Raw genomic sequence first — 1,153,433 nt, forward strand, 5'->3', positions numbered from 1 at the left:
AAATGAGGGGCACTGCGGGGAGCCTGCAGTGCAGACCGGAAGGTGGTTTTTCAGCTGTGTGCCCTCACAAAAGCTCATTGGGCACTTTGTTGGAATGAATATATATATATATATATATATATATATATATATATATATATATATATATATATATATATAATTATCTACTGGCGGTCGCCAGTAGATAGTTATAGTTACAACCTAGTTTCCATAGGAAATCTCAAAATTCTATTTTGAATAACTTTGGCGCCGGTTGACGAATCCTCGCGAAATTTTCAAAACAAATGGGGCGCTCCGTTCAGCTCCTACCCTGAAAGTCTCTGGGTGATTCGTCAAGCGGGGGCCGAGAAAAAGGGGGGTCCCAAAACACGTTTTCCCCATGCATTTTTCCATAGGACCTTTAGTCGCAGCTACAGCCCGAACGGCTGAACAGAATTACGTGAAATTTGGCAGAGAGGTAACCATAAGGTCAAGGAAGTGCCTTTTGCAGGTCTGGTGTAAATCTGTTCAGTATTTCCAGAGAAAATAGCATTTAAAAGCATATCAATATCTATACGCGCGCACTGTGCGCGCACTGTGTGCGCACCCTGCCGTACGCGAGCGCAATTCTGATTGGTTGTTAGATGTCGGTAAACATTCGAATCGGTCGAAACCAGGAAGTGTCGGCCGCCATATTGTCTCTCGCAGTCTGAGGGGGTGAAAAAAAAAGGTGGAGAACGTGAAAAGGGGGCAGAGTGGACAGTTCCTGACCCCCTAGCCTTGGTCAGGGGGTCACAGAAGGACCCCCAAGGGAGAAAAATATTTTTTTATTTTTTTTTTAAACGTGAGGTGCGTGCACCGCGCGCGCACGTCACGCACTGCGAACCGTGGGTGCTCGGTGCGCGCGCGGTACGCGCACGGTGAAAAAACTGAACATTTTTTTTATAAATACATAACTTACCATGTAAAAAACCGTACAAATTCACTGAAAAAACCATAGGTTTCACACATGTTATAGTTACGAATTAGCATTTAAAAAACCTTGCAAATTCACTTAAAAAACCATAGGTTTCACACATGTTATAGTTAGCTGGACATTTCACTCGTAAATAACCAATGAAATTCCCCCGTTATAGTTAGTGCAGGCAACTATAACTCACGCGACCGCAATCCTCTGCTGATGACGTCAGATATTACATCACTGATGACATATGTGTCTTTATGAAAAATAAATATTTGTAAGATATGTATAGCTAAAGATTAATGGAAGAAGACATGGGTAAATAAGTGTCTAAATACAGTGATGTAATATCTGACGTCATCAGCAGAGGATTGCGGTCGCATGAGTTATAGTTGCCTGCACTAACTATAACGGGGGAATTTCATTGGTTTTTTACGAGTGAAATGTCCAGCTAACTATAACATGTGTGAAACCTATGGTTTTTTAAGTGAATATATATATATATATATATATATATATATATATATATATATATTATCTACTGGCGGTCGCCAGTAGATAGTTATACTTAGGACCGAGTTTCCATAGGAAATCTCAAAATTCTATTTTGAATAACTTTGGCGCCGATTGACGAATCTTCGCGAAATTTTCAAAACTAATGGGGCGCTCCGCTCCGCTCCTACCCTGAAAGTCTCGGGGTGATTCGTCAAGCGGGGGCCGAGAAAAAGGGGGAGTCCCAAAACACGTTTTCCCCATGGATTTTTCCATAGGGACTTTAGTCGCAGCTACAGCCCGAACGGCTGAACAGAATTACGTGAAATTTGGCAGAGAGGTAGCCATAAGGTCCGTTTGGTGCCTTTTGCAGGTTTGGTGTAAATCTGTTCAGTATTTTCTGAGAAAATATAATTTAAATCAATATATATATCTATACGCGCGCAGCGTGCGCGCAGGGTGCGCGCACTCGGCCGTCCGCGAGCGCACTTCTGATTGGTTGTTACATCTTAGTAAACATTCGAATCGGTCGAAACCAGGAAGTGTCGGCCGCCATTTTGTCTCTCGCACTGAGAGGGGGGTGAAACACAAAGGAGAAAAACATGTAAAGGGGGCATGCTGGACAGTTCCTGACCCCCTAGCAGGTGTCAAGGGGTCCCAGGAGGTCCCCCAAGGGCAATTCAAGAAATTTTTTTTTAGGTAATTCGACGAGTGCACGAAGCGTGCGTGCACTATCTAAATGAAAAAAAATCCGCGAGGTTTGCGCAGCATGCGCGCACGGTATAAAAGCTTTAAAATAAAATGCCAAAGTCAATCCCCCCTGTGCACACGCTGCACGATGCGCAGCGTGTGTGCATGGCATATTCAATAAATAACAGCTTATACCAAAACCCTTAACAACAAAGCGTATCTTGTGCGGACGGTGCGCGAAGTGCACCGTGCGTACATGGCCCATTAAGCGTAACGTGGGCGCGCGGTGCACGTAGCGCACTGCGTGCCCACCGTGCGTGCACGGTGCGCAAAGTGCACTGTGCGTGCACGGCACTAACTGCGTTAAGTGGGCGCGAGGTGCGCAAAGCGCACCGCGTGCTCACCGTGCGCGCACGGAACGAACTGCGTGAAGTGGGCGCGCGGTGCGCAAAGCGCACCGCGTGCCCACCGTGCGCGCACCGTGCGCGAAGCACACCGTGCGCGCACGGCACGAACGGCGTAAAGTAACTTAGCATTTAAAAAAACGTACAAATTCACAGAAAAAACCATAGGTTTCACACACGTTATAGTTAGGAATTAGCATTTAAAAAACCTTGCAAATTCACTTAAAAAACCATAGGTTTCACACATGTTATAGTTAGCTGGGCATTTTCCTCATGAAAAACCAATGAAATTCCCCCGTTATAGTTAGTGCAGGCAACTATAACTCACGCGACCGTAATCCGCTGCTGATTACGTCAGATATTACATCACTGATGACATATGTGTCTTTCTGAGACATGGGTATATAAATGTGTAAATACAGTGATGTAATATCTGACGTCGTCAGCAGCGGATTACGGTCGCGTGAGTTATAGTTGCCTGCACTAACTATAACGGGGGAATTTCATTGGTTTTTCATGAGGAAAATGCCCAGCTAACTATAACATGTGTGAAACCTATGGTTTTTTAAGTGAATATATATATATACACACACATATATTACCTACTGGCGATAGCCAGTAGGTAGTTATAGTTAGGACCACGTTTCCATAGGAAAACCTCAACATTCTATTTTGAATAACTTTGGCGCCGGTCGACGAATCCTCGCGAATTTCTCAAAATAGGTGGGGCGCTACGCTCCGCTCCTACCCTGAAAGTCTCGGGGGGATTCGTCAAGCGGGGGCTGAGATAAAAGGGGGGTCCCAAAACGCGTTTTTCCCATGCATTTTTCCATAGGACCTTTAGAACGAGCTACAGCCCGAATGGCTGAACAGAATTACTCAAAATTTGGCAGAGAGGTAGTCCCTAGGTCAAGGAAGTGCCTTTTGTAGGTTTGGTGTAAATCTGTTCAGTAGATTCTGAGAAAATAGCCTTTAAATCAATATATATATCTGAGCCAGCTTACGGTACGCTTACCGTACGCTTACGGTAAGCGTACGGTGGCGTGCGCGAGCGCGATTCTGATTGGCTCTTAGATCTTAGTAAACATTCGAATCGGCCGAAACCAGGAAGCGGCGGCCGCCATTTTGTCTCTCGCACTGAGAGAGATTTTTAAAATCGGAAGCCCAAAAACATGTAAAGGGGCTGTTTTGACAACTCCCTCCCACATAGTCATGTGGAGGGAGTCCCCAAACATCCCCCAAGTGCAAAAACGGTTTTATTTTTTTTTCGGCAATTTCGCGGGGTACGCTTACCGTACGCTTACGGTAAGCGTACGGTAAAAAAATAAAAATAAAAAAAACACTATCCACACTTACCCCACCCCCTGTGCTTTTGGTGGCCGAAGGCCACCAAATGTGCTGGGCTTATTACAATGGAAAAAAACACTATCCACACTTACCCCACCCCCTGTGCTTTTGGTGGCCGTAGGCCACCAAATGTACAGGGCTTATTATAAGGGAAAAAAACTTAGCATTTAAAAAACCGTACTAATTCACTGAAAAAACCATAGGTTTCACACACGTTATAGTTAGGAATTAGCATTTAAAAAACCTTGCAAATTCACTGAAAAAACCATAGGTTTCACACATGTTATAGTTAGTGGAAATTTTACTGATAAAAAACCAATGAAATTGCCCCGTTATAGTTAGCGCAGGCAACTATAACTCACGCGACCGCAATCCTCTGCTGATGACATATGTGTCTTTATGAAAAAAAAATATTTGTAATATATGTATAGCTAAAAATGTATGGAAGAAGACATGGGCAAATAAGTGTCTAAATATAGTATTAGCATCAGCAGAGGATTGCGGTCGCGTGAGTTATAGTTGCCTGCGCTAACTATAACGGGGCAATTTCATTGGTTTTTTATCAGTAAAATTTCCACTAACTATAACATGTGTGAAACCTATGGTTTTTTCAGTGAATATAAATATATATATATATATATATAGACACACACGTACATAAATATATATGTTCACAGCAAACGTCATCACCATCCATGACTCACCATACAGCGAAACACAGACATCACAGAAAATTGGATCAATTCTACTCTGATTCCACTCACACGTTCTGCGGAGTCCCACAGGGTTTCTCATTAAACCCAACCTTGTTCAACATCTATGTCACCCCTTTGGCAAACTTTATTAGATCTTATGAGCTGGAGGCTCTGTCCCATGCGGATGGCACACAAATTATTGTGTCAATGATCAATAGCATTGAAGCGTCCGCAGCATATTTTAAAAGCTGCATGCGGGCTATGGCCTCTTGGATGGTAGACAACTACCTTTGACTCAATGGTGACAAGACAGATGTCTTGATTTTTGGTAGTCAGCAATCTACATGGTCCCACTCTTGGTGAACTGAAATGCTTGGCTCATGCCCCTGTCCAGCTCCAGCAGCAAAGAACCTTGGTGCCATAGTTGATTGCTCTTTCTCTTTTGATCCCCAGATCAACAGAACGGTTTCCACGTGTTTTGGTATGATCAGGATCTTGAGGAAGATCTTTCCATGTCTTTCCTTTTCCTCTCGAAAGCAGGCAGCTGTTGCCCTGGTCTTGTCCAGATTGAATTATTGTAATACCCTCTATCTGTACATCAATAAGGGATCCATCCACAAATTGCAGCTTGTACAGAATGCAGTGGCCAGACTTGTGATGGATCTTCCTAAATTCCACCCTGTTTCGGCATCTATTCACAAGCTGCACTAGCTACCTCTAGGCCAGAGAATTGTGTTGAAGGCCATTTGCCTTGTCCACAAGGCTCTTCATAAATCAGGCTCCGAAGGCATTAAAAGGCTCTTCCAATGGTATGTCCCTACCAAACAACTGCGGTCTGCCATCAAAAACTGGCTGGTAGTTCCCAGGTTCAGGAGAGCCAGGTGGGGGGAAAGAGCTTTTTCTGTTGCTGCCTCTAAGCTTTGGAATTCTCTCCCGCTATCGATCTCGGGACAAGACTCTCACCTTCTGTTCCGTAAGGCCCTAAAAACGTGTCTCTTTACTATTTGACTGCTAGGCTCCCTTCTGTCCTTCCTACGACCGCCGGCTCTATCTGCAGCACCTTGACGCCTTTGGGCAAAGTTTGCGCCCTATAAGACTAATATTCATTCATTCATTCATTCACAGACACCAATCTTCTAGGTTTTATATTCAACCTTTATTTCATTTTCTTCCTTTTTATTATTTCATTGATGGTTACATTTTCCCACAGTTCTGCATGTTATTACTTAGATCCCAGGCTGACACGTTTCGGCTTCCACCTTCTACTAGGCCTCCATTGACACCACAGCGGGCATCCCCCATCTGCTTTAGCATGTCCCTTCACTATGTTCATGCCCAGTTGGCTGCTAGAGCATGGATAACTCTCTTAGGCTGGTTGATTCTCACCGCCATATTACATATATTGTATCACATTTTTTAACTGCAAATATTTTATTCTTTTCCTTTTTTTACCTATTGTGATCTTTCCTTAATATATACAATTTCTACCTGGTTACTGAAAGTTACTTGTTCAACATCATGTTATTTCTTTAAATGGAGTATCTGATATTTACATGTGTTATTAAAGTAACCGCCTATTCTCATGGCTACCATCATTGCACGATTAATCCCCACCAACATGTTTCACATATTCCATTACATTTTTGAATCACAATTTTTCTTTTTCTTTTCCTTTTTCTATTCATTGTAATCTTTCATTGATAAATACAATTTCTGCCTAGTTTATTATACAATTTATACTGAAAGTGACCTGTGCAATATGATGCTGTGTCTTAAAAATGGGATAGCTAATATTGTGTTTGTTGTCAATTAATCTCCTATTCTCATAGCTGTCATTATTGCCATATCCTTCAGAGGTCAATTGATCTCCTGTTCTTATGACTATCTTTATTGCACTATCCTTCAGAGGTATCTTATGCTATTGCACCTGTTTAATTAAAATGGTTGATGTTAGTCCAAATTGGAAAAGTGTCAACGTGCTTAATGTGATATTTTTACTCCGCTATGTCTCCTATGGCACATCTGGCTCCTAAATGTCTCATAATTTGTTATTGCACTTCTTCTTTTTCCAAAATAACTAAGGTGACATGTGCTTTAAAGTGTCTCACGATATTGCACTCATTACCCTGATTAAAGTGGCATGTGCATTACTTTTTCACAATTTTTTGTTTAGCCATAAGTATAACACAATACAAAAATGAAGCAACATAAAGAAAAAATAAGACATAAGTATCATGTAGAATAAAAATATCAACATAATTCAAGTCAATAAATCACTCAGTTATAGCCATAGAAAGGGAAAGAAAGGAGAAAAAAGAAGATAAAAATATAGTACTACGTGGAATATCAGGAGACAGAATAAAGATGAAAAAGAAGAGAAAAAAGAAAGGGAAGAAAAAAAAAGGGAAACAAGCGAGTCAAAACGCTATTGCAGAATTGAAATAAAGGGAGGCTAATGACAAAATACAAGACAACAGTAAGACATTAATCCCATTATAGACTAGATCAGACACTTTTAAATTTTATCCAAGAACGTGGGCGTCTAACCTTGGCTAAGGCGAGTTCCATTTCATACACTTGTCTGAGTAGGGCCCAGACTTAGTTAATGTTTGGACTTGTGCTGTTAATCCAAACTCAGGATATACATAAGCGGGCACATGCTTTCACAATTGAAGCTGGTAGGTTCTCGTGGCTAGCCGCATCGCGTATGGTCCTCAGGACTATTTCACTTTCAGTAAGTTGAACACTATAGCCATGGAGTAGTGTAAGTATGGAAGATACATCTCTCCAGAATATTTTAAGCCTTGGACAGGTAGGAAACATGTGCCTTAAATCTGCAGCAAATACTTGGCATTTTGGACAGAATGATTTAACCGAAGATTGGAACGTAGCCCATTTAGAAATGAGCTCCGGCATATAGTACAACATGAAGACTGTTCGGTGTTGTTGTCATTTCAGATTGACCGAGGCTACAGCTCGGTCTAAAATGTCCAATGAGGCCTGTATTTCCTCGCCTGTTATAGCGGTTTGAAAAATCCAGCTTAATTTCATTGCTATCTGCTGGCTGTCATTGCTGACAGCTGAAAGAAGTTTCTGATAGACTGAACCGATAGCACCTCAGCCGGAGGTCAGATATAATGTCGATAATATTTCCCAGGGGCTTGACATTTCTAATAACCTCTGGCCCCGTAGAAAGTAGACCCTAACTTGCAGAAATTTAAAAAACGTACTCTGTGAAAGCCCGAACTCATCTTTCAGAGCTGCAAAAGATCGAAATCCCCATCCATCATATAGCTGTCCATGTCGGTTTATGCCCTTATGCTGCCAGCCTCTTCCGATGTGGTCATGAAATATGTTGGGCAACATAGGGTTGTCCCATTACATTGTGTACTGGTGCAGCATGGGCAGAGAGTATTCCTTGCAGATGTCTTGCCAAATCCTGGTGATGTCTCTAATTAGCTTGAACCTGACCCTCTTGAAGTAATTGGGATCAGAAGTCTTATACAGCATGAAGCCAGTGACCAGTCCGCAGGCTAGCTGATATGATAGCCAAGCTGTGCCAGTATCAGGCCCACTGAGCAAGCTACGGATCTGACCAGCTAATGCAGCCCAGAATTAAAGCTTGAAGTCTGGGAACTTGAAACACCCCTGTTTGTAAGATTATTTAATATACCTGAGAGCCCTCCTGGCGCGTCTATATCCCCATATAAAGCTTCCTATAGCACTGTCTAAGTGCCTAAAGAAGGACCATGGAACCCGCAGGGCTATCGAATGATATAAATATAAAAATTTGGGAAGAATATTCATTTTGACCATGTTGCATCTTCCGTATATGCTAAGATGGAGCCGATGCCAGACTGTTTTAAAAAGTGGCTCATAATTCAAAGTGACTGGATGGTCTACTTGATTACTAAGACAAACTCCCAGGTAGGTAGCCTTTCTAGTAACCCCTAATGATTTAGGCACCGTTTCAGGTTGAAAATAAAAAATTGTCTGGGTCCTAGTCAGATTTAATTTATAGCCGGAAAAAGAGCCGAAGGTTTCAACTATAGCATTGACTGGATTAGAAGAGAAGATGGCAATGCCATCCTCATATGCAGTCAGTTTTAATTCTAGGCCACAGAGACATACTGGGGAAATCCTTACATTTTCCAACAAATGCCTTATAAAAGGCTGAATATAAAGGGCGAACAGTAAAGGGGATAGCGGACATCCCTGCCGTGTGCCCCTTTGAACTGCAAAGTGGGCTGATGAGAAGCCGTTCAATTTAACTGTTTCCACCTGGTTTTTATATAGTTTCTGGACAGCAGAGATAAACCTAGGACCCAGGTCAAATGTTGACATAGTAAGCCAGAGTGCTTCCCAGGCAACTCAGTCAAAGGCCTTTTCAGTGTCGAGCATAACCATCCCAATATGTTTATTTAGTTTGCCAGAGACGTCGTAGACGGCGATAGCTGTGTTAATGTGAGCCGCCGTGTCTCTGCCAGGGACAAAGCCATGCTGTTGCTCCGAGACTAACTGATGAATTAAAGGAGCCAGACGTGAGGCCAAGATTTTGGAAAAGATTTTGACGTCGGCAATGATATAGGGCGATAAGACTAAGAGCCTCTGTCCTCTACTGCTTCCCCCTTCTTAGGGAATACCACAATGTTAGTGACACTCCAAGATGAACGGGCCTCAGCCCTGTTAATGATGTCAGTGAGTAATTGAGTGAAGTCAGGTACCAAGATGTCCCTGAAAATTTTGTAGAATTCGAGCGGAATCTTCACCGACCGTCTTGCCTGAGGGTAGAGAGCTGATTGCATCCTCAATCGCACCCAACTCTATGTCTTTTTGCAATAGTGCGGACTCCAAACGGTCGTGGCCAGGCATAGCCCTCTCATGTATATAATCTAGAGCAGTGTGTTTAATATAGGAGGCTGACTCACAGTATAAATTGGCGTAAAATAGTCTAAACTGTTCGACCATATCCGGTAGTCGAGTATAAGATAATAGGTCTGCCCCTTTTATTAATTTGCATATGCATTACTTTTTCACTTTTTCATGTACCCTTATTGCACAAACCTCTCAAAGTGGTTGGTGCTATTGCATTTATTTTAATAAAGTGACACGTGCTACTCCATACTAAGGGCTATACTAAAGCGCTTGGTGTCTTTCATTGCACTGTTTGACCGCTTCACGATTTTCGTCATTTTTTTCATTTACAACATGCCCCAATCTCACAAATATAGAGTCCTCACAACCCTTTATTCTATGTCCCAGGAACTGTATGCCATAACCATCTCTGGGTTCCATCATTTAACAAAAGGAAGAATTTTCTTTTTTATTATCGTTATCTTTTTCTTGTTCTTTCTTGTAAGTGCTATCTTCAATGGCTAAAGATATACATGTAATTTTGCATCTGTATTATGTCCTCCTGGAATCTGTGTACCCATAATGATTATTAATTTCGGTTCTTCTCTTCTCAATTCCCACTCTCCTATCCAATTTTTTGGTATATGTTTTAATCCAAAGTAACCAAAACCTTTCAGGGAGCGACCATGCAAATTCTCAAAATGATTAAGGGTGGGCGGACAGCTCCGTTCCGCCCACGGAATGTGCGGAGATTTGCCCTTCCGCCTTCCACGATAATAGGCGGAGAAACAGGGCAAATCTCCGCACACTCAGGGCGTAGCGGAAGTTGTCCGCCCGCCCTATTAAATACATAAAAAAAATACATGTTTAAATAACCTTACCTGACCAGCGGCGTCCCCGGGCTTCAAACCTCTTCCAGCACATCTTCTTATGATAACTGTGCAATGCGCTGGAGCCCTTCCTGCGCATTCCTGCGCTGGAAGAGGTTTGAAGCCCGGGGACGCCACCGATCAGGTAAGGTTATTTAAACATGTATTATTTTATGTATTTAATAGGGCGGGCGGGAGGTGGGATATGCGTAAGGGAACCATGCGGGGAGTGCAGAGATTGGTTCCATCTCTGTGCCTCTCCGCGTAGGTCCCTTACGCATATTACGCCCACCCTTAAAAATGATTAGCCATTGAATAACTCATGTCTCCGTTTTTGATAGCCGTTATACGTTGTAATATTCGTAGTTTTCGTTTGTTAATAGTGCTGCCCACGTAGTAATTATTACAGCTACATTTAAGTGCATAAACTACGAATTCTGTCTCACAAGTGGTTCTTCCTTGTATTGTCTTTCCCCCATCCAATGTTACAAATGTTATCTGATTGATCCCAAACTGGCAAGCTCTGCACAAACTACATTTTGTAAAACCTTTTATATATAGCTTGTTAGCCATTCTTTTTCTCTGGTTACTTCCAATGGCTCCTTGTCAAGATGTCACCCAGTGACTTGGGTTTTTTAAAAGTTATTCTGAGGTTTTTGTCCCCACATCTTTATTGAGATTCTGTTTTAGCAATATATTCCCGTTTTTCTTTAATATTCTCTTTGTCGTGGATGTGCTTAATTGTTCTTCAGTTGAGCAGATTCTATTCACTTGTTGCATTTGGCTGTATCGAATACTCCATTTAAATGCTGCTGGATGTTCGCTATTGGCATGTAAGATTGAATTAGAGGCTGTTACCTTTCAATGGATGGTTGAGATCACATCTTGAACATCCAAATTTACATCCAAAAACTTGCAATGTGTCTTACAAATATATGCAGTAAATCTGATGTTGGACACCCTTTTTTAAATAACTGGTGCGGACTTCTATATATACTCATCATTTTTAAACTTCATTTTGCACTTGTTTTCACTATGAACTTCAACTCCCACAATGCCTCATTATGGGCTAATTAGTGGGTGATGTATTAAATAGAAATAGAACAAGCATTTGCATAGCCAATAGGTCTCGCCTTTGGGACCTTATAAGTGTTTAGCCATGCAACAGTTGCATAACTAAATACTTATAAGGTCCCAAAAGCAAGACCTATTGTGAAAGTAAAAGTGATCGCGATCGCAATCAAACATCAAAGCAGCCGTGCGGCCGCTAAAGTGAAAGTAATCGCGGAAAATTGCAGCGCGCGCGCCCGCGTACATGCACTGTAGCTCTAGGCTGGCATGGTAGCACTTTTTGGAGCCCTCTCAATAAGTCTCGCCGGACCAGCGCATGCGCTGGGTCAGGCGAGACCTAAAAATGACTAGAACTAACCGTCATCAAGACCTATCTGGTCGAAAAGCGTTGGTTCAATCAATCAATCAAAGACATTTATAGAGCGCACTACCTACCCGTAGGGTCTCGAGGCGCTTGGGGGGGGGGGGCCGCTACTGCTCGAACAGCCAGGTCTTGAGCTTCTTCCTGAAGGAGAGGTGGTCTTGGGTCAGGCGCAGGTCGGCCGGGAGGGAGTTCCAGGTCTTGGCGGCCAGGTAGGAGAAGGACCTTCCTCCTGTAGTGGCTCTGCGGATGCGTGGGATGGCGGCGAGGGCGTGGCTGGCGGATCGGAGGTGGCGTTTGGGGGCGTAGAAGTTGATTCGGTTGTTGAGGTAGCTCGGGCCTTGGTCGTGGAGAGCTTTGTGTGCGTGGGTAAGGAGGCGGAAGGTGATTCTCTTGTTGACCGGGAGCCAGTGCAGGTCTCTTAGGTGTCCGGAGATGTGGCTGTGTCGTGGGATGTCGAGGATGAGTCTGGCTGAGGCGTTCTGGATGCGCTGGAGTCTCTTCTGGATCTTGGCGGTGGTTCCGGCATAGAGTGCGTTGCCGTAGTCCATTCGGCTGGTGACGAGGGCCTGGGTGACGGTCTTCCTGGTCTCTGTGGGGATCCACCAGAAGATCTTCCGAAGCATGCGCAGGATGTTGAAGCACGACGAGGAGACGGCGTTGACTTGCCTGGTCATGGAGAGGGAGGAGTCCAAGATGAAACCCAGGTTGCGTGCGTGGTCCGTCGGTTTGGGTGCGGTGCCCAGGGCGGGGGGCCACCAGGAGTCGTCCCAGGCGGAGGGCGAGGAGCCCAGGATGAGGAGCTCCATCTTATCTGTGTTCAGCTTCAGGCGGCTCGTCGTCATCCACTCGGCTACCTCTCTCATCCCTTCGTGCAGGTTGGCTCTGGCGGCGGCGGGGTCGTTGGTCAGGGAGAGGATCAGCTGGGTGTCGTCGGCGTAGGAGATTATGTTGAGGTTGTGTTGGCGTGCGATGGCCGCGAGGGGGCTCATGTAGACGTTGAAGAGAGTCGGGCTCAGTGAGGATCCTTGAGGGACGCCGCAGATGACTTTGGTGGCCTCTGACTTGTACGGTGGTAGGCGGACTCTTTGTGTTCTTCCGTCGAGAAAGGAGACGATCCATTCCAGCGCCTTCTCCTGGATTCCGACGTTGCTGAGGCGCTGCACTAGGGTGCGGTGGCAGACTGTGTCGAAAGCCGCGGAGAGGTCTAGGAGGATGAGGGCCGCTGTTTCCCCGTTGTCCATCAGGGTTCGGATGTCGTCAGTGGCGGCGATGAGGGCGGTCTCGGTGCTGTGGTTGGCCCGGAATCCGGACTGCGATGGGTCGAGGGATCCATTCGTCTCGAGGAAGGTGGCCAGCTGTTTGTTGACGGTCTTCTCGATGACTTTGGCTGGAAACGGGAGTAGAGAGATGGGGCGGTAATTCTTGAGTTCGGTGGGGTCTGCTGTAGGTTTCTTCAGTAGAGCGCTGAGTTCGGCGTGCTTCCAGCTCTCGGGGAAGGTGGCGGTGTCGAATGAGGTGTTGATGATGTCCCGCAGGTGGGGTGCGATGACCTCGTCGGCTTTGTTGAAGACGTGGTGAGGGCAGGGGTCGGTCGGAGATCCGGAGTGGATGGAGTTCATCGTGTGGACGGTTTCTTCGGTGTTGACCGGGGTCCAGGCGCGGAGGGTGGTGGTGGGTGGCGATGCTGCGGTCGTGGCGTGCGTCGGTTGAGTGCTGAAGCTGTAGTGTATGTCCGCGATCTTGTTGTGGAAGTAGGAGGCGAGGGAGTTGCAGAGGTCTTGCGAAGGGGTGACGTCGTTGTTTCCGGCGTTGGGGTTGGAGAGCTCTTTCACGATGTTGAAGAGTTCCTTGCAGTTGTGTGCGTTGTTGTCCAGTCGGTTTTTGAAAGCCGTTTCTTGGCGATGCGGATCAGTTGGTGGTGTTTCCGGGTGGCGAGCTTGAGGGTGGTCCTGGTGTCCGGCGTGGGTTCCCTTCTCCAGGCTTTCTCGAGGGCTCGGCAGTTCTTCTTGGAGCTCTTGAGTTCGTCGGTGAACCATGGGGCTTTCTTGCTGCCGGGTCTGCTGGGCGGGGTCCTCAGAGGGGCGAGTTCGTCCGCGCAGTTGCTGATCCACTTCGTGAGGTTGTCGGCGACCTGGCTGGGGTTCGCTGAGCTGGCCGGAGGGTGCTGGCTCAGGGAGGCGGCGAGCTGGTCGGCTGTGATCTTGTTCCAGCTTCTTCGGGCAACCTGTTGCTGGTGGTGGTGGGTCGTCGTTCTTCTGAAGGTGAAGTGGATGCATCTGTGATCTGTCCAGTGGAGTTCTGTGGCGTGGCTGAAGGCGATGTCTTTGCTGGATGAGAAGATGGCGTCGAGTGTGTGTCCGGCGAGGTGGGTGGGGGTGGACACCAGCTGCTTGAGTCCAAGGTTGGCGAGGTTGTCGAGCAGGGTGCTGGTGTTGCAGTCGTTGTTGTTCTCCAGGTGGAAGTTGAAGTCCCCCAGGAGGATGTAGTCAGCGGAGGGGAGGACGAAGTCGGCGATGTCCTCGCTGAATTGAGTGCGTGGTCCCGGAGGTCGGTAGATCAGGGTGCCTCTGAGGGTGGTCTTCGGGTCGGTGTGGATCTGGAAGTGCAGGTGTTCGGCGGAGGGTGGGGTGTTGTCGGTGCTGGTCGTGATGCGGATGGTGTTCTTGTGGATGATGGCGATGCCTCCTCCCACCTGGTTGGCGTTGCGGTCCTTCCGGGTGATCTTGTATCCTTCTGGGATGGCGATGGCGATGTCGGGCGCTGAGGAGGCGTTCATCCAGGTCTCCGTGATGAAGGCAACGTCAGGGGCTGTGGTGTCGAGGAGGTTCCAGAGTTCGATGGCGTGTCTGTGGACGGAGAGAGTGGTGATGGTGATAGCTGAAAACGTTATGAAATAAAGGACCCTGAATTTAATCTCCTGGAGTGCGAGTAAACTGTTATATATATATACACATATATACATCAGAAAAAAGTCTCCACTTGTTGGGAGCCTCAGTCCCTGCAGGGTAGCTTCGAAAACGGGTACGGAGAATCCCTGGATCATCACACCAAAGAGAAGAATAATGAAGCTTCAACTCAAAGACTTCAAGGCATTTATTCCGGTTCACTCACAGCATGTAAATCCCTACGCGTTTCAGCAGTATAACCTTGTTCACAGGTGAGCATATTCAATGTTAGTAATTCAGCGCTTTAAATCCCAATAGGCACGTGACAAGGATAAAATCTTACTCGTCCCAGCATGCACCCAAATACAAATACAAAATCCAGAACTGTGCGTTTTCCTACACAGTTTTAAAATACTATTAAATAAAGGTGCATGTTGAAATAAAAACAGGCATGTGTACTTGCTCCTTTTATGCTGCCGCCTTCTCCAAATCTCTTTCAAAATACACAAATCCGTCAGAGTGGGCAGGAGGAGAAAGTTCCCACCACCGAGAACAACATCATAGGATAATCCTTTTAATTTGCACGGTGACAAGCCGGACTTGCTCCCCAATTTATTCCAGAAAAATGTCTCCACTTTTTGGGAGCCTCGGTACCTGCAGGGTAGATTCGAAATCAGGAATGGAGAATCCGGTGATCAACACACCAAAGAGAAGAATAACAAAACTTCTACTGAAGGACTAAACAGAATTTATTTAGGTTCAGTCACAGCATACTTGTCCCAGCATGCCCCAAAATACAAATACAAAATCCAGAACTGTGCATTGATAGCGTTTTCCTACACGGTTGCAAAATACTATTAAATAAAGGTGCGCGTTGAAATAATAACAGTCACGTTTACTTGCTCCTTTTATGCTGCCTTCTTCTCCAAGTCTCTTTTAAAATGCACAAATCCGTTCGAGTTGGCAGGAGGATAAAGTTACCCTCCTCCCTTACTCACTGCCGAGAACAACATCATAGGATAATCCTTTTACTTTTCACGGTGGCAGGCGGGACATGCTCCCCAAATTATTCCAGAAAAAGTCTCCACTTGTTGGGAGCCTCTATCCCTGCATTGTAGATTCTAAAACGGGTGTTTGAGAATCCCGTGATTAACGCACCAAAGAGAAGAATAACAAAGCTTCAACTCAAAGACTTGGCATTTATTTCGGTTCACTCGCAGCATATGCGTTTAGGCAGAATAGCCTTGTTCACAGGTGAGCATATTCAATGTTAGTAATTCAGTGTCTTTAAATTCCAATAGGCACGTGACGAGGATAAAATCCTACTAGTCCCAGCATGCACCAAAATAATAATGCAAAATCCAGAACTGTGCATTGTGTCCAATGTTAGCGCTTGATAGCGTTTTCCTACACAGTTGCAAAATACTATTAAATAAAGGTGGGTGTTGAAATAATAACAGTCCTGTGTACTTGCTCCTTTTAAGCTGCCTTCTTCTCCAAATCTCCTTTAAAATGCACAAATCCGTCTGAGTTGGCAGGAGGACAAAGTTCCTCTTCTCTCCCTTTCTCACCGCCTAGAACAACATCATATTATAATCCTTCTAATTTTCACATTGGCAAGCGGGACATGCTCCCCAAAGTATTCCAGAAAAAAGTCTCCACTTGTTGTTGTATATATCTACGCCACAGCAGTGAAATACAGGGTTTATTCACCATGTCAAGGACAACGCGCTTCTGCTTCCCAGAGCCTTTCTCAAGCAAAAGCTCAATTTCCCATAGTAACTATATGGTACACTAAGAGGCATTGCGTGTCATTGTATCAACATGAATTGTGCCATGTTGTGGCAGATTCTTGTGCCTATATACCATACGGCACACCATTTTATGGGGCCCAGAGATGCTGACGCAAAGTCCCATGACACAGCTGCTACCTCTGTGATGTAAAGTCAAATTGCATTTCATAAAATACCTTTAAGTCCTGCAAATCAGCATTGCATCACACAGAAGTGCACAGCATCTCAGAGAAGTTAGAAAAGACTTGATTGCACAGCACAATTCACACTACTCCCCCCCGCCAACATCTACAACCATGGAAGGAGCCTCAGAATCCCAGGAGGGCAAAAACCCTAACACTGAAGGACTGCCAACAACCCAGGGGAAAAGGAAGAGGAAGTCCCATTTCTCAGAGGAGGAAAACCAAATGCTGAACAATGAGGTGACCAAGAATGAAAATCTTTTATTTGTGAACTCCAAATTGCCATTAGCATACAAGGAGGCTAAATGGCAATCTATAGTGGACAAGAACAACTGCATTGCTCAAACAAGAATTGGAGTTGAGTGTAACAAAAGGTGTCACGACTACAAATGCAGGACAAAAGAAAAGCAGGCCAGGATCTCAAAGCTAGCCATGAGGACTGGAGGAGGACCTGATGTCCAGAAAGAGTTAGACCCATTGGAGGAGCAGGTGGCATCCCTCATTCCAACAGAGTTGGTAGCTGGAGTGGAAGGTCAGGACAACGCTGACATAACAGTCCAGCTAGGAGTATAGGGAAACAATGTGTGTAATGTCATAGATAAGTGTACAATGACAGTATTATTAATTGTTAAATAAGGGACAGATACATTTAAATTCCATTTGATTGCAGGGAGAACAACGTAGGGTGCACATATATTCAAATGGCATGCAAGATAATGCAGCAAGACACCTTGCAGTGTGAAAAGGAGAGGGCAGTAATGTGACATATTTAACATTATATGGCACATTCCTGATCTCTGCCTGTGCTGGACCACAAACTGCTGCCTAGTGTCAATGCAAGCAACTTGCACCATGGTGCAGGTGCACCAGCGTTGTAGGCAGGATTTATTTTGTTGGGGAAAGGGACACTTTGCACAAAAACAATCCTCAGATGCATTTCCTCTTTCTATGTGCGCTGCACAATGCAGCATACTAAGAAAGATGAAGCAACGAGGAGAAATAAAGATAATTATCTTTGTATGCCTCTAGTGGGGAGGTGTACAATTCTGATGCATTCCCAGGTCTACTAGTGTAGGTAAGTCAGGAAATGGTTAGAATGTATGGGTGGGTTATGGTAAACACCCACTTTCCACCCATGGGAAGCCTCCCTGCCACAGAGTAACACAGGCAGTGATTAGTGCTGCCTTGTGTTACTCTATATTTATGAAGCCAAGTAGGGCCATGCACAATGGTAAGTCTCATTTAGGTTTAGGGTTACATGCCTAATCTCCATAAATATTAGAAATTGTCACCTTCTTTGATAATGTTGAATTTGAATACTAGTCAATAACAACTAAACATCAATAAAATCCCTAACTATGATTTCCTACCAAGGAAATGTGTTACAGCTATCAATTAAACATTCAGGCCCATATTTATCAAAACTTTGCGTCACCATTTCACCACACATGGTGTCACAAGGGCAATGCACACCTAAATGAGATTTACCAAGTCATGCAAGACCACCTTGTGGGGCCCTGCGGTGCTTGATAAACCTGTGGTAATGCAAGGCAGCACAATTTGCAGTCATGCATGACTCTACCCAAGGAAGGCTTTTCATGAGTTGAGCATGGTTGTTCTCAGCCATCCGCCCATAAACTCTGAAGCATTCCTAGATTTACCAATACTGGTAGGCCTGGGAATTCATTTGAATGCTATGCCTTCCTAGTGGGGGCATAATGATGGGAAATTCCTCCCTGTTTTGTCCTCTTACTACATGTGCTGCATACTTCAACACACATAAAAAGAGGAAAAAGCCTCAAAGGATTATTTTTGTGCAGAAAGGAGTTCCTCTCTGCACAAAAAGAATCCTGCCTGCAAAGCAGGCGCCCTTGCACCATGGTACAAGGGTGCATGTGTTGGTGCCAGCTAGCAGTTTGTGTGCCAGCGCAGGCAAAGAGCAGGAATGCACATCATCTTAATGGATATGGTGCATTCCTGCCCTCTCCCTGTCATACAGCGCAGCACAGCAAGGTGCTTTGCAGTGTTGGGTTGCATCAAATATTGATAAATATGAGCCCCAGACATTAGAGATCTAATATAGTACTGTATCTCATACTGAAGGTGGCTAGTAACATCTAAATATGTGTTCCAAAACCTAAAATCATACAAATAAAAGTATACTTCCACTGCATTATGTATTGTAATGACCTCGGCAACTTTTTTTTAGGAGGATATTCTTCAAACAAGAATATTGACATATGTGATGATTTAAAAAAATAATAATATCCGTGTGCCAACATGGTATGTTGTGCAACATACAGGTGGGAGACCAATGTACATCGATGGAAATGTTACTTGCTACAACTGTGCAACATAGTCATATTCACATGTAGAAACATATGCTCTTAATATCCCTGTGTTCACAAAATTAATGTCACAGTGTAAGTGAAATTACTAACGTCATACACAGCTACCAAATATTGGTAACATATCCCTATTTATTTCCAGGGGGACAAACAACATCTCCTGAAAATCAGCTATTTGTTTTTTTTTTTTAAGTCCTCAATCGCCAATAGATGCAACAGAGCTATTAAATTACTCCTGTGGGTTCCCTCTCGACTTCCCCCACTGGAGAGCTCTGTATCTATTTGGAGTTGCTTTACACAGAATCTCTCTAAATAATTGTTCTAAGGATAGACTGGGCACCATATAGAACCAGAGAGATGAAGTATATCATATGTAAGGCTTAATCATTGGACCAATATCTTTATTGTTGTTCAAAATTGCCCAACCAAGCCTCGCATGGACTCCAAAAGTCTGATCTATTTTCCCTATTGTTATTTAATGCTTTCTTCTCCAGTTTAAGTCTATCCATTTTCATCGTATATTTAATGGAGATGACCCAGTCTAAAAAGGTAGGAGGTATATCCTTTATCCATTTTTTGCAGATTTCTTTTCTTGCAATCAAAATCAGATATACATATAGTTTATTTTCCCATCTGGAAAGAGATTCATACTCCGGTAATAGACCAAAAAACACTAGAAGTGGGCTTACCTGGATGTTTAAACCCATCATATCTTCCATACCTTTGTTTATCATCGACAAGTAATTGTGAAGTTTGGGGCAGTTAAAAAACATATGAATATCATCAGCTTCACGGAGAAGACATTTAGGGCACTTTAGAGTTGGACCCTTCGAGAACTTCGCGAGTTTCTGGGGAGACCAGTACACCCTGTGAACAAAAATATGATTCCTTTTCAAATATGCTGGCTGTACTGTGGTATATAAGATGTCGTGAGATACTTGCCAAATATCATCGAGTTGAACACCAGACAGGGTCTCTCCCCACAGCTCATTCTGTAATTTGAATTCTCCTTCTTCCAGGTCCAGCATTTGCCAATACAGAGTTGATATCTCTTTCTTCTTACCGATTTTTTTCCAGAGTAAATTTTCCAATGCATTAGGCAAGCCCACCTCTGATCCAACATTCTGATACCAGCTTCTTACTTGCCAGTACTTACATTTCGCAAGTCTGTTATCAGTAAATATAGTCAACTCTTCCCATGATAATAAAGAGTTTCTTACTACTTATTGTCCCCAACACCAAATCCCAGCATCTATCAAAGGAGTTGACATAGCATCTCCTGTCCAACCTGGCGACCCTGGAGCATTCCAGATAGGTGCAAAAGCACTAAAGTAGCTAATCTTTAAGAATTTTCTAACTTTTGCCCAAAGACCAGCCTGATCACGTAATATTTTTAATCTGACCTTTTTAAAGAATCTCAGATCTACATATTTATATAGAAAGCATTTACTTCCATCTTCTACATCCAAGAGCATCGCTTTGAACATTATTCCCACGTCCGAATCATCAGGGGTGCCCAAAAATTGTTTTCCTAACCTCAAAGAAAAAGTTCTGGCATACAAAACTAAATCGGGTAAACACAACCCCCCCTTATTCTTCATCCTCCAGAGCTTCTTCCAAGATATTCTAATCGCTTTTGGAGCCCAAATAAAAGTGTTGAATTTAGACTGAAGTGATCTTAAACTATTTTCCTCAAATGCCAGAGGAATGATAAAGATTATCTTAGGTAGAAGCATAATTTTTATTACATTAACTCTGCCTATCAGAGTTAATGGAAGGTAGGCCCAACCTGTTAAAGAATTTTGTATTTCTTTCACAACCTTTCGGAGGTTTAATTCTGAGATCTCATCGATGTTTTGGGTAATCAATATACCTAGATATCTAATGACATTCTTTGTTTGATGGATGCAAGTACTCAGATTCCATGTCATACATTCTGTTTTTGTGGCGTTGATTTAATAACCTGAGATTTCTCCGAATTTTTTTGCTTCCTCATATATAAATGGAATTGAAACATTTGGATCTGATGTAAAAACCATTAAATCATCAGCGTATAACGCCACTTTTTTTCCCAATCATTAAATCTGAATGACTGTATGCCTGAATATCTTCTTATCTTTTCCGCTAAGGGTTCAATGTATAAATTAAAAAGCATTGGAGATTAGGGACATCCCTGCCTAGTGCCTCTCTGGATTCTAACAGGGGCAGATAGATTCCCATTAACTAAAATTCTTGCTATAGGCGCCTGGTATAACAAAGAAATCGATCTACAAAACTTTTTTCCTAGATTATACGCTTTTAATATATATTTTAAGTAGACCCAATTGACTCTATCAAAAGCCTTCGCCGCATCAACCATTATTATAGCCAATGGAAGTTTGTATACTGTAGCTATATCAATTGCCCCTATCAAATTACAAGTAAGCTCCGTTATTCCTCTGCCTTTAACAAACCCCTTCTGGTCTCTGTGCAAAAGACACTCCGCTACCCCATTTAACCTCTCTGCCAATATCTTTGTTTAGATCTTATAATCAATGTTTAGCAGAGAGATGGGTCTATATGAGTCACAGGATCTAGATGATTTAGAGGGTTTAAGGATTAGCGAAACCGTAGCTTCATTCCAGGACAGAGGAATATCCCCTCCTTGTTCAAAGATATGGGCAAATAATGTTGTCAGCACTGGGGCAAGAACATCTCTTAAAACCTTATATAATTCCGCAGGTAACCCATCCGGGCCCACGGCTTTCCCACTTTTGCCTAGATCTATGGCTCAAGCTATTTCAGTTCTCGAAACTGGTAGATCCATTTTCCGTGCCTTATCATCAGATATCATACTAATGGGAGTGTTGCCCATTCAGTCTTTTCTTTCTTGATCTTGAACCATCAGATCCTCACAATACACTCCTTCAAAGTAGGACTGAAAGGACCTTTCAATTTCATCTGGGGTATTAAGGGTGTCTCCTGGAACAGCCGAATCTAGCTCATTGATGGTACTCCTTGCCAGGTCTTGCTTGGTCGTCCAAGCCAGAAGTTTCACGCTACTTTCTCTATACTCAAAATGAGCTAATTTACTGGCTTGCCATTTCTTTCTTAATCTTGCATCAAGAACTGTGGCCAGGTCTAACCTAAGAGATTGTAGTTTTGCTAATGAGTCATCATCTGTGGTAGAACACTGGTGTATATTTACATGATTTTCAATATCTTGTATTTTTTTTTCTATATCCTCCAGCTCAGCTTTGTATTTTTTCTGCCTCACATACTGAATAGATGTTATCAACCCCCTTAAAAAGCACTTATATGCGTCCCAGACTATAGGAATCAGGACACTACCCAAATTCATTTGAAAAAAGGCCTCTGTTTCTGATGCTAATTTCTCGATTGTTTCTTCTTCCAGATTGATGGCACGCTCCACCGTCCATATTCTGGCCATTGGTCTTATTGGTATCTTAAGTGTTAAGGAAACAGCTGAATGATCAGAGAGATGTTCCCCTACATGGTTAACATCTTGTACCCATTTCTTCAACACTGTACTTAGAAGAAAATAAGCTATTCTAGATTTATGATTATATTTCTTGTTATGGAATGTAAATCCTCTTTTATTGCCCATCTTATTTCTCCAAACATCATACCATGCAAGCTGTTTTATTGTAGTTTTAATCATTGTCGCCATCTTGTGATTTATTATAGCCCTGCTTCTCTGTGATTTATCAAGAGTCTGATCCAGGACCACATTAAAATCTCCCGCTAATAATAGCGGGTCTGTATAATTTAGTAATTCAGACAATAGATTTCCAAAGGGCCCTGGATCATCCGTATTTGGACCATAATAACCTGCTACTGTAAACTTGCATGTATGGCATCTAATTCTAGCCCATCTCCCCATTTTATCCACTATACTTGCCTCGAGAGATAAAGCGTTTTTTTTTTTTTAAATTATAGCAACTCCCATAGTAAAATATTTTTGCGTAGTACAGATAACACATTGAATTCTGTTTCTAGACTTACAGAGCTGTTTTAACTCATCTTCCAACAAGTGTGTCTCTTGCAATATAAGAATCTGCTCCGGTGCATCTTTTAAATATTGAAATATTTTTTCCATCCTATATTTAGTTCTTAACCCGTTTATGTTCCAAGAGAGCACCTTTAAAGCAAACATCTGATTAGTTACAGGGCAAGCCATATACTTGATCTAAGCTCCTATCTAGACAACTGTTATTATATAATGGTGATTTGGACCTAAACTCTCTTTTTTTTATTTTCTCCCACTGCTCCCCACCCAGTGCTCCCCCCCTCCAGCCTTTCAGTGAACCCCCCCTGAAGAACCCCCCTTAACCTCCACCATGGCCATTTACCTAGGCCTATGGGACAACTCTACTTAGTCGGGATTTTTTGTATTGAGTTTTTTGCAGCCATCCATACCCCGGATAAACTATTTTTCTGGCTCGCGCCCCCCCCCCCTGAAATAGATAATAGGAAGGATTCCACCTCTTCCACCCTTCTGAATATCTTCATGCTGTTGTTATGCATTAATTTTAATGAGGCTGGGAATTTTCATTGTGCCGTAGCACCCAATTTCTTAAACGGTTCCAGCAATTTTCCCAGTTCCCATTGCCTTGAAGCTGTGATAGCTGAGACATCCGATCTTATCTGGAAGGTTATGTCATCTGCGATCAGAGAGTTTAGTTTTAATGCCTTATTAAGTATTTCTTCCTTTAAGGTATATGTGAGGAAATTAACTAAAATCTTCCTTGGTCTTGTTTTATTCGGATTAAGCCTAAAAGGATCTCTGTGGACTCTCTGGATATCCGCCATTAGAACCTCCACCGAGCATTCAATACGTGTAGCTTGTTTTATATTTTGCTACATACTCCTTTATTTGACTGCCTTCTACCCCTTCTGGAACTTTGAGCAAACGTATGTTGTTTCTCCTTTGAGAATTTTCTAACAATTCTAGTTTATCTTGTGCTTCCAAATTTTTCCCTTTTAGTGCAGTAATAGCACTTTTATTCTCTTCTATCTGATTCGTTAGCTCAGTTACAGTGAGTCCTAGCGCCATTGTTCTGGTAGTAAGGGAGTCAATTTTAGTTTCCAACTTTTCGCAGGAGGAATTGATGTCTACTTGGTTCTTCTCTGAAGTTGAAAATCTCTCTTTCATTTCTTTAACCAGCGCCTGTAGCATATCACACATTGAAACTGTCGGGGCATCACCCCTAGTATTGTTATTAGATACTGAACCGGATATCTGTGAGGGGCCTCTTCCATTTAAATCCTCTAATGCCCCTTCCATTGCCTCCAAAGTACTTTCAGAATCATTAGCCCTTTCTAGGACTGTTAGTTCAGCCTCGCCCATTAGAGGGAGAAATCTATTGGAGGTAGGGAGGCTAGAGATCAGCTCATGTTGGTCCGGTATAGGGGTCTGTTGTGTAGGCTTTAATACCAACATACTGGGAGTTGTTTTGAAGTAGCTTCTCAAGGAGGGAGTTAACTTTGAATGATCTTTAAGCCGAGAAATGCTTTTTCTATTTGTATCTCTGACTTTAACTAAATTCAGATCTTTTATCAATTTACCGTGTAATGGTGCATTTTTGTTTGTTTTATTGATTTTAGGCTGCTGACTACCAGCTTTTTCTATATCGGCATCCCCTTGAGTGTCTACCATAGATAAATTGGTTTTAGAGCTCTTTAAGGAGTACCTAATTCGTCCACAGCCCGAACTGGATGTCATACAAGTTCTTTCAGCCCCCCTCTGGCACTCTGTCCTACCTCCTTGAGTCAACCGGTGCACTTTGAGGACTTTGTGTAGGCTCTCTGCTTCGTGCCCCCCCTCCTCCTCCTTCGTTCTTAACACCCGGTTCAGATCCTCACTTGGAAACCGAGGCAGCCTTGGTTCCACCACGCCTGTGCTGCCCCTGCCTCTTCCGCCCTGGAAGGGGAGCACTGCAACTGCTCTCCTTCCCCTCTCCAGCTCCCTGGCAGCACGAGTCCACACCGGCCTCCAACCTCCCGGAGCAACCGGGATGCCCCCTGCTGTGACCACCGCCTCCAGCCCATCAAACTGCTCCGAGCAAGGCCAGCCCGGAGGACGCCGAGAGCCGGAAACCAAACCTGGAAACCAAGCCGCACCGCCCGAGGCCCGCAACAATCGATCCGGCGGACACACCCGCAGACAGCACGGCAAAGGTACGGCTTCAAATCAGTCCATCAACCCCCCTAAGCTCAAATGCGAGTCTTTCCTGGGGTACGCATATGCTCCCAAATGAATTTTTACTCCCGACTATCGGAGCCTCCCGCTACGCGCCAGCCGCCATGTTCTTCTCACTTATGACATCCCTCCTGAAAATCAGATTGTCTTTGATGATCAAGCTGTTGTGGACACCTTCCTGGCTCCCATGGCTGAAGTCACCTTCCAACAACTCCTGGACACTACTGAAACATCTCCTCCGGTTTTGTTAAGGTAAGACAACATTGTTGGGTCTCCACATGAATTAACCCAGACTGTACATGTACCATCTACATGTCATATTGCAAGCAAGAACTCTGATGACCCCCAAGTAACATTTCAACAGTGAGTGGTAGGGGTCCAGCAGCAAATGGGGGATGAAGTCAGGTTGGGGATGGAGACCATAGCGGGCACTCTTGATGGTGTCTGTATGTGTCTCAGCCCCAGTAATGGGTTGTCAACGGCTATTTTAGACACCTACTCTTGGCTCCAAGGGATTGATGTCTCCTTAGGTGGTATTGCTCATGTTATAATGCAGAAGGGTAAACAACACCAGGCCTCAATATCTAACACCAACATCATTGATGTATTTAGCCAGCTGAGAGCCATCAAGTCCTCCATCTGAAGTACCGGGGATTTTAGGACCCCAGCGGTGCCAGGGATAGCACCCTATGACTTCGGGTTATCCTGTTGCTGTAGTATTATAAAAGACGCTCTCATGGTAATGTAACAAAGAAACTGGCAGAAGAAGCTGAAATATGAAAAAGACATCTTTATTAAACATTAAATGAGTGAGACTACGTCGCACAGAAGCCGTAGCAACTGAATGAGGCAGTCTCCAGAACAGAAACCAGTCTCCTCTTTATGGAGAATGTTACGCTCTGGGCAACACCGCCCTTCTCTTGCAGTTGGTCATTCACATGTATACATTGCAAACGAAAAGGCAGAGTCATGATGACCATCCCACATTACAGTTAAGCCAGCCCGTAATTATTTACCCAGCAAGGCTCAGATCCCACATCAGATATCGATAGGCCCCAATAAACATGAGCATCTCCTGTTTTGGGAAACAAGCCATAAAGCAGGAACAGTCAGGTGTGAAAGAGATTAGCCGGAGGCTTGTGTAGGATGAAAAGACTTTATGGTGTGTCAAGCCCTGATGCTAATCACAGGTGGCCAGAGGACGGGGAACTCGTGAGACCAGTTTGACCTGGGGTGGCGGAGCCAAGCTGCCCAGGTCACAGAGAAGTCACAGAAGGTGTACGTGTCCTTTAGGCCTAAGCATGGCCTATGCGAGGGCAATCACAAAAATGGCTACTGTTCTAACATGGAACCCGAGGGTTCAATATGTAGTATTATATATATATATATATATATATATATACGGTGAATTCTTTGGTTAAACATGACAAAAACACTTATACATACCGCATTTGTCATTTGCGGTTTGTTAAATACCAAAGTCGGCAGGGTAGGGGCCTGCCTCCAATGTGGTTCCATGTTTTAAAGTACCACAGACCCTCCTTTTGCCCTTACATAGGCAATAGCTATTCTCTCATCAATCCGAGTCCAGGTCTACAGACATGAAGTCATGGAGATGTTGCTGTAGCATCATCCTATTACTTAGCGACTCTCACGGGACACGTCTCCTTACACATGTAGTAGCACAAAGGCCACATATGGCAGGACAAAATAAGGAATACCTCTATCTGTAGTAGGCGGCATAAGATCACACACCCAATAATTAGTGATGGTCATTACTAACTAGTGTTGATGCAGAAGCTGTACAAAAGAATTGCTTACGAATTCTGATCTTCTAACCTGCTCATGTTCAGGAAAAGGGTGAAAAGAGTGCAAAGAAACAGTAGTAGGAAAGGACATAGGTTGGGAAGCGGGTGCAGAAGTCAATTGAGTAGAGAAAAACGATCCCACCCATAAATGACAACGTCATGTTTAAAAAGACACTAGAAGACTCGTTATTAAAAACATATAGACAACGGGAGAAAGTAGTGACCACTATTACAAATGAAATAATAATTTTTATGTTCAGGTGAAACAGTGGTGACCCTCATCAATGCTCTGAGGTGAAAATACTCTTTCCACAGACAATTGACTCTATTCTGCTTTTACTAAACAGAATAGTACTTTAAAACAATGCCAGCAAAACAATCTGTCTCCTTATCACCTACTCTATACAATCACACGGAAACCTCTTGTGAAACCACCTATGCCCAGAGTCCGTTCAAAAAGCCTCTCTGGCAGGCTTCTATTGTCCATCAAATCTTCTTCTGTTGTTTTCTTTTGCCTGGGCCTCTTCATTCAAGCCCTTCATGAGAAAAGTACTGCTTAGTTGCAGTGCCCTCCTGGCAAACACCCACAGCTCACTCGAAAAAAAAGTCTCAATGTCTCAAGGCAGTGCGCCAGTATTTTTCCTTTGCGGCAGGCACTACAGGTAGTGTGCTCTCCATTGATCAAGGGCACAGGTGATCTCGTGCAGATTCGGGACCATTCTCATACTCCAACACTCGTCATTCAGTGTCAGAGGACGCCCAGACTGCTCTTCTATGGGCACTGGAATGTAGTGCCTTCTGTCAATCTTGGATCCGCCGGTGCACTGCACTTCCATTGAAGCAAAGGAAAAGAGGGGGGGTGTGTGGCCAAAAACTCAGGCCAAGGGGCTCAAGGGACTGCACACTGTCAGAGGTTACCAGCACATGACAGGCGTTCTTTTGCACTGGAATTCTGGTTCTGTGGCAAAACCAGCTCCTCCTTCTTTTCTGATATTGAACGCCTTCTGATGAAGCAAGTGTGATGCTTTAAACAGTTCGTTGTATAACAAGGGGACTGTAAACAGGTGGCCTGTGATTTTCAAAAGAGTGGCCACACACCATGGGACAATTTTCGTCTAGAATACACTGTCTTTCTCAGGAAGCAATACAAATAAAAAGGCAGTAGGCAAAACAGTGCCTCTAAGCTTTTCAATTGGGTTTCCGTGTGAGAGCCTCCATCATCTAAGGCTAGATAACTACAAGAGAATTCTATCTAAATAGATGTCTTCACATATGGTGGCATTGTCTAATAGGGCAAACACATTTTTTTTTTTTTTTTCAATGATTACATATAAGTGTTTCTAAATTCCTTATCTAGGACATCTCAATAGAGAAATCACATGGTACAGATTATCATAGGCATGTAGAAACCTTTCACATCAGGTGCACTAGGCAATACACAGGCTAATAGTCAGATATGAAAACAAAAGACAAGAACTAGAGGGTCCTGATATTTGCATGATTAGAAACTTCTGATCCCACCGGAAATTAAAGCAGCAGGAACAAAAAGGGTAAAAACCACTTTAAAAATAGACATTGAAAATTTGTCATGTTCAAAAAGTAAACGTAAGATATCTCCTTTTGAGATGGAAAACTTGTCTTACTATAATATTGACTCAGTTAGCCAGTCTATCGCTATCCTGACAGTCAGGCTGGAAAACATTGAAGCAGGCCTAAGGAAAATTCTTGGAAACCAGTCTGGTCATGCAAAAGGGAATTGTACACAATATGGGGGTTCCTGGTGCATCACTGCAGTCTGGAAGTGTGTGCCTGAACAATACACCTACAATAATAAATGGGCTGACTGGTGAAAGGAATACGGAAAAGGGAATTGGAACTAGGACACAACTAAAATCCCCAATCACTAAGCATAATGCGTCATTGGGCAGGGAAGAAACAAAAGCAATAAAAAATAAAAATCTATAGGAAGGACAAGAATTTACTTGGGTGGTAGTCAGGCATGTGACAACACCAAGAGTACGGGTGATACACAAAAGGCCAAAGTCACATACGTTTTAACTCTACCGCTGGCGACTACACCATATACGGTAATCTTAGGTAATGTTCCAGTTCCTTCTTCAGGGAAAAATGAAAACCTAGTTTTCTTTTAAGGAACAAAAGCCATAGGCTACTTAGGAAGCAAAACATCATTAACTAATGTAATATAGAGATTAGGCCACCTTGAGTCACAGATCTATAATTTCATCCTTAGGTCCAATCAAGGATACATAAATGTAGGGCTGCCTGTTCCTTTAAGGGAAGGGCAGTAACGTGACTAACTACAGGTGACACACTTCGATCCTGTAGATCTCTTTTAGTTTTCTGTAATACCATTATAGCCAATTTAGACATGCACTGGTGAAGTGTTGTCTCTCATGCTCACAGCATGAAATATCATTAGCTGTGGAATTTAGTAACCAGAACAAGTTCAACCAACTGTTGCGTAGCGATGGGCATCGTCATGACCATCCCCTCACAACACAGGTAAACTTGTAATAGTATCAAAAAGCAGCAACAAAAACAACGAAAACATGCAAAAAATAATAAAAACGCACAAAACGTCAAGCCATCAGATATACTTGCTGTATATCAAGCACAAAAAGCATAGACAAAACAATAGCATATGTAATAAGCGGTGACACACAAACACCATGTCATGTACTTTATGCACTGTAAAACTGCAGCCCAAAACCCAATATTTGGGCCTGTTTAATTTGTCAGGTTTAAAATACTTACCCTCCTTTTTGACAGTAGATCACCAGGCAATGGAAATCTGCTGTCAAATAGAACTTTACTGTTTCTCTTCTAACATACAGGACCAGCAAGAACAATTCATGAGAGAACCAAATACACAAAAATAAATTGCCATTATTAACTGTCAGGCATCATTCTATTTTTTTTTTTTAGAGCACCAATGTATCTGCAAAGCATTTAACATGATGTTTGGACTTTCAAAGAAAACCCCTTTGCTATATTTTCCCTTTGGAATTGAGTTCTTTAGTTTTAGTGATGCTATGGAGAAACCAGAAACCCCACCTTTAGAGGCCCGTGTAGCAAGGGCATTCTGCATTCCACAGAGGCAAGGCCCTAATTTAAAAGGTCATAAATGTCAACTCCATTGTTTACGGGAAAGATAGCATCTCAGCAGCGTGACCGAGCCAGCCTCTGCAGCTCTCCCAACCCCCAGCTTCTGACACTCTGAATTCGTCAAAGCCAGAAGGCCTTCCTAATTCCTCCTAACTTGCAATAATTTGCTCTATTTTGAAAAATAATTTCTCCTTTTCAGGCGCTAAAAAATTATCCCTATTCCCAGATTGTTAAACTACATGTACTGTGAATAATTCACAAAACTTAATAACACACATACCAGTTTTTAGAATAAATGCTTGTTGCAATCCTATGCAATGGTACACATTTCATGAACTTTAAATTAATGAACTTCTCAGTAGGTAAACAAGCCGTTGTACTGGCATATTAACTCATTGAATCATAAGAAGGCACAACCTGTAAATATATATCAAACCTAAATGTATGTATTTACTGAAGCCTGAGACACTTTAAAAAGTACTCTGAATGAAAGAAAATGCAGCTTTTACCCAAATTCGACTTTGATACTTTAGGCATTAAAAAATGAGTATCCTACAATTTTCATGCATAATATGCATTACCAGAATGTTTATTACATAACCCATGAGTCAGGCATTGGAAATAATAACTTATACTTTATAGAAATGAGCTTGTTTGCGCCTGTGCCAAGGGAAAATTGTACACGCGAATGCTTGTCATTTTAGTGATGCAACACAACTTAAATCAAATTTTAATGCTAGGAGGTCATAGTATGAGTATTAAGCTTTATAAATATCAAAAAACGATTTTGAAAAGCACTTATTTTTTTTTAAATAATTTTTCCCATGATTAATAATTTTCTTTAAAAAAAATCCCAATTATTCGTTTTTGTGATAATTCCATGTATAAAAAACAAGCTGCATCCCTTGCCTATCATTTTGGACACATTTAACTCACAAGCCTAAGCGCATAAGCCCAATTTGAAACGCGTCACATTTTTGAGCCACTTTCATTTAAAAGGACGGTTATGCAAAATTCCACCCGTGTTTAACTGGGAAAGTGCTGGCTGAATGAACATTCCTATCAAATATACTGCAGCTGAAAAGTTTGCCTGTGAACATCTAATACAATGCATCTAAGGAAAATGCTGTAAATTTATTTACTTTTGCAAAAATAGATAATTTCGTTTTTGGTGCCTTATATATATCTATTGAATGTGGTTCTAATTTTATCCTTGAAGCATTTAACGGCAGTTTTGTATATGTGCACAACTGCTCATTCTATAAATTAAATAGCAACACATAGCTATTTTAGCACATCACATTGTTCATTTCTGGATTTTTTTTCTAAGTTTCTACTTGATATTAACTAACCAGCAATTTACTTAACAGACTGAAAACATCAGAAGACCCACAAACACACATTGAGCTCATTTCAGACATAAACGGAAAGGGGGTCAAACAGACAATACAGCGCACTTTAGCCATTTTTCATAAATAGCGCCGTCGCAATTTACTTACGGAAGTTGCACTAATGAGAAAACCACATAGACATTTAAACACACAGTTGACTTACAAATCAATACGGATGACAGAAAGAAAGAACAGCTCGCAGACTATACTTGAACCAAACCATTTGCAAATACTAGTTGTAAGTCATATTTACAAGAAACGCTTCTCAATAGTGTTCCAAAAGGCTGCATAAACAGCCCAACAGACAGATGTATGTCCAAGAAGTAGTGAGTGCGCTCAATTCACTAGCTTTGCCTAGCAGATCACCACACAAAATCGTTCTGCATATCTTCATTCATGAAACTGCGCAGAACGAAGGATCCTTGTTTTGTATTATGTCATATTTTAATTCCCTGGGGATACAAAATCACCAAGGAAGAAATATGTTTTTAAATTTAACCTATTTAGATATTTCCTACACTATGGTACCTTTCAAAACAAAAAGCAACACATTTTTCCATGTGAGCTTACAAACAGGCATGCCAAAAATACTGCGGAAAATGCAAGTATTATAATCAAAACCAAATGGAGAAATATCTCCTCATTACCTGCCTACGCAAATTGCAATTCGCATATCCAAACCTATACAAACCAAAAGCTAGCCAACACAAATTTCTACATTTCAAACTTGCTCAGATCAGGCATCTTATAGCACACTAATCTAACTTCAAACTTCAAGGGGTTATCTCTATCAATACACTCGCAAATATACGAGACCCTTGGCTATGGTAATTGCAATGACCAAATTAATAACCAAGAAACCAACCCCTCGGCTTTGGTAATTGCGATAACCAAATCAAAGACCCAAAGAACCAAAGGAGTGGGAGCGACCCATTTATACTTAACTCTTACTTTTATTAATCAAAAGGTTATCCAAATTCTAACTGTCAAGTTCTTCATAACAAAACGTCTTTTATAATACTCACGCCAAAACTTGGACTTGGAGAGTCAAAGTCAGAAAGATCAGAGATCTACTGGGCTGCAGAGACAAAGAATCCCCCAGAACCTCGGTACCTGCTTAGTGGATTTCTGTCCTGTTCTCCCCAGTAGATTTCTGTCCTCTGACAAGATCGCTCCTCCAGATAGTCACTTGTATTGATGCCCCACGTTGGGCGCCAACTGAAGTACCGGGGATTTTAGGACCCCAGCGGTGCCAGGGATAGCACCCTATGACTTCGGGTTATCCTGTTGCTGTAGTATTATAAAAGACGCTCTCATGGTAATGTAACAAAGAAACTGGCAGAAGAAGCTGAAATATGAAAAAGACATCTTTATTAAACATTAAATGAGTGAGACTACGTTGCACAGAAGCCTTAGCAACTGAATGAGGCAGTCTCCAGAACAGAAACCAGTCTCCTCTTTTATGGAGAATGTTACGCTCTGGGCAACACCGCCCTTCTCTTGCAGTTGGTCATTCACATGTATACATTGCAAACGAAAAGGCAGAGTCATGATGACCATCCCACATTCCAGTTAAGCCAGCCCGTAATTATTTACCCAGCAAGGCTCAGATCCCACATCAGATATCGATAGGCCCCAATAAACATGAGCATCTCCTGTTTTGGGAAACAAGCCATAAAGCAGGAACAGTCAGGTGTGAAAGAGATTAGCCGGAGGCTTGTGTAGGATGAAAAGACTTTATGGTGTGTCAAGCCCTGATGCTAATCACAGGTGGCCAGAGGACGGGGAACTCGTGAGACCAGTTTGACCTGGGGTGGCGGAGCCAAGCTGCCCAGGTCACAGAGAAGTCACAGAAGGTGTACGTGTCCTTTAGGCCTAAGCATGGCCTATGTGAGGGCAATCACAAAAATGGCTACTGTTCTAACATGGAACCCGAGGGTTCAATATGTAGTATTATATATATATATATACGGTGAATTCTTTGGTTAAACATGACAAAAACACTTGTACATACCGCAGTTGTCATTTGCGGTTTGTTAAATACCAAAGTCGGAAGGGTAGGGGCCTGCCTCCAATGTGGTTCCATGTTTTAAAGTACCACACATCAAGTCCAAGAAAATAGGGCTGGAGGCTTTAGGTAATCATTTGGAAGCCTTCATGGCTGCAACAAGTGCCCTTAATAGCAAAGTCACAGCTGTGTTGCAAAATCAGCAGGCTTTTGCCAGAAACTACCATGCTGCCTTACTTGCATGCACAAATGTTATTGTGAAATTGGGAATAAGATCTGCTGCCTCTGATGTCTGTGTTTATTAGGCCATTACCATCACTCCTCAGCCTCCGATTCCAACACCACAACACCCATTGGAAGCGGAACACTGATCAGATGAGCAAGATGCACAGTTCCCCAGTTTCAGAACAAGAAATTCCCTATAAACATCTCCTAGCCAGTGTTACTATTTGACCTGTGTTATACATGATGCTGCCTTATTTGGTAGCCACTACAGTACTCTATTTTGAAGAAACAAATTATTTTGTCCTACTGTTCTTATCATATAGCATCTTTATTTGCTAATGGCAATTTGTTCCACGGCACATTTCATATGTTACACAACAAATTGAGAAGTACATGTTCCTGCTACATATGTTGTTATTCACTACAATATGTTTTTTCTTATCACATGATTACATTTGTTAATATGAACCAGCTAGATAATAAACAATATTTTCATACCCTGTCCTGAATTGAACTGTGTAATCTCAAAAGTCTTAAAACATAGTTTTCTAAAAACATGATGATACATGTTGAAGCCATAATCAGAGGTGATAAAACTAAATATACATGCAGTCTCTGATTGTCGAACTACACATATGACATCCATTAAAACAGAAGTTTGAGCAGTGTGTATACCTCTAAGGAATGTCAGAGTAAACCAACATGCAGCTTTATCTTGATTGACAAATAGATAGAATAACAAAAGTACATCATCACTTACCAACTCTAATAGTACTGTGTGAGGTATGTTTACACAACACACTGTTCCACTGTTCCATATCTATGCTAAGTACTTGCCACAATATAAATGCATAAGTGGTATACCTCACTGCTCCAACAAAGTCAGGGATCGTGGAACCCATACCAGCCAGAATCTATATCTGTGTTAAAAATATGATTATGTGCTCAGTCATATCACCAAAGTGAGGATGATGTATAATTGTCAAGGGAATTTTGATACTTCAACATTGCAGTACACTAGCGTCCTAATTATATGATCATCAATTACTCTTCTAACTCAATAATTGAAAACGAAAGCTAAAGTAAACAATCACTTTGTAAACGCCTTAACATTTATTCAAAATATATAATTATCTTATAAATACACTACCTAACACTATCCAACCTACACTACCTATAACTATAACTAAAACTATCCTATCTTAACTTATCGAACACTTAACCTATCTTACCTATAACTACCACATACCAAGATACACATTAACCCCCTTAATACACTTAATTCTATACAATACAAACATAAACTATATATTACCTACACATATAAATCCATACAAATATATATGTTTTTATTTATTTTTCTAACATTTTTTAAAATTTAGTTTTTTATACGCAAAATAATCACCCACCACCTATTAAATATATAAAGATTCTAAACATACTACTCTAAAATAATTTTATAAAAATTAGGGTTGGGCAATAAATTCCATTCTACCAGTGGAGTTTGCAGAGTTTTGCCCACTCTGTGTTACACTTGTGGCAGAGTTTTTTCTTGCTAATGGCTCAGCATCTGTAAGGTAGCGAGCTAGAAGTGGCGTCCCCTAGCGCAATTTTCCGGCTCTAGGGTAGCACCCAGTGAGATTTTCTTAATGCGGGTGGGCGGTTGCGACTGTTTGCGGTAAGAAAGTTGCTGCTTAAGTAGGAAATCTACATGAGCAGCAGCAAAGAAGCAGCGCCATCTGACATGCGGCATGGTCCCGTTCGCGCTGATTTGGTAGAGTGGAACAGGTTTCCAGCGCTACAAATCAGCACAAGCAGCCCAACATGCTGATTCTACCTGCTCAAGGAACTCCGTGTACTCTTGTGGAATTTTCATGTAACTCTGTAGAATTCCACGGAGTGAAACTCTGTGAGTTCAGCTCACCTCTAATAAAAATCCTACAAATCTATTTCTAATATACACTACTCCAAAAACTTTACTATACCCTAACTAACTAATAACACCCCTAAAATTCTAGGAAACCAAGTAAAATTACAGGGAAGGGGATGGTTGGAGCGAGAGTATGGGTTCATATTTGTTGAGATGTGCTAATCAAGGCCTCCTGGCACGCATCAACATTTTAGGGCTTATATTGTGCACTTTGGTCTCTTGTCCAGTCTCTGCATATATCTCACTTGTTTCTGGATCAGCCAGTACAGTGAGAGTCCTTATTTGTGAGTCATCGGTTGTCCATTCCTCTATTCAGTGGCTCATCCTGCAGTGGTGTGTGGGATGGTCTGGCCATGGGAGGTCCCTTCAGGGGCAGTTGTGCCCATTGACGTAGTCTGTTGCTGGAACACTTTAGAGGCAGCTGATGGTCCTGATGCCTTTTCACTAGCAAAAAATCCTTTCCATTTTACAGACTCCATGGGCAATTTTTTTGATTCTTGAATAGCTTGCCCTTCTTCCAGCAAAGGTCTTGGCCACATCTGCAGTCATGTGACCTAGAAAGGAAAATATACATCATATTAATGAAAGTGTTGTAAGGAAATTTTTTAAATACATAGATTTCACACATTTCTACGAATGAAACATGCCAACACATATTTACACCTAATCTTTTAATTCATTCATAGCTAATATTCCTTCATAACAATATAATATACAATTACAATACGTATTTCTTACAAGGACGAAGGTCCGTGTAGGGTGACGTACATCTTGTTATTCATAATGTCACAACCACACATTTTACTCAGAACAATGACTCCTACTCATACAGATGTATGATTGTATTCAATAAAGTTTTATTAAATGCCTGTTTAGCATAGAGAACAACCCATAACACATTTGTGAAAATGTATGTCTCAGAAACCATACATCTTTGTTTCACTGATGGACAACACTAATACACGTCCATGTATTCTCTTCATACAAGAAAAATACATACATGTTTGCAGATAGATAGGATATATCTAACCTTTAATATATGTTACACATCCTTTACCTGTCACCTTTGTGATAACATGTCATTGCTCAAACGTGTCAATGTTCATATCATTTGGCAATATGATGTTGACAATCACTGTAAATAATTTTCACACATTTAATGTTGGCTCATCATATCCTGCCAGTATTCTTTTGTACAGGTATACAATGGTAAGTTGAAGAAGGCTACAGGCCTACCTCATTCTCTATATTGATCTTGGTTGCCATATCCACAACTATAATTGCGCTGCTATTATGTGCACATACATATGTGAATAGCTGATACAATTACACTTATATAAATATAGTTGGAAGTATCTTCTGACTGGCTCAACATTGTGATGCATGGTAACGTATTATCACATTAACACATACATTTCAGAGCAGCATTTCTTTGGGAAACAATCGTAAAGGGCCAGGTACACCCATGCCAGAACCAACTGAGCTGGCTTTCAATCCATTGCTATTACCTAGCCACACATGGGCATTAAAATGTGAACTAGTTTTGTCTTTTGTATCAGACTACAAGTAAATATGTTCCTCCTAGTGTCTGAGGGACGCACTTCTCATGGTTTTGTGTCACTCCTGCTCCATGCAAGGGTAACACAAAACCCACAATGATATTTAGCAAGCTATTCAAGGCCACCTTGCGTGGCTCATTGTGGTTGGTAAATGTAGAGTAACACAAGGCAGCAAAAGTCGCTGCCTTGCTTTACTCAGCCCCAGGGAGGCATTCTGTGGGTGGGGTGTGGGTGTTCCCATTCATCCACCCATGGATTTTGGCTCATTCCCAGATTTGCCATTAGTGGTAGACCAAGGAATGGGTCAAAACGTACACTTCCCCGGGGGAGGCATAAGGAGGATAAAATGCTTATTTCTCCACTTTTTTCCACTTCTGCAGCACATATAAAAAGAGGAAAAAGCCTCTGTGGATTGTTTGTGTGCTGGAAGGTGTCCCTTCCAACACAAAAACAATCCTGACTACAACACAGACATCCTTGACCCATGACTGTAGGCTGGATGTGCCGGCACCAGACAGCCAGATTATACCCAGTGCAACGAGAAGATACAATTGACACATGTGTACCACAATAAGCACCATTCCTGCTGTTTTGTTTTCATGCATAGCAGCACACCTATATGTATTGCTTTATTTCGTTGACTGTAACGTGGACAAATCTTGCCCCTTGTGTGACTGACCATCCATCCGCTTCCAGCCCTCCTCTACACAGATGACGCCGTGCTTATGGCCTGTGCCCCCATGAGCCTACAGCGCTTACTGATCTCTTTTACAAAATTCATGCAGGACCTGGGATTAACAACCAATTTGACAAAAATCTTTGCAATGAAGTGCAGGAAGGGCAACTTGAAATGTCAAGCTCTATGTGTTAGTAACACAAAACTGCGTTTTATCCCTTCATTTTCCTATCTGGGGGTTATGTTTTCACAGAATGGGTCATAGAAGGATGAAATCAATGCAAGGAAGCTAACCTTTATCAAATCAAATGCTGCATTCTCCAATTTTGTAAACAAAGTTAGTAATAAACTGATACTTGAAATGTTAACAGTATACAAGTCGAAGTGTGGTTCCACAGCATTGTATGGGGCAAAGCTTTGGGGATTTGTGGATACTTTTACTCTTCAAACTGTGGACAATTCTTTTTTTAGAACCCTATTAGTAGTTCCCCAGAGCTGTCCATCCCAAGTTTGCCACTCTGAATTGGGGATGCCATTTTTAGTTGATGTTGTTCGCACACATTCCATTCTGGTGTGGCATAAAGGGCCAGATGTACGTACAATTCCGCTTGCAATTTCCTAACTGCAAATTTTAGGAAATCACAAACGGTGAGGTCCAAAATGTGTGTCACACACATTTAGAGATTCCTAATGGGTTTGCAATAGACCTACCTCTTTAATATTCATGAGGTAGGTCGCAATTTGCACCCCATTGGGAATCGTTAACAACACAGGGATGGTGGCCTGCTGGGGTCAGCTGACCACCATGGCTGTGATTGCTTTACAATAAAGGAGTTTTTTTATTTTTTAAATACTGCCCATTTCCCATAAAAGAAACAGGCTGCTTTTCAAAAATCAAAATCAAACGTTTTCTTAAGAGTAGGCAGTGACCAATGCCTCCTCTGAAAATGTTTTAGTACTACCATTCACAAAGTGAAAGGGGTCCTTTGGTTACCCCTTCCAATTTGCGTGAGGTTACCACCAACCCGAAGTTGGTGGTAAAATGTGATTTTTTTGAGACCGCATTTTGGAAAACATTCTTACATACTGCTGCGATTCAATATTAAAAATGGATGCCCTAATCACGTCCCTTCCTAACACACTAACTTGCAAACCCTATTTATGATTCAGTAATAGGTTACCAAATTGCAAATACAGTTTGATACATCAGGAAATGCTTGTTTCTGGTTGCAAACGGACCGATTCTGAGCAGAAAAAAGCTTCATCCATCTGGCCCAAAGTGTTGACCAGTTCTGACACCCTTCTAAATCAAAAGGTGACAGGGGATTGCCTCAAAATGCTAAACAAGTCTGCTATGATTTGGGGCAACCGGAATTTTTTGAGTACTGGAAACATTGCACTCCTTGTCAAGGAAAGATTTATATAAGATGAGTCTATCACTGTTTGAAAAAGAAAGCCTCTCACCTGAACTTACCTAACCAAGTGTTCTTAAGAACCAATTGTTACTGGTCACCTTTTCCTTGCAACCGTATCTAAGGTTTGTTTATAACACCCAACAAAAAGTTGTCTTGACCCGCTTTAGATTGGATACTTTTCACCGCTTAGGTACCTTCCCACATCAGAATGAGTGGTCAAAAAATCTTTTGAAATGTCTAGGTGACAACCCTTCATCTTAAAGCAACTTACATTGTTCTTTTGTAATTTTTTTAAGGACTTAAGGAAACGCTATATAGGACCGATTTACACACCCTCGATTTTAAACAATATCATCTAGCTCTCCTGTACTTGCAAATTTTACTGTCTCTGTTAATTTCTTATTGTGTTGCAAGTTACTTATGTAGTATGATAAAGTTTTGAAAGGTTATCGGTGATAGTGATGTAATAACATTATATTAATACAAAATGTACTACACAAACAATTATTATTATTAGGGAACATGTAATTATGTAGCCTCATAATTATTTACATTTCAAACATATTTTCTTGATAGTGATTCAGATGTTACATATATGTAAGTCAGAAGTGTACAATATTTTATGTTAAAAAAGTATATATGTAACATATCTGTGTACTTTTACTATTGTATTCTTGTTAAGTATCACAATGATTATGTCCATTGATAAAAAATTAAACACTTCTTACGTTATTGGAACATTGGAATGTTGGGAGCTCCATTGAAGACAATGGAGTGCTCCATGCTTTTACGGGCCGGTAAAGGCCCGCAAAGCAACATTCCAATGTTGTTTTCAAAGGCCTCTCAGAGCCCGAGGGAATTTAAACCCCTCTAACTCCGAGAGGCCTTTGTTTTATTTGTTGTAACATTCTGCCCTCTAGTGGCAGAATGTTTTAATAGCCTTACAGCCCTTCATAGCTGGGCTATACCGGCTATTAATGTCCCGCTCCCATGTTAAAGTCCCTCGCCTTCGGCTCAGGCCTTTAATGCTTGAGCGGGCCTATAATAGCCGGTATAGCCCGCTATGGCGGGCTATAAGGCTATATTATATTTAGGTTTGTGAAAAATCATTTATTGTTACAGCTCACTATTCAAAACTAAATGACAGATTTATAAACATTTCTGTGAAAGAATTTGAAACTATTTGATCAAGTCTGGCACGACCTGCCTTTAAATGCACAATTTTAGCTTGGTATTTGTCCTCCTCATCATCTTCTGGTGTAAGTGCACACTCTTACTCGCAGGGCATATTTGTCTTCAGACATCTATTTTGCAGTTTTTCACAGATGAATATTATTTTGCACGCTATTGGTGGTGAGAAGAGTCATCCACCACCAGATTTGTCTAGGCTTCAAACATGTGATTGAAGGACACCAAACATGCGCTCTACAACATTGCATGTTTTTGTCAAAGCAGAATTATATTTCTTCCGTGCATCAGTCTGTGCTGTTTTAAAGAGGATCACTATCCATGGCTGCAATCCATATCCTTGAAAGCCTGAAATGAGAAGTAAACAATATTATTTATGGAATTGTTGGCACTTCTATATCACTAGCTAGGTTTCATATATGTTTCCCAAATCCAAAGCACTTAAACTTTTCAAATGATGTTATCTTTTATATCATGTTGACCATTGCCTTCTACATGAATGTTCTACATAGATGGTTCATTTTGTACTGAGTGTAAGACATACAACACATCAACATACTAATATAAATGTGAATACAAGAGTTTCTCATTGTGAGGAAGTTCAAACATTGGTATCAGCTTTATGGAAGTTGATTAAAATATATATGCAATGTTGCTATTATTTTATCTTATATTCATATAATCGTGAAAAAGATTTTTGTACTGTAAGTCACTGCCACATTGTGACTCACCAACATTTTTCCCAGTTATCACCTGAGCTGTCCTTGGTTGTACACATATTGGTTGTGGTATGCCTTAAATTTATAATAGCTATTTTGCATTGGTGAATGATTTGTACAGTTAGCCATTGCTCTCCATGTTGCATTGACATATTTCTTTGTTTCATCTTACATCAGCTAAACAATTTTGTACAGTTAGAAGTATTGATTATCTATGATTAATACATAGCTCTGACAATTGAGCCTCTTGCATGGTACAGCCTATTGAGGCTAAATTAAGTAACATTAATCTACGGCCATGTCCACAACACTGTGCATGTTTGTATGTGCTATTTCCTTGGTGTGAGATCATTTATTTAAATGACTTGGAACTTACAAAATGTCTTTAACGTGATATGCTACTTATTGTAATTGGCAATAAATTGTGATACCTCACCTTGGTGTATTTTCACATAGAATATTGCATTGTGTCTCACATGTTGATAAGCCTATATAATACATGTGTATGTATTACTTCGCTAAACTGAGAAGCAGCACTTTTAGTTGACATGAGAGAAATGTTTACTCATCTGTCACATTAAGGAATAATGTTATTTAGCTTACATTCTATGTATATATATTAACTTTCAATGTTGTGAATCTGGGAGATTTGCTTTCCTTTGCTCATTGTGTTTCACATATGGACCTAGAAACAGTATTTCCTACTGTATTGATACAATAGTTTCAGTGCATCACAGACATGAATTGTTCACGTGCACTTATCTTTAGTACTCCTAGTCATTTCAGCAGCCTACATACACTGCCATGTGCAACACATATGCTTAGGATCATTTTATAAGCTACATTGACTTATATTTCAGCATTTATACAATTACTGAGTTGCCACACAATTGCGCATACACACTTCAACTACGTTTACATGGTGTGTGGGTATGTTATTCATAAATTTCAAACATTCTTTCACTACATAAATTGTGAGTTGAAGTCTATGACAATGCAGGCATTGTAATACTGTCCTCTCACAAAGTGTGACATGAGACAGTACTAACTGTGTGCATTGTTCATCAAGGTTCGCAGCGCTCCGCCCACACTCGTGTTTAAGCTCTGCTCTTGGGATCGCGCTCTCTTTCTGTTACTGTCACCCGGCCCCTGTCTGTGATTGGTCCTTGCCTGCCTCTGGGGGTTGGGCTATGCGGAAACAAGGTCGTCTTTAGAGGCTCACGCTGTGAAGAATGGTTGGCTGCTGCTTGGCACGTGCACCCCTGGAAGCCGAGGAGACGCGAGCAAGTGTGCCCACGTGGATGACTTGAAGGCAGCCACGTCATTTACGATTTCTCAGCTAGAGACATTGATGGAAAGGAAGTATCATTGGATAAACCCTGCAGCTCCACTGTTGTGCCACTGCTGCCGATAGAGATCTGGTAGGTGTTCGAGCCTGCCTCTGCTCGTGGCCTGTCTGCATTGTTGTGCCTGTTATTTTGCCTCGTGTCTTCTTCTGTCCTCACTGTATTTCTTGCGATTTTCCTCTGCCTGTGCCCGTAGTATTGCTAATTTCTGGGCCTGTAGTTATTGTTATTTTTTGTGCCTGTGCCTTCCATGCCCGTTTACTCGCCCCCGTTTTCTCACTGCTGCTCTCCCGCGGCCCCGTTCCCATGCCGTTCCCACTACCTCCTCCCAGCTGAGCTTCCCTCCCCCTTCCCTATTTAATGGCGGCTGCTGCAAGGGTGAGCAAGCAAGACCTCTGACATCTGGTCAGGGACCTGCCCTCTCCCCTAGCAGCTGCACTGTTGTGCCGCTGCTGCCGATAGAGTTCTGGTAAGTGTTCGAGCCTGCCTCTGCTTGGTGTCTTCTTCTGCCCTCACTGCATTTCTTGTGATTTTTCTGTGCCTGTGCCTGTAGTATTGCTAATTTCTGTGCCTCCCGTGCCCGCTTACTCGCCGTCCGTTTTCCTGCTGCTGCTCCCCCGTGGCCCCGCCCCACTGCTGTTCCTGCTACCGTCTCCCAGCTGAGCTCCCCTCCCCTTCCCTATTTAATGGCAGCCACTGTGAGCGTGAGCAAGCAAGACCTCTGATCTCTGGTCAGGGACCTGCCCTCTCCCCCAGCAGCTCCGCTGTTGGGATGCTGTCGCTGATAGAGATCTGGTAGGTGTTCGAGCCTGCCTCTGCTCATGGCCTGTCTGCCTTGTTGTGCCTGTTTTTTTTGCCTGGTGTCTTCTTCTGTCCTCACTGTATTTCTTGTGATTTTTCTGTGCCTGTGCCCGTAGTACTGCTAATTTCTGTGCCTGTAGTGAATGTTATTTTCTGTGCTTGTGCCTTCCGTGCCCGTTTACTCGCCGTCCGTTTTACCACCACTGCACTCCCGCGGCTCCGTCCCCTGTCGTTCCCGCTACCGCCCCCAGCTGAGCTTCCCTCCTCCTTCCCTATTTAATGGCAGCCGCTGAGTGTCTGCACCGCTGGCACACCAAAGGTAAGCCCGACTGCATCCATCCACGACCCGACCAGACCTCTACCAGCACCAGGGACCCTGTATCTCCAAGCATCAACTGCTACGACTCAGCTGCTCTCCTCATACTCAAACATGGAAGAAACACCCACTGCCAGCTGTCCACGCTGAACACCACCCACGGCCAATTCTCCTGCCATCACTGCTGCCAGATCTTCACCAGCCTCTGCACCCCCATGGGCACTGCCCACACGTCAGACGCGAACACCACCAAAGACCTGAAGTGCATCCTCCTCAACGTACGCTTCCTGCACAGACACGCCATAGAGATCTGGGACCTCCTCGACACCCTCTCGCCAGACGTCACTTTCTTCACGGAAACCTGGACCAACAACTCCTCCGCCCCTGACATCGCCTGATGGATACAAGATCCAGAGGAAGGACTGCTTCAACCACCCAGGAGGAGTACTCGCCATCGCACACAAGAGTTTCCTCTGACTCCCCACCTCCACCACAAGTGACTCCTTCTCCACCACTGAACACCTTTACTTCCAGATCCAGACCAACCCTAGTACCACACTTCGCGGCACCCTCCCCTCCCCTAATTGCCGACCTCATTGCCCCCCACGCCATTGCCTTTATGGACTACTTGCTCATCGGAGACCTGAACTTCCACCTCGACAACCCCAGTGACCCCAACTCCACCACCCTCCTGGACAACCTCGCTAACATCGGACTGAAACAGCTCATCACCACGCCTACCCACAAGGCAGGACACACCCTCGACCCCATCTTCTCAAGTGGGATCAACATCCGCTTCAACCCACCACGCTACCACCATGGACAGACAGCATATACTTCCTCACCAACAAACCCACATCACCCAAACCTGTACCCCACCCTCCACGAAGAAACTGGATCAACATCACTGAAGAGCAGTTTAACTCCACCCTCAACCGCAATGCCCCCACCACCTCGACCGACGCCAACCTCGCAGCAAAAGATCTCCACTGATGGATCTCCAACGGCGCAAATGAGCTCGCACCTCTACATAACCCTGACAGACATTGCCCTAAAAAGGCCACCTGGTTCACCACCGACCTCCAAGAATCCAGACGCACCTGCAGACGACTTGAGAAGAACTGGAGAAACAGCAAAATGCCGGACGATTGCACCACCTACAAGAACGCCATGACGGAATACCACCAACCCATCAGATCCATCAAAAGGACCTTCATCCAGAACAAGATCCTCGCCCACTCCAGTAACTCCAAGGAACTGTTGCAGGGATTCTGCTTATGCGCAGAACTATGCGCAGGAACCCAGGCCCTCAGTGAATTGCGGTGTACCAAAAACTCACCTCATAACCCAGAACCTCTCATCCGGCCAGCATCAGTGTCCCATTCGTTATCCGAGCTTTAGCTCGGCGGTCCCAATGTATAGACAACCCAGAACAAGCGACTTAGTATATTTCTCAGGAATGGTGGGAATCAGAAATACCTTTTCGTAATTATTCTCGTACCAGTCCACAACAGAATAAACAGAGACACGGTAAAAGTTTAAGGAGTTTATTTTATAAACCTTGTGTCCTAAGATGCAGCAGTTTGGCTAACATTAGCAGACAAACGATTAAAATCAAAACCATCAGCATAGTTACAATACCATAGAAAATGAAAGGAGTAATCATACTAAAATGACAGTGGATCTAAGCCACCTTCCTTTCTCTAACACACTAATAGTATTATTAGACTAATAAAAGGTCTCTAGGCTTGAATGGGGAACCCCATAGCGTAAAGATCAGCTCAGAGAGTTCACATCACAGGATCAGCTATGCTCTGCTCCTAGGAACGCTCTTCTTCCGAATGTAATGAAAACATGTAACACTGCAATATTAAAAGCACTCGACTTTCAGGTATTTCGCAGCTGGGTGCGTGTTATGGCTAAACTAGTGGGCCGATCAACCTGAACTCAACAACATGCACCGTCTAGCGACCCAGACTGTTTCTTTTACACTGTGTACAGACCAAGGTCGCTGCTCACTGTTTGGGATGTTAACAACAGACAGTTCTCATGTGAAGCAAAGTCGAGTAAGCATTTCTCAATTTAATAACATGTGACTACAGTGTCGTGTGCAAAAGCAGCAAAAGCGGCAAGATGGCTTTCTAACATTTAACGCGGTTATGCTAACTTAGCATTGTACATAGGTAGATAATGATCTTCACTACACCCCCCCCTTGATCGGACCACTAACCAGTAGGGGTGCACTTGCAAGAACGCAGAGTTCAAGTTTGATAGAACCAAACCAAGGGCATGAACTATAAGTCCATATGAGGGAAGTGAAAAAGTTCGAAGAAAAAAAAAACAAAGAAAAAAGTTAAAACGGAGTAAAAAAACAAGTAGATTTGGATAAAAAAACATCATTGACGGACGTAGGACGAAATGAAAGTAAAAAGTCAATCCATCAATGTATAGGCACAATAAGTTGCAACAGCTTCCAAGAGGAAATCATTGGAACGTTCCGCAAAGTTATCTGCCATCCAGTTCAGGACGGGGAAGGAACATACATGCTCCTCAACCACTGGAGCCTCCAGCACCTGGCGAGGACAACTGGCGTGTTCTTCAAGATAACTTCTTGCTAAGAAGTCAATCGCAGCCGTTCCGATGTCCCAATTCCCAAGAACTCCATGCGCTGCTGCACAGGCCATAATCCCGACACCAGAACAGTCCAACTCATGAGCCACTAAGGGGCTCATTAGCCGATCATAATCCGGGTCAGGAGACACCGAGTTTGACAGACACAAATCCAGAGCCCATTGGAACGGACAATCTAGGCAATGAAAGACTGGCTGCACACAAGTAAAGTAGGCAAACCGGAAGGACAATCCATAGGCTACGGTCAGAGTTGCCAGCGGTAAAGTGCCATAGAATTCAAGCATCCGGTTACGAAGATGGAGCAGCCGGGACATGTTGTCGTGTGACGCAAGTTGTGCATCCATAGCGCAGGGCGCAGATCAACAACAGTATTCCAGCTATGAGGGCGAGAAGTAAAGGGAGACCTCCGAAGACACTGGAAAAAATAGAATGAAATAAGGCCGGGATCACTCCAAAAATAGTTTGAAAAGAGGTCACGAGGCCGGAGCCCACAATTTAAAAAAAATGAGCTATGCCACTTGTGGATGAGGCATTAAAGATAGTCTGTATCAGAGTCCCAAAATGAAGCGGCAGATCAGTATTTAAAAGCGCTTGCACCTCAGTGCGCGTGTTTGCTACGTGAAGGACAAATGTTTCCCGGGACGAAGTCAACGCGACTTCTTTTTGAGACAATAGAGCCCTTATTCTGCTCATCTTGTTGAACTCTGCTTTCAAGGTTGGAATGGAAGGCCAGATGGATACATCCAGCCGGCCATGCGGGGGTGGTAACAGGACGTTATTACAGCACACTACTCTCTGTGATACAGTCACTATGTAGGGAATTCCCACTAACATCCCACAGCAAGCTTCATTATTTAACAGCAAATAACTACCGTTAGCAAGCAGCGTAAAAGATGGAGTAATAACTGGCACTGGAATCCCTTTCAGGACGCAAGCTAAATTAGGGGTGTGCACAATACATGCACCATGCAATTGAATGTGCCTACACACAACAGAGTGATCCGGAGTGGAAGTGCACTCTTCACCTTTCAAGTAAACCTCCTTGCCGTCCCTCACACATCTGTATGTGAAAGGGAGCGACCAAACTTCATGCAGGAAGGCAGTACCCAATTGTTCGTATCTGCCTAGAGCATAATGTTTCATGCACGAACTAAACTTAAACAGGGGAAACGGTAATGTGATCAACCCATGTACAAGCCACACAGCAGAATTCAATTCGGCAACAGAGAAAGGCAAAGGTTCTAACTTTTCAATGTGTAGCAATGAATATGTAGCATCTTTCATGGACATGAATTGCTGGTTTGCAGTTAAATTAAAAGGAAGGAACAAAGATGAAGTATTCATGTAATCCCAAGGGACTTTCCCAGCCTTTAAAGTTTGCAACGTCCATGCAAACTGCATAATAGAACGCAACTGATTTTGACCATGATACAATACAGACAAATCATCCTGCACAATGTCTACCACAGATGATACAATATTATCTAAGGTATAAATTCTAGAAGATAGGGTGTTAATACTATTATCTATTACAGCCAACACTTTTTCCATATTGGCTTGATCAATAGCACGTAATCTGGAAGCAGCCTCAATTTGTGATAACTTCCAAACTTCGTTATAAACAGCATACACCCATCGTTTGGGCCTGCCAACTGCAGGACCCTTAACAAAATCATTCAAATCTATTTTGTCATTTAATCGTGCTAAATGAAGTTTAACAGACGCTAAAGTGGAATGTTGCAGCCAAGACTGGCATAACTTTCCTGCTGAGTAGGTAGTTACAGTGTGAGAAGTTTCAAAACGGGGGTCCACACGAACCTGTGTATGCCCCTGCTTTAAATCCAGATACCTATGTTGACAGGAATCCGAACTCGTTTGCCACACCAACCACCCTTCCGGATTCACTTCAGAAATAATGAACGACGTGTTGGAAATCAGTAAATGTAAATGTCAAGGTACTTATGGAGCGCACTGTCACCAGACGGCCACCTTGCGGTGTCACCTTTTGCGGTTTCCTGGCGCTGATACTCATACCGCTGTCAATCAATCAATCAAAGCATTTATATAGCGCACTACTCACCCAGAGGGTCTCAAGGCGCTGGGGGAGGGGGGTCCGCTACTGCTCGAACAGCCAGGTCTTGAGTTGCTTCCTGAAGGCGAGGTGGTCCTGGGTCAGGCGGAGGTGGGTCGGGAGGGAGCTCCATGTCTTGGCGGCGAGGTAGGAGAAGGACCGTCCCCCTGTGGTGGCTCTTCGGATGCGGGGGACGGCGGCGAGGGCATGGCCGGTCGATCGAAGCTGGCGTTTGGGAGCGTAGAAGTTGAGGCGGCTGTTGAGGTATCCTGGGCCTTGGTTGTGTAGTGCTTTGTGTGCGTGGATGAGGAGTCGGAGGGTGATTTTCTTGTTGACTGGGAGCCAGTGCAGATCTCTCAGGTGTCCGGAGATGTGGCTGCGACGGGGGATGTCCAGGATGAGTCGTGCTGAGGCGTCCTGGATCCGCTGGAGTCTCTTCTGGAGTTTGGCGGTGGTTCCGGCGTAGAGGGAGTTGCCGTAGTCCAGACGGCTGGTGACGAGGGCCTGGGTGACCATCTTCCTGGTCTCGGTGGGGATCCACCGGAAGATCTTACGTAGCATGCGCAGGATGTTGAAGCACGACGAGGAGACGGCATTGACTTGTCTAGTCATGGAGAGGGAGGAGTCCAGGATCAAGCCCAGGTTGCGTGCGTGGTCTGTTGGTTTGGGTGCGCTGCCTAGGGCGGGGGGCCACCAGGAGTCGTCCCAGGCGGAGGGTGAGGATCCCATGATGAGGACTTCCGTCTTGTCCGAGTTCAGTTTCAGGCGGCTGTTCTTCATCCATTCGGCTACCTCTTTCATCCCTTCGTGAAGGTTGGCTCTGGCGGTGGCGGGGTCGTTGGTGAGGGAGAGAATCAGCTGGGTGTCGTCGGCGTAGGAGATGATGTTGAGGTTGTGCTGGCGTGCGATGTCTGCGAGGGGGCTCATGTAGATGTTGAAGAGGGTTGGACTGAGCGAGGAGCCTTGAGGAACGCCGCAGATGACTTCGGTGGCTTCAGATCTGAACGGGGGGAGGCGGACTCTCTGTGTCCTTCCGGCGAGGAAGGAGATGATCCACTCCAGTGCCTTCTCCTGGATTCCGGCGTTGCTGAGTCGCTGCACTAGTGTACGGTGGCAGACAGTGTCGAAGGCCGCGGAGAGGTCTAGGAGGATGAGGGCTGCTGTTTCTCCGTTGTCAAGCAGTGCTCAGATGTCATCGGTGGCTGCGATCAGGGCGGTCTCGGTGCTGTGGTTGGCCCGGAAGCCAGACTGCGAGAGGTCGAGGGAACCGTTCGTCTCGAGGAAGGCGGCCAGCTGCTTGTTGACGGTCTTCTCGATGACTTTTGCAGGAAACGGGAGCAGCGAGATGGGGCGGTAGTTCTTGAGGTCGGTGGGGTCGGCTGATGGCTTCTTTAGTAGAGCGCTGAGTTCGGCGTGCTTCCAGCTCTCCGGGAAGGTAGCGGTGTCGAAGGAGGTGTTGATGATGTCCCGCAGGTGGGGTGCGATGACAGCGTCGGCCTTGTTGAAGACGTGGTGAGGGCAGGGGTCGGTAGGAGATCCGGAGTGGATGGAGTTCATCGTGCGGACGGTGTCTTCGGTGCTGATCGGGGTCCAGGCGCGGAGGGTGGTGGTGGGGGCGGTGGTTCGGTCGTGGCGTGCGTCGGTTGAGTGCTGAAGCTGTTGTGTATGTCCGCGATCTTGTTGTGGAAGTAGGAGGCGAGGGAGTTGCAGAGGTCTTGTGAAGGGGTGATGTCGTTGTTTCCGGCATTGGGGTTGGAGAGCTCTTTAACGATGTTGAAGAGTTCCTTGCTGTTGTGTGCGTTGTTGTCCAGTCGTTCCTTGAATGCGGTTTTCTTGGTGGCGTGGATGAGTTGGTGGTGTTTTCGAGTGGCGAGCTTGAGGGCAGTCATGTTGTCCGGTGTTGGGTCTCTGCGCCATGTTCTCTCGAGGGCTCGGCAGTTCTTCTTGGAGCTCTTGAGTTCGTCGGTGAACCATGGGGCTTTCTTGCTACCGGGTCTGCTAGGCGGGGTCTTCAGAGAGGCGAGGTCGTCTGCGCAGTTGCTGATCCACTTCGCGAGGTTGGTGGCCGCCTGGCTTGGGTTCGTTGCGCTGGTGGGAGGGTTCATGCTCAGGGAGGTCGCGAGCTGGTCGGCTGTGATCTTGTTCCAGCTTCTGCGTGCAGCCTGTTGCTGGTGGTGGTGGATCGTGGTCCTTCTGAAGCTGAAGTGGACGCAGCTGTGGTCCGTCCAGTGGAGTCCGGTGGCGTGGCTGAAGGCGATGTCCTTGCTGGATGAGAAGACGGGGTCAAGTGTGTGTCCGGCGTAGTGGGTGGGGGTGGTGACCAGCTGCTTGAGTCCCAGGTTTGCGAGGTTGTCCAGCAGGGTGGTGGTGTTGCGGTCGTTGTTGTTCTCCAGGTGGAAGTTGAGGTCCCCGAGGAGGATGTAGTCAGCGGAGAGGAGGGCGTGCGGGCTGAAGAAGTCAGCGATGTCTTCGCTGAATTGTGTGCGTGGTCCCGGGGGTCTGTAGATGAGGGTGCCTCTGAGGGTGGTCTTGGGGTTGATGTGGACCTGGAAGTGCAGGTGCTCGGTGGGTGCGAGGGTGTCATCGGTGTTGGTCGTGATGCGGATGGTGTTCCTGTGGATGATGGCGATGCCTCCTCCGGTCTGGTTGATGCGGTCCCTTCGGATGATCTTGTAGCCGTCTGGGATGGCGATGGCGATGTTGGGCGCTGAAGAGGCGTTCATCCAGGTTTCCGTGAGGAAGGCGACGTCTGGTGAGGTTGTGTCGAGCAGGTTCCAGAGCTCGATGGCGTGTCTGTGGACGGAGCGGGTGTTGAGCAGGATGCATTTCAGGTGGCTGCTGCTGTTGCTCGTCTTGGTCTTGGTTGGTGCTGGAGTAGTGCTGGTCCGGATGCAGGTGAACTTGCAGGCGTTGCAGCAGAAGGGTCCGTGGGTGCGTCTCGGGGTGGCTCGGTAGCATCCTGGGATTCGGCCGGCGTTGAGTGCGTTGAGGGTGGCGGTGTCGTACGTCCGGTGGGTGGGCTGGGGTCTGTGGGGGCCAGGGGTCCTGGTGCTGGGCGCGGGCCAGGCGCGGACGGGCACAGACGGGCTTACCTTTGGCACACCTTCGGCGCTCAGTCGGCGCTCCCGCTGCGCGCGTCCACTGCGCAGTCGCTCTGGGGGCGTCAAAAGAAGGGGGACAAGAGGGCGGGTCAGCTGGGCGGCGGGAGCGGCTCGGCCAATGGGCCGGTGGTGGGCGGGGCCTGTGGCGAGCTGCGGCGGGAAACTGGCGAGCGGGCGGCTCTGCTGAGGCTGGGCCGCTCGGGGGGCCAGGGGGGCGTCTGCGTCGGAAAAAGGCGGCAAGGCTGGCAGGCAGGAGCAGGAGGCGGCAGGAGGAGCAAGGGGGTGACCCGGCCTGGTGAGAGGCGCAGCGGTCACTCCCGAGCACTCCTTGCTGTCCCCTTAAGAAGGGGGACAAGAGGGCGGGTCAGCTGGGCAGCGGGAGCGGCGCGGCCAATGGGCCGGTGGTGGGCGGGGCCTGTGGCGAGCTGCGGCGGGAAACTGGCGAGAGGGCGGCTCTGCTGAGGCTGGGCCGCTCGGGGAGCCAGGGGGGCGTCTGCGTCGGAAAAAGGCGGCAAGGCTGGCAGGCAGGAGCAGGAGGCGGCAGGAGGAGCAAGGGGGTGACCCGGCCTGGTGAGAGGCACAGCTGTGGAACCCCTCCTGGCTTTCCCTGTGAAGTGTCCACTCCTGGGCACCCCCAGGGTGAAGCCAGGCATCCTTAGCGCTGTTGGGGCCGGAGTGGAGGCTAAGCAAGCTATTGCCCAGAGTTGCAGCGTGGGGCCCGTGATTAGAATAGGCACCGAGGCGAGAATAGACAGGTCCGAGGAAATTGAGCCCGAGCCCCGCTGAGGCGGGAATCGAACCCTGGTCCTTGGCCAGAACTCTGCTTCAGGGTCTGCCGTTCTAACCATTGAGCCACACTCCTCCATTCTCCATCAGTGTCTGCAACATAGCAAGGGATAGATCCGTATGATTACCCCAATTAGGATAAGCACCCAGACCCGGAACGGAGGGAGAATTAAATTTTTTAGACGTAGCCAATCCAAAACAGGTTGTCTGAAAAATTGAGGAATTTAAAAATAACATATGATTCGGGATAAGACAGGCACGATGCAAAGCTTCTGTTCCCTGTACCTGCCATCGTTTGGAGCCCCAAACCGATTTAAGATCGACTGTAGCTTTCCACAGATCATACCCGCCAATTGCCAACTCGTCCATAAAGGACTTGGAATACAACAATTTGGTGTGTGTCAGCCTAACTTTAGAAGCAGACTCAGGCGCAACTTTAAAATAAAAGGAGGCCGGATTGGACACACTAAAATCAGAAAAATAAGTGAACTTTTCCACTAACGTGGCAGAGCTGCCCATCCTAGGGGCGGGGCAGTGTTCCCATTGTGTAAAATTTACAAAATTTCTAAACGTATTTGCTTTGTGTAGGAAATGCGTGCCATAATGTTGATAACAAAATTGCTCATCATAATTAGCAGTATCTAAATACAAATCCTCAGCATCAAATGCAGCATAATATTTCAAATCAGAAAACAGTGCTTCTATGGCTTCACCCATAGAAACACGAAATACATTTGGCACATTAATCACTTCAGTGGGGCCATGAATTTGAAATTTAACGGCATCCCAAGCGATCCCATCACGTACAGGCCAGGCAGTAATGTTCACAAAAGTCTGGTCCCTCTTCATAATGTGTGATGAGGAGTGGGGGGCCAAAGTTCCATTAATTAGTCGAATCGTAGACCGTTCATTCAGGTAGTGTCCTTTGATAAGTCTAAAAAACACTACCACAAAGCCAATGGACATAAACAAAAAAACACATATGAGCACCAGCCAAATGTAAGTCCAAGGGGGTATTAAAAAATGTCTTTTGAATCAAGCCACAAAAATCGAAACCCTGGACGGGGCCATGGAAGTCATTAAACGAGAATCAAAAGAGTCTTGTGAGAGGGCAACTGTGGTGGAATGTAAAACAGGCAAGGTAACATCCGCAGGATAAGCATACTCAACTTCTTCAAGCACACCACTAGGTGTTTGTGGCAACAAGGGACCAGTAATGGCATGCATCTTGATGGCAACATCAGGCACTGTGCCAGAGGCTCGGGCCACAACAGAATTTCTCAGCATCGAAGGGCAGGAAACCGCCGGAGTCATACTAAGAAGAATCGGCCACTCGCTGTAGTTTGACATTGTCAATCGAAATGTACCTGTTAGCCTTTCGACCAGGAAGTGGAGATAAAATGACTGTTCTAGTACCCTGCACTCCAAGCACTGGAACCGGTGCACGATAAGAGGGGCCGAACTCCTTCTTGTTCTCCACCTTCTCACGGACCAGATCACCAACTCGAGGTAGCCAGCCGACTACCGAAATCTGAAGTTCAGCTTCAGACGAGGAGGGTACATGTTCCTTCGCTAGACTGTTTCTGGCTTCTTGAAGAGTCCGCAATACAGCACAGTGTTCATATACGTCAAAGGGTGCGGCTGACGCCGCCATGTCTAGACCATCAAGGTCTGGAACAAACATTCGAACACCAAAGAGCAACATGTATGGGGTCCGCCCACCCAGAGACCTTCTAGGGAGATTATTAAGTGCACGTTGCACATCATACAAGTGGGCAAGCCAGTTCCGGCCAGTACCCAAAACTCTGGCTGTCAAAGATTGCTTTAAGTCACGGTTCATTCGCTCCACTACACTATTACCCTCAGGCCGGTATGGAGACGAAAATTTGACTTGGACCCCCAAATTTCCCATGGCCTCTTTGTACGCCTTAGAGGCGAACGCCGGGCCCTGATCAGAATGAAAGGTACCACATTCAAAACTCCCAACAAAGACACGCAAATCTTTTATGACAGTGCGAGAATCAGCACTCTTTTGTGGCCATACCCACAGAAAACGTGTGCACGAATCAACTGCAACCAAGATGTATTTGTACGCAGTATCAGAGGTAAAAGGACCGCAGTGATCTAAATAAACACAACCCAATGGTTTATTAGATATGTACAACTGAGTTTGTGGTGGGCGCGCCGCAGTTGAAGGTTTAATCTGCTGGCAGATGTCGCAATTAAGAACATAAGCTCTGGCCTGTTTGTACAAACCGCACCACCAGTAACGTTGTTGTAGCAGAGAAACAGTAGCTGCAACGCCGGCATGCGCGGACGCCATGCCCTCGTGAGCCGCTAATATCAAAGAAGGTCTGCAGTCCGCGTTGGGAATCAATCTGTCACCAACGTCATTAATCCTCACTAATGGGACTTTACCAGGACTTAAGCGATAATGGTAACGAGCAGGGAAACCTCTCGGTGGCTTCGTTCCCTGTTCTGTAGCAGCAATAGCTGCCAAGATGTCATCATCGATCTTACTTTTGGATCTTGTAATTGCCGCTACTAAGTATGTCGCCACTGCTGTTTTTGCTGCCTCGTCAGCTAAGCTGTTGCCGACAGCATGGACACCAACGCGTTGGTGACCAAGAGTGTGAATTACATTCACGAGAGGCAGACGGTCTTTAAGATCTGCCACTCGAACCCAAAGCAGTTTATGCTTAATAGTGCTACCTTTGGAATCATGGTAGTCATTCTGAGACCAAAAATGTAGATTGTCGTTGTAAGATTGAACACAATAAAAGGAGTCACTCATTATAAGTGTAGTGACTCGGGGATCAGCAAACTCCAGTGCAAGCACCAGAGCACGAAGCTCCGCCAACTGAGCGGTACAATTACCCAATGACTGCGTATGCACGACATCGGACTGGAATTCACCATTTACGAAAGAACCAACTACAATTGCGCAAGCCGCTGAATAGGCGTGCTTTGATCCAGTTGCGGGTTGCGCAGAACCGTCAGTGTAAATGACACAATGGTAATCCTCGAGCGGGCGCAAGGACAGAGGAGCCGGATGAACGAATTCATACTGTAAAAACTCCTGAGTCTGAAGTGCCGCGTCAAAGATAAAAGTGACGTCTGGCGAGGTCAAGGAAGTGGCCCATTGTATCCACCTTGGATGCAAAGCTTTAGAATTCGGTACACTCGGTTTTGTCAACGCCTCAAGGGCAGGATAGGGTGTTACCACCAACATGCGTTTTCCTTACGACAGAGCTCGTTCTTTCGGAATCGCCATCTGCACTGCTGTCAGAACCTTCTCGACAGCGGAAAAACGCAGTTCAGCTGAAGTGTACAAGTGAGATTTGTAAGCAATGGGGACGGTGTCGCCCTCATTGAACATTAAGTATGTGAAACCAACTGTGCCGGGCACTATTCTTATGACCAGGTTAGTGTGGCTATCACGTGTCAGTAAGTACTTAGAAGCAAGAAGATCAGCTTGCAATAACTGCAATATAGCTGAATGCTCTGGTAGCCAACAAGATTTGGAAAAAGTAGGTTGTACCAAGGCATAAAGCGGCTTGATACGCTGGGCATAATCCGGGATGTAAATTCGACCGAAATTCAGAAAACCCAGCAGGGATTGTAATTTCTTCAGTGAAGTAGAAGCACGGAGGCATGCGCACTTCTCTAGAAACTGCGGAGCCAATCCTCGACCTTCATTGTTGAGTTCGTACCCCAAGAACAACACTGTATATTCGGCAATGTGTGACTTCGCAAAGTTGAATTTGTAACCGAAGTCTGCAAACAAAACAATAAATGCGATCAACGCGACGGAGATGCGGGTCGAACTCGTCATCCGTGAGATAAATGTCATCCACGTACGAGTACGTATCCGGGTCTATACCCTCCAAGAGGGAGACCACACGAGCGGCAAAGACTCCTGGGCTGTTCTTATAGCCCATTGGTAATCTTTTGAATTGTTTTTGTTTGCCACCAGAGGTGAACGCCGTCCACTCACCACTAAGAGAGGACAGGTTATGGCTGTAAAAGCCATTGGAAATGTCAAGTGTGGTTTTAAACCTTTTTCTCACGAGACTATCGATGAGAGCCGAACTGTGGGTGTTCTGTACTGCACAGGACCGGCAATGAGAGTTAAGGTGCCGGTAATCCAAAACTAGGCAGTACGACCCGTCAGGCTTCGTCACAGTGAACAAGGGATTATTCATAGGTGACACACGTTTCGATTACTCCCTGATATTCCAATTGTTCAAGGATTGACGCGACGTGAGGTCTAGCTTCACGACGCATGGGGTATTGGGGTTGAGGTTGGGGCGTATTCCGCAACAGAATCTCATGGCCGGGAGACAATTTATCCCAGCCAACCTGATTTCGATATAACGCAGGCGCTTGCACCTGAGCCCATTCCCCGGCGTACTTATTACGTTGTATGTCACCTTCAATTTGAATGTCTATATTATACAGTCTATCAGGGGGAGACACCCGAGTGTCAGCAGTTTCAATAGTCACAAATATATCAGTTGCTGTCGCCACCAGATATGGACGCAGTGCTTGTCGCACTACTGTAACTTCCGCCGCGCTGTCTAGCAGCGTTAGCGCCCATGTCAGGTTCTGAAGCTGCGTCCGTACCATCTGAGGCATACCTCGCTGTCAGTGCAGCAACTTTCTTCTTCTGAAACGGGGGTCGTTGACGTGCAGAGTCCTCTTGCTTGCCTTTGCCGTCAGTCTGTCGGGATTGTTCACGTGGTTGCGGTGCACCCCGACTTTTGTCACCGCCTCCGCCACCGGACTGTGAAGCCGATGTTTCCTGTGAAGAACGAGGAGAACGTTGGTCAGAAACCTGAAATCGATCAGGTGACTTAATAGTAGCACGATCACGCAGATCATAAGTGCGTTCACTACTTGAGTGTACTGGAGAGGCAGGACGAGACCCCTGTTTCTGTTGCTGCTTCTGTTTTTTTGCCCGCCAACTTTGTTTTGGAAAATTAGGGCGTTCGTCCTTACCAGACGAGGTTGCCTTCGTCTGCTGTATCAAATCAGGATTCTTCACAGTTGGTTTAACACCTAAGGCGCTACGACCAACTTGTTTATAGGCGTTTGCGATAATTTTCGCGAATTCCCTCGGCTTGTCGTCTTCGTTCACTGTCTCTAATTTATTAAGCACTTGGAATTGCATAGCATCTCCTTTGAGGTTGCCCAGTATCATGGTAGCAACCACATCGAACACACCGACAAGCCGCATTCCCAATTCAATAGCAGCCTCCGCACCATGATTCTCCTGAACACGTTTAATAATGGAGAGCAGTACTGACAGAGACGGAGTGCCAAAGCACTTCGAGTATGTCGCTGCAAAGACCTTACCCCAGTTCTCACAATCTGCCATATCTGGGACTAAGTCTTTCGGCAAAGCGAGGGTAAGGATCCTGTGTTTCTCCACAGGAGTCCTACGCGGATAAACCGCTTCTATCTGATCAAATTTCTCAGCAAGCCAATAAGGGAAATCATCCCTATTTTGGGGTCGCTTGCCCACAACCGAATTGACCATAACAGGACTAATAACCACCGCGTGGTGGTCCGTCGGTTGTCCCACAACAGCAGTAGCGACCACCTGCACGTTGCGTGACACGTACTGCACTAAAGCCCTATGTAGTGTAATAAGGGCAGTGTGCAGTACACACAACTCAGCCACCGTCACCTGTAGGTAGCGGGGATGAGGCGTATATCCGGCTAACACCGGCCATGTGGCCCCTGCAATCGACAAAGGGCCCATTCTTGCCGGTATAACCACATGGGGAAGGGCGCCATTAAACCAAATGCTATGCTGCCAGGCAGAAATAGGAATTTCCTGAGTACTATATGGCGTATAGTTGGCTGGTAGCTGCGTGGCAGTATAGGTGTGGAACGTATCATCGTCTTCACTCACCGCCGGCAAAGTAGCCCAAGAGTAGAACAACTCAAACGGAAACAACGCATCGGCACTTACCACAAAAATCACAGCCATACCATCGTCCGGCACCCCATACAGCGCCAAATGACGTTTCAGGGGTGCCCGGCTATGAGCCGGAATATCGACCGCCATTAGGACACTAACAGTAAATCTACACTATATCAGTAGCACTAGGGTTCAGATTAAATAACCTTTTTAATGATCAAGCTTGAAGGAACCTATTTAGTCGAAACACAGGTAGGTTAAACCGTCACTCCCGTTATCCGGAAACCAGAGTGAGGGTGTTGTGGACTAATACAAGCACTACTGAGGCGTCTCAAATCAATAGACCAAACGTTAGGTGCGCCATTTTGCAGGGATTCTGCTTATGCGCAGGACTATGCGCAGGAACCCAGGCCCTCAGTGAATTGCGGTGTACCAAAAACTCAGGTCAGAACCCAGAACCCCTCATCCGGCCAGCATCAGTGTCCCATTCGTTATCCGAGGTTTAGCTCGGCGGTCCCAATGTATAGACAACCCAGAACAAGCGACTTAGTATATTTCTCATGAATGGTGGGAATCAGAAATACCTTTTCGTAATTATTCTCGTACCAGTCCACAACAGAATAAACAGAGACACGGTAAAAGTTTAAGGAGTTTATTTTATAAACCTCGTGTCCTAAGATGCAGCAGTTTGGCTAACCTTGGCAGACAAACGATTAAAATCAAAACCATCAGCATAGTTACAATACCATAGAAAATGAAAGGAGTAATCATACTAAAATGACAGTGGATCTAAGCCACCTTCCTTTCTCTAACACACTAATAGTATTATTAGACTAATAAAAGGTCTCTAGGCTTGAATGGGGAACCCCATAGCGTAAAGTTCAGCTCAGAGAGTTCACATCACAGGATCAGCTATGCTCTGCTCCTAGGAACGCTCTTCTTCTGAATGTAATGAAAACATGTAACACTGCAATATTAAAAGCACTCGACTTTCAGGTATTTGCAGCTGCGTGCATGTTATGGCTAAACTAGTGGGCCGATCAACCTGAACTCAACAACATGCACCGTCTAGCGACCCAGACTGTTTCTTTTACACTGTGTACAGACCAAGGTCGCTGCTCACTGTTTGGGATGTTAACAACAGACAGTTCTCATGTGAAGCAAAGTCGAGTGAGCATTTCTCAATTTAATAACATGTGACTACAGTGTCGTGTGCAAAAGCAGCAAAAGCGGCAAGATGGCTTTCTAACATTTAACGCGGTTATGCTAACTTAGCATTGTACATAGGTAGATAACGATGTTCACTACAGAACTTTTCTGCATCATCCAGGAATTCACCAAGCCCCCCTGAGAAACCACAGACATCACCCCATCCCAGGACCACTGCAACAATCTCAGCTCCTAGTTCCATCTGAAAATCAAGGGCCTGTATGACAATTTCAATGACCAGACAGCTGACTCCGAAACCACCTCCCACTCCAGAAAAGCCATCCGCCCCACCATCTCCTCCTGGACTCCAGTCACCAGCGAAGAGACCACCTCGACCATGAAAGGCATTCACTCAGGAGCCCCCATGGATCCCTGCCCCCCCCCACATCTTTCACAGAGCCACCATCGCTCCATAACTACAACGCGCCATCAATGCCACGTTCAAAACTGGCATCTTCTCCGATGACTGCAAACGTGTGAAAGTCAAACCCCTCCTCAAGAAGCCCTCAGCAGATCCCACAAACCTCAAGAACTACTTACCAATCTCCCTCCTTCCCTTTGCGGCCAAAGTCACAGAGAAGACCGTCAACCCCCAACTAACAAAATTCATAGACAAAAACTCCATCCTCGACCCCTCCCAATCCGGATTCTGCAGCAACCACAGCAAGAAACCACCCTACTTGCCACCACAGATGACATTCGCACCCTCCTCGATCAAGGACACAACGCGGCCCTGATACTACTTGACCTCTTTGCAGCATTCAACACCGTCTCCCACCGCACACTTGCCGCCAGACTCCACAACACGGGCATATGAGGAACCGCCCTCGACTGGCTCCGCTCCTTCCTCACCGGCAGAACCCAAAGAATCAGAGTACCACCCTTCCTCTCCGACCCCACGGAAATTAACTGCGGAGTACCCCATGGATCATAGCTCAGCCCCACGCTCTTCAAATCTACGTGGCCCCCCTTGCCGCCATTGTCGGAGAGCACGGACTCAGCATAGTATCCTACTCCGACGACACCCAGCTCATCCTCTCCCTCACCAAGGACCCCATCACCACCGGACTCAACTTCCAGGAAGGAATGAAGGACGTCGCATCCTGGATGAGCAGCAGCTGCCTGAAGGTCAACTCAGAGAAGACAGAGGTCCTCGTCCTCGGCCCCTCACCCTCAGCGTGGGACAGCACCTTGTGGCCCACCACCCTCCGCAGCCCTCCCATCCCCACGAAGCATGCCTGAAACCTTGGCATCATGCTCGACTCCTCTTTCTCCATGACCCAACAGGTCAACGACGACGCCTCCAACTGCTTCAACACCCTCCGCATCCTCCGAAAGACTTTCAAATGGATCCCCCACAGTCAAGGAAGACCGCCACCCATGCACTCGTAACCAGTAGACTGGACTACGGAAAGGCCCTCTACACCGGGATCAACAAGTCTCTGCACCGCAAACTCCAGACCACACAAAACACCACGGCTAGACTCGTCCTCGGCATCCCTCGACATGAACACATCACCCAACACCTGCGGAACTGTTGAGAAGAGAATAACTTTCAAGATACTCACCCACGCCTACAAATGTCTCCATAATCCCAGACCCTAACACCTCAACGAGAGAATCTCCTTCCACGTACCCAAGAGAAACCCCCTATCCGCCGCCCTTACCAAAACCCTGTGCATCCGCAGAGAAGGAAGAGGTGGAAGAGCCTTCTCCTACATTGCGGCCAAGACATGGAACGAGCTCCCGATTGACATCAGATGCGCCCCCTTTCTGAACATCTTCAGGAAGACACTCAAGACCTGGGTCTTCCATTGAACGGAGCTGCTCATCCCCCCGTGCCTTGAGACCCTCACGGGTGAGTGGCGCACTTCACTACCCCCTGATTGATTGTTCATTCATTGTGTAATCAGTGAAGTCATCCCACAATGGAACAGCAGTGGCTATGTGTTTTCCAGAAATGCTACTAGTGTGTGTACGTGACACGAGATCCAAAAACAAACATAGAGATGTGTATAATGTAATATATTTGAGTTAAAATGATGTATTGATTAATCTGTTCGTCTTACCAATTAGTAGGCCATTCCCATATCTTCCATTCTCTAACTGCTCATTGATAGCAATGTGCTGAAAAATGTATGCATCATGAGCACTTCCAGGATACTTCACAAGAATATTGGTAAAAAGTCCATGATTATCCCCTATTGGCTGGATGTTTATGTAGTAATTGGGCTTGCAGTTTCTGAAAAGGGGTACAGTGGCTGCATGGGGAACAAATTGCACATGTATGCAAGCAATAGCACCAAGCATATGAGGGAATCCAGCAATGTTGTAGAACCCTTGCTTGGTAGCTAATTGTTGTTAGCTGTTTTTGGGAAGAAAAGAACACTGTGGTGTAAGTTTCATGATGTCATCCAATACAGATGGGAGGAATGCTGAAAATGCACCAGCCAATCTTGCAGATGTGCATTGAAAAGATCCCAAGGCCAACATGTGTAGGACTGACATCAATTTGACGTGTGCTCTGATGGCATTGGTCTTTCAAGTTGCTGGCTGTAGACTTAGCAATGTCGCCTACTGTTAGTAATTGGGTTGAAGGTTGACTGGGGTATGAGCCCGAGTCAAGCAGCAACCACAATACTTGTCAGGGTAAGAGACAGGCAAACCCTAAATTAACTTGTGCTCACCCTATGGTAGCTTGCCACAGAGTAGTCAGGCTTAATCTTAGAGGCAATACGCAAAGTATGTGTGCAACACTTCAAACAGTGAAACATCACCCAAAAGATTCCACACAAGGTTAGAAAAGTAGTACTTAATTTAATAAATAATACAAGACCAACATGACAAAAATCCAATGAGCAGAACTTAAGATGTGTAAAAAAAACTGTAAAGTAGTGCTTATTTGGCATATCTGGTTGCACTCGGCCAGGACAAAGTCAAAAGTTTAGGCTGACCGTGATGGAGCACGGGTCGGATACAGGGACCCAATGAGGCCGGCTGAACCAAAGTACCTTAATCCTGGCTGCGTCGGTGACGAAGATGCAGGGTGCAGGCGATGCAATGCGATGGTGTTTATCCATGCAGACTTTGCACTGGGCAAAGCGTTGCACAGTGGTGGTTCTAAAGGCAATGCATCCAGGTCGATCCATGCAGCAGAGGCGATGTGCCGGTTCTGGCCCATGCTGCAGGAGTGATGTGCTGGTTCTGATCCACGCAACTGGAGTAATGCACAGGTTCTGATCCATGCAATGGGGTGAATCCAATTCTGATCGGCCCAATGCGGTGATGCGCCTGTTTGACAGATGACACATGGGTTTTACAGAAGTATGCACCTTAAGCTCACTTGCAAGGGTCCAGTACTGGGGTGGCACCACTTGGAAGGGCAAACTCACAGATGGCAGAGTCTAGGTGTAGAAGCAGCTTGGTGGGAAGTCTTTTTTGTCCCTGAGACTTCAGACCAAGAGGCCTGCCAGCTAGCCCTTGGAGTTACTCTGGGTTCAAGTGATGCAGGTTCAGTCCTTCTCACCCGGGCAGGGGAACAGCATGCAGCAGGGCAGCACAACAAGGCAGGAGTACAACAAAGCAGCAGTGCAGCAAAGTGGCAAAGTGGCAGTCCATCAGCAGCACAGCAGTCTTTCTTCCTCGCTAAGTCTTCACAAGTCCAGAAGTGTACAGAAGTAATGGTGTCAGGGGTTCATTACTTATACCAAGTTGGGTCTTTGAAGGGGTGGAGATGTCAAAGACAGGTCTTTGAGGTGCACAGAGGTCCTCCCTTCCTGCTCTGGCTCCAGACCCACAACAGGGGTTATGCAGTCCTTTGTCTGGGGACAGGACACAGCCTATTCAGATGTATGTGAGGCTGGGTCCAGCTCCTCCCTCCCATCGCTCCAGGATGGCCCATGAAGTTACACCTAAGCTTCCTTTGTGTGTGGCTGTCTGGGGGGAATACACAACTTTCACCCACCCCAGACTGACCAGAGATAGGCAGCAGGCACCAAATGGCTAAAGTAAGAAAATGGCAACTTTCTAAAAGTAGTATTTCCTAAAGTGTCATTTAAAATCCAACTTCATGATAATTTAGGATTTTAAATTAGGATTCCAGAGAGACCAGACTTGGGCACTTGCCTTTTCCCAATTGGAAAGTACGCTTATAAAATATTTAAGGTAATCCCAATGTTATCCTTTGGGAGAGTTAGGCCTTGCAGGAGTGAAAAATGACTTTTGGAGTTTTTCACTACCAGGACATGTAAAACTTAAAAGTACATGTGCTGCTTTGTAAATACAGTGCACTCTGCCCTCTGGGTTGTCCAGGGCCTACCTTAGGGGTGAGTGATATGTATAAAAAGTGAAGGCTTGGGCCTGACAAAAGGTTTATTTTGCAAGGTCGACATGACAGTGTAACTCTGCACACACAGGCTCTGCAGTAGCAGAGCTCAGACATGGTTAAGTGGCTACTTCAGTGTGTGGCACAATTTGTGCTGCTGGTCCACTAGTAGCATTTAATTTATAAGCCCTTGGTAAAGGGGGTACCACTTTACTGGATATTTATAATTATATGAAATATGACAATTGGGGATGAATCACTGTTACCATGTTTAGAGGATAGAGCACAAGCAATTTAGCATTGTTTAGCAGTGTAGTGTAAGGAGTCCTAACACCAGCAAATATGAGGTCAGAAAACTGGAAGAGGTAAGCAAAATGTTGGGCTGTCAGGTCTAACTCCTACGTACTCGTAATTGCAATATTACTACCTCCATTGAATGGTTGAGCTTGCCAAAGTGAACTTTTTATACTGAGGTCACTGCATCATTTCCTGCTCCAGCTTTGGCGATGTGCCGCATTTTGATGCATTTCTATTGCAGTGTTATACTGCGTGATGATGCGTGACACAATGGAATGATGATAAATCCCACTGCATTACGTTTGCACTACATTTTGCGAGGGAACGCCTACATTGCATAAATTACTTGCTGTGTGAAGCAGGTAGATTCAGCGCAACACTTGCACCACAATACTGCCTAAAACCGACACAGTTGCGCTCTTGCTCTGCTTGATAAATTTGACATACTACCTGCGGCACACTTGCATCACCCTGCATGACACAAGTCTGATGCAAGCCCTTTATAAATATCGGCTTAAGTGTAAAAAAGTGAGCAGACTCTACATTGAGCAAAACAACATTTAGGGATCTCTATAAAAGGTTCCAGAATTTGAAACTTCATCATCTAAAAATATGATTCACAAAATTGTAACCATTCATAGCTATACTGACCAAATAATTAATGGTGTCAAAACAGAAACAGTTCCAAAATACATTACATATACTCCCATTAGGTCATACATGGCAGGACTACATTGCCCCATAGACAACAGGATAATGGCACGGTCAGAATCGAGCTACATATTCATCAAATATATACAATAAAATATATCCGCTCAATTATGTCCTATCCTCTTAAAGTTTGATTGGTGAACCCACCCATTTTTCTGATACATGTTCGAGCAGTGTTGTGTAACAACATGTAATACATGTATGGCTCAAAAACTAAACAATGTTATGCCTGACCATTTAGATATTGTACCTCCCCTATAGACAAAATTCCAGACAATAGGTGGAGAAATCAGATGTAAATCAAGAAATCCAGCCATGCCACATGGATGATATAATGATGTGGTATAAAAAGCGGATCATGCCCAAGTGGGCGATATCAAAACTTACAGTAGACCATCTGAAAATTCCTATGTATAATGTATGTTAATGTTGAATCATGATCCAATATGTATAAAGGTAATGTAAGAACTGGACTGGAAATAGGGGGCGTCCTCTGTATCTAGTCCAAGTGGACAAACTTAAGTTCTGTAGGGATCTGTGTGATGCATTCATGAATATCAAATATGACACCACAATTGTGCAAGTACTGACAACAGAGAAAAATACAACATATACAGAAAACACATGTCAAAAACATAGGTGAAAATATGTGTATTAATGATGTAACAGGAGAGAGGGTTGTACAACCCAGCAGATATAGTCCCACCAGTGCATGAACATTGGTTTCATCATATTATATGATACTACCCTGGATGTACAGCAGGTTCCTCATCCAAATTTAGTCCACAAGGGGCCTTGGTGTCCAAATCAGCAATGAGGTGGGATTTATTGACTTTTAGCAGCTGTTCTCTATTCCCGCCACATGCCATTTTGTTAATCCTCTAGGTACGATAAAATTGCAAAAAGTCAGGATTGCTACTGTATGTCTGTTGGAAGAACCTGGCAACAGGATATGTCATATCACAGTTCCTGATAGCATGTAGGTGCACTAGAATCCTTTTCCTTATGGGGGAAATTGTGTTGCCCACATAATAGACAAATGTTTGTTTATCATATGTCTGACATTGTCAGATTTACAGTTAAAAGTGGTACTGAACCTCACCTGATTATCAGATGGTTCTTTTACTCTCTGGGTGAACATGAGCTCATCTAATTTGTTTTTCTCATCTTACTTTGAGCCACCCATAGAAACATGTCTGAATCACCCCTGGCTTTGACTTTGAATGAGACAGTATCCTCCTCAATCTCATATGAATGATCTATGGAGCAATTTCTATTGTCACTGAACAATTCCCCATTGGGAATGCTCCATTCCAGGCCTATAGGATGATGACTGACAGTGGGTAACACGCTACCACCAGCAATTTCATTCCTGAACAGTCTTGAAGTAAGTTGACCATCTTCCACCAACAACAAGATGTTTATGAATGATGTTACTACTTATTCTGTGGATGAGCTAATAACAAGATCATTGATCTGTAGGTTCTCCACAAAGTCTCCTGCTGATTTTTGATTGTAATTCCATCGATTACATTTGCAAAGCTGGGTGGTGAAACAGTTGTCTATCATAGTCCTTCAGAAATACGTTTTGATATCTTTAGCAAGAGAAGATGTGATTTACACTTAAATAGATTATTAAATATTCTATGAAAATAAATGTGTGCATGCTATTTTTAATAATACCGATGCTATATACCATTATGAACATGTCATATCTGTTTGGCTTAGTAAATTCAAAATATAAATGAATCCCTTCACGGTAGGCAAACTTGACACATCAGCCAGTGGTACAAGAGGTCTGTGGGAAATTGTGTTGAGTAAAATGTCTAGTGAAATAAACCCATCTTGTAGAATGAGGAAGGACAATTTGGAAACTGTGGACAGCCAGTGAAACAGCTAAATACATGACCCACTACCACACCAGAAAACACAAGATGGGAATGTTTCCAATTTGCTGTTGTTGAAATAAACACTCCTTTTTCCAAGTAGGCAATGTTTTGATAGAGCCCTTTTCAAATCTTAAAAGGATCCTCCATATAAACTATTTTTAACCCCAAGACCCCATGTTGGTTGTTTTTCAGACTTGTTCAAGGACACCAACTACCCCATTCTTTTCCAAATATCTCCTACAAGCAATGAAGCATGTATAACACTAAGAGCCAGTAAAACTCTGCAAAATGTCAATGTAGCTGCCTGTCTAGAGTTTTTTAGATGATTTCTAAGGGAACCGAGGAGCAGATTTACTAAGGTTTCACATAATGGAGCATCACATTTTGCATGAAGGAAAACATAAAGCACAGAGTCATGTCTACTAACTGGCCTGCTGCTGACACCTTCCATTGCACTGGCACACAAACTGGATGCATTTCAAGGTGTACAGTCTTGCAACAAGGTTTAGAAGTCACTGTGCACTGTGTAGCATAGGATTTGTACTTGATATTGTACAAGGTCTTATGTGCATACACACACAAAAGCGAGATGATCTAGTTGAGTGCTGGGCACTACAACACACTTGCAATGTGTCATTTTCTTGGCGGAGATCAATGTATTTCATTATGATTGTGCCTGCTTTTTTTTATTTACATTTTTTTATTTTGCACAGCAACAATCCAATTTATTTATACATAGAACAAACACACATCTGAGATGTACATATTAATAATTGAAATTACTACTACAATAGTATAATAAGAATTAAAACATTACAATTTCTCCTTCCAACTTGAGATAGGTTCCCAAATACGTTTCCCAAGTATTATCCCCTTTTTGCCCTTCCTCGCATAAATCCCCTTCTCAAGATTATACACAGAAAGCAGACTAGCAAACCACTGTTGAAAGGTGGGAGATGCTTTTTCTAACCATGCTGTTGCAATACACATTCGTAAAACCGACATGGCCATAAATAAAAAGTAATGTGAAAGGCATTGCTCATCATCACCGCTTACCCCAAGTATAATCCAAGTTGGTGTGAGAGAAATCCTAATTCCTAAAGTTCTATCCAGAAAGGATTCAATAGCTCTATTTAGTAACTGTAGCTGAGGGCAGGATGCGAAAATGTGAATTATTTCTGCCTCTGAGCTATCACACCGGGGACACGTAATGCCTGCGGTTCCCCCCACTGAGCTATCCTTGCAGGTGAATGATACAGCGAGTAAATCGTTTTATATTGCTGGGCCTGTAGCCCTGCAGAACATAGAATGGTCCATCCCAACTCTAAAGAATCTTGGAAGCAGTCTTGATCCACCCCAAGCTTATCTGCCCACTTATTCCCATATTTTCCCAAGTCATCGCCCTTCATAGCAGAAAGCTCAGAGTAGAACCTTCGAATAGTAAACTCTGCACCACCCTCAATAACGTCCAATATCTTTTTTTCACCAAACCCGGCGGTGCCTCCCTGTTTATTCGCTAAAAAGCTCTGGACTTGTAGATATTTAAAGAAATTCTTTCTATCAATACCGTAAACCCACTGTATATCAGAGAACTGAAGAACTTCATTAGACCCCAGCAGGTCACCGAATTCCCCGTCGTCCCCATTTGGCTATAATAGAATCTGCAAATATTTCCCCCGGGAGGGATACATTCCTGACCAACCGAGTATATGCATTAGACCTACCAAGCCCATATTTTTTACAAAATGACGCCCAAATTTTATAGGCTGCCATCAATGTCTTGAATCTGGTTCTTTTAAAATAGCTGGGATCAGCATATTTAAGGAAGCAGTTCTCTGCCTCCTCACCGATGAGCATAGCATATATGTCAATAGAGCCTTATTTAACCTGTGAATCTGACGTGTCCCCTCCTAGCAGCCCACACATATACTGAAGGGCTGCTGCCCAATAGTACATCTTAAACTCAGGAACCGCCCAACCTCCCCTAGCCCTAGTAAGAGTCATAAAATGGAGAGCCCTCCTGGTTTTCCAGTGTGCCCAAATAAATCTATTGATTAAATGCTCCAGCGCCAAAAACCATTTAGCCTCAAAGTTGGAGGTTGTGCATTCTGTCCAGGTCTTTTTTGGCTTTAAATATTATGGGTTCAATATTTCTATCAACAGTCTTATCCAGATCTGCAGAGATACTAATCCCTAACTATACAGCAGAATCAACAACTCGTACGTCATTACAGACTGCCCCCTTATTGTTAATTATCTGGGTCTTAGGGCCATTTAACGCGTAGCCTGAAACCTGACCAAATACCAGGGCTTCTAATTCCACCTTGACTATAGCGCAAGCGGGTAAAGGGGTCACTATAGCCACATCATCTGCGTACGCCAGAGTTTTAAAATCTTGACGTTGGGCCTTTATCGAAGGAATCTTATCATTTGCTTCCAATTTACGAATCAGTGGGTCAATATATACTGCGAATAAAAGCGGCGAACATGGGCACCCTTGATGAGTGCCTCGCTTAATCTGCAAGGACGCCGTATACCTCCATTGACTCTAAGTCGAGCTGTGGGAGCTCTATAAAGAGCCTGGACTGCATTGATAAATCCCTCGCCAATACCACACCACCTCAAGGCTATCCAGAGGTAGTCCCAGGAGACCCGATCAAATGCCTTTTCTGCATCCAGCAGCATGACCGCCATAGGGTCTCCTGAGACTTCCATGGCATCGAAGAGGGTGATAACTTTATAGACATGCTGTGTAGGACCCCTCCCTGGAATGAAACCATGCTGGGTGGGACTAACCAATTCACCTATAATCTTGCAGAACCTAAGAGCCATTGCCTTAGAGAAAATGTTTGCGTTCAAGTTCATAAGAGTTATAGGTCTATAAGACCCTGGCTCTAGAGGTGATTTACCTTTTTTCAATATTACCACTATATCGGCGCCTGCCCAAGAACTTGGTACGGAATTTCCTAATTGAGCCTGTAGTACTGTGTCTACCAAATCAAGACGGATTACCTCCTGGAAAACTTTATAAAATTCAATGGGGATCTGATTGGGTCCAGCGGCTTTACCCGATGGGAGACTATTCAATGCTGCAAAAATCTCTTCGGGAGTCAAAGGTGCATCAAGTGCCTCCCTATCCCCTTCAGAAAGTAGAGGAGCAGAAATATCCCTAAGATACCCTTGGATAGCTGTAAAGTCCCTTGGCTGATCCTCGCTATATAACCTAGCCGAAAACTGTCTAAAAAGTAAAAACCTCTCGGATCCCATCAGGGTCAATAACTGTACCCCCTTACCATCCAAAATCTCCGTAACTTCTCCAGAGGCCGCTTTCTGCCTTGTGCGGACTGCCAGAGTATGCCCAACACGCTCATTCAGTTCATGACATTGCTCCTTTTTTATTAAAAAAAGTAGCAGCCGCCTTACTAGCAATGCTCTCCACTGCTTCCGCCTTTGCGCATACAACTTTAAGGAGCGCCTGATCCAGGGGGACCTGGAGAGAATTGCTAAATTCAGTTCCTCTTCTGCGTCAGTAACTGTTTTAGCCAGCTTTTTTGCTCTTAACTCCTCCTGCTTTTGTTTATATAAGCTAAAACTCAGCTTCTCCCCACGGACGCCCACCTTAAAAGCATCCCAAGTTACCCCTGAAGAAGCCGCTATTAATCTCCCAGTAGGTAACTATCCAATCCTTCATATGTTTAAGATAGCTTTCATCTTTAAGTAATCCTCTTTCAAAAGTCCATATCCGCTCCATCCTAACTGCTCTTGTAAGTTTTAATGTTAACACCAGTGGATGATGGTCAAAAATAATCCGAGGCAATTTCACAATCTGACTTCTTGACAACAAGGAATTTGATATAAAAAAAATAATTCCAATCTGACACAGACCTTATGTGGGGCAGAATAGTAAGTACTACCAGAGTCAAAGGGCTTCAAATGTGCCCACATGTCTGTTAAGGAGTTGTGCCGAGCCAGATTAACTATTGCTCGACATGTTTTTTTTTTGCGACCGACATAGCAATGTCCCACTTCCGTACCTAGTTCCCCTACACCATTTATATTAAAATCTCCGCATAGGATAACCGGCTGAGGCCATGAAGCTAGCTCTAAGTCTAAAAACTCAAATATATCCGGATCATCCTCAGTAGATCCATATACCGATCCTATAGTAACCACTTCATCGTTTATTATGCATTCCTGGAGGACCCATCTACCCCATTGATCTTCCTTCTTTCTTTTGACTATAACATAATTTCTTTTAGACAGTATGGCAACCCCTCTAGTCTTAGCCCCCTGTTTCGTATGAGCAAGTAAAAAAAAAACCAGATGCTCCAGTAAATAGCCGCTTGACCCCTCTACACGCGTCTACTGTAGGCAAACGAAATCCAATCGCATTGATCTCAAAATGGCCGTGACTCGTTGTCTTTTCAGATGATCATTCATCCCACACATATTAACCGAAGCAATCTGCACACTCATTAAAACACATCAAATACCTGTCCCATCCAATTGACCAGTGAATCAATATGCAAATTCCTCTTCCCCCATTCTGAACTCCTTCTTACCCCATTCTTGCTACACCTCGTGTGTCCACCCAACCATCTCAGATGCCATGCTGTGCTATACCATATGAACCCCCTATCCTCTCCCAACCCCCCCCAAGCCTAGGACCCCTTCCCCCAGTCACCCCCCCTCCCCTTTACAGGCAAATAGGTCACACATGACCTATGTGTGACAGCTTACACTGTAGCAAGTCGCCCCCTTCCTATTGTTTCCACCCTTTGTGTCCCTTTGTACCACCTAAATCTCATATATCTAAAAAAAAATCCCCCCTAACTATGCATAATTCCAACCAAGGCCCCTCCCTTATCTCCCCTTCTGCTCCTTCAACTCTACCAAATATTGTTGGGCCTTAACTTCGGAAAAAACATTCTGACTTGCCCTTTGGCTATAACTTTAAGCCACGCTGGATACAATAAATAGGCCTCACACCCAAGACCCTGAAAGGGAGCAGTCAACTGTCTTAGCCTCCACCTTCTTTCCACAGTAACGTGGCAAATATCCGGACGGGCAAAACATTTAACACCGTCAAATGTGAGCCTAGACTACGGCTTTGCCTTATCCATAATTTCTTGCCTAAGAAGGTAATTACCAACATAGACAAGGATTGCCCTAGGTCTTTCAGCTTGAGACGCCCCATGGACTTTCCTTTGGGTCAGAGGAAACCGGTGAGCTCTCTGCACCTCATTCTCCCAGTTCCAAGAAGGCATCTCGGGAAAGGCTCCCTTCAGCAAATTGATGACAAACAACCTGACATCCTGACCTTCAACCCCCTCAGCGACCCCCAGCAGCCTTATGTTGTTCCGCCTCTGGCGGTTCTCAAAATCCTCCAACTTCCATTGAACGTCTTCTACCACCTTCTCTTGTGCCTCCTTAAATGTCTGCCACCTACTAACATCATCTTCCAATCTTCCTGTTCTTTCCTCCACATGGGAGACCCTATCTGCCATGTCTTCGTACAGTTTGTTCATCTTTCTCAGGGAGCCCTGTATCTTTTTTGTTGCCTGCTTTGCTCTCTGACTCTCTGTCCTAGCCTCTACCTGCATTTGCTTCAGGGTAGTGTAGAGGAGATCCATTAAAGGAGCCTAAGGTGGACTGCTTAAATTGTTCTGCCCCACCTGCGTGTTTGTGCCGCCACCATCTTGATATAACTGTGATGTGGCTGAGTAATCCCAAAGAAGTTTCCTGGTGGCCCCAGTGTTTGACGGACTAACTGGCAGTTTGGATTTTGATTTAGACCTCCTCTTATGTTGAAAACCCTATGGGCCACAGGCGCCTTCTGCACAGATGAGCTCACCACTGAGTCTGAGTCTGAGTCACTAGATAGGCTTCCTTCACTCGAAAGAAAGGAATCCGAGTCATCATTGAGGGAGAAGAAACAATCCCCATCAGGTGAGCCAGGAATTCCCTTATCTTGGGTTAGCCCGTGTGACTGCCTTGAGATTGCCACATCTACGGCTGCTGGAGAGGTTACTGAGGGGGTCAGTGCATGACTACTCAAATTGACACTCATTGAGGCCTTCTCCCCCAGCCGCTCCCCCAGCAATCTCGAGCTCAGCACCCCCAACATCATTCACTACCTCGTTCATGTTCAAGTTCGTAGCACCAAGAGCGGCACTTCCTACCTCAATAGTCTGTGTGTCCTTAGCACTGCCTGTTAGCTCCGTGAGCTCAGTACTCGGCTCCCTTTAACTGTCGACAGCCCCAGGGAGTGAGTGCAACATTGTATCCTCGCATTGCCCAGATACCAAACTTTCAGCGTCCTCGAGCACAGCGGCTCCAGCTCCAGCTTCCGCAATCTCAGCCGACCTCGCAGTAAAAGACTCAATCAAGGTAGGCTGCCGCAGTGTGGTTTCCTTGAATTTGCCTGCATCTATTCCAGGCTTTCCGAATTGCACCGGCAGAGTCTTTATTACCGCCAGTCATGACGATCCCGCTGCAGCTGTTGTCCTGTGATTCATCCGGCTTTTTAGTGATCACCCTGCGAGGCTGTCCCGTGCCACGCTGAGACGAGACCAGGGCCGTCCTTCAGCGTTTCTTTAATTCCACCTGCATTCCTCTGGTCTTTCTGGTCATTCTGTTTCTTCAGTTGTTTGGGACCCCTTGGCGCCATACTACACTTAGCTCTCCACCGCTGTAGCAGCCCTGATATACGACTAAGTTTATACTGCACAAAAATCACCAGCGGAGCAACTGAATGAGGAAACCACCGCCATAGATCGAATTCCTGTGCCCGAGCAGATAAGCGATGATTTATCGGGATAGGGACCAACAGCATTCTTTACAACACCATCAGAATGTAGAAAGGGGGGGAGAGAGATCTGCGACTTCTCGCTACAGCCGGTCAGCGGCCGTCTTGCCCCTCGGCTGTCACCCCCTTGTTTGTGCCTGCTTTTACTGTGAGTCAAATCTTGGTCTGCTTATCCTAGTAGTTTGGGCTTTTGGATGAAAATCTAATTTGTATTTTTCTAGGGCCAGTGCAAAACCTTAGTGAAAGAAAGCAGTTTATTAGTTGGGAAGGATGTGAGTCCTTCACGAGTAATATGTCTGCAACCTTCCATCTACTGGGAACCAATTTCCCCTTTGTAGTACTTTACTTTCTCAGGGTAGTGAGGCAGGGCAGTCCAAAGCCTACTCACAGACGGTGATGTGTGCTAGTACCCCAGTCTGCAGGCATTCACAAACAACGCCCAAGTAAATCATTGACCAAACAGTGCTTTCACTTTCAAAAGTAAAAGCATTCTATTACACACATACCATTCAAAATTTCACGTTAATATTGCTTGTTATTTTGACAAATATATACAAGTCTGCAGGTGGAAATATGTAAGATGACACACTCTCAACAGTGCACAACCCTAACAAGCCCTGAACCCGACACCACAATACACCCAACTATACTAAACATAACATCAGAGTGTATTTGTCAGATACAAAGGGACCGCCAGGGACAGATTACAATAGAGCACAACAGTGCTCACTCACTTTGTTTTGCTGTTGCTATTTTTGCATTAGTCCCCGGGAGCTCATGGTCCTTGGAGACAAAGTCACCAGTGAGGAGTTGGCTCCATGTATGACCTATTTCCAGTCACAAATGCGTTCTTACACTGATCCCTGATGCTCTTGGCCCTTTCTGAGAGTGATCTTAAGACCCTGAAGGGGGATTCATGCCCCACCAGTCTGGTACCACACTTCTCCCTTCAGTTTCTTAGGATCTGATCGGCCAATTTTCACAGTGGAAGTCCTGTTATGTACCAGGTTCAAGCCACAAGGACTATTGAGTTTCAGACTCTTGGGAACAAACATTTAATATTTTTGTAGGAACTCACTCTTTCTTTTCTTTAGCATCATAGTCAGGATCTGTCCTCTGTTCAGTTGCTGGTGACTTCCTCAGCCTGTGGTCATCTCCAGTGGAACCTCTAGCCCTCAAGGGAGAATACCAGCCATATGTGCACTCTTCAAATCCCATAGCCTCCTTGGCCACTTGAAAGGTTCCTGCATGATAGCAAACATTAAGGGATGGCCATCAGATGAGGGTTACCCCTCTACAGACCCGATCCGCAGAAGTTTCGGAGAAACCCATCTCCCTCAGGGTGCCCAACAGGCCCATCCCTATACTGTCCCTCATAGGGTGTAGTGGGGCCTGCATCACTGGTCCTGGAGCATGAAATCCGCAGAGTTGCATCCAATTCAAGGCCATGGTGCACCGGCACCCCATTGATCCGATCTTCAAGGTCCTGTGAAATCCATCTTCTCTCACTCTCTTTCCCTATGCACAGGTTTGTAAATGGGGGTGGACATTTCCAGAACGCAGGCTCCATTGCCCAATCCTAGGATAACAGATCAACACTCCACCACATCCTAACCCTTCTACAGATCACTTTGGGACATTTCATAGTGGCAACTGGAAGTGGTCTGTTGAAAGGCCTCTCTACGAGTCTGACACCACCCCTCTAACTACCACAGCTGCCTTGTTTCTTTCCAACAAAATCTCAATGGGAAGCCTGTCCTGTGATTTTTTCTAGAGGTCTGGCATTCTCCCCTTTGTTATCCTTGGAATGAACTTTCCCAGACCTAATGCAATGTTAAAAGTCATTATCATGTGCTGATTCCATCTGACCCTTCCATTCCCAGGAACAGGCCCAATCACTGTCAAATGGCCCTATTTTGTGGAGACAACTTTGATCTTTCATCTGGCCAGAGGAGCAATTAACATGGCCAGAAAGGGGAAACAAAACCCAGACATTTAGAAGGGAACTGAGTCAGAGAAATATGCAAATCCTCAAGTGACAGAAGGGATGCAGATATGAGTGAAGTGATATTGAATTTGCAATTAAGATCCATGTTTACCATAGGATTGGTGCATCACTCTAATCTCTAACCCAAACTATGGTGACACTATACTTTGCTGCAGATTTTAACTGTAATGTATAATACAGTAAAGCACATACCTTTTTCAGTGAAGCACTATAAACTTATACAATGAATACCCACTCACATTATAAGACCTATACCAGGTCAGCACCAATGCTTAATAGGCCGTTTCTGTGACAGGCTATCTGTGCACAGTTATTAGTCTGAGCTAGATTGTAGTCCCAATTGCCCAGCCTGCACACGTGTGCATATGGATGTGTGCACATATTCATCTACAATGAACCCAGAGACTCTTACCCCACCTGCACACTGCGGACCTTGTTTTAAGATGCAGACAGTAGCAGCCAACACTGCCAATCAGTGTTCGCAGTGTTTATATTGAGTGAGCATCAGTTAGTGAAACTCACTTATGGTAAAAGTCCAAAACCTGTGTACTACAAAAGCAAAACTTCCATTGGGTTTAATGGGTTGGAACCCATTTTCCTACACTTAGTAAATCTAATCCTGAATTTCTATATCCATAGATAGGTGTGTGAGATTATACAGTTCTAATTTCTTTTATTAAAAGTGTATATTTAAAATGTTTGCAAATAATACATATTGCCTTTTCAAAGTCTCCTTTTCCTTTTCTTTATTAATTGCTCATAAATGTTAAGCATACCAACACTTGATGCAAAATGTAATTAAAATACACAGAACATACATAATGTAAAACAGCAAATTTACCTTAGTGAAATATGTAGGAAATTGGGTTATTGGTTGAGGAGGGTGAAATCCTACTCAAGAAGCAACCACAATTCTGATCTGGGTGAAACTCAAGTAAACCACAAATTAACCTGTGCTTAACACTCTGGTAGCTTGTCACAAAGCAGCCAGGCTTAACTTACAGGCCATGTGTAAAGTATTTATGTAGCACACAAACAGTAAAAAGTGAAAACACAACAAAATTAAAAATCCCATACCAATTTAGAAACATAAAGTAAAATGTATTTAATTATTATATACCAAAATGACAAAACTCCAATAAGCTGAACTGGAGATATGCAATTTTAAAGGTTGTGTGAAATGCTAAGAAGCAGATAGCGTCAACCACGGTTATCTGGTTGCAGTAGACTTGGTCCAAATCACAAGTTCTGGCTGACCACCATGGAGTGCAGGCCAGATACAGGACTGAGTTCAGTTAGCTGAAAAGTACCTTGTGGCCTTAGCTTCAAGATGTGAAGTTCTTGCGTCGAGCTGCACGGGATGGCATTAAGCAGCCCTCTGCGAGTAGCTACGGGGCGAAGTCCGGCATCGAGATGCGTCACGCAGCAGTGAAGCCTATGACCATTGATGACGAGCCTCAATGTGAGGTCAAGCGTAAGTGTCAAGGAAGCCGCCAGGGCTTGCGAGGACTTGCTCCGAGATGACTTTGCGTTGAGGACCAGCTGCATTGTGCTGGGCCAGAGTTGATGGCAGGCTACATCGCACTGCGATGAGATGCGTGAAGATGCACTGTCCTGTGTCCACATAGGCAGGCAGGGTTCAGCAGGGCAGCTCACAGCAGCAGAAGAGTCTTGGTGGAGCAACAGCAGGCCTTAGGCAGCAAAGCAATCCTTGGCCATCAAGCACGTCAGCAGGGAAGACTTCACAGCTGGGCAGTCATTGTTGCTGGCCAAGTTCACAAGTCCAGAAGTGACCAGAAGAGTTGGGTCTGAGGGTCCAATATTTAATTATGTTGCCCAGTTTGAAGTGGTAGAAGCTTCTAGAGTCCTTCCTCTACAGAGGTGTTTTAAATGTCCTGCTTCATAATTTACAGGTAAAAGTTAATATAAGGAGAGCTACGCAACAGAGCATTACTATTTTCTTTACGCTTCTGACAAAATGTGTATGTGGTTTTATTCAACCGTGTTATACGAAGAATGTTTGCTTTCACATAATTCATAAAAATACTTTTTTACAAAGTCATTTGAATACAGTTTTAAAAACTTTAATATAAAAAAATGCAATATACCAAATAACATTTACTAATAAAATAGATTATGCTTGTCACAGTTAATAGGCAAATTTTCCTGCACCAATATTGTGTTATCTGTCATTTTGCAGCTTTTTTAAAATAAGAGAATATGTAGTTGGTATAGATCCTAGATTCAGGGAATGCTGCAAAACTATCAAAGACTTAGGGGCATATGTATCAACCGAATTTTTCATCGCAAACGCTGCGATTCGCAAAAAACAGCATTTGCGATTAAAAATTCGCAAAACGGGATGTATGAGGCAAATTCTCAGCGCAAATTTAAGGAATCGCTAATTTAGCGATTTCTTAATTTTGCGTAAGCATTTAAGAAATCGCAAATTGCGATTTCTTAAATGACATGTAACACGCACCAAAGCATTGCGAATTATCCTTAAGAAATCGCAAATTACCACCAACTTCTAGTTGGTGGTAATTTGCGATTTCTGTTAAAATTGCACTTTTTGGAATTGTACAAAGTGCCACGTGGCGCACATACATGCCCTTAGGGCATGTATGTGCGCCATATGCACACACATACTCATTTCAGGGGTGCATCAGGGTGTCATCATGACACCCTTGCACCTTTGAAATTATTCTCAAATTGCGATTAGCAAATTGCGAATCGCAATTTGAGAATTACTTCCCATTCATTCCTATGGGTCTCCTGGCCCATAGAAATGAATGGGAAGGTATTCCTTAATTGCGATTTCGCAATTTGCTAATCGCAATTAAGGAATTTTAAGAAATCGCAAAAGTTTTGCGATTTTTTAAATACATCCCATTTTGCAATTCTCAAATAGCGATTCTTTAAAAATCGCTATTTGAGAATCGCAAATGGAGATGTTGATACATATGCCCCTTAGTCTGATTTAAGAGTAAACATGCCCAATGTTTGCCGAACATAGAGTGGGAGTCAGTATTAAAACTGTATAAAGACTATGGTGCCGATTACGATCCGTTAAAAACCGCGTACGAACCGTCGGTCGGAGCGAATTCCCCGTCCGACTCGTACCCGGTTGTAAAACTTTACAAACATGGAATTACGATTCGCACGGAAACACCATTTCCGTACGAATCGTAAAAAACACCGACCGACGAAAATATACATACGAATGTGATCCGGGAATGCTGCGACGTGACGTCGGGACGCTTTCAGGCAGCGTTTCACGAACCAGGAATTACGATTCGAACCGACAGCAGTCCGGACGGCAATATTTTCACGGCACCCAAAAAGTGCTGCAAAAGCGAAGTACAACAGACGTGGGACCCGTGCTCACTACGCCACTGGAGTCAAGCTATCCTGGCTGATGACGGCTGATAGCCAGAAACCGGTCCTAGGATGCTTGATTCCGGTCCAGGGAAGACATGGCTTGGCAGTTCGGGCTGGACTGTTCCCATGAGGCACAGGGTCAAGACTGATTTGCATATGGCCATGTCTAAACTGGGGTGGTGTAGTGGGCAAAAGAACGATGGATTTAACCCAGATCTCTTGACTGGGGGAGAATGTCTGCATTGTCAGCATTCCGTCCATCATTTGGTTGTTGTAACGCTTTTCGCCCTAAGTGGGATGGGTATTCCCAGACGTGGGACCCGTGCTCACTACGCCACTGGAGTCAAGCTATCCTGGCTGATGACGGCTGATAGCCAGAAACCGGTCCTAGGATGCTTGATTCCGGTCCAGGGAAGACATGGCTTGGCAGTTCGGGCTGGACTGTTCCCATGAGGCACAGGGTCAAGACTGATTTGCATATGGCCATGTCTAAACTGGGGTGGTGTAGTGGGCAAAAGAACGATGGATTTAACCCAGATCTCTTGACTGGGGGAGAATGTCTGCATTGTCAGCATTCCGTCCATCATTTGGTTGTTGTAACGCAAAAGCGAAGTACGGCGCGAATCGACCAGAGTAGGTGGCCCGGTACGCGCCGACCCCCCCCCCAGCCCCCGTAGGTACGCGCCGACCCCCCCCCCAGCCCCCGTAGGTACGCGCCGACCCCCCCCAGCCCCCGTAGGTACGCGCCGACCCCCCCCCAGCCCCCGTAGGTACGCGCCGACCCCCCCCAGCCCCCGTAGGTACGCGCCAACCCCCCCCCAGCCCCCGTAGGTACGCGCCGACCCCCCCCAGCCCCCGTAGGTACGCGCCGACCCCCCCTGTGTGTACACCCGTGTACGGTGCGTACCCCCCGTGTACGCTCGAGTCGGACCCCCCGTGTATGTTCGAGTCATACCCCCACCCGTGTATGTACGGTGTGTACCCCCCCCCGTGTACGCTCCAGTCGGACCCCCCGGTGTACGCTCGAGTCGGACCCCCCCGTGTACGCTCGAGTCGCACCCCCACCCGTGTATGTACGGTGCGTACCCCCCCGTGTACGCTCGAGTCGGACCCCCCCGTGTACGTTCAAGTCGTACCCCCACCCGTGTATGTACGGTGCGTACCCCCCCGTGTACGCTCGAGTCGGACCCCCCCGTGTACGCTCGAGTCGGACCCCCCCGTGTACGCTCGAGTCGCACCCCCACCCGTGTATGTACGGTGCGTACCCCCCGTGTACGCTCGAGTCGGACCCCCCCGTGTACGCTCGAGGGGTACGCACCGTACATACACGGGTGGGGGTGCGACTCGAGCGTACACGGGGGGGTACGCACCGTACATACACGGGTGGGGGTACGACTCGAACGTACACCGGGGGGGTACGCACCGTACACGGGTGTACACACAGGGGGGGTCGGCACATACCTACGGGGGCTGGGGGGGGTCGGCGCGTACCTACGGGGGATGGGGGGGGGGGTCGGCGCGTACCTACGGGGGCTGGGGGGGGGGGTCGGCGCGTACCTAGGGGGGCTGGGGGGGGGGGCGGCGCGTACCTACGGGGGCTGGGGGGGGGTCGGCGCGTACCTACGGGGGCTGGGGGGGGGGTCGGCGCGTACCTACGGGGGCTGGGGGGGGGTCGGCGCGTACCTACGGGGGCTGGGGGGGTACGGCACGTACCGGGCACCTGTTTGGACGTCTCCATGGTTGTTATGGGAGTTCGGTGCGGACGGTCTTTTCACCATACGGTTGTACATTCGGACGCCCGGGATGGATCGTGATTCCCCGGTCGGAGTTCACCTTTCACGTTTGTACGGTGAATCGTACGAGGACGTGTCGGACACATTTTCCGACCCGAGGACGTGTGGAGAAATATTCCCAGTGCGGTTCGTATGGACTTTTTACCATGCGAATCGTGATTGCCAGTTCGTACGGCACTTGTACGATTCGTACGGTAAAAAGACCCGATACGAGTCGTACGGGGACATTTTTTACCGGATCGTGATCGGCACCCATGAAGCATTTTAAATAATATCGGTAGGGAGCATGTCAAATAATTTTTTTTTTTTTTTAAACATTGTGCATATTTCTGTAGGTGCTCAAAGAGCTATGAATCTGAAATGTGACCATTTCTAATTTTGAGAATAATTGAACAAACATTTGTCTAGAGTCATTGATTTTGATTGTGTTATCAAATACCAATAACACAATCATATTTTATGTATACTGTTTAAAATGTACTTCAGCTTTCAAAATTCCCTTTTTGAGAAAATTAAAGCGATTTATGTCTACCATATCAGGCATCAGTTTAAATATGAACAATATTTACTCTATCCCATGCCTCTCTCTGGCTATGACATCAACGTCTCATTAACCCTTTCTGTGCCCATGATGAGCTGGACTTGTCATGGAGCACAGTCGCGCTGCGCCCATGACGAGTCCAGCTCGTCATGGCACCCACCCACGGGGGAAGCGCTGGCGCTCCCCCCGTGAGTAGTCGATCTTTTTTTTTTTACTGGGAAGGCAGGGGAAGACCTTCCCCTGCCTCCCCCCGCCCCCCTCCCCCGCGTCATCAATGACGTCAGCGCGCGAGGCGCGCTGACGTCATTGGAGGTTTCCCATTTGCTCTCCCAGGCGCAGGAAGCCATTTGCTTCCTGCGCGTCGGAGAGTAAAGGTGAGTTTTGGGGCTGGGGAGGGGGGATTATTGCGATCGGTGGGTTAGGTAGGGTGGGGGCACAATGTTGGGGGGGTAGAAATGTTTTATTTTAGGCTCCGCTTTGTTCGTGTGCATAGATCCTTCAATTGAAGTTACTTTGAAGGTGAAATGGATCCAAAAAATAAACGCACCCTCTCGAGAGATGCCCTTTTCCTCTCGTTTTCTCTGTGAGGGGTGCTTCTATCATGGGATGGGGGGCGAAATAAAGTAAGCCATAGGGGTTGCAAAGTGGCCAGATTGATTTTATTTGCATCCAAATACACCAGCATCACATAGTTTGCCAGTGAAGTGCTACTTTCGTTTTCTCGTCTTCCTTTGAACAGCATTGTTGTTCCCGGGGGGCAAAATAAAGTTAGACAGAGGGGTTGCAAAGTGGCCAGATTGATTTCATTTACATCCAAATACACCAGCATCACAGAGTTTGCCAGTGAAGCGCTACTTTCGTTTTCTCTTCTTTCTTTGAACAGCATTGTTTTCCCAGGGGGGTTGAAGTAAAGTAAGACAGAGGGGTTGCAAAGTGGCCAGATTGGGGTTTTTTACATCCAAATACACCAGCATCACAGAGTTTGCCAGTGAAGTGCTACTTTCGTTTTCTCGTCTTCCTTTGAACAGCATTGTTGTTCCCATGGGGGGCGAAATAAAGTAAGACAGAGGGGTTGCAAAGTGGCCAGATTGTTGTTTCCAGGGTGGGAGAGTGTGCCATTCCTGGAGGTACTGCAATACCTGGTTGATGGGTGAATTGGAAAACACAATGTGCACCATGGCTCTGTGTTTATGGATGTGATCTACCATACTGCTTATGTTTTGTAAGGATGTAAGCAATGGGCAGTGAAACGGTTCCCTCATGTCCATAACTTTTCAAGTGAAACCACTCGCTGATTTCTGAATAGTGGGTGAGAGGTCGTTTAGGTAACCATGTTGTGTCTGCTTACATTTCACATGCTTTGCATTCCCTATGAGTAGTTGCTTTTTTTTTTTTTTGGGCAGCGTATTACTCTTATCAAGTGCATATTTTGAATTGAGCCACATCCAAGTGTTTATAGCGGGCACAATTAGGTTATAGCTGAAGGCAGTGCGAGTTTCTCTCAGTGGGCAAGTATGGCGTTCAGTGGGGATGTGGCACTATGGCCAGAGCTGTCGAATTTGGAACTGGGGAACCGGGTTCAGCATTCATGACCAGTCCACCACACCACTGTACTGAGGGAGCACATTCCCATGCTAGACCGTAGAAGGCCCCACTAGACCTTAGAAGGCTTGATGTCTTAGCACAAGCAGGTGTACTGTAGTGGTGTCAATTGTGGGTTATCCTTGAAGGCCTGTCCACCACAATCATACTGAAGTTCATCTCCAGTATTGCTGACAGGCCTACGAAGCAGCACACCCTAGAGCAACAGTGATCCAGTCGCTGTGACTGTCACTGAGGTCACATGAACCTTGAGCAGGTTAGGGCGATGCGAACGGTGTGACCTCACTGGGTACCTATTTCGGGTGGGTGTTTGCATTGTGCTGAGGGGATTACCAGGTAATTATTCACGCAGCTCTCTGATGGATGTCACATGAGGTAAAATACTGCAATAAATGGCAGACACTCTGAAAACAAGAGCAAACTTTATGTTACATGAGGCAATGGTGGTAATTGTGCATGTATCAAAAGCAAACAAAATACAAGAGGTAGCAAACAGTACGTTACAAGAGGAAAAGTGACATGTGTGAAACTTACAAAAGAGTACAAAGTACAAGTAGAGGTATAAAAGTGCAATAAATGGCAGACACGCAAAACACAGGAACACACTGGGAAGGCACTTCTACGGGCATGGAGAACAGAATTTCCTAAAATGTAAAGACTTCCTTCAGACAATAGAGAGGGTGTGAATTAAGTTTGGAAGTATCTTTGAAGGAGGAGAACTTTGAGGTCAGTTTTGAAAGACTGGGAAGAGGGAGGGGGTGGTCCGGAGCTGAGGCTCAGTTCCAGATTCTCGCCGCGTTGCTTGTAAAGGATTGGGCCATCGATCTTTCCTTCTTGAAAGAGGGAGGTTCTAGTAATACATTTTGCGCAGTACGTGATGGTCTAGAGCATTATATGCATATGTGACAATAAAGTTTTTTTCTCCTTTTTATTCTAGTCTAAAGCTTTTCGACAGTGGTTGTTCTGCAGTTCTGTGTAGTTGCATTGTTTTGGTAAGAATTTTTTTTTTATTGTATTTACTCCAAATGAGTAATATTATAATGTCTGAATGATTTTTTTTGTAAGTGATGTCATAATGGCGGCATATTTAGTTAGTGGCTTGAGCATGAAATTCTTTGCGATGTGTTTTGCATAGTCTTATGTGTAATTGCTTTTCTCTTTCTTTTTTAGTGGGATATTGTTGATCCATACTGTGTCTGTACAGAGTAGGTGGTGGAGAGTAGTTTAGCTGCCTCTGGCAAGTGAGTGGTATTGTTTTGGAGTATATATGAGTTTTTGATAAAGGTGCTTTTTGTTTATTACTTATTTTATAAAGTGTTTGTTGTTGTTGACTTGTTTGACAAGTTTCCTTTATTAGTAAGCAATATGGCTAGCCGTAGAATGACTGCTCAACAGGTGGTCGGTATGCTTCTTGAATCTTCCTCTGAGCATGATTATGAGACTGACAGTGCGTCTGAGGGAGAGGAGGGAGGGGAAGATTCTGGCAGTGAGTTTTCACTCAACATGGAATCATCGGATGATGAAGGTACTCTCAGTGCAGATGAAGGTACTCTTGGTGTGGATGAAGCAACTCTGAGTGCGGATGAAGTGCCTGACTTAGAGGAGGAAGCTGCTGTGCCGATGGTGCAAGAGGCATCTGGATTACAGTTTGAGGCTGCTAGGCTTCCTACTGGAAGTGCTGGACTTTGGGTTGATCCAAACATGGTGCAGCCGGTGTTGCCTGCCTTTAGCGGTGACGCAGGGTGTACAGTGCTTTGTGAATCTTTTTGCCTATACAGTTTTTTCAGTTGTTTATGGATGATGTATTTTTGGGTGAGATTGTTGAGCAGACGAATTTGTATGCTGAACAGTTTTTGAGGGACAACAGCGACAAACTTAGGCCCCAGTCTAGAGCTACCCGGTGGACTCCCACATATCTGGAAGAGATTAAGAAGTTTTTGGGTTTGACTTTTTTTTTTTTTTTTTTTTTTGAAACCCTTTATTTCAAAATTCAGGACACAGCTATTCAGCCGACAGCCCGAAGGTTCGGCAGCATTGAGAGTTAGATACAGTGATGTGTCCCCATTACAGTTCAAAGAATAATGCAAAGGTCCAATTTTAAGTAAACACAGAAAAAACGCACAACAAACCCCAGCAAGGCAAGGACATTGAAAGCCCATGGCGAAAGCCCCCAGGGGAGGCCGGACCCCACTCATCTACTAGTTACAAGACTGTGTACGGAGGAAGAAGGGGGACAGCAGAGGCCCAAAACGGTTCCTAAAACCAAACTGTGCTGGAAAAGAGGTCAGGGGGAAAGCTGTTCCTCGGGAGGTTCCAAATCCGGGGCAAGACATATTCCCCCCCTGTATTGGTTCCACCGCCCCCAGATGGCGTGCCACTTCCGGGGGCGACCTCTAGAGCAGTAGACCGTCTTCTCCCTAAACATGCTCCAGTCCATGTTCTCCTTCCACGCGGTCAGTGTAGGGGGTCCCGAGGAGCCCCACAATCGTGCGATATCCCTTTTAGCTACCATGTTACCCAGAGTCACCCATTGGGTCTGCGCCTCGTCGAGGTCAGTGGGCCCCCAGACGTTTAGGAGGCAACACCGCGCCTCCGGCTGTACCGCAGTGCCCGTCACCTCCCCCATAACTGCATGGACTCTCCTCCAGAACTCCACAATGACACCACATTCCCAAATGATGTGCAGGAAAGTACCCACCATACCACATCCCCTTCTGCACAGGCCGTCCTCCGAGAATCCCATGTGGACCAGCCTTGGCCCCGTCACATACACCCGGTGCAGTATTTTAAGCTGCACCAGCCTCAGACGCGACGGGATCGCAACCTCCTTAGGCGAAGAAACCGCTGACTGCCAGTCCTCATTATCCAACTCAAGGCCATCCCTAGTCCACTGTTCTCTCAGCCCCAAAAGCATGTCTGCCCGGACGTTAATCAACTTCTTATATATGAGCGAGATCGTGCTCTCGGGCATATGACCATCAAGGACTCGGTCCTCAAGGGGAGAGGACTCCGGCACCTTCTCACCCTCCACGAGGACTGATCGGAGGGCGTGACGCATCTGGATATACCTGAAATACTCTGAGGGCCCTAGCTCATACTCAGTCTGCAACTCCTCGAAGGAATTCACCCTCCCCTTATGCAGCACATCTCCCACCTTGGATATACCTATCAGGTCCCACTTATCAAAGCCCTTCGTATGCCAGAGTCTTCCCAATCTTTCCGATTCAAACAATGGGGTAGCGAGGGTGAGCCTATCCTTCCAGCCCAACGAGTCAGTCGCCATCTTCCATACACGCACCGCCACACCTGTGGGCCCCGTGAGGGACGAGTCTAAGGACCGCGAATACAACGCCCTGTAGTAGTTGCCGCCACGCAGCAGCCACCTATCCATGGCATACCCAGGGCTGAGGGCAGGGCCATAAAACCCATGGTTGATCGCACTCAGCTGCGTGGCCCAATAGTACCGTCGGATGTCTGGGAGCGCAATGCCCCCATCGTACCATGGGAGCGTCAACTTTGAAATAGCTATTCGCGGCCGCCCATCCCACAGCAACGTCCGTTGGAGGCCTTCGACCTCCCGAAAGTATTTGGCCGGTACCCAGTCCAAGGTGTTCTGGAGGGCGTAGAGGAAGCGGGGAAGAGACATCATTTTGAACAGGGCCGCACGCCCAACAAGGGAGAGCGGCAGCCTCCGCCAACCTTCAACATCTCGCCTCAAGCGTGCCAAGGGGGGGAGCAGATTCCTCTCATAGCGCACAGCAGGATCCATGGATATAAAAATCCCCAAATACACGAAACCCTGCTGGGCAACCTGTATTGAACATGTTCTAGGGATCGGTGGGACCTCGCCACTAAGAACGTACAAGGACGATTTGCCCCAATTAATCACAAGCCCCGAGTTCCTACCGAACGATGCGAGTACGTCACAGACCACTATAAGTGACTTCTTAGGTGAGGCAAGATACAGCAGGATATCATCGGCATAAAGCGAAATACGGTCCTCGTGATCAGGCGACCACCGAAGGCCCCGTATATCCGGGTGCCAACGTATCCACGCAGCCAACGGTTCAAGGGCGAGGGCGAACAACAGAGGCGACAGGGGGCAACCCTGCCGAGTACCCCTACCAAGCTGAAACGGAATAGATGCCCGACCATTCACCACAACCTTCGCTAGTGGCCCTTCGTACAGCAACCGAACCCAACTCACAAAACCGCGACCGAAACCAAACTTGGCCAGCACGGCCCATAAGTATGCCCACTCCACCGTGTCAAAGGCCATCGTGGCATCAAGAGATGCCACAATAGCCGGTTCACGCAGCGTGCCCGCCCTGGCGATGACGCCATGAAGACGCCTAAGGTTCAATGCTGTGTTTCGGTGCGGGATGAAGCCAGATTGATCCGGGTGGACCAAATCGCCAAGTACTCTAATCAATCGAGTAGCCAGGAGTTTGGCCAGAATTTTCGGCTCAGCGTTGAGGAGTGAAATGGGCCGATAGGATGCGCACCTATCTCGGGGTTTACCCTCTTTATGTATGACCACGATCGACGCCAGCCGCTGATCCAACGGAAGGCTCCCATCCCCCCGCGCCTCCAAAAACATGGCGCGCAGGTGAGGGGTGACCCTATCCGGGAACAGTTTGTACAGGTCGATCGGCAGTCCATTCGGTCCAGAGGCCTTACCCGAGTTTAACGCGCGAATCACCCCCGCCACCTCGTCAACCGTTATGTCACCATCCAAATCGTCCCTATCTATGTCAGAGAGGCAGGGCAACTCGATATCACGGAGGAGATCAGACGAGTCCTCGGGCGGCCTGTCCGACACAGAGGAATAAACCCTACGAAAATACTCCGCGAAACACTTCACAATCCCCTCAGGTTCCACAATCGCCTCTCCCCTCTCTCCCGTCAACTCTGGCACCACTCTATTGACCCGTTCTTTCCTGTCCAACCACGCCAGGAGTTTCCCTGCCTTATCACCTACGTCATACAGGCGGCCCTGTTGTTCCCTACTGAGGGTCTTAGCGGCGTTCGTCACCAGGTCCCTATACTCCGCCTGCTTCAAGCAAAGCTCATGCAGTGAGGACTCTGTAACCTCCTCCTCCATAGCCCCCTCAAGGGCCGCGATCTCCTCCTCCACTTGCCGCACCTCGCCATCCCTCCGATTCTTGGCAGCCACCACCAGGGAGAGGGCTTCCCCCCGAAGCACGGTCTTAAAGGCTTCCCACAGTGACACCGCCGAGTCCACGTTTCCCAGATTGTCCTTAAAGTAATTATCTACCTTCTTTACCAGGGCGCTGCGCAGCTTGGGGTCTCGGAAATACCATGGATTGATGGGGGCCACCCTCCCTCCTCCCTCCCGACCTAGATCCAACCGGATCCACACTGGAGAGTGGTCAGAGATACCGCGTGCCATGTGCCTCGCCTCGGATATCAATGAGGCATGTGCGGCCAGAGTGAGCAGGTAATCAATCCTGGAGAGGCTACCATGCGCCCCGGAGTGAAACGTATATTGACTCTGTGTGGGGTGCCGGAGCCTCCAGCAGTCTATCAGACCAAACGTATCAAGGAAGTCTGGAAGCCATTTCTGAGCCCCCCCTGTGTCCCTGGGCGGGTATCTATCCAACAGTCCGGAGCCCACAGCGTTGAAATCCCCTCCCACTACCAGCATTCCCCCCGGGAGAGTCAGCAAAGCCCTGCCCAGTTCAGCAAATGTGGAGGCCTGCAGGGCCGGCGGGACATAAACCGAAACCAAAACCAAAGTCCTTCCTTCCCACCGCCCCGCCACCGCCACAAACCTCCCCCTATCGTCAACAATGGTGGAGTCCACCTCAAAAGGCAACGATGCTCTAACGAGGATGCCCACACCCCTGGACCCAGAAGAGAATCCCGAGTGTGCAATGAATTTATACCCCTTCCTATTCAGGGCATAGCACGTATTACCTATGAGATGCGTCTCCTGCAGCAGGACAACATCTGGCATTGAGCGCTTCAAAAATTGCAAAACAATCCCCCTCTTGATGCGATCCCCCAAACCATTAACATTCCAGCTTATAACACTTAAGCCTCTACCCCCCATCCTCAAACGGAAAGAGGCCCACCCCACACCCGAGGAGCCACCATGGAACAGCCCTGAGGATAATCATCATGCCTTGCAGAAATAAACCCCCCAACAACAAACTCAAAATCCCCAAAACTCCCCCCACCCTGCACCCCTGCTGCAGCTTACAAAGCCCCCCCAACTTGCAGTGTGCCTGTCGCCCTACAAAAACAAAAAATCTACAAAAAGTACCCTAAGGGAGGAAAAGAGCACCCCTCGTCCTCCCGCAACCCTCCACAGTTACTGCACTCTGTTCAAATCTTCAAGTATGGTCAAATCAAGTCAGGCCGGGTCTGAGATATCAGCCCTGTCCATCCCGGCCACTGTCTCCATGCTCGGCTGTGTCGTCCCCCGTCCGTCGCCGGGGCAAAGCGTCCAGCCATTCGTCGGCCATAACAGGAGAGTCAAAAAAGAATGTCCGATCTTCATGCACCACCCGTAGTCTGGCAGGGAAAAGCATGGCATACTTCAGATCCAGTTCCCGAAGTCTCCGCTTCACCCCCAGGAAGCTCTGTCTCTGTCTCTGCACCTGCTGGGTGAAGTCCGGATAAAAATTCACCGATGCATTCTGGAAGGGGACTGGGCCCGTCACCCTCGAAGCTTGCAGGATAGCGTCCCGATCTCGAAAATGAAAGAGCCGGGCGACAATCGGCCGCGGCGGGGCACCCGCCTTGGGCCGCCCGCCCGGCACCCTATGGGCCCTTTCCACCGCAAAAAACTTTCCAAGGCCCTTAGGCTTCAGATGATTGAGGACCAAATCCTCCACAAGCAGGTCCGCCGAAGCCTCATCCGAGGACTCCGGGACCCCGATGACTCGCACGTTGTTGCGCCTGGCCCGGCTCTCGAAGTCCTCCAGCCGGCGGGCGGCGAGGTCACTCTCGGCCCTCAGCTTCCGAACCTCGGTCTGCAGATCCGCAACATCATCAGTGAGGCCCGTGGTCTTGTGATCCAGGTTCTTAACGCGTTCGTTCGTCTTGCCCAGGTCTGAGCGGATCAGATTGACATCCACCAGGATGGCATCCACCTTATGCGCCAGGGCCTCGAACTGTCTCCCCATCGAGGTCTGCATCCCGTCGAGCGCGCCCATGACATCCTGTAGGGAGAGCTCCGGTGTCCCAGGCGAGTCCTCCTTCTGGGCATCCGGCGCCTGGCTCGATCCACTCGGCGATGCTTTCAGGAGGGCGTAGCGGTCCATACTGTTGACTTGGGAATACGTTCCCCGCCTGGTGGACTTAGTCTTCATCCGATCCCCTTCTGCTTTGCCCGACATAATGGACTCCAGGCAGTGCAGTGCAGTTAAGACTGTTCCCTTCCAGAGAGAGGAATAAGGAGTGAGCAGGTCTGCCTTGTGCTGCCAGAGTAGCCCGCCGAGCGTCCTTGGGGTAATAAAGCCCCCCAGAGCTCTACAGTGTCCGGGCAGACAAAGGGAACGAAATCGAAAGTGAAAGAGCGAGGACCTCCGTCCGACAGGTCACACCTCACCAGGCCGTTGTTGATCAACTAGGAGTCGGGCATCCTGCCAACTCTAGCCCCTGGCATCCCCGGGAGTTAGGCCGCAATCTTCCGCCAGTCGTAAGTCCGGTTCCCAATGGGCGATCCGACCGCGGGTAGCATCAATCGCCTCCCTGACAACTCAGCAACACGGTGCCATGCATACCATCAGGATTAGAGACAGGATAGTCGACGGAGGGCGCGAGGGTCTTGGGAGCTCTAAGCTCACGCGGCCATCTCGGTCAAGCGCTAGGCTCCTCCGTTTTCGGGTTTGACTTTATTGATGGGTGTGGTAAGGAAGCCAACCTTGGCTTCATATTGGTCTACTAGCCCCTTGTTGGCAACTGCCATATTTCCAGCAGTTATGACTCGTAATCGGTATTTACTTTTGCTACGTATGCTGCATTTTGTTGATAATTCTATGGCGTTGCCATGAGATCACCCTGACTGTGACCGTCTTTTTAAGATTCGGCCCGTTCTTGATCACTTTGTAGATCGATTGTCTGAGATCTATACTCCAGGGAAAGAAATATCTATTGATGAGTCTTTGGTCTTGTTCAAGGGCCGTTTGGTTTTTAGGCAGTACATGCCTAGCAAGAGGGCACGCTATGGAATTAAGCTGTATATGTTGTCTGAGAGTAGGACAGGATATGTTTTTAATTTTCGTGTGTACACTGGTAGAGATTCTACTATTGACCCCCCAGGTTGTCTGTCCACTTTTGGAGTTTCAGAGAAAATTGTGTGGGATCTTGCTAGAAGACTGTTTAACAGAGGCCACCATTTGTACCTTGATAACTTCTATACTGCTGTGCAATTATTTAAGGAATTGCATAAAGTGGACACTTTTGCATGTGGCACAATCCGCTCTAACCGTAAAGGTTATCCGAAAGAGCTTGTTTGCAAAAAACTTCAGAGGGGGCAGTGCAGTTCCTTGCGTAGTGATGAACTACTAGCTGTAAAATTTGTGGACAGGAGGGATGTGTACATGCTGACTACCATCCATGATGAGAGTACCTCACCCGTGGCTGTTTGGGGTCAAGTTGCTGAAGTGCGCAAACCTGTCTGCATTCTAGACTACAATAAGCACATGGGTGGTGTTGACAGAGTAGATCAGAGGTTGGAACCTTACTCTGCTATTCGGAAGGCTTATGTTTGGTATAAGAAGTTGGCCATCCATTTCTTCGAATTAGCAATTTTCAATGCTTTTATTGTGTTCAAGGAGTGTTCTCCTGCGTCAAAGTTGACATTTCTTCAGTTTCAGCACTCTGTGATAGCTAGCCTTGTTGTTGTGGAACAGGCAAGTGTTCCTAGATTTGGAGTGGTGGAGGATGTGGTTCGATTGAAAGATCGCCACTTTCCTGATGTCATCCCTCCCACACTGGCAAAAGATTTTCCCACTAGGAGATGCAGAGTCTGTTGGCGAAGAGGTACGCGGAAGGAGATTCGTATCTACTGCCCCGACTGTCCATCTAAACCTGGGCTGTGTGTCCCTGCTTGTTTTAGAGCGCACCACACGCAAAAGAATTTTTGGGAGCATTCATGAGTGGAAAAGTGAACTGCCTGGTCTGTATTCTTTAAAAAATTTGATTCTGTTTCAAGGTTGGCGTTAGTGCAATGTGTTTAGTTTCTGATTTTGTGTTTGTAGATTTGTATCTATTTGCGATTTGTTTGTGTTTTTATTTTTGTCTAAAAAAAATCCTAAATGTGTTGGCGGTGTGCGTGGACTGGTACTTGGCTGGCGGTGTGCCTGGACAGGGGCTTGGCTAGCGGTGTGCGTGGACTGGTGTTTAGCTAGCGGTGTGCGTGGACTGGCGCTCGGCTAGCGGTGTGCGTGGACTGGCGCTTGGCTGGCTGTGTGTGAGTAGTGACTTGCTGCTGGTCACTACACACACTGCTAGCTGAGTGCCACTCCACGCAATCCATCAGCTTGTGTAGTTGCTGTGTCAGGAATGTGGGCGTGTGAAAGTGATGGGCCCTTGAATGGCGCTGTGTGCTGGTGTGAGTTTTGTTATGTGATTGGCCTGCGGCTGGCGGTGTGAATGGTTTTGTATGTCTCACATGTATGAAAGGTGTATGAATGGCCTGTAAAGAGGTTGGCGCCTTGTCGTGGCTTTACAGCTCACGAGCTGTGAGTCAATGGTTCAGTTTCTCGCCCTTTCAATTATTATCAGTGCATTTCATTTTTGTGAAATCACTTGCTAATACAATTGTATATACTGAACCATCACTCACACTCGTGCCAAATCCAACCAGTATGTGTGTGTGCTTGAGGATTAGATGGCTGTGCAGTAATATTTGCCTTTCTGAAGCAGGGTGTACCTTGTCCCTTTTGTGAATTTTGTAATGTGTTGTTTTTGTGCCTGGTGGTGTGAATGGTCTTGTGTGTATCACGTATGAAAGGTGTGTGAATGGCCTGTAAAGCGGTTGGTGCCTTGCCGTGGCTTTACAGCTCACGAGCTGCGAGTCATTGGTTCCGTTTTTTCTCCATTTAATTATTGACAGTGCATTTCATTTTTGTGAAATCTCTGGTTAATAAAATTTAATATACTGAACCATCACTCGCCCGCGTGCCAAATCCAACCAGTATGTGTGTGCGTTTGAGGAATAGATGACTGTGCAGGAATCTTTGTCTTTTTAGTTTCTCTGCCAAGGTGTATGTTCCATGTAAGAATAACCCACCAACTGTAGATATTGTTGTGAACCCACGGGAGTTCATGGTGATGTCTCTCTTGTGAATTCCAAAAAGTTATTTTATCCACAATGTCCTGCAAACCTCAAAATGTCTGTCACATTTTCCATGCAAGATTGTTCCGAAATTCTCACGCTGTAGAAACAAACAATGTCAAAACAATCTGGTTTTGCAAGGGGGTCAACTGTCTTTTTGGCCCGTGCTCGGCGGCCATCTAGGGAAACCTACCAAACCCATACATTTCTGAAAACTAGACACCCGGGGACTTCCAGGAAGGTATGGCTTGCGTGGATCCCCCAACGTTTGCTTACCCAGAATCCCCTGCAAACCGTAATTTTAGCTGAAAAAATCACTTTTTTCACACATTTTTGTGTGGGAAAGTTGTGGCATCACCGGGCTCACTCAAATTTCCCACCTCCCAGCGTTCCCCTGGGTTTCCCGGTAAAAATGGTGCCTCACTTGTGTGGGAGGCCCAAGTACCCGCGACAGGTAAGGGCCCAAAACGTAGTGTGGTGACATCAAAATTGCCTATCTCAAAACCACCTGGTTTTGCAAGGGGGGTCACCTGGGTTTTTGGCCCGGTGCTCGGCGGCCATCTAGGGAAACCTACCAAACCCATACATTTCTGACAACTAGACACCCGCGTGCTTCTAGGGAGGTATGGCTTGCGTGGATCCCCCAACGTTTCCTTACCCAGAATCCCCTGCAAACCTCAATTTTAGCTGAAAAAATAACTTTTTTCACACATTTTTGTGTGGGAAAGTTGTGGCATCACCGGGCTCACTCAAATTTCCCACCTCCCAGCGTTCCCCTGGGTCTCCCGGTAAAAATGGTGCCTCACTTTTGTGGGAGGCCCAACTACCCGCAACAGGCAAGGGCCCAAAACGTAGTGTGGTGACATCAAAATTGCCTATCTCAAAACCACCTGGTTTTGCAAGGGGGGTCACCGGGGTTTTTGGCCCGGTGCTCGGCGGCCATCTAGGGAAACCTACCAAACCCATACATTTCTGAAAACTAGACACCCGGGGGCTTCCAGGGAGGTATGGCTTGCGTGGATCCCCCAACGTTTCCTTTCCCGAATCCCCTGCAAACCTCAATTTTAGCTGAAAAAATCATTTTTTTCACACATTTTTGTGTGGGAAAGTTGTGGCATCACCGGGCTCACTCAAATTTCCCACCTCCCAGCGTTTCCCTGGGTCTCCCGGTAAAAATGGTGCCTCACTTGTGTGGGAGGCCCAAGTACCCGCGACAGGCAAGGGCCCAAAAAGTAGTGTGGTGACATCAAAATTGCCTGTCTCAAAACCACCTGGTTTTGCAAGGGGGGTCACCTGGGTTTTTGGCCCGGTGCTCGGCGGCCATCTAGGGAAACCTACCAAACCCATACATTTCTGAAAACTAGACACCCGGGGGCTTCCAGGGAGGTATGGCTTGCGTGGATCCCCCAACGTTTCCTTACCCGGAATCCCCTGCAAACCTCAATTTTAGCTGAAGAAAATCACTTTTTTCACACAGTTTTTATGTGGGAAAGTTGTGGCATCACCGGGCTCACTCAAATTTCTCACCTCCCAGCGTTCCCCTGGGTCTCCCGGTAAAAATGGTGCCACACTTGTGTGGGAGGCCCAAGTACCCGCGACAGGCAAGGGCCCAAAACGTAGTGATGCGACATTTGGGATAGGCAATGTTGATGTCGCATCACTACGTTTTGGGCCCTTGCCTGTCGCGGGTACTTGGGCCTCCCACACAAGAGAGGCACCATTTTTACCGGGAGACCCAGGGGAACGCTGGGAGGTGGGAAATTTGAGTGAGCCCGGTGATGCCACAACTTTCCCACACACAAATGTGTGAAAAAAGTTATTTTTTCAGCTAAAATTGAGGTTTGCAGGGGATTCCGGGTAAGGAAACGTTGGGGGATCCACGCAAGCCATACCTCCCTGGATGCCCCCGGGTGTTTAGTTTTCAGAAATATATGGGTTTGGTAGGTTTCCCTAGATGGCCACCGAGCACCAGGCCAAAAACCCAGGTGACCCCCCTTGCAAAACGAGGTGGTTTTGAGATAGGCAATTTTGATGTCACCACCCTACGTTTTGGGCCCTTGCCTGTCGCGGGTACTTGGGCTTCCCACACAAGTGAGGCACCATTTTTACCGGGAGACCTAGGGGAACGCTGGGAGGTGTGAAATTTGAGTGAGCCCGGTGATGCCACAACTTTCCCACACAAAAACTGTGTGAAGAAAGTGAATTTTTCAGCTAAAATTGAGGTTTGCAGGGGATTCTGGGTAAGGAACGTTGGGGGATCCACGCAAGCAATACTTCTCTGGAAGCCCCCGGGTGTCTAGTTTTCAGAAATGTATGGGTTTGGTAGGTTTCCCTAGATGGCCGCCGAGCAACGGGCCGAAAACCCAGGTGACCCCCCCTTGCAAAACCAGGTGGTTTTGAGATAGGCAATTTTGATGTCACCACACTACGTTTTGGGCCCTTGCCTGTCACGGGTACTTGGGCCTCCCACACAAGTGAGGCACCATTTTTACCGGGAGACCCAGGGGAACGCTGGGAGGTGGGAAATTTGAGTGAGCCCAGTGATGCCACAACTTTCCCACACAAAATATGTGAAAAAAGTGATTTTTTCAGCTAAAATTGAGGTTTGCAGGGGATTCTGGGTAAGGAAACGTTGGGGGATCCATGCAAGCCATACCTCCCTGGAAGCCCCCGCGTGTCTAGTTTTCAGAAATGTATGGGTTTGGTAGGTTTCCCTAGATGGCCGCCGAACACCGGGCCAAAAACCCAGATGACCCCCCTTGCAAAACAAGGTGGTTTTGAGATAGGCAATTTTGATGTCACCACACTACGTTTTGGGCCCTTGCCTGTCGCGGGTACTTGGGCCTCCCACACAAGTGAGGCACCATTTTTACCGGGAGGGTCAGGGGAACGCTGGGAGGTGGGAAATTTGAGTGAACCCGGTGATGCCACAACTTTCCCACACAAAAATGTGTGAAAAAAGTGATTTTTTCAGCTAAAATTGAGGTTTGCAGGGGATTCTGGGTAAGGAAACGTTGGGGGATCCATGCAAACCATACCTCCCTGGAAGCCCCCGGGTGTCTAGTTTTCAGAAATGTATGGGTTTGGTAGGTTTCCCTAGATGGCCGCCGAGCACCGGGCCGAAAACCCAGGTGACCCCCCCTTGCAAAACCAGGTGGTTTTGAGATAGGCAATTTTGATGTCACCACACTACGTTTTGGGCCCTTGCCTGTCACGGGTACTTGGGCCTCCCACACAAGTGAGGTACCATTTTTACCGGGAGACCCAGGGGAACGCTGGGAGGTGGGAAATTTGAGTGAGCCCGGTGATGCCACAACTTTCCCACACAAAAATGTGTGAAAAAAGTGATTTTATCAGCTAAAATTGAGGTTTGCAGGGGATTCTGGGTAAGGAAACGTTGGGGGATCCACGCAAGCCATACCTCCCTGGAAGCCCCCACGTGTCTAGTTTTCAGAAATGTATGGGTTTGGTAGGTTTCCCTAGATGGCCGCCGAACACCGGGCCAAAAACCCAGGTGACCCCCCTTGCAAAACCAGGTGGTTTTGAGATAGGCAATTTTGATGTCACCACACTACGTTTTGGGCCCTTGCCTGTCGCGGGTACTTAGGCCTCCCACACAAGTGAGGCACCATTTTTACCGGGAGACCCAGGGGAACGCTGGGAGGTGGGAAATTTGAGTGAGCCCGGTGATGCCACAACTTTCCCACACAAAAATGTGTGAAAAAAGTGATTTTTTCAGCTAAAATTGAGGTTTGCAGGGAATTCTGGGTAAGGAAACGTTGGGGGATCCACGCAAGCCATACCTCCCTGGAAGCCCCCGGGTGTCTAGTTTTCAGAAATGTATGGGTTTGGTAGGTTTCCCTAGATGGCCGCCGAGCACCGGGCCAAAAACCCAGGTGACCCCCCTTGCAAAACCAGGTGGTTTTGAGGGGGAACAACCTTTACAACGCAACTTTTACAACGCACTGCCATTACAACGAAACTGTTACAACGCGAGTGCATTGACAACGCAGGACATTAAAACGCAAGTCTTAATATCGACTAGCACTAGATGGCGTGCTAACATTAAAAATAGTGTAGTTTACTATCCCAACACCTTCCCTACTGTTACTTGGACTGGAGTTGGAATAGTAAATTACACTTTTTTAATGTTAGCACGCCATCTAGTGCAAGTCGATGTAAAGACTTGCGTTGTAATGTCCTGCGTGGTCAATGCACTCGCGTTGTAAAACTTTCATTGTAACAGCATGCGTTGTAACAGCATGCGTTGTAACGTCATACATCCGGTTTTGAGATAGGCAATTTTGATGTCACCACACTACGTTTTGGGCCCTTGCCTGTCACGGGTACTTGGGCCTCCCACACAAGTGAGGCACCATTTTTACCGGGAGACCCAGGGGAACGCTGGGAGGTGGGAAATTTGAGTGAGCCCAGTGATGCCACAACTTTCCCACACAAAAATGTGTGAAAAAAGTGATTTTTTCAGCTAAAATTGAGGTTTGCAGGGAATTCTGGGTAAGGAAACGTTGGGAGATCCACGCAAGCCATACCTCCCTGGAAGTCCCCGGGTGTCTAGTTTTCAGAAATGTATGGGTTTGGTAGGTTTCCCTAGATGGCCGCCGAGCACCGGGCCAAAAACCCAGGTGACCCCCCTTGCAAAACCAGGTGGTTTTGAGGGGGAACTACCTTTACAACGCAACTTTTACAACGCACTGCCATTACAACGAAACTGTTACAACGCGAGTGCATTGACAACGCAGGACATTAAAACGCAAGTCTTAACATCGACTTGCACTAGATGGCGTGCTAACATTAAAAATAGTGTAGTTTACTATCCCAACACCTTCCCTACTGTTACTTGGACTGGAGTTGGAATAGTAAATTACACTTTTTTAACGTTAGCACGCCATCTAGTGCAAGTCGATGTAAAGACTTGCGTTGTAATGTCCTGCGTTGTCAATGCACTCGCGTTGTAAAACTTTCATTGTAACAGCATGCGTTGTAACAGCATGCGTTGTAACGTCATACATCCGGTTTTGAGATAGGCAATTTTGATGTCACCACACTACGTTTTGGGCCCTTGCCTGTCACGGGTACTTGGGCCTCCCACACAAGTGAGGCACCATTTTTACCGGGAGACCCAGGGGAACGCTGGGAGGTGGGAAATTTGAGTGAGCCCAGTGATGCCACAACTTTCCCACACAAAAATGTGTGAAAAAAGTGATTTTTTCAGCTAAAATTGAGGTTTGCAGGGAATTCTGGGTAAGGAAACGTTGGGGGATACACGCAAGCCATACCTCCCTGGAAGGCCCCGGGTGTCTAGTTTTCAGAAATGTATGGGTTTGGTAGGTTTCCCTAGATGGCCGCCGAGCACCGGGCCAAAAACCCAGGTGACCCCCCTTGCAAAACCAGGTGGTTTTGAGATAGGCAATTTTGATGTCACCACACTACGTTTTGGGCCCTTGCCTGTCGCGGGTACTTGGGCCTCCCACACAAGTGAGGCACCATTTTTACCGGGAGACCCAGAGGAACGCTGGGAGGTGGGAAATTTGAGTGAGCCCGGTGATGCCACAAATTTCCCACACAAAAAAGTGTGAAAAAAAGTGATTTTTTTCAGCTAAAATTGAGGTTTGCAGGGGATTCTGGGTAAGGAAACGTTGGGGGATCCATGCAAGCCATACCTCCCTGGAAGCCCCCGCGTGTCTAGTTTTCAGAAATGTATGGGTTTGGTAGGTTTCCCTAGATGGCCGCCGAACAACGAGCCAAAAACCCAGGTGACCCCCCTTGCAAAACCAGGTGGTTTTGAGATTGGCAATTTTTATGTCACCACACTACGTTTTGGGCCCTTGCCTGTCGCGGGTACTTGGGCCTCCCACACAAGTGAGGCACCATTTTTACTGGGAGGGTCAGGGGAACGCTGGGAGGTGGGAAATTTGAGTGAGCCCGGTGATGCCACAACTTTCCCACACAAAAATGTGTGAAAAAGTGATTTTTTCAGCTAAATTTGAGGTTTGCAGGGGATTCTGGGTAAGGAAACGTTGGGGAATCCACGCAAGCCATACCTCCCTGGAAGCCGCCGGGTGTCTAGTTTTCAGAAATGTATGGGTTTGGTAGGTTACCCTAGATGGCCGCCGTGCACCGGGCCAAATACCCAAGTGACCCCCCTTGCAAAACCAAGTGGTTTTGAGATAGGCAATTTTTATGTTACCTCACCACGTTTTGCGCCATTTCCTCTCACGGGCACTAGGCTAACACACACAAGTGAGGTACTATTTTTCTCTAAAGACTTTGGGGAACGCGGGGTGGGGGGAAATTTGTGGATCCACGCAGATTCCGGAACTTTCCACCACAGAAATGTGGGGAAAATGTGTTTTTTTGACAATTTTTTATGTTTGCAAGGGATTCTGGGTAACAGACCCTGGTGGGAGGCAGTCAAGTCACCCCATCCTGGATTCCCCTGGGTGTCTAGTTTTCAAAAATGTATAGGTTTGCTAGATTTCCCAAGGTGCCCGCAGAGCTAGGGTTCAAAAACTACAGCTAGTCATTTTGCCAAAAAAGGGTCATTTTTCACTGCGAAATTGAGGTGTGACTACGTTGCGTTTTGCGCCGTTTCCTGTCGCGGGCACTAGGCCGACCCACACAAGTGAGGTACCATTTTTCTCGTAAGACTTTGGGGAACGCGGGGTGGGTGGAAATTTGTGGATCCACGCAGATTCCGGAACTTTCCACGATGAAATGTGGGGAAAATGTGGTTTTTTTTACAATTGTTTAGGTTTGCAAGGGATTCTGGGTAACAGACCCTGGTGGGAGGCAGTCAAGTCACCCCATCCTGGATTCCCCTGGGTGTCTAGTTTTCAAAAATGTATAGGTTTGCTAGGTTTCCCAAGGTGCCCGCAGAGCTAGGGTTCAAAAACTACAGCTAGTCATTTTGCCAAAAAAGGGTCATTTTTCACTGCGAAATTGAGGTGTGACCACGTTGCGTTTTGCGCCGTTTCCTGTCACGGGCACTAGGCCGACCCACACAAGTGAGGTACCGTTTTTCTTGTAAGACTTTGAGGAATGCGGGGTGGGTGGAAATTTGTGGATCCACGCAGATTCCGGAACTTTCCACGACAGAAATGTGGGGAAAATGTGTTTTTTTGGACAATTTTTTAGGTTTGCAAGGGATTCTGGGTAACAGACCCTGGTGGGAGGCAGTCAAGTCACCCCAACCTGGATTCCCCTGGGTGTCTAGTTTTAAAAAATGTATAGGTTTGCTAGGTTTCCCAAGGTGCCCGCAGAGCTAGGGTTCAAAAACTACAGCTAGTCATTTTGCCAAAAAAGGGTCATTTTCACTGCGAAATTGAGGTGTGACCACGTTGTGTTTTGCGCCGTTTCCAGTCGCGGGCACTAGGCCGACCCACACAAGTGAGGTACCGTTTTTCTTGTAAGACTTTTGGGGACGTGGGGTGGGTGGAAATTTGTGGATCCACGCAGATTCCAGAACTTTCCACGACAGAAATGTGGGGAAAATGTGTTTTTTTTTACCATTTTTTAGGTTTGCAAGGGATTCTGGGTAACAGACCCTGGTGGGAGGCAGTCAAGTCACCCCATCCTGGATTCCCCTAGTTGTCTAGTTTTCAAAAATGTATAGGTTTGCTAGGTTTCCCAAGGTGCCCGCAGAGCTAGGGTTCAAAAACTAGAGCTAGGCACTTTGCAAAAAAAGGGTACATTTTCACTGCGATATTGAGTTGTGAGCACGTTGCGTTTTGCACCGTTTCCTGTCGTGGGCACTATGCCTACCCACACAAGTGAGGTACCATTTTTATCGGAAGACTTAGGGTAATTCAGTTTTGTAAAGGAACTGTTATTATCTATTGACTTTCGATGCATTTCTGCCTTCCAAATGAAAGATATTGTGTAAAAAAGAAGTCATTCTAAAAAATGACTGATAATTCTCATGCTAGTATGAGTATTCCCAATTTCAGAAATGTGCAAATATCTACTGTTTCTAAACTCTATATTTTGTTCCCATTTCAGAAATACATAGGTGTCTTTCATACCGATTTTTCCATGTACACATTTTTACAGAATAATTACTATATACCCGGTACAAAATAAAAAACCATTGCAAGTTACTGCTCAGTTTTTGGCTCTGGGTTCGTCGGGTTCTTGGTGAACCTACAAGTCCTATATATCCCCACAACCAGTAATGTCCAGCGGATGCAACGGTATATTGCTTTCAAAGAGCTGTCATAATTAGAAGAAGTTACAGGTGAAAACGTTGACACAAAAGGCTGTTTTTTTCAACTTATTTTCAATGTATCCTATATTTAACTGTTTGTTTCTATAAAAAAACCTTGATGGATCTACACAAATGACCCCTTGCTGAATTCAGAATTTTGTCTTCTTCTCGAAAATGTATAGTTTTCCAGGATCTATTATTGCTTTTGTACCCATTTCTGCCATTAACTGGAAGGAGGTCAAAAGCACAAAAAATAGCAAAAACCGGCTATGTCCCAAAAAAATGCCAAAACTGTGTAAAAAATGTTGGGTTTCTGACAAAAGTCTAGTATCCCCGAAAATCTGGGAAAATGATGATTTCAACCCCACAAACCCTTTTTTGATAACATTTACAGGGAAAATCCCAGATGCTTTCATTTGCAGCCCGTTTTTCCCATTTTTCCGAAAAAAAACCTACATTTTGCTGTATTTTGGCTCATTTCTGTGACCCCTCTAGGAGAATCCACAAACCCTGAGTACCTTTAGAATCCCCATGATGTTGGAAGAAAAGGACGCAAATTTGGCGTGGCTACCTTATGTGGTCAAAAAGTTACAGGGGCCTAAGCGCGCACTATCCCAAATAGCCAAAAAAAGGCTTGGCACAGGAGGGGTAAAAGGCCTGGCAGCGAAGGGGTTAATGGCTTCCTGTTATTGAAAACACACTAACATATTTTTAGAGAAAATTGCAGTCTTTCAATCTAGGTGTCTGAAGCTTACTTGAGATCACCACCCCTTCATTGAAAAACACTGCATAGGTGAGGTTGTAGTGTTTGAACATGAAGGCATAGTTGCTGCATAAATTACTGAGAAAGCCATTTTGTCTACAACACCTGTGATGATGAACTGTGAAAGTTACTCTAAAATAGATTGTTGGTGACTTAACTGTGCCCCAGAAGAAATGTTGATTACCTTCAGAGCTGTTCTCTTAATAGTGTATGTGTCGTTTGACAGTAAGGCTAAAGGATGAGCCAGTATGATGCTGGATGATACTTTCACTCTCTTCATGAATAAACTGGCAGAAAGTAGCAGCAGTTTATATTGTACAGCACTGCTGATGATGAGGCAAAATCACATATGCTGAGGTAAGATTTGGCAGTAAGATCAATGCTGTTGAGAAAGAGACCAGAACATATATATATGACAGAGGGGATCAAACTGTTTACTAGTTAATGCAGAACTTGTTATGGATATAAAAAATTGATTGTAATCCATCCAGTTCTCTATCTTTAATGTGGTAACATATGTCCTTGAAGAACAGCTGCTCTAAAAGTTGGTCATTCATTACTGTTGGTATATTTGAGAATACTCTCAATGTAGGCTCTACAAGTATGCATGTTATGAATTTTGGGTCATAATGGGGTCACCAACAGTAATGTCTGTTTGGTTAAACACAGTGACAACAGCGAAGCAGAATCTAGGTAGGTATCATATTCTTTTGTGATCTTAAACATAAGGTACCATAGAGAATCTGTAAGATCCATACACAAGTCCAAGGATCAAATTAGATAAAACTCTATCAGAGAACAGGTGTTAGAGCCAGTAGAGGGGAGACTTCCATGAAAAAGCTGGTTCCAATGCTGGTCTTTGTGGGATTGAGAGAAAACATGTCTTACTACAACCTGGCATATTCTCCAGAGAACAATACAACATAGCCATAGTTATTGCTTTTGGATTTTAAAAATAGTTACTTGGGCGTGTGGTTTCTTAATCTTTGCAGCCCTCTTCTGGTTTGCTAGTCTTCTTTGCTGAGTGTCTTTGGAAGTCACCCTCTTTTTTTATATAGGATTAGTGAATATTAGATTAGAGAATAAGGATGTTAGAAGTGAGGACCCCTTGAAAGAAAACAACAAAGACAAAAACAAAGGTCAAGTTGAGAGACCACCAGAAGAAATCAAAAAAGCTGGATGGTTCCAGAACAAGGAACCAGATCAAGAAGGAGAGCAACAGATAAGTGGATCAATGATCAGTAACCTTTTAATCAGAGCCCTATCACAAACAGAAATCAGTCTACTAAAGAGAGTACTTAATTTTTCACGTAGGCGAAATGTGAATAATTTGGAGATCACTATAGATGTATTACGATTTACAAGGCAGTTGAAAAAAAATAAAACCTTCACCCCTACCAAAATATGCCATCTTGAGGTAGAAATAGAAGTGCTCCATATGAGTATGAAAGATGTTTTGAATACATCCATATTAATGAATTGAAATGGTGAAACAACATAGATATTGGGGATTTGGAAAATGATTGAGGAATAAGGGAAAAGACAGCAAAAGAAGTGGTCTTAAAAAGAAATCCACATCTAATCCCACTCTAAATCCTGATATTTTTGACAGTTTTTCAATTTGGTTACAAAGGATTTTGATGACTATTGTATATCCAGTACAAATTGCATGTACAATCCAAATAAATGTGAATTTGATGCAATTAAGAGTCTTAGATCTGATACATCATTTGCAATTAAACAGCCAGGCAAGGGGGGAGGTAGTGGTATGGAAATGGATTTTTGTGAATATGATTCTGATGCAAATAGACAACTTAATGATTGAACAAATTGTTAATTAGCAGATCAGGATACTTAATGATTGAACACATTTTTAATTAGCAGAACAGGATCAACTCTAAGCGTAATGTACTGAATGAAATTTCAAAATGAATATTAATATGAACAATGAGTTAATATATCTGTCTGTAAATACACCAGTTAAGCCGTTAATTTACTATTCACCAAGAATACATAAGAATGGGAGAATACCACCTGGCAGGCCTATTATATCAGGCATCAGATCACATATATACCATGTGTCAGAATTTGTTGATACGTATTTAACACCAATGGTTGGGATATTAGTTTCATACATAAGAGATACAAAAAACGTATTGAGAAAATTAAATGCCATTCCATGGGAGTGGGAGGAAAAACTCTGGTTGTCACAAGTCTATATATGAACACTGACCACAAGAAGGGACATGAGGCCTTGAGGGTTTACCTCTATAGGTCTTCAACAGTTTTATGCTTGAGAATAATTATTTTTTGTATCAGAATCAGACAAAGACACAGGACTACAATAGGTTCAAGGTTTGAAACCTCTTATTAAAACCTCTTTATGGGATTGTATCAGAGGAACCATACCTGGAGTGGGCCCTTCTGCCGCCCAGACAATATGTGAATTGGGAATGCTATTGTTGAAGCAGGTTCAGGTTGGCAATCAGGAACAGTTTAAGTTTAATTAAACAATAATGGGCAGGAATAGCTGCCACATCTCTTAAAGTTGCGTGCTGGAATTCGATTTACATTAGGTACATGGCATTCTTTATACTTTACAGTGGGTGCAATAAAGTGAAGCTTATCCCCCTTTGGGCAGGAAATACTGGTACAGTGGGTCAGAAATTACATGTGTAAATGTTTGATCCAATTCTGATAGAAGGGGCCATAAATACCAACTGGATATCACATTCTGAGGTAGTTCAGGTGGGCGGATGTTTCATGTATGTTATCTAGGGTGATGCTTACGACTAGGAATTATTTGGGCTTTATCTGATTAATGCATCAGACCGGCTGCTCTGGCATTGTGTCCTTGGGCCGAATGCAGTCCCTCTGCTGTGTTGTGTTTATGATTGTGGGCATCTGACTCCCATCATGGGAAGCACTAGGAGTGAACAGAGGGCAGCTGTGTTATGTTGATCTGATAATGGGGCACTCTGAAGCCGTAACAAGTGTTTTATGGTGAATTTGGGTAGCGCAAGTAACAGTTGTTCTGTGGCGTGCTGGACTCCTAAGACTGGGACCTTTATATAAATTGATACGATGCTAACTCTAAATAGGTGACAATTTGATGATCTGGAAAGGAGCAATCTCTGGATACTTGAATGACAACATATATAATGTAGATTAGAGTTTCGGATTTTACAATAAAAAGATTATGTTACTGTATATTACGCAATATGCAAATAACAAAGCATTACTATCTAAAATGTACAGGAACCAACAGCAGTTAAGTCAGTTCTTCATGTGAAGTCAGGACACCCTATGAAACAAACATAAATATCACATACTGAAAACTACTGAGTGCTAAATGGAATTGCAGAAGGAATAGGAAATTGTTGTTCAGAAATGTAAAAACAGAGGTTATAATCTGAAAGTTCTAAGCAATGCAATAGGAAAAGCAAAGAAAACATCTAGTTTGGAATTACTAAAATATAAACCAAATAAGGATGCAAGTGACTATGTGAAGTCAGATTTATAACCAGATACAGTAGATATAGATACAGTCTGGATAATCATTTTATGTATAGCAGTTTAAAAACAGTGTGACTTATTGAAACTAGATACAAGTATGAACAAAAATATTACAGACAAACTTTTGATAATGAATAAAAGGACTCCAACTGTAACAAATTTGCTAAATCCCAGCAATACTCTGAGATATAAGATTAAGGAAAGTGGAAATCAATAACAATACAATTGGCTTGCAGGAGCCCTCTATGGCTGTTACAGATGCTGTAAATGCACTCACTGCAATCATGTGCTTGAGAAAGCCTTAGAATGTCATGATTACAGGAGAACCAAGACATATGAATGTTCTTGCTTATCAATTGCAGTACAAGGAACTGTATATATCTCATCATTTGTAAGTGTAGTTTCCAATATGTGGGTTCTATTATCCGTAACTTAATGGACAGATGAAAGGAACACCTCAGGGTGATCATGAATGATGTGACAAGATACCATGTGGTGACATACATACAATAAAAAATACTTTAAGTAGTCCAGGTGAGATTAGGTTTCTAGGTATTGAACGGGTCAAACAAAATCGACGAACTGTAGAAAGAGAGGTAAGAGTGAGGAAGACCTTTTGGATTAACAGATCGAGGAAAGTAAAAGAGGGTTTAATCATTTGGCAGGAAACTGTGAACATTGATTTAAGAATATATCACATACAGTAGGAATGGTGTATAAATGGGCGTATACAAAATGGTGTAGTAGAATCACATGATACTTAGTTAATATGATTGGGTTCCAGCTGAGACTATGTGAATATAATCATTCATATAGGGAAATAGGATTGATTGGTTCATCACACACTTGCAATGAAGACATTATATATTAATCTAATGGTTGCAGAAAGACACTAGGATTGAGTAATAACATAAAGTGGCACATGGCATCAGGAAAGAAAACCTCCCAAATGATTGTGACAGAGTGTTCAAATTCCTATTGAAGGAATATCATCCCAAATATTTTTCGAACAAGGTCAACATATTTAAATTGTCCTTGTTTATTATAACAAAGAGGTGTAGCTCAGAGCTTGAATTGTTGGTGCATGGACATATTAGATATCAGGTTCAGGCCTTTTTGAAGGTCTGAATATCTTATAGAAATATATTTCTGCTCAAGGATGAGAGACCGATGCCATATGAGTTCTGAAAATTGTCTTGCACACACAAAAGTCTGAGATAGCCAAGAGTCAGAGTCGATGCAACCTTGGCATATTTTATATCTGGTTTGAGCCGCCCCATCGGTTAATATGTAGATATTTACAAAGTACATTTTGAAGATTTGGTAATTCAATAGAAGAAATATGCAACTTTTAATGAGACTGTGGGCTTGTCACACAACAAGCAAACTTTAAAGAAATAATCCTTTAGCTTCTGGGATTGAGCCTCATGGGGCTCTGAATAGCAAGAGACTCTGTGTGAAATAAAAGAGAGATACAAAAATAACACTACAAATCTACAAGAATGTGTAACAACTGTACACAGTCAGAACTTCGCAATGTGTAATAAATATACACTCTCCAAATTTTGCTTATTGGTGAGTCAATAAAGTGTTTAGTACAGAAAAGGTATTTCTAGAGACACTCTCCAATACATCTTTTTAGCAGCATGGAAGTGTAAAGGGGAGAAAACGTTAAAGCACAGTCAATTTAGAAACACTAACTCCAATTACATAATAACCAAAAGACAATTTAGGGAAGTTAATTCTATTTTATTACAAAGTCAAAAATAACTGAACATAAACACTCCTCAACTCAAGGTTGTAGAAATACAAAGGAAACAGCATGAAGCCAAATCTATTCACCAAATTCAGAACGTGCAAACATATGTAGAACTATTAATTTGGGAATCAGGATGCAAAGTATCAAAAAGTAAGGGGGTTGGTGAGTGAAGAACATTTAAATCTATCCCTACTCTATCACTAAGGTGACATCCCTACGATAATGAGTAAGTATTTCTAATCAGGAGGAAAGGTCTCAGTTGTGGAGTCTTCCTAAGAAGTCTCTCCACAGTTAAGATGGGTCAAGCAGCATAAAGCCACTATTGCAAGGAAAGCGCTCGTCTGAGATGCTCCCTCTCCAAAGGTAAGGAAGATGTGTGTCCCAACAACCAGTTATCCACAGGTAAAATTCCAATGGTGCACCTCGCACACTTATTCTACACTGGTTACAGCCATGAGTATACATTTCCACTGTGTTTTCCATGTACATCCTTTGCAACAATTCAGCCTTTTTTATTATTTAGTTTTATATAGCGCAAACTAGACCTGAAGGTAAAAGAGTGCTTTTCATGAGCACCTGTTGCGATACAGACAGACACTTTCATTTTTATTAGACACAGGGAGATTAAGTGACTGGCCCAGAATCACAGGATGTGGTGCATCTCTGCTGAGACTTGAAGCCGGTTCCCCAGCTTTGAGGTCGACCGCCTCAGCCGTTGGGCCACATCCTTGGTTCTCATGCCTTCTCCTGTGAGAAACCAACTTCTGTCCTTTATCGCCTCCCAGATTGTAACTTCTTGTCTCCTTGCCTAACTGATAAACAAAGACATTATTTTGCCTAAAGAAATGCTTCTCAACCTGCAATGTAGAACGTGAGAAAGGTCAACATATATAAATTGTCCTTGTTTATGAGAACAATGAGGTGTAGCTCAGAGCCTTAATTGTTGGTTCAGGCCTTTCTGAAGGTCTGAATATCATATAGAAACATATTTGTGTTCAAGGATGGGAGACTGATGCCATATGAGTTCTTTAAATTGCCTTGCAAACAGAAAAGTCTGAGATAGCTAAGAGTCGGAATCAATGCACCCATGCATATTTGATATCTGGTTTGATCTGCCGCATTGGTAGGGATACTTGTAAAGTACATTTTGAAGATTTGGTAATTTAAGTTATCTAATATTCATTATATTGATATAATGTTGAAGAAGAAATATGCAACTTTGAATGAGACTGGGGCTTGTCACAGAACAAGCAAACTTTAAAGAGAGCAGCCTTTAGCGTCCGGTGTTGAGTCACGTGGTGCTCAGCATAGCGAGTGACTCTGTGAGAAATAAAAGGGAAATACAAAAATGACACTGCAACTCTACCAGAATGAGTAACAAATGTACACTGCTGGAACTTCACACATTGGTGAGTCAATGAAACGCTTAGTACAGAAAAGGTGTATTTGATAGGTTCCATTTATAGAAGTAATTATTTTTTATTTTCATTTTTTTTAAATCCAATGTTAAAGTCTGGAAGAAGAATTCCAAATATATAACTACAGTACTATAAATCCTGAATAAGAGAAATCCAAAGTCTGAAATCAAATTGTTTAGAATATAATATAAATAAGGATTTCTAGATTTCACCTTAATAGATGATAAGATTCTTTAATTTTTATAATTTCTATAATAGAAAGATTCAAAAGCCAAAAGATAAAATAGAAGAGGCAAACATTGACCATTAGGATAGGGATGTCAATCAATATATATTATATTTATCAAAAGATGCTTATCAACCAATTTATTGGTGTGCAGAGGATTTATTTTGAAAAGAGATTTAAATGTAAACTTAGTAGGTATGGTTGTGCCAATTGTTTATCAAACATATGTAAGGTGTCTCATAATACAAATTGATCATTTGGTACAGAAAATTGAAACAATAGATATAAACGTGTTTATACCAATTCTACTGTTCTAAGACAATGACTTGATTTTAGGCTGAATAATTATTAATATGTATTAAAACTGTTGCAGTGGTGAGATATTGCCACAACATGTGTCTGAACCTCTGTGTAATTGCCAGACAAATGTGAGAATGATCTGATTTAGAATAGATATGTTATGGATGCAAAATGTGATGTGTAACCAATCTGTTCTTGAATTACTCACTGTGAAAACAGACAATAGGCCTGGTTTAGATCTCGGCGGACAGGTTACTATGCCACAACGGTGACGGATATCCTGTCTGCCTAAATATAAATATATTTCAGTGAATGCAAAATCCGTCACTGTTGTGACAGAGCAACACGTCTGCCGCAAACTAAATCAGGACCTATATCAAATGTTTGAATTAGGATATAGCAAGTGAGGAAGGAGGCAATGATGGGAAGATTGAAATTTGTGTGTATATCTTTGTAAAGTTTTGCTCCTGAGGTAGGAGCAACGCATTGTTGTTGGCAAGGTTTGGGAATGGTGAAAGTATAACTCAGCTTCCAAACAGAGGAGGGGGAGACAGAACTCAGGGAGAGGAAACTCTGGAGGGAAGAATGCACTCAGGTAATCACTGCGGAGAATGATTAAAGCCTTTTTAGGGGGGGGGGGGGGGCAGCCCCGTTCGGCTCTGATGGAGTAGGAGAGGCCTGATGCACACTTCTTGAATAAGGCATGAGGGGGTCATCAAAGAGCTGTAAAGCTCTCAGGCAAGGGGGAACCAGGCGAGAATGCTTTACCTGGGAGACGTGCTGGATTAGTGGCTGCCAGACGCGGCTGAATTTAGTGTCTGTGTGATTGATTCAGGCGGTGAGCAACTCCAAGGCTAAGACTTGCCATAAGCGGAGAAACCAAATGGCAACAGAAGGGGGTTCAGGTTTCTTCCTGTAGAGAGCAATGGACTGTCGTGCTGCCCCTATGACAGCGGTTTTTGGGAGATTAGATCTCTAGAAAAAATGTTTTGTGAATGTTTTAGATATAAATAGAATTTTACATTGGATACTGTTAGACCTGGCACCTTAACGTGGGTCTCCCTTACACTTTTTGCTGTTGCCTCAGGTGTTTTTTCTGGTGTTAGATGCTCAGGGCACTGTGCCACTGCTGTCCAGTGCCACAGTGCAAGTGCTCCCTATTGTAACTTTATGTATGAATTAGTGATTCCATGATTGTATTCCATGAGGTGTAGCTCAGAGCCTTAATTGTTGGTTCAGGCCTTTCTGAAGGTCTGAATATCATATAGAAACATATTTGTGTTCAAGGATGGGAGACTGATGCCATATGAGTTCTTTAAATTGCCTTGCAAACAGAAAAGTCTGAGATAGCTAAGAGTCGGAATCAATGCACCCATGCATATTTGATATCTGGTTTGATCTGCCGCATTGGTAGGGATACTTGTAAAGTACATTTTGAAGATTTGGTAATTTAAGTTATCTAATATTCATTATATTGATATAATGTTGAAGAAGAAATATGCAACTTTGAATGAGACTGGGGCTTGTCACAGAACAAGCAAACTTTAAAGAGAGCAGCCTTTAGCGTCCGGTGTTGAGTCACGTGGTGCTCAGCATAGCGAGTGACTCTGTGAGAAATAAAAGGGAAATACAAAAATGACACTGCAACTCTACCAGAATGAGTAACAAATGTACACTGCTGGAACTTCACACATTGGTGAGTCAATGAAACGCTTAGTACAGAAAAGGTGTATTTGATAGGTTCCATTTATAGAAGTAATTATTTTTTATTTTCATTTTTTTTAAATCCAATGTTAAAGTCTGGAAGAAGAATTCCAAATATATAACTACAGTACTATAAATCCTGAATAAGAGAAATCCAAAGTCTGAAATCAAATTGTTTAGAATATAATATAAATAAGGATTTCTAGATTTCACCTTAATAGATGATAAGATTCTTTAATTTTTATAATTTCTATAATAGAAAGATTCAAAAGCCAAAAGATAAAATAGAAGAGGCAAACATTGACCATTAGGATAGGGATGTCAATCAATATATATTATATTTATCAAAAGATGCTTATCAACCAATTTATTGGTGTGCAGAGGATTTATTTTGAAAAGAGATTTAAATGTAAACTTAGTAGGTATGGTTGTGCCAATTGTTTATCAAACATATGTAAGGTGTCTCATAATACAAATTGATCATTTGGTACAGAAAATTGAAACAATAGATATAAACGTGTTTATACCAATTCTACTGTTCTAAGACAATGACTTGATTTTAGGCTGAATAATTATTAATATGTATTAAAACTGTTGCAGTGGTGAGATATTGCCACAACATGTGTCTGAACCTCTGTGTAATTGCCAGACAAATGTGAGAATGATCTGATTTAGAATAGATATGTTATGGATGCAAAATGTGATGTGTAACCAATCTGTTCTTGAATTACTCACTGTGAAAACAGACAATAGGCCTGGTTTAGATCTCGGCGGACAGGTTACTATGCCACAACGGTGACGGATATCCTGTCTGCCTAAATATAAATATATTTCAGTGAATGCAAAATCCGTCACTGTTGTGACAGAGCAACACGTCTGCCGCAAACTAAATCAGGACCTATATCAAATGTTTGAATTAGGATATAGCAAGTGAGGAAGGAGGCAATGATGGGAAGATTGAAATTTGTGTGTATATCTTTGTAAAGTTTTGCTCCTGAGGTAGGAGCAACGCATTGTTGTTGGCAAGGTTTGGGAATGGTGAAAGTATAACTCAGCTTCCAAACAGAGGAGGGGGAGACAGAACTCAGGGAGAGGAAACTCTGGAGGGAAGAATGCACTCAGGTAATCACTGCGGAGAATGATTAAAGCCTTTTTAGGGGGGGGGGGCAGCCCCGTTCGGCTCTGATGGAGTAGGAGAGGCCTGATGCACACTTCTTGAATAAGGCATGAGGGGGTCATCAAAGAGCTGTAAAGCTCTCAGGCAAGGGGGAACCAGGCGAGAATGCTTTACCTGGGAGACGTGCTGGATTAGTGGCTGCCAGACGCGGCTGAATTTAGTGTCTGTGTGATTGATTCAGGCGGTGAGCAACTCCAAGGCTAAGACTTGCCATAAGCGGAGAAACCAAATGGCAACAGAAGGGGGTTCAGGTTTCTTCCTGTAGAGAGCAATGGACTGTCGTGCTGCCCCTATGACAGCGGTTTTTGGGAGATTAGATCTCTAGAAAAAATGTTTTGTGAATGTTTTAGATATAAATAGAATTTTACATTGGATACTGTTAGACCTGGCACCTTAACGTGGGTCTCCCTTACACTTTTTGCTGTTGCCTCAGGTGTTTTTTCTGGTGTTAGATGCTCAGGGCACTGTGCCACTGCTGTCCAGTGCCACAGTGCAAGTGCTCCCTATTGTAACTTTATGTATGAATTAGTGATTCCATGATTGGTTGGTTTGGTTTACCTGTCAGACCCTAGTACAGTGCACCAGGAGTGCCCAGGGCTTGTAAATCCAAATTGCTGCTGGTGGGCTTGCAGCACTAGTTGTGCCACCCACAGAACCAGCCTGTAAAAGTGTGTCTAAGGCCTGCCATTGCAGAGCCTGCGTGCAGTCTGGTACTGTCATGCTGACTGGGCAAGTGCACCCACTTGCCAGCCCCTAAACCTTCCCTTTTCTTCATATCAGACACCCCTCTGGTAGGCCCAAGGGCAGGATGCATTGTAAGTACAAGGTAGAACATGCCCTGGTGTGTGTGGCATGTTCTAATAGTGAATTACAGCCATTTTTGTTTTTCACTATTGCAAGGCTACCTGTTCTCCATAGGCCAGAGTGGGCAGTTTGATTATTACATTTTATAATCTTAACTGACTCAGGGAACATGGTAGAATTTCGAATTTAGTATGCCTGAACTCAGAATGATAAAATACACCTTTTAGTGAAGTTAGTTTTAATATTCTGTGTTTGAAAATGCCACTTTTAGAAAGTAGGTATTTTCTTGTCTAACCATTCAAACCTGCCTCTGCTAGGCTGTGTATTCCTTGGCTGGAGTTTGAGTGACAGGGCTGGGGAATTCCAGGAGACAGGGTGAGGTAGCCCAGTGCTGAATAGCGAGATCTGCATAGTTGCACCTGGGACCTGAATAGGGCTGTGCCTTCCCTCCACAATGCTGGCTCCACCTCCTGTGGTGCGTCTGATGTCTATGCCATGCACTCTGAAAGGAAAGAAGGAGTCATGTAAACAAAGTGCTCCAGGACTGACCAGAACTGGTTTGGACTAGGCAAAGGCCTCTCTGCCTTTAGAGAACAAAGGAAAACTTAGTATAAATATTGAGACCCCAACCCAAGAACTTTAGATCACTTTGGGAAAACAAGAAGAAACCTCTGCTGAGGAGGGGAACCAAGAAGGAACTAAGTAGAGACTATCCCTGAAACTGGGGGATTGGCCTGCAGGGGTTGCCTACTGCCAAAGACAGGAGAAAGGATCTTTGTCTGTACTTTTGCTCAACTTGTGAAGTATCTCCAAGGACTTGGAAAAGAGCTTGCCTCCTGCTGAAGTCTCAGGGACAACAGACTTCAACCACCATCTCCCCAGAGTTCTTTGGAAGTGCCTGCTGCTGTTTTGGGCCTTCTGGGGGACTGCGTATCGCAAGGGACTGGAAGCGCGATTCACGGAGAAGAAGCGTGTCGCCGTCACAGCCGCTGCCGTCGCATCACTGAACAAGGGTGTCGCTGCTGTAGCTGTCGCATTGCACCACATCACGAGAAGCACCCTGCAACACAGATGAAGTGTGTCGCAGCCATCGTAGCTGACGCATTGCACCGCATCAAGAGAAGAGTCTCGCATCGAGGAAGAAGCGTGTCGCCATCGCGGCCGCTGTCGTCGCTTCTTGGATGATGCCGCTGTAGCTGTCGCATTGCACCGCATCAAGAAAAGCACCTCACATCCACGGAGAAGCGTGCCACCGTTGGAACTACTGCAGTTATCGCATCGAGCGAAAGTGTCTCGCAACGTCGGAGAAAAGTGTCGCCGCCAAAGCCGCTGTCGTTGAATCACTGAACAAGGGTGCCGCCTCTGCAGCTGACGCATCGAGTCGAGTGTTCTCACACCATCGGAGAAGTGAGCCACATCAGGAAGATCTTCACGACTTTATTTCTTTGCGCCAAACTTTCATCGCATCAACATCGTTGCAACACTTTCGTTGCCCTGTGTGTCGCATCTAAAGGTACATTGACTTGTCACATTTAAGAACTAAAGAGACTTAAGCTAACTACTACCCTTTTTAAGTAACAGTATTGTGGATTTTTGTTGTCTATGGTCTTGTGGTAAATCTATATAAAGAATACTTATTTTTTATATAAAACTTGTGTGGTGTCCATCTGTAGTGTTGTCACTTTATTACTGTATGTGTTCACAAATGCTTTACACACTGCCTCTGAGATAAGCCTGCCAAGCTACCAAGGGGGTGAGCAGGGGTTATTTTAGGAGTGTAACCCTTTACCCTGACTAGAGGCAAGGGTCCCTTTTGTCACAAGTGCATACCTGTGCCAACTAGAGACCCCAAGTCTAACATTGGTGGTCAGCGGTGAGGATTCTGGGCTTGCATTTGTGACTCATGTACAGTGATTGGTGAACACTACTAGTAAGTGCAGACCAAAACGCAACCACATACTTTGTGGGTAGATTTCATTTTGGGACTTTCTATTTTTGTGTACTGCCAAGTTTTACCATGGTGGAGAAAGCAGCATCCATAGCATCTGATGAATTTGAATGGGAAATAGAGAAACTGGTAAGCTACAGAGCGAGGGAGCTGAAGTACTTCTGCAAAAAATTTAATATTTCCACGGTGGGGTTCAACAGGAAGGAAGAGTTCTACAAGGCGCTGAGGGCCTGGGTAGCAGCTAGAAATGCCCCTAATGATGTGGAAGAGGATGATGATGCAAATGAGCAACAAGGGCCATTGGGCCCAGGGGGAAGGAAAGCAGTCTCCCCAGCAAGTAGCAGTGTTTCTTCCAGAGGCCTGTCTCCAGAGGAGTTGGAGGACAGGAAAAGATGCAGGGTGCATGAAATGGAGCTGACCAAGCTCAAGTTAAATGGGCAGTTAGAATTTGAAATGCAAGCTAGAAAGTTAGCCCTAGAAGAGAAGAAAATGCAGTTTGAACATAAAAAGGTTTTGAGGGAGTTGGAGTTGAAGGTCAAGAGTTTAGAAATTGCTCCCTCTGGTGGCAGCACGCCGTTAATGCCTGTTGAGTCTAGAGTGTATATCCCTAAGGATGTGGTGAAATAATTTTTTAAGAATGATGATATTGGGCAGTGGTTCATGGCCTATGAGGTAGCCATGTCGTCCCACCGGGTCCCTGAGAAGGATTGGGGAGCAGGGTTGTGGGGGCGGTTCCTTAGTGAGGGGCGGGACACACTGTTAGATTTGCCTGCTGATGTCTATAATTCTTATCCCCACATGAAAGATACATTAATGTCCAGGTATGGTTTAACTCCTGAATTGTACAGACAGAGGTTCAGGGGTTGCAAGAAGATAGAGAACAGTACCTGGGTGGAATATGTCACTTTTTTCTGCAGAGCATTGGATGGTTGGGTGAAAGGTAGCAAAGTTGATGATTTTCAGGGACTTCTTGATTTGATTGCATGGGAGCACTTGTCAAGTAACTGTTTTCCTGAGCTACGCCAGCACCTGATTGATAGTAGGCTGACTAATCCTAGGAAGCTTGCTGAGGAGGCAGACCGCTTGGTCAGTACCAGGGTCCACAAGGGTCACGTGAGAGACTCAGCCAAGAGTGGGCAGGGTCCCCAGCAGAAGAGCGGGGGGGACAAGGGTAAACAGGGGAAGTTCTATAGAAGGCCCCAAAGTAGTCCCCAAGGGAACCAAGGGAAAGGTTCTCAGCCTCGCCCCCAGAAACCATCAGGGGTTTCGACAGGTCCACCTGTTCGAAGAGGACCCCCAAAATGCTACAAGTGTGGAGACCTGGGTCATTTAGCGAATGATCCCAAATGTCGCCTGTTTGCAAAGACAGCACCCCCTGGTTCAGCCCCCCGGCAGATGGCTAGTGTAGCCCTGGGTGAGGAGATGGGTGCCCAAGGTGGGTGGGGTCCCGCAGAGATATCCTGTGTCTCATTAGGAGACTGTGAGGTGGTTCACAGGACCCAGCTGCCTGATAACACTAAAAAATACAGGCAGTGGGTGACCATCAATGGCCATAGAGTGGAGGCTCTTAGAGATACAGGAGCCAGTGTGACAGCTGTCAAGTGTCACCTGCTGTCTCAAGAGCAGGTTGTCCCTGGTGCATTCTACCCAGTTGTTGCCGCTGACAACACAGAGAGTCACTGCGAGGTGACTAGGCCCGGGCGGTAAATTCCGTTCCGCTCGTGGAATTTGCGGAATTCGCGTAATTTCGCGTTCCGCGGAGAACGCGAAATTGCTCAAAAGTCTGCTTTCCGCGATTTCGCAAAATTTTTGCTTGTTCGCGTTCTCAAAATGCGTGTTCGCGAGATATTTCTCCCCGAGCACGCAAACAGCAATTGTGAACAGGAAAAAAGCATCGCGAACAAGCAATTCCACGTGTTCGCGGAATTTCTGCGTGTTCGCGGAGATTTTTTACCGTTTCGCGGAGATTTGCGTAACGCAATTGCGCAAATTCCGCCCACCCCTAGAGGTGACTCAGGTTCCCTTTGAGTAGGGGGGGGTCTCTGGTACTCTTCAGGTAGCTGTGAGGCCCGCCATGCCTGTTGACTGTTTGTTAGGGAACGATCTGGAGAGCTCCTCTTGGGCGAAGGTGGAGCGGAGTGCTCATTTAGAAATGTTGGGTCTGCCTGACTGGGCATGTGTGACCACCTGGTCCATGGCAGCGAGTGAAGGTGCTCAAGGGGACCCGGAGCCTGACAGGGAGGCCCAGGTACCTGCCATCAAGAATAGAGGCAGGGGGTGCAGGAAACCGGCCCCCGAAGTTCCCACTGTCCAGGAGGGAGCAGACCCTGAGGGGGATGCCCTGGAGCATACAGGGGAACAGGTAGCCAAACTGGGGGACCTGCCTGAGCAGACCCATTGGCAGCAAGAAGGAGGACCCTCCAGGGAGGAATTCTGCAAGGAGCAGAAAGAATGCCCTTCTCTTGTGGGTCTGTGGCAACAGGCTGCAGACCATGCAGCAGGTGATCATTCTGGATCACATTGGATTTACTGGGAGAATGACCTCCTGTATACAGAGCCTAAGGTTGCTCATCCTGGGTCAGCCCGTGTGCTGGTGGTGCCCCAGTGCTTCAGAGCCTTCATACTGTGGCTGGCTCATGATGTTCCATTGGCAGGACATTTGGGGCAGGACAAGACCTTTGAGAGGCTTGTCACCCACTTTTATTTGCCCCAAACGCGCAGGAGTTCAGATACTCACTGCAGGACATGTCAGACTTGCCAGGCAAGTGCAAAGAGTGGGAGGAAGCACAAGGCTCCTCTCCAGCCATTCCCTGTGGTCAGCACCCCCTTTAAAAAGGTGGATATTGACATTGTGGGGCCACTGGACCCCAAGACAGCCATGGGCAACAGGTTCATCCTGGTCTTGGTGGACCATGCCACCCAGTACCCGGAAGCCATACCTCTGAGGACAGTGACGGCCCCCGTGGTGGGACGAGCACTGATGAAAATTTTCTCCAGAGTGGGATTCCCTCGCGAGGTAGTGTCTGACCAAGGTACCAACTTCATTTCTAAGTATATGAAGTCCCTGTGGCAGGAGTTTGGGGTAACCTACAAGTTTACCACTCCTTACCACCCACAAGGAAATGGGTTGGTTGAAAGGTTCAACGGAACCCTGAAGGGCATGATTATGGGTCTTGAGGAACCCATGAGGCGTAAGTGGGACATCCTCTTACCATGCCTACTCTTTGCTTACCGTGAGGTGCCACAGAAATCTCTAAGGTTCAGCCCCTTTGAGCTTCTCTATGGACACCCAGTGAGAGGACCTCTGAGTTTGGTTAAAGAGGCTGGGAGCAATCTCCCAGGAAACCTCCCCAGGATATAAATAGCTACATGCTGGCCTTTAGGAACCAAACTCGGCGTTTCAGGCAACTCGCTGAGGCGAATCTGGAAGCCAGCCAGGAGGGGATGAAGCGGTGGTACGAACAGAATGCCACTCTGGTAGAGCTTCAGCCTGGTCAGAAAGTGTGGGTCATGGCCCCAGTGGAGCCCTGCGCGCTCCAGGATAAGTGGACCGGACCATTTAAGGTTGTGGAGCGCAAAAGTCCGGTTACCTACTTGTTGGACTTGTGGTCTCCCAGGATAACCCCTTGAGGTTTCTGCATGTCAACAGCCTGAAGCCCCACTTGGAGAGGTCCCCAGTGGGCATGCCCTTAGTGACAGATGGTGGAATGGAGGAGGAGACCAAGCCTCTTCCAGACCTCCTGTCGGCATCAGAGCAAGATGGGTCAGTGGATGGTGTCAACCTCTCTTCCACCCTGACCCCTGAGCAACAGAATGACTGCCACCAGTTGCTGGGACAGTTTTCTGATCTTTTCTCCCTGGTTCCAGGTGTCACTGATTGGTGCGTCCATGATTTGGACACTGGGGATAGTACATCTGTGAGGCACAAAACCTACAGGGTGACTGACAGGGTGAGAGCTTGCATCAAGGAGGAGGTCTCCAAGATGTTTGCGTTAGGGGTGATTGAGTCCTCTAACAGTCCTTGGGCCAGCCCAGTGGTCTTGGTCCCAAAGGCTACCGCACCAGGTGCCACGCCAGAACTCCGGTTCTATGTGGACTACCGAGGGCTAAATTCAGTCACCAGGACTGACGCGCACCCCATCCCCAGAGCTGATGAGCTCATAGATCGGCTAGGGGCTGCACGGTATCTCAGCACGTTTGACCTAATGTTTGGGTACTGGCAGATCGCCTTGACTGATCTGGCAAAGGACAGGTTAGCAGCTCCACACCAGATGGGCACTACCAGTTCCGGGTGATGCCCTTTGGGATGAAGAATGCCCCTGCCACCTTTCAGAGGTTGGTCAAACAGGTGTTGGCTTGACTAGATGAGTTCAGTGCCGCCTACCTGGATGACATTGCAGTGTTCAGCGCCAGTTGGGAAGAACATCTGCGCCACCTCTGGGAAGTGTTGATGGCGCTGCGGAGGGCAGGCCTCACGATCAAGGCGAGTAAGTGCCAGATTGTGCAGGGTTCCTTGGTGTACTTGGGACACCAGGTGGGGAGCGGCCAGGTGGCGCCCCTGCAGCCCAAGATTGAAACCATCCTTGCTTGGGAGCCGCCCAAAACCCAGACAGAGGTGAGAGCCTCTTTAGGACTCACGGGTTACTACAGGAGGTTTGTCAAGGGGTATGGCAACATTGTTGCACCCTTGACAGCGCTGACATCCAGGAAGCAGCCTACGAGAATGATTTGGACTGACACCTGTCGGAAAGCTTTTGAGGCACTAAAAACTGCTATGTGCACGGCGCCCGTGCGCTTGACACCCAACTTCTCCAGAGAGTTCATAGTACAAACAGACGCTTCAGAGCATGGTGTGCGGGCTGTTCTGGCACAGATGAATGAGGAGGGCTTAGATCAACCCGTAGCCTTCATCAGTAGGAGGTTACTTCCACGGAAACAGAGGTGGAGTGCTATTGAGCATGAGGCATTTGCTGTGGTCTGGGCACTGAAGAAGCTGAGACCATACCTGTTTGGGACTCACTTCCGGGTTCAGACAGACCACAGGCCCCTCAGATGGTTGATGCAGATGAGGGGTGAGAATCCAAAGCTGTTGAGGTGGTCCATTTCCCTACAGGGGATGGATTTCACGGTGGAACATCGCCCTGGTACAGAACACGCCAATGCTGATGGTCTGTCCAGATTTTTCCGCCTTAGTGATGAGAGCTCCCAGGAGGTAGGGTAGTTCTCCCCACATTTCAGCTGGAGGGGACACGAGTTAGACATGGCACCTTGGCGTGGGTCTCCCTTCCACTTTTTGCTGTTGCCTCAGGTGTTTTTCTGGTGTTAGATGCTCAGGGCACTGTGCCACTGCTGTCCAGTGCCACAGTGCAAGTGCTCCCTATTGTAAATTGATGTATGAATTAGTGATTCCATGATTGGTTTGTTTGGTTTACTTGTCAGACCCTAGTACAGTGCACCAGGCGTGCCCAGGGCTTGTAAATTCAAATGCTACTGGTGGGCTTGCTGCACTAGTTGTGCCACCCACAGAAGCAGCCTGTAAAAGTGTGTCTAAGGCCTGCCATTGCAGAGCCTGCGTGCAGTCTGGTACTGTCATGCTCACTGGGCAAGTGCACGCACTTGCCAGTCGCTAAACCTTCCCTTTTCTTCATATCAGACACCCCTTTGGTAGGCCCAAGGGCAGGGTGCATTGTAAGTACAAGGTAGAACATGCCCTGGTGTGTGTGGCATGTTCTAATAGTGAATTACAGCCATTTTCGTTTTTGCACTGTTGCAAGGCTAACTGTTCTCCATAGGCCAGAATGGGCAGTTTGAATATTACATTTAATAATCCTAACTGACTCAGGGAACATGGTAGAAATTCAAATTTAGTATGCCTGAACTCAGAATGATAAAATACATCTTTTAGTGAAGTTGGTTTTAACATTCTGTGTTTGAAAATACCACTTTTAGAAAGTAGGTATTTTATTGTCTAACCATTCAAAGCTGCCTCTGCTAGGCTGTCTATTCCTTGTCTAGAGTTTGAGTGACAGGGCTGGCGAATTCCAGGAAGCAGGGTGAGGTAGCCCAGTGGTGAATAGAGAGATATGCATCTAGATGGGAGGGAAGAATTGCACCTGGGACCTGAATAGGGCTGTGCCTTCCCTCCACAATGCTGGCTCCACCTCCTGTGGTGCATCTGATGTCTCTGCCCTGCACTCTGAAAGGAAATAAGGAGTCATGCAAACAAAGTGCTCCAGGACTGACCAGAACTGTTTTGGACTAGGCAAAGGCCTCTCTGCCTTCAGAGGAAAACTTAGTATAAATATTGGGACCCCAACCGAAGAACTTTAGATCACTTTGGGAAAACAAGAAGAAAGCTCTGCTGAGGAGAGGAACCATGAAGAAACTGAGGAGAGACTATCCCTGAAACTGGGGGATTGGCCTGCAGGTGTTGCCTACTGCCAACGAGAGGAGAAAGGAACTTTGTGTGTACTTTTGCTCAACTTGTGAAGGATCTCCAAGGGCTTGGAAAAGAGCTTGCCTCCTGCTGAAGTCTCAGGGACAATAGACTTCAACCTCCAGCTCGCCAGAGTTCTTTGGAAGTGCCTGCTGCTGTTTTGGGCTTTCTGAGGGACTGCATATCGCAAGGAACTGGAAGCGCGACTCACGGAGAAGAAGCATGTCGCCGTCGCAGCTGCTGCTGTCGCATCACTGAACAAGGGTGTCGCCGCTATAGCTGTCGCATTGCACCGCATCACAAGAAGCGCCCCGCAACACCGAAGAAGCGTGTCGCCGTCGCAGCCATCGTAGCTGACGCATTGCACTGCATCAAGAGAAGAGTCTCGCATCGAGAAAGAAGCGTGTCGCCGTCACAGCCGTCGCATCTTGGATGACGCTGCTGTCGCATTGCACCGCATCAAGAAAAGCACCTCGCATCCACGGAGAAGCGTGCCGCCGTTGGAACTGCTGCAGTTATCACATCAAGCGGAAGCATCTCACAACGTCGGCGAAGAGTGTCGCCGCCAAAGCCGCTGTCGTCGCATCACTGAACAAGGGTGCCGTCGCTGCAGCTGACGCATCGAGTCGAGTCTTCTCGCACCATCGGAGAAGCGAGCCGCATCAGGAAGATCTTCACGGCTTTATTTCTTTGCACCAAACTTTCATCGCATCAACATCGTTGCAACACTTTCGTTGCCCTGCGTGTCACATCTAAAGGTACATTGACTTAAAGTGTCGCATTTAAGAACTAAAGAGACTTAAGCTAACTACTACCCTTTTTAAGTAACAGTATTGTGGATTTTTGTCGTTTATGATCTTGTGGTAAATCTATATAAAGAATACTTATTTTTTATATAAAACTTGTGTGCTGTCCATCTGTATTATTGCCACTTGATTACTGTATGTGTTCACAAATGCTTTACACACTGCCTCTGAGATAAGCCTGTCTTCTCGTGCCAAGCTACCAAGGGGGTGATCAGGGGTTATTTTAGGAGTGTACCCCTTTACCCTGACTAGAGGCGAGAGTCCCTATTTGTCACATGTGCATACCTGTGCCAACTAGAGACCCCCAAGTCTAATAGATACAAAATATTTTTACAATTCTAGTTTTTTTTATATTGTTTTGCAGCCCAGAGGAAGCGGGTGACTGTGAAACAGGTGTTGGCTGTAGACCATAATTTAATGTACCATGTTTATGAAGATTGTGCATACAAGAAACTTTACAATGAATAAGATTGCAGCCTAAAAGAGGAGAAGAAATTACTTGAGTTGTGTGGATAATTACTACCAGGAATTTTAAGAACTATATGAATAATCTATATTCTCTCAAAAGTTATATATAAATATATATACATACATGCATACATACCTGCCGACTGAAGCAGAAGTACCCTGAAGCTGGCTTGCTTTATTCACCAATCTTTTCGCTCTATTTCACTCAAAGTACCTATCATAAATTGGGCCTCTTAAGTAGTGAGAGGCGAATGCACCTTTGTAATGCAGATGATCTTATGTGTGAACACCCTATCAGCAATAAAAATTCCTTCACCAAGCGGGCACTTAGACTGCAGAATTTACATCTGACCATTCAACAGAATTTGGCAGTGAAATGAAGAGGCTTTTATTACAATACCTTCTATCGTGATCTTTCATCTACTAGTGATACCACAATGGTCCCACTGAGACTCAAATATCTGAAGACTCTTGTTTTATACAAGTGTCACACCTCACATGAGACCTTTCTCGAGACCACTATTTCTGCCTATAACTAGCCTAAGTCACTTTGTACTTGTTGTGAATTGTCAAAAGTATTGTACTTGATCCCCTGTAAACTGCAGTGTAATTCTTCCACATATTAAATACTCATTTTCGGTCTTTGTAAAACGCTCCACAGCCCCGTAGGTCTAGTTCATGCTATACAAAGCCAGAAATAAACAAACATGCAACAAATAAATAATTAAATAATGAAAATAATTTCAATTAACAAATAAAATGATCTGCCTCTCTTAGGTGTTGGATCAGTGCGGTGCATGCTCTATGGACCCATGTGCACATGGTCAAGCAGGATTTCCAGAGATGCTCCAGTGACCACACTTGTCCTGTTTTTTGGCGTGCCTTCCACCCCCTTCACTAATAACAAACTTTGAGCTCTGCAGTATTGCAATGCAAATGGCAGTGACTTCCATTTTTGGTAGCCAAACGTTATATAATAGCCCTGCTAAGATGTTGCACAAACAGCAACTCAAATGTTTGCATACTGTTCATGTACACTGTACTTTACTAGATCCATCCCGCACGAAAATTACGGGCCTGATTTATGAGAACTGTTGCATCGCTACCACAAAGCAGCAATGGGACACTTCTCAGTGTGCCATCCTTGCGACATGATGGATGCGCCGTATTTAATGTACGGTGCATCTGTAGGCACAAAAGTGACGCATTACTGGGGTTTGTGAGAAAACAGACTCACCTCCAGCAATGTGTCGTTTCACATTCGGCAAGCCCCATGTGAAAGGGCCTGCATCACCCTGAGGCAGGCGTAAGGTTTTGATGCAATGGCGTTCTGGAAGTGGCGCACTGAAATCATATAGATTTCAATGCGCCACTTCTACGAGGCTTTGATGCGGAGGAACGCCCACCCTGCATACATTATACCTGGAAACGGCGTTTTGATTCACGGAGAACAGATTTGGCAAATTAAGTTGCAGGAACTTATCCAGTAACGTCTGGGAACCCTCTTGAAGATAGATACGACTGGGATTTTTGTCCAATTAAAGCAGGATGTCTACATTTATACTGCACTAAGTTATCGAACTCATAAGCAAATGGAAGCTGAATTTTAAGAGCTCACATTTCTTATATATATAACTCTAGAATTCAACTGATACGCAAGCACGGATGTAAATTGTGCTCTAGATTTGATTAAGGATTAAATTCTCTGGTGAGATGCTCAGCTATCTAATTGTCCTGATGATGACCATGTACTTGTGACAAAGATCGAAACGCCGTCGACGCATCTGTGGCCACAATTCATAGAGGACACATTGTTTTGTGTGTTGAAGTTCCAGTGTTGTCTTGGAACTCCGACTTTTATGTAAATCTGTTTGTGTACGCCATTTTTGTCTGGTTTTATATGTTTATTGAATTGTCTATTTGTACCAGCTGTGTATGGCTGAGCATTATTCTATTTAAGAATATTTTATGCTGATGATTAAAGTTTTTTTTTGTATAAGGGCCTTATTTTCTATTTTATACAACTTTTTCGTTTTTTCACTATTTCTAGGAACACTGTATAATTTGTATGGTTATGTGTTGATCATATATATTTTTATATGTTGATTATTTTATATACACTGTGAACCATTGTTAGGATACATTATTACATTATACCTGGGGCATGTATAATGTAGCACAGGGGTTTACAAAGTGACGTATCTGCCTAGATGCGTCACTTTGTAAATAGGGTGCACCATGGTGCATTATTTACGCCACCGCAGCATCACAAAAAGTGATGCAATGGTGGCCTAAATGTGTCACAAGGGCTCATGAATAAGGCCCTACATTTCTCCCTGCACTGCATGCTGGTTCTTTGCCTCCTTCTGCCTCCAACCCCTCTCCCAGTAAAGAGCTAGTGAAGTATTTGCAGTTCGAATGCAGCTCATTACATTTCAGTTCTAGCTGAATATCAAGGGCATTGAGTTATTCAGATTTTTAGTAAAGCAGAGTATGCTTGCGTTGACCATTCATAACTTGTTCCTTCTTGCAGAATAACCACAATACTGCCACTGTGTTCCCATTGGTTTTACCTGTTATGACCTAGAACATTATGAAAACATACAAAACACAACAGAAGCAGTATTTATAATAGCAACAGCAGTTCATTGTTGCACTAGCAAAGGCCATTGTAGATGGTAAAAATGCACAACTGTTTTGACCAAAACAGGGGGATACAATTATGTGGATATTAATATGGAAAATACGTCATTTCGAATCGTACACAAACATCGCACTCTGTTCTCAGATTTAATAAAAGCACTCGGCTATAAAAAAAAAAAAGCAAACAGACGTAAATCTATCAGGAAGCTTCAGAGACCATGGCACACAAATACAATAAGACAGACAGGCCTTAAAGGGTCATTTTGGAGAGGCAACGACACATTTGCCTGGGTGATAGAAGGCATTGCAGGAGCAAGTCAGATTGCAGTGCACCCTTGCCCTCGGCCAATTTCCGTTTTAAAAAAACATAAAGATTGATTTACTGAAACTATGAGGTCTTAGCTCGTTAGCTCGCTCGCTAACCGGTTCCTTTTACTTCTTCAGCAGCTTTGTGAGGCGCCTTGACTTCACTGTGAACCTGACCCAAAAATATGATTTTAACAACCATCTTTCATTAATGACCGCACCCACGTTTGCCTGCCTATATTCCGATAGCCCCCCCTACATGGTTCCCTTGACTTATGCAATGACAATATCACAGCTCGACTTGCATCTTTTTTTACAAAATTAAGGGGCATATATACAAGAACATGGTGCAGCGCTGCGGCAACTTTTGCAGGGCAGTGCTGTCTCGTTTCAAAAACACAGGGATGCTTACGGCGCACCCCTGTGTTTTCACTTGTGCTAAAAATAGCTGCCTAGCTCCAACACAGATACCCTTGCACCATAGAGCAAAGGTGCCTGCGTTGCAGGGATGATTGTTTATGTGCAGGAAGGTGTCACAATCAATAATAGAGATTTGCTACTTCTTTGTGTGTAGTTTTCTCCAGCACGCATAGAATATTTAGTGACTGTTTTTGTGCAGGAAAGGCCACCTTCTGGCACAAAAATAGTAAATAATGGCCTTTGCTCTTTCTATGTGTGCTGCAGCAGCACACATAGAAAAAGCAAAAACAAGGAGAAATAAAAGTATTTCTCCTCGTTGCCGCAATCTACCACCTGCTCTTGCATGGCGTTAGTTTTTAGCGCTGCCTAAGATTTTCACATCCTTGTAAATCTGGAGCAGCATCAAAAGGCAATGGGCGTTGCGGTGGAACGCCCACAGCAACACCCATTGCACGCCCCTTTCATGCAGATACCTGCGTGAAAGGGTACCATGTTTACAAAGCAGCGTTAAGCCATGCAAAGTGGCTTAATGCCGCTTTGTAAATATGGTGCAGGGCATTGAGCCACTGGAACATTGAAAAAAGTGACGCTGCAGTGGTTCAAAACCCTTGTACATACGCCACTTCCTCTTTAAAACTTTATTATCTATGGACACCACACTATAGCACCTAGCAATTAACATTGTAGATTTTAATGTGCAACCGCCATCCTAAAGTCCTGGATGTTTTCCAGTATAACAACTTTGTTTTGTAATATTATAGATAGTGGTGAACAGATAACTGTTAGAGAAAGCTAATGAAAAAGTATAGAAACCATGCTGCTTGGTTTGGGGGCACAGGGGAGACCCGACCGGGGCTTAGAGCAGGGCCCGGCATCGGCGTGCATTGTGGCCATGCTGGAATGGAGTGGGGATGATGGGGGGAACAGCGACAAGGAGGCAATGGATTTAGGGGAAAAAGGAGGATGGGCAGAAGGCAAGGCACGACAGGGCAAGAAACTGAGGATGAATGAATGAATGACAGGAGTTTATAAAGCGCTCAGTTACTCCCAAAGGAGTGTCCCAGCGCTAGACCAGGCAGTGGTTTTGCAGAGAACCAGCACACCAGACCAAACGTTTGTTTTTCAGGGTGAGGAGCAGCGCGGCGCAGCAGTCTCCGCAGAGCTGGGAGCGCCGAGGCGAAGGGAGGGTGGAGCCCAGAACGGCACACCCGATACTGATGGGGGAACCCATCGCAGCCAGCATATGTAGGCCCAGAGCAAACTCGCTGGCCCCAACACCCAACGGTCCTCAGTGGACCCCTGGGACAAAGAAGAACAGTAACAAACAGGTGGGGGTGCTGGTGGAGTACCGGTGGGGAGACGGGGGGTCTAGTAGGGATTCAAGAGTAGAAGTACATAAGGAATGGCCCCCAAGAGCTGGGACAGGAGGAACTAGATTTTGATGAAGAAAGCCTTGAAGAAGGCGAGTTACGGGAGGAGGGTGATCTGGAGGGGGGGACAAAGTAACGTGTCAACTAGTATGTTTCAAGTATCAGCAGAAAGGGCACTGAAGGCATAGGGACCGTGGTGAGGCCAGCAAGGTCATCTACAAGTACGGGGCCACTGGTGAGGCGGACTGCAACTGTACAGGCACACTCCTTGGAGCCAGGTTAGGCCATTGATGCAAAGGCGAAGCCCGTAATGGTTTCGGTGGGTAAAAGTGGGGAGGAGGGGCAGGAGGTTGGAGGGGGTAGGTTAAGAAAAGGGAATTGTGTCACAGACATAGGGGTAGGTACAGAGGAGGTAGGGAGTGCAGGGGGTAGGAAAGTCTAAAGGGGTTAAAATACCGGGAAAGAATCCATAGACGGTGAGTCAATAAAGGATAAGAAGGAAAAGCCAGAGAGGAAAGAGTTGAGGATTAAAAAACTCCCTTACAAGGGGGTGACAAAACCCTTGGGGGCGCATTTGATGCTAACAACCAAGGAGCGCATCTGGAAAAGGGAATATGTAGAAATGCTTAAGCTGCTGCATAAGGAGGTGAGGTCAAAAGAAGGCTCGAAAGAAGTGGAATATGAATTGGACAAGCGGCCGAGGGGCCCCTTGACAATAGAAAACTGGACAGCGGCATTTCTGATTTACACATGCGTTTATTGCGAACAATATCCGGAGATTTGCGTAACGCTATTTAAATACATGGATGTGATACGGAAGGCCCAAATTACAGTTGGGGGATATGCATGGGCCCAATATGATGAGGAATTTAAAGTGCGCATGGCATGGGACCCCGAAGTAAAATGGGGGAAGCTAGACACAGATTTGTGGCAACATACCATGGGGGCAGCAAAAGGGGGAAAGACTATATTCACGGCCAGGGGTCTCCCTATAGTGTATAGGCCCTTTCAGGGGAGACCCACCCAGGGAGGGGTGGGAGGCACAGGAAAGGGTCTGTTGTAAATTGCAACTTCGATGTGATTAAGCATTTACTAAAGACATGAATTCTCCTCCCTTACACATGTTCCTTTTGTTATGTTGACTGAAGTCTGGACTCCATTTTGTATTGTCATGACTCCACGTGCTCAACACGAGGAGAGTCTTATCTTTGTGTTAGTTGCTCTTGTAATCTGCCTAGTAACAGTCTATAAATAGTTCCTTTGTCCGTCTGGCGCATGCCCAGACTTGACCACATCTGTTATCAGTTAGTCCTTGCTTGACCATGTTTTCGCGGGCTCAAGGAGTATGTCAGCTCCGCCCACATATCGATCTTGTATTGCAAATGTCCATAAAAGGTAACATTCCTCGTCTCATGTCGTACCCTCCCACTTATGAGCCCCTCTGTTGTGTATAAAAGGGGACCGTGTATGCAAGTTCTGTGTGCTACTCTATGCAATACTGAAGGGTATTGTATGGATTGTAGGACCACCCTTAAGGGTTAATAAACCTTGTCTTTGTACTTTGCAGTTTCCGTGCCAACTTCCTTATAGATTCCATTGCAGGAGAGCGAACCCTTGTGTCCTGCGGGCCTAGCTGGGGCCTGTACTCATCAATTGGCGCCCGTCACGTGGGGCTCATCGGCGACTCGGATGCTCGAAGGATTGGTCGCGACGAAGGTGAGGAATTTGGCCGGGGATGTGATCACTGCCAGAGGCACTTTAGTCCTGGCATCCCGAGGTTTTTCTTCCTTCCCTTCCGAGCTGACCATCTGGGTGGCGCCGGTCCTCGACTGAGACCTCTTCTGTCAGTTCTGCCGTGACAGCCATTTGGGCGAATTTCGGAGCTTGGTAGTTGGAATCTGGACTCTTGATTGGTAAGAACCGTTGTACGGTACTTGCTCCGAGTTTTTGAAGCCTGGGTTGGCTATTTGAGTTTGATTTGTGATGACCGGTCATATCTTGTATTGATTATTGTGAGAATATATGCGTTGCAACACATATAGGCAGGTAATGTGGAGATATTTCTCCGGAACTGTGTAACTTTGACCAGCACAACGTTTAAGTGCCATTTTTTTTGATAATACTGCATATTTTGCATTATTTTTGAGCATGCCTGCTTTTAGCGCACTCCGTAAGTGGTGCTGCTGTTTTGGAAACCGGTTAAACCTCGAGGAATCTGCTCCAGCTCCCCCAGAGGGGACTCCTAATAGGGATATGTATGTGAAGCATGGTCTTTCCTCCATAATGTACAGCACAGTATGGAGGAAATATACCAAGAAGGATCCTGAGTTACGGAGGCCGTTGTATGGGTCGTTTGATATACGTAAGATTGAGTATGTGGAACAGTGTATGTGTAAACGGCGTGCGCGGCAAGACATGTTTGAATGTGTGCGACTATGGGTGAAGGAAGTGCGTGAGCGAGAGAAACGCGAGAAAGCGCTGTTTGATAAAGAGCAACGAAAGAATGATCATGTGAGAGCGCAGGAAGCAAAGCGTCGGGAGGAAAGAGAACAGACGGAGAAACAAGAGAAAGAACGTAGGTTACAAGTCTCGGGTCAATATGCTGTTCGTCAGCCTCTCTATCCTGTCCTTAATAATCATGACGATGATTTTTATTTATTAGATCGTTCTCCGCCTCCTTATGTCGGCGCGTCTGCCCCGAGGCCACAAGATTCTGGATCGGGTTCGAGTAAGGTAGACACGCGGTCCATGTTATCGGCTGAGCGAATGGGTGAGCTTCGGCAGGTTTCTTATCGTGCATGTAAGGGCAAGTTATCCCTTGATGAACTGTTGGCTTCTTGGGAGTCGTGGCAGGATAGAGAAAGGTTGTATTTTTTGGGACACTTTTCTGATGAAGTGATTGGTGCCTTTCGGAAATATTCCAGCGTCTTTGAACCTGACGATGTGGTATTGGATGCTAAAGCATTGCGTAATGGTGTTTTCTCTCCCTCTAAGGCGCCTGAAGCAGTTCGGCGACTGTTTGCGTTGCGGGATGCGGCAGCAGACCTTAAAGAGAAAGCGCGCCAACATCTTGAGGAGGAAAGGTGGTCGGATTCGCGTACTGGAGGCGGCCATTCATCCATCTCTCAATCAGAAAAGAGCGATCCAGTGCATGCTAAACCAATGCGCGAGGGGGCGCCTTTGTATGTTCCTCCTAAAGGAGCGGGGACTAGCTCGGATATTACCTCCGCCGATGCTAAGGGATATTTTGTGTATAATTGGGTTTATACTCCCTGGCACAGGGCTGACGTCATGGCATTAAAGAATGCATTGCCTGATCCCCGCAAGAATCCAGCGGCCTTTTACGAAGAAGTCGAGGGGGCCTTGAATTCTTGTATTATGACCTTAGCGGATATAGATTTGCTCTTTGGGCTTATTCTACCACCAGATATGTGGCGATCCGTGCGGAAGGTAGATGATGTTGCCACTTTTAAGGCTCGATGGTCTGAACTTGAGGATGAGGATAGGGAGAGAAAGCCCGCGCAGAAACCACCTCAGATTATTTTAGATCTCCCCGCTGCTATTTTGACTAAGTTGAAGACCATCATTCCCCCTAAAAAGATTGACTGGAATATGCTAGCCTCGTGTAAGCAGAAAGCCGATGAATCAGTTGCAGATTTCTTTACGCGCTTTGAGGAGACGTTCCATGATTTTAGTGGTCAGTCTCTTACGGATGATACGGGTCAGCACCTTTTTGCTGACAAATATGTGGCGAATTTATTACCGGCAATTGCGGCTCGCCTCAAAGCGAGTGAAAGTTCTTGGTCCACTACGACCCCGACAGCCCTTCTGACTATAGCTCAGTACTATGAGCGCCAGGAGCTAGAAGCGAAGGGGCAGGAGGAAAAGAAATCGAAGGATTTAAAAACGAAGGTGATGTTAGCACAAGTATATGGTCTCACCTTGTCTTGCTTTGACGCCGCAGGAACGCAGGAACGCCGCTGGACCACCAGGGACGGGACGCACACGCTGTCGGTTCCCCTCGCCGCCACCAGTGCTTGTTGGCCGCAGTGGGGGGGGACTACAGCTCCCGGCATTCACAGCGCCAGCCAGGACTTCCTTCCGGCTTGCTCAGCGCCCGGAGGGGCTATAAAAAACAGAGGCTCCCTCCGCGTCGCGGGACGCGCGCGGGCGGCGCCGGGCTGAGCCCGGGCAGAGGGCGGGCCGTCTGTGGCCGTCAGGGGCCGGAGGAGGCCGGGCCGGGCTGTAACTCTTGGTCCTCGAGCCAATTCCAGATCATTGTCACATCTGTAAGAGGACAGGAGAGATAAGTTACAGGGGGGCATTTTGTGGGCTATACATTGCTGTTAGACAACACCTATTGTTTCGTGCTTGGTATTGGCTAGCCACATCTGGCTGACTAAGGGTTAAAGTTCGCCGGTTGTTAAAGCGGTTGTTAGACGATATTATAAAAGCGGGAGGACAAAGGTTGACCATGGGAAAAACGAAAAAACCCCAGAATAGACCAGGGGGAGGAGTAAAGGGAACCCTAGATGCATTCATCACACGGGCAGAATCCTTACTTTCACATGAAATATTATTGACGGAGCGGAGGTTATCTCTTGATTCCCTCCTGGCCCACAAACGATCTTCACTGGGGACAATTGCTGAGTGTGTCACACCTGGGGGGAGTACCCCTGAAGGTCAGAACATCTTAGCCCATAGTAACACCCAGCATGTGACCACAGTACAAGTTCATACAGTTACGGGAGTAGAGGGGGAACAAGAGGTAATAATATTGGAGGGGTCTTTAACCCCCCCCTGTCAACACCATACTTCTCCCTTGAGACCAAATGTGACGGTGTCTGGAGTCTCTGAGCAACCAACCCCGGGTACCAGGGAAATTAGAGCTGAAGAACAAACTGGGAATGCCATTGGGGTAGAAAGAGAACCTGACATCCCACTAGGGAGAGAAAGTGAAGTGATTACCCGATCGAAAAAAATGTTACTAGGGACAGACCCCCCCCTTGCACCTGGCCCTATTGCGAATATAAGGTCCCTGCCAAACGCACATCGTAAAGGACCCGAAAAAACCAGAAATGGCAATAAACCGAAAAAAGGTACACTTAGGAATGAACCCATGGCTACTGAGGACACAAGATCCCGATTTACTTGTACACAATGTGAAACCTGCTCCCCGGCAGTTAGAAAGGAATGGCTAATGGAGACAACGAAAGTACTAGAGTCCAACATAGAAGCCCTCCTCCTTAAACACTTGGCCCCCTTAGTAGAACATATTAAGAATATAGAGGGGAAAATAATCAGACTGTTGGATGCACAAAATAGGGAACATCCGGTGGCCCGAATATTCACGAGTCAGGAGGGGCTGAGGAGCGACTTGTGTCCAGCCAGTGCCGATTCACATAATAGCGGGCTGGTAGGGAGCAACATGAGTGCAGACACTATAGTGAACAAGGATAGAGATACACCCCCCATCATTGCAATCCCTAGACCACAGCAGGAGGGTAAGAATAGTGGGACGGTATTAGCTCACAGTTTGCCAGCGGCACAGGCCAAGAGCACTCCGGGTCTTCAGACATTGGACTTGCCCCCAGCCTCCTGCCCATATACAATAGTCCTGGCGGGAGTTCCAGCCCAAAACCCAGACAGAGAAGAATCGACAAGCTCCCTGATAAACAAAATTAACCACTGGTTACATAATAACGTGAGGGGAGTTAATCCGAGGAATACTCAAATCCTCATGGCAAGAAGGGTAGCTTGGGTTGGACCATCAGAGAAAAAATTCCCAGGGGATTGCGTTATTGTTAACTTCAGAGACCCGCAAATGGTAAAAGAATTACTTGCTTTTAGTTGTGGGTTTTTCGATAGTGGGTCGACAATAAAAATGCTCCCACTTAATTTTTTCTACAGGGACCATTTAACCGAGCAAAGACAAATGAATTGGAGAAGAAGGGAAAGGCTTACCACAAGAAATAATAGCCCGTGGTCTGGCCCTAACCGGTTCACCCCATTATGTGAGACAGCAGTGATGGATGAACTGGACTGACTGGACCACGAAGAGCTTTTAGAGCCCCTATCTCCCTCAGTTAATTTAGAGCACAGGGAATTTCTGGATATCACGGGAAATACTCTAGAACTTTCCATTAGGGAAAATGAAATTTCACCAACTCCTGTAGTTAATAGCGTGGTATCGGGAGGGACTTGCTTGGCAGGGCCCCTTGACCAAAATCAGTCCACCCTAGACAGGAGGATAACAAATTACGAGGTGGAGGAACTGAGGGTGGCCTCTTGGAATATTGCAGGATTATCTTCCAAGTTAAAAAATAAGGAGTGGTTGGACTATAGTCAGAAATTCCATATTATCTGTCTTCAAGAGACGTGGGAGACGGATAGTAGCGTTGTACACTTAGAGGGATATAAAATGTTTTTTGTACCGGCACGGAAATCTAGCATGGGAAGAGCGAAAGGGGGACTAATGATTTATGTGTCTCTTAAACTACAAGGGTCCTGGGAGGCCTTGGGCTGGAGCTCGGATCATTTACAGGGTATTAGTCATCGCAGGAAGGGCTTAAGTTTTGTCTTAATAAATTTTTATAATGCAGTTCAGCCAACGCAGAGGTTGAATGAGCTCGAGGATAGATTATCAGACTTACACTCCAGGGGAAATAACCCCCCAACCTTGATTCTAGCGGGTGATTTTAATTGCCATCAATGCCCACACTTAAAATGGGAAGGGGCTAAATGGGATTTCTGCCCCTCTACCAAGGATTGGCATCTAGAACATACACTAGAAGGTAGTAAACTTGGTAATATCCTGGGCTCATATGATCTAATCCCCACGATGGACTTAATCAAGCCCACTAATTCTAATGTTATTAACCCAACGTTTAAAGGCAGAGGTAGGGATACCATTATTGATTTTATTTTTGTCTCGAATGATCTTAAACACAGGATTGTAGATTTTAGTATACAGATTAGCATTTTTAGTGACCATAACCCCTTGGTGCTGTCATTGATGGTCGAGGATTCATCGTCTCAGGCAAAGGCCAGTATGACGAGGGGCAAACTCGATGCAATTGATCAAGGCAGGCGCATACGTTGGTCTAACATAGATGGGGAAGTATTCTATAAAAATCTTATTGCAACTTCCGATTGTGGGATCTGGATGTGTTTAGACCAGGAGGTGAAAGGCAGAAAATTGATAAACGCCTTTATAAATATGGCACGGGACATCGATAAGTTACTCAGGGCTAAAGTATCACCCACGTCCAACAGCCAACCGAAATGGTTTGACAAAGCTTGCTCCAGTGCCCAAAGAGAATTAAAACGGGCACTTAAAAAAGTACCGAAAGATAAGAGAAGGATAACGGAATGCAGGGCCCAATATAAGCTGGCCATAAAAAGGAGGAAACAAACTATCCAATCTGAGGCTTGGGGGAACCTAAAGGAGGCAGCGGAGCTGAGAGACATGTCTAAATTCTGGAAGGTGATAAATGATCCAATATTTCAGACATCAAATAGCGAGAAGATGGCTTGTAACATCCTCCCAGAAGAATGGGTTTCTCATTTTAGTAAGCTGCATAATCATGTCAGCATTCCAACCCAATTAGCCACAGAGGTGGGAACTCTGCCAAATTCATGGGTGGAGTTTACTGTGGATGAAGTTAAAAATGGAATTTGTGCCCTGACAAGAAACAAGGCCCCGGGGCCAGACGGGATTCCTCCAGATCTATTCTTATCACAGGTCGAGCTGTGGGCACCTATATTAGTGAGAATTTTTAATACAGCCGTGGAAGAGGGACTGCCAAGATCCTGGTCAACTGCCCATATTGTTCCCATATTTAAAAAGGGAAATAAGAGTAACCCACAATGTTACCGACCAATTTCTTTAATTGATGTGTCTGCAAAGGTGCTAGGGAAGGTGATTTTAAATCGTCTCATGGACTGGGCGGAGGAAAAGGAAATTATCACAGACACCCAGTATGGTTTTAGAATGGGCCGCTCAACTACTGACCAATGCCTCAATTTATATAATTTGGTCGCAAAATATACGGTGGCTGGCGAAGGTACAGTTTTTTTAGCTTTTATGGACTTAACAGCAGCCTTCGACCGGGTCAATCGAGGGAAATTATGGGAGATTCTAGAGTTGCTAGGGGTAGACTTGAGCTTGATATTCATTTTAAAATCATTGCACATGAGTACTACAGCCCAGGTTCGGTATAGTAACGAGGGGAATCTAACCGACCACTTTTCTTGCACAGGGGGTGTGAGACAAGGCTGCATCCTGGCGCCTTTTTTATTTACATTATATATAAATGGTTTGGACAATGCTCTGAGTACATTGGGAGTTGATTGCCCGAGAGTAGCAAATAGAAATATCCCGGTCTTATTGTATGCGGATGACGCAGTACTCCTCTCGCGCACAGGGAGGGGTCTGCAATCTCTTATTGACGGCTTTTGCGAGTTCATGGCAAATCTAGATCTATCCCCTAACCTCACAAAATCCTACATTATGGAAGTAGGGAAAAGACCAACCAAGAATTTTACCTTTAAAATTGGGGGACACAAACTAGAGAAGGTCGAGGTCTTCAACTATCTAGGGATCACCTTCGACAAACATCTCAATTTTAATGCACTAACCACTGAAAAATGCAAACAGCACGTGAGCATTATGGGCTCAATTATGAATCGTGCCACGAGATTAGGTAGATGGTCAGTGCTGGAAATATTGAATTTATATAATTCAATTTGTTGTTCTAAAATTATGTATGGGAGTGAGGTTTGGGGATTTAGAAACGTGGCCTCTATTCAACTAGAGGAAAACAAGTTTCTTAGGAGGATCTTGCAGGTTTCTCAAAGTACACCGGCCCATATTATTCATGAGGAGCTAGGGATCCCGTATATCTCTGACAGATTAAGTTTCAGGCCATTACTGTGTTGGATCAAAATCTGGACCAACCCTGAAGCAAGTCTAAGCAGAGAAATACTAACAGACTGTATTAACAGGGATAAAGGTCATAAGATACCATGGCTTAAATATGTTCAGGATAAACTGGAGTGGCTGGGTTTTGCAAAATATTTCAAGGAACCAACGGCACTAACACCGCAGCTAAAGGTCACGCTAAAAGCAGAATACATGAGGCGGATAGCCTGTGCCCGGGAAGATAGCGAAATTCTGAAAGGGTCAGTGAGATCTCATATATTAACTAAATCTGTTGTAGGTCTCGAACCCTACCTGGCACTGATCTATAACAAAAATGATAGATTTTTAATGACCAGATTTAGACTGGATCTCTTACACCATATTTTAGCAGTTCCCGCGGGATATACGAAAGAAATTGATACAAAGGGTCCCTGTGGCTGCGATCTGGGATCTCCACAGGATACCCTACATTTTGTATTCTTTTGTCCATTTTATGAATATCCGCGGGCTCTCTTTTTAAAAACCATCCTAAGAGCGAATAAATTTATCCAGGTTAGAGTAGCTCTCTTATACCTAAAACTGTCCGCGGAACCCTTCACATTGTTCTGTACTGTAAATTTTCTAAGATTAGCTGTGAAACTGAGGAACTCTAGAAGGGAGGCGTAAGTTAGTTTGGTTGCCGGAAGTTGTTGTTGAGGCACCCGGACTAAAAGGCCCCCCGTATGATAGTTTTACACTGTACACAGAACAGGAGATGATGTATGGAGTTTTCACAATTGTTGTACTGCAACGTTTACAATACTTGGGATGTTATAAGAAGTTTGTTTTAATCAGGCTACGGCTTTTTTAACTTGATTGATCTTATGTAACCTACGATCTTGCATTTTAATTATTCTCAAAAAGTTGGTATTCCCTACCTGCACAGATGGTATTTAACTGCACTTTATAAAAAAAACAAAACTATGAATTTGTAATTTAGTATAAATCTTGGGCCCAATTTTGCTACTAATATCTTGGAATGGTCCATCAGACATGTTGTTTTTTAATGTTTTAAGATGAATTGCTCAAATTTATTGTATTTGAAATGTGTAAATATTTTGTTCTTTTCTGGATGTTTTAATATCCGAATAAAGATACTTTTGAATTGAATTGACAAGTATATGGTCCGCCCCGACGGGGTGTAAATAGAGGTAGGGGAGGATTTTATGGTCCTCCCTCGGGCCGATCTGATCTGAATAGGAATCAATGTGCGTATTGTAAGCAATCGGGACACTGGGCCAGAGAATGCCCAGCGTTGCATGCTTCACGGCAGGGGCACGGTCAGGGACACACTCAGAGTGGCCCCAGAGGTAGAGGGGGTTTCTCGAATTTTAGAGGGAATTCTACTGATCACGCTCGTTTTGACCTTGCTGGGCAGCAACGAGATAGGTCTAATGTTTTTGATCGACAAAATCAGTATCAAGTGTCGGGAATTGACCGGTCTGGGTATCATGATTCTCAGCATGCATAGGAATGCGTTGGATGGGGGTTAGAATCAGTTGAGGTGCCAGTTGATCAGAGGGGTCCTTACGTATCAGCTGAGGTTTTGGGCTCCACTGATCAGTTTCTAGTGGACACAGGAGCGACTCGTAGTGCGCTGTCTAAACAATTGGTTCCGAGGGCTCCCCCATCTGGCTTAATGGTTACATCGTTAGGGTTTGATGGAACACTCTCCCGAAGCCCTCTTTCGCAGCCCCTTGCATTTCGGGTTAATTCCTTTTCTGCACCCTGTCCGTTTTTGTTAGCTCCGAGCACGCCGGATAATATTATGGGCCTTGATATGCTGAAGCACTTCAGAGCTACGATCCGGTGTTCCCCTGCTGGAGTGCGGGTGATATTGAATGACAATTACCCCCTGTCTGAACGGATGTGTGTGGCTACAGAAGATGCTGTGTTAGCTGCCCTCCCCCGTGCTCTGTGGGCCACTTCGGATACTGATGTGGGACAGATGGTGATTCCGCCTGTTCACATTAGTGTCCAGGAGGGGGCGGTGTTACCACGCCTTCCACAGTATCGTATTTTGCAGGAGGGGGAAGAGGCTCTTATACAGATTGTGCAGGATTTGATTAAGGTGGGAGTGGTGGAAGAAGTTCCCTATAATGTTTGTAATAGCCCGATTCTACCCATTCTGAAAAAGGATACGGATGCTAAAGTCTACCGGTTTATCATTGATTTGAGAGAAGTAAACAAGATCGTGATACCCCAGTACCCAGTGGTTTCGGATATCACGACGTTGCTTACTTTGGTCCCGCCTACGGCGACCACGTTTTCTGTTATTGATTTGAAAAATGCCTTCTTTTCAATTCCCATTCATCCCGATAGTCGATACCTTTTTGGTTTCACTCTCAATAATAGGTCTTACCGATTTTGTAGAATTCCCCAGGGCTATACGGAAAGCCCTAGCATCTACAGTCAAGCCTTGAAAAGACAATTGGACTCCTTTGTTCTGCCCGAGGGTGTCGCCCTCATTCAATATGTAGATGACATCTTGCTGGCGGCTGACACCCCGGAGTTGTGTGAAACGAGTACGTTGTCTTTGCTTTCCTTTTTGGCATCCCACAATCACAAGGTCTCTCGGAAAAAGTTGCAATTTTGTAGACCAAAGGTGACTTATCTAGGTCACCTTTTGTCTAAGGAGGGACGTGCACTCACACCAGACCGTGTTCAAGTGATTCTGGATACACCGACGCCGTCCACGCAGAAGGACGTGCGCGCATTTTTGGGTCTTGTTTCGTTTTGTAGGCAGTGGATATTAGGGTTTTCGTATATAGCCAAGCCATTGTTAGCCCTTTTGACAAAAGATACACCTATCCCGCTCCCCTGGACGAATGAGTGTGACACTGCCTTTCAGAAACTGCGACAGGCCCTCTGTTCAGCACCAGTATTAGGGACACCTGATTATACCAAGCCTTTTTCGTTGTATGTGCATGAGAAAGATGGATGTGCATTATCAGTTTTAGTGCAGATGCACGGCGATAAGCAGCGCCCTTGTGCATATTTTTCGGCTGTACTTGATCCTGTTGCCCGGGCATTGCCTGGTTGTTTTCGCTCGGTTGCGGCGACAGCTGTGCCAATACGCCAGAGCGAGGGAATTGTGTTATCTCATAAGCTGTTGGTATTAGTCCCCCATGCTGTTGATGCCCTGCTTAATCAGACAAAGACGCAGCATTTGACCAGTGCCCGTTTAACGGGATATAAGCTGACGCTTTTGGCTCCTCATATCACGTTGAAGAGGTGCGTGACGTTAAATCCTGCCACATTGTTGCCATACCCCGAGACTCGGTCTGAGGCACGAGAAGCACATGATTGTATCCTCATGACCGAGGAACAAACAAAGGGTCGTATTGATCTCCAGGATACGCCCTTTTCAGATGTAGATGGAGAACTGTGGGTGGATGGGTCATGCCTGAAGCTACCAGATGGTACGACTTCAGCAGCGTATGCGATTACCACATTGCAAACAATAGTGGAGACAGCACGCATACCACAGAAATCAGCTCAAGCAGCGGAACTGATAGCATTAACACGGGCATGTGAGCTCAGTACAGGATTGTGTGTGAATGTTTATACAGATAGCCGCTATGCCTTCGGAGTAGCGCACGATTTCGGCCTGCTCTGGAAGGAAAGAGGGTTCTTAACGTCGCATGGAGTACAAATAATGCATGGGGAGTTAGTTCATAATCTTTTAACTGCATTGACATATCCGAAGAAAATTGCTATCATTAAATGTAGCGCCCATAGGAAAGTAGTCGATAAAGTTGGAGAAGGGAATGCGTTAGCAGACCGAGTGGCGCGGGAGACTGCGATGCAGCCCGGTGCTACTGCCATGTATGTAGTAAAGTCGCAAGTAGAAAGATGGCATGATGCGAAGGAAGAAGTGCGAGAAATACAGAGGACCGCTTCTGATAAAGAACGGGAGCAATGGTCCAGTGAGGGAGAATTGGATGATGAGGGTTGCTGGAGAAATAAGCAGATGGATCGATGGAAATTACCCACAGCTTTTGTACAACCTATGGTTCAGATGGCACATGGGCTAGCACATGTTGGAGCTTCCGCAATTGTAAAATTGCTTACCCAAGTCTGGGAGCATCCAGAGATTGCTAGCACGGCAAAGAGGGTGGTACAGACCTGTATGATCTGCCTGAGGTACAACCCAGGAAAGGGGACTCGGACCCCAGCAGGAGGGTTCGTAACGCCCACTGCACCCTTTGAGGTTTTACAGATGGATTACATTCAGCTCGAGCGTTGTAACAATTTGAAGTATGTTCTAGTAGTGGTGTGTGCCTTTAGCAAATGGGTTGAGGCCTACCCTACGAAAGACAATACTGCAATGACTACCGCTAAGATGTTGTTGAAGGAGTTCTTCCCTCGATATGGCGTTTGTAGACTTCTGTGGAGTGATAACGGGCCCCACTTTATAGCGGACGTTACAAAGTATGTTCTGAAGGGTCTAGGCATCACCCAGAAGTTCCATGCAGTATTCCACCCTCAATCTGCAGGACTAGTCGAGAAGTATAATGGTACACTGAAGCTCAAGATCGCTAAAATTCAAGCTTCAACGTCTTTGACTTGGCCAGACGCTTTACCGCTGGCATTGTTGTCAATTAGGTCGGTACCGCACTCTCGAATCGGTCTTACACCATATGAGATTGTCTTTGGACGTCCAATGAATGTTTGGGGTCCGCCAAAACCTAAGACTGTGTATGATGTACCTTGCGTAATGATGAATGATTATTTGGCACAGTTAACGGATAACTTGGTTTCCATTCATCAACAGGTCCGGGAGGCGCTCCCTGATCGGTCCGCCGGCGAAGGACATAGTCTCCGGCCTGGAGACTATGTCATGTTGAAAATCTTCGACAGGACGAACAGCCTGGAGCCGAGATGGGTTGGCCCTGAGCAAGTCTTACTGGCAACGAGGACGGCTGTGCGAGTTTCCAACAGAAAGAATTGGATCCATTCCCTGCACTGCCGCAAAGTACCGCCCGGATTGGTGGAGCTCGCTGTATTGACCGATCAACGAGAGATTCTGACCACAGAGAAAGGCCGTGCTGGGGAATCGAACGACGCTGAGGAGCTCTTTCCGGACCACGCGACTCCTGGAGGAAGGCGATATCATCTGAGGCCAAGAAAGTGAATCCTTCAGTATCGGGACATGTTGTCAGAACGGCCCTTGGGTTAGTGAAACGGAGAGCCAGTGAGGCAAGGGGGGGGGATCAGCCCTGCATTAGTGTAGTGACACCCGTCTTGGCCCGTTGGTGAAGAAATCGACCGCTGCCCAAGGGGAAGAGTTCTGACAAACCTTTAGTTTCAGGAAGATATTGATTTTCTATTTTGACATGGAGAAAAAGAAGATCCTTTGTGCAACAGGTTTTATGCTCACAGTAGCTATTGTTGGGATAACCACATGGTTTGTGGAGGATGTGACTCCTGCCCGAGAGTTGCTTGTGTTGACCACTCCAGTGCCTGCGGAGCACTATTTCTATACCCTTCCGTATCAAGAATTGAAGCATCGTCAGTCCTATTTGAATAACACTTTCATCCAGATGTTACATCATACCCATGTTGCCACCAATGCTACGAACTGTTGGATATGTGGTATGATGCCAGCTCATCAGAAGAAGGGAGGAACGCCATTCATACCTCTTCCTTTCTCTCATAATGGCTCTTGTAGAGCATGGTACACTTTGCTTTTTGCCACTCGGAAACCCACAGTGGGACGATTACTCTTCAGACTCAATAAAGAATGTCATCAGGATAAAGATGGATATCCGCAAGCGAATGGGACAATTTGGGAATGGGAAGAGTATCGACCAGACAATGAATCGATTCCATATGTCTTTACGAACACCAGAGACACTGTGGGAAGAGATAAATTTGTGATTCAAGTGGCACAAGCTCAAGCGGACCTGTGTGTCCAAAGTGTGGGTTATATTCCCGTCGGTGTTAGCGATTGTATTACCATATTAAACATCGATGGATTGAATAACAGTACTTTTTTAACATCCCATAATACGTACTTCGTGTGTGGAACTAAGGGTTATTATCGTTTGCCAGCCGGTTGGTCTGGAGTATGTTATGTATCATTTTTGTTACCTCCTGTATTTCTGGCACCTGCATCCTATCATAAGGATTTAAAGTTGTTGAATAATGTGACTGTAAATAGGTATAGACGTACTTTATCAATTGATGATGTGGATCAAACTGACACCAGTTTACAGCAGTATATCGACTTCAATCTAGGATTGTTTTTCTTCGTTGGAGCTGCCCTAAATAGTAGGAAAATTCGAAGATTAACACGAGTGGTAGAGGCTGTGACAAACCAAACCGTTGCTGCTCTTGGGAATCTTACGGAAGAATTACAGATTACCAGAATTGTTGCATTGCAGAATCGTATGGTGTTAGACGTTATGTTAGCTGATCGAGGTGGAGCTTGTAAAATTATCGGAAGTAGTTGCTGTGTGTTTATTCCTGACCACACACCTTCAGTCTACAATGCAATTAACAGGTTGCATAAAATTGCAGCTGAAATCCATACAGAAAATGGCACTTGGTCCTTTTCTGGATGGTTTTGGGCATTGATCACTGCTTGGGGTTGGAAGGTTTTGACTGGTCTCTGCATAATTATAGCAGTTCTGTTTTCTTGCTGTATCTGTATTCAATGTGGTCCTTTGCTCTGTTCCGTATGTGTATCATTTTGTATCCCCGATAAGAAAGCTATTGCCAATGTCACTTATCAATCAATCAATCAATCATAGGCATTTATAGAGCGCTCTACTCACCCGGAGGGTCTCAAGGCGCTGGGGGGGGGGGGGGGGGGGGGGGTGCTGCTACTGCCCGAACAGCCAGGTCTTGAGCTTCTTCCTGAAGGCGAGGTGGTCCTGGGTCAGGCGCAGGTCGGTCGGGAGGGAGTTCCAGGTCTTGGCGGCCTGGTAGGAGAAGGATCTTCCTCCTGTTGTCGTTCTTCGGATGCGGGGGACGGCGGCGAGGGCGTGGCTGGCTGATCGGAGGTGTCGTTTGGGAGCGTAGAAGTTGATGCGGTTGTTGAGGTAGCTTGGGCCTTGGTCGTGAAGAGCTTTGTGTGCGTGGGTGAGGAGACGGAAGGTGATTCTCTTGTTGACCGGGAGCCAGTGCAGGTCTCTTAGGTGTCCGGAGATGTGGCTGTGTCGTGGGATGTCGAGGATGAGTCTGGCTGAGGCGTTCTGGATCCGTTGGAGTCTCTTCTGGAGCTTGGCGGTGGTTCCGGCGTAGAGGGCGTTGCCGTAGTCCAGTCGGCTTGTGACGAGTGCCTGGGTGACATTCTTCCTGGTCTCGGTGGGGATCCACCGGAAGATCTTCCGTAGCATGCGCAGGGTGTTGAAGCATGACGAGGAGACGGCGTTGACTTGCTTGGTCATGGAGAGGGAGGAGTCCAGGATGAAGCCCAGGTTGCGTGCGTGGTCTGTCGGTTTGGGTGCGGTGCCCAGGGCGGGGGGCCACCAGGAGTCGTCCCAGGCGGAGGGCGAGGATCCCAGGATGAGGACTTCCGTCTTGTCCGAGTTCAGCTTCAGGCGGCTGGTCGACATCCACTCGGCTACCTCTTTCATTCCTTCGTGAAGGTTGGCTCTGGCGGCGGCGGGGTCGTTGGTCAGGGAGAGGATCAGCTGGGTATCGTCGGCGTAGGAGATGATGTTGAGGTTGTGTTGGCGTGCGATGGCCGCGAGGGGGCTCATGTAGATGTTGAAGAGGGTTGGGCTCAGCGAGGATCCTTGAGGGACGCCGCAGATGACTTTGGTGGCCTCTGACTTGTACGGTGGTAGACGGACTCTCTGTGTTCTTCCGTCGAGGAAGGAGATGATCCATTCCAGTGCCTTCTCCTGGATTCCGACGTTGCGGAGGCGCTGCACTAGGGTGCGGTGGCAGACGGTGTCGAAGGCCGCGGAGAGGTCTAGGAGGATGAGGGCCGCTGTTTCTCCGTTGTCCATCAGGGTTCGGATGTCATCGGTGGCAGCGATGAGGGCGGTCTCGGTGCTGTGGTTGGCTCGGAAGCCAGACTGTGAGGGGTCGAGGGATCCGTTCGTCTCGAGGAAGGCGGCCAGTTGCTTGTTGACGGTCTTCTCGATGACTTTGGCTGGGAACGGGAGCAGCGAGATGGGGCGGTAATTCTTGAGTTCGGTGGGGTCCGCTGTTGGTTTCTTGAGTAGAGCGCTGAGTTCGGCATGCTTCCAGCTCTCAGGGAAGGTGGCGGTGGTGAAGGAGGTGTTGATGATGTCCCGCAGGTGGGGTGCGATGACGGCGTCGGCTTTGTTGAAGACGTGGTGAGGGCAGGGGTCGGTCGGAGATCCGGAGTGGATGGAGTTCATCATGCGGACGGTTTCTTCGGTGCAGATCGGGGTCCAGGCGCGGCGGGTGGAGGTGGGGGGCGGTGGTTCGGTCGGGTTGGACGTGGCGTTCTTCGGTAGGGTGTTGAAGCTGTTGTGTATGTCCGCGATCTTGTTGTGGAAGTAGGAGGCGAGGGAGTTGCAGAGTTCTTGCGATGGGGTGGTGTCGTTGTTTCCGGCGTTGGGGTTGGAGAGCTCTTTCACGATGTTGAAGAGTTCCTTGCTGTTGTGTGCGTTGTTATCCAACCGGTCCTTGAATGCAGTTTTCTTGGTGTCGCGGATCAGTTGGTGATGCTTCCGGGTGGCAAGCTTGAGGGTGGTCATGTTGTCCGGGGTTGGCTCCCTTCTCCAGGCTTTCTCGAGGGCTCGGCAGTTCTTCTTGGAGCTCTTGAGTTCGTCGGTGAACCATGGGGCCTTCTTGCTGCCGGGTCTGCTGGGCGGGGTCCTCAGTGGGGCGAGTTCGTCCGCGCAGTTGCTGATCCACTTCGTGAGGTTGTCGGCGGCCTGGCTGGGGTTCGCTGAGCTGGCGGGAGGGTGCTGGCTCAGGGAAGCGGCGAGCTGGTCGGCTGTGATCTTGCTCCAGCTTCTGCGGGCGACCGGTTGCTGGTGGTGGTGGGTCGTCGTTCTTTTGAAGGTGAAGTGGACGCAGCTGTGGTCCGTCCAGTGGAGTCCTGTGGCGTGGCTGAAGGCGATGTCTTTGCTGGAGGAGAAGACGGCGTCGAGTGTGTGTCCGGCGAGGTGGGTGGGGGCGGTCACCAGTTGCTTGAGTCCGAGGTTGTCGAGGTTGTCGAGCAGGGTGGTGGTGTTGTGGTCGTTGTTGTTCTCCAGGTGGAAGTTGAGGTCCCCCAGGAGGATGTAGTCAGCGGAGGGGAGGGCATGCGGGCTGACGAAGTCGGCGATGTCTTCGCTGAATTGTGTGCGTGGTCCCGGGGGTCGGTAGATCAGGGTGCCTCTGAGGGTGGTCTTCGGGTCGGTGTGGATCCGGAAGTGTAGGTGTTCGGCGGTAGTCAGGATGTCGTCGGTGTAGGTCGTGATGCGGATGGTGTTCCTGTGGATGATGGCGATGCCTCCTCCTATCTGGTTGGCGGTGCGGTCCCTCCGGGTGATCTTGTAGCCCTCTGGGATGACGATGGCGATGTCGGGCGCTGAAGAGGCGTTCATCCAGGTCTCCGTGAGGAAGGCAACGTCAGGAGCAGTGGTGTCGATGAGGTTCCAGAGTTCGATGGCGTGTCTGTGGACTGAGCGGGTGTTGAGCAGGATGCACTTGAGGTGGTTGCTGCTGGTGTTCGGCTTGGCGGGTGCTGGTGTGGGGCGGGTCCGGATGCAGGTGAACTTGCAGGTGCGGCAGCTGAAGGGTCCGTGGGTGCGTCTCGGGGTGGCACGGTAGCATCACGGTCGCTGAGGGGGCGTCATAAGAAGGGAGCCGGGAGGGCGGGTCAGCTGGGAGGCGGGAAGCGCGTGGTCCTATCAGCAGGCGTGGGGGCGGGGTCACGGCAAAAACCGGCGCGAAAATCGGCGTCGGGCGGCCCTGCGGCGGCTGGGGCGCCGGGCTGGATCGGCGATCGAGGCGGGCGGCCCTGCAGCGGCTGGGGCGCCGGGCTGGAGGCGTCAGCAGGTGGCAGGTAGGCAGCTGGAAGGAGACAGGCAGCAGGCAGTGGGCGTGGGGGCAACCAGGCCGGGGGCACAGTGGTCGCTGTGGAACCTGGGTCGGGGTCCCCTTAAGAAGGGAGCCGGGAGGGCGGGTCAGCTGGGAGGCGGGGAGCGCGTGGTCTTATCAGAAACGTTTAGCTAAGGAAGTAGAAGAGATGATGATAATTGATATATATGATGATTATTCTAACAAGCCGGATGTCTTCAGTAAATGCTGAAAGGGTCGTCTGTTGTAAATTGCAACTTCGATGTGATTAAGCATTTACTAAAGACATGAATTCTCCTCCCTTACACATGTTCCTTTTGTTATGTTGACTGAAGTCTGGACTCCATTTTGTATTGTCATGTCTCCACGTGCTCAACACGAGGAGAGTCTTATCTTTGTGTTAGTTGCTCTTGTAATCTGCCTAGTAACAGTCTATAAATAGTTCCTTTGTCCGTCTGGCGCATGCCCAGACTTGACCACATCTGTTATCAGTTAGTCCTTGCTTGACCATGTTTTCGCGGGCTCAAGGAGTATGTCAGCTCCGCCCACATATCGATCTTGTATTGCAAATGTCCATAAAAGGTAACATTCCTCGTCTCATGTCGTACCCTCCCACTTATGAGCCCCTCTGTTGTGTATAAAAGGGGACCGTGTATGCAAGTTCTGTGTGCTACTCTATGCAATACTGAAGGGTATTGTATGGATTGTAGGACCACCCTTAAGGGTTAATAAACCTTGTCTTTGTACTTTGCAGTTTCCGTGCCAACTTCCTTATAGATTCCATTGCAGGAGAGCGAACCCTTGTGTCCTGCGGGCCTAGCTGGGGCCTGTACTCATCAGGTCAGCCAGGGCAGGAGGGGCTTGCTGGGATTTCAACAAGGGGTTGTGCGCCCAAGAGTTGTTCTGTAAATTCCACCATGAATGCTGGAAGTGGGAAGGTCGGCATGCGCTAATCAACTGCTTCGGAGCAGGGGGCAGTTACCATCAGAAAGGTCAACAATGGGGAGCCAATGCTGGGGGTCACTAACAACAGTTTCAGGCACCCGGGGAGGTAAGGGTCCACAAGGGCCTGGGACAAAAGGTTTGTACTCCGGTTTGACTGGAGAAACTGGAGGTAGGGCTGCAGGACTATAAAGATCTGGGGGCAGCACAGGTTTTGAGGGACAGGTTCAGATGGGGGGTTTCGTTTGGGTTACACGGGTCCTAGACATAGGAAATGGGCAGAGAACTTGAGATCAGCCACGGTACATAAACAGATAGTGCAAGAGAAATTGGACAAGGAAGTAAGGGAGGGGAGGATGGCTGGGCTGTTCAAGAACTGGACCATAGAAAAGTTAATTGTTTCCCCCATTGGGGTAGTTCCAAAAAAGCAGTCAGGGTGAACCAGACTGATCCAGCATTTTGTCGTGGCCAGAAGGAATTTTGGTCAATGACTTTATCGATGAGGAAGCGGCCACAGTGTCATATTCATTGGTTGATGTGACCAAGTCACTCGTCGTGACGGCGGACACAGCTGCACCAATGGCAAAATGTGAAACAAATTAAGGTTTCTGTTTGCTTCCAGTCCATCCAGATGACTGGAATCTTCTAGGTATCCGTTTAGAAGGAAAATGGTACATGTACAAAGCATTGCCGATGGGCTGCTCTATTTCATGTGCATTTTTGAGTGCTTCAGTACATTTTTACAGTGGCTGTTTTCACGGCGCACGGGGCACCAGTTGGTGATGCATTATCTGAATTACTTTTTCTTTGTGGGTTCCACTGGCACCGCGGAATGCCAGGAAGCACTGGAACATTTCCAAGAGTTGATGGGGGAGCTTGGGGTGCCTTTGGCTCCAGAAAAGACAATGGGCCCCAGCATGGCACTGTCTTTTTTGGGAATCGAGAATGATAATAGGGCAATCCCAGCGCGCTTGCCAGAGGATAAGAAAGTAAAAATGCTGGAACTGTTAAGGAACATGTTGTCATGGGAGAAAGTGAAGGCCAAAGAAATAGAGGTGCTGTTAGGTCATCTCAACTTTGCATGCAGAGTAGTGAGTGCAGGGATGACATTTATCTAACCATCACGCTCAGCTCTCTGCCGGAGTGAAGGAGGATTTGAGGATGTGGAAGGTGTTTTTACAGTCCTTCAATGGGGTTCCGCTTGCAAGAGAGGAAGACCTAACGTGCAAGTATTTTCAGATGCAGCAGGCAGTATGGGGTTTGGCTTGTTCTGGCAAGGGAAGTGGTGCACATAACAATGGCAAGTACAATGGAGGGAAGGTGGGAGGAGCATAGCGTTTCTAGTGTTCTTTCCTTTTGTGGGCATGGTGACTCTGTGGGGGGGAACAACTGGCACACAAGAAGGTTCTTTTCAGGGTGGATAATATGGCAATAGTCGAAATAGTAAATCGTCAGTCGGCAAGGGATGAGCAGGTTTTGAAGCTATTGAGAGTCTTTGTTCTGAGCTGTTTCCGACACAACATAGCTTTCAGGGCATTACACGTCCCGGGTGAGGACAATGACATAGCGGATGCCTTGTCTCATTCACTATGGGGAGATTCCGAGGGGCTAGCCAAGGACGCCGTCAAGACCCCGATGCCAATGCTGCCGCATTTGTGGTACGTGGGCAACGTAGGATGCTACAACTGGTGGAAGGGTCGCTAGCGGAATCCACCAGGGTGCGTATAGGTTAGCCTGGAAAGAGTTCTTACTGTCTGGCATACATAGGCGCGCGGAGGGATGGTAGTATGCAGAATATGTCATACAATTTATTTTAGACCTCATCGACAAAGTTTTGTCAAGGGTCACAATCGCCGGGAAACTAGCAGGTATTGCCTACGTGGGGAAGCTAATATGGGGCTACCCGACGACAGCAGGGGAATTAAGAACGAGAATTTTAGAAGGGTGGGCGAAGGAACATGGACAAGGGAGACATCGGAGGAAGCCACTGTCTTGTCAGATGCTGAGTCAGGTGCTGGCGGTACTGCCAGAGATCTGCAAAGTTCAGTTTGAGACATGTATGTTTTCAACGCTGATGGGGTGGATGTTCTTAGGGGCTTTTAGGGTATCGGAGCTGCTGGGTAATAAAAGGGGCGGGGGTAACTTGGCAGGACGTGGTCTCATGCAGGTCAGGTGTGCAGATATGATTGAGCTGGAAAGAGTTGGTTCCTTGTTTAAATGGTTTGATGGTGGACGGTAAGTGCCCTGATATTCTGTTGTTACACCTGGGTGAGAACGACTTGTGCAAAGAAAAGGGTGTTGTCTTGATGCGGAGCATGAAAAGAGATTTGGCTTTGATTAAGGAACAGTGGGCAGGTTGTTTTGTCTTATGGACTGAGTTTGTATCTCGTAGAGTGTGGCGGGGAGTGGTTAACCCGTGTGCTGTGGACAGGGCCAGGCAGAAGTTGAATACTGAAATGGCACGGTTTTGTAAGGGTTTGGGTTTTGGCATGATTTGCCACACAGAAATACATTTTGATGCAGTTTAATTTTTTAGGGGAGATGGTGTACACCTTCCAAGGAATGGCATGGATCTGTACCTTCTGGAGGTCAGGGAGGTTTTGGCCAGGACTTTACATGTGCAGAGGCATATGGGCAGAAAGACCTTGGATTAAACCTGGAAAAGGGGGGCAGAAAAAGGGTATAGTGGACACTCCCCCCTTTTTCTGTGTGTGCTGGGTTTTGAAAAGTTGGCCAGGGTTGGCAGACGTTTTTGGTTAGAGTTGGAAGTTGGAAACATGGTCAGGGAAAGGGTAGGCAGGTAGTTTAAGGTAGTTTACGTTCAGTTGTAGACGTTTTGTTATTTACAGTTTCAGGAAGGCAGGTATAGGATGTTGGTTTAATAGAAGTGCATATTTGTAACTGCAATACATTGTAATGTTGTTAATATGGCAATGGCAGGGTAGGGCCATGTTGAGGGAATCGTAGGGGTGGGATCAGGGGAAAGATATCGGATGTATAGTGAGGTTTTAGTTTTGTAAGGCAGTTGCTAGGTATGGTAATGTAATGTGCACCTCTTTCAATAAAGTGGCCTTTTTCGCACACAAAATGGTCCCCCCTCTCTCCCAATCTCCACAGTTAGCCAAATCCATTGAGCAATCCAACTGCCGAAAAGAAGACCAGGGCTCCTTCACATACTGCTTCGCTACCGCGCTACCAAAGGTCAGCGGACCCACCTCTCCTCTTACTACCCTCCCTCCGCAGGGAGCTCGAGGGGGTGGCTCTCCTTCGAGCTCCATGCGGAGGGTAGTACGAGAAGAGGCGGCGGCGTTACTCCCCCCCCCCCATCTTGCCTTTGTGCCTATTTCCAATGATCATTTCAAAGTTTATTTTTATTGAAAGAGTGTTGTGATATATTTATTAATTGAGCAATTGAAATAATAGTGTTTCCTCGTTGGTGATGTTATTGCAATTGTGCAAAACTATCTGGCAATGTGCTGATTTGTTTTAGTTGTTGACTTGGACACGTTGCTACTGTGGTTATGGCTAGGGCTGTGTTTGTTTGGTACTACCTTCTCTTCTTCCACTCTTCCCTCCCAGTTCCCAGGCACCAGAATCCTCAATAAAGTCGAAAGTAATAATTACCTGCTGTCGTCACTTCCTCGTCCCGTTCTTTGCACTGCGTCATTATCTTTCAGAAATCTACCGCTGCCACCCGATACCCAATAATTAATTATTCATGTTTACGTACCAAGTTTCAGTCATGTCAAACAAACATTTGTAAACTATGGCTAGCTTTCAGTTTAGTAATCGCCTCAAAATGTGCGCTACGTAAGTATCGTTAGTATTAATTCCTAAAAACGTGTGTCTTTAGTTACTGTGATTGAAGGAGGTCGAGCAACTTTGCACGGACTATTATTGTCATGTTTAATTTCCTAATAGGTGTGTTCCCAAACATTGACACAATGTGAATTAGATTAAGCTGAACTGTGACTCTCAAAGGAACGGATAAACAAACGTGGACTCAACCCCGGATGGGTAGGGTTGCACCTGGAAAGGAACCTTTCTGTAGTTGGTTAGTTAAACTTCTTATGTCATTGAAGTTGCAATTCTTTCTAACAGGTGCTGTAGTCTAAAATGTCCAGAAGGTGGCGACGTTTCCTCGAGGCAGCCACTTTTGTTGTCTATTCGATGCAGTTAGCATTCTGTTCTACCACTATTTGAAAACCAAATCACTCTATATTACGTCGTTATATGTATATACATCAGAGTACGTATTGGGCAGCGACTGTGGTTTCATTTTATTTCCTAGACTGTAGGGGGAACTCAGAGTGTTTTTTAGAGGTCCTCTTGTTTATTAGTCGGAGGTAGTAGACTTGGGTAAAGGATACTTTTCTTATACGTTAGTTACTGATTTTAAATTGGAGATTCGTCACGATATACTCCAGTTACCCCACGGTGAGATAGATAGTTACCACCTGTGGTAAATGCTTCCTATTTTGAGAATTTAGTTTGTAAATGAGGCATAACATGCGGCATCGGTATTTAACACACCGAACTTTTAATATTTAGCCTCCATTTTCATATTCCTTCACTTTTAAAAAAGGTAAAAAAAATGTAATCTCTACATTGTGCTTCATTATTTATAGAAACTCTATTAACCTGTTAGCATTATTTACTTTTCCAAGCAGTCACGGACCACCTGAGTAGGCTTCGCGGACCCCAGAAGTCCCCCGGACCACAGGTTAAGAAGCACTGGCCTAGACATGGGTACTCACAAACTTTCTGTCGGGGCCAAAATTACAGTGTGGTTTGTGGCCGAGGTCCGCACTGGTAGGGGTGGGGTCAGTGGGGGTGGGATCAAGGGGGGGCGGGGCTAGAGTAAAAAACATTATTAGACAATGCAACAATGCTGTATTTCAAAAGTAGATGTAACTACAAAGAGCACATTTTGATAATACATTTTTATTAGCAGACAATGACAATCTTAAGAGGCATTGCATAGCTTCATACACACTTTGATCCCAATTCCATCACAGGATTACTTTTGGCCCACCCTTAACCCAGCAAGAGCCTGCAATGTCTTGCCAACGGAATGGCGGAAAGGCAAGGACCAAAAACTGAAGAAAGTCAAGAGGACTCCAAGAGCTTACTTTTTATTCCTGGAGCAAACTCAACGACCGCTGAGGCCAGTCTGAGAGGGCCCCCCCCCGATTTACCCTTTTCTAGCTCATGCTCTTCCCCTTGCTTCTCCCCTACAGTAATCTTTTGTTGTTTCCTACCTCTGGCACAAAGTATTGACTTCACAAAGTACTGACATCAGTCTCTCTCTCCCTCCCTCTCTCTCTCTCTCTCTCTCTCTCTCTCTCTCTCTCTCTCCTCTCTCTCTCTCTCTCACAGTCTCTTTCTCTCACTCTCTCTCTCTCCCTGTTTCTCTCTAAGTCTCTCACTCTCTCTCTCTCACAGTCTCTCTCTCTGGCTATCTCTCACAGTCTCTCTCTAAGTCTCGCAGTCTCTCTCACAGTATCTCTCGCAGTCTCTCTCACAGTCTCTCTCTCTCACAGTCTCTCTCTCACAGTCTTCTCTCTCTGTCTCTCTCTGTCTCTCTCACACAGTCTCTCTCACAGTATCCCTCTCTCTCTCACAGTCTCTCTCTCGGTCTCTATCTCTCTCACAGTCTCTCTCTCAGTCTCTCTCTGTCTCTCTCTCTGTCTCTCTCTCTCTGTCTCTCTCTAACAGTCTCTCTCACAGTCTCCCTCTCTCTTTCTCACACAGTCTCTCTCACAGTCTCCCTCTCTTTCTCACAGTCTCTCTCTCACAGTATTTCTCTCAGTCTCTGTCTCTCTCAGTCTCTCTGTCTCTCTCACAGTCTCTCTCACAGTCTCTCTCACAGTCTTTCTCAGTCTCTCACTCCCTCACAGCCTGTCCCTCACAGTCTCTCTCTCAGTCTTCCTCTCACAGTCTCTCTCACTCTCAGTCTCTCTCACTCTCACAGTCTCTCTCACTCTCACAGTCTCACTCACTCTCTCTGTCTCTCTCACAATCTCCCTCACAATCTCTGTCACTCTCACAGTCTCTCTCTCTCTCTCTTTCTCTGTTTCTCTCTCACAGGCCCTCTCTCACAGTCTCTCTCTCTCTCACACACAGCCTAGCCTGTCTCTCACAGTCTCTCTCTCTGTCTCTCTCACAGTCTCTCTCACAGTCTCTCATGCAATCTCTCTCTCTCTCTCAGTCTCTCTCTCACAGTCTCTCTCTCACAGTATCTCTCACACTCTCTCTCACACAGTCTCTCTAACAGTCTCTCTCTCTCTCTCTCTCAGTCTCTCACAGTCTCTCTCTCTCTCACACACAGTCTCACTCTCTCACACACACAGGCTCACTCTCACACAAACAGTCTCTCTCTCAGTCTCTCTCTCTCTCACAGTCTCTGTCACACACAGTCTCTCTCTCACAGTCTCTCTCTCTCACAGTCTCTCTCTCACACACAGTCTCTCTCTCACAGTCTCTCTCTCTCACAGTCTCTCTCTGTCTCATTCTCTCACAGTCTCTCTCTCAGTCTCTCTCTCATTGTCTCTCTCTCTCTCAGATTCTCTCTTTCACGCAGTCTCTCTCTCACAGTCTCTCTCTGTTTCTCTCAGTCTCTCTCTCACAGTCTCTCTCTCACACACAGTCTCTCTCCTCTCTCACAGAGTCTCTCTCTCTCTCAGTCTCTCTCTCTCACAGTACCTCTCTCTGTCTCACTCTCTCACACAGTCTCTCTCTCCCACTCTCAACCTCTCTCTCTCGCTACCCCTCTCTCTCTCTCTCTCTACCGCTCTACCTCTTCACTCTCTCACTCCACTCTCTTCTGTCACTGGTAATATTGGGTGCAATTTTGAAAACGTCCAGGCTGCCTTGGAAAGGCTTGACGGTTTCTAAACTGCACCGTCCTAATTTTGTGGTGAAATCGTGAAAAGCTGGGGGGCCATGGGTACACGTACATTACCTGCAAGGCCCGCGGGCCGCCAAGGCTGTACTATGAGTACCATCGACCTAGAGGTTTTTTCTTGGGAAATCCTGTGTAGAAAGAGTTCAAACAATCCAGCATGTAAATGACAATGCGCTCACGAGCGCAGGTGTGTCGGGGACTGGCAGGAGGGATGGAGTCTCAGAAGCTGCTGAAGGTTGCACGTTTGGTGATGGCGCAGATATGTGGAGTGAATAAAAGACCACTGTCAAACAATATACATGATCCAGCTTCTGGGGTTACCACTCAGCAATCCACAAAATCGTGAGAAGTGTACATGTGTTTGCGAAGCACCTAATGATTAGTGGCATGTGAAGCTCTGCAGACCTGTTATCACGAATCTTGTGAACCTAAGTGATGATGCAGCTGAAAAGCTGTTGAAATCCTTGCTTGACATGTAAACCGATTATGAGACGTTCTGAGTAACTTATGAATAAACCTGCATTGACCACGTTAGAGAAACACGAGAAGCAAATGTAAGAGAACCTACAGCATCCTAAAAGCATTCAGATAACTGTAGAATAGATGAAATCATATCCATTTGAATAATATAGGTTCAGATTTTATCAACCAGCTTCAATATGTCATTTCAATGTGTGTTAAAATGTTGTACTCACGTTATTAGATTCATAACCCTCCTTATTGAAATAATAATGTGTGTAGACAATCTGTTAAATCAAATGTAATTTAGATGATACTAGCTATTGAAGGGTTTCATTTTAAACTTCATCAGTTGCATACGAAAATTAAGCATCAAATGAGAAAAGAAAAGGTTAGTGCTACACAGTCACATTGAATGTAGTTATCTTGAAACTATCAGAAAATAATCTTCATATACGTACTGATGTAAATCATGTGAAATTATATTAGTAGTTTATGATTTGAAATAACATTAAATGTTAGTATTTTGAAAATGTAGTAATGTGTCATAGTTACATATGATCTTTGCAATCCAACAAATAGCAAATTCTGAGTGTCTATAAGTTGAAAGGATTTTTGGAATATAGATTTACCTTATGAAATGTGTATTCCCATTATTATATATTCTGTATATTTAAAAAAACCTTTATTATAGGCCTACTTTCATCCTACTTTGCTTTGTCTTACACTTGTGAGATGTTTCCCTAAACTTACAATGTGAAGCGAAACTGTGTCTTACTAGAAGTGTTCTTACTTGCTTACAAGGACTATTGCAACTTAAGTTGATACTTTTAAGAACATCTGCTATGGAAACTGTCCTCTTGAACTAACTGACGTGCCTTTTACTAAAGGCTCATTGTTTGGCAGTTTACGTATACCGGCACCCCAGACAAATTACGCGATCAATACCTTCTCTTTCTATCATATGGCTTCCTTTATGCTGTGTTACAATCATCAAATATGAACTTACCAATGGACTGAGTAGTCTGACACAATGAGGTGAACAAGGAGGTGTCACCCCGGAACTCGAAGATATGTTATACTTTGAGTTGATGGATGGACGGGATCATCTTCTGCCTGGCTGTCTCTGTGACAGACCCTGGAGACTGCAGTTTGGGAACCTTTGCGGACTCTGCTCGTTCATGTCCCTTGGGCTGAGGCATATACTGTGTGCACCTTACTTGGACTCCTTCTTGATGGGACACTGCACAGGAGCTGTTATGGTTCAAGCCGTTGCTGAATTCACCAAATCCCTTTCACTTTATGGCAAGACTAACCTAATTAGACTGTCCTGCACTTTTTAGATCTTAAATGTTTATTACCGTTGTTTTGCCCTTTTGAATATCTTGATACATTTGCCTTTAACTAAACCATAGACTCTTTTTATCAATGCCTTCTCTCCTTAAGCTGATAATGCATTCCAATAGATTTATTAATGACAGGGGGAGATAAGCTTAGAGGAATCCCCGAACATCAGGTACTAATATTATTTCTTTGTGTTGACTTAACAGAATTATTAGTTTGCATGATATTAGTCCGGCTGAATATCTTAAAAAGGTTCAGACTAGCAGTAATAACCCTTTACTTATATGGTTTGGTGTTGAGTTATATACATGAATTTAATTATGAATTTGTGAATCAGTTACCCAGTTCCTGATCCTCATTGGATATACCGGATGTTAGATCTCCTCTATCCGACTCCTCAGTGGAACAATACAAGATCCACCAGAGGATCAAGTGAATATCAGTTAGCTAAGGTATATGGAAGACAAAATAGAAATAAGAAACCAGAGATTTAAATAAAAAGAGAGGGCCCAGTATCCGCAGCAACAATGAGAAGAGTGGTGTTAGTGGCGTAACGTAAAATGATGAGGACGCCATGCAGAATGTGAAGAGGGTCCGCTGAATCTCGCATATTTCACAGATATTCATTGGCCTTGAGTGGAATGGGTCCTCTCTGAGGGGCTTGGAGCCACCGGAAAGGTTGGAGCCCCACTGTACTGCAGGGGCCTGCAGTGGTTTCCATACAACAGTGGGCACATAATTTAGACTGGTCACTTAGAAGCTTCATGGTCTCTAAGTAACGTATTTATGAAATAGTGGTGCAGTGCAGCACAGCAACTCACATTGCTATGCTGCATCATTGGGAAAAAGAAGGAAAGTGACATATTTAAGGCATACGGTGCATTCCTGACTTTTCCCCCTGTGCAGGCGCACAATGGGAAGCCTAGCACCAACTCAGGCACCCTTGCACTACGGTGCAAATGTGCCTGCGTTGCACGCTGTGGTCAAAATAGGAGGGATCGGCAGGGCACGTAGTGCCCCTACTTCATTAATTTAATAGATTCCGTTCCCCTACTTTTTATTTTAAACACATGTCCCAGGACGCCAGAAATAGCCAAGGCCTACAGATAAGGCTCAGCGTTCATGGCCCTTCTGGGACGGGCGGGGTGGGCAGAGAAGAAAAAGGACTCTGTCTCTTCCTTCTTGTCCAGAGAAGACAAGGACAGTGTCAACTTCTCCTACTCAGCTGCTGGCAGCTGCCCCCCCTCTCCTTCTTCCTCTTCTTCCCTCTGTTTCTGTCTAGCTCCTCCTCACTTACTGAAAACCTGACTTCAAGAAATGGACTCCCTCTTTCCTCTCCTTTCGTTTATTTGTTCCCCTGTGACATGGATCTAAAAAAGAAAAACACTTTTGCTGGAAATGCCGTCTTTTTCAGACATTTTTCTATTCCAAAGTGCAGACTTGGGACAGAGAGAAATAAAAGGTTCAAAATGGGAAAAATAAACTCAATAAAGCAGGATAGAGTGATCGCAAAGTGGCCACATTGATTTTATTCACACCCATCCACATTAGCACCACTTTACAGAGTTTGCTAGTGAAGTGCTACTTTTGTTTTCTAGTCTTTCTTTGAACCACTGGGTGGGGAAGTGCCCCATTCTTGGGGGTACTGCGCAATACATCCTTGATGGGTGGATTGGAAAACAAATTGTGTACAGCAACTGTGTGTTCATGGATGTGGTCTTTTTAAATCATACTGCTTACTTTTTGTAAGGATATCAGCAATGGACATTGAAACGGGTCCCTTCCCGGCTCTGTAGTCATGTCCTTAACTGTGCAGGCAAAATCACTCATTGATATCTGAATAATGAGTGTAAAAGCGTTAAGATAACCATGCTGTTCCTTCTTACATTTCACATGCTTTACTTAATCTTGCATTCCCCTAAGTGTTTACTTGTTCCAAGATGTTCTTACATTTTTGTTTAGGCAGCATAATACTCTTGTCTAGTGCGTTATTTGAATTGAGTCGTATCCAGGTGTTTATAGCGGGCACAATTGGGTTGCAGTCTCTCAGTGGGGCTGTATGGTGTTCAGTGGGGGAGAGGATGTGGCACTAAGGTCAGTGCTCCCGAATTTGGAACTGGGGAACCAGGTTCAGCCTCCATGACCAGTCCACCAGACTACTCTCCTGAGGGACCACATTCCCATGCTAGACCTTAGAAGGCCCGCTAGACCTTAGAAGCCTTGGAGTCTTAGCACCAGCAGGTGGACCCTAGCAGTGGCAAGTGTGGGTTAACCTTGAAGGCCAGTCCACCACAATGCATGCTGAAGTCTTGCGGGCAGGCCCATAAAACAGCACACCTTAGAGCGACAGTGACTCTGTCACTGAGGTCACAGGACCCTTGAGCAGGGCGGCTCTAGGGAGGTGAGACCGGTGCAATTGGACTAGGCGCTGACTTTGGGTGGGGGCGTCATGTTTGCAAGTATAATATATTTCTAAAAGAACTTGCTGCCTGCTTCCAGGCCTCCAGCAATTTTCAGCAACAATAAAAATATCATGATAACTCCAGTGATTAATGTTCTTCCTAGAGAGAAATGGAGTTTTGTCAAGTGGAAGCTCTGACTCGTGGAAAGCTAGTGCAGAAGGTTAATGTGCCTGCTGCAAAGAATGCGTGCCATGCAGATCACAAAGTGCACATAATGTAAATAGGTCAGTGGGTTACTGCTTTTGGCAGTGAAATCCTTTTGTTACTTGCAGTTTATAGATCAAAATCCTAAATAAAAGCAATGAGCTATTAACTGTCATTCGATTATCCCAATGTTGCAAAAATGGTTCATTTGGATAGAAATCAATTGTGGTTATTGAAGAGAACCCCCAACCATGGTATTACGTTCTAAATTCAGAGTTTGTGTTTCTCTAGACCAATCACTATTAAACTTTACTGCCTACTAGTATGGTTGTCATGTGACTCATACACCTTGTAGTCGTTTGTCTTATGTAACATTTCTATACAGTGATTTAAACACGTATGATTGATTGTCTCTGTGTAATGTGTGTGATGTAAAGTGCACTGACAACCTACACTAGTTTCAGTGGTTCTGCAAATCAAATTAAATGAATTTGAGCGAAAGTGTGGTTATGGAGACTTGAGGGGCAGTGTTAAAGAGAGGTAGTGAGGGAATCCATGGTGGAGGGAGTAATGGGGGGGGGCAAACATTGACGCACAGAGCTCCACCAGCATTAAAGCCAGCCCTGCCCTTGAGGCCAGTCTGCCTCACCCATTGGTACCTTCATTGGCCTTGTTTCAGCAGTCGTAGCTGCAACTCACCAGTGGTCGGCAATGCAGGGTTTGCATGCACACCAATCTAAGTTCACAAATTTCACAGTCTCTCTGCTTCATGCACAAGCACTTTTAACATGTGCTGCCTGCTTTGGGGCCACTGGTATTAAACAGCAATGGAGGACAAAATGATGCCGCAGTGTTGACTAAATGATGCAGCAAAAAAAAGGCTGTAGCTTAATGCAGTATATTTTCTGATATTTTATTATTTTGACATTTCTACACATGCTAACAGTCTGTTCAAAGATTTAGCCTTAGTGTCAGTGTAACATACAAATGCAGCAGTGAGAAAGGTGATCAGTCAACCTTTGCAAAGGGCTGTCCACTTCGCTGAAACAGTAGTCACATTTATTTGTAACTTTTGATCCGTTTGAGCTACAAACAGTTTATTAGTTAAAATCATCAAATTATGCAGCAGGTGATGCATTATGTGGCAACTATTGCAGAGCAATAATTATAAAGAAAACATTTGCAAACTAGGATATTTTGCAACTCGTGTTTGAACTGCTCTTGTGAAAAAAGGGAGGAGAAGCACTGATGACAGAAACTCCTTGACATGGAGACAAAAGGCTTGCGCATCCACTTACAAGCATATTTGGGACATTATGTGAATGGAAACGAATCCCACTTTGTGAATGTATTTTAATGTCAATAACTCATATTAAACCTTAAATAAACGTGTATCCAATGGTTGAATTAAATAACGTAATAAGCTATAACTGGGTAGTGAAATTCCAAACAAATACTAAAAATTAGAAGAATTTGCTCTTTCTGGCCACACCTCTGACTCGCCCACTGACCCAATCCTTGGGTTATTCCTGCCCTCTGATTCTCCACCCACAGTCCTTCTACTTTTTTCCTCCACTTCGACCACTGGTTGCACGCAGACTTGTTTGTCTGCAGGAAGGGACACCTTCCTGCACAAAAACAATCCTGAGAGGCATATTCCTCTATCTATGTGTGCTGCAGAAAGAGGAAGGAACAAATAGAAATGAAGATATTTTTCCTTGTTGCGCCTCTCATGGGAGGCATATCTTTTTTGGTGCATTCCCAGGTTAACAAGGTCTTATACATCTGGGAACGTGTCAAAAACCATGGGAGTTGCATGAGAACACCCATGTGCTGCCCATGGAATGCCTTCCCAGGTCAGATTAATGCAACATAGCGATTTGCACTGCATTACAATACTCCAGATTTTTGGAGCCACTTAAAGTGGCGTTGCGTGGCTTCACAAATCCGACTTAAGGTTTGCATCGCTCCCGCACCATGTTCCGTGGTGCAAGAGCGACACAAACCAGGTCAGAAATATGGCCCTAAATGTGTAAACATTTGAGCAAATTTGACTGTTGCCAGTGATTTAATGAAGGCCCAAAGTCCCAAGATGGGTCTGTGGTGAGCTAGGATCAGGTATGATTTCTTTAGTGAGAGCTTGACGAATACATATTGGACTTTTAAGCAGATAAGGCCATTGAACAATCACATAATAATAAGGCTTGTGTTGCTGATATCAGAAGGGAATTCATTTTTTTAAGAAATAGAATCTTGACCATCGCCTAAGGGAGAACCTGAATAAACTCAAACAATATGAATATATTGCAGTTCGCTCTGAATCTGAAAAATAACAGCATGAGTTAAATGCAGAGGTTGGTAGAGCAGGTAATGTATTGAGCCATGAATTCATTGATGATGTTGAATATTTCTTAGTAGACTTTATACATTTGCTATCTAACACGGGCACTGCTGTCCACTAAATTGTAGCTTGCGGGCATGGTACCAGCATGCAATATGGTCACGTGAGGCACAGTGCTGTTCTGTGCCCCTGCACTGTTGTTTCAGCCTAAGGCCTTGATTTACTAAAGCTTTGCATCAGGGTTGTGTCACGTTTTGGTGCAGCTTCGCTCCTAAACCTATTTTAGGACTTACAAAGCCACGTAAACCCCGATTTGCGTACCTTTGTGAGCCTTTGTAAAAAAAAAGTAACGCAGCACAGTTGAAAATACTGCCGTGAATCACTTTGCATCAGGTAGGCTTCACATGGTGGAGCATCAGCAATGCGATGTAACCACCCACATATTTTGATGTGCATCCATAATTACAAGGACTTGTAAACATGGGTTTGCATCAAAGTTGTGCGCCTACCTGAGGCTAGCGTAATATGTTTATTTCTCCTTGTTTTTCCTCTTTGCATGTGTGCTGCTAAAAGGCGAAATAGGCACAAATAATTATTTTTTTGTGCAGAAAGGACTGACTTTCTGCACAAAGACTAACCTCACCAAAATGTAGGCACCCTTACAACATAACACAAGCGTACATGCATTGGCGCTAGGCAGCCAAAAGTGCACCAGTGCTAGGAGAGAGCAGTACTGCGCCATATCACACAATGCAGCGCAGCTACCAAGGGAGTAGTAAAAAAATAAAAAATACCCCCACTTTGACCATACATCAAAGGCACCAAGTGAGCGGAGCAGGGAGGTCAGACTGCCCCTACAAGTTTTTAGGAGGCTAAGTATTGGTGCCGAGGGGCGTTTTGCTTCAAAGAGCTCTTTTTATCACTTTTTCGACATTTCTTCTTTAATTTACTTCCTGCTTTTCTCATCACTGTACGTTTTGCCTTCCCATCTATTTTCTTTCTATTTTTCCTCATTTCTCTTTCCAATTCTCATTACTGTTGACCCAGTTCTAGATCTTGACCCCACCTCTTATGTCTGTCATGGCATTTTAGTGAAATTCTATATATGGGTTTCCTGGTCAATGACATACAGGAGGAACCCCTAAACACAATAATTATACATTTACTGTTGCACTCCCCCAGTCCCTGCTGCAGCTGCTTAAGTGGAGTTTGGCTACACCATTGGCAGCAACTCCACGTGCTCTGCTGCGTTATGTGAAGTCTTAGTAAAATCTTAATTAAGATATTACAGAGCAAGCCGCACAGACAACAGTGAGCTTCTCAAACAACAATTTACGCCTATGCCATATACTTTTCTAACAATAAAACCTTTTAAAGGTTTTGACATTACAAAAGCATATGGCATCGGCATAAATTCGGATGGGAATGAGTCCAGAGTGGAAGGGATAGGGTGGGAGATACAGAATTCCTTGTCTAATCAGTGTGTAGAGAACAGGTTTCTGCACATATTGGAAGGATAGAGTACTTGGGCTTGTCAGATATCTTCTGGTACTAGGTTCAATGTTCTTGGCACTAAATATGAAGAGTGTTGCTTTGTGGTTTTAATCATGTTTTTTCTTCATGGTTCTCATATTCATCTGAGATTCACTTCTGCATATCGCCTTTCCTTAACAGCAGGATGGGCAGTCAAGATGAATATCCTAATAAATATTTTGATTGGTGGTTGCTCTCCTCCCATCTCTGCTTTAGTCATCATTAACTCAACTCAGCTATGCATGGATGCTGAGGCTATTCCCTCCATGGTTTTGGCTGCAGACATTTCTGTGGCTCATTGTTTTTCTACTGCTTCATTCATTTGTCTTTTATCAAAACTACCTTAACTATTTCTCAAAGCTTCTTCTTTTAACCACATGCCTTTCCATTTGTTGACCTTCAGTTGTGTTTAAAGGAAATTACCAGTTAATTGCTTTGGCCTCGCATAAAAGGCAGCCTGCCACCAGGTCATTTCTTCTGTGTTTGTCGTGTTACTCAGTGTACCTCTGTGCACTTCCTAGACATACTTGCGTAGTGCAGTAATCTGCCTTTATTGTTCCATCCTTTCTTCTTACAGTACCACAATTATAATGCAAGTTTACCTCGCACCCGTGATATTCCATGCCTAACTGTATACCATGTCCTTTGTCCTGACCAACCTGTTGTGATCTCTAGCCTCGAAATGTAGGAAGTTAGGTGCAGGTGTGGAGATATAGTGTCTGTGAGTGGATGAGTGTGTGAGTACATGTGTGAATTAGGTTTGGGTGTGTGAAAGGGTATTTTACCAGTGGCTCACCAATCATAATTTAAAAAAAAGTAATACAAGCGCAAACAATGCAGATAAATATCGGTCTTGTGTTTAAGCCTGGACAGCATTTTTCTTATGCAATCAAATTCAAATGGCTACCCCTTCACACAAGATGCATCGTGACACAGGCCCACATCACCAGACAATTGGACTATGGCAACACTCTCTACATAGGAATTGCTACACACCTCCTACAGAGACTTCAGACCATACAGAATGCCGCATCCAGACATCCTCGGCCTTTCTCGACAAACCCACATCATACCCCAACCCAAGCAACTCCACTGGCTCCCCATATAGAAAAGATGCCAATTTAAGCTACTGACCCACTCACACAGGGCTCTACACAACCAAGGACCCGCCTACATTAACCACTGCCTGAACTTCCACCAACAGTCGAGAAAACCACGCTCCGCTTCCCTCTGACTTGCCCATAGTCCCCACATCTACTGAAGCAGAAGTCAAGGATGCTCCGTCTCTCACATCGCAGCAAAAATCTGGAGTAGCCTCTCCATGCAACTCCAAACTATCACCTCACTTGCGGAAATCCAAATGGCCCTCAAGACCTGGCTGTTCGAATAAGTCTCCAGGACCTGCAAGTACCTGGATAACCTATCGTGTGATTAGCTGCGCTTTATAAATCCTGATTGATAGACTGTTTAAATCGTAAACACACGGAACATCAGAAATTATATTTTACACTTCTGACATAAAATGCTGCGTACTATGTCATTAAATCACATAGTGTAAATGAGAGTTCATTTGGTAAAAAAAAGGCATCAGCGGAACCACACCTCATCACATAGTGTAAATGAGAGTTCATTTGGTAAAAAAAGGCATCAGGGGAACCACACCTTCAGGCTTCAGAGCTCTAGTGGTGGATGTATAGTGAGAAACTGAGCGTCTGTTGCAGTACCCTCCCACTTTTTGCCTGGTTTTTGATGCAACTTTGACTGAGGTGTACTGGGTCCCTGCCAACCAGGCTCCCAGTACCAGTGTTCCCTCCCTAAAAATGTCCCACAATTGGCACCACTTCAGCTACCCCTATAAGTCCTTAGTAAATGATACCCCTGGTACCTTGGGCATTGGTACTGCAGAGGGTCCACTGGGCTGCAGCACAAATTGTGGCACACCAGAGACCCTCACCAAGACTATGTAAACTGCCATTGCATGCTGCATGTCTTGGTGAAGAGAAAGCCAAAGAGTCGAAATGGCACACAGCCCTGTGCGCCATGCCCTCCTACACTGCATGAGGAATATGTAAGTGAGTCCTACTGCAGGCATTACAGCCCCTAGTCAGTGTGTACTATACCCCATGTGTGGACATATCTGCCTGAGATATATGACCGTACAATATCTGAGCCATTCTTAGATATTGTAAGTACACAGAAAAGCCATAGAGAGGACATGGGCTGGATACTCGTCATTACGAGTTTCCTAGTTCAATGATGGCTTCACTGTACCCTAAGCTGTTTAGTACCAAACATCTTGTCTAAATAAATCCTCACTGATGCCATTGTTGGATTTATTAATAAATGCACACAGGAGACCCATTAGAGGGTCCCCTGAAAACCTAACAAGCACTGGTGTGGTCTCTGACTAGTCATAGCCAGCCTCCACCATCAGACATGTTTCTGACCTCATGGGGTGAGAGCCTGTGCTCTCAGAGGCCTGCAACAAAGCTTGCCCTGGGCAGAGCGGCTTCACACCTTCTCCAGCCCGAAATGATCTTTCAGAGCAGGAACTCAAAGGCGAAGCCGCGTGAGGAATCAACATATTTATTGTGTTTGTTTACCTATTTAATTTGCTCCATGTTAGCGATGTAATCTGTTTAGCTATCTAATCTGCTCCTGATTTTTAATTCCTTGCTTGTTTACCCTATTTCCTTGTGCAGCCCCTATATTTCTACCCCCCACTCTCTCAGAGCCCCCCCTTGGTTCCCAATCCTCCTCTCCTCATCTACCCCCATCTCCTTAACCTCCCTCTCTTCACTCTGTCTTCCTCCCACGTCCACCCAACAATGCCCCCTCACAGCACTGTCTTTAACAACAGGAGTGTAACCCACAAACCATGGTGAGATTTGGGTAGGTACGTTAAACAAACAACAGCATCTCAACTGGTATAGTTAAGGAGGACGGTTAGGCATGCAAGTACAATACTTTACACGAAAGGAAAAACCGGGAGACTCTAGGTTGACTTTTTGAAATGTGCATTCAGCATCATGTATTTAAGAACAGATTAAGCAAAGATCAACATACAGTTATAACAGCACTGTAAGCAAAAATGTGTGAACAACCCGAATTGGACTTGGTGCTTGGTTGTGTAGGTGACACAATTAGTGGCGATGCAAGTGACAATGTGTGGTCAGCGGACAAAAACGGCGCAATGTGCGAATGTGAGCAAATAAATACAGTGAATACGGTGGTTTCAGACAAAGATTTACAAATGGGAGGAAAAATGGCAATGATTTGATTTCGTTGAAACACCGATGCTGCGCCTTTAGTTGCACTGAAGAGTCGGCAATGTTTTGATCCAATTACTCGGGATCATCATCAGGACGGGGTTGTATAATTGTATCGGTGCTTGAGGGACGCAGTCCTGTCTTCAGGAGTAGCGTGGTGAGCCGGTGAAATCAGGCGTCTGGTGCGCTCCAAGATTTCCTTGGTACCGTGGGTATCCAAGGTATGAGGAATGTAGGTGGCCATGTCACGGAGGAACATCGGCGGGGGTGTAAACTTCAGAGCGAGTCCGTCCTTAATGGCGGAGGCTCGGTGCTGCAATTAATGTGGAACCGCCACAGTCGTGTGCGGTCTGCCGGCGCGTAAGTCATTGAAATACCGCCTACTGCAGGCATTACAGCCCCTAGGCAGTGTGTACTATACCCTATGTGTGGACATATCTGTCTGAGCAGATATGACCGTACAATATCTGAGCCATTCTTAGATATTGTAAGTACACAGGGAAGCCATAGAGAGGACATGGGCTGGATACTCGTCATTACGAGTTTCCTAGTTCAATGATGGCTTCACTGTACCCTAAGCTGTTTAGTACCAAACATCTTGTCTTCATAAATCCTCACTGAAGCCATTGTTGGATTCATTAATAAATGCACACAGGAGAGCCATTAGAGGGTCCCCTGAAAACCTAACAAGCACTGGTGTGGTCTCTGACTAGTCATAGCCAGCCTCCACCATCAGACATGTTTCTGACCTCATGGGGTGAGAGCCTGTGCTCTCAGAGGCCTGCAACAAAGCTTGCCCTGGGCAGAGGTGCTTCACACCTTCTCCAGGCCGAAATGATCTTTCAGAGCAGGAAGCTTCAAAGGCGAAGCCGCGTGAGGAATCATCATATTTATCGTGTTTGTTTACCTATTTAATTTGCTCCATGTTATCGATGTAATCTGTTTAGCTATCTAATCTGCTCCTGATTTTAATTCCTCGCTTGTTTACCCTATTTCCTTGTCTAGCCCCTATATTTCTACCCCCCACTCTCTCAGCGCCCCCCCCTTGGTTCCCAATCCTCCTCTCCTCATCTACCCCCATCTCCTTAACCTCCCTCTCTTCACTCTGTCTTCCTCCCACGTCCACCCAACAATGCCCCCTCACAGCACTGTCTTTAACAACAGGAGTGTAACCCACAAACCATGGTGAGATTTGGGTAGGTACGTTAAACAAACAACAGCATCTCAACTGGTATAGTTAAGGAGGACGGTTAGGCATGCAAGTACAATACTTTACACGAAAGGAAAAACCGGGAGACTCTAGGTTGATTTTTTGAAATGTGCATTCAGCATCATGTATTTAAGAACAGATTAAGCAAAGATCAACATACAGTTATAACAGCACTGTAAGCAAAAATGTGTGAACAACCCGAATTGGACTTGGTGCTTGGTTGTGTAGGTGACACAATTAGTGGCGATGCAAGTGACAATGTGTGGTCAGCGGACGAAAACGGCGCAATGTGCGAATGTGAGCAAATAAATACAGTGAATACGGTGGTTTCAGACAAAGATTTACAAATGGGAGGAAAAATGGCAATGATTTCGTTGAAACACCGATGCTGCGCCTTTAGTTGCACTGAAGAGTCGGCAATGTTTCAATCCAATTACTTGGGATCATCATCAGGACGGGGTTGTATAATTGTATCGGTGCTTGAGGGACGCAGTCCTGTCTTCAGGAGTAGCGTGGTGAGCCGGTGAAATCAGGCGTCTGGTGCGCTCCAAGATTTCCTTGGTACGGTGGGTATCCAAGGTATGAGGAATGTAGGTGGCCATGTCACGGAGGAACATCGGCGGGGGTGTAAACTTCAGAGCTAGTCCGTCCTTAATGGCGGAGGCTCGGTGCTACAATAAATGTGGAACCGCCACAGTCGTGTGCAGTCTGCCGGCGCGTAAGTCATTGAAAGACCACCTACTGCAGGCATTACAGCCCCTAGGCAGTGTGTACTATACCCTATGTGTGGACATACCTGTCTGAGCAGATATGACCGTACAATATCTGAGCCATTCTTAGATATTGTAAGTACACAGGGAAAGCCATAGAGAGGACATGGGCTGGATACTCGTCATTACGAATTTCCTAGTTCAATCATGGCTTCACTGTACCCTAAGCTGTTTAGTACCAAACATCTTGTCTAAATAAATCCTCACTGATGCCATTGTTGGATTTATTAATAAATGCACACAGGAGACCCATTAGAGGGTCCCCTGAAAACCGAACAAGCACTGGTGTGGTCTCTGACTAGTCATAGCCAGCCTCCACCATCAGACATGTTTCTGACCTCATGGGGTCAGAGCCTGTGCTCTCAGAGGCCCTAAACAAATCCTGCCCTGGGCATAGGTGCTTCACACCTTCTCCAGGCCGAAATGATCTTTCAGAGCAGGAAGCTTCAAAGGCGAAGCCGCCTGAGGAATCATCATATTTATCGTGTTTGTTTACCTATTTAATTTGCTCCATGTTAGCGATGTAATCTGTCTAGCTATCTAATCTGCTCCTGATTTGAATTCCTCACTTGTTTACCCTAATTCCTTGTCTAGCCCCTATATTTCTAACCCCCACTCTCCCAGCGACCCCCCTTGGTTCCTATTCCTCCTCTCCTCCTCTACCCCCATCTCCTTAACCTCCCTCTCTTCACTCTGTCTTCCTCCCACGTCCACCTAACAATGCCACCTCACAGCACTGTCTTTAACAACAGGAGGCTAACCGATAAACCATGTTGAGATTTGGGTAGGTATGTTAAACAAACAACAGCATCTCAACTGGTATAGTTAAAGAGGACGGTTAGGCATGCAAGTACAATACTTTACACAAAAGGAAAAACCGGGAGACTCTAGGTTGATTTTTTGAAATGTGCATTCAGCATCATGTATTTAAGAACAGATTAAGCAAAGATCAACATACAGTTATAACAGCACTGTAAGCAAAAATGTGTGAACGACCTGAATTGGACTTGGTGTTTGGTTGTGTAGGTGACACAATGAGTGGCGACGCAAATAACAATGTGTGGTCAGCGGACGAAAACGGCGCAATGTGCGAATGTGAGCAACTATATACAGTGAATACGGTGGTTTCAGACAAAGATTTACAAATGGGAGGAAAAATGACAATGATTTCGTTGAACCACAGATGCTGCGCCTTTAGTTGCGCTGAAGAGTTGACAACGTTTCGATCCAATTACTTGGGATCATCATCAGGACGGGGTTGTATAATTGTATTGGTGCTTGAGGGACGCGGTCCTGTCTTCAGGAGTAGCGTGGTGAGCCGGTGAAATCAGGCGTCTGGTGCGCTCCAAGATTTCCTTGGTACGGCGGGTATCCAAGGCATGAGGAATGGAGGTGGCCGTGTCACGGAGGAATATCGGCGGTGGTGTAAACTTCAGAGCGAGTCCGTCCTTAATGGTGGAGGCTCGGTGCTGCAATAAATGTGGAACCACCACAGCCGTGTGCGGTCTGCCGGCGCGTAAGTCACTGAAAGACCGCCACACTTGTGTGCTACACTTGCATGCCTAACCGTCCTCCTTAACTATACCATTTGAGATGCTGTTGTTTTTTTAACCCCCCTCACAGCACTGACCATCACCCCCAGGACCCTACTCTCTCCAAACACGGCCCCAAATCTTGGACCATTCTCTTCCCCCAAATCTCTCCAAACATCCAAGGAAAAACTTCAAACATAAACTCCTTATCCGTAACCCTGAAACACTCATAGTTGATAACTACCTCAGCCTCACCTCCCCCATTATTACCAACTACATCTTCTACTACAAACGTCCTTCCAAATCGAAAAGCATCTTCCTACAACACCTCCCTATCTCTAAATCAACCAAAATACCATATGGATTCAAAATATCCACTGCTCCCTCCCCTGCCTTCCATGGTGATATTGATATCTCCATCTTCAAAACAGGTAACATCCTCATACAAGCCTCGGCATCCCACCTTTCCATCTTCGAACACCAGTTCAGCACTATGTCGTCCTCCTTGAGCACTTGGCGCCTAACACTCCACCTCCCCAAATGAATAGCGCCCCTCAAACCTCTTCCTCCCCCTCTCCCCCGCTCCACCTCCACTCTCAACCAACCAGCAAACACCATCCTCCAACAATGGACCTCACAATCTCCCTCCCTGGACCTCTCTACTGCTAACGACATCCTCCATCCCCAATGACCTACTTCTCATCCCCCTCTAATTTCCCTCTCTCCCCCTAACCCCCGGAACTCTCACTCCTCAGACCCCTCCTTGAATAATGGTAGCCCCCAATCCCTGTCACCCACTTATCATTCCACTCCCATGACCCCCCTCCCCCTGACCCCCAACCTCCCTCCCCCACCCAACTATTCACATACCCCACCGTTCTTTCCATTCAATCACCTAACACAACTCCTCACCCCCTACTCCTACCCATCCCATACACCCTCTTCTCCTCCCCATCCCTCCTATCCTCCCCCTTCAGGCTCTACCAACTCCACCTCCCAACCCCTCACCCCAACCCCTGATAAATACACATCCCCCTCACCCCAATATATCCGTTCCTCACTCACTTTATGCCCTTTTATCCTCTCTGGACACATCACCTGAAGGTCTGAGCCCCCTGTATAACCTAACCCCACCACTCACACTTAACAGCTCTGTCACCTCTCACTCCACACTAACTACCCTATCTCCCCCCTCACACATCAGGCCACCATCCGCAACTAATCCAGACCACTCCCTACCCCCAGATCATAGTCCTCCCTCCGCCTACGCCCCTTCAGTCCCTCCCTGTACACGGATTTCCCCAAGCCTACACAACATCGAACTCAACCTATCTAATTTGATTACCTCACCCCTCACTTCTCCCAGCCCCATCACCCCTCACCCCTCACCCCACACCATCTACCCCATCTCCCCCCTCACTCATTTGTCCACCCTCCGCAACTAACACAGACAGCGCCCTCTCTGTACCTCCCCTCTCCTTAATTGCCCAGATCCTACACAACATTGAATGGACCTATCTAATTTAACTACTGAACTTGCCTGACTCAGGTAATATTTTTCCTTCCTCAGCTCCAGAACCCTCCCTCATCATAAAATCCCCATCCACCCTCCCTCAAAAATCCCTAACCCCAAACACAACCTTTGGAGATCGCCCATTCTCCGCTGCCGTTCTCATAGACCCCACCGCACCTCGAAACATCTCTCCCCGTCCGACCTCGCCGACCTATGCAACTCCTACCTTCCTAGTGTACCAACCACTAACCCTCCACTCCCCTACGCCCACATCCCTGTTATCATAGGGACAAATAGAACCCCCTCCTATCCCTCTTCCCCCAGACCACCGCCCCAACTCACGCCGTCCACTCTTGCCCACCCTCCATATACAACCCCACACCACTGAAGTGCATGCTCGTCAACTGTCGCTCCACTGTCCTACACACCACGGAAATTTCGGAAACTATCCTGAGTGAATCCATTGATATTGCATTCCTCACAGAAACCTGGCTCAATGGCCACTCAACGAGCATACTTGACCTACTCTCTCCCCGGGATACTCTATTCTTAGAAAAGATAGACCTGTCAGAGTTGGGGGTGGGCTAGCCATTATCTTTAAAAATGAACTTCAGATATCCCTTGTCAATAACCCTGGCTACTCCTCCTGCGAATACATGCAAGCTGAACTGTCAACTCAAAATTCCCTCCCAATTCGTCTACATAACATTTATCGCCCCCGGGATCACCCCAGCCCTTCATTGAGGACTTATCTGAGCTCCTGACGCAATCCGCATTATCCAACTCAAAAAATTTCTTTCTTGGGGATCTTAACCACCATTGGAACGATACAAATGACCCCACTATCTCCCTCCTCACTACTTTTCTTGAGATCAATGAACTCAACTATACCTGTCCCCAACACACACTAAAGGAGCCATACTTGACGCCATTCTGTCCAACAAAGATCTGACCTCCGTGACCAATATCATCCCCATTGACTGGTCCGACCATCACCTTATACTGTTCACCATTGTTACCTCTGTAAACCTCCCCGCCTCTAAAATTAACAGACCTAAGAAATTGACAAGAAATCTAAAATGTATCCCCCCAGGTGTTCTTGAATCTAAACTCCAAGCTCAACTTCTTCTCATTCCCCCCTCACAAAATGCGAATGAGCTCACTGAACTCTTTAACAATACTGTCACCGGTATTCTTGACCAACTGGCCCGCCTAAACTCAAAAACCAAAGAAACACCCCCTCAAACTCTTGGTTTAACCGAGATTTACAATGAAAGACGGGCACTCAGACTGTCTGAAAGAACCTGGAGACAACATCCCTCACCCTTCCATCTTACACTTCTCAGACGTGCTAGACCCACATACAAAAAACACATCCTCAAGGAAAAGGCATCCTCCTTCCGCACTCAACTTGATCGTGCCAAAAACAGACCCAGGGAACTCTTCAAAATCATTTGAAACCAAACTTCCTCTACACCTCCAAATATGACAGACTCCTCAGCCAGATGTGAAGAAATGTCCTACTTCTTCTCGGAAAAAATAGCCAAAATTGATCAATCCTTTCTTCCCAGACAACTCCCCTCCAACTCCCAATGCGAACTTGTCCTCACCTCTAATGCCTACTCCACATCCCCCTGCCCAGCTGGCCCCTTCACTCCTCCACCCACTATTCTACCGCTCCCTAGCGACTCCCCTCACCCACCCATTTCCCTACCCCCCAACCACTCCCCTGACCTCTCACCTACCACATCTCCGGTAACCAACTCCCCTAACTCACAAACAAAGAACAATGCCTCCTTGCTCAACTTCCTCCCTGTGACTGAGCTAGAAGTCCTTAAAATAATTGGCAATCTTAAACCGTCCTCCCACACAAAAGACCCCGCACCCTCTAACCTTGTCCCTGCCCTTAAGCACATCATCACACAATTCTGGACCACAATCATCAACACCTCTCTCTTCACGGGCTGTGTCCTCACCTACCTTCAACTTGGACAAATATCGCCCAGAATCAAAAACCCCAATGCTGACCCCAATGACCTAAACAATCTCCGCCCCATCACTAACCTCCCCCTTCTCTCAAAGGTCCTTGAAAAATGTGTCCTGCTACAACTAGACAAACACATCGCAAACTTCAACCTACTCAACCCCTTCCAATCTGGCTTCAGGAAAGGCTGCAGCACCGAAACGGCAATGCTCAATGTCATAGATGACATCCACCAATCACTTGATAATGGCGAGACCTGCCTTCTTATCCTTCTTGATCTCTCCGCAGCGTTCCATACAGTCCACCATGCAGCCCTACTTAATGTGCTTAGGACCCGTTTCGGCCTTAATGGTACCGCCTACAAATGGTTCATCTCTTACCTACAACACCGAACCGAGCAAATTAAAATTCAACATTGTCTCTCTAACCCCACTCCCGTCTCCCTTGGAGTCCCCCAATGATCTATTCTCTCTCCCTCCCCCTTTAACCTCTTTATGGAACCCCTCACCCTCATTCTTAAACAAGCAGGCATCAACTACCACCTCTACGCCGATGACACCCAAATCTAGTACAAGATTAAAACTCATGCTGACATCTTACACCTGAACAACACCCTCACCAAGATCCAAACCTGGTTCCATTCCAATCATCTCAAACTTAACCCTAATAAAACCGAAATCATTCTCTTCTCCCCTAAAAATAACCCTCTCCCCGTTCAATCATGGATTTCTGACCTTAATGCACTCAACTGCTCACTCACCCTGTCCAACTCCGTCAAATCTCTTGGCATTTCTATCGACAAGACCCTAACCCTTAATGTTCATATCAAAAACTCTGCCAAAGGAGCCCTCTTCCCTCTCCGTCACCTCAAGAAAATCAAACCATTTATACCCACCGATGATTTTAAACTTGTAGTTCAGTCACTTGTTCTTTCACGTATTGATTATGGTAACGCCATCCTCAACGGAATCGCCAAGGTCCACCTCGCTCCAATCAAAGCTGTGCTCAACCTTGCAGCCAGGCTCACCACGGACTGCAAACGCGTCGATCATATATCCCCGGCTCTCAAATCTCTTAAATGGCTCCCTATCGAAGGCAGATCTGCCTATAAAACTGCCTGCATTACTCATAAAGTCCTCCACCAAAACACTCCGCAGTACCTCTCAAAGAAACTCCTCATTGCAGGCACCACTCGACCTCTGAGAAGCACCCTCCTCCTAATCCCAACCTCTGCATAAAAAGAAAGCCACACAATCTCGCTCCTTCTCTGGCAATGCCCCTATTATCTGGAACACCCTCCCAAAAAACCTGCGCTGTAATCCCTCCTATTCCATTTTAAAAAAACAGACCTCAAAACCCACCTCCTCAATTATTATTGGGGATCCTAACCTGTATCCTACACCTGATCTCTTATCACCATACTATATTTGTTCAGTAGTATATGTCCTTTTCCTGTACACCATCTACCTAATTTACTTGAAATGTATAGCTGCAGCCACTGTTTATCTATTTTGATTTGTATACTGTACTTGGTGTTTTTACTTTGTATATTTCACATTTTTGTTTCATTACCTTTTATATGCTTTTATACCATGTTTGCCTTATACTATCCTAATCATGTAAATAGCTCTGATACCTCTGGGTCTAGCCAGCGCTATATAAAACTTTTAAAATAAAAAAGTAAAATAAATAGATTCGACGGACAAGAAGAAGATATGGTCAATGAAGAGCTGCTGCCTGAGAACTGAAGCCCTGCTGCAGAGAAATTGTCTCCAAACCCTGCCTGCTGACTTAAGGACTCACCAATCATGGTTATGCTGTCTTGTCCTGAAACTGTAAGGACTCAAAGAACCCCAGAGCCCCTCCAGCCTTCAGCCAAATCACCAGATAACCTCCCTAGGAGTAGAGGCTCTACTCCCCTGCACCTGCAGGCCCTGAACCACAGACTCTAGACTTACCGAATTGCTGCTTCCCGGCGACTCTGATGCAGCTCTCTTACCACACATAGTACACAAGCTTTGAAGGGTGAGATCTGTACCCACACCTAGTTCGGGGACACCAGGAGCTACTAAAGCTGCACTGCACCAACACCTGGGGTACCAGACCTCCCACAACCTGTACCAAGATAAAGAGTCTCCTCTGAACTCCAACTCCCCAGGAAGCAAGCACCTGTCAAGGGATATCGAGACCCCTGAGAGCCACATTGTGAGTGACACAGCTGTCCTGAAATCGTCTCTCCAGGTTGGCTGCTCCTGACTGCGAGGACATTTTGACACACACTGCCCGACTGACCTATCTGCTCTGCACCCGGCAGCACCGGCACTGGTAACAATGATCCAGCTGAGCTCCGGTGGTCCTGAGGCCCTTGCGACCCACTCCCTTGAATGGGCCCCTTCGGACTTACCTGTCAGTCCCCCTGTGCAGTGTGTTTTCAAGTGGCCCTCTCTCCCGTAGCACACCAGCTAACAACGACCGCAGCACTCTGCTTCCGGCCAAATCCTGAGAATCCGCTGGTGGAGCATTGGACCTGGCTGTGCTAACTACCGAATTCCAAGAGGTAAACACTGAAAGCCGACTGTACGAATTTATATGCATGTTTCACTTCAATGGTGCTTAATTGCACACACATTTGATTGATTCTGTGACTCTCTAAAAATTCATAACTTTAAAATTACTTACTGGAAGGAAGGAAGTTCTGGGTCTGAAAAGTTATATAAAAATGAATATTATTTTTGCAAATTGGTCTCAGATTTATTCTTGAGTGTGTGTCTCATTTATTGCTTCTGTGAGTACAACAAATGCTTAGCACTACCCTCTGATAAGCCTTTTTGCCCAAACTACTACAAATAGAGTGTTGGTACTAACTACTTTTGCCTCTGTAAACTCGGCCTGGGCAGGATTTGCAGAGTTTCACTCCACAGAATTCCGCTGAGTGACTTAAGAACTCTGCCAAATTCCACAGAGTTCCGTAAGTGGGAGGAGTATGTCTGCTAGTTATGATATTCCACAAAAGATTTTACCACTTAGGATATTGCAGTTTTAGTTAGTGGGCATTCAGAGCAGAGCTATCAGGGTCAAGTATACCAAGAATGAATAAATAAAATTGAGGACAGCCAAGCCAGCCCTGCAGGCACAGCATGATGGACTGCGGGACGTGATGTGATGCCTGGCGGTCACACTCGAACACCTTCCAGACGGTGTAGCCAAGATGGAATGCCACTGCGGTGACCGAAGGGCTCTGCACCATCAGTGGCCTGTCTTCAATCATGGCAGTGCCTCCTCAGTCCCACACATGGCCAATACACTCCGCTCTTCTACGGGCAGCACCCTGAGACACCCACATGGGCCACCAAGCAAGAGTGAGCCTGGGAGCCTGCTCCAAGGCAAACAAGTCTCCACAGAGCCAGCCTGAGACAGAAAATGTAGAGGCGTTGAACATTGTGCAGCTCTTTGTAAGCTCCTACCTCCCCATCTCTCCTAATGGACATACTGTAAATTGTTGGCAGGTTCTTTAGGGAGCGTAAAGAAAACTTCCAAGTGCTCTTACTTTCCGTCAAGTCAATGAGCCAGAGGTAGTGCAAAAGTTTCAGAGAGAAGCACACCACCAACACAATCCCTAAGGTCAGCAGCCCCTCTGACTCACCTTCAATCGACATCCCCGTCTGCCACACGTTTCTTAGGTTATAGTGACATGGATACCTGCTGGCGTTGTGAGGAAACAGCTAGCAAGAAATCATTGATTTAACAGCGTCCTCCACGCTGCTGTGCCAGTGCACAGCTCATTTTCAGTGTGGCTCTCTAGTCTGTTGTTGCACTGCTTCCCCCTTGCTGCCTCACAGTGCCCCCTGCACTCCACTTCCACTCTGCGCCTTTTCTTCAACTGAACTTGCTCATGTCAGCTGAACTCTGCAACTCTGCTCTGAGAGCTGCAGCTTGTAAGGTGTGCTAAGTCCAGCTTTTTAGCATTCCTTGGCTGATGAGCAGCCCATTCTGATTGGCTTTGACTTGACTTTGGCTCTATCCCTTTGCGTTTGGGTAACAGTTGTTTGTGGGGGAGGCGAGGCACTTGGCGTAGGCCTGGATGCCATCTTTAGAGGTACTGGAAGACTCATAGAGTGGGCGGTGGTGCTGTAAACACCGCCAAATTCCGTGCTCTAAATGGAGCACGGAGTGGCAACATTTCACAAACTCTGCCAGAGTAGCAGAGTTGGATGCCCAGCCCTATTGTCAACTGCTATGCAAGTGTTGTTCTGAATGTATTGTTTCATTTATCACATCTTGTAAATGAGATTCAACAAAAAGAAGAGATTGTGTTCTGCACTGTGTCACTTGCTCCAATGTTTACTCACTGACAGAACTGTAATACATTCTGCTACAGGCATTCAAAACCTTGATATCTGTAGCAGAATACTAAAATTTGCTCTCAACACTCAACAAAATGCAAAAGAATTAATTATGGTCATCCTTGGAGTTTTTGAACAAGAAGAAATAAATATTGATGATTTATTTGGAGTGAGTTACAAATGAAACATGACTGTGAAGATTGATCTTTTACATCCGCCATTCAAATAAATTCTGAGCGATTTCTGTACTTAACACTACTAGATTGTAAATCTGTGTCTTTTGACAGATAGGTTAAAAATACAAAAAGAATATGACCTGCCCAACTTATAGATCAGATGTTATGTCTACTTTGCATCTAAGAAGAACTGGAATATACCTTATATTAATGTTACAATGATGAAGAGCAGATGGATTTAAACTAGAAAAGAAGCCCCACCCCAACAGCATGGAGAGCGCGTGTTTAAAAACACAGAACTGAGTGGGGGCCCGGGGGCTGTGGAGGGAGCCCCTGGAGTTTAGCTGCAGAGGAAGCCCATTGGAAGTGGTGGGGTATAGGACTGCACTGCCTCGTGAGCGGTGGCCACGACAACAGCCTTTCACTTGGCCCGGGAGACTTGTAGAGCTGGACTAGTAAGCCTGGAGCAGGGGCATAGACTCAAACGATCATCACTCAGGCAGCACCCTGCGGCGAGAGAGCAGATAGCTGTGACCCTTGCCAGAGGCAATCTTTTGACCCCGGCCCCACTTGCTGGCGGGGCCCCTTCGCTGACAGCCTTTGGCTCGCCCATCTGTGAGGTGCGCTGCAGCGGTGCCCCCTTGCCAGGAACACCCGAGCTATCCCTTCTACTTCTTTAGTCTCAACAGGATTCAGTGGGAACCGGCAACGGCAACCAGGGGACCGCATATCAAGAAAAATGGTATGCAGTTCCTAGTAGAGGAGGGTTGGAAAGGAGAGCGAGGTGACTCAAGGAGTCCCTAACTGGACACTGTTAGTGTTGGTGAGAAAGGGGGTGTACTGGGAAGTCCTTCCTTTTTGGAATAAGTGCCCTCACACACCCAGCCTGCTGGGTGTCATGCTTCATCATCGGACATGCTCCTCGTCGGGTCAGCGCTGCAATACCCAATGGGCACCCTATGCAGGGGCTCTTTGGCGGAGATCTTTTTATTCCTCGCCGTATGGTGCAGTGGGTGTGAGGGGCCCTGATAGTGTAGGAGTGCAAAAGTTTCAATTAAAAAAGGGATGGGAGAGTCAGGGAGATTAGACTTTAATGGTCCTGCTTTCCTCCTGGTTAAAAAAGAAGTTGGCGACTCACTGCAATAAAGCTGCAGGATTTTGCGCTCAGTCTCGTTTGGTCAACATGTTTCTTGCCAGATAAGTCAGGACGATCTAGTGGCAATTCTTCGGGACCTAGAAAGAAGTAACTCTACACTAAGAAAGAATATGTGAAAGGGTCTACTAGCCTAAATGTAAAAAGTGACACCAAGAGGTGAAGTACCTGCAGGTGCAGCAACCAATCAGTAACTAAGTATCAACTGACCCCTTCAAATTGCGGCAGGTGACGGACACGGAAAGGTATCGGTATCCAGAGAACTGCGCTCAATAGACGTGTGACCTACCCCGCACTGTCGGACCCAGGAAGCGACACCCCCCGACTGACTGTCTGGGGGTGTCCACGATTGTCCTGGGTGGACGAAGACAACACACGGCGAGATCAGTGGTGGGGCCGGTTGGGGTAGTGTCCTATGAGGCTGTCCCCTGCTGGTGCAGGCCTGCACACTTGCGAGCTGTGCTGGGAAATCATGCCCTCCTGTGGCCCCGGTGGCTCTCCTCTTGCCATGCCACATTCAAAGGCTGCTAAAGACACCTCGGCAATGTCTCTATGGAACAAAACCTCAAAGCAGCTTGCGCCCATCCCCACCATCACCACCTTCCTACAGGAGATACGAACCAACATCTCCTCACTCAATAAAGACTTCAAAGCGGGCCAAATTCACCAGTTCATGATCCTGATTTGCAACATCAGGTTCAATGCCCTGCATCTCTTCATTAACTAATAATTAATTCTACAAACACAAAGGGAACATCTGAACTCAATATCCTCTGTTCTATAACCCATCAAAAGATAATTTACCTAAATTATTCACAAACTGTCTAAAGCTGACACTTTTATAATCCCTTGGTTATTAATCAAACCCTTTTACAAATAATTAAATTCCAACATTCAAAGATACAATCACAATATTAATGATTCCCATTCAATTTTACTCAAATTAATAGAAAAATAAAGAATGATCAAAGTTAACAGTCTACTTTGCCAAATTTCTTTTCACCTATACAACACAAACAACCTAACTATAGTTAAAGTATAGTTTATCAAAATCTTTGCATTCTTAATCTCTCACCTATTGATCTTCTGAATCTCCACCACATCTTCATTGTCCTGCGGGAGGTTTTCACCATCACCACACTCTTTATATTTTGCTTACTAGTCCAGAATGAGCCAATACAAACACTGTTTTATAATCGGCTAGAAATACACTAATAGGAACCTGAGACAACTAATGAAAGTGCTGACTCCTCAATTGACTAGAAGGAGACCACTAAGTAGCTTAAAACAGACCAATAAAAACCTTGTTTTCTAATTCAATTTGGAGTACACCAATGAGAACCTGAGTTCCTTTTATCCCAATAAAAGAAACCAATAGGGGCCTGAGTTTCTTAAGGTCACCAGATAGCCCAATATTGACCAATAAAAACATGGTTTCCTAATTCAGCGTAGAATGCACCAATGAGAACCTGTGTTTCTTTTATCCAATCCACTTCACAAGCTGTACTCATTAGGATTCCTCAACTTCACAAATTTCAGTTCCTCTACTTTAAAAAACAATAAAATACAGATTAATTTGTGATATCATTAAAATGATGCTCACCAACATAAGAATTATCACTTACGTGCTAAACATTAAAAAAATCAAAAGTTAACATCACAGTAGAAAACAATAAATTAAATGGATTATTGGGGAGTCAAACTCTCTGTTCATTCAATTCAAAGTACTTTCTTATGTATTAACCATTTCGCTATTTGTTCAAATACACTTCTGCTAATAAAAAATACCTATATGTGTTCTATTGTTTTATTACTATTCATTAAATATTACACCTATAGTCGTAAATACATGAACCTAAAAAGATCCACGTTAGGCTAAAAAATATCCACTTAAAATGTTCACAAATTAACAACTCCTACCCTGGAAAATAAACACTTTTTTACTCTGAAAGTCACAGTATTGTAAAATAATTCTAAAACATAACACATTATTTATTGGGAAATAAATATTATTCTAAAATAGTCTCATAAAAACCTTTATTCCAATTGTTCCACTATAGGAGCTGCCAGAATTCATTTTCGATATTTAGACTATATTCAATAGCATCTGATTTATCAATATGCCAGATTTCCCTGGTGCAGAGAGTTTTTCATCCATCCCCTTCCCTCCCGTTGCCTAGAACACCATCAATACACCAAAACAAGATGCCTTTTAGATAAGCTATATCAAGTTCTGCATTGAAATGTTCAGTAATGGATGAGATTTTGACCTTATTTTTAATTGATCTTACATGTTCTTGCCACTTGTTTTTCAACATTCTATCTATAGAGCCAATATAAAACTTATCACAAATGTATTCCAATAAATAGACAAAAAGGGGCTCATTACAATTAAAAGGGGCTCGTCAGTGTCGGACCCACCAACATCTGCCCCTACGGTCTGGCCGCCGCATTACTATGAGGCGTGCGGAGGCATCGGGCAGAGGGACTGTCCAGGGTGCTTTCGACGGGCTCAAGGAGCCGTCGGTGCATCGAAGGGTCAGTCATCCTACAATAAGGGCAGTGCCTGCTCAGACACCGCCATAGGGATTACAATGTCCCTTTACGCCTGCCCTTTCATAGCGGATCACTCGCCATGAAAAGGCAGGCGGAAAGAGACTTTGGGGGCTCAAGCAGGGCCCCCTTCTCCTCTGGCACTCCATTATGGGACCTGGGGGGGGGCAAAACTGGTGCTCCTAACCATCCCTGCACCATATTTCAGGCACCGCATGGTGCATGCCAGACAGTGCAGAGATGTTTTAAAAGTGATTATTTTATTTTGGGGTGTGTGCTGCAGTCCACAGCACATGCCGTATTAGAAAATATACACATTGCTACCGCTGTGAAGGCGGTCGCATTGTAATCAGGGCAGTGGGACCGCCGACTTCTAGTCGGTTGTCCTGCTTCTGCCACCGTACCGGTCGGATGAGAATCCGACCGACATCGTAATCAGGCCCAAAGATTTGTTTTACAATGTATAAATGCCTTTATCCTATATTCCTTTGAAGAATTTGAACACGGAAAACCTGAATTCCATTTTTACAAAATTAGGTACAAAACTAATGTGGTAGATTTAGTTTAACATTTCTTCATTTAATTTTATGTTAAGGTTATGTTATATATATTTTATGGTTATGATAAGAAAATAGTTAAATCTAAAAACATTATTACTGTATTATTTTAATATTTAGAAAAGTTTTTTCCAATATAACTTTATTATTTTTTTACATAAAAACTAACTTCATATATATTTTATTTTATGAAATATGTTTGGTTAAGTGTGCTTCATTAAAAGGTTGTTTTACTTAGTTGCTTACATTATAAATAAAATGATTTATAACATTGGTATTAGTTGGGTGTTGGGTGTATATGGTAATAGGATGGGAAGTGTTTTGATATATTTGTTATTAGATTTGTATTTTAATTAATGTTAATTTATTTTAAGCATTGGATTTGTAATTTTGAATTTAAAAATGTCACATTTTAGGAAGTACAGTTTATTATTGTAATATTTGTATTACATTTGTTGAACTATCATTGATATTTAAAAAACTATTAAATAATATTTAATATTTACTATATATATATATATATATATATATATCCCCAAAGAAGTGTCCGCTGAACGCCGCACGCCTGCCCAAGATGCCGGTGCCTGCCGTGGTAGGGTTAACCACAATATATGAAGAAAGTTCAAACCCACAGGAATGAGGCGGCACACTGTCCTGGTGATATAGGTGTTTTTTAATCGCTCACCAACAACAAAGCGCTTCAGCCATGAGACGGCCTTTGTCAAGTTGCCAAAGTGTTACCAAGCAGACATTTTTAAACATTATACGTCATAATAGACATAGAAGAGTTACTATGCATATACGTGCATGGATACGTAGAGAAGCAACAAGGTATATTTTATTTCCTAATAAATATTTGCCATTCTTTAAAATGCAGTGGAGACAAATTAGAAAATTAGAAAATTAAATATAATTAATTCTATTTCAAACTTGCCGGGATACGATCTAAGCTGCCCGTACATATTCATGGAAATAGAAAGTTACACGGGCAAGCAAAGTTTATCGCTAAAGTTCACAGTGCTGTAATACACAATACAAGTATGCAAATTTTAAGAATAGTACACATGATTGATAATATGCAAAATTAACGAAGAACCATAGAAAAAAATGATTTAAATGAGGTTAAGATCGTTTCTGTTTGATAATCAAAAGCTTTGATGAAAAAACACTGGGGCCTTATTAGGCCTGATCCAGTGATTGGTGAAAAAGTGGGGGAAGCTCCATCAATAACTTATAGACTGACCTGTATCCCTAAAAGACAAATTAGTTAGGAGTTACCAACAGATTCAACCCACTGTAACCTGGCTACACGTGAAAGATGGCTTTGGCAACTTGACAAAGGCCGTCTCATGGCTGAAACGCGTTGTTGTTGGTGAGTAATTAAAAAACACCTATATCACCAGGAACAGTGTGCCGCCTCAGTCCTGTGGGTTTGAACTATATATATATATATATATATATGTATATATATATATATATATATATATACACACATATATACATATGCATATATATACTAATTGTTTATTTATATACAACTATTGTATGTATTTATTTTGATATTTTTAAATTAAAATATTAACCTTTTTTATTAAAAAACTAAACTTTTTGTTTAAATACATAATTAAAATTTACATATATACATCGAAATGATATGTGTTATAAAATGTCATTAATATAATTATTTATATATTAATTAAAAGGAATGTGTACTTGTTTTTTTCTGTTTTTTTAATGTTGTTAATATGTTTCAAAATGTTTATCTGATTTAGTTCTATGTTTATGTTTTTGAGTATTTATATACATTTTACATATGCATTGCAAGTTATATTTCTTGTGTTTGTGTTGTCATTTATAATTTGTACAGATAATGTAATATTGTCCTATTTTAATAACAAATGTTACCCCTTTACGGTACATCTTCCCCAAACTGTTTTAGATTGGAGTGAGAATTAGTAAGTTGAACCTCTTTACTGTCCAACCCTTCTGTAAAAGGTTTTAGATTGGATTAGGAAAAGCATGTTGAATCCCTTTACTGCCCAACACCTTCCTCAAAATGGTTTATATTGGACTGGGAATAGTAATTTTAAACCTTTTAGTGCCCAACAACTTCACCAAAATGGTATAGATTGGAGTAAGAATAGGAAATCTAACCCTTTTAGTGTCCAACACCTTACCCAAAATGTTTTAGATTTGAGTAAGAATACTAAATGTAACCTCTTAAATGTGTCCAACAACTTCCCTAAAATTGTTCAGATTGTAGTAGGAATAGTAAGTTTAAACCCTTCAGTGTCCAACACCTTCCCCAAAATGATTTACACTGGAGTTGGAATAGTAAGTGAAAAACCATAATTGGCATACACTATCCCCAAAGTGGTTTTATATTGAATGGGAATAACAAATCTAAACTGTTTAGTGTCCAACAGCTTCCATGGACTCATTTAGAATGGAGTAGAAGTAGTAAATCAAAACCCTTTAGTGCCCAACACTTTTCCCAAAATGGTTTAGATTGGAATAGGAATAGTAAATGTAACTCCTTTAGTGTCCAACACCGTCCTCAAAATGGTTTACTTTGAAATGGAAATTGTAAATCTAACCTTTTTAGTGTGCAAAGCATTTCCCAAAATGGTTTACTTTGGAGTGGGGATAGTTAATATAACCCATTAAATGCCCAACATCTTTTAAACAATGGTATAGATTGGAGGGGGAATATTAAAGCTAACCCCTTTGGTGTCCAACACCTTCCCCAAACTAGCTTAGATTGGAGCAGGAATAGTAAAAGTTACTTTTTTAGTGATAAACATCTTTCACAAACTTTTTTGGTAGTTTGTAATTTTATAGTTGTGGCTTTTACAATAACCAACATATGTCAAGATCATCACATATTTTTTTAAATGTTGTTTATTATATATAATGTACATTTGTAATTCACATTTTTCATACATACTTTGATTGCAAAGAAAAAAGACATTATTTTATATGTTATAGTGGTACAACATGGTGTGAAGTTTTTTTTGATTTAACATCACAAGTGGTGTATTTATTTACAGATTAATGGCATGCATATTTTTAAACATTCTTGGTACATGTAATTTAGAGATATATTTTGAAACAGTACAATCTAAATTTTCATTTGTATAATAAATTTTTAGTACTTTTTAAATATTCATACTTAATATATAAAGTTATACTTTTATAGTGATATTTAATTTAGATTTTATATTTACATATACATTTGTTGACTTCATTGTTTAAAATTTTTAAGCATTCTAGTACATTTTATATATATTAAACACATTTGGTTAACTTTTTGTAATATATTTTTTATTTTCATTTAGTGGGATTTTTTTTATTACAGCTGACGGTATTTTGTATTCCATTAGTGTCATTTTGAGAAGGATTTTATTTGTGTTGGTCATGGTTGCCTGCTGCTGTTCGACTGACAATGTAAGACATTTTTTAAGTTTTTCTTTAGTGGTTTTAGAGTCGAAGGGGTATGGGTTGGTGTAGGTATTGTAGATTATGGCATTAGGTTTGTTTGTTAAAGTTGTCAATTGGTAGTTTTTGTTGCATGGTTCTGTAGTGTAATGCGAAAGGCCTATCCATAGTTCTGTAGTCGTATGTTATCATACACATAGTTATGTGCCTTACTATGTTTGTAAAGTTGTAATGCTATGTTGCTATTGTATTTGGGACATATGTTTTGTGAGATTGGATATCATGTATTGTTTTATAGATTTGGAAGATGGAATGCATTGTTTGGAACAATTTTTAATGTTTTATTTTAATGCAAATTATGTTGCTTTACTTTAAATCAAGATTATTCTTTCATTTCCATTGATATTTTGGCTATTTTGTATTTTTTATGGTTTTCAATGACTGTTGATTACTTTGGTAGATTTCGTTTGGACATTTTATTATTGCATTTTTTGGGTTACTTAATATTTATCTGTTACTTTTTTGTCATTGGATTTTTGGGAAGTGGAGGTGAACCAAGAATCTCAGCTACATAACTGTAAGTACGATATTTTTATTTATTTATGGGTGGGAAATGTTATATTTAATATGGATATGTATTTTGCTTTCACTGCAATGGAAAAGCTTTATTTTGTATGTGTGTGTTTTACTTCATGAGCTGCTTTGTTTCTTTTTAATATTGTATCACTTTGAATGTTTAGCTATCTACCTCTGTAGGACTCCTGTGGGACTGGCAGATCAAAAGATAAGATCTGGTTGACTATCGTCAACATCAACAGAAATGTTGGAAGGCCATTTTAGAATTTGGGCACTCAGTTCCTGTGTCCTAGAAAAATGAAAATAACACATAGGGGGCAAAGTAGGGATGTCCCTGTCCCCCGAGGCCTTGTAGGGGAGTTGTGGAAGGACCCCCATTGGGCCAACATTTTTTTTTAAAGGGGTGGTTTTGCTGTCCCACAGGAGTACCACAGCACCATGAAAAAGTGTGTGGTCACCCTTTTTCATTAAACCCCCCGGGGAGGCAGAGCCTAAGGGGTATGCACATTATTTATATAAATTAAATTCAAGTGGTGAAGGGGTGTGCCTCAGCCTCCCTCCCCAAGCCAAGTATTGGCCCCAGGTACCCCATCCGCTGGGCCTGATGCAAGTCAGTGTCCCATTGTCCCATTGGATACTGAAGGAACTAGGCATGTTCCCTGCCCACAAGCCCAAAGGGGACACTGGATTGCTCCCACCTCAAGTGGGAGTACAAAGAAAGGTTGCTCCTGCTGGGTGGGAGCACATACAGGGGTGGCTGGCGCGCACCAGCCACAAGCTCAGCTGGGGGGTACTTGGGCTTCCCCTTGTGCCCGCCAAATGGGAGAATGAGTTGTGGGTCCTCCAGGTGAGACCAGGGCACCGACTGAAAAAAAAATATTTTTAAAAGTGTGGCCAGCTCCTGCATCAACATCCAAGAAGGGCTGCTTGCTGGCGAGCCTATGATGCTACAGGGGGCCTTGGGCCTTCCTCCCCCCTCCCCCCGCAGCCACCCCAAAATAATCATGCGGTGTGGGTGACCAAGGTGAAACCAGGGCACCCACAAAATATACAAAAATAAAAGAATGCACAGCTCTAGACCACACACACAAGAAACATCCCCAAACACACTGTGATGTAAGAATGGTTCTTCAAACTATACAAGGGCCATTTGCGTAGGACTATTTTCAATTATTTTATTTATTATTTATTATTATTTTATTTTAGGAGTTTTATATAGCGCTATCTGGACCCAAGGGCATCAGAGCACTTCAAAACAAGTGACTTATATGCAATCAAGCAGCGCAGTGATCATAGTAGCACATAGTGATTCGTGACAAGTAGAGTTCAGACATAAGGGGTAAAAAATTGTACGAAAAGAAACATGATGAGTGCAGGTCACACAGAACAAGTAGCTTATAAGTTTTCTTATTCGGGTGGAGGGAAGGGGTAGGGTTCCGGGAGGGGTCCGGGCGGTAGCGGATGTCAATGTCACAGAACACAGAGTTAAAGTCAGGTGGAGTGCCGGCTAAGGTACTTCCATGGATCCGATGTTGGGGAGGAGCATGCTTACCCTTTCTTCTAGTTCGGCTCGACGGATCCAAGCTGTCTTTCTAATCCATTTGGGGGGTCCTGTGCGGGGTGTTGAGTTGGGACCGATTGGTTGATGTGGAATAAGGTGATATGGTGGTCGGACCAGTCTACGGGAAGCATGTGGTCAATAGTAATTGCATTGCTTTGGGAAATAATTTCGTCAAGGGTTGCTCCTCTGTGATGAGTTTCTTCTGAGCAGTGTTGGGTAAGATTGTTATCTTGTAGGAGGTTGTTTAGGGTTTGAATTCGCAAGTTGTTTGTTTCATTCCACCTTAGGTTGAGGTCGCCAAGAATTATGTTGTTTGAGTTTCCGAGTGAGCAATAAGCAATCAGGTTGGAGAGGTGTTCCCTGAATGTGGTGGTGTTGCCTGGGGGGTGACACAGGAGGTGGCAAAGTGTTGGTCTGTTGTCACTTGTCTTGATATTGGCTGTGAGACATTCAAAGGAGCTGTACAGGCAAGAGTCGGTTTCCGCAATAGAGATGTTGTTCTTGTGTATGATTGCTATATCTCCTCCTCTTTGAACTTTTCTGTCTATGTTGATCATTTTGAAGCCTGGCGGCACAAGCATGTCCAAGTTAGAATAGGAGAGTTAATTTAGCCATGTCTCCGTGATGAATGCGATGTCTATGTCATGAGAGAGGATGGCTTCTGCTAGTTCGGTTGCATGTTTGGAGGCTGATCTACAATTTAGGAGAATGCAGTTGATGGGGGACCCTTATTTGCTCCGATTCTTTGTAGGTGAGGCCCTAAGTAGAGAAGTGAGGTGGGCCAGTGGTCTTGGGGCTTTCGGCGGGGGTGGTCTCTTCCGACTCCAGTAATCACTTGGATCTTAGATTTAGGGGAGGTAGTGGGGGGAGAGTCGTAGGTTGAGGCTCGGCCTGCCGCTTCCAGTGAGGACAATGTGGCTTTCGATCTTCTGGGTCACTCTAAGCATTTCTCAATAACCGTTCTTCTAGGGGTCGATGGCCAGGACGTGAGGGGGGCAGGGAGCCCGCTAGGAGGCGGTACCTAGGCAGGCCAAAGTTGGGTGGAGCTTGGTGCAGTGGTGGACCCGGGAGGAGGTTGAATAGGCTTTCGGACCATGTCAAGGTTGGTTAATATTCGGTTCAGGCCCCGGATTAAGGTTTCAAGCTTACTTGATTACTACATAGATCCCTAATTAACACAAAGTCATAAACACCACCTCCCTCTGCTCAAACACACAAACAGCCAGTACTCAACAGAAGACCTTCACATGAGCACATGCACCCCTCTAAACACATATAAAAAATACCCATTCTTTCCCACACCACAGAACATACACACTCAGATCTCATCTGCACTCTACCACTGCATGCAACCAAGTGAGGCGCCACAAATGTGAAGTGTATGCTCAGACATGGTCCCTTAGCTCACTGTGCCTATCCATTCACTCCATTGGCTCCCTGTTTCCTAAGTGAAACTTTTTAAGTGTGACAGACGTGCTCAGACATTGGGAGCATAGCTCACTATGTTGAGGACTAAACCTGTAACCTACTGAGGAGGCTAAATACACATGAAACCGGTCTGGGGTTGCTTGTATGCCCCTTCTGAGAACATGGCCAGGCAACTGGGATGAACAGTTCTGATCAGCACATTGCTCACCTTTCACCTTTAGTGGTTCAGTGAGCAAAATAATTATAGATTAGATTGTTGTGCAAGTAATTACAATTGGTTGAGATTAATCCAACCATTCCGCCTTTGTCTCTTGTTTTCTTTAAAGTGCATCATCCTAGTTCATGCAGCGGCTCCTGCAGTTTTAAAAACACAAGGTACCCTGCAGTGATGAATGCTTAAGACCTGACAATAACCAAAGCCATGCATCTTGAAGAATAAAAATAGCAGGAACCCAAAGCATTCCTCAGGAGCCCACTACCGGCATTGCTGAATGCCTAGGGCCTCATTACGATGCGGTTCGGACAGCAACAACAGCTTCTCAGCTGCGGCCCAAACCGTATCTACTGCAGTGATCTGACCGACGCATCACGATGCGTGCGGAAGGAGGCAGCAGTCAGAGGGACCGACCAACACCTTCCGACGGGCTCATGGAGCCCATCGGTCGGTTGGAATCTCCTCATAATCCCTTGATGACGGCGTTTTCACCGTCGGGAATATGATGTCGGTTTCTGACAGCCTTTCCATGTTGACCTTTACGACATGGAAAGGCTGTCGGGAAGTGACATTGGTGGCCCCTAGCAGGGTCCCCAGCATCCCTGGACCTCCACATCTGGGCCTGGGGGGCACCTATGATGCCCCCCTGAACTTCCCTGCACCGTCATCGTGATAAGGGCCCTGGATTTCTAAACAGATCCAAACCACATCTACTGCTGTAGTCCGATCGAAGCATTATGATACGTGCAGTCAGAGGGACCAACCCACGCCTTCCGACAGGCTCATGAAGCCCATTGGTCAGTTGGAAACTCCTCATAATCCCTTAATGAGGTACTTTCTGCCATCTGGATTATGATGTTGGTTTCCGACAGCTTTTCCATGTCAGCCTTTATGACATGGAAAGGCTGTCAGAAGGCGAGACTGGGGGCCCCTAGCAGGGCCCCCTTAATCCCTATCCCCCCGCATCTGGGCCTGGGGGGCACCTATGGTAACGTAAGTGAATTCAGTAAGTTCCCCTGTCCTACCTTTTTCTGTTGTAGGGACTTCCTCTTGGCTTATGCTGTGTTTCAACTGTACCTGTCACTGTCACCTGTAGCATTCTCCTCCTTTGTCTAGGGTCCCTGCTATCTTTTGACTGTGTCTGTTAAGAAGGGCAGGCACTATGACCACCATCTGCAAGTACATCATACAAAAAAACACTTAGGATCAATTACTTTGATGGAATTGAAAGAAGAGTTTCTTTTCTCTTGGACTTACTATGCTAAGGAATTGAAAGTATGTATTTCTTAGCCACCTCAAGTATGCTGCGATGTGCACATCACGTGCTTGAATAATTGGCAAGGCAAATTTGACTCTTTATTTTCTGGAAGTTTGTAAATTGAATACTATTACATTTTTCTAATAATGACACGTTATTTTGAAATTGTACAACTAATATTTATTATGAAATTCTCTAGAGTGCTGAAGCTAAAATGTTTCAACTGATTGAAGTTGTCTTCTTCATTTCCTAAGGGCCATGCTGGTCTAGCTGTTATTAAAACTAATAATTTCATTGCAGGCAACTATCTTTGACTATATGACTATGCAGGGCCTCATTTGGAGCACAGTCATAACTTAAAATCTGCAATTTTCTGGAGATCATTCAAGTTCCGCATGGTCACTTTGGGGTGAATGCTTTATAAAATAGTCATGTTATACTTATGAATGTTATTGAATCTTTCAATGTTCATGGTGAGATGACTGAGAGTCCATCTCAGGTGTTTTTAGTTCAAACATCTGCAGGTTTGACTGCTCTATTCAAGGCTGCCTCATTCGCTCTGTCTTTATGACACCTCATATAGTGCTTGTTATATCCTGTGCAGGATGTTTTTTGGCATTTTGGCATGCACCCTTTTTTGTGATCACAATGAGACAGATCCATGATGCCACAATAGAGCTAAGAATGACAAGGTTCTGCCTTCAAGGAATCAAAGTTTTCACTTCACCAGCTTTGTACCAAAGAGTTATGCTATATTTTGTCAGTTTGTATGCAACTCACTGCCATGTGTATGGTTCTGTGGCACTTTGAGAATCTGAATTAAAGTGGTTTGATGACATTGCATTCATGTGAAGTTTCATATAATTTAGAAGTGTGTCATCCTGGACAATGACAGGCAAGATTAGAATAGATGGGCTGTGCATTATAATGGAGAGCGGTGGCTATATCCTGTTATTTTGAAGGCAGCCATGCTTTCCATGAATTACAGTGATATTAGCATAATCTCATTTTGATGAAGTAATCTCCAGAACAGCATGATCTCTCAACTTTCTTGCAGCTGTGACACAGCCTGTTGTTTGCCTGTACGCTCATTATTTTGCATTGCTTTGTCATGGTCTCTAGCTTTCTATGACTATCTTACTACCCTCCAGCATTGCCTTGGATCTCTTCCAGCAACCCAACAGTATACACTAGAGCACATGACATGCATAACAAAAAGGAGAGGTGGGATTGTCGTGCTAATACACTGTCTACCTCTCTCAGCTTTTTATCACAGTTACCGGCCCAAGATGCTTTGAGTTTCACCATAACCCACAACACCTTTGCTTAAATTGTTATATTCCACAGGAGTATGGAATTCCTGTCACCAACAACCAGGGCACATTGGGGCCAAGGACATGTGTTTATGATTATTTTGTCCTTTGGTCAAGCAGGCCCAAGTCCCTGCAGTTCTAACACTTTGCCTGCCAGCTCACAGCACCACATCGTGGATTTGTGAAAGAACATTGTTCGCAGTTAAGGTTAATATTTTTACTCATATGCTCATGCTGTTCAAACTTGTATTTATGGGTTATTAATGCAAAGTCTTTATTATAGGGAGAGCACTTTAAGGAACTGATTTGAGCTCAGCTTAAACTACTGACAGTGGTTCAAGAAAAAATGTATACACATGTTTGTAAAGTTTAACACTATGAGGCTACCTATACTGCTCCCTGAATGCTCTCTGGTTAGTTGCAAATACTTGCAGAAGCTCAAAAGCAAGACTGGTGATGTTTTGCTTTAAACAAAAAAATGCACTTAAAATATGCAACTAGACTATTTGCCCAGAAAGCTTTGGAGTACAGCAATATCATAATGTAAAATATTGCTGATAATGCTGTGTGCTTTAGAAACCCAATAATATTGCACGTTTTAAAATTTATTTGAAGATGGAACTCCTAGCCCATACCATAAAACCCTCATTTCATGCTTTCATTAGTGGTGACCATGCCCCCCTCAAAATATCCCCCAAATAAAGTTGTGTCTACGACCCTGTGGCCTACTCTTACAGTGCTCTCAAGGTGCTCTGTGAATGTGTGAGCAGTTCAACCAGTGGCGATTTATTTTTGGTTTGCCTTCTAGGATGCTGTTGCAACAGGAATTCCACACTAAATCCAGGTTGGTTTTCCACTGTATGCTTTTTGCAGCAACAAGTAGTAATATAAACGGAGCCCACAGTCAACGCACCTTCCCCATCAGCTGCTCAGCAGTAACGGTGCTAACCAACACCAAGGGCAGCACAGGCCATGATATCCACATTCAAACATAAGCAAAGTATAGAACACATTGAGCACGTGAGGAGGCTCACACCACAACAAAAGATGCACAACACATTCAAGGAATAACACTCTGTGAAAGAACACAGAGCTCCATGAGAGAACACAGAGTGTGGAGAACTCTGGGGCATATTATCAAGAAGCGGCGATAATATGCTCTTGAGAATTCCCATAGAAGCCCATGTTCTGGTGTCAACATGGGCTTCTATTTGAATTCTCTGCGACATATTATCAAGCCCATTATCGCCGCTTTAGCGGCAGTTTTCTGCCGGTAAAGCGGCGATAATTTTAACCCCGTGCTTGATAATATGCCCCTCTCTGAGCAGAATGCTAAGCCCTTTGGAGAGCTCACTCTGCACAAAGATTCATACCTACAACATATGGTTAGTCGGTATTATCAAATTATTAAATACTGAACTTGTATTTGTGTCCTCTGATATGGACAGTAATGCACACTATTTAGCACGTTGCTGGTTTGACAGTTTAGTGTACAATATGAGGGAGCACAGAGAATGAAGACGCCCTAAATAAACTACACTAAACGCTGGCTTACCGGTAAAATATGTCACTGGGTTAATGCGCTTGTGGAGGAAATAAGACTACCACAGTTTCCTTTGCAATCAAAGACTGGCATGCGCCTCAGTGGGGTTCAAATTCATTTTTGTTTCACAAGCTTTGCGAAGAACATCTGCATCTCCACGCTGGCTTGCACAGTATTGAGCACATATATCTGCTCTAATTAAAATACCGCTCAAGCAGCTTGCAACGTGCTCGCTTCGTTTTGTGCCCTCCTATTCCCTGCCATCATATTTGTAAAGGTGAAGGTGAAGGGCGGCGACTTTTCCGAGCCTCTAAGAGTTTCACACTCCGCCCCTTCTTGCAAAACTCTTGCTGCCCTGACACACCTATCTGCCTACCTGTTTACTTCCCAGCCACCTTTCTTCCTGATTTTAGCAACAGCGGAACGATGATATGTGGCACAGCCGAGCTCCAGGGGTGGCCACCGCTAGCAGAGGCTCCTGGCTGCTGCCCCTGACGCACCTTCTTGCTGCGTTCTGCTTTCCTGTCCCGGTGCCAGGACTCGCAGTGAAGGCATTTGTTATTTTTTTTCTCCCCGGTTCCTCCCCGCCGCCTCGCGGTTCTCTGACAGGCTCTCAGCTGCTTCCTGGTTCACAGAGACACAGAGCGCGCGCCGCTCGCTGAGCTTCATCGAGAGAGCCCAGCCGGGTCGCTTGCAGCCGTTGTGACAAGATTCTCGTCATATTTGGGAAAATATACCAGGTCTCCGGGATTTTTTTTATCAGGATATCTGCGTAGTCGGGAGTTCCTTCATGCACGCACAGGTCCAGCTTCAAAGGTCACCTTCCACTGCCCCAGTTTTGCAGTCGGGACATATATGCTGCTTCATTTTAAGCCTTCTTCATTTTGGGATTTGTTTAGCTTGGTGACGACATCTCCTTTACCTTTTTTTCTTATAATGAAGTTTTTGTTCTATCTAGATCCACTGCCTTTACTATAACACCCTTTTATTGACCTATCTATGGTTGCCTCTTAGCAGGCAGTGAGGTTGGGAGAGGGCACCTTTCCCTAATTCCTCAGGATTTCAGGTAAATTTGCTTTCTCTATCCTGAGGCGACCTCAATGGCCACCACCATGCGATTCAATGGATATTTAAAGCTGAAGATCCGAGAGGCAGTGGGTTTGCAGCCCACGCGGTGGTCTCAGAGGCACTCTGTGTTCAAGAAGTCTTCTAACTTGCTGGACCCTTACATCGCAGTCAATGTGGACGAGATTCGGATCGGGCAGACCAGCATCAAGCACCGGACCAACAAGCCCACCTACAACGAGGAGTTCGACATCAACGTCAACGACGGCAACAAGATGGAGCTGGCTGTTTTCCATGATACCCCAATAGGATATGATGACTTTGTGGCTAACTGCAATATTTCATTTTGTGACTTGCACAAGAAAATGGAAGGGAAAGACAAATTTGAAGATTGGGTAAGTCATGTCTTCATCTATCAAGTTTTAATGTACAATGGCTTGCCAGCTGATAGCATGAGATCAAGACATCATGTGCCAGACACAGGTTTCAATTATATGAAACATTTTAATCCGAAATTGTAGTACAATTTTTTTAAATGGGAGGGAAGACAGCCACTCCCAGATTGCATAAGGTTGTTAAAATCATATGATTGGTACATTATGTCCTTTGTGATATATCCACATGGTGGTGACCTTATTGAAGAGAGATCGTTTGCAACTGTTAAGTCTTCTGCTGGATTTAATGTTCTTACCATAAATTACTATCTTCCTTTATATAGTTTTTTCACTCCAGTGAAACAGCCAAGCACTTTGCAGCACATAGACAAGCTGAAGAAGTTCTTTTTTGGGGGATTGTGATCCTCGGGTTCACTGGATTCCAGCCAAACATTTATTTCCTTTTCTGTGACATTCTGGATTTTATTCTGCATAGTTGTTTTCAGGCAGTGTCAACACTTTAGTGGAGAAAAATGGTTTTGTTATATTTTGTGATATTCTCCATACACATGGATGCGAAGCACTTCATGGCATCTTCTTTTCATCCACAGACCAAACTCTCCGATTGCCTCATAAGCACAAACCAAATTCTCACTGACAGTACCGCTTTAAGGCACTGCATCATTTTTTTTGTTGGTTCAACCATTGTCAATTAGATTACTCTGCACCTTCCAATAATTTGTATTTGTGGAATATGTTGTTCTGTGAGTGAAACTAATAAGTTCGGTTCATTAGCAGAGTTGTAACCAATTGAATAATAAACACCTATGAAGGAACAGTTTATTTACTGTCCCATAGCAATTATGCTCTTCAAAAAATATTTGTCCATTATCATTTACTGATCCTCAGTTGTCATTTCACTGATTGCATTATCATCTCACTGATGACCTTTGCCACATCTCTGTTTGCCCATTGTCATTTCACTGATTACCAACTTTCATCTAATTTATTACAAATCTCATTCCTTTTATTACCCATTGTCATATCCCTGATTGTCCATCGTCAGCTCACTGATTGCCCATTTTCATCTCACTAATTATCATCTTACTGATTATTTATTGTCCTACTATTGATAACAATTTCACATTTCACTGATTACCCCCTGTCATCTTAATGATTACTCACTGTCATAACTCCTGGATTAACCTTTGCCATCTCACTGATTGCCCCTCATAATCTTACTGGTTATTCATCATCTGCTCACCGACTACCTATTGTTAACTGATTAATACGCCTTCATCATCTCATTCTTTGCTCTTTGTTGCACCGCTAATCATCAATTGATCATCTCATTGATTACGTTTTTCAGTTCATTGTGGTGGTCTGTCAGAGATGGTAGGAAAAAGTTGGACATTTGTACTTCCAGGATTGCTCCAATTTTGTAAGAAATTTAAGCCTTTATCGAATTATCAAGGAACTTTAGGAGTATTTCTCTTCTTTTCTTCCAGGACTCATACATCCTGAATGTATTCATGTAAAAGTTTCAACAAGTGGGCATGTCTACACATGGAACTCTGTCTGAAATACTTCTTTATTTGCGCCCGGGGATATGTAGTTCCCTGTGGAGGAACCACTTTCACTAAAATCTCATTAGACATGGGGGTGGTCCAATCTAACGCCCACACTTGAAATGCACATACCACTGCCCTTTACAGTAATCCATTTGTAACATTGTGTGTGCATTTCCAGGTTGGGACAATACCTGCCATGGATACGTACATACTAACACATTTACACGTTTGCAGGTGCTCACCTACTTTTGATGGTAGGGCTCTTCCTGTAGGCCCAACAAATCCCTAGTGTGAACACAGACATTTCACCACACCGGTGGAATTGTTGTACTTGTAAATTGCAGCAGTCCTGGTTCCCACAATCTGAATGTGGATTTTGCACTTGCAAATGCATTTCTTTAGGCTCTGTATTTGAATGTAGTTGTGGAAATATATTTGTGAATCAGGTTCTGAGTATCTATCATATATTTACTCTTTTTCGATTATCTGCTCCTTGATAATGAGCTGTGTGTGTGGCCATGCATTACCTTTTCACTGGTTACCAATTATTTGATAACTTATTGATTATTTTCATCAGAATGGTTTGACCTTTATGACATCACCGATAAAAGAGCATTGCCTTATTCCAGGCAATTATCAATGATCAATCTTTTCCCGTTTTGGATTACTGTCCTAGTCAAATGTACTGCTTTCCCTGTGTATCAGTTATTTCCTTTCAAGGAGAATATGTAAAAATACTATTTGCATGTCTCAGTAAAGGTTTTTGCCACAATCTAAGGGCCTAATAACGAGTTTGGTGGTCCATAGGAGCCCCAAACTCGTCATTGAGTTGCAGTGGTAATCAACAATCGCTGCACCAGTGGTCCAACCGCCGTATTATAGCTGTGGCGATCAGACTGCCATGGGACCGCCGCAACCGCCCGGGATCCATGGTCCCTGCTGGTGGAGTGGCCGTCTGAGGGCCGCAATATGCTAGTGGTGCCGCTGCGGCACCGCCAAGCATATTACGAGTATCCTCACCACCACAGATTTCATGGCGGCGAGCCCACCATAAAACCTGTGGCTGTGGGGAAACTAAGAGTGCCCTACAGGGCCCCCATTCCCTTATGGCCTAAAGATGCATGGAGGGGGCCACATGGTGTGCAGCCCTGTCTGCATGCACCCCCTTTCCTGCATGGCATGGACTGCACAGTCCATGCCATGCAGGAACAGGCTTTGGTGTTCCCAAGGAGGTGCCTTTTTAATAGGCACCGCAGTGAGAATGCCTAAGGATTGCCTGCCAGACCACGAGAAAACTCGTAATCTGACAGACGGCCGGCGGTGAGGTTTGGTGGTGTGAGAGTGAGACAGTGGTGTGCCGTTCCGCTTCCACACTGCCAAACTCATAATCAGGCCCTAAGTAACTGGGTGATACATTTCATCACCTCACCATATAGATCATTGTTCTAGGACATGTATTTGTGCTAATACAGTCTTTTACATCAATATTAACGTATGTTCTTGCCCCCCTTCTCCCCCTTGTTTCTGCACCATCCTATCCTCTTTCCCCACAAACTGTCCCTACTGTCACATCATTCATTCTTTCATTACAACCATGGCCAGATAATCACATCATCCCAGATCCTACCCCCCCCCCCTCCCCCCCACCCTCCCTCATTCATTTTCCCTTACTCGGTCACAGGCCTCAGTATGAGCTAAAACCTCATCACCATCCCTGAAATTGCCAGCATTATCTATTGACTGGCACAACATGCCTCCTGTTTGCTCGTTCTCCACCTATTTTCTACCCCTGACATCACCATACATTGGTACATCTTCACTTCTTTCCTTTCGTGTTCATTGCTTCTTTGATGGTCATAGCATCGCCACTTTTTTCCTTTGTTTAATTTTATCCTCCTCCGTCTGGCAGCCATGCCATGTAACCATAGCAGGGCATCGTGGAACCATTGTCATGGGTGTGGAAGGTGGGGTGGCTACTATGTTTCTCCACCGAACTAAAATTGTAGTGAGAAAGACGAAGCACCAAGGTGCATGCCAAGGTGCCGTCATTGTAGCAGTTTATACAGTGGTGGAGAACAGTTTCCCAAACTATTAATTCACACTTTGTGGTAGAGCAGCCGTAGCCCGTGCAAGTAAGAGCAGTGGGGCAAGGTGGGGGGGGGGGAGATTCGACAGAAGACGACAAAGGAAAATGTATTATTTATTTAATTTTCCCTTGTTGTCATCTGTCGACCCCCCCCCCCAAACCCAGCCCTACCGCCCCACCGCTCTTACCTGCACGGGCTGCAGCTGTGGTAGAGACTTCAGCTCCTCCACATTCTGGCTGTTGCTTATGCATGAGTTGCTGCACTCAGAGTTATATCTTAGACTAAAGAGCAGCTACTACAGACTATCCTGATTTACTACTTGTAGTCCACGGGAAACGTGAAGGGTCCATATGGCCTCAGAGCACATTAGAGTTGCAAATTAGAGTGCCATTTCCATGGACGTCAATTCATCAAAATGCCTGGGGTAGCGGAAGTGAAATCACATGCCCTTTGGCCTTCACTTTCACTCCCTCTTACCTACACTCTTTATCAGGTAAACACACTCTCGCCCGCGAGCACTCACACAGTAGATATTTAAAAGCATTGTGTTACTCACCTCAGCTCCCAGGGAAGGTCATGTTCCACCTAACTGTGCTCCATGTTTTATTACACTACTAGTGAATAACGTAATATTATTACCATTCGTGTAATAAAAAATGACTGAAATCAAAGCGAGTGGGCCTCAACCAACTTCTGTAAGGACAAGCAATCACTGTATTCCTGGCACTGATTTTGCCCCCTCTGAGGCCAGGGGTCGCAAAGGCGGTGCCAGGGCTCACAAGGGGCAAGCTAGGGGTCGCAGCTGCGACCTCTGCCGACCCCTAAATGACACCTATGGCCATTCCGTTCTGCAACTCTTTCTTTGCATTGTTTCTCGTTGATTTAAACTTCATAACAGATTGCGGGTGTTTCCTTTTCCTCCGCACATTATTGTCCTTTGGCGTGATGTGTGGAGAGATAGTGTCTCTCAAACGTTTGTGCTTCCTTGATGCTTAAAACGTAGTTTGTGAACTGAGGCTTACACACACTGTGTAAGACATGATGAAAACCAGAAGGGAGGTTCTAAGTAAAACAGTTGAGAGATGGGGCGAGTCTGACAAAATAGATGGTGGAATCAGCACTACGGAATAGGTTATGCTACATTAATAGTTTTTACTAAGGTTGAAAACTGTCCTTTTAAAATTATATTCGGTTTTTGATGTTCTGCGGATTGAAATTTTATTTATGCTCCAGGTCCATCCCAAACATGAGGTGCACTTACATGTCTGTGTTTCTGTGTGTTTTGTGCGTGCGTTTACATCCGCATGTGTTTTATTTTTACTTGATTTAACTAATTTATTCGGTATGTTGAAACATCCATAAACCACAAAGTTAATTAAAAAAATAGAATAAAAAAATACAGATTAAATAAATGCAGAATGCAAAACAAGTACAACCAGGCTGTTGTGATACTATTTGTCTTTTTCAATAGCCTCACTTCTTCAATTAAAGATTTCCCTACAATTGCTCATGCATAGGTTCTTCTTATCATAAAAAGAGATTGGTAAACTCATCTGCATGTTGCTAAACCCTGAAGCACCAAACTGTCCTTACTTGTACTCACAATCTGAGGCACGAGGAGACAGAGCACAACATTGAGACAATGTAACAGACCACATCTGCTTTGGGATCTCAGCTTCTCCACTAGTCACCTTTTGGCTCTATCAATGCTTTTGACCCAGTACAGCGCTCCACTGACTTTTGACTAGATTTGTGCTATACTAAAATCTTACATACATGCATGCCAAGTGATTTGCACAGAATCACCCACATTTTCACTCACTACCCCAAAGCCAGGTCTAGATGAATTATGAAAGAAATATTGTTAGTTGTCAGAGAGTATAGGCAGCATTTAAACGTTCGCCGTTACCGCATACTTGCTTCTGTTTTTCCAGTCATTATGGTAGTTTGGGAAGCAAATTTTAGAAGCAGCCGACTTTTTCAAAATGCAGTTATTTCCGCCTGTTCATGTGTAACATTAAGGCCCATGATCATAAACAGTGTGTGAATTCCAGGAGTTGTGTTTGCACATCGTCCCCCGTCACGATTGCTTTAAATGGACCGGTACTGTCCGGTACGGAGTACCAGCACTTTTTTATTTTGAGAAGGAGAGTACCTCCACTTCTCAAGAGGGGCGTAATACTTTTATTTGGCGAGTACCGGCACTTCTCAGAGAAAAGCAGGTACTCTGGAACAGGGGACCTGCACTTCTATTTTTCCATTTCAAGCACTGCCCATCACATAGAATTCTGCCAGATGCAGAAGTGACACATTTTGGATGGTCAGGACAAAGGGCTTTGGCAGGAGCCCAAAGGCAAAACTGGGCGTGGCATAAACTGATCAGCTAGCTTAAATTAACAGCAGGACATGTGGGGGCTTATTTACAAGGATCTTGCGCCACTTTTGGGTCATTTCTAACATGGGAAAAGTGACGCAAAAGTGCGGCAAGGGGCTTGTAAATCTGCCCCGTGGTTTTTAGGCCGACATGCTGCTTTTAGATTTTCCAGGATGCATAAGGTGCCTAGCAGCCACTGCCAGCTATGCACAGCCCCCCTGCCCCAGGGGGCTAGTTAACTTTCGACAGAGCAGTGTGCCAGCAGGGCTATGCAGCTGTAGGTATGGTGAGGCAGCTTCCAATCCAGTGTGTTCCTGCTTGCATGCAGCTCCCAACCCTTGCATAAAATAGGTTGACATCATGCTCTCTTTTATACCTGGTTCATGCACTTGCACTCATCATACCAACATGTATATTGGAATGACAAAGAAGAGGGGGCGTTCTACAAGTTCTTTAGGGTGACTTGTGGATTTATTAACAATGCACCCAGGAGTTAATCTGACGTGAAATTAATTAATTATTAGATGTACCAAGTTGCTATGCCGCAAAATTATGCATCTGTTAATTCAAAACATATGGCATAAACAAGGCTTAGTAAATCCATAGATATATCAAATATTAAAATGGCTCATTAGTGCGACTTGTTTGTCCTTGAGATCTTGTTTCATAATGTAGTCCACACTCTCAATTAGAGCTAAAGAAGGATAGGGAAACCACATTATTTCCAGGGGAAAACTGATGACTTCACATCAGATTAGAAAACTCATCTGCCAACCTAGCTCCCACATAAACTGCATTAGTATGACAGGAACTTTGGTGAGCCACTATAAGGAATCTGGACATTTGCATCAGACCTGAGATGGATGGTCCTGCGAGAATTCAGATGAGCAAAGGGGGGGGGGGGGGGGGGGTACAGAACGACAACAACATGTCCTGGAATCACGTTATGTTCTGAAATGTGATACTGTCAGCAGGGCCGGAATGTGCTGGAGGAAATATTTAATCTGCTTTGTGCCAAAAGTATCCATCAACTTTTTTCATGTCATCACGTCTGTGGTGATTACATCAAAGATACTTCATTTATTTACATTTCTTATCTTACACACCCTTGAATACAACTCTTTGGATATAAGGACTCATTACTCTAGGCCTGAACGCGTAGTAAATGCTTCAGTACAGTCAATTATTTTCAAGTGGTATATCTGAAACTAAATGTAATAATATCTATATATGCATATGGCTCATTTAAAAAACTTTTTGCACACCGAAGTTCACAGAATCAGGAAATGTGGACATATACTCCCACAGATGGAAGTTAAGGATGTGGACAATGCGCAAGAGTGTCAGATTTTCTGAAGTCGTAAATCTAAGGTTAAATGTGGGAACAGGACATAACAAAGGGAGGAGCAAAAAAAGTGCTTAACTCCCAAAATATTAAAACTTTAGGAGTATTCACACTACAAAACATTTCATTACCAATTGGTGTGCTTACATTTACTACCATTAAATGCAGGAATAAGTGTTTAAATTGAGTACTCTTTTGCAATCACATGTGTATAATATTTCTTCCCTTGACACGGCACCGACGTGCCTGCACGGTTTGGTATGAAAATTACACAAACATTGCTATAATTTCTGGGCATGAAAATAACGATATTTCCCCAACTGAAAAATATTTTTCAGGGTGAGAAAAAAAGAAAAAGAAGCTGCATGTGAAATAATAAATCATTGGAAATACTTACTCATGCAAGAAACACTCCGAGTCAGAATCCACAGGGAAATCTCAGAATTGTATTGATTTCCATTTGCAATCCTGAATGTTGTTATAAATCCCTTAAAATTGAGAAATCCATGCAAGTCATTGCAGGAAGGATATCATTCACAGATGTCCAAACTTTACTTGAATGTGTATAAATCACTTTCATAATAGCTAAAGTTTAACCAGTTTTCTTAGGTAAAATGCAGATGAGCAAAAATGAACCATTCAGGCAACAGCAGCGCATTTTCCACTGTTGACTTCCAGGTAACATCAGGGAATGGTTATTTTTGAAAAAGTTAACATTGTGAAAAATCACACATTGTCTCCCAACTTAGCTATTATTTCTGGCCAAGATGGCTGCAAACTAACATTGGCTAAACACTGTAAGGAGGATTTTAAAATAACACTAAGACCTACATTGCTCTAGCAACTGTTGCCATGAATACATTTATTTTTTGTGGAAAAAAGGAAGCTGCATATCCTGCAGCGCAGTAGGGCCAGTGACACATTAGTTCTGTCATTATACAGTGACACAGTACTCCATCACAGTGAATCTATATCCATCTGCACTTCCCATAACCTCACACACAGTGTGCGATATCATCATTCTTACTTTTCCTCTTGGCAACATTTTGCAGGGCATTGCATGCCATCCTGATATTCTTGTGGAAATGTTTGGGTTTAGGTGGCACTACATTTGCTTGACCTTTAGCTGATGAAATGCTGCCCAGATGGTAACCTTGGGAAATTCTGTTCTTCAGATGCTCAGTTCAGGTTCAGCGATATCTCATTCTCCTATTCTCCTCTTAAGTGCATATGTAATTTAAGCCATATCTGGATGCCTTGCAGGTGTACCTCTGGTACTAAGATCTAATCAATATTCAAAGGCGAACAACTTACACTTTGATACTGGCAGCAGGATGCTACATTGGTCTAGGTTGCGTGGGTGCTTACGTGGTGCTGTGCAATCTTGCACTGCACCAGCAGGCTTTTTAATTGGTAAGTAATGTAATGTATCCCCAGTATGTTTTACTCACATATAAGTAAATCTTTTTATAATTGTTATAGAATAGTTGCATTTCTCCTTAGAAAAGGACTAGGAAATGACTTTTGTTCATGGTTGTTGTGTTAATTCAATTCTTATCATAAGTACATGTATATGATTATTTAAAAAGAAAAAATAAACAAAATTTTAATTAAATTGATGCAGTGCTTTGTGGTCTTTTGCAATATGTGATCACCCATGCAAAATGTTAATAAATAACCCTTATGGTCTAAAATGACACAAGCGAATGACCGAGAACTGCTGATAGGAATAGATACTACTGGGAGGGGAATGGCCTCTGCATGGTGTACAGTCAAGGGCCTTCTACCCTTAATGACCATAGACCTGTTCTGGACCTGATGGCGTTAACTAGGAGTGCATGTATTTGTTTGACAGTGAACTACCTTCCCTGTCATGGGTTTAGCATGTAGAGCATTTTGTGGCTGTGCACCTTGTTTTGTGAATCAGTAGTTTTGACCAGACTTTTTTTTATCTGTGTCATTGAAGTGCAGGCCTACTGGGTCACTTGTGTAAAGTTTTGCATCAGTGGTTAACCCAGGTCCTAGCACTAACATCCCTGTGCATGTTATGTGATATGGTGAGATGGAGGTGAGGTTAGATTCCCAGACAGGGGAAGTGTATTGGTGACATTTCTGAAGCTGGAGGGAGGAGTTCTACACTGAAGTAGGAAAGAGGAGAAAGGCCTTCATTTAGATATTCGAGTTGGTCCTTTTTCTGAGAGGGGTTGCTAATAAGTCTTGATGAGGCCAGCCTTTTGTCTCTTTTCTCATCGCTGTTCAGAGTGGCTTTTCATGTACAGGTGCAGAAAGCTCACATCTCTTTCTGCCTCTGTTGTGGGTACCCCAAACTGGAGAAAACGATGCGTATGGAGCATAATGGCTGTGTCTGGAGAATAACATGGAGAGGACCCATGAGAGAAGAACCACCCCAAACTGGTTCTGAGAGTGCAGAGAGAGAATCCACATCCTCTGTCTGATTCAACTGTTTAAAAGTGGGAGCTGTAGACCCGCTTGTTATTTTAGTTCCAAGTTCTCTTTTATAAAGAAGATAGTACCCTGCAGAGTACTCTGAAAACAGCTGTTAGCCCATTCTGGTGTATGGCTGACAGCAAACTTCCCAGATCTGAAAATACATTACCCTGACTCTGACCTGAAAGGAAGAGCTGTCTCCCTGTCCTGAAGCACCCAGAAGCTCACCTGCCTGTTGAGAGACAGAAGTAGGGTGCCAGATCTGCTGATGGTGTAATCCTCTAGGGTGAGCCAGAAGCATCTTACCTGAGAGCTGAGGCTCAATCCACCCAGAGAAACTCAGGAAAGCAACCTGCATGTTCCTTGATTGGAGTGCTTTCTCTCCTGCCCTGCAAGCAAGATTCTCCTGAAGTTGTGCCTGAGTGAACTGCAATCATGAAGTTGCAACCAAGGAGAATGTGCCTCTGCAAAGTCCTGCAGTTGTGCTTAAGTGCACTGGGTCCCTTCAATACCTTGGAGTGTGCCTGAGCGGACTGAGCTGTTGTGATGAATGAATGACCCTGAACGGACTGCACCTCTAATCCAGCACCATGACCTGAGCTGGGTTTTTAAAGTCTGCAGAAGAGCCCCTCAAGGTGGTCCAGGGACCTCTGACCCCACTGGTCACCTCTTAATTCACAGTAATACCAGAAGCAGGCTTGTAATGTGCCTGAGATTTGCTGCAAATCTTGAGTCTGCATGCCTGCAACGACTCCAGCAAGCAGCCTCCGCTGCTGCTCCTATTGAGCCTGACCCAATTGCCTCCCAGAAGAGGGGGAGAGAGCCAAATGTGTGCTGCTTATCCCTGCCATGGACAGTAATTCGATAAAACTCCACAGTGGTAAGGTAAATGAACGATTAGGAGTATTAAGAGTAACTGAGTGCTCAAATTCTAAAGAGGGGTTGCAATGTACCAGTGTCTGATATCTTCAGCTGCCCAGAGTCAAACTCAAACCCGGAAATAGGGTGGAGAGTGAGGGAGGGAGAGCAGTACATTTATATCCCTTTGTACGTTGGACTTGAACCAGTGAATTGCCCTTATATGTATGCTGTTGTGTGTGGTGTTATGTTTTCTGTGTGTATTAAAGTAATTTCTTTTTAATAAAGACAAACGCTGCTGTGTGACTGTTGAGTACTAAGCTGGAATCACTCGCACTCTAGCTTCCTGCAAAGCGTTTGTATGCTCTCCATCGCTACCACTGAGAGTCAAGTGCTGAAAGGGTTGTAATCAGCTGAGTTTGCAGAGCTATGGTAGGACAGAACCTGGGACACTAGAGGCAAATGAACCTAGGCCCCACGGCCGAGGCTGCCCCATGGCCCCTGGAATGGGATCTGACAAATGCAAAATGAAATAACAATAGCAGGTCTTCACCCATCATGGTGCAAAAAGACTTTGAACTAAGCTCTGCAGGAGAACAAAACAAATGAGTCATCCTATATTAACCAAGAGAGATTAGAGTTAAGTAAATACTCTTGTGGCTTTTGCAATCCCCAGACCAGTAGTAAAATAATAATCCCAGGTTCTTGAACTTCACATTTTTGGCATTCTCACATCACCTGGATAGGTTTCACCTTTCTTTGAAAGACTGCCGGTCACTTGATTGCCCAACCAGTTTCGGTGATCTTAGTTGCTCAGATCATCAAGGCAGCAAACAAGAATTATACCATATGTTATCAAAGATGAAGACAAAAGCTCACAAAGTAACTTATGTTACAGTAAGAGACATAAGCCCACATTCCAAGCCTCATTCAAATCACTAAAAACAAGGTACACTGCCACCACTCATTATACTTGGCCAGGGACACAGATGGTAGACTCGTGCCCAGCAAGGGTACGTTTTTAGCACCCCTCCATAATCTCAGAACGAGGATCCATGTCAATTTCAATCCTAGGCCTGCAGTTCATGTGTCCTGAGGCCAAAGCAAACCCAGGATAGCAGATTCCCTTGCAGTTGGGTAATACTGTGCAGAGTACACATCATTTACCTCACAGAGGAACATTCCTGTCCCAACACAGTGTCATCCAGTTCAATGGGCTAAGTGACATACTGACCATTTAAACCATCAGTCATTTCACCGGGAGAATGGAATCATTGGAGGTTGGTTTTTGAGGGTCATGGGCTGCCATTGGACCTTTGGCTCACAGGGTGTGGTGACGTACCTTTAAGAACATTTGTACATCTGGGCATTCTACAGCTTATGTCCATGGAATGTTTTGGACTGGTGGTAAATAAATCCTGCTCATCTTTGAGGAGACTCAGCACTCCAATTTGATATGAGGAACCTTTCTCCACAGCCCACCCGCCCATGTGTGCAAACAACTTGATGAAACTTACCCAATGCCAAACCTGGATGATGGACTCACCTTTAAAATGTTTCCCAAACCATTCATTCCTATATACACCATGCATGGTAAATATCAGCACACTAACATCCCTTTCATATATGCTTTACTCCCTAATAAACAAAGCAGTACCCTATTATGACCTCCTAAACTATATCAAACAACAAACAAATAACTACTACCCCAAAAAATAATCAGAGACTTTGGACAAATTTTTTTAAATATTCTCCCAAACATCCATACAAGGCTGTTAGTATCACTTTAATCAGAGTATATGGTGACACCTACAAAACTCTGCACTTAGAGTAGAATATTCCACCAACAGGCAGTTTGCCTTCGAAATAAAATAATGATAGCACTAGCTTACGTCCCTGTCACAGAGGTAGTCAACCACTATAACTTACTAAAGAAAACACTTTTTTTCCCAAACAAAATTAAGTCAAACGTAGTCCCCTAATGGACTATTTTGAAGACACATGGGTTGGCATGCTGCATCGGTCAGGACACAGACGCCAACCTAAATGTAAGATACCATGGTGAAATGTCTTTGACAGCGCCCTGGCACAGGAAGCCAAAACAAACAATACAGTGGAAGGATGGCACAGTGCCTTCCAATCCACACTTAGCAGAATTCAACCTACATTATTAAAATGTATCAAAGCAATATAAAAAGAGCAAAGCTACCAAGAACTAAGAACAGAGCAATCTGTTACCCAAATTGTCCATAAACTTAAGAAACTAAAAAAATGTATGAAATGCTACAATGCAAAGTCTGAATCTTTGTAAATAACAAAGGACTAGACAATTTAGAAGTAATAGCCAAATCTTGCGTCTAAAACACTTGTAAACCTAACAAAAACCTAAAAAATGACAACATACTCTAAACCAATAAACCAATTTGTTTTTGTTATAATAATGATATAAATATTTTATTACATAGTGGAATAATTATATAAAATCAAAAAATAAACACTGGTATTATAAAAATATGCATATTAAGTATTAATACATAAATAAATTACTCAGCAACTTTAAGTTGTTTCATTAAATAATAACCCATGTCACCCCAAGACCCATACCCACCCTCAACTTTAAAATTACCCTTGCCACCCCAAGACCCTTACCCATCCTAAACCCTAAAATTACCCATGCCACCTCAAAACCCATACTTACCTAATACTTACCTGATTTAAAATGCATATCCCTTTACCATTCATGCCTTTACAACAAGATTTGTTGTAAAGGCATGTGTTGTAAAGGCCTATGCGTGGTAAATAATTGCGTCGTGATGGTCATGCATTGTTATAATGCATGCGTTGTAACGCTTGGGTTGTAATAGCATGCAGGGTAACAGCCGCAATGTAATGGCTGTTCCCCAAAATACATTTAACCAAATGTAAAACTGTACAATAAATTAAAATTGACAAAAATACAATTTTAAAAATATGTGTGACATCTTTTTATTATACTAAATGTTGTGAAAATCTAATACACTAAATGTGACATTTACTAACCCAAATTCAACCTAAACCAGCTTGGTTAAGGTGTTGCACCCAAAAGGGATGACATTTACTATTCCCACTGCATCTCAAAGCAACTTAAGGAAGGTGTTGGACACTAAAGAGTTGATCTTTACTATTCACACTATAATCTAAATCTATTTAGGGAAGCTGTTGGACACGAAAAGGGTGAAATTTACTATTCCCACTCGAACCTACACCAACTTTGGAAAGTTGTTGGACACTAAAGAGGTGAAATGTACTATTTCCGCTTCAATCTAACAAACTCATAGAAGGTGTTGGACACTAAAGGGGTGACATTTACTATTTCCTCTCCAATCTAAACCAACTTGGGGAAGTATTTGGACACAAAAAGGGTGACATTTACTGTTCCCACTATAATCTAAACCAACTCATACAAGGTGTTGGGCGTTAAAGGGGTGACATTTACTACTAGTCCCACTCCAATCTAAACCATCTCAAAGAAGGTGTTGGATCCTAATGGAGTGACATTTACCATTCCAACTCCAAACTAAACCAACTAGTAGAAGGTGTAGTACACTAAAGCTGTGAAACTTACCATTCCCACTCAAAACTAAACCAACTTGTAAAAGGTGTTGGAAACTAAAAGGGTGACATTTACAATTCCCATTCTAAACAACATTAACTTGGGAAGGTGTTGGACTCTAAATGGGGAACTTTTACTATTCCCACTCCAATCTAAACCGACTTGGTGAAAGTGTTGGACACTAAATGGGTGACATTTAGGGGCTTATTACTATGTCCGTCTGAGTTGCCTTTTAGCGACACCATCTCAGATTTGTGACCGACCAACCTACGGTCGGTGGTTCTGACCGCCTGATTACGATACAACCATACACTATTAAGCTGGATTCCCACATTTCTCAATGCAAGCTTGTGTCACAGCCATAAACCGGATGTAATACAGGCTGCTATAGAGAAATGGGTGCATGTGTAAAACCCTGAACTCTGTTGTCGGCACCCCATGGTGACAGCCACACAGTTCAGGGTTTTACAGGGGGGTGCCCTAGATACCCCCTTGACCACCAACCGTAGGCCGCAGAGGCAAAGGGGCCCTGCTCGGGCCCCAAAAGTCACTTTCCACCATCCTTTCCGTGTTGGAAAGGAAGGCACGGAAAGGCTGTGGGAAACCGACATCATAATCCCGATGGAGGAAACGCCATCCATAGGGGATTATGGTGCATTTCCGATCGGCTGGAAGACTTCGACCGCCAACATCGCAATCCGGAGGTCGGACCGCAAATTGACCGTGTCAGTCAGAAAGCCTCCAAACACAGTCAGAAAGCCTCCAACTAGCGGTCTGAGGCTTTCCGACTGACATCGTAATCTCCTCTTACTATTCCCACTCCAGTCTAACCATACTAGGGAAAATGTTGGACACAAAAGGGGTGACATTTGCTATTCCCACTCCAACCTACACCAACTTAGAGAAGGCGTTGGACACTGAAGGGATGACATTTACTATTCCCACTCCAATTTAAACCAACTCATAGAAGTTGTTGGACACTCAAGGGGTGGCATTTTCTATTTCCACTCTAAACTAAACCAACTTGTAGAAGATGCTGGACACTAAAGGGGTAAAATATACTATTCCCACTTTTCAAGCTAAACCAACTTGATAACGGTGTTGGACACTAAAGGGGTGACATTTATTTACTATTCCCACTCCAAACTAAACCACATGTGGAAGTTGTTGGACACTAGGGCGCCGATTACGATCTCGCCCCGAAAGCATTCTGACTGAATCGAATCAGGGGTGTCTGGCTGAGCGATTTGGATGGATTCTTATGCGATTCGGTCGGACTCCCATTGACTTCAATGGGAGCCTGTCTTCTGATTGATAACACAGGCTCCTATTGAATATAGGGGAGGTTGGGGAAAATCATGCACCCTGTGGCGGGCATCCCATGGTGCCTGCCACACTTTACATGCATGAGAAGGGGAACCCATAGGTACTCCCATGGGCCAGGTTCCTAGTGCCTTGGGTGAATGGGGCCTGCTATGGGCCCCAAAAGACAGATTCCGACAGCCGATTTGTCCCGGGCAAACGGAATCGGAATGACTGTCTGAATCGGTCATCATAACCGCTCGTTCGGAAACCAAGTCTCTGAACCTGTATGATTCAGCTCCGAAAGACTCGACCTGTCCGAATGCCTTTCGGAACCAATTCGGACAGCCCTAACTTTTTCCGGGCATCGTAATCGGTTGTTGGGAACTGTGTACAATTCGGTCGGAATCAAGGGTTCCGAATCAGACATTTACTAGTCTCATTCCAAATGTTTACATTTTTTTAAATATTTGTTTTAAATATTTTCCTAGTTTTAAATATCTTCTACTTTTATTAAAACAAGTCATCAAAAAATTCACATATTTTTAACTGAAACATCTTAATAAATCCAAATATAATACTTTATAAAAATAATAGAAAACATTTTTAAAATATTTACATTTTTAATTTTCGATAAATAACATTGACATTTCAATTGAGATTTCAATTCAAAATATAAATATAAAATACAAACTTGATATATAATACAATACATTATACAACAAAATAATTTGCATATTTTAAAACTTACCAACTTAAATTAAAAAATTTAAATATACATTTTTTTTTAAATCCCCCGACCCTTATCCCCTATTAACCCAACATCCCACTACTAAAACATTTTTTCAACAATTAAAAAAATACATTAAAACAATTAAACGTAGAAATGTACACAATTTCATAAATAAAAAAACCTTCTATAATTAAATTTGAAAAAATGATATAATAATATAAAATTATATCCAACTATATATACTACATTGATAGTTTTTTACATCGATATTATAAACACCACTGACAGCGCTATTTTTAACTTCAATATTCCTTACCCCGATATATGTGTAGTCCTGATATTTTTGATGTGATATTTCTGCAGCACGATATTTTCACCTGATATTTATCCAAACACCACACAGAGTATACAGATGGTATGTCACTGTATGTTACAGTTTTACTGAAGACACTACTCTACCAAAGTGTCATATCGTACAGTGGTACACACACTTTTAACACAGTCTTTTTTACTTTTACTTCAACAGTTAGATGGCACTGCTCTACAAAAGTATCATACTGAACAGTGATACACACACTTTTCGGACAGCATGTTACTATTAGATTAAGTTACATTTGCACTTTCAACGTATTACTACTGTTTCATAGTGACACGCAAGCTTGTCCAGGGATTTCATTTCATGACATTTACAGGTAATTACATCTACATTGACACACACATGTTGTGCTTATTGTTTCATTATTTTTCCACCACATTTGAATTCTTTGAAAATGCAAAGTGTAAATTGTCTGCCTCCATTTTCATAAACACCTGGTGATCCTCCCAGAGAAAGGAAACTTGGCTTATTGCGTTCACCAAATATTTAGGCACAATTGATGGTAAAGGGTACTGCCCAGAGAAGACTTGGCTTACATATGCTAAACCAATATCTGATTTTGTTGTCATTGGACACCTCATTGCCTTTTGTCTTGGGCAATTTTCTGTTCAGGAGGATGCTGTTTGGTTTGACATCTACTGGATTAAAGACCACACACCAATGATTGAGAGATTGAGCTCTAAATTATAGCACATTAAGGTCACCTATTTCTCTAGTTCAACATAATGAAGCCAACGAGGAGGAAAATGATGAAGAGTTTGATCGCACAATGAATTTATGTTGCAGGAAGGTGAAATATTATGTGATGATGCTGGTTAGGCTTCACCATTCAATTCTCTCATAATACCCCAAATATAGTCCTTGGATTCACAATAATAAAGCCTTAGCTCAGTCGTAGAGTGGCAAAGACCAAACAAGCTTTACTGGAGGAACATGTGTTAAGCATTTCAGAGTACCAACATGGATGATAAGCAATTGACACAACTCAATAGAAATCCAACACCAATTTATAAAAATAAAGCAGATTTTTCTATTGGTTTAGATACCAAAATAAACAAAATTAGATACATATAATCAGAGTTATGGATTTTTAGAAGAAAACATAAATCGCAGCAATTCACTTCTGCAGAACATTTGCATTACAGTCAATGGGAAAAAGTGATAGTGACAACTGTTCACTTGCAGGTCAAGCTGCATGGAACCTAAAGAGGGTAAAGGTGATGCCGGTCCCAGGACCAAGCCACAACAGTCATTTCGATGTTACCTGTCTCGAGAAGTCCAGGTGCAGAGTTGTCCTTGGTGATGAAGCGGAAGCCGCAGGAAAGCAGTTTTTACCGCTTACACAGTGCTGCTGGGAAACTGGGTGCAACATGTCGACAACAAAGTTGCTGCTGACATCGGATGAAGGTTGTGTGGAGTCCCCTCGAGGTGCAGCATCAAGTAAAGAGGTTAGTTGCTGGATTGGCCACCAACAGGCCTTAGCAGCAATAAGCTCAGCAAAAAAATAGTTTCGACAGACGGAGGTCCGGGGGGGGGACACATTAGCTGCCTGAAACTTCATGGGGAGAGGGACTATGTTTCCATTATGCATTGGACCATCTACTTTTTGGCAATCCCTCGGAGGGCCCTTTGGCCAGCTAATCTTTTGTTGCAGGATGCTGTTTTACCTGCAGACAGGGAACAAGTGCCAATACTCCAAGGTAGTCTGGAGTTGCCTTTGGCTCTCAAAGGGGTCCCTCTGCCTGGGGGGGGGGGGGGGGGGCTGAACTTTTGTCCGGGACAAGACGGTATCATGCAGTTGTAGGAATATTGTCATAGATGCAGAGTATCACACACTTGGTTTGTGCAGCTCCTGTTGTTGCAGACACAGGCCTCTTCTTTGTCCTTGTTGCAAGTCACATCAGAACTGAGGTCCTGGGTTAAAGCCTTGAGTTAGGGGTGTTAAGGGTGTGGGTGCAAGTGGCCAGAGGGCTACTAGCCCCAGCGACTAATCCAACCCTTAGGTGACCACATCTGGGGGGTGGGGGGTGTCACCTTTTCTTCCTAGAACCCACAATACTATCAATTAATAATGACAAAAGTATTCCTCAGCTGCACAGACCAGGTAGCACACCCTAGCGGTATGGCTTGCCTTCTAGGGGTATACACCTACTGAATAGCTCATTTTGCCACCTGCCCGGATGCAAATATGCCTGGGGCCAGGGGAAGGGCTGTGTATTCCTTTAGGAGGCAGCCTGGATGCATATCAGCAGCAGTATACACTTTGAAGCTCACTCCTTTGATTTACCACTTCACTAGCCACCCTGTCAGGGAGGGAGGTGTGACCTCCTTCCTGTCCAGGTCATTGTTTCTGACTTCTAGGAGTGTTCACACCTCCTGGCAGGGGGTCAGACTCCTGTCTTGGCGGCAACAGCTTTGGGCTGCGAGTAATAGCACAGGGAATACCCGGTCAACCAGATGGGCAATCTTTACGGTAGCCACCTGGGTTCATGCCACATCATTCTTGACACAAGATTCATGTCAGGGGTGAGAAGGCAAATTGTTTGATACCAAACATGACATATTTCGGTGGTACCATAATGGAGCTGATGACCTCAAGTTTGCCTGGGTGCCAACCCATGTTACTGTATGGACAGCCTATCACTTATAGTAGCCTTCAATGGTAAATGCCACTATAGAGACATATAAGCTTGCACTTACACGTGCACACCTTTAATGTAATGCACCCTGCCTCCTGGGCTCAGGAGGCCTTCCTTATTGGGAAATGGCATATATTAAAAATAGTGCATTGACTTTGCCACGTATGGTGAGGGCAAAGTCGAGTTCGAGCAGTTTTCACTGCTCCTGCAGTCTGCAATGGCAGGCCTGCTGTCATCAGTTTACTTGGGTCACTCAGGGTGGCACAACCAGTGCTTCAAGCCCTGGTGACCCCTTTAACACCCATGCCCTGGGTACCACTTGTACCATATACTAGGGACTTATAAGAGGGTTAAAGTCCTTGCCAATCAGTTTTAAAGAGATAGCACTGGTACTGGGGCCTAGATAGTAGGCTTCAGTGCACTGTCAGAGTCGAAAACCAACATCTAGTAGTACAAATGGGGTTTAAAGTGGTGGAATATCCGAAAAAAGGCCTATTTTCTTGCACATATCGTGAAAGAAACTTCACCAAGGAAGACTGGTTTAAGTCATTGAATCCACACAAAGTCGTTAAGATTGTCCAAAAATACATAGTAGAAGTGTGGCCTAAAGAGAACTAGTGTCATACTAATATTCAACAGTGTTTCAAGGTTGCTGATAAGTTGTCTCTTGAATAAAATAAGATTTTAATGCGAGGCAACAATTTTGTACCCCCCCACTATTTTGAGGGACAAGATAATTTGTGCAGGTCATGAAGAGCACATTAGGCAGACTACCATGAAAAAAGAAAGATATGATCGGTATTTTGGTGGCCTAGTGAGGATGCTAATATTATCCAGAGAGTCAAATCAGGTATGATTTGCTCCAGTTTTGACAAGTGTTTTAAAACTGAGTCATCCCCCCCCCTCCCCCCCACCTTCCCATCAGCCTAAAGAACTAGCTGAAGGACCCTGGTGTAAAAGTAGTTGTTGATGTCATTGGCCCATGCGGTGCTTCTTCAAGTAAACATAAGTTTGCCATTGTTGCAGTAATTGATGGGAGAAAGAATTAATTAACCCGTTCCGTGCTCATGACGGAACCACTCCGTCATGAGCCACGGGCGCCATGTGCTCATGACGGAGTGGTTCCGTCATGCTGCGGCCGTTGGCGGCCGCTCCGCCCACGCGGCGCTAATTCCCCGCCTGTGCGGGCGATTAGCGCAGTGGGCGGAGTCGTGACGGAACCACTCCGTCATGAGCACAGCTCGCCCGTGACTCATGACGGAGTGGTTCCGTCACGAGCACGGCGGCGCCACACTGCCCCCAAACCCCCCCAGCGCCACGGCAGAATTCGTGCCGCGGCGAAGGGGTTAAAGAGCCCAATACCAAGTCTGTTTGAACAAATTCTTCTGAGAGAAGGTTTCTCTAAGGAATTGGTATCAGATAATGGAACCAGGCAGTTCAGTTTTAAACAAAATGAGTTTTACTCACAAGATGATTGCGCTCTATCGCCCCCATTCTAAAGCTTTGGTTGAAAAAATGGTTTGCATGCTGGTCGAGTGTGTCCAGTGGGCAAATGAAAATGTTTGATATTTCTGAAGCTGTTGATAGCCTCTTTTATTCACATTATGTGAGGCCAAATAGCGTCACTGGTAAATGTCCTTTCCAGGCCACGAGAGGCCCCATTCCTGCATTCAAGATATATCCTCAAAATGAACATGAACAAGTAATAGATAATTTGATTCGAGCCAAATATGAAAACCATCAACTTATGTTGAAACATGGAAATGATTTGAATTATGGTGTAAAAGTGGCTAAAGGAAAGATTTTGGTTGGTGAATGGGTCAGGATTAAAGAGCATTTGCTTGTGCATAACTTTTTAATACCTGTAAAAATTGAGGCTGTGAGGTGGAACTCCATTAAAGTAAATGGCCCCTAACGGTGGAATTTGAGCAGAGTTGTTTAAAGTAATTAGTTGTAATCCTCATTAGTTTGTGGGGGGAAGAAGGGTGTTGGTAGTCCAGTGGGGCAGGATCGCTCCCAAAATTCATGTATGAGAGTCAAAAGCAATGGGGTTCTCAGAAAACCTGTGAGGCTTAGTGATACTTGAAGGATTTTATATCTTCATCTTTTAAACCACATTGGTATGATTAAAATAAAAAATGAAATTGCTATTTTTATAGTGTTTGTACATCTGAACATCCCATGAGGTATGTTTATTCCTATATTTAAATCCATAGTAGGTTGTTGGTTGTAATAGTTTTTATTCAATTGAATTTTTCCACATTTTGTGGCAGTTTCCTGTTTGTCTTATTGTTAAGTGTTTGTGACGAGGTGAAGATGTTGTGGTGGTGTACCTTTAAGAACATTTGTACATCTGGGCATTCTACATGTGATGTCCATGTATCTTATTGTTTGGTCAGCTACTGATTCTCCAGGCAGTTGAATCATGGTACTGCCTGGGCTGGTGGAGAAAATAAAAACTGCACTTCATATCTCATCCGTCTGGCGAGTCATCACTTATAAGGTTTATAGCAACATGCACCACAGGGGTTGAGAGAGAGAGGAGAGGAGAGGGAGGAAGAGTGACAAAGAATAAAGAAAAAATAGAATGGCAAGGGGGTGGTTTGTATATTTCCCCCCAGACTGCGTTTGGTTCTCAGTCCAGCCCTGAATAGTATGCATTTTAAAAACCTTACAAGGATAAAAGAGCACGTCAACCCTACTGAGGTTGGAGTCTGTGAGATTCAGGTTGCACACACTTCTTAGCAGTGATTGCTTAATTCACTGGGCATTCCTACCAGTGCAATGGGAAATTGGTCTCTTTGTTCTTCCTACCTAGTAAGGGATGTTACAGGACATGTATTGGCAGAGCTTCATGTTCCTCTTATAATAACAAGAACTGAACTCCTGTCAGAAGTATGTAATCCCGGCTGCTAATGAGAAGCAGAAGCCCCTTATTAACAGTGCACTGCACAATCAGAGTTTGGCAGCACCTAAACTTTTTGCTTCCCCCATAAAGACAATATTATGAATCTGTTAAACCCATCGTCAAATTAAACTAACCGAGTTTCCTTTGTGTATGTGTAATTTTAAATATATTATTCATGACCAAAACACGCATTTGCTCAGAAGTACACATAGTATTGATTTTCAATTCAATAGGATGAAAAGATCAATCAAATTAGTCAGCTTTTCGAACAAAGATCCATTAAATAATGCTAGGGCATTAAGTCAGTGTTTACCCTCTGATAATTAGGCTTGGCTGCAGTAAAATGACGGTTACTCAAGTCTGCAGTGACATGGAGTCAGACTACAAATATAATCATAGGTGGAGTTTCTACAAGATTAAAGCTTCTGACACAAAGAAAGTAAATTTACATTCACATTTTGTGAATAGCCAAAACATAGTAAACTTACTCAAAAGTGTAAATTACTCAAAAGTGTAAGTTACCTTTGTGCATCAGGCTCCTTAATTGTGAGACCAGCAGGCTCCTGAGAAGTTGGAATGTGTTGTTTACAATGGAGACAGGCATTAATTAAAATAATTTGATGTTACTAAAGTCCTTCTTCTAAACTGTTTATTGTAACAGATGCCCCGCAGAGCTAGCACCCTACACAAGAATATAGTGCTATTTATTTTTTTAATTCTTTCCACATTGTAAAGGTACAGAAAGCAACCCTTCAAATGCAAAATGGTATGTAGCTATATTCAGAGGAAATCAGGAATACCTTTTCAGTTAATTACATTAAACCCTGAGACAGAGACAAAATCAAATTGAATAACTCCACAATGTGGAAGGGAAAGCTCCAACACCTTACAAAATACATATGATATTACAGCATAGCTTTCATTTGCATGTCACACATCTTCCTTTTCTTCCAGTGTTTGCAGTCATGTTTCATTAAAGCACCATAAGTCCACCAAGTGAAAGCAAAAGTACCACTAAGGTTGTTAACGATAATAATAGGCCCTATTCACAAAGGTAAACTTGGTAATAAACATAAAACAGTAAATGTGGTCGTAAATAAAGGTTTGCATGTCTCAGGCCTGCCATTGCAAAGCCTGTGTGTGCAGTTTTAAACTGCCATTTCGACCTGGCAAAATAGACCTTTTGTAAGACCCAAACCTTCCTTTTTATTACATATAAGTCACCCCTAGGGTAGGCCCTGGACAGCCCAGAGGGCATGGTGCAATGTATTTAAAAAGTAGGACATGTATTTTTAAGTTTTACATGTCCTGGTAGTAAAAATATCTTAAATTCAATTTTCACTAATGCAAGGCCTGTCTCTCCCATGGGATAACATAGGCGTTGCCTTAGTCCAATTTTATAAGTGTAATTTCCAGATGGGAAGAGATGACCAGTTCATGTTTGGTGTCCCTATAATCACAATTTGGAATTCAAACATATGGTGAAGTTGGATTTTAACTTGCAATTCTGAAAATGCCACTTTCAGAAAGTTGGCATTTTCTTGCTTTAGCCACTTAGGGGCCGATTCCGATCTGGGTCGGAAAGCTCTCCGACCGAGCCGGATCCGGAGTGTTTTCTGATCGAGCCGGACTCCTGCAGTCCAACTGAGCGAGTACGATGCGGCCGCATGCTGCCGGACTCAGTTCGGTTGGACTCCCATAGAAGTCAATGGGAGCTGGTCGTACGACGTGTACATGGGCTCCCATTGACTGAATGGGTATGTCTCGTGCAAGGGTGCCCCCTACAGTGGGTACACGTCGGTGCCATCCGTACCACTCATGCCTGTGTTGGGGAGACCCTTGGGTCTCCCCCTGTGTCCGAGTCATAAGGCTGTGGGTGACGGGGGTCTGACGCGGACCCCCAAAGGCAGTTTCCTGGGCGTTTGTCGAGCCGGAAACTTCATCCCGATTCGGCTGTCCGATGCGTGCATCGTACTGGTTCGGTCGGAATTCCCCTCGATTGCACGGCACGGTTTGCTTATGGACGAGGCGTACGGAGCGGTTCTGACCCAGAAACGTGTCGGTCGATGATTTCACGTTACTCGCATCATACTTGCTCGCTCATACAGCTGTACGAGTCGGTCGGTAAACACGCGTACGGCTCGTACTTTTGTACGGCCGGATCACATTCGGAGCCCTTCCGAGCGAGATCAGATTCAGCCCCTAAGTGCTTGTATCCTGTCTCTGGTCACATTAATGGGTTCAGCTGACAGTTGAGCTTTGTTTATTCCTCCTAGCCAGACACACACAACAGAGAGCTTAGGTGTGCCTGGATGGGCCATCACTGGCAGGAGGGAGGTAGGAGCTGGTTACAGCCCCACCTTCACCTGAATAGACTGTGTCCTGTCTCCACACAAAGGACTATATACCCCCTGAACGTAGTTTGGAGCCAGGGAGAAGGGAAGGCAGGATGCCTGGGGACTTCAAAGTACAACCTCTAAAAGCTTCTTCCACACTTCAAAGGCACAACTGGGTATAAATGCTCTTAAGCTCTCAAGCTGGCCCGTGCTCCATCGCGGTCGGCTTGAATGTGTGACTTTGTCCCAGTCCGACACGACCAGATATCCACAGTTGGCACTTTACACCTGTTGGCGCTATGTTTACTAAAATCTTTAAAAATTCATAACACAGGGACTACTGATTGGATGTTTGTTGTTTTGGTCTTGTTTTATCTATTACATTTGTCTCAATTTTCCTAACCTGGTGTGGAATCCTTTTGTGGTATATTTTCACAGTGTTACTGTTTGAAGTGCTGCAAAAATGCTTTACACATTGCCTTTAAGTTAAGCCTGACTGCTCAGTGCCAATCTACCAGGGGGTTGAGCACAGGTTAATTTGGGGGTAGATTTTGCCTTATCCTGACAAGGATTGTAGCTGCTGCTTGACCAGGGTTCACACCCCAGTCAACCAGTAACCCAATATTCTACACCATTAATTTGTGATGAGATCTCTACCACAAGTGTGGAGTTCTCCACAACTTCAAGCCTACTCATAGGCCAGGAAAGTGGGCTTTCTAAGGCATTTGTTGCCTTAGACATTTGCGAAGGCCCACAAACATATACATTTGTGGGCCTACACAAATGTATGTTTGTGGGCATTCAGAAAAATCTTTTATTTCACTTCTAGCCCGTAAATGGTTGAAATTTATTACAGCCAAGGGTTGGTGTAAATTTCCAGAGTGGTAAGGGGAATGTATCACCCACACATTTGTCGGGGAATGGAGGAGAAGGAGTTTCTACATTGGGAAAAATATTTTACCCTCGGGGAAAAAAAAGTTGGATCCAATGAGAATGTTTTATGACCTTCTCAGGAATTCACATGGAAACTTGCACCTGGGAGCAACTTTCAATGTGGATTCCTATAAATGTTGTGATCCAGAGTGGTAGTAAATTTACAAATGTGGACTTAAGACTTTGTTTCTGAATAAGGCTCAGTCATCTTTATGTTGTAATTGCAATTGTATTTATATGCCCTGACGGGGAGTCAAAGGGATTTTCGTCAAGTAGCACGCTACCCCGAAACCCAAAAAGATTAGTGGTGGATTAATATGGGGAAATATGAGTTAATTTGAGCGGTGGGCATGTTTGTCTATTGGATAATCAATGGACAGAAAAGGGAAAAGGTTATAAAGTATTATTTTGGAGTTCACAGTAGTACGATGAAGTTTCGGATGAGTAAAAGAGGAGATGGAGGAGGGATGCATCTCTACAAAGGGATTAGGGAGATCATAGTAGTAAAGTGAGGTTTGGGATGAGTCAGAGAGATACATGAAAAAAGAATTTAGAAAGGGTTATTTGGGAGCTCATAGTAGTAAGATGAGGTGTGGGATGAGTAAAGGAAGAGATGAAGCAGGAATGAGTCTCTAAAAAGGGGTTAGGAGCTCATAGTAGTAAAATGATGTTTAGGATGAGTCAAAGAGGGATACATGAGGGACGAGTCTAGAACATGTTTCTTTGGAGATCATAGTAGTCGAATGAGGTTTGGAAAGAGTCAGAGAATGGCTGTAGATTATTTTGGAGATCATAGTAGTAAAATTAGGTTTGGAATGAGTCAGAGAATGGTAGTAGAGGCTATATTGAGAAAGAGACATAGGGTGAGATCGAGTAGTGCACTAGAGAGAGTGAAAATATTTGTTTTCTTCTACAGTAGGAGTAAAGTAATAAATATATAGATACATGACTACACAGAAAGAGTATGCTGTACAACATGGCTAAATAAACATTGACAAAGTCAATAATTTGTGTAGACGAGACCTACTGGCTTTGCCAATGCTTGTTGTAATGAGTTACTGCCATGCTTTCTCTCTCTCTATATGCCCGCACATCCTTCAAGAGATATGCATACTTCTCAACAACTGAACAGATAGCATGGCCTTCCCATTGGTGTGGTGCGCATTTTGAGCATTTCACTCCTGTGCTCTTTCCACCATCCGAAAGGTGCACATTCCATGAATGTGGTTATCAATACTCTTTCAACATAAGTTACCAATAACTGATTCCTTGCATGCAATATGAAGTACTCTCAGGTGTGGCTCAGCTAGTCATGACTACATTAATGTGTAAGGGATATGTTAGGACTCAATGATGAAGCATGTCATTTGTTGTGGGTGAAGGTCTTCTATAGGTCTACGGTCTTGGTCAATATTGTGGTTCATGCTCGTCTTTGCATGGATTCACTATAACTATGGACACAGTCTGCCTGAAAAGAACCAAAGAGGAGCACCCCCTGTGTAGGAAATCAGCATCAAAGAGGGTGAGTGCCAAGACCTTGAGACCAGCATGAAGGAGGGTGAGTACCAGGACCCTGAGGCCTGCATGAAGGAGGGTGAGTACCAGTACTCTAAGACCAGCATGAAGGAGTGTGAGTACCAGGACCCTGAGACCAGCATGAAGGAGGGAGGGTGAGTGCCAGGACCCTGAGACCTGCATCAAGGGAGGTGAGCACCAGGACCCTGAGACCAGCATAAAGGAGGATGAGTACCAGAAACCTGAAACAGCGTGAAGGAAGGTGAATACCAGGACCCTGAGACCAGCACAAAAGAGGGTGAGTACCAGCACCCTGAAACAGCATGAAGCAAGATGATACCAGGACACTGAGACAAGCATGAATGAGTGTGAGTACTAGGACCCTGAGACTAGAATGAAGGAGGTCGAGTATCAGGACACTGCAACCAGCACAAAGGAGTATGAGTACCAGGACCCCAAGACAAACATGAAGGAAGGTGAGTACCAGGACACCGAGACTAAACTGAAAGAGGGTGATTGTCAGGACTTTGAGATCTGCATGAAGGAGGGTAAGTACGAGGATCGGGAGACCAGCACAAAGGTGGGTGAGTACCAGGACTGTGAGACCATCATGAAAAAGGGTGAGTGCCAGGACCGTAAGACCAGCACGAAGGTTGGGTGGGTATGAGGACCCTGAGATGAGCATGAAGGAGGGTGAGTACCAGGACCTTGAGACCAGCATGAAGGAGGGTGAGTACCAAGACCCTGAGACCAGCATGAAGGAGGGTGAGTACCAGGACTGTGAGACCATCATGAAAAAGGGTGAGTGCCAGGACCGTAAGACCAGTACAAACAACAATGATCCTCAAATAGTTAGGATAATGATTAGATAAATATAGTTCAGAATCGATACTATATTCTGGAAGTCCAGCCGGACAACCGACTTAATTTTGCAATAAAAAAATATATGCACACATATAGGAACAAAGTACTTGTGGGGCACAGTCCTGTATCCGATTAGAACAATAACATTACAAAACAAACAACGGCATTTCAGGCAAGACAAAAGGAGCTTTTTACATTATCCAATGTTGTCAGCTTTTTCAAAACAGCTAATGCACTTTTTTAACACAATGGATTAACGTGCATGCTATTTTAGAAGGGGTCGACGACGTTTCGATCCTGTCAGAGGAGTACCAGGATCATCATCAGGACATTAATGTGTACATGCCTGATTGTAAACGAAATTGCCTGTGGGGAAACAACCAGGGGTGATATAGAGAGGGGAAAAAAATTGGAGGAAAAAATGAAAGAGAAGATTTAGGGCGGTCCACTCGTGTAGGCATGCGTTGGGTACAAGAGTCAAGTACTAATGGATAAGTGGCGGGCGCCAATAAGCCGTATAAGTGGTGAGTAACAAGAGAGATAACCGTTCACGGTGGCTTGCTAACTAATGAAGAGTTGGAGCGGAAAGGGACCGCGTGATGTGAGGACATGCATCTGCAGTTGTCGTGTACTAGAAGGGGGTGAGGTGCGTGATGAGGAACTATGAACGGAGGCAACCAGGTTAGGTGGAAGGGCAGCATCAGGCGGTGGAGGAGGAACCCTTACACGGTGGTAGTGATGGCGCTGTGAAACAACCAGTCACGGAGTGGAAGGATAACGAGCGGAGTGTTTAGGGGGTGGATGTGAAGAGCGCGTAACTACAGTGAGCAATGGTCTCACCTGGCGTCGAGAGAATACTCGAGCCGTCCAGTGACGAGGGCAACAACGGTAATCAGGTGCAGTGAAGGTTGCCTCCGTTCATAGTTCCTCATCACGCACCTCGCCCCCTTCTAGTACATGACAACTGCAGACGCATGTCCTCACATCACGCGGTCCCTTTCCGCTCCTACTCTTCATTAGTTAGCAAGCCACCGTGAACGGTTATCTCTCTTGTTACTCACCACTTATACGGCTTATTTGCGCCCGCCACTTATCCATTAGTACTTGACTCTTGTACCCAACGCATGCCTACACACCCGCATGCATTCTTGGTACTACACCTGCATCCTCTGCGTGATTTAATCTTGTTCAACATGCCATGAGTGCACCGCCCTAAATCTTTTCTTTCATTTTTTCCTCCAATATTTTTCCCCTCTCTATATCACCCCTGGTTGTTTCCCCACAGGCAATTTCGTTTACAATCAGGCATGTACACATTAATGTCCTGATGATGATCCTGGTACTCCTCTGACAGGATCGAAACGTCGTCGACCCCTTCTAAAATAGCATGCACGTTAATCCATTGTGTTAAAAAAGTGCATTAGCTATTTTGAAAAAGCTTACAACATTGGATAATGTAAAAAGCTCCTTTTGTCTTGCCTGAAATGTCTTTGTTTGTTTTGTAATGTTATTGTTCTAATCGGATACAGGACTGTGTCCCACAAGTACTTTGTTCCTATATGTGTGCATATATTTTTTATTGCAAAATTAAATCGGTTGTCTGGCTGGACTTCCAGAATATAGTATCGATTCTGAACTATATTTATCTAATCATTATCCTAACTATTTGAGGATCATTGTTGTTTGTACTGAACTATCACCCAAGGTCCTCAACTACCTCTTTGGGTTCCCTTGTCCCTTATAAATAAGGACCGTAAGACCAGCACGAAGGTTGGGTGGGTATGAGGACCCTGAGATCAGCATGAAGGAGGGTGAGTACCAGGACCTTGAGACCAGCATGAAGGAGGGTGAGTACCAAGACCCTGAGATCAGCATGAAGGGAGGTGAGTTCCAGGACCCCGAAATCAAAATGAAGGGAGGTGAGTACAAGGACTCCGAGACCAGCATGAAGGAGGGTGAGTATCTGTACTGCGAGACCAACATGAAGTAGGGTGAGTACCAGGACCATGAGACCAGCACGAAGGAAGGTGAATACCAGGACCCTGAGACAAGCATGATGGAGGGTGAGTACCAGGAACCTGAGCCCAGCACGAAGGAGGGTGAGTACCAGGACCCTGAGAACAGCAAGAAGGAGGGTGAGTGACAGGACCCTGTGACCTGCTGGAAGGTGGGTGAGTGCCAGGACCCTGAGACCAGCATGAAGGAGAGTGAGTGTCAGGACCCTGAGACCAGCATGAAGGAGGGTTTGTAACAGGACCCTGAGAACAGGACAAAGGAGGGTGAGTGCCAGGACCCAGAGACCAGCACGAAGGAGGGTGAGTGCTAGGACCCTGAGATGAGCACAGAGGAGGGTGAGTGCCAAGACCCTGAGACCAGCACGAAGGAGAGTGTTGCAAACACATACATACCTTAAGTACCACCTGTTCATTCTGGCTTCAAACACCCTTGATAAAACAAGCTGAACCGTTCGGATGGAAAAGTCCTTTGCATGGTAAGAGACATATATCTCTGCCATGAGTGAACAACTATACTGCTGTAGGGATCCCTGATGCTGATTTTTTGTCAAAGGCATAGACGGATCATGCAGGTGTGTCATGACATAGGCCTGTCTCAAGGATTACGATCCTGTTGGACTGAGAGTGGCGATCAAAGTGCTACCCTCATAGTGGTGGAAGACTACATTCACCTGGAGTTCAGAAGCACGCGCACAGTGGTGGCAGCATATTGTGTCCTGATCAGTAGTAGTGAACACAACCTTTTTACCCTGTGTCACTGGAGTGAGGCCTACAGGCTCACTCACCTGTTGAAAAGTTCTGCTGCTGTATGCTTAACTCACCCTAGGTCTACATATGGTAGATGTGGAGTGCTGTGCAGTGCAGGAGTAGTGACTCTGCGTTGGTTGTATGTGTGCCTGGGAAGGGTACTGTAAAAGGATGGAGCAGTACTGTACAGTACAAGTGTGATTAGTGCATGTACTGGGTGTATGTATACCTGAGAGGAATACATTACATGAGAAAGGTATTACTGTGCAGTGCGTGCGCAGGGACTGCATGTGCTGGGTGAATGTGTGTTTGTATAAAGTACAATACATGAAAGGTGAATAATTTAACAGTGCACATATAGCGAGTGTGTATGCTGGCAGTGTGTGTTTTGAAATAAGCACACCTTGGTTGGATATAGGAAAGTTTCAGTACAGAACAGTGCACAGTGATTGAGTGTGTGTGCTGAATGCATGTGTACAAGTGAAGGTACAATGCATAGAGGTATTAGTGCTGAACAGAAAGTGTGCTATGAATGGACATTGAATAAATTTGCCTGCAGTGGTACACTGTATTGAGGACGATGGGTTTAATTTTGGGAAGCCCATGCCTGCCTGGTAAAGATATGAGGAGAAGAGTTCTGTAATGCTGCCTTACAATGAGCTGGGTGTGGGCACATTGGAGGAAAAGAAAGAGTCCACCCATATTTCAAAAGACTGCTCTTTGATTCAGTGATAGATCACAAGGAAGGGGCCTGGACTCATCTAAGGTAGGTAGGGCTGATAAGAGAATCATAATAAGTAGGGCTAGGGGTCTGGCATTAACTTTTTGTGGCCAACATCTAGGTGTGAACTCTGGTCACTCCCATGAATTGTGTTGTGGACACTCAGCTTCCGAGTCATGCCTGCTGTGGCAGATATTGTTTACAGAGAAAGATGAAAAGTAGACATGCCCACTTCAAAAGAAGCAGATCTCCAACATAAAACTTCAAAGACCAAGACCCTAAATCACAGTTGGTGTCTAGAAAAGGACTATAAGAAGGGGAGGTTGGGTCATCTGCGAATCAGCCAGGAGGATTGTGTGAGAAGAGGAAGGTGTGCAAGACTTCTTCTTGTGACCAGGACTGAGGGCCAAGGCCAGCTAGTCTCCCTGCCGGGTGAATGGACATCACCCGGAGAAAACAAGACCACCTGCCCTGGACCCTCGAGCACAGAAACCTGCCTGCTTGCTATGACCAGTTTGCCCTGTGAAGAAGAGGAAAGCCTTGAACGGAGCGAGGTCCAGGGTGGAGACATCCTGAGTGAGATGTGAGGATTTGGCGGTGCACTGCTCAGGCCGCAGCCCGTGTACAAGACTGTCCTTGGTGACCATCGTATGCCTGGACAGGGGCATCCTAGATTGTGACAAGAGCTGTGTGGAGGGCACCAAGCCCACACAACCTCATTGCAGTGACTCCCTATTCCAGGCGGGTGGTCACTGGTGAAGAAGCTGTGTGACCAGTGTGCCAGTTCTCAGGAATGCCTGAGCAGCTACCCCATGTGCCAGGATGGGCAACTGCGGTGCAGGCGATTGAACTTGAGGAGTCTATGTTGCATCTGGAAGGTATTGTGGCAACCCAGTATGCTGAGGTGACTTCCGGGTCCAAATCATCATAGACTTCAGGCAGTTGCCCAGGACTGAGGTGAGGCTGTGACCAGCGGAACTAGTCTCATCGAAGGATCTGCCCTGACTGACCCTTGTCGACCAGGAGGACGCCGAGGAGGATGACGCGCCCTCATGGTCCTCATTTGGTAGCCGAAGGACTGAATTCCCCCTGCCGGGGAGAACTTGACTTACCGCATCACAGTGACCTGGAAGCTGCTCCAATCAGTGGGGAGAGCAGATGTGCCAATCTGGAGAGTAAGCCTGCGCCTGCCCAATGCTGCGGCATGTATCACAAGAAGCCTAACATGGAGCAGGATTGGATCTTGCAATTGCCTGCGCTGGAGCACCCTGCTATAGAACTGAATGCTTCCGGTCTGCCGGAGCAGGCAAGACTTGAACTAGGGCCTCTGAGGCCCCGGGGTATTCACTGCTGAAAGCGCTGCTGCACCATGAACACTTTTGAATGAAATTCCGAAGAGTCAAAAGGGAACTCTTGAGTAGGACCTAATAGTTTGCATTCCCTGGATACAGTCACCACTGAATGGGAGATAACCCCAAATAAGTTACATGAAGGAGGATGGGACAGGGATTTGCCTGACAACTACCAGAGTCCTGACCTCAAGGGTGATCATGTTGTTGCTTCTGAATGTCTTTAATCCTTTGCATGTATGGATTTAGAAATAAAATACTGCTTTTTCTTATACAAGCAAGTATTTGGCTTTGGCAGGACATTAATTTCTTGTTCGTACTGTTTTCATTTTGAGTTTTGTTCACTCACTTTTCTACATCAACCCTGAGGGAGCCTTGACTGCTCGACCACAGCTACCACTGAGTCAAGTGCAGAAGGGGCACTTGGCCCGGTTGAGCAGGATCAAGAGTAGGTCGTGCCTCGGAATATCAGGAGAGAAAGGCCTCAATCACCACGGTTAGGCCCAGTAGCACCTGTGTCCCGTGGCCTATGAAAGAAGTCTGACATGAACCAAAACATAAAAGTCATTTGACCATTATGTAATGAAATATAGAAACAAACTTGGGAGCAGAAAAAGAAGAGTGTCTATGTCATCTGTTCTGTTGCTCCCAGTTTTAACACATTGAAAGAACATATTAGTAGTCCAGAGCATAAATGAAAAAATCATTGCAGTAAACTAAGCAATAGACAGTACTAGTCTCCATTGCATCAATTTCTGAAACCTATCTGCGTTTATGACAATATCACTGCCACAATAATATCAAATTACAACCATTGCCACATCACTATTTCCATATATAAAATTAATTATGCTTCTGTGGCTCATCATCCTCTGTTGTTTTAATCAAGATAAACATCAACTTTTTTATCTACATTTGAAAGGCTCAGACCAGGGCATTGCAAATCAATAATGTATCTCCATTCCAAATTTCACAAAGTTCTTACATGACCAACTCAATGAACATGCCTAACTACCTTTGCAAATACCGATGCCGTTTTTGATTATCCGGTATGCCATATTCGTCTTGCAAATGGTGTGCACAGATACTAGAATGGTATTCCTTATTTTGCAGTTTGTTCTCCTTGTCTACTGTTATTATCAATCACATTTAAATAGAAGCAGGATGCAAGGGATTAAGTGGATGAATGTTTGTTGATCAGTGCATTTGTTCAAGTGTACGTCTGTATGGATGGATTTATGTATGTATGCCTGTATGTATGTATATATGTATGTATGTATTTGTGTATCTATTACATAGAGATTCAGAAGTAGCGACCTTTTGGTTCTTTGGTTATGTTTACATACCATGCTCCATAGGAATGGCATTTTATAATTCTTAATACTTTTGGTGCTGAACCATAAAACTTTACTAAATTTGCATTCCGCCACATGCACTCGATGCTGGAGAGTTTTGTGACGAGCCACCAATGGGGCAAAAGTTAAAGAAGGGGTTCTAAAATGGCAAACCCCTTGTCACTTCCCATGGGAAAAAGCTGCCTCACCTAGAGCAAAAAAAAGTTCCATTGATTTTCACCAAACGTGAATGGGATGAATCAGTCATGTCCCACTCACGATTCTTTTCTGGTTTTAGTGAGCAACTGTTTGTCGGTTTTGTAAACAGGAAAAACAACGTAGGGGTCATTTTGGGTCAGAACATTTATCAATATTAAGACAGCTAGTCTTCTACTTTGGGTCAGCCAAATAATAAATTAATCCAATAAATGAGGGAAATGTGTCTACTTGGTATAAAGCAGGTTTGCAGATCCTAAAAGGACAGCTGCATTTTAGACATGGAATAAAGCAATGAATGAGCTCTGCTTACAAAGGGTGGGTCGCTCTCTTCACCATGGCCTTACGGTCACCTCTCTATTTCTATTCTTCAGAACTATCTTGCACTATTTCTTTCACAATCTAAGTAAATATATCAGTAGCCAGTGGATAGGTGATCATTCACTATCCTCTATGTGTCTGGTTTTGGCCAACGCCGCATTGTGTGTACCTTTCTTGAAATCCTGAGATATAAAATGCTCTCCATCCCCAGTACATTGAATGGGGAGTTGGTTGGACTCATAACGGTTGTATGGCAGTCTATTGAGTTCATAAGTATTGAGCAACTGTTGGAAAATGGTCCTTTCTGAAGGGTCACCCCCAAACATTTTGCCCTCCTTCTCCTCTTTTTTTTGCTGATCTCTTTTTGTTGGTCTTAGGACTCTAAGCACTTTACCACTGCTAATCAGTGCTAAAGTGCAAATACTTCTTCCCTAAACATGGGTGTAATTGGTATATATACCTGATTGACCAATTGCATTTACTTGTATGTCCTCTGTAGGGTGGTATAAAATATACCCAGAGCCCTTAATTTAAATGCTTGGTGAGATCAGCACATTCTGTCAACTGCATGGCAGAATCCAGGGCACCACTCAATGCCTTTCGACTATGGCACCCGTCTTCGGAACTGTTGCATCACCTTCAATGCGTGGAGAAGATCGACCGATCCTGCTCCTGCGGGCCTCGACATCAATAACTCTTGCTGTTTGGGAACAGGAAAGGTACTTTGTTCACCGGGGCCTGTAGCTGCCTAGCCCTCTATCATAGTCAGCCCAAACTTTGACTTTGCCCCTGTCCAGCATGACCTAAAGTAACCTTTTTAGTGCTACTTGCTAAGCACTTTACCGCATTTATTCCTTTAAAATGCAATATCTCAACTTCTATACATTTGGATTTTTGTTGTTTAGGTCTTGTGTTCAGAATATAATAACTTATTTATCTAAAACTTTGTGGAGTCTTTTTGTGGTGTATTCATTGTGTTACTGTGTGAGTGTGTTGCACAATGCTTTAGACATTACCTCCTTAGATACGCCTGATTGCTCTGTGCAGAGCTACCAGAAGGTGAGCACAGGTTACATTTTAGTGTGTATCTAGCTTATCCTGAGTAGAGTGTTGGTTCCTGACTGCCCTGGGCGCATAGCTCAGCCAACCAGAAATCCCATTTCTAGCACCAACCTTAATACTGCATCCATAAAATTAAATACTACTAGGTTATCAAGGTCACTATTAATAGGGAATTATCGATTCACTGTTTTTAACTCCACTTCTACTTACCTTGATGATGCAGTGGCAAACGATACAGTGGATGCAATATTGTTGTAGGTCAGAATAATCACCATGATATTTTGAACCCCTCACACAGTTTTAACTAAAACACAGCCATACTTTGTGGTCAATAACACAAAGTGATAGCTGACTGGGAAATGTAATTTGTTTTGAAAGGTTTCACAAGCACAATAATTAAATCAAAGCTGCTTTGGGGTGTTGAGGTATCAAACCAACTACAGCTAAACAGCAACAAAAATGAAAGCTTCACCCAGTAGAGGGATCCATCTTATTTTTGTTATAATATACTAGCATAGATAGCAGTGACCTGATTGGTTATTCTGGAATAGTAATGGAGGTAGGCACAAAACGTTCTAACATGCAATGCATAAGGCTAGAAATCAGATTTCGGACAGAATGGGTAGGCTCAGGAGAGAGGTCTGTCTGGTTTCCCAGGAACTATTCTTTACACATTCCATGTGTAAGTACAGGCTTGCATCTAAAACTCTTAAGAAACATATCCCAGATGACAGCCTCATCTGAGAAAATCCCCTTTATGCGTCGATTACGCAGCTACGGTGTTATTTTGTGGTTTACTTCCTGCTTACTGATGTATTGCATTTTAATCCAATAATTATACCTTTTAGGCTTTCTGTGATGCACTGTGCTTTGCAATATGGCTATATGGTTGGAAGAAACGTCGTGTTATGCTTTTTCAGTTACCGAATTAGCTACAACTCCAAGATCAAAACAATTAAATTAAACTTTGCATTAAGCAAGCATTTTCTGTGTTTCTAATGATTACCCAGTAAGGCTCTGTACAATAAAAATTGTAGCGGTTATCTGGGTAGTAAGGTGGAACCTGTCGCAGAATGTGTATGCAGCCAGTACACCTTTGTGTGTATATGCGATGTGTGACAAAATGTGTGTTTGTGTGTATGCAATTGGCATGGCTGATAAGATGACTGCATGTATCAGCCAAACCAAGGGGCATATTAACAAGCGGCAGCGATAATTATCGCTGACCGCTCTTAGCGAGAAAAATGTTATCGCTGGCTATTGCAGGAAATTATCGCCATGCTAGCGTTGTATTAACAACACATAGCGCAATGGCGATAATTTCCCAGCGATAGTGATGTTTTCCATGGAACATCGCTGGTTTTCCAGCGATGTTCCATGGTAAACGGCGATAACCTTGCTGATACGACCCTGTGGTCGTATCAGCATAATCCACCCCCAATGGTAAGTATAGCTAAGTCTGCATTTTAGCAGACGTTAGTTTTTGGAAAAAACAGCTGTTTTCTCCAATAACTAACATCTGCTAAAATGCGTAGGCAGCCTTGTAAATATCGTGATGTGTACATCAGCAATATTTACAAGGTTGTCCTGCCCAGTGACGCCCACTATGCATCTCATTAGAGATGCAAAGGGAGGCGTCGGGTAAAAGGGTGCTAACATGCGCTAATGCATGTTATCACCCTCTTGTAAATAGGGCGATATTATTATCTCCGCTTTTTGGGCTTTAAAAGCCAAAAAAGCGGAGATATGGCCCTTGTAAATATGCCCCCAAGAGCCGCTACAGTAGCACTATTATGCAGGCTTGTGAAAGGGAGTCAGCTGTAAAGATGAGTAGTGTTAATGACAGGGTGTATATGTTTGTAAATGATATGCTTCAACAGTGTTGAGTCTAGGTGAATCTGAATTAACAACAATCGTGTGAAAGCCTGATAGGACACGGAGGCTGCTGTTTGAGAATTTTAACAATAATGATGTTCAGGGGAATGTTATAAAAAACGGAGCAAAGTAGGAAAAGATAAAAACAATTAGACATATAAGAAAAATGAGACTCAATTACTGCAAGGTTTGGCAGTCATTATTTTACTTTACGTGTGACCTCACTCAAAGTTGGGCACATCCTCATTCACAGGCAGACAGTAAGCATGCAAACCATTGGGGGCATTTGTGGGGTAGCACGTGCAACACGTGTTGTACCTGGTGGAGCAAGGGTGCTTCATCTAGCCAAGGATGCTCACCTATCAGCAGGGGTTGGATGGGGTTGTCAGCACACTGATCTTTTCTCGTGTCTCTTCAGACCCATTCAGCTGCTAGTGCTTTCATTATTCTAGGAACGTAGGCCTTGTAGCATGCCCTCTTTGTTTGTCTTTACAGGAGTGTTAACTTTAGCCCATAAGTGGGGGGATGCTGGAATCTGCGCTTGAACGGCCATCTATGCCCTCTCTCCCACTGGCCTATTTAACCCTTGATTACCCCAAAATAGGAACAAAGCCACAAACTTAATTTTGTTTTGATTTTCACAAGGTTCCTGGGGAGCTCTAAAGATTGTTCTACAACCAGCCATTCTGAGCTTTTCCAACAACAACATATTGCATTTTGGGATTTGCAGTTTTGTTTTAGTTTTAACACATTGTGGCAGTGGCAGCCGACATGGCTGGGGCGGGGGAGTAGCGCGGGGGGGCAACATTGTGATTGGTCTAAGCACCGTGACACGGCACCCAGCCAGAGGTTGGAGCGGTGGGCATGTTCGCTACGCAGGCTGTAATGCAGCCTGCATGGAGAACGGGGAAAGTGTGCATGACTGTTTTGGGCCGGCCGAGAGGGTCGGCCACACAGTCATTGTTCAATTAGGAGTGCGAAAAATTACTCCTCCCCTGCCCTGCTTGGAGAGCAGATCAGCCCGCCCACCCACCCGCAAAGCAGCAAGAAGCATAAAAGATAATAACTCAAAGTTATTATCATTTTATGGTTCGTACTTTGCACTGCTTAAAAAGCAGTGGGGTGATTCTCCTCCGCCTTAGCGGAGAAGCCGCCACTGTATAGTGGGCTCAAAAAACCCCAGTAGGCAAAGAGAAGTTGTTCAGAAGAACAAACCTGGCAAAAATGTGTTACCCATGGCATGGGGTCACTTGGCAGCAATGTTTTAAGATTGTACAAAATGGTCTCATACATTTAAACAACATATGTGAAGCCAAAGGTGCATTTTTCCACCTGTATCATTCACATCATCATTAAAAGCATGCATTGGGAATGCCAATCATTTTAATAAGCTTCGCAAATACAACACAGGTACAACATGGGCAGCAGCAGTGCATCCTTCTCTAGCATAAAGAATATTTACAGGACAAATGGCAGCAGCACGAGAAGCAATGCAAGGTTCTGTCACACACACAGAGTTGGTACAACACAGGCAATTAAACACTCTTCAGAGGAAGTGAGAGCAGTAGAAGGACTGTTGTGTTACCTCACTAAAACACACAGAATTCTCCTGTGAAATTATCACATATGTGTCTACTCCAATAGGATGAAAAACCCTCATCTACCTAGTTTGGTATGCTTCATCACTGGATCCACAATCTGACTCTGTGAAGCATCAGAGAGTACAACTGTCCTCTGGTTGAATGGGTTCCCTAGTTTGGTTATGCCACTCATGGCAATATGTATGTTTTCCCTTTGTTAAATCATCATGCCTCTCTTAAAATTGTATGTGTGTGAACTAAAAATGAATTTTACTGGTGCCTTCCTACCACAAGATTATTAACAGGAGCATTAGGCAACGGACCCTGCTTTCCCTTTCAGTCAACATGTTTTGGTATTCATATATTGCCCTTACTTAGTCTGGAGCCTTCCTCAGGACTATAGGTCTCAGTATATCACATCAAATATTGTAAAACAGTCCCTCGTTATCAGGTCATGTTATGCAAGGGCATTCCATACATCGTTTCTTTTTCATAAGATGGGGCAACAGTAGTGGAAATGCCCCATCTACCTACAACCGCTATATCTTGAGATGCTGCAGTGTGCGTCCTTCCCTCACAGGACAGTTCAGCATAGGCAGCAGTATTGCAAACATACCCCCTTAAAGGGCAGGCGCAAATTGGGTAGCAGAAGTGCAAGCCTTGCATGATAACAGAACAGGAACAGCGTGGCAGCACTAAAGCGAGCTTCGCTCTCTCACAAAAGGCAGCCGCAGTGCAAGCTTTCCTTTCAATTTCATCAAGGAAGAATAGAGCAACCAATCATCCCTTACAGAACATTTACAGTCAAACCATGAGTGGCATCTACATTACAGACAGTTCTCTATAATGGGTGCTTAATCCACTATGATGGTTAATACTAAGCAGATGAATGGGTGAATGTGTGAGTGTTCGTACCACTTTCAGTTGCTGTGAATATTTCGCGCTTTACACATTTCTTTTTTATTTAATTTCATTTGAGTGTGAAAAATGAATAATCTAAAGGTTTGGGGCCATTCAGAGACTACTGGAAGTTTTGGTGAATCTTTTGCTTTCCACATTATGAGGAGTAGCTGCAAACGTTTGCAGTCTAGTCACCTCCTCCAGTGTTTTTGGAACAGCCAATCCACTGCCTGAGTAACTATGGCCAAGTCAGACACCCAGGTGCCAAGCTCTTCGAAAAGGTTTCGAATGTAAGCACGCTGGACGCAGTGCAATCCCAGCCTCTGTGGTCCACCTGTACAAAATACTGAAAGCCGCCCCTGGTGTAAACACACACTATTGTGTATTAACTGCTTACATGCTTATGACAAGCCCAGCTCATCAGGAGGCACAGTGGAGCTGTGCTCATGACGGCTCGTCATAACGGTCGCGGCACTCCCACGCGCAATTGATACCCCGCCTGCGCGGGAGAATCAATCAGTGGGCGGAGTCGTGACGAGCCCAGCTCGTCATGAGCACAGCTCCACTGTGCCTCATGACGAGCTGGGCTCGTCACGAGTACAGCGCCGCCGCACCCCCCCCCCCCCACGCCGCGAAGGAATTACCCCCACGGCGAAGGGGTTAAAACGCAATTTTTATAGTTGTTGTTCAACTGTTTTTATGACCAATCTATGCATTGTAAACTCACTGAACAATGTAAAGCCAAACGAATATTTTCTTCCTGTTTCAGGGAAGGCATAGAGTGCTAATGCTCGTTTAATATTGTTAAAGTGGATTTTAAGGTTGTGTTCCTTATAAATATTGGCAGATAAACTCTGCTGTATCCAGTTGCGTGTTTGCTTCATTTCTATAGCAATGCAATGCACCGTTACCCACATCACTGGTGTCTTTCTGTAGCTGTTTCACTGGCCACTTTACAGCCTTCACTTTGCCTAATTGTGGGCAGAATGTCCGTGGCGCTGTCCGTGTATGTCTCCAAATAATCGACCAACAGGCTTGTTTATTCGCTCTTCAAGGCTCAGAGCAGAAATGGTCACATCTATCAAGCAGGGCTTCAATAATTCAGATCCATATCAGGTGTTCCCGCGCTCTGGCCTCGGTCGGTGCTGCTAAGTTTCAGTGTGATGGCTACATTATACACACTCCCGGTGCCTGTCGTGTGCCAGCATGCTTTCATTCCACTCTATAAACGGAGTATGGCAACCCAAGTGCAAAAAGCGTTTGCGTTTATTATATGCCTCGATGTTATCTAAAAAATGCACAGAGGAGCACTGAAGCAGAGACGCCTGTGATGTGTCCTTGGAGCTCAAAATGTTCCTTGTTCAGCTGAACACGCACTCCGAGAGTAGGTTAATGTGATTGCATTTTAGTATTTAGATTAGAATTCTTTTTTCCAATAATGCTATCTGAATACGTGCAACATAAGCTATACACGTCCCAACATACTGGTTCATTTTATGTTGGGTAGTTAACACCATGATCCTGACGTCAGTACGGGTGGTAGGGATTCGACTTGCTCTGGGACTAGAAATTTCTATCCTTGCATGGTCTCAGGGATAAAGAAGACTTGTGTCAGGAACGCAAACATGCCTCAAAGAGGCGTGTTTACTTTCTGCATTTTCCATTCCTTACCTAGTGCATAATCTTATATTAGCAGTCCGGAGGCTGGTAAGGGGCACAGGACTAGGCGGCACCTCTGTGATGTCATCATTGCTAAAAGATTCCACAATGTCATTTCCGCTTTCTCTGGGCTTTTGGTGACTTGATGTAACGGTCTTTGTTTACATAAGCCGCTAGAAAGTTTTAAGATAATATACTATTTATAAGCAAAGTAATAGTTTCTCACAAAACCTATTTAAAGACACTCCATCCATCATCTCCTTGTGTTTGCTATGTTCTCCCTGAGTTGGCAGGGTATGCCCAGAGGTGGGTCCCTTGCTCACTTTGCCACTGGATTCAAACTAGCCTGGCTGATGAGGAGTGTTGCCCTGAAACCTGTCTGAGGATGCTTGTTTCGGGTCCAGGGAAGACCTTGCTTAGCATTTCGGCTGGACTGTTCCCATAAGGCACAGTGTCAAGAATGATTTGCATATAGCTGGGTCTGAACTGAGGTGGCGAATTGAGCTAAAAAATGATGATAGATTCAACCCAGATCCATGACTGGGGGTGAGTGTCTGAAAAGTTTCAGCACTCCGTCCATCATCTCCTTGTGTTTTCTTTGTTCACCTTAAGTTGGCAGAGTATGCCCAAACGTTGGTCCCTTGCTCACTTTGCAACGTGGCTGATGAGGGGTCTTACTCCGAAACCGGTCCCAGGATGCTTGTTTCTTGTCCAGGGAAGACCTGGATTGGCAGTTCAGGCTCGACTGTTCCCATGAGACACAGGGTAAAGACTGATTTGCATATGGCTGGGTCTGAACTGGGGTGACAAAGTGGATGATGGATTCAACCCAGATCTGTGACTGGGGGTGAGTGTCTGAAAAGTTTAAGCACTCCTTCCAACATCTCCTTGTGTTCCCCCATCCCCTTGAGTCATGTCCAGAATGGCAACAAAGGAGCAAAGTATGTGGTCACCTGTTGTGTTAGCTGTAGAAAAGAGGAAGGTGTACAAATCAACATTTCATAAAGTATCTTTGCAGCATGAAAACAGTTGAAATGAAAGTTAGGAGGAGTTTGCTAACGAATAAGGTGCCAGTCGAGCACGGAAATAATAATTGCATCTTGTTGACCATTTACATTTAAAAAAAAATATTTTAGTAACCTTAACCATATTGTAAGTGGGCAAATCATTTAGGACCAGGTTTAAAGTTTGACTCATGATACTCCGTTTATCAGGGTGTTACATCTGCCACCCTCACGGACTACCACCCATCAAATATAGAGATCACAACTAGTCCAGCAGTGAGCTTTCCACCTTGAAAGGACCGGCTATCAAGGTTTGGGCAGCCGTCCACTAAACTTTTAACAACTTTTTTAGCCTTTCATAATCTATTGGAAAAAAAGTGAATGATCCCCACACCCAAGATTTTTTTTCCCTGGGTGTTGGAGTCATTTTTTGTTCTTTTCTGTCCCCGCTGTGACAACTAGAAAAGAAAAGACATTACACTGTCCACCCGAAATAAGGTGGGGTGTGAAATGCCCTTCTTCCAAAGGCCACAGGAAACTTTTCTTTGCTGGAACCAACCAGGGACTCCATCAACAGAAAGCTGACGGTCCTCCTGAGCCTAAATAGGGGGGACGAACCATCAAGTTGGCAGTTGGGCTACTCTGTCGCTTTTGTTTTTAGGCTTAAGGGATTGTTCCACATATGACCAATGCAATCCTTTATGATTCCATATAGGGCATTGTTTGAAATGGTCCTTTCTAAGGAGTTTTCCCTCGACTTTCTGCATTTCTCCTTCCCAGTTTTCCACTGCTCTGGGTGCTATTCTTAGGACTTTGAGCGTGTTTGACACTGATGTGCAGTGTCAAAGCACTGTGCTCAAGATATACATACTGGCAATTGGTGTATATAAGATCGGCTGATTCGAGTTAGCTGTAAGTCCCTTGTCAAAGGATAAGACCTATACCCGGGGCATGTATCTCGAACGCACCTCCTTGGGCCTGCCGTCTGGTTGTACCATCCACGGAGGTAGCTCATAAATTGTGCCACAGGTTTGCCCTGGTGGGGCCTGTGTCCAGGGGTTACTGTTAATCAGCTTGGCATTTAAAAAGCTACATGCCAAGGTTCTGCATGTCTTTTGCTAAATCAGAGTTCTCCCTGGTGACAGGGTGAGGTGTGGGGTCGAGGTTGGAAGTGTGCGTTACAAGTAAATGTCGTGAATGGCACCGGGTAGTATGTTAGTTATAACTGGGCCTGCTTCTCGCATTGGATTAGCATGAGAAGATATAGGGAAAGGCTATAGAGCAGTATTTCCTATGGGCAGAATAGTAGCAGTATAGTGTTTGGTACCGATGAGTTTTTAATGGCGAATCCTCTCTGGTAGTGGGAGTGGGTTCGACATTATGGTGATGCAATGTCACTTTGGGAAAGTGGGCATTTCTATGCTTGTGGCTCTGTGTATCTGTTGGCCTGTCTGCTAATTTAAAACTGGGTGGTAGGGGGACAGCCACATCTGTGCACTCCTGATAGAAGGCCATAAACTAGGGGCTCAAGGGAAACTGCGGACCTCTGATTCTGAAGGGCCTTATTGGGGTGGTTATGTCGGGGTTGAATTGGCATCTGCTTTCTAAGGGGCAGGGTCTGGGCCCCACTAAAGATTTTGATCAAACCTCCTGGGGTAGGATGTCAGACAGGACAACATTTAGAGAGGGCCTGTGCATTTCAAAGGTGGCCTTTTGAAAGGATTGTATCTTCAAATGCCATCGTGTGTATAACTACTGGGACTCTGGCCTCAGAAACAAAAGACGCTTTTGGATTTGGAACCATACTACGCTGGTTCGACACTGGGACATCGACACAAGGAATCATTAGGGTAGGAGGGACTGCAAATGGACAATCCGCAGACTTGTGGTGGCCTGGATCTTGTCGTGCTCCAGGAAGAGACTATCAATTGGTGGATCTTGCCAACTGTCGTGGCCTGGCTCCTGAAGTACTCTCCAAGGTCCAGTGAGCTGGCCTCCTGTCCACGAGAACCAAGGGACACGAAGAATGTCACTGTCTCCAAGAGATCGTAAGGACCGCTCTGGGTGCGTCAGAGACACCAGGTGCACGTAAAGATCAGCAGCCACTTGAGGTCCCGGGATGTGAGAGGTTCGAGGACTGCAGGGAAGCTTGCAGAGTCTGAGGGACCCGTGCTTGCAACGAGGGGACCTGTGCTCACTTATGCTCCAAAACATGTGGTGTCCGAGGGGTGTTGGGGTAACCTGAGCCGGAAGCTTAGACTGCCTTCGGTCTCCAGATTGGCCGGGTGGCAGTGCCTGACATCATGGCCTCTGTTCAAGGTCATTGGCTCCCTCTCCCTGGACCCATGCCACAAGGTGCTTTGTTGTGAAGAACACCATGATGAGGCCCGAAGGGTTTCGTGTGCCTTGTGGGCACCTACATCTGACTGTCGTGTGCTACGGCAGGTTACATCTTCGCTTTAGGAGAACCATTTCTCTAGACTTGGAAGCGCGCTAGCTTCCTGGGCCACAACCTTTTGCCTACGGGGGGGGGGGTTAATGATCCTGCACTCGTGGAGGTGCCATTGGGCACCTGGAGGTCTAATCCAGATGGATGAACCTAAGTAACCGTTTATTTCCGTGTTAGGTGGTTCCGACTGTCTAGTTAACGGGGTGCAAGCCAGGGCAATGTGTATCATTGGCTGGGGTAGTTGAAGATTGAGGGGCTTAGTCAAAGACCTGTGACTGTTTGACCTTTCTGCTAATAAGAAAGTCTGACAATTGCATGTAACTTTAAAGTGTTTATACAATGTGTATCTCATTTTGATTTAAACATGTGTGTAATACAAAGAAAAGTGTTTTATATATACCTTGTGGAGTCTTTTTGTGGCGTATGCAGTGTGTTGTGAGGGTGGTGTGCCAATGCTTTACACTCGAACCCTGAGGGTAAGCCTGACTGCTCAGTGCCAAGCTACCAGAGGGTGAGCACAGGTTATCGGACAAGGGTATCGTACTCATCCTGGCTCGCTTCGATGCATCCCAGCCAGCCTGAAACCACTGGGTCTAACCGGAATGTAAGTTTTAAAACTTTTTCAGCTCACTCAACTGGATGGCACTCAGCCAAGCTTAGTTTGTGAGCCAAGCTAGTGCTCTACGTCTCAATGCCTCCCCCCCCTTGGTTAAAGGTTTGGCACTTTTGGGGCATTCAGTATATTACTATTTCTTATCAATGATTTCTTCCACATAACGTTCACGAGGATCGTTTAGTTGTTATGATCACAGTGTGTGGGGGACATGAGGAAGCACCAGTTGTTCAATTCTAGGAGTGTTTACCTGGGGGGTGGGATGGGTTGTTGGGTGGTTCATACATGACAGGGGGGACACACATGAAGCAGCAACACAGAGCCGGGAGGCCCTCATCGAAGATGTCATCCCATCTCCCCCAACCGGATACTGCACCAGATACGGCTTAATGTCAGGGGCCAAACCAACACAGAGCCCCCATCAAGATCATGGGTAGTGTGCACATAGGAATGCTTCCCAATCCCACCTGGAATGTTAGAGGACTAAACGCTGACACAAAATGATATAGGGTGCACACATATCTCTGGAGACATGACATCTGTGTAGCCATGCTGCAAGAGAAACACTTGACAGACAATGGAAAGAACCAAAATGAAGAAGAAATGGTGGGGGCAGATGCACTCCAAGACATGGATGGCCGTGTGGGTGTCCTTTCAACAACGCTGTGCGCATGTGGATGTGGAGGGGCACATTTTGCTTCTATATGGGCTGTTGACTGGCAGGAAGTTGCTGTACTTGTTGCTTTTGCTCATAGATGTGCCTCTTATTTAAGAAGCAACTTCTATTGCATATTGGATGGGAACCTGGACAGGTGCCCTACTAGAGTACACATGAAGCCAAGCATGACAGCCACACTCACAGAGGTCATGGACAGACTCCAATGCAAAAACATAGGGCTCCCTCTTTAGCCTACCCGAACACTATATTCATGGTACTTGGTGACACATTACACACACAGTCGGTTAGATTGTATGCTAGTAACTAAGGAACTCAGGGCCAACATACAAAAGCCCAATACCTGAACAGATCCCTTTCAGACCACTCGCCATTGCTCGTGACATGCAGGGGCAATGGCCACAGAGTCCGACCCCCCTTTTGGAGGCTGAGGTCTGAGGCCCTGAAAGATGTGGTCTTCTGCTCCGCCATTCAAACAGCCTTGGAAAAATACTTGGAATACAATTGGGGTAGCACGAGAACTAGAGTGACAGAATGGGAGGCATTGATTGTGAGGATGGAATGCCTCTCCAAGGCTTATGGCATCGAACCACATCGCACACATGAGCTGACGCACAAAGAGACGTAGCAGGATCAGTTACAGGCCCAAGGAAGTGAGACTTTGACGCCACTGAAGACTATTTCTGACATTACAGAGGGAGATAACAACCCTTTGGGATATGCTTGACAAACACACAGTTAGTATCGATAGCGGCTACACACCGAGGGGGACAAGTCAGGGCGACTACTGGCTTGGCTCTGAAAACGGGAGAGCCCCCATTCCCTGATTCGAGCCCTATATAGACCTGACAGGATGAAAGCTGTGACACAAAATGGCATCAATGCTACCCTTGCGAAATACCTTACCCAGCTCTATAAGAGACCCAATAGCAATGATCACAGCCTCACAAGGAAATTTCTGACCGGCCTCGCCTTACAGATGCTTTTGCAGGAGGACAGTAAAGGGTTGGAGACTGATATTAAAAAAGAGGAAGTGTTAGCAGCCATTAATTGCCTAACAGCGCGAAAGATACAGGAGGGAACGGTTACCTGACCGAGGGGCATATCAGCAACAACCGGCGATAATTATCGCTAAGCGCACTTAGCGCTAGGATAATTATCGCCAGCTATCGCCCAATTTTATCGCTGACATAGCGTGCTATTAGCAACGCTTATCTCAAAAGCGATAAAATTCCAGCTGCAAGCTGCCAATTGTGAGATTATCGCTGGAAATACAGCGATAATCGTAAAACGTTTGGCGATAGCTTCCTGATAGGGCAGGGCAGACTCAGCCATGATATCCACCTTCCATTTGATATCATGGCTAAGTCAAACTAAAAGCAGGCTTAAGGAAAGTAGCGATAACCAAGGTTAGCGCTACTTTTCTTATCGCTATGCTTGTTAGCGTGCCCATTGATAATTGGAGAAATGTCGGTTAGCGACATTTCTCCAGTTGTTTTGAGCTGGAACGCCCACTTTGCATCTCATTAGAGATGCAAAAGGGGGCGTTACGGGAAAGGGCGCTAAGGCAAGGATTCACGCGATAGCGTGACCTTGCTGATATAGCGATAAAATTATCTCCTCTTTTCGGCCGAAAACGCCCGCAAAAGCGGCGATAATTTTTTATCGCCGCCTTGTTGATATGCCCCCGAGTTTTACCAGACCTATGGTGAGATATTAGCTGGCCAAATGCTAAAGGTGTACCTGGAGGCTTACCAGATTGTCACTCTGCCCACCTCAATGAGAAAAGCCATAATAGTTATTGTTGGTCCTGGCCCTTTTTGCAGGGTTGTCCCCATACGTTTTGCCTCCCTCCACCTATTTTTCTGACCTTTCATTTGTTTGCTTAAGGACTCTGGGCACTTTACCACTGCTAGTCAGTGCTAAAGTTCATGTGCCCTCTGCTCTAAACATGGTATGGTTGGTTTACACCTGTTTGGCATATTTGATTTACTTGTAAGTCCCTTGTAAAGTGGTATACCATATACCCAGGGTCTGTAAATGTAATGCTACTAGTGGGCCTGCAGCACTGCGTGTGCCACATACAGAAGTAGCCTCTCAAACCTGTCTCAGGCCTGCCACTGCAGGGCCTGTGTGCGCAGTTTCTTGCCACTTTGACTTGGCATTTAAAACTATTTGCCAAACCTTAAATTCCTCTTATATTACACATAGGTCACCCCTCTAGTAGACCCTAGGTAGCCCTAAGGGCAGTGTGCTATGTAAGTAAAATGTAGGACATGTGCTTTTATATGTGGCATGTCCTGGTAGTGACAAACAGCCTGTTTCATTTTTCACTGCTGTGAGGCCTACTCCTCTCATAAGCTAGCACTAGGAATTCCCTTATATATTTTTAAGTGGTAATTCCTGATCAGAAAGGAGTGTCATTGCCATGTTTGGTATGTTTAGAATAGTAGTGATAAACCCTGCTTACTATTGTAGCTGGATTTTACATTACTTTTTTAGAAATGGCACTTTTAGAAATTGGGCATTTCTCTGTGCTTATGACTCTTTGTGTTTTGCAGCCTGACTCCAATACACGTCTCAGCTAGTTGGCAGCTACACTTGGTGCATATTTTCCAGACAGCCACAACACAGGAAGGGCTGGGTGTGACAGGGCATTCATCTGCATACGGAGAGTATTCCTGGGCTGGGAGAGAGAGAGGTTGTTCACACTTTACATTTGTATAGGTTGCGTCCTGCTCTCAAACAAAGGGCTGATTTACCCCCTACTGATTATCTGGAGCCAGGGGTGGGTTGAAAGGAATTGTCACACACTTCTAAGGGTTCCTTTGAAGTCACCCCTTTATCAAAGACATTTTTGAGTAAAAGTACAGGGGCTCTCACCCCATGTTTTTAGACACTGCGTGTACTGGTACCAGATGCTGCTGGCTCTACAAAATGCACACTGCCAGAGGACTGCTGTGCTGCCAGGAGGAACTGCCATGTGGACTGCTTGCTTTGTTGTGTTGGCCTGCTGGGTAGCAGGAGGGACTGCCACTTTGCATCTTGCCTTAAGTGCTGGCCTGTTGCCTGCCTACTTGCTCTGTGTGTCCCAGTGATCGCCAGGGGCTGGTTGGCTTGCCCCCTTTCTGTTCTTGTGGTATCTAGAAGGATCCCATTGGGCAGCCCAGAACTGGCCATTGTACTCTGAGTTCGGCCATTTTAAATTCCAAAGGGACAGCACGTGATGAACGCTCTTCCTTTCAGTCAGCGTGTCTGGAAGCGCTCCCCGGTGCCAAGGAGTTCAGTGCGTATTAAGCACTTCATTCTGAGCCACTCTGACGTGCAGGAACTTTTGAAGCCCCACTCTGTCCTTAGCGTGCCTGTTGCCACTGGCATATCAGCAAAGTGAGTGTGGTGCTTTATCTCAGCCCCACACCATCCTGAGTGTGCTTGTTGCCACTTGCATATCAGCGGAGTGAGTGCTGTGCTTCATACAGGCCCCTCGCACCATTTGTCCGATAAGTGGAGGAGCAGCACCTCTGCACTGCGAGCGCTGCAAGAGCAACGCCCCAGAAGACCTCGATCGCCATGTGTGCATTAGGCCTGAGGGATTCGCTGCCAGCACGATGCCATCACCTGGGTCAAGAAAGACGTCAGTGGTGCCTAAGAGGTACTGTCTTGTGGGCAGCTGCACCGCGCTGCAGAAAGGACTTGGGCAGCTGCCCCTTTACAATTCTCTACACAGAGACCCAGTGAGGTCTCCCTGCTACCCTCTTCAGTGTGTTGGTGCCCCCTTTGCTCGTGGAGCCCTACCTTAGGGGGCACTTGAACCACTGTAGTCTTCCGATGTAAGACCTCGACATAGGTCCCTGCTTTGTTGATTTAGGGACTTAATGGTGAATTACTGTATTAACAGTACTGGGTGCACAGGTGCTCCTGCGGCCTACGCCTTGGTCATAAATGCACTCATTTTGAATGAGGCTCTCAAATCTACCGTAATCCTGCTAATAGGAGCGCAGATGCCTGGACGCTATGTTTTTATGGTTATACCTGGATTTCATGTGGTAGCCTCAAAACAAGTCTTCATTACCTGCAACATATTTATGGTTTGATGATGATATGTGATAATTCATGTGCTTTTCCCTAACCTAAAGGGTACTACATGCACTGATGTTAAGATGTAAGTCGTTTTGATTCTTGCTTTGTCCAGGATAATGAGTACTATCTCAGTATTTGCATAATATGCACAGTATTTATGATTCATGTCACTTTGGTCTTGTTTTATGTATAATGTACTATATATATTTATATGTAATCCTGTGTGGAGTCTCTTTTGTGGTGTGTTCATTGTGTTGCTGTGTGAGTGTGTTGCGCAAATGCTTTACACATTGCCTTTGATGATAAGCCTGCCTGCTCTGCTCCAAGCTACCAGAGGGTGAGTACGGGTTATCTTTGGTGTGTTCTAAAAAGAAGGGGGTAAAGGATCCAGATCTTTAGCAATCCTACGGTGATAGAGCAAATCATTTATGGGTCACTTGTCCTTGGCAATGGGAGACCCCTTCCCCATTACTGGTACAGAGAGTGCCGGAACAAGTTAAAAAAATTATTCTTCAAGGTGGAAAAAAATCTGTTTTATTGCTTCCGTCATATTAGATTCGATGCTTGACTCTGTTAAGGTTCAGAGTCACGTAGAGCAGAGGTGGATCATAGATTCCAGAAGTGACAAAAGTATAAAATAGCCAATTCGCCGACTGAATATACCACGCACGTCTTGCCACAAGAACCGCATTTATAACAAGAGAGGATTACCTAGGATTCGATATCCCGATTAAGAACAGGCACACGCGACGCCCTGAGGAAGCCCCGGGCCAATCAGGCCAATGTAGGGGGCGAAGCACATGTTGGCTGTTTTATACTTTTGTCACTTCTGGGATCTATGGTTCACCTCTGCTCCATGTGACTCTGAACCTTAACAGAGTCAAGCATTGAATCAAATAATACGGAAGTAATAAGACAGAATTTTTTCCACCTTAAAGAATATTTTTTTCACTTGTTCCGGCACTCTCTGTATCTTTGTTGTGTCACTTACTTGCGCTGACTAGAGTGGTGGGTTCTGCCTGGCTTAGGTGCACACCCTAGCCAACCAGAAACTCCATTTCTAACAGTCGTGGTCCCCAAGACCCAGAAGGATCAGAGGAGATGGCATCCTACTGGCCCCCCTCAATGCTGAATGTAGACACAAAGATACTCTCCCAAGCAGATTGCTATTAAACTCCTACCAAAAAAGAGATAAAGGGTGTTCCAGTGAACTATGAAGTAGTTTAGTAAGGTGGAATGCCCTCTTCTGTTGCCAGCAGCATGATTCCTACAGACACTGCCACTATTAAATTCATAAGGGATTTAGCAAATGGCCTCTGTTACTGGGCTGTTTTGTGAGCCATGTATTTTGCTTTGTCATACATGCCGCATGGCAATTCTCCTTTATTGCCTCTAACAGTAAATTTTCAAAGGTTGGCAATCTAAAAAGCTGATGGATTTTCCAATGTCAAACTTGCACTGGGAATCAGTGGAATTTAAATGGCATTTTCCCCCATCTTGATTACACTAACTGGGAGTCACCCCCATAGTGATCTATGGCTGAAGAGGGATTTATAGTCCTTCAGCAACTATAGTGCACTCCTGATGCGCCATGTAACAGAGAACAGCTTTATGAAACTCCGGAGCAATGAGCACATCAGGAGAACACTTGTTTTTTCATTTCCACAGAAAGGCTTTTGGAAAGCCTCAGATACACCATCTACCCAAAGATAAACATACTTACTTTCTTACTAACCTACTGTATATAACCAGCATTAAAACAATAAACACAATGGCAAGGCACATTAATCAGAGCTTCTGAGTGTTCTTTAAATTGCACAGCTAAGAGGCCAGCTGTTTCTTTTTATTATTGCACCACTGTTGACAAAGCATTACATTCAGTTCTGAGGTTTTGCCCAGGGTAGCAAGAGAAGAGGAGAGACTGAGAAGAAAAGTCAGGGAGGAATATTTATAAAAAGTGCACTGAGTCTTAAAAAGATGGAACTCACTCCAGTCCCTACCCTGAAAGATAGTTCAGTGGGTTACTGTGCTTTCTGTGTAGATCTACATGTCTCTTTAAGGTCTTTGTTCCAATACCTGGCAGGCAGATTGTGCCTCTCATCTGAGAGGGAATGATACAAACAATACAGTTGTGTTGGAAAGTGCCAGGCACGTCTTATGTACAGTACTGTAAACTATTAAAATCTGTGATAGTAAGTGACATATAAAACAAGTTGACCCCCTCCGATTTAACATGCATTCAGAGACAGTGAAAGGAATTGTTAAATCCAATGATAGCAGGCAATGTCTTGGTCTTTTTCTCTTGGAACTTGTAGAGAGTGCTGAACTACCATCTGAGCCGCATTTGAGTAGTAGTTAATTGGTTACTGTGAGAAAGTACATTTTTCTTGGTTCCCCTGTTTCATCTCCCTAAACATCAGTCTTCTAGTTCTGGTGTTAGCCAAGACCTTTTGATTTTACTAAAATAATTACACTTATAGGGGGCTTTCAGAAAGTCTTCTTTGTGGGTGTGCGAAATTCACATAATTGTGTGAAATTTTGGGAAAATTACCCTAAATGCACACAAAAAAACAATTGTTGTGAACAACAGCCCTTGTGTGGTAGTTGTTTGCATTATTCCAGCGTGTCGCAGCCTTGAATCCTCAGGGTCGTATGTTGCTCTTATGGTCCACCTCTCGATACCACCACGGTCTGGGTTACATTCACAGACTCCATGGAGTGATCAAGCGGGGGAAGGGAAGGATGGGGACAGCGGGGAGGGAGACCTGTAATCAAGAGAACAAATGCTAAGATACAAGGAAAGCACATAAACATAGGTCACAACCACCTTCTCTACACTCATGTAATGCAGGCCCCTAATGCATAGGAATTGTACCTGTAAATAAAGAAAAGGCTTCTGCTTGTTTCGTCAGCAGTCAGAAATTAGCAGGTTTCACTCAAGGCCCCTGTCCCGTTAATTAAATCTTTTGGAGTCAGCTTGGTGAACTATGCGGACAATACGCAACTGGCCTTCTCTTTAGAAGGGGATGATGCACTATCCATGGACCGCTTCCATCAGTGCATGAACCAGACTACGAATTGGCTCAGAAGGAACTCCCTACAGTCTAATAGCGGTAAAACTGAGGTGGTCTTCTGTTCGCCATTTAGGATCCCCAAATACCTCCCTCCCGATTTCTGTCTCACACCGGAGGAAGGACCCCTCACACCAGTCAGGAAGGTTCGCAACCTTGGGGTGATCATCGATGACGACCTTCAGATGGTGTCCCAGGCTAGTAAGACTGACAATGTCTGCTTTGCCTTGCTGCGGGTACTTCGGAGCATTCTTCCTCTGCTCCCTAGGGAGTCGCGAGCTACAGTGGTACGCAGCACGGTATTAAGCAGACTTGATTACTGCAATTCCCTCTATCTGGGGACTCCGCAGTATATCCTCCAAGGTTTGCTGAGGATCCAGTCAGCCGCAGCCAAGCTAGTGCTCGATAGGCGACGGTGCTTCTCGTCGGCCAGAGCACTAAGGGACCTACACTGGCTTCCCGTGAGGGAAAGGGTCGCTTTTAAGTCCTTATGCCTAACTTTTAGAGCAATACATGGACTAGGCCCAGTCCCTCTACAGGACAAGTTTGCTCGCTATCTACCAAGCAGGCAACTTCGCTCTTCTACAGCTGGTCTCTTGGTGATTCCGAGATTCAAGCGTACTAGGGTAGGCGGAAGATCTTTCAGCATAGTAGCATCTAGCTTGTGGAACAAGCTCCCCGTGAACCTGCGACAGTGTAACTCCCTACTTGAATTTCGTAAGGGACTTAAGACCTGGTTATATCCCACAGCTTAATCTTGGTAGGCTCTTTTTCCCGACTCTCCCTCTGTCACCATTTGTTGCCGTCTTTAAGTCAAAAGCGCCGAGATGCCCATAGGGCGATAGTCGCGCAATAAAAGTTCCACATCAATCAATCAATCAATATCTAGGAACAAGAACCACATTTGATTATCAAGAGCGTGCCCCCCCCTTTCTTCTCGTGGCCCTCTCACAATCGTGCATAAACACCTACCTCAGTATGAATGGAGCTTGACTTTACAGGGGTGCAGCTCTGACGGAGACACACGTTCCCCTGTAGTAAAACAACATAAGCACAGCACCCTCTCTTGAGTGGCTAATTATACAGTGTTTTATGCACAGAGTACTGCAACGTCACATAACACGCCTCTCTGGGCCTGAACACAAAGGAAAGCAAAGGTCGCTACACAAAGGTCTGATACTTCTCAGACCACCAAGCCTTTCTGCAACCTCACGGCGTTTGTTTGAACGAAGATTACAAGGTTCCTTTGTGTATTGTCTGTCACACACACACTCAGTTTAAATCACGGTAGATTCTATTCCAAGGAGGGATTATCAAAACCCCTTTTCGAGACCGGGCCCAGAATGAACTCTTGCTTGAAATGTTGTGCAGTGTAAACGCCAGCGCGCTTGGTTTTCTTTTCCTCTCCGGGAAATGATTCCCCAGCCGGGGCTCCTCGGAATGGAAAATAAGCCCGCCCGCAAGAATCCTGTACTGGATTCCGCCAACGGGAGGGTTCTGCGCCACAGAGGCTTTCGCCGCTTCCACTGTGAAGCACTTTTACCACTGAACACCCAAGAACGAGATTTGGTGCAGTCGCACCCTTACCGGACCTTCTTGCGGCGTTTGCTCCTCAGCGGCTGGAGTAACCGGCACCCGCATCGAGTGTTCTGCCCCGGAAATACTTTCCTCCCGGGTCGCGTTGACGTCAGTGACGCGCGTCGGCAGGGACTCCTGGGAAATGTAGTTTGAGGCGTGTCGGGACTCGGATCTCCCGATTACCTCATCAGTGTCTTCTGGCGTGGCTCCTGACACAGCGCTCCTGTGATATGATCTTGCTAACAACTGCATAATAACAGGAATTTCACATAAAAAGCGGAATGTGAAATTCCTGAAAGGATTCTAATCATTCCAGTAGAATTTAAATGTCACCTGGGCCTAATCTTCATCCATTGTTCTGTTATTGTGTTATTCACATTTTTCCTCTACCTACTACATGATACAACTTGGGGGAGTGGGTCAGTCCACTTCAGCTATTGGCCCAATTCACCATGAGTGACATTATTCCGCCATTTCACAAGGAGCACATCAACACACAATGTAGTTTTCTTAAGTGCCAGGGACTACTATGCAACGTGTGGTTTTTGTGACCAAAAAACTGGTTGTGGCTTTTGGCCATTTTTGTTTTTAGATTTATGAGGCAGTTTCCCCAACAATAAGGTTTTGCAAAAACCATGACAAATCAAAACCAGCATTGGTACAGCCAAAAGACTAGCGGCCAACGCCAGAACTGCTGGCTTTGCCAAAGGTTTCTCAATATTTGTTGACGCCACAGTCCATGACCGTCACCAGGTGGTGCAGCTAGCTTGTTTCTTAGGACCACTCCTTCACAAACACTGGGCCAGGAACAGAAGCAAAATGAAGCTCTGGTGACCCATATTTGCTTTCTGTTACTCACAAATACAGAGCCATTTTAATTCATTCATTGGTGAATGCAGGGAGCTTCAGAATGTTTTTATTTATAAAAACAATATATTTTGATCAATGCACACATACTAATGAATTAAAATGTTGCTTTCCTATCAGAGCTTTACACGCTCCGCCCCTCCTGGAACATGTTAAGGCTAAACTGGAGCACACTTTGTTTCGCTTTCAGCTTCTTTGTGTGATACCCTGCAGGGGCTCGCTCTCTGATAGGAAATAATTATATGTGGGACGAGGGTAGGGCTAGTTTTGAGTCTCAGTGAATCCAGGTCCTGCTGCCATGTCCATGTACAGTGAGGGCTCTAGCTGACCTCTCGCAAGCACCCACAACTGGCATGCTTGCCAACAGACCCGATTCAGGCGGTAGATTTATTTTTCGAAATCTCCCTTTTTCCTATGTCAAAATGTTGACATGTATGCACTGGCGTTTAACTTTAATTTTATAATTTTTTTATACTTAGAACTCAACATTGTTGATTTCTCTGGCTCTGACTGATTAGATTGCAGTGGTGTTTACAAATAAATGATCTGTGAAATACATCCACGGCCCGATTCACAAAGGTAAATGTACACTTTTGTGAGTGTTTAATATTTATTTGCTGTTCAGAAACTCCAAGTTGACAGTAGGTTTAGGCGTGAGTGGGGAAGTCTGCACATAAAAAGATAGGACAGGCCTTGTGTAAGTTTATTATTTGTTTTGCTATTCACAAACTCCGAGTTAACAGGAAGTTTATGACTGCAGAGACTCCGCAGTCGGGTGAAGACCTCCGCCCGTAAAAAGATAGGCCTGTCCTATCTTTTTATGCGCGAGCGAGTTCTCTGCTCCGACTGCAGAGTCTCTGCAGTCATAAACTTACTATTAACTCCGAGTTTGTGAATAGCCAAAAATTAGTAATCTTACACAAAAGTGAAATTTTACCTTTGTGAATCGGACCCATACACAGTCTAAAAGGCTTGAGGTTTATATCCTAAACGTTTTAAATCTCCACTGCTAGATTCAAAACCTGCACTTTCAAGATCATAATTAAACTGCATTTGACACCACTCTGTGCAACTACAAGGGACTTTTTTTGTTCCATTTATAGATGGGCACCCACTGAAATTCACAGCTGAACACGCATATGTAGCTGCTAAATGGGCTAACATTGCATGTGGCAGCTTCCGGTAGTCCTAAATGTAGTTTTCTTTTGCACTTAAAAATCACATCTAGAAATGTGCTATACGGTAAAAAGCCTGGACCTGTTGATGGTGTTTCACATATGACATAATGACAGTTACCAGCTGTGCATACGAAGCCGTCCCTTGTTGCCATTAGTGAATCTGTTTTGTGAAGTAGGCTTCGTGCTGTACCTATTTCTAAACAGGGACTTGCACAGTTGCTTGATTCCTGTGCTGTACTCGTCAGGTTGACTTGCTCTTCTATTGTCCACACTGTTGGGGTCTCAGTATAACTGGAACGCAGTCCCAGTAAGTAAAGGTACACTATATCGCCAGATCTGGGCCCTCGTTTATGGGGATGCACCATGGCACAAGGGTGCCTGTGTTGTCGAAAGGATTGTTTTTTTTTTTTTTTTTGGGGGGGGCGCTAGAGAGCGCGCACGCAGAATGGCCGCACTGCTGTGAGGCTCCTGCAGCCTGGAACTCAAATCCGTAATTTATCCTGTTTAAGCCGCTGCTCCCGCGACCGAAACTACCCGTAACTGTTGAGGGTGTTCTGCTGCTGCTTTGGTGAAAGTTTTGGCCCTGTACAACCAGCATCGGCGGAGTAAGCGGCGGCGGTGGCCGGAAGGGGAGCGTGGCGGACGTGGGGCGGAGCGAGCCGCCCTGCGTGTGATCCACGCAAGTCCGAGGCTCACCACGAGGCAAGCAGGCCGTGCTGGGGACCCGCGCTGGCGGCACCTTGACGACTGTGCGGATGGCGGAGAGGTCGCTGAGAGAGGGAGAGGCGCGGCCGGACACTGCCTCCCTGCAGTGAGCCACGTTGCTGCGCGAGGATTATCGGGCTGGCTCGCACATCGGAGATCTGATACGTGCTCCCCCCCCTCCCCCTGCTGCCGGAGGAGGACGAGACGGGGACCGAGACTGCGCCCACCCGACGGCAGCTGTGTGGTGCCCGGGCCTGTGAGGGGGGCTCGGGGACTCACCGCCTCGGGGCCATCTGCTTAGACTCGACGAGAGCTGGGCTCCTCTCTTGTATGCCGGTGCCTGGCTGGCCTCTCTCCCGTGTGCCGGCCCGCTGTTTGGAGGTCCGAGGAGGGCGCCGCGCTACGGATGCCACGCTACGGACGCCGCGGCCCTGCACCCTGCGACCTGCGGGGCATTTCGCCTCATTTGCCTGCCACGGCATCTGTGGCTATCGGGGTTCCGGCGGCCGGTCTTCATCTGGGGGCTGTAGCGGTGGATGCCTCTTACCTGCCTTTTGCTCCCTGGTCGGAGGTGGCTGGTTCGGACTCGCCGGTGGCCTGGTACTCACCACTGAGGCTGCGCTGTGTGCTGTCCGGGACTTTTGGGCCCACCTGTGCCCTTGAGGATAGCAGAAGCCGGCGTACTGAGACTTGTGTCAGCACCCACGATGGGCAAGCAGGATAGCCGGCAGCCTAAGCTCACGTTTGACCCCCCGGCGACCAAGAAAGGGGTGCGGGGTGCGCAGGACACGGGAGGCACCCAGGGCTCGCCCGCGCCCGAGGCGGGTTCCTCTGCTCCGGCCTCGGACTTACAACACTTGATGCAAGAGATGAAGCAAGGTTTTGCTACAATTGTAGATAAAGTGGACCGGCTATCGTCCAGAATGGACGCCATCGCGCAGAAAATAGATATCCATGAAGAGCGGATTGCGGAAACTGAGCGGAGGATCTCCGATAACGACGATACCACAGCCTCCCACACCACGCAGCTTTCAAGAATGGACAATGTCTTGAGACTTATAGCAGCAAAGAATGAGGAGTTGGAGGCCCGTAGCCGCCGCAATAACATCCGCGTGGTAGGGATTCCGGAGTCCACCAATACGGGGCGCATGGAAGACTACGTGGAAAAGATCCTCCTGGCCGCCGTTGGCTCCGACGCTTTTTCCAAGCACTTTATCGTCGAGAGGGCACACCGCTCTCTGGGGCCGCGGCCGCAACCGGGAGCTCCTCCAAGACCCATCATTGCACGGCTATTAAATTATAGAGACCGGGACACAGCGCTGCGAGCGGCTCGCACGGCTCGGACACTCTCGTGTGACGGGGTCAACTTTACCGTGTACCCTGATTTCACGCCTATCGTGCAAGAACAGAGGCGTAAATTTCTCGATGTTAAAAAGAAACTGCGGGCCCGACAAATTGATTATGCGCTACTCTACCCGGCGAAACTGAGAATTACCCACCAAGCGCGGCAGCACTTCTTTACAAACCCGCAGCAGGTAGAGGAGTTTCTTAAGGCTCTGAAGAATGGGCGTACAGAGAGGTCTACTGATGGCGAGGAAGAGCGTGGCGATGAACACTAGCTATGTGGATGTGTTTTGTTTTTATTTTTGCTAGATAGATCTGCGAACTTAGGACCTATTGTCATATTGCTTAATACAGATGCAAGCCTACGGGACATGCAAGCATGAAGACGATGTGACTGTTTGGAATTACATTGGTCGGATGTGGGACAGCGGCTGGTAACGTATTCCAGGCGCCACCTCCCCGCGCCTTCCCCCTGTTGTGAGAGGGGGTGGGCCTTTGGGGGTGGATATGGGCGCACTCTGGACGGACCCCATGGGGTGTACCCCATTGCTTACATTGACTGTGTTGCTCCTGTTGAGCTTTCGGTGGGGAGTTATGGGTGGGGGGAGGGGAGAGGATTCTGGCAAGTTGGGGCTGCTTCAGTGGGTTGGGGGTGGGGTAGGGATACGATTGGCGGCCCTGGTCTCTCCCGCTGCCCTCGCTTCTACCGGGGCAACTCTGCCCGGGCGGAGGGATTGGCACTGGTGGGGACCCCTGCTGCACACGCTGTTTGCGACTATGGCCTGCGGCAACGATCAGGTAGGGACGCTCATTGATGGGTCAGGGGTCGTGGGGTGTACGGGGCTATCTGTCCTATATTCAGGGGGTGAATGGGAGGGGGTTGGAGCGAGGGCCCCGGAGCTTACTAGCCCGGGCCGCCCTGATCTGCCCGCGCCTGAGGTCTGTGGTAGGAGTTGGCATGCGCGGAATAATGAGGAATCTCTTATAGATAGCTGCTGGATGACTGGGACAGAACGATTGTGTGTGATGACCCTGGCCCAAACTTTAGGTCAACATGCTTGGGTATGGTGGTTATGCAGGGCAGCTGGCGCCGGGTGGAGCGGGGAGGTGCGCCTTCCAGTGCAGTGTGAGATTGACTTAGATACGTTGCCGGTGGGCCATGTTCTTCAGAAGATTACGGGAATTCTGTTGGAAATGTTCAAGATGTGGGGTGGGGGGATGGGAATGTTTGAATATGTTATTGCACTGTTGTACGCGACCAACATCAATGTGAGGTTTTTTTTGAAGATTATGGGTGTACTTGTTGGTGGCGGGATGGGGGACCCCCTCCTGGTGCCGGCCCCTCCCACACTTATTCACGTATGGCCAGGCGGAGGTAACTGCAGACATATGAGGCGCGGTTGGTGGCGCTGCTCTGATGCTGGGGTGACACTGCGGTCAAACATGTATATTTATAGCTGCGTGGGGGGCCCTCCCCTATCGCAGCACTCTCTTACTCTTTTACTGTCCCCATGACACGAGTAGATTCGGCCTTAAATATCCTGACGTGGAATGTTAGGGGTCTGGGAGACCCGCGAAAGCGGAGGCAGATACTCTCCTATCTAGACCGCCATGTCATACATATTGCCTTTCTCCAAGAGACCCACTTCAAAGTGCAAGCCAACCACCCCTTTGCTGGCAGATGGGCGGCATTTGCTGCCTTCTCCTCCTACTCTTCGTACTCTAGGGGTGTGGCGATATTGATAAAGAAGGGAACGCCCTTCAGTATGGAGGGCACTAAAAGTGACGCTCAGGGGCGATACTGTCTAATGTGGGGTAGGCTGGGACATGTGGCGGTTACCCTGGTCTGTTGTTACGGCCCCAACATAGATGACCCGCATTTCTTTACAGACCTCAATGCGGCAATTGTGGGCGTGGGCCCGAGACAGCTGATTTGGGGGGGGGACTTCAACACTACACTAGATCCGTCTAGGGACAGATCCCACCCGGCCCCGCACCATTACACTAAGGCGCGTGCGAACCTGTTGGACGTACTGGCTGATCATAACTTAATAGACACGTGGCGACACCTGCATGCGGACGCGCGTGAAGGTACACACTTCACGGCGCAAGCAAAATCATGGGCACGACTTGACTATGTTTTTATCTCACCTCATTTTCATGCAGCGCTTGAACATGCACACCATCTCCCACGCACGTTCTCTGATCATTCGCCGACCCGCGTCACATTGTGGGCGGAGGACCTAGGTCCCCCTGTGGCCTCTTGGCGCTTGCAGCCCATGATGCTGCTGGATACTGTATTTCAGGAGGAGCTACGGGAGGAATGTTTGGAGTTCTTTGAGCGCAATAAAGATTCCGTGTCCGAGGTCGGTACCATATGGGACGCTTTTAAAGTTACCATACGGGGAGTGTGCATCGCTAAGGGGTCAGGCGTTCTCAAAACCATATTAGCTCGCCTGCGTACTCTGGAGGGTGAACTTGGGGCGCTTGAGGTGTCGCTGGCCGACAACCCTGAGGATGCCACGCTCGCTCGTATCCGTGAAAAGATAGCGGAATATATGACTGAAGCCGATCGTGAAGTGAAATTTAGGGGTAAACACTGGGTAGCTCGCCGCTATGGCGAAGGCGAACGGCCAGGGAAAGCCCTGGCAGCGACGATGCGACTGACGCGCCCGCCAAATACTATAATGGAAATTGAAGACAGGAACGGTGCAGTGTACAGAGACACCACGCTCATTCTTAACGCATTTGTTGAGCATTATCACCACTTATATACGTCGACCAGGGCTGGGGATCTGCACCTACAGGACTATTTGGGGGATGTCTCCTTGGGGTGGCTTAGTGATACACAAAGGGCGTTTTTAAGCTCCCCTTTTGAATTGGATGAGGTACGGGAGGCTATTATGCACATGCAATCGGGCAAGGCCACTGGCCTTGATGGGATCCCAATCGAATTCTACAAGACCTACATCGATTTTATGGCGCCGGTCCTCCGCGAAGTGTATGAAGATGCTCTGGAGGTGGGCCGTCTGCCCCCCTCGATGCGTATGGCCCTCATTACATCTCTCCTCAAGCCTGGTAAAGCAGCTGACCAATGTGATTCATATCGGCCCCTCTCACTGCTCAATTGCGACGTAAAAATACTTGCTAAACTGATTGCCACCCGCATTAACTTACTCCTCCCTAACTTAATCCTCCCCGACCAAGCGGGGTTCGTGCCCGGAAGAGCAACATCCCATAACCTACGTACTTTTTTCTCGATTCTGAATGCCGTGCATGACGATCTCCCGATGGCTGCCGTCTTCCTTGATGCCTCGAAAGCTTTCGACTCGCTTGAATGGGATTATGTATTTCGGGTTCTGGAATTGATGGGGTTTCCCCTCATCTTTATTTCTTGGATTAGGCTCTTGTACATATCCCCTAGGGCCCGAGTGCTGGTGAACGGGAAACTGTCTGAGGCGTTTCATATCACCAGGGGCACTAGGCAGGGTTGCCCCCTGTCGCCCCTGTTGTTCGCTATCGCCATGGAGCCGCTCGCGGCGCGGCTCAGACAGCATCATAAGGATAAGGCGATGCGGTGTTTCCAAAGACAGATATTGATCTCTATGTATGCGGACGACATCACTCTGTATATTCGTGATCCCTGTGTTAACCTTCATCCGATTCTTCGGGAGTTCATCAGGTTTGGCAGGCTCTCGGGAATTCAGATCAATTGGAGCAAGTCTCGGGTTTTCCCGCTTACGGCGTCTACTAGGCGATTTACGCTGGAATACCCTCTAGCCTGGTGCGAGGGGGACTTCACCTATTTAGGTATACACATTGAGAAAAACAGGGAGGAACTGATGAGGGCCAATTATGGCACGAAGATGACCCGTATTACCGACTGCATCACTCGATGGATTACGCTTCCCCTTTCTATGGCAGGTCGGGTGTCGTTGGTTAAAATGGTAATCCTGCCGCAGCTGCTGTATCTCTTCCTGAACATCCCCTTTTACCCGGGCAGTTTCTTTTTCCGGACCCTTCGCTCGGAGCTTATTCGCTTAGTTTGGGGCGGGAAGTCTCCTCGACTCAAATGGGAAGTCCTCACTAGGCCGTTTGTGCAGGGCGGGTTTGGCGTCCCGGACTTTGAGTTGTACTTTCAAGCGGCGCAGGCGCATTACGCCTATTTCTGGATACAGCAGCCCCGATATATGCCCCAGCTTGCGGCCGAACACTGGTTGGCGCATCCGATCCCCATAGAAGGCGCATTGTACGCTCCAGTAACGGGGGCAGATGCACCCCCCACGACAGTGGCAAGTACAGTGACGGCCTGGAAGCGAATAACAGCTAAGCTGGGACTAAATATGGTATACGCGCCGCTCTTGCCGCTTGTCTACCACCCTGCCATGCCCCTGCTGCAGGAGACAGGGTTTCAGAAATTGGCCCATGCTATCCACGTTAAGACATGGGGAGACCTGTACCATGATGGCACGTTCCGTTCTATGGAGCACCTCTATGGAGGCATCCAGCCTTCTCCCCTTGAGGTCTTTCTAAATCTTCGGCTCCGGCAGGGGCTTAAGGCACTCACGCCCGATTTCCCACGAGAGCCACCAGCAGTGACACCGTTACAGCGTGCCCTTCGTGACGAGACCCCTGCTAAGTTGGTCTCCAAGATTTATGGGTCGGTGCGATCACTGGTGGACGCGCCGCCTCTTGCTGCTCGGGAGAAGTGGGATCTGGAACTGCAGATCCCACTGACGGACAAACAGTGGGAGTTCTGCCTTCAACAAACGGAGCGTATTTCTTCTAGTAGCAGATTCAGAATGATACATTATAAATATATTCACAGGCTGTATTACACACCTGTCAAGTTGCACAAATACCGACTCCGGGAGGATGATAGGTGCGACCGGTGTCATGCTCCTGGGGCAGACTTCCTCCACTTGGCGTGGGCATGTGAGGCGGTGCAGCGTTATTGGCGTCAGATCTTTACAGCGGTATCCAAAATGATCAATTCGGAGATAGAGCCTTCCCCTGTCCTTGCACTCTTAGGGTATGTGGAGCCCATACAAGCCGCGCACCGCAAATTCATTGCACTGGCCTTCTTACTGGCTAAAAGACGAGTTGCATGTAAATGGGGCAGAGGCAGGGCCCCCAAATTTAAGGATTGGATGCGGGATATTGTTTATTGCCAAGAACAAATTAACACGTACTCTGAACTCTTACCACTCGCTTCAAGACCAACTGACATTTGGGCTCCACTGACTTGCTACTTGTTAGAAGGGGAGAGTGCTGGGGGGGATGAGGCGATCCCATAGCAACATATAGGAATATCCCTTATGACATGCAGAGAGCCTGTGGTGAATGGTGTGCTCCAATGCTGACGCGAATGGCTGGTCGTTAAGTGCAGAGGCCCCTGGGCTCGCGGAGAGTGTCTTCCATTTGGCCGGTGCTGAGGCGTGAGGGATTAGAACTGCGGCTCCGCCAGGGGGGAGTCTGAGTTGCAGCGCAATGTACAATCATTATGGACTTACAATGCGATACTGATTTATTGATATCTTCTGTTATTGATGATTGCTGTGCTGCTCCTTGTCACCTTTGTACTGCTTCCCGCTGCCATATGACCCCATTGCTGTAACTTGCTTATGATGTATGGTCGCTCAAATTTCATAAATAAAGTTTAAAAAAAAAAAAAAAAAAAAGGATTGTTTTTTTGCAGAGAGGGGTACCTTCCAACACAAAAACAAATTATGAAAGGCGTTTTCCTCTTTCTATGTGTACTGCACAATGCAGCACATCTAGAAAAAGGAAAAACAAGGAGAAATTTAGATATTTCTCCTTGTTGCGCCTCACATTGGGAGGTGTAAGATTTTGATGCAGTCCCAGGTTTACAAGTCCTTGCAAATTTGTGAATGCTTAAAAAACCATTGGAGTCGCATTCGTACACCAACCACAATGCCCATAGTATGCCTCCCTTGTGCTGCGTAAGGCAACGCAACGATTTGAGCTGCGTTGCCTTACTCAAGATTTATGAGGCAACTCAAAGATATGCAAGGTGGCTTTGCGTGGCTTCATAAATCTGACTCAGAGCCATGCCTCATGCATGTACCACTTTGTGCGGGGCAAACATGATGCAAGACTCTCATAAACATGTCCCGTGGTATTTAGTGGGTGCGAAATAACTGCAGCATTTCAACATTCATGGCTAGAAATGGTGGATAACGCTAAAAGAGTATACTATTTCCCTTGTTCCGAAGATCGCTAACTATGTGTGGTAGTTGCTTACATGAATTGTGTTAGGTATATTATTTTGATGAAGTTTACCTGGTGCAAATCGGGACTGCAAAAATCTGCTGGATGTGCTACTTGGCCAAGAGATGTAATCTATGTCTAGTCACAAATTGAAGTTTGCAACCAAAACGTGATTTGCAGGCCACTTATAATAAGGCCCTGTTTTGTGGAACTGGGGCTTGCCCAGCTGCTCCCCTGTTGTAATTGAGTTGTAAAGGAAGCTTGCATTGCTGCATGTTTCCTGTGCTGCACCTGTTTTCTGAGGCGTGAGGGTCTGCTACTGTCCATACCACACGTGCTTTGGAAGGCAGGGCAACTTAACCAGCTGATGCTACCAATTGTTGAAATATTTTGTTGTGGAGGCGTGCACTGATGCTGTACTTCCTGTACTGTGACTGCTTTGCGGGACAGGCGTCCACAGCTGCTGCTCATGCTTTTCATATTTTGTTCGACAGATGTCTGCATAATATGTTTTCAGATAAAGCCTGTTTTGTGAGCGCTGTATATACAGCTGTTTCTCCTGTTGTACCTGTTTTCTGATTTGTGAGTGATATATTGCACCTTTTTTGGGTGGAAGGTTTGTGCTACAACCTTTCATGTTCTGTGTGTGGTGGAAGCTGCACAGGGCAACCCGGAGTCCTTCTCCTTGTTCTGTGCTCTTTCTGTGTGAAGAAATGTTCCTCTCTTGCTGGCCTTGCAGAATCCATACTGTTTGTGAGGGAAGCTTGCACTGCTGCTGTCAGTAGTGTAACATGCCCTTCTTTAAAGCGATCTTAAGCTCTTACCTGTGCTGCACCAGTTTCGTGTAGCTATGAAGCTTGCAATATTGCTGATGGTACCTGTTCTGTATGCAAATGCATTGCTGATGTCTTCACCCTACCTGTTCCACGTTGCTGACCTTGCATCTTGTTACAAGTGCAGGAAGTAATCTCTGTGGCCAGATCCCAATTTGATCTTCGACAGGGCCAAAAGACTTAGGCTTGAAGGGGAGCAAAAGAAATTATAAGGTTGCACATAAAGACAAATAATCAAATTGAGAGACAAAATGAGAGAGAGGAAAAGAGGGTGATTTAGAACAAAGAATAATAGATGGAAGAGGAAGACTGAAAGGGAGAAGAAAGAAAGAGGTAAAAGATAGATCATTGACAAAAGAAATAAAGAGCAAAGAGTGACGGTATGAAATGGGAGTGGTATAAAAAAAAGCGTAGAAGCAATACAGTAGAAATAAAAAATGGGAAAACGTGAAAAAAGAAAATGAAAACATAAAAGAAAGGAAAACTAGAACAAATAAAGGATAGAGTTAGAAATAAAAACAAAGAAGGAAAACAACAGGGACATGCGCAATTTAAAAATAAGTAAAATAAAAAGAGAAAGGCAAAGAGAATGGAAATAGAGGAGCAGGTAGGACGGATTGAGTAAGAGAACAGTAAAAGCATGTGAGTAAATAGTGTCACAAGAGTGAGGCCAAAAAAGGATGGCAAGAGAGCAGGTATCAAAAAGAAGCAGAGGGAGAAGAATTTAGGTATCTTGTGCACGGTGGGATACGGAGGTAGAAATGATTAAACAGAGATGTAGTAGTGGAGTGAGTGGAGTGAGTGGAGAGATGAAATGGGAAAGCGAGTGACAGAGCGATGGGAGCAGGTGTGGTATCAATCTAAGAAAACGTAGAGCGGGTGGAAACAGGAAGCTGAGATGAAATTGGAAACGGTGGAGGTAAGAGAAGATTTATATATTCAAATGGCAGCATGATAGAGGAAATGAGAATTTGGAAGATGAATGTGAGAGAAAGTCTGAGGTAGAGGTGATGTTTGTAAGAAACTGGGGAGATATAGAAGTGAGAATGTTAGCGATAGATGTGAATGTTGAATTGACACCGTGTGATGGTGGTTAGAGAATGAAAAGCTAAAACTGGAACTGATAGAAAAACTGAAGCGAGAGTGATCATTAGTGGCTAAAGAGATGAGAGATGATGAAATGGAGATTTGATGAAATTGAGCTGAGAAATGTCAGGCTGTGGGAGAAAAAGGAATGGTGAATAGAAGAGAGATGTGGTGGTGGGAGGAAAGCTGGGAGTGACATAGGTGAATATTGGTGAGGGAGGTGTACAGAGATAAAGGTGAAAGAATGAGAGTGATAGAGTTAGTGAGGAGAGGTTAAAAAAGGAAAGAGAGAGGGATCACGAGAGCTAGGATGAGGTACAAAGAGACCAAGAAGAAATAGAGGCAAGACTATCAGGTAGAGTCGAGAGAATGACCGGTCACAGGGATGATTGGCTGTGTGATTCAGCAAACCACCGTGACTGTGATCGCACTTAAATAAAGTAAATGTTTTTAAATGCAGCCTGATTTCCTAAAAAGAAGCGGATATGCATTCAAGAAAAAAATGTTTGTAGAGGTATCAGAAAAAAAGGCGCACTCGTATGAGGTCTTAAGAGCCAAAGCGTGCATGCCAACATGTTCTCTTGGACCCTTGACAAACAGGCTCTTCCCATTCAGGGTTGGGAGGAAAAACGTAAATTGGCATCACGCCACAATTGTTTTAAGGCTAATTCCCAGCAATCAGTATGTGTCTGCAGAAACAGCTAAATGCAAGATTTGTTTGCTGCTGCCATTTGGACGGATTGGACGAATTGGGGTGCCTTTTCGCTCAAAATGTAACTGACATGAAGGTTTTGAAAACTTAAATTTGATAACGTCATCACTCTGACCTGTTAACGTGTGGCAAGACTTCTATGTGTTTTTCCATTTTACATGCAACTCAGGCCTTTCAGCTAAAATGTGTGTTCATGGATTGCTATGCTTTTCAAAGCTTATGCAAACAGGACCGAAGCCGAACATTTCCACTGTCTGAAGCTAGAATTGTTTCTAAATTGTGGCAGCTGAAATGACAGCCATGATATATAATATATATAGTTAATTAAATACATGTAATTATTATTAATTAAAACCTGTTTTTACATTATTATTTTTAAATTCAAAATAGGATATTACAATATTTTATCATTAAATAAGTATGTACAATATTTATACATAATTTTAATATCAAATTATATTTATTTATATTTTTAAATATCTTAAATAATTTAATTTAGTTTAGCATTATGTACTATGGGGTTTTATCTTAATTCCCTATGTCCATTATTTTCTATGGGAGGGGGTTGCAGTACCAGTGTTTGGCCATATGTAGTTCTGGACTTGCTACAAAAGTGTATGTTACTCCAAAAGAGTAAATTACTACTAAAGTGTCGTTTGTGAATCCGAAAAGTAGTAAACTCACTCAAAAGTGTAAACTTATTCAAATGTGCAGTTTGCAACTCAGGCCTTTAAAGTGATAAACCCAGTTTTTAGGCACTATATGGTGCCACTGTGCTTTAGGAGTTTTGTAAAAGTGCACCGCTATCCTCGTTATTTACACTCTTGAATATGAGTGATCCCTGGCACCTTAATCCACAGATGATCTCCAATTACGCTCTCCTTAGCTTTGACAACTTAAGAGAGGGTGTGGCCTAATGGCTTGAGCGATCAACCTTGAACCTGGGGAAGCGGGTTCGACTCTCGCAGGAACACTGAACATCCTGTGATTCTGGGCAAATCAACTAATCTCCCCGTGCCTAACAGAATGAATGTGTCCATCTGTAACGCAACTGGTACTCATGTAAAGTGCTCTGACACCTTCGGGTCGAGTTTGCACTGTATAACACTCCCAAAAAAAATGCACTTCCGTTTTATGACTTTGAGATTGTCATTGAGTATTACTTATCTTAGGTTGTGTTCAATCAGACCCCTTTTTGCAATACAGTTTTACCAAGCCAGCTGTCTCCTTTGCCTGTCTCTGTGCTCTGCTTCTGCTATTTGTCTTTGTCTTCCGTTTCAATCCTGAATCTGTCTTGTGTCTCTGTACCTTATGCAATACCCATTGTTTGTCTCAGACCTGTGTCTGTGTCACCTTTTTGCATCCTCTCTCTCGTTGCCACTATCTCTGACAACTGTTTCTTTCTCTGCCTCTGTCCACTATTTCACTTGTCTCTGTTCTTTATCTTGGTCCCTGTCTGTGCTACTTGTCTCTGCCCATGTTGGCTCTTGGTTGTGTCTTTGTCTTCACCTTCTGTCCTTGATCTCTATCCTCATCTCCTTTCTCATCTCTGTTACCTCTCAATGTCCTTTTTTCTACTTTGTCTCTCTTGTCTGCCTGTGACATTCACTTCCGTCCCTTAACCGTGACTCTTGTCACTGCCCCATCTCCCTCATTTCTCTTTGTGCCCTATAGCTGTTGTTTATCACTGTTCCATGTCTCTATAGGCTGTCTGTCTTTCTCTTCCACGTGTCCCTGGTACCTATCTTTCACAGTGGTGTAATGCAAAATGACGCCCCCCGCAGAATGTGATGAGCGGCATAGTCTCCCATATCTCACATCATTCATTGGCCTTGGGCTAAATGTGTGCCCGCTGAAGGAAGCCACTGCAGGGACCTGCGTTCTGCCTCTGATCTCTCGCTTACATTTTAGTCACTTGTCTTTATCACTTGTGGTGCTGATATCTCTGGCCAAACGTGGACAGGGTCATGTGGTTCCGCATTCATTGAAGTTTAGAGAGACTGCTTAATGGGCAATCCAGCAAAGAATGTTTTGGGAAAGGACAGCACAATGACACTTCTATGTGAGAGCTCATGAAGGGGAAAGACACACTGAAGCCGGCAGAGCTGATGCAATACATTCTTGGATTTGGCATTTAATTGGGATGTGAAGGAGAGGTCTTTTTTGAATACTTTACCAAGTTACACATAATCTGCCGCACCATTGTGGAAGATACTAGTCTGGCCAGGTGAATCAAAAGATGAACGTGACTATAATCAGGATCTTGGCCTTCTGGCTGATGAAGCAGAGCCTGCCATGCTGCCTGCAATCATGAATGGTCGCAACCTGACTATGTTCCATAAATCCCACACCAGTCTGAGGTGTATCTGAGAATCATGTATTTGAAGCAAGAGTAAGTCGTTTTCTGGGAGGGTCAGGATGAGAACAAGTCTGTCCAATATTGTCCTTCTGGGAACGGCTTGAGCCTCATAAAGTCTAGGTATCCTCAGTTACGAAGAAAGAAATGGAAAGAATAGTACCACCAGGAGTGATTACGCAGGGATCCCCAGCATTTATTGAATGAATGAATGGATTTCTAAAGTACGCGGCTACTCCGAGGAGCGTCCCGGTGCTGTATGGGAAATCAGAGTCAGAAGGTTAGGCGAGAACTCATTAAAGAGTAAAAAGCAATGTCTTAAGTTGCTTTCTGAATGATTGTTCATTGTTCATTGTTCGTTTAACGTAGTTCAACAGGCAATTTGTTCCTGGATTGAGGGCCCAAAAGAGAAAAATATCTGCCTCTGGATCTAGCCTGTTTTATCCTCAGAACAAGTGACCAAATGAAAAGCACAAAGTTCTAGAGAGAGAGTAAAATTGAATTATAGAGAACAGATAATCCGGGCCATATTGGTGCAGCACCCTATGCATTGTGTTGGATGCATGAGTCAGGTGTGCTTCACTACCAAAGGTAATGTTCCTAAAAAAGGGTAGACTGAAATGAATTGGCAGTTACACAAAGGGAAAGTTGATACCTGGCATTGTACAGACCCGAGAAACAATTCCGCAGATCAAGATCTATGACATAGGGTATAATGACTTGAGAAAGCGTGTACCGAAAAATAATAATTCCACCTGTGGGGATACAAAGGTTAGTGCAACTATGCGTTAAATGATATATGTGCACACCTCAATCCAAAACACTCAGTTTCCTCCCAAGGAATGCGCTCCCTTTCTTATTAATCGGGCACACAGATGATCACAGTAGGAGCCTTTGTCGAAAGTTAAGTGTTTCTCAGATTGGATGTGAATCCAAGGTAGGCCTCCCAGTTTGGGGTTACCCGCAGTGGATGACTGGAGGGATGTCTCAAACTATGTTCCCCACAGTAAAGGAGAAACCAGGGTGAGCCAGAGACCAGATATGTTGCAGATGGAAGAGGAAGCCCCTGTGACGGAGTTGACAAAGTTAGGTAACATGTTTCATGCCATCACAGGAAGTGACCGCACAGTCTTTCAGTCCGATGATGTTAGAGGAAGAGATGTAACATAGCCTTTAAAATGAATTACGTTATTTGGAGCAAACTTATTGCAGGTGAAAACACCGGACATGGCCCCACTGAAATAATAAAAAATTGCCCATGATACTTGTATAATTAACAACATACCATCAACTCATTGAAAAACGTACATAATGTTAAATGTCACTGCATGATATATCTTTATTACATATGAAAGTGAACAGATATTTTAGGAAAATATATAAAGTTGTCCAGGTTTATACAGAAAATGTGTTGCTCCCATCAAACCCCCGATCAAACTGTCATCTTGAGATCAAGCAGGTTTTTTTTGAGCTGTAATCTCACTCATCAGCCTACTTCTCCCCTCAGTTTCTATTTATCTTCTGCTAAGCTCTAGATCTCCACTCATCCTCTTAAGCTCCGCCTTTTCTTGATCACTGATTCTCCTCTAGTCCACCCTTCCACTCATTCATATCCCCTGCTCTTCTCCACAGCTATTCCTCTACCCCATGCTGGTGACTTCAGTCCCTCCCCTCTGAATTCTCACATTCTCTCTCCTCCCACCCTTCTCCTGTTGGTACTTCTCCCTCCTTCACTATCCCTCATCTTTTCCTCTTCCGCTCATATTTCTAAAATCAATCGTCAGACATTCTTCTCTCCCGCCATTTCAGCTTGTTTCTGACATTTGAGTTTCACTTGCCATTTACAAGTTCGAATCCCATCATAGCTGACTCAGTCCCTCATCCTTTTGACCCGTCTAATGCTGCAAAACTATTGTTTCAGGTAAGCAACTTACCTCTTTTGCAATATGAATGTATTCCATATTCATATTCTGTGCCTGGTTCAGCAGCATTCCACCGAGAGTGCAGTTAAATTGGGTAGTAGTTGTAGTAGTAGTAGTAACAGCTGTCATTTTCAGCACTGTGAAACACTAAGACTGTGATGTTACGCACAGTATAAAAATTAGTTCTATTGCTCAACCTTCAGTGTTTTCCTTTCCTACTCCTCTCAAACTTTCCTTTCTTGCACCAGCCCACATTATCCTTTCTTCCTTTCTTCCTTCTCACTCCATCATCTCGGCCAGTCCTGTTCCCAACTCAATCTCATTTTTTCCATTCCCTACTTCTTCTACCCTCAATTGTTGTCCCTCGTTTACTCTGCTCAGTATCTGTCGTTATACCTGTTTTCTCCACTCATCTCTTTTTTTTACTCTCCGCCAGTCCAGCTGTAGTCCTACAGTGCTTCTTTCTAGCCTTTCTCCTTCTCCTTTTTTTCTTCACTCAGCTCTTTTTCTTTGATCCACTCAGCCCTCCCCTTTCTTTTATACCAACCATCTCCTGTTCCGCCTTTTCTTTTCCAAAGTATTTCCTTTTTTTCTCCTATAGTCCACACCCTTGCATTTTCCGTTTTCCTCCCCTCAGTCTGTGTGCCCCGTTTTCCTCTCTTCAAGTCTTCAGGCATTCACCCTCCATTTTCTTCCCTCAGCCATTCTCTCTGTTTCTCTCTTCACCCTTTACCCCTCCTTCTCTGATCAAAGACCCAATGGATTCTCAGCTTTCACCTGTAATGCAGACTTCCTGAAGGATTGCCATTTTGCTGTCTCCTGCCCTTCCTGTCAGTCCAAATGTCCCTCAGAGACGAAACTTACATCCAGGCACCTTATCCACTGCAATTCAGTTTTCCCTCATTATGCATAAGTGAGAACTCACGGGGCATTGGAAGGGGAGCAGAATGTAACAAAATAAGGACTTGCCTTTAACGGCCGGTCACCGCATCTCCTCCTTTCTCCATCCTCGTCCTCTTCATTTTCCTGTCCCGGCGGGTGACAGCAGGAAGCACCCAGGCAGACAGACTCCCCTATGCAGCGTTGTGATTGGTCTTGGCGCCGTGGATCGGTGCTCAGACTTGAACAGGGAGCCTGTGCATGTGAACCTGTGCATGTCCCTGAACGTGTTGTGTAATGCAGCCTGGTAGGAACATGCAAAGTGTGCATGAACTGTTTGGTCGGCCCAAGAGGGCCAGCCAAACAGTTCATGCGCACTTAGGCAGTGCACACCACTCCTCCCCTGCTCCGGCCAGCTCCGCCCTGCCCAACCACTGACTGCAATAGAGAAAATAAAATGATAATAACAGTACATTATTATCATTTTATTTTTCCCCTTTGAGCAGCACCTTAGTAGAGGGGCCGCCACTGCTTCACTGTAGGGAAAGGAAGCCAGAGTCCATTATGGCTGTAGCATGTCAGGTATGCCCAGATCCAGGGTTTAATGACAGTCCAATCTACAGGGAGGGAGGCAGTCAATTGATGCTGTAGGTAAGACATTCAGTCCCCTCATGGGACCCTTGGAGCCCCTAGTTATGGGCCACCCGTAAACATGTGTAAGTAGTGGCCAATGCTATGGCCTTCAGTATGCCTGCTAAAAGAGTCATGAAAACACAGAAGGGGCTCATCTTTGTGGAAGCCTCAAAGCCCATGCCTCTGGCTAATTTAACCAGTTGATTGTCCCTCTGTGTCCACCATAAGCACTATGGTGCATAGAATCATTGTCTTAGCAAAAGAAAGATATGTGAAGCAACATTGTGAAGAGCTAGTAAGAACAGCTGTGGAAGCCTATGATGGATGGCAATGTATCTGCCATCAGATGTAAATACATCTGAATATTTGAATAATACCACCTTCGAGCTTCTTCCATCCTATGAATACCTGCATGTTTGCAAAATGGCTGCCCTCTGCTGAAAATGTCAGTGTAGGACTGACAGCGAATGGCCGACTGATTTCGTCTTCTCTGCAAGACATACATGCACATCAGGAAAAGAACACTCTGGAATACAATACATGAATCCGGCATTAAAATGGCCTTGATCATGATGGTATACCTTCTTGGGAGCCAGGTTACAGAGGCTATGGTAAGGAGTCTGCTTTCTGGGGGAAACATGTCCTCTTAGAGATAAAAAGATGAAACTGGCAGCAGGAATCAAGCCAACAAGTGGAAAAATCTCCACCTAGATGTGCAAGACAGGCATCATAGCAAGACCTTTAGATGAACTAATGACACCGTGTAACACAGACAACACAGCACCTACTCTGGGTGGCAAAACTGAAAAAGGGGTTACAAAATTAAGGGTGCCATGTCAATTAGTATCATAGCCCAGACTTTTGCCACACCTGACCGACTCGTACAACCCACCCAAACATCTAGGGCCATATGGTGTCAAACACTGGGCAGTCTAGCCCTGCCATGGACCTCAGGTAGATTGATGAATTGTTAGGTATATTTTTAAGTTTTTCTGTGTATAAATCCTCCATGAACTCACAAGCCTCTACCCAGCACACTCAGCCCTTGCCCCTTACCCTTCTACAACCCAGACCTTCTCCAAATGTTTTAAATTGTTGTTTGCATCTATAAGTTAGTTGTATGTAGTCATAAAATATTGCAAAGTAAAACAATGAAAGACATAAGAATACTATCTGCTTCTGAAAATACACTAGGCCATATTAGGTTCGCATTACCTGCCCTACATGTGAACCATTCTCCTTGACTTATTGGAAGTAGGAATATGTACACTAAAGGTGAACGGTGATCTCAAGTAAATCTTATGCCTTACATAGGGCTTATGTTTGCCATTTTCAAAGAAAAGATATCAGCAATTTTTCCTGGTTTTGAAATTCTAAAATGCCCACAAGCTGGTGCCTGACTGTAAATTGTTGTAAAAAAAAGGTTTCTTTTTTTTCAACCTGACACTTCTGACTCTACGTGGTTGAAACATCCATTAAGAATACTTTAGACAACTATAAAGCACCTTTGAAGTGTTTTTTCATGTATTTGATGTTTTAACATTATATCAAAAAGTGAAAAATAAATACAGGCTTCGGCTGATTTTTTTGATTCTTTGGCATCAAAATACAAGTCAAGTGGCAAACATTCCTCGCATAAGGAGTGACAGTGACGATTGAGCACTTTAATATAATTACACAGTGGCATGAGGAAACGCTGGGTGGATGAATTTACAAACATTTGTAAAAAGTGATGACAGAAAAAGAGAAAAACCACCAGGTCTGTTTTCAAATCTTTTCACACCTGCAGCAGCATCTCAAGCCTTTGCCTGATCACCCAACCGACGTTCAGTTTTTCAAAAATCCTTTTATTTCCAAGCCTGTTCCCCTTAGATTGACACTTGCAATTAATTTTGAAATTTGAGTCAACATTTTTAATTAATAAATTAAAAGTGTTGAGATGTAGGACCGGGGCAAAGTGAGACTCATAATATGATGCCCCTTGTGCAAATAAAAGATACCTTCACAGGTCAAAATTCACAGTCAAACCTTAAAGGTTCCTTCAAATGTAAGAAGAATTTAAAAAAGCAAAAAGCAGTTAATCGAATTCAAATCACCATCAGTAATACCTCAAATACTGCAAATGCTTGGGGATCAACATGAAATCTAGCTCACAAGGAAGTAAATAGTCAGAATCAAAATATAGTTCAACGAAAGGACGGATATAAATCTGCTCAGTTCAAAAATCAATAGACAGACTAACATACTCCTTACCAGAAAGTGAGCAATAAATATATGCATAAATATGCAAGCAGAATGACAATGACAAAAAGTATTAAAATTACGACATGTTTTATTAAATTAAAAAAATACAACCATTGGAATTTTAAGGTTGGAGCTTTTCGGTATTTGGTTATATTTCTAAATGATGAAGCGATATCCTAGACTCTATCACATCACTTTGTCTTTTTTGCTCTTAATGCATGCTCTCTGTTTTTTTGAGGGCATACACTAGTGCTTTATCTGGAGCCAACAGTCACCCACACTCGATTACAGTTACTGAACTTGCGCCGCTCCCATGAGCCAAACTATGGATAAGGCTAGGCTGGAAGCTCCAGTCAGTCTGATCCATGCCCCTAAGACGACTGACTGGGCCCTTTACCGCCAGGCTGGTGCCTTTGTGCTGCAACTTTAAGAACAGGGCCGGACTGGCTGTAGCGTGCACCAGGCGTTTTCCCATTGGCTGCGGTCTGTGTGGGTAACAACGGTAGGGCGATGAAGCAGGGTAAATGGGGATTCTGAAGGACGATGCAGAGGGAAAATTAAATAAATAACTAAATTTCCCTCAGCATCGGCCCCCGAAATCCCCCCTAACACGGCCCCACCGCTGTTACCTGCACGGACCGCGGCTGCTGGGGCGGAAGGGTGGGGGCGGTTTTCAAGCGGTGGGGGCTGGTTTTGTTACTGTGGGCTGGTTTTGTAGCAGTGCTGCAATATAAGCCCCCTGTACCAAAACCGGCAGCAGTGCTAAAGAGGAAACAGTGCGGCTTCCCGCTTGCACCCCATGTCCCCGTCCCCAGGCCAGTTCCCCGGGGCTCAATTGCTAGGGCTGGTTTGTGTTCCCAATCCGGCCCTGTTTAAGAACGTTACTTGACAGAAAAAGGTAGAAAAATAACACCTAACCAAAGATTGTTGCAATATATTGTATCCATATGTGAACCTTGCCCTTTATATACGCACCGTGCCCTGGGCTGAGGCTGCGACAGTCGAAACCACAGTAGAAGCCACGAGCGGGTGTTCTCACGTTGACTCATTCGCTGAACTCGCCTTAGTTTTCCGATTTGCTGCGTGCTTTTTCCACTATCTTCGACGAGCTATTGCGGTCTAGTTTTAAAATGATTGTTTTCAAACAACTTAACGGTGAAGTGGACAACGATTGTGTGCAGCGGAGAATAGCGAAAATGAAAAAAGAGCATTAATGCACACAGACCGGAAATTGGGCACTAGTCCACATCATATTATGCAATCTGGTTTAGCGATCACTCGATGCGTTACTCTATTGACACGGAAAACCATACTTACAATTTAAAATATGAAATGCGCGGACCAACAGTTTTACAGCACTTGTCGCGCGCAAACGAGAACAATGTATCCAAGGGGTCGGCATCCATCACTTTAACTGAAAGTGCTGACACAGGGCGGGCTAGAAAATGTAAAGTCTCTCCCTGGTTGGCAGTATTTTTTTTCTGCTTCATAAACTGTTAGCAGTTTTCGTTTAATCCTGAGTTTTCCTTTGAACGTGTTGCGTTCGTTGGCTTACATTGATAATGTTTTTATAGCAACAGTTCCCGAAATTTCTGGCCCACGTCCCAGAAAAACAAGTTTTACCTGCTCTTCCTTGGCCTTGGACAGCAGTTCATAGCCGGCCCTTTTCCTGTCCGATTCTAAAACGCTGGGCAGAGGTTCCATGGGCAACCTTACCTTTTCCTGTCCTTTTGAAAATAAATACCTCAGCAAACCTATGTTTTTGCTGGGTTGACATAATTTCATATCTTATACGTTATAATCTTACATTGATACTTTATGTTTAATTGTGACACTCGCTTTGCTTATATGCAAATCTACACCAGTGCTTTTAGAGGCATTTCTGAAGCATTCACTAGGGTGCCGGCTTCACAATGTGTCCAGGGCAGCCGCAGCCGGTTGGGGGGGGGGGGGTGATTTTCGATGAACGATGACGAGGGAGAATTATTTATTTGATTCTCCCTTCTATGAAAATTAATTATTTATTTAAGTTTCCATCGCCCATTGAAATACCCCAGCCCCGCTGCCTCACCGCTCTTACCTGCACGGACCGGGGCTGGTCTAGGGTGTCACATACATCCTATTGCATATGAAGTAGGGATTCGACCTATACAGAGGAAAGCATGCGGGCCATGGGACGATTCTCAAAATAATTTATGAGGACGGGAAGAAGTACTACAGGTAAACTCTATTACGTATTCTTCTCACGTGCATTTGTGACTCCGCCCTAAAATGTCCACTCCCTACAAGTAAAGCAGTGTCTGATTGGCGGGCAGACAAACAGCCATTGCCTTTGGGGCCAGAGGCAAAGGCCAGCTGGCGGGCCAGTTTTTCAGCTGAGCCTGTAATCACATCTTCCTGGGCCAGCTGGGCCACTTGCGCTTGACCTTAAAGGCTGCTGTAGCTTTAAGTTTAAGGCGAAGATCGGAGCTCATCGTAACCAAGTACAGAGAATTTCTGGCTGGTTGTCTTGCATGTGGTGCGTCTCCTCGTGCCCCGAGGCTCTCAGCGTGGCAGTGAGGCCTTCACAGCCAGCACTAATGTAACCTGGGATTGGCAGGAAATGAGGCTGTTCAGGGAGACAGATTACATGTGGTGGCCATCCAAAAGGCTCTACTTCTGTCACCAGCAGCAGACCGAAGAGCCACTTGTCCCTGCTGCCACCTTGTCTTCTTAAAAAATGTGAGGGGACTCCGGTTCACCATTGATAAAAATAAAAAATAAAGAAAACAACCAAAGAAAAAAATAATTGGGGGGGGGGGGTACTGAGACAGCAAAGTGAAGAAGAATGACATAAATATGTGAAAAGGAAAGGGAAATTAAGTGACCAGGAAAGGAGAGGTAGAGGAGAGAGGATAAGTGTGCTAGAGATGCAGACAGATGGAGGGAGTGAGGGGGACGAGATTAGGGAGAAGAAGTGATGGTAGACTGGAGAAAAGTGCAGAAATTGTTAAAGATAGAGCGAAAGCTGGAAACTGAAAGTGGAGAAGAGGGCGACAGGAAAGTGGTAGAGGATGTGGGGTAACGGCCAGAGCTGCCAACTTTGGAACTTGGGAACCAGGTTTGAGTCTCAGCATTGGCTCAACCTCCTGTGATTCTAGGCAAATTACGTAATCTCCCCATGCCTAAAAAACAGAAATTACTGTGTCCATGTAGAGTGCTCTAATGCCTTTGGGTAGAGTTTGCGCTACTTAAAACTGCAACAAAAGAGCGGATATTGAAGGAAATGATGGAGAGGCGAGGAAGGCAGTAGAGGGTGTCAAAGATTTCCTGGTCTATGAGAAAAAAGGAAGCATGGTTGCAACCTCACATGCACTATCCTAATACTCTCCCTCAGTCTAGGGCTTAGTTTAGAGGTTGTTGGCATTCCAGGAGGTAGTGCTAAACGTAGATTACAATCCTCCGGTGATATTTCCTTCATCATAGGGAAGGAATGGTAAAAGAGTGAGAGTTTTCATTCGAGTACTAAGAGAAGGCTTACAAATAGGTAAATTCTTAAGACTAAGACGGAATTGCAGAGAACTATCGGAAATACTCAGCAAACAACAGCGAGAAATGTACTACCCAGAGAGAACTATTACTAGGGCAAGAAAGAGAGCCACGAACAATAATAGAGATGCCCTGCTGGGCACCTGTAAAAACCATGGGAGTCAAGACCTATTTGCGTAACAACCTTTACCCCCATTTCCAACTCAGTCGCAAACTAAACTTTGGGAATTTGAAAATTGCACACCCTATGTTCTCCTTTAAAAGGAGCCAGAATTTAGACGATGAACTGGTACACACACCCCAAGAAAAGAACTGTGGAGACCCAAAGAACACTATGCGATATTCCCACCCCGAGGGGCCACCAACCCTGCGGTAGGTGTGGGTTGTGTTAGTTTACAAAGAAATGCATGTCTGTTGACTTGGGTCTGGCCAACCCAGGTGGGGGGGCACCGACTAAGGCACCAATAGGTGACTCACACATTCAGGTACCCGAAGGAGAGAAATGTATAAGCCTGAAGAACAGGTGAGGAGATCTGCGGGTGAGCTGCAGTGGAATAATGGTGTGTCTAGTGTTTCGTCTAGTCGTGTCCAATGCTACTAACCCCACAGGTTTAGAAAACTTAATTTATCAGAGATTTATCACAAAATTACTTCCGATACTAAGCAACATTTCATGAAAGGTCATTATCCACAAATGTGGGCCACTTTTCTTTCAGTGCCCAGGACTCATTTTGTTCCCAATCCAACCCTAAGACAAGTTGCAGAGGCACATTCCTTTCTTTTTGTACTAATTGTATAAAAATATTCCCATGTTATCACCATTTTAGATGTTTGTGACCAATTCAGAAAGGCAAGTAAGTGTATGGTTTTATAAAAGAGTAATACAGGTGTCAGTCACACACAAAGGGAGCTGAGATGTGCTCTGCATATCCTGATTACCCATCACCAGACTGATGGGTCTTCCTGAGATAGAGTGAGAGGAGGAAACAACACTTGCACCTGAAGAGGGCTGTACCTCTCCCCACACAAAGAGTTGCATACCCCCTGTATTGTGTCTGGAGCCAAGGCCAGGAAGAGCAAGGTCTCGAACAGACCAAAGATTTTCGTTGAAGTCTCCCTACTTCAAAGGCTACAATGCATATATGTACTGGACCTTTAACACCATATACTCAGAAAATGTCTGGAACTGAGGACAATCTACCCAGAAGAACAGCTGTTTGGCTGCCAGGAGGGACTGCCACTTTGTTGCTGCTTCTTGCCTGGGAATTTGAGGACTGGACTTGACTCTCTACATCCTGAATATCTAAAGGTTCTCCAAGGGCTTGTTGGGCATGCCTCCTGTTTCTGATGTCTCAGGGATATCAAAGACTTCACCTGCATCTTGCTATCAGCACCTCTGATGTGAGTCCTGCTCTGCCAAGTGTTGCCAAATCCAGTTGTTGGCCCTTGGAAGTGAATGCTTGACGCTGCAACCCAGGAAACCAATGGATCAACACTGAAAGCGTTGTTTGGAACTGGTGCATACTCTGCGATATCACCGCCTTGCCGCTGTCTGCACTGAAGCCGTGGACACAGCTCGCTGACTACGTGACACAACAACCTGAACTTACAACGCAGCCCGACTTTGCCGGAGCTGCGCCTCCGAATCACCACTGCTGCATGAGTCTCGGACACCACATCGCCAACGTCTGCAACGTACCATCCCAGACACATTCCTGGACCTGTACGGCTACTTGCCAACGCATCGCCTTCGACAGCTACGCATCCCCTCTGGTTTTCAAAGCAACGTCCCTGAACTTCGAAGCATCCAAGGTACTGTCAGCGTGTAAGCGTGACTCCCGTATCCAGCCCACGCTCCATCGAAGTTGGACTAAACTTTTGGATTTGCCCCAGTCAAGCGTGACCAGATAGCCCCAGTTGGGGCTATTGACTGATAAGCACTGCCTTTTGATTTAACCTTGCAAAATTATTAACTTGACTTGTGTATGTTGGATTTTTGTCATTTTAGTCTTGTTTTTCTCAGATAAATATTGGCTATTTACCATGTTACAGTGTGTGTGTGCACAAATACTTTGCACATTGCCTCTAGTTTAGCCTGACTGCTCTATGCCAAGCTACCAGAGGGTAAGCACAGGTAATCTTCTAGTGTGTACTGCACTTACCCTGACTAGGAATGTGGTTCCTGCTTGGACAATGTGCAGACCTCTGTCAACCAGAAATCCAATTTCTAACATTTTCTATATTGGCCTGGACCCGCCCATTTCTTACCATTTGTCTGCAGATTCTTCCCTCTTCTTTGCTGCTTTCGAATTGGGCAGCACTGGACATGCATCACTTCCCTTTTCTTTCTGTGGCGCATGGACGAAGCACTGATTATTTGACCCTAATTAGTGTCCCTCCACTGGCCCTCCGCTGCTCACGCTGTGAATTCAGAAAAAAAACAATATGATGCAATATGACTGCACCATATCATTTTTTGTTCGCCGCACCCTTTTTACTACCCACCCACTCCTGTCCCTTTTTTTTCCGTTCCGACCACTGACAGCAGCAAAAAAACTGCTATGAATCTGCCAATGCTGACCACTTCATAGCGCTTTTTTTCAAACTGTCCCATTTTCCCCTCCCCCCTCCAATTACCACCACCCCTGTTGCACCACCCCAACTGATTGTCAAGTGCTTTTTTTTTACTTCCAGGGACAGTAATACCAGAGCAACATAGCATAAGCAACAAACGGTGAAGTCAGAAGCTCTTGCCGCAATGCCGCATCCCCTCCTCTTTCCCCGGCGAAACCACAGAAGAGGGCTGAAAACATCATCAAGGCATCATCTGAAAATGTTAACATTCAGCTACCAGGCACATCAATAACAACAATTGTGCGCACGTTTTTGCGAGGATTATTGATGGACAGAAGCTTTGCTTTCTTTCTAACCAGATATATTCCAAACAGACAGACTAATCCCCTCCACTTTCCCTTTCAAAGAGGTGAGTGTTGATGAGGGAATAGATTCTCAGATGCTCTTTTGCAATCAAGAGCACACTGGACGTGTGAGGCAGCCATGATTTTGTGTGGCACATGAAGCCTTAGATCTCAATAAACAACCAGTATCATTGTTTCAAAACCTCACTCACATGGCAATATTTCAGCCTCTGATTTGGCCATTTGGCCACAATGTCATGCACAGAAACAAAACAGAATCCAGTACAGTCATAGCATCATGTACAACAGAGCTCAACAACAAACCAGTGTTTACGAGACAGAAATGGCGTTGTGTGCATTCACACAGCACAGCAGCACACGTCTGTAATCGATCCTTGCCCCTACTCCTGTCCCCTTCAACCAGAAAAAAGTGCTATGACACTGCCAGCACTGGCTACATCATAGCACTTCCTTTCCTAACTTTTAGCCATGATGCACAGAAGCCACACAGCTGCACAACATGGCTAAAACAAGTTGAAAAAGCCAATAGCTCTTGCATAGATGAGACCTATTGGCTTAGCCAATGCTTGTTTTTCTGTGAAGTAGAGCTCTAAAACTAAATCAGAACCTCTTTTCACTCTGGGGCAGTAGTGGTTCAGGCTGCTGCCATTATAGTCTGCCCATCCACAATTTCCCTTATACTTTCTGGGAACCTCACATCTGCGCTGTGCTTTTAAAATAACCAGTTTTGTATTTTCGTTTTTTTCTTGGATTCTCCCCTGTTTTTACTATTATCCTGCCTGGGTACTCGTCCCCTTACCTGCATTTAATTTTGGAAAGCGCACTGCCGTTTGGCGGGTCCGGGTCCCGGGGTTGGACTCTTGTGGGCGCCATCTTGGCTTGGGTTGGTGGAGATTTAGGCGGGCGCCATCTTGGAGCGTCCCGACGCTCGAGCTCTTCATTGTGACGCCTACTTAAGGTTGTCCTCTCCCGCGCAGTGGGACGCCGTCGCTTAGCCGGAGTCGTGCCAGAGTCCTGCCCGTCTGCGCTCGTCCGCGTCGAGGAAGCGGGAGCGGGGCCTGGACATTGGCAGTAAGTCATTGTACCATCATGCAGAATACCCGGACGCTCAGGTACGATCGCGCCGCTCTGTTTTCTATTAGAGAGAAGCTCACGGTGTGTGTTCATGATAATGTGCACCCATTGTCGGGTCCGTATGACTGTGCCTGTGGCAGTTTGTCACTTGATACCCCGCCTGGGGTGCGCGCTGTGGAAAGGAATGCCCCTAATACACGTACTAAGATCTCTGATCGTGTACTTCGCATCTGGAGTCTGAACGTGAGATCGTTGGTCAAGCACCATCAGTCCTTACGTGACATGATCGAAAAGGACTCTCCTGACCTCATCTTCCTCACTGAGACTTGGCTTCAGGATGCAGATACGGCAATAATCAATCTGGCATTCCCTCCTAATTACACAGTGTTCACTCTTAACCGCACTTCTAGAGGGGGCGGCATAGCTATGGTAATAAAATCTTGCTTCCCGGCTGAATGGAAAGCTCTTGACTTACCAGCGTGTGAGAGCGCTTCCTTTAAGGTTGCCTTCAGTCATCAGTTTACACTTAGCGGTATGCTTATCTACCGCCCGCCAGGGAAAGACACTGTCTTCAAGGCCGCTCTTACTGACGTGGTCAGCTCTTTAGCTCCGAGATGTGCCAATTTTAACATCGTAGGTGACCTCAATATCCATTTTGATCAGAGGTCATCAGCACCTATTAATACCTTGCTAGCGGACCTTGAAGCCATGCAAATGATCCAACTAGTTACCTCCCCTACCCACATAGGAGGTCATATCCTTGACCCCTTCTTTTCCACACTGGAGCGGGTTAGGGTCTTTGACCCGATGGTGGTAGGCTGGACTGACCATCTGTTGGTTAAAGTTTCATGCCCTATAGATGACCCACAATTTAAACCTGTGGATAGACTGATCCTTAAAAGAAATTGGCACAAGCTCAAACTGGAGGAGTTTTATAAGATCCTGGAGGCGCAGCCCCTGGGCAATCTCCTGAATGTGGAACAAGGATATGAGCAGTTTTGTAACTGGGTCTTAGCCGCCCTCGACTCTCTTATACCGATGCGCTGGTCGAAATGTCATGCTAAAGTTCCCAGCCCATGGTATAATGACACTCTTGCCGAGCTTAAGAGAACGTGCCGGCAAGCTGAGAGGACGTGGAGAAAATCCTTTGATCCCACCTTGAAATCTTCGTATTTTGCCCAGCTTAAGATCTATCACAGGGCAATCTGTCAAACCCGGGCCGCATACTATGCTTTCGAGTTTCAGAATAGCCCCAATCCGTCTAAATTAATTTTTAAGGCTCTTAAAGACCTTATGGGGAAACGGGCCACCTCGGTAGAAATTTGCACGGACTCTCACTGTGAAAGTCTGGCATCCTTTTTCGTGGAGAAAGTGCAGGCGATCTACCGAGGATTTACGTCATCTGTGCCTGGTGCTGAACAAGCTGGTGTGATGGCTACGGTTCACGAAACCCTGTCCTTCCTGCCTGGAATGTCTGACGAGGTTTTCGATACTCTGAGCCTCAAAATTAAATCCGGTTCTCCATTAGATCCGTTGAAGCCAGAGCTATTCAGACTTCTTCCTCCCTTATGTCGTGAGCCTATACTGGACTTGATCAATCTTTCGCTCGCATCGGGCGTGGTCCCTTTTCACTGAAAGCAGGCAGTGGTCAGCCCAATTCTAAAGAAGCCTAACCTTGACCCCCTATTACCAGAGAACTACCGTCCCATCTCCCTCCTGCCCTGGACCGCCAAGGTTATTGAGGCACACGTGAACTCCATCTTGTCTGCCCACCTTTCTCGAAATAACATTCTTGACCAGAGCCAGAATGGATTTCGTGCACAACACAGCACCGAAACTGCACTGCTCTTTAAGACCGAGCACTTGCGTACGGTGCTGGATGCTGGGCAGACAGCGGCGCTCCTTTTGTTAGATCTGAGCGCCGCGTTTGACACGGTGTCTCACGACATTCTGATCCAGCGCTTGGAGGGAGTGGGAATTGAGGGGACTGCTCTCCAATGGTTTCGCTCCTTCCTTTCGGACCGGTCTTTTAAAGTAGCCATTCCACCTTGTCAGTCCCCTTTCCATCCATTGGGGCTGGGGGTTCCGCAGGGCTCTGCGTTGAGCCCCACTCTGTTTAACCTATATGTGAAACCGCTGGCTGCAGTTGTCAGACAATGTGGCCTAACCATGACATCGTACGCCGACGACACGCAGCTGGCGGTGACACTCAGCGATGACCCCGAGGTGAACGCTCCCAGATTCCGTGCAGGACTCATAGCCGTGGCAAATTGGATGCGAACTAACTCTTTGCAGTTAAATGCCAAAAAAACCGAGGTCCTGATATTAGGAAACAGGCGGAGCTCTGGGGAGACCAGTGGTGGCCTCCAGAATTGGGGGTGACTCCCATCCCAGCTGCCGAAGTTAAGAACTTGGGGGTTTGGCTGGATCCCACACTCTCTTTCACCAGCCACACGAAGAAGGTTGCAGCTACCTGTTATGGTATTCTGCGAGGGCTGAGACCGGTCCTCAAATTCTTCGACCCCCTACTCGGCAACTGGTGGTCCAAGCCTCCATTCTTTCTCGGCTGGACTATGGGAGTGCGCTGCTGCTTGGAGTGAATCAGGCGGAGGCTACCAGATTGCAAAGGGTGCAGAATGCCGCGGCGCGAGCCATCGTTGGCCTACCTAGACAGTGCTCTGTCTCTGCAGTTTTGACCTATCTCCACTGGCTGCCGGTCAGACAGAGAATCAAATTCAAGGCTCTGTGCCTGACATTTAAAATCTTGAAGCTTTCCTCCCCTCCAGCCCTTGCTAAGCTTGTTTCCTCCTATGTTCCTACGCGGTCCCTTAGATCGGAATCTCTCCATCTGGCGGTTAATACACGGTTTAGACTGAGTAGGATGGGAGGTCGCTCTTTTCGAGTATTAGCGGCAGGATTATGGAATTCTATCCCTGTCCATATTCGAGCCTTGAACAATCTTACTTCCTTTAGGCGCGCCATAAAAACTTTTTTGTTCACAACCACTGACTGATTCCCTCCTTTTCCTTCCCAGCATCGATTTGTTGTGTTGTGGTACCTGATCAGGCGCCGGGACGCCCCTTGGCTGGGGCAGCTGTGCGCCTTATAAAAACTACTAACATAACATAACATAACATATGTATATCAATCAGTTTGTATCAGCTCGCCATGCAATCAAGTATTCCTTTCTGAACTCTAGTACACAAATGTGATCTAGAACTGATGTGATGGTCACCTTGTGGGAAGCCTGAAAGTAGGCTACCACGTCAAAACATTATCCACCGTTTTTTTTTCTCTGGGTAATGTGCATGTTCCTCTGTGGTGGTCAGGTCTTGGACTTAATTAACAATGCAGGGTTTCTGTAGCTTGCACCAGTTTTGGAAGGTGTACCACAGCTCAGTACATCTGTTGCAGTATTGAACTGTGGAAGAGTCATTGGAAGTACGGAAACCTACTGTGAATCCTACAGAGATTCATGTACCAGTAACTTAAAGAACATTTTGTAGTAATTTACAATTCATTCATAAGTAACAGTAAACCTAATCCAGAAACTGCCTATGTAGACCTTATCGTCGAATAACCCAGTTGTGAGGTCAGTGATCCTTGATTCGTTAATTGCATTTGACCCCTGACAGGTTGAAGCTAGTAAATGGTGTGGGACTTTTTTTATGATGGGTGTTGCCTCCTGATGGAAAACATCTAGGGTAAAGAGACAAGCAGCAGCCATTTTCTGCAGCCTACTTTGGTCCCAATAATTTCCAGATCACTTGCAAATTATATAAAGGATGAGAAACAGATAATCGTGTTTCTTTAGATCCCCCAAAGGATGAATATATCATTCATTTTGACAGATGGGTAGTATCGACTACATGTCTTCTAGTAGAATTCTTCCTCCGAGAAAGTGTAGCTTATGGAGGTCCCCAACTAAAACATACTTTGTATAAGGAACTCTAGTGCTTTGTAGAGCTAAATGCCTACATAGTGCTGCAATAGATTACAGCATCCTGTGTCACCATTGAGCAACCCATGCAAAGCAATATGAAGCTAACAAATCCTGATGGCGCTTTCTTAACATAGTAAGCAATGACGTGAAGCTCTCAGTAGGTTCTTTGTGTTTTTCCGCATGTTCTGGAACTTATTCTGCATCACTGTGCAGTGCAGTTCCATAGCTACTAACCTGCTATGATCCCAAAACACAGTTCATCCTTCTAGTAATGTTATGTAAAATGTTTTTATTTTCTTAGTATATTTTCATTTCCGTACCAAGCTTCATGCAAGAGGTGGTGGAGGGCATTAGGATAAAATCACATAGAATGGAAGGGCAGCAGGGTGTCAATTATTGTCAGAGTTGGAAGAGAGCTTTGTTCCCTTTCGTGATTTACCCTATCTAGGGTGTTAACCCCTTCAGTGCCCATGACGAGATAGTCTCGTCATGGAGCGCGGTTGCGCTGTGCCCATGACGAGACTATCTCGTCATGAACCCCGCCCGCTAATGAAACGCCCGGCACAGGGCGTGGAAAGGGCGGGGCACTGAAGAGGTTAAGAGAATCAAAGCATTCATGAAACACATTCGCTGTCAAGGTGCTTAGGATTGAATTATAGTTATTTTAGGGCACGAGTTATAGTTACTTGCGATAACTATAATTAGTGAATTTCATTATTTTTTCATTTACGATGTTATGTTTTCACTGCTATTGTTACTGTTTTTGTACTATACCTAATTATAACGTCACCTTAACCTTTGTTTTTTTCAGTGATGTTGCATATTATCAATAGTAATAGTTAGGTGAATATGCCAGTGACAATATTAACTTGCGCCCCGCCAAGCACTGCATATGATCTCACATATTACATCACTCATGATATGTTCTATGACATCATTGATGACATCACTGATAACATCCATCTCAAAGGCCAGTATTGATGACATCACTGACGACATCCAATGAGTGTGCTAATTTCTTTTATAATTAACACAGTGGTTGGTAGCTATCATATTATATTTCTACCTAACTTTGTACAGCCTGTGACCAACTAATGGGTGCAACTGTTTACAAAACTCATGTGTTTAAATGCATCATAGGTGTATAGTGAATACTATTGGGTGTAAAAGGTAATAGCGCTCATATGGTAATCACCTATTATTGTTCTACTATATCCGACATTTCTGGTGCATCCAAAAAGATTTTGGGGAAGGGAACACCCTACTTCCCTAAACTCAATCCAAAGGACTGATCAAACAATTATACAGACTTTTCGGAGCACACAGCTTATACAACGCTTTTAGCAATGCAAGCAAAACACCAGTCCAAACACAATTCAATTAAATTCTAATGATCGTCTTCTTTTAATTTTGTTAATTCCAATCCCTTATGCCAACGCGTTTCGCCGTGGTCGGGATAAAACCAACGGCTTCTTCAGGGCTTTGATTTCTCAAGCGCTTGTCTCTGAAAGTATCCGTCCATGTAGTAGCCTCCCTCTAAATCTTCTTATAGAATTAACAATGTTCCGGCTTTAAGCAAGACCAATAATCAGCCATTCAGTATCCATCTGTGTGGCATCCACCATTTTAATTTCTTTCAGAATTAACAACGTTTCGTAAGGTATTTCCAATAAGTTGAAGAGTGTTCAGCGAAATTAATCCTGGTGCAGGAAAAGTGCTACGATGTGTGCCGAACCTCCACATTCGTGTGCGGTGGAGCCAGTATTCAAATGAAGGGAAATGGCCAGCCTAGGAAAATAGACGCTGGCTGTATAGTGATATTGCCCACATTATAAATCTTTGAGATGAAGAGTAACTGTGTGTGCAGATGATAGTTGATGACTATCCACACACGTTTTTTGGTTCTGCATAAAAAGTTTCTAACAGGGCCAAGATTCTGCATAGTAGATACTGAGTATTGTAAGCAGCCTTGACTTATTAGACAGAATCATCTCAGCATGACAATTTCTACATAACATAGAAGACTGTGTGCGACAGGTACTAACCTTTGTACGTGTGCTTATTTTGCTTCAGAAAAATGCTATCTCTAAAGTTTTCACCACAGTAGGAAGGCTGTAGAAAGTATAATCTTTAGCACCTTCAGACCTTGGTTATTTGAAGCGAATAGTGTCTTTCTTATTTTACAGTTGTTGCATAGAGTGTACACTGTTCTTAGTAGATACTTTCAATACACGGTGATGTATTTCTCATGAGACTTTTGTTGTCTACTACAGTCTTGTGCAGGGTAAACTCTCGCCATAGAATAAACAGTGTTAACAGTAGTAGTACCCACTTTTCTGCACATATCCACCTCATTTCTCAATGTAGGTTCAGTGATTGTGGGCTCTCAATGTAGGTTCAGTGATTGTGAGGGGTTTGATACAGGTAAAGACTGTCTGTAGTAGGGCAGTAGTTATGTAAGAGGGCTTGAGTATCTGGAGGAACTTGGTTTTCCCTGAACGGTTGTATACAGATTGAACACCATCGCCCTAATTCACCAAGAGCCTCCGCAGTCAGGGCAGTGGCTCCGCAGTCGGGCAGGAACTCCACACTTGTGATGGGATCTCCGCAATGGCAAACTGCAGTGGGGAGATTGTGCCACAAGTGCGGAGATCTGTCTATCACTGCAAAGTCTCCGCTCTGAGTGTGGAGGCTCTTTGTGAATCAGGGAACGTGGGCAGTGCAGGTTACCTTTTTATCTGTGATTCATAGTCAGCATGATGATGGCTACCCATGAAGTGTATGGTATAGGGCCAATGTTGCACGTAACACAATCTTGCTCTACCTAAGGAGGTTGTATGTCTGATAGCAGTAATGATGCTTCATTTTATTCAGAGCTATATGTTTTTTTAACTTTATTTTTCCTTTTATATGCATATAAATATTACAGGAGCCATTTTACGACAGTGTGACATTCTTAAGCAGGAGCAAGCACCACAGAATGAGAAAATGCATTCTCAACTGCGTTGAACAAATCAGTAAGGCACATATCAGTAAGATACATTCAATAGTTACATTATGCTACGCAGAACATGGTCATCTAACAAAAAATGAGTTAATATCAACAATGTAGTACCTTTAGGCTTTGTTCTTTAGGGTGTGCCTTTTCAGCATTCAGAGCTGAAAGATGTAATATGTGAAGTCATAAGAAGTGTATGGCTCCGCTAAATATTACTGGAGAAGTGGATTTCTGTGTTTCTTTTTAGTTCAAAATGTTAATGTTAATGTTGCCACTGAAATATCCACCTAAGTATAACCTTAGTTTAAACTTTGTTTTCTTTCAGTGAATTTCTAAGGATGTATTTATTATCTACTGGCGGTCACCAGTAGATAGTTATAGTTAGGACCGTGTTTCAATAGGAAATCTGAAAATTCTATTTTGAATAACTTTGGCGCCGGTTGACGAATCTTCGCGAAATTTTCAAAACTAATGGGGCGCTCCGCTGAGCTCCAACCCTGAAAGTCTCGGGGGGATTCGTCAAGCGGGGGCCGCGAAAAAAGGGGGGTCCCAAAACGCGTTTTCCCCATGCATTTTCCCATAGGACCTTTAGTCGAAGGTACAGCCCGAACGGCTGAACAGAATTACTTGAAATTTGGCAGAGAGGTAGTCCTCAGGTCAGGGAAGTGCCTTTTGCATATATGGAGTCAATCTGTTCAGTAGTTCCTGAGAAAATTGCAGTTAAATGCACATACATATCTATATCTGCGCACCGTGCGCGCACCCTAATTCACCCGTAATTCTGATTGGTGGTTACATGTCAGTCAACGTTCGAATTGGTCGAAATCAGGAAGTGTCGGCCGCCATTTTGTTTGTTTTCAGTGCGAGCGTGAAAAAGGAAGGTGGCGAACGTGAAAAGGGGGCAGGGTAGAGAGTTCCTGACCCCCTAGCCTTTGTCAGGGGGTTCCTGAAGGACCCCGAAGGCACACATTTTTTAAAAAAAATTTAAAAAAAAATCGCGCGGAGTGCGCGCACGGTGCGCGCGAAGTGCGCGCACGGTGAAAAACCATTAAAAAAATTAAATAAATAAAAAATATAATAATAAATACATAACTTAGCATTTAAAAAACCGTACAAACTCACTGAAAAAACCATAGGTTTCACACACGTTATAGTTAGGAATAAGCATTTAAAAACCCTTGCAAATTCACTTAAAAAACCATAGGTTTCACACATGTTATAGTTAGGTGGACATTTCACTCGAAAAAACGCATGAAATTCCCACGTTATAGTTAGTTGAGATAACTATAACTCGCGCGACCGCCACTCTATCACAAGGATGATGTCATCAGTGATGTCATGAGTGATGCCACTGACCATGTCATGAGTGATGTAATATGTGACGTCATGAGCAGAGGATTGCGGGCGTGCGAGTTATAGTTATCTCAACTAACTATAACGTGGGAATTTCATTGTTTTTTTTCGAGTGAAATGTCCACCTAACTATAACATGTGTGAAACCTATGGTTTTTTAAGTGAATATATATATATATATAAATATATATATATTTGTGGTCCATGCACATTTTGAGACCAAAGACATCTCTTATACATGTCTGTCACCTAATAATAGAGAATCAATACCAAGTGGGGCAATATTTAGGACACATTATTTCATGATTCAATGGTCTGACATTCAAAGAGTACAAGAGTTTACCTTATGTTAGCCTAGAAATCATGGGCGGATGATGTTTTTCTCCCCCTCAAAGAGTGTACGCAGAGCTCCTATTTCCTCACTGGATCCTATGGACTCATCAGCATTTGCTCATTTGAATGTTAGGCAGTGTTCTTTTTCTCCCACTTAACCAATAATGTTTTGAGACACAGACAAGTACAGACATGAGGAAGAGTGTTTTTTTAGCATTTTGGTAGAAAGGAAGACATGTAAAAACGAGAATTTTGCCGTGTTTTTTTAGAGGTCCCAAGCTACTAATTAATGAATAATTAAATGGCTTCATGCGAAAAATTGGAATTAATGCAAATGACTATTGTCACCAAAAAAACAAGGATATTTTCCAATTTGACTGATCAGGCTAATAATTTATAACTTGGTATTACGAAAAACTAGGGTGGTACCGAACCTCAGCATCAGCTGTTATTTGGCCAACATTTAAATAATCGTCTTTGGTCATAGTGGACTGTCTTGTCTGTCAATGGACTCAAAGCTTCCTGCACGGGTGACCCAGCTGTTGACAGAGGTCAGCATTGTCTTAGTCTCCTGCACAGCATAGAGACTCTGATCTGAGGCTAAATAAAGTCTGACAGTGATGTTTCAAGATTAAATACATCACAAACTAAATAAAGTACAGGTTCATCTGTTTTTGTGTTGAAAAGTGCAGGCGGAGGACTGATGTCTCAAAGTGTAATTAAAAGAAAGATATGAAAGAAAAATGCATTTTCTTCTTTTCTAAAAAGTGAGTAGTCTTCTAAAATATTAATAAAAATATGTATTTGGAAATTTAGGTACAGTAGAGGTGGCCTATTATGATGCGTGTGTACTTTTTGAAGCAATTCATGAGGTGCCCTATAAAACGATGCCAATCTAGAACAACACTAAACAATGAGAGAGCATAATTGCTCCATATGATATATGTGAATCATGTCACTAGGTCAAATAATGAAATAACATCAGCGATGCTCTTTTTATGCATATGACACACAAGTGTATGTGTGTAAGAATTTTGCACGTGCGGATAGGCTAGATCACATGAACAATATCATGTATTCTGCTGGTCACATTGATTTCCCCTAGGAGCAGCTCAACTTTTCCACTTTCTGAAGTTGATCAAATGAGTTTCAAGACAGTCGGGTTATAAATACTTTCTGTATCAGGATGTTACAAATATATAAAACCATATATTATCTCACAAGTGTGCTCGGAATGAATTATGCATGCACATACAAACATTTAACATGATACTAGAAACATAGAAAATTATGTTACAAAATAAGACTAGTGTGATAATATTTAGGTAAGGCAAATATCAGTTCTGCCTTTCCAATGTGTTGGTATAGTACTATAAGGAGATAAGGATTATAATAACTATGGTGATGAAATGATTCTAATGTTGTTTATATTTTTTATTATGTCTGCTAAATTTGTTTAGTTTTCAGCTGTTACTATTCACGATTATGCATACTATTTATATGCTGCCCTAGTGCAATAAATTGGAACAAAGGAAACCCAAGGCAATCAATGAGGCTCAAATGCTTTATTTCTATAAGAAATGTTCATTGTTTCGTCCCAGAGACACGAGGCCTGATTTAGACTTTCTTATGGGCCTGAATTAAAGTTTGGTAGATAGGTTACTCTGTCACAAATTTGACCTGTCCTCGGTTAAGCGCTCAGTAAGAGCTTTACTTGCATATTTCTACTTCAGAGCCTAAAGGGGCTTTTATGTGCTTTACAATAAACAAACATGTGCATATACTCATCCTTATTAATTTATTCAAGCACATAAATAAGTATTGCAGGATGTGACGTTTCCCTACAGGCCTCATTACGATGGCGGTCGGATAAGAGTCCGACCACCATAGCCTCGGGCAGGTGTCCGACCGATGATATTTTGGCAGTCCCACCTGCCCAATTACAATGCAACCTACGCGCAGGCAGATGGAAAACTGCTCTTTTCCTTGCGACTTGTGCTGCGGCCCTAGAAAAGGACAGCAGCACAAGCCACAGTGGAAAAGGTCAGTTCTCAAACATCCATGCACCCTGTGCCAGGCACCATGTGGTGCCTGGCACACGGTGTATGGATGTTTGGGGGGGGGCACTACATGTGCCACCCTAGGCCCAGCGGTGTTGGGGATGCGGCCGAGCTGTTTGCTAGCGCCGCTTTCAGCTGATTTGGTTACAGCGCTGATATTGCAGCTATGCTGCAAAAACGTCCCTATAACAAAAACGGCCCAAACCGGCCCAATGGGAAAACACCCGGTGCCCACTACGGCCAGTCCGGCCCTGGTTAGCCCGCAGGCAACACAGGTCTAGCAGCACTTTTTGAACCTCTTTATTCCTGTTTTGGTGAACAATGGAATATATGCAAATACTACACTAATCCAGTAAAGAAGGAACACCGGGAAACCCAGTAAAATAAAACTACACAGAACAAATTAGTTCCAATAATGTTGTCTAAAAAACAATAAATTCCAGCTAGAATCATTCATATCAACTCCTAGTCCTTGTATGGCCATAGGCCTGCAAAGAAACAAAATGCTGAGTAAAAAGGAATAAATAGTTCATTTGGCATTGGCGCAAGACAGCCTGCTCAACACCAGCACTAAGAAGAACATGTGCTTTCCTCTATCTACCTTAAAAATATAGTAATGGGGAAAATGAACATGCCCTGACTCAAGCAGGAATGCTGCGATTAAAACTATGAGTAAATGTAGCTAATCTTATTGAGACAAACCTCCACAGGGGATCAAATATATACTCTGTGGTAAAGACACTTCCCACACAGTGAGAGCCGAATCGCATGTCAGCAGAAAGTGCTGGTGTTCGATGTGCTTACTGAGGCAGTAATTATGAGTTGCATTATATTGGGGCCAATTTACCAGTTAATTATAAGCAAAATCCTTTGGAATGAATGGAATGAAGAAGCCATAGAAATCACACAAAACCCTCTACTCCGTGTGGTTTTACCTCATACAATTACCACATGCTCTGAGCAGTAGGTAAATGTATGCAGGGGCTTGTGCATGGGGCTGGGGTTGAGGGTGGGGATATGGGAGCAGTTGGGGAAGGAGAGGTTTTTTTGCAGGTGAAAGTACTGTATGCTCCCCCCTGTTAGAAGACAAACAGCAGGACACTTGGTTGCTGCAGCCAAAGCCGCATGTGATTTTTCCGGTCGAAAAAACGGTGTCAGGTTAGTCCACACCAAGAAAATCAGGGAGTGGATAACCTAACCATCTATTATCAGGCAAAGCGAAGTTAATGCATGCAATCATGTGCTAATTTCATTCTGCCTGACTTGTAACAGGCCCCACATATTGCCTTGCTTGAAATCCTCCTGTAATGCAATTGCATGCCACATGAGCATTCTAAAGATGTTCCGCCTTTCCTGCCTTGCATGGCTAACCGTTTGCTTTTAAGTTTCAATTAACTTTTTTTGTAATCAATTACCCGTTGAGCATCATGAGAGTTCTGAGAATATTTTTTTTATATATATTTACAAATGTGCTTTTATCACTTCAGTTCTGTTTTTACTTCTGATGGACCACTTTCATATTTGCTGCTCCTGTTATGTATTTTTCCAATTTTAAAGGATTTTGCTCATGTAAGTGATGGCGTACTTGAACTGGACTTTTTTCCCTCACACCGGTTTACCTTTTGTTCGCTTAGATCATTTCTTATTGTAAAGAATATGCATTAATCGACTGTGATGGAGCAATATTTGACGTTTGTTTTACCACCCTATTCTCTGGGTGCAAACCCCAATGAACACACTTTTTGCATGTTCATTTGTGAACGTGGATTACCTTTGTCAAAAAGTTGATGATTTTGAGACAAAACTTTAACTAGAGGATAGTACTAATATTGTAACTTGGTTTGTATTCTGATGCTGGTAATTCCAACCATTTTAGCCTCAACGTTTATCCTGTGTTGTTTTACTTCCTAACATTTCTTCACACTGTTTAAGATTTTAAATGCTATCCCTTGATGTAGTCCAATGTGTTCTACCTCGATTTTTTACGTTTCTTTCCTCTTTGCCTTACATGTATTGGGCCTGATTCACAAAGGTAACTTACACTTTTGAGTAATTTGGGGGCATATCAGCTTAGCGCTTTGTTATTCATCGCCGTCTATCTCTGGAATGTATCGCCCTGGTAGCGCGTTATCAACAACGCGTTGCTTTAGGGCGATAAAAATTCCAGTGATAGCGGGGGAAATCGCCGTTTTGCATGGAACATATCTGGTTTTCCAGCGATGTTCCCTGCAAAAGGGCGATAACCTTGCTGATACGACCCTGTGGTCATAGTAGCATAATCCACCCCCTATGTTAGGGATGGATAAGTCAGGATTTTAGCAGACGTTAGCTTTTGGAGAAAACAGCGGTTTTCTCCAAAAACTAACGTCTGCTAAAATGCTGGGGCAGCCTTGTAAATATCGCGATGAGCACATCAGCGATATTTGCAAGGCTGTACTCCCCAGTGACGCCCACTTTGCATCTCATTAGAGATGCAAAGGGAGGCGTCGGGAAAAAGGGTGCTAACATGCGATTATGCATGTTAGCACCCTCTTGTAAATAGGGCAATAGTTTTATCTCCGCTTTTTTGGCTTTTAAAGCCAAAAAGCGGAGATAAAGCCCTTGTTAATATGCCCCTTCATTTTTTTTGCAAATTTACTACTCTTTGGTAATACACAAAATTCAAGGGTAAATGTACTCCAAAAGTTGAAAGTTTACTCCATGTCTCCACCAAATTGAAGGGTCTGTGGGCTATTCACAAACTTCAGGGACTATTCACAAATATAATTTACACGTTTAACATGTCATTTAAAAAGTAGTAAACATAATCAAAAGTGTAAATAACTCAATAAGTCAATCTTGTGAATCAGACCCATTATGTTACACTGCCTGGGAAGACATATAACCCCTAAAAGGCAATTCACCTCCACCTTTTATGGATTAGGAATACACCCCTGTGTATAAAAAATAAACACATTCCCTGTGTATAAAAAAAACAAATTCTTATCATCCTTGCCAAGGGGCTAGGAAGGAATTTGTGGAGTTGCTCTCTTTTAGGAAAATATGCACTCAGCTTATTTTTTACACCTTGTGGACCGTGCCTAAGTGATGGAGTGTTGTTGTTACTCGTGACACAAATCAGCTCTTCTTGTCCAAAGGTTGGGGGGCAATATTTATTTGCAGTGACGCAGGTAACGGCTGTGCCATTGTCGTATGACCCTCCTCAGTGCGGATATGGTTAGTATTGCGTCCACCTCACCACCTCATCCTCAAAGGGTCCAAGTGTGGGGAGGGGGGCTGGCAAAAAGGCACCTGCTGACATCTGCTCCAGTGTTGTCTTCACAATTGCAGAGACAGCACTGGGGCAAAAGCCATCTTCCCTAGATGCCTTGACACAGTCTTTGGTGTGCCATGGAGGACAGCTCATAGATGCCCCTACACCTTGTTCATAATTACAAACAGCTCTCCAGGGCAGGTGTGAGCTACCCCACGCCTCCATGGGGTGGCAAATGCTTCTGGTTTCTGGGTGACTATGAACTACCCAAGTGCTCTGTTCGCAGTTGCAAACAGGGCGATGGAACAGCTGCCCTTTGACCCATGGCCCAATAAATGCTGCGGCCTACAGAGGGTCTGGCTACTTTAAAACTCTACCAGGCCCGACGTTTGACGTGGAGCACCTGGGCTCGGTTTTGTTACTATCTTCAGAAATCCTTAGGGCCTTGTAGTGAGTGAGTAAAGCAGTGTGTTTCTAGAGAGGAGAGGGTGGCGTTATGGGCAGGCAGAGCTGCTCACTTTAAACTGGGAAAAAAGGTTCCACTCACCCTGTGATTCTGGGCAAATCACTTAATTCTCCCTGTGACTAAAAAAAAAAAAAAGCAGAGATAATTGATTCTAACCTTGTGTAATCTCACTGGTGCTCAAGAAAAGCGCTCCTATGTAGTTGGGCCGAGTTTGCTCTCTTCAAGACTTTAAAAAACAAGAAGATCTAATATACTTGCCACGGAATTTATGCCGTGGTCAGCACCAGCAGTCATTAAAAACTGGCATTAAATCAGGTTCCTACTGGGCTCTAGATTTATGCCCTAAACATTAGTATCAGTGAACTATTTCTCAGCAATCTGTGCAAGAACACTTAAGGCCCTTTGTTTTACACGTAAACCACTTTTCTGGGGTTTTGTATTTTCATGCAGTATAGGAATATTGATAAGGGGTATCCAACCTTTTCTGTACTGAGAGCTACTTATGTTCAATCAAAAGCATTCAGAGCTACCAAGAGCGCATGCTGCAATCGGAGTCACCTCTAGGGGTCTGTGATGTGAACGATGGGTCATCTGGTCAGACAGGAGCAGACAATAGACCCCAGAACAAAATTTAAAGTTAGTGATTCAGAGAAGTGACCCAGATGTGCAAATCAGGGCAGTTTTGAACTTGCAAGTTCGCACTGTGTAACTGTTTTACAAAGTATGGGAGACTACGAATATGTGCTTCCTGCAGGCAATGTTTTTGGTAGTATCCAGGAAATCAGCGATAAAAACTAGCCTACCAGACCCCGTCCATGGTCTTTCTGCATAGCGCACAGAGAAATGGTGACATGTGTGCCACTTGTAATACTAATTCTATGGGCAAGTGTGTGCAGGCGATACAAAGCTGCCTAACTATTGGTAGTGCCAAAGGAAAAGAAAATGCAGTGTGTGTGAAAGAGTGAGTGAGAATGGATGCTGAAGTGGAAGAGACAAAAGGAATACATGGAGAAGGAGAGAGTGAAAAGATAGGGACGGAGGGATTTCAGAAACTGATATGTGGAGGTAAAGGGTTTAATTGACTAACACATACTTTGCACAGGAAAGTGATGAGAAGGAAGACTGGAAGTTGTGACTTATGCATCACATAATAAATACAAATCAGTGTTAGTAAGCATAGGTTGTTTTATGTGTATGTGTTAATTGTTGTCAAATGTATGCGGATGCAGAAAACACAGAGTATTCAGATATAGGTCACATGGCATGCTGTGTCAAGGAGAGGATTATGGTTCGCAAGTTTTAGGCCACGCCCATAATTATATATTCAAGACCTCTAGTAAAGAAGTGCTACTTATGCTTCTTTGGTCACACCCCTTTTAGAGACTCCTCAACGTCATCCCACTTAAACCATTGCCTGAACCCGTACCACTGAAGCCAGTGAATGCTGTCACCCCCACCCTGCTATAAAGTGACCTTAGGTCAAACCAAATGTTAGGTACCTCGAGTGGCCAACATAGCAGTGTGAAGCTCACAAGAGGGAAGATGAGGGTCCCTGCACTTCCAGAGAACATTTTGCCTTTTGCAATCCTGTGTAGCATCTATTCACAGATCTAAAACCCATGCCCATAGCAGAGTCTCTGTTTACAGTGTGTACCAGAAAAAGGAGGTTGTCTTCTAACTTGCTGTATTTGAATTGTTAGGTGTTGCACAGTGCAGTGACCCCATTAGTAATAATATAATGGATTGATTATGATGCAGTATTTATTGTGCTGTGTATAGCTTGCATATAAACTAGTGGCCTTTATAAAATTCGTAGCGACTCAGATTCTTGCACTAATCTTCAATATGGGGCACCAACCCTTGCACATCCGACAATAGACGAAGTGGAAAGGGCTTTATCTCAGACTGTGAAGAACAAGGCCTCGGGCGCTGACGGCATCCCCACGGACCTGTTCCTGGCCAATATTCCCCTGTGGCTTCCATTCTTAACAAACATTTTTAAATGCTATGCGGCCCAGGGTCCCCCCGAATCATGGAGAGTAGTGACAATAGCTCCCATTGTTTAAAAGGGAGACAGGTCGAACCCTAAATGCTACCGGCCAATATCTCTAATTGATTGTACTTGTAAGATTATGGGGTGAGCAATATTGGACAGACTGGAGGAATGGGTAACAGAAAGCGGGAGCTTTTCTGGCATCCAATATGGTTTCAGGAGAGGCCTGGGCACAGTAGAACAGTGCCTCAACCTGCACCTGGTCATAGGTAAATACACCCTAGCCAAGCCTGGATCTCTCTATCTTGGATTCATGGACTTGACGTCCGCCTTTGACTGGATGCAGAGGGGAAGGCTTTGGGAGAAAATGTTGACTATGGGCATTGATCCGCCCATTGTGCATTTTCTGGCAGCTATGCACCAGGAAGTGACGGGGAGAGTTTGTTATGGAGCACACTGCGGACTTACTGTCCCATTAAAGATGGATCGCGCGGTACGTCAGGGCTGTGTCCTTGCTCCCTTTTTATTCTGTTTATATATAAATGACTCAGAAAGCCAAATCAAAAAAGGGAATGTGGATGCACCGCTGGTAGGTCCTAGGTCACTACCAGCACTCTTATATGCGGATGACTGCGTATTGATGTCCAGAACCGGAGTGGGGCTGCAGAGGCTTTTAACTAGTTTTAACAATTTTATGAACGATCTTGGCCTAAAAACCAATGTAGCGAAATCACATATCATGGTAGTGGGCAAATCTCCCAAGATTTTAAAGATATGTTACATAAAAAAATGAAAAATTGTCTTATGTGCCGCCTTTTTCCTATTTAGGGATTCTGTTCGATCAAAAAAGTTCTTGGTGTCACTTAGTTGAGACTAAGATCAGGGGCTTCAATCAAAATGTGGAGGCTATCTTTAGATTTACTAAAAGGCTAGGCTCTAGGCCCATCAAAGATATTACTGATATCTATAAAGCCCGTACGTGTGCTGTTACTCTGTATGGTGCCGGAGTCTGGGGCTCCAGTAATATCAAGGGCCTACAGAGGGCAGAAAACACGTTCATGAAGCGACTTTTGACAGTACCTAAAAGTACCGCTGCCACTATTTGTCATAGTGAACTTGGTGTGACCCCACTGTCATTTCGCATACAATTAGCTCCGTTATTGCTCTGGCATAATATCTGGGCAAAAGAAGAAGCAGTCTTGAATCGTGCACTCATTTTAGATTGTTTAAAATTGGATCATTGAAAAAAAATTCCCTGAATCACTTACATTAGTGACCAGCTTGAGAAATTGGGATTCTCAGACTGCCTCAAAAGCCCTGGAAACATAGCCAAAATATTGGGAGCAAGGCTGAAAAAAGATTTTTAATCCATTTGTATCAGGTTAGAGATAACCTGGAGAGAGAAAAAAAAAAGGGTTGTTGATCATTCTTTGTAAGTTTACACTTGAGGTATTGCGCCCTACCTCTCCTCTTACCTCAGTCATGCTAAAATGTTTTATCTGATAAGATTCAGGATGGGCACTGAGGTATTGCGCCCTACCTCTCCTCTTACCTCAGTCATGCTAAAATGTTTTATCTGATAAGATTCAGGATGGGCACTTCACATTTACTGGTCTCATACCCGCGTGATGTGCACTGTGATGCTAACTTGGACCTGTGTCCATGTGACTCAAAGTCAGTTCAGAGCATCTTGCATTTTATGTTTTTTGTAAACTTTATAGTAAATCAAGATGTGCCTTTTTAAAACCACTTTTACGATTCTTAAACATCCAAAAGTGTCAGCCTGCGTTACATTATTTACAACTTAATTCACCTGTCTCATGGTGTATAAGTACATTTCCACGGCTGTTCGGCATCGGAATATTGTTGGAAAATGACCACTTTGTGTTTTGATTATATTGCCATGCCTAGGACTTAAGACTCCTTTATGTGGAAAAATAACATGATATTTTTGAATTTTGGAAATTGAAGTCAACATTTATATGGACTTTGTATAGATGTCTTCTCTGTGTCTGGTATTAATCAGATCGAAATGCTGCTATGTTTTGGCATTATCTCTCTCAGTGACCAGTTTGCCACAAGAGATTGACATCGGGTTACCTGTAGCGGTCATTCATTATTTGTATTTTATTTCATGAAATGTTTTTAAGATGCTCTCTTTTATGGCTGGGACACAGCCGAATAAAGATTTTTGACTGACAAAAAAAAAAAAAACTAGTTTGCTAACCTAACAATAGAAAATGCATCGTCAAGTCATAGTCTGCTTAGCAATGTCTCTGCTGGAAAGCACAACGTGTGACATGCAGATCACAGATGTGTATTTTATGCAGTTAGTGCAGTGGATTACTGCGTTTGTCACAGCGATCATATTGTAACTTGCAGTTCATAAGTTACACTACTTCTAATACAGCCTGCTGAGTTATGTTGCGGGATCAAGGATCTACATGCAAACTGCAAGGCCTAGGATTAGGGCCTTATTCTTTTCTCAATATTTCATTATTCTAAGGTTGATAAAAAGGTTTCCTTTGGGTAGTAATAAAATATGTTTCATGCAGAGAATCCAACCACTGCATTATGTTTTAAACCCTGCCACGGGCCGAGCAAGGTCAACAAAACTGCCTCCAAATATTAGTTTCTCTTAAGCACTCGTGAAGTGATAAGCTGAGTGCCTTTCTTTCTCTCCATTGTGCTGGTTTGTAGGTTGTAGGCTCCAGATAGCTCCACCCATGAAGATACTCTTTCAAAAGGATATTTGATGGCCTATTAAGGGTGGCTTTTCTGTTTAACCCAGCTGTGAGTGCAAATAGTAAATCCCCTCGCCCCATGCAGATTGCTACTCTGAACGGACACCATAGTATACAAAAAGTGATGGATGGAATGCTTGAATTAATGTCAGCTACTGGTAATCACTCAGGCGCGCACCCCAATCAATCTTTATTTTGCACTGCAAGCCACCTTAGTTTGGACCCAGCCACATGCACATCAGTCTTGATCCTTCTCCAATGGGAACAGTCCAGCCCTAACTGCCAAATTCAAATAACGATGGACTCGGATGCAGCCCAAGTAATTACAGTGGCTGAGATTAATTCAAGTATTCCATCCATCACTTTTTTGTATACTTTACTGAATGGAAATCAGACAATGTGCTTGTGCTGCTGAATGTAACCGGGTGTCAGCGAATTACACTGGGATATATTCAGCATATATCACTGGGGCCAGCCCAGATCCTGAATCTGGCTCAGTAATAGCTGCCGATCGCCCTAAGAGTAAAAGGAATTCTCTACTGGGTATGGTCACTAAGAAGCAACCATACTGTTCTATTAATATGATATGTGAATTTTGTTATTGCAAGCACCAAGCTTAGGTGTTGGAATGGCATGGTTTCTTTCTGTCCTCGTTTATTTTTGGGGAACATGCTTGCAATAAAAAATGGAAAAATAACTATCGCACTAGCTTGCCTATCCCAGATTTATAGCCTTTGCCAATGAATGTTTGTAAATTGTAATCATGAAGGGTGTGACTCGTAGTTTCTGGTCTCCTTACTGCATATGATTTTATCCTCCCTTGTAGCCTTTTTAAAGATCTATGCATTAGGTAATGCTATAATTCATTCTACTTATATATCATCAAATCACCAATAAAACTAATAAAAAATGGATTAAAGAAAGTTCAACTCATAGTAAAACAAAACAATGTCCTGTCACAGTGAGATGCTTTCTGCTAAATGTTTTACCGGTTCCATATAAAAACATCTATAATAATAGTACCAGAGGCCGTCTTCTGCCCTGCACCCAGGGGATATTTTCACCATAGCAAGTATTTGCGCCAACCATGCACACCATTCATCATCATGGCAGTAGGCCTGTGTCCTAGCCTTCGGCTTGCATTTGTTATCAAAGGCAGGAGCAACTGATCCACCTTGAGGAGGCCCGGCCACCCACATTATACACACTTCTCCATACTTGGGTCAGGACCTGCATTGAGACCTCAGCTCTCATGCAGATTGCTAGGAGCCTACCAATTTGTGTCATCCTTACTCTCCAAATAAGTAACATGTATTCTATGGACGTCTGTGGGATCATCCACCATGAACACTTTCCTCTCTCTCCAAAAATATTTAATCTCTATAGATTTTCATAGGTTCACCCCCCAAAACGACTTCACCTCAAACTCCTTAGGAACTTAAAAGATTGATGCATGCCATCCACTGCAGGAGCAGGAGGCCATTGTTGCAGTTCTCTGCCCTTGTGCATCCCTAGTGGCAGTAGCCTTAATAGGCCTCCCATCCTACCCCTCCACCAGCATATGTCACTCTTCTGTTGGCATCTACAGTCTAGGACAGCCTCCCCCACTCGCTTCAGCATGCCCAAGGACGTCTTTCACCATCGTAGTCAGAGATACCTGTTGTAGGCCTCTGCCTACATTTCTTTTTCAAATATATAACAATCAGTAATGAAAGAGGTTTTCATGTTTTGGTAGGTTTAAAGATGTTACTAGAAGAATAAACTACTTTATTTTGTGGAAGATGATAACTTGCAATATTGCTTTCTTCCAATATGAGGCCTGATTAGTGGGATAACCTAGCCATAAATCTGCTGCATGGTCATCTGTTAAGTTGGACCAATGATTAATGTGTACGTCTTTCTTTTGCATTATGGTATCAAATAATTGATACAGCAGGCATCTAGTATAAATCACTTTATATTTATAATTTCTCCAGTTTCAAACTTATTTTTTTGTGTTGCAAGCAGTGAAGAGATGTTTCCCTTTGGCATATTATAGCACTTGCATCATAAAGGGCTTGTACCTGAGGAGAGATAAGTCAGGGAAGGACACATAGGTAGGATTATACCCTTATAGCAGCATCATGTGTGTCTCTTGACCTGATGGAAATGCAGACATATTGGAATCTGAACTATGTGTATTCAGCAGTGGTCTCTCAGGCTACTGAGTTGCCTCTTATTGCTCCTCTGTACAGGTTTTTTATTTGTTTTTTGAGTTTTATATAGCGAAAACTAGACCCAAGACATCTGGGTATCAGAGCGCTTTACATGAGCACCAGTTTCATTAAAGATGGACACATTCTTTTTGTTAGGCACGTGGAGATTAAGTGATTTGCCCAGAATCACAAGATGTTGAGTGTCTTTGCTGAGACTTGAACCCATTTCCCTAGCTTCGAGGTCGACTGCTCTAGCTGTAAGGCTACATCCGCTCCATAGCTAGACTCTCAGTTTACCTCCCCTAAAAGAGACAGACTCTGGAAGCGTCTGGCCTCACATTTTCCAAGACGCTCAGTGGCGCCGCAAGGTGTAAGGCCAGTAAAGAATTGACTTAGAAATTTAAAAAAAAATCTAATTATTTCTAGCTTTTTCTTGAAAAAGAGAAAAGGAACTGAGATTGAGGGAAAGGAAATGCCTAGGAAAGGTTCCATCCAAGATGTCCATCGAACAGCAGAATCAGCTGCAAAAAACTTGGATCTGCTAGTAGCCACTGATGAAAACAAAGGTACTGCTAGAAATATTGATGAAGATAGAGCTATTGCAAACCAAGAATCAGGAAAGGATGGAAACCCCACAGCCAATCAGAATATTGATGGGTAGTCTTCTCCACCTGAGCTTTATACATGTTAAAAAAAGCACTTCAGTTATCCCCTCTGTATTCAAGACAAGCAGTTCATAGTATCACATGGTCCATGCCAACCTTTAGGCCCATTTCCAAAGATCCATGTAAAACAAATATGCTTTTACAAGCACCTTTGATGAGAAGGTAAACCAAGCTGATGTTAAACTGCAGCGTGCTTGACTTTGCTACTTTCCAAAATTAGACTGTGTATATTGTCAGGCATGCTGGCTCATTACTGGGAAAAAACCAACTACCCTTGGTTCTGGCTTTGTGGGGGGTGCTAGATTGGAGGTATCTGTCAGCAAGATTTGATAGCAATGACATTTATTCCTTCACCTCCTGTGCTGCAGGATTTTAGAACAATGGCAAAGGTATAAGACAATATCAAAGGACATGGAGGAATCCATCAGGAAAGAGGCAAGTGATTGAAAGAATTATCGTTGTTACGTTGAATCTGGCAATGTCTAATCCGGCATGTAGTGGCCACAGAGAGAATGTAAAATGCATTTCAAATTGCGGAAATGTCCTCTCCACCATTATTCTTCTTGCCAAGTATGATAAAATGCTGGAAAGGCTGTAAAGCATGCCACAAGGAACAGCAAAATGCCTACGCCTGGACACACAGAATTAATTGGTTGAGATCCTCTCTAGTAGTGTTGAAAAGTACATTATAGATTATGACAACAGAGCATCTATTTTCAATTATTATGGACACTACTCTGGACATTTATAAGGTGGATCGGCTCAGTAAAGAAGTCAACCATGTTTTAATTGACAAGGATGAACGTGGGACGCCTAAAAATACATGAGTCTTTCCTGGGTTTTGTGGAAGTGGACGATCAGACAGCCAGTGGTTTAGAAGAGGTGATTAGGAGCTGCATGACCAGAGCTATGATAGTGCATCAAACATGAGTTGTATCTATGCAAGTGTGTAAGCAAATCCCAAAGCCAGACAAGCCAAAGCAACATTTGTTCACTGTGCAGCACACAACTTGAATTTAGTCTTGAATGATGCCATTTTAAATGTAGCTACTGTAAGACATGTCTTTGGAACTAAGGAGTGAATATACACTTTCTTTGTGCACATAGGCAAGTACTGGCACATGCTGTCCTGTTGTGAACCATCAACAGAACAACCTTAAAAATACCATGTCCAACAGGATGGTCATCTCGGTACAACTGTTTTGTATCTCGCCATTATCGTTTCACAGATGTTCTATTAAAGATTATACTTTACAGTAAAAGAGAAAAGATAAAATTGATGAGGCAGTGGCTCTGAGAAAACAAATGTGAAAGTTCCAGTTTGTGTTTTTTTTTTAGTTGTGCTGCTCATACAAGTTTTGGAATCTGTCCACTCTGTTTTTATTCTTCTGCGGCCACGTCAGGAGGACATGAGAAATGCTTCTAAACCACTTCAAACTACCAAATTTCAATATGCTTAGAGTCAGGAATGAGTTTGAATCATTTCACAAAACTGACAGAAACATGGCCAAAACATGGGGCACATGTGAGGAATTTGAGGAGCGCAGAGTACGAACAGCTAGGCGCTTTCACAATGAACTTTATCAAGACGACAGCCTTGAGAGAGCAAAAGAAAGTTTTTAAGCTAATGTTTCCTACCAAACCTTGGTCAGAGTGGCGTAGCAAAGGGGGGGGGGGGGGCTCCGCCCTGAGCGGCACAAGTTTTGGAGGAGGCAGCCTCCCCCGCTCTTACCTGCGGCATCACCAGCACCCCCCCCTTACACACGGCCTTGGGGCGGCCTCTGCAGGTATTTCAGCACCTCACCTGCTCTTAGACATGCCCCCCCCATTCTTACATACAGGCACGGTGCGGCTGCCGCAGGGACCACCACGGGCGGCAACTAGTTTAGCTACGCCACTGCTTGGACATAGCCATCTCAAAACTAGAGCACGGCTTTAAAGGACTGCACAAAGTAGTCACCACTTTTCTTGCTATTCTCCCGGCTGCATATCTTCATCTACAAATATTCACCTTTCCCCTGATAGGGCTGGTAATCGGCGATTCCTGTATGTTTTCCCTCCAAAACTGGTAAAGGATAGAAATGCCCTTTTGTTTTGATTCTGTGTAGAGGGTAGATTTTTCTAGGACATCCAACTCCCATCTTATGAGGCTGAAGTCAATGAGACCTGCCTACAAGAAATGTGACACGGCAATGCCTGTGTGGAGAGTGTTGTGTGTGATAACTGGTTGTACATTTGATGTTTATAATGTGAAACAAGTTGACTATTGAAACTAACCATTTAAGATATCGAACATGAAATATGTGCTTTCTTTTTAGCAATTCATGGCGAGTGTTTACTTTTCAAAGAGTAAAGTTCTGTTTTTAGATGACCTCTGTTGTATCGTAATCTAACATTTTATTGATTTTAATAGTTAGCTCCGAAGCAGAGCAGGGAACATGACTTTGTCCTTTTAAAAAGCCTTTGGTAAGTCTTACATTGTTGATTAGAAACAATTGTGTTTACGTTTTGTTCTCTGCAGACGTTTAACAGCAATTTGAACTCTTGACCATGGGCTTGTAATCACATTGCTATAATAATCAGATGTTACTGGCCCTGAAAAAACAGGATTATCCCTCTGCCATCTGTTTTGTAAATATATAACTCGATTTTTCGTTTCGCACTTTAGATATAGTAAACATGTTTTTATTTTTATTTTAGTTGCGCTGTTTGCAAAGCAATTTTCGGCAGCCCTTTCGGAGGGTGGAGACTTACCATTTAGGATACATTACTGCAATGGATGTGGGCCGTACCACAGGCCCCTTCAGGGGCCCCCAAACCATCTCAATGCTCGCCACTCAGCCCAAGATCAATGAATATCTGTGAGTTATGGAAGACTCAGGGGCCTCTCAAAACATTCTCCAGTGGAGCGCCATCATTTTGCGTTGTGTCACTGGAACAGCCCTTCCCCCGATAACAAAACCTTTATTTACTTGCTAGTGAGTGACAGCAAGTTAATCTCGTTTCATTCAGAACCACACAGTAATTTGATTGCCACACTTTTCTACCTCTGCTGATGATTTTTAGGAAATGTTGACTAACTCTGGGCAATAGTCGTAACCCCTCCCCGATGTGAAAGTGGTCCTTGTCCCTCCCGGCCGACCTGATCTCCTCCTACTTATAGAAAACACTGAAACCACTTATGGTGCAAATCGGCCGTAGTTTATTCCCTTGCGCATAACACATGGTTTATCATAAACATCTTACTTGCCATTGTAACCATAAACCATAATTGGACAATATTTCACAGTCATTGTCCCCACTGCTACTTTACCAGCACAACTTTTCCCAGCTCAGCGTAAGGGCCCCATAGCAGGTGTCTAGGGTTTGCAGCTTCTAGGCTTCCCTTGCTACTGTGTTATGTGAGAGTGGCCATTAGGTCCGCCTGGGCAGCAAGTGCCGTGTCCGCCTGAACTGACCCTTTCTGACCAATCGCCTGGTCCCAGTGCCCCTGCCGTATGGCATCCCCAGGACACTGACCTTTTACATGCTCCCACTGCCCTTGCCGTGAGGCATCGAAAGGACACTGTTGGAGCCACTCTTTCTACTGGGCTACTGATCTTTTTAGGTCTCGCCTGCGTTGCAGCACATGCGCTGCTCGCTTGCGATATCTATTGTCATTGGTTTTCTGTCGGGTTTCTTTGGAAGTGGGGTTGATGACCGCCCTGTCTTCCTAAGGCCCCGCCCACTCGCCTAGCGTTGCAGCACAGGCGCGCTTCATCTCTTTACGTTGTGTCCTGTTTCCCTTCCACCATTCACTCGAAAGCTATAATTTTCTTGACTTTATAGCTAAGAATCCGCATTATAGTTGAGTAGCTGCATTGATTCTCCGGTTGCAGGGTGCTAAGAGTACTTCTGTCGACAGCTCCCAGTGTATTCAGTGTCTCATTATCACTCTGGGCTAAAAGATACACCGTGCAGTCTGGAGCGACGGAGTCGGTGGCGCTGGTTGCATTGTTAGTCCACGCTATTGAGCTGGGTGTCAAAGCTATGTGATTTATGCGATCAGAGGGAACATTTCTTTCGGGGTGCTGCATAAACACACTGCAGACTGACTGCTGACATAATTAGCTCTGCCAAGTCATCAGCAAATGAGGGAAGATCTGTAGCGTAAACGGCGGAGACAGTGAAGAATGTGGCCTGGCATTCTGTGCTTTTCAATTTTCAGGGCGGCCCGTGTTTACTTTCTCATCACGCTAAAGTGAAAGCGCAATGCAAATATAAACAAGCGGAGGCGCTACATACCCTCTTGGATGAGCCCATACAGCCTTCCCCTCTGAGAGTCACGCGCAGTAATGCCCCAGCCCTGTATTTGCCCCCTTGGCGCTGTACCCCCTAGCCAGCGCAGTTCATCGCCCCCGAACGCCCACTGGTGCCATCCCCTAAACAGCGCGGTTCATCGCCCCTGAACGCCCCCCCGGTGCCATACCTCACTCCTGGGTGCCGGCTTGTAGCAGTGCTGCCCCTCCATGAAATACAGCCCGGCAGAAAGACTCCGTCTCGCGCGTCTCCTGTCTGGATCACTGACTCCAGACTTATTTTTCTTCTTTTACAAAGTTAGAAAGACGGATTTGTGGGCACTTTGTAGATTACTTTTTATTGAGTTTTTTGTATTCAAGAAATAAAGAAATACCTGATTATTTGTGCTAGCGATTTTTAGAACATTCGTTCAGAATGTACTAATGTGGTAATTGATCTTATGTAGCTCCTCAAAGTAGCTGCCCAGTAAAGAGGCACACATAAAGAGATTGTGCCTCAAAGGAGCTGCCCCGTGAAGAGGCACATAGGGAAATTCATCCCATCAGAGGAACTGCGGAATAAAAAGGCACATAGTGAAAATAGCCATTCAGAGAGGAGAGGCTCCACAAAGAGGCACATGAGGAGAAACAGCACCTCGGATGAGTTTGCCAGTAACGAGGCATACAGGGAAAGAGAGACCCCAAGAAATATGCCCGTAAAAGAGGCGCCCACTGAAAAACACATTCCAACTTCTCCCACTTCCCCACCCCAGACTTCAAGACGCTACTTAGTAAAGAGGTACACGCGGAACAACAGGGAAGTAGAGGGGTAGGAGGACACCCAAGGCGAAAAAAAGCACATTTTCTGTGCTTTTTAGAAACTCTGCTGTGACCGCATTGTTTTCACCTGTCAAAATGGTCTGAGGCAGCCATGTGGACTGTGCTGTGCATAGCTCCAGTGGTCACGTGGGACTGTCTCACAAAATGTCCAGAAAACGTACCTGTCGAATTGGACTATATTTCCGTCATTTTCGGTGTTATCAAACAATGCCAGATGTATGCATTCAATGTTATTTATTTTTGCAGTTTTATATAAAGTGAACTCTGAACAAGGACATTTTATCTACCCGCTGATATGCTCCATTTCACCTTTCTATTCTGTTATCCATTCACTCTCTCATCCATTAATCAGTCATTCATTATTCCCTCAATCCATGGCCCATTCCATCCAACAATCAGTTTACTCATCCTTCACCTATGTGTGCGCCTTTCCAAACATCAACCCAACCATCCTGTGACCTAGCATTCCCTCAATAAATCCATCTAACCATCAGTTGATCCTTTTGCCCCTCAATCTAGTCACACTCACCTTTCCTTTTACTCAGCCTATGTATCCTTTCACCCTTCCTTCTGTACCACCATTCCTTTCTTTTACTCTTCCTCCCAAAGTTGCTTCCTTCTTTTTCTTTCTTCCTTGTTTACCCTTACTCTCCAATTTTATCCTCTGTGCCCTCCCCCTCCAGTTCCTTAAGTTTGGCTTTCTCGTCCCCTACACTAACATAGTATGAGCTTTTTTCTGATCTATTGCAGACAGAAAAGGCTCGTAAGAATTCCACCCCAACTGTAGCTGCTAAATCTAGGGGTTCACAATGCCCTTGACTGCATCAATGCATATAATAATCAGTTATATTGATTAAAGACCCCTACCATCAGAGCAGTTGTCCCACCCCCCTATTAATTCGCACTCAAGGTTGCCCAGTATTTTTATCTTTTTTTAGCAGACTTAAAACATCTGTTTGTCAACTTGACAAAACATGCTTTTTTTGTCAAAGCCCCCATGGCGCGGTTTCACTTTAATGTCGGACACGCCCCTTTCTTTAGAAGCGGCTTGTCTAAAGAAAGGGGTACAAACTTCATAAATGTGAAAGCGCCACATGGGTGCTAGCAAAACAAATATTTGCAATGTAATAGGTCTAGCATTTGCAAGAGTTTAAGGTATTGCATTCCCAATAGTTTAAACTCTTGTTAATGCAAGACCTATTGCATTGCAAATGCTTGTTGTGTTTTTCTTTGCGTGCTGTCTCCTCTGCCCCATTTCCCAATTCCCTTGCGGCTGCGATGCCCGCATTCCGGGGTGGGTGGGTGAGCTTTCTTGGCAGAGGTCAATTGTGCTGCAGGGTCCCTGTGAACTCGCTTATGTACTCCTGTCCCATTTCCACGCCACTGTCACAGCACTGGGCGATTCACAGCACACAACCCAATCGCTGGCATGCATTTTTCTGGGCTTTTCCTCCAGCTCCTTCTGACCCCCGCCCTAAGTAGGCGCTCATCAACGGCCCTTATGTCGTCCGTCTTCGCCTTCCCGGACCATGGTCAGACACTTCTCTAAATTCGGCATCTGTGAAATTCACGTAATTTGCTTTCTAATAATTACACAAAACTTTGGAAAAATTGCGTCAAATTACAGGTAATTATGTATAATGCAAATTTGGAATTTAACACTATATTTTATACTGAAATGTGCATGCAAGGATGCATCTACAACTCGTAAAATCCTCACCCAAATAGTGTGGTATGTGCCAAAATCAGGTTCTCCCAACTAATGTTGGAAAAGACAGGAAGCAGAGGGATAGGGCAGTAGTTAGAGATTGTCATAGGGTCCGGAGAAGTGTTTTCAGGACAGGAGTAAATGATGTCTTTTTCCATGACAGAGAGCAATTCCTGGTTGAAGCATGAAGTTACATAATTCAGTAAGCACAGGGACAATGGCGTTGGTTACTTATTTTAAATGATGGACTGGGCAAACGTTTGCAGGGGAAGATGACTTAATATTGCCCAGGAGCCTAACCATTGCGTCTTGTTATGTTTTTTTCAAATGAAGACCATGACAGCTAGTACTGTTGGCTGTAGAGGATTTCGACCTTGCTTCTCCCTGACCAAAATTGCGCAATAACTTAACAATCTTACTGAGGAAAAAGCTGGATATGTCATTACACAGCTCTTGTGGCAACCTACTGTGATTTATTGTTGATTGAGGGCGAGCAAAGCTTTTATAGATTTCACAAACTTCTCTTGTAGGATTTTTTGCATCATCAACTCGATTAGGAAGATAGCCAGTTTTACTTTTTTAACCATGTTTTTTTGTAATGCAATAGTTGAATTTATGAAGTTAGCTACTTTGTTGCTGACCATTTTTTACTCCAAGATATTTCTAGTCTCTTGCACACCTGCTGAAACAAAGTGTGTCTGTGAACCCGGGGGCTGATGGCTTACTTTGATTTGATGTAACTGGCATGGCCGGATTAGAATGGCAAGAGACAACATAATTGAGTCAGTGCCTTGTGAGAATGACAGACTGAGAATAGAATTAACTTATGATCTGTCCAGTTTAGTGGCAGGGTCCTGGTGAGGTCAAAAAGATGAGGGTTACCAGAAGTCGAGGGTGTGTCCTGGTTTATGTGTGTCATCAGTGTTTTAAAGTATTTAGATTTATGTCTGTAACTAAGTAGATAAGATTTTGAGCTTCCTTATCATATGTTATTAATGTGTAAATTAAAATAATTCATCTATCAGTGTTAAGGACTGCTTCTAGCAGTGAGGTAGCAAATCAGTTTACCAGACGTAGTGGTCTCTAGATCACAATACATTTGACCACAATAGAGTCAGACGGCATAATCGTGATAGCCACACATTCAGCATCCTTGATGGGAGGAATATGTGTAGTTTACAATCTGGAGATGTTCTTTAAATATGTATGCTATACCACTGCCTCTTTCATCTGTGCTTTCTTGGTGTTTAATGCAGTAGCCGCTAGAGTAGCTTGTTCTATCTCTGGCATAGAGTCATCTCACAGCCAAGTGGCTGTAATAAAGAGACAATCTAGGTCAAGTTCCAGAATATGACCACATATCACCTCACTAACAAGAGACCAAGCATTAAGAAGTGTACAAGTTAGATTGTAATGCAGAAGGATTTTACTCTTTCAGGACACCGTTGACCTTTCATCTTACAATTAAGGTGTAGGTTAACTAATGGTAAATCTTTAACCACATCCCACAAACAAATAGAAGAGTAGGAAGGAGGAGCCTACTACAGAGAGATAATATAACCTACACTAACCTCTGGTGCTGGAGTTGTAGGGTTTCTGGTCCTGGGTCAGGTCCAGGCGCAGACGGGCAAAGTAAGACTTTCCTTTGGCTCGACATTGATGTGCCTGCTGTGGCGCGTCAATGTTTAAATAGCTTCTTTTGCTTTAATTAGCTTCTTTTTTCAAGAAAAGGACCGCAAACAGTAGAACTGCTAGGGATCCCTGTTGGGTGGAGGAACACTAGTAGATTCAGGTAAGTTAAGAGACTTTATTATGTCTCAATGAAGGAACAGCCCACAACTGCACCTCTCAACTCGCAGGTCACTGGTATCTCTAACAAACAGCCAACCATTCCTCAGAACACCAACAAGGTAAGAGGCAGAGCATGGGACAACATTAAATGCAAACAAATAGTGCCTCATGTCACAGCACGATATACATCATTGTGCTTGCATTTACATTGTATATACACTATGCATACAACATAATCTTTTGCCTTATTAAAAAAATAAAACAAAACAAAAGGAAGAAAACTCAACACAGTTTGTTACAGTTCAACAAAATTCCTATACAATAGTCTTTGAACTTGGCAGGCAAGGAAACATTGCAATTAGGTCTGCCTGGCATTCCCTGAGTAGTGCCAAAGTCCAATTGACCAGCAAAGCTAGTACTCAAAGAATTTCCCACTGAGGCAGAATGAGATGTGGCATCTGAAACAGAATCATCATCACTGCTATTAAAAAGCAGGTCTGCAACAGAGTGACTCATCATACCACCACCAGCACATGACACAGGGTAGGTAAAACAACATTTGACATCACTGTTCAACAACCTTGAACCATTCATGTGGGAATCAACAGAGCTGCACCCATTTTCCTTTGCATGCCACACTTTCCTAGCCTGTTCTGGAGAAACTCTTACAATAATTATTCTGGTCCAACATCCTTTTCGTTCCAACATAATTGCCCCTTTGGAAACCTTGGGTAAGCCCTGGATTCACCCCTTTTTACTTTGCTGGGTTTTTCAATGACAACCCAAACTCCAATCCTTAAATCCTTAGTAATATGTTTTTTGTCAAAATATTTTTCCATGTTTACTTTTAAATCTTTCCACCACACCCAAATCACAACCTCAGAATTCCTGTTAAGGTCTTTGTCCCAATCAGGACATAACGCAAACTTAGGCATCCTATTACGCAACAGCTTGAAAGGAGACTCACCTGTGGTACTATGAGGAGTCACAAAGTAATTCCACACCTTTTTTTGCTAAATAAATTGCACATGAAGACAAAGCTGTTTGAATCCCTTCCTTCAAAAATGTGTTCATGCGCTGTACCAGACCACTGGAAGTGGGTGAGTACAAGGCTACATGTAGATGTTTAATGTGCAACTCCTCTATGAATATTTTCATCTGATAAGATTTTAAATGTGTCCTATTGTCAGTGACTATTTCCTGTGGGGGTCCTTCAATTTCATGGATTTTCTGAAAAAATGTAACAACTGAAACAGTATCTGGGGTAAGAACGTAATTGAATACCCCAACTTTGAAAAATTATCCACTAGGACTAACATATACTTTTTGTTAATGGGTAATATGTCAAATCGTCCCGCAATGTCAATTGCTACTTTAAGCCATTGCCCATCAGGTCAGGGAACTGTGTGTAACTTTGTCTCACAGGTTTTCTAGTGTTTATCTGAGACCAAATGGGCCACAAGCAAACACCTAGATGTCCACTTGAACATCCATGCTTGGCCACCACTAAAATTGCTTGAGATTGCGAATAGTCGCTATGACCCTTAGGTGACCCTCATGGGCAACCCTGAACAAAGATGCTCTCAACATCATAAGTGGAATGATAACATCATGTCATAATAAAAACCCATTGACTAGGGACAATTCATATGCAACTCGGGCAAAAGGTTTCAGACTTGGTTCCAAATTACTTTCTTTAGGCCACCTATTTCTCACAAACTTAACCACACTTTGCAGTAACAAGTCTGCATTCAAAGCCTCCAACCAATCTTTGCTGGAAATGATACAGCGATCTTCATATCAATCTCCAGTTAGAGCGACTGCACACTTAACATCATCCACTTGTTCTTCCGAGATTTGAACAACTAAAGGCATCCTAGACAGACAATCTGCTCTTGCATTCTTACCCCTTGGTATATATTTTATAGAAAAAATTATTCTCCTGCAGGAGAGTCTTTGTACCAATCTAGCTGAAGCTTTGCCTGTGCCATTATATTAAGGGGCTAAAGATCTGTAAAAATGTCAACATGTGTACCCCACAGAAATGTTCGAAATGTTTCAACTGTCCAAGAGCAAGTCAATACCTCATGCTCTATGGTGCTGTAATCAGATTCTGTTGAAATAAGTGAGTGTGACGCAAAGGCAATGGTATGCTCTTTCCTGCCTACTCATTGATAAAGATTTGCACGAAAACCCAACTGGCAGGCATCAACCATCAGTAAGCACGGCTTTCCAGCTGTAAAAGAGGATAAAGCTGGTGCAGATATAATCAAAGATTTACCTTAAGGAAAGCTTTGTTGGCATAGTCAGACCATTCATATTTCTCTCCCTTTCTGAAAAGGTATCTAAGAGGCTGCACAACAAGTGCATAACAATGAATAAAGCATTAATAATATTCACAAAAACCCAAGAAGGAATGCAAGGTGTCCTTATTTTCAGGTGAAGTGGTATCTTGGATGGCACGAACAAGGGATCCTTGATCTGACACACAATGCCCCAAATAGTCTAACTTAGACACTAAAACTGGCATTTTTATTTTCTTAAACATTTTTGAACACCTATATCAACCTTTCCAGAATTAAATTGAGTCCCCTGACATTTGTTGCAAAAATGAGCATGTCATCCTGTTAGGCCTGCCCACCTGGAATACCCATCAAAATTATGTCCATGGACGTTTGGAATACACTTGCTGCAGAGCCTAATCCAAAAGGCATACATACAAATCTGTCTGCTCCAAAAGGAGTGATAAATGTTGTTAGATCTTGACTCTCTGCAACAAGGGTAATCTAATTAAATGCTCACCTAAGATCCAGTAATAAAAATAATTTTGGACTTCACGGATTGGTTAGTAACTGCTCTACTGTGGGCAAGGAATGACAGTCAATGACAATGGTTTTATTCAAGGTGCGCAGGTAAACGCATACCCAAAATGACTATCAACCTTGAGCTAGCCCAATCAGAAGACTCAGTGACTTGAATAACTCCTTTTGAACATAACTTATCCAGCAGGTTTTTGAGTTCTGGTTTAACACTCAGTGGAACAGACCTGGCCTTATGCACAACAGGAACAGCACCCTTTTTTAGTTTGATGAATGGTTCAGATTTGGAAATATTTCCAATTTTTCACACAAACAATCTCAGTAAAACTATTGACCACTTTTTTCATACGTAGATAATTATGTGATTCAACAAATAAAATTGAATTATCAGCTACAGCTATAGGATTTTCTAAACCAGGCAACAACATAAGACCAAGTCCGACTTCATCCTGCCAGCTATTAATGTTTCGACCCTTAATGGCCACGTAACATTTTGTTACAACCTTTCTTTCTAAACAGGTAACACAATTGACAAAAAAACAACATACCTATATCTTGTTCCCCAAAAGCCTTGGGATGAATGTCCAAGCTTTTCAAAAGAGTTTTACTCCATTTTTCATGGTATAGTGTATCTGAGATGATGGTGATGAGTGCTCGTGAATCTGCCATCATAACTAATTTTGCATCCCCAATGAGTACATCACTCCATGGTCCCTTAGTGTTTCCATTAATATTGTTCTTTGAGGTGATGGGGAGAACGACCCTTGATAAGTGTCTGGTGCACTGATCTGAGTCAATCTCAATACTGCTGACTCTGATTTGTGCCTTTGAATTTCTGCGTTAATTTTGAAAATGGCCAATTTTCCCACAATTTTTGATAGCAGAATACAAAGGAATATTGCTAAAATGTGATCCAGAGCCAAATATAAAACACATTTGCACTTTTCTTCTGAGCCAGTTTAGTTCCTCTGTATTGGCACCAATTGCTTCTATTTCAGAAGCCCCGCATATATTAGAAACTTCACGTCCAGTGGTTTCAGTAGTCATAAGTTTGCTTGAAATGAAAGACCCCTCAATACTCTTTATGATATACAAAACCCCAGTAAGTGTAGGATCTCTGCAGCTCAACAGTCTTTCCTGTATATTGTTTTGAAGAGCAACTGTACGCAAATTGGTCTCTGATGAAAATCTCTAGTGAGTTGCCAAACTTTCAGGAAGACACTGACAGCCTTAAGGATGAAACCTACTATTCTACGCTCTCTTCAACACTTTGCTTACGTCTGAAAAATTAAACGTTCGGCAGTAGTTTCTTCAGAGAATTTACAAGTAAGCTTCACAACGGCTTCTGGATATTCATTCAATGTTCCAAAGGGGCCAGGTTGGTTTTGGGTAACTTATCAAAACATCTGTTGGCCTTCCAGGTGACTAAAGAAAAGTGCAAACTTTCTTTTTGACTCAAACTGAGTAGGTTCAATCACCACGATATAATTTTCAAATGTGTGAAACAATTGTTGCCATGGCATAAGAGGTTTGCCGGTGTTATAAATCAGGTCTCTAGTTGGAAAAGGTATGCACCCTGTCCAAGTATGGACCACCATCCTAGTCAGGGTAAGTCAGAAACACAACCTAAATTAAAATCTGGACAAACTGAATTAGCAGCAAATAACAATCAACTGATCTGAATTAGCAGCAATGGTCACTTAAAGTACCTAGGTACTTCTATGCCAGTCAGCCCATAAGAACGCTGGCCTTTAGGTTTGATATGCAATAAGTGTTATGAATTTTATCATGCGATATTGAGCAGTAAAAACATTTGGCCAATGTGTATTTTTCACACCTTAGCTTCCTTCAGTCTTTTTTTCAGAGAATTTATATGTATTCATGGCTTTGAATCTTTCTGTGGTACAGAATTATTCATCGGAATTTAGCTATTCTGTAAAGAGAGGGACCTAAAGCTGCTAAGGATGCCTTTGCGAACACCTTGAACTTGAAAAACAGGCAGGGCAGGTTTTGCTGCTAGTAGCATGTGAGATGTTTGGCATTCCTTGGAAGAGAGGGTCTAGAAAGATGTCAGGGTCAAGCTGCAGACAAGGCTCACCTTCATTTACTTTGTCTGCATGCTTACATCATACTTGTGTGAATGGCTTTTAGCACGGTTTTTGCTTTCTGTACTTGCACCACTTGTCTGATAATATTTGTTGAAAGGGCTGCATGTATTTCCTGTACAACACATATGAAATTTGACTACTGGAACACCACAAGTTTTTTGCAATTCTCTATCAAATGGTTCTAGGTAAGAGTTCAAGCCATTGGACCTTAAGAAGAAATCTTCATCTGTTGTGCCAGAATAATTTATTAATATGTGAATATATTAGATAACTATTTTAGTTAGGACTGATTTGCGTTATTTTTCTCTGCATATTTAACTGACCATTTTTTCTCTGGAGTTCTATATAGTGCAAACTTGACCCAAAGGTATCAGATCGCTTTGCACGAGGATCCGTTACGTTACAGACTGACACATTCATTTTTGGTAGGCAAGGGAAGATTAGGGGGCATATGTATCAAACGATTTTTTAATCGCAAACGCTGCGATTCGAAAAATAACAGCGTTTGCGATTAAAAAATCGGTAATCGGGATGTATGAGCCAAATCCCATCGCAAAATTAAGGAATTGCTAATTTAGCGATTTCTTAATTTTGCGTAAGCATTTAAGAAATCGCAAATTGCGATTTCTTAAATGATATGTAAAAAGCACCCATGTTGTGCGAATTATCCTTAAGAAATCGCAAATTACCACCATCTTCCAGTTGGTGGTAATTTGCGATTTCCTTTCAAAATGCACTTTTTTGAATTTTACAAAGTGCCACGTGGCGCTCATACATGCCCTTAGGGCATGTATGTGCGCCATATGCACACACATGCTCATTTCAGGGGTGCATCAGGGTGTCATCATGACACCCTTGCACCTTTAAAATTATTCTCAAATTGCGATTAGCAAATTGCGATTCGCTATTTGAGAATTACTTCCCATTCATTCCCAGGGGTCTCCTGGCCCATAGAAATGAATGGGCAGGTATTCCTTAATTGCGATTTCGCAATTTGCTAATCGCAATTAAGGAATTTTAAGAAATCGCAAAAAGTTTTCAATTTTTTAAATACATCCCGTTTTGTAATTCTCAAATAGCGATTCTTTAAAAATCGCTATTTGAGAATCGCAAATGGTGATGTTGATACATATGCCCCCAGGTGATTTGCCCAGAACCACAGAATGTTGAGTGTCCTTGCCGAGACTCGAACCCGGTTTCCCAGCTTCGAGGCCAACCGCTCTAGCCGTTAGACCACATCCTCTCCCCATAGTGGGGTGAAGTGAACTCACCACTTACTACCGGAATTTGTTTTACACTTTGAACTTTCAGCTTATTTGCACACAATTTAGTTTGACACTATGCAGGTAAGCATCAAGTGCATTCTTCAGAGAAAGCTGCCAAAATGAATTTCTCCTTCTGATGTTGAAGTTGGCAGGGAGTCAATAACTTCTGCCTCTGACACAAACTAACCCTCTCCGTCGCCTCACACTCCCCTGCAATGCGATAGTTCGCTCACCATGATCACTCGTGTAGTGGCTCAACACTGCTCTCGGTTGCACTTAGCGTCCTAGGAAAGTGTCCCCACAAATATACAGCTGTAAGTAACTGAAATGTAGGAAAGGGAGGAAGAAGAAAGAAGAAGAAAGTAGAAGAGATTAATATAATGAGACAGGGAGAAAGTATGGATTAAAAAAAGAACCTACAAGAAAGAGATAAGGGGACCGAATGAGTTACGGTGGGGAAAAAACGCTTGTTCTAGAACCAGGACTTGGCGACCTTGGTATTTGACAAGCTCCACATTCGGCAGCACCACAGGTCACTCCCAAAATCAACATTTGGCCCCTGGGGTTTTTTTTCAATAATGCTCCACCTTCCCCACTCCTCTCACTTAGGACTGACATGGATATCGTCTTTAGATGTGAATGTTTTTAATTAGAAACATTTGAGTTAAAACAATGGTAGTTTATCACAGTGTGTGCCAGTGTTTGACTAGCAAATTCAAATCTACATGTATGCCACCAAGGTCCTGTGTTAGAGCATTGCAGGTGATACATTCCTCTTCAAGGTTAATTAGAAGTCACCCCTCTATTATGGGACATCATTTCACAAATCGAAAAATGTTAGCTGATTTGCCGTTAGGTGGCCTTTATATTTATTTCTAAGGAGTCTAGATTATTGTTCTACTGCGTATGTCGGAATGCCCGCCACAGTATTTACTGATGGACTCGCACTTCCTCCACTGGGAGCCGCGCACTTTCCGGAATTTGGGCATTCATTTTACCATACCACACAAGATGTCATAGATGGCAACCTTACTAGGGCCATTGCTTCCCGACAGCCCCAAATGGCGTTCCTGAGCACACCCCCCCTCACTATACAGGGGAGAGTATCTCTATCTAAAATGGTGATGCTCCCACATCTGCTGTATTCTTCCACAACCTTCCAGCGGGCATATACCGGAGTAGATTTTTCACCCTACATGCAATGACAGGGGGCTTCCTCTGGAATAAAGGCAGGCGCTGTGTCGCTCTACACAAGTTGCTGCTCCTAGTCGAGAAGGGGGCGCTTTGGGGTCCCTAACTTCAAACATTATTATTTGGTGGCGCAACTGCAAAGGTCTGCCACTGGCTAGTGGGACGGCTGCAGGAGGAACTGGGATTGCCCACTGCTGATCGTACAGAGCCGGTGGCGCGAGACGCCTTTCTGCCACGTGGTGGGATTCCCCGGGCAGCAGGCAGTCTACTATGGGATGAGCATACCAGCTATTGCAGAAGCTTGAGCCTAATGTCAACTATGTCACAATATTCCCTCAAGAGCTGTACTGTCCTATCAGGCCCTTCAGGCATCTGGTCGGGAAGGACGGGCTGATGATATGGGAAGCAGCCGGAATGAGTACCTTAGGCGCTCTGTTTCATAAGGGTATGCTCATCCCTGTAGAGCAACTACAGATTGATTGCGGGTTGCCAGCCGGTCATTTCTTGGCCTATGGTTGACTGTTGGCCGAGATGGGCAGACTATGGCAGGTGTTGAAACGGAGGTAGCACAACACCCACTGGTTCACACCTTACAAACTATGGGCGGGGCTGCCGGCTCACTCAAGCCCTGCATATACATTGCCAGATCCCCTGTTTCAAGCCCATAGGTGCTGGGAAGAACATATAGGCCAGGACCTAACACAGAAGGAATGGGACATGGTACTGCTATATCCGAGTAAACATTCCTGCAATGCAAGGTTTCAATATATACAACATAACATTTTACATCAGGCCTATCTCACCCCAGCGAGGTTACACAGAATATTTGGGACTACTTCGAATTGCCCTCGGAGTCAGGACCCTGATGCTAATATGGCACACATGTTTTGGAATTGTCCAGTTGCAACACATTTATGGCAGGAGGTCGTAGTCGCACTAACTGTCATCATGGGGTGCGAAGACATCTACAACATGGCAAATGGAGTATTGGGACTGTATAAGCATAAGAAGGCAGGGTGTGCCGCAAATCGTTTTATAGACCTGGCATTGATTATAGTCTGCAGGTCCTTTGCCATGCATTGAAAAGCCAACACGTTACCTGGGTTGAAATGCTGGTGTGCGGCAATACTTAAATGGGGCAGGGCTGAATCAGTTGCGATTAGGCAAGAGGAGACCCGAGGACTGCGAAGAGTCCCTATAGCTGTGGATTGGGGTAATTTGCTGCATGGGTTGCGGGAGTTTCAGGAAGATCTCCTTGACTAGGGAGGGATAGCACGCCAATTGCCGTTCAGCACCATGCTTTGAGAACCTAGTGTGTTCCCCTCCCCCTTACCCTGTGTTTGAATGCAGATGGGGTAGAAAATGTACTGCGTTGGGATACTGAGGAGCGATGCCATATTTTTTGCACAGTACGCAGTTTCTCTGTACAGGGGTGTGATTATGTGGGGGCGGACGCAAGAGCGGGCGACAACTGTCTTGTTTTTTAGAATATTTCTATATTTGAATCTGCAACTGTCTTGACTTAAAGTTAACAATGTTTCACTATTAATTTATTGAACCAATTACTCCTATTGGACCTGATATATCGTAATGTATATACAAGGACAATGGTGGGGTCACCAAATATGGTTATGTTGCTTCGGATGCTTGTAATATGTATATGTAATGCCAATATAAACTAAAAAACTGTGCACCTTAAAATTATATGTCAATTTTGTTCTCTTCTTGTAGAAACATTGCAGGAAGTGAATTGTTTAACCCTGTCCCTTGCATAAAAAGCCATGCTTTGATTAGCATTTGCGTTGTTGATGAGCTCTCACTCTTTGTATATTTGCTAGTATTTGCTGAAGTTTGTAGGGTTTTCAAATATTGTTTTATGTTTTGCAACAGTTGTGGTTTTGTCCACCAAAGCAATGGTAGTGCAATAGTATATAATGTATGGATAGAAATTATTACAAAACTTTTGAAACGGATTAAATGTTCCCAATTGACTCTTAAGAAGTGTTCCAAACTATTCACTTTTTTTCAGTACTGTCAGTGCCATGTACCGTATGTGTATTTCTGGTATTTCTACAGGGCAAACATAGCCAAAAGGCAGCACTGTGCTGAATGTCTTTAACCATGTGGTTGCTCAGCATTCCCCCGCGCCCAATGCCTGATTCATGCCGGTGGTTCAGGTTGTGTGCACCAACTCACATTCTTGGCCAGCAGACTGCATGTTTCACTATTAGCATTTGAGCAGAGTACATGAGAGAAAGGCAGAAAAGTGATAAAGAAGTAGAAAGTGAAAGAAACACTGACTGAGGGAGAAATCAGGGACGAATAAACCTGGAAGAGATAAAGAAACGCCTAGTGTAGGGTAGTGGAAGATGGAAGATGGTAGCGTGTGGGGGCAATCGGGCATAGGCAGTGTTTGCATTCATCAGTGTTGGGATTCTGCAGCCCTGTGGCAGGATCCTCACAACATCACTGAGCCCCTATATTAAGTTTTTTAAGCAAATTACTCACTACCTGACCCAAAGCTCTTTTCATTCAATAGTATGACTTACACAGTGCACCCTGCCAGCACTGCCCACGCCTCCTGAACCCTAGCTAGAATCCAAATAGATCTTCGTTTGGAGTTTTTGTAGGATTGGCTCCTAGCTGTCCCCTGATCTACTTATTCCTATCCCACAGGACATCCCATTATTATGATCCCACACTAAAAAGGATTATACAGATAATTTACTTGTTGTTTTTCATTCTTCTTAATAAATATTGGATGCTCCACATGAATTAATGCTGTTCAATTCTCTGTTCGTTTTGAAGGACCAATTGGATGAACGATGTAAAAAAGGTCTCAAAATCCAAGCAGGTGTCATCGAACTTGGGAACATTTTGGAATGCGTATTGTGGCTGATTTTTAGAGATACATGATGGAATAAAGAGACTTTTTATTTTATTTTGCGCAGTAGACGGCTCAATTAAAGCTGGTGATGCCCAGTATATAGAATGCCATAGTTGTGTCAGTGTTTGATTTCAGTGTTAAAAGCCTTCAAGCTGCTATTTACGTATATTACCATGTACATTTAGGCCCATATTTGCTAGTACTTTATGCTGCTTTTGCATCACTAAAATGATGCAAATCCTGCACAAAGTGTTGTGGTGGGATTTACTTATCAAAGCAAATCATGATTTCCATTGGAAAGTTGGCTTATACGCTACTTTGCACTACTTTTGTCATGGAGCCAAAATATGAGCTGGTACATAGGCATTCCCGTGCAACCATCAATGGGTTTTGAAGCAAATCCTTATATTCTAACATTTATAGACAGGATGTGCACACAAATCTACACCTCCTTCAAGCATGCATAACAGAGGAGCAGCTTATAAATCTCTACATTTTTCCAGCGTTGCATGTGTGCTGCACATTACGGCACACACGTTGGAGCCAAATCCTATACCTATAGAATGGACACACTTGCACCTTGGTGCAATGTGTTCTTGTTGATGTATGACTGCTTAATGTGTGTGGAAAACAACACCACATATTATTAGATATTGTGCTGTTCTGTTTTCTCCTGTACGAAATTGAGTTGTAGGCTGACTGGGGTATGAGCCCTAGTCAAGCAGCAACTACAATCCTAGTCAGGGTAAGGAGCAGGCAAACCCTAAATTAACCTGTGCTCATCCTCTGGTAGCTTAGCACCAAATGGCTAAAGCAAGAAAACAACAGCTTTCTAAAAGTGGCATTTCCTATTTTATTTATTTATTTATTTATTCATCTGTATGGCGCAACAAATCATCCCCAGGGGGATCTCTCGGCGCATGAGAAAGGAGCACCATGTTGTGGAGGAAAATTAGAATAGCCAGGTCTTGAGCAGCTTTTTGAAAAAAAAGAAATTGGTACAGGCACGGATCTCATCTGGCAAGGAATTCCACAGAGTGGGAGCCAAGTACGAAAAAGCCCGGCCACCCATCCTAGCCTTCCTGACTCTGCAAACACAGAGCAAATTACGGCTGCTGGATCTCATCAGTCGTGTAGGATGATACCATTCAAGCTTCTTCGTCAGGTAGGCAGGGCCCAACCCATGAAGGGACTTATAAACTAGACATAACAGTTTAAAAGTAGACCTCTTTTTGATGGGAAGCCAATATAGTTGGCGCAGGAGAGGTAGCGAGGGGGTCCGTGCCGGCTTGTTAAGGACAAGACGGGCCGCCATATTTTGAACCACCTGTAATTTGGTGGCCAGATCCTCCCTCATCCCAACCAGCAGTGAATTACCATAATCCAGTCGACTAATTAAAAGTGACTGCATAAGGGTCTAATCCATGGAAAAATCCTTCTAAGCATTCGCATGGTTCCAAAGCAGGCGCCTGCCACTGATTTTACCTGCTCGTCCATTGATAGATTGTTGTCAATTTTTATGCCCAGATTCTTAGCCCAACCTCTGGGGGCGGGTGCGTCTCCTAGCTCAGATGGCCACCAATCAGGGGTCCACATCTCCTTCGTCTTGCCTTATAGAACGATCTCGGTCTTTGAGGAGTTGAGCTGGAGAAAGTTCTTCTTCATCCACTTCGCTATGCTGATCATACAATGTCTAAATTTAAGTCTGGTGACCGCAGGACTGTTCTCGATAGGGACTATCACCTGGGTATCATCAGCATAAGATATGGTTTCAAACCCACAATTTCTAATTATTGAGGCCAGGGGAGCCACGTATATGTTAAACAAAGTAGGGCTCAAAACCGAGCCCTGGGAAACCCCTTTGTCAACGCTAGTGGTTTGAGAGGTAAATGACCCAAGCTGAACACATTGAGTTCTATCCGCCAGAAAGTTCTGGAGCCATATAAGGGCCCTGCCTCCGACACCAATCTCTCGCAACCTGTCCAAAAGGATCCGATGGGAGATGGTGTCAAAGGCAGCCGACAGATCCAGCAGCACCAACATATCAGGGACGTCCCTATCCAAGGACATCCTTATGGTGTCTGTTACTTCCAACAGTGCCGCCTCCGTGCTATGTGAGGCACGGAAGCCCGACTGGGAGGCATCCAGTATGTTGTTCTGCTCCAGGTAATGGTAGAGATGTTGGTTAACCAAGGCCTTCTTAAACTGTAATGTAAAATTAGACTTTACCATCAGTTACGATTTTAAATTGGTATTCCAGTGACACCAGACTTGAGGGTTTTATCTCTACCCAATTGGAAATTTCACTTAAAAAATGTCATAAGGGAATCCCAATACTATCCTAGGCCTTGCAGTACTGAAGAACGACTTTGGGAGTTTTCCACTACCAGGACATGTAAAACTTAAAAGTACATGTCCTGCCTTCTAAATACATTTCACCCTGCCCTCTGTGTTGTCCAGGACCTACCTTAGCAGTGCAAACACAAGGAGATGATGGACGGAGTGCTGAAACTTTTCAGACACTCATCCCCAGTCACAGATCTGGGTTGAATCCAACATCGTTCTTTAGCTCACTTTGCCACACCAGTTCAGGCACAGCTATATGCAAATCAGTCTTGACCCTGTGCTCCATGGGAACAGTCCAGCCCGAACTGCCAAGCCATGCCTTCCCTGGAATGGAAACAAGCATCCTGGGACCGGTATCAGGCTAACAGCCCTCATCAGCCAGGCTAGCTTGAATCCAGTGGCAAAGTGAGCAAGGGACCCACGTCTGGGCATACCCTGCCAACTTAGGGTGAACAAAGCAAACACAAGGAGATGATGGACGGAGTGCTGAAACTTTTCAGACACACCCCCAGTCACAGATCTGGGTTGAATCCATCATCGTTCCTTAGCTCACTTTGCCACGCCAGTTCAGACACAGCTCAATGCAAATCAGTCTTGACCCTGTGCCTCATGGAAACAGTCCAGCCTGAACTGCCAAGCCATGCCTTCCCTGGAACGGAAACAAGCATCCTGGGACCGGTTTTGGGATAACAGCCCTCATCAGCCAGGCTAGCTTGAATCCAGTGGCAAAGTGAGCAAGGGGCCCATGTCTGGGCATACCCTGCCAACTTAACAGTGACATATATGTATAAGGAGAGACAGTTTGGTCCTAGCCAAAGGTTTACGTTGTCAGGTTGATATGGCAGTGTAAAACTGGACACACAGGGTCTACAGTGGCAGGCCTGAGACATGGTTAAGGGGCTACTTCAGTGAGTGGCACAATCAGTGCTGCAGACCCACTAGTAGTCTTTAAGTTACAGGCCCTGGTCATAGAGGGTACCACTTTACTAAAGACTTATACGTAAATTACATATTCCAATTGGGGATGAACCAACGTTACCATGTTTAGGTGAGTGAGCACAAGCACTTTAGCACTGTTTAGCAGTGGTAAAGTGCACAGAGTCCTAAAGCCAGCAAAAACAGGGTCAGAAAAGTGGAGGAGGTAGGAAAAAAATTGGTGGGAAGACCACCATAAGGTTGTCGGGTCTAACATCTTCCTTTCACGCAACGCAGCACCGCAACTTTAGTTGCTGCCGGCGCGAAATGTTAGTAAATCTGTCCCCAAGTGTATACTAATTATACAACAAAAATGGTTTTAAATTGGTCCTCAGGAAGAATCAAACGCTCGGTAGATGAGTGCAGCCAGTTTTGTATACTGTCAGTGACTCACTTGAACCGAGCCATGTCATATCTCACAGGTTTGCAAAAACCACTTCCCTCACGGAAAAAAAATACACCACACTCAGGGTTAAGCGATTGAGAATACAACATCATCTCACAACCTAATGCTTTCTGTCATTGTTTGAAGCCTCATCTCGCAGCCCACTCATTTCTCTCCAGTTTGGTTGCAACCTCGTGGCTAACAACACTGCCTTTTGTCCTTCCATTATCAGTTTTACTTTTAACATGTTTGCAGAATCCATCTTGTATTTCACAGAATTTAAATAATCAGGTCACACCAGTATTCACAACAGAATTCAGAAATGTGTGGCTTTGTGTCCACAATTACAAATATAGGGGAAAATGTAAATCCCAGTAGAAGCTTCTGTTTACTCAGGGATCGGATTCCCAGCTCTTCGAAGTACTTGACATCGACACACTTTCCAGGTGTGACAAATATTACACCTCGAGATTTATCATGAGAAAAATGCATGGTAATCACTGGGACACAACCTGCAGAAATCAGTGTGGTATGGACCAAATTCTACATGTTGTGCTGCATTTCTGAGCAAAACACAGGGTAGTGTTCTGTACCAAGTATCACCCAGTTCCTACAGCCTACTGGTTTGCCCCATTGTTTTGTAATGGCATTTCTGAGCAAAACACAGGGTAGTGTTCTGTACCAAGTATCACCCAGGTCCTACAGCCTACTGGTTTGCCCCATTGTTTTGCAATGGCATTTCTGAGCAAAACACAGGGTAGTAGTATTTAATGGCCATGGCAAATACTTCCTCTAGCTGTGTCCCTTCTGGGAAACTCCTAACCGGGCTCTATTATTGCCTTAGTAAGAAGAAATAAAACTCTAATGTCTGTATGAATTCAAACAAGATCATCAAAATACTTCTATAGTGAAGATTTCCTGTTGTGTCGTACACAACATTGTGTTTCAAACAACACGTAAAAGCTTTAAAGCCGCATACTAGAATGACAAAAAACATATACAAGGTGACTGCATATCGAACCTCCGTCTTACGTCATTAAAAGGGGCTCCATGGCTGGAAATCACCTCTTGATGACAATAAACAATTGTAGTTAATGACAGAATGCAACCATAATCCCAATATATCGTAATCGCCTCCTTGAAAGTTCATGGATTTTATCCTCTGGAATCTTCTTATATACAAGAGTTTGCCATATTAGGAGACTCTGAAGTTCACCAGTACTGAACGTTATCAAATGTATATTGTCATATGGCTAATACCCGCAACTGAATGAATTAACTCTTTATTGCTTGATTAACCCCTTCCCTGCTCATGACGGAACCACTCCGTCATGAGCCACGGTTGCGCTGTGCTCATGACGGAGTGGTTCCGTCATGCTGCGGCTGTTGGCCGCCGCTCCGCCCATGAGGCGCTAATTCCCCGCCTGTGCGGGCGATTAGCGCAGTGGGCGGAGACGTGACAGAACCACTCCGCCATGAGCACAGCTCAACTGTGGCTCATGACGGAGCGGTTCCGTCACAAGCACAGTGCCACCGCGCTGCCCCCAAACCCCCCCCAGCGCCGCGGAGGAATTCCTGCCGCGGCGAAGGGGTTAAAGAAAAGCATTGCAATTAAAACTTTAAAACAAAACAATATAAAAAGAGACACAATTCCCAGTTTTTTTAGACAATATGCGCCTGTACAAAAAGAATGTATCTATGCTTACATGCCGTACCAAAACATTGAAATCACTCATAAGCATCTTTTAAATCGAACGCAATAAAATCATAAAACTAATGACATATTAAAGTTACATTCCCGGGAATATACAGTAAAAACAGTTGACATTATTAACACGTTGTGCAAATATGCTATAAAGTGCATATGTACACACATTGTATCATTACAATTCAAAGTGCAAATGAACAATAAGGTGTCTCTGAATGTTTTAAAACCTATTATCTAAGGTTGCCTTAGGGCATAGAATTTTAAACAATACGTTCCATTGTGAAAACGGTCAATGAAAGTGCATCAGTGTTTTCATATTTTCTATAGGGTCTAATTACCGTAGACACTAAATCATTCAAGATATCAGCAACCTTAAAACAACCACTATGATTCATTAAGATACCAATAATGTATCAGCAATAGCTAAAAACATTGTCAAATTACAAAGTAATGGAATCGACTCACCCATTAGGCATAAAATAAGGGCCTGACAGGCTGATCTTACCCCAGCTTTAAGAAATAAAGGCTTTTAAAGTGAGCGGCGTATTTTAAGCAATTTAGGGCACGCACATACTATGTGCAATAAGGTTTCACGTGGCCACCCATACAGTCTACATTTAATACATGGCCATTGCTGAACTCAGATCGGCGTACCCTCCTTGGTTGGATTTATGCCCAATCTTATTTTTAGAAATGTTTCTTTCATTTGGGCCGAAAAATTGACATTTCAATAAGGCTGGGTTCTCAGAGACTGATGTGAATTAATCACAAACAATGCATGAGTTTTTGACACTAAGGCTATTTTATACGCATTTAAATGAGTTGATTTTGGTTTGTTTTTTAAGATTTTGTTTAAAGCTGGGCATTGTCAGTACAGTGAGCCCTTTCTGCAGATCAAAACTTTGGAGGCAAATTGAGATGTAAGATCGCAAGATAGCTGTATAGGCAGAATTCATTATTTCATGCCAACAGATGTTTGCTAGTGAAACAGGGTCAGATGAAAACAGAGTACATGCATTTCAAAAACGACCCTTGCAACACCATGGACTGTCTTTGGAGGCCAAACTCCAGTCTTATTTCAGCTTGGCCAATTGACCCAGGGATCTCAAAGATTGATTTGTAGGCCTTAATTACTAGTAGGTCTAATAGGTTTGCATCTTTCCCCCTGGTGACAGGCGAGCCATATTTTATAGTTGGCTGTAACTTTGCTCTCATGACTTTAAGAAGATGATCTTATGATTGGCGTCTCAATGATTTATATAGACTTTTAAAGGCGTAAATTAAGGTTGCAGATTTTGCCCTTAAAACTTTAAATTTACTTTTAAATGAGAATCTATTGTCAGAGAAAATGCCTAGATATTTATATGTTTTTACCACTTCAATTGGCCCTCCTCTGACCCGCCATGAATCGATCTTTGATTTTACCAGGCCGATTTTCATGATTAAAATTTTTTTAACATACAATCCCAGCCCATTCATTAAGATATATAAACATCAAATGCATTAATCAATCTTTGTAGGCCTATCGGGGTTTGGCTCAACAAAATAGTATCATCTGCGTATTGTAAATAACTAAGTTGCACCTCACCTATTTTGGGAGGGTAGGAGTTGATGGGCTCTAGGTGCTGGAGTAGATCGGACAAAAATAGATTGAAAAGAGTAAGAACGCAACCTTCCTTAAGACCATTATAGGTTTTAATTTTTTGTGATAAAGTACCACCGTTGCCTAGCTTGACCTGGACCCATGTTTTGGTGTAGAGGAGTATTATAGCATCTAGCAATATTTGTGGAATGGCCAAACCTACCAGTTTTTTCCATAGTAAAGCTCGAGGAACTGAATCAAAGGCTGCCTTTAAAACTATAAAAGAAAGATAGAGATTTGGTTTTTTTCAAAGCTGCCTGTTTCGCTAGTAAATTAGGGTCCAGCAGGTTGGTGATAGTAGATTGGCCCTTACGAAAACCTGTTTGGTTAAGTGGAATTATACCTTGCTGTGCTGCCAAGTTTTCCAGATGGATCAATAAACAGGAGGCAAAAACCTTAGCATCTACATCAGTTAGGGCAATTAACCGATAATTTACAGGGTTGTCAACTGTATCACTTTTATAGATGGGCTGCAAGATGCTACCTTGCCAAGACACAGGGACAATTTTCCATGTCAATACCTCATTGAACACTGGAGTCAACACTTCGGCCCACATATCAATATTGGCCCAATATAAGGCATTGGGAAGCCTATTTGGGCCAGGAGCCCCATTTGAATGGAGATGACGAAGGAGAATTATTTTTATTACTGCTTATAAGTCATTATTCAAATCAGGCCTGCTCACTTGTTCTATATATGACTCACTAGATTTCACGTTATTGTTTGTATGGACCAAGTCATTACCCAGGCTCATGCTGCTCGCTATCTCTATATTTGGCTTGCTAATTTTTTCACAATTATAACACAAGTCTTGCTTATTCACTTCTAGATCGCACACATAGAGGCCTGTTGCCTCCCCTTTTGAGTTTGTTGATTATTTCCCAAAACATGTTTACATTATTTTGTCTAGAGGCATGTAGTAATCTGTGCCATAGCCCCAATTTCTTACACAATTTAGCCAGCCAGACTTCTCATCTATATGATCGTCTTAAGGCCGTCATTTTGTCTTTTAAAAACATGGTAAGATTGCTGGTATATATGGGAAAAAGCTTCCCGTACAGCTTTATTGAGTGATCATTTTAATTTACATAACTGAAATGTATACCATTTATTAGGGAAGATTAATGATAGATTTGTTTTCTTTTGATTTCGTGCTGGAAATGTTCTAACCATGGATGAAGTATTATAATTCCATTTATCTAGCATTGAACCAAACGCCACCTGGCACTGATCACTATCCTTTATTATTGTTTTGGCAGCCTGTATTATTTCTACTTCTTTATCCAAATGCCATACCAGTCTCTTCAAATTATATGAAAATTGGACCATATTGAGAAGCTCATTAGATCTAAGATTACAACCTATTGGCAGTTGTAATGTTAGCTATCTGAGGGTTGTGGTCGCTTTTGAGGTGAGGCATCACCTTATATTCAACAATTTTTGGGCTCAGGTTTTTTTAAATAAAGGTGTAATCTATAATTGAGCCATGCTTAGATTGCTTAATTGATGGAACTGACCTAAATTTGATTAAGGATCTTTCTTTTAACAGGGTTATCCCGAGCTGGTACATGTTGTCACAGCACTCATTTGCGATTCCATTGCTCTTCCCATTCAAGGAGTTAAAAGTGACCAGATGTAAATTAAAGTTGCAAGGAAGGATCAAACCAGCATCGGAGTGCCCAATTGCTAATGAGCTTATGATCCCGTAAGATATACAGCTGGGTCACCTTATTTTTCCTCTCACTTAAATAAACATTAAATATTATAATCTTATGGCAATTGTACTGTAATAAAATGCATTGTAACCATTCCAATTACAAGTCGACTACTTTTACTGTCAGATTTAGTTCAGTCGCATTATAACATGAGCAGTTTGCGCTGCCTAATTTATTAGCGCGCATAGCAGGGAGGTTAAATTCATTAAACCCAGGCAACAGAGTTGCTTGTTCTCTTTGTGTATCTTAGAACATTAAAATTTCAAAAGTATGTAAGAATAAGATAGTATCTGGATCGGCCAACAAGTTGGCCAGCCCATGCACATTCCAAGAACAAATTCTCAGTTGTAAATTTTTAGCATTTGCAACAGGCAAAGTTCAGTTCTCATCTGCTGGAGGCACATTTGCAAGGGTTGCTGGAAGTCATGTCCAATCCTCAAGTTGCATTTTGTTTTTGAGTAACAATTCACAGGTGCGCGCTCTTTTTAATATATTAGTAATTAGCAGACCTGTATTACAAGGTGATTTATTCAATGGGCCAGTCGCACCTCTGAGTAGTGGGATTGACTTTTTACTTAAAACCTTATATCTTTCTTTTTTCACTTTTGGAGCTTGTACCTCTAAAATAGAGGGGTATTTTAAAGGGGTACAACTCTTAACCTCAATGACCCATTCCATAAAGTAAGAACTTGAATCTAAGATTTTATTAACTATTTCATTAGTAGTGCAGGTTGTTATGGTGGACTCATGGATTAAAGTGTATTTGTATAAACTGAACAGAAAGAAGATCAGTAGTTTTAATAAATGATAGATCAGGGATGGTTGAAATAAGTTTTAGGATTGAGCTCCGATTAAGACTATCATGAATGCCGATGGACTCATATAAAGGGTGAAAAACAAATTTAGCATTATTGGAAGTTTTGTTTTCCGGCATAATCCTTAGAGATATTGTTGGGCTCAGTGTGCTATCATTGGCTAAATAGTTGAATTGATGTCCTCCAGAAAGTGGTTAACTCTGAGTGAAACCGGGCCTAATCCCGTCGCCTCCGCAGGCTCCATGCATGATCTGGATTGCATGATCCTAAGACAAGAACATAGCCTCATTGATTACTATTAATTCAGTCTTTGATTTTAAATGACAGACTATTTTTCTATTAATGTTTCCGTGACTCCGCTTACTCTCACTCCAATTCGGAGACCTACTGTCATTTTTCTTAAAGACTGCCCATTGTTAGAACCCTCAATATTGGTAGCCACCATATCAGTGGCAGTCGCAGACTCTTTTTTACTATCCCTTAAAGGGTGCTGTACCTCTCTCTTTAATTTGGTGTTCATATAATTTGCCGCAGTAGAATCAGAGGGAGTTTTTGCACCCTTAGTGGAACAATCCTGCCCTTGTGGTTTTTGACTAGTTGGTTTAAAAATAGAATAGCAGTCCCTGGGTTTGGCCACTGAGACAATGATTTTCTTGGCTTTATTCTGAGCCTTACGCAACCTTTTCCTGGCCCTCTTTGTCAACCAGGGATCACCACTAAAACTTACATACAACAGGTGAAAGGAGGGTCTAAGGGAAAGTAATTTAAAGTTGTATCACCACTAAAACTACCATCTAAGACTGTAGAATTGGTAACTTGACTTCTCTCTATAGTAACATTTCCTTCCAAAATAGGGCTTTTGTCTTTTACAATAGAGGGTCCGAAACATACTCCTGGCTTCCCAATATCCCCAGCTAATGCCCTAGTTAGATCAGTGGGAACATCCCGCTGAGCCTGTTGTAACTTTTTGCTCACACTAGTTACTCCTAATCCTGGTCCATTATAGTGAGTTAGAGATAGAGTTAGAGATGGTTCTGGGTTTGGTTGCTCAGCTAGTTTCTTAACTTCTTCGATGAGAGACCCTACTATAGTCGAGAGTTCAGACACATTATCTAAAATATGTGAACACGTGCATTTAATTAGTTGGCTATTAACATCAGACTAGGCTCTTCCCACCAAGTTGGTTAGATTGTGTAGTTTTATGTCTATACCGCCACATAAACTGCTAGAGTATTTAATAGTTCCACCTGTATATCGAGCTTTTGTAGTGAAAATGTAATGCTGTTGTTATTGCATCCATTGTATTCAACACATTTCGGCACACTCCATTGTTACCTGAGCATTGGGACTTAGGGGGACACTATGCCGCTAAAATAGGAACATCATATTTGTCCAAGAATGAGAGATCTACAGAGTTCAAGGAGTTATCTACTTGATCTAAGTTCTGCAGACGCAGGTCAGATCTTCTGAGTTTAACCTTTTGAGAGATTAAAGTTGGATGAGAATCAGGGACTTGTCCACAGTCACATATTCCGGGGCTAAATGGATTTATACCATTTTACTGGTTGGTTACTGAATTATGGATTCTCTTGGACACTCGCAAACTCTCCCATTCTAGATATATACGTGGGAGATCTAAGAAAACTATGATTAGATTGAATGTCGCCCAGACAAATAACAGAGATATCATATTCACTTGAATCCCTGAATCGGTTGGTTATGACCAAGATTTATCTTCTGCCTGTAAGGGACAGGGCTTTTGTGGTGGTGTTGTGATTTGAGCTAATGACTTGTTAGAGTGATAAACCTCTGGGACAGGCTCGAGATTAACTTGGGCTTTAGCAACTATTACATGAGAATGCCCCCTTTCATATGGAATGTTTTTTCCAGCAGTTACTTTTAAATATAAAGTAATAGCATCACCAGACTGTTGCAAGCAATTTCTCATTTCATCACCTTGAAATAGTGCACCCTTGCACACAGTTGTTGTATTCTATCAGTGAGCATATATTTGCTAGGGCAGGTGTAGATAAAGACACCCCATCTTCACATCAAGCTTTATATGATTGTTTAAGATACTCCATGATACTGGGCTGAGAGAACTGAGTCCCAAGGATGGTGACTAAATTAGATGCTTGGTCAGGGACAATTGTCACATGATCCTTACTTGATGTTGCCCCAGTATGAGCTGGCGATTCCACAAGTTCCATCTCATTACCATGTAATATATCCTTTTGGGAATGGGTTTGTATTTTCTTGGCAGTATTCCACCTTTTTTGAGGCTGAGCTTGTAAAAAAAGCTGTAATGATCCCCTCGGGGGGCTCTACGTCATGTTGTGAAATTTTGCCTCAAGAAAGAAAACACCCCTCACCACAGCTGTACTCCTGCTAAGGATCAGCTGGAGCACTTTTCTTTCTAATCCCTTCGCCGGCCCCAGACCTACAAAAGGTACAGTAAATAGACCAAGACTGGGGGGTAGGGAGCTGGGGTAGCTATCAAATGACCAGAGCTCCAAACTCCAAAACTCTAGAAAACTCAGTGAAACCCTAACCCCCCTGCCCCCAGGGTGATGCTGTGGATACTGGAGGGGGGCGTGAGTGAGGGCAATCGTGATATAGCAGGCATATTACAGTAAGATTTAAATTTCTAAATAAAAAAAAAATAAAGAATTTAGGAGCAGCTAAACCTCTGCAAGGTAGGGCTCCAAAGCACAGGACAGCACAGGGTCTCCAGTAGTCTCCACAGGTAAAGCAAGCTGCAGCAGCCTACCACTGGCTGCTTCCGCTCAGCCCTGGGGCTTGCGTGGAACTAAGCCTTACCTTCTGCTTCATGATCCTCCCTACTGCTACACCACACCTTTTCTGATCTTGTGCCCCTTTCTCGGCTCCCCATGCTCTTTTTCTCCACTCTCTCCACTCATGACCGTAGTGGCTCAGGCAGTAGTCAAAAAGCAGCAAACGCTGACATTAAGCTAGTAGGAGATCTAATCAGCCAACAACCCTACCAGCTCAGGCTTGCAGGAGCATCAATCGGTGGTGGAGGACCTGGCTGCATCCTTCGGCAGCGTCCTACAGCCACGGCAGCCTTCTCACTTTGGTGTTTCAGGTGTCTCAGGTAGTTTGACAACAAGAGCGAGGGGGGCTTTCCAGGCAGAACTGCAAGCCGCACCCAGGACTCACTGGGCCGCCTCCGCAGGCTGCCTGTGGTACACACTCCGCGGCCTCCGACTGTCGGCACCCGCACTCACCCAGGTGCCCTCTTAGGCTAGCTGGCTGCTGACTTGCTGCGCAACGCTGCTGGAGTTCAGCTGGATTTCGACCCGGCTTGAGCCTCAAGCTGTCCTGGACTCCTCTGCGCTACTCCACCTCCAACCACCGGCTGCCGGCCAACTGCCGCATACCACTCGGGCTCAGGTGGTCTAGACCAAACTGAGCGAGACTCTGCGGTGATTCTCCAGCTCTGGCGTCGGCTCTGGCTTCGCCCCTGGACTCCTACGTCTTGTGTATGTGTCACTCGCCTCGCAGCTGGCGTGTTGTGATCTGTAGATCATGAGTTCCATTCCCAGCTTTGGCAACTCAGCGCCCCATCCTACGAAGTCATTAGCTCCAAATATATAACATACTATCATTTATTATTGTTATTACTAAGATTAGAATTGTGATTATTATTATTTATTATTTCCAATATTATTAGTATTAATAATAATATTAGTATTATATATTATTATTTATTATTCTTATTCACCATATTCTTAGTAGCATTTTTGTTAATAATATTATCATTATTTTTTATTATTATTATTATTATTATTATTTGCCATATTATTATTATTACTATTGGTATTATTATTATTATTATTATTATTATTATTAATAATAATAATACGATTGGTATTCATATTCACATTATTATTATTATTGTTGTTGTTATTTTTGGGGGGAATCATATTAATATTATTGTTTGGTGATTATTATTTAATACTATTATTATTATTCACCATATTAATAATATTATTATTATTATTATTATGTTCATTATTAATATTGTTAGTAATAATAGTAAGAATTAGAACGTGCACATGGATAAGTTGACTTTCTCTTTTCATTTAAAGCATTTCTTTTTATCAGATGGGTGAGAAAATACCTATTATTTGATGATTTTTAATTTATGGTTATACTGTAACAGAAAAGCGTGTTGTACTTCCAGCGGCAGAGGGCCCATCTGCATGCAGAGCCTTTGCATTCAGAGCATGGCCTGGGACCAGGCTTTGCAGCGTCTACGGGGCATGGCTTGTGGTCGAAGCCTAAGAGCAGCCAGGATCATTCCCCGACCAGTGTGTATGTGGTCTGATATGCTTTGGTGTATCCACCAAGGGTCTGCCATCTTGATGCCAGATGGTCTCACAGGGGATTGGACCAGGATGTTATTCAATTCCTATTGAACCTAGCCGACCACCTAGTCAGCTACCACATGTGATATTTTTCAAGGAAGATCCTGATCTACATCTCCCATCTTCCATAAGCAGATGAAGATACACAAATCACTTGCAAGTCACTGCTGCACCAGATGTAAATCCATGTAACTCTCCCCACAACCTGCTAAAGCACAAGGAACAAAGTACCCATGCCTTCCACTCAGAAGTCCTTCCCACACTATCTCCAGGGCTGTGTTGGCATGCTCTCTGGGTGATATACACCGGTAAAGTGTGGTAAAGCCATTAGTGCCAATCACCTGCCTGCAGTGCTTCCAGACTGTGGTCTGTTGGCAAGTGGTGTAGCTAGAGTGCACTGACCTTGTTGGCCTGTGGCTAGGTTCTGTGTGGAATAACCCATCCTGCATTGCCTGCTGGACAAAGCATGTGCCAATGATGATGCCCTGTGGCCACTGTGTGGAAAGTATAGTCGTTGACCATACTCTGTGCGCTATGCATCTGTGTAAAGTACACTAAGGCAGTATTTTGCAGGTACTCTGCGCAATGCCTCTGGTCATGCTCGCTGAGTAGTACCACTTGGCATGGCCCTTTTTCACTTTCAAAATCTAAAAATAAGATAAGGCCTGCAGACCAAAAAAAAGGAGCATCTTAGGCTACCCTTAATTTCTAAAGGAGTCGTAATAATGGCACAGCTAACCCTTGGCCTGCGATAGGGCAACACAAAAGTTGACTTTGTAAGAGAAAGATCGTCCAAATGTGAGGTCTGAATACTACTCTTTTGATTCACAAACGCTGCTGTTAATAACTAATATCCTTATAAGTATTTTACTTTTTTTAAACTGTTGAGTGTATGTTCACCATATACACGGTGGCTGATGGTCTTTGAAAGTGGTGGAGCATAATGCTTACTCAAATTAAATTCCAGCTAGTGAATAAGCCTTAAGTCTTATCAAAATGTTCTCAGCGGGTCTCGCCCTGAGAACATTTTAGAAATAAATATGGTAATTAGTCTATTTTTATTATCAAACTTTTCACATAACTTTGCTCAAAAGATTTTGGTATGCCATGCAAATGAATGCTGATACCGCCCAGTAGTTGACCCAAAAATGTTTCTGAATGAGCAGTGGTGTATGTTCACTGTATGTCAATAATTCCCTTTGTGTTGGGGAGGAGCCTAGCGCGCAACCAAGATGGCCGCGTAGGTGCGAGGCTCCCGAGGACCTCCGTGATCTCCTACACATATCCTGAAAATATCCTGTCCTAGATGAGGGGACTGTTTTGGTGAGCCCGAGCTGAGGTGGCACCCGTTTTCCGCTTCCAAATTGGACCTCGGACACCGGCGGGAACATCGATCGAGGTTTGCGGCCTTCTCCACGCCGGACCCCGGATTAGATCTGTGGGGCTATCCGGAGACAAAGTGAACAACAGCGGCGGGCAGGGCTCGGCGACTCGCGTACCCCGCACTTTCACTTTCGCTTTTGCACCCTCCTTGCTGTCTTGGCGAGGTTGGGTCGCGGGGCACTGTGAGGTGGTGTGGCCTCGTTGGGGTGCCTTGCCGGCCCGCCGGCTGTGATCCACCCCGCGGGTCTGCGGTGGCCCCCCCCCGGAGCCCGTGACCCGGCTTGCCTGCCCTTTACGACGTGATTGGCACGATCTGGGGACTGGAACCATGTCCACAAAGCAAGATGGTGACCGGGCAAAGGTGAAAACGACTCGACGTGGCGCAGCCCAGCAGTCTAATAGTATGGACCGCTACACCCTCCAGAAGGGATCTCCTGAGGTGCCGCGTAGGTCCCCTGAGGGCCCGGCTGATGCTCCTGCTCTGCCCGCGGATCTGACCCTGCGGGATGTCATGGGTGCTATCGCCGAGATGAAGGCCTCGGTGGGCCAGCGTTTTGATACACTGGCGCAGAAGATAGACTCGGTCCTCGTGGATGTTGGCTTGGTGAGGGCCGATCTATCCAAGACCAATGATCGGGTCGATTCTTTGGCCCACACCACATCGGGCCTCACGACAGATGTGGCGACCCTCCAAAAGGAGGTGCGCCGGCTTGGCCAGGCGAGTGCGCTGATGGACCGCCGCTTGGAGGATTCCGAGGGTCGGGCCCGGAGGAACAATGTCCGCATTATCGGGGTGCCTGAGGGACGTGAGGAGGCGGCGGCGGACCTATTCGTGGAGGACTTGATTCTCACTCATCTCCAGCCCCGGGGGCTGAGTAAATTCTTCGCGGTGGAACGGGCCCACAGGGTTCCCGGGGGAAGGCCTAAGACCGGAGCCCCTCCGAGGCCTCTTATTGCCCGGATTTTCAACTTTCGGGACAGAGATGCTATTCTGCAATCCTCCAGACTACAGGGACCGGTCAGACTCGACAACATGGACATCAATTTTTATCCGGATTTCACTCCAGCGGTCCAAAAGCAGAGACTGAGCTTTCTCGGAGTCAAACGTCGTCTACGGGACCTTAACCTCAAGTATGCGATGCTTTTCCCAGCTAAGTTGCGGGTGGAGGTGGATGGCCGCACGCACTTTTTTGATCGTCCCGAAGCGGCTGGGGACTGGCTGGATACTTTGTCTGGGGATCGGGCTCGGGGGGGTGGGGGGGAGCGGTTGGGGGAGAGGGCTCGCTGGATCAGGACTGAGGGACTAATATTAGGCCTCGCTCTGGACAAAATTGATGTCACTTTGGACTGTTCGTCTGTTCGAGTAAGTTCCCCTCCTGTGGAGGTCGTGTGGGGTCTCTTGGGGGTTCTCCCTCCTCCTCTGGGGGCTTAGTTAGTTTAACCATCTATGGGGCGACAGGCACACTGCACTTTGGGGGGGCTGTTTGGGCTCATGCAGGGGTGCAGGGAGGGGGGAGTTCCGTTGGGGTGGGTGGGTTGGGGTGGGGTGTTGTACGTTTTTACCACAAGGCAAACCCTTTTTTGTATTGATCTTAAGGTGCTCTCCGGGGGACGAATGATGGCTTTTGTGTGTGATGGGGGGTAGGGACTTGACTTTGTTGTCCTGGAACGTTAATGGACTGGGGGATAGGATCAAACGAGGTGTGGTCCTGCAGTATTTGAAACGAATCTCACCCGATGTAGTCTTTCTGCAGGAGACACACCTTATTGGTAATTCTTTTTGTGCCATGAATCGGCGTGGCTACCGTTTAGTGGCCCACTCGGGCTTCACGTCGGGCTCACGGGGTGTGGGCATCATGGTGAAGAACTCGCTCCCGTTGGAAATTGATGAGGTGCTCCATGATGATAGGGGACGCTACACTGTCTTGGTGGGAAGAATGGAGGGCAAAGTAGTTGTCTTTGTATCAGTATACGTCCCACCGGGGCTACAGTCGACCACTTTTGCAGACCTGGGGCGCCTCCTCCTTGGCCTTCCGGGGGGGCTTCTGGTGGTTGGGGGGGACTTCAATGCAGTGGTTTCTGGGACTGTGGATCGTCACCCCCCTAGGGACCTCCCCCGGGCACAGGCGTGGCTGTCCGGCCTCTTGGATACACTGGGATTGGTGGACTGCTGGCGCTTAAAACATCCCACGCAGCTGCAGTACACTTTCCACTCCGGGGCCCATGGTAGCCTCTCACGGCTTGATTATGTCCTTGTCCCGGCGGCCTATGTTGGGAGGGTAGGAGAGGTGCGCCATTTGGCGCGGGGTATTTCAGATCACTCCCCGCTCCTGTTACACATTGATGTCTGCCCGAGGGGTGAGGGCAGGGTAGTTCCAATCAACGCTTGGTACTTGCGCGACCCCATCATTCGCGCTGACTTGATTAAATCCTTACAGCGATACTTCGATGAGAATGTGGGGTCCGTCCCTTCAGCTATCTCCCTGTGGGAAGCCTTCAAGACAGTTCTCAGAGGGGAGGCCCTATCCCTTATTTCTCATGCCCGGAGGCGCGAGCGGGAGGAGGTGACCCGGGTGGAGGCCAAAATTGTCGAATTGGAGGGTGATCTAGAGGGTGGGGTGACAGATGCTGCGCTACATGTCCTACAGCTTAAGCAGGCGGCCTACAGGGCCCTCGTCACGGAGGCGGCCAGGGGCCTCAGTAGGGAGCAACAGGGGCGACTGTATGATGTGGGTGATAAGGCTGGTAAACTGCTCGCGTGGTTGGATAAAAAGGAGAGAGCGAATCGTGTGGTCCCGCTGATTGAGAGGATGGATGGTGTGAGTGTAACCGAGCCAGAAGAAATTGTCTCCTGTTTCGCGGATTATTTCCGTGAAGTGTATTCCCCGGTTTCTCCCTGCTCGGAGGAGGATTCCCATGCCCTGCTTAGGGATATCGTGCTCCCTTCCCTTTCGGAGGAGGACAGGGTGTCGTTGGATGCCGCTCCCACCTCCGACGAAATTGCCCTCGCCATACGCTCGGTCGCCTCTGGCAAGGCCATGGGCCCGAATGGCATCCCTATCGAGTTGTATAAGTTGCGACCGGATGCATTGGCACCCCACCTTCGCGCGATGTTCCTGGCGGCCCACTCGCTGGGCTCCCTCCCGCTGGACCAGCGTCTGGCTACAATCGTGGTGATCCACAAGGAAGGGAGACCTCGGGACCGGGTTACATCCTATCGGCCTATCTCGCTCTTAAATGCGGAGCCCAAAATTCTTGCCAAGGTGCTGGCCAATCGGCTGGTCGGCGTGGTGGGCAATCTGGTCCATCAAGACCAGTCCGGCTTTATTCCCCATCGCAACACAGCCCTTAATCTGCGGCGCTTGCACGGGGTGCTCGCACGTGTTCCATTCGTGCGGGAGCCGGCCATACTGGCGTCCTTAGACGCCACCATGGCGTTTGACACGCTTGAGTGGCCATACATTTGGGCGATGCTGACGAAGTTTGGATTTGGCCCGGGTTTCATCAGTTGGTTCAAATTGTTGTATTCGGGCCCATTGGCGCAGGTGGTGGTAAACGGAAGAGTATCGGCCCCATTCGAACTGGGCCGGGGCACGCGGCAGGGCTGTCCCTTGTCGCCGCTCCTGTTTGCGCTGGCCTTGGAGCCCCTGGCGGAGTGGCTGCGGTGGGAGCCTTCCATCCGTGGTCTCCGTTGGACCCCCGAGTACAAGGACCGCGTGTCCCTATACGCTGACGACATCCTTTTGTACCTAGCCTCCCCACGTAAATCACTAATAGTCCTGGTTGATGTTTTACGTTCATTTGGCCGCAACTCAGGCCTTGTCATCAGCTGGGCTAAATCATGTGTGTATGTGCTCTCCGGGGAGGCTCCCGTCCTCCCGCGGGGCTGTCCGATCCAGATTGCCGCTCAGGGGTTTAGGTACCTGGGTGTCTACATTATTCTGGACCCGGAGGCCCGCTACGAGCGGAACTTGCTTCCCCCCCTCCAGCGCTTGAGGGAGGACGTCGTGCGCTGGCGGCGCCTGCCGCTTTCGCCGCTCGGCCGGGCGGCGCTGTTTAAAATGATGTCGTTGCCACGCTTCCTGTACGCTCTCCAGAACACTATGGACTTAGTCCCGGCGCGCTACTTCCGTGAGGTGGAGAGTCTACAGCGCCGCCTGTTCTGGGACGGGAGGCCGCGTATTGCCCTGGCGAAGTTGACCCTCCCATGGTACGACGGGGGGATTGCCCTCCCGGATATTAAACGGTATTACTGGGCCTCCCAGTTAGCTGCAATCAACCATGGCCTCTACGGGCCCGCCTTGAACCCGGCATTTGAAATGGACAAGATGCTACTGCCCGGTGGCGACTACAATCGAGCGCTCTACTCTGGCGCGCCCGACGCTCGCCTGACGGGACCTACGCGTGTCATGGTGCGAGTATGGCACGCGGCTAATGCAGCTATGGGGTGGAAGGACCGTTTGACCCGGGCGTCACCGCTGTACGCATCTGAGAGGTTGGGCTCCCTGTGGACCTCGAAGGGCTTCGAGAAGTGGGACATGATAGGCATCAGTAAAGTCGGGGATCTCTGGACGAGGGGGGGATTTAAAACATTCGAGATGCTGCAGACGGAGTTTCAGCTGCAGGACAGTGAATACTTTCGGTACCTGCAGGTCCGTCATGCACTGGGCTCCGTCTTCCCAGACGTTGCCTCCATCCCGGAGTCTTCCCCCCTGGAGGACAGAGTGCTAGATGGCCATGTCCCAGACAGCACGATCTCCCTTATTTACAAAAAGCTGATCAATGACCGCTCGGGCTTGCTAACTGGCCTCCGAGAGGCCTGGGTTGCCGATGGGCTGGAGTTGGACGACGAGGACTGGACCTCCGCGGTGGCCTCTCCCAAGGAGGTGGCCATACCGGCTCGCCTTCGCTTCGTCCAGCTTAAGATACTCCACCGGGTCTACATGACGGGGCCAAGGCTTCTGCGTATGGGCTATGCTGAGGATGGGCTGTGTAAGCGTGGGTGTGGTGCTTTGGCGACCTTTCTGCATATTTTGTGGGAATGTCCGAAGGTGGAGCGATTTTGGCGTGGTGTGCATGAGGTCCTGCGAGTGGTTACGCGTGTCGCGCTGCTGCCTGAAGCGAGGAGGTGCCTGTTGAATGTGTGGGAACCAACTGACTACTCGGCTCCGCAGATGTGGTGGGTGACTCTGGGATATATGGTAGCTAAGCGTGATATTGCTCAACTGTGGGGATCTCAGAAGCCCCCGGCGGTGTCGGCCTGGAAAGAACACATGGACTGGTGCATGTTTCGAGAAAAGGTGGTGTATGTGGCGAGGGGTAAGCCTGGGACATGGGTGAAAGTATGGGGCCCCTGGAACGCCTATCGTGGGGGTATCTGCGCGCCGCCACTGCTGCCTGCTGCCTCCCCAGCCCCGTCCCCTTAGCTGACTCCGTCCCCCAGCCCCGGGCACAGGGTTCCCCCAGTCCTTGCTCTGTTCCCCTTCCCCTCTTTAGACTCCTGTGTCTACTTGGGGTCCCCCATTCGGGGAGCACGTGCTGCTACTGTCGATTGCGGGTTGCCTTGTGGGTGTGGTTTTTTCTTGTTGTTTGTATAAAATGAAACCGTATTGTGGGGTCTGACTGATATGGCCCACGGCATTGATACCTCCTGATTATGCTCCTCTGCACACCAAGTGTTTTATGAACGTATGTCATATGCTCCTGTCATCCTAGCGGCCGGCCGGAAGGTTGTAGGCCCATACCTGTATATTCTTGAGATTTGTAATAAACGGTTTCAAAAAATAAAGAAATAAATAAATAAATAAATAATTCCCTTTGTTGTGCCTGGGCCAGCATTTTGCCTCCAATATGCCATTGGAGCCCGCTTAGGCCAGGAACCAAGGGTAACCCCTATCTCAAAAATTATCTCTAGTGGGTCATGGTCAGCATTGTGCTATGGTTGACTATTTCCCAGCCCCTATATGCCACTGTTGTCTTCCGTAATGCCAAGAATTGCTTCCCTTATTCCAAAATGGCAGCATTTTGCCATATGTCAAGAATTATCTCTAGTGTGCTAGTACCAGTATTTTGGCATGGATACCTCATATGCCAAGTATTACCTCCAGCAAGTAGGGCCAGCGTCACGCTTGCAGGTGTAAAACACATACCAGTATTAAGACAGCATTTAATATGTGCCAGTTGCTGCTGTTGCTTCGCACCAACACTACATTTTAGGGACTAGGATTCATTTTGCATCAACAGACTTTGACCCACAGCTAGAAAGAGATGGGCAGAAAATAGAGAAAGGAGAGACAGAGAAACATGAAAAAACACCGACCACGGTCTAAAGCAAGGATGAAAAGTTCCTGTAAGATTGAGATAGAGGCAGGCTGCTTCGGGTTGTGGAAAAAAGAGGCATGAGGTTTAATCACAACTAAGCAGGGCCTGTATTCAGCAAACCTGGAATATTCACAGGCTCCTAAGGCCAACGACAAAAGTGGACTCCTTTGCTCACATACTTTACCTATTTATCTATGTATACAAATTATGCAGTGTCTTTAGAAAGAAACTGAGAGAAGAAAAGGACACCCATGCCCAGGTTGCTCAATTTCCTCCAAACTTGGGCACCACAAACTCAAACGAACATCCTTTAAAGGCTGATTACTCCTCAGGTCTTTGTGAATTCTGTTAATGTTGACTCTAGACATCCCAAGAATCTTGGGCCTTATTTATGAGCCCCTGCATCACTTTTGCGCCGTAAATGTGCCATGTTGCCATGTTGCCATGTTGCGCATCTCGGCAGATGCGTCACTTCGTAAACCCCTGCTCTACATTATACCTGCATCAGGTATAATGTATGCAGGATGGGCTTTCCTCCGCAAGAAAGGGTCATAGGAGTGGTGCAGTGAAATCTATAAGAATTCACGGCGCCACTTCTAGGACCCCCAATGCATCAAAACCTTACGCCTGCCTCATGGCAGGCGTAAAGGTGACGCAGGCCCTTTCCCATGAGGCCTGGCCCAAGTGAAAGGACAAATTGATGGAGTTGCTTCTGTTTTCAGACACACCCCAGCAATGCGCCACTTTTGCGCCGACAGATACGTCAGTAATACGTACGTGTCTGTCATTCCTTGCGACATGATGCGTCATATAGTAAATATGATGCATCCATCATGTCGCAAGTAGGGCGCACTGAGAAGTGTCTTATCGCTGCTTTCACTCATTGATGCAACACTTGTCATAAATGAGGCCCCTTGAATTTATGTCACCAGGCTTGGTTTTAGGTATCTCAGTGCATTGTTTTATATTTAAAATGTAGATTTTCATTTCTCTTTGAAAATAAACTGTTGATTATTGGATTTTACAACAGTATTACCTTTCTGCTTGGTGTAAAATTAGAGACTTTGGTTTACTAACTTCTGTCTTTGAGGGACGGTGGTGATTTGCAGAGTGAAAGTAGCCCAGGAAGTCCCAACCATTCACTCTGGGCCGTAAAACGAGCCTGATTTACAATCTGTGTGATTCCCCTGTGCACTCCACTGTTTCACAGCCAGGAATCAGGCAGGTAGAGAGAGAGAGAGAGAGAGAGAGAGATGGTGTAGGTGCCCTCTTTCCATAATAGGGAAAACCAACCCCTTTTTCATGGGTTGAATGAGTCTAGTGGGACATCATACATAACTTGTTTTGCAGTGGCGTAGCAAGGCGGGGCGGTCCGCCCCGTGCGGCACAAGTTTTGGGGGCGGCAAATGCAGGGACTGCCATGGGCGGCAAGAGGCCTAGCTACGCCACTGTTGTTTTGTCTGGGGGAGTTCCTGAGCTGCACCTTGCTCACAGCACTCAGATTAAGAACAAAAACATACTGATGTCAACTTAGGCAACGTACTCTAAGACACCTCTAACACTACAATTTCAAAACGTATTACAGTGATGTCACAGGCAAGCGATGTGGCTTGTGTTAATGGTGCAGGCTACCACGCAAAACGACTCTTCCTGCCTTTGATCAAGAGCAGTGAGGGATGTGAGTCCCAATGGTGGCACAGACCACTCACCATCACCATCAACATGAAGTCGCAAGTATATTAATACCAGGTGGTACAACGGTTGCTGCCTGCCTGTAGATGACTGCCAAATATAAATTCAAAATCTTTATGGTTAGCTCTGGCACCACCAAATAGCTCCAATCTACATGTGGTGTAGAGAGTGTATGCCACATGTGGTGCACAGAATATACATCAACACTTACTTCGACCTTACAAATTTAACCAATGTGCATGCAGTGGTGAATTTGTAGGGAGGATCACGGAGGAAGCAGAACTCTACAGAGGTGCCTATGGATACTGGAAGGACCCTCCACCCATCTAGTCATGAAGACCATTAGCCCTGAGAAAGTGGCTTTCATTGAGGTCATGTTCATTTAGTTGCAGCCCAGAAGATTGTGCCTGTAGTATGTCGAAGCAGAGAAATCCAGCCCTAGGAAAGAAGGAGAGACAGAGTTATAAACGTATCACAACCAGATTATGGTGGTAATTTATCTGTGAAACCATGCTGGCTTCTCCTCTTCTGTGTTTGTAGAGGCAAATACTGTTAAGAAAAGTACAGGCCGTAGCAGGGCAGAACATGATGGTGGACAGCCCTATGGGCCAAAGACCTCCCTCCCCCACTTAACACTACCAGCACCAGCCCCCCTCCAAGGAACTCCCTGAGAAGGTGGACTTTTTCTCTATTAAACCTCTGTCTATTCTATTTCTATTCTATTTCTCTATCTCTCCCTCTCAGCCTGCATGTTCCCCTTATTCTCTCTCTCTACCGAGTGTCATCTTAAGGAGTTTCTGGGGTCCTGTGAAAAGCATATTTCAACCGTTTTTTAAAAACTTTTTTAAATTCAACCTATAATTTAGTATAGTGTGGCATCCTGTTGCTTGAATTAGGAGGAAATGGGTAATAAAAATTCAAATTTATTTCATACAGGGCCCCCCAAAATATGAATTGCCCTGTGACCCCCAAAATCCCTAATATGACACTGGCTGGCCCAGCAGGTTTGACAAGGGAAGGGGGACTCTTTACTGTACATGCTATGACAGTATCAACCCTAGTATGAAATGTTGCATATGGGTCATTGTGGAAAATATTAAATTAATGGCTTTTGCACACTGGGACAAAGTAAACTGACATAGCAGTGATGCGATATATGTTTAGGCCATCGAGACTGGCATACTAATGGTGCACACTAGTGTCATGAGGTTAATAGTGCCCGTGCACAAACGCTCCCATTTTTACATGTTCATGCTTATATTTGACATCTTTTTAGACAATGACTTAGCACATTTTGCTTGCATGCTTGCATGCGACAGTGTACTTAGAAAGTGCTTCACTAAAAAATACATTTCTTCGTAGGCATATTATTATACCACTGTACATTTTGTCCAAGGACTATGTAGACTGCACAAACTGCCCTTGCATATTATTGTCTGTTCTGAGACTTCTCTGAATTGGTAGAATCAACAAGCATTTGCAATGCAATAGGTCTCACATTTACGCGAGTTTGAGCTATTGACATTGCAAATAACAATGCCTTTTATTTTTGTTTTCAAAACTGAAATAAAAGGCATTGTCATTTACAATGCCAATAGCTTAAACTCGCGTAAATGCGAGAGCTATTGCATTGCCAATGCTGGTTTTAAAGCGAGGGGCTGGTTGTAGGGAATGAAACAGCTGTGTGGTTTTAACGGGGTATCTTCTTTGACCTGCCATCCACTCTGGGAAGTGATGAGGACGAGGGCCCAGGTGAGTGAGGAGCATAAGAGGGGTCTGAAAGGAGGGAGAGGTGTAGAAAGCAGGAGAGAGAAAAGCAAGGAAGGAGACCACAGAGGCGAGAGCCGTGGAGACAGAGGGGGGATAAATCGACACACGAGATGGAGGGGAGAGATAAGGGCGGCGCAGTTATGTGGAAATGGAAACACGAACAAGAAGGGACATCAGGCCAATGAAAACGACGGAGAGAGATTTTGGAAAGGGAGGGAAATGCAATTAGAGGTGAGAGAAAGACAGGGATGAGCCAGAGAGGGCTGCAATGGGAGGGAAGCGATGAGGGAAGAGGCAGTCGGGAACACATGAAGCAAGGGGGGGTTGCAGGGGAGAGGGTGGGATTATGAGGAAGAGGTGAGGGGGGAATAACGTGGCTGTGATTCTTCCTGAGTGAGGTGGACAGCTGAGCAGTGATGGGGCAGAGGTGTGAGGGAGAATGAGCCAGAGGTGAGAGGGAGATTGAGGCAGAGGCGAGATCAGGGGAGATTGAGGCTGAGATGAGAGGAAGAAAAATGAGGCAGAGATGAGAGGGAGAATGAGGTAGAGGTATGAGGCACTTATGCGATATGTGATTGAGGTAGAAGGAAGTGAATCTACATACAAGTGAAGCGAGGCAGCAGCATACACTTTGGTCAAATGTGAAGGGCGGTGCGGTGGTGAGAGGTAGGAAGGTACGAGGCAAAGGTACGATGGGGTGAGGTAAAGATAAAGTGGCAAAGAGGAGAGGGACAGAGGGTCGGGTGAGGCAGAAATTAATGGGGACAATGTAAAGACAAAACCTTCTTCCCGGCGGGTCGTATCTGTGAATAGTGCGGAAGGTGCAGTGGCGCCAGGCGCAAGGATGTGAGGGGCCCATTCGACCCCAATTGCTAACATTGATAACGGTTTTTACTACCAAACAAGAGAAGGGGGGGAGGGGGCAGATTCCTGGGCTTTAATTAGTGTCCCTAGGGGCTTTGATACGCCACTTGACTCGGGTATTGGCGTAACACAAAATGATGTCCAACTCTCCTGCACAATGTGGAGAGGGGCCTTCTGCTAAAAAGGGGTCCAGAAGTATTCGAGTAACAATAGCCCCTGCAATCCTGGGGGGGGGGGAGGAAGGCGTGCTCCAGTCCCCCTCCTCCTTCTCCTCCCCCTGGCACTGTGCACAAGCAAACCTTAGAGCCCCTGACAGGGTATGGGCGTGGGGGGCCCCGTTGTATGCACTTTTCAAAAAGGGGGGGGGGCTCAAGTTTTATTACGCCACTGCCTGAAGGGGTAGGGGCCCAGGACTCGGGTGGTTACCCTTGCCAGTCTCGTCGCCCTCAGGCTTTTGTGCAGTCAGGTGTCCACACCCGCCCAACCCCCCACCCCCACTTGTTGCCCACAGCCCTGTCATTCCACGGACAAGTCCACGGCTTGCGGCATCTGCAGAGCAGGTTCCTGCGCACTGCGCGAGTGTTGCCTGCACACCTGAGCCTGAGCACTGGGAAGTGCGGGGGGAGGGGAGGCCCTGCACCTTTAGTGGAGGGGGAGGAGAGTTCCAACGTTCACTCGGGCGTGTTGTTGGCCCTCTTCAAACTGTTGAGCTGCAGGGTCGATGAGTGCGCTTTATACTGTGATAACTACACGCTGCACAGGTAAGACGTTATGAATAACTGTTGCAAAGAGGGGTGGAGGGTTAGAAATCAACGACAGAGCAATGAGGCTGCAGTCCACGCAGCGCTTTACAAAACCGTGAACAAATACAGAGGGGTGGGGGGATAGAAAACAACGATAGCGCAATGAAGCTGCAGTCCACGCAGCGCTTTACAAAACTGTGAACAAATACAGCGGTCCGCCACTCACCTGGAAGGACGACGTGTCCTCTTCTTCAAGAATAAGCATTGGCCGCACGCGCGCCTCGCGCTTTAAGTTTAAAAAAAAAAAGACAAGCCCGGCGTAGCGTGGCGCGCGCGCTTGGGGGCGGGGGAGCGGACCCTTTGAAGTGCTCCCAAAAGGCGGATTGCATGGCGACACGATGCGCGTGATTGTGCGCGTGCTAGCCATGCAATCCGCTTTTTGGGAGCACTTTTGAAACCCGTATTCTATAGTCTCGCTTTGCAATCGCTTTCGTCAGAGGAGCCTTCCTGTTGTCTAATCCCACCTTCATTATTGAAACAGACTATGTGCTGGTCTGCCCAGTATATCTTTCTGAAAACTCCAGAGACTTCAAAACTATGCAGCTTAATGTTGTTTAGTTTGAAAACACAAAGTCAGTTTACACTGCCTTTGAAATCCCTCTTCTGTCTCCAAGTAAAAGATCATTTGCCCTCCTTCTCAGTGTCCAGATAATGAATGAACCAAGTGCTGTTCAGAATGTTCAGCACTTATACCATGCTGGTGTCCAAAGCAGGAAGCTGGAAGCAACCAGAGGATCAGCATAATTCTGGGCATTACATCATTGTCTTGAGAAGGAGGAGGCTCAGCACTTGGATTGCTGCAGTGCTCAGAAAACCAAAGAGCTTGCAGGGTGAGTTTGCCCTTCTTGCCTGTACAAGTTCTGTTCTTAAGGATCATGACTGCATTAAACCCTGTCTTTCCCAGTTTAGTTAGCTATGGCATGGCTTCTAATCACTACTTCGGTGCGCCAGGTGAACTTGTGCTCAAAGGGTAACAAAAGCATAATGAGTCACAGGATCTCTTTTATTGAGTGGCATAATATTCTACCACATACACTCCCAAAATTGACCTACATTAAAGTTGAAAGCATCCACACTTATGCTTTTGTAACTTTCATATTGCGCTTAACTGGGACACATGGAGCGTCTAGAAAAGATACTCCATTCGAACTCTCAGTCATGCAACCAATCAGCACTAATCTCATCGGCAACTCCCTGCTGCCAAAATTGACCTACTTTAAAGTTGAAGGCATCCACGCTTATGTTTTTGTAACTTTCATGTTACCCTTAACTGAGACACATGGAGCGCCTAGAAAAGATACTCCATTCAAACTCTCAATCATACAACCAATCAGCACTGATCTCATCTGCAACTCCTTGCTGTTGTTGCACTCATTGATCACTCTGTAGAACTACCTGTAGCATTCCATCTATTCCACAATTCCCTCTTCCTCACAATGACAAACATTTACACTGAAATATAACATGCAGCAGTTCTAAAATGCTAGGCTGGCAGAGTGGCCAAGGTGGTGACTAGGTAAGATGCGCCTGTTGGCTCTCCCCCAGACCCAAGTCACAGACTGCAGAAATCGGGGGTCCAGTGGCTTCAGTACTCAAGGAGGAGACCAGTTGGAGATCTGAAGGAGAAACGAGTGAATCAGCATGGCTGGGATGTCAACTGACTCTGTCTATGTGAGCAGAATCGTACTGGACCTGTGTTGCTCAATATAGCAACCACTACACAATCTGGATAGCTCTGGCATCCTCAAGTTTCGAAACAAAGCATTGAGGGACATGATGCATCCTGAGCCCAGGCCTGCATGGCACAAGGACAGTCTTGCAACTTGAAATGAGGTGGTCATCTGTGCCAGGGCCCCACACTCAGCTGAGATTAGCATTAAGACCAGCTCCGCTGGAAAGACTGTCGGTACAGAGGCCCTGGCCCACCAGGTGAGCACTTGAGGTAGGAACTGCAGGGTGGCGTAGAGGTGTGGCCCTGCTTCTCCCATTGCGGAACAGAAAACTTAGCTGGTTGCGTATGGTGCACTGAGATATATTTAGCCACTGGGATAAGACACAGGTAATTTTCCATGAAAGAGAGACCCTTTTAAGAGACAAATGATACTGGAACCTAGCTTGCTGTGTGGCAGGGCTAGGACTGAATTTATACCCTGCCTGCTGTGAAGATGTTGCTACTTCCTGAGGAGATGTAACTGCCTGCATATCAGGGGCTCTGCCTCTGCACAATGCATGAATCAACAATGGGTCTAGCACTGCTGGACCGGCAGCACTGCTGGACGGCTGCAAAATCAAGGGTCAAGGCCTATCAGAAGGGGAGATCGGGCCCTGATGCCCTGACACTCTACAAGCTTGCAACTTGATTGGCATCTAGATGATGGTGCGCCTCTAACAAGAGCATTAATGGAGTCCTTCTCTCAGTCCTTGAGAACAGATCCAAACCCGATAAAGCATGACTAAACTAAAGAACTCTGGGATGTCAAGCAAGACCTCAACGACATAGGCAATAGAGTATCTACACTTGAAGGCAATGGGACAGCCTATGAAAACGAATTTGAAATGCTGCAACAAGAAATACTAGCCCTGAAAAACAACATCTGCAACTACAAACACATGCGGAAGACTTAGTAAACCGCTCTAACTGACAATGGAGAATCAGGAGTATTCTCAAAAATGAAGAAGGGTCAGACATTAAGTGTTACATTGAGAGGCTCTGTAAACATGTACTCTCTGCTGAGCACAACTTTGGCATCAAGTTGGATACAATCCACAGAGCTGGTTGCGCAGGGGGAAAAGCAGTAGAGCACCAGACATCCTAGCTTGTCTCCAGAACTAAAAGCTTAAAGAAGATATACTTCTATTTACCAGAGAATCAGGTCTTGTTGTTTTCCAGGGGCAGGAACTATTACTATTTCAAGCCTCTCAGTGATCACTCTTCAAAAACGCAAACACTTTAAACCACCACCTAACTTCCAGAGAAAGACTTTATGGGGGCATCAACTTCGCCATATCTACTTCTGATCTCTGAGGAGAGACAAATCTGTGACCTCCCAAATGACAGAACACAGACTATGACACAGCAAACAAACCAGATGTACACTCACAGAAGCAACAAATGGCAAAAAGTAACCAAACCCGTGAAACACTGAGACCAGACCCAACCACCATCCCCGGGGGGATATGATGAAAGCATCTAATTAGTCCTCCCTAAGTTATGCAAAATAACTTGCAATGCAGCTCGTATAAACCTTTCTACCTAAACAACATAGAAGCAAAAATATCTTTACAGCTATATTACATCCAAGATAAACCACTATATTCTCTGTTCGGTAGACTCCAAACAGGCAGGTTTCATCCCTGAGAGTGGATGCACAGAGAATGCAAAAAGGCCATATTACTGATAATTTAAATAGATCTACAAAGAACACCTTATAATTTGCAAATAAAGCTAATAAAGCATTCAATAGAGTTCACTTGCCATACCTAATAGAAACTCTCAAATACTTTGGTTTCGAGAATACATTTTACAAATGGATCCTCTGTAGGTATATCTGTCCTGAAGCCAGAGTATGGGTAAACTGCATTCCCCATTTGAAGAGGGATGTGGCATGGCTGTACATTATTGTCACTGCTATTTTCTCTATATATGGAGCCACTAGCCCAGAGGGTGACAGCCAATGCAAGCTTCAGTGGGGTAAAGATTGATCGGGAGACACAGGCAATACGTTTATACCTAGAAAATGTGATGGTTGCACTTACAGATCCCATTCACTCTCTAGATGCTCTGTTGGAGGAGGTCAGCCTTTTGGCACCATTTCAGGTTTTTAGTAAACCTGCAGAAATCACCCAATACTCACTCTTTCCGTCCCGCAGAAGAAACAAAAGGCACTTTGCTCCCAGTTCTAAACTAAAAAGAAAGCTATAGAGTTCATGACACCGTGGGCAACTTACTATATACCATACCTTGGGCTAAAAGAGGTGAATACCTTCTCAGCAACAGCTACTCTTAATTACCTACACCTCCTTCAACAAATTAGACACAATCTCAACCCATGGACACAATACATCCTGTATTGGTCAGGAAGAATAGCTGCCCTAAAAATGAATATCCTCTGCAAAATCTTGTTTGTGTTCTAATCATCCCCCTTCCAACTACCTTTACATATGCTAACAACAATTAGAAATAGAATTGAATGGAATAGTTCATAGTTGGATCCATCACATATGTGGAGTTCAGAGAGCTTTAAATAATCTGCCTAGAAGATTCCTGGGTGATCGTCTCCCTATGAGTGCCTTTTCAGGATAAAAATGTGCGTTACAGATCTCGGCAACCTTGGCGCTGTGGCAGCAGATAATCCTTTTGACTTTAATGAACATTTGCTGCCTTACAGGAATGACAAGACTTCCAGGATGAGCGCTCAAAGGACATTTCTAAATGTTCTGCCATTGAAGAAGTGAAGGCACAACCAGCAACTGCCGGTTGGATTCCTAAAATTGGGGATCTAGTGTGTGAGAAGATCACTGACCACAAAGATTTTGGCCCAACATACAGAGCACCAGTGCCAGTACTTGGCATTCAAGGTACCAGAACTGTGATATTTACACTGCTTGCTGGTTGTAGATACAAACGGTTTGTCTCAATCGAACTAAGCAAACCACACCATGTGGCCAGTCCTACACAGTAGGCCAGGAGCGCTCCTTGGTAGGTACCTTTCTCCTCTCGTTACATACAGGGAATCCCTCTGCAATCTTTAAATGATAAAAATATTACTTGACCTACAGATGTATAGGTTCAGCAAAAACGTTTGGTAATTCACACTCTTTAACCTTACCCATAATTGCATTTATAGCCATTGGATTGATTGCATGTGCAGCTAAATGCAGCTGCACAGCATGAACAGCCCTCTCTGGGGTAGCTGTTATTGTGTGCATTACAAATTGTGTTAAGCATCTATAGAATATAACTAGGACTGTGCACACATTTCTACCACTGTTAATGGTGCTAAATTTGTGTATGATGCATAGCCGACTACAACTGATATTGATTAGTGAATATGGTAGGGCACTTTGGAACTAATAGTAATGTTCCTGATATGTTAATGGTATTTCTATGTCTTCAAATTCTCTATATGCATTTGGTACTGCACCTGTTGTGTTGTTGTGAAATTTTAGTGCAGTGCCATTGAATGCAGGGAAAGTAACTCTGTCCTGTATGCCTTGAGGGCAGCAACCATGAAGGTAACACCTCCCCCTGTAGCAGGAAACCCTTATTGTTCTAATAATGCTGTAACAGCATGTCAGCAGTCGACAGGAATGACAACCACCTGCACCATATTTAATGGATGAAATGCAAAGAAAGGAAAATGCTATAGTGGGGTATCATTTTAAAGGTTCCTGCTTGAACAACCTACAGAAAAAAGGGAATTTCCTATTAAGCTGAGGAGGATTAAATTCCCTAACACCACAGACATCTCAGTATGAGGTGAAAAGGAGATTTTGGGCACATGCAATAACTACCCAGAAGACTCATTAAATAAGTGCCTGACGTCGAATGTTGGCGGCACCATGTTATACGGTTCCTACGAATTTAGTAGGAGTGTGTATCTGACAATATAGACATAACAATACGGGAACTCAGTTCACACGTATTTATCTGAGAATGTTGGCCAGGTTCCTAGTTATCTCACAGTGCTCCATTTGGACCCCTAACGTTTCCAGTGTGGCACATGCTATCAGGAACCTCAAACATAACCTCTCTAATATTCCCCATTAAATTGTGGAAAACAGATCTACCCTTTCATTGGTTCTCTTTTGCATGCGCAAAGTAACACAAGAAAGATACAACATGGGTTTTAAAACATTTATGCAGAAGATTGTATTCTTGCATAGAAAGTTTGTGCTACAATTATTAGGCAGAAAAAACAGCACTGTAACCACCATTACAAGAATGATGAGCATAGGGGGAGTACCCCCGATAGATCCCCTGGGATAGCCTAACTCCCCATACCTGAGTGTGATGTATCAGGAAGCCAGCCTGTGCAGAACAGGCCACCATTGCGTGCAGGGTAGGGGTCAGAATCATTAGGACTGCATCTCAATCACAGCACATTCCATCCAGGGCTATCCCAGCTGACGTGTTCCTCTGCCCAATATGGCGCAGAGCTCTTTAATATATTCAAAGCACTGTTCCAATCGCACTGTGTCAAAAGACGCAATGCTGATGCCATGGTTAGTCTAAAGCTGAAGAGGTGTCTCCAGCCAAACAAGGGTATCACATGCCATGTACTCTAGCCATGGACAGAGTGTACGAATAACATGATAATAATGCTTGCTAAGAAATGAATAGTGTGTATAATAATTTCTCAAGATGTTGGCATGAAAGTGCAAAACATGTTCAAAGTCAGAAATAGAAAAACAATGTAAAGCTAAAACGTGGAACTAAAATGGAGATTGGGCATGGGCTCTGTCATGCCTCACTGCAATACTACCAGCGGGTAGCAATGTGGCAGATGTGATTGAAGATGTGAGGACTAGCACCAAAGCACTCAGTGAAAAGTAAACAAACCCCGTTCCAAGTACAACGGGGAACAGACATTATAATGGTACCAGTAGGGGCAAACACCCCAGACACAAATGAAAGAATCACAAACACTGTTCTGCAAAGAGGCTGCAATTCACCTATGTATGTCATTAGAAGAGCACAAAACTTCAGTCATGACAGATAATCACTGCCAGTGCTAAAGATGTGGGTCAGGCAGAGACCTGTAAGACCTGAAACACCTTTCCCCCTCAGAGTATCTTCTAATGAATAAAGATGACACCATTAGCACACAAGTACGATTGTAGTGTTGTGTGGTCCACCGCCCGGCATGAAGTGCCACTATAGAGAAGACCCACAAGGAGAAAACCACTTTGTCTCGTAATTAAAGGCTTCATGGATGGTGGTTTCATCACCCCGCCATCCTCCACATCGCTCCCCACCATGCCCGCCGACATTCCACCCATCATGGCAATCATACACTCACAGCAGCCAGTATGGATCATCCTATATCCACTCTTACATCTTTAAAATGAGTTGTACATTTAGCAAGCTACTTGATTGATGATGAGTGACAAAGAAGTTGAATCCTTTCATCCCTGTTCTCTTCTCACTGCACAAGCTTCCCCTTGCTTTTAAGATTGAGTTTAAGTTCACTTGTATTGTTGTCAATGCAAATGTCCTGAGTAAACCAGTGTTTCCTGCTCAGATACTGCAAATTGTACATAGCTCACCAGGAACCTAGTTATTTCTAAAGACATTGGGCTTGATTCACAAAGGTAAACTTACACTTTTGTGTACTTTTACGTTTGTTTTGGAATTCAGAATACTACATTTTAATAGTAAGGTTGCGAGTGCAGAGAGTCCACAGTCAGGGTGGAGAACTTCACACATATAAAGATAAAACATGCTTATCTATTTATGTGCAGAACCTCCGCACTCGTAAACTTACTATTAAAATGCAGTTTTGTGAATTCTAAAACAAAAGTAAACTTACACAAAAGTGTAAGTTTACCTTTGTGAATTACACCGAGAGACTCCCAAGCTAGGGGAATGAAATTCTCCAGCAGGGATGTTTTTAATTGCTTCTGGAATTCCTTCCCTGGCACTATCTGGATGATTCTTATCCTTTTGCCTCTGCAAAAAAGACCGAAGAAGTATATTTTCTTTTAGTCTGTGGGTTTAGGGGGGGTTAATATTTGGGCCCACTTCGTGGAGTCCTTTTGGAGATGAGTTCTTTCTCGAGTTTGTTTTGATTTCAAATTGAATTAAGTTGTTGTATGCTTTGAATGAATTGTTCATGATAAGTTACTTATGTTTATACACCTCCCTTCTTCCTATCAGAGAACGCCTAATATTGAAAATGATAAAAATTAAAAGTCTGTGAAGTAGCTAAACAGACAATCGACCAAAGGGTTGGCAAACACCGTCTATACAAGGCTAGCTGGCTTGGCTATTTGCCCTACCCCTGCAGTTCTGCAAGGAGTAGCAGTAGACTCAGGATGGGTGCTAGCAAAGTGGTGTGGGCCTACAGGGCAGCATACAAAACAAACAAAATCATGTCACAGCTTTAGTTAAGAGACGTTATATTTCTGTATGATGAACACATACTAACTACGACAGTAAAACAAAACCTTACAACATCCCTGAAAAAATCATTTGAAGTAACATTATAGTTATGAATCAAACCATGAAAATAAATTATATTTGCCAGGCATCATTGGATACCATACCTCCTCCACCATTGCACTGTTCGTGACCTCACACATGACATAAATGACATGAAAGACATTATTAATGAATACAACTCTGACATCATCGATGACATCACTAGTTACAGCACTGAAGACATTACATACTACATTTTCAGCATCATTAATGATGGAGGTAATGCCTTGTGTGCCCCATACCTCTGTCGCTGGTGCACATTTGGTGTACAGCATATGAAGCACAGCTGGATCATTGTTAATGCTACACTACTGAGTAACCTTCTTCTCTCCACTACCTACTACTTCTGGTAAAGTCCACAGCAATCCAGAACCACTAGCACACATCGAATGAAGTGTTCACAAGGTGGTAACACAGGGCCCTGCAGCCTGTGCGGCGCAAGTTGAATTTTTTTCTGCGGGAGATACGCCTCACCCAGACAGGACAGTCACTGGGAGGAGCCCATTGAAGGAATGGGAAAAAGGGAATAAAAACATACACCACTGCTGATAATTGCTCCTAAGGCTGATAATTGCTTTACATACTTCTATGTGGTGCAGAGTATTCATTGGGGAGTTAAAGGTTTAAAAAAGCTATACAAACTGGAAATGGTCTAAAACAGGATGTCTCCTTGGCCCAGTACTGTTATCATTGTATCTACAAGACTTAGCAGAACAGCTTGTGCATCTGAAAAACGCTCTGCTATAATTAGGTTCTCCTGCTTTACAGACACTGTTGTACACTGACAATGTTACTCTTAGTGACCTTGCCCCAGTAGGCCTTCCACAAAGCCTAACTGAGCCGAGCCATTATGCAACAAATTACTTTTTGAAGATCAATTTGTTAAAAGAAAATGTGGCGACTTCAACACCAAACTTGGCCCCACTCGCTAGGTCAATGAGCGAGCTATTTTGGAAAACGTCTGTGTGAAGGGGTGCTTCCCAGCAGTGGAATATGAAAGCCAAGGCCTTTCTGAATGCAGAAAAAAGGTTTGCTGCCTATGTTAGGGGGGACTATGGACAAACCACTGATTACATCTTTCTTATCCGGGCTCCTTATGAGGTAGGTTGTCAGCGGGGGCGCTATAGTTACGGTCCTAAGTGACCAATAACCCCTTATGGCTAGGTCTTGGCATTCACAAAGGAGAAAGTAGGGTATGTGGTATCCCTACTTCATTCTCAACCCCTTCCGTGCTCATGACGACCTCAGCTCGTCATGAGTCACAGTGGAGCTGTGCTCATGACGAGCTGAGGTCGTCATTATTGCCGCGGCCCTACCACGCGCGATTAATTCCCCGCCTGTGAGGGAGAATTAATCAGTGGGCGGGGTCGTGACGAGCTCAGCTCATCATGAGCACAGCTCCACTGTGAGTCATGACGAGCTGAGCTCATCACAAGCACAGCGGCGCCGCGGCCACCCCGCACCACGGGGGAATTACCCCCCACAGGGAAAGGGTTAAATGTTGAGTTCTAGGGCCTTTACCTAGTATGGAGGAATGTTGACTTAACTGTTGTGATCAAGAATCTGTGTACTAACCATCTTCATAAGCTGTTGGACCCTCTGACCCACCTGGCAGATTCACGGTCTATGACTAATAATTTTGTCCAATTGGGGTTAGCTATTAGGGACTTTCTTATGAAACCAACCAAGCCGGCTACTATTGGGGATAAGTGGCTTGACTCCTCTCTGAGAAAGGACTCTGCAAACCTGCATAGTGCCCTAAAGGAGAACCCCCGAGATAGCCTCAAGATCAAAGGGTATAGAGCAGTGTATAAAGGGGCCATGTCCAGTATGCACAAGGAGCTTAAAATGGAGTACTGGGGGAGGGTGGTTCTGTCTTGCAGGCAGAAGGATTCGACAAACCTTTGGAGGGTAGTTAGGGACATTGGTGCTAGGGGGTCAATTGATTCCTCAGTCATCACTACCATCAGTCCTGAGGCCTGGGTGAGCCACTTCAAGGCCCTTTACTGAGCTGACAAGCCCCAGGGTATTCGGGAGTTTGAGGTGTTTACCCAATTTCTATGAAATTCACTTTGGATGAGGTCCTGGAAGCTATCGTAAGTCCATATCAAACAAGGGATGGGGTCCCTATGCACTTATATAAATTTTACCCAGACCTGTGGGCTCCATTACTTTGCAATTTTTTGAATGCCTTCACCTGCTGTGGTCTCCCAAATACGTTGCATGCTGCCACTAGCATACCTGTCTTTCAAAGGTGATCAACAGTCTCCAAGTTTCTACCTCTCTGTATCCTCATTGGATTCTGTGATAAAAGGTCACAGGAAGGGTTGTTCTGGATTGGCTACTGTTATGGGTCACAGAGATTAACACACTCTTGGAGGTTCAGTATGTTTTTTGTGAGGGGCTGGGCATGGTGAAGCAATGTCTCAATGTACACCTGCTCATTAGAAAGTATAGCATTGTGAAGCAGGGCTTCATCTGTCTGGCCTTCATGAACCTGTCTAGTGCCTTCCACAGTGTGTTTGGTCTAAGCTGTGGGGTTTGCTGAGTTATCTGGGTTTGGATCTAGGGCTCGTTCAAATTTTGCGAGCCCTACAGTGCAATCTTTTAGTGTCTGTTAGGTATAGTCCCTCCAGCGAACACACTCCCAGCTTTTCACTGGGGAATGGCATCCGTCAGGGGTGTGTACTGGCACCAATCCTCTTTCTGTTGTCTATCAATGGTCTTGAGGCGACCCTGTTCGCATGTGCAGCTGTTGTCCTGGGTGGTGGGCGGGAAAAAAGTTACTGCGTTACTATGCGCAGATTATGCTGTTCTAATGGGGAGAACACACAAGAGTCTAAACAATCTCTTCCAGAAATTTGTTTGCTTTATGGGGTCTTTGAGCCTTACAACTAGCTGCTCAAAAATGTACACCATGTTCTGCAGCCCCAAATAAAGGAAACCGAGGAATGTACACCTCCTAGGCCACCATGTTTCCTCCACCCAGAACTTTTGCGATCTAGGGGTGGTTTTTGATGCCAAGGGAAACTGGGGCCCCTGTGGGCAGAAAGCTTCCCAAATGTTTGCCAGCACTATCGGGTATATTTCCAACTTAGATTCTTGCATTGGCAGAAAGGCCATGGCCCCCCTGATGGAGGTACTTAAGAGCAAAGGCCTCCCCATTCTCACTTATGGGGATCGACATATTGGGCCACTCCAACATCTCTTCCATCCAAACTGAAGAGAACAGGATTCAGCATCGCCTTCTGGGCGTACCCCTAGCCTGTACCACCGTCATTGTCCACCAGGAGCTCTGTATTGGGCATATAATCGTCCCCATTAAATTAGCCCGCTGGCGTCAGGTGCGCTATCTGGGCAAATTCACATGCTGGTCTGAACAGGAAGGTGATCTTGGACTGCCTTGTCTGTGATAGAGGTTTAGCTATTCACTGGTTACAATGCATTAAACAAGTAACATCGGATCTGGGGAGACCTGAAGCTTTTTCTGCCCCTTCTAGTATATTTAAGGCCGATCTAACTTGGGCCAGGAAAGTGTTCCTTACTAGAAATCGACTGCATAGAGAGATATGTGAATCCTCTAAAACCTCTGTCAGGGAGTATGCTAACTTGGAAACCACCCTTAATATGGAACCATACCTGTCATGGATGGGCACTACCTGGGACAGAGTTCTGTTCACCAGATTTAGGTTTGGGAGTGTTAGGTGACAATTAAGTTTCCTGTTGGGCCAATTTGCTTTCACTAAGCTGCTAATCTGCCCCTGTGATGAGTCCTCACCCCAGAGTTTGCTCCACTTCATTCTGTGGGTATTATAGGGTCTACTCCAAAATATTTTTAGCCCCACTTATTAGAATTTATGGAATTAGAAGAAGTGCTGAAGCTTTGTTGTTTTTGCAGTCTCTGAGTTCCTCCATACTCTGCTGCAGTGCCTGTACTTTTTTAAAGAGTGCCCTCACAAAGTAAATGGTCTTTTAAGAGCCTGAAGCCCTGTGTTGTTGTCACGTTTTGTACGTTTTTACTTTAGATTGTCCTATTCTGAATGTTTTCACTTGCTGACTGTACGAGATCTGGAATTGTCTTTTATTAATAACGTTTTGAGCATTTGTACTGTGCTTTTCTGGCAGTGTCTTACAGATGAAATAAGGTTTTATCTGATTTGAACTGGAAATGTATAAAGCTAACATTTCACCCACCTTATTATATGTCTGAGACTTTATTGCATTTAAATCCTGGTCCTTTTTAAATAATCACGAGGGCTAGATCGACGTTTTATACATTAGGGTCTCCCATGCTGGTACAAGCATTGCATTTTGAAACTCGCATAGCCAGCATATACGTTTCAGCACTTGCAGCGGTTATTCGATGGGGCTATTGTTTAACCCATGCCTCAGAGTGACCCCTGAAACAAATTTTGAAGCAAGTGGTCTTTAATAGAATTAGCAAATAAGGCACTTTTAGAGTAATCTTACTTTGTGCACTGATATTATTTGGTTTACTACAATCCTGGTCTTGTAGCCAACAACAAAAGGGGCAGTCTCACTATTAAGTATGAAGCTTGATAGCGACCGTTGTCTCAATCTGAAAATGTATAAAACAATTATAGACCGCCCGTTAATAAAAAAAACACAGCTTTATCTCACATACACTTTAGACCATGGTGTAGGAGAGTGCTGCTTTTATTACAGATGATTAATATTCCAGTAAACACATTAACATGGAAATAGGTGGTTCAGCCTTATGACCTATCTATTTGCCCTCTATGTCAAGATGGTATATATGCACTTTATGCTTGTCCGGCACTAAGCTCATTGCACAGAATGTATTTATGTCCACACTTATGTTTTAAAAAAATGCAATATAGAACTTTGTGATGAGTTAACCTGTTTCTGTCCCCTCCGAATGAACTAGCCTGTTGTTATATTCTTAAACATTCTAAATGTTTTTGGTATATATCCTAAAATTGATTGTGATGTATGTACGTCGTTTTAAAATGTATTGTTGATTTGGTGTACTTATGGAGGTTTAAAATGTATTTTTTCTGTATTGTGGATCTGAGTTAAGGTTTAATTCAGTCTCTAGAAAGCAAGGTGATCAAGTGTTTTTGAGAACTGAGAGAAGTGAGAAAGCTAAGAAGAGGCGATATTTAAACCTGCTTTCAGTTTCTTGCTTAGGGGTATGAAAACAGTCCTTTATAAAAACATGAGTATTAGATGCCACTAAGTAGTGAGTAGTGGAAACATTGAGCTAGGCGGGGGTGTATACTGCTGGGCTTCCTCTCCCTCCAGCCAGAGGAGGGAAGAGCTCTAGGGGAGGAGTGGATAATGCTGATCTCTGAGGAAGTAGGACGCTTGCCTCTCTTAGGTGCATAGTCTGCAGTCTGAAAGGAGTGGGATTTTGTAGAGCTCCTGAGTGTATGTAGTGCTGGTGTGAGCCGGGGATGTAGGCAGCTTGTCCTGGATACAAAGGGGGTCATTACGATGGCGGACACCGTGCTGGGTCTTGGGACCGTCTGCCCGTAATGTGGCGGTCCTACACATCAGATTATGATGCAACCGCCACCATGGCGGTTGCATCATGTATCGCTGACATTGCGGAGAGTGCTGCTGGCTGCCGCACCCACCGCAATGTCCGAAATGCACTATTTGCATTTCCCTGCACTTCGTGGCAGGCACCACACGGTGCCTACCACCTGATGCAGGGAAATGTAGAGGGGTACCATAGGTACCTCCCAGTGCGCACCCACCTCCACCCAACACAAGGGGGCCTTCTACTGGCCCCCAAACGCAATGTCCACCAGCCTGTGAATGGAGGTTTCACCGCCATACACCGGCTGGTGGGGAGGCAGCATCATAATATGGCGTATCATGCCTACTAGGCACCGCCACCATATTGTTGATGCAGTGTGGGTCAGCCAGGCAATCGTAACGATTGCCTGTGGTGGACGGGCTGCCGGTGGTGGTTTCACCACCATCGTAATGACCCCCAAAGTGTCACTTACTTGAGTTGAAATGCTTGCTTGAAGTTTGGTTTTGAAAGGAGTAGGAGGGAATATTTTAGTAGATGGGCCAGGGGTTGCTGTCAAGGGATGAGGTAGGTGTGTTGAGAATTTGTACACAGTAAAACAAATATAGGGTTTGGAATAGAATGGGGTAGACTTGGGAAGAGTATACAAATCATGACATATTGAGAGGGGTTGAGTCAACTGTGTGACTCGCATACAGTGGGACAGGAAGGAGAAAGTAACAATCAGGTCTAGTGCTCAACAAAAAGAGGGCAACTTCGAGGTTTGATGGATCAAGTATTACACGTTTCCAGTTTCAGTTGGTTTCCAAACATTACTAATGGACTATGCTCTAAAGTTTTGCAAAATTTATGTTTCCACATACACCACCACACAAGCCGGGTCAAAAGGAAACGTCAAATTGAAGCGAGTGTAATATTTTAATTCATCTGAATGCAATGCAGTAGAAACTTTATGAACAGTGGATTGTGGCACTGAAATCCCTAATCTTTGTGGTTTCATTTGTTTCAGCTGGATTTGGAGCCAGAGGGGAAAATATTTGTTGTGGTATCTCTAACAGGATCCTTCACTGAAGGTAAGGAAATGAATTCACGAGTTCTATATTAGCATGCATTTTATTTATAATTCTGTCCCACATCATGAAGCAATTATCAGCACATGTGTTATTTCTTTGTGCTAGGATTCTCTTCAAAACAATTCAATTTACATCTAATATGTTGTGGAGAAGGGTGCATGCTTTAATTCACACTGAAGCATCCGGTCATATTTAGCCAAAAGAAATACACAATTTCTGTATTCCCTTTCTGCTGTTGCCTTTTACTGTTGCCTTTTACTGTTGCAATAGCAAGGAATGCATTTGTCAAAACTCTCACTCAGGGTTCACAGAGGTTCACAACAGTTGTTGGAACTTTGATGCATAAAGGCATGGCAGTCGTCAGCAGGAGCAAACAGTGTTGGAAATACTACCCAAAATAGAGCAGGGCTTCTGATGTCATGATACCGGAAGTCCCACAGTTAACGGCCCTCCAGTAACGAGGAGGAGCTAGATGTACCTCCGTCGTCAGAAACTTAGTGGTTTCCCCTCCTCTGAATGAGGCATTGGAACTAAAAGGTGGCAATTCTGGCATCCTGCTGATTTTACTCTGCTTTCTCATGGTCACCCACCTCTAAATGAATGTGTTCATATAACATGACATACTATATCTCTGTTGCCTTTGGCCATGCAGTTAATAATGGGTTTCAAATTGCTGCAAATCAGTGGTGAAGATCATTTATATAATAATTCATGTGTTCCACACTCAGGAAGTGTTAGAGTTTTAAGTTCCACATTGAAAATAATGCAATTGCTTCTTCATAAACATGTATTTTCTTTTGGGTTCTGCCTCAATCAATAGGGGTGATGATGGTTTCCAGTTATGGTGCAACATTGCTTGCACAGTGTGATCTGTGATAAGTAGACTAGATGTCAGTTTCCAGACACTGGTATCATTGCTTTTTTGTAAAAAATAAAATCTTCAAATACCCCTGCCATTTTGCTTTTTTTGAAAATGGGTTTTGTTCCAGGTTTTTCAAAGTAGATAACAAATGAAATTAACATTGCCCATTAGTATTCAGGCTTCCCTACCATCTGTGTACTGTTGAGCCTTAGACAATCCCTCAAACACCTTTCTATTGTGCAGGTGGAATTGCATTCAGATTATCTAGAAATCAACTTATAATGCAAATATTATGTCATTGTCTTTATCCAAAGGCATATATCCTTAACATATATTGGTTATCCCAGTGATATAGTCTACCCTATATGGTTTATAGCTACAGTGCAAGCAAACATGTATACTGGTACATGATTCTTCATTCCTACTCTCTAATGAGCTATTCAGCATCAACCAGAGAGATAAATGTGCAGAGTGAAATCAGCTGTGCAAATATTCTAGTTTGGGTGGCATTTAGGGAGGTGTATGATCCACCCATTCTCATCAGCAGTGACATTAGCATATTCTTAGAACAAGTTGAGTCTGGTCTAAAAAGCAAGCAAAGCTGGTAATAGTAAAGGGTGGCATAATGAATATATAGGAGCATCTTATTCAATTGTATTTCGGTAAAGACGTAGCATTGGAGATGTTAGGAAACAGCAGCAATGTTGACAATGCGGTGGGGGATCTCAAAAAAACAATCAGTGCCAGGGCCGGACTGGGGACCAAAACCGGACCTGGTGCAAAGTGCTCGGCCGCCACCCCCAACACCCCCCTCCCCCCCCCGGGGGAGGGAGGGGGTGGAGCACTTTGCCAGGGCCGGTTTTCGGCCTATTTTGTTACAGGGCCGATTTAAAAACGGCCCTGTAATAAAATCGACCCCCAGGGGCATAAAACCGGCCCCCACCCGTGCGGCGCACTGTGGGATTGCCCGGTGCCCCACCCAGACCATTCGGCTCTGAAGTATGAGCTAGCATTGCCCAGGGTATCATTGATGAGTTTCACTACTGAAGCTACTGACATGCAGAGGTTTACTGAGGGCAAGGTTTGTCCCAACACAATCACTTGATTCTATTGCATAAGACGAGCGACACATGACTCTCTTAGTCATCAGCTCCTGCCTATGCTATGCACCATCAGTAAGGTACATTATAAAGTTATTCTATTGAGAGTAACCCTGTTTTGCTTAAACACCAAGTGCATTCTTCTGAATGCATTGACCGTCAATCGTAAGTCCTCTTCTGCTCTTCATAATCTGCCTGGTTCTGACTACTTTAGCTGAAGAGCTATTAAAAAGACCCTCACCCCCCTGTACTGTCTGTTTACAGACTTTCCAACTGCTTTCGACCACGTTGGCAGATGTGCGCTATGGTCTAGACTCCTAAGATTGGGCATGCTGAGGGCTTTGTTCACTGGCTTGCAGCTTTTATATATGTGGCTGCTCCGAATCGTCTGATTTCTTCAGTGATGTGATTTAAGCACAGCATTAAGTAAAGGTGTATTTTACTTTTCCACAAACATACATCTAATTTTATTTAAGTTTTACCTGAGGCACTTACCTTGCCTCATAAACTGGGCACATATTAAATCTCTGCATTAATGTGAGATTACACTGTCTTTTCTGACCAGACACAAACACCCCTGTAGTACATCAAGCCAACAAGGAGACTATAAAATGCTCTAAAACCAGAGCAATATGTTTGGGCAAGCCATGCAATAAATAGGATGGCTTGATGGAGATGTATTAGACCAAGTGGCTGATGATTGCTATTTTGAGGTGGAGCTCGATAGTCAATTGTGGTGTAGAAATGTGGAGAAATGACGGTGCCCCTTGATTAGGGTGACCTCGGATGATGATTGTCACAACTTATTTTTGGAACTCCTATAGGGTGCTTAGATGCTGAGTGGGAATTGGACAGTGAAATGTAACCACTATGGGAAGACTATGGGCTTGCATAAGTCCAACCTTGGTCATTTGTCTTGACTAGTGTTTCCTGGGTGCACGATTGTCACAAAGGCAGCACAGGCAACATGATTATTCCTTTTTCATGTACCCCAAGCTAAGGCGGGAAGCTTATGATAAATGATTTGCTCCAAAATAGATGATGACTCACTCTTGAATAAACCTATGACCTGGGCAGACCCTTTAATAAGTACCAGGCACTAATGGAAATTGATACAATTAGTATCACATTTAAATAGATTTAGATAGATGTTTAAGTTCTAAACATTGAGATGTCATTTCGAAAATTATTCTCTCCAATTTGGAGCCATTTTCTCTTGTAGGGTGTATATGGAGACGGCCCATCAGGGCCAGATTCAGGACTACTGGGGGTCAAATTATATATCAGGTGCACTGTACCTGTTTGCCCCATGATGCATCCTTAACTGGGTGCACCTGGAGCAAACAGTGTGGACTGCCCATTACAAAAATGCTTTTTTCCAAGTACAGCCGCGAATTCAAGCCTGCCCTGGAAACAGCACATTAGTGAAAGGCAAGCGGACTGTTTGAAGTCACTGGTCATCCTTTCACTGCAGGTGGCTGACCCAGCTTTCCTCTGAAGGGGGAGAAGGGATGCCCCCCGCAGGCAGGTGCAGTGTGTGTGGCAGCACCCACCTGCATGTGAAGTTGGGGAGGGGTTGGGACCCGTGTGTGTGCCCCTGACAGCAAACCCTTTTGTGATACCAAACTGTACGTAGGGATTAATAAGTGGGCATAAACTCCTGTGGCACCCGAGGTGTAATTTATTTATTATGGCCTCTGGTATGCCTATTGACTTTTGTAGAGCATCCTTTATTTTGGTCAACTACCACTTCATGATGTGATGAATATAAAGATTGTTTTACCAGCGAGAGGTAGAATCTACAGTGTGTGTAACTGTTGACGTCCAGTTTGAATTGTTATAAATGGCATTTGATTATAGTGAGATCCGATTGGTCGTGTATGACTTCCATAGATAGTCATTATTAGGAACTTCATAGCCGTGAGGTTGTGGGAGTGACTCGCCAGACTGGTGAATGACTTTCATGATGTTCAGCAAGCACTGATGCAAAGCAAATGATGCATTGCTCTCAGTAGTTTCTCTCCGTTGCCCTCCAGTTTGTACCAGCGCCACAGGCAGCTTTCACTGCACATGTGTGTGTCATGAGTTCATTTCACCAGTGGTGTAAGTGAATCATCCATCCCAATTTTGCCAGTGTTCACCACAGTACCTCCGGGTCCCCAGAAACGAATGCCAGGGTAAAATCAGGGAAGGTCACATGCAAATGCCAATGTCTGATCACAGCCACTTTCACAATTAGAAACGTCAAAGCCATGCAACGATCACTCTTCTTAAGGGGTTGTACAGTCCAGTTCTGTACCTTGGTAACAACTGTTAAAAAATTGTGTTCAGTAAATAAACAAGACCAGTTGGCAGACTGCAGAATCAATCTCTTTTTTTCCCCTTCTTGAACATCAACACAGTAGCCCCATAAAGCCAGAATGGTGGCCGGCTGTTAACCACTCTTGGCTTTAAATGGGTTACATCCAAAGGCCATGACCAAAAATGCACCAAATAGATTGGTTGGCATACCGTGAGATGGGATGCGATGCACACTAAGAAATTTGTATTTATTAAATATCCTACTTTGTCGTAAAAGTCAGTAAATCCCATCAATATGCCATAAGTTTGAAGTTGCATTCCCACCAAACAGCCCAATGCATCGACGCAAAGATGGGTATACCATAGGTATACCACTATACTCCAAATCTCCAATAGGACATGTACATATCTTTCATCCTTCAGACTTCATGGCTCTAAACCATATTGACGTGAGTGTCACCAGATCATGTGGCCATTATCTACGGTTCTCCTAAGTTGCGGTAGTACAACAAACTCACACGGGTGAATCAGATCTGAAATTAGACTGATTATGAGTACTAGAGGCTACCTGGCAAACCAAGGGACTACGTATCTGAGTTGTGATGCGTGATAACATTTCTGAAAATCAGGAAGCATACCAAACTGCCCCTAGCTCCTTGGGCAATCAAAGTGTACCTTATGAAATCTGTGCTGCCTTAGTGCCCCAAAAAACTCTCAATAAACCACCCAGTTGTCTTGAATAGTGATCCAGAATCAACAGAGCATAGTTTTCAAAACATATAAAAAATATTTGAGATATATCATTTTGAAAAATATAACATGCCCCAGTAATGACACTGGATGATATAACCATTTTTGATCAACGCCTTCATTTTAGCTTACATGACAGTGATATTCACCTGATATAATTCTCTTATATTATTGGAATACCTAAGTATTGAAGGGTGGGTCGACAGTATTATAGTTGTGCATTGGATACAGGATATACTTAAGCTGAACTTGAAGCCAGACTGCAGTCCCACCACCCCTATCATTGCACTACTCATGAACAATTCAGGGTCTTTGGTGTCATATGCACATATGGATGCAACATGTTGTATTTCTTGGCTGCTCTTCAGTCAGTGCATGCAGAGATACTCTTATGCAAGAGTCGATTCTAGCGCGGTATAAATTTATAAATAAATAAAAATAAATAAATGAGCAGCATCTGTCTAGAGGCTCCATGACCAGAGTAAAGATTGGGGGTGAGCAGCCAGGAATACAAAATAATATTAGCCAACATATCAATATAGAGTAACATAACCCGACGTATGTAAGGCTTCCCTAGCCCACAATGTTTGAATCCTTTCAACATGAATTGCCACACCACTCTATTGTTGGCCTTATGGGCATCGAGACTGGTCATGGCATATGAAGCCTGATCCCATTGAATGTGTTCCAAATAAAGAAAGGCCTATTGATATATAGAGGGTATCTCTACCATCTTCAAAACCAGCCTTGTCCTTCCCTATCAGGTTTCAGAATACTCTGGATAGTCTCCATTATAGTATCTGTCAGAGGGGTTAGTGTCCACATTTTTCATTAATTAAGGTTTGCAGGAGTCAAACAGGAGCAGGCCCTTCCCCTACGTTTTTAATACCCTTGATAGTGAGTTCTTGAATGGATCTTGGCAAATGCCGCTTTTCATATGCCTCAGTAAACATTTTTAACAATTGGTTTACCAGAAAATCACTATAAATTGTATAAACCTCTACTGGGAGACTTTCCCTTCCTAGTGTTCTACCCATTTTAGCTGCCTAATCGCCAATTTTACATCTTCTATTTGTATGGGGTTGTTTAAGATCCCTCTTTCTTCATCCCTTTTTACAAGTAGATCTGCCTCATTGAGTAACAATGCTATGTGCTCAATATCAACACATGTATGAGCTGTGTACACGTCTCAATATTATTCTGTAAATCTATGATTTTTCTGCATCTGATCTGTCAAAGAGTTACTTTCCACATCATTTACGGCCATTGTAAGATTGTGACCCATTTCTATACTTGCCAGCAATACCAGTAGTCTTACAGTCTAATCACTCCCTTCGTGTTGAAATGCTATGTGCATTTTATAGTATAATTTCCCCAACTTTCAGGCTCCTCTTTCAGCTTCCCCCTTTCCAGCCTTTGACATCCGACCAGTATCTTTTGCCAAAGCACAGACTGTGATCTAGGTCCCACACCTCCTGCTCCAACCACATCATCTTAGTTGCCAGATATCTTCTAACACAACAGGTAGTATACATATTTTGTCCCCTGCTAGAAACCTTGAAAGCATCCCACACTGTGCCCACAGAATCCACTGAAATCATGTATGGCTTGAAGTAATCCCTTATGATTTCAGCAATTAAGGCTCTAAATATGGTGTCCTGTCCTAACCAGCAGCCTCCATTTAAGGACTGGAATTGGTTCACTCCTGTGTGTGAACACATTTATTTGGAGCAGGGCAAGGTTCAAAACAGATCTATTGAGGGATTCAATATGCATGGTTTCAGAGAAAGCAAAATTCATATGGAAGTAGGAGTTATGTGGAGAGGAGTAAAATTTGATAGCAACATTGGCTGTTTGCCATGATTCAACCAGAACTAACCGTACTTCCCAAAGTAAAATTATTATCTAAATAGTATCTAATTAGCACATGAAATGGAATGTTTAGAATGGAAAATCCAATCATCGGCTTAGAAATCCAGTGCTTAAATTCTTAGAAATCCAGTGCAGAACAGGTCTTTAGTTGTGGTACCTCCACTAGAAAGCTGACTTATGAGGTAGGAGAAATGGAGGCAACAAAACGGACATACACTAATACAGAGTCACCAATGTAGGCCCTACAACGAATTTGGAAGTATGTTATTTTCATATTGACTGATTTACTATATTGGAGTAAATTACGAACATCGCAGGTTACGATTATGTGCATCTTAAGTTACACTTGATATTGTAATTTACAAACTCAGCTAGAGCAGTAAGATGTATCTTAAGGATGCCTTAAGTTTGAAATGTAGATAAATGGTATTCAAATAAGTTAATGAAAAGTGGCGTAACTTACACCATGCATAATTTATGCTAGTGATATAACTTAAAATCAAGAAAGTTTGATCAACAAAACCAAGTAAACATTTTTCGGTAGCCTGGACATTTTTCACACAACACACATTCTCTTCTCCAATTCACCTTGTGAAAATTGGGGTGATTGCACATAGTCACCCTATTTACTCCACCAATTTCCACACTTGGCTTAGGGCGCAAATAGTCAATGACAAATGCATTAAAAAATATTAGAGAAATGTCATTAACTTCAAGATACTAGAAGTGTTCCTTAAAAATTTGACATTACAAAATATCTCCGCCAATTGTTATCATCCCAATCAATCAATCAATCATATTTACTTATGTAGCGCGACAAATCACACGCTGAGGTTGCTGCACCCAGTTCCACCCAGCAGTATTCATGGATAGTGGGTGTGTCCAGAGTCACTGTTAGACCATTTCATGTAACACCTATCGCTATAAATGATTTCAACCATATTTTAAATTTATGGGGCAAAATGCACATTCATGTGTATCTTACCTATGCAAGTTCACGCATTTAGAATAACTTGTGTTACTTGTGTCTTGATCAGGAAAAAACATTATGTATACACTATGTTGCACTCCTGAAACACCACACATTAGAGGATCAACTTTTACTCTTAAACAAATCCTTGGCCCACAATATGGTCTACCCTTCCCAACAAAACACAAATGCTAATTTCAGATCACCTGCACTCTGTAAGAGAAAGCACACTTAGCTAGCCTCGACAGAGAGATGTACAAATACCTGTGGAAAGACATAACTTAGAAAATCATCATAAAGACAATGTACCTCCAGGAGCAGGTATATTGCCTGGTTTTGGCAGAGACACCACAGTCTGAGCTACTTGTAAGAGGAACAGAAGGAGGCACATTTCCACTTGAAGCCACACATCAGGAACATAAACGATCCGGAAGAGAGCTGTTTTGCCCAAAAACATTAGTGAAAGAATTTCACGGATTTGGGAAATTTACAATCTTGTGCATTAGGTGGCTAAGTGCCATGCATTGAACTTCGGCATACATGGTCATAAGGTCAGTGTTGTAACAGAAACGCACTATCAGGCTACCCTTATTGACAGTGCTTAATTTGTGAAAGAATAACTGCCGGTACCCGAAGCTCTACTCAGAAGCTGCGGCCCATGTAGTTACATATTGGTGCGCCGAATACTTTAAGCTGCACAGTCCTAAATACACTTCATGACTCTTTAATCCACTGCCAAACACTTCCTGCCCCTTATTCTCACTCCTGAAGATTCCTGCTTTGTCGCTTTGTTACTGTTTTCCCCTCTCCGTTTTCCTCTGTCTTTCCACTTAGTGTGTTTTTTCGTCTCTTCCACTCGGTAAATGTCTGATGCAGACAAATAAGTGCTGGTCCCCACAAAGGAGTGGCGGTGGCCCCCACCGGCAACCACCTGCTCAAATTAAGCACTCTGTACATCCTGATTTCTAGAACCTGTAGGTCAAAACAACATGTACTCCAAACATTTCCTCTCACATCATGAATGCTTATCAGCACACAGTACGGATCACACATCTGTATGCATAGTCAACAACACAACCATGTCATGTTGACATATGTTGTGCTTTTGTCATCATGAGTCACCTCTCTCTGTCTTGTAAAGTCCTGTACAAGTAGACACTTAAACATGAATCACACAACACCCTTCTGTCATACTTGCCTCATCACATATTTCATTTCCACATCATTAACATCAAGAAGGGAAACAAAAATACAAAATATATTGAGGAACCTACTACATTAAACAATTATGCGATTGTGCCGAGCCTTATGAACAATGCACACATGTCTTTGCATGCAGTGTCAGTCACATTACAGTACATACGTGAAACACACATGTGCACCTGAAACACATTGAAAATCAGTAAGCAATTCCTTCTTTATAAATTTGTAGGAATAATATGTACTTAACATCAGTAGAACATCAATATGCATACAAAAGGTATTGATGTGGATAATACGTTCACATGCACAACAATGTGATGTGACCCACTTGCCATTTTCTTCCAGAGCATGATGGAGGTAATCAAAATGTACGTGCTCAAAAAAAAGTACTTCCTGCAATGGAAGGAGACCCATGAGCCCAGAGAGAGTAATGCAATTCTAATCACTCATGTCACATGATCCTGGTTCCTGTTCTAGTGGTGGCTCAGTGTTAGGGAACAGTGTTGGTCACACAACAAACAGGCCCCATCATATGCTTTCAATTCAAAGATACATACCATGTAGATCTAATGTATGACATAGCCTCATCACGAACTCTTGAAGTACTGTGACTGCTACACCTGAGGATGAGGGTACAGCACACAGCCCTGTAAATGAACGGGCCATCTCACATTAGGACACCTAAGCAGTTGAAGCAGGAGAAAAAGGTAGGGAAGGGGAGTCAGAAGGACATGAACTCAGTCGTGCTCTCCAGACACATAGGGGGCAAACAAAGACCACCAGTCGTGCTGCCATTGAAGCCCATCCAAGGAGGCAAAATGATCTGTGGAGCATGAAATACAGTTTTCGCTCATCTGCAGGGGAATAGCTGCTTAAAGAACAATGGGCCAGATGTATCAACATTACATTTTGCGAGTCTATAATAGCGAATTTTACCGATTCGCTATCATAGACTCGCAAAATGCAATGTATGTAGGAATCTGCTAATATTTTGCGAATCCTACACATTCCTTATTTACGACTCGCAAATTGCGAGTCGCAAATAAGGAATGGCTTCCCATTTGTTTCTATGGGCCAAGAGGCCCATAGGAATGAATTGGATTTGCTTGCGCAATTTGCGAGTACCCAATAGGTACTCAGAAAATGTGCACGCAATTTCAAGGGGGCAAGGGTTCCTAAAAGACACCCTGTAGCACCCCTGAAATGTGCATGTGTGCACATGTGGCACACATACATGCCCTAAGGGCATGTATGTGCGCCATATGGCACTTTGAAAAATGCTAAAAAGTGCATTTTTCACGGTAATTGCAAATTACCACCAACTTAAAGTTGGTGGTAATTTGTGATTCCTTACAGCAATATCGCAATTTGCGATGGCTATTTGAATAGCATTTAGGGAATCACAAATTGCGATCCTCTGAATGCGTGCGCAAAAAAGGGAATCGAAAATTTTGCGATTCCTTATTTTGCGAGTGGGTTTTTTCGTACCTACATTGCACAAAGCGTTTTTGCGATCGCAAACGCTGAATTTCTGCGAATTTCAGCGTTTGCGATCGCAGTTTTGCTTGAAACATCTGGCCCAATATCTCCAATTCATGTAGGTGTTCGGTCAAATATCATATTGCATCCCCACATCTGTGCTCAGCCAGAAGCAACACAGGGGTAGGTTTGCAGGATCACAGTCCAGATGTACCTGAAAATGTTAGTGTACTACAAACAGAGGAAGATAGCCCCGCCTCCCAGGAGCAACCAAGGACGCAACATGGTAGACTAGGGCAACAGTGATTAGGAAAGATGCAAACACAGTACTGTGGCACAAATTCTAATTTTCATTAATATATTTCTTTCTTTAGGTTCTCACATGTATATTTATGTTTGATGTAACATATTGCAAAGGCATATTATATGAAGTGAAACTTCATGGTTGTGACAATGTGCATTACAAGACCATACATTGCTAAACCATCGACATTGGACTGACTAAGTTAAAAGTACATGTTGTTTGTTAGGAAGTGATGTACTGAGACAATGATGATTTAATGAACAAGAACAACTGGTATTCATGTAGATCATTCAAATGTCTTTCGTTAGAGTGAATGATTCCGAGTGCTAGTCTTATGTATCCATGAACCGATCATTGTATACCCTCATACACGGTGTATTATACAGGTTATCCACTCATCAAGAACAATGCCCCAATATAATCTCCAACCATTCTGTCCAATGCATAGTATTTGCATGGTAAGAAGGTCTCAGTACGGGAACCAGTCTTTACAACACGAACATTACAACATATTGCCTATATATTCGTAAATAGCGAAATACACAGTTAAATACAAGTTAAATAGAGGCAGTTGCTTGAAAAATAAAAAAAAGAAAGTCCCTCAGCAGAAAGCAATTCTGGTATTTTATAGACCTCTGCTGGTCGTTTTCTATCAAGACAGTTAAATAGAGGCAGTTGAACAGAAAAAAAAGTCCCTAAGCGGAAGCAGACAAGTCCTAGGGCTGATCTCCAGAACCCACAAAGTACATACACATATAAATATATACTAAAGTATATAAAACATATACACAAGAGGTCTCGGATGCTCGACCTAAAAAGGTCATATTTTGGAATACATTTTAATTGTTTGTATTTGTATATTAAAAATATACATATAGAACACTCCGTTATGTTTGCATTTATTGATTAACAATAGTAAGAGTGTGCTCTATGCAGAACACTGTGCCAGCAATACACTGTTGCTCTGTATAGGAAAATAAATTTTCCATATACTTACAAAATTTATGACGCAGAACACAACACAAAATAGTTTCAAACTGACTCTGTTGTCAGTTGAATTGAATAATACATCAAGAAAAAGCAAGACAAACACAAAAATATAGTCTGAGTTTAAATTCTTGACTTGTTGACACGTAGTTGTTGCATTGATACAGACAGCCGACACGTGTTTCATCATGTAGATGACTTTTTCAAGGCTCAAATTGTATATTTTGTATGTCTGTAATCGCAGAACTCCAAGGAAATCCCCTTAGTATGCAGGGTAATTAAGACAGCCCAAACTCCAAAATTAGTCTCTGGTGCAATAAGTAGTAGTCCAAATCTCTCCAATATGAGACCGAAACTTCTGTAACCCCGGGACTGCAATTTTGAGGACCGCTCCAAATTGAGAAGGAAGTGCCGAACACATGGGCTGCCTGACATTTAATATGGACAAGGGATTCCATTAACGTATTGTCAAGATCCTAATCTCGTATATTATAATGAGCCTTGCAGTCCCGGGCTTACAGAAGTTTCGGTGTCATATTGGAGAGAAATTAAGAAACTGTTTCCATAAATCTGCAATTGGAGAATAGACCATACACCTTTTCGTCCTAGGTCACGTTTCGTACCCCAAATGATGAGGGATAACTTGGACATTTTTTCTGAAAATATGACAATGGAATTAAGACGAATATATTAAAACGTGGGTAATCAAAATAGGAAAACCGATCCTAAAGAAGTACAAATCCAGAGAGTCATAAATAAAATCCAGAAAGAAGAAAGAGTCCTAGTGAAACCCTTAGACAAGGGAAGTTATGTTGTGGTTGGGGGACGAGATCTGTACAAAAATGAAGCATTAAGTCAATTAAACAACAGCAAATGCTACAAACGAATTGAAATAGTGGATTATGAAAGAGTAAAGGATCAATTTGTTGAAAGACTGGATAGCTGGAAGGAACAGGAACTCTTAAGCTGGGATGAGTTCATGTTTGTGAAGCAGGATAATCCATTTTTTCCAGTACTTTACATGATGCTGAAAGCGCGCAAGATTATTGACAATCCACCAGGGAGGGCTATAAGTTTGTTGTGCAACAGTCTATTCGAGAATGTCTCCAAATATATTGACTATTTTTTAAATCCAATTGTGAGGACACTTACATCCCATATAAGAGATTCAACTGACTTTTTTAAACATATATATGATGTACGATGGGATGAGAATATGGTGTTACTAACTCTTGATATTGCTACACTATACACCAGTATACAACATGTTGATGGGTTAAGGGCCATGGAATATTTTTTAAGAACAAAACCAATGAGATTTTTAAACCATAACAAAATTCTGCTAGAATTGATGGAGTGGTGCCTCACTAAAAATATTTTTATGTTTGGAAATTAGATGTTCCAGCAAGAACAGGGAACAGCTATGGGCACCTTCTTCGCCCCCAGTTATGCTAATTTACATCTTGGCTGGTGGGGGGAGCAGGTGCCCTGAACTGAAACATTGGACAGAGAAGGTTTTGTTATGGGTAAGGATTATTGAAGATGTTTTCGTGTTGTGGCAGGGCACGGAAGCCAATATTGATCTGTTCATCAATGACCTTAACAAAAACAATCACAATTTGAAATTTGTGGGACACCACAGTAAAATCTCAATAGACTTCCTAGATTTTAGAATACCAACAAGAGGGGATAAACTAGAAACTACGATTTTTCGTAAACCCACAGCAGGGAATACAATCTTGCATGCAGGGAGCTCCCATCCAGTGCCACTCATCCGGAGTTTCCCGTTCGGTGAGTTTTATAGGGCGAGGAGAACCTGCATCAGCCTGAAAGAGTATGAAATAGTGGAGAGAGAAATGACTAGTCGTTTTATTCAAAGAGGTTATACCCCAAAACTATGCAAGATGCATCGGAGAAAGCGAGAAATTTAAACAGAGAGAAGGTATTGTTTGAACCATCTAAGACACAGCAGAAGAAATAGCAGAAAAATGGTTTGAAAACACAAAGATTCATAACGACCTACAACACCAAGCACAATGAAGTAAGATCAATTTTAAAAAAGCACTGGAACCTTATTAAAGAAGATCCTATATTAGGTCCCAATGTTCGAAAGTACCCAGAAATAAAGTACAGGAAATCAAAATCTCCGAAGGACCACTTTGTTAGAAGTGAGTACCAAGAAAACACGGGCAATCGAACTTGGCTGCAGCAAAGAGAAGGTTTTAGAAAATGTTTTAAATGCAAAGCTTGTCAGCATGGAGAGAACCTCATGAGTTTGAAAACAGCTTTTAACAAAACCATAAAAATAAAGGGATATCTAACGTGCAAGTCAAATTTTGTAATATATATGCTGAAGTGCCCGTGTGAGAAAGTGTGCATGGAAAGTACCACCTTACCGGCCCATAAAAGAATCCTGCAACATAGAAGAGCAATAATCAATAGGGACAGGAGTTACCCTGTAGCCAGGCATTTTGAGAAAAACTATCAAAGTGACCCAACACTGATGCGGTACAGTTGTATAGCAGAAGTATCCAGAAAAAAGAGGTGGGGGATAGAGAGAAGGAACTCCGTATTTTGGAAATGTATTTTATTCTGGAGTTCGATAGTAAAGATCCCAGTGGATTGAATATCAATGAGGATTTGTTTACATGCCTGAATTGAGCACAGCTTTAGAGTTTTCACATTCAAAGGAACCATTTTTTGTCATTTGAAGAGTTATGAAATTTAAAGAGAAGGACAAATGATACAAGCACTTTAACGCTAAACAGAGTATTAATGGGAGCAGTTAAGCACTTGCACTTTGTATTGAAATGTTTTAAATGGAAGAAAAAGTATATGAATTTTAATATACGGTAGAAGTAAAGAAAGAGAATTGAGTTTTAGCACTTGCACTTTAGTAAATAAATGTATTATAAAAAATGAAGGAAAGAAAAAAATAAGAATTGTAGCTATGCACTGGCACTTTAACACGGATATGTTAGTTGTGAACTTAGAAATTGGTTACCCTCACGTGCTGATGCGCGTCAAGCAATCCGCTCCTACTGGCGCGCGGCCAACCTTCCCTCGCGCGTGAGAGCTTCGTTATTTCAAAGGTAAACTCCTTGCACGAGTACTACTTCTCGCGACCCCCTCTTAAAATTAATACCACAGTAAACAGCCTTCTATCATACAAATCAACCTAACAATATTGTCTTACAACCTCTTATTCCTTATTACTTTCCCTTTATAAAATATCCATTTCTATCAATTATATATAAATATTAATTAAGCTATTATTAGACATTACAAATGATAGTACTTATCTTGTGTTCGAGCAGCAACAAAAGAGGATGATGGCTGCCTCTTCTGGGAATATAAGCATGTTCAGTGTTCTAGAGTGTTTTTTGTATTATAATTCTATGTGATGTTGCTGCTGTGTTTGAGTAGTAATAAAGGTATATGCATAATATTGGCCTCCGTGCCTTTAATAAAATCATGATTTTCTATACATTAAAACTGTGGAAAATCTGCATTATAAGTGAAATATGAGCAGCTAAGGAATGTTCTGCACCAGAGCACTTTATGTAAAAATAAGGAAATTTCCATTTATATGTATCTTTTAGTTTTAATTTATTGAGTGAATCATGGATTATATTGCTCAAATTGAATCAAAGGAAGATAATCTGCACTAGCATACAGAGTGTTGAATAAGTAATGCAATACAACACGTACCAAAATGGCGCCCGAATTTACACAGTGAACTGCTTTGATGTGCAATGAGGTTTGTCCTTTGTCAATGTCTATGTATCACTAAAAGTATATAATGATTATTAAAATGGCGTATTGAATCGTGAACAAGGCTGCGTGTAGCAGCTGAAACGCATAGATGCCATCACCGTGTGAATAAAAAGATCGAGTGAAAATAACCCTTTGGAGTGCTGGATCATTGCCTTGGATGTAAGGGGATTTGTAATATATGTGAATGTGTGTGTTTGTATATATATATATGTATATATATGTTATATATTTTTTTTAAGTATTCAAGTATGCATTGCCTTTACTGGCAAGTCTCATTGTTTCTCATCACACTTGTGGTCAAATAGCTGCTCTACTTACATTTCCTGTGTTGCACAGAGACTAAAACACTAAATATAACGATTAAGTCAACGCTGACCAACAACCACATGATTGTATCAAAAACCCCACAAGCTGTAATGCTGCTGCATGCAGTTTGGAAAAAGTGAGTAGGAGGTGATTTTTGCTTTGGGCGCGAAATGGGTATGAAACTGAAACGACCATCATTACATGTATTTGTTGTCTTCTGAGAGTGTCATGAAATCCTTTAAGGTCTCACTCACATTTGCCTAAGCTGCTCGTATTAAGCATCCACATCAACAGGGCTCAATGTGTATAACAATGACTGCAGGCAAGAGAGCAGCTCTGGGCTCTGATTAGTGTTAATGTTTCATTTGTAAATATCATAGCTGTTGTGGATAAGATATTACACTTAAAATAAGCGTTTTCTGCATGTTCTTTTTTACTCATAGTGTGTAGATGTTCTTATAGCACAGAGGCCTTACATACATTTTCCACCTGCTCAAAGCAGGTGGTAAACCTGTGCATTAAATCCTGGGAATTTTGAATTCCATGCCTTTTACAACTGGTATATTCAGTCCCACATGGTAATTCCTTTTTCCATGGGCCTTAACATAAAATTGTATGGTACTGCAAGTGATTTACCGCACAGTATTGAAAATTTGCACGCAACAATATTCTGCCCCACCAATACCATACAACTTGGAATGAGGGCCATAGCGTGGTCCAGCTAGGGGGGCAGTGTGAATTTATGGGAATAGCCTTTCGAGTCTGGTTTAAATTTAAGATTATGACCGTCTTCATATATATCCATAGCAAGATTGTGTCCCTGATTAACAGCCATTCTTGAGAGCTATGCTCATAATTTGAAACTATTTCTGTAGCATCTGCTAACTCTACCACTGTTGCATTTCCAGACCAAGTCAATCCAACTTTTATAGTTTTTGCTGACATTCCTTTGTGTGCGGCTTTATGTGAGTGAATTCTTATGAAAATCACTCTTCATTGATGCTACATAACATTTCCCCGATTTTGCCAATGCATAAGAGAGATGAGACTCGGCCCGCATCTACCCTGTGAAGCTGAGCAGTCAGGTTTATGCTGGGGTGGAACACAGATCACCCTGTCTGTAGAATCCGGGATTGCCCAGAGCATCCTGGCTTTCTATACAACCCTCGCCTGCCACACTTGGCCCTCGGGCATTTGAATCTGATTGGTTGTGACATGGCTAATCTGATTTGAGACGTGTCAGTCTTTAATGCTGGAAAAAAAATATGGCTTCAAGGATTTGAAGGCTGCGGGACTTACTTGAAGGAGGGCTACCTGGAACATCTATACAAATGAAGTGAACTATTACTGGAGGGCAAAAGGATGGTGTTTGTGCCGTGCAACTCTGCTGCCAATCTTCAGACTGCAGCTACACTCAAAGGGGCAGATTTACAAGCCCCTTGCGCCACTTTTGCGTCACTTTTCCCATGTTAAAAGTGACGAAAAAGTGGAGCAAGGGGCTTGTAAATATGCCCCAAAGATTCATTTCTGTCTCGAACTGAGGCTCAACTTCCGCCCCTCAATAACATATCTGTGACTGAGAAGCCCTGTGTCCCTCACAGTAAAAGCAAAGAGTAGTAAATTTGCAAACCATGAAGGTTTAATTACCAAATTAGTAAAGTTACTAAGTCAAATCAATCAATTTAGTCATAAGTCGATAATCTTTTGGTGACAGCATAAATGAATGTAGCCCAGGCAAGTCAAACAGCAGATCGGAAATGAAGTTATTTACAGATAAAATAGGCAAATCATAAACAAGTCATTTTCCCCTAATGGGGAACTCCCTCATTCTAAACTTAAGTTGTGGGTAAAATTAGGAAATTCATAAGCAGCTAGTGTTGACAAATATGGAATCTAAAATAGAACCAAGTGAGGGTTCCGATCAGGAAAAGAAGAAATGTACTTGATCGAGAGATTAACACTTGAAGCAGAAATAAAAGAAGCGATGGCTGTCAAGAGTGGGAGAGAGACATCTGCCTCCAAGGGTGGGCAGAAGCAGGTCTAGCAAAAGGGCACAACTAAATCATGAAATTCAACTAGAAACCATTAGCACAGAGAAGAAACCTATAAAAACTAAACATGAATGTAGCTGTTGGCGTGTGCCCTCTTCTCATGAGTGATACAATGCAGAATGTCCCATCATTGTGGCCTTCACAGATATTGCACAAGGGAACATCCTTCTCCACCAGCCGCTCCCACGCGCAGGCGCTGAGATTCACTGTCCAAATCATTAAAAGGTTACATCAAATGGCCTTCACACGTTCTGTTTCCGTGTTTGGTGGCAGAGGCAACATGGACCCACAATCCCCCGAGAACATCTGATGGTCAGCGGATAGTAGTGTACCGATATATGACCGATGCTCCATGGGAAGGGGGTTTGATACCAAATAATAAACTAACAAATTAAACGGAAGTAATGAAAGACAGACAGGTGCGCATTCGAGCCCGCGGAGAAAACAAACAGTGAGGTCACCAGTCTTGTCTTTGAATTTGCATCTACACACTCTACTATAGTCTTTAGTGGAGTACTCCCAGTATTCACTTACAGTTTAGTGCATACACTTAAACTTAACTTTACGGTTGGTTGTTTGTAATCCTAGATTTCAAGAGGGCAGGGAGTCAGGTCCAACCTGTCCACGGGAGAAGCGAGAAACATGAACATTAAACTAACTGTTCCCTGCAATGACAGCATACCCCCCTACCTTATGAGTTAGAGCATAAATACGACTATTCTCGCCTGAGTTATTATCACTGTTCCCAGGAGAAGATTGATCTGTTCTCTATGTTGAGCATTTATGCTCCTGTTATGCCACAAGGGCAAAAGACTTTTCACACACACACACAGACCCACACACAAACGTGCACACACAAACACACACACAGACACACACACTTTCCCTCTATTGACTTTTTCTACATATAGATGTGCGTGCCAACTTCTAACAGGTATATGTATAAAAGGCGCATGCTACAGATCCCATCTCAGGTTACATCATTGAGTGTCTAAACAATAATCCCAGCATCACACATTCACACACAATACAAACATAGAACTGAGTTCAAAGTCCGTGAATGCCTCAGTTTCATATTCACCAAAACAATCAGGTAGGTTCTTTCAAAGGTTTAAAGCAACTGCTGTTCAAAGTCACTCCAGTGTCAATAACACAGAGTTAGTAACTGTCATGCTACGCATGTTGCTAGAACCAGTCGTGGCCGGCATGGTTCGCGGGTGGCGGGGAGGGTGCGGGCATGCGAGGGGGGCACGCTGAGGGGGGAAATGGTGCGCAATGTAAAAAATAATAATAATAATATAAACACTTACCTTGCCTCACCAGGTCCCGGACAGCCAGGCTTGCATGACTAATTACAACGCTGCATTGGTTTTTAGCGTCCTGTGTTCAACGCTCAACCAGGGAATGGAGGCCTGGGCTGTAATGCAGCCTGCATGGAGGACGGGGAAAGTGCGCATGACTAGTTTGGGTGACCCGAGAAGGCTGACCAAACAGTCATTGCAAAACCCTCCTCCCCTGCCCTGCTAGGAGAGCAGAGCAGCCCTGCCCGCTCGCAGAGAAAACATAAAATGATAATAACAAAGTTATTATCATTTTATGTTTTCTTTACTTTGCATTGCACTGCTTAAAAGCAGTGGGGCGATGCTCCTCCGCCATAGCGGAAGAGCCGCCCCTGGCTAGCATACTCTCAGGATTAACTTTTACAGTCTCACAAGGTTATCAGTAGTCACAGAATGTACACATAACTCGTGCACTTATCTCAGCTGCTGATTGCACCCGCGGCATCCAAAATACTCCCGGGAGCTCCAAATAGCCAGGACTGAAGTCAATGCTGACAGGAGACTCCGCCCACCAGGAAACTCAATGAGAAACATCAAGCAAGCTCCTGGGTGAGGTTTAAGTACTCTGAGGACCCCAAGAAGGCAGCCTAAACTTAAGGGAATTTCGCAGGATTTCCAGTAAAGCCCGAGACACAAAGGGCCACCAAAATATCGTGACACTCAGCCCCAGCAGCTCAGGACTGCCCAGAGTCCGATATTGCAGCCAGCAGAGATTATAGTGTAAGGAAACCCCTGATAGGTAAGTTGGTTGAATGCATACTGTCAATGAACTATATGGTTTACACACTATACACCATATCCCAACATAGTTGCTTTTAACAGGCGCTGTTGTCAAGGGCGCATGGGACCAGCGGGACAATGAGTGAGCAACCCTGCGGTTCTAGTGAAGCGGGACGTTCTGAGAATAGAAGTCTGGGTCCCTTGGGTTGCATCCGGACACACAGCAGGCAGAAACAACACATTTTGTTAAATACGCAGACTTTCAAACTGAGGCCTATGGGGACTCCGGTTAACCTAACATGAACACAATCAAATGACGGTTAACTGTTGAAATAAAACTCACTCATTATAGTCAATATCAATCAAAATAGTCAAGTTTAGCATGTCAATAATTGAAACTGAAGAACAGTGACACTGCCTCACCACTATTTATAACACCATTCCAAGTTAGACGGTCTGGGATGTTGCATATTTCACTGCTACTTTTTTGTCACAGAACTCTCTGCTACACCTTCCAATAAAGCTGCTTTTAAGTGTACATTCCTGCAGATTGTAGTCTGCACAACTGGTGCCTGAGTTGGAATCAGGGAAGCCAATTTCTGTTTAAAACAAATTGGATTTGGGTGGGGGGTTGTAGAGCCAGCCGCCATGCACTGAGGACGTGGTGCGACGGGGATCCCCACCGCTCGTAATCAGTGGCTGTTGCCTCCCATTTCCACAGGAGAGGCCTCTTGAGGTGCCCAAGACCCCAGCAATGGGCTTGGACTGCCCAGTGAGTGCAGGCCAGGACATACAGCCGCCTCACTTCCCCGTTAACGGAGCCAGCACCCAGGTCAAGATGGCGACCCCGTTTTGATCGTGGTGGCTGCATCAATATCACCTGCGGCGGTGGGACTCCTGTGGGGGGGAGTACCTTCTTCTACTTCTGGTTTGGGCCCATGGATACCAGCCCGCCCCTGTGACCTCCATTCAGTTGCCCCTTGGTCTCTGCACTGCTCCCCCGCTGTCACTGCCCAGCTTCTCATGACTTCAGTCGTGTTGATCAGCCCTCAAGGTTGCCGTTTCAGGCACCAGCCCCTCTGTCAGCCAGGTGTACTGCTAATTCTATTGGTCACTTCTGTTGGTGCCTTGTAATTCTGCGTGCCCCTTTTGCAATGCTTAATTTAATTTCATGTACTTCCACTATTTCTGTTGGCCCTTTGTAATTCTGTTTGCCCTTTTTGCGCTGCTTCATTTAATTTAATTACATTTGTCTTCACTTTTCTGTTGGCCGCTTGCAATTCTGTTTGCCCTTTTGCGCTGCATAATTTAATTGCATTTATTTCCACCTTTTCCTCTGGTGCTCCTGCTCTCTTTTAGCCCCCCTGCTCTTGGTTAGTGCCTGCTCCAGCTATTTTGTTCCTGCTGTTTGTCCCGATCGCCGCTTACCCGCCTCCCTGCCAGCCCCTCCTACCTCCCAGGAATACTTATGGCGGCCACTCTGCAGAAGCACTGCTGGCATGCTGTAGGTGTACCAAAGGCAAGCTCGTCTGCGTCGTCCATGCCTGGACTGTGCCCAGCACCACAAACCCTGGCTCTCTATACTCCATAGATACTCAGCCGCACACCTCCGCGTGCTGGACCCTGGACGCAACAACAACTGCTACCTCACATCGCCTCGCTCCACAGCAGGACCCTTCACCCGTGTTTGTAGCCAGTCCACCTCCACTCCAGCACCAACCACCATCACTGCAACCAGCGCCACACCAGCCCCAGCTGCCGAGACCTACCCAAAACAACTCAGCTGCCTCCTGTTCACCGCTAGATCACTCTGCAAAAACTTTGTGATGCATTTGTTCACTGATTCTTTCGAGTGGGCTTTCCTTCCTCCTCTTATCACCTTATTTCTGGCCCTGTGTCCTTCCCATTTTGTGTCCGCTTGTGCTCCCTCCTAGAGCTCTAGTCTCCCATTGACTTATCTCCCCTTGTACCTTCAAGGAAGTTGGTAGCCTTACTTGCGGTTCTATCTTTTTCTTTCCTTGGGAGCTCTTGTTCTGTCCAGGTGCCACTATGGAGTGCACTCAATGCACTAAGGACGATGCGGCTGCTGGTGCCCCCCTAAAGGGGATCAAGCAAGGCGCTGGCGGCAGTGATAAAGGATATTTAGTCGAAAGGTTTAATGAACTTCTGGCTGCCATAGAAGCTTCTGGGGAATGGTAGAAGGGCAAAGTTGACTCATGAGGATTTGCGGAAGGTCTCGGAAAGGGTCACTGTGCTGAAGACCATGATAAAGACCCTGATGCCAGATGCCAGAAGCTCAGGCTGCGGATCATCGCATCTCGGCTCTTGAGGAGCAGGCACTGCACCTGGCTGCCTGCCTGTATGACCAGAAGGGACAGGCTAGGCATAATAATGTCCGAATTGTGGGACTGCCTGAGCGTACTGAGGGGGACTCACTGTTGAGTTTCCTTGAGACCTGGTTGTGGCCCTTAAGGGGTTTTCTAACTTCTGTGCACTAGAACGGGCACACAGGATGCCGGCCCGGGAACTGCACCCTAGGGCCCCGCCACGCCCTGTGGTAGCCTGTCTGCATTTCAGGGACCAGGATCATCTCCTACAGCAGGCCAGTGCTCATGGCCCATTTGTGGTGGGCAATACAAAGGTGTCCCTATACCCTGACTTTACTTTCTAAGTTCAAATGCAGAGGGCATCTTTCATGGCAGTAAAGAAAAAGCTACATGATTTGGAGCTGCTGTGTTTCTTACTCGTCTCCGGGTCCAGTCAGTGGATAAAGTGTATTTCTTCACCGATCTGCCTGTGATGTGGGACTAAATTAAACTCTACACTAAGGGCAAGGTGAGTCCCCAGATATCTGTGAATGCCTGCCACTTGTGCCCCAAGCGGCAATGTTCTCGGTGGCGGGGTGAAGCTCTCCCATCCAGGACACAGGCTGCATTGAAACAATGGCTGCTTTGAGATGGCTGCCGCTTTCAGTTCTAGTTGGAACTCCTTGCGACCCACATCTCCAGAGTGCTGTTCTTCTGCTTCATATTCTGAAGACTCCACAACACCTGGTCTTGAGGGCACACTGCCTGGTTCACCCTAGCGTCCATGGACGAACTGGTTTGCAGTGCCACACTGGGCTTCTTTTGTGTGTTTTGCCTTGTTCATATATACAGTGTTTCTGAGTCAGGTTGGCTTACTTGCTGTTTATTAATGTATGATTTTATATCTCCTTCTTGAAGGGGTAAGGGGCCCGGGTTGGAAGGGCCTTGTGTGACGCTTTCCATTATTTTGTTGTCTCTTCTGAGTGTTGGCCTTCCACCTCTTGCTGATGGCTCCTTCCTCACGTGGTACCTTGCATTAAGGATCTAGTTGGCCATTTGGCCTTTAGTTGGGTCCTTTTTGCGAACCTTGTGTGGTGTTGTTTGGACAGGATGGTTGTATGTCATTGGAGGGTGTGGGAGGAACTGTTGGGGTAGGGTTTAGAGTTTTGTTGTGTATTTGTTTATTTGCTGACAGTGGTATGTATGGGATTGAGGTGCAGGGTGTTTGGTGCAATAGGTTAGCTTAGTTTTGTAGGGTCCTGCTGATGGCAGGATTACTCGGTGGTCCTTTTTCTTCCTTGTCTCCCTCTTATGGCTACTCAAATTAATTTACTTACATGGGATGTGCGGGGCCTCTCCTCCCCCTCTAAGCGTTATAATGTGTTGTCTTACTTGAGCGCCCGGGGGGTCCATGTTGCGTTCTTCCAGGAGACTCACCTTATGGAGACTGAAGCCTGAGTCCTTAGGGGGCTCTTGCGGGACCAGCTTTACACTACTTCTTATTCTGTCTTTTCGTGGGGCTCCCTCATTTGGTTCAGGCCTAGAGTCCCTTTTCGCTTGCATAGGGTGATTGCAGACTCTGAATGCTGCTATGTTCTGTTGCTGGGGAGCCTGGATGGTAGGGATGTTGCCTTCTTAAATATTTACGCATCAAATGTGGAGCAGGCATCATTCCTTGCTAGCTTGGTGCCCCTCCTTTCTCTTATGGTACTTTACTGAAGAGTGGTGGGGTTGATTTTAACTGTTGGGGATATAGGTTTTGATCAGTCCCATCCACACCTACGTAGTGTGCCCGCGTGCCGGCTGGCAGTGGCAGCCAGTTTGTGGTGAGGTCAGTGGGATTTAAAAGATTATTGGCAGGTTCTCTCCCCGGAAGTTCAAGTGTATTCCTACCACGCTGGATTGCATGACCTTGAGGTTAGACTTGATAGGCTCTATACATGCACGGCACTTTAAGCCAAGTGGTGGGGCTGGAATACTTTGCGAAAATGGCCCTCCCCTAGGCCTCATGTTCCCACCTGGTGATTTGTCTGGCACTGCTGGATGATCAAGCCTTCCGGGGCTTAAAGGGTGAGCATATTTCTCAGTACTGGAGTAATAACTCTGGAACAGCTTCAACGGTGGAGGGTGGAGTGGAAAGCTATGAAGATGGTGCATTTGAGGTTATTGTATATCTAGTAGAGTGGAGGTTCTCTCCCATATTCGCCAGCAGCAGGCGGTGTTGGATGGTCTTCCGGGTGGGCTGGAAGGTACCGTGGATGGTGAGTGACCTCTGTAGGAGGAGAGGGAGAAGCTGTTTGAGCTAGTGGAACGCCTTCGCCAATTCGATTTTATAGCATATGTGGCTAGAGCTCATGCGAGCAGAATAAGTCGAGTAGGATGTTGCATGGCTTTTACGGGATGCCGGGGGTGGACATTCTATACCTCAATTACTTGACTCCTTTGGGTGTCATGTCTTCACACAGGAGAAGATCAATGGGGTCCTTCTGCAGCACTATCGTGAACTTTACTCCTCGTGGGCGTGGTGAGAGAAAAGAGTTGGACTCTATCGCGGATGCCTCACCAGTATCCCTTGAATCGACGACGGCGGATCAACGGGGTGGGGACCTTACTGAACAGGAGGTGCGGGACCGATTAAGGGCATGGCGAGGGAAACGTGCCTGGCCTTGATGGGTTTCTGATAGAACTGTACATGGCCTTTGCATCAGAACTTGTTCCTAGACCGGTGACGCTATTCAACAATTCCCATCCTCATGGTCGTCTCCTGCCCTCGCCGAGTGAGGCAGCTGTTGTGTCACTCCCTAAGAAAGATAAGGACACTCTTCTTCTTGACTTCTACCGCCCCCTTTCTATGCTTAATGCTGACTAAAATAGTGGAGACTCTGTTACTTCTTCATATGTGCTCTCTTGTTCATCTGGATCAAACAAGCTTTAATCCTACTCCTACGTGCAGCATCTTGCCTAATGTTCAGCATTTGTTTCTGTTCTTAGATCTTTGGGAGCAACTCCCGCAAGAGGTGCTGGTTATCTCAGTGGACATTAAAAAGGTGTTTGATTCGCTCAGCTGGGAGTTCCTATATGTTACCATGCTTGGCATAGGCTCTGGTCTGCCCTTTGTTAGGTGGAGGAGGCTTCTTCACTGAACAACTGGCCAGGATTCGAACTGGGCCCTTGATTTTGGAGGCCTTACCAGTGGAGCGAGTCACTCTACAGGGTTTCCCCCCTCACTTTTACTCTTTGCACTTGCCATGGAGCCTTTCACTTGCATGGTCCACTGGGGATTGCCCTATCAGTGCCTGGACCTCACTTTTATCTGTACTTGAATTTCTCTCTACTCAGATGACATGTTATTGTATTTTAGCGGGTGGGACGCTGACCTCCTTAAGGCGGTAGATACATCATCTGACTTTGGTGGTCATTCAGGACTCAAAGTCAATTGGAGCAAGTTGTGTGTGTATATTTTGAGGGGGATACTCCTGTGCGTGCTCCTCTCCCCACGGCCCCAGAGTTGAGATGGGAATGTGATACAGTTCGATTCTTGGGGGTGGCTGTCTACCACTCCCCGGAATCGCTGTATGAATGGAACTTTGGACATGTGTTGGCAGGGTTGCACCACTCCATACCCTTCTGGTCTTCTTTGGAATTATTGGTGTAAGGCCATGTGGCCATATCCAAGATGATTATATTGCTACGTCTTCTTCATTTGTTTGCAGCACTTAGGTTTCCTACTAAAGCCAATGTCTGCTTCCAGGGTGCAGACCTCAAATGTCCTGATTAGGACAGCTCATCATGTTTGGGCTTGTGCTTTACAACGGACTTGGTCGCCGACTTCTTTCATTCGTGTACTCCCTCTTCTAGTAATCTGGCTTTGGGACAACCAGGGGGGTGGTCTGGTCTCCGCGAATGGCCGGCAGTGGAATTGGTATCCTGGGGGATCTTTTTACAGGGAGTAAGTTGTATCCTTTCACTGATCTCCGATAGTCATAAGATCTCCTGGTAGGCCATTCATACTTCACGCTGTCTTAACACGTAAGATTTGTGACTGGGGGGAGGAGCCTAGCGCGCAACCAAGATGGCCGCGTAGGCTTACGGCTCTCGAGGGCCTCCGCAACCTCCCACGTCTATCCTGACTAAATCCTGGTAAATTTGACGGGCTTTTGCTGATGCATTTGCGCTGAGGTGCCACCCGTTTTCCAAATTCAGATCGGACGCCGGGAACCCGAATGGTTGCCCTCCGAAGTTTGCGGCCTGCTATTGCCTTGGTCCCGATCTCGAGTTGGTGAGGTGCCCGGGTACGAAGTGAACAACAGCGGCATGCTGGGCTTGACTTGCCACGTACCCCGCACTTTCACTTTCGTTTTCAAATCTGTTTTCTGAGACCGGCTGAGGGACCTTGGTGTTTCAGAGGAGCGCGGATGGCGGAGTGTCTGGCCTGATTTTCGGACTATACACGGGCTTCCTGTCTGCGACTGCCGTGTTCGATTGAATTAGCTACCTGGTCCCTGTCCCTGGTGCTAGTGGGTGCCAACCTTGGTGGCCTCCGGACGATGGCGGCGAGACTAGACGGAGACAAGTCGAAACCCAAGTCAACCCGGAGGGGATCCTATACTCAGGCCAACAACATGGATCGTTATGCGCAGACAAAGGGATCCCCCAGTGGCTTGCATAAATCGCCTGAGAGGTCTAAAGAGGTCTCGTGCCCATCGTCGGAATTGACCCTGCAGGACGTCATGGGCGCCATTGAGGAGATGAAGGCTGCTGTGTGTCAGCGGTTTGATACCCTGGCTCATAAATTGGACGCGGTCCTGATCGATGTAAATTTGGTCAGGGCAGACCTGTCCAAAACCAACGAGCGGGTCGACTCCTTGACTCAAGCGGCGTCGAGCCTAACTGTGGATGTGGCCGCCCTGCAGACGGAGGTCCGTAGGTTGCGGCTAGCCAGTGACCTGACGGATCGTCGACTTGAGGATTCCGAAAGCAGGGCTAGACGGAACAATGTTTGTATCATTGGAGTGCCGGAAAGATCGGAGGAATCTGCTGCTGATCTTTTTGTGGAGGATCTGGTGATCAATCGTCTCCCGCCCAAGGGATTGAGCAAGTTCTTTGCGGTGGAGCGGGCCCACAGGATTCCGGGTGGTGCGCCCAAAGTGGGTGCTCCCCCGCGGCCTATAATCGCCCGATTTTTTAACTTTCGGGATAGAGATGCTATCCTTCAGGCGTCGAGGGTGGCCGGGCCGCTGAAGTTTGAGAACTCCAATGTCAAGTTTTATCCGGACTTCACGCAAGCGGTCCAGAAACAACGGCTGGGATTTTTGGGTGTCAAACGGCGCTTGAGGGACATGGAGCTGAAATATGCGATGTTATTCCCGGCGAGGCTGCGGGTTGAGTTCCAGGGTCGTTCCCACATTTTCGACCAGCCGGAGGCGGTTGGAGACTGGTTGGATGCCCTGCCTCGGGGACAGGATCGAGACAGTCGGATGGCGGAGAGTGGACGGGATGTGGTGGAGCAGGACTAGAACTTGGTTCCTGGCGATGGACTGGACTGGCGATGTTTTGTACCTTGGCTCAATTGCACTCTAATTTGGCACAACATGCCCCTTCAAATGCCTGGGGGTTGTGGGGAGCTTATTGGGGTCTTTTCCTCCTTCTGGGGTTCTTTTTGTGGTATATGTTAGGGCAACAGGCACACTGCAAGTTGGGGGGGCTGTTTGGGCTCAAGCGAGGGGTGCAGGGAGGGGGGAGTTGTGGTTCGGGGACTGTGGGGGAGGGGGGTTGTTGGGGATTGTTTTTTGGTTTCGCAAGGCAATGTGAAGTTTTCTGCTGACTTATCCGGGTTGTGCTCTCCGGGATGTGGGTATCATGTGCGGGAGTGGGATGGGGGGTAGGGGATTGAGAATCCTTTCGTGGAATGTGAATGGACTGGGGGACAGGATCAAGCGCGGGGTGGTGTTGCAGTTCTTGAAGCGGATTTCGCCCGACATTGTTTTCCTGCAGGAGACACATTTGATTGGGAACTCCTTCCAGGCCCTAAATAGGAGGGGCTATCGCCTTGCCGCTCACTCTGGTTTCACTTCTGGCTCTAGGGGAGTGGGCATTCTGGTTAGGGCCTCTCTCCCATTGGAAGTGGACGAGGTGCTTCACGATGATAGGGGGCGATATGTGGCACTGGTGGGGAGATGGGAGGGTAGGACTATTTCGCTCGTGGCTGTGTATGTGCCTCCAGGGTTACAGACGGCTACATTTGCTGATTTGGGGCGTTTGGTCCTGGGACTCCCTGGGGGGGTTCTGGTGTTGGGGGGTGACTTTAATGCCGTTGTCTCCGGGTTGGAGGACCGTCACCCCCCCAGGGATCTCCCTAGGGCTCAGGCCTGGTTGGGTTTTTTTTTGGACACTTTGGGACTTGTAGACTGCTGGAGATTGATGCACCCGGGACAGGCGCAATATACCTTTCACTCGGGAGCCCATGGGAGTCTCTCGAGACTTGATTACATGCTTATGCCGGCGATCCAAGCTGGGATGATTGGGGAGGTGCGTCATTTAGCCCGAGGTATTTCTGACCATTCCCCTATATGGTTGCAACTGAGGGTTGTCCCTGGGGCAGAGGGGAGAGTGTCACCCATTAGCCCCTGGTATCTTCGTAACCCTAAGATCCGCGCAGAACTGGTCAAGTCCACTGATCACTACTTCACTGATAATGTGGGATCGGTGTCGTCGGCCGTCTCCCTATGGGAGGCTTATAAAGTGGTGATCAGGGGGCAGGCCTTGTCCCTTATCTCCCATGCTAAGAGGTGCGAGAGAGCAGAGGTGGTTCACCTGGAAGCTGACATAGCTGAAATGGAGGAGGACTTGGAGCGTGGAGTTACTGATGAGAAATTGCATGTTCTCAGCCTCAAACAATCAGATTATAGAGCGCTAGTCACGGAAGCTGCTAAAGGGATGAGTAGAGAGCAGCAAGGGCGACTGTATGATGTGGGGGATAAGGCCGGAAAGCTGATTGCTTGGTTGGATAAGAAGGAGAGAGCGAGCAGGGTGGTGCCCGTTGTGGAGAGGAGGGATGGAGTGCGTGTGACTGACCCGGTTGAGATCGTTGACTGCTTCGCGGCTCATTTCCGCGGGGTATACTCTCCGGTTACTGTGCGTTCGGAGGAGGATTCTCATCTGTTGCTTAGAGACATTGCATTGCCAACCCTATCGGAGGCTGATGCAGTATTGATGGAGGCGAAGTTGTCGTCAGATGAGATCGCTCTGGCCACTCGCTCGATCGCATCGGGTAAAGCTGTGGGTCCTAATGGTCTTCCCATTGAACTATATAAGTTGCGTCCCGATAAGATAGCGCCGTATCTTCGGGACATGTTTTTTGCGGCACGTGCGGCGGGCTTCCTCCCCCCTGACCAACGCCTCGCCAACATAGTTGTGATACACAAAGAGGGGAAGCCGCGAGATCGCTGCGCCTCCTATAGGCCCATTTCGCTGTTGAACGCAGAACCCAAAATTCTGGCTAAGGTGTTGGCTAACCGACTGGTTCGGGTCGTGGGCGACTTGATTCATCAGGATCAGTCCGGTTTTATACCCCATCGGAATACCGCTCTAAATTTGAGGCGGTTGCACGGCGTGCTTGCTAGAGCGGAATTCATACGTGAGCCGGCCATCTTGGCATCTTTAGATGCTACTATGGCGTTCGACACTTTGGAGTGGCCATATATTTGGGCCGTGTTGGCGAAATTTGGGTTCGGCCCTGAGTTTATTGGTTGGGTAAAATTACTATATGCTGACCCACTGGCTCAGGTGGTGGTGAATGGTAGGGTGTCGGCTCCCTTCGCACTGGGAAGAGGTACGCGGCAGGGATGTCCATTATCACCCCTTCTCTTTGCACTTTCTTTAGAGCCTCTCGCCGCCTGGTTGCGTTGAGAGCCGTCGTTGCGAGGCATTAGATGGACGCCGGAGTTTGAAGACCGTGTCTCCCTTTACGCGGATGACATCCTTCTGTATCTCACTTCTCCCCGACAGTCGCTAATTGTATTGGTGGACGTACTGCATTCCTTTGGTTGCAACTCCGGCCTGGTCATCAACTGGGCCAAGTCGTGCGTCTACGTCCTCTCAGGGGATGCCCCCTCCTGCCACGGGATTGCCCTATTCAGATTGCTACCCTGGGGTTCAAATATTTGGGAATCTTTATCTCACTGGATCCCGTGGTCCGCTATGAGCGAAACCTTCTCCCTCCCCTCCAGCGATTGAAGGCCGACGTCGCGAGGTGGCGACGACTTCCGCTTTCGCCGCTCGGACGGGCGGCATTGTTTAAAATGATGTCGCTACCTCGCTTTTTGTACGCTTTGCAAAAATACTCTAGATGTCGTGCCAGCCCGTTATTTCCGGGAGGTGGAGGGTCTTCAGCGCCAACTGTTTTGGGACGGGCGGCCGCGGATTGCTCTCGCCAAGTTGACGCTCCCTTGGTACGATGGGGGGGTCGCCCTCCCCGATATTAAACAATACTATTGGGCGTCTCAGTTGGCGGCGGTGAACCACGGGATATACGGTCCTGCCTTGAACCCGGCCTTCGAGATGGATAAATTTCTGCTCCCGGGTGGGGACTATAATAGGGCGCTGTACTCGGTGACCCCGGACACGCGGTTGACAGGACCCACGCAGGTGGCGGTACGTGTGTGGCACGCGGCGAATGCTGCGATGGGGTGGAGGGATCGCTTGACTCGGGCGACGCCGTTGTATGCCTCTGGGCGGTTGGGCTGTTTGTGGAGATCGAAAGGCTTTGAGAAATGGGATATGATTGGTATATGTAAGGTGGGAGATCTTTGGGCGAAGGGATCTTTCAAAACGTTTGAAATGCTTAAAATTGAATATAAATTAAATGATAGAGAGTACTTCCGGTATGCTCAAGTCTACCATGCGCTGTGTTCGGTTTTTCCGGACGTTGCTGCTATCCCCGAGTATTCCCCACTGGAGGATAGAGTGTTGGATGGCTACGTGCCCGACAGCACTATTTCTCTGATTTATAAGAAACTCATTAATGATCGCGCGGACTTGCTGCTCCGTCTGCGGGAGTCATGGACGGGCGATGGCTTGGAACTGGACGATGAGGACTGGGTATCGGTGGTGGCCTCCCCGAAAGAGGTGGCGATCCCGGCCTGCTTACGATTCGTACAGCTGAAGATCCTTCATAGAGTGTACGTCACGGGGCCCGGTTTGCTGCGTATGGGTTATTCGATGGATGGACTGTGTAAGCGTGGATGTGGCCTGCCGGGCACCTTTCTTCATATCTTGTGGGAATGTTCGGAGGTTGTGCGATTTTGGAACGGTATCCACACCGTAATGGAGGAGGTCACGCACGTTGCCCTGTTGCCAGAGGCTAGGAGGTGTTTGTTCAATGTCTGGGAACCGAATGATTGTAATGCGGCACAGACGCAGTGGGTGACCTTGGGGTACATGGTGGCTAAGCGTAACATTGCACAGCTATGGGGCTCCCCGAGGCCGCCCACGATCGAGGTATGGAAGGAGAATATGGATTGGTGTATGTTTAGGGAAAAGACGGTGTATGTGGCGAGAGGCAAGCCAGGGAAATGGACTAAGGTATGGGGTCCATGGAATTTATATCGTGGACGTATTTTCACCCCGCCTCTGCCATTAGAGGTCGATATTGCTTTGACCCCCTAGCCGCGCATTCTGCGGGAGGGTGTGAGGTCCGTTCCATGCTTTGTTTTCCCGTTGCCCCCCTCTACCGCTTCCGGACAAGAACTGCTTTGGACAATGTATGTTGTTCCCTGTCCTGGGAAGAGCACGCTGCTATTTCGGACTCTCATTGCCTTGAGTGTGTTTTATATTTAATAGAAAATGAAACTGTTGTTTTCGATTGCTCCTGGCCTATGGCCACGGCCTGTTATATGTGCTCACAAACTGCCGGGCTTTTTCCCTCTGGTTCATTTGAATGTGTGGCGTTGCACTGCGGGCCCTCGGGCTCTATAGCGACCGGCCCTGGTGGTTGTAGGCCCTTGTCTGTATTTTATTGTGTGCTAACGGTTTCTAATAAAAAAATTAAAAAAAATAAAAAGATTTGTGACTGGTGAGGAGCCAGTGTTACAAAGCCCCCGGAGCATGACTGCATGTGCCTTCTCTTCCTCATTACAAGTCGAACAAAAGCGGTCATTTTACTTTATAAGGCTGTGTTGGAGGGGGAACAGCTGGATCTTTCAACCCTTCGGTCACGTTGGGAGGCAGATCTAGGGGCGCCTCTCACTAACACCTCGTGAAGGATGATATTAGACTCCAGCTCTGTAGTATCTAGGAATGCCCGGTTTAAACTCATTCAATTCATTTATTAACACCAGGCCTACCTGACTCCCTGATGCATACCTACTATGTTCCCTGCCGCAACCTCAAAATACCCCCAGTGCACCATTGAAGATGCAGAGTTTTTCGACATGATCTGGTCCTGCCCGCACTTGTTGCCCTATTGGTCGACAGTAGTGTAATATACCACAGCTCAGAGATTTCCTGGCCTAATTAAAAAGGCAAAGTCTGTAAAGGTTGAAGGCTGGATTTTGTAGGGTTTCTTCAATGTTAAAAGCCAACATATTCGATTCACAAACGATCATAGAACTACTTAAGGAAATCTCCAACAGTTGTAGATTTCTTGTAGTGCTCAAATGTGTCAAATTTAGTTATGCAGATTTTCCAACAAGCGAAAATAATACATGCTTCAGTGTGAAGGCAATATGGGCTGCATTAACAACACAATCACAATAATTTAACATAAATTTGTATACTTTTGTGTTGGTTTTTAGGATTAGAAAATACTTGCAAGAGGTGTGTACACACTAAAGATTGATGGAGTCCTCATACTTTTGCAGGTTAGCTTCTGTAGAAACACCAACAAACCTACACTGGCAATCAGTCAATCAAGTTGTATTTATACAGTATAGCTTGTCAGGTGTTCCCGGGTTGGGTGGGGGGGGGGGGGGGGAGCACGGAAAGGGAATTCCTTCTGAGCCCAATGTCATACTTGTTAGGCCTTCAGGACAGGTCAGTGGCTAGGAAGGCTACCAATAGGTTCTTGGAACTGGCTTTGATCCTTGCTCGCAGGCTACTGACTATGAGTTGGAAGTCTGTCAGTGGCCCTGATAAACACCGCTAGTGGTTCAAGCTGACGAAGTGGGCGAACTGGGAGCGGGAGGCAGTTCACAAGGAGGAGGCCATGGGAATTTGAAAGACATTGATTTAACCTGCATGGAACACCATTCGGTTGTCTTGCCCACGTATAGATTGCCGGGTTGGGTGGTTGTGGAGGATTCTTCATCTGACGGCTTCAGATACTAGAGCGGTGAGCCCGGCCTTGGGTTGCATCCCCTTGCGGTCCTCGGATGTCCTTATTTTCAAACTCTATTTGTTCATGGTATTTTGGGAGAGGCCTAATGGGGTCTAAGCAAGATGGGTGTGATGGGAGGGGGCGCCATTGTTAGTCTACATCTATATTATGTATGCCACACTCTTATGGTCTGATGGCTGTTTTCTAAGGGGATTTACTTTCTTGGCTGGATATGTTGATTTCATTATTTTAGTTAACTGTACATCCATTATGCTATTTGTCTGCTTCGGATCTGGTGGCTCAATGAATAATGCATCCTCTGCAGGGGCCTGTGTTCGACCTTATGGTCACAGGTTTAACTCCCGGCAGGTCCACTCAGCCTTTTAGCCATCTGAGGTCAATAAAATGAGTACCATTGAGTTGGGTAACAATAAACATCTGTTATTCAAGATACCTCCGGGTGAACGTGCACTTTACAAATACACGTTATGTTACTTCTGATTTGCTTCTGAGTTGCGCCTGACGGCATTTTTTTGTTCTTTTTCTTGCCTTTATTTGCTGAGACGTTTTGTAAAACCTTCAGAAATATATTCTACCCAAAAAATTGGACTTGTTTGGACCAAACAGTCAAGCACTAAGTGTGTGTAATTACCCCAAAAAGTGCGATTGTTTGGGCGTATTGCTTCTATGGTGCATGATGGAACGTAGGGCAAAAGGCAGTGCCAATCATTTATATTGCATGAAAGCTATTTTGCACCAAAAGATATGACCAAACTGCTTTGTCTTGCACATGACCAATCCATCCTTCTCCAATTTATGTAAGGGGCAGAGTGAGGAGGCACTCGTGGAAACAGTCCTAGAATTTTATACAAAGCCAATAAATTAAAAAAGCCTGATCTGGTGTTGGTTAAATCCTAAAGCCCGATGAAATCAGACACCAAAAATGAGCAGATGGAGTGTCTTTTGATATTCATAAAGACAAGGTGTAAATTTAGCAAAATTATTGTGGATAACCCTTAGCTGCCATCACACAGGAATTTGTACTCAAGGCTGTACCTCAAGACCTGGATCCGCGCAAGACATTACTGCCTCGCCTTTGCACCATAGTAAGTTTGGTGTTGCGCTCAACGGGAATTCTTTTTCTGGGGTGCCAATGACATCATTGGCAAACAACTCTTTGTAGATTGGAGCCGCGCAATTTGTCCTTGTTGGTACAGCGCTCTGTTGTGTGCACAATCAAGGCCGTAACTATCAGTGCTACAGTATGTGCAATGGCGCCAGGGCCCAGGCGTCTGAGGGATCCTCTGGACTCCAATTATGACTCTACTCTACTACCACACTGTGGCTAGCGGGGCACATTTCTCTTGCTTGTGTGCAAACTCAGGGCATTCTTGCTGCACCATTGTGAACAATAGTAATTCTGGGCCTTAATGTGTTCTTTACATTATAACACATACCACTATATCATCATGGGAAGCAGATGTGGCGGTAAGAATCGCAAATTTACAGTTATCTAATGTTATTATTATTTATTCAATCGTTCAAAATTATGATCATTCACAGCTTAAAATACAGTACGAAATCAATATACCATTTAAAAAATACGGCGGTATAAAAACTATTAAAAGTGATTTATATAATACATAAAACAATCTTCTACATTTTCCATAAAAATGTAGCCTTCGTCTGAACAGAACAGAATACCACTGAGTCTGGTTGGAATTACATTAACCGTGCTTATCTAATATATGTACCTTAAGAATACAGTGGTAGTTTAAAGAGTGAATGTGGTATTTTGTACGTCGATATTCCAATCATTACATAGTGGCATAAAACTAGCAGTGATGATACACTTTGAAACAAAACATTAATTTAATATGAGTTGCTCCATTGTTTGGTAATGCAATAATTACATTTTCACAACAACACTAATGCAAATGCCCACGGATTGGCCTTAGGCCAACATATGATGTTACCCATGTAGTTCCTCTTGTCGTTTTCCAGTAATGATAATGTAATCCGCTAAAATACCTACACATGGCATAGCACACGGATGCACAATTGTATAGAGTATCTATGATCCCTGGACATCCATCTCTCTCTTATACAACATAGCAAAAACATGTTGTTCAGTACAGCACGTGTTCATACTCGAGAATTGTGGGGATTATTTGCAACGGCTGTGCGCGCGCGGTCGCTTTGGGCAAAGCTACAGAAAGCATTCCATAGGTTTACCTTCAATGAAAGCCCATGGGTGTAGCACAGACCCGCGCAGTGCTGCACAACTCGTCGTAAATCTGTGACTGTAGGGCAGATTTACAAGCCACTTGCGCCACTTTTGCGTCACTTTTCCCATGTTAAAAGTGACGCAAAAGTGGCGCAAGGGGCTTGTAAATATGCCCCTGTGTTTCTAAAATAATATTATTAAATCTACGAGCAATTTATTTCAACATGTCGTCTTTGACAGAGATCATGGTGGAGTCAGCAAGCATCAGTTGCTCCACTGTGTGCATGAACTCCACACGAACCTGCGCGTGTTGTTGATGTAGACTACTAGGAAGAATGAAATAAAATGCATGAAACTTGTGTTGCTGCTAATGAAGAACAGTTCAGGGAAGTTGATTGTCTGCGTACTACACACCTATCAGGTTTCGCATTTAAGTCCACTGCTGAAAATGAATCCGTTAAACTCTCACGCAGAACAGTGAGTGGATTCCTCGACCAATGGAAGTTTCCGAATCACGTCATCTCCAGAGAGAAAGGATTGGATTGGGTAACACCAGGAACAAAGACAGCAGAGTATCTTCTTACTTTTGTAGCACAGAAACGATGAAAACATTGTCAGGATTAAAAGTACAGTGTCATTCAGAAGGCCGAAAAAAATCACTCACTGGGGCATATTCTCAAGGGGTTATCGCCGAGTTATCTGCACTTTATCGCAGTCAAAGTCGCGATAAATTCATCACCCCATTGACAAGCTGGTGCTAACAGCCCATAGCACCAGTTTACCTGCGATATCAGCCTCAAAAAACATCGCCACAGATGGCCCCGGCAACTATCACTAATGAGATGCAGAGTAGGTGTTCCCATGCAAAAAGCTGCGTCAACACCACACCGCAACATTCTCAACGACCAGCTAGATCGGCAATAAGTCCACAAAACATTTGATATGGTGCGTTAGCAGCAGGAAATTAACACCTTCTCTGACCTGGTGCAAAGTCGGACAACAGCCTGCACCGCAAAAGGGAGCCCAGCCCACAGCCACAGCTGAAGACCAACAGATGCCATGGAGCCACTGATCATGCGGCCCGGACACCCAAGAGGGCCACAACACCCACTGACACCACCCCCAGGACCACACCACACCGCACCGCCCCCGGACCCCCCCGCACCCCGCTGGACCAACACTGAGGCAAAGACAGCGACCCGCCTGAAGACGCATCAACCTCACACACCCAAAACCAGAGAATGACATTACACACCACAGGCACAAAGGGACAACCAACATCCCACCTCAGACAAAGCTGCTGGCCGTGCTGCACCTGTTGGCCTCTGGTACCTACTAACCAACAACTGCCAGAGTCAGAGGAGCCCTATCAAAGTACCACAAACCTGTCCTGGATGCCATCATCAGCTTGGCACACCAGTACCCATACTTCCCACACACTGCGCAGGAGCAGCTGGAGACCAAGCAAGGCGTCTACACCATAGGTGGCTTCCCGCACGTTGTGGGTGCAACTGACTGCACACGTGTCCTACTGGTGCCCACTGGCAACACTGCACACAATAACCACAGCAGAAAGCACACGCATCCCATCAATGTGCATGCAATAGCGGTCCCCCGGGAAATCTTCACAAACGTCGACAACAACCACCCAGGCAGTGTGCATGACTCCGACATCTCCCGACAGTCCATCAGCAACCAGCGCTACCAGGATGGCACCTAAGGAAATGCACTGCTCGTTGGCAAGTACCAATGTAACACAACACACATCTCAACTCCACAATCATGCAACGCACACCACTGGGAATGCGCACGTTACAAACTCGCATACAACATGCCAAACAACATGCCCACCAACCAGACACGACAGCACAACTTACTGTGGGAACCTGGGCCATCCATGTACATGACTCATCAATGTCATGACACTTCAGCCACACAATAGCTGAATGTGGGGAGAGGTGAGAACCAGGCATGTGCGAAAGAGGCAAGTGGCCCATGAATGAGAAGGTACCCATTTCCAAGTGTGGCGTGGATGTGATGGCCAGACTGCAGTATGCAAACAACACACATAACCATGTCGACATACACCGCTGGTGTATGGAGTGTAGTGGACAGTGAACGCAACCATGTCACCCCAGCCAGTGGGGAAGATCTCGGAAATGCAGCTTGTTACGTCCCCCCCCCCGTAAGCGTGAGCGGATTATGCCAGTCCAGCGTAGGGGTGTGAATTAAAAGCACGTAGCTCTGGGCATGGTTCTCTTCCGGAATGCCCAACGTCTCTGCCAGGGCGGTGCCCCTCAGCCCGCCGCCATGAGCGGTGTTGCCTGCGATCCTGTGCGCCTGCTGCACCCCAGGCCGCTGGTTCCCTAACTCGACTTGGCCGCCCCTGCGCAGCCAGGCCTCACTGCTCACCTGCTGACACCGGCGTTTGTGGAAGAGGGCCCACCACATGCCGGTGCAAGCTCTAAGCCTGAGGCATGTGAAACTGGCAACCTGCTACGACCATCACGGCCTCCGCGAGGAAGGCCTGCAGTACTCCTTTCTAGTTGACGTACTCTACCAGCATACACAGCAGACTAGTAAGTCACACATTTTGAATTGAGTCTTGGTTACACTATAGAAGGGAACATCAATTATGGCTGATTTGATGTCACTATACTCCCTTCGATGTGGTGCCACCAGGTCTTAGTAGTGCATCACAACCGCACGTTTTTGTGGGCCCACGCAGACTACTGCCCTCGGCCTACGCTGCGCCCGAGTAGGTCACACAATTGGAACTGAGCATCAATTTTTCAATGGCAGAGTACATATCATTGCACGCAAGGAGAGGTGTAAGAGGATGGCGCGTTGCAGTCCGGAGAAAACTGCCCTGGTGTCACTAACTCTGTGCATTGCGAGTCAGCGACACGTGGCTGTGGGCCACTGCTGACCGCTGCCTCCGGCCTACTCCACAGTCAGGTAGGTCACACATTTGGGACTGAGTCTTGGTTTAGCAATGGCGGAGTGCATATCATTGTACCACCATCATCCCAGACTGCATCCCCTCTCAGCCCGGGTGCCACTAAGTCTGTTCCCCAACAGCCATAGACACTTTCTGGTTGAACTTTGGTGGCGGCTGAGTCTATGGACTTGTGGTTATCATCATCCTCATGTAGCTGATACCTAAAAGGTGGTGAAAATAAGACTGCAGCATTCCACTCCTCCATTTGCTGCTTCCGGACGGCTACTGCCCACTGCATCATGCCCTGGAGGAGACCCTCCACTGTCCCCCGCAACCCTCCACCACATTCACCTCGGACCCTGTATGTGATGTGGTTCGGCTTCCATGAGCTGTGACCCCACCCACATCTGTTTGGCCACCTCCTTTTGGCAATCTGACACCTGGCATTGGAGTGCGATGTGTGCCTCTGTGAAGTGTTAGGAGCCAGCCGTGGTGGTGGGTGCTTCCTGCTGTGTGATCTGTGCAGGGGCTGGGGTCTCCTCTATGTAGCTTGGCTGCCCTGCTCCTGGGGGTGGGTTGCCTGAGATGTCCATGAGCTGTTGTAGGGCGTTGGTGTCGAAGGTGTGGTGGTCGTCTCCGGCATCACTGATGGGTTGTCTGGTCTGACCTGCTGGAGGTGTTGTTTGTCCCTCTGCATAGTGAAGGGGAGATGCATGTTGACATTGTGTTGACATTTATGTTGGCATATTGCTCTTGTAGACAAGCAGACTGTGTGACAATGTACATTGTGACTGTTTGGGTGGTGCTGGCAATTTGAAGGGGGACAGTGGACATTTGGACTATGTGACGGATGTAAGGTTGTACCCGTACATATGCATCTCACAGTTCCCTGCTCTGTCATATTTGATTGGCCTGTTTCTGCGCATGAGCGGACCCAGTTGTGTCCCCTGTTCTGCAGTGTCAGTGTTGCACTTTGTACCACATTGTCATCGGATGTGCTGTTATTGCTGTGTGTGTGTGCCACTGGGATGAGGGACATGATCCTGGATCATTGTGGGTGTGCAGTTTTCACACATCGTTGGGCAAGTGTGCCATTGTGCCCATCTCCCCCCATCCCCCCAGTCCCTGGTCGTTACTCACACTGTTGTTGTTGTGTCAGGTCCTCTTGAGCTGTGTCCATACTCCCACCTTCTTGCGCCGTCTCCACACTGATGACTGGCCTCCATTTCCTCCAGCTCCTCCTGTGGCGCAGGACTCCCACCTCCTGTCGCCGTTTGCTGCCTTCCTGTTGGCAGCGGCTTTGTGCCTGGTTTAGGTTTTCACATCATGCCAGCGCCTCTTGGCCTCCTCCATTGGCCTCCTCGACACTACGCACTTTGGATTTTTTCTGGTGTGTTGTTTTTATAGCTTTTATAGTGCATCTTCCCCCCAGATGCGTGGGATTTGCAGGCCTGTGGCTGGTTTTCGCAGCTTTTTGTATCGCGATTAGCCTCATCGCAACTTTTTTGCGTTCGTGTTTCATCTTTTTGGCGGCATGGCTTTGATGTTATCGCGGTCATATGACGCGTTATCTGGGGACTATCGCATGGTGCCGCCGTGTTGTGAATACTTGGTTAACAAGGCGTAAATTTCCAGCGATAGACTGCGATGTTGAAGTTTGCGTTAAGTTACTTTTGCGGTGGTTATTACACGTTCTTGATAATATCCCCCACTGTTTTTAGAAATGTTCCTCAGACATTTGGTTCCTAATATATGTACTATGTAAATATTTTAATTCTGTTTGGGTCTCGCTATTTGATCTTTTTTGTCATGCTGACTGTCAGGCTTCAAGAACCTCAGTGTGCACCTAATATGTAGGTCCGACATTATTAATAATGCAAGGATAACAGGTAGGGGAATTGAGGACAAGGAACACATGTATTCAACCCAAGTCAGCTGATGTAAACAGTTCATGAAACAAGAAAGCTAAGTGTCAGCCCACTGAATCTTCGAATGCCAACATTTTGATGTACTCTGGTAAACGTCTCATACTCAAAAATGCATATATATCTTCATTTCTGATTTTATATCAGCGGTGAGGCCATTAATTGTAAGGATGATAAATAACTTTCACGTATCAGTTGAAATATTCGAATCATGTTATCTAGACATCTCTCTGTCTAGATCACTGAATTAATCTTTTGACAACACTGCAGTTTTTATGATTCTTTGTAATTATCTAATCTCAGTAACGGATGTGATATTTCTGCAGGTCAATATTTCGACCAGAATAGCGTGGTATCACACAGTACAGAGAATTCATGGCCTAATTCACAAAGCAAAGTCTGTACAGGGGTTTTGTAGGATTTCTTCCACGTTAGAAGCAAACATCTGACTTTTATTCGATTCACAAACTATCACAGAAAATCTACAACAGTTGTAGATTTCCTTTAGTTCTCAAATGTGTAAAATTTAGTTATGCAGATTTTCCAACAAGCGAAAAAGGATACATGTTTAAGTCTGACGGAAATATGGATTGCATTAACTACACAATCACAATAAAATTGCATAAATACATTTGTGTACATTTGTATAAACTTGCGTTGGTTTCTAGGATGAGAAACTACTTGTAAGAGGTGTTTGATCGCTAAAGATTGATGATGCCCTCAAACCTTTGCAGGATGGTCTCCGCAGAAACACCAACAAACCTACCCTGACATGTTTGTGACTGCAAAATTCTACTATACTGGTGGAGTTTCCACCTTCGTAAATAGAGGGCTAATATTTGAAATCCCACCAATCTTGAGTGTAGAAATTACAATTTGAATTCTGCAGGTATAAAGAGATAATTTTTCAAACCTAAGTTGAACAAAATTAAATTGGGAATTGGGCAAACGGATGGGGGCAATTGTGGTTTCCTTAAAATGGCAAATTGTGGGGGCAATAGCATCTCCAATTTTGGTAGAAATAATGTATCCAATAGTAGCAGTAATAACGCCTCTGGTTGTGGTAGTAATATTTCCTTGCCAGCCTGAAATAAGCTGGCTGCTGTTACGTAATCCCCACTCGCCCATGTTCTTTTCTGTACAAAAAAGTCGAATGTGCATTTAAAAAAAAAAAAAAATTGATTAAGTTGTTTCTCAGATGTTGAGTTGTCTTAAAAGCAGAAGTGTTCTATTTATGTTTGCTGATTTCCCAGACTTTAACAAGTGCTAGTAAAATTTGCATTCTTATCTGGCATCCGTCTGATAGGTTTGGTTCAATGCTCACTAGTTCCTGTAAACTCCCAGGTTCCATGTGTATGAAGATGTTTAAGTATTGCGCAGCATCGACAAGTAAGCTTCCTTAAATATGTTCAGATTTCCATTCTGTAAATGCTTTAGTTCACCTTATATGTTAGTATGAAGTTTATCCTATACCCACCATACACTCAAAGCATTCCATGCCCTGAAACATTTCCCCTTCTCAGAAGCCTCAGTTCCTCACCCATATCCAGGGATATTCTTGCAAACTACTAAAGACCCTCCATCTGTTCGAGACCCAATCTTGTAGTGTACATGGTGAACATAAAAGTTGACTTCGAGTTTTGCAGGTGACAAATATACAACCACAACTGCCCCAGTGACAGAAATGGTGTCATATTTCGGGTTCTCTTTACAAGTTCCTTAGTTTCTTAGGTCCTCTTTACAAGTTTGTCAGACTAGGGTTGGATATTTATCATGCATGGTAAATACCATCACATAACGCATAACTATGATAGTTGCGCAAACACAATGTAGCCCTTAACACGTAATAAGGGCCTAAGTGGTAGAGGTTTCTCCACCAAAGTGGCTGTCTCTACCCTAGGCGCACCCATATTTTGGTGAAAGCCTTTGCAGATATAGCTTGTAGGGAAATTTCTTCTATCAATTGTGGATACAAGAAAATTCCCCAAATGTGATGGTACATTGAGCGTTACCACATATTTAGTCTCCTTAACATGATGGAATTCACAGCAAGTGAGGGACTCTCTACTTACCTTCTAATGAAATTCTGCCTCACTTTCCGTGATGGTCTTTGACTCCTTTACTTTGCCAGACTTGGTGGGTGATGGTTCACATTTGCTAGATGGCCCGCTACCTCTATTTCAGGCACAGTAACCACTGGACTTGTCAGGGTCACTTGGTGGAGCTCAAGGAGGCACTGTCAGTAGGTCGTGGGCCCTGGAAGGATGACTAAAAAGGTGATTCAACTTCAGCAGGAATTAATGGATATGCTGCCATTTTTTGGAATCACTGTTCCCACCCTGCTTTAAGATAGACTCATGGCCTTGCACAAAAAACATACGAGGTTTTCATGGAAGTAATATGCAAGCATTGGCAAATTCAATGCATCTGGCTATTTTAATACTCATACACACTTACACTCACCACAGGGATATTTAAAAGGCAACTGCAACCCCTGTGGCCCTGGGGATCCACCAACCCTTAAACGGGTCCCTCAATCCTTCAGAGGGGAACCATCCAAACCATGGCCAATAAATATCCATGAGATATGTGAGACACATGGGCCCCTCTTCCCATTCTACAGGGGGCCCCATCATTTTGCATTACACCACTAATACACAATACATGTGCACATGTAGCACCCATGAAGACACAGGCCCAGACTTATCACAGGATTGCATTGCCCTGGTGTCGGCAAAACATCTTGCTGCATTGGGAAGCGTCAAATTTTGATAACTCTGAGCCACAAAGCATCACACACTTTTAGGCATCTGTTCACACAAAACCAGCACACATAGAGGTCTCTGAATGCACAGATTTATCATTCATGCACTCTCAAATGCATGCATTAATCCACAAAGACCAGCATATACCAATGCACACAAACACACACAAGCACCCATGCAAACAGTGACAGCTCATATAGAGGCAACCATGGTAACAAAGACAACACACATAGACCAATCTTGTGATGCGTGGACCCAGGAGTTAATACAAAGCACTAACTTCCGAAATTTGCAGTAAAGACAATCTCTATCCTCCCCGGGAATCTGGTTAGTTTTAGCAGGTCAAGTATGCCAACATTAAACGTTAAATTATTTGTGGTAAACACTGATACTTCAGGGTATGCCTCATTTAACAAAGAAAACCTCAGAATTAGAGATGTAAATACGCCACAGGATGTAATGATGTTTAAATGGGCGTAAATTAGAACTTTTTCCTAGCAAGGTATTTAACAGGAAAGTGTTAATTTTGCATGGATGTTTTACTATATGTAAAAGGACATCAGAAGGCACAGATTTGTACACACTCAAGACCCAGCTGACACAGTCCTGTTTTGGATACCTAGTAAGTATATAGCTGAAGTAAATGCCCTTGAAGGGTAGTAAAGGGAAAGGAACACCCCCAAATACCTTGGCAGGCAAAGTGAAGCTGATTTTCATTGCCTAATATGTAGTCCACATGGAAAAATGAAAAGATATGCCTATTTTATTGTTTATGTCCAGATAACACTTTCTTCTACTTTAATGAAATGATATGGTGAAATATAAATTGACATATTCTGAGGAATACATTGTGAAATTAATCAGGGGGCAATTACTTCTGTTGTATGCTGACACCACTCAGATTGTTGGCATTCAATTTTACAGATATTAGAGACACTTAAAAAGGAAAGCAGTACTCACAGAACTACATGGGGAACTCCTAAATTAATATCTCAAAGCGGATAGCATTCCTTGGGTTATAAAGTCATAAAAATGTAACCTACATAGCGAATAATTATCCCAGATACTGGATGGTACTGAGAATACACATTGTTGTTGGTGAACTCGTTGAAATATCCAAAGATATTGAGGCACAGAAACAAAATATATGTGACATTAATGCAGCAAACTACACAAACATGACTACTAACAATCTACTATGCACAACAGAAAAGTTTAACTCAATCAATTTGGATCATAAAATAGATAAACTGCACATAGATATGTCCAAATACAACAAAAAAAGTGTATCTAATTAGCTGAGAGTTGAGAGAGATCAATATGCATCAGGGTGTGCTTAGTCCTTTGAATAAAGACAAATATTACAAGAACAAGTAACCTTCTCTGACTCTTCACCTGGCTCATACAACCAAGAGCAACTTGGTACCAGTACTGCACCAAAACACAGTACCAGTAAAAACTCTTTATTGACACGCCCACTACCTTCTCAACCTTTGTAGGTCTAGTAGCTACAACAAGGGAGGGGCAAGATAAGAGACTAACGGCATGGACGGGTTGATACTGGATGAATAACAATCAGGAGAACACCAGACAAAGAACCAGCACAACTGATAGTAACTAACACTGACATGGCTTTTACTACTTCCCCAATCTATAATATGTACATTGAATCACAATGAAGAAGCAGCCCTTAGGAGAGATCTGAGATTTGTTATTACTGAGAAACCAGCCTTTTTCCAAAATAAACAATAGGTTTTACAATCTTTTTGGAAAATTAGAAAACATTATTTCTTGAACAGACCCCCCTGATTGAACCATGACATTACAAGCCTCCGTCTCGCATCTAGTTTTAACCCCAAACAAAGTTGATGTCTGCTGCGATTTCAGCAAATTGAACAACACCAATGGTGAATCTGGCACACTCCCTACAACATTTCCAGAGAGGAAAGAGAAATGCTTCCAAACAAGACTAAGGTATTGCCATTAAACCTGTAGACATAGAAAATGCTCTTCTCTTTCAAGATAGTGATGAGTATGACTAAAGGAAATTGAGACAATATGCTAACTCCTATCATTATTCAAAATTAGCTAGCGATGCCCTTCACAACTTACTAAGGTTACTGCATAACCATATCATTGATGTTCTCATTCATGATCGGATCAGTAAGAAGGGATACGCATTTTAAAAAATACTGTATCCTAGGACTCCAGTCATTTACATGTTACGGAAAATCCTTTAGGACCCTGTCAACCCTCCTGGATGCCCCATTGCATCAAGTTGTGCTTTTGCACTTGACCACTATGTCTATATATAGACGTTTTCATTAAACTTTTATTCAACTGATACGTTCAACTGCCCATGCAACATGGACTTTATTATAATGCTGAATGTAGACTAGGATTTTCTTGAAACATAGGATGTCAAGTCTTTATACAGTAGCACCCCACAGCAGATGGTCTTATCAACCTTAAATAAAGCCCTTGAAACCAAAACTCTTCATTCACGAGTTGCAATTGACTTAATTTTAAGATAGCTGGAATTATTCTAAAATCCATTTTCTTGTCAAAAAGGACTTCGATCGACAGAAGAAAAAAGTTAGAATGTGAGCTTGTTTTGTCCCTGATAAAGCTAATCTGTTTGTGGGTGAATTTTAAATCACAAGCACCCTTTCAGCCACCCCACCAACCCTAATACTAGATTAACAAAATATGTCAGATATATCGATGACATATTACTGATATGAGAAGGTTCAGAACCTGATCTTTGGAACTTTATTCAGTGGCTCAATAAGCAAAGAACAGACTGAATTTCAACTTTCACGTCTGTAAATGTGAGGTTACCTGGACCTCCTGGTATGTAATCATGATGGTAAATTCTACAACACACTTAAAAAAAAAAACTACAGCAGGGGTCTCAAATCTTTTCTGTAGTAAGAGCTACTTCTGATCAGTGAAAATCGTCGTGAGCTAATGAAGGCCATGTAACTCGTGCACTGTTACCAGACACTCCCTCACCCTGTTTCATTGACTTTAAACTTAACGTCCATGAAGCCTGATACTATGGTTTGAACAAAATACTATGACTAGGGGTACTAAGATAGGGCTGTCATGTGTGTCAGTGAGTGCATGGTGTTTGGAGATGTATGAACGTGTGTGAATGAATAGGATATATGTGTATGGGTGACTGAGAGCCCGTGCTGTATGTACTTGTGGCACAGGACACACCTTTCACCATATGTGGCACCATTACATGTACAACACAAACATACAACCATTTTTTCAAAAGGGAGAAATTTGAATTGCAGAACATTGTTCTGCAGAAATGTTCATAATAAGGAAAAAATGTCCGCACTTGATGGAACATTTTTCTGCACTTTAAATTTCTACCATTTTCAAAAAATGGCTGCATTATTCAGTTATAAATATAGCAGTGTGCCTACCAGCTGCTAGAGCAAGATCCCTGCTGTGTAGAAATGCGACACTTTGAAATGGGAGGGTAATCACTGAAGAGTTAACTTTATGTTTATATGCATTACATAAACCTCATCATTTTAATTTTCTCCCATGTCAAAGTGTCTTTACAAACAGCAGGCATATTACTCCAAGTGACCTGTAGACATGATTCCATATTTATAATAGGAAAATAATGTAATTTGTTTAAATGTGAGGAATTTAAAGTGTAAGAGCACGCTTCATAAAACATTATGACATAATTGGCTTAATTTAAAGTAGAGAAAAACATGAAGACAATGTTCCATAAAAAATATTTTCTTCACCCTAAAGGTCTCCCATTTAAAAGTAAATGGCTGTATTTTTCAGTTCTAAATATAGCCAAGTGTCTACCAGCCACCAGGAGCAAGATGCCTGCTGTTTGTAAATGTGACACTTTAAAAATGGAGAAAAGTAAAAAAAAAACAGATAACTTAATCATTAAGTTAACTTTCTTCTTTAATTTTCTCTCATTTGAAAACAATCAGAAATATCATTTTGTTCTCATGCTCCAATATTGAGTTGAGAATGACATTTATTTAAGATTTAAATACTTCAGTGCTTTAGTTCTGAACCTCTGTGACCCACATAGTTCATAAATCTGAGTGGAGCACTGCTCTTTATCAGGCTCTGCAATCTAAAGCCTGATAATATTGTAAAATAAACATAGCCTTTCCTTAACTTTAAAAGGAAAACCAACACTTATTTATTGCAGTTCTTAGTTAAATATGAAAGTCTGGGAGCAACTCTGAAGATTTCTGCTAGCTACTGGTAGCTCATGATGGACTGGTTGGAGACACCTTCTATAGTGTCTTTACCATTAGAGTACACTATAAGGGATAGGCTCTCCATAGGATAAAATGGGACTTGAACCCAGGCAGACCCAGGCTGCTAGCTCCATTATGGTACCACCTAAATATGTCGAGTTGGTGTCAAACAACATGCTTTCTCTCCCCTGACACAAATCTGGTGTCAAAGGAAGGCTGACACCCACCTAAGTGGCACCTTAGAGGTTGCCCACCTGGTTGCCCCAGCTTCACTGTGCTCTGGCTGACCAGCCCATGCTTTCCCATGGCCTGCTGCCGCCAAGACAGGATTCAGGCCCCCTGCCAGGCTGCGTGATCACTCCCAGGAGTCAGGAACATAGGCTGGGCAGGAAGGAGATCAAACCTCCCTCCTCCCCAGCAGGTAAGTGAAGTATCACATTCGAGAATTGAGTTTCAAAGGCTACACTGCCTAGGATATGCATCTGGGTTGTCCCCCTGAGGAGGACACAGCCCTCCACTTGCACCCAGAAGGCTGACCTCACCTCTTGGGTGGGCAGCCTGATCTGTACATCTAAAAAAATATTCTGTCATCTTAAAGAGGACGGATATAGTGGGTTCTCGGTAGAAAAGGTGACCTACACCCCCAGATGTTGTCACCTCAGGGGCGGATTAGCTGCCGGGAGTAGCTGCCCATTGGCTATTAGCTCCCACACCCCTAGTTCAATCTATCTGACTGTGGTGGTGTGGTCCTGGGGGCTGCCTGACCTAAACCCTATAAGGGTTCCATATAACTCAACCCGCAAGTGACCGATTGTCACCAGTGGATTTTGCCATTGACTGCAATGTTTTTTTGTCTGTGTTGTACTGCACTGATTTTATATTGCTTCAAAAATCTATAACTCTGGTTATATGAATGCTATTCTGATTGTTTGCCTGTCTAAATTAAGACAAAAATACACTCTATTTCCTCGTGCCAATTACTTATCATCCATGTCGATGCTCTGAAATGCTGAACACATCTTCCTCTAGTAAAGCCTGACTGCTCTTTGCCACTCTGCCAGGACTGAGCTAAGGATTTAATTAAACTTTATTTACCATTTTAAGTAATCGTTAACAACATATGCAATAGGTACTCATTGCAGCGGGATAATAATTACAAGAAGGCTTGGTAGCATTTCGGTCATACAACAGTTGAGAGCATAGATGTAAAGACAAAACAACCAGTGAACCTTGAGTGAAGGAGGCACTTTGATATAAGGTTCCGTAAACTGCAAAAACATTCTCATAGAACTAAATGCACAATATCATACCACTGTATCTCAACCCACTCCAATAGGGGCAATCCCATTGTGTGGTTGTGAGGATACCACTTGGCTCTGCACAAGCAAATAGTTTTTCAATGGGCCCCATATATCCTTTGCCCTGGCTGTCGGGGGAAATGTAGTTGCAAATAAATCAGAGTTGTTATTGCAATATATAAGACTATTCATCCAAGCCTTAGCTGTTGGAATCCTTCTACTGCCCCATCGTAGTGCCAATTCACGTTTGGCCAACAGGAAGGCTATGGCCACAAATCAACGGGCTTTTTTGGGAATATTCTGAACATATTCCATTAGTGCCACCTCCAGGTGGGGGGGCAAGTTCGAGTGTAACCATATTTGACAATGTTGCATGCACTTATTTCCAATAATTACCCAGTTTGGCACACGTCCAGGTCATGTGTGCAAAGTCTGCATATTGTGATCCGCATTTAGGACAAGTGTGTGTACGTGTGGAATCAATATTATGAATCTTAGCAGGAGACATGTATGCCCACCATAAACATTTTAAATGTAAGAGTTTGTGTTTACTATTCATAGATACTTCTTTAGTCAGGGTACAACAATAAGCCCATGATCGTCTTCTATTTCGTGACCTAAATCATGTTTCCAGGCCTCGCGTATCTTATGATCTCTGCTCGGGGTCAGCGCTATAGTGGCTCTATACAACTTGGATATGAGGTGAGCGCCATCTTTATTGGCAATCAAGAGGGCAAAAGGTGGGAAGGGGGTAGGCTCCAATGTGAAATCCGGGAACTGTGCCCTAAGAACACAACAAATTCTATTGAGGACGAAGTGGTCCATAAAGGACGCTTCAACAAATTGATCCTCTTCAGAGCTTGAGAAAACGTGGCCTCCCGAAAACATGTGCCCAGTTGTATCTGAAGAAAATGTAGTCAGTGTCCGTTGTTTTTCGGCCGTGATGGGTAGCCATAAACTATTAATTGCAGGGAGATTAGAGGCGTATAATGAGCGATGACCAGTGATCTTAGCCAATTTTAGCCAGGCCCGGCTAGTGGTGGAGACTGTTCGTACATCAAGGGGGTCTCTGGGGTACCCAGTCGGGAGAAAGATCTTGAGTGGAGTAGGAAGTACCAAGTTGGCTTCCAGTCTAGAAGACGGTATTATGGCATTCCGGATGATACCAGGAGAGCGCAAAACTGCACTGTGCTATTAAAAAAATGTATCCTTGCTCTGTGCCTCCCCATACCAATCTAATCAGATGGACCGTATCGTGCAAAATAATCTGTTGGGGAGTGGGATGGGGATGTTATGGAACAAGTATATGAATTTGGGGAGTACTACCATTTTAATGAGAGCCGCTCTCCCAGCTAATGAGAGGGGCAATTGTATCCAACGCTCAACCTGTTGGTCTAAAGTGTTGAGTGCAGGGCCATAATTTAACAATATAATCTGATCCTGAGTAACTGTATGCCCAAATATCTAGTGGAGTCTTCGCACCATGTCAAGGGGAAGGGGCATTCCCACCTGACGGTAGCCAGTGTCAATGGAAATATTTCCGATTTGCCCCAGTTTATTCCCAGGCCCGAAAAGCCCCCAAAACGGATAACCTCCCTAATTAGCGGCTCAAGATTCTCCTGAGGGTGACTGACATACAAGACCACATCGTCGGCATATAAGGAGACAAGCAACGGGCCGGTCTTAAATTGGAGCCCCCTGTGTAAGTGTTTTTCCTGCAAATGTCGGACCAGTGGGTCTAATGCAATGATGAAGAGAAGTGGGGACAAGAGATAACCCTGCCTGGTGCCACGAGAGAGCCGGAACTGTGCAGATAGGGTACCATTTAATCGGAGCCTGGCTGTCGGTGAGACATATAGTAGTGCAATGAGACTTAAAAATCCTTTCGGCATACCATCCATTGCATTACTGCAAGAAAAAAAGGCCACTCCAAGGAGTCAAATGCCTTTTCGGCATCAAGCAATATGGCCGTTGCCAGAATTTCAGGACTTATCCTGTGTAACACTGTAAATATTGTGCGTACATTTAATGCCGTAGATCTATGGGGGGCGAACCCCGATTGTGCAGGGGAGATGATCTCGTCCATTAAAAGTGCCAATATCTTATAATCAAAATTTAACAAAGAAAGTGGTCTGTATGAGCCACATAATAGTGGATCTTTGCCGGGTTTAGGGAGCAAAAGAATGACCGCTTCACGTAACGTGGGCAGCAGTAGTTGCCGTTCCAGGGCCTTGTTGTACACTTTCAGTAAATGGGGTGCAAGGGTGTCTTTATAGGCCTTGTAAAAAGCGCCAGTGAATCCGTCTAATCCAGGAGCAGTTGACCCATTTACAGTGTCAATGGCACTTACAATTTCTTCTGTGGAGAAGGGCTCTAACCAAATATTTTTGATAGGGTTTGTCTAGCCATGCCAAAGCTATTTCGTCTAAATACGCCATTTGAGCCTCAGTGTTGCACCCTGTCCGTGATGTGTATAGGGTCATGTAGTAATCTAGGAATAAATTGCAGATATCAGAAGTTCCATGTACTATGTTGCCCTGCTCCGTACGTAGTCTGGTGATATACTCACGCCCTGAGCGAAGGATTTAGTAGTGAGCTAAGGATTTAGTAGTGAGAATCTAAGGACCATCTTTGGGGTATTGTGATAATATTACATGGTAAGGCCACCACCTTTCCTACAATACATCACTAACAAAAAAACACCCCAAGATTTGTGACCTCCTCCTTGAACTCCAGAGAGGCCACCAGAAGTCCACCAGTAGTGGTGGTGGAATCTTATTGTGGCACAGCAAAGTACCTCAATCTTACCCTTGTTGAACTTGAGGGAATTCAAAGTCAACCATTTCGTGACTCCCCACATAAATTGGTGGAAAATATCATATGATGCAGACATTTTTGGATCCACCGATATAAGCTGTGTATCATCTGTGTAGTTCATAAGGACTACCCCTCAATGGCGAAACAGCTCAGTCAAGGGCCTCAACCCAGGCCCTTGGCACACCCCCTGTTTCATAGCTCTGGGTTCCGAATGATATGGTGGAAGATAAATTGCCTGATTTCTATCCTTTAAATAAGATGCAGACCATCTTAGAGCTTTACACCAATTTCAGATAGCCTAGAGTTCAGTGTATCATGTGAAAATATATAGAAAACTGCCAACAAGTCTAGTAATACCAGGGCAACAAAGTTACCCATGTCGAGTGCCATCCTCTGATCGTCCAGAACAGAGTGCATTGTGGTCCCTGTGCTGTGTATTGGGTGAAAACCCAAATGAGCAGAATCCAGTAACTCATTGCTTTCAATATGGCCTACTAAAATAGAATTCTAGATTTTCTGTGGAAATGGAAGCAGGGAAATGGACTGATAGATACTGAAAATATTAGGATCTGCTTTTCGATTTTTCAGGAGAGGCCTCACACATGTTTTTTCCAATCATGGGAAACTAATCCTGAGGATAAAAAGGCCTTAGAGACTTCTGATAAAATGCCCGCTAAACAATGCATACTTAAGGCGGCATCAGATCATGGGTGAACCCGATATAATAGATTGTGTTAATTCACCAAAGTGCATGACAAAAATCTGACCCAAGATTATTGACAACCTTATCCTACTTTCAATTCCATCTTCATGTATGGACGGAGAGTCATCATCTCCTCTAGTCCTAACATGCTGGTCATAATTCAGGGGGGAGGATTCTACCACCCCATTCGTGGAAGATGACAGGCTTGTCATGATGTTTATATTTTTATTCTCAGAAAACACTGGTCATTGGAAAGTGTTTGAGAGCGCTTTATTGAAAAAGTGACACTGGCTGGATTTGCTAACGAATGAGTAATCTCAAAAAATCTGAAAAAAATGTTGTGCCTGAAAGAATCTTTTTTTTTTTTTATATATTTAAAAAAATATAAATACCTGATAGTTGAATAGAGATCCTTATAATGATCACATTTTTTTTTTAGAGATACTATCTTTTTCGGAAACTATTATCTACGTCCCCAGTATTGCCACTTCATCAATTACCGCTGTTTCTTGTTTGACTCTAGTTGACCATACCAACAATTTTCCTACCATTTGGCTTTCTTCATAAACTTTCTGTTGGTATGCTCTTGAACTGCTTATTTCTTCCATAATAAAAAACTCCATCAATTTCTGTTTGGCTTTGGTTAGTTCCTCTCCGGTGCAATGTCTATCCCCTGAGGAACCTCTCTTTTTTACCAAAGCCACATCAACGGCTTTCTGAAGTTCTTTAATTTGAGTTTTACGCTCTCTGGCTTGTTCCGCCATAAAAGCAATCATTTGTCCTCGCACTTTAAAGGCCCCCCAGACTGAGAAAAGCCTTGTAGTGCCCCTATTGATCTTAAAAACTCCCTGATCCATTCTCGCGTACCTATTATCCACTGTTGATTGGTTAAGAGAAGTCTATTCATCTGCCACCTGGATTTTTCTCTCCCCCCAGCACTATATTTATTTCAAATTTTACTAGAGAATGGTCTGAGAAAGAGTTGGCCAAAATCTCAGTATTCAAGCAGCTCAAAGAGCGTGACACCAGAAAGAAATCGATCCGTAAAGCAGACTTAAATTGACTAGAGTAATAGGTAAACTGTTTAGCTACACCATGGGCCCTTCGCCAAGAATCAACAAGTTGATGATCCTGTTTCATGACATCTATCAACTTTTTGGTCCCGGGCTTCATCTGCTTGTTTGCTTTATTTGATGTATCTAATTGGAGATCTTGTATCAAATTAAACCCCCCCCCTAAAATAATTGGGCCAACCGCTGTTCTGGCTTTATCATTAATGCATTTAAGAGCCGCAAAATCATCTACCACTGGTGCATAATAATTCATAAAATTCAGCATTGTGCCGTCCACCTTCGCAACAATCCAAATCCATCTGCCATATGGATCTCTTTGAATTTGAGTGATGTCCCAGTTTACCAGCAACCCCTCTTATTGCTGCCTGAGCTGAAGCAAAATAGGCCTTAGAGAAAGCTTTGGGGATAAGCAAATTAGGCTGATTAGTTTTAAGATGAGTTTCCTGTAGAAACAAAATTTGGGGTGAGAATGCCGCCAACCATTTTATCAATCCACCATATTTTCGTTTGTTCAAGATGCCATTTACATTGGTCGATATAACGCAGAGGTTATTATCCATTATTAACACTTTTGCTTTGATCCTGAACATCAGTAAACATACCCTTCCTTCGAGTATGTTATTTTAAATATTTCTGCTCATTTTCTTTTTCTGCACCACCACCCTCCCTCAGTGCCCTGGCCCACCCACAAACCCAGCCCAGAACCCTTCCCACTACTGGCAGATGGGGAATTGCTCGCCTTACCCCCTGCCTGCCCAGAAATTGGGCCCTTAACATCGGGTGCCATGACGTTGCACCCTGGTGTGATACTCCGCACCCCCTACCTGGAAAGCAAAAAAAAAAAGAAAAACCAACAATGATAGCACAAATGTCTTTCATATTAAATTGTTGAGTCCCTTTACTTATCCTTCGTGATTTGCTGCAAAAGTTCCTGAGCTTCGTCTAGACTTGTAAACATGTGGAACTTGCTGTGAACCAGAACTCGAAGTTTCGACTGTTAGGCAATGGCCGCTTGAGCTCCCTACGCTTTAAACAAATAAAGGAGCTTTAAAAACTCTTTCCGGCGACGTGCTGCCGCTGCACTCATATCCGAGAATATGCAGCAGTTAGGAATCTCTCGGGATGAAAATTGCTTCTTCTTTATTGCCCTAGTTAGAATCTGCTCCTTCAGACGATAATCTGAAAAATTCACTAGGATAGTTCTAGGCAATTTAGAATTAGGAAAAGGCTGTGCTGGAACTCTGTGGGCGCGAGTGATCGTGAGATCTCCTGAGAATTCTGGAAGGACTATCACTTTTATAAATGACTCAACCCATTGTACTGGTAGAGACCCTTCGCACCCCTCTGAAACCCCAACCAGCCGTAGATTAGTCTGCCGTGAATGATTCTCTAGTTCTCGAGCTTAACTTCCAGCAAGTTCTTTTGTTTTTGTCAGCTAGGACCTGCTGCTGATTTGAGGTCATCTAGTCCTTTAGCTGGGAGATTCTAGATTCGGCCTCCTGCAACCTAGATGGCAAGACCCCCACTACTTCTTCAATTTTAGATAGACGAGCATGTAGTGCTGCAATTTCTGTTGCTTGTGTGGCCTTTATTTCCCTAATCTCATCAAGAATAAGATTAAACATGCTTTTTATATCGCACTGGAAAGTAGGGCCGACCCCAATTGCAGACTCTGTAGTGATTACCGTAGTAGCCTAAGCCCCTTCCGATGATAAAGGAACTGAAGGCGAAGAATTCGTCAATGATTAAAAAAGCAAAGGAGGTCCAGAGGCAATCATTTCAGGACAAGATTGTGACTGAGACTGAGCAATCTCTGCATTATTAGTACTGTGTCTATCCTGCTTAGAAGCCTGCTTAGGAGCCTGCTGCGGCAAAGGGAGTGGAGACTGAAAAAGAGATTGAGATGCCTAAGGTTTTTGAAACATCAGGTATTCCTTAACTTTGCCCAGAGATAAACTAGAAGGATTTTCTTGGATGTTCTCCTGATTATCCACTGGGGGGTTGTTATCCTGGCTTTCTCCCATTATAGCTGGGCCTGATAGTTTGTTACCTCCTTCAGTCCCCTCCGGAGACAAATGTATTAATCTCTGGCATGCAGTACTCGGCATCGCTTGACTAATACCCCCCTGGCCCTCCTCTCCGTGGACCAAGACTTCATCCTCAGAGCATGAGGGACTAGCTGTAGGAGTAGAGCCACAGCGGGCTTTCTGCCCGTGCTCGCACTCAGCCTTTGCGGCAATAGAAGTTAACTTCATCTGAGTAGTGCGAGTTTTAGATTTAGGGGACATGTCTGGCTGAGTCGGTGAGTTAGACTTCTTAGTGTGTCTTCCCATTAGGCTGGATATTATTTATTTTATTTATATATATATTTTTTCCTCCTGGATGCCAAAATCAAAGTCACGAAGTCTCAAAGGGAAAAGCACCCCCTCCTTTCAGCTTCTCACCTTATTCAGCCTTATTCAGCCCATCGCCGCCAACAGAAGAGCACTCCCTTATTTTTTCCAAAACAACCGGAATCATACAGCAGCCTCTTTGACCTGCTTTAGCCTTCTCCTTCTCCAGGCCTTTGTTTCCCTTCTGCTGGAACCTCATAGGTAAGATTTCTGGGTCAAGAACAGCCGTCCTGATGCAGACCTGAACAAGCAGTGAAGCTCAGAGGAGAGCAGCCGCCCCCCTGTACAACCGGCGCTGCCCGGGTCGCTTAGCACTCAGTGCTCTCAGCAACAAAGCAGCGAAGCCAAATGCTGAGTAAATGAAGCAAGTGAGTGATGTATTGCAGTAGCGGAGGCCAAAACCAAAACGGGACTGGAGCAGCGCACACGCTTTCTCCTTTCAGCCCGCAATTATCGAGTCCAAGCGCGTCCACCGAATTTCGCCGAATTCACTCCACTCTACTCGCCGAGTTCTCACTGAGCCTCATGCCGCCATCAATCCCAATGGTCCGAGCTTCCAGGTGCGGGGCGGGGTGGGGCGACCGTGCCTGAAAGAATCTTCTTTAAATAAGAACTTGCTTTGGCATCCATAAAAAGCTTTTTATAGGAACACAATGCTCTATTAAGTTCCATCTTAACTTGAGAAAAACTAAATCTCCAGCGCTTCTCCACTTTTTGCATTCAATATTAGATTTTCTTAGCTCCTCATTGTTCCAAATTGCGGATGGATGAATCTGAGGGCGGCCCAATATCATTGGCAGTGCCCTACCCATCAACCTGGCTCTCCAACTCTCATAGGTCTCCACCATAGTGTCTACTGACTTATCATCAGTAAACCAGGGAAAGGTTTCCTTTAGGTGCCTGTTTGCCTTGTACACATCTGTCCCCACAGGTATTTTAGGATGGCAGGTTGTTTCCCAGAGCCTCCATACCTCGGATGACAGGTTAAGAACCACTGGGTTCAGTAATACAGTTGTGTGCGTCAGAGAAACTGCTTATTACATAAGGACTGGCACCGGAAGATGGACGAGGAGGTAATATATATGATGTGTTATGACAGTGAGGTGGTCTTTGAGACTCTAACATATAATGTAATTTTTTGTTTTCATTATTTTCGTTACTGACATAATGAATACCACGGATGGATAAATCTTTTATTCATACAATCATTCCAGATAGCTTTGTAGAGTAGGGCTGCCTTTTGACTAATGAGTAGCTGTTCCCTGCGTACTATCAATGTGATTTAATGTGGAATGATTGCACTACTGTAAGTGTCTTCTAAAACTGTAAGGGTTAATATAGCCTTATAGCTCATCGTAGAAGGGTATACCGGCTATTAAAGGCCTGCTCCCGCGTTAAAGGCCCGAGCCGAAGGCAAGGGTCTTTAACAAGGGTGCGGGACTTTAATAGCCTGTATAGCCCTGCTACGTAGGGCTATAAGGCTATTAGAACATTCTGCCACTAGAGGGCAGAATGCTCTAAGAAATAAAACAAAGGCCTCTCGAAGCTCGAGGGGATTTAAATCCCCTCGAGCTCCGAGAGGCCTTTGTAAAACATTGGAATGCTGCTCTGCGGGCCTTTACCAACCCGTAGAAGCAGGAAGCACTCCAATGTCTTCAATGGAGCTCCCAACATTCCAATGTTCTAATATGCTTTGAACAATGCTTAATCTTGCATGCCATACATTGAAAATGCTCAACCCCAGGTAAAACCAAAGGCAAGTTGTGAGTTGTGGCACAATGTTTAGTACAGCGTGTCTAGCAATTGTAGGATATAAGTCTTACAGAGATCTCACCTCTGGGTGGTATGACCCTTTTCCTGATACATCATTATTTACTAAATCCATGTATAGAGTCCCTGATTAGAAGTCGGTAGAGCGGTATCTCTGGGAGCGATAGAGTCCCACCTGATCACAATCGCCCCACAGTTCCCACACCTTAATTCTCTGCATGCTGAAACACTAGGCCTGATTTTACCAGTCAGAAAAGCCTGCCAGTAAATTCGATTGAGGATCTAGCAGGGGTTATGGGCACAAGTGCAGCCCAGCCCTAACCCCTAATATAGCATGGGGAGAGTAATACAAAGCTCCGCCCTGGCAGCCCACAGCCTGGCCTGGTCCCTGACACCCGTGCCCCCATGGCACACAGGAACCCCGTTTCCATTTACCACTTGCTCAGAGCATCAGATTCAGTTAGGGGCTGCAGGAGCAGATTCTAATTGAGAGACAAATTATCTGCTGAATAAGCACTTCTGTTAATTCCAGATTCACATGTTATTCCTCATTCCGGGGACAATACGTCAAAAAAGACGGATTTAAGTGTGAGGCGTCTGGCCGGAAATGTTAATTTATGGCACCATTCCCCACACCTAAACCTGCACAACACTCATAGTTCCACAGTGCTCTGAAACTTGATGCGCCATTGTAATGCATAGTTGGAATGCAATTGGCTTAACCTGTCCTCGTCAATGCCACCCATCAACATCTCATTGTTCATTGATGCTGCTCCTACACTTACAGGCCTGCCCTTCAAAGAATCTGACAGCTTTCTAAGGACTTAGTGGCCTGTTAACTGTACACATGGACGGGGCAGCAAACAGAGGGAGATGTCCAGCCAAAAAGTCCTTTTCACTTACGTTTATTAGAACAGATTTCCAATGCTTGGCCAAAAAATATTACAATGTTAAATAGAATGACCCACTCCTCCCAGGTGTTGTTAACGGAGTAGGGATTAAAAAGCGAAAAATACTGTCAGCAGGTGGAAATATTTCTCAAGACAAAGTAAAGAAACAAGTGATGACGAAATTCTGTCTATTGAGAGTGAAAGATTAAAGGGCAAGGTTGTCTTTAGAGGGAGAAGCCTATCATGTCTTTGTTTAGGTTGGAAGACCTGAAGCAAAAGGTGATTTTAGGGTGCTCCAACCTCTGATTCTCAAAGTTGAACTTGGGATCCAAAATATCTAGTGCGGAATAGATGTTGAAAGCACAGAAGTTATGGAGAAGATCAGGAGAGAACATTGGACACACATTTGGAGATGATGGATAGGTGCTTTCCATGGTCCATTACTGGAGGGAAAAGATACTACTAGAATGCTAACCTCAATTAAAGCCTACGCTTTAATTGAGGTGAGTTTTTGAAAGGGCCCCAAAAACCGCTCTACTGCTTATATGGTCCCTGAGGGGAGTAATAGTTGCAAAGAAGATTGCTGACCGTGCATACATTGGATGTTCAGTACTGGGTGAAGATCCCGGAAGGCAAGGCGGACAAATAAAAAGCATTTTACTGAATCCTTAGCACTGTCGCCCTGTACAGGCCACTGGTACGTGACGGTGAAGGGCGCGGAAGACTTGAAGACCTGTTGCGTCATAAGAACGGCCTGATAGATCTAGCACAAGATGAGGGACAGGGATGAACGTTATTTCTGGGCGTGCAATGGGGATGCTGCCCAGGCGCCCGCTGCCCCCGCAGCCCCCTTGGTGCGGGGGGGCCTCCGAGCTGCAGGGGGCCCCTTTTGCAAGGTACTTAGCCTGAGAGCGCCGGTTTAAATCTGGAGTGGGGCCCCTTCAGGTACCTTGCAGGGGGGGCCCCCTCAACTTTTGTTATGCCACTGATGCTGCCTCTGAGAATGACTGCTATTGCAGCTTCCAGACTATGGAAAGCCCCTCAGCTTCTTCCAGCCCTTCACACTGAGCCAAACAATCCCCGGCAGGCAACACTTTGGGGCCAGAGATATCTCCACCAATGAGCTCTGAGATTGTTTCCTGGAGAGCAGCTCCCACTGCACAGAAAGAGCTGGTCATTGGTCCATATGGGTAGAGAGCTCCAGGATATACGTTCCTGAATACCTTCAAGCATGCCATTGCTAGTGCATCTGGAGCCCTGCTCGATCACCTCAAAGCATAAAGAACCCGCACCACCCTACCTCCAAAACAAATGAGGGCAAGAGACACTCTATGCCTTTCTCCCATCCGCCCTCCACATCCTTCAGATCCTCTGGGATTATGTTCAGCTCCAGGCTGTCCAGCCACAAAACGTGTTGTTCATTTGCCTAGAGAAAGGGAAAGTGCAATCTGCATCCTCCCCAGACACGGCCATAATCAGGTCTGGACAGGGCTTGATGGCAGAAGGAGCAGGTCATAATTGGCAGGCATACCACAGTCTGGCAGCAATGCAGTTATGAAGAGGGAAATGTTGAAGGAAAGGATTCACAACAAGCATGCGAAGGGGAGAATATCAGTAGAGAAGCACTAACTGTTTGTCTACAAAGCGCGTTTAAATGCTAGCCTGGCAGCACGCACCATCTTATATGGGTGCTGCAGCTGCAAATGCGGCATGTCCATCTGATTTCTTTTTTATGCTGTCATTTGAGTGAGAAGCAGGCGCCATGTTTCCACTGCTGCTTGTGTATTGCACTCTGAGTGAGCATCGCTGTAAACTTGATTAACACAGCTGTGCGTATACAGATAGAGTAGCGGGCATGCCCTGTGGCACTGACATTCACCTTTTATAGGGCCCATGATACCGAGCCCCCCTGGATGCCAAAAGGGGGACATATGACCCTGACATGGGCCGTCTCTACAGAAAGGGTAGCATAAACCTGAATTGTAATTGCATGCTAGGGACCCTCTACCATAACTGGTGGCACATCATGACACCAAGACCTATGATGTTGAGGGGCATCATATAAAAATTGATACTATATTAATCAAAAGTAATGTGCTGTTCATGGACCAGGGGTGCAAGAGAGGCACCCGCAGCCCCTGAGGTGCAGGGACCCCCCATGCTTACCTATACTGGACGGGCCCCCTGAGCAGCCCCTACTGATGTGAGTGTTGGTGGCCCTTCAGCATATCTTGTGCCCCCCCACGATTTGTTATGCCAGTGTCATGGACTGAAGTCAGGCAGAAGCTTGCAGGAGCCTGTGGGTCCCTTTGCACACATGCACCACCTTCCAACCACTTCTCCAACAGAAAACATTTAAAATAGACAGACCGGGGACTTATGGTCACAGCCATGGCACCACAGGAGTGTGTCTGGCTGTGCACACACAGTGGCAGTTACAGACCATTGAATGAGAGCCATGGCTCCAAATTGTAGTGCTCTGGCAGCAAACCGTGTGGCATCATTGTGAGGGTAATGGTGACCACATCATCATTATGTTGTGGTAATCTTATATGATAGGAAGTTGGAGAAAAAATGGAGAACCTCCCATCAGGAGAACGATAGGAAGCAATATTGGGCTTCTCTGTCTACTTACCATAAAGCCATTCGTGGGGCACGAAAAACCCATATAGCATCTCAAATTGCTGCGGCAGAGAATTCCTCGAGGGTTCTCTATCAGGTTTTACAGTCTTTTGTCAAACCGGCTGCTTGTGAAAGCTCTGAATTAGCATCTCAACAGCTCTGTGACCAAATATCGTCTTTTTTTTCTAATAAAATAGACAGGATCTATGAGAAAATAGTCAACTCTAATAATGCCAATACTACTATTGACTCTTGCCATGTTTTTAGAGATACTGAACATATGCTCAATGTACATTTTTTAGATACTTTTCCCTCCATTTCCTCTTCGGATTTATTAGCACTGATGACACAGATTAAAAGTGGTAGTCCGGATGATATTATACCCGCCAGACTTATGCCTATTCTTTCTGAACAACTAGGTCCCATAATTCAAAGGCTTGTTAATTTATCTCTTGATTCGGGCTCTGTCCCCAAGGAATGGAAGGGTGCGCTGGTAAGGCCCATCAGGAAAAATACCACCATCCCTTGGACTGAACTTGCCAATTTAAGACCTATCTCACTGCTCCCTTTTCTGGGGAAATTGACAGAAAAATATGTCAACAGACTTCTGTCCGGCTTCGTTGAGGATGTGGGTGGCCTTGACTATTCACAATCTGGGTTTAGGCCAAAACACAGCACGGAGTCTACTCTTTTGTCTGTGGTAGACGATCTACATATGCTTCAAGATAAAGGCTATTCGGTAATCTTAGTTTTGCTTGACTTATCAGCAGCGTTCGACACCGTGTCACATAACATTCTTGTTGACCGGTTGTCGAACATAGGAGTTAAGAACAAAGCCCTTGCCTGGTTGAGGAGTTTTCTTACTGGCCGTACTCAGACTGTCACCATGGGTACGTACCGTTCCAGGGAAGTAGAAATTACGAAAGGGGTGCCACAGGGCTCTTGTCTGAGCCCTACACTTTTTAACATCTATGTGGCACCCCTGGCAAGAGTGATGCGCAAATTTGGTTTCATTCCCGTGTCCTATGCTGATGACACGCAGCTCCTCTTCCCCTTCAAAACCCTTACGACGGAAACTAAGAACTCTTTCTCGGCAGGCATGAAGGCTGTAGGACAATGGATGTCCTCCAACTACCTACAATGCAATGTCAGCAAAACAGAGATTATGTTGTTTGGAGAAGCCAAGGTACTGTGGTCCCCCGATTGGTGGCCCTCTGATCTGGGTATGGTTCCTGAACCTAAGCAGGTCGTAAAAAATCTTGGGGTACGTCTTGATCAGGATTTAGTATTAAAGCAACATACCCACTACATCACAGGTGTATGCTTTTATACTATTGGCCTGCTGCGTAAGGTTTTCCCTTTGTTGCCGGATTCCTCTAGAAGGACCTTGGTGCAGGCTCTTGTTTTGAGTCGGCTGGATTATTGTAATGGCCTGCTCCTCTCAGCAAATGAGGGAGTGTTGGCCAAACTACAGGTTATTCAAAATACAGCGGCTCGACTGGTCCTTAATGCCCCTTCAAGAACAGCTTCAAAGCCTCTTTTAGAAAAGTTGCATTGGCTGTCAATCCGTCAACGGACTAAGTTTAAAATATGCTGCCTGATTCACAAAAGCATAAATGGGCAAGGTACCCTATACCTGGAAAATAAATTTATTCCTTACACCCCTTCCAGGACCCTTAGATCCAGCAATGGTCATCTGTTGGTAGTGCCTCGTGCCAAGAAGGCTAGACATGGTGGCAAAGCATTATCAGTGGTGGGACCTGCATTGTGGAACAGTCTCCCGCTAACTCTAAGACTATGTCCCGAACATTTGAAATTCAGGAAACAACTTAAAACTTTTCTGTTTAAAAATAACATCTAGGCCAGCCCTCCCTTGTTTGCTACTGATCAGCTGAAAACCCGACCCAAAGCGCAGAGATACTCCATTGGAGTCGATTCTAGCGCTATATAAACCCGCAAATAAGTAAATAAAATAAATAGGTTGTCCTCCCAATGATCAGCTCTCTAGTGTGCTGGGTGCAGCATATCTGCAAGAGGACACTCAATCACAGTTGCTCTGTCACTGTTGGAGCACTCACTCAGCCTATCAGATGCTGCAGGGAGGTGGCCATAGCACCGGACTGATGCCATTGCATTGTGGGTGGAATTCTCATCTAAGATAGCACAGCATCCCATTCACGTGTCGGCCATTTTATGTGACTTGGAGGCCGCTTACAATGATCAGCGCTCTAGTTTATTTTCCATGCCTTACTCAACTACGTTGCTGTCACTACTGCCAGTCAACTCCCTTGCAGGGCAGAGAAGGGAGCTCCCGTGTAACTGGAATAATTTATCAACGGCCCAATCAACGCTGAAAATGTGAAATTGTGCAGTGCTCTTTTGGGCTAATCCCAGTTAGAAAGACACTTTGTTAAAACAATGGCTTTGGCTGCAGATCCAAATTGATCAATCGCTGAAGGGGCTGACCCAAAGGCCCTACCGCGGATTTCTTTATGTGAGATCTGAGAAAAGCCAGTTGTCTCTAGCCAGACCTAAACAGTAACTGAGCGAGCTGACTCATTAGATTAGAAGAGTAAATCTGTTGCCAGAGTTACAGTAAACAGTCAAATACTGCAGGCAATACTTAAAGAATTTGCGTTCTTTAAGCATCTAAGAGAATAGAAACGTTGCCTGATTTCAGAGCAGAAAAAGCAAGTGATAAAGAAAGTCAAACATCAAGGCCCTGAATGGAATCTGCTTTGCAAGCATGCTTTTTCGTCCGATCATTACAAGATGTCAGCCAAAAACATGCTTTGCTGCATTCTTCCAAGACGGTGTCATGAAGCTACCTCCGGCTAATTGTTTACATTTTTTCAGTCTACACACCACCTCAAAACCGATACGCAGGTCGTTGCGTAAAAAAAATGTTAAGGTGTGTGGGACAAAATGGTGTCTTTAAACCTGAAGGATGAGACGACGCTTCCGCAATGGGCGGTAAACATGACTGTAATTAAAGTTGGACTCGGCGATAATACCACAAGTCACCACACCCGTCTGCTCATCCTCCCAATGCGTGCTGCAACTAGAGGACAACAGACAGGGAGCTGTGGAAATTATAGTGTGGGCCACAATAGAAAATTAATTACAGTGGCAACACTCCAAACATGGGCTTCTGAAGATTAATGCAATAATAGTGTATTCTTAGTACAAAGTCATGGTGAGCCCAGTAACGAACATAAACAACACCTTGCTGGTGTTGGCTTCAGTTCAGACACTTTAATTGTGTTACCTTATTGGGAAATCATTTATTATCTCACTGGTTTCTTTTATTTTTCACTGTATCAACGCTTGCTTCACCTACCTCTTCTCGGAGTGCATCACTCCTTTTTTGTGTTACTTATCTGACGACTATCTATCACTACACCAAATCGGTGGTTCTCCCCGGTTTCCCACATTTTGGTCTGTCTTATTCTAGACCAATGGCTTCTCCCCAATGTCTCAGACCTCTCCGTATCATCTCCATTAACGACAACAGCCTCGCTCATTACATAAAACGCCAGAAAACACTGCAATACATTGCATCGAAACCCCCTGATAGGTGCTATTAAATGGAAATGTCTTTATTCACCATAAAATCCAGCAAACTCAAGAGAGACTGGATGGTTAGGGTTATAAGTAGTAACATCCTTCTATACCCTGTGACCCTCCAGAGCCTTCAGTTTCCCCAAAGAGAGTCGCTATCCTCTTTCCCAAATCCGTTCCACATACCATCCTAAAAACATAGAGAGACCCATTTGGTTTAGTGGTGGCTCGCACATGTAAACGCAGTGAGGTGGTGAGGAGTGGTGGGGGCAGGGTGGGGTGGGGGTAGTGTAGTTTGACATACGATGGGATAGTGAGAAGTAAATAAATAAATAAAACCACTTTCCTTGCGCTCGCCGCATCGCCGAAAGGCGGTATGTTGAATTCCATTGCCCCCACCCCACCCGCCCCGCCTCACCACCCCACCGCGCTTACCTGTGCGAGCTGCGACTGGTTTGGTTGCTACTTCTTGGTGAAATTCAAAATGCTGGACCAGGTCCTGATACTGTGTTCCGTTTACATCCCCAATCACAATAGTGTTTGAATAACAATGACAAACCTGTCTGCCCACAAACACCAGGGTAAGTATGTATTAATATAACAATTGTCCCGTGGGACTCATTCAAACATGGTACCTACTTATGTGTCTTAGAGGGACCCCAGAGTTACTCGGACTTATTCATTGGACCAAAATTAAATACAAAGAAGGTAAAACACTGGACTTATGGTGATTATATTTACAAAGAACATAGTAAAAGACACTGTACAATTCCCATTTAGACCCCATGTGACTGTTATGGTCTCTTAGAATGTAGGCATCTGTCTACCTGGCCACCTAATAATGAGATCACTTGTATGACAGGAAGAACTACCAGGTCTTCATCCTATCTAGCCCAGTCACGTGTTCAGTGTATCCTTTAGCAAACAATAGCAATCATCTTCATACGAAATGTGGCGAAGCTGGTCCCATTCAGATCAAACTAGTATTAATATTAAGGCAAAAATGGTAAAGTGTCTCTCCACACTTCAATAGTGCCGAACAGAGTGAGATTAGCTCCACTGTGTTCTTGTTGAAGAATAAACTGAAATATCAATTTTGGCAATTTTGCCTCGATATTGATACTGGTTTGATATGACGAGAACCAGCTTTGCCGTGCTTGGCATGAAGAGGATTGATATTGATATTTCGTACAATGAGCAGGGCAGGGATAGGTCCCACCTTTCTGCAAAAATTTGGTGGCCCTACACTATCCCTTCTGTGAAAATTCACAGTGGAGGTCATGCCTCATGGACATTCCAATATATTGGGGGACCCCGCAAGGATGCCCACTCTCTCCTTTACTGTTCTTGCTGGGCCTAGAATCTTTGGCAGCTGCTGTTTGTCAGTCGACTTTTATAAAGGGCATTAATACTCCTTCAGTTAACTGTAAAATTCTACTTTGCGCATTTGATATCTTACTGACTTTTCCTTGATTGACGCCTTCTCTTTTTTCTCCAGTTATAAGATTAGACAAAGAGCGAGGCACTGTCATTGACTGTCCATGACCGAGGACCTCCTCTGGACTCCTAAAGCTTCACATGGAGACCTCCGGATTAAAATACTTTGGCCCTCTCATTAACAGGGGCCTCAGTGGTACGGTCCCTGACAATATAAAACCCCTGATCTCCAGAATGGATCTAGACTTCACACGCTGCTCTACCTTACAAATTCATTTCTGGGATAGAATCCAGATATTGAAAATAGTAACAGCACCTCAATTCAAGTAGGTTTTTGGCATGCTGCCTCTCACAATCCCTACACACATGCTGCCCACTATAAATAAACATATCAAGCCGTTTATCTGGGTGGGCAGGAAACCACTGTCTTAAACCAGCGAGGTTACATGCGGACCCTAAATCTGGTAGCCTATGACTCCCTGATATGCATATGTACTATCTCTCCCACCACCTTTCCCAGTTAGCCTCTTTTTTGGCACCTATCAACAATCATCCTCAGTGGGTACTTTGAAAATGCACTTTGGCACAATCCCCAATGGGCCTAGGACTCCTCTACGATACCATGATGTACCAGTTTACCCCACCATGCATTGAGCAATGTGGATGACATGTAAAGCTGCCCACCAGCTGCAAAGCATAGATAACATGCTTCATAAAGAGGCACCACTCTGGTCTAATGAAGGCATAGGCCACAGCTGGTTAGATGGTTGGCATGGGAAACTAGGGGGATCATGCCAATAGGAGATCTACTTAGAGGGGACACCTTCCGTACTTTTGCAATGCTTCAATACAAGTTTTCTTTACCCCAATCACAAGAGTGGTGGAATTGGTAACCAAGACGTTGTCGGAAGAGACCCTATACACCTCCCAGAATCACCCATATTGAAATATATCTTAGAAACTGAGAACTTTCTAGAGGTTTAGTATTGAACCTATACAGGATCCTTATTGAAATTGTGTATTCCTCTAGTACACTAAGATCCTCTAAAACCTATTGGCAGGAAAAGTTAGAAGTTATCTTCTTGGATGGAGACTAGAAGGAGATCATGGAATACCATGACCGCTCACTTCGACAAGTACGATTGAAATATTCCTACTTCAAGATACTACATCATTGGTATTGGTCCCCATATAAATTGCATAGGGCCCACATGATCCAGAACGACATTTGCTGGAAATGTAATGCAGATGGCTGTGATCTCTACCATATACTATGGTCCTGCCATGCCCTGACATCCTACTGGCGCTCAATCTGGCAAGCATTCCACAACACTAGGACTATACCCTTTGAAATGTCTACAATACCGACCCAATTACATGACTTTACGGATATGGATGACACAACTTCCTGTTGCCGTACAAGGATACTGAGAGCCTTAATGGTGGCCAAGATATGTTTTCTGCGACACTGGTGTTCCTCACAATCGTCCACACACCAAGAGTGGTTCGTTGAATTATACCATTTGGTCGCCTATGCGAGGCACATACAGAAGATTCAATATCAATCGCACTTATTTGAGGCTACGAGGGGGCTTTTCTTACACCTTCAAGAACTTTAAAATATTATAATGTCGCCACCTATACCCCTTAACCTTTTTCCCCAATGGGTTTTAATTTGATAGGATAGAACATGTGCTGTATCCAGTAGGAGAGCCCGAGTAGTATATTTGATTGACCTAGAAAGATTTCAGAGGGACTTCTTGCTTACCTACTGAAACAACACAATAGAGACAATGCTACCCTTATGGAATTATACATGAAAGTTACCTAACGAATAGCAATTTTGATAAGTAGTAAGCTATAGCTCATACTTTCCCATGTAACTCTAAAATATTGTGATGTTCTCAATATATCTTGAGTGCTAACTATTTGCTATTTTTGTTTTAAAATGTACCTGATCCAAACAGGAATCACACTACAATGATGGTTTTATCCTTCTAGTATTGTACATGAAGAGTCATTTAACAATTAGCAATGTTGATTAATGGTATCTTAAAGCTTATACTTTCCTGTATTGATTTAAAAATATTGTTCTACCCTCAATGTATTTGTGTTTGGCACTTGAGTGCTCACTATATGCTAATGTCGTTTTTTTCTCAGAAACTTGAATTTTAATAATACATTATAATAGACCTGACCGTGATTGAGATGAAATACAAATAAAGAAATGTTTGGAAAAAAAAGAAAAAGATTCAATGCCTCGCGCAGACAAAGAATGTGATCGAAGACGCTAATAAAATATTCATGGCTTCTGGGCTTGAAGGGCCCAATCCTGCCTTTTGTGGTGCTCCAAGTGGGCACCACCACAGTGTTTAAGGGAAGCACAACAGCCCCATTTGATTGACTTTCCAAACAGATTCTATGTCTTAGGGGGTCATAAAATCTATTACCCCAGATTTTTTCATAATTCGTATTTTTCCTCGATTTTTTGTTCTACAGCCTGGGAGCGCAGCAATCTTTAGTGGTGTGCACTGTGGCTGCATTTTATGTGGTCTGTGTGTGTTAAAGAAATACAGACACACGTTTTGTTGATTTTAAATTCCAAATTGTCAGTATATTGAAGACAGTAACTTTTGATAAACATTGGAATTTTTCATTGCCAATGATAGTTACATTCAAACATGGCTGTTGATTATAGTCCTATGATGATTTTTTTATATGTGGTTATGGATCATTTAATGCGGTAGCCCCTTGATAACGTCGCCAGGCCTGCCATATATATTAATGTGATGACCCTGACAAAGCCAGTAGGTTTGCCTTAGATTGTTATTATTGTGAATTCCCCTTGACAAAGCCAATAGACCTGCTGTATTTAAAGTGATACCCCCTGTACATCTGGTTTAGGAGTTGGGGAGTACTGCGATTTTAGAGTTGTGGTCGATTAGGGGTCACATGTGATTTCAGAAAGTCACCTAATGTATTTGTAGCTGCATGATGTATATATTTGTAAATTAATGGATAGTATTTATCAATATGCATGCCAGAGAATTGAGATTACTAGCCCATACCACCTCCCCCGTGCAGGCCTTGGTCTGCTCTGCTTCTCTACCCTGAGAGAGTCAATTGATACTGTGCTTGGTTCTCTGTAAGGAGAAATTGTGGACCTACTACTTGAGCAGGCCTAACATCCTGTCCAACTAATAACCCAATTGCTAGCACACTGGATATTCCTAAACTATTAAAATATTTCATCATTAACCATCAAGTACTTTTTCTTCATGGAGGAGAGGACATGCTGAAAAAATATGGATTCATATTTTATTTTTTGCATTTTGGTGTCAATATGACTAAAAGAGGATACTTTGTTTACACCCACAGTAGCCACTCTTCGGGATGGACGACTTTTTAAGCGATTCACAAGGGAGCGCCAGGGTGCGGTGCGGCGACGAGTTCACCAGGTCAACGGGCACAAGTTCATGGCGACGTACCTGCGACAGCCCACATACTGCTCACACTGTAAGGACTTTATTTGGTAAGTACAACTGCATCACTTTTGTTGAAATTTTAATATTTAGAAATTGTGGTTTCTCATTTTAATGTGATGTCTTTAAAATTAATGTTAGCGTTGTGCTGATTGATCTGCTACAATGTTTGAGAGTCACCATTCTGGTTATGGTGTGTAATATATTTATGTGTCTTGAGAACTGAGTGGTGTTTTCAGTAGGGCAAAAATTACTATACATGCAAGACCATTTGATGCGGAAAAGTGACTACGGTTATACTGACAATGTGCACAGTGTACTAAAGTCCCTGCTATGATGGAATTACGAATATTTTACAAATTGAGCTTATAGGAAAGTAAAATGTAGGTAAACTTTTTTTACCTCTTCTTCAGCCCAAGAATTTGTATACCTCAAATAATTCACAAAAGACATGGTAGTAGACTTACCCTAATGCGTGTGTAAGTCAATTATCCATATATAGGTTCAATCAATAAATCAAGTGGATTTATAGAGCGGCTAATCACCTATGAGGGTATCCAAGCGCTGAGGGTCTTGCTGCTTCAGGTGGGATTTGTTAAACAACCAGGTCTTGAGTGCCTTCTGGAGTTCTAGGAGAGAGGTGGCATTCCAGAGGTGCAGGGGAGCTCGTTTCAGGATATGGCCGCGAGGTAGGAGAAGGAGCGTCCCACAATGTTGAAGAGATTTGGAAAGGCAAGAACCCATAAATACGCACACGTATGTCAGGTTGAATTTCTGGGCAGCATATGCTACAGATGTTGAAGTTATACAATCAAAATGTACAAATACATATAGAAAAGCGGGCATATTGAGGTGTTTTGCATAAAAAATTTAAAGAATTGCATTTGTAAAATGGGAGAGTCAGCGGAGCATCAAAATCTGTGGGCAAGGTAGACACCCTGAAATTCCTGTCATAACATACACAAATTCACAAAGTTTTAAGTATCAGAGCATGGAGAGAACGTACTACAGACACTTAGCTATTTGGCATAAAAGTGGGCAAAAATATTTTACTAATTTTGTAACAGGGAGTGTATCTGCTCCACTCTATGTTACAGAAATATGTTTGTACCATGGATTTTGGAACCACTCCTTAACGGACCTTATATATTTGGTTATTTAGAAATGTATTAAATCAAAGTAGCCCATGGCAAAAGGGCAGTATATATTAAAACAAAGTAGCTGACATGTATGATTTATAAATTATTTTATGTTTGTAATGGTACTATTAGAAAATAAATATTAGTCCATAAATAAACGTTGTTTTTAAATTGTTTTTTTATACTACTTTGTTACTAGTGTGATAAACTTCAACACATTGATCGTACTTCAAACTTAGCTCTGAAAATATACCTGCAGGCCGGCCAGCCGCTACCTCTCGTCCTCTTCAGCTCCTCAGACGACAGCAGGAACCAGGAAGCACACAGGCTCTCAGACTTCCCTAGCCAATCAGGACACTGCCTTACTGCAGCGTGGTGATTGGTCTGAGTGCCTTGGTTCGGCGCTCAGCGATGGACTGGGAGGCTCTGCATGTTCTCCACCCAGGCTGTACAATACATTTGCAACATACTGTTCATAGACATAGGCCCAGTATTGAGACTTTAGCCCATCAATCTCTGCTTTACAAATAATTCTGGGGTGATACCACAATTTATAATTCAAGCCCGGCTTTTGGAGCCAATTAAATACAAATTTGAGCCAGGGAATCTGCATGGCATTACTCAAATTCATTATTTCTCTAAGGGAATCGCTGTATTCACTTTGATGAGTAGTACAACAAACGCATGCCCAATACAATAGAGGCTTTAAAGGAACTAGATCTGAGAATCTTTTAATGCCAAGGTCAAAAAAGAGTTGAATAAGGGGGAGACTGGATTGAAATAAAACAATTGATCTTACAAAATTATAGCTAGTTGCTACGTACCAGCACATCCCCACACCTTTGCGCCAACAGAAGCAGCACGTTGAACTTTGGCACAATACAATTCAAGTGCAGGGGAAACCAAGCGAGAGCATGTTTTTTGGTGAAGAAGAAAGAATGGCATTACCTTTGTGCTGGATCAACAGCACACTTTTGTTAAATTGGGGTTCCCACTTGAATTTGTCTGATTATTTGACCCCAAGATAGTCGAAAGTGTGAACTCTCTCCAGCGATTCCGCACCTGCTCTAACTAGAAAATTCTTGGCTGCTGCAGTCCCAACCACCATCAATTAAATTTTTGTGACATACGGCTCAAGACTTCTAGATTTGAAGAACTCCGTAAATGTGTCTGTTAAGATTGGGGCCCCATAGGGGTTTTGGAGATGAGAAGTAAATCATCCGCAATAAGAAGGTTAGGTTTGTTCTTACCATTTAGAACGGGAGAATCATTTCTATAGTCCATCAGTTCACTCACAACGTCATTTATGTACAGGGTGAACAGAGGCGGAGCAAGGACACACTCTTGACGCACAACTTTTAGATATGGAATATGGTCCGTTAGTTACCCTCTACTGCCCCAGCAGACCGGAGTGTAGGTATTGTCATGCAACCTTGCAATGAGTTTAAGCAAATTCCCTGCAGTGCCTATTTCAATCAAAACTCTCCAAAGATTCTCATGGGGTATGAGATCAAATACAGCCCTAAGTTCTAAGAAGGCTACATATAGCTTTTGTTTCAGCAAGTGTGCATATTTCCAGTAGAGCAGAACAAATCTAAAAACCTGGTCAGAGGTACTTGTCTTCAGGTAAAAAGCAGCTTTAAGTGGTGAAAGGATATGATCTGCTTCTACTCACTTTAGGGATTTTCAAGCACTTCCCTTGCAAAGATTTTCTGTAAATTATCTATAAGGCTGATAGGCGGTAGTTAGACTGTATAAAGGATCGCCTTTTTAAAAAAATTGGGATACTCTCTTCCCCCTTCCATGAGTCAGGAATTTTCCCTCCGTTCGAAATGGCATTGGACATGAGATTAACACAGCTAATCCAGATTAGGAGTCTGATTTGAAAAGGTCACCGGGGACTTTGTCTGACCCAGGGGCTTTTGCTGATTTTAGGAGGTAGATGACATTAACAGTATCCTTAAAACTAAAAAGTACTGTGTCTGTAATCTCAGGTTCTGCTGATGAAGTGTCATTGTTAAGGACCATCAGCCCTGAGCTCGGAGGGAGGTCAACAGGGGCATCCTTGGTGTACAGTGTACTAAAATAGGGGATCCATATTGCAGGCTGAATATGGTGATGATGTGTACTCCCACTACTGCTGAGGCTATGCGCCAAAAAGATCTATTATCCTTTAAATTAACATCCTGGAGAAAATCTTGCCAGATCTTATCCTCCCATAATACTCTTATCATGTGAGACAATTTAATTAAGCAATTTTAAAGTTTCAGTAATTAGTGCTGCTGAAGAAAATTTGAGCTAATCATGTTTAATGCAAATAGCGCCTCTCATCAATCCAGTGCCATTGAGAGCTAAAAATGTAAACTATGATCAATTGTGAGAGGTTTGCCAAACTGTTAAGACTAGGCATTATAGCCATGACTCTGTTGACCAAGCAGGAAATGAGCAAGATGGTACTTAGGCCACGTTTCAAACTCTTTGGTGTAGCAAGATGGGGTGATGTGGAATATCGTTTCTAGTGCATTTGCTTCAGGTCATGGCCATACGATTGAAAACATGCGGTCACAGCACAAAAGATCTGCCCCCATGCCTCCCACTTTCATATGTAGGTACTAATTGAACAGCTCGTCCTTGCCTATTGTCTTTTCAGAAAACCAGCTGCATCATAGCAGGCATCTTGCAGGGCTTCACACAAAACATATATGCCAGATTCTGTGTTGCATCAACAATTGAATGCAGCAGTATGTCACCATGTAGGAAGCATTTCAGGGCTTGAAACTGTGGTCCATCGCATCTACATTGCATACCGTTCCCCACTCGTGCCTGGTGCACTCAGCACCGAACATTTTGTGTTACAATCAACAATGCCCCTTGAACCCTTCTTCACACAGTAGCCACAAGTGGTATTCCATCAATGTGCAAATGGTATACTATGCCAGGACACACATCATGCATGCATATGTCAAATATTTAATTGAAGAGTATTACAGCTACATCTTATATGCCTATATTGATACGCAATTGCAAGCTGTAAGCTACGGTGATATGTGGCTGCCTGGTAAGTATAATCACTAAAGCAATTGTATAGAGAAGTGAAAAATGCATCAACCCCAGTACCATTAGTTTGTGGTGACACATAAATGTGACGGTTAAAATATGGAGATACCAGCTACATATGAGATTGTAGATATGCTGTATTTGCAAAATATTAGATTCCCCGGTGATAAAACTACTATTTTGTCACTCCTCCCTTCACTCTGCAGTTGGCTGTGAGGACAGACAAGTCCATTCTATGTCTAACAGCTGAGATAATGAGTTTGTAGTTTTTGTTACTTTAAATCTCTGGTTTATGTCTTCTTTTGATATGGACTGCTGTAACAAAGTGGCTTATTATTTAGGGTGGGCCACCTCAAGTAATAATAAAAGTAACTTGTCAGTGTGAACCACTAATGTCACTAAATTAACTCAAGATCAACCCTTGGTAGCTGTGGCATGGGGCAGGCAGGCTTAATTTAGGAAAACATGCAAAGTACTTATGCAGTGCAAAAACAGTAATAAAGTCAAGAGAGCAAACAATACAAATTCCAAACCAAATTAGAAAAATAAACTCAATGTTATCAAAAAGACTGACACCAAACCAACAAAAATTCAATAAGGGGAACCAGGGATATGAATTTTAAAAGTTTAAAGTAAAAATAGAACCAAAATGCGTTAAGTTTCAATGTTAGCCTATGGTCATGGTAGACCAAGATCCAGGCATCCTATGAGGCCGACTGCAATGCAGGTGGTTGGATACATCAAGAGGGATGGCTTGTCAAGAATTTTAACCTTCAAACTCAAGGGCCTGATTTAGATCTTGGCGGAATTGATTCTGCCATCGCTTTTCTATTGGATAATCCGGCCTCTGGCTTGATAATCTGCCTATTTTATTTTGATGCTGGGTGGACCATAGATGATATACCGCCCAAGTCCAGCCGACTCTGCCAGAACTTCACACTCACGTCAAAGGCACAGTAGGAAAGAGCGGATGTCAGTAGGACCTCAGCCAGTTTTGCTGCAGAACCAATCACGTTGTGCCTTCCCGCAAAGGCAACTGTGGTGGGCAAACCTCCACACCTCAGTTGGTGCATGGGAAGGGAAATGAGGACAAAAACTACCTTTTTTCTCATTTCCACTTACGTTTTTGACTAGAACCTGACCGGATAAGTCCTGCCATTGTGCTGCCACTTGAGCACAAAGGAAAAGGACCCCGTCATCACCTGAGTCGAAGGTAAGCAGTCCATCTTACTTGGTAACATTGAACTGTCACTTAACATTAGCTCTGAACCCGTGCATTTACATACATGTCCTATAAAAATATTTAAAATACTTGTGTAATGAGTATCTGTTGGAACGAGTTGTGTCAGTAATGAAATAAAACACACCTGTAACAACACCCAATAAAAAAATTAATTTTATTTTTTCGGGGTGTAAGTATTCAATATCATAATGAATGCTTGCACCAAATTCTCAAAGTCCATCACAATTGGCAGCAATGGCAATGTTGGAAAATTGCTATGGGACATATCAGTGAAATGTTGAATTACTGGTAATGAACGTGAGTCTGAACACGTTTCTCACTGTTACATCAATGCCATTCCATTTACACAATGAATTGTACAGCAATATTCAATGTGGGACAAACATTGGGAAAGTTGTACTCAAGTAATCATTCGTGTAATACCTCTCTCATGTACATTATTTTGGCAAAGTAACACATATGTGACATTGAACAGTGTCTTGAATATACAATTTCTCCTACCTTTATTGTCCATAACTCCTTATAGTCTACTGACTATAGTCCAAGGATTACCTCCTTAGGAAGGGCCATCTATTGGGCACATGTCAGGCACCTCAAGGCTTTTGCTTGGGAAAGGTGGGAGTGGGTGTGATAGGAGTCCAGGCAAAGTAGCATAAGAAGTGGGAGGGAGGAGTAAGGGTAGGAGAGTGTGTTGTGTAGTGTGGTGTTCAGGTGGACACATATAGCCACAGTAGTACACCAGTTGTATGCTGCTGGCATCCATTCCATAGCCACAGGTATGGGACGATGTTAGACACCTCCAATGACAAACCCCCTTCGTCAGGACACCGCCGCAAGAACAACACCAGTACAACTGTGAAACCTAAATATGGTTGACGGTAACCATCCATGTAATGTTAGCCAGCATAGGATTCCGTCATGCCATCGGCGGGGCAGCTTTTAGTTGACGGATAACACTCCATCGAGGCGGTTTGAGGCTTAGCCACAATTCATCTAAATACGTCAGTCGGAACACCATCGGCTTGATGGATTGCTTGAAACCGTCGCCTCAGAGGGACGGCGGTAGTCCCGCTAATATCTAAATCAGGCCCTCAGTCGGAAAAATTGAGACGAAAGTCCTGCTGTAGGGCAAGTCATCAGGCTGAATTCGGTGAAATTGATGCTTCGTTGTTTAGCTATTGAGCCATGTTTTGCTGAAGCCGTTGGTTTAGGTAGGAAAAGCTCAAAGGGGGAGAAATTTGATCCCCACCCAACAAAAGTCCATCCTTTGCCCGAATACTATTCAAGCCTACGGCCAGTAAAGACTTTCTTTTTGTGAAATTAAAGTCCTTTTCTTCCAGTGGGTCAGGGCACAGGCTCTATCGTTTAAGGGCTCCATGAGGTCACATACCTTCTCACCAACAGGCACGTTGAAACAGAGTTGTTGCTGAAGAGAAGCTCCAAGTAAGACAACCTGTTCCATCTGCCCAACAAAATTGCACCTTTCCCGAGCTGTCTCAGGTGGTTGGTCCTGGCACTCTGGGATCTGGAAGTCTGAACTTCTCTAAATCCCAAAACTGTGCAGGGGTAAGTCCCTTTTTCCTCAGCTCTTTATCCAAGGCTCCTAGACTGGGGGGGCAGCTTTTAGGACTTTAGTGCATGATTCGATGAGGGACCTGATCAGTGCAGGTCCAGTTGGGACTGGGCAACTGGAAATCCAGCAAAATGTAGTTCTTCAGCTTTTTGTGTCCCTGTAATCACACAGGTCAGTGCACTGACCTTTGGAATCCACTTTATTGTCCTGGGTATAAGAGGATGCAGATCCAGTCTTTCAGAGCTCCTTTCTTGTTACAGCAAGAACTCTCCAGTCCTGTTTTGATTTTTTGCAGATCCAGAAAGTGTTTGGAGAAGGGTCTCCTGGGAGTGCCACATTTATGAATTCATCAGGGATTTATAAAGGGTGACAATTCACCCTTGAGGGTCTCATGGCTCTAGAGTTGCTAGCTAATTCGTGCTGATCTGTTCATTTGGACAGCCAAGTCTTGAGTCCTTTCCTGAAATGCCGAAGCGATGAGGCAGTCCTGGGGTTCAGGGTAAGGTTGTTCCAAACTTTGGCTGTCAGGTGTGAGAAGAAGCATCCTCTGCTGTTGCCTCAGCAGATCTGGGGTGTGTCTGCGAGGAAGAGGGAGGCAGATCGTAGGTGTCTGGTCAGCTAGTGGGAGGTCCTGCTTTTGTTGATGTATGCTGGTTCTTCATTGTGCAAGGTTTTGTATGCATGTGTCAACATCTTGAACTGGGATCTTTTCTAGATCGGGAGCCACTGCAGCTTCTTGAGGTTGGGAGTGATGTGAGTCCATCTGCGGAGGTCGACGATGAGTCTTGCACCTGAGATTTGCAATGTCTGTAGTCTCTTCAGGAGTCATGTGGTGATTGCTACGTAGCATGTGTTCCCCTCGTCCAGCCTGCTGGTGATGATGGCCTGCATGACAGTCCTTTTGGTGTTTATTGGGAGTCACCTAAAGATCTTGCGGAGCATGCGTAGGGTGTGGAAGCAGGTGGACCAGACTGTGTTTACCTGTTTCTTCATAATAGCTTGCTGTCCAAGATGATGCCAAGGTTGGGGGGCTTGTCTGTAGCGGCGAGGGATGGGCTCTGACAGTGGGAGGATGATTTGGGTGTCGTTGGCGTAAGAGATGATGTTGAGTCTGTGCAATCTAATGGTGTTGGCCAGGGGGGTTATGTGCGTGGTGAAGATGGTGGAGCGGACGGATGATTCTTGAGGGACAGCGCAGATGATTTTCTTGGGTTCCCAGGTGAACAGCAGCAGACTGATTCTCTGAGCTCTTTTGGTGAGGTGTAAGGCAATCCATTTAAGGGCATCTCCCTGGATTCCGATGTGCTGGAGTCTGTTGGTCAAGATGTGATGGGAGGCAGTGTTGAAGGAGGCTGACAGATCTGGCAGGAAGATGGCTGCCACTTTGCCACAGTCCAGAAGGGCCCTTGTTGGTGGCTGCTATCAGGGGCGTCTCTGTGCTGTGGATGGCTTGGAATCCAGATTGAGAGGGGTCCAAGAGGTTGCTGTGTTCCCGGTGGTCAATGAGTTGCTGGTTGATTGCCTTCTTGAGAACCTTCACCAGAAAGGGGAGCAGGAAGATGGGCCAGTAGTTCTTTGGTTCTGTTTGGTCAGCGGATGGTTTCCTCAGGAGAGGTCTCACTACACAGTGTTTCCAGTCCTTAGGGATGGAGATTAAGGTGATGGAGGTGTTCAGGACTTTCATGAGTTTGTTGCCAATCGTCCTGCTCCCGAGGTTGAAGATGTGATTGGGACAGGGGTCCATGGGTGCTCCTGACTGCACGGAGTTGATGATGGCTCTGGATCCAGTTTATTGGTTGCTCTAATCAGTGGGTGCGGCTGACTCCTGACCCCTTTCTAGCCAATGGGGTACATGTTTCCACGAGTGCCCTGCAGCAAGCAATCCCACTGTGAATCGTTCTTCTAAAACTCAATATGGGGGAAACCTTCCTACCTTATGCAAAGCTCTTGTGTCCAGCCAGAGATGTGGTCAGGGAAATGAATAGTCTCCTCTCTTGTGTCCACTCTAGACTGGTTCTAGGGGTAGTTTACCTTCCACTGGATTCAGAGCCAGCTGGCAATTGTGTGCCTGGGCATCAAAAGCTTTCCCTTTCATAGGTCCCTCTTTATGCTAAACTATATATGGGCAGTCCTCACCTCTGCCCCATCCCCATTAATGAGGTTCCTGGACCCTCCCAAGCTATCCTTCCTAAGCTGATAGGGATCACATCCCCTACACACAGGACAGCCTGTCACCAGGCCAATGTCATGGTCCTTCTTTGGGAGCAGTTTTTATACCCCATTAAGGTCAAGCTGCGGGCAGGGTAATGCAATTTGCCTTCAGGAGTTTCTGGCAGGGAACTTCCTAAATTTATATTAAACAACTAACTTCAACAATTAATTGCATTTTTAATAAATATGAAAAATAGACTTTGAATCACTACTTTATTGGTTTCCTATCAACCGTTACGGATTAAGGTTTGCAATTTTTACTTTCACATTTTCTAGAATTTCTATGACTCTGCCAGTTAACAGTAACACAGTAACGTTTGGGGGCTAGTCACTGGAGGAACATGTCAACCTTACATTTACAAGAGTTCCACTTTTAAATCTCAAACACTCTTCCTCGTGAGCAACAAGGTGTTTTGAAGGGAGCCTTATTAATAATTAAAAACAGGGTTTCCCACTTGTCAGAAAAGGTTCTTTTGACTGATTTGATAGCAGATGTTAAGTCTTCTGCAATCAGGCTACTCATGGTGGGTTTGATGCTATGTTTTACAGGCATAATCTTTGAACTGCGCAATAGGTGCTGCACTCCACAGGTGGCATTTTTCTTCCAGGCCCAGGGTGCATTTTATACACTATATAGTAGGGACATGTAATTAAGTATGTCAATCAGGGATAAGCCAATTTAAACTTGCTTAAAGGGGGAGCACAGGCACTTTACTCCTGTTTAAGAGGGGTAAAGTGCATAAAATAGGACATAAACTGGAGAGAAATCACACCAATAATGGTCATTTGCTACATCTTCTTATTTACAGAAGATGCTACACCACCTACTTTGCTAAATGCCCTCTCCCAGTTCTTACAAGACCATGATTAACCTAAAACTATGTGCATTATGGCCTCAGTTTCTATCCTTCTGGGATGTAAATCAGCAATAATATCTGGTGAACCAGCAGAACAAGCCGAAACAAGTACAGAGAAATTGCCTGTTCACTGCTTCTTAACTATGCATTGCCCTTGCTTGCACCAGTCCAGATTTTTTTAGGGCTTAAATGTGTGTTAGGAAGAATTTGGTTTTCCTTTATTGTGTACTTGCCAACATTTCTGGGTATGTCATTCAAATGTAGACGTTTTGATTTTCCTCTTGCACTGAAGATAACTGTGTAATGTTCTGAACACATCCACAATTTCAATCTATTTTTCCTCAATTCTCTACAGGATTCAGTAATGTCAAAGTCAAAGTAATCTTTATTCAGCTATAAAACAGCCATAAAAGCACACAAATTACATATACAAACACTGTGCAAAGAGGCACAGACACCATAACGCAAACACCGGTAATAAATATTTAAACAGATAAAACCTTACAAAATTAGCAGCAAACAAAAGTGTAGTAATCCTCATGCTGCAGAAAAACCTACTTTAAAAACTGAGAAAGCAATTGTTCAATCTTGTGACATTTTTTTCCTGGAGGATACTGCAGCTTGGAGAAACATATCTACACAGCAACAAGATTCATCATTTTATTGATATTGTCTTCGCTATATCAGACACTTCTTTTTATATTGCTTTTAAATTTTTATATTTGGTTATTTTACAATTCACCTCTGAGCATCCTATTTGTGGCATGGTCTGATTACGTTTTGAAAACAGAAACCAGGTAGTTGTTGAAAGGGAGGGTAGCGTGTAATTGAGACTGCACTGGATAGGATGCTGTACAGTTGGATTTTTACATCACACATAACTTGTATTACACAGGTATACATATTTGCAATTCAGGTACATAGAGGTGAAGTGGGTTTAACCAAAATCACATTTTATTTTGCTAAAGTGCCGAAGCCAGGATTAGAACTGAAGTCTCTGGATATTCCACCACAGTCAGAATCTAGCCACTGAAATCTATTTCCTTCCATAGTTTTGAAATTTTTTAAGAGTTCAGACGTGGTGCTTTTGAATGTTTTCATGGTCGTGGCTGATCCCATTGAATACCTGACTCCCTCACAAGACCAGATGTAAGGCAAATGGAAAGGAGGGCAGGTTAACATCACAATGGCCGCATGAATGGGCACTCAGCAGAGAGCCATTGGTGGCCTGAGATCACAATCTTTGTAAATTCCGGAATAATCCACACCGGAGTTTGTGATTCTGACATCTGCCTGTGAGGTCTACCTGGATGGAGTGAGAACCGCACTTGTTTCATGCCACTAGGGGCCAAGGACTGTCCATGGTGCAGATCTACCTTGCAGCAAGACACAATAGAAAAGGTGCTGGGTTCCCACTGTGTCTCTGATGGGGTAATTCCCTGGGACTGCCTCAGACCTGAATCATCATACCCATGACCAGAGAGCCTTTAAAGAGCCATTGTCTGAAACCTGACTGTGAGTCACCCTTGCTTAAAAGAGGGCTGGTGCCTTCAGCACAATTTCCGTTTGCACACAACAGGGTCAACTTTTTATCCGGATGGGGAAGTACATGAGGATTCTGTCACTTTGAGAAGCACAATCTGGAGATAGCCATCTTGTTTGCCTGAAGATAATTAATACTGAATAAATTATCATTGGTTTGCTCTCCTGCCCTTTCCCAATCTGACTACCTGCCTCTTAGGAAAGGAAGCAAGACTATGCAACCACCTACCACCATATGTCCTTCTGTAGGATGATCTTTAACTCCTCCCTTTACACATGAACTCTTTTTTTATTTTAAATGTTCCTCTTCTAATCTTGTTTTATGGTTATAAAGATTTTATAACCATGCTCCTTTTCACAAACCCTACCTCTTTCTGGCACGTACATCCATGACTCTTCTCCATTTAGTTAATTTTGATAAAGACCCAATCTGATCTCCACTCACTTTCCAACAATTTGATTAAATTTGGCTCTAATGCCTTAAAAATGTCTACCCTCCCAACCTACGTAAAGAAATATTTAAAAAAAAAAATCATGGAATTTTTAGAGAATTACCCAAAAACTAATCACAGGTTAATACCACTGTGCCTAGAAGGTGAACTTCAAGAGACATACCCTTTTCATGCTCATAACTGCCCTATGGGTTTAAACCCTTTATAAAGTTATCTTGTGCTGCAAATATACCTAATGGCTGAAAGCTAACTGTATCTACTTTCATGCATTTCATTGACAAGTTCTCCATTTCCATTTTCAACAATGTGAGATCATGATTCAATCGAAGGATGCAAATCTGGACTTGATTGCCTGTTTCTTTCACTTCCTCCATCCATCTTTAGATGCCATTTTGTCTAGTACTAATATTCCGCTTGCCTCAATTTCCTTGAATTCGAAACGTGATGCCTCTTCTTCTATTAGTGGGATTTCTGATCTGCTCCATTTCTGCCCAAACAAAGGCGATAAGGATATCCCTAAATCAAGAGGGATGGCTATCCATCTTCACTCATGAAGAGTAATGCTACTTCTTTAGCTAACAATGCCAAATTTTGTTAACCTTTTCCACAGCTCTTGAACCCTAACTATATCCACATCGTACCCCATCTTGGATCTTCTGACCGACTCATTATAAGCCATGCCAATAGTTGACAATAGGGTAATAACTCTTTCTCTACATCTACACACAACTCCTCCTTTCATTCTCCATCACGGATGTCTCACTATAACTACTTTCCACCCTCTTTGCCTAAGCTAATTTAGCTTTTGACCATTTCCCCCGCTTTTCACATCCCAGACATCAATTCTAACCCTCAGTGTCAAATATAACCTCCACGTCCACCTTCACCTCCTCCCTAAGCTTTTATCCCCTGCCTATCCTAAAAACAAAAAAGAGTGTGGTTTTGAGACACAAAGAATACAGAGTTTAACACACTTGCAACCGGGCTCAATCTTCCCCTTGTGGCAACTAAACCATACATCAGAGTCTGTTGTAAATCACAACAATTGCATGAAAGCCCTTCTTGAGGTTTTCTCAGTTCTGAAATGGAAGAAGAAAAGACTGTATCACTCTCCTCCTTGGTTCTCTATAGACGATCTGAGGAAATAAAAAATTGCTTAGAAGAAGTTAAACTAAATAGAGACAACCTCCCTTTTTCTCTGATTTGACTCAGCCTATAGCTGACAGAAAAAGCGATAACAACTACATTTATATGGCACATTACATCACAATTGGAATCACTCAAAACTTCTGGCTGAAGGAGTTAAGCAGGTCAATAGACGTCTTTTGTTTACATGATCAACAATTCTAAATCCAAATTTGAAGAATTTGTGTAACCTTTCAATGAGAAGTTAAAGTCCATCAAACTCTCACTACCTCCAACCTTTGAAATTCTGCTCAATTTCAACCTGAATCATATATTTCAGAGGACCTTGTCTCATTAAATTGAAAAGTTGGACTGTGATTTACTCGAAATTATTATGCACAACTGTTGCTTTGTTTTGGCGGTGTTGTTTTTGTCTATTTTGTGTCAAATTGATGCTTTCGGCAATTGTTAATTAAATTTACTAAAAAGGCTAGTGTGTTTTTTGTACATTAAGCGCATGCCAGAATATTTTTCTCCTGTGAAAGTAAGAATTGAGTATAAGTAATACTAGTTGAACCAGTGTATATTATATATACTTGTACTTCTAAATCTACCTGCTTCTTTTGAAACTTTCAACCATATCTCTTAAGAACAAAATCAGTAAATAGCAGATTGGCATTTAAAGTGTAGTCCTTAACTGGTTCAGCTCCTGTTTGTCAAACTGAACATAAGCTGTTGAAATAGGTACATTTGTATCTAGTAGTGTTAGTGACAAAGGTTTTTGTAAGACTCTAAATTATCTCCTAAACACTATTTATTCTTTATTTGGAAGCACTTGGGGCGAACTCTAGGAATTCTGGGATACTTTACTATCAATTTTCTGGGATCACTGACATAATATCGACTACAAAAATATAGACTTACAAAAATATCGATGCCAAAATATAGAATACCAAAATATCGAAGTCCCATCTCCAAACAGGAAATTACAAAAATATCGAATCCAGAATATTGTTGTAAATAATATAGTTAGTCAAAATATCGAATTTTTTAAATGTTTTAAAAGTAATGTTAAATTAATGAAATAATACATATAATTAACTGACACATACTTAAAAATATTTAAATAACAGTAAACTTAATGAATAATTAAAGTAAGTAAAAAAAAAATTTCATACATATATCTTAACGTGATATTAATTAAAAATATTCAATATTTTCTGTGTAGGATAGCGGGCGCGTAAAATTTACTATTACCACTCCAGTAAGTGCAATAGTAGGGAAAGCGTTGGATAGCGGGAGGGTAAAAATTACTATTCCCACTCCAGAGAATGCAACAGTAGGGAAAGCGTTGGATAGCGGGAGGGTAAAAATTACTATTCCCACTCCAGAGAGTGCAATAATAGGGAAAACATTGGATAGCGTAGGGGTAAAAATTACTATTCCCACTCCAGAGAGTGCAACAGTAGGGAAAGCGATGGATAGCGGGAGGGTAACATTTACTATTCCCACTCCAGTGAGTGCAACAGTAGGGAAAGCGTTGGATAGCGTAGGGGTAAAAATGACTATTCCCACTCCAGGGAGTGCAACAGTAGGGAAAGCGTTGGATAGCGGGAGGGTAACATTTACTATTCCCACTCCAGTGAGTGCAACAGTAGGGAAAGCGTTGGATAGCGTAGGGGTAAAAATTACTATTCCCACTCCAGAGAGTGCAACAGTAGGGAAAGCGTTGGATAGCGGGAGGGTAACATTTACTATTCCCACTCCAGTGAGTGCAACAGTAGGGAAAGCGTTGGATAGCGTAGGGGTAAAAATTACTATTCCCACTCCAGAGAGTGCAACAGTAGGGAAAGCGTTGGATAGCGGGAGGGTAAAAATTACTATTCCACTCCAGAGAGTGCAACACTAGGGAAAGCGTTGGATAGCGGGAGGGTAACATTTACTATTCCCACTCCAGTGAGTGCAACAGTAGGGAAAGCGTTGGATAGCATAGGGGTAAAAATTACTATTCCCACTCCAGAGAGTGCAACAGTAGGGAAAGCGTTGGATAGCGGGAGGGTAACATTTACTATTCCTACTCCAGTGAGTGCAACAGTAGGGAAAGCGTTGGATAGCGTAGGGGTAAAAATTACTATTCCCACTCCAGAGAGTGCAACAGTAGGGAAAGCGTTGGATAGCGGGAGTGTCAAATTTACTATTCCCACTCCAGTGACTGCAACAGTAGGGAAAGCGTTGGATAGCGGTAGGGTAAAAATTACTATTCCCACTCCAGAGAGTGCAACAGTAGGGAAAGCATTGGATAGCTTAGGGGTAAAAATTACTATTCCCACTCCAGAGAGTGCAACAGTAGGGAAAGCGTTGGATAGGGGGAGGGTCAAATTTACTATTCCCACTCCAGTGACTGCAACAGTAGGGAAAGCGTTGGATAGCGGTAGGGTAAAAATTACTATTCCCACTCCAGAGAGTGCAACAGTAGGGAAAGCGTTGGATAGCGTAGGGGTAAAAATTACTATTCCCACTCCAGAGAGTGCAACAGTAGGGAAAGGGTTGGATAGCGGGAGGGTCAAATTTACTATTCCCACTCCAGTGAGTGCAACACTAGAGAAATCGTTGGATAGCGGTAGGGTAAAAATTACTATTCCCACTCTAGAGAATGCAACAGTAGGGAAAGCGTTGGATAGCGGGAGGGTAAAAATTACTATTCCCACTCCAGAGAGTGCAATAATAGGGAAATCATTGGATAGCGTAGGGGTAAAAATTACTATTCCCACTCAAGTAAGTGCAATAGTAGAGAAAATAATAAATGTATTTTTTTTTAATTTATTAATTATTAATACAAAAACAAGTATTACAATTAATTACCAATCACACAAGAATTGATTATTTATAAATACCAATACATTTTTGTTTAATTAATTAACTATTATTAATTAATTAACAAATCAATAACAAACATTAATAAATGCAAATAATACCAATTAATAATTAATGTATAATATATTAATTAAGGATATACACAAATTATTTAAATAATTATTTTTTCCAATTATATTACTTCCCACCATATTCCCCTATAAACACAATACACGCTACAAATATTAATTGAATACAATGAACATAATTATCAATTAAACTATTAATACTAATTAATTACCAATTAATACTAATTATTTACCAATTAATAATTAATCAACAACCAATTAATTTGCAATACCAATTAATAATTAACTAATAACAATTAAATTACTTCCCACCCTATTCCCCTATAAACCCACAACCCGCTACAGAAGTAAAACGCAAAATTAAATTAAAAATAATTAATAATTCCTATAAATTATTATTTAATAATCTATAATTAAATTACTTCCCACCCTATTCCCCTATAAACCCACAACCCGCTACAGAAGTAAAACGCAAAATTAAATTAAAAATAATTAATAATTCCTATAAATTATTATTTAATGTACTATAATTAAATTACTTCCCACCCTACTCCCCTATAAACCCACAACCCGCTACGGAATTAAATTACAAAAAAATAAAAAAACATAAAATTCATTAATTTTAAAATATTCTAACATACATTCCAATATTAATACATACTTTTAACACATATACTAACACTTAAAACACTATAAAAAATTCGATATTTTTAACAACTATATTATGACTGTCGATATTACTTACTTCTATATTATTGCAATCGATATTTCTTACCTGTTTTTCGATATTCTTCACCACTATATTTTTGCAAGTCGATATTCTGTCCATTCGATATTAAAAACTCGATATTCTGGCTACTCGATATTTTTTTTTTCGATATTATGTCTAGTTACCAATTTGCTGGCAGTACCTAACTCTTGCTGAAGATTTAATCTCAAAATGGTATAACCCTGCTCTCCAACACCTCAGAGAATTCCCAAATCTGGACGTCTAACCATCACTCAACCCCTAAAAAACAAAGATTTTAAAATCATTCAAAAAATCCAATCTGCTGTTAAAATCATGGATTGATTCATGTACTCTCCTGGAATATGAAATGGTCACTGTGAATAATGCTTAATCTCTGGGTTTCATTCTTAATAAAAGATGTAACCTTTAGCTACAAATCACTTTATGGCCAGTAGCTTGTGTTACCAACTTGGTTTGGGGTAGTAAGCAGTTCATTCATAGACAAGAAATAAGGTCCTTATTTCAGGCTCTTGTCCTATGCATATTTGATTATGGAATTTCACTCCTCACTGACATTCCAAAAGATAATCTTACTACTGTTAGAATTTATTTACATGTGGCTGCACACTTTATTTCTTGATGCACGAAAGTCATCCACATTTTACCTGCGCGAATAACACTACAAAGGCTTCTTATTTTCTCATTAAAGAAAGTGTGTAAAACAGGGGAAGGAAGATGAGAAACGTTAATGCATCCTCCTATTTCATATATCTCAAAAGGACAAGTGTAGTGCATCATGTAGACTGTAGAATCACTAGTGTGAGTTTCAGAATCATTTAGACATAAGGAAAAGATAGGTTTCAAAGAACTAGTGAGTGTTATACTTGCAGTTTCAAGTGCCCGTAGGGGTAAAGAACCTAAATAAGGGAAATAATTACCCCAGAGAGAGAGGAAGAGCCTCTCTACTGTCCAACATATTCCAAAAATGGGACTTGTGATTGAAACAATATACTGCACTCCCTTTCATAGGGCATTTCAAATGCACAACATTCAGGGTGGGGACAGTTATTAGGGATGCCTGGCCTTGACAAAGTCCACTGACCCAATTGAACTTAATCGATGAAAAAACATGTTAACCTCTAAGATGTAGGAATAAAAAAATATTTTCTAACCTACCACTTTTTTAATGTTATCAGTTGTACCACAAATACATTATCAGGGTAAACACACACTAATTTTATAGACTAATATATCAGGATCTCAACATATGCATCTTTGGAAACTGCTCCCTTATTGACGCACTCATTCAGACTTATTACAAATCCTGAATGAGGAGAGAACCCAAGGATGAGGCATCCCACTGTTAGTAGGTGAGTGTCACGCATCCTAGATGGGAACATTTCTGGAACTCGCATTTACTAGGAATTCTACCTTATTCATAATTAGCTATACTTGTTGTTTTGTAATTTAAGATAGCCTGCAGGACACACTAGGTCCACATACTTCTACACCCTCCTACTTGACTGAGATATTGAAAATCTCTGGTAGCCAATAGAGATTGCCTGTTGCAGAATCTATCCTCTTCATGTCTCCAAAATTAAGAAAATAGCAGTCTTTGGAGCAATTCTTCTCTAGCATTGCTACAGGAAATTGGGATTTCTCTTCCACCAGCTGGAGCTACCACTTCCTGCCTTGCAGCATTTTAAAAAGTAGTTTAAAATCTTCCTGTTCCAAAGACACTTTGGTTACAAATGAGAATAATCACTACTGTTCAAATATCCATGTCCTAAGTGTTTCATATGGTTAGTCAGAGGGGAACAGATCCTCTTATTGGCCGAGGTGATGAAAATCACTATCTGCCTGCTGTTAGTTGGTCTAGGGGTAGATCTGAATTTCAGATCTTAATGCCCTCACACACCTGTTAGGGTGTCATGCTTCATCATTGGGCGCTCCTCGTCGGACTGGCTCTGCAATGTCGAACGGACCTGGTGGCATCTTTAGCGGAGATCTTCTGATCTGAGTACGCCGTATGTGAAGGGTGTGTGTGAGAGTCAGTGACTCCTAGTTAGTGTGGTGATTCAAAAAGTGATTAAAATAGACCCTGGCCCCTTGAATACTTTAATTGGGTTTTTTGGGGCTGGGACTAGGTAAAACCAGTGTGGCTACTGTAGTGATTCTAGGTATCAGGGTAGTCTTTAGTTGACAGAGGTCAACATGTTTTGTGTCTTCACTGCTCCAAGGTTGAGCGACACTTCTTCAGGACCGTGGGTAGATCTATATATATGTACCTCGGTTGTTGTGGTCGGGTAAATGGGATCTGCCCCAAAATTGAATAAACCCTAATTCAGGATTTTTGTAGAACGTCTCCGCCTAGATAGATGGAGACAAAAAGTGGAGAGGGCAAACAAAAACGTACCGTCAACAGCTGAAGGAGTTACTGATGATGATATTTACATGGTCCATAAAAGAGTGTAATGGTATATAAGGGGATGCATAGTATATGATTATGGGATCAGTGAAGACAGAAACAGCTGGGTAGTCACTGTAGTACCCCATTTTAAATGGACAGGAACTGATAGTAGATGGATAATTCTATGCATGTGTCTGAAATCAGAGTCAGGGTGTCAATTATGCAAATGTATGAGCTCGGGGTATATGTATGTCTATGGTACAGGCTCCTCCTTCACCTATGCAGCCTTCGATCCTACTCTTTTGATGTAAGACCTTGTGCGACATCCTCATGAGTGGCCCACTACCCCCACCTGGCAAGGGCGGCACCTCAATCCTTATAGTACATATTTTCTCTTCCCTTCTGCGTTAGTTCTTACAAGTTTTTAATTACTTTCTACTTCAAATTTGTTGGAAATCGAGATTAGGGATCTTGTGGTCCCAGCTCAGGCACCTTGCCCTCGACTTGAAATGCTTGGATAATTTTACCTCCTTCAGCTGTTGACGGTACGTTTTTGTTTGCCCTCTCCACTTTTTGTCTCCATCTATCTAGGCGGAGACGTTCTACAAAGATCCTGAATTAGGGTTTATTCAATTTTGGGGTAGATCCCATTTACCCGACCACAACAGCCGAGGTACATATATATAGATCTACCCACGGTCCTGAAGAAGTGTCGCTCAACCTTGGAGCAGTGGAGACACGAAACATGTTGACCTCTGTCAACTAAAGGCTACCCTGATACCTAGAATCACTACAGTAGCCTCACTGGTTTTACCTAGTCCCAGCCCCAAAAAACCCAATTAAAGTATTCAAGGGGCCAGGGCCTATTTTAATTACTTTTTGAATCACCACACTAACTAGGAGTCACTGACTTTCTCACTCTCACACACACCCTTCACATACCGCGTTCTCAGATCAGAAGATCTCCGCTAAAGATTCCACCAGGCCCGTTGGACATTGCAGCGCCGGTCCGACGAGGAGCGCCCAATGATGAAGCATGACACCCTAACAGGTGTGTGAGGGCATTAAGATCTGAAATTCAGATCTCCCCCTAGACCAACTAACAGCGGGCAGATAGTGATTCTCATCACCTCGGCCAATAAGAGGAACTGTTCCCCTCTACCTAACAATGTACGCACCAGGGAGCATCGGAACAGGACCTCTTTAAATAATCAGCTCTCTTGTCCCCTTTTTGATTACACCTAAATGTTTCATGGACATTGTAATCTCATTTCCTTCTGAATGCCCCAGTGTTTTACTGTCTCAGTTGTACCTTTCTATAGTTACATTCTTTATCTTTTACTGCCCCCTTCCTCTTCACTGACGTTTCACTGACCAAAATTTCAGATCTCTCCACTGGAACCAAGGAGTATTTCACCTGCTTTCTGACAACTACCTGGTGCCCTTCATGGATTTTTTTTAATGATGTTTAATTTATTTTTGTTGCTGATTGATTGACCTGACTTTTACTTGTCCTTATGCCTTTATTCCTGTTGAGGTCTCATTCATCCTTTCTTTTATTGACACTTGCCTAATGGTCCTACTGTTCACCCTAATTGATCAGTTTTTCCCACATGCCTGTTGTACAGAGCGATCATGTTTATCGATTTGCAAAGATTATTGTCAGCATTTATGTTTCTTGGTTGTCCTGTTTTCTTCATGCCTAACCATTTGTACAGCACTCTGATACCTCTCTGGGGTCAAGTTTGCCCTATATAAAACCGTATATGTATATAATAACTAAATATTATCTCTAACTTACATCACTCCATTGTAAAGTGCCCACGTCAGTGCTGTAGCAAATAAATACATAAATAAGTTAATGTACGCCTGCTTTACGCCGTGCAAAGGGGACTATTTAAAATGATAGTTATGCTTGATTTATAGCACTACGTGTGAATGAGATAGAACACATTACATTAGTTGGTCCCTCTAAGCCTAGTTTCTACAGCCTAAGACAACCTCAATTAAACTGTTCTCTAAAGAAGTTAATCAAAACCAATTTCAACAGGTGATTTAATTTAACTACGAGCTCGGGTTCAAAGTCTTTTCTTAGGAGCTCACTATTGGCACAGTCTAATGATGGGTTTGCCAAATACCGATTTTCTTAGTCATGATTCCTCCTCATGCTCCTGTTTTGCACCTTTACTCCCTTTATGTCACTTTATCTCACTTAAGGTGGTTCATTTTCATCCCTGCTTTCTTCCTTTTTCACTGTTTTTCTATGATTCTCTTCCTCCTTCCTCTTCCCTCTTCTACCGTTCTCTTGCTCTGGGTCAGTCCGTTGATGAAAAATAAGTCCAATTCCCCAAATATGAGAACTGTTACCTACCACCTGCAACCACCCGCACAAACTATGCACTAGAAGTGGATTTCCATTTCTAAAATGAAAATTATGGGGCTTAGCCAAAATGGCGGACGGTCAAGATGTGTTTCTGAGTTGCTCCGCTCTCCCCTGCCGGGCCCAACCGCCTAGAAGAGCATATCTTGGAGCCAGGTCTAGTCGAGGCACCCCGCCGACTTGCTGGTGACCCCGGACCTCACGAGGACACGGGAGACCCAGAGGATCGCATGGACCCTGAGCAGAGATGACGACTTGCGGTACGCAGACCACCTGTCTTGGATGCGCTGCTCCTGAGGCCGCCCTCCGGCAGTGAAGACTTGCACTGTGAGACAGAGACGTGGAGGGTTGCCCGACCGTCCGAGGCACAGCTGGTCCTGAGATAGAGTGTGAGCATCGACCCGACAAAGGAGCTTGGATGGCCAAACCAGCAGTGCATGCCAGAATTTCCTGCCAAAGTAGCCCAAGACCTCATGAGGAGATGTGCGTGGAGGAAACCGCAACCCCACTGCGCCCTGGATCCATAAAGAGCCTGAGTCTGACCAAAGCCCGGAGACTCAAGCGAGAGGCAAGGAGATACGAGCAGCATCCCGGGGGCGGGTATTGGGGACCGGCGGTTGAGGCGGTAAAGAAGCCCCGAGCAGCGGAGACGTTCCGGCCCATCCCCCTTCCCCATTGGAAACCAACGCCCGGAACAGGAGGCCTTGCAAGGCCTCGGGCCCATAGACTTACACCTGGGACCCCTTATCACATTGCGGATGCTGGACGGGCCGCACACGCTGCAGCTACGCTAGGAAACAGCTGGCTCCAACAGGATAGCAAGTGCACGCTCAGAATCCCTGGGTCGCCCTAGTCAGGGCGGACTGGGTCCCGTAGAGGAGATTGCTGATGGCGGAGGTGGGGTGTAGAGGGGGAACTGATCAAGATACCCCGGGCCCCTTATTGGTGAACCAACCAATGGTAACCGCAGCAGAGGGGGACCACGAAATAGGGAAAGAACATCCCCCAAAACCGTGAAGCAGGAGCAGACCAGTGTCTTCACACATTGCTACTACATAGAGCCACTGGGTGGCTGGTCCTGAGGCCGGAGACGGGGATGGACGTCACCTAATTGCACCTCGAGTCCCGGAACTCTTGTGCGTGTCTGACTGAGAGGGCCATACAGGTGGCACATCATTGGTGCTTGAACCTGTAGCCATCCGGCCAAAGCAACAAGGTTCCTGTGGGGGGCACAAGAAGGTCCATGTCGTACACACCTTGGTTTGGATGGGCGGCTAAGGAGCCTGATATCCCTGGAATACCCAGTCCCCTGCGACTGTGGCCTACCCTCAAATGGAGACTGTGAGGGGAAAGAAAGACCGCACCCTTAAGGACAGCTGCTCAAGGCACCAGGTGCCTCAGGAGGGAATGTGCCCAAGGGGCCCTCTGGTGTTGGGGTCCAGAATGAGCCAATCACTCACCCATACCCATACTTGGAATAGTTGTTTGCCTCGCTGCATGAAGACCTTCAGTCCTTTAGGAAGGACATATCAAAGGAACTGAAAGAAACCCGTTGTGACCAAGAGGTGCTGGGTGAGAGGATCTCCGCACTGGAAGACCATGAAACAAACAGGGAGGTGGAAATTGAACAACTCCAGCAGGAGATCCTTTGCCACCAAGACCAGCATCTGAACCTTCAAGCCCACACAGAGGACCTGGAGAACAGGTCACTCAGGAACAACATTCGCCTACGGAGGTTCCATCTGGGGCTAAAGAATCTGACATCACCTCCTTTGTGAAGGACCTCTTTAGATTCATACTGCGCCCTGACTCGGAGATGGACATCAAACTGGACAGAACCCCTAGAGTGGGCCCAAAACACTCGCCCAGGTCCTGCCACTACACATTCTCACATGCGTACATTACTTTCCCCTGAAAGAAATCATCCTCCAATGAGCTAGAGACGAGTACTCCTTACAATATCAGGGCCTTCATCCGATCCTATACCAACCTTGCAGCCACGATGCTTCAGAACCACAAATCCTTCTTCCCCATTACTACACACCTGTGGGTAGCGGGGGTACGGTACTCTTAGGGCCACCCTTTCCGCATTATACTCCGTCATAAAGGAAAGGTGCATCACCTCTGTTCGGTGGAAGAAGCACACTGCATACTGGGGCTGAAGTAGAAACGGAACTCGGAGGTGTCGGACAGCCAGAGACATCGGAGCCCGGGGGCCTCTACGGCTGAACATAGCCTGGATCCTGAACCAATTGCAAGGGGAAAGCAGGCAGTCCATGACTCGCGTTCTGGAACACTCTTGAGGTCCGCAACTCCCTAGGTTGCACAAGACGGACTCCGGGGGGGGAGGGGGGTCTCTGGTCTCATATATTTCTATGCCTCCTCACATTCTCTTTCACGATCCCTCCTTTTCTCGGCCTTAGCTTCACTACGTAGCATTGCCCTCTGGGCCAGGGGGGCCCGGGTGGAGAAAAGGACCGCATCCACGAACCCCATCCCAGGAACATTATATTGCCTTTTCAGAAATAGACTTTGACCGATATTTTCTAGTTTGATTATTTACTGTTTGCTGGCCATGAGTTCTGGCATTTCTTTGTTTTGCTTTATAGTTCGACCCGGGCACCATTTAGGCAATATTGCACTACCCCCACTCTCTAAAACGCTACACAACACATACCGCAAAATATGCAGGCCCCTAAGACACACCTGATAGTCATAACACAGAACCTACTCCCCCACTCCAAATGACTGACAAATTAAAAGTCATCACATTTTATATCGGAAGAGACAGAGCTGGGTGCATTCTGGCCAACAGGCTGAGACTCTAGCGGAAGGAACACCTGATTCAGGAAGAGCTCGATCCTAATGGCCAGGCACAGTCTGACGACCCTCACATAGCAGAAAAACGTTCTGGAATTAATATTAGGAGTTATACACATCTCATAAGCTCTCCTCAGGTGATAGTCCGTCCTACCTTCGAGAAGTACATACTTCTATCTTAAACCTGGACCAGAGAGACAACCTGGATAGTCTCATCAGCACTGAGGAGGTTATATTCTGTATAGCCTGCTTAAGGCACTCCAAATCCCCAGGCCCGGACGGTTTCCCTGCCATCTTTTACAAAACCTTCTGCCAAACCTTAGCACCCCTCCTTACCCGACTTTTTAATGCCTTAGGGGACTCAGCAACCCTTCCCCCCTCCATGAAGATAGCTTCCATCGTTGTGATTCTCAAACCAGGGAAGGACAAAGCCCAATGCTCTTCCTACAGACCCATCTCCCCTTTTAAACGTTGACCTTAAAATCTTCACAGGAATCTTAGCGGCCCGCCTCAATACCCTAATGCCGGGTCTTATTGACCGGGACCAAGCCGATTTCATTCCACAGCGCCAATGCAGCGACAACACATGTAGGGTCCTCCATCTAATATTCAAGGCGCAGAGACATGACAGAAAACGGATGCTCATCTCAGTAGACACAGAGAAAGCATTCAACAGAGTACACTGGCCCTATCTTGTAGCCACCTTGGAACATTTCGGTATAGGTGACTAGAAAGTGGATCTTTAGCACCTATCACAGCCCCACAGCAACCATACGGGTAAACGGCTACTCCTCCACCCCATTCACAATAAACAGAGGCACCAGGCAGGGATGCCCCATGTCACTATTACTTTTTGCTCTATAGATGGAGCCCATGGTGCGCAGAGTCAGATCCAGCCCCTCTATAAAGGGGGTTACATTTAGTGGTGAACACCATACAGTTAGCCTATATGTGGATGACATATTGGTGCCCTTAGAAGCCTGATCCTCTTAGAGGAGCTTGCAACAGTCGGCAAGGTGGCAGGGTTAAAAATGAATATTCACAAATCACAAGTCCTTGTTCTAACACTGCGGCAACACACACTCCAACAATCATTTCCTCTTCAGTGGGCTAGGTCCCAAATTCTGTACCTGGGACTTCAAATCACCTCCACAATTTCCAAAACAACGACCCGCAACTACCACTCCCTGATCCGCCAGGTGTGCTCTGGCCTCAGTCGCTTTCGGAAACACTCACTCTCTTGGCTCGGGAGGATAGCGGCAGTGAAGGTGTCTTTTCTTCCCAGGATTTTATATCTATTTCAAGTTTTCCCAACCGACCCACCACCGGGATTGTTTTGCTCACTTGATGACAAAGTGAATAGATTTGTTTGGGCAGACAAGCGTCCCTGACTTCGCAGAGATATAGCTTACAGACGGGGGCTTGGGATTCCCAGATATTGCCCTGTATTTTCAGGCCACCCAACTGCGAGTCCTAGTGGCGTGGTCAAGGGCTGAATCGGAAAAACATTGGCTCTTTATGGAAAGGGCACTCACAGGGCTACCCCTGTGGAGGATTCGCTTCCTCCCCAAATCCGCACAACCTACCAACCTACATCTCTCCCTTATCACAAAGCCAGTCCTGGCGATATGGGACAATGTAGCAAATAGAAGGAACCTCACTTCCTTCCCTTTCCCCTTGACTCCCATGGTTGGGAACCCAGAAATTTACACCTGCCCTCTTGGACCCAGCTTTCTATCACTGGAATCAACCGGGATGTAGATCGGTGGGACACGTTTGATACAGAGGGCCCCATACCGTTGGAATCCCTCCGCTCGGAGTATGGAATCCCTGAGAGTTAGAGATGGCACTACACGCAGATCTGTCAGTGGGTAATGCAGACCTCCATCCCCCTGGGCCACATCACCCCCTTACTCCCTACTAGCGGTGGATACTCTCTTCCATGGCAGACATGCGCCTCATCACACAGGAAGCCCTGATAGCGCTCCCACTAAATCCCCTGGCCAGAAGTTGTGGGAATTGGAAATTGGCCGTGAACTGTCAGATTACATAGGATTACACCTTCTACACCACCTGTATGCTGGCGCCAATACGGAGCTCCCGGAACACTGCTGCACATACTATGGGAATGCCTGAAATTAGCGATTTATTGGAAGCAAGTACATAAGGACATAGATACACACCTAGAGACAGACATTTTCAGATTCCCGGCGTATATCCTCCTTGGCCTCCCCAACTCACTTACCTTCCCCTTAAACTCCTGTCGAGGCAGACAGATCAGGTTAGCGCTGCTCGCAACCCTTCAGAATAGTTTAATATACTGGAGCGTGGGGCATATCCCTACTCATCAGGCCTGGCTACACAGATTGTGGTATATCATGGGGATGGAGCGAATCACCCTCACACTTATGAATCAGGGCTCTCCATTCCGCAAACTCAGGTAACCTTTCTTAAACCTTCTGACAACAGAGTTCCGCGAGCTCACATGCCCTAAATACCTGCGCCTTCTCCGTCTATCGGAACACAACTCAACTACCACCAAGGACGTAATATCGAGATGTGAGAGGTGAACTAGGTATACCTTTATCATTTATCTCGACCTGGTGCCCGGGTCCGGGTGGGGATGGATGGGGGCAGTTTGGGGGTTATCAAGTAATTGTATCATTGCAAGGTCACAAAGCGAATATAGTATGTTACATTTAAAGCTACAATAAAGAAATTTAAACCTTAAAATTAAAATTATGATTCATATAGACAGAGTTTCGTCGGAGACCTTCAGTTAATCAAGTGGAAAGGTCTGCTAACCTGGTGGATAGTTCCATTTGAACAACAGCAGACAATTGTTGGTATAAATTGGGGTGGCCCATACAAGAATTTGGGAACTCCTATGAAGTTTGCACATGTTTGATACAGAGGGCCCCATACAGTTGGAATCCCTCCACTCGGAGTATGGAATCCCTGAGAGTTAGAGATGACACTACATGCAGATCTGTCAGTGGGTGATGCAGACCTCCATCCCCCTGGGGCACAGCACCCCCTCACTCCCTACTAGCGGTGGATACTCTCTTCCATGGCAGACACGCGCCTCATCACACAGGAAGCCCTGATAGCACTCCCACTAACTCCCCTTGCCAGAAGTGGTGGGAATTGGAAATTGGCCGTGAACTGTCTCAGAATGAATGGGACGACATACACTATCGAGTTAGCCACACAGCCAGCAATATCCCAGGCATCGAAACAGCAACCAAGATAATAAGCCATTGGTACCTCATCCCTTCCAGATTACATAGGATTACACCTTCTACACCACCTGTATGCTGGCACCAATACAGAGCTCCCAGAACACTGCTGCACATACTATGGGAATGACTGAAATTAGCGATTTATTGGGAGCAAGTACTTAAGGACATAGATACACACCTAGAGACAGACATTCCCAGATTCCCGGCGTATATCCTCCTTGGCCTCCCCTACTCACTTACCTTCGCCTTAAACTCCTGTAGAGGCAGACAGATCAGGTTAGTGCTGCTCGCAGCCCTTCAGAATAGTTTAATATACTGGGGAGCGTGGGGCATATCCCTACTCATCAGGCCTGTGTACACAGATTGTGGTATATCATGGGGATGGAGCGAATCACCCTCACACTAATGAATCAGGGCTCTGCATTCCGCAAACTCAGGAAACCTTTCTTAAACCTTCTGACAACAGAGTTCCGCGAGCTCACATGCCCTAAATACCTGCGCCTTCTTCGTCTATCGGAACACAACTCAACTACCACCACGGACGTAATATCGAGATGTGAGAGGTGAAATAGGTATACCTTTATCATTTATCTCGACCTGGTGCCTGGGTCCGGGTGGGGGGAGTTTGGGGGTTATCAAGTAATTGTATCATTGCAAGCTGCTCTTACAGGTCACAAAGCGAATACTGTATGTTACATTTAAAGCTACAATTAAGAAATTTAAACCATAAAATGAAAATTATGATTCATATAGACAGAGTTTCGGAGCAGACCTTCAGTTATACAAGTGGAAAGGTCTGCTTACCTGGTGGATAGTTCCATTTGAACAACAGCAGGCAATTGTTGGTATAAATTGGGGTGGCCCTTACAAGAATTTTGGAACTCCCATGAAGTTTGCACTTTGTGGGGGTCACAAAAGGATCACAAGTTCCTACCCCTGTTAACACTCATGTATGTACTTCAACAACAATTGGTGTAAGTGTGCTTGCCCGCTGTGTAAAGTGATTGTTCCAAATTTCAATGGGGTGTATGGGAAGGGGTTTGCCGGCTAAAATTACAGCACATATCCACTGTTCTTTTAACCCAGTTAGACTGTCTGTAGGCAGACAATTGACTAACCATAGGAGTAGTGAGGACAAGCTAGCACCCAATTTACGAAGATTTGTTTTCCAGCTGTAAGAACTTTGAAAAATTTCTTAATTCAGGTAACAGAGCCGTGTTGACATAGGTGTATTTTCTAGCTTATGTCTGTCTAAAGACTGTCGCTCCTGATTTAAAACAACCTTAATACAGTTGGGCCTGGTTTATAATCGGGTTCCATGATTTAAGACAGGTCTTAGAATACCTTTCGAAACTTTAGAGAGTTCTAAGAGTTTCTTGCACCATTGATAAAACCCTTCATAAATTCGACCCTCTTCTATGAACAGTCATAAGAGTATCTTAACCCTGGATGTTTACTTCGGGACTACGCCCCAAAGCACTGGAAAAAATAAGAGAGTGTAGCTTTCCAGACTTAATTTTTTTGCTTGTGCTTCCCAAAACGAATGGAAACTTAAGGCAGGTTTATGCTTAAATCTGCGCCGTTAGATTTCCGCTTATTTTTCTGAATTGTGGCCCTCGTGGGGATCACTGTTTCCGGCCATTGTGAAGACTATTCTTCACCTCAAATATCTGACATTTCACAAGTCTGCAATGTAAAGTTGTTGCTAGTAAAGGCGTTTATTTAACTGCATCTCATTTCTGTTTTGCTCAAAATAGGGGCGTATTTGGGAAGCAAGGTTATCAATGCCAAGGTAAGAATATGTTTCAAATACCATGCTGCTCTGAAAGGCATTAATGTATTTTTTTATTAAGTATGTCTTAGTGAGGCTTACAAAAATGTAGCTCTCTGGATGTTCAAGGGCGTTTCTGTTATTCAGTCACACATTTCCGTGAATGTCACTTAGAGGTAGAGTTGATTACATTTGAGCCAAGGACTGTGTAATTCATGTCGATGGTCCCCTGTGACCTGCTCTTTGCTACTTCCTGGTTTCGCTTCTGTAATTGTGTCGCTGCTGCAAGTAAAGGTATTTCCCAGGAACCAAGCACAGCAACCACAGCAAACCTACTGCACAGAACACCGCTAGAAACAACATTGGACAGGAAGCCAGGCAAACAATGGCTTGTGGAGCTGTAAAAATGATTATTTTGAATTAACAGACACTGTAGGAAATGCCAGTTCACCGGTACGAACGATAACACACATTCCAAAACATCTTCAGGCAACCAGATTACACTGGTTCAAAAATGGAGCAGAAGTTATTTTTCACCAATAACACGTTTTCTACTACTAAGTCAGGAATAATCAGAGTTTGCCCCAGTTTGTATTATACAAATATGTTTGCACCAGTAGAAAAAAATGCAAAACATACTGCGAAATGACTGCAAAAGAAAGTATTCCTATTTTTTCTGATAAACCATTTAATGAGCGTGACAAGGTTTTAGCAAAGAAAACACATATTGGCAAAGCCAATAACTCTGACTTTGGCAAGCTGGTGCCGAAGTTATGTTTTTTGCTATATTTATTGCAACCTTATGCCACAAAAATAATAATAAAAAAAAACGTTACTGTCTAAATGTGTCGGCAACATGTTTGCTATCAGAATTTTGAATTAAAGAAAGGTAAACATTGCATATAATTTAAAACTAAGAGTTCGAAGCTTCCTGGCAGACAGGTGAATTTAAGAAAAGAATAAAAACTAAACGTAACATGCCTGGAAAATATGATTCTTATTGTTGCAACACTACGGTTGGCGTTGAATTAAAGTAATTTGAAGATATACTTTAATCACACAAGTATTGCAAAGTTAAGTATTGGTCCATCAGCCTTGGCATGGTTACATGCCAAAATACAGATAATACAAATATTCTGTGACCTTTATAGCAGCCAGCCTAAATATGGTTTATGCAAATGTTGATTGATTGGATGTAGATTTTCTACCGTATATTAATAATAATAGAGTGACGTTTTTGTAAGCAATATTTAGGACTCATTATTTTTGTCAGATTATATTTAGGCCTCAATTTTCTGGCCCCGTACCCATGGAACTGAAATTCACTTCTTTTTCGGCGACCATGCACATTTGGTCACTCAAAATACCAACACTCACAGTGCAAGAGAACCATTGAATGAGGTGGACTGACCTAATCCCTTAGGCTGTATGCTGTGTTAGGACATAGAAAAATGTAAATGACAGCTCAGCAGACAAATGGATGAAGAGGCCTGACCCAAATGTAAGGATGCTTTTGTGATAATGAACACAACAAAAACATTTGGACTGAAGCTGAGTTTCACGTTTCACATTTTGTAACAGGAAAATGGACTTGCTTGATTCCTAAAAAACAGGATAAATAAAACATGTTCGGTATGTTCTACTTGTCCTGGTTTTAAAAGTATTGTATTGGAGTAAAGCCTGTTTGCGTCTTACCCTATTAGACAATCAGCAAAAAATAATTTATTCTATTTTACTTTATGTAATTGAGTGAGTTTATCTATTATTAGGAATTTGAAAATAAAATTCTGATTTTTGTGAAAACATATGGCAAATATGTTTTTATACTTAAGGAAGGGTGTGAAGTAAAACCTTAAGATGAAAATAAGAGAGATACACAACTTCTTCCTTAATATTATCTAATATTACATAAAAGCATGCAGTCTATTGGAATTTACAAATATAAAATGACAATAATATTATATTTGGAGCAGCAGCGGCCCGTGGAGGGAGTTCTGTGGGGCGGTAAGGCGGGGCGGGGGAGGGGCAGGGTGGTCGGTTCTAAAAACCGGAATATGGATAATTACAGGTAAGTAAACAATGAAATAAATAAAACGAATTTCGTAGCGCGCGCTGCATCGCATTTTGCGATGCAGCGTGCGCTACTAAATAGTGACCGAAAACTCATTCATTCTAAATAATGAGGCCTATCAACACCTGCAATAGAAACAACTCAGCAACATAAATTCCATACTTGAAGGTTAAGCGTGAATTTCAAATAATAATGTGAGCAGCGACTAAACTAATTTCTTCCTGAGGCCTAGCTCTGCTAAGTTAACGTGCACAGGGCTACATGATAAGTGCACCTTTCCACACATAAAATAAACGCAACTGCTTAAAGCACGAATAAATGCAATAAATCACAAACGCCGTGGTGTAAATACATTTGCACAGTATTAATTCAAATTACATGTATAGACAGTAAGCATTAGTTCGATATGTCTCAATTAAGTATTCCACAATACGACATTTCAAGTTATGCTTCCCCTGTCACACTAATACATAAATTGTCATGCAACGTTACTAATCACATTCTAAATACATATGTTTCAAACAAGACATTGTTTAGTATGAACTGCTCCACTCCCTTTAGTACATTAGTTACAACAGTATATTTTTTAAGAGTGTGGACTATGCGTGAATGTGATGCACTCCTACATTATCTCCAGATGAGATCAAGATTGCATTTCATCAATCCCTCCTCTGATGGCGAATCAAGCCATCACAAATCTCTTATCATATCTCCTGATTTTATCAGATTAACCAAGTTAAACCCTTGTTTTGGCTATTGCTGTTCTCCGGAACTCCTCCAACCGTTTCATTTCATTATAATAATCATCCTGTATTTTCTCCAATCTCCAATCTTTCCCTTTCTTGAAATACCTTTCTTCCTCCTGTACTTCTGGTACACCTTTACTTCCACAATCAAGAATACTGCAAAAACAGCAATAATCCACAGTGATCTCAAAACATAAACCAATATACCACTCCCCAAATCTCCAAACCACCTTCCTAATGAGCTAAATCCATGTCCAACCTTGTCCAAAACACCTTCTACTGGCAATCCACTCACTTCATTATGCAAATCCGTAATATTCTTAATGAACTTCTGCAAATCCCTACTCTTATCTGGGATGTAAGTACAACACTTTTGAAAATTCAGCATCCGACAAACTCCGCTGTCTTTTGCAAGCAATGTGCCAGATGTACAACCATTCCATTTTTTGAGTCACAAATTGCGATGTTTTGCGACTCGTAAAATGGAATGTTCAACACTGTTTGCAATTTCCAAATAGGTCGCAAGGGACCTTTCTCATTAATATTCATGAGGCAGGTCGCAATTTGCGACCCATTGGGAATCGCCAGCACTCACAGGGATGGTGGCCTGCTGGGGTCAGCAGACCACCACATCTGTGACTGCTTTTAAATAAAGCAGTTTTTTTTAAATACAGCCCTTTTCCTTAAAGGAAAACGGGATCCATATAAAAAAGAAAAATGAAACATTTCTGTTTTCATTTTTTAAGAGCAGGCAGTGGTCCATGGGACCACTGCCTGCTCTTAAAAGTATTTGTTCTTTCATTCACAAAGAGGAAAGGGTCCCCTGGGGCCCCTTCCTATTTGTGACTGGCTTACCACCTCCTTGAAGTAGTGGTAACTGCAAAATATTCATACATACCAGTGCGACTCTCCATTAGTAAGGGACGCCCTTGGCATGCCCCTTCCGATTAGCAAGTCGAAAACTCTATTTTGCAAGTTGGTAATAGGTTACCGACTCGCAAAATAGGGGTTGTACATGCCAGAGACCTATTAAGCCGTCACAAACGAGCCGATTTCCTGTTTGCGACCGCTAAAAAGGGTTGTACATCTGACCCTTTATGTCTAATGCAAGGCGATTCCGCAAAACCATAGCTCTAATAGCAATCATCTCAGTATTTCCAAGCAAGAAAGACCCAGCTGTATTAGTAGACAATCTATCAACTACAGTAGAACGCTTTCTAATCCTACAGATGACCTGTGCACACGCCTGCCTTTACTTTTACTTCTCTATATCTATCTTCTACTTTTTCTAGAAATTTCTTTTGTATATCAGTAAGAACGCATGTCAAATTATATCTGTGTGCATAAGCCGTATCTAACATTTTACATCAACGGTAGGTGATGGTAGGTAATGCCCTCAGACACTGACGAAGGCAATTGCACACAAACATAACAATCTCTAGCTTCCATAGTTTGTATGTATTCATAAAGCAAATTTGCATATGCATTAGATGTGCAATCTCCTCTCGGCAAATCAGAATGTAAATTTCGTCCCTCTAGTGAGTATAATTCTCTATCTTGATTATGTTTGGATTTCTGTACAACTGTATGTTTTTCTGCTTCAGCCTTAGTTGAACTCAAGCTTAATCCCACAATTAACGCTATCAAGCCTATCATTAATATTAAAAGTGCTGCACCTATCAGGTACCTATATCTATGACTATTATTATTTGGTTCCATACTGTTTAGATTCAGACCAAGTGGGTAGAGAAATAGCAGCAACAGATTGTCCTCCATTGATCTCCACCTGTACAAACAGCAAACAAAATTTGTGAAACAGTCCTTTTGTTTCACTTTTATTCACAGAATTTACAATCTTTGAGAGACTTCCCTAACCCTACTCTGTGTTCTTTTAAGAGTTATCCCTACTTTTAACCTTCTTCCAATTGGAATTAGGTATTCTTCTTTAAGCAACGACACAAAGCTCATTCAACATCTCTGATAAGGTGAGAAGCAAGTTCATCGATAAGCATCTCTAGTAACGTTTCTCTCAGTTCAGCAACTCTCTCAGGAAACTCATGTGAATTCAAGAAGCAAGTTCATCGATAAGCGTCTCTAGTAACATTTCTCTCAGTTCAGCAACTCTCTCAGGAAACTCATGTGAATTCAAATGAGGAAATTCAGTTTAATTCAATATCAGGTTCATTAAACCACTCAGTCTTCTTGGGTATGGAATAGCAAATGTAAGAAGAATGTTCAGCCTGGTCTTCGGAAGTCTCAGCAGAACTTCTACTATTAGTCCTTAACTCCCATTCCTTCTCCTCGTTGACATTAGTAAACAGGTAGGTCCACTTAGGAGAAGAGTACCTCTGACAAGGCACCCTCAGTCTCTTAGATTTTCAGAGACTCGACCTTTCACCTTCGTCTTCATTGTGCTCCGATTCACTAGATGCTTCCGGTATGGGTGCAAGTGCCCTTTCTAAAGACAACTTCAATCTTCTCCTCTCCTTGTCCTTAGGCCAGCTTTCTTCCACCACTCGTGATTTCACAGCACTCATTTCTTCATTTGGGTCAGTATCTGCTTTGTTCACCAGCACTGTATCAGCTTTGTCGAATTCAGACTCAGCTTCATATCCGTCGTAATCCCCTTCAGATCGCTCAAGTGCTGTCTCAGGCTTCATCCGGTCCCCTACAGCTGGGTTCCTCAACCAAAGTTGGTGTCTCTTCCTGGAGAGTTTCTGCCTCTCATTCAAAGGGGACAAGGGACTCTACGAGTGTGGGAGGCATGCACCCAGTTTGGAAGATCACCACACTTCACAGCTGTCGTAGTGACCAAAATCACCTGGTACGGACCACGCCAACAAGTCTCAAGGCAACTCAAGGCAACTCTTCTTCACCACAACACAGTCTCCCGGGCTAAGTTTGTGGCACTGCTCCTGATGTGGCGGTGCGGTAGTGGCTTCAAACTGATGAGACACAGAATGAACCATGTGAGACAATGCTTTACATTAATTGAGTACCAGTTGTCTCTGATGGTAACTAATATGTTTGTAGGCACGGCAGGCAGTCTCATAGCTCTCCCCATGATGATCTCATGGGGCGAGAGTCCTATTCTTCAATCTGGGACACTGCGAAGATTCATCAACACAAGAGGCAAAGCATCAGGCCATTTTAAAGATGTCAAAGCACACACATTAGCAATTCTAGACTTCAAAGTGCCGTTGACTCGCTCCACACTACCTGAAGCTTCTTGCCAATAACTGCAATGCAATCTCTGCTCCACTTCTAATGCTGCACATAGCATTCTCATTACCTCATTATTAAAATGGGTTCCTCGGTCTGACTCTAAAGAGGTTGAAATCGGAATCTCGGTATACTCTCCCTCAGCAACAATTTAGCTACAGTGAAGCTATCACATCTCCTAGTTGGATAGGTTTCCACCAAATGTGAAAATAAGCATACCACCACTAAAATGTACCTCAATCCATTACATACTGGTATCTCAACAAAGTCCAACTGCATCCTATTGAAGGGACCTCCATATTTCCCTATGTGACTCAGTGTAACAGCAGTTTGCGTCCCCACTTTCTATTGCTGACAGATCACACACCAGTAAAACAGTACCTCAGCCATTGCTCGAAACGTCGGGTTAAACCAAGTCTGTCACCATGGCATCCCTCTCTTTATGTGTTGAACCATGATAGTACTATGGGGATAAAAACTATTAGACAATATTGGTCTTCCACCTCCTGAGACCCAAATGTCATCATCACGTTCCACACAACCTGCTCTTATCCAACTTTGTTGTTCCTCCTCAGTTACCTCCACTTGCAATCTCTTCACTTCCTTCCATGTATCAGCAATTGTCATCAAAAGGTTGAAATTGTCTTCATCCAATGCCTCATTGGTGTAATCACCATTAAAAGTACAGACATTTGATACAAAGTAACGTGCAACTTCATTGGCGTATCTGTTGCCAACTGTCACAAAATGATTCCCTTTACAATGAGCAGGACACTTAACAATGGATATTTTGGTTGGCATTTGAAAGGCTTGTAACAATTTTCTCACATTTTCTCCATTGCGGATGGGAGATCCTGATAAGGTACTGAAACCCCTCTGAAACCATAACTGTTCAAAGTCGTGAACCACACCAAAACCATACTCGCTATTGGTTAATATGGTCCCTTTTAGCTGTTCTGAGACACAGCTGGCTCTGGTAAGGGCAATCAATTCTGCCACCTCCACTCCCATCACAGTCCACACAGCAGAATCAGCTCTCCGGTTTCCATCTTTGTCCCTAAGGCAAGAGCCATCCACAAACAGAGTTTGATCAGATTCAGGTAACAGCTGATCAGAAATGTCGGGATGGGGTTTGGTGCATAGTTCAGTGACTTCAAGACAGTCATGCTCTATGTCAATTTCATCTGCATCACAATCATGTAAGGGCATCAAGGTTGCAGGGTTTAGAGTGCAATATTTGTCAAGAGTCACATTCTCTGCGCCCAAGATCAAATGTTCATACTTAGTGAGTCTGCTATTTGTTAAGTATTGAGTGCGTGTGCTTGTTAGTAAAATCTCTACTGAGTGGGCAACATAGACAGTCAAAGGGTGACCCATTACAGTGCTTTCTCATCTCTCTATGCTGACACCTGTTGCAGCAATGGAATTGAGACATCCAGGGAACGCTGATGCTACTGGAGTTAAAGCAGCAGGAAAATATGCCACTTGTCTACAGGCACTTCCATGAGTCAGTGTCACTACTGAGAGAGCTCAACCTTCTCGTTCATTGCAAAAGAACAAAACCGCTTTGTTGTAATCTGGTTTTCCTAGCGTAGGAGCATGACAGAGGCTTTTTCTCAGCTCTAGGAAGGCTTTCAAGCTAATGTCGTCCCAAGGCACTGGAGCAGACACATCTTTGTGTGTTAGCCTCTGCAAAGGCTTGGCCATCAAGGAAAAGTTGGGTATCCACTGTGACAGTAGCCCACCATTCTCTAAAACATCCTGACTTCTTTCTGCGTACAAGGCGGATTCATTTGAATGATCGCCGAGATTCTTTCCTGTGACACCTTTTTCGCACCCTTCACAATGTGATGTCCCAAATAAAGGACTTCTGTCATGCAGTACTGCAACTTACTTGGGGATGCGGTCTGTCCATTCTCAGCCAAATGGTTCAGCAGGGCTATTGCATCAGTTCTGCAAGCTTCTCGAGTATTTGATGCGACCAGCAGGTCATCGATATACTGGACTATGACAGAATTACAAGGCATGACCAGAGACTCCAGATTCCTTATCAGGATCTGATTGAATATAGAAGGATTCTCCGTATACCCTTGTGCGACACAACACCATGTTAAAACACAGTTCCCCTGCCGGAAAGCAAACAAAAATTGACTTTCCTCATGAAAGGTAATGGAAAAGAAGGCCTGCCAAAAATCTATGAGAGTGAACTATTCAGCCTTGCATGGAATCTGAAACAATATCACGGATGGATGCGGTACCATGGGACAGCACAGAATCACTATGTTATTAACTTTGCGGAGATCCTGCATGATGCAGTGTTTTCCAATCGGCTTCTGGAAGCCCATAATGGGTGAGTTACATAGACTCCCCTGGATCTCCTGAAAAAATACCTTGCTTAATCATTGTCTCAATTACAGATGCAATTCCAGCAACTGTTTAGGCTGTCAGGTCAGACTGTGGTGTTTGCGGGTATTCCACATTTGGCTTTACTTGGATGCGGATTGGCTCAATCCCTAGAATGAGTCCAATGTCCTTTCCAGAGAAATCCCAAACTAGGTCTTTCACTGTATCTCTGAGATCTAATGGTAAGTCTTCCAACATGGCGAAACAAGGAAACATCTAAGTTCTTATTTATGGGGAAACAAGGAAACATCTAAGCTCTTATTTATTTGCTTACAGGCAATTTGTTTAGAGTTCTACTCCCTTCAGTGTACAGCAGATGGTGCAATTTAATTTGCACATCGAATCATGTCCTAGAAGACATAACAGGACTACAATCACACACCACAAACTGATGATTATTTTCAAATGTCCCTATCTTTACAGGTACTTCAGTGAGAGGATTCGACAATTGTTTGTTTGCAACTCATACAACTTGGATTGTTTTTCCAGAGAGGTGTAGGTTTGGAACCCCTGCTGTTCTCCCAGTAGAGCGGGTAGCGCCAGTTTCAATCAAGAAAGTGACATTGTGGCCATCTACATCAGCATCAACGTATGGTACACTCTGGTCCACCTCTAAGACTGCTCCAAGTGTACAGTCTACCTCCCCGTCAGGCACCGTCATAAGGATGGGTCTTTGTCATAATCATTAGAAGTCTCCAACAATGGGTAACTCTGAGATATGTGCTGATTTGCATTCATGTTCATGTTTGGATGAAACCTATGGTTACCTCCAGCTTGCTGTGGCATTGGAGGTTTTGTACCTGCCTTACAGGACCTAGTGAATCAGAAAAGTTTGGAAATCTTAGTCTGGGCACATTTTGAGGCTGCACAACATTTCACTGAGACTGAAACATACCCCCATTTTGTTCCTGATTAGCAGGATTCTAACGAAATTCTATCTTCCAATGTTCCACCCAATAGTGAAATGGGTTAGTCTTCTTCAAAGTGGCAATATCAACTCCAGTCTTAGGATCTATAGGAACACCTCTACCCCCTCCTTGGTGCACCGGAGTCCCAGGCTGTTGGACTCCCTGCATGGAGTTAGTGTTCCCTAGTTAAGGCTGCCCTTGGGCCCTCTAAGCCTCCTTCATCTGTACTACCATCAACTTCTCTTTCAGCTACCAAGCCTATCATTAATATTAAAAGTGCTGCACCTATCAGGTACCTATATCTATGACTATTATTATTTGGTTCCATACTGTTTAGATTCATTGGCCTTTTGCTGTTTTCATGTGTGCTGCACAAGGCAGCGCACATGAAAACAGCAAAAACTCTAGGTTAAGACCAGGTTTTCCCTGGACTTAATTCTGGCACTGCATCCTATTTAAGCCTCCCTTGTAAATAGGCGGCAGCATCAGAATCAATGGGTGTTGCAGTGGAACGCCCACAGCTATACTCTTTGGCCTCCCCTTGCACGCTAAGCATAGCGTGAAAGGGGGTCTTATTTACAAGGCAGCGTTAAGCCACGTTAAGTGGCTTAACGCTGCCTTGTAAATAAGGAGAAGCCCCTATCACCACAGGAACGTTGCAAAAAGTGACAATAGGGGCATGTACATATGCCTCTCGATCTCTTTCAGCCTCACCTTCAGGCCAATCTATAGCTAGCTTGCATGCAGACCATAAATCACTAGGGAACATAAAGAATGTGTTCAGGTCAATCCACTTCACCTTCGAGATTTTCACAATTTGATCAACCTGCTTGTACCACGCTACAGGTTTCTCCCTCAATCTTGGGAATCATTTTTAAATGCAGCAAGATCACCTCTACTCCAAGGTACATGTATATACCCTCCACTTGGTACTTCTCATAAAGGGTAACCTTGGACATCCAGTCCCTATTCTCCCCCGGGAGGAGGTTCTCCCCCAGTATTCTCTTGGAAGCTTTCCACTTAGCCCATCTCTCTTCCAATCTAACCAATGTACACCACACACAAATGCATAGTATGCGCTCTTAAATTTGTTTTTTCAGTCCTGGTATTCTCAGATTCTCTATATCCTGATCACTAAATGCGAGTCTGTGGTTTTTCTGCAATTCCTTAGTTTGTTCCATATCAACATCATGTTTGTGAGCCAATTTAGTTAATTTCTCATGTGCTTGTCTTGCTCTTCTAGTGACATCTTTACTCATGAACAATAATTTACCTGGATGATAAGAGTCTATTCGATAAAGTTCTAAACTTCCACTTATCATCCCTTCCAATTTGGTCTTCAATTTGAGCACATCAATCAAATCCCCTTTTACAGCTGACTTAATAGTCCCCAGACTCGTTTCAGTACTTTTGCTTCCTATTTATTTTTTATAATACTCCTTCAACCACTTCTCTCAATCTTGGACATTGAATATATGTTGACTTCCAGAAGTTCCCTTCTCTGGAGTAGTTTTCTCTCGAGGCGTGCTGTTGCGCACATTTGGGAGTATTTCCCATACAGGCGGGCCAAGACCCACTAATCCCATAAATGGCCTCGTGGGTCCACATCCATTCTGCAAAGCAGACGGATCTGCACTTGCTGCACAAGGTGTACTTGCATTCATCGGAACTTATGTTACAAATTGCACTGTCTGGCCCTGTGGTAAACAATAAAGCCCAGTAGTTGTAGTGTAGGTTGTAATAAAGTTTATTAGTTCTTACATATAAGTAGGTAAGTAGGTAGCAAAGCCATTAGGTAAGAAGTTAAGTAAGTTTTTATGTGAGCCACAACAGACCAGCCTCCTTGCTGCTCAGCCCATATCTTCAACTGACGCTCTCAACCTCACCAGACATTCAAGCATTCCATTACATCAGCAAGCACTGCAGCATTCCACTACACCACATTCATACTGGCTGAACAGCAGGGACTTGGAACACTGGGGAGGATGCATTAAGTTACAACAGGCCTTCTACTGCCTTTACTTCCAAAGAAGCAGGCATTCCCTAACCACCATTTCCAGGTGAGTTAGGGCCATATATGGGAACAACTGGGACAATAGTACCGGTACTGTAAGAGCATTCAGAAACTGCAAAGCCAAATTAGTGATACCATTTCCTGAGGTTACAGTTTGCATCCCTCCAATCGATATGACCCCTACAACTCTAGGACTACGAGCAACTAGTGCCCAAGAACTGCCAGAGCTGTCAGTAATATTCAGATTTTGCCCACTTTCCATTTGCGTCTGATTATATGGAGGTGGACGTTCAACTTACAATCCATCCAGAAGGCTGTCGCTTACATCACTATCACTGTTTGCAGCTCCATCCTTCTTCTTTTCTCTTCTCTTTCTCTCAGACTCATTTTCATTGCTTATAATAGCACAATCTCGCTCCCTCAATCATGTCTGCTCTCCATCTCTTTTGTTGGTCACCACACCCCACATTGGTGTATGCATGCATAGCTTTTGTTATTCTCAAAATAAAAGTACTATAGTGGGGAAAGATCAATGCACCTTCTTTCTATTTGGTCTTGTGCTAATTTTTAAGCCATATTATAGTATGCAGCCCTACTTTTGTCTCCATATAATGTGCTTGCTTATCTTCCAGTGGTGCTTCCTTGCCAATTCTAGTAGGCACCCCTACATTCCCTCATATCATATCTCTTATTGCTTTAAAACATCTAATTTTCAATCTCTTATTTCAACAATTTTACTCAAATTCATATTAAACAAATTTTAAGTTTTTTGACAATATGGTCACCAATAACAGTACAGTATCCAAGAAACGATTTCAACCAATCCCAGCAATCCGTTACACCAACCAACCTATCCCACCGCTGCACCTCTTGTTGTCACTCTCACTCTTTGCAGCAGTTCACCCTCCCTCACAATCTTTCCCACACTCTCTCTCTCGTTCACTTCTGCTTATACTAAAAAAACTAACAATTGTCTGCTCTACTAAAAGAATTGATAGAATCACTCACGCAAAGACACACATCAACAGTTGAAACCTCGACCAGCGTGGAATCATCCAAATCAGTATAGTTTACGTTCTGTGCATAACGGTCTACCACACCAATTATGACTCTATCATGCATACAAAAGTTCCCTGTCTCAATTGGGCCATCAAAGACGTCTCACGACAAACCATACAAAACCTTAGCAGACAATTATAACACAGTGTCTTCTTCACCTTCTATATCCCGGGATCTTAGGTCACATCGGACCTGGTAACAACTTCAACTCCAACAATGTCAACTTAATACCACATTCACATGAGTCTCACAACATCTCCGCTAGGCATCACACAATCAATACTGTACCGCAAGCTAAATACACATTTCACACACACATCCCTACTTGTACTCACACCTCCTTCACCGCCTTTTCAACGCATGCCACTGAAACTCTGTTCACCACTCTTCGATCTTTGATTCTGAATTAAGGGCGCTAATATTGGGGTCCAGATTCTGTAGGATAAGTTCTAATTCCTTTCACTTCACTAACTAACCGTCCGACATGCTACCAATTGTTAAAGTATTGGCCCATTTACACAATTTATCTCCAGAGGTGATAAATCTTTCTAGTAGAATGAGCGGTGAAAGGAATCAAATTACTGGTTATCATTTAAACACAGTGCAACCAATGTGGCTGCACATTAATCCACTCAACACTTTGATATGAGTTTAGTAGGTTTAATTATAGGTTCATAATCAAGTCAATATAGATAATTCTCAATAAAATCGTATACAAGTACAAAAAGATCAGAGTAAGTCCAAATCACCTTAAGAGATGTACCCTATATAGTACAAAGCAAATTACTAACTCTAACAAAATGACACATGTAATTAGGAAGAAAAAATGAAGTTTAAATTGCATCATATGATTCTCTATAACAAGCATGAGTAACCTAACTTTCCCTACACTACCCTAATAAGGGAACCCTACATTTGAGCATTAGTAAAGATTTAATCGAATAAGGAAAAAGAAATATGTCAGCCATTAGAGTCTTCAGTAGAAAAACTCTGATGATAGGTCGAGTAGCCTAAAGCCACGCAAGAAGTAGCATGAGTCTGCTCCCTAAGGAAACCCAAGATCGACTCTTTCCTTAACTAGACACAGCACATAATATCATTTGCCATGGATGTGACAGTCTCATGTGGCTCCTCCTTGGGAAATTTCCATAACTCTTGTACAACTGGATACCTTTTCTCAGCCGGATAACACATTATCTCTTCTCGTCCTTGGCCATTCCTTTCCCATGAGAACTCCTCTCCTCGCATGTTACCGTGATTGCCTCAGCCGACTCCTCCTTCCCATGCTCTGGTATCTACTTACACAAAACTCCTTTATTCTAAATTTTGAGGCTTATCCACACCTGCAATCGCAACAACTCAGCAACATACATTCCATACTTGAAGGTTAAGCATGAATTTCAAATAATATTGTGAGCAGCGACTAAGCTAATTTCTTCTCGAGGCCTAGCACTGTTAAGTTAACGTGCATAGGGTTACAGATTAGGTGCACCTTTCTACACATAAAATAAAAGCAACTGCTTAAGGCATGAATAAATGCAATGAATCACAAACGCCTTGGTGTAAATGCATTTGCACAGGATTCATTCAAATTACATGTATAAACATTAAGCATTAGTTATGTACATCCTAATTAAGTATTCCGCAATACGACTTTTCAAGTTATTCTTCCCCTGTCACATTAATACATAAATTGGCATGCAGCATTACTAATCACATTCTTAAATGCATATGTTTCAAGCAAAACCCCTTTCGTATCAACTGCTCCACTCCCTTTAGTACATTAGTTACGACAGAGTATATTTGAGTGCGGCCTATGCATGATTATGATGCACTCCTACATTATCTCCAGATGGGATCGAGTCTACATTTCATCATATTTCAGTATTAACACTAAATGGCATATAAATCTGTGTGTGTTCTAAAAATATGTAATTGATTGGTTCTCTCGGACATATGTTTGACACCCTTGCTACAAATGGTTCATATGTCTTCCAGGTTAAAAATAACTTCACACTGCCCTCATTCAGTCCTAATGTTCCTGTGCTCTTTAGTACTTGTTGCCCTGGATTTACAAATGAAGATCACAACTACAAATATCAGTATCCAAAGAAAAAAATAGGACTGTATGATCTACACCTTGATAAATCATTGGCCATTTGCTGGAATTCCTAGATCTCCCTCCAAGATTTGGCAATGATCAGGTAAACCTTGTGCCAAGCTTATCACCTGAATTTTTGTGCATGATTCAAGTGAGATCAAAAAATTTGAAATGTCTGGGTGTCATTGGGTAAGACTAGATAGAATCAAAATTAGGATCTCTGATTTATTTTTTATCAAAGGCGTACATTGGATTGAAGTTCCAATGTAGCTTATATCAATAGGCTTTTTTTTATTTCATTTTTATTGAGAAGGTATACACAATACAAATAAGGCATGAATAAAATTCATATCACAGTATTAAAACACATAAACCATAGATTTTGTCTTAAAAACTAAATCAAAAAATGTTCTAGTGCTTCACAGTACAATTGATTACCGACCACAAAACAGTGCTAGTGCATACAAGTGTGTGTGCCTATATATCCTAACACCGAAATCAAAACATTCATATGACTGTTATTTCCTAACTACGCTACAATCTTTGAAAAAAGAGCACATCCTTTTTCCATTTTGCCCTAATGTCATGATTATGGGGAAAAGAATAGAGGTGGTAATTTACTCAAAGACATATGATCCATTATATTCGCACTCACCCAGCTAAAAGGCCTTGCAAAAGTACTACCAAATAGCTTTATATTTCCTAAGACTCCCTACTCTCTTCGCATATACTTCTGTCAATGGGTTTGTGACCTAGGGCCTCATGTAGGTGGCATACACTTTACCGATTCTAAAATACCGAATCATACCGATTCGGTATTTAAGAATCGGTAAAGTGTATGTAGGTAAAAATTCGGTAAATGTTACCGAATCGGAGTGAGTCGGTAATTACCGAATCGGTATTTACCGATTCGGTAATGAGGCATACCTTCCCATTGATGGGAAGGTATGCCTCATTACCGAATCGGTAAATACCGATTCGGTAATGGGGGAGCACATGCAAGGGTGGCAGGGTGTCACATTGACACCCTGTTGCACCCCTGATTCGGCCATGTGTGCACATGTGGCACACATACATGCCCTGAGGGCATGTGTGTCTGCCACATTGCACACATCTACGGGCAAAATAATGCATTTACACACATATTCGTCATTTACCAGCAACTATTAGTTGGTGGTAAATAACGAATCCCCACACACACCACACAGTCCCCCTATATCTGATTTCTGTATTCGGAATTTACCGAATCGGTAAAATTACCGAATCGGTAATTTTACCGATTTGGTAAATTCCGAATACAGAAATTCGCCCCCTACATCTCAAAAGCCAAAATACCGGTCGGTAACGGTATAATTACCGAAAATCGCCCGTTACCGACCGGTATTTGGCTACCTACATGAGGCCCCTAGTCTTTCTGTGTAAATGTTGGTAGATAATATGAGGTTAAGGCAGGGAGGAATCACGCTTTGAGAGAAGCGATGTTACAGAGACAACAAGAGACAAAAGAGAAACAGATAGAGAAAGAGAGAGAGAGAGAGGGAGTGAAAAGGGACAGAGAAAGAGAGCACCAGGAAATAGCAAGCTTCATTTATTCAACAGCTTATTTTGATAGGGATAACTTTGTTAAGTGTGTTATAGTTTCGTTGTGAGTTGTAGCTTATGAGGAGGTTGTTTGGCCATGATACGCAGTTTGTAATGCCTCACCAGTTCCTAGTTACCAACTTCATTTTGGAGAGCAGCAAACAAAAAAACAGGTCTACCCTCTTCTACAAGAGCTAAACTCATTGTAATATTATTAACAAAGACAACGGCTCATCAGGAAAAAAAAATATTTGTGAATGTGTACAACAAGGCTTCACTTGTTAAACACTGAAGTTATCAGTTTAGCTATACAAATCAAAAATCAAATAAAAACAAAATGCATCAGACTGTGGCATGAAGAATATGTTTTAATTTTATAATAAAGATAATTTTGATGTTGCATTTTGCTCAGATGCTCCTAGTGTGCACTGCACAATTTTGTAAGTCAACCTCCGAGCCCAATGATATTTCTCAGAAATTCCCACCATTAAAACAAGTGCATCTCAAAATCGCTGTTGAGATGATATGTTTATTTTTTTACTCTTTCTGCAATCTACCAAGCAACCAAAAGAAAATTGCAGTCATCCGTGTTTCAATGAGAGGCTGTCTTGTTCACAGCTGTATCCAGAGACAATTATGATTCTATTTTTCTGTCTGTTTTCCACCCTGTTGGCTGTTAGACCACGGGTTGTCATCCGTACCAAAAATAGAAATAATAAGCAGAGCTGCAGACAGGGTTAAACAATCCTCTGAAATAGTACCACTGTATGATGAAATATGAAAGTACCAAGGTCAAAGGATCCTCTAGTGTTGTTGTTCATGATCAACTTAAAGGTACAATAATTTTGTGGCATAAGAGGAGAAATAATCAGACATGTTTAATGCAAGTCCTGAGCATCTTGCTGCTGGCTCCAAACCATTAACGCTTTAGATGCAATTAGTCTTCAGGTATATTCTAAGATGTCTTACTAAATGAGGTTACAAGATTGTTTGTGGGCAACTAGATGGGTGTAAAATGTGTGGGGGTGTGGGGGTGTGGGGCGGCTGGGTCAACCATGGGCTTTTCAACTAGGCAGTGGGAAAACTATGTTTAAAGGCCTCAAAAACTGCAAGTCCAATGATTGATTTGCAATTGATAGCAGTGGTGAGGAATTTGCCACACTCAGCTGCAGCATTCTCCGCCTTATAAAGCATAGATCTAATGGAGATATGGACTTTTAAGACAAAACAGTGCATTGACATTTCATTCTATAATGGATTCAAAAGTGAGCCTTTGTAATATGGCAAAATAATATATCATAGTTGCCAGAGAAAGATGGTTGTACACTAATAGAATGATGGCCATGTTGACTACTAAGGGGTTTCGTGACTATTATGAAGATTTATTTTGGCCTTTTCTTGGCTCCTTTTTTCCTCCCACAGATATGCCCAACATGGTCTTCTAAGTGTCCCTGATCTTGGGTGGGAAGGTTGATATGTTCTTATTTGGAAAAAGCCTGGTATTACATTCAGTTTTCTTTTTAATCACAAAACAGCTATTTGTAATTGTATAATGTTTTTATGGTTATCACAAGTGCCACTGCATTCAGAGATGGTCAATAAGTCTTTCCTACCAATTGACATAAACATATTCATTCTCATTACCCCATCTATCAACCAGCCATGGAATGTAGAATTCGAGTTTGCTGTATTACTGCAACCACCTGCAATACATTTGTTTTGCTTTTGTATATTCCATTGTAGCTACTCCTGGAATGATGTCTGTATATAGCTTACCAGTATGAACTGGTCTAGGCTCTGGACGCACGTTCCTATAATGATGACAGTGGGTGGGTGGCCTTAAAAAGGAATACCAGTGATGCTTCACAAAAACATTAAAGTAATCACAGAGTAAATATTGTGACACTGTGCAACCTGTTACCTTTACAAAGAAAATATCTTATTTTCAGATATTTTCCCAAAGTTGTTTTAATAGTCTCAGTCAGTTCTCAGATAAAACAATGTTTACCCTTCAACTTCAAACAAGTGTTCATGCTAAACATTATGGGGCCAGCATAATGAATATGGATTTGAAACAAGGGTATTTGTGAGGAATTCTTTGTGAAAAGTGGACCGGAAAATGTGTGTGTGTTGAAGGACTATAGTTAAAGTCCTAGGTGAAATAGCTATAGAAATAACGATAATCCTTGTAAGATTCCTTTAACCCATAGAGTGATTTGTGGCAGCTATACTCACACCATGTATGTGATGTACCTTGTTATCTACACCCATGAATTAGGAGAAAGCACTACTTTAGATATGATGTTGAGCAGCTCAAGAGATACTTTTTGCCCTATCAGCTGGTACTCTATGACTCAATGGATTGAAAAGTGCTGATCTAGTAATCATATTGAATTTCTAACATCTTTTGTTCTGTCTTGTTTCTTTTCAAAATTATGTTCATATTGTTTAGCATTAATGTTTCTAATATAAAATGTAAGGGCCAAGTGAAAGATCTATCACAAAATTTCACAAGTCTACAGCATTTATTTGTTGAATTTGCCTTCATAAGTATGTTTTGGGCTGCAGTGCCTCAAAGCCGGCAAATCACTGGTTCACACCCAATCAAACCAAAGAATAAATAAATAAATGGCTAATGCTGCTCTCCAGTCTCGCACACTTCAGTTTCATATTATGACGGCTTTTGGGATTTAGGAGTATTTTTCCACTAATAAATGTTTTCCTTTCATACTGTGTTTATTATTTTTGGAGATAATCCTATGGTCGTAAAACCACTCCCACCTATTTTTCTATTGTAGGTATCCATAGTTACATTATTGAACCTCTCTTCAAGGACCTTGAATATATTCCTCTATGTATAATTAATGGGTGCGCTTTCTTTTCCCCAGTATGTACCTGCGTTGTGCACAAGCGCTGCCATCAGCTGATAGTTACAGCCTGTACCTGCAGTACACCGAAAGAGAAAGGCTCTAAGGTACATTAATATAGTGATATTATTGTTTTGATACCAGGATTTCTGTGTGCTTTCTTTTGTGTGTACAGTAAAAATCTAACTTGTGAGTTCCTCCATTAGGCTATCATTCATTGTTTGAACAGTTAATTTGTCTGGTAGAGAAGGCGATAGATGCTTTAAATGTGCATAGCGAGGTACGGTATATGGCCAAAACTGAGAGCCTTATTGAAAATTGTGCTGTAGTCAATCAATTTATTTTGGCAGTCTATTGGTTTTTCCAATTGATTTCTCAGCATTACTAAAAGATTTCACTCATCATTGAGCCTGTAAGCTTAATGCGCAAAATCACTTCTTAAACTGAAAAGGCTTCATTCAAATGAGAGTAATTAGGCTCTATATTTCATGTTTGTATTGAAACTCAGTAAATAGAACAGTAATCTTTATGCTACCTTAGTTAATTCAATGTTTATGCTATGTAAATTTGAGTTGCTGTCTTCGCTATGTGTGAGAGCCTACAATCCTTGGTTTAAAAGCCCGCCCCTAATTTCCTTTTTTTTTTCGACTTGTTACATCTCTAGTCAACAGTATTGAGAAAATGGCAGAGCTGCTTAAATGTTATAATTGATTACAGTTGAGTTGTGGCATCAAAGGCCAATTGCCATAGCTAGCAGCCAAGGTGAAAGATGTTGTGTTTGTGCTCGCTCATGACATTCCTGAGAACTCGTGGGGTTCTGAGTTCTTCGAATGTCAGAGCGAGAACAGAGCAAGGGCGTTTAGGAAGAAGACGTGAACTTTGAAGCTCCGTGTGGTGAGGTGCTGTCCAGGTTCGAGTCAGAAATGAATAAACAAATTCATCTCTGCGTGGTGTTTATAAGAATTTGGCGATGAGTGACTCGAACCTGTGGAACTCAGTGTCGGAGCCACCCACTGAGTCGAGGACGTTGCATGTGGAGCGGAAGATAAAACTTAGTGGCCATCTTTTTCGCAAGTACGTTACTATTTTAAGTGAGTATGGCAGTATGGTGTAAAGAACATGCCACCTTTTCATTATAAACTTTAGCACCTCACCTGGGCTTTTGTGTGTGGGGCAACCGTTTTTGGGCACAAGGGAGAAACACACGCAGAAGCTTGTCCGCAAAATTGCCTCTTTAGTTACTGTCCTTATCATAGTGACGTGAGGTTGCGAGAGAGGGACGTGCGTACTATGAGCAGCCTAACATCAGCATACCTGCCAAGTCGCGCCGGCTATCTGAGATTGGGCCGAGTTCGATCAAGAGGCTCATCTGGCACAGGGTGACACACACAGTTATGAGGAAGGGTGTCACAAGTTCCACGTAGTGTTTGGCCATACTGGATCGGCCCAAAGACAGTTGAGACAGCATTACGGTGACACGTACACCTACTGGGCAATAATAGATGTGTGTTACCTTTAAAGTTCAACATAGGGGTAATAAAATCTACAGTTACATGCACACTTAAACAATCCCATCTTTACTTGAATTGGTGACAGTAATACCGACAAGGCAAAACATTTGTATATTGATACACTCTCCAGTTTTTTTCTTCTTTCTTTCCTTTCTTTTCTTCCTGGTGGTATTTACACATTCTTTCAACATCGCTACAATTAGTCTTCCCACACCACAGCCCTTTATAGTAAAGAATGATGAAATCAATAATTTGAAATGGGAAGAGTGAAAGACTATTTCATCAATTACATTGACACCTTTGAAAGTGATGAAATGACACATGAAAAGAAGAAGAAAATATTCTACATTGCCTTGAGCCCAGAGGTCTTAGAGTGTGCAATCTTATGGAGAAACAAACCGCATTATGGTGACGAAGGGAACATTTTAACACAGGCGTTGGCAGATTTAGATGCATATTTCACCCCTACAGTTTGAAAGCCTATTGACAGTTATAATTTGTACCATTGGAAGCAGGGTCCTAATGAGAACAATCTGGCTCTGACACAGATAATCCCCAAGTTCTTTGCATATACAAGGGTGAGAAGGGATTTGGGGGAGCAAGCAGGGAAAAAAAGCACTCTGCAAGGTATTTGAGGGTGGTGTTCAGGTGACTTTAGTAACTGATTCTGGCTCACCTTACACCATCATCAACGAGGATACATGGATAAATTTATTCCGTAACAAATTGGATTCTGATTTGCATAAACCGGCCATTTATCCTGTGAGTTTCACGAGTGAACCTATAAATGTGTTGGGTTACCGGAAGTTGTTATTCAAATTTAAAGGGAGAGCAGCTTAATGTAATTTTTATGTGTCACTTTCAGGTCCATGTGTCCTGGGATGGTGGGATCAAGGAGAACTAGGAATTCAACTTGATCCTAATAGTTCTGATCCTGTGTTAAGTATGAATGATCAAGGGGTGGTGAACAATAATATTGTAAAGAAGTTTCCAACAGTCCTTACCGGGATGGTAGGTAAACTGAAAGGATTCGCTCCTAAAATTATTTTAAAGAATGATGCCGGCCTTGTGTACATAAAGTGAGAACGTTCCTGTGAATGTTTAGGAAGAAGTGTTCAAAGAATTAAACAAGTTGGTTGATAGTGGGGTGATTGAAGAAAAGTGGCGTTGTCGGATTTGGTTGCACCCTTTGTCGTAGCGAGGAAGGCCAATGGCCGTATCCATTTATGTGTGGATCTAGGGGAACTAAATAAGAACATTTTTGTAGACATGTTTCCTTTACCTAGGATTGGTGAGTTGCTGTCGGTCACTAAAGGGATGGAGGGGTTCTCTATGATTGATTTAACGCCAGCGTACCACAAAGTTCCTTTACATAGCAGTTGCAAACATCTTACCGCTTTTATTACCCCGATTGGTATGTTTCAATTTAAGAGCATTTCCTTTGGGTTGGCCTCAGCGACTGCTATGTTCCAACGTTTGATGTTCCAACTTTTCAAAGGTAAGAAAAATGTCATCTTTTACCAGAATTACATTTTGGTCATGGAAAATGAGAATGAAGACAATGAGATTTGGTTGATGTGTTAAAACCTTTTGAACATTACGGATTAACAACCGAGGAGTCCAAATGCAAATTTGCTAGTAACACTGTTACATACTAGGGCCATGAAATTAGTTTCATAGGTATCAGCCCAAAACTGAGTTAATTCATGTAATAAGAGAGGCCCCTGTGCCACAGAACAAGGACGATGTGAGATCCTTTTTAGGATTAGCCAAATTTTACTCTAAATTGGTGCGTAAGTTTTCTGAGTAGATGTATCCCATTCATCAGTTATTAAAGAAAGGTTAGAGATTCACAACGGCGGACCCCAAGTACTGCACCTCACACCAGTTCCAGTATATTATATTCCTGTGCAAAACACCCCTGCACCAGCCGTTGCGTGACGCCCCTGTTTCCAGATCCAAGCTTGTTTTAAATGAGTTGGGGGTGCACCAGGAGAATGAAGTCCAGAAATCATCAAGTAATGTCAATAAAGTTCTTTATTTTCAATTTATACAAATTGCGCCAAGTGTATCAAGGCTTAAAGAAAGGTTGCAAGTTTGTCTGTGGAGACTGTTAAAAAAGATATTTGCTCTGTTCCTGCCCTTCCTTTAATGGATTTGAACCTAAACTTAAGAGTGTTATTACCACAGATGCAGGTGGGAAGGGATTAGGTGCAGTGCTTTCTCAGGTACCAGACGACGGCCTAGAAAGTATTGTCACTTTTGCGTCACGTGCACTCACTCCAACGGAGTAGAAGTACTCTGACATTAAAAGAGAGTCGTCCGGGTGTGTATGGGAATTAAAACATTTTAGGCAGTTTGTTTGGGGAACCAAATTCACTTTAAGAACAGATCACAAACCTCTAACCAAGGTCCTCACATCACAAGGGTTAAGTAATGTGCATAGGATATATAGATTGTTAATGCAGCTTTTGGTTTACATTTATGAAGTGCAATATGTCCCAGCGGTACGCAATAGAATAGCTGATTTCTTAAGTAGATTACCCTTACCTGTTTTTGAGGAATTTAAAAGCGACTGGGGTGATTGTTTGGTCGCGACAATTTTTAGTGAGGAATTACAATGTGTTGGTCATGATGAATGGATTGCTACCATCAGTCAGGATGAAGAATTGTGTACTGTGATGAAACACGTGTGAAGGGTGGTCGGAGAAACATCAGTTAGGGAAGGATCTTTTTCCTTTCTGTGAAGTGAAGAATGAGCTCTCTGTTGAGGATAATTTGTTGCTGAGGGGGTAAACTTATTCCTCCCAAGGAATTTAGGGATAAGGTGGTGGAGTTGTGTCATGAAGCCACCTCGGCATAGTGAAAACAAAGAGCCAAGTGAAACCATGATACTGGTGGCCAGGGGTGGACAGAATAATTGAGAAAATGGTGAGAGAGTGTGTTAAATGTTGTATTTCAGACAAAACCATGGTCACGTTTAAACCACCTTTGCATCCCATTATTGTTCCCAATATGCCCAGGGAGAGAGTGGGCATTGACATTTTTGGTCCGGTGCAGGACATAAATGGGGTGCAGAAATACAAACTGGTGCTGGTGGATCTCTTTTCAAAGTGGCCAGAATTTAGAGTGGTATAGAAGGCAGATTCTGAATCCGTAGTCAGATTTATAGAGGATTTTTTTCCAGGGAAGGATTACCTCAGAGTATTGGTCTCTGACAATGGTGGTCAAATTATTGCAGATAGATTCAAATCCTTAATCGAAAATACTGGCATTAGTCATAGGACTACATTTCTGTATCATCCCCAAGGAAATGGGAATGTGGAACATTTTTACCAGAGTCATAAAAGGAATAATTGAGTTATCCATCAGTAGCAGGCTGGATTGGGAAGTGGAGCTCAGGAAAACAGTGTGTGCGTACAGGGTCACAAAGTGCGAAGCCACAGGTCATAGTAGTCTTTTTGAATTGATGACGGGTAGGTCACCTCGCACCATTGACAACACTGGGTGGTTGGAGAATACCAGAATTGTCAGGTGGTCACCCAGAAAGGTAAAGGAACACATGAAATCAAAACAAGTGGGGTATAAACTCAGGTATGATTAATTGCACGTTGTCAGGAAAGTAAAATTAAGCGTCAGGAACATGATTAAAGTGAAAAGGGGAAGATTGGTGTGTAAGGGTGAAAGTTGATACTCATTACCTCTGAAAGTGATGAAGATCTTGTGTAATACTGATTTGCTTAGTGATGGGAAAGTTTGGCATGCAAAAAGACTTGCTTTATTCAGAGGGTCCTCGATTTCGTGTTCCAGGGGAAAGGTTTCTGGTTCAACTAATGGGAGCAGGTACGATTGGGTTGATGATGTGGCTGTTAAGGTCAGGTTAGGAGGAGATTCTCCATCCATATCTGTAACGCAAAGTTCAATAAGTGTAGAAGGGTCATCTGAGGGAGGAAACCTTATGAGGGAAACGAATGAGGAAGAAGTTGACCAGAAGGCTACTAGATAGGGGAGAAGGAGTGTTAAGCCTAAGCATTTGAATGATTATATAATGACTGTATGTATATAATTTTCTTAAGTACAGTGTCCTCACGAAGTGACTGTATGTTTAATGGCAATGTTTGCAAATAATGTTGTTGGTTTTCTTCTTAAGTTTATTTTTTGTGAATTTGTTTCCTATTTGGTCATTAATACATACTGTAGTTTATAGTTATATTTATAACTGTGTGGGAAAGGGGAAGTGTTGTGTTTGTACTCGCTCCTGACATTCCTGAGAACTCATGGGATTCTGAGTTTTTCGAAAGTCATACTTAAGAAAAGACCGGTCACAGATCGTTATTACAGCTGCAGTTTAAACAACAAAAATGAGAAAGGTTTTTTCATTCTTGTTAGAAATTGGGCTACAAATTGACTGGGGTGTAAGCCCTAGTCAAGCAGCAGCCACAATCCAAGTCAGGGTAAAGCACAAGCAAACTCCAAATTAACCTGTGCTCACCACCTGGTAGATTGGCAGAAAGCAGTCAGACGTAACTTGAAGGCAATGTGTAAAGTATTTGTGCTACACTTCAAACGGTAAAACAGTGAAAACCCACACAAAAAGATCCCACACCAGGTTTAAAAAAAGAAAGTAATTTATTATAAATAAAACCAGCCCAAAACGACAAAAATCCTAACAGTGAAACCAAAGATATTGAATTTTAAAATTTTAAAGGAAAATAGTGTAAAAAAGCAGAAAGCTCCAACAAGGGATTTCTGGTCACACCAGACTGGGACAAAGCCACAAGTTCATGCTGACTGTGATGGAGCGTGGGCCGGCTACAGGGACCAGGTTAGGCCCATTGAGCACAGTACCTTAAATCTTGGTTGCAGAGTGTTGCTTGTGTCCGAGGTGAAGAAGCATCGGGTAGCCGAAGCGCTGCATCATTTCCAAGATGCAGTGAGGCTGTGGTGCGAGGTCCTGTTACGTAGAGTATCCGATTAATGGGTTTGCGATGCCAAGGCTAGGCATCGAGGATGCTGCGTGCAACTGGCGATGCATCAGTTCCGAAGACCTGCGAAGCTGCGATCTGAAGGCTGGCGTTGTCCTCAAACTGTCATCAACAAGAGATACGACGGCCTGGGTCGTGCCTTCACTGATGCGTCGGTGCCAAGGCTTGTGAGGTCAATGCGGATCTCCTGAGCTGGGTCCGATCCACCCAGCAGCAGCGATGCACCGGTTTTGATTTAGTATGCACCACTCAGACGAGGATATGCGTCTGTTTGAATCGAGGATGCGCCACTCAGCAGAGAAGATGCATCAGTTCCCCTGGTAAGCACCTTAGGCCCACTTCCAAGGGTCCAGGAGTGGGGTGGCACCACTTGGCAGGGTAGACTCACAGTTGGCAGAGTCCAGGTGCAGATGCAAGGTTGTTGGATGCCTGTAATGTCTCTGAGGCTTCAGATCAGGATCAGGAGGCCAGCCAGCTAGCCCTTGGAGCCACTCTGGGTTCTGGGTTCAAGAGATGCAGGTCCAGTACTTCTTACCCAGACAAGAGGGCAGCAGGTCAGCACAGCAAAGCAGGAGTCCAGCAGGCCAGCAGTATGGCATTCCTTTTAGCTGCACAGCATTTCATCTTCCTGGCGCAGTATCCATAGGTCTAGAAGTGTACTGGAGTGGTGGTGTCTGAGTTCTTTCTTTTATACACAGTTGTGCCTTTGAAGTGGGGAGAAACCTCTAGAGGTATGCCTTTGAAGTGTGCAGATGTCCTGCCAGCCCTGGATCCAAACTATCTACCGGGGTATGCAGCCCTTTGTGTGGAGACACGACACAGCCTGTTCAAGTGTAAGTGAGCCTGGGTCCAGCTCCTTCCTCCCATTCTGTTAGGGCAGCCCACTCAGTAACACCTAAGCTCCCATTGTGTGTCGCTGTCTACGTGGATACACAAAGCCCAATTGCCAACTACATCCCATCATTTGATCAGAGACAGGCTGCAGGCACCAAATGGCAAAGGCAAGAAAATGGCAAGTAGCATTTTCTGAACTTCACCGATGGGGACGGCTATAGAGCCCACAGCAAGATGGGCACACTTTTGTGCAGCTCAATCGGCAAGTAATAACTATTCACCCATAATCTGGCAATCCAGCTTTGTGTCCATCTCAACTGCAGAAAAATGGCCAATAAACATCAGTGGGAGTCCTTACACCGGTTTATTTCCTGCCATGGTAGCAGCTTGATGATATATATTGTCTGTGATCCTGCACCGCATGAGCTGAGGGAAGGTCTGTATAGTGTGAGAAGAAACTGGAGAGGACAGTGACTCTGGCCGCCACGCTGTGAAAATGTTTAAATCAGAGGCTGAGCCACAGAAGCCCACAGATACTGATGATATGGATGATTGGCTCTGTAAGCTCCTGCATCAGCGGCGCTGTGGATCCTTTCTGGGCCCGGCTCTAGTGCATGGTTAACAGAGAGCTGGTTGGATTGAGGCTGCCCAGAGAGTGGGTCCACCGCGTCTCCTGTGAAAGGCCTGTGCAGCATTTGTACAAACTGGAGTCTGTGCTCGGGGGGGGCCTGGCACGATGGCACCCATGCGGGGACTGGTGGGGCAGGCGGTCGGCTCTGTGGCTTAAACCGGGGCAGGAGGTGGTTGCCTGGACCCCTCCTCCCCCCCACCAGAGAAGACAGAGATACAGGCAACTCCACTGGGTGTACGTTGAGGAGGGGACCGAGCTGCTGCAGCCCACAGAGACTGGTGAGGCCGGCGATCGGCCCTGTGCAACCTTGTATCTACAGCACTGCAGGTGCATTTCCGGCCCGCTTCTGCTGGTTTTTATTGTGGTCACCCGGTGCGCCCGTGCCAAGATCTAGCTGGGGCAACTGATGTGCTGCTCGCTGCAGTGGTCCTCGGTGTGGTCCCTGGGGGCCACCCAGCGTGGTAGGGCCCGGCAGAGGGCCTAGCGGCATGCCGACCTGCATGCTGGGGACATTCATGGCACATAAGAAGACAGCAGGCAATTGTCGGTCCTGGACAGGCCCTCGCCGGGAAAGTGAGTGCGGTGGGGGCCGCCCTGTTTAAAAGATGCTTGCTGACATCGCCACGGCCTGAGCTGCTGTACTGCGCTGGCGCTTGATTGCGGGCCTATGCCGGGGGCCTACTTGACTCTGCTAAACATCTGCGATCTTCCTTTGTGGCTCCCTGGAGGACTGGTAGAGGCCTCTGTCTGACTGATCCTGCCGCACAATGCTGATGGCAGCCTGGAATTCGACAGTCGACATCTTGTAATCAAAGGTGACCCTGCAAACACAGCCCTTGCTGCCCTTGGCCCTTGGGACATCATTGCTCTTCAGAGTGTGGAATTGCTTAGCCATACGTGAAGGAAATATTGCCTGTGACTCCCCCGGCAAGACCCACTGATCCTGGGGGCCCACTAACCAAGGCGGTGAGGCTCCATGTAAGCTCAGCACTGATGGGAAACTGTAGACCCTCCCTCCTTTCTCGGTTCCTTTTACCTCCTGCCTGCACCTGCTGGAGGACACAGCACTCCTGCTATGCTCATAGTGTGATAGCTTATCTTGTCCCTGGGTGGGGTGGAACACTGTCTTGTTGCTTATCACAGCGCTGGGCCACCACATTAATAAATATTGGGAAATCAAACCATACCCAGACCTGCTTCCCATTTGAGGCTGAGCGCAGTGAAAAATCCCCAGATGGCGATCTTGCAGAATGGGTCCCTGAGCCCGTGCCTCCAGTGGATGCAGCTCTTGGTGCAAAACTTGAAGCCGTGCAACAAAGCCTTGCCTCTATTGATGGGAAGATAGACCTTATCCATACGTATGGACCACATGCCGGCGAAACTTGACAATCAGACAGCATGCATCACGGCGATGGAACAGCACATCTCAAGGGGGGAGGATGACCTGAAATAGTTGACAAGGAAGCATCATCCCGCCTCAATAATTTGAGAGTTACAGGAGTCCCCAAATCCACGAACACTGGCAGGGTAGAACAATACATGGAAACCATGTTGACTTCCTTTTTTGGCTCAGGTCACCTCTCTCACTTGCTGGTGGTAGAGCGCTCCCATTGCTCCCTCATGAAGCAGCTCCCTCCCGAGGCCTCCCGCACCCTATTATCGTGCGCCTGTTGAACTATAGAGACAGTGACACAGTATTCAGACTGTCCATGGAGCACAGTGATATTACTTTTCAAGGAAGCAAAGACGCCCTTTACCCGGATATTATGGCAACAGTCCAGGTGGACAGAAGAGAGTACCTGCCTGCCAAACACCAGCTTCAGAAGGTGGGGATCAAATATGCCAAGCTATACCCAGCACCTCTGTGAGTCAAATACCTAGATCAACCGAAGATATTCACCACCCCTAAAGCAGCACTCACCTTTTTGAAAACCCTGTCTCCTCGACAAGTGGATCCTAATGACAAGATTATGAAGAACAATGAACAATGCCTCTCCTGGGTCCTTCCCTGGAACTCTCATGCCAGTCTGCTTTCAACATGTTCAGTGAAAGCGGTCAGGACTTGAGCCCCTTTTCATGGACGGACTGCTGCACTATCTCACTGGCTGCCTCTGTACATTGGGAGGTACAGCTGGGACTCAAACGGCCCTCAATGGGTGTACCCGAATGGTTCTTAATGTGCATTTCTTTTGGTAATACATGTGTTTGGATATCACGTCCATTGTATTCTTTTAAATGGTTCTCTGTTGGGACTGAGACCGTATTTGGCATTTTGGGGATGCTAATGTGGGAAATGAGTTGGGGGGACTGTTTGTTTAGCCATAGAACCGCTGTGACTATTTTGACTGTATCTTTAGTACGCTTTCCACTACGCCACAGTACTGTTACCGCTTGTAATGTTGTTGCACTTATGTATCACACATTACGCTTGAAGCAACCATTTCAGTGCACCCCATATATGCTAAGTTGACGGACATGCCCTGAAGCAACAATTCACTTCCTACATTGAATGTGCGGGGACTCAACAACCCGTGGAAAACACAGCAGGTGCTGGTCTATCTGGATCGCCATAGTATCCAGGTTGCATTTCTGCAAGAAATGCATTTCAAGTAACATACTGAACATCTCATTGGTGCCCATTGGGCTGCACATAGGGTGGCATCCTCATACTCCTCCTATTCTAGAGATGTCATAATTCTGGTTAAAAAATGGGTTTCATTTCACCTCATTCACACCCTGTCTGATGACCAGGGCTGATATGTAATGGTGCAGGCCATCCTCTGCGGCACCCCTGTTACAACACCCTACAGACCGACCGTAGTTGACCGTGATCTCTATGTGAAGTTCTAGAATCAACTCCTCAGATTACACATGACTACCATTATATGGGATGGGGATTGTAATACTTACCTTGACCCCCTGTATTTGACCGGTCGGCCTCCACAGGCTGAAATGGCTAACAGTCCACTAAGCTGCTATGGAGAAAAATGGACTTGTGGACCTCTGGTGAATCTGCACGGTGGGAGGGCGCTTTCACCTCCCCGGTGCATGACTTCTGGTCCTGTCTCAACTACTGGCTAGTAACCTGGGACGTATGTAATTGGATATCAGACATTACACACCTGCCTAAAACGTTATTGGACCACGCTCCAGTTTGCCTAGTATTGAAGATCCCTACGCACACTCCAACACAATTCCTATGACATTTTCATGCAATGGCCCTTTTAGACCCAGTGTTCAGGGAAGAGCTGCACACCTCTATTAATGCTCACTTTACAGAAAATGAGAGCTCAGTGTCTGGTGTGAGCACGCTCTGGGAGGCCTTCATGGTCATCATCAGAGACATCGCATTAGCACGCACCCCGGCATACTGAAATCCCTCTGAACACAATTATAGAACATTGAACGAACACTACACACTCTTGAACAGGACTATGAATCCCACCCAGACCCCGTACCCTTGCGGCCATACGTGAGAACCACTAACTTCAATGACTTAGCCAATCAAGACCTCACTTACTTGTCCAGACTTTATGTAGCGAGAGCCTATGTGGAGGGAGGATGCCCGGGGCGCAGCCTAGCCGATAACTTGAAGTCACCCTGGGCTCAGACACACATTATCAAAATAATATCCCCAGAGGGCACTAAGCATTATGACACCCCAGCTATCCTAGCCAGCTTTACTCATTTTTGTGTGCAACTATATGACACACGCACGCCTATCTCAGCAGATGACTGCAGACTACTTAGGTGCTATTGCACTAGCATGGCTGTCAGCTTGGCAAAGGGATACTTATCCCAACCCATTGCGCAGTGGAGTAAATTAAGGAAACCATTGCTAAGCTTCCCAATGGTAAAATGCCAGGCCTGGATGGCTTAACAAGTGAGTTTTACATGGAATTTGCACCTATCATTGCTTGGCACATCCTTTCCCTGTATTCTGAAGCATGTGCTAGACGTATACTACCACCCTGTCTTGGAGAGTCATTGATTATTGCACCTCTAAAACCCAACAAAGCACCGGAGAGTTGTGAGTCATACCAATCACTGTCTCTAATAAATCCCAACGTTAATATCCTGGCAGAAATACCAGCAACTCACCTACAGCCACTCCTTTGCCGCTTAGTGCTTCCTGATCAGTTGGGATTTATCTCTGCTAGATATTCATGTTGCTACACCATCTGGACCCTCCTTGCCTGCGATCCTCTTGGATGCTGCCAAGGCTGTTGATTCCATTGAGTGCCCATACACACATTGGGGTCCATTATGATGTCGGGCGGATCGCCACTGCCCGACCGGGGGTGGCGATCCACCCGACATCTTTCCCTGCCCAAACTCTATTTACCCCCCACCTTATTACAATGGCGGGGGTTACAGCAGCGGACGGAAAGACCGTCCGCCGCATTTCCGCTGGCAGGCAATCGTTCCGATTGCCTGCCGGGCGGAACACGGACCTTATATGGTGCCGATCCGCCATGTTGCCATTAAAAGGCATGCAGGAATTGCTTTGGGAGCCCGTTGCGGGCCCCCGTGGGAGTGGGGGGGCTGCACTTGGGGGGTATCTATGGTACCTCCCTACATTGGAATGCACAAGGTGGCAGGCATCGCGCGGTGCCTGTCACATTGTGGCGGGTGTTGCTCGCCACAATGTTAAATGTGCGGGATGTGACCGCCAGACCACCAGGGTGGCGGCTGCATCCTAATGGGCACAGCGGGACCGCCGCACCTCTGGCGGTCGGTCCCGTTTACTGTTACGGTGGCAGGCGAACAAATCGTAACGGGCCCCATACTGTCTTGTGGCGCATCGGGTTTCCAGTGAGCTTTCTGCACTGGATTCAACTACTTTATACTAACCCAGTTGCTCGAGTGTGCATTAATGGCGTGATATCTGACAAACTGCATATTCACAGAGTCATCTGCCTGGGTTGTCCTTTATCCCCAATCCTATGTGTGTTTGCACTGGAGCCGCTTGCATGTATCCTCCATCAACGGCATGCAGCCTCTGCACTAAAAATCATACTGCGCCCCCAGGGCATAGCTCTGTATGCTAATGACATGGTAATTTATGTGAGAGATCCTGCCTCACACCTGGCGACCTAACTTTGATAGTATATAAGGTTTGACCGCTACTCAGGCCTGGGGATGAACTGGTCCAAAGCACTAAACCTCATGAGCTAGAATTCCCCTGCCAGCGGAGCGTACACCCGGTGAAGTACTTGGGGATCTGAATACATATAGACCCGGACCTGGTGCCCCAATACAACTACGGCAGGGCGATGTCATGACTAGAGGACCAGGTCACGCAATGGTCCTGTATGTCACTGTCCATGGCAGATAGAATTGCTATTATGAAAATGTTGATATTACCCAGGTTTCTCTGTCTGTTCATCAGCATAGCACTTGCACTGACGCAACATTTATTTAAGGTGCTTCAAGCACAATTGATACTGTTTTTGTGGGCAGGAAAGCAATCTCAACTCCAGTTGGCAATGCTTACTTTTCAATACATGCATCTGGGTTCAGACATGGAACTTTACTACTTCTGCGCGCAGGCCCATTTCGCACACTACTGGCACTTCCACCATGACTATATCTCACATTTGGTAATTTAACATGATGATACCAGCCCACTCCTGATAGCTGCTCTTCTACCTCATACATGTACCTGAGCTAAAATATCTGAATTTAACACAATTCACAGTACCACGAGGGCGCACCAACAAGCTTTCCCTATACGCGCCAACACTCCCCTTGCTGTTCCATCCGACTAGCTCAGTCACACAGGAGCTGCGCACACTTGAGCTCCTTGACAAGGTGGGTCTGAAAACAATGGGTGACATTTACACTGGAGGGACATTTATAACTTTGGAGAACGTTGCTTGGACACAACGCCGCACCCCCTTGCAGATGTTCATATACTTCCACCTTTGAGCAGCACTGTGTGCACTGTTCCCCAGTCATCCTGGTGAACCCCCTACCCTACCAGCACTGAACACATTGCTATCCAATATCACATTTAGGGGCCTAATTACCAAACTGTACGTCTCGGTGCAGGGAGACTAACCTGTGGCCTTAAACCAAGTGCCGGCCAAATGGAATGCAGTATTGGACCAGCCACTAGAACTGTTTGATCGGACATTTTGTTGTTCACAGATGAGCATTCTTACGCCTAACTGTAACTTATGTATAATACATTTCAAATACCTCCATCAAATTGACTGCACCCCGCTATTTTAGGCCTGCGTGCTTATACAAATTGTTTATAGTACGGGGCACTTGATGCCGATTTCGTACACTTGACGTGGCTGTGCCCACGATCCACCAGTTCTGGGTGCAGGTCACGGCCACCCTCACTGAGGTGGTGCTAGAGACTATGATGTACCGGCTTCACTTGTGCCTCCTTGACCTGGTTAAGGACTTACAGCCGGCACTACGCAGACTGATAGCAGTGACCTTGTTGCTAGTCAAAAGACGAGTGGAGATGAATTAGGGGAAAAGGGCAATACCCACTTGGAATCAGTAGTTGTCTGATATGTCTTACTGTAAAGGATAATTGGAACTTTATGCTGAAGAACTACCAATACTTTCATGGCCCAAGGATATATGGGGCCCCCTCACCCCTTGCTTATTCACGTTTCCGGATCTTACCTAAGGGCATGTATATATATTCGATACTTTTGCAATGGTCATTGTATCCTTCTCTACTATCAGGTGGATGATTGTAACTGTGACTGTATCACTGTATTTCTTATATATGGCACTGTTTCCTAGTGTTAAATAAAAACAACTTAAAAAATAAAAAATATCCAACTTAACCATAAGTTAGGATTTTAATTTAGGATTCCAAAGACATCAAACATGAGCCAGTTACATCTTTCCATTTGGAAATTGCGCTTATAAAATGTAATAATGAAATACCAATGTTATACTATGAGGGATATAGGCCTTGCAGTAGTGAAAAAGGAATGTAAGAATGTATCACTACCGGGACATGTAAAACCTAAAAGTACATGCCTTGCTTTTTAAATACACTGCACCTGCCCACTGGGCTGTCCAGGACCTACAATAGGGGTGGCTTATATGTATTAAAAAGGAAGGTTTGGGCCTGGTAAGAGGCTTAACTTCTCAGGTCGACATGGCATTTTAAAACTGCACACACAGGCTCTGCAGTGGCAGGCCTGGGACATGTTTAAAGGGCTACTTAAGTGAGTGGCACAATCAGTACTGCAGGCCCACTAGTAGGATTTAACTTACAGGCCCTGGGCACATGTAGTGCACTTTACTAGGGACTTATAAGTACATTAAATATGTCAATTGGGCATAAGCCAATTCTACCATGTTTTATGAATAGAGCACAAGCACTTTAACACTGTTTAGCAGTGGTACAGTGCACAGAGCACTAAAGCCAACAAAAATCAATTCAGTACAAAGGGGAGCAAGAAGAGAAAACATTTGGGGGTGACCCTGCAGAAAGGGCCATTTCCAACAATTATTCTGTTCTGTTTTCCCTAAAGTGAAAAGGGATCAATAGAGGGAAATATTTATCAACATGTTAGTGTTTTAGAAGCTAAATGTCATTAAAAGAATGATATAACCTCTCTGTTTTTTCTAAATATTCTGAGCTACAGAATTCTGTAAATCTGATTCACATTAAACTACTTCTAATATCTTTGTGCAACACAATTACCTACTGTTTTTTGATGTCTGGAATTTTGCATCACTGATTATACTTTTTTTCTTCATGTATGTAAACATAGCAACTCTTTCATTTGAAAGCCCAAGACACAAAGGATTTAAGGGCCAGATGTACAGCCATTAGGAAAACAGATTTACTAATTGTGATTCTCTCAGAATCGCAATTAGGAAATCAGTATTCCTAATGTATGAGTTCATTTTAGGGATTGCTTGTGGGTCGTAAATCGACTTAACTCATGAATCTTAATGAGGTAGGCTTCAGTTGCGGCCCATTATGGATCACAGCCATTACAGGGATGGTGGCCTCCTGTAGGCAGCAGACCACCATGTCTGTGATTGTTTTAAAATAAAGCTTTTTTTTTTAAGGAAAACGAGATGCATTTAAAAAAACAACAAAAATAACCTTGAAGTTTCATTTTTTACTAGTAGGCAGTGGTCTGTGGCACCACTGTCCACCCTTAAAAAATATGTGCATTCTCTAAGGGGTCCCTTGGGAACAGCTTTCCCTTTGCCAATGGGTTACCACCAGTTTTAAACAGGTGGTAAAGTATTTCAGTTTTGCGACCAGAGTTTGGGCGCAAAACAGTAAGATATACTATACTGATTCTGTATTTGTAAAGGATACCCTAAAAACGCCCCTTTCAAGTTGCTGAGTCATATTTTGCATTTTTTATATTTAAAAAAAACATTTTTCCAGGGGGAGAGGAGGGTGGGGGGATAGTTTAGGTTTGAAAGTAGGTGTAGTATGTTCTTCGTTTAACAGTAAAACAAAATGGATTGTGCTGTTGTTATTGTGATACATCTGCCTGGCTGACGTACCTGGAGGTCAGGGCTCAGCAACTGTACTGCAATCATTTAATAAAATTTGTTTAAAAAAAAAAAAAAAGAAAAAATTTCCACTTGCAAACTGCCTGATTCTGCAAATCAGGTCATTTGTGACCAGAAAAATGCTTTGTACATCTGGCCCAAAGTGGTCTGTGGTAAGGTTGATGGTGATGGTGTGACCATGTATTATGAAAAATAAAATAACCTCTGCATTTAGTTCCATGACTTTATGAGGGAAATCAGCCCTGGGCCTCCTTCCTCTAAATGCTCACTGAGCTCCTCGGTTACTTGCAATGTCCTTATAATGTACAGATTGGGGTTCTTTATACCAAATATGTAATACAGAATTAGGCTGCAATCTGCAAGTTTAAAGTTTGCTCCCCATAGTTAGTAAATGGGCTGCACAAATATAATTTTTGTTTCCCTGGTAAGCAAATTTTAACTCAGACCACAAATGTGCCGATTTGGCAGACATGAAGTTGGAGATTCTATCCAAGGATTTATATTTATAAATCAAAATCACCATTTGTCAGTGGTAAATGAATAGTTCATATTTGAAAGAGATATTTTCTTTTTAGTTTGTACTATGCTTTTCTATTAAATTGATTTATAGAGAGAATCATTTTTTAAACAACAGGTTTGTTTTTTGTGAGGAGGTTGGTTTGTTGAAGTGGCGGTTAATTCACAAATTGCTGCACAGTCCAATTAATTTGCCCCTAATACTAACACTGTTGAGGTTGTGAAATTGCAAAGGAAAATCATCTAGTAATATAAATTCTTCTGGCAGCAACCAGTACATGTTTGAACATGATTGGCCTTTCAACTCAAAAGAAAGTTATTAGATTATAGGGTACCACTTAACAAAGTGCATCAACTACCACATTTATAGTGTGCACCATCAGCCAACCATGATACACAATGAGTTTACTGAGAAGATAGCTGCTGATGGAGGCCACCAGTCCATTGAGATTCCACTCTGGTCCCTGGGGTCACCTTTATACACTTAAGTCCTTTGTCTTTCAGCTTGAACAGGCAAGCGCTGCAAAAGAATATCAGCGGAAGCAGTTTTTCTGAGTAGCATAAAGGAGTCTGATATTGGACGAAAGAAATTGATGGGGATCGAACGGTTGAAACCGACTCACGTTAGTGAATTATGCAACCTCTAAATCACTGTGGTTAGGAAAATTAGAATGAAGAGAGTAAATACTTGAATAAGGTGAACTTATGCCAAACAAAATTTTTAACATTTTCAATGTTTCCACTATCACTGGTAGCTTTGTCAGTTTGGTACCACACACAGCAAATTCATATCCTAATGGTGTTTCTTAACTCCATTACAGAGTTCTATTTCCGTAAAAATAACATTAAGAGCTTAGCAAATGTGTGCATGAAATAATTACCAATGCCTTTAATAGATCAAATAATTATAACAAAAACCCATTATTCTAGAAATATCTTGTGGAACAGATGAAAAATAAACTTTTTAATAAACAAATAATATAATAGCAATATCATATGAGTACACTGACTTCCACCTATATTGATTGTTGGTGGCTCAGAATGCACAGTGCGTGTTGCCGTCCGGTCTCATATATCAGTGTCAGCTGTAGTTAACTTAAATGTTGCATTCATTTACATACTTTCTGGGTAGTTACATATCAGCACATGAGGATCATTCCTATGCATTACACCCTGCCATGTTTATATGCATTTGTTTATTCAGGATTTTTCGTACTGCTGCTTATACCCAAAATTGGAGTCAGTGTGGTAAAAAACTCCTGATTGTGTATCAAGAGACACTAATACCTTGGACAATTGTATAGAAAAATGTCTCTCATTAATCAACAGACAAATACAATTGGCATATTCACTATCACTATGTCATTCTGATGTTACTCTCCAGGAAGCCAAATAAATTAGAATAAAGCTGCTTTGGAAGGTGAAAGAAAGCAAGCAAGAGAGTGAAAGTAAGAGTAGGGGTGAGAATAATCAACAGAGATGTGAGGTAGTCCAAAATCAACCATTTCAAATATTGTGTGCGATTCATTAGGCAAAGATGTACCAGGAAGGCTGAATTCCTTTTACAGAGCTCCCATTGGAGAGAAAGAACTGAGCAGTTTACGTTTCTTTGGGCTCATCCATGTGAGTCAGTCTTTCCCCAGCTTTTAATCCTTGTGGGTTCTTTCAAGGAAGAAACCTTCTATAGAAGGAAATTCCACGTGATCTTCAACAACATATCTACTGCCTGAGAGGTCCTCCTATTCCAGCATTAGTCATTCCTGACACTATCTGCATAAATAAACATGATTAAGCTTAGAAAGAACAGTCTGCAAGTGAAGAAAGATAGTCTAATTTTAATATATATGTTGGCAAAACAAACAATGTGACAAGTCAGTATCAGAGAGACAATGAAAGAGTAGATCAAACAAAGCCTAGACAAAACAGATAAATAATTTGGTATAAAATGTCAAAACGGCAGGCAACTCATAATAATAATCAAAGCAAGTTTTAGTGAAGTACAGTTAAAGACTCAAGAATTGAGCATGAATAAAAACATGCCAACCGGACAACAAAACACATTTGAGAGTAAAATTTAAGATTCTAAACAAGAATGTAAAGGCTATATTTGTTCGTCACACCTGAGGACCAAGATGGAATGAATTCTTAAGCTCTCATTGTTTAATTGAGGCCTGAAGTGGTTGTGGAATTGAAATCCTGATAATTGGGTCTTGGAGTACAAAGCACACCCGTTGAGATAAAGCTTGATGTTAATTAATAAGACATGTAGTTCTTCTTTTCAAAAGACATACTAGTTTTGCTAAAATATGGTTTCTTCTTGTTTATAGTAAGGCATGCTTGGTTACAGATCACTACAGTAAAAACATATAGGACCTTGTAGAGAATGTGTGGGAGCAAATTCACAAGGTTTTGTCTGTGGGTAGTGCAAAACAAGAAAGTGCAACCAGAAAATAAAAATTTACTGAAGCAGTCAGTCTTTAATACTTTAAAGATGTGAACAAAATTAAAATATATAATTTGGAAATGTGACATTCTAAACTGAGAACAAAAATTATACTGTGAAACATGAATGTTCTCAGCATTGAATCTAACCCTACAGGAGTCACTTATTTTATGAACAACTTGAATCACTTCTAGGTAGTTTCCAGCCCTTGATAAACAAAGATTCAAATTATGCCATGTTCTATTTTTCTGGGTAACAGGGAACATGCTTCCACTTGAAACATGAACAGAGACATCAAGCAGAGTTGGTCTGACACTGGCAGGAGATAGGTAATTGCCAATTCACAAAAGCCACTTTACTCTTGTTATAATCTGTGGACCCACTTGGGAGATTAGAGATTATGTGACAATTACATTTAGAGTTAATGTTTAAATAAAATCACCTATTCTTACATGTGGTCATTTTAGTTTGATTTTAACCTTTGTATTGGACAGACCAATTGATTTCAAGGCTAAAATCATGCTTCAATAACATATTGTCATATAATTATTTAACTAGAGTTTGTTGATTTCTGGAGGTGAGATTTTTCATTGATTCAGGTGCATACTTTCTGCCTTTCAAGAGGATTCAGATAGTGGATAGATTGAACTGGATAGAGTGATGACATAGGTTATTCTTGCAATCTTTCAGGAAGCAAATTAATGCCCTGAAAAATATGGAAGAATTGCAATTATTTTGTCGTATTATTAAGTTAAAGGGTATGTTATACCTGGCAAACAACAAGGGCACTTAGAAACATGTTTGATAGATCTGATACCACTCTTTCTACAGATTAAAGAAAATGTTGTATGTGGTGGTAAAACCTTACCTCTTGGGAAAGAGTAAACATTACCTTACTAAAAAAAAATAGAGGCAAAATATTGTTCCTAATGATAACCAATTTTGAGAGGGTGAGATAAGAAAGACCTTGGCACAAACGACCTAGGACAGTACCTAGGCTTTTTGGCCTAGGGACCTTTTTAGGATTGTTGGGTGTGTTGTCAGCTTTCATTTGCAGACAGTGTCTGACTGAAGTAGTCCTCAAAAGCCTCCTGAGAATTTCTACTAAGCTCTAGTGCTAGATGGATGATTACATTAATTGTTTTGAACCATGGCATGTCAACTTGTATTAGAATCGAAATGGCAGGATGGTAAGACATTTGGCTGGTAGCAGGCATTGAGGTGAGAACTGTCAAGCCTTTCTAGAACAATAGGCAGTTGATACTCAAGTGGTACTTGTGTTGGGTGAGTAAAAAGTAAATTTATTCATGATGAGAAATTGCTGGGTGCCGCAAACCCAGTGTACTTCAGGAGCACTCTAAGGGGAACATGGACTTTTATGGCATACTAATTGACGTAAGAGTGACAAACTATTAATAGCTTGATAATACGGTTAATATAAAGACAAAGGGTTTTGTTTTTAAGGCTAACTGATATTACCCAGTGGTCAGATATTCCTTGAATTTTGTGGAATACAATCTGGTGTCAAAAATGTGTAATATGATTATCCTGCTGCCTCTCAGTTCTAATTTTAGTTCGAGAATTCTACCCATGTTATCTGAGATGTGCTACAGTACTCTTCCCAGTGAATACAGAAAGAAAGATTGTTAGACCATTTTCCTGCCCATAGCTGATGAGCGATACCAAAAGGGATGATGGACGGAGCATTTGAGAGCATTTTCTCTGTATGCCCTTACTCTTTTCTACAAACCTGATGGCTGGAAATATGGGATTCTGGCATAACTGGGGATTCAGTGTTAACCAAAACAAGCAATGTCAAAGCAAACAGGGCTTTATAACATGATGGTTCTGCCAATATTTGTCTGTAAAATGTATATTGTTACATCAGTCTGTTGCTCAACCAAATGCACTTACATGTAAACTCTTTTTACATGTAACTGCATTTGGTTGATCAACAGAATTTATGTAATCATGTTTGAAACATATTACTGATAATAATGATTGCTTGCTTTCAATTAATTATAATGCCTTAATGTGCATCTATTTTGATTCCCGAGTTAACTTAGTCTGACATAAGGCCTTAGCTGAAAATGTCTGCTTTCACACAGCAAGTATGCAATGTTCTATGTGTTATCATGTCTCTTGTTAGCTAGAGAAAGCCGTATTGTATGTATTAAACTGCTGATAGTGAGGCCTGGGAGGAGAGTGTTGGCAACAAGAGCAGAGCTGTGACAGTGAGAGAAAGGCTTTTGTTCTTGGTGTACCAGGAGGATGAAACATCCAAGGCCAACAGATGTGTGCCTGACCATGCGGAGATGGGAACTTAGGGAGTATGTCAATTCCCCTCAAATGCATGTTACACGATTGGCTTTCAGTACCAGGAATGAGGTATGGATGTTCTGGCAATTGTTAGTTGCATTTTTAATTGGTGTTTCATAGCTAGTAAATCAGACTTACTCCTGACTAGAAGTGAGAACAGATTTCTCTCTCTCTGCTGTGCTTCTCTGAGTGTGAAACTTCATGCTGAGCACACTTCTTATTTCCCGGAACCTCTACTGAATTCACCATTATGCTAACACCTTCTATGCTCCTCTTTACATAATTTTGCTCCCCAACCTATGCTTAGATTAGAAAGGGAAAGTTTCTTTATGGAACACCTTCTGGCAACAATTTGTTTCCTTTGCATCATGGCTGTTACTATTGTGTAGCTTATGGCATTGTGCCTTAATTTATCAGCACACTTTGGTCCCAAGACCATATTGTTATGCCTTTAAACGTATTCCTGCTTTCCATATATACTGGCTGGCTGAACGTTTTGAAATAAACCTTCATGGATGAATTTATATAATCTCGGTCTTCATTGTGGAGTCACATTGGCTTCACAGAATTGGAAGAGCATTTCTGAAGTTAGCTGCCATCCATCACTTCATGTTGACTAACAAAGGTCCATACGACCAATGGGGAAATATATTTGAAGATTTCACTAAGCGATTGATGTTCAGATACCCGCGTTCCAACACTACAATACTGCCATACTTGGAATGTGCAGTGCAGCACTTTTCTGCTGGATTGTTATACTTGTAGAGGGACTGATTGTTTGGGGCTGGTGGATAGCAAGATGCCAGCTTTTACAGCTGCAGTATTACATTTCAATTTTTGGCTGTGTGTGGTAAGCCAATGGTGAATCAAAATATAACATTCTCCACCATTTCAGCAGAGATTCCAAGAAAATCTACTTCCAGTTTAGAAAAAAATGCTTGATTCCGTTTCAGTACTTATTTCCTTTCCTAATAATTTTTTTCACTCACTTTCATTTCTACATTTTCTACATTTCAAGATAGCTGATTGACTTGTATCAAAATTGTTCCTAACCACTGTCGCTGGGTGGCCTACAACTATATTGTGGTCAAAATATCAACATAAAAAATATATCATCCACTATATTAACCTTATCACAACATTACAAGGTATGTTTAAGGACCTGAATGTGGAATTAAGATTGGTAAATATATATTTATCTTGACGAGGTACTGGTAGAAGATGGAGTGGATGCAATTGTATTGCATTTCAATATATTGACCTCAATGTAGTGGGATGCAACTCTGTGGTTACATGCATGTTAATATTGTGATAAATGTGTGAGTTATTTCTTTTGTGTTATTCCCATTTTTCTATACAATTGTCCTAGGTAATGGTGTCTCTTGATTCACAATCAGGAGTTTTTACCACACTGACTTCAATGTTGGATATAAGCAGCAGCATATAAACATGGCAGGGTGTGATGCAAAGGAATGACCCTCATGTGCCAATATGTACCTCCCCAAAAAGTATGTAAATGAATGCTACATTTAAGTTTAACTACAGTTGACACTGGTATATGAGACCAGAGCGTAACTCTTGCTGTGCACTTGTGAACCACCAACAATCAATATAGGTGGAAGTCAGTGTACTCGTATGATATTGCTATTATATTCTTTTGTTCATTGAAAAGTTTATTTTTCATCTGTTCCACAAGAAATTTCAAGAATAATGGGATTTTTTATGATAATTTGATCTATTGAAGGAATTGGTAATTATTTGATGCACACATTTGCTAACCTCTTGATGTTATTTTTACAGAAATAAAACTCTGTAATGAAGTTAATAAATACCATTATTTAGGTTTCACACTTCTATTATTACAGCACGGTGTATATATTAAACTTCTAAATGATATTAACTTTGTCACATATGTTAGTCTTCTGAGCCTAACAACATTGTTTATAACACAAAAAAAGCTGAGCAGCAACTGTTGTGTTCATGGAAGATCTCTGAAAATCTACAAAGACATCAGGATTTGATATGTTCTTCCTAAATAAATGTGCAGTATACATATGTCACATTTTTTGACCTGGCTTGGAAGCACACCTCCTGATTGACCTTGTGTGATCAGCAAAGAAAGAGCTTTGAGTAGCCCACTAAGGGAGGGGGGTTTGCTCCACCTACATTTTGATCTTCCTTTGTACAGCCTTTAATTGGCACAGTTTGTGTGCTTCGTCTGACGGAGCACTTGAATAGCATGTTTTGATTCGTTATTAAGCTTATGCTCAGTAAATTAGGCCTGAATTAGTTATGGTGACAAGCCAATGATATCATGTGTCAGATGCCATAGCATGATCTCCTTATTTTGAAAAGTTATGGGAAAAGGCAGTAGGCCTGACTTATTCATTGTGAAAATTATTTGGTGCAGTGAGATTTTAAAAATTATAATACACAACACATTTATAGATAGAGCACATGAAAAATTTGAAATTTTACATTACAAACAATAGATAGGGATACATGAAACAGAGACATGTGTAGTAGAAGCACCATAAAAGTGTGCTTTTAAAAAGTGAGATGAAGGAAACATGTGTAGAACAATATTAATACATATAAACAAAGTTGTACTAATGAAACTGATTCTTATTAATGGAAGTTTGTGCTAAAATGGAGTGGCTTAGTAGTATGGTGCCTCTTGATAATATGCATCATATAGAACAATTGGTGCAAAAATATGTAAACAATGAATTAGAAACACGATATTTTACAGACTGATATTAGAGATGTTATAGAATATGAAAATATTCAAACGAAATTAGAATTCTGTATTTTGAAAAACTTGCATTTACGAGATTAATGTGAGAAAAACTAGTGTAAGTAGGACATTTTAACATTAAACATTTCATATAGTAATACTCATGAAAGTTTATACATTTTTATGTGAATTGATTCAAATTCATTACAATTAAGGGAGAGTTAAAGCTTATTTAATATAACCATGCAATGCTAACATAAAGGCCTTTCTTTCTACTTTTGAGATGCTTTTTCATTGATGTTGTTCTTTCCCCTGATTTAATACAATGGATTTTTCTTTACAAGTGAAATGTAACCTTGCTCTGTACCCTACTGTTCCTTGCCATGTTTTCATTACTCTTTTAATGTTCATAGAGAAATGTTCCTATGTGACTGGAATTTTAGCTATGACCTTAAATTCACAACTTTGTATTTCTTTTTAGCAAAGTCAGACCTATGTGGACTTGCAAAGTTTCATTTCTCATGACAGTCATGGGAAAACCAGCTCGATGTTTCATTCAATTAAGGTGACATGATGTGCCCATAGCCATGTGATGGTCTTTTGATGGTGGTGTGATGTTACCCCACTAGGACTTTACCAAAGAACTTATAAAAGAGTAAACCCCAAAGGAGGGGCACTGCATACTTTTTTGCCTTTTACGCAGACATTTATTAATTTTCTTTCACAGGCTTTTACTCTTTGAGATGCTTTCCAATGCATGCTACATCGGATTATAGATGAAGATGCTACTCGACTTTTTTTTTTTTTTAAAAACCTTTATTCTTTTAAGTCAGGGACACAGCTATTCAGCCGACAACCCGGAGGTACGGCAGCTTTAGTAACACAACACAAGCGAGCGTCCACATTTCACTGAAGGAGAATCAAGGTTCTGTTTTAAATAAACCCAAACCCCAACCTAAACACAAGCAAGGCGATAAGTACTTAAAGCACAAAAAGGGTTCCCAGCAGGGGGAGCGAGCCCCATTTCGACCAACGGACACAGGTCTATAGTAAGGGAAAGGAGGGGAAGGCAGAGACTCAAGAAGGCAAACACATACCAACAAAGAATACAAAGCCGGAAAGAATGCTAAGGGGAGAGCTGCTCCTCAGGCGGGTCCGGGTCTGGGGCCAGGCATATGCCCCCTCTGTACTGGTTCCATCGCCCCCATATGGTGTGCCATTTCCGGGGGCGCCCTCGAGCACAATACACTGTCTTCTCCCTAAACATGCTCCAATCCATGTTTTCCATCCACGCTGTCAGTGTGGGAGGCCTAGTAGAGCCCCACAGGTGAGCGATGTCGCGCTTAGCTACCATGTTCCCTAGGGTCACCCACTGAGTCTGTGCCGCGTCATGGTCAGTAGGACCCCAAACATTCAGGAGACAACACCGCGCCTCCGGCTGCATGACGATGCTTGTCACCTCCCCCATCACATCGTGGACACGCTTCCAGAACTCCATGATCGCACCGCATTCCCAAATAATATGTAGGAAGGTGCCCACCATACCACAGCCTCTCCTACACAAGCCCTCCTCAGAGAAACCCATATGGACCATCCTAGGCCCTGTCACGTAAACTCTATGGAGTATTTTAAGCTGCACCAGCCGCAGGCGTGCCGAGATTGCGACCTCCTTTGGAGAAGAAACTGCAGACTGCCAATCCTCATCATCTAATTCGAGGCCATCCCTAGTCCATTGATCGCGCAACCCTAGAAGAAGATCTGCCCGAACATTAATTAGTTTCTTATAAATGAGAGAGATCGTACTCTCTGACATATGGCCATCCAGGATCCGGTCCTCTAACGGAGAGGACTCAGGCACCTTCTCCCCCTCTACAAGGACGGACCGCAAGGCGTGACACACTTGAGCGTATCGGAAGAACTCCGTGCTCCCTAGCTCATATTCCTTCTGCAGCTCCTCGAATGACTTCACCCAACCCTTAACCAAAAGGTCTCCAACCCTGGATATACCGATCAGGTCCCATTTCTCAAACCCTTTTGTATGCCAAAGCTTTCCCAGAATATCAGAGTCAAAGAACGGGGTGGCAAGGGTAAGTTTACCCTTCCATCCCAGTGAATCCGTCGCCACCTTCCACATGTGCACGGCCACCCTGGTGGGCCCCGTAAGGGTGAAGTCCAACGACTTCGAGTACAATGCTCTGTGGTAATTACCCCCGCGCAGCAACCACCGGTCCATGGCGTAGCCGGGGCTCAGCGCCGGACCATAGACACCGTGGTTAATCGCGCTCAACTGAGTAGCCCAATAATAACGTCGAATGTCTGGAAGCGCGATACCCCCGTCATACCACGGAAGCGTCAACTTAGCAATCGCTATGCGTGGTCGCCCTTCCCACAATAGCGCGCGCTGGAGGCTTTCGACCTCACGGAAATAACTGGCCGGGACCAATTCAAGGGTATTCTGTAAGGCATAGAGGAAACGGGGAAGAGACATAATTTTAAACAGGGCGGCGCGGCCAAGGAGGGAAAGCGGCAACCGCCGCCAGCCCGCCACGTCCCGCCGCAAACGTGCCAAGGGAGGGAGCAAGTTTTTCTCGTATCGTAAAGTGGGGTCAGTGGAAATATAGATCCCTAAATACAAAAAGCCCTGCCGGGCGATCTGAATCGAGCATCGCGGGACAGGCGGGACATCACCACACAGGACATACAAGTGTGACTTTCCCCAGTTAATAACAAGACCAGAGTTCCTACCGAAAGAAGTCAAGACGTCACAAACCACTATGAGAGATTTCGTAGGCGAGGTGAGGTATAGCAGAATATCGTCGGCATAAAGCGAAATACGGTCCTCGTGGTCAGGCGACCAACGAATCCCACGTATATCCGGGTGCCATCGTATCCACGCCGCCAGCGGTTCAAGAGCAAGGGCGAACAACAACGGCGACAGGGGACAGCCCTGCCGGGTGCCCCTCCCGAGCTCGAACGGTGTCGACACCCGCCCGTTCACCACGACGCTAGCAAGGGGCCCCTCATACAGCAACCTCACCCAGCCTACAAAGCCAGGCCCGAAGCCGAACTTGGCTAGCACAGCCCACAGGTACGCCCACTCCACCGTATCAAAAGCCATCGTGGCATCAAGGGCCGCCACAATGGCCGGCTCTCGCATCGTGCCCGTCCTAGCAATCACGCCATGAAGGCGTCTAAGATTCAGTGCAGTGTTACGGTGCGGGATAAAGCCCGACTGGTCCGGGTGGATCAAATCTCCAAGCACCCGAACCAGGCGGTTAGCAAGGATCTTGGCAAGGATTTTCGGCTCGGCGTTGAGAAGTGATATCGGCCGAAAGGAACCACACTTATCCCGGGGCTTACCGTCTTTGTGTATTACCACAATCGTCGCCAGTCGTTGATCGAGCGGAAGAAACCCATTCACCCGCGCCTCCATGAACATGGCGCGCAGGTGAGGAGCCAACTTATCCGGACGGAGCTTATACAACTCAATCGGCAAACCATTTGGGCCCGAGGCCTTACCCGAGCGCAACGCACGGATAGCACACGCCACTTCGTCAACAGTTATGTCCCCATCGAGGTCATCCCTATCTATGGCTGAAAGGCAGGGCAGAGCAATATCACGCAGAAGGTCGCACGAGTCCTCAGTCGGCCTATCAGAAACCGAGGTGTATACCGTACGAAAATAGTCCGAGAAACACTGGACTATACCGTCGGGGTCAGTGACAACCTCTCCCCCATCCATCGACAACTCCGGCACCACTCGATTAACACGCTCTTTTTTATCCAACCACGCCAACAGTTTCCCGGCCTTATCACCGACATCGTACAATCGACCCTGCTGCTCCCTATTGAGGGTCTTGGCAGCGTTCGTCACCAGATCCCTGTATTCCAATTGCTTCAAGCTCAAATTATGCTGTGTGGCCGCTGCAACCTCCTCCTCCAAGGCCACGTCTAAAGCCGCAATCTCGTCCTCAACTTGTGTCACCTCGGCGTCTCTCCGCCGCTTGGCGGCCACTACCAAGGAAAGGGCCTCCCCTCTCAATACAATCTTAAACGCTTCCCACAAGGACACCGCTGAGTCAACTGAACCCTGATTATCCTGAAAATAATGATCAACTGCCTTCAGCAACGCACTGCGCAGCTTGGGATCACGAAAGTACCAGGGGTTAATGGGAGCCACCCTGCTCCCCACTACCCGGCCAATATCCAGACGGGCCCACACCGGCGAGTGATCGGATATACCCCGTGCCATGTGCCTAGCCTCAGATACCAATGAGGCGTGCGCAGCCAGAGTGAGCAAGTAATCAATCCGAGAGAGACTACCGTGGGCCCCGGAGTGGAAGGTATATTGTCTCTGAGTGGGGTGCCGCAGCCTCCAACAGTCTACCAGGCCAAAAGTATCTATAAAGTCGGGAAGCCACTTCTGAGCCCCCCCCGGTGTCCCTGGGCGGCTACCTATCGAGCAACCCAGATCCAACCGCATTGAAGTCTCCTCCCACCACCAGCATCCCTTCAGGGAGTTCCAACAAGGCCTTGCCCAGATCAGCAAACGTGGAGGCCTGCAGGGCAGGAGGGACATAAACAGAAACCAATACCAACGTTCTGCCCTCCCACCTCCCGGCCACAGCCACAAAGCGCCCCCTATCATCAGCAATGGTGGAGTCAACCTCAAATGGTAGGGAAGCTCTAACAAGTATGCCCGCACCCCTGGAGCCCGAGGTGAACCCCGAGTGAGCAATGAATTTATAACCCTTCCTATTAAGTGCATAGCACGTATTCCCTATAAGGTGGGTCTCCTGCAAGAGGACCACATCTGGCGAGGTCCGTTTCAAGAATTGTAGGACTATCCCCCGTTTAATACGATCCCCTAAGCCATTAACATTCCAGCTAATTATGTTTAAGCCCCTATCCCCCATCCCCAAACACAAAGAGACCTCCACCCCCCCCCGGAGAACCACAATCGGACAATACTGACAACAATGACTACGCCTTGCAAGAAAAGAACCCCCCCCAACAACAACCCCAACATCCCAAATCACCCCCCGCCCTGCACCCCTGCGTCAGCTTGCAAAGCCCCCCTAACTTGCAGTGTGCCTGTCGCCCTATCAAAAAATCTACAAAAAGTACCCCAAGGGAGGAAAGAGCTCCCATCTTCCCCCCGCCGCCCTCCCAGTACTGCAATAGGGTGGTAGTCACTGTCTGGGGGTCAAAACAGACCGACACCGGAGGTATCACTCCTGTTCATCCCGGTCGCCTTCCGCTCCAACCACGTGGTCCCCGCCGGGCTGTCGCCGAGGGAGCGCATCCAACCAGTCCCCTGCCATGTCCGGCGATTCGAAGAAGAAAGTCCGATCCTCATACACCACGCGTAGCCTGGCGGGGAAAAGCATGGCGTATTTCAGGTCCATCTCCCTAAGCCGCCTCTTCACCCCCAGGAAACTCTGCCTTTGCTTCTGCACCATCTGGGTGAAGTCGGGATAAAAGCTCACAGAGGCATTCTGAAAAGGCACCGGGCCTGTCACCCTCGATGCTTGCAGGATAGCGTCTCGGTCTCGAAAATTGAAAATCCGGGCGACAATCGGCCGCGGGGGGGCTCCCACCTTAGGCCTCCCGCCAGGCACTCGGTGAGCCCGCTCAACCGCAAAAAACTTGCCGAGGCCCTTAGGCGCAAGATGGTTCACCACCAAGTCCTCGACGAGTAAATCCACGGAGTGCTCCTTCGAAGTTTCCGGGACCCCAATAAGGCGCACATTGTTGCGCCGGGCCCGACCTTCAAAGTCTTCGAGCCGGCGGGCGGAGAGGTCATTCGCGGCCCGTAACTTGCGAACCTCAACCTGGAGTTCCGAGACATCATCCGCGAGGCCAGTAGTCTTGAGATCCAGGGACTTGACCCGGTCATTGGTTTTGCCCAGGTCCGCGCGAATCAAGTTGACATCAACCAAAATCATGTCCACCTTGTGCGCAAGGGTCTCGAACTGTCGCCCAATCGATGATTGCATCCCGTCAATCGCCCCCTTGATATCCTGCAATGATAACTCCGAGGCTGGGGGTGGATCGGCCTTCTGTGCTTCCAGCAACTGGCCCGATCCACCAGGCGACCCCTTCTGCTGGGCATAGCGATCCATATTGTTGGATTGGGTATAGCCTCCCCGCCTGGTAGCCTTAGACTTCGGCTTGTCTACCTCCGGTTTGGCCGACATCTCGAACAGCAGGGCGGTCAGTTACAAAAAAACGTCCCTCGCTCAGCCAGAGGAAACTGGGTCAACTAGGGCTTCAACAGCCAGCCAGGGTCGAGCGCAGGTCTTCCAGATATCAGGGGATCGGCACGAAGCACTCCCGGGCCAGAGCAAACAAAGGGCGAGAAAGCGAAAGTGAAAGTGCAGCGGCACCCGTCCGCCAGTTCACACCTCCCAAGGCCGCTGTTGTTCAATTAGTGGCCGGGCATCCTGCCAACGCCAGCCCCTGGCATCCTTCGGAGGTAGGCCGCACTCTTCCGCCATGCACAACTTCGGTTCCCGGTGGGCGATCTTAGCCCGGACAACGTCAATCGCCCCAGCTGTGACTCATCTACAGGATTCCGTGCATGAAAATCAGGATTTAGGACAGGATAATTGCAGGAGGGCGCGAGGGTCGCGGGAGCTCAAGCCTCACGCGGCCATCTTGGTCAAGCGCTAGGCTCCTCCCGCTACTCGACTTTTTAACTCTTTACTAACTTTGGACTGTCTAGCCTATGTTACAGTTGGTGGCATATAGACTGAACTTTATGCCAAACTTTTGTTTAAACTTTATGTTAATGAACTCACCCTTAATGGACCCCAATTTAATTATTTCTATTCACTTAGAGATTGAGCTGTTAGTCTACAAGATATCCTTCTGCCTATTTGGTGGTTGGACTCTGTAATTCAGTGGCTATTTTTGATTAAAACGCCTGCTTAAATGCTTGGCATTGTTATTAAAGCTGATATATTTCTAACTGAACTGCTGAAGCAATTGCTGTTTCTGATGAACTTTGCCTCTCTAATACAATTGCTCATATTTTAAATCTTTTTGAGCATATTATTGATAGAACATCAGTTGTTGCTTCTCTTATTCTGTGTAGTGACTGCAGAGTTATTTGTTAGTATCATTCTTACTCATCTTAAATTCTTTAGGAGGTTGGGACTTCCAGTTGCTATTATCTATATCTATAGTATGGTTGTGAGATTGGTGTATTTAAATTTGATTTCCAATCTGTGACTTGGCTGTCAATTAACGGTCCTCATTGGACAGCTAACAGTGAGTTTAATCTCCCTTATTTCCACCCCTGCTATCATTGGAGAAAGATTCATCAGTGGATCATGGCTTCTGTGGTAAATTAAATTGTACTGATCATCTAATCGTAAACAGCCTAGTACAGTTGGAGGATTAAATGAGTGTAGATTAAGTAACAAGACAAGAATATATATAAGTGCATTTCCGCTGGATCACGTGTTAAAGAAAATAGGTCTGTATTGGTAGATTGTTATTACACTGTGGTCACTATAGGCATTTTGTTACACAGATTTGTACAAATTACCATAGTAAACAAGTCTTTTGGTGTTTCTTACCTTCTCCGAAGGACAGCAGCAGATTTGCATTTTGGTAATCGCATTAGAACCTTTTATCGGTAGTTGTTTTGTTTTGGAAAAAGTATCTTTGTACCTATTGGTAATTTATGCGTGTCTGCCAGATGTTTGCTTTTTGGGAAACCTTATTCTCAGTATAGTAGGCCAGAGTTGGTTATAGAGAAAAGCCAATGATGAAAGCTATAGGCTGAATTGATGCATTGGAAAAAGGTATGTCCAGTGCAGTAGATGAGATCTATTTAATATGAAAAGGAGTGACAAAGGCAGTATGCCTGACATATTTACAGAGAACAAATAAGTCATATGCATCGGTTTGGGACCGAGAAGTTCTCACTGATTTTAATTGAATTGAATTTATTGTTTGATGTCTATGAATTTGTTATTTTATCCACTTTGCCCAAGTAAATTCACAAGGGTGATGGTCATTTAGATCACTCAATAAAAGTGTTTGATTGACATGTTGTGGTTACAATGACCAGGATAATCCTCAACTGACTGTAAATAAATTGTTGCAGCACTAGAATCCTGTTCATGTATTGACCTGAATAAAGTAGCGTTGAATTGATGGCTGACCTGAAGGTGTTTTCCTGATTGACCCAACAGGCCCTGCGACCGTGGCCTGCTAAGGAGAGGCCAAGTAGTATAAAAACCAGTTGGGCTGCATGCATAATGAAGGACCACAGGATGGGACTTAGAGTCCCAGCCATAAACATTCCTCAGCTTTCACCCATATGTCCTACTCGATCTGCTCTGTTATGCTGCTTGAGGTGGGGCAAGTAGGCTTAAACTAGCTTATGGTTATTCACATACACACAGATCTGCTCCCCACCCCTTTCTATTATCTCTCTTACTCTCACTCTCACCTCTCTCCCTGTCTTTCTCTCTCTCACACACACACTCACACACATGCACAAATAGACACAAACACCACATAAAAATACACCAAAGGGGCTACAAGGTGGAATTTCTAGTCCAGATAGCAGCATTTCTAAAATGTCCACTCTCAAGCTGTTCCACACAGTGGGGTTTCTGACTGCATCTCTGGTCCCACACAGCCCGACTCCTGAAGCTTTCTCCCCCATGTGATTTTCACTGGCACCTGATATGCGTGACCTTAGGAATGAAAAGCCTGATGTGGGAATACAGATGAACCCAGGAGTAATCCATTGGGATATCTAATGCCATTCAGCAGCATTTCTGAAGCTTCTTCCCTACTTCCAGTAGCTGTCTGCTCCTCTTGTCTGTTTGGGGCAGGTCAGCGAAGATAAAAGCTGGGCCAAATGCAGGTTCGTCCAAGCCTGTCAGAGCCCATAAGATTCTGGCTTGTGCCTTTCCTCTTGGATTTGTATCTCAAGTTTGGGTATCCTGCATTTGCACTCCACACTGACATAGCAGCTCTTGCTTCGACAGCTAACTACCTAGACAAAGTCTACCCGATATATTGTTGTTACTATATGTATTTTTTAATTAACTGCTGCTTTGTTTCCATATTATTTTGTTGTGTTTCCTGGAGGTTATAAGAAATACATTGTAAAATGTGTATCTTTTTTTCGAAAGTAATTCTCATGCTGCACAATGTACACTATTCTATTGTATTATAGAATCTACAATATTTATGTTTTATGAAAGGTTTCCTGTTCTTGATCTGAAAGAAGCAAAAAATAGTGTGATTGGCTAGCAAAATATTGGTGTCACAGAGGTATCATCAGACTGATGATAGTCCCTTTAAAGACATGTATTGTTAGTGTAAGCGAGAGGATTTTGATCAACCTATGATGAGCCATGACCAGCTCTTTTTAGGTCTCGCCTGACCCAGCGCATGCGCTGGTCTGGCGAGACTTATTGAGAGGGCTCCAAAAAGTGCTACCAGGCCAGCCTAGTGCTACAGTGCATGTGCGCGGACGCGCGCGCCGCGCTTTACCGCGATTACTTTCACTTTCGCGGCCGTGCGGCCGCTTTGATGTGTGATCGTGATCGCAATCACTTTCACTTTACATAGCCAATAGGTCTCGCTTTTGGGACCTTATAAGTATTTAGTTATGCAACTGTTGCATGGCTAAACACTTATAAGGTCCCAAAGGCGAGACCTATTGGCTATGCCAATGCTTGTTGATAATTACTGTCGGTAAAAGACCTAAAATTGGTCAACATAAGTTGTGAAAGCTTGTATACATTATATAAGTCAAATTTAGAAAATCCCTCCCTCTAAAGGTTTTATGTCAGAATATCATCTACAGAAATATCGTCTGACATAAATATCTTGTCAAAAATATTTTGTGCAAAAATGCCATCCCGTTGGATGTAGATTTTCTATTGTTAACTACAATGAGGCTATGTTTTTCTAGGTGACATAGTGGACATAATATTAATGTAAAGATACATTCTGTAAATTATATTCTGGTACATCGACCCTTGAAGTCTGAGCAGAATGCTTATTATTGTACAAAAGACACTAAATGCATACACACTCTTACACTGGGGACCACACATTAATTCACATTTGAAAGTATCCATTGCCATAACGTTCCAGAAAAGAAGAGAAACAGCTGTCCACCATCACCCTCTTCTATTACACAATTTTATTATTAAGATTATTGGTGTGTAAGAAGTTTTTTTTTCCAATATTCGGACAAGTCTCAACATATTTGCCTTTCTTTGTTCATACCTGAAGATTTTGTACATATTTCCATTAAAAAAACTAAATGTTTTTGCATTTTTTTTGTCAGGTTTGTGACCAAAGGTTTGGAATCAACCTCCCGCACAAGTTTAGGGTTCACAATTACAAAGCACCAACATTCTGTGATCACTGCGGCTCTCTACTCTGGGGAATAGTAAAGCAAGGACATCAATGCAAAAGTAAGTATTCTGACAATTAATTTTGACTATAAGTATGAATATCTGTTTGATTCTGGTAGCACCACAATTCTCTATCAAACAATTCCAACAATCACCTATTGAATTTCACATAAATGTACATGGCAATTAGTATCTTATACTAAATGTGTGTTACACAGCTGGAAGTCAGAGGGCGGTTAAACTTCCATAGCGCACAGTAGTGAGCATATCATTTTCAGGATACCCCTTGCAATAGCATAGTAACACGGCTTCATGAAAATAGTAAACAAAATGTACTCCTATATTTGGAAAAACAACAGTTGATGGACAGAATGCAGAACAATGTCATACATTCACCCCAGTACAGAGATCTGGGCCTAAATCCATCGTTCTTTTGCTCACAATGCCATTCCAGTTTGAACCAAGCCATATGCAAATCAGTCTTGACCCTGTGCCTCATGGGAACAGTCCAGCCTGAACTGCCAAGCCAGGTCCTCCCTGGACTGGAACCAAGCATCTTAGGACCAGTTTCTGGTCCAGGGAGGATATGGCTTGGAAGTTCGGGCTTGACTGTTCCCATAAGGCACAGGGTCAAGACTGATTTGCATATGGCCAGGTCTAAACTGGGGTGGCATGGTGAGCAAAAGAATGATAGATTTAACCCAGATCTCTTGACTGGGGGTGAATGTTTTGATTTGTTCTGCATTCCGTCCATCAATTGTGTTTCTTTTGCTTTCTCGCCCTAAGTGCGCCAGGTATGCCCAGTCGTGGTCCTGGGCTCACTGTGCCACTGGAATCAAGCTATCCTGGCTGAAGAGGGGTGAAACCCCGAAACCGGTCCTAGGATGCTTGTTTCCGGTCCAGGGAGGACCTGGCTTGGCAGTCCGGGCTTGACTGTTCCCATGAGGCACAGGGTCAAGACTGATTTGCATATGGCCAGGTCTAAACTGGGGTGGCATGGTGAGCAAAAGAATGATGGATTTAACCCAGATCTCTTGACTGGGGGTGAATGTTTTGATTTGTTCTGCATTCCGTCCATCAATTGTGTGTCTTTTGCCTCCTATATTTGGAATACATTTTTAGTTTTGAAATTGGTACGATTTGGTAACTGCAACTGCAGGAGTTTTCTGTCAATAGTCCAATATATAATTATGTGTGCATGCATAAATATAACAGGTACACATTTATGCATGTGTAAATTTATCACTCAGGTATATTTGCATTTGGTAGACTTTTTGTGTTTCTCTGCAAGGAAGATTTATACCCAGGAACAACTACTTTCCCCTACTCCTCCACCAAAGTTGGGGCTGTTAAGTCCCAATTTATACCTCAGACAGGGCCTTACTCTTGCTCTTGACAGTAGTAAATTACAGACCATTTTGGTGGTTGGGATGTGCCTGCCAAATGTTTATGAACACCTACCACCTCACATGCGCCTGGGTGTTCAGTTACTTTTAGGCTGATTTAATTTTGGTGGATGGCTTGTTATTCTGCCAGAGTGACAGAGTAAATTACTCCGTGGCCCTGATGGAGGGTTCACCTGCAAAATGTATAAATGACTGCCAAGCTGGGGCTTATTTATAATGCATTGGCAGGAACCACCATCACAGTGATTCCTGTCAATGCATATTTCTGTTTGGTGCAAGGCTCCGTCAGCGGGACAGAGGCCAGCACCAAAGAGGTTCCTTTTTTATTTTCCAAAACAGAATCCCTAAAGGAGATCTTCTTTTGAAAATAAAAAATACAATGCTCCCATTGCCTTAGGAGTCCTCTCCCATGCTGAGGGGAGCATTTAGCAGTTTTCACTTCCCCATACTACCCAGGTTTTTTTGGCAGTGGAAACTGCCCTGTAATTCCATCCATTTAAATTAGGCTGGCGGAATTACAGACTTACTCCAGACAGAAGTTGGAGGGGCTTAATAACAGTGCTCAGCATCCCTCTCCCTCATACCTGTTTCCCGCATCCACAAAAGCTGTTCCAGTGAATGGTCTTTCTGCTACATCGCCGCTAAGTCCTGGAACGACCTCCCACAACACATAAAGACATCCTCATCTCTTCTCAACTTTTGGATGAAAACCTGGCTGTTCATCTAGAAGTTCCATAAGGCCTCCATTCCACCTTAGTGCCTGGATACACTAACTGGTGATTAGCCGTGCTCTACAAATCGAAATAACATAATGGCGGAGGCAGAGTAGCCTCTACCATGATTAACCAAAAGGTCTGCCCACATGTAAATTTGGTGTGAGGATCGCATTCTTAGCTGTAAGGACACTCCATCTCCCTTGCAGCAGAGTATCCTTACCTCCAAAAATTCAATCGGGCACTTAGACAGGTATTCTCTTTATCAAGCACTCAAATCCCAACTCATTAAATGATAGCTTACTGGTTTCATTTTACATGTCTATTCATGATTTTAAGCTAGTACAAAGTAAGTTATTTCTCCACAGTGAAATATATTTTTGCTCTGGAAAACATGTAATTGTGGAAATGCACATTTCTGCCTGATTTAGTTTTAGCTTTTGTACCTTCTAGAAAATGGGCATGAGTAAATATTGGCAAGAAGGAGTACACTTGAAAATCTATGCATATTCTTACTCATATTCTTGGGGATATTTGTGGTCCCACAAAATTCAGAAATCTACTGCAAATAGAAGACAACATTTATCAGAGAGGATTTCAATTTGTAAGCAGTCTTTTTTAAATCAGACTTCATGTGATTACCCCACTAACCTAGGGTTCAGTCAGTCTATCCCTGTTTACCTCTCCCGCTCAATACTTGGTATAAATTGGGTCAAATGTTTCTCATGTTTCAAATCTTAGCCCATGAAATTGAGAGGAAACATTGGTTCTCACATCCATTTGATTTAGAGGGGGCCCACATCAGTCAATATGTGTCTAGTCTTAAAAATCCCAGGAAATATTTAGTGCTATTTTTAGCCATGATTCGGCACTCGTGAGAAGCACATGTGCCTTGAACTCTCCCTATCATGCTGTTTAACTTGACTTTGAATGTGAGTCACACTCGACTATTGCAAGCCCAGCTGATGAATGCTTCCCAGCAGCTGGAGGAGCTTATCTGGCCAGGCGTTTACTTTGCTGTATGATCCCAGGAACTTCAAGGATACATTAGTTTTGGAATTGGCTGAAAATGTGGGTTTGAATTATCTTCTAAAGCCAGTAGCTAGATTTAAAGTTCTTAATTTGGGTGGGAGGGACATCCACAAGGGGTCTCCGCTCCAGAGAATAGTTGATTTTTGGCAGCTGAGGTTCTAAATTAAGGCATTTCCAATAGCAGTGAACTTTTGGTGGTGAGTAGTTTGGTGAGGTAAGAAGGACTGCCATTGTAGGTGACCTTATGTGTAAGGCAGTACATTTTGAATTGCATTCTTGCAGGAAGTAGAAGGTGTGGGATTTTGGAGAATGGCAGTGTTGTAGTTGAATTTTCGTTTTGGATAATGAACTCGTCTGACTGCTTGCTGCTGAGTGTTGATGGCACACCTAGAATGGTGTTTATGGAAGCCTTTGAGGCACACCACACCTAGAGACGGGGATAAAACAGGATTCCCGATATATGCATTAAAGTTACAGCATTATAAAAGGACGCACGTTGTGTGTTTTTCTTTGCACTCAGGAGAAAGTGTCTTCTTCTGCCTTCTAGTCCATCAGCATACTGCAAGACAGCAGGAGCCATGGAACAGCCAATATGCCGGGAGGGCTTGGGAAGGATAGTACTGACCAGCCTACTCTCCCCTTGCTCACTAACATTCCTTCCCTGCCCATTCTCTTCCAGGAAGGTACACTGGCTTAGAGCCAGAGAGCAGGAAGTGGCGAAGCGTAGGGAAGAGGTGACTGTCTATGGACCTCGAGAGATGGGCGTACACGGGGCTTCTCCAGCATTTCCCACAAATTGATAGCCTATTTTACCTCACCCCTCATCCCACCTCTCACTCAGCCCTCTTACCTATAGTGCTCCATGAAAGACAGGGTTGCGCGGAATTGTCAATGCATCAGGATGATTTAACCACTTGCTCCGTCGCTCACAGTCAGTCGTCCTCAACAACCCCCCAACCCACCTTATTGCCAGCCAGCCTAGAGCGACATAGTAGGACTGTCAGTAGGCCATGATGGAGAAGAAAGAATAATATTGTCCCCAATTTTCTATCTGCTGCTACTGTTAATTTTGGATTGGGTGGTACACCTGGGGAGGAAGCTTGGGGAGGTCAGAAGGGAGGCGGTGAGTGGTAGAGGGAATACACAGTGTAGAAGGAGCAGATGGTGTGCGATAGTTCAACAAGTTCACTAGCCAAAGCAGAGTTGTATGTGGAATGTGAAGACATAAGTTTGAATTTTGCCTCCAGCCGCCTTTGTATTCCCTTATTTTGAAGGTAATACCTTGAGTATCATTCTTTTATGTAATGTATATTGATTTGATCTGAAAGAAAACTTAATTTTGTCGTGTGTCCTGTCTCATTCCATTAGATAAACCGCATCCAAGCTCAATTTGGTGAAATGTGTTACTTGCTAGTGTGCCAAGAACACCACCAATTAGGTGTCCTGCAGAACCCACAGGACAGAAGTGCAAACACACATTGAAACAGGTCACCAGTCAGTACCACTCACGATACCTTTGGAGGAATAAATAAACTAATCAACAATAAAGAAGAAATCCCTATGAGGAAAGCATACTCAGTCAAACAATGCCGCCATCTCCAAACTGTTATTGTTTTGTCTAACCTCAGTGAAGTCCAACATCGGAAGACATTTCTGGAAAGCTTTTAATAAAAAAACAAATATGTACTTTAGATTTAATCATTCATGCCAACTTTTCAAAACTTGAAAGTTGGAGATTTTGAAAAAATAAATGGGGTATTTATTTTTTCCATCGATTTATATTGAAGCAGAGACAATTTGAGGTGCAAGCCATTATTTGTCTTTTTTTACTTCAACAATCGAGAGCCTCTTGCATGAATCGGGCCCGTTGGCATGTATGATTTAAAACATACTTTCTTTTTTAAATAAGTATGAAATGTTTGGAAATTTATAAAATAACCTTTCTCTTGCTTCACTTTTTGAGATAAAGATGTTCAAAGAATATCAAAAGGAAGCAAGTTAATAATGTTTGTCTTTTCTACATATATCTCACATGGTGACATTACATACACACTGTGGTCCACAAGTAAGTAGATACCTGCACGTACACTCTTGTTTTGGTATTTTCCTCACAATCTTGAGCATTTGTATTAGATTTTTCCACATTGGGTTCTCTTTGCAGATTACTTCCATAGAACAGTAGAGCACTTCCCTTGTATTCCGCTGTCATTGGCCTTTTTCCAAGCCATATTGGTGGTAAGCGTTTTCCTTTACTATCAGTTTATCTCTTTAATATGTTTATTTTGTACCCTGACATCATACAACCAAAATCTTTTACACATGCTTCTAGGTTTCTCACTGCACCTTCAAGACATTGGTTTCATTTTCTGAGTCCATCCTGTTTTGGAGTATCTAGGTAAATCCTGTCCTCTACCTCTTTTTTTATCTTGCTACTACATTTCATTTTGTTTTTAGGTAGTTAGTTGACCTTGGTTGTTGTCTTATCATCTTTTAATCTCAGAGCAATATTCTTGATTCTTTGGAGTCGCGCTTGAATTTGTATATACATCATTTCAGTCTACAATCAGTGAGTTAGTTCAGAAATGATACACGTACTAATTACCATCACGGTTACTTTAAAATCACGTGCTATGGAACTATCTTTCTGTCACTTAATAACCAAATTTTTAGCACTTATTGCATGGGTGGCAATACACATTAAAGTTGGGTGATTTTCGGTGTTACTTTTGAGGCACTGGCATCTCCGTTATCTTTCTTTTTGTTCACTCATACACTTAAAAGACTCACTATATCTTTTGATACATTTCCACTTGCCTCTGATTGAACGCATATCAGCCTCTTTTCCCTCTCTGGGCGCTGTACTCATAGCGGTTGCTTGACTTATTTGTTGACTTATTTGTTCATTTGTATTATTGAGATCACATTCTTCAGTAGAGTTTTGTCATTGTTTTTTTCATATAGGCCCCTGAAGAAGGGATTGTTATATCCCGAAATGCATTGGGCCAGAAGATCAAGATGAGATGTTATGTTCATTGTTCTCTTTCGAAAAAATCTTTTGGAACATTGTTTATTTATTCTTTGTTGAAACATAATTGGATGCAAATGATCTTGCAACGTTTATAAACATGGTTCATTACAGTTTTTCCTTTTGTGCGTACATAAACTGATTATTTTCTGATACCTGAATGAAAACATTTGCCTTATTCTTTTAAGAATCCATTATTTGATGCTTTTGACGCAAAATTGTGAGATTTATATACTTGTAATTGTGCTGTGCACCCAGTACACTGGTGGTTTCTCCATCAGCAGATTTGTATCTTATTAGGCTGGCTGCCCTTTTCTGGGTTGCACGCAAACCTTTGTTTCTAAACAATTTACAGTTAGTTTCAGTCTGTAGAAAACAAGGTGTGCGCTGATTCTATACCTTTACATTACACACTGTGGTGCCATAATCAGACTACTGACTCCAAACAGCAGACGGCCATGTTTAAGTCAGGCCCTCTGTTGTACATATCCAAATGAAACCAGTGTTTGACCATATCATGGCTACTGCAAAGATCCAGAGTGCATTAAAATTAACAAACATTATAAGGTAGCATATAAATTACACACTATTGCAGTAATCATCAAGCACCAGTGACTGATTAAAAAAAAATTGGCTTTCAAAATTCTGCAAGAGACCTAAATCTCTTTGCACAAGACAGGTCCAAACTCTAAATGTTTAAGTGGCAACTGCTATTGTTCTCAGTAAGATGTTTTAACACTATTTCGGTGTGAAATCTTAATGTGGGTGCTTCGAATTTTTATTATGCCCACAGAATTATGTGAAATCCGGTTTCACAGTTATGTTATCAAGCCAGTGGTAACATTCCTATTATATTGTGGTTTTGCGGACCACATTTTCTAAGCAAAAATGGGAAATGTGCAGTTTTTCGATAGCAAATGGAATTATGACCAACATTTCTCACGGGCGTGAAATATGAGCTGAATTCTCAGGCCACGTTGGGCGGGTCCTGCCAGGACTTAGGCCTGGCTGTAATTACAAACTGATTTTAAAACCTGTGCCTACAGGGCCCAATATCCAACGTTGTGGCATATTAGCAAGAACTTGCGATAAACATCGCAAAGCGCGCTTAGCGCAATTTATTTTATCGCCAGCTATCGCTGGATTTCAACGCCGAGACGGTGCATTATTATCAAGGCTTATCTCTGAGGCGATATGAAATCCAGCCATAGCGGCGAAAAGCACCAGCATCGCCTGAAAACAAGAGTTAAATTGGGGAAGATAAGGAGATCCTTGCTGATACGCCCCAGTGACCTTAACCCTACAATCCACCTCCCTTTATGTAGATGGCTTAGTCGACTTTCAAGCAGGTGTTAAGATCCTGCGATAACGGGGCTTAGCGCGATTAATCTTGCCGCTAAGCGGGTCTGCTGCAGGCTTGTTAATAAAGCGAAGCCTTGTTAGCGTCCATTTCCATGAAGTTTTGCTCCGGAACGCCTACTTTGCATGTCATTAGCGATGACATGCAGAGCGATTAGAAAACGGGAACAAACTCATGGAAAATAGCGCTAACAAGGCTTAGCGCGAGCTTGCTGATAGGTCGATGTGAATATCGCCGCTTTTCTGGCTTTCAAAGCCAGGAAAGCCGCGATATGGCCCTTGATGATATGCCCCGTTACTGGTAAAACACTGATCAATTTATCAACAATGACTGAAAAACACTTACGGTAATGCATGTCAGCGATGCAGTCCCTAATTACATATCATAGATTTTACTTTATCTTGAATTCCCTTATTTTCTTTTTCCACATTATATGCTTCTGTGGGTTTTTTCCAGGTAACTTATGTTGATGGTCATTGCTCCCAAAATTCACTAAATAACGCTTTCTTTATTCCTTTGATCTTTGACCACTTTTTGGCCTCAGCTAGTTACCCACCACCTGCTGTTTTCTTTATTTCTTTCGATACATTTCTACATTCTATTTTCAGAGTACTTTATTGCTCAGTTAAGTAAAACGTACAATTAAAACACAAGTAAAAACAATAGTCGCAGACGGCCAGTTGGTTCAAATTTGCAGTAAAATGTCCAGCTGTAAACATGAATCTCTGTGTCATGATCATAAAATGATTTGATACGATTGAAAGCCCATTGAAAACAGAGTGGCTCACTGGATCATTATTACTTGGGTAGTGGGAATTTGCAGGAGAAAGTGCTTAGTGCATTAGCAGAGAAGGTGCAAGTTCTCTGAAGAAAGTGGTTGGTGCATATAGTAAAGGTGAAGGATTTGGTGGCTGGTAACATGGCTGACAAGACTGGCAGGTTGGTAGGCAAGGGGAGAGTGAACGAAAGAACAAGCGAGACGCAAGTGGGATATAACCATGGTTTAGGGGGCACAACAAGCATAAAACCTTTGGGCAATTAAATGGACAATGTGCAAACAGGGCGTGGGAGTTTTAGAAGTAACCTCTCATTGTGGGACCTGCTTAGTCAGTTTTAATTCTACCAGTCTCGTGAATTTCAGAAATTTTCTGCAAAGCATTAGATCCTCCCCTTGTAGGCAGGCTTTAATTTCCTGCCGGCACGTGCGGATTCTGTTCCTTATGGAGTGTTGTTTCAACATTCCTTTTCGCTCTGTCATTAGGGTGGGGCAAGTGCAAACTATATGACTGATCTCTTCATTTGGATAATGGTAAAGGCGACATTCGGTCTCAGTAGATTTTCTCATCCAAACGGAAGAGTTCCATCGTGTGGGGAAGTAACCTAACTGGTAATTCAGCAGCTTCAGTTTTGCCTCTGCATTGGTCAAATGGCTGGTGTCTCCGGGCCAGTAATTATTGGGTTTGGAGTTTTGGATCTGATAATTCTAGGCCCATACACACTTATAATATCGACTTGGGGTATTTCAGCCAGAGTTATCGCTACAGGTCAAATTCACCAACTCAAAATGAGGTTCCTACAGTGGCTAGAGATAAACTTTGTCCCAGAGTAGCAACTATCAGATTTGGTTAATTAATTTTGAACAGCGTCCTCAATTCCTGTGCAGCAGCTTGTTATACCTGCAATCAATAGGCAGTTTTCTGCCATAATTTTGCCCCTTAAATCTTACATTTATAGATCCTAAATATTTAAAGAAAATCAGGTTTCAGACTTTCAAGACCTTGTGCTAGGAGTGTGATGTAAATGAAGATGTCACAAAACACGCTGGAGCTTTCCTTCACTTCAGGTAAGTTTATTACAGAGAAACAGATGAAGCGTACACCACTCCAGCTGACTGAACACCAACTGCCTAGCTTAGAACACCGCTTGCCACCCGCACGTAATTAGAACCCCACAGATGTTCCACATAGGGAATCCCAGCAGAACATAGAGAAAAGACTAGAACATATATCCTACTCACTAAGTACATTACAGGTGATAACTATTTACAACACATCTTCTTCCCTAAACATTGAACAGTTAAACTACCATACAGATATTACACATACAATAAGCATGAGAATAAATAATAAATCAAATACATCAACATAAATAATCATTCAGATAGACAGGAGGTCTGCGGGACCTTACATCTCTAATTACAACAGATTGTTGAGCAGATGGTTGAGAATCATGACTATGAGAAACCCCCACCTGTGAGTTATCAGCCATGGTAGCATCTCCACCACCCTTCTCCCTACAACGAATTACCTCTGAAGAAACCGAAGACTCAGAAGTAGCCAACAAGTACCCACTACTGGGTAGACCATGTTCCACCGACTTACTACAGCCACTAAATGATGTTGACCTACAATAAAGTGCTACCCTGCGAAGATTCCACTTTTCACCATTATCCAGTACAACATAATGTGGAAAAACTTCCTTGACAACATGTGGCCCTCTAAATTTTGTAAGACCCCTTATTACTCTCCCAGGTTTCACCTTAACCAAATCACCAACAGAAATTGTTTTAGAGATACACCCCTTCAACTCTGATTCCGTGCCTTCAACAATATAATTTTTAATCCAAGAGGGAGTAAGCTTAGTACCTGGACGTCTTCCACGCATGAGCTCAAATGGAGATTTGCCATCCTCCTTATGAACCGTGGTTCGATAGGCCCACACCATATCTTTAACCATTTCATCAGCAAATCCACCTGAGGCACACGCCATTTGAATAATCCCTTTCACAACTCTGTTAGCCCTCTCACACACACCATTTGCCTGTGGTTATAGCCTCCTTATATTCATTTGGAATGGGTTGTCCACTTGCTTGTAAGGCTTGAGGAAGATATTCAAAGACAAGTGGGGTGAAACGAAATTGAAGGAAAGTGATATTTCTCCAACGGGCTACCAGGGTGAGAGAATAGACTTGTTGGGGTATTTTGATGCAGACATACATTTTGAGAACAGGTCTATCAAAGGGAAAGTATATGTTGCTGTAGATGGTCCACCAATTCTTGGATGGATTCATCAATATGATCTGCATATCATAGTGAATCCAAGAGCACCCAACCAGGTAATGGTTATAGATGATAACACTGTTAGTGACATACTTGATGGTGCAAAGAACGTTTTTAGAGAGCAGTTGGGTGAACTAAAGGGGTATGTTCACAAGATTGTGATAAAGAAGGGCACAATTCCAGTACAGCATAAAGCAAGAAGAGTACCGATATCAGTCAAAGACGAAGTTAGAAAAGTAATTGAAGAAATGCTGCAAGGGGGTGTCATTGAACCCGTGGAGGCATCTGCATGGGTGTCTCCGGTGGTTATCACGCAGAAGGCGGATGGCAAAATTAGGTTCTGTGTGGACTTAAGATCGTTAAATAAGCATGTAGTAGCAGACACGTTTCCTCTCCCTAATATAGGGGAGTTAGTGTCTACTGTACAGGGGGCAAAGTTCTTCACAAAACTAGATTTGAAGAGCGCTTACCATCAGATTAGACTTCACGATGAATCTAAAGAATTAACAGCGTTTATAACCACTGAGGGCACATTTCAGTTCACCAGACTTCCGTTTGGGTTAATATCAGCTGCCAGTGTGTTTCAACGGTTAGTCACAGAGATTTTTACTGGCTAGACTAGAACATATATCCTACTCACTAAGTACATTACAGGTGATAACTATTTACAACAGAGTGCTACACAATTACCACACTTTGGCCAGTATTTAATTTGCAAAAGAATAGGTGCTGGGGTTCAAACCTTTGTTCAGAAGCCCACAGCTGGTGCTACCTGAACAGCAAAACTGCCTAGTCTTGATTCCACCTCATGCCTCTTTCATCCACCAACATACACTTCATGTCCTTTATCTCACTCTTACAGTTTTTTGTGCTTTCTTGCTTTGTCGCTTTTTTGGTCTTTCTTTTCATCCTTCTTTTGCCTTTTGTGTTTTGGTCTTTCTGGGTAAATGTCTGAGTCTCATGAGGAAGCATAAGTGCAGGCCCCCAAACATGAGTGCTGGTGAGCCCCACCTGCAACCCCCTACTCAAATTAAGCACTGAAAGCACTAAGAAGAAATACCAGGACAGGCCAACCTTAATCAGCTAGTGCAGTGGTTCCCAAACTTGTGACTCCTGAGGACCCCCATTGAGTTACTATTGGAAGCCAAGGACCCCCAAACAATTAGTACGATTTAAATTTCAAACATTAAAACAGTAGTTTGAAAAAAAGTAAACACACACTTGAGCACACCAAACAAATACTCGAATCACTAAAGATTTTAATATTTTATATAGAAGGAATTAGCAAAATCGAAAACTTTTAATGGGATGGTTAGTGCTGCACCTCGGCAACTAACTTTTCAATATTTGGTTCTATTTCGCAGTATGAGGCTCCTGCCAGCACCAGACTGGAAACCCAAAGCAGCCCTGGCAAATGTTGTCAGATTAGTCCCAGTACTAAGTGCAGTGAGTGAGCCTGGTCACTGCAAAGCAAACTTTGGTGTCTGTCCCACCAAGGAAATTTGGGGGGAAATGGTGCATTCTGCAATACATCTGTCATTATATATTGAATTGAATTTGCTTTTAAAGCATAGTAAATGATGACCTTACTATGCACCAATACAACAATCTTTTTGGGGCTCCTTTATGAATCCTTCACTATCACTCTCCAAGAGTGCCTCTCTTCTCTCAATAACCCCTCTGTCACATGACAATCGGTGTAAATCGGTGTATAGAAAATGTTATGTTATATAAGGCAAAGGGGACTTCAAGGTGTAGGATTCACATGTCATCCTTACTGGTGAGCATTTTTTAAGAGTGCTTGGTCTGGAGAAGCACAACATCTTGATACAGAATGTAACATAGGGGTTAGCTTTGACTTTAATTATAACAGTTTAATCCTACCCAAACAAACTTTTTGGGCAAAATGAGGATTATGAAAGACTGGGAAAAACAGATAGCATACTAACTTGTACCATGCAGTTTGCATTCAGCTGTTTGATGGCAGGGTATGGCTTAAGGTGCTAGATTATGATTGTAAATAATAAACTGCACAATAACCAAAACATCTATGTGACAAAAGCAGTAACCCACTGAGCTATGCACATAAACTACTGTTTTTTTTTTTTAAATGCATGGTACACATTCTTTGCAGCAGGCATATTAACCATCTGTGCTACCTTAGATGAGTCAAACCTGCAACTGAACAAAACACGCTTCTCTATCCAGCAGGTACATTAATCACTGGATGTTTTCTTGAGACTTATATAGTTGCCGGAAAACTACAGATTAATCAAGGAACTTTGAAGTGCTTTTAAAACTGTTGCTTGCGGACCCCCTGGGAATGTGTCACGGACCCCTGGGTGTCCGCGGACCACAGTTTGGGAAACACTGAGCTAGTGAGTAAAAATAAATAGTAGCTTTCTGTACTGGCAGAAAAGACCACAATAATCACTGAGTCTACCCATTAGCTTCTTTTCCCTCTTACGCATAGTTACCAGTATGATGGTGAAAAGTCCTCTCCCGGTGGCAAACAACTTATCCTAGTCTTAAAACAATTGGTCTCCTTCCATTGCTGTTTGATACAAACACATTTTTTGCTCAGTAGTGACCTGTTTATCTGCCATCCTGGTTAAGCAGGTGCCTTGTGGCTGGTGATCAATAGATTCTCTCTACAACCAGTCACGTTTGTTTTGGTATTTATTGCACACTATAATGACAGTCTGCTTCTTTCTGATAAAGCAACCACAATTGATAATTACTGTTTCCTTTTTTCCCTAAGTAGCAATCACACTATTTGTCTTGCAGGTTAGGTCCAAAGTTTATTAAACTTGTATGTGCAAGATCCAGTTTCATGATAACAAATTGTTTTAATTATGTTAATGCTACAATGCTAGCACTGCAAATAAAAGGGCTTTTTATGGTCAGGCTAGACAGTGCAGCTATCGCCAGACAATTATGTGAGCATCACTAGAGAGGGACTTTGGTCCCGCCCACATGTTGGAGCCAGGATGTTTTGATTGGGCAGAAGTTGTGTGCTTCCACAAATAAGTGCTTGCCCTTCACACAGCTATGAACATTTTGTTTATTTATCCAGCTGCCTAAATTTGACCTTTCAGGGGCACACATGACATTATAATGTTATTAAAGTGTCTTAAATAACTTGATAATTTGTAGTGGTTTTCATTGGCCGCAAAGATGGGAGGAGGGCAGTCATTAACTTACATGGATGTTTAAGTCTGGCTTAACAAGTGCAACTGTCAGCTGGGCTTTTCACCTATGCCAATATTATTCAAAGGTTATTTGCTTCCACACAAAAACATATCAATTCCTGTGCTGTGTACTTGTAATGATTAACATTACTGTACTGCATTTCTTTTAAGCCTACTGGCATTGCCAGTGCTTGTTACTCTTTTCAAAAGCACTTTTCTTTATTCCAGAACATGGAAACACATTGAGTCATAGTTGACCTTGTCTGGATTTTCGTCTCCAGGTCACACCACTTGTCATCAACAAACGTTTATCTCACTGAGCCATTTTATTGGCTTATCGCTGTCACAAATGCAGTGTCTCAGTAGCCCTGTTTTTCAATGGCACACCGGCTCTCATACGGCCATTTTTTACAATTTCGGTCAGTATGCCAGTATCGCTGTAAAGTATGCCAGTATACACTATTCACTCTCCCAATGTTAAATTTCGTCCGTACAAATCCTGACCAGATAATAGCATTTTTTTTGTTTCAAAACACCAATAAATGCACCTGTTTCAATATATAATAAACATTTGCACTTCTGCATGTCTCTCCATTTTTTTGTCTGATGTGAATGCATTTAAGATTGTATTCTAAATAGACATCACTATGGGCCAGATGTATCAAGGCTTTTTGATGCAAAACATGCTTTGCAGATGTAGCAAAGAATATTTTGCGATTCTGTAACATGTTACCGAATCGCAAAATGGGATTGCGATTCGGTATTAGGAAGGCGCGTGTTTAGAGCGTCCCTTACTAATACCGAATTGCATTGGTATGTATGAATGTTTTGTGACCGAAATGCAGTCACCAAACAAAGTGCGGACAGGCGAGAAGACGCGAACAACAGGAGGGGGGCGAGAAGGCATGGACTGCGGGAGGGGGGCACTGTAAGAAAATAGTGCTCACAGTATAAATACAACTGTGCACCACTCGAAGTAAAGGGGCCAGTAACCATGGAAGGATACAAATGATGCCATGCCTGTAATAAGGAGGGACTAACAAGCCTAAAACCAAATGGAAGGCAGCATTTAGGAGCTAAGCCAATGAAAAAGATGGGCGGCGAGTGGGCGAAGCTTCCACGGAGCTTCCACTCCATACTGAATACTGCATGCCTCGCATGCTGCTGCTGTAGTCTCGACCTAACGAAAAGAAAACTTTTTTTTTTTTTTTACGCATTCTGTTTTCCTTTAAGGAAAACAGGCTGCATTTAAAAAAAAAGAATTGCTTTATTTAAAAGCAATCACAGACGGGCCCAGCAGGACACCATCCCTTTGATTTTTGTGATTCCTAGGGGGTCGCAAATTGCAACCTATCTCATTAATATTCATGTGGTAGATCATCTGCGATCAAGTAGGAATCGCAGAAAGTGTTAGACACACTTTCATGTATTCCATTTTACGATTTCCTAATTGCGAATCACAAAGATTCGCAATTAGGAAATCGCAAAACACGGCCTTGATACATCTGGCCCTATGCCTCTCTTTAGTACATCCAGCACTGGTTTGTGTCTGTCTACGCTCCATGCTGCCTTACTCCCACAAAACCTCTTCCCTCTATTTCAATAAAGGTCCAAGTCATCACATAAATGTGTCATACCATAAACCACATGCACACATGCCATTTATAACATTAACTGCACTTTACAATCTGCTGAGTAGCTGGAGATCCACCATCAATGTCAATATCACCCACATAAGAGCTAGCTTGAAAAATGCTCGTACGCTCCAATTCATAATCCATACACCTCACAATTTCTCACAATACCTGCATGCTAGATTTCACTTGATAAAAATCTGGAGCCAGATTTACTTAGGGCTTGCATTGCCCTTGCCCCACACAAGGCGACGCAAGCCCTTAAGTGGGATTTACTTTGCCATACAAAGCCACCTTGTGTGGCTCTGTGTCGTTTAATAAATCTAACTTAACACAAGGTAGCGAATTTCAGTGCCTTGCATTACCTTTCAACAGGGAGAAGTTCTATGGGTGGAATGTGGGCATTATCATGCATCCACCCATAGATTTTGGTAAATTCCCAGGCTTACAAAGAGTTGTAAACCAGGGAATGTGTAAAAATGGTACACCTCCCTGCATAACAAGAAGAACAATCTTTATTTCTCCTCTTTATTTTCTTTTTCTATGTGTGATACATTCAGCATCACACATAGAAAAAGGAAAATGACATTACAAATTGTTTTTGTGCAACTGTGTCCCTTCTTGCACAAAATAAATCCTGCTTGTAACGCAGGGACCCTTACATCATGGCGCAAAAGTAACTGCGTTGGTGCTAGGCAGCATACTGTACGCCAGCGGAGGGAGGCAGAAGAAATGCACCATACTTGGCCCAAGTACATCATAGCACTTTACAGTCACACCAGTGGCAAATGATGGTCTCACTCATTTCAGAAAGTACTTTAACTTTCAGTTGCACAGCAGAAAGAGATCTTCCATCACAGAAGGAAATAGAAAACACCATGTCCAGCCAGCAGAGGTTGGCAGGAAGAGAAAGTGCATATTTAGTGATCCTCATGTACAAAGGTTTTTAACAGTTGGGTATTGGACCACTATCTAATCTTAAAAAAAGTTTGTGAACATTTTAATTTTAGTTTTTTTAACGCATCTGGTTTTCCTTTTTGGAAAATGGACTGCCTTTTAAAACAAGATTGCCTTATTAAAAAACAATCACAGGCATGGTTGTCTGCTGACCCCATTAGGCCGCCATTCCTGTGATTGTAGCCAATTGTAGGGGGTTAGGATTTGCAAGCTATCTCATTAACATTTATGAGGAAGGTCGAATTGCGACCCACTACGATTTTGAATTTTGTGAACCAACTTATGAATATATAGGTCGGCTCACAAAGTAAGAATGCATCAATTAAAAGGTGGTGCGCAAGTTGCAACCAATTTTTTTAATTCATTCTTTATACATAAGGCACTAAGAGTTAGAAATTCTTGTGGAGGACTGTTTCTCAGATCATAAGAAGTTTTTGACTAAATCTTCCATGTCTGCTCCTGAGGAAACAAAAAAGCACGTTTAGAATGAGGTACAGCAAAGGAAAAATTCTGTGAATGTCACCAAAATGTTTGTGGAAGAAAGAAGAAAGCATAGGTATGACCTGTGTTCCCGCAAATAAGAGAAGGTAGCATGAAGGAGACAGGGGGCTTCAGTTGGAGGTGAGAGGCCAAGTACAGGGCCACCATATGTCCCTATGGAAGAATTAATTGAGATGACCTGCCAACCTGAATCCATCGCTGGAGTATTGAATGTTAACACATCGGCCCCCATAGCTGAAACGCCAGTTCAGTTAATTGCAATGCACTTAGGTCAATATATATTAATATTAAATAAGTGTAATAGCTTTACAAAATTAAATGGACTTACAGATGTTGTTGAGTAATCCATTTTGGTTTTCCATATTGGTCAATACAATGCATTATAGCTTACATAAAAAATGTCTGTTTTGCCATATCAGCTTGATGGCCTATCTAAATTATATTGTAATTGGTAAATCTATTTTAAATGTATCTGTTATATTATAAAGAATTATAAAGATTCAAATGGACATTCATAAGAACAAAATTACAATCAATACAAACAGAACTATTGGAATCATTTTTCAATATGTTTTGAACTACAACATCTCAACTAATTCATACAAACCCAGCAGTAACAGAGAATGCTGGTGATTCCTCCTCTCACACAGAAGCATAAACTGCTAATACAGCAATTCCAAATCCTACAGAGGCAGTTTATCTACCAAACTGGCATAACACTGCCCCTGCTTTAGGGGGCCCACCTATCGCTCATTCTACTGTTTCTACACATCCTCCAAACCAATCCCTTCCTATCTTAAAAAGAGAACAAATGACTTTAAGGACTACTGTAAGAACCAGATTTAGTAAAGTCTTGAAAACCTACCCTACTTAAGCATAATTCCATGCATTCAAATAATCAATGTTGAAAGTTACACAAGGCTACCTTTGAATAGATTAGACGAGTAACAAAAGCAGATAGATCAATTTTTGAAGGTGAAGCAGCCATTAGATCTGGCTTTGAACAATTGACAGTGGCTGTAAAGGGCATGTCTACACAAATGGATAAAGACTCTGCAGCACATATGGGTCAACAGAGACAAATAATCAGTTGCTGCCAAACATTTGGATGTTCCGTTGAATGGTTGGCTACAGTCACTTCAACTATATATCATAGAACTGCTAACATGCAGGTAGAGCTACTCCACTACAGTGGTGATGTAGCAAGACGCCTACCTCCTCAGTCAAAAATAGAAATACAGAGAATTTGCCATATTTCTTGAAGGTATACAAAAATATTTTGTTATATTTGAACAAAAACGTTATTTCTGAATGTGAACTAATAAGTTGACAATTACACTGTTCTTCAGATTCAATCGAATCTGTGAATAAACAGAAAACATTGTTTACTAATATATATGTTCTTTGAGATTATATACGCGAGGCACACCTTAAAAGTAGTTGTCAGTGACATAATCCTGCGAGCACATCCTCTTGCAGGTCTAGCGGCATCGTGTCCTGGGGGTGGTATTCAAAGGAGTTTTCAGCATCACCGTCATCTGATTTATCATTTGCAAGGTCCATTGGAAGTCTCTTTCAGGTGGCAGAATTATGCAGTATGGCACAGTTGGCTATGATTTTACAGCACATTCCTGTATCGTATTCTAGGGCACCCCCACATTTGTGCAGATATCGGGATCTGCCTTTCAATAAAGAATATGGCTGTGTAATAATGCTTCTTTTTTGTTTGTGAGTAGCAATGTATCTCCCTGGTCTAGATGTTCATGGGTCAAAATATATAGTAATTATCCATGGTTGTAATGCATAAGCACTGCCACCTGAAAATGAAAATACATTTTTATCTTACGTGACAAATACAGATAATTTAACACAAAGTTCACATAAAACACACTTACCTAACAATCAGCTGTCTCTAAGTTCTCCTCTTGCTAGTCACTTTAAGTCCACAGTGTTGAAAGATGTAAGACTCGAGGGTGCTCTCTGGGTGTCAAGCAACTAGGTCTGTAATCAGACATGTGGCATTGCACACTATTGTATATTTAAGGAGTGGTGACTCTTTCTATTTCTATCAATATACTCTGTTTTAGAAGGTGTACATATTGAAACATGGGTACCATCCACTCATGCAATGACTTGTGGAATATGAGTTAGACAATTAGAATTGTTTTTTTTGTAACTTCCAACTCAGCAGGGGTACTTGGAGATTTCACATTTCCTCTAGAAAATTACTGAAAACAAGGATAATGCACTCTGGGGTACCCCCACCCCTCTAACTGCAGCTGTGCATTAGTAGCTTCTAAATGCTAACAAGTTTAAAATACCTAAAACCTCAATGTAGGTGGGAGCTGACCCACTGTTTTGTGTTGGCCTGCACAGTACTGGGTCCAATTCATTAATGAAAGTAAGAATTACCTCTTTTGTAAACCTATACCACCATGTACCTTCTCATTTGTTTGCTCTAATATAGTAACTGTCTGTCTGAAAACCCTGTTTTACCTCCTCCTCCTCCTTTGTTGGGCTTCAAGAATCCGCATCTACCGCACTACAGCGTAGAGTGCAGCCACTGTGAAAGTTTACAATGGCCTCCTGTTACTCTTTGCACCTAGTTACCACCTAATTCCAATTGATGGTAATTTATTTTCTTGTGCAATTTGCTGTGTTTTGACAAATTCCCTATTTGTGAATGCATAGTACATCCAAATAGCGATACGCTCTTTGGTAATTGCAGTTAGCGATTCAGCATTTTCTATCACAATATTAATAAATTGCTAATTATTTGTTATGGTGTGCATTTTTATGAAATATACCATTAGCGATTCTTTGTACTTCAACAACACCATATTTAGCAGTAGTAAACGAGTTTGCAACTGGCTACTTTGTTATTACACATGTTCCTGGTTCTTCGTGTTCCAAAGCTGGCCGCTCTGGCTGTTATAATTAGGGGTGGGCAGAATTTGCGAAATTCACTTTCGCAAATTATCGCGAAAATGTTTCAAATCTCCGCAAACACGCAGAAATATCGCGGAGATGCGGAAGTTATTTTCTGCATGTTTGCGGGTCGCCAACTTACCCCTGCGGTTGCTCGCGGGCGCGGCCATCTTGTTTTTAGTTGTCTTGCGGTGCATGATCGCGAGAAGAAAGACGTGATCGCGCGACGCATGATGTCACTGCAGACGCGAACTGTCGCTAGACAGTGCAAATGGCTAAAAACAATACAACATCTCATGGAGAACGCGACCGGATTGGGAAAACTTGTCGGCGAACGCGGGGATTCAGGTAAGGCGATCGCGCGCGCGCGAGAATGTATTATTTTACAGCGCGAGCAAGAAACAAATTATCGCAAAGCTGCGGAAAGCGGAAATTTTTATATTTTCGCGCTTTCCGCGGAACGCGAAAATGCCAAATTATCGCAATTTCCGCGAACGGAACGGAAATTTGGCCCAGGCCTAGTTATAATGACTATTATCTACTTTATACGCTTAGAGATCATCAAAGCACTGCGAAGTATATTGTTTCATACAATATCTAATCATCAATGTAATGCTGAGGTAAAATCAATTGCCCATCACCTAAAAAGTTTGCAAAACACTTAAGCATATTGGACGACGAACCAGATATGCTATTGATTTGGTCACAAAAAGAGGTTGCTAATTGCCCACCGACTTTTGTCATAAGAATGTTATTTTGCTAACCAACCTATGGGCTAACAGGTCAGTTAACAAAATAAGAAATCACAGAGGGTCACAGAACAATCTGCCTCATTAATATTCATTAGACAGATTGAAATTTGCGACCCATTACAGTTGGCTACAATCACAGGGATGGTCGACTGCGGGGAACAGCCGACAATCAACCCTGTGTTTTTTTATTTAAAAATGGGAAATATTCTTTTAAAGCATCTCAAGCTCCTTAAAGGAATTGGAGCTGCTTTTGAAAAAAGATTTTGCACTTTGGAAAACTCAATTGAGAGCAGGACTCCTCTTGAAGCCGACACCCAATTCCCAAAAGAGAAGGGGTCTAAAGGGGACCCCTTCCTCTTTGCAAATCAGTTACCACACCAACTTGGGAGTTGATACCTAACCAAATTGACTCAGTATTTGACTGAAACGTTCGTTACACCCACTTTTCCAAAGTACTTTTCACTAGGGATTGGAAACCCCATTTTGCAATATGGAAAAAATATTTACATTTTGAAACTGGGTTAGTACATTATTAAAAGTCCTTGTACCTCTACGACACGGAAACATGCATCCAAATTGAGCACACAAATGATCTTCAATCTTAAATTTTACACCCACCTCTCATTTTCCAAAATATGATTTTTCATAACTACTGGGCATTTCTTATTTGTGTTGCTTAAAATTTTGTAAAAGTGACAACTTCTTTTTTCTTACTGTGTACCCAGACACCAGTAATTCATCATTAGTTGGGCATGCTTATTTTGGTGATTTTTCTCTCTAATTCTTTATAAATCTGCCCATATCGAATGAATAGACGAATATGTGGACCTGAATTTCTTTTACCTCCAGGCATTCCTTCAAATTGTCACCCCAACTAATTTATGAATTAATGGCAACTAACGTATGCATCATTTGCTAAAGTTTCTTTTTTAAATTATTGAAATACATATATTACATAAATTAGCATCTTAATATTCATACGTCAAAATGTCAAAATTCGTATATCAAAATTCATCAATAACATCGGATTTGCAGGAATTAAAATTTAACATAAACACTTAATCAAGAATTCACCAAGCTAACAAATCAGAAACAACACTTCAAGCCCAACAGCTTAAAATGGCTATTGCCCTAAAATATCATCCATTGCCCCATAATCCCATCAATTTTAGACATGTTCTCAGATCTTCCGTTCCTAAAATATAAACCTAGTATAAATACATATCAAAAATATAACTTAATCTCTAAAAACTCTTCTAAGCGAAATATAGTGCTATTACCTTTTTCCTAAAAATTCTGAAAGTCGGGATACCACTGGTAACAGTATCCAATACCAATTCTGTTGGATTAAGCATCCCCATTGAAAAACTCCGCCCAGATCTTATCAAACTTTTTTAGCCCACCCGTTCGTAAGGCATACGCTTGTTCACTTCTTTTGACCTGTGCCATCTTCCAGATCCATTCATATTTTGATGGTATTAGATCTGATCGCCATCTTTGAAGAAGAAGTGATCTGGCAACTGCCATTCCAATATAAAGGAGTTTAATAATTTTCTCAGGTAGGCTGAGGTCTGGATCATAGCCATGCACTATCAACAAGCCATTGGGTTCACTTATTAATATACATTCTGATGTTAAATAATCAAAAATGTCGATCCAGAATTTCTGGGTCAGGGGGCACTGTGATATTATGTGCGTCCAATTGGCAGAGGGATGATTGTGGCACCGAAAACACTGCCCTGATTGATTTGGATAGGCCTTAGCTATAAAGCTCGGAGCTCTATACAGTAGCCACATACTAAAGAATAGCATTCTTTGCCAATTGGCCCCTCTGACCGTGCTAAACTTTAATTTATTAATTGTAGACCAGAGATTTGCAGTAATTTCCAGCTCCTCGTATTTTTCCCATTTAATTATAGCCTTAGCTTCCAGATCTATCCCCTTGATTGAGGCTAGACGTTTTTTCCATTCCCCCGGTTTTTTTAAAACAGTATCTTCTAATAAATCATGAACTAGACTTTTCTGATTAATAATCTTGACCAAGTCCAGATTGCTAAAGAACTTCCTAAGAACGTTATATGACCCCAGGAGAAGAAAATTACTGGGAATTAAACAAGACATTTTCTCTATATTCAACCATCTATCATTCGGCAGGAAATCTGAAAGTTTCCGAAACCCTGCCTTAGTCCAATTTTGAATGATTGTAAATGAATCTTTAATTCCTGCAGAGAAAATAAGACCTACTGTAGGAGTTCAACTATTAATTGCTAGGATAGAGTATCTTTTATAAAAAGCCTGCCATTTATGGTAAAACCAAAGTAGACACTTATACCGTACTAACTTGGGAGATTTGAAAATTGATAGTGGGCAATGGATCTGGTGTTCTTTACAGATTAAATTCATAAAAACATTAACAAAGAAACTCGAATGTAATTCCTGCTTAAATCTAGACATATATTGTGCAAAGTATGCATAATAATATTCCTTCAAATTGGGGAGAGCTAGCCCACCATTTACCCGCTCCTCATATAAAGTGCTCAGCGCACTTTGTGAGACCTTTTTGCCCCAGAGAAATTATGTAAACATAGACTCTAGTTTCATAAAAAAAGGATTGGCTAAAACACAAGGAATTGCTGAAAAGAGGAAGTTAAAAAGTGGAAGCACTGACATTTAAATCAGCGCCTCCCGGCCTAGACTAGATAATGGAAGAGAATGCCATCGGGTAAACATCACTTGAAATTTTCGTAGTAATGGAACAAAATTTAAGTCATATAATTCCGAAATCAATGGTGAAAAGTAAATATCTCTTCGGATTTGTGTTCAAACATGAGATAATGTCGAGGTGCAAGTCCCTGGATACCCCACCGCCACAAAGCAAAACTTCTGTTTTTTTTTTGTTAATTTTGTACCCTCCAAATGCCTCATACCGTTCAAAAATCTGGAAGGCCTTTGCCTGCAGTTCCTTCTCTGGTTTTATAATGAGCACAATGTCATCAGCATATAATTTAATTTTATCCAGATTTGGAAGCGGGGGGCAAATATCCATATTGTCCCTAATGGCTATCGCAAGAGGTTCAATGAAAAAGGCAAATAGCAACGGGGATCGCGGGCATCCCTGTCTGGTTCCTCTTTTGACTTTTACTTGGCCGGCATTAGCTGCATTAATAATGATATTGGCCTCAGCATTCAGATATACCTTTTCAACCAACCCCGTGATTTTGGAGGGAATGCCGAATGTGCCCAAAATACAAAATAAGGATTCCTATATCACCAAATCAAATGCCTTTTCGGCGTCTAAAAAAGCACCAAAGCTGGTATCTTCTGGGTATCAAAATAATCAAGTGCCCCCACTAAAAAGTGCGAAGTTGCCTTCCAGCAATAAAACCATTCTGATCTTAATGAATTAAATATGAAGCAATTCCATTAAACCGATTAGCTAAACGTTTAGTAATTATTTTGTAGTCAGAGTTAAAGAGCGTAATGGGATGATATGAGTTAGGGTCTTCACTATTTTTACCTTTTTCTTAAAAACTGACTACACTTCCCTCTCTAAATGACAGAGGGATAAGCTCACCCTCAAAAATTGAATTTATAACTAATAATAAATAGTCCCCAATTACACCTAAAAACGTTTAAAAAACTTCAGCTGGCAGACCATCCGGGCCGCAGGCTTTGCCATTTGGAAGATTTTTGATAACCTCCTCTAACTCATCTTTTGTAAAAGGGTTCATCATGTGCCCTTTGTCCTCCTCAGATACCCCATGTACTTCATATTCCTGCAAAAAATCTTCCAAGGATGAAATATCAATCGGTATTTGCTGGCAATAAATATTCCTGTAATGCTGGACCATTATCTCTTCTATTTCACCTGAATCCTTCGTACGAGAACCAGAGGTGGGGCATCTCAATGCCAATATTTGATTACTTGCGGCCCGTTCCCTTGCCTGCCAAGTCAAAAATCTCCAGGTGTAGTTGCTTTCTTCATAGGTCTTTTGCCTATCCTGCTGGAAAAGGGTATAACTTTTAGCATTATATACTTTGGTCAGGTCCCACTTAGCCTCAACCCACTGACATTTATTCAAGGCTGAGGGATTGGAAAGAAACCTTTCAAAAGATTTTTAACTTTTTGCTCTAGTAACTGTTTTTCTCCCTTCCTTTTTCTTAAATTTTCTGCATCTTTACCTATAACTAGGTCTCGAAAAAAGGCTTTAAATGAATCCCATACCACGTGGGATGGAGCAGAACCAAGATTTAGCTAAAAAAACTCTAAAGTTTGTGTTTTACAAGAAGACACCCAATCCTCTTCTAGCAAATATTGTCGATTTAATGACCACCTTTTAGTAAATGTACTGCCTTTACCCAATGCTAACTCCAAGACCACCAGTGCATGGTCAGAGAATCCATTTTGAAGAATTTTCTGCTGTAAAAGGACCAATTTTCTGGAGCTAAGAAAAAAATCGATTCGTGAAAAAGTGTGAAATCTCCCTGAGAAACAAGTGTAAGCAATTTCCGTCGGAAATGCTGTTCGCCAGGGGTCAATAATATCGAGCATTGAACTATAACTATGTACCATTGTAAGAGTTTTCGTTTTAACTGTCTTTTTGAGCCAGATGAGGAATCAATTTTGGGACTCATTAATAAATTAAAATCGCCTCCCACGATCAACTCTCCCGGGGCTTGGATTAATGATTGACAGAGTTCCTCATATGGGAGGGGATTATCTTCAACTGGGGCATATATACTAGCAAACGTCAAGGGCCGATGGTCTACATTACAAGTAACCCAGCACCATCTACCACTTTGATCGCTCGCAGAATTAACCACCTCAGCCTGAAATTGTTTGTTAAGAAAGATCGCCGTCCCCCTATGTGCTACTGAGGATGAAGAGAAACCCCCTATAAGCTACCCAGGCTCTGAACATTGCAAAATCTGAGATTTTCCCCGCTGGTATATGGGTTTCTTGTATAAAGATGACAGGCTCTCCTTTCTTGCTCTCGCATAGCAATCAACAAATGAGTATGAACTTAAGATATGGATTTCATTTTTTCCCCCATGCTCCCAACCCAACCCTAGACCCATGTCTCCAGAGCAGATGGCGGCCCCTGCTCAGAGTCCAACAACCTGGTCCACCCACCCACCTTACTACAGGCACACTGACTTGGTGCCTAATGCAGCTGAATGATGCCCTACCCTCACTTCCCCTTCCTGAACTACAAAAGCTGCAGTTAAACCGCCTTATACTATCATTAACCTTCTACGCCCTATGTTGTCACCTTATCTTTTCACCCGCTATTCTCATTTGACCAAGACTCAATCAAAAAATACAGTGTTACAGTCATCAAAGGATGAATAGCCCATTCCTTAACCCAAAGATGAATACCTCCCAGCCTGCCAACCAAGTACTTGCTTCAAGCCATTAGGGTTTATCCGCAGAAATCTCTTGTAGTAAATCTTGCGCCTCTGCGACACTACAAAAGATATGAAATTTGCCCTTAATTAACACTTTGAGCTTACTCTGCTGAGCTATCATGGCTTGTGCCCTTGAGCCTTAAACAAATGAAGCATTTTGACGAATTCCTTCCTCCTTTTTGCTGCAGAGGAAATTGTCTTTGCCTGATTGCTCTTGACAAAATCTGCTCCTTAACCCTAAAGTCTCCAAAGTTTACCAGAATCGTCCGGGGGAACTTTGCATTAGGAGGGAGATGTGCGGGTACCCAATGAGCTCTCATTATTGTGAAATCCCCATTAAATTCTGGAAGAATATTTTTCTTTATAAAGGAATCAATCCATTGCAGCATCTGCTGGCCCTCCAAACCCTCCGGAATACCCAGGATTCGAAGATTTGAACATCTGGAATGGTTCTCCAACTCCTCCAGCTTCATTTCTAGTGAGGCTCTCTGGGACTGGATGGTAGTCACGTTATGGTTCAGAGCTGACATTTTATCCTCCAATTGGGAGATCCTGGTTTCAGCTTCTAAGACCCGTATCGGGACCTGAGCCATAGATTCCTCAATCTTCGTCAAGCTTGCATTTATTGCAGCGATCTCAGTAGATTGGGAAGTTTTTAAGTCCCGAATTTCTTCCAGAATCAAATTAAGGAGGCTCTTAGCGTCCCATTGCATCAAGAAGGAGCCGCCACCTTGAGGGGGATCAATCTGAATAACGTTTGACCTATCCTCCGCCTGGGAATCCTCTGGGTCCGTCAGATCAGGGACCACTGGTGAGGTCGACATAGACACTTCTGCGACCCCCGGCATTGAAAGAAGCATGGGCTCTCCCCCAACTGATGTATTTAAGAGACCTGAGGATGGAATAAAGGGGGAGGGAAGGAGCAAATGCCTGTCAGACTCAGAGATTGAAGACTCTGGGCCGGCAGCCAATAAGTTATCTGCTACTAAATGGTCGTCACCTTCCATCTCATGCACTGCTTCTGTTTCAATCAAAGGCCCATCAATCAAAGGCCCATCCTGTTTGGCTTTGATAAAAATAGGGTACTTTCTAGCCTCTAAAGATTCGCTCCCTGCCTTTCTGGAGGTCAAAGTCTCTTTAGTGGAAGCGGCAGGAATTGATTAAACTAGCTTTGAAGAAACCGTCTCACTAGGGCTAATGGGGAAATCCAAGTCCACCATATCCACCATATCAGCCTCAAGCAGATCCTGTTGGGCAGGATCAGCACTTGCCATCCCCACAAGCTCCGATGAGAGAGGAAAATCTTGTCGAAATGCGGCTGCGTAGTTCAACCGCGCTGCGGCCTGGGATGCACGCTTTTTAACCTTTTGACCTGGAGTCGGCGATTCAACAGGTGTGGGTCCCTTTGTACCTTTGACAGGCTTTCACATAATGTCTTCCTAAAATGCCCCTCTACCAATCACTGGAAAAAATGCTGCCCAAGACTCTGCCAGAGTCATTAAATGGGATCTACCCAGCGACCCTCAACCAAGACAGTTGTGCAAGGAGAAAATCCACACTTACCTGCTCTTGGTGAGAAACCTGGGGTCCCTAACGATGCTCCCACCGGCAAGGCAGTCCGCAGCTGTCCATAGCTGTCTGCAGCAGAAAGAGAAAAAAAATCAAAAAATAAACCCGGCTGTCTGCAGTCAGACCCCCGGCCAGCTCTCTCGGGCTTTTCAGAACGGTCTTTTTCTTTTCAGGGACAGTGCAAATCTCCTCATAGCGGGAAAAACCACAGGACACCAGAAGGAAATTAATCAGCAGTCCGCGGATCAAAGAAGCCGCTCTCCGGGGGTCCGCGGCTCAGAAAACATCGGTAGTGAATTTGCAGCTCCTCGTTGCTGGTGTCTGACGTCAGAGGAAGTGAGGGGGAGTGGTAACGGCCTGTTCTCTCAGCCGATCGGCATCCTCTCCTCCAGCGATTGCCACTCCATCATTTGCTAAAGTTATTGCATAATCCTGAAAGGGCAAGAAAATAGACCACATAAGTAACAGTAGAATGTATATATTTGCTTTAATTAATTCCATGATATGTATATTTATTTTGATTTTTGTATGTTCCATCAAGCGCTGAAGTTACTGTAGTGGGACAGAGACTTGCAGCACTTTAAAAATCTGCACTCTAATAACATTATATAGGAGATAAAGCACCCCTGCCATACACAATAAGAATATTGGAAGTCACCGAGGAGTTCCATAACATACAGAGGAACAAGGCTGAAGGCCGAGTTCCTTTATAATGTTATGGAACTCCAAGGTGACTTGCAGTTTTCTTATCATGTACTGCAGGGGGTACTTTATCCCATATAATGCATTGCTCCGTAACATCTTGCTGGCTTCCGTCGTGCTCCTAACCGATGGGCGTGTTGGTGTTTTGGAAATAGCAAACTCTGCATGAATTAGCCTCACTCCTTTCCTCAAGGAGCCAACACTTGTTGAAAAACTGAAGCTATGTGGTCTTATTTCAAGATATTTGCGTGCTACCTGAAACCAACTGACTCGTTTCGGCTGTCCTGCAGCCTTGCTCACAGATAGTTAGCTGCCATTTTAAAACTGTATTTACAGAGGGTAACGCGTGACGTCATCATCATGGTCAGTGTAAACAGACTTAACAAAAAAATTATTTGTTCAATGGTCGTTTTGTATCCAATGTAATCAACGCATTCTAACATATTTAATTAACTTAAATATACAATCAATTTCATTTTAGTTTACTTATTGCACTGGACACATTTGTGTAGAATAACCAGGTTTGTGTTTTGTTTTCAAAGTGCTCGAATGGCTGAGTGGGCACATTCAAATCACATAGTCCGTCGATGCTGCAAATGGCTCAAATATAAATTTGGTTCTAAATGTATATTTGAACAGAAGGAGGCCCAAATTCAACAGGCTTATTGATATTGATTAAATCAATTCCTTCGAATTAATTAACAGCAAAGGAAAAGACAGGAAAAAAGAAAAAAGAGAAACTAAGAAAACAGCCCTAGTGCCCATTATATTATTCAAGCATCAACTTCGACCCCTTTGGGGAACTGAACAACTAGTAATAAGGTATCGCCCCAGTGAGCATAATACCCTTCTGCATAAACACATTGCAACACCTATACATTAAATTGATGGTCCCAAAACCAAGATTGTAATCAATTAATTATTGCGGTCTATATGGACAAATACATCCACTACTTATAGCTGATTGTCCCGTAAACAATGAACATTGTAGGGTGCCAAATAGTTTTTGTCGCCCCCTCTGATGTTAACACAAATTGCATCCACATAATTTACCAATTATGTGGATGCAATTTGTGTTAACATCAGAGGGGGCGACAAAAACTATTTGGCCACTAGCATCACTCTGATGTTGTTCTTCAAAGTGCCTAGCTAGAGGGTAGGCTTTGTCACTGTTCTTAATGGCTCGTAAGCACTGCAAAATTCTTTTATGATCTGGGAGCATCATGCTGCCTACATACATTAATTTGCAGGGGCATTGTAAAATATCGACTGCGTGGTCTGTTTTGCAATGTTTATTGTCACGTATGCATTTGCCCATTTTTGCAAATGGTGATTTGTATTCTTTGGTATTTTTTTCATGTTGGCAGGCCTTACATATGCCACATTTCCTGAGACCCAGAATGCAGCCCAAACAAATGGTCTTGACAGGTGTACTGGTCTCAGGACTACTGACTAGTGTTCTGATTTAGATCTTGGTGGATAGGTGACGGATATCCCGTCCTCCGAAATATAAATCCCGTAGGATATAATGGGATTGATATTTTGGCAGATGGGATATCCATCATCATTGTGAAGGAGTAACCCATCTGCCAAGATCTAAATCAGGCCCTGGGTGTTCCCTCATTGCTTTGGCTATCCTAAGGATTACACCGAGTCTATGTGGGGCAACTTTCCCCAATACCAGGTCATTCTTTGAGATACAAGTGCTTCTGTATAATGGATCTCACAACCCCTCGTGTTTGTTAAAAGTTGTTATTAATCTAAAGAGTGGATCTATTTTGGTTTGTTTTTTAGTCACTTCTTTATCAAAAAGCAACTGCTTCCTTGACTTTAACCTGGTCTTTCGTTTTTGCTTCCTCAACATACGTCTTAGAATAGCCCCTGGCTTGAAATCTTCTCAACAGCTACAGAAGTGCTCTGTCTTTCCCGCTAGGCTCACTACAATTGCGTCTAATGCATAGACTTTCCCCATAAGGAATACTGTTGACTAAATTGCGGGGGTAGAAACTGGATGCATGAAGCACAGTGTTCCCAGAGGCAGGTTTACTGAACAGCTTATTTTCCAATTTCTTGTTTTTTATGTACACTGTAAGGTCCCAGAAATTAATGTTTGTACTACTGATGGTGCTCGTGAAGTGCAAGTTGAGCTTATTCTTCTCAATCTTGCTCAAAAATAGTTTGGCACTTTTCTTCATGCCCTTTCACACCAAAAAGTGGTCATGAATGTGCTCCAATGTATGACCTGTTCAAACCAGTTCTGGTGATGTTCGGTCAGGACCATCTGCTCATCCCACCAGCCCATTTGCAAATTAGCATAGCTGGGGGCAAAGCAGGTGCCCATTGCTGTACCACGGATCTGGTGGAACAGCTCTTTGTTAAAGAAAAGTAAATTGCTCTCCAAGCATCTTTGGATCATTTTACTAACGTTTGAGTGTGTTTCCATAGTTTTAAAGGTCTGGCTCCTAGGAAATGTTGTACTGCCTTAATCCTGTCTGCATGTTGTATACTTGAGTATAACGTTGTGACATCAGTAGTTATTAGGATGCAGTCCTCCTCCCAAGGTCAATCATGAACTTTTATAAGGAAATCACCTGTATCTTGATTATAATATGGCAAAGTTTGACAAAATCACACAGTATTTTGAAGTGTTCTCATGAGCACTACCCAGGGCTGAGATAATGGGTCATCGTGATGGATTATATCTGTTGTTAGGCACTGTAGGGATTAAGTACTGTACAGGTGTTTTGAGGTGGTCTACTCTTAAGAATTAGTATTTGTCATTGCATGATCGTGCCAGTCCATCAATTGTTAATCATAGTCCACCTGTACCTGCTTCATGCGCAACATGAGAACTATGATGTAACATTGTTCGTTGTTCAACTGCGTGTATGCTTCTGCTATGTACTAGTCTTTTGACCAAATTCCTAATTATGCATTCTGATTTAGAGCTCAATTTCTCAATTAGGACATAGTACTTCTTCTGGTAGAAGTTATTTGGTTGTTCATATCGGTGTACCGCTGTTTTAATTCTTGAATGACCAGGTTGCTGTCGATATCTATAGCGTCTTTAGACATAATTGGAGTAAATTTTGATTTCAATCTTAATTCTGTTGGTGCCTCGCCGTAGATGTTGATATCTTGATCAATACCTATCATGTCTTCAGTAATTATCTCGTTAATACCAATGCTCTCATCCTCTAATTCTTGGAGAGTTGCCATGAAATTCATAACAGCCACTTTCAGTGAGTGCTGTGTGTTTTCCATTGGTTCAGCTTCACTGGTCCTTTTCTTAGGATGTAATATGAATAACATTTTGAGCCTCATTTTCCTTATGAATTTAAAGAGGTCTATCCTCATCTGAGTGTACTGCATGTTTTGGGCTGGGCAGTATGATAGTCCTAATTTTAGAATTGTCTATTCATCTGATATCAGTTGGATATATGTTAGATTAATGATTGCATTGCTGCTGGCATCTGTTTCCTGCCCTATATTGTCAGTTTCCCTCTGCCTTGATTTGTATTTTCTGGCACTGCAGTGCATCTTTCTCCCCTGGCTGTTCCTTTTTGAAATCTTGGATTTGGTTGATCTCTTGGGGGCAGGTTGAACCTGTAATCTTGCTGTAAAACATCCAGTTCTTCAGCCACTGAAGGGACATTCTGACCAACTAGAGCTCCTTCATCCAAGTCGGTATCAACTTCAGAGCTAGTTACGCTGTCTTGCCCACAAACAGCTTCTTCTCCCATCTGCTTTTTTCCAGTGAGTCGCTACCTTGCAAATTGTCTAACATTTTGGCAAAAGTGAAAATCTGACCTCGGTCGTAGTCGATTTAGTCACGCTTAAACTTTAACGTTTTTCATGATTATAATTGATTTTTTGGGTGTGCTCAGTCTTTCTTTCACATCGACATTGAAATTCCAAACCATTTCTTGATCAGCTTCCTTGCTGAAATCAGCCTGTATTGCTTCAATTTCTTCCAATATCTTTTTTCTGTCCATTTCAGCATACTTGATTAATATGCCCAACATTTGCTTTGACAGTGGAGAAGTGTGGCTCAATGATTAGAGCAGCAGACCCTGATGCAGAGGTCTAGCCCGGGACCAGGGTTCAATTCCCCGCCTCGGCGGGTCTTGGGCTCAAAAATTCCACAGACCTGATAATTCTCGCCTCGGTGCCACTCCAATCATGGAGTCCCACTCTGCAACTCTGGGCAATAGCTTGCTTAATCTCCACAACGGCCCCCTCCACCTTGGGGGTGCCCAGGAGTGGACGCCTTACAGGGAAATCCAGGCTGGGTTCCACAGCGGTATTCGTACAAGCGCCTTGAGACCCTTGCGGGTGTGTAGTGCACTATACAAGTATCAATTTACATTTACGATTCATTGCTATTTTCTGCCCATTCATGTAGCATGTCAATGTTAGGCTTTTCACAGCTTGGTGCCACTAATATTCTTAGGCCTTGGGGGATGTGCCCCACCTCTCAGTAGTGCTGCAACGATTTTCCATCACTTGGGATACTTTGCTCCTCTTTTTTCTTCGTTTGGACATCAAATCACCTCCATATGATTGAGCACTGCCGCTTGCATGGGTTTCACCCTTTGTGCAAGCCTCATTATCAAAAACTGTCAATGCTGCTTGCTCTCTCTCCAGAACCTCGGTAGACGACATTTGTAAATATATATTGAAAAAAATCCTCCGACACAGACACATCACCGCTTGCTCGTAATTGGATTGCACTTGTATGCAAGTCAACAGTTAAGCGGCTCTCCCACCTCCCGCTGTGTGTCACATGCAGTCTTACCTGGGGAGTTGATTGGTCTGCCGGGGGTCCTCTGACTCGCCGGCCTCCGTCCCCCTCTCACCAGCACTGTTCCTTCACTTTGCTGTGCCGGGAGCTCAATGGTGTAAATAGATCTGTAACAACTTCCTGGCTTCCATCATGATCCTAACCGATGGGCGCGTCGGTGTAGTGGAAACAGCAAACTCCACATGAAATAGCCCCACTCCTTTCCTCAATAGGACAAAGGAGCTGACGCTTGCCGAAAAACTGCAGAAGTGTTGATTTATTTGTAGATATTTGCATGCCACCTGAAACCATCTGACGTGTTTCGGCTCTCCTGCAACCTCGCTCACAGATGGTGAGGTGCTATTTGGAGATTGTATTTACAGAGCGTAATGTGTAACCTCATCATGGTCATTGTAAACAGACTTAGCGTACGTGTGACCTCATCATAGTAAGTGCAAAAAGACTTTACAACAAAGCTCATGGTACAATGATCGTTTCGTATCAAATGTAAACAATGCATTCTAACATATTTGATTAACTTAAATATGCAATCAATTTCACTTTAATTTACTTATACAGTGCATATTTGTGTACAATAACGTGGTTTGTGTATTGCTTTCAAAGTGCTCCAATAATCTAGCCATATATAATACATGGTCACACCATCATCTTTCCCATAAACCCCTTAAAACCTTGGTGCGTAGCTCTTTCATATAAAACTGCGAGCATGTTTGCAAGCATGAAGAACAAAAATAAAACCTCTACTGCAAAATTAAACTCATTAAAAACCTGTTACATATTTGTCACAAACAGATATTAGAAACAGCTCTGTACAAGTCAGTTTTTAAAAAGCCTGCAATAGCTCGGAATGAGTAGAAACATGCATAAAGATTCTAGCTTTTCTCTATCTAAGGTGTGCAAAAAATGAACATATTCATTCAGTTTTTCATTGTAAGCTATTAAAATGGAGCAGAAGAAAGAAAAGTATCCTTCCGTTTGTTGCTTTAAACAGCTGCTTTAATTATGCTCTGTGACCTGACCTGTCTTTCATCTCGACTGCTGCAGTCATTGTGACATCATAACTCGACTGTAATAACTTATAATAGTCGAGTTCTGACATCTTTTCTTTGACTGAGTGAGTCACTAGTCATGATTATAAAGAAATTAGAGACTGCCGTTTAGAGAGCGATTACTAAATCCCATGTATTATATCATTCTAAAGAGCAAACCCACTGCCCTACGAAATCTCAACTGTCATTTCATGTATCAAATAAAATTCTAACCATAGTCACAGATATTTTTCATTGTATTATTAATGAACAATCATCAAAGAAAGTATCACTTGTGGCAGCAAATAGCACTGAAAGAGGAAGATAGCATTTTACGGGCATGTTTTAAATTAGTGAGCTGTGACAACGGAGGAAAGGGAAACCACAAGAGAGAAGATGAAGAATGTCAGCCCAGACCGAAACCACGATGCATGTATGCAGGGTACCACATGCGGCACACTGAGATAAAAGCACCTATGCTTTATTCAATGCCTGGCTCTTGCTTGAGACTTCCTATTGCCAAAGGACTGGCTGCAAATAAGTAAAGGCTGGTAGACATTGGTATTGACATCACCAGAGCTTTTCTGTTTTTATCATAAAACACATGGTTATACCGGAAACCTTATAAACTGCAGTCCCTGCACCTGTTATTATTTTGTGTGTGTTTAGCTACAGGCATAATTTCGTTTCTAAATGTAGCTGCATGCTTCAACAGCCTTGTCAGAAACATAAAGTCAGGGTCAATGCCACGTACAATCACGTATTTTGAAGTTTTGAGAAGCATTATGTACCACCTATCTTTAAGGTAAAGATAAAAAGAAGAGAGAGAGAACTGGCAATAGCCTTGGTGCTAGAAGAAATAGTAACCAACCTGCACAAGGGTTGAGTCTTTTGGTGAGAAACATTGTCCATGTATACTGCCAGACAGTGTTCAACTGGGACAGAAGACGTACTTGCCACCAAAATAAAAGTGTCCCCCATCAGTAAATAAGAGAGGTAAAAAAGTGTCCCACTTAGGAAATCAGGGCACTTTGGAATTGGTAAAGAAAATCTGTACAGGTGTTTTGCAAGATATGGGAGGCTGTGCCCATCTGTGCTTGCTGCAAGCAATGTTTGTGGTAAAATTCGAAAAATCAATAGTAAAAACTGTCCCACCATTCAATAAAAGAGGCATACAAACAGGCAAAACACCAGCCCACAGAGCAGCCCTTCTGGCACTATCAAATTGCCAAATAGACCAGTAGTACCCTGCTGACGGACAGGAAGACGCGGAGGACCAACACAGGAGGAAGCCTGGATTTGAGAAGCCTTTATCTGGTCTTGGGTGTCTCATCACTAGTATCAGGATGGAATAGGAGGTGACCAAATGAAAGATAGCGTATGGGACTGGGCTAGCGAAATGCTTAGTTGAAGAGCAGGGTTTTTACAGACCTTTTAAATTTGAGAAACCTATTTTTAAACAACTTGGTATGTCATATCAGCGAGCATCTGCTTAACACCATATAAAAAGACTCAGACACATATCACGTTGATTTATCAACAATGTATAGACCGGCAGTAATTTTTCATGAACTTTAGGAATGTTTCATTGATGATTGCATTGAATGTTGGTTATTGATTATGGTGATATAATGGTGGGGTTTTTGACATGCGGTTATTTGTCTTTCTTTACACCTTGACAGAGCCAGTAGGCCTGTTTGATTTGAAGTGATACCTCCGTATATTGTAATGTTTTATCTGATGTAGGTGGGGGGGTACCATGAGTTTGGGGGCCATGTCCCAGTAGGGATAACATGTGATTTCAGAATGTCCCTGAAGGCATTTCTATCTGCCTGATATATAGATTTGTAAATGAATGCATAATTTTTAGTAGTGTGTGTAATAAATGTACTTTCTCTTTTCAATGAAAAAACACTGACTGGACAATCATTATTGAGTGTTATTATTATGTGCCAGCAAATGGTGATTACTAGCCCACACCACCTCCCCCGAGTAGGCCTTGGACTGTTCTGCATCACTGCCCTGGGGGATTCAAGTGCTACAGTGGGGTGCTTGCTTGCCTGCAAGGGGAAATTATAGATCTATTACTCGCGCAGGCCACACACCCTGCACAACTAATAACCCCTATGTTTTACATTGGATCATTTAACTTCGTCATCAAGTGGGATAATAGAAAGGTGAAGCCTTTCAATGACAAGATTCAGGCCATCTTGGATTGGAAGACCCCCCCCGACCCTCTTGAGCCTCACAAAACACTATCAGACCTTCACTGAGAACTATGACTGCATCTTTACCAGCTTATAGCACTGAAATTGATGAATAAACTAAAAAAGATTGACTGGATCTTAGCCTGTCGGAAGGCCTTTGACAAGATATAAAAGGTTCGGCCAGAGGTACCAGTCTGGGAGGCATCAGTCTTACAATCAACCATTAATGTGCAGGCTGAATCTTCATATTATGAAACTGTGGCAGTGGTTTTCCTTTTTAAATAATGTTATCAGTATTGATAAAATACCTCAATGCAATGCAAGAAACAATGGATGGAGCAACAAGTGCTCTCTTGTACCAAGGACCAAAATCAACAAAGGGTATCAAAAGATGAAAATAAATGAATGCAATATTTCAATTTTGAATACATTTTCCTCAAACAGAAGATTTGTGTTTGTATAGAAAAACTATATTTTCTTGTCCAGGAAATACAGCATTTTAAATATTCACATTGTTGGCCTCCATTTTAGCATTTTAACCAAGCTCTCATGTGCACTATTGTCATCAATAGTCAGATTTTGGTTTTCTAGCACATTTAACATTATAAAACCACTGATATTTCTCTTAAGGAAAGGATTTTGCCACCATTATTCAAGAGATAGCCAAATGTATGTTAAAAATGGCCTGTGCGCCTAGCTGTAGGTCAGACTGCAGTCTGATCTACCTTCATCATCAATATTGGTTTCCTCTGGGTGAGGAACTGGTGACCCAAAGCCTCAAGGATCCTCACATTGCAACATATTCCACTCGCATATCCTAATTGCAGGAGACATACTTACCTTATAGGGCCCAGTAACTTACCTTTCAGAGATCTGAGACACAGTCCCTTTTTTGCAGTGCATTATATTGTTGATTGACATTTTTTTGCTTTCTGGAGCATGCTTTCACCTGTTAACTAACACTAGGACTGCAAGCAGTCCAGATTTTGTTTTCCAGGATTTACATTTTCTTGGGAGAATTGGGATCCTTCTTTTTTTTTTCATTCATTCATTAAATATTTTTATTTCGGCACAGCAGGAGGGTGGTAGTGAGGGAATCCGTGCAGAATGAGGTTATGGGTGGCTGAGTCACCGACAAAGATTGGCCCACTGGGCACCATCAATGCTAAAGACAGCCCTGACCATAATCTCCTCTCAGAATTTAAGATGTACAATAAAAAAAAAAATTCCTGCCAATGAATTATGAGCTATCATTACAAAGATCTAACTAAAACTGCAGTCCAAGCACAAGTAGCAGCAGCTTGCTTGTTTAGATGGAATAGTAATAGAAATATGTAATAGAAAATAGAAAAGATCTTGCAACCCTGCTTTCACCGGTCTTGCTCCCAGGATCTGGAACTCCTTGCCATCCGAGATCAGATCCAATCCTTCCACTACTTCCTTTAAAAAACTGGTCAAACGACTACTACTGAACGAACGTTAACTCCCTCTTCCTGTGATTATGCTCTTGTGTTTGTGGTATTACACTGATGCCTTATTGTATGTTTTTACCTTATTTTGATCTACTGCTCGATGGCTCCTTAACTGCATTAGCTGATGATCTCGCTCTTGTTTTTGTTTAAATTCCCTGATTCGTATTGCTCTTCTTTGATGCATTCTATTTTATGATGTTTTACTCTGCGTGTTCTAAGGCACTGTTGATACCCCCTACTCTTTAAATTGAATGTTTTCCCACATGTTGTAACTTCACTCACTTTCATTATTTTTATACCCTTGCTGGCGCCAACTTTGGACAGCGCTCTGATACCCCTGTGGGTTTCGCGCTTTATAAAACTAATCAAATAAATAAACACTAAATAGTTCAGCTCAACCAGTAATGAATGCGAGAATTAGAGCTTAATATGAATGTGATGCATTTACTTTGTAGATTTCCCGTTATACCGGTGACTTTAGCCGATTGTTTCCATCCAGTGCTGTACTCCAGTCGCCCATCCTTCTAACCCTGTTTCTAATGGCTTGCTTACCTCTTCACAGTGTGTAAAATGAATATCCATAAACGATGTGAACGCAACGTGGCAGCTCACTGTGGGGTGAATTCGGTAGAACTCGCAAAAGCCCTAGCAGAAATGGGCATCCAGGCAGAACAAATACCAAAGCTACCGGTAAGGATGCTTTTTTTTATTTTGTAGTTGAAAGACAATACATTGTTAACCATCTACATACTTCTGCACTCACTGCCTTTTCATGTCTATAAATTGTTAATGATGGGCGACCTGGCATCTATGTTGTCTGAGGAGCTCAGCAGGTGCAGGTGCACTGACCTTAAGTGCCTGGCCGCTGTATGCCTCAGTCTTTTGCAAGGAAGTAGCAAAGGGAGAGTAGTGTTTTGAGGCTAACAAATGAAATGATCAGGGGCGGCACCACCGTAATGGTGAAGGAGCGTCGCCCCACTTGTCAAAGTCAGTCAGCGAAAAATAAAATGATAAAACAATATTATCATTTTATTTTCCGCTGTCTTACTGAACTGATGTCAGTGTAGGACGGGGCTGGACCATGGCAGGGGAAGGAGTGATGGGCACTGTAAAGTGCGCATGTCAGTTTGGCTGGCCATTTTAGGCCGGCCAAACAGACGTGCACACTTAGGTTTCTCCAACCCAGCTGTGTTGCACAGCCGGGTTGGAGAAACAGCACAGACTCCCAGGCACTGTCTGAGTGGGAAACCAGGCCACTCAGACCAATCCTGGCACCGCTCTCATGCTAGGTATAGCCTGAGAACAGCGTCTTGATTGGGTGGAGAGATTGTGCCCCAGTGACTGCTGGGAAGAGAGCCAGAGAAGAGCAACAAGGCGGCCGACGTCGACAGGTAAGTTTTTTTCTATTATTTATTATTCCCCTAATCACCCGTCCCCATCTGCCCTCCCCCACTTTAGCTGTGTTTCAGTCTCCACTGGAAATGATTCATTTGTTTTACCATTCCACGCCACCTGCCTGGGTGAGTAAATTTTCGTCAAATTTATTAAATGTTGTTCATCAGTACACCTGTGCAAAATGTAAATGATGCTGTTATTTGCAGAGTTTTAGGAATTTTGCATTATGCTTGCTACACAAAATTCCTAAAATTTCTCCACTATGCCACTTTGCATAATTACATGACATTACGCGACATTCACGCACGTATTCATCAGTTTTTTTCATAATGTGCGCTGGAAGAATTTTCTCACGCCAGGTCCAGTGGGTCAAAGGTCATGTTAGGTTACTTCCTTGGATGGCCCTAGAATGCAAGTTCTGGATGTCTGACCCTTGAGACGTATGTATTTACCGTGGAATGATCCTTGAGGATGGCCTTTTCCTTTAGATATTGGTAGTGCAATCTCTGAGCCCCTTTCCAGTAATCAACATGCAAACTGTCCCTAAATGCAAGTGTTTGTGAATACCACTTTTTCTGGACCCAAATACATCACATAGAAATACCATGCAAGAAGGGTGCATCATATCCATCAACCTCCACCTTGCCCTTGTATTTTGATGCTATAAAGCTGCAGACCTGAAACCCCTTTTAGTTGCTTCTGAAGCTTGCTCTACTCTCTTACAGCTAAGTGCATCTTTCCCTTCTGTTTCATTCACCCACTTATAATATATTCAGAACTCCTCTGTGCATGGACAACCATGTGATGCATTCCTTGTGGTCACACAAACCTCTTTCATTGCTAAAGATATCTATTCACAGTTTTCTACTGGCACCGAAAGAGTGTTAAAATCTAACTTCTCAGGATATAGAAGATTATCAACACATAAAGAACGCCGCTGGGACTATATCTCAGCCAGGGGTTATGAAGCTTTTCCTTTCCTGAAGGTTTAGACAAGATTAGACAGTATGGCTCTTGTAATTCATAATTAAATCTTTCACACTTTGCACTTGAAATTCCCTGAGATCTCTGGAAAGGCCATTGTATGCCATGTAGGCCCTATTCACCCTTTAAAGTGCATCTAAAAAATAAAACGTATGCATATGATAAGCAATGTGCTGTTATTACACTCACATATCGTACCTTGGTTGTTCTACATTTCCAACTCTTTAGACAGCTCATTGAATGGATTTCCGATAGGCTAAATTTAAAAGTTGCAGTACCAAATGTCTTATCTCCTGCAAGACCAACTCCTGCCTGGAACATTTTGTTTGCATTATTTAAGGGTGTGTCTAAGAAACATGAATTATGGGAAGAGGACCAGAGATGAGCAAACGAGTTGGCTATGTGAGGCATCTGTGGAACAGAAAGTGCGCAGATGGGGCAAATAGATTTGATGTGAATGACACAGCACAAGCTCAGGTACTTTCCTCTCCAGTTTGGTAAAAGAGCAGAGTCTCCATTTTGAATTGGTTGTACGCTGCTATATCTTGGTAGAAATATCAACCTACAACTGTATCTAAACCACTATAACGAATACCCCTGTGTCATCAATATAAGAATATATTTACTATTCTAACTCCACATCCACTCCCTTAGACTTGTGAAATAGCGGTAAGGTCGATATTGCAAATGTAATATTTTTGTAGTTCAATATTTCAACACAGTGTTAGCCCCCCTCTGGTACTCCATGATCTTAGCCAAAGGACTGCACCCCAGAACATCAAGCTTTTAGATCCTTCATCATTGGATATTTTTGTTCCCAGTTTCATCCCTTCAAGACTTTATGCTGTAGAAGGCAGTGGGTACGATACTGCAGATGACCCTGGCAATAGGAACAAGATGTTTGTGCTTCATGCAGGTCACGATTCAAAGTATGCTTGAAGATGCATTTATGATGGTGAATATAAGTAGGAGGAAAATTGATTGTGACTGTGATTGTGAACACAGGATTGTGAAATGAGGAGACTTTAGGTGGTATAACTACATCTGCTTGTTCTAATATGTCCTCAAAGCATAAAAACTTCAGTTTATGAGTACTGACGATGTGGATGCGAGTTAAACATATATCCCTCATCTTACCCCAGAAATGGCCAATAATCTCCACGCCCAAATGCTCTCATGAAGTGCTCCAGTGCCGTCCTAAGCTTTTGAATCTTAACAGATCTCATTTCATGCTGATACCTCTGTTTCTATTCATCAGGCATTGGAATCCACCCATAATGAAATAAAGCTGTGCCATTTTGCATGTCCAAATAATTCAATTATTTCTAGGTTGTCACAATTTGCATTATAGCACATATAATTATATTACTTGTCTGAGTGAAAGTAGTGCAGTTGCCACAGGCATCATTTGTCTCTGCAACTTTCCGAGTTTGATTGGTATAGCAACCCTGCGGAGAGAAACACTTCACAATGGGTCACTGAGACTTGATAGTCTACGTGTCAAAGTGATTTTTGATTTTTATATATGCATTCTTGCATATCAATGATATTAGCTCCCATATCCCTTGGCTCTTGATTTCCTACCTCTCTTTTACATGCATCATTTAGTCCTTTAATATTTCATGTTACGACTTTTCCTTCCGCAATCAAGTCTAGAATATAGAAGCCATAAAAATCTCTGCCTCTTTTCATTCTTGTAAAAAGAACAATTGATGGACAGAATGCAAAATAATGACATATACTTACCCCAGTGCAGAGATTTGGGCCTAAATCCATTGTTTGCTCCCCATGCCATTCCAGTTTGTACCCAGACATTTGCAAATCAGTCTTGACCCTGCTCCCTATGGTAACAGTCCAGCCCGAACTGCCAGGCCAGGTCCTCCCTGGACTGGAAACAAGCATCCTAGGACCCGTTTCAGGGTCAAACCCCTCATCAGCCAGACTAACTTGACTCGAGTGGCATGAAGAGCACGGGAGCCAGATCAATTCATACCCATCCCACTCAAGGTGACAAATGCAAACAGAACAATTGATGGACAGACTGCAGAACAATGTCATACATTCACCCCCAGTACAGAGATTTGAGCCTAAATCCATCATTTATTTGCTCTCCATGCCATTCCAGTTTGAACCCAGCCATATGCAAATCAGTCTTGATCCTGCTCCCTATGGGAACAGTACAGCCAGAACTGCCAGGCCGGGACTGGAAACAAGCTGGACTTTTCCCATGAGGCACAGGATCAAGGCTGATTTGCATATGGGTGGGTTTAAACTAGCGTCGCATGGTAAGCAAAAGAACGATGGATTTAACCCACATTGCTTGACTGGAGCTGAATGTTTGATTTGCTCTGCATTCCGTCCATCAACTGTGTGTCTTTTGCTGTCTCGCCCTAAGAGCGCCGGGTATGCCCAGATGTGGGTCCCGGGCACACTGTGTCACTGGATTCAAGCTAGCCTGGCTGATGAGGGGTGATGCCCCGAAACGGTCGCAGGATGCTTGTTTCTGGTCCAGGGAGGACCTGGCTTAGAAGTTCGGGCTGGACTGTTCCCATGAGGCACAGGGTCAAGACTGATTTGCATATGGCTGAGTCTAAACTGGATTGGCATGGTGAGCAAAAGAACGATGGACTTAATTAACCCAGATCTATTGACTGGGGGTGAATGTTTGATTTCGTCTGCATTCCGTCCATCATCTGTGTGTCTTTTTCTTTTCATTCTGGTGGCAAGCTTTCTCATTATCGTTCTGTTTTCCCCCATCACCTAACCAACCCCCACTTTTAATCATTCTATAACTACCCCATCATACCACCAAACCTGTAAACCTCCCCCCTTGGGGGAAATTACCCCATTAATTAACTGCAACCTATAACCACTCACATACCCCATCTCCTCATCGATATTTTTTCTGTGATGTTATGGTAGCACGTGTTAAAGGCTCACTATTCTGGTACCACTCCCTTTCTTGGGCCATGTAGTTTATTAGATGAAGCACCGTTTACTCTGCATGATTGTTGACAAAAAAGATATTCTAGTAATTGAAGCAACTTTGTCTGATTCTCTGACCTCCAGATCTTGGGAACTCTTCATCAATCTCCCTGTAAGTAAGAAACATAGGGACACCTTTTCAGCTTGAACTTTCCTTTGCTACTCAAGTCAGTTTGGTAATTGAGAGAGCCAACCTTCAGTTCTAACTATTCCTAAAAACACTAACACCTTTTCAATGTCTGGTGGAGTTAGCTAGAGCCTTTTTCATTAGAACACCTGGATCACTTACAATGGTCTCCCCAAACAATTAGTGGTGGACAGAAAAGGCTACAGAATCAGGCAGCAATAGTTTGCCTGAAGCTCTGCACACTCCTGTTACTCCAAGTAGATGGCAGGATCAAATATAATGTTCCATCAGTTGTCCATAATTCTTACCGGGGCAATGATTCTGAAAACCTGCAGAAACTGGCACCCCACTACACATCAACCAGAGCTTCAGTACAGTGTCCACGCACGCAGTCAACCAGTGTATTTTCAAGATGGAAGAATATTGCTTTGGGTTCAAGACCACAGGATGTGAAAGGTCCGGAGCCGTAACCTGAGATATGACCCCAATCACAAGTGGTTCTGGAAATGTCTGAAAACTGAACTGTATAGACTTCTCTTTAACTAATCTCTATACAGACCATGGGTCGTGATTAAAGAACACTGGACTTGGTTTTGCTCACTTAGCTGATAGAAGTCTAATGTCCCACTAATTCTACTTAAAGTTTCATTTATCACCATCATGCTGAGCATTCTGAAGTGACCAAAAGGCTACATGCAGCACTTTGTATGAATCATATGCTAAGAAGCTTTGCATGGCTTTTAAGCTATCTGCCTAAATTCAATGTCGGATTTCAATGCACGAACTGAGGACACATTAGCTACTCACTGATCAGCTTAATCATTCTGATACATGGGGGTTTATTCCCGAATTGCATTTTGAAGTACATTCGGTAGTTCTATAATAGTACTACTAATGTACTACATAATGCTATCCACTAACATACATGCAGATTTCACTGCCTCCTATATTTTATATGCGAAGTTCTCCACCCAGACTGTAGAGATCTCCCTGCGTAGGTGTATGTTTTAGCAATAAATGTGGGGGCGATGGGGGGAGTGGCTGGAAAATGTGAAATTCTTACTACTAAAGTGAAAGGGATTTGGGAGATACAAGGAGGGGTTAAGAAAGGGCTAGGAATAGGGACATGTGCTATAGATTTTTTTTTAAATTGGTACTAAAAATAAATCTAGAAAATTGACAATAACATTTAACATAAATATATATATATATATTTTCTATTTAATAAAATGTAATCATTTTCCCTATAATTTACCACAGGGAGAACTTTGCCCCAATTGCAGATATCTCCGCCAAGTGTGTGGAACGTAAAGTACTGTCATAAAGTCACTACTAATAGTAAATGTATTGGTGTATATGGCTTTTTTACTGCCTCGACCATGTTTCAGGGTGTGCTACATGTAAGTCTACACTTTTGAGTAACTTTACCCAACAAAATACTGAATAGCCAGAAGTAGTAACATTTCTCAAAAGTTTAGAGGTAAATTTACTAAAATGTAATTTTACATTAATGAACAGCCTGCTTACCCTTTCTCATCAAAGTCTTATGATCCCTGCACCAATGCTAACTTTTTGATATGTTCAAGAATGGAAATATTTACAAGCAGTGGCAGCTGCTGCGGAACGGGGTTGTCGGGAGAGATGAAAAATAAAAAGAAAGATTACTTACCTGTTCACGCCGCACGCTTCTCGTCGTCCTCTGTTCTTCCTCGCTCCCAGAAGCAAGAAACACCCAGTCTCCCCTAAGTCAATCACAACGCTGCTGTCACCGCAGCTTCGTGATTGGTCCAAGCGCCCTGGTTCGGCACTCAGACAGGGACTGCGAGCCTATGTATGATCTCCACCCAGGCTGTGCATTACAGCCTGGTGTAGAACATGCTAAGTGTGCCTGACTGTTTGGCCAGCCCTAGACGGCCAGCAAAACCGGCATGCCCACTTAAGGGGCATATACAAGTCCTCCTGCACTATGACAGGAGCCCAGCCCAGCCCCGCCCAACCTGGATTTGTAGAGAAAAATAAAATGATAATACCATCCTGTTATTATAATTTTGTTAATCCTTTGTTGCACTGCTCAGAAGCACTGGGGCGATGCTCTTCCGCCTTAGCGGAGAAGCGGCCACTGTTTGTAACAATGTGAAGAGGGTAGTAAAAAGATCTGTCAGGGAAGCCAGGTGCACCTGTAAGGACAGGGACGGTAAAGGCAGACAAGGAGGCAATGACACGTTTCAAACATTTATAACTGGGAAGGATCTAGCCGGAGGTGACTAAACATAGGTGTGGAAAAGACCATTAAAGATTTAAATGTTCATTTAGAGAAGATCTTCAACCCATAAATAGGTGAGGAGATGTATTAAGTCAGAAAGGTGCAAAAAGAACTGTTGATGGACAGAATGCAGAACTATGTCATACATTCACCCCAGTACAGAGATCTGGACCGAAATCCATCGTTTTTTTGCTCACCATGCCATTCCAGTTTGGACCCAGCCATATGCAAATCTGTCTTGACCCTGTACCCAATGGGAACAGTCCAGCCCGAACTGCCAGGCCAGATCCTCCCTGGACTGAAAACAAGCATCCTAGGACCGGTTTCGGGGTTTCACTCCTCATCAGCCAGGATAGCTTGATTCCAGTGGCATGGAGAGCACGGGACTCACGTCTGAGCATACCCATCCCACTCTGCTTAAGGTAGAGAGAGAGGAACTGCTTGGAAAGATCCGTTTCCGATTCTTTTCTGAAGGCTAATATCTGAGTAAACATGTTAAGGCTGGAATATGGGAATTATTCTCGACTGGCAAAGAAGGATCTGAGTTTAGGAACATTAGGAAGATTTGCATATTATTCCCCATTTCAAAACATGAGAATGGGGAATTTGCGCTATTTGCGTGTGCGGATTGTGTTTTTCACCAACTGCAAATCACTGGAGCAAGAGAGGTACTTTGTTGCTCAGCAAATAACATACCACAAACATTGATGGATGATTTCTTGCTTCTTAAACACATCCTCAGAGGTTCGGAACTTCGGATTTTTTGGGGGGACACATGTCAATAGGTTATCTTCAACATGTTTCACTCTCCTAAAAACATTACAGAAACTGCTACCATTTCAACCTGCAGAACACAGAGTTCTCATTATTCAAACTAATATCCTTAGCCGACTAGGTTACTGGGATGCACTTTTATTGGGTGCGTGTCACGTTCTAGTTAAACGACTGGTGCGCATCCAGAATGCAGCAGCTCGGTTGGCATTAGATCTCCCAAAAAAGGCCTCCCTTTCCTTGGCACTTAAAAGCTGCATTGGTTACCAGTCGGAAAGAGGATTATTTTTTAATGACTTCATATTGTGTACAGGGTTGCACATATGATGGGTCCCATTTGTTTAAGAACTAAGGGGCATATTTACAAGCTGGCGATAAAAAATGATCGCCGCTTTTGCGCCCGTTTTCGTCCGAAAAACGGCGATAATTTTATCGCCTAACTAGCAAGGCCATGCTAACGCGTGAAACCTTGCTTTAGCATGGGGATTCCTAACACCCAGCTTTGCATCTCTAATGAGATGCAAAGTGGGCGTTCCTGACCTAACATGACAGGAGAAATATCGCTAAGCGACATTTCTCCTATCATCAAGCCCCACGCTATGAAGCATGGCGGCAAGAAAAGTAGCGATAACCCCTGTTATCGCTACTTTCCTTACGCCTGCTTCAGGACTGACTTAGCCATGATATCCTATGGAAGGTGGATATCATGGCTAAGTTTGTGAGTCCCTATCAGCAAGCTAACGCCACACTATGTGAGATTATCGCTGGGTTTCCAGCGATAATCTCACGTTAGGCAGTTAGCGCTAGGATTTTTATCGCTGAGGAGATAAGCGTTGCTAATAGCACGCTATCTCAGCGATAAAAACCCACGTTACCCGGCGATAATTATCCTCACGCTAAGAGCGCTGAGCGATAATTATCGCCGGTTGTTGCTGATATGCCCCCAAACTCGGGAATTACCAACCAGGCTGCAGACTAAGATTGACCGAAGTAGGTCTTTTGGTCCAGAAAAGATCTAGGCTCTCTCAGTTTGGAGGCAGAGCTTTCTCTGAACAGTATATGGAACGGGGAGAGGATGTGGTCTTACGGCTAGACTGCCGACTTTGGTGCTGGAAACCAGGGTTCGAGCCTTGGGGTTGCGTCCACATGCTGTGATTCTGGGCAAATCACTTAATCTCCCCGTGCCAGAATGTGTCCTTGAGTAAAGTAACCTGTGCTCATCTAAAGCGCTCCAATACCTTCGGGCTATATAAATCTGCATTAAAAAAAAACCACATTACCAGTAGCACTAGGGAATCACCTGATCTTGGGCAGTTCAGGAAATCTCTTAAAACTTGGCTGTTTACTATATAGTTGAGGGGTAATGAATGACTGACTGTACAAGGATGTTTAGCAACAAGATGCCTTTTAGGCACTGGTGCTCTTTAGAAATACAATTAATTATAATAATAACTATGCGATTCGTGCACACACCGTTTGAGCACAAACATAAATTTGCACTAGGATTAGCAGACCTAACTTCTTTGATGCATAGATTCCCGCCACAGGCAGCCTCGTATTTAAGGTGAAATAACTATACATCTGTACATGTTCTTATTTATCTGGGCCCAGATTTACTCAACTTTAGCAAAACGCACAAAGGAAAGATGCTGTATTGCGTTGCAACAAAGGGCGGGAGCAGAATGTGCATATCTACTAAGATATGATGCAGTTCCAACATGTGACATGTAACGTGATGCTGGCCCAGTTCTGGCTGCCTTGTGCCAACGCAGGCCCCCTTGCACCATGAGTAGGGTGACCAGACGTCCCCGTTTTCCCAGGACGGTCCCCGTTTTTGGGGCAGTGTCCCCATGTCCCGACACTTTTCTCCAAGTGACTCAAATGTCCCTGTTTTCAAACAGTGTCCCCGTTAAACACAGAAATGTCCCTGTTTTTCATTGTTCCGGTTGAGCATGCGCGCGCATGCTCTCTTTGCACTGTTTACGGCATGTGTCGTCACTGAGGTGAGCGCTGTAGCAAGAAGGGAAATCCTTTGAAGAGAGACATTTTACACGCAGCGCCACCTACGTCATCGTGCCAGCCAAAGTTTCTACTTTGGATAAAACAATATTTCTTCATCCTGTAGCTTGTATTCATAGTCATACAAACTTTTCAGTAGCCCTTATGCATACCGTGCAAGGATTAATGCATTGCTCATTGCATGTTTTATTCATAACCAATTGATGCATGCTTTGTGTTCTCCATATCAAAGCTATGACTTGACCTTTTGACTGACCTTTCAGATCACGGCAAACTGTTTAGCTGGAAAGGACTTAAAGGAGCCGGGTTAACGCCTGTGGGAGAGGCGAGCAGCGCTGCTCGAGCTTTTTGCTCAGGTCTTCACACTATTGCATTATGAGATGATACCAATGGCTAGAGTGCACTATACATACCCCAGTAAGGTAACATGACATCTCAGCAGTGACTACGCAAATGTGGGAGGACAGTGTGGTCGGCCAACCTTTGCCACCCTTAAGACCCTAAGGCAGTAATACCTGGAGAGAAGGTTTTTTTTGTACATTGGTCCATGGCTGCCATTTGGCAATTTAGCATTCCGCAGTTTACCTCCAATGCTTTTCTGTCATGAGCAACTAAGCAACATTGGTGAGTTGTACTTTACGTGGTGCTGACGCAGCAGCTATAGAAATGAACATTGATAAAGCTAGTAAATCTGGCGTTTGCTAGCCTGTGATGTTTTATTGATTTTTGGCAAATATATGCTATTGTCCTTAAAAGTGTAAATGTAATAAAAAGTACTGATGCTGCTGTGTGAAGGAGAGGGTTGCCAATAAAAGACCACAGATTTGTTGTCTGTAATGCTTCATCTCGGTCTGTGGAGGGAGCTGTAATTGTAGTCCTTTTTCTATGTCTATGACAGCTGTCAAATAGTCCTACTTTTATGTCGATTGTTACTGCAAACCGTAGTCCTACTTCTATGTCTATGACCTGTCCCCGTTTTTTGTTTTGAGAATCTGGTCACCCTAACCATGAGGAAAGAGTTCATGGTCAGAATAGTTTTAGTGCACAAATGAATAACATCCTGCACAAAAAAAAACTATTCTTAAAGGATTATTCCACTTTGTATGTGTGCTGCAGCATGCACAGAGGAGGTAACAAGGAGAAATAAAGAGGTTCTTCTTTGTTCCGCCAGCCGCGGGTAGGGGCACCATTTTGATGTGAACCCATGTTTGCTGACTTTAGTCAAATGGGCTTTCATCAAAATGCATGGTGGTATGCACGAGGGCACCCTTTCTTCCCTCAAACAATGCCTCCCCGACGCTAAGTAGCACAAGACAGCGCTATGAGCTGCCTTGCGTTATTTTTGGAATAAAATCCCACCCATATCTTGATTTGCAAATCCCAATAGTGGCACAACCATGGTTCAAAACCTTAGTAAATTTGGGCCGAAATGCTTTCTAATTCCTCAAAAGTACACTTTGTGGCATGCATTCTGTGACAGTGAAATCGGAGGTAGGCTTCTTGACAGTTGTTTTAATAGTATTTGTATAAACAACATACATTAAGACACATTGCAGACACGTTATAGTTGCTTTTATAGTTGAATCACATCCTCCCTAAGATGCGAAATATTTTGAGTAAGGTAAAAACTTTAATTGAAGTGAAGGTTAAAAAAATGTCTAAGCACTGGCAATTTTACAGGTGTACAAACACTGCCATCTAGTGGTGCTTGCTGGAAGTTAACAGCTGCAGAAAATCATTAGAAGGGCCTCATCTATTTAGTTTATTGGTATAATAACAAACTTCGTAATGTAGTTACTGCATCGGTAATTTGTATTGGTTTCAGATAAGTAGTACAGCAGGACATATTGTTTAGTGTATACTCCTGCGCCATAAAACATGTAAATATTATATCTATATTCAAGTAAACAGCATTTGTGGGGATAACTGCTGCTGTTGAGGAATGTGACATGAGCCTCTATTGCTAGTATGTTTCAATGCTGCAACTATTGACTCCCTATTTTTGAGCTGTGGTATTTTATGGAGTAATTCCAATTCTTAGTATGGCAGGTGCCTTTAAGTATGATGGATTCACTGTGTGAGCTGCTACAGCATCTGTATGCTGCTAACCTTGAAATAGGCAGCAATTTGTGGTAGTTAGGCAATCGTATTGGATTTTTAATTAGTACCATATACCATATTCTAAATTAGGGGCTTGTGGCATTCCAACATGCAGAATGATACCACAATCTTAAAATACATGGATCTGGTCATTTGCTTTGTAATTCTGTTTTTCAAAAATTTCAGAGGAAGTCATTATAAAAATAGTAAAAATCTGTTACTTTTAAGACAATGTAGGAATTGGATGGCCTTTAGGACAGACCTTTGCGGTGGTCTCAAGGGGGTAGGAGCACACTGCTGGTATGTTAGCACCAGTCCTCTCAAATGCATCATGGTATATGCTGTACATTGTAGTATATATTCGCACACCTGCAAGTAATCAGTATCAAAGTGCAGTGTTGGACAGCTATGGGCACAAGTTTCAAGCTGTTTGGCTTTCATCAGCAGAGATCTTACTTGTGGGTGATCTTAAAATGCTGCTTCCAGTTCTTCGGGTCAAGTACCTCTAGAAGCTCCGGTGCGCCCCAAATGACTTGTCAACCACAAGAGCTCCCTCTGGGAGGAGCCACAAATTCAGGAGAGTGTTTTCATTCTTTACATGACCTCGAGCCATTAACTCACTCCGCAGAACCTTATCAATTTGACTAGAAAATCAGTCATGTAATGGTAATATTACCACTTGGGCCAATTGTAAGTTACACCTTGAAGTTCACAAAAGCTCTCAAAATTTAACATTATACAATTTCGCCTCATCTCCTCCTGTGGGAGACTGGATTGCACAAAAGAAGTCTCCCTGAGAGATGTTTTCTTCTCAAGCCAGTTTCTTGCCAATGCCTTGTGTGAATTTGTTTTACACGACGGCATACCTTACGTGAAAAATGCCATGTGAAATATAGTGCAACTGATATTAATTGTAAAATTGTAATTTTAAAACATTTTTATGAAATGTTGTTAAAAATGTGCACTGTCACACATCCACCATGTGCCATACAGCTAGGCACGTGCTGAGAGTACCTAGTACCGGACCAAAAACATGCGAGTGAATATATATTTGCATGATGGAACAACAATAAATATAGGCGACTATCTTTATCGAAATGTATTTTCAAATATCAGATGCTTACAGATACATTCCAAATCTTGTAAACTTTCACCAGCTCCTTCACAGTTGGCCTACTCTGTTGTCTTCTGCATGAAATCTCGCCCTAAGGAACACGGGCTTTTTTGTTGTTGTTGTTGAAAATGAGAACATCAAAGATGCCATTGCCTAATTCTTTTACTGAGACCTGGAGGCTGAATGTGACGTTTGATGTTTTTTGGACAGTTTGTCCTTATCTCAGAGAGGACAGTAGGACCTGAGTTAAAAAAAAACTGAGCGCGAGTGTCTATCCTCGTGGCCTTTGTCAAGCCCCAATTATTTTCTATGTTTAAAAAACCTATGGTGCCAGTCCTTATGGAAAAGAGCATTGCCTCAGACATTTAGATTTGCTACCCATCATCATTCGTCTTTATTTAAAAAAAAAAAAAAAAAAACTCACCCTGTTGCAGTAAAAATGACTTCTCACTTTCCAATTTGCTTTTTTTCATAAAAACGAGTGAGAATATTAGAACTAAATATTTGCATCAGTAATTGATCAGGGACTACTGCCTGCTCCCTCCATAGCCCATCGGCCATCCCTCCTGGACAATTTATACTCTGCCCTTTTCTACTGGCTGACAAAGGCGTCCAATGCTTCCTTGTGATTTACAAGAAATCAATAAACCTCCATCTCTTTGTAACGGCCTTTGCCGCCTCCTCTTCTGTATGATTTCCAAGGAAAGGCAATCTTCAAATTGAGGGCCCATTCCTACAAGACTTAATGGATCCATTGGAATCATGAGATATCCGTGGACACCCTACATTCAAAGCGGCTGGCATCTCTAGATGAACCACCAGGGACAACGGTGATAAACTGGGGGCATCAGAAATAGAGAATCCTCCATTAAATTATCTTTTGTTGGGGGGATCGCATTGTTCCACCCGTAATCCTTGGTAATCCCGCACCTAGGCCCCAATACCTCTTACTCTGAGGCTGAAAAATTACCACATGAAATTGCAGGCACTGGCAACGGTCCCTGATGAGTTACAAAGGCACTTGTGGCACAGTGTCACTTTGATACATTCCACTTCTATCTCTGCCCTTTTTATCTGGTGTTGATATACATTTGTCTCTATACAAAATCCTTAAAATAGATAGATACTTCTACCAGATAATACAATTTTTTTAAATTTATTTTATTTATAAAGTTTTATAAAGCGCGAACATGACCAAAATGTTGGTGTCAGAGCGCTATACAACCTCATAAATAGCATCAAATAAACAAGGAGCAAAACATAGAATGTACAGCATGAAGATAATACAAAGATACATAGTGAAAACACCAGCAAAGAAATCAAATTGGCATGGATAGTCGCCTCAGATAGGAAGGAGATTATTCAGTAGTCTAATTTTTTACTTCGTTTTTTAAAAGAGCTAATGAAGGGATGGTCCAGATCTCTGGGGGAAGAGAGTTCCAAATTCTTGGGGCAATTCCAGAAAAAGATCTCCCATAGGTTTTCTTTTTGTGAAATGTTCATGATTTCCAAATCTTGGGATTATTTCTTTTGAAAGGTTTGATAAATGGGATCCTTTTGTTTGTATTTGTCATGGCTGCCATTCCTTACTTGCCTGTTTTGTAAGCCTCAGATTTGCTCCAACTTTACCTTTATTATCCGCCTTTGACTAGGCTCACATTCATTCACACCCAGTTAATTTACTATTCTCATGTTTGAAAAGCTTTATTCAAGAAGAAATAAACACATAGACATCAGCTGTAACATAAGAGATAAGTGAATGGGAATTAAATGGCCTTGAACAAGCTAATATATAAAAACAGACAAAAGCATTTTGTACAATTTTGAGGAAAAATGGGACGGGAGGAAGGGGAAAGGGGGAACAAGAAAATAAAGAGGGAAAAAGGGAAAAGGCAATAACATATTATATAGTAAAAGACCATAAATCTTAGCAGTAAAGAGTGGAAGCTGTAGGCAAAACAACAATCAAAATGTTACTTAGCAAATCCAATAGAATCATAAACAAATCTGATATTATTAAAATAGGAGAAGAAGGAGTAATTCCCTCAAGGTGGTTTGAAGTTTTCCGAAGCGATGGCGGAAACCTTCCTCGGGACCATCCGATCTAAGTATGTGGTAAGAGGTAGCCAAAAGAGATCCCTATTCTGTGTAGGATTATAGGAGGAAGCAAAAGCAGTATCTAGCCTGTGAAAATGACACAGAGAATTCCACCAGTGGCGGATGGAAAGGTTTGCAAGGGTTTTCCAGTTAGAGGAAATGTGCTGAAAGGCTAGAGCAAGCATGAGGTCAAGAAGACCTCGAGAGCATAGAGGAAGACTTAAAGAATCAGATAAACTGCCGAAAAAAAGGATAGGAATTGAGTATGGAGAAGGAAGTGTGAAAATACGAGAGATATAAAGCCAAACAGAGTTCCAGAATTGAGAGACAGAAGGACATAAGAATAAGAGATGAAAGAGATTAGCCTTAGGGGCAGAACAAGTCCAACAATTAGAATCAGAAGAGGAAGAAAAACGGGCCAGAGAGAGTGGAGAGAGATATAGTCTATGGTATAAGTAGAATAAAGACTGAGTAAGGGAGGCCGAACGAGAAATTTTCAAAGATCTAGAACAAAGCTTATCCCACAAGGCAACGGACCACGTACAACCCAAGTCCTCCTCCCAGGCAAGCTCCAGTTTAGATTTAAGGCGCTCTGGATTAGGAGAAGAAAATAATTTATAAATGAGAGAGGCCTTGGGAAGGGTTGAAAGAATTTTAAGAAGAGGCGCTTGGGAAAGCGAAGAAGGGGAGGGGGGAAGAGAGTAAAAAATATCAAGGATAAGCGTCATCAAGGTAACAAACTTTTGCAGAAAGGAACGAGGACAGTGAAAGGACATCTGAAACTGGGGAAAAGAACACGGAGATGTTCCATCAAAAAACTGGTTCACCCATATGATGCCCAGTGATCTCCAAGATTTCCAGAAGATGGGTCTATTCTTTATAAGAATAAGGGAGTTATGCCAAACAGTGGAATTCAAGAAAGACTCCCGAGTAATAGGCGTGAGATTGAAAAGCGGTTTTAAAAGAGAAGAAGTATGCTTAAATAAGGGAAGTGCCAAGTGTGGGACCTTGGCAGAGAAGCGTATGACCTCTCCGAAAGAAAAGGGTAACAACAATATATGTTCGATGCGAAGCCAAAGAGGAGCAAAAGCAGAAAGATCAGAAGCAAGCCATCTAGATGCCTGGCGAAAGGAAAAAGATTTATGGTAAAGACGAAAGTCTGGGAAGTTGACACCACCATTGGCCTTCGATTTACGGAGCAATGCCAAAGAGATTCTAGATCGTTTCTTGTTCCAAAGGAAACTAGACAAACAAGAATCAATACGTTTAAAATAAATTGCGGGGATATGAACAGGTAGCATAGAAAGAACGTAGATTAAAATGGGGGCTATCATCATTTTGATGGAGTCTAATCTTCCCCACCAAGAAAGGAAAAGGGGATTCCAAGAGGAGAATAATCGTTCAATGCGGGACAAAACCGCTGACATATTAAGAGCAATTGAAGAAGAAATAGAGTTAGAAAACCATACTCCTAAATATTTAATTTTGGAGCCATTCCACGCAAAGCCAGTAGGGGAAAAGGCGTGAGGAGTACAAAATTTCGTAAGGGGAAGAATTTCAGTTTTATCCGAATTGATTTTATAACCCGAAACCTGTGAGAAAGACTCGAATTCGGACAGTAGAGGGGGAATGGACGTTTCTGGAGTAGAAATGAAGAGAAGAATATCATCTGCGTATGCAGAGAGTTTCAATTGATTGTCACCATAGGGAAAACCAGTGATGGCATTATTGTTACGGATAGAAGACAAAAAAGGCTCAAGGGCAAGAACAAAAAGCAAGGGAGATAAAGGGCAACCTTGACGAACCCCTCGCTGAAGAGGGAAATACGAAGAAACTTGACCATTAACCAGAACCGAAGCTTTAGGGGCAGAGTACAACAAGGAAATAAGAGAGATGAAGCGAGGACCGAAACCATGCCAGCGCAGTGAGGCAAATAAGAAAGACCAGTCAACTCTATCAAAGGCTTTCTCTGCGTCAACAGAAATAGCCGCTAAGGGGATAGAGAGAGATGGGACTTTATTTAGTACATTAAGGAAGAGACGAGAATTATCAGAGGTCAATCGACCTTTCACAAAGCCACACTGCTCCTTACCTATGAGATGGGGCATTAAGGGATCTAAGCGTAAAGCCAATACTTTAGCAAACAGCTTATAGTCAACATTCACTAAAGAAATCGGGCGGTAGTTCTTACAGAATTTGGGGTCGCGACCGTCTTTAGGAATAAGACAGATGGTGGCTTCTTGAAACGTACCTTCCGCTCTACCCGATAAATAAAACGATTGAAAAAGAGACAGGAGTTTGGGAAGTAAAAGGTCAGAAAAATGTAGATAAAATTCAACTGAAAAGCTGTCCGGACCTGGAGTTTTACCCTTGGTAAGAATAGTCAACGCCGCAGAGAGTTCATGTAAGGAAAGGTCAACTTCCAGGTCCGGGAAATTAAGGTGAGACGTCAAGGGCTTAGGAAGTTTGTCTAGGTAAATGGAATCAATGGATGAACGTTCTTTGCGCGATTTAAGATAATTGGCTAAAAGCTTCCCTGTTTTGTTACGCCCACCATAAAATCGGGCACTACTACGAAGAAGCATTGACGAGGCATTATCGGTAGTTGATTTGTTAAAATCTAGTTTGGCACGAATAAGATCCGGAGGAACGGAATTATTAGGGGAAGAATAGAACTGGTGCTCCAGAGACTTAATATGGGCTAATATATCCGTCTGTTTCTGGAAAAAACGTTTCTTTTTCTTGGAGACAAAATCAATAACAAATCCGCGAGCGGTAGCCTTAAAGGAGTCCCAGAGAAGATGAGGGGAAATGTTAGAAACATCATTTAATAGAAAGAAATCAGTAGCAAAAGAGCGGAAGGAAGAGGAGAAAAAGGGATCAGTAAGGAGAGAATTGTTAAAGCGCCAACGAGAGGATCTGGGAGGAGGGGAAAGAAGGTCAAGATCCGTTACAATAGGAGCATGGTCAGAGATAAGTATAGGTTCGATAGAAGACGACAGCAAGTTTTGCGACAAGGAAAGAGAAAGAAAAATATAATCAAGACGAGAGAAAGAGGAGTGAGGAGGAGAGAAAAAGGAGTAATCAAGTGTGTCAGGGTGCGAAAGCCTCCAAGAATCAGTGAGACATGCTTGAGAAATAGTGTCGAGAAATTGTTTGTGGCGTTTGTGAGGTATGAAACGAACACTTGACTTACGATCAAGAAAGGGGTCCACAATCTGGTTACAATCGCCACCTAGAACGAAGAGGTCATCTTTATATTGAATACATTTGCTAGTAACTGAAGGCCAGAAAAGTAAATCAGGTTGTGTAGGGCCATAAACATTAAACACAGTTAAAGGGATAGAATTAATTGACAATTTAGCTAGTATCCATCTACCGTCAGAATCCGACTCTTGTACTAAAACTTTACATACTAGCTTTTTATGACACAAAATAACCACACCATTCTTCTTGTTGGTAGAAGGAGAAAATAGAACCGTACCCACCCAACCACGCCTTAATTTGAGAGACTCAGCCTCCGAAAGATGCGTCTCTTGTAAGAGAACTATGTCAGGGTTATAAGAAGCAAGGTGGGAAAGGATTCTCTGACGTTTGATAGGGTTAATAAAACCTTTTACATTCCAGGAAATTACTCTGAACTTAAACACTGAATAACATTATCAGGAACAATACCTACAGCAACGGATAAAAAACAAAACATTTGTAAAAAGTAGAAGTAGAAAAGAATAGAGACAAGAAAAGAAAGCTGAAGCAAGGTAAGGGAAACGAAGAATAAAGAATGCAAGAATAAAGAAAGGAAGAGAGGGGAAAGGTAAAGAGAGAAAAATACAAGAAGAGACAGTACAAATCCAAAAAGGACGACTGAAAATAACATACCTGAAGGGAGCATGGAAAGGATATCGGGGCAGTGGAAGACGCAACAAGACAAGAATGACCTCCCGAAACCAGGAGGACAGTCCGGACCGCACCAGGATGGAATGAGAAACACGACTCACATGAGGGGAGAGGGGAATACTTTAGTCGAACTAGATAAGAAAAACAAAAACGAGAGAAAAAAAAACGTTGATAAGAAAAAGGGACACATAGATAAATGCATAAATAATGGAATGCAAACAGCCAAGAGTTGTGGGCAATAATAAAAAATGGGAAAGACAAAGACTGCTTAAAAGAGAGTAACCAGCAAAGTTAATAAGAGGCATTGAGAAACATCATATCAAAACTCTTAAGAATAACACATAATGATGAAAACCAACAGCATAATAGACCAAGGCAATGCAGAAACATTATCAGGAACGACCTGGAAGAAAAAAGGAGAGGGAGCATTCAACCACTGGTAGAAGTGGAAGTATCCATGCCAGCGTTGGACTGTATGTGAATAAAGTTTTTAAGTTCCGCAGGATCTTGAAAAGTCCAAGTCTTATTCTGATGAGTAACTTTGAAGGTACAAGGATGGAATAAACCAAATCTGGCACCAAGAGAGCGTAGAGGTGTACGAAGGTTCAAAAACTCTTTTCTTCTTGCTGCAGTAGCATTGGAAACATCCTGAGCAAGGAAGACCCTCTGGCCGAACCAGGAAACTTGGCGCTTGGCTCTAGCCGCAGAGAGGACAAGGAGTAGGTCTGTGAACTTCAGAAAGAGAATGATGACTCCTCGAGGCTTAGTTGCAGTTGATAAACGAGGACCAAGTCTGTGAGCCCTTTGGATACTAAGAGAGGTGGTAGGAGGCATATCCAGAAGTTTCGGGAGGAAAGAGGAGAAAAACGAGACGGGGTCATCACTCTCCAAAGACTCCGGCAGACCATAAATGCGCAGGTTATTCCTCCTATTTCTGTTTTCTAAATCCTCAGTATGTTGCTGAAGAGCAAGAACAGATTTCTCCAGCGAGGTGATACGCTGAGAGTGAGATTGGATCTCCGAGACCTGATGTTCCACCACCGACACTCTGTTCTCCATAGTTGACCATCTCTCTTCAAAAAGCTGCATCTTGTTATTGGTTTCCTCAACAAACGGACGTAAAGCCCGTATTTCCTCAAGAATTAACTCCATGGAGATAGGGAGTCATGGTTGATCCGGAGGAGGAGAGTCCTGTTTTAAGCGCTTGGTTGACGTTGCAGAAGAGGAGGACTTACTGGAGGCTGGCTGTGACAAGGGAGGACGACTGGACGACGCTGCCGCCATTGGATCCGTAGGACTGGAAGAGGGATCAACTGATGAGGAGGAGGAAGGAGGAGCCGTGGAAGAGCCCTTTGAGGGTACAAAAACAAACTTTGGGTTGCGTAGCTTGCCCATAGGTATCCTCCAAACATATCCTCACAAATATCGCACCTCAGAGGAGTGCGCAGCGTCGTCACAAGAAATATAATAGGCACTTAACGGGGTCACACCGATCCACCCAATGCCCTCACAGCCACCTCCACCTGCCACGAAGAAGAACCAAGGCCTCCGAAGTGACGCCAAACAGCATCTGACAGTAATCCTCAATCCGCACATAAACTGAGGAAAGAATAAAAACTGTGCACCCTTGTCAATAAAGACTCCTTTGAAAGTTGGCTATAAAGGGTTAAATAAAAAAATAAAAAAATAAAAAGTGAGGAATTATGCATTGGTCTGGCGTGGTCGCATTCTGAAATTCCATGCCCATGAGGGGAAATAAAACTGCGTGCAAATCATCGCGCCGAAAACAAAATGGCGGCCGCTATGAGGCGCATACAAAACGGGATAAAAGCGAAGCTTTTAAAAGTCACCGAGCGCTCATTTCAGGCTCACCATGCGCTCCTCATGTTCCGACTCCAGGAACCGGCAGAAAGCGTGGGGAAACATCGCATACATCAACGTGAGGCAGGAAAGATCATCCCGGTGCGGCGGAGCCCCGGACTCAGGCGGCCATCTTGAGCAGCGTCCAAGCCACCGTTAATTTACTATTCTAACAGTGTTCAAATACCTTTTTTAGGGTCTAGTGCTGGATCATGCAGTGGTGAATCTAGGGGATGGCTGTGATATATATTTGGCTCTAAACAAAATCCTTAAAATAGATCGATACTACTATGAAATCATAACCGGAAAAAGAAAGATAATGGATGTACTTTTTACGAGGTATCAGCGTATGTATGTTTTAAAGCAGTGACATCTTTAAAATTCTGAATCTATTTGTTTTCAGTGCACACCTGGCTTTTTTCAGGGACCCTTACTCATTTTGTTTGTTTTTCTTACAATTGAATGTGGTTAGCTATAAATTTTTAATTGCATTTTTATTAGTTTGGTTTAAGTTGGTAAATCTTTCCCTGGAACAAGAAGCGGGGGGATTACCTTTACTCAGCACAGTACATGTGTTAGAAATACCAGAGATATTGTTCTAATTACTAAATGCATTTCGTTATTGCGAAATACTGTGATCAGATTTTAAATCATGCTTTTCAATTTCAGTACAGGAAAGATCCTCCTCGTGACCATAGTCAAGAAAATGGATCTGCGAGAACGGCCTCCCACTCCAAACTTGGCATCGACGACTTCCTCTTTATTCGAGTCCTGGGGAAAGGCAGCTTTGGAAAGGTGTGTGGGCTTTTACTTTTGTAGCACCTTTGCATTTTTTGAATAATTAATCTATCTTTTCCCTTTTTGTTTACAGCATAGTACTATAACATCATTGTAGGAGGACCACACAAACTCTGACTGTATCCCAGGAAAACCACTATCAGTGGCTTATGAATGAAAAGGGCCTTAGGAACACAATAGGACGGTATGTCCTTTTTAGTGTTTCTGAGGTAATTCAGTATTACAGAAAGGAATGCAGCCGTCTGCAAAGAATCTTCTGTGACACCCATTACGCAGCGCAATGTAAACCTGTGCCGCTAAAGGGTGGTTCTTGAATTTGCAGCAGGCTTTGACTCTTTACAAAGGACCAAGAGTGGCTCCAGTATCTTCCCTCTCTCTCCTGCTGTTTAATTTTATCTTTACAAATGAGGAAAAGCATTTCTCCATGAGCCTGAAATTGCACCATAGTACAGAAACAGGAGGACTGGCAAAAGCCCCTGGAGGCAAAGTGGTAACTGCAGGTTGCCATAGAGATAGTGTAGCGTTAGTGCAGTCCACCTCCCCTCCACTAAACCCCTGGGGGCTTTATTGAGACAGATAGTGTCAGAAGTCACCCATGGAAGTTTCCTGCCACTGCAGAGCATAAGTTGGGTGGAATATGTGATGTTACAATGCTATCAGTTACATCGCGGTACGTTACATCACAGTTATTACAACGCAAGTCGTTACAACGATTTGCATTAGAGGCGCTGGACTTAGGAATAGTAAGATTTACTATTCCAACTCCAGCCTACGACACAGTAGGGAAGGTGTTGGAATAGTAAATCATACTATTCCTTAGAGTATAGCGCCTTCCAGCGCAAGTCGTTGTAATGACTTGCGTTGTAATGACCGCCATGTACATGTATCGCGGTGTAACAACTGTGTTGTAAAGGTCGTTCGCCGTTGGGTGTGCTCCTGCTGATACTGACAGTGTAGTGCACTCTATGTAGGCATACTAGGCAGCACCCCAGCGGACCCTGAATGCCCCACAATGACCTGTGCAACATTTGACTGATCCCACCATCTTAGGGGGAACCAGAGGTACCCCCAAGGGGTGAAGGGCTTTGGGTATAAAAACATGAAAGATTGAGTGAGCCGAATTTTCATGTTTGCATGCTATTATATATTCACAGAATTAATACACAAACTACAGACATAGGTTTTTATGAATAATGGGTATCACTACCCCAATGTACACTCGATGCACTCAGTAGTAACCTGCCACAGATGTTACTGATGTTCTTGCTTCCGATCTTAAAACCTCAGCGGCAACTTCACTTTTCCAGCCCTTTCTTAGTTTGCCAACTGCATCATTCCATTGTTTCTGTCCTAGGATACATTCACATTTTTTAACCCAATATGTCACTATCTTTGCAATTCTATGTTCTTTCCATTCTTTCACATGATGTTACCTCCCCCCATACCTGCGCTCTAAAGGGAATAATATTGTATTATGGCCCACTGCCAATCTCTATAACAGTTGTTAAAGGCCCACTTACTGAGTTAAAGCCCTAAACCACAGGCGAGAGCCTATACCAAGGAAGCAAGGGAGGGTGGTATTTTCGAAAGTAAATATGGAGAAATGTAAGGGCAAGCATAGGAAGATTTGAGAAGAACGTTTATACTGGTATTTATTAGCCCCGAACCTTTTTATTGTCTTCAATGGAGTTCTCAACATTCCTGTGTTCTAATATATCATTACAGCCCACTGCTGAGGGATTTTTGGATTGTTAGTTAGGGGAGAGAGATTGCAACAACAGGGATAACCTGAGGCAGAAGAGCTATGGTAGCTTTAGAACATTCCACCCACTGGGGGTGGAATGTTCTAAATTTAAAAGGAAGAAACAGAAAGACAACTATCGGAATTTTGTAGCAGAAGTTTGTACCAGCCATTATTGGCCCTGAGTCACTCAATAATTTCCAGTGGAGCTCAGAACCATTCAATGTGCTAATAGAAGTTCATGCAGTACTCATGATCTAAAGAGATGATTTCACATGTATGTTTTCTATATCCAAAGAAACGTGAATGTCTTCAGCTCATCTCTATGCATATTGTGACTCTTAATGATTTCTTCCTACGAGTCAAGTTGCTAAAACGTATGACATATCTGTCTGAGGACTTTCTATTGACGTCAAATTTATGCTTCTGGAGATATGTCTTCTACAGTTGAGAATATTTTACTCCGATTTAAATCCTTGGAAATAAATACAGTGGTCCACTTGAGGCTTCCTGAACCAATTATAGGGATCTATGGATGTAATTGAAATTTTGCCACAGAGCTTTGTGAAATTTGCAAACATTGTATTTGTGACATTTTGAAAACATTGCCATACTTAATTTCTCTAATTACTTTTGACATTGAAACATCCCCAGTATTTTTTAAGGATACATTGAGGTCTATTGAAAAAGGTAACCTTATATGTGTAAATTTACTTTTACACTTTTGAGTAACTTTACTACTTTTGGTAATTCACCATTTAAAAATGTAGGGCTTCATTTATAAGGAGCTTGCGCCGAAGTCGCGTAATTTTTTTGGCACATCAGCACCGTATTCTCTGCTCCATATTGCCCCATATTTACAAGGTGTCTCGTTAAGGCCAGTGTGTCAGTTTTTATAGGGCTATGTCAAAAAATACCTACACTGTAACCACCTTTGCCACACAATTTATAATGTGTGCAGAGTAGGCATTCCCTCATAAAAACCCACTTAGAAGTGACGCATTGATATTTGCAAGTTTTTCAATGTGTGACGCATCTTTAAGATGTGTCACACTAAGCCTGGAATGCCTTAAAATTCCTATGCCTCTTCAAACCAGGCGTTGGAAATCATGCAGTGGCTTTTCAATAGGAATCTGACCAGCAGAAGTCACTTTACACACTGGAATAAGTTATTGAATCACATCCCCTCTACTAGTTGTAGGTCTACACCTTTGACAATCATGTTGTAAGACTCCTTGACTGACCTGGGACCATGGTACCTATGATATTATCATCCACTGAAGCAAGGCATTGCAACGTTGTGTACACCATGTTAGGGACAGGCCAGGATTGTCTTATCTCCATGGAGAAATAGGTCCTCAACACCAGTCAAGTGTACTCGAAAGCACAGCAGGTAAGTTCACACATAAGGTAGGTAACACATGAATTGCCACTTTACATTACAACATATGCGTGTATCCACTCACATTCAAGTGTGTCTCACTATGTCACACATACTTACATATAAGTAGACTATGTCCATTGTATGTGACAGATAGCCATACTTTATACTTCTCTGCATTACATCCAGGACCAATGTAAGAGTGTACAAGATGACTATTCCACCATTTTACAGTCCATTACATTGGTTCCCACACATTAGGCTACTTGGGTCAATTAGAACTCTGTTTTTTGACGTATTGCTGAAGTTGCATCGGTCGTAAGGCCAACTTTGGCAAAGTGCCCCTTTTGGGGCTGATGTGCTGTGGCAGCCTTCCCACTGATGTGCCAGAATTTCTGACACATCCTTGGGGCCTTACTTCATGGTGCCTCGTATTGTAAATATGACACTTCCATGGTGTATTAACCTGTCTTGACACAGCACAAGACATTTGACACGTCGATGCAGCAATGAGTCACTCATTATAAATGAGGCCCAAAAAGTTGTTCAAAATTATTGACTTACATGTCGCCCCTCCTTCCCCAAACAGGAGATTGAGCCAAATTTTTGGGTGTAAGTTACTACAGCTAAAAGGAAGCAGTAGCAAGCATGTAAGTAAAGCATGACACATGGCCAACCATTAACAATGTAACATCCTCTTATGGAATATTTAATCAGGGACTTCTAGTAGAAACTTATAGGAAATAATGTTAAATTAAAATTATTTGTTTCAGCTTTCTGAAACAATATATAAATTAAATTGAATTTTTAAAAATCTAAAAATGAAGCATTTTTTAAAATTTAATTATTACTACAAAATGCTGTGTGTGAAAAGGTCCCAATTAAAAAAAAAAAAACTTCAAGAGCAATAGCAGTGCAAGTGAGTGCAGAGTTGTGGAAAGCCAAGCATGTAGAGAAAGTGTTGTTGCCTGGAGGGAAAAGGATCAGACAGGTCTCACACTGGTGGATGCCTAGCACAGCTGGGACTGAATGATCTGAGGGAAGTCAACCCAAACAATTGAGAAGGTAGTCAACACTGTGTTCCAGTTATTAGTCTTGGAAAGAATTGCGTCATGGAACTTGGTGAAGTGTCAGCCATAGCAGTTTTTAGGTCTCGTGTGCGTTGCAGCGCAAAGCGCTGCTCCGCCTCCGCGAGAAATTTTGTAAGAGAGGACTTTGAGAAGAGGGCTTGAAGCCCCGCCCCTCATTTCCATTAGCTAGCGTCACCGTTTATGCTAAACGGTGGCCTGCCATTGGAAATGAGCTTTCTGGGTTGCCTCCCTTTGGCTTTTTTGTCCGGCCCATCCGGACTGGATTGCCTGCTTCACGGCTGTCGTGAAGCAGTTTCTTATCACTTATGTCAACAAGCCGTGCGATCCAGTCCAGATGGGCCGGACAAAAAAGGAGACATGGTGCCGCATGTTTATTTTTGCATTTCGCTTTCACTTTAAAGTGAAAGCGCGATGCAAAAATAAACAGCGGCTGCCTGGTGAGCGCTTGTTCTCATTGGGGGGGGTGAACTGTCGAACTCCCCTTGTAGTGGTCAGGCTCGCTTGCTATGCACCTCATGGGTGCTGGTTTCACAATTTACCAGGGCGGCTTTCCGTTCACAGCCCGGCCCAGGTGAGGAGAGTAAAACTGACACCCTCTCTAGGGCATGCGATCCGCCAGGCGTGTGAGCCAGGAAGTGAATTTGGTAAACTTGTGCGCATGCTCAGAAGGGAGATTGTTGCCTTTAGTCAGTCTCCATTTATGTGCGCTAGGTGTGGTCTGCCCCTCACCGTCCACTCCGCGCAGGCGGCTGCCATGGGAGCAAGAACCGGAGGGCGCGAGGCGGACCGCAGAGGAAGCCCCCGGAACCCCCTAGACTTGAAGATGGTCGCGTTCCGGGACCCGGACAGCCACGGCGCACGCATGGAGCGAGACGGCGGTAAGGACTGGACTGTGCACCTGACTCCACTCACCGCCCCTGGCCAGCAGCAGAAGGTGGTGGGGGCAGAGTAGAGACTCCCTTCTAATTCACCTCCCGAACGGCCTCCACTCTTATTCCTGGGTGCAACGAGTCTTGTTGCCCTGGAGCTGGTCCTGGGCTCCTCCATTCCCGGGGTCATTCTTTTATCATACACTAAGGGCGGTCCCCCAGATAAGAGGCATGGAAACATACCGCAATACTTGGGTGTGAATGGATGTTGACCTGTTCTCTACAAATGATGCGGATGGAGATGCAACGGTGGAGCCAAGAGCAGCGCTGACAAAAGCCTCCTGCCCATCCGTAACTCCCCCTCTCCACCCGTTGTCTCCCCTTCTCTCTCACTTCTTCTCTTCTCCCCCTATGACCTTTCTCCAAAGTTCGTCTCTCACTGCGGGCTCAACGTCGAGGGATTATTTGCCACCTCCACCCCCGCTGAGCCTTAACAAAATCATGTACTTTAATGTGACATCATGTAAGGTAACTGCTGCTCCTGTGTCCTGCTCTTGTGTCTGCGGGTGGAGCTCGCGCTTAGAAAACTGCAAATAAGTCACAATGTTTAGTTTTAGTATTAAAATAGTATTCCCTCGTACCTTGCATGCCGTATTTATGGGTGCAGGAAGGTGGTATGAGGGTGTATGCATCTTCTGTGCGCCATGAAGAAAGCTAGCGCTGTGGGAACGACGTGCAGACGCTTCAATGCGCCTCATTCAGGGGCCCTAATCTAAATTTTATTAAATAAAATGTGTGTTCCGTTTCAGCGAAGACTTGGCAGTGGTCTGCGCATGCAGGGCCCCCGTGCGCCCCTTCAGACCCTTTCTCAACTTCGAGACATTTTTCTGTACATTTAAATACATTCGGTTGGGCCAAATCACGACCAGATCTGTACATAAATTACACATCCAAATCATGCAAAACATTATCTTAAAAAAAAACTTTTCAACATATTGAAATAAGAAAAAAACGGTTGTCGAGTGATGCAAGAATGTTCGCTTTGACCTGTGCACTGTACATATGCCGATATTGTTCTTAGATGTGAAGTACCACGAGTGAGTGGTGTTTTGTACACTTACTTGAAGGGAAACCCAGTTTCTCCAAGCATCGCTCGCATCAGTCGGATAAAGGGAAACAAGCATTTGCAATACAATAGGTCTCGCATTTACGCAAGTTTGAGCTATTGACATTGCAAATAACAATGCCTTTATTTTTGTTTTCGTTTTTAAAACATAAATAAAAGGCATTGTCATTTACAATGCCAATAGCTCAAACTCGCGTAAATGCGAGACCTATTGCATTGCAAATGCTTTTTTCTTGAACCTATGAGAAGCTGTGAAGCCTTGGCGGAAAGTTGTATCTTTAAAAAGGCGTGTGCTGGCTGTCATGAAATTTTAAAAGAATAGACACTGCATTATAAGAGACTGTATAGGTGCACAAATAAAGTTATCACTATTCTACTTGCCTTTTCATGGCCATTGGCTTGCTGTAATTTTCTGCTAGCTCTGTGCAGCACAGTATTCTTGATCGCTACAGACCTTTCTGGGATTCCACAGTTCCACACTACTGTGAACCTCTTGTCAATTGGAAATGACTGAGACGCACTAATTCAAACTGCACTTTCATGGCGATAAGAAGCAAAGTTTGCTTAGCAGATGGAAGCAGGTAACAGCCACTGCTCCTGGTGTTCACCCATAAAGCAAGAAGGTGTTGATAATAAAGCCATATTTTCTGAGTTAGTTGGCCATTGAGGGTATTGCCGCAAAGCTTGCTGTGCTAACATGCAAAGGTGAGCACATTAGGGCTAGGGTTAATAAACAGTGTGACATGGTCAGCCCAGTGGAGCCGAGATTTTCAGGTCTTGAAGAGGCAGGGTGGCACATCTAGGACAGGTGTTTGCAAACTAGAGTCATAAGTGCTGTAAATGGAGCAGAAAGTTGACGATTTGAAGGGACAATCAAGAAGAAATAAAATCTGAATCCTCAGGATTGACTAGAAAATTCAAGACTATGTTAAGTACCTGCTGCAAGAGCTATTTGAAGATTTGTTTATTGTTGGAGAGGTCACATAAATCCCTGCCAGTGTAGCCCTGACAGGATGACCCAAGGTCTGTGCAGCTGCTTAACTTCAGAGATAAAAAAAAGATCCCCAAACTTGCAATCGAGAAAAGCAGAATGCAGTTTGAAGGGTAGAAAGTGACAATGTCTTGCTACTTTCTAGGAGGGGCTTAAATCATAGAGGTGTTTGCATCTCTGAAGAAAATGGGGGGCTGAAGTCACTGATATGGGAATTACATAGACTTGAAGCTAAAACATAGGCACTAGAACTGCAGTAGTAATTTAAACAAGATGGAGCTATATTGGTGGAGATAAGGAAATGTCTTGAGTAATTTAGAATGGTGGGAGAGAGGGAGGTAGCCATGATGCATCACAACATTGCAGTTAGGAGGTGGTAACATTCCTGACTGGTCTTTGACAAGGCTGCTCAGACCCACTCATACCCTTAGATATCCTGTCGATTAGAGAAAACAAAATATGATCTGAGATGCTTACTGGAAAAAGGGACATTTACTTAGGAGCTACTACCTATTACAAGGTGTTTTATTCAAAGCAAAGACAAATACCACATGAACAGGCTAAGCAGTACTTAAATCAGATAGATTGAAGGGAATGGAAGGACTACATTTGCTCTATACTGTCTGCTTACAAAATATTGACACCAGAATGGACTGCACCCGGTAGCAAAGCCACTTGAGAACTCCACAAGATATTCAGGTAAAACGTATCTCCTTAATTTCTGCTGATGTACTCAAAGGCCCTCAGGAAGGAAACCTTACCTTACACTATAGAGGAAGCACTTCTTAGTTCTGTAGCCTAGTAATTGCTCAGACCGTTGTGGCTCATCCAGGCCCCTATCAAGTATCAACTTAAATTGCAAGATCCTAACAAAACCGCTAGAAATAGGTAACTCCTTAATGGTACTACGGATTTTACTAGACCAGGCAGATTTGATCCATGAAATGTCCCCCTTCCATATCCTGTGGAGAGTGTTACATAATTTTGAATCAAATGCGCTGCATACTAGGTAAATTGCTGGCCATGTTTGATCCAGAGAAGGTCTTCGACTATAGGGAATTGACGCTAATGGAAGTACTGAGGAGGATGGAGGGTGGGTAAGCCTTTTTTCCCAGTGGAACTATTGTATCCAAATGAACCTAAGTGCATCTGCATCCTTTGTGTTATCCTATAGTACGAGGCTGGGGTGCCCTCTGTCCCCTTTTCTGCTTATCCTCTCAATGGAGCCAATGGCTTAATTGCTGCATGAAAACCATGCAAATAAGTAAATATACTTTATTGTCCACCCAACCTGTGTATGTATGCAGATGGTATGTTGCTATTCAATAAGAATCCGGAGTTGAATTTTCAGTCTATATTGTAAGAGGTTGTGAGTTTTGGTTGTTTATCAGAACTACAAATTAACAGGATGAGTTTAAGTTTAGGTTTATTAACAAAAAATTTTTTTCACCTTGTCTAAGGTCTACAATCTATACTATCAATGCAAATTAAAACCAACATAATAGCAATTTTTAAAAACAATACATTGTTGGGGAAGAGCCCTGTGTGTCGACTAATTGTATTTTCTTAGGATATAAATAAGAAACTTTTTTCAAATCTATGTTTTTAAAACAAATTTGTTTGTTAGCAGGATTCCTGAGTAAATGGATCAGAGCTTGGTGTCTGTGCCATATTTTATCTATTTATTATCAGTAGCAGGTATCTTGTTCTGGCTTATCTTAATGCTTGTCTAAATGCAGCACAAGCAACAGATTTTGAATCCCCCTGACAAAGATTGTAGAGAGGTGATTTTAAGGAATTATTGTGCCATCTCGCGGTTAAAGGAGTAAGGCGGACATTCCCTATCTGAAGTCTCATAATAAAACATCTAACACTACGTGAAATGCGAACGGAAAGATAGGGTTGTACCGAGCCAAAGTAAGTATCATAATATATAGTAAGGAAAAGCAGTATCCCAAATCAAAAAAATAACTTAACCGTGCAGATTGGGTTCTAAAGAATAAACCAGAGATGCTCAAGTGACCATAAAACAAAGAATTTCCTCCACTGACAGCTCACAGCAGGCAACTTGGGAATTCTAAAGATTTTCTGTGGCGGGTGGATGCTAATAGACCCAGAGGGAATAGTATTAGCACTACTATAGAAATACTATTCAGAACTAAATATGTGTCTGCTGTAGAGAAGTTTGGTTGTCTACCTAAAAGGTAGTTTGCATTACTGTTATCGATCATTATATAGTGGATCCCTGTTACAATGGCCAGTTTTCCTAGTTTTTTCCTCTATTTGTTTATTAGCATCCACATGCCACAGTCGCCTCATATAGCAGCCTTTAAATACGTAAGGGCACTCTGCAACAGGCTGGTGTGCACAGGTGGGAAACTCAGGATTGGCTGCGATATAATCATTAATCCCTGTGAATTGGGAGCAATCTCAGTCAATGCTCTCTGAAGGCATATGCCAAATATGTTTCTTTTTTATTTGCTGATGGGGACATGTATAGAAAAAATGAGTCTTCATTTCCCCTGCAGGGTTGTTGGTAGGTGATATTAGCAATAAGGAAATAAATAGTCAAGCTATGGTCAGCTTGGAAGAAACTGGACGGTAAGCGGGGCCTGGGGTTGCTCTGATTGCCATCGGGACTAGTGACCTTTGAAACCAGGTTCAAGAAGCCATTGCAGAGGCTGAAAATCCTTACAATGGAAGGTCGCCTTGAGGATAACATATTCCTTTCCTTGTTGTGATTAAGAAGAGAGGTGTGTGTAGTGCCTTAGCCATATTCTTATATGACAGGTTTTAGCAGGATCTTGCATCGCTTGCCAGCTGTGCAGCTAACGTTATCAGTCTTCGATATGGCCATAAGTATGAAAGGTGTGGAGAAAATCATATTTATCCTCTTTAAACCCACCATAAATGCCATAAAGGGCATGGCAGCTAGCAGCAGAGTTTCCTGTGTCAGGTGTGGGTTTGGCTGAGCCAACTTTATCCATTTGGCATGGTTCTAGCAAGCAGGTGTTCTAGGAAGACATGAATTGAAGAGATTTTTTGCTCACCCTTTTCTAAGGAATTAGTGAGGGTGGGTAGTGCTATTGTGCTGCTTCCCTCTGGCATTGGACAGTCTGTGACAATAGAACTACTAATTCCCTAGCAGGGAGTTGCTATGTCTTGGAGGGGAAATGTTGGTGACAGTGATTAAAAACTGATCTAACCAAGTTTAGCTAACTTTCAGTAGACTATGTGCTCAAGGTGAACCCCACTTCTTCAACTAAAGACATTCACACCCTATTTTCCATATATCTGGTGAAAGTCAATTTTGAAGAAGCAGATGGCAATAAGGATATGTTAGGGATCCAATAGGCTTCCCATTGCCTCTCTTGCTTTTACACTCTCGATTATACTTAGGGCTCGATAACTATTGCCTGGCAAAAGCCGAGTACAAATTCTGCGTCTGCTAATTTGCAATTGCACAGGCTTCACAAATTAGCAGGTGTGCAATTTGCATCCAGATACATGTTTGACACCTTGGGATGGACAGTAATGCATTATTAGCAGGTTATTCCCCATTACGTCATATAGAAGCAGCTCATTTGTGATATTTGCATACATTATTTGCACTAGGTTTTACCTGCCTCAAATCGTGGTAGCAAACACCCTTAATTTGCTTGCCCATCCTAATCCATTTTTAGGCACAAACAGGAGTTTGCACCCAAAACAGGATTAGCAGCATCATCGAGGCATTAATCTCCAACTCAACCTTGATTTTAACTGATTGGGTTAATTCTATTTCCGGTGCAAATCTTGAGCTATTTGCCCTGGTCCCACCCAGGAGGAGAGACTGTAAGAGCCTCTCCCGCACTAATTTTGGAAATAGCCCAGGAAAGTGGCGGTCCTCGGGGCTACGGGTGCCCCGTGGGCTCCCCTGCATGACTAAAATACAGTGTCCCTGGGATTTGTTATTATCTATTGGCAGTCGCCAGTAGATAGTTATAGTTAGGACCTATTTTCCATAGGAAATCCGCAACATTCTATTCCCAATAAGTCTGGCGCCGATTGACGAATCTTCGCGAAATTTTCCAAACTTTTGGCCAGCTCCGCTCCGCTCCTACCCTGAAAGTTTCGCGGTGACTCATCAAGCGGGGGCTGAGAAAAAAGGGGGGTCCCAAAACGCGTTTTCCCCATACAATTTCCCATAGGACCTGTTGTCGCAGTTACAGCCCGAACTGCTGAACAGAATTATACCAAATTTGGCAAAGAGGTAGTCCTCAGTTCAAACTCATGCCTTTTGCTTAAATCGTGTAAATCCGTTCAGTAGTTCCTGAGAAAATTACAGTTAAAAGTATATATATATATATATCTCCGGGGAGGATCCATGGACCCTCCCCGCACCCAGCGCGCACCCTGCCGTGCACCAGCTGAATGCTAATTGGCTGTCTACACTCCAGATCAGGAAGTGTTGGCAGCCATCTTGTGCCTCGGTAGAACCGAGGCACAAGAAGCCCCAAAAAAAACATCGCAAAACGCGAAAAGGGGGCAGGGTAGAAACACCCTGACCCCCTAGGCCTGCTCAGGGGGTCCCACAAGGCGCTTCGTTTACAATTAGCCCCCGGGGGGGCCAAGTCCCGGGGCAATTTTTCATAGTTATGGGGGGCCCAGAGGGGCCTCCCACCCCCTGGGGCTTGTCTTAATGTATGCGGGGGGCTCCTGGCCACCCCGCAGCCCCGTGAACCGCCACCCCGCGGGGCTTGTTTTAAAAAAAAAACCAAAAAAAACCTGTGTGGGGTGCTCGAGCCCCCCCACACGCCCCGGAGACTGCCACCTCCCGGGGCACTACATATTTAAAGTAGGGGGTCCGATACGGACCCCCAAGCCCCGGGGACCACCACCCCCCGGGGCTTTAACTTAAGTGGGAGGGGGGCCACGCGGCCCCCCTCCTGGAGCCTAGTCGTGGCCCTGGGGACCGCCTCCCCCCAGGGCCGGCTCCGGCAAACTGCTGTTTGCAATGGCAGGGCGGGAGCCTCGCGGCTCCCACCCTGCCATTGTAAACTGCTTTGCTATTTGGAAGAGAGAGCAGGGAAACCTGCTCTCTCTTCCAAATAGCAAAGCAGATTGCTTTTCCACATGGGGAGCAGCATGTTAGCTGCTCCCCATGTGGAAAAGCAATGCCGGCTCCCGCAGGAGGCGGGGAGCCGGCGGGGCCGTGGGGGGATTGGGGACCCCCCCACGGTCCCCAACGGAGGCCATGCCCCGGGGGATGGGGTCCCCGGGGCAAATTAAGGCCTCGGGAGGGGGGCCACGCGGCCCCCCTCCACAGTTTAAAAAAATATATATATATGGGGCAAGCCCTGGGGGATGGGGTCCCCAGGGCCATAAAATAAGAAAAAGAAGGGGAGCTACACAGCCCCCCTTCGTAAAAAGACAAAACAAAAAAAAAACGGGATCGGGAGAAGGCCACGCCCTCTCCTTTCATCACTCTGCAAATGCGCCCCCTGGCGCGTTTGCAGAGGGGGAACAAATTCCCCTTCAATACTGGGTGTGCCTGGGGGCCAACTAGCCCACCAGGAACCTCCAGTATGCGCCTGGGGGCTGCATTGCAGAGAGGTGTAATGAGGCCACGCCCCTTTTTAAACCTCTCTGCAACGCAGCTCCATGGCACTTACTGGAGGTACCTGGTGGGCTAGTTGGCCGCCAGGGGACCTCAGGATTCAAGGGGACTTAATCTCCCAACTTAAAACGCGCCACGGGGTGCGTTTGCACAGTGGTAAAGGTATGGGGCGGGGCCTGAGGTGATGCTGTGCAAACACGCCCTGTGGCACGTTTTAAGTTGGGGAATTCATTCCTCTTCAATCCAGAGGTCCCCTAGGGGACAACTAGCCCACCTGGTACCTCCACTAAGCGCCACAGAGCTGCGTTGCAGAGTGTTGTAAAAAGGGGCGTGGCCTCTGAACACCTCTCTGCAATGCAGCCCCCTGGCGCATACTGGAGGTACCTGGTGGGCTAGTTGGCCCCCAGGGGACCTCAGGATTGAAGAGGAATTAATTCCCCAATTTAAAACGCGCCACAGGGCGTGTTTGCACACATATCCCCTCAGGCCCCGCCCCCTTCCTTCACCATTGTACAAAGATTCCTCTAAAATCAGCCGAACTACGAATTCCGATTTACTCACCTGTAATCAGGAGAGAACCCTAGGCTGCATCTTTTAGCCCAGCACTGACTCTGAAAAGTAATTACCAGTAACTTGTATTTCCTTCCATAGGAATCCATTGTGTGGTTTTCAGCAGAAAAGTTTCTAAGTGTCTATTTTCACAAACTAAAAATATTCCTCTAAAATCAGCCGAACTACGAATTCCGGTTTACTCACCTGTTATCAGGAGAGAAGCCAGGGCTGCATCTTTTAGCCCAGCACTGAACATGAAAGGTAATTCTAAGCGTACTTACCAGTAACTTGTATTTCCTTCCATAGGAATCCATTGTGTGGTTTTCAGCAGAAATTTTTCTGTGTCCATTTTTGAAACGTACAAATAGTCCTCTAAAATCAGCCGAACTACGAATTCCGATTTACTCACCTGTAATCAGGAGAGAACCCAGTGCTGCATCTTTTAGCCCAGCACTGACTCTGAAAAGTAATTCTAAGCGTACTTACCAGTAACTTGTATTTCCTTCCATAGGAATCCATTGTATGGTTTTCAGCAGAAAATTTTCTGTGTCTATTTTCACAAACAAAAAATATTCCTAAAAAATCGTCTGTATGACTTAAACACATTCTTTCAACTGTTTACAGGAGGTTGGCCAGTGCTGGATCCAAGATCCACCACTGTTTAAGAAAAAGTAACGATAACACTACTTACCTGCTAAGTGAATTTTCTGCCATAGGATAACATTGGTGATTCTATGTGAAAAAGTTTCACAATTTTAAAATACAATAATATTCCTTAAAAATAACTACTGTAACCAAAACGCTTTTACTCAACTGTTTACAGGAGATGTCCAAGGACTGAATCTAGGATCCAGTCCTGTGGTTAGAAATGTAATCCATAAAGTAACTAATTGCATTTAACTAGAAATTCACATTGAGCTCAATGTTGCTTTGTGTTTGAAATTGGGTTGGCCATTGCAACAACTGCAACTACTGTACTTAAAAGTCTGTTGCCTATTTGCCTATTATTTAAACTAAAGTAATTCATTCTGAGAAAGTATATTTTGTATTGTAATGTATAATGTAATTATGATGTAAATAAAAAAAAATATCTAAAAATAAATAGTTAAAAAAATGTAGTAAATCAGTATCAAAAAAATCAGTATAACAATTAATACATTAAAAATTGTCATTTACAAAAACTTTGAAATTCACTGAAAAAAACATAGGTTTCAGGCCTGATATAGTTAGGAATTAGCATTTAAAAAACCTTTGAAATTCACTGAAAAAAACCATAGGTTTCAGGCCTGATATAGTTAGGAATTGGCATTTAAAAAACCTTTGAAATTCACTGAAAAAACCAAAGGTTTCAGGGGCATTATAGTTAGGAATTGGCATTTAAAAAACCTTAGAAATTCACTGAAAAAACCATAGGTTTCAGGGACGTTATAGTTAGCTGGACATTTCCCTCGCACAAAACCCTAGAAATTCCCCTGTTATAGTTAGTTCAGCTAACTATAACTCGCGCCCCAGCAATGCACTGCTGATGACGTCACATATTACATCACTCATGTCATGGTCAGTGACATCACTCATGACATCCCTGATGACATCTCAAATGACATCACTGATGACATCACTGATGACGTCATCCAGTGACTGTGTGTTTCTGTAAAGTTTAAATATATTTTATATATTTATAGTGAAAGGCCTATGGAAGAATGAGTGGGTGTACAAGTGTGTGAATGGATGATTTTCTAGGTGCGTAACTGACTCTATAAGTGAGTCATTAAATGTATCTTACTGTGGACTAGTGACTAAACTGTGTGAATGTCTGTATGTGTCTGTGTGTAGGTGTATAAGTGGCTGCATGGTTTTATGAATAGCTATATGAGTGTCTATATGGGTTATTGATTGGTTGTCTGAGTATCTGTATGGGTGCCTGAGTGTTTGTGTGGGTAGGGTGTGTGTGACTCTATGCATAGATGTGTTAGTGGGTGATTCTATGGGTGCATGGTTTTAAGAGTGCATCTGTGATCAACTGTATGGTTGGGTGAGTGTATGTATGGGTGTGTTAGGGACTGAATGTATATCTCAGTGGGACATGTGTGACTAACTACATATGTGAAAGGCAGTATATATGCGTGTAAGAGTATATAAGTGGGTATATGTGAGAGTGTGTGATTGTGAGAGTGGCTCTATGGATGAGTGTGTGCTTGTATCAATGATTGTATAAGAGCGTAAGAATGTGGTACTATTTTTATGAGTAAGTGAACTTGAGTGTGTTTAACTGTATAGGTGAGTAAATTGGAATGTGTTTAATTACTTGCACGACTGACTAGCTGTGTCAGTACCTCAATGGATGATTGGCGGTCTGTGAGTGTCTATATAGGTGTATAAATGCATATGATAGTCTTGTACGGAGTGACTGTAAGTATGAGTGACTGTACAGGTGAGTGAGTGGAGGTGTATATAGACCTAAGAGTTAATGAGTGGGTATGTAGCTATTGGTATTGGAGTATCTATGGTTTTGAGAATGGACGTCTGAAATTTTGAGTTGGTGTATGAAAGGTTAAATTAGGGTGTGAGAAGATGCAGTAATTTATCACATGGATGATGTCATCAGTGATGTCATCAGTGATGTCATTTGAGATGTCATCAGTGATGTCATGAGTGATGTCACTGACCATGTCATGAGTGATGTAATATGAGACATCATCAGCAGTGCATTGCGGGGGCGCGAGTTATAGTTAGCTGAACTAACTATAACAGGGGAATTTCTAGGGTTTTGTACGAGGGAAATGTCCAGCTAACTATAACGCCCCTGAAACCTATGGTTTTTTCAGTGAATTTCTAAGGTTTTTTAAATGCCAATTCCTAACTATAACGCCCCTGAAACCTTTGGTTTTTTCAGTGATATATATATATATATATATATAGATACATGTATATATAGATATATATTTATATATATCTATATCTATAACTATTTCCTACTGGCGGTCGCCAGGAGGTAGTTATAGTTAGGACCTATTTTCCATAGGAAATCCACAACATTCTATTTCCAAGTTTGGCGCCGGTCGATGAATCTTTGCGAAATTTTCAAAACTCGTGGGCCGCTCCAGTCCGCTCCTATCCTGAAAGTTTCGGGGTGATTCGTTAAGTGGGGGCCGAGAACAAATGGGGGTCCCAAAACACGTTTTTCCCATGCAATTTTCCATAGGAACCTTTATATATATTTATATATATGTATATATCTATAGATATATGGTTTAAGACCTAGTTTCCATTAGAAAATCTTTTGTGACTTGCTTATAACTTAACTACAGGTTGGCGAATATTCACGAAATTTTCCAAAATAAGTGCACCACTTTGCCTAGTTGTGCATGGAAAGTTTCGGGATGATTCATCAAGTGGTAGCCGAGTAAAAGGGGTGGATGAAAAAAGTGGGTTTACAATGTTAATTCCCGTTGAGATTTTAGACACGACTACAGCCCGAACTGCTAAACGGAATTACACCAAATTTGTCGGACAGCGAAATCTTGTCCAAGATATTGAAGGGAAGGTAAATTTGTATATCTAGAGGGGTGGCGCTTTCAACAATCCAACAGATCGCATGCTGAGATCTAATTGCTGCCAGCTCTTCAACCAGGAAGTGTTGACAGCCATTTGTCACTCAAACTCAGTTAAGTCCCAAACAAAAAGGTAAAAAAAGAAAAAGGGCCCACGTAGGAATACCCTGACCCCCTAGGCCTGGTAGTGGTGTCCACAGGGCCCCGCTCCTGGGCCATTATTGGCCCCGGGGACGACCACTTCCCTGGGCACGGCCATAATGTTAGGGAGGGAGCCACGTGGGTCCCACTCCCGGGCCACCTCCCCGGGGCTTGGCCAAATTTTAAAAGGGGAGGGGGGATGTGTTGCCCACCTCCTGGAGCCATTAATGGCTCAGGAGACCACCATCCCTAAGGGCCGGCTCCCTATATACCGAGGTGCCCACCCTTGGGACATAGTTTGTTGTCACTTGTCGGGAGCTTTGACTGCTCCTGCCAAGCGAGAGCAAACAGTAAGTCTGCTGCCAGTGTGCGGGAGCAGGAAAACTGCTCTAGCAAGCTGGGAGCTGACTTTTCATTTGTTTTCCTGGCCACTGTCAGGCAGGCAGGAAAACATATAAAAGAATTGCTTTTGAATGCTGGAAGTGGGGAGCTGGGAGCTAGCAGGGACCGCGGGGGCATTGAGGCTCCCCCCACGGTCCCCAACACTGCATACTGGGTGCCCTGGGTGGGAGCAGGTCACGTAGGATAGAGTGGGTTAATTCTTGTCTTCTCCTGGTGACAGCAGAGTCCATGGTTATCCCTTTAAATGACTACAAGCATGCAAATGTGCAAAATCACCTGGAAGCTCCGCTCATTTGGCCCCACCCCGTCCACCTTAGTAGTATGCATAGGTCTTCCCTCCTTTTACCAGGATGATGGACAGTTTTCCAAATGGCCCCCCATCGCTTTCCCATCGATACTGGTGACACATTCTTGAGGCCTAAGAATATGAGGACATCTCTACCAAACAAAGAAGTGCTTACTTTATATAGTTAGAGGATCGACCCTTGTTTGGTGGAGATTCACCTCTTAGTAGTTGTGGTGTCTTCTCTAGAGGAGGATTCATGTTATCCCAGATCTCTGGATGAAGATGCACGTGGAACAATGTCAGTGCTGAAATTAAATGCACACAAATGGTTTCTGAAGACACTTCGCTGTGGTCCATTACGCAACTGTAGTGGAGTAAAAGCACTAGGCATTTACTCAACGAGGTAGCACTTACTAATTAACCAGTAGAAAGTACTTGAGTTGGGTAGACTTTTTATTCAAAAATCTGAACTCTTGTTGGATAAAGGGGTAGTTGAGGTTTCGTTCTGGCCCAGTCATTCACACAGCTACTGACACACCCACACAGACACCCACTCACACACCCATTCAGCCACGCTCACATCCACTCACAGCCCCACACAGGCACTCACACCCCTGCTCATACAGCCACACAGTCACTCACATACCTAATTACACACCCACAAAACCACTCATACACCCACTCACAGACCCATACAGGCGCTCACACACCCACATAGCCACTCACCCCCCACTCACACACCCATACACCCACTCACACATCCACTTACAGATCCATACAGTCACTCACAGACCCGTACAGCCACTTACACACCCACTCACTGACTCACAAATCTACTCACACACCCACTTACACACCCTCAAAACTACTCACATAGCGACTCATACACCCACATAGATACTCAGACACCCACTTACAGACCCATACAGCCACTTAAACACACCCAGTAACCGACCCACACAGCCACTCAAACGCCCACTTACCGATCTTTACGGCCACTCAGACAACCACTCTCAAAGGTCGATGTTACAGTTAGGAAATAAAAAAAATTTAAAACATAGAAATTTACTGAAAAAAATCAAAGGTTACAAGGATGTTATAGTTAGGAGATAACATTAAAAAACCTTAGAAATTCACTGAAAGAAACCAAGTGTTACAGGAATATTATAGTTAGGCTCTGATTTCACAGGTACAAAACCATAGAAATTCAGCAGTTATAGTTACCTGAGCAAACTATATCTTACACCCTGTAATGCACTGCTTATGACCTCACATATTACATCACTTGTGACACGGTCAGCGACATCACATATACATATATGTGTGGTTACTTTTTAAACTACTGTTTTATTATGTTTTTTATGTTGAAATTGTATATATATATATATATATATGTATTTACAGTGTTCAATATTATAATTCATTTTAATCATTTCTATTATTTTTGTTTAAATCATATTTTTAAATATAGTTTATTTGCAATTATTTAAAAGTAGATATTTTTTATTTTTTATTGTTATGCAAATTTGATATTTTTTTTATTTTAAATAGTTTTTAACATATAGTGTTATTTTAAAAGTTAATATATGTTTTAAAGTTGATATAGTGCATAATCTACAATTCAATGTATTTCTTGCTGATTTTGTGATCGTCCATATTTTTGTTGCCGATATTTTTGACTTTACATCCAAAATATATAAAGTCAATGTGTGTGTTTTCAATATCTTTTCTTTGATATTTTTGTCAGCGAAATTTTTTTCTATGAAATTTCATCAGCAAACCTTGTTCAAGTAAATTTTAGGATGTCTTTTGACGCACAGATTCCTTTTGTGTGTGACATTAGATATCTAGGGTATGGGTCAGGACATTTTGACATTAATACAAATGGAATCAACAAACACTTGGTTAAGGTGAGACTGTAAAACACTGGAACATGTGCTAGTCGTATATCCACAAAGAGTGGAATGAAGCAAGGTGCATTTTGAAACCATTGTTTTTCAGTACTGATATATCCGATATACAGATGCTATTTTGGTCACTACGGCCTAAATTGGATTCACTGAGAGGTCAATAGCTTAGTTACATCAATCGCACATTACTGATATCTCAAGTGCTAACTGGTTTTCGAATTTCACGAAATGACAGTGAATTGTGAGCTCTGGAGTAATTGTGAAGTAATAGGTCAAGTATTTCCTGGAGTTTCATTAGCAATAAATTGCAACTTTCAGTTACTTTGAACTTGGTGCAGCCCTATTAACACAAATTTGATAAATTAAACTTCAGGCCAAATTGAGCTCAACTCTTTGAATGTGGCAATTTGGGTAAATCCCAAATATATTTGCCTAAAGTCTTTTTCACAAAGTTTAAGTATATGCGTAGATTCCACCAAGAGATAGCACTAATGGAAACTGGCGTTCAGGACATGATGTTCATTGCAGATTAGGAGTGTACACACATTTCCTGTAATTGTTGTGAATACTGTCATTATCACTCAAGTTTGCAAATTTTTAAGCACTTTAGATATTTGAGACTTTCATACCCTATTAAAGTTATTTTGAGAAAATAAAAGATTGCCAATATCGGCACAGTCATGAGGAAAACAGTTTTCAAGTTAAGTTATGATGGTGGCACATGTATTTTAGCACCGATTGGCAATCCTGAAGAAATATTGATAGTTTTTAGGCATTTCAATATAACCACCACTGATGTACATGCATTGATGATGAGCATCTTTTGATGCATTTGTATTTTTTTACAACCCATTGCAAGAGGGCCCCTATAGATGTGCTCATATTGGTGGCAGCTAATTAAGTCAAAACAACATTGGCAAAACCAATAGGTTAGTGATTAGTATTTTGCGGTACATGAGCAGTTCTATTGTAGTACTACTCCACGTCCTACAAAATGCAGTCTGTGACTAGGCCCCTTCGTCAACATTCACAGAAAACCACAGCTCTCTGACCCCATTGCAAGTCACTCTGATTCTTATCAACACTGCTTCCAGTGATACTGTAATGACGCCTGTATCATCTCATGTGACAGGTGCCATTTGACTGCTTCAATGTGACTCTAGATGGCCTGGAGTAGAGTCTGATCACCATGGCAACTAGAGGTACCTGTTTTTCTCAAACATCTATAAAACATATCTACTTGTGTAGACCTCAAGAGATTGAAAAATGGTCTCAAGGAAAGCGTGGGAGGAGGAGGATGCTGGGTGACAAAAGCTTTCTTTAAGGAATGTTGTACATTTTAATGAGGCTATTAAGCACATGTGAAATTAATTGATGGCATTTTAATGAGGCTATTAAGCACATGTGAAATTAACTGATGGCATAATTTCATAATGTGAATTGCAACAAGGTGCTCTATATCTTTCTGAATAGCGTAGTGGTATTCTCACTGATTAATATTTGTTCCATGGTGACTTCTTCTTTCATCTCTGATTTAGGTGATGCTCGCGAAATCAAAAAACACAGGAGATTTATACGCTGTGAAAGTGTTAAAAAAAGATGTAATTCTGCAAGATGATGATGTAGAATGCACCATGACTGAGAAACAAATCCTTGCACTTGCAAAGAACCACCCATTCCTCACTCAGCTGTGTTGCTGCTTCCATACTCCAGTAAGTGCTGATGAAGTTTTATCGCATTTACAACCATATAACACTGGTATGCCATAGACAATTGCCATTTCGATTTTGCGACACTAAATATGAATGCTTTTATAGGTATCTTCTAAACCTTTTCTGAATAAGTATTATATTGCCTTTGGTTAATATATGTGACTTATGACCTGTTAGACTGTCTTTTTTTGCAGGTTTATCCCCAAATATTTTGCCTTTTGCCTCCTATTTTTCTGACCCTGTTTTCGTTGGCTATAGGACTCTGGGCACTTTACCACTGCCGATCAGTGCTAAAGTGCATATGCTCTCTGACTAGCAGAAAGGGTCCCTACTTGGACAAGGGGCATACCTCTGCTAACTAGACACCCCCATTTCTAACATACTTTTAATATTGAATGACTGGGAAGTGCCTCACTTCGTGGAGTTAATTTCCGGAACTGGACGAGATAGTGGTTTAACTTGTTGGAGGACCACTGACCGAAAAAGGATTTCAATAAAAAAAAAAAAAGATTATAACACTTTTCGCTGAGAATGCTTTCATCCACGAATGCTTGTGCTACTGGGAAAAACTGAAAAATCCTAGAGTTTAAGAGCTATAGATTTCATAAATATTTGGGTGTTTGTTCAAGTTTATTCGGCAGTTTAAGTAGAAACTCGAGTTTATTTAACAAAAATTATTTAACTAGATATAAAACATTCTGAATTGTCCCTCTCAGAAGAAAAGGGGTATTCTCAACTGTTTAATAATGGTGGGTCAGAAGGATTTTGTAAGGTGAGTCTAGAGCAAGGCTTAGGTTTGGGTGAGAAGATCCTAAACTGCACCCTTCTGAATGTATTAACAAGCCTCACTTTATCAGAATCTAAAATAAGCAAAGACAAATATGAACTGGCTATTGCTGCTGCATAGTTCAATGGAGGTTACAATATTGTGTTTGGAGCGAGTGCAAGTGTCACTTTACTTCTAAATATGACCAGTTCAACTCAACCTCTTTTCAGTTTTTCTGACTCTTTGGCTGACAGGTGAGTTTCTTGCAAAAGAGCTGCATCAGTCTGTTTGGACGTAAGGTTCAATTACATTTTCTTTTGTCCTGTTGAAGAGCCTCTAGCACTTGGTTCAGGCCCTCTGTCTTTGAGTGCCCTTGGAACTTCCTGTGTTCTTATTGCTGCTGCAACCTGAGTTTCCATTCTGATGGGTGATGCTCTTTTTCTATCTGTGGATTTTGGTGGAGATTTCCATATCTATTTATTCAAGGCTAAGAACGTCTCAAATTCATCGGGTCTAGTTTATTCATATGATTTGCCATTTGTGGTACTCCACATTGTATAGTGTTCTAGAAGACAATATTTTATGTCTCATTTTGCAGAATCATGATCTCCAGTCCAGTAAAGCCTTCCTTTTCATGTTGATTTAGGAGGGAAAATCTGCTGTTTTAGCGATAGGGTGACCGTCTAGTCTAGTGTGAAGGTTCCAGTCTTGCCACCTATCACACTTGTTTGTCATTTAGGAAGGATGGTATTGTAGGGCATGGCTGCCTCTTTTGTTGTGTTCCTTGGTCTAATCTTGTGTACCAGCTAAAATACCAGTGGAGGCGCGAATCAATGTTCAGGCATTTTGGTATGAGTGTGGCTGGGTAAATCTTTACGTTATCTTTCTCGAGCTTCTCCATTATCTCATAGAGTTGTAGACTGTCATGATATGACTGATCCTACAAGTCCTACAAGTCAACAAGTTTTTTGTGAATCTGCCATGTGTTTTGACCCCATTTAGGATTGTTGTTAACATGGTTGTCTATGTCATCCAAATGTTTTTCAGTACTAGTGACTCTGTTGTTGAAGGGGGCTACATTAGTTCTCAATGATCTAATTTCCAATGTCCGTTCTGAGGGAGAAATGCCCATAGTCCCTATGTTGGAGCCATTAGTCATGATTTCCTTCAGTATGGTGCACAGGGTAGTTACCTGAGGTACTGACGTGTGGTGTGGGTATCAACTTAGATACTCCAAAAGCTTTTGTGACCAGTAGTTGCCATTAAGGCTTCATAGAGGATATGATTGTAATGCCTTTAACATCACAGTATATCAGCTGATGGTCCATAGGGTGAATTAAATTCTTTTGAACAGAAAAGAGGAAGATGTATATGGGGCCAGCACAGATAATGTATTCTTATGTTACACTGGACTCCTTGGGCTCAGATTACCTTTTTCGGGGGAGGAAGGGTCGGTGGTTACTTGCATCTCCCCTAAATTCCTGCTTTATGGTAGAACAACCACCCTAAGGACTTCAGATGAGAACAGTATTGTGCAAGCAATACTACTTGCTGCTAGTGGCCACTGTGCTGGGCTGTGCTGGAGCATTTCTGCTTCCATCTCTTGCTGTAGTTGGTGCCACCCAGCTTGAGGGCAGTTTGTTGATCACCTACGGCATCAAGGGCAGCCACATGCCCTCTAGGTGTGAGGCCCTATTGAAAGTTTGTAGCCTGATCTTTGGCAGGGCTGGACTGGGAACGCAAACCGGCCCTGGCAATTGAGTCGGGCTGGCCGCAGGGGGACACGGGGGCCAGGTGAGAGCAGTGGCGGGCGTGGAAAACACTGCAGCTACTTTTGTTACAGGGGGCTGATATTGCAGCTTTGCTGCAAAACCGGCCCCCGGTAACAAAAACAAGCCCCCAGGGGTCCAAAACCGGCCCCCATCTTTGCTGCCCACCTGGGAAACACCTGGTGCCCACTATGGCCAGTCCAGCCCTGATCTTTGGGTAGCACATTGCTTTCAGGTTAGTAGACACAGGTGCCCCTTTGGAGCCTCTTCTGTATGTGTGTTCCTCGGTGATCCTGTCCACTTGTACTGTGGGGCTGAGTGCAACGGTGTTTTGTGGCCCTGTGACCTCAGGTGCTTATTAAGGTGCCCAAAATCTTTCAGGACAGAAATGGAAATCTTACTCTTCCAACATCATTTTCCCATTTTACCTCCTTGGGCTGTCAACCAAGGCCCTTGTTAAACCATCTGAGATCCCCAATTCTCATGCTGGGGAGCTTCTACCACCCAAAAGCCACGCTCTCTAATAACCTGCTTTATTGACTGCGAACATGTTTATAACGTTATTCAGAAAATGTTCAAAGTAAAATTGTTGACCTTCAACGCTTAAAGTAACTTTAGCTTTTTGTAAAGTGCTCTGCCTCCCATTTTGGGTTTTGTCCACTCTGTAGAAAACCACAAATACAGTTCAATCAATAAGTAACTTCTCATCTTCAACCAGAGGCTGATACCGAGAGAAGATCTCAAGACACCTCAGTGTGAACTGCTTGCTTTATTAGGAGCTGGCTAGGTCCTTTCCTCTGCAATGACCCAGGCGACCTTAACTCCATTTGATAGCCCCTACTTGAGTAGGACTGCTGCATCCCCATACCTGCTGAGTGCTGCAAGTGTCCCTCTAGATCAGGACTCCTTTTGCCAGTATCCTACACAGGAACTACCCTCGCCATACCTGGTCTACCATCTGCATGCTCATTGTGAGCATCCAACACTTTTGTAGCAAAGACTACTTTTGATCATCAGGGACTACCTCTAATGTTGGGACCCACGCAGGGCCACAAAAAAACAACTGAACTCTAAAAAAGTCTCTGAATCCAAGGACCCGTTTGCTCACACTACTCCCATCATGCAACATAGAAGCCATTAAAGAAGGACAAACACCATCATCTTCTGCAGTTTACAACAAAACAAATCGATAGCTTATTTTATCCCACATAAGGCGGAGGCCGGATGGTTCTCAGAAAACTTCAGTTTTACTCTTTTATTAAAGATTTACATAAACAATAGATTAATTATTTTCTAAAAGTGCTAGCATTGACTGGACAATTAATTTGTTTCCCAATCTGAAAGTGCTAGCTGTATCTGTATATTATATTAAGTATAATATAATTGTAAACGTTTTACCTTAAAAATACAGGTATTATACATAACCTGATCTCAGGCAGGTGCTGGGTAAACGTAAAGGGCTCCTAGTTTTGGTTTACTTTAAGCTACATCTTGGTATCATTCACACAGATATGATACTGCGGCTGGTGTCAGTAGATGATATCTACCATCATATTTTATGTAGCAGGGATGAAAGAGAAGAAAATACTTTAGGGTACAGCGTGAAGAATAACAAGCACTGGCAAAGCAAATAGGTCTGACTTTAATGTGACAACATGTGCACACATAAGCATGCAGAAATGTATTTCCCCGTGATAGCACAATACAGTCAGTCTTATTGGATTTGCCAATGCTTGGAGACAGTGTTGGTGATAATTGTGGTATAGGTGGAGGCCATATTAGTGGTAGTGATATTTGTGGTACCAGGGGTGGTAATATTAGTGCTGTTGGTGTGATCTTGTTGATGATGGTGGTATTGGTATGGATCACTGACAGAATAACGGAAATAGAAATATTGTGTGGGCATAAAATTGTGTCAGAAATTTTATGTACCAAAAAATTGAGAAAATACAAATAGGTAAGCATACATTTTCAATTCTTAACTCCACAGCTATGTACCTTGAAGATATATATATTGTCAAGGTACACCGATTTGGAGTTATATCAGTAAAACTTTACTTACCTATAGAAACTTACCTTCACAATATTTTTGTCCTTTAACAGCATGACACAATATTTTTCCCCACGATATTTCTGTTTCCAATATTCTGTCTAAGTATCATTGGTATTTTAGTGGTGGTTTTGGTAGGGGTGTGATATTGGTAGTAGTATTAGTAGCACTGTTTTCATTCGTGGTATTAGTGAAAATTCAAATGTGTCCTATGCAAGTTGAAATTAAACTTTTCTTCCTTTTTGTAACAAAAATCAGCACAGATTCCTAATGCATCTAATGTTACTTCAAGGCGTACCCGCCAAACACCCCATCACCATGTATGACACTTTCACGCGACTTAGGTTTTTTAGTAAACAGCAAATTGCTTTCTGCAACTTTGAGTTTTGATTTGAACATTCCGGTCTGAATCAAAACAGAAATGTAAAAATACAGAAGGAGATTTACATACAGTGCTGAATATACTTTTACATTTTTTTGCAGTTCACAAACATTCCTAGAAGTACACCTGAAAAGTTGAACTAGGTTTCAGAAATGCTACTTGGTTGATAATTGCACTCTGCAGAAATCTACCTTCCATAGATTGAAGCACCGGGAGAATGAAGGCTGCTGTGCAATGAACATTTTTTTTGCCCCACAGCAAAAACATTTTTCATAGTGAAGGAGAAACTTCCCACATATATCCCCAACAAATTGGTGGGTGATCCATTTTCCTTCTCATCTAGGAATATAAGTAATGGCCAGAGTTAATTTCTGACCGTTTCCAGAGTGGAAAGTTGTGCTCATACATACATGTCTGTGAGAATTCAGAAATGTGCAAAGCTAGCAGCGCCTTGTAACACCCACTTCCCACCCTTTGCTGGGGATTTACTACTGCAGATATCTCCGCACTCGTGGTGGAGATATCTGCAGTAGTAAATCTTGTAACACCAGCGAGGAATCCTTTTGTGAACTGCTGGCAGGCATTATTGCTGGTAATATGTTTGCTTATCGGGCCAATATGTAGAATGATTGTCTAAAAAGCCAGAAATGGACGAAGGTGTCACACATGCTAGAGCCTTCTGTAAGCTATTTCTATGCATAAATATTGAGATGTAAAGCTTAGGGCCTTATTATGAGTTTGGCGTTCCAATGGACCTCCAAACTCACGTTGGCTGTGCAGCTACTGCCACACCGGTGGTCCACCAGCCCTCTTAGAAGTAGGGCGGTCGGACCGCCATGGGACTGCTGCTGCTGCCAGGGATACGCGATCCCTGGCAGTCTTTCAGCAGTCTTGAGGCCGCAATATGCTTGCTGAAGCAGATTACGAGTTTCCTCCCTGCCTCACTTTTCACTGTGGTGAGCTCACCATGAAATTTTTGGTTGTGAGAAAACAAAGGAGTCCCTACAGGGCCAGCTTCTGCCTCTGGGCCTGGGGATACATGCAGGGGGGCACATGGTGTGTCCCCCTGGGTGCATGCATCCCCAGTTCCTACAGGCCATGGAGATGACAGTCCATGCCCTGCAGGAACTTGCTTTGGTGTTCTGATTGTGGTGCCTTTTCTATAGGCAATGCAGTGGGAATGCCAAAGAATTGCCCTCCAGTGACGAAAAACATCAAAATCTGGCGGGTGGTGCTCACACGGGTTTGGCGATGCGGAAACGGGGCGGTCCCACTCCTGCACCGCCAAACTCATAATAAGACCCCAAGTCTTGATTCATACCAAATGCAGATCCCCTGTTGTCTAACTGACCATCAAATAGATTTCAGAATGTTGCTCTTCCCACCTGCTGCTCGCTATCCACTTGCGATCCACCTCACCGTACTTCTGCTGGGCTTTCATTTCATGCACTGATGGACGCCACTTGGCCTCACCGCCTATATGCAGTTTCATATATGGAAATTCAGGTGTGCCTGTGGCTGTGAGGATGTAGGCTATACTATACTGTAGTACTCGTGCTATTTCAAAAACGCAGTGCACTTACAGCAGAGATATGCTGCCCTGTACAGCAGGAACAAGGCACACACATATCCACAGGCCCAAACATTCTTAAGCCTGCTGAGCACTATTTAACATTTTGGAGTGGATCATTTCTGCCCTCGTGCTTCGAGGTGTCTAAAGCCTGTGCTTGTAGCTAAGGCGATATCTCTTACTGCGGGAAATTGTTTTGTTGTTTACCATGCACATTGAGCTCAGCCTGAAGCTGCTGCTGTTTTAAAAAGAAATTCATGAAATAACTTTACCTTGGAACCTCAGAGGCCAGGGCTACGAAGGGCAGTGGCAGGGGTCGCAAAAGGGCAGCCAGGGTTGCAACTGTGACGTAGGTGACACCTAATTGACGTCGATTTAGCCCAGAGTGCAGGGTCGAACTGGCATTCTGACAGTGCTAGAAGAGCTGGTCTAACAGGACGGTGTTCGGGCTTTTTTTTTGGTCTGGAGGCCGGTCTTGACTGTTTCCTTGATATTACCACAAACATCCTCTACTGCAAGTGCACATTCATGCAGTCTCCCACACCTTGCAAAACAACTAAAGAGGGGTCTATACAAGCTAAACACTGCCCCAAGTTGCAAATGTGGGCCACTTTTATAGATATCCGGTTCTCTAATGTGGGCCACTTTTATAGATATCCGGTTCTCTGATGTGGACCACTTTTATAGATATCCGGTTCTCCGATGTGGGCCACTTTTATAGATATCCGGTTCTCTAATGTGGGCCACTTTTATAGATATCCGGTTCTCTAATGTGGGCCACTTTTATAGATACCCGGTTCTCTAATGTGGGCCACTTTTATAGACATCCGGTTCTCTAATGTGGGCCACTTTTATTTTGGTGCCTATTTTCTTCCAGGGAAATCCCTGAAAATCTTCTCAAATGTCTGCCTGAGCCTCCGTGTTCTGCAGACAGTCGTGCCCTGGTGAAATTGAATGATTCTTAGACGTAAATTGTTTTAAATACCATATTATTTTAAATTATATATAGCAAGGGTAATGTGTGAGAAACTGTTATAGAAATTTTGCTGAGAAATGTTTTTATCTTTTTCAGCAACAAGAAACATCCATAAAATATTTCACTCAGTATTTGCTCTATGTGCTCAGTGATTTGTGTGAGGGAAGCTTGCTGGATGTCTGTCAATGTGCGGAGCCAGCAGTGTATGTGAAGACAGGGCCAGTGTTTAGCTGATGCCCTTACTGTGCCTCCTCAATGTGAAACTGAAGTCAGCACCTGCTTCTGCCTGTTCTGTACGAGGGATGCTTTAACTCTTGGTCACTTGTGCCATGGCATGCATAGCTACTGTCCACATTGGTATGGTGACCATGAGAAGGGACCTTGCAAACTTGATCCTTCCTGTGTTTGGCCAATTCCGTCTCTGGGAGGCGCTTTCACTGGTGATGCCTGTTTTGTACCTGAAACCTGTTGCTGCCTGTTGTTTTTATGAATGACAGTTTTACTACAGCTGCCTGGGCTGAGTAAAGGATGTTTGTGCTGCTATTGTCTCCACCATGCCTGTTCGGTTTCCCGCCGCGGCCCGTGCAGGTAAGAGTGGTAGGGTGGTGGGGACGGGTTAAATATATAATTCATTTTCCCCCATCATCATCTGTCAAAATCACTCCCCACCCGGCCCCACCGCCCCACCGCTCTTACCTGCTCAGCCGCGGCTGTCGGTTTCCCATGAAGCCTTGCTCTGCTGCAGCTACCATTGTGTGTTCCTTTCATAAAAGCATATCGTAAAGTATTCCACCAGATCTAAAACATCCCAGTGCCAGATATGAACACCTCTTAAAACATAAACTTAAAACATACTAGCCACTGATTTTGTTTTTCTTTCATTTATTTGGGGGTTTTATGGAAATGGATCAGTTACACTGGCAAACATGTTGATGGCTTTGAAAGCCTGACATACACAATAGCTTTCTATAATAAGGTCCTCAACGTGCTGTATACAAGTGAAAGCACTAATCACCCTGTTGGATAGTTTTCATTTTAGTACTTAAGGGATGGTTGTGTAGATGTTCAGAAGACCTGTCTACTACCTGGGCATGTGATATCAGTGCAGGACAGTAATCCTGTCTCACTTTGAGACTGAATCTCTGAGACATTTGTTGCCTGATGCATACCTTTGCTGTATGAAGCCTGGGACTGTGACATCTGCTTACCATGATGCACTTCTGTTTGCTGCATTAGCTGGTAAGTTGTATGTAACCTAAATCCTTTGCTGCTTCTGAGCAGGTAAGATGTGTTTAGCACGTGGGTACGCGGGGCGGGATAGGTTTACTTTCAGATGCTTGAGCATGGGAAGTCAATGTAACTTGAGAGTAGCCCTGCTGTTAGAGGACTATGGGCCCGATTCACAGAACTAACTTAAGACAAAATCCTAAACTTACTACCATTTTCGTATTCACAGAAGGCACTTACTCATTTTGGTATTCACAGAAGACACTTACTCACTTCGGTATTCACAGAAGTTAGGAGTCCTAACTTTAGGACTCCTAAATGCCTTCTGTGAATACCGAAAGTCTTAAAATTAGGATTTTTCTCAGTTTAGGAGTCCTAAAGTTAGGACTCCTAACTTTACTACTACTAAACTGAGAAAAATCCTAATTTTAAGGCTTTCGGGAGTCACAGAAGGCATTTAGGAGTCCTAAAGTTAGGAGTCCTAACTATACTACTACTAAACTGAGAAAAATCCTAATTTTAAGGCTTTCGGTATTCACAGAAGGCATTTAGGAGTCCTAAAGTTAGGACTCCTAACTTCTGTGAATACCGAAATGAGTAAGTGCCTTCTGTGAATACCAAAATGAGTAAGTGCCTTCTGTGAATACCAAAATGGTAGTAAGTTTAGGATTTTGTCTTAAGTTAGTTCTGTGAATCGGGCCCTGAGTCTGTAAGATCTGTGTAATTACTAATTCGAGGCATGGCATTGCTGTCAAATGGCTAAGTGAACGTGTGGAATCCGTGTAACATGCAAATTAGTCCTTTCTGTGGTCTGAGCTTGTACAGACTCTGTGACATAATGGATAATTCCGAGGCTGTAGAAGATCTCTGGGATTTTTGGAGGTGACATCTGAGCTGGTAATGCATGTATAACCTTGGAGATACCTTTCTTGCGTGACGCCTAAGCCTATATTCAGTTGTGTGCACCATGAGACAATGCTCTATTGTTGACAGCTTGTTGGTCTGATTGATGTGGTATGAACAAAGCTCAGTTTTCTAAAGTCCAGTCCTCTGCCTTAACTATACCTAAAAATATGTGGAGCATTCGGATGTTTAAAAAACATGTACCGTTAGCCTAAAATGAACCTATCATGTTTTTTTAAAAATACTTCTTAATTTAAGTGATGTTCAAGTATGTCTCCTATTTTTGAGGAGCTCAGGTAGTAGTTCTTGTAGGTCTATGTGCTTTATAAATAGTAGTCCTTCTTCCATACAGAGGAATTCATATGAGGGATTTCATCTTGGAGGTGTCTAATTTGTACCACTTATACAATCTAAATTGTCTAAACAAAGGTCCGCAAACTTTGTCTGTGTCCAGTGCCCCTTCTTGTGGACAGCCAGTGAACTTTCCAAAGAGGGAAGGAAAGAGCTGAAATTGTATAGTGAATCCAAAGCTCTTCCTAACAGGGACCACCAAAATATGTTTGATCCAGGGTCCGCAGAATTTTAGGATGTCTCTGTACACAACTGTGATTAAAGATAATACAGCACTCTCTGTGGACATTGACATTCACTCAATTAATCAGTGGGCTTAGAATTTGGACTTGACTAAGTTTGTTAGTGTGGGGGCTCTGCCTTTATAAGTAAAATGAAACCGTAGAGCAGGAAGGTGAAGTAAAGAAGGGTAGTGGGCAGGTTTTTGATGTAAGGTTACTGGGTAAGTGCTGACAGTCTTATCGTCCATATCTTAGCTGGCAAAAGCAGCTGCAAATTTAACTTGCCCCTTTCAGACCTCACATTTGGGGAACCACTCTTTTCTTTTGCTTTCAGCACTTCATGACAGTGTGGTTATTTTCCAGCTCTCTCCTTTGTGTGTCACTTCTTACAAGTCAAATACCCCTCCTTGTGCTATGTCGCTCCCAAATCCTTCTACCTTAACCACTACAGCACACCAACATCAATAATTGTGCTATCATATGGCTTAAGAGCAGACTTTAAAGGCAGTTGTGTTTCATCTCCTTCCTTCCACATATTGTATGGAAGCATTTAGCACACAAAGAGGTTTATGGTGCCGGGTAAGAGCTGGTTGGTGCACTCAATGACTTATGAACCAGAAGGTGGTGCACTTAGCTTGACACTTCTCCTGGAGGCACATAAATATGCTCCCTGCAGGGAAAATGGTTCAAATGGCTGATTACTGAGGAAAGTAACTCAGGCCTTAGCAAGGATCTCTCTTTATATTCTGAAACTGTCTTCTTATTTTAAAATTATGTTCATAGTCTCCTTAGGGAAAATTATTTGGAAAATTGAACATACCATTTATAAAGACTGAAAACATTGAATTCAATGTGCAGTTTTAAGAGGTCATAAAATATGTTTTTGATTTTCTTAAGTATTTGGAATTTTTGGGCATTTTTGAAACAATAACTTTAGAGACAAACATTGGCAAAGCCAACAGCTCGGCACTTGCATTTTCAAAGACAATACCCATTGGCTTAACCAGTGCTTGTCTAGGTTAAGCCCTAGATGATTTGTCAACATGGTAATTTTGCTAACTTGAGTTTACATGACATTCCATCATTGACCTTGAAGGAACTTGCATAGCTCGTAATATGGCTGCGTTACCGCATACTACTGTTGGAAGTCCCATGGTTAAACCTCCACCCCAAATTTGCAGTAATTATGACCCATCTTGTAATGCCTATAATTTATGAAGAAATAATTTAGGTAAATGACATAGTGTGTCATTTGCAAGCAGACACCACCAAAATGCCAGCACCCCTTGCTATTTAAAGTGCCTTCTGCGCTCTGAGAATTGATCTGCTCTAGGGCAGCAGCTATAATAAAATCATTTTCCCAAGGGTGGCAGAGAGGTTAGGGGCCAAATAATGCAACATAACATAATGTTTGTGCACTTGTTTCTGCTCCTTACCAAGTTCCTTTGTGAGGAATAGGAACCAGGTGTTTCCCCTCAGCCCTGGTTTCAGGATCGTGGGTTAAAGAGATTTCTCCAGGGTCGGACTGGCCGTAGCAGGCATCGGGCATTTTCTTGGGAGGTTGGAACGGTGGGGGCTGATTTTGCAGTAGTGGGGGCTGTTTTTGTTACTAGGGGGCGGCTTTGCAGTGGTACTGCTATATTGTCCCCCAGTAACAAAATCAGCTGGGGGCTGGTCCCTCAAAATTGCAAGGGCTGCTTTGGGTTCCCAACCCCGGCCCTGGATTTCGCCTGTGGAAGAAGATTACTATTTGTCCTCGATTTTTTGGAGACCTTCTGTTCCTTAGCAGAGACACGTTGTCAGAGCCACCGGTCTAACAAGCTGTACCTCAGACACCTACCCTGCCCAAATCCAGAACGACTCCTTGGCCAGGTAGGGGTAGCATCATAAACATCTCCCTTGTCTCAGGCACATTGCCCTCTGACTTCAAAGACAACCAAATTGCTCCCTAGTAAAGAATTATCAAAACTATTCCATCCTCTACAGTGGACAATAAACCTTTTCTTCCTGAAAAAGGCATAGAGAAAGCCTTAGTGACTCAGATCCAAGGTCACAACACAATGATCCAGGCTTTACCCTTCTATTTAGAAATGGAGCATTTACTCTCTAGTGTATTGATGAAACAATCCTGGCTGTGGATGCTGTAAAAATATCCCCCAATCGTACAGATTCTATAAACGTTTTATACCAGAACAAAGCACTGTACAGCTAGTGGGCTCACTTACGCAGTCGTTCTCTTGCAACTTTGATGTCATCATCTGCTATTACATACTAAACCACCCTGAGTCATGGGTGCTCATTACAGGCAAAAAACAAAGAATAGTTCTTCACCTTCGTCAGCTGTATTTATTCACTTGTCTGTTGAGGGAATTGTGACCGCTTGCCTCATCACTCCTTTTCGTTTCCATCAATATTCCCTCGCACATTCTTTTCACTTGTGTATGAAGACCTTGAAATAACCAACCAGTTATCATGCCCCAGGTTTTAACAGGCACATCATTCCAGATAGCTTCATTTATTGTCTGATTGAATTATCCTGTACATTTATACAATGGTCTACTTCCAGTAGCACAAGAACTCAGTTTATATTTCACCATGACCATAGCATATTTATCATTATCACGTGTGCAATTAATCCAATTATGTTATATGTCTAAAACTGTGCTTGAGCAGAAAAAAATCAAAAGTATGTCCGCATGTCTGTAAACTATGCACCTCAAGTGGAGTCCTCCTGCACCCGAAAACACATATTTAATAGCCAGCCTTCCTAAATGTGGTGCTCCTGAGGCTGCTGAGATTCCCTGACCAGTTCCACCATTTTGAAACATAGAACCAGTGCCATCCTTCCTTTTTGTGCACTGTAAAGCAGCATTGGCCAGATGTTTTTAATGTTTTTGCCCATTCTGTGTCTATGGAAAAATGTGTTCATACATCTGGCTCCATGTGCCTGCCTGTACTAGCTATGCCAAACACACAACAAGGAGGAGTGAGGAAGTGCACATTTATTAGCGATGAACTCACATTATTAGCAGAAGACTTAATTGAGGATCATTGATGTCTCGCTGGCAAGTCTGTCAGTAAGATGTCTCTAGAGTGGAATCTAGGAATTGGAGAAACATGGTGGACAAGATTAGTGCTATTTCTTACACTGTGCGGTTGACTCTATGAGAAAATGAAGGTCAGACTTCAGTGGCCACATCTTTCGGGTGGCAACAGAGCAAGAACACTTCTGCCTTCTGACTGGAGGGGACCACCAGCTTAAACCTCAGGCCTGCAAGGGAGACCTTCCTGGGCAGCAGAAGCCTGGAAGAAGTGACAGAGGTTGAGGGTGATCTTCTTGATAGGGGATTGTCCAAGTCACCAGCATATAATTGTGAGATCAGCAGGAACAAACCAATACATAAAGAAATGTGGCATGCCTTGTGTGCATACTCAAAAACATACTAATCACTGCAATCATGTTACAGCCGACACCCATGTCATAGAGCTAGATTACAGTAGCCATGAAGAGAGGCCATCGGTGAGTCAGGTAGCAGAGCAGCATTTAAGCCAATCATCCTGCCAAGCGAGGAGTCACCCTCCATCCCACCATCTGGCCCTATATCCCCATAACTGGCCAATAAGTGTCCCACAGCAGCTCCAGCCACGAGACAAAAAAGTGCAAGTGGTTCCAGAAGCAAAGTCTATGAATGTATGCAGTGACATCAAACACACACCATTTTTGAATGGAGATCTGGAAACAAATGAAAATATGTAATTGAATAGTCAGCCACCAGCACAGGTATCACTGTGTTTGAACCTCACATCATCCACCACCATCATAGCATTGCCCGTTTAGGCACAGAAGTTCCCCTGAGGTTGTATGGAAGGCCCTACTTGTGCCATTCAGGGAGCAGTTTAGGGCTACATGACTTTTCGTCTAAGTCCTTGACCAGATCAAGCAAACAGCGAGGCTTATCCTAACGACATGGACCAAAAGAGTACATGTATGCAATCTGCAGATCTGCCAACCACCCTGTAGCATTGATATTGACCCTCCTCAGCTATTTTCAGAGTGCTGAGGCCAGTGACATGCCTGGAAGGTGTAGTTTACTTGTCATGGCTTACAAACCTACCCATCCCTGTCCATGATATGGGTATGTCTGTATGGTCAGCTCTGGCAACGCGTGCCCCATGAACTGCCAAAGCAGAAATAGTGCTGTGTACTTCAAGGTTATGTCAGGGTTTACGGAATGTTAGGATGCTGAAGTTGGGGAATGTTATTTTGAGAAGAGATTGGAGTTTGTAAGGAGTTTAGATGATGAAATTGTTGAATACTATTTTGAGGGGATATTGGGGATCAGAAGAGGAGGTGGTATGATACAGTTGGGTAATCATATTTTGATAGGCATGTAGAGGCCTAGGGTAGGATGATGCTACCGGAGAATGGTATTTTGAGAGTGTATGTTGGGGGTAAGGGATGGGATGACATTGCGAACCCTCATAATTTCAGGTATATATAGCGATTTTAGGGGAAGGACAAGAGATTTTTTACAAGAAATAAATCTGTTGATGTAAAAATGTATTTTATTAATGCACTTAATATTTTGTGGATACTACATATTTGAGATAATGTTGGACAATGCCAAGGTCTCCCTGCATGGACATTTCTTATGCCCTCCTTTTCATTATTGAGTGGATCCATTGCCTCTTCATCTGGGAGTGCAGTCCTGACTTGAGGAGACCAGAAGTCCATTCCATGGTGTAGTCGTCTCAATGTGTGTTGCATTGTATTGCGGCTGCTGGACATGGCACGCTGGAGTCAGTAAACACAGTGACAGAGGAGTGAAGTATCCAGAGTCACTTGTCAGGTTGAATGAGACATGGAGTAGTTTATAACATTTTGTGCCTTTCTACTGTGATGTCAACTATTGTTGGGGGGAGGGGTGGGGGTGGCAGTTGTCACAGCTTTCTATTAACATTTTTTGAATTCTTTGTGAATTTTATGCTACTCACATGCTTAGTTATCCACACATCTATAATACCTGTTCATGGTGTATATTTACAGTCATTTAAATATAATGTGTATTTGCACTTCTAAAAAGTTATGTTTTATTATTTTCCAAGGGAATGACACCTTAGCCCAGAATTATAAAACTTTGGAGCAAATCAGCAAGACAACTTCGGTGTTCAACGTAGCGGGCAGGAAATCCCCATATCTAGCAAGATATGGTAGATTCCTGCTCTCTCCTTGCTCTGGCATATTCAGTGGAGCCTAACGCCACACAGGCACCCTTGCGTCCTGCGTTGCAAGCAGGATTGTTGTTCTGCAGGAAGGAACACCTTCCTGCTCAAAAACAATTCTCTGAGACTTGTTCTCCTTTCTATGTGTGCTGCAGAATGGAGCACACATAGAAAGAGGAGAAATATGCAAATGTATCCTCGTTGCACCTCCTCTGGCGTAGCCTTTTGACACATTCCCAGGTCTACCACTCATGGTAAATCTGGTACTGTGCAAAAATCCATGGTTGGATGCCTGTGAACACCCACGCTCCCCCCATGGCACGCCTCCCTGGGGCAGAGTGACACAAGGCAGCAACTTGCACTGCTTTACGTTACTCTGATTTACCTAGTACCGCAGGGTCTCACAAGATGGCCTTGCGTTGTTTGGTAAATCTGATTTTAGTGTTGGATTGCACTTGTGTTAACTTTCAAGCGAAATTCAATACACTATGATAAATCTGCCCTACGGTTTTAGCCCATTCCCCAGTATCATACAGGGCATGAGGCTCTATGCTACCAATTTTCAGGAAGGTTCCCTCCACTTTCCTAAATATCACCCTGAACACGCATTTGCTACTGGCCTTGTCAATTAAATTAATTAACCACGCTACATGTGATATAAAAAAAAACATCTTATACCGGTGAGCCGAGTTGTATGTCTTTTTTACTTCATCTATGAGAAAAAGAATGGCACGCTTAAAGAAATTCGACATGATACTGTACATAGTGTGTGTACACATTTCACTGACCAGTAGGTGGCAGTATCAGCTCAGTTTCCACTCTGCTTATTCCGAACGCAACCATGCTTCGTAGAGCTCATGCTATCCAGCCTCCGGCAGTCAAACCGAGGGCCGTAGGTGTCATATAGAGCTCTCCGCTTTTCTAAAAATCAGAAATGCCTGTTACAAGCCATGGTGAATCGCCTTTCCCATACCGCAGCTGAGGATAGTGTTTGCGTGTAATTCTTAAAATAGTTAAAAGCAGTGAGGGTTTCCATCATTACTATGCACCCATCTCAAATGTTTCAAGCATGACAGGGAAATACTAAGCTACTTGGGACTCAGAATTGCGGCCCATATTTAGCATGGTTTTCTGTTGCTCCTGTGCCAAAGGAGACAGCAAAGCTTTAATGAGATTTACCAAGCCACGCAAGGCCACCTTGCGTGGCCCTGAGTGGGTTGATAAATCTGTAGTAATGCAAGGCAGTGCAATTCGCTGCGTAGTGTTACTCTGCTCTGAGAAGGGGTTCCATGGGTATAACATTGGTGTTCCCACACACCCACCCGTGGATTCTGAAGCAGTCCCAGATTTACCAATCCTGGTAGACCTGGGAATGCGTCAGAATGCTATGCCTTCCCATGGGAGGCATAACGAGGAAAAATATCTTTATTTTGCCTCATTACTTCCTCTTTCTATGTGTGGTGCATTCTGCAGGAAAATGCCTTTGGCGATTGTTTTTGAGCAGGAAGGTGTCCATCACAATACAATCCTGCTTACAACACAGGCACCCGTATGCCAAACTTAAGGTATGTGTCACTTTTTCTCCCCGTTGCATGGCACAAAAGCAACGAAACCCTTTGATAAATATGCACCTAAATGTATACTTTGCACACCATCTTTAAATTTATGTAACTTTATTTATTCTTTACCTACAAGCAAAATTTACAGTACACAAAAATACATTTTTTATATCGTGCGCACCTCCATACACAGTGTATTCAACTCCGTAGCCACACTACATTAACTATAACGCACCACTTTACCATGCACTTTCTCACAAAATATATGATTTGCAATGTGGTGATAACTAGTAGTGTAAATAATAATATTTTAGTTTTTATAAGTGATATAAAAGGGTATAAGCAATTCATGCAGAAGGAGTGAATTGTTGATAATGTAGTGTGGCTACTCATTGGAATACACTGTTTATGGAGATGTATAGAGGTGCGCAAGCTAGAATAATTTGAAGGTGTTGCGTTGTCATATAGTGGAGTGGCGTTGAGTGCAGTGGCGCAGGCTGGAGTGGCATAGAGTGAAGTGACATAAAGTGGAGTGTTGTAGAATGAAGATTTAAATATGTTAAAAATGGAAAATACACTGTAGGAAACTATATATTGTAAAATATAGGCTAATACAGTGTATGTCATGAGTGATGTAATATGTGCAGTCATAAGCAATGTATTGCCGGGGCGTAAGTTACAGTTAGCTCAGGTAACTATAACTTTTGAATAATTTTTTATTCTATTTCCTAAATCTAATATCCCTGTATGTAACCTTTGTTTGTTTCAGTGAATTTGTAAGGGTTTTTTTTAATTCTATTTCCTAACTATGATGCTCCTGTAACCGTTGGTTTTTTCAGTGAAAAAAAAAATATATATATATATATATATAACCTTTTCCCGAACTAGCTGCTGCAAAACAATGGTTACAACCTAAGCAGGGGTTCATTAAATGTTCCTCCTGCAGAGCATGCAAATTCGGAGTAAATACTGACACATATTCTACCCCCTTCAGCCCTAATGCGGTCAAAATTCAGGATAGATTTAACTGCAAAACAGAATTTGCAGTGTATCTCCTGACGTGCACCTGTGGCCTCAGATATGTGGGAAGCACCAAGCTGCAGGTGCACGTCAGAATACTGCAACACTTACGTGCCATAGTCAATAATGATTCCTCTTACCCAGTGGCTAGGCACTTTAAGTTGATGCACAACAATGATCTGAATTGTTTAAAATATTTTGTAGTGGCGAATGTACCCAAATTACGACGTGGGGGGAACAGGGAAAAAGGATTAAGACAACTGGAATCTAAAATGATTGTAGAATTAGATAGTAAGACCCCTAATGGTTTAAATAACACAGATGAGATGTATCATTTTTTGTAAAAAACAGAGCAACATACATTTGGTCTTACTCAGGTTATAAGATGTCTTTGGAATAATAATATTTAGTAATTTTTGGAAGCTTCTGTATATAGCTTTTTGATTTTTTAGTAAAGGTGACTGTGATTCCTCTTCTCCTTCCCATACACACATAAAAACATCAGAGGGTTTTAGTTAGGTTTTAGCCCGAATTTTAACTTTGTTGAATATGGGTTTTAACCTTCTTTTACCTTGATGTTTTTAGCTGTTTATATGCATATATCTTTTTATTGCACTAGCATTTTACGGCGATCCATGTAAGGATCAGAAAGTTAGCACTTTTTATTTGGGTGTGTAACACTGCATAGATTTGTCTGTCAGTATAAGATTTGGATGAACAGTACAGCATTTAAGCTGATATAGGAAACATGTTTGGACAGGTGTACGATCATAAGAGCAATATATCTCTGACCATATGAATTGTGGCATTGATTTTTATTTTTAAAAAAGAAAAAAAAAATCTTTTGCTTAGATAATTCAGTATACAATAATTAAAAAACGTTTTTTTATACAAATTTTATAAAAAATTCTATTTATTAGTATATTTATAAGCTTTTAGAACAATTTTATGTATTATTAGCTCTGTTTGGTCGTAGCATGTAATGAATCTGTCACCTTACAAGCATTTAAGCAGTAATGAATAACCACATGTTGAGAAAACAGACTTATCGCAACATTAACGTTTTGCAGTGTTTTATCTATTTTCTATGTCTATGCACCACTTGGTGTCAACACTCCAATCACTGTTAAGCATTTAAAAATGATGACGAATGTGTTTCAAGCTGACTTACGAGCAAGGGCTTCTGAAGCCCGAAACGCGTCAGGTTCGAGGTTTAGAAGAATAAAATCTCCATTTAACCTCATTAATTGGGTTCGCGTCTCTGTTCACCATTGCTGTGGAGGTGCAAAGAAATCATCGTTTTTATATATATATATATATATATATATATATATATATATATATATATATATATATATATATATATATATATATATATATATATTAGTTACGCTTGGATGACAAACGAAGCCAACACCAAATGCGATCTTTTTTTGTTCTTTTATGTTCAACGCATGTCAGCCATTAGGTGATATATATCCCCTACTGGCGGTCACCAGTAGGTAGTTATAGTTAGTGCCTAGTTTCCATAGAAAAAGCATTTTTTGACTTGCCTATCACTTTGGCGTCGTTTGACCAATCTCCAAAAAAAGTGTCAAAGTAGATTCTGGTTGTCATGGGAAGTATGGGGGTGATCCATGTAGTGGGGACCAAGAAATAGGGGGCACCACAAAAGGGTGCGCTTGTAATGTTAATTCCTAAAACAGTGTTGTCGAACATACAGCCCGCACCGCTAGACAAAATTGCACCAAATTTGACAGAAAGGTAAATATTGTTACGCATATTGTACTTTTTGTTATTTGGTGCAAATTTGTTCAGTAGCTTTTGAGAAATTGAGGCTGAAAATTGTAGCTATATCTCTGGACGGCGATATTGGGCGGTGGTTTTGCGATTAATTGAGGATGCATGCGCCAACAGGAATGCTCTGATTGGTAGGACACAACCTGAACAGAAAGTTGCGGCTGCCATTTAATCGTCCCGGAATGGTTCCCAGGGCTGAAAATGTGTGTGGAAGCCCACAGAAGGGGTTAGGGTGGAGATACTGACCCAATGTTTGAGAAATGGGTGTGTTAGTGACACAAGATATGTGTCCAAAATGATTCTTTTTAATGTGCACGATATTCACGACGACGGCATGATCACCAGCACGGAATCCCCATGTACCATCGCGGGGATATCACAAATATTTCAAAGTCATTGCAAACATTAGAGATAATATACAAAAATATATATATTTGTACACAATTGTCGGTCACTGTCACACATTCATGTATGCACTCACAAACTCACTCAGACACTTATACACCCAGTCACATACCCACTCACACACATCTACATTCAGTCACATACGCACTCAGATACTTGTGCTCCCACTCACATACCCATTCAGGTACTCATGCACCCACTTACAGGCCCACTCAAAGACTCATCCACCTACTTAGAGACCCACTCATAGACTCATGCGTACAGTCAATACCCACTTAGAAACTCTTACACCCACTCACAGACCCACCTGGGCACACATGTTCCTACTCACAGACCCACTCAGATACTCATGCACCCACTTACAGACTCACTCAGCGAATCACGCATCCATATACAGACCGACTCAGAGACTCATGCACCCACTTACAGATCCACTCACACATTTTCATGTGTCCTCACAGACCCACTGAGACAATCATACACCCAGTCACAGACACACTCAGACACTCTTACACCCATTCACACACCCATCCAGTCAATACACTGTACCACATTCCGCCTTACATAAGCCCACTGTACACCACTCAACTTTACCCCACTTCACTCTTTAGCACTCCTGTATACCCCACTCCAATGTAACCTATTCCACTCCATGCCACTTCACTGTACTACACTCCACTGTATGGTATTTCAGTATACAATATTCCAGCATTGACACCTAAACTGTATTACACTCCAGTGTATACCACTGCACTCTATGCCACAGCAGAAAGCTAGATCTTGGTCCAGAAAGCGTTTTTTATTTGTGATTAGTTGTAGATTTGTTCAGTAGTTTATGAGAACTTAAGGTTAAAAAATATTTGTGTATTTGGATGGTTGGGTTTAACGAGAGTGCTGCAGTCACGCAAAATCAAAAATAGAGCCATCTGATTGGTCGAGAGGGCTTTTTTCTCACTCTCCCAGGTTTCTGTGATACAGCAGGTGTCAGGTAGGCACCAGCGAGGACCCCTCGACTCCCACAGGAGTCCCACTGGTGCGCAGGGGCTGCACTGCCTCCTGCTGAACACCCACAGGATTTTTTAAAAACAAATTAAAAAGGTGGCTAGCCAAAGGCTCTGTGGCCAAACCCACACCAATCATGGCCAAAGACCTTGTGCGGTGTGTGGGTGACTTTATGTATGGTTATTAAAATATGACTTCACATTAATCACCCTGTTAGACCTGTCAGCCCTAGGGTGGTCTTTGCCTGTATTTTTGCCCTTGCCTCATTTTTTCCATCCTCTTTTTCGTTGGCCTTAGGTCTCCGAGTGCCTTTCCACTGCAAATCAGTGTTAAGGTGCAGGTGCTCTCTTCCCCCAATATGGCTGCCACAGGCCCCTGTTACTGCGGAGTGGCCTTTTTAGAAGCACCCTAGTTGCCAGGAGCTGGCTGGGACCCTACAACATTGTTGCGACACCAGCCCGCCTTTTTCTCCTATAGCTAGAGTGGGGAAGCTCCTGGAACTTGCTGGAACCTTCTAGAAGAAGGGTGGGGTTTACTTTTGCCGCCTTAGAGGGTGGTCACCTGACCTAGGGCTACTTAAGGAAAGGAGGGAACATTTTTAGTCAGTTGGGGCGACGCAGACCTGGGGGAACCTACGCAGGAGTTTTAGGCGGTAGGGCCTAGTCAGGGACCTATGCCACTGAAAGTGACAGGGCTTAGGTGCTGCCTTTCAAGTTGAGTGAGGGATCCTGAGCTAGCCCACTGATCTGGCCCAGCAGGAGGGGAACCCAGGGACAACCTACCCAGCCTGACTAGGAACTATCTAGTCACCAACTCAACCCACCCCCCAAGGAACCAAACTACTAAGAGGGCCAGATCCAACAAGCGCCAAAAGGACTACAGAAACTTACTACAGAAACTTACCACAGAAACTTACTACAGAAACTTACCTCAGGAACTTACCACAGAACTGCTGGGGGATCGACCAGTTATCTGCGCTGTGCCACTCCTGGGCTCCCTCCCTAGCTGGTTCTGCCACTTTCGTGTGGCCTGCCACCTCTCCACCTTCCTGCCCCGAGCGGGCGCGTCCCAGTGAGAGAAAGGGGGCGCTGGGCGCTGAACGAATCGCTTCCCCCCCAGCTCCACGCCAGACCTTAATTTCTGCCACCCCCGTCGGGGAACCCCCAAAGAAATAGCTCACCGCTGTGAGATTGTCCCCTGACATCCACGGGGGGCCCGCGGGGAAGACCGGGGCTCCGTCGCGACCGAAGACGTCCGCGCGACGCAGGCCATGACTGGGAGAGGGCCGTTGTGGAGTAAAGGAGGCCGCGCTAGGCCTGGAAGCCAGCAACCCGCATCACGTGACGGGGGCGGGCTGCTCGACGCCACCCCCGCCGACTCCTGAAGCAGTAGAGGCCGCGCCCCCGCAGGCCGCGCTGCCAACGCGGCCGCGGGCGCGCCTCCATCCCCAACAACCTCACTGGCTCATCGCTGGAGGAGGAGGCCCTCGACCCGGACATCGCCGGGAGGCCGGAGAACACTCGCAAGGGCCCATGTCAGGCCGAAGAGTAAGGTAACCCCCAGGGGAGGAGGGCGGGAGGCCCGAGAGAGGCCCGGAGCTCGCCCCTCCCCCGGGGAAGTCCCTCGTCAAGTCTGCTGGCCCTCCCCCCACTGCCCAGAACGGGGCCCCGCACCGGCCGGCGGCCGTAGAACCCCTCCCGGCACTGAGAGGGGCTACGGGAAGCTGGTCCCCAGGCATTTTGGGGCATACGGAAGGACCCTTGACGGGATCACCCAGGTTTCCAGCCCCTACGAAGTGCTGGGAGCCAACCCTATGTTTCGCACCTGGATCCCCGGACCAAGTTGGCTCTGAGAAGCGCTTTGGGGAACTGTGAGGTTTAGCGCTCAGGGACAGTATGTTTAGCGCTTCAGTGAGTTACCCGATAGTGCTGCAATGACCAGCCATGTGTAAGGAGCCTATGTAAGGCCATGTTTCATGCATCAAAGTATTACCAGTTTTGAAGCGCTAGTGCTTTGATATGTGCAGCGCTATGTTTATTCGCCTTGTTTAAAATGCCCTATTGGAAGCGCTATTGATTTGCCATGTGCAGCGCTATGTTAAATGCCATGTTTTAACGCGCTATTGAATTGCTATGTGCAGCGCTATGTTAAACTGCCATATTTAAAGCGCTATGGATTTGCTATGTGCTGCGCTTTGATTCCATGCTAGGTTTTGCTGTGTTAATGGACTGCCCAAGCTATTCCTAATGAAATGCTTTTGATCCTAATGTTGATCTAGATAAAACTGATTGGTTTTATTCAACCTACTGGTGTGGTGTCAATTATTGCGTGCGTTTCTTGTCTCAGTGGATGTGTGTGCTGTATGGTCACTTTACACGTAAGCCTTTGGGTGCCTACCTGCTCACGCCACACTACCCCATAGGGCCTGGTGACCCCCGGTCCTACACACCCCTAGAAAATAACTGAAAAAAACAAGGGTTAAAGGTACATTCTAATTAGGAATTTTAATCATATCTCACATAAAAAAAACCTTAGAAATTAGCTGAAATAACTAAAGGTTAAAAGGATGCTATAGTCAGGTGAAATGACAGTTAAAACAAACCATTTTAAATTTTAAAAAAGCACGGGAATTCACCAATTATGGTTACCTCAAGTAATTTTAGATGTTGCCATTAATTAACTATAATTTGTGTCCTTGCCATGCACTGCTAATTAAATCCCATAACACATCACTCATGACATGTTCTATGACATCATTGATAGCACCACTGATGACATCAGAAATTACATAATTGATGACAACACTGTGTATGGAGGGGGTGCGAGTCCTAGTATGCTATAGTATGTGTATGTGGTACTTATGTAGCTTGAACTCAGCTTAAAGGCAGTGGGCCTCTGTACAGGTCAAATGTAAAGACACCGTCAGTATGTGATGGAGTAGTTTGTGTGTTGATTGTTATTGCATCATAATGCATTGTTCTTCATAAAGGTGAGTCCTGTTGGCACTTTGAACCAATAAAATGCTAAAGGGGCAATACCCAGTATCGGATCTATTTGAGTCCCAGAGGATGTGCGCAATTAAAGAAATTCTACACAGGGCAATAAGCAAAGTCAAAACCATAAAGGTTTGATCAAACTTTCAGAATAATTACAGAACACAAAAAGGCAATTGGTTAGACAGTTAAATCAGCATCAATAATATAAACTTGAATTATACAGTCTGAGCCTCTATGAGCCTGTCATAAGTCTCCTTCATTAATGTGAGTAAAAGATATGTAAAGTCACTAAGTACAAAATCAGCAAGAGGTCTGACATGAAACCAGTGGCGGATGGTGACTTTTCAAAGTGGTGAGGCGTAAAAAATGCACAGGTGCATCCTACATGTATAGAAGCACCGCTCAGCAGGAGTATGAGTGCAGCGTTAGCAGCCGCTGGCTTGTGACGCCACCATACTCGATATCATTGGGAAATTTCTAAAACCACTCAGGGGCAAACGAGGGCACTTTGACAACTGAGTCGACATTCAGCATCTGTTTAAAGGAGGCGCTGTGATCACTCCTCAGGTTAAGTAAGGTCACACAACGTATGTTCCCTCCCTGCAGGAAGGCAGGTGTGTTAAACTGGCCTATTTCCAGATGGTGGGAACTTCTAATATGATGAGCACTTATTTTGTCCATAACACGCTGTCACCCGGTCACAATTGTTATCGCAGAAAAAAAGGACACACTCTTTGAATTTGAGGACACATGCACGTGGTAATCGAATTCCTGAGAGAAGCCATTGTTTTCTCAGTGCGTCCCAAATAATCTTCCTCATCTGGCAATTCTCCATTTTCAAACATGTAAATGAACACTAATTATTCCTAATTAGCACTGCAATAGCGCACAATCTGCCGTTACTGGCGCATTGCAGTCCCTCTCATTCAGTAGCTCTGGTTATGATTTGCCAGGCACTACTATCGCAGACAAAAGACCTATTTGAAGTCAAGCTTCTCAAGCTTCTCATAAATTAAAAACACCACTTTGTGCTGCAATCGCTGCCCTTTGTGGAAAATGCTTACGGCTCACAAGCACTGTTAGACTTGGCACCATTGGTGTGGGTCCACCTTCTATTTTCTGCCTCCACTTTCTGTGTTTTGCAGTGTGTTGGACTCTTTGCTGGCCTAGATGCTTTGGGCACTTTGCCACTGCTGTTCAGTGCCAAAGGGCAAGTGCTCCCGTTATAAATTGTTGTTATGGATTAGTGATAAAAAAAAAATAATAACAAAAAAAAAAGCAAAACCAAAGGGATGATGGACGGAGTGTTGAACATTGCAAGCACTCACCCCCAGTCAGCTGATCTGGGTTTAATCCATCATCATTCTTTAGCTCACTCCGCCACCCCAGTTCAGACATGGCCATATGCAAATCCGTCTGACACTGTGCCTCATGGGAACAGTCCAGCCCGAACTGCCAAGCCATGTCTTCCCTTGACCGGAAACAAGCATCCTGGGACCGGGGACCGGTTATGAAAGGAGAACAGCCATGCCAAGACTGCCTCTCTCTCAGGCAGGGCCTAAAACGAACTCTGCAGCCAGAAATAAGCGCAAGACAAGGTGATTCTTTACACTGTGCTTGGGCTAGAGAAGTACAGCAATTGGCCAAAGGCGGCCGGCAGTGGTGGTGGGGGGGGGGGTCAGGCGGGGGGTTGTGCGGGTTTGGGGGTAGATGGGGGTGTTTAATTAAAATAAATGTAAAACGTACCTTCCTGGGTACCACGACGTCGCACTCCTGGCTGGGTCCTGTTTATCCTGCTCTTCTGCTGAACAGGAAGCAGGCAGCCTCCCTCCCCTCCCCAAAGCCAATCACAACGCTACAATGGCAGCGTTGTGATTGATAGGGAGAGTGCCCAGCCGGGCGCCTACGGGGAGGCCATTTACTCATGCAGAAAATCCAGAATGCACATGACTGGTTTGGTCAGCCCCAGAGGGCTCACCAAACAGTCTGGGCCAACAGCATTGGGCAAGCCACTCCTTCCCCGTCCCGCCCGCCCCAAGCAGGCATACCCTTATGCTTTCTCACAGTGCGAGAAGCAGAAACATAAAATGGTATTTAAAATACCATTTTATGTTTCTGCTTCTCGCACAGCCCCTCCACCCTAATGCAGGAGCCGTCCCTGCATGAAACCTGCCTCTGGAGAGTAGGCATACATTTGTGGCTCAGAAATCACTAAAGTATGGAATTAAATAACAGTCTGACATGAAGATTGCTTGGTATGAAAGTAAGGAACATTACAAGAACATTTCTGGCATGGGTTCCTTTGAAGCACAACTTTGATACAGTATCATAAAGCTGCTCCACCTACAAAACGGATCCTCTTTTGACTCTTTTTTCGTTAGTGGAAAAGAACTCCAGCAGGCCTTTAAAGGTGCAGACTAATACAGCATTTCTTGTACAGACAGACTGAGGCCCAGTTATATCACCTTGAAGCATGATTATGCTAACTTCGAGCAGGATTGGTACAGTTCTGATGGCTACAAGGATATTGCCCCAGATCCCAGGTGTAAAAAATGGAGAAGGCTTGTTCCCTTGTCTTTTCGTTTGAGCACATCTTTGTCACTAGACTGATGCTGCCCTCACTGCACTTGGGCTGAAAGCCACTGAGAATAGTGAGCTTGTCAGCAAGGTAGGCAGGTGTGGCTGTTGTAATGGCTCTGTAGAAGATGCAACTGGTTTTGATGGTGGTGTGAACTGGCAAGAAGAGTTTGTGAAGTACGATAAGGGAAAAGATGATGTGAGTATATTTCTGCAGGCCATTAATGAGGCATGCTGATAGATGTAGTTTGCTCGCAAAGGCTGGTCACCATGCAGTCTGGGAGGCTGTAAAGCATGGTATTGCAACCATCAAGATGCACGAATATGAGGACATGAGCAGTTCTGAAGTTGCTAATGGTTTCACTTTCTTGAGGAGAGAAAGCTGGTGTCCTCCATCTTGGTTTAGTTGGCGATGTGTTTGTTGAGGGTTTGATTGGTGTCCAGGTAGAATCTGAGTGAGTTGGCACTGGGTGAAAGTTGGGGTTGGACCACAAAACTCACAGTAATACAGTGATAACACCACAAATGGACAGCACACCAGTTTAGAAAAATAAAGTATCTTTATCCAAACTCAACAAGATCAAAACAGCAAAGATCCAACATACAAGTAATAAGAATATGACTTTAAAAAGGTTTCAAGAAACTGGGACCATAGAAAACTATGGATGCGTGACTTCTCACAAAGTATCTGTAGATGCAAAAAAAATCACAAGGCCAAACAGTTGCAGAGAAGGGGGAGTGTCAAGAAACAAAGAGATGTGTCAGTTTCTGAGACCTTGGAGATGCAATGCAGCAGTTCTGCTGCATGCAGGAGAAGTGAAACGTCATGTCTGGTCGGTAGGGGGAAGTGATGCGTCGGCTTCAAGACGATAATGGTCTGCGGATGATGCGTCTGGAAATCTTGCCTCACAGGTATGATGTGTGTAAATCCGTAATGTATCAGCGATCAATGCGGCAGCGTCAAGCGGCGCTGGGTAGGATTCTTCAGCTGCGATTTGTTGGTTCTTGCAGCGGCATGAGGAGCTGTGTCGGTTTCAGCAGCGAAGCAGCGATGCTTGAAGATTCTTCATGCACAGCGGTGCTGCATTGGGAAAACAGCTGCAAGAAGAGCGATGCATCAATTTCCTTAGTTCTTCAGGTTTCTTCTAGCTCCCAACAGCAGACGCAACCTCCAGAGGCCCAGAACTGGAACAGGCACCTCCTGGCAGGTCAGAACTCACAGCAACAGAGTTCAGGGCAGCTGGGGATGAAGATGAGGTTCAAAGCAAAGTTCCAGACTTTGTCCATTCCTTGGCAGAAACAGCAACTGCAGGCCAACCCCACACAGCAAAGGGGCAGCTCTTCAACTCTACTCCTTGGCAAAGGTTCCTCTTGAGTCCAGAAGGAATCTAAAGTTCTATGGTTTAAGGCAGGGGTCTTCAATCTGTGGGGCGCGACCCCCAGGGGGGGCGTGGACTCACATAAAGGGGGTCGCGCATTCCCGATCGCACTCCTGCCTGGATTCGGAATCCAAAACGTGTGCTCTTTGTTTTGAATTCCGAATAGTGTATTTCAATGTGCTCTCTGATTGGAGGACATCGGAAAACAATACAACGTCATCCACAACTGTCCTCCAATCAGAGAGACTGCAGGATGCACACCCGGAAATGCCGAGAACTAGGGCCTTGCACCTGTGGAATGAACAAGAGTGCATCAATGGTTTTTTGTTACTGCCTTGCACCCCTTTGCCTTTCCTGGTCGTTACTGCCGCGTGGCTCAGACATACACACACACACCCCTCACCTTTATTTCAAACTATGCTGTTTCTGAAACCTGGCTACATTACAAAAGTAACGTTTATTTATGTTCACTTCCTCTTTCACACTGACCGCATAAGGCTTTTTACTCTCTTATTCTGCGTGGTCCCTTGATTTCTTTGAAATCGATTTCTAACATCATCATTCCGCCGCTACTAGGTGACATCAAACAGGAAAGTACTGAAATTATGTATGTGCTATGAATGTGTACGTGGGCTATTTTCCAAAATCATGCATTAGGAATGGGTTATGAGTTCGCAGATCACAGTGATCTGGGTCTGGTGGCTCAGTAAACTTTTGTACATGTTCCAGGAGTTTCTCTTTGACCACATGTTCACAGGTTCGAATTTCGGTGAGTGCACTCTGCCTTCCATCCTTACGAGGTCGATTATTGTTGAGCTGGGTAAAAATAAACATCAGTTATCTGTCAGTGACACGAAGGGGCCTTCTTGGGGTGAGCTGGACACTCTGCAAATATGCCTATTGTTTAGATATCAAGTGAATGAGTATTCAGGCAAGGCATCAGAGGTAAAACTGAAGAAAGCGGCAGTGTGCCATTGTTTCTACCTTGCAATGACATGTCTTGGCCTGAATAGTATTTATTAGCTTGAATGTATATTGTGGGAAGGTATTTTAAGTTTTTAAATAAAAATCAATGTTTTGTTCAAGTACTGTTAGCCAAAAGGTGGATGGAAGACACACTGATAAAGTTAACATGTTAATGGAGCCTCCTGTGCCTCAGAACATACCTCCACTGCACTCATATTTTGATCTTCATTATTATCATCATAGATTCTGGCAGCATTATGAACAGTCTCGTACCAGTTATATACGTTATTAGAGCACACCGCATCTTGCATCAGTGGTTCTTTAGAGGCTTTCCAGAGACAAAAAAATTATTTCCATACTGTGATGTGAAAGGCTCTTAGACTGCGTGATTTCTCTTCCTATGGCACAGAAGCAACGCTCTTCCTTTCAAAGTGGATAGACCGGAGCAAACAATATAATTTGCTTCATGCAAACATAATCCCACACTCAAATTGGCCCATTATGGGAGATGGAAAAAAAAATGTTGTCCTCTGGTAGTCAAATTATATAAATATGTGCAGTAACAATCCACACATCTTACCAGGCCATTATTAGTTGGTAAATACCCAGAAAACAGTTTGAAGATTACTGCATGCTTTATTCCTAGACTTATTCATTTGTCAAGTGAGCAAGGCGCCATAGCTGATGAACACCAATTCTGAATATCAATTAAAGAGTGAAATACAACATGCCAACAGTGAACGTTAGAGTTGCAGTGCAAGAAACGCAACAAGGTATAGACTGCGACAAGCATATTTGTGAAACAGGAGACAATAGCTGCAAATATTTGCAATACTTTTGGAGGAAAAAAAGTGAAAAGAACAGAACACCTGTCCACAAAGGAGGAAGTTCATGGTCAGGCTCCAGAGCCTAACCGACTTTACTATCACAGCTTCATGTGGGCCTATTTGAATTGTAACCCTTTAAGGATCAGTTTGTGGAGTTGTTTCTTTTTTGGGTGGAGTTTTACATAGCGCAAACTAGACCCGAAGGTATCTTTACATGAGCACCAGTTATGATACAGAGGGACACATTAATTTTTAAGCAATTCTTTTTGGAGACTTTATGTTAGAACTGAGTAGTAAGCCTGTGACTCCAATCCACAGTCACCCACAAACCTTTGATTTGCTAAACACTGTTTAATAATATTTCCCCACCATAAAAATGATTTGCTGTGGGTACTGTGGGGCGTTTATTCTTGTCAATGATGAGGAGTACCAAGTTCTAGAAATTTTTGTCAGGAGGGGGGTCCTCAAGCCAGAAAATTTTGACACGGGGGTCTCAACATCAAAAAGTTTGAGGACCTCTGGTTTAAGGTCTACTACTTATACCCCATTTTGTCTTTGTTCTCTTTGTGTAATGGTCTCTGAGCCCAGTCCAAACCAGTTCTGTCCTCACTGGTGCAGTATAACCACAGGGGGTGGAGACAGCATTGTGCAAGGGAGACCAGACCTATTCAGGTGCAAGGAAATCTCCCACTACTCTAAATGCGGCCACGCCCCATTCAGCTCAGCTTTGAGTCATCCAGGGAAGGCCAGGCACACCCCAACCCCCCCCCCCCCAGTGGCTATCTACAGTGAAGGCACATCCCCAGCCCCTGTCACTCCAAAACCAGACAGTCAGTACACAAACAGGCAGAGGCACACAGAATGGTTAGACAAGAAAATGCCTACTTTCTAAAAGTGGCATTTTCAAACACACCATTTTAAAATCATCTTTACTAAAAGATTTGTTAGTAAATTCTGAGTTCAGAGAGCCTAAACTTTATTTCTCTATCTTGTCCCAGTGGTAAGTTATACTTGCAAGATGTTATAAAGCATTTCCTAGTCTATCCTATGAGGCAAGAAGCCTTTTCAATAGTGAAAAACTAAATTGCCAATATTTCCCTATCAGGACATGTCACTGTCCTAGGGTTACTTTAGGCCTACCATAGGGGTGCCTTACATGTAAGAAAAGGGAAGGTTAGGGCCTGACAAGTGGACGCACTTGCCAAGTCAACATGGCAGTTATCAACTGCGCACAGACACGGCAGTGGTAGGTCTGAGATACCTTTTCAGGGCTACTCATGTGGATGGCACAATCAGTGATGTAGGTCCATTAGTAGCATTTGATTTACAGGCCCTTGCACACTTCAGTGCACTTTACTAGGGACTTACCAGTAAATCAAATATGCCAATCAGGGAGAACCAATTTTAACAACAATTTACACAGGGAGCACTTGCACTTTGACACTGATCAGCAGTGGCAAAGTGCCCAAAGCATCTAAGTCAGCAAAAACGAAATCCAGCACAGCATAACAAATACAGGAGGTAGAGTTAAAAAGTCAGGGGAAACCACGCCAAAGATGCCACGTCTAACAGCCCTAAAACTCCATGTAGAAGTTCAGGATGATGGGTGACCAGATGAAATGCTGGGTAAGCCCGCAAGTAATCAGGATCTTCTGGGGCCTAGAGATGCTCAAATGAACGAACTGGTTTTGATTGGATAGCTAGAATGAGAACCATTGAAAAAGTTTCCAACAAATTCCAGTCAAGACTTCAGGGTGTGGATGAAAGTGATTGTGTCAAAGGCAGTAGAGGGGTCCGGTAATATCAGGAGGCAAGGTTGTTCTTCATACATAGCCAGGAAGGTGTCATCTATGATTTGTAAGGCGGTAGTCTCCATGCTGCATTGTGATCTTAAGCAGGAATAACAGTCATGCAGGGGTTGATTGGCTTTGATGTGGTTTTGAGATGTGCAGAGACTGCTTTTTCAATGATTTTACCAATGAAGGATAGATAAGTGATAGGGATCTGGCAAGGTTGTCAGGGTCTAGAGTGGGATTCTTAAGGAGTGGGAAGAGCGGACCTGTCTTGAGAGTTTCAGAAAACAAGCCTTGAATGACATAGACATTGACAATGATGATTAGGAGTGAGAGAGATTCTCCAAAGAAGGCTTAGATGAAGCATAAAGGTTAGACATCACCTAGGTGGTGGCTATGAGAGAGGGTGTAAACAATGATCATTATATGAGGCAGTGCTGGTGTTCTTGAGACCAGACAACAGCTTTGAGGTTTCAGTAAGTATTCAACAAACATGTAATAGACAGCAGAGATCTCAAAATTCCTAGCTTCATACATGAGTACTTAATCCAATCAGGATTTTGCTTTGCTTGTTGTCCTCTTTATCCCATTATATTTCTTGGATTCTGCAATCCCTTATTAAAAGTCTGTCTTGTGACGCACTCAATCACCGATTATAAAGAAAGAATGTCAGAAGTCAACTGTAATAACTTATTGCATTTGAGTTCTGACTTCATGATGCCTTCTGCTAGCAGGCAATGTGAAATTCAGGGCAGGTCATGGAGCATAATTAAAGTAGCTTTTCAAACTGCAAAAAACTGAGTGTTTTTTATTTCTTTTGCTCTGTTTTTCTAGTTGTACAATAACAATCTGAAAGGGGCGGTTTACGGCAAAAAAAACTTTTTTATCCTCCTATGGTACAGAAGAGTTCAAATCTCTTTGTATGTTTCTACTTTGCGCAATTTTTTTTATAACTTGTATTCAACTGATTCCAATGGTGCAGCTAGCACTTTGGGTGCCCGTGGCGGTCCCTGTTTTTGGCAGCATTGAAGAGCGGGGGGGTTGCTGGCGAGATTCAACTGACGATAGCTGCCTGCAATGGTCGCAATGTAGGGAGGGGAATTGCAGCCTGAGGCGGCAAGTAAGCACTGGAGGAGGCCACCGCCTCCAAAACTCATGCCGCCTGGGGCAGATCACCCCCCCTTGCCACTGACTGATTCTAACAACTTTTTGCAACAATTATCTAACAAATTGTTTATGTGTTTAATTTTGGACAAGATATTCTAGAATTTCATTTTTGTTTTTATGTTTGCAAACATGCGCTCTCTTATATGAAAAAGCTAAGCCCCAAGTATTTCAGTGGTTTGTGAGAAACGTGATAGTGTGACCATATATTATAAGGAATAAAATACCCTCGCCATATATTATAAAGATATTGCAAGTCACCTCAGAGTATCCTAACCTTACAAAGTAACTCCTCTGGGACTTGCAGTATCACTATATCACCCATGCTCTGTAAACTACTTAGTTTGTCCTTTAGCACTGGCCAGGTTCCATCTAATTGGAAACACGCCATGGTAATCCTCCTTTTAAGGAAGCTCTTGTTAGATCAGTCTTAACCAGAGAATCTTGGACCTATATCTCTGCTTCCATTTTTCGCAAAGATTACTGAACAACATGTTGATGATATGAATCCGCTCTCTTACTGGATTCTGAGTCTCCAAAACGTATTGCTGATGAGGGCAAGACATCTGCCCTGGTTATGCTGGACTTGAGTGGGGCCTTTGATACGGTGTCCCATGGTCTGTTATTGGAACAGCTGTGGAAGCACAGTGTCGGGGCTGTGCCCTTGGTTGCATTGCAGATTTCCTCCAAAATCAGTCCTTCCTGGTGCTCCTTCAGCCATGTACCTCTGAGATCTTACCACTGCAGCAGGGAGTACCACAGGGCTCTGCCTTGAGCACGACTCTTTTCAACCAGTACATGCGCCCCCTGGCTGAGGTGATTGAGTGCCATGGCGTTAAGATCATGTGATATGCTGATGACACCCAACTGATTATTACTCTGGCGCAGGATGAAGGCATTGCAGAGGTTAATTTTAAGGCATGTCTGGTGGATCTGGCTGAATGGATGGACACCAGTTGCCTTAGACGTAACGCTGGAAAAACTGAAGTCTTGGCGGTATGAAAACAACCCTAAAATGGTCCACCACCTGGTGGCCTATTGAATTGGCTCAGACACCTGTTCCTAAACCTAAGGCTAAAAACCTAGGCTTCCTGTTTGATTCTCTCGCTGAGACCTGTTTTGGAATTTTTAAGATGCTCTGCAAGACCTGAATCTGCAAGTAAGACCGTAGTCCAGGCTCTTTGGTGTCTAGACTAGACTACTGTAATGTAGTCTACCTTGGGGCCTCCCGGGGCAGGCTGAGAATGCTCCAAAGGGTGCTAAACGCTGCCACTCGGATGCTTCTGAAGATCCCTAGATACACGTCCACTGGCACAGCTCTTTTAAAGCTCCATTGGCTTCCTATTACGGAAAGTGTATCTTTCAAAGCACTCTGTTTCTGCCATAAAATCCTGAATCAGAAAGTTCCCCGTTACCGCTTCTCTCTGATTAAACCCTATCACCCTCATAGGTGTCTTAGATACTTAGAGACTGCATTAGCTGTGATCCTGAAAATAAACAGAGCATGGGTGGGAGGTTGCTCCTTCAGCTTCCTGGCCGCTAATCTATGGAATCCACTTCCTCTCGACCTGAGAATGGAGCCTTCTGAAGTCATGTTTCAGAAAAAACTTAAGACCTGGTTTTTCAGACAAATCTAATTCACTAGATAGTGAAGGTTAAGTTTCTTGAGGGATTTTTTGTTGGAATGTAGCACATGGACACTCCAAATGCAGTAACCAGGCACTTTACAAAACTCCTAACATAACACAGAACGTAACATAACAGTATCCTTATAATGTATGGGGGGGGGGTACTTTATCCCATATATAAATCCACAAAATCCCAGAATGTATAGCAAAACCTGGGCTAGTTGTGTTGCTGAAACATTTGCCTAAGAAACTTGAAACATGAATGATATGTAGAATTGTGTTCAAGAAAATATTTTTTTAATCAGTAGGCTGGCAATATGGGCCTATGAACTTTAGGGCCTATTTACAAGGTGCCTGCACTGCCGATTCTTCACTTTTTGCCATATTTAAGGTGATGCACCTGCGGCGCAAGGGGCTTGTAAATAAGCCCTTACGTTTTTTCCACAGTCAATGACTTGTGATACTTTTGTCTGTGTATATGGGCCTGCATCCAATCCCTGATTGATTGATCCTTGAATGTATGTGTGTATGTGTACACGCATGTGCAAAATCAGTTCCATCACCTCCTGTTCCACCTTGCACTTGGAGCAGTAGTCTTTTCGCCTCAGTCTTATTGGACTTTCCCTGCTGACGTAAGTAGGAGAAGGATGAGGTTGCAGTGTGTTTTCAAGTTAAGTTACATTCTCGGCATTCATTTGATGACATGTATTAACTGAATCATAAATTAAGGCATGCAATGATAATGTTTTACATCCCTGAAATGGTAACCGGATAGCATTAGCAGTTTATTTTTAACATTCTTTTATCAGTGACTTTGGTTTTATCTCTGATTGCTGTTTTTTTTACCATCATGAGGATATACAATGGAATTACACCACAGCATGGAGTTTAGCGTCCTTGTGAGATGGGTAGGAGGACTTTGGAACTGTTTTAACATTTTTAGGGGCATATCAGCAACACCCGGCGATAATTATCGCTCAGCGCTCTTAGCGTGAGGATAATTATCGTCGGGAAACGTGGATTTTTATCGCTGAGATAGCGTGCTATTAGCAACGCTTATCTCCTCAGTGATAAAAATCCTCACGCTAACTGCCTAACGTGAGATTATCGCTGGAAACCCAGCGATAATCTCACGCAATGTGGCGTTAGCTTGCTGATAGGGACTCACAAACTTAGCCATGATATCCACCTTCCATAGGATATCATGGCTAAGTCAGTCCTGAAGCAGGCGTAAGGAAAGTAGCGATAACTGGGGTTATCGCTACTTTTCCTGATGCTATGCTTCATAGCGTGGGGCTTGAGGATGGGAGAAATGTCGCTTAGCAACATTTCTCCTGTCATGTTAGGTGAGGAGCGCCCACTTTGCATCTCATTAGAGATGCAAAGCTGGGTGTTAGGAATCCTGACGCTAAAGCAAGGTTTCACGCGTTAGCGTGGCCTTGCTAATTAGGCGATAAAACGGCCGCAAAAGCGGCTATAATTTTTTATCCCCTGCTTGTAAATATGCCCCCAAGTCTCTAAAAAAGCCATAAATGTCTTAGAGATAAACCAAAACCAAGCGGAGATTTTATTTTCCCAATTCGTAAAAGCACGGGCATGCAGCAGGAAAACTGAAAATGTTCTTAAATCTTCCGGCCTCTGTGCGCTACCCCTGTGTCTGCAGATCGCCAACCATGTGAAAAAATTACCGCAGTAGGTAAATGTAAAAAATTAAGTTTATTTTTCAAAAATGTTTCCGCTTAGAAAATACTTTCTTTTACATGTGGAGACTTATCTTGTCATAGGGCCTCTATAAACAAGCATTGACAATGTCAATATGTCAGGATTGAATATGCTGCAGTCTCACAGACACATCACTCATACTGCGGACACATGGACAACCAACATATTTCATATCTGGTGCACTGGTAATAGGAGAGCGCAAACAAAGGGAGAAGGTATGACTCTTCTGGTGCGATGGAACATGGGCACAACCAAGAGTGCTTGAGACGAGAAAAATGGCTGAATCCGAGAACTTAGCTATTCAAGGCAGGTGCCAGCAATTGCCATGTGCACCATGTAAAGTGTCCTAAAAATCAATTTCCTCACTGGTACCCTGTGGAGGAAGTCCAAATGGGAATTCAGAGAGGCATGCTGATGTAAATTAAGTAACGGACATGCAGCTGCATTTACGCAATCTGAGGGTGCCAAACAAAACATATATTTAAGTCAAGCAAGACTGTACTCTTATACCCCAAAAAGGATCATATAGGTGCCTAGAACACCAACCTTCTCCTTTTCACTAAGGGGCAAGAAATAATTTTCCGAAGATTTTTCAAAGGAATTAACATACGAGAGAAACTTTGTTGACAGAGAAAAGACAAAAAGACATGAGGGCAGATGGTAAGATCGACAATGATAGTAAAAATCATTTTGGTCATAGCCGTCGGGATTGGGTATTGGACAATGAAACAGTGACAGTGAAAAAGAGTTCCAGCTCTAAGGATGATTCACTAGATCCAACATTTTTAATTTATCTACATTCAAATTCAAAACGTTCTTGGCCATCAAACGTGCAACTGAAGGATTTCTGCAGTACAAAGGGAAAGTTAATGTTCCTACCAATCTGTTATATCAGGAATTGAATATCAACAACATACCTAAAAAAAGTAAAGCCAAAAGAAAAATAAAGGGGTTAAGTAAACGTAAAGAACTCCTCATTTTGCACAATAATTCTTCAATTTAAACAATGAAATTAAGACCCCTCTATCACCATATGAACATGAGATCTTCTGAAGTAGGTCACTTAAGGTCATATTTATGACCCTAATTGCATCGTGCTTGCACCACACAACGTGGTACATGCGCGCCGCAACTGAAAAATTGGATTGATGAAGACACACAAGGCCACCTTGTGTGACACTGACTCTGAGTGGCTTCATAAATATCAAGTAAAGCATTGCATTGGCTTACTCTGCACTAGGGAGGCGTCGCATGGGTGTTCCCACACAACTCACATGGATTTTGATGCATTCCCAGATCTACCTAAACTGGCAAACTTTGGAATGCACTATAAAGATACGCCTTCCAAGGAGAAGCGTAACGAGGAGAAATATATGTATTTTTCATCGTTACTGCCTCTTTCTATGTACCATTCTGCAGCACACATAGATAGAGGAATATGCCTATCAGGGTTTTTGTGCAGGATGGTGAACAACTTTTACATCTCTTTTATCTATTGTGTTGCTTGACAAACTGCACATGCATTTTAATTCTTTGGTGATAACTAACATGCATGAGTCCCCTCCTATTTGTGTTATTCAAGTTTAAATGATGACATAACTGACCTGATGAGATAACTGATCTGGAGCTACTTAGGGCTTTTTTGAGGTTTTTGCTTACTGGCACTCTGTTTTATAATGCAGATATATTATTGAGGGTATTCAGTCAGATTCATCAACCATTTGTGATAAAGGATGTAACCTGGTTTGGAACTTACACCAGTCTACTTAACTGCAAATTGAGCTTGCAACTTCATTGTGCGTTTCTGTAATCATTGTATTTGATCTTATCTGCTTTTATGGTTGTTTGAACCAAAATAAAGATGATGATGATGAAAAAAAATCCTCCATGAACCACAGGCACACTTGCACCATGATGCAATGCGGTCTGCATTGGTGCTAGGCAGTCAAAACGGCGCAGGCGCAGGGGAAAAGGCAGCAATGTGCCATATTCTTTTAAATACAGCGCTTTCCTGCCCTTTCCCTGTCACACAGTGCAGTGCAGTAAAGTGACTTGCTGCGCTGCGTGACAATGTCATACATATGCCCATTAGTGTGCTGCATGTCAGTAAATCATGCTCTCTCCAAGCATCTGCATTACTGACAGTGCTATTCATTTGAAGGAGTAGTAGGATCACCAATTCTGTTTCCTTCACTTGTTTATAATGAAGGTGTGCACACATTATCCTTCCCATATCATTATTTTGTTATGTCATCTAGTTCCCGGATGCTGTGCGCCCACGACAGGCCAGTGTAATGAACACTATTCAGTTAAGCAGCCAGAGGCCCCTAGGCTCCCTTTGATCTACCTCGTTGCTCTCTGTTATTCAATGCAGAGCAAAGATTATGCTTTGAAGAGTTGGTGACTATGAACAGGGCCAGAGTGGAAATCAAAATCAGCCCTGGCATAACATTTTCAAATCAGCACCACACCGCAGCAGGATGCCCCTAGATGGGACCATGCAGGCTTCATGGTTGGAGCTTCTCCGCAATCAGTCCCTCTCCCTGTCGCCAACTAGAAAATCCCAGTTCTGCATGTTGTTAAAATGTATAGCAAATTCAGTCACTCATACACCACCCCTAAAGACCAGCAGTACCACACCCTGCCCCAAACCATCTGCTCTTTGCAGCACACAAGAGTGAGAGATCCTACACCAGCCCAAAGAACAAGCAACCTTATACCCTTACATTCAACCATTCCAAAGAACAAGCAACCTTATACCCTTACATTCAACCATTCCAAAGAACAAGCAACCTTATACCCCTACATTCAACCATTCCAAAGAACAAGCAACCTTATACCCTTACATTCAACCATTCCAAAGAACAAGCAACCTTATACCCCTACATTCAACCATTCCAAAGAACAAGCAACCTTATACCCTTACATTCAACCATTCCAAAGAACAAGCAACCTTATACCCTTACATTCAAGCAGTGAATCTTGCGTCCATGCATGGCAATTCTTCCAAAGTATTCCACTGGATGTCCCCTGAAATCCCGCAGACAAACAGGCATCGGTTGAGCCTGGAAGAAATTGCACACTCAGTGTGAGCAAAGTGAAAAACAAGGCGCAACCAAATTTTCACTTTGCACATCCTTTCGAATGGGGCTCCAAACCTTTAACAGCGATAATCTAAACTCCCCTTTTTTTTGATTATTTTTGTTACGCTGTAGTTTGTTTCACTTACTCTGCCTTAACATGTACAATAGATGCCCTATTTGTGAGCTTGGCACTGTTTACACTTTTATTGCTGTTTGGTGCGCAATGCCTGGCAGATCTGGGCAGGAAAATCCAGTGAGGGTCACCTGCACCCCCAAAGAGGGCTGAGTGACCGTCACTATGGCCCATGAGCAGAAGGGCCAAAGGCCACAGTGGGGCGAGGAGATGACATCGGAATTCCTGCGGTCCCCCATATTTAAATGGGGCAGGGGGGGGGGGGGGGGGCTGCTGTTTTTTGGTGGATTCCCCAAATCCAACAAAATCAAAACCAGATTTTTTCTACCTTTCTAGTGCGACTGATACAAAGATAGTATTCCATACAGGACATCTATTTTCCCGCTCGTCCTATGGCGTGCTCACACCTAATACTGCTTCTTGTTTCCCTCAGGAGGTATTAGTTCCATACCCTGTCACCGCTTTCTGTTCTCTTGCCAGTTTCTGTTGTTCTCAGTGTTCACGACTTGTTCAGACTTGTTACAACGACTTGTACTCCGTGCGTCATTGCACATGCTTAAGTCTGAACAGCGATTCATCAAGTGAGAACCAAGCAGCTTAAGATTGAGTTTACACAGTTATCAAGGCTAGATAATGTACGTAAAGGTGCGTAAGACAAGTCTTTTTTTTTTTTTTTTAAATAGGATCTATAAATGAATTTGGAGGATTCTGTTTTTTATAACATATTGTTATGTGGATAAAGGATAAACTGAATGAAATATAAAATAACAAACAATTGGCAAACAACGATAGTATGCTTCCACACAGTAATCATCAACAAGCATTTGCAATGCAATCAGTCTCGCCTTTATAAGAGTTAGAGGTATTGGCCTTGTAAATGACTATGTCTTTATTCTATGTGTTTTGGTTTGGAGTGTAGTGGATGTATCAACAGAGACACAGCTGCAGCACTGCCTAGAGGACTTAGAATGGGGAATAACCACTGGGACCAGAGAAGCAGCTGCAGCACTGTCTAAAGGACTTAGCATGAGGAATCACAAATGAAATCACAGACGCATTTAGCAGCATTGTCTAGAGGACTTAGAGTGAGGAATTACTGACAGGAACAGAGAAGCAGCTAGCAGCACTGCCTAGAGGACTAAGAATGAGGAATTACTACTGTGACTAGAGACACAGCTGCAGCACTGCCTAGTGGATTTAGAATGGGGGCGTTACTGATGGGACCAGAGAATCAACTAGCAGATCTGCCTAGAGGTCTAAGAATGAGGAATTACTACTGGGAACAGAGACACAGCTGCAGCACAGTGTAGAGGACTTAAAATGTGGGAGTTTCAGACGAGACCAGAGTAGCAGCGAGCAGCAGTGTCTGGAAGACTTAGAAGGAGGAATTACCAACAGGACCAGAGTAGCAGCACTGTCTGGAAGACTTAGAAGGAGGAATTACCAACGGGACCAGAGTAGCAGCTAGCAGCACTGTCTAGAGGACTTAAAATGTGGACTTACCACAGGGACCGGAGAAGCAGCTAGCAGCACAGCCTAGAGGACTTAGAATGAGGAATTACCACTGGGACCAGAGAAGCAACCAAAAATACTGCCAAAAGCAATATTTGTTTTTGAGTAGAAACTGAAAAACTTCAGATTTTGGTTCATTTTACTAAGTTGATGTCATCTGATGTCAAAGAGTATGAGTGCAGTCCCTACCAGTAGCACTTTTCTATAATGGAGGCTCCCACCTGTCTAGTAAGCCACTTAATATGACCTTGTGACCATCAGCAAGATCTCAACACCCCAGGACCTATTTCCACTCTTTTTTGGCAGCATTGATCACCTCACATGCCTTCAGCTCACAGCTTACTGCAAGTTGCTTTGTAGCGGGCAGCAGGCTCACAGCTGATCTCTAATTCTCGGTCCAGAGCAAGCAGCACCTCCATGCTTGTCCTCCTAATTAACTGACAGGAGGACAGAGATTTGCTTTCTGAAAGCTCGGGTATCAAGATTGCAGCAACAAAGAACACTGTACATAAGATGCCTCCAGGATCAATGTTTTCTCATGCAACACTGCACCAATCACTGCTGTGTTCATCATGATGAGCTGAAAAACATCCCTATAGGAGCCACATCCCCTCATACGAAAGGCTCCTGGGCTATGTCATGCGCATCTTATGAGCCCATGGAGAGGCCCATGAGTCCATGCATTGTTTTGTTTAAACTGTGCTGTTTTTAGTGGATACATTAATGCAGAAAATCTACGAGGTAGTGTATGAGCTGTACCCAGTCCAGCCCAGAAAACATCAATAGGCATCCACTGGCCTGTGGTTCCTTGTATCTGCTACAGACAGCAAAGTTTCTGGAAAAACAGGTGCTTATGCCTATTAAGATCCTGTGTACTGATGTAGGATGTGTTTATGACACAGCCCCAGGATCACCAAGCTCAACTTTTATTCCCAGTGGCTCAATGTCAGACTGACGCTTGGTACTTGTGGGGCCGAAACAAGATTTGCCACTTCTCAACATCACCCATATAAACCACTGTGACCACCTTTAATGCAAACATTTTGAGCTGTTATTTTTCTTTTTCCCAAGATGGAACATGCACTAGAATAGCGCACACTGCATAGAACACAAAGGTAAAGGATGTTATGCAATTATCACATCTTTGCTGCAGCAAGAAAGTCCTCGCACTCTCAAACAAACAAAGGCCAGCTCACATGCTTAGTAAAAATCCATGGTCCTTGTGCTGGGTTTCAAATAAACAAACAATCCCATAGGCAGGGTCCAACAATGTAACATAAACTTGATTCACAGTGTGAACTGCAGACAAATGACACAAGGCATATTGCCGGTCGTGAATTTTTCGCTACCACCAACGCTACTTATTCATGCAGCAGTACAGTTTGCCATCACCAAAGACACTGTAGACAACAGTGCACATTTATTAACCCAGTTCTTGCTTTTTAGGCAAAGTACAGTGTGACCATTGCCTTGCAACAACTGAGCATCCCACAATAGATATCATGCACTAAGTAGAAACTCTTATTTAAGCAGACCTCTGCCTCTTGTCTGAAGAACAGGGCAGCAAGAAGATGTATCACATCCAGACTATGATCCTTTTCCTGCTACAATCAAGTCGTAATGAGGTTCAAACATGTCTACATCCATGCACACCCTTGGCATGGGATGGGCCTGGACTGCTGTGGAGAGAGATTTGAGTACTGCTGAATTAGGCAGGGAAGTGAGGGAAATAATTCAAAGTTACTTGAAAGAGTAAAGTCAAGGAAGGGGTTCGAAGGATGCAGTTAAGAGCGGGATGGAACGGAGGAATGACTGACAAAAAGAATGAACAAGTGGAAGAAGAAAATAAACACAAATGTATTTATAAGCACTGGAAAAACACCGTTCCTGTGATGTTGTATGAAACAAAAAAAGGATTACTGTCAAATAACTACTGATTTTTACAGGCAATGAAATAATTTAAAAACTCCGATAAAAACCACCAATATTCACAACAAATAAAAAAAGAAAACAGGAAAGCCTACATATGATGATGGACCTTTGACTTTCTACACGACAGTTGACAGCCTCATTAGCCATTTCTCACCATGTCAGATGCATATAGACTCTGAAAGGTTTATACAAACATTGAAGCACTGTTTTGGGATGTCTTCATCAGGCTTTCGCCCAGCAGTTTCTTTCCTTGCTAGATGACGAGAATATGAATTGATCCATTGTGCATGTTAATGTGCACTAAAAAACATTTATAGTGTGGTTACGTGCATAATACTTTGCCATGAGAAAAGAGTGAGGTGCTTATTAACATATTATTTAAACAGTGCTAATTGGGTGATTATATAGTATTTCCATATCAAAGCATCCTATAGCTGCCTCTAGGCAAGACTGAAAAAGTTCCTGGGTAAATGTTTATCTAGAATTTCCATAGATTTACATCTTTATTAAGTGTCAGGGCCTCAGGGCATGCCAGATTAGTGTTTGAGAGTGAACAATCATCATCAGCATGCACAAGCACAAACGCTCTCAAGCGCCCAGCCACATTTACTGCTGCATCTAGCCTCACACTAGTAAGAGGATCTTTTATAGAGGCATACCAAAAGTGTGTGCAATTTAAAATTGCCCAAACAGCTGTTTGTAACAAACCTTTGGTGACCAAGTAATCTTCTCAGAACATTTAAAGTTACTCATAAAAGGTCATGGATGTTTAGCCACCAAGTGCCATTGGTAGAGAAGTGAAATCACACACCCTTTGAAACCCAATGATATCACTCCACTCATATGAACATTTATCTGTCCCTGTGGCACTCAACATTCTCCTCTATGCTACTTAGGAAAGATGACTTACTGGTAGGTGTACTGTAGGGACAGAGATCCCAGCCAGAAAGGCAGGGATTGCTAAATATGAGAGTGGTCCTCTCCTTGTGGGGATGGAGTCAGAGACATTTCTGATGGGCATGCTAATAGGGCACACAACAAACTCAAAACTAGCCCCTTAGTTTTTAAATGCTAGTAGGAACTGTTAGCGTGCACTTGGATTCAATTACATGTTATGTGTGCAGCCTTTCAAGCTCCATCTGTAGCTGCCTTTTGACTGACTTACTCTTCACCATTCTTTAAGGAACCTTATTTCATTGCATTTATATTTCTCCATGTCCACAGGCACCCTCATTAAAAAGAATGGGAGAGCAGTGATAAAGGTTGGACTTGGCTCCAAATCACATTTCTCTCAGTGGTTATTTTGCTCCCTCCAAACTATGCCACAATTGGAGCAGCTGCTAGCCTAAAACAGCATGCACATGATCAACAAACATGGCAGAACTACGGCACATGTTGAAAAGATTTTGTTTTTCCAAAACAAAATGTTCAGGTATTTCCACGTAATAATTGGTGACCGGGCTAATCACAAACCAGTCGTAAAAATATTTCATAATCTAGAGCAGAAGGAAAAGAAGGCTGCTAACATTGGAGGCCTGATTTGGACTTTGGCATGCACGTTATTCCATCACAAATGTGATGGATATCCCTTCTGCATCATTGCAAGTGCATTATTTCATATGGCGCGTGCAATAGGGTGGACGGGATAGCTGTCACATTTGTGATGGAGAAACCTGTCCACCAAACTCTAAATCAAGCCCTTGGATTTAGATATCAGGTTTGCCATCATCTTGACTTATTGCTTTTTCATTTGTCAGTTGCGCTCTGTTTGCCTCTCCATATCCGCAGATGCAGAATGGGAGTTCAATCATTCGCCTATCAAGCCGCCGAATCCTGGAATGACCTCCTCCAACACATCAGGGCCTCCTCCTTACTTTTTGAATTCCCAAGAAGCTAAACACATGGTTTTTCAATTAAGTGTCTTGTGGGACCATCGAGACTGCCCGTACTCAGGCCCAGTCTGACCACATGAGCACTCTCACCTACTCAGCGACTGGATACCCTCACGAGTGACAAGCAGCGCTCTACAAATCCACCTATTTATACATTTACATTTATTGCTAGGATAGAAAAGTAACACCTTTAAAGACAGCATAGCAAGCCTTGAACTCACGACGAGCTGGAAGGGAAGTCAATGCAGAGCTGTAAGAATAGTGGGGCTACAGCTATATTTCAGTCACCGTTGCTAAAAAAACATTTGAATGAACACAACGCTAATGGGATACATAGCACAGCAAGAAAAGAACTTCCAAGCTAGGGTTGACACCAAGCTTTGTTTTTTACCGGCCTGTGTTTTTTGTATTTTTAATTCTAGGCTAGTAAAAGTATTGAAAAAAAGTGTAATACGGTATTTGTCACTTCAGAAGCCTAAATGTAAAACTGCAAACAAATAAAGAATAACGTAAAACAATTTTTTAGGGTTGCCTAAATCTTTTCAGAATGATTTTAGAGCAAACTGAGTGATAATTGCCTAGCTACAAAAAGATAACCTTGATTATTTTACACATATTATTTTTCATCTACCAACTCACAGCTGCTCCAGAATAACAAAATGTAAACAATTAGCTGGTATTTTTATCTAAGAAATGTGGGTACACTTCTTCCGCAGTTAAATGTACTTAATTAGAACTTGGCCTAGTTTTCAAAAATCTGTCACGTTTTCAAAGTGAGAAGCTGGCGCAGTTTGAAAAAAGTCAGAGAGAAAAAGAAGGGTTTGAACACCGAGGGTTTGAACACACTGGCATATATTGTTGAGTGCATCCAGAAGGAGATGGGCTGAGAAGTTACCCCTGCAGGGTCTATTGTCCCCTCCTCCATAATGATTTGCGGCATCAGATCGACTGTTGATGAGCAGAGATAAAGAGACTCCGTAAGAAGGAGGAGTGTTCTGGACCTCCTGTGCACACCCAGGGGTAGAGGCCTTTCACAGGGAAGGAGGGTTTATAAGCCCAGATGACCCCCATCAAGCCCTGTTTGGCTCTGCTGTCGTCTGCGAGAAGAAGCAATGTCCCACTCACCCATCCCTTAGATTCCTCATAGCAGGTGATTTTTAGGTTTTTGTCAAAAGTTCAACAAAACCAAAGATTATGGGTTAGTTTCTGGCACCTGCTGTTAAATTGAAATTGGTCTCAACTGACTCTGATGTGGGTTTCGGGCTGGATTGAGGTGAAGGGGGCCTGCTGATACCCTTTGCCTTCTAGCTCTACCCCAGGGTTGCTTACATCATGGTGTCTTCATTTGCTGGGAGGCCTGTGATATGTCTTTACCATGGGTGGCTCCCGCTGGTTATTTGGTGTCAGTCTGGTGGTTTCCTGATATGGTACACTGTAAAGAAATAAGATAATACACATGATGGTTATATATTTTGATAACGATTTTAGAAAAGGAGGTTACGCCAAGCTATTCAAGATATTAAGACTTGCAGTGTTGTCACGATGTCAAAGTCTGCAAGATGTGTTTTCACTTTCACATGCTTCTCATGTCTACCATGTCTTGTTCCTCACATTGCAAAGTGTGTACCCAAGGTATTGGGAGCAAGTTAAAATTGTGAATTTTTTCACCTGGGACATCAGAGTTTTAAGGCTGATGTAATAAAATAAGCTACCGCTGCCTAACACCAAACAGTGGTCATGTCTTCCTATGTGTGTGAAAAATAGCTGAGTGTGCGTACTATAGGCGACAGACGGAAAAACCCTAAGACCGCCAGTGCCCGGGCTAAAGGCAGCATGAGCAGCAGTAAGTAACCCACGTCGCTCTAATGGCAGCCAATCCCAGAAGCCGAAGCCCCATACTTCCCGGGTGGAACGTGCAAAGCTAACCACCTACATCTACTCCTACTGTGAAGTTAGGACACATCACCTGCCTTCGAGAAGGCTGTTCTTTCCTCACTTGCCAAATTTTGAGGGTATGGGGGCATATTATCAAGGTTATCTTCTGGTGTCAACATGGGCTTCTATGGGAATTCTCTGCGGCATATTATCAAACCCATTATCGCCGCTTTAGCGGCTGTTTTCTGCCGCTAAACCGGCGATCATTTTAACGCCGTCCTTGATAATATGCCCCTAAGTTATTTATTTTAATTCTCTGATCAATATGAGGTCAGACAATTTATTGTACCACTGTTCGATAAATAAAAAAATGTCTCGTATCGCCTTGTAACTTGTTGGTACATTAATGGTTCTTGCACTTCATTTCAATATCGCCAAAGCTTCGACCTGTTCCATTCACATATTGGTTAGATGTTTTGGAAAGCTCATTCTCATCTAATTGTGAATGTTCTTAGTACTATGTGGGTGTAAACAAAATTTGCTTTACACTCCTTTATGTGCAACCACTGTTTCATTCGCATGGCAATACATTTTTAATGCGTGATGTAAAGTCCGCAATTTTTAAAATTTTGTTTGTCATTTTATTGTGTGAATTATACTCACTTGAAGAATGCACATATTTCTGCTTTTTTAGGCACAAGCCTGTTTGCGCCTGAAAAGAGACTTCGTGAATATGCTTCCTTCAGTGAATTTTACGTGGCTGTTGAATGTGCCCTACAATGTACTCATTAGACCCGTGTACTCCTCTGTCATCACAAGACACTCTCTAATAATCTTAGGCCTTAAACTGGTTTTTCACATCCATAACTATTGTTCATGGCTTCTGCTTTCTGAAATACCTCATGCATTATTTCCTTTCGTCTGTGGTGAGTGTAGAGTATTTAAGCATCGGAGTTGGTACATTTAGGTTCCTACCCGCCACTCGCGTACACTAGTAGCAAAGGCAGGATACAACGAATGTGATTGGATGATGGAAGTAAGTGTGAACACACTACAAGCGTCAGACGTAGAACAATGTCTGCATCAACATACTAAGGCAGCTTGCGTAGGCGGGTATTCTTACAATCACGTGCAGCGGTATAAATAGCCCTCCACGTGACTGGCAGTGTGTGTTTGCTGACAGGGGCTTAGAATTCCAGAGGTTTTTTTTAACCCCTCCCAGATGCCTGTCTCAGAATGACAGAGCTAGCATTTCATACACACAGGAAGGACATTCTTTCAGCAGAGGCGGCAAAGGAGCAGAGAGAAGGCACGACCTCTCCCAATCATAACATTCTAAAATAAGTCCAGGCACTCCAAAGGAATCCAAGAAAATATAAAAAATTTGTGGTAACCCATAATGTTGTTTTGTAGTATGTTTGAATAAGAGGGCTTAGTTTGTGTTAGTTTTTTTAATGCTAACAGTTTATAATTTCCATATGGAATATAGTGATAAATGGGATTTATGATTCTTTATGAATTGATTAGAATCCAGGGATCATTTGGAGTCCAGCAAATACTCTGGGACAGATTTACAAGCCCCTTGTGATAATTTTGCACCGCTGTTGCATCACTTTTTGTGACGCAGCAGCGGTTTAAACAATGCGCCACATTGCAGCTCATTTACAACGTGACGCATCTGGGGAGATGCCGCAAGTTGTAAAGCCCAGCATCACATTATACCCGTGTCAGGTATAATGTATGCAGGGTGGGCGTTCCCACGCAAAAAGCCATGTAGAACTGATGCAGTGAAATTTACAACATTTCACTGCGTCACTCTACGCCTTCACTGCGTCAAAATCCCTACACCTGCTCAGACCAGGCGTCAGGAATGACACCAGGCTTTTAAATGGGACTCACCTATCTGTTGTGGCGCATTGCTGGAGTTGCATTACTTTCATTAGCAACTCCAGCAATGTGTCACTTTTGGGTCAACAGGTGCATCAGAATTTTTGACCCACCTGTCAATCCTTGAGCCATGGTGCGCTGTATTGTTAATGGTGCGCATCCATGGTGGCGCAAGGGTTTCGTATGGAGGGGCAGGGAAACGGAGTCATCTGTACAGATGCGTCAGTTTCTTGTAAATCTGCCCCAGAGTACCTACCAGACTCCTTTAGAGAACACACAGAAAGGCAACACTAAAGAATGCATAGAATACGCAGTAAGTGATTCAGTCCAGATTTTTCATTGATATATAGTATGTTCTTTTAATGTCGCAAGATGATCATGCACAGCAGCAGCAATATGGCCAACGTGTTTCGCCCGCACAGGGCTTCCTCAGGGCAATAATAGAAATAGTCCAATCTTGCTCAGATCGCTGACATACCACGATCACTACTTGATTCACTTCACAATAGTACGGCAATCCTTCTTCAATCCCCAATGTTATATAAGAAAGATTCTTCAATTTATCCCGCACTTGAAGTGAGCGTGTCACGAAAACTTCTTAGGCTCACCGCCACCGGTCAGTCTTGCCTGCAGCTTCTCCACCTGACTCGCAGTTCCTCATCCCCATTTAGAGGTGAGGAACCCATGCCTGCCTCCGCCGGCTCCTCGTATGCAGGGGAATCAGTTAAAGGACACAGAGCGCAGGTCGAAACTGTTTGCACAGCAGGGCCATTGATTTTTTTATTTTTTATTTTAAAAAAACTCCTTCCTTGGTAGGTTGTTATTGAAAACTAAAGAAATGTAATAAAACAACCATGGCTTTCGCTTAAAAAAGTTCTTTGCTTCAGTGCAACCGCCACATTGGCGGCTGCTCTGACAGTTTTAGAGATACCCGCCTGTCTGAGCATGTTCTCTGAATCGGGAGGCCAGGCCTCTGCCAGGGGAGCTAAGGAAATGGCCTCCACTGACCTAGTGGGGTGGCAGGGCGCACACCCTTGTTTAAATGACCAATTTGGAGGATGATTTAGAGATGGATGGTAGCCAAATATTCTCCTGTTTCTGGAAGAAATACTAAATCCTCCATTTAAGGATTCTCCCTTTTTGGAGAATGTGCCAACAAAATGTGTTGGACTATACTATGGAGAATGTTCTGTTATCAACCACCTCTGATTCAGGCCTTTGCTTAAACAGTAGTACTTGTTCTAGGTATATAGATCTTGGAGCATATTTATGACCCAGTTGCATTCCACTTGCATCACGCAATGCAATACATGCATGTTGCATCTAAAAATGATATTTGTGAAGCCACGCAAGGTGTCATAAATCTCCAATAAAGCAACGCAGCTTGCCTTACTCTGCACTAGGTAGGCATTCCAAGGAAGGTGCATGGGTGTTCCCACGCAACTCCAATGGATTTTGACGCATTCCCAGATATTCCAGAACTGGTAAACCTGGGAATGTGCCAAAAAGATACACCTTCCCAGGAGAGGCGTGAACAGGAGAAATACCTTTATTTCTCCTCATTATTTCCTCTTTCTAAGTGTGCTGTATTGGAATATGCCTCTTAGGACTGTTGTTGTGCAGGATGGTGTCCCATTCTGCACAAAACCAATCCTGCATGCAAGACGGGCACCCATGCAACCTGGTGCAAGGGTGCTTGCGTTGGCGCTAAACAGTCAAAATGTCACCCCTTGCAGAGGAAAAAGCAGGAATGCACTGTATTCTTTTAAATATAGTGCATTCCTTCCGTTTTGCTGTCATGCAGTGTAGCGCAGCACAGCACAACAAGGTGGCTTGCTCTACTGCGTGAGAAATCTCATGAATATGCCCCCATGTATGCAGTCAATTCCCGCTAGCAATCGGCTAGCCTCCGCCCTATCTCTCATTGCTGATGTCTGAAACAGGCAGGAGAGGCACTGTCAAATATAAGGTGAAGTCTACAGTGAGGCAGTAGGTTGGCTACGGGACAAGGAAAAAATAATACATTCCTACAAGATGCACCAAATTCATTTTTTCTGTAAGGTTAATTAATATATGACTGCCTTGTGCTAACCTCTGGCTGAAGTAAACGGTGATTGCACTGATAAATATTTGAAAGGTTGAGGGCGATGTTCACATCAGCTTTTCCTTGACCCTATATCTATTTCTGTTATTTAATTGTACATTGCACATTATTTGTATAGCTCTGTGTTCACCACTTGCTTGGCTGCTTGGTACTTCACATGTGTCTGTGATTGTGGGTTTTCCTCGCAGATGATTGCTGTGAACTTCTCTTACATGTCATGGACCCATTAGTAGACTTAGATCTATTCATGGCAGTGTTGGACCGCTTTGCCTTACAATCAGGATTAAAGATCAGCTGGGGGACGTCCTGTACATTCACTCAAACCCTGCAGCAGGAACACTCGATAGACATGTTGGGGAATATATACTGCTCCATTGGGTCTCTGACTCATTTAAATATTTAGAATTCTAACCATATCACACCAGGAACGACTTACTAAATGCTCCTGTGATCAGGTTTTGGTGATAACGTGAAGTCCGTGGCATTCTGGATTATGCACCCACTGTTCAATGTTGGTAGAGTGGACCTCTTCAAAACTGTTATGTTGCCTCAAAAGTTATATTTCTTTGACATACTCACAGTGGATCTCCTTACCAGATTTTTTAAGGACTAGCAAGCCCTTTCTTTGAAACTGGTACTGGCAAATGTGGAGTAGTCCTAAGGAAAGTACACCAACCACTGACTCAAGGGGGGTGTGGACCTGACTTTGAACTACAGTGTAGACAGCTTATACCATACCCCAGTGATGTCTTCCAAAGTTCTAAAACTAACAGGGCCGAAAAACATGAGTAAATGGTTGAGGATGGACATACAACAGATGGGAAATTGACATAATCAGTGTCTTGTGCACCTTTCAAGAGGCCAGAGAAAACCTTTGAATTCACAGACAGATTCTTGCCTCAGGAGTATGCTCTGAGAGTTGCAGAGATTTGGAACCAAGACCTAAATTAACCTGTGATGCATAATGCCATAAATACTTTAAAGGTAATATTCACACATGAGATTTGGCTGTGGAATAGTGATGATCCTATATAGAGCATTACCACAGTACAGGGAGAGTGACGTCTCAGATGGGAGCCATAGATGGGAGAAAAATATGGGCTATTTGACTTAGAAATAGAAATAGGCTAAAGTAAGTATACCAAAACTGTAGCACTTAATGCCCAGCTGAAGTTTATTCAGTTAAATTTCTTGACACCTAGAAAGTAACATAGGTTATATTGAAATATTAAGGATCGGTGTCCCAAATACTGTCTTCTTGCATATGGAACTGTAACGCCCTGGCCATGCTTATTCACTTCAGCTTCCTGCACCAGACTTATTTGACACCTAGGAAGTTACATTGGATTTATGTAAATATGAAAGATGCATTGCTGTAGCTGGTAGTGGTCGAATGGTAGCTTTTTCCGTATGGTCTGGTTTGTCCTACCTTTGTACGTTACTTGGTCATGAGTAGTGGATACTAGCAACAAACTATTAAACACCATGATTGACTGCATGCTTGAAGTTTGTCTCTTAGGAATTGGCCTAGACCCAAATCTAGGAAGTATGATAGTGATTGCAAAATGTTGTATAGCTATGTCCTGGAAATTGTTTAAGGGCTCTAACAATAATATTGGGTTGTATAAGACACAGAGGTTGGCTGAAGCAGAATGTAAAGGAGTGAAGATGACAAAAACAAGAGAGAAGAATTATAGGATGCTGGTAGCGTGGGAGCTACTACTATTGTAATTAAAGAGACTCACAGACAATACACTACCTTAGAACGGTCAGTCACAAAGAACTGGGGTGCACACAAAAATGTATGATTTAATGATAATAAACATAATATGAGTAACGACTCCACATAGAGCCCTTCAATGATAATAAACCTGTCTGAATGAGATAAACCGTCCCCGGGGAAGTTATAAAGTATTAGTTTTTTTTTATTATTGTGTGAGTTTGCCTGCCTTAACCATAGGATAATGAATATGCCACAATGGAACCTGATGAAACAGATGCAGAATTTTCTGATGTGCCTATATGTTGCCAAGGTATACATTTTTATTAAAATGTAATTAAGAGGTTTAAAAAAAAAGGATCAATGTCAATAACTGTTAAATTATTCTCTGAGCGAGGAGGCACATAGCTATCAATGATGAAGTAGATGCCAGGGAATTAGACCCTATGTATTTTAAGGATCCACTGTAACCCACTTCATTTTTTAATACTCGATAAACAGGCAGAGGGTCCATTTTCCATGCTAGCATGACATCCGTTCTATGACTCTGGGACCAAGTAAATTATGTGATATAGAGTGATATGGTTTGGAGAGTTAAAGCTTTCCCCATACTGGTGCTACGTAAGTGGATGGATCTTGTATCTTACACCTAACACATATGGCTGCAGTATTTGTCATGGGTTGTTTCTACTAGGTGTGTCACAGTAGAGGTTCACGTTTTCACCCACCACCTAACCAAAGTCCGCTGCTGCACTGTGATTACATTTTGTGCCCTGGTAGACTGCAATCTGAGAGACAGGACTAGTTCAGGTTAAGTGGCTGCATTTTAGAGTTGAGAAATTGTGATATTTATGATTGGGCAATTAGTTATGTGGTGTGTCACTCTGGATCTTGGGCCTAATAGCCACCCAGCATCTCAGGCTCTATTTCTGCCCATTCTCATGCCCAGTAAAATTCTCCCATATTCAGCCTCGGGAAGATTAGGAGCACAAAGATCTCGCTCTCATTGCAAAACATTTTTCCAATGACAGCAAATAGGGCAATCTTAATTAAGAATGTCTCGTACTGAAATTTCAGGGAGGGATGCAGTTGGCTTGGCGAGGTATACTGCCACATTCACATCAATGCTCCACCAATAACTGGTACAAACACACATTAAAGAAACAAGTAGCATCCGTTGCTAATTGTCCGAACTCTCCAAGTTGGTGATCTACCCCCTCAGATCTCACTCCCTTCACAGGATATCAAATATAAAATCTCAGTGATATCATTGCATAGTTATAAATAAGGTTCTGTAGCTAAAATGAAGAGGTTCATGGAAACAAGTGAATTATGTAGTGAAGTGGATCATGTTTTGCTAGAGGTGGTTTGATGCGGTGAGATGTGTTGAGATGTGTGATATGGTGTCTTGAATTTTGTGTTGTAGCTCAGGTGATTATGTTGGATACTGGGATGTCAGGTGGAGGCAATAATATTTGGTGAGGCGGCCTTCTTCGTGTGATGTGGTGTGGTGTAAAATAGGATAGGCCCTGAAGTGCTTTGCCGTGGGGTTTGATGGGATCTACTTTGAAGATCTGCAGTATGCTGCAGGGTGTCTGTTTTTCCTGTGCACTAATTATACTTGCAGGTGGCTTGCTTTGGAATGTTATGACATGGTCTGGCCTTTTGTGGTGGAGTGTGTTTTGTAGAGTGGTAAGGTGGCATATTTGGCAGCCACTTGCAAGACTTTGTGGAGAGCGGTGTAAGAAATGATTTGTTGGTTCTTGGTGTTCTGTCAGATGTGTGGATATTTCCAGATGTTTATCTGAAGGTTTGTGGCATTGTGTGTTATGGTATCATATGGATATGTATGATGTGTAAAGAGGTGTAGTGTCTTGTTGGATGGTGTGTTTATATGGTGGACGTGCGTTTTGCATGGTGTGGGAAGGTGACAAGGTGAAGGGTGAGAGATATAGTACGGTTTGTTGAGTCAGAAGTAGCCAAGAAGGATGTAGAGATGTGTAACTGTTGCTATGTTGATTGGTACTTTCATGTAAAAACTGTGTAGTTTGATCTGGTGGTGCATAGTATGAAACGTTTTGGGTTGTGTATATTGTCCTGCAACAGCATGTGGTCTGACATGAGTATTGATGTGAGCAGTTAGGTGTAGTGGTAGGCTGGGTATATTGAATCTGAGGGAATGTGGATTGGGATGATGCAGTGTGGTTTGATTTGGAGTAAAAAAAAGTGTGGTGATGAGTGATGCAGTGAGGCTTGATATGATGTTTTCTAATAGTTTGCTTTATATGTGGTGTGGTTTGGTGTGGGAAATTGTGTTTGGATGGCGTGTTACAGTACATTGCATGGTTTGGTGTTCTGTCCTGATCTCAAAGGTCCGAAGCCAGATTCATGGCTAATAATTTATCTTATCACATTGCCTAACAAGTGATAAAATTAAATGTTCACTCTTTGGCTAGTGCAAAAATTGTGTTTTGCAACAGCTGATTGGTTGAAATATTGGTGAAAAAGTTTCCATTACAATCTATGTAATATAAAATGGAGGTGCAAATTGCACCAGTACTGATGACATTAGTACAATCGCACCAAGTATATTATTTCTCAAAAATATTACACTACTGGGATGTGTAACTCCTTCTAGTATTGATTTATAAATGCACTTTATTGGTGCAGACGTTACAGTCATTGACTGCGAGTAGGGTATGTAGATTGATCTATGTGCAACACCTGCAGTTTATGTTTATTACTGATATATTTAAAAGAAAGAAGTGCTTTTGAAGAACAATCAACCGTACAAGGATAATTCCCCTTTTTGTCAAGAGGATATTTTGTCTGCTAACTTTCAAGATCACATAGGACTCTTTATAAAGAAGTTATAGTACATCAAACATACAAAAGAAGATGGGAGGAATGCTTGGAATTAGTCTCAACAACTTGCAATTGCTCTGGGTATCATTCCAAGCCATCGTTTTTCACCCACTTGACAGACGCTACCCTTCGGCAGAACAGTACGGACCCTGCTTCTCCTGGGAACAGTCCTACCTGAACCGCCAGGTGGGGTTTTTTTCAGAACATAACTCAAGAAACCCCAGACCAGTTTGAGTCTTATTAGGCCTTGTCAGTGACGTATAGCTTGCATCCTGTGGAACAGCAAGCAAGGGACCCAGGTGTGGACATACCCATGGCCACTTAGGACATTACATCTAACACACAAAATGTGATGGGTGGGATGCTTGCAAATTGTCTAAATCAATGGCAGTCCCTCTGGATAGCATTCCAACTCCTCATTTGTAACCCACTGTGCAATTTTACACATAAGGCTGCCTTATGCAAGTCACTACTAACCCCACTACTCATAGGATCAGTGCATCCCGAGCTGCGAGGTGAGAACCCCTCTGGAAGGGAGCACCAGCAACCCCAAAGCAGTTGATTCAGCTTTGTTAGTGACTGCCAGTAGTTTAGACTATTTTCAAGCCTACTTTCCATCATCCTTTTGTGTGTACCTTTATAAAACAACTTGAGAAAGAGGCATGTCATATTGAGAATTAGCAATCAAAATATATCACTATAAATATATCAATATATATAGTCTTTGATCCTTCAAAGACTATTCTCCCAACGAAATGTCTGAACTCTATGAGCATAAATCTTGCCCATAAAGGCATGGCTGTTCTGGCTTCACATGCACTGACCTTCTGCCTCGATAAACATTGCTGCTTTTTGGTAACCTAGTAACAGAAGAAAGTAAAAACACTCTGATTTTATGACATTTACATTCTGGCTGCTGCTTCCAGCATCTTGACATTTCAGACGGAAGACTCTTTCAAATTAATTTTTACAGCCATAAAAGCCAAGACACTGCATAAACGGCAATTGCGAGTAGCCCATGAGGACTGAAATATGCTGACCATAAAAGGGAGAGAGAGAGTTGATTTTTTTTAACAACAATATGTATGGCAACGTTCAGTTGGGATAGATATAAATGCATTTGTGTATTCATGCGTAGTCATGCTCAACAATCACTCAGTTTCTAAATGAATACCTATATTTATGTGAACAACCACATCTAAATGTTGAAAATAATCTAACTGGTTGTAAATGTGCATAGCTTGTAAAGTCCTCAATGTAAATATGAATGTATGCATACACAATCATAGACTCCTCGTTCAGCCCTATGCATGTTCAAATGTCTTCCTTTTTTCTAGTATCCACCGCTTCACGTGCTATAAAGGCATATACACCTTTTTGCTCCTGAAAGTCGTTTTTTTTTTACACCACAAATGTATTTCTGCAAATGATCCATATTGATTTCTCTATCTTTTAAGGATCGCCTCTTCTTTGTCATGGAGTTTGTGAACGGTGGCGACCTCATGTTCCATATTCAGAAATCCCGGCGCTTTGATGAAGCTCGAGCGCGGTTTTATTCTGCAGAAATCACCTTAGCCCTCATGTTTCTTCATGATAAGGGAATCATCTACAGGTAAGATTTTAAATGTAGCATTTATCTAGTGATGCAAACAAGGTAGTGGACTCAAAGGCATGATCATTTTTAGAGTGTCATTGCTAGTGTCTAGTTACCTCTTTACTGGCCAGAGTCGGATTGGTAAGGCAGGAACTCGGGCAACGACCGAGGGGCCGGTATCGAAGTTCCAGCTGTGTGGCAGCCTGGGGGGCCGATTTGGGCTGTGTCTGGTGTGTTCACATGTTGCCAGTGGCCTAGTGGGGTCCTGAGTGGCCTTTCTGGAGGCAGATGGGCGTCCATTACCTCCCTTTTATCAACGGGCAGTGGTGTCACTTCCTTTCTCTCACTGGGCTGGCCAATTAATGTGTGCATACTGAGCGGGGGCAGGGGGCCTGAGCAGAAGTGGCCTCACTTGTTTTCAGTTGTTCATAAAACTTCGCCAAAGCAGTGTTTTGAGGATAGCTAATGTGGGCCACTTTTTTTTTGCGTGCCTGGGCCGATTTCTAATCCCAATCCAACCCTGTTACTAGCCCTATTGGGAATTACAAGGTCAGCAGAACAGCTGCGAGTAGAATGAGGATTCCTAGGGTTCAGCCCAGAATCCTGCTAATGCTTCAACGCAGCAGTTAACAGGACCCCCAGTACCATTCCTACCAGGGGTGCGGAATTAGCCTGCTCTCCGTACCAGGGTACTTGTAATGAGGAGCTAACAGTAACAACAAATGCCCAAACAGCGGCAATTAAGTTTAGCTAGGTTAGCCTGCAGTTGTGCAGATATCATTAAAGGAAGTCATGCCACCATCTGGCAAGGAACTATGGGACCCTTTCCAAGTTGGGCACAAACGTTTTTTGTGTGCAAAGGTTTTTTGCTCCAGATTTTAGCTGTGCGCCTTGAAAAATGTGTGTGCAGAACTGTGCAAGAGGTGCAATAGTGTGTGCTAAATTGGGTGGAATATCATTTGGGCATGTTATTCCCCAGTGTTTACTACAAAAGATACCAGATGCATGCACATTTGGTACTTGTGCTGGGGGAGAGGTGGGGGGGTTAATTTGTGATAACCACCCAAAATGGAAGACAACGCAGCCATTTGTCAGAATGGTAAAGTTACAATTTTAGCGTGCTCTGCTTAGGAGAAAAGTCACAAATGCCGGTGGCCCCTTATATTTCGTATTCATGCAGTATTTTGTGTCTTTGTGTTGGCGCTGAATACCATCCGAAGAATGAACATAGGTCATAGCCGACATGTTCATGTATCAAGGTGCCATTTCATAAGTGGATGGATTCCATTGCTGTAAATTGATTCTCAGTCAGGTCGACAAAAATAGATTCATGGAAAGTACAAATTCAAGGTTGAACCAGAAAGAATCAATAAGGTGAACACGAGCTTTGCTACATAAGATGCAACGTTGTCATCTAAACCTTGTTTGGATGTGTAGACATCTGTAGAGGGGAAAGGAAAGGTGGAAGGCAGAAGGAACAAAAACAAAGATGTAGAATCACAGGTGTAGAGTTCCATTCTAAGCAGAACACTGTTATTGTTTTGCAGAATTATGGTATACCTTTACTCTTCCTGCTACACCTACCACTGTACACCATAAATGATGGACAAGAAAAGCATGGGCTAGAAACAATACTAACAGGGAAGAAATAAGAGTGATAGACAACAATAAATCTGTAGACAAAAAAGGTAACAGCAATTATAAAAGTCATTGACAGTAAAAGGTAAATGGCAAGCAAAAGAACTGGGCAAGATAAATGCATGGGCAATCAGAAAAGAAAAAATATAATGGATAAAACATCACTTGACAAGAAAAGGTTAGTGGCGTAGAAAGGCACTGCAAAAGAAAAGCAACGGACAAGAAAAAACTAATGCTAAACAAGACTGACAATAGGAAGGAAAAGAGTTATGTGCAAGAAAAAAGTAAATGAAAAATCACTGTTCTTCATTTTAAGGCTGTGATAATTCCAAAGAAGGTGCAGATGGGTGTTTGCACCTAAATCAGAATTGCTAGTTTGCATAAAGGTTGCCCTGACCCTGCTGTTGTTCTTTTTTAAGTTCAAGAAAAGGTTTATTGAAAAGATTATTATGATCATAAAAACAATACTTCATATATGCAGTTATTTGTTAATACATAAATACATGAAGGTGTAATAAAACAAAATAACGATATATAATATCCATTAAAATAGTAAAAGGATAATATAGAAGATGATATGAATACAAGCAAAGGTTCACAGAAATTGTAAATAACAGTACATGTCAAAAATACACAATTAAAATAAAAACAATATATATATATATTATAGAAAATGATAAATTAAACATAATTATAAATAAACAATAGGAGGTCAAGGAGGCTTGGTCACTTCTTGTTGTGAGGGAGCAGGTAAAGGAGTTTTCTTCACGGTATCGTCTAGAAATTGTGTGTGTGGGTCCCAAAGGTGAGAACGTTTAGTAGCAAGAGAGATAGGATGAACGAGTGTTGTATCGAGGCGATGATTGTGACATACAGCATACCACCAAGCTAAATAGGACAATTTAGAGGAATCTTTCCAGTTTTTTGACATTTGCTGAAAAGCTACAGCTATTAACAAATCAATAAGTGATAACTGGGATTGACTTGTTTCCCAGTCCGTTGTTAAACTACCTAGGAAAATGTTTGTAGGGGAGAGTGGAATTGTGGTGTGAAATATAGTGTTGATTTGGTTCCAGACCTGTTTACAGAATATAAAAACATGTGGACATGTGAAAAGCATATGATGGAGATCAGCGTGAACATGGGAACAGGTCCAGCAAGTGTTGAGATTTGTGTTGTGTATTTTATGTAGGTATGTGGGGGTAAGAAACAATCTGTTGTAAATAAAGAAGAGTGTTTGTGTTGTGCTGGCCGCTCTGGATGATTTCCTAAATTTCGTCCAAATTCTGTTCCAAAAAGAGATAGGCCAATTTGTCCCCAGATCGGATTCCCACGAGAGTTCCACTTTGGTTTTGTCTCGGATCTCAGGAAGTACCATTAAACGGGAATAAATGGTGGACGCTTTGGGGTTTATGTGCAAAAGGTTATGCCATGGGAAAAGGGGGTGGGAGGGTGAGGAAGGTGAAGATTTGAGTTTAGCATAAGTATCAAGTATTGCTTCCTGCAAAGTCAAAAATGTAGGTTTAAAGGAAGAAGGCAAATGATAAAGAGTTTGTAATTGCGTAAATTGATTGGGTACGCCCTGATCTAAAAATTGATGAACCCAGAGTAGACCTTTATTTCTCCAAGCCTTCCAACCTATTGAGAAGGATTTGTTTATTGTGCCAAATTGTGGAATTTCAGAAAAGTGTCTAAATTATGTACTACTAAGTGGGGTGCAGTGATTAGTAGTTTACAGGATTGCTTTATTATGGGAGTAGAGAGCTTTTGTGGTTTGCGAGTAAAGGAGAGATATTCCTGAAATGTGAAGGGAGCTAAAAACGAGGCCTCAAGATCCACCCAGAGAGGTTTATCTTCAGATTGATTAGTGATCCAATTTGATAGTTGTCGTAACTGAAAGGCTTTGTGATAATTGGAGAAATGGGGGAAATTGACACCGCCTTCAGATTTTGGTCTTGTTAATTTCTGTAATGCCATTCTTGGTTTTTTAGCATTCCATAAAAAAGAAGTTAAAATAGAATTAATCTTTTGAAAGAATTTAGATGGAATGGAAAGTGGAATGTTAGAAAGGATATACAAAACTATCGGAGTCAACATCATTTTGATTGTGCCAAGACAACCCCACCAAGAAAAATGAAGGGGATGCCATCTTGCGACCAAAGTTTTAAGTTTGGCAGAACATTTGTCTATGTTTAAAGAGATAGATGTCTTTATAGAGGGAGAGAACCAGATACCAAGATATTTTATATGTTTAGGGCTCCAAGTAAAGTTGGAGATCTTAAAATCATCCTTAAAGGTGTATTTGGTTAAGGGTAATATCTCACATTTTCCTCTATTCAGTTTATAGCCAGATACCAATCCATAGGCCTCCACCTCTCCCATGAAAGCTGTAAGTGAAGATTGTGGTTTGGAGAGAAAAACTAAAATATCATCAGCATATGCTGCTAGCTTAATTTGTTGAGGATCCGAGACAAAACCTGTGATTGAGTTATTCTGGCATATTCTTGAGAGAAAGGGTTCCAAGACCAAATTGAAAAGAAAAGGGGACAAGGGGCATCCTTGGCGTACTCCTCGTTTAAGATTAAAGTAGGGGGAGATGAGGCCATTGGTAGATATGGCGGCCTTGGGCTCAGAGTAAAGTAGGGCTATTAAAGAAATGATTTTCGGTCCACACCCAAACCACTTGAGAGCGTGGAAGATAAAAGGCCAGTAAACCCTAATCAAGGCCTTTTCTGCATCTAACGCAATTGCCGCCAAGGAGTCCGGATAATGTGATGATTTAGATAAAATGTCAAAGAATAAGCGTGTATTGTCAGTGATGATGCGACCTTTGACAAAACCTGATTGTTCTTTTCCAAGCAGCATGGGAAGATATGGTTCTAATCTTAGGGCTAGAGCTTTCGAGAACATTTTATAATCTACGTTAACTAAGGATATAGGTCTATAATTCTTACAGTAACGTAAATCCTTATCAGCTTTTGGTATTAGGCAGATCAAGGTTTCGGAAAAACAGCCAGTGGAATTACGGGAAGCGATAAAGGAAGAAAGAAGAGTGTGGGAGTAATAGATGAACGAAATGTAAATAAAATTACACTGTGAAGACGTCTGAGCCTAGGGCCTTGTCTTTTTTAAGAGTTTTTAAAGCATTTAACAAATCTGTTTGTGTAAGTTCAGCTTCCAAAGAGGCTAAATCTAATTGGGGATTAATATGTTTTTGAATTGTGGAAAAATATTGGGATATGTCTGTATCTGAGGGTGTTTTTTCTGGTGTGTAAAGGGATTGATAGAAATGTACAAATTCTTGTAGTATTTCAGTTTCTTTGAATTTCGGTGCTTGGCTATCATCTATAATGGAATCAATATGAAGTTTCTGTTGTTTAATCTTTAGATAATTGGCTAGAAGTTTGCCTGATTTATTTTGGCCACCATAATACTTTGCTGAGGATTTCAGTAAGTATAGGGAGGCCTGTTCGGTAGTGGATTCGTTAAAAGCGATTTTTGCAGTGATGAGATCTTTAAGGGAGTCCTTCGACTTGGAGGTGTGGAAGGAGTGCTCAAGTTTTTTAATCTTAGCAAGAAGTGTGTTATGTAATATGCGGGAAACTTTACGTTTATTTGACATAAATTTAATGATGAAATCCCGAGCGGTGGCCTTAAAGGCGTCCCACACTGTATGAAACGAGACATCATTCGTTAAATTAATGTGAAAACTGCTGTTGTTCTATGCTCACATTTTGCCACAGTATATATCTAGCAAAATTTGTATGGGGAACAAACTCGTTCGTTTTTGCAACACAGAGAGGGGCAAAATCATGCAACATTACCATTATATTCTAGTCCGGCCTGAGAACACGGATTGGGAAGTAAAATCCTACCAAGAGACAAACGAACACCGTATTTGTATTTCCCTGAGAGATTTTTCAGCAACCATGTACCTGCATCAGTATTTTTATTTTACCTCAGTGGACAAAAAACGTGGGCCAGAAAAACCACTGGAGACGAGAAATGTACTGGGGAAGCAAATGAGGATCCGTAAAGAATAGGTCAAAATGATATATTTTTCCAGAGTAGATAACCTTTCATTATATCTTTGTACAGAAAGTATTGGTCCTTCAGGCCATACAAAGAAGGTGCACTTTTGAGCTGGCCTTTTCAAAGTATGAACTTTACTTTTTCCTGGAGGGCTGCAGATTTGGGGGCTGCTTTCAGGGTTGGATGTGCTACTGTGATCCAGCTCAAAGGCTAGCTTTGGTCTGATTGAAGCCACAGCCTCCTGCCAGTGACTTTTTAAGTCTGACCTAGGGACAGCTGTAGCTTTCTTCCTTTGCCTGTGTTACAAAACAAATCATAAATGTAAAAAGCTTACACATGTGCATACATAGAGGGGCTTTGGTTCAGATCTCTTCACCTATTAGTCTCTTCAACAGTCATTCACATTTTGTTTCTGCACGCCAAAGCATATAGGATGGGGTTGTGGGTCGCCCACTCAGCCATTGGCTCTTTACCCTGTGAGTGATGGCCCTTTGCCAGATCACATGTGCATATCCGCATTAAAAGCGAGGTGACTCAATATGTTATTTTTAAAAAGCTTTTTCTTTAAATTCGTTCTCCTTTTTAATTCTTTTCATCCTCCTGATGTAGCTAAACAATATATTTGGTTTACAGTTTGAGCTCTTTGTTCCAATAAAAATCATATTTTCCTTTCATATGCGTTAAACCCAAAACCCAAACTAAAAAGAGATTCAATCCCTGTTTTCAGTACGCTGCCTTCTAGGAACAAGCATACTGTTGTGTTGCAATTAAATGCAACGTTTAATTATTTTCTTTAAGTTAAACATTTTGTATTTGTTATTTTATGGACATATATGTTTTTGGGGTAAATACCCCAAAATAAACATTATGAATGAATTAAGCGTTTCGATTTTATTATTTTTCTGGGTGCGCTTCGAGTGCATGGTTAGAAGAGTGTTAAATGGGATTTAGCCTACGTGGACAAAATTGACACATAGCTTGAGGTTTTCTGGAAGGGTAGTGCTTCATTAGCACACAAGCGTGAATGTTGCGGAGGGTGCAAGAAAAGATGCAGCAGCACATGCAGAACTTACAATCTTTGTGTGTTGAGACACCTATAGGTAGGCCGTGAGCCAGTGCAAATCTGTGTAATCTGACCCAGAGCCTTTAAAATACACCAGAATACCTCCTTCAAATAATTCTTCATCTTTCAGACCTCACAGCCTGCAAAATTTACAATTTGCATTTGCAAAACTAAAGTGATCTGTTTGAGTTTTCAAGAAGATGTGATATCAAAAACCACATCCACTTTGAAGAAAGTCATCTGAGGGAGTGGAGAAGTCTAATAACCCCTATGTTGGTTACCTCGGCTCATTATCTGAGGGAAGTTCCTTTCCTATGACTTTGAACAGTTGATCTGTATGGTTGTATGGTTCATACTAGGGACCTTCACAAAGTAATTGCTTCCCTAAGCACAAGAATCTGTGTTCTACATAACCAGTTTGGAGCACTGGGGAGGATTAACATATGTGTCAGACAATGGAACATAGGGAGTGAACATTGCTCAGAAGAAGACAGCAGAGCAGTACCTCATACGTCACTCTGAGTATGCAGCTGTTTCCACAAACCTTGACCATTTTATTCTCACAATATTTCATTTTGTATCACCGAAAATCTCAAATAAATTTAAGAAACAAGAATGTGAAGCAGGAAGGTGTCAGCACTGTGAGGATTTCAGTAGAAAACCTCTAAAAGGGAACAAGTGTTTAGAATATAGCTTTACACTCTCAAGAATAGGACAAGCAGAGAGGTCTGTGCCTCTCAAAGTCCAAAAGGGTTCTGCTCTAACTTCTAACAGTGTATAAATTAATTGAAACACACAGGTACATTCTCATGTTTCGATCCTTCCTATACCCTTCCAGGAACCAATACAATTTCACTTCATGTGCACAGAGGCAACATCTCCAGATTTTCTCATCCCACGAAACCTGGACATTCACACGGCCTTGGGTATTACGCCGTTCCTTATACGCAATGAGCAGAAACCTTTTCCAGCATATTAGTTCTTCACATATTTGCCAAGATATTCTTCTCAGGCCTCACTATCTCTAATACACAGTACTCCTTTCTCTAGCTAATGAAGCCTTGAAACTGCATCTGCAGAGGAGAGAACAGGCAAGCCAACCAAATGCATTTCAAATTCAGGCCTAGTTAAATTAGCTTGTTTAAACACTGAAGTGTGCACCTTAAATACATGACTATATGCATACATATGAGTTCAGAATACATGCAGCAATATAAATGCAACTTAAGTAAATAATGCCATTCCCTTTCAAAAAAATGTGACGTAACCTGAGCTATAGTTGTAAATGTATATGTCATTTCTTCATGGTTAGGCTAAACATTAAAATGCACACGTTTATAAATCTCTTCTTTCTATAGTGAACGCAATTCGGTAATACATTTAAATGCTTTGCTTCTCATTAATAAAGTACACTTAGCACACAGTATATGGTGCTAAGTGCACGTATATATTGCATTTCTGTGATGTGTAAGGGTGGAGCTAAAATTACAGTGCTCCAGCCCCATTGCATTAAATACACATTGGGGGCCACATTTACTACCATTTTGCACCGGTTTGTGACACAGAAGTGACACAAACTGCTGCAAAATGTTTATTTTGAATTTACTTTTCAGCACAAAATGTGTTTTGAATTAAAAGCTTGCCTGAAAGTTGTATTATTTTGCATCAAAGGGGCATTCCACAGGTGCTACATAGGTGTTCCCATGCAAACCCCCATGTGTTTTAAAGCAAAATTCCATCTACTAATAATAGTAGACAGGGTTGTGTAACAAAAAAGAATGCCTCTTTGAGGCAGGCTTAAATAGAAGGAATGATTTTATTTTTTCAAAAACATCTGTCTTTCCATGTGCACTGCACTGTACAGAACACATTCAAGATGGGAAGAACTTTCAGGTTTGTCTAAACATAATAGTTTGTACTGGAAGGGTACCCATTCAGTACAGTACCAAAAGGAGAAGGGTTAAATCTAACTGTCAAAGTACCTGACACAAGAGAAGACGTAGAGTGCTGGGGCCCCTCCTCTATAAGGAATTCTCCCATAAAAAGGGAGTCATATTGAGGCGCCGATCACGATCCTGTAAAAACCGGGTACGAACCGTCGGACGGAGCATATTCTCCGTCCGACGCGTACCCGGTCGGCAAAATATACAAACATGGAATTACGATTCGCACGGGAACACCATTTCCGTACGAATCGTAAAAAACCCCGACCGAACAAAATAAACCTACAAATGCGATCCGGGAAAGCGCCGACCTGACGTCGGGACGCTCGCAGCCTGCCATTCACGAACCAGGAATTACGATTCGCACCGACGTCATCCCGCACGGTGAATATTTTCCGGCTGCCAAAAACTGCCGGGAAATCAGGACGACGCGAACAAGGACTACCAGTACGCGACGGACAGACAGGACGACGCGAACAAGGAGGACCAGTACGCAACGGACAGACAGGACGACGCGAACAAGGAGTACCAGTACGCGACGGACAGACAGGACGACGCGAACAAGGAGGACCAGTACGCGACGGACAGACAGGACGACGCGAACAAGGAGTACCCGTACGCGACGGACAGACATGGACCCGAACCTACGTGTCATCCCGGCCCTCATAGCAGTCGACCTCCTCTACAGGTTCGGACGCAGACGCCGCAGAAGGTCAGAACAACTAAGGGAGGGGGGAAAGTGGGGGGGGGTGGCAGGACCAGGGCAGGCCACAAACCCCCCACCAAAGTCACACAGCACACATGCCCTGGACATACCTGACTCCCAGGCCCTGGTCACTACGAGGGGGTGGGGGCGTGTCCAGCTAAGCCAGCGACCGCCACAACGGAAGTCCTTCACGACGCGAACCGGCAACACAACCAGACAGGTACGTCCCGTACCCACGCCTGAAGAGCGTGGGTACGAGTCGTACCACGCCCACACCCACGTCACCCCAACCATGGCGGGACGGCTCGTACCCACGTGGCAAAGGCCTGGGTACGGGCCGCACAAGCATCACATATCGTGGGGACGGATATGTACGGACCGTACCCCCACCCCGTATGCATGGAGCGTACCCCCACCCCAACAGTGTAAGTACGACTCGTACCCTCACCTCGAATGCATGGAGCGTACCCCCACCCCAACAGTGTAAGTACGACCCGTACCCTCACCTCGAATGCATGGAGCGTACCCCCACCCCAACAGTGTAAGTATGACCCGTACCCCCACCCGCGTACGTATGGAGCGTACCCCCACCCCAACAGTGTAAGTATGACCCGTACCCCCACCCGCGTACGTATGGAGCGTACCCCCACCCCAACAGTGTAAGTATGACCCGTACCCCCACCCGCGTACGTATGGAGCGTACCCCCACCCCAACAGTGTAAGTACGACCCGTACCCTCACCTCGAATGCATGGAGCGTACCCCCACCCCAACAGTGTAAGTACGACCCGTACCCTCACCTCGAATGCATGGAGCGTACCCCCACCCCAACAGTGTAAGTACGACCCGTACCCTCACCTCGAATGCATGGAGCGTACCCCCACCCCAACAGTGTAAGTACGACCCGTACCCCCACCCGCGTACGTATGGAGCGTACCCCCACCCCAACAGTGTAAGTATGACCCGTACCCCCACCCGCGTACGTATGGAGCGTACCCCCACCCCAACAGTGTAAGTACGACCCATACCCCCACTCGCGTACGTATGGAGCGTACCCCCACCCCAACAGTGTAAGTACGACCCGTACCCTCACCTCGAATGCATGGAGCGTACCCCCACCCCAACAGTGTAAGTACGACCCGTACCCTCACCTCGAATGCATGGAGCGTACCCCCACCCCAACAGTGTAAGTACGACCCGTACCCTCACCTCAAATGCATGGAGCGTACCCCCACCCCAACAGTGTAAGTACGACCCGTACCCCCACCCGCGTACGTATGGAGCGTACCCCCACCCCAACAGTGTAAGTACGACCCGTACCCCCACCCGCGTACGTATGGAGCGTACCCCCACCCCAACAGTGTAAGTACGACACGTACCCCCACCTCGAATGCATGGAGCGTACCCACATCCGTGTATGTCATGAGCGTACATATTGTGAAATAGGAGGGGTGTGTGCAGAGTCCTCCCAGCAGTGCCCAGAGACAGGAGGGGTGGGGGCCTATCACTCCCAGCAGTGCCCTGAGACAGGAGGGGTGGGTGCCTAACACTCCCAGCAGTGCCCAGAGACAGGAGGGGTGGGGGCCTATCACTCCCAGCAGTGCCCAGACACAGGAGGGGTGTGTGCAGAGTCCTCCCAGCAGTGCCCAGAGACAGGAGGGGTGGGGGCCTATCACTCCCAGCAGTGCCCTGAGACAGGAGGGGTGGGGGCCTATCACTCCCAGCAGTGCCCAGAGACAGGAGGGGTGGGGGCCTATCACTCCCAGCAGTGCCCTGAGACAGGAGGGGTGGGGGCCTATCACTCCCAGCAGTGCCCAGAGACAGGAGGGGTGGGGGCCTATCACTCCCAGCAGTGCCCTGAGACAGGAGGGGTGGGTGCAGAGTCCTCCCAGCAGTGCCCTGAGACAGGAGGGGTGTGTGCAGAGTCCTCCCAGCAGTGCCCAGACACTGGAGGGGTGGGTGCCTATCACTCCCAGCAGTGCCCAGAGACAGGAGGGGTGTGTGCAGAGTCCTCCCAGCAGTGCCCAGAGACAAGAGGGGTGTGTGCAGAGTCCTCCCAGCTGTGCCCAGAGACAGGAGGGGTGGGGGCCTATCACTCCCAGCAGTGCCCTGAGACAGGAGGGGTGGGGGCCTATCACTCCCAGCAGTGCCCAGAGACAGGGGGGCGGGGGCCTATCACTCCCAGAAGTGCCCTGAGACAGGAGGGGTGGGTGCAGAGTCCTCCCAGAAGTGCCCAGAGACAGGAGGGGTGGGTGCCTAGCACTCCCAGCAGTGCCCAGAGACAGGAGGGGTGTGTGCAGAGTCCTCCCAGCAGTGCCCAGAGACAGGAGGGGTGGGGGCCTATCACTCCCAGCAGTGCCCAGACACAGGAGGGGTGGGTGCCTATCACTCCCAGCAGTGCCCTGAGACAGGAGGGGTGGGGGCCTATCACTCCCAGCAGTGCCCAGACACAGGAGGGGTGGGTGCCTATCACTCCCAGCAGTGCCCAGACACAGGAGGGGTGGGTGCCTATCACTCCCAGCAGTGCCCAGAGACAGGAGGGGTGGGGGCCTATCACTCCCAGCAGTGCCCAGAGACAGGAGGGGTGGGGGCCTATCACTCCCAGCAGTGCCCAGACACAGGAGGGGTGGGTGCCTATCACTCCCAGCAGTGCCCAGAGACAGGAGGGGTGGGTGCCTATCACTCCCAGCAGTGCCCTGAGACAGGAGGGGTGTGTGCAGAGTCCTCCCAGCAGTGCCCAGAGACAGGAGGGGTGGGTGCCCATCACTCCCAGCAGTGCCCATGGAACGCAAAGGGTGGAGTAGCCACAGATACCATGCCCACAAATGTCAGTCAGGTGCACAAAGACCCTGCAGTACATGTACCACATGTGTGCGAGGCTGGGAGTATACGCATGCATAGGGCCAAAAAGAAAACATGTCCACATGAAGTCATGTCAATAGGCCACATACACAAGTACAATGACTACCAAGGATGCCACGAATGATGCAGGTGGAAAATGGCTCAGCATGCATGTGCAAAAGTGAAGGACTACGTCACACACCCAGCTAATGGACACACAGCTCTGCGCTAAAGTCAGGGGACACCCTGCAGGGAAGAAGTCAGGGTACACAGAGGAAGGAATACACCTTGGGACAATTGCAACATGCAGCAACTGCTTACATGAATGGAGAAAGTTAGCTAACACCGTGTGATGGCACACAGATCCCAGGGTCCCCCCTATGAGCAGCACACTACTACATTTCTCACACACCCAACACATGACCAACACCCACAACCATGTAGCAGCCCCACCAACAGCAATGCCAGCAAAGCAGGAGTGTTCCAAGGGCAAAAAATAAATAGCTTTATTCAGCATGAGCAAAAAACTAGTATGAAGTAAGTCCAATATTAACAAAGCCCATAGGGCAGTCCAGGAGTCCCAGCTGGATGGGGGACACAGTGGGATGCGTGTCCCCTAGCTTGCCTGCACAGTTACAAGCCGTTGTCTTCCACAGGGGTCAGGGCATCATGTTGGGGGGAAGGAACAGGCACCGCAGGGACAGGAGGGCGAAGGGTAGGCGACGTGGGTGCAGGGATGGAGGACTCCACCACAGGGGGTGGGGCAGGGCCAAAGGTGGATTCTAGGAGCGCGCTGCACACCTCGGCAAGGTCCTCCAGGGACTCCCCTGCACCCGAAGGAACCACAGGCCCCAAGGAGGGGGGGGGGTCAGAGGGATGGGTCGCAGCGCCACTGGGGGAGGGTGTGGACAGGGGGGGGGACTCAAGCACCCTGACTGTGGACCTCCTTGACCGCTTGCGGGGTGGTGTCACTGTGGGGCTCAGGGACAGAGCGGCCATGAAGGAGTCTTTGGGGGAGATGTGGCCAGGAGAGCTGAGGGGAGGGGATTTGGAGGAAGTGGATTGGGTGGAATGCGGACTCCCACTCTGGCTGCGTGTCACACGTTTGCCCCCCGACCCAGTGGGTGTGCCTACTTCACCCTGTGTGTGCGTGTCAGGAGGTGTGCGGCGGACCTTCCCTGCTGGTGTGGTGCCTATGTCTGTTGTGGTGGGTGCATGCTTACGTCTGGGTGTATGTGGGACAGGCATGGGAGTGGGAAGTGTGGAAGGAGCAGGGGTAGGTGGTGGGACGTAGCGCTGCAGGATACCCTCGCTGTATATTGCTTGCATTTGCTTACCTAGAATGGCACACGCACCATCACATCAACCCTAACAAGCACCACTACATCGAGACTGAAAGTATGTTTAAAGACTGGTCCCTACCGTGCTCTCTATTTCACCTTGATATCTCAGCAAAACGTTCCCTAAAATTCAAACCCTTGTCCTAAAAATTAAATTCAGTACACTGCAGCATGCACATTAACCACCTGAACTGCGTTTCCGCTCTTAGAAGCAAAAACTTGTTGTATATGCCCATATCTGCAGCAGCAGCTGTACCTTAGTGAGCTATTGTGCCGGTTGATATACTTTTCCTATGCATATAGCGCATCGTCTTAATGTTGCTCCTATGGAAACTTGTAGGCAGCTTGAAAATCTTGGGTTAAACCTCGGTGAGGCAACACAGTTTTTCATCCTTCTACGTTTGATGAAATGTGTACCACCTTGGTGGATAATAATAACACCTATGATTTACAGTGCTCCTTAGTAAGACTGTGATAACAAGTACCATGTAAGAGACACAAGTTCTTATGTGTTGTATAGGCGTCTATATGTGTATGCATCGTGTCTGAAAAACTGCTTTCGACTTTCTTCACATGGCATATGCTTATTTTTTTATTTTTTATTTGTAAAGGTGGTAATCAAACCTCAAACTAGCCCATACATTATTGATATCTTGTTCCTTGCTGTTTTCAGTCATTTTATTTGTAAAGGAAGGCTGTCAGTGGACTGCCCTGGGCCCTAATGCAAGCAAGAAACCTTCCCCCTTCCCCTGATTTTATAGTAAAATAAAGCCACAAATTGGGATGCTGTGGGCTCCTGAAGCCTGTGGATCGATTGACACTATGGGGCATATCAGCAACAACCGGCGATAATTATCGCTAAGCGCACTTAGTGCTAGGATAATTATCGCCGGGTAACGTGGATTTTTATCGCTGAGATAGCGTGCTATTAGCAACGCTTATCTCCTCAGCGATAAAAATCCTCACGCTAACTGCCTAAAGTGAGATTTTCGCTGGAAACCCAAAGATAATCTCACGTAGTGTGGCGTTAGCTTGATGATAGGGACTCACAAACTTAGCCATGATATCCACCTTCCATAGGATATCATGGCTCAGTCAGTCCTGAAGCAGGCGTAAGGAAAGTAGCGATAAGAGGGGTTATCGCTACTTTTCCTGCCGCTATGCTTCATAGCGTGGGACTTGATGATAGGAGAAATGTCGCTTAGCGACATTTCTCCTGTCATGTTAGGTCAGGAACGCCCACTTTGCATCTCATTAGAGATGCAAAGCTGGACGTTAGGAATCCCCACGCTAAAGCAAGGTTTCACGCGTTAGCGTGGCCTGGCTAATTAGGCGATAAAATTATCGCCGCTTTTTGGCCGAAAACGGACGCAAAAGCGGCGATAATTTTTTATCGCCTGCTTGCTGATATGCCCCTATATTTTTTAATTTATGAAGCAAAGGTATTTTGTTTTCACGCACCACTACTTCCAAAGCCCATCCCTCTTTAAAAAACACCCATCTAGATATCCCTCCCATGCGTACAGATTTTTCATCCCACTTAAAGCACTGCCTCTACATTTGAACATGCATGTACATTTGCTATTTTTTCCTAGACGACCTTCGTAAAATAAGGCCCCGTTTTCACACGCACGCGTTGAGCACACAGGGTTATTATGTAAGCTGTAAATCCTACGCATCACTTCCGGTTACTGCTCTTGACGATGAAACCCACGAGGCATTAGCTCGGTTTCAACAATCCAGGCTTGCTGCAATCTATTCTGGGCACTGTTACATAACAGGGTAATGCTTTCCAATCTCCCGCATTCCTTCCCCTTGGCTGGGCTCCGCGTCCTATTTCTGCCAGAGAGGATTTTGTGGCCGAAATGTTTACAATACACCAGCACAAGGCCTTTCTGCAGACGTTTGAAGATTCAATCAGCAAGTGAAGAAAATTGCTGAAACATTGAAGTACTGATCTGCAATGTCTACAGACCAGATTAGCCTTATTTTAGCTTTGTATTTTTTAAAATCGCCTCCACTTTTATGCAAGTCGATAAAATAAATTCCTCCATTACTTTTTTTTAAAAAAGCTCCCTCTTTCTTGTTTCCTAATGTGTGTAAACGTTTAGTAACTGGCTTTCATAGTCCTACAACTTGATTACAAATGCACATATAAAATGTCGCAATATGGTGTTGGTTTTGTGTAGACTTTGTGCGACAATTACATGCATCAATTACAACCCCTCACGTTTTCCAGGTGCATCAGTCCAGGTTTTCTTCTTTGAATCCTGGAACCAGTAGTCCTCTTTTATAATGGAATAAACAAGACTCCAAGTCCCTGAATTTAAAAAAAAACCTGGACTGGAGTAGCATATCACTCATGGACCTGGGAAATTTGGCAAGGGGCTGTACAAGGCCATACATGTCTTTGACTTACCTACAAAAGAAACTTGTACTCTGTGGCGCAAGACCACCCTGCGGCTGGAAACACAAACACTCAGGCTACATGACTAAGCTTGCAAGTTGTCTCTGCGAGATCAACACCTGCTGCTGATGTCTGGTGTGATTTGGATGTCGCTAATTCAAAACCTCACAGGGCAAATAAAGCCTTTTACCCTTCTGTCATTGATGTGTACCATTAAATTGGTGATAGTAACACGTATTATTTCAGAGTTATTAAAATGGCAACAAATTGTAGTATGAAGCAGTGGCACAACAAAGGCCCCCACAGTCCCTGCAGTGTGGGGGGCAGCGAGCTACAGGGGGCCCCCTCAGCACGGTATCCTGTCCGGAGAGCTCCTGAGTGAGTCTGGAGAGGGCCTCTTCATGTAGTTTGCAGGGGTCCGTCTCAACTTTCGTTACCCGACTGGTATGAAGTGCTAGATAAAAGTAATTATTACTTCACCTAGCCTTTTCACAGTGCCCCTGCACCCACAAATTGACTTTGGTACTTTTTGTTGGCAGCATTGGGCCAAACCCTAGACCTGAAGCCCTTCAGAAAAAAGTCACAGCATGATTCTTTCAAAACTATCTACCCAACCAAGGGCCAGATGTACAAAACAACACAACTCATTGTGATCGGCAATTAGGCGGCGGTGTGAAAGGGGCATCTTCTGCTAATGGTGATTCGGAAAGGCAAGAATATCTATAGTTTGTGACAGTAATTGGGGTTGCGAACCATTAAAAAGTTACTCACAGCTCAAAGGGTTGGTAAGAGATTCACAAAGAGAGAACTGCTCCATGAGGCAAAATCGAGTCTAAAATTGCTTTAAAAGCAAGTTTCCTGTTTGGAAATGTGAACAAAGCAATGGCGGCCTGCAGTCCCTAGTAGGTCCCTATCCTTGCATTGCATGCCTATCACTAGGAGTTCTAAAAAGCGACCTGCCGAATTAATATTCATTAGACAGGTCATTCTGTAACCCCATGCGAATGTGCATTTGGCATAATAGAAGTACATAAGTCATTTTGTAAAATGACAGGCAAGTTACCAAAAGTCAGTGCACAGTTTTCTTGCACTATTTGTGACCTGTTGGTTCGTGGATCTGTCCTTTTGACCTCATTACCCTCCACTAATCCTTCACCAATCAGCACTAACCCTAAAAACTTTGTAATGTGATGACTCTACCCAACTCGCCTGCTTTCAAAAAATGTCTTAATTATGACTGTTGAAAGAGGTGCTTCCTGGCAACTAAGTTCAATTACGCAAGCCCCTCCCACCTGTGAGAATGTTTCAGGTTCATACAACTATGATGCTGCAAATCCCATCATCTTGCAAGATTATCTGAGTCCTTCATCCTTCTGGCTGTGACAACATAGCCACTTTTCATCCAGAGACACAACTGCAAAGTAACCACGAGGTACAGTGAGGTAATCAAATGAGTATGGCTGGGCTGCAAACCTTACACAGTATAGAAGACTGTCTCATGCTGGAACACACCCTAAGAAACCCATGGTTATCACACATTAAAAACAGTCTTATCTCCCTTGCTTTGGGTCGATTATTTACATCTCCTTTAAACTGTACTACAGTATCAAAAAAAGAAATAAAAACATTGTTTTTCAACCAAATGGCTTTGGAGCGTTCTAAATTAAATTCTTCAAAAGCATCTGTAAAATTATATCTAGAGTGCCCCATCGAACAAGATGGCTATGGATATCTATCCTTGGTAACTAATTTGTGCCATTGATTTATTTTGGTACGATTCCGTCTTAACCCTATTCCTTCTATGTTTTCCTATCCGGCTGGCATCTCTTCCTTAGTTGACCTGCCGCCTTGTCCTTGTGATAGCTCTTCTCCCCAATCAAATCTACATATTATATTCTTTTGTGAATTTTATAAAGCGCCCTGCAAAAGATTTATCTGGCTGCTAATGCGTAAATGTCATTTTACTCAATGCCGTCCAGCTTTGTATTTTTTACATTCACTACCCAATGAATTGGTATGTTATACTGTGGCCTCATATCTACTTCTCTCATGGAAGACTAGGCGGCAGGACCACTCTGTCTCATGAATTATGAAATATATATTTTAATCCTGTTTTTAAATTTAATGTTTGTCATCAAATCACTGTTACTATTTCTTATTGTGAAAGCTGTATTATTCCCTTTTTAACTGTATCCTGTGCATCTTTGTACTTCTATGATCTTAAAAAAAAATTTAAGTATCGAATAAAGTGATTTGCCTGACTGGCTGGTCTCTTGTTGCTCATCAAGACTCTGCAGGCAAGAAATAATAATAACACATATTACTACTACTGATGATGATAATATTCATTTGTTTTTAAGGAGTGCCTCATGTTCCACCTCAGCCATTTCTAAGTGTTGTAAGTATTACCCAGGTCAACAATATTTCATTTACCAACCTCAGAAGGCTGTAAGTGCCTGATGTAGAATTAGTCAGGTTACTTTGTAACAAACTTGACGGATATCCCATCAGCCTTATTGCAAATGCCATAGGATATAATACACTTGTAATAAGGACAAAGCGCTATCTGTTATGTTTGTGAAGGGGTAATCCATCCACCAGGCTTAATCAGGCCCTACATTTAAGTCTCCATCGCCAAGGTTCACACTTGTGACATGTGGATCACTGCATAGCTAAGAGGGTATGCAATTAACTCATTGAGCCATCATGCCAACCAACATCTTCATCCAGAACTATGCAAGAACCATTTCTACCATGTGTGTGGTTGCCCCGATTGTAGATAGTTTCATGTATCAATTTGTTATAGCCATGCACGTTATACCTGTTTAACAAGAAACCAACATTGGCTAGTGTTAGAGTCTATACAGCTTCTGAACTACACAAATGTATCTGAAAAGTAAATAAAAATCAATTATATATTTACACTGTGCATGTGCAGGTGTTGCACAAATACTCTGGACTATTACAAAGAGCTCACTGCTATTTAGTAGTGATAACAACGGTTTGTGATCTGTTCTGGTAATAAATGTTTTACCAAATATTTACATTTTATATGGCTAAACACTCAAAGCACATGCCAGAGCATCTCTCTCAATGGCAAAGTACTTCATTTCAGGTTGGGATAAAGATTGTGAGGCGAAGGCTATAGTAACCTCCTTACCAGATTTATTTTGATTAACATCACCAGGACCGTTGACTCTGGCCTCCACCGTAATTACACTCTTTTTACCCACTGAAAACAAACTTTAAGGAGCAGCGTCAAGTATTTTCTGTTTATGATTAATAAATGCCACATCTTGTTATTAAAAATGTCATTGATAAAGGGCTTCCTTGTCACATTCAAATTGAGCTCCTTTCCTAGTAATAATTCTTAAGTGTGCAGCTGTTTCTGAAACATTATGCACAAAATGTAAGTATAAATCGCACAACCCTAAGAATGACCTTAGCTGACCTTTGTTCTTTTGCACACTCACTTCATGACTGGCCTTTAACAAGTTATCTATAGAAAAAATACAATTTCTCGTAATCTTGTGACCCAAATACTCTACCTCATTAAACAAAAATGCCCACTCCTCTAACTGAACTGTCATGCCTTTATCCTGAAGTGTGGAAAAAACGTGCTCTAAAATGGCATTATCGTTTACAATACAATATGCAACAAGCATTTACAATGCAATGGTCTCGGTATTGGTAAAGTTAGAGCTATTGGCATTGCTCATGACATTATTTTTGTTTATGTTTTTGTTTTTAAAACATTTAAAGAAACGGCATTGTTATTTACTATGTCAATAGCTTAATCACTCTCAAATGCGAGACCTATTGCATTTGCACCCACACACAGAGCCACCTACACACACACTGATTAAGCTATTGACATTGTAAATAACAATGCTGTTCCTCTACATGTTTTAAAAACAAAAACATAAACAAAAATAATGTCATGAGCAATGCAAATAGCTCTAACTTTACCAATGCCGAGACCGTTGCATTGGAAATGCTTTTTTTTCTTCTCTGGGTAAGAAGGAAAAGACAGAGTCCTGTTACTTCTCTGCCGCCCGTCCTCGAACGCCAGGAACGCCGAGCTTTATTTATAGGCGATGGTAATTTCTTGCGTCCCGGGACGCATTTTCAAAATAAAAAAGTAGGGGAACGGAATCCCTGGAATTGAAGAAGTAGGGGTACACCATGCCCTGCCGTTCCCCCCCACTTCGACCACTGGGTGTAAATAACATATTCACTCTTATTAAAGTGTAAGGTGTAGGGAAATCAGATTCATGTTGTGGTTTTGAGATATGTGACTGACCAGCCTCAATAAGAACAGACATACACTAAGGAGTATTTCACACAATCAAAGGCGAGCATTCATCTCGCGGACACGGATCGGGATTTAAAGGTTTTAAAAAAACATAGGCCTCCGAGCACAAACATTTGTGATAAAATGTCTGTTACTCCCTTCCCAGTTGCGCAGCCAATTTTCAATGGACGATAATTAGAGATATTTTGAGGAAAACGACGTGCATCTCACGAAGAACGTTTACAAGCCACTGAGGTGAGTGGGAGGAAATAGCATGAAACGAATGGGGGCCAGGTTTCCAAAATGTTGGGGCCATGACAGGTGGCAAACCCAAAACTCAATCCCTCAATTCCCGCCTGCTCGTTTTTTTTTGCTCACTGTCGCCGCCCCCAAGAAGGGGGCTTTGGTGTGTGGAACATACTTGCGGTGTCACCAGGGGATACAATAGGCGCGGAGAGCGGGCGCGACCCGAGCCTACCGCATGAGCAGGAAAGTGGCAGCCTCCTGAGGCAGGGCAGAGGGAGGGAGGGCGTGACTGGGGACTCGGAGGACAGCTGATCTCTTGCATGTCAACAGTGCCGAGTATACATTAGGCGCGGTCCGTGTGTTTTCCTTTCACAGTTCCAAATGTGCGTGTAATCAGTACACGCGTACCCCATCCAGATGAGTCAACTGGAGCCATGTCACGAGGGTGGTTTCCACTCCTGATGTTTCAGCCAACTGCGCTAAGTATCCTGGGAAAGGTAGGCCCCAGACCAATAATTGGGAAACAGGGCAGGGCTGGAAATCAGAAGCAGCCCTGTCAAAAATGTTCAAGCAAGCCCGGCTGCCTATAATTATATTTTTCTCCCTCTCTACCCCAACAAACCGCCCCTCCCCAATGTCTCTACGGTGCCTGTTGCAATAAACCCCGAGGAGATGGAGAGTGATTTTTAACGCACTGCAGCAGATTTGAGCCTTCCTAAAACTGTTTCGAATGACTCCAGCCACCGGGGAAATGCCCGATGGGTTAAATAGGCAATCAAGCAGCTGTTGGGACATAAAACTTCAAGTCCCAGCATGCTTAACGTCGTAGGATTAATAAAAATCACCCGGCTGGCTAAACTTCACTTGTGTGATGGGGGAAGTAGACTGCATTGCAAACATCGTAACCCCTCCCGCTCCCACCATCCAACCTGGCTGATACATTTCAAGGCAAATGTTAAACTGGGCGACAGTTACTTGCTCACAGCTTCACGCAGTTGACCACTTTAAATTAGCGCAAATAACGGAACACCATCCCCGTTGCAGTGTCATAGCATTCTCCCGTGCTCCATGGCCGCTCAGCTCACACAGGCAGCCGGAGGGCTGGCGGCGCCCCCTCAGCACCGTGCTGGCATGCTGCTGCCGTCCGCCTCTGGTAGGGAATGAGGGATAGCCGAGAGACATGGACTGTTTTTATATAATTATGTATTTGCAAGATGTGCAAAGTATCCGCATTCTGCTTTTGTAGACAGTCTGTAATTTGAAAGAAACTCTTGGACAGATGTACATATTATCCTGGACGTAGATTGTCACTCCTGTGCATTCCGAGCTGCAGACCAAAGCAAGCTACCTTTATGTTGACTCTGTTACTCCTACTCCAAGACTCTCTGGTACAACATGTTGCCTGCCATGCTGCTGCCGTCCACCTCCGATTGCCGACCACCTAAAGAAATCAGTCCCAGCGCCGCCGCCTTTCTCCGAGGCCAAGCAGGAATGCCTCGGAGAAAGGCAGCGGCGGTTTCGGATTCGGGGGCGTGTTTTTCTTTTCTCTCCTCTTGCCATTGGCTGGAGGAGAAAATGAGAAAAGTAGCAAAAAACACGCCCCCGAATTCAAAAAGGACGGGGCCTGTTCGGAGAGACAAACCTCTTCTCCAATGGCTGGCCAGCATTCAAGAGCCCAGCCAATGGAGAAGAGGGGAGAAGAGGGGCGGGTTCAAGCCCCTCTTCTCCGAGTCATTAAATCTCGGAGCGAGACTGCGCAAGCGCAGCCTTCGAGCCGAGACCTAAAAACAAGACTATCATCCTGGAATGCCACTACCCCTTCCGTTTTCCCAAATAAACAATGTATTAATTTTTAAGAAAACTGAAGTGTCAGAGGGCAAACCAAAAGGCATCCTGGTATGTCTATATGCAGTATCAGATGATGTGAACATGAGGATTTCTTGAGATTGCTTGGTAGCTCAATTAGATGGTATTCCGATTTAAGGACCAATGTGCTGAGAACATAGCACCATCCAATTTTGCAAAAAGATCTGTATTTGTGAAACAGTATGGCAATCAACCACAATATGTTTATTAACAGAGGTTAAATCGACACATCACCCGAAATGTTCGGGTTTTTTCATCAAAACTATGGGAGTAACCCAATTAGAGCTGTCAGTGGTATCACACAAGATTACATTCAACATCTCTGTCAATTGACTCCTGAAAATCATCGGGACATTCTTCACTTTGAGTTTGCCAGACACAGCACTGTATTTTAATTCACTATTGTGGGAACATCCTCTAAATATTCCCAGTTGTTTGCTTACTACACTAATAATAATACATAATCTTCATTGGGATTAACAAAGCATAATTCTGTATGATCAAAATTATTCTCACAGAACACTGAATGTTTTTTTTCATTAGGAAATATGGTGAACTCCAAAACTGCCTAATTTTGCCATCCTAAAATATGTTGCCCATCAGCACGCAAAGTAGATTTTTCCCAAAATAGTGTGATCTTGAAATGGTTGAAATGAACCATTGAGATACTTTAGCCTAACAAATCAATGTTTTGCCATGCCCATTTACACTGATATTTGAATGGATATAGATTCTTGACTTTCCACAAACAAGATCAGAAATGATTGCGAATGGTGAGCCTAACGCAACCATAACGTTAACTGAATTGTTGTCTTTAAGAAAAGTACACTAAGGGCCTGATGTAGGTAAAACCGACATACCAAGTTCTTAATAGCGTATTTTACTGAATTGCTATTAAGAACTCGGTATTTCCGATGTAGATGCATTTTTTTTAAAGTTAGCGAATCGGAAAAAAATCGCTAATAAAAATACCGATTTCTCATTACCGAATCAGTATTACCGATTCCGTAATACCGATTTGGTAATTAGCGAATCTGGTATTTCAAAAAATCACAAATTTGTGCTACAGCCAATCCTGTGCTTCCTGATGACCTCACAACCAGGAAGTGGCCACACTCATGCAGTTGCACTGATCCTGAAGCTGTTGGAGAGGCAGGGAGCAGGAGCAAAAGCACAGGAGCTGCACAGCTACCACCTAGCTGTACACAACAACAGAACCATGGACTCACAGGAGAAGGGGAAGGATGCTGGAGAAAGAAAGCGCAAACACAAGTTCAGTGAGAGGGTGTTGGATGTCCTTATAGAAGAAGTGGTGAAGGATCACGACCAGCTCTTTGGCAAGAAATCACTGCACGTCCCTGAGGCACAAAAGAGGAGGATTTGGCTGGTGATCCAGCCGAAAATCAATGCAAGTTGCGTCACCGAGCACTCAACAGAGGACCTCAAGAAGCGATGGTATGATCTCCGGAAACATGCCATTGAGAGGGTGGCCTACCGGCTGAAACAAGCCAGGAAGACAGATGGGGGGACATCAACAGCGCCTGAACCGACTGCAAATGGTGGAGTCCACCCTCCAGCCGGAGAGCGTCAATGGCATCGGAGACATGGACAGTTCAGCCACAGGGTCCAACAGACAAGGTAAGATGCATGCACAGCATGCTGTGCCCCCTCCCTAACCCCAATCCCCCTGCAAGTATCCCACTCCAGACCATGTTTTGCCTAAAATCAGCAATGGATCATGGGAGTCCCTATGATCTAATAGCACATCAGTCAGTCCACAAAAAGCATGTGCATGTCACACAAATCAAGAGATAAGCAAGCGGGGGACAGACAGCTAGAATGGCAGTCATGAAATTTATTTGAAGGCAAATGCTGCCAGACAAGTGAGTAATAGTACATTCTGTATTCACAGGCGAAACATCGCACAAGGCTGCAGAAGAGGAGACAGTAGAGGCTTTCAGAGGGCAAAACACACTGGAGGAGGATGTCCTATCACCTGCTGACGCCACACCACCATCACCACCACCACCACCACCACCACCATCACCACCACCACGTGCCAGGAGGTATACAGTGGGTAGCCTCCAGGAGATGGAGGGCACAGAGGATGAGAGCCAGAGAGCAAAACAGACCCCGCATTATGATATACAGGCATCTGTAACACAGTCCCCCATGGAGGTTGGCAACACAGGTGCACGTAGACGAAGACAAAGGGCACACAGTCCTGAGGCAGAGTAGTCCAGTGTCTTCTCTGGTCTGGAGGGGCAGATGCTTAAAGTGCAGCGCCTGCAAGGAAAAACAATGAGGGCAATGCAATGCCAGATGGTGGCAAACAATAGATACATCAATGACATGAAGGAGGCCATATACTGCCTCAACAACACCGTGGCAGAGGGCATGAAGGAGATGTCTGATGCTGTGAGGCTGTTATGCAGCAAGATTGATAGCGACTGTGGTGCAAGGCGCAGGGACAGACAGAGACTGGAAGGGCACACTAAGGCAGTTAACAGGCTGTGCAATGTCACTCATGTCCTCAGCAGGTGCTCAGTGGCCATGCAATTAGAGATTGCCAAGTGCAGCCGTGAAATCACCCAGGGGTTGGTAACAGTCACCAGTGCTTTGAAGGTGCTTCAGACCAACCAAATTGCTGCCTCAGGATCGGAGGATGGGGCTGAGAGTGAGGAGGCAACAAGCCGCAGCAGCATCACCCCCCCCCCCCATTACAGGAGAACAGGAGGCGCAGTGGTAGGCACAGTTCAGCCGCAGGACACAGCACTGGCGAAGACAGTGTGCCTGCTGAATGCAGCAGTGTTGCGCATGGGTGCAGGAGATGAGCACTGCCATCACATTCCATTGTGTGGTGGGTGACGTAACCCATTGGACACAATGATGGGACAAGGGATGTTGCATGGTGGAGTGACTAAGCTATGTTTGGCTTGACCATGCACTGTGAGGCCATCATAGTGTTGCAGTGTGCTGTACAACTGCCTGACAGAAGTTCAATTAAACGCTGCCACACAATTGCAGTTACTAGCTTTGTCTCATTACTTACTAAGAAATAGTTGTGTGTGATCTCTGCCCGTCTCTGTCTCCCATCTGATGCAGCTGCGACGCCTGCAGCGCTGTGCTGGGGCTGGGGACATTCCTCATCCTCTGATTCACTGATTTCCACGGGTGTCCCCCTCTTTGTGGCAAGGTTATGCAGCATGGCACATGCAGCTATCATTTGGCAGCAGAGCAGGGGCTGGTACTGCCGTGCACCTCCACTTTTATGGAGGCAGCGGAACCTGCTTTTGAGGAGTCCAAAAGTACGCTCCACCACATTGCGCGTAGATTTATGTGCCACATTATATCTCCTTTCACTTGGGGTAGATGGGTTGAGGTACGGAGTCAGGATGAAAGCACGCACCGCATATGCACTATCACCTAAGTGTAAAAGAAAGGAAAATTATTCACAGTCAGCAATCGTATCAACTGTATACTTCAGGGTGTGTCACATTGATTTACCTAGCAGGTAGCCTTCTCCAAATTCACCCGCAACAAGACGGGTATAGATCTCACTGTTCCTGAATATGTAGGAATCATGCGTGCTCCCTGGGAATTTTGCAACTATGTTGGTGATGATGTGGGAAGCATCACATATAACCTGTACATTTATAGAATGTGTGGATTTGTGGTTGCGGTAGATGTACTCAGTCGCAGCAGGGGGGCAGATTGGTATATGTGTCCCGTCAATGCACCCTATGACGTGTGGGAAATGGGCCTTCTGATAAAAGTCCATCTTGGTCTTATGCAGTTCTGCCTGTGTGCTAGTGAATTGGATATAGTGTGGCATCCTTTGCAGAGCACCTGTACATGTGGAGGTACTGCGTGCGCCCTTGGTGTCTGGTGCTCCAGGATTGGGTGCAGGTCCCATATCAGGTCCAGGATGGTGTTTGGGTGAAGCCTGTACCTCTCATGGATTTGAGCCTCTGTGAGTTGAAATAAAGTGATGCGCAATCTTTATACGCGTTCCTGACGTCTCCAGATCCTTTGTGCTGCAGCTCGTATCCTTAACCGCCTTTCTATGACGTAGAGCGCCGCCATTGTGTTCAGGCTGATGCATTCTGGGGGTGTTTATATGCTGTGCACCTGGTTACCACCCGCTTTGAGTTCGTGGTAATTTGCGACTCTTAATTAGCGATTTTTTAAGAATTCGGTAATAGCGAGTTTATGTACATTGCTTTGCGATTTTTTTTTTGGGCAATTTCGCTAATCGCTAAATAGTGAGTCGGTGTGCCATTTTCGCTAAATAAGGAATCGCTAGTTGTTTTCCATTGTTTTTAGCGATTCCTTATTTAGCGATTCAGTGTTTCTGCTTCTACATCTCACATGGTTTAATAGCGATCGCAAACGCTGAAATTCTGCGATTTTCAGCGTTACCGATCGCTATTTGGCCACCTACATCTGGCCCATAGTTTGCTAAATGTTTCACTATCTCTTGTTAACCAACTGATTCGTTGAACACACTTGGTACTTTTAAACTCGCTATATCAGCAACACAGTCACCCAACAAACTCTCGGACCCATGTAGTTTAGATGTACTTAGATTCGAATTGTTAACTATATATGGTACTCTAAAACTTTCTTTACTAGAATACAGTCAACAGGTTCACCAACTGCTTCAGGTGAAAACCATTAATAGCATATTTGTCTTGTCTTCCTCTAAGTTTTCTCTTTCACATGCAAAATCTCTCTAACATTAGGAAATGGTTTCATGCACAATTTTGAAAAGTGACAGATTTTCCCACTCTTAAACCACTCTACAAATAGCAGGACAAGATTTGCCTGTGGATGTATGCAACCTTGACCCACAACATATACAATTGTTTTTTTCTTTAGTGTTTGCTCCCAATTGTTTATATCTGGAGTTTTTTCTTCTTAGTTTGTATGCAAAACAATTTTTAAACCATTGCAACATCTGATGTGACAGAATCAATTTACAACCTTTTGAAACTTTGTAGTGTCTATATTTTTCCTTAACATGGAGCTACATGGTCTTAAAGTTGTTCTTGAAATTCTTCGTTTGAACATGGATGATAATCTAATCTCTAACATGCGTATCAATGTTGATTCCAAAATAGCAATGTGTAGCTAAAAATCTTGAGCAACATACTAATCAGTGGATTTAGTGACATGTTGCTGGTGAGTATAAAGAATACATCTTTCCATGGCTGTGTGGCTCTTCTGCAAAATGTTTATTCACGTCGATCCATAGGCTCAATAATAGTCATATTCCTAGTATCAACTCTTGAGGGAGGTGGTAAAACTGGTAAATGTTCAAAAATGTCTTTCATTCCCAACGGATGTAACAGAATTGCTTTTTTACAGTTAGAGTGAAACGAAACTCCATCAATTGTCAATATATCATTTTTAAATAATCTGAGCGATTTGTTTCACTTCATGGATAGTTCACCTGGTGCATTTACAAATAGAGGTGGTGGGTTTCCACACTGCAAAGACATATTGCATGTTTAGAGGTTGTTGCTAAAATATGAGAAGATATAAGTTATTATACCAGGTCAATTCCTGGTTTTGATCAGAATATGGTAAAACCAAACTAAGCTTCCTTTGAAAACAGAAGTCAATTTTTTGTTTTCCTTATGACTAAGGGGACAAACTTGTGCATGAACAACAAAATGGCAATGTGAGTTCAAATAAAGTACAGCTGTGGTGATAGTTTTCTCCCTTAGGAGCCTGGAGAAGGAAAATACATTGTTGATGTTTTCTCTGAAAGGTCGGAAACACTGTCAGCCCTTGTTGAGCTCGGTATTCCATGATGGCCGAAACACATGTGACATTGGTGTTGGAGGGCTCACTGCACATACAGCCTAATATTCAGGCACCGGAAATTCCAAAGATACACACACCCTGAGGCGCTCACAACAATGGCGTGTGATGCAATCCAAGCAAACAGGAGCAGGTGATGTCTCAGTCAACCTTGTCTCCGATTGCATTTCCAAACAGGCAGAAAGATTTGATTCACCGCAAAAAAGGTTTCTGTAAGTTGATGAATTCAGTAAGCTGACCACTGAATGGCACTCATTCATCTGGTATTATTACCTTGCTCAGAATTGCTTTGCGAAGTTTGACGGGACAGTAAAATATCGTTCATTGAGCTCCAGAGGTCTGGTTAGCAGCTCATCATTCCAAAGCTCATCACCAAAGTATGTTGTATGAATACTCTGGAGGAGTCTTGCAAAGATAGGTGAGCGGGTTGTCCTTGAAGCAGGCGCCGCGCTCAGTTTTAAAGTTAAAAAAAACAGAGTGTGGTGTCTCAGAAGTGGACACCACACTCAACATAAATGTTCAATATAAATAAATAAATAGAGTGAGCGCGGTGTCCCTTAAGCGGGTGCCGTGCTCATTAAAGGAAAAAACATAGAATTTAGAGCACATAGCTCTGCAGCTGCTATTGTCCCAATCAGTGTCCATTTTCAAAATAGTGCTCACCCACCAGATAAAGCCCACCGTGTAACAAACCAAGTAAAAGGTCCAGTCCTTATGGACGTTAACAAATGGAGAAAAGACGGTACCAAGGCGGGACTTACAAGCCTCATAATCAATCAAAAGCCAGCATTTTCAAAGGACAATGACACAAAGCCAATGGCAAAAATGGGTAGAAAATGGACAAGGCTTCCACAGCATACTCTACTACAGCATGCCTCGCAGAGCGAGCAGCGCAAGTGCACTGCCGCTGGGCTCGACTTAAAAGGCCCCATCACTGCCTACACGTTGCTGCTGCGAATGGAAAGCAGACAATGTACAGGCGCTGCTGAACGTGTCCCTGTGTCTGAAAAGTACTCTGGGACAAGTTCATCATATTACTGTGGGGCCCTACTTCTTGGCAGGGTGGACAGCGTCCACCCTGTGAAAAGAGTGGGTGGACACCCGCGTGTAGCCCTGACTCATGCCCTGAGATAGGACATGGGTGTTATATAAAATTTAATGTTGATTATGGGGTTACTACTTGATGTTGACCATAAGACCCAAATAAAGAGGAAATCTAGCATTTCACAATGTTTAAGGTGTCTCCGACTGGTAAGTATGAGTGCTTAGTAGGGTGAGCACTCAATCCGAATACTGCAGGTCTCAGACAAGGGCACAAGTCAGGGGTACACACAAGTACACGGTGTCCACCCACTCTTTTCGCAGGGTGGATACCGTCCCCCCTGTCAAGAAGTTGGGCCCCACAGAAATAGGCTGAACACTTCTGCAGCACCTGCACGTTGTCTGCTTTCGATTCCCAGCAGCAACGTGCAGGCAGCGTGGGAGCTTTTCTTCACCTCCAGCTGGGCTGAAGTTAAGGGGCCATCAGGCCTCCTTTTATTTGAATATCGTAACTGGAGGTGGCTTGGAACCTCACACTTAAATGTAAATTCAACGGAGGGGAAACAAAGGCACACAGCTTGTTATCCCTTCACAAGTACCCGAGAGACATGCCTTTGTTCAGTCCCTGTATATAACAGATGCATGAACTGTAAGAATGTCAGATGTGTTGGTCTGTTCCACTATTTACATAAATAACAATAGCACAATATAATTTCTTTTATAGCGCTATGCAACCCAATCTAGGTTGTCAGAGCTCTTTACATTACATACACATCATACATTGACAATAAATCACGTACATGTGTAAATCAATGTACAAGATGTGTTGCATAAGACAGTGAGGGCAACAAAGTGTAGGAGTCACATGTCCTTCATACCTCCTTGTGGTCTATTAGAAGGATTACAATTCATGAACTGCAGGTAACAAAAGGATCCCTGTGTTAAAAGCAGTAATCCACGTTATTATCTACATAAATTAAAAATCTGTCATTTGCGTGTATGATGATGTGCTTTGCAGGAGACGTATTTACCTTCTCCACTACTTTGATTCAAATCTGGGACTTCACAAAACACAGATCTCTCCAGCAAGTGCATTAACCACCAATGTTATCTCACCATTATTACTATTGCCTGAGATTTACTGGGCACCTTCACAGCAGATGCCTTAACCAAATCAAATATTTTAAAATGTAGACTTTGCAACTAATTAAACATAACAGATCTACTACCATGCTTCTCCTTGTTGCCAATTTCTTTGTGGCAGAGTTTTAAAACATTTATTTATTAGTTGAGGCCCAGATTTTGCGTCGGTATTGCCCCACTTTTTTTGGCACAACCACAAAGCCAAATCCCATTTGTTAAATCTTGTAATGCGCTTAAATGTACTCATTATAGACCTGGTAAACATATGTGTGCGGTCTTAATATTGGATGTCACTTCTTGTTATGTCACTTCCTGTGCTGTCACCCGTAGTGTCACGCATCGTGCCATTATGCGCTGTGAAGGCATGTGTCATGATTTCACTTGCATACTGCCTAACCTGGTTAGTCCCCCCACTTTTTTTAAGACTGTGCCCATTTTTTCAGATTTGAATTACAGCAGGGCTGATTCAGTCTTTCGGTGTCGATAAAGTGGCTTTTACATGATATGCAATAATTACATACTATTAATCTGCTTAAACACAATTGTCATGTACTCTACATAAAGAGCTGTTGTTTGAGCAATTTCTTGGCATAGGGTCTAAGCACGAAAACCCCTTGAATATAGAAAAATATTTTCCAGTAAATTATATCCAAATATTACCAAAGTGATGAACCTTAATTTTATATTTTCCAGGTGAGGGCATGATTGATGATAGTAGATGGGGTTGGAGAAAGAGTCCAATAAGCATTCCTTAAGTGCAGTTTTGGAACCGAAAATAATATTTCCTTGTGCTAACCTTACCTTCAAGCCAAGGACAAGCGGCATGTTGTTCAGTCGGATTCCAGGAACACTTAGCTTGGCTTCATGCCATTGTACCACAGCCAGGGAAAGGAAGAACACAGCATTGAGGTTTATATGAACAAACATTGAAAATGTTAAGAAGCAATGACAGATGGTTCTTTGAAAAGCACTATCCTCATTTATTCTCCCTGGGTTGCGTGATTTCACTGCACACTGTTTTATTTTTATATTCCCTTAGTGATACGAAAAGAACATTTATGTAATATAATTACTTTTGTTTCTTTCTTTCAACGGAACAAATCCCAGGGCTTAACCTAGCCTCTAGGTGCCAATCACACAGTCAAAACAATTCCCAATCAATAATTCAATATACTCCAACAATAACTATGTTTCATAAAGAATATGAAAACAGTTTTTTGGCTATACCATGAAAGTCAAAATCAGTCTATCAGAAAAATCCCTCCTGGTTTAGCCAGAGGGCTCGATTCACCAATGCACATTTATGGACAAAAATCCCCCTATTTACACCTGCCAGGAAATCACAATTGGGTTGATTTACTACTACGGATTTCTCTGTCAGGAGAAAATCATAGTTGTCCATGCCAACCACCGGGTCGGAAGTGGGCATTGAAACACATGGTTACCCCTGTAATTTTGTGAATGCCTACAAACATACATCCTGGCCCTTTCACACTCTGGAAGTGGTTGGGGATTTACTCCATTTAAGGTCTGGAGTAACTTACCTTCCAGGACATGAAGAGGAAGAGATCAGCCCCAGATTTGTTTGTGTGCAAAAGGAAGAGCTTTCTCCCCAGGAAAAAACCCACAATGTGCGTTAACATAGCAGACAACATTCCCACTGTGCTTAAACCTATTCTATGAAAGTTTCTGAAAGGGGGAATTAGGAGCCATATGCAGAAGTCATATGACATTACGCCTGGAATCCCGCGTCTCGCTCAGCTTTCCAGGCGTACTACCAGTGGCGGCTGCCAGCTATGGGGACTGGGGAGGGTGGGGGGTGGCGGGCAAACCGCTGCTGGACATACACACACAATATCAAGCTAGGGCGCATATGCAGACACTTAGACACAAACACACACAAATGGACTTGCACACACACAGGCACAAACAAACACAATAGTGAAGCAGATCCCGCGCACACACAGACACACATGCATGAGTACATGCCGGGAAACGCACAGAGATGGGCAAGAATAAAGATGAATCCATTGGCACAAACATGGATGTAGTGACCTGGGACAGGGCACTAGGACCCTGTAGTGAACTATAGGGACACCAAGGGAACCGGACACCACATCCGGTCAAGGATGTGGGAGGGGCACTACACAGGGAGGGGAGAGCGTGGGCAGATGTACGTGGGCACAGCACAACATAATATATCCAAATAAAGAATACAAGGTCCTTACCTGTCTCCTGTGTATCTGTGGGGCAAGACACGACAATGGACACGCATGCACATGTAAGTTTGCATGCAAGCACAGGTTCACAGTCATGCGAACCCTGGTGAGCATTCTCAGGCACATACATACGCACAAATAAATATAAACATAGACGCACACACGCACAAAAAGATAAACACACAGCTACAGGAACATACACAACTTCATGTGCACAGATATACACACTCACAAACACATGAGCTAGGAGCACACAAACTATAAATCACTTACCTGGCTCGCACGTCCTCGCTCCTCCCGATCTTCTTCTCCACTCCAGCATGGACCCTAGCCAACTCCCTTAACCAACCCTAGTGCTGCTCTCCTGCTGTGAGAGCAGCACCAGGACTGGATTGAGCTCCTTCAATTGCTTGTCTCCACCCAGCTGTCTAAGAAAGCTAGGTGGAGAGCTTCAAAGTGTGCATGTCACTTTGGCAGGCGCCAGACGGCTGGCCAAAGTGACATGCACATTTTGGAGCATCCAGCCAGCTACTGCTCCTGTTTCCTGCTGCCAATCAGCAGCAGAGGACATGCCCCACATATCTGGGCTGGGGCTGGGGCTGCTGCAGTGCAATGAGTGCACACGTTGGAAAAATAAAATGGCAATTAAATCGTTTCATAGCCATTTTATTTTTCCTGCGAGGCTAGCAGTGGGCGGGGGAGTGGCATTCCTCCACCCAAGTGAAGAAACCACCCCTGCGTACTACTGGGAATGTTTGGGTATTGTTAAAAAGTAAAACTAAATCTCCACATATAATTTAAAGTTTTGTGTGTGTAGCATCTGCATATATTTTGGGCCAGTGTAGCAGGGAGCGCACTGCACAGCAGTCAGGGAGTGTTACAGAGCAGGAGTTAATAGCCCCTCAGGCACAGTTCACACACTATGGAAAGTGGCAGGAACGGCATCCAATAACAGCGATGGGTGGAGCAGAGAGGAAGGGAAAGGCCGACTAGTGGTCATGTCTCATGTATACCAGATTTTGCATTTCTTCAAGGGCGTTCTCTTGGTGTAGGGCAGATGATGGACTCTACAGTGCATACAGAATATTAAGAGGTGGCTTAGAATACCTCCTTAACATCCAGAGGGGAGGGGGCTATGGAGAAAAGAGAGAGACAGGGCCCTAACTCATTCTCCCGCAGCCCCATAAGGGGGCCCCTGTCAGTCCAAGGCCTAGAAATATCTGTAATATATGGGTGTGGCAGGGGCCCCTCACCACATTCTACAGAGGGCTCCTTCATTTTTTCTATGCCACCTGAGAGAGGCTTCTCCACACAACAAAAGCCAGGCGGCTTTAGTAGTGAGGTGGAGATATGCAAAATAAAGGTAGAACTGAAAAATCAGGAACCCCCTTCCTGGCAATGCAAGACTGGATCAGGAGGTTCAACAGCAAGAAGGCTGAATATAAAAGGTGAAAATGGGTCATTTAAGGGACGCAGCATTTGGATAAAACACAATAGGGCATTCATTGCTACCCCCTTATCTGCCCATCCGCTAGAAGAGGAAGAAGCTCATGAAGGCATTAAGAAATTTTATTACTAAGGGAGCTGAAGAAAAGAAATGTATTGGACCATCAGTAGTCCTGCGAATTCTATTATTTCCTGACGATACATTTGTGAGGCATCAGCTGGAGAGACTGAGTAGTATCAAATAAAAACTACAAGCCTGCATTAAGAGTAAAGACTAAAACCCTTAACCGGCCTGTTGTGATTTGTCAAGGAAGGTGAACCCCTCACATGTGAACCTCAAAAGTTTAATGCATGTTTTATGGTGTCTCGATTTAAAATGCAATGTTGGAGAAAAGGCACACACTTAATATAACTTTCCATTATCTGATTAATCAATGGACTAGATTGTGGTCCAGAGTAATTATTAGTGGCTGAGTAATTGAAGCAGTCCACCAATCACTTCGATTTCGTCAGTGAGACACCCTTAGTATGATGAGTATCTCCAGACATGAGTCCTAGGCTTACTGTGCCCTAGGACTCCAGTTGCACCAGGCTGGTGCAACTGGACGAGGCCCAAATAGTTTGAACCCTATCTAGGGTTGCTTTGTGTTGCAGCTCAGAAACTGGCAATTCATGCTGGGCTATTTATTTTTGGGCAGGACGAAGGCTGTTTCTATATGGCTGGTTTCTCTCTCAGGTGGTAAAGTGGGCAGAAAAACAATGGACTGTATTATGGCTCCGAGTAAATATCAGTGGCTGAGATTATCTCACCAATAGACTAATCAACTTTTTGTTTTTCATGATCAATTCTGTAAGACATTGGGGTATTAATTGAGGGAAGTAAGGATCCACCTCAAATAATAAATACAATCCTTGTCAAGGTGACCCTCCAAAGTCACTAAATTAACCTGAGCTCAACCCCCTGGTTGCTGGAGCACGGATTTACTTAGACACAATGTGTAAAAATGTATGCAGTAATAAAGTCAAAAGACAACACAAGAAAAATCCCTAAACAATTTAACAGAATAGAGTAAACTTTAATAAATAAAATGATACCAAATCAACAAAAATAGAGTTGGATTTATGAGTTTTTCAAGTTAGGATTCAAAATACAGCCAAAAAGCATCAAGCACCAACTGCGGTTATCTGGTTGGGTGTTACCGGGACATGGGTAAAGTTTAAGGCTGATCGCAATAGGTTGCAAGTCAAATACAAAGACAAGGTTCATCCCAGTGAAAACTTTTACCTTCGAACTTAGTCTCTGTAATGGAAGTCAAAAATAATCAGCAGGACAAGGCAGAAGGCTGTGTGCGAAGAGGGCTCCACATTGTCATATAGCCGCTTGACGAGGTCTCAAGGAAGCTGTGGACTTTTGGCAGGAATGCTCCAAGTGAGAGAAATTTGAATTTAACACCCATATTCTGATTTGCTGCTGTGGAGAAGACTGTAGCAGTAGCAGCCTGAATCTATAGCCTGTAGAAACAAAGTACAGGAGGATACCCATAAACCCTATTGAGACCTGGGTAAGCTAGTATCTATAGCCCAGCCGCAATGCAACTCCGTCAGATTGACTTGTCAGGTTGGTCCTGGTACCCCGTTGGTTACCAGGTTTGAGGGCATTTTAGGAGGAGTACACTGTGGCACCAGCCAAGGGTCCAGGTACTTGAGGATCAAGACACTCCAGCAGATGTCAGAAGTAGGGTGTAGGGCAAATCCAGCTGGAACTGATCAGCAGAGAATGCTGAAAAAATGTCTATTGAAGCTTGTTTTGTCCCTGTAGCCCAAACAGGAGGAATCCTTATAACCCTTGGAGTCCACTTCTTTGTCCTTTATACAAGAGGGAGAGCAGATCTGGTTTTCAAGGCTTTTCTCAGGTAATCAACAACTATTCCAGTCCTCTTCTATCTGTCCACAGGTCCAGAAGTGATATCAGGAGGGCACTGTGGGTGCCACATTTGTACCCAGGGCCAGCCTGTGTTGGGGGAAACTCATCTGCACTCCACTTTTGTAGTACTACTTGTGTGTTTTTCGGTAGTCAATTCCAAATGCCCTTCTATGTGCCAAACCACAAAGGTAGAACCTTTCTTCCCCTAAGCATAGCTTCAGTCTCTACCCTTCAGGTGTCACCAGAGAAATGAGCAACCCTTCCTCTGTGGTCACTCAAAACAGGTTCTGGGTGCAGTGTCTCTCCCACTGGGCATGGTGCCTGACTGGTGAGCTGGGCAAAGGAAAGGGGCAGGCACAGGCGTTACCTGCATCTACCTGTGATAGTGTATACACTTTTGAAGTTAATTAAGTTCCTTGGCACAGCCCAAATTGTCATCCTGCCAGAGAAACAAAATTCCTCCCCATACTTAAGGCCTTTATCTCAGCTTTGGGAGCAAGTTCACACCTCATCGGAGAGCTATACAGCTCCTGAGTGACAATTGGAAGCTCAAGCAAATGAGCTTCTAGGGGTGGTAGACAGGCAACAGGTAATCTTTCTAAAGTACCAGTTGTAAAATATTTATTCAAAATCGAATTTGCCAATTAATTGGAGTTGCAACAAATATTTTCAAAAGTCCAAACATGAACTCTGTAGCTGCTTACTAAAGGGATATATCCAATATTAGATTCAATATTGGCCTGCAGTCATGTTTACATTGGCAATATATTACAATGAGTAGCATTTAACCTTAAGGCCTTGAGCACACTGTGGCACCATATACTAAGGACTGAATAGGTAAGTTAAATATGCCAATCAGGTTGAGCACAGACACTTTACCGCTGGTTGGCAGGGGTAAAGTGCAGGGAGCTCTATACCTAGCAAAAGTAGTCAAGGTAAAAATCTAGCATTGTACCACAGCTGTGGTTCCGATCTTAGAATGTATATTCCAATTTTTTTCTGTAGATTCTCATCTATTCTCTAGCCTTCTGTGTAAGTGATATCACCATGATAAAATTAGATGGGTCCAAAACTTTAGCACAAAATTAGATGGAGAAAAGGGTTTGTTGGAGTGCAATTACAGATTATCACTTTAGGCGCAGAAGGAGCAGGCACAAATGAATACCTGCATCCCTTTCACATAGCAGCTTCTCTGCATCCAGCCACAAAACCTCTCCCATAGCAATGCAATTTGACAATTTTTATTTTTTATTCAGTAGAGTGTTCAGACAGTATGCTTCTTTGCATAATATTGAAATCGTCATAGTTTCTTAGAAATATGTCTGTTTTTTCTAGGGATTTGAAGCTTGATAATGTGTTGCTGGATAATGAAGGCCACTGCAAGTTAGCCGACTTTGGAATGTGTAAAGAGGGTATCTTTGATGGAAAGACAACCACAACATTCTGCGGCACACCTGACTATATTGCACCTGAGGTATAGTAAAAGTAACAAGTCTAATTATTTAGGATAATTAAAGATGTTTTCATTCACTAAATATATTGTCTGTTGTAATCCAAAGTGCTGTGCATTAAATGTTGAGATGGTAAAAAAGATTGTACAGTGTTTACAAAAGTGCAGCAAATATAACAAAGCAGACAAATACAATAATGTGAAACCCAATGTGACAAGAAAGAAAATAAATATGACAATAATTTTAAAGTTACATGCTTTAAATACTAAAATTCTTATATCTACCCTCCATAAGAATGGGTAAGAAAGGTGTTGATAATGCCAACTTCAATGTACTGGAGTCAAAGGGACCACCACTCCACCCATGACCCTCAATAACATAGTTATTCAAATACTCTTTAAGAGTCCCTGGCAAATTAAACTAAGTCACATTAGGGGCAAACTTCAAACTCGCTGGAAAAGGAAAAAGATTTAAGACCACCACCAGGGAGAAAAGGAGCACCATGTTATAACATGGACCAGTGGTCAAAGTGGATAAAGGCAAACAGGGGCAATAGATTATCAGCCACCCAAGATTAACCAAAAACTTTCAGATTTGAATACTCCTAGCTCCAGGGTGGTCCTAGTTCCAGCTAGTCAGAATGCACCCACCCCTCCTCCAGGATGTTTTGGTCGACCCCCACACAGGAATTTAAAACAAGCATTTGCAATGCAATAGGTCTCGCACTTACGCAAGTTTGAGCTCATGGCATTGTAAATGACAATGCCTCTTATTTATGTTTTGGTATTTAAAACATAAATAAAAGCATTGCCATTTACAATGCTAAAAGCTTAAACTCTCGCAAATGCGATACATATTGCTTTGCAAATGCTTGTTTTAGAAAGCTGCGTTGTAATTGGCTAAAAACGTAATGCTGCCTTTAGGCTATTCTATCAGTTCAGTCTGTTTTAAATGTATTCACACCTTGTGCTTCAAAAAAGAAAGAAAGATGTGCCAAGCAGTGTGGCATGGTGTGAAATGTTGCAATTGTTTCTTAAATGTACTTCTGTTAGAGACTGCGGCAGCACACTTAAAAGTTGGGATATAAGGATGTAGGGTATAACAAAGCTGCATGTTCCTTTGTCGTGACCCGTGGCTTAATGTGTGAGCAGTAACTGAGCCAGTGTAAAACTGTTGACTGTTATCAGTTCCTCCCTGCCCCAAGAAGTCTGGCGTGGTGTCAAAAGTTCCAATTGTTTAGACTCTGGCAGCATAATAAAAGACATGTGGCCTGGCACTTAAGATTGCTATCTCCTTGAGAAGTTGCTGTTCTGTCCCATAGGAGCAGTGAAAAGAGAATTCCATTCAAGTAGAAGGAAAACGGAAGGTTTATAAGGAGAAAAGAGCTCGCAACAACTTGTGTAAATTCAGTGCTATTCAAGCCTATGTAAAGAGAATGCAGAAGAATTTGCAGATCCTCAGCAGGGCACCACTTCTCTTTCACCCAGTATCCCCGCCAGTCTGAACTACCCAAAACCAGCTGCTGAATTAAAAAAAGATCACATGTTGTAAAATGTGTAACCTGTACCTGCATAAACAAAATAACCAACAGCCAAGGTTTAAAAACACTCCACACAAGCGTGCACACATACACGATCAGTTGGAGTCTCATTCACAAGTTCAATCAGTCCACAGAACAGATATATAGAATAGGTGAAAGGTCCGTCCTCTTCAGCCGCTGGTATTATTACCAGTGTCATTCTGGTTTTGGATCGGTCAACAGGATTGCCTTTGGATATCTTATGTCTCAAGCATTGTATGTGATGGCTTATGGCTGTTTATAGGGAAGGTAACCTTTCAAAGGCAGCAAAAGAGGGCACTAGTTACTGCTCAGTATCTGCAGGTCATGGACATAAGGGATGGGCAATAATGTTGCCCCCATTGGGGAGGGTCAACAGCGTCCGCAAGGCCCAATGTTAGCGCCATTGGACAGGTACTTACAACACAGTGTGCAGATAGTGAAAGACCACCACCTCATCACAGCTGACAGCATGCCCACTGGAGCCACACAGCTAAAGGAGCTTCTTGCACCAATGTCGGTTCCAGCATTTGCTGGTGCAGTGGTGGGGAAGTATTGGTCCCTGCTGGAAAAACTCTTCCCAGACCCTACCGGTCTAGTGGAGGGCTGCACTTCGGTCCTCTCAGCTGAAGCTCCTCCGCAATGACGGAGGAGCATCGCCCCACTGGCTCAGAGCCAGCAGATGAAAAATAAAATATTTTATTAGCGTTTTGTCAGCTGCTGACTGAGCCAAGCGTGTGCAGGGGCTGGGCCATGGGAGGGAGCAGGAGTGGAGTGGAGTGCACTTAGAAGTGTACATGTCAGTTTGCCGGGCCTCTTAGGCCTGCCAAACAGACATGTGCAATTAGGTTTCTCCAACCCAGTTGCATTACACAGCCGGGTGGAGACACGGCAGAGACTTCCTGTGCCTGAGCAAGCATTAACCTATTCCGCTGAGACCAATCCATGCGCTGCTCTCATGCTTGGTAATAGCATGAGAGTAACGCGGGTATTGGATGGGGAGTCTCTGACTGTGTCCCAGGGCTATGAGCAAAAATACAGAGGAGCGCTGAGGCACGAGGCGGCCAGCAGCTTCAGGTAAGTTTTTATACAATTATTAATAAGCCCCCCTCCCCCCACTGCTGTACCCACCATTTTTTATTACCAGCGTCCAGTCCACCAGCAAGGCTGCTACTCTTAGGACCCTCCCAAACCTCTCATCTTCACCTCAGAGTCTGATATGCCAGACTGTCGTTCCTCTTCACAACAAGGGTATGACATTTACGGTATTTGTAGGATTTAAGCATGATAAAGAATGCAATTTAGAAATGGATTTATATTTATGCTGAATCACTGTAATGATGGCGTGGGGTGATATTTCAAAGGCTGTCTACTGTGTTTACAGTCTACAAACACCGTTTACCTTTGAATCCTTCTTGCATTTCTACAGTTTCTTACAGTAGTGGCAGTGTTTTTGGGCTGCCACTAACAATGGTAATAACACAGCCGCTCGGTAACTACATTTCTGTGACAGAATTTTAACTTCAGCCACTTGTCTGCAGGTTGGAACTGGTATTAATAAAGGAAAACTTCTAAAGTGGTCCTTTCAATGACAACCCATTACAAAATGTTTCCATCGTAAGGTCCTTAGTGAAGATCAAAGCACTTTGTTTATAAAATGGCCACACTTACAGCTTTTGCCAATGGTCATCAAATACTTATCACAACGCAACACAGATTGGTGTTTCATTCATACAAATGATCTATAGGTTCCCTGTAGGGTTCTTGCTTTCTCATATGAAACTTTTGAACGATGATTCCATGCAAGAACATAGCCACCAAATGACAAAATACCGACTTGGCAACCATAGACTAAATTCAGAGGGGACAGTCGCAACCTATTCTGCAGGGACAAGGCATTACAGATGAAAAACTGACCATTTAAAAAATAATGTAACAAATAAAAATCTTATTACATAGTAGATGTACAATGATGATTTGCAAATGCTACTGCACTATACATTGCGTACTACAATCTGGAGAGCATGAGACGTAATGTTAATACTTCAAAGCTCGCGATATATATATATAAAAGACAATCCATCCGGGGGCCTTTTTAGGATTACACGTCAGAATAATGTTCTTGAATCGAAGGACCCGATTGTGTTGCATCGGGGATTATTTTGTTATTGGTGGGTACTGGCTAGATCTGCAGACCTGGCTGTAAGGATACCATCCGTGCACTTTACAAATGGAATTTCCACTATAGTAGGGGCACTTCTGACTTGAAGTGCTGTTATTAAACAAGTTTGGAGTGTGAGGTATATTTCAGAAAGAGTTGCAGAAATTAGGATAAGAAAATGTGCAATTGTGTCATTGGGGCGTTTCACTTTATAGATGATTTATAACGATAGGCATTATTTACATTTTGAGCGACAAGGATATAAAGTGATGTTTAAAGTCTGTCATTATCGTTGCCAAGTGCCTAACCTCGGGTTCAAACCCAGGTCTTTAAGGTCAGCAATTTAGTAGAGACCGGAAATCCGATTCACACAGCGCTCTCTTGAAAACGCAGGATTAAATCCACACAAGTCGGCGCGAGACACAACTGAACGCGCACAATGCTTCTAAAAGGGCCCGGGGAGTCTCACGAGAATACAAGTCAATGCTGGGCAGAGCGAGGCGGTGAGGAGGGCACGGAGATCGCTTGACACAGCCCTGCGGGTCTGCAGAGAATGTAACCGGATCGCTGGGACGAGTTTCTAGAGCGATTTTCTTCCGACATGTTGGCACCTCTGCGCACATGAGCTTCAGTCTGGAATTCGGCAGTCCAAGTCCAAATAAGCATTGGCCGCGCGACGCAGGAAGCTTGTAGTAATGAAAAACAAGCGTTGGCCGTGATCGCGATCAAAGCGGCCGTGCGGCCGCGAAAGTGAAAGTAAGCACGGCGCGCGCGCCCGTGCACATGCACTGTAGCTCTAGGCTGGCCTGGTAGCACTTTTTGGAGCCCACATACAAAATGTCTCTTCGAGCCAGCGCATGCGCTGGGCTCAGCGAGACCTAAAAAAGGAAGGAGCCTGAGCAGGGGATAAGAAACAACAAGCTGACCAGTGCTGGCCTGGCCCACAAATGGTCAATGAAGTAGCACCTGTAGAATTAAACTACAGGACAGGGTGTCGCAGACTGTAGAGAAAGAGGACTCCAACCGATCCACACCCACCGGCCAGGCAATCCACATTTAACTTCAGCATTCTAAAGTGAATCAGTGTGAGGAAAAAGAGTAATGACATCCTCTGGCTAAAGCAGGTCTTCCACTGAGACCCGAAGCTTGGCCCTTCCCTCATGCAGCGTTCAGTCAACCAAAAAAAGAAGTAGGGGGAGCGGACAGAAGCAGACAGAATTGAAGCGGCTGCTTCTGTGCATGCTCCCCAGTCATGGAATAAGGCTGGGGATCCGAGGGGAATTCAAAGCAATTAGGAAAACGCAACCTTACAAATCATGGAATAAAAACAATAGCAAAATGTCTCCTGCTGATACGGTTTGTAATAATAAACTGAAAAGAGTACTATCTAAGAGTGAGGACTTGGGGAGACGAGTTGGCCTAATGGCTAGGGCGCTCAACCTCGGACCTGGGGACCTGGGTTCGAGTCTCGGTAATGACGCTGAACATCCTGTGATTCTGGGCGATTCACTTAATCTCCCCGTGCCTAACAAAACAAAAAATGAATGTGTGTCCTCATGAAACGTAACTGGTGCTATGTAAGGCGCTCTGATACCTGATTGGATTCGGGTTTGTGCTATATAAAACTCTGCAACAAAAAAACAAAAGAGGACCCTGTTAACAAACTGACATCTGCATTTATCTTAGGGTCCTGAGTTTTAATTCCAGGAAGGCAGCCACAGTCTTTCATCTATCTGAGGGGGGGTTAATTGAGCAGCATCAATTGATAGTAAGATCTTATACTTACAACAATTACTAATGGTAGAAGGGACGGGTGAAGCTCTGTACCAAAGCATTTTATCTGTATTAATATAGAAGATATCTGGCATCTACGCTGAAGGGTCTTGCACTTGCAACCAGCCCATCACATGCTTGGAAGGCCATGGACCTCCCAAGCACACTAGAGGGAGATTGTACTGAGAAACCTAAGACTGGAGAAGGAAATGCAGCAGCAGCCCTTGCACCTCTGCATGTCTTCATAGAATGAGCACATAATGCTGTCACAAGGCTCTTTTCCCTTTCCCTACAGACAGCCACTAAACTGGATGAAAAATGACCAGCAATTGGAGTTAATCTTCCCCATGGGAGCTCTCCCTTCAGCTTGGTGCGTGGGCGTATTATTATTCCTTCTACCATAGGCATCCAGGGACGACTAGGTGACAGTGTTCCTTCTAATTCTGTTTGTTTTCCCTTCCATAATATGGGCTTACCCTCCTCAGGCAGGCTTTGCATTCTGTAACTAGATGACTAGAAATAGCCATTCAGAAGCCCGTCTTTGTAGTCCATGATGTTCATTTTGCCCACGAAGGCCATGTAGCTCATTTACTATGGGCTGACACCCTACCTGCTCCTCACCAAGGGAGGTGCAGTCCTACCTTTTTGGCTTTGCGCATTAGCTGCGGATGCTCAACAAGACTACTGTCCCCTCTTCCCTGGTCCTTCCACTGGAGTATACACTGATAAACTACTTTTACCTAAAATAGGAGATGTAGAGCTCTAGGTATGATGAGGCCCTGGAAAGATGTCCCCAGGTATTCCCTTGAGGCAGCAGAGAGCTTACCTCAATCCTCCAGCCTCTCTGCATTGTTCCACCGAATGGAGAGGATTGGTATACCCACTCTGAGCAGATACTCGGTTGCCTCACCCTTGACGTAGCGGGAAACGGATTGACCCACTGATGGCTGCCTTCGCTCTGCCACACTTCCTGCAGCATCCCTGAAAAACAGGGTAGACTTTACTGAAGGCATAGTGTGTCCATGAACACATCTTGGACAGTGGACTCTTCAAAAGGATGCACATATGAGTGGCCCCTGAACCACCAAGATAAAGACTAACCAGGACATCTATCTACAAAGGAGAGATCATACAAGTTAAGGCAGAATTGCTTCATTATTGTGGGCGATGGTTTATGGAAATGTAGCGGGATTGGCCTTGGATGCTGTCACTCCCGCTGTCCAAAGATGACCCCACCCCCTTTTCTTACTAATAAGTAAGTTGAGAAACTTTAGACTCAATTCCAGTCTCGTGTTTATATATATATAAATATAAATATATATATAGGTATGTCTATATATATATATATACATATATATAGACATATATATATATAGACATATATATATAAAAATATATTGCTTGACGAGAGAGCATATTTTATAAAGACAATATCAAAAAATGAAAACATACCTAAGAGATAGATATCGTTTACTCAGATACTTTGCTTCATCTGATGATTATCACTACGTTTTTAGTTAACTAGTCTGTATGTTACTTTATCCGAAGTAGTAAAGCTGCATTTCTGCCCATACAGATTCTGAAGGAGATGCATTATGGTGCAACAGTGGACTGGTGGGCCATGGGGGTGCTGCTGTTCGAAATGCTTTGTGGCCATGCGCCCTTTGAGGCTGAGAATGAAGATGATCTCTTTGAGGCCATTCTCAACGATGAAATTGTCTATCCTGCTTGGCTTCCTCTGGATGCAGCTGGGATCTTAAAAGCCGTAAGTCTGCCTATTTTCCTTGCGACTGATGTAAAACCACAAAAACAAATATTGCGAAGGGAAACTATCAGCTCCATCAGTGCCTGACAGAATGAAAAGGTGAAATTGCAATTGTTAGAATGGAATGGAATGAGGAAAGTTTGTGTTTTTCAAATTGTTTTCCTTTTCAGGTCTTGGGTTAGACAAGGCCTTTTGATTTTAATAACATTATCGCTATCATATACTTATAGGAGCTTTCAACAAGCCCTCTTCATCCATTGGTGTGTTATTGTTTAATTCATATTTGTCTTCTGCCTACTACAGCATGTAGCACGGGGTGGTGGGCCAGCCCACTCCAGCCATTGGCTAACTTTCTGTAAGTGATACCATTCTGCTCTGTAAGAAGCAGCACACCCATACACAATGTAGTTCCTTTATTACAGAGGCTACCATCACAATGTTTTTTAAACTAAAAGAATATTTTTGCCTTTAGGCATTTGTTATATTTTGCCAGAGGTCTGGTACTTCCCATAACAATAACATTTTACAAAAGCAATGATTATATAAAACAAGCACTGGCAAAGACACAAAAGGCTGACAGCCAATGCCCAATTGGCTTTGCCAGTGCTTTTTTTTTTGCGATATTTTTACTGTCTCAAACATTGCCAACTTTAAGGATTGTAATTGTTCAAAGTGTAACAGCATCACATAAGCTTTATGGCGGAACTATTGAAAGAACTTTCACTCAATGGTCAAAGGAAGTTTCTCAAGAAAGAAGGGTAATGTAATTAAAGGCAACTAGCTGATACAATAGTATTCAAATACATATCTAAGGGCCTGATTACTACTTTGGCACAGTTGTGCCGGCACGGCTGCACCAAACCCACGCAAGGACCACCGACCTGATTACGAATTCAACTCATACAGGTGGACGGTCCTTTTGCCGTTTCCATGGTGGTGCCAGAAAAACAGGCACCCCAATAGGAATGGCAAACATATACTAGCACGGCATGGACGGTGATGTCCATGCCGTGCTGGAACTGGGGGTCCAAGCGGACAGGGGGCACATGTTCTGACTCCCTGAATGCATCCCATGGCACCCTTTGTTCCTCCACTGCCAGCATTTTTATGGTGGGGAGCCCGCCATGAAATGGCTGGCGGTGAAGGAACTCGTAATATGCTCAGCGGAACTGCACCAGTCCCACTCATCATGTTACATTGGGCCTCCACCACACCACCGCCAGGGAACGGCGGTTACCTGGCGCAGGCGGCGGTCCATTGCTGGTGCGTAATCCAGCGGATGGTAGACCGCCACTGCTGCGCCACTGCGAGTCCGGTGGTCGGAAGAACGCCGCACTCGTAATCAGCCCCGTAGTCTTTATTGCTGTCCTATGTGTGAAGTGGTTAATTAGATATCTGTGGGTAATATATTCTTACTCTAGCGGTAGAACAGAGAGCACTTACAACATTTGCAGAAAGGTTGCTTAACAAGACAGTTGGCAAAAACGAGTATTTGTACCTGGCGTTTCCATTAGTTGTTATGTGAACTAGTGCACTACAGTGACGTGAACTATGACTTCGGAAAAGGTAATTTAAAAAAGAGTAAAAATTAAGTGGAAGAGTATTGGTGTGTCTTTTTACATGTTTAATATATATTGCACTACAAATGCAGCATTGGTATTTGCTCACTCGCAATTCGTCCAAGTTACTCTCACATTTTAATTGTAAATATAATTCTCTAATATTCTGTTCCATCAAAATAATTTAAATGTTTCGGCCCGAAGTTTGGTGACATTTCTGTGAGTCTAAATCCTTGCAAGACTAACAAAGCTATAACCCAACACTATTTTTAGAAAAGTGTATTTTTTCAAACACTAATTTTCCTGCAACAGAGATGTTAGCTCTTGTACATTAATAATGCATTGTTGACTAGAAAATAATCATTAAAAATGCATAATTTGTAAGAGTGCAGTGCTGAAGTTGGAAAATAGCCAGCCTTTTTTTGGAAATAGATTCTGAAACACCAGCTCTACTAATTAAAAACCGTGCCTTCGCCAAATGAAGACACGACATTTCTTGCTGGCTCCCTTTCATGCCCTAAAGCAGTGCTTGCTCCAAACACATTTAACCAGCATCTTATGAAACAGGATGGATTCTGGAGGTCATAATGTGGGCTAGAAAGTTTGGGCATATTTGTTTTATGGCATTTTGCTGTGGTGCTGCTGCGTTTTGCGCTGCATTAAAGCAGTGTGATGTTGTATTGGACTGCAGTGGTTGTGCTGTGTTCTGTTTTGTTGTGATTATAGCATTTTATGTTTTAACTGTGGTTTTATGTTGCTTTGTGATTGTTATTTTGTCACTTAATTTACCATTCAGCCTAAAACCGTAGCAGGGACGATTCAACACTTTCTGTGCTCACTTTGTATGATACGGTCATGGACTGCCCTAATAAACAAAGAGCTCAGGCACAAATGCCTGTTTTCCAAAACATACAGGTTCTAATGGATAAATGTATTGTGGGTGTCTCTGAGCAAGTGCATTGCAGACTTCTATGTATCTTGAGTATTTACACCACTGCAGCGAGCACATATACATGTACTAAAGTAAATAAATAAAACATTCCACAACATTGCAGGCCTGTATACATGTACAGTATATATCCGTGTACACATGCACAGTGCAGATGTAGAACAAAACAAAACACCTACAGGCTTCTATAAACATGAACAGATCACCATAAATACCGGTACAAATACGCAACATGCTGGCATCCATGCTCACATAAAAAACACACCTTCAAGAATTCTATTCATCCAGCATTCATGCATGCACTCATCCATCCACCCATAAGGTCTTCCATATAAGCAGATGCACCTCTATTCATCCATGCACTGTCACTAACCAATTGAGTCGAACACACCTTCAACAATTCAAGTAGTCACCCATCCATCCAACCTTTATGAACGCACTCATCCATCCGTCCATCCATAAGGTTTCTCATCTACGCAGATACACCTCCATTTATCCATGCACTGTCAATAACCAATTGAGTCACTCACTGAAGCAACACTGACATATGTTTGCCTTCATCCATTCACACACATCAAATTCTGTAAGACCTATTGGCTTTGACAATGCTTGTTATTTTTAGTGTGCTACGTTGCAAAGTGAGACGGTGTGGTGTACAAGTGGCAGAAAACAGCACCATGGTAGCCTATCCTTGATTCACAAAGTCGCACACAGCCATTGCTCACTACTAGAGACTGTTTTCACGTACACAGCGTGAAGTTGGCTCAATAGAACCTACAACGCACAAAGGGTTCTTTGCAGCCACGCTGTGCATTGCTGAGCTGCAGTGGCACCGCACTGACACTCTGCCAAGCTCTGTTACACAGTATTTATTTTGCTTTGGGCAAAGGAGCAAATGTAAATATTCCTCTCTTTACCGGAAACGTGAAGATTATCTATTTAAAAACTCACTTTCCATTTCTGAACTTCTTGGACCATAGACACAGGAAGCCTGATGTCACCCACATTCGAGCGTCTATGGACTGGGCTGAGGCAAAGATTATGGAGAATTCATGTACACTCTTAGGCTCTGCATATTTAATCGGTTGAATGGAATTATAAGTCAACTTTTGCTTTTATGGATTATTTTATGCATATAACTCACATGACAACTATTCAGTGAGATTCCATTATTTCTACCTACCATGCATTACCAATGTATTGCATTATATGGCTAGCAGTTTTCTCAATGAACCAGGACTGGCACTTCCATAAGGCAAGAAAGGGCAGCAGCCATAGGGTGCCACCTATGGATGGTACCAAATAACAAAGAAGCATAGGAAAACCCAGTAGATCTCCACAGTAAAACTTAAAGGCTTTGCCAGTGCTTTTTGGTGTTCTACAGCCACTGTGGATGTGCTTGCAATCACGCTAAACGTCTTTAAATGGGTTTGTTAAAACATTACAAATTAATTTGAAGATGACCACCATGGATGCACATACATGCACGGTGGCCATCTTTGAATGTATTCGCAATGTTTTACCAACGCACTAATATGGCCACGATGGAGCACGCGCATCCACAGCGGCCCTCTTTGAATGCATTTGTGTAGGGACTGGAATGTCCAGTGCTTAATTAATCCCATGGTTTGCTAACGTCAGTTGCCAGATTCAACGGAGGAGATCAAAGGGAGAGAGCTGTTGTGCCATTTTCCCCGTACCGGCTCTCTGTGCCCTTGCACCTTGCACCTTGTGCTCTTGAGCTTTTGAGCCTTCGCGCCCCTCCATCCCTCTCGAGCCGCACGGACTTTGCACTGGGCTCTACGACTTAGAGCTGCTCACATCCGACTTGTGGAGGAAGTCGGGCCAGGCCCCTGTTTGCGGCGGCCTTCGCGCAGGCGGGGTGGAGAGGAGAGGAGAGAAGCAGACGCAACGGGCAGGTTCAAGCGGCTGACGGTCGACGGGCATTTCTGGCTTTCTAAGGTCTAAGGAAGCCAGGTTACTGGGTTCTGTTTGGACCGAGGTGGCTGAGGCGCCTATTTTGTTGTTCCTGTGCCTGTGCTTTGCATGCCTGTATTTCACTGCCTGTGACCCAAGCCCACACCTGCGCCCATGCCCATACCTGCGCCTGAGGGCAGAACACGCCCAGCTTCGCTTCTTCTGCCACAACAATTTTGTTTCAGCTTGAGTCATAGTAAAAATTTGAAGACCTGGATTGGGGGCAAGGGTGTGGCTGGCACTAGGCCTAGGTACCTCTGACAGTGGCATGGAAGCACAAGGAATATGGATTAAGAAATCTCTCCACAACATCAACATCATTTCAGAGATTGTGAGATGTGAGGGGTAAGCTCCATGTTGCATAAATACCTTGCCTAAGGCTCTGTGATTGTAGCCGGTTTACTGTGCCTCTTTGGACCTGCTGGTGTCTTGATCTGTGTGGTAGGAGAGGAGGCACTGACCTCCACTTGTTGCTGCTATTTATGAACTCCTAATTCTCAACTATGCATTGGGGAAGGCATTATAGCACAAGGTCTGGGCACTTATGTGGGTCACTACAAACACACAAAAAGGAGGAAGAATACTAAGAGAGCCCAAGAGGTTGTACCAGCTGGTAAAGAGATGGATTCTGATGATTTCCAGCTCCATATAGAGGTGTCGCCAACGATGGAACAGATTCTGAGTGTTTCTGGACAAGCAACCAAGACTGCAAACAGTAACGGGACTCAGCTCTCCCAGTCCTATATTATAGACTATTTTAAACAGTCTGATAAAGTTCAATGTGAGGGTGGTTTGTCTATTCCCATATCAGCCCCAGGAACGTTATGTCCACCAGTGATAGCCATGGTAGTGCGTGATGGTGTGTTACTCCAAGGTGCTGTGATGGGTGATTGCCTGTCACAGCCCAAGGATGATGATTCCTGTTTTAAAGTTGCTGTTCCATCTAAAGGAGAGGAGTCACATTTAACAGTAGTTAAAGCCCAAGTATATTCGGACCCTGAACTGTGCGCTTTATTTGTATTCCCCTCAAATTCGTCCCCTGGTCGTTTAATGCTGCCTGTACAACAGATATGTCCTTTAAAGGTGGAAGATGTAGTTCAGGTTGGGGTAAACCGTCACAGTGTTCTTAGTGACTGTGATATTTCTGTCATATGTTTGGATGATATTTAGTTAAATTAAAGTTTACCTAAGTCATCAATGCCTACCATGAATTTAAAGGCATGTGCCAGCCAACATCGAAGTCTGAGTTCAAGAGAGTATATTACCCAGCCATTAAATGAAACAATTGGTATGGATTTATTTGATTCATAACCAACACTAACTCTTCGAAAAATGTATCCTAGTGGTTCAGGTCAGGGGCTTATGATGGCTGATCAAATAAATAATTCATTAAATTCTGCAGATCTTTAGTTCTTGGATAAATATGATGTACCTACGTTTGTGGAAGTAAATTCTCCCAAATAACAGTAATAATCGGATATCGGAATATGGCAAAACTTGCTGGGGACAATTGATGCAATAACAAGAGTGTTACATTTCCACTTCATTAAACTCAATATCCAGGTGGAGCTATTAAATACCTTTGCTGTGCATGTGGCTGGGATAGACAGTAAGCTGCATAACCTAACCAACTTAGTGGTAAGAGCCCAGTCTGATGTTAACAACCAATTAACTGAATGTATATGTTCACATATCTTAGATAATGTTTCAGAACTTTCAAATATAGTAGGATCTCTTATTGATGAAGTTAAAAAATTGGCCAATCAATCAAAGGCAGAGTCACCGATACCACCCGAAAAGGGATTAAGGGTGAGGGTTGCTAGTGAAAGCACAAAGCTGCAAAAAGCTTATTGTGATGCCCCCTCCTGCACTTCTAATGTTCTACCTGGAATACTAGGAAGTTAGAAGGAGATTTGGGGAAAAAAATAGAAAAAGATGAAAGTCCGAAATTCCACGGCCCTATGTGAGGGTTCCATGGGTCATCCTCCCTTAACAAAAATGGCTATAAAGAGGTTGCGGAAGGCCCAGAATAAAGCTAAGAAAGCTTCAGATATATCGTCTAAATCCGTGCAACAACACAGGAATTGTTATTCTATTTCTTAAACCAAGTGGTCAGAACTTACAACTGCAGGATCAAACTTTATTGGGTACAGATAACTCCCCTGGATATAATCAAACAATCCATTCAAATTCCTTGCCCAGTTCTCAGGTACTAAGTCTCCCAAAAGTTGGTGAGAAAGAGGTGGCAAGCAACAGCAATGTTTGTCATCTAAAAATGCTGATTGAACCAAATATAAATGACTGGGTTGTGTCTATGCCACAGGGTAGGGTTCCTCAGAGAACACCTAGGTTTACACTGGTTAATGGAAATACTTCTTGAGAAATAGATTGTCATCCACAAATGTTGATCAAACCAGCTATAAATAAAGGGGTAGTACCTGTGCCACAGGGTAATGCTAATCAGAGAACGCTTGGGTCTATTTTATTTTTATTTTACGGAGTTTTATATAACGCAAACTTAACCCAAAGGTATCGGGTATCAGAGTGCTTCACATAGCACCAGTTGCGTTACATGAGGACAGATTACATTTTTTTTGTTAGGCACGGGGAGATTAAGTGATTTGCCCACAATCACAGGATATTCAGCGTCATTGCCGCGACTCGAACCCGGTTCCCCACATTCGAGGTCGACCACTCTAGCTGTTAGGCCAACTTAATGGGAATAGGTCTGAAGCTATTCAGAGATCATTTTCTACTAAAGGACTTCGGAATAGCTTCTTAGCCGGTGGCCCATCCTCTGGTATTGAACCCGGCCTAGGTATTTCTATAAGGGTCATGCCAGAATATCAATCTTCTATTACCTTGAAACTAGTATTTCGTCCCTTATATGAATCCAGGGGTATACATGATAGTTGAATCCAGTCTGTAGTTTTTGGAGTGGAGTATTGAGATTAAGAAACTCACCCCTTCAAAATATCCTTCTATATTGGAAGTAGAAGTTAAAAAAAAAAAAAATTTGAAAGTAAAAAGTCAACTCCATTACTTAGAGGTGCGATCGGTCCACTGAATAACCCAATTACCATCATAGTACTTTTGGTTACAAATACATTAAAAGGAGTTTGTATCTGTAAATTGTTAACTAAAAATAAAATGCTATCTGAAGATTTGGCGTGGATCCCAAGTGTCTTCTGGTGGTGGGGACTGAACTTTGCTTAATTGCCGATTGACTGATTTGGAAGATTGAACAACATCACAGGAAATAATCCTAATTAACCAGTCAGGATTTCGTAAGGGTCAATGTACAATTACTAATTTATTGACCCTTACTTTATTGGCAGAGTGGGCTGTTTTAAAAAACAAAACGTATATATCTGTTTTATAGATTTAATAGCTGCATTTGATTCAGTGCCTCAACTATGATTACGGAAAAAACTTGCAGGATGGGGTATTTCCAAAAGTTTGCTTGATGCTATAATACTCCTGTATACAAATGCTTGGTTTGAGGGTAAGCTAGGAGATGGCTTTAATTTGTCCTGGAAGATCAAAACTTGTAATGGTCTTAAACAAGGCTGTGTACTTGCCCCCTGCCTTTTGAATCTTTTTTTTGTGTCAGATCTGCTTCAGCACTTTGAATCTGTTAATGCCAACCCTCAGAAACGTGCTGAGGTCCATCTTAAATATCTTCATTATGCTGACAATATGATTTTGTTAAACCCTCCACGACCAAGGACCCGCCTACTTGAACCACTGCCTGCACTTCCACTGGCACTCCAGGAACCTCTGCTCCACACACTTCACCCTTGCAGATCCCTCGCATATGCCGCTGCCAGGCCGGAGGACACCTTCTACCACCTCCCTGCCAAAACCTGCAACACCCTCCTCCTCCGCACCTTGCCCTCACTGACCGACTTCAGGAAGGGGCTCAAGACCTGTCTCTTCAACTGAGACCCACTGCAAGCGCCTAGATACCCTCTCCTGTGACAAGCTGCTCTATACAAATCCTACATGATTGATTGATTGATGTTTAACCACTAGCGAAAGTGTGTCTATCATACATGATTATGCAAATCTCCCATATAATAACACTGCACACATAGAAATGTCATATATAATGATACTGAAAGCTACTCCTAAAAACTTCAGTGAAATCTGACCAGTTGCCTTAGTTTTATGTATGACACCTCTTCTAAGCAAATAGGTAATAAAACAACATGCCCATTTTATTATTTTCATTATTGTGATGATCTTCCTACCCAATAATTCTACAAATTTAGCTTCATCTCACCACAACTTTGACTCCTCCCAGTGGTGGCTCGTGCAGGTAAGCGCGGTGGGGCAGGTCGGGGGCGGGACATGTTTGTGGGTACACATGACAAACTTCCTGGTTGAAGTGTTGGCAGCCAATCAGAGCTCTGCAGATCTCTGCACAAGCTCATCATTATTCGCTAAGGCTTTGAGGTTCTTAGATATACACAATTGGATTTATTTTAATTTCTCGAGAACTACTGAATGGATTTACATCAAATAACAAAAAGTGTGATCTGCGGAACAAAATATACCTTTCTGCCAAATATGGTGTAAATCCGTCCACCAGTTCGGGCTGCAGGCGTGTCTAAAGAGTCTATGAGAATTAACATGGGAAACACACTTTTTTTAACCCCTTCCTTTTTACCGGCCCCCGCTTGATGGATCACTCAAAACTTTCCATGAACAACTAGAATCCCTTGAGCACTTTCTTGTGAAATTTCGTGAAGGTTCGTCAAACGGCACCAAAGATATATGCAAGTAAAAAAAAACAATTCCTATGGAAATAGGGTCCTAACTGTTGTGAGGCCTGTGTCGGCCTTGGAATGGGACACACCACACATACACCAATTACTGGTATCAAGGTGTGATCTTGAGCGGTCCACCCCCTTTAATCCCCTCTGGCCATGCCTGGCCAGAGGATGTGGTGTAGTAACATCCGGTTGGCAATCGCAGGATAGCAGGACTAGGCCTGTGCGGTAAATTCCGTTCCGCTCGCGGAATTTGCGGAATTTGGGTAATTTTGCGTTTCGCATAGAACGCGAAATTGCCAAAAATTCCACAGCTTCGTGGAATTTTTTGCTTGTTCGCGCTTTCAAAATGCACGTTCACGAGATATTTCCCCCCGAGCACGCAAACAGCATTCGCAAACAGGAAAATAGCATAGCGAACGGGCGGAACAAGCAATTCCGCGTGTTCGCGGAATTTCTGCGTGCTCGCGGAGATTTTTTACCGTTTCGCAGAGCTTTGCATAGCACGACTACGTAAATTCCGCCCACCGCTAAGCAGGACCACTAACCTGCTACATCCCTCCCCAACTCAGTTCTTCATTGACTAGAGTTCAGTTCACATGACGAGCATAGTCCATCAGACGCTGATTAGGCCGGAGGTTGTATCGTTGGGGTTGACTCGGGGCAGGCAGGTCACGTACCGGAGGTGTTTTTGCAGGTCGTCTTGCTGGTTTCCCTCAGAGTTTCGGACACTCTGGATCTGGGACCGATCCCGTCGCTTTCCAGCCAGCTGGTGTTGTCTTCATGTGAGGCTTGAGGAGACGTGACTGGTGGGTTCTCAGTTTTTTTGAACCTCAAGATGTTTCTAGCTATGACTTCTAGACCTTTCACGACTGTTACCATGGTCCCCTCACTTCTGACAATGGTCCACGTTCCGGCCTCAAACGGTGTCCTGAACTTCCACCCAGGCTTCCAATCTCTAATGATTACCTTGTCCCCAAGTTGGAGGGTACACCCCTTTGCCCCCTGGCTCTGGCTGGCGAGGGCATTGCCCCGCTCACGACGTGCTGGGTTCTTTGACTGTTGTAAGGTGGCGGCGGCCACCCTGGGCAGGTGGGGATGGTGCCTCAACGGGGCCCGTTGAACATCAGTGCCCATAGTGCTTGGTTAGTTGTACAATGAGGGGTACTTCGATACTCTCTCTGAAATTATTGTAGATGGCGTTCGGGGTTAGCCTGTTCGGCAGTAGCAAGGTGCAGGGACTTGTTCATGGTGCACATGAATCTTTCGACTTCCCCGTTGGCCTGTAGCCACTGGGGTGTATTGCGGCGGTGGTGTATTCCCAGTTGGTCAAGGAAGTCCAGAAATTCTGCACAATGGAAAGGCGGTCCAATATAGCTTTTGATTTCACTTGGCTGGCTGAAGATGGTGAATGTCTTTTCGAGGACTGGGGCCACGTCCACGAAGGCTGGTGACTTGATTACCTCCACTACAGGGTACTTCGAGTATGCGTCCATGAGGACGAGGGTCAGCCGTCCATGTGGGAAGCTCCAGGGAGTGGTGCAGGTGTCCTCCATGATCACTGATGTGGGTCTTTCCGGTGTGCTCGTATCTGAGAAGCGGGGCATCTCCATACAAGTTCTTCCACTAGATCCTCAAGGCCGGGGAAGCATATCTTCTTCCGCATCCTCGCCTTCATTTTCGTGGCTCCCTGGTGCCCTCCGTGGGCTTGCTCTTTTATTTGGTGCCTCAGCATCTTCGGAATCATAGTGCGGTCTCCACGCAGGAGTATTCTGTTTGGGGTGATACTGAACTCATCTCGTACCCTCCACATTTTCACCTGGTACTCTCTGTCTTCTCCTGGCCAGACGGCGTCACTGAGGAAGTTTCCCCAGGTGCCACTTATGACAGCTGCCTGTACTCGCATAATAGCAGGGTCAGATACCGCTGCCTCTTTGATGTCCTCTAAGCGTTGGGCTTGGGGGCAGGCGGCTGTGGAAACCATTCTGACGTATTCTACCATGTCTTCACTGCTGTTTTGGCATTCTGGGGTTTCAGGGTGGCGGGACAGGAAATCGCCAGGGTTCTTCAAACAGCACGTTAGACCACTGTTGTAGTTGAATAGCCCACCTCTCAATCCGTGGTTTAAGAAAAACAGGGGCTCAGGGGGTGGGGTCCCCAGGGCGTGATAAGGCTCAGGGAGGGTGGCCACGCAGCCTCTCCCTTTTTTTTCATGTTTGGCCTCGGGGATGGGGTCCCTGGGGCATAATAATGCTTGGGGAGGGGGCCCAAGCGGCCCTCATCCCCTTTTAAATATGGCAGTGCTCCAGGGGATGGGGTCCTCAGGGCTTAATAAGACTCAGGGAGGGGGACTGCATGCCACTTCTCTTTTAAATTGGCTTTGGCTCTGGGGTATGGGGTCCCCGTGCCTGATAAGGCTTGGGGAGAAGTGGCCATGCAACCCCCTCCCCTTTCAAACAAAAACAGCCCCGGGATGGGATCCCTGGGGCCTATGAAAGCTGAGGGAGGAGGGCCCCTCCCCTTTTTTGTTGATTTGGCCCCCCGCCTTAAGGCTCAAGGAGGGGGGGTGCGTGGCCTACTTCACCTTTTTACAAATATTTTGCCCTGGGGATGTGGTCCCCGGAGCCTAATAAGGCTAGGAGAGGAAGGCTGCACCTCTTCCCCTTAGAATCTAAAGCCGGGAGACTGCGGTCCCCGGGGCTCAAGAAGGCTTGGGAAGGAGGGCCTCCTGGCCCTCTCCCATTTTTTATTTATTTCACCCGAGGCGATGTGGTCCCTGGGGCCTATTAGGCCTTGAGGAGGGGGATGCATGCCTTTCTTCCCTGTTTAATTGTAAGGGTTGGTGAGAGGGCTTCATGCCCCTCTCCCCTTTATATATATGTTTTGGCCCCAGGGGATGGTGTCCCCTGGGCCCAAAGACCATCCCTACACTGCACATGAAAAGGCTTTGCACGGTGTGGGGTTGGCAGCCTGCTGGTGGTCTGGTGGCAGACCAAGCCCTGTGGCCAACAAACCCCCCTGCACATGGCCAAAGGCTGTGCGCAGCTTGGGGTTCGCTGCCTGTGGGGATTTAGAAACAGGGCCCTGCGGTCAACCCCATGTCACACGTGACAAAAGGCTTTGTGCAGTGCAGGGTTGGCTGACTGTGGGGTGTTTGCCGGCCAGACTCTGTGGACAATACCCCGCCACTCATGGCCAAAGACCATGCACGGCAGAGGGTTGGCTTTACGTATGGTAATAAAATTTAGATTTATGTTAAAAAAATTCCCTGAAAATACCAAAGTTTTAAGTAACATTATAGTTAGGTGTGATAAAAAGATGTGTTTTTGTTTAAAAAAACATTAGAAATTCACTAAAAAAACAAAAGTTAAAGTAGTGTTACAGTTAGAAGAATATGTCAGTGACAACATTAACGTTTTTAACAAAAAAAATACAGAAATTCTCCATTTATAGTGAGCAGAGCTAACTATAACTTGTGCCCCACCATGAACTGCTTATGACCTCACATATTACATCACTCATGACATCATTGAAGACGTTTCAAATAGAACAGTGTTTTGGAATTGTTGTTGTTGCTATGTACTGCGTTATACCGTTAATTACCACAGCATAATGCAGCTCAATCTATCACTACATTTTTGTCCCTTATTTCTAATAAACTACTCAACAGATTTTCATGAAATAACAAAAATGATCCTTTCCTGATCATAATCTATATTCCTGCCAAATTTCATGAAAATCCATTTAGCTGTTTTATTGCTATATCATCTAAAAAGTCTATGGCATATTAATTGGTGGAAAAAACGCTTTTTTCTTTGCACCCCCTTAACTAATAACCATAAAATTTTGCATGATCAGCCAGTGTAGAAGGAGCAGTAGGTCTGCTAAGGTTTGTGGTGATTCACCAAATGGTGACAAAGTTATTACCTATTAAAAATCTGAGGAATTACTGTCTCTCAGAATGCTAACTATAACCACAAAGTGGGTATATAAATATAGCCACCCAGAGTATGGCTGGGTCCAAACTAAGGCGGTATTGTGAGCAAAATGACGATGGACTGAGATTCAGCCCCAAGTAATTACCAGTGGCTGAGAATAATTCAAGAATTACATCCATCACTGTTTTGTATATTTCAGTGTCATGTCCTAAGTGGGACCAGTATGCTCAGACCTGGGTCCTGTGCACACGGTGCCACTGGAACCAAGCTAAACTTGGCTGATGAGCTCTAACTAGGGTAAAACCGGTCCTAGGTTGCTTTTATTCCGGTTCAGGGTGGACTTGGCATGGCAGTTCATCTGTGCCCATTGAAAACAAGGTCAAGACTGATTTGCACATGGCTGGGGCCATACTACAGTGGCATGGTGTGCAAAATAACGATAGACCGGGATGCAGCCCGAGTAATTAACAGTGGCTGAGATTAATTTAAGCCTTCCATCCATCACCTTTTTGACTGCTTCAGCAAAATATATCTACAGCATCCATTCTAGGACATCAATTTTTCCCTTTCTTTGTGAATGTTCTGGTGGCATGCATTACGACAAATCCAGTCTGCTTGTCAGAGTACGTAACTACACGTAAGGTCCTCTCCAAGTCAGGTGATGTAGTCTTATGTTTTTGTTGTCATCGTTGGAATTAATCCCGGTCTGCCATGGTTGTAAGACTGTCTCCCCACTTGACCAGCATGATGTTCCGTGGTGGTCCGTGAAGGTAAGCGCAGTGAGGCGGAGCGGGGTGGGGCGGGGTGAGAGGGGGTGGAAGTCGACAGATGACGGAATAGAGAAAAATAAATAAATAAATACATCCTATTCTGTCATCCTGTGACATCCCCCCCGCCCCACCGCGCTTACCTGCAAAGACCGCTGATGATGATGTAATTGGGTGCAGATCACTCTTTCTGTTCTTGACCAACATGATGTTATCCTGAACAAATCACTCTTTCTGTACCTCAGATCTCTTTTCTGCTAATTGTTTTACCACCGGGGGGGTTACACATAAAATAAAAACATTCAATTCCACTCCTTCTAGAAATGCTTAGAAACGAAATTGTACTACTTGTGTCTCATTCACTAACACTGAAATCCAGACCCACACAAAGACAACAGGACTCAATTAAAATCCTTGCTGCCGCCTTTTAAAGGAACTGAACATTTTAAAGTGAGCCAGATGTTATGAGGATTAGTAAACAATTCTTTTTAGCACCAAATTGGATTGAAATATGCTTACAGAAAAGTGCCACATGTACACTGTAAGCTATTTATAGTTCAGTGCCCTTGTCCTATCTCCTGTCCGGAAGATGGAATCTGAGTCGGGCTTTTGAAGCTTGAAATAGTCTGTGTGACCTTCCCGTGCATGGGCTTTGCATCTGGTGCCTCCCGAGCTGAGCCTCCTAGGTTTGTCTTTTGCTGTGTTTGTCTATTCCTAATTATCCATGACAGTGGGAAAAGCACAACCATCAAAGGGCATTGTAGTTAGTGGGATATAGCTAGACATACAAGATTTAAATACTGACTCACTTTGTTCACGCCCTTGGAATAATCCTGCAAATACTGACCCAATTGCTAACTGCTCAGAGCAGGTAATTCAGATTGTTTGCACATGCTTGGGCCAACATGAAGTCAGTCAATCTGCCTGTCAATCAATCCTCCCCAAAGCCCTGTGTCCTTCTCTAGTGCAAGGGCACCTAGCTCTTCCTTCTTATAAATCCTAGGATCATCGCACACAGCGATCTGCTCTGCAGTATGTCCAGTTGTATCATAGCTTCACAGACTCACTGAGTTCATTGAGCCTTTTACTATAAGAAACCTCTATGGGTCTCATTACAAGGTGCCTGGATTTGTGTGCAGTTTTCCCCCCGGCACCTCGAACCTATGGATACCAGAGGTATTGGTAACTCCATGGGCGGGAGGATTTTGTAGACAGCAACAGGAATCCTGGTGCAAAACAACTGGTTCAGTGTTTCTGTGGACTCTGTAATTCACATAGAGCTGGCGACTCTAATAATTGAACCTGTCCGAGTTACAGTGAACCTCATGTTGAGGTACCTGTCTGCAATGTAAATAAATAAGTAAAAGGAGTGCCTCCATTAATTACACTTGTGGCAGAGTCCAGAATGTAAGCCTAGATTAAGGTTTGGAAATTTGAGGTTTGTTATTCATGTCGGCTTGCCCTCACCTTACTTCCCTCCCGCCATTCGTTGTCCATCTTCCCTTGCCCCCATCCTCACTCCATCCTTTCATTGATGGTGTTGGCTTGCCCAGCCCTCCATGTCCTCCCTCTTTCTGTTGCCCTGACCCCTCCCTCCTTCTTTTGTTCATGTTGGCCCCATCTTCCATAGCAAAAAAGCACTAGCCGCGTCATAGCCCTTTCTTTTTAATTTTCAGCCATGCTTCACAGCAGCCACGCTGCTGTACAACATGGCCAAAGAAACATTGAAAGAGCCAATACCTTGCGTAGGCTAGACCTATTGGTAATGCCAAAGCTTGCTATTTATTTAGGTGGGGCTTCTGGGCTTTTGTGGAAGCTGCTGGTGAGAATTAAGGAAGTGATTATTTGTCTGCATGTAGACAGTAGAGATTGATTTTTTTAAATAATATAAGACTTTAAAATAGCCCTACAACTGCTATCTAAAATTCATTTTTGTATTTCACTCTTTCAACTTAAATATCCCAAAATATCTGAGTGCCAAACAATCTATCTATTTCTCAATCAGTTTCAGAGATAAAGTGTCCTCCTTTGTCAGGGTAGCACCAGTATGTTTTTTTACAAAATTTGTTTTCGCAAATATCTCCTCTAAATCAGATACACATTCTTTTAATCCATACTGCACAGTCGAAAGTTATAATGTTAGTTATCTCAAGCACATATTATGAAAGTCAACACAAGGTCACTCTGCATTCGTACCTTCCAGAGGTACTGTATGGTAGCACCACCTAGAGGATATTTAGGAGAAAACCGTGAGAAATGTGTTTCATAGAGTTGTAAATAGGTTGTGTCATGGGTGCTGTGGAGCAATAAACATCATTCATCATTTTGACGAACACTGCTTCTTGGGCGGATCATCACACACAGGCTGTTGGTGGCGGTCCGTCAGACAACTGAGGCTGCGGTCTGACTGCCGGATTAGGATACCGGCAATCAGAGCACATTGGTTGGAGGCAAAGACTGCCACCTCCAATAGGCTCAAGGAGCCCATTGTGGCATCGGTCGGAATCCAATTCCCTACAATGGGGAGAGTGCCTCCGGAGGCACCGCTGTAGGGATTAGGATATCCCTTTTCCCACCGCCTTTACATGGTGGTCCGACAGCCATGTAAAGGCAGATGAAAAGGGACTTTGGGGGCCCCTAGCAGGGCCATTGTCCCATTTGGGCCTCCGCTGTGGGGGCTGGGGGGCACATCCATGCACCCTGTGCCAGGAACCACTGACATATAGCCGGTCGGACACCTGTCCGAGGCGCTGGCTGTCGGACGTTCTTCTAACCACCATCGTAATGAGGGCCACAGTTAGATAAGTAACATAGGTGTGAAGGGCCCTTGCAAACCCCTCTTTTTTAAATGTTTGCTCTTGTTTGACTTATTGATACTGATATTGTTATTGAGATGTAGACAATGATGGTCGGCTAACTTATGCCCAGTTCTCAAAATCTGTCTGGAAATTGTGGTTAAATGAGTTACTAAATTGTGCTAAACATCTATAGGGATGAAGCTCTCTACCATCGAAAGTCCATAGTCATTTGCGTGCTTAGAGTAGTCTCAACTAACAGGATATAAATATCTGAACTAAAAGTAGGAGGCATAGCATTTTCCCAAATGCATTATAGGTCATGTGTAATGCATCTGCATTTGTAACTTTAACCTTTATAGTTAGTACACTGGCACTGAAATAGAGAAAATGGGAAGCAGTTTGTAATCTGCTGAATCTCTCTCACACTTCTCTAGTTTATGCTCCCCTCCACCCAAATCAATACATCTAATAAGTGCCTGGTACAGCTGCTTATGCTCATCTTGCACAGCTTCCTTTGAACACTGGTACCAAGAGGGGGCATGCAACTATATTATGTTATGGGATTTGTTGAGCACACCATCACCAAGCAGGGTATCCTGGTGCTGAGCAGATGTGAGTCTAGGCACACTTATTAATAGCTTTTTCAGTCAGTAGTGCAAGTCAGAATCCTTGAACTGGTGTATTCATTTAACCTTTTGTGCCTCTTCTCTTTGAGCTAATAGTCCCAAACAAACCTTAGCTGCTGCAGAACTTGGAAGACTCTGTATACTCATAGTGAAGTTGGTTGCAGCTCAGTAGAACTATATCATGCCACTTTTTCTGTGCCAACTCTCCATGCTGGTGAAGGATTGCATCAAGAATAAGGGGAAGGGTAAATTAGATCCACACAGCATGCAATTAAAAATGTTTTTATTACCTTAAACACTCACTCTATGGCCCTGATGATGAGTAGGCCTGTGTTTGCAAAGCCCTTCATAAACCTCTGTTTGCATAGGGGATGGAATTATTAGTTGGGTGATATTTACCATATCCAGTAATCACCGGGTGCATGCCATATCTCATTCTTTGCTAAATATCAGCAGGTCATATCTCTTGGAATTTAAGAGAGGAAGTGTACAGTATTTACTGTACCATTTTTTATTTTGTTGATCGCCACAGTAAGATCTGCATGTTATTCCACTGAAACTCTTAATAGGTGCTATGTATCACAAACAATTGATAATGTATCCCAAGGGAATGGTACAATAAAAAGCACCTAGTATAAAGCACCTACCTAAAGTTTACAGCAGTGCCTAGGGAAGCGGACAGGCATTTAGTGCAGGTTGATTATCTAGGCCATGCCTTGTAGTCTCTCTAAATGTTTCTGTAATTTCCATTCTACCAGATTGACATATATGACAGACCACTTTCTTAGAAAGATTTAAATAAAATGTATGTATGTTATTAAATATGGGGATACCAAGGCAGCATATTTTCAGGGAGTTGAAAGATGTTAGCTTTGATCCGTGGTGGTACCTAACAAGGCTCGGCCCCAGGTGACAGTAGTTGGGTACGTAAGAAGGTTCCGCCCTAGTTAACAATAGTCAGGTTTTCTATATTATCAGACAGCAGAATGAAATCCTGACCTGCATAGCCTACGAAAAAAGGGTACAAAAGAGTGACCCCCAATGAATGAATGTCCGGTACAATGATAATCTGTGCCATCATGAAGGAACACACTGATATCGGGTGAAAACATAGACCTCAAACACAGACTGAAAACATCTCCTCCGAGCAGGGTTCCCTGATTAAATATCGATGTAAAAAATATAGTTAAAAAAAATATTGTGGTAAAAATATTGAATACAAAAATATCGACTCCCTATACTTAAACAGGTAAGTACAATAATATTGATACAAAAATATCGAAGTAAAATATATAGATGTAAAAAATATCGACTTAAAAAAGATATATAAATTAAATAAAATATATTAAATAATATTAATATTTTTAACAAAATAAATTACATTTAATATATATGTTAACAAAATATAATAAATAAACCTAATTAAATAAAAAAATATAAACACACAAAAATGTGTACAAATACATATATTTACTTAAAAACTTTTAACTATTATCTTTACTTAATTTATAAACTTTTTAAATTATATAAAAATAAAATATATACATATATGAATAATTTTAAATAAAATAAAACATACTATAATTAATTAACACATTAAACTATTAAAATAAATATTAAAAATACCTTTCACAACACAATAAATACAACAGTAGGGAAAATATTGGATAGTGGAGGGGTAAAAATTACTATCCCCACTCCAGTGAGTGCAAAAGCTGGGAAAGTGCTGGATAGCGGAGGGGTAAAAATTACTATTTCCACTCCAGTGAGTGCAGCAGTAGGGAAAGTGTTGGATAGCGGAGGGGTAAAAATTACTATTCCCACTCCAGTGAGTGCAATAGTAGGGAAAGTGCTGGATATCACACCAATAAAAATATAAACATCAACATTTTTATTAAATGCTATTTCCATTATTAACATAATTAATATTGAAATGTAAATATAATATTAGTAAAAAAAAAACATTCATTAATTACACATTGTTTAACACTATAATATCTACCCGAGCAACTTTGGGGCCCCTTGATACCCAGCTGTAATGTGAATGATCTTTGGTCAAAATCCTGCACAGTTATGTGGGACATAGTTAAGCCAGCTTGGCTCCGAAGAGATCACTTATTTACGATACACAGGGCATACTATTCTCCACAGAGGCTGTCCAAGTTTTCCACAGGCGACCCGGTGACTTGTCCGCGTTGTGGTTCGATAACAGCCTTCGACGCTCATATGTTTTTTGAATGCCCTCACTTGTCATTCTACTGGGACGCCATCGGCAAGAAACTTACATCTTCCCTGGGTTTTTCAGTGGTCATCGATCTTAGGCTGGTAGTCTTCGGAATCCTTGATCTGATTCGGAGCCCAGTAAATACCCTCCTCTTTTATTGTATGCTGGCTGCTCGCAGGGAAATTTGTAAACGTTGGAAAGAACCTGATCCCCCAACTCTTCTTGATTGGTGTTTATCAATCTCTCAAATTTCGAAGTTGGACCTAGTCAGGATTGGCAACCCAAAGAAGAGAGCTTTTTGGCTGTTGCTAGATTGGATTGTTTAGCAGCTTGGGTTTTTTTTTATTTTTTTATTCCCCCAGTCCAATGATTATCTAGCCATGATATAATCTCCCTGCCACTCCACGTAGCTCTTCTTTGGCAAGTGTCAGCATTGGTGTTACTGGCACATGGTTAGCAGCTGCCGACTCAATAACTGGGCATCGGCTGTGTATGATATTGGCTGTCGCTGTAGGGTTGGGTCTTCCCCGTTCAGCCGGTAACCCACACCAGTTCACGACTGAGACAGCACGCCTATACCTAATAAGCCCTTGCTGCCTTGTTTGTATAGTCTGGCTAACGCAGCCATGATAGAGATGAGGACAAAAAAAAAACAACAAAAAAACCACTATAATATCCACAAAACACATCTAAAATTAATTACACAATTACAATGAATAATTAATTAATTAATTCCAATTAATTATTAGAAATTAATTGACAAATTAATTAATGCAAATTAATTAACAAATAATTAATAAATCATCGATAAAAATAAATTACTTCCCACCATTTACACCTATAAAAACAACACACACCTAAAATTAATTAAACAATTAACATAATTAATTATCAAATAATTTAAAATAATTAACAACTAATTATCAAACAATTATTAATAAATTAATTTACACATTTATAACTCTATAAAATCACAATTATACAATTATGAATACATATAAATTATTACATACATTTCATATAATTACATTACTTCCCACCCTATTCCCCTTTACACCCACAACCCGCTACGGAACTAAAAACTCAAAATTCAATTTAAAAATAATTATTAAATACTATAAATAATATTTAAAATCTATGTAACTAAATTACTTCCCACCCTATTCCCCCTATAAGCCCACAACCCGCTATGGAACTAAAAACGCAAAATTCAAGTTAAAAAAAAATGTTAACTACTAAAATGTTAACACATATAATAAAAATACTAACAATTCTCAAACAAAATACTAAAATACATAACATTAATAATGAATCGATATTTATAACAACTATATTTTTGTTAACGATATTTAACACTTCGATATTTTTGCAATCGATATTAATTACCTAACAATTGATATTCTTTACCACGATATTTTTTACATCGATATTTCTTACCCACGAGATTTTTACCTCGATATTTCTGTAGGTCGAAATTTACACATCAATATTCTTGCTCTGTACCTCCCAGTACATCTATCATACATGCATTTCTCGCCACAAAAGTATCAACTTGCAAATAAACACAATTTCAAGCACAATTAAACCCCCAAATATTATAAGATTGAGATTACAATAGTAATTTAATACAATCCTGCCTCAGGCTGGAAGGGAGTTTGTCTGGATTTAGCAATTAATAACTGCTTACCATTCCTCAGGGCGGTGTTTCCTCGTGGAACTGAAAGGGAGATTTGACCTTCACGGTGCTCCGTAGCTGTAAAAACGAAAAGAAAAAAACGTTCTTACTCAGAAAAGATAGATTTTTACCATACGGAAAGAAAATGTGACCATTCACCCTTTACCACTCACAAAAATATCGCTTTCTTCCCCTGAATATAACATCCTTTTCATCCACTCTTGTCCAAAACTGTCCGAGACCTGATCTGTTTGTGTTTTTTGCTCCTGGAGCAGTGAGGCCAGAAAGGTGAAAGAACAGCTGAACTGTCTGGCTCCATCCAAAGGATAACATCCTCTTATGTTTTGCAGTTCATGCAGAAGAACCCCAGCAAGCGCCTTGGAAGTCCGTCTCGAGGCGGCGAGAGGGCAATCCAGGAGCACCAGTTCTTTCAACACATCGACTGGGATCTTCTGAGCCAGCGCAAAATCGAGCCACCTTTTAAGCCCAGAATTGTGAGTTAACGTGTATGTGTTTTACCGTTTGTGTGTGTGTGTGTGACCTTCTTGCGTTTCTATCTGCCCCTGTGCCTGTGATTGATTCCTTATTCCACCACTGTGCCCAGTGCTGAATGACAGGTACTGTTTTCTTAAATTCATGAACTGACGACAGCTGTAACTTTAGTGTGGCAGCTCTGGCCAGACATAAATTCTGACCTTAAGCAACATGGCCAGCTTTATATCAAAGTGTAATAGGAACCACTAAGCTCGTGACTGTCACTTAAATTGGATCTGTCTACTTCTACTTTGACAGCTCTTGCTTCAACACAATTTTAGAATGGCAAAACGCGTGGCTTTCCTTTACAGGTTGCCCCATGCACAGCAAAGCAATGGCCCAAACTGACTGGAACATGTGTTTGCATGAGCCGCGTACAATGAAGAAATTCATATTTTGCAAATCTGTGGGCTGAAGTTGATTTTGGAACAGCAGTGACTAACCTACAGGAGCTTGCATTTCTCAAAAAAGCTGGTCTATTTGAGTCTGTGTGTTCAAACTAAAATAATTTACTTGTGGCTGGGGATTTCAGAAGGAATTTAAAAGAATACTTGTGCACAAAGTTTGATCACCAGTGATTAAGAAATCGTCTGCTGTGAAAGGGTGAAAGACTTGAGTTATTCGGCATTGCCTCAACTGATTAAATGTAACCCTTATTGTTTTTTTATTCTACATTAAGTTTTACGAAATTAACTATTCCCATGATGACTGTCACTAAAAAATGTAAATTCAACCAGTTTAGGTAGAACACATTAATTTTATTACAGACAGCCAAAACGTGTAAAATGGTTTGGGTGTTATTGCGTAGGCTGGGAATGGGAGAGTGAAAGGGGGGGGAGTTCCTTCCATTCAAGTGTTAATAATAAGTACACTTAAGGTATAACACTTTTATTTACTCGAAAGGGAAATAGGGATGGGTGTGATGATACTGGATTCATTGAAGAGGGATATGATGGGATCCCTCTACATTTAAGCATGATAAGAGTGTGTTTTAGATGGAAAAATAATTTGTTGGTGCCTTTGTTAAGGCATGTTTATTAAATAAATAGTTCCATTTAGGTGCTTTTCATTGAAGCTTATGTAAAAATTAAACCAGAAAAAATAGAACAGAAATGTTTTGGAAAGTGTCCTTTTGTTAAGACACCTAGTTAAGACCTTGAGCATCAGAGTTGGGTACCACAAATCTTTCAACCAACCTATTGATTGTCCCTGTAGTGTCTGAAACAGTAATTACCAGTAGCTAATTCAAGCATTCCACCCGAAACATTTTTGCATACGTCAGTGCGATGCCCTAAATTTGACAGGTATGCCCAGACGTGGGCCCGTCTTCACTCATCCACCAAATTAATCTCAGCCAACGTGCCACCTTAGCTTGGATCCAGCCAAATGAAAAACAATCTTGATGCTGCTCCAATAGGAACAGTCCTGCCCGAACGCCAGGCCAGGTCCTTCATGAACCCATATATAAGCAACCCAAGACCAGTTTCACCCTGATAGGGGCTTTTCAGTTGGGTGTAGCATCAGTTTTTTTAATACTTCAGTACTTGCATCAGTGTCATGTTTAATTATAAAAATGATGGCTCAAGGGGGAGCAATGTCAAGACATATTTTTGCCTATGGCTAGGTCCAAACTGAGCTGGCATGGTGTGCAAACTAACCATGGACTGGGTTGTGGCCCAGGTATTTACCAGTGGGACAGATATGCTCCGTATGTGGGTCCCGTGCATTCTGTGCCACTGGAACAAGACTATCCCTGACTGATGAGCCATAATAAGGGCAAAACTGGTGTTTTGTTGCTTGTGTTATGGTTCAGGGAGCTAATTTTGTTTGGACTGTTCCTATTGCAGCAAGGTCGAGGCTGATTTGCATATGGCTTGGTCCAAACTGAGTTGGCATGGCCTGCAAAATAATGATGAACTGGGATGCACCCCGAGTAATTGCCAGTGGCAGAGATTAATTCAAGCATTCCAACCATCAATTTTTTGTGTACTTCAGTATTTGCAGCAGTGTCATGGTTGCAGATAAACACGATGGCTCAAATGAAATCTGATATGGATTACATTCCCTGACTTATGGCTTACAAAATATATGAATTATGCCTCATCTACAGTTCTACTGCTGCCATATTCTATGGTTTCCATTGAGATGAGGAGCAAGTTCCACCAGGTACTGATTCAAAGCAAACAATATTGCTAACTCATTAGAAAGTGAAGACAAGTTGGGTATTACTTGCTATGTCATATAAAAGCAGACAACGTCCCTCTGCTTCCCGTCAAGCTTCCTAGATAGCAAATACATTATTACAATGCATGTCACTAACTACTAACTTTAACGCTCAAAGTAAGGAGTTAGTAAACCTCCCTGCTTAGCATAGGGATTTTGTATGTAATTTGCTGATCTGACAATTTGAAGTGTTAATTATTTGATTGATTGGAATGAGAATGGTTGATTGATAAAAATGTGAATGGTTTGGATGATTATAATGTGAAGTGTCTGGTTGATTGAAATGTGAATTGTTTGGTTGATCGGAATGTGAATGGTTTGGCTGACTAGTTTGGGTGATTGAAATGAGAAAGGGCTGATTGACTGAAATGCGAAGGATTTGGTTTATTGAAATGTGAATGGTTTGGTTGACAGAAATGTGAAGCATTCTGCTAAGCAATATTAATTGTTTGGCTGATCCGAATGTCAATGGTTTGGTTGAGTGGTATGTGATATAGTTTGGTTGATATGAAATGTGAAGGGTTTGGTTGCTGGAAATTCTAAGGGGCATATTCTCAAGGACTCATCGCCGATTTAGAGGCACTTTTCCGCCACGAAAGTGGCGATAGATTTATCGCCCAATTCACAAGCCTGCGCTAACAGACGACATCATCAGTTTACCTGCGATAGCTGCCGCTAAAAACATCGCCATGGCTGACAGTGGCATCTAACGCTAATCATATGCAGAGTAGGCGTTCCCGTCCAAAAACTCACGATAACACCACTTCGCGATATTATCAACGACCAGCGATGCGTTCCAAAAACAGGCAATAAGACATGTCAGCAGCAGCGACTTAAGACCTGCTTTTTTCTGGTCTTAAGTAGGACAAAAACCTGCAGTATAAAGGAAGCCCAGCCCAGAGCCACATCTGAAGACCAACAGATGCCATGGAGCTATTAATCATGCAGCTTTGAGACCCAGGAGGGACACAACACCCACCGCCACCACCCCCAGGACCACCGCCACCCCCAGGACCTCCCTGACTACAACCGAGGCAGCGCAGAACAAGACAGCGGACCTTCCGAAAACATACCAGCCTCAGAGACCTAATGCCAGAGGATGTCATTGCCCACTACAGGTTCAAAAGGACAACCATCCTCCGCATCCTGAGCCACATTGTTCACAGGCTGACGGTACCAACACAGCGGACAACCAACATCCCTCCGCAAACAAAGCTGCTGGCTGCGCTACTCTTGTTGGCCTCTGGTACCTTCCAACCAACAACTGCCAGAGTCGGAGGAGTCTCACAGCCAGCCCTATCAATGTTCCTCACACCTGTCTTGGATGCCATCATCAGCTTGATACCCCAGCACCTTCACTTCCCCCACACTGCGCAGGAACAGCTGGAGACCAAGCAAGGCTTCTACGTCATAGCTGGCTTCCTGCACGTGTTGGGGGAAATTGACTGCACACATGTCCTACTTGTGCCCCCTCCCGACACTGCACACAATTACCGCAACAGAAAGCACACACATTCCATCAATGTGCAGGCAATAATGGACAACCGGGGACTGTTCACCAATGTCGTCGCCAACTTCCCAGGCAGTGTGTATGATTCCTACATCTTCCAACAGTCCATCATCAACCAGCGCTTTCAGGATGGCACCTATAGAAATGAACTGCTCATTGGTAAGTACCAACGGAACACACCACACACCTCAACTCCACAATCATGCAACTCCCCAATCATGCAACTCACAACTGTGGGAATGCACATGGAACAAAATCACATACAACATGCCAACTAACATGCCCACCTACCAGACACGACAACACAAGTAACTGTGGTAACAGGGGCCAGACATGTAGACAAACCATCGACAAAGGCATAGCCCCTTTGCCATACAATTTCAGAATGTGGGGAGAGGTGGGAACCAAGAATGTGCGAAGGAGGCAAGTGACCCATGAATAAGAATGTACACAATGCCAAGTGTGGCGGTGATGTGCTGGACAGTCTTGAGTATGCAGAGCATAGACATATCCATGTGGACATATACTGCTGGTGTTTGTAGTGTTGTGGACAGTAGACGCAACCATGTTACCTCAGGCAGTGGGGAAGACCGTGGACATGTAGCTATGTCACCCCCCCTGTAAGCGTAAGCGTCGTGGGCTGGGCTGACGTACGCCAGTCCAGCATTGGAGTGTGAATAAATAGCCCGGGGTTCTGGGTGTGGTTCACTTCCGGGATGGCCACCAAAGTAACTACTGCGTGTGTCTCTGTGTCTGCCATATCCTGAACATAGGCCTACACACACGTGGCCGACCACCTACAACGGACAAATCTACACTGGTGACGAGGTGGCTACGTCACACGCCACCCCGGCAGGGGCGTGTCTGCCAGGGCGGCGCCCCTCACCCTGTCACGATGCTGCCGCCGTGACCGGTGGTGCCTGCGCGATGCTGTGCGCCTGCTGCACCCCAGCCTGCTGGTCCCCAGACCCGTCCGGCGCCCAGCGGTGATTGCCCGCCCCTGCGTACCCAGGCCTCACTGCTCACCTGCCGCCACCGGCGTGTCTCCAAGAGGGCCCACCACGTGCCGGTGCAATCTTCAAGCCGGAGGCCCGGGAGCTTGGCAGCCTCCTCAGCCGATCGCTGGCTTCTGCGCAAGAGGCCCCCAGTGCACCCAGCGGCACCGTGTGTGCTGACTGCTCCCTTCGGCCTACACTGCGGTCCAGCAGGTCTCACACAAATCAAATCCAGTCCGGACCTCCAGGCCTACTGCATCTTTGCAGGCTGCACACCCACTCAACTCTTCAGGTGGGCCTAGCTCAGTGCACCACAAGTTATCGTCCTGCCTCCTGGCCTACTGCATCATCGCAGGCTGCACAATCGCTCAGCTCTTCAGGTGGGCCTAGCTCAGTGCACCGCAAGTCATCGCCACGTGGCGGTAGGCCCGTACCAGACGCAGTGCCTCAGGTGCCACTACCTCTGTGCACCACAAGTCACCGTCCAGCCTCCAGGCACAGCATCATCGCAGGCTGCACACCCGCTCAGCTCTTCAGGTGGGCCTAGCTCAGTGCACCACATCGTCCAGTGGGGGTACCCCACAAGCCCGCCTCCAGCAGCCAACAGCATGTCCTCTGTAACGCCACTTGAGCCCGTCACAGTCACAGGCAGGCCACCGGAAAACTTGGGTGGAACGTCTGGAGACGTAGTCCAAAGCGCAGGACATGCCAGCGCGGCGGTGGCGGCGGCCCACGCATAGGCGTGTGAAGAAATGGCCCAGGGCTCTGGGTGTGGTTCAGTTCTGGGCTTTGGGCATGGTTCAGTTCTGGGCTCTGGGTGTGGTGCAGTTCTGGGCTGGCCACAAAAGTAACTATGGCGCGTGTCTCTGTTGTAGTGTCGGCGCCACCCGGACCTTAATCCACAATGTTGCAATGCAGCATGCACCCAGAGGGTGGGCTCGCCCGAATGGATAAATAAAGGAGCACAAGACCCCTCGGGTCTTGGCTCATAGATGCCAACAGTGTGTATCTTCATTGCCGCAGCATAAGTCAAAGGCCTAGCCTCAATCGCAGCGTGAGTTCAGCCAGGCCTGAACTCTACATCTGTATCCGCCCTATCCTTACCATAGGCCTACACACACGTGGCCGCCCACCGTCAACGGCCAACATTACAGTGTTTTTGTCAGGTTTGCAGACATGCGCAGACAGGCATGACAATGGTGTGCCGTAGGAGTGCAAGTGATGCAACCACGCAGTGCACAGAAGTAAATAGGCTCGGGGGAGGGAGGAGCTGCTGTGAGGCTACGTAATACACATAGATCCCACACATTTGCCAGAAGCAATACATGGCAACATCAATCCCAAAGTCACACAAATAACGCGCCACAAAACTTGTAAGTCTGCCAACACAGCATGCAGAACCACCAATTTACACTAATCTCACTTACCTCTCACAGGTGATCAAGGATATGCACTCTGCCAGTGGATGATGACACCCCTCCGAGCTCCGAACACCACGGCCCAGAGACAGTACAATGTGGCCCACAAACGCACCAGGGGCATTGTTGAGCGCACATTTGGCATGTTAAAGTCACGTTTCAGGTGCCTGGACATCACAGGTGGAAGACTCCTGTACAGCCCAGAAATAGTGTGCAAGATGATCCTTGCATATGTGTACGCACCAATGCCCCATGGATCCAAGTGCCAGATGCACCGGACGATGATGAGGAAGATGAGGCAGGTGGGCCACACCCCACTGCAGCTGCAGCAGGAATAGCCCGAAGGAACACAATCATTAACAATTTCTTCGCATGAGCATGTCACATTGTGACTGTCCTTAGCAATCATGGAACAGTACAAAATGACCACATGAACAGCATGTGCAAATAAATTCATTGCAACACACATTCCCTGTGTGCATGTCAGTCCTCTGCATTAGCATATCACTCTGACAAGTGTAAGTGCAACATTAAGTGCTAACAATCTCACGAATAGCAAATAGATGGTGGTATATCACCTCTGTACAGAGAGGGTGTTTAGGGTATCACGTATTTGAAATCCCATTTCAGGTTGTCAAATGTAGTACGTAATACCACTCATCAGCGCATCACATGTGTACAAAAACATGACATGAAGGCTGTCATTGGTGTTCAAAAAAAGACAACAGGGTGTCATTTGGGGTCAAATATGACATTTCGGTTGTCAATTGCGGTCAGATATGAAATTTCTGGTGTCATTTGGGGTCAAATATGATCCACCCTGATGCAGAGATGCACCCTGTGACTCAAGTCTCACAACATGAGCAACATGGACGTAAGGGGGATGACGTCAGGGTTTGTTTGTGCACTAGGATGTGTCATAGTGTGACCTGCTCCTTTACGTATGTGGTCCACACTCAGCCACCTCAGTGTCGTGGAGTGCACCATGTCATGAAAATTGGACTGCAGCCATGCTAATCGTCATGCAGTGTCACTTGCATTGTCAGTCTGGCCCATGGAAGCTTTGCTGGGTTCAGCACATGTGCATGGGTTTGTTGCGAGATTAGTGATGTGTGGGGAGGGCCCCCTCTGGACACATTGTCGACGGGGGCCTACTTGCTGTTTTTATGTGTGCTGCAGTATGCAAAGGAGATCAGGGACATGATCCGGAGTCATTGTGGGTGTGCACTGTGCTATACTTAATTGTGCATGAATGCCATTGTGCCCATCTCCCCCTGTCCCCCCAGTCCCTGGTCATTACTCACCCTGTTGCTGTTGGGTCAGGTCATGTTGAGCAGTGTCCGGGCCCCCAACTCCTGCCACCGTCTCCCCACTGATGACTGTGGACACCATTTTCTCCATCTCATCCAGCTCCTGCTGTGGCGCTGGACTCCCACCTCCAGTCTGCAATGCTGCTTTCTGGTTGTTAGCGAGTTTCAGCTTGTTTTTGCGCTTCACAGCATTCCAGCGCTTCTTGGCACTTCACTCCGACTGCATTCACCTTGGCCAAGATGGACTGCCATATTGCATTTTTAGTTGCCAATGACACAGTGGAGGTGAAGAACAGTTGTTGGTGGTGTTCTATCACCTCCGTAATCAGGATCTTGTTTTCCTGCATACTGAATCGCGGGTTCCTCTTTTTCTTCTCCTTGCCCTTCTCCTTCCCCGTGGTCCCTGGCTGGTCCTCCGGGGGGTTTGTGGGGTTCTGGTTGGCCTCTGTAGTTGCTCCAGCTTCCTCCATGGTGCTTCTCAGTAGTTTGGGTTTTGTTTTAAAAAAAACTTTTTTGCAGCTTTTATGGTGATTTTTCCCGCATGACGTGGGAATTGCAAGCCTGGCGCTGCTTATTACTGACGTTTTTATCGCTGTTGGGCCCATCGCAACTTTTTTCACTTACGGGTTTCCTTTTTTTATCGGCGTCCCGGTAATTTTAATGCGGACATTTGACTCGTTATCAGGAAACTATCACCTGTCTCCGGCGTGTTGAGAATACGCCGTTAACACGGCGTTGGTCTCCCGCAATAGATGGCGTTATGTAAAATTGCGTTAACCTAGGTTGGCGATAATTACCGCCCGTTCTTGAGAATATCCCCCTAAATGTTGAGTTGTTTTATATGTGAATGGTGGATTAATGCAAATGAATGAAGTGTCCTTTATGATTGCAAAGCTTTAAAATGCCTTTTACCTCTGTACAGGTGATTGATGTTCCTGATATGTATGACCTTATGGGATGAATGCCCCATTGTACTGTTGCCACTTGATTAAAGAGCCTATGAGCATTTCACAATGTGAACTCCATGTACCCTAAACGGTTGATTAATGTATGCTTGTGCTTAAATATTCTTTTTTTCTTCTTACTTATACTGTTAGAAAACAATAAAAAGAAATTAAAAAAATAAATGTGAATGGTTTGATTGATTGAAATTTGAAGGGCTCAGTTAATTGAAATGGGAAGGGCTTGTTGATTGAAGTCTGAATGGAAATGTTGTGTGAGGAAAACCTTTTTCATGTTGGGCTGCCTATGAGTAAAGTAATTCAGTTTTACCCCTCCAGAAATAGTTTTATTATTCTCATGGATAATATCTACAATGTTAAATATTACAAACTAATTAAACAAATAGTGGAACTAGATGGCATGCCCTTTAAGAAACATAGAGAATAAATGAGTTTCAGTAGTGCTTTTTGATTTATCACACAAAGTATGGGTCAAGTAAAACATTGCAAGGAAGATAAGCACTTCAAGTGAGACTGATGGGTGTGGGGGTCGTTAATAAATCCAACATATAATTAAAAAATAAATTGTGAGCAATGAAACCAAACATTCAGATGGTGTTGGGGCATGGGAATTCATCAAAGACATTTTGACAAAATTGTAATTTTTAACTTTTATTTACATACATCAACTCCTTTAACATGTAAAATATTGCAGTGATGTTCAGTCTCCCTTTTAAAAATGTAATTGGATTTCAGAAACAATTTGGAAGTGGCTGGAAAAGTTTTAATCTGCTTTATTGCCAGAGCCTTGCTCCAGCGTGAATACCTCTTGACACCACCAGGGGGTTTGGGGGGGACCACCATACAGTTAAAAATGTTTGCAGTAAACGAATAGGGGATTACAGATTGTGGCACAAGCTGAAGGAACCAATGAGTGCCATTTTTGTACTATTGCTGAATAGGATTATCAAAATTGAATGCTTCTCAAGCACCTACGTTCTATATATTCCCCATGATAATGACATTCAGGACAAAGGACTCCTGAAAAAAGTGTGTAATAAATGAGGGATGTATTTGTTGGGTGGAAGTGTTCTTGTGTTCTAATTTGGTAGTGGAAATTGTATGCTGGATGCAAGATAGAGAGACACAACAAGCACTGCAAAATGACCTCCAGATACTGCTAAACATTTTGATATAAAACTTTTTTTTTTGGTGAGTAACAGTTTTTTCTCTTTCCAGAAATCTAAAGAAGATGTCAATAATTTTGATCCAGATTTCATCAAAGAAGATCCCGTTTTAACTCCAATTGATGAAACTCTTCTTCCGATGATTAACCAGAGTGAATTCGAAAACTTTTCATACACTGCTTCAGGGTGAAAACTTCATCCTCGATGGAAAAGGACAGTCTGAGAAGTGCAGCTGCACTTGGACAAATCCTTCTCGAGGAGTACACCATGACAAACTGACTTCTGACAAAAGAACAATGCTACGGGAATTTGAAGGTGGCCTCTTTAAGGAATTTGTGCAACTTGAGATCTAAGAGATCAAATATTTATGCTATTGAAATTTCAGTTGGACTGTGAATAGCATTTCCAAACAGGAGGGACAACAAGAACTCTTGGTCTTCTCATGCACTCTGGAAGCACCCACAGACAGCTCAAAAGAAGGTTATGCTAATGAGGAGAAGTAGCCTCATGAAAACAAATGTTTGCAAACTTTGCCTCAAAAACTCTAGTCTGTAATAAGCAGAGATATTGTAAAAAACTATTTTATATGACCTATGCACTGTTATGCGTAGATTATTTTACATTTGTGCGATTTTGTGGTGACTCAAGAATGGATCTGGTATTGACGAATGATTGAGGAAAGATCAGCTAGAAATTTGGAAGGAAATGGATTGTTCAAATACTAACCGTCTGTTGGATTTCCATTGTTCCCATTGTGCAGTAAGCCTTACAGCAATATCATGCCCTAGTTTCTGATTGTTTTCAGAATTTTAACTGCAGTCTTTAAAAAAAAAAAATAATAAGACTCACAATGACCATGTAAATCAGGGAAGTCAATAGACACAGCTAAGCTGTATTGTAGCAACTCAATCTCTGCGTTTAAATTTCAGACTAGCGTCAGATATTTCCAGTGGCAAAGGCAAGCCAAGAAGTGTGGACTTTACACATGCAGTGGAAAAGCAGTATTTTATTATCGTTTAGAATTGAACACAAGAACCAGTTTTTATATTTGCATTCTATGAAATGCACTAATGTGTTGTATTATTAGTCTTTCTTTTCTTTGACCCCAGTTGGCACCTTTGGCAAAATGGTGCCATTTACTAGATGAATTTAAGTTACATCATGCTGGTGATTATTCCTGTCTGCACTAATCAAGTACAGCATAACTGAACTGAACAACTGTACCATACAGTAATGTAAAGTAAAACATACATTGCCAAAGAACTGACCCATAGATATTTGAAAAGAATAATGTAATTTATATTTACTGTATACATTATGCTCATAAATTAAAAACAATATATTGGAATGTGGTATTCACAAAGTTAAGAGTGGTGAAAATGTCTTTATATATTCTCTTCTAGTTATTTTACTTCTATTGTTCAGCGACATAGAGACATTTCCTAGTTCATCTTACAAATTGTTCTTAGTCTTGCGTTCTTGTGTGTGTATTTGTCATATTTTAATTCATATAAAGTTACTAGTTTTTACATGCTCTTTTTCTTCTCATTGTTTGAACACACTCTTGAACAGACAGAAAATTGAATTTCTATGAAAAGGTTTTTTAATACTAAGACCAACATATGCTTTGTGGCCGGAATGTAAAGATTCAATTATCTTTTTGCAAAAAACGAATTTTGTGACTGTTGTCCCTTATTGTCAGAACTTGAGTTAATCTTTTGGGAGAGGGCACACCTATCAATATAATAAATACAATCTAATTAGGTCAAAACACAGTTCTATGAGAATGGCTGCACAACCCCTGGCAGATATTGTACAAAACGCAGCCAAGTCCTCAGTGAAATAGTTGTTAAGTTCAAGCAGAAGCAAGCACACACAAAGCAATACAATTCTGAAACCAATGTGGAAAAATCTGGAAAAATGCAATGAACAAAAGATGCCATATAATTAATAATGGGTAAGGGGAAGTAGGGATATTTTTGAGGTCTTCTGTACAGACAGACATTTATTGGCTTTCTGGTCATTGTAATTGTCTGCTTCTTATTGCATTGCTTTCTTTCTACTTCTTCTGTTTCCACGTCCCCTGCAGCTTAACTTCTTTACCATCCTTATGATTTTTTGACTTGTATCGTTCTTCTGATCTCACATTCAAGGAGCCACTTTTTTCTTTTGTTATTGGCATTCCATGTGAGTGTATGTGTTTAATTCCTCTGCACATCATGTGCTTCCTTTTTTCATAGCACAGCCCCCCTCCTACATCTGCCAATACCCCCACCAGCTCTGTGTTGCTCCCTTCTTCCCCAATCACCACCATCGATTCTGCCATCTCTACATCTTATAATTGTATTTATTTATTTCAGGCTCAAGTTGGTCTGCTGCTGCCCTACCGATTCCTTGTTGCTCCCCCACCTGGACCTCTGTGGTCCATAAAATATTTTATGTTTACATTTTTTTTATTTCCCGCTTCAAGTCTCATCCATCATCTTTGAGCACTAAATAAAAAAAATAAGTATAATGACACCTGCGTCATTCCCTAGGCATGGTCATGCATGCTGATGTATGTTATCATGCATTTCTGAACTGGGGTGGCGGAGTGAGCTAAAGAATGATGATGAATTAAGCCCAGATCAGTTGATTGGGGGTGAGTGCTTGCAATGTTCAGCACTCCGTCCATCATCCCCTTTGGTTTTATCATGCATTGACAACCATGTGTCATCATGCATTCATATCTCATTATGCATACTTGCACACACAGAATGATGCGGCTGCCATGAACTTCATACGTTTGTTTGGGGTATTTTTTGCTAATGCTGTGCACCATCAGCGGAAGGCATTTCCTTTTGCCAATGTTGTACAGCATTGGCAAAGGCAATTGTTAAAACAAAACGAGGCTTGTTAGCTTTATCAATGCTTGTATGCTGTTTTCAGGCAAAAAGTACCAATAAACCTAGGTACAATTTCAGGTGGTGGTGGTGCAGAGCTTGATATGGCACGCAGGACACACCAGTCAATAGTTTTGATTAAGAAGTCTGCAGAGGGGAAAATTCCATCCTCGTCAGCAGCAGACTGGACTACGGCAACGCTCTCTATGCAGGAACATCAGCCAAACTCCATAAACGACTACAACGCATACAGAACGCCTCTGCACGCCTCATCCTCGACATCCCCTGCCACAGCCACATCACAGCCCAACTGAAAGACCTACACTGGCTCCCCATCAGCAAGAAGATCACCTTCAAGCTCCTCACCCACGTTCACAAAGCTCTCCACAACACCGGACCAGGGTACCTCAACTAATGACTCACCTTCTACACCCCGAACCGCCAGCTGCGCTCCGCTGACCTCAACCTCGCCACCGTCCCCCGCATCCGTCGAGCGACCGCCGCCGGCAGATCGTTCTCCCACCTCGCCGCAAAAACCTGGAACACCCTCCCCATCTGCTTACGACAGACCCAGGACCTGCTGGCCTTCAGGAGACTCCTCAAGACCTGGCTGTTTGAGCAGTAGCAGCCCCCCCGCGCCCCCCCACCGCCATGAGACCCTCACAGGTGAGTTGTGCGCTCTACAAATATACTGATTGATTGATTGATCACAAATGTGATGGATATCACGTTCGCCGTATTAAGATCACATTCTATTCTATGGGGATCATAATACGTCGGATGGGATATCCGTCATGCTTGTGATGGAGGATTTCCTCCGCCGACTTCTAAATCAGGACCTAAGTCCCAAATTCTTGAATTGCTGGGAAATTTGCTCCTGGTCAGTCCTGCAGCCCTCAGGTCCTTAAGACTGGCTTCTAGACATCAGACCTCTGCCTAGTCAAGTCTCCTGCAGGGTCTAACTAATAAAGGTCAGTTTGGCCTTCTTGGAGTCCTGCTGTTTGTGTCCCTGTAACAGCAATACCAAGCCAACTCCTTGAACCTTGAAGAAAAGGCCAGATGCCCTTCATTTTTCTTTTTAGCTTTCAAACATTTTTCTTTAGATATTTCCTCCTCAGTCCAGGAATCTTTTAAAGAGGTGGTAGTGATGTGCCAGTATTATCTTGTGCACTTGCCATTTATTAGAGAATCCCCAACAGCAAATTTTTCAGAATTTCCTGCACACCCCCAACCTTATTTTGTAGTGCTTCCTTTTGCAGTTTACTGCAAATCTTCCTAAAGTCTCTCATTCTAAATGACACCAGCGTTCTGCCAGATGCATGAAGCTTGGCCCTCTTCTAGTCACTGCCTTATAGAGATGATGTTGCCTTCTCTCTGCTAGTGCTAGAACTATTCCCCTATCTTTTGGGGGTACAGAGAGAAAGCCTAAGAAGACTATACAAGAATGGTTTCTATTCCTGACAGTCCCACTTCCTATTTCCACTTCAACGAAAGAGCTGTGAAAGTGTCAAAAAAATATTCTGGAGATCCTGGAAACATTGATATAAATGCAGAAAATGACCACTGGGCCCACACTTCCTTAGTATACACAGATGATTGCCAGTGGAGAAAGGGAAATCGGATGCGAGAAAAAGAGAGACAAATAACACACTGTTGTGATTACTTCTTGCTCAAAGTGGTTGAGATGCCTCAGTGTTACCCCTAGGTAACATTTCCTGTCACCTAAAAGTAATAAAGGAGATTGAACTTCTTTTGCTCTCTAGAATGCGAATATATGCAGAAGGATCTACAGCTAGTGTACCTCACTTGGACATGTGATAGTTATATGTATTGCTGCTGATGATATATGTAATTAGATGTATTTTGTACGTTTATACCTCAAATTCTGTAAATGTGATCTAGAAACAATTTGTAAAACACATGTGGGGATCAAAACAAAAATAATGCACTTTCATACCTGGCAATTGGCACTTAACAGCTGAAGGCAGGGACAATGTAATCATACACTTGGGGGTTCTCACCACTAAGACAGAAAATCCTGGAAGACTATCTGCTTTGCAGTGGTTAGCCCCATGTCAGTGTTCCACTCTAAAGTCAATTCCCTGCAGGGAGTTGGATCTCCTGAACAGTTTGTGATCCTCCCCTACATCTGCATTAGCCATCGAAATGATATCTGGTGTGTCGTAACTCAGAAACGAGTCCCAAGCAGTTATGGTCTCAATTTATTCAGGGGCCATACCACCTCCAAGTCCTCACACACAATGGAACTCCACTACTGTCTCCCAATGAATGCAATGGGTTAATCAAGTCCTTCCTAATTAATGTAATTACCACTGCTCCAATGAAGCATCTGTCTGCATAAACTCAATGGTGAAGCCAGGTACCATGAGCACTGATGCAGTACTCATTGCCTCCTTCATGGTGTCAGAGGCTTACTGACACTTGCTGTCTAGTTTGCTTTCCTTGCTTTTTTTTTTAGGTCAATGCTGTTAAATGTGCAACAATACACCCATACTGCTTGGAAAACCGTCTGTAGTACCCTTTTCAACCCCAAAAGATTCTCACTAGAGTCTGGATTTTGAGAGGCTCCCAGGCCATGTTGGTTAGGATCTTCGACTGGAGAGACTCCATGTGTCTTCTGCCAATCTGGTGAGCAAAGTACGCCACAGATGCATCCCTATCTGGTACTTATCAGTCTTGTTAATCTGGCCTGCTATTGCAGACCTTGAAGCAGTTTCTTTAGGTGCGCCAGATGGTCTTTCCATCTGGAAGTGTAGACTACAATGCCATCCAGGTTGGTGGAACTGAAGCCTTATGGCCCAGACAGGACCGACTTGACCACCGTTTTGAAGGTGACATATATGGTTTTCAGTCCAAAGGTAATCTCTCTGAATTGTAAATGTTGCTCTAGAGTTAAAAATGCAGACCGCTCCTTTTCACCTTCTTTTTAGGGTGAAAGGTCAGGGCCCTGAATCAAAGGTACTTAAGAACTTGGAAGTCCCCAACCCTTCAATGAAAACATCAAAACATCAGCTGTCGTTAAAGGGGGACATCAGTATTTGTAACTGCGTATAACCCTCTGTAATCCACATGGAACCTGAGTTCTGTAGTCCCCCTTGGGGGGTGCCTTTTGATAGCAGAAGCACTGGACTTGACCAAGGAGTATTAGAGGGTTCAATCAGCTTGCGTTCTAGCATGTTGGAGACCTATTTCTTGGTGCTGGCCTCACCTTATCTGACAGCCTGTATATTTTGTTTCTGACATTCTTTATTCTGGTCCTTTTATCACAGTGGGAGAGAGTACCACTCCCTCCACTAAGCCATGCTTCTCAGAATGTGAAATATCAGGAAATATCAGAAAGTTCTGCTCAATAGTAGTGTGGGCTCATTCTGTTGAAAGGTAGGACCCTCATAGTGTTTGTTTTAAAATCAACAACTTATATCACCTCACATTTCTTTTCTTGCATATTGTATAACTTGGTCCATCTATTTTGAAGCACCCGCGGCTCTACTGACTTTCTAGCAAGGCTGTTATTCCACCAGGGTCACCTTCTGATCATGGCACTGTTTAATAAGTTCTTCACTCACCGCCACATTTTTGCTGGTTTTCTTCTTCATCTTGTGCAGATTTCATGGAATGTCTCACCACCCCATTTCTCACGAGACTCAGAGTTCCCCTCACAGGGTGCCAAAATATGCTCCAAGTTGGTTTTGGCCGCTCCCTTCTGTGTAACCTCCCTATAGGCTAGCAACAGGTATATAAGCAAGATGTTCCACTTATTCTAGAGGCTCTTCCCGTCCCTTGGTCATGTATTTCAGGGTTTTCTTGAATCTCTCAATAAATCTATTTATTTGGGGATGACAAGTTAAGGAAAGTTTAAGGCCTACCCGTCACTCATTCTACATGGACCTCTTGTGTGCTGACATGGCATTTGTCGTACGTTCAGGCACAAACTCTATAGCAAAATCTATTTGTGTCAAATACCCAGGAGGGCCCTGGGCACTACAGAAGTAGACTTCACCCTTGGAGTTATAGCCTCAGGATACAAGGAGCCATGGTCTACTGCTACCTGGATAAACCTCTACCCTGAAGCTCTCCTACGGTTGAGGGGCCCACAAAGCCCATCCCTACCCTGTCAAAGTGTACCCCCACCACAGGATAGGACTGGATTGTTATCTTACTTTTCCCCAATGGCTTGCCACTGGCTAGACAGATCATGCACAAGCAGCAGAAATTACCTACCTTCTGCCTCTGTGGCCTACACAATGGTTGATCAACTTTTCAAAGGTCAGAACCCAGCACAGATGTCCAGTCAAGTAATATTATGAGCCAAGTCCACTGGTCATTATCAGACTGTCCCAGGCCCAGGAACCTTACATTCACTACAAAGGGCACATCCTCCCAGGAGATCAAATGATCCCCAGTGGTACCCCTTAGCTCTCTCCTGGAGCCTGTTGCAGAAGGCTTTGTGGAGTGTTGAACTCCTTCAGTGAATTGCAGGCACCTGCAGAACCTCTTGCAGCCTACAAGACAGCTAGCTCAGGCCGGTCTGTAAAGGCAGGTTTATCTTCCCCTGTATTCTCTGGATCCTCCTCCTCAGGGTGTGACTCTACCCAGACAATGGGAGTTTCTGGGCCTGATCTTCCTTGTCCCTTTTCTTTCTCAAGGGAACCCAGTTCACTCATTCAGGCTCTGGCTCCCTTTGGCTCCTAACGGCCATTGTGGTCATAAGCACCCACTCAGTTCCAACATTTTTGCACAGCTTTTCTACTCTACCTATTTCCTTGCCAACCACTCCAAATCCTTCTCTGGTTGATAGTCTACAGATAAGACTGGGCTACCTGGGACCACAGACACACCAAATCGAGACAAACCATCACCATAGAATGGTAGCTGACCTGATTGTATTCACCACACAACACCACATATTAGGGAGAATCTTCTCTTGAGACATCAGCTACCATCTTACAGTAATCATACTGGTTCCTAGGTCTCTCAGAGCCTTAGCCCTTTGCTTGTTTATGGACCACCACTCACTGTATGTACATCTTAGTGTTGGCTGGCATGTAAGCTGTGGGTTTAACTTTTCGCGGAAGTTGCTGAAGTTCCCACAGGGTCCCTTCTATCCCAAGCCCTACCCTAGGAATCCTTGTGGACTGTTCACCGGTGGGGGACTTCTTGGAGCAAGCTGAGATCCTTCTCCTATGCCCTGTCTGCAATCCATCAAAGTACCAGCCTTTCATGTCTGGGTCCAGGAATGTCTCCCCTTTATCCTCTCCTCCCTTCTTCCCCAGAGTGGTTTGGGGCTTTTTCATTTTGACAATCTTTTGAGGCCTTTACAGATCTCGTTTTTATTTTTGATGTTCCCCTCTTCTTTCTGCTGGTGAGATCCAAGACTCACCTTTTTATGTTTTTTCTTTTTAGCACAGTAGTGCCTCTTCTGCGTTTAGCCTCTTTCCCAAGCTCCATGGGATTAGTGAGATTAGAATCTAGTAGGTGCTGAAATGACTGTTAAACAGTGACGTAATGCTAAGTTATACCACTCATTATAATAATTTACTTGGCTTGTCTTCACCAAGCCCTCCTTTGACTTTAATGATAAATGTACAAAATCCTCCCAAGGCTGTTATGATTTCTTTGGGTCTGGCCCGGGGAGGGAACTAGAGGCGTTAGGGCACTAGAGAACGGTCAGCCTCCAACCAAAGCTATGAACCACAGAAAGGACCGTTCCTAGTTGTGTCTAAGAGATGCCCAATTTAGTGGGGGCAAATCACAAAAATTGACGGACTGGCATCACACACCACCAGGTGTCATGCTTCATCATCACAATACAGCCACCCTTACAACATGACGCAGGGGTACCTGCGTTGGCGCACAGCTGCTGTTTGTGCGCTGGCACAGGGAAAAAGTACAGGAATGCGCCATATCTTGTAGACATGGCACATTCCTGCCCTTTTCTTTTGATTCACAGCAGCGCAGCAGGAACGTCTGCTGCGCTGCCGATCGTCAGAAGTTTGTAAATGAGGCCCAAAGTTTGGCAAACACAGTAGGTCCAGCAAGGCCAAGCTGGTGCAATGGTATTCTTTTATTTAAAGCAAATGCCACAAAAGTAAAAAGAAAAGATGCTGCTGCCTAGACGTGATTCAGTACCACAAGATAGGGCAACCCAATAATCCCCTCCACCCCCGGAACTGTGATTTTATATATATATATATATATATATATATATATGTATATATATATATATATATATATATATATATATACCCAAAATTGCCCAGCAATTGAGGCCGGAACCCGTGGACAGGTAAGGACAACCTTTATTTAAAGCCAAACAGACAGCTTCCCATCCCGTCTGAATCCGTTGGCCTGACGCGTTTCGGAGACCTTCTTTCTCCTTCCTCTGAGGCCATGCAAGCAGCCGATAATAAGTGTGCTCTGCTACAGTCCCCTACATGCTCTTTAATTAACTTTAATTGGCCTCCGGTGGGCCCATAATTTTAATGTCTCTTGCACTGCACGTCGGTCCTTGTAGTCCGTTTCTGCACAATTTCACCCTCCAGTGGGTCTGATTGCTTGCATTCACTTACGGATATTTGTAGCAGCCCTCTATTAGGCCTCTGGATAGGACTATGTCTGTTTCAGTAAAGTAACCTGCTACGCCAATTACAAGGAGCCATTACCCCTCATGTGGACCCGTGTTTGTTCCTGGGTGGCGCGATCCCTCCACGGCCTGGAACCGCCGTGTAAAATATACCCAAAATTGCCCAGCAATTGAGGCCACAACCCATAGACAGGTAAGGACAACCTTTATTTAAAGCCAAACAGACAGCTTCCCATATATATATATATATATAATATATATATATATTACCTACTGGCAGTATAGTTAGGACCTATATTCCATAGGAAATCCACAACATTCTATTTAGAATAACTTTGGCGCCGATTGACGAATCTTCGTGAAAATTTCAAAACTTTTGGCCAGCTCCGGTCCGCTCCAATCCTGAAAGTTTCACGGTGATTCGTCAAGCGGGGGCCGAGAAAAAAGGGGGTCGCAAAACGCGTTTTCACCATGCATTTTCCCATAGGACCTTTAGCCGCAGCTACAGCCCGAACTGCTGAACGGAATTACACCAAATTTGGCAAAGAAGTAGTCCTAAGTTTAGACTCGTGCCTTTTGCTTAAATGGTGTAATCCGTTCAGTAGTTCCTGAGAAAATGACATTTAAAAGTACATATATATCTATGGCCTCGGAGGATCCGCGTACCCTAAGCACAGCCTTAGCGCACCCTGCCGTGCACAAGCTATATTCTAATTGGCTGTCAACACTCCAAATCAGGACATGTTGGCAGCCATCTTGTGCCTCGGTAGAACCGAGGCACAAGAAATCAGCAAAAGAAACGCGAAAAACGCAAAAAGGGGGCAGGGTAGAAACACCCTGCACCCCTACGCCTGCTCAGGGGGTCCCACAAGGACCCCCAGGGCCAAAAAAAGCATTTTTTTAAAAAAAAACAGCGAGATTCGCGCACCCAGCACGAATTTCGGCCGAAGCCGCGCTTCTTTGGTAATTGGCCCCCGGGGGGCCAAATCCCGGGGGCATTTTCAAAAAAGTGTGGGGGTCCCAATCCCCCCCACACTTCCCCGGGGACCGCCACCCCCTGGGGCTTATTAATATTGGGTGGGGGGCTCACAGGCCCCCCCAGCCCCAGGGACCGCCACCCCCCAGGGCTTATTGAAATTGGGTGGGGGTGCTCTAAGGCCCCCCAGGGACCGCCACCCCCCGGGGCTTCTTCAAAATGTAGGAGGGGGCCACATGGCCCCCCCTCCTGGAGCCTTGTATAGGCCCTGGGGACCGCCTCCCCCCAGGGCCGGCTCCTGCAGTGTCCCGGGGTGACCGCTCCCAGGACACTGTAGTTTGCAATGACAGGGCAGGAGCCTTGCGGCTCCCACCCTGTCATTGCAAACTGCTTTCCAATTTGGAAGACAGAGAAGAAGCCTGCTCTCTCTTCCAAATAGGAAAGCAGATTGCTTTTCCACAGGGGAAGCAGCATGTTAGCTGCTCCCCATGTGGAAAAGCAATGCCGGTTCCCGCAGGACGTGAGGAGCCGGCTGGGACCGTGGGGGGATTGGGGAACCCCCACGGCCCCCAACGAAGAGGGCCAGCCCCGGGGGATGGGGTCCCCGGGGCTAGTAGTGGCCCGCGAGGGGGGCCACGCGGCCCCCCTCCTCAAAAAACACCACCAAAAAATGGCCCGGGGATGGGGTCCCTGGGGCTATAAGTGGCCACAGGAGGGGGGCAAGGCAGCCCCCTCCACGCGGCCCCCTTCGCGATTTTTATCATTTTTTTAAAAAAAATTGGGGGCAGGACCTGGGGGATGGGGTCCCCAGGGCCAATAAATTAGAAAAAGAAGGGGGGCTGCACAACCCCTTCTTAAAAAAGAAAAAGAAAAAAAAAACGGGATGTGCCGGTGGCCACACCCCTCCTTGCACCACTCTGCAAACGCGCCCCCTGGCGTGTTTGCAGAGGGGGAACTAATTCCCCTTGAATACTGGGGGTCCCTGGGGGCCAACTAGCCCACCAGGAACCTCCAGTATGCACCAGGGTGCTGCGTTGCAGAGAGGTGTAATGAGGCCACGCCCCTTTTTACACCTCTCTGCAAAGCAGCTCCGTGGTGCTTACTGGAGGTACCTGGTGGGCTAGTTGGCCGCCAGGGGACCTCAGGATTCAAGGGGACTTAATCCCCCAAATTAAAACGCGCCATGGGGCGCGTTTACACAGTGGTGAAGATAGGGAGTGGGGCTTGAGGTGAGATGTGTGCAAACACGCCCTGTGGCGCGTTTTAAGTTGGGGAATTCATTCATCTTCAATCCAGAGGTCCCCTAGGGGCCAACTAGCCCACCAGGTACCTTCACTAAGCACCACGGAGCTGCGTTGCAGAGTGTTGTAAAAAGGGACGTGGCCTCTGAACACCTCTCTGCAACGCTGCTCCCTGGCGCATACTGGAGGTACCTGGTGGGCTAGTTGGCCCCCAGGGGACCACAGGATTGAAGAGGAAGTAATTCCCCAACTTAAAACGCGCCACAGGGCATGTTTGCACACGTCACCTCAGGCCCCGCCCCCTTCCTTCACCATTGTACAAATATTCCTCTAAAATCAGCCGAACTACGAATTCCGATTTACTCACCTGTTATCAGGAGAGAACCCAGTACTGCATCTTTTAGCCCAGCACTGACCCTGAAAAGTAATTTTAAGCATACTTACCAGTAACTTGTATTTCCTTCCATAGGAATCCATTGTGTGGTTTTCAGCAGAAAAGTTTCTGTTGATTTTTGAAACGTACAACTATTCCTCTAAAATCAGCCAAACTACGAATTCCGATTTACTCACCTGTTATCAGGAGAGAACCCAGTGCTGCATCTTTTAGCCCAGCACTGACCCTGAAAAGTAATTCTAAGCGTACTTACCAGTAACTTGTATTTCCTTCCATAGGAATCCATTGTGTGGTTTTCAGCAGAAAAGTGTCTGTGTCAATTTTTGAAACGTACAAATTTTCCTCTAAAATCAGCCGAACTACGAATTCCGATTTACTCACCTGTTATCAGGAGAGAACCCAGTGCTGCAACTTTTAGCCCAGCACTGACCCTGAAAAGTAATTCTAAGCGTACTTACCAGTAACTTGTATTTCTTTTCATAGGAATCCATTGTGTGGTTTTCAGCAGAATAGTTTCTAAGTGTCTATTTTCACAAACTAAAAATATTCCTAAAAAATCGTTTGTAGGACTTAAACACATTCTTTCAACTGTTTACAGGAGATGCACCAGTGCTGGATCCTGGATCCACCACTCAGTAAGAAAAACTAACGATAACCCTACTTACCTGCTAAGTGAAATTTCTGCCATAGGATAACATTGGTGATTCTATGTGAATACATTTCTGTGTCAACTTTTAAAATACAATAATATTCCATAAAAATCACTACTGTAACCAAAACGCTTTTACTCAACTGTTTACAGGAGATGTCCAAGGACTGAATCTAGGATCCAGTCATGTGGTTAGAAAAGTAATCCATAAAGTAACTAATTGCATTTGACTAGAAATTCACATTGAGCTCAATGTTGCATTGTGTTTGAAATTGTGTTGCCCATTGCAACAACTTTAAGTACTGTACTTAAAATTCTATTGCCTATTTGCAAAGTATTTAAACTAAAGTAATTGATTCTGAGAAAGTATATCTTGTATTGTAATGTATAATGTAAAATATCTAAAAATAAATAGTTTAAAAAATGGAGTAAATCAGTATAAAAAAAATCAGTATAACAATTATTACATTAAAAATTGTCATTTACAAAATCACTGAAAAAACCATAGGTTTCAGGCCTGATATAGTTAGGAATTAACATTAAAAAAACCTTTGAAATTCACTGAAAAAACCATAGGTTTCAGGCTTGATATAGTTAGGAATTAGCATTTAAAAAACCTTTGCAATTCACTGAAAAAAACATAGTTTTCAGGCCTGATATAGCTAGGAATTAGCATTTAAAAAACCTTAGAAATTCACTGAAAAAATCATAGGTTTTAGGGGTGTTATAGTTAGCTGGACATTTCACTTGTACAAAACCATTGAAATTCCTCCGATATAGTTAGTTGTACTAACTACATCTCGCGCGCCCGCAATCCACTGCTGATGATGTCACATATTACATCATTCATGACATGGTCAGTGACATCACTGATGACATCTCAAATGACATCACTGATGACATCATCCACGCGACAATCAGATACACCTCATCATACACTAGTATAACCTTTCATCACTCACTGTAAAATATAGAGTGCCATATTTGAATCCATTGACACACCAATACAAGTTTCTAAACACCCACTCAGTGATTCCTAGATCTATACACACATCTAATCACTTACCTATAGATTCACTCATACATGCTGTCAAAGATCAATAGAACACTATCAAATATACTTATACACCTATATCAACATTACACACCAGCACACATCCTAATCAATTATGAAATCATCCTACTCACTTATGCAAACAATGGATCATACTTACATTTACTCAGCTACTCACTTATACAAACACCACTTCATCGATTCATATAGATAGTAACTCATACTTAGTGTGTTATAAAATCAATATTACAAGTATACAGTTATCCATACAGTCACTCATACAATCACTGAGTCTTATGTATACTTATTTATATACAACAACTGACACATACACTGGCTTTTATTTTTCTAGTTTGTTGGACATGTACCATTGAGACATATATTTGCTCATCACCACACCCATAAAGATATTCACTCACCCAAACAACTGTTATAACATGTAGTTTTAACTTCAGATACCTACTGAATCAACTATTCATACATCTTTGGGCAGTCACACACCCCCCACCGAACCACACATACATTCACTCTCCCATACAAATACTCAGTTAACTAATCAATAACTAATATAGACTTTCACATAGCTAGTATCCAACTGGAGAAGCAGTTTACACAACAACTGACAAAGTGATACAGATATTCACACAGTTTAGTCACTCGCCAATATATTTAGTGAGACACTATAAATTAGTCAAGTAAACAGTCAATCACACTGCTACTAAATCCTCCATCCAGATATTTATATATCCACTCATTCTTTATTTACATAACGAACCAAACCACATTCACTGGATGTTGTCATCACTGATGTCATCAGTGATGTCATCTGAGATGTCATCAGTGATGTCACTGACCATGTCATGAATGATGTAATATGTGACATCATCAGCAGTGGATTGTGGGCGCGCGAGATGTAGTTAGTACAAATAACTATATCGGAGGAATTTCAATGTTTTTTTACGAGTGAAACGTCCAGTTAACTAGAACACCCCTAAAACCTATGGTTTTTTCAGTGAATTTCTAAGTTTTTTTTAAATGCTAATTCCTAACTATATCAGACCTGAAACCTATGTTTTTTTCAGTGAATTTAAAAGGTTTATTAAATGCTAATTCCTAACTATATCAAGCTTTCCGCGGAGTAACATAAAAACTCTTTGGAACTCCATGGAGTTCCACTGACCCTGAGTTTCAATGTTAGCCTTATGAACATGGCCTTAGAAATCCCAGAATAGAACGGCAAAGAGTGGATAAAGTGCTACGCCAAGAAATGAGCAGGTTACAGAATATTCAATATGGGTTCAAACGAATTAAAGGTATCTTCAACACTGACCTGAGCGCTGAGAAGCTAGCCTTCCTGAGTTCGAATTCCTGACACAGCCAACTCAGCCATTAAAGTTTCCAAGATCGATACAATTCACACCATGTAATTAGATAATAAAGAGATCTTACGCTTGAAGCCAGTGTCGTGGGAGGTGCAGGCTAAATGAGTATTAGCTTGTACAATGGACTAAATTTGGATTGCAGTAGACCTAGTAGCAATTAAAGGGACACATTTGTGTTGACCTACACCCCATTTGACTTGACTTCCATTTAATAGCCCATGCTAAATTAATCACAGCTCAACACCAACTAGAAACAATAAAACATTATGAGTCAGCAGGATTTTGTTTTCCTAGAAATTCTGACTTCTCAGGGAAGAAGGCAGTGTCCTTTGACTCCTTATGTTTTACACACTTCTTGAAATTTGAGTTTTTAGGTCTCGCCTGGTGTAGGCTGCGCACATGCGCAGTCTCGCTGGCGAGATTTAATGATTTTAGGGTATTTCTGTTAAGGACATTAAGCCCCGCCCCTCTTTTCCATTGGCTGGCGTCACCGTTTATGCTAAACAGTGGCCAGCCATTGGAAAAGAGCTGTTGGTGACGTTTTTGCCCGGCTTTTTGAGCTGTCCCATTTGGACAGGCTTGTCTGCCTTCCGTGCGTCGTGAAAGCTTTCTTATCTTTATGAGGCCATGTGTTTCAAACACATGGCCCCATAAAGACAAGAAAGCTTTCACTACGGACGAAAGTGAAAGCAGACCGTGCTTGATTTATGTATGAGATTGCGCTGTAAAGTATCACGGGCGCGCGCTGCTCGGACAGACGTCCCTCCTTCTGGGAAGCTTGACCGGGAAAGAGAAAGATTGGCCTTCCCATTGGAGGAAGAGGTAGGTTTGGGCAGGTTAACCTTTCAGGTAACTGTTTATCGCGCGCTCAGAGCCGCAGGTGTGACGTGGTTGCGCTGTTTATGCATGTGCCCCAGCCTTGCTCCCCTCCTCTCTGTGTCCTACCGCAGGCCAGCCAATGAAACGAGAGAGGCCTGGTGTGTGCGGAACATATTCGGCAGTAGAAGGGTGAATTTGATATTTTTATTTTAGCTAGCTTCACATGTTGTTGAGCGCACGCATCAAAGTTCCTTTGGCCTTGCTGCTGAGAGCAGCCATTCAATCATGTAAGGGAGATGAAGGGTGGGGTGGTATATCTGGGCATGGTAATTTCACCCCTATTTAATTTATCGCATATATATGTATTAATCAATGTACGGTGCTTTATATGTCGGGCGTGCCTTGGGTGCGCGCGCCTTCCAAGTCTCCTGTATAGGCCAGAGGCCTGCTCTCATATTTGGGCACGTTGCTCTCACCGCCCTTGTCCCTTTAATGGTTCATTTAACTGTGTGGCTTTCTATATAGCACTCTAAGAAACAATCCTCATGAGGGGCACTCGCCAGTCAAGCTTCATACGGCAGTCTAGCCAATGGAATGAGCGAGACTCAGGCTGCTCATATATATGGGCGCTACATGCAATGGGCGCTACATGCAATGGGCGCTATATCCATCGGGCACTCATGTAGCCAAGCTGCTTGTCCGTCGGACTATCCGGTTGAATAAGAAAGACCTCCGGTCTCATACTCCTGGGCACGTTAAACCTGCTTTCTTCTTTTGATCTGTTTGATTATCGAGGTTTTAGTTGTACAGCGCTATACACAAGTTTCTGGGCGCTAGGCAGATCCACCTCATCCCAGCAAAGTTCCCCAGAGCATGTTGGTCTCGCCATGGCACACAATACCTCTGTCATGTTTGATGCGCCTGGGGCCCTTCCCTGCGCCCCCACCAGCATCTTTCGGCTGAGCCGCATTCGCCATGGCTCCTCCGTGGGAACTGGCTAACATTTTCCTTTCCCGGCCTGCCTGGCGCTTTTTACGGTTCCATCGGCCGCTGATTTATAAACTCCTAAATTGAAGTGTATATTTCGCTGCTTTCTGTGGTTGTATTAAAACAGTGGGGGTTGGGGATTGGTGGGGGCCCCGAGGACACCGTTCCCATCGCCTGCCTCTTGGAGTGTTTGCAAATGGCACACACTCTGGAGTGGGGGTTGCAGGGCTCTAGTGGATGGTGTGTGCGGTTTGTCCCCTCCCCTTAAAAAGAGGTGCAGGCGCACCTCTCCTCCGCTCTCATTGCCCCTTTAAAGAAACGGGGAGATACAACCGGTCTACTGGTGTAGTGCTATGCTATAGCACGGACCGCCTGTAATGCGGCATCGAGGCACTCCAACTGTCTTGACCGATTACAAGTGAACCCGTGTACTTGCCGCATAACCTATGTGGTAAGAGCCGGAGGTGGCGCGCGAAGACCTCGACGGGCTACAATAGTGCCAAATGTTGAGTGCCTTGATCTATATGGGGTGAATCAATCCCAAAGCTGGGCACAGTATCGCACCCTCCTGGAAACAGGCAGACTTGTCCCTGCAGCTCAGTGTTACGTAACAGCCAGTAAGATAGCTGAGTGGGTTAACACGCACCTTCTGTAGAGACCCGTGAGCAGTCAACATAGCATATCTGCAGGTTTCACTATAGCATGTTGCACCAATTCACCAACAATGCATTATGGTAGATGTAGTTTGTTTGTTTATAACTTAATTGTTCACCTATGCTTCATTTTCTCCGGTAGTTCAGTAATTGGTCAGTCAGTACTGCTAGTCTCATGGCAGTTGCCGTTTCATCAGAGCCGAGTATTCCTTCCATTCGGGTGCCTCCATGTAATTCCGGTTCGGTTTGATGTGCTTTTAAGAATGGCTTTGTTTGGCTGTGTGCCTGCACTCGCAGTCTGAGCCACAGACAGACCCTAGGTGTAGGCCCAAATCTCGGGAAAACAGATAGATCCTAGGGGTAGGCCCAACTCTCGCGACACAGCCTGTGCTCTCTCGTGGAAGTCATTCAGAGAGTCGAGGGAGCAGAAGCAAGCCTCAAACAGTACTTAATGTGTGCCAATGGTGCAGGTGCTGGGCATCGGCGTTCATTTGGGAGCGTGCCACCAGGACCAGAAAAAAGGGACACTAAGGCAGAAAAAGAGGAAAATAAGGGGAAGAAAAATGTGTGAAAACAGTGAATAAGGGAGAAAGCAGGAGTGATGAAGAACCCGCACAAATGAAGTAAAGAGACAGAAAGTGCAGGGCGGTGGAAGAAAGAGGGGGGAGGTGAAATGAAGTCTAGGCAGCCTTGGTATCCGACAGACAACCTCAGCATTCAGTGTTGCTGGTGGTAGGCTCCTAAAACCTCTGTGGCTCAGTGAGTTGTAAGCAGGCCTCACCTGATGAGACTGCTTTGACAGTAAAGGCTGCCCTCACTTCACCAGGGATAGACAGTGAGTTTGGGAGGAGCAGCAAGGTAGGCCCAACTGTCCTAAACTCACATAGTTCAGTTCAAGTCAAGTTTAGGTCCTTCCTCTCCTAACTGATGGTTGCTGCCTTTCCCAGAACCGACCATCTGTTCACATTTCAACGGGCCAGACCTGGTTCTTGAGTAGAACTTTGTATGAAGTCTTGGGCGCTCATTCCCTCCTCATCAGTCGCTCCTCGTCCCAGTGTTAGCTGTCGAGGTTCTACCTTTCAGTCCTGGTACTTGCTGGGTGCAGTGACCAGCAGGGTAAAAAACAAAAACAAGCATTGAAAATGCAATAGGTCTCGCTTTGATTAAGTTAAAGCCATTTGCTTCGCTACTGGTATTGTATAGCATAGCAAATGGCTTTAACTTAATGAAAGGCAAGACCTATTGCATTTTTAATGCTTGTTGTACAGGGTTTTTCGTTGAAATGTGACTACGGAAACAGCTGCACCACATGTTAATAAAAATCACGGCTCGCAGTGGAGGCCTGTTAATTCCCTTTATCACGGCTGTGAAACCTTCTTCCCTCAGAACACCTCTGGTTGGGTATCTCTCGCATCACACAGATACAGGCATTCAGGTTCGGCTTTAGGGCAGTGCGACCGGTGTGGCTGCACTGGGCGCTGACCTATAGAGTGGGCGCTGACCTCAGGTGGGGCGCTGTGTTTAGCAATAACTTATTATTGGGGAGATGAGGGGCACTTTTGCCTGGTGGTAGTGAGAGCATCAGAGGACGAGTCATGGGTGTAGGGGTATCAAAATTATTTTCGCACAGGGCGCCACCAGCGATAAAGCAGGCCCTGCAAGCATGTAGTGATATTTTCTACAAATATAAAAAGTCACAAAAAAGCACACTCCTCCAACCAGTTATTTTTTTTTAATTTGTCACAACACAGTGTGGCATGATCATCGGGGAGGAATGCCCACAATTTATATAGTCACAAAAAAGAAATAAGCCTCTGCCTGCCTTTCTAATGCTCCCCACAGCAGGGTCAACCACAATAATCTGAGTAGGATAAAAAATGTTAATAACTGCATGTATCAGTCAAGATGGCCATGAAACTGTCAAGCTTTTAAAACTATCACAGTCTTTCGGACTTCCACCTGAGTCCTAATGTGGACGTAGTGCATGCATGCCAACCCTCCTGATTCTTGCATAGAAAAACCCGATTCCTCCATGGGCTTCAGTTTACACTTACAGGGACTGGTTTTGTGCGACTCGGAGTGTACACTGACAGTATCCTGCTCCTGCAGGCTAGTGCACAACATTCGTAATGCTCTATCCGCTTTCTCTGTGCTCCTTCCTGACAGGTGAGGAAAAACATATATTTGCTTTCTTCATATGCGATCCCACAGCAGCACACTTACAAGTCCCATACATGCCAATAAATCAGATTTAGGTTTAATAGAAGTCAATAAGGGAAATGCATTCATCTGGTTATTATTTTTATATCTCACACTTTTCTAAAATGTTGGCATGTATGGTCATTCCACTGGGCCTGGACAATTATTAATGGAGAAGAGGGACCACACAGCCCTCCCCCGCTGTGTTTTGGCCCTAGGAGCTGCATCCGCCTGGGCCCAGCTATTTATTGAAGGGGTAGGGGGGCACGTGTCCCTCCCTCCCCAGGCTGATTTCAGCCCTGGAAACCCATCCTCCGGGGCTCGGTCAGTAAGTTTGCTCCAAGAGTGCAGGAGCATCATACATGACTTAGGGCCTGATTATGAATTTGGCAGTGCGGGGCAGCACCTCACCGCCTTGCTCCCGCACCGCCAAACTTCACTGCACCCACCCGCCAGATTACGAGTTTCCTTGCTGTCTGGCGGGCGGTCCTTTGGTGTTCCCACGGCGGTGTCTTTGAAAAAGGCACTGCAATGAGAATGCCAAAGCAAAAACCTGCATGGCAAGGACTGTTAAGTCCATGCCGTGCAGGAACTGGGTGTAAATGCAGACAGGGGGGCACACACCGCACCACGACAGGGATTATGGATCCCTGGCGGCTGCGTGGTGCCATGGAGGCCCGACCACTGTATGTGTAATACAGCGGTCAGATCACTGGTGCTGCGATCCCCGACCGCCACCGCACCTCCACCACAGGTTTGGTGGTCCATCATAATCAGGCCCTGAGTGTTTGCTCTGGCTTGGTGGGAGCTTTAAAATGGTTCCGGCAAACAAGAGCAAACATGCTATGTCCGGGACATAACAGGAGTCCGGCTCTGGGAAAAAGGATTCCCAGGGCTATTAATAGCTCCGGGAGGGGGGCCACGTGGTGCCTCTCTCATTTATATGCATGGCCAGGCCATGGGGAATGGGGTCCCCGGGGCAAAATGTGGACCAGGAAGGGGGGGGCTGCACATCCCCCTCCCTTTTTAATTTTAAGGACAGGCCCTGGGGGAAGGAGTCTCCAGGGCCGAAATCAGGCCAGGACGGAGGCCACGTGGCCCCCCTCCCTGTATTCTAATATGGCTAGGGGGGCCCTTTATGCACCCCTCTCCCCATTAATATGTAAGGTATTTTGCCCCCGGGACCTGGCTCACCCATGGGGGGAAAGAAAAGCAAGCGGGGGGACTGTGCTTGTTTTTTCAGTTTTGCTCAGCAAATTTGTGCCAAAATTCAAAGAAATATGTTTTTGGCTGCCGACCCCATCACCATGCCTAGGGGGTCAAGGTATTCCTACGCTGCCACCTTATGTTTTATTTTGCGTTTTTTTCTTTGGACCTGGCTGAGTCCAAGTTTCACTATGACTGCCACCACTTCCTGGTTGGAGTGGTGGTAGCCAATCATATCGCACCATGAGATTTGTCAGATCCGCGGAGGGTCCTTGTCCCTAGATATCCATAAATATTTTTGTCTTTAATAACTTCAAAACTACTGAACGCTTTATACACCAAATCACAAAAAGAGATCTTTTTGGACCAAGATCTAGCTTTCTGCCAAATTTGGCGTAATTCTGTTGTGCGGTCTGATCTTTAGTCGTGTTCAAAATCCCTATGGGAAATAGCATGGGGAAGACGAGTTTTGGAACCCTACTTTTTCTCATCTACTGCTTGACGAATCACCCCCAAATTTTCCAGACCACAGTTGAAGGAATTGGCATACTAGTTTTGACAATTTCATGAAGAATTGTCAAATGACACTAAAGTTATCAGCAAAATAAAAACACTTTGTCTAGGGAAACTAGGTCCTACCTATAACTGCCTACTGGCGACATATATATATATATATATATATATATATATATATATATATATATATATATATATATATATATTCACTGAAAAAAGCATAGGTTTCATGCACGTTATAGTTAGGAATTGGCACTTAAAAAACCATAGAAATTCACTAAAAAAACCATAGGTTTCAGTGGCGTTATAGTTAGCTGGACATTTCCCTCGTACAAAACCCTAGAAATTCCCCCGTTATAAGGTTTTTTAAGTGCCAATTCCTAACATAACATGCATGAAACCTATGGTTTTTTCAGTGAATTTCAAAGGTTTTTTAAATGCTAATTCTTATCTATAACTTATCTGTAAAGCTATGATGTTTGATGATTTTCATTGGATTTCTAAATTTTTCTATTTCAGTGTGTCAATTCCTTTAATTATGTTTTTTTTAAATACATTTTTATCACCATTTTTTTTTTTTTTTTTTAAACCGTTTATTACAAAATTCAAGAAATATACAAAGATGGGCCTACAACCTTCAGGCCGGCCGCTAGCAAGCAAAAGGAGCATGTGATACAAACAATAGCGCGCATGCCGCGGCAAAGGGAAATGCACAGGAGTTAGAAGCGGTGGTAGCCACACCATCCGGACCCCACATAACGGTTTCATTTTAATATAAATAACAACAAAAAACAAATCCACAAGGCAACCCACAATCGGAAACAGCAGCATGTGCTCCCCTAGAGGGGGGACCCTACCAATCCATAGGAGTATCAAGGGGGGGAAAAGGTCAAGACGGGGATTAGGTGGACTCAGTGCCTGGAACCGGGGAGATAAACTGGCTAAGGGGACGGGGCCGGTGACGGATCGGGCAATAACGGCGGGGTACAGATTCCCCCGCGGTAGGTGTTCCAGGGGCCCCATACGTTCACCCATGTCCCAGGCTTACCTCTCGCAACATACACCACCTTTTCCCGAAACATGCACCAATCCATGTTATCCTTCCATGCCGAGACAGTCGGCGACCTCTGGGAACCCCACAGTTGAGCAATGTCGCGTTTGGCCACCATATATCCCAGAGTCACCCACCGCGTCTGCGGCACCGAGTAGTCGGTTGGCTCCCACACATTCAGAAGGCATCTCCTCGCTTCGGGCAGCAGCGACACACGCGTAACCACCCGCAGGACCTCATGCACACCACGCCAGAATCGCTCCACCTCCGGGCATTCCCACAAAATATGGAGAAAGGTCCCCAACGAACCACACCCACGCTTACACAACCCGTCCACAGCATAGCCCATACGCAGTAGCCTTGGCCCCGTAACATAGACCCTATGGAGTATCTTGAGCTGGACAAAGCGAAGGCGGGCCGGTATGGCCACCTCTTTCGGGGAGGCCACCGCAGATACCCAGTCCTCGTCATCCAGCTCCAATCCATCGGCCACCCATGCCTCACGAAGGTTAGTCAGCAGTCCCGAGCGGTCATTGATAAGTTTTTTATAGATTAATGAAATCGTGCTGCCCGGTACATGTCCATCTAGCACTCTATCCTCCAGAGGGGAATACTCCGGGATGGAGGCAACGTCCGGGAATACGGAGCATAGCGCATGACGGATCTGCATATACCGAAAGTACTCCCTGTCCTGCAACTGGAATTCTGTCTGTAGCATCTCGAACGTTTTGAATCCCCCCCTTGTCCAGAGATCACCCACCCTGCTGATGCCTATCATGTCCCACTTCTCATAGCCCTTCGAGGTCCACAGGGAGCCCAACTGCTCAGATGCGTATTGTGGCGACGCCCGGGTCAAACGATCTTTCCACCCCATCGCCACATTAGCCGTGTGCCACACTCGTACCATGACACGCGTGGGGCCCGTCAGACGTGCGTCAAGCGAGCTGGAGTAAAGCGCTCGGTTATAATCACCACCCGGCAGTAACATCTTGTCCATTTCAAAGGCCGGGTTTAGAGCGGGCCCGTACAGGCCGTGATTAATCGCAGCCAGCTGGGAGGCCCAATAATACCGTTTGATATCCGGGAGGGCAATCCCCCCGTCATACCACGGGAGCGTCAGCTTCGCCAGGGCGATACGCGGTCTACCTTCCCAGAACAGTTGGCGCTGCAAACTCTCCACCTCGCGAAAGTAGCGCGCCGGGACGACGTCCATTGTGTTCTGCAGAGCGTACAGGAAACGCGGCAGCGACATCATCTTAAACAATGCCGCCCGGCCGAGCGGCGAGAGCGGCAAGCGCCTCCAACGCGCGACATCCTCCTTCAGGCGCTGGAGGGGGGGAAGCAAGTTCTGACCATATCGGGCCTCCGCGTCCAGGGTAATGAAGACACCCAGGTACCGAAATCCCCGCGGGGCGATCTGGATAGGACAGCCCCGCGGAAGGATAGGATCCTCCCCAGAGAGAACATAGACGCACGATTTAGCCCAGTTGATGACCAGGCCGGAGTTAAGACCAAATGAATGCAATACATCAACCAGTACTATCAGTAACTTACGTGGGGAAGCCAGGTACAGGAGAATATCGTCAGCGTATAGAGATACGCGGTCCTCATACTCGGGGGTCCAGCGGAGACCACGAATAGAAGGTTCCCACCGCAGCCACTCCGCCAGGGGCTCCAAGGCGAGCGTGAAAAGGAGCGGCGATAACGGGCAGCCCTGCCGCGTGCCCCTGCCCAGCTCGAACGGAGCCGACACTCTACCGTTCACAACCACCTGCGCCAGCGGGCCAGAGTACAACAATTGTACCCAACTGATGAATCCTGGGCCAAACCCAAACTTCGCGAGCGTCGCCCAAATATAAGGCCATTCAAGTGTGTCAAACGCCATAGTGGCGTCCAAGGACGCCAAAATGGCCGGCTCTCGTATGAACGGGACACGTGCGAGCACCCCATGCAAACGCCGCAGGTTAAGCGCAGTGTTGCGATGAGGGATAAAGCCGGACTGATCCTGGTGAATCAAGTCACACACTACGCCGACCAGCCGATTGGCCAACACCTTGGCGAGGATTTTGGGCTCCACATTCAATAGCGAAATAGGCCGATAGGATGTGACCCGGTCCCGTGGCCTCCCCTCCTTATGGATAACCACGATAGTAGCTAGACGCTGGTCTAGCGGGAGGGAACCCGCCGAGTGGGCCGCAAGGAACATAGCACGGAGATGCGGCGCCAGCGTATCCGGTCGCAGTTTATACAACTCGATGGGAAGACCATTAGGACCCATGGCCTTGCCGGAAGCGACCGAACGTATGGCGAGGGCAATTTCTTCGGAAGTTGGAGCGGCGTCCAACGACACTCTGTCCTCCTCCGAAAGGGAAGGCAGCGCGATATCCCTGAGCAGGGCATGGGAATCCTCTTCAGAGCGGGAGGACACCGGGGAATACACCCCACGGAAATAGTCTGCAAAGCAGGAGACAATTTCTTCTGGTTCAGTGACACACACACCATTCTGTTTCTCAATCAACGGGACAACTCGACTCGCTCTCTCCTTTTTGTCCAGCCACGCAATCAATTTACCAGCCTTATCACCCACATCATACAGTCTCCCCTGTTGCTCTCTACTGAGGCCCCTGGCCGCCTCCGTGACGAGGGCCTTATAGGCCGCTTGCTTGAGTCGGAGAACATGTAATTTGTCATCCGTCACCCCACATTCTAGAGCACCCTCCAACTCGGTTATCTCAGCTTCAACACGGGTCACCTCCTCCCGCTCGCGCCTCCGGGAATGGGAAATAAGGGACAAGGCCTCTCCCCGGAGTACCGTCTTGAACGCCTCCCACAGTGAGACCGCCGATGACACAGACCCCACATTCTCGTCAAAGTAGCGCTTAAGGGATTTAACCAGCTCTGCGCGAATGGTGGGGTCACGCAGGTACCAGGGATTAATCGGGACCACCCTACCCTCTCCCCTCGGAAGAATATCAAAGTGCAACAAGAGCGGGGAGTGGTCCGAAATACCCCGTGCCAAATGGTGCACCTACCCTATCCTCCTCACATGCGTCGCCGGAACCAGGACATAATCTAGCCGTGAGAGACTACCATGAGCCCCTGAATGGAAGGTGTACTGTAGCTGCGTGGGATGTTTCAAACGCCAACAATCCACCAGCCCCAAGGTATCCAAGAGGCCAGACAACCACGCCTGGGCACGGGGGAGATCCCTAGGGGGGTGACGATCCACAGTTCCGGAAACCACAGCATTAAAATCCCCCCCCACCACTAGAATCTCCTCCGGAAGGCCAAGGAGGAGGCGCCCCAGATCCGCAAAGGTGGTCGTCTGCAGCCCCGGCGGGACATAAACAGACACAAAAACGACCACTCTGCCCTCCATTCTACCCACCAAAACCGTGTAACGTCCCCTGTCGTCATGGAGCACTTCATCAATATCCAACGAGAGCGAGTTCTTAACCATAATGCCCACACCCCTTGAACCAGACGTGAAGCCCGAATGGGCCACAAGGCGGTAGCCCCGTCGATTCATAGCACAAAAGGAGTTGCCAATGAGGTGTGTCTCCTGCAGAAAAACTATATCGGGCGAAATTCGCTTCAAGAACTGCAGGACCACACCTCGTTTTATCTTGTCCCCCAATCCATTAACATTCCAGGACAACAGACTCAGTCCCCTACCCCCCATCATAAACAGAAGCCATCACTCGTCCCCCAGAGAGCACTTTAGAAATAACACAACAATACTTTTGCCTTGTGGTATAAACGAACAACACCCCACCCCAACCCACCCACCCCAACAAAACTCCCCCCTCCCTGCACCCCTGCATGAGCCCAGACAGCCCCCCCAACTTGCAGTGTGCCTGTCGCCCCTATATAATGAAACTAGCTAGACCCCCTAGAGGAGGAAAGAGTACCCCTTCTAGACCCCACACAACCTCCAAGGGAGGGGAAAGAACAAAGACAGAAGCTTGGTCGAAAGTGGCATCATAGTCGTCCAGAGTGAGGCCCAATATCAACCCCTCAGTCCCAATCCTGTGGGCCGTCTCCTCCCGCCGCCCCCCCCCACCATCTCGATCACTACCCCCAGACAGAGTGTCCAGCCAGTCCCCGGCCGCTTCGGGACGATCAAAAAAGTGCGTGCGACCATCCACCTCTACCCGCAGCTTGGCCGGGAAGAGCATGGCGTATTTTAAGTTCATGTCCCGGAGACGGCGCTTGACACCCAGGAAACTCAGTCTCTGCTTCTGGACCGCTTGGGTAAAATCGGGATAAAAGTTCACCTCCATATTTTCCAGCTTAATCGGCCCTTGCAGTCTGGAGGCCTGCAAGATCGCGTGCCTGTCCCGAAAGTTAAAAATCCGGGCAATGAGAGGCCGCGGAGGGGCTCCGACCTTCGGCCTTCCCCCGGGAACTCTGTGGGCCCTCTCCACGGCAAAGAATTTACTCAGTCCCCGAGGCTGGAGATGGGTAGCGATCAGGTCCTCTACAAAAAGATCCGCCGCCGCCTCCTCCCGTCCCTCGGGTACTCCGATGATGCGGATATTATTCCTCCGGGCCCGACTCTCGGAATCCTCCAGGCGCGGGTCCATAAGCGCACTCGCCTGACGAAGTCGGTGCACCTCCGTTTGGAGGGCCGCCACCTCAGTCGTGAGGCCCGATGCGGTTCGGGCCAAAGAATCAACCCGGTCGTTGGTCTTGGAAAGATCAGCCCTCACCAGGCCGACATCCACGAGGACCGCGTCGATCTTATGCGCCAAGGTGTCGAACCGCTGGCCCACCGAGGCCTTCATCTCAGCAATGGCGCCCATGACGTCTTGCAGAGTCAGATCCGTGGGCAAATCCGGGGCATCAGGGGGGCCCTCAGAGGACTTGTGCGGTCCGCCGGGAGATCCCTTCTGGAGGGTATAGCGGTCCATGATGTTGGCCTGATGTACGGCGCCACGCCGGGTCGACTTGGTCTTCGACCGATCTCCGTCTTGTTTCGTGGCCATCGCCACGGGTCACACACCCGCACCAGCTATGCCGTAGAGGGCAGGCAATCAAGGCCACGAGCTCCGGGGGGCCACCCCAGGTCGGCGGGGTGGGTCACAGCCGGCAGGCAGGCAGGGTCTCCCAGCGAGGCCACACCAACACAAAGAACTCCGCGATCTCACTTGCAGAGACGGCAAGGGGGTGCGAAAGTGAAAGCGAAAGTGCGGGGTACGCGACTCGCCAGGCCCATCCCGCCGTTGTTGTTCACTTTGCCACTGGGTCACCCCCCAGCGCAAATCCGGGGTCCGGCGAGAAGTAGGCCGCAAACTTCAATCGGTGCTCACTCCGGTACCCGAAGTCCGATTCGAGAACGGGGAACGGGCACCACCTCGGCTCAGGCTCACCGACACAGTCCCCTCAACCGAGGCAGGATGAAGACAGGATAAACGTAGGAGGTTGCGGAGGTCCTCGGGAGCCTCGCACCTACGCGGCCATCTTGGTTGCGCGCTAGGCTCCTCCCCCTTATCACCATTTTTTAACTTATTTTTTCAATTAATTCTTTTAAAAATTAAAAAATATTATTTGTTTTTATTGTTTTTTTTTTAATTGTAAAAAAATATATATATATTTTTTAATATTTTTTAAAATATTTTTTAAACGATATTTTCAAAACTTTATTTTATATATTTTTTTCCCATTTTTTTGGGATTCGTGCACCCTATGCGTACCGTTCTGGATCCCTGCGCGAAAGCATCCACGTACGGTGTGCTTTGGGTATGTACATTGGGGACCGTGGGGGGAGCCGCAACGCCCCCACGGTCCCAGCCGGCTCCCCGCGTTTTTCGGGAGCCGGCATTGCTTTTCCACATGGGGAGCTGCTAACATGCAGCTCCCCGTGTGGAAAAGCAATATCGTTAGGATTTTGAAAGAGAGAGCAGGTTTCCCTAACGAAGTTTGCTATGGGAGGGTGCGAGACTCCCACCCTCTCACACCAAACAACAGTGTCCTGGGGGTGGGCACCCCAGGACACTGTAGGAGCCGGCCCTGGGGGGTGGTGGTCCCCAGGGCCCTTGAGTGCTCCAGGAGGAGGGCCACGCAGCCCCTCTCCCCCATTAATTTTCTTTAATTTTGCCCCCGGGATTTGGCCCACCCGGGGGCTAATTATTAACGAAGCACGGAAGCCCGCGCTACGGGTTTTTTTTTAGGCCGGATCCGCGAACCCTGTGCGCATTCGCCATTTAAAAAAAAAAAAGGGGGGCCCCAGGGGGTCCTTCTGGGACCCCCTAAGCAACACTAGAGGGCCAGAGTATTTCTACCCTGCCACCTTTACATCTTTCACACACATATTTTCCTTACTTAATCAGCCTCGCTTCTACCGAGGCACAAAATGGCTGCCAACAGTTCCTGGTTTCGAATGTAGACAGACACTTGACAGCCAATTAGCATTCAGTGCGTGATCGGGAGGGTGCGCGCTTGGATCGCAGAGGGTGCGCTTAGGGTGCGCGGATCCTCCTCGGCCATAGATATATCTATCTTTTTTAAATCTAATTTTCTCAGGAACAACTGAACGGATTTACACCATTTATGCAAAAGTCACGAGTCTGAACTGAGGACTACCTCTTTGCCAAATTTGGTGTAATTCCGTTCAGCAATTCGGGCTGTAGCTGCGTCAACAGGTCCTAGGGGAAATTGCATGGGGAAAATGCGTTTTGGGACCCCCCTTTTTTCTCAGCCCCTGCTTGACGGATCACCACGAAACATTCAGGATAGTAGCGGACCGGAGCTGGCCAAAAGTTTGGAAAATTTCACAAAGATTCATCAACCGGTGCCAGATTTATTGGGAATAGAATCTTGCGGATTTCTTATGGAAAATAGGTCCTAACTATAACTACCTACTGGCGACCGCCAGTTGGTGATATATATATATATATATATATATATATATATATATATATATATATATATTAATATACATATATATTCACCGAAAAAGCATAGGTTTCAGGTACGTTATAGTTAGAAATTAGCATTTAAAAGACCTTAGAAATTCACTGAAAATACCATAGGTTTCAGGGACGTTATAGTTAGCTGGATATTTCACTCTTACAAAACCATAGAAATCCCACCGTTATAGTTAGTTCAGCTAACTATAACTTGTGCACCCGCAATGCACTGCTCATGACGTCACATATTACATCATTCATGACATGGTCAGTGACATCACTGATGACATCACTGATGACATCTCAAATGACATCATCCAGTGACTGTGTGTTTCTATAAAGTTTAAATATGTTTTATATATATTCCAAGGTGTATTGAATGAGTGGGTGTATAAGTGTCTGGATGGAGGATTTAGTAGGTGTGTGACTGTCTGTATAAGTGAGTGATTAAATGTGTCTTACTGAATGCATGGGTTAGTGACTAAACTATGTGAATGTCTGTATAAGGCTGTCTGTTGTTGTGCAAGCTGCTGCATGGGTTGGTCAGTAGCTACATGAGTGTCTATATAGGTTATTGATTGGTTGTCTGAGTATTTTTTGGGGAGATTGAGTGTGTTTGTGGGTGGGAGGTGTGTGACTGTGCATAGATGTGTGAGTGGTTGATTCACTGGGTGTATGGGTTCAAGAGTGCATGTGGAAACAGCTGTATGGGTGCGTGAGTGTGTGTATGGGTATGTTGGTGAGTGAATGGATGTCTCAGTGGTACATGTACAAGTAACTAAATATGTAAAAGGCAGTGTATGTGAGAGTTGAAGTATATAAAGGACTCTACATGACAGTCAGTGATTGTGAGACTGGCTGTATGGATGAGTGTGTACTTGTATCACTGATTATATAAGAGAATAAGTATGCGTTAGTATCTGTATAAATAAGTGAGGTGGTGGGTGTATAATTGTATAGGTGAGAAAATGGGAGTGTGATTGATTCATAGCATGAATGACTAGGGGTGTGAGTAACTGCACGGATGAGTGGCGGTGTGTGAGTGTCTGTTTAGGTGTATGAGTGCATATGATAGTGTTGTATTGATGAGTGACTGCATGTATGAGTGATTGTATGGATGAATGAGTGGATGTGTGTGTGTAGACCTAGGAATCAATGAGTGCATATATAGTAACTGGTATTGATGTGTCAATGATTTAGAAAATGGTAGTCTGTATTTTACAGTGGGTGTATCAAAGGTTATATTAGAGTGTGAGGAGGTGCATTAGATTTTCACGTGGATGATGTCATCAGTGATGTCATCAGTGATGTCATTTGGGATGTCATCAGTGATGTCATCAGTGATGTCACTGACCATGTCATGAATGATGTAATATGTGACGTCTTGAGCAGTGCATTGCGAGTGCGCGACTTATAGTTAGCTGAACTAACTATAACGGTGGAATTTCTATGGTTTTGTAAGAGTGAAATGTCCAGCTAACTATAACGTCCCTGAAACCTATGGTTTTTTCAGTGAATTTCTAAGGTTTTTTAAATGCTAATTTAAAAATATAACGTACCTGAAACCTATGTTTTTTTCAGTGAATTTCAATGGTTTTTTAAATGCTAATTCCTAACTATGACATCCCTATTAAGTCCCCTTGAATCCTGAAGGTCCCTGGTGGCCAAGTAGCCCACCAGGTACATCCAGTAAGCGCCAAAGACCTGCGTTTCAGAGAGGTGTTCTGAGCCAGGCTCATTTTCACAAAACACTGCAAACGCGGCTTCTGGCGCACTGCTGCTCAGAGGATGAAGTCCACTTGTGTCTTGAGGTATTCAGGACATCAGAGGACCTCTTCGCCCCACCAGCAGAGCACCAGAAGCCACGTTTGCAGAGTGGTGTAAAAAGGGGTATGGCCTCGGAGCACCTCTCTGCAACGCTGCCCTGTGGCATTTACAAGAGGTACCTGGTGGACTAGTTGGCCTCCAGGGACCCTCATGATTGAAGGGGAATTAATCCCCCTACTCAAAATGCGCCTGAGGGTGCGTTTGCACTGTGGTGCAGGGAGGGGGCGGGGCCTGATGTGACAAGTGTGCAAACGCTCCCTGTGGCGCGTTTTAAGTTGGGTGATTAAGTCTCCTTGAATCCTGAGGGTCCCTGAGGGCCAACTAGCCCACCAGCTACCTCCAGTAAGCACCACAGAGTTGCGTTGCAGAGTGGTGTAAAAAGGGGGCATTGGCTTGGATCACCACTCTGCAATGCAGCTCCCTGGTGCTTACTGGAGGTTACTGGCGGGCTAGTTGGCCCCCAAAGACCCTTAGGATTGAAGGGGACTTAATCCTTCAACTTAAAATGCACCACAGGGTGCATTTGCACACTTGTCAAAAAAGGCCACGCCCCCTCCCTGCACCACTGTGCAAACGCGCCCCCTGGTGTGTTGTAAATTGGGGGATTAAATCCCATAGAGTCCTGAGGGTCCCTGGGGTCCAAGTAGCCCACCAGGTACCTCCAGTAAGCGCCACAGAGCTGCGTTGCAGAGAGGTGTAAAAAGGGGCATGGCCTCGGACCACCTCTCTGCAAGGCAGCCCTGTGGTGCAAACTGGAGGTACCTGGTGGGCTAGTTGGCCCCCAGGGACCCCCAGTATTAAAGGGGAATTAATTCCCCAACTTAAAACGCGCCACAGGGCGCATTTGCAGATTGTTGCTGGGAGGGGGCGCGGCCTCCGGCACGATGCCGGCCTTTTAAAAAAAAAACATTTTTTAGTAGGGGGCTGAGTGGCCCCCCTTCTTTTTCCTATTTTTGGGCCCTGGGGACCCCATCCCCCAGGGCCTGACCCCTTTCAAAAAAAAAGAAAACTGAAGGGGGCCACGTGGGCCCCCCTCCTGTGGCCAATTCTGGCCTCCGGGACCCCATACACCGGGGCCGTCATTTATTTTTTAATTTGTTTTATTTTTTGGGTGGGAGGGGGGTCACGTGACCCCCCTCCCAGGCCACTTTGAGCCCCGAGGAACCCATCCCCGGGGGCCGGCCCTCTCCATTGGGGACCGTGGGGGGAGCCCCAATGCCCACACGGTCCCGCCGCCTCCCCGCCTCCTACAGGAGCCAGAAACAACAATCTCGGGTTTTGGCTCAAAAGCAGCAAGGCTTAGCCTAATAACATCAAATAACAAAAATGTGCCAGTGCTGCACTTTTTTTCACCTATACTTTAACTAAGTGTATTGAATCAAACAATATCACTGGCAACTACTTTTTCAGTTGGATTTAATCAAAAAAGGTTTTTCAAGTTACATCAACTTTCTATTACAAAATACATACCACAAACCTAAAAACACGTCTTATAATAATGCATTTTCTTGAACAACTTTGACTTTCACATTACTCGTTGAACATTTTTTCTTTTGTGCACTTGTGTGACACCACCTAACGAATCGAACCAACAACGACATACAAATCAAATACTCAGTATTCACTCATGCACACTCAACCCCATTCATATCAAATTGACAATTGGACACACCAAAATACATATACAGAAAAAGACCATCAACATAAAAACAATAATCATGAATCTTGAACAATAAACTATGTTTTTTGTTTCGTCAAATAGATTGGCCTCTAAAGATAAGGTCCTTATCTTTAGAGGCCAATCTATTTGACGATTATTGTTTTTATGTTGATGGTCTTTTTCTGTATATGTATTCAATTTAATTTTGGTGTGTCCAATTGTCAATTTGATATGAATGGGGTTGAGTGTGCATGAGTGAATACTGAGTATTTGATTTGTATGTCGTTGTTGGTTCGATTCGTTAGGTGGTGTCACACAAGTGCACAAAAGAAAAAATGTTCAACAAGTAATGTGAAAGTCAAAGTTGTTCAAGAAAATGCATTATTATAAGACGTGTTTTTAGGTTTGTGGTATGTATTTTGTAATAGAAAGTTGATGTAACTTGAAAAACCTTTTGTGATTAAATCCAACTGAAAAAGTAGTTGCCAACGATATTGTTTGATTCAATACACTTAGTTAAAGTATAGGTGAAAAAAAGTGCAGCACTGGCACTTTTCCTACAGGAGCCAGCATTGCTTTTCCACACGGGTAGATGCTGACATGCAGCTCCCCGTGTGGAAAAGCAATCTGCTTTGGATTTTGAAAGCGAGAGCAGGGGCGTGGGGGGGGGCTTGAGCCCCCCAACACAGTTTAATGTTCATTAAAAAAAGAAGCCCCGGCGGTCCCTGAGGCTGCGGGGGGGGCCATGTAAAACCCGTGAATATTTGAGAAAAGCCCCGGTTGTGGCAGTCCCCGGGGCTTGGCGGGGGCCTTGGAGGCCCCCCACAAATTAAACATGCCCCGGGGGTGGTGGTCCCCGGGGCTACGAGAGGGCGGCGTGCCCTCCCGCATATTATAAACATAGCCCCGGGGAGGTGGCGGTCCCCGGGGCATTGGGGCCCCTGCTAATATTCTTTGGCAATGCCCCGGGACCTGGCCCACCCGGGGGCCTCAATTAAATGAAGCCTGGGAACTCGCGCTTCATTTTTTTTTTGCATTTCGGCGGGATTCGCGACCCCAGCACGAATTCCCCGAAAAAAAAATGTTAATGCTTTTTTTGGACCTGCGCAGGCCTAGGGGGTCAGGGTGTTTCTACCCTGACCCCTTTTCTTGTTTTTCAACTTTGTTTTCCTGTTTTCTTGTGACTCGGTTCTACCGAGTCACAAGATAGCTGCCAACACTTCATGGTTTGGAGTGTTTACAGCCAATCACAGTGAAGCTTGTGGTCGGGAGGGGTCGCAAATCCACCACGTCCTTTGATATCAAAACTTTTATTTTTGAATTCCTCAGCAACTACTGAACGGATTTACACCATTTAAAAAAAGGACGCTTTCTGAACCAAGCACTACCTTTTTGCCAAATTTGGTGTAATTCCGTTAAGCAGTTCGGGCTGTAGACGTGTCTAAAGTTTCCTATGGAAAATAGCATGGAGATAACATGTTTTGGGCCCCCCCTTTTTTCTCAGGCCCCATAGTTATTGGGAAAAGAAAAATGCTTTTCCTATGGAAAATTGGTCCTTACTATAACTAACTACTGGCGACCGCCAGTAGGTAATATATATATATATATATTCACTGAAAAAAACATAGGTTTCAGGCACATTATAGTTAGGAATTAGCATTTAAAAAACCTTAGAAATTCACTGAAAAAACCATAGGTTTCAGTGGCGTTATAGTTAGCTGGACTTTTCACTCGTACAAAACCATTGAAATTCCCCCGTTATAGTTAGTTCAGCTAACTATAACTTGCGCGCCCGCAACGCACTGCTGATGACGTCACATATTACATCACTCATGACATGGTCAGTAACATCACTCATGACATCACTGATGACATCTCAAATGACATCACTGATGACATCATCCAGTGACTGTGTGTTTTTCTGAAAATTACATATGTTTTATATATGTATATCTCAAGGACGATGGAAGAATAAATGGGTATATAAGTGTCTAAATGGATGATATGTTTTTGAAAAATTGATTGTATAACTGACTGATTAAGTGTATCTTAGTGAATACATGGCTTAGTGCGTAATGTTTAAATATGTAAATATCTGTATCAGTCTCTCACTTTGTGTATAAGTGGCTGCATGGGTTGGTGAGTAGCTACATGAGTGTCTATATAGGTTATTAGTTGGTTTTTTGGGTATCAGTATGAGTGTCTGAGTGTCTGTATGGTTCGGTGGGGGGTATTACGTAGTGCATAGGTGCATTAATGAGTGACTCACTGTTTGTATGTGTTGAAGACAGCATGTGTGCAGGACTGTAGGGGTGGATGAGTGTGTGCATGGGTGTGTTAGTGAGTGAATGACTATCTCAATAGTGTCTTTATGAGTAACTACATATGTTTTAAACTAGTATATGTGACTATTGGTGTATATAAGTGAGTATATGTGAGAGTGAGAGATTGGAAGAGCTCCTGTATGAATAAGTATGTGTTTCTATAAGTGATTGTTTAAAAGCCTAAGTATGTGTAAGTTTCTGTAGAAGTAAGTGTGGTGGTGTGTGTATAACTGTATATGCAAGTAAATGGATGTTTGATTCTTTATTAGCATGAGTGACTATGTGTGTGAGTAACTCTATGGATGAGTGGCGTTGTGTAACAGGATGTATAGGTGTATGAGTACATATGATGAGTGAGTACATGTTTGAGTGACTGTATAGGACTGTTGGTGAATGAGTGGAAGTGTATGTGGATCTTAGATTTACTAAATAGGTTGTTGTAACTGGTATTGGTATGTCCATTGTTTTGAAAATTTTAGTTTCTATTTTTGAATGTGTATATCAAAGGTTATATTAGGGGGAGAGGAGGTCTGCCACTCTATCACAAGGATGATGTCAACAGTGATGTCATTTGAGATGTCATCAGTGATGTCATGAGTGATGTCACTGACCGTGTCATGAGTGATGTAATATGTGACTTCATCAGCAGTGCATTGCGGGCGCACAAGTTATAGTTAGCTGAACTTACTATAACAGGGTAATTTCAATGGTTTTGTACGAGTGAAAAGTCCAGCTAACTATAACGTCCCTGAAACCTATGGTTTTTTCAGTGAATTTCTAAGGTTTTTTTAAATGCTAATTCCTAAATGTAACATGCCTGAAACCTATGGTTTTTTCAGTGAATTTCAAAGGTTTTTTAAATGCTAATTTCTAACTATGCCTACAGAGCTAGGACATGTGAAGAAAGAAGAGAAAACGCACAGAAAGAAAAAAAAGAAATGCAGAAAGAAGCAACAGAAGTCCTCAAAGACGAAGAAAAGTGCAGGAAGAAGGATAACGTGCAGAAAGAACAAACAGAAGAGCAGAAAGAAGCCTTGTTGCAAAATCATCCTGTACCCTCAACTTTTTCAGACGGATACTGGTGGTAACTGAGTCCGACTAACCAGTCCTAGAGCCAGTGCTATGTTAAAAGACACTCAGAATACAGTGAAAACACCTACACACACTAGGGAACACTATGCGTTGGGGTCCCCCTGTGATTAGCATGACCTCCTCTGTAAGCCCCTAGTATATAATAGGGCAGGGGTTTAAAACTACCTCTTAAAACGCGCCACAGGGCGTGTTTGCACACGTCACCTCAGGCCCCGTCCCCTCCCTTCCCCACTATGTAAACATGCCCTGTGGCCGTTTTAAGTTGGGAGATTAAGTCCCCTTGATTCCTGAGGGTCCCTTTGGCCCAACTAGACCACTAGGTACCTCCAGTAAGCGCCACAGAGCTGCGTTGCAGATAGATGTAAAAAGGGGCACGGCCTGCACCACCTCTCTGCAACGCAGAGCAGTGGCGCTTACTGGAAGCACCTGGTGGGCTAGTTGGCCCCCAGGGTCCCTCAGGATTGAAAGGGAATTATTTCCTCAACTTAAAACGCGCCACAGGGCGTGTTTGCACACGTCACCTCAGGCCCCGTCCCCTCCCTTCACCACTGTGTAAACGCGCCCTGTGGCCATTCTAAGTTGAGAGATTAAGTACCCTTGAATCCTAAGGCTCCCTAGGGTCAAACTAGCCCACTAGGTACCTCCAGTAAGTGCCTCAGAGCTGCGTTGCATAGAGATGTAAAAAGGGGCATGGCCTCAGAACACCTGTATGCAACGCAGCCCCCTGGCGCATACTGGAGATACCTGTTGGGCTAGTTGGCCCTCAGGGACCCTCAGTATTGAAGGGGAATTAATTCCCCAACTTACAACTGGCCAGGGGGAGCGTTTGCAGAGTGCTGCAAGGAGGGGGCATGACCTCCGGCGCAATGCCTGTCTTTTATTTATTTTATTTTTTTAAGAAGGAGGGCTGTGTGGTCCCCCTTCTTTTTCTAATATATTGGCCCTGGGGACCCCATCCCCCATGGCCTGCACCCTAATTTTTTTTGTTGAAAAAATAAATTTGTAAGGGGGCCGCGTGGCCCCCCTCCCAAGGCCTTAATCGGCCCCGGGGAGCCCAACCCCCGGGTCATGGCCTTTTTTTGTTATTATTCTTTAGGAGGGGGGCTGCGTTGCCCCCCTCCTCAGGCCACTTATGGCCCCGGGGACCCCATCCCCTGGGTCCGGCCTTTGTTTTTTATTATTTAAAAAATATATATATTTATAGAAACACCTAGGACATGCTGGACAAACCGTATGTACCTATCACCATGACGATTTGCGTGATATTCATTAAAAGGCGACTATGCATAGAATGAATCCACATGGAATGTATTTACAGCGCTAGTGAAGCTCTGACGTGTCTGACGCCCTACCGTGCCCAATCCCGGCGCCCCCGCCGGTGGGTACTCTCCAAGTAGACACCCTTGTCATTTATTTATACAAACATGGGTAGCTATTGACGGGCACATTTAATACACACGCACACCAAGCCATTCAAAGGGGATTTGACAAAAATGTGACCAAACTATGCAAGAAACCCCCCTCACGGTTAATAAAACACACATCCACCGCCGGATGTGTAATACTTTTTATTTTACTCTCTGGAAAGGAGACGAAGCTCACTTGAGAGTCACAGCATGCTCCTGGCTGAGCCCAATGCTGTGTTACACCCACCAGTGCCCGCCGAGTGCCACACACCTCTGTGTTGTATTCCACCAGCTAGTGCGTATGCTATGACACTCTCTAACCCATGTGCACTGTAACACCACCCCGTGAATATGTCATGCCACACTTGCCTTCGCACGAGTTATATTGCCCCCTCTAACGTGCCTTCCTTGATGCCTATGTTCTAACGCACAGCGCTATGCCATACATATTACAATCTGGGATCTAGGGGCCCGATTCACAGAACTAATTTAAGATAAAATCCTAAACTTACTACCATTTTGGTATTCACAGAAGGCACTTACTCATTTCGGTATTCACAGAAGTTAGGAGTCCTAACTTTAGGACTCCTAAATGCCTTCTGTGAATACCGAAAGTCTTAAAGTTAGGATTTTTCTCAGTTTAGTAGTAGTATAGTTAGGACTCCTAACTTTAGGACTCCTAAATGCCTTCAGTGAATACCGAAAGTCTTAGAATTAGGATTGTTCTCAATTTAGTAGTAGTAAAGTTAGGACTCCTAACTTTAGGACTCCTAAATGCCTTCTGTGAATACCGAAAGCCTTAAAATTAGGATTTTTCTCAGTTTAGTAGTAGTAAAGTTAGGAGTCCTAACTGTAGGACTCCTCAACTGAGAAAAATCCTAATTTTAAGACTTTCGGCATTCACAGAAGGCATTTAGGAGTCCTAAAGTTAGGACTCCTAACTTCTGTGAATACCGAAATGAGTAAGTGCCTTCTGTGAATTCCAAAATGAGTAAGTGCCTTCTGCGAATACGAAAATGGTAGTAAGTTTAGGATTTTGTCTTAAGTTAGTTCTGTGAATCGGGCCCCATATCTTTGTCACAGTGCATATGCAACGTTACACTCCCCAGCACATATTTTATAGTACAACTTTAGAGACGAGTTAGGTAACACAACACTGCCCTGTGCATATTACACTCCAAGGCGCATATCGCATAGCACGCGCTAGTGCCTGTGCTATCTCGCGCTCTCCAATGAATCTGTCATTGCGCACAATGTATTGCATATTATATTTCACGCCCCGGTTCATCTTATATCACACTTTTTGGTGCATAGTTTATACCATACACTATATCTAGTTTTTATTTTCAATCGTGCTCTCAGGACTATGTTCTATATAACACTGCATCCACCTACCCTTTTCACGGGCATTACATTTTGCGATGGGGGGTGGAGGGTCAGGGGGTGTTTCTGCCAAGTGAGCCCGGAGTCACAGTCACAAACGTCCTCTTCTTCCTGAATAAAAGTGAGATTATGCTGCATACTTGTTCATATTTTAAGTAGTTCGCACAGATACACATTTTAAAAACAATAAAGTTCCTAATACCCACCTTCTCTGAACAGTTAGCTTGCTGCCCCATCCACCTCCTCCCTATCCTCTGTTGTCTGAATCCATGGACTAGCCTCCCCCCTCCTGCCATGCATGGTCTGATGTGCTGCCACTGCCCTCCATTTAGCATGATGTACCAGTCCACTCCTCCTGCCCTCTATTGCCCAATTCTATGGCCCATCATTGACCTCCTGCTTAGCCTCTGTGCTTAGCTTGCTGCCCCTATTCTCCTTCCCCCTGCCCTCCGATGTCTTTGTGTATGCCCCTGCTCCATCCTTTTTGACCACCATGTTCCATGGACCTGCCACTGCTATCTACTCTGAGTGTTCTGTTGAGCTGCCACTCCCCTCCCACCTGCCTAGCATTGTCAGATGACTGTAACCTGTCCTTGCCACCTCCACCCTGCCTGTCCACATGCCATGCCCCTATCCCCTTCCTCCTGTCCTCCATGGTCCATTTTACTGCCACACCCTTCTGCCCTCCCTGGTCTGTTGTGCTGCAACTGCTCCTCCTGCCTGCCCCACACGGTCTGTTGTGAGGCCCCTTCCCCTGAACTCTCTTATCTGTGCCCAGGTCCTGACCCTCCCTTCTATCCTCCATGGTCCTTTGTGCATGCCCCTGTACCCTCCTTCTTGCCCATCATAGCCATTGTGCTGCCACTAACCCTCCCGCTTGCCATGCATGGTCTTCTCTGCTGCCATGGCCCCTCCCACCTTCCCTGTGTGGTCAGCTAGCTGCCCCTGACCCCCTCCCACCTTCCCTCCATGGTCTGTGTGTATGCCATCATAGTCTCACTGTTGCTCTCCATGGTGTGTCTTGTTTCTAGTGCCCATCCTGCCTGACCTCCATGGTCATCTTGCTGCTCCTGCCCTGCCCCCTTGCCCCCAGCCCTCTGTTTCCATGTGCAGACCCCTATTCACTCCCTCCTGGCTTGTCTATTCCATTGTAATGCCCCTGACCCGTCCCTCCTGCCCTTTATGGTCTGTTATGCTGCAGCTTTCTCTCCTGTCTGTCCATTATGGTCAGCTAGCTACCATTGCCTCTTTCCCCATTGTTCTCTGTTGTCCATGTGCATGATCCTGTCCCCCCCTATTGCTTTCTATGGATTGTTGTGCTGCACTCTCGTCCCGCATGCCCTGTGTGGTGTATTGTGCTGCTGCAAACCCTGATGCCTGCCCTGTAGGGTCAGTTTGGTGCACCTCTCCATGTCCCTCCTGTCCTCTGTTATCCGAGTCCATGTCCCTACCCCAATTCCTCCTGCCTACCATGATCCAATGTACCATACTTGCGAACATTTTGAACTTGGTAAGAGGGAGATTTTGAAAAAAACCTGGGGTATTGATTTTCTCCTTTGAGTTACATTGAAAAAGAGGAGATTGTAGACAGGAGACAGATCAAATAAAGCCCATTTGAGCTTAAAAACATTGGACGTTTCCTGGCTGAAACGGGTCTGTTGTATGTATGGTTATACTACCACTGCCTCTCCCTTCTGCCCACAATGGTCTATTATATTGCCACAGCCTCTCTTGCCAGTTCTGTATTGTTGGTTTGTTGCCCCTGCCCCGCTTTCCACTGCCCTCCATAGTCTGTTGTGCTGCCACTGCCCTTCCTGGCTGCCCAGTGTGGTCAAATTGTTGCCTCTGCACTCTCCTACTTGCCTTCAATTTTCAGAGTCCGTGCCCCTGGCCTCTGCCTCTCAACAGTATCCCAATGAACAACTAGATTGCTAACATTTTATATTTATTACAAAAGTGTGATGTCATCTTGATGTAATCAAAACTGTAATACCTAGAGCATTTCCTTTAGAAATTACATATATGAGAGGGTCTTATTTGCATCAAAATTATGGTTAGTGCTCTAAAAAACTAAAATAAGGACATATTCTCTGAGTTTTCAAATAGCGACAAAGAACTTTTAAATTATTTGTAATTTTTATGTTTTTTTATCCAGTTGACCACTTGATTAAATGTTGCACTTAGGGGAGAGGGTGTGGTGTTACTTCCAGAGCTGCAGACTTTGCAACTGGGGAACCAGGTTGGAGTTTCTGCTTCAGCTCAACATTCTGTGATTCTGGTCAAATCATTTAATCTCCCCATGTCTACAACCAAAATTAATTTGATCTAGTGTGATGTAACCAATGCTCATGTAAAGCACTCCAATACCTGACAAGTCTGCACTATATAAAACTGCAAATACACAAAAAATAAGTGTTTTGCACACTTCTGTCATTGGGCTATACTTGGTACTACATCTGGGTGATATTTGGGCTACATTTGGGCTCTTTTGTCTCTGGTGGCCATCTTGGGAGATTTATTTGTTATGAAGTTTCCTAATTTCCTCATTTACTGCAGTCTCCTCAGTAGGAAATACTTTCAGTTTTTTACTTTGGTTCCATCAAGAAGGCATTCAGATGTGTCACACATTTGCCATAAATTCTGAATGTTAGCACTCTAGTTGCTCTTTAGATCACTGTAGTAAAGCTACTGCTCACCAGGGAAGTCTACTGCTGGTATTCAAAGTGCATGTTTCAGTCTGCATGTCAGAATTTGTTTATGAAATAGAAGAGGATTTAAGAAGTCAAAATGCGCCCTAATTTTTCTTTCTGCAGCACTAATCATAATTTCTATGGCAAAATGAACCACCTCGTTTTCTTCCTTTTTAAATTAAATGTTTTAAGTGTTACCACTTTATTCCAATCAAGATGGCTTCAGGTGTGCCATACTTTTGTCATAAGTAAGACTGTTAGCGCTCTAGTTGTTCATTAGAACACTCTGGGAAGCTACAGTAGAACACAAAGGAATCAACTGACAGTCTCTGCCCTTGTTGGATGTACATGTTTTACTGAGAATGTCAGACTTCATTCTCACATGACTGAGAAAGATAATGTGAATTTACAGAAAATATGCTCTCAGTTTACCTTATAGATCACCTTCCAAACCTCTGTGGGAAAAGCATGAGAAAATTGTTTTCTCTAAAACATGATTCATGATATCACAGCAGAAGGCTTTTTCACATGGTAAAATCACCTTAGAACACACCACAATTCCTAAAATGAGTATGGTACCATCAACAAATGATTTATAATGTAACTAAAGTCTTAAAACCTTCTATTAACTGCAATGCTTTTTAATGAGGTGCTATCATGGTTATTGGTCCCAAGACGGCTGCCAACACTTCTTGGATGAAGTACTGACAGCCAATCAGATCTCACGATGAGATGTGTGGTTAGGCTCCGCCCAGATATATATGTGATTTTGATTTTGATTTTCTCAGGAACTACTGAACAGATTGACACCATTTAAGCAAAAGGCACGAGTCTGAACTGAGGACTACATCTTTGCCAAATTTGGTGTAATTCCGTTCAGCAGTTCAGGCTGTAGCTGCGTCAACAGGTCCTATAGGAAAATGCATGGGGAAAATGCGTTTTGGGACCCCCCTTTTTTCTCAGCCCCCGCTTGACGAATCACCGTGAAATTTTCAGGATAGGAGCAGACCAGAGCTGGCCAAATGTTTGGAAAATTTCGCAAAGATTCGTCAATCGGCGCCCACGTTATTACAAATAGAATGTTGCGGATTTCCTATGGAAAATAGGTCCTAACTATAACTACCTACTGGCGACTGCCAGTAGGTAATATGTATATATATATATATATATATATGTGTGTGTGTGTGTACACATATATATATATTCACTGAAAAAACCATAGGTTTCACACACGTTATAGTTAGGAATTAGCATTTAAAAAACCTTGCAATTTCACTGAAAAAACCATAGGTTTCACACGTTATAGTTAGCTGGACATTGCACTCGTTAAAAACAAATGAAATTCCCCCGTTATAGTTAGTTCAGCTAACTATAACTCGCGCGCCCGCAATCCACTGCTGATGACGTCACATATTACATCACTCATGACATGGTCAGTGACATCACTCATGACATCACTGATGACATCTCAAATGACATTACTGATGACATCATCCATTGAGTATGTGTTTCTGAACAATTTTAATATGGTTAATATATATAGGGAAAGACCTGTTGAAGAATGAGTGGGTGTACAAGTGTGTAAATGGATGATTTTCTGTGGTGCGTAACTGACTCTATAAGTGAGTCATTAAATGTATCTTACTGCAGAATAGTGACTAAACTGTGTAAATGTTTGTATGTGTCTGTATGTTGGTGTATAAGTGGCGGCATGGTTTTGTGAATACCTACATAAGTGTCTAGATGAGTTATTGATTGCTTGTCTCAGTATCTGTATGGGTTCCTGAGTGTTTGTGTGGGTAGGGTGTGTGTGACTCTATGCATAGATGTGTGAGTGGGTGATTCTATGGGTGCATGGTTTAAAGAGTGCATCTGTGATGGACTGTATGGTTGAGAGAGTGTATGTATGGGTGTGTTAGGGATTGAATGTATATCTCAGTGGTACATTTGTGACTAACTACATATGTAAAAGGCAGTATATATGCGTGTAAGAGTATATAAGTGGGTAGATGTGAGAGTGTGTGATTGTGAGAGTGACTGTATGGATGAGTGTGTGCTTGTATCAATGATTCTATAAGAGCGTAAGAATGTGATACTATTTTTATGAGTAAGTGAACTTGAGTGTGTATAACCGCATAGGTGAGTAAATGGGAGTGTGATTATTTGCATGACTGAGTAGGTGTGAGAGTACCTCTATGGATGATTGGTAGTGTGTGAGTGTCTATATAGGTGTATAAATGCATATGATCGTTTTGTATGGAGTGAGTGTAAGTATGAGTGACTGTACAGGTGAATGAGTGGAGGTGTATGTAGACCTAGGAGTTTATAAGTGGGTATGTAGTTATTGGTATTGCAGTATGTGTGGTTTTGAGAATGGAACTCTTAAATTTTGAGTCGGTGTATCAAAGGTTATATTAGGGTGTGAGAAGATGTGGTAATTTATCACATGGATGACGTCATCAGTGATGTCATCAGTGATGTCATTTGAGATGTCATCAGTGATGTCATGAGTGATGTCACTGACCATGTCATGAGTGATGTAATATGTGACGTCATCAGCAGTGGATTGCGGGTGCGCGAGTTATAGTTCGCTGAACTAACTATAACGGGGGAATTTCATTGGTTTTTTACGAGTGAAATGTCCAGCTAACTATAACATGTGTGAAACCTATGGTTTTTTCAGTGAATTTGCAAGGTTTTTTAAATGCTAATTCCTAACTATAACGTGTGTGAAACCTATGGTTTTTTCAGTGAATTTGCAAGGTTTTTTAAATGCTAATTCCTAACTATAACGTGTGTGAAACCTATGGTTTTTTAAGTGAATTTGCAAGGTTTTTTAAATGCTAATTTATTAATGTATTATTATATTTTTTAAATATTTATTTTACAATAAGCTACCTATATATATAGTTATAGATTAACTTTATCCTGTAATATGGAATGGCTCAGTTTCTTTTTTTTTTTATTTGGATAGAGTTGAACAGCATAGTTAATATCTTCTATAAACTTATAAACACTTTTATTTCTTAATTTATTTTTTTAAGTGTTTTTGACCGTGCGCGCACGGTGCACGCATGCTTACGTGCTCCGTGTGCGCATGTGTACGTGCTCCACGTGCGCATGCGTATGTCGTGCGTGCTCCGTACACGCATGCGCTGGTGCTCCGTACGCGCATGCATGCGTGCTCCGTACGCGCATGCGCGTGTGCTCCGTACGCGCATGCGCGTGTGCTCCGTACGCGCATGCGTGCGTGCTCCGTACGCGCCTGCGCGCGTGCTCCGTACGCGCATGCGGGTGTGCTCCGTGCGCGTACGCGGATGTGCGCGTGCTCCATATGCGCATGCGTGCGTGCTCCGTGCGCGCACGGTGCACGCACGGTGCACGCACGGTGCGCGAACGGCAAGTCATGTGATTTAGAAACAACACTTTTCATTGGTTTATAGTAGTTTCAGGTCATGTGATTAAGAAACAACACTTTTCATTGGTTTATAGTTGTTTCAGTTCCAGAAACTTCCAACACCACACCCACTCCCCTCATTATTACTTCTGATTCCCTGGGAGAAGGAGCTGAGCAGCTTTTCCAGTACTCCAGTACTTGAGAATGGCAGAGCAGCAGTCATCTTCTGGGAGTGAGCAGGAGACCCTTGTGCCACAGAGACAGAGGAAACAGAAAAACTCTTTTATATGGCAATTTTTCACTTTTCCAGAGGGGCAGAAGAAGGTGAATGCTCCAAAAGTCACCTGCACTATTTGTAATGGTATCTTATCAAGAGGAGATCCTAAAAAGAAATACTCTTTTAGTATCTTCACTATGATCAGGCACGTTAGAGATGTGCATCCTGTGGCTTATGCTCGAGCCACTAGAGAAAACCCTCCAGCAGCTCAGCCGAGCACATCCGCAGCAGCTCAGCCGAGCACATCATCGGCAGCTCAGCCGAGCACTTCATCTGTGGCGGCAGCTTCACCTGCTTCTGTTCCTCTGGATATACACCCTCTGTTTAAGAGGGTGCATATACGGTGCAATGCGTGCAATGCTCTTCTCTCTTATGGGGACAGCAGCATTCCCCTAATAGAGAGCAACACACGTGTGGCACCTTATAATTTTTGTAATTTTTTTGTTCCTCTGTTCCTCAATTAACACAACGGCTCTTTATAGAGCCACCTAACATCTAAACACTTAAATTTGATTTTTAATTCAATTTTTTTTATGATTTATTTTCTGCCGTGCGCACACCGTGCGTCCACCGCGCGATTTTTAAAACAAAAATAAAATGTTTTTTTCACCCTTCATGGTCCTTCAGGGTCCCCCTGACAAAAGCTAGGGGGTCAGGAACTCTGCACCCTGCCCCCTTTTCACGTTCTCCACCTTTCTTTTTCACTGTCACACACAAAATGGTGAACAACACTTCCTGATTTCGACCAATTCGAATGTTGACTGACATGTAACCACCAATCAGAATTACGCTCGCGCACGGCACCGTGCACGCACAGTGCGTGCCTATAGATATTTATGTACTTTTAACTGCAATTTTCTCAGGAACTACTGAACAGATTGACACAATATATGCAAAAGGCACATCCCTGACCTGAGGACTACCTCTTTGCCAAATTTCAAGTAATTCTGTTCAGCCGTTCGGGCTGTACCTTCGACTAAAGGTCCTATGGGAAAATGCATGGGGAAAACGCGTTTTGGGACCCCCCTTTTTTCTCAGCCCCCGCTTGACTAATCACCCCGAGACTTCCAGGGTAGGAGCTGATTAGTTTTGAAAATTTCGCGAGGATCCGTCAACCGGCGCCAAAGTTATTCAAAATAGAATTTTCAGATTTCCTATGGAAACACGGTCCTAACTATAACTATCTACTGGCGACCGCCAGTAGATAATATATATATATATATATATATATATATATATATATATATATATATATATATATATATATATATATATATATATACGGAGTTCTATGCAGCCTGTACCCACTTGGTAATAATACATTAATTCATAAACACTGGGCTGGTACTTTCTACGGGGCCAAAAGGATATTATTGGGGCCAAGTGAATAGATGAAAATACATGTGGTGATGGGTCAGGTCCATTACAAAGGATAATTGGTCAGCTTTCAGTTGCTGAATTTTGTATTTAGGTGTTAAGCTGATACTAATGAGGTGAAACCTTTACCCAGACATTGTTAATAGGTGTAAAAATAAAAAAAAAAGTGAAACAATACTGCCACAAAATGTGCCTCTTCACGTCGTCTAATTTGGCTTTTTTTTTTACACATAATTTTGTCAACCCTGCTGCATATTTTGGTCCTCCCATGTCGCAATATTACAGTGGCCCTGCATATATGTCAGTCTAGAGATGACTTTTGCACTGCCGCTTAGAGTGCAAATGGAGCTCTCTACTTAATATGGTGCCAAGTTGTGGCACAGCATTTCAACGACCACACTGCTGGGCCTGAGGATGGCACAGGGCAAAGAACAGAAGGGCAGTCTGCCCTCTGTGTATTTTCAATTCTACTTAAAATCTGCCCTAACTATATAAACTGTCAATCTGTGCTACACCACAACCTGTTTATGGTAAACGTTAGGCAGTGAAATAGTGGTAGCTCACTGCATATAATCAGCAGCGCAAGAAATGGTTAGAGGCACAGGTCCCGCATATGCAAAAGAGTCACGGGAACTTGTCATTTCTACCATTAGTCAGTCATTGGGTCACATCAAATGACAGCATCAAAAGATACTGCTAATAAAACCAGCAAAGTCAGTGTTTCACCTCCACCTGGAATAACTCCACCTACTCTACCTCTCTCCCAAAGGAGTGTAATGGCCACATCAAAATTGTAAGTCAACATGTTCAGTGAGGTACTCAATATTTTGATGAATGAGCAGAGGGAGTTTTCAGGTAAGCCTTACCGTAGGGATTTCAAGTAGTGGTTTTGTGTCTGTGGCCCCAGTGAAGTTGGTTGTGATTGAAGAGCAAGAAGTCAGTCACATTTAGGCTGAGCACCTCCCTCCTTCTAATACAGATAGCAAATACTTGGAAACAGAAATAACCTCAATGCATTTTTTGTGGGTTTTAGGGTCATTAACTATATGAATGTTATTTAATTATATTTCTAATGTATTATTTATGGTGTTTTATAGTGTAAATAAGAATCTTGGATACTAGAGTGCTTTACAATGAAGAGGACAAACCTTACAAGGTGAAATAAGCATATCCTAGTGATAAGCAAACTGAAAACAAACATAGTGATGAAATGGACAGAGGTTACAATGTGATGTAAGCTAACCACAATGATAACATTAATTCAAAACATCATAGCCACAGTAGGATTAATTATTGGAAGCGGGTCTGAACAAGATAGGAGAGTTACAAATATCTGAACTTTATTATGAAGCATGAGTTTCATAGTATCTCGAGACAGGGAGGAATCTAATAGAGGTGGCTATTAGAGGACGCTTGCACAGGAAGAGATCAGCATCGAATTTGCAGTGATACGAAGAGGGTTCAGAATGAAAGGAAGGGAGAAATGAGGAAGGCAGACTCTCATAAAGCGATTTACAAGAAATCTGCACAGGTGTGTCTTTGGAAGAGAAGATGTTTTAGCTCATACTAGGTAGAAAGAGGTGTGTAAGGCCTTGTAAGTAATAAAGGCTGTCTTGTGAAGGACTCTGGCTTCCAAGAGAATCCAGTGAACTGTTAAAAGAACAGGAGAAGTATTATCACTTTTTCAGTGCTCATTACCAAGAAAGTCACTGCATGAAGTACTGCTTCCAGGGGATCCAAGTGGACTTTGGTAAGACTGGTCCGAAGAGAGTTCACATAGTCAATGCTTGACAGCACAAAATGGTGTTAAGTTTGTGTTCTAGAATATACTGAAAAAACCTCCAAAGAAGTCATAGTTCAATGTGCACAGTTTAAGTCATTGTATTGATATTATATTGTAGTTTAAGGGCCTAATTTATTATTAGTTGGATGTAGTACCGGGCATCAGGAAGACAGAGGATATTTCCTCCACTATCCTGACAGCACTCCATCCATTAAATTCAGAGATGACCACTGGCCCAATGGTCATCGCTGTACCTTGAAAGGAACTGCTGTCACTATGGTTCCCTTCAGCCAAAAAACTAATGACTCCCGCACCCTGGAAGTTCTCTAATTTTTTTCTGTACCCCGTATTTAGGTTTTTCACAATGTCTGCTCTAAACAGAGCGCAAAATGTGATGGCTTTTCTCCGAAGGCTGCTACTCTATTGGGACATCGGGGTAAGCTTTCCATCCACAGAACCAATAGGGGCTCAGCTGAAAGAAAGCTTATGGTCCACCATTCTCTAAATGGGGCTTGCTGACAAAGAGTTTGGCAGACAGAGTATACCATTACCCTTGCTATAGAGTACTCTGTTGGCCAAACTCTAAATATGGTCATACTTTTTTTTTAATCTAGGATGAAACCTAAGGATTAGCATTGTCAATGATTATGGATTTACAATTCAGAACATCACAGGAGTCAAGCCAAGATTCCATAATGAATGTCGATTGGTAACACAGAATGAGGAGAAGTTCAGTTTTTAAAGATTGAGCTTTGAGTGAAGCAACATTATTCCATCTTGCTCTCGCAGAACTTTGAAAAGTAGTAAGACCTCAATGAGAGAGGAGATCTTACGACATACCAGCTTATCATCTGCAGACAATTCTTTAGTTTGTGGGTAGCACACACCAAGAGGTGCTATATAGAGACTGAAAAGAGATGGAGCCAGTATCACACATTGAGGGACCTCCTCTGTGAAGGCAACCGAACACGAGACTGACTTGTCAACTTTAACCTGCTGAAAATAGTTGGTGAAATAAGAAGTGCCCCATGTGAATACACTGCTTTAAGCACCTCAGTTAGGAAGCATTATTTTTTAACACCTATATCCCATAAAAAAAGACAAAAAAGCATGCGGTTTTGTGCATTTTGTAATTTTAACAGTGAATATAGCCACATGATATTTTAAAATGTTTCTTAGCAAACATTTAAATGAGCATTAACCAGGGTGGTGCTAGGACGCATACACCTTCAAGATATTGCTGCTGCTCAACTTTTCTACCAAATTATACAACTGTACATGCTCAATAATAACTGTGTGATCTCTATATTTAGTCCGGAATCCCAATGCACCCACCTAATCTAAAACTGGTAACTACAAAAGAGAATTAAGGTAACTATAAAGAAAATTAAGTTAAGCAAAGCCATAAGCAAGGCAAAGAGATCATAAATATGTTATCTTGAGGGTTAACCGATCTGTTATTTAATGGAGACTCGCTTGCTATAAATCACAATTGTGATCGTACTCTTCCAGGTCACGTCTCTACCTGCCACATACGTTTAACATTAACTTGCATCAAATGAGAGTCAAAATATGACCAGCTCAAGTCTTCCTACTCATGCCTACCCAAAACATATCTATAATAGCATCCATAGTTCTGCAGTTCAAGGTTTGACTTCTGTCTTTAGTGTTTCTTCAGATGCCTTCACCTATATTAAGGTTTTACCCATTGTCATTGCCGCACCTGTATTGGAGTACCCTGTATTCCTTGTAGTCTTAATAACGAGCCCACAGAGTCAATGACGATGCTACAGGCTGGCTAGGGTTAACTACGTTATTAATAATTTCGAACAACAAGAGAGAGAGGGTTAAGACACACTCTTAGTCCCCCTAGGTCAATCAGAAGCAAACAACAAAAGAGTGTAATGGTAACAGAACAAGTGAGTCTGAATAACACAAACTATAATGACACTGCAAGTCAATCTGGAGTGATTAGTGAACCCTCACTCATCAACATAGTTGATGACATGCTTCATCATGGGGTTCTGCTGGAGGTACCTTGTGTACCGCCAGTGTGCTACGACGCTATGTTTAAGGCGGAGCAACAAAGAAAGACTAAAAAGTTCATGGGAATCAGTGAAAGTGAAAGTGAAAATAAACGGTTAAAATGTCAAGATCCATCCACCAATCAATTTAATTAGGATGGGGCTTAGACTTTAAAAACAGTGACGGATGTATAATCTTGACTATTAATGAGTCAGAAACATCCAGTGGTGGTCATCGTGGTCGACATGTTTCAGCTTTTCGTGTATGATTTACCAAGCTTTCATCAGGACCTAACCGGAAATGCACCAGGGCGGTATAGGCTTACTAAAGCCCACCCTAACCTCAGGTGTTTTGGAAACCGATACACTCACGGTTTTCGTTGTGTTCCTTCCGTACTCTCGAAAGGATACATGTAAAAAGATAATGCTGTGCTCCTTAGGCAGACAGTGGGTGGCGGGACTACAGGACAAATCTTCCAAGTCACCTGCCTGGCGCGTACACCTAAATGAAACCAGGCGAGGTGGTTTCATTTAGGTGTACGCGCCAGGCAGGTGACTTGGAAGATTTGTCCTGTAGTCCCGCCACCCACTGTCTGCCTAAGGAGCACAGCATTATCTTTTTACATGTATCCTTTCGAGAGTACGGAAGGAACACAACGAAAACCGTGAGTGTATCGGTTTCCAAAACACCTGAGGTTAGGGTGGGCTTTAGTAAGCCTATACCGCCCTGGTGCATTTCCGGTTAGGTCCTGATGAAAGCTTGGTAAATCATACACGAAAAGCTGAAACATGTCGACCACGATGACCACCACTGGATGTTTCTGACTCATTAATAGTCAAGATTATACATCCGTCACTGTTTTTAAAGTCTAAGCCCCATCCTAATTAAATTGATTGGTGGATGGATCTTGACATTTTAACCGTTTATTTTCACTTTCACTTTCACTGATTCCCATGAACTTTTTAGTCTTTCTTTGTTGCTCCGCCTTAAACATAGCGTCGTAGCACACTGGCGGTACACAAGGTACCTCCAGCAGAACCCCATGATGAAGCATGTCATCAACTATGTTGATGAGTGAGGGTTCACTAATCACTCCAGATTGACTTGCAGTGTCATTATAGTTTGTGTTATTCAGACTCACTTGTTCTGTTATCATTACACTCTTTTGTTGTTTGCTTCTTAACTACGTTATTAACCTATTTACTAGTAAGGAATGCTGAAAGCATACCTGCCAACTCACACAGTACCACAGTGTGACACACGATATCGGCTCCCATCACATGGTCTCCCGGTGTGGAGCCTGTAGCACACTGTGGCAGGTTAAACGAGCTAAAAACCCCTGTAAATAGTGGTTTTCCAGCTCGCTTTTGAGAGGCTTTGAACTGCCGACCTCCATTAAGGGATGTGAAAACACCCAAGGACATCCGCACCAGCCTCAGCAAGCATATATTTTTTTTGGGGGGGGAGGAGGGGGATTGGGGGTTGGGTGGGGTTCAAAAGTGCCTCCTAGGTACTTCTCGGCACAAGGTCCACTCCATGGCCCTGCCCCCTCCTCACACCATGAGATTGTTCTTCAAGTTGGGAGGTATGTGAAAGAGTGGAGAAAATGCACCAACAGTTTGCATAACTAGCATGCTTAGCAAAGAGCACTCTCTCCTTTTCTTTATCCGAATCCGCTCAAAATATGTATCTAACATCCGGAATTCTGAGCTCACAGAATCTCCCTTCTCTCATCAAATATCTCAATATCATGGCCTATGTGTAATGCCCTTTAACCTCTCCCTAATTTGTGCCGGTGGCTGCTGGAACTTATTTTTCAAACTCGGCATGAGCATGAGACAGGAATACAGATAAGGCAGAAAGAAGGTGGAAGAGAAAAATAGGAAGACAGTGACAAAGGGAGAACAGAGGGAAGAAAAATACCCTGCAAGAGTTAAAGATTCAAAGAAAGATTAAGCATAGTGTGGTGTAAGGAAGAGGTATGTGGTGAAATCAGAAGTAGATATCTGCAGAGAGATGGGGCGTTTCAGTGAGGATGCTTCTAAAAGTCTCGTCCAAATTATACCTGTCTTGGAAGAAATGCAAACTGCCAAATGTTTCAAGGGCCGAGGGAGGTACTGTGCCTAAAATCGAGGAGCACTCAAGCCTCATCAGTGTCTCAGTTCAAAAGCAATGTAATGATCGCTATACAAGAAGATAATCAATTAATTAATAGCCATTTGAAAAACACACTTGCTTATAACATGTTAATATTTTATTTTAGAACTTCGTTGTCTAATCGTTTTCTTGTAGACAAATATTTTATTTAATTTCTTGAATTTCTTTAAACAGGTTACTTTTTGATAAATATGAATTCCCCCAAACATAGTTCTTGGTGATGTGCGATCTCAGTGTACTACCTTCAATTGCTCTCTTTACATCCTGACTTGGTTTAGTGTGACAAAGGAGTCAAGGGTTTTCTTCATCGCTATCATCATCAGCTGGTTCCACTGCTGAACTTTTCTCCTGGCATGGTGTTAATCGACGCACCACAGTCTATGAGAAACGGTATGGAGAAGCCATTCACCTTTAGTGTAATTTTAGGACAGTGTCCAAGTGTATTTTATTGCTTCTTTTGGTGATTCTTCTTTGACTTTTCATCTTCTCTGCAAGCAGCAAATCCTACCTGTGCATGTCATTCCTTAGTCAATATTATCAACGTACATCCGTCTTCTTCGCTAGTGCTTGATAATGACGATGAAGAACCTTTATATGATGAACTTGACGAAGATCGACTGGGCTTGGTTTCTACTTGTCATAACTGATATTGCCTTTTGGCCTTTGCATATCTGTCTTATGGCTGGACATTTACCTTCATGGGGAATCTAAACCCACATCGGAAGCATAACTTTTTCTTCTTCAGAGAGAGCGACTTGTGTGTATCTATTTTGTGCTTACACTTGCTTTTCATGATCACCGCTGATTCATTATGCGCTATTCTTGCTTCCATCTCAGCAGCTTGTCAATCTGCTCAATCTTCTGCGCTTGCGGCCATTAGCAACTTCTTTAAAATGAGTGTCTCTGTTGGCATGCATCTTCTGAAAGTGTCTGAAAGACAACCTTCGATGACTCCAAGGCACATGGCTTCTTTATCATTGAAGTCACAGAACTTATAGTGTTTGGTAAGTGTGTCAAGTCTCTCAACAAACTCATTCATCATTTCACCAGCCTCTTGTTGTGCTTGGTTGAAAATGTATGTTTCATAGTCAACATTCGACATTGGATTGAACTTGGCTTCCAACACTTCTTTTATCTTTTGGTACAACTGCATCAGATTGTGAGACTTTCTTTAGCACTTCTTTCACTCCATCACAGGCAAGGTTTTTCAAATATATAATGATTTTCTTATCTTCTTTAAGAGTATCTATGAAGTAATCGAACATCCACCTGGCACAGATGTTCTGTTTCTTTGCTCTGTAAGACGGTGGTGGTGGCTTCGGGAATGTAGCTGCTTCATACTTTGCACCTTCTTCAGTTGCCATTGAGAGCATGTGCTGTTCAGGCAGCGTTCTCCGCGCACAGCAGCACTGCCAAACTCTCCATGCAACAACCCCGTGGCTTGGGCCTAGTCATCTTGTCCTATTTTGAGGTCATAAAGTACTTCACTTGCTTGTGCCGGTAAGTAAGTTTCTGTTTTCGTACCTGGTCGCTACTGCCTTTAGTGTTTGCTTCATATGCATGATAGCTCTGTGTTATGGTGCGGGGCAGTCTCTCTTCTTTCCGCCTTACCAGTGGGTTCTGGTGAGCTTTTCAAATGTGCTCCTCTGCAGGCACTTCAACTTCTTCGATGGCTGTGTATGGGCCGGAGCAGGGCTTTGACTCCACATACTCCAACCGCAGACTGCTTTGAATTGATTTGGGGCACACGTGGCACGCACTAGCAGATTGCTGTACCTTTATAAACTCTCAGGGAAAGCAACCTGGTTTCTTTGTGTTCCGTATCCCATCCTCATCGCCAGTTGTAGCATCTTCCCCAGCCCGGGAGCATGCAAATAAATATGCCACACATGGAACTCTGCAACAGATGTCTTTATTCCTCAGCATACGATCAAACTCTGTGCATATTGCATCGTAACTTTCATAACCACAACTTAACACCTTCCAGCCGCATACGTAATTCATGTTTAGAGTCCGCTCAGAAACGCGAGGTTCCTGGTGTGCATAATATCAAAGACACTACAGGGTCTTATCTTAGAGGTGGCAGCACACAAATAGTTGTGCTGGTCCAATCACATATACACTATGGAGATGGCAGTGTAAAAAAGTTTGTGGGGTGTAGCTGATAAGCATTAAAATGCTCAAGGGGGTCTAGGCATACTTGTGCACCTAAGCAGTAGCTAACCTTAGGGATGTCAGCTTCAGCAGGCCGAGTCTCATAAACATTATGCACCACAGTCAGCAACATCAACACTAGAGGGGGTTGCAATAAGAGGCGTGTAGTGGTCACACACATAAATCAGTCTTTGAGTGAGTATGCCAGAAGAAATGACAGACACTTGTAGGTGTTTGGTAATACAAGTCCAGTGAAGAGAGACCCTACACAATGATTGTATGGAGGATTGACAGCTCTCCTGAAATATGTTCACCAACTTGTGAGATTGACCCTAAAGTGTCTGCATAAAGCCTGGTGGAAATCTGGTCACATGTTCATTAAAGGATGATTTTACATCTTCTAAGTGTCTGCACACAATAGCTTGTGGGGCCTGGTCAGACATTTTGTCAAAATCTGTGTTTGTCCATGGGAGTTAGATGAGCACAAATGCTTGTTAGGGTCTGATCATTCACATGCACCAGCCTCAGACCCTGTAACTTGAAGTAGGCCGTACACATTTGCAAATAAATAGGGTGTGGTTACAGTCTCAAATCTAGCAACTGATTTATTTTCTTAATTCTGCTCCTCAACTCTGTGCTAAAATTATCAGCCTGTTACTAAACATTGTTGACACTAGTTTAACAGGTACAAAATGTGTGGTAGTGTGACATGGCTAGAGCCACTTATGACAAAATTGATATACTGTACAGTACCAATCAACAGGTTCTTTGTGCCATGCGCATGGCTTCTGCCTACACATGTAGGCTATCAAGTATACTGTGTGTACCAAAATTAAGCAATTGAGCACATAAGCCATTTATAAAAAACTCTTTCTAATGAAGCTTTGTCAGTAAGAAATTAGAAATCACAATTTATCGATGTTATCATAAATAAACAATAAATAGCACAAATGCAGCACATAATTACAACTAATATGCATATACTAGTCACAACCTTCTAAGATTTGTTTACTAAGTCTAAATGTGGGCAACTGCGGGGTGTTTCCTGAGTTAGGAAGAGACAAGCTGTAAAACTCTTTTTACCAGGAGGCAACACAGATAATTTCTGTATAAGCTCATGCTGGAATTTCCAAGTAACCGTGTGCAATGGGAAGCCTATGGTAAGATTTGCTCAGTGGTGATATTCGCCACTGAGGGTGCAGGCTGGTGCACGTTCACCTGCGTTTGGGAGCATTTTGGATTGTGAAATGATATGCAGTGAAAGCCACAGCTCCGTTGGCAACAGCCCTCTATTCCAGTTAGAAGCATACCATTAACTCAATCCTTGTTGACATTGGAATTGGAGTTTGGAGTAGTAAGTTCAAATTCTGGCTTTGGCATGTACCCGAAGAATTTAAGGCAAATCAGTTCAACTTGCTGTACATCAAATTGTGATTATGTAAAAATACAATTTTAGTCTTTAATAAAGAAATCGCGACGCAACCTCACCTCTCTCACACATCCTGGTTTCAGTAATATGGTTTCAACCAGACCTCACCACAACATTTCGAGCCCTATTCAGGTTAATGCATACAGGTATATTTACTTACATGTATATTTACTTTTATACCTGGTGTAACTCTTCCCTTTTTTGCTGTTCTCCATTTCTGAGTAGAGATGTACACGTAGGTGTAGACTTACATGTCTCCACCTGCTCAAATGAGGGGCTGTCACCTACCTGAACAGAACTTATCAGTTTAAAGTTACTTCGAGTAAACTGCCCATGGTGGAGTTCTCCTACAGGGAAATAGAGAAATGTACTAAAGTGTATTAATTTTTTGAAAAATAAGTCATATTTTACTGCATAGTAAAAATATTAATTAATTTAAAATATTTATGTCTTACCCTGAGATAATCAAATAAAATGTTACAACATGTTAATTCACCAAAGTAAATATCTATTAAATAATCAAATAATTTAAATATATTGATTTAATTTATCAAGTTAAATTTTTAAACCATAATTACGAAAACACTCACCCTCAATAATGTTTGTATTTAATATCTAGTAAACTTGGTTAAAAGTTATATATTTATTTAATTTACAAGCTATATTTTTTAACAAATTAAAATGTTTAATTTCGTTTTTAAAATGATGTAAATTAATGTTAAAACATGATTAGTATTTAGATATACTTTTTATTATTCAAAAATGTAAATTGAAATTTGAAGCTAAATCAATTTATGAAACTTTAGTTTCTATGAGATGTTATTTTAAATCCTTTCTGCCATTGTTTTCTATAGCAGTGCATTGCAGTGAGTTGCAGAACCAGTTTTGTAATAGCACACCCCTTACAAGCCCCTCCTTAAATGTCGCTTAATCCCTCCCATTTAGTGGTAATTACTCCTCAATTTTCCCCCTCTCTCTTGGACGCTACCATATATACTACTAAATTGTATACCTACATATGTGGAGATCTCCATCACTAGTGTGCTACATTAATGGGGGGAGGGGAGTTGGCCTAATGGCTAGGGTGGTCGCCCTCGAATCTGGGGAACTGGATTCAAGTCTCGGCAATGACGCTAAACATCCTGTGATTCTGGGCAAATCACTTAATCTCTCCGTGCCTAACCAAAAAAAAATGTCCTCATGTAACGCAACTGGTGCTATGTAAAGCGCTCTGATACCCGATACCTTCAGGTCAAGTTTGTGTTATATAAAACTCAGTAAAAAAAAATATATATATATTTATAGTGTCAAAAAGATTGCCAGTATTTAATAACATTGCAGTAGCACAATGATGTAATTTATATCATGGGACATTTTACCACAGGTAATAACATATTTTTCCCCAAATATTTAATATTGTTGTAGTTAATGATGAGTTATTAAATATTGTTACATATAATATCATTTTGCCATAGTTATTGTTATTATTTAAGTAAGTGTTTGTACAATTAAATTAATTATTTATTGTTTTAAAATGTATGTTATTTTGTTTGTAAATATTTTAGAAGGGGGTTATAGGGTTAGTAGGGAAATTGAGTTTGTAGGGTTTTTGAAGTTGTTTATTATTTGTTAAATTCTTGGTATTTCATTACATTTTCTACAGTGTACTTACTAGTCAAAAATGTTTAATAATTTTTTCATTTATAAATTTTTATTATTAGATTGCAGTTAGTTTTATTCATTTATGTTTTTATTATTTTGAAATGAATACCTTTGTATTTGTTTAAAAAGGGGTAAAAGTTACTCTGATGTGTGTGAGTTTGGAGTGGTAATGCATGATTCAACTATCAAAATGTGTGTTTTTTATTTGTTTGAGTTGTGGACTTTGAAGTTTAAAATATTTAATTAATAAAAATGCACAATTCATTTACAATGTTTTAATATGTTTATATGTTTAATATTTTTTGTTAATAATAACATAACAATCTATTTTAAAAGTTTGTATTGACATTAATATGTTTTATATTTAACAGACATTTTTCAAGTTTGTAGTCATAAAACAATTATATGTTTTCATTGCATATACATTTTTGTACTTTTTATACAAGTATATTATTGCTCACACTTTTAATGAACACTTTTAATGCAAAGATTTCATATTATCATTATCAAGTTATTTCGGTGCGATCGCACTTCTAGGTCCCCATTCTCGGCTTGGATGACCACTAGTACAGGCTCCATGTTCAAGCGTTTTGAGCTGACAGATTGAAGGTCATCTTTGGTTTTAGAGATTCACTGTGCCTTCTCTGTAATTCAGGAAGATTGTTTGTCGAATTTGGCCACCATGTGGTCCATTCTGAGATTTAATGTGTCTATCTTTCTGTCGATGGATTGGAGACTGCTCTGCATCACTAGTAACGTTGCCTCCAGGGTGGACACTTCTGGAGAGCCTGAGGCCTGTCCCTAGCACACCTAGGTGTCCGGCAGTGGTCTCGCTGAGCTTTGGGTCTCAAAATTGAGACGTGTTTGGTTCCTGTCTGTCTTCCCCATGGTGATTGCATTATGCTCCGAAAGCCTATGAGGACGCGTCTCCACAGGTAAAATCTGGTGTTGCCGCAGTTCAATGTACCACTCGATCTCCAACTACACAGGACAGTTTTCCCACTTATTCAGCCGCATGGTGCAGCCTGCGCTTAATGGAAGCGGTAGAGTGCCTGTATCTTAGTTCAAATGGCCCCCCTTTTTCATGATATGGGGGGGACGTGACAGGAAGAACACACCGCATCTCTCCCAGATGGACGCAGGGCACACGGACCCAGCAGACTATGCACTACTGGCAGATTGCTGTGCCCAGTCCCAATGTGTAAGCTGCACTTTTCTCCTCAGTGCTCATTCTCCCAGTGCTGTCCTCAGCTATGGCACATCCCATCGACTTCTGTGGGTCACAGCTACTGTGCGAGCCCCTTATATGCTCTCCGCAGTGTGTGATTCGCTGATCGGTGTCAGTCACGTCCTGCTGCACTCCCGCAAGGCCCCTAGAATGACCCTCAGGCCCCACTGAAATAGTTGCATGTGGATCCCCCGAGGCATCAGATCTCAGCCCTGAGGATTGCAGCCAGTTTCAACAACAATTCTGCATTAGGAGGTGTTTTGATGCCAAGGGATCACGGAAGGGAATGGATTGTATCATATACACCAGCAGCTTTGCTGGATGCTGAGAAAAATGACCTGGTGATAAGAAAGGGAGTTGCTGGCTTGTGTGTGCGGTGCAGAACATTATAGGACCTTTTGTGTGGTCCCAAATTCTTCAGAGAAATAGATTACAAACTGTTGATGCATATGATGGCTCCTGGTGGTGGTCGTGCTATGACAGCAAGGTTTGACAGATTTACCTCTAGATTGCAAAGCTTTCAATACTAAATGGAGCACATTCATGGAATGAATAATGTGCCTGCGGATTGTATGTTCAGGTTTACCCTTACCTGGGAATGATCCCAGTGATGCAGATATGGAAGAATGTGAAGTTGCGTTCATGTTGCGGGATATCAATTTATTGAGTTTAGAACATCCTTTTGTTCAGGAAACTAGATGGAAAGATGAGATAGAGAAGGACTTTGAGTTGAATAAGGTAATCCAATGTATTAAGAGTGTTTAGCTAGAGGAAATGAAGATTCCAGGAGAATTAATGTGTCTCTTTAAAGTGCGGGAGGAATTAGCTGTGGAAAATGGCATCGTAGTAAGAGGTATACCTCCTTTTAATTTGAGGAAAATTATTGTGGACATTGCTCTTGAAGGACACATGGGTATTTTAAGCATTATGAGGTGGTTCAGAGTGATTTTTTGGTGGAGAGGGAGAGTTGGCTTCGAGTGACGAATTGGCTAAAGCATTAAGTCCTAATCCCGAGCCTGTTGAGTTTCCAGAGGCACCATGGTGGAAATTTGATTTGGATATAATTGGCCCATTTTCAGTGTTACCTAGACAGAAGGCGTTTGGCATAGTCATGGTGGATTACTATTCCAAATGGCCAGAAATTAGCATGGTAAAGGATGTCACCTCAAAAAATGTTGTGGAGTTCTTGGATGAGGTCTACTGCAGGGAAGGTATTTCTCAACAAGTGGTAACTTATAATGGACCACAGTTTGTCAGTACCTGCATAGCAAGTTATCTGGAGAAGTGTGGTGTGATGCATATACGGATTACTGTATTCCATACTAAAGCGAATGGTCAAGTAGAAAGGTTCAACCAAGTGGTTAAGGAAGCTATTCAGTTGTCAGTGAAGGATGGTGTGAATTGGAGGAAGTCATTACAGTCCATGTTGCTGGCATACAGTACTTCTCCTAATACAGTGGCTTCTGTGAGCCCTTTTGAGTTATTGAGGCATCGGAAACCTAGTACAAAATTAGTTCCCTGGTAGTTGAGGAATAAAAGGAAAGTTTTTGATGAGGTGGTGGATGTGGATTTTAAGGAAATCTGGCACAGAGTAGAGGAATATAATTTGAAAATGAGAAACACATTAAGGAAAAGAACAAGACCTATCAGAAGGCATGGTGTGAATGTTGGTGACAGGGTTTGTCTCAAAAAAGTGAAAATGGATAGCAAAGGGTTGTTAGCATGTTGGTCGGACCCTACACAAGTCATTGAGGTTTTCAAGAATGCTGTGTGAGTGGAAGGGGGAAGCGTTTGGAATCTCAATCGTGTGTCCCTGTTCAAGGGAGAGAACTTGAGTCCATGCGATCAGAAAGACAATGCTTTCCTAGAAGTGGAAGAACCGGATTGTGTTCAAAACACAGGCATGAACGGTGCCACTATTTCTAATGAGGCAGATGATGTCATGGATGAACCTAAGAGCATAAAGATACGTATAATTCCCATGAAATTTCAAGATTATATGTTGATGTGAAATAGAAAAAATAAATTAACAAAAATAAAAGGGGGAAAGTGTGTTACATGTGGTGTAGCGATGTGGACACGAGTGTGACATTGGTGATGTTACGCTTGTGCCTACTTCATATAATGCAGGCCCCACAGGTCGCTAACCGTACCGAGACATGCCCGTGCAGCATGTATATATATTTGCGGGCCGGTGGTTGGAGTTATAAGTTGGCTTCCTATACTCATGTTACCACGCATTTGTTGTGAATAAATCTGCTTGTGGTAAATATAACTTACTTTTCTGAGGTCGTCATTTAAAGTGTGCCTTTTGGGATCTTTTCCTACAGCTCCCACAGCTTCTTCTTTGTCCTATTGTGCTGTCTAGAGAGTACAAGCTCCTTAAGCCATGGGGACATTACAATTTCTTGAAACATCACTTATGTGCATTGTCCAGGCTAAGAGTTTAACCAGCCGGTTTCACATCCCATTCATTTAGGACAGGGTCAGTCATGACAGCAGCGGCTATAGGTCTGTCTCCAGAGATGATTAAAGTGGTCATGAAGTCAAAGACCAGTTGTTTTGAATGTTATGCTAGACCCCAGCTAGTCTAAATCTCCTTACCCTCGTTACCCTCCCACAGGTTCCCCTAATTTTCTGCATTTCACCCGCTCTGTATGATGCTCGGGTTTGTGTAATTTATCTCACTGTTTATTTCTTGGAGTGGTCTCTCCCCCAAGATGGGTGAACGTTTGCTGGTGGATCATTCGTTTGTTCACTGAGCAGGTGAGAGGCTCAGGGGAAAAATTCTGAGGCCTTTCACGTCGCCATGAGTGAAAGTCGCCACTGGCTGTGATTTTGGGTGACAACCTTGAACACCTACTTAACACCTATAAGGTCCTTTGGATTCTGGAGCAATTCCAGTCCCTGACACCCTAGTAATCCATAAGGTGGGTAACAGGTTTGACTTCCTTCAGCTCATAAACACCAAGGGGTCTATTAGGATGGCGGGTGGATGGCCGCCGCCGGGCCGGCGGTGGCAACCGCCGGACCGGAGGCAGACATCCGCCCGCGATCGCAACCCTGAAAACCGCTGGTCCCATTAGCATGGCGGTGACGACCACGGCCCGTGGCGGTGAGAATCTCCGCCCGCCACTTTTACGCCAGTACCAGTCTGCACGCATGCATAGCGGGCGGAACTGGACAGCTACAATGATGCTGGTGCAGGGCCAGGCTCCGCCAGCATGATTATGATGCTGGAGGTAGCCAGCCTTTCCACGGCGGTTGCGGGCCCCCAATGTGTTGGAGTGGTTTGCGGGTGCATTGGGGGGTACCCAAGGTACCCCCCAAGGTACCCCCCTACATGTCCCTGTACCAGGTGGCAGGCACTGTGCAGTTCCTGCCACGCAGTGCAGTGACATGGATGACATGCTTCTTCTCACACTGCGGCGGTGCTGCTGGCAGCAGCGACCGCCACAATGTTAATCACCAGAATCCGACCGCCACGGTTGGATTTCGACTGCGGAGCATCCTAATTGGACCTGTGGTTATGCCGCAGTCCTTGCGGGCGGTCTTTTCCCGCTACCATGGCGGTCGGGGAGATTTTCCGACCGCCATCCTAATAGGCCCCTAAGGGTCTCATTAATGAGGTTTTGCCATAGAGCAGCGCTGCAGGCCTTCCTGTTGTGCTGCCCTATGACAAAAGAAAAGGACAGGAATGCACCGTATCTATCACATATGGTGCATTCCTGTTCTTTTCCCCTGTGCCAGTGCACAATGGGCTGCCTTGCGCCAACGCAGGCACTTTTGCACCATGTTGCAAGGGTGCCTGCGTTGCAGGTATGGTTATTTTTGTACAGGAAGGGAAACCTTCCTGCACAAAAAAAATCACAGGAGGCATTTACCTTTTTCTATGTGTGCTGTAGAATGCAGCACACATAGAAAAAGGAAAAACGAGGAGAAATAAAGATATTTCTCCTCGTTGTGCCCCCCTTACGCCGGAGGTGTACATTTTTGGCGCAGCTTCAGAGTTACGATTTCTCGGAAATCTGGGGCAGTGTCAAAAAGCCATGGATGTAGCTGGGAACACCCCCAGCAACACCCATTGCACGCCACCTTAACGCAGAAAACTGTTTAAAGGGAATGATATTTACAAGGCAACATTAAGCCAAAGAAAGTGGGTTAGCGCAGCCTTGTAAATATGGAGCAGGCTCCTGTGCCACAGAACGTCACAAAAAGTCACGTTCTGGCAGCAAACGGGTCTCATAAATGAGGCCCTGAACTGTTTGCTAGGGACGGGCTACACCTATCCAGAAAAGGCCATGCGCTTTTCATAGAAGCAAACATTGGCGTTATCTCTGGGAAGGCCCAGTCTTTGGTGGGGGGAGAGCAAGTTTCTCAGTTACCTAATCTTCCTGTGGCAGTAATTTAATTAAAACTCTCTAGACACTTTACCTCCTTTTTACTCTCTATATACGAAATATGATTACCCTGGGTACTGGGGACGGGTGCAGAGGAGGGGGTGACCTGCTGATGGACCTTGGCCTTCTAGCTCCACCTCTGGATTGTCTCTCGTGTCAGTATTTGCAGGGTTTGTGGCTTACTAGTTTGGTCCCAAATGCCCAGAAAGGGATGGTGCGTTATGCGGTTCCATGGTGACTGTGCTCTCTCTATTCAGCTATTCATAGTTTATCTTGTATCACACTCTGGGGACTGAAGATCCTTTTTAGGCCTGTCTCCTTTGACGTTGTGCATCTGTCCCCATGAGTGAGATGTAAATTATTAACATTATGCACCTTAGCCTGTGACAGATGCAATCAGTAATTTGATAGCACTTTTAAAGTCAATATATAAATGCTTTGTAATGTGTGTGCTTTTCTAAGAATGTCTCTGAATGGAATACCTAGAAACAGTTTAATGCTTTACAGCCTATGGGGCAGATTTATGTTTCCTGGCGCATCCCTGCAAATCAGCAAGGATGCGCCAGGAATGATGCGTCACGCAAGTTTACCCTTGCGCCACACATGAAGCGCCGCATTTACAATGCGGCGCATCATGGCGCAGGAATAAACAGATGCGTGACGCATCCGATGGCGTAAGGTTGGCGCAGTGCGCGACGCAACTCCAGCACTGTTCCAACCTACCCTATCCCTAACATGGTGTGTCAAGCCTTACGCCTGCTTCAAGCAGGCGCAGGGTTTTGGCGCATCAGCGTTGGGAAAGTGACTCAGTCAAATCTTATAGATTTGACTGAGTCACTTTTCAGGGGCGTTCCTGCGACGGAACGCCCCCCCCTCTGTCGACACGCCCACGTGAAACCTGACGCAGGTTTTACGTGGCGCAGGGCTTTACAGCGTGACGCATTTCCATAGATGCGTCACGATGTAAATATGGCACAACGTAGCGCAGGGTTTACACCGCCGCTGCGTCACAAAAGTGACGCAACGGCGGCGTAAAAGTGGCGCATCTCCAATATAGATCTGCCCATATGTATTTCCTAGCTGAAGTAAAATCAAGCTGCGCCCTGTTGGCACTCATTTCCTCTGTTCTCTGTCTGCCATTACCTCCTCAAGCCATACGGGGCGCAGGCAGAGACGGGGAATGTTCCTCCTGTGAATCAAGCATGTTGGTTGCAGCGACATTGCACGCTGTGAGCGCGCTCTAACAGCAAGACAACATGTCTGTTTCACGTTGAAAGCAAACTTCCGTTTCCGCTTCGTTTGACGTCAGTAGATTGCATCATCGTTCGCACAGATCACCGAGTACAGCACGGTGTGAGAACTGGAACTGGAGAGGCCGTCCGTCTGCGAGCCTATGGTGAGTCAGACGCACTTGGACCGGTTCCTTGCACTCTCACACAGTTATTTCAATACCAGGAAGTGTAAATGTACTTCCCCGAAGATCGTTTCTTTTATCTAAACGCTCCACGCAATGGCTTCAGTTTCTGATTTAAAGCATTCTGGCAAAAGCAGTAGACAGTTGTGGTATCATTCCGTGCCTGGCTCGGAGAGCTGGAGGGCCAGGAAGTAGAAACTACACAACCGTACCAGCAGACATGGACGTTAAGTCACTGAAACGCAAGCTGCAGTGGAAGTGACATCATGCACCTTGTGAATCTCTGGTGACACCTTGTTGCCTTCACAAGCCTCTTGTATGATGCTGAGGAGCAAAGGGAAGGGCAGGGTGTGGTACTAGAATATCGTGGTCAGGATATCCTATGACATGTTGTCAATTGCATGATAAGCCCACTATGCAGTTAAAAATGAGGTCAAATGAAAAGGAGAACTGCTTAAATGTACATCATAATTTAGAGGCATGGTATTTTGAGGTTAAGGTGTTTTGACTCATATAGGCTTGCAGCTGGCCAAATTCACTTCAGATCGATCTGTTTGGTGGTTCAGTGGTTATCCACTGTAGGAATCAGTCTTAGACCCTGCAATCAGATGCTCAAATCCTGACTTACCCACTCAGCTTTTCATCCCTCCGAGGTCAACAAAATGATCCCTGTAGGGTAACAATAAGCATATATTTTCTGTCAGTAGTGTAAAGGTACGCTAAGGGTAAACAGGTGCACTCCAAATATGCCTACAACATTATGTAAACTTTATATATAAATTCAGACAAGACATCCTGCTGATAACTAAAAAAGAGCTGGAAACAGAGGATCTCAGGTTCAGTGGCTAATATAAAGACCTTGAAACTTAGAAACCATGGTTATCATTCTGGCTCTGGCATCTGACCTGAAATTGTGTGTGATTCTGGGTAATTTCCTTTAATAGCACATATGTATAATAAAGTGTAAATGTGCACAATAGTTTAATGTACCAAATTGCATTATAAAAATTAGGTTTTCATTGTGCAATTTTGCTCTTTACGGTTTACGCCCTTCCCATTCTGGCTTCTGTAATATGACCTCAACTGGACTGCACTGTATACCTATATTTAAAGTAAATCTAACTGTTCTTTGTGGTGCATAGCAATGTCCCAGTTACATGATTTCATCTTACAACTCATATCCTGGTTTCTGTTATCTGATCACCATTGGACTGTATACACTATGTTGTTGTATTAAAAGGAGCTCATGTTCCAGATGGTCCTGCTACAATACACGCACTGCTCCTATTTAAAGTGAAGCATATGCTTTATCAAATATTAAAAAATGCATTCTTCCTTTTATTTGCACTTGTATATGTGTTAGATTATCTCTTGAAAGATTTTTTCATTCGTTATTCCTCTGTCTATGCGATAAAGTACCTCTGGTTGAAACTACTCTTAAATAAATATGGCATAAGTAATTTTCAAGTTCAGACATTTTTTTAATGCTTGTGTCAACTGCCATATAAGTCAGCACCTTCGACACAATCGACCATCCCATCCTCATCTAAATCTTGAAGTCTTAAATAGGATTCACTGCAAAATCCTTCATCGACTCTTCTTGCTGCCATCTAATTAGCATCAGATCATTCACCTAGGCACCACCACGCCCCAGAAGCTTCCCATTACCTGCAGCGTACCCAGGATTCCATCTTGTTTCCCATCATCTTCGCCTCTGCATGGAGCTCATTGTCACTCACAGAGAGCAGCATAAAAATTCAACAATATAAAAAAAATACAAGCTATACTTGAAAGTATATACTGCTCCAGATGGCTTATACAACACTGTCTGCACAGCACCCAGGCCTGTATATCCTACACCTTCCTGGATTTCAACATCATCAAAACTAAGTTCCTACTATTTGCCAAGAACAGCACACAACAACATTCCAAACTAGCACAATTACATGAACATAGACAATTTGAACCCCAACTTTAACCCAATGTCAATCCACTGTGATTCGCTCTAGGCACTCTCCCACAGGGTACACATCATCAGTTCTCTATACTAAAGAAAGTGAAAATGTTCTTTCCAGAAACCTGCTTCGGAACTGCAGTTCAAGACCTCACACTCACGGATCAGCCTGGTTGCAACCATGGACTCCAGGCTCCACCCTGGCCCCGTTTAGGCACCCCACATGCCCCAGCATGACTTAACAAGGGCCAGGACAAATATGACCAAATTACCACACCCTAATAAAACTCCACTGGTTCCCAGTACTGGAGCACACAATTTTTAAACCCAGTTTTGCTTTCCTCAAAGCCATCATGACAGGCACTTGTGCCTGTTTGGCTCGCATGCTCTCCAGTGTCTCTAGACACACCCACAGCCTTCTATTAGGATAGACACAAAAGAAGTGCAAAAAAGAAAAAAGCACAAGTCAATATGTCTTCTCTATTTATGCACACCTGATCTGGAACCCTATCACCTTATTGTTCAGGATTGCTCCAACCTTGTTCCAATACAGGAAAAACCAGAAGAGGACCTTTTTAAATACCATTACATCGTGACGCAGTAGGACTCCATGTCCATTCTAACAAGCTAGCTACTCCCCCAGTCATCTATTAGCTGTATGTTCGCATTTGACTCTGTTCAGTGCTTTGCTGCTTTTCAGCTATATTCATTTTATACAAATATCTCTAATACATAAGCATATGTCCCTTACCACATACAAAGGCCCAATAAAGGTTAATGGTGGATCTATACTAAAACCCTTGTCTAGTAGCCTTCAATAAGAATTTGGTCATGTATGGGAGGGAGGAGTATACCGTTATTGGCCAAAAGTCTTAGGGTGCAGTTTCCTGTAGGACACACAGGAATGGTGAAAGAACTATTGGAGCCAAAGGCAAAAAAAATGTTTGCCTATGTTAAGTATCATCCATCAAATGGGATGTACAAGCAGCTGCCAGCGACAACACAGCCCTCTCTGCTGCCCCTGCTGAAACCACCATAAGGCAGCTGCATCATCTCCCCTTATTGAAGTCTAGCTTGCTATAAATGAATTGATCATTTTCTTTTAGCATGATGTTTGTGCATACTTTAAAGTATTCATTTTTATTGCATGTACACAGGGTTATTCTGGATTGCTTTTATTGTTTTGTGGCAAAAAAAATTGTAATGCATGTCCACATACATTCAAATGGAAGTCAAATTCTCATCCATTCTCAAAAGATCTTGGTGAGCTGGGCCACAATTATTGGACATCAAGGTCAAAATAAGGTTCTTTTTCCTTATCTGTGAAAAATCTGAAACTCTAATTCTGGTAACGACACATTCCTCAAATTTAATTTTCAGCTAAACTCCAGATGGGAACTGCACTAGCTATATCTCATAAAAGTAATAACCTGACTGGAAATTATCATCAACATAGACCTCTGCTTCCAACGAACCCTCAGTCTCATCTACCTTCTATGCTGGTGCTATGAAATTCAGAGAAGAGCTAGGAGTGGAAAATCAAGAATTAAACAGTCTCCGTGTTTATGGCAATGATTCAGAAGGCATTTGAATATAGCAAATTGGGTGCTTGACATAGGTGAAGAGGTAGTGCCCTCAGTGCCTTATCTCCTGGTCTGCAAAACTTGCATCACCCTTGTGGATAGCCCATATTGGGACAGCTCCAACAAAGTGGCGGCTGTTTGTGAGTTCATTTGCGGGCTAGGTTGCTAGGATGTATGTATGTGAATACAAACAAAAAAGAAGATTGGATAAGCCACTTACTGACCTGGTAGAACTTTGAGAACATATTGGAAGACAAAGAAATCACTTCAGTCTTTTGTTCTCCTGCATTTGAGTTGTTTTAAAGTGGGCTAAAAAACTATGGGCTGTGTTGTGCATAGAACTGGTGAACAGATCATCCAAAATGGTGTTTAAAGGTCTGTCAAAGGCTGTTCTTTGTGGAATTTAAGTTGTATGTCTTCTCTTGGATATAACAAATAGCCTACTGCTCTTCTATTTTGTTCCTTTTTCAAGTATAATATACAGCGGTGGCCCGTACAGGTAAGAGCGGCTGTGCCGGGTGGGGGTGATTTCGATGAATGATGATGAGGGAGAATTGATTATTTATTTTCCCTCGTCATCGTCCGTTAAAATCCCCCCTCACCTGGCCCCACCGCTCTTACCTGCATGGGCCGTGGCTGATAATATGTTAATGCTGAAGCAGGGAGAAAGAGAAATACAGGCTAGTGAAAACTCCAATTTACAGAGGAAAAACATTTAAAGTTCATGCAAGCTGACTAATACAACCAATAGGAAAAACAGATGTAGTAGAGTAGGAACAAAAAGCACCAGGAGGATCCAGAGCAAGCAACCAACATGGAGAGACATTGCAAAGGAGAGCGACTGAAATAGGAAGGGACATCACAGTAAGTAAGTCATAGCCATGTTGAGTTGGGCAGGTTTCGTAGAACTACTAACCTAATATGGCTGTAAAGAAGTTGGTGAAACTTGACAAGGAATTTCAAGAATCAAACTTTCTGGATCATGAGCCAAATTGTCAGTGCTGAAGAGAAGCAAGAGACAGAGTTTCCTCAATCCCAAAGGTGCTCCATAGAAGCATGCTCTTAGCGTATTGACTCCTAGAAAATCGGTCTGTGTCCAACACCCACAGCCAGGAGAAGAATACCGTGTGCGAACAGGACACTTACTGACAACACCGGAAAACACCCTGCATCTGTGGCCACAAATAATTCCCACAAATAATTCCTCAACTGTAAAGAGGACATGGGCACACCAGGAAGGGTATCATTTACTTTAAATTGTGGAATACAGGACAGCTCCATACATTTAAGTAATACTTTGTCAACTACATGCATGCTTTAAAAGGATGTTTCTAGTTTCATAACACAGCATGCCCCTTCTGACTCTGTCCAATATTTCAATATTCCGTTACCTTAGCATCACATTGATACCTGCTGGCCAAATGACACTGATATACATACAAATCTGCATTTGCTATTTATGATAATGTGCAGAATTTAATTTATTTACGTTTCTATCTTTTATGGGATAACACACTTTTTACTGTGAATAGCTCTCAAACGGTTTGCCTTTCCTTGCAGACACAAAGGTTCCCATTTAATAAATTGTTTTTGCAGGTTGTGAGAAAGTGTTATGGCAAACGCCTTCCTACAAAACGTATTCTTTGCGGAGAAACCTTTTTTTTCCAATGCCATCCATGAAAATAACAGATATCACAATAGCATGGTGCTTTAGATAAATTCCATGTCTTTCATAACACTGTTATATCACTCATTTGGCTCCATATGAGACAGTCATACCCCTCTTTTTGCTTCTTCTCTGGACCATTGTCAATTATTCTTGCATGCCCAAGAGATAGGGCATCAATGAATGCCAAAAGATTCTTTCATTAAGCCCAAACTAAAAAGACCAAACTCCGTTTTGTCTTAAACATTATCCTGTCTAATAGAGGCACATCTGTCTTAGGTGATCGCAATATATTTACACATGAGTGAAGAATAATATACTAAAGTTGAATACAGAATACCATAGTGATTTGAAAGCAAGAGGCTTTCAAGCTATTTCATACTGTAGCTTGGAAAGGTTTGTCAACTGGGATTGGATTTGTCCAGTTCCATTTAAGAGTATGTGCTCTAGTGTGAGGCTGGATAGAAAATAGAAAAGCTTTCTTTAACTCATCACCTCACACAAGTTTACTTTCCATGATTATTTCCTAATGATGCAATATGTTTTTTGCTTGACTCCTGTGACCTAATAATAGCTGGGCTCTCACGAGCCTCATTTAATTGTGTGAAATTGAGCAGGATGGAGCATTTGATGCAGTATTACAGTAATGGGGCATTCCATCTAGCCATGAACACAATATTCATATTCACCCAACATTCTAAACTAACCAATTGTCAAATATGTCTAGATCTCCATGAGAGCAGGACTAACTGTAAAACATTTTGCCTTGGTTATTAGTCCTGGATAGACAGAAAGTACCTTTTCCTGAATACTAGCAAAAACATTGATTCTGACACTAGCAGTTAAACCTAACTGCAAATGTGTTTGACTTGCTAGTCACATGCACTCTTTTAAAACTGGGGTTGCAGGTTGAATGAGACTGTGCACCCTGTACCATCAGGAACCCCCACTCTAGTCAGGGTAAACTAGATACACACTAAAAGATGACTTATGCTCACTGTCTGGTAGTTTGGCACAGAGCAGTCAGGCTTATCTAAAGAAGCAATGTGTAGAGGATTTGTGCAACACGCACACACACAGTAACACAATGAAAACACCACAAACATATTCCACACATTGGCGCAAAGTCATCACAGCGTTGATTTTGATTATTCTGTACAGCAGAAGTCACCTTTCAAGGGCCCATTACTGGATTGGCATCACTTAGCAGTGCAGGAATCACTGCTGACAGAGTCCAGGTGCTGGTGCAGGGTTAAAGGAAGTTTGTGATGGCCCTGAGGTTTCAGAACAGGGGGCAAGCCAGCAAGCCTTTGGAGTCACCCTTGGTTCAAGTGATATGGGTCCATTCCTCCATTCCTTGTCCTCAGCAGGGCAGAGATCAGCAGTCAGCAGGGAAGCTCAGAAAAGCCGGAAAGCAGTTCTTCCAGAGCAGTAGTCAAGCAGAGTTGCAATCCTTGGAGCACAGCAGTCTTTACTCCTGGTGGAGTTCTTCACAGGTCCAGTAGTGTACTGTCTTGTTAGGGCAGAGGCCCAGTACTTACACCCAGTTGTACCTTTGAAGCAGGGGTGACTTCAAAGCATGCCCTTGAAGTGCACAGGTTCCCTTTTCTTCCCAGCCCTGGCGCCAGACTATCAGTAGGAGGTAATCAACCCTTTGAGTGTAAAACAGGACTCTGCCTCTTCAGGTATAAGTGCCAGCTCCCCGTCTCTTCATGCCCAGGAAGAGCTATCAGAATGCAGATGAGTTCTCTGTCACACCCACTCTTCCTGTGTTTATGGCTGTCTAGAGGGAATGCACAAAGTGTAACTGTCATCCACCCCAGATATGTATTGGAGACAGGCTGCAAGGCACACAGAGCAGATACATATCCACTTTCTAAAGGAGGCATTTCCAAAAATAGTAATGTTAAATCCAACTTTACCATTAAAGAGGATTTATCACTGCCATTTCAAAGATATGAAACATGATGCAGCTAATCCTTTCTAATGAGAAATTACAGCTTAAAGGTGTATTAAGGAACTCCCAATGCTGCCTATGACAGGAATAGTATATCGCAAGAGAATGGGGATCAAAGCATGGATACCCGCACCAGTCTTAACGTCCCTATAGTTTAAACACAAAACAAGGTGCAAAGAGCTTGGGAAACAATCCCCTAGGTCCCAATATAGAGAAACCAGAAGAGACCTAACTGGTTCCTCTAGTACCATACAACAAAACAGCTCAGCACACTTATAGATATCAAATGTAGACAGTCCACTATAAGATAGATTTATAACACAATCGGACTTCTTCAGGGCTCACAGTGTAAGCTTTGTGTGTTTTCATGTATCCGTTGCCAATGTTTTTGGCAAATTGATTTGAGAATACGTGTATCCAAACACTGTACATCTACCGATTAAAAAAAGGCTCAATTAAAAGTGTGTCGTGAATAAATGCACCCGTCTCCACGCGATTGTCTGGTTCGAAAAGAAATGAGCCCTGAAGAAGTCCGATTGTGGACGAAACACGTTGGCGGTTGCAAAAAAAATGTGTGAATAAAGGATGAATTTGAATATCGAAAGAACATATCGACTCTTTCTTGGGAAAACAATTGTGTTATAAATCTATCTTATTGTGGACTGTCTACATTTGATATCTATAAGTGTGCTTAGCTGCTTTGTTCTATGACAGGAATAGGCCTCACAATAGTGAAAAATAAATTTGGGAGATTGTCACTACCAGAACATGTCAAACTTAAAAGTACATATCCTACCTTTTACTTGCACAGCACCCTGCCCTTAGGGCTACCTATTGAAGGACTGGGCAATTTCTAAGACCCAGCGGTGCCAGGGGACAACACCTGAAACCTTCGGGGTTCACCTGTTTTGGCGTACTGAAACAAACAGAGACACGGGACTCTTCCTCTGGCGTCAAAAGATCGTCTTTAATGACTGCAGTCAGGAACAGAAGTCACAGAAGTATCATACGAGATAGATTCTAAGGAGACTGCTCGATTTGTACAAAGCAGGTCGCTCCTTAAATACTGAATATTCTGCTTCGGGCAAGCATTCCTGCAAACTTACAATAATTCCTGTTTCTGTATTCCAGACAATAAGCTCTCACAATATCACATTCCCATCTCCAGGTGTCTGGCCTTCAATCACACATTTCTGACATCCCTCTATTGAAAGGCCGGACCGCCCCATAATAAAATTGGTCACCTCCTCATCATAAAAGGCTGAAGGGAAAATGCAGGAACAGATGCAGAAAATAGAAGAGTCAGATAATACATTTTCGTAGGCAAATAAAAGAAACGTGGTCTATTGTATCAGGGTCAGTAATCTTGCTCAGGCAGGACAAGACAGAAAACCAGCGCGGCAGGGTCCGCCTCAGGCGACAGGGTGAGCTTTCGCCAAGTCATGCAGAATTCGGCAGAACGCGCGCTAGGGACTATGTGCCCTCGAGGCTACCTAATCAGGGTCATCGTTCGGACATCGCCCATTCACTGACTATGTGAGGGCAATGATACAAAATGGACGTTGTGTGCACAATGGAACCCGTAGGTTCGAACACAAGAACCAGCAATACATGACGAATCCTTCAGTGCAGCGTTGCGAAAACGCTCGCACATATTAAACTCATTATTTGCGATTCGCAAATACCAGAATCGTCACGGTACCATTAGTTCCAAAACATGGGTTCAGTTTTCACGGAACCTGAGACCCTCCTTTTGCCCTTACATAGGCAATCACTAATCGATATCTGAGTCGATACCTATTTTTATCAAATCACTGAGATGTTGCTGAAGCATCAGCCTTTCCATCAATACCTCTCTAGTACCAGGTGGCCTTCTTATATACGTCGTAGCACAAAGGCCACATAAGGCAGGACCACACTGGACACAGAGACAGCACGAAAACAGGAGAACAAAAGCAACCCCAATGACCATCAGAATCTTCCATCCCCACGCAGATAATAAATTCCAAAACCATCCAGTTAGCGACCACTCCCCTTCATCCACATGTATAGAATCAGAGATCTTATGCAACTTGGAAATGGCCTCATAAACTGTCGGAGCATTATCCGGAATGAAAACACAGCAACTCGATCGGATCACTTTACACAATCCACCTCGATCTGCAAGTACCACATCTAGAACCATACGGTTCTGCAATGTCATAAGGCGATCCGCTTGAAGCTCAGCTGTCAAGTTACCAAGGGCACCAGCCGTTACATTAACAGTGGATTCAACTACACGAGTCAGTTGTCTCAGGTTCCTACTATTGACCATAGGTCCCCAAAACGGCAGGAAACCCTTGAGAAAGTCTCCCACTTCCTGACCGGCAGTGTCCTCCTGACTAACAACACCCCTCACAACTCTGGTCTTGTGATAATCAGAGGCAGCCATAAACGTCGGCGGCAGTAAGTTAGCAACATAACATGTTCCCGAAAAATCAGGGGGCAACCATGTGTATGCTCGATCATAACAGACAAAGTGTGTACCTTTGGCAGCCAAAAACGCAGGGGAAGACTGTGATGGAAAAACGTACGTTTCAGTACAGTCACTCTTCCCTAGCTGAGCTCTCGGATCCTGACCATTGCCTTGCAAACAAAAACGACCTAAGTGTGGTACGACCCAAATCGGAGACGAGCTCTTGCGCTGTTTCTCACCCAGACTAATGCTATACCCAGTCGCATTCCAACCCACATAAGCTCGCAACTCATCCTTGGGAATGGATGAATATGCATCGATATCTCTACTCATATCGGCAACTCCTTTTACCAAGGCTTTATTGCTGGAGCTATATCTTGTGGAACGTGGTGGTCGCGGGGGATAGGTCTCAAGTGCAAAAAGGAACATAGTCTGGAATGCCCACGATGACCCATTATAGCTAAAAGGCAGAACTAGATACGGTATACCCTTATCGACGGTATGCGGCATCAAACCACACACCCAGCAATTAGTCATATTCATCACTAGTTGGTGTTGGTGCAGGAGTTGAATAAATGAATTGTTCACGAACTCAGAACGTCTAGCTTGTTCGTGTTCAGGCAAAGGGTGGAAAGAATGCGAAGAAGCAGTGGTAACAGAAAGGGAGACGTGAGGAGGCATCATAGACATAGCAGGTACAAAAATTAACTGGGCACCAAAAACAATCCCACCCATCAGAGTTACCACGACAATCAAAAACATTAGGGCACACTGGATCAGGAAACATTTGTTGTGCAATATTTCATGCAATTTCACTTTACGCTCAATCACAGTATTAACACCTCGCAGCGCAGGAAGCTCCATCCTCTATTCGAGTCGTCCGTGGCGGTTGGTTTGTACCTGTTCTGAAATGCGTCTGTTAGCCTTGGGAGTTCCCGAAGACCAACCGGGGAAACCGACCTAGTGTCTGGTAACCTGCAAATCAAAACTAGGCACACGTCACGGCCCTACGGCGAACCCGGATGGCCGGTTCAAAAAACACGCACACAGCAAACTTCCTGGCTGAGGAGAATACAATTGTCCAAAGACGAGTTGTCAGGGCAGAGGGGGCGAAGGAAAACAAGAAAGGGTATTCACTTTATTAGTCCTTGGAATGGGAGCGTAAAGAGTAACGATGTCTTCCAGGTTGTGTCTGCTCTTCGAACAAGGGACTAGATGGCGAAACTGTTCAATTGTTCAGGTGAATGTTTGAATGGAGTAATGTTCGAATCCAGGGGCAAAGGCACAGTTACAGGTGAAACAGCAGTGTTCTTCAGTTTTACGGACTCAAGATATTTAAATTGTGCATCGCTGAACGGGACAAGCCTAGGAACACACTCTGTCTCAGAATTGCCAATTCCCTGTTTAATCCATTTGTCATACGGTAAAGGAAGCGGTACACGTTTCGTATGGGCAGCGTGTACCCAATGCTTTCTTCCAGCCAATCGAACAGCAGATCGTGTTGACAACAGGACCTGGAACGGTCCGATATATCTTGGCTCCAAGTTTCTTGACTTCCCAAAGTTCTTTACGACCACGAAATCGCCAGGCTGTAACTTGTGTCCTGGTCCCTCTGTTGGTTTTGGCAGAGCCTCAAAAGCCTGTTGATGAATGGTACTTAGTTTAGCAGTCAAGTCATAAAGGTAATCGATCAACATGGGATATTCGAGCTGGGTAAATTCCTTAGGTCTAGGGACTCCCCAAACGTTCGCAGGACGACCAAACACAATTTCATACGGGCTAAGCCCCACTCGAGAGTGAACAGTCACCCTAGTGGATAGAAGAGCCAAAGGCAATGCATCTGGCCATGACAATCCAGTAGTCATTTGGATCTTGGCTAACTTTAATTTCAGAGTCCCGTTATAACCCTCAACAAGTCCTGCGGACTGTGGATGATTTGCACTATGGAACTTCTGCCTAATCCCCAAACCCATACACACACTCTTCATAACCTTTCCCACAAACTCACTTCCGTTATCCGACCATACAATCCGTGGCATGCCAAATCTAGGGAAGAACTCTTTGAGAAGGACTTTGGCTGTAGACAGGGCTGTATTATCTTTCAAGGGGTAGGCTTCAATCCATCGTGAAAATGCACAAACTACAACAAGGACATACTTAAGGTTGTTACACCTTTCCATATGAATGAAATCTAATTGGATAATCTCAAAGGGACAAGTCGCGGGAGCAAAATGGCCAGCGGGAGTTGGAGTTCCCTTGCCAGGATTATGCATCAGGCACACCATACAAGTTTTAACCACCCTCTCCGCACATTTAGAAATTCCATCATTCTTCCATACTGGGGCCAACAACTTGCAAATTCCTTTCGCACTAATGTGTGCCATTCCATGTGCCATTGTAACTACTGCAAGCACATACGCATCAGGTAACATCCATCTTTGATGTTCAGACAGATCGATCCAACAACCAGTCGAATCCAATTTACCCATACTTTCTTTCCACACTTTCTTCTCACTCTCAGTAGCCTCCTTCTGAATTGACTTCACACTCTCAATCGTATCTTCACACATTCCAGCATCCGTAACCCATCTTGCAGAACTTGCAACATACATTCGACTCATCATGTTCTTTGCCGTCTCTTTCGCAACCTCATCTGCAAACGCATTACCATGACCAACATCATCCGTAACCTTCCGATGAGCACTACACTTCACAATCGCAACTTGCCTTGGCAAAGTAAGTGATTCCAGAAGCTCATTCACCAATTGTCCATGCTGTATTTTTGTCCCGTGGGACGTCAAAAATCCTCTCTCTCTCCATAATCGTCCAAAACTGTGTGCAACACCAAACGCATACTGACTATCGGTAAACACGTTCACTCCCTTTCCCTCAGCCAAAACACACGCTCTCGTCAGCGCAATCAACTCTGCAGCTTGTGCAGAATTCTGACTTACTCTCGCAGTCTCAACAATCGTACTCAATGTCGTCACAGCATACGCAGCAGTCACATCACCATTCGACAACTTAAAGCACGAACCATCCACATACAAAGTACCATCCGGATCTGACAACGGGGTGTCTTTCAAATCGATCCGACCCTTCGTTTCTTCTTCAGTTCGCAAACAACAATCATGTGGTTCTGAATCACTCGACTCTACAGTAGTCGGCAACAATGTGGCTGGATTCAACACACTACATCTCTTAATCTGAATGTGACTCGCCAAGAGTGTCAGCTCATAGCCTGACAACCTAGCACTCGTCAGATGTTGAGTTTTTGTTCTGTTCAATAGAGTATCTACTGCATGTGGAACCATTACCACTAACATATTATTCATGACCAGACCAGCAGACTGTCGAATAGACACAGCTGCTGCCGCTGTTGCTCTAAGACAACTCGGCAATGCTCTTGCTACTGGATCTAAGGTTGAAGAAAAATACGCACACGGACGCTGTTTATCACCAAATTGTTGCGTCAACACACTCAACACGCAACCCTCTCGTTCATGAACGTATAGTGTAAACGGTTTACTGTAGTCGGGGTCCCAACACAGGAGCTGAACACAACGCATCGCGCAGCTCAGAAAAACTCTTCTGGCAGTCATCAGACCATGGCAGAGGATTCGAAACATCTTTGCACGTGAGAGCTAACAAAGGCTTTGCTAACAATGAAAAATTTGGGATCCATTGTTTGCAGTATGATGTGATACCCAAAAAGGCGCGTACTTCTCTTTGAGTGTTTGGCACAGTCATTTGAGCAATTGCTCTAATTCGTTCTGGCGTCAACCTTCTTCCCTCCTTTGACAAGAGATGACCTAAGTAGGTTACTTCTTGGCAACAATATTGCAGCTTAGAAGGTGACACCTTGTGATGTAAATCGGACAAATGCTGTAGCAAAGAAATCGTAGCTGCTTTGCAAGTTGCCTTGTCATCAGCAGCCACTAAAAGATCATCGAAGTACTGGATCAAAGCAGCCCCGACAGGCAATACAAAGGTATCAAGCTGGCTTTTCAGAGCCTGACTATATATCGAAGGACTCTCACAATAACCTTGAGGTGCGCGCTTAAATCTGAAGCTACGACCACCCAAGGAGAAACCAAAAATGTCCCTGCTTTCTTCTGCTATCGGGATGCTAAAGAAGGCGTTCTTCAAGTCAATCACCGAGAACCAGGTAGCTGAAGCAGGAATCAATGTCAATAAAGCTGTGATATCGGGAACCACAGGAAACTGCGGAACCACGATCTTGTTCACTTCTCTAAGATCAATTACAAAATGATACACAGGAGGTTGGGAAGAATCGGTACGTTTCAAAATCGGCAAAACAGGACTATTACACACGTTACCTCGCGTTTCTTCGATCACACCCTTCTTGATCAAATCATGGATGATCGCTAAGAGTGCTCGTTCACCATCGCTCGAAATCCGATATTGCGGGATTCGGGGTAATCTAACATTCGGTCTAAGCTGAACAACATATGGAGGAATTTCCAGAAGACCCACATCATTAGGACCCGTAGCCCAAAGAGATTCAGGGAGCGAACGCAATTCTGGTGGAAGCCTATCTGTCGACACATACATAGGAGAGATCACTTTCCTGCCCAATGTAAGTTGTACTCCCGACGGGGAACAATGCAATGTCGCATACAACCGTTTCAACAGGTCCAAACCCAGCAAGTTCTCACCACAACCAGTAGTCAAAATCAACGGTGCTTCTAACTTACATGGTCCAATTGAAAGGGACAAAGGACTAGAGACTGGATTACGAACAGGGGCACCAGAGAATCCTACTGAGACATTAGTTAAGCCAGACAAAGGTGCGCCAGGGAGTTTAGAATGTATGATTGAACTTTTTGCCGCACCAGTATCCAACAGAAAAGGCTCAACCACACTTGATAAAGCTACTGAAACATAAGGCCCACTCTGATCAACTGGAACTGACACTACTCCCTCTCTTTGTCCATGGCTATCCTAGCAATCATTGTACGCAGCATTCTCGCCCTCGACATAGTAATCATCTACATGGTACTGTGGAGATCTACCAGATTGCACCTTCGATTGGTCAAAACAATTAAGAGAACTCTGTGACGGAAGAGAACGCTCATTCTGAAAAAACGTGATACCACGTCCTCTACCTCTAGAGACTTGTTGAACACCACGACCTCTCTGAACTGGCACACCATTCATACGCTGTCGCAAAGCAGGGCACTCGTTCTTATAATGACCCTCTTCCTTGCAGTATGCACATTGATTCAATCCTAACAAGGGCCTGGAAGCGAAATACTCCGGTCTCAGTTGTACTTTCGGGAACGGTGTCTGTTGCTGAAATTGCGTACGTTGCTGCGAATCGTTCTGATTCGAGCGAGGCGGATACGCCTGCTGCAACAACACCTTAGTCTTCAAGTCTTTCGTTTTCTTCTCTACCTCGTTTTCTTCCTTATCTCTGTTCTCGTAATATTGGGCTGTGGCTAGAATCTGAGCCGTCGAAGAAACAGCCCAAGCACTTTCTGAGTCTTTCAATTTGTTGCACAAGTCAGGCAGCAAGTTAAACACGAACTTATCAACAAATAGTCTCTGGCCTCCCTCTGAACTCATACCTTGACCGCTGTGGTCCACAAAAGTCTCCTCAAATCGCGTGAAAAAGTCGGACACACTTTCATCCTTCTTCTGCTTACAAGCCGACAATTTATCCCAGTTTACTCTCAACGCTGGCATCAACGTCTTCATCAAATTAACTATCCTATTTGGTAACTGCGCTACTAGCGGTTCAGGCTTTGCACCTCCTACTTGGAGAGCATCCGCAGCTAAAATAGCAGTCCAAGTACCGCCTAACTCGTTCGGGTGATCCTCATGGCGGATCTTTGCCCATATAGGTTGTGGCACTACATTGCCAAACAACATCTCAATATCTGCAACGTTCATATACAGGCGTCCACTGTCTGGGACAATTCCTTATAGTATCCAGCAGGATTCTTAGGTGGGTCTGGCAAAGTCTGTTTTAATGCTAACACTTCAGACCTTTTCCATGGGACATGTATCCAAACTCTCTGAAAATGTGCTGGAGCGGCCACAATACCTCTCCCTGCATCAGCCTGTACTGCATCACGCCATACTGGCGGAAACTCTCTCATAGGATACTGTCCTAACGTCTTCGTTGCTGAGTAATCGCTCGCAAACAAAACTCTAGACGGTAGTACAGACCTATAGGCAAGAAGCCATTTTAACGCATGTCTAGCATCAGAGCCCACAATCATACCTTTCGCAAATTGACTCTGGAGTTCGAGCATTTCAGCCGGTGCTGAGTCTAATTCATCGTTGTCCCATTCGTCTCGCAACAACTTACACATCTCCTCAAACACATATCTCTGAGTCGGTTCATTCCATTGGGAAAATGTATCGTGAACTATACGAGAACTATACCTATCGGGTTTCAAAATCCACCTCTGAGCCATCGAATCCAATAATGCTCGTTCCTTAGACTCAGGGAACTGGCTACGTTTCTGCATAGAATCAGAAACGACGGGCGCAATTAGCGACCCAAAAAGAGGAGTCAGAAAACTAGGGACAGTGTCGGTTACTCGCCGACGAGCGGAAGGTGAAGTAGACATAAAAGCAGGAGAGACAGCATTCAGTGAAAGCAAAGGAGCACAAGGGGTAACAGAAACAGCAGTAACAGACGTAGTAAGGTGAGGTGTAGTAGTTAAAGACGAAAGAGGCAACCCAGGAAGAGGGGGTGCCGGAGGAACATAACCCTGCTGCAGAACAGGTGGTAGGGGAGGAACTACCAAGGGCTGACCAGCAGCCGGTTGTACAGCAGGGGGAACCAAAAGGGCTGTAGCACTTTGCACATAAGGAGGTGGCGACTTTAATAAATAAGACATCAGTGGATCCTTTTCGGGGTCCTCTTTCGGCTTATCGGGACATGATGGCAAAACGGGGTAGCACTTATCAATTGCCATGCTATGTTGTCTAGTGAAAATCTCGGTCGCTTTCTCTTCTTCATCTTCCTTAAACTGCCTACCAGCTTGCATAATCGAGACACCTTTTTCTCGTTTATCCTTTTTAGCCTGTTTGATTTCTTTCTGCTTGGCTTCTTTGCGCCATAGACGAAAGGAATCAAACATCGCCGGCCGGGCTTTCTTCTTAAATAACTTCGCCTCCAAATTATCCAAAATTGCAGTTTCAAAACTACCATGTAGTGGCCATCTGAGAACACCATCTTTCCTCGTATAGCGGACCCATACGTGATGGGGCCCACACCATGTTTCGAATAGAGCTCATAAGTCGGAGTTCCAACCGGGGGTATCGGACAAGAGTCCTCCAATCGGGAATCCTTGTTGCAACATCCAAGACAAGACAAGAAACCAAGACTGCGGTTAGGCATTACCGCTCACTAACCGAGTTTCAAACTTCAAGGGGCTATCTCTACCGATACACTCGTAAATGTACGAGACCCTCGGTTTTTGGGAACTGCAGCTACCAAATAATCCTAAGGACCAAACTAAACCAAATGCAATGGAACCATGCAAACCAAAACTAAGGACCAAAGAACTCGAGTTATCAAACAAAAGAACAAACGTAAGTACTGGGAGCGACCCACTTATACTTAACTGAAAGATCAATGACGTCACCAGGAAGACCCGTCTATCGTCTCGCCGTACTAAGGACTACGCCAGGCTCCAAAACAGGTCGACAGTCAGGGCGCCAGTCCTTTGCAGCCGTCTGGAAACGGGAACCTTCACGGGGAAAGACCTTCGGACCACTTATGCGACATACATGGATCGATGAAGTGGGGTGCACCTCCCGAAGCTCCTCACAATCTTTAGGCTAGGACCGGAACCGCTCGATGTCGCACCACGCTAGGGCGCCAACTGAAGGACTGGGCAATTTCTAAGACTCAGCGGTGCCAGGGGACAACACCTGAAACCTTTGGGGTTCACCTGTTTTGGCGTACTGAAACAAACAGAGACAAGGGACTCTTCCTCTGGCGTCAAAAGATCGTCTTTAATGACTGCAGTCAGGAACAGAAATCACAGAAGTATCATACGAGATAGATTCTAAGGAGACTGCTCGATTTGTACAAAGCAGGTCGCTCCTTAAATACTGAATATTCTGCTTCGGGCAAGCATTCCTGCAAACTTACAATAATTCCTGTTTCTGTATTCCAGACAATAAGCTCTCACAATATCACAGTCCCATCTCCAGGTGTCTGGCCTTCAATCACACATTTCTGACATCCCTCTATTGAAAGGCCGGACCGCCCCATAATAAAATTGGTCACCTCCTCATCATAAAAGGCTGAAGGGAAAATGCAGGAACAGATGCAGAAAATAGAAGAGCCAGATAAGACATTTTCATAGGCAAATAAAAGAAACGCGGTCTATTGTATCAGGGTCAGTAATCTTGCTCAGGCAGGACAAGACAGAAAACCAGCGCGGCAGGGTCCGCCTCAGGCGACAGGATCAGCTTTCGCCAAGTCATGCAGAATTCGGCAGAACGCGCACTAGGGACTATGTGCCCTCGAGGCTACCTAATCAGGGTCATCGTTCAGACATCGCCCATTCACTGACTATGTGAGGGCAATGATACAAAATGGACGTCGTGTGCACAATGGAAGCCGTAGGTTCGAACACAAGAACCAGCAATACATGACGAATCCTTCAGTGCAGCGTTGCGAAAACGCTCGCACATATTAAACTCATTATTTGCGATTCGCAAATACCAGAATCGTCACGGTACCATTAGTTCCGAAACATGGGTTCAGTTTTCACGGAACCTCAGACCCTCCTTTTGCCCTTACATAGGCAATCACTAATCGATATCTGAGTCGATACCTATTTTCATCAAATCACTGAGATGTTGCTGAAGCATCAGCCTTTCCATCAATACCTCTCTAGTACCAGGTGGCCTTCTTATATACGTCGTAGCACAAAGGCCACATAAGGCAGGACCACACTGGACACAGAGACAGCACGAAAACAGGAGAACAAAAGCAACCCCAATGACCATCAGAATCTTCCATCCCCACGCAGATAATAAATTCCAAAACCATCCAGTTAGCGACCACTCCCCTTCATCCACATGTATAGAATCAGAGATCTTATGCAACTTGGAAATGGCCTCATAAACTGTCGGAGCATTATCCGGAATGAAAACACAGCAACTCGATCGGATCACTTTACACAATCCACCTCGATCTGCAAGTACCACATCTAGAACCATACGGTTCTGCAATGTCATAAGGCGATCCGCTTGAAGCTCAGCTGTCAAGTTACCAAGGGCACCAGCCGTTACATTAACAGTGGATTCAACTACACGAGTCAGTTGTCTCAGGTTCCTACTATTGACCATAGGTCCCCAAAACGGCAGGAAACCCTTGAGAAAGTCTCCCACTTCCTGACCGGCAGTGTCCTCCTGACTAACAACACCCCTCACAACTCTGGTCTTGTGATAATCAGAGGCAGCCATAAACGTCGGCGGCAGTAAGTTAGCAACATAACATGTTCCCGAAAAATCAGGGGGCAACCATGTGTATGCTCGATCATAACAGACAAAGTGTGTACCTTTGGCAGCCAAAAACGCAGGGGAAGACTGTGATGGAAAAACGTACGTTTCAGTACAGTCACTCTTCCCTAGCTGAGCTCTCGGATCCTGACCATTGCCTTGCAAACAAAAACGACCTAAGTGTGGTACGACCCAAATCGGAGACGAGCTCTTGCGCTGTTTCTCACCCAGACTAATGCTATACCCAGTCGCATTCCAACCCACATAAGCTCGCAACTCATCCTTGGGAATGGATGAATATGCATCGATATCTCTACTCATATCGGCAACTCCTTTTACTAAGGCTTTATTGCTGGAGCTATATCTTGTGGAACGTGGTGGTTGCGGGGGATAGGTCTCAAGTGCAAAAAGGAACATAGTCTGGAATGCCCACGATGACCCATTATAGCTAAAAGGCAGAACTAGATACAGGATACCCTTATCGACGGTATGCGGCATCAAACCACACACCCAGCAATTAGTCATATTCATCACTAGTTGGTGTTGGTGCAGGAGTTGAATAAATGAATTGTTCACGAACTCAGAACGTCTAGCTTGTTCGTGTTCAGGCAAAGGGTGGAAAGAATGCGAAGAAGCAGTGGTAACAGAAAGGGTGACGTGAGGAGGCACCATAGACATAGCAGGTACAAAAATTAACTGGGCACCAAAAACAATCCCACCCATCAGAGTTACCACGACAATCAAAAACATTAGGGCACACTGGATCAGGAAACATTTGTTGTGCAATATTTCATGCAATTTCACTTTACGCTCAATCACAGTATTAACACCTCGCAGCGCAGGAAGCTCCATCCTCTATTCGAGTCGTCCGTGGCGGTTGGTTTGTACCTGTTCTGAAATGCGTCTGTTAGCCTTGGGAGTTCCCGAAGACCAACCGGGGAAACCGACCTAGTGTCTGGTAACCTGCAAATCAAAACTAGGCACACGTCACGGCCCTACGGCGAACCCGGATGGCCGGTTCAAAAAACACGCACACAGCAAACTTCCTGGCTGAGGAGAATACAATTGTCCAAAGACGAGTTGTCAGGGCAGAGGGGGCGAAGGAAAACAAGAAAGGGTATTCACTTTATTAGTCCTTGGAATGGGAGCGTAAAGAGTAACGATGTCTTCCAGGTTGTGTCTGCTCTTCGAACAAGGGACTAGATGGCGAAACTGTTCAATTGTTCAGGTGAATGTTTGAATGGAGTAATGTTCGAATCCAGGGGCAAAGGCACAGTTCCAGGTGAAACAGCAGTGTTCTTCAGTTTAACGGACTCAAGATATTTAAATTGTGCATCGCTGAACGGGACAAGCCTAGGAACACACTCTGTCTCAGAATTGCCAATTCCCTGTTTAATCCATTCGTCATACGGTAAAGGAAGCGGTACACGTTTCGTATGGGCAGCGTGTACCCAATGCTTTCTTCCAGCCAATCGAACAGCAGTTCGTGTTGACAACAGGACCTGGAACGGTCCGATATATCTTGGCTCCAAGTTTCTTGACATCCCAAAGTTCTTTACGACCACGAAATCGCCAGGCTGTAACTTGTGTCCTGGTCCCTCTGTTGGTTTTGGCAGAGCCTCAAAAGCCTGTTGATGAATGGTACTTAGTTTAGCAGTCAAGTCATAAAGGTAATCGATCAACATGGGATATTCGAGCTGGGTAAATTCCTTAGGTCTAGGGACTCCCCAAACGTTCGCAGGACGACCAAGCACAATTTCATACGGGCTAAGCCCCACTCGAGAGTGAAAAGTCGCCCTAGTGGATAGAAGAGCCAAAGGCAATGCATCTGGCCATGACAATCCAGTAGTCATTTGGATCTTGGCTAACTTTAATTTCAGAGTCCCGTTATAACCCTCAACAAGACCTGCGGACTGTGGATGATTTGCACTATGGAACTTCTGCCTAATCCCCAAACCCATACACACACTCTTCATAACCTTTCCCACAAACTCACTTCCGTTATCCGACCATACAATCCGTGGCATGCCAAATCTAGGGAAGAACTCTTTGAGAAGGACTTTGGCTGTAGACAGGGCTGTATTATCTTTCAAGGGGTAGGCTTCAATCCATCGTGAAAATGCACAAACTACAACAAGGACATACTTAAGGTTGTTACACCTTTCCATATGAATGAAATCTAATTGGATAACCTCAAAGGGACAAGTCGCGGGAGCAAAATGGCCAGCGGGAGTTGGAGTTCCCTTGCCAGGATTATGCATCAGGCACACCATACAAGTTTTAACCACCCTCTCCGCACATTTAGAAATTCCATCATTCTTCCATACTGGGGCCAACAACTTGCAAATTCCTTTCGCACTAATGTGTGCCATTCCATGTGCCATTGTAACTACTGCAAGCACATACGCATCAGGTAACATCCATCTTTGATGTTCAGACAGATCGATCCAACAACCAGTCGAATCCAATTTACCCATACTTTCTTTCCACACTTTCTTCTCACTCTCAGTAGCCTCCTTCTGAATTGACTTCACACTCTCAATCGTATCTTCACACATTCCAGCATCCGTAACCCATCTTGCAGAACTTGCAACATACATTCGACTCATCATGTTCTTTGCCGTCTCTTTCGCAACCTCATCTGCAAACGCATTACCATGACCAACATCATCCGTAACCTTCCGATGAGCACTACACTTCACAATCGCAACTTGCCTTGGCAAAGTAAGTGATTCCAGAAGCTCATTCACCAATTGTCCATGCTGTATTTTTGTCCCGTGGGACGTCAAAAATCCTCTCTCTCTCCATAATCGTCCAAAACTGTGTGCAACACCAAACGCATACTGACTATCGGTAAACACGTTCACTCCCTTTCCCTCAGCCAAAACACACGCTCTCGTCAGCGCAATCAACTCTGCAGCTTGTGCAGAATTCTGACTTACTCTCGCAGTCTCAACAATCGTACTCAATGTCGTCACAGCATACGCAGCAGTCACATCACCATTCGACAACTTAAAGCACAAACCATCCACATACAAAGTACCATCCGGATCTGACAACGGGGTGTCTTTCAAATCGATCCGACCCTTCGTTTCTTCTTCAGTTCGCAAACAACAATCATGTGATTCTGAATCACTCGACTCTACAGTAGTCGGCAACAATGTGGCTGGATTCAACACACTACATCTCTTAATCTGAATGTGACTCGCCAAGAGTGTCAGCTCATAGCCTGACAACCTAGCACTCGTCAGATGTTGAGTTTTTGTTCTGTTCAATAGAGTATCTACTGCATGTGGAACCATTACCACTAACATATTATTCATGACCAGACCAGCAGACTGTCGAATAGACACAGCTGCTGCCGCTGTTGCTCTAAGACAACTCAGCAATGCTCTTGCTACTGGATCTAAGGTTGAAGAAAAATACGCACATGGACGCTGTTTATCACCAAATTGTTGCGTCAACACACTCAACGCGCAACCCTCTCGTTCATGAACGTATAGTGTAAACGGTTTACTGTAGTCGGGGTACCCAACACAGGAGCTGAACACAACGCATCGCGCAGCTCAGAAAAACTCTTCTGGCAGTCATCAGACCATGGCAGAGGATTCGAAACATCTTTGCACGTGAGAGCTAACAAAGGCTTTGCTAACAATGAAAAATTTGGGATCCATTGTCTGCAGTATGATGTGATACCCAAAAAGGCGCGTACTTCTCTTTGAGTGTTTGGCACAGTCATTTGAGCAATTGCTCCAATTCGTTCTGGCGTCAACCTTCTTCCCTCCTTTGACAAGAGATGACCTAAGTAGGTTACTTCTTGGCAACAATATTGCAGCTTAGAAGGTGACACCTTGTGATGTAAATCGGACAAATGCTGTAGCAAAGAAATCGTAGCTGCTTTGCAAGTTGCCTTGTCATCAGCAGCCACTAAAAGATCATCGAAGTACTGGATCAAAGCAGCCCCGACAGGCAATACAAAGGTATCAAGCTGGCTTTTCAGAGCCTGACTATATATCGAAGGACTCTCACAATAACCTTGAGGTGCGCGCTTAAATCTGAAGCTACGACCACCCAAGGAGAAACCAAAAATGTCCCTGCTTTCTTCTGCTATCGGGATGCTAAAGAAGGCGTTCTTCAAGTCAATCACCGAGAACCAGGTAGCTGAAGCAGGAATCAATGTCAATAAAGCTGTGATATCGGGAACCACAGGAAACTGCGGATCTTGTTCACTTCTCTAAGATCAATTACAAAACGATACACAGGAGGTTGGGAAGAATCGGTACGTTTCAAAATAGGCAAAACAGGACTATTACACACGTTACCTCGCGTTTCTTCGATCACACCCTTCTTGATCAAATCATGGATGATCGCTAAGAGTGCTCGTTCACCATCGCTCGAAATCCGATATTGCGGGATTCGCGGTAATCTAACATTCGGTCTAAGCTGAACAACATATGGAGGAATTTCCCATGGAGGAAGACCCACATCATTAGGACCCGTAGCCCAAAGAGATTCAGGGAGCGAACGCAATTCTGGTGGAAGCCTATCTGTCGACACATACATAGGAGAGATCACTTTCCTGCCCAATGTAAGTTGTACTCCCGACGGGGAACAATGCAATGTCGCATACAATCGTTTCAACAGGTCCAAACCCAGCAAGTTCTCACCACAACCAGTAGTCAAAATCAACGGTGCTTCTAACTTACATGGTCCAATTGAAAGGGACAAAGGACTAGAGACTGGATTACGAACAGGGGCACCAGAGAATCCTACTGAGACATTAGTTAAGCCAGACAAAGGTGCGCCAGGGAGTTTAGAATGTATGATTGAACTTTTTGCCGCACCAGTATCCAACAGAAAAGGCTCAACCACACTTGATAAAGCTACTGAAACATAAGGCCCACTCTGATCAACTGGAACTGACACTACTCCCTCTCTTTGTCCATGGCTATCCTAGCAATCATTGTACGCAGCATTCTCGCCCTCGACATAGTAATCATCTACATGGTACTGCGGAGATCTACCAGATTGCACCTTCGATTGGTCAAAACAATTAAGAGAACTCTGTGACGGAAGAGAACGCTCATTCTGAAAAAACGTGATACCACGTCCTCTACCTCTAGAGACTTGTTGAACACCACGACCTCTCTGAACTGGCACACCATTCATACGCTGTCGCAAAGCAGGGCACTCGTTCTTATAATGACCCTCTTCCTTGCAGTATGCACATCCTAACAAGGGCCTGGAAGCGAAATACTCCGGTCTCAGTTGTACTTTCGGGAACGGTGTCTGTTGCTGAAATTGCGTACGTTGCTGCGAATCGTTCTGATTCGAGCGAGGCGGATACGCCTGCTGCAACAACACCTTAGTCTTCAAGTCTTTCGTTTTCTTCTCTACACGTTCTTTTTCTTCCTTATCTCTGTTCTCGTAATATTGGGCTGTGGCTAGAATCTGAGCCGTCGAAGAAACAGCCCAAGCACTTTCTGAGTCTTTCAATTTGTTGCACAAGTCAGGCAGCAAGTTAAACACGAACTGTGTATGTGCCTGTATTTTTTTCTAGTCAGTTTCTGCATTTTCCTCCCGTGTTAGCAGCTTTTGTCTGACTTTTGTGCTTGTTTTGTCTAGCATTTGTGCTTGTTTGAACTGCATTTTCCTCCCGTGTTAGCAGCTTTTGTCTGACTTTTGTGCCTGTATTTTTTCTAGTCAGTTTCAGCCCTTTGCGTTCTCCTGCCTGTCTGCCCGCCTACCTCGCCGCCCTCCGCCTTCCCTCCCCGCTCCCCGCTTCCCGCCACCACCGCTGACCACGCCCCTTTTTCCTTTCTGTTCCCTCCCCGCTCCCGCCTCCCAGCTGCCCCGCCCACCCGCGCACTTGGCCTTATATGGCGACCGTGCGACGCAGGTGAGTGTGACCCACTTGTGGGACACCCCCGCGCCGCACGGCCACCAGCTGCTGTGTGTGCCCCCTCGCCTTGCCCTCTGCCTCGCTGCCTGCCTCGCTGCCGGCTGACGCCGCTGGCGTCTGTTTTTGCTTGTTTTGTCTAGCATTTGTGCTTGTTTGAACTGCATTTTCCTCCCGTGTTAGCAGCTTTTGTCTGACTTTTGTGCCTGTATTTTTTTCTAGTCAGTTTCTGCATTTTCCTCCCGTGTTAGCAGCTTTTGTCTGACTTTTGTGCTTGTTTTGTCTAGCATTTGTGCTTGTTTGAACTGCATTTTCCTCCCGTGTTAGCAGCTTTTGTCTGACTTTTGTGCCTGTATTTTTTCTAGTCAGTTTCAGCCCTTTGAGTTCTCCTGCCTGTCTGCCCACCTACCTCGCCGCCCTCCGCCTTCCCTCCCCGCTCCCCGCTTCCCGCCACCACCGCTGACCACGCCCCTTTTTCCTTTCTGTTCCCTCCCCGCTCCCGCCTCCCAGCTGCCCCGCCCACCCGCGCACTTCGCCTTATATGGCGACCGTGCGAACGCGCAGCGGTCACGCGCAGCGGGCGCGCCGATTGTGCGCCGAAGGCGCGCCAAAGGTAAGCCCGTCTGCGCCCGTCCGCGACCGGACCACGCCCAGCGCCAGGACCCCTGGCCAACGAAGATCCAGACCGACCCGCCTGACGTACTCCGCCGCCACCCTCACCGCACTCAACACCGGCCGACTCCCAGAATGCCATCAAGCCACTCCACGACGTACCCACGGACCTTTCAGCTGCCACGCCTGCAAGTTCACCTGCATCCGGACCAGCCTCGCACCAGCACCCACCAAGTCGAATACCAGCAGCACCCACCTCAAGTGCATCCTGCTCAACACCTGCTCCGTCCACAGACACGCCATCGAACTCTGGAACCTTCTAGACGCCACAGCCCCTGACGTCGCCTTCCTCACGGAGACCTGGATGAACGCCTCTTCAGCTCCCGACATCGCCATCGCTATCCCAGAGGGCTACAAGGTCGTCCGGAGGGACCGAAACGCCAACCAGATGGGAGGAGGCATCGCCATCATCCACAGGAACACCATCCGTCTCACGACCAGCACCGACAACACCCTGACCAGCGCCGAACACCTGCATTTCCAGATCCACACCAACCCGAACACCACCCTCAGAGGCACCCTGATCTACCGACCCCCTGGACCACGCACACAATTCAGCGAGGACATCGCCGACTTCGTCAGCCCGCATGCCCTCCCCTCCGCCGACTACATCCTCCTGGGAGACCTCAACTTCCATCTGGAGAACAACAACGACCGCAACACCAGCACCCTGCTCGACAACCTCGCCAACCTGGGACTCAAGCAACTGGTGTCCACCCCCACCCACCTCGCCGGACACACACTCGACGCAGTCTTCTCATCCAGCACAGACATAGACTTCAGCCACGCCACAGAGCTTCAATGGACGGACCACAGCTGCGTCCACTTCACCTTCAAGAGAACGACGACCCACCAACACCAGCAACAGGCAGCCCGCAGAAGCTGGAACAAGATCACAGCAGACCAGCTCGCCACCTCCCTGAACCAGCACCCTCCTGCCAGCTCAGCGAACCCCAGCCAAGCCGCCGACAACCTCACGAAGTGGATCAGCAACTGCGCGGACGAACTCGCCCCACTGAGGACCCCGCCTAGCAGACCCGGCAGCAAGAAGGCCCCATGGTTCACCGACGAACTCAAGAGCTCCAAGAAGAACTGCCGAGCCCTCGAGAAAGTCTGGAGAAGGGAACCGACACCAGACAACAGGACCTCCTTCAAACTTGCCACCCGGAAACACCACCAGCTGATCCGCGCCGCCAAGAAAACAGCATTCAAAGACCGGTTGGACAACAACGCACACAACTGCAAGGAACTCTTCAACATCGTGAAAGAGCTTTCCAACCCCAGCGCAGGAAACAACGACATCACCCCATCGCAAGACCTCTGCAACTCCCTCGCTGCATACTTCCACAACAAGATCGCGGACATACATAACAGCTTCAACAACCAACCAACGCACACCATGACCGAACAACCACCCCCCACCACCACCCTCCACGCCTGGACCCCGATCAGCACCGAAGACACCATCCGCACGATGAACTCCATCCACTCCGGATCACCGACCGACCCCTGCCCTCACCACGTCTTCAACAAGGCCGACGCTGTCATCGCACCCCACCTGCGAGACATCATCAACACTTCCTTCGACACCACCATCTTCCCTGAGAGCTGGAAGCACGCCGAACTCAGCGCCCTACTAAAGAAACCTACAGCGGACCCCACCGACCTCAAGAATTACCGCCCCATCTCGCTCCTCCCGTTTCCAGCCAAAGTCATCGAGAAGACCGTCAACAAGCAGATGGCCGCCTTCCTCGAGACAAACGGATCCCTCGACCCCTCACAGTCCGGCTTCCGAGCCAATCACAGCACCGAGACCGCCCTCATCGCCGCCACCGATGACATCCGAGCCCTGATGGACAATGGAGAAACAGCGGCCCTCATCCTCCTAGACCTCTCTGCGGCATTCGACACGGTCTGCCACCGCACCCTAGTACGGCGCCTCAGCAACATCGGAATCCAGGACAAGGCGCTGGACTGGATCATCTCCTTCCTCGACGGAAGAACACAGAGAGTCTGCCTACCACCGTACAAGTCAGAGGCCTCCGAAGTCACCTGCGGCGTCCCTCAAGGATCATCTCTGAGCCCCACCCTCTTCAACGTCTACATGAGCCCCCTCGCGGCCATCGTACGCAAACACAACCTCAGCATAATCTCCTACGCCGACGACACCCAACTGATCCTCTCCCTGACCAACGACCCCGCCGCCGCCAGATCCAACCTGCACGAAGGGATGAAAGAGGTAGCCGAGTGGATGACGACCAGCCGCCTGAAACTGAACTCGGACAAGACGGAGGTCCTCATCCTGGGCTCCTCACCCTCCGCCTGGGACGACTCCTGGTGGCCTCCCGCCCTGGGCACCGCACCCAAACCGACAGACCATGCACGCAACCTGGGCTTCCTCCTGGACTCCTCCCTCTCCATGACCAGGCAAGTCAACAACGTCTCCTCGGCGTGCTTCAACATCCTACGCATGCTACGGAAGATCTTCTGGTGGATCCCCACCGAGACCAGGAAGACCGTCACCCAGGCCCTCGTCACCAGCCGACTGGACTACGGCAACGCCCTCTACGCCGGTACCACCGCCAAGCTCCAGAAGAGACTCCAGCGGATCCAGAACGCCTCAGCCAGACTCATCCTCGACAACCCACGAACCAGCCACATCTCCGGACATCTGAGAGACCTTCACTGGCTCCCCGTCAACAAAAGAATCACCTTCCGCCTCCTCACCCACGCACACAAAGCCCTACACGACCAAGGCCCGAGCTACCTCAACAGCCGAGTCAACTTCCACGCTCCCAAACGCCACCTCCGATCAGCCAACCACGCCCTCGCCGCCGTCCCCCGCATCCGAAGAGCGACTACAGGAGGAAGGTCCTTCTCCTACCTGGCCGCCAAGACCTGGAACTCCCTCCCTACCGACCTGCGCCTGACCCAAGACCACCTCTCCTTCAGGAAGAAGCTGAAGACCTGGCTGTTCGAGCAGTAGCGGCACCCCCCCCTCCCCCCCCCCCCAGCGCCTTGAGACCCTACGGGTATGTAGCGCGCTTTACAAGTGTCACTGATTGATTGATTGACTTATCAACAAATAGTCTCTGGCCTCCCTCTGAACTCATATCTTGACCGCTGTGGTCCACAAAAGTCTCCTCAAATCGCGTGAAAAAGTCGGACACACTTTCATCCTTCTTCTGCTTACAAGCCGACAATTTATCCCAGTTTACTCTCAACGCTGGCATCAACGTCTTCATCAAATTAACTATCCTATTTGGTAACTCCGCTACTAGCGGTTCAGGCTTTGCACCTCCTACTTGGAGAGCATCCGCAGCTAAAATAGCAGTCCAGGTACCGCCTAACTCGTTCGGATGATCCTCATGGCGGATCTTTACCCATATACGTTGTGGCACTACATTGCCAAACAACATCTCAATATCTGCAACGTTCATAATACAGGCGTCCACTGTCTGGGACAATTCCTTATAGTAACCAGCAGGATTCTTACGTGGGTCTGGCAAAGTCTGTTTTAATGCTAACACTTCAGACCTTTTCCATGGGACATGTATCCAAACTCTCTGAAAATGTGCCGGAGCGGCCGCAATACCTCTCCCTGCATCAGCCTGTACTGCATCACGCCATACTGGCGGAAACTCTCTCATAGGATACTGTCCTAACGTCTTCGTTGCTGAGGAATCATTCGCAAACAAAACTCTAGACGGTAGTACAGACCTATAGGCAAGAAGCCATTCTAACGCATGTCTAGCATCAGAGTCCACAATCATACCTTTCGCAAATTGACTCTGGAGTTCGAGCATTTCAGCCGGTGCTGAGTCTAATTCATCGTTGTCCCATTCATCTCGCAACAACTTACACACCTCCTCAAACACATATCTCTGAGTCGGTTCATTCCATTGGGAAAATGTATCGTGAACTATACGAGAACTATACCTATCGGGTTTCAAAATCCACCTATGAGCCATCGAATCCAATAATGCTCGTTCCTTAGACTCAGGGAGCTGGCTACGTTTCTGCATAGAATCAGAAACGACGGGCGCAATTAGCGACCCAAAAAGAGGAGTCAGAAAACTAGGGACAGTGTCGGTTACTCGCCGACGAACGGAAGGTGAAGTAGACATAAGAGCAGGAGAGAAAGCATTCAGTGAAAGCAAAGGAGCAAAAGGGGTAACAGAAACAGCAGTAACAGATGTAGTAAGGTGAGGTGTAGTAGTTAAAGACGAAAGAGGCAACCCAGGAAGAGGGGGTGCCGGAGGAACATAACCCTGCTGCGGAACAGGTGGTAGGGGAGGAACTACCAAGGGCTGACCAGCAGCCGGTTGTACAGCAGGGGGAACCAAAAGGGCTGTAGCACTTTGCACATAAGGAGGTGGCGACTTTAATAAATAAGACATCAGAGGATCCTTTTCGGGGTCCTCTTTCGGCTTATCGGGACATGATGGCAAAACGGGGTAGCACTTATCAATTGCCATGCTATGTTGTCTAGTGAAAATCTCGGTCGCTTTCTCTTCTTCATCTTCCTTAAACTGCCTACCAGCTTGCATAATCGAGAGACCTTTTTCTCGTTTATCCTTTTTAGCCTGTTTGATTTCTTTCTGCTTGGCTTCTTTGCGCCATAGACAAAAGGAATCAAACATCGCCGGCCGGGCTTTCTTCTTAAATAACTTCGCCTCCAAATTATCCAAAATTGCAGTTTCAAAACTACCATGTAGTGGCCATCTGAGAACACCATCTTTCCTCGTATAGCGGACCCATACGTGATGGGGCCCACACCATGTTTCGAATAGAGCTCATAAGTCGGAGTTCCAACCGGGGGTATCGGACAAGAGTCCTCCAATCGTGAATCCTTGTTGCAACATCCAAGACAAGACAAGAAACCAAGACTGTGGTTAGGCATTACCGCTCACTAACCGAGTTTCAAACTTCAAGGGGCTATCTCTACCGATACACTCGTAAATGTACGAGACCCTCGGTTTTTGGGAACTGCAGCTACCAAATAATCCTAAGGACCAAACTAAACCAAATGCAATGGAACCATGCAAACCAAAACTAAGGACCAAAAAACTCGAGTTATCAAACAAAAGAACAAACGTAAGTACTGGGAGCGACCCACTTATACTTAACTGAAAGATCAATGACGTCACCAGGAAGACCCGTCTATCGTCTCGCCGTACTAAGGACTACGCCAGGCTCCAAAACAGGTCGACAGTCAGGGCGCCAGTCCTTTGCAGCCGTCTGGAAACGGGAACCTTCGCGGGGAAAGACCTTCGGACCACTTATGCGACATACATGGATCGATGAAGTGGGGTGCACCTCCCGAAGCTCCTCACAATCTTTAGGCTAGGACCGGAACCGCTCGATGTCGCACCACGCTAGGGCGCCAACTGAAGGACTGGGCAATTTCTAAGACTCAGCGGTGCCAGGGGACAACACCTGAAACCTTTGGGGTTCACCTGTTTTGGCGTACTGAAACAAACAGAGACACGGGACTCTTCCTCTGGCGTCAAAAGATCGTCTTTAATGACTGCAGTCAGGAACAGAAATCACTGAAGTATCATACGAGATAGATTCTAAGGAGACTGCTCGATTTGTACAAAGCAGGTCGCTCCTTAAATACTGAATATTCTGCTTCGGGCAAGCATTCCTGCAAACTTACAATAATTCCTGTTTCTGTATTCCAGACAATAAGCTCTCACAATATCACAGTCCCATCTCCAGGTGTCTGGCCTTCAATCACACATTTCTGACATCCCTCTATTGAAAGGCCGGACCGCCCCATAATAAAATTGGTCACCTCCTCTTCATAAAAGGCTGAAGGGAAAATGCAGGAACAGATGCAGAAAATAGAAGAGTCAGATAAGACATTTTCATAGGCAAATAAAAGAAACGTGGTCTATTGTATCAGGGTCAGTAATCTTGCTCAGGCAGGACAAGACAGAAAACCAGCGCGGCAGGGTCCGCCTCAGGCGACAGGGTCAGCTTTCGCCAAGTCATGCAGAATTCGGCAGACCGCGCACTAGGGACTATGTGCCCTCGAGGTTACCCAATCAGGGTCATCGTTCGGACATCGCCCATTCACTGACTATGTGAGGGCAATGATACAAAATGGACGTCGTGTGCACAATGGAACCCGTAGGTTCGAACACAAGAACCAGCAATACATGACGAATCTTTCAGTGCAGCGTTGCAAAAACGCTCGCACATATTAAACTCATTATTTGCGATTCGCAAATACCAGAATCGTCACGGTACCATTAGTTCCGAAACATGGGTTCAGTTTTCACGGAACCTCACTATGGCCTACCTCAGTGGTGGCGTATGTGTAATAAAAGGGGCGTTTAGCTTTGAACGTGGCTTTAAATGCCAAGTTGAAGTGGCAGTAAGCTGCACACACAGTCCTGAGACAGGTTTTATAGGCTACTTGTGTGAGTGGCACATTCAGTGCTGCAGGTCACTAGTAGCAATTAGGTTACAGACCCTGGGTATATGGTATACCAAAAAAACAAGGGACTTACAAGTAAACTAAATATGTCAATTTTGTATAGATCAAAGTCACCATGTTTAGGAGAGAAGCAAATTCACTTTAGCACTACACTCGTTAGCAGTGGTAAAAGGCTCAGAGTCCTAAAGCCAACAAAAAGATACAGCAAAAAGAGGAGGAAGGCAAAATGTTTGGGGGAAGACCACACTAAGGATGGCAGGTCTAGCACACTCATTACATGGATTGATTGTAGTTTTATTAAAAAATAATGTATACTTCATTCTCCCGCACCTTAGGCTTTTCTCTCCCTAGGCTCTCTCTTATTGCCAATGTGAAACACATAACAGGAGGTCATTAGGGAAGGTAAACTTTATATAAACCTAAGGCCTTAAAATAGGATGCAGAAAAATCTAACAATTTTGAGCTTTACAATACTCTTCGAGGAGTTCCCAATAGAGACACCATAGTAGTCTTGTGAGCGGAAAGAAAGATGCACCTTGTTAGATTTAAGGTCCATCACGTGCTTTGGTAGCTTTGTGTTTGTAACTTTCTTTCACTAAGCTCTCTCCTTACATGCAACAAAGCCTATCTCACCGACGTTTTGTCTCTTTATTCACAATTTCTCCCTTTTCATTATTTTTATTGATGCTCCAGATATCTTTTTTGAAGGGCTTCCTTCTGGCATTGTCTGGTTCAAACACTGGCTGTGCTTCCATCGAACCCGGCACTGCACACACCCCAGTGCTTGAACCAGACGATTCATAGGTCCCTCCGATCAGGCTGCAGTGCTTGGATTGTGCCCAGCACTGGACACATGCCCGTGTCTGAACCAGATGATTCATCAGCTGCTTTCCTTCATACAATATGCGTTCACCCATGTGCAGCTACTTTAATCTGGAGGTTGACCCCTCCTGTTTTTCGCAAAAGGACTTATGGATTGATCTACTGAGGTGCCGATCACGATCCTGGAAAAACCGGGTACGAACCGTCGGTTGGAGCGTTTTCTCCGTCCGACTCGTACCCGGTCGTAAAACTTTACAAAAATGGAAGTACGATTCGCACGGAAACACCATTTCCGTACGAATCGTAAAAAACACCGTCCGACGAAAATAGACATACGAATGTGATCCGGGAATGCCCCGACGTGACGTCGGGACGCTGTCAGGCAGCGTTTCACGACCCAGGAAGTACGATTCGAACCGACAGCAGTCCGGACGGCAATATTTTTACGGCACCCAAAAAGTGCCGGAAAAGCGAAGTACGCCGCAAAACGACCAGAATAGGGGGCCCGGTACGCGCCGTACCACCCCCAGTCCCCATGAGTACGCGCCGTACCCCCCCCAGCCCCTGTGAGTATGCGCCGTACCCCCCCAGCCCCCGTGAGTACGCGCCGTACCCCCCCAGCCCCCGTGAGTACGCGCCCTACCCCCCCAGCCCCCATGAGTACGCGCCGTACCCCCCGTGTATGTACACCCCTGTACGTGTCGAACCCCCCCGTGTATGTACACCCCTGTACGTTTGAGTCGTACCCCCCGTGTATGTACACACCTGTACGTGTCGAACCCCCCGTGTACGGGGGGTTCGACACGTACAGGGGTGTACATACACGGGGGTTCGACACGTACAGGGGTGTACATACACGGGTGGGGGTACGACTCGAACGTACAGGGGTGTACATACACGGGGGGTTCGACACGTACAGGGGTGTACATACACGGGGGTTTGGCGCATACTCACGGGGGCTGGGGGGGTACGGCGCGTACACACGGGGGCTGGGGGGTGTACAGCGCGTACTCACAGGGGCTGGGGGGGGTACGGCGCGTATGCGGGCACATGTCTCCATGGTTGCAATGGGAGTTTGGTGCGGACGGTGTTTTTTCCATACGGTTGTGACATCGGACGCACGGGATGGATCGTACTTGCGCGGTCGGACTTCACTTTTCACGTTTGTACGGTAAATCGTCCGGGGAGGTGTCGGACACATTTTCCGACCCGAGGACATGTGGGGAATTATTCCCAATGCGACTCGTATGGGCTTTTTACCATGCGAATCGTGATTGCCAGTTTGTACGGCACTTGTACGATTCGTACGGTAAAAAGACCGGATACGAGTCGGACGGGCAATTTTTTTACCGGATCGTGATCGGCACCTGAGTGTCTTCCACTAAAGAAGTACATCACATTGTGAACTGTGGGCTGTTCACCTGGAGAATCATTTTACTGCCTTTTAAACAGCAGAACGTTTTTGTGCATTTGCTACCTCTCCATTGGAGCATAAGTTACACAGACACCCTCGACCTGATGATGGCCCTTTATTAATGTGTGCGTCGAGATGCCATCATCATATATGGCAACAAAGGCATATGGGGAAAATGTGAAAATCTGAATCAACTGGACTATTGGGCAACTGAACACTCTGCAATTACTTTTTATATAATGTCGGTCACCATTGTCTTTGTTTTGATCACATTTGAGCTGTATTTTCTATTATCATCAGCACGTTCACAAAGAACACTTTTAAGAATATGTTCATTTGATGATCATTTGTTATATTTCCATGTGTCCTAAGCAAACTTTGATTTAAATATTGGTACATGATTTTTTGATCTCTACGTGATCATTATTCATCATCCATTGACTTATAATTTGTTAATGTTAACAATTTTTTCACAAAAATTCGAGAAAATGATTTCTTGATGCTTTTTGTTGCAATACACATATTTACACAGAGTTCTCTTCGAGGTCTACAGGATGTTCCTGAGGTTTATTTCGATAACTATTATAGAAATCATCTTAGTTTTTATGAGCCAAGCAAAAGATATACTGTAATAATACTGTACAAGAAGAGACCAGATCTAGGGGCATGACTAATGGGCTTTTGTAGCTTCTGTAGTAATGCGGGCAGGCCCTATATTTGTATTAAGCCTTGTTTGTTTTAATTGGAAAAGGTATCAGAAAAGGGCTAAGCAGAAAAAATACTAAAATAATGCTATGCGAGATTAAGTCAGATCTAGACATTTGACCAACATTTCTTCTTTTTAGTTTCTATAGGGAGGGAAGTCCCTACTCTTGTATTCATATTATGTATTGATATTGTTTTATTGGAAGAAATATATATTTTATTGTAATATGACATATTGAAATTTGCAATATTGTAATGATTTTGAATTGATGCAATACATGTTTATGTGTACTAAAAATCACATGTTCCCATGATATGCTTCAGTAGCCATGGCGTTCGCAGGACAACCAATAGCTAACAGTAGGTCAAAGATGGAAACTCAATTCTCACACCTACTGGATTAAAAAGGGTGCTATTTGAATTACTCCTCGCCCTGCTCCCTCAAGGAAGAAACCAGGAACTGGATCCCACAAAAGGTCGGCCATCTGCAGAGAAGAGGCTGCACAAAAATGGCATAGCGCACTTAATTTAATTGTTTCAAATGACTGGCACAGGTCGCCTGAGGGAGTTCGACCCTGCTTTGGCGCTTGGTAAGTCTTAATGTCTGTGTATTGTTCCTGACATCGAAGTATTGTTATTGTAATTCACCAGGTATCCAAAAAGCTTGGCACTGGGGGTGAGGTACAGGACTCAGGTGCCTTATCATTGGACCCTTGACGTCTTCCCCACATTACTCAAAACAAAGGTTTCAGAGCACCACTGAATCGCTAATATAATATATAGACTAGGAGAAAACATACCTGTTATGAATGGGTAACACTAAAGCATCACTGGTTCCTTAACAAAAAATCTTATTTTCATTTGCAAATGCAAACAGAGATGGTGGTCTGCTCTCCCTTACAGGCCACTATCACTGTGTTTGTACACAGTGGGTTGCAAATTGTGATCCAATATCCATTAGGCAGGTCAATCTGCGAGCACCCTCCGAATAGTGATTTTGTGATACAATCGATTAGTTGCATAGATTGCGTCACAAAATCGGAATCCATTCATAAAAGTCTGTGCCTATTTTGCGACACTTTTCCAAACCTGCTCTTAATATATCTGGCCCTTGATCTTTCATATTTCTATGTGCTCCACCTAGACATCAGTTCAGGATAGCTTAGGCTAAAAGCTTCTACTCCCGGCTGTCCTTGAGAACACCTAGCACTGCCTTTGCCATACCAGGACCAAAGGCTACTACATTTGGCTTGTACGTGGCTACTCTCTGCACTCCCCTTGCTTCTCCTGAATCGAAGCACTCAGGAAGACAGCACCACTAACAGGGAAGTATGTATTGTGTCACAAGGACAACCCTATGCGCCCACGGGACCAGGGCCAGAGTTAGCCACAGTGGGTCCCTTGCCATAAAAATCGGTATCCCTCTAGCACTAGTCTGGGCAGACCAACAATCAATGTGTTACTGTAACAACCAAGTGGTAAGTTCTCACTTGGGTTGCATTTACACAAAATAATCAGACTGAGAAGGTTTTCTGTTGCTGTGATATATTTTCCTACAATATATATGCAAATGACAGTGTCAAGGGTACACATACCTGTGTCAAGCCTTCCACGGGAGCAGAAGATAGTTCCCCAATTACCAAACTTTACTGCAAGCAACATTCAATAAGATCTGTTACTCACGATAAAAAAGGGAAGTGGGAAAATAAAAGAGAGACTGCCATTGAATGTGCCACTTCCTCGCACCACTCTACTGGTTCCTAGCAGAAGTTATCTATGGCACCTGTTGACAAAAAGCACACTTTGTAACTTCTATGTATTACTAATCATATAAATCACTTTCGTTACTTCTCTCTCTCTCTCTCTCTCTCTCTCTCTCTATCTCTATCTATCTCTCTCTGATTACCTTACTCAATAAGTGGATTTGCTGCTCTCTTGTAAGTGTAGATTAATCAGTTTTATTGTATGACAACTGAAATTGGGCCTGTGTAGCAGGAATCAACTTTCTTTATTTGTTTGTCTAATATTCTTCTTGTCTTTATTTTTCTCTTCTTCTTCTGTAGATCTTGCTTTTGCCTTTGATGGGAAGTACAAATGTATATATATATATTTATTTTTGTTATTCTTTGCCTTTGGAAGCTTTATAATTTCCATTTGCTCTTGTTCATCTCCTATTTGGTATTTTCAAACAGTTCTACTTCAGATATAACTTTGGACTAATAGAAAGTAATCTTTTTAATCAGTTCACAGATTCACTGCTGAATTGATAAATAAAAATTTAAAGTCTCACCAATTACTTTAGTTCCTGTATAAACTTATTTAGTGTGAGCTCCTCTCTGACGTCTGAAGAAAAACGAAAGTAAGAAGACTCTACTCACAACAATTTTCTGAATCAGCGCTCAGGAGAGTCGCCACTCATGAAGTGCAAATTCTAACCCGCATTAAAAGACACCAAATGCTCTGCTTGGAAGTTCAAGAGAAGTAGAGTAGGAAATCAGCTACTCCCTATAGGTGAATTTTTATCTCGAAGGGAAGCCCGAAACAGGAACACTGCTTCTCCTTTGGATTCACAGTTGAAGTGTGCATTGCGTGTTGAGCGAGAACGATAAAGGCTACACTTCTCTTTGCGTAGAAAGACTAGATTGGCTACTTCTACTGGACCTTTTCCCAGTGGCTGCCATCTTGGGAGCAAAGCGCAAGGGGGCTTGTAACAGTTTCATTAACACTACCAGTAGCCCTAATGAAGCGCAACAATGGCATTTTCCTAGCGGTATTTGAGCTGTGTTTTCTGGGTAAGCTGCTTTTTCTTAATTAAAGTATTGATTTGTTAAGACTAACAGACAGTACAACTAATATCACAAAAGTGCAGATGGCACAGTGCTTAAGTGTGCGTATAAATACATAACTTCCATACAAAAGACACCATTGATTCTCACTGGTTCGTAGCCAAGTTGTTTAACATTCATGTGTGTACAATATAGCACAATGTGTATTTTAAATGATCAGAAACCAAGATAGATATATGTTGACATTTTGACTCCTTATGAGGGAAAGGGTCTCCTCAGGACCAAACCCTGGGTTTCTGTCTCTCTATGTATGCAGATACTGAGCCAGACGACTTGGTCCTGAGGAGACCCTTTCACTCATAAGGGGTCGAAACGTTGACATATATCTCTCTTGGTTCTCTGGTCCGGGGAGAATGGGGGGGATAATCTATGAAATCGGACCCAGATTTACAGATCTCCCCATTAACCCCTCATTTCTCAGGGTTTACCTGTAATCCCTTTCAACTTTGAGATGCACAGAAATAACAGGGTAAAACATGATTTACTTAGAAATACCTATGGACCCCTATGCAAATAAATAACAAGGTAAGATTTTGTCTTTCAGCACAGGAACACACAATCTTGAACTTTGTTCTAGCCTTAAGGAACTCTGTTTTGTCTATATATATAGAAATAATCTCCCCTGAAGACCCCACCATCTTCAATTTAACACAGAGGAAGCTGACTCGGAATGATGAGACAGCTCTAAAGAGAGGATTAACCTTTTGTCCCACGCAAGGTTTTGAATATACGCAAGCAAGGATAGATCTCTATTTATTCACTCATAAGTTGAAACTTCTGATGTTCTTCAAAATGAGAGCATTACAAGGATCTCATAAAAGTGCTCAAGCGACAGTTGGAGACAATCAGTCGCTGGTCGAACTTACAGGAGATGACCTTCCACTATTGCAAGCCTTTGAAAGTCAAATGGCCCTGGAAAACACAGAGGATGGAACGGTCTCTATCCCTGCTATCGAAGGTTTTGGCATCATACAAGCGAGAATAAACACTCACTTCAAACCAAAATCGACTTTCATCCCACTCATGAGCTTCGATAACATTGATGTGTTTGAAGAGACAGTAACTAAAGATCTAATAAAGTTACGACAGAAAATATTCTCTGGGAAGTATAACACAAACATGAACTTAACTATGGACCAGAAACAATCACTAGCAAGCATTGAGAAGGATCCCCGAATTGTCTGTAAGCCATCCGACAAGGGAGGAAATATTGTCCTGATGACAACAGAATATTATTGTAATGAGGCCTTGCGACAGTTATCTGATGTCAACTGCTATATGAAAATATCCAGAGATGAATATAATACCAGTATACTGGCATACCATAGGCTCATTCAGAAATGGTTTGAGAAATCGATGCTAAGTATGGATGAATTAAAATTCTTAACATGTTCACATCCGGTACTATCCACGTTCTATCATTTGCCAAAAATACATAAAGACTCAAAGAAACCTCTGGGCCGTCCGATAATATCTTCTAAAGGATGTCTAACAGAACCAATGTCACAATACATTGACTTCTTTTTGGCAGAATATGTGAAACTGTTGCCATCATATATAAAGGATACTAAAGACTTTAGAAGAGCCATTTCCAATATATCATGTGAACCTGACATGTTAATGGTTGTTTTAGATGTAACTAGCTCATATACCTGTATCGATCACGAAAATGGGGTACAAGCAGTCAAATATTTTTTGAAAGCCAGGTCCTTAAAATTCTCTCAGCACAATGAAATGTTGATAGGATTCTTGATTTTTTGCTTGACTAACAACATCTTTATTTTTGAAAGACAGCTCTACAGACAGACCAAAGGCACGGCGATGGGCACCTGCTTCGCCCCCAGCTATGCTAACCTGTTCGTAGGTTGGGTGGGAGAAGCAGGTGGTCTGGGCCGAGAGTAACAACCGCTGGGTCTCGTCTGTAGTTTGCTGGTATCGGTACATTGATGATCTTTTTATTTTTTGGAAAGGTCCGCAATCAGAAGTAGAGACATACATCAGGGAACTTAATACAAATACAGTGAACCTTCATTTTAGTGGCCACATAAGTGCATCTGAAGTAGATTTTCTTGACCTAAAAGTCTTCATACATGAAGGGTCAATATGCACGAAACGTTTTAGAAAAACCACAGCCGGCAACTCGATCTTGGAAGCACACAGTAACTACCCAAGATCCCTCAAGAAAAGTATCCCCTATGGAGAATTGCTTGGGCTCAAGAGAAATTGTACCAATGAGAATGATTTTCCACAGGCAGCCAGAGATTCTATTGAGAGATTTGTGGTAAGAGGATATGCCACTACACTACTGAATGACATCTTAAGTAGAGTAGAGAACATTCCAAGGCATACCCTTCTAAAAGATAAACCACTTAAGAAGCATGTATCATAAAGTACACCGAGATTCATAACTACTTTCTCAAGTGCCTCCAATGACATTAGAACCATTTCATCACGCAATTGGAACATTCTTAAATCAGATACTATAATCGGCAAGAATTTAGCCGAACGCCCACTAATAACTTTCAGGGGTAGCCGATCCCTAAAGGATTCCTTAGTACATAGCCACTATGAAGGGATCACTCAGAATCCAAGAATTGGCAATCTTACAGGATTTTATCCATGTTCCAAATGCAAAGCATTTAAAAATAGTCCTAAAACCCTCACCTATGAAATTCCAGGCAGAAAAGAAAAGCGGACCATCAAAACATTTTTTATTTGCACCACCCCTTTCTGTGTCTACTGTCTAGTGTGTCCATGTAGAAAGATCTATATTGGGAGCACTATACATCCCACAAAACAAAGGATCTTGGAACACGCCAGAGCTATTGAGAAACGTGACTTTTCATACCCTGTCGCAAGACATTTTGATAAGTTCCATCAAAGCGACAGGAAACTGTTAAGATTTTTCTGTATCGATCATGTAGTAGAACATGAAAGAGGAGGAAATAGAGAGTTAAAATTGCGTAGGTTGGAGTCTCGATACATTTTGGATTTACAAACAAAAGCTCCAAATGGATTAAATACTGAAGAAGAGCTTGCGATCCATCTGTGAAAACCAAACTACATAAGATCGAGTCAGACACAACTAGGTGATGGTCTATAATCAATTAAGGTATCTGATTTAATACTTGATACCTTTATCTTTTAAAGATACAGAATGTCAAAATGAGTTGACAAGTATTGGTATTTTGATAAGTTTAGCTCCCAAGATGCAATACTCCAATTCTGACTTTAGATCATGAATTTCAAAATCGTCTGATAAATTGCTGTGTACTATTGCCCATTCGGGGCCCCACTATGCGGAGATACGCCCATCCAGGGCTCAATTATGTACAAACATGTAGAATTGCTTACCTAATTTTAGGTCTTAATTCTTTTGAGTTTCGTGCTTTTGTGGTTTATTTTGTACAAATATCTTTTTTTTTTTTTTTAAATGAACTTAGGAAACTCCTGAAATATATTATAATATTGATTTAATTACAAATTACCTGCCATGATTGAAGTATTATGGCACAGGCCAATAGTGGTAAATATCATGAACCGAAATTAAGACCGACATGAAAATATCTGTATCTTGTAGTGATTCATCCAAAAATGGAATGCTCATCCAGGGCTCAATAATGTCATAAACATGAACGCGTTATAATGTTTTGATTTGAGAATATGAATGCTTTATTGAAATGACAATTTCCGTTTCCCATACCAAGATGGCATAAAGTTGAGTGACAATATGTCTGTCCTTCTTTTATGTCATTGATAGTATTATGGAGAGAAAATAATGCTGTCCCATTTCGCTGTTCATGCTTTATTCCTTTAAAAAAATGCACCCCCTCCCATTTCCACGTACAGTGGAAAAAGGCACTATGCCGAAACGTGTCCTGTCCCTATGCACGAGTTCTCAGTGTTGAAATAAACAACTGAATCTTCCCCAGAAAGCAGTGTGAGGTCGTCCTTGTTTCAAGTGGAGACGAAGTGGGAGCTGGTAACAAAGGTTCTTTGGAAAGCTTTGGTTTCAACTGGGAAGAGCAGTTGCAGTTTGCACTTTGATGCATATGCTGTTCTTTGCTGTCCAGTTCAGCTAGAATAAAGACAATATTTTGCATTGACTCTTCTGGACTCTTTCTGCCTGCAGACTTAATGTTGGCACTGATGATAAGATACACCTTTCTTGAACCTTACATACAGTTTAACTGGCTTAAGCAGAAACCTGCTTCACCCATCTCTTATATATTCTGTGAGGATACCCATCAAGGACATGGAAAGAGCAGCAGCAATACCAGGTTTCTTTTGAGTGTTCGTGTAACCTCCTGACATGGCCTGACTGCAGAGTGGCAAGAGAAGTTTCAGCATATAAGGATTAGTGGCTTCTGTTTGTCTGATCGTCTGGTTAGCCCCCCACTTGTACATTCAGAATGAATTAGTTAGCTAGCACATTTGTGGACAGATGCGAGGGTGTTGAACATCCTAGAAGGTGTGACAGAGCTGTCATGTGACTGTGCCAGTGTTTTGTTGTCAGGTTATCACATTATGGTTAGATTTGGCAGCTGCTGGGTTAAGGAGGTTGAGAACCATGCATCTTTGCCAACCATTTGATTACACATTGTTGTAGTGGGAGACAATTTCCGTGGGTGTTTAGTGGGAGACAATTTCCGTGGGTGTTTGGGCAATACATTTATTTTCCAGACAACTACTTGCAACAGCATTTGGACAATGCATTTATTTTCACAATTGTCAACCTGTGACAACGCTGGGCATTTTGGGCACCATTCCTCCCCCAAAAGTATGGATGTTTGAGACATTGTTTTTTTGTCATGGTCATCGTTGGGATGTATCACTTCTTCAGAGTCAGGACAATTTTATAACTGAATTTGGAACATGTCTTAAAGCAGCAAGGAGTCATAATAGTCAATTCTTCTCCACATTAGCACTTTCTACCTATCAGATGGAGTAAGTGCATAGCCTTTAATGTTTACTTTGGATTTTTGGTGGGTTTAAAGTCAAGCCTGACAGGAAGTGGTGTTTTCTGCAGCATTCTTTGGAGACAGAAGTGCTAGAGATTTTTGAGCGCCAGGATGAGGAAGAATTGGATGAATATGAGAGAGATGTCAAACTGTAGGGGAAATATTTTTGTAATACCCGAAACAGTGGAATGTGAATTGTGTTTATTTACATAATAACCTATCATGGTACAATTAGTTTACTGATTTAATTGGTTTAATTAATATGTTCCAGTAAGAAAGACCGCTGCTGTGCAAAAAATCTATGTTTGATCAACCCACTGAATAGACAAATAGTATTGATGATTTGTGTGGAACTGCTACAGAACTGAGTATGAAAAATTATGGTAGTGCATTTGTGGTGCCTCGCACTAAATTCAATGGCAATGGTCTGTGTTCACTAACAGAAAAAAAACGAGTCTGAAAGATACTTGAGTGAACATGGATGTGGGGAAAAGTGAGCAAAAGGTGCCAAAGAGCATTAAATGTCTACTGGTGAATGTAAGAGTAAATGAGAAGGATGCAGTCAAGGTTGGACTGGCCTTTAGGGCAATCAGGCTGTGTCCGCCGGGCTGGACTGTTTGATTATTGTGTGGGTCGGTGCAGCTGCAGTCCATGCAGGTAACAGCGACAGGGCCGGGTAAGGGGGGATTTCGAGGGACGATGCAGAGGGAAAATTAATTATTCATTTAAATTCCCTCTGCATCGTCCCTCGAAATCCCCCCTTACCAGGCCTTACCGCCCCACCTCTGTTACCAGCACTGACTGCGGCTGTTTATGGGCCTGTTTTATTGCCTGTTGATTTTTCTGATTTTACCACAAATATTGACTGCAATACATACTTTGAGAATCTCCAAACGTCAACATTCTGTGATTAAAAAACGTTGTCATGATCAGAGGCAGTGGAAAAATCTAAATCATATTTCTGAGGTTACAAGGGCTAGCTGTATGACCATTTTTAGCGGTCGCAAGCAGTAATTCTGGCCATTCGCGATCACTAAAAAGGGTTGAGCATGTACAAATCCTTTTTTGCAAGTCAGTAACCTACTACCAACTCGTGATATAGGGTTTGCGAGTCGCTACTATGGAAGAGGAGTGCCAAGGGCGTCCCTTCCTAACAGCAAGTCGCCGGGGAAGGGGTGTGCGGTTGTATGGCAACCACAAATGTGGTTGCAAAGCAATCATGGTTACCACCAATCTCAAACTGGTGATAAGTTAGTCTCAAAGTTTGTGTTTGGCAACAAAAATATTTTTTAGTAGCAGGCAGTGGTCCCATGAACCATTGCCTGCCCTTAAGAAATGGAAAGATAACTTTTCATTTTTTTCTTTTAAATGCATCCCATTTTCCTTTACGGAAAATGGGCTACTTGTGAAAAAAAATGTTGCTTTATTCAAAGAGCAAACACAGACATGGTGGGCTGCTGTCTCCAGCAGGCCACCATCCTAGGGGTTGTAGCCCATTCCCAGTGGGTCACAAATTGAGACCTGCCTCATGAATATTGATGAGGCAAGTCATTTGCGACCCCATTGGAAATAACTAAATGTGTCTGAGACACAGGAATACATTCCGTTTTGCTAGTTGCAAATTGCAAGTCGCAAAAAATTGCAATTAGCGATACGCAAAACTGAAAGGTCGTACATCTGGCCCTAAGCTTCTTTTGCATATAGACCGCAGACCTTTGCTGGTGTTGTTAGAGTGCTGTAGCGATTACATCTAGTCTCCATTTTAGTTTTCCCTTCTAATAAAGCATCTTTTTAAGATGGTGGTTTGAATATGTTTTTCATTAGCACGAGACAATGTCATGAAGGCATTTATTTTTGGTAGACATTGTTGTGCTATAGCCTGCACTGTTAGTTCCAGTAATACACATATTGTAAGGCGATGTCCTTGCTTTATTATGTGCTCGTAGTAGATAACTCTTACTTCCAGCCTACGTAAAATTATTATTCTGCGTCTCTAGCAGAATGAGATAAGACCAATGTTTTATTACTCAAATTGTGCCCATGCTGAAGTCAGTGAGAGGCACTTCACACCAGAGTTATCATGAATGCTGCAGAGAGCTGTGAATGAGATTCAGCCCTGCAGGCTCTAAAATTCATCCTAAGAAGGAAGATAGCTGCGCAAGCTTGCACGTTAATGCATTGAGATCGTCTTCCTGAGACATTACATCAAGGCATGAGGTTAGATCATTCCAACTGGGTCTGACAAAAGGATACTTCCATTATGCTCTCATTGGAGTCCGACCATTCATATATGTGTAACATTAGAACTAATAAAAATGGTTGAATTGTTAGTGTTTTTCACTCTTCTACTAATGCATATAACAATGATGTGTTTCATCTGTCTAATAATTGCAGCTCAGTCTTTATTTTCAAAGATTAGATCTTTTCAATCAACATTTGAAAATGTATTATGGTTTCTCTACTTTGTAAACTTTGGACATGCAAAAGTGACAAATGAAAGGGTCAGATATGTTTCCACAAATTCCTTGGGAATCAGAGTGGTCATGTTTGAAGTTATTGATAGCATCTATAATTATTGAGGTTTAGGAATTTAGGTGTGGTACTGTGAGCTAGATGGACCAACATTCACTGATGATATGAGTAGACTCATTGTCTATATTGTGAAGATTTCTTGACCTAACACACAGTCCTACTAAGTTTGTAGGAACCGTATAAAAGGAGCAAGTGTGCACTCAAGTAGACCCACAGCAGAGTTAGGTAGGTTATGTGCAATGTTGCTGGAGCATCTTTTTTCATGCAGGGAACACCTCTGGAGCAAAGAATAAGAAGGCAGCTTGTTTGTTCCCACCTGCCTTTAGAGTAGAGTGATGTTGTGGAAACTGGAAATGTTTTGGAAGATGATGTAGCAGGTTTGGTTGTGAACGTAAATTGTTGGGGCAATGTTCCTAGTTGATTAGATAAGTGAAATTGAGAGAAGCACTAGAGAAGGATTAAAAGGCAAGGTAATTGATGGAGCTGGTGGAAAAGAGATGGCAAAAAGAAAGAAGGTTGCTGTTGAATCTCCAAGCCTAGGAAGGAAAAGTTTGAATTGTTGATTAAAGGTGGGTAATATTTTGTGGAAGAAATTGATTCCACCTGTTACTGTTAGATGTTGCTAAAGAACACTCATGGTGGTCATTTAAAAAAATATCATTAAATATAAAAATAAGGTAATTGAGTGAGAATATTCAAACCTCAGTCTCTTTGTATAGTCATCAAACAGAATCCCCCACAGGTCGTATGGAACTTTGGTAGTCAACTTGAAGCGTTGCGGGAGAGCTAGTGCTGCAGCGGACAGGACAAATTTACTTGTCCACCCTGCGTCACAGACCGGTCGTCACGCTAACTCATTCACACATGCATTCATTGGTGGGGTCCATAACACCAATACTCTTACGTCACACTTCGAGTCTGCACACAGGAGGAATGAAGCGCTGGACATGTGGGGGTACCTTATTACCTATAGGAAGAAAATTCTTTACATTAAATACATTATGTACACCTGCATCTGTAGAATTGATCTCGGTGACCATTTCCCAAAACCTGTCAGCCCTGCATGAATCAAATCCCTTCTGGTGAAAACGTCCAATTAAATGCAGGATAAGACCCGAATATGTCCGGGAAAAGTTATTTCGCTCGGCACGACACAGTCCCAAAGATATCAAAAGGACCAGGCAATCATGCAAGCAAATCGTCTCTCCTCACCGGCAATTACCAACGGAAATTCGGGACGCATTTCTGGAACGCACTATTCTCTTGAACGCACACACACACACTTTTCTCCTTTCTAAACATCTCCTTTTATACCCTTTTCCCCCTACTTCTAGACTCAATATGTAACAAATTAAAAGCAGCAGTAACCTGATTGGCTAAATCCCCTCGAATTTGCAATATTGAACTCGATTCCCAGGTTTTTCTTGGTTCTCAGGGAATTGAATATGTCATCCTTTAGTTTGTACAGTTCTCATGCGAAAAGTTCCGAAGTATCAACATCTAGACCTCTGGATACAGGTCACTTTTTGTCTTTTCTGTCATTCACACTAGCCAAATTCTGGCAATCCTCCACATTCCTATCCTTGACAAGGAACACAGTGCCCGCTTTGGAGGTCGCCTGGAGATCTTCAGAGCCATCCGAGTCTGCGCATCTAATTTTATGCGCATTCAGAGATATTTCAATGGCTGGTATCAGTGCTCCAAAAATATCCCCTACAATTTCTGACCAACTTTCCCTCCTTCTACGTGTTAGATGCCTACCTATCTCGTGCACACCATCTTTTCCCCTTCCCACATGAAATATTTTTGGGAAGACCAGACCTAGGTAACGTGCCATACCAATGGTCCGGTAACCGATAATGAGCTTTGTTCTGGCAGATGAAATATAATCCAGGGAATACCGGATCGTTTCCTCCTTTAAATCCCCATCCTCCCATGATTCCATAGAATCATGGGAGGATGGGGATTTAAAGAAAACTGCAGCTAAAACGGCGATAATGGGCTTGATAATATGCTCTATGGAATTCCAATTGAAGTCCATGTTAGATGTGAAGGACATCTAACATGGGCTTCAATTGGAATTATCGCCGTTTTAGCGGCAGTTTTCTGTCGCTAATGCGGCGATAATTTTATCGCCTGGCTTGTTAATATGCCCCCTAGTTTCTAAGAAATATTCACCTAAAACTTTACCAGGTTTTATCTTATTTAGTTCAGGAACTACAGGTACTTGTGAGAAAATATGATCTACATCAGAGTAATAATAGTCTAATTTCCCTGTTTTATAAAAACAAACTCGCTAATACACTACATGTTATCCCATATGTCACAGGAAGGTGATGATAGGTAACACCCCCTGATACTGATGCAGGTAACTGCATACAAACATAACAAACTCTAACATCCATAGACTTTACATATTCATACAATGATTTTGAAAAAACGTTGTTAGAAAAATCAGTTATAGACCTATCCTTATGTAAGTAAGTTCTATCTACTAATCTAGTTGCACAAGTATCATAAACCTTTTCTATATTAGTCTTGTTTTCAGTATAATTTTCTACCTTTTCCAATGTGACTCTAAATGAAATTATTGTAGCTAATACACTCCAAAGAAGCATTAGTAATTAGGGGTGGGCGGAGTTTGCGTAGTCACGCTACGCAAATCTCGGCGAAACAGTAAAAATCTCTGCGAACACGCGGAATTGCTTGTTCGCGATGCTTTTTCCCTTTCCCCAATCACTGTTTGCGTGCTCAGGAACGTTGCATTTTGGGCAATTCCGCATTCTCCGCGGAACGCGAAATTACCCAGATTCCGCAAATTCCGCGAGCGGAACGGAATTTGCCGCCCAGGCCTATTAGTAATCCTGAACAACAACAACACACCTTGCATCATCTTCGAAGGAACCCACATGTAGGTTTTCTACCTTCAGTGTTTGCCATTTCGGTTATGATCAGTGTCCTTTGACTTAGCCTCTTTTATTCACAACTAACTTTTGTCTAAACCCAAGGCTCTAAGCGCCTACTTGGTGTCTTTTTCGGTTATATGTCTTATCCGATAATTCAATCTCTCTGCAACTTACTCTCGTCCTTTCAGTCTGGCATTTGATCATCTTTTACCTTGTTTTCACAATCTTGATTCAGTATTTCCTGAACATCCGTCTCTTCTCCGATATCAGACAAGGTAACTCTCAGGATTTCCGAATCTTCTTCTTCAACCACTTCTGGTACAGTCACACCTAGACTTTCTTGGCTGTCTGCTTCCTCTTGTACTTCAGGAAGTGCCACATACGTTCATTCCGGTGACTTATACTTCTGGTTGGGTTTCTTAATTCGCTTTTCCTTCTTCACGTGTGCCTGATCAGTATCTTCAGATCTCTCTTGACTGGACACTTCATTCACTTGTTCTGCTTTAGATCATTTCACTCTTGTCAATCGATACCTCAATCTTTTTATTTTGTTTGGCCAAATCTCTTCTTTTGATGGCCTTTTCAATCTAGTTCCCTTCTCACCTTGCTCGGTTTTCCAAGCTCTTTTCCTCAATACTCGTCCTTCTTGTGCTTCTCCTTCACTTTCTTCAGATTCGGTCTCGGTTTGACCTTTACCTTCTTTGGATTTTTCTTTCACGACCTCCTGTTCCCTATCTACAATTGTCCCTCCTCATGTTTCTTCCACGCAATCTTCCTGCTGACTTACTGTCCCTTTTTCTACCTGGATGTGTGTAGTCCCTACACCTCCTCTGGGGTCTTCCGCAACAATCTTACCCTCACTCTCTGTATCTAATTCCTCACCTTCTAGTTCTATGACCTCAGGTGGAATTTCTCTCGTTCTTGCATGTGGGGCTTCTTTATCAAGGATTTCCTTGTCAGTTTCCTCAATATTCTCCATTAATTTTTCCTGTACTCTCACCTGTTCAGTATGTGATTCAGAGCTAGTATCCGAAATTTCCAGTCATCTCCTTAATGGCAAATTCTCTTGTTCTGGAACTTGACTTGGTTCCAACTCTCCCCTTCTCGGAGCTTGTCTTGTTCTGTTTTCTTCTGATTCTGACTCAGAACTGGTATCCGACTCTCCCAAATATTCTTCCTCAGGTCTATTTACAGGACTAGTGATCCGGAGAGTATGACTCTCATGAATTCAATTCTTTAATCTGGCACATTTCACAGCCGTCGTCGTGGTCAAAATCACTTGACGTGGTTTTCCCCAACGTAGGACCAGACAATTTCTCGTTCTATGCACTTTGATCCTTACCCAGTCTCCTGGACTCAAATCATGAGCTGGCTTCCTTTCAAGGGTGGTGGCATCCGATCCAACCTGATGAAACACAGAATGAATGGAATCAGCCAACCCTTTGCAATAATCCAACACGAAATCATCAGATATAGGAAGTAGTTTGTTGACAGGAATGAAAACATGTCTGATCGCTCTACCCATAACAATCTCATGGGGACTCAGTCCAGTATTCCTATCCAGAATCGATCTAATAGTCATGAGCACTAGAGGCAAGACATCAGGCCATTTTAAACCTGTGGCGAAACACATTTTTCCCAATCTGTTTTTAATGGTGCCATTCATCTGTTCCACTACTCCAGAAGCCTCTGGACGGTAGGCACAATGCAGTTTCTGTTGTACATTCAATGCTTCACAAATCAATTTTATGATTTCATTCTCAAAATGTTTTCCTCTATCTGACTCAATCGTAACTGGGAAACCAAACGTAGTAATGAACTCTCTCAGTAGGAGTTTCGCTACTGTAACCCATCACTCCTTCTGGTTGGGTACGCTTCCACCCAGCGTGAAAACAGACAACTACTAGAACATACCTGAGCCGATTACATGGGGGCATTTCAATGAAATCAATCTGCATTCTGGTGAAAGAACCTCCCTCCCGTCCTATCGTTCCCAAACTCACCACCGTTTTTCTTCCTGGATTGTATTGCTGACATATTAGGCATCTCTGACAAAGGCTCTCAGCTACAAGCCGGAATTTTGCATTATACCAGGTCTGCTTGAAAAGTCTGATCATGGCATCCCTACCCACATGTGCTTGTTCATGGTACATCCGTGCCATGGTAGACATAATGCTATCAGGCATTACTGGTCTTCCATCTTGTCGTAAATAAAATATTACGCGTTCGGAATTTCTATATATCAATATGATCATGCATGAAGCAAGAGGCTGAGTCCGTGGTATCAGGTTCAAAAAGGGCTTTATTCAAATAACTCGAGTTATAGGGAGAATAGTTCCATCACCACAAGGGATCAGGACCAGGATTCTCAAAATATATTCTCAGAATATTCTCAAACTTTATTCACAGAGTACAGTATATATACATTTTAATAATATACGTAAGCAGGAGGGCTTCAGGCGGAGCAAGAGAGAATGAGATAAGAGCATGTGGGTGTGTAAGTAGGCGTGAAGGTGGGCGTCCACTTGATGATAATAGGTAAGTGTCATAGGTGGGTGGATGCCTAGAGGGGGTTGCGTGATCAGCTGGAACTTTACTGGAACGTTGCCTTACTTGTGCTCAACTCGAGCATGACGTGTAACTGACGTGTGAAAGGGTTGCTATGCAACCGGGGAGTCTGGAGTCTGAAAATGAGGCCTTCAGTGTCAGGGCGACCAGCCCATCTTGTATTATCTGATATCTCCTGGAGCAGGGACTGATTCGTGACATAGGTTGCCCATCACCAAGAGCCAATGTGGCATTTATTTCTTCGTTTACTGCTGAAGTCTTACATGGGGGCTATGGGCTTTTCACTGACGTGAGCTTTGTAATCGCATAAAAAGAGACAGGAAGGCTAGGCTTTCTCCTTTGCAGATGGGTCATGTTTATCCCTCCTTCTCCAGGCAGGAATGTGGTTTCGGTAGGAGTAAGCAGATAACCGTGCTCAATACTGTCTCGGCACCTTGGTCGGGGCCCCTTTGGCTGAGGCCCAAGTGTGCAAGGCCAAGGAGACGCAGCTGCAGCTTTCAGAGCGTTCTGAGGCCTGAAACCTCTTTTCGGCTCTGGCTGAGCCACAATAATGGAAATGCGGGAAAACATGATGCAAAACGTGTAGGCCTCAGAGCAGAATTGTCGTTTCTCTCATGGGAGACTGGATTATGGCAGGCCACGTTATAACATAAGCATCATGATAGACAGGCCATGGAGGGGAAATACATAGGTTACATGTATGTGCACATGAGTGGTGGGGAACACACGGGGACACATAGGCCTCATGATATTTTATTTTCCTCATTCCCTCCTTGTCCCCTAGTGGACCCTCATGTCATATCTATTCTCATGAGACAGTCAATCTGTTCTTGCAGCATTATTTTACCATTTTCAATGCTCTGTAAATGGGGATGTGGAACACATGCAGTAGCACACAGGCCGCAAATGGCCGGGCCACACTGCAGACATAGGCAACAACTGAATATCATCAGTAGTATTAGTCCACAGACTGTCAACACTTTCCATCCCCATGCTGATATTATTTCCCAGAGCCAACTGAACCAAGTCCACGTGCCTGGGTCTTGGTGTATGCTTTGGGCAATCTTGTGGAGTCTTGTTATTGCTTTGTATACAGACGGTGCGTTATTAGGTATGAAAACGCAACAGCTGGAACCGATGACCCTACAGGCCCCGCCCCTATCCGCTAGGATGACGTCAAGAACAAGACGATTCTGAAGAACGACCATTCTCATAGCAGACTGTTCCTGGGTCAAGTTCCCCAGGGCTGATGCAGTCTCATTAGCAACTGTTTCTAGAATCCTTGTTAGTCTGCGGATAAGTTTACTATTCTGTACGGGACCTATGAAGAAAAAGAATCCTTTGTTGAAATCCGTATATTGTTCCCAAGCTGTTTCAGTCTGGTCAATGCCAGAGGCATCGAGCCCTCGTCTGTGTCTGATAAGTGCTAGTTGGAGATTTTGATGATAGTTCGATGGGGCCAAGAAAACCGGTGGTAAAAGAAACGATATATAGCACGTCCCACCCCAGTCTAAGGGCAGTTGTACATAGGCTGTCTGGCCACAAATAAAGTAGGTGTGTCGTGATGCTCTGAAGTAAGACTTTCCTTTGTCTTTAAACACCAGTATAGTGTTACACTCACTGTGCCCCAAATGTACAGAGCCTTCTTTTCTGACACACAAGTACCCTTTTACTGGCAGGACTGTGATTGAGGATGGACCTAAATTGTGTATGGGCTTGACATTCAACACTATAAAGTCAAGGGTCGCATTTCCTTGCAGATACTCTTCATTTTCTAGATCTGTACCTTTCCTTTGGAGAAGACCTTCTTCATCCGGGAAACATGCTTTGTTCATGACTTTATTCAAGTTACCCCATACCCAGTCGCCCCTACACTCCTTGTCTTGACATTCTTTGGCATCACCGTTGATGGATGTCATTAAGGCAAACCATGCTCCGCAAGAACCATTATGGGAGAATGGAAATGGGAAAAGAGGCAACACTCCCTTCACCTTCTGATACGGGGGAAGTCGGCCACAGACCCAGCAGTCTGTAGCATTGCTAGTCTGATGTGAATGGTGCAGCATCTGAATAAAGGTATTGTTGCGTAAGGCAAGTCGATATGATAGCTCATGGGATGGCAGATCACTAAATGTGTGCTTTATGGTATCATTAGTAGAAGAGTGTAAGAGTGAGGCAATAGGAGGAAAAATAGCATGTAGTATTAAGCTGATACATATCATTGTGATGCACAGAAGAAATAAAAAAATCAAAGTCACTATACATCTACCACGTAATATTTTACAGTATTTGCTTTTCATCTTGCTCTTTTTCTCATCCGTAGTATCCAAGATCTTATGCAAGCCAGAATACATGCTCAACCGCTTCACCACCTAGTGGACTTAATTGATCAAACGGGTTCTGACTTTTTAGATCTAAGTTTAGCTTTGTACTCCTGCTGGGGAGTCTCCTCTAGTAAAGGGGGCTCAAAGTCTGAAAAGTGTATGTCCTTTTTAAACGAATCATTATTTCCAAAGTAGCGTTTCCAATGATGAAGATGAACCCATCCTTTCCGTCCTTCGACTTTAACAGCGGTCCTCGTGGTCAATAATACCAACTTGGGCGTCTTCCACCTTGGCTCAAGAGGGCTCGTTCTATCAAAGTTCCGTATGACTACGTAATCCCCAGGAACGAGGGAATGTTCCTTGACCTGGGTGTTGTCAGGGAAAGCGGCAGCAACCTGCGAACGACAAGAGAGTAGTGCAGACATCAAGGAAGCCAGGTAATCTGTCAGCATGTTACTATCAACATCAGTGATCTTTTTAGGCATTGGAGTGCCCCACATATTCGGTGGTCTACCAAAGACCACTTCATAGGGAGATAAGCCTGTTCTAGAATGGGCTACCATTCGCATGTAAAAGAGGGCAACCGGCAGGGCTACCATCCAATCTACACCTTTGTCTGCGCAAATCTTTGCTAGTTTTATCTTTAAGGTCTGATTATGTCTTTCTACAAGGCCTGCTGCCTCAGGATGTCGTACACAATGGAACTTCCAGGTATACCCTAACAGAAGGGACACCTGTTTCATGAGTTCAGAGGAGAAAGGCTGACCGTTGTCGGAATATACGACACGCGGTAATCCATAACGTGGGAAAAACTCTCGCACCAATTGTCTGACGGTAGTTACAGCAGTATAATTAGGGACTGGATAGGCCTCTGTCCATCTTGATAAGGAACATACTACTACTAGGACATATTTGTAACCTCTGCATCTGTCCATTTGGATATAATCCATTTGGAGGACTTCAAAAGGATGGTCAGGTGGATGGAATCCACCTTGTTCCATTGGAATGCCTTTACCTGGATTGAATTGGCAACAGATCATACATGTTCTGACCTTTTGTTTCGCTGCTGCACGCAGGTGCTTGTTGAACCATATATTCTGTAAGCTGTCTAGCATTGCTTTCTCTCCTAAGTGTGCAGGACTATGTGCGGTATTTATGATCACTTGTACCATCGAATCAGGAAGAAACCATGTTTCTTTGCCCTTAGTCATCCAACCCTGATCAGTCAGTACCCCTCCTTGTTCCGACCATTTCTTTAATTCGTCTAGAGTAGCATGTGTCTGAATGTCTTGTACATCCTTTGAAGGATCCCTAACTGTCATGGCTTTGGACATTAATGGTACCTGTGATTTCGTCATGTCTAGTGGGGTCTGAGCTGTCTGTTTAGCTGTTCGGTCTGCCAGATCATTGCCTTGAGAAATGGTATCTGTGGCTTTAGTATGTGCTTTGCATTTCAGGATCGCTATGGCTGTTGGTAAATGTATCGCATCTAGAAGGGCTTGAATAAGGGGGTCATGCTGTATCTTGGCCCCGTGAGAAGTCAAGAAACCTCTTTCCCTCCATAGTACGCCGAAGTCATGAACTACCCCATATGCGTATTGTGAGTCAGTGTAAATGTTTACTCTCAGGTGCTTAGCTCCTATGCATGCTTGTGTCAGAGCGATGAGCTCTGCTGCTTGTGCTGACAGTATGTCTATTCTTTTAGTCTCTATGATTTCAGTAGCAGTGGTCACTGCATATGCTGCCACTAATTCTCCCGCCCCCGTCCTCATACATGAACCGTCAACATAGAGTGTTAGGTCAGGGTCTGGGAGTGCAACATCTGTCAAGTCTTGTCTTGGTTTAGTCACGGTATGTATTACTTCAACACAGTCATGTGGGGAAACGTTTTCTGTACTGGAGGGCAAAAGAGTAGCAGGATTCAGTATGTTGCATCGTCTGATCTCTATGTGTGGTTGAAATAACGTCAGCTCATACCCTGTCAGTCTCGCTACAGTCAGGTGTTGTGTTTGTGTTCGGTTCAAGAGAACCTCTACTGCGTGTGGTACTTGTACTGTCAGGGGGTGGCCCAGCACTATCGAGTCACTTTGTCTTATGGCTAAGGCTGTTGCTGCAACAGATTTTAGGCACGCAGGCAAAGCCTGTGCTACTGGGTCCAATGTACTAGAAAAATAAGCACAGGGCTTGTGTTTTCCTGCATGATCTTGTGTTAGGACAGATAGTGCTGTTCCATCTCGCTCTGTCACAAAAAGCATAAAAGATTTGTTGTAATCAGGGATCGCTAAAACTGGTGTTTGACATAAAGCTCTTTTTAATTCTTCAAATGCCACAGTGTGTTCTTGTGTCCAAGGGAGGACTTTAGTAGAAGCTACCTCCTGTGTCGTCAACTGTATTAGGGGCTTGGCTATGTGAGCATACTGGGGAATCCACTGCCTGCAATATGAAGTGAGGCCAATGAATGCACGTACCTCCTTCTGTGTCTTGGGCTGTGAAAGGCCAGAAATCAATTGAATACGTTCTGGTGTCAGTCGCCTACCCTCCTTGGATAGCAAGTGCCCAAGGTACGCCACTTGCTGTTCACAGAATTGCAACTTCGAAGGGGACACTTTGTGCCCCTTGTCAGCTAGGAAATGTAAAACAGTGAGTGATGCATTTTCACAGTCAGTTTCCGATCGTGCGGTAATGAGAATGTCATCTACATACTGTATCAGTGCTGTAGTGGTAGGCATATGAATACTGTCTAGTTGTCTTTTGAGTGCCTGACTGTAGATGCTAGGACTTTCCGTGAAGCCCTGTGGTGCTCTTGTGAATCTGAAGCTGCGGCCTTTTAAACTGAAACCAAAAAGATATTGGCTGTCCGGATGTATTGGGATACTGAAAAAGGCGTTCTTCAGATCGATAACTGTAAAGAACGTAGCCCTCGCATCAATGGCAGTCAATAATGAAGAAATGTCCGGGACCACAGGGTACTGTGGCACCACACATTTGTTTAATTCTCGCAGGTCCACAACTAATCTATAGACAGGTGATGCATTGGGATCAGTTCTTTTAAGAATAGGAAGAACAGGTGAATTGCATATGTTTGACTCTGTCTCTATCACCACCCCTTGTGCGATGAGTTCATCGATAATTTTCAGCAACCCTACTTCAGCTTCAGGTGGAATTTTATATTGTCTAATCCGTGGCAGCACCACTCCTTCCTTGAGGGTGACCTGGTATGGTGTAATGTTCATGAAACCTACGTCAGTCGGGCCTTGTGCCCATAGGTGCTGTGGTACATTTTGAAGCCTGATGTCAATATCTTTCATAACAAAATGTCCCTTGAAATCACGTAAATACAGTCGCACTCCTTCTGGCGAGCAACAGATAATTGCCCCCAGTTCCTTTAACGTTTTTATGCCGAGTACGTTTTCTGGACATGATTTAGTAAGCAGTAAGTCTGTTGTATGTATTAGTGGACCAACTCCTAAAGAAACTGGTTCTGAAACCTCATTGATAATAGGCTTTCCTGAAAAGCCCAGGGATATACTCTTTGAGCCCGAGAGGGGTGCCCCTGGAACCTCAGAATGACTGATGGTAGTTCTACTTGCCCCAGTGTCAATCAAAAACTTTTTATTCTTTCCTAGTAAACGTGCATGCACATAGGGACCCGCTTGGTCCACAGGAACTGGAATAAGGGGCAAGTCGAATTCCCTCTCTGGGCTTCTTCACGAATATGCTTGGTATTCTGGATAGTTAGTCTGAGCGTGCTCATACATTTGTGTTGTGGCGTGGGCTGGTGCAGGTGCATGGACAGGCGGCGGCGGCGGTGGAAATGTATCTGATGTCTGATGTGTGTTATTTTCTTTGGGAGGATAAGGACGTGGCTTAGTTTTACCTATCGCTATATTGTGTTTCAGGACCGCACATTCATTTACGAAGTGGCCTGGCTTCTTGCAATAATTACAGGTCCCATTATTTTGTTTCGTGCTATTCTTGTTCGTGTTTGTGTTTGCCGGGGTCGATTGGGCCACCAGCATCTTCATCTTTGTGTCTCTCATGCGTCTCTTGTCCTGTTCGTGTTCTTCTCTAATTCTGTTCTGGTGGTATTGTAACATCTGTAACATTTGTGAAGGGCTGTTTGCTTGCCAAGTACTCTCAACCTTCAGTACCCTATACTTCACCTCTGGTAGGGAATTCTCTACTAGTTTGCTCACGAAAAGATGGGGATATGAATCACTACCGGGCTTAAGACCACTATTGATAGTGAAACATTTCTCAAACCTAGAGTAAAAATCGCTAGTGTCCTCGTCTGGTTTCTGTTTACAGGCTGAAATAGCATCCCAGTCTTCTTTCTTGGTAATTAGTAATCTGGGCAAAACTTGTACAAGGAGTTCAGGTAGGTCTTTAGCTCGGGGACCCAGCCCAACCCCCGGGCCTCTTCCCACTTCCTCTCTTTCCAACAGATCCCAGCTGAGCCTTTTCTCTCCCACCTCCCAGTCCTGTCCTTTCAGCTTCTCGTAAATACCAGCAGGCAATAGTTTGGAATAGCTTCAGGTGGAATTTTATATTGTCTAATCCGTGGCAGCACCACTCCTTCCTTGAGGGTGACCTGGTATGGTGTAATGTTCATGAAACCTACGTCAGTCGGGCCTTGTGCCCATAGGTGCTGTGGTACATTTTGAAGCCTGATGTCAATATCTTTCATAACAAAATGTCCCTTGAAATCACGTAAATACAGTCGCACTCCTTCTGGCGAGCAACAGATAATTGCCCCCAGTTCCTTTAACGTTTTTATGCCGAGTAAGTTTTCTGGACATGATTTAGTAAGCAGTAAGTCTGTTGTATGTATTAGTGGACCAACTCCTAAAGAAACTGGTTCTGAAACCTCATTGATAATAGGCTTTCCTGAAAAGCCCAGGGATATACTCTTTGAGCCCGAGAGGGGTGCCCCTGGAACCTCAGAATGACTGATGGTAGTTCTACTTGCCCCAGTGTCAATCAAAAACTTTTTATTCTTTCCTAGTAAACGTGCATGCACATAGGGACCCGCTTGGTCCACAGGAACTGGAATAAGGGGCAAGTCGAATTCCCTCTCTGGGCTTCTTCACGAATATGCTTGGTATTCTGGATAGTTAGTCTGAGCGTGCTCATACATTTGTGTTGTGGCGTGGGCTGGTGCAGGTGCATGGACAGGCGGCGGCGGCGGTGGAAATGTATCTGATGTCTGATGTGTGTTATTTTCTTTGGGAGGATAAGGACGTGGCTTAGTTTTACCTATCGCTATATTGTGTTTCAGGACCGCACATTCATTTACGAAGTGGCCTGGCTTCTTGCAATAATTACAGGTCCCATTATTTTGTTTCGTGCTATTCTTGTTCGTGTTTGTGTTTGCCGGGGTCGATTGGGCCACCAGCATCTTCATCTTTGTGTCTCTCATGCGTCTCTTGTCCTGTTCGTGTTCTTCTCTAATTCTGTTCTGGTGGTATTGTAACATCTGTAACATTTGTGAAGGGCTGTTTGCTTGCCAAGTACTCTCAACCTTCAGTACCCTATACTTCACCTCTGGTAGGGAATTCTCTACTAGTTTGCTCACGAAAAGATGGGGATATGAATCACTACCGGGCTTAAGACCACTATTGATAGTGAAACATTTCTCAAACCTAGAGTAAAAATCGCTAGTGTCCTCGTCTGGTTTCTGTTTACAGGCTGAAATAGCATCCCAGTCTTCTTTCTTGGTAATTAGTAATCTGGGCAAAACTTGTACAAGGAGTTCAGGTAGGTCTTTAGCTCGGGGACCCAGACCAACCCCCGGGCCTCTTCCCACTTCCTCTCTTTCCAACAGATCCCAGCTGAGCCTTTTCTCTCCCACCTCCCAGTCCTGTCCTTTCAGCTTCTCGTAAATACCAGCAGGCAATAGTACTTTTAATAACTTTAGAATGTCAGCATATGTATATTCTCCTAAGCGAAGAATGTCCTTTAGTTCTCGGTGAAAACCCCCCGGGTCTTTATCATGGGATGGTAACATTTTTTTCATTTCCAGTATCTCTAATTTTGACAAGGGGGTGTAGACATACACCCGTTGCAGTTCATTATTTGCATCCTTTACAGGATGAACCTCTCGTAGGGGGTTCAGCTTGTCGTATGACTGTCCCTTAACCTGGGGTGGAGCGGGAAGCAGGGATCTAGTCACGTATACTATATACTTGTGTCGCTGATCCAGAATGACATTAATCAGTTCAGTACCCATGTTCATCCACCTGTCTAGTATTATGTCGTCCAGCAACTTATACAATAGACCAGGACCAGAATATTGACTCTCATATAACGTGATCAAATGTTGGACCATGTAAACACCAGCTATGCGCTGTTCGTTTGGTGGGAGGCTCAAGAACGTTTGGGCTACGATATCATTATTATATATATCATATTGGGATATCCACAGGGTGGCTGATCGTGCTAATTCATTTTCGGTCGGGGTGAGGGGCTGATCGTTACCTAGCCATTTATTCACCGCTTTTTCGGTGATCTGGAACAAACTTTCAAGGGAATATCTTTCTTTTATGGCAGTTCCCTGTTTACGGTGATTGAGGCCCTTGGGCCTTTCGAATCGCCGGGCACGGCCCACATAATGTATTCTGTCTTTGTCCCCTGCTTCGTCATCAGATGATAACTCAGCTTTTTCGTTCGGGCCTCCTTCGTGTGACGCCATTATTGCCTTTCGGATTTTGGTCAACATGTTGTCTGTCTGGCCTGATTTATCATGCTGACCGGCATCTATGCGATCACTCCAACCAATATAACAACGGTCTACGTCCCCGTTGCCTTCGTCTTTTTCCCTGATCAGACAATTAATTAGGAAGCGAAGGATATGGTTCTTAATAATTACCTTTCTATTTTGTACAGCTTCTGCTATACACTCAGGACCTTCCCCTGTTCTTATGAATGTGTACATTTTCTTTAGATGTTTATCCATATCTGGTAATTTTTCCAAATCTGCGACTGCTCGTCTAAGCCGTAGTGAAAACACGAGCATTCTGCCCTTTCCTGGATCTGGGTCATATATACATTCGGAGATGTCTACTTTTACTGTCGGCCCCCCTCCTGATGTTGCCCCGGATCCTCCCTCCCCGCCGTCCTCGAGCTCCTGGAGTTGTTCTTGCGTTGGGGGTGCAGGGAAAAATCCATCCACGTATGCTGGTGGGGATTCCTCTAGGTAGGTGTTAATGAACGTTTCGGATGCTGTTTGTTTTATTTTTCGGGGTACTTGCGGTGGCACTCTAACTGGTCTTTCTACTGGGGCCACTTTTGCTAGTTCCTCTGAAAGGACGGGATAAATACCAGCAACGACAGTATTACTTTCTCTTTCAGCCTGCTCTCTTTTTACCCGCTCCCCTTCTTCCTGTAATTTCTCTTCTTTGGCTTTTTCGGACTCCTGTCTACTTCTCTCTGCTTTGTGGAACTCTTTCTCTGTTCTTCTATGTGACTCCTTGCGCCATAACTCAATGGCATCCTTCTGAGCAGGTCTAGATTTTCTCTTCCATATCTCTTCCTCTACCTTCATAATGCATTCTGCATCCCACGTTCCCGTAATGGGCCATTTATACTTTGTCTCTAAATCCTTCGTGTAATCCACCCATAGTTCTAAAAACAACACGGCATCTAAACCATGCTTACAGTACATAAAATGTCCAGGTGTGTCTCTAGGCAGAATGTTAACTGGTTCCTCTAGTACACCTTTCCTGGTACATATCTTACGCAGTTTTGAAAATAACGGCATGTTGGAATGTAACCGAAAACAAAAATCACAATGAACAAAAAAAAACAAAAATCACAATGAAACAAACTTACACAAAAACCTGACACATTCAAACCTAACTGAACCTTACTAAGACAATAACATTCATACAGTTATATCGGTGCACCTGAAAACTTGGACTTTAATTCTTGAAACGTTAATCCTTGAATGCATGCTCTTGAACATACCGGTCTCACAAGTGAGACACGTCTTTACCGTGTTCATTAAATGAACCCGTCATTATTGCAACCCCCATGAGAAACTCACCGGGAAGCAGAACTTGAACTTGAACTTGAAGGCCTCGGACACTTGACGCTGCGCAGGGAATGGCGTATCTTAGGTGGATCTCTAGAAACCTCGGACACAGCTCTCTCGCAGGGTGGGCTCTGGGTCGGGACGATCCGCAATCCTCACCGCCTCGTGTGGATGCCTGGTCGCAGTCCGTCTCCTTCGTTGGCCTGAGGGAGTTGGCGGGAAAACCCGCGACGTGTACACTCGAAGTCCGTCACGGCTGTGGAAGGGGGCAAAACTGGACCTTCATCTCCAGCGCATGGGGAAGGAGATTTGTCCCTATTCGGGCGCCATTAATGTCGTAAATAAAATATTACGCGTTCGGAATTTCTATATATCAATATGATCATGCATGAAGCAAGAGGCTGAGTCCGTGGTATCAGGTTCAAAAAGGGCTTTATTCAAATAACTCGAGTTATAGGGAGAATAGTTCCATCACCACAAGGGATCAGGACCAGGATTCTCAAAATATATTCTCAGAATATTCTCAAACTTTATTCACAGAGTACAGTATATATACATTTTAATAATATACGTAAGCAGGAGGGCTTCAGGCGGAGCAAGAGAGAATGAGATAAGAGCATGTGGGTGTGTAAGTAGGCGTGAAGGTGGGCGTCCACTTGATGATAATAGGTAAGTGTCATAGGTGGGTGGATGCCTAGAGGGGGTTGCGTGATCAGCTGGAACTTTACTGGAACTTTGCCTTACTTGTGCTCAACTCGAGCATGACGTGTAACTGACGTGTGAAAGGGTTGCTATGCAACCGGGGAGTCTGGAGTCTGAAAATGAGGCCTTCAGTGTCAGGGCGACCAGCACATCTTGTATTATCTGATATCTTAGGTCTGGAGCAGGGACTGATTCGTGACATAGGTTGCCCATCACCAAGAGCCAATGTGGCATTTATTTCTTCGTTTACTGCTGAAGTCTTACATGGGGGCTATGGGCTTTTCACTGACGTGAGCTTTGTAATCGCATAAAAAGAGACAGGAAGGCTAGGCTTTCTCCTTTGCAGATGGGTCATGTTTATCCCTCCTTCTCCAGGCAGGAATGTGGTTTCGGTAGGAGTAAGCAGATAACCGTGCTCAATACTGTCTCGGCACCTTGGTCGGGGCCCCTTTGGCTGAGGCCCAAGTGTGCAAGGCCAAGGAGACGCAGCTGCAGCTTTCAGAGCGTTCTGAGGCCTGAAACCTCTTTTCGGCTCTGGCTGAGCCACAATAATGGAAATGCGGGAAAACATGATGCAAAACGTGTAGGCCTCAGAGCAGAATTGTCGTTTCTCTCATGGGAGACTGGATTATGGCAGGCCACGTTATAACATAAGCATCATGATAGACAGGCCATGGAGGGGAAATACATAGGTTACATGTATGTGCACATGAGTGGTGGGGAACACACGGGGACACATAGGCCTCATGATATTTTATTTTCCTCAATCTCGATAAACCCAAACTCTGTCTGCCTCCCGTGGTGCACATCCTGATTTTATCCACTGTTTCTTTTCTTCTTTTTCTGCCTCTTCCTGTAACTGCCTCACCTCCTCCCAAGTACTCACAGTGTTAGTAAAAAGTAAGGGACAAGAGTTCATTTCCTTTTCCCTGTTGCGATTGACAGAATTTTGGTTGCGTGCACAATATTGCGCTATGTCATTTGCGAATCCGTTACCCGCCGATACGTAGTCAGCACCTTTTGAGTGGGCTGCGCATTTTACTACCGCCAATTGCTTAGGCAGCTGTATCGCCTCAAGCAACTTGCCAACCACTTCTGCATTCCTTATAGGAGTTCCACTCGATGTCAAGAACCCTCTTTGGGACCAAATCTGCCCAAAATCATGCACAACTCCAAATCCATACTGACTATCAGTAATCACAGTTATTCGCAGATTCTTTCCCAACTTGCATGCTCTTGTTAATGCAAACAATTCAGCAACCTGAGCTGATCTTACTCCTTTCAAACATGACGCTTCCAGTACAGCCGCTACAGTACATACTGCGTACGCTGCACTCAAAATTCCTTCTTCAGTTCTCAGGCATGACCCATCCACAAACATCACATAGTCACTTTCTTTCAAAGGTACATATTTTATGTCTGGACGCGCCTTGGTGCAAAAGTCAAGCACTTCCAGGCAATCATGATCCGCGCCATCCTTCACTTCCAAATTCACAGCATCAGGCAGCAATGTTCAGGGGTTCACATTGAGACACCTCACAAGGCTAACATTCGTAGCACCCAAAATGGCTTTCTCATATTTAGTGAGACGACTATGCGTCATAAACTGAGTGCGGCTCCTTGTTAAAAGGATCGCAACGTCATGGGGTACAAACACTCTCACAGGGTATCCCATCACAATTCCTTCACTCTGTTCAAAACTCTTACAGGTAGCAGCCACTGCTTTCCAACAACCAGGCAACGCTACAGCTACAGTATCTAACACAGCTGAGAAATATGCAATTGGTCATCTTAATTTCCCATGCTTCTGTACTAACACAGAAAGTGCACATCCATCTCTCTCACTGCAATAGAGCTCAAACTCTTTTTCATAGTCAGGCATTCCAAGAGCCGGGGCTTCACACAAGCTGTCTCTCAATTGTTTAAAAGCCTTCAATTCATCTTTGTTCAATTCAAGGGGGTCTTTCACATCACTCTTCGACAAACGTATCAGAGGTTTTGCAATCAGTGAAAAGTTGCTGATCTACTGACGACAGTATCCAACCATTCCAAGAAACATTCTCGCTTCTCTTTGAGTCATTGATGCTCTCATTCCCTTTATTATTCTGATCCTGTCTGTAGTTACTTTCTCAGACTTTTCTCAATTTTATGGCCTAAATATTGTACCTCCTTTTTGCATAATTGTAATTTCGATGGGGATACTTTAAGTCCTCCATCGCCAAATGATTCAGTAATGCAACTGTATCTACCACACAGGCTTCTCGGGTTCTCGATGCCACCAGTAGGTCATCGATGTATTGCACTAGTACTGAGCTTTCGGGCATTTTTAAGTCTTCCAGGGATTTCTTTAGGATCTGATTAAATATTGATGGACTTTCTGTATACCCCTGTGGGATTTGGCACCATGCCAAGGTACGTTCGCCCAACCGAAACGCAAAAATCTGTTGGCTGTCAGGGTGCAATGGAATAGAAAAGAAAGTGTGACACAGGTCAATGACCGTGTACCATTCTGCTTCATGGGGAATCTGATTTGGAATCACTGAAGGATTTGGTACAATGGGACAACAAGGTACAACTATTTTAATCACTTTTCTCAAATCTTGCACTATCCTGAAAGTCCCGTTAGGCTTCTTCAAACCCATAATTGGTAAATTACATGGACTACTCATTATCTCTCTCAAAATTCCCTGTTCAATCATTTTGTCTATTATAGGAGTCACTCCTGCAATTATTTCTGGTGTCAATTTATATTGGGGAATATTTGGATAACTTATTCCTTCCTTCACAGTTATCTTCACAGGGTCTACCTTTTTCATCAATCCCATATCTTCTCCCGTGAAATCCCATACTTCAGGTTTCACTGTTTTCTTCAATTCCTGAGGCACTTCTTTTGGGTTAAATACAAGAAATGCCTCAATAACTTCGGGTTCCATATTGGCCATGGTCATTTTATACAGTACATCCTCATCAGGAGTTTCAAAAGCTATGCCATCCGGAGTACAGAAAATCGTGCAGTTCATTTTACACAACAAATCCCTCCCTAACAAATTTACAGGGCTGGTATCGCACACAACAAAACGGTGCATGTCAGTAAATTTCCCTATCTTAATTTTAACAGGCTCAGTAAGATACATTTTTATTTGTCTATTGGAGACTCCAACTACTTGGATTGTGTCATCCGAGAGAGGAAGATTTTTGACGTCAGCTGATCTAACAGTTGAACGAGTAGCACCAGTATCTACTAGGAAAGTAATATTTTCATCATTTACCTTTCCATCCAAAAAAGGGCCTGTCTGGTCTACCTCTAGAGTTGCGCCAAGTACGCACTCCTCTTCCTCTCCTCGGCGCCGTCAATAACTCTCTTCTGACTCACTCTCATCACGCTGCAGCCAATACTGGGAAACAGCACTAGCGCGCGATAGCTTTGTTACCTGTTCCTCGGTGTAGAATCCTGTCTCATTACTGTATCTCTGAGGATTTACGTTCTGTGGAAAAGGTGGCTTTGGCACCTGACACTGTTGGGCGACAACCTGCTGCTGTCGCGGCGGTTGACAACTCACCTCATTCTGCACCTGTGGATTCAATGATGCATTATCGCCATTAGCACTCGGGGGCAATTTACACTCGGATTTCCAATGCCCTAATTTTCCGCAGTTATGACAATGCCACTTCTTTTTCGCTTCGTCTAAACTAATCTGTCCCTTTCCTTTTCCAATATTAGGTTTTGCTCTCACATGGCCCATACCATTTGCTTGTTTGATCAGCTGAGCTTCTTGCCTTTCCGCTACCTTAACCTGAGCCCACATGGCTTTCTCTTTCAGGTTGAGCTGCTTTGCTTCAATTTCGTCGCTAAAATATTTCGCATGTCTCAATACTTCATCTATCTTTTTATTTTGCCAATCTACCGTATGCTGTTTAATCATTTCGCTTACTTCAGGTCTTAACCCATACACTAATCGATATACAAAGTGACTCAAATCTTTCTCACTTAATTTCTCATCACCACTGTATTGCTTAAAAGCAAATAGCAATTTTTCATAATAGGCATGGACAGAATCTTTAACTTCCTGGTGAGTTCTATCAATTTTTACCCAATCAGTTTCTTTTGGAGGCACTTTATTTTTCAAAAAGGTAATTACCTGTTCATACTTTCTCATTACTTTTGGATCAGGGGCACCTGTTTTAGGTTCCCTAGGATACTCTTGAGTGGGCCAACCTACTGTAATTTTACATTCCGCCCATAGATCTGCCGGCACAATTATATCGAACAGACCATTCAAATCTATCCACAATACTTTTGATAATTTAACAAACCTTTCCACTTGCCGATACCATTCCACAGGCTTCTCCCTAAGCCTGGAAAAATGATTTGTAAATGATAAAATGTCTTGTCTAGTCCAGGGAACATGCACATAACCTCCTCCAGGAATCTCCCTCATGGGACATTCTGTTACCACCGTCTCCTTTCCTCTCACTGGGAACGCTGAAAAGGTCATCATCTCTTTTTCGAAACCACCTGCTTTTCCATCTATCTACATCACCCCATTTTCTTAGCAAGGCAATCAGTTCTTTAATTTGAGTCAACCTTCCTGCAGTATTCAGATTTTCGATATCTTTTTCAGAAAAATCTACTCAATATGGCTTCTGTAATTACTTTCTTTTCTCAAAATCAATGCCCGTTTCACTCACCACTTCTTCCAGTTTCTCATGCAAACTCCTCGCTCTCCAAGTTATACTTTTACAAAGAAACATTAGCTCTTCATCCTGATATGCTTTTAATGTTTCAGTTGTAATAGTCCCTACTATTAATTCCTCCAACGTTATTTTTAATTTTGCCCCATCTAAAGGTTGAGGTTCTGTATCTTTTCGCTGTAAACTCCTTAACCAATTGCTTAGTTCATCAGAAGTGGGACCTACAGGAACTGTTTCATTCCTTATCCGTTCCATACTTCTTTCTGGGGTCTCTGATGCTGATTCTGTTGTCATCAGCATCTTACTTGCTGGACTTTGATTCACTGTCAGATTTTTTGGAGTACTTAACCCTGAGGTACCTACTAATTTTCCCCATTAATTTTCTCCTGAATCTCTTTTTCTCGTCTCGATTTGTTCATTACTATTGTAAGGAACTGTTAAACAATGCTCACTATCTTTCTGTTTATCAAAGACAGGCATCACTGGTCCTATAGTCACAGGAACGATTACAGCTTCCATATTTTTGGTTAATTCCCTAATTTTCTCAGTTAATTCCAGGGTAGTTCTAGCCAGTTCAGCTGAATTTTCATTTACCATCCTGACAGGTTGTGCTATTTCAGAGTCTCGAAATGGATTATTTTTCCCTAAATCAGGTGGCGTTTGCTCAAAAGTTTTATTTCGTGGTATTTCTTTTACTGGCGCACTCGGCGTCAGCAACGTGGAGTTTGGTTGATACGGGGGAGGATTTTTATAGAACATGTCCTCTAGCACATTATCCTCCGACTCATTCGCACCATACTTGTAACCTTCTGACCCAGTATTGTTTCTTTTTTCTGTACGCTTTCTACCACTAGTCTCTTCAGCATTTCTCAATGGAAACATCCCATCAGTCATGTTTGCACTCGACCATCTCCTCATTCTGTCATCATGACTTTCCCGCCCACACGGTCTACCAAACATGTTATTATACCTTCCGCCACTACACTGCCGTTCTCTTTCATACATCTCTTCTTCCCATTCCGTTAAAGCTTCAAATTGAGTAGGTCTAGGTCTCGGTTCTAACCTCATCATCCTTTCTCTTAGGTTCCTTAATACAGCTAAACTGAACGAACCACTTTCTGGAAATGCTAGAACTCCATCTTCTTTGGTATTTTTTGCCCAATTATCTAGCCAAATACATGTAGGGTACCCATATTTCGCTACCATAAAAGATGCAGGCGACTTCGGTGGAGGAAGGATCTGTCCTTCCCTAGTTACAATTGGTTTATACTTCTTGAATAGGTTCTTGATTTTTCCAAACCATTACTTTTTCTCTTTCTCTGGTCCATCGTAATACATCATTTCTCTTAATCTTTAATCCTGAATTGCTAGATTTCCTGAATCGCTTCTCTACGACTATTTTGTTTGCTGTCCAATTCCAGAGCGACTCACACTAACGCACCAATCCGGAGCGTCTACGTCACTCTGTAATTCTCCAGTTCCAGCACGACTTACACTAACGCACCAATCCTGAGCGTCTACGTCACACTGGCAACTCTCCACTCCTACCGCGGCGTACACCAGCGCACCAATCCGTGAACACTTCGTCTTTCTATGGTTGGCCAATCCCAGCGCGGTCTTTCTGATGTCAGCTTGTCTCGCTACTTCTGTTTCTGCTGACCCCTCCTTTACAAAATGTATTATCGGCAAACTTTCTCTTACGTTCTCTTCAATCAACCATCTGTTAGTAACGACATAAAAACACCACCATTGCCTGTTTCGCAAAAAAAAAGATAGTTTTGCTCATTAACACAAGAATTCTGTATTTCCAGTAGACAGCGCTTACCTCTACCCTACCACAGAATTATTCAGCTTCGCCGATAAAGTTGCACTTCCCTCTACCTTACCCTTCTAACAAGCAAAAAAGGCTAACCGTTTCTCTGGGGATAAAACACATGTGGAGACTACACTGCTCCTGAGAATTAAGGCCAGAGTTTCATGAGAGAACCTGTTGCTACTGCACTCACGCACTTTCACACAGAAATGTCCCTAACGATAACACCCGATGATGTTACCAATTCGAACCCAGACAATGCGTCATGCAACTCCAATCGCCACACGTTTTCCCCGTGTACCTACAGGGCAACAAGACAATACACCGTGCGACTCCACTTGCCACACGTTTTCCCCGTGTACCTACAGGGCATCCAACTTCCTACATCCTAGAAGTCTTCAAAATAACATAAAACACAACGCGACTCAACGTAGAATGTTAGTACATAAATCAATAATCAATCAATCATCAATCAATCAATCATCAATAATCACCAAACCAATACAATAAAACCATAACTCTGCTACCAGTAAACTGCCCCAGCGGAAAGGACAAATTTACATATCCTCCCTGCGTCACAGACCCGTCGTCACGCTAACTCATTAACACACGCATTCATGGGTGGGGCCCATAACACCAATACTCATACGTCACACTTTGAGTCTGCACACAGGAGGAATGAAGCGCTGGACATGTAGGGGTACCTTATTACCTATAGGAAGAAAATTATTTACATTAAATACATTATGTACACCTGCATCTGTAGAATCCTAACTTTAACATCAAGGCACTCCACAACTTGGTCAATTGACCAATTAGTTGGACTGGTTGATGGTGATTTTAGAATCAGCTAAAACACATTTAAAGCTTCGAACCCTTCAATTAATCAATACCTTATTAAAGAATCACGGCCTCATAATTTGTTAATTAATGCTTATTATTATTTTGGAGGAGCCTAGCGCGCAACCAAGATGGCCGCATAGGCTTAAGGCTCTCGAGGGCCTCCGCAACCTCCCACGTGCCCCGCACTTTCACTTTCGTTTTCAAGTCTGCTGTTTGAGATCGGCTGAGGGACCCTGGTGTTTCAGAGGAGCGCGGACAACGGAGTGTCTGGCTCGATCTTCGGACTATCCACGGACGTCCTGTCTGCGATCGCAGTGTCGGCTTAACTTAGCCAACGGGTCCCTGTCCCTGGCGCTGGCGGGTGCCAACCTTGGTGGCCTCCGGACGATGGCGGCGAGACTTGAAGGGGACAAGTCGAAATCTAAGTCAACCCGGAGGGGATCCTATGCTCAGGCCAACAACATGGACCGCTACGCGCAGCTAAAGGGATCCCCCGCTGGCCTGCATAAATCGCCTGAGCGGTCTAAAGAGCTGGCGGGCCCAGCGTCGGAATTTACCCTGCAGGACGTTATGGGCGCCATTGAGGAGATGAAGGCTGCTGTGGGTCAGCGATTTGATACCCTGGCACATAAGTTGGACGCGGTACTGATCGATGTGAATTTGGTCAGGGCAGACCTGTCCAAAACCAACGAGCGGGTCGACTCCTTGTCACAAGCGGCGTCGAGCCTAACTGTGGACGTGGACGCCCTGCAGACGGAGGTCCGTCGGTTGCGGCTAGCCAGTGACCAGACTGATCGTCGACTTGAGGATTCGGAAAGCAGGGCTAGACGGAACAATGTCCGTATCATCGGAGTGCCGGAAAGATCGGAGGAATCTGCTGCTGATCTTTTTGTGAAGGACCTGGTGATCAACCGTCTCGCGCCCAAGGGATTGAGCAAGTTCTTTGCGGTGGAACGGGCCCACAGGATTCCGGGTGGTGTGCCCAAAGTGGGTGCTCCCCCGCGGCCTATAATTGCTCGACTTTTTAACTTTCGGGATAGAGATGCTATCCTTCAGGCGTCGCGGGTGGCTGGGCTGCTGAAGTTTGAGAACTCCAATGTCAGCTTTTATCCGGACTTCACGCAAGCGGTCCAGAAACAGCGGCTGGGATTTTTGGGTGTCAAGCGGCGCCTGAGGGACATGGACCTGAAATACGCGATGTTATTCCCTGCGAGGTTGCGGGTTGAGTTCCAGGGTCGTTCCCACTTTTTTGACCGACCGGAGGCGGTTGGTGACTGGTTGGATGCCCTACCGCGGGGACAGGATCGAGACGATCGGGCGGCGGAGAGCGGACGGGATGTGGTGGAGCAGGACTAGAATTTGGTTCCTGGCAATGGACTAGATTGACTATTCATTGCACGTTGGCTCAATTACACTCTAATCCGGCACATCATGCCCTTCAAATGTCTGGGGGTTGCGGGGAGCTTTTTTGGGGTCCTTTCCTCCTTCTGGGGTTCTTTTGTGGTAAATGTCAGGGCGACAGGCACACTGCAAGTTGGGGGGGCTGTTCGGGCTCAAGCAGGGGTGCAGGGAGGGGGGAGTTGTGGTTTTGGGTCTGTGGGGGAGGGGGGTTGTTGGGGATGGTTGTTGTTTTTTCGTTTTGCAGGGCAATGTGAAGTTGTTTGCTGATTTCTCCGGGTTGTGCTCTCCGGGCTGTGGGTATCATGTGCGGGAGTGGGATGGGGGATAGGGGATTGCGAATCCTTTCGTGGAATGTGAATGGTCTGGGGGACAGGATCAAGCGCGGGGTGGTGTTACAGTTCTTGAAGCGGCTCTCGCCCGACATCGTTTTCCTGCAGGAGACACATTTGGTTGGGAACTCCTTCCAGGCCCTAAATAGGAGGGGCTATCGCCTGGCCGCTCACTCTGGTTTCACTTCTGGCTCTAGGGGAGTGGGCATCTTAGTTAGGACCTCCCTCCCATTGGCAGTGGACGAGGTGCTTCACGATGATAGGGGGCGATATGTGGCGCTGGTGGGGAGATGGGAGGGTAGAACCATTTCACTGGTGGCTGTGTATGTGCCCCCGGGGTTGCAGACAACTACATTTGCTGACTTGGGGCGTTTGGTCCTGGGGCTCCCTGGGGGGGTTTTGGTGTTGGGTGGAGACTTTAATGCCGTGGTCTCTGGATTGGAGGACCGTCGCCCCCCCCAGGGATCTCCCTAGGGCTCAGGCCTGGTTGGGGAGTTTTTTGGACACTTTGGGACTGGTAGATTGCTGGAGAATGATGCACCCGGGACAAGCGCAGTATACCTTTCACTCGGGGGCCCATGGGAGTCTCTCGAGACTCGACTATATGCTCATGCCGGCGACCCAAGTGGGGATGATTGGGGAGGTGCGTCACGTAGCCAGAGGTATTTCTGACCATTCCCCTATATGGTTGCAACTGAGGGTTGACCCTGGCACAGAGGGAAGAGTGGCACCCATCGGTCCCTGGTATCTTCGTAACCCTAAGATCCGCGCGGAGTTGGTCAAGTCCACTGATCACTACTTCACTGATAATGTGGGGTCGGTGTCGTCGGCCGTCTCCCTATGGGAGGCTTATAAAGTGGTGGTCAGGGGGCAGGCCTTGTCCCTTATCTCCCATACTAAGAGGTGCGAGAGAGCTGAGGTGGTTCGCCTGGAGGCTGAAATAGCTGAAATGGAGGAGGACTTGGAGCGTGGAGTTACTGATGAGAAATTGCATGTTCTCAGCCTCAAACAGTCTGATTATAGAGCGCTAGTCACGGAAGCTGCTAAAGGGATGTATAGAGAGCAGCAAGGGCGTCTGTATGACGTGGGGGATAAGGCCGGAAAGTTGATTGCTTGGTTGGATAAGAAGGAGAGAGCGAGCAGGGTGGTGCCCGTTGTGGAGAGAATGGATGGAGTGCGTGTGACTGACCCTGTGGAGATTGTTGACTGCTTCGCGGATCACTTCCGCGGGGTATACTCTCCGGTTTCCGTGCGTTCGGAGGAGGATTCTCGTCTGTTGCTTAGAGACATCGCACTGCCAGCCTTATCGGAGGCGGATGCAGCATTGATGGAGGCAAAGTTGTCGTCAGATGAGATTGCTTTGGCCATTCGCTCGATCGCGTCTGGTAAAGAGGTGGGTCCTAATGGTCTTCCCATTGAACTATATAAGTTACGTCCTGATAAGATAGCGCTGTATCTTCGTGACATGTTTTCGGCGGCACGTGCGGCGGGCTTCCTTCCCCCTGACCAACGCCTCGCCACCATAGTGGTGATACACAAAGATGGGAAGCCACGAGACCGCTGCGCCTCCTATAGGCCCATTTCGCTGTTGAACGCAGAACCCAAAATTCTGGCTAAGGTGTTGGCGAACCGACTGGTTCGGGTCGCGGGCGACTTGATTCATCAGGATCAGTCCGGTTTTGTACCCCATCGGAATACCGCCCTAAATTTGAGGCGGTTGCACGGTGTGCTGGCTAGAGCCGAGTTTATACGGGAGCCGGCCATCTTGGCGTCTTTAGATGCTACTATGGCGTTCGACACTTTGGAGTGGCCATATATTTGGGCCGTTTTGGCGAAATTTGGATTCGGCCCTGAGTTTATTGGTTGGGTAAAATTGCTATACGCTGACCCACTGGCTCAGGTGGTGGTGAATGGTAGGGTGTCGTCTCCCTTCGCACTGGGGAGGGGAACGCGACAGGGATGTCCGCTATCACCCCTTCTCTTTGCGCTTTCTTTGGAGCCTCTCGCCGCCTGGTTGCGTTGGGAGCCGTCGTTGCGAGGCATTAGATGGACGCCGGAGTTCGAAGACCGTGTCTCCCTTTACGCGGACGACATCCTTCTATATCTCACTTCCCCCCGACAGTCACTAATGGTATTGGTGGACGTGTTGACTTCCTTTGGCCGCAACTCCGGCCTGGTTATCAACTGGGCCAAATCGTGCGTCTACGTCCTCTCCGGGGACGCCCCCCTCCTGCCGCAAGACTGCCCTGTTCAGGTTGCTACCCTGGGGTTCAAATATTTGGGAATCTTTATCTCACTGGATCCCGCGGTCCGCTATGAGCGAAACCTTCTCCCTCCCCTCCAGCGACTGAAGGCCGATGTCGCAAGATGGCGCCGCCTTCCGCTTTCACCGCTTGGACGGGCGGCATTGTTCAAAATGATGTCGCTGCCTCGCTTTTTGTACGCTTTGCAAAATACTCTGGATGTCGTACCGGCCCGCTATTTCCGGGAGGTTGAGGGTCTTCAGCGTCAACTGTTTTGGGACGGGCGGCCGCGGATTGCTCTCGCCAAGTTAACGCTTCTTTGGTACGATGGGGGGGTTGCACTCCCTGATATCAAACGATACTATTGGGCGTCTCAGTTGGCGGCTGTGAACCACGGGATATATGGTCCTGCCTTAAACCCGGCGTTCGAGATGGATAAATTCCTGCTTCCGGGTGGGGATTATAATAGGGCGCTGTACTCGGTGACCCCGGACACGCGGCTGACGGGACCCACGCGGGTGGCGGTGCGTGTGTGGCACGCGGCGAATGCTGCGATGGGGTGGAGGGATCGCTTGACTCGGGCGACGCCGCTGTATGCCTCTGGGCGGTTGGGCTGTTTGTGGAGATCGAAAGGCTTTGAGAAATGGGACGTGATTGGTATATGTAAGGTGGGTGATCTTTGGGTGAAGGGAGCTTTCAAAACGTTTGAAATGCTTAAAAAGGAATATAAATTGAACGATAGAGAGTACTTCCGATATGCTCAAGTCCACCATGCGCTGTGTTCGGTTTTTCCGGACGCTGCTGCCATCCCCGAGTATTCCCCACTGGAGGATAGAGTGTTGGATGGCTACGTGCCCGACAGCACTATTTCTCTGATTTACAAGAAACTCATCAACGATCGCGCGGACTTGCTGCTCCGTCTGAGGGAGGCATGGACAGGCGATGGCTTAGAGCTGGATGATGAGGATTGGGTGTCGGCGGTGGCCTCCCCGAAGGAGGTGGCGATCCCGGCCCGCCTCCAGTTTGTACAGCTGAAGATCCTCCATAGAGTGTATGTCACAGGGCCCGGTTTGCTGCATATGGGTTATTCGATGGATGGATTGTGTAAGCGTGGATGTGGCCTGCCGGGCACGTTCCTCCATATATTGTGGGAATGTCCTGAGATTGTGCGATTCTGGAATGGTATTCATACCGTACTGGAGGGGGTCACGCGCGTGGCCCTGTTGCCAGAGGCTAGGAGGTGTTTGTTGAATGTCTGGGAACCGAATGATTGCAATGCGGCACAGACGCAGTGGGTGACCTTGGGGTATATGGTGGCTAAGCGTAACATTGCACAGCTATGGGGCTCCCCGAGGCCACCCACGGTTGATGTATGGAAGGAGAATATGGACTGGTGTATGTTTAGGGAAAAGACGGTGTATGTGGCGAGAGGTAAGCCAGGGAAATGGAGTAGGGTATGGGGTCCGTGGAATTTATATCGAGGCCGTATCTGCGCCCCGCCTTTGCCATTAGAGGTCGATATTGCTTTGACCCCCTAGCCGCGCATTCTGCGGGAGTGTGTGATGTGTGTTCCATGCTTTGTTTTCCCATTGCCCCCCTTCACCGCTTCTGGACCAGAATCATTTTGGACACTGTATGTTGTTCCCCGTCCTGGGAAGAGCACGCTGCTATCTCGGACTCTCATTGCCTTGAGTGTGTTTTATGTTTAATAAAAAATGAAACCGTTGTCTTAAACCGCTCCTGGCCTACGGCCATGGTCTGTTATAGGTGCTTACGGACTGCCGGGTACTTTGCCGCTGGTTCATTTGAATGTATGGCGTTACACTGCGGGCCCTCGGGCTCTATAGCGGCCGGCCCTGGTGGTTGTAGGCCCTTCTATGTCTTTTATTGTGTGCTAACGGTTTCTAATAAAAAAAAATAAAAAAAATTAATGCTTATTTTATCTAATTAATTCACTTTCATTGGCATAATCAGCATTTTAATCAAATCAGAATTTCAATGAATATCTTGGGCACAAATTTACATACAATTATATTTACCTAAAACTCTGATCTCGGTGACCATTTCCCGAAACCTGTCAGCCCTGCATGAATCAAATCCCTTCTGGTGAAATCGTCCAATCAAATGCAGGATAAGACCCAAATAAGTCCGGGAAAAGTTCTTTAACTCGGCACGACACAGTCCCAAAGGTATCAAAAGGACCAGGCAATCGTGCAAACGCATTTGGGACGCACTTCTGGAACGCACTAGTCTCTCGTACGCGCACACACACACTTTTCTCCTTTCTAAACATCTCCTTTTATACCCTTTTCCCCCTACTTCTAGACTCAATATGTAACAAATTAAAAGCAGCAGTAACCTGATTGGCTAAATCCCCTCGAATTTGCAATATTGAACTCAATTCCCAGGTTTTTCTTGGTTCTCAGGGAATTGAATATGTCATCCTTTAGTTTGTACAGTTCTCATTCGAAAGGTTCTGAAGTATCAACATGTAGACCTCTGGATACAGGTCACTTATTGTCTTTTCTGCCATTCACACTAGCCGAATTCTGGCAATCCTCCATGTTCCTATCCTTGACAAGGAACACAGTGCCCGCTTCGGAGGTCGCCTGGAGATCTTCAGAGCCATCAGATTCTGCGCAGTAGACATCGCGCTCAAATGATGGTGGCCACTTCCGAACTCCATTTTGAATACTGCGGCCTAGTAGGCCCGAATGCCAACTTAAGCAAAACAAACATAAAAACAATTAATATACGAAAATGAAGATTCTAATGTTTAAACCCACACTAATCTCAATATATATTAGTATTTTCCTAGCTCATAGCAACATTTAAAGCAAAAATACTCACCATTCCGCAATACCAGAAGCACAAACCCTCACAAAAGCAACATAAATCATGCAATTTCTATACCAACACATTCTACAGTTAATATGCGTACCACAGTTATTAATTGGAATTATCAGCCATGCAATTAGCAATTCAGTCCCACGTGTAATTCGTGTTTATTAAGGTGTAAAGTTGATTAGTAATAACACTGCAAACAATTTGTACAGGTTAATAATTAGAAAAATCACGTAATTAGTATTTTCATGCAAAATAGAGAAGGTATACATAATTTCGTTTTACCTGCTCCACCACTAGCATTCAGAATTCATATTTTTTCAATGAAAACCAATACAGTTCCGCAACAACGTCAAGAGGATTGTATGCAACCATAAAGGTTTATTTGGGAACTATTAGTTCATCACATCAGCAAAGTTGGCAATGATTAATGAAATAAATAATTACCGTAAAATTATTAAGGTACTCTGAACTTTTGTATTATGAATTACAGAATGCTAAAAATCACTATGTATAGAAAGTAAATTATCCAAACCAAATGTTCCATAAAGAAACTATCCCTAGTTAAATTAAGCAATGAAAGTGCGAAGGGATTTCTAAACGGGAAAGGAGGAAGGTATCACTCAAGTGAACCTCAGTAGAAGTTCAGAGGAAACAGAAAGAGGAACACTCGGGGAAATCAGAAAAGGTAAAGAGATCTGCTCTCTTCCAAGTCAGGACAAGGTATCAATTCTAACCACTATAAAACACCTATTAAAAACATAATTGAAAGTTCCAGAACATCTATACCTCACTCCCACAGTCCAGAGCCAATCCCATTTGCTGGGAGCTGGTAAACTCCTAAATTCTCATCTTTACACATCGCAAGGAGAGTTACATCTTCCTAGTATGCCAGGTACAGGAGACTCCTTCTATTGTCATTTTTCTGCATCTGCTGCCAACTTCTCTTCTTCATGCCTCACTATCACTCTAGCATAAAACAGTTAGCCTTTCTTTAGCTAATGAGGGACTTGATAATGCACCTGCAAAGAAAGGAATAAACAGCAAACTAATAAATTCAAGATGTGTAACACTCGGATAAGGCCTAATATCAAACTGAGTTAGCTCAAGAATCAAAATGGTGGCACATTACAACATTATTGACCATAGAAAAGAAAGTTGTCATTATTATAACATGAATATCCATAAATGTAAATGCATGATCTATTTATTCACTCCAGTAAAATTACATGTGATTTCTAAATGTGCACAGCAATGTTGATCTAAGATAATGCATAAAGGTGAAATACACAAGTTAATGAGTTAAGACACAAATTGAATATATGAATTGTGTATAGTAACATATTATACAATATATGTAGACGTGGAGTCCAAATTACGTTGCTCCAACTGTGTGAGCATTATTGATGGTCATGGATGGATATGGATAAGGAGATGAAGACATAAAGGTGACAAGTGTGAAAGCAAAGTGATTAAGAGTTGGACTGCAGAGTTTCACCTATGAAGGAGTTGGAATTCTGAGTTGTGTGACGAAAAGCCCTGGTCTTGAATTCTTAGGTTCATTTCATATTTTGCACTCAGCACAGATGTTTGCCATTGTGGTGTTGGGTCAAACGTCAAAATAGTGAAAGCTGATAAAGGAGTTGGACATGGGGAGTGCTGTATGCTTTCTCACAGATGTGTTTTCACAGGAGGGTTTCTCGAGTGAGTTGAGGGCATTTATTAGAGTGCAAGTCACTTCCAAAGAAAAACATTGTTAATTGTCTGGTGTTGTAATTAAGCACAAGAGGCACAGTCGTTATCATCTGCAGGGATACATCCCATGTTGGATGCCAGGATAGACGTGGCTGCAGGCGCACGGTGCATGCAGGAGCACTTAGACCGCCTTGCAGAGGCCGAAAATAGAGCCGCATGTGAGGAGAGTATTTCCGCTTTAGACGGATACTTACTCATAGGCCCAGATCGCTATGCGGAGGCAGAATATTGAGCCACATGGGGGGAATGTATTCCTCTTTAATCGGACACTCACTCAGATACAATAATTTTTTTAACTCGGCCCATTCCGGATAAAGTATTATCGAACAATTCATCCCATTTAACTATTTATCATCTAAACATTGGACAATCGAGCTAGAAGCATAGTGATATAAGTGACGGCCCCCTGATGACGGTATTCCCACCGAAACGCGGGTAGTGTCTATACAACGTCAGCTTCTGTGACCATATATTGTTTAAAAAAAATCTTTTCAGATTTTCAGGTCTATTATATCATGAACTAATTGCTATCTGTACTGTAGTTTAATGAATTGACACATTATGTACTGAAGTACAATTGTCTGAGATTATCAACAATGTATATAAATAACATTTGCATTCATTAATGTACAGGATAACAGAATTGTGAACCATGCTTTTAATGCAGTAAAGATTTCTATTAATTTATAATATAAAATACATTTCTATACAAAAGATTACAAATATTTTTGTGATAATACTACACGAAGTCTTTCAAGTTGTTCATTGAATTGCAATCTCATGTACATATTGTATGCCTGTGCGTTTTTTTGTTTATATTCTGTCTTGCGCAAGTCTGTTTCGTAACTAATAGTTATTTTCACTGTGCTTGGCAAGTTAACTTGCATGCAGGGGCACCAATTTTTTTAAACTAATTACAACTCTGGCTTAACTATTTAGTAAGTGATTGTGTGAATTGGGCAGAGGCAAACAGCACGATCTTGGAGATGGCTTTGAAATCCATATTGTGGTCTTCTCACAACATTCCTCACAGTGTTATATAAATTGCTCCTTTTAGAGCATGGCACAGTATTGGAAGTGGTCCACTTGGTTGAGGAAGTGTATTGTGGTGGAAGAGCAAGAATGAATTGAAAGAGAAGGAAGTCATACAAAAGATTGAAACAAATCAGAAGAGGATCAGGAGATGGTGTGACTGTTCAAGACATGTACGGGACTTGAGTGTAGAAATAGGTGATTTGTTGCATGTGAAGTTTCCCAAGAACAGGTTGAAGAATGTAAAACTGAGTTCTGGAGAGCCCGTAGAAGGTGGAAGATTTGAGAGGCAAAGCATTGAGGCTGAAACTTGGACAGAGGTGAAATTGTGAGAGAGTGATGAAAGTAAAGGAATTGATAAAGGTCTTAACTTCAGTGGTATTGCAACAGATGAAGGACCGTCAAAAACTGACTCCAGTGGTGTTGTAACTGATGAAAAAACTGATAAAAAGATGTCTAAAAAAATTGGTAAAGTAAGTATACATTTATTGAGACAAATTTGTCTACAACAAAACAAAGACAACCAGAAATACAATAAAATCAGTTTAAAATACATAAAAAAATTTGCATACTATTAGACTGTACTACTTTCAATTAATTCATGTAGTAACAGCATCCATAAATTGTCCTAGATCTATTGATACATCAAAAAAATACAAATTAGTTCTCAGTTCTAGAGACGACTTCTGCGTTAATATTAAATATTTTAAAATAAACTAGTTTAAGAAACTTTTTATGAATTTTAGTCCATAAAAAGCAGTTCATACGAATATAAGTTAAAGTACGTTTAGTATTGTATGAGCAAGGACTCTACTTCTTGCCAACATAAATAAGATACTTTATGTGGATTGTGTTCCAGTACAAGTGAAGTGAGATTAAATGCACACAGAATAAATTGAAGTTATGATCACCTGTTAAGTTAAGGAATGATGCTATGTAGTGTGTTAGGGCCTGATTCACAAAGGTAACTTACACTTTTGAGTAAGTTTCCACTTTTGAACAACTTTACTACGTGACTGTATTCACAAATTGCACTTTTGCAGTAAATTACACTTTTGTAGTAAATCAAATACTACATATCTCCAACCACTGGTACTGCAACACCCTCCCATTGAAAATAATGGAGGTAGGGGCTTACTACCATTTGTGTATACCAAAAAGTAGTACATTTAAGCAAATGTGTAAGTTACTTCAAAAGTGCAGTTTGTGAATAGCAGTTTGTATGTACGTTTTATAGTACTACTATACCACTCCAAAACGTACTAAAAAGTGCAGTTGTGAATCAGACCCTTAGGGCCTCATTTATGGAAAGTGTTGCATCGCTAGGGAAAAACAGCGATGCAACACTTTTCACTGTGCCATCCTTGCAACACCATGGATGCGTCGTATTTACACTACGGCGCTCCATGTCACAAGGCTTGCACAGATACATCAGGAATCCAGATGTATCTGGTGGTGAAGTAATGATGCATTGCTGGAGTGTGTCAGTAACAGCTACAGCAACGGGTCATTACACATAGGGCGAGTCCCATGTAAAAGGCTCTACGTCACTCCTTACGCCTGCTTGAAGCAGGTGTAAGGATTTGGATGGAGTCAAGTAGTTGGAGCTGCGCAGGTATAATGTAGCGCAGAGCTTTACAAAGTGAGTCATCTGCCTAGATGCGTCACTTTGTAAATAGTGCGCAGTGTGGCGCAATGTTTACACCGCCTCAGCATCACAAAAAAGTGACGCAACGGCGTCGCAAATCCTCATAAATAAGGGCCTTAGTATTTTTTGGGGTTAAAGATTAGGGATTATGTAATGAAATCTTTTACTGGTGCTTTTGTGTTATCCTGTTTTGTTGTGTTGGCTATGTCTGGCATGTATGCAGTAGTTTTTTCTGTGTTGCTTTTTTATCTGTTGTTAAAGGGGAAGATGTGTTGTGTCTTCACTAATATGTGGTTCTCTGTGGGGTTTTGTGGGGCTTTTGCAATGCTCTGGTTTGAACCGGAGAGTGCAGTTACAGTTTAACCAGTGACGTAATAGATGACGTTCGGTGCTGCCCAGTATAGCCTGAACAAAGGGTTCCTTTTTGCAACAACTCTTCTGAACCCCTCACCTGCAGACACTCACATTGTGTCTGCCACAGACAATGTGCAGAGCTCTTTAGCGTGCAATAATCCTTTCATCCACAAATCCATGGACTTTAATTGTCATTGTTAGGATTCGTTGCACACTCTTGCATCACGCAATCAAACACGCATTGCTGTAACCTGTGATTGCCTTACAATGAACTTCCCATGCTGCTTCCGCGAAGCACTTGAGCAACATCTTTATCATAAATTGAACTCGGTCGAATGAACTCGACGAACTCTTTTTTATAAAGTGTCTGGTTTAGGCATCTGAACAGCTGGGAGAGCAGCAGCATGAACCGCACAAGCCACAAAAAGCCCTCCACGGGAAAGTTCAAACGACGCCTGTATTAGTCATTTATCCAACTCCAACAGATACATATTTCAATTCACACACAGACCTCGATTGCGCGTGGCCCGTAAGTTCCGAGGGGCCCAGTGATGGGAGTTACCTGGCATATCAGGATTGTGTTTTGTTTTTTACACAGGGATCTCGGTTGCTGGGAGAAAGTGTGGGGAGCAAGAGCTCTAAACAGTTAAACTACACACACAATAAAGTGATATCCAGCCCAGAGCCTAGCCTACTGGAAAGGAAAGCACTTTTAATTTTACAGTAAAACGAAATACTACACAATCCAATTTATTATACACATTTTGTCGAATATTGCACCAACAGTGAGACGCGGCAATCCCTTTTCACATTCTGTAACCATGCTCTCTTCCTTGGGGTCGAAATCACGCAATTACGTCCCACTTTATACTACGGGCGTAAGCAAGGATTACGTTTCAGTGCTGATACCTCATTACACATTAATTTAGTCAACTCAAAACTAAATGTCTCTAACGACTTTCCTGCTTAAAGTGTCTGTCTCTAGAGACTTCCCTGCTTAAGGTGTTGAACCCTTGGACCTCGGACTTTAGCTTCCCCTGGTGTAGCTGAGCCCCACTGTTATCTGTTGGTGCTCAGCGGGCATCTGAGCTTTGTGACGGGCACATTGGCATTGCCGCCCTCATGTTCTGGAATTCTCTCTTGCATGGTTGCTGCACGCAGGATGATGGTCGCAGGCTTGTTTCCGGGAGGCAGGCGAGTGCAGAAGCAGCAGTCTTCAGCAGCAGCAGTACTTCTGGGTCTGTCTGCAACCTGGCATTCAGCTTGCCTTGCTGGCGGCCCTGCAGTGAGTCCTCTGGTGACATATGGGGGCAGTCGTGGCCATCGGGCAATTTAGGCTTTCTGCAGTGGTGACAATTTGATACCCTTTTCCTGAATGTTGCCAGTAGCACCAGTCACTCGGCCCACAGCAGGCTGTCAGGTGCCAAGGATTCACTCATTCTGGCAAAGCCGGATTCACAACTCCTGAAGACCTGCACAGAGAGACCAGGGGGACCCGTCACAGCACAGGCCACTCCTGGTTGACAGCTTCCTCTGGGTACTCTCACACTAGGGACACACTGGGTTTTTCCTGCTGGACAGTCTCTCTTCATGCAGGGCCTTACAAACTTCTTCTGTATCTCAGCAGGCAAGAGGACAGGCTTCTAGTGCTTTCTGGAAGATAAACCAAAAGCACAGGTGCACCACACAATAGCAAATCCAATCAAATGGGACAATTATACAGTCCAACTCCAATCAATAGACGGATAAAAGTTCCTTGATTTTATCTCTTTATTCCGTGTTCATATAACATTGAACATTGCAATACGACACAGCCGACGCGTTTCGTCCTGAGAGCGGACTTCTTCAGGGATTGTATATAATCTCATAAGCTTACTGCAAAATATAATCATAAAACTTGGACGGTAACTTGACGGTCCTCATCAGTTGTCTTTTGGATAGTTTGCAGTTTCGTCTTGCTTTCGTCCCCTCTACCTCGTATTATTCTTTCTGTATATTCGTCCAAAAATCCGTATCTACGTAAATGTTTTTATAAATGCGGTCCTTCAATAGGCTCAAGTCATGGTTGACTCAAGAATCGTAAAATCCTTCCCGGGCAAGCTGTCCCTCTGGCTGTATATAACGCTGTGCTTTCTGGAAGATCCTGGGCTCTTCCAGCAGGAAGAGTCAACTTCAGGGGATTTCCCTTTACCTCTGGAACACTGGCTGTTAGGCAGACACCAACCCTGGCTACACAGCATCTGTACTCTGCGGAGCACTCCCTGCCCTGGTCAAAGTGAACTCGGGATTGGAACCAAGTAGAGTGGTTTGGATCCTACCTTTATGTATATTTTACACACAGGGATGTTGATCCACTGCCTCAAATTTCAGAACATGGGCATCTGTGATATTTGAACAGTAAATTAAAAATGGGCACTTGGGTTTTGACATATGTGTGCACAACTCCATCCATCTTGGATTGGGTTGGGTATTAAACCAATTTCAAGATTGCTAGCCATGCATGCACATGCTGTTTGATGCATGTGCTTGTGTGCAATTGGCAAAAAGCACTGGCAAAGCCAACAGCAGGCTGAGTTGAAGAGGACCGAATAGACAGTGACAAGGAAATTTTGACACAATCTGCATGTTATTCCCTATTTTACCTTGGACATTTGAAATCGCTGATATTTATCACATCATATAATTAATGATTCCTGGAGTATGGGGTGAGATAAATATTGTACCACCACAAAGGCTTTAGTAATCGAGGCCTTAGATGGTGAATTGATCTGGAAGCTATAAAGTCCTTATTGTGGGTGTAAGACATTAGGTTATTAGTTGAGATAGATGAATACCCAATTAAAGTAATAGTCACAATCCTTCTTTGGGTGAATCACAAAAGTCACTAACTAAACCTGTACTCAACCTCCTGGTAGCTGTGGCACGGAGCAGACAAGCTTAACTTTAGAGGCTGGGGGCAGTTTTATCAATATTTTATGCAGCGCAGCAAGCCACTTTGCTGCACTGTGCTGCGTAAAATGGGAAGAGCAGGAATGAGCCGTATTTGACATCATGCGGCACATTCCTGTCCTTTCCTTGTGCTGGCGCACAATGTGCAGGCTAGCATCAACACAGACACCCTTGCACCGTGGTGCAAGGCTGCCTGCACTGCAGACAGGATTGTGTTTGTGCAGGAAAGGACACCTTCCTGCACAAAATAAATCCTCCGAGGCTATTTCCTCTTGCTATGTGTGCTGCAAAATACAGTTATCTAAGTTCAGATGTACACATATCCATGGAGTAAACAACGCAAGCATGCAGTAAACCATGCAAGCACACCTGACCATTGTACGAGCACAAATTCATCAGTACCACACAGTATGTGACATTCTCATAAGTCCACAGTATTCATTTCAATGTGCATGTGCAATCCCAAAAAAGGTGAACAGCAACAAATTCTTGTATCTGGTTGAGGGAAGGGCTGTGCAACTGGGGTCTCAGGAATGTTCACAACAACAGTTTACTGCAGTCCCTTTTATCTTCCTCAGACCGTCTAAAACATTTAACAAACCTAGAATTCCTACATCAGAATTCTGACTTGAGTATCTTAAATCAAGTAATGCTACATTGGAAAATGAGATCTGAGAAAGCTATTTATTCATATATACCTTCATTGAGGCACATTGGCCCTGTAATGGCTACATATTTTGTGGTCTAGATCTGGTGCATACTTATGCGAAAATTTACAATAATATTGGTAATGTACTCAGTCCACACAAGAACGTGAATTGTCTACCTGCATTTATTTAATATGTTCTCTTATTAACAAAATGCTTATATTATCACCAAAGTCATTGATACTGATGGTTCTGATCTCGAAACAGCTGCGGCCTGTGCAGGTATCACCAGTGGGGCTGGGGGGGGAGGGGGGTTTCAACAGACGATGAGGAGGGGAAATTACATAAATATTTAATTGTCCCTTGTCGTCGTCTGTTGAAACCCCAAACCCCGCCCCCCCCTCGCCCCCAGTCGGCCCACCATTCTTACCTGCACAGGCCACGGCTATCTCGAAGGATAACAGAGTCAGGCTAGCAAGTGTCCAGTAGGTTGTCCACATATCTCTGCCTTGCTGAACTAGAATATAATCATCATCACCTGCCAGCCAAGACACATAGAGTGGGGCATTTATGCGAAATAACACTCTGATTGGCAACAGGAAGAACATTTTGAAATTTCTAGATGTCAGATTCTGAGAATGTTGTCAGTCAAAAAGGTAGCTGGTTGACTGTCATTGTTGGCTACTAGTCAATTGTTCAAGGTACTTGGACAAGAGGATGAATGTTGATGTTGAACATATAGGTAGAATAGAAAAAATACCCATGTTTCTGCTGTTCAGTGGGCAAGAGTGTGAAGAAACAGCTTTATAAACACGGTTCATGCTAGAATAATGGAAGGCAATCAGGCATACAAGCAGCGCAGTAAAATATGGTAATAGAAGCCCCAAATATTCCCTAGTAAAACAAGGTAAGTCAAAAATAATACTTTAAGTTAAAATGGTCTGAGGAAAATACAGAAGAACAAAAACAGTCAGAAAAACAAGAAATAAGAGCATGCAATATATTAGGGGGAGTGAGCAGGAAGTGGGCATAGAGCAGGTCAGTCTAGTCCAGTGTTCTCCTGTAGTGTAGTTCCTATATCCCTGATAGGCTCTGCGCATTGGAATAACATACACTATAGATTTGACATAGGACTAAGGTCAGTATGTCTCTATCGAGTATATTAAACATAATTACTTGTGTGTGCCAGCTAACTCAGAGGTCACTAGAAACTTCTCAAATATACAAGAAGGGATTAGTGTCTGACAACCGCATAAACATGACAACTTTGTTTCCCTTTAGAGGCGGAACAATCTCAGAATCGTGGAAACAATAGATAACAGTTTCACTCAGTCAATCGTGCATGCTTCGTTTCTACAGAGTTGCACAGAAATAGGAAGATGGGCATTTCAATAAAAGGGTTTATTGAACAGTCTTATTTCTCATGCAAGAGATATGAATTGCTACAATCGTAAGACAGACTGCGATGTACAATATGTACGAGGTAAGCAGTAAGATAAAATAATACTGCAATAGCATGGTTTGTAGCTATGGCATATATTAATCAAAATACATACATAAATAACAATGCTAAAATGTGATACTCATCTGATGCTTCTAAATTGTTCTACCAAAGTGTACCTAACCTAAGTGCAGAACGAGGTTTGAAGTAGGTGCTGCTTCTAAAGCATAGCTAGCTATATTTTAGTTTAGCCAAAAGTTTCTCTAAGTTCTAGTCAGCTCCATACCTGAGAATGAGAGGTTGGAATCTATTTTCTGGACTCGATAGTCAAACCACCCCCCCCCCGCAAGGGAAGTCAGAGATCACTGGAGCTGGATTCTCTGCGAGGAGGATGGTAGCGTGAGGTCAGTGCATCAGGCTGGAACTCGATCTTAGTCTGGGTTGGATCGAATCTTCCGGGAACCGCAATTTGCCAAGGCAAGTGCTAGTATATTTATACCTTGAAGGTGTCTAGGAATGCCGTTATTGACGTAAAAGTCAGGCAGAGGAACGTCATGTATGAACCCCTAAGGAATAGATGTTCATACATACTTAATGAGTTCTTGGAGAAATCAATATTAGTGGCCACCATATTACCAGCAGTGGTCAACTCAGTTCATCAGCCAGAGTCCTTAGCAGTGATATAAAAATAAAGATTTTTTAAATATGGAATGCCTCTATGTGGATAATGCTTAAAAGCTGTAGCTGCAATGCCCCTGGCACCAAAATAATTAAATTAGTAATATGTCTCCACAACACCAAATGATTTCTCACTATATTATCAGCTTTAAATATAAATATAATTCGTAAATTCAACCATTTTTCTCCAAACATCAACTTAGTTCTGAAAATACAATCTTGCACCTCAAATATACGCTTTTCAATTTTGGTATACATATTCACTTAACCAAGAAAAAACTTCAAATTTAGTAAGCTGGGCGGCACACAAGAGAGTTACTTAGCTGGAGAGCTACCAGTTGCTTATGATCTACTCATTGGAGAAGCCTGGTGTAGTCTTTTATGGGTATGTGATCAATAAAAATAGGCTTTCTGACCTTCTTTTACTGCTGACTTCTTTTTTGCTGGCCAGAGGACTCTGCTCACTTTATCACTGCTAACCATTGCTAAATAGCTTTTGCTCTCTCCTTAAAAAACGTTAGGTTGCCTTATACCCAATACTCGTATTTAATTTACTTGTAACATACATGCGAACCCTCTCGATTCAGGCAGGAGAGTACCCATTTCTAAGCTAGTTTCACGATTCCTGCATGCATAAACCCGACAGGGACTGGTCTTGTGTGACTCAGAGCATGCACTGAGGTAACCTGTTTCCGCAGGCCAGTGCACAACATGTTTTTCAAGCTCTCTCAGTCTGCCACAGTGTTTTTTCTGTGCCCCTGACAGGTAAGGAAAGCAATTATATTTGCATTTCTGATGTCGGATCCTGCAGCAGCACACTTGCAAGTCCCACACATGGCAATAGACCCGATTCAGGCCTCAACAGAAGTCAATGGGAGAAATACATTCTCCTGATTATTTTTTTAAAGTCTTCTACCTTCCTCTTCTTAAACGTTGGCATAATTGTTGTAAGTCCCTAGTAAAGTGGCACGAACTGTTCCCAGGGCCTTTAAATTAAATGCTACCAATGGGTCTCAGGTCTGCCATTGTAGCCAGTGTATGTGCAGTTTTAGGTTCACATTTTGACCTGGCAAAGTAAAACCTTTTGACAGGCACAAACCTTTCTTTTTAATATATAAGTCTCCCCTAGGGGTAGGTCCTGAACAGCCCACAGGGCAGGGTGCAATATATTTAAAAAGTAGGGCATGTACTTTCAAGTTTTACATGTCTTGGAAGTGAAGGGCTCTACCCGGAGGAAAGATGGCACCTGAGTAGTTCGCTGTGCTGTCCTATGCTGCAACCCTGCTTTTTGTTGGTCAGTTTTCGGCTATGTGGCCTGGACTTTGTACTCTGTTACGCGCATTGTGGCAGCTCACGCTGGGAGGACGCCGGCTCTTGCATCCCGGTCCGGAATTCGGCCGCAGCGGTTTGACTGTGGCCGCTGTTGCCACTTTAATTCTGTCAAGAACAAAAGAGGGTCCCTGAAGCACTGAATGTAAGTAGAGGGAAGCAGGGAACAATTGAAAATTAACAACAGAAAACCTCTCCTTAACAATTAGTGTGCAGGTTATACATCCAACCTCAAAAATACATTGTCCCACAACAACATGAATAATTCATTTTTTATTTATCAAAAATACCATTCTTTTTTATATATGAATTATGAAAAAAGATGCTATGTTTGATAAATATAAAATTAATTATTCATGTTGTTGTGGGACAATGTATTTTTGAGGTTGGATGTATAACCTGTACACTAATTGTTAAGGAAAGGTTTTCTGTTGTTAATTTTCTTTTGCCACTTTAATTCTGTGTCTTCTGGTGGCCCAGGACTCCAGGCCAACGCAGACTATGAGGGCATACCCAAACAGAGCCATGGCGATGAGGGGAATGAAGAGTGCCAAGACACATGCCCTCCGCTGACAGCTGGGATAGCAGGTGCTGCTCCTACAGCTTTGTCTGACCCAGTTCACGAAGCAGGCTCTCAGAAGGTGCCTGGCAGAGGCAAAAGAGATACAGGAGGAGGTAAAAACACTGTGCAGCGAGTGACTATGTGTTCTGTGCATACCGAAGGGGGAGGTTCACAACTCTCTATTGCCAACCTGTTCCTCCCTTCTCTCATGGTTAGCTCCAAGAGGAAAAATGAGGATGGCTCTCTGGGGGCTGGTGCGTCCCCTGTACCTCATGGCTTAGAGGGGGAAGCCCGATCCACCATTGTTACACACCTTCTGAGTACCAATCTTGCTGCTGACCCAGAACAGCAATTGTGTCACTTTCATGAAACGCAATTGGGTTCCCTGGTGGGTGAAATGGCGCCTAGGCTACAGGAAGATCCTAAACCCAGCTTGACTGCTTTCCAAAGGTAAGGGCCAACCTCAGGATGTGATACATTGATAATTGAAAGAAGCTGGTTGTGAAGATAATAAACCTGTCACCCCATTGCTTGAATATGGGGCTCCCTCTGAGGGTAAGCAACAGCAAGTGATTCCCTCTCCTGAAGTAGAGGGGGATTTTTTTTTTCATTAACAGAAGGATCAGAATCTTCCTTGGATGGAAATCTGTCCTCAAGTGATGGTGCACCCTCAGATTCAAACAGCAGCTGCATCACGAATTAGCCAATCTCAACTCAGTGCAGGAAGTCAGTGCAGAACAAGCGGAAGGGGAAACAGAGTGGTAATAATCAGCAACTAAAATGGGACTATTCAGCCACGCAGCTCACCTTCCCCAGTGAAGATGAATCCTTCAATGAGCCCGTCCAAAAAGATAGAAGCAAGCTAAGTGTGGATATTGGTGAACCCTGTCTGTCTACCATTTTTTGTTTGTTAAAGCAGTTTCAAGACGAAGTGTGGAGCGATAATAGTCAGGCAAAAGTGGCGGCCAAAAAACTCCAGGGCGGGATAAGGAAGCTGAATAAAACTTGCTTAGACATACCGGAAAGTGTTGCCATGATTGAAGATCGCACAAAGACGTGAAGTGGATGTTTGTACATTGAAAACACAAAGCACATCTCATGGAGTTTGTATGACTGAGGTTATGTGGAAGCTAGAGGATAAGGAGAATAGGCAGTGCTGGAATAATCTCCAATTTTTGGGGATCCCCAAGGGGTTGAAGGTGACAATTTGCGACAGTTCATGGTAAATCTTCTGAGGTGTATTCCCCGATCAATCTAATTGGACAAGGAGATACAACGGGCACATTGATTTCCTTTCATGTTAAAGAAACAGCCATCAAATGTAGTGGAGAAACCTGGAGCCATGCTGGTCTATTTTGGAAATTTCCTGCTAAGACAACTGGTCTACAAGCAAGGTCGCCTGAATTCAAAAAAGTATATGAAGGGGTGTTGTTCTTTGTCAAGCCTGACTTCTCGCAAACTAGAGTTGAGTGCAGATGGCGTCTACCCCAAATGTTTGCTCCATTTCAGCAGATTGGTCCAGAAGTTTTCTATTGAATCCCACAAAGCTAAAAGTTAGTTTAAATGGCTTTTCCTGCAGTCTCACATCAGAAGGGAAGGCTCAGGAATACCTCAATGAACTAAATTTGAAACTGGGCAACCCTAATCAAACAAGTTGGCAATAACATTTGTACTGTAGGCTTCCCGTCCATAAGAAACCAGGTCGATTATAAATAAGTTTAGCATGGCTGAATGGTTGAATGCATCTTTCGTTAGCCCAATGGGGCTGGGCAGTGGGTTTACTAGTTTGGCGCACATCCTTCAGGTGTTTCCTGATTGCTCAGCATTTGTAGGGGGTGTGAGGGGAGGGTTGGGTGTGGGGTGAGGGCAGGGGTGGGGAGGCCCACACAATGAGGTCGGTATGTTTAAATAGAAGTGTGCATTGGTTATGCGGTATATTCAGGACAACTAAAGGAATTACTGTGTATAATATACTGGTGCTATGGGGAGTAACCTGTTAGAATGTCAGGTATAGAGAATGGTAGGATTTTCACTCTTAATATTTGTGGATTAAACGATCCACAGAAAAGGAAGAGAGTCTCACAAGGGTTGCGATTCTTGGGTGGAGATTTAGTCTGCCTGCAAGGGACACGCATCGAAGAGGCATAGAAGGGTATTAACCATGTTGTGATATACTTTGATTGGGGGGACTTTTCAGAGTGTATGCATTTGAGGGGTAGCAATTTTAGCTCTGAGAAAGTTGCTACAATGCATTCAAACTAAGGTGGACCCTCATGGGAGTTGGGTTTTAACTGAGTGTCAGCCTTCAGCTTTTTCTCCTTTTACTTTATGTTCAGATTATGGTAGTATCGTTGATGACTGGGATTTTCAACTGGCTCTCAAACAAGCTAGCACATTGGCCTCTACCAATCATAATCTGTGGAGATCTGAATATTATCTTACCTTTTGATTGGGTTATGTATGGTCATCAGAGTTACACCAGCAGGAAAACAAAAGTTTTACAATCCTAGAGAAACATATGTCGTGACCATCAGCTTGTTGATGTATGGTCTAGCCTGCAACCAACCAATTATGGGTACACTTATTACTCCACGCCACACCAGACGCATGCCCATTTAGATTACTTTTTGGTATCGTCTTCTGTGACCCAGGGTGTCAATAGAGAGCTCCTCCCCTGGATTATTTCAGATAATAACCCATTAATATCAGGGATCATGGCGAAATGACCCAGTAAGAGGGCTTCTGCTTGGAGCTTTGAGAGAGCCCTATTATACAATGAGGATTATTGTAACCACATGAAAGGGTGGATTTCGGAATATTTGGATAAAAACAGTGGCTCTGCGCCAATAGGGGTGGTGTGGGACACTATTAAGGCATGCATTTGGAGTGAAACTCTTCAGTTTTCATTAAGGAAGGATAAAGATGAAAAATGCTTGTTAAAAGAACTCCCAAAAAAACTTGGCGATAGCAGAAGAGAAGCTCATATTGGCAGTCCAGCAAAAGAAAGAAGTGTATGTGACCGAATTGGAGGTGGCGACCGCCAAGGCAGTAACTGGGGAAATTCTTGCAGAGAAAGCTGCCTCCAAGTGGGCCGCTTCCAGGGAATAGCCCTAAGAATTTAGTGAACAAATTGAACACCACCTAGCCATGAGAACTAGACAGCAAATTACAGGTAATGGGATACGGTTCATCAAGGATCCAATGGACGGTTGATAACAGAGCCAGACACGATAAGGGCAGCTTTCCACAAGTACTATCATACACTGTATACTGAGAAAGGGGCTGGTGATGATCAGGCTAGACAGAAGGCCATTGACAAGTATCTTGACCCTACTTTGCTGACTCCACTGACTGGGGAGGAACAAGAGTCATTAGAAGGCCCACCATCCATCTTGAGAGGAGATTATCAAGGCATTGACCAGCTTGCCAGTTTAGACCTTATACCTGTTGATTTTTATAAAGTTTTCTCTGATCAACTTAAGGCGATTCTAGATGCCCTGTTTGAACAAATCTTTAATGGCGCAGTCCCTCCTCATTCATGGTCCTCTGCCAAAATTGTAGTTTTTCCCCAAAAATACAAACCCATTCAGGAACTGGGCGCATATCGCCCAATTACTTTAATCAATGGGGACTCCAAAATCTACTCCAAAGTATAAGCCTCTCGTCTGTCGCAAGTAATTGATAAACTGGTTTCTAAGTGGCAGCACAGGTTCATACCTGGAAGGGGTACAATTGATCATGTAAGAAGGGCCATTTCCCTGCTTGACGCAACGCAGGTTACAGGAGACTCAAAGGCGCTGATTTTGCTTGACGCTGAAATAGCCTTTGATAGGGTCTCCTGGCTTATCCTGTGGACCATCATGCAGAGAATGAGGATCAGTTCTGGGTTTATTAGGGCTGTACAGGCACTATATATTATACCTACTGCCAGTGTTTTGATAAATGGGGTGTTGACTGAACAATTTCAAATTTCACAGGGGACTCGGCAGGGGCGTCCTTGTTCTCTCTTTCTCTTTGCAATGTACATCGACAGTTTTTTCAGGAGTTTAGAAAATAATTTGATTATTCATCCGATCCATAGGCATGGGTACAATACACAAACTATGGCCTACGCCGACGATATCGTGCTGGTAACACCCGAGCCAGAAATTTCATTTGAGGTGGTTGAATTAGAGGCTCAAGATTAGGGGACATATCGGGATATGTTCTAAATAATGAAAATACACAAATTATCCTTAATGAGAAAGTTGAATGGGCTGACCCCAGAGTGGTGAAAAAGGCAAGGTATCTCAGGGTGAATATATTGGCTAATACTGATTTGATCGTTGATGAAAATATACCCTCTAGCCATTGAGACTAAGAGCTCATGGTATAGGCTAAATAATTTGCACCTTTCTCCAATAGGTAGATGAAATGTTCTAAAAATGATCGTCTTTCTGATAATGTTATACTTTTTCAGAGCCATTCCTTCAGAATGTATGAACCAATTACTAAAGAAATTTGATACCCTCTTCAAACTATTTCTTTGGGCCTATTCTCAGCCCAGAAGGTCTATAAAGTTTTTATCACTCACAAAGGATAGAGGTGGATGGGCGCTCCCCAACCTAAAATTGTATTATTGGGCTACCACCCAGCAACACTGCCCCGTGTTATTGCAAGATCGTTCTAATGATCAAACTTCGGATCCTCCCTCATCGTTTGAACTCTTAATGTTCTTCAAATATTTATAAATTAGGAACTCTGGGGGGCTCTGGATTTGGTAAAAGCAAACTCATGTAGAAACTGATCAATAGTAACCTGCCAGAATAGGGACTATTTAAAATATTCTTAATTGCCTGATGACAGATGATCTGGGCAATATCTTTGGGAAATGGCAATTGAAAATAGGAATTATTGATAAGCTTTTCCACAAGCCCTCCTATACGCACAATCTGATTTACTCTCTGCAAATCTTCAAGTACAGTTTTACAAAACCTGTTTTTTTTATATTACACTCTGAGTAAAAAAGTGCCAAATGGGGGGACGGCAAAGGCACCAGGTGTCCCCTTTGCTCCGAATACGGGGCTGACTCAGTGCACGTTTGCCACTTGTGGTGTTATTTGGCCTTTTCTGGAGGAAATTTCAGGCAATTTGTGGGATATTTTGTCCCTGAATCAAACTTTAACCCCCTCAGTGATATTATTAGGAGTACAGGGTACCGCTGAAAGGAAGGAGAGCGGGGTCTTGATTTTTAATACTATGGCCACTCTCAGGCTTCAGCATGGCTGGATGCTGATCCTCCTTCCTTTCAGCAATGGTTGGCCCGATTACTATCAATTCACAATTTGCAAAGAGCGATATATGCTAAGAAAGAAACATGAGTCAGGAAAAAGGGATTGGATATTTGGGATCGCTTGACTAACTGGGTATATCATACAATCCCGTAATGAAGGGGAAAACTGGAGCTCATAGGGCCTTCCTAGTTTAATTCAGGTCGACTAAGCCCTTGGTACTTTGCACTTGGCACTTTTGAACTCTTCTTGTCAGTCTTTGTTTGCTAGGGGAATGCTGCTATGAATGTATGAATTTATATCTTAAACTTTTGTGTTCTACATCCATATTAGGCACTATGGTTTAATCATTTTTTCTGTATTTTCTTGGTTTAATCTGAAAACTGTAACATTGTAACATTTGTGTAGGGCCGGGTGGGGGTGGGTTGGTGATAAAATGATTGACAATTTCCCTATGGTTGTATATGGAAATAGTTTTTTTTTTTAATGGAAGTGAAGGGCTTTTAAAATAGTTTTTCACTACTGCAAGGCCTACCTCTCCAATTGGAGTCACGTTATTTCATTTTATAAGTGTAATTTTGTGTGCTTGGTGTCTCCGGAATTGTAATACAAAAATCCTAACTTATAGTGAAGTCGGATTTCAAAATGCAATTTTGAAAATCATATTTTTAGAAAGTTGACATTTTATTTGCCTTAGCCCCTTGGGGTCTGCAGCCTGTCTCTGGGTCACAAGACTGAATGTAGTTGACATTGGGCTTTGTGTATTTATCCTAGACAGCCACACAAAATAGGGAGATTAGGTGTGACTGGATGGGCCATAACTGGCAGGATGGGAGGGAGGAGATGGGCCCAGCCCCACTTACACTTGAAAAGGCTATGTACTGTCTCCACACAAAGGGCTACATACACCCTGTAGTCAGTCTGGAGCCAGGGTCAGGAAGGTCGGGCACCTGTTCACTTCAAAGGCATGTCTCTAGAAGCTTCTCCCCACTTCAAGGCACAACTGGGTATAAATACTGGACCTCAAACGCCAACTCTTCAGTTCACTTCTGGGCATGTGGATACTCTTTCAGGATGAAGGACTGCTGGTCTGTTACAAGGAGTGCCACTCTGCTAGACTGCTGATCTGAAGGACTGCTGCCCTGCGGTGCTGACCTGCTGTCTGCTGCTCTCTTGTTTGGGTGAGAAGGACTGGTCCTACATCTCTTGAACCCAGAACCCAGAGTGACTTCAATGGCTAGCTGGCTGGCCTCGTGATCTGATCTGAAGCATCAGGGACATAACAGGCTTCCCAAAACCTTGCACCTGGATTTTGTCATCTGTGAGTCTGCCCTGCCAAGTGGTGGCACCCCAGTCCTGGACCCTTAGAAGTGGGCTTAAGGTGCTCTGCCACCCTTTGGATCAAACAGAACCAACGCATCTCCTCTGCTGCGCGGGGCAAAACCAAGCAGAAACAATGCATTGCCGCTGCTCTGAGGATTGGACCTATCACAAAGACCCGCATCACCTCCGCAGCCTCATCTGCATTGCCACAGTGCAACACATCTTCGATGCAGGCCCTCGTATCTCTCTTCAGGGGTAGCCTTGACAACAACGCCGGACTCTAAATCGCAGCTCCACAGCTCCACAGCTCCTCGAAACTGATGCATTGCCCTGACTGTGCACCACATCATTGACGCAGAGCTTCTCAGCAGAAGCCCCGTCGACAGGATCCTCATTGATGACTCAGGCCCTTGCATGACAGTCTCGCCGCATCTCAGAACTGGCTCATCTATTCGACTGTGCAACATATATCTTTTATGCGTATCCTCACAATGCTCCACAAACCAGGATTTAATGTACTGTGTTCAGTGGGCCTAATTGGGTCCCTGTAAACGACACATGCTTCATTATGGTCGACTTGGATTTGTGACTTTGTCTTGGTCCAGCACAACCAGATATCTACAGCTGGCGCTTGGTGCTTTATGGCGCTATTTTTACTAAAATCTTTCAAATTGAATGTCTCAGCTTCTACCAATTGGATTTCTGACGTTTTGGTCTTGTTTTATTTATTAAATGAAGTACTGTTTTCTTAAATTTGTGTAGTGTTTACACTTTATTACTGTTTGAAGCGTTGCACAAATACTTTACACGTTGCCTCTAAGTTAGGCCTGACTGCTCTGTGCCAGACTGTCAGAGGGCTGAGCACAGGTAATTTTAGGGTTGGCTTGTGTCACGCCCTGAAAAGGATTGTGGTTTTTGCTTGACCAGGGCTCACACTCCAGTCAAACAACAACCCAAAATCTTACAGTGAGTATCTATATTATTTTTACTGCCCATTTCACAACTCTACATAGGACCTTTTTTAACAAGTGTGCTAGCTCTGTGGTTGTAAAACAGGAATGGCGGTGTTGTATTTATAAGGCACAGATGAATTATAAAGCTTGTAAAGATGTTTATTTCTGATATCCAGTACAAGCTTTTACAAGCCTTTGAAGTGATTGCAAAACAATGTGCAAGTCTAACTGTCATCCAGCCAGGAGCACTGCGAACTGGAACCTCACTGGGCAACAGTAACACAATACACACCCAGAATGTAATGACATAACACAGTGACCTAAACAAGAATGCTATAACATAACATGCACAATAAATAAACACCAAATACAACATCTCCCTTTACATAAAAGAGAAAACAAAAGAACACGCAATACAAAGAAATCATTTTTATACTTGACTGGCATGCCAACACTTCTCTTAGATAAATCATAACTAGGCATTTCTTTTGAAAGAGCATCTGAGAGGTTACTGTTAGAAAACTCCACAACCTCCTCAACAATGTTTTCAGAGCACATGCTTTTCTCGTGAGCTTCTCCAGTGTTCATACTCTGATATTGAGTAAAAAGTCATTTACAGGAGCAACAGAATATTTTTGTCACGAGCCGAATTCCACATAGAAGCACCCTTGATTTTTCTAACAGTTTGTTTTCTGACAAAACTTTTTGATAAGGTTTTATCTTTCTCACAGTTCCCTTGTTCCACCATCCAGCACTTTCAATAAAACAGCAGAACGGGAAACATGTACAACTTGAACTGGTGCTGAAAAATGGGATTCTCCTCTATGGGCTTTATGAGGTGTCTTAATTAAAATCCAGCCACCTATACCAACATCCTTTTTGCAATCAACAGAATTATTCAAGCAATCTCATCTAATTTATGCCTACTTTTGACAATCTCTCTCATACATTCATCCACACTCCAATGATGTTTCAGTACAGCACCAATATGATGATCAATATGCGTCAAGTCCTGCCACATAGGCATAAGACAAGTACAAGATTCTCTTACTTTAAGTCAGAAGAAAAGTGAAAACCGGTGATAGAAAGTGGTGTGTTCAAGTAACTCCACATTGTTTCTCTCACGTATTTCCGAACATCCATCCCAGCTGTTAAGGCAGCTTGAATATCTTCCTTGATGAACTTGTTCGACCTCTGGAATATACCATTTTGCAACAGGAACATACAAAGATTTTCTTACTCAGGAAGTTTAAAATTTTCCTCAACACAAAATGAGTGCCATTATTCTTGGAATCCCTTCTTTGGAAAAAATCACCTTAGAAGAAATCAATTACAGCATCAGTCGCAGGCATAGATACAAATTCATAACACACCCACTTGGAATAATAGTCCGTGAATACCACAAGATACCTCATGGTTTGTGACAACACAATCAATGGCTAATTTCACCAGAGGTTGAGCAGTTACACAACACACCCCAATCATCCAATCCACACCACAGAATTCCAACTCATATCAAAATATTCAACCACACACAACATAATTAAACTCCACTACATACTAATCCACAACACAAAATACAGTTACACATAATAACACTCCATAACACACAATCCCACTCCACATAATTCCAGTACACTCTATACCACATAATTAATATCCACATAATTCCACTGCACACCATGCTACATAATTCCACTACACAAATCCCTTCCACACCACACAATTCCACATGAGACAAATCCACAACTAACAATTCGAATCCAATCCACATAAATCGACTACACACCACATACATACACTCCATAACCCATGGGTGAAAGACATTATCATTTACAACTCTAATTGCTTTAACTCAAGCAAATGCGAGACCTTTTGCATTTCCAATGCATGTTTATTTTAAGATCATGCAGAAGAGGACAGGCCTCACAAGAATGTGCAGTTGTTTTTTCAGGTGCTTAAAGTCCCAACACTTGGTCCACAGTCTAAAGTTTACAGATAGCAAATAGACATACTTTTTGCTGTGCTACTATATAAAATTGAATTTTTACATGTTAGACCTGCTATTCTTAGGGTGGTCTACCCCCAAACATTTAGCTACTTCCTTTCCTTTGTTGCTGAATTTATTTTTTTGCCTTAGGAGTCTGTGCACTTTACCACTGCTAACCAGTACTAAAGTGTTTGTGCTCACTTCCTAAAACAAGGTAAAACTGGCTTATACCTGATTGGCATATTTAATTATCATATAAGTCCATAGTAAAGTGGTATTCCACATACCCAGGGCTGGTAAATTAAATGCTGCTAGTGGGTCTGCAGCACTTATTGTGCCACCCATATACTTAGCACCTTAAAACATGTCCCCGGTCTACCACTGCAGCCGCATGAAGTTTTAAACTGCCAATATGACTTGGAAAAACGAAACACCCTTGCGAGGCCTAAAACCACCGTTTTCTTTACATATTAGTCACCCCTAAGGTATGCCCTAAACAGCTCATAGGGCAGGGCCCATTGTATTTAAAAAGTTGGACATGTCCTGGTAGTGAAAACCTCACAAGTTTGTTTTCACTACTGTGAGGCCTACCTCTCCCATAGGATAGCACTCAGTTTCCTTTCATCTAATAAGTGAAAACTTTTGTTCAGTAGCTGGAAGAAATGTGATGTTTGGTGTCTAGGGAATTGTAATTTAATAACTGCTTTAATGGTGAAGTTGGATTTTAAGTCAGAATTCTGAAAATGCCTCTTTTAGAAAGTTGGCATTTTCTTATCCTAACTATTTGGTGCCTTTAGCCTGTTTCCTGGGTCACATGCTTAGGTGTAGTTGGCAGTGACCTTTACGCATCCCTTTGAGGCAGCCACACAGTATAGGGATTGGTTGTTGGATGGGCCATCCAAGGCAGGATGGGTGGTGGAGATGTGCACTGTCCTACTTGCACTACAAAGACACTGCCTCAGCTCACACACAAAGAAATTCACACTTGCATATTGTGACTGCAGACAGACTGGGAACTGGAAGTAGTTCTAAGGGTGCCCAAGTAGCCCTAATCAAAAACTTGATACTTAGAAAATGTTCTGCCAAAAAGTGCTCTGAGAACCGAGAGAAGACTGGGACCTACCTGCCTGCCGATCCACCCAAAGTGCATCACCAGTCAGACTGACTTCGCAGCAGCTCCCACTATGTTCTTCTCTGCAGCAGCAAATCCTGTTCAATGGCTGTTCAAAGAAGGGGTATCCGGCCTTGTGGCACACTCGTGGAGCCCTTGTCCACTACAGCCTGCAGCTTCAGCCTGCTGGAGATTTTCAACTTCCATAAAAGAAGCTTCACCGGGACTTCATCCAGCGACTCCACCTCGGACACAGCCGGCTGCCTTTCCCCACTAATCTTCACCTTGTCAGATTTGTTTATTTGAAACTTATTCTAAGTTTGCAGGTAAGCAGAGACCATGCCTCATCCACTTTGTGTATCCGGACTGCGCTCCTTCACGGTCAGCCATAAATTTAAACTTTGCCCTGGTCTCACGCGACTAGATGTCTGCAATTGGCGCTTTGACCTTTTAGGAGCTATTTTTCACTTTAGACTTTAAAAAAATCATATCTCGGATTCTACTGTTTGGAAAATGTGGCTTTGGAGTCAATAATTTTTTTGTTTACTCTATTTTTCTAAATTCATGTGAGGTTTTTCTTGTGCTGTTTTTTCACTTTATTGTTGTTTAAGTACTGCATAAAGACTTTATACATTGCCTCTAAGTTAAACCTGACTGCTTTTGTGCCAAGCTACCAGGGGGTTAGGTAAAGGTTATTTAGTGGCTTGTGTGGTTCACCTTGACAAGGATTATGGCTGCGGCTTTCGAAGGACTGTCCTTCAATCACCAACCCAATTTCACACAATGCATAATTGAGATTTGCATGATACATCCAAGGTGCTGCAATCAGGAAACACTTTGGCCATCTCTGTCTTCTCCGTGGCAAGGCATCTACAGAAGAATATGAGTTCTCAGAATCCAATGTTATTGACAACCAGATACAAGTGAATCATGAACATTTACCCAAAGCCTACCACAAAATATTATCCAGGCAACCTAAATTAAATATTCGCCAGTAGTTCCACAATAGCAATATTAACCCGTTTACCGCGGCCGAAAATCTGCCGCGGTGCGGTGGCTTTGAAGAGTGGGCAGGGCCACATCGGCCAACAGACGTACGCAGCACTACGGAGGTAGTGCTCGCGACGGCCGTTGGACAACAGAAGCAGCTAATGGGTTAAATAAAAAGTTAATAACAACAAACTCCTGAGCATGACATTTTAGCAGTAGTTTTGGCCTTTCAATAGCTTAGCCATCTAGGAGACAAAGGCTACCAGGGCACAGTGAGGATCATGAAAAAGTTAGCCCAAGGCCAGCACAGGATCACATAACCTGGACCCTGAATGCAAGCTAAGGTTTGAATTCCTAACCCTGTGTAAACTGGAGTGTGGGGGGGATTGGAATTTTTAGATATGCAATGATTATTCCCACTCCTCTTCTCCCCTAAAAGAGTTTGGCAGGTCGAACCTGCTGAAAGTTATCAGGCACACGACCTGAAAGAAAGGCAAAGCATGTGGTATTTGGTCATTTACATACAGATTTTACATGTTATGCATCATTCTCAAATGAAAAACTTTGAACAGGTGGTATTTATTCCACCACGGAAATACCTCACTTCGGACTAATATTATTTACCAAATGCAGTAAATTGCCCACTCTGGAATGAGAACCTAGGCAGGGGGCGCCTAGTGAGCTCCAGACACTGTCTAAAAATTGGTGGGAGGGACCCCGAAGCACTGCGAGACATTAACATGAAATAAAACATTCAGGCTTTAGTCTATTGTGTGGAATAACTTCCTTTCTGAGGGACTTTCCTGATCTCTCTCTGATGGGCGCTATATTCATTGTGCAGAAGATGTTTTGTTGGAGTCTTGTATTCTGCAGGGTTGCACACTGAGGGAAGGTGTTAGAATATCAGGAATAGTGAAGGGGTGTCATATTCTGTACTTTGATTTCTTTCGCCACCATCACAAACCTCACTTGAGAATGAGCCACAAAGCTACACCATAAACAAGAAAACTCTTTTCGCCTTAATAACGACCTTTGCTATTTATCTACTATTAAATACTGTATGCAATTATTGTTTAAAGTGACATTTCTTCACAGACGTACATGTCAGCATCACAAATAGTGTCAATCAAAATGAAAAATGATTAGAAGCTTTGAGGTTGATAACATGCATTAACAGTCTCAGCACTGTAAAGATGGCAAACTGCCCTTGCACAGTATTGGGGAAGTTATTTGTTTATTATCTTCTCTCAGGGCCCTTCAATCATTGACAAAAAAGAACATGAGAATAGCCCTGACCCATTAATAACAAATGAGCCATAATCAGATCTCTAGCTCGTGTTTTAAACATATTCTTATGACTAAACTAATGGGAGGACTTTCAGACTGAAAATTGAGATAAAATGTTCAGCTTTGTGGAACTAGAACTGCCTTTAAATAAAACTATATCTCCTATTGTTTACCCATGCAACAAACTTGTTAGAGTATTTCTTTGCCAGGCACTATGAGCACCTCAACTGAATGGTCTAATGGGCTATCATAACTTCATATCCCCGTAAACTGAGAATATGCGATCTCCATATTCATTAGTTGGTTTGTTAGTTTCAATGTACTTGATATCGCCAAGAGAAAAGAATTAACTCATGAAGTAAACCTCTTTCACTCTCTATTGCCTCACGCAGTATGACTCATAAATAATTTGTTGGTGCATAAAGTCAGATTCTCATGATCTGTGCAGTTGTATGAAAGAGGCACGCATGGCTAAAACCACTCGTGCCTCTACAATGCTGCCTGAACAATGAATTCCTCTCAACAACGCATTCGTTTACCACGCATACTTTTTCCAACCAATTTTGTGGTAAAGGCATGACTGGTAAAGAGTCATGTGTGGTACAGATCACACCCCAGCCCGCCCCCAAAGCCCTGAAATAACCCCAAGCCCTCCCCCCTCGAGACCTAAAAGACAACCTCGATCCCCCGGGCCCTAAAAACAACTCGATCCCTCCCCCCGAGCCCTAACAACAACCCCAAGCCCTAAAAACAACCCCAAACTCCCGAGCCCTAAAACAACGCCAACCTCCCCTGAGCCCTAAAAGAACCCGACCCTCCAGCTCTGAAAACAACCCCGACCCCCCTAAACCCTTAAAACAACCCCCACCCCTAGACCCTACCCCCACCCCCAAAAACAAAAAGAAAACTTAGAAGACCACGTCCACATCTCCGGTCCTTCCTCTACGTGTTCCCGCCCATCAACAAATCTAGACTGCGCACTGCCTTAACCATGCATCTGCGTGTTTAAGGTAAACGTGGTTCCGCTGGCGGGGAAACGGCCCGCATGGCTCAGCCTGCCTTATAACGGCCGTTTCCCGATCTGTGCATAGCCTTTCAGAATAATGCTCAATGATCTTATCCCCAACTGGATAGCTTCCAATGATGAGCTATCTCTGACTATAAACCTACCACAGATTACCAACTAAATAATTGTATCTAGTTGAAGCTTCAGAGGGTAATTATTCACAGCCATACCAGAGAAACAATAAAACAATGGTTTTTTAAAATTCATATGTTAATTTTAGAACAGGAAAATATTGTTTTCCCAGGCTAGATACAAAATTGAGTAGTTCCATTCCAGTCTAAAAAGCGCTCCAATCTTTCTTTGTTGGGGCCAGGATAGGGAATGGTAAAGGATTATGCAACACTGTTAATACCCTTTAAGCACTTCTAGCGGGTTACCCCTACGGTTCCATTTTCTCTGGCCTCACTTTGCTTCCTCAGTGAAAAGCTTTATGTTGCTTTTGATCTTTCATTGATTATTGTACTTTAAATCCTTTAATCATGATCATCCAGGAACATAAGTAAAGATATTTTTTGATAGAACAACTTTTGGGAAAATAATAATTTGTATACATAATAGTTGGGAAGTCCATAGCATAAAGATTTAAGAACAATGGTGGGAGAATACAGCCATATTGTAGTCCGATAATGCAGTTCATTCTAATTCCCTGTCTGTACAGGAAGCCACCTATAATTCTGCTAGAAGCTGCAAGTGATTTAGAATGCCAAATAACAAATATCAGCTTTAGCAGTAGGCTGCCAGCCTTTATATCGAAAAGAATGAACAATTGAATGAATTCTGGCCAATTTAATGACACCATGGTTAAACAGGGGGAAGCAATAGCCATAGGACTTAGAATATTATGCTCCACTGCAAGGAATTTTAAGAAAAGGTAACAATAAAGTTAGAGCAATTTAGGGAGTGTCATGTAAGGGTTTAGGGAGGGATATTACCCATACAAGAGGAAGCCATTGGCTTTACTCAAGGGGTAGAGCTATGTTAGTGTACACATTTGTAGTAAATTTACGCTCGGAGTTGGTAAATATATCGAAAAGTAGTAAACTTACTCAAAAGTGTAAACTTACTGAAAAGTGTAAGTTATCTTTGTGAATCAGGCCCACATTATTCTGTTTTAGGATAAGATGTTAATGTTAAATGCTCTAACCTTTGTCGGAAGTACTCAATTTAGAAGAAAAATGGTGGAATTACCACCACCCTATTGCTCCAAAGCATTTTGGACTAGGAAGAGGACTGAATAGTATCCCTGACCTCACACTTCCTGAGGAACTTTGATAATGGCAGTCTTGCATAGGGGATTGTGGATGCTTTGAAGAAGACATGCTCAGTGGGTTGGGCCCTGCTGAAGAGAAGTCTGTGAAAATAAAAGAGGCAGGCAGTCAAAAAAAAGAGTGCGGTAACCCTTCAATACTCGCTCTAGAACCCAGGCATCTGGTATTGTGGACTGCCAAATGTCCTTGAAAATAGAAGTATTCCCCCAATGGTGTTACTGAAACATATTCATTCTTCTGAAGGGGGAAGGAAGGCTTGGATGTTGTTGAGGTCTGCTGGATCTCTGATTTATTAATACCTGGGTTGCTACAGCTGCAACTCCAGACTCGAAAGGGCTGATTTCCTCTACTAAAAGAACATAGGCCAAAAACACTTCTGTATCTATTGCCACCCCATCTGGAAAAAGAAATTGTGGGAGCCAACAACTTGTTTTTCTTTGCAAATTCTTCAAGTTCTTGCCCGAAGATCTCGATCCTGAGAAGAGGCACTTCATTAAGACTGCCTTTTGGGATGTGTCTATATTCCATGAACACATCTAATTGTTATCTACAGGCTTCAATTGCTTCTCCAGAAGCTGCTGCTGAGGCACACAGGTTATGTAAGGAGATGTTTGAGAGAAAATCGATCTAGGGCTCCATTGTAGACAGAATATCCAAACAGTCCACACTTTCATTTACCTCATCTGCCAGAGGGACTGGACTGTATACAGAGTATATGCATTTGCGTGTACCACGGAATTAGAGGCTGAATCTGACCTTTTAACTTCAGTTTTGATCTTTTCATCTACTGAGTTAGATGGAAAGGTATCTTCTGAGACAACGGTGCCCTGGGAAGAAACATCAGATCAGCCATCAAGTTATCTACCTTCACTTTAGCGGGAAACTCTTCCGCAAGCTTTTCCAGAGGGTATGTTCTGTCAAGAATTTGGGAAAAGATTGTTTCTTGAAGTCCTTCCATTCATGCAATAGCACTCACCTCACAACACTAACAGGCACATGCATCAAAGCTATTTGCGATCGCAAATGGCGCGAATCGCAAAAATCGGCCGTTTGCGATCGCAAAAATAGCTTTTGCGATGCATGAAACAACTTGCCACTCGCAATTTAAGAAATCGGAAATTATTGTGATTTCTTAAATAGCGATTGCATTTAAGGAATCCCTAATTGAGATTCCTTAAATGCAATGCATTGCAGTTTAAAAAATAGCGATTTCGCTATTAGCGTGAGCAAATTACCATGAGGCTGGACCTCATGGTAATTTGCGAAAACTTAGAAAAATGCACTTATTTGCATTTTTCTAAGTTTCATGTTGCCCACACACATGCCCTTAGAGCATGTGTGTATGCAACATTTGTGCAGAGTGAACATACATGGGTGCAATAGGGTGTCATTTTGACACCCTTGCACCATCGACATTGCGGGAGCAATTTACGAGTGCCTACTGGTACTCGCAAATTGCTCCCGCAATCTCTAATTCATTCCTATGGGCCTGGAGGCCCATAGGAATGAATGGGAAGACATTCCTTAATTGCGACTCGCAATTTGCTAGTCGCAATTAAGGAATTTGTGGGAATCGCTATTTCTTTAGCGATTCCTACATGCATAGGGTTTTGCTATTCCTTAATTGCGATTCCTTAATAATCGCTATTAAGGAATCGCAAAACCCTATGATGATGCATGTGCCTGTTAATACCTTGTTGGTCTTCGTAGTATGATAGAAATGTAGCTGGTTCATGATCAACCTTTAAACTAAGGCTGTAGTAGTGGTTTATTTCTGATATTAACATCTGAAGTGAACAGCTGGCAGTGTTCCAACACAGTACCCCTGCAGCCACTGCACAAATCATTGTGGGATTGGAGTACAGAGCACAGGTTACTATGATATTGAATACTAAATGTTTGGGCCCATTCTCTGTTGAGCAACTACGACAGAGCCATTCATTCTACAGCTTTATTTCATTATATTGATTGCCCATGTTTTTTTCACCTAGTCCTAGCTTAGCTTGTGTTTACACTTGTCATTCAGGTTGTGTGCATTTGAGTAAGTGGAATCCTGCATGATCGTGAGCTAACTGGCTTCCTGCAGAGCGCTGCAGTGCAGGTCAGGGCCAACTGCTGTTAGCATAAACATTACAATGAGTATCAGAAATGGTTGTGTATGAATGTCATTTATTATCCTTTCTTTAAATATCAAAATCCTTCTCCCTACCTGCAGGAACAGCTGGAGTAGGACTAGGAGGGAATGAGTCTCTTCCGTTACGTTACTGCAAGCAAATGATGTTTGCTCAGCTAAAAACAGATCACGCCACTCTCAGCATGTGCAGGAAGAATGTAAAAAACAATTTCAATGAAATAAACTCTTAATTTTACAGGAACAAAGTTACAAATACTAATATGTGCAATTAATCAACAACAGTAAAAATCAGAAAAAAAGTAAAAGATGGACAATATTAACATCAACAGTCAGTCAGAGTAACTCCTCTGCCATCCTCTCATCCACATTAAGCACTGCCCACTGTCAAAGGTCAAAGTATTTCTGTGCATACAGAATACCTGCTTTTAAGTTGGAATTTCTACACTTTGAACTGTGGAATGATTATGAAAACATGATACTTGTTCATAACCCAGTCATAAAAACATATATTTTCAATTGACTTGAAAGGCGTCATTTATGCTTTAGCTGGTTGTGTGGTCAAGTGTTGCTGCTGGTTCATGGGTTGTGTATGAAACTGAAGATGTGAAGTTCTGACTCTTGATAGTTCCCTCGTATCAACTAGTTGCTTACGTCACTCTCACTCAGCTTGAGTAAGCAGTTGAAAGAGCTACATATGCTGACACCATAGTGGTGGCTACACATTGGATGGAGATCTCCCTATGGTCAAGTATATGGAGAATTTAAAAAACTTTTTTAAACATTTAGAATAAAACCGTAAACACATTGGTATGTTAAATATTGATTTAAATTAATATTATAAATTTGTTTAACATGTAGAACAAAAGAAAAAAATGCTACAGCACTATTAACTTAATTTTGAATTACACCTTTAACTAATTCACATATATTACTTAATGTGGGAATTAATCACAATTAATTTCAACATAAAGTTAAAAAACATTTTTAATATGCATTGATAATTTTTAAAAGTGATATATAGAATTATTGAAAAGTATTTTAATTACATTTTAATAAAAATGAATGCTACAATATTTTATACATTTAAAAAAGGTATTTTATAATTAAATGAGAAATGTTTTGTTTTTACATATATTTTTAAAGATTAAATTATAATTATTTACATTTTAAACTGTTTTTAATATTTTAATTTAATTTAACATTATTTCCTATGGGTTTTATTTTAAATCCCTTTATTTAGTATTTTCTATGGGAGAGTGTTTCTGTATCAGTGGTTGGCCATGTGTGGTACTGGATTTTCTTCTTTTTCTTTTGGCAGTAGTAATTTACACGTGTACATTTGGCTCCATTCTCTTTAGTTTTAAGTAACTTTACACTTGTTTTTTGTAAATAGCTAAAAGTAGTAAAGTTACTCAAGAGTGTAAGAGTAAATTACATATGTAAATGACTAACAAGTGTAAGTTACCTAAGTGAATAGCCCCAAATATATCATTTGCAGAAGTGACTGACATGCTTTATAAGGAATGTGACACAAGTTAAAATAAATGTGATGCTCTGAAATTAGTATAACCCTCAATGAAATAAAAATGATGATTGTTAAAATAAAGACACTTTATTTTGAAATGAATGTAATATGTGTTGAAAATAATATGACACTTTCAAGTGACCATCACAGTTTTTATATTAATATGATTGGTGATGCAATGACTATGAACCATATTAAATTAAACATGACACATATTCAAATGAACATGACAAAATAGGTGCCATGTTGAAGCAAATAGGATTCATGTTCAAATGAATATGAGATGCTCTAAAATGATTATGACAAGTGCTAAAATGATTGTGACCTGTGCTAAAATGAATGTAACATGTATTGAAATGTATATGGAATGCATTAAGAGGAAAATGACACTTAAAAAAATTAGCATGCCATATGTTGAAATCAATAAGAGGTGTATTGATATTATTCAAAAAAATTAAAGAAAATATGAGAATTCTCTGAAATTAATATGATCCATGCTTAACTTAATAAAACAAGCTGAAATGAATACAACCTACATTAAAATAAACATCACATGTATTAAAATACAAAAGATATGTTTTGAAATAAATATATTACCTCTCTTCATAGGAATATGGCATGTATTAAAGTAATTACATCCCATGATAATATGAATAAAACATGCACAGAGATTAATATGGTATGCTTTGAAAATATTAGGTCCCTCCATTTAAAGGAATGGCATGCCTTAAAATGACTATGATCTACAATGAAATAAATATTACAATTGCAGAAATAAATATGGCATACATTTAAATAAATATGACACATCCTGAAATGTATATAACATAAATATAACATTTTGAAATGAATTTGCCAAGTGTTAAAATTAATACAGCATGCACTGAAATAAGTGTGACATATGTTGAAACGAGTATAGTGCATGTCAAAATTAATATGATGGACATTAAAATGAATACGATGCTCAATGAAAATAATAGAAAACTCTGTGGCATGCAGGGAAATGAATAAGGCACATGTTGAAGTTAATGTGACCCACGTTTAAATGAATATGACATGCTTTGAAATGATGATGGCATGCTTTGACATTAATGTGACATGATGTCATTTATAATACATGTGCTAAAATGAATATGATTTGCAATGAAATTATTACTGCATGCATTGATAAGAGAATACATCCTTTTAAAATTAAACACATGGATATGCAGCATGAGGAGATTATAGTACAAGAATATGCAGCGTACGGAGTCTGAGGCACAAAGACAGAGACAAATTATGGCCCTCAATAGAAGTTGTGGGGAGCAGTATTGGAATCTGGTTTCACATGACGATACCACTAAGCTCAATAACAAGTAGTACTGAGTCGGGATTTAAAAGTCCTATTACAAATGGCATATGAATATGTGCACCAGAAAATACCCCAGAAAAGTTTCACTTGATGACAGCTGTTGGTATGTCATGGCAATTGACAAAAAGGCTCCCGAAAATAACATTTGAAAGTCGAGTGTACACAAATCGGTCGACGCACATTTACATTGAGAGGAAGAAATCTGGAAACTGCAATAATTTGTTTTCATGGATGCAATTGCCGATCCTTTAACAGTACATTGACTTTCAGTAGGCAACAGTGATCCCTCAAATGTACAGGTGAAACTGAAGACTATAAGAATGCTGATCAGACCTTGTCTCAAACAAACTCGCAATCGCCACCACGGAGGAAACACATATCAACCATTTTTTCATGTTGTATGCAATCCAAATCCATGAACAGCTACTCCTAGAGTAGTAGATACAGGGGAAGGCAGCCCAACACCAAAGGGCATTCCACCGTTTAGATGTACAGGAAGGCCTAGCTTCAAATAGAAAGGCCTATAAACCCTTTACCTTTTTCACAGTCAGTGTCCTTAAAACCTATTGGCTGTACATGGCTAAAATCCAGCACTTTCTGACTGCTCTGTGAATGCAATGGAACTCATTCTAAACATTTGGACAGCCACCCTCTGCTCCCCACTCATGAGACTACTGGATGTGCTGCACTTTCCTGGCGTAGGAGAATTTCAGGCACCGGTAAGAAGGCCAATGGTTCAGCCTATATTTTTTTAATCCCGATTCAGGTACTAACTGTCCTTTTCCTGTTAGTGTGAAAGCACATTGTCTTCCCCCAAAACCCTAAGATAAAAAATGCTGTCAAGGCTATGTGATGTACAATTGGGAGAGTGCCATATTTCATTTAACTATTAGACTGTTCCCATGTGCACTGCTCCTCCAATGGATGCTGAGCAAATACAATGGGAAATACAATACACCATCAACATCCAGAGAGTGGGTAATGAGGACCTCTTCTTTAGCTATTGTAGGGCCCAGTTCCCTGGTTCCACTCAGTAACCAATGATCCACAGGAGAAGCAGGATTCCATCTCAGGTGTAGAAAGCACATCACCACAGAAGATGGCAACTTGATGAGAACATCACTTGCGAGCCCTCACTCAATTTATCCTAGATGTGAAACATTCTCTTGATAAGTGTGAACATATAGTGATACATTTAGGAAGAAAACTCTTTCATCAGCTAGTCCAGGAAACTAAACTAATGACTACAATGCCTTTGCAGCCACATATTCTACATCCCACCCTGATTCCAATTATATCTGTGTCAAGACAATACCATCTTACTTCTACCTAAAGTTCAGTCAACTCTAGGAAAGAAAGTTAGAAGTACGTGATCTATTCCCCTACCTAGCTCATTCCTAATTGCCACCCTATGCCATCTAAAAACAGTGAAGAATTATTTCTGGCCTTCGTGGATGGGATCTGACCAGCACCAGAAATCGAAACAGTTTCTGTGAGGCTTGACAAATGAGACATGCTGAGAGACGTGAAGCTCTCTTGAACAATCTGTCTTCTATGTCACTCTGCAGCTCTGATGGTCATTGTATTGTGTGGCTAAGTGCTGATCTGTATATCAAACTGAGAGCGACCCCTTGTCCGGTTAAAGGGAATGGGGTACTTATCACACTTTATACAATGGCAATCCCTCTGCTAGGACTCAATAGTACAATACTATTGTACAATGTCACACAATTGTATTAAACAGTAAAATAACCAAGTATTTATCACATTTATTATAAAAAACATATATGTATCACATTTAAAATCAATTGTACATTTCCCAAAACATATTAAAACACATTGATCACATCATTACAAAATTGTCAATTCATGTACAAATAACAACCTGTTATGAGCCCGCATAACAAAAAACCACAAAAGACAATTAACTTTGTCATATATTACACATCCTATTGGGTCATAAATGTGTATCCGCAGATTGTGATATATCGAAAACAATTATATCTACAAAAAAGCCACGGTTGTCCCTCGGATTGTGTTTTCAATTGCGTCAACGCGTTTCGATGGTATTTCTTATAAGGCCATCTTTTTCAAGACAAATTATAGGCTTTGATCCTTGTCTCTTACATTCGAACCTTTGTAACTACACTCTGTTTACTCGAACATTACTCCAAATTTTCTTATTAAGTCACGTTCTTTGATGCTGTATATTCTCATCCGTCATATGCAGGATTAAGGAATATTTATTGTTGGCTTATTTACGAGATGGGTTGTTTCATTTGTGTTTTCAACAGGGCGGCGGGGGTCCGTTATGATTCTCCCTCATTAAGCGCCACCTTATGGCCACTCTTTTTCTGGCGTCAAATGCGGAAGTACTCCTGCCTCGTCTCCCCCTAAGTGCTGATCTGGCCTCGTAGTGCTATGTCTCTGTCATGTCACCAATGCTATCAAGGATTTCTGGCAGTGCTTTCACAACAACTATATTGGTCCCAGATTTACCCAATAAGGCATCAGTAGGGCCCCCAGTACATTCTAATTCCCTTTCCATTGTTGCCGACGGACTAAAGCGATTCTAGAGCAAGTATGTGTACTTCCTCCCACTCTACCTCAGAATCTATAAGCTACTGAGGCCTCCAGAAGTGGTACATGTTGGGAGTCCTCCCCACCCACCTGAATTGCTCTCAATTCTCCATCACCTGCCTCAAAAGTAAGAATTATGTCGTTTGAGCTCCAACGGGCTGATTGGTGGGAACACACACAGAGGCCATGAATGCAGTGGTGATTGCAACAGTGGCATAAGCAGCATTGTGGTGAAAACAGAGATCCGCCTGCATACAGCACAGTGTTGTGCCTAGTCGTTTTTTGATACTCATAGTTGCAGAGTACATGTCCTCCTGTCCATACTTGATATACTACTTTGGGAGCACCTTTCTCAAACACATGTATGCTGACACACTACTGTCATGTGAGATTGATTTAGTACCACGATCCTTATATATGATAAATATGTATGTATGTGTCTTTGTCAGTCTTCGTGTGTGTGTGTGTGTGTTCAGCCATGTGCTACCTTCCCTGTATGTTATTCCAGCTCACAACCATCTTGCCAATATACAAAAAACGATTGGCATTGCTAGTGCTTTGTAGGAACAATTATGGCAAAATTGAGCTTTTGCATAATAAAAGGTGCAGTACTCAATTTCTTTCTTCTCTTGGAAATAAATGTCATCTGTCTACGGTTTAACCTTTCACGCATCTCTTAAAGCATGTCAATTCAATGAACAAACACAAGCAGCAGATTTAACTCCCTCGTAATCCGATTTTAAAGTAATAAAAAAAACTAACAAGTAACAAAATGTCTGAGCTTCTGTTTACATAAACCACAGCTGCCTTTCTGAATTGTTTTAATTTGGGTTCTAGAAGATAGTTTAGTGTTTGATTTCTCATGTGGTCTCTTAAGTGCGGTGTACCTTGCCTATAATGTCCGCTCTTACTCAGGCTGCTGGAAACACCATCGGATTTAAATTGTCTTCTTTTTAATCCGCTCTCCTGGGTGCAGGATCATGTCATGGGGGCTTTCTTTAGAAGCCGCGTGCAGCAGGCTCCGGACATGAACCCTTTGAAACTGATCACTCAGACCTCTGTCTCTGCTCAGCCCCCGGGCCGGAAGGCCTGAGGCGAAAGGTCAGCCTCAGTAGAGAGCCTGATCATCGACGCGAAATCGAACTGCCTTGTGTTTCTCGAAGGGGGGTTACAAATAAACAAAATCGTCAAAAGTCGCCCTTCAAATAAACAATGTATTTATATCAGAGGTGCACGAATTCGAGGGTTATGAAAGCAGTACGAGCAAACAGGAGGCTACTAAAGAGCAAATACACTTCAGCCCAGGGATAATAGTGCGCTACCTCTAAGTGGGGACTCCAACATAGGCGTAGCAGACCCGATTCTAGGCCCCCAGACCCACCTACCAAGCTAAGAATGCATTTATTTGGGTGGGTGCGGGGGGGAGAACACCCTCCCTTAAGCTACGCTCTTGCCTCTACTATGTTGGCATTGCTTCATTTGAGGATGTGTACTTTGCTGCACTCAGCACTGGGGCTCATTTTAAGGAGCCAGAACTGTTTGCAGACGATCAGATGGTTCTGACTGACACTGCTGATTATGGTGGCCTGCACTAACTCACCGCAGATGTCAGGGATTGAGGGTTGTGCTCACAGACAAAAAACAGCAATTTTTTTAAGTCTTGCCTAAAACAGCAATGTGCTGTCTCTTTTCACGACCGTTTGCTCCCTTACAAAAGGCTCAAAAGACAATCCTTTACCATAGGTGGGCTCTCTTGTCACTCTCATTTGATCATTTCTCATTAATCCGCTTCCCTAGGCGTCGTTCCTATACGCATGTTTGTTCGTCATTTGGAGCACAGATGTATATTGTGTCCTTTCACTGCTCACTTTCTCAGGAGCTACTTCTATATTTTTGTTTAAGCACTTTATGAGAGTGTGTGTGTTTTCCAACTATCTCCCTTGTGTGTTTCTCCCCCTTTGTGTTCTTGCCCCAGTCCCTACCGCCCACCATCCCTCAGTTTACATATGCTCAGCCCAGCCCCTACCCCTCCATTGTCCATGTGTTTCCCCCAGACCATCCCACCCAACCTCTGTTGTCTATGTGCTTGTCCACATCCCATACCACCTACAGTCCTTTGCTGTTCTACTTGCCCCCTTTCCCTCCTACCCACCCTCAATTGTCTGTGTAGTTGCCATGCCCCTCCATCCCACTCTCTGGGGTATAATCACAAGAACGTGTGATAACTACCTCAAGAGTAGCGTAACGCAACTTTCAATATCGCAGCCCATCGCGGGAAAATAACCCTGTGACAATGTGGGATTCACAACAAGGTGGTAGCATGTGATAGTCTGTCGAAACCGCTGACACCCAAACACAAACTGACCTACACCCAAGCACCATGGAGGCAGCCGGAGCAGGCGCAGAGGACGAGCTCAACCCCACAAGCACCCAGGACGACCAGCCTGGGACCTCAGGGACAGGTTTAGGCAAGGACAAGAAGACGAGGAAGACAAAGTTCAGTCCACAGGCGAACAGGATCATAGTCACGTAGGTGATGGAACACCATCAACAACTCTTCGTCACCTCCAACGTGTCACTGGGCAACAAAACTGCAATATGGCGGGACATTGTTGAATGCCGTCGGAGAGCAGAAGCGGACAATGGACGAGGTCAGGAGGTGATGGAATGACATCAGGCAGAAGCCCAAGGAGAAACTGTCCACCAACCAGAAGGCAGCAATGCAGACTGGAGGTGGGGGCCCAGCGTCACAGCTGGAGCTGGATGACATGAAGCAGCTGGTGTCAACAGTCATCAGTGTGGAGACTGTGGCCGGAGTCGGGGGACCGGACACTGCTCTACAGGACACAACACAACCGCAACAGGGTGAGTGACCACCAGGTACTGGGGGGACGGGTGGGGATGGGCATAATGGCACACATGCACAATCAAGCAGAGCACAGTGCACACCCACAATGATTCTGGGTCATTGCCCAGATCTACAGACTGTCACAATGTACAATGCCATGCTGTCTGAATGTCAACCTGTACCATGCGTCTACACACATGTGGACACATTGTAATACACCATCTCCCCTTCACATAGCAGGGGCACCGTCAACACCTCCTGCAGAGCAGTCCCAGCCACTCTTCACGGATGACGAGGAGGACAACGCCAGCATCGACACCCAAACCATCCAAGACATCATTGACCTCATCCGCCACTCACCTCCAGGCTCAGTGCAGCCCAGCTACATCGATGAGACCCCACCCACCACCCAGCAGGAGGCACCCACAGCCTCGGGACCCTCCCAAGACCTCCAGAAACAACACTTGGCCTTCCAACGCCATGTGCTGGAGTGCTAGATGGAGATGGCTGAGCAGGTGCAGGTGGGCTTCGGCATCATGGCTGCCAAACTGGACGCCATCCTTGGGTGTCTATGTCCGCCCCATGGTCTCCAACGAGCCCTGACTGACATTGCTGGAGTCATAACGTGGAGAGAAGAACACCTGTCTGCTCAGAGTGACTCCAGCGATACCAGCCGTGAGCTGGCACACATAGGGAGGTTCATGGAGGACATGGTGCGGATGGAGGCGGAAAGGATGGAAGCCACCGCTGCACATCATCAAAATGTAGCTGGGATCTATCATGCCCTACAGACCTCCACCATGGCATTGCCACCACAAGGAGTGGCACAGATGAATGCTGCTGGCCCCACACCATCCACATCCCGCCCCCTTGTGTGTCAGTGCCTCCCAGTGCGGCAGCCGGATCCACTCAGGCACCTGATGTGTCAGTGGCACACAGTGTGGCAGCCAGTTCTGCAACACCCACAGGTGGGGCAGGGCACACACCCGGGGACGAGGACGTGGATGGGACTGTGGTCAGAAGGACCAGGCACTAGCATTCATTACTGCCACCTGGCCTGTTTCTGCTTGGTCCCGCACATGTCCTCATGACCTTCCACTGACCCATGATATACTCCGATGCACTCACCTTGGACAGCGACATGGACTGCCACGTCCGGATTGATGACCAATGACACGGCGACCAGGTTGCGGACTGTACCCTTCCCTTCAGTAGAACTTGTCATCCCCGGATGGACTCTGGCTGGCCCTCCACGGGCACATATTGTGTAGTGTGCTTGGCATTGGCCTGAACTGCTCCGGCTGCATAACCGCACTGGATGTGCAATAAACATCCATTGACGCACTGCTGTGTCATGTCTTTCATCAGTCATGTATGCATGTGTGGATGAATGTAGGGACAGTGATTTCCCTTGCGTCAATGATGCTCATCCTGTGGGATGCCATTCAGAGGGTGCTACATTGCATTTTGTGTACCGGGTCCCGTGGACAACACAACAGGGAAGAATGCATCACTCACTTCCTTGTCCGGACATGGACTTAACCACGCCCACAGCCCACGTGTCATTGTGGCAAGCCCCGCGCTGGTCCGGCGTACGGCAGGCCAGACCACTCCGCTTACGCTCGGAGGGGGGGCCCTCGTTGCTCCCCGTCGCAGGCTAACTCGCTGGTGGTGTGCAGGTCACTGGTCTAGCTGTCAGCATGTCACAGCCACTCCCTGAGGGCAGGTTTGCACGCACACCACACCAATCCGGCACAGGCATCACAGGCCATGTGACTCCGCCAACATAAGGGCCCGAGGACGTCACATTCTCCTCTGCCCGTGGTGACTGGATGACGGACGCCACGGTTCCCAATCATGAAGGGCACATGAGTTTTGTTGCACACAGGGTTAGTGGCAACCCAGGCCTGCGTACGGCACGGGCCGACCACCAAGTGGCGCTGACTGGGGTTGCACAGGGTTAGTCTCACCCGGCGCATTGCGACAGGCACAGACACCTTGCCACGGGACGGTGACTTTGGGTGCACTGAGTCAGCAGCACCTTAAGCTGCTGAGCGGGTGGGCACCTTGCGATGATGCCCTGTCCCGGCGGTCCGGGCAACTCAGGTGTCATGTGCCCTGCAGTGTAGGCCAGAGCCAGCGGGCAGCGCGGGCCCTACTGCCACGTGGCCCACTTCCGGGTCACAGACTTAGTGGCACCCATTGGGCTGATCGGGTGTGCAAAAGACACACAATTGATGTACGTAATGCTGAACAAATCAAAACTGAGCGGGTGTGCAGCCTGCGATATTGCCGGGTGTACTGGTATGTCCTCTGCCATGGAGTGTTCAAGACCCAGCAACAAACGTGAGACCTGGTGGCCTGCGGAGGGTGGCTGCATGGTGTGGAGGGTCTCATGTCCGTGGGCCCCGGGCTTGTGGCTTGCAGCGGCACGTGGCGGGACATCCTGTCTACACGCCGGTTGCGGAAGGTGACCATTATAATAAATGGGGTAACCCGATAGTTGTCCTTGGACCTGGGTACTAATTGATACAGAAAACAGTGGTCCTAGACCGATTACTCGTGAAAGTGACAATTAATTAAACCTAAGGAAAAAATGATGATAATAATATCAACAAAACAAACAACCTATTGGTCTGTTCACAATTATAAGGAATCAATATCTTCCGAATCGGTAAGATGTGCATCAAACAAAGATTTTCAAAGAGAGGGTTTCATTTAAAAAACAGGGCAATTATTTTAATTCTTCATATATATAACATGTTAAAAACATTGACAGAATTGCAAAATAGATCAAAAGGGTGGCGGATTGTTCCAAAGGAACGTGAACAAGAGGGTGCTCAAGTGTGGAAAAGTTTTAAAGAAAAAAGAGGATGGGAAGAGTTCCCAAAAAGAATCAAGGGAATGTATTCACACAAAAGTACGTGGGACTGGTAATAAATACCCAGTCATTACAACCTGGCCTATAACAATGAATTGTGTAATTAATCCATATACATGGTTTTTAAAGTTAAAGGGACATGTCTCCTTAATTGTTACAAGGGGGAGGGGGAAAATGGGAAAGATAAGGTCCAGGTATGGCGGGGGAATGTCGTCGCTGTTTCGACCCGACTTAGGGCACACGAGGGAAACTTCAACCTCAGCCACGCGGGTCTTCCTCAGGACAGGGGACCGAGAGTGCACAACCACCTCCCTAATGAAGCATTCTGGTTCTTGTAGTATCTTATTACTTCAATCAGAGGTAATGCTAATTCGTAACAGTGAACAGTCCACAGGCATTTCCAACAAGCCAGACAGAACTGCCATGATTTGGGACTAGGACTCGTGTATAACAGGGTACAACCAGACTATGTGATAGAAATCTGCAGTGTCAGCTCCTCCAAAGGCTCGACTGCGAGAGTGAAAAGAAAGGGAGATAAAGGACACCCCTGCCGGGTTCTACGCTGAATCAGGAACACCTGCGAAAGGACCCTACTCACCCGGATCCTGGCCATGGGTCCAGCGTAACGTTTTTGTACAAGGGATATAAATCAGGGGCCAAAGCCCAAACAAGCAAGAGTATCCCAAAGTTCCACACAAGGGAGTCAAATGCCTTTTCAAAGTCTATGAGGAGAAAGACGCTAGACCCTGGCAGCAGATGACAGAATGCTACTGCTCCCTGCACCCTGCCAGTTGAGTGGAGTGTGCCGCAACGTGGCATGATCCCGCATTGATCGAGGTGGGCCAGCGTGTGATTGACCCTGAGGAGACGGTTGGCATACACCTTAGAGTATATCTTAAGCTCAGGGTAAATGAGCACGATTGGATGATAAGACACACAGTTCAATGGAGACCATTTCAACTTGTGTCGGACCACTATAGTTGCCTCATGTAACTCCTCCAGGAAGTGGTAATTCGCTATGGCCTAATTGTAGAGCGCAAGCAAATGGGGCAGCAGCGATTTTCAGATTTTCCTGGAATACACCACCGGTTAGCCATTAGGTCCCGGTGTCTTGTCGGGGTTCATGTCCAAAAAGTCGCTCTCCGTGAGGGTAATTTGTTCGTCTATATCTGCTGCATTTGCCGTCGCAAAAGTGTGCAAAAGTGTGCAACGGCAAGTCTGCGATCGGAAGGGACAAATATTCGCATGATGGTCTTGGGCAATGAGAATATAAAGTGCGATAATAGTCTGCGAATGCTGAAGCGATGTCCAGGGTCACTGTAACCAGTCTCCGCTCAGGGACCCAGAGACTGGGGACCACTCTATCCGCTAGGCCGCTAGTTGCAAGCCAGTACAGAAGATTACTTGACTTATCACTCTAGCCGTAGACCCTACTCTGGGAGCCCACCCAGCACAATCTTCCTTCATCGAGACAGAGCTGTCGCAGTGAGAGTCTATCCAGTTATAATTCATCTGCCATGGAGCGCTCCTCTGCCAATGCTATGTGTGCTTCCAGTCCCTCAACCTGGACAATCTCTGCTGATCCCGAGCATGAAGTGTGTACAAGCTACCCCTTGCATAAATGCTTTGCTGGCCGCCAAAAGGCGTTAAGTTCCTGAAACAGAAACACTAGAGCATCATTGTCCACAAGGCGCCAAGCGTCAAGGTGCCAGACCAAGCGTTCCCCTTGGGCACCCCCTGCCCAGGTAAGCAGTGACTGGGACATGATCTGAAATGCCCCTGGGAAGGATTTCTGACCCTGTGGTGAGAAGCAAGTCATTGGCACGCATGGAAACATAGTCTATGCGTGATCTGGACTTATATGCAGCTGAAGTGTGAGTATACACCTGTTTGTGGGGGTTCCAGGCACTCCAAACATCACAGAGACCAAGACATGATGCCCAGTCCACAAGGCAGAAACAGTGGGCTGGTGACCATCTGTAGCCCTCGAGCTGTTGGTTGTCATGTTGAAATTTACATCCATTATGGTGACACACCTAGGGCGGCCTGCCAACACCTCTCTCACTGCAGCAGAAGTAGGGCCCAGCAATTGGGGAGAAACATAAACACTCAGCAAATTGTAAGCCTGCCCATTGAATGCCCCCTCCACTGCGACTTATCTACCCTGTGGGTACACAGGACCTCGAATGCAGCCGGCTTGGTATACCCTATCGTACCCATGGTGAGCTAGGAAGGGGCATCTGGAGACAAGAAGGTGCGTCTCCTGCAGTAGGAGCACATCAGGGGCCTGATGTCTCTCAATACCCAACACTGTGCTGTGCTTGATATGATCATTCAGAAAATTGACATTCCATGTCCTGATGGGCTGGGGACAAGGGGCTGGGAGAAACCCATGCTGGCATTCGCAGGAAAAAGGAGTTTTGGGATCGCCGCCTGCCTGCAACATGGACAAACACATGGCCAGAAAGGCCAAACCACTCAATACACCCCTCAACATCCACCCCAACCCCACACTTCCAACGACAACCAACTTTTGGAGTAAATCGAACCACATCCCCCCCACCTGAAGCACTCATTGACAAGGATATGGTGCTGCTGGCACATTGATATTGTCAAGTCGGATTAGACACGCCACCTCAGGACCACACTCCGCCACCCCCTCATGGGTAGATAAGGTTGAGGCCACCAAGTCTGCTTGGGGAGAGTGCCATTGACAGCAGTGGCCCTACCTCCATTGTCCTGCGAAGGACTGGGAACTTTCGATGTGGAAGAGGAGTGAGACCCGCCAGCCCTCATTCAGCATTTGTGGAAGCCCTGACGTCTGCTGCAGCTGCAGCGTGGGCCCCCTCCATGGCTTTCTCAAGGGGTCCCCCCCCACAGAGGGTGCGAGTTGCTGCGCAAGAGTCTGTTCTATGTTGCTCAGTCCCATGCAACTTTGGGAGTGTAAAAAAAGAAGGACTTGAAGGCGTGTATCACCCAGAGGTGGGTTGTAAAAGGGAGCATATAAGTCAATCACCTGCAGCTTTTGCTTGACAGATTTGAAGGATTTGCGTTGGCTCTGTACTAGGCGAGTGTAGTCGGGGAAGACCAGGATTCTGATGGATTGAAAGTTTGTGAGGGCCAACTCACTGGTCAACATCCTTGTCCTTGTAATTGAGGATTTTTACAATCATCGGTTGTTGTAGGGCCCCCGGTGAAGGAGCCGCCGCCAGCAATTTGTGGGCCCGTTCCACAACAAAGCACGAGGACAGGTGCTCCTCTGGGACCCATGATAAGATCCACTTCTCCAAGAAGCTCTTGAGAGCCATCCCCTCAGCCCCTTCGGGGAATCCCATTAAGTGTAGATTGTTCCACCGGGCCCTGTTCTCCGACTCCTCGTATAGAATCTCCAGGCTATGGGGTGCTGTAGTCAGGTGAGTCACTTCCGCCTTTAGGATAGACACAGAGTCCTCTAGGTCCGAAAGGCATCCTTCTGTTCCAGCCATGCACTCCCAGATGTTGTGGGGTTCCTGGTGCAGGAATGCAACATCCACTCCAACCTCGGCAATTCTGGTCTCCATTGAAGGATGTCTGCAGCATTAGGCTGGCCTATCGCCGATGAGGGGGCAGAGTCAGCAGTGGCCTGTTTAGTGACAGTGGCCCACGGGGTTATATATTTATCAATTTTTGTTTGTGCCTGAAAGGGTGTAGGTCCCCAATGCCCGATAGTAGAGATCAGTGTGCAGTCCAGCTCAATGAGATAGGCTGGAGAGGAAAAGGGGAAAAAAGGTCGCTAGGCAGCCTCTCCAGGAAGACGATGTTCAAGCACAAAAAGATGCTTCCAGTGCACCATGAGAATGTGTATGGCCCAGTAGGATAGTCAAATTGAGGGGGGATGAAGTGAGGGGAGGTGGTGGAAGTGGAGGCTCTAACCACCGGCCCGGCAGCACAATCAGGCCCCACCACACTGTGCAATGTCAGAGCCAAGAGCCATAATGCTAGGGAATGACCCCCTCAGGTCCAAACACGGGGGAGGAAAGAAAATTATGCAATGGTCCCGGTCCCAGTTATCTGTGAGGCTGTAGGCTACTCACCTGAAAGGCCCCGGCCAGGTCACCGCAACCTAGGGAGAGACGATCCTTGGAGGTAGATGGGAGGGCCAGAGTGAATCGACAGTCCATGGCCTCACCAGCTCCCACCCATCAAGTCTGCATAAATCAGCAGGTCCTGCGGCGCCAGCACTACTCTGAGCTGGCCCCTCTAAAGAAGGCTCCCCCGAGGCCCTAGCAGGACACTTACAGTGTGTCAAGCCACACCTGTGCCATTACTGTTGTGGTGACGCACAGCCTCACAAGACCGCCCAGCCGCCGGAAATCCATAGAGTGGGCCCACTCGACACTCCGCTCCAAGTCCAACAGTGTCTCTGGGCCCTGTATCGGCAAGGAATGCAGGAAAAGTCATGCCTCGGCACCTGCGGCCCAGTACCAGTGCCCTAACACGCTGCGTGGTGGTGTGAGGCTTAGCTTCTCCTCTTCCGTGTCGCGGCCCTGTGGGAAACAGGCAGGAGACACGTAATCACCTTCTCAGGGAGATGAGAATGGGCATCAGCAGCAGTATGGATGCGTAGTCTCCACTGCTGAGCAGAAAGCTCACTGAGGGATGTCCACCATCTTGCCCGACCTGGCCACGTCCTCCCAAGGCCATTAATGTTTTTAAGTTCATGTTTAACGACTATTGCTTTTAACAAATGTCTGTATATGTAGTAGTATAATTTGATGTACTAAGGTGAAACACTTCCACATGTTAAAGGAATACACTTTTAAGAATTTTGAAGAGACTGTATCATATTAAGTTTATTGCACGATATAAATGCCAAACTTTTTCATGTCTTGGCTTGTGCATGGACTCTTAAGCCCAGATTTACACATTTTTTAGTTGGGTTGTAGTCACAAAAGTGACACAAACCTGCACAAAATATTGTTGTGGAATTACTTTCCAGTGCAAAACTTGTTTTGCACTGGAAAATTGCCTCAATATAATGCAAAGTAGTGCAAAGAAGAGTGTTTTTATTGAAATTACATTTAAAATAAGTGCTCCCAGGGCAAGGACTCCAGTTTGTAGTGTTGTACGTGACTGTAGTCATGAGTTCCCAGACAGACCTACTAGGCACTGTTGGGATTGGAAGGGTGCAGCTTCAGGGGGGGTGTTTGGGGTGTGACATTCTTGGCTTGGTAGATGGATCTGGGGCTCTGAGTTGGGTTTCTTATATCTGTGTTGGTTTTTCTCATCATTCTCATATTGCTAAGAACTTTTATTGTATTCCTTTTTGAAGCAGAAACTAAAAGCTATATAGTGACTAGTTTACCAAATAAATAAAAAATCTGCACCCATAGAAGTACTCCTTGAATAGGTGCAAATGTACTACTTTTTGGAATTCTCAAACATTCACAGAGGTAGGCTTGGAATGTTGCTCCAGACTCAGATTTCCAGGCATACTACTGGCAATCAAACACCCAAAAGCTGATGGGATGAATGCTTGCAAATAGTCTAGCCAGTGGCACTTGCTGGAGGGAGCTTTCCAATCAATTGTTTATCACCCACTATGCCACACTAGACAGAGGCCCACCGAATAAGTACTGACCCTGTTCCTCATGGGAACAGTCTATCCCGAACCTTGGTCATCTCACCCTTCCATCCTGCAGTCAAGTGCTTTTTTAGTTGGTAAATTTGAGATTCCCATACCCGGAATTTCACTGACTAAGCTACGCCCCTGTTTGTATGTTTCCCACAGCCTGTGATTGTTGACATCTTCTTTCATGCATTGCCTTAGCTACTTCAATCACAATGTATAATATGCATTAGGGAAGCCAGTTGGTCTGAAGTTAGTCAGTATTTTGGCTTTGTCAGTGATTGTTTTGTTTCCCCTTTGTTTTTGTCTTGTTTTTTGTTTTCCATAAAACATTGCTGTGGGAGCTGCTGCTCTTTCCAGTATTAACCCCTTCGCTGCGGCGGGAATTCCGCCGCAGCGCTGGGGTGTGCGGGGGGGCAGCGCGGTGGCGCTGTGCTCATGACGGAGCCACTCCGTCATGAGCCACGGTTGAGCTGTGCTCATGACGGAGCGGTTCCGTCATGACTCCGCCCAGTTGCGTTGTCCCCCCACACAGGCGGGGAAACAGCGCCGCGTGGGCGGAGCGGCCGCCAACGGTCGTGGCATGACAGAACCGCTCCGTCATGAGCACACGGCAACCGTGGCTCATGACGGAGCGGTTCCGTCATGAGCGGGGAAGGGGTTAAAACAATTGGAAAAAAGCAACAACAAATTCAGTCTCAAAAAGTACACATTGTCATAGAAGTCCCTGGCACTGAAGGAAACTAATTTGCGTGTGGTTGAGCTCCTTGAAATGGGAAGAATGGTGGCTGAAGTGGGTTAACTCATTGCCCAAGGCTGTAGGCTACGGTGTGCAGACGTAAAATGTGAATGACACAACAGCAGGCCATTAGATGAAGAGGGCTGGCTGCAAGCTCCTAAGATCAAAAGGAGTTAGCTAGCGCAAACCTAAAAAATAAGGCTTTTAACTTACCACTAGGACCAAAATGACAGCTGTTGATATTTTGAATCCATACATTTCATTATTACTAGTAGGATACCTAAACGTTGTTTTGTAATCATGCATACTACTGGGTTATATCTAGTTCTGAATGAAAGCTTTTTTTGGCAAATATGGGAGCTTTGCCTAAGGGAGGTTATATTATGTTGTGTTTTGATCGAGGTAACACCATTTGGGAGCCAGGACAAGGCTTAGGATCTCAACTTCTTGCTTAGTTTAGCCACTGCTTCACATCTAGGGTTGTGAGTGTCCAAGACAGAAACACAGGAATCGGATGGTAGAAAAGGCCCCATGTTCGCAGGCTGTGCGCTTTCATACTGTTGTTTACAAATGACAGCACCATGTCCAAAGCTTTACTGATGTGAAAACATTATTATATTGGTTCTTTAGTGGAGCAAACACCACATGGGTGGAATGGTGGTTTTTGTTAGACATTTGTTCATCTCAGATGTGGCTATTTGTGGAAAGGTAGTGAATGGAGCTGAGTTCAACACTTCCTTTTGCTGCTACTCAGTTTGGAGTGAATTTTACCTCGCCAAAGTCCAAACATTTCTGTACTAACTTCCAGGATGGAGTGGGAGTAGAAGATTTGACACATCCACAGTTCAAACCCCCTCGGGCACTCTTAGCCTATGAACTGGGGTGACAGTCTCTACCCAGGGCATTGTGGCTGCAGACTAGGTAGGACTCTTATGTCCCTCAAGGGTGTGGGTAAGAGACAGGACCCCTGTTTAGGCCCAGCCACTGGGCAAAGTTTAGTCAGAATGGGGAAGAATCTGGGGCTCCTGCAGGCTCAACAGTTCCTGTAATCCCCAGTGAGAGGCAGTCAAAGCTTTCACCTGGGAGGTGCAGCCCCCGCAGGCCAGAGCTCCATGCACTGGGCAGGGCCACCTCATTATAAGGGGCGGGATGGCATCAGACTGGGGAGGAGTGTGTCGCTGATGCAGACTGAGCAACTCCCCTAATACTCTGTGAGGTGGGCAAAGCCATGGCTTTAGCGAGGGAGTCTTGGTACCCAGAGGTCTGGACTCCCGACACCGATCAGGGCCATCATCCCCAACCATGGCAGTCTAGAGTCGGACCGTAGGGCTGTCTGGGGCTCCGTCAGGCTGCATAGTTCTTGCAGTCCCCCTCAAGACGTGGACAAAGCCATGGTTTTCATCTGGGAGGACAAGTCCCAGCGAGCCGATGGTGCCTGCCAGTAGGCAGAGCCTCATAACCTGCCCAGGGCTGGGCGGGGTGGGGCCCCAGCCACAAGGATTTGCCATGTTTCAAGTTGTCCACAAGTTAGCTTGTCGGCTTTTTGTTAGCAAAAACATCACCAGTGACATTTCATTCTCAAGGCCGATCCAGCCAATGGACAAATATGGGTGTGACAAATCAGTGAACCAGTTACCAACCAAACAGGCTAATTTGAAGTATGCCCAGGCCTAGTGCTAAGGAGCTTTGACACACTGGATAGATGATCCAAAAATAGGTACATTTAAAACATCAGAATTGGATTCATTTGATACATACAATTTGTTTTTATGTATTTGTTAAAATCGTTTACAAGATGCGTTTGTCGAGTACATTTGAGGCATTACATTTCAAAATATCAGATTCAGAGCGAACAATTCTTCTCTACATTTGAAGAATTTAATTAATGTTTTCATCCTCCATTTGCATACTGAGCTGCACGTTAACTCCATTAAAGTGCAGTTAACTTCCCCTTGAGGCCGGTTAACTAACAAGTAGATGTTTACAACTGAAGTTCCTTGGGATTGTTTTTTGTGAGGTCAAAGTTCAACTTCTGTTTTACTCGATTTTCAGAAACTCACAGTATAATGCATTCCTGAGGTTTTCCTTTAAAGGCCAGTATGAGCCCTCTGACGCCCCTTCCCTACAGAGTAAATAAACAAGTTTCAGGTTGAGAGCTGAACAAGTGTGAGTTTTGCTCCTGACAGGCAGACTTCCTTTCAACATTGTAGTCTCTTCCTTCCAAAATTGATTTACTTGTAAAATTGTTCCGACACTGGTACAGCTCACTCATTTTGTGGAATCAACAGGAAATGTATTCATTCTTTTGTTTCCAGAAAACAAGGCAATACTGTTCTAAGATTTACTTTAAAGCGCCCTGGAGGTAGTTAGGAGCAGTTGAAACAAGTTTGCAGCGGTGTAAATATTTGTTTGGAGTGTCATATAGAAACCATACGATCAGTTGCTAATCTTCTAAGACTAGTTCTCAACGCTGAAGGTGTTTTTAAAGAAAGGGTATGCAGCAAATTGTATATTTAAATATGTGACCCCGGAAACCACAAAGAGAAGTGCTTGTGGTTGATGGATAGCTTCCTGTTTTCGTTTGTCATGGGTCTATGGAACCTTTTCATTTATTAGAAGAATTTGCCAATCTTACAAACTCATATCATAACCCCTACTCATTTCACCCTTTTTTTAAAGTATTCTTATTAATTTTAGAAACATTGAAAGCCGTAAGCATGTTCACCTTTTTATAGGTAAGTATCATTTACAGACATCGGTCATGCTACCGCAAAGCTTTCAGCAACATTTACAACAACATGAAAGACTTATCCCTAATGACAATTTCCACTATTTAGTCCGTCAATAAATTGAAAGGTCAGATATATTATTTTGGCATATGCGACGGACAGTATAGTATATATTGGTGTCAGCAAAATTATAACCAGTGGGTGGAGCCTGTCTTCCAAGGTCATGCATCTGCCCAGTTTCCTCAAGAGTGCATGGACCCTAACACTTAGGGGCAAATTTACAAGAGGATAGTGCCACCAAAACGTCACTTTTAATAACACCCTGGTGGCGCAATGCCCTGCTCCATAAATAGCACACATAGAAAGAGCAAAACACCATTAATGTGCAGGAAGGTGGTCCCCAATCTGCAATACCAAAAACAATTGTAAGCTATTGTTACCTTTTGTGCCCAGTGATGCCAGTGTATGCCACGGAACCTCCAGATAAGCTATGCTCAGTCTTCAGCATTCACCATGGCTTGTCGTCATTACTACTGGTCAACTTAAGCAGCATTGTGCCGCAACCAGTGAGTAAATTGGATCTATTCCTCCAGGCATTGCACATTGCCAAAGTCACGTTTTCTGCCTCCCCCATTGAATTCGCTCCTCCATTATATTTGCCCCCTCCTCAATTGTGCTAATTGTGGATCTTCTTTCGCTTTCCACTGCAGAGCAATCTGTCTTGTAACTCATTTTCCATTTTGTGGGCTCATAACCCCTCTACTCATCCTTCCAGAACACTCTGGAACTCCCGCTCTTACTTTTAAACTCGTTGAACTCATAATCTGTGTCTCAAAACCATCTTTCCATCAGTGTTCTGATTAGATCTCATCTTGACTCTGCTGAGAGCACCTTCCTTGCCTGATGTATCTGACCAAATTCTACTCCCCATAAAACCTGGGCCACCTACTCCTAACCAGGGCCTAATTTAAGATAAAAGTCTCATTGCATGTTGATGCCAGTGTTAGGTCGTTAAATAGAAACTTTTCTAGCAGGGGTGACTCTGAGCAGGAGTGAACACTACACATTTATGACTGTAGGTAGACTTAAGCGGACCCTGTCAGCAAGTTCCATCCCTTTAATCTCAAATGTTATCCAAGAACGAATTGCCTATTGTATGAAAAGGTTTTCCCATTCTGTGTCTATGGGAAAATATGTTAGTACATATGGGCCTAAGTACATTGAGGCATAACTCTCAATAATGCAACAATTTACAGGAATGCCCTCGGAAATGATGATCCACAGTCAAATTCTGAGCGAACAGCAAGAAGTTGGCCTATACCTTGCAGCAAAGGCAGGAAAGAGGCTAAGTTAAGGTTTTGCATTGCGGCATGCAATGGCAGAGTCATCCACAAATTGCCGATAGTCAGTCAGCATGAGTGGAGAATACCAAGCTTGTCACTTTGTACATCTCCTATTTACCCCAATAAGCATATTAGAGGAGCAGGAGGCAACTCTGCCGTGCTCCCACATGGATATTCCACAGTGGGCATCGTACACAAAGCTGAAATTCTGTTTGTGAAAAGTTTGCAATTACTGGAAGAGCATCAGGCTCACAAACAACAATCTCAGCTCCAATGTATTACAAGCTAAACATGCCCTACATCCATCTTAATGCATGATCACAACTATAGAACCCTTGCCCATAAATTACTCAACAAACTTGCATTGGCCTGATGACCCCTCCCTCTTTCTACACCGTTTTCCAGCAGCCCTTTGACTTCATTGCCATCCTTCAACAATTTTAAATTTAACACTATCATCAGACCTCATAGTCAGCTTTTTCTCAGTGTTTCCATCATGCGTTATGGCTACATTTCCTTTGTCGATCACATGGTCACGCCCGGGTTAACTGGCCAATCAGCCCGGTGAATAAAGAGAAAACAGACTTCCACTATGAGGATGTTTACGTAACTCCCATATCCTTAAACTGAATGACCAAATCAATGACTAGTTCAAATTTGATCTGACTTTGTAGCTGCACTCTGGGCAGTGTATTGATTGTAATAGGGTGCACTGTCCCATCTGTAACTAGCCCACCCAGTTAAGCACCTGGCACACCCAATTAAGGGTACTGTGATGAGGGGTGTTACACCGAAAAAGGGTCCAAGCATGCTTGTTTCCGGTCCAGGGAAGACCTGGCTTGGCACTTCGGGCTGGACTGTTCCCATGAGGTACAAGGTCAAGACTGATTTGCATATAGCTGGGTCTGAACTGGGGTGGCAAAGTGAGCTAAACAATTATGATGTATTCAACCCAGATCTGTGACTGGGGGTGAGTGTCCAAAACGTTTCAGCACACCGTCTATCATCTCCTTCTGTTTGATTTGTTTGCCCTAAGTTGGCAGGGTATGCCCAGACGTGGATCCCTTGCTCATTTTGCCACTGGATTCAAGCTAGCCTCGCTGATGAGGGGTGTTACCCTGAAACCGGTCCCAGGATATTTATTTCCAGTTCAGGGAAGACCTGACTTGGCAGTTCAGGCTAGACTGTTCCCATGAGGCACAGGGTCAAGACTGATTGCATATAGCTGGGTCTGAACTGGGGTGGCAAAGTGAGCTAAAGAACGATTATGGATTCAACCCAGATCTGTGACTGGGGGTGAGTGTCTGAAAAGTGTCAGTGCTCCGTCAATCATCTCCTTGTGTTTGCTTAGTTCGCCCTAAGTTGGCAGGGTATGCCCAGATGTGGGTACCTTGCTCATTTTGCCACTGGATTCAAGCTAGCCTGGCTGATGAGGGGTGTTACCCCGAAACCGGTCACATAATTCTTGTTTCTGGTCCAGGGAAGACCTGGCTTGGCAGTTCGGGCTGGACTGTTCCCATGTGGCACAGGGTCAAGACTGATTTGCATATAGCTGGGTCTGAACTGGGGTGGCAAAGTGAGCTAAAGAACGATGATGGATTTAACCCAGATCTGTGACTGAGGGCGAGTGTCTGAAAAGTTTCAGTGCTCCATCCATCATCTCCTTGTGTTTGCTCAGTGCTTCTTATCCCTAATATGGCCCATGATGGCCAGATTCAAAGGATTCAGGATTTCCAGAATTAATGATGCATGGTTCACTTGTGTCCTTGAAGGTCTATTCTAATGTATCCCAATCATTAAACCTGTCATTGTTTTGCTCATAAACAATTTTATTTGATGAGAGTTCATTATCCCCTGTGGTCTTCTATAGCTGATTGCCTCTGAGTTATGAAGATGGCAAACAGCTGATTGTCTGTTTGAGTCAACAAGCTCCACGCTCTACATCCTAGCTAACTGCAGCTTGATAGGCATCTAATAGTGGATGAGGTGTAATTTTCTGAAGCTAAATGCCGACTAATAGAAACTCCTGCTTGTTAGGAAGCAGAAACACTCTTAGCATGAGATCCTTTGGTGCTTTTTACCAAAGAACCAACTGAAAACAGTAGTTAGGGTCAAATTCATGAGGATTAGTCCAGATGAGGATCTCTCCTTCGAACCCCAAAATAATTCAGCATACTTCTGTGGTTTTCACTCACTTCTGCTGGGAAATATTCTGCCTTTTCTACTCAGTTGACTTCACTCCTAGGTTGCAGCTGCTTGTGTTCTCAGCATATCAACTTCTGCAATAGTGTTTATCTAGGTCTTCCAGAGTCTGCAGTTGAGAAGTAGCAGCCGATCAAACTTTTGCAGTCTGGAAGATCAGACATTCGAAATAATTCAAAAATGTAAAAAAGAGCAGAGGATCTCGATTAGAAAAAGGGTTATTTTTAAGATCCTTTGCATATGCACAAGGAAGACCTGCTCCTGCCTATGTGAGTGTTTTTTCTATACATAGGTATCAGAGACCACGGTGCGCAGGTTCACTTCAGCGAATACAAGTACCTCATATAAAACATTCTGTCATGGATGGCCGTCCACTGGAAAACTTTGGCCATTAGATGTGGAATAACACTGACTCAAATTTAGTGCTTCGAAAATCGCCTAACTTTTAGGAAAACCCATAAGACTTTCATGTTCTACTGAATCTTTATACTGTAAATCCTCGATGTATGTATCTTCAGTACTCAATGTTTTTAGTTGTTCTTTGTTTTCAGATTTGTTTTATATTTAGATAGCACCCAAATGCTTTTAAGAAGAGTGTTTGCTTGTGATCTATCAATATTATATTTAATTAAATCCAATTCAATGGCTGTATTGTAATGTAGTTGCATTTATATAGCGCTTATACCCTTTATACCCGTCCACAGGAACACTCTCAGAGTCTCCACCGACGACACCCTCAGCACCGCCGAACACCTGCACTTCCAGATCCACACCGACCCCAACACCACCCTCAGAGGAACCCTCATCAACAGACCCCCCGGACCCCGACCACAGTTCAGCGACTCCATCGCCGACTTCGTCAGCACACTCGCCCTCGCCTCCACAGACTACATCCTCCTCGGGGACCTGAATTTCCACCTCGAGAACAACAACAACACCAACTCCACCACCCTGATCGCCAACCTCGCCAACCTCGGACTCAGACAAATTGTCACCACACCCACCCACTCCGCCGGCCACACGCTTGACCACATCTTCTCTGCAAGCACCCACATCTACTTCAACCACACCACCGAACTCCACTGGACCGACCATCGCTGCATCCACTTCACCTTGCGGAAACCCACCATGCACCACCGCACCCAACAGATCCCTTGCCGCTGCTGGAGCAAAGTCACCAAAGACCAGCTAACCACCACCCTCGCCTGAAGCCCCCCGCCGACCCCACCGACCCAGACACCGCCGCCCGCAACCTCAGGCAGTGGATCGACGACTGCGCCAACACCCTCGCCCCGCTCAAGAAACCCTCCAACAGCCACACCAGCAGGAAAGCCACCTGGTTCACTGAAGACCTCCAGGTTTCCAAGCAAACCTGCCGAAAGCTAGAGAAGAACTGGCACCATGAATGAACACCGGACAGCTACGCAGCCCACAAGAACGCCACCCGCAGACACCATCACCTCATCAGATCCGCCAAAAGGGCCTCCTTCAAAGACTGCCTAGACAACAACGCACACAACAGCAAAGAGCTCTTCAACATCGTGAAGGAACTCTCCAACCCCAGCTCCAACAACAACGACATCCCACCTTCGCAAGACCTGTGCAACTCGCTTGCCACCTTCTTCCATCGCAAGATCGCAGACATCCACGACAGCTTCAACGCCACAACTGCCCCGATAACCACTGAGACCTCTGCCCCCATGACCACCATCCGCACCGACCGCCTGCTCTCCTGGACCAACATAAACGACGACGACACCATCAAAATCATGAACACCATCCACTCCGGATCTCCGTCAGACCCATGCCCACACATCTTCAACAAAGCCAGCACCGCCATTGCACCCTATCTCCGGAAAGCCATCAACATTTCCTTCGAGACAGCAACCTTCCCGGAGAGATGGAAGCACGCCGAGATCAACGCCTTACTCAAGAAACCCAAGACAGACCCCAAGGACCTCAAGAACTTCCGGCCCATCTCCCTGCTCCCGTTCCCGGCGAAGGTCATCGAGAAGACCGTCAACAAACACCTGACCCACTACCCCGAGGAGAACAGCATGCTGGACCCGTCTCAGTCCAGGTTGCTCAGCAACCCCAATACCGAAACTGCCATCATTGCCACCACCGATGACATCAGGACTGTGGAGAAACCGCGGCCCTCATCCTCCTGAACCTGTCAGCTGCCTTTGACACGGTCTGCCACCGCACACTACGCACACGCCACCACGACGCCGGGATCCAAGAGAAGGTCCTGGACTGAACCACCTCCTTCCTGTCCGGCAGAACACAGAGCGTTCGCCTCCCCCCCTTCCGCTCCGAAGCCACCGAGATCATCTGCGGCATATCCCAGGGCTCATCCCTCAGCCCAACACTGTTTAACATCTACATGGCACCGCTCGCCCTCGTCGCCCGGCTGCATGACCTCAACATCATCTCGTATGCCGATGACACCCAGCTGATGCTCTCCCACACCAAGGACCCCCACACCGCCAAAACCAACCTCCACGAAGAAATGAAAGCCGTCACCGAGTGGATGAAGAACAGCCGACTGAAGCTGAACTCAGACAAGACGGAGGTCCTCATCCTCGGATCCACCCCCTCAGCCTGGGACGACTCCTGGTGGCCGACGGCACTGGGAACAGCTCCAACACCCACCGACCACGCACGCAACCTAGGGGTCATCCTCGACCCCACCCTCTCCATGACAAAGCAGGTCAACGCCGTCTCCTCCTCCTGTTTCAACACCCTCTGCATGCTCCACAAGATCTACAAGTGGATCCCCACCGAAACGAGAAGAACGGTCACCCAGGCCCTCGTCACCAGCAGGTTGGACTACGGAAACGCCCTCTACGCAGGAGCCTCGGCCAAACTCCTGAAATGACTTCAACGCATCCAGAACGCCTCTGCACGCCTGATCCTCAGCCACATCACACCCCACCTGAGAGACCTGCACTGGCTCTCCGTCAACAAGAGGATAACCTTCAAGCTCCTCACCCATGCACACAAGGCACTCCACAACACCGGACCAGCGTACCTCAACAGACGACTCAGCTTCAACACCCCCCCCCCCTGCCAGCTTCGCTCCACCGCCCTCACCCTCGCCACAGTCCCCTGCATCCAAAGAGTGATCTACGGCGGCAGATCGTTCTCTCACGTCGCCACCAAGACCTGGAACACCCTCCCCATCCACCTATGGCCGACCCAAGACCTGCTGACCTTCAGAAGACTCCTCAAGACCTGGCTTTTTGAGCAGTAGCAGCATTCCCCCCCCCCCCAGCGCCTTGAGACCCTCACGGGTAAGTAGTGCGCTTTACAAGTGCTATGATTGGTTGATTGATTGATTGAAGAGGCAATAAAGCACTTTACGCCAGGTAGCACGCTGCTCCAGAACCCAAGGTTAGTTTTTTTTCCAGTGATTACTGTGGCTATTCGGATTAGTCCTGTGCTCTTGAGTCATTCATTCCATTAATTTACTACAGTATCTATGTGGTATATTAAATTAATTGGATTTAGTTGTGAAGAGGGTATGTCAATTCATGCATATGCTTAATGAGATTCATATTTAAGCAACAGGAGATTAATTATTGTTAGGTTGTATGGGTATGAGTCGTTGTAACGACTGCGTTGTAATCACATGTGTTGTAAACGCATGCGATATAAAAGGCTATGTTCGTACAGCATGAGTAGTAGCAGTAGTGCAATCCTTCATCAAGCACAACAGGTTTAGCATGGGTGGAAGCAATAGTTCAATCCTCTGTCAGACACAGCAAGGAGAACACGGATAGCAGCAGTAGCTCAAGTCTCTGTCAGATACCAAAGGTGCAGAACTAGCAGCAGTAGTGCAAGTCTCTGTCAGATACCAAAGGTGCAGAACGAGCAGCAGTAGATTAAGACTCTGTCAGACACAACAAATGCATCACGAGCAGGAGTAGTGCAAACCTCGGTCAAACACAACATGCACAGCGTGCGCAACAGATTTATAAGCACCGGCCATGCAGAACAGGCAGAGCACAAGCAGCAGTAGTGCAAACCTCAGTCAGACACCGCAGGTAGAACTGGGGGAGCACCAGCAGTCTAAGCCTCTATCACACACAGCAGGTCAGGCACAGGTAGCAGCAATAGTGCAGGCCTCCATCATGCACAACAGGCAATGCAGTAGTGCAAGTCACGGTCAAAGACAGTAGGTAAAGAGCAGACATATAGCATCAGTAGCGCATACATCTGTCAGCCACAGGAGGGAAAGCAGACACACAACAGCCAAAAAACTGTCCCACACACTGACCCGTCAGGCCAGCTCTTCAGGCATTGAAATAATGCCCTATAGATCAGTCCAACCCTGAAAGTAAAATACTATAACATTTTTAAACAAGGCTGCCACTGATGCTGGCTTAGGGCTATTTGCATAGGAAGATTTTAGGTCGAGCCTGGGCAGCGCATGCGCTGCTCTGCGAGCCATGCTGTATTGGAACATGGAATGGAAGCCCTGCCCACTCTCTGCCCATATTTGTCATCGGCTTGTGTCATCGTCCCTGTAAATGTTGGCTTCTGATTCGTTAATAGGCTAGTTAGTCCCTCCTTAGTACCGCCCTGTCTTCATTAATAACCTCCCATGAGGATTGGCCCTTTTACTTCAGTTGTTACATGGTGAGTCTTTTTTAGTCTGTAAGCATTATTTTCTTTAAGTAGTTTCTCCTACTGCAGGAACGACATGCTTTCCTGCAACATTCAGCATGCTGCTGTTTCACTTTCTGAGCATCCCAGGACAAAGGCTGAAGCTTCTTTGCATAGGTCTCGCATTTACAAGAGTTTGAACTATTGGTATTGTACTTGACAATGCCTTTTATTTATGTGTTAATTATCAAAACATATAAATAAAAGGAATTTACAATGCCAATAGCTTAAACTGTCGCAAATGCAAGACCTATTGCATTGCAAATGCTTGTTATAATAGCCATCAGTGCCATTACAAAGGTGCAAGCGGCCCTAATTAGAGCAAGAAAAATGGTTCACCATGTTTCTTGGTTAGGCTGTAAATGGCAGATATAAAAGGGGGTGCAATGTGAACCTTGTGCCTTGGCCACGGGAGCAATTGACTTGCCACAACAATGTTAGCCATGCTCATGACAGCTGCTGCATAATGTAACATTAGCATTGCATTGCGATAGAGTTGAGACCAACGCTACCCCTAACTACCACCTAGCTCCTTAATTTTTGGCTTGGTGGCAGGAAGGGCGTGGTGTTTTATAGTGATATTATCCTCTCCCCTGTCTGTGTTTTTTTGGGGAGATAGCAGATTCCGCATTCTAGGAATTGTAGTCTTTACTTACACTGTCCTGACAGATAGATGTGGCTTAACAGCCAGAGCTGCCGAATTTTGACCTGCGAACCCAGTTTCGAGTTCTGGTACTGGTGGGACTGGTTTTGGTGGTGCTACTGGCCATAGCAGTACTGGTAATGGTGCTGGTGGTTCAGGTGCTGGTGGTGAGGGAGTTACAGGTGGCGATATTACTGTTTGTGTTACTGGTGGTGGCGTAATGGTGGTTGTCGTATTACTGTGGTGGTGATACTGGTGATTCTGATTCTGGTGGTAATGGTGGTACTGGTCTTGATGGTGCTGGTGAAAGTAGAGTTGGTGGTAGTACAGGTGGTGGTCATACTGCACTGGTGGAGATGGTACTGCTGATAATGGTGGTACTGGTGATAATGCTGCTTTTTGTGGTAGAGGTATTTCAGCATGGAGTCAGACATACATGCTAAATAAATCTTGACACGGCGACATACTGGCCAAGGCACAGAGCATAGGAGAAGTGAGATGAATGAGGATTGCTTATGCACGATACACATTTACTTTTTTTCCTCACCGCCACAGAGGAAGGCAACTCACAGTTCATTGATGCCAGGGAATACACATGCACATGCACATTTTTCTTCAAGTTTCATATCAATGGAATCAGAGATGAGACATGGAGGAGGATTGTGCAGAAAAGGCTTCATCTGGAGCCTGTTAGTTTTGTTTTGTTTTCTGAAAACAGATTGTGTTTTTTTCTTCATCTTCACTTTGATTTGTGAGACCGCCTAGAGATGGCAGAGGGACACACCAAGAAGTCTAGATAAAGCATGCTCTTCTTTCTCCATTTTCGAGAAATTCCTTACTGTGAGAAATTGGGTTGTTGGTTTAGGGCGGTGTGAGCCTTTCTCAATCAACAGCCACACTCTTTATCAAGGTGAATCACAAAAGGCACTCAATTAACCTGTATTTATCCCTCTGGTAGATTGGCACAAAAGCAGTCAGGTTTAACTTAGAGGTAGTATGTAAAGTATTAATGCAGCACTCAAACAGCAGTAAAGTGAAAACACAACACAAGAAAAATTCCATACCAGTTTGGAAAAATAGAGCAGAATTTAATAAATTGACACCAAAATGATAATAATCCATTCAGTAGAACCGAAGTTATGAATTTTCAAAGTTTTTAGTAAAAACTAGCACCTACAAGATCAACGTGCCAGTCGCAGATATCTACTCACGCGAGACCGGGGCAAAGTCGAAGTTATGGCTAACCGCGATGGAGCGTGGTTCGGATACACAAGCAAGATTGGGCCCAGCCTCCGTTTACCTTCAGACTTAAAAGAATGTTCGAAGAAAAATGTTTGAGAAGGTAAAGTTCAACTGGGCAAGGCAGCCAGCGGTGTCTGAAGAGGAGGCATCATCTTCGGGGAGCTGCTGGACGAAATCGCGGGGATGATTTCTTTGTTTTTACTTAGTCTCTTTTTTGGAAGTCGATGATTTCTAGTGGGACAAAGCTGCAGGCAGTATCCAATGAGGGCTTCAGAGGGCTGAATAGCCTTCCAGAAGCCGCTGGACAGAATTCGACTGCAGAGAAGAACATAATAGGACGTACCGCTAAATCAAGCCAACCAGCGATGCTCCCTGGACAGATCGGCAAGCAGGTACGTCCCGGTCTCCTCTTGGTTCTCTGAGTACTTTTTGGCAGTACATTTTTAAGTCCCAAATTTAAATTTTGTCTGGTTTAGCACCTTAGCACCACTTCCAACCATCCAGGACTAAGGGGCACCGCTTGAGGGTCTGGAATAACTTCGGGCTGTGTCAAGGTGAACTTCGAAAGTTGTTGGAACTTTTTGTGTCCCTGTAGCTCTGAACAGGAGGCCAGCAAACTGCCCCTGGACTCAACATGGTGGTCGTGGGTTCAATCAGAAATGCAGGTCTTCAGCAGCAGCCCTCTGAGGGCACAAGGCAGGCTTCAGGTTGCAGGGCAGTTCTTTTGGAGCAGCAGGGCAGTCCTTTGAAGTACACAGTAGGCCTCAGACATCAGGGCAGTCCTCAGGGAGTCCTCTGCAGATCTAGACGCTAACTGAAAAGTGGGACTGAGAATCCTATTTTTATACCAGGTGACAGCTTTGAAATGGAAGAAACTTCTGGAGTTGCCCACTCACAGATGGTTCTGGAATTTGTTGCCTCCCTATCCAGGCTCCAAAGGGGTCTGGGGTCACAAAAGGTTTGTGTGAAGTTGTCTGTGTGTGCTGAGGCAGCTCCTTTGAAAAGTAATTGGGGGTGTACACAGCTCCGAACCTCCCATCCTGTCAGGATGACCCATCCTGCCAACACCTAGTCCCCCTTTGGTGTACTGTCTAGAAAAATACACAAAGGTCGACTGCCAACTAAGCCTAGTCATGCGATCCAGTATACAGGCACCAAATGGTTAGGAGAAGAAAATGCAAACTTACTAAATTTGTCAGTTTCAGAATTGAGACTAAAAATCCAACTTTACCATTAAAGGGGATCTTAAATTACAATTCTTTAGATACCAAATATGACAACTCTACTTGTTTCCCCCAAAAAGTTATCACTTATTAATTGCTTTAAGGTAACCCAATATTATTGTATGGGAGAGGTAAGCCTCACAGGAGTGAAACACAAATTTGTGAGTTTTTCACTACCAGGACATTTAAGACCTAAATAAATGTAAGTCTCCAACGCTTTAAATACAATGCATCCTACTCTAGGGGTGACTTAAATATATTAAAATGGGGGTTTTAAGTTTGGCAAAAGGTTTATTTTGACAAGTCGAATTGGCAGTTTAGAACTGTACACAGGCTGCAGTGGCAGGCTTGAGGCATGTTTTAAATGGTCACTTAACTGGGTGGCACAATAGATGCTGCTGCCCACTAGTAGCCTTTAATTTACAAGCCCTGGGTACATGTTGTACCACTTTACTAGGGACTTATAAGTAGTTTTAATTTGCTAATGAGTTGCAGGCCAATTTTGCCATGTTTAAAGGAGAGAGCACAAGCACTTTACCACTGGTTAGCAGTAGTAAAGTGTGCAGAGTCCTAAACGGGTTCAGAAATCAGTTTGGAGGTAAACTGGCAGAGAAGGCCAAGCTAAAGACTTACACGTTCCTTTAACTTTAACAAACATAACTGCTTCTAACACACTATATTACCATCATAAAAATATGTACCCTTTGCGTCAGTAACCAGTGGATCTGGTGCCAGAGCAGCATATCGCACACGGCCCGATGGCAGAGCAGACACAATCAGGCTATTTTATGAGCAGACTGGCACACCTTATGTCCAATCAAATTTTGTACTAAAGCCAATCAGCATTGGGTGGAGCAAAGCTCAACTCTTAGCAGTGCTTCATGAAGCTTTTTTTCTGATTATCACATGAGGTCTGGAGAGAGCTGCACTGTCGAGCATAATCTAAAAATGTCATGCAGATGTACCATCCCTTGAATGCCAACAGAACAGTTGTTGTAGGAGATCAATGGACATCATCTGGTGTTAAGGGAGCATGACTGTTAAACTAGATTTCTTGCTGTGAAGGTGGCAATGTGTAGGTGTTGTCTCGGTGGCAACGTAAGAGAAATTCCACAAGAGACCTCTCACTTGGAGACAGCTCAGCCTCCTCTAATGGTTTCTTGCAAGTGTGGGACCACAGTGAAAAATGCAATTGAACAATGTAAGCTTTGAGAGGGATATAACTTGATTCCACAAATGAGGAAAAGCAGGAGCTAGACCCTAGAACCATCAGAAAACAGCTCTGTGTCAAGTGGCACCATTTTATATGTGATTTTACAAGAAATATTCTGGACAGCAGGCCCCACGCTAACTGGATCACCTGGAAAATATCAAATATGCTGTAATGTTCGAAATTAGGGCAATATGGTTGCTGCACATGTCTACCATTCCTAACGTTCATCCACATAGTCAATAGGTCTGTTTTTTAAGTGTGTGGATCACAAATATCTGTTGTGTAGATAGTTTTCTAAGCCTGAGTGTGTGCAAAGTATGGTTGACTGGTCACCTGCCCACACACACATATTCGAAGATGACTGATGGTGGAGTGCAACGTTTTAAACAAGAATGGAGGGGGTTATGTGGAATGTTGGGTTAAAGAGTAAAGCACAGGCACGCTCTTATGGAGTCCTACGGTAAATCTAAGGGTTGTACCAAGATGTGGGCCTAATGTTAGCACATAGTATTACCTCTGCATTCAGGGTTCTTGTATGAATAGAAGAGAATTAATGTGTACAATGTTACCTCACTGGAACCTGCATTTATTTAGATTTTGTTACTATGAGCCTCATTAGGTCTGGTGTTTGACAACACAGCTGTAAACAGACCTATTGCTTTCAGACGGCCCCTTTTATGCAACAGCTTTTTCGATGACCCTTTTTCAGTCATTGGCTCCGTCCTGAGAAACTGGCCTGTGTTGCTAGCCGCTGCTGGGACTGATTGGAATCTTATTTCAGCTCTTTGCACTTACCACCACGCCTCGCGGCCCCCGCTTCGCGGGCGCCGCTCGAGGGATTGGGATTCTGATTCTCGCTGTCCGGAGCACTGTTGGTGTCATTTCCCTTGCATCGTGCCACTGGTTGCTGAGGGGACGCTGCTGGTTTGGTTCGCGTCGCTGCGAAAGACCGGCGTATTCGGGACTGCGAGGACCAGGGTGCTGCGCGTGAAGCTGAACAGCCGCACCTGGTCCTCTTCCTGACTCCTCCCCCAACTGCTTAAACAGGCGGTGTAGCCCTTGCACCACGGGCTCCGTCCTGAGAAACTGGCCTGTGTTGCTAGCCGCTGCTGGGACTGATTGGAATCTTATTTCAGCTCTTTGCACTTACCACCACGCCTCGCGGCCCCCGCTTCGCGGGCGCCGCTCGAGGGATTGGGATTCTGATTCTCGCTGTCCGGAGCACTGTTGGTGTCATTTCCCTTGCATCGTGCCACTGGTTGCTGAGGGGACGCTGCTGGTTTGGTTCGCGTCGCTGCGAAAGACCGGCGTATTCGGGACTGCGAGGACCAGGGTGCTGCGCGTGAAGCTGAACAGCCGCACCTGGTCCTCTTCCTGACTCCTCCCCCAACATCGTTGCCCTTCACTATATGAACACCTCATTGACTACACGCGCCAGCGGGACGCGCGCGGGCCTTAGACCGGGCAAAGAGCGGGCCGTTTGAGGCCGTTCGAGTCTGGAGAGGCTGGGCTGGGCCGCCCCCTGTGTATCCGTTTAAATTACCAGCAAGAGTCATCTATGCTGAAATCTACGGGAGGAATGCCCAGGTCTAAGAACATCACCGCTGGCACCTCCATAGCTGGAACTCTAGACAATTTTATTGTAAGAGCTACTAACTTGCTAGCTCGTGAAATTGATCTCACAGAGCGACGTCTCTCACTGGACCCCCTAACTGACAAACGTTCTTCTTTGGGGAAAATTGCTCATGTCTCCACACCCGTGGTTGAATACGCAAACTCTACCTCAACAAACTGTACGTTTAGTGAAGGAGAAAGTATCGACTCCTCTACGGATATAACTATGGAAAAGAAAAGGGTTATAGGCACTAGAAGTTACAACAGGACTGTCTCTACCGCTGTTGATGTTGTTCCTAACCATCCAGATGGAGTACTTACAAGAGCCCAAACATATGTAACATCTGAGGTTATTCCATCTTCCCCTGCCCCAACTCTAGGGGCTAAGCCTAAACAGAAGGCTGCCCCCCGTGGGAAAAAGGGGAAGCAGTCACGATCGATTAAATTAAAAAATGCCAAATTCCCACTTAATCATACATCGGGAATAACTGATCCCTCATTGACTGAAGCGAGTGCAGCCCCCCCTAGACAACTAGATGATGGTTTCTATTCAAAAATAAGGGAGGCTTTTGAACATTCAACCCGCCCGTTTCTCGAAAGATTGACCAAGATAGAGGAGCGTCTTAAGAAAATAGAACAAACCGCTCTGACTAATCTTGAACTCAATCAATTGATGAAAACAGATATTCTCAGAGAGCATAGTAAACAGCCCCCACCTGTTAACACTGCAAGTAACCCGAAAGGGAAAACTATTTCCCCTCTGTCAGGAATATCTCAGGGAAATGGTGAGGGCATCGCTTGCAATAGCAACACTATAAATATGAGTGGTACACAAAATTTTATTACAGGAGTTACATCCCCGCGGAAATCCTCCACTACCAATGCTCTAGCCGATCATGTCCCGTCACAGAACATAAATGCAAAAGTGAACAGACCTGAGCCTTCCCACTGTAACACCCATAAACTACCTATTATAGATCTCCCACCAGAATCTGCACCATATGTAGCTGTATTGTCGGGGGTACCTAGCCTGGAAGGAAAAAACACCGAGTCCTACCATGAGCTAAAAAACAAAACAATGCATTGGCTCAATACCAATTGTCCACTCCCCCCTGTACTCACGCTAAGATCTTGTTTGCTCGGAGAGTTAGTTGGGTGGGCAAAACAAATAAAGATTCATCAGGGGATTGTATAGTTGTTAATTTTAACAACACGCAGGCCGTAAGGCACATCTTACAGGCACGCCCTTTTTTGCATCACACTAATATCATCCCACTACCCCTTGCACATTTCTATCCCTATCAAGTAAACAGTGATACGTGGATTAGGGTAGGGAGAGGCAACCCTAGCACTAATTATGAAAGAGGTAGCTTTGCACCGATAGAACAGGGCTGGTTGGACTCTTTCCCAAGAACTAACAGGTATAGTTGCTTGGACATGGTCGATTGACTGTTCTCAAAACCCCATGATCCTGAGTCCCCAAGGGAGGCCGTTCATGAGGATGTTTTATCATCCATGCCCGACCAAAGGCTTGTACAACTGCCAGACCCCCCTGGGGACAATCTTGAAACCATCTTAATAAGCACTATGGGTGACAAGACACAAACTAATTTTCTTCCACCAAACACAGACAATTTACCAATGGCCCTTCCCTGCGAAATTATTCCTGCCTCCTTACCGACAGAGGGTGTTTCCGGTCTTGCTCTTACTTTCTTGTCTTGGAACATCGCCGGCTTGTCGCTCAGGTTAAGAGATACACATTGTATGTCTTTCTTAAAAAAGTACTCGATCATTTGTCTCCAGGAATGCTGGTCTGTAGAACCCATACATATGAACGGTTACCGCACTTACCATACGCCAGCAATACATACCCATAGAGGAAGAAACAAAGGGGGTCTATGCACCTACGTGTCTAATAGCTTAAAAGAACTAAAGATATCCTTTTCACCAGTCTCAGCTTTTTATCGAGTCTTATCCATAACGATCGGCCGCAAAATACATATTAACTTGATTAATTTCTATAACAATATTCCAAAAGACCTATGGGCCCCAACCTTAAATGAATTATACGAGTCCCTAAATGTTATAGACGAAAACGCATCCTTAGACACCTGCGTGATCTGGCTTGGTGATTTTAATTTTTCTTTGTGCCCATTTAGCGATCATAATATATGTGACATGGGGGAGAGGGAAGATTCCTTTTTATCGCACTTCCCTCACACCTCCCGGGGAAACCAACTCAATGATATATTGTCTTCCCTTGATTTAGGCTTTGCAAATGAACTTTGCTCACCACCAGTGCCGTTTAATTCTACCTTCATAGGAAGAGGCTGTAACTCAGTCATTGACTTTCTTTTAGTATCTAAACGATACTCACACCGCATCTGTGCATATGAACGATGCGAGATAGCAATGAGCGACCACCTACCACTCAGTATGTCCTTTACTATCCCGACGGGTAAAAGTACCACTGATTCTATAGTACAGAACCTATATAACTATAGATTAGAACTTGCCTCTAAAAATGGTTATACCCTAAAATGGGACAAAGTGGAACCAGCAACCTTCTTAGGAACCTTAATTCGATCCAAGGAAGTGGAATTTAATACCTGCCTTACCGAGAATGCAGAATTTTCAAAAGTGATCGATGCTTTCCTTAATATTACTGAGGAAATCGGAAAGCTACTTACAAAATCCTCACATCCTAGGACTAATAGAAATAGGAGATGGTTCGACAGAGAATGCAGTAAGACTCACGCACTCTTAATGTCCCAACTCAAGCAAGTCCCTAGGGATAAGGCCGAGCTTAGATCCGCTAGACTAGCCTACCAACAGGCAGTCAAAAAAAGGAAAAAACAAATTAAACAAGATGCTTGGCACTCCCTACTAGAAGCATGTTATACAAAAAACAACACTGCTTTTTGGAAAGCAGTGAATGCCCCCTTTTTCACTGAAAAGGAATCAGCATGCATTGAAATTGCCATCTCAGAAGAGACATGGGTGACCTACTTTCGGGCGCTTTATCAAGAAGACCACAAGGTAGTTCTAGATGGGGGAAACCATTCAAGATCACAGTATGCTTTGCCCTATCCTATTAAAGTTGATTTCTCCTTGGATGAAATCACGACAGCTATTATTAAGAGCCCAGCAGGTAAGGCACCGGGACCGGATGGAATACCGGTGGACATTTTTAAAGCCAATATTAAGCTATGGGCCCCTCTTTTAACCAATGTCCTTAACAGCTTCACAAACTTGGGCTTTCCAAAGACATGGCAAGAAGCCATTGTGGTGCCCATTTTTAAGAAAGAAGATCGTAATGCACCTAAGTGCTACAGACCGATCTCCTTACTCGACTCTTTCATGAAGATCGCTGGGAGAGCTATCCTTAGTAAATTGCAAACTTGGGCAGATGAAAGTGGCATTCTCTCCCAATTCCAATATGGTTTTAGGGAAGGTTTGGGGACGACGGAGCAAGGTTTGAATTTAGCATTATTGGCAGCCAAATATGTCGAGGCCAAAAATGAGAATTTATTTCTCACATTTGTAGACTTAAGCTCGGCTTTTGACTGCATTAATCATAATAAATTATGGCAAATTATGCAGGACATGGGAGTAGACCCAAATCTTTTAACATTCATTAGAGAATTATATCGAGATGCAGGCGCCAGGGTTCGTTTTGGGGATCGGGGCGACTGCACTTCCAAATTTCCTATAGGTAAGGGAGTGAGACAAGGCTGTATCTTAGCCCCTTTTTTGTTTAATTTATATATTAACTCAGCCGCATCCCACCTTTTGGAAGACAAACAGGATTATCCAAAAATAGGTAACTCCTATATCCCCATCCTCTTATACGCAGATGATGCTGTTATTATGGCTCGGACCCAAATTGGCCTTCAAAGATCGATTACTAATTTCTCAGATTATATGGGCAATAGAGGTCTAAAGATCAACATAAGCAAAACATTTACTATGTGTTGCACTAAAAAGAATAATCTCTATTGCAACTCCTTTTTGTCCAACACAAAAATTTTGACTGTCAATACTTTCTCCTATTTGGGCATTAATTTTGATAACAAGGGCACTTGGACAGCAGCAGGGGAATCGCGAAAACTAGCTTTTTCACGAGCCATAGGGGCCGTCAAGCATTTCTCACACAAGGTAGGAGGCCGTCCTGTACCAGTGTTGTTAGATATATTTAGATCCAAATGCGTATCGACAGCACTGTATGGGGCAGGAGTTTGGGGGATTGTAAATACTTCAAAGATCCAGACTTGCCAGAATGCCTTTGTCCGCTTCTTACTGGCTGTGCCTAGGACTACCTCCTCTTATGTTTGTCACCAAGAACTGGGTATATTATATATCTCGGATCTTAACAAGCTGGAGCCTGTTCTGTTGTGGCACAAGGTGTGGTCTGGTACAGCGACAGGTTTGAATAGGGATATAATCAAGGACTGTTTGAGTCTCGATGGGGCCTCAAAGATTCCATGGTTTAACTACCTCAAATCCTTTTTTACTGAACTGGGCCACCCAGAATTCTTCGATTCCCCAGAAAATCTAGCGGACCTGTCAAGAAAGAACCTTAAAAAATCTTGCCTGCATTTCTTAATAGAAAAACGTTGGCAAGCAGAGAAATCGAAGAGCACTGTTATGGCTAATCAATTACTTATCCAAAATCGAGGATAACAGCTGTATTTGAATATAGTCCCCAGCTGCTACTCTCGTATGCTCCTGACCCGTTTTAGGCTAAATGTCTTCTTTAGATTAGTCACTTTTCCTGATATTAATTGTTGGTCAAAGGACCTCATCCCTTGCCCCTGCGATCAGGTATCTCCCCAATCATCCCTTCACTGTATCCTTTTTTGCAAATATTACTCTACTCCAAGGAAAAATTTGCTCCGACCCGTTTTAATAAAACTAGGGCTGAGGCAATGTAGAGTTGCACTAGTCAAACTGCAAATGCTAGACGATGAATTTCTTATTTTTTCTGTGTCCCAATTTCTAAAAGCAGTTTTAAGATTTAGGATCTCCATGAATTAGATCTTCTTGTTTTAAATCTGTACTTTTAAGATACTTAATGTTTGTTTTCTCTTTTAAAAATGTATTTACTTATGTGTATGCTTTTATGGTTTTGTTTTAAAATCGAATAAAGCTGTTTCTGACTCTGACTCTGACTCAGTCATTGGCCTGTTTGTTTCCAATTACCTCTTCGCTCAGTCCAGTGGAAAATTTACTTGATACCTAATATTATTGGCTGTTTTGGTATATCCTTCGATATAAACTGCATGAGGGACTACTTTACAACTATAGCCCCCTTTGTCCACTCCTACTGGCTCCCTCAGTGTGCCTCACTCAACCTGCATTCACACATTAAAAACAGACCCATTCGCTTTTCCTCTTCTTGTTTCTGGTGGTCACCACTCACAGAATTTCTAAAGCATAATTCTCTAAAGCAAATGTATAGCTTGTTAATGCATTCTTCCCAGGTTTACTTTTAGTGGAACCATCTAGAACAAGACTTTATTATTAAGGAGGATGCTATCTAATACATTAACTGTGCACATTAAAAATGTTAAAAGCTTTATCCAGTGGTAGGCCACTATAAATTTCCTCTGGTCGAGCCCGCCAGGCAGTGCTGCTGTCTCGTTGTGAAAAACACATTGTGGCTTACCAAGAACATAGAGGGGCGTGCAGCCTGCACATTGCTTACCACTGGGTAGCTTCACAGTCAGCCTGATATGCCTATTTCCTATTCGATGTCTTGCCTTATCCATCTTGTGTCTATCCCTTGGAACATTACCAATTTATTTATGCCCTTCCACTGCTCACTTTTAGGGAAATACTTTTTGCTTTTGTCTAAAGCATGCCACAGGAGTGTACTTGTCTCCTGATTTACTTTTCTTCCACCTCCAACCTGCTCTCTCCTGATATTGTGCTCCCCCCTCACCTCTCTGTGATGCACTTGCCCTTGTGTGCTGCTACCCCATATAGCTTTCTCCCCCCCAGCTCCACGTTGCTCTCTTTTGCCAGTTTGCTTTTTCCCCTCAGCGCTCCACATTGCTCCCTCTCTCACTCATTTGCTTTTCTCCACACCCTACTGGTACCCTACTTGTTGCTTCACCCTAACCGCAGCCCTGTGTTGGGTACCTCCATCTGCGCCCCCTGTCACTTCCACCCTGTGTTGCTTCCGCCCCCCTTGCATCCCTCACGCACTTTTTTAATAAAAAAAGACATTTGCATTTGTTGCGTTTTTATATACCAATCCCACTCAATTGATAAATTAAAAGTAAAAAAAGTGCCTGCTTCATTTTGTATGTGCATGCATGCATGATCTGTGTGCGGATACATCATTGCTAAAACAGTTGCAAAGATAATAGCTCCGGAAGGCGAGACCCACTGCCTTTACCAATGCTTGTTTTGGAATATTTGCTGGTAATTTAGAACGTTAGGGCATAAGAATTCAGCTTTTCGTCTGAACGTTTCAGTGTTGTGCAATCCTATCTGGAAAAAAAACATAGCTGTTGACCAAGGATCAGGTGAAAGACTGAGGTCGGGTCAGAGGGCAAAGGTGAATAAAGGTCAGCGAGAGAGCAAGAGGGGAGGAAAATAATAGTAATCCTTTTACTACCTGGCCAGACAGAACTAGTTCGGCGATAAAGCAGTTGTGATAAACACCAGGGCATTGGAAACTGCTTGGGGCGACAAGCAAGGCTAGAAGGTTGAAAACCGGTTTTTCTCTTTCAGGTTTGAACCCACAATAAATAGTTCATTAGGGATGTCACAGCACGTCTTTGAAAATTAAATCCCAGGAGAACAAGGAAATGTGGTTTATCCGTGAGTTTTTATATCAGTGTGTTTGTTTGCTCAAGCGGCTTATTGACGCCAGGATTTTGTTAATTATTAGTATCTACGAGTCATTGTCGAGTCTTTCCCTGTGTTTGACCCAGCCATACACATGCTCTTGAATACACAGGGTCACACATAAATAGACTCAACATTTCTACTCTCCAAATAGGGTGATGCCACTGTAATCAATGGATTACAAAATATTTTGGGAGGTTAGGGAAGTTGTTCAGGGTGGGAGATCGCTTTGGCGTCTAATTCGGTTATGATGCTTGTTTTCACGAGCCCGACGACACACTTCAAAAAATGAGGGTGAATTGAGATGAGCGCATCAATCAAAACAGCCGTTGGACGTTCAACTGCCTTCCTCGTGATCACTAGGTTGGCACGAGTTTTTTTTTAACAAGTAACTGTCAACCTTTCACAGAGCTGGCATCGTAATGTTCAGTCATGCAATTATGGCGCACCTACATTCTGTAATCTGGTGATATTAAATGTAAAAAAAAAAGGATACTGCGGTTGTTATTAAGCTTGCCTGAGAGCCGGAAATGCTGGCACTGGGGCGTAAAAAGTGTTTTCCCCCAATTAGAATATTGCGTTTTGTGTTAATACCTTACAACCGTGACGTTATTTCGCCAGGTAATACAAGGCGAAATTGAACGGGAAAACTGGTCGGAGAGAAATTCAGATAGCCGATTGCCACACTTTATCAGTCATTTTGCGAGAGGTAAAACTGGATTTATGTGGAAATTTTGGCACAGGAAAAAAATGCCTAGTACCATATAACTTAAAGGCACAGGAAAAAACTGCAAAGTACCATATAACTGTAAGGCGCAGGAAAAAACTGCAAAGTATTTGTATGAATAGTTTTCCACCACGGCAAGACTGGCATTGGTCACTCCCACGTTCAGAATGTCTTGCATCTGTTCAAAGACTCAATGCACTGTGACCTTTATTGATTGTGTTAATGTGCCGTTTTCCTTGTATCAATTGGTTAGAATCATATTTTCTACTTTTCCCCTTATGAGAAAAAGAGCAAAACTTTAGTGGGTAACCCAGCAACTGGATTGAATGCTTTACCTGGTTATCCTTTAAGGAGCCCTGAAGCACTCACAGATCCTGTCACAGCCATTAAAGGACTGGGCTGGCCCCCATCCCCTAAGGGTGATTTAAACATACTCCTCAATCCAAAAAGCTTTAAAGGAGAGTGCAATCATTCCTTTGTGGTGGGCGATCCCATTGAAGGAAATAGAGGTGAACACATTTTCAAACTGCAAGGAAGGTGCTGAGATGGTGGCCCATATGAAGTCTATGGAAATCGTTTGAGGTGTTCAGAGGGTCAACATCATTCCAGGGCAGGAGACCTGATGGAAATGGGAATTATTGAAAGGCATGCATTAAACCAGTCATGTTTTCCAGTCAATGCCAGTAAGCATGCTGCTTTATAGTTTCAACTTCTCATTATACCTTTAGACCTACATAATAAGGACCACTACTCTAGTCAGGGTTAGTCAGATACACCCTGTAAATTTACCTGTGATCACCCTCTGTTAGCTTGGCACAGAGCAGTCAGGCTTAACTTTAGTGGCAATGTGTAATGGATTTGTAAACACTTAACTGACAGTAACTTAACAAAAACACCACAAAAAGACTCCACATAGATAAAAAAAAACAGAGTATATTAACCTGAGTAAAACAAGACCAAAACAACAAAAGTCCAAAAAGTAGAAGTCAAGATATGAATTTTTAAAGATTATGGGGTCGATTACGATGCAGTTCGGAAGGTCTCCGAATCAGATTCAGGTTTGCCGAATCAGATTTGAAGCTTTCCCAATGTTTGCACTTTCAGAATCGGATCAGAATCTGAACCGGACGGCATTCGGAAAGTCTGAGTCGTTTGGAGCCGAAACGTGTGTCTATGGGCCGCGTTTCCAAATGACTCGGAAGCCTTCCAACGAGCGATTATGATGTTAGATTTGGACAGCCCTTCCAAATCGGTTGTTCCGACTCAGATCAGCTGTTGGAATCTGAGTTTGGGGGTCGTAGTAGGCACCCCCTTCACCCGGGGCCTTCCAAATGAAGGCCGCGGAGGTACCCAAGGGACCCCTTTTTGCAACCATGTACAGTGTGGCAGGCACAATGGGGTGTCCGCCACAGGGTGCATGATTTTCCCCAGCCACCTCTACCTTCAATGGGAGCCTGTGTAATCGTTCGGAACACAGGCTCCCATTTTATTCAATGGGAGTCTGACCGAAACGTATCCGGAAGCATCCGTATGCATCGTAATCGGTCGGTCGGACTCCCCGGATCCGAATCGGTCAAAAAGCTTTCTGAGACCAATTCGGTCGGAATGCTTTCCCAACGGCATCGTATTTGCCCCCTAATTGTGAAAACAGTGCTTAGAAGAGATTAGCGGTCAAAAGGTTACTTGAGGTCATGAGGGCCCACCGTGATAGAGGGCAGGCAGGCTACAGGACCCAGACAGGTTCTGCTGAAGAAATACCTTGGATGGAGCTTTTGTCGACATCGAGCGCCTACTGCGTCATAGTCAAGCCATGAAAAGGGTGTCCCACGTCATCGTCAAGCTCCGTTGAAGTGAATGTAATGCGTCATTGTCAAACTGCGCAGAACGTCGTTATCGAGATGCTTGAGCTGCCAATTCAAGCACGTAGAACAGTCTCTGTGTCGTTGGGCGCTGTGGCGGAATTTCTCACGCAGTTGAGATGATGCGTCGGTTTTTGCAGAAGGGTCATTCCAAACCCAGGCCAAGAGTCACCATGAACAAGTGATTTGAGCGCAAAAGGCACCATAAGCTAAAACGCAATTAAGGCTGCTTAGACAGGAATCCATCTATTCATGCTCTGACCTCCATAGGACCTTATACTATCACAAAAGTGTACGAGGACACAAGGGCAACAGGTGCCAACATTAAATTTCAGGTGGACACTTGAGAAAAAATACATGCAACAGCATACAGAATTTTTAATTCTATGTTGGATGTGTGCATGTAGGAAGTCACGTCTCACTGTATATGAAATGTCTATGTGTAAAATGTACTGTCATTTTATGTTTCATTAACTATCTCGTTTATTTTTCTGTTTGGAATTTGTCATCATTTGAGTCATGGGTATGTTACTGGTCTATTTACATGTATAAACACAAGATGAAATATAAAAAATAGAAAAAGATAAATAACATATCAAGTTAAGAAACTGGCACATGAGTATTCATTTGAATAAACCATGTGAGTTTCAAATTTAAAGTAAAATACGGGAAACGCTAGTTTTACCAAAAAGTTAATCTAAGTGAGGACCGTTCATTGATTGAACTCGAGTAGGGAGACTGATGCAGCTCTCTATCGATGAAATAAGTACAACCTATGGTCTGGGAGGTATTGTTTTGTGGCAACTCTGTTTTTGCAGAAATCAGCTGCAAAACCCACTTCTGAGGCCCAGGAATGGAGGGGGCACCTCAGACAAGGGTAGGATTCACAGATTGCAGAGTCCAGCAGCACCATCAGTATTGCAGGAAATCTTTTGTGTCCCTGAGACTCCAGAAAACAGAAGGTAAGCCAGCACGCACTTATAGTCATTCTGGGTTCATATGAGATGGGTCCAGTCCTTGTCCTCAGCAGGGCAGAGATCAGCAGGCAGCAGCGCAGTTCATTAAAGCAGAGAAGCATTTCCTCAGAACAGTCAGTCAAGCAAGGTGGCAATCTTTACAGTGCTGTAGTCTTTAATCCAAGACAACAAAGAATTGCCAATACTGATATTGCATCAAACATTAATTCACTGGTGCATAGAAATGAAGTCTGTGACAACCTTATTCCATGATTGACTTATTTCAAATTTATTTCAACATTCTTTTATCTTTTTAATTCAAAGCGATTACTTTTTGAATATACATCAAAACTTTATAGAAAAGTGACAATGAAAAACATTTTCAACACAACCAATCAGACCATTATTAAATACAAACTGACCACACTCTCTTCAACATTCCTTCATACTACTCACAAGGACCAATCCTTTTCTAATGGACCTCTTTTTGCCTTCAAGAAAGAAAAAAGCATCGCCAATCATGTGGTTTGTGCTATGCTACCAAAAACGATTACACCAACACTAAGAAACCATGTGGGTTTAGCACCGGTTAGTGGGCATCATAAATGTGGATCTTGCTCCTGTTGTGAGCAGACAATTATGGGGTCGCTCTTTTCCCACAATGGTATTCACTGGAAGCACGATACCTTTACCAACTGTAAATCCAAGTTTGTCGTGTATGAAATACTGTGTCCATGTCCCAAGTTATATGTGGGTAAGACGAATCAAGAAGTCCGTCAGAGAATTACACAGCATACGTCCAGGATTAGAAAACACTTGGAACCAGCACCCCTGGTTAATCACTGGAAATTAAAGGAACATACTGAGAGAGACATCAAATGGACTGTTATTACAAAAGTGGAATCAGACCCAAGAGGTGGCAATTTGGATCAGAAATTGCCCCAGGGTGTGGCAATGCTTATTTTGAAATTCAATACCACAACTAATGGTTTAAACGAACTTTCTGAATTATAAACATTATGATTATACAGCATGGATGTTTTTCATCCATTGTCAGGTGGTGTATAAGCCCTAGTCAGCCCTATTTTCAATTCTGGACTGGTTAATTAATAAAGATGATATGAGGAAATCTTGAAGGAATAAGGACCTACATTTGGCTGAATTGGTTTGAAATTCCTATGTAAACTACAATTCCCATGAATACTGAATGATTGCCCACAATGCAGTGGGATTCAGCACCAAATGATCGCGCTTCCACAATGGCTGACAAGCAGGGCTTCGAGCATACGAAGCGAGCGTAACGGTAAAGCTGGACTGGAGAAAGAAGGCTGCCAGTTTCCAGGTATGTATAGATTTTAATTCTGCAGCGAAAAGATAATTAGTTTCTCCGAGGAGCGAACGCCACATGCGCGGACCGCTCCAACATTAACAAACTCAGTCAGCTAGCAAAACCTTGGTAACGCTTTCCGCCGTGCTTTATTCACAGAGGCAGCAGGCGATGAAAATTCATTCCGGAGCTGCCCCCCGTTGAACGGAAGTTTTGATAAAAAACGCCATTGAACATGACAAGTGCTGAAGGTATTTATTGATTTAACCCAAATAGCTAGGAGACGGCATAACGAATATAGCAGGCTAGTGATATATGCTTGTTTTATCTTTCCTCGAGCTTCTTTGCGAAGGGTTTCTGCTAATTGGCTTCAGACAATCATAATACTGACATTTGTCGATCATTGTAAGTGGCTGTTTATTCTTGTATTTCGACAAACTGCAAAAAGATTTCTTTTACCTCCTTATAGATACCCCATCCATAGTTATTCCTGTATTGAACGGTGGGTTGAGTTACATGATATAAGAGGTGAGCAGGCATACACTGGTTGTGTTGCTTTGCTGATTAAAGTCGAACAAGCGCTCTAGTTTTGAGTTAATAAGATTCTGCATTTCTCTCCTTTTGTTTCAGCTATATTGGTCCTGAAGAGAACCCCTTAAGAAGTGGGTTTGAAACGCGTCGACCTTGCGTTTTTTGTGCCAAACAAACTTGTGTTTAATTTTGTTGCATTCGTGCACTGTAAATTGGATGTAAATTCTAAAGGGTTGTGTTTTCAGTATAGTAGTGCAATTGAAAGACTACTATGTAAACTTTTTTGTGGTGTTTGGTTGTTACCCCAGGCTTTTCAAATTGATTTAATAGATGTATTAGGCAGGTTGAGGTTGTGGTGTATGTCTGGTGTTCAGTGTGGGTTATAAATGTTTTTGGATGGGGTTTGTGAGTAGTATGAAGGAATGTTGAAGAGAGTGTGGTCAGTTTGTATTTAATAATGGTCTGATTGGTTGTATTGAAAATGTTTTTCATTGTCACTTTTCTATAAAGTTTTGATGTATATTCAAAAAGTAATCGCTTTGAATTAAAAAGATAAAAGAATGTTGAAATACATTTGAAATAAGTCAATCATGGAATAAGGTTGTCATAGACTTCATTTCTATGCACCAGTGAATTAATGTTTGATGCAATATCAGTATTGGCAATTCTTTGTTGTCTTGTATATTAGAGGCTCAGCCTTACTGATTGGAGCCAAGGCCTATTGTTTGTTCTTTGGTAGTCTTTAATCCACCAGAGTTCTTCCCAGGTCCAGTAGTGTACTGATTTGATAGGGTCAGAGCCCTGGTACATTATGCCCAAAAGTGCATTTGATGTAGGGATGACTTCAAAGGAGTTCTCTGGAGTGTACAAGGATCCCTTTCAACCCAGTCCTGTCTGCCAGGTTATCTGTGGGGGTTAATCAGCCCTTTGTGTGAGGACAGGACACAGCCTATTCAGATGTGTCAGCTACCTCTCCCCCTTCCTGCCCAGGAAGGCTATAAGAATGCAAGTGAGTCCTCTGTCAAATCCAGCCCTTCCTGTGTTTGTGGCTATCTAGAGAGAATGCACACGAAGTAGCTGTCACCCTGCCTAGAGTGTACTGGAGACAGTATGCAGCAACACAGAGAAAAGTTAAGATCAGAGAAATGTCTTATTTCTAAAAGTGGCTTTTCTAAAATGGGAAGATCAAGTCCAATTTGACCACTAAAGAGGATTTATCACCACCATTCCAAAGATATGATACATGATGTACCTACTCCTTTCTGATCAGGAATTATAGTTTAAAAGTGTTTTAAGGAATTCCCAATGCTAGCCTATAAGAGGAGTAGTCCTCACAGCAGTGAAAAACGAATGTAGCTGTTTGTCACAACCAGGACAGGTAAAACTTAAAAGCACATGTCCTGCCTTTTAGTTACGCAGCACCCTGTCCTAAGTGTAACTTATGGCCTATCTTAGGTGTGACTTATGTGTAAAAAAAGTGGGAGATTTCAAGGCTTGGTAAGTGGTTTTATATAGCAAGTTGATGTGGCAGTAAACCGCACACACAGACCCTGCAATGGCAGGCCTTAGACGGTTTGGAAGGCTACTTGTTTGGGTGGCACAATCAGTGTGGCAGGCCCACTATTAACATTTAGATTACAGGCCCTGGGTATATGGTATACCACTTTACAAGGGACTTACAAATACACTAAATATGCCAAATGTGTACATACCAATGTTACCATGTTTAGGAGAGAAGCACAAGCATGTCCAGCACTGGTCAGCAGTGGTAAAGTGCTCAGAGCACTAAGGCCAACAAAAAGATATAGCAAAATGAGGAGGAGGAAGGCAGAAAGTTGGGGGTAACCCTGCAAAAAGGGCCATTTCCAACAGTAGCCCTTCCTGTACTCTTGCAAACGTTGTATAAGATGTCTCCTCCCGTTCCAAAATCATTTTGTTCTAGCTTCTGTTTGATGGCAGCACAATGGGCACTGGACCCTCCAGGGCCGGACTGGGAACCGAAACCGGCCCTGGCAAACTACTCGGCTGGCCCCCCTGGACGGGTGGGGGTGGGGTGTGGCCGAGCTGTTTGCTAGGGCTGATTTCCGACGATTTTGTTACAGGGGGTCGAATTTGCCAGCCCCCGCTAACAAAAATTGCCCCCACTGGTGACACGTCCGTGCCCGCTACGGCCAGTCCAGCCCTGGGACCTCCAGGTGGTCTGGTGGCCTAGCGATAGTAAATTTCTGTTTAACTTTTCCCAACTACAGAAAATGTCACAAGCTACGAAGATTTCCCAATTTAACGACCCCAAGTGGGGTTCCAAGGTCTAGGACTTCCGGCAGAGTCATTAACATTAGATGTGATCTACCTGTAACAGGGCCCTGGCCTCTTCACCGCCCCATGGTCATCAGCCACTTTGGAAGGCCACCTCTGCACAACACCCTTCTGCAACGTAAAGGAAAATTGAAAAATAGAAAACCCTTAACAAGTTGAAAAATGGAGTTTGAAGTGCATCTATGTTACTTTCCAAAGCAAAAGAAAACGTGATCTCAACACTGGATGGGCTTAGCAGTGATGAAAAAGATGACTTTTTACTTCTGGAGTGCCTGCATTAACTAAGAATACGTGACCATGATTTTCTCCTTTTTGTTTGGTGGCCGTAAGTCCTTTGATTTTACTTCCACCATCTTTCCTTTTGGTCAGTTCTACCATGTGTTCTGTTCATCATCTGTGTATGTCTCCTTTGTGGCCTGGACCCTAAAGAGATTGGGCACCTAACACCTGCAAGGATAAGTATTTGTAGGGGAATCCGCAGACATGACATCACATCATGCGACACATGAACCACATCATCATGGCAATGCTGTAGCATAAAAGAGATGATATAAGACTTGTGATGGGCAGCAAATAAAAAGGTTAATTCTCCTTCATGTACAAATGAGGAAGTTCTCGAATTTTCATTATTCTCCATCAGATATTATGATTTTCTTTTACAATATAGTGCCTTTTTTATAGTATCTAGGTGCCTTGCATGACACCTATTTTTTATGGTGTAAATGTACTCTTACACGGACAGTTTTACACACGTTTACTCGTGATAGAGAACACTTATATCAGACATGCATTGAATTAATTTAAATGATAATTTGACATAAGATCCAATAGGGGTAGCTGTCTTTTTTCACTAAGTGCTGCGTTTAAATGCATTGTTTTTAATCTTTCTAGACAATAATAGGATGTTCCCTCATTTTCTTTGCACCATTGAAAAGTTTTTATAGTTAGGCCCCGAGAGGCACTCGAAATAACATGCTCAAAGTCGTTTCGTTGCGTATTGTCCTATGATGTAATAAACAAGGTGAACTTTTCTGTTTTGACTCTGGGAGCCAGGTAGGCCACCAGCCTAGTGGATTCAGTGTGTGACTCGACTGACCAGTTCTAATACTGGAGAAAACATGAGGGTGGGGGGGGGGGGGTTATTCAGAACCCCTCCTCCAGTAATACTGCCAAGTGGAAAAAATGCCCAGGGGCAAGGTTACCAGACATTGTGACCTGCCACGTTACAGCAAATTTGGAATTTACTTGAAGGTGCCACAGTAATTCCCCCCACTTTGTGGTCATGCCTGCAGACTGCCAGAGTGAAGATTCTGAAATGGTAACAATGCTACCTCTGGTTATTCTCCAAAACTAATCGGAATCCACAAAATGCTGTATTAATGGCTCAGTTAATGATAGAATCACTGGAGCGATTAGCACTCAATTTAGTAGATTGGTGGCCGCAATAATGTCAGAATACAATTAGATTTGTAGGAGACACAATTAGGGGAGCTCCGGCACCAAGTTCATAAGGAACCACGAGACAAACAGCGAGTAATCAGCAGGGAAAAGAGAAAGCCAGGTTGTTAAGGCCTTGCGACACAACAAATGGTTGGTTTGACGTCACAAGGCCAATGGTCGCTGGTTCTGAAGTGTAACCACCAGAAAGAAGCATGTCATCCAGCATGTGGTTTGGGAATTTTAGGGAAGAGGAGAAAACTAAAATGAAGCAGCAAGTAGCCAAGTGGGGGGAGAACATCCACTGAAGATAGATGCGGCCCACCATAGAAGGCTCAGTCACAGAAGCACAGGGCCGCCAACATAATTTGTTTCTCAATTGGGAACAAGTGAAGCCCTGCTAGATGCATAGAGACAGAGGTGAAGGGAGAGATATGGAGGATTAGTCAAGCAGCAGCATTCTATACCATCTGGGGGGTCATATCACATAAACAGTATCTGTAATAAGGCGCCTTGTCTGTGTGCCCCTGGTGCACCTAGTTAAAATGCGCCATGGCACAAACAGGGACAGTGCACCCTTTGCATAATGTGGCCAGTGGGCTCTGACAGTCAAGTGCTTAGGAAGCCCCAAACAGAGAGAGTCACTGTAGTCTGAGTGGCAGATAATGACACACTGCCCTACAGTTTTACAGCACTTTGCGATGATCTATCTGAGCATACCAATATAGTGAAAGCTAATTAAAGTAATGCAACTAATGGGCGGTGAACAGGAAAGAGCGTCATCAAAGTGAAAACCCAGGTTCGTGACGCCGTGGGTGGGGGTAGGATGAGAGGCGAGAAAACTACATTCACATATTGTTAGCAGATGAATGTAATGCATAGGAAGCAGGGAGGCAAAGCTTACAAGTCACAAAGCGCAAGTGTTAAAGGTGTAATTTAAATACACGTCTCAACATGCCGGAGTTTAAAGCAGATCCCAACATTGCTAGTTGCAGGTTGGGGTTGGAAGGACTAATACATTTCTGCTAATTCAAGACAATGACTGTGTCTGCATCATTTCATCTGTCATTGCACAGTTAGTGTAGTACATACTCTTAGGTTACTGTTCTAGTTTATTATAGAATGTTTGCCATGGTTCTGTATGTCCTACGAATGTTCCCTCATACCCATTCCATGCTTGTGCTTGACTGTGGATTCCATTCTAAGTCAGTTGCATTCCTGCTTCTGTCTGGTGGAGTCTGCTCTTGTACTCCTCTGCATCTTGAACAAGCATTGAAAATGCAATAGGTCTCGCCTTTGATTAAGTTAAAGCCATTTGCTTTCCTAATGGTATTGTATAGCAAGGCAAATGGCTTTAACTTAATAAGAGGCGAGACCTATAGCATTTTTAATGCCTGTTCCTATTCCTTTCTTTATCTTGTCCTCTCCACACATCTATATATCCATTCATTTAATAATAAATGCTTCGCACTTGTAATCTGTTCTCTTTCCTTACACCTCAGTTGTTCTGGATTGCCCTATCATCTTCAGGTATCCTTTTCCTTTAGTCGTCTCTACCAGCCTTCCTCCAGTCAGTTCCACCATCTCTTTGTTTTCCTTCCTTCTTTACTATCATTTTCAGTAGTCTCCCTTTTTGTCTTTCATACACCGATTCTTTCCTCGTTTTCCTCTCATTTAAAGTCCCTTTGTACTTAGTTTCTGTCTCTGAGAATGGTACTGATGAAGTGGGTTAGGCGGGGTGGACAGGGAGCATTGGTGCAGGAGTTCTAGTTAAACTGTACAAAAAGTGTGTGAGCTTCCACAGTTACCACAGCGAGTAGAAAAAGGAGGCCTGTTCTGCAGATACATCTGATAATGCATTTGCAACTCCTCCAGCCTCACTGTCAATGACCATGGCTCTAGAAAGTATCCATAAGGAATGTGGTCCTATCAGTACACTGATGGAGTGCAGAGCTGTGAATCCTTGATGCGTGATGTGGGGACAGGGGTTGTATTATGCAGCCCAAAAAAGAGTGTGTGACATATCTTAATGGTATAATAGTAAAGAATTGACTAGAATGGCTCAGTTAGCTCAGGCAAAAAGAAATTAGTGTATTGGCTCCTAGCTGTGGTATGGCTCACCCCTGTAATGGAGATGTGCAATCTTTACATTCTAAGTATTTTCAACCTTTTAAACTTGAACTTTTTGACAATTGTATGGTGCATGAGAGTTGATCAACTTCTATCTCCTCATGGCCTGGAATGTTTAGTCTGTGCCTTTGTGTCAAACGACTTGGACTATGAGAAGGCCCTCCATTCAGAAGTCCCCCTGGTTCTCCTGAAGAGATGTTATTCAGTGTTAATCACAGGCCCTGCACTACTACCCTTCTGAGGCATGCTGCTTGGTTTTTTGATACAGCGCCCACTCGCAGTGATCTGGCATAGCTTTCTATTATCTTCCTTATCGAGTAGAACATGGACTCTTGATGAAGGTCTTTTAAGCTGTGCCAAGTCATGGTTCGGTTCACCCAACAAAAATAACTACGATTCCCCTGGTATACAGACCCACTGTTTGTAAATGGGTTAATTGAAAAATAACAGGAATTCTGAATATTCAACTAGAATCAGACCTCCAGGATCATGGAGTATACAAGCTACAGAGCCGTATGTTTTCCATGAGATTGGTCGATCATTCAATATTCCACCATGTTCCGACTGTCATCTCAAGATTGTACGACTACTGTTGTAGACAAGGAAGTCATGCTTCACGCTCTGTACCATGCCAATTCAAGGTCTGCCAATCAGGAGTTCCTTTTCTTTGCAGCCTACAATGCACGACTGGAGGTGCAATGTTTCTGTATGCAGCATGAGACTATTATTCAGCCTTCTATTTCCAGCTCCTTGTTATTGCATTGTACTATGGTCTTCTGTTGTATAGTGCTATAATCTGACCTAGAACAGGGAGAGTGATTTACATGAACAAGAAATAGCGAACATAATGGCCACCTCATGAGAGTTTCAGAATAATCGCACACTACTCCATCCCCACCCGCTCCAACCACACCACACCTCCATTCAGATCTTTGGTGCCAGGGAAACGATGCAAAGCTGCCTTACATAAGCCTCAGCCATCCCTCCCTGCTCACCTAAACTGACACCATTCGGTGGCATGTTTCTTTAATAACAGCCGCGCGCTGGTTGGGTGTCTTCTTGCTGCTGTCATGGATGCCTTCCGCCATTCCTTGAAGCAGCCTGGCCATGCCTGCTCGGTAACAAATCCTCATTAAGATAATGCACAGCAGTTGTAACCAATAGCCGAGGTCTGGCCAAAGGATTTGGGTGGAACTGACGGGTTCGGTTTCCAACCAAATTCCGTGTCTAGAGCTCCCCTCGCGCTGTGCCTGTGTGAGGGGACACAGCTGCGCCCCACGCGAGAAGCTAACCAGACGGCGGCTGCATTTTATCGATAATGAGTGGTGGGGTTATTGCGCGGGGGATGCACAAAAGACTGAGGCGAGGGGAGAGGATGGGGGAGGACGCGTCGCACAGATATCTATGTTAAAAGGAAGCTGCATTTACAGCTCCCCGCGGCTATGAAGCCGGCATTAAAATAGTTTGTGCAGGAATTTCCTGAACAATGCACATCCTGTATCCTGTCGGAGTAGCTGGGACCAGAGACATTTTACTGAGCTCTCCTGGAGCTAGGAGGCGGCCCTTGCAATGGGACCAAGGCAAATAAAGGGATGTGAACCAGTCGTGGACGTGCGCTCAAGTCGCAGTCTTTAAAAAGCGTAAACACAATCTCTGGTTGCAACCCTAAAATAAACAACGGCAATGCAAAAAAAACGAATCCGTCTCCTTTCTGATAATTTTGCGTGATTTTAGACTCGGTTTCATGATAATGTGAAAAGGCATGACAAGATGCTATTACCCTTTCACCCCCAAACCCTTTCCAGGCAGCTGCATTAAACCTGTACAAAAAAAACGTGATTCTTCACTTAACGGAATCAAATTACAAGTAAAACAACAGCAAAAAAAAACCACACAAGCCAAACTTTTGATACTCTCGAGGAATCTTGAGATAAAAGGTATCTAATTCCACACTGCTGACTACCAGTCAGAAGCGGCTCACAAACCAACAGTGAAATACAAACAAAAACTTTCCTGTACTTTTGTTGGCTTGAAAGTAATTATGGTTTTAACGGGCGCTGGCAACTTCAGCCGTTCTCACCCCCGCTCTCACGTTCAAGCACAGAAGAATCCTCTGGAAATGCCCAGACGTAGCAAGCACACAGCAAACAGAAAGAAAATGTATGTTCTCCCAAGTTCTAAAATAAACTCAGAACAGCATCGTTCGCCAGGTCAGTTCTTGGGAGAAAACGTAACAACACACAGCACATCAGATAGAATAAAACAGCATCCTTGCTTGGCCGGTCAGTTGTTGTGAGACACGTCATAGCACACAGGACCTTGTGCAGAATGTAACAGCAAAAACACAAAGCATCACACAGAAACAGCATTCTTCGCAGGGTCAGCTGTCACAACGTACACAGCACAGGACATCACACAGAATAAAAGAGTAAAACACAGGATGTCACACATAACACAACAGCATCATTCCCCTGGTCAGCTGTTGGGAGAATACGAGCCACAACACACAGGACATCACACAGAACACAACAGTAACACACTTAACACAACAGTAACACACACTACATCGCACAAAACACAACAGCGCCGTCCGCCTGGTCAGTTGTTGGGCGAATATGACAGGGTAAAAGGATCGCGAAAGTGAAAGTGATTGCAATTGTAAAAAAACAAGCGGCCGTGAAAGTGAAAGCGATCGCGAAAACGATCGCGCGAAGCCCACGCTACAAGATGGCGTCGGACACGCGCATGCTGTTTGCTATGGACAAATGGCGAGAGCAGCCATGTTTATCCATGCAGACGCATGCATGGAAGCCCTAGGCAGAATTGATTCCAAAAGGTACTCGCAATAGCGAGAGCAGCGCATGCGCTGCTTTCGCCCACAAACAAAGTGGCATTTTCATTGCTATGGCAACAAAATGGCTTCGGACTGTCCACAGTCCCTACGGACACGCGCATGCTGTTTGCTACTGACAAATGGCGAGAGCAGCCATGTTTGTCCATGCAGACGCGTGCATGAAACTCCTCGGCAGAATTGATTCCAAAAGGTACTCGTAATAGCAAGTGCAGCGCATGGGCTGCTTGCGCTGCTTTCGCCAGGCGAGACCTAATAAAGGAATCTGGATCTTACCTCATCTGCCTGGCGCTTCATCTTTTATTATAGTTAGCAGTGTTTGTGGGCGTGCCTTGCACTGAAGGGAATCAAAATATTGTACCAAGACTAAGCATTCACTTTTATTCACTTTTGGTTCTGTTGCCTGTGTTTGAATTGTACCTTTTGCAGCTATTTTGCAATTTAAGTCTCTCAAAAGTTTACTTACTGTGAGGATTTGGATATATTATATGGTATGGCTTTGCAGCCTTACTGTGGAATACACTCACAAAAACTGTCTTGGGAGCAGTCAGGCTAGTTTGAATCACCTTAAGCTCAACCCTGGGTAGCTATGGCTTTGAGCAGCAAGGTTTGCACAAAGGAACTAACAGGCACATGCATCATCATAGGGTTTTGCAATTCCTTAATAGCGATTATTAAGGAATCGCAATTAAGGAATAGCAAAACCCTAGGCATGTAGGAATCGCTGAAGAAATAGCGATTCCCACAAATTCCTTAATTGCGACTAGCAAATTGCGAGTCGCAATTAAGGAATGTCTTCCCATTCATTCCTATGGGCCTCCAGGCCCATAGGAATGAATTAGAGATTGCGGGAGCAATTTGCGAGTACCAGTAGGTACTCGCAAATTGCTCCCGCAATTTCGATGGTGCAAGGGTGTCAAAATGACACCCTATTGCACCCATGTATGTTCACTCTGCACAAATGTTGCATACACACATGCTCTAAGGGCATGTGTGTGGGCAACATGAAACTTAGTAAAATGCAAATAAGTGCATTTTTCTAAGTTTTCGCAAATTACCATGAGGTCCAGCCTCATGGTAATTTGCTCACGCTAATAGCGAAATCGCTATTTTGTAAACTGTAATGCATTGCATTTAAGGAATCTCAATTAGGGATTCCTTAAATGCAATCGCTATTTAAGAAATCACAATAATTTGCGATTTCTTAAATTGCGAGTGGCAAGTTGTTTCATGCATCGCAAAAGCTATTTTTGCGATCGCAAACGGCCGATTTTTGCGATTCGCGCCGTTTGCGATCGCAAATAGCTTTGATGCATGTGCCTGTATGTGTAAAGCATTTCACAGTACCAAATAACGAAATATGAAAGCCACAAATAAACGAAAGAAACACACCATCAATTTATAAAAATAGATTACATTTTATGAATTTTTAGAGTTCTTGATGAGCAAAATCCACTAGGGTTCTTGGAGATACAGATTTTTAAAGGTTTTAGAACGTTTTAATTCAACCGCAAACAAGCATTGGTCGAAATTTGAAAAACCTTTGAAATGTTTGTAAATGTAAGTTGGCTACTTTGACCCAGCTTGGGCTAATTAAATATGACAGGAAGAATGTCTGGGAGGCCAATGGGGTACGTTTGGCTAGTTATCTGATCACCAGAGTATTTTCCAGCCCAGTTCCAGCCTTTACAACACAATTGTCATAGACATTAATGGAGTTGTCCTAATGCTGAGGATACAGGATGAAAAGATGCTCAAGAGGTCAACAGGGGTTTCTTTGTCATGATTCCCCAGTCCAACGGTTATGTGGTGCATCTATGTCCACAGAGGTCAAGGTCCCACAAAGTCCTCTTCCAGACTGTAGATGGCCAGCTGCGGCTGGACTACCATTCTCCGAACACAGCGGTCACAGTGAAAACCTTTGGTGGAGGCTAGTGTCCCTCTTGGGTAACCAATCTGGACTCTGATGACACTCCCGGGTCTGGCCGACTTAGGTGTAACGTTTGGCCATCAAGGATTGGTCTCTTGGAGTGCCTGGGGCAGTCAGTGGAGTTTCCTCTGAGGTGGCTACCAACTTGCTAGTTTGAGCTTCCTCAGCATTAATGTCCCTGGTGCTTTTCCAGAGGGCCAGTCAACTGCCCCTTGGAGTTACAGCGTTGGTCTGGGGAATTACTTTTCCCTGAGCCAGGAGCCACAGGCACAGACATAATTGTGCCACCCTAATGTGCAGCAAGTGCAGTCCAGCAGATGGTCCCGCGACTGTGTGTTGTCCAGAGGTCAGCAGTGCAGACTTTCTTTTGTCCTTATTCCAGTAGTGATCTGAGATCTGTGATCTGAGGTCCAAGGGGCCAGGGGTGCCATATTCATCAAAGGAAAATGCCTGAGGGGACAATGTGGTCACTAGCCAATGGGCTACCAAGTCCCCTACCTCTTGGTGATGACTGTCTGGCAATGTGTGGCACCTAACAATACCAGTGTGCCCTATTCCTCCCACTCCTAAGATGTTTGCACCCTTCCTCAGCTGTTTGGAGCTTGGTAGCCTACCATAGAGGGAAAACTGGTATGGCCACTCGGTTTCCCTGTCTGTTCCTGTCTTCAGCCTGTCTACCTGAACAAACAGCAGCCCCTCATGAGTGTTATTGCCCTTGCTCAATGCAGGCAGCTTTGCCTTTGAAGCTCGCCCTTTGGGCTAACACCCTCAGTGGCTTCCTGTAAGAGGTTGTGACACCTCTCAGTGCAGTGGACTGCTATTGCTTCTAAACCTAAGAGTTGTTCACAGTACTCCCTAGGCGGGCAGAAAGCTGTCTGTGGGCCAGTGTCCATATGAGGCTGCTGGACCAGCTGGGTCACAGAGTCGCAACTTTCTAAAAGTTGCTTTACTTTAATAGTGAAATTTAATTTGACCTGGTCATCAGGTCAGGTTTGATGCCACACTTTTAATTTGACACCTTACAGTACCCAGTCATGTGCTCCCATTCAGAAGTTGGCCTGTTGAGGTACCAGTCGGTAACCCTGTGTTAACCAATGGGGTAACTGCCACAGCTAAAAGATAACTTTAGGGGTTTTGTTCCTAAGTCACATATAAACATACATTTACTACTTAATAATATACAGGTCCCTGCCTTAGAGCTCCTTAGGTCTTCCTTAGGGGAGACTTACATATATTGTTAAGGTAAGTAGTGGCTTTACCATTAGTGGTTATGTCAGTATTTGCCAAATGGGGATAGCCAGTTCGACATATCTTTGTGATGGGTTAGAACACTGGCACTGAGGTCTGGTTAGCAGACTTCAGTGCACTCTCAGAGTCGAAAAACCCTCAGCTAGTAGTTAAATTGTGGTTATAAAGAGTGTGGGGGAGGGAAGGGACCTGCTAAAAGCCTGTTTCCTTACACTTACCACACAATATCTCTCTATACTATACAAGAGAAACAAGATCATACCAGCACAAACCATATGGCACTTATAAAATTTGCACCAGTATCAAGTCTGTTCTTTCATCTGATTCACACATTATTGGTAACAAAATGAGTAACAATGTGGGCAAAATGATTTTGGGCCCATTTAGCTCACAATAATAACCCATTTCTTATTACTTATTGTGTCTTGGATGGGACTGCTTGGTTGTCCCATCCAATGAGTCTTTCAGTACTTCAAAACATGTCTGTTCCACATAAATGGCGATAAATAGTTCATATTAATAATTATGGAATTTAGTAAAAATGCAGTTGTAAAGTTTAAACGCATTAAGTTTACTGCTTAGTGAGAGAGCGAACAATAACATTTGCAAACTGTTGGCAAGCCATAGGTGAATCCCTATATGAACGTAGTTGGAGGGAGATTTGATTAAAATACAAAATAACAACTCTAAAATTCTCTAATTATTAGGAGCTGTTAGTCATATCTTCAAAATGATGATACAAATGATATCACAAATGTTGGTTGACATCACCAGTGACATCACCTATCACCCCATCAATTAAATAACTACTTTATATTGAATTGTAAGAAAGTTCTACAGTCAGCAACTAGATGCCCTTGTAATGCATAAACAGAGAAGAAGGCCTGTTTGACTTATATATTCATTAGTGGTACATATCTTTATACATTGCCACTGTCAACATACAGATACATATCAAAACATGGTTGTAGAGCAACAGTCCAATGCTTCAGTGATGTCAATGATAATGTGATATGTTATTAGTGATTTCATTGATGATGTCATTTCCAATATCCGTTTGTATCAATAATAAAAGCTGCTTTAGTTACACTCTTACACTATTTTTTGTAGTTGCAAGACTGCAGTACCAGTTTCAACATTTCGATATCCTTTCAATGGACAAATATATAAATAAGGTTGGATTTTCATTGTTAGAAAATAGATTCGTGAAAAAACAGTCATATATGGTTTTATTGATGTCCTCAATAACGTTACTAGGGACCTGCTGTGGAATGACACAAGTGTTTTAATCAATTATGTCATTTCTGCTGTCATCTGTATAGTTAATAAATAGGGCTTCCAATATTTACCCATCTTATATGTATTTATACACATTTATTTGGTTTTCGGTAAAGAAAGTATTGCATTCAAAGTTTCCACATTTATTTTACCAATAAATCAGTGCTCAGAGCTGAATGTCCATCGTAGTTTAGCGTTATAATCAGTCATATATTTTCAAAATAAACTCATCGGAAAACATTAGCATCATAGTGCAAAAATGTGTACATTTACAGTTATTTAGAAAATCTAAACCATGGATATTTCATTCCTGGAATGGGAACAATTACTGTAAGTCCTGTATGTCAGACAATAGTAGCATTTCAAAAAGGGACCCTAACCCAGATGACATACTTCATCACCGGGACTCCTTATAACTGCATGGCGAGTGTCCATAATAAGTAACCAATGCTGGTCCTGATAAATGCCACGGATCCCGTTGTAGGGTCACTGAACTTTAACATGTTGATCATTGGGGTGAATTCTTCTTTGGCACCATACACTTGTTCATGGCCGACTTTAGCACTGGTGGTGCCCAGTGCAACTGTGTTTGTTGGCACCCACCAATGACTTCCTTTTCAATGAATTCACTCTTGACTACCTTTTAACAATGACCCGAAGCACCCATAACCACCCTCTCTCACATGCTTTTCTTTTGTTTTATAGCGCTACTCCTACTAGTGCACGACGTCAGAGCAGTTTAACATCACACACAAGCTACACAGAGACAATGAATCACATGTATGTAAATCAGTGTACCGGGAATGTTACATAAGAAAGAGGACTACAAAGTATAGGAGTCACATGCGATCCATACTGGTAGGCAGTATAGTTTAAAAGTGCATCATCTGGAGAAGCACAAAACTCAGAATTTAAAATGTACCGCCATGGTTGGGGGGTTATCTTTACTGATAATAATTGATTACTACCTAAATGAACCCTTTTTATAACATTAGGATGATTAAACACTGGGGACAAAAGTGCTGTAACCTATACCTTGCAGTTTCCACGCGGCTCTTTGATGAAGGTTAATAGCTCAATGTTCTATATTAGGATTTTTATTTATAAATTGCAAGTATCAAAAGGATCTCTCCGACAATTGCTGTAACCCACTAAACTATTTACATTGTATGCACTTCAGTGATCTGAATAGTACACGTGCTTTGCAGCAGGCTCATTAACCCTCTGGGCTACTTTATGATGAGTCAAAACTTCCACTGGACAAAACTAAATTTCTCCCTTGCAAGTCCATTAATCACCAGTGTTATCATGACATTTTTATTGTTGCTTGAAAATTGCTGGAGGCAAGGAACTCTGCAGCAAGTGCTTTTAAATCCACTATACATTTGACAACACAGCTCCCCCACAAGTCAGCGCCCGGGGCGGTGGCACGGATCGCACCGCCCTAGAGCCGACCCGCCACTTGTTTTTAACCATCCCAGTAATAGTCAAAGAATTGAATCAGTTTTTGAAATATCTGGGAGATTTTTATTCACACGTTGTGGGAACCCTTTATCTCAATCTACTAGTTGCAGAATCTATAAAGTTCTTTCTTTGCTCAAGGAAGCCCACTCACCTTTAGAAAAATATTTAGTGTGCAAGGAAGCCAGATGATGAAGCATGACACCTTGGTGTGAGGGCTTACTTTAAATTGTTTTAAATACTCATCACTACCTAACACAAATCACTGACAGAATATCGACAGACAGAAAATCGACCTACAAAAATATCGACACAAAAATATCGATGTCAAGAATATCGAAGTCCTATCTACATAATGGTAAGTACAAAAATATCGAGAAAAAATATATTGTTGTCAAAAATATTGTTGTTAAAAAGATCGTTTTTTTAATGTTAAAAAAATAATGTATAATAAAGTAAATAATATATATAATTAAAAGAAACATAGATATATATATGTATAAAATATAATATATATACTTACTTAGGGCCCGATTCTGATCCTGGACTTTTATTTTACATACAAATCGGATCCGTATTTTTTTCCATACAAATCGTACAAGTCCCTTCCAACCCGAGTAGTACGATTTGTACGGGAAAAATACATACAGATCGGCCCGATCCTTACAAATCGGATCTGGAAAAGCTGTACGACACGGACTTGTAAAAAAGGCCATACAATTTGTAAAAAGGCTGTACAACCCGTCAAGTACGATTCGTACCGGGTTGTCAGCATGCGATTTGTATGGAAAATGGCCTGTATACGGGGAACGACTCGTACCGGGCTACGAAGCGAACCCCTATACGCATCGTACCCTGGTATGACTCGTTCTAGGGGTACGACTCGTACTGGGGTACGGGTCGTATAGGGGTATGAGGCGTACAGGGGTCTCCCCACATGCGAGGCGTGTGTATGGAGCGTACCCCAACATCGCGCATGTACGCACCGTACATACGCGATTTTGGGGTACGGTGCGTGTACGGTGCGTACACGACCAGTACCCCTTCAGCGCGTATATACGCACCGTACCCCTGTATTCATGGGGTGTACGACGCGTACATGGGGGGTCCGTCTCGTACTGTTTTCGGGGCGTACAATGTTTTCCCGGCACTTTTTGGCTCCTGTAAAAAAAGAGCCGTACGGAGTGCCGTTTGTACGAATCGTACTTGCCGGGTTGTAAACTGCTGCCGGGAATACATGTGAACGTCGCGTAAAGGGCAATCCGAATTGAAATCGCTTGTATATACGAGTTGTATGGTCTTTTTTACAATTTGTATGGAGAGCGTCTATTTGTACGGATCGTACTTCCTAGGTTGTAGGGGAATCCTTACAAGTACGAGTTGTATGGGGAAAATGCTCCATACCACGATTTGTACAGCGTTTTTCCAGGATCGGAATCGGCCCCCAAATATTTATACATAAGTATTGTAATATCTTAAAAATTGTTAAAAACATTTTAAAAATGATAAATACATATATATACACATACACCAATAATATAAATAAAAATATAAGAAATATATATAACAAGTTAAAAAAAAAAATTTGTAAAATCTTTTTGAAATTAATTATACACTACATTAACTAAAACAGTAGAGAAAATGTGATAGCATAGGGGTAAAAATTACTATTCCAACTCCAGTCATTGCAACAGTAGGGAAAGTGTTGGATAGCGTAGGGGTAAAAATTACTAGTCCCACTCCAGTGAGTGCAACAGTAGGGAAAGTATTGGATAGCGTAGGGGTAAAAATGACTATTCCCATTCCAGTGAGTGTAACAGTAGGGAAAGTGTTGGATAGCGTAGGGGTATAAATTACTATTCCCACTCCAGACAGTGCAACAGTAGGGAAAGTGTTGGACAGCGTAGGGGTAAAAATTACTATTACCTCTCCAGAGAGTGCAACAGTAGGTAAAGTGTTGGACAGCGAAGGGGTTAAAATGACTATTTCTACCTCAGAGAGTACAACAGTAGTGACAATGTTGGATAGCGAAGGTGTTAAAATTACTATTCCCACTCCAGAGAGTGCAACAGTAGGGAAAGTGTTGGCTAGCGTAAGGGTAAAAATCACTATTCCAACTCCAAAGACTGCAACAGGAGGGAAAGTGTTGTATAGCGTAGGGGTAAAAATGACTATTTCCACTCCAGAGAGTGCAACAGTAGGGAAAGTGTTTGATAGCAAAGTGGTTACAATTACTATACCCACTCCAGATATTGCAACAGTAAGGAAAGTGTTGGATAGCGTAAGGGTGAAAATTACTATTCCAATTCCAAAGAGTGCAACAGGAGGGAAAGTGTTGGATAGAGTAGGGGTAAAAAATACTATTCCCACTCCAGAGAGTGCAACAGTAGGGAAAGTGTTTGATAGCGAAGGGATTACAATTACTATTCCCACTCCAGATAGTGCAACAGTAAGGAAAGCGATGGATAGCGTAGGGGTAAAAATTACTATTCCGACTCCAAAGAGCCCAACAGTAGGGAAAGTATTGGATAGCGTAGGGGTAAAAATTACTATTCCCACTCCAGAGAGTGTAACTGTAGGGAAAGTGTTGGATAACAGAGGGTTAAAATTAACATGCTTATCAAATAAATAATTATTTAAATTAAATAACAAATTAATAATTATTCAACAATAAATTAATTATGAATACCAAAACATTAACATTAATAATTACTTTAATAAAATAAATTACTTCCCACCCTATTCCCCTAAGAAAACACCACCCACTCCTAAAATAAATTAACACAATTAATATAATTATCAATTAATAAAAATGTATTACCAATTAATAATTAATTAACAATTAATTAATTATAAATACCCCAAAATTTGAATTAATAATTACTATATTAAAATTAAATTACTTCCCACCCAATTCCCCTATAAACCCACAACCCGCTACTAAAATAAATTAACACAATTAATATAATATAGGCGTTCCTACTGACCTGTGGGGGGCGGATCAGCTGGCCGGGCCTTGCTCCACAATTCAGCTTGCCTGTGATCGTCTCTGCTGAGCCTCCCTGCCTCCACTCCTTAATCGAACTACCAGCTATTCCAGGACTCCGGGCCGGGCTTTGCTCCGCCGTAACAACTGGCTGGGCTCCGTTCCGCCACTCCAGAACTACAACTCCCTTCACCCCGATTGCCACGCCTCTCATCAGACAGCGCCTGGAGGCGCATAAAGGTGTTCCTGGGGCCGAGTCCCCTGTGTTCCTACTGACCTGTAGGGGGCGGATCAGCTGGCCGGGCCTTGCTCCACCATTCAGCTTGCCTGTGATCGTCTCTGCTGAGCCTCCCTGCCTCCACTCCTTAATCGAACTACCAGCTATTCCAGGACTCCGGGCCGGGCTTTGCTCCGCCGTAACAACTGACTGGGCTCCGCTCCGCCACTCCAGAACTACAACTCCCTTCACCCCCGATTGCCGCGCCCGTCATCAGACAGCGCCTTGAGGCGCATAAAGGTGTGCCTGAGGCCGAGTCCTCTGTGTTCCTACTGACCTGTGGGGGGCGGATCAGCTGGCCGGGCCTTGCTCCACCATTCAGCTTGCCTGTGATCGTCTCTGCTGAGCCTCCCTGCCTCCACTCCTTAATCGAACTACCAGCTATTCCAGGACTCCGGGCCGGGCTTTGCTCCGCCGTAACAACTGGCTGGGCTCCGCTCCGCCACTCCAGAACTACAACTCCCTTCACCCCCGATTGCCGCGCCCGTCATCAGACAGTGCCTGGAGGCGCATAAAGGTGTTCCTGGGGCCGAGTCCTCTGTGTTCCTACTGACCTGTGGGGGGCGGATCAGCTGGCCGGGCCTTGCTCCATCATTCAGCTTGCCTGTGATCGTCTCTGCTGAGCCTCCCTGCCTCCACTCCTTAATCGAACTACCAGCTATTCCAGGACTCCGGGCCGGGCTTTGCTCCGCCGTAACAACTGGCTGGGCTCCGCTCCACCACTCCAGAACTACAACTCCCTTCACCCCCGATTGCCGCGCCCGTCATCAGACAGCGCCTGGAGGCGCATAAAGGTGTGCTTGGTCCCTCGTCCCGCGGGACGCACCGGGAGAAGCCCGGGACAAGGGTGGGACCGTCTGTGGCCGTCAGGGGCCGCAGGAGGCCGAGGCGGGCCACCTCTCTGTCATCTGTCTACAAAGTAAGGTGTCTATTGTAAGGACTGCCAGGTGTGTGCTATTTGACACTGCTGATTATTTGCGCTAGTAAGTTCTCGCTAGCCGTTCCTTCTACTGGTAGGGCAACCCATTCTTCATCCCCAGTAGCGTGGTTAAAGGTCTTACAAGACACTCATACAAACGTAGAGCCGATTGGCTGAGCATTGGCTTTACATTCGCCTTTTTATTGTTGTTGTTGTTTTATTTTCCTGATTGAGTGGCCAATTATTCTAAAACAGTGTGAATCTTTACAATATCACTAATAGATAAACCGGACAAATCCGTGAGTTCCTTCATAAGCAGTGATTGACTAAAACCAATGTTATATGTAATACAGGTAGTTTGACCAAATATATCCGAGTTAAAGTTTTGTGCACTATAATGGGGAAAAGAAAAGCTGTGGATAGTGGGGAAAGCGGCAATTTTAAGAAAGGTAAAAAAAACTAAAAAAAACTAAAACGTCAACTCAACCTCACGCAATTATGGACCGTATTACCAATCTTGTTGGAGAATGCGAGGACATTCTCCTTACTCATCCAGGGTCGTGTAGTTCTTCTGATGTGGCTATTGATCCCTCTGCTATTTCGATCTCTAACAACAAGCGATCATCCCTAGCCATACCAGATATGTTTAAAAGGCAGCCTCTAAAGGACCAACAATCTACCAACCAGGCCTATTGCTCACATATAGATATTATTGATTCTCCCCCTTCTGGATCTAGTCCTGCTCCACTACTAGCTGACGAGCCCTCTACTGTATGTACAAACCGTTTTTTGCCCCTACTTCAAATCCCTCACGAAGACACTACTCAGTTAACGCCTTTAGGGAATAATGAAGTAAAATGTGCTTGTTCTGTTCAGTTCAACATCCAGATAAAAGATCTAAAAGATCAGACGAAGCTCCTTATGGAAGAAGTTACAACACTTAAGGAAATGCTGGCTAGCCTAAGCCTAGCACTAACATTGAGCATTAATAAACAGACTTTAGTCACCCAAGATTTGTCTAACTTACAAGTGATTAGTGTACAAAATGCCAAAGAAGAGAATTTTAATTGCCAAAGTGTTATGAATGTTAATAACCCAGCAAACGCTCACAAGGAAAGAGTTCTCAAAACTCCGTCTAATGTTGTACAACCTTCACGGAATAGTGTGCCCTTAAAATATGTAGCAACTAGAACAGGTAAATTGTTTAATCGTTCAAATAGAAGTGGAACTCTATCTGAGCTCGTCTGCTCTAGTCTGATCAGGCCGAGCTCTTTCACAAAACCTAGACACAGTGAGCATTTTAGTTCTGGGTCCACTAAGTCACACATCTATCTAATTAACGTTCCCAAGATCCACTCCAGTCTAATTAGAGAGGACGAACAGTCCCTGATTAATAAGAGCACTCAGTGGCTCCGGCAGGTTCGCAAGTGCAGATCAATAATCAGGGAGGATATATCCTCTGCTACAAGATTCTGTTCAAAGGACGGCGCCACCGACTATGTGCGCCTTGTCCTTGCCTCTCCTATATTAGTAGAGACTTTGTTGGCTTTTGAGTTAAGAACATCTCATCTCACACACACATATATCAGACTGAAATTGAGTCCACCAGAATCCCCCTTTCACTTTTCACACAATTCCCAAGAAAGAATGCTAATAGGAGATTCATCCCTTCAAAATATTGACTGACCATCAACTGGCATGTATCTACATGGAAGTACTGGGAAGGCAAGTACTAATAATAGCCCTGAAAGCTCTTGCACAAAACATCCTAAGAGAATAAATGCAGGACAGATGGATTGTGTTAATGAAGAAGATTGGCTGTCAACCAACTCCAATAAGTTGAGAGTAGCCAATTCTAAACTGGAAAATACAAACCTAAAAGCATCACGGCTTCCAGCCATAACTATTACTGAATTAAATGAACCAACTTCCATCAGCCCTGTTAATCATCCGGGAACCCTCGTTCAACTCCCATTGAGATTTGTATCATGGAATATAGCGGGGTTGTTAAGCAAGACCAGCTCACTCGATTGGACTGAATTTATTGATACGATAGATATTGTAGCCTTACAGGAGACCTGGGCGGTGACGCCAATTTTTCGCCACGGCTACCTCACATTTTATAAACCTGCTTTGAGTGGACCTAGAGGTAGGCCTTCTGGTGGTCTAATTATCTGGGTTAGACAGTCTTCAGCTATTAAGATAACTGAACTTGAGACTGACAATGTGGATATACTAGCGCTGATTATTAATAGCAATACCCAGACAAAAACTCTCATAGTCAATCTATATGCTCGGGGGTTGGTAGATGGTAGGAGCTCTAAGACCATCACAGATCTTAATGACTTCCTGGTTAGTAAAGGGGAAGGGTATAATGTAATCTTAGCAGGTGATTTCAATACTACCTTTGAGCCATTGGACTCTGAGGATAGTCAACTGAGTATGGTCGAAGACTCCCAATGGGGCATTCCCCAATTGGAAATCACACCAATCAAGAAATGGACGGAGGCAGCTCTCCAACTGAAAGCATTCAGTTTGGAGAGAGGTGTGCGAGCAGTAAATGGTCGTAAACCATCGGACCGTCTAGGATCCCACACATATAATAATGGTTTAAGAAACAGCCGCATAGATTATATTTTTATAAATGTAGAGTACTGGTCCTCTGTAGTGGATATGAAGGTCTGTAGTAGGAATGAAAGTGACCACAATCCACTGTTGCGCCATATAAAAGGTTTAGCCCAAGCCGGTTCTCAGCTACCAACAGAGCTAATTGAAACAGCTGATGCTATTCTTAATAATGATATGAGGAGAGTTAAGTGGTCCCGGGTAATTGAAAATGAAAATTCCATCAATAATATGAACGCCGAGGTGCAAAAGATGCTCGACCTCCTTGATCAATATTCAAACCAGGATGAAAGAAATGGAAATATTACACTCATTCACGAATCCTTGTTTGAAAACATTAGAAGGTTTTTTACCAAACCTTTTGTAACCTCTAAGCCAACATAATTAAAGCGCGACAACTGGTACAACAAGACATGTAGGTTGGCCTATAGACAGTTATCAAGGGCGATTAAATCAAAAGATATAAACCTAATCAGACTAGCCCGTAAGGAGTACAAATCGATCCAACACTCTGTAAAACGAACCTGGGAAGAACAAAGATGGAAGGATCTCCTGATAGCTAGTAAAGCCCAAAGCCCACAATCATTTTGGCAGCTTTTCAAATGGGGACGCGGAGGCCAAGGAAACATCCCGTCAAATCACATTGCCCCAGCCCAATGGGTATCGTTCTTTGAGGGCCAATTTGCTTTTCTAGGACAAGTAACTCCATTTCCCATCCTAAACATAGAGACTCCGGCCCAATTTTCCCTAAGGGAAGTCGAACTAGCCGTGACTTCGGCCCCCTCAGGCAGGGCTCCTGGTCCAGACTGTGTGCCAGCGGATCTATTTATGTCAAATAAGGATCTCTGGTTAAGGTATATATTACTTCTGGCAAATGCTATTGCCAGCGGAGCACCTATCCCTGATTCCTGGCGCGGGGCGGAAATTCTTCCCATATATAAGAAGGGTGACCGTTCATGTCCCAAAAACTATAAGCCTATTAGCCTGATTGATTCTTCACAAAAGATCATAGCCAGACTGATTTTGAACAGAATTCAATCTTGGATTACGGAGAACAATATATTATCCCCTTTTCAAGCTGGCTTCAGGGTCTTTGTGAGCACGATAGACCAAGTTTTTTACTTTTTACTAATCTATTGGCGGGTTGCACAGTTGTCGGGGGGTACCATCTACGCCACCTTTGTGGATCTTAAAGCAGCGTTCGACACTGTACCAAGGAATAAGCTCTGGTCTGTGTTGAGAGATCTGGGAATCCCATTAGAGCTACTGCAGCTGGTGATTAAATTGCACAAATCAACTTATGCTCAGGTTCGATGGGGTGGCCAAGGGAACATTACTAACAAATTTCCAGTCTCCAAAGGGGTACGACAAGGATGTATGCTGGCCCCAACCTTGTTTTCATTATTCATAAATGGAGTGGTTAAATATTTCCTTGACCACCCCACCGACGCTCCCCCTGTGGCGGGTATTAAAGTTCCAATCCTCATGTTCGCAGACGATACCCTCATTTTATCTAAAACCCATGCTGGGCTACAAAAAGCCCTGGTACGTTTTGAGGTGTTTTGTTCCGATCATGAATTAATGGTGAACGTGGACAAGACCAAATTTATGGTGCTCCACAAACACAAAAATATAAAGTCGAGAGTACAAATGAACAACGAATATTTAGAACAAACCGACATTTTTACATACTTAGGAGTAACCATTAATAGAAAAATGGATTGGAAGCCCCAAATCAAGCTATTGGCATTAAAACACTCACAAATAGCAGGGGTGATTCTGAAAGAACATAGGCTCCCCCAATCAAAGCCAATAGGCCCCGCACTTCAGATCTATCAGGCCAAAGCCATGGCATCTATCTTATACGGGGCTGAATTGTGGGGGTTTGAAAATCTGTCTGTATTAGGTCTGGCACAAAATAACTTTATGAGGGGTTTGACTGACCTTCCTAAGAGTACCCCCCTAATTCCCCTTTAGACGGATCTGGGGTGCCACCAGCTTACAGAGGTTTCCAGATTTAAACCACTGGCTTTCTGGAGAAGGATCTGGTCCACCCCGGAATTAGCCCACTATGCTGCAGCCCTCTTGGATTTGAAAGGAAATGACAACTCCCATAAGATTAGCTGGCTACAGCAGGTAAAACGAACTCTGGTGGATATGGGTATGAGACAGTTATGGGATGATCCGGTTCATAATCTATTTCCATCCAAAAAAGAATTCAAGGATGCGTACTGGTCTATGATAAGATCAGGCAAATTGAGACATTCTGGGGTAACATCACTGACCAGCGCCTTCCTGGAACACAAATTAGATCCACATTACGAAGAATTCTGGGATATTTTACCGAAACCACTGGATAGGAAACGTTACTTCCAGTTTAGGGTAGGATCATTACCCACCAAAGCTTTCACAAAATCATGGTATCCGATCGCAGACAGTAAGGTGCCGCTTCCGGTCCGTTAAAAATATTCCCCGTACGAATCGTATCCGGATTTTTTTACGTACGAATCGTACAAGTCCCGTACAAACTGGCAAGTACGATTCATATGTAAAAAAATCCATACGAATCGCATTGGGAAAATTCCCCGACACTTCCTCGGGTCGGAAAAAGTGTCCGACACATCCCCGGACAGTTTTACGTACGAATCGGGAAACCGTACGGTGCGAACTCCCATAGCAACCATGGAGACGTCCAAACATGTGCCCGCATACGTGCCGTACCCCCAGCCCACCCCCGTAGGTACGCACCGTACCCCCAGCCCACCCGTGTAGGTACGCGCCGTACCCCCAGCCCACCCCCGTAGGTACAGAGCGTACCCCCACCCCCGTAGGTAAGGAGCGTACCCACACACCCGTAGGTACGGACCGTACCCACACCCCCGTAGGTACGGAGCGTACCCCCACCCCCGTAGGTATGTGCCATACCCCCAGCCCCATAGGTACGGAGCGTACCCCCATCCCCGTAGGTACGCGCCGTACCCCCAGCCCACCCCGTAGGTACGCGCCGTACCCCCACCCCCGTAGGTATGGAGCGTACCCCCACCCCAGTAGGTACGGTGCGGACCCCCACCCCCGTAGGTACAGTGCGGACCCCCACCCCCGTAGGTACGGTGCGGACCCCCACCCCCATAGGTACGGTGCGGACCCCCAGCGCATAGCGCTTGGGGTCGGCACCGTACCTACGGGGTGGGGGTCCGCACCGTACCTATGGGGGTGGGGGTCCGCACCGTACCTACGGGGGTGGGGGTACGGTGCATACCTACGGGGGTGGACTGGGGGTACGCTCCGGACGTATGGGGGCTGGGGGTACGGCGCGTACCTACGGGGGTGGGCTGGGTGTACGGCGCGTACCTACGGGGGTGGGGTGGGGGTACGGCACATACATGGGGTGGGCTAGGGGTACAGCGCGTACCTACGGGGGTGGGCTGGGGGTATGGCGCGTACCTACGGGGGTGGGCTGGGGGTACGCTCCAGACGGGAGGGGGCTGGGGGTACGGTGTGGACATGTAGGGATGGGGGTACGGTGCGTACCGGGCCCCCTTTTCGTCGTGCATCGCGGCGTACTTAGGTTTTCCGGCACTTTTTGGGTCTCGTAAAAATTTTGCCGTGCGAAGTGCTGTGGGTACGAATCGTACTTGCTGATCCGTAAAACGCTGCCTGACTCCGTGCGAATGTCGCGTACGCGGTGTCCCGGATCTGATTTGTATGTATTTTTTTGCCGGTCGGTGTTTTTTTACGATTCGTATGGAAATGGTGTTTCCGTACGAATCGTACTTGCATGTTTGTAAGGTATTTTTCCCGGGTACGAGTCGGACGGAGAAAACGCTCCATCCGACGATTCGTACCCCTTTTTTTCAGGATCGGAATCGGCCCCTAAATGTTCATTTTGTGAAAGCATGGATGAAACTATTTCCCACATACTTTTTGTGTATCCAGCATATAGCTCCCCAAGGAGGATCTGGCTAAAACCAGTCTGTCAGAAGATCGGTACCAGATCTAGTTTGATCGCCATAAGAATATTAAAATCTAGTACCCAAGAAATAACTGTAATAGCAATAGCGAAATTCTTGGATTGGGCATGGAGAATTAGGCAACAGTTAGAAAAAAACAAGCAGACTGCGACAGTAAATTCCAGTGTTCTGTCTTCTGCTTAGTTTCCCACTCCAGGTATAACTCAAACTGTGACTAAAAATGTCTTATATTTGTATATTTGCACTAGGGCACTTTGCTATCTCCTATTTCAAGTAGAGTAGGGGTTTATTTGAATATGGAATGGATCTGTTCTGATTTTAACATGTTTTTTAACATTTGTGTTATTTTTAATTGTAAAGGCACCAAGGAACATTGGATTTTATCTTGTGATGTTGTAAATATTTGTGTCTTTTATGATCAAATTGGTCGAAATAAAGACTAATAAAATAAAATAATTAATTATCAATTAATCAATTAATAGAAATGAATGATCAATTAATTATAATTAACAATAAATTAATGATCAATACCAATAAATAAAAATTAATTATTACTATATTATAAATAAATTACTTCCCACCCCATTCCTCTATAAACCCATAACCCGCTCCAAAAATAAATTAACGCAATTAATATAATAATCAATCAATTAATAAAAAATAATTACCAATTTATAATTAATTAACGATAAATTAATTCTCAATACCAATAAATAAAAAATCATTATTACTATATTATAATTAAATTACTTTCCACCCCATAACAGACTCCTAAAATAAATTAACACAATTAAGATAATAATCAATGAATCAATTAATAAAAAATATTTACCGATTAATAATTAATTAACAATAAAATAATTCTCAATACCAATAAATAAACAAATATTCTCTAATTAACTATAATTAAATTACTTCCCACCCTATTACCCCATAACCCCACAACCCGCAAAGGTACTAAAACGCAAAATTTACTTTAAAAAAAATTACTAACTTCTAAAAATGTAATACATATATTTTTTTTAAATATACAATACTTAACAAAAAATATAGAACACATACATATAAAATACATACTGAAATACATAACACTAATATAAACATCGATATTATTAACATCAATAGTTTCTGCAAACTATATTACTGACTTCGATATTAACAAAAACAATATTTCTTACCTTCGGGTCCATATTCTGGTCACCGATATTCTTGATGTCGATATTCTGTCCCTTCGATATTTCTAACTCGATATTTCTGTAGGTCAATAGAAAAAACTCGATATTATATCTGTGCATCACCTAACACACAGGATGTACAGTAATTGTTTCCGTTCCGAGGATGAATTATCCATGGTTTGATTTATTACTTACTAGTCGGGTTTCGCTTTTTAGGTCTCGGCTGCGAAAGGCTGCGCTTGCGCAGTCTCGCTCCGAGATTTAATGAGTTGGAGTGACTTTGAGAAGAGGGGCTTGCACCCGCCCCTCTTCTCTCCTGTTCTCCATTGGCTGGCCTCTTAAATGCTGGCCAGCCACTGGAGAAGAGGTCCAGTCACTCCGTTGAAGCCCCGTCCTTTTCGGATCGGGGGGCGTGTTTTTTGCGAGAAGTCTCAGGGAGGAGACAACAGCAAAACACGCCCCCAAATCCGAAAAGGACGTGGCGTTTCTCCGAGGCATTTTCTGCTGTGCCTCGGAGAAAGGCGGTGGTGTCCCGGCGTTGCTCCCTCACCTGATCTCATTGTTTTTTTTACAAGGACGTTCTCTGTTTATTTACGTCTCGGCTACCGAAGGCTGCGCTTGTTTTCACTGTGACCTGGAGGGAGGATTGAATTGTGCTGAACTCGAAGGCGCACAACGGAGGGCTCCGAGGGGCTGGTGACATATGCACGGCTCGGAGACACAACGTGATTTTTCACAGCACGAGACACATTGTTGTTGGGCTGGGGGCTGTGATAAAATGTCGTCAGGGAGGGTTGCGTTTCACCGGCTGGGCAGCGGCAGCGCAGTCAGGCGGGGTGAAAGGTAACCTGAGCGCCGCAGGTCTCGGCTACCGAAGGCTGCGCTTGTTTTCGCTGTGACCTGGAGGGAGGATCGAATTGTGCTGAACTCGAAGGCGCACAACGGAGGTCTCCGAGGGGCAGGTTTTTTTTGCTCCTGTCCTGCTGCAGCAAATCTATTACTAAGCCCATTTCCTCCTAAAAAAATAACTTTATTCTGACTTTTTACGATCAAGCTAATTTTTCGCTGTGACTCGTACAGCGCTCGGTTTGCGGGACAACTCGGCTGCGAGGTGCTTGCTGGGGGGTGTGGGGCAGACGGACCCTTCATGATTCCAGCACCCTGAAGCCTGCACAGCCGAGATACGAGAGCTTTGAAGTGAGCCCGGCTGCCTGGGTTGTAGGTGTGGAGTGTTAAGAATGACTCCGATGGGTTCTCTCTAATATTGTTTCCTATTGCACCCCCCCCCCCCCAAATCCAACGGAGTGAAGACCACAGAGCAGCGGCGGGGCTCATCACCGTCAGTGCTTGAACGAGTCACCAAGACTGAAGAGTCACGAGTTATAGAACTCTTTAGAGCTCTTTTCACCATATTTGTTTCAAATCAGCAACATTGTGAAACTTTGAAACCCGCTTCTTCGTCTTTTGTTTTTTTAGTCAGTTCAGTTTGAAAAACATGAGACCACGAAAATGGAGGCAGTGAATGTTTGCAGGAGCTGTGGGGATTAACCCCACCCAACGCAACCCACAACTGTGCAGCCCTGAACCCCGCTCTACCGCGTCTGCTGCAGTGACTCAACTTTTCAATAACGCTGCCAAGAATTTCTTTTTTCCTCACAGAATCAAGACGACATTTACACACACTATCGAGAATGTTGTGTGTGGGGTAGTAAATTATGGAGCAGTGTCCAGGGACGACCCGAGCCTGCAGTGTAGAAGCTCTTGGTATCCAGGTTCGGAAGTCATTCTTAGAAACATCTCTGACCCCCACGTGCTCCCTGGATTGTTGGGCTGGGGGCTGTGATAAAATGTCGTCAGGGAGGGTTGCGTTTCACCGGCTGGGCAGCGGCAGCTCAGTCAGGCGGGGTGAAAGGTAACCTGAGCGCCGCAGGTCTCGGCTACCGAAGGCTGCGCTTGTTTTCGCTGTGACCTGGAGGGAGGATCGAATTGTGCTGAACTCGAAGGCGCACAACGGAGGTCTCCGAGGGGCAGGTTTTTTTTGCTCCTGTCCTGCTGCAGCAAATCTATTACTAAGCCCATTTCCTCCTAAAAAAATAACTTTATTCTGACTTTTTACGATCAAGCTAATTTTTCGCTGTGACTCGTACAGCGCTCGGTTTGCGGGACAACTCGGCTGCGAGGTGCTTGCTGGGGGGTGTGGGGCAGACGGACCCTTCATGATTCCAGCACCCTGAAGCCTGCACAGCCGAGATACGAGAGCTTTGAAGTGAGCCCGGCTGCCTGGGTTGTAGGTGTGGAGTGTTAAGAATGACTCCGATGGGTTCTCTCTAATATTGTTTCCTATTGCACCCCCCCCCCCCAAATCCAACGGAGTGAAGACCACAGAGCAGCGGCGGGGCTCATCACCGTCAGTGCTTGAACGAGTCACCAAGACTGAAGAGTCACGAGTTATAGAACTCTTTAGAGCTCTTTTCACCATATTTGTTTCAAATCAGCAACATTGTGAAACTTTGAAACCCGCTTCTTCGTCTTTTGTTTTTTTAGTCAGTTCAGTTTGAAAAACATGAGACCACGAAAATGGAGGCAGTGAATGTTTGCAGGAGCTGTGGGGATTAACCCCACCCAACGCAACCCACAACTGTGCAGCCCTGAACCCCGCTCTACCGCGTCTGCTGCAGTGACTCAACTTTTCAATAACGCTGCCAAGAATTTCTTTTTTCCTCACAGAATCAAGACGACATTTACACACACTATCGAGAATGTTGTGTGTGGGGTAGTAAATTATGGAGCAGTGTCCAGGGACGACCCGAGCCTGCAGTGTAGAAGCTCTTGGTATCCAGGTTCGGAAGTCATTCTTAGAAACATCTCTGACCCCCACGTGCTCCCTGGATAGGAAGTCTTTTTAACTGCAAAGACAGAAATCCTAACACTCCACTCCACTCCGTCATTAGATCAACTTGGAACCACGCCACTTGTGCACTGTTGTGTATGTTAGGATGGCCGAGCGGTCTAATGCGCTGCGTTCAGGTCGCAGCCTCCTCTGGAGGCGTGGGTTCGAATCCCACTTCTGACATCTACGTTTGTCTCAGATGCATGACATACTTCCGTAAGTTGGCGCTAAATTCTATTTTCCGTTCCATCTACTGATAGCCAGCAGGTGGCTCTTGAAACAATAAATCCCAGAATCATCTTCAGACCGCCTACATAGCGGGACTGAGATCAAGCCTAGCTATCTATAGTGCAGCAGGTTCAGTGGCACCAGGGTGCACTCCGCAGCGGGCGGCGCACAGACAGTTTGGAATACCTTCCCTAGTGATGAGGGTGTGTAACTGTCGCTTGTCTGGCGTCCTCGTACTGCAGGTTGGGCTTGTTTGGGGGTTCTTTCGGCAGGAGGTGGGTCTAGTTGCTATAGGCATGCGCTGTTCCTCCCATCACACCCCTTGCGCTGTGTCTGGCTGCAGTGATTCCAGGATTTCTGCCGTCTGGAGCTCATCAGCGAGGGGAAAACGAACACAGGAGGATTTGACGTTGGCCAGGATTGTTTTTTGGGAAGTTTTGAGAAAGTTCCGGGTCCCGGAATCTTGCGCCTGGACGGACCACGGAAGGTAAAATGCGGCCGACTAGGATTTGGGGGTGAGTACCGGGATCCGCCGCTGGTGTCATTTAACCAAAAAGACTCGGATTACGGGATGTTTTAAGGGCTGAACCGGGGAGTCCCTCTACCCTTTAAACGTATTTTAGAAATCTCTGTTTAGTAAATGACAGCCCTTTACATTGTTCCTCCGCTGGCTAAGAGGGTTGGAAGAACTTCAAACAAACAAATCTGAGCATTTGGCGTTGTATGGTCTGTAAAGCTTGCGTGATCTGTCTTCACCAAAAATGTATCACGATCTGCAACAAAATAATCACGTAACCCCCTCCCCCCACACTCTGGGATTTTTGTATTCGAACTGTGCTTTTTTGTTAATTGCGTACCACCTTCATCATAGGGAGTCGCAAGGTTTTCTTTGGTTGTACTATTTGTGGCCATATTTTTGCAGTCGGTGTTGGTAGCTCTATTTTGAATGCTGTGTTAGTTATTGACTGTCTGTCGCCCATAATACCGAAACAGTGTTTCCATCACCCCCTAATGTCTGTGTGTGTGTGGCTGTGTGTGTATGTGGCTCTGTGTATTTATGTGTGGCTCTGTGTGTGTGGCTTTGTGTGTGTATGGCTCTGTGTGTGTGGCTCTGTGTGTGTGGCTCTGTGTGTGTGTGGGTGGCTGTGTGTGTGGGGGAGGCTCTATGTGTGTGTGTGTATGTGTGTGCCTCTGTGTGTGTGGCTTTTTTTGTAGGTGGCTCTATGCGTGGGTGGCTGTCTGTCTGTCTGTGGGTAACTCTGTGTGTGTGTAGGTTGCTCTGTGTGGGTGGCTCTATTTGTGTATGGGTTGCTCTATGTGAATAGCTCTGTGTAGGTGGCTCTGTGGGTGGCTTTGTGTGTTTGGCTCTGTGTGTGGGTGCAAATGCAATAGGTCTCGCATTTGAGAGATTAAGCTATTGACATTGTAAATAACAATGCCGTTTCTTTAAATGTTTTAAAAACAAAAACATAAATAAAAATAATGTCATGAGCAATGCCAATAGCTCTAACTTTAACAATGCCGAGACCATTGCATTGTAAATGCTTGTTCTTATTGCGAAGCTGTGTTGGAGTGCAGGGACCAAGATACCCTGGGGCCTCTAATCACGCCCCTCTTAGTTCTGAAAGTTTTCTTTTTGGGTATTTAGAAATCTAACATTTTGTTTGTCTCTCCATGCTGCTAATCTGACCTGGCAGTCCTGAGTGACAGCATGGAGACTCAGTAAAAATGCATGTTTTCATTGTGTTTTAAATAAACATAGGGAAACACATAATCTTCTGACTGTGTCTATGTCTGAAAATCAGTACAAATGGAAAAGTATGAGCCTTAATAACAAAAGCTAAGGCCTCTGTGGACATTTTTCAAAACAAAGCTCAGATTAATCAATTGCCCCATTGGACTCCAACACCGATTGTAATTTTTTATATATTTATCCCTCCTAAGGTGGATATGGAGAGCATTATATGTTTGATATATCTATTGCCCATACCCCAGTTTGCAAACATTATACACTCGTTTTTGGATTTATTGGCATTTTTGCCCATATATTACGTCCAGAAACACCTTCTACAAACCAATGCCATATTCTTATCACATGTTTTAATTGAAGTTTACAAAACTGGATTTATGTTATCTGTAAATATGTATGCAGTAGATTTATCTATTCATCCGCCAAGGCTCTGGGCATCAGGCGCACTGACTTTCTTGATGCATTCTCTCCACAAACATCCATGTATGTTTGTTTTTGGAGCAGAACATGACTTGTGAGCTGCATGTCTATGCTGGGGGCTGCCAGGGTATAGCCTTTGCCCAAGCCACCTCTAGATGTTCATTAAAATTACGGTGTATTTGTGTTTTTTTAGCCCAAAATAAGCTGTGGCATGTATTCTATGTAGTAGGCATGCCAGGCTCAAAACAAAATTCACCAAACCTAGACAAGATGCAGAATGGAGACAGCACTTCATTCTTGCAAAATGTGGTATATCTCTGTTCACATTTCTGAGGTTTTCACGCAGAAAGTCACCTACAGCGATTTGCATATTATTTCAATAAGTCATTGAATTTTTGATCAGCCTTGCAACCTTTTTACTCATTTACCTAGTCTGCACCTAATGAATTTAGCGGAGGATGAAATTGGTGAAGAGCGACCAAAGCTTTTAAGGGTTTAAGAATTGTATTGGAGTCAACCTTAATTACCTCAGTGCAACAATGTCTCTGTAATATAATAGGCAACATTTTCAACTCTGTTGTTAAGGCTCACAAATGAGCTTCATAGAACCCCCATAAGAATCACACGATTACATTTGAAAAACGGCTGAATTTACATGCTCCAAAGTTGCAAGACGTCCATACTTAGGGCCTCAGTACGATGTCGGTCAGAAAGGCTCCGAACGGCATTTGGATTTTCCTAACTCGAGTCAGAAGCCATGTTTCTGACCGACTCAGAAACATTTCCGACCGACCGGTTACGATGGAAGGTAACTGTTTGGTCTGTGTGATTCGGTTCCGACCGGCACTCAAAGACTCCGAGTCGGTCGGAGACGAATCGTACAGCTCTATGGACCGCGTTACCGACTGCCGGATTCGGACAGCCTTTCTGAATCGGTTTGTCCGACACAAAAAGGCTGTCAGAAACAGACTTTGGGGGCCCGTAGCAGGCCCCTGGGGCCTGTTGGGGTACCCATGGGACCCCTCTTCCCAACCATGCACAGTGTGGCAGGCACCATGGCGTGGCTGCGGCAGGGTGCAAGATATTCTGCAACCACCCCTTTTTAGGTCTCGCCTGACCCAGCGCATGCGCTGGGTCAGGCAAGACTTATTGAGAGGGTTCCAAAAAGTGCTACCAGGCCAGCTTAGAGCTACAGTGCATGTGCACGGGCGCGCGCGCCGCGCTTTACCGCAATTACTTTCACGTTCGCGGCCGCACGGCCGCTTTGATGTTTGATCGTGATCGCGATTGCGATCACCTTCACTTTCGCGCCCGCACGGCCACTTGTTCTTACTCTCTGCCTTTCCTTCCTCCGCTCAAACTTCTTCCTCCTCTTCCTTTCTTGTTTTCTTCTTTCATGAGGTACATCGCTTTTTATCTTTCTCTCTTTTAATGGTATTCCATTCTTCATTTCATCCACTCTGTTCAGTCTTCACTGCTATTAACACTGCAGTTTTTCTTCTGAAAACGCCTCTACATACTGAACGTGGCATCATTATTTCCCTACTGCTTTCTTCTACCTTAGCTGCCACCTTCCTCCGAGCCACTGCCACCTTCTTCTCTAAATTTACCTTTCTTCTCCTTTTGTTGTGCTCTTCTCAACCCTGCTACCACCACCTTCCCTGATCGCCTATGTGCTCGGCCTAGTTACTGCCACTTTCTCCCTTTCACTACCTTCCCGCAGCGATCATCCTACGGCCATGGCCACCACCCTTTCCTATCTCACCTCCTTCTCAGCCACCGTAGCAGCTATGACTTCCTCCGGAAGCGCCATTTTCCACAGCCATTGTCCTGTCCTTTCGCCGCAGCTTAGCCACCTCTGCTCTTTTCCTTGAGGAGCCCCACGTCACAGCCTCGCCCTGCTGGACAGGATACCTTTCTTTAAAATTCGCAGAGGTGCGTCAGAAAGCGAATTTAATCATTTCATTTTCAAGCCTGTGTTCTTTTCCTTTCCTGAAACAAAGCTGTGTTTCACCTGCCATTGTTTAAATCTTGGAGGAGTCCTGTTGAATGATTCCTGTCTGGGTGAACTTTGTATTTTTTTTAGCAAAAATAAATCACTACACCTCTATAGCTCACTCATTTTATCCTACTATTGCACTCCTTTTATTCCTCCCTCCTCATATTTGTGCATTTCCTTAACATTCTTTCACTCTTGTGTATTTTTCTACCATTTGTCTAGATTTTCCATTTTGTCGCTGGCATTCATCACTCTGTTGCATTTTTTCCCAATACCTTAATATTTTTCCACTCTTTTTTTTAGGATATCTCCCCCGAGGAGCTGAAAAATGAGCTGCCAGAACGACAGCCCAGATATCCTTAAATTGTGTATGCTAATATGTGTATACAGTGCAGTGGCTTTATTTGCAGCTCAATTCTAGGGAATAAGGGATGCATTACACTGGAACGTCCAGGAAAAGGTGTGTTAGCCTAGCACTCCTGGGCCCAAGAGGTGCAGTAGGTGATACTTTTGAACATTAAGGGCAAAATATACACTTGGATAGCAGAGCACAGAGTTATAGAAAACACCTGCTATGGGGCAGCAGGGCATGATCCTATGGAGTAACTGAGCAATAGAGTGCATGGCGCCCAGGGAATTCGGCTATGGAATCTTGGGCTGCACTGAGGTGTTTGGTTTCCAGAGGCTGTGGTTCATAAAGCGGGTAATGGTACTTCTGACAAGATAGTGCTGATGAGTGCCGTACCATGACCGTGCCAAGGGCTTTACTAACAATCCCTAAGAACTTTCACAGACCTAAAAATTCCACATTCTTTGGTCTTCCAAGGACATACATACATGATTGTGTTCTAAGCATGCTCTAGGTCAAAAATCTGGACACCGTTGGAGCTCAGATGCTTGGTGGGGGAACACTGATTTGGAAATATAAGCTATTCGGTGACTGTATTGTGCGTTATGTAGGATCTTAGGTTGCAGTGGTATAAAATGCAGTGTAATGGCAGGCCACAGGTGAATACTATAGTCTGGGAGGGATATTCTTAGGCGATACTGTAAGGAGGAAGACAAAATATGTAAGGTTATCTTGGGAAAAACTGAGTTACATACCTTGCAGGTGGCATTTAATTTCTGGAATAGTACAATGCAGCAATGCGTGTAAAACCAGACCGACTCGCACGGAGAACAAGCCGCACGACCGACACGCTCTGAAAACCGGGCCCACAAGTAATAGAGACCTCCGCGACAGACACGTATGAAACACAGAAGATAGGCAGCGTGAACGAGGCAGAGAAGCCCGCACGAGACAACATCAGCGTCCGTTTCCCTCAGATGTACATCTCCTTCATGCCTACAAAACCCAAAGGAAAAAAGACAAAAAAAGGACCAAACAAGCAATGACAAAGCCAATAAATATCAAATAAAAAAAACCTGGGACAAAGACACACCCACAACTCCAACTATATAAAGGACTACAATCACTACCATGATCCCTTGCAAACAGGAGACACAGCCAGCAGCAAACACCCTTACACAGCAACCACAGACACACTCCCAACTCACCCATCACACAACCCACACACCATCAGCACCTCATCCAAAAGCACACACACATACAGCCAGCAAAACCAACACCAACCCACCCTCAGTTGCACCCTCACACACACATCCCTCACCACCACCATCCATCACCATGCCCCCAAAGAAGAATCCAAAGTTCACAGATAGTGAGTTAGAAGTGCTAGTAGACGAGATCATCAGAGTAGAGCCACATTTGTTTGGTACATTGGTCCAAAGGACCCCCTTGTCACAGAAAACAAAGATGTGGGCGAGGATTGTGGACAAGGTGAACGCACAAGCACCAGCAAGGCGCACAAAGGATGATATCTAGAACAGGTGGTATGACGTGCGCAGGAGGGTCAAGAAACTCATCGAAAAAGATCACGCCCTGAGTCAGTGCACCGGCGGTGGCCCCCCTGCCAAACCAGTCTACTTCAGGACCTGGGAGGAGAAGGTGCGGGACATCCTACCACCAGAGAGCGTCCATGGGCTAACAGACATACCTGAGCCTGGTGAGTACACAAACAACATACCCAAGATTGTGGGGCAAGGGGACAGTGAAACCATGCACTGCAAGCAAAGCCACAGTAACCAATAGATAATCATCCCAAGATGTGTATGCCAGTCAGACAAACACAATACCTGCCATCTCATAGTGACTCGGAACTGTGTCATGACATGCACCAACCTACAAACTAATAGAGCAAGGCAGTGGCACAAAGCTAAATCGACATTGCCATACAGTCTGCCACCACAAACACACTACCTCACAGTGCAGCTGACTGACAGGATGGAATAGTGGGGATGCAGGTGAAGTGAGTGTATCCAAAAACATGATGGGTTCTGTAGTCACAGATAATGCTCCCCCTCCTGATTGGCCCATCAACACCTCGCTGAAACATGCCCACATCACATGGAGTGGAAAATGACTGACAAGATGGCTGACACTGGGTCCTGCTGTGGGGAGCACAAGGCCCTGGTAGGGCATGTGTGCAAATCAGAAGCAGGACACCACTGACTGACATCCTGAAAGACAACCTGCACGCCCTCCAATGGAAGCACGTTTCATGATGGGAAGTCTGGCCGGGTGGGAAGGAGGACTGACAGCTCTGACCATACTTACCAGCATGTGGAGACCCCCCCTCAACACAAACTCCACACAACTCACTGGGTAGAATGCATTGACCCACACCTCAGTGAAATATCATCAAATGATTCTCCGTACTGGGTGCTGCTGTGTGAAGCACAGGGGCTCTCTTTGGACTTGTAGCCAAACAAACACCAGGATTTCACAGTCAGCCATCTTGACATTGCTGTCACACCCCCTCACAGGAAAGCAGAGTCAAGAGGGAGGAAGTATGGGCATGCTGGGAAGGGGGGAATAGGCAAGAGCATGATGGGAGTCGCAGCCACAGACAATCTACACTCACCCACATGGCCTAGCAAGCATACACTGAACCATGCTCGCCTCACAGGGAGTGGGAAGGGACTGACAAGATGTCTGACACTGGGTTCTGTTGTGGGGAGCACAAGGCCCTGCTGGGAAATGGGCAACAACAAACACCAGGACTTCACAGTCATCCATCTTGCCATTGCTGTCACACCCCCTCACAGGAAAGCAGAGTCAAGAAGGAGGAAGTATGGGCATGCTGGGAATGGGGGGAGTAGCCAAGAGCATGATGGGAGTCACAGTCACAGACAATCTACACCCACCCACATGGCCCAGCAAGCATACACTGAACCATGCTCGCCTCAGAGGGAGTGGAAAGGGACTGACAAGATGTCTGACACTGGGCTCTGTTGTGGGGAGCACAAGGCCCTGCTGGGAAATGGGCAACAGCAATCTCAAACTCTGTCCGTGACAAGCTGGAAAAAAGCAGTGTACAGGCAGGCATCTGTTCGTACAGTCATGTTTGTGAACCATTGATGCCTGTAGAAACATAACTCACATTGTGTGTCTCTTCCAAACACAGGTGGTGCTGGGGACCCAGCACCAAATGAAGAGGATTCCCAGACCCAGACTCTGGTGGACACTGAGCTCTCTGGTTTGACTCTGTCTCTGTCCTCTTCGGATGAAGACGACCAACCTGGCCCCTCCTGTGTGAGTCATCATGCAGCACCAGCAGCATCAATATCTGCACCCCCTGTACCCACGCCTCCAGCATCTGGACACTGACAGGACACCCCCGCCAACATGGACCGACCAAGGCCACTGAACACCCACAGCACAGGGACACAGGACTCCCTGGAAGCTACAGCAAACACCACCAGCAACACCGCCCAAGGGGTCCCAGTATCACCTGTGCGTCCCGCCGCTGGTCCTGCCCGTGTGGATAGGGGTGCTGGGAGGGGTGGGAGGCAGAGGGCGCGCCTTGCAGAGGGCACTGGACTGCATGATGAGCCCCAACTGGCACGCATCATAGATGCGTACCAGGATAGCACCGGAGGATTTTGGCAGGTAGAGGGGATCCTCAAGGACATGCAACAGGAGCAGGCTGCCCACTATGCCCGCATGGAGGCCAAGTGGGATGCCCTTACTGCGGTGCATCGTGACATACTCCAATGCCTCTGCCAGATCAACACAAACCTGTCCACACCTCCCTGTGTGGCCACAACATCTGTTGCAACACCATCTGCCAGCGCCACAGGGAGGGAGTAGGACTCTGGCGGAGAGTCCCCTGCACCACAGAAGCCTGCACCTGAGGATCCCCCCCAGGAAGAAGAGGGGTCCTCCGAAGAAGGGCATGTGAGAGGCAGATGCCCCAGCACATCCCCCAGGGTCTCTAAACCTGTTCTGGAGAATGTTCTTTGTGCGCAACCTGTTCACATTGTCCAATCGCACACAACTCGCCCACATGACATGGAGGGTTCATGGTGGGCCAATGTAGCAGATGACTGTGGACTTCACTCTGCACATTTCATCTACCAGCACTTTCAACTCTAATGTGAACTTTGGATTCCAAAACCAATGTACAGCACCCACCATCCTGTCCACTTTAATCACACATGTTCGAAAATAAACTCACCAGTACACCATACTTGCCTCTGTTGTGAATCCAATTTGTCATGTGTCATGGAGATGTCGATCTGCTACACAACACAGTGCATGCCAAATACTGCAACAATGTGACCAACGTCAGGCGACGTGACACATGTGAGGGAGACACACCACAATGGCAACACAACACATACTCACCATGGCCATGTTACTCATCACACACAATGAGGGTGACCTGAAACACATAGGTATGCACAACCACAACACCTATCCACAGTCAGTGGTAACAAGTCCACAGGTGAGGTAAGCAAATGTCACTCAGATGTGGGAAGACAGACAACGCACCTAACAAAGCATAGCACAGGTTCATTACACATCAGCAACATGTTTATTCCACAATAGTTGCAAGGCAATTGTACGTTACGGTGGACACACGGTCACAGAGTGTCTGAGAATTGTAGTCCAGGGGTGTGTGGCACATCACTTGATGTCAATTGACTACTCCCTCACGGGTGTCGGATTCTGGGTGTTGGGGGTCAGTGTTGAACAAACAACAGGCAAATTACCCTGTGAAGGACAGACACAAGACGCAGTCAAAAGCACAGCAAAACAGGAGAGAAATGCAATACACATGCACCAAATATGTCACAAGAAAGCTACACAAAAACAAGTTAGCAGTACTACCCTATTGTGGAGTACACACCACCTGAATGGACACATCACTGCACGCATCCAGTCAAGTGGCACACAGACACACTCAGACAGCAACAGAGCAGCCACAACACATTCCAGGGTAACTCCATACATTGACATACCCTGGAAACTCACATTCAGGTGAAGAAGTTGTTGATGAGATGTGAGCGGACGTCACCCTCATCCTCATCATCACTGGCATCTTGGCCCAGGCCGGGATCCTCCACAGGTGCCGGAGGTTGGTCATCGTCATCCTGGATGAGAGGCACCTTCTTCCGCACTGCATGTTGTGTAGCATGCAGCATACAAGGATTATTTTGCACACCTTTGCAGGTTCATATGGGAGGGCCCCTCCGGTCTTGCCAAGGCAGCGAAAGCAGCTTTTCAGGAGGCCGAATGTCCGCTCAATCACCCTCCTGCTCCGACCATGTGCATTATTGTAGCGCATCTTGGCTGGTGTCACAGGGTTCCTGAGGAGTGTCAGGAACCACGGCATGTTGGGGTATCCGGAGTCACCTACACACACAAAAATGAACAAGTAGCTGAGTTTTGTAGGAGTGCGGAATACAACATTGACAAACACACACAATGATAAACAGTCAGTACACACCGACAAGCCAGGCATGCTTAGCTGGCATCTGTGACATCAGCGTTGCAATGCGACTACTCCTCATTATGTAGGCATCGTGCGCAGAACCAGGGAACTGTGCACACACATGTGTGAAACACATGTCTGCAAGACATACCACCAGAGCACTGATGGAGTGGAAATGTTTCCTGTTCCGGTATGCCTGCTCATGTGCCTGTGGTGGTATCAGGGCCACATGTGTCCCATCAATAGATCTGATGACGTTCGGCATCCTCCCCAGTGTATAAAAGGCATCCTTTATTTCAGGGAGTTCTGCTGGGCTCGGGAACTTGATGTACAGGTCTAGGAAATGCACCATCCCCTTCAAGACAATGCGTAGCACCCGACTAAACATAGTTTGCGACATACCACCAGCAGTAGCCACAGTGTACTGGAAGGTACCAGTAGCAAAGAAGTGCAGGGCTGCCATCACCTTCACCTCTGGGGTCAGTGCGGTAGTGTATGTCCGGCCAGGTAGCAGATGTGGCGCCAACTGCTCCGCCAACTCCTCAATCAGTGGCCTGGTGAAGTGGTACCGTCGGATGCAGTTGCGTTCCTGCATGGTTGCAAGGTCTGGGAACAGTCAATGGACAGCTGGTGCCCTGCAGAATAGAGATGAACAAAGGAAGATTGTTGGTTCATCCACCCATGTGGCCATGACCAGGCTCAATATCACATGATAGATCATGACATTACACAATGTACTGAGGTGGATGCTGTTGGGCATGGACACATATGTCACCTACATGACCATCACCTCACATCTCAATTCCACATGTCCACATGAGTCCCATGTAGTGCAATGGCCAATCATCTGGCTGTGTCACCCGACCTATGTACTGCTGTGACGTTACAAACACACACCACAGTGACAAGTGAGGCCTGATGTCTCCCAGGCATCACAGATCTTTGCCATGCAGATACCCAGGGTCCCTGTATTGCCACATCGACAATGCCATGGACATGGCGTATCATGTACACACCACAGGGCAAGCGTGAGTCCCACAGGTAGTGGCCACTGTTGTCCCTGCAGGCCCTACATGTACGTCTCTTAGACACACACACACACCATCAAGGTAGATGCATATACCACATGGATGTGGAAACTGTCTCCCATTGGGAACATTTGATCAAACACATCTGAGACACAACATGCACACAGACTGTGGGTGCACATCAGAATTGTGGCTACAGGTCTCACTGTGACGTACATGCCATCAGCCCCAGGACTCAGGGCATATGTGACATGCCCTAAACAGATCCAACATGAAACTGTGTCCTTGACTCATGCCCATTACTGTACATTTGCACATCACAGTGGTAATGTGCATGACACACAAAGGATTCTGCCCCCATGTACACGTGCACAGCCTGGGAGTGGCTGAACAAAAGTGCCACCCAACACACAGGGAATGCAGCCTTACATGCCATGGGACACTGTGTGGGCAATGCTGTATTGTGGTAGCTGTGCACAGGTGTCCCTGCACGTATTTGTGTGTTGAATCCGTCGAATAGTCACACCAATGAGGTCTGACGTGGGTGACAATGCGTACGCATTGCACGGTTCATGACCGAGCCGTGCGTACGCTTTGCCATTGACTGCAATGAGGTCCGACGTGGGTGACAATGCGTACGCATTGCACGGTTCATGACCGAGCCGTGCGTACGCTTTGCCATTGACTGCAATGAGCTCCGACGCGGGTGACTATCATGCATACGCGTCGGGCAGGCATGGTCCGAGACAGGCATACGCCTTGGCCATTGAATCGTATGGAGACGGGTGCATGTGTATTTTCAAAATACGCGTTGTACTGTCACTTGACCGAGCCGGGCGCACCCAATGGCTCTGGACTGTTATGGGATTCAAATCTTGTACGAGTTGTGCGCTGGAAAATCAGTTATATGCCTACAACAATGTTGCAATTACTAGTGTGTCATGAAGGTGAAGATTTGAACGCTGCGGAAGGCGTGTACGAGTCGTACATGTCCATGGATTGGCCAGATTCATAGAATGCAACCGTGTTGGACCTATCACTTGGGACACATGGCACAGATTCTGCTTCTGCAGCACAGATATAAGGCTGGCTGGCCCCCAGGGAGCTCACTTGCCTGCACTACATGCTCCTGGACCACATCCCTGCTACCACTGCTGCTGTCTCTGCATCCTCTGGCTCCTGCTATGGCACGTACTCTGGAGAGGGCCCCAGCCTTCACTGAGGAGGAGAACCAGGCTCTGCTGGACGGGCTCCTTCTACAGTACAGCAAGCTGTATGGGAAACCAGGGGAGCAGGTGAGTGTGTAGTCCACTGCCTTCCTAATTGTGCAGGTTGTCTGACTAGCAGTGTGTACACCAGTGGCAAGCATTCTCACTGACTACTTTCATCCCCCAAAGTGTGTAGGGACATGAAATGAACCGGTGTTCTGCTGCTAAAGTGCACTAGTGTAAGCTTAAACTTCCCAGGCATTGTTAACATGTCAGACATGTAGGTAATTTGTCCTTCCCTGTGGTTGCACTACCTGTGTAACTAATTTCCCTTTGTGATGATGACATGTATATCCAAATGTGTGCATCACAAATATGGGGCATGTGTGTTAATGTACTTTTAACTTTGTCATCCTCACAGGTTGATGCCCACCAGAAGCAGGAGATATGGCTGACCATCGCCCGGACAGTTCGTTCGGTGGGGGTCTACAAGCGTCAGATCCGCAACTGCCAGAAGAGGTGGCAGGACCTTCGGGGCTGGACCCGGAGGATAGCTAGAGTCCAGCTGAAGCTGTCACCCCCACGCAGGAGGGGCAGACACCGGACCCTGACCCCCCACATGCTCCGGACCCTGGCGGTGGTCTTCCCGGACCTGGATAGGCAGCTGAAGGCCAGACAGCAGCAAGAGGGGGGTAAGTCCATGCCTAATCTGTGTACTATGTCTGACATAAGAATTGCAGTCTTTTGGCCTGGTCACACTTCCACATTACGTAGGTATTGTAGTCCAATACTCAGGTCCCTCAATTGTGTGATGCACCCTCCTCATCTGTTCCACAGGTGTGGCCCCTACAGTCTGTTGCTTGTGTCACTAGGGCACTGTGTCCCTGCAGTCAGCTATGCTTCAGCTAACAGACAGCATCTGTCCCCGTGACTCTGTTGTGTGTTTCATGGGTGGTTCAATTGTTTGCCCAATGCCTGTTATCTGACATGTGATCTGTGTGTGCCCTTGAAATGTGTTCCAATTGCTGGTCTGACTTGCCACATGTGGCTGGGGTATTTCAAACAAAACCATGCAGCAGGGGACTCCAATTTGTGGGCCTCAGCAGTATGTATATAATGTATATAAAGTATGTCACACTTGCTTAGCCACCTGACTACTGTCCAGGGCCAAACACTGTTTCACGTAGACCTGGGCAGTCATGCCTCCTCAAGGGCATTTATAAACACTCTGTAATCCCACTCCTGTGTATCAACTTACAGGTTGTGCTTAGTGACACGTGCCTTCAGGTGTCTGCCTCTGTGTGATTATGGTGTGGCTTCCTGTTACGTGCAACTGGGGTGTCCATGATTTTGAGGGTCAGCAGGACATTTGAGATGTGACTGTGTGAGACAAGACCTGTGTGACATATAGGTGTGTGATCATCTGACAGCGCACAATGGTGTATGCAACTGTGTACTTCAGGCAGCTGGGTTAGATGCACGGAAGACTGTGATGTGCTAATGTACATGGAGTTGTGTTTGCAGAGACTCATATGTCTGATTTGCATGATGTGGGGTCTTCTGGGTTCTGGATATGTTGTTTGCAGGGGATGGGCAAGTGCACTTGTCAGCTGCAGAGTGTGCTTTACCCCTGAGCTATGATTGTGACACAGTGCATACTGTTGTTGTCTGGATGCCCTGCCCCTGTGACAGGAGACAGTGTTGACTGACTTTCCAGGCATGCCAGTGACATGGCATTTAATTTGCTATGAGTGATCCTGCATTGTGTTCAAGTGTGCACCATGCACCCCATTGTGGCATTGACTATCAGGACATGAGAACATCATAGTGTGTGTTGCTGGCATGCATCACAAGCATGTGAAATGAGTCTCTGCCCATCCCTTCATCCGGACACCTGTCAGTGGCAAGAGATGTGCTGTGTGTATAGTGACATACTCCTACATGTTCACTTGCATTTCCAACTGATGTGTGGGTGGTGCATGCCGGGACATTGGGGACATTGGGGTATTAGCATCCAACATGCAACAGACATATGGGTGCAAGTCAAGGAGGGATATGTGTGCCATGGTTGATGTTGGGAATGACAATTGGCTTATTATAAACAGTGTTGGCACTTTGAGCAGTGTTCAGCTGATGATGCCAGGGCTTGCCCTGTGATGTGATGTACTCACTGTGGCGTGTGCAGTCAGTGCAGGTGACTGATGTTGTTCTCTTTCTTCCTATTCCTATCCAGATACATCCACGGCCACAGGAGGGGACAGCTCCACGGACCAGGAGGAGCTACAGAGCCTGACAGGGACAGAAGAAGAGGAGTCGGGTGGACCCAGTGGCACGGAGGGCGAGTGGAGCCACACCGAGGAGTCGTCAGCACCATCCCCCCCAGCTGAGGGCCACAGCAGCTCTGAGGATGACTCCCTTGTGGAGGCGGGTGTCAGCAGCCACCAAACCCCAGGTAGTGAGGCTGTCCCCGTCACCGCCCCCACCACCACTATCACCACCCTCCCATCAGCTCCCATCCCAGAGGTCCGTGTTCGGGAGCATGTCTCCTTTGTGCTAGGCACCACACCCCCTGCCCCTGTGTCCCCTGCTGCCCTGAGTGAGGAGTCTGTGGACTTACTTAGACAGATCCATGTAGGGTAGACATCGATGCTGAGTGTCCTCCATGCACACACCACTCTGTTGACGCAACTGGTGTCGTTCATGGAGGGCATTTCATCGGGTATGTCTGCCCTACAGAGGACCAATCAGTCCGTGGCCTCCTCCCTGACGGCAGCAGTGTCCCTCCTCCAACAGTCCCGCACCCCTCCAACCCCTGCACCACCCACGATTCCTAGCAGCCTACCTATCCCAAGCACACACACACCTGCACATTCTCACAAAGCCACAGACATGGGCAGCCCACAAACACCCAAACCAAGGGCTAGACGTGCACACAAGCAAGCGCAGGGGACTGATACCACACTCACAGGGGCTGGTTTGCAGACACACACACAGTCATCCACAACCTCTCCGCAGTCCTCCGAAACCTCTCCCTCCCAGCCCCCTTCCCTTGCCTCACCTTCAACCCCATCTCCCTAGAAGCTCTTCCTCTGTGACCTTGGCCTCTTCCCCACACACAGAGGGGCGTGCCCCTCACACCCAGACAAACTCCCACAGGCGCAGTCAGACTGAGACCCCCACCCACAAGTCCCCCTGGAGCCGGAAGAGCAACACCCCACCGCCGCCACGCAGCTCCAAAGCAAAGTCTCCGTCCTCCATCCCCCAGGCCACCACTCCAGAGGTTCCCCCGCCACACCCTGCCTTGGGTTCCCCCACCCACAGATACACCATCCCCAAAATGCTGAGGCCCTCCCCCCCCTACCACTTGCTCCTCCACACCCGGTCAGACGGTTAGTGCCACTGATGTGGGGACCATGTCCCCCCCTCTGTCCTGCCGACCTCACCTGCACCCCATTCCGCTCCCATGGATTTAGGGGACCCAATCCACTCCAACTGACCTGCCCACTGCAGTTGTGCCGGCACCCACCCCATCTGACTTGTGCCCCACAGTTGTGACTGCACCCACCACTTCAGTCAGCTCCACTGCAGTTGCAAGTGTCTCTCCTGCATCCACCACCCCTTCACTTCCTCCTTCTGCTGCGCCCTGATCCTGTCCCTGCGGTGCCTGGCCTGCCCCCATGTATGCCCCTCCAAGGGGATGTCCCCTGTCCTAAGCAGTGCAGGCAAGCAACGTGTGACAGTTGTCACTCAATTTCACTCCTTGTAATTTGATGATGGACTGGCCATTGGCCTTTTGTTTGAACGGACGTTTACATTTTCATGTCATGAATAAAGCTTTTTTCTTTATCCTTGTGAACTTGATTTAGCTGTACATTAGGTTGATGATGTTTAACATGCCCTTGCACCTGTAATGCTTGGTTTCCAATGTTGAATACTGAGGTGTTGATGTGAGGTACTCCATGTGGTCCATGAGATATGTATCCTATTCTGGTGGGTGTCCATGTCATCCTTTGCAGCTAACTGGGTGTGTCATGATTGACAATTTGTGGACATCTCTATAAACATTTCATTTGCATGGTCACATCTGTGGCTTGCACCCATGCATATATGATGTGCCATTGTCCAATTTGTCTATTTCCCTGACTTTGGGCGCATCTCCACTGGACCTACAGGTGTGGGCATCATTGGTATAGGAGCAACTGGGTCCTCTGTGCAACTTGCTGTACATATGTGTTGAGTATGTGCAGATGACTTAGGGGAGACTCACGTACCCAGGCTGTTGTGACCAGTTGCTGTTCATTCCAGCTTGTGTCATATGTGTCTGTTGTGCTCCCTCTCGTCTCGCAATGCCTGATTTCCCACTAAGGGGGTCCCAATGATGGTTTACTTTTGTATGGCACTGTGTTCACATCAGTGTCACTGTGGTTCCGCCCCCCTCATGTGTTGTGTATTTGCCTGGGGATACTGAGACACACACACACACACATGTTGTGTCAGATGTGCAGTGTGAGGTTGCCTGTTTGTGTTTGTGCATCTGCATCAGTGCATTGTTATTGCTGTTGTGGGCCATTGTCTGGATGCTGTTTCTGTGATTTTCCCTGCAGTCCCTGTGAGTCATATCACATCGTTGTGCACATTAATCCTGGTTGTTAGGTGCCATTGCTGACATGGAATGGGAGTTTCTGAGCTGACACCTACAGTCTACACAGGTTGTTTTGATTGGTGTGTCTATTTTCGAGATGTGTGTATGCTTTGTGATGGTCACTTCTGCTCTTGTGTCATTGTACACTGTATGCATTGTCAGCCCCCATGTGTGGTGCTTGTTTGCACATGGCAGCGAGTATGTTTTGTTTTCACAGCACTGTTAGCCACACCACATCTCTGTGGGTATGGGACACAACCACTATTTTGCCCCAGAAGTGTTTAATATGTTGAGAGCAGGGATCATACATGCTGTTTGTTATTTGCAGCTTTGACCATGATGACACTTACCTTTTGTTCACTGTGATGAGGGGGGGTTTAGACCCCATCACCACAATGCTCAACATCTGCTGCAGTTTGCCCACACTTAACTTTTATTCTACACAGTGAGGGGGTGTTACTTTTACATTGACACAGTGCTATTGTTATGCTTGTCTTGTGTAGGCCACACTCATTTGTTGATCACACATGTGCTGTTAGTTACATTGTATGTTCGAAGTCATATTCACTGTTGGGGACATTTGTCAGAGACTACCCACTGTTGTCATGATGTTAGGGGGGATGTATTTTGCTGACATACATAATGTTGGAGTGTGATGGATGTGTGGCGCATCACCGATCCTATGGGTGGGGGTGGCAGGGTTGATGGGCAACAGGTCCCCTATGAGTGGGGGTGGCAGTAGTGCTGGGCAACATAAGCCATATGAGTGGGGGTGGCAGGGGTGATGGGCAACATAAGCCCTATGAGTGGGGGTGGCAGGGGTGATGGGCAACATAAGCCCTATGAGTGGGGGTGGCAGGGGTGATGGGCAACATAAGCCCTAGGGGTGGGGGTGGCAGTAGTGATGGGCAACAGGTCCCCCAGGGGTGGGGGTGGCAGTAGTGCTGGGCAACATAAGCCCTATGAGTGGGGGTGGCAGGGGTGATGGGCAACATAAGACCTAGGGGTGAGGGTGGCAGTAGTGATGGGCAACAGGTCCCCTAGGGTGGGGGTGGCAGTAGTGATGGGCAACAGGTCCCCTATGAGTGGGGGTGGCAGTGGTGATGGGCAACATAAGCCCTATGAGTGGGGGTGGGAGGGGTGATGGGCAACATAAGCCCTAGATGTGGGGGTGGCAGTAGTGTTGGGCAACAGGTCCCCTACGAGTGGGGGTGGCAGGGGTGATGGGCAACATAAGTCCTATGAGTGGGGGTGGCAGGGGTGATGGTCAACATGAGCCCTATGGGTGGGGGTGGTAGTGGTGCTGGCCATGCAACCCCTATGGTGGCCTGTTGTTAGTGGCCAGGATATGGATCCCTGTGTGTGTGTGACAGTTTGCGGGTACGTGTAGTTTGTTTGTGTGGTAGGTGTCTTACCGTCTGCGCCGTCGGTTCCTGATCCGGTCATAGAAGTAGAGTACTGGTATGACCTGCGCAATGGGAGACACTACATATATCTATGCTAGATACCATCTTTGACGACCAGGTGTCCCTATATTAGATTGTCCTGACGAGACCCTTTATCTGTCATAGGGTCGAAACGCCGTTGACGAGAAAGGCAAATCATTCTCTGACACTTATGAGGATTAAGTGTTGATAATTGTATTTGTTAATTTTTTATGATTGCCTTTGTAATGAATAATTGAAACCTTTTCTATGTTGCACTTTATGTCACCCCTTTTTTTTTAAGGTTGATATTTCTTTTCTCACTGGGACACTTTTTAGAAATATGTACTAAGATTGTTATTTTGAATAATATGTAATGTGAGTCTGTGTTCACTTCTCATAAATTGCTTCATTGTGAATATAAAGCAACAAAAGTTTTCTACTGAAGTTCTAATGTGTATGGCCATACTTTTCTTTCTGACACCACATTTAACCCCCGTTTTTCTTTTTTGATTACTATTATGTGTTGTATATCATATTATTAATTATTAATCCACACAAGCCACTGTTTCCTTGCAACGAATAATACCCAGGCTCCATGTGAGTAGGGTTTCCTTGTTTCCTAATCAGATGGATTGAGTTGTGGCATGAATCGTAGCTGATATGCTTATTTTCCAGATGCTGTGACGTGCCGTATGTGACGACCCGTCCGGCGCGTAGGAAACTGCTATGGATACTGCTTCCAGGTGACTCGGTTCGGCGTTTGGGGTTATGGCTTGGACGGAGAATGAAGCTTGAATCACAGCCTACGTGTCGGTCGTGTTTTTGGCAGTTATGCGCATCGTACTTCATCTACAGGACGGACCGGCTATGGGTACGTCTCGGTCGCACGGTAAGGCTACGGACAGCTCTCGGAGAGCTGTCCGACCCAGATCGGAATCGACCCCAGAGTGTTAGGGCGATCAGGTGAGGGCAGGGTAGGAAAGGAATAACGGGGAAAAAGAAGCTGCAAAACAAAGTACAAATACCATTAATCAATGAACACATGAAAAACTACTCTCATATTGTCTCACTATTTTACTCCACTCTACCTTACTTCTTGGACGGCAGTCCCTCTCATACTTTAGGCAACTGGGAATCTCTCTCCCGTCATGATCAAATATCTAAAAGGCAGAATGCCACAGATTAATTCACCTTAGAAAACAACACCTCATCAAACCATATTTCCTCATGCAAACCCCATACATACCGGTTCATTACACACCCTCGTAATTGAGAAGACGTCCAATATGAAGCAAAAGAAAACAGAAGGTGCTGGGATATAACAGAGTCTTAATTCACAGAGAATATATTCTATTTTCCCAACTACTCAGTTTCCAAAAGTAAAGTTATTAGCAAAATCAAAGAAAAATCTTTATCTTCTTTGTTTCCGTCAACAGTAAAGAAGATCAATCCAACCAATCGCTGTTCCCATTAAATGTTACTTGGTTACTGTTCCTTGGCTCAACCATGCCAGGCACAACCCAAGGAAACTGAAATATAAAGGAATAGCTCTCCTTTGTGCAAACACAGAATCGGTAATGCAAGGTTATGCCTCACCACCGCATTCCGCTCTGGCAATCCAAATTAGCTCCGCATCCGCTGGGCTAAGAAATGCCAAATGTACATGTTTAAATTGTGTGACAGCGGGAGACTTCGCCACTGCACACACATGAAATCAAGAACCGGAATCCTGGTTCTACTCACCCGGGACTCTTCTTCTAATCGATAGTCTTTCAACTTGCAGGGAACCGCGCTTCACAAAGCGCAAACCACCAAACAACACGGAGTGGCTTCCAGCAACCGCGGGTCTCTCTCAAGAGAGAGAGAGCAACCGGAAACAAGAATTACGCACAACTGCAAGCATGCGTCAGCTGATGTATATAGCCCCTCCTACGATCAAGGCCTCCTGGGAATTGTAGTCCTGACCTTGGCGATGTGGTAGGCGCTACCCGATCATTTCCTGACAGTAGGCCCTCCGGCCAAGCGCCTCCTAGGACCAGGCTTGGTGGGGTTCCTCCGATTGAAGGAGCGGACCACAGCGGGAGCATGTACATTCTGCCAGGGCTCCCAAGAGTCATCTTCTGCAGAGTATCCTTTCAAGGAGACAAGATACCCTTCTAAGCTTGGAATCCTGAATCCTCCCAACCTCGTATTCCAGACCCCCGCACAAGACACTGGGGGTGGCGCACGCTGCGTCGCCTTCACAGCTGGCTTCAGAAGGTTGGAAAGGAACACAGGGTGTATTGAGAGACTGCCAGGTAATTTCAGTTTGTAGGTAACCGGGTTAATCTGTCGAACTATGGTATATGGACCAATGTATTTGGGGTGGAACTGGATGTTCTCCGTGGACAACCATACTCAGTCTCCCACTTGATACTGATGGCCTTCCGTTCTGTGGAGAACCTCCCACTTCTTATAGACCTGTTTGGCGTGTAGACAATGCTCTCTCGTTCTCTGGTGAACAGCTTGTAACTTTTTACACATGTTCTCCAACCGTAGGCTAATTCACTATGTCGTCTGGAAGGTTGACAGGCAGAGTTCTTGCATTATACCCAAAGTTAGCCAGAAAAGGTGATACCCCTGTCGATCAATGCCAGGCGGTATTGTAAGCCAGTTCGGCCATCCACAGCAGAGAAACCCATGAGTCCTAAGCCTCTTTAGCATAACACCGGAGATACTTCTTCAGAGTCTGGTTTAGTCTCTCTGTCTGACCATCCGTTTGCGAATGGAAACTCGTTGATAACGTGGAATCGATCTGTAATGCCTTGCATCACATTTTCCATAATCGTGCTATGAATTGGAGGCCTCTGTCAGACACGATCACTTTGGGCAACCCATGGAGTCGTATGACATTACTCATTAGCAGCTGTGCGGTTTGTCCCGCAGTAGGTAAGTTCTTACATGGAATAAAGTGTCCCATTTTAGTGAGGTTGTCGATAACCACAATATGGTGCAACAACTCTGATCCATGGGCAATCCTGTTATAAAATCCAGGCTGATGTTCTGCTATGGTTGTTGGGGAGTAGGCAGGGGCAAAAGCTTCCCTTTCTTCTTGATGTTTTCTCCTTTTGTTCTAGCACATTCTTCACACCGAGACACTCAAGAAGAGACATCTTTGCCTACATTTTTCCACTAAAAATGGCATTGTAAAAACTGCGTAGTCTGGAGTATTCCAGGATGTCCTGCCAAGAGAGATTCATGACACCAGATATAAGGTTTCTTTTGAAGTTCTTGAGTAGGCAGATACAATTTGTCTCTATAGAAAGGCAGCCCTTGTTTCACTGTGCGGTCGACTTCTTGTTCTGCCCATTTCTCCCACACAGAGGTTGTTTTATGGTGCCTTACTTCCTCCAGAAAGTTTTTCACCCTGATGGCACATAGCACTTTTAAGGGATCAATGATTGCCTCTGTGACTTTGTTTGTAGTGACTTCCATAGATTCCTGCCTGGTCAATGAGTCTGCCTTTCGATTCTCAGAACCTGGCGGGAAGGTAACAACAAAGTCATATCAAGTGAAGAATAGCATCCATCTCATCTGCCTTTGTGAGAGATGCTGAGCCGTCTTCATATATTGCAGGTTTCTATGATCAGTGTACACTGTAATGGGTTAGCGAGCTCCCCATAGATACTGCCTCCATTCCTGAAAAGCTTTTTTAATCGCCAGTAGTTCTTTTTCTGCGATTCTATAGTTCTTTTCAGCTGGGTTCAATTTCCTTGAAAGGTATGCCACCGGATGAAGCTGTCCGGTATGTTGATCTCTTTGCGAAAGTATGGCGCCAATGGCCTCATCTGAGGCTTCCGCTTCCACCACAAAAGTATGCTCCAGTTTGGGATGTGTGAGTACAGGTGCAGTAGTGAACGCTCTCTTTAGGAAAAGAAATGCTTCCTCAGCCTCACTGGTCCAATGGAAAGGGACTCCTTTTCTGAGCAATCTTGAGATTGGGATTCCAACTTGGGAAAATTCAGAATGAACCTACTGTAATAGTTTGCAAATCCCCAAAAACATTGGACGTCACTCGCATTTTTGGGAGTTGGCCATTCTTGTACTACCCGTACCTTACGTTCCACCATGTGCAACCTTTCCAGACAAAGCATAACCCCTAGAAATTCTACTTCATGCACACCAAACTCACTCTTGCTCAGTTTACAATACAAGTGATGCTCTCATAACTTCTTCAATACAAGAATGACCGGTTCTCTGTGTACCTCATTAGTATTAGAGTAGATCAGGATGTCGTCAATGTATACCACTACAAAGTGATCCACATACTCTTTAAGAACGTCATTTAGAAAATACTGAAACGCCACCAGAATATTGCAAAGCCCAAACGGCATTACAGTATACTCGTATAATCCATAACGTGTCTTAAAGGCAGTCTTCCGCTCATCCCCCTCTCGAATACGTACCAGGTGGTACGCACCTCTCAAATCCAACCTGGTGTAAACCCTGGCCTCCCGCACGTGATCCAACAATACCGAGATGAGCGGCAAAGGGTATCTGTTGCGTGTGGTGTTTTTGTTCAACATGCAGTAGCCAATACAGGCTCTCAGGTCTACGTTTGCCTTGGCTATGAAGAAAAGCAGAGAGGCTGCCGGTGAACAGGAAGGCCTAATAAACCTAATCTCCAGATAGTTATCAAGGTATTCCCTCAAATGTTTGGTCTATGGCTCTGATAATGCATACACTCTACATGCAGGAATGGTTGCTCCTTCTACCAAATCGATCCGGCAATCATATTCCTGGTGTGGTGGTAGCTGTTCTGCCTGAGTTTCACTAAACAAATCTGCAACCTGCTCACACACCGAAGGCAACACCACCTCTTTCTCAAGCTGCTGTTGCCACGAAAAACGGGTATGTCAACGCTGCAGCCTGAGAAGGATTGTTCTGAGCAAAATGGTTCTGGCACTCTTCAGAGAGAAACCAAACCGTTTTGTTCCTCCAATCTATAGTGGGATTATGATGACATAACCAAGGCATCCCTAAAATCACCTCGTACTGTGGGGCCTAAATAATGTTTACGGTCAATTCTTCAACATGGTGTCTGTTAACATACGCAACTGACAACAGTATGGCCTTGGTTTGCTCCGTAATGAGACCAGATTTCAGAGGCTTGCCATTCACTGCCAATACCTCTTCCGGTGTCTCACTGGGCACTCTATGTAAAGCAAGACTTGTTACCAAACCACTGTCAATAAAACTCCCTGTTGCACCAGAATCCAACATGACCAATACCTGATGGGAATGGTGATTACACTCAAGACTCATAGGGAGCACGATGTGTGATTCGGTGTCTTTCAATGCAGTGGTCGATAACAATGAAATTCTCTGACCTTTGTCAGTGTCACCTTCTGTTCCTGTCACCACTGGTATTCCTAGCTCAGGACGTGTGACAGATACAGCCACCTTCTTATTCCTAGACCAGGCACCTGTTGTCCTGGTTTTAGAGGGGCATTCTCTTATATAATGCCCTTTTTTCCTGCAGTACATACACAGTCCCTGCACCCTCCGACTCTCCCTTTCTTCTCTAGTTAACAGGGCTCTTATTGCTCCTATTTCCATTGGCGCAGTCCCTGCCTCAGTGCTTAACACAGTTCTACAGGGGGTTTTGTCTTACTGGTAATAAGCTCTTTCGACCTTTTTTCTCTCTCCCCCTCTCTCTGACATCTGACTATCCAGTCTCAATGTCAAGTTAATCAAGTCAGTACAGTTCACAGGCTGGGGGCCTATTTGTGCTAATACGTCTTTCATATCATCCCGCAATCCCTGATAAAAGAGAGACATCCTCTTCTCCTCTGGCCAAGCGGGCTCTGCCACCAACCTGTTGAATGACGTAAGATAAGTTATCAAATAGTTTCTCCCTTGTTTCAGATCTAGCAATTCACGATCAGAGCTAAACGTGGTAGCTCTTCTATCTAACACTCTCTCAAATTCGGCTTGGAAGGCAGCCCAATCCGACAACACGGAATCGTTATCCCTAACCAAAGGGACGGCCCAATTGGCAACGTCACCCACTAAATAAGAAATTGCAAACGCTACCCCAGAATGGTTGTTTAGTATTTTCTGAGGGTCCCCTGCATATCTTTCCGGATTAGCCAGTGGTATGGGAGGTGGAACCGTGACTTGTATTTGTGAGGTAGAGGCAGAAACGTCAAAAGGGTTCCTAGTCAGTTTGTCTACTTTCTCTCTTAATGCAGTGGATTCAGCTTTGGAAGAGGCCTTTTACTGTTGAACCAATACTAAAGCCTGCAGGACATCATCCATGGACGCCATATTATTGATACACCTGGATCGGGAGGAGTATGATTTCGTGGGTGCATAATTCTGTCAGAAATCTCTTTCCTCCGAGATAAGGACTCCCCAGAATCCAGGTGAAGCAATAAAGGGTCCAGAAGGGTAGGAAAGGAACAGCGGTGAAAAATAACCTGCAAAACAAAGTACAAATACCATAAATCAATGAACACATGAAAAACTACTCTCATATGGTCTTGCTATTTTACTCCACTCTACCTTGCTTCTCGGACGGCAGTCCCTCTCATACTTTAGGCAACTGGGAATATCTCTCCCATCATGATCAAATATCTAAAAGGCAGAATTCCACAGATTAATTCACCTCAGAAAACAACACCTCATCAAACCATATTTCCTCATCCAAACCCCGTACATACCGGTTCATTACACACCCTAGTAATTGAGAAGACCTCCAATATGAAGCAAAAGAAAACAAAAGGTGCTGGGATATAACAGTCTTAATCCACAGAGAATATATTCTATTTTCCCAACTATTCAGTTTCCAAAAGTAAAGTCATTAGCAAAATCAAAGAAAAATCTTTATCTTCTTTGTTTCCGTCATCAGTAAAGAAGATCAATCCAACCAATTGCTGTTATTAAATGTTACTTGGTTACTGTTCCTTGGCTCAACCATGCCAGGCACAACCGAAGGAAACTGAAATATAAAGGAATAGCTCTCCTTTGTTCAAACACAGAATCGGTAATGTGTGGTTATGCCTCACCACCGCATTCCACTCTGGCAATCCAAATTAGCTCTGCATCCGCTGGGCTAAGAAAAGAAATGCCAGATGTACAAGTTTGCACACACATGAAATCAAGAACCGGAATCCTGGTTCTACTCACCCGGCACTCTTCTTCTAATCGATAGTCTTTCAAAATGCAGGGAACCGCACTTCACAAAGCGCGAACCACCAAACAACACGGAGCGGCTTCGAGCAGCCGCTAGTCTCTCTCATCCGAGAGAGAGCAACCGGAAACAAGAATTATGCACAACTGCAAACGTGCGTCAGCCGATGTATATAGCCCCTCCTATGATCAAGGCCTCCTGGGAATTGTAGTCCTGACCTTGGCAATGTGTTAGTTGCTACCCGATCATTTCCTGACATTCGGAACCATCGTAATCGGTCGGTCAGATTCCCCGAACCCGAGTTGGTTGGAAATGATTCCGACAAGGAGTCGGTCTGAATGCTTTCCGACTGACATCATAATGCGGCCCCATGGTCTTAGTCTCAGACTCTGGACTTAGTGCATTTTCATTTATCCTTTAGGGCAAAAACACCCAAAGGTTGTTTTGCCAGTACATATTCATGAGTTTTTCTATTTCTCTCTGTACAAAGGTGCGGACAATTCAAAAATAGACAGCCGGCCCTTTAATTTGACTGCTCCCGATGTTTGCAAATGAACTGAATGACTTAAAAAAGAGACACGATTGTCTGAAAGTCCCTGAAATTTTTCTGATGGTTGTTTCAGTCGTATTATCTCATGTACACGAAAATGTTCACAATCAATTGAAGAAATAAAGGGAACAGCACTGTTATTCCACATAAAACATACTATGCACTTATAAAAAGATGCTTAAGGTGTTACATGTTCTTCTTGTTAGTATGAAAAATGGCCAATTCCCTGAAAAAATCCTTCCAACATTCATGAAAATTGAGGATTGAAGGAGGGAGGGGTGCTAAAAAGCTGCATAATGCCAGTCTTCTGCGTAGAGTACAAGTGGACGGGCCTTTAGGTCTGCACCTCTTTGCTCCAGAGTCTGACACCGCTGCCGAGGAGAGATTAAACCAGCCCCTAGTAATGTCTAGGGCCAGTGGAGTATAAACATCCACCTGAGCCTTGCCTGAATGCCTGGGTGCAATATTGTAATCCTCCAGAATCACCAAAGGGGGGATTAAAACAATAACAAGCATTGGTAATGCATCGGTTTCGCCCATGTAATGAATGAAGAGTCGTTTTCATCAATCATTGTACGGGAGAAGGAAAGAGCTCAATGACAGATAACATGGGAGTGGAGAGGATGTGGTGCAGCAGCCAGAGCTGCTGACTCCAGAGTTGGGGATCCTCATTCGAGTCTCGGCGGCACCACACAACATCCTGTGATTCTGTGCTAATCACTTTGGGCCTTGTTACGATGTCAGGCGGCGCTGTTGCGGTCTCGGGACCAACCAACCTCCAGTCGGTGGTCCTGACACCCCTATTACAATGCAACCGCACATGGTGCAGTCGCATACTCCCATTTCTCTATAGGAGCTTGTGCTGTGGGGGTGTAAACCGGCCGAAGCACAAGCTCCCATAGAGAAATGGGAGTTTCTGTTAATCCCTGCACCGTGTGGCAAGAACCTAGTGGTGCCTGCCACACGGTGCAGGGATTAACATCGGGGCACCCTAGATGCCTCCTCGGCCCCCAACCAGAGACCGCAGGGAGAAGGGGGCCCTGCTAGGGGCCCCCAAAGTCGCTTTCTGACAGGCTTTACATTGTTAGAAAGCCCGACATGGAAAGCCTGTCGGAAACCGACATCGTAATCCCGAAGGTGGAAATGCCGTCCAGAGGGATTATAGTAATTGTAATTGTAAAACATTTGTAAAGCGCATGGTTACCAAAGGCATCCCAGCGCTAGAGGCCGAAGTTGATGAACTACATATCAGTTTATGGAAACAAGAACGTTTTTAAACGTTTCCGGAAGACCAGGTGGTTGGTTTCGCACCGAATGTCAGGGGGGAGGGCGTTCCATAGCCTTGCCACATTGTATGAAAAAAAGCGACCCCCTGTACGTACTTTCCTAATTCCAGGAACAACTGCCAGCCGTTTATTTCCGGATCGCAGGGTTCTCGCAGGATGGTAAAAAGAAACGAGGGAACATATAATAGGTGGAGCATAACCTGACAATACCTTATGTGAAATGCAGAGAGCTTTAAATTGCACTCTCTGCTGAATCGGCAGCCAGTGAAAGGTGGCCAGGGCCGCCCGTGCTGACTGTCGGTTGGGAATGTTCAGGAGTTGACGTGCCGCACAGTTCTGAACAATTTGCAATGTCTTGACCGTGGAGCAAGGTGCTCCTAGGTAAAGAGCATTGGCATAGTCGAGCCTGGAAAGAATGAGGGACTGAACCACCACCTTCCTTGCAGAGAAAGGGAGGAGAGGAATGATTTTCCGTGTCATCCTCATCAGCCCAAAGCAGCTACCAGCAACTTTCCTTGCTTGTTCCCCAAAGTCAAGGTTACGATCCAACTAAACCCCCAAACTTGTAATATAATCTTTGGGGGATGGGGGAAGGCCAAAACAATTTGGCCAAGATGGTATTATGTTAGGAACAGAGGGTTTACCCAAAAACATCAACTCTGTTTTAGATCCATTCAACTTCAGGAATGAGCACTCCATCCATGCTGAGACCTCTCCAAGACACATGGCCAACTCCGAGGCAGTGTTGTTGAGCCGATTAAAAGCGACAATCAGCTGCGTATAATCGGCATAAGTAACGATTTGGATGTCGAAAGGCTCCACAACACCTGCCAAGGGGCTCATGTACACATTAAAAAGCGTGGGGGACAGGGAGGATCCCTGAGGAACCCCACATCGGAGCGGCAAAGGGTCAGAGATGCAGTCTTCATGGAACACTTGAAATGACCTGTCATCCAGAAATGAATGAATCCATTTAAGGGCCAAATCAGTCACTCCTACATCTTTAAGCCTCTGGATAAGCAGCTGATGGTTGACTGTATCGAAGGCTGCGCTAAGATCTAAAAGAACAATGGCAGCGCAGCCCCCGTTGTCTAAGATTTTCCTAGTAGCCTCAACCAGTGGGTCCTCAGACTGGCCAACGAGGTCCTTGAGCCCTTCAGAATTCAGCTGGAATGACCAGCTGGTTTCACTTTCGACCGCCTGCATTGTAATGTGGCGGTCAGAAGTGAAACCTACGATGTAACTCGGAAAGCCTCCAACCTGCGGTCGGAGGCTTTCCGAGTGACATCGTAATTAGGGGTGGGCGGAATTTGCTAAATTCACTTTTGCAAATTATCGCGAAAATGTTAAAAATCTCCGCAAACACGCGGAAATATCTCGAAGATGCAGAAGTTTTTTTCCCGCCCGTTCGCGGTATGTTCTGCGTGGTCGCGGCTCGCCAACTTACCCATGCGGTTGCTCATGGGCGCGGCCATCTTGTTTTCACTTGTCTCGCGGTGCATGATCGTGAGAAGAAAGACGTGATCGGGCGACGAATGATGTTACTGCGGGCGCGAACTGTTGCGAGACAGCGCAAATGGCTACCAACAATCCAACATCTTGTAGAGAACGCGACCGGATCGGGAAAACTTGTCGGCGAACGCGGGGATTCAGGTAAGGCGATCGCGCGCACGCAAATATGTATTATGTTACAGCGCAAGCAAGCAAAAAATTTCCGGTAATATGCGGATTGCTGAAATTTTTACATTTTCGCGCTCTCCGCGGAACGCGAAAATGTCAAATTATCGCAATTTCCGCGAGTGGAACGGATTTTTAGCCCAGGCCTAATCGTAAAGAGGCCCTTAATTTCTCCGGGTGATAAATTGTTATGTAAATATGCTGCAATAGTAAAAGGCAAACCTTTATGAAAATATCATTCCACCAAAGCGGATGTTAACAGTATTTTGGCAGCAGGAAACTGATAAGAGAAACAGACAAGAAACAAACATTGGTAAATGCAGGAAAATATGATACAGCCAATAGAAATTGAGGAAAGTTAAGTGGCACGCACAGGAACCAATTAGAATCCAGGAAAGAGAGGAGGCAGGATGTAAGTCCCTTTTAAGTTTATATTAAAACCAATAGATTTCTCAAGTGCTGTGCAGACGAAACCTAAAAATGCAGATTAGTGTTTTGTGTACCCCAGCAGCAAACCATCAGCAAAACATATCACACAACCTTGCACTACGACTAGGATGACTGTGTGCACACATGGCCTTTGAGAAAACATAGAACATGAACTACTTCTTCCTGGCCCCCTGCAATGGAAGGTTATAGGTGCCTGAGAAATAAAAGGAATTAGCATCAACTACAATTTACCAATTACAGTGTAACCCATTTGGCCACTCAGTAAAGCTCAGAGTTGATTAATGGATTTATTACAAATTTAAAGCCAAGCTGATATAAATCGGTCTCAGAAACATAGTATAAAACTACAGAATCACTAAGGATATCTGAAACGACTTACAAAATGAATCCTCAATAACAAAAAACAAATGAGAAATTCTGTAGCTTATATACAAAGAATGAGACATAAAGTGTGGTGAGAAGATTGAAAGTTTTGATCCTCTTGCCTATACATGAGGTTGTCTAAGACGATCTACTAAACTCTATTCTAAACAAGAAATCAGAAAACCCCTATTAAAGCAGGGAAGTATAGAAAGGTGTCAGCATAGTAGAACCTCTGTAGAAGTTCTCTACAGGGCCGTCTTAACAGCATTTTAGGCCCCAGGGGAAACCACTTACAGGAATACAAATGTAAATTATTGATACATAGATTAGCATTGGGCCCCTATACTTGTGGGTCCCCTGGGCAACTGCCCAGCGTGCCCGTGCATTAAGATGGTACTGGTTCTCTAAGGGAAAAAAATATTGTATAGCATAACGCCACACAACAGAGATGTCGCAAAGAGGTTTGTACCTGTCACAGTCTAAAGGGAATCTGAACAAAGCTGAAGTGTAATCCTCAATTATACCTACCAACCTTCGAGAATCATGTGCCACATGTCTCATTAACTTTCATCTTCAAACAACAAAAACTTGGCAACTACACTCAGATTTCTTTCCTTTAGTCCACACAGTAAAACATCCTTGAATTCCTCCTGTCTCCCTATTCCACTCGTACAGTAGCATTCCCTTTGTTTGGTAGATCTCCTTATCCTTGACAAAAGATACTCCTTTAGAGCTTCACTATCTCTTTCACACAATACCTTTCTTTAACCATGATTTCATGCAACTGCACCTGCAGAGGAGAGAAAAACATTGCATCCAATGCAAACATTCATGTTAAATTTAAAACGTTAAGCAATCCCAGTGCTTAAGGCCTCTGGTCAACTTAGTACAACAAGCATCTCAATACATGTTAAATGTAGATTACAGATACATATATGGTTACGATATAGATGTAAAACACTATTCAAATATTTACATTTTCAGTTATAAAATACATGGAGAGTATTATTCAAATGAATTCGCAGATATATAAGAATTGACAATATTAGTCAAGTCACACAAATGTAGATGCACTTTCTGTAACTGTTCAAGTGCACAACATTAAATTATTAAGGTTACATCACACGAGTACATAAGGCCATACGTAAACACATATATATGGCCTAGTTAAACAAAATTATGCTGCTCCACCTTTAAGCATTACTTCCAACCGAGAACAAGGGATATGGTGGAATATTTGTACTATTGTCCCCAGCCTAACCCGAGGATGAGGGAGAAGCATTTTCAAACCAAGCCTCATCCTGGTCTAAGAGGTGAAAGAAAAGTGTGTGTGCCCTTGAGCACTCTCACACTCTGCCTTATCTAACAGCTGGGGAAGGAAGGCTGTGTGCACTTTGACAGGAGCCAGGGAGTCAGTCCCACTAGCACTTTCTCCCTCCCCCACCCTCTGTGGCCTGCAACAAATCCAAGATTAGGAGTAACCCGACATCCTGGATTCGACCCCCCTCCCAACCACTCCCGACTTTCGGGAGCCTGTTCCGGCGTCCCGACACGTTTTTATTTTTTTCAATACATGTCTCTGTATTTTGGGACAAAGAAAGGTCAAGTCAATCTGCAAAGAATTTGAACTATGCTCTCCTCTTAGCAGGCACGTCTAAAGTCTGAAGTGATTTCAGTTGTTATCTGTTTCTTTGAGACTGCACAGGAGGAGGTCAGCTGCGTGCTCCCAGCAGAGGGAAAACAGAGTGGGGGAGGAGGGGTCAGGGTGGAGGTCATGCCACAGCTAATGGTATATAAATATGTATGTGTGTGTGCGTGTGTATATATGTGTGTGTATATATATATATATATATATATATATATATATATATATATATATATATATACCATAGGTTTTAGGGAAAGTTATAGTTAGTTGGACATTTCACTCTTACAAAATAAAGAGAAATTCCCCCGTTATACTTAGTTCAGCTAACTATAATTTGCGCCCCCGCAATGCACTGCTGATGACGCCACATGTTACTTCACTCATGACATGGCCAGTGACATCACTCATGACATCACTCATGGCATCTCAAATGACATCACTGATGACATTACTGATGACATCATCCATGTGATAATTTCATGCATCTTCTCACACCCTAATATAGCTTTTGATACACCCACTCTAAATTACAGACTGCCATTCTCAAAACCATAGACACTCCAATATCAATAACTACATACCCACTCACTGATTCTTAGGTCTACACACACATCCACTCACTCACCCATATAGTCACTCATACTTACGGTCACTCAGTACAGGACTATCATATACACTCATACACCTATATAGACACTCACACACTGCCACTCATCCATAGAGGTACTCATACACCTAGTCAGTCATGCAAATAATTAATCTCACTCCCATTTACTCACCTATACAGTTATACACACACCAGCTCACTTACTCATACGAATACTAGCACATTCTTTCTCTCTTATACTTGAATACTGAGGGTCCCTGGGGGCCAACTAGCCCACCAGGTACCTCCAGTATGCGCCAGGGAGCTGCGTTGCAGAGGGGTGTTCAGAGGCCAAGCCCCTTTTTACACCTTTCTGCAACGCAGCTCTGTGGCGCATACTGGAGGTACCTCGTGGGATAGTTGGACTTCAGGGACTCTCAGGATTCAAGGGGACTTTATCCCCCAACTCAAAAAGCAAGTCCAGTGGCCAGGGCAGGGTGCATAGTATGTCCATGAGAAGATGCACAGGCAAGGGCAAGACAGCAAGTCCAGTGGCCAGGGCAGAATGCATAGTATGTCCATGAGAAGCTGCACAGGGAATACTTGAACACAGCAAAGAGCAACAAGGCCAGCGCAAAAACGAAGGGCAGAGTATGTCCAGGAGAGGCTGCACAGGGAATGTGTGCGACTGTACCTTTCCATGGCCAGCAACACAGTCAGGGGGTAACAATGTGCAGTACAGGCCCACCTGTGTGAGAGACAGGTGTGTGAGGCTGACTATCACGCAGACTTGGCTGTCAGGTGGACTGGGAGCTGGCTGTGTCTCGGGGATTGTCGGGGCACTTGACCGTGGAGAGAGCGGAACAGCTGAGGTAGAGCTATCAGTGGTTTGGCAAGCTGGAGGGCTACTTGGACTAGGTGGTGTAGTGGCACGTGGAGGTGGAGTCATGCAGACAGGAGACACGGTGTGGCTGGGAGATTGTGGAGGGGTGCCTTTCCACTTCTTGGGGATCCTAAATGGCTTGACTGACTCTGGATCAATGGGAAGTGGTGTGGGCACAACAGGCACACTCACCACCAAAACAGCATCAGGTGCAGGTGCTGGCACCCCCTCTGGTGATGTGCTGGACCCAGCGGAATGCTTTGCCTGGCTTCACCTCTGCCCCCCCTTCCACTGTTTTCTAGGTGTCATCCCTACAGTGCCCTCTGGCCCCTGCTTCACAGGGCTTGGAATGGGAGTCAAGGTGGTGGGGGAATCTGCATTGGAGCCCTTCCAAGGTGTACCCTTGGCATGCACCACCTCCTTGGTTGGCAAAGACAATGTATGCTTCTCTTTGCGCGATGCTTTAGGGGCAGGAGAGTCCTTGGATGGGGATGCCTCTGAGGCATGTGTACCTGAGGTCTGCTGCTTTGCTTTTTGTCCACTGGTGTCACCTGACGGGCTTTTCTCCCTGTGCTCTGGGGTGGCTTTGGCCTTCTGTGGGGAGGGTGTCTGCGCTCTGGACCGCTTGGGTTTCTGCTGCTGTGTGATTCGTGTGCTGTATTGTGACTTGGAAGTATGTGGACCGTGGTCACTCTCATCAGACGTGTCCACTGGCAGGGGGTGGACAAAGGGACCGGAGCTGGACTGTGAGTATGTGCCTGTTGAAGGGCAGATGTCACTGTTGATGACAAAGCCTGGACTGTCCGGTGCAGCCCACCCACGTCTGAATGTATGCCCTCCATGAAAGCAACCACCTGGGCCAATTTCTTGTTTTGGTCAATGAAGGCATTGAGTAGAGCTGTCTGGCCTACACACAGCTGGCGCAAAAGGTCCACAGACTCAGCACTGATGGCAGCAGGGGGGACAGGGGCAGGGGCAGCGGTGCCAGGGGTGAAGGATACTATCCCTCTCTTACTGAGGCAGACACAGGCAGCACCAGAGGAAGTGGCTGGGAGGGTGGGCACTGGCCGCTGTGTGGTGGAAGACGATGCAGAGTCCCCATTCCCTGTGCCCTACAACATGGATGCATCCCTGCTGGCATCAAATGATGTGGTGCTTTGCGTCTCAGGCTGGGATTCCTCCAGCAGACTCCTGTCCCCCTCTGAGGCGCTTGTGGCATCTGTGTCACTGGGCTCCTGTGCAGCTGTTGTGCTAGTTTCACCCCCACCGGTGTCCGTCTCCTGTCCCTCCATGACCACAGGAGATGCTGCATGAGAGAGAGAGATGTAGGGTCAGGTCAGTGGCAGTGACAGCGACAGAACAAACATATGCAAGCAATGCATTACAAAAGATGACCAAATCTACATGTTGCACACCACTCTGTAACCCAGTTCATGCCGCTGCCATACCTGTGTATAGTTATGAGGGTTCTTTTATGAAGGAACCAAGAACGTAAAAGACCCTGGATATACAGGACAAGTGGTCCACTCCCCTTTGATTTTTTTGCATAAGTGATAAGGAAGCCGACTGGACCACAGCTTCTTTTTCCCTCCCCATTGATTATTTGCACACCACTCTGTGCAATCTCATCGTGCCAACTCACTATATAGACTCAAGCAGTGCGTGGAACTCTAAACTCAGGCATGAGTGAGCCATGTGATGACCACACAGCACAACACCCTGCTTGTGGCTCTGTTCAACCAGACACACAACTAGCTCTGAGCACACCTAGGGACATGATGGGGGCACACTATTTGTTGCCAATGACCGATCTGGATGGAACAGGAGGGGACAACACAGAAACAGACTACAACGTGACAGTCCACAATGGACAATAAACCATGCCACCCACCATGTTGTACTTTGGGGACAATAGAATCGTGCACATTGTTGTCAGATGTGTAGGCCTCCACAATCTGGGTGCATGCAATGGACGCATTGATGAAGGCACAGTCAGATCGGGCACACTGCCGTTCCCTCCCATGGGATTCCCAAGACTACCCCAATGCAGAAGAAACCTGAAGAGCACAACGCAGAATGTAATGTGAATGCACAGCATCCAACCACCTTTGTAAGTACAGTTAGGGCAAATGCATGCCACCGGCACCCAGCACAGCAGCCACTTACATGCCACTGCATCACACTACCAACATCCCATATGCCAGCGCTGGCACAGGCTCTGTACACATGCAGCCACTCCCAGCCAAAGTCAGACTACCCAAATGCTCACGCCTGGCTTGCTGCTGATGCTCCTTCAAACGTTTCTCCAGCTCAGGCTGTGTCACCACCAAGATGTGCCCCATTAGTGGTGTCATGCTGCGCCGTGCCAAACGCCCAGTGCGAGGAAGCATCCCCAAGGTCATCTCCGTCACGTTCTTTGCCAGCTGACTGATGTCGTCCCATCTCTTGTGGCAGTGGGTGTGCCATCAGTTTGACAACCCCAGAGCTCGCACCTACGCAATGGCCCTCTACACGGCCTTACGCTGGTGTACCTTGAGCTGCACGCATGGGAGACAAGAGGGTGAAATGATCAGTGACACAGTGTCATGTACCGACATCTATCAGTATAGCAGCAAGATACAAATTCATCACATTTCCAACTATATGTTTGACCGAGACTAGAGTACATCTCACATGGTACACCTGCATGGGAAAACCTGATGTAAAAGCATAAAGGTGTGTGGGGGGACACAGTCCCTGCACATCTCACACACATGCAGGATGCCAGCACTGAACCACCTATGTAGCCTGCCCACATCTCCAGTCCATTTTTGGCTCGAGCAACACATACATCACATGTAAACCTGTGTTTGGGGGTAGACTCACTGTGTCCAAGACTGTGCAGCCCTCAATGTCCCTGCCCTGTGAATAGATGATTGTGTCATGGATGTCACATTGAGGGACATGATCTCACAAATCCAAAATCCTCTTCACAGGGCCGGTCGTGTGCCATCTACAATGCTGAGATGGACCATAGCAGGAGTGCAATGTGAAAAGACTGATGTAATACTCTGTGGCTGAAGTGATGTGTCCTTGTCTTTGTTGGCGGGGACTGTGCTGGCCAGCTGGGCTCACACTGAGATAGACTACAGGGGCACACACAGCCATTCAGCCAAGCAATCACTGTCCTGACTCCTGCATGAACAACCTTCTGCGTCAATGTATGGCTGACAACACAACACAGGTAACTCAAACATCCATGTGCAGGCATGCAAAGCTGTGGCATTGGGTACACACACCTTTCCCCTGGAGACAGCATGTCAGGCAGTGCATGACACAATCCCACACTCCCAGCCACATACTGCATCAGTCCAACTACATGTGTGCACCCCTGCCCCCCCCCCACCTGTTGAGGACTTATCACGACATTTGGAGCACCATATAGCCTTGGGTACTGTGTGAGCACCTCGTCCACCAGGACCTCGCTCATGAAGGGACTGGCCCGGATCTTCTCTGTCCTTGCCATCACTGTGGACATGAGACAACAGCGGCAGAATTGGGTGGTGAGGGGTCTCTGGCAGCAGTCCCAGGAGGCAGCAGCAGGTGAGGGGTCTCTGGCAGCAGTCCCTGGAGTCAGAAGCAGGTGAGGGTTCTCTGGCCGCAGTCCCTGGAGTCAGCAGCAGGTGTGGGGTCTCAGGCAGCAGTCCCAGGAGTCAGCAGCAGGTGAGGGGTCTCAGCCAGCAGGGTCTTTGAGCAGTGGAAATGTGAGGCTCACTCCCACACATATATAGCCCCTTGGGGTCATTTCTTAGGTGCCAAGCTGCATCAATTGGTGGTCCAGGTCTGCCTCTTTCAAATGCATCCAATGGCTGCCTCCGCGGTGGCGGAGCACGCCTATTGCGATCTTCAAAATTGCATCATGCCACCGCTATCAAGGTTCCCATTGGCTCTAGGGCATGCTCCATGGCGGTGACACACTGCCGGGGCCCGGTGTGCGCTACCGCGATGGTGCATCTTTCAAATGCATCCAATGACCGCCTCCACACTGGTGGAGCACGCCTACCGCGATCTTCAAAATTGCATCATGCCACCACTATCAAGGTTCCCATTGGCTCTAGGGCAAGCTCCATGGCGGTGACACACCGCCGGGGCCAGGCGGTAGCTACCGCGACATGGATGGCGGTGCATTGCAACCACCATTTGCCCATGTTTCCATGCCTATCACTTCCGCACTTGTGTAAATGGGGAGTGCTGGTGACACACCGCTGGGGACAGGTGGTAGCTACCGCGATTTGTGTGCCATACATTCGCATGAGGCATCGCGATTTGGGCAGCGGAGCATGCCAACTGCCATTTGGGCATGTCTACATGCCTATCACTACCGCACTTGTGGAAATGGGGAGTGCTGGTGACACACCGCCGGGGCCAGGCGGTAGCTACCGCGATTTGGGTGCCATACATTCACATGAGGCACCGCGATTTGGGTGGCAGAGTATGCCAACCGCCATTTGGGCATGTCACAATGCCTATCACTACCGCACTTGTGTAAATGGGGAGTGCTGGTGACACACCACTGGGGACAGGCGGTAGCTACCGCGATTTGGGTGCCATACAATGGCAATGGCCATCTGGCAAACATCAACAGTGCACAGTGCTCACATGGTCAATGGCACATCATGTGCACACAATGCCAATGTCCCATTTACTCCACTGGTGACTACGCATGCCATGTTTGTGTATGTGCAGTTGTGTATTGGCCTGTACTCTGTCACATGTCACTTATGGATTTGATGTTCGGGTAGGCAGGACAGTGTTGTCCTTGGCTCTACAATGTGTACACATGTCAAAGTGTTGAGGTGCATTGACAATCACAGCAATGCTTGGCTCAATGTATGATGATCCTTTTTACATGGCCTCTTCTGTCTGCTCATGCACACATTTGACATTTCTGCGCCGACTGTGGTCATTGTGTAGTGGAAGTGTGCCATATTGAGATGACGCATGAAGGTGTGACAGGTACAGCAGCTATGTAGGAGACAGTGGGGTTGATTTGTTACACATGTGCTAGATGCTATACTCCCAGGCGTACCCATGTGAAATGTGGCCATATCCCTATGTGCATTCACATTGACCAAGGTGCTATTTGAGCTACTTGTTTTGTGTAAGTTGACAGGTGTGCCCTTTGTGTAGCTGAAGGTGTTTCCACATGTAAGCTGGTCTGTAACTCAATTTTGATGGCAGTCATTGTTGTCGTTGTGCCAACATGAGATGCTGTGCCCATCTCATGATGTATTGCATTGACATGTGTCCACTTTCATCTCAAATAGGAGGAGGCCAAATCTGATTCGTCACTTGACGGTGCTGGAGGACATGGAGGATGTTGCGATCATCCGGAAATGCCGGCTGGATCGAGCCACCCTGAAAACCCTTTGTGACCTGTTGGAGCCCCACCTGCAGCCTCGCAGGGTATATCCAACAGCTTTCATCCCTACTTACAAGGTCATGGCGGCCCTGTATTTTTTTGCCACTGGATCGTTCCAGGAGACAGTGGCCAGCGCTGGTGGGGTGTCACAACCGATGTTCAGCGTGGTGCTGCGTGATGTACTGTCCGCCATGATGATATACAAGGACAGATACATCCTTTTTCCCAGGGGTGCTGAATTGCCAGCTGTGAAGGAAGACTTCTATCCCCTTGGACACATCCTCAATGTCATAGGTGCCATTGATTGCACCCATGTCGATCTTGTGCCACCACAGGCAAGTGAGCACATTTACAGGAATCGCAAACATTACTACTCCATAAATGTGCAAGTGGTGTGCCTGGCAGATATGATCATCTCCCACGTGTGTGCCAAATTCCCAGGCTCCGCCCATGACTTCTACATCCTGCGGAACAGCATTGTGCCCCAGCTGATGGCTAATCTGCTCCCCGAGCGTGCATGGATTGTGGGTGAGTATGCCTAGTCGTATGGCGTGCTGGGTGTGTGACCTGCTGCCCTCGGCCTCAGCGACATTGCAATGTGTATTTGTGTTTGTCATCCCTAGGTGACTCTGCATATCCCTACCATCCCTGGTTGCTGAGCCCACTGCGGAATCCCAGGACACCCCCATGAAGTCTGCTACAATGAGGCACATGGGAGGACACGTCGTGTGGTGGAGCGTACTTTTGGTCTGCTCAAGTCACGTTTCCGCTGCCTGGACAGGACCGGGACGTGCACTGGCATACTCGCCCGGCAAGGTGTGTCAGATTGTAGTGGCATGTTGCATGCTCCACAACCTAGCCATTCGCAAGGGGATTCCCCTGCTCCTGGATGATGGTGAGGACCCAAGGCCCCAGCCTGCAAACCAACCTGTGTCCTGTGATGAGGACAGTGGAGAGGAGGAAGGTGTTGACCTGCGTGAACAGCTCATCACCCGCTACTTCACTTGATGGTGGGTGACATTGTAAAACATACCCATTGTCTGCTTTTATTACTGTTGTCGTGAAGGGGTATGTGAGAATTGTAACAGCAGCCAGTTGTGGACTCAGCAGTGGTTGGCAATGTTCCTGGGACAGGTCATCTGGGAACATCTACAGGACATGTATGTTGACACTTGCTGCCCATTGTGATGTGTGCATGCTGGGTTATCCTGATGGTAGGTGTTGTGTGATGTCTGTGATGCCACACCCAGACCAGTGATGTTGTTCTGGTGTGTTTCCCTAGGTACCTTCGACCTCTCCTTGCCTACATACAGCCGATACTCCAGGTATATTGTGATCACGTTGAAGGCTGTGCATCCTGCAATAAAGACGGAGCAGACACAACAAAATATTTGTAAGGATATTTTATTTGCAATGGTGACATGTGAGGGGGTGTACATTTCCATTGAGGTGGTGGTGGAGCAGTGAGTTGACAGTAATGGTAAATGACATGATCGAGTAGTCACAATAATAGGGGAGTGATTCTATTACGGAATTCAGAGGAAGGAATCAAAACAAATATATAAACAGAATACCTCTGAAACCATAGATTGGACTCTTGTTTTTGCCTCATTAGTCCTTTTTATTGACAATGGGCTTTGAGCAATTTCTCATATTTTTTCTTTATATGTATTTTTTCAGTTCCATAAACCAATATGTTTTAAAACATACCCTTTGAATAACATTGCAGTTATTAGCAAAAAATTACATTACTCACATATATACAATATGAACAATACAGGCAACAGTAACATAAATTTTGAACATAAAACCTTAATAGACAAATACACTTTTCTCAACAATGTTTGTCCTACGCATTATTGATTATTATTGGAACCTTAGTTATTAGATCCTCAACATAAAGCTTCACTCAAGGTCCTCTGGAGGTCGGGAACACTTTTATATTCAGTTTTATGGACTCAGAGAATAGATATAAAAATTCACTATCTCAAAATGTTCACTATTGAGTAAATCAAATTTGTCCATATGGGCCCAGAAGCTCCAGAAAAATAAAATGCCAACGCATTTCAACCCTCGTTGAGAAGGACCATAACAAAGTAATTATATGAAGGTCTTCATCAGGGCAGTGTAGTTTTCAGGTAGGACATTATGCCAGGGTATTTGTTCTCTCATATGCTGGAGATATATGGTGACAATATTTCACGGCCGTTTTGATTTTGCTCAGATGGGTATCAATCTTTATACCACTTGTCGGTCATTAATCCATTCTTTTTGTAATTAATAAAAAAGGGGATCCATCCAATTTGTTTTCGAAGGCGTCTTTACCGATTTAGGACTGATTTTATCCCGTGTACGGCTTGCACTTCTTATCCGGTCAGTGAAGAAATCCTTTCCGTTAACGGAAAGGATTTCTTTCTCCATACTGCTGAGGTGTGGGACATGGGGCATAGTGGGAGTGGTAGTGCAGGCCTCCCACCCATAAACACACTAAATGTGAAGATGGCTACCTACCTGTAAGTTTCTTTGTTGTACTGCAATGGGTTCCAACTGCTTCTGGGTGGGGTGGGGAGGGCTCCATCCTGCTCAGGTGTGGGACTGGGGGCATGGTGGGATTAGTGGTACAGGCCACCCACCCACAAACACCCTTCCAGGGAAGATGGCTACCTACCTGTTAGTTTGATGAGGGTAATGTAATGGCTCACACATGCTTCTGGGTGGGGTGGGAGGAGGGCTCCATTTTGCTGGTGCTGTGGGACAGGGGGCATGGTGGGAGTAGTGGTGCAGGCCTCCCATCCACAAACACCCTCACTGTGAAGATGGCTACCTACCTGTAAGTTTGTTTGGTGTACTGCAATGGCTTCCAACTGCTTCTGGATGGGGTGGGAGAGGGCTCCATCCTGCTGAGGTGTGGGAGAGGGGGCATGTTGGGAGTGGAAGTGCAGGCCTCCCACCCACAAACACCGTCAATGTGAAGATGGCTACCTACCTGTAAGTTTGTTTGGTGTACTGCAATGGCTTCCAACTGCTTCTGGGTGGGGTGGGGGAGGGCTCCATCCTGCTGAGGTGTGGGACAGGGGGCATGGTGGGAGTGGTAGTGCAGGCTTCCCACCCACAAACATCCTCAATGTGAAGATGGCTACCTACCTGTAAGTTTGTTTGGTGTACTGCAATGGCTACCAACTGCTTCTGGGTGGGGGAGTGCTCCATCCTGCTCAGGTGTGGGACAGGGGGCATGGTGGGAGTAGTGGTACAGGCCTCCCACCCATAAACACTCTCTCAGGGAAGATGGATACCTACCTGTTAGTTTGATGAGGGCAATGTAATGGCTGACACATGCTTCTGGGTGGGGTGGGGAGGGATCCATCTTGCTGATGCTGTGGGACAAGGGGGCCTGGTGTGAGTTGTAGTGCTGGCTGCCTGTACACATTCGCCCATGGTAATGTTGCTAGCTACGTTTAGGGTGAATGGGAGTGAGTGAATGTTGGATCTGTGAGACATGTTTTTGGGAGTGTGTGGTGCAGATGAATGGAATTTGTCCTAGGTGGTGTAGCTTTGTATTTGTACAAGACAGTACATAGCAGTGTGGTGGTAGTCATTTGTTTGTACTTACCAGCCTCCACTCCCCGGCTACTCCTGTGAGACTCTCTGGATGCAGTATGGCAAGCACCTTCTCCTCCCATGTTGTGAATGGTTTTGGTGGAATGGGAGGGCCCCCGCCAGTCCTCTGAGCCAGCTCACGGTTCTTGCTTCTCCTCTCTTTGACAACCCTCTTCAGATCATGCCCCCACTTCATGATCTCCTTTTTTGATCTTGGGGTGGTCCCTACTGCATTGACCCTTTGGACAATCCTTGCCCACATTTGTGTCCTTGTGGCTAATGGTGTCTGTTGGACCAGGGTACCAAACAGCTGTGGTTCCACTCTGACTATCTCATTTACCATAACCTTCAACTCACTCTCAGTAAATATGGGCATTTTCTGTGTTGCCATGGTGTGTGGTGTGCAAAGCGGTTGTGGGTGCAGGGGTGTGAGTGGTGGGTGTGATTGTGGTGTGTATGGTGTGTGATGTGCAGGGGGTTAGTGGTGCAGGTGTGAAAGTGGTGGTGGTGCTGTATGTGGTGTGGCTAGTGATGGTGTGTTCTTTGCCTCTCCTTTGAGATGGGGTGTGTGTCCCTTCTGTCCTGGAGTATTGCAAAGGATTGTGGTCAGGGAAGGGGCTGGTTTTGTACTCAGCTATGTGGATGTGTCCAAATGGGGTATTGCTGTCAGGTGTGGTGTGTGTGTTGTCCTGGGAGATGTATTTTTCTTTTTGACATGTGGTTGTGTCATTGGGGTGTGTTTTGTGTGTTGGAGGGGCATGGCTAGTTTGCTGTGTGTACTTTTTAACCTTATTGTGGGTTTTTATATTCGTCCGCCATGTTTTTCACGGATCCTTCGCAGCGGTGGCTGTGCTGCAGCTCTTCCGCTGGCTCTCCCATTCATCCCAGTGTACGACCGCGGCGGTCGGAAACAGCGGTACGTACTGCGGGACCGTCGGGTATATCCCAATTTTCCGTGCAGTGTCTCCGCTGTGCTTGCAGCGGGTTGGTGTTTTTATGCCGTGTATCCGACCGCCGTGGATGGATTTTGGCACTCACCGCCTGCTACGGATGGTTTTTCTTGGCCCCGTTCCGCCGCGGTCGGTGTTTTTTGGCGGATGATCCTAATTTGGCCGCCGTTTTTTCCATGGTACAGGCGGGCAGTTGTTTTCCGCTTCCATGGCGGTCAGGGTGGTTTTCTGACCACCATCCTAATGAGCCCCTTAGTGTAATCAGAGCCCCGTGGTGATGTTACTGTCCAAAGGAACTTGAATGTGTTTTCCTGTGTGATTCAACATGCACTCGCAAGTTATGTCCCAGCTGGTTTCTGCTATGCCTGCCAAAACATTTTTCCTTTTTGAAATCTGAGGATATGATGTCTTAATATAGAATTGTAATTACCATAGGCAGCGCGACTTTATTCATTGCATTCGTATTTTAAATAATTTCTTGATTCAATACAAAACGGGCATTTTGTTTTTAAATGGAGAGTTGGCGCAATGATGTTAAACAACCCGGCCAATCATCATGACATGCTTTTATTTTAGGCAGCAGAGATATTTTCATATCTTCTCACAGCATATAACAGTAGGCGGTTTATGTTTGAATTGAAGGTGAAACATGCGGATAATGCATTATGCTGCTATTTATATTTATATTTGTGTTGCATTTGTCATTTAATTTATTATCCAATTATTATGGTTCACCAGTGACGATTTCTGTTTAAATTAGTCAAATATCTGCAACCAGCATTTGGTCACAAAAATACAATCTGTCTTCTATGCCTATTCATGTATGATTGGGGGGGAAGGGTTATTTAACCCGGAACTTTGATGGCGCCAAATAGATTGATAAAGGCTGCTGCACAGGTGAAACGCGTATCTCAGCTAATGCGGAGTCGAGGGAGACGTAAACTACAATAAATGAGTTCTATTCCTACCTGCCTTTTCTTCTTTGATGGAGTGGAATGTTTCTTTTGATATGTATATAAACAAAAGTCATATAAAGACAGCCCCCAACCGGGAGGCAACAAAAACAGGAGGAAAAAGAAACCCCTCCCTCCCCCCTCCCCTACAATGGTGGCGGCGACATCAATACAGGTTATGTAACTTGTGGTACTAGAAGGCAACTCAAATTTGAAAGAGATGAAGGGCTCTGATGGTGGAGGGACAAACAGCCAGTGGAAGGCCACGTGAGAGGAAGGTGACTAAGTGGCCCCATTTTAAATTCAAAGTTCTTACAATTGTCCCTAAAAATATCTGACATTCGTTCCAGGCTAAGCAGCTTCCATAGTCGAGAATGCCAAAGGGAGGTTGCTGGAGCTTCCTTCCTCTAACAGGTGGCTGCCAGGGTAACCTTCGCGGCTCCTATACAGAGCCACATGATTGTCTTATCTGCTCGGGTCTGGTGCTCTAGGGAGGGGTCACGAAGCCCCAAAAGAACACCTGCCATGGTGGTTGGGATGTGGTATCCTAGCATGTCTTTGATATGTGCAAGTATTCCTTCCCAAAAGAGGCGTATAGTCGGGCTGTCCCACCATATGTGTAAGAAAGTTCCCCAGTAGCCCGCACCCTCTCCAGCATCTATCGGAGGTGGTGGGAAAGATCTGCCTAAGCCTGGACGGATGGAGATACCAGTCCATCATAGTCTTAAGGTGAGCTTTCCGAAGCTCCATGGAAGCTCTGTGGAATGATTGAATCTTGTGATGTCGGCCCATAAGTGTGCCCATTCGTCATCAGAAATACCGCGCTGTAGTATTCCTTCCCACATGGACATATATCGTGGTCGCGGGGAGAGTGTGGTAGTGAGGTAGTGAGTAGGAAGTTGGATATAAACGAAATCACCCCTTTCATAGAAGTGGTCTTGGTGAGGAAGGACTCAAATTTTGTGAGAGGACGGGTGGCTGCCTCTCGCACCTGAGGTGTAAGGGCCCAGTGCATTAACTGATTGTAGCGGTATATTTCTGTGTTCTCTAGGCCATAGCTCCGCTTGCAGTTGTCAAAGGTGAGGGGGTCAAAATTATGAAAAAGGTGTGTCAAAGCGAGGCACCCGCCCTCCATCCAAGCGTCAAAAGGTCCCTCTTGTAGGCCCGGGGGGAAGGCGGGGTTAAAATGAAGGGGTGTGAATGGCGATGGGAAAGAGGACCACCTGTCATCTCCCGTGACGGAATCCCATACTTTCAGGGGGGTGCGTGTAGGAGTGCTAATGTAAGTATTCTTGGGTCTGTCCTTTTTAGGGCGCCAAGCCAGGTCCCAGATATTCTCCCTGTCACACTGCGGTCCATATGTAACCAATGTTTATAGGATTCTGGTTTTGACCGCTCAGTCAGTACTCTCAACTGTGCAGCTTTATAATATAGCATTATATCTGAGAGGCCAACCCCACCGCTCGCTCGGGAGCGACGCAGTAGGGAGAAAGAGAAACGGGCGCGTCCCCCTTGCCAAATAAAGTACATAATCATCGTTGTGATTCGTTGAAAAAAGTCTCTTTCCAGTTCTATGGGCAGGGCCTGAAAAAGGTAAAGGAGCTTAGGAAGGAGCGTCATTTTCACAACGTGTATTTGGCCCAGCCATGATAGAAAGAGAGGTTTCCACTTCACAAGCTCTGCTTGAATACGAGCAAGAATGGGGGAAAGTTAGCAGAGTAGAGCCCCTCCATTCTTGGCGTTAATTGAACTCCCAAGTACTGTATGGAGGAAGTAGTCCACTGGAGAGAAGTAAGAGGCTGGAGCCTGCGGAGTTCCGCTTACGGGAGTGTGAGATTAAAGATGTACGACTTGCCTAGATTTATTTAAAAACCCGCTACCGCTTCAAACCACTCAAGTTCCACCTGCAAAGGTGGGAGAGACGTGGCAGGTTTGGAAAGTGACAAGAGGACATGGTCCGCGAAAAGGGAAATTTTGTGGGAATCCCCACTAAATGGTATCCCCTGCATATCAGGATTAGCTCTAACCGCCATCGCCAAAGGCTTGATGCTAAGGGCGAAAAGTAGGGGTGAAAGGGGGCACCCCTGTCTGGTGCCTCTAGAGTGGAAGAAGGAGGATGAGTGTACCCCATTGACCGCCACCTTAGAACGAAGTTGAAGGTAATTAGCTCGAATCATAGTAAGAAATGAATGTCGTGAGGGTGTGGAAGAGGAATGCCCAGTCTACCCTGTCAAAGGCTTTCTCAGCATCCAGCCCTACCAGTGCAGCGGGGATGTGACGTCTGTTGGCCTTCTCTATTAGGTGTATAATTCGGTGGGTGTTGTCATTTGTTTGACGACCCTTAATAAATCCTGATTGGTCTGGGTGTATGAGGTCAGGCATGAGATCGTTCAACCGTTTAGCTATAATGGAGGAATACAGTTTCACGTCAAGATTTAGCAGAGCAACAGGCCGATAGGAGGCGCATTTATGAGGATCCTTCCCTGGTTTGGGTATAACGGAGATCATAGCTTCAGACATGGAGACAGTGATCTCGCCCTCTTCCGCCATCTTATTAAAGAGCCGCATGAGATGAGGGCTGATGTCAGGAGCAAAATTGTTATAGAAGAGGGCGGTATATACGTCCGGTCCCGGGGCTTTGTGGTGCTTAAGAGCTTTAATAGCAGTGTTGACGTCATCAGGGGTGATGGGGGCGGTGAGTAACTCGTTCCATTCAGAAGAGACCTGAGGGAAGTGTAGTGTCCGAAGATAATCCCGTTGGGCGTCTGAATCTAAGCCATCCCTAGAACAAAGGGTTTTGTAAAAGGAACCGAAGATCTCGACTTTGCCCTCATCTCTATGTGTAAGCTCCCCAGAGGGCCCCTGAATGCCACCTATGTACTCTCTCTCTCGTTTATCTTTTAGCTGTCAAGCAATCTTGTTGCCCTGGGAATAAGATAAGTGTCGTAGTTTGAGGAGCCTGAATTCTGCCCTATTGTTATAAATAGCTCGAAGTTTATCCCGGAGTGCTGTCAGGTTGCGAAGGGTTTGCCTTGTGGGATTCAGTTTGTGAGCGTTTCCAATAGAAGACACCTCTTTCTCCAGCTGCTCCCTCTCTCTAGTGCGTTGCGCGTTTAACGCCGAGTTAAGGGCAATACATTTCCCCCGGAAGACTTCTTTAAACGCGTCCCAAATAGTAGACTCCGACGCATCTTCTGGTTTATTAATATCAAAGAATTCAGTGATGGTTTCTCTTAGCTTGGTGCAGGATTCCTTGTCCCGCGTAAGCGAGGTCGGGAAGTATCACCTGGGAGTAGTCGAAGCAATCCCACACCAGGATAGACATATTGAAAGTAGGCTATGGTCTGATACTGAAAGAGGAAATATCTTAGTCTCTTGAAGGTCACCCAGCAGGGATTGGCTAATAAAGATATAATCAAGTCGGGAATATGTGCGATGGACATGAGAACAAAAAGTGTAGTCTCGGGAGTGTGGATAGAGAGTACGCCAGGCGTCCAAAAGGCCCATGTCATGGATGCGCTGTTGAGTGTCAACGGAAAAGGAGCCCATGTCCGAGCGATGTGGGTGTGTGCTATCCAGCTCTTTCTGCCAGGTCAGGTTGAAGTCGCCCATGAGTACCATCGGCCCCTCCACAAAATCCAGTAGCCTCCCCAGTAGTGTTTGTAAGACAACCGTCTGTCCAGTGTTGGGGGCGTATACTGCTATGAAAGTGCAAATTTGACCATAACCCAGCGGCCATCCTTATTGCTATGGACATCTAAGGGTTGGAATTTTATGGAAGAATGGAATAATATCGCCACTCCTCTATGTTTCGTGTGGGCTGAGGATCTGGAAATCAGCGGGTAGCGTTTGTGTCTGAGGCGCATGTCTAAGTGTGTCTCTTGCAAAGCCACTATATCGAGATGGTGATCAACAATGTACTTCCAGACCTTTTGGTGTTTTTGGGGGGAAGTAAGGCCTTTAACGTTCCAGGTTCCAATAGTGATCGTCATTGCGCTAGAGGGAAAAACAACATCTTGTTGAAAGCCCCTCCCGCCCTACCGTGTCCTGTGGACCCACATATCTCCAGAGGTGTGTGTACCGCCTTCTTGCGTCAACTGTAAATACATAGATGTCAGAGAACCCATCAGAACAAAATGTTAAAAAGCCGCCACCATGTCCCTCCCGTACCCGCCCTTCAATCCCCAGAAAAATGAGAACAAATAGGAACAAAAATGTGATAGATAAAAGGCTACAAGGTCCCCGCCGGGGGTTATGAAGCCCCCTCAGGGACTAGGGGGGACAACAGGTCCGAGGACCCCGTCCACGTCCGTCCCGCTGTAAAGCAAAAAAGGAAAAACATCTTTGTGCGGCTGAAGAATAGCCAATAGGACAGAACCATTCCTGGGAGACATACGAAGACAGTTAACCTGCATTGGAAAGTAAAGCATGGTGCAGGCCCCATGTAACAGTGAAGGTCAACATGTGGTTATAACACCAGTTTCCAAACCGAACTAAGTTTAGAAAAAAGATAAAGTCACTGTCCTTACACCTAAAAGCAAAGTGGTCCCTGGCTTTCCCACATCATGATCGATTGACGGGAGCCCAGGGAACATGGGCATAAGGAGGTCTGAAGTTGAGTTCGCGGACAGAAGCAGGGTACTGTCCACCTCCACGGGTTGTCCCGAAAGATCCCGGCCTCAGCAATAAATGTTCGTGAGTCTATGAATCCCAGGCCAGGCATAGATTATAGACAGCGCAGTTCCCATGGTGCGATCTTTGGGATTTCATCTGTGGCCCCTACGGGAGCCTATGGACCAGGCAGAAGTCGACGGTGGGCCCCGGAGAGGCTCTCTATTTTTCTCTTGTGTGGGACCATGTTATTCGATGGGGAGGCCCAGAAGTTCCAATCCTTCCTTTAAGTCAGTGATGTGACGTTGTTTGTTATTAAATTCAAAACTGAGTCCAAACGGGTAGATCCATCTGTATCTGATTTTATCATCTCGCAATTTGGAAGTGACGGATCTAAACAACTGTCTCCGCGCCAGGGTTGTCGGAGCTAAATCTTGGAACATGGCGCAAGAGTGATCTTGGAAGGAGATGGATCCCTTTGTCCTGGCCGCCTGGAGCACTGCCTCCTTAATTTTATAGGAGTGGAATTTCGCCAGTATGTCACGGGGTCTCTTCTTCTCACCGTTCTGTAAACTTCCCACACGATGGACCTTGTCCAGTTTTATTTTTAGGGGTTGGGGACCCAGGACCTCCGCGAAGAGCCCCTCCATGAAGACCTCCAGGTTTGACCCCTCTGCGCCCTCCTCCAGGTCCCTGACTCGTATGTTCTCCCTCCGTGCTCTATTTTCGAGGTCCTCTGCCTTGAGCTGTGTCTGGTGCAGTTTATCCCTGAGGGCGCGGACATCATCACGCGGTTCAGTGGAAAGTCGCTCTTGTTCCTGATGTTGCGCCTCCAGGTCCAATACTCTAGTGCCCACAGAGTCCACGTCGTGTTGGAGGGAGGTCAAACGTTCCATTAAGTCTGTCCTCAATTGCTCCATGGAAGATTTGATGTCTTGGCTGAGATTGCTGCGCAGTTCAGTTTTAAAGTCCTTAAGCATATTCAGTAAATCCGCCTTCGTGAGGGCCATAGCTGCAGTTCCGGCGTCTCCTCGCAGCGTCGGGCGTTTATCTAAGGGTGTGAAGAAGTCCGATACTTTATTTGGCGTCTTGCTCGTTGCCTTTTTCGGCGGCATATGGAGTGGACCAAGATGACCCCTGGAGAGCTAACAGGAGCGGCGGAGAGGCGCAAGGCCCAATGCAGAGAGATTCGTGTGAGAGGGGTTGGTTTGAGGGAAGACCGCAGGACACCAAGCAGAAGCCCCGTCAGAACAGTGGTGGTCCCACACCAATTTACTCGCGGAGTCTGTTTCACATTGTCCGGATAGCGCTGATGCCGCTATGTGGGAGCGTGATCGTCACCTGAGAGGTAATGACCACGGAGATGGCAGGGGCCGCGATCCACACCCCGCACAGCCAGGAGGCGATGGGAAGGAAAGAGCTCCAGGGGTAGTAGGTAATTACCAGCACTAGGCCGCCAGTTGCTAATGCGGTCAGCAGGGGCGGGGTTCACAGGCAGTGATCTTTGCTGTGCGTGCACTTTCCAGTGCGGGACAGGATGGGTGCCATTTCATGTGGGCAGATGCATGGCGAAGCGGAGCTTTATCATGAATCCCTAGTTCAGCTGTGTGATGTCGCCAGCCCCGTATCAGTGTCAGAAGGGGGGACCACGAACCGCGCCACCAGGCGCGGCGTCCGCTAAGGAGAATGTGGAAGGCTCCGGGCCCAATAGATCAAGCGATGGCGTCGACCGATGCTTGCTGGTGGTATTTGGCCGCCATGTTAAAGTCAGGCAGGCGCGTGGGGGAATACTGCAACTAAGGCCGCTCTCTGGGTCATACTGCTGCAAATGCCTCCGGGCCCATCGTTCATCAGGGACAAGCCACTGCGCCCCCAAAAAGTCTATCCGGTGACCATACCTCCGTCATAGACCTAAAATCCTCTCCGATCGCGGTATGGTGCTGGCTGCCATTTTAGCCAACGTCGACTTCCCCCTGTGAGGCTGGTTGAGACCCTTGCAGCAGTGCCTGGAGTGAGTGGAAGTGCTCAGCAGATACACTACAACTTCCGCTCAGTACAGTGGTCATTTGCAGCGATTAGGGCTTTGTATAGCTGCCGTTAGCCCAGCCACGCCCCCCCACTGGCAGCTGTTTAAAGAAGGCCTCAAAACGATCCTCTATCAGGTTCTGTTTTGTGCCCTGGCACAGGCGGTGCGTTTTTTTCCTGACTGCAGTGACAGCAGGCGCATCGATGTGCATGTGCTCACACTGCTCACTTCTCACTAGTGGGCAAGTTACAGCATGACGTCATGCCAGGTGAGTGTTGTAGCGGAAGCGAAATCCTTTAAAGAGGGTCATTTTCTCTCTGGATTTCCCTTCTCTTTTTGAAACTCAGGAGCAGCAACATTGTGGTGGTGTCACCAGAGCTTAAGTGGAATCTTTTTCAATAATAAATAGAAGCCATAGTTGCTGCTTATTTATCTTATGCAACTCACAACCATTGACAAAGCCAATAGTCCTGACTTGTTGTAGGTATGATGGTACTTGTTGTATCCTATATCTGGATGCGATGACAGAAACAGCAAAATACAAGTCGGGCGGCACACTATGCTAAAAACAGATTTTTAGCTTACGTGTTTTAAGCCACGTCCTTAATTACATTAGCCACGCCCCTTTGAGAGACACCCCCAGTTTTTTCATCCCACTTAAATATATATATATAAAACACACACATTTTACGAGGCTATGCAAAAACCGTGGGTCCAGACCTAAAAGAAACATGAAAGGTTTTAATCCTACTTTTATGTCTGACCTGTCCCGGATTTTTGCTTCTCAGAATCTGGTCACCCTAGCCAAGATAGCCCTCAGCTGCACGGTATTCCATTCACAATTGTGAATTCAGTGTCCCCATGTCCCGAACAGGACCATGGCAGCTGAATGTTCCCTTGGCCATGTAACACTGCGGGGGTCGCCATCTCAAGCTGTAAACATTTTGACGAAATTAAAATAAAAAATACGGCCCTGGAATTCCCGAAGACCCGTGCCATCCACTACCCTTGCACCAAGGCCCAGAAAACACAGTATACCCTTCGGTACATCAAAACTGAAAACAATACAAAAAGGGAAACTTTTGTGTATCATTTCCAATAATTTCCACAGATAATGATCATCGGGTGCAATTTAAAAACAGAAGCTAAAAATGAGCTGAAGTGTGGCACAAATGTTGGCAAAGTTCTGTTTCATAAATGCCAAAATTTAGAGACGGTCAGTACAGAGATGTTTAAGAACTCCAACTGCCATCAATATATGTAAATCAAGTGCTAAGACAGGAAGCGAGGAGCAGGGGGGTGATACATGATGTGGAACGCAATGCCGTGCGTCCAGTGTCCAGTGGCCTCAGAGGAACAAAGACTTCATGTGTGGCATAGACAGAGACGAACCCTCCTCTACCTGAGGAGCCCAGGGGCCGCCGCTCATAGCTTCTGCTTATGCACAGCGCATTACGGGACCAGAGGCCGCACCCTGCACTCAGTGGTCACTACATATTATGTCATTAGTGCTGTCATGGATGACGTCATTTCTGACATTATCTGCAATGCCAGAAGCAAGCTAATGAGCAGTACATGCCTGGGGTGGGAATTAAGGCTGCACTGCTAACTAAACTAGGGACTCTAAAGGGGTTTTTAGGTCTTGCCTGAGCCAGCGCATGCGCTGGTCTGGCGAGACATTTATGTTATGTTTTGTTATGGGTATTTCTATAGCGCACGACTCACCCTGGGGCATCTCGGCGCCTGCTTAGAAATCGTCCCTGAGAGCTGGAAATCGAGTCAACAGCATGAATTAGAACAGAAAAGCTTTTAATTGTTTCCTAAAGGTGCTGTAAATGGGGATTTCACGCAAGGCCTTAGGAAGTTTGTTCCAGTATTTTGGAGCAAGATACGAAAACGCTTTACCCCCTGTGCGACTCAGACGTATACGGGGAACCGGTAGAAGGCCTAGGGTGCTAGATCTAAGATTTCTGCACGGGACATGTTTTACAAGTTTCTTTTGCAGATAGTGGGGGCCTCTACCTTTCAAAGCATTATAAGTGAGACAGCAAATTTTGAAGAAGGATCTCTTCCTTACAGGCAACCAATGCAATTCTCTCAGCAAGGGCCCAGAGGGGGAGCCCGCTGGACAATTTAGAATCATTCTGTACGCCGTGTTCTGAATCACCTGCAGTTTGTTAAGCAGGGTCTCTCCCACTTCGGCCAGCAAAGCGTTACCATAATCTAATCGGCTAATCACCATAGCTTGTACTAAGGTTCTACGGTGATTACTAGGCATGTAAGGAAGAATTTTACGGAGTAAACGTAAACTATAATAGCAGGAGCTGGTAGTGGCAGCAATGTGATCTTTCATTGTTAGTGTCTGGTCCAGATTTACGCCTAGGTTTTTAACACTTTGTTTAGGGATGGGAGCTGCACCCAATTGTGAAGGCCACCATTCGTCCGACAAGATAGCTGAGGCTTTACCCATTAACATGACCTCGGTTTTTCCAGGGTTCAACTGAAGGCAGTTCTCCGTCATCCAGTTGGAAATTGCAAGCATACCAATAGAGAACCGAATTTTCTCGGCTTCTAAATTAGGGCCGATAGTAAACATAAGCTGAGTATCATCAGCATATGAAATTATTTCAAAACCCAGCTGTTCCACTACTTTTGCTAGGGGGGGCATATATATGTTGAATAGGATCGGGCTTAGGCAGGAGCCCTGGGGAACACCCCTATCCAGACGCATTTTTTTGACTGGTGTGGTCCTAACATGATGGTTTGCGTTCTGTCTGACATAAAATGCTGCAGCCATTTCAAGGCTGTCCCTTGGATGCCACAGAAAGAAAGTCTTTCCGCGAGCTTAGAGTGCGAGATGGTATCAAACGCCGCGGAAAGATCTAGGAGAATCAGTACTACTGACCCTCCCACATCTATAGTCTGCCTAAGGGAGTCAGTCACAGCCAGTATAGCGGTCTCCATACTGAAGCCCGGGCGAAAGCCGGATTGTGAGGGGTCCAAGATTTTATTAGATTCTAGATATAGGCTTAACTGCCTATTTATTATACTTTCCAACAGCTTGGCCAGTAAGGGTAACAGGGAGATAGGGCGATAGTTGCTGAGTTCTCGAGGATCAGCCGTAGGTTTTTTCAATATTGGACGTACAAATGCTTCCTTCCACGTTGTTGGTATGGTGCCTGATTGTATTGACTGATTATGAATATTTCGAATGGCTGGAGCACAGCTGGTGGCAAGGAGAGCCATTGTCTTAGGAGGGCAAGGATCTTGAGGCGAGCCAGATTTGGCGATGGACAGTGCTATGGAAACCTCTTCCAGCGTGATTAGTTCAAAGCAATCAAGGGAACTACATACCATCTTTCCTAAACCCTCTGAACTGGTGGAAGATTTGAGGTTCTGAACGGCGGTGGAAGGAAAATTTGCGTAAATATTAGATATTTTATCTTGAAAATAGATTGCTAAGGAATTGCAGAACTCTTGTGAGTCCATGGGGGATTGTCTGCAAACTTGTGGGGATACAAAATCCCTTACTATATTAAAAAGCATTGGCATAGCCAATAGGTCTCGCCTTTGGGACCTTACAAGTGTTTAGCCATGCAACAGTTGATGTTGTTGCACCAAGGATATTGTGCTGCATAACTAAATACTTATAAGGTCCCAAAGGCGAGACCTATTGGCTATGCCAATGCTTGTTTAGGATTTCCTGTGGATGAGTAAGATGGAGGTTGGGTAACTGATGTGGAGAAGCATCTCTGTTATTGCTCTGCATGGTGGAGATGTGTTCACAATGGGTAAAGAGAAACGGTTCAGGAAAACAAAAATTAAATAAAATAAATTCTGAACAATTAATGCATAGGAGTAGATGCTGATCACAGGTCAGAGATGAGATGTCAAAAAAGGTTTTCTGAAGTGTGTGGATAAACTGTTAGGTGGAGAATGGTGTGTGTAAAGGTTCAAGACTGGTTACAGTGAAGTCACTCAGTGGGAAAACTGAAGTATTGGTCCATGAAAGATACCGGAGATGGAGCTGGACGTAATTTAAGGTCCAGACAGTTATTGGAAGCACTCAGCAATGGTGAAATAAAGAAGGTGGTCAAAGACTTCTAGAGTATGGCATGAGTGACAAGCCTTTGAAATCTATGGTACTGTGTTTATAACTTATAGCCGGCCCAAATAAAAGTTTAGAAAAACATGGACATAATGGGGTCTTTTAAAACTGAGTACAGCAAAGGAGTTGGTCTTCAATTCCAGCTACTGATTTTTATTAATACTAGAAATTGTGAAAGTGGTTATCATAATTTCAGGTGAGAGGTTTAAAAGAGAGAAAAACTAAACAATTTCAGATAATGGTATGCAGCTTTGCTGGGGCCATCATTCCTAATGTACATATTCATTCTATCCTCAAACCAGCGGGTTTGTGGACAGTAGGAATCGGGTTATCAAGGAATGTATTCAGTTGCCTATGGACAACAGGCTGGCCATGTTAACTGATTGCAGAGATGGCATAATTGTATATGTGGAGTTGGAGAACATTGTACTACTTAACTCTGGAAATGTGGTAAAAGTCCAGTTTTTATTGGTAGTCTTACTGAGTCTGACTCGGGGAGGGGTATGAGGCGAGGGGGATATGGTAAACATCCACCAATGCCCCATCCTGGCATGTGTTCAAATAAATCACTATATATCAAAAACCTTCCTGCATTCACACAGCATGAACAAGAAAGCACTGAAGGGCCCAAAAGCAAGTACAGAGATAAGTCTTCTCATTTGACCCCCATCATCCAGAACAGTCTTCTGGCCCCAAGCTCAGATGGACACCACCTGTAAAGATCTTCCAAAACGTGCTTCTGTGTGTTGTGTTTCTCCAATCACTGACCTCCTTAAATAGCCCTTCAGGACTAGCTATGCAGTCTACAGAATAATCAAATAAAAAAATAAAACTAAGAACTGAAAAACAGACAAAAATTTAGTAATTGAAGAGGATAGTGCCTTGACTGCAGAAAAAGGATTGAAACTGTTCCTGGCTATGAACGCAAATGAGCATGAAGTGCAACGTACATTAGCGTAAGCACAAACAGCCGTTTCAGGTTAAAAATCATGTTTCAGGACCTATCGCCAAAAAAGCGTTTGTATTGGGCCACCATCAAAGCCTCTAAACTTGTATGCGGCATTAAATCATTTGACACACCTGTGAGCTTTTACCCTATTTCCACTGAATTCAGCATGCCAACAGCTTAACCAGGTCATCATGAGAAAATGGCACCTTGTTTTTCTGTGCTGTAAAAGTGAACATAAACAGCTGTTCTCCAGAACATACAAAATGTCTGCAGTCTTTTCAGGCTCCCCATGGGAAAGACGGATTGTCCTGCTTGTACAAAGTGCTTTTGTCATCAGAGGCTCACCGCAATACATGCACATGACAAGAAACACATGACAAGTGCTACAATACACTTTCACTATGTGTAACCAGCAACTCGTTCACTCAAAACCCTACCTCACAGAAAAGAACTCCCTGAAGAGTGGAGCACTGGCTGTGTCTTACTCAATGGAAACAAAATGGTGCCTTTTTTGCAGTAAATCAGAGTCGCCGCTTATTGAAACCAATCACTACCAGCTTCAAGAAAATATTCTTTCGTCTAACAAGGGGAAAATGACCATAAAAATATGTCAGTCGACAATGTTGGGACACTGATGAAGTAGGACATTCAGGAATCAGAATAGAAGGTAAGGACTACACCCGAATAGATAAAAGATACGAAAAGTTCAGTAAAACAAACTGAAGAGTCATCTGGGTAATCACTTGGGCAACGAACAATCAACCCTGTTATGGAGACAGTTTTTAGGTTCCATTTCTAGGATACCTCTCCTTCCTATTTGAGGTTCTGTCTGTCTAGGTTTCATCTGCGCCCATCACGGTCTCATCATGAAATACCACAAAGTAAAGCTTTTAAATCGTGCAGTTTGGAACAAACGCCCAGCGATTAACCTGTTCGGCAACGGCTTTAGAGTGATGTTTCTTGAGACTGTTTTGTGGGGAGCATAGATGGGTGAGCCTGGGCAGCACAGTTTAATATAGGGCTCCCAGGAACCAGCTCAAAGCGAAGTTTGTAAATCTAACTCACCTGAACATGCATTGAAGGCTGCGTCAGAACATGTCAAGACAAAACTCCCAAAACTAGGCCTATCAAAGCACTCGGTTCATTCATGTCTTAAGGCCATGGCATCATAAAAGGTGTGTGTGGCGGGGGCGGTTTGGGAGTATCTCTGAACCACTTTACGGATACATGTTAATATACGCCAAGGTGAATTGTTAGCAAGTGAAATAACACCCCTACTCTAATTTGCTGCGTTTTCGATAGATCACTTTTTTCGACCTTATGGAGCTTCCACCGATCTCTTCACGTGATCCTCTGCGAACCTTGGTGTCGCATGCTGTGCTCCAAAACCTGCTTTCCTGGTTGGTTTACACCCATTTAAGAAGATGATGTATGATAACACGCACTGCAAAAATATTGCTGCGTTCTCATTAACAGAGGCTTGATTGACCAACGGAGGAAACGAATACAAATCCGAAACTGGATTCACAACTGAACACATCCATTGCAAAAGAAGGTGTTTAAAGACGAACTATCACACCGTACTTTTGGGCAGCAACTCGTTTCCTGTGCGTGGATGGGCATGAGAGGAGGTACTGACTTCCTAAGCAGACAACTCCCTCAGCCAGATGCCACGCAGTGACGCCCTCACGCACTGCTGCAGGCCAAGGTGTCCACACCAGTGTACCACAAATCATTTGCTCACACACAATACTGTATCACACACACGGAAAAATTCATGGAGGAAAGCAAACACTCCAAAGGTCGAGTGTTAAAATGGCTATTCCACATCAGCAGCGGTCATTCCACGCGCGCGCTAAAAGAACAAGCATTGACCACGCGGCCGCGGCTGCGAAAGTGAGGCGGCCACGAATGACAAAAGCATTAAAATAAACAAGCTTTGGCCACGCGGCCGCGAAAGTGACGCGGCCGCGAAAGTGAAAGTGATCCGATTGCGATCGCACGCTGCGAACGCGGTGGAGGAAAGACACATGGCGCTGCGCGCGAATATATAACTTTTTTTCGCATGCCTTTTCTTCGCATGCCGTTTCTACGCGGTCGTTAGTACGACCGCGTTGTTAGTTAGCATACCGTTTGTACGCAATTCGGAACTACGAATTGCAGTAAGGGGGTGCTGGATGTTGGAATAGTATAATTTACTATTCCAACTCCAGTCTATGCGGACACTAGGGAAGGTGTTGGATTTTAAATCCAACACCTTCTCCCCCTTACTGCAATTCGTATTTCCGAATTGCGTACAAATGGTATGCTAACTAACAACGCGGTCGTACTAACGACCGCGTACTAACGGCATGCGAAGAAACGCATGCGAAGTAAACTCCGCTTCCCGCTGCGCGCATGCTTGCTCACGTGCACTCAAGCTTTGGGCAACAGGCAGCACTTTGAAAAGCTGTATGCAAAATGTCTCGGCCAGACCAGCGCATGCGCTGGATCAGGCGAGACCTAAAAAGGGCTTTTGGGGAATTACTAGCATGTTCAATTTGATTAATAATGAACACACGTCTGGCTGATTTTAAATTCAGATGATAGCTCGACAATGACTTTGTATCGTAATCTGTTTTGGGGGTCCTGGCTAACTCCCCAAAGTCTCTCTAGTCTCTTACATTTGGATTTTTCAGATTTTAGCTCCGCGGTATACCAAGGGGCTGAAGCCCGCCGTTGGAAAGAGCCATAGTTTTTTGGGGGGATCACAGAATCTAAAGCTGTCACAAAGGCAGAGTTAAAATCTTCCAGCATCTTGGATATGTCCATGTCTTTCTTTGGTGATTCAGGTAGAAAGCCTCGTTAAAGGCTTCTAGAGAAAGGTTTCGCCAGGGTCTGTGCGCCTCTTGTTTTCGTCCTGCATTTAGATTTGAATTCTTTGAGCACGGATATTGAATGGGAAACATAATAATTGAGTGATCAGTCCATGTAAGGGGGTCCGGAGGATTACAAGTCAGATTTTCTATAATAGAAAAAATGTAATCTAACGAATGACCAGCCAGATGTGTTGGACCTTTGACTCTTTGAGTAAGTCCAATTAAATCTAGGCTGGAAAGAAGTTTATTTACGTCAGGGTTCGTATGATTTTCACCATGGAAGTTACAATCCCCCAACAAAAGAAATGTATTTGAGGCGAGCACATGAATGGCTATTTGTTCTATTAGTTGGTCCGTGAAATTGTCTCTGGATCCAGAAGGACGATATATTAATGCTCCATTCCAACTATCTGTAGGTGACAAAGTAACCTTAAAAATTCCCAATTCTATACTGTCGTTACTTAAGGTAGAAATCCAGTTCACCGAGAGATGATGTTTGAAAGCTATTGCTATGCCGCCCCCCGTTTTTCCTTCCCTATCTCAATGTAAAAATGTATAGTTCTCTGGGATAGACAAATTTATCAATGGGTGGTTAGTGAGATTCAGCCAAGTTTCTGTAAAGAAACATATTTCTAGGGAGTGAGAGGTGATCAGATCCCATATTTCAAAAGGGTGTTTTGCTAATGATCTCATATTACATAATATGCTATTTAAAATAACTGTTTCTCGATCTACACTCTCCCCAGAGTTTGATGCACTGCCTGCCAACAAATCTCTTTGGACAAGACAGTGTCTACAAGCTACTGGACCTTCCAGAATATTAGAGAACTTCCGAGGACAACATATGTATGCTCAGCGTTTCGCTTGTTCGTGAGCACTGATTGTAAGCAGGGTTTTAGCAGAATATGATATGTGGGTCAAATGGGATGTATTTACCTCAATTTGGGCAGAATCTTTGGCCTCTGGACTCGGTTGGGCGCGGACTTGCGCGGACGGGCACAGACGGGCGTTAACACTATCATTTATGGCGTCAGCTGTTGCCGAAAACTAGCCTGCAACCCTTCAATACCCTCAATATGGCTGCTCGCTTCAGATATCCGACCACAAGCTTTTGCTTGTGGTCTAAAGCTTGCGGTTACGCGCACAGGCACGCGCACAGCCGCCATCTGGACGCTGCAGCTGCTTTCACTTTTGCCGCGTGCGCGCACCACTCGCGTGTTTTTTTTAATTTACTTTTAGCGCGCACGCAATTCCCGAGCTTAGTGCTTTCCCCTGATATTGTCCAATTACATTACATTAGGCCACACCCGCTTGCTTGTCCCGCATAATTATAGCGCAAACTTGAACCAAGGGCATTATAGCGCTTCACACGGAAATCAGCTCCCCTTACTCAAAAGTTGTTAAGCACAGTGTAATGAAGCGATTTGCACGGAATCACAAGATGTTGCACCTGAGCCAAGATTCTAACCTAATTACCCATTTCTAACATCCGCAGCCCTAGCCGCAACGGGTGTGACATTAGGAGATTTGACATAAGAAGAAGCACTCCCTGAGCTGTGAATACGTAGTGCTTTCACCTGATATTGTCTGAATACATTACATTAGGCCACACGCGCTTGCCTGGCCCGCATAAATATAGCGCAAACTTGAACCAAGGGCATTATAGCGCTTCACACTGAAATTAGCTCCCCTTACACAACAGTTTTTAAGCACAGTGTGACGAAGCGATTTGCACGGAATCACAAGATGCTGCGGCTGAGCCGAGATTCTACCCTAGTTACCCAGTTCTAACATCCGCAGCCCTAGCCGCAATGGGTGTGATATTAGGAGATTTGTCATATGAAGAAGCGCTCCCTGAGCTGTAAATACGTAGTGCTTTCACCTGATATTGTCCGATTACATTACATTAGGCCACACCCGCTTGCCTGTCCCGCATAATTATAGCGCAAACTTGAACCAAGGGCATTATAGCGCTTCACACGGATATCAGCTCCCCATACACAACAGTTTTTGAGCACAGTGTAACGAAGCGATTTGCACGGAATCACAAGATGCTGTGCCTGAGCCGAGATTCTAACCTAGTTACCCAGTTCTAACATCCGCAGCCCTAGCCGCAATGGGTGTGATATTAGGAGATTTGTCATATGAAGAAGCGCTCCCTGAGCTGTGAATACGTAGTGCTTTCACCTGATATTGTCCGATTACATTACATTAGGCCACACCTGCATGCCTGTCCCGCATAATTATAGCGCAAACTTGAACTAAGGGCATTATAGCACTTCACACGGAAATCAGCTCCCCTTACACAACAGTTTTTAAGCACAGTGTAACGAAGCGATTTGCACGGAATCACAAGATGCTGCGCCTGAGCTGAGATTCTAAGCTAGTTACCCAGTTCTAACATACGCAGCCTTAGCCGCAACGGGTGTGATATTAGGAGATTTGTCATAAGAAGAAGCACTCCCTGAGCTGTGAATACGTAGTACTTTCACCTGATATTGTCCGATTACATTACATTAGGCCACACCCGCTTGCCTGTCCCGCATAATTATAGCGCAAACTTGAACCAAGGGCATTATAGCGCTTCACACGGAAATCAGCTCCCCTTACACAACAGTTTTTAAGCACAGTATAACGAACTCAGCGCCACCACAGCATCACTCAGCACCACCACAGCCTCACTCAGCACCACCACAGCATCATTCAGCACCACCACAGCATCACTCAGGGCCACCACAGCATCCCTTATGGCCACCATAGCATCACTCAACACCACCACAACATCACTCAGCACTACCACAGCATCACTTAGGGCCACCACAGCATCACTCAGCACCACAACAATATCACTCAGCACCACCACAGCATCACTCAGCACCACCACAGCATCACTCAGCACCACCACAGCATCACTCAGCACCACCACAGCATCACTCAGCGCCACCACAGCAACACTCAGCACCACCACAGCATCACTCAGCACCACATCAGTATCACTCAGCATCGCCTTTGCACTAGTGCACCACCACATCATCATCACTCAGCAAGACCTGAGTATCATTCAGCATTACCTCAGCATCGTGTCCACACCAGTCACCACCACCACTACCACCTCAGCATTCCTCAGCACCACCTCAGCCTGCTCTCGGAATCTGGCATCTGTTGATTCTCCCCTAGCATCTGGCCGCTGCTAGGGTTATAATACAGGCACTAGTTCCCAACCTTCACCCTCCGATTGTTTATGCCCCCTCAAAAAAAAGCTTTAACAAACAACCATTGGAATAGGCAGAAACAAGTTGCCAGCATTGAAAGAACAAAAGAAAACTGATGACATTTTTTTATTGCAAATACTTTTTTTAATATGGTCGTTCAGTTGTACATAATGCCTTCTTGGTCATATATAAGGTAACAAAAATGCTTCTGACACTTTTTTATTAAAACTTTTCAGCAAGCTGCACAGCAGTCACACTTCTCTACAGCACAGCTTAAAGACATTGGCAAAGTCAATAGCTCTGGCTAAACACTTATAAGGCCCCAAAGACGAGACCCATTGGCTATGCCAATGCTTGTAAGGTTTGGGGTTGAATTAGCTGCATCGCAGCTACTCCTATTTTGATTGGTTACATCTTCTCATTGCTTTCAGCACACCCTAGCCTTAACTAAAACAACTACAGTTAATCAATGCTTAATATGTGCCGATGGTTGCAGGTAGTAGGCACATGGACTATTTTCCTGGGCTCCTAACTAATTTTTCATGAAGCAACTTTTACCCAGAAAAAGAGCGATAATGGCTGGGAAGTAAGAGGCGAGGAAGAGAGGCAGAATAACTGTGAAAAAGGGAAAAGGGAGGGATGAAAATGATCTTGGAAGAGGTTGGAAGATAAGGGTCCTGGAAGAAGGATGCATTATGTAACACTGACAGTCTTCTGCATCCGCAGGTGTTTCTTTGAACATTAACCCCTGGCTCCCCAACACTACTCACTGGTGCCATTCAAAAATATCTGTCCACTCAATGCCTACCCCCACCCACTTGGCCTTCACCCCACATACACCTTTACGGAAACTGATCCAATAACTGACACATCTAACACCAACAATGACCATCTCTCTGAACATATCTGATAGGAAGAGAATGTGGCGCAGCGGCAAGAGCTGCCCACCCTGGAGCTGGGGATCCGGGTTTGCGTCTCGGCATCTGCTCAACATCCCGTGATTCTGGGCAAATCACTGAATCTCCCCGTACCCATTGGCAGCGCCAGGATGCCCTCGCCGGTGATGTGCCGGGCTATATAAACCTACACATTATTTATTACAATTATTTATCATTGCACTGGGATGCAGAATTAACTTTGTTGGAATTATTTTTGAAAAACTTTCCTCTTAGAGTGAATGAGTAAAAACAGATGAACGTCCTGCTCTGCCCCCTCATAATCTATGATATAGCGTCAGAGACCATCTGCGATTGCTGAATAATCAAACGCTGGAGTCAACCCCCCAACCACGGTCAGTTGCAATTATTCAGCAATGTCTTTGCCTGTTTCCACCTCAGAAATGTAAGGATATTTCACCTTGCCTTCAATCTTACTCCATGGACTGCCAACTTCCAAATTAGTTTTTGAGGTCAGATCATGAAATACCAGGAGGGGCCTAGCACTTCTGTAAGAGTTCTTCAAACACAAAGGCAAGTGTTGGTCTCAGGCTACTCGCGGAGGGGGAGATGGCGTTACCATTGAGAATGAGGGGGATTGGAATGCTGTGCCTGGAACTGATTACCCGACTGCGCAGCTGATCTAGCTTGCAAGATGTGTAGGAGACTCGAATTAATGAGACACAACTAAATTCACTGTGTGTCTTGGGGGATTCCCATATTCCCATTGTTGAAAACTGCTAGACTTCAAGGCGGGTTCGCAAAAACTTCCATATGGAGTAAAAGTTGCAAATATTGCTGGCATGGATACACATGTGGCCCGTGGGGAGGGGGAGGGGGGGGGGTCACGATTTTCTCCACTCGCTAAACTTTTTGATCTTCATTTCAGGTCGGACGCCGGGGTTCACACTGTGGGGGACTTATGTGCGAATGAAACTCATATGCCATTTGACATTCTTAGTGGTAAATGTAATCTTAGTGCTGGGCAATTCGTGGCACATACTGCACGATTCACAGCAGTCTGCGTGACCTGGCCCTGCATCCCAGAGGTACCGGTCTCCTCAGAAGTACTCTCTGCAATAAACACTTGGGAACAGTGCACATGCTGTGTGTATTATGTGCACATCACTAGACCTGACGTTTCAGGTGGAGACACCTCAAGCCAGATCTGTGTAGGAGGGGTAGTATATTGGTAAGGAAGGTGTCTCATAAATCTTTGTAGAAAAATTAGAATATCCTGAATCAGTTACTAAAAATGCACAATTTAAATTCACACTAGAAAAATTAGAATATCCTGAATCAGTTACTAAAAATGCACAATTTAAATTCACACAAATCAATTACATTGATCAGACCCATTTATTTTCTTATACAATCTCTGAAGTGCATCAGAGTGTGGCTGCCTCCTCCCCTTAGCAATAGTGTAACAATAGCCCATGCAGCCCCCGTACTGCATGGGGCCCCCCTTCGGCACTGTGCATGGGCAGCAGGCCCCAAGCCTGAGAGCCCCTGACTGAATACGGAGAGTGTGCAGCTCCCTGCATGTAATTTTCATGGGGTCTCCTCAAGTTTCGTTACTCCACTCGTCCTAGGTGTCGGCAGGCTGAAGCCTGATTTTACCATATGGACTGAGAATGCTGTCATATACAAGCATACTGAACAGGTGTGGCCCGTGCAGGTAAGAGCGTTGAGGTGGGGGGGGGGGGGGATTTGACAGACAACAACGAGGGAACATTATTTATTTGTTTAATTTTCCCCTGCGTCGTCTGTCGACCCCGCCCCACCCTCTAACCTGCAGTGGCCGCTTCTGGTACTGAGGTGATATAGTAAATGTCATCAAATAAATAACTGATCTGGACATACCGTTAGAACCCAAGTAATGTTTGTTGGGCTCGTTTCTCAGAACTGAAGCTCAGAAACAGACTTATAGGTTCATCATCTTAGCAGTGACATTGTTAAACACAGGGATGTGTTGGAAAGTCAAAAATGCACCGGAAGTTAGATGATTCATCCAGGATGTTCTGAAATGGTCAAGGGCTTACCTGGCTACTTTAATGACCTTACGTCAGAGAAATAATAAAGGTCCACCTCTGGGCTCATGAGACAATATCTTAAAAGCATTAAAAGGTAAATCTGATACTCGCCCTCCCTGAACCGTCACCACTTATTTTATATATTGATTTGAAATACATGTAACCACGTGAGCTCCTGGAAGAATCCCACTGTAGTATTTGTAAGGCTTGGTCCCTTGAGTGCATACAGTGTCTAGTTGCAAAGTGTGGGTGTTGGGGATGTGTTATTCTTTCATTTGTTTCTTCTGTCTTTACTCTCATTGGCTCTCCCTTCCACAATAATTGAAATTTGGCTTTACTTGTTAAATGCCATGGAATATTACGCTGCTGACATGTTATTTATATCTGTCATACGTTCCTCTTAAGCTCTTTATGCATCTATTGCATGCATATCATTTATTGTATTGTAGCTGCATTTATATAGCGCTTACCACCCCTGATGATGCGTCGAAATGCTTTTTCGGCGAGTTGCACGCTACTCCGGAACCCAAAAGGATTAGTGGTGAATTAGTATAGTGGAATATGACATTAATTTGAGCGGTGGAAACGTTAATCTGTTATTTGAATTGAGAAGGCAGGTGGAGGGATAGAAGAGGGAAAGGTTTGCATTTATATAGCGCTGGCTACCCCTGATGAAATGTTAAAGTGTTTTTCAGCGAGTAGCACGCTCTCCAGAACAAAAAAAGGATTAGTGGTGAATTAGTTTACAGGAATATGAAATTAATTTATTAATTATTAATTATTTATAAATACATAATGTAGTCTATAAAAACGAATTGGGAAAACATAGATGAATTCAGGCTGCCCTCCAAGACCATCTGTCACTTTGTTAATTTCACTCAGTGAATAACGGAAGTGTATACAAATTCAGCCCCTCATCAGATGTGGGATAAATCGCACAAGAAGACTTCTGAAAAACAAACAGGACAGAATTTCCCTTAAATGGAGTATCCGACTAAAGCTTTCAAGTTCTTCACTGAACTCTTGCGTTGTGCTCTGGCCCCTGGGAGACCACCTGGGTAGTACCCAAATTAGACCCATCCTTGACCCTTTCAATACCATTCAACTGTTTATTCGCCATATCGGCATTGAGTCATGGAGCACTGTTTCTCTAAATTAGTTGTCTTTGACTGTCACTGAGCCAAGAACAGATGCCACCACACCCTCTTTAATATGGTGAAAATCACTGCTGATTTTGTGAACCGACACTTAGAGTTAGTGGCAGCTGGGTTAATACCAAGACGGTCTGAGTCACATGTCTAGGAGATCATTTCGATATTGGTGGGTAGCCTCCAAAGTTAGCAAAGGCCATTGCCTCTGCTGCCTTGGAGAAGGATTAATAGCCATTTTTTTAGATTCTACCTGCCTGGCAGAGATCTCACCGCCTACAATGCATCTTCCAGTACAGCAGATATACTGGACACAGATCAGTTTGCTAAGCAGGCACAATATCTTTGAGCCCCACTTAGCTAATTATAAATAATCATAAAATAAATTCCCTAAAGGAATTCCCCTGATGTGCATAGAGTTTTCTCACTGTGAGTCAGAGTCATTGATTAATTTCCCTGCCTAAGACATCAGTAGCTCATATGGTGGTCTGAGGCAGGGAAAGCCAGGGATAGCCACCCAATCCTAAAAGGGGTTGGGAGACCTTCACTGTGACCTGGAGGCCCTGTAGGCTGTCAGAGCAAGGGTTTCCATCTTAAAAAAATCCTACCATTCCTCCACCACCATATGGGGCTAGGGAAATCATGAGTTTGGTAGTCGTGTCTATCTGCCATGTTTTGGCTGACATCCCACATCTCATTAAGACAAAGGAGCTTTAGAGGGGAAAATTATAGCCGGACCACCCTCTACCCGTAAATCACTTACACAACAAAAGGATCTGGCTATGCAGGTCAGAATTCACTTTTTTACATAGGGCTGGAGTTGAGGGGTGTCCACTTCTACCCAACAGCTGGTCTAAACAATTCCCAGTCTAATCCAGTCCTAATTACCCAATATCTCAATTTTACTTAAAATGTAAGTCAGATCACTCAGCACATACATACCCTAGACAGAAACAGGTGTATGTAACCCACAAAAAATGTGTGATGGTGAGAAAGTACCTCACGTGCGCTACACCAGAGGAGCGACTGGTAGGTTCTGACCAGCTTGCCCATGTTTTATCATCATTGGTAGCTTTCTCACCTGTAGAAAAGATATTGTGTCCAGTGTAAAGAAAAATAATGAAAAGGTGAAAAACAGTGATCTATGTATCAAAAAGAAGACCCTGTGTACGTGAGAGATAGTATATATCTCAAAATAAAAATTGAGTTAAGTCTCACGTATATGCCTTGACCCTTTTTAATCAGAATTGTGAGCTTACTCAACAGTAAAAACACAGCATGTTGTAGACCAATTCAAAGTAGGCCAACATGTTTCATTGCCTGTACTTCATTGCGGCAATTTCGCAAGGGCTCGAGGTCGGCAATCACCTCACTGGACATCTGACTTTATGCATAGAGTACCTGACAAACAAACAAACAAAGAGACAAGTGTTCTAATTAAAAACCAACAACCAGTTGTGACATCCTACAAAGCAGGTACTGGTATACCAAATCACAGACTGAGTCAGAGAACCAGATATTGTCAGTTTAAAATTATATTTACCAAGTGGCAGCCGGGCCCTCGTACCAGCTCCCACCATGCCAGGGGGTGTATATCTTATACAATCAAACCCCTATTTTATAGCAACTCCGTTGCTTTGAATGTACCTGTGAAAATATACATACCATCTTATTGTGTCAAAAAGGGCAATATTATCAGCCCAATATTATTCATGAGTCTATATAACACATTCCAGTTCATTTTGTAGTGTCGAAATAACAGCCCCATTACTCTCACCGCTCATACCCACGGTCTATATGCGAAATCCAACCTTTGTTTATGTAAAACCTATTTCTCTGCCTAGGATTAAGGCATCCATTATCCATCATGTCTCATTGGTGTAGCATGTTGTACCCATCAAGCTACATGTCTCACCCCACACTTGCCACTTTTACTACTCCTAGGGATTAACCAATTTTGATGACAACTACTGCTGAAATGTGACCCAACTCGCAGGTAGTAAAGTATTGAGATTTTCTTTTTTTTAAAACAAGCACACTGCACAAGTGTCTCTGCATATCGCCTTACTGCCTTCAAGACAAAAACAGGTTTCCCAGCCATTTCCAATAGACGACACTGCTCGCTCCACTCGGCGGCCCTGCAAGGGGAATGAAACCGAGCAAGGAAGCCAAACACGCACACATGCTCTTACTGCGTTCGCACGTGTCTCGAGCTTTGTCTCGTTCCGGCGTGTAGACGCGGGTCGGGTTCTGCCATTCAAAATGCCTCTACCGGAAGGGACGCGTCATGTGACCTCACTCCGGTTCTCTCACGGTACTCTCAAACTGACCCACATAAATGCAGGTCAGACTGGGCGCAAAAGTTGTGCCCATAGATGTTGCGGACACTTGTTAAAACAGCTTGTTCTTATAGCTGAAGTAATTTTGTGTCAGAGCCAACTCTATGCACTGTAGCACAAATGACTGGGGAGTATCGTAAAACCACTCCTGGGCCCCAAGGGCAAGCGCTGCTGCTTGTTTTTGTAATTGCACAAGCATGTCGATTTGTATACTTGAAGGTATTTTTTAGTGCAAAAGAAGTATCTAAATACAATGCGATGCGATGGGGCTAACATTTAAAGATGGCGCCTGCATGAGCATCTGTTTTCTGATGATGTGAGAGAACCGGATTGAGGTCACATGACGCATCCCTTCCGGTAGAGGCATTTTAAATGGCAGAACCCGACCCGCGTCTACACGCCGGAACGAGACAAAGCTCGAGACACGTGCGAACGCAGTAAGAGTATGTGTGCATGTTTGGCTCGCTTGCTCGTTTGATTCCCCTTGCAGGGATGCCGAGTGGAGCGAGCAATGTGGTCTATTGGAAACGGCTGGGAAACCTGTTTTTGTCTTGAAGGCAGTAAGGCGATATATACGGAGAGACTTGCGTAGTGTGCTTGTTTTAAAAAAATAATGTTCTCAATACTTTACTACCCGCAAGTTGGGTCGCGTTTCAGCAGTAGTTGTCATCAAAATTGGTAAATCCCTAAGAGTAGTAAAAGTGGCAAGTGTTTGGTGTGACATGTATCTTGATGGGTACAACTTGCGACACCAATGAGACATGATGGGTAATGGATGCCTTAATCCTAGGCAGAGAAATAGGTTTTACAAAAACGAAGGTTGGATTTCGCATATAGACCTTGGGTATAAGCGGTGAGAGTAATGGAGCCGTTATTCCGACACTACAAAATGAACTGGAATGTGTTTTATAGACTCAAAAATAATATTGGGCTGATAATATTGCCCTTTTTGACACAATAAGATGGCATGTATATTTTCACAGGTACATTCAAAGCAATGGAGGTTCTATAAAATAGGGGTTTGAGTGTATAAGATATACACCCCCTGGCATGGTGGGAGCTGGTACGAGGGCCCGTGGCTGCCACCTGGTTAAATATAATTTTAAACTGACAATATCTGGGTAACTGACTCAGTCTCTGAATTGGTATACCAGTACCTGCTTTGTAGGATGTCACAACTGGTTGGTGGTTTTTAATTAGAACACTTGTCTCTTTGTTTGTTTGTTTGTTAGTCACTTTATGCATAAAGTCAGATGTTCAGTGAGGTGATTGCAGACCTCGAGCCCTGACGAAATTGCCGCAATAAAGTACAGGCAATGAAACATGTTGGCCTACTTTGAATTGCTCTACAACATGCTGTGTTTTTACTGTTGAGTAAGCTCATAATTCTTATTAAAAAGGGTCAAGCCATATACATGAGACTTAACTCAATTTTAATTTTGAGATATATACTATCTCTCACATACACAGGGTCTTCTTTTTGATACATAGATCACTGTTTTTCACCTTTTCATTATTTTTCTTTACACTGGACACAATTTCTTTTCTACAGGTGATAAAGCTACCAATGATGATAAAACGTGGGCAAGCTGGTGAGAACCTGCCAGTATCTCCTCTGGTGTAGTGCACGTGAGGTACTTTCTCACCTTCACATATTTTTTTGTGGGTTACATACACCTGTTTCAGTCTAGGATGTGTATGTGCTAAGTGATCTGAGTTACATTTTAAGTACAATTAAGATATTGGGTAATTAGGACTGGTTTAGACTGGGAAATTGTTTAGACCAGCTGTTGGGTAGAGGTGGACACCCCCCAACTCCAGCCCTATGTACAAAAGTGGATGTTGCCCTGCATAGCCAGATCCTTTTGTTGTTTAAGTGATATCCCACATCTGCCAAACTTAAAAAGGGCCCCTCATCTTTATATGGTTTCTAGTTGCAGTCTCGAAGGATGCTTGCCCATCACCATTAGAAAAGAGACCATTGGACTCTGTTCTAACCTTTCAGCAGGACTTTGACCTTTCTCCATCTAGACAGTAAATGTCTAAAGCACTAAGGGCCTTAATCCGAGGTCCACAGAGTTGGAATTAGGCCTCCAAGTTACCAATACCGGTGGCATAAGTAACATCAAGAGAAGAGTGTTACAAGGTATAATGTGTGGGGCCCTGATTCTTATATGAGATAAAGGTAATTGCCAGGGGAATCAATAACTCTGGTACCAATTCCCACTGTGTTTCACATAAATACTCCACCTGCTAAAGTAGGTGAAATCTCTGGGTGAAAGATATTCATAACTTCAAAGGGCCTGTTTTTGCTGACGCTATTGGAATTAAGTAGCCCCTTGAAATAAGGGGTTAAGGTGAGATTTTATAACTAATATTTTTACAGATTCTCCTTTAAAAAGACACTCACAAAGTTTCACACCTGGGTCTACTTGCAGTGTCATAAAGGCATTCCAAATGCTTTGGGCTTCCTGAATACACCCCTTACTTGGCAAGAGTAAAGGCTTGAAACAATAACCTTACTTATGAAAGGAGTTCAAGGGGGTTTAGTTTGGAGTGGGAATAGTAAATATGTCCCCTTCAGTGCCAAACGCCATCCCCAAGATGGTTTAGATTGGAGTGGGATTAGTAGTTTTTACCCCTTCAGTGTGGAACACCTCCCCTAAAATGGTTTTGATTGGAGAGGGAATAGTATTTTTTACCCATTTAGTGTCCGACACATTCTCCAAAGTGGTTTAAATTGGATTGGATATTGTATATCCGACTCATTTATTGTCTAACGTCTTCCCCAACATGATTTGAATTAGAGAGTGAACAGTGAATCTGACCCCTTCGGCATCCAATACATTCTCCAAAGTGGTTTAGACTGAAGCGGGAATATTAATTTAGAAACTTTTAGTGTTCACCACATTCCTCACAGTGGTTTAGATTGGATTGAAAATATTAAACCTGACCACTCCAGTGTCCAACACCTTCCCTAAAATGATTTTGATTGGTGTGGGAATTATAATTTTGACCCCTTTACTCTCCAGAACTTTCTTTAGAGTCGTATAGATTAGAGTAGGAATAGTAAATCTGACCCCTTTAGTGTCCAACACCTTTCACAAAATGGTTTAGATTGGAGTAGCTATAGTACTTTTTACCCCTTCAGTGTCCAACACATTTCGTAAAGTGGTTTAAACCGGAGTAGGAATAGTAAATCTATCCACCCCTGTGTTCGACACCTTTCCTAAAATGATTTGGTTTGGGTAGGAAACGTAAAACTGGCCTCTCCAGTGTCCTATGTATTCCTCAAAGTGGTTTGGTTTGGAGTGGGAATGTTTTGTTATATTATGTTATGAATGTTCAGAAAACTTATGTTGTGCACATACACCCACATGTTTCTTGGCTCTATAACAACCAGAAGGGAGGGGAGGAAGGGCACAGGCTAATCAAAAGCTAGCTTAAACAGCCAGGCCTTCAAAAGTTTCCTGAACCTCAGGAATTTGGGTTCTAGCCTGAATGAGCAAGAGAGAGAGTTCCATACCTGGGATCTAGGACAGAGAAGCTCCTGTCCCGTGCTCTCTGTCACTTGAACCAAAGGATCCTCAAATTGTTGACAAGGGAGGACCAGAGAGCTCAAGTAAGAACATATTTCTTAATTCTGCTTACTACAAAGGCTGGAGCCTGGACATGAATGGATTTTTAAATAATACAAGCTGTTTTAAAAAAGCTCTCTGTTTGACGGGGAGCCAGTGAAGCTTCATTAAGGCAGGAGAGATGTGCGCATGTCTTTGCAGTTTACAGATTATCCTCGCTGCTGTATCTTGAATGATTTGTAGCTTGTGCAAATAAGTTGCAGGAAGACGCAAATACAGGGCCTTTGCATTCTCTAAGCAGGACACAATTACTACTGCAGTAGTCTCTTTCAAGGCCTCGGGAAGCAGAAGAGTAACAACCCTACTAAGGGATTTCAGTTGGTCAAAGCATTTCACCATGAAGAGCCTTGATATGAGGATCATGGACAGCTGATTATCTGCCACAACATCCAGGCTCTTGGCAGAAGCCATTGGACAGAATGGGCACAAAGTTTAGAGGACCAATAGGTGTTGGCCCAGAGATCCATCATGTGGTTAAGAATGAACAGCTCAGTCTTATCAGTGTTTAACGTGAGGAAGTTAGTGCCCATCCAGTTCCAAATTACCTTCAGAATAGATTGAAATGAATGATGAGACTGGGCAGTACCCTCAAACCATAAGATGAGCTGAGAGCGATCAGCATAGTTGCAGAATATAACCATAACTAGCCCGGGCTGAGATCAATGGGCAGATGTAAATATTAAACAGCAAAGGAGATAATGGTGAGCCAGGGACAATGCCCTGAGAGAGTGGCTGATTCAGAAGCTCTAACAGAGGGTTGACCATTGTGGCAGACAGAGCTCACATGTTGGTAGGGGGCAGGGATTCAGAGGGGAGCCAGATTTCACCTTACTCATGCTCGAGAAGAACTAAGATTTTATGTCACTGCAAGACACATTCTCCTCAGGTTTTAACAGCAGAGAAGTTGTAGGAATACTATCCTTAATTGATTTAATTTTCTCAGTGTAAAACATGTTAAGTGTTTCGCACAGAGTTTGAGAGGTTCTATCTCCCTGGTTCTTGCTTGGGACAAGTGTATTTGTTTATTATCTTAAAAGTTTCCTTGGGTTTATTTGCCACTAAAGCAATTAATAGATTAATGTGGTTAGAATAGAAAGAGGATTTGTTGGCAAAGAGTGAGCTTTTATACTTACTCAAGCCCTCACTAAAACGTTTGCTTTCTAAACAGGCATTGCTCTTACGTCACTGACTTTCAAGTCAGCATGGCTTGACCTTTGCTGCTTTAAGTTCATCATTGAACCCTAAAGCGTGTTTAGCAGGAGGCGGCATCATTTAAGTACGTTCTGGGACAAGGGCGTTCTGCAGCCAGTTAAAACAAAAAACACAGGTGTCTGTTCAATAAAGGGACTGGGCAGGTTTTGTAGAAGCTTTTAGCCATTCCCTGCAGATTCACCCTGCTCAAGGTCTTCGGGCACGCATTACTCAATGCAGTGCCATTCTCAGCAATGCTTCAAATTTAATGAGGTGTAATCTGACCTGACACAGGGGAGTACTAATACCTTGTTGATAGGTGTATTGTGCGACCATACCAAATCCAGAATATGCCCCGCCCCTTAGTATGCGTGGCTAATTGTTTCTGTTGAATGAAAAATAACAAAGACAAGAGATCAAGGAACTCTTTGTCCTTGGAATTAGCAGGAGACTTATTGTACCAAAACAGGTGGCTATATGAGGTACCAAGGTTGGATATTAATGTAAAGAAGGAGTCAGTAAAGTTGGGCTGAAATAATGGTGGACTATGTACAATCATGCACACTAGACAGCAAGAGGGAAATGAAAATTTCACGTTCATATTGTCAACTTGAGGAATCGTGGTACAGATCGCAGCAGATGCGTTAAGGGCACAGCTGCCAATAACAGCAGCTCCTCTATCTCTTTTGTGTGAGTCTCAATTGGTGTTAAAAGTGATGTATTGAGAGGGTAACATCTCCAAAATAGCAAGCATAGATGACTCCTCAAGCCAGGTTTCAGTAAGACACGATAGTTGTAGATGTCAGTGCCACGCTTACTCAGGGACCTTGTGTTGTGGAGAGTTATGAGTAGGGAATGGTGGAAATAGTTAGGAGGGCCAAACAGAGTACGAAAAGTAAACAGAGGAGAACTAGGTGGGGTAATGACCGGAGAAAGCTCCACAGGGGGTCTTCTAGGCAAGCCTGTTCTCCACAAGGCTTCAGCAACTTTTCGATCATGAGGAAGACTGCTTTGTTTTACATTGTTCCAAGTTCCAAGTCAAAATAGTAATGACAACAGGCAGTGTCCCTGGCCCTGCCCTCAGTTGGGCGATGACCTGCGCATTTATAAAGATTCTAGTTAACAGCCACAGAAATCTAGATTGCTAACTTTCAAGAAGCTGGACAAAAAAGATCTAACCAGAGCGAGTATAGGAGAAAAAACAACTTTTTAAAACATATAGTTAACAAGAACCAGGTGCAAAAATAGCAATGATTTAGTGCCCTAAGAGTGCCAAACAAGCTTTTCCTCCCAGAGGTATTGTTGTGCATGCGCTGCCCTGCATACTTCTAATTAACAGCCACAAAGAACTAGACTACTAAGTGTTAAGATTGCAGATTAAAACAATCTAAATAGAGCGATAAAAACAAGAATAAACTACTTTTTAAAGCACACAGTAAAAAATAGACAGCTGCAAAAAATAGCAATGATTTAGTGCCTCAGAGAACAAAACATACTTTAACTCCAGAGTTATCCATAGTTAATCTGACCATTTCATATTTTTCCAAATATAGGGGGTCATTAGGATGGCGGGCAGATCGCCACAGCTGGCTCAGTGGTGGCGATCCACCCGCCATCCCAACTGGATTGACCCATATTATTATGGCGGGGGGCATCGTGGCAGACGCAAAGTGCATCCGCCGCTTTTCTGCCGGTCGGCAATCGTTACGATTGCCGACCGGGCGGAGCTGGGGCATAAAATGGTGGCGGTGCCTAGAAGGCTCTGCCATCCATATTATGATAGCGGGTTTTACAGGCCTTTCCATGGCGGATTCTTAGGACTCTGAAGTGATTCTATGGATTTAAGTTCTCTGTGTTTAATTTTTGCACTTTTTCAGGTTATTGTTTCCTAATTTGTGTGGATTTGATTTTGGTCTATTGGGAAAGTATCATGGACACCAGCTACAGAGCCATACATTTATTTAAATTTTTGTTTTTTATTTTCAGCAAGAAATATTTGCTATGTTTGTTGTTTTACATAATATTTTCATATTTGAAAAATGTGCTGTATAATGTTTGTATTTTTAATTATGTGTTTGTTGCTTTGGCTTTTTCAGAAAAAAAATGATTTATTGTTTTGATGTATTTATTAATTAATTTTATTCTAAAAGATTTTTATTTTTCTGTATTGTTGGATATGTATTAATTACACAGTATGTTATATTTCTTTCTATAGATTTATGTTGGATTTCAATTAATTTTGGACTGCTAGGTGATTTATAGTAGTGTTCTTGCTCTGCTTGCAAGTAGTGGTGACCTTTGTTATTTATAAAGAGTTTACTTTGCATTGTAGCATTTTGTACATTTGTTTGGTCTGTTTGGATATTTTTGGGTTAAACATTGTTCTATCTTTAGTTCTTGGTAGCTGTGTTCTTTTCTTACGGTTTCTAGGAATTGGTTTAGGGAAGGATGTTTTTGGCCTATTTTGGCCAGGAAGGGTTTGTGCCAACCTTCCACCATTTTGTTTGTTTTGTCTCCTTGGGCCATGGTGCTGTCATAGTCATTCCACCACGGTATTTGAAACTTGAGTTGACATCAGTGCCCAGAGTGGTGCAGTCTGCCAACCCAAGTGTCTTCAAAATAATCAATTAGGGACTTAGTTTTTCCTCCTGAGTTTTGTAGTAGGGGTATTCTATAAGGCAGTTATAGTGGTTAACCACTTCCGTAACAGGTATATCTGCTAGGACTATCAATTTATTTTATTTCGTCAGCAAATAGGGTGTTTGCTGCATAATGTACACTTAGTGCCAATGTTTGGAGGTATCTCCAAATGCTTTGATTGAAATGGTAATAGCGACAGTATGGCATTGTAAGGTAAGATTTTTAAAATTGCTTGTATCATTTCTTGCTCATCTGTTGTGATTTTTAAAAAATTGGCTTAGTAGTTTACAATTAAAAACACTTTACTTGTTGGGAAGAAGAGTGTAAATGAGCGGTATGTTACTGATGGCTGATATGATATTCACCATATATGGTGTATATCTGTGTGAATAGTGAAGGGCATGTTTTAAAGGGTGATCCATCCTGTGTTCATTGGTGTCTGCCATGCTGATAACGTTGGTGGGGCACGATAGAAGGCATCTAGTAAGCGTTTTGTTCCTCGTTTCTGTTTTTGGTCATTGTTGACGAGACTCATATATTTTTTCACCTTGCACGAGTCAATCGACTACTTTTTATTGAGTGCCACGTTCGATGGGGATCGCTAAATATGCTTTTTGCAAATACTGATAATTACATTTCTTGCCTCAAACCGCATTTTTGCATCACACTTGCGCTTTAGATCAGCCAGGATTGACGTATATACAACATTTCTCAGGTGTTCCACATTGGGGTACGCATGCGCGGTTGAATAGTACAGCTCCACGTATATACAACATTTCTCAGGTGTTCCACATTGGGGTACGCATGCGCGGTTGAATAGTACAGCTCCCTACTGCACATGCGCACTCCTACCTTCAATCAGTTAGACACTGCACCGGTTTTGAGTTCAACTGATATAATTGTTATTTAAGCAATGTCCGTGAGCCAGTTCACTTACCTCTGGTCGCAGACTCTACACGCCTGGGGTATCGACAGAAAGGTAAGTGTAACCTTGGCCCGAGGCGCTTTTTTAAAATCTTTAGTCACTTTAGACGCCCTTACCCGCAATTTTCCTGAGCGTGTCTCTTCGCTTGTCTGCCTTAGAATGGGAACCCCGTTGCTATGTTGGTCTTTTAACATGGAATGAGCACGCTCGCACCTTGGGCATTTTCTGAGGGCTAGATACGAGTAATTTTCTGCAGATGCATGACATAAAATAGCCACTTTGACACACTTTACTATATCTGTCTTCGTGTGTCCATGTCCATCATCTGTCATTGGTCCTTTCTTCCTTTTTTAAGAGAGAGTGTGCCATCATGCTGGTTTTCCAGTATGTATTTATTCAAATGTTTTGACTAACCTGGATATTTACACTCCCCAAGACAAACTACCATCGGTACAGCCTGTTCGTTTGAGTTACTAGCATTGGGTCGCTTGGTTTTCTTACACTAGGTTGGATTTAGTGCACCAACTCTCGCAGGTTGACTTATGTAGGGGTTGAGTGGTTTTCTGCTTTTCTTTACTACCAGACTCTGGGCCACCCCTTGACTAGACTTTCCCTCCACTTGTGAGTTTAGCCTGCCCTCTACACATCGGGCACATAGCTTTTTAGATCTTACTATACTTTGTGTTAACATTGTGTATTGACACTGGCATACTTAAAATACATTCATAACTTTTATCTTAGAGCGGTGCCCCATCCCCTAAGCTGTCGCCAGGTTGAGGTGAAGCGCCATACCCAGTTGTTACGGGTAAGCATGGAGTACTATTTCTGTGTTCTTGTTTATATGTACACATAGCTAGTACAATCTGTAGGCATCAGTCATATCGGCCTACTTTGTTGTCTGATTGTCTTTGTTTGTTTGTTCAAGGCCACTGACTTTTTCTTTTGTATCTACCCACAATAGGTATTGATATTTTCCACACACCAGGAACCGCAAGTATATTTGGTTCCTTGTTTTTTGTTTTTCCCAAATATATTTTTGTTACACTTTTCACGTAGCAGCAGCATCTCTGAGGTCCTGCAGAAAGCCTTGCCCGATATAGGGTCTTGACGGCTGAAACATGTCGACCACAAACTTTCACCTCACGCATGTAGTTTAAATCCATACCGCAGGTGCACTGTTTTTAAACCTAGCAGTGAGAGCTTCCAAATAAAGCATTCATTTAGTTCTCCCTAACTAGTTTTATTATCACTTAACTCATTCTATTCTTTTGTGCTGCGCCCTCACCCACACTACTATTCTCATTTGGTGGATTTACTAATCCAGTCAGAGTAGGAATCAAAACATCCCTGTGCTCCTCCCTCTCAGAGAGGGGGTCGTAGCCCCCAGAGGAACTAAGTCTTCCTTTGGGAGGAGAATCCCAAATGATGAAGCATGCCACCTGAGGTGGGTGAGGGATTTCGTCCTGAAGGGATTTTTCCCTTAGCAAGGTCTGTTGTAAGTTTGTCAGTACCTCCTTGTTTTTGTGTTTGTTATTCTGTGTGCAGACAATTTAGAACCAAGGAGTTTTGCTGTAATTTATAGTTAACAGTTTGAAATGCAATTAACAGGTTACAGTTTATGCATATATGCCTGCTGTCTTTTTAACATGCTGCTTTTTCTGCTTCCTGTGTTTCGTTGAGATGTCGCTCAGGTGGTGGGTTTTTTCTGTTGAATAGAGAAGGTTTGATTTAGTTTATCATTTAAAACAATACTTATGCACATTTTAGGGATGTTTGGTTGATAGTTTATTTTGGAAATGTGCTGGTTTTGAGTTGTTGAAAGTTTAATCATGTGTACTTACATTTGCATTCTGTTTGTCGACTTTGTCATTTGGATGAGTGGCTTTTTTTACCAGGACACAGTTGGTTTATGTTTTCTCGTAATGATACCTAAAGTATGGTGCAGTACGATACAAAGAAAAATGTGTATTCGAGTAGGTTATTTTAAGTTAAGCATTAGTAAAATAGTTTGGTTGAATACTTTTAATGGGTTCATTTTACTTACATTCTCGTATAAGTGGTCTGTTTTATATAGGGTAGTTCCTGAAAATTCAATTTAGAATCTGGCCGAGTGTCATTGTCTTCTACGTGAAGCATTTTTGGGGCTGGGTTATAGTGATTTTTCTCGTGCTTTTTACAGTGTTTATTTAATTAGTTTGAGAGTTATTTATTTGTGAATTTGGTTTTACATTTCATTTTTAGTAACTTATTGAGTTTATATGGTTATTGGAATATGTGAAAAGAAATTTAGTGTTCCTTATTTTTTTATGATAATTATTAGTTGGAATAATTTTAATGATATTTTTGTTGTCAATATTGTTGTAATCAATAATTTTGTTGTTTTGTGTATTGTAATGTGTTAATTACATTTTCTTAAACATTATATTGCGTTTGATATTATGGTACAATATATATTTTTAACAGCAATATTTTGTTGTTGATATTTTTGCTTTTCTTGCTTGTGCATAGAGTGACAATATTTTGGTAAATTTAATTTTTTGGGCGGTATTGCAGTGAATTGGTGAATTGATGTTTTGGTGGTTGATATTGTGTCATATAACCCACACCTTACATGTAGGTATTTGCTGTCTTGCACTGTATCCTCCCTGTGCTGAGTCCTCCATGCACCCCTGCCCATATTTCCATGCATTTATTGCACTCTGTATTCATAAGGCTGGATAAAAAAGTAAAATCATTTATGTCTGTAAGTGTAGCTAACATGTGCAGCAAACCTTTAAATCAAACCACATTTGGAATTCTAAAAGTTGGTTACACACTTGTAAAACAATTTACTTCATGAGTGCAGAAACAGAAATTCCCTGAAAATAAGTGCACATCAACAAACAACTATTCAAAAAATTCCCTTAACCCCATTTCTACCCTGGAAAAACTTTGAGATTACCACCTCTGAAGGCCAAGACTAAGGGCCCGGTGTGGCAAGCGCGGTACCTGCGGTCTGACCTCTGTATTTTGAGATTGGCAGTCGGACCGCCACAAAACCGCAATATGCTGGTGGTGCCAATGTGGTACCGCCATACATTTTACGAGTTGGCCACGAGACCCTTTCCATGGCGGTGAGCCCCCCATGAAAAGGCTAGCGGTGAGGCAACTCAGTAGCCTCTGTGCACGGGGCACATGTTGTGCACCCCTGCATGTTTGTTGGCCCTAGTTCTTGGGCACAGGTAATGCATGACATGGTGCATTTCTCCCTGTGCAGGAACGTGCTGTGGCACTCCCATGGTTCTGCCTTTCTATGACTCTCCTTTGAGCCTTAGAAAGGCACTGCCGGGGGGACGCTGCCACAGGACCACCTGCCAGAATTACAACTCGTAATCCGGCGGGCAGACTGACTACGGGTTTGGCAGTCTTGGAGCAGGGCGCTGGTGTGGCGGCATTTTCCAAGACCGCTAAACTCACAATTAGGCCCTAAATAATTTTCTAGAGATGGAATAAGAATGGAACAGATGCAAAATGGATGGGCTCTTAGGGATAGGGTAAAAGCATTTTTTGTGTGGAGAAAATATATTTTTTTAAATAAAAGCATTAACCCACGAGAAAGCATACTCCCATGTGGAATTGTACATCACGCTGAACAGTGCATACACAAATGCCTGAAATGTGAGAAAATGGGAAGTTACAAAGGCTTCGCAGTGGTACACCTGGAAACCTCTGACTGCGGTAAGCCTCCAGGCGTACCCTTGGCCACCTTTGTGAATAAAAAAATGTGGTAATCTGTTGTGCTTGTTTCCTACTTTTACTGGTACTTATGCTCATAAACTGTTTTTCTGAATGCTCTGTCTTCTCTGTATCTGTCTTCTATGCATTATCAATGATTAAGGCTGTTGCACTTTGTTCCATATGTATCTGTGGTTCTCAACATGTTAATCTCGTGTTTTACACGTTGTCTTTTGGCTGCGCCATCCCTGAGCTGTGCGCCCAGTATATACCCTCTGCCACAAATAAGATGGTGTTTATTGCACTTTTTACTGCACTGTACTGGTACATTGCTCTCACATTGTTTGCTGTTGTGCGCTGTGTACTCCTTATGTTGTGCCCTCTCTACCTTGTGTCCTACAGAGCGTGCTGATTGCACTCTCCACGATAGTGTATGCTTTGGCCCCAGCATGTTTGTCTTTCTTTATATTGCGCTCTGGCTACTGCCTAGTGTTAGCTGACCATAAATTGTTGTGTTCATTGCACTCTGTTGTACTGTGTATATGTATTATTCTCAACATGTTTGTGATTTATTGCATGCCACTCCAGTGCCACCTCCCTCCATTGTGATTTTCTTTATTGCAGTCTTTGTTGTCTATAGTGTATGTGTAATTCTTCACAATATTTGTATGTGATACCTTACGCTGTGCTTGCCTTACAACCCACTGAGCTATCTTATTTATCTAAACTTAAGAACTGTTCAAGAAAATGCGAATATTGCTAATAGAATATTTTATTTTTATTTATTGCTGTTTCGGACTTTAAAAAAAAATCTGTAAAAGAAAATGGAACTATTTCACTTCAAGAGCTTAGTTACCACATAAGTACTAGAAAAAAACTTGGAGCACATAGAAACCAATATTTACAAAGCTGAATTGTATTTATGTTTGTTGTTGATTTCTACACAGTTGAATGCCTCAGTTCGCTTAGCGTTAAAATGTTTATGGAAATTAATGTGAGATTGTTTGACAAGAGGTACTGCACCTTTTTGTAGTCTAAGTAGAAAGGCCAAGGATTAAATTGGCATGGAGGGTTTAGACCTTCACCACTTGGGCACTGTTATGATGTCAGTGAGGTTGGAGTTTGCCTAAAGCATTTATATTTGAGTATTGCTAATGTTCTATGCTCCACTCTGCTGTGGTTCTAGAAAGTTTCTCTACTCTGTGTGGTGGGGTGGGTTGGGGATTAGAGGTGGAAGGGTGGACCGTGCTTGATACTGCTTTTATATATGGATACTGTGTTGCCCAGAATATAAACCGAAGAAGCAATATCCAATGCTTTGTTTATTTACAGAATTGTTGTTTGAAAGCAGTGTCTGGGAAATGCGAAACAGGTGAAAGTTCAAGCCTCAAAGGCTATCTCACATCTGATGAAGCAACTAAATACCTTTCAGATTTCACCCTTGCATCTAAGTGCCAGACACAACAGCGAAGTGTTCATTGATAAGCAGAAGCCACCGCTGCCAATAGTTCTAGCAGAAATGCAAACAATGTCACTGAAGTATGCAGCAGATCACAAGAAAAACAAGCATTTACAATGCAATAGGTCTCGCATTTGCCGAGAGTTAGAGCTATTAGTATTGTAAGTTACAATGTTTTTCATCTAGGTGTTTTTCTTTGTAGTGTAGTGGATATATGTGGTTTGAAGTGGAAATATGTAGGTTGAATTGAATTGTTCTTATAAATATGTTTGAGACGTAACTGGGGCACCCAAATACGACACCATCACCCTATGCGAGGAAGTGACAAAACGGTTACTGTTAGAATTAACTACACCCGATTTTGAGGGTACTATGGCACCTTGGAGAGAAAAGGAAAGGACACCATATTATAAAGACAATCAGGCTGCGTTCAAAATTAATTATGTGTAATGAATATTCAAATATTCATTTTATTCATATGAAAAATGTTCTGAATGACTAAATGTATGACACAATAAACATATATCTTACTTATAACCATCTTAACTTGATTTTATTATGCTTTATGTTCTACAAGTCATGCTGTGTGCACAGAAAAAAATTCTGCCTCCATTTCCTTTTTTGTCTTGGACAAAACATGCAAATTGAACCACTCACATACATTATGATTTTAGGCACCTGTGTGCAACCGCAGAAGACTTGCATGCATGACAAATCAACAGATTTACCCACTAGTGCATTTTTAAAAATCACAACGCTTGGCTGAACATAGCACCATCCCAAATGCAGTGCAAGTTCAATTTTGTCACGGACCGCGACAGGTGTGAGTATACATCTAATAGAAGAACAAATGCAACATAGACTCTCTCTAGTACTGTCCTCAAATCCTGCACTTGTCCTGATGCACTGGCTTGTACTGCTCACTACACACACTACTCTACTAGTTTATCAAACTCACATGTTACAAGCAAAGGACGATCATAGAGAAAGCAAGTGACACAATACACCACATCATGGCTCAACACAAACTGCTCGTGAACAGCTCTTACTACAAAGAGTACCAGCATGTCTGCTATAGCATAGTCATTGTGGCCTGCATTTCATCCTATGAGCATTCGATTGACGAGTCAAACTTTATCCATGTGATTTCAGGGCACAGACGATCTGCTATTTATCGTCTAGTAAAACTCAAAGACACAATTACATTTTATATTACAGCACAGCAGTGTATTTAGCGCCAATACTGCACATGCCTTACCTTGTTATACTAGATGTCAGGCTCCGGGTTTGACGCTAGAATAGCAGCTGCAGTGGACATGCTGTAAACCGGATGAGGAGATAGGAGAGCCTGGAGGAAAGTCCCACGTGGCCTGCATGGAGCATGGTCGGACCACCAGAGTAAGAGTATATGCTTTGTGCGATAGGCTGCACTCTGTTCGTAGAAGGGGGAGGGTGGGGCCGTGCAACACGGAGAGGGCCGGAGGGACATTAAAGGAACATGGAGAATGTGGGAGGAGGGGAGGCAATAAAAACAGCAAGTGCTGTGTGCGTTGCCGGCCGGCATTGTGAAACTAAAGACACGCATGGCGCACGGAATAAAAACAAGCCTCGGGCAGTGCTGAGACCGGCACTGCACGGGCACATTATCCCTGCCTTGGAGCCCACACAAAACATTCACCTACAGCCAGCAAGGCCAGCCCGGAGGAGAGACCGACGGAGAGCCGGCTGGAGAGACGGAGACGCAGGCAGAGCCCAGCGAAGGAGGGATGGTGGCCGCACACAACGACTCGGCAGAGCTGCTGCCTCTTCGAGCTGTGGCGAGGGACCGGTCCATCCCCCTCTTCGGAACCAGCACAGGCAGAGCTGCCAATCACTGTGACGTCACTGCATGGTGTCAGCCTCCGTAGGGGGGGTGGGGAGCTGCGGCTGTCCGTCAGCAGTAGTTTGGTTTAATAATAAAAAGAACAAGCTGTGGCGCAAGATTCTCCTCACGCTAAGTAGGGGGCGGGGAAAACCAAATAAAAGGTCAGCAAATTGATCCCCACGCGCTGCTGGAGCACGCGCCCGTGCATCATGTGGCTTGTAAGGCGGGCGCTGCTGAAAAGCGCGCGTTCGCCTTACAAGCCACATGGTGCCTTAAAAAGAAAGTTCCCTGTGTGCCCTGCAGAGCGCTGCTGCGGAGGAAAATTATAGTTAGGCGCTGCTGCTTCTGGACTACACAGAAGTTAGGTATGCCATCAACAGCCAACAGAAAGCAAGATTACAACAGCAATGCCAGAGTTAAACCAATGGCAAGCGGCCTGACAAATTACACTAAATTTCAGCCAACATCTAGATTACTTTATGTCTCGTTGAGACAGAGCATGCAGCGCATGCAGCGCAAGCGCTGCCAAGGCGAGACCAAAACATGGCTAATGCGGCAGCTAAACTCTTTCTAGAAGAACTGGCAACAAACCATAATGAGATTGAAAATGTTGATGATGTGAAAAATGTGTACTCTTTAAAATAATCTTGTAGCCTGTTAAACAAAAGTGCACCTTTACCGAGGACATCAAGAGGCAAGGATATGTGCTATATATTTGTTTAAAAATCAAAAATTATGAAGGCTGTGTTGATGAGGTGATGTATCCTGATCCCGTAGTACACCTGGCAGAAGCGCATCAGGGAATTGGGAGACCACGTTTGAGAAAATTGCGTTGTCTAGAGTAGTGAGTCTTTAAAATTTGACTACTGTCGACCCCTCCTTCCCCCCCCCCTCCCTGCTCCCCTTCTGAATATTATTGGTAGCTGGGAACTCCCGCCTAAGAACTTTCTACAATTCAAACCGCAGCACAGTACATAAAACGACAGAAACAAGTAAACATCACACAAATATAAAACTGATGAAGTATTTTGTTTAGTTCAGTACCAAAATATACACAAAATTTGAAATTCAAATTTTAATGGGAGGTTTGGAGTGTTTCAAACTGTGGTCCAATTTCTCTAAAGCAAAACCCTAGCAAACAACTTGGTATTTTTTGCTCCTAAGTTATGATGTCTTTTAGTACATGCATAATAGTACTTCACTTGAGGTTATCAATCGTCCTTGCTACTGTTTGCTGTGCTTGTGCTGCTTCTACTTATCAAGTTAGGGATACCCACTAAGGGCTCTATTACGAGACTGGGCTTCCAACCACCCTATTACAATTAGGGTGGTCAGACCTCCATTGCCCCAACACAGCTGCCAGTGAACTGCCATTCCCTAGAAGTGTTGAGGTGGTCATGAGGCCGCAATAAGCTTGGCAGGACCACCGCGGTCACGGCAAGCATGTTACGGGTTTCCTCTCTGCCACGGTTTTCATGGCTGTTCCACCAACATGAAAGCGTGGCGGAGAGGAAACAAAGTGGGCCCTAAATGCATTCACACCAGTTCCTGCACGGCAGAGTTAGGAAAGCAACAAATTACAAATTGCTGATTGATTGATCTCCCATTTTTCCCAAGTGCGTAGACACAGAATGGAATCATTAACCAGTCTCTGAAATCTATTCTTGACTGCTTCAACTTGGGCAGGAAAGAATTCTGCACACATGAAATTCTTATTTTGACAAGAGGGATTAAAACAAGTTCTTCATACAATGCTCAACAAGGAAGCTCACAGATAGTGGCTGCAATGCTTAAAACCAGACTTCAACATGTGTTTTAATCTACGAAAACATGACTGGATGAATCCAACCCTGAAAGTCATCCACTGGCTTCTTGTAGTCCCTAGAATCAAGTTTAATATACTATGTTATCCAGGTATCCTCTTGGAAAAAATACCCAGTGTATTTCAAAAGGATGCTGTTTCATGACTGTGGGGATAACTGAATTGACTATAGTTCAGGAGGCTACTCAGAACAGCAGACTTTTGAGACAATCAGTCAACTGACGGGCCTATGATCAGCCGCCAACTAATGTCAGATAGGGCATCTCGCTAGCACCCAACTGTACTGTCTGTACTTTGCTAGAGATCTTCCTTATGTTTTTATTAGAAAATATATATCTGAGTGCTCTGCAGAGTTAGGAAAGCAACAAACACTCATTTACAAGGAATATTAGCTAAATAACTTAACTAAAAATAAGCTTAAATAGTGAGCAAATAAAAATAAAGCTAATTAAAAAGAGATTAATCATTTGTTAAGATCCTGATCATTTTTATTACATTTAATAAATATATTTGTTTAGAACTCATTTTCTTAATATCCTAACAGCATTCTTTCATGTTCATTTCCTGCATTTTTCATCATCTTTAATTAGTTAAACACTGATCTCAGTCAAGCTACTGAAGAGAGACACTTTGCTGTTGTATATGAATAGTGAACTGTAGGTCAGGTGAACTCAGATATAGTACTCTAAGTATTTAATTGTCATACATTTTGTCCATTCATTTGTGGGATCCTTCAGGCATCCTCAAAGGCAGTGGGTCTGAGTTGTATAGTCAGAGGACATCAGCGATCATCATTTACAAACACCTGTGTCACCCAGCCAGACAGGTTTTCCACAATGCAGCACCCAACATTCTGAAACAGAGCCCGATCAGAGTCTCCATTTCAGTTTCACGTTTTAGCTTGACATCGTTTTCTAATGCGACTTTTTACATGTTTTACACTTACATGATAATGTACTGAGAAACTAATATACATGTAGTTCATTTCTTAGCAAGTATTATTATCATGTTGTTCGTACACTCGATCCAAGGCTAAGCACATGGAACGCGATGCCCTTGCATTTTGTTGTCCGGTTGGAGACAGCTCTAAGGCTCGAGACAAACCATCACATCAGCTCTGCACCTTTGACACAGTGTGATTGGAACAGTTCTTGTATTATATAAACGGCCTCTGCATTACATTTGGCAGTGGAGCACTTCTGCTGGGATTGTCCTAGCACGGGACGCACTTTGACTGAGATGTAGTCCTACTGACTCTGACCCCTATCCTGCAAAGCACAATAGATAGGCTGTTCTACACAGGCTGGCTTTCTGACACATCATACTCAGGTATGGGGGTCAGACTATCACAATGTATATGGCAGAGAGTACTACTACTATGTCTCGATAGTTTGGGTAGTGTTAGGTCGGAGTGTAATCAAATAATAATGTCATAATGGTTGAACTGCTTAACTTTTTCACCATTCTTGTAATGCTGGGTTACAATGCTTTGTTTCTTCTGCTAATAACCGCAGCACATTCTTTCTATACTTGAATACTATTGTTTCAATAAATGTTTGAAAAGTCAATTTGTATCTTTCTTGTGTTTACCTTGGGCATTCAAAAGTAAGCAACAAAAGGTTAGATCTGTTTCCACAATTTCCTTGGGTCTTAAAAGTGGTCATGTTTGAGATTGCTGATACTATCAGGTACCCTGATAAGTTTAGGGGTTCAGATTGGGCACTCTTCCTAGGTCAACATTTCCTGATGATGTGTATGAACCGAGTTCCCATATGCTGATGCTTGCGGCGTACATATACACAGTCCTACTTAATTTGTAGGTACCGTATATCAGTATTTCCTTCTTTCACTTTACTAAGAAATTAAAACTCTGCAGGCTTTATGAAATCTAGTTTATTTATAGCTAATACCCCTGGGTGCAGCTTCATCTCTTAAGGGTTTGCCAATGCTTCACCCACTCGCCAACTTGAACTGTGCCCATGTTTCTATTCAACACAACAATATTCCATTAAAGCACCATTCCCTCTCTCTATTTTAGCCACCATTTCTTACAAAAAGAGGAAGGACACACACAGGGTAGTATGTATCTCCCTCTGTTGCAAAGCAACAAATCAAAGACACCTAAATCCCTATACAAGAACAGTAAAAGGACAGCTGTTCACTCTTACTCACTAATACATCTGGGTCAACTGTTACACTCTCCATCACCCATGCATGCATACAAAGACATGACAATATCAAAGATGGCAATTCCACAAAGGATGAAGAAGAACTATGGTGTTTTTCAAGACATGAGACTCCCAAAGCCTCACATCAATTACAAAGTACAAAACAACAACTAGGTTATGACTAACCATGCACAACTCCAAAACCACAGTTCGTGAGATCACCTCAAGCATGATCGCTTAACCACTCATGTTTGCACCCAACAAAAAATTATTTAAGCACACAGAAAAGTTGTCAAAGAGACCAACTCATGCCACAATCAATGTCAGAAACCTCTAGCCTCATTTGGCATGGGGTTTCCACAACACCCCCATGTCTGCACATTCTAAGCACAAAAATAGAGAAAGAATATAAGTAGCAACACCACAAAACTCAGAGTAACCAAACTTCAACTCAACACACATGTCCAGATAACTCTACTATCATAATTACCCACATAAACATTCCACTTGTTAGCATACAACCACATCATAATTTCAGACATGTGACAAAAGTAAATGTCAGGAACACAATTAAATGCAATTTCCAAACACTCACAAACCAAGAACGTGTGCGCAATCTCCGTATATGCACCAGATACAACTTGTATGCAAACCCCATGCATACCAACACTCCATTCAATTGAGCAAATCACTATATGTATACAAATGTGGAACTTTTAAGAAATCTTTCAATGCGACAGAAACCCTGCAGACCCCATAACACCACGCAGGTCTGCACTAGTATTCACATATAACTCTAGATTTAACACAGATTCTCACAGCACTCAGGGCTTGATTACAAGTTTGGAGGTCCAAGGACCGTCAGACTCATGGGACGTGGTCGTGGAGGTCCAGCCACCGCCACACCTGTGGTCCGAACGCTGCATTACAACTTTAGCGGTTGAACCTCCATTGCACTGCCGCAACCACCAGGGAACTGTGTCCCCTGTTGGTGGCGCAGCGGTGTGAGGCCGCAGTATGCTTGGCAGGGCTGCTGCAGCCCTTTCAAGTATATTATGAGTTTTCTCACTGCCAGCGTTCTCATGGCGGTGTTCATACCATGAAACTGCTGGCGGTGAGGAAACTAAGGGGGCTCTACAGGACCCCATGGTGCCTCATGTCATGGGGATTTATGCAGGGGGGTACATTGGTATTTCCATGATTGGCTTGTTTGACTTACTACTCAGTCCCTAGTACAGTGCACTGTGTGTGCCTAGGGCCTGTAACTCAAATGCTGCTAGTAGGCCTGAAGCACTGATTGTGCCACCCACACAAGCAGCCTTGCAAACGTTTCTCAGACCTGCCATTGCAGTATCTGTGCTCAGTTGGTACAGCCAGGTTGACCTGGCAAATGCACCCACTTGCTAGACCCTAGCCTTCCCATTTCTGACATGTGAGTCACACCTAAGGTAGGCCCAAGGTACCCCTGTGGGCAGGGTGCAGTGTATTTGAAAGGTAGGATATGCCCTGATGTGTGTGACATGCCCTTATAGTGAAATACTGCCAATTTCGTTTTTCACTATTGAAAGGCTATCTGTCCCATAGGATAGAATGGGAGTTTATTTATAACATCTTATAAATATAACTTCCCATTGGGACAAGATTGAAAGGTGGGGTTTAGTATGCCTGAACTCAAATATAAAAATGCATCTTCTAGTAAAGATTATTTTTATATTGTGTGTTTGAAAATACCACTTTTAGAAAGTGGGTATTTTCTTGCTTAGCCATCCTGTATGGCTCTGCTGGTTTGTGGATTGACTGGCTTTTGAAAGACAGGGTCTGGGGATGTGCATTCTCTCAGCTGGCCACCTGGGGGGGTGGGGGGTTGATGTGTGTCCTGCCTTTCCTGGATGAGTCAGGGTTGGGCGAATAGACCTGGGTTGCATTCAGAGTTGAGTGAGAAGATTTCTTTCACACCTGAATGGGCTGGTCTGCCTGTGACAATGCTGTCTCCTTCTCCTGCCGGGCAGCTGCACCAGAGAGGACAGAACTGGTTTTGGATGGGCAAAGAGCTTCTCTGCCACCAGAGAACAAAGGATTTCGTGCTATAAAGAGTGGGGCCCAGACACCTGAGCTTTAGATTACTGCCGAACTAAGGAACCTGCCAGGAAGAAGAACCGGGAAAGCTGGAGGAGGAGTACTACCCTGTGCTGTGTGATGTTGGGGTTCACCTTCAATGGTTGCTTTTGTTTTGGGCAGGGAAAAGGCTGGACTATGCTTTCATTATCCTGCTGTTAGAGTTTCCTCCAAGGGCTTGAAGTAGAGCTTGCCTCCTGCTGGAAGTCTCAGGGATAGAAGACTTCAAAGATCACTTCTGGAAATCGAGAGGAACCTTTGCCAATGAGAAGAGCTAGAGACACTGAGGAGGAATACTGCCCCTCTGCTCTTTGCTTTCTGGGGTTGACCTGCAGTGGCTACTTTCTGCCAAGGAAAGGAGAAGGCCTTTACTTGAGGAAGATCTCCAAGGGCTTGAAATTGAGCTTGCCTCCTGTTCTGAAGTCTCAGGGACACAAAGACTTCACACCCATTCCCCTTGAACTCCTTTGCTGGGGGTTCTGACCTGCTGAGAGGTGTCTGCCAGTGTTATGGACCTCTGGAGGTTGTTTTGGGACTGGAAACTGCAAGAACTGTGAAAATCGACACATCACCTGTTGTGGACACATCTCAGCGCTGCGAAAAGATTTTTCCGACACTTGGCCGCTGACGAAGAATCGATGCAGCGTCTGCTCGCAGCTGAATTGTCTGCCTTGCGACAAATCCTGTGCACCGATCTCCGACGTCCGAGATCACTGCACCAATTCTTGCACAGGCCCTGTTGTGGAAGAACCGATGCATCGAGGGGACACGGCTGAAATTATCGCAGCCCATCCTGGGTCTTCACGCTTCGCATCGTACCGGATTGTCACGCCTCGCATTGAAGCATCAAGTCTGTCGCATTGTTGGAGGATGCCGTAAGAAAGTGACGCATCACCTCCCAACGCAGTAAGAAACCGAAGCATCACCTCCTCTCCTGTAAGGAACCGATGCATTGTCTCCCCTGCGCAGCAGTAAGGAACCAACTCATCACATCCCTCAGAGTAAGGAACCAACGCATCACCTTCCCTGTGACCCTTTTTGCTTGCATTTTTCGACGCAACCAAGGTACGTTGTGCAAAAGTGCAGCATCCAACATTTTGTTGGAACAGAACTGTTTCTACCTTTCAAGAATCATATTTTTAGGAAAGTATTGTGGATTTCTGTCGTTTTGGTTTAGATAAAGATTACTTATTTTTCTAAACTGGTGTGGTGTCCATTTGTAGTGTTCTCGCTGTACTACTGTATGTGTTCACAAATGCTTTACACACTGCCTCTGAGATAAGCCTGTCTGCTTGTGCCAAACTACCGAGGGGGTGAGCAGGGTTTTTTTTAAGTGTATCCCCCTTATCCTGCCTAGGAAGAAGGGTCCCTTATTGGACAAAGGTACCGACCTCTGCCAACTTTTCCACGGGGTCACACTTAGAACTACTCCAACCTGCATTGAAAGACAAGCACATACAAACACCACAGGAATCCACTCTATACATCAAAACAGAAAGATTAGTGCTTGCCACAAAAGCAGACACAACAATTGCTTTATTCCAGCTCTGTAGATGGCCCAGTGGATTGAGTGTATGCAGAAGAAATCTTTGAGTAACTTTACATTGCCGGTATGGGTGGATCAGGCTTTCATACTTTTATGGTTGATAAAGTCAATGCTGTAGGCTTTGGTTATCTTAATGTCTGTTATACAGACACTAAGTGCAAATCAGTTTATTGGGCTTGTTATATATAAATTCACTATTATCATTTTCTTGTCTGCCTTCTCAAGTGCAATAAGACATCATAGTGAGCTCTCCACTCTGCTCTAGGTGTATGTGGGCAGGCAGTGCTATTCAAAACATGTGAACTTAAAGCAGAGTACATCCACCATTGAGTTAAGTATTTGTTCACTAATTCGGTTATGTCCTTTTGCACCTGTGGATATAGGGTCTCTTATTGGGGTGGTCCTGTGCGTCTCTAAAAAGTCCATGTTAGTACAATCAAAGCATCCCCGACTGTTGAGCAGCCCAAGCATAAATCAGGTTTTTTTGTTTTAATAATTCTATTCTTTTTATAAAAATGTAAATGCATTATTTTCTTTCATAATAATAGCATAGAGTGCATACTTTGCTAACACTACTATTGATAAACATCTTGAGAATAGGGTCCAGTGAAGTAGTTTGAAGTCTCCACTTGCATAAATACATAGGGACAGGTTACTACTCAGGCAGAGCACTATCCCAGGTGGGAATGCATTCCGCCCTATTGCAAATGGCCCAGTGTTGCAGTACATTGATTTTCCAAGTGCGGGTACACTAGGCCCAATTTACCAGTTGGAAAATAAGACTGGTAAATTTGCATGCTGTTCAGACAGCAAATGCAGTCCAACTCTGGTCCACTTAATCATCCTCTTGTAGCAATGGGGACCATGGAAGACTCTCCACCTAGCAGCCCATAGCCTGGCTTGACTTCTGTCACTGTTGAAACTTCCTTTACCATTCCGCCTTGGAACAGGTCCGCCTTCTCCTATTTACCAGGGAACATTAAGCCACAGTGAACTGCAAATTAAGAACAAAATTTGAACCGGAAAAAACTGGTCCTCTCGGTTATTCCCCGTTCTGTGGGGATAACTCGTAATTAGTGGATTTAGGATGGGGATCATCAGCCTGAAGTATTATTTCTGGCCACATGATATCAGCACACCTAAAAGCGTCCCACTCGTAATCTGACACACAATGTGTCTTTGGCCATTGCAATTCACTTTATCCCCACAGGCATTTCTGATTTTTATTGAAGAATGACTTCAGACTACTCTACATCGGCAACTGGTGTTGCTTAAGTACAACTAGGCATGTACCTTTTACTGAGCAAATAAAGTCAAAGAAATAATTTGAAACGGAGCATTCTGACCTCCAGATGTACCGCAGTACCCTGAAAGATTTCAGAAATTCTTTGAGGAAAAATATGCAAAACAAGGCTGCAACAGAAGAAATGTGACACAAATTTAGGAAGTTAGATTGTTGCATTCACTAATATGTTTCTCAAGAAAAGTTAATCCAGATAAGCCTAACTGTAGTGTCTTTAATAAAAAAACTTCGAGCGGTAAAGCGAGCATCTAGTCATTCAAGATAGTACCTACCTCTTAGGAAGTGGCTTTCAAAATGAGTACTGATCACATAAATGTGGTCTGCTGAAAACTAAAGGGTGTGTTTATTATTGCTTGCAAATCAGGAGTGACTCTTCTGAAAATGACAGGCTTTTGTTTATGGAAAAAAATAATACTTACCAAAAATGACATGCTGTTGTTTTGCAACAAATTTAGAGCACCTTTTATGGATATTATGGCAATATTTCCTAGGTGCTAGAGGTCACTATCTTGCATCTGTTGTAGTTATCTTGCTATGTGGAACCACTTTATGATCTATATTGATATCTCTTTTTATGACATTGTTGAGGCTATCTTACCAGTTAATCTTAGATAAAGGGCCATTGCAGGATAGGGGACAGTGTTGTCCTCCAGAACATATGAGGCAATGCATCCCTCGAATATTAGATAGTCAGCAAATAAATCTGCGTAGTCAATTAAATAAACCTTCTAGAGACCAGTAAAAGTTAGAAGCGATGAAGGTTTACTAAATAAAATAAGTGCGGCACAGAAGGCAAAAATAATATTAGTTATTGCTCATCATATATAGGGAAATTAGCAAAAGGCTCAAAAAAATGCATCAGGAAATATGACAAAGAAGTCAATTTCAGAGACGATATTCTAAGTCCTAAGCAGGAGACAGACTAACAAGAATCTGCTCTCAAAGAGCTGGTGCAAACCAGACTGGCTCATCTCCAAATGATTGTTCTTTTATAATAAAAAGCACAGAAAATCTCAAGTAGGCAGAATAAAATGAGCTAAATGTTGCAGAAATCAACTAATCGCAACATAGCAATATGCAAAAATATTGAACTAAATAATATAATAATGAATCCATATTTGAGCTAATGTCAACGGATATGATAGTAAAATCTAGTTACATACAAAACAATGACAAGCTTATGAATGCATAGACTTATAGAGGTACAGGCAGGAAAGACCTTGAACAGTTAAATGTGTAAGTAATGTTTCCTCCAGACTTATCAGAGAACAGCATGTCAACAAAAAGCACTTAACTAATGCACATGAAAACACATACCATGTCTGTGCTGAGATTTAAAATAGAGTCAGACCTCGTTTGGACCCAGCTTGACCAATCAAAGGAAAATACGATTTTGGAAAGTGTAGTGTTTTTGTTTTATATATAAAATGTTCATGTTGTCTGGCCTGGAAAATGTATGGCAGTGGAAGGTACAACTGCAGAAAAGTGCTTTATGTAGTTTGAAAAATAAGACATACATTTCTTTGTTAAACAATGAGCCTGCCTTTAGAAAACAACCAGAACCCAAAAAATCCTGAGAAGACTTGGACCAGATGTACGACCATTCCATTTTGCATCTCGCAAATTGCAATTTTTGCGACTCGCAATTTACAACTCACAAAATGGAATGTACTAATGTGTCTCAGACACATTTAGCTATTCCCAATGTAAATGATTTGCTTCATCAATATTCATGAGGCAGATCGCTATTTGTTACCCATTGGGATTGGGCAATATTACAGGGATGGTGGTCTGCTGGGGACAGTTGACCACTATGTGTGTGTTTGCTTTTTAAATAAAGCAACTTTTTTTTAAATGCTGCCTGTTTTCATTGACGGAAAGTGGGATGCATTTAAAAGAAAAAACTGTACAGTTTTCTTTTCATTTTAAAAGGGCAGGAAGGGGTCAGTGGAACCACTGCCTGCTCTTAAAAAATGTTGTTGCTGCCAAACACAATGGGGTGTCCTGGGGACCCCTTTCCCTTTGCGACTGGCTTTGAAATTGGTGGTAACTGCGATTGCTGTGCAACCACATTTGCGATCGCAAAACAATTATGCATCCCCCTGCGACTAGCTATTAGGAAGGGAAGCCCTTGGCAAGCCCCTGCCTGAAAGCAACTTGCAAACCCTATTTTGTGAGTCGATAATAGGTTACCGACTCACAAAATAGGGTTTGTACATGCTACAACCCTTTTTAGCGGTCGCAAATGACCTGATTTACCGTGGGGCAAGGGAGAAGCATCAAATTTGGAAATCTGATTTTACTACGCTAAGATTAATACAGAACCGAATGATACAGTTCGGGTTTTGGTACTAATAGAACAGGAGAGCTCAAATTACTGTTGGAGAGTTCCATTACTCCTAAACTTAAAATCTTCTCTACCTCCTCTTCAATCACTTTCTGTTCAGCTTCAGGAAAGAGGTAAGGCTTTTGTTTGTCAATCTGTCCTGGGTGAGTATGAATATAATGTTTTGCTTATTGTGTTTTCCCTGGTTCTTTGGAAAAACAATTGCGAAAGAGGATTAACACCTTCCCCAGTTTTTCTGTTCCGATAAGTTTGGGATAAAATATTTTGTTCCATTAAAGAATCTGAATCTGATATTGAGAAAGCCTCCTCCGTTTCTGTTTAGACAGGGCATTCCAATTATTTTAGAAGATTATTGTGGAAACTTTGGCTTTCATTTATATCCTGACCAAGTTTATTTGTCACCTGGTTTAATCTCCTATGTATTTTATGAAGGCCCTGTCACATAGCCAGCATGTTTTGATTATTGGAGGGAATAGTTGGGAGTACTTAGTCACCCAGATAAAATTCTCTCAGTTTAGTTTTGTGAATTAGCATTTTGCTGTTGAACTTGCGTTTTCTCTGGATTTTCTTTAACTGGCTGTCTAAGAGTCCCAAAACTATTTGGTAATTAAAAAGCAAACTCCGTTAAGGTTTTATTTTCCCCTTCTAGTTCTTCCCAGGGTTATTTTGTCTTTCTAGCAAGTTTCCAGGCTTTCAACCAAACAGTAACTCAGTTGAATAGAATCCTAAACTGATTTATGGTTGGCACTGAATAGCAAACAGGGCTAAAGGAGTCATTTTATCCCAATTTCAATCTTCATTCCCACATCAGGTTAGTTTTAGGGTATTGTAATGTTCCAACAATCTGTATATTCATAAATATTTGATCGCTAACTCTTGACACATCTTTTTCATTAACTCTGAAACAAAGGGACTGCCCTGGTTGGTAATAATTTATTTGGGAAACTGTATTCTAGAAACAACATTTATTAGGGCCCTAGCTACTTGATTGATTGTGGTTTGTTTAATGGAAAAACCTTCAGGATGTTTCATGGAGTAATCTAGTATCTATGTTTGTATCATTTTCTAGATGGAAATAAGGACCCAATCAAATCCTTCCCAACACTTTGGAATGGAGCATCAATAAAAGGCATTTGTTGGAGTCCTTTTGGAGGTTTGTAGGAGTTAATTAATTGGTAAGTAGAACATTCTGTACAATGCTTCTGTATGTGCCAGAACATCCTTGTCCGGTAGAAGTGTTCAGAAATGGAGGGTTCAGTCTTCTCTGCTTCAAAATGTCCTAGTAAAAGAAGGGACATGCAAATAAAATATATTCTTGAGAGATTTTTAGGCACTATTAACTGTAATGTAGATGTAGTGTTAACCTTCCTGCAAAGTAACTCCATTTTTCAACTAAATGACTTCCTACCTTTGGGATTATTCTCAGCCTGCTTGTTTCCAGGCATTTTGCAAAAGAAGATAATTCCTTTGAGATATCTTAAAATCAATGTTCTCCTTCCAAGGCTCCTGAGACGACCCAAATAAGGACTCTCTATGCTCTTTTTTTCTGCCCTTCTTTCCTTTCTAGATTTTGGGATTTTACACCGGTTCTTCCTGGGCATTCCCAACCTGGGGTTTAGTCGGAAGGTGTGTGTGTATAAAGGAGTCAAATACAGGTGGGTCTATCTCAATAATCATGTCCTTTAGGAGATTAGAGATTACCCCCATCCGTGATGGTATGGAAGCGTGATCTGTGGATGATCTCACTGTTTCCATTCCAGCCAAGGAGTACTTTTTTTTATCCTCATGTGCACATTTAATTGTTATCTTCTCTTGAGGAATTATTTAGTCAGGGTGAACAAAGGTGTTCTTTACTACAGACTTACATACCCCAATCCTCTACTGCCCTTCCTACTGTCCCTCGTTAGCCTGATAGAAGGTAGTAGTCATTTCAATGGCTGTAGTCAGATTTACTTTGTCGTGTTGATTCACTTATTTTTGTTTATTAAGGGGAAGAGCATTCATACATTTCTGTAAATAAATCTTGTCTACTGTTTGGTGGACTCATTGAATCTAAATTACTTATTCCCTAAATCATTCATTTAAAAAGAAAAGCACAAGGATTGTCTCCTGGTATGCTTAATTCCTAGCTATATCATATTGTATAGTATTCTTCCTCTATGGCCATATGTTCTAAAACAGCCTTTTAAATAATCACATAGGGAGTAGTTCTGATGGAATCTGTCAATTCATAGGGTATTTTTATGATCCTATCTAAGAAAGGTACCCCCTGAAAATACTTTATAGGTTTAGGAGTAAGGGGGAAAAACCAATGCAAACCAAGTAACACTCCCACAGGACCTGTATTATTTCTATATGGGCCTGCTAGGGCTCCATGGGCTGACCATAACTCTATTCATTGAGTCATAGGCATTTGCATACTGTTGCTGATCTATTTTAATAAATTGTAAAAACACGTTAATATACTTTACCAACAGTAATTTCTTTTTTCATTGTGTTCTACAAGATTACATACATACTTAAAAACATGTTGTGAGACCACCACAAATCCATAAATTCTTGTATACAATTCTTCCACCTAGTAACACAAAAGATATTTGTCTTGCGCAGATAAGACAAATAAACAATGATATAGATATAACGACAAATGAGTTAATTATTACAAAGAAAGCTACCCCCTAAAGTCAACCTCACCTGACCATTCTCACCTCACACACACTGACAAACTAACATTATCTCCACTCATACTTATACTACCCAACCAATTGCATACACTGCTGAAATTAACGGCAGAGATATATCAAGAAAATTTTCCGTTATGGTGTTGCAGGTCAGGCACTAAATACAACCAGGTCAACGCACATGGAATTTCTAATTTGTAACCATCTTCATCAGGACCACCTTTTGTTTGTATAAAGGTGAGTGTAGGGGGTATCGTCAGGGTCCACACAGAACTCTAGGACCAACCGAAAAAATTCCAGAGGGTCCTAAGCAGCCGCGGCCCATGTAAGTTACAGCGGTGGGGTGGTAGGTCCGCGGGGGGGGATTTTGAGGGACGATGCTGGGGGGAAATTAAATAAATAATTCATTTTCCCTCAGCATGGTTAAGGATTCAATTTCAATGTTTATGCAGTAGATATATCATAGAGGTAGCGCTGGTATCCAAGATTACATGTTGGAGAGATGCTCCAGTTTTGAAGCTATCAAGGGATTAAATCCAACTCCTTAAATGTTGCAACTACAGGCAGATTTCTTAATTGAGACTGATTTACTGTCCGGGTCTCTTCACAGGCGATGTCATACCTCAAACATACTGCATCTAATGGTGGTCGTGTACTGAGGGAAAAGAGAAGCTGCTTTTATGTCCACCACAAGGAGCAAATACAGCTAGTTTCTCAAATTCTCTAAAGGCCAGTTTGCACCCTGTGCAATACATTCAAAATTTATGAAAAAGTCATTAGGGTCCCCCACAGGAGTACATTTTTGCATTACCATAGATTGCCTCTAGGTTGTGCAAGCACATCCACCAGTCTGCTCATAGTAGCAGGTTAGGCCATAAACACTTTAGACAATTGTTCAGCCTGAGTTTTTTCTAGCCCTCAGCCAATTGGTGAACAATGGCCTCAATACCAGTCGCGGTGTGTGCAGGTAACAGCAGTGGGGCGGTGAGGCCGGGTTGAGGGGGATTCCGGCGGATGATGCAGAGGGAAAATTAAATAAATAACTAATTTTCCCTCGTTATCATCCATCGGAATCCCCCTCCACCCGGCCCCACGGCTCTTACCTGCACGGACCGCGGCTGCTCTATCCAGACGCCTATTTAAGTTAAATCCCACCTCTGGACCCCACTTGTGGAAAGTAGGGCATAGGGTTCACTGTAAATTACGATTCGCACAAAAGTCTCTTAAAGCAATACATTTTTTATTGTGGGATTTGGATGCTTCAGTCAAAATGGAAGACTATTGTATCCTAATATAGTATTTAAACTGTTTCTTTTGCGTCTCCAGATTCTCCTTGTTTGACAAAGCAACATTCCTTCTCTTCTCTTTAAGGTTGACAGCGTAATGCCTCTTCCTATGTGGTTGCCTGTCTCAAGTGCCAGGATAAACATTTTATGAGGTTTCTTTCTTTGAGTCTTGAGAAATATCTCATATTTATTATTGTCTGTCACACTTCTTTTTTCTTAATACCACTTTTTATCTCTTTTAATTTCTCTAGACCTCCCTCCTCGTCTTTATTTTATGTATTATTTATTTATTTATTTATTTGTATAGCACAACTAATACCCTAAGGCGTCCTTATCTTTATTATTTGGTGTTTATTGGAATTTAGTATCTTGCCATGACTACCACATCCTTTATGTTTTCCTTGACCAGGGCCACCCTGGTACACACCTTGGACACCACAATCCTCCTCCAGTAGGTGGTGGTAGGTCATGGATGTTGAGTGGTTGGGCCGTAGTGTCTGTCTGCTCCCTTTCATCGGGGTCGAAGGCAGTATTGCAATCAAGTTCCTTCAACTCCCTTATGTCTGCATCTTCGGCCTCCCTCCCTGAGCCACAGTGATGTCCACTGGTCAGCTTCTTCCGGGGTCCACCCCTAGGCTCACAACAGTGCCAGATGCCCTGTTGGCTTTCTCCTTTGTGCTCCCATGCTCCCATTCCCTATTCGTGCCATAGGATGGTTGCCATCAGGTTTTTTATTCTGTTCTGACTGTTTGCTGTTTTTCTGTTTGTCTACTCCCACTTCCCTTACTTTTTCTTCCGCTAGTCTGTCTTTTGTTTCTAATGCTGTATACATTCTGCTTCCCTCAGATTGCAAGGATGAAGGTCATTGTGAGACCAGTCTTTGAACAACCCATATAAATCTTATTGTTTTACACATTTTGTGCTTCTTATAATATAGTATCATGGAATAGTTCCGCCATCTTGGATAGGGGGGAAGTCGGCGGTACAGCTGCCTGGCCGGACCTACTATCAGGTACCCTGATAAGTTTAGGGGTTCAGATTGGGCACTCTTCCTAGGTCAACATTTCCTGATGATGTGTATGAACCGAGTTCCCATATGCTGATGCTTGCGGCGTACATATACACAGTCCTACTTAATTTGTAGGAACCGTATAACAGTATTTCCTTCTTTCACTTTACTAAGAAATTAAAACTCTGCAGGCTTTATGAAATCTAGTTTATTTACAGCTAATACCCCTAGGTGCAGCTTCATCTCTTAAGGGTTTGCCAATGCTTCACCCACTCGCCAACTTGCACTGTGCCCATGTTTCTACTCAACACAACAATATTCCATTAAAGCACCATTCCCTCTCTCTATTTTAGCCACCAGTTCTTACAAAAAGAGGAAGGACACACACAGGGTAGTATGTATCTCTCTCTGTTGCAAAGCAACAAATCAAAGACACCTAAATCCCTATACAAGAACAGTAAAAGGACAGCTGTTCACACTTACTCACTAATACATCTGGGTCAACTGTTACACTCTCCAACACCCATGCATGCATACAAAGAAATGACAATATCAATTATGGCAATTCACCAAAGGATAAAGAAGAACTATGGTGTTTTTCAACACATGAGACTCCCAAAGCCTCACATCAATTACAAAGTACAAAAAAACAACTAGGTTATGACTAACCTTGCACAACTCCAAAACCACAGTTCGTGAGATCACCTCAAGCATGATCGCTTAACCACTCATGACTGCACCCAACAAAAATATTCAAGCACACAGAAAAGTTGTCAAAGAGACCAACTCATGCCACAATCAATGTCAGAAACCTCAAGCCTCATTTGGCATGGGGTTTCCACAACACCCCCATGTCTGCACATTCTAAGCACAAAAATAGAGAAAGAATATAAGTAGCAACACCACAAAACTCAAAGTAACCAAACTTCAACTCAACACACATTTCCAGATAACTCTACTATCATAATTACCCACATAAACATTCCACTTGTTAGCATACAACCACATCATAATTTCAGACATGTGACAAAAGTAAATGTCAGGAACACAATTAAATGCAATTTCCAAACACTCACAAACCAAGAACTTGTGCGCAATCTCCGTATATGCACCAGATACAACTTGTATGCAAACCCCATGCATACCAACACTCCATTCAATTGAGCAAATCACTATCTGGCACATGTATCAACAAAGACTTTTGCGATTCCTTAATTGCGATTTTTAAGGAATCGCAATTAAGGAATTGCAAAAGCCTATGCATGTAGGAATCGCTATAAAAATAGCGATTCCTACAAATTCCTTAATTGCGACTCGCAAATTGCGAGTCGCAATTAAGGAATGCCATCCCAATCATTCCTATGGGCCTCCAGGCCCATAGGAATGATTTGGAGATTGCATGAGCAAATTGCGAGTACCAGTAGGTATTCGCAAATTGCTCATGCAATTTCAAGGGTGCAAGGGTGTCAAAATGACACCCTATTGCACCCCTGAAATTGATCTGTGCACATATGTTGCACACACACATGCTCTAAGGGCATGTGTGTGCGCAACATGAAACTTTGAAAAATGCACAGAAGTGCATTTTTCAAAGTTTTTGCAAATTACCATGAAGTTCAACTTCATGGTAATTTGCGACCCCTATTAGCGAAATTGCTCATATTTTAACTTTAATGCATTGCATTTAAGGAATCTCAATTTGGGATTCGTTAAATGCAATCGCAATTTAAGGAATCGCTATTTAAAGATTCCTTAAATTGCGATTTTTGCATTTGGGATGATGCATCCCAAATGCAAAAATACCGGTTGCAAAGGGGCAGATTCTGCTAATCTGCCCGTTTGCGACCAGTTTTCTCGTTGATGCATGTGGCCCTATATGTATACAAATGTGGAACTTTTAAGAAATCTTTCAATGTGACAGAAACCCTGCAGACCCCATAACACCACGCAGGTCTGCACTAGTATTCACATATAACTCTAGATTTAACACAGATTCTCACAGCACTCAGGGCTTGATTACAAGTTTGGAGGTCCAAGGACCGTCAGACTCATGGGACTTTCAGAGACGATATTCTAAGTCCTAAGCAGGAGACAGACTGACAAGAATCTGCTCTCAAAGAGCTGGTGCAAACCAGACTGGCTCATCTCCAAATGATTGTTCTTTTATAATAAAAAGCACAGAACATCTCAAGTAGGCAGAATAAAATGAGCTAAATGTTGCAGAAATCAACTAAGTGCAACATAGCAATATTCAAAAATATTGAACTCAATAATATATTAATGAATCCATATTTGAGCTAATGTCAACAGATATGATAGTAAAATCTAGTTACATACAAAACAATGACAAGCTTATGAATGCATAGACTTATAGAGGTACAGGCAGGAAAGACCTTGAACAGTTAAATGTGTAAGTAATGTTTCCTCCAGACTTATCAGAGAACAGCATGTCAACAAAAAGCACTTAACTAATGCACATGAAAACACATACCATGTCTGTGCTGAGATTTAAAATAGAGTCAGACCTCGTTTGGACCCAGCTTGACCAATCAAAGGAAAATACGATTTTGGAAAGTGTAGTGTTTTTGTTTTATATATAAAATGTTCATGTTGTCTGGCCTGGAAAATGTATGGCAGTGGAAGGTACAACTGCAGAAAAGTGCTTTATGTAGTTTGAAAAATAAGACATACATTTCTTTGTTAAACAATGAGCATGCCTTTAGAAAACAACCAGAACCCAGAAAATCCTGAGAAGACTTGGGCCAGATGTACGACCATTCCATTTTGCATCTTGCAAATTGCAATTTTTGCGACTCGCAATTTGCAACTCACAAAATGGAATGTACTAATGTGTCTCAGACACATTTAGCTATTCCCAATGTAAATGATTTGCTTCATCAATATTCATGAGGCAGATCGCTATTTGTGACCCATTGGGATTGGGCAATATTACAGGGATGGTGGTCTGCTGGGGACAGTTGACCACTATGTGTGTGTTTGCTTTTTAAATAAAGCAACTTTTTTTTAAATGCTGCCTGTTTTCATTGACGGAAAGTGGGATGCATTTAAAAGAAAAAACTGTACAGTTTTCTTTTCATTTTAAAAGGGCAGGAAGGGGTCAGTGGAACCACTGCCTGCTCTTAAAAAATGTTGTTGCTGCCAAACACAATGGGGTGTCCTGTATACATACACATTTTTTCTGACATTCTTGTCACCTCTATGGATAAGACAGAATATTGCCTTAATATGCCATCGTTCAAATCGAGCAATGTGCACGTGATTTGCTTCTCTAACGATCTATCTATGACGCCTTCTCATACAAACTACATTTCCCATACTTGTTTGGCGCGATGCGGGGACGTGATTCCCCTGCGTCTTACTCACAGGGTTGCCATGACACCATGACACCATCTATTCAGGCTTGTGTTTGGTTACATTCACCCGAGCGGCTGCCTTCTTTATGTGTATACATACACATTCTTTCTGAAACTCTCGTTACCTTAATGGACAAGGCAGAATATCGCTTTATTTTTGCTATCGGTCCAATCAAGCAATTTGTACGAGATTTGTTTCTCTAACGATCTATCTATGACGCCCTCTCATATGAACTACATTTCCCATACTCGTTTGGCGCGAAGCGGTGACGCAATTCCCCTGCGTCTCACCCACAGGGTTGCTATGACAACCAACACCGGCTTTCTTTACTTTAGCCGAGTGTTTCCACCCCGCTGGTTGCCTCCCCTACGAGCTCAGCTCCACTCCGAGGTACCGACGGAGAGGTGAGCAGTAATTCTCTTCATTTGATCTTGTAACAAAGAAGTATATCGCGTTCGGTAATATCGAGTTAGTTACCTTGGGTAGTGGAGCCTTTCACCTCAACTGTTACCATGGCGACCACTTCGCATTACCTGAAGGTACTATCCTTTTGACGCTTTGTAGCCCTCGAATGTCATCATGTGGGGTTAGTCTTTTCTGGCACATCGCGGAATGAGCGCCTGCGGTTTTTACAAAAGAGCTCACATTTCGAGCAAAAATACATTGTGAACCCTCTGATTCCCTTACAGAGCGGGGCCTCCCCTAACCTGAGCAGTAGCCAGGCGAGGTGAGGCGCACACCCACAACATTTTGGGTAAGTGCCATAACCTTTACTCACTTCATTCAATTAACATAGACTTAATATAGTCTTGATATATTTAAGAGTATTTGCATACTTGATCAATTACTGGATGCTAAAAGTTTTGACCTCATGAATTTTACTTTCTAAAAGGTTTGTGCCATGCTGTGTTTTCTCCCCCCCTTTTTCTGTTTGTATCTCTGTAGGTCAACGGAGGAAAATTACCTCCCACAGAGTTCCTTGGCCCTTCGGTTGGGTCCAGGTTGTATCATTCACTTTATCGCTCACTCGAGCACCGTTCAATTTCTGCAGTAGCTTATTTGGTCCTGAGGAATGCTTGGGTGAATTTCACCCGGTAGCAGAAACATGTAGACCTATTTGTCATCACAGTTATTTGTTTAAACTGTCATAGCACTGTTTTTAGTTATTGCTAACATGGCAGCGATTTAATAAAATGTGTTTAGTGCCTTGCTAGACAATTTTTATCGAGCACCCCCACAACATCACGTTTCACGAGCACTGCAATCCACACATCTATCCATCATCAAATAACAACTATATCATCCACTGGTCTGGGACACATAAGAGACCAAAATCTACTAATTGCTAAGTAGAATATGGTACTCTTGCCGTCCTCCATTCCCAGATGATGAAGCTAACCTCTTGAGGTTGATGATGGGAATTTTATTTCCAGTGCATACACACATATATGCATAAATGAATCCACAGCTTTTCTAAACTCTAGCATTACCTTTATCCTTGTATCTAGGTCTTCTATTTTTTGAGACTCATAGTTGTTCTAGTATGTTATGGTGTCCTGGGGACCCCTTTCCCTTTGCGACTGGATTTGAAATTGGTGGTAACTGTGATTGCTGTGCAACCACATTTGCGATCGCAAAACAATTATGCATCCCCCTGCGACTAGCTATTAGGAAGGGAAGTCCTTGGCAAGCCCCTGCCTGAAAGCAACTTGCAAACCCTATTTTGTGAGTCGATAATAGGTTACCGACTCACAAAATAGGGTTTGTACATGCTACAACCCTTTTTAGTGGTCGCAAATGACCTGATTTACCGTGGGGCAAGGGAAAAGCATCAAATTTGGAAATCTGATTTTACTACGCTAAGATTAATACAGAACCGAATGATACAGTTCGGGTTTTGGTACTAATAGAACAGGAGAACTCAAATTACTGTTGGAGAGTTCCATTACTCCTAAACTTAAAATCTTCTCTACCTCCTCTTCAATCACTTTCTGTTCAGCTTCAGGAAAGAGATAAGGCTTTTGTTTGGCAATCTGTCCTGGGTGAGTATGAATATAATGTTTTGCTTATTGTGTTTTCCCTGGTTCTTTGGAAAAACAATTCCGAAAGAGGATTAACACCTTCCCCAGTTTTTCTGTTCCGCTAAGTTTGGGATAAAATATTTAGTTCCATTAAAGAATCTGAATCTGATATTGAGAAAGCCTCCTCCGTTTCTGTTTAGACAGGGCATTCCAATTATTTTAGAAGATTATTGTGGAAACTTTGGCTTTCATTTATATCCTGACCAAGTTTATTTGTCACCTGGTTTAATCTCCTATATATCTTATAAAGGCCCTGTCACATAGCCAGCATGTTTTGATTATTGGAGGGAATAGTTGGGAGTACTTAGTCACCCAGATAAAATTCTCTCAGTTTAGTTTTGTGAATTAGCATTTTGCTGTTGAACTTGTGTTTTCTCTGGATTTTCTTTAACTGGCTGTCTAAGAGTCCCAAAACTATTTGGTAATTAAAAAGCAAACTCCGTTAAGGTTTTATTTTCCCCTTCTTGTTCTTCCCAGGGTATTTTTTCTTTCTAGCAAGTTTCCAGGCTTTCAACCAAACAGTAACTCAGTTCAATAGAATCCTAAACTGATTTATGGTTGGCACTGAATAGCAAACAGGGCTAAAGGAGTCATTTTATCCCAATTTCAATCTTCATTCCCACATCAGGTTAGTTTTAGGGTATTGTAATGTTCCAACAATCTGTATATTCATAAATATTTGATCGCTAACTCTTGACACATCTTTTTCATTAACTCTGAAACAAAGGGACTGCCCTGGTTGGTAATAATTTATTTGGGAAACTGTATTCTAGAAACAACATTTATTAGGGCCCTAGCTACTTGATTGATTGTGGTTTGTTTAATGGAAAAACCTTCAGGATGTTTCATGGAGTAATCTAGTATCTATGTTTGTATCATTTTCTAGATGGAAATAAGGACCCAATCAAATCCTTCCCAACACTTTGGAATGGAGCATCAATAAAAGGCATTTGTTGGAGTCCTTTTGGAGGTTTGTAGGAGTTAATTAATTGGTAAGTAGAACATTCTGTACAATGCTTCTGTATGTGCCAGAACATCCTTGTCCAGTAGAAGTGTTCAGAAATGGAGGGTTCAGTCTTCTCTGCTTCAAAATGTCCTAGTAAAAGAAGGGACATGCAAATAAAATATATTCTTGAGAGATTTGTAGGCACTATTAACTGTAATGTAGATGTAGTGTTAACCTTCCTGCAAAGTAACTCCATTTTTCAACTAAATGACTTCCTACCTTTGGGATTATTCTCAGCCTGCTTGTTTCCAGGCATTTTGCAAAAGAAGATAATTCCTTTGAGATATCTTAAAATCAATGTTCTCCTTCCAAGGCTCCTGAGACGTGCCAAATAAGGACTCTCGATGCTCTTTTTTTCTGCCCTTCTTTCCTTTCTAGATTTTGGGATTTTACACCGGTTCTTCCTGGGCCTTCCCAACCTGGGGTTTAGGGGGAAGGTGTGTGTGTATAAAGGAGTCAAATACAGGTGGGTCTATCTCAATAATCATGTCCTTTAGGAGACTAGAGATTACCCCCATCTGTGACTGTATGGAAGCGTGATCTGTGGATGATCTCACTGTTTCCATTCCAGCCAAGGAGTACTTTTTTATCCTCATGTGCACATTTAATTGTTATCTTCTCTTAAGGAATTATTTAGTCAGGGTGAACAAAGGTGTTCTTTACTACAGACTTACATACCCCAATCCTCTACTGCCCTTCCTACTGTCCCTCGTTAGCCTGATAGAAGGTAGTAGTCATTTCAATGGCTGTAGTCAGATTTACTTTGTCGTGTTGTTTCACTTATTTTTGTTTAGTAAGGGGAAGAGCATTCATACATTTCTGTAAATAAATCTTGTCTACTGTTTGGTGGACTCATTGAATCTAAATTACTTATTCTCTAAATCATTCATTTAAAAAGAAAAGCAAAAGGATTGTCTCCTGGTATGCTTAATTCCTAGCTATATCATATTGTATAGTATTCTTCCTCTATGGCCATATGTTCTAAAACAGCCTTTTAAATAATCACATAGGGAGTAGTTCAGGTGGAATCTGTCAATTCATAGGGTATTTTTATGATCCTATCTAAGAAAGGTACCCCCTGAAAATACTTTATGGGTCTAGGAGTAAGGGGGAAAAACCAATGCAAACCAAGTAACACTCCCACATGACCTGTATTATTTCTATATGGGCCTGCTAGGGCTCCATGGGCTGACCATAACTCTATTCATTGAGTCATAGGCATAGGCATACTGTTGCTTATCTATTTTATTAAATTGTAAAAACTCGTTAATATACTTTACCAACAGTAATTTATTTTTTCATTGTGTTCTACAAGATTACATACATACTTAAAAACATGTTGTAAGACCACCACAAATCCATAAATTCTTGTATACAATTCTTCCACCTAGTAACACAAAAAATATTTGTCTTGCGCAGATAAGACAAATAAACAATGATACAGATATAACGACAAATGAGTTAATTATTACAAAGAAAGCTACCCCCTAAAGTCAACCCCACCTGACCATTCTCACCTCACACACACCGACAAACTAACATTATCGCCACTCATACTTATACTACCCAACCAATTGCATACACTGCTGAAATTAACGGCAGAGATATATCAAGAACATTTTCCGTTATGGTGTTGCAGGTCAGGCACTAAATACAACCAGGTCAACGCACATGGAATTTCTAATTTGTAACCATCTTCATCAGGACCACCTTTTGTTTGTATAAAGGTGAGTGGAGGGGGTATCGTCAGGGTCCACACAGAACTCTAGGACCAACCGAAAAAATTCCAGAGGGTCCTAAGCAGCCGCGGCCCATGTAAGTTACAGCGGTGGGGTGGTAGGTCCGCGGGGGGGGGGGGGGATTTTGAGGGACGATGCTGGGGGAAAATTAAATAAATAATTAATTTTCCCTCAGCACGGTTAAGGATTCAATTTCAATGTTTATGCAGTAGATATATCATAGAGGTAGCGCTGGTATCCAAGATTACATGTTGGAGAGATGCTCCAGTTTTGAAGTTATCAAGGGATTAAATCCAACTCCTTAAATGTTGCAACTACAGGCAGATTTCTTAATTGAGACTGATTTACTGTCCGGGTCTCTTCACAGGCGATGTCATACCTCAAACATACTGCATCTAATGGTGGTCGTGTACTGAGGGAAAAGAGAAGCTGCTTTTATGTCCACCACAAGGAGCAAATACAGCTAGTTTCTCAAATTCTCTAAAGGCCAGTTTGCACCCTGTGCAATACATTCAAAATTTATGAAAAAGTCATTAGGGTCCCCCACAGGAGTACATTTTTGCATTACCATAGATTGCCTCTAGGTTGTGCAAGCACATCCACCAGTCTGCTCATAGTAGCAGGTTAGGCCATAAACACTTTAGACAATTGTTCAGCCTGAGTTTTTTCTGGCCCTCAGCCAATTGGTGAACAATGGCCTCAATACCTGTCGCGGTGTGTGCAGGTAACAGCAGTGGGGCGGTGAGGCTGGGTTGAGGGGGATTCCGGCGGATGATTACATTTTTTATTGTGGGATTTGGATGCTTCAGTCAAAATGGAAGACTATTGTATCCTAATATAGTATTTCAACTGTTTCTTTTGCGTCTCCAGATTCTCCTTGTTTGACTAAGCAACATGCCTTCTCTTCTCTTTAAGGTTGACAGCGTAATACCTCTTCCTATGTGGTTGCCTGTCTCAAGTGCCAGGATAAACATTTTATGAGGTTTCTTTCTTTGAGTCTTGAGAAATATCTCATATTTATTATTGTCTGTCACACTTCTTTTTTCTTAATACCACTTTTTATCTCTTTTAATTTCTCTAGACCTCCCTCCTCGTCCTTATTTTATGTATTATTTATTTATTTATTTATTTGTATAGCACAACTAATACCCTAAGGCGTCCTTATCTTTATTATTTGGTGTTTATTGGAATTTAGTATCTTGCCATGACTACCACATCCTTTATGTTTTCATTGACCAGGGCCACCCTGGTACACACCTTGGACACCACAATCCTCCTCCAGTAGTTGGTGGTAGGTCATGGATGTTGAGTGGTTGGGCCGTAGTGTCTGTCTGCTCCCTTTCATCGGGGTCGAAGGCAGTATTGCAATCAAGTTCCTTCAACTCTCTTATGTCTGCATCTTCGGCCTCCCTCCCTGAGCCACAGTGATGTCCACTGGTCAGCTTCTTCCGGGGTCCACCCCTAGGCTCACAACAGTGCCAGATGCCCTGTTGGCTTTCTCCTTTGTGCTCCCATGCTCCCATTCCCTATTCGTGCCATAGGATGGTTGCCATCAGGTTTTTTATTCTGTTCTGCCTGTTTGCTGTTTTTCTGTTTGTCTACTCCCACTTCCCTTACTTTTTCTTCCGCTAGTCTGTCTTTTGTTTCTAATGCTGTGTACATTCTGCTTCCCTCAGATTGCAAGGATGAAGGTCATTGTGAGACCAGTCTTTGAACAACCCATATAAATCTTATTGTTTTACACATTTTGTGCTTCTTATAATATAGTTTCATGGAATAGTTCCGCCATCTTGGATAGGGGGGAAGTCGGCGGTACAGCTGCCTGGCCGGACCCTCCCATTTGCCCATAAATGAACTCACAGCCGCGACCGCGCTAGCAGTGAGCTCCTGAGGCTTGAGCCGGGAGCAAGCGGAGCGAAGCGCTAATCCGGTATTGGCGATTAAGTGTCTTTTACATTTTGCGTTTTTTGCACATTTGGCACATGCTTTTAATCTGTCAGGGTTAACCCCTCTTTTACTGTGTTATTGGTTTTAAACAAAATACAGGGACCTTAGCAATCCCCTCTGTGTATTTTTACCTGTGATCTGCCTTGTTGGTTCTTGGTGGTGGGAGAGACCGGGCTCCTGTGCTGACTTCCCCGAGACGGCTGGAATAGTTACGCCATCTTGGATAGGGGGGAAGTCGGCGATACAGCTGCCTGGCCGGACCCTCCCATTCGCCCATAAATGAACTCACAGCCGCGACCACCCAGCGGGCGCGCTGCTGGTGCGCTGAAGGCGCGCCAAAGGCAAGCCCGTCTGCGCCCGTCCGCGCCGGGTCGGCGCTGGGCGCTGGCATTATGGATGGCGGTAGGTCTGACCCTATCATGTATTCACGAGAAGATCTCTTGGCCCTGGCGCGCACTTCCTGCCCATCATCCCCATGGTCCCCCCTTGAGTTACCCTCTCACTGCAAGTCCTGCCCGTTCGAACTAGCCCCAGCACAACCGACTCCTTGCTCTTCTGGGTTTAAGCTATTTAAAATTCTTAGCCTCAACTGCCGCTCGCTGATAAAAACATCACGCTGAGATCCTGGACCTTCTAACTGATTTCTCTTTCTCGCGGAAACCTGGCTTCACCAAGACGCCACCGCAATACCATGGCTGGCTCTTCCGCATGGCTACACATTGAAATCTGTCAACAGAGAATTGGGAAGAGGTGGTGGGGTGGCAATGATAGTTAAAGAATCATATAAAACCAATTTAGTGAGTGAACCCATAATAGGCTGCGAATGCGCATCAATCAAAATTGGGCTAACCCATAATATCTCTTTAGCCGGTCTTTTGATTTACAGGCCCCCTGGGTCAGCGACCAGTTTCAAAAAGGACCTTCTTGATAAAGTGGGGCATCTGGCTAGCAAGACTGCCAATTTCAAATTTTTGGGTGATCTCAATCTCCACCTTGAAAGCACTGAACAGGTGGAGATTGGCAGTTTCCTGGCTGATCTGGAAGCCTTTCAATTAAAGCAGTGCGTGCTTGAAGCTACCCATGTAGCCGGCCATGTTTTGGACCCAGTCATTTCTAACCTTCCCCAAATCATTATGCGTTCCCCAGTCCCTCAGGTCTGGACAGACCATTTTTTGGTCACCTTCTCCCTACAATTTACAATTAAAGTTGACCCTAGTCGCCCCATGAAGATCCTAAAGCGTGCCTAGCATAAGCTCAACCCTGAGATTCTTTCCGCCTGGCTTTCTAGCCACCAACCGCAACTACCCGCATGCGCGGATGAAGCAAACCAGTGTTATCAGGACTGGCTGACGGCGGGCCTGGACACCCATATCCCTGAAAAATGGGGTAAGATCGGGCGAGGGCCATCTAACCCATGGTTCAACGAGGCCCTTTCTGTGACCAAAAAGGACTGTAAAAAGTTGGAGCGCGCTTGGAGGCGCTCCTACGATATGACTGCCAAACTTGAATATCAAGCAGCCCTTAAGTCTTACCACAAAGAGATTCGCAGAGCGCGGGTCGACTTTGTGGCCAATAAAATTACGGTGAGCTCCAACCCTACTAAGACAATCTTTTCCTTATTGGGCAATATGAAGAAATCCGGTGGTAATGAGGGTTCTCCAATCACCTCTGATAACCAGTGTAGTGCGTCAGCTACATATTTCATTAATAATCTACCAGGGACTCCCACAAACTTTCTCCCTGTCTGAAGAGCCGGCCCCCTCTGGGGTTGAGATTTTGAATGATCATAGCTTGGGGGTATTTCCTCCTATTACGGCTCTGGAGTTTGCGTCTCTCAGCTCCAAAATCAAGTCAGGCTCCCCGGCGGACCCAGTGACTCCCACCTGTTTCCGTCTTTTGTATCCCTCCATCTACGAACTATGCCTTGAAGTGGTCAACCGGTCACTTCTCACGGCATCAGTCCCTTGAGCTTGGAAGCATGCCAAAGTTATCCCCCTTTTGAAAAAACCCTCCTTAGTTGCATCCGACCCTAGTAATTACCGTCCCATCTCGCAACTGACTTTCTTGGCCAAAGTGACGGAGGCAGACATGAACTCTAACCTGGCAGGCTTTGTCGAGCAACATGCTTTATTTGACCCCACTCAACATGGCTTTCGTCCTCGACATAGCACTGAATCCATGCTCCTGGTGGTATCTGAAACCATTAAAAGTCATCTAGATGCAGGTGACTCCGCGGCCTTGGTCCTATTGGATTTGAGTGCCGCATTTGACACTGTATCGCACAAAATACTTCTGAGACGCATGCAGAACATCGGGGTTAGGGACTCGGCCTTGGCCTGGATTACATCCTTTCTGTCAGAGAGATCTTTTCAGGTCCTGGCTCCCCCATTTTCCTCACAAAAGTGTGCATTGCACCAGGGAGTACCACAGGGTTCTATACTAAGCCCACTTCTATTTAACCTGTATGTCAGCCCATTGGCGGCACTGGCCAAGAGAAGGGGGCTTTCACTGGTCTCATACGCCGACGATACCCAATTAATGATCAGCTTCTCTAAAAAAAGTTCCACCAACCTAAACAACTACAGGGCTGATCTAATGGCTATTTCCGACTGGATGGCAGCAAATTGCCTTCAGCTGAACTCCGGGAAATCCGAAATACTGCTTTTCGGTAAGGATAGGGAGTTATGGACTGACCTTCTTTGGCCAGAACGTCTGAGGCCTGCCCCAGTCCCCAAGGACTCTGTAAAGAACCTTGGTTTTTGGTTTGACCGTGGTCTAACCTTCGAAAAACAAACTAAGTTTGTTGCGGGGGTCTGTTTCGGTCTCCTGCGGAGCCTCAGACCACTGCTTGGATTCTTTCCCCCATCGGTGCGGCAGTCCATCATCCAATCATCTGTTCTTGCCAGATTGGATTATGGGAACTGCCTTTACTTGGGAGCAACAAGGGCTAGTATCAACCGCCTCCAGAGGATCCAGAATGCTGCAGCTAGGGTTCTGGTGTCTCTACCCAAGCATTGTTTGGTTGCCCATGTGCTTCCGAAACTTCACTGGTTGCCAGTGTGCAAACGCATTCAATTTAAAGCACTATGTATTTCACATAAAATTCTTGCAAAGCAGGCCTCGTCAGGCCTCCTGGATCTATTGGAGCCTTACGTTCCCACGCGCCCCTTGCGCTCCGCCGACCATGCTCTGGTCTGTGTCCCTCGGGTGCGGAGAGCCAGGGAAGGGGGCGCTCTTTCCGACACCTAGCAGCAAAATTGTGGAATTCTCTCCCGACTTCAGTTAGAACTATTCCTAGCCATCTGACCTTTCACAAGGCCCTGAAGACGTGGCTCTTCCCCCTTTCCATCATCTAACCCTTTGTTGATCTGCTCCGGTTCTCGCTCCCGGGTTCTCGCTGCTGCGCTGGGACGCCTCATTGCTGGGGAAGCCATGCGCATTATAAAACTAATAATAATAATAATTTTGGGACACAAGCATTCGTGAGACGACAGGAAGTGTAAAGGTGAGTGTTCATTGTTGAAAGGCACTGTGGGAAATGTTGCTAACCCAATATGCATATTTGGGGTTGAGAAACACGCAAGAAGGATGTGAGGATGTTGACCATTAGTGGGAAGTAGTGTGGTCATGGGGTTGGTGGATGTAGTGCCTGTCCTATGGTTCATTGTATTCATCCCCAGCTATGTAACACAGGGCCTTGGTTTGGTCCAGGATCAGGTTGTGGTATAGAGGTCAATGAGTGACTGCGGCAAGAGAACTCTGCAGCACCTGTAGTCCACTAGATTTCCCAACTGGAATGACTAAATCCTCCAGGATGAAGGGGCCCCCATTAACAAGAGCCTTTATGATTTGTAGGCCATCATTCTGCAATCTTGCATGTCCTCCCTTGCTATCCAGAGATATCCCAGATACAACGGAAAAATGTTCTTGGACATGTGGTGGACATTTTCAAGGGTCTGGATGTGTCTCTTCATCACCTGAGATTGGTCCCACAGGTGGATGTCTATGTCTACCAAGTGTGACCAGATGGACCCCTCCTTATCCTGTAGGCCTTGTTGCATGACATCCTGATAGAGAGCATGTGTGTGACCGCCTTACTCTTCCACATAGTTGACAAGATGGATGACTCCCTTCTGGGAGGTTGCATCATGAAAACTGCAGTATGGGAAAGCCCAATTGTTGACCTGGGTAATGCAGTTGCTATGAAAGAACACAGGAGTTGCCCTCAGTTAGATGGTAAAACTGGTGACCCAACTTGGGTACCCATACATAGTGGGGCCCGTTGAACCCTGTGTAGCCGGGAAACTCATCGGCAGCCTTTGGGACTTATCCCGAGGACCTGCAATATGGAAGATTGCCCAACGAGGGAAACTAGTAACCTAAAGTAAGGTAGTAGATGTATAATCCTCTGTGGAGCCAAATATTTCCTCATCCTCTCTGATCACGTGGGTCCTTCATTGGCGAATGCAAAATCATCATCATCACCAGGCTCAAAGTCCTCAGATCCTGTAAAGGAATGGAAAAACATGCTTGTCTATTTATGTCTGATAGTGTAATTTGGACATTAATGGTGCACCTGTAACACAGTAAAATGAGACATAAAAGAGTCATGGGACACAGTGTGAATATTTCCACTTATCTTCGGTGTGGTGACTGTATCTAAACAGAAGGGAACCAGTTCAGTATAAAATCTTGAACACTGTAGATGCACACGTAGCCGTGATGTCATGGTGGGACATTGTGATGTAGAAAATTATAGTGTATGTCCGGGCTAACAGACATACCTGATGCACGGCAGAAGAATGAGGTACTGCTTTCAGTCTCAGCTGATGTGGTCTGATAGCTGCAGGATAGTGTTGTGACCGGGGACTAGTAATAGGGTCTGAGAAGAGGGGTGTGCAATGGGTGTTGCTGGGGGTGTTCCCAGCAACATCCATGGCTTTTTGACACTGTGCCAGATTTACAAGAAATCGGAACTCTGAGGCAGCACCAAAAACGTAAGCCTCCCTCTGGGGAGGCGTAAGGGAGGCACAACAAGGATAAATATCTTTATTTCTCCTCGGTTTTCCTTTTTCTATGTGTGCTGCACTGTGCAGCACACATAGAAAGAGGAAAAAGCCTTTTGTGATTGTTTTTGTGCAGGAAGGTTTTCCTTTCTGCACAAAAATAATCATGCCTGCAATGCAGGCACCCTTGCATCATGGTGCAAAGGTGGCTGCGTTGGTGCACCAGCGCAGGGGAAAAGGACAGGAATCTGCCGTACCTGATAGATACAGCGCATTCCTGCCCTTTTTTGTTTGCCGTAGGGCAGCACAGCAGGAAGGCCTGCGGTGCTGCCCTACAGCAAAACTTAATTAATGAGGCCCTGTATCTTATCAAGGTTGAGATCTTGATAGCAGACAGTGCTTCAATAGGGTCATTGGTTAGCTGTGCGGAATACGAATGGCAAATTGGTAGTCAAGGTTACATAAGATATTTATCTCTATGAACAAAAGTGGCCTCCCAAATAAAAACATTATCACAATTAAATTGTGGGCATACCTACCAGTCGTCCTTGTTGCTTACCATAATGTGGCATGTTAGGAGTCAATGCTTATTCATTTAGTACATAGCAAAGTTGTCCATTACACACTGAGCAGAAGCTGTTAGACACTCATTGTTTAGTACAGCCTGGTGGTTTGTGACACTCATTGTGGAAATATCAAGGCTTACTACCGCTGACGAGGCGTCAGTGGGGTTTTAATGTAGTAGCTATTGGATATGATGACACAACCACTACATAGATTTTAGATATCTGTTACCCCTGTGCCTCTGTTGGCGTGATGTTTGAGTGAGCATAACTACTCAGTGTACAGAACCAGGTACGCCTTGACAAGTACTGGTTGAATTGGAGGGTGATTTATCATGCCATGTCATCCATCTGCTGTGAGTGGTCGGAACACATGACTGCAGACCGGGCAACCGCAGTAGATGTGTTGATAGGTGGCTGTGGGACTTGCAACGCAGACCCTGTAATGGTAACAGTGACATGAGGCGTATATATGTCCCTATGGATGTTTCAATCATATCATTTCTTGAGTAAATCTGTGGTGACTTGGATGGATTAACTACATTGGTGTAGTACCAGCGGTGGCACTGGTCTATGTAAGTTGAAAATGTCACTTGAATGTGTTAGGGACAGATATTTTTGTAGCATATACCTGGCTGGGTGATAGAGATGTGGTGTTCTGGTTCTGGCTATGGCTCTGGCACTTGCGGAGCGGCTGCTGCCGTTTTTACAGATGCATTCCGTCCATCAATTGTTTCTTTTGCATATGCCGCCCTAAGTGGGAAGGGTATGCCCAGACGTGTGTCCCGTGCTCACTACACCACTGGATTCAAGCTAGCCTGGCTGATGAAGGGTGATGCCCTGAAACCGGTCCCAGGATGCTTGTTTCCTGTCCAGGGAGGACCTGACTTGGCAGTTCGGCCTGGACTATTCACACAAGAAACAGGGCAAGACTGATTTGCATATGGCTGGGTCCAAACTGGGGTGGTGTGGTGAGCAAAAGAATGATGGATTAAACCCAGATCTTTGTGGCTGGGGGTGAATGTTTGCATTGTTCAGCATTCCGTCCATCAATTGTTTATTTTGCATATGTCGCCCTAAGTGGGAAGGGTATGCCCAGACGTGGGTCCCTTGCTCACTACACCACTGGATTCAAGTTAGCCTGTCTGTTGAAGGGCGATGCCCTGAAATCGGTCCCAGGATGCTTGTTTTCGGTCCAGGGAGAACCTGGCTTGGCGATTTGGGCTGGACTGCTGCCACAAGGAACAGGGTCAAGACTGATTTACATATGGCTGGGTCCAAACTGGGGTGGTGTGGTGAGCAAAAGAATGATGGATTGAACCCAGATCTTTGTGACTCGGGGTGAATGTTTGCATTGTTCGCCATTCCGTCCATCAATTGTTTCTTTTGCATGCTGTTTTTACAGAAGCACGTATGGATATGGGATGGGGGAAGCATAGGCCTATTAAGACATATTTCTAGCTTTGGTGTGTACTGGGGCCTGTGTAGCACAGGCATCTGCGGTGTGCCTATCGTTGGCCTGACATGTCATTCATACATGGACACTGTGACATTTAAGGATGTGTGTGGACAGGAAAAGCTGTTCAAGAATTGAACTGGTCTGGCATTAGTACTCCTCAGAACAGGTTTTGTAGCTAGTCAAGATGCATGGACAAAAGGATATGCTGGACCAGTAGGGAGATACAGAGAGGTTATCTGGGTCTGCTACTAGGCATTACTTTTGAAATCTCTGTTTTGACCACTTTTTGTAGAAGTCCCCAACCATGTTCATCTCCACCCCATATGTAATAACCCCCGTCTGAGGCATCCTGACACGTGGCCACCTTCTCCTCTCCATTGGTGTTAGCAAGAGGCAGACTGTGAAGTTCCTGCAGTGGTCAGCTACAAGTTGACAATAACGCCTGTCTCCTCGTCTATTAAGTTCCCTTTCCTCTTCAATGATGGTGCATCTTTGAGACTGTTGCAAGACTCTGACCCGACCTTCACACAGCACAAGGGGAAGTTTTGGAAGAGTCCTTTCACTGGACCACAAGTACAGCGACCGAGCGAGGTATACAAATTCTTAAGCAACTCACATATTAAGATGATAGTTCATCAGGACAAATAAACAGTTCTCTTTACTGACATATCCTTGCGTAATATTACTGTAATAAACCTGGCAAATGGAAAGCTTCTAGGAAACATCAGCTGTTCAGTGCCCATCAACTGCGTACATGGAAACTGTGGTGCCTGTGGCTTTACGAAACTAGCACGTTCATTTCCTGCTGATGATGACATTTAAAGAAATGAAAAGTCTCGCTCTGAAGCAGCTTAGAATTAAATTCACAAAATATAATATGCATATTGAATGGGAAGTTGATATTTCACTTTAAAACAAACGTGTATTTAATGTATGTTGCAAGACTAAGGGACTAGTTATATACACTAGGTTCATCAGCTACAAGCATCTTCTGTCAAAATTAATTTATTTTTGTAGGCTTTCATAACTACTACCGGGTTATTTAGACCCATAAAAAGAAAAATCAGGGCAAATGGTATCGCTATACATTTTTGCACAAGTGCACATTTTACTGTAAATGCAAATTGTGTTCGCTCGCATTTTGCCACTAGCATTTGTCTAAAAGTAGTAACGTCAAGCGAGCACTAAACGTGAACTATGAGATAATAAAGATCACGAAATCGTCAGAAAAAACATTTTCTCTTGCATTCCACATTTCATTGCCTCCATTGGTAACTCGGGTATTTTTTCTATTTCGTTTTTTAAACAATTGACCCGGCACGAATGTAATTTATGCCTCGGTTCTTTGCGATCAAACCTACCCACCCATTGTCGATAAACGAAATATTTCCAGTTTAGCTGCGTTGTGTATTGCTCCTCCTTACCTTACTGTATGTGAGGAACAAAAATTCAAATTGCCTCAAACACTCAAGTTTATTATGTATTTTTTTAAGAGAGTTACGCCATAAACCGACTGGAAAGTGGAAACACATTCAGATGCTTGTTGCTTAGTTCGCTGTATGGTCTTCAGATTGCTGCTACACGCACATTTCAAAGTGTGCCCCTGATAAAACCAAGAAAGGAAGCAATTACAAGAATATGTAACTCTCAGAGCCTGTCTCCTTGTTCTTCTTCCACCTCTTTCTTTCCTGCCTTTTTTCTGTCACCCTTTCTCTTGTTTTCAGTAAATAACGTCATGCTGGGGTTAGCTAAGCAAATGTGTCATAATGTCTTAGGACACTGTTGTATAAACTGCGACTGACTAACCTTGTAACAGATATGCTAATGTTTCTGTATAAAAATAAATAAAAACACTTTGAAATTAAAAAAAGCTTTCTCTTCAATGTTGTTAGATCGGACCGCAACCAATGCTGCATCTTCATTAAAAGGAACTTAAGTGGCAGAACACAAAATTAGGGGGTCCTCAACAGAATGCGTTCAGGGACCCCTGAGTCTCATATTTCTCACAGATATTCATAGGCTTTTGGGTGACTGGTCCCCCCGAAGGGTGGGGCCGGATGGGCCTGCATTAGGGCCATGGGGAATTCTAAGGGGTATGTGTATTTGCCAAATCTAATATCATGTAAACAGTTTGTCAGCTGTAGTTTGTGCGAGCAGTAGCGTTATATCTAGGCCCATGTAGATATACAGATGATCAAACTTGCTTGTACTCTGACGCACAATATTAGAAGAATACATTTTTTATAAGACTCATCAGTAATTCCGCTCATGCACACAAACAAAAACATTGTTGAGCAAAGCAACATTGTTTTGAACCCTTAGGGGGATATTCTCAAGGACCTATCGCCGAGTTAGCAGCACTTTATCTCAGCCAAAGTGGTGATAAATGTATCTCCCTATTCACAAGCTGGTGCTAACAGCCCATACCATCAGTTTTCCCGCGATAGCAGTCGCAAAAAATATCGCCATCGATGGCCCCGGCAACTAATGCTAATGAGATGCAGAGTAGGTGTTCCCGTGGAAAAAGCTTTGACAACACCACATCGCAACATTCACAACGACCAGCCAGATCGGCGATAAGTTTACAAAACAGGCGATAAGGCGCGTTAGCAGCAGGGATTTAACACCTGCTCTGACCTGGTGTAAAGTTGGACGACAACCTGCACCATGAAAAGGGAGCCAAGCCCAGAGCCACACCTGAAGAACAACAGAGGCCATGGAGCAACTGATCATGCAGCTCGTAGCCCCAAGAGGGCCATAACACCCACCGCCACCACACCCAGGACCCCGCCCGTGGCCCTACCCCTGGCACCCCCCCCTCCCCGGACAAAGATACTGCACATCAACTTTACGAAATCATGAACAAAACAGTTCGCCTGATTTCGCACAATCACAACAATTAACATTCATGTGTGGCCAGAAAAAGGAGAATCATTTATTCATCTATGAATTTCCAAAGCAAATATTAGATCCAAAATTAACTGTAAATCACAGCCTGCAAGACAGAATTCCAGATGAGAAGGTGTGTCATGAGCTCATAAAAGGACAGAGAGAGAGACAAAGAGAGAGAGAAAAAGAGAGAGAGAGAGAGAGAGAGAGAGAGAGAGAGAGAGAGAGAGAGAGAGAGAGAGAGAGAGAGAGTGACAGGAAGAGAGGGAGAGAGGAAGAGAGGGAGAGAAAAAGAGAGAGGGAGAGAGATAGTACAAGGAGCGCCATGCTGCCTGGACACTTGCCTCATACATGCCAAATGTTTTGTGTGTATCGCCATTGGTGCACCATGAGCCTAGGGCCCAGCATCAATTCCACCGCGAAAGCCACATCACATTCCCAGAATGTAAACAGTAGTCAGACTAAAATTAGGGATGAAACGTCCATTGTCACAATACAGAAGGCGGAAGGACATCTGTTCCTCCGACCTTGGTCTGGCCTGCGGCTGGCGCCCCCTGAGAGAGATACCATTGCAGATGCTGATGACTCCCACACCACGCACAGCGTCAATGAAAGACCAACGTATCCACACCCCACACACATAAGTCCTTGCTTGAGGTACTTCTGCATGAGATGCCCTTGACACTTACGTACACAAAAACCCATACTTCCAAACGTTGCACACACATACAACTCATTGCTCCGAGCTGTGGCATGTCATCCACATAAATGCTGCAGGTCAGAAGATTGCCGGTACTACCAGAGCCACAAACGCAATGGCAGCACATCCGGGGCACATGCACAACGCCTGTCACATGGAACTGTACCGTGACCGAATGCTGCATTTGTTGGGGGCAGTGCCACTGGCAGTGTTGCGCATCAGCTACCGTCTGAGCTTCCGACTTGCGTACATCATCTGCGTCCAGCCCTGTTTCCACTGTCGATCATGCACATTCGAGTGGCCCATGGACGTCTGCCTATCCAACACAACGGTAGCTGAACTGGATTATGACTTGTGTGTGCGCCCCCTGTTGGCTCACGACCAGGAGTGTAACCGTGAAGCCGTGCTTGGGATGCTTTGATATCTGACATATGTGCTGGCAGTTGGGCATGGGAGATTGTACAAATCCTTGTGTGCCGTGGCCACATCAAGGCGCACCCCTATTGGTCTGTGTTGCGGATTGGTGAAACAGCATGGACGGAGAACACCTGTCCAGACCAGTTAATGCATTGGGTCGTCCTCATGTTCGTTGAACTCGACAACTACATACTCTTAGAACTGATTGCACATGAAGCTGCGCTCGCATTCATGGACGAGTGACTACGTTCCTGCAGCCACAACTGATCGTAACCCAGAGCACAGGTCCCAACACCGTGTTGCATCTTGGAGAAGTGGTCACATATCCCACCACAACACTGGACATGGCTGCATTCGCCAGGACTCAGAATGCATGTGCATGCACCTATGCGTGTTGACACACACCTGTGCAAGGTGAGTCAGTCCCATGGGCGGAGCTGCACAGCGTCGCTTGGCAATGTTCCTAAATCTGACATACTGCTGGAGGGACAGTACACACATGGCAATGTAGTATTACATGTGCAGTCCGGTGGTACAGCACTATGCAGATCCCATGGGCTGTGAGTCGTGCCCCCTGCACGGGGCTATGAGCATACGCCAAACATCACATGACACGTCCAGCAAGGCAAAGTGGGCTGAGACCGTTGCCATCCGTAATGATTGGGGTTCATTTCTGACTCCCCATTTCTTGCACCTCTACATGTTCCTATGCTGCCTGTTAGTGTTGGAAGCATTGTCTGCATGTTGTGGCCCTTGTCTTGCACGTACTGACACGCACATGCCCATAAAGTCAACGCAACTTCACTAGTGTTCAACTGTGATGAGTGTTGATTAGAATGACAAATCGTCTGCCTCAATGTGCATTGTCCGTACACAGGGAGGGACTGACTGACGCATTCCACTTAGGGGTGAGTCCCCATTGCCAGCTCCACCTCTGTGAGTCAGACATTGTGGTTGGGATAGTTGCTGGTAGACCTGTGCACTTACGTATCTTCTGCAATGTGAGTATGGTGTCCAACGTCTTGCCATGTGGATCAATGTGACCCATCAAAACAGGCAGTGTCCACACAGTTGAGTGTGAGTTGGTATGCAAAGAGAAGTTCTGTTGTCACATGTGATGGGGGACACTACTTCAGGCCTGCTACCGAATGTGACATTTTTACACACAGCCCATATAATACATGGACGTGGGGCTACTTGGGTGGTTGCGAGATTGTTGTTCATGAGCAATGAGGCCACAGCTAGTTTACACCTTCACAGTCATCTAATTGGCCATGTGGGTCAGGGTCAAACATTCGCATTGATGTCATTCCCCAGGGTGTACATTTTTGTGCAATCAATCTCCCTACATTCATCCACACTTTTATACTTGATTGAACCTAGACATGACACATCTGTGTGTTTTGGAATGTTTTATTCACATTCTGTGGAATGTGGCGTGGGAGCAGTACATGGCCATGCAAATACCACATTACATGGTGCCCAGTGGAGGGCCAACCAGAGTCCTCAGTTGAATGATTAGTCAATCGGAAGAGGAAGAGCTCAGTCCGCAGCCTGATTTCTGTGTCCTTGCTAACCAGAGCAGATATGGCAGTCCATGTCGGGGTCCAGGTGAATGTCGCAGAGTGTTTTGGAGGACAGTGGAATGTGTTGTTCCAGCGCATGATGCAGAGGGCTGAACCAAGCAGGAACAGGCCATATGGCGGGGATGAATGCTACAACCACATTCCGCACAGGCATTACCATCCACATCTTAGTCCTCTGATATGTCTTCTGTGTCAGGTGTGTCAGGTGTGTGTGGTGGTGTTATGGCTGCATCACTGTGTGCCACTGACACATCAGGGGGTGAAGGTGTAATGGATGCATCACTGTGTGCCACTGACACATCAGGGGGCGGAGATGTGTGGTGTTGAAGTTCCTGCAGCAGTCATCTGGGACAGGCTCTGTGGCAGCAATGCCATGATGAGGATCTGCAGGGCATGGAATATCCCAGCTACATCTCGCTGGTGCATCCACTCCATGTTCTCCATTGTCCTCCGCAGCTGTGTCAACTCCGTGCTGTCATCTCTGGGGCCTGTCTGACTAGACAGTTCTTTTATTCGAGTAATGGCTCCAGCGAGGTCAGCCAAGGATTGTTGTAGAACATGGAACGGACTGTGGGTGTCCGTAATGGATTGTAAGTGGTCCCTGATGGGACTTAGACATCCAGTTTGGCTGCCATGATTTTGAACCCCAGCCGCACATGTTCAGCCAGCTCCTTCTGGCAGTCTAACACATGGCGTTGGAACGGCATGTGTTCTTCGTGAGGTGCTGGGTGCTTCTTGCTGTGTGGTCTGTGCAGAGGGTGGGGGTCACCTCAATGCAGCTGGGCTGCACTGCTCCTGGTGGTGGGGTGCGGAGGCTGTCCATGAGCTGTTGGAGGGTATCTGAGCAAATGTCCAGGGCGTCCTCTTCATCATCACTGAAGAGATGTCTGGTCTGCTCTGCAGGAGGTGTTGATTGTCCCTCTGCAATGTAAAGGGGAGATGCAGGTTAACAGTGTGTCACATGTATGTTGACGCATTGTAGATGTTTACATACAGACTGCATGACAATGTACATTGTGGCTGTTTTGGTGGCTATTTGACGTGAGACAGTGGACATTTGGACTACATGACGGATGTGAGGTTGTACTTGTACATTTTCATCTCACAGTGTCCTGCTATGCCAGATGTGATTGGAGTTTCTACACACAAGCGGCACCAGTTGTGTCCTCTGTTCTGTAATAAAAGTGTTGCACCTTGTACCACATTGTCGTCAATGTGGATGTGCTGTGATTGCTTGTGTGTGTGCTGCATTGTGGGGGAGTCGCCCCTGCAGCTCTGATTTAGCGGCCTCTTATCCCTTTGAGGAGGTGTGTCTTTGACTTGTGTGCTTTTACGGTGCAGAGATGTTGGCGACTTGGGTCATTTGTGCTCTTGGACGTTTTTTAGGTCTCGCGTGGCAGCGCATGTGCTGCTCACCTCGCGAGATTTATTGTTAACAAGGACTTTCAGAAGAGGGCTTTAAGCCCCGCCCCTCATTTCCATTGGCTGGCGTCACCATTTATTCTAAACGGTGGCCTGCCATTGGAAATAAGGGTTTTCTGTAGACGCCCTTTTGCCTCCGAGCTGGACTCGGTGGCCTGCTTTGCGTCTGTCGCAAAGCACTTTCTTATCTTTATGGGGCCATGTGTTTCTACTTAGAAACACATGGCACCATAAAGGTAAGAGATCAATGCTTGTCAATTTAGCTAGAGAGATTGCTCTATGGGTTAAGAAGACATTGGATATATTTTTGTGCACCCTGACAATCATCGTTTTGAAACTCTGTAAGAATTCACTCTTTCGTTCTTCCTAAAATGATAAAAGCCAGTGTCATTAAGTAATGATGTCACGTATTTTTCAAGTGCAAAGTAAGCATTCGGTTTTCGGAGTTCCCTGTAGTATCTGCCAGGCGCTAAGAGGCAAAGAGAAGTGAAAATGCTTTTCCACGTGCTCCAATCACTGAATCCACCCCAGGTGATTTCCCTGACTCTGTCTTCGTTTTAGCTGTTGAGATAGCTCAGTGGGTTCGGGTCCTGTTGCCGAACACTTCGTGTTGCGTGAGTGGCTGTGTCTCTCCCTGTCCCCGAGTAAGGAAGCAGCGTCTTCATGGGTTTCTTGCGAGGAGCGAGCGACGCTGACTTTATTTCATACACCTCAGTGCCTGAATCTCGGCCCTCGTGCGTTCACCTCCCCTTGCACGTCCGGTTGTTGGCTGGTGAAATAGCTCAGTGAGTCCCTCTGCAGATAACTTCGAGTAGCGTGAAGGTCAGAGGTCGACATCACACCCGGGACAACTCGTGCTGTCTTTGTTCCGAGGTCGATAAAAAGAATGCCATTGGGTTAAGAAATGAAGGGGCATATTAACAAGAGGAGGAGATAAAATTATCGCCCTTTTAGCGTCCGTTTTCGGACGAAAAGCGGCGATAAATTTATCGCACTATTAGCAAGGACGCGCTAGCGCGTGTTTCCGTGATTTAGCACCCACTTTGCATCGCATTGTTAATGAGATGCAAAGTAGGCGTGCCTCATTTGACTACATGGGAAAATATCACGAAGGCAGCTTCGTGATATTTACAACAATGCCCCGGCCAGCGTAGCGATAAACAAAATCGCGCTAACCGGCCATTAACGCTGGATTTTAACGTCTGCTAAAATCCAGTGTTAGGCATACTTTGCATGGGAGGTGGAATGTGGGGTTACGACCACAGGGTCGTATCAGCATGGTCATTGCTGTTTTGCAGGGAACATCGCTGGTTTTCCAGCGATGTTGGGACATTTCCCTGCTATCGCTGGAATTTTCATCGCCAATGCGCTAAGCGTTGTAAATACAGTGGTAGCTTGGCGGTGAATTCCAGCGATAGCCGGCAATAGGGAAACTCGCGCTAGGCGCGGCCAGTGATAATTATCGCTGCCGCTTTTTAATATGCCCCTATGACAAGTAACATAAAAGTGACAAAAGATTAAAACATTTGAGCGTGAAAAGACCACTAACCCGCGTTACTTGAGACGCTTAGAAGCCACATATACCGGAGATGAAGCGCAATAAAAACATATACACATTGCATCTGTTACTATGGTTTGCTCTGTGGCAGTCCAGCTGGCAGAGAGCAGGAGAATGCCCAGCAGGGGCGCTCTGTGCCCCTCCATCAAGCGCAGTGCAACCGCTCAGTGCCAGGCGGGAGGGCACGACGCGGGCAGAGATGTCTCGCCTTGTACCGAGAAGGGCAGAGGTGTAACATGTTCCTCACCCCTCCAGATCTGCACTGGTATCTGCCACCAGGAGGAGGAAGCGGTGCAAGGTGCCTGGTGTAACCAGTCCGACTGCCCCCAAGTCAAGAGAACCGCACCTTGTCCCACGCATGAGCCCCTATCAACCCGCTGCTCACAGAACAATGCGGCCTGGCGGTGACACACTACATGGGCACTTTCACCATTAGTGAACCCAGACTCGGCACATTTCACTACAGCTGAGGTACTGGGGAGGTCGTGACTGGTGCCCTATCACCAGGGACACGGAAACTATGCGATTGATTCTTGTGCGGCCGCCGCGATTTTCACATAGTTGCAGAATTACCGTATTTGCCACATAGTCCATCATTTGCTGCATAATTCTCAGATTTAAAGATAATACATTGTTTCTAGCTCAGACGGTTGAAAAGCTACTAAAGGTGCAGCAACTCTTGCTGAAAGAACTCTGCAAAGCTGGACTGGCCTCCTTTCTGTTGCTTACTTGTATATTTGGGTGTTGAACTGGTACTGGTGAGGTGCAACCAATGCTCAGACAGTGTTACCAAGTTCAACAAGCATTTGAAATGCAATAGGTCTCGCATTTACGCGAGTTTAAGCTATTGGCATTGTAAATGACAATGCCTATTACTTTTGTTTTTTAAAACATAAATAAAAGGCATTGTCATTTACAATGCCAATAGCTTAAACTCGCGTAAATGCAAGACCTATTGCATTGCAAATGCTTGTTGTACTCTTGTGCATTGTTTGTCTGCAGATGTGTTGCTGATGTCAGGGGTTGTATGTGCACCTGGATGTGTCAGAGTGTGACCTGCTCCTTTGAGGATGTGATCCACACTGGGCCACCTCAGTGTTGTGGCGTGCACCATGTCATGTATTTTGACTGCAGCCATGCTATTGGTCATGCAGTGTCGCTTGCATTGTCAGTTTGGCTCACAAAGCTGCTGCTTAGCTGGATTCAGCACATGTGCATGGGTAGGTTGTGAGATTGGTGATAGGGAGGGGGGCCCCTTTGTGCACATAGTGGACGGGGGCCTACTTGGTGTTTCTTTATGTGCTGCAGTGTGCCAAGGGTATCAGGGACATGTTCCACACTCATTGTAGGTGTGCAGTGTGCTACACATGATTGTGCATATGTACCATTGTGCCCATCTCCCCCGTCCCCCCAGTCACTGGTCGTTACTCACCTTGTTGCTGTTGGGTCAGGTCAAATTGAGCTGTGTCCGGACTCCCAACTCCTTGCACCGTCTCCACACTGATGGCTGTGGCCACCATTACCTCCAGATCATCCAGCTCCTCCTGTAGCACAGGACTCCCACCTCCATTCGCCGTTGCTGCCTTCATGTTGGCAGCGACTTTCTGCTTAGTTTGGCTTTTCACGTCATGCCAGCGCCTCTTGACCTCCTCCATTGACCTCCTCGACACTCCGACTGCATTCACATTGTTCACGATGGACTGACATATTTCCGTTTGTGTTGCCAATGACACGTTTGGAGTGCCGACCAGTTGTTGGTAGTGTCCTATCACCTCCGTAACGATGATCCTGTTTTCCTGCGGACTGAACTGCGTCTTCCTATTCCTCTTCTCCTTGGCCTCCCCCTAGCCCGGGGTTCCTTGCTGCTCGTCTGTGGGGCTTGTGGGGTTCGCGTTGTCCTCTGCACTCGGTCCGTTTGCATCCATGGTGCTACGCAGTTTATTTTCTTTGACCTTTTTTTATGTTCTTCTTTTATAGTGCATTTTCCCGCATGACGCGTGGTAATTGCAGGCCTGGCACTGGTTATCGCTGATTTTTGTAACACGATTGGCCACATTTTTTGCGTTCATGTTTTGCATTTTTTCGGCATCACGTTCGTTTTAACGCGGTCATTTGGCGCGTTTTCGTGAGACTATCACATGGTGCCACCGGGTTGAGAATACAACGTTGGCACAGTGTTATTTTCCAGCGATAGACTGCGATGTACAAAGTTGCGTTAAGCAAATTTTGCGATAGTTATCACACGTTCTTGAGAATATCCCCCTTAGAATTTAACACATTTATTGGATTGTTCCAATTTCTTCTCATGGCTGCTATCATAAAACACTTTGCTTGTAATATCAATTCATGGTTCATTTGTAGTAAATGATCATCAGTTAATTCTGTAACTGATGAGGCATTTGGAAATATACATCTGAGCATTTGTTGGCACAATGGATTTTAATAAGGTCCATCAATATTCACTTTTATGGATATCTACGTAACTCAACTATGGACCTTAACCAGTTTCTTTTTCATCCATTTCACAAAAGAGCCAAGTAATCCTGAATTTGCCAGGAGTGGAGTATAATGCAACAGCTTGATTGTTTTAAAGATTATTTGCTTTAATCCAGATATAATTATTACCATGTCTCATTCATAATGCCTTTATGTGATTTGAAGACTGATACAACACTTATTTTCAGGCCCACAGCTATCATCAATAATTAGTTGGGTGCATAAGATTCCTGTGTTCCCAAATGCAGTTTAAATGCTTTAATAGATGTCTGTAAATCCTATTTCTTGGCTTGAAATAAAATCTGTAATCAGTGAATCAAGGTTTTGAAGCCACTTTATAGAAATGTTTGGGTAGTGTTTCTGTTGGCAATTTACTATCTTTTTTCACTAAATATTTAATTGGTTGCTAAATTTCCTTATCCAGCCAATACAATTCACATCATATTATTGTTCAAAAAGTTCAAATTATTATTCAAGGTTATGTATTTATTTTTATTTGTCTATTTGTATGTTTTTTAATGCAGTCCTAGTTCTATTGGGAACTAGAGTACTTTATAGATGCTAGTGATTAATGAAAATATGGCATTACATTAATACTAACTTGAGTATCAGCAACATTTTTATTATTTAGACAGATAAGACGTAGGTTAAAGCAAATGTATTCTAGAGAGAAGGATGTACAGTACGTGTAATGAAGCAGCAGCATGGGACCCGAAAAAAGGCTTCCTCCCCAGGATACCTATCATAAGGGTACAGCCTTATGGTAGCCTACATAAGAGAAATTTCCCAAATAGCAAGTGTCTTAGGTTTTTCTTTACGACAGCATTGAAAGTGGGATATACCAGAGTGGGTGAAATTCCCTAGGTGAACCCTTGGAATGATGGTGCTGTGAGGTGGTGTTGCTTAAAATAAGAGTCTGTGACCTATGCAGTATGTGGTCTTCTATCAAATGTTCAATTTATGTTCAAGTAGTGAGAAGAGTCAGCGTGCAATATTTTGTGCACCACTGGAGCTGAATGTGCCTGAACCATGATGTCAGTCACTTAGAGTTTCTAATTTAATATTAAAGAGCGTAGGTCAAGGATGGAGGCTGGGGTTCCACCTTCAATTAAAGGGCTGGGAAGAAGAGTGAGTCTTCTATTTTAGCCAATTTATAAAGGTGGCCCCATTTGCAAACAACCGCTTGAGGACATTGCCTCCTATAGGCTTGTATTTCCTCAGAGTTTCAACTAAAACACCACGATCAATCATGCTGACATATCAAGGAGGATCAATAGGCAGGATTCATAAGAGTCAATTACTCGCAGGTCATTGTCAATTTGTGAGAAAGCAAACATGTAGCTATTCATCACTTCTTTTTTGCACTAATTCAACAATATTTCAGGACCACACGAGGACAGAATAATATTTTCCTTTTTTCACCATTCATTTTCTATCAGAAAGTGAGTTAAAATTCTTCTACATTTTCTAATAAAAAACAAATTCCACATCCACATCGAAAAACAGATAGTTATTTGTATATCAAGAAACATGATATTTTTGGTATGAATAATGAATCCATATATTTGGTCAATATCAGGAACATGAACAAGAATGCACAAGGCACTCTGGTGACCCATAGCTTCCCAGATATCCTATTGCCTATGACCGGGTTGGTACAGGCTTACACTGAGGATCACCTGGAAGCACTACCGATGCCAATAATTTGCAAAGATGCTTCCAACTGGCTGAATCCAAAACGTTCGCCATATGGATACTAACAATCACTTCTTTAATATTTAATGTCACCCTACCATGTAACATCTGTTAATTAAATTAAATCATTTGCAGTAGATTGTACGATTAATCAACTCCAATCATTGTGTATCAGATCAATCATGAAAATCAACACAACTTAACCCTTCTTTCCTCAAAGGCTAGTCTCCCCTCCTCTGGTTCAAGCTTTTTCTCCTCCAGGGAGAGTAGGTCAAGCTCACTCTCTAGGGTTCCACCAACCTTGCCAATGGGGAGTCCACAAGAGGGACTCCTGTCACTTCCCACTGGGAAAGGGTGGAGAGTTAAGGACTTTACCTTCTTCCCTATAGTTATCAATTTTGCTGGGGCTTTATCCTCACCTTCTTCAGGTTCTTCCTCTGAGGAATGGCCCTCCCACTCTATCCTTTCTTTCTCATAGGAGCTGAGCTTCTCAAGTTACTCCTTTTTAGCTGTCACTTTATAGCTGATATCCCTTGCTTTGCACAACATCCTGAGATGCATGATCCTCATGGCTGGTATGACTGTTAGGTTGAGATTCTGACCACCCTCCATTGTGCCTAACGTTTTACTTGGCAGTTGGGGCCTTTTAAAAAGTTATAAAACACTTTTAACCCTTTTCCTATCTTTCCTCAGCCTTTTAAATATATCATTGGAATGTCGGTCTACACTTGGCCATAACAATCCAATTAGAATTTTAATTTTTTACAATTAAGTGGATTTCTCATGCAAAATTACTTATGACCAAGAGACACTGTGAAACACAGGTTCAGGATCCCCACCGCTGTAGGAAAATGTAGGAAAGTGGAGTATTATGTGGAGTTGGGGTTAGTCCTCGCCAGGTAATTGTATCACAATACGCCAAAGATGGTCCTTGGAATCACACTAATAATCCTTAGCTCAGCCCTGGTAGTGTGGCAAAGAACAGTCAGGCTTTGATAGAGGAACATGTGTTCAGCATTTCAGAGTACTAACCTGGACGATAAGTAATTAACTGGACTCAAGAGAAATCCAACACCAATTTATAAAAATAGTGGTGCTGATTAGGATGCCGCCATCTTATCGGAGGTGGGACCGCCCAACAGGATGTCGGCGGCCCCGCCAATGAAATAAAATTACAATGCGAACGCCTCCAAGGTGGTCGCAATGTCTATGTTTTGTATTGCAGCAGGTGCTGCGTGCTGCTGCACGTGCCGCAGTGCAAAACATAGACACAAAACCTATCCCTGCACTATGTGGCAGGCATGATGCAGTGCCTGCCACATGGTGCAGAGATATAACACCCAAAATCAAGGGCTGGGGGGAAGAGGGGCCCTCTACAGGCCTCCAATGTCCCTTTCCGCCAGTCTTTTCATGGTGGGTAAACCGCCAAGAAACAGCTGGCGGGGAGGGACATCATAATCCATATGGCGGTGCCTGGCAGGCACTGCCACCATTGGAGGGATTATGGCTACCTCCGATGAATCGGGGGCTCAAGGAGCCCGTCAGAGGCTTGGCGGTCGGTCTTTCCATTCGCCAACACACTGCCCACCATTGTAATATGGCTGGCGGGAAACTTACCCACGATGGCGGTGAGTCCGCCACCGACAGGCTGTAGGTGGCGGTCTCACCGCCATTATAATCGCCCCAGTGTTTTTATCTTAATTTAGACACCAAAACTAATGGAATAGCATACATACAACTGGAGTTATAGATTTAAGAAGTAATAGAATTCAATGCAAAATAATACAGTAAAAATGTAACATTGCAGTCAATGGGAAAAACCTCTAGTGACAATCGGTCACTTGAAGGCCAAGTTGCGTTTTACCCGTTGCAGGGTAAAGGTGATGTGGGTCCCAGGACCAAGCCATGACAGTCAGTTCAATTTTACCGTGAACTCTTCAATCATATCTTGGGCAATCCCCCGGACTTTGACCTTAAGCTAGACAGAGTGCACAAAGTAGGCCCTCCGAGGGCAACGACAGCTCCCCCAGCAGACATTTTGGTCTGTGTCCAGGACTTCCGCACCAAGGAAGAAATCCTCCGTAAAGCCCGATCTCTGCAACCGATCACTTTCCGCAATCAGTCGCTGGTCCTCTACCAAGACCTTGCTGCCATTACGCTACAAAATGCAGGTCCTTCCGGCCCATCACGGAGACCCTGCGCCAACGAAACATCTCCTACTCCTGGGGGCACCCGTTCCGCCTCGTATTCCGGCATGATGGGAAGCTGTTCCAACTCCGTTCTCTGTCTGAAGCAAGAAAGCTGTTGGGGATCCCTCTCCCAGAGGACACTGACGAGGGAGAGCGCTCGGAACAGGGTTCCAGCAAGAGCCGCCCGACATGGAGACAGCAGCGCTGCCGACGCCGGGGTCAACGACCGGATCCGCTGGTGGTCAAGAAGGAGCAGCAGGCCACCCTTGAAGCGTTGCCAGGAGTCTTGGCCAAGACATCGACTATGTAACTGAGCCCGGCTACCATGATGTATCCTTCCACTGATGCTCGGGGGGCTGGAGGGAAGGGGGTTTAGGCTCCCATCGGCCACTCTACAATCCCATAGACTCTTTCTCTGCTCATCCTTGGATGACGGACTAATGACTGAACTCAAGAATTTTCTTTTTCCTTTTGGTACCTGTTGTGCCTTGCTTTTCTTATTCCACTTTTTGCGGGTCTTTGCTCTATCCTCTTTTTTACCTATCTCTTTCTGCTGTCCTTTATTTCTGGGGGGGGCCCGGTCCATGGGGTGCTATGATTTCTCTGCTCTTGCGCTGGTGCTGAGGGGTCCTGGTAGTCCTGATGCTCCTATTTGGCATCACCCCAGCTTTAGGTATTAGATGCCACCATCTTCGATTAAGGTCCTCAATCTTAATGTAAGACAGCTCAACAATCCCCTCAAATGCAGGGCGCTTATTTCCTATTTAGAGAGTACACAGGCAGATATTTGTCTCCTTCAAGAGACACACCTCCTCCCTAAGGACTGCCACCGGTTTAGGTCTCATTCCTTCCCGACCCAATTCTTCTCCTCCAAACCATCTAAGACCGCTGGGGTGGCAATTCTAGTTTCAAGGGCTTTCCTGGGGAAGGCGGTGCAGAAAGGGGTTGAGATAAAAGTTAGACTTCTCACTTATCAGTTTATTGTAGGGGGCCACACTCTGATTGTGGGATCTGTCTATGCCCCTAACGAAGGTCAGGAACGATCTTTACACGAAGCTCTTACTGATGCCACGGCAACTCAGGAACGTCACATATTAATAGGGGGGGATCTCAAATTGATGTTTGACAATGATATGGACAGGTCGACACAACGCACGAGCCAGGTTGGCACCCTTTCACCCACAGGGCTCATGGGACTACACAAGCTAGGCCTCACGGACCTATAGAGACATCCAACACCCTCAGTCACAGGAATTCTCATATTATTCTAACGCCCAAAAAACCTATGCTAGGCTGGATTATTTTCTATGTTCCAAAGCTCTTCGCGATGTCACACTCTCGGCTGACATATTGGTGGCGACCCTGTCCGATCACGCCCCAGTGGAGGTCACATTGGCCCTTCCACAGATCCGGCGTCCGGCCAGGCACTGGCGCTTCCGTGATACTCTATTGCACAGGCCAGAAATGGTTGCCCAGATACAGCACGCACTAGAGGATTACCTCTCACACAATGATAGTCCAGATATCGCTCTCTCTACGCGATGGGAGGGGCCCTTAAAGCAGTTATCAGGGGAGTAGTCATCGCCATCTCTTCCGCAAACAATGCGGACCGTAAAGCAAAAAGGGAGGTACTGACACAGAAGGTGCGGGAACTGGAGCAGATGCACCAGCGTACTGGGGCACCCCGCATATGGCGACAATTAACAGCTGCCCGGGCACAGTTGATTGCTATTGACCAGGATAAGGCAGAATACGCTGCAATGCTGTTATGGCATTCCTTTTACACCGGCGGGGACAAATGTGGTCGCCTACTCGTGCATAAGCTCCGGGAGGTCCGATTGCACGAGGGTGTTCAGGTGCTTAGGGACAGTGCAGGAACGCCATGCTCGGATGATGCGGCTATTGCCGAGATCTTCCGCAACTTTTATGCTCAACTCTATGATGAACAGACTCCGGAGGGAGCGGATATCGATGCATACTTGGCCCAGGCTCGTCTCCCCACCCTGACACCAGATCTAGCAGCCCATATGGAGAGGGAGATCAGACCGGAGGAAGTCATCACAGCTATTGATCGTTTGAAACTGCGCAAGTCACCCGGTCCCGACAGCTACACCGCGGCCTTTTAAAAGCAGTTTTGCACAACGCTCGCCCCTTTGCTCACTCGGCTCTTCAATTCTTTTGCAGCATCCGGAGCGATCCCCACCTCCATGTTGGAAGCGGCGATATCTGTCATCCCTAAGACGGGGAAAGACAAGTCAGATTGTGGGTCGTATCAGCCTATCTCGCTTTTGAACGTTGATCTGAAGCTTTATACCGGCATATTGGCCAGCCGGCTTGCCCCCTATATGCAGGGGCTTGTGGACCCTGATCAGGCTAGATTCATACTGCAGCGGCATACGAGTGACAATACGAAACGTGTTACGCACCTCATAGAATAGGCCTCCCGTATACCCGGGAATTATATGCTTCTCACAATTGATGCGTAGAAAGACTTTGATCAAGTCCATTGGCCCTACCATGGGCAAGCTCTGGTCCGCATCGGCCTGGGGGGAAAGATGCGGACGCACATTTTTAACTGTTATAGATCTCCCACTGTACGGATCAACGGGCACACATCCACCCCATTCCCTATTCATAGAGGCACGAGGCAGGGGTGCCCCTGTCACCCCTACTCTTTGCTCTCTAAATGGAGCCCATGGTGCAGAGGGTCAGGGATCACCCTCAGATCACGGGCATCCGCTTCGGCAGGGACACACACACCATAAGTCTCTACGTAGATGATGTGCTAGTCACCCTAGCGAACCCAGGGAGAGCGTTGGGTACCTTTTTGGAGGAACTGGACACTTTTGCCAGTGCTTCTGGGTTTAAGGTTAACCTGACCAAATCCATAGCGATGAATCTTTCTCTGTCACCCCAAGAGAGGGCAGACCTGCAGGCCCGCCATCCCCTGCAGTGGTCCGATGATGTCGTTCCTTATCTGGGTATCCACCCGGCCCCGACCTTGCAGGCCATGAGGACGTCTAATTACTCCCTTCACACACACATACGCACTGAGCAACGGAGGTGGAAACATCACCAGATCTCATGGCTGGGGCATGTCGCAGCAGTTAAGATGACGATCCTCCCTAAAATTCTCTGTCTGTTCCAGACGCTCCCCTTGCCACGCCCAACTGGCTGGCTATGGAGAGTGCAGTCGGAACTCTTTCTTTTCATCTGGCAGGTGTGAAAGCCATGACTAAAATGGGTAGTAGGCTTACTCCCACCCCACGAAGGGGGACTTGGGATTCCAGATCATAGTCTCTATTATAATGCTGCGCAGTTTCGACATCTAGTCGAATGGAGCCGGGCTGAATCCGAGAAACACTGGCTCTTTCAAGACCGTGCTGTCGCAGGTACATCTCTCATGAAAATTCCCTTTCTCTTGAAGGTCCATCGCCGCCCCCCCCCCCCCCAATTTATACGCTTCGCAGGTGACACACACAATCCTCACAGTCTGGGATCGGACTAACACGCACCATGACCTCACGACTTTCCCTTCTCCACTTACGTCAATTTTGGATAATCCTGACTTAAGCCCCGAGATGGGCTTACAGTCCTTTCGATTGTGGCGAAAGACCGGATGTCGCGTGTTAGGCCTCTTATTCATCAAAGGTGACATTATCCCCTTTTCGCAGCTCCGGGCTGATTACGGCCATCCAGAATCTGATCGCATGCGCTACCTCCTGGTACGACACTGGGCTATGCACCCTGGCAACCGCCCATAGGCGGTCTTCGGACAAGAAGTTGATCTCAGATCTGTATAAGATACTACTGTCCAGATACACCCACACTTACCATGTGGGGCGTGCGTGTAGGGAAAGGGATCTCGGACGTGTTATAGGGCGCGCTACACAGCAACACATGTAGGTCTCACTGAAACACTCACCAAGTTAGTCTATCACTAGTACTACACCCCAGAAAGACTCCACCAAGCTGACGCGAAACAGAGCCCCGACTGCTGGCAGGGGTGTGGGAAGAGGGACACACTGGTTCACTTGCTGTGGGACTGTGAATACCTCCGGACTTACTGGACACGCAATTTAGATGACGTGGACAAACACCTTGACACTGAAATCCTTAGGCTTCCTGCATATGTCCTGCTGGGGGTGCCAAATCCACATACCTACCCCTTGAAATCCAGGTGAGGGAAACAGATAGCCATAGCACAGAGCACTGCCGTACAGAACATATTAGTTAATTGGAGAACCCCCCGCATCCCTGCACACACAGGGTGATATCAACGATTATGGCACGTTTTGGGCATGGAAAAGATCTCCCTTACCCTAGCTGGGAAAGGTTCCTCTTTCAGCGATCTATGACAGCCATTCCTCACTCATCTTGCACAATAATTCCGGGAGCTGTCCTGTCTGAGATACCTACGCCTTCTACGCCTAACGGCACCGGAGCCCTCTACGTAGGCTGACTAGCCTTTAGGACTGATACCCTGTTTGGCACAGCGCGACATTGCCATGGGAGGGTGGGGGGTGGCTTTTTCTGTGTTTTCTTCCTTTCTTCCTTTTCCGTCTCTCAGTGTGGTGGGTGGAACAGTATTTGTTCACTGTTGATTTTTGTAATAATGATGCACTGAATCTGAGCTCCAGGGGGTCCCTTCTGGCACTGTGCATGGGCGGCGGGTCCCTCGTCTGAGAGCTCCTGACTGGATCCGCAGCATGGGGGCCCACTCCATGTGCTTTGCATGAGGCCCCCCTCAAATTTAGTCACGCCACTGTCTGTAGGTTAGCACCTACGTTTGCTATAAATTCCTGTCTGTTTTGGAATTTAGAGGGGACTTCCAAGGCGCAATTGGAAAGCTGTGACACTTGCAGTTTTCCATAAGCTTTTTTTGCAAGTGTAAATGTTAACTATGAACATATGTGCAGGAGCAAGTACTTTTCAATATTGCAACTTTTTGAGGTGAAAACTTCCACACTCCCACCTTGGTTAAGGATTTACTTCTGCCATGGGCAGGAGTAAATCTCCAACTCTATCCAAGGGGAATGTGATATGCAAGTGTTTGTGAATATCTACAAACCTGCAAGCTTATTAGTGTACTTGCCAAGTCAGTGCAGGAACACCCAATCCCTGCCCTGTTGAGTTGAAATTTACACACACACAAAGGTACACCACACTCATGTCATTTTATATGAGAGTTGATCACTTTAAAAGTGTAAATTCAAATTTTATGAAGACAAAATGTGGATTTTCCCTCAGAAAACAAGGTATTTGCACACCTAATTTCAAGTTAGGTGGTCACATGATTACAAGTAATGTCAAATGATCCACTTGTTACAGTCAACTACAACTAAAAGATTTTTCAAAAATGTCTTCCATTAATGTTGTCACTGATCAACTAACTAGAACCCTCCATATATAAACCACAGTAATCCCAGAAGTTAATAGCATCAAGGTAAATGCCAATACCCATAGGTTCAATTTTCCTAAGTGCGGTATTACCTCCACATTCTAAATTCTACAGGTCAGAGTCTGAACCCAGCATGTTCCCTCCCTTCCATGCTACTGATCTGTATTTGTGCCTATATTCTAATACTGAATAAGTCACAAACCCCCATTTACACCCAAACATGTAATACCGTGTGTTTTAAAACAAGAGTCAAAATCTGGAGTAGTAGATAAGCTTCATAGTAATTGTTTGTGTTTTTCAATTAAATATATCCCCCTGATATAGCATGCAAATCTAGTGCTCCTGGCTGTCCTGCAGTCACTGAGTAATACTTCCTTTTCACTGTGATAAACCTCTTCTGGGAATTGGTCTGTGACGCACCCAGCACTCACTGGAGAATGCGAGTGTTCACATATTCTGTACAGTGTCGGGCTGAGACAGAAAATAAGCCCTGGCACCAAAATGAAAGTTACCCCCATTAGTGAATTATATAGCTAAAAAAGTGGCCCATATTTTCAAACTGGGAAAGTTTTGAGCATATAAAGACACGCTGTGTAAGGGTTTTGCAAGGTATGGAAGACTGCATGGATTTGAGCTTGCAGTAATGTTTGTTTTAATGCCAGGGAAATCAACAGTAAAAATCGATTCAGCAGACCATAAAACATGCCCACAAACAGACAAAACAAGCATTGGCATAGCCAATAGGCCTCGCCTTTGGGTCCTTATAAGTGTTTAGCTAGAGTTATTGGCTTAGCCAACGTGATTAAAGTATGTTGTAGATCAGTGTGGCTGCTGGCAATTATGTCAGCTTGTTTTGAAACCAAAAAGAGTAAAAGAATTTGTGTGTGTGCGTGTTGTTGATATCAAGATGGAAGTTGAGGTCGCTGAAGTAAGGAACTGGGAGAATTGGTTAAAATGAAAGAGGGGGAATAGATAGTGTGTGGGGAAATGTGAGCTAAAAACACAGCCACCACTGGATTAGAAGGACTAAAACCCGAAACAGCAGCAATTCTAATCCGGACTTTCTAAAAATACACTCAATAATGCTGCAGAATTAATCGCAAAGGCAACATGACTTGCTGGATTGAAGCGCAGCACAAATGCTGTCTCTAGTTGATGTACGTGTGTTTCTTTTTTCACAAACAGCAGCGTATTCATTGACTTGCTACATGGGGAACAACGACGGATCTTCCTCGTCGCACTGGGTGTTCTGGGCTTTGGTTTGATTACGTGAGCCTCTGGGACTTTACAAAAGGAAACGCACACAACAACACCGAAGATTGTTCTCCGAGTAAACAGAGCCACAGAGGGAGCAGGCCCGTCACTGGGCAGCTGAACGGCAGTGAAAACAGCCTGAAAACATACCTGTTGTATTCTGAATGGGCGAGTGTGCTGTAAATAAAAGACACCTTCCTCTACCGCTGTAAAACCTGCACAGACAACCTTTCTGTATTCATGTCAAACCCTGCTTCGCCCCGAGTGTGGCCTGTATCTATATGGCAGCATTTGAAGAGAGAGCCATTCACCACGAATCGAATCCCTACAGGTCTAACATCTTACTGTGGAAGAGATTCATTGATGATATTCTGATTCTGTGGAAAGGTTACCGAGTCCGTTGTGACGAGATTTGTGAATGGGTCAACACCTTAAACCCTTATCTGCGGTTTACCCATACTATATCTGACATACTATATCTGACAAACAAATCCCTTTTTTGGACCTCTTGATCCTACTTAAAGACCAGACGATGAGCACCACACTCCATCGTAAGTCCACCGATAGAAATAGTTTGCTACATTTTGATAGCTACCACCCTGTAGCTCTTAAGCAAAATCTCCCTTTTGGACAGTTCCTCCGTATTAGGAGGAACTGTAGTTCTTTACCCGACTTCATAAAGGAATCTTCGATTCTGACCAATAATCTCCTTCAACGGGGATATCAAAGTCATGATGTAAAGAAATCATTTAAACGTGCCCGCAATAACAACAGGGAAGGGCTACTGGAACCAAGGGAACGCACCAGTGATGATTGCCTTACCTGTGTATCCACTTACACGCCTAATTCGACAAAACTGAGAAACATCATCAAGAAACATTGGAATATCCTTAACACCGGGATACTTTCATTGACTACCCCGCGGTTTGCTTTTAAACGTACTACCAATCTGAAGGACAGGCTTCTACACACGAGACCCAAACCACATAACAACACCAAACAGGCCACTCTATGGAACCTACCTCCCGTAACGGGCCATTATCCTTGTGGCACGTGTGTTGTATGCCCTCTTACCAAAGTTATGAAAAACATTGAATTTCCAAATGGGTTCACATGGCAATACAGAACCCACACAAATTGCAATACCCAAAATTGTATTTACCTAATTTCATGCCCTTGCAATCTCCCCTGTATAGGGATGACTACAAGACCGGTAAAAACCAGAACCATTGAACATCGGAGTAATTTTAGGTGCAACAAAGTCAACACCAAAATGACAACACATTTCTTTGACAACATTCCCCTGATTCTCTACGGTGGACGGTCCTCCAATCCTTTAAGAACATTAGCAAAGCTAAATTGTTCTCTGTTGAACAAAGGTGGGTTATGAGATTATCGTCCCACCAGGTAGGATTGAATGAAGATATCCCGTGGTCCAGTCTGCTGAATACTTGATCCTGACGATGAACTACTTACTGGCACATACAGAACTATAGACTGGGAATGATCACCCTGGACGTGCCTCACGTCACAGATTATTTATTCAGACTATGCTGGCCCGATATAGGGTAGGCATTAATGAGCATGTACACAGGTATATGTTGGCTTGTGTCTTCATCTCTTCGATACCTTTAGTACCCGTTACCCTATCAGCATTGTTAGCCTTTGTAGAGGGCCCGCCCCTATCCTGCTGAAATGGTGTATGACAGGTATCTAGTTTACCCATAATACACTGTTACTAATATAACCCATGACTTGCATGAGAATTGCTGGATTATATTTTGTGTTTACGTCACCAACTTCCCTATGACACACACAATTCACGAGTATTGTAAAACGACTTGAGAATGCAAACGCGTTACCGGATGAGTGTTGTCACAAGGACAACACCGGGGGCTCTTTTTAAATCCCTCGACTCGTATAAATCAATGTCTTCGAGTTTTCGAGCCAACCAGCTACAACGCCATGTTCTCATGCCCAGCTACGATCAGCTTGGCGTTATGATTATCGATATATCAGCCACAGCACCTTGTTGCTTAGCGACTGTTGCCACGAGTTAGGGTCTAGTAATTTATCTCTCATTGGTTGACAACCCTGCCCCTGAGCGTCGATTGGTTGTCGACAACCACCTGACCGGACACGAGAACCAATCATAACGGGTATACATCCCGCACACGCTTCATCCTGGAAGTGTATCGATGAGCCCAGACTTTTGATTGGCTCCGAGTGCCTATGTATGCTCCGTGCCAGTGATCAGTGTTGTCCACCGAGCTGGCGCGGACGGAGGTTAGGAACCAAGGCATTCGGAATCGCGGACTGCCGTAAGTACCAACTACGGTCCTGGGGAGAGCTTGTGACGCCGCTGAGTTCTTTACTTACTAGTACAGAGGGAAGACTAATACCCTTCCATTATGACAATCTAAAGATAGACAGCACTACTGTCCTTATTGTGATCTCACGATCTTGTTGATATCGTTCTGAGATACATGTCCCCCGCGGGGGATATTAAATAACATTGCTATTTTGAAAAAACCTGAGAGCACTGTTATAAACAATGAGAAAGTTTAAGTTATACATACCTGATTTAATTACTACACTCCTTATCCTGGGGGGTGTTTTATGTCAACAGAACACTGCACTATTCAGTGTTTTCTCAGCGCCTTCTCGCTGCCATCAGAGGCCCGGGATACCAGGGTGAGTGGTATTTACCTTTTAGTTTTGACTAAGGTTCATCCCATGTTTTTTCGAATTTATCAAATTTCGACATCTTCAACACACCATTTCTGCAGTAACAATTATCACACATGACTATTGCATTACTTAAGTCATTGAGAATTTTGGCTGCCACTATATAGCATGTTATGTACTTGCACATCACCAATACTGCATGACACCTCGTGGGTGCAGTTCATGAGGCGATTTTAACTCAAGATTGTTTATAGCAAATATGCTTGCTTGACTTGTACTTTTGTCCCCTTATTCTCTTTTTTACAGGCGTAACAATTTTATATTTCAAAGTAACCACTTATTAGGGTGCTGTATCAGTGGTAAGTATTAGTTGCTACCACTACCAATAAGTGTGTGAACTTTCTGGTCCTGAAGAATTGCGGCCAACTTGACCGATGCAAGAAACATGTTGACCACTATTCACTAGAGCGTAATTCAGACACCCTCACTGGAAGATTACGCATGTTATTGTTTTTAATTAAGAGTGGGACCTCTCTTATTAAAATTTGTTATTTAGGATCTCCACTACTTATTTTTAACACACTTAGTCTCCCACGCACATCACAATAGGGCCCCCACTTACACTCACCGACCGGCAATGAATGGAATAAAGATCTCCACTAAAAGGCAACTCTAAGGTCGCCGATCGGGGATTGCAGCGCCGCCCCGATTCGGAGCAGACCTGATGATGATACCTGACATCTGGGCCACCTGCTGACGATATATGACAGCTAGTTTGCCGGATGTGTGAGGGTCTCTTTCCTGAAGGAGGAATCTCCTCCTGACTTATACCTTTCCACAATCTTTGACAGCCTCTCTAGGAACAGCATACCTTTGTACTTTTAGATTCAACGTCACTGGTTTTCAGCAAAGAATAAACTGTTAAGGGCATAGATATCAGGGGTTAGTTACGACTTTTGATTACGAAATGAGCGACCGTACAGTTTTCCTGTCACCTCCGCATAGGGCTGACGAGAAAATGTCAGAAATTAGTAAAACGCAGTGCGCTCACTTGTTTCCGCTGCAGCTGTCTTGAACTCCATGTCTGCGGGAGAAGAGGTGACGCATCGGTCAGTGAGCAGCGCGGCGTGCCTGAGCAGGCAGCAGCCAGACCTCAGTCCTTCTGTCTGATTTGAGGGACAGCGCACGCCTTTAATGTTGCCTCTTTGTAAGTCCATTGTGCCTGGGTGTGTTTTACACGGGTTTTTGCCGTGGGTGGAGCAGGGATGCCAGTCTTAGTTTTAAAGCATTTTGAAATATGCATCCTTACATTTACTTAATGATGTGTTTAATGGTTTGTAGTCTCACGCAGCTTGTGAGATCACCCGTCACAGAGACACATTCTGAGCAGAGTGTCTCGCTACAGCCCCCAGGGCGAGCAGGAAGAACCCACGTAAATGCTCTTGTTGAAACAAAATAAGCGATTATAACGGCACGAAAGTGAAAGCGACCGCGAGACAGGCACATGTAAACATGCACGGCCACGCTAATTAAAAACAGATGGCCCTTGCGCGCCGCTGCTCGCTCCCGCAAGGTGGATGCAGCCACACGCACGAGTGTTAGAAAAGTGCAGACCGATTCCAAAAGGTCATCTCCTAGACCAGCGCATGTGCACTGAGCTAGGCTCGACCTAAAAACTGGCCCACACATTGACTTTTCAGATCAACCCATCTGGGACTGCCTGATTGCCCTTTGGTCACTCCAACCCTGATTTTTGTGCTATCAAATGTTATACAAACCTGCTTATTTTAATTCCTTTCATCACAGTTTGCTTTGCGCCTTGCACAATGACTAATGTATCAGACTGCAAATGTGCAAACTCATCATTTTTCAAGCACATTTAACGCAGATTAACACTAGTAAGCTTCTAATGTGCTAAAGTGAATTTCCAATGTGCGATTTTGTGCTATATTGTAGCACATGCCTTTCATTAAAAGGGCACATATATTGGCAATTTAGTTTTAGTGCAGCTGCACAAATTCAGGACAAGTATAATGTTGGATCTTCTTGTATTTATGGTGTCAGAAGGTGTATTGATGACCAATGATTGTGTACTCTGTCACAGGTGGTGCTTCTTTCCCCAATGTGAAATTTTATTAACTTACACAATATTAATTATTAATGCCACATAGCCTCTCTTATAACTACAAAAACATTCATGTTAATACACACACGTATTGTTTGCTTGTGGGACATATGGACTGATTCCTCAACTAAATCAGACAAGTCTCTAAATTCAACGTTCCAAACGCAAGTGTGGCCAATGTGTCTGTGGCAAAGAAAAGTAATTATATTGCACCTATGGAAAATTATTGTCCTGGACATAGCATATGTTCAAAAATGAAAAGTGCATCTTTTAGCATGATAATTGCAAATGATGCACTTAAAGTGCGCTCAACCAGCTGCAGTATAATGACATTTTGACACAATGTACACTTCTTTCACATTAGTATGTGGTCTTGCACACAAGGAATATTCACACATTGAAATTGCACTAGCATTAATGTGTGTGCTGCATGTCATGTACCATACAATATCTGAAACACTGCGGAAATACAAATAACATGAATGCAAAAAAGAGCATAACTTCGAATACACTGAATATATTTGGAATGTCCAACACCTCAGAAGCAAAAAAAAAGCACAATGCTACTCATTCAGAGCACATAATTGTGGCTCCAAATACGAGCTGGCGCAGTAAATACTGTGGAAACACATAAGGTGCTGCTGAATTTAGACTACTGACTGGAAAATTAGCAAAATGGTAGCATTAAAATGTGGCATGACACTCACACCATTTTACTTGTGCAATTACCAAAAATGTTCTCCTGGTGGTAATGGAGCATGATTTGTGTGCCAATTATGTTGTAAAATATAATACCTGGAGCAGTGTTACGACTAATTTCAATTAGGTATATATATATATATATATATATATATATATATCGAAATAAGATTTCACTAAATATTTACCACTTTCACAGCCCCTAAACAAATAGAAATTAGTAAACATGATAATAATCAGCATGATATGCAAACTATACATTGGTCTTGTCTGTTATGTTAGAAAGGACAATAATTTTGAGTGTTCAATTTTATCAATTTTAAATACAGATAGGACATATTTGAAAAAGAGATAAAACGAGATATCGATTTTATATTCTTGTACCTCAGACAACTGAAACCTAATTTGTTTTAATTTGTTTGACCCTACTAAAATATTCATCCTCATCCCACTCCTTGATTAAAAGAAATATGCCTTGTTCGTGCTTCCCATGCTACTGCTTTATTTGAAATTCACATAAAGTTTATTTTTTAAAGCAACCAAATGTTTCAGTCGACAGGTGTGTTAACATACTATATATTCACATGATACTGCTTTTGAGCATTACCGTCACTATATTCAGCTCCAAAGTTGCAGTTAGTAAAGGGAAAGTAACAGTGGCGACTGGCATCTACGGGGAGTCGGGCACGCACATAAAATAAAAAATTAAACAAAATAAGTACTTACCGAATGACAGGACCTCCTCGCTCCAGACCTCGCCCTGCCTGCAAAGCAGGCCCCAGAAAACTCCCTTGACCAATCCTAGTGCGAGAGGATGAGAGCAGCGCCTGATTGGAGGGAACGGCCTGTCTCGGAGCTCCACAACGCACTGGAGTCCTGCACTTACTCTCAATCCAGTGGACATGTCACTTTAAACAAGTTCAAAGGCAGCTCACTCTCCTCCCTGCTGCTGTTGACACTCAGCATGCCCCGTCCAGTCCTGATGCTTGGCTAGGGATATGGTTATTGAGAAAAAAAAATGGTAATGAATTTCCATTTTATTTTTCATCTCAGGGGCATTTAATTGAGGCGACGCTCCTCTGCTCCAATTGAGGAGCCGCCCCTGGAAAGTAAAAAGAAATCTCCAATTTAAAAACACAACATAACAGCAGTTCTGTCACTGAACAGACAGCAAATGTTTCTAGGACATAAATAAATCCTAGGCCTTTTTATTGCCTATTTTCCACATGAACATTTTACTGCGCTGTGGTGTAACGCAAAATGATAGGACCCGCTGCAAAAATGTGAAGAAGGCCCCCTGAGTCTCCCATATCTGATAGATATGCATTGGCCTTGGGCTGAATGGGGGTCCCCTGAAGGGTTGCAACGCCCCTGGATGGCTGAGGGCTCGCTTGCACTGCAGGGGCTGTGTGCCACCACTGGCACTGCTGACTCCCTCCGCACACCTACTTCCAGGGCCACTAGCCCCCCCCCCTTCTAGATAGAGCTTCCTCCACAAAGCTTGCACAAGTTGCAGGGAAAAAAGTACAGAGCTCATTTATCCTGAACAGGCTGGAAAATGAGGGAGGAACAGACAGGAGCCTGGTCTGGCGAGACATTTTGTGAGGGCTCCAAAAAGTGCTACCAGGCCAGCCTAGAGCTACAGTGCATGTGCGCGCGTCACGCTTTACCGGGATTACTTTCACTTTCCCGGCCGCGCGGCCGCTTTGATGTTTGATCGCGATCACTTTTGCGGCCACACAGCCGCTTTGATATTCTCCGTGAGGCTTCAATAAATTGTAGCAGTTAAAACAAGCATTGGCATAGCCAATAGGTCTCGCTTTTGGGACCTTATAAGTGTTTAGTTATGCAACTGTTGCATGGCTAAAAATTATAAGGTCCCAAAGGCGAGACCTATTGGCTATGCCAATGCTTGTTTATATATTACACAGTGTCGCCACTGGGCATTTATATTCAGTTCACTTTGTATGATGTCCTTTCGTCCCCTCTGTCCTTCCAGAATGCTTTCCACAAAATCCCTCTATCCCAATGTAGCAGAGTGACAAAATCAGTTTTACTAGGAATCTCCTACCATTCCTCTTGGTGCCTGTTTGCTGCTAGTCCTTGTCCGGCACAAAATGCCATGTTTACAATATAAAAACTGACATTTTGGTGCATGCTACTGAGTGCAAAAATGTGTACCGTGCATCGTCGCAAGCACATCATCATGTGATTGGGATATTGCATTGATTAAACGCATTGGGCTGGAAAAATATTTTTGGGGAAGGTGACAACAACAAAGTAAATAAGGGTCACTCACAAGTTAATATATTGGGCTCCTGCAGTTCCATTTAGCATTTCTGAATTGTGCAACACGCCCGGTGTAGGTATATTGCATAGTGGCATATTGAAGCTCCCTGTTTTTGCGCCTTATAAAATAATTGTCTTATGCAATATCTTGAGAATACAACATATTGCATGCCATGGACCATCATTTGGCCTTCGGGCTTTGTGTTTCTGTTTTTTAAAATCTGCCCACTATGCCAGGTACTAGGGTATTGAACTGTGCATTTCAGTAAGTGGGGGCTATGCATGGGCCGCCAGCTGTCTGTTGAAGTAAGAATTCTTTAGATGTTTATATTTTGGTCCAATTCGAACTTATGTTGAAATTTCTTGGATTGGTTTCACTGGTTCACAACATGTTGACATGTTTGACAGAAAATGATGGTAAAGTGTGGAGAAAAATAAGAACCATACCTCTAAAATAGGGGTAACTTGAAAACAAGTATATTATGGTAGTAATGGGGTGCTGGACTGTATCACTTTTACAGTAAGCCCGAATTGTATTAAAATGCAACTGTCAATGATACAGTGACACCGTACACTGGCAGTTAAAGATCATGTGATGTCACTTTATTTAATGTCATTGGATCAACGATCATGTGATGTTTCTTTTTGTGATGTCACCCATAGTTCAAAGGTCATGTGATATCACTTTCCCTATCCTTGGCATTTTGATAAATTGGCCTAATTTTTATTTTTCAAAATCTCGCTTTTTCCTGCTCCCAAATGTTAGCATGTATGCCATTGTTCAAGAACAAATCTTCCCAAAAAAGACGTTTTATTGCGCATTTGAAGATATATTGCAAGGTTGAATTGTAGAAGCCAAATAGAGATAAATGCCTATTCATACGTGGACTTATAAAATAATACACGGAGTGGAGTTTGCATGTTAATACCTTTGAGTAAACACTGTGGGCCCCATTCACAAAGGTAAACTTATACTTCTGTGTAAGTTTATGTTTTTCCCTATACACAAAGGTATTTTATGAGTAGTATATTGAGGACTGTGGAGTATGCGCACTTGTGGGAGGACTGTGTGCATAAAAGACCTATCTTCTTATGTGGGGAGTCTCCACCCGAGTGTGTAGACTCCGCAATCCTAAAGATACTACTTGTAAAATACCTTACTGAATAGGGGAAAAATGTAAATTTACACAGAAGTGTAAGTTTACCTTTGTGAATCAGACCCTGTGTGCATATTGTGCAAATTTAGGGGCATATGAATACAGTTACAGAAAATTAAAAGGTGGCAGGTAAACTATCAACATGCTATTTTAGGGAAACAACAAACAGGTGTGCCCCAGGACAAGCCAATGAATACATGCAAACAACAACACTTACCACATGCATTGGCAAACTAATAGGTATCATTCTTGGGACCGATTGGTTTTGCCAACAGTTTTTAGCTCTGCTATACAGCATCGCCAATGCTGTTCAGCATGGCTAAAGGTGAATAAACAAAAAAGCCTACCCTGCAGCGCCATGCATCATTTTGTAGGCATGCGCACCTACAAAATGATGCAGGTGCTTTTTGGGTCGAGCCTTGAGCCAGGGCGCATGCGCTGATCTGCTAGGCTTATTGTAGAGGAGTAGGTGAATAGAAGCTCCGGCAACTCTCCGCCCATATTTGCTATTGGCTTGTGTCATTGTCTGTCCTAAATTCTGGCTTCTGATTCGTTGATAGACGGTACATATTTATTGGACTGTGAACACTATTTCCTTTGATGAGGTTCTCCTACTGCAGGCATGACATGCTTTGGTGCCTTCTTTACACCACCCTCCCTCTTATTGTCTGTGCCTTCTCCCCCCGCCCTTCCTCCCGTTGTCCGAGCCTTATCACCCCCCGCCCTCCCGTTGTCCGTGCCTTCTCCCCAGCGACCGCCCTCCCGTTGTCCATGCTTTCTCCCCCCGCCTGCCCTCCCATTGTCCGTGCTTTCTCAACCCCCCCACCCTCCCTCCCATTGTCGTGATGCCTACCATTTGCAAAGAAATAGGTCTTGCGTAAATGTGAGACCTATTGCATTGCAAATGCTTGTATTTTTAGCACGCCATGCATGCTTTCAGTTGCACAACTGTGGCAGCGGCCGCCGCTCACACCACCGCTGCACAATTTCCCTGGCTTAAGGAAATCACCCGGTTGTTACTAAGACGGGCGGCCATGTTAGAGGCAGTACTCTCTTTCTACGCCTTGATTGTTAGCTGACGGAATAACACAAACGTATTTGGGTCAAGCAGGAAGTGTGGAGACCGGGCCGAATTTGTGGATTTCTAATATTCTGTTTGTGGAGTCCACATTTTACAAAATATATATTAATTTGTACGCCGCAGGTGCGCAAGCAAAAATGTTATGGGGTTATAGTTTTAATTTATATTTGTATTACTGTTTGTTACCTGTGCTTTATGTGTTCGACGTGGTACCGGAACCACAGTCCTTCCGTTACCTATGGCAAATGTCACCCGTTAGTCCCCAAAGTTGCTCGCAGAAACTGATATTTAAGTGCCTGCGTGAAAGCAGTATGCATCTGCACTGGAGAGAGAGCTTGGTGGAAAGGTACAGTATACATTGCTGATACAGCCTTGGCAGTCTATCAAACTGAAACGCCAGGCTAGTGACAACTGAGGCCGCTTAAAAACGTCCCAGGGATCTCACCCGTTTGAGCTGGTATGGTTTGGAAATGCCATTAAGCCACCACTGAGACCTCATGGCACTGACAGTCACCACTGTTACCTCTCCACGTTGAGCCAACATTGCAGGAAAAGAACACCAAGAGCTGCCAGTGATACCATATGTTACAGAGCTTACACCAAATACAGCCACCACCGGCATTTATCAATGCAAGCCATAATATCGAACATTAGAAACCGATTATTAATAGCCACTACAGGCAGCCACCATTCAGATTCGGCACAGATGGCCATCAGTGGGTTATAGCTTCTCCTGAAAACTCATTTCAAGAGCTCTCTATTGAGCTGTCAGTAATATTGCCTCACCATTGATCAAACATGTTAGGTTAATTCGTTCAGCCAGTGCAATGAAAGGGTACATGGTTATAAGCTTCCAATCCCTTACTGAACTCTTACGTTTGGTATACCCCAAGATTGTCACTGCCTTCCTGGCACATTTGCCGTAGGGGCACCCAAGAGAGGTCATCTGTCACTTCCTCACAACAGTAGCACTAAACTTCCCCAGGAGTTCCGCAGGATCTTGTGCAAGTCTCATGCGCATACATTTTATGTGCACAGGCACCACGCTTTATATTTCAGCACGGCGCACGGTTTTCTGTTACCAAAGCCAATAGCTGTAAGTCTCGTAAATGCGAGACCTATTGCATTGCAAATGCTTGTTTTTCTTTTTATTCACCTATCTGTATTGTATCAGTAAATAAATCGAATAAATGCCCCAAAATATTTTATTTTATAAGCTGGCAGGGGAAGCAACACGTGGGGGAGATGGAAGCAACCTTGGGACGTGGGTGGGGAAAGCAACACAGAGAGTGCGGGTGTGGAGAACACGTGGGGCATGGATGGGGCTCGGAGAAAAAGGAAATTGGTGAGATAGAGCAACTTGTAGCACGGGGCGAAAAGCAAATAGGCAAGAGAGCAATATGGAGCTGGGAGAGAAGCGCACAGGCTAGAAAGCAACATGGGGGAGAAGCACAAGAGAGGGAGCTTATCATCAATGGGGAGAGGGAGAGGCATACAAATGAGAGAGAGCAACCGAGAACATAGAGCGGGGAAGAGAAGCAAGCTAGGGAGACTGTTAAAAACATATGCATTCTCCTGAAATGCTTCAGATAAAAGAAAAACTGAGTTTCCTAAAAGTGAGCAGTGGAAGGACGCGTAAATGTGTAATGCTTCAGGGCAGGAACAGACACAGAAGGACAAAGGAAGCCATTGAACAAGAAGCAAGTATTTGAGAGTGACAGTAAAGTTAACCAACACCTCGTCAGAAGTAGTAAGCACTATATTAATACAATTTACAGGCACAATTTCCATGTTAAGCAATGGGTGGGCTGTAAGGCCCTGTATATTCTTGGTAAGCGATGAATATGTCTTTCACAACCAGACAGCTATGCTGTCTGGTAGGCTCGACCTAAAAGGGGTATATTATGTCAAACATAGCCAAAGGCAGTGTTAGGTCCTAGTCTTAGGGGTAGCAAACGTTATGTTTTATTACATCTACTTCTATATTGCACGTCTGCAAGGCTTTTTGGTGCTCTAGAGAAAGAATAATTAAAAACACCTAACTGGAACCAGAGATAATATAAGCTACAATATAAGCAAAAACAAAAATTTAAAAATACTGTTTTTAACTTTTTCCTGAACTGTACCAATTCAGAGTGCAAGACCAATGGAAGCACGTTTCATTCTTTTGCGCAGTCCTGATTTTATGAATAAGCAAAAGACATTGATAAAAGAATTGTAAGGAATGAGTGGGACTTGTTTTCCTCAAAGACAGCATATTCAGCACAAGTGACCCTATGAACAATAGCTATGTCTTAAAGGGTCCTGTTTCATGTTAGACTCTAATGAAAGGTGAGATGTGATCTCAGAGAGAGGCCACTGATCATTCTCACAGCAAACGTTTGGACGAGTTGTAGGCAATGCAATTGCTTTACAGCAGTTGCTAAGTAAATTGCATTGATATAATCCAGACGATATTAAATCAGGGTGCTTATCACCATAATGAGTAGCCAGTGGGAAGTAGTGATGTCTCCTGCTGCCTGACACCAATGATAACAGAGAAAGTGATTTCACAAGACAATTGATCCAGGTTTATTATTCATTTATGAAGCGCACCTCTCAGTGGCCAAAGTGACTGACAAGTGCCAGTACATTCTCATTCCTTGAAATTTGACTTTAGGAGCAGGGATGAGAAGATCACCCATACTGGTCAGTCTCAGATTGCTGCTCTAGGGAATCTTTTTGGCTGCCCCGCAGAAGCAGTTCTGTCTTACCGACATTCATTTTGAGAAAGTTGTGGCCCACCCATTGCTGGATGGCCAGTAAAAAGTCTCTCATGTTGGTTACTGAATTAGGAGCATTTTGTCCAAGTGGATCACAGTCTGTGTCTCACCTGCATAAAACAATGCCCGGCCACCGAAATCTCTCATCAGAATGGAAAGAGGGAAAACACATCAGCATTGGGGACAGCGGTGATCCCATATCAAGCACACGTTGAATGGGGACACTTTTGGAATGAAAGGAAGAGAGAGTCAGATACTGGAAGCAATTACGCAGAAAAAGAGTCTCTGATCTCTGTGAGTCTCAAGATCATACAGGCTTGGTTCACAGAATAAAACGCGGCGGTGAGATCTAGAAGAATCAGTCCTGCTCAGTGAGGCTCGCTAACCTAGCATAAGTAATATATCCTTCGTGATGATAGCTAGGGCTGTTTCTGTGCTTCTCTATGGAGCATCTTCAAGTCCATATATAATTAAAAAACAGAGCGATTGGTAACTGACGCCCATCTAATTTAAATGAAAGGCAGAGGCAGCCTTAGTGGACATGCCGACATGTAAAGACAATGTGATCATAACCAAGGTTGCAATTTGTAAAAGATTAAATGTGGGGCTCAATGTTTTGGTCAGAAGCCCGCTGTCATTGAAATCAAAAGTTTGGGTGCCGAATACCAACTTGCGGGGTCTTGATTCCACCTTATTCCTCTTTATTGCACTACCAGATACTCCCTGCCTCTTTATCTCACTTTTGCAGGTTCTTTTCCATCCCGGCTTTCACCCTTTGTAACAGTTTTTCTGTTTTTTTCTTCCCCTTTCTCCCTTTTTTGTCTTTCTCACTCTTGCTTTGGATAAAAGTTTGTTGAGGAAAAATAAGTGCTGGTCCCAAATAATGAGTGATGCTGGTTCCACCTGCATCCAGTGGCTTAAATTAAGCACTGATCATAATTGAAGAAGGCTACCAGAAGACTAACCCACAGGTGGCATAATTTAGTTGGCAATCCACACTAGCAGATTACAATTACAAGTGGCGTATATAGACGTCAATTCACCAAAATGCCAGGGGTACCGGAAGTGACATCACATGCCCTTTGACCTCCACTTTTACTCGCACATATACTTACCCATACATACAAATTCACACATAAACATTCTCTCACACATAATCACACCCTCACCCGCAAGCACGCACACCACATACATTTAAAAGCATTTTTTACTTCCCGCAGCTGCCATGAAAGGGCATATTCCAGCGTATTGTGCTACATTTTTATAACACTATTAGTGAATAATATATTTTATTTCTTAACTATTAGCATAACAAAATTGACAGAAAATAAAGAATGGAGCCCCCGCTGCCTGTGTGTTCCTGGCACTATTTTTGCCTCCTCCAAGGCTAGAGGTCACAAAGGCAGTGCTAGGGGTAGCAAAGAGCAAGCCGGGGGTCACAGCTGCGACCCCGGGCAACCCCGAAATGACAGATAGGGTAGCACGTACAACGGACCCTAGAGCATTTGAGGGGATTTTTATATATGGGTGGGGAACACGACAGTGATTCTAGACAGAGTTTTATTTATCTGTAACCCTTATGATGTCTTGTAACTAAGAGATCTGCAACAGCTCACCTCTCTGAATATGACAGGCGCATGGCAAAAAGGCAGGCTTTTAATAAATTGCAGAAAACAAAATAATATGCAGTGGGAAATATACACGCACCCTAACGTTTGGAGGGTTTTGGTGTTGCCAAAGTGATAGAAGGAGTACAGTGGGAACAGGCCCATGGTACCCAACCAAGACCCACTATCCAGCACTTAATCAGGTGATGTAGGAGGCGATAGTGAGCACCTCCATAGCGCTCTGCCCTTCATACCATCCTACACCACGAAGGGCAATATAGGGGTACAGGGCTTAGCACACACACAGGCCAATCAACCCCTTCCCCGCATCCAGAACCTAAACAATCCAGGGGTACAGGGCTGCATAACACTGGGTCACTGTGCCTACGGCCGCCATTCAGACAATATAGGGGCACGTGGCAGGACAAAGCCCGAAAGGAGGACCATCTTCCTCAGCCATCAACACCCCCACTCCGTGGAGCAATCTGGTTAAGAGAAGTTTTCAATTGGTAATTTTATTTTCTAGTTGCAGCGGACAAGTCAACGGCAAGGGACAAGGCTGCAACACAGAGGCCAATGATTCAGTCGACACGTGACTCAATTTGAGGTCTGCCTTGAGGTAGAGAGCTCAGAAGTCCTCTTAGTCAATACATCATAGCACCAAGTAAAAGCAATGTAGAAATAGTCTGACCACAGTACAGCAAATGGAGAAAAGACCTGGAAGAGGAGCGAATCCAAACAAACAATATCTGGAGTGTGGTCTTCGACAAATGAAAAAGTGGACTGCATTGAAATATAAAGCATACTATAGAGAGGATCTGTAGCATGGGTGCACTGTGAGTCTTTTGTGCTACTGTGCATCTGCCTTACCATGAAGCCAGCAGTGTGGTAAAAAACACTTGGCACGCTGGCGCTTTAGGTGCAGCGCGCTGGACACTTCAGTCTGTGGTGCAGAAAGAGTGCTAACAAAGACCCTCGTGCGCATGACACCTTCCTTTATGGAACACTTGTAAAACCCCGCACAAGCAACTCATTACTTTCAGGAAACGACGGATAGCTCACCAACTCTAAGGACCCGATTCACAAAGGTAAACTTACACTTTTGTGCTTACGTTTGTTTTGGAATTCACAAACCTGCATTTTAACCCGTTCGACGCTTGTGACGGAGCGGTTCCGTCACGTGCGTTGGTTGCGCTGTGCGCATGACGGAACCGCTCCGTCATGGCCCCGCCCGCGCACGGAATCTTCAGCGCGGCACGGAAATCCGCGCCGCGCTGAAGGGGTTAATCATAAGTTTACGAGTGTGCACATTTGGCAGTCTGGGCTGAGAACTCCACATATGAAAAGATAGGCATGTTGTATCTTTATGTGTAGAGTTCTCCACCCCGACTGCACAATCTCCATACTCGTAAACTTACTATTAAAATGCAGTTTTATGAATTCCAAAACAAAAGTAAAAGTGTAAGTTTGCCTTTGTGAATCGGCCCTGAATCTCCAACCAGACATGTTGCAAGTCTCAACCTTCCAAGCCCTAGAAGCAATTCGGTAATGTTGTGCAAACTAAGACACAATCTATAAATAGATAAATACATGCAGAAGAGGGCGATTAAACAAATGCATCGAAAGACTCAACATAACAGCATAGTGGGGCCTCAAGGTCAACACATACATATCTCTAAATCAACAGGTTAGCAAACAACAACCCTTGCCTTCCGTAAACACCTTGTGCTTTGAGGTTGGAAACCAACTACTGTTGCGAAGAAAGTAATTCAAAATGGTTGAATGGAAATGTAAAACAAGATATAGCTTTCGAAATGTCAAAGCTAGTAACAATGTACCAGGCCTCCTTTAAAGTAGCACTTAATTTGAACAGGTGGTTGCAGGTAATGGGCCCTGTCACTCATATTTGGGGCCAACACTTACATTTCATCAGACTTTGGCATAAAGTAAGAAAAGGAAAGGTAGAAAAGGGAAAAGAAGCCAGAACTGAAAGACAGGAAGATAGAGGCAAAAGTAGAAAGCAGGGATGAAAGAAATTGCAAGAGTTAGATAAAGACACCAAGCGTAGGAGGAGAAATAAAGATGTATGAGGAGGAATCAAAACTTGGAGGTATTGGTGTTCAAAACCCTGGCCTTCGGCAGCAGCAGGCTTCTAAAATGTAAATGCTACTGCGCCTATGTGGTAGAGGCGATGGGTTCAAGAAGATTTGTTGAAGTTACACTTAGTACATTGTTACCAAAAGGATAAGTGACAGGCTTGTGGATTTGTAGAGGGTCTTTGGCATTGGATGGAAGCAGGTTAGGACAGCACCCCACACACAATTAAGTGAAATAATATTTTCCTTCAATGACAATCAGTAATTATTTGTTGAATTGAATTGCTTTACAGCATAGACTGTGATGTGTAGAGTTCATTGTTACCCATACGTTATAGCACAATGTCTCAGTTTTACAGGTCTGCCTTTCCTGTTAACAATAAACCTCTGTTTGAGCAACAGAATAAACAAAGAGGGGAACCACAAGGGTGATTAACACCTATCTACATCGGCTGTTCGCAAAGTCAACCACAGTGCTCTTGGCTCGGACACAGTAGCTGCTTACAATCGAAAAAGTTGCTTTTTAGTGTAGGAGGGCTGTGGTTACTTCCTGGAGTGGGGAAACTCTGTCGGCGCAGCTTTTAGTGTGTTCTACAGGTGTACCATGTGTCTCCTCTTTACTTCTGCTTTGATATCACAGATATTTTTTTACTCAATTCTGTTTATTGAATTTTACACTGGGTACAACAAAGTTACAAGAAGTTTTATTTAGACATGTAGGTGCACATGGAGGCGCACAGAGGGACTGGGTGAGTTACAAGCACAAGCATATACTCATAACGAGAACGAGACCAAACAAAAGTCCAGGTCCGTGCCACTCATGTACAGTGTGGAGATGTAACATGTCCCCTCAAAAAAAAGGTATAAAGCTAAACATCAAGAACAAATCGAAGGCTAGTAAGTAAGTAACACCAGTACACCATTCCCAACACAGTCCCTTTGAAGAAAACGAGCATTTGCAATGCAATAGGTCTCGCAGTTATGCAAGTTTAAGCTATTGGCATTGTAAATGACAATGCCTTTTATTTATGTTTTAAAAACGAAAACAAAAATAAAAGGCATTGTTATTTGCAATGTCAATAGCTCAAACTTGCGTAAATGCGAGACCTATTGCACTGCAAATGCTTGTTATAGGACTTGTGCCCTGGTCTTGGGTGAGGGTGTATCCAAAGGAGTACAATCTGTCATTCTCTAGCAATGCGTCTGGTAAAAAATATGGGTCTGGGAAGGAAAGCTGGTTTGGACATAGTTTTATGAAGCAGAAAATAACTTATCACAAAATAGGCAACACGAAGAACATATAAACTGCTCAGTGAATAAATTTAAATGGGGCCTGGGAAGAACGGTATACCATGTGCAGGACAAAGAGTAGGAGGCGGAGCTTCTCCAGAGTGGGTGAACAGCAGCTAGTGATGGGGGGGCCTGATACACAAAATGACAACGGACCGAAGCCGCAAAAAGACAGTTGCTGTGGACCAGGAAGGAGCACTGAGTCACGGCTCTACGGACTGACACCAGCACAGCCACCGCCTGCCGGAATCGACACAAAAGAAATGCGGCTGAAGACCCGCGAATGCAGACGGCTCCAGAACCTGGCCAAAAAGCACACTCACCCGGTAAAGAAAGACGCGGGCCTGCAGAACCCGTGAAGGGACCTAGTAATAGAGGGCAGCAGCTGTCGACTCACACACAGCATACCCCAGACTCAGCAGCATAGGACACAGCCTCCGGCAAGCCCTGAAAACAAGGTGCTGCTGCCCCATTTCACCTACGTATGACACGAACAACGCGCAGACGTAGTTGTCAGTATACGCGCGTTGTGCTCAAAAGACGCGAGCCGTACACGTGCACATCGCCTGTCCTCTGGGCGCGTGCACATCTCCTGTCCCACTTCGGCAGAAAATCGACGACAATAGATCTCGCCAAGCGAGCAGTGCATGCGCTGAGTCACTAGGCGAGACCTAAAAAGTGGGCAGGAGCGGGTCCCTGGATGGTGGAGGGAGGGTTCAGGAGAGAGCCCTGTACCGGTGGAGACTGTGTATAGCCATGGTCGTAGCATATTTTGTGGCTGATTTTGTAGAAAGGAGAGTGTCTGCTGCACAGCATCTTGTTAATAGTCAAAAATCTGAAGAGCGTGTAGGCCTGTCGGGGAGAAGCAAAGAAATTCTAGACTGGACATATAGGGGCCGATTCCGATCCTGGAAAAACCGGGTCCGAATCGTCGGACGGAGCGTTTTCTCCGTCCGACTCGTATCCGGGAAAAATACCTTACAAACATGCAAGTACGATTCGTACAGAAACACCATTTCCATACGAATCGTAAAAAACACCGACCGGCTAAAATATACCCGCAATTCCGATCCGATACACCGCGTACGCGACATTCGCACGGAGTCAGGCAGCGTTTTACGGACCAGCAAGTACGATTCGTACGGGGAATATTTTTAACGGATCGGAATCGGCACCATAGTTGCTGGATTGCCACATCACTGCAAACTTATTCTCTGTGAGAGTCAATTTGTGGGAAATGTTTTCCATCGCCAGGGTATGCCAAAGCCCCTTGAACCACAGCACTATTGCTGGGGTGTTCTGTTTTTCCCACCAAAAGAGGTCAAGGAGTTGTTTTGCTGCTCTGGTCCTGAACCTAAGTGTCTTCCAGTCAGAACGTGTCATACCCTCTAACTGGGTAGACTGTAGTCCTAAGAGTAGTATGGCGGGATCTGCCAGGATGTGGTAACCCATTGTGTTCTTACATTTCCTTCCAGAATGTTTGGATCGCAGTGCAGGACCACCAGATATGCAGGACATATACCTCTGCCTAACGACAATGACAACACAGAGTTGGTGCATAGTGGAACATTTTATGGAGTCTTACCTGCATTAAGTACCATTGGTACATAACTTTATATGGATTTTCCCTATTGGGGATGCCTCCATATGTTGTGGGGATGTCCCTCAATAGTCCCTCACAGTGTTTAGATGACATGGGTTTTCCAAGTGTGGTTACCCAGCACATTTGATATGTGTGTGTCACAGGGGATTTGCAGCCTTGCCATGCTTGATATGTGTTGGAGATGATGCTTTTTGTACCATTGTAAGAGTGGACCATTTTTTCAAATGGTGCAAGGGTTCGCATTGCAGCCAACGCATTGGATGGGTGTAGTGCCCAGTGGCGTAATCGAAGATATTGGAGGAGGGAGAATTCTATCAAGTGATATTCAGTTTTGCATTGTTTTAAAGATGTTATGGCGCCCTTTGTGGAGAGATCACTTTGTGCTTTTGCCTTGCGCCGACTCAGGAAATGAGGTTGAGGCAGCGCATGTGAAAAGTTGGTATTCTGGGAAATAGGGGTCTTAGAGAAGGGGAAGGTAGTGATGCCCCTTTTCACAGCCTGCTGGCCCCAGACGTAGAGCACTGTACTAGTGGCTGTGGCAATGTTTGGGCCTTTGGGACAGATGTGGAATGGGAGCCAAGCCAAGTCCCACAGAGGGCAGCAAGTCACCACTCGGTCCTTGTGGAACCAAGGTTTCTCACTACCTCTACCCACCCATTCCGATAGGTACCGTAAATATGTGGATCTGTTGCAATTTAAGAGGTTGGGGCAAGCTAGCCCACCTTTTCCCTTAAGTAGCAAAAGGATTGTGGCCGATATACGTGGCTTCTTGCCTCCCAAAATAAATGAGAGGAGCATAGCTTGAAGCTGTAAGATTTCAGAGGTAAGACTATCGTGGAGAGTGATTGGAAGAGGTATAGGAGCCTTGGGAGGATATTCATCTTAATAAAGTTAATGTGGCCAAACCATGACATATAGGGAGGTTTCCATTGTCTGACCGCTTTGAGAGTCTGCCGGCGGTATTCCGGCCAGGTGGCCTTAGTCCTGCCTCTGAATTTGGAGGGCATATTGAGGCCCAGATAGCAGATAGTGTGCAGAGATTAATGAAATGGAGCCAAGGCCTGTAAAGGAGCTATGTTACCAACTTGGACTTCCGCAAACATTGTATCAAAGAGGCCAAAGAAAAAGCTAACTCCTGTCAGCCTTTCAACGCTAACCAAAGTACAGGCAAATATTGTTGAATGCCTGCTAAGTTCATGATTTACAAAATTACACGTTCAATTATGTATTAATATAAAGCTACGAAAAAATAATTTTAAAAGGGTCGGGTGAATAATAAACGAGCACATGGAAACCTTCACTTGCGATCTGGGCTTGCAGGCCCAGTTTGAACCGAAAGCAAATTAATCCACCTAAAGTTTTAAAAATGTGTTCATATGATGTCTATATCTGCTGCCCAAATATAAAGGTTGGGGGACACTTTTGTTCTGTAATTTCATCCATTCTTATAGTTGTATGTCTAAATATGAACAACAGAAACATCGTTCAACCAAAATATTGGGCCCGATTCACAAAAGTAATCTGAGACAAAATCCTAACTTTACAACTTTTTTTATTATTCACAAAAGGCATTTAGTAGTGGTAAAGTTAGGAATCCTAAATTAAAACTATATAACTCATTCAAGCCATCACAGTAGGTAACTCACTATATTAATAACTCGAAAAAAAACATTTATCAGAATCTCTGTATCTCTACAACAATGCGTCTTAATGATTAACTGATATGTTTTCTTATATTTCCACCAATATTCACGACAACGTTGGTAGTTGCGACATCCCCACAATGGTACACGGGGAGTCAAGGTGGCAGTCATGGCGTCATCGCGAATATCGAGCGCGATTAAACAAATACGCTTTGAAAACATAATTTGTGTCTTTAAGACCTTCATTTCTCAACCATGGAGGCAGAATATCTCCACCCTGACACCTCATGTGGGCTTCCACACTAATTTTCAGCCCCAGGAACCATTTCTGACAGATAAAATGGCGCCCGCAACTTTCTGTTCAGGTTGCGTCCAGCCAATCAGAGCATTGCCGTTGGTGCATGCATTTCCGATTAATCGTGAAACCACAACGAAATATCCGCAGCCAGAGATATCACTATAATATTTGGCTTATATTTCTCAAAAACTACTCAACAGATTTACACTATACAGGCAAAATGCACTTCCTTGAACCAACATCTACATCCCTGCCAAATTTGGTGAAAGTTTGTTCTGCAGTTTGGGCTGTAGTTGGGGCTAAAGGTTCCTATAGGAATTAACATTGCAAACAAACACTTATTTCGTGCCCCGAAATCTTGGTCCCCACTGCACGGATCACCCCAAACTTGCCATGACAACCGGAACCGACCTTGACATGTTTTGGGGAAAAATGTCACGAAAGTTGGTCAAACAACGCCAAAGTTATAAGCAAGTCAAAAAATGCTTTTCCTATGGAAACATGGTCCTAACTATATCTACCTACAGGAGACCACCACTAGGTAATATCAGTTGATATATATATATATATATATATACACACACAACACTCCATTCAGGAGCACACAGTGGATTCCAAAGACCTTTTATTGTGCCAAGCAGACGCTTTTCAGCGAAAATGTGCCTTTCTCATTGCTTGTCTGCACCGAGGGACTGATATTATCAGTTCTTTCATATATATATGCGCGCACGGTGAAAAACCTGAAAAAAAAAATAATAAATACATATCTTAGCATTTAAAAAACCGTACAAATTCACTGAAAAAACCATAGGTTTCACACACGTTATAGTTACGAATTAGCATTTAAAAAACCTTGCAAATTCACTTAAAAAACCATAGGTTTCACACATGTTATAGTTAGCTGCACATTTCACTCGTAAAAAACCAATGAAATTCCCCCGTTATAGTTAGTGCAGGCAACTCTAACTCACGCGACCGCAATCCTCTGCTGATGACGTCAGATATTACATCACTGATGACATATGTGTCTTTATGAAAAATAAATATTTGTAATATATGTATAGCTAAAGATTAATGGAAGAAGACATGGGTAAATAAGTGTCTAAATACAGTGATGTAATATCTGACGTCATCAGAAGAGGATTGCGGTCGCGTGAGTTATAGTTGCCTGCACTAACTATAACGGGAGAATTTCATTGGTTTTTTACGAGTGAAATGTCCAGCTAACTATAACATGTGTGAAACCTATGGTTTTTTAAGTGAATTTGCAAGGTTTTTTAAATGCTAATTCGTAACTATAACTTGTGTGAAACCTATGGTTTTTTCAGTGAATATATATATATATATATATATATATATATATATATATATATATATATATTACAAAACTCGCTCACTCTGGTTGCCAGGTCTTATAACCATCCAATTGCAGTGCCTGTGCATTGAAAAAAAAACCTTCAGTAGGAAATGTCTCTCACGATGACTACGAGTTCCACAATGCATCCACTGTTCTGGTCTTACAGTTATCAGTTCATGAGCAGTTTTAACTTAAAATGGTGTAGTATTCTCTGACCCCCTCGATCAGCCGCAATTACAACAACCAAGGTATCACACCTCTAACAGCACATTTTGTAACTCACGTTTGGCATTTTGTAATGGGAACTCAGTGTCCATAGGTATGACTGTCCTTATAGTGAAGCGACGGTTCTGGCAGTCTCTATTTCAACATTTTACCAAATGCCACTCTTATGACCGCCGAACACTTTTCAGATCGGGTGCCTCCTTTGGTGTGCAAGTGGCTGCACGCAATTAGCATTTCCAACAACAACGCTCCAATAGGAACATTCAGGAGCACACAGTGGATGCCAAAGACCTTTTATTGTACCAGGTTGTTACCTAGAAGGGTAAACCCAAATAAAGTCACTGGGACCTGGGTATCAAACAGTTAATTGGAACAGTGGTCCCAGTGAACAATTGAATATACATAAAGAAGAAAAATATTTACAAGAGATGAGAAAGACGTATTGAGCTTTGTGTACAGTGTTATTTAACCACACTGGACTACTGATGATTCATAACATTTTTAACACAGTGATAAAACAGTGCCCCACGAGGGGATAGGGGAGGGTTGGGGTAGTTGTGATTGAAGTGAGGATGAGGGAGTGAATATAAAGAGAGTGCGATTCACAAAATCTAATATTTACGCAATAAGAGGGCTCATATTTAAGCCAAGTTATTCACACAATATCAAAGACATTTTTCATAGCCATGGTCAATAGTACAAACACAGTGATTCATCGCTGTTGTTAAGACTGGCTAGTGTATCAGATGTCAACGTTTCGACCACTAGAGGATAGTAGGTTATTGGGTCCCTTACGACTGGGTCTTCCTCAGGACAGTGATGGGGAGAGGGAGGAGTGTTTACCTGGGAAAAGAGCATAAAAAACTATTCAAAGCTACAAATTTCCATGTGGGTAAAGACAATACATTCAGGGCCTAGGCCCAGCGATTTACCATGAAGCGGTCCTCGATGGGCCTGGAGGGGAGTGTGGGCGAATAGGCTCCTGTTGGTTGAGCGAGAGCAAAGACCTGCAAAAATAATAAGAAGGTTCAATAATGGATCCATGGTCCACTCTATCCAGTTAGGATGGTTGGGCCTGTTGGTCTACTTACAATAGAGGGTATCAATCCACTGAATGATTTGAGGGTGGTTAAGCTTGAAAAATCAGCTGGGCCTCAGAATTATTCCAATATATTTATAACACCTCGGGCAAAGTAGCTCCGTTTAGAAGTCTCTGGAAAGGAGAGTAAGAATGCTGAAGTTCCGATATCAAAGTCCGACTCCAAACAAGGGTTTTAAGATGCCAAAATTAGGTTAAACTACGTGTGGCCTGGGTCTCAGGGTGTGTGCTGCCGCCTACAGAGTACAAATAAAAAGCTTGCCCTCTGTTAAAGGCACGAGCTCAAAAGAATTATTAAACAACTCGGGAATGCTAAAGGATGAAAGAAATACCCAGTGAGTCTTACGGGCCTGAAAGACCTGCCGTGTTAGCGTTACATGGGAATAAGGAGGCTGAGTACAGCTGTTCGCATAAACACGAGTTGCTCATAAGCGCGGCACATCTTCCTGTTGGTTGAAGACCCAACAGCCAGTTTGTTAAAGAATCGACAAAGTGGCGCGTCTGCTAAGGGTTAACCCGTTTAGAGGGGCAAAAAGTTCCCGCTGGAAGAGCCACATCAAAGGTTCAAAAGAATGTCATGCATGCTAAGGGTTGTTGCGTTAGAATGACAAAGCTTACCTCTGCTTGCATAAACGTCTCACTCCATGAAAGTAGGCCCGGGGTACTGACTCGTGCTCTTTATGAAGGTATGCTTGGAGCAATTAATGACACGCGCGTACGTGTCAAACAGCAAGTGCTGACTTTGTGAAATAGAGAAAGGGAAAACAGACTCGGTGGCCGAGTATATCTCAGCTGAAACTTGATGGGCTGAGGCTTTGGAGATAATTTAGAGCCTGCACCGGGCTTGTGAACATAATGAAGTTAAAATGGGAAACACAAATTATAACTCGGGCTGAGGTTTTGGAAATAAATACTTTCACAATGCGGAACACAGCGTAGACCAATTCCGTTGGCTGATCTTTTAGAAAGCCTCCCTTGGCCCTAGGGGTGCTAATATTGGGGCAATACTTGATGTAAGGGAATGCAAATGGATGTCCCTTCTGGACATCATTCATAATGGTTTGAATGAATCTGAAGTCAGCCATGCCCAAATAGCATGCCCAACTAGCATGCCTGACACGAGAGTGACTGCACTGGTCATTGTGCACTTAGATCAAAACACGACGGCCTAATATAACCATGTCCTGTACAACATGCTTTAATGCCTGCCTAGCGTGCCCTTTAGGCGAATAGCTACGTTTTACTAAATACAGGAATAGATACACTGTGATCATTGTAACCATGTCATGCATTAAATGTATATTGTCAAAGTGTCTGAACACCGGTCCTGCAGTAATTTATACCGAGGTTGCATTATCTGTTTTATATTTCCCCTTACACATATCACGATTATTAACATATGCATTGCAATAGGTCTCTGTCAGAACCAGTGTATGTCTACTATCTGCTCATATTGAAAATTCCTTTTCCTTTATGGAGGCATAGCATGCGTGCCATTACAGCCAACCAATGTTATATGATGTGTCTTCATCTACAGAAAATGCTCTTTTTCTCCTATGCAGGCACAACATGCATGTCTTTACAGCCAACCAATGTTATACAATGTTTTTGTTTAAGTTATGTTTCTCAGGTTAACTTCATCATGTTCACGAGTCCGGTGCAGGCTCTAAATTGTTTCCAAAACCCGAGCCCGTTAAGTTTACAGCCAACTAATGTTATACGATGTTTCTATTTGAGTTAGCATTTGTGCTTCCCATTCTAATTTCATCATGTTCACGAGCCCGGTGCAGGCTCTAAATTATTTCCAAAACCTCAGCCCGAGTTATAATTTGTGTTTCCCATTTTAACTTCAATATGTTCACGAGCCCGGTGCAGGCTCTAAATTATCTCCAAAACCTCAGCCAGTCAAGTTTCAGCTCGGATATACTCGGCCACCGAGTCTGTTTTCCCTTTCTCTATTTCACAAAGTCAGCACTTGCTGTTTGAAACGTACACGTGTGTCATTAATTGCTCCAAGCATACCTTCATAAAGAGCACAAGTCAGTACCCTGGTCCCACCTTCATGGAGTGGGACGTTCATGCAAGCAGCGGTAAGCTTTGTCATTCTAACACAACAACCCTTAGCATGCATGACATTCTTTTGAGCCTTTGATGTGGCTCTTCCAGCGGGAACTTTTTGCCCCTCTAAACAGGTTAACCCTTAGCAGGCACGCCACTTTGTCGATTCTTTAACAAATTGGCTGTTGGGTCTTCAACCAACAGCAAGATGTGCCGCGCTTATGATCAACTCGTGTTCACACGTACAGGTGTACTCAGCCCCCTTGTTCCCATGTAACGCTAACACGGCAGGTCTTTCAGGCCCGTAAGACTCACTGGGTATTTCTTTTATCCTTTAGCATTCCCAAATTGTTTAATAATTCTTTTGAACTCGTGCCTTTAACAGAGTGCAAGATTTTTATTTGTACTCAGTACAGCAGCGTCACTAGGGTTGGTGTCACCCAGTGCTGTAACTCATGGTGTCTCCTCCTCACGACTTACCCCATGATGGACCTCCTCCAAGTCCGCCAGTGCAAAGCGTGTTTTTAAGCACGTGTAGTGGGCATGGGCAGTGGGCTGATGAAAACGGCGGGTCCGGGAGCCACGTCAGTGACGTTTCGAATGTCGTCGACGTCCGGACGCCGACGTCGTATAGCTAATTGGACAAAAATCTTGGCCGGCGGCCAGGTAACGGGTTCCTCCTGATTTATGTAGCGATTTAAAGCAGAGGCTCAGCAGCGGCATCACTAGGGTTGACACAAAACAAAACTATAACACGTTGTTTTTGTGTTTATAACTAACAGAACAGAGATATTTTTATATTTCAATAATACATTTCTGTCGCTGGGCTGAAACAATGCATAAGAATAATTTCATAGAGTGACATAGAATCATAGACAGACAGTAATATTTTGCATTTTGGTGTCACCCCATGTGATGGTGTCACCTGGTGCGGTCCGCACCCCTCGCACCTCTCTAGTGACGCCACTGACTCAGTAGGCACCAGCACACACGCTGAGACCCAGGCCACGCGCAGTTTAACCTAATTTTGGCATCTTAAAACCCTTGTTTGGAGTCGGTCTTTGATACCGGAACTTCAGCATTCTTACTCTTCCTTTCCAGAGACTTCTAAACGGAGCTACTTTGCCCGAGGTGTTATAAATATACTGGAATAATTCTGAGGCCCAGCTGATTTTTCAAGCTTGACCACCCTCAAATCATTCAGTGGATTGATACCCTCTATTGTAAGTAGACCAACAGGCCCAACCATCCCAACTGAATAGAGTGGACCATGGATCCAATATTGAACCTGCTTATTATTTTTGCAGGTCTTTGCTCTCGCTCGACAAACAGGAGCCTACGCGCCCACACTCCCCTCCAGGCCCATCCAAGATCGTTTCATGGTAAATCACTGGGCCTAGGCCCTGGATGTGTTGCCTTTACCCAAATAGAAATGTGTAGCTTTGAATCGTTTTTTATGCTCTTTTCCCAGGTAACCACCCCTCCCTCTCCCCATCACTGTCCTGAGGAAGACCCCGTCGTAAGGGACCCAATAACCTACTATCCTCTAGGGGTGGAAACGTCGACATCTGATACACTAGCCAGTCTTAACAACAGCGATGAATCACTGTGTTTCTACTATTGACCATGGCTATGAAAAATGTCTTTGATATTGTGTGAATAACTTGGCTTAAATATGAGCCCTCTTATTGCGTAAATATTAGATTTTGTGAATCGCACTCTCTTTTTATTCACTCCCTCATCCTCACTTCAATCACAACTACCCCCACCCTCCCCTTTCCCCTCCTGGGGCACTGTTTTATCACTGTGTTAAAAATGTTATGAATCATCGGTAGTCCAGTGTGATTAAATAACACTGTACTTAAAGCTCAATACGTCTTTCTCATTTTTTGTAAATATTTTTCTTCTTTATGTATATTCAATTGTTCACTGGGACCACTGTTCCAATGTACAAAACTCGCTCACATTGGTTGCCAGGTCTCAAGGTCTCATAACAATCCAATTGCAGTGCCTGTGATAGTAAAAAGCACCTTCAGTAGGAAATGTCTCTCACGATGACTACAAGTCAGAGAATACTACACCATTTTAAGACAAAACTGCTCATGTACTAATAACTGAAGGAACCTGAGATGCACTGTGGAACTTGTAGTCATCGTGAGAGACATTTCCTATTCAGTGATGTCACTGACCATGTTATAAGTGATATAATATGTGACGTCATCTGCAGTGCAGTGTATTGCAGGGGCGCAAGTTATAGTTAGCTCAACGAACTATAATGGCTGAATTTCTCTGGTTTTGTACGAGTGAAATGTCAAACTTGCTACATTGTCCCTGAAACCTATGGTTTTTTCAGTGAATAACAAAAGTTTTTTAAATGCTAATTTCTAACTATAATGTCCCTGAAACCTATGTTTTTTTTCAGTGAATTTTAAAGGTTTTTTTAAACGCTATTTACTAACTAATAACTTCCCTGAAACCTGTGTTTTTTCCAGTGAATTACAAAAGTTTTTTAAATGCTAATTTCTAACTATAATGTCCCTGAAACCTATGTTTTTTTTCAGTGAATTTTAAAGGTTTTTTAAATGCTAATTACTAACTATAATGTCCCTGAAACTTACGTTTTTTTCAATGAATTTCTAAGGCTTTTTAAATACTAATTACTAACTATTATGTAGTAGTAGCATTTGCAGAGTGGTGCAGAAAGGGGCTGGGCCTCCGACCACAGTTCAGAAATTCTGCGGCGTAGGATTTACAGGAGGTACTAGGAGGGCTTCTTGGCCCTCAAAGTCTCTCAGGAGTAAAGTGGACTTCATCCCACAACCCGTAGTGTGCCAGGGCGCACGTCTGCAGAGTGGTGGAAAAAGGGGGGCATGGCCTCTGAAGACCTCTTAGCAATCCCACTGTGTGGGACTTACTGGGGGTAACAGGAGGAATAGTTGGCCCCCAAGGATAACCTTGGGGGCCAACTACCCCTCCTATTACCTCCAGTAAGTCCCACACAGCAGGATTGCTAAGTTCTCATAGCCGGCCACGCCCCTTAGCCCACCCCTCTGCAAACTCCCTGGTGCACTCGTGGATCGGAATTGAAGTCCCTTTCGCTGCTGGGGGACCTTAGAGGCCAACTAGCCTACCTGACACCTCCAGTAGGTTCCAAATAGTGGGACTGCTCAGAGGTAGACACAGGCCACGCCCCCTTTCTGCACCACTCTGCAAGCACGTCTCCTGGAGCACACTTGGTTGGGGGATGCCCCCTGAGGGTCCCTGGGGGCCAACTATTCCTCCTGTTATCTCTAGTAAGCCCCACACTGCTGGATTGCTAAGAGTGGTCCGAGGCCACGCCCCCTTTTTACAGCACTCTCATCCTGGCGCACTGCTGCTCGGAGTATGAAGTCCACTTTAGTCACTTTAGTCCTTAAGACACAAGAGGACCTCAGCAGAGTGGTGTAAAAAGGGGCGTGGCCTTGGGCCACCTCTCTGCAGTCCTACTGTTTGGGGCTTACTGGAGGTACCTGGTTGGATAGTTTGCCCCTAAGGACCCTTAGTATTCAAGGAGGCTTAATCCCCCAATCCAGAACACGCCAGGAGCCCCCCCTTGTTGTGGACCCTGGGGAACCAATCTCTCAGGGCCTGACCCATTTGGGAAAAAAACGGGAAGGGGGCCGTGCGGCCGCCCCTTCCAAAGCCGAATGGAGAGGTGTGGCTCACTAGTTAGAGGCGGCAGACCCGTAAGCAGAGAATCGGCCAGGGACCAGGATTCAATTCCCGACGCGGCAGGGTCGTGGACCAAGGTCAAAACGGACTCGATAATTCTCGCCTCGGTACCTACTCTAACCAGGAACACACTCGGCAACTCTGGGCATTAAGCTTGCCTCATCTCTACAACGGCCCCCCACAGACGCCGGGGATGCCTGGTTTCACCTTGGAGATTCCCAGAAAGGGACCATCTCACAGGGATAGCCAGGACGGGTTCCCCAGCGGTCTACAGCGCCGGGACGCCCCGTTGCTGGGGCAGCTGTGCGCTTTACAAGTCTACAACATTTACATTTACATTTCGGTCCCAGGGACCCCATCCCCCAGGGCATGGCCTAGTTTATATATATTTTTTAATTATTTATACGGGAGGGGGCCCTTCCCTGGGCCACTTTTTGGCACTGGGGACCCCATCCCCTCTGGCCGGCCCTCACATTGGGGACCACAGGGGGAGCTCCAATGCCCCCGCGGTCCCTGCCAGATCCCGCAGGATGCAGCTCCCCTTGTCCAAAAGCAATTCTGCTTTGCTTCATGGAAGCAAGAGCAGGTTTCCTGCTCTCGCTGCCAAGAACCAAAGCAGAAGTTTGCAATGACAGGGCGGGAGCATTGCTCCCGCCCTGCCATTGCAAACTGCAATGTTCCAGGGGTGGGCACCCCGGCACATTGCTGGACCCAGCCCTGGGGGGTGGCAGTCCCCAGGGCCATGGAGGACTCCAGAATGGGGAGCCGAGCGGCCCCCCTCCCTTTGTGTGCAAAGCCCCGGGGAGGTGGTGGTCCCTGGGGTCCACAACTGACCCCTGAACTTAATGTATGAATGCTCCGTAAAGGTGGTGCTCCCCGGGGCCGGGAGAGGGCTCGAGCCCACCCTACAGATTTTTTTAAAATCAGAGCCCAGGGGAGGTGGCGGTCCCCGGGGCTGTGGGGGGGCCCCATGCCCCAGGCATGTAATTATTAAAGCCTCAGAGAGGTGGGGCCCCCTGGGGTTGCATGCGGGGATGCATGAGCACCCCGATGCATTTTATATTGGAAAAAATCCCCGGGAGGTGGCAGTCCCTGGGGCTGCGTGGGGGGGCTGCGTGCGCCTCGTATGTAATCAGCATGGCCCCGGGGAGGCGGCGGTCCCTATCATTGGAGCTGGTTGACGAACCTTCATGAAATTTTCAAAACTCATGGGGCGCTCAGGTCAGCTCCTGAAAGTTTCGGGGTGATATGTCAAGCAGGGGCCGAGAAAAAAGTGGGGTTCCAAAACGTGTTTTCTCCATGTTAATTTCCATAGGAAACTTTAGACGCAGCTACAGCCCGAACTGCTGAACGGAATTACACCAGATTTGACAAAAAGGTAGCTTTTTGTCCAGAAAGCATGCTTTTCTTTAAATGGTGGTAGTTCAGTAGGTTTTTTTTAGATATTTAAAGATTTACAGATATCAATATTTGAGATTTGTGAGATCTGATTGGCTGAACCCTCCCGATAACAAGCTTGTTTCTGATTGGCTGCCAACACTTCAAACTAGGAAGTGTTGGCAGCTATCTTGTGACTCGGTACCGAGTGAGAAGCAAAAAGGTGAGAGAAACATTCAAAAACAAGAAAAAGTGGCAGGGTAAAAACACCCTGACCCCCTAGGTCTTGTGAGGGGGACCCTCAGGGCCAAAAAGAGCAGTTTCTGTCTTTTAATTTTCAGCTGGAGTTGCGCCGGTGCGCAAATCCAGGCATTTTTAATTTTTTTTACGAAGCGCGGTCTCCCACAATTCATTTTTCTAAAGCCCCCGGGTGGGCCAGGTCTCGGGGGCAATGTTTTAATGTTGGTTTGAGGGCCCGCGGAGGCTCCCGCAGCCCCGTGAACCTCCACCTCCCGGGGGCTATAATAATTATGCGCAGGGGCATGCGCCCCCCCGCAGCCATGGGGACCACCACCTCTCTGGAGCTTTTATGTATTTAGAGTGGGGGGTTCCCATGGGCCACCCCAAGCCCAGAGGACGGCCACCTCCCCGGGGCTTTAGTTAATTATGGGCAGGGAGGCCTTGCTGGCACCCCCAAGCCCCAGGGACCACCACCTCCCTGGTGCTATTACAAATATTAAGTGTGGGTTCTCGAGCCCCCCACACTGCCCTGGGGACCACCACCTCCCGGGGCTACATACATGTTGGGAGGGGGGCTGGGCGGCCTCCCTCCAGGAACCCTTCATGGCCCTGGGGACCGTCAACCCCCAGGGCCGGCTCCAGCAATGTTCCAGTGGTTCTTTTCATTCCTGCAGAACAGATACACAATGGAAAAAAATAACGAGACACAAAGGAATCAATATGTAGGGTACCATGAGTAGTCATCCTCTCCTCTCCTTTGTTTTATTCAATGTATATATGGAGCAAGTGGGGTTATAAATGGAAAAATGTGGAGCTGCCGTACATCAATATGCTGACGACACACAATTGTACTTGAAAATATTTAGAGTAAGACATTACTATTGTAAGAAACTACCTTACCAAACGTTTGCCTTCTGAATCTACAAAAACATAATTTCTCTTCATTTTGGCAGCTAACAAAAAGTAAATCGGCCCAGCATGCATAGTTTAGACTTAGTGGGCCTTTAAAAAGAAGGACGAACATGAGCAGCTGATCATATTATATTGGTAAAGAGAACTGGGGATGTAGGACATTTCTGCCCAGATAAGTTGGATCCCTCTCTTTAAGGTAAAGATAAATCATTTCAAGATATGGTTAGCCTGGGACCACAAGGGTGTACTTATTTAATACTTGACAATGAGTCTAATTAGAAACTCCTTAAACTCCTTGCTATTGAACTATGGACCATTATCAGATTCAAGGATGTCTGGGATGCCTCGTGCTGCAAAGATGTCATCTAGCTGCTCAATGACTTTGTCATATTTGTTGATGACATTTCATCCACCAGCGGAAAATGGGAATACTCGTCAATGACTACCATGAGATGATGTCCATTTGCTAGAGGCCAAAAGAACTCAACGGCCACTCTTTCCCAGACATGTACAGGAAGGTCAGACATGTTTAGTGGATGCTATGTCACTTTAGGAGAAAGGTAATTACATAAGTGGCACTCCTTTAGTGACCTCTCAGCTCTCTCGTCCAAGTGCTGGAACCACACTGACTCCCACAAGGTTCTTTTGGTGGTGACAATGTGACGATGTCCTTCATAAGCGAGTTCAATGACTTGCTGTCTGCAGTGCTAAATTTGAGACTGTGGTTTCTGGTGCTCTGCATCAGCGCTTAATTGTCAACACTGGCACTTACGACGGTGGTCACATGAAGGCGCTGTTTGTATAATCTAGAGATGAGCAGCACAACAGTTGTTTATTAATTCAATATAAATTAAAAACAGCTAATACCTGCTGCACAAGCCATTCTTATAGCTTTGGAGGCTTCAAACAAAATGTGTTGTCACACTTGTAGCACTGTGATGGTTGGTAGTTGTGTAGGTAGCGTCATTGGTGATGCTGGCAGGGGCAATGGGTGGTGCAAACTGTGTGGCCGCCTGACGAGGGCCCTGGCACTTATATTTTTTACAAATTAAGTACTGGCTGTCTGACACTCTCAGGTATGACTATCTGTGAGCCTCTTAACACAATGTCTTCTTTAGTGACAGATAGTTCATCCTGTACATTCTTGAACTTCTGAAATTCAGCATCATCACTTAGAGGTCGAACACTTTGTCTCCATGACTGCACTCAAATGATGCCTTTAAGGCCAAGCATGTCTTTTTCAGCAATGATCTGTTCAATGGACAAGGCTGCTGGTGTGCTAAATCTTACAATGAAGTTGATGTGCTCTTCAGATGTTTTCGATATCGTGCTGTGCCGATGTAAGGGTACAAGTGAGAAGTAATCTGCAGGGTTTTGGTTCTTTCCTGGCTTATGCACAATTGTATAGTCTTACTCTTGTAAGTGTAACCCCCATCTCTCAATGTGAGGGGGCATCTTAGTTTTTGGGTTTCTGAATATGGTAAACAGTGCTTGGAGGCCCGTAACAATCATGAAATGCTCACTGAAAAGAAACACATAAAAGTGTTTGCAGGCCCACACCACAGCCATAGGCATCTTCTGTGTCTCTGAGCTTTTGGATGTCTATTATGCGGAGCAGAGATTGCTCCCATTCCTACTGGGCTTGCCTCAACAGTATTCTCAGTATGTAATTTAGGATCAAGGAAAGCCATATAAGTGGCATTTTCAATGGCATGCTTTATCGTTTTGAAGCTTTGGTTGCCTTCAGAAGACCATCAGAACTGGGCATTTCATATAGTCAATGAGGCACACACTATAGCAAAGTGATGAAAGTACCCTGAACAATAGCTGGCCATGCCCACGAAGGATTGTAGCATGGTGACATCTTGTGAGGGTTGAGAGGCTAACAGTGCTTTTACTTTAGCTGGGCCTGGAGTCATTTCCTAATCAGAGAATATGTGTTCAAAGTACTTAAGTTTGGTTTTGTGAAATTCACACTTCTTTGAATTTACAGTGAGACCTGCATTTGTAAGAAACTGGCACACTTTTTTGAAAGCCTTATCATGCTCCTTTCGTGTTTTCCCAAATACCAGTATGTCATCACTGTAATTGAAAGCATGCGTAACAGGTTGAACTATTCTATGTATGATATCTTGGAATATTTCTGCAGCTGATGACACTCCAAAACTCAACCTTTTGTATCTGAACAAATCAACATGAGTTAAAAAAGTGGTAATGTACGTACAGTTTGTTTTCTTTCAATTCAAGCTGATGGTATCTTTTGTTCAGGTGAAGACAGGAAAAGACTTTGGCTCTGTTCATCTGCATGATCATGTCTGCAGTGTGCGAATCTGGATGTCTTTCTCTCTTGATTGCTTTGTTGGCCTGGTGCATATCTATGCAAATGCGCACTGCACCTCCACTGCCCTTTTTTGGTACTACCACTATGGGCGACACCCATGGCATGGGACCAGTAGAGCACTCAATGATGATGTCCTTCAACAGCTTTTCTAGATCCTTTTCCACCACCAATTACAGGTAAAAATGCTATTCTGCTGTGTCGGTGTGCAACAAGCAGGATGTCTTCGTTGATGTGAAATTGCAGCTTCATTGTCTTGAGCTCTCCTAGGTCATGAAATAATAACGGGAACTGACTCACAATTTCAGATTGCATATGTAGGTTATAATTGATAGAATATTAGTCCCATGTCAGCAGCAGTTGCAAAGCTGAGTAGACTTGCACTGGACGAAGTACCTTGAAGAATGTGAATTAAGGTGTGCACAGACATCTTTTTATGTTGTAAGGTCGCCATGAATGATCCTTGACTCTGCAACGGTTTCAATGCACCCCCAGGTGAAACACCTTTGTGTTTGATGCATTGAGAGTTGCAGTACAGGTGCAAATTGTTAAACTGTTCAACTTGCATGATATTTATCGATGCACCGCTGTCAATTACGAAGGTTATGGGGCAACCATTGACATTTAGTGTGATCTTGGGACAGTGTCCATATGAATTCTTTTGTTTTTTTGACTTACTTGTTTTTGTTATTCGTTCATCTTCTTTCCAAGCAGCAAAACCTGTGTGTAAATGTCGCTTTTTGGCAGACATGATCATTGCACATTCACCCTCTTCTCTGTAGCTCAATTGTGACTTTGAACATTTTTTAGAGGATAAACTTGATGACGATCAACTTTGGTTCGTTTCCACCTGTCACAAATGAGGTTGGTTTTTGTCATTGTGGTTATGGCGAGAATGCTTTTGGAGGTTACAGGCATCCATTTTCCAATCACGCTGTGACACACATGGTTTCTTTTTTGCTTTGCAAACCATTATGAAGTGGTTTTCCTTTCTGCAACCTTTGCATGTCTGTCTGCTTGCTGGACATTTGCTTTCATGTAGAAATGAAAATCCACATTGGAAACAGCGCTTTCTTTTCTTTGAGGATGGTAACTTATGTGTGTCTACTTTGTGCTTGGGTTTGCTCTTCAGGATATGTGCCGATTCACTCCACTGTTTCAGCGTCCATGTCAGCAGCTTGTTGATCTGCTCTTTCCTCAGCTCTTGCAGTAATTAGCACTTTTTATAAACTGAGCATTTCTCTCAACATGCGTGTTCTGAATGAGTCCAAAATACAGCCTTCGATGACTTTGAGGCGAATGGCATCTTCATCATTAAATTCACCAACTTTACAATGCTTGATATGCATGTCAAGTCTCTCAACAAACTCATCCATCCTTTCACCAACTTGTTATCTCGCTTGATTCAAAATGTAACTTTCATAGTCGATGATTGACATTGAAATGAACTTGGCTTCTAATGCTTCTTTGATGGTAAGAGATTGTCTCAATCTGTGAGGTTTTCTTTATCACTTCTTTTACTCCATCACTAGCAAGATTCTTTAGATACTTTATGATTTTCTCATCATCTCCTTCTTCTAGGACACCTGTGAAATCATCAAACTTCTCAATCTATGCAGTCCATTTGGCATCAATATTCTGCGTCTTCGCCATATCAAATGGTGGTGGTGGTTTCAGAAACACAGTGGCATCACACTTCACGCTCTTTTCTACTGCCATTGAGAATATATGTTGTTCAGGTGATGGCGGCTGTCCTTCTGGGCCAGTGCCTCCTTCAACCACTGACCGCGTGCTCGTACGTGGGTCATCACACCCGATTGGAGATTGTAAGGGGCCATCTTCCTTTTTAACAGTAATTAAAGGTTTCGTATGTTGTACTTGTTCATCACTGCTTTCAGCTTTGTATCAATGATGGCTCTGTGTTAGGTTGTAGTGCAGTATATTTTCTTTCAGCCTTGCCAGTGGGTTTGTGTTGGGTTTTCAATTGTGGTCCTCTTCAGGTTCTTTAACTTCTTTGAGGGCCGTATATATGGGCTGAATCAGGGCTTCAATTCCACACACGCCAACTTCGAACTGCTTCTCATTGAAGAGGTGGATGTGGCACACACAAGCAAATTGTTGTAGCATTGCAAACTCTCAGGGAGAGCGGCCTTGTTTCATCGGGCCACAGATCCACACTTATTATCAGTTGTAGCATCCTCTCCAGCCCGGGAGCATGCAAAATGAACACACCACACAAGGAGCTCGTAACTGGCATCCTTATTCATCATCGTACCACATTCAACTGAACTTCTCAATATCCCCTAACCATTAATAACCACACCTTGACACCTCCCCAAAGTGATTACGTAATTCTCTAAGCCCCCCCAGAACCACTGTTGTGTACTGGTGCTCATAATCTCAAGACACTACATATCCTTCAGAGATGTTTTAAGGCATGAGTAAAGTGGGCAATTGCCCAGGGCCCCTACCTTATGAGGGGCCCCTGGGAAGTAAACTTCTTCTCAATTTTACTTTTACAGCTTTCTCTATTCAAACGTTTAAATTATGGATCAATCTTGTTTGCCATCATAGGGCTTGAATTAGTAGAAAATTGGTAATAAAATTCAAAGTTGCTCCACACAGGATTCCCAAAAATATTGTTTGCCTGGGACCCACAAAATTATTAAAACACTGGTATCCTTCACGAATACTTTTTCTGGGGTAAATACTTTCTTAACAACTGAGTTGTAACAAACATCACAAATTACCATTCTAGGATGATTTACACTTTTAAACAGGATCAGGAAGAAATCGGACATATAAATCCTGCTCTTCCTCTTATGTCTCATAGATTCTGATGTCATAGTGACTTTAAATAGTACCACAAAATAAGAAGACATATGCATGGGAGACAGCAGGGAAGACTGTGAAAGAAAACAGGCTCGGGTACTAAAATAAAAGTGGTCCCTGTTAATGAATTAGAAAGCTAAAAAGTGACCCACGTTTGAAAATTGGGACACTCTTGAACTTGTAAAGCCATGCTGCATAAGTACTTTGTGAGGTATGGAAGGCTGCATGGATTCGAGCTTGTTGCAGAAAATGTTTGCTTTAATATCAGGCAAATCAACATTAAAAACCCACCCAGCAAACTATAAAACAGGCCCACAAACAGTCGAAAAACCAGCCCACACGCTGACATATTAGACCTGCCTGACTGCCCTATAGCCAAGTCTGAGACTGGGAGACAGTCAGACTTCCTGAAGAAGAAGCGTGGAGCAAATAAATTTCAGATATGTATTTAAAGCTGTTTGTGATTGCCTCATGATTACTGAATGAGTTGCTTAATTAATATTCTAACAAGGTAACTCCACGCTGAGATTCTGTGTAGTTATGTGAAATAGTTTTTTAACTGATTTAGACCTGAGAACCTAATAGTTATCAGTAAACTGGGGGCTGTGTGGAGTGACAGCTTTGAAGTCACTTCAGACTCTTCAGGAGGAATATAGGATGACGGACGTGGAGGTCTTCTGATACCTGTGATTCAGACATGCTTTGTAGGTTGACGTGCCTAAAGGCACACTGGTGGAAGATGCTATCGCCCTAGAAGATAGAATAGTGACCTACTGCAAAAAGCCTACATCTATTTATAAGAAAATAGTTAACAACTTGAAGGACACACTAGAGGTACCTTGGGAAAATGGATGCGAGATTACGGAACTTATCTCATAAGGACTAGAGTGAGGACATGCTGACAGCTAGAGCTGTAGCGATTAGGGCCTGGTTTCGCCTGGTACAATTAAAAATATTTCACAGAATATGTTACACAAGATGATGGCTCATACACCAATTTGGAAACACTTTTTTTGAATCTCTAAATGTGCTAAGGAAATACAAAAATGTTTTTAATAGTTGCAAAAACTCTGATTAAGCGAATCTGATAGTTTGCAACTGTTAAAAAGATGTTTATGTCAGGCCCTACGTGAACAATAACTAGCACCTTGTCCCATTTTATGGTCTTTAAATAGGGTGACCAACCTAGCCCTTCCTCTTTTTTGATGCTTTAACTCAAGGGGTGCTTTTTGTTGGGTGAGATATAACAGTGAAGTTTAGGGGCCTGATTGTAAATGCCCAGGGAAATTATAATCCTGTAAAATACAAACACCTATTTGTGTGGGGATCCTAATTATAGGAGGTGCGATGCTTATCAAACCCAGCAATTAGCGGGTGCAATAAAATACTCACCCTCATTTAAATTTCCGCTGTTCAAAACTGCCAGAATTTAATTCGCGAGAAGCCCAGTAATTACAGGAACATGCGGATTCTGGTGTGGTACATGCATCAAAATCAACTTACTCCCCATTAAAGGAACATCCTCAGGATAGGTGCTATTTATTGCACCCGATAAATTTAGAACCCTGGAGTGTTGGATTCCCCGTAACGGAAAAAGCTCAGACGTGGTACTATGATAAATCTCAAATCCCAGAGTTTTTTTCTTTAAATCATTGTGATACATATTGTCCACCCCACCGAGGGCAACCGTAACCAAGATGAAATTCTTTTACATGGAAGAGGCCGCTGTCCTCACTATGATGGGTTTCTTTTTCAGCATTTTTATTCTTTCTGCATGGGTCTCCTGTTCGTAGTGAAACTGTGCTCGCCAGGTTCCCAGCAAACAACAGGGATGATACCTCAAGACCCAGTGATACAT

The 1,153,433-nt window shown here is 44.2% G+C and overlaps 1 protein-coding gene and 1 long non-coding RNA gene across 2 annotated transcripts in view; one reads left to right on the forward strand and one right to left on the reverse strand.

The window, feature by feature from the left end:
• The first annotated feature begins 193,188 nt into the window (after positions 1-193,188).
• On the forward strand, positions 193,189-729,581 carry PRKCH (protein kinase C eta). Its single transcript, XM_085626180.1, has 14 exons — positions 193,189-194,266; positions 360,344-360,407; positions 430,106-430,259; positions 459,690-459,724; positions 478,697-478,782; positions 513,505-513,634; positions 551,886-552,013; positions 573,605-573,730; positions 594,912-595,085; positions 651,822-651,976; positions 689,271-689,409; positions 696,455-696,643; positions 718,282-718,425; positions 728,102-729,581. Exons 1-14 carry the CDS (start codon positions 193,907-193,909, stop codon positions 728,237-728,239), a joined length of 2,022 nt encoding a protein of 673 aa, XP_085482306.1. The 5' UTR covers positions 193,189-193,906; the 3' UTR covers positions 728,240-729,581.
• Positions 729,582-1,097,930: 368,349 nt separating this feature from the next.
• LOC146798855 (uncharacterized) overlaps positions 1,097,931-1,153,433 on the reverse strand; it is an 81,575-nt gene continuing 26,072 nt past the window's right edge. Inside the window, exon 3 of the long non-coding RNA XR_014969207.1 lies at positions 1,097,931-1,098,994. This is a non-coding gene — a long non-coding RNA (uncharacterized LOC146798855). The remainder of the gene's footprint in view (positions 1,098,995-1,153,433) is intronic.

Source organism: Triturus cristatus, chromosome 9 (genome assembly GCF_964204655.1).
Source record: "Triturus cristatus chromosome 9, aTriCri1.1, whole genome shotgun sequence".
NCBI lineage: Eukaryota > Metazoa > Chordata > Amphibia > Caudata > Salamandridae > Triturus > Triturus cristatus.

Coding starts and splice junctions, on each gene's coding strand:
- PRKCH (XM_085626180.1), top strand. CDS start 193,907: ATGGCCACCACCATGCGATTCAATGGATATTTAAAGCTGAAGATCCGA. Junction 513,635..551,885: donor GCAAGGACATCAATGCAAAA/GTAAGTATTCTG, acceptor ACCTCTTCACAG/TGTGTAAAATGAATATCCAT. Junction 718,426..728,101: donor CACCTTTTAAGCCCAGAATT/GTGAGTTAACGT, acceptor TTCTCTTTCCAG/AAATCTAAAGAAGATGTCAA.